At 42.0% G+C, this 1057632-nt stretch overlaps 5 protein-coding genes, 5 long non-coding RNA genes, 1 other non-coding gene and 1 pseudogene across 27 annotated transcripts; 7 read left to right on the top strand and 5 right to left on the bottom strand.

Moving 5' to 3' along the window:
* Positions 1 to 106828: 106828 nt before the first annotated feature.
* TNFSF13B (TNF superfamily member 13b) lies at positions 106829 to 139763 on the bottom strand. Of its 4 annotated transcripts, none has more exons than XM_005668530.4 (6): positions 139257 to 139763; positions 139081 to 139168; positions 125349 to 125405; positions 112143 to 112255; positions 111907 to 112057; positions 106829 to 108704 (listed from the first exon to the last, which is right to left on the bottom strand). In XM_005668530.4, exons 1-6 carry the CDS (start codon positions 139578 to 139580, stop codon positions 108592 to 108594), a joined length of 846 nt encoding a protein of 281 aa, XP_005668587.1. In that variant the 5' UTR covers positions 139581 to 139763; the 3' UTR covers positions 106829 to 108591.
* Positions 139764 to 169501: 29738 nt separating this feature from the next.
* Positions 169502 to 191671, bottom strand: ABHD13 (abhydrolase domain containing 13). 4 transcript variants are annotated; one of them, XM_084982288.1, is made up of 4 exons: positions 191422 to 191659; positions 188052 to 188117; positions 187884 to 187957; positions 169502 to 174517 (listed from the first exon to the last, which is right to left on the bottom strand). In XM_084982288.1, the coding sequence occupies exon 4, from the start codon at positions 174495 to 174497 to the stop codon at positions 173484 to 173486; it is 1014 nt and encodes a 337-aa protein (XP_084838414.1). In that variant the 5' UTR covers positions 174498 to 174517; positions 187884 to 187957; positions 188052 to 188117; positions 191422 to 191659; the 3' UTR covers positions 169502 to 173483. The 4 variants fall into 4 exon arrangements, with proteins under 4 accessions (XP_084838414.1, XP_084838413.1, XP_013836135.1 ...); XM_084982287.1 differs by lacking the exons at positions 187884 to 187957; positions 188052 to 188117 and adding an exon at positions 183580 to 183955 and having other exon boundaries at positions 191422 to 191671; XM_013980681.3 differs by lacking the exons at positions 187884 to 187957; positions 188052 to 188117 and adding an exon at positions 183876 to 183955.
* A 6-nt stretch (positions 191672 to 191677) lies between these two features.
* LIG4 (DNA ligase 4) lies at positions 191678 to 202386 on the top strand. Of its 5 annotated transcripts, none has more exons than XM_003131089.6 (2): positions 191678 to 192463; positions 198047 to 202386. In XM_003131089.6, exon 2 carries the CDS (start codon positions 198075 to 198077, stop codon positions 200805 to 200807), a length of 2733 nt encoding a protein of 910 aa, XP_003131137.3. In that variant the 5' UTR covers positions 191678 to 192463; positions 198047 to 198074; the 3' UTR covers positions 200808 to 202386. The 5 variants fall into 5 exon arrangements, with proteins under 5 accessions (XP_003131137.3, XP_005668598.2, XP_084838411.1 ...); XM_005668541.4 differs by lacking the exon at positions 191678 to 192463 and adding an exon at positions 194311 to 194372; XM_084982285.1 differs by lacking the exon at positions 191678 to 192463 and adding an exon at positions 194311 to 194575.
* A 17898-nt stretch (positions 202387 to 220284) lies between these two features.
* On the top strand, positions 220285 to 220390 carry LOC146398721 (U6 spliceosomal RNA). Its single transcript, XR_014820144.1, has one exon. It is a non-coding gene; the product is annotated as a U6 spliceosomal RNA (small nuclear RNA).
* A 6027-nt stretch (positions 220391 to 226417) lies between these two features.
* LOC100155455 (large ribosomal subunit protein uL18-like) lies at positions 226418 to 230110 on the top strand (annotated as a pseudogene).
* Positions 230111 to 307924: 77814 nt separating this feature from the next.
* On the bottom strand, positions 307925 to 352476 carry LOC146398720 (uncharacterized). Its single transcript, XM_084982495.1, has 9 exons — positions 352138 to 352476; positions 351798 to 352100; positions 341460 to 341661; positions 340679 to 340867; positions 319361 to 319563; positions 319170 to 319224; positions 310403 to 310547; positions 308784 to 308913; positions 307925 to 308659 (listed from the first exon to the last, which is right to left on the bottom strand). The coding sequence occupies exons 1-3, from the start codon at positions 352474 to 352476 to the stop codon at positions 341584 to 341586; spliced, it is 720 nt and encodes a 239-aa protein (XP_084838621.1). The 3' UTR covers positions 307925 to 308659; positions 308784 to 308913; positions 310403 to 310547; positions 319170 to 319224; positions 319361 to 319563; positions 340679 to 340867; positions 341460 to 341583.
* Positions 352477 to 394349: 41873 nt separating this feature from the next.
* NALF1 (NALCN channel auxiliary factor 1) lies at positions 394350 to 997765 on the top strand. 6 transcript variants are annotated; one of them, XM_021065384.2, is made up of 4 exons: positions 394569 to 396087; positions 963272 to 963443; positions 994546 to 994591; positions 996885 to 997765. In XM_021065384.2, the coding sequence occupies exons 1-3, from the start codon at positions 395185 to 395187 to the stop codon at positions 994566 to 994568; spliced, it is 1098 nt and encodes a 365-aa protein (XP_020921043.2). In that variant the 5' UTR covers positions 394569 to 395184; the 3' UTR covers positions 994569 to 994591; positions 996885 to 997765. The 6 variants fall into 6 exon arrangements, 5 of the variants coding, with proteins under 5 accessions (XP_020921042.2, XP_020921043.2, XP_084838407.1 ...); XM_021065383.2 differs by lacking the exon at positions 994546 to 994591 and having other exon boundaries at positions 394350 to 396087; XR_014819938.1 differs by lacking the exons at positions 994546 to 994591; positions 996885 to 997765 and adding an exon at positions 970918 to 973372 and having other exon boundaries at positions 963272 to 965710.
* LOC146398719 (uncharacterized) lies at positions 588555 to 597106 on the top strand. Its single transcript, XR_014819942.1, has 2 exons — positions 588555 to 591190; positions 591306 to 597106. It is a non-coding gene; the product is annotated as an uncharacterized LOC146398719 (long non-coding RNA).
* LOC146398718 (uncharacterized) lies at positions 681508 to 688560 on the top strand. The gene is made up of 2 exons (XR_014819939.1): positions 681508 to 687550; positions 687869 to 688560. It is a non-coding gene; the product is annotated as an uncharacterized LOC146398718 (long non-coding RNA).
* On the top strand, positions 729192 to 735461 carry LOC146398717 (uncharacterized). Of its 2 annotated transcripts, none has more exons than XR_014819940.1 (2): positions 729192 to 734782; positions 735059 to 735461. It is a non-coding gene; the product is annotated as an uncharacterized LOC146398717 (long non-coding RNA). The 2 variants fall into 2 exon arrangements; XR_014819941.1 differs by having other exon boundaries at positions 729211 to 734711; positions 735038 to 735461.
* On the bottom strand, positions 989779 to 992680 carry LOC146398716 (uncharacterized). The gene is made up of 2 exons (XR_014819943.1): positions 991490 to 992680; positions 989779 to 991411 (listed from the first exon to the last, which is right to left on the bottom strand). It is a non-coding gene; the product is annotated as an uncharacterized LOC146398716 (long non-coding RNA).
* A 22197-nt stretch (positions 997766 to 1019962) lies between the features above and the next one.
* On the bottom strand, positions 1019963 to 1022640 carry LOC110255856 (uncharacterized). The gene is made up of 3 exons (XR_002336759.2): positions 1022546 to 1022640; positions 1022198 to 1022452; positions 1019963 to 1021800 (listed from the first exon to the last, which is right to left on the bottom strand). It is a non-coding gene; the product is annotated as an uncharacterized LOC110255856 (long non-coding RNA).
* Positions 1022641 to 1057632: the final 34992 nt, after the last annotated feature.

The raw sequence follows: 1057632 nt of genomic DNA, 5'->3' as shown, positions 1-1057632 counted from the left end.
TTGTAAGCATGCATACATCCATAGAGGTACATGTAAGCACACGTATAGATGAGTAATAGGACGTAATAGCAGGGGGTCTTGTATAGAACACATACTCAGTAACTGTTTATTACAATGAGATTGTAACCATAGTAATTATTAGCTATTGGAGATATTTGCATAAACCATATGATACATTTTTCACCATGTGAAAAATAGAAGATCTGGAGTTCTCTGGGTGGAAAGCACGTTTCATACTTAAGTGACATTATCCCACTTCATGTTCTGGAAAAGATGAAATAATGATTTCTGTTATCTAAGATATGTGTTATGAATTTCAAGATAGGATCAATGAAACAAATTAACTTACCTTGGAATTACTTGGACCCTGGCTGGAGATGGTTTTGCTTCATATGTGACAAGAGGCCCAAGTCAAATTTAAGTCTTATACAAATAACTTCCAAAATCACTGAATTTGTCAAAGCAATTCAACAGTAGTACTAAGAATAATGTAGACCAATAAGAATGACTATGAATTAAAAGTAAGGTAGATATTTCAGTGCCAGAGTTCCCATTGCAGCTCAGCCGGTTAAGGACCATCTGTGAGGATTCCGGCGTGATCCCTGGCCTCGCTGAGTGGGTTAAGGATCCGAGTTGCCCTGAGTTGCAGAGCAGATCACAGAAGAGGCTTGGATCTGGTGTTGCTGTGGTGTAGGCTGGCAGCAGAAGCTCCAGTTCAACCCCTAGCCTGGGAACTTCCATATGCAGCAGGTGCGGCCATTAAAAAAAAAAAATTTCAGCATCTAGTTGTTTTCTTGTCCTTTTGTACATTGGCACCAAGCAATAGAAACGGGCTGTGAGGACTGACCCATTTCTAGGCTTGTTGTGCTATAATATGCAAAGCCATTCCATTTCTCTTTCTACTGTAAATGCGTACAATAGAAGACACTTCCTCAGATTGACCTACCAAAAGTTAGCTCTGGTAACTAGCACGTAAACCCTACAGACTTCAAACACAAGATGTCTATTAAAATACTGACATGACGGAGTTCCCGTCATGGTGCGGCGGAAACGAATCCAACGAGGAACCTTGCGGTTGCAGGTTCGATCCCTGGCCTTGCTCAGTGAGTCAAGGATCCATCGTTGCCGTGAGCTGTGATGTAGGTCACAGTTTGGATCTGGCATTGCTGTGGCTGTGGCGTAGGTCGGCAGCTGTAGCTCTGATTCAACCCCTAGCCAGGGAACTTCCATACGGGGCGGGGGGGGGTGTTACCCTAAAAAGCAAAAAATAAAATAAAATAAAATACTAACATGAGTGTGAGCATTTATGCTTCGATGGCTGAAGTGTTTATATTTCTCAAATACAGACTATATATTTGATCTATGTTTATCTCTCTCATATCCGTAAGTTTCTACATTAGCAGCTGTAGTTTTAAGAGACTGAAAGAGAAATATGTACATAAGAACCCATACATCATAAACAAAGTCACATTTGTATTCTAGCTAGCCCTGTCACCGTCTACATCCTGGAGTCACAACAGTGGCTTCAAGTACACAACTGACTTTGGTAAAGTTTGAGAAAATGATCTTGCTAGCCAAGCCTATAGGCAATATATTATTAAGAATGTCAATATTGGTTCAGTTCCCAGAGGTAATTTTCCTCTTTAAAGTGAGATATAAATGCTGCTTGCCATTGGCAAGCACTGTGTTTACACAGAGCGTCCCATTCGGAAACAGCAATTCTTCTGCTAGCACAGAAGCAGGCATTATCCAGCTTTGGCCACACCGAGGTTTACATGGTAGTAAAAGCCTTGAATAGAAACCCCAACACAGCTACTTTTCCAGCCTGATTTAAAGTTTTCGTCCCTTGGAGTTCCCGCTGTGGCTCAGGGGTTAAGGAACCCAACTAGTATCCCTGAGGATGCAGATTCAACCCCTGGCCTTGCTCAGTGGGTTAAGGATTCGGTGTTGCCATGAGCTGTGGTGTAGGTCACAGACACAGCTCGGATCCTGCATTGCTGTGACTGTGCTGTAGGCCGGCAGCTGTAGCTCCCATTTGGACTCCTAGCCTGGGAACCTCCCTATGCCGCAGGGGCGGCCCTACAAAGACAAAAAATTCAAAAAACTAAAATAAAATTTTCTTGCCTTTTCAGAACGTAAATTTCGCTTCCTCTTACGGGAAACTGTGTGCAGTGAATCATTTGTATTTGATTACACTCATAATCCGCTCTTACATGCCTCTTTGCAAATGGAGATTTATAAATGGGGGAAAAAACAGTAAATTGACAATTCTTAACATTTGGTGGGAACCAGACACATTTGTTTCCCGTAAAACCACGTCAAGATTAAAATTATGTTCCTGAAAGTACTGCTGTGTGACAGCAAAGGAAGGCTTTCATGTGTATTATTGGGGAAAAAAATCATCCTTTTCTTTATTATTATTATTTTTGTCTCTTATGCAGCCCATGGCATATGGAGGTTCCAAGGCTAGGGGTCTAATCAGAGCTGTAGCTGCCAGCCTACACCACAGCCACAGCAATGTGGGATCCAAGCCACATCTGCGACCTACACCACAGCTCACGGCAATGCCAGATCCTCAACCCACTGAGCGAGGCCAGGGATCAAACCCATGACCTCGTGGTTCCTAGTTGGATTCATTTCTGCTGCACCACAACGGGAACTCCAAAAAATCATCCTTTTTTAAAACAAAGCACAATTACAAAACTCCTGCTTCACCAGTTTGTATGAAAGTCCAATTTCTCTATTTATTTGCTATGAACTGAGTGCTTGTGTGGCCCTAAGATTCATCTGTTCGCTTCCTAACCCCCAAAGGGCTGGTGTTTGGAGGAGGGGCCTTTGGGAGGTGACCAGGTCATGTGGGTGGAGCTCTGTCATGAGATTAATTTCTTCAAAAAAGGAACAGGAGAACTTGCTTCTTCGCTCTCTGTTCTGCGCTGCCTAAAGATACAGCAGTTGGCTTTCACATCCCAGAAGGGGCCTTTGCCAGTGCTGACCCCCCGAGCACCCTGACCTAAGACTTCCAGCCTCCAGAAATGTGAGAAATATATTTGTGGGTTTTTGTATTCTTTTTACAGCTGCACCTGTGGCCTATGGAAGTTCCCCGGCCAGGCGTCAAATAGGAGCCGCATCTGCGACCCATGCCGCAGCTTATGGTAGCAGCTTATGGCAAAACCGGATCCTTAACCCACTGAGTGAGGCCAGGGATTGAATCCACATCCTTACAGAGGCAAGGTCAGGTCCTTAACCTAAATTTGTAATTTGTTTTGGTTTTTGCTTTTCAGGGCTGCACTCGAGGCGTATGGAGGTTCCCAGGCTAGGGGTCCCGTCAGAGCTACAGCTGCTGGCCTACACCACAGCCACAGCAATGCCAGATCCGAGCCGCGCCTGTGACCTACACCACAGCTCGAGACAACTCCAGATCCCCGACCCACTGAGCGAGGCCAGTGGGTACTAGTCAGATTCATTTCTGCGGCACCACAATGGGAAACCCTCTAAATTTGTGTTTTTGATGAGCCTCCCAGCTTGTGGTAATTTGTCACAACAGCCAGGAACTAAAACTCTGCCCTATCAATTATTGAGGGGGGGGGGTGGCATTCACCAACTATAGTTATGAATTTTTGTAGTTTCCTTGCAGTTCGGTCAGTTTTGATTTCACGTGTTTGGATTTCAGTGCATAATGTTTAAAATTGTTGTATGCGTCTGGTGAAGTGATCCCCTTGTCATTTTGAAATGATATTTATCCCTAATATTCTTGGAGAAGAAATCTAGGTTTTCTGATACTGATGTAGCCATTCCAGCGTTTTTGTTTTTTTTTTCCTTTTAATGAGTGTTTGCAGGCCATCTCGGGTCATCATTTTACTTTGAAACTATTTGTGTCTTTATATCTAGAGTGTGATTCTGTGGGAGGAGGTCACGGAGAAGATATGACCTCCAGGTGACCTTCGAGCTGGACGTGGGTGGTCAGGGACTCCTCATCGCCTCCCCCGTCCTCTGCGCTGCCCGCCACTCCCGCAGCAGGAGCCACGTTCAAGGATGCAGGCCTGAGAGCACTGTGCGGGTGAAACCTTCTGGATGGTACATGTGCCTGAACCCCATTAAGGCCTTTCCATTAACACTTAAGATCCATTCGGCTCGCAGCACCCAAGACCAGCCTCATAGGTAAGTTTCCTTGCTTATTACGCCTGCCACCTCCCCATCTGGAATGGCAGCCTCTTTCTAGGTCTCCCCCTGCCCCACCCAGTGGGGACCCGTCTCAGCTTTCACCTGGGGATCTCCTGACGTTGAGAACCAACCTACCTTACATTAGTTACCATGGAAACACGGATGCCATTTGTATATGCAGAATTTATTGACAAAAGGATGAGGCTTAGAAAACTTCAGACATCGTGGCGTGGTTATTGAGATCGCATATGTGGTGTGAAATCTATTTATAAATCTATGAGTTGTTCACGAAAATGTTTACAATTTCATAAACATACGAATGGTCTGGAAACGTGTTCCGTTTTACAACGTTCTCACTTTCTAAACCATAACTGCTTTTCTTCTGGCTTAAATACACTTAATCTTTCATTTATTATTATCCATAATTTTTGTACTCTCAAGCCTTTTCAGAGCCAGAATAGGGCAGTGGTCAAAAGGTCCTGAGAGCTCCAGAGATGAGATGCTGTGTTTCTGCTCAACTCTCTGATTAGAAAAATGTTTAACACCTGCTGCAAAGTACAGAGAGCAGTTTACATCAAAGGGTCCAAGACTGAGCTACTTTTCACTTTATCAAACAATAGCCAGGTTGCTTTCTTGTTTTTGTTTTTGTTTTGTTGTTGTTGTTGTTGTTGTTTTTGTCTTTTTGCCTTTTCTAGGGCCGCACTCATGGCACATGGAGGTTCCCAGTCTAGGGGTCCAATCGGAGCCACAGCAACACGGGATTCTTAACCCACTGAGCAAGGCCAGGGATCGAATCGGCAACCTCATGGCTCCCAGTCGGATTCGTGAACCACGGAGCCACACCGGGAACTCCCAGGTTGCTTTCTTAATGTGAGTTCCAGGCTTTTTGAACGGTGACATCGTTGGTATGTTTGTCGCATGAGCTCCGCAGTCTCATATTCCTCATAAATCCACTCCTTTTCCTCCAAGGGTCCTTGTTCTGTCCTATATACCTGTTTCCTGGGTCTTATTACCTTAGATTGTTCTATCCAGGCTTTATGACCACACAGACTCTGATTCCAGGTTAATTACTCCCTCAGTTACCCAGATCTTTACCTATCGATAGACTTTTTACCTGGTGACCTAAAATGAAATGCATTCCCCAAACCAAGATGCTGAACCCTGTTTTTATTTCAAGTAAATCTTCCTTCCCAGGTCAGTGCGCTCATGTTGACCTTGACTTTGTCTCCATCTTTCTGAATCTGCTTAAGCTGATTCACTTCTGTGGTTCACTTCTGCCCTGACACTGGCATTTTACTTGTTGTTGTACTGTTAGTCCACACTGGATAGCATGGCTCTTTTCCACTTCTCATTAGTGTTAATTGCATATTTTTAAACATATCATTAAATGACCAGGAGAAGTGAACATACAACCGTATTATAACACCAATAATTCTTGTCGATTGATATGTGTCTGTTGACTTTATTATTTCAACCAGCTAAATCTGACAGATCTGGTGATTTACATAATTATTATTGTGCTTCATGCTCATTAGACAAGAAAGGTAAGACGTTCATTTAAATGGTTGTAATTAAAATTATTTTCAGTGGCCAAAACAGCTTTTACTATCTTCCTTGCAGTTTTTTTCAATCTTAAATATATATCGGAGTTCAGTAGGGTCTATTTGTGATAGATACCATCTTATATTTAAAATTCTGTCTCCTAGAGTTTAAAGGCAAAAAAGTTTTTTTATTTTTCAATTACTTGAGTTCTCCTATTCCTTTACCGTGATCTTAGACGATCTTAGAAGCTCCTTTCTGAGTCCCTCCGACTTTCATCCTGGCTCCCCAAACACATAACAGACAGGCGCTTACGCTGCTGCCCCTGCTTTCTTTAGTTGTGTCAGGTGTTCTCGAAACCGTGGAAGCGGAGAGGGTAGAGAGGGCATGCTGGGAAATGTTTACCTTCACATTATCAGAAATTTCTCAGCAACAGATTCTTTTCTTCCAAAAGGAAACAGAAGATACTTTTAAAACAAAAACGTGGAAGGGTGTGAGAGCTGACATGGGATGGGAAATTCATTTATAATCAGTGTAAATGATGATACAATGTCTTTCCCATGTTAGAAATCATGAGACACCCTTAGAGGCAGGTGGAAAAGAAAAGAAACAACTGGAAGAGTTGAAGCAGGCGGAACAAAAAGATAAGACATGCCCAAAGCCAGTTTCTCTGATTCTGTAATTTTCCCATTTCTCCTTAGTCAAGAGACTAGGGCAGGTGGAAGTTCCTCAAGAAAGCATTTCGCTGCATCAGGACTCTTAGAAAAGCACCTCCTGCCTGAGGGCCGATGCACCAGAGGCAGTTTGATGCTTAACCAAGGTCAAAGTCTCTCTTAACTGCTGAAATCTTAGATGTGACTGCAGGCTAGCAACTGAGGCCCCGTTAGTTTCAATGCTGCAATCTCTGTAATCAATCATTTTGCTTTGTTTCAAATCCGCTGTGTAACTGCCATCACCTCTGGGCACTTGAGAGATTTCTTTTGTACTAGGATACATTTGCCAGGGAAATTGAGGTATCATTTCAAATAAATCTCTAGAGACCAGAGTGGTTTGTTTTAGCATTAGATTTTCATGGGGTTGCTCTTTAGTCCTGTTGTATTACAGTCACTAAGGATGAAAGCACAACTATCACTGGTCCCTGAAAACACAACGTTCAAAACTTGAATGTTTAACAACCATGTTTTGTCTTTTTAACAACACCGATTACAACTGTAATGTCTCATAATTACCTATCTAAAGAGTCTCAATTCAGTTCCATCATAAAATGCGTTTTAAAATATGTTTTGGGCAGTTCCCGTTGTGGCTCGGTGGTTAACGAATCCCACTGGGAACCATGCAGCTGCGGGTTCGGTCCCTGGCCTTGCCCAGTGGGTTGGGGATCCAGTGTTGCCGTGGGCTGTGCTGTGGGTCACAGACACGGCTCAGATCCCACATTGCTGTGGCTTTGGTGTAGGCCGACGGCTGTGGCTCTGGTTGGACCCCTAGCCTGGGAATCTCCATGTGCTGCAGGAGCGGCCCTAGAAAAGGCAAAATACAAAAATAAATAAATGCATAAAATCTGTTTTGCATGTATATAAATATAATGAATAATTGATTCATAATAGACACATGTTTATATATTTATAATTATATTTATAAATTTATATATTTAATTTAACATAACTCTATCTATATAAAGCATGATTATCTCAAATATAACTCATGAGCGGTATTCTGAGGGATCTATTTATTTATTATTTATTCTTCTCCTTCCAAAAGGACATCTGAGCGCTTACGAGGAGAAATGTCATAAAGTAGAAAGAGACGAACAGGTTTAAAATAAGGCCAAAGCCAAGCAGAAGCAAAATCCTAGGATGAGCGAAGGGAAGTTATTGGCGCGCAGCACCGTCTTGCGTAAAGTTTCTGGGATGGCGATTGCGGTGAATGACTGAGTCCTCATCTGGGAGCCTGAACGGCCCCTCAAATCGGTCCTCTCGCCCGTTTCCATCTAAGCAGTAAAGCGAATGCAAATGTGACCTATGTCAACATTTGTGTTTTTCTCCAGACACATGTGTACTGTTTGCTGGAAAGAAAACATGCTTTCCTTTCCGTTATTGTGCTCTAGAAAAAGTAACCTCTACAGGACATTTGAGTTAGAGACACGTAGAACCAGGGTGTCTGAGAAGTAGTGTTTCAAGAATGATTATAACTAATTTGACCTGTAATAATACAAGGTTTAGAAAATGTCAAGAATTTCAAGATAAAAACAATAAAAATAAAATGACAATGGGTACATTACTGGAAAGCTTACAGATCCCTTTTACCTAAGACAGATCTTTTAACCTTACCATCCTTGAAAAACCACGATTATCTCATTTAACGTCTGAGGTCACTAGGCTTCAAGCTCTTGAACAATGGCTCTAACGGGATGAGGGAAAGATTTAGGACTGGAATCCAGGTCCATGATTCCAAACCATATCCTCTTTTCACTTACCTCCCCTGCCTCAATTCTAAATCCATCGTATATCTTTTTAATTTACATTAAAAATGGTTCTTCTACACATACCATATGAGATCACTTACATGTGGAATCTAAAATATGGCACCACTGAGTCTCCCTACAAAACAGAGACAGACTCACAGACACAGAGAACAGACTTGAGTTGCCAAGGAGAAGGGAGGTGGGATGGACTGGGAGTTTGGGGACAGCAGATGCAAACCATTACATTTAGACTGGATGAGCAATGAGGTCCGACTGCATATCGCAGGGAGCTATTTCCAGGCTCCAGGGACAGACTCACACAGCCTCTGCTCCAGAAGTTCCAGCTCATCCCCTTACATGACAAACCTGCAAAGAACTGCTGGGCAGGGAGCTTTCTGGGCCATGCTGTCCCCTGGGGCCCCAGGGCGGGATTGGCCATGTGACTCCCCCCGGACCTCCTGTCCTGAGCCCACCACAAGGTTCATGGCCAAGCGGTGTCTCTCACCTGGCCACCTGGCCACCTGCATCCTCCTGCCCATCACCTGCCCTTTAGCCTTGACTGGTTAACCTCTCTCCCATCCTGCCGGGTAATGCCAGCCACCCTCCTTGCTCCTGTCTGGTCTAACTGCCATTTCACCTTTTCCTCCTGAAAGCTACAGCAGAGGAAGGTGCCCTGTAAGAGCAGCAAAGGTGTCAAAAAGACACTCAGAGATGCTTATAGCTCCTTGTGGGGAAAAAAAGCAGTAGGTCAGAGGGTTTTGTTTTGTTTTGTTTTGTTTTTGTCTTTTTGTGTTGTTGTTGTTGTTGTTATTGTTGTTGCTATTTCTTGGGCCTCTCCCGCGGCATATGGAGGTTCCCAGGCTAGGGGTTGAATCGGAGCTGTAGCCACCGGTCTACACCAGAGCCACAGCAACGCGGGATCCGAGCCGCGCCTGCAACCTACACCACAGCTCACGGCAACGCCGGATCGTTAACCCACTGAGCAAGGGCAGGGACCGAACCCGCAACCTCGTGGTTCCTAGTCGGATTCGTTAACCACTGCACCACGACGGGAACTCCTTGTTTTGTTTTGTTTTAACGTGTTTGTCCTTTAATCTTCTAAGTTTTACCATCTGTGTGATTTCCGTAGATTTTTCTTCGTCACGGTCAGAAAAGTATATGACGTTTGACTCCCAGCCAGGGGCTGCTCCCCCCCACCCCGGGGGTCCCATCCTCACACTGCAAGGCTCAGAAATGCTGAAAGATAGTAGTGAGGCTTGCAGTCCATTTCCCGGCAAGCTCCAAGGGTGTGACTGGCCCCATAAGAGAGATGCTCTAGATCTCAGTGACAGACCTGCAGAGAGAGCTCTGGACGATGATGGCAGCAGGGTGCTCCAATCCAGAGCAGCACAGAGCCCTCTGGTGTGGTCCATAATCATACAATTAAAGAAACACAGCTTACCCACGAGGCCTGTCATCGCCCAAAAAAGATTCAGAAAGGAATAACACATACTGCAAAACTCTCTTTTTTCCTCCAATCAGTTAGCATAATAGGCATGGAGGATACCAAAAAGAAGAGCACAAGTCTGTCCAAAATAAACTCCGTGGAATGATTTTAGCAGGAGCAACTGTGTAGATTGGACATGTGTATGTGTGTATATGTGACTATATCTACATACACATATAATAGAGAAGCTGTGTATTTAGTTCGGCACACATACATGATTTAAAATATAGTTGTGACTACCATTATTGTTCAGATGGGGGAGACCAATATTTCAGCCAGATGACCCATTGGAAAGAAGATTTGCCCTGATCATAGATCCCAAGAAGAGAGGGCACAGCACGGCAGGCAGGGCCACACAAGAAAGCACCAGGGTTGGTCAGCAGGCAGAGCTTTGACTGTCGTTGCTGCAGGGAGGAATGGACGAGGCTGGGTGGGTGGCCTTAGGACTGGCCAGTCGGAGTAATTCCGCCTGCTCCTGGGGGAGGGGCATCCTTGACTGCCTGGTCCCAGGCCCTGGAGCATTTAAGGCAGGGGTGATGGGAGACCGTGTATGTCTGAGAAAGGAGGGGGTTGGGGCATGAGGTCTGGATTGGCTGCTTTGCCTAAGGCAGGCACACCTGCAAACTCCAGGAGAGTCCCTTACTATCTCTAGAAATTGGCCAAGTCTGGAAAGGCAGTCTCTCCAGCATCTCAGGGACCCCAAATCCCAAAGCATCAAAAAATACGGAAAGTAAAAAAGCATTATCAGAACAATATATAGTAGATTAAAACATTGATGTAAAAGGGTCTATCTTTCTTGCCTATACCCACAGTAAAAGATGTTAAAAACGGGAGTTCTCATTGTGGCTCAGTGAACCCAACTAGTATCCATGAGGATGCAGGTTCGATCCCTGGCTCACTCACTGAGTTCAGGATCTGGTGTTGCTGCAAGCTGTGGTGTAGATAGCAGATGCAGCTCAGATCCGGTGTTGCTGTGGCTGTGGCCTGCAGCTGCAGCTCCCGTTTGACCCCTAGCTAGCCCAGAAACTTCCATACGCCATAGGTGTGCCCCCCCCCCAAAAAAGCGCTAAAAATGATGCTCATAGGAGGTCCCATTGTGGTGCAGTGAAAACGAACAACTAGTATCCATGAGTTTGCAGGTTCAATCTCTGGCCTCGCTCAGTGGGTTAAGGATCCAGCATTGCCGCGAGCTGCGGTTCTCAAATGCGGCTTGGATCCTACATTGCTGTGGCTGTGGTGTAGCTCTGATTCGACCCTTAACCTGAGAACTTCCATATGCTGCAGGTGTGGCCCTAAAAAGGAAAAAAAGAAAAAAGGAAAAAAATGATGCTTCTAAAGCACTTTCACAAATAGTTCCACCCTTGATTGGTGTGAACTCCTCCAGGGAAGATAGAAAAGTGTTATTCTAACTTTTCAGAAAAAAATATGTAATTTGTTTTTCTTCAAAATGTTTCTCTAGTGCAAAAATACATCCCAAGTGGGTTACACATTTTATTGTTAAAATGAAATCCTAACAGAGGCAGGATAAATTATGAGTGAGGTTCTTACAATGTTGAGTTCCAATCTTCCTTAAAATAACCACTGTTTACTCATCTCCTGATGTGCAAGGAATTTCTCCAAAACGGAGCAGCTGAAAACAGCCAACAGGTATTTTCTCCTTTTCTGTGGCTCAGGACAGGCTGTGGCTCGGCCTCGTGGTCCTGACACTTCTCACCCAGAGCTGCAGTCCACGTGCCACCAGGATGCAGTGTCCCCGGGCTCAGTCTGGGGAGGGCTGCTCCCAAATCCACTCACGTGACCTCCCCAGCCTCTCCCAGAGCTTCCTCCTGGTTTCCCTCCCGAGGGAGGGGGAGGCATGACCAAAACCAGTTGTTTCATCATGTAATCTTGGAAATGACACCCCACCACCTTCACCACGCTGTTTTCCGAAGCCAGCCCATTGGTTCAGCCCATCCTCATGGGCGTGGCTTACAAGGGGCAGAGAACCGGTTTAGAAACCACTGGACGCCTAACAGACCGCAAAACCAGATTAGATGACAAAGAGCTCGTTAGGGTCTAAATATCCAAATAGCATTTAAACACTAATAAAAATAAATCAAAGTTAAAAAGAGTTCCCAGAAAAGAGCAGTTCAGAAAAGAAGAAATTCATATTCCCACCAAACATCAGGGGGAAAAAAAAAACAAAAAACCTTTCCATCATGCTAGCAATTAAAGAAATACCAGTTAAAAATGTGACACGATACTTTCCAACATCAGGTAGGTCGAAAGAAAAAATAACCCCCAGAGAAGACATACACGACTAGTGGTAGAGGCAATCAGGACAGCTTTTTGAAAAAGCAGGTTACCTACAAGTACCACATGCTTTAAAAAAATGTGCACGTATTTTATACAAAATCCCCATTCCAGGCTTCTGGAATAAGACAGGAAATGTGGATACAGATTCAGCCATGACAATATTTATCATAGAGGGACTTGGCAAGAAAGTGAACACATTTTAAATATTTAACACTAGGAGTTCCCGTCGTGGCACAGCAGTTAACAAATCCGACTAGGAACCATGAGGTTGCCTCTTCGATCCCTGGTCTTGTTCAGTGGGTTAAGGATCTAGCGTTGCCGTGAGCTGTGGTGTAGGTCACAGACGCGGCTCGGATCCCGTGTTGCTGTGGCTGTGGTGTAGCCCAGTGGCTATAGCTCCGATTCGACCCCTAGCCTGGGAACCTCCATATGCTGTGGGAAGTGGCCCTAGAAAAGGCAAAAAGACAAAAAGAAAAAAAAATTAACACTAGAGGAACATATATAAAGGGGGAAAATGATACACACACACTCCCCTTATCCAAACAGGAAGTAAAAGTGAAGAGCGTTCTAAATAAGAGCTAAACTTGGCAAGATTTTCTTGTAAGTCAGAGAGTATTCCCGAAGGAGCTCCCGCTCAGCTCAAGGAGGGACAGGCACAGCCCCGAAGAGGCACTGTTTTCCTAAGAAAAAGGGGACACTCCATTTTTCTCTGGAGAGAAAGGGGGCAGGACAGTAGGTGGGCATGCCAAAAAGGAAGGAAAGGGAGAAGAATGAGAGAGAAATCCTGAAAAATAAAGTTTGAAGCTGGAGCTTAAAAAACGTCCTCAACCAAGACAGTTCGTCAGAGCCGCGACGGCTGACATTAGACATCAGGTTGTCCCCTTTGTCCCAAAGGGACCCTCCGGCTCCCCAGATCCTCAGTCACACAAATGCCTTTTCTGACATTTGTAGGAAGGCAAACACCTGAAACTCATGCCTGGGTCGTGGAGTACAGCAGAAGTCTCACGTGAGCTGGTGAGGAGATGCTCGGGGGGCGAAAGAAAAGTAATTCAAAGCCTGCACATCTGGTTGGGACGGACCATGAGAAAACAACACGCCTGGTACCTCACAGAATCCTGGTGAGGGCACGGAACTCCCTCCCGCCTATTATATGTGGATTTTGAGCCAATCTCATACACAGTTCAGGAAGCAGGGTGACCCCAATTGCGGTTTCTCTTTGCCCAAATCACAGGGTTCTCTGCAGCCCTTAGAAATGAAGCGCTAGGAGGAAGGGCAATGGCAGAGACAAGTGGCTAAGGCTTGTCGTTTGGTGAACAAGTAACTGCAGGACAGCTCAGCTGGTGTTGTAATTTAATCATATACACTTTTTTTTTTTTTTTTTTTTTTTTTACCATGGAGGAGACACAGAATATACAAAACCTGTTGGTGACGGCTATCTGTGGGTGGTGGGGTTCAAATAATTTTATCTCCTTTGTTCATCTGTATTTTCTACAGTAAAAAACTGTTTCCTTTCTAGGGCAATCAGAGGCCCAAACCCGTGGTAAGACTGCCTGTGTGTTTATGTGTCTTGGGTCAGGCTCCCCTAAAGCAGAGTCTGAAACAGAGGTCCTTGTTTCAGTGATTTCTGGGTTCTTAGCAGAAAGCAATCTAGGGCAGATGGAAAAACTGAGCAAGAAGCTTTAGGTGTCCCACACAGGCCACAACATTCTCATTTTCCCTTGAAAAGTCCTTCTTCCATGACTATTAAACTCCAGTGTTAAACCGTTGACTTTACAAAATGAATACACGTTCGTGTTTGGATCAAACTGTTTGGAATTTTTTTTCTGAGAAGTGTCTGTGAGCGGTAATTTAAAGACCTAATGGTAATTTGCAGGGTGGGAATCGTCCAAGACTTAGTTCTTGTGCAGTGATGTCTGTTATGCAACACTGAAGGGGAGCCCAGGCGCATCAGATGCCAGGTTTAATAAAGCAGCCGAATATTTTCCCCGGAAGAATGAAAAGACCCCTCTACAAGTTCAGCTTGGGTGCCAGTCGAAGGCCTCAGATCTTCTCCTTGGGTGCTCACCTGTTCAGGCTTGTTTTATATCATTCTCTAGTCTCACCTGTCCGAGCACAGGGGCCCCCTCTTTTTCCACTTGCTTGGGCCGAGTGCCTGAGAGTCAATCTGGGCCTTTCTCTTTTTTGCACGTGGAACCCAAGGACCAGTTCTGGTGGTTCTCCCTTCAAATCCCAGACCCAGTCTCCTCAGCTGCACACATCTCATCACTCGATTCAAGCTCTCCTTGTTTGTGACTTGGGCTGTTGAATTAACGGCCCCATCACCCCAAAACATTGGGAGTTAGGTCTCAACCTATGAAGTGTCGGGGGACAAACGTTCGGACACTAGCAGTCTCTCCTGCTTGCTCACTCCTTCCACAGCCTCAGGCGACTGCTTGCCTTTCCTGAAATTCATCTTTAATAACTGTCTCTATTTTTCACATTTTCTCCTGCCCACTTACCAACTGCATAGACATTTACTGAATGTGACCCCGTGAAGCTGGGTATCACCATGGCTGTGCATTACTAATTGTTCCCTCTTCTGCCACCCACACACCTTGGGTCAAGTCTTCATTGTCTGGAATCCTCGGGGGATGGGGTCTGTGCCTGTTCTTAGTGGGAAGTTAATCCAGCGTCTGTGGCCCTGTGGTTCCTGTGAGTCCGGCCACAAGCACGTCTAACATGGAGACGAATCTGACGTGCAAGTAGATTAAGTGGAAACCCGTGCAAGAGCGTGTCTGAAATCACATGAATGGACAAAACAAAATGTAAGGTAGCTATTCGTGCCTTTTGCTCTTTAATTCCAACGAGTGCCTAATACTCCTAACACGAACTTATGCGTACACACAATTGCAACATAGCGAGGCAGGCGCACTTATAATGATACCTGGTGTTCAGGCTGTTTATTATCCGTACACCTGGTCTTATCTTCCTGTTAGGATAACGAAAAGCATACATCCACCAGAAATGTCCTAGTTAGGGTTTTGTCCTTGGATATAAAAGAGGCAGGACAATTAGTTATAGACTGAATTGTATCTCTCTCCTCCAAACTCATATGTCGAAGCCCTAAATCCCAATGTGACTGTCTGTGGAGATGGGGTTGCAGAGAAGTCACTGAGGTTAAGTGATGTCCAAAGAGTGGGAATCGAATTCGATAGGACTGGTGTCCTTACAGAAGAAGAGTCACTGGAGCATGTTCTCTCTCCCTCTCTCTCTCTCTCTATCTCTCTCTCTCTTTCTCTCTATCTCTCTGTCTCTCTCTCTCTCTCTCTCTCTCTCTCTCTCCCCACCATGTAAGGACACACCCAGAAAGTGGCAGTCTGCAGGACAGGAAGAGAGCTCTCACCTGAAATCAGATTTTCCAGCCCCTTGATCTTGCACTTCCAGGCTCCAGGACTGTGAGAATACACACCTCTGTTCTTTGAGCCGCTCCAAGGGTGAGATTCCACCATGGCAGCCTGAGCAGACTATGCAGTGATAGGAACCTTCTGAGAAAAGTAAGCTGTGCTTTAACTGTGACCCTTGCCAGAGAAGCAGCCGGAGGAGAGATGGCATTTTCGGCTTGCCTCGGGAATCCCCTCCCTGGGCACTTGAAGAAGGTGTGGGGTGAAAGGGTTAAGCGATGTTTAACCAGTGAGTATACTTACTTAGTTCCTTTTATCTCCCTGGGACTTCCTAGCTCTCTGGGTATCAATTCACTAGGAATGAATAATACCTTGAATGACATCAGCTTCCGCCGACATGTAGACGTTACTATGGTAACGGAGAAAGTTTGTCAGAGCACAAAACAAGTACCATGCTTGATATATTAGTCAGCCAGGGAAAGCAGGCACATATAAGCTACCGCATTCATTCGGTGAATAGTCATTTATGCAGCATGCATGTCAGCAATTCCGCTGGGTTCTTCTGAACATCAAAACTTTGGCAGTTGTATTGAGAATCTTGGCAGATTTACAAAAGTGCTAACATTCATTTTCTGAGCCTGTTTTTTTTTTTTTTTTCCCCACTCTTTATTTCTTGGAACCATATATTCAACAGGTTCACGGGGTTTCAAATCCAAATGCCAAAGTGAATGTTTCCTCCTAGGGTTCAAGTCCACTGTTCAGGGCAAAATCAGCAGTGTGGTTTCCTTCTCATCATTTCCAAATTACTTTTATTCTGTTAATTATATTTGGGCTTTTTTTAGCATGAGGTTTCATTACACTGCTCTTGTCTGGTCCTATTCATTATTCTTAAGTTCCACTTAATGACTCTTTTCAAAAAAAGGCTGTAAAAAAAAAAAAAGAATGAATTGCAATTAAAAATGCAATAACGGAGTTCCCGTCGTGGTGCAGTGGTTAACGAATCCGACTAGGAACCATGAGGTTGCGGGTTCGATCCCTGCCCTCGCTCAGTGTGTTAAGGATCCAGCATTGCTGTGAGCTGTGGTGTAGGTTGCAGACGTGGCTCGGATCCCGAGTTGCTGTGGCTCTGGCGTAGGCCAGTGGCTACAGCTCCGATTCGATCCCTAGCCTGGGAACCTCCATATGCCTTAGGAGCGGCCCAAAGAAATAGCAAAAAGACAAAAAAAAAAAAAAAATGCAATAACCTGTCTGATCTCATAGGGTGGGATGTAGATGTGACTTTAATATGGAGAAATAACTAGAATAAGGAACGATTCCTTCCCCATGAGCAAATTACTTGGGAAAGGAAGCGATCAATAAAACCAGAGCCAAAGCCAGTTCTCTAAAACCAAGGCATGCAAAACAAGCATCACATCCTCTCTGACTAATGTTGTGGTACAGAAAGTGAAAACCAGAATCATTTGGTGTATCTCGATTTTAGCAAGGCATTCATTTGATCATGATTCACCAAACTCCCAAATGCTAGTTCCTGTAGGAATTTCCCCTCTGTGACGTTGGCATCAAGTCGAAGCCAAATTTTGCCAAGTTCAGGCTGTATACTGAGTCTGCAGTAGGAGAACCAGAAAGGTGATAATCAGTAATATTGACAATAAGAGCCGGTGCCACCTGACAGTGGCATCCGCCAGGCAGATGGGCAGAGGAGAGCCAGACTGGCCAGAGGCCACTCTGTGAACACCCAGCTCTCTGCTTTGGACTCGGTGCTTATTCAAAACTTAAGGGAACACAGCATCTTCTCTCTCCCCACTGCACCTGAGCTAATGGTTTAGTGAAGGAAACGGACCTAGATAATCAGAAACGAGGGTCTCTGAGCAGTCTCTGTGGTACCCCCTCCTCGAGACAGACTTTACTGGAGTAGAGAGGGGACCAGGCAGGGACTTTTTCCCTTACAGATTTATTTATTTTGCAGTTACCCAATTCCAACCGTTTTGTCAGGAATGAGAAAGGGCTACAGCCTTTAGACTTTAGTCACACACACACAAAAAAAAGTGAGTTTCATTGAACGAATTCATACAATCATGTATTTGGACTCCTCTAAATGTTTTTTATCAAAATGTAATGAATGACTTTATCATACTAGGTGAAGTCAAACAGAGAAAGACAAATATCACATGATATCACTTATACATGGAATCTAATAAAGATATGATACAAAAGAACTTCTTTACAAAACAGAAACAGAAGTCCCAGAACATGAAATCAAACTTGTGTTTACCAAAGAGAAATACTGTGCCGAGATAGAAATTAAAGAGTTTGGGATTAACTCATACACAAGACAGATAACTAACAAAGACCTACTGTATAGCATAAGGGAAGCTCCTCAACATTCTGTAATAACCTATGTGGGAAACAATCTGAAAAGAATGGACGTGTGTATAAGTAGAAGTGCTTCACTTTGCTGTACACCTGAAACTAACACAACAGTGTAAGTCAACCCTACGGCAGTAAAATCTTAAAAAAAAAAAAAAAAAAGGAACAAATGACCTTCCAAAGTCATGATCAACTTACTGGAGTCATCAGACTCCTTCTCTCTGATAGTCAACTCAGTTTTGCTCCTACTGATCATTTAATTTTCAATGTGGAACACTTGGAAAGAGCTTTGGTGATCCAATTATTCTGATTTTCATTGCACGATGATAGAGCCCGTTAGTCTACATGTATAAACAAACAAACAAAAAAAAAACATTTGGGGAATTGGGAACTTTTTTCCCTTGAAGCTGAAAACAAATGCAGCAGAGTAATCTTTTAAACAGATCATCAATAACGCATATTAAAGACCTGTCTTATGTTTTTGGTTAGGGAACACATCACTATATCCGACTCAGAGTCGAAATACGTGGTAGTGGCCCAACCACAGTGTCTGGTTTCAGTCTTGGGGGTGGATCACAAGAACACCTCGAACGTGGCTGAGGTTACTTTCGCTCAGTATGATGACCGGTTGGTGCACAGCGTGAAGGCCCTGGACATCCCTTGGCTTCCTCGCAAATTCTCGTTTGATGGAAGGCCTGGACCAGGTCCACGGGCTGGACGGTCCACCAGGTCTTTGTACCTGGAATGCAGGATAGCTGGGAATGGCAGGCATTGCTGCCCTTTAAATCTTGCAGCTAAAGTTCCGGGGAGCCGTGGCCGGTGCCCAGCAGCTCTTCGCGGGCGTTCCTGGCATAGGTGCACACGTGGTTCCTCCGTATTTCCCTTCTTACTGCATCTTCAGGCTTGCTCTCCTTGTTGGAGAAAAAGGTCTGGACGTGGCCTGCCTTACGCACGACATTCCAAGAAATACTTCAGGCCACAGTTTGCTTAAAAAACTGAGAAATGTGTGCCACATACTAGATGGGAGTTTGGGGTCAGTGGATGAAAACTATTGCATTTGGAGTGGATAAGCAGTGAGGTCCTGCTGTGTAGCACAGGGAACTTTATCCAGTCTCCTCTGATGGAACTTGTTGGAGCATAACGTGAGAAAAAGACTGTATGTATATGTCTAACGGGGTCACTTTGCTGCACAGCAGAAATGGACTGAACACTGTAAATCGACTATAATAAAACTTTTTTTAAAAAACTGAGAAATAATTTAAACTATTAGTCCTGCAGCTGCCAGGGTATGTGGAAGGAGCAGATGCTATAACCTGCTGGGTGGAGGAAAAGCATTGCTGAGCTTTCCAACATTAAGAAGAAAAATATCGAGCAAATGTCATGATGCCCCGAGATACTTTAAGCAGATAAATGTCCCGGGTTAACCTGCGTAGAAACAGTGTTTGTAAAAACACGCCTTGAGTTGCTGTACTTGTCACAGGCATGCTTTGTGGTTCGGCTACTTAATTTTATTTATTTATTTTTCTTTTTACAGCCATACCTGCAGCCTTTGGAAGTTCCCAGGCTAGGGGTCGAATTGGAGTGGCAGCTGCAGGTCTATGCCATGGCCACAGCAATACTGGATCGAGCTGTACCTGGGACCTAGGCCACAGCTTGTGTGTGGTAACACCAGATCCTTAACCCTCTGATCAAGGTGAGGGATGGAACTCACATCCTCATGGAGATTATGTTGGGTCCTAACTTGCTGAGCCACAGTGAAAACTCCCTGGTTCTACTGCTTAAAATCAGAGTGTCCTGTGCAAGGACCTTAAACAATCCATGCCTTAGTTTGCTCAGCTGTAAAATGGGCTTGATAGCAGCACTTGCCTTGTAAGTTTGTTGAGAGGGCAAATGAATTAATACGTGTAAAGCCTTCCTAGCACATCCCATGCAAATTAAGTATGTAAACTGCTGTTGTGATGACTGGAGGATTCCTAGACTCTACAAAAAGGTCCTTAACCTCCACAACTTCAGGTTGAATCCCACGGCTGCCTGTTAATCCACTACTGAAGACATTTCACTTCCACTGGGAGCGTCTCATTTTTATTTCTTTGTCTTTTTGTCTTTTGAGGGCTGCACCCATGGTATAGGGAGGTTCCCAAGCTCAGGGTCGAATCGGAGCTGTAGCTGCCAGCCTACATCACAGCCCCAGCAACGCGGGATCCGAGCCACATCTGCAACCAACACCACAGCTCACAGCAATGCCAGATCCTTAACCCACTGATCGAGGCCAGGGATCGAACCTGCGTCCTCGTGGATACTAGTCAGGTTCATTAACCACTGAGCCACACAGGAACTCCTGATTTTTCTTCACTATTCATTTTGGAAATACACTTTAGGTGAAAAAGATCAGTTTGTTTCCTGCTACGAGTCTTGGCTGCCACAGTTTCTACTGGTGAAAGAGGTAAAAATAGCAGGTGCAGGTCTGCGAACTTCCTGGGATGAGAAAATGGATATCAGACATGAGATGGGGATTCCTGAAAGTAAATGCAGAGGAATGGCCCTGATCACATGCTCCGTGACCTTCTAGTCAGTGCTCAAGGTCAATGGCCAACTCCTAAAGAATCAAGGCTAAAGATAATAATCACAACAGCAACTGCAGAAGCAGCCCCGTGACCATGTGCGGGTACTGTTTTAACTGTGCGAACAGATGTGCCCTGCATCTAGCAGCTGCTATTGCTAACTCTCACTGTATAAATGCAAATCTGACACAGAAGGAAGTAACTGGCCCAAGGTCACTCAGCTTCAAACTAGGGTATGCAGATGTCAAGCCCACACTCTTAAACGACACCCCAAACGGACTCCCAGTAATTACTTGAAAGTGGGACACACAGCAGGAATGGTACTAGAAATCCTAGCGTCGGAGTTCCCACTGTGGCTCAGCGGGTTAAGGACCTGATGTTGTCTCTCTGATAATGTGGGTTTGATCCCTGGCCTTCCTCAGTGAGTTAGGGAGCTGGTGTTGCCTCAAGCTGTGGAGTAGGTCCCAGATGCAGCTTAGATCCGTTGTGGCTGTGGCCGTGGCATAGACCTCAGCTGCAGCAGCTCCGACTTAACCCCAAGCCTAAGACCTTCCATATACTGCAGGTGGGGCTGTAAAAAGAAAAAGAAAAAGAAAGACATCCTAGAGTCAGTGATGAAAAAAACCTTAAGGCGGTGCTTCCGTAGACATGGCTTAACTTTGCACACAAGATATCATTTGAAAGTGCACTTCGCCCTGTTTAGAAGCAACAATTTCGCTTCAGCACTAGTTTCATAAAAAGAAACAAAAACAACTATTAGAGAAGTTTAGAAGAGACGTTCTATTTCAAAGTAAGAATAATACAATGGCACACTATTGCTTTCTCCATTGTCATAGCTCTCAAAATACTTGATAAAAAGTACTGCTCCTTTCAGGAGTCTAAGAGAAGCTGCTAGTTCTGAATCATAAGTAATCCTAGGACTCTATTCATAATTCCACTTCCAGGTAAATAGGAGGGAGGCCTTTTGCCTCAGGCTGACTGTTTTTATTGTGGCAAAAAATAGAACAAGGTTTATACTGTTCAAATCACATACTTCAAAGCCAGTTTTCTTTTTCTCGTTGTTGACATTACTTTTCCAGTGGAAGAATGAAAATAATCCAGTTATACGTGTGATTATCAGAACAGAGTTTACACGTATATACTTCTTTCACTACATAGCTATATAATGAGGCTATAAGTACTTATAAGAGATAGACAAGCTACCTTTACAGAATAAACATTTTAGTGGGGGAGGGAGAGGAAGGAAGGGAGGGGGGAAAGAGAGAAGGAGAGAAAGAAAGAAGGAAAGAGAGAAGGAGAGAAAGAAAGAAGGAAAGAGAGAAGGAGAGAAAGAGAGGAGAAGGAGGAAGGAAGGAAGAAGGAACGCGAAAACTGGGGGCACTGGGAGAGAAAGAAGGCGGTTACCGTGGCCTGATGAGCACAGAGCTACTTAGAATTAGGTTGTTTAGGGAAACCCACTTCTAGTTGCAAATTCAAATTTGAACAATACATTTCTCAATGGGAAAGATACATTTCCTTCATGTGGTCTAGTTTTGACCACAGAAAATAGTTTTCAGACATCAGTAACTTCTAGAGAGTCTCCGAAAATAGGATTCAAACACACTTTGTAATAATAGTCTCCCTCCCTTTGTCCTTTTTCTACGCAGATGGCTCTTTACAGGACTGCTGAGAGAAAGCTCATTCACCACCCAGGTCCTAAAGAACCCCAGACTTATTCTTTGGTTTATGCTGTGCGTGGTGTTTAGGGGAGCAGCTTGGATTCCACAGTAAGTATTTTGTGGTTTCTTTCTGAGAAAATTCTAAGACGGAGCTTTGAAAAAATCAAGCACGCTCACTTGAAATTGGTTTCCCAGTTTTGATCCGATGAAATGCTTCTCATTCCTCACCTAGGCCCATAGTTTTGATCTTACCTAGGAATCATTCTGGCCCCTGAATGTATCTATGAATACTTTCGAGACCAGCTAAGCCTAAGAAGAAATGGAAGTGCCTTGTTTTCTCTCCGAAACATGCACCTGCTTTCTTTTTTATCAAACTCCAGCCCTGAATTCTTCTATTTACTTGGTAGAATTTCTCATACAATCTCTTGACTTGGTGTAACATTTCAACCAACGATTAAATGTGCGTGCTAAGGGACAATTTTGGAAGTTAAATATTTGATCACTAGAGCAGACCTAGACGATTTCAAGATTTTACGCCCTGGAAAAAAGCAGCACCAGGCTGCTTTCCAGATAATTTTATACAGTGAGTTGTGTGCCCAGGCTGCTTCCCTAAATTGGGTCTATTTTGGGTTTTTTGTTTGCTTTTTGAGTTTTTTTGGATTTTGATATATTTGTTATTAATGTCTTGTTGATTTATAATATTGTGCCAATTTCTGCTGTACCACACATTATAAAACATAGTCACGATTTTTCTGTGTCATTTTAAAAGCAATAAATAAATAATGTGGAGAATTTGGGGAAAAAAATTAAAGATCTAATTTACCTATATCCCAACACCTATAAAGAATCCCTCTAAACATTCTGACATGTACTTTACAAATAATTCTCTCACAAAATTGAAGATGCACTGCTCTTACAAGAGCAATTTCTTTTCTTTACTTTAAAATACAAGAATTTTCTTGTGATATATATATATATATAGACTATATACATAGTCTTTTTAGGGTCGTACCCGGGGTATATGTAGTTTCCCAGGCTAGGGATCGAATTGGAGCTGTAGCTGCTGGCTCACACCACAGCCGCAGCAACACTGGATCCCAGCCGCATCTGTGACCTATACCACAGCTCACAGCAATGCAGGATCCTTAACCCACCAAGCAAGGCCAGGGATCAAACTTGCATCATGGATGCTAATCAGATTCATTTCCACTGAGCCACGATGGGGGCTCCTCTTGTGATATATTTTTAGCTTTAAATATCCCCTAAGAAGATAACTTTTAGTGGTTTAATAAACATTTTTAGAATAAAAGTACCTGACTAGATAGTACCCCATCGAATGAACATATCAGAACTTTGATTTAACCATTGTTCCATTGTGTGACATTTTGGTTGCTTCCAAATTTTGTAAACAGAACTAGGATTGACATCCTTGTTCCAGAAAGCTCTTTGTATGTCTCTAATATTCTCCTTGGGATAAATTATAAGAATGATTAATGAATTTAAAAACATCAAATGTATAATGTATTTGATATATATGGTCAAAAATTTTTTAAAAGTGTCCTGACTCACATTCCCACCGGCACACCCTTTCAGAGTTACTGGTTTTACTTTGCCAACGTTTGAAGGACAGGCAGTATATGTATGTAGGAGAGGGAGATACCTGTACTTGGTACATAACAGCAATTTAAAATGTGGTTAAGGCAGTGCTCAGATGAAATTCATTCACTGAAACGTTTGTGTCATTGAACAAGAATGGATTAAATTAAACAAAGGCATTTCCTAGAAATTTAGGAAAAGCACATCAAAATAAGGCAAGGGAAAAGATGCGAAAAGAACTAATGACATAAAAACCAGATGCGATACATTGGAAATTTAAGATTTAAAAGGAGCTAAAACAACTCATGTCGCAACAGAAGAAAGGGTGGGGGAAAAAACTGTAACTGCAATGTATACATCTAAGGATAACCTGACCCCCTTGCTGTACAGTGGGAAAATTAAAAAAAAAAAAAAAAAAAAAAAAGGAGCTAAAACAGAGAAGGGAAGTCGAAAGTGGGTTTTTTGACAACAATGATGACAATTGCCTCTCATCTCTTCACCACCACTGCAAAACCACCCCTTAGGATGAGAATCTCTAGTTCCACCCATGTTGCTGCAAATGGCATTCTGTTGTTCTTTTTCATGGCTGAGTAGTCTTCCATTGTGTATATGTACCACATCTTAATCCATTCATCTGTCGATGGACATTTAGGTTGTTTCCATGTCTTAGCTATTGTGACTAATGCTGCAATGAACAGAGCGGTGTGTGTATCTTTTTGAATTATAGTTTTATCTAGATATATACCCAAGAGTGGGACTGCTGGATCATATAGTAACTCCGTACTTAGTTTTCTGAGGAAACTCCATACTGTTCCCCATAATGGTTGTACCAACTTACATTCCCACCAACAGTTCAGGAAGGTTCCCTTTTCTCTGGAGACGCTTTCTTATTTTCTTTCATGGACTCCTATTTTTCTATGCTGCCCTTATAAGTAAATCCAAGGCTTCTCACTTTGGGGGCTCCCTCTGTGTGCCGCCCCAGACCCCACCTGATTTCCCCACCCAGCATAGGCTGAGGATATCTACAGCGGACTGTAGAATCCTCTTCTGAGCGTCTGAAAGACTTAATTTTTCACATCTCCGTCTTCCCTCTATAGGCCTATCATGTCCTATAGTCATTCAAACTTAGTGAGCCCAAAATTGAATTTTCAGTTGGATTCCCCAAACTTATTCCTCCTCCTGTTTCCTATCTCAGAACAGGACACGTTGCCACAGACAATGCTGTGCTTTAGACGGTTTTGTTTTCCAACTGGATACAAGGGAAGACCATATTCTCCAGCCCTTCCTGCACCAGGGGGGCATCCTGCGACGGTTCTGGCGGAGACCCTTGGACAGTTTCAGGTTTTCCCCAGTACTGCACACACTTCTCACATGGCCCCAGTGAAGACTCTAGGAGGCCATGCTGGAGCACAAGAGACACTGCCTCGTGCAGAGGTGCTCCACAAGCATTAGACTGTATGCTGAGTGAGGGCTAAACGAAGTAAAACTGTGTCCTGTTGAGCCCTGCATTATTGGACTTGTTTGTTACTGAAGCTGTGGTTAGTTCCCCTGACTGATACAAAAACAAGATGAAAACGTGAGAGACAGCCTTAAGCTCACCCCTACAGCCTGATCCTATTACCACTGAGTCCTCTACTGCCCTGTGTCCTCAGAGGAGACGTCCAGATCCAGCACTGTTTTCCAGGGTCTGAAGTCCCTGCTCCTTCCACAGTTAGAGTAAATCCTGCCAATCAGGTTTCAAGCTGCAGCCCAAGTGGTCTTTCTAAATGCAAATTTTATTCTCTCTTATCTGAAACCCTTCCTTCCTTGCCTATTCCTACAGGATAAAATTCTAACTTCTTAGCATAACATCTAAGGCTCTTAATGATCTGTTCCTTGCTTGTCAGTCTTAGCAGCTCCGTTCTCACTTGACCTTTACCCAGTCCACAAATTATAATCCCTGGGCACATTTCGCATGCATTCCTTACTTTTATCTAATTCCTTTTTTTCCCTGCATGATGGGGCCCACTGGTGCCTCTTCCAGAGAATTCTGTCCTTCTCACTACCACTCTGAGTTACCTGACCCCCCATGGTTCTCCCAGCCCTAGGGTGTGGCATCCTGGAATCAAGGGGCCATCTTACTGCTTCCTGATAGCTTCTTCTCTCTCCCCTTTCATCCACTGTTGCTTGAAAACAGACCTGCTTTATGTTCCAAGCCCCACCTGCAGTGCTTCGTACCCAGTGAATGCAACATAGATGCTAATCGAATTAATAAATGAATGATGTTTCAAGTCATTTATTATAATTACTCATTATTACTGAAGACAGTCATAAGCATGGAAGTGTGTATTGTCTCTTGAATAATCATAATAATTTATAATAACTATTATAAATAATAGTTATGTATTATAATTATATTAATTATAATTATTGCTTTATTTTATATGTGAATTCACATATATGTGTATCATATGGTATGAATTGTAATAATGCCATAAAAGTCATTTCTCTGACTTTTTAGTGAGGTTACTAAGACATAAATTTGCCATGATTTTCTTTCAACTTCCCTAAATTTGCTCAAGTAATTCCTCTGCCTGGAATTCTCTCTCCCTTGCGGATATCCAAAATCCCTTCTTGCCCCCAAAAGAACCCCCACATTTCACCTCCTCTCAGATGTTCATCCTCATTTCTCTGGTCGTTAGTGATCATGCTTCTTTTTGGTTCCATAGGCTTTTGTTTCTTTATAGCACTTTCATATATGCATTAGCAACCTCCATTGTCTTGTAAATTATTGAAGAGCAGAATGTATGTTGCTTTCCACTTGATAGCCCTCCAGAGTCTGGTAGAATTCTTTGCCGAGAGTAGGCATTTAATGAGTGTTCTTTAAATTAAATGTTGAGGATTTCAACCCCAGAATCCCCAAATTAATAGAAAATTCCTGATTGCAGTGGTGCCTTTCAGTACCATGTTTCAGGAATTTCGCTAAACTTCTTACACGTTAATGCTTTTGCTTCTCCCAAGACCTGGTATATAAGTATAATTGATATCATCATTTGTAGATTGGAAAGGTAAAGTAGCTTGCCAACGTGTACACAACCGATAAATACATAGCTTGGTCTTAATGGTCTTCACCATTATGCTATATACTTATGGTACGTATACTACACACACTATGGTAGTTATACTTACGGCACGTATACTATACATACTGTGGTAGTTATACTTAGGGTATGTATACTATACATACTGTGGTAGTTATGCTTACGGTACGTATACTATACGTACTATGGTAGTTATACTTAGGGTATGTATACTATACATACTATGGTAGTTATTGTATATTGGCAATGGATTTTTCTCTGACGTATTAATCCATTTAAGAATGAGAAAGAGGAAGGGACGGAGAGAGTGGGAGAGAGGAAACTATATTTTCCTTTAGGTAATTCAGTTCAGTTATTTTCATCCAAATAGTAAAAGATATTTTTAAGAATCATGGTTAATTTGATTGAATTTTCTATATATGAAATACACATCTGTGAGTAGGCATACATACATATGTGGATGTACTATTCATCAAATTGATGTGTAAATCATAAATGTACATTATTAAAATATTTTATTTTATTTATTTTAAATTTTATGGCCGCACTTGCAGCATATGAAAGTTCCTGGGCCAGGTGTCAAATCTAAGAGCCATAGCTGCAAACTAAACGGGATCCTTTAACCTACTGCACCCCTGCCTCTAAAGCAACCCAAGCCACTGGAGTTGGGCTCTTAACCCACTTTGCCACGCAGGAACTCCTCAAATATTTTTAACTATATATAATTTTAATAATAATTACATTATTAAAATATATCTTATAGATGATAATTATATCTCTGAAATAAACCAAATTAATTTCAAGGATCCAAAATCTGTAATGCTGCTTAGATGTGTAATGGCACGTACGGAGTAGTTGTAACTCTCTCGGAAATGCCTACCACCTTCACTGAGGCAGTTCTGATTCTGGGTGTGGTGGGGTCAGGCCGTTACCTTTCTCTGCAAAAGATGAGTCAGTGTAGCCCCTCCCTAGGTAACAGAGGACCCATCTGCTGTTCTGATAAGTCCGTCCCAGGGCCCTCTCCTCCTCTGTTTCCTTGGAGCTAACTGTGGGATCTGCAGACAATAAATAAAATTCTAGGACTCCCATTTAGTTTGCTGTTGTCACGGCAGGGCTCTTTTCTTGGTTACAGAGTAACGGCTGTCATTTTGCACAGTCCGCCCAGGTGGGCAGGAGTCTGTGTCTCCTCACTGCCCCTGCGCCATCTGAAGGTGCCATCAGATGAGTCAGGGATGGGATCCTTGGAGGCTGATCCTTTCTGCCGGCTCCCCCCCCACCCCCCCACCCCCGGCACAGCGGAAGCCTTTGCTCTTCCTGAGCTGATGTGCCAGTGAACCTGATGTTGGGAAGGGCTGTAGGGCAGAGGAGAGATCCGCACCAACACCTCCAAGGAGATACTGCAGCTTCAGTGATGCATCCTAGGCTGTCCTGGATAAAGTGTGACCACCCAGCTCCCTAGATCATCATCCGCTTACTGGGAGAGTGAGAGAAGAAAAACCGATTCGTCTATAGCATCTATTGTTATGACTGTTATCTTCTCTCTGGAAGCTGATGAGAGAAACATGATGGTGGCCAGAGGGCTGTGCCCCAGAGGGGATGGGAGATGACCCCCCCCCAATGGCCCGATTGTCCAGCCCTCTGTCTTCCCACTCTCCTGCTCTGCTTGGCTAGTGGTGTTTAGCAAAGTGATGCAAATGGAAGTTTGAAAAGCTCAGTGTCTTGGTCTGACTCAGTTCTTCTGCCCCCACTCTGGTCATGTGCCCAGGCTGGCCCTTTGAGAGCAAGAGACAGGTGGGATGGGAAGTGGTGGATCCAACGGAGGCCATCCTGGGTCGGCCCAGGCCATCTGACTGCAGACATGAGCAAGGCAAGCAGAGACCAGCTTAAACCAAGCTGCCGAGTCATGAGCTCCATGTGTGCTAATTACTGAGTCGCTGTGTCCGAAGTCACTTGTTACTCAGCGCTGTCATCAGTATAACGGGGTGCCTTTAGAGTAAGGATTTCCTCATCAACTTCTCTCAAGTTCGCCGTCGAGTAATTTCTTTATAAATTATTTTGCATGGAAATTGTGTATTTCCCTGTGTGTCTCACTAGACGGGAAGCTCCTTAAAGACACACCTTCTCTCCAGGTCACCCTCGTGGCCTCAGTGCAGGCACGGACTAGCTGTTTAACGTCCCTCGTGTCCCCAGATCTGCCCTCTACGTAGGCGGCCTATCTGGATACGGCCTCTGACCCACCCCCCTCAGCCACGTGTTCCTTTGACTCCGATTTCACTAGTCCTGTCCTCACCATAACAAATACCCCCTCAGTATCAGTGATGTTATAGCAAACTTTCCACTGAACCAAGAAGGGTCCAAAATGGCTGTCACCTAAAGCAACACGGCAAGAAAAGGGATGGGCAGTAAAACTCAAAATATGTCCGGGGAGGAATATGGCCCCAGACAGGACGAGCATCAAGTCCAAGAGGCTGAGTCAGGAAGGCGATCAGATCAATGAGCCCTGGCATAGGGTACCAGCCACAGGGTACCATGTGTCAGTCATGGCACTGCCATCCTTGCTACATCCATGGCCTCCTGTCCTTTTTAGAGGATGGACTTGTTCCCTTAATCTCCGGTCTTGGATTTTGTCTTCTGTGGATGGATTTCCCATCAATGACCTGGCCATCCAGTCACAGGTGAATGGTTTTCTCTTGCTGTGGCCCATCTGGAGGACAGGTCCTTCCAAGATCTGTGTCTTCCTTTGCTGCTGAGCGAGTCTAGGAAGAGGGTGAACCCTACTCAGGCAGCAGACAGACAGATCGATAGCCCAAGTGTCCCCTCTTGTCCCAGCAACAGAGCGGGTTACTCTATCAACCTGTATCACACGTTGACGTTGTGTTCATTAGGAAATTAGTAATTAAGCTTTTGCCAGATATTAAAGCCAACAACTCTTCAGCCAGTTTTTATTCCCAATTCCCATTAGAATCAGGGGAATTTGATTTCCCCATTAGAAAAAAATGATACGTGTAAAATAATACACAATTATAAATATGAATTTCATGTGTTCACCCTCCAGTTGGAACTATTAAAATATTAATTGTGTTTCTAATCGCCTTTTATCTGCCTCCCCACATTGAAAGCCCATGGCAGACATCACACCGCTCCATCTCTGATAAGCGTCCCATTTTCTTCAAGTCCCAAATAAATTGCTTTTTATGAAGCCGCGTTGAAGGAGGGTTAGAATTAAGAGCGGAGTGGAAGATAGGAGGTTAATAAGGTTACGTGTAATCTTCCACCTTAAAAAATTGCATACGCTTAAATTTGTTCACTTCTGCTGTCTTCAGAGATAACCGATACACTGCAGAAATCTGCTTATTTTAAACCTTATTCACTCCTTTATGAATAAAGCAATTAGTAAGGTTTTATGCTTGGCCCCGACTTGGCCCACTCTATTTCAAAAGATTTGTACTGTGAAACTGTTCATATAAAGTCAAGACCATAAAATAAAGGCAAAAGATACTCAGTCAGCTTCTGCTTCTAAAGCCTGATGTACATAAGGGGCCCTCGGCCTGAAGCGAGACAGAAGTCCTGGACCCGGTCCAGGCTTACTCCTCAGTAGGCAGGTGTCGGTCTCATTACATCGCTGTGGAAAAGTCTGTGTTAATTTGGAAGCGCTGCCATCACCAAGGGCCGCAGACGGGGCAGCTCGCGCCACAGAACCTTTACTTTCTCACATTTCAGGAAGCTGGAAGGCCAAGGTCAAGATGCCCCTTTGAGGCCTCTCTCCTTGGCCTGTAGGTGGGTGTCCTTTCCCCGTGTCCTCACAGGCTCTTCCGCGGTGTGTGTCTGTAGCCTCATCTTCTCTTCTCATGAGAACACTGATCATGCTGGATTAGGGACCACCCACAGGAGCTGATTTTATCGTAATGACCCCTCAACCACCCTATCTCCAAATGCAATTGCATTCTGAGTATCCAGGGTTAGGCTTCAAGCTGTGAATTTGGGATGGACACAATTCGGCCCATAACAATATCCTAGCTGAATGATTGTTGGAAGGTTAAGTGAGATAGTGCTTTTGAAAATTATGGCTGGAGTTTCCTGGTGGCCTAGTGGTTGGGGAGCTGGAGTTGTCACTGCCGTGGCTTGGGGCACTGCAGTGGCACCGGTTCAGTTCCTGACCCAGGACCTCCTGCATCCCACAGGCAGAGTCAAAAGAAAAAAAAAAAAGAGAGAGAGAAAATTAGTGGTCGACTCTAAAGCACTACACAGTATGTGTCTTTTGTTTGGTCACGATGCATCTCTTAATTCACCAGAATTTAATTATGTGAATCCAGTATATTCAATATTAAGCTAGCTGCTCTCAGAAATCCTTCTATTTTAAGAATCCATCATCTTAAAGAGAAATCAAAATTCACATATGTTAAAAGAAAATTGTATAAACTAGCCAGAATTTCAATAAGCACAAACGTTTATAATCCACTCCAAGGAAGGGAGCTCTTGGGAGGTGAGCAGGATGGTGTCTGAACAGTGATTTGAAGGTGAGTTAGGATTTTATTTGGTGTGGTGAAGATGTGAGAATTATTGTCATCTGGGTATAGAATAAAGTTTGGCCAGGCTATGCTAAGAGATAGTGGAATCAAAGTACCACAGGTGAGATAGGGCTGGATTAAAACAGACTTGAAAAATCTGGCAGATGAATTTTGGGGATAATTAATGAAATTATATCTAAGCCATAGACACAATTACTTCTACACCAATGTGCTCATTCCTTTTTTTTTGTTTTTTTTGTTTTTTTTTTTGCCTCCGCATGGCGTATGGAAGTTCCCAGGCCAGGGATCAGCTCTGAGCCACACTTGTGAGCTATGCCACAGCTTTAACCCACTGTGCCAGGGCCGGGGATTGAACCTGCATCCTAGTGCTACAGAGAAGCTGCTGATTCTGTTATCGCAATGGGAACCCAATATGCTCAGTCTTAATTTTTTCTTGATAACAAAAACAGACAAGCCTAGATAAAGAACACAAAAGAAAACTCCATAGGACAGTCACATCTGCTATGATTTTATTATTTTCCATTCACAATAGTATTGGGCCAGTGAATTGTTATCTATTTCTGTGAAATACATTTGCCCCTGAAACTTAACAGCTTAAAACCATGATTATAATCCCATATAGTTTCGGGGAGTCATGCACCTGGCAGCAGTTTACGTGGCTGGTTCTGGCTCAGAACCTCTCATGGGATTGCAGCCCAGCCGTCAGCCGAGGCAGGGGTCAGTGTCCGCTGGGGCTGGAGGGTCTGCTTCCGAGCTCGCCCCTGTGCCCGTGATAGGTCTCGGTTCTCACTGGCTTTGTCCAGAGACGTCTGTTTCTTGCCATGCACTTGCCACGCAGTACTTTCAACAGGGCAGCCGGCTTCTTCTACCAGATGGAGTGGTTTGAGGGAGAGAGTGAGAGAGGAGAGAGAGAGGAAGACAGACAGACAAGCAGACAGAGAGGAGGGCGTTCTGCTGACCAAACAGGAGCAAACTGGGGGCGGACTGCCGCCGCCAATAATAACAATGTGAGTAGAAGGTACCTGTTAATCACAGACTCTGAATTTATCTCCCTCTTGTCCCGTCCCAAAGTTGAACATTTGCATTATCTTGAAGTTGATCAACCCAAACAAGCTACTTTTGTAATTTATAAGCAACATTCCAGGTATAGAATATAGATGAGAAGTAGCTTCACATAAGTTTGGGGATTAAAGGAATTCACTTTAGCAAAATCCAACAGCAGATGAAGAGATGGTGGGTAAGATTCTCGGTCCACTTTCACTTTAACCAAGTAAAAGACAAGGTGTCATTTAAACTATTTCGCACACAAATTAAGATAGCTAAGGGAACGTAAGCACAGAACAACCTTCCTGGTGATGCAACTGATGGGTTCTTATTTCTGGTACTGGTGTCGGGAGCAACTAAGCTGGGTGATCAGTGTTTTGACTCTTCTGGTAGGAGGTGTCCTGAAATGGTTGTTCCAGGGGACAGATGGAGAATTCGTGATTCTGTGCAATGAAGTGGAAAGCAAAGAATCTGGAGCAATTGTCACTTTAACGTCTTGGATGTGATGTCTGACCTGGATCGCAGGCACCAGCACGAGCATCCAAAATAAACACACTAAACGCTTTTCCATGAAAAAAATTAGAAATTGCACCTCTTAAAATAAAGCAAGCAAAGAAGGAACCTGGAGTTTCTTGATTTGTGAAAATTAATATAAAGACAAATAGAAAACCTTCAGTTCTTTGTCAAACAAACTATGAAACTCTGAAGTGAACAATTTCCAAGCTCCAGGCTTCAAGACCCGTGTGTCGCATGGTCCTCAGAGAAGCGAAATCTTCATGCTGAAGGCAGGGAGCAGACTAGCAGGTCGGTAACCCTCTGGGCCACAGCAGAATTCTGCCTGCGTGTAAAACTGGTCAGGTTGTCTCTTGGTCGCAGGGAACACAGACGCCTTTCTCCTCTGCTGCTGACCGACTGAGCTGGGGAAGCAGAAGGAAGGCCTTCCATCCTGGGGCCACTGGATGTGACAGAGCCCAGAGCCTGCTCAGGGCTCGAGGTCTGCCCAGCGGCACCCAGCTACACACCTAAAGGACCTGGTGCCCCCTTTAACGTCACTGGCATGAAATCCTTGATGCAATGTGAACAAGAGGGTCCCTCATCCCGTATTGCTCCGAGCCCTGCGAACTGTGCAGCTACCCTGTGCCCTGGGTTCGTGTTCTTTCCACGGTTGACCGCAGAGGCTTCAGAGAGACCCTGGCCCCGCCTGCTGCCTATGGGCGCCAGGGAAGAGCCTCAGGTTCTTCTTGGTGTCTCTGTCTGTTCACCTCCAAAATGAAGCTGGTGACGGGCCCATATCACAGGATGCCCTTAAACTCTCGCGAGCCTGGCACTCAGCACCACCTGGCAGGGGTCCACGTTTTTGCTGCTAGCGGCCCTTCTTACTGCTTCTCCTGCTGTTGCTTTCACTGTAGAAGAGTTAAGGAAAAAAAATCCAGTCCAGACTGCCAGCCACCAACAGTTGTCTCACCAATATACACACACCCACCCACACCCCCACACCCATACCCAGCTGCATGTGCAAAGATGACACAACCAATCCATCAGGGACTCAAGGTCACTTTGTTCACACTTTCAATGAAATAACTAACCTGACCAATGGGTGGTATGTTTTTAGATAAATCACACACGCGTGCGCAGGCACACACACACACACACGCATGTGTACACACACACACCGCATTAGAAATTAAGGCTATGAGAGAACTTAAAAGCAGTTATATCATTGGAATATAATTAGGAGTTTGTTCTGTTCAAAATAAACACTGACCATTTAAAAACAGACCCCTTATCCAATTATGGGCTCTCCTGAGCAGAAGAGGGAGCTGCGGAGGAGGGGAGGCGGTGGGAGATGGCAGGGAACAGAAAAATACCGTTAATAAAGGCACGTGGAGGGGTGGAGGTGAAATCGCCCCGCTTCCGTCAGCAGCAGTATTTTTGTTCACTGAATCCAGGGACCCACGACCCCCAGAAATATCCCCATGCAAGCCATCCCAGTTGCCCCGTTGCCTTCAGCTCTCAACTCCAGGGAGAAAGTATTCCATGGAGAAACCCGGTGTTTTTGAAACAGGGAGAGTAAACTCCAAGTCCTTGTGGATCCCCTGTAAATTAATAAAGAGTTTATGCGAAGGACTTCATGCCCAGCGTGAATACATAAGACTTTCCTTCCTGCTTCTGTTGGAAGGGCGAAGCACAGTCACAGTCCACCTTCTTTAAAGGCGTTAGTTGTCCAGGTTCTGTTCCGTAAAACTCAACATGCTTACGAGACATACGGTGAACCAATGTGGAGGGAACTGCGAGTCTAATTCTTACACAAGGTAGCTTAAAAATTTAACTAGTTTGAATCATAATATTAGCCAATTTGCACACCCCTCCCACGATCCTTCTCTGGCAGAGAATGAGAAAGACAACCAGCCTAATGGAAACGCGGCATGTAATGAAACTGGAGGCGTGTCATGAGTCCCCTGGGTGACAGGTGTTATTAAAATTTGAAAGGACATTATTGTTGCAGTTGGGCAGGGAATCTGGTATATTGGCAGTGCAGGCCATTGAGGCATCTGTCTTGTACAAAGGAATAGGCTGCCCTGTGTGTGCAAAAAGGCACCAGCCTTAAACCACTTGTCTTGAAACACACGCGTTCTCAATGTGACACCCCTTTCCGACTTGCAAACTCAGACGCTGCCCATTCAGGGAATCAGATCAGCCCATCTCCTGCCTCTGCCCAGCTCCCCAACACTGGGAAGCAGAGGCTTCACCGGGAGAGATAGGAATGCAAATTGCTCCTGCTCTGAGGCTGACGCCATCATTTGCATGCAATTAGATGATTCGCATAATATTGTCCTCTTGGGAAAACAGGCTCTGAAAAAGATCAGAAGAGGAGGAGGCTGGCCTCTTCACGTGGACCCTGTTCCTTTAAAAGGCCTGCTAAGCGAATGCTTTTCGCCCTCCGAGCTTCACACGTCCGGATCACCGCAGGTTTTATCACATCTTTATGCCTTTGAGGTACACGGAGCTCATTTCTGTCCACCGAGAGCCTCAGCCTCACTGGTATGCTAGACAGAAGGATTGTCTGACCTCAGGGTACAATGATTCCTTGGTTACAGCTGAAGTCACTCTGGATCCTCCTCTTTCCCATTCAAACCCCTATCTATTCTGCAATCTAACCCGTCTTTCCCAGCACGGCTGCTTATGGCTTTTAAAGCATCTCCCCTGCTGATGGCTGGTGATCTGAGTTGCTGGTCCCTGGATCCGTGAGCTCGAGTCATCCAGGCTCAACGTTACCTTGCTTTTTCCCATGTGTATTTTGAACCACTTTCGTTCCAATCAAGTCCTAGGTTCCTTTCCTTGGTGGTGCTTACAGCACGTTCCCCATTGGGATCGGTTCAGAAATAACAAAGCAATTGCTGCTTGTCCTCATTTTCCAGCCCAAAACAAAGAGGCAGCATCAACATGAAACACTCAGTGCAGCGTTAGCCCCTGAAGGCCTTCAAGAGCAACATGTCTTGAAATCAGTACATCCTAATTCTGTTGAATTTGCCAGAGTTTGGCTCTTCCACAGTACAAACTGTGAAATAATTTCAGGGATTTTTGCGGCCACACCCATGGCAAGTGGAAGTTCCCAACCCAGGGGGTCAAACCTGTGGACAGCAGGGATCCACGTGGCAGCAGTGACAATGCTAGATCTTTCATATGCTGCACCATCTGGGAACTCCTAGTTTCAGTTTTTAATCAAGCTTTTTATTTGCACAGCATGAGGTAGCTTGAAAAGAAGAACTGTGCTTTCACCTTAAAAGATACCTCGCACCACATTTGTGGGAAAGAGTGAAGCTTGAGTTGAAAGTCCTCACAAATTCCCCTGTAAATTAACAAAGAGTTGGGTAGAATGCTGGGCCAAGAAGGTACCAGCCCGATTGGCCTTTGTGTTCATTTTTAATGTTTTGCCAAGAAAACAGGTGCTGAGAAAGTGTGTAATGAAGTCAGATACTCAGCGGTGTCTGTGAAGAGCCCAGAACTAATCAGTGCCCAAGGAGTTCTGTTCCATTCTGTTCTCCACACCAAACCCCACAGGCCGCGATGTGTTCAGAGGAGGGTGGTCCAGCTGCAGGAGCTCCTGGAAAGGGGGCTTTCTGAGGAAGGGCTTAGCTTGACCTTGAAAGCTGAGGGAAAAGTAATAATTGAATGTGTTATCATGCCACGTTGAAGGATAAGGACGATGCTTAACTGTGCTATTTCGGGGGACAGGAGATGAAACCCACAGAGTTGCCAAAGAAAGTCTACTCACATGCAGAGACTCCAGAAGTCATTTCTCAAGGCTGAGTGTCTATTAAAGGTGGTTCTGATAGCTCAGGTCCAATGTGTGCGTATTTGGGGCATTTCCCCAACCCCACCAGCAACACTCAGCAATACCAGCTCAGGGTCCGCCCATTCGGCTCAATTCTGACACTGTCTGCTTGGAGATGGCCTCAGATTCCTCAGATTCCCAAGCCTCAGGGCTTAGTCTCTGCTCCGGATGCCAAATGCAAGCCCAGGTTCTGACCAACTGACTCCAGGTTGGAGATTCCAACGACCCTTGGGTTTGATTAGTTTGTTAGCGTGGCACGCAGAACCCAAAGAAACAGCTTACTTACTTGGGTACCAGCTTAGTATAAAAGGCTATTTGCTCAGGAATAGCCAGATGGAAGACTCACAGGCAGGGCAGGGGGAAGGGCACGAAGCTTCTACGCTCTGGCAGAGCCACTGCTCTTCCCAAGTACCCAGAAGCTCCCTGAACCCAGTCCCCTGGGTTTTTATGAGGCTTTGTTACAGAGGCACAATGGATGAAATCAATGGCCCCTGGTGATGGATTCTGGCCTCCAATCCTTCTTCCCTCCCTGAAAAGCAGGAGAGTTCTAACCCTCCTTTACAGGGTTGGTTGCCCTGGCAACCAGTCCCACCTTTCCCTTAGGTCCAAAGTCACCTCGTTAACATAACAAAGATACTTTTAGGGCTAACTCCAAGCACATCCTGGACTCTCCGGGGCTTCGGAGTTCTGTGCTAGGTCCAAGGATGAAGACCAAATATCTGTTTCTTCTTATAAATCACAACATCACAGTGTGTCACAGCCCAGGCCTGTGCTTATCTCTGCCCAACTCCATTCCCCTTAGACCAGCCCATAATTTTAGGTGGGTTGGAAAAGGTATTTAACACTAGCTGAATGAATCATTGACGTGAAGGCTGGACCAGGCTGAACAGCACCTGTGCAAACCAAAAAACCACACAGAGATGCTTGCTTATGAGGTATCTGTGACTCTGAGGAAAGATGGATGAGTCAGAATTGACTACCTTCCAACACAAGGATGCAAATATGGATTTCGACCTTGTATACTATGCATCCAATTATAACAAAGTGATTTGTTAATAAGAACGAGGGCTTAAGTAAGGTTTCCGATGATAATGGCCGCTATTAACTCCTTCCTCAATGACACAGTTCCCTCTGAGGGATTTGGGGGTCATATGGGTGGCAGCACCTGGTGACATTTTCTGAGTTGTCACAACACAAAGGGACCCTGTAACTAATCAGCCATCCAGCTGGCATGGTCTCCAGCTCAGCTCATCATGAGGACACAAACAATGGTGCTCACACATGCCTTTTGGCCGAGCCCGATGGGAACCATCTCAGAGAGTCTGCTCTGCATCCTGACAGATTCAATCACCGAGCCCATCCCCCTGCCTTTGTAGCCTGCAAACAGCCATGGAGGGGACACAAGGTGACGAGCAGGGCTGTGTGCCAATAAAGTTTTAGTTATGGACATCGAAATTGAACTTCATGCCAATTTCATGTATCAGACATTCTTCATTTGCTATTTTCCAAACATTTAATACTGTGCAAACCAATAGTGGTTCATAGGCCACGCCAAAAAAAAAAAAAAAAAACCTAAAAAAAAGGGATTTGGTTTGGAGGCCGTACTTTGCCAGCCTCTGATCTAGTATGTTATAAAAACGACTCTGCCTTATTTTATCCCAGAGTTTGGGGATGTGAGGTGGCCATTCTCCATATTCAGAGCTAAGTGTGGTGATTGTGACCCTGATTGTGTAGGCTGCGGGAAAGGGGACTTTTCAAAGCGGAGGCACAGAGCTCATAGACAAGTGCCACCACTAGTTGCTGTAACTGCCGTTCAGAGTCAGGGCTCTGACTAGAACGTAGCCCCTTACAGCCTCCGCGTCTGCGGCGCGATGGCCCTGGTTCCTGGGCGCTGCTGTGTTGCACCTGAGCACCCGTGGTGCGCAGCCAAGGACCTCATAGTTTCCTTTGGGACAACGGAAATTTCCAATTTGCAAAGTCCACATTAAGGAAAGGAATGGACTCTACCTCTACGACCATGAAGAACCCTCGACGGTCACTTTTGATCCCAGCAAAAATCTGAGAGTAGCTTCTCAATCTCGTTTAAATAAAATCTGCTGAAAGCAACGTGATTATTCAGTGCAGACACAGTGTTTGCTTCCCTGACATTGGCACAATCCACGAAGGACAATGGGGGCTTTCACGTATTCACAACTGTTTAGAACTAGGTAATGGAAAGTGACAAGGTTATCTAAACACAAATTCAATGTGGGCTTAATCTCATTCGGTTATAATAGAAATTTCAGCCAGGAGCGGGTCTGCTCCAAAAGCCGCCTTTTCCTGGGGCTGTGGCTTCCACTCCCATCGCTGGTTCAAATAGCAAAGAGACAGAAATTAATAACTAACTACATCTATGATAACGCACAACGGCGTTGACAAAATAAAATGCACTAGGTGAAAAAAGAAGGTAGAAACTTGGCAAAAATGTAGAGCAGCTGGCATTTCCAAGCCATCCAGAGCAGCTTAGGATGTACTTGAAAGTCCAAGAGAACCAGTATCTCATCTGCTGACACCGTGGAGGCCATCAAAGCTGCGGGACGGGGACGCGAGCAGAATCCTTCCGCAGACAATTTATTCCGGGGCAGTTTAGACCCTAGCGAAAACGATTCTATCTCAAAAGATTCCCGTTCTCTGTACCCAGGGCAGAGTTCCAGTTCAGTAAGAGCCCGTTTCCAGTCACAAAACAGCCAGGTTGAGATGGATGCTCATTAGTTTTTCCAGGATGCCTATTTTCTTAGCTTTTCTAAATTTTTACCCGTATCTGTCGGCACTTATTTATTACGTTTCTTCCTCTTCTTATAGTCTCAAATTTTATGCCTCTGTCTTCCTTTCGAGTAGAAACACACACATTTTCGTGGTAAACCAAATGTGGACATTTCTTTGTTTTGAGAAGAAGCTGGTGAATAAGGCAAAAATGGAAGTGTGATTCCAGGAGCAGGATCTGGCTTCCAAGGACAGGGGCGAAGCACTTCTACAGACCATCCAGGGTACATATGATTTTTTCAAAATTTTTAAGAAGTTATTTTATTGAGGTGTAGTTGATTTACCATGTTGTGTTCATTTCTGCTGTATAGCAGAGTGATTCCGTTATACATACTTTCTCTTTCGTTTTCTTTTCCATTAGGGTTGATCCCAGGATATTGAACAGAGTTACCTGTGCTCTAGGGAGGCCTTTGCTGTCTATCCTGTCCATAAGCATTAGTTTGCATAGATTCCACCTGCTAATTCCAAACACCCATGCCATTCCTTCCATACACACCCCTGCTCCTTGGCAACCGCAGGTCTGCCCGTTCTCTATGTCTGTGAGTCTGTTTCTGTTTCCTAGATAAGTTCATTTGTGTCTTTTTGTTTGTTTGTTTGTTTTGTCTTCTTGCCTTTTCTAGGGCCACTCCACGCAGCATATGGAGGTTCCCAGGCTAGGGGTCTAATTGAAGCTGTAGCTGCCAGCCTGCACCAGAGCTACAGCACACAGGATCTGAGCCGTGTCTGTGACCTACACCACAGCTCACGGCAACACCGGATCCTTAACCCACTGAGCAAGGCCAGGGATCGAACCCACATGCTCATGGATACTAGTCGGGTTTGTTAACCACTGAGCCACAACAGGAACTCCCGTGTCGTATTTTAGATTCTGCATATAAGTGATATCACGTGGTACTTGTCCTTCTCTTTCTGACTTACTTCACTGAGTATGAGAATCTCTAGGACCCTCCATATGCTGCAAATGTCATCATTTCAGTCTTTTTTATGGCTGCGTAGTTTTCCATTGAATGTACGCCACATCTTCTTTATGCGTTCACTGTTGATGGACATTTAAGTTGTTTTCATGTCTTGGGTATTATGAATAGCGCTGCTGTGAACACAGGGGTGCGTGTATCTTTCTGAATTATAGATTTGTCCAGACATATGCTCAGGAGAGGATTGCTGGATCATATGGCAAATCTATTTTTGGTTTTTTTGAGGACCCTCCATCCTGTTTTCCACAGAGGCTGTACCAATTTATATGCCCAGCAACAGAGAGTATACAAGATTTAAATCCCAAGCCCTGCTTTCTACTTTTATAAGAAAAATATAGCTGTTCACCATTGCCTGAGTCCAGGTCTCAGTTTGAATAATGGCAAAAAATTGTAAACCTATATTTCAGTATCAGGCGGTTTACTTGGTTCATTTGAGCATCAAAAGGTATGACCGTGTCCCTCTGGACCAAAGTCCTCATCCTCTGTGGCAGTTATGTTGCTTAAAGGAGTCGGTTTTATATATTTTATACCTATTTTGTATGGTTTATCATAAAACGAGTGTATTTTAGGGTAATTATACATATGTATAAATATATATATTTCAAAGACAATATTTTTAAAGATATGTATCTTTGAACCAGCAACTTATTTCAATCCTAGGAATTTATCCTAAGGAAAATCATCAGATTTTTCTTACAAGAACATTCATTGAAGCATGACCTATTGTGGGAAATTGGAAATAATTTAAGAAACGAATGCTTTGAGCCTCTTCGCTGTGAACACCCCTTTAAGAAAAACCCAAGTAGTGTTTTGTTGTTCCTGAAATTAGCCATTAAATCTGGGAAGGCATCTGGCTATTTCATGCTTCACTAGATTAAGCCAACTGAGGCCATTTAGCGTCTACAAGTGTAGAAATGCCACGGAGTTGTTTGAAGGGCAGTCAAATTAGAATTGGAAGCTCTGCATGTCTTATTTCTTCTGCCACTTAAAACTGCTTCATGGGTCTTCCTCTGCCTCCCCCCTGCCCCCATCCTATGCTGAACAGCTCAAGTCCAACACCCTCATGTGGGCTAAAGCCAGGCAGCCACTTGTTCTGATGGGAGAGAATGGGCAGCCATGGCAGCCCAGGATGGGGCTCAGAGCTGGGGTGTAGTGGGGAGACTGGGGCGGGAGGGAGCTGTGTGTCAGGGAGAGTCCATTCCCCAGCAGTGGGAAGGAATCCTCTTCCAAGGGCCGTGCCGTGTCGCTGCCCTGAAACTCCTCTGTCCTCTTCCTGTCCTTTCCACTCTCCCCACTAATGCCTGGCAACCACTTATCTTTTTTAACTCTCTCCATAATTCCGCCTTTTCCTAACTGTCAGAGAGTTGGAATCACACAGAATAGAGCCTTCGCAGTTGGGCATCTTTCACCGAGTCATGTGCATCGAAGGTTCTTCCATGTCCTGTCGTGGCTTGACGACTCCTTTCTCTTTAGCACAGAATGTTCGGCCATGGTCTGGACGTAGCAGTGCATTCATTCATCCACTCACCTGGTGAGGGACGTCTTGCTTGCGTCCACGTTTTGGTGATTGTGAATAAAGCGTTGTGTGGGTTATGGGGGGGGTGCGCACAGAAGCTTTCAGCTCCTTTGGGGGCACGCCAAGGAGCCTGGTTGATAGATCGCACATTGGGAGTATAATTAGCTTTTAAAAAACCATTAAATTGTCTTTCAAAGTACCTGTACCAAGTTGCATCCCCACCAGCAGTGAAGGAGCGTTCCTTTGGCTCCACTTCCTGGCCGGCCTTTGGTTATTGACCATATTAAATTGGCCTAAAACCCTCGGCCATCACCCCAAGGGACAGTGCCGCCATCATCGGCTGGCGTTTTGTCTCCCAGCCCCAGTTCGCACTCTCCCTGTGCCTCCCCAAAGCTCTCCAGCTGCCCCTCCAGGACCCTCGCTGATGGGAAACCCAAGACCCATCACCGTGGCCCTCGAGCTCCTTCACGAGGGGGCGGCCCGTCGTTTCTCTGACCTGTTTGCCGACCTCTGTCTCTCACTCACTCCCTTTGCTCTGGCTCGTGCCTCGTTTCCTATTCCTGAACCGCTTCCACCCTCTCTCATCCCCTGACCCTCTCGCAGCCTCTCCCTTTCCTCAGCTTCCCTTAAGTACCGCTCCGTCAGAGAGCCCTTCCCCGGGGCCTCGATAAATTTCCACCCCCGCCTCCATCCCACCCCATCCCTCTGCCCCTGCTTTGTGGTTTTACCCCTTTCTATTTATTCATCCTCCGGCCCCGCCAATGAAAAGGCAGCTCCTCGAGAGGAGGGGCTGTTTCCTATTCTGTTCACTCTTTGAACCGCAGCACCTCCAATAGGTCCTGCCGCGCGGAGGTTCTCGCAATAATATTTTTGTCGAATAAGTGAATCCATCTTCATCTTTGGCTCTGTTCAAATTAATCTGCTTGTCAATATACTCATTTATTAATTCCACAAATCCATTGATTTTCTACAATCTTCCAGGGGCTGGAGATAACGTCATAAATAAGAGTCAAGATTCCTCGTTTCCGCCCCCTTCCTCCCTCCCCGAGGTTGCCTGCCTTGTTGCTAAACTCAGGGGATTCCTTCCCATCTTCTGCGCATTGTCTGGCCCTTTACCGTCTCCTTCTTTAAAAAGTACGGTTCTCTCTTGGCTTGACGTCTTTTTTAATTTTCTTTCTCCATCTCCGGCCACTTCTCAGCCTCCTTTGCCCTTTCCTCCCTCTGCCTCATCCCTCCAGTCGGTGTTTCCCGGGACTTGGCTCAAAGCTTTTTCTTCTTGTGGATACGTTACGGGGCTGTCCCGCCCATTCCCACGTCTTTCCTTATTGTGTAGATGTTGCCGGCAGCAAAACTTCTGGATCCAGATCACATCTCTGCTTATTCTCTTATCTATGCCTGCTTCCTAGAACAAAGTCCAGTACATGGTAAGCTCTTAAGAAGATGTGTGGAATTCTGTGTGAAACCATTCTCCCCTCTGAGCTTTAGAATCAAACAGTCTTTAAGCATCTCTGCAGGAACATTCGACAACTACATGAAATCCACAAGCTCCAACATGCACCATCTCCTCCACCAAACCCCTCTGGCTTCCCCGTGTCTTCAGCACTGCAAGGTGCTGACACCCACACGGTCGTCCACACTAGACCTGCACGCCATTCTTGGTTTCTCCTTTTTCCTCAGCCCTTACATCCAACTTGTCACCAAGCCCTATTGTCTTCCTGTTTCAATGTCTTTCAGTTCACAAGAGGCAGGAATGTCAGCTGTGTCTTCAGTCTTCAATGAACCTTGGCGACAGTGAAACCCCTCCAAACCAAAGATGAAAATAGCAGAGTGTTGCCCCCCAAAAGAATAGGAGGACCTGGAAAAATGTATTCTCTCTCTATAGATACACATACTGAAAAGCCCAAAGTCTTATTTGCAGCTCAGAAGAGTGCGTGCAAAAGCAGATTGTGGGAGTTTCTTTGGATCAGATGTAGGTTAAAGAAGCAGAGAATTTGGAAGGACAAGCAGGGACCCTTATACGTTCAGAACTTGCCCTTTTTCTCTCTCTCTCTGTGATATATATATATATATATATATATATATATATATATATATATACACATACACACACACACACATACACACTATGTGTCTAAACACACACACATCCATCCATCTATATCCACACACATAAACGTGTATGTATCTGTGTTGGACATATTTGCACAGCTACCACCCAGATCAAGGTTCAGGTCACTTCCGGTACCCAGAAAATCCCTTCTGCTTCTTCCCAGTGAATATCTGGACCCTAAAGGCAATGCCTGTTCTTACCCATCACCATTTATTGGTCTTCCTGATCTTGATCCGTATTATGCGATGGTATTTATGGTATATTCTCTTTTACGCCTAGTTTTGGCTCATCCTCATTTCTGTGAGCCGCAGCCCCGTTACGCGTAGGGGTCATTAGTTCCCTTTTCTTCACCGCCGGGCGGTATCCCATGGTACAAACATCCTGCACATTTTTATCCTGCCTTCTGTGGATGGTTTGTTTCCAGTCGAGGTCATCATAAATAAAGACGCTATAACATCTGTAAAAAATATTTTGAGAGACATATGAACTCATTTTTCTCACTACATTAATAGGTACAGGCGGCGTTTGTCTCTGGAGTGGGAGGGAACAGAGGCGTTTGCACCGTGAGCCAACCTAGACTTGCACATTTCTGTTGCCTAAAGCAGTAGGGTAGGGAGGGTGGTTAAAATTACTTTTATGTCCAACTCTGAGGGAAAAGGAAAAATGCTGTTCTCTTGGTCTTTCAGCTTTAATGTCAAAGAAATTAGGACCTCTAATACCTTATATTCATAAATGAATATTGCTTGTATTTATGCAGCCTGTTGATTGTATATATTAATTTTTCAATGAGGTTATTAAATATTCTTTAATCATAAGATAAGTTCATCTGATACATTCAGTTCATTCCCTCGGGTTTCCCCGTATTAGTTGCAAACAATATTATGTATTTCTGCTTTACAATTTTTCTGTACTTTTCATCCTCTTGAATAAATTACTCTGGTTAGTTGCTACAAACAGCTATAGAGAACAATAGTAGGACTGCATGTTCTCTTTCTCTCTTTAATAAAAATACTTTGTCTTTTACCATTAATACTCATGCTGGGTTTTAAGATAATGCACTTGTAAATTCCTAATTTATTAGTAGCATTTATAGGCAATGACGTAGACTTTTATTAATTAGCTATCAGCTTCAATTAAGATGTTGCTTTTTCTCCTTCAATATATGATTATGTTATAATGTATTCACTTCTTTCTAAGGGGAAGCTATTTGCCTATGTTCTTAATTTTCTTCTGTACCTAATTTTTTAGATTTTAAACATCTCCTTAAATAAACTTTAGACATTTCATTTTTCCTAGATAAACACCATTTCATCCAATTTTCAAATTATTAGCTAGAGTTTATCAGTGCAACTACATATAACTATTTTCATTTATTTTGTATCTCTTCATTGTTATTGTGTCTCTTTTATCTTGATGCTATGCAAATAATCAATTGTTGAATTTGTGTATCAGCCAAGAAGTTTCTGGATAGGTAATTAGCTGAAGATTTTATACTCATCTCTCTGTCTTGCTTTCTATAGTATTATTTTAATTGTTCAAGTAAGAGTCTCATTCCACAGTTGAGTTTTTCTTCTGTTTCCATTCAAAATTTATTTTATTCCTTGTATTTTTTCTGATATTTGCCTTTAAGCTCAAATTCCACTTCATCTGTGAAAATCCCTTGGGGCCAGTTTAAAAGTTAAATTTCTCTAAAGACAACTGTCACTTGTTTTTTCCGGCTCCTGGGGTCATTACCCTCCTGAGACTACTTTAAATTAAATGATTTGCCTGAGTTCTTTACACACTGGTAGGTAGTGAGAATTCAGGTTGAAAACTGGGTTGTGGCTATAAAATTCTCAGAGGATTTCTTTTCCCTTCTGTCTAGAGTGACTCTATGTCCCAGTTTGTTGTTGTAACGTAATTATAAGTAGTTTCCCTTCCTCTCAAAATTTCCCCAAGCTGGGAGACAAAGTACATGATCACTCAATGCTGAAGTTACTCCAGGTAAGTTTCCTTCCTGTCGCCTTTGGGGTTGCAGATTTTCCTTGTTTCTTTCACAGACAGTATGCTCACTCTTTGGGACCTGCTCTATTCAGGGGATTCAGGCTAAGCTTCCAACCTGGGGCACCTGCGTCTACATCTTCTGTCTTCTGTCTCCCTCAGCCTATGCAGTCATCAAAATACGATCTGTCATAGATCAGAGTCCAGGGCACAACTCTTGGAAGGGACAGTTGCTTGGAACACTGTGTACAGTATAAGCGTCAGTGGTGACATTGGATTCATGATGGTTCTAAACCTTTATTCTACATAAAGCATCAATCAGCATAAAGTGGCTCTTTCTATCTTCCAATGTGTTTGCCTTGAGTTCAAATACAGTCTCATGATCACGGAGTTCCTTTTGTATACACTTACTAGTGATTCTTCTCCGTTCTTTGCTTTTGTGTCCAACGACTCTTTGTAAGTATGTTCTAGAATGCATTACTCTGTGTACACGGATGTGAATTCTATTTTTGATCAAACAAGGAAGATTTTCCTTTAATTAATATTTCTTAGCCCATTTACGTTTGTTGATATGACAAGCAAGTTGATCTCGGTTTTGTCATATTTCTTACATTTTCTTTTCTATTTCCTTTTGAATGATTTTTCTGTTTTTTTCTTTTACTTCAAGGTCACTGTGTTTTTAATTTGGTGTGTGTGTGTGTATGTTTCCTCTGAGTGTCTGGAAGAATTCGAGTCTGGACTTGTTTCATATTGAAAACTCCTTTGTAATATTAATATTGTGTTTGCAACATTTAAAAAAAAACTTAGGCTGGGGATACTGGTGAACAGTAATAAAAAATAAAGTCATATTTATCTCTGATTTCTTCTAATTTCCAGATAAGGAAATTAAAACATTACAAATTATTCTCCCTTCTCTTTTTTCTTCATCTTCCCTACAGCGCTAATTATGTTTTCATAATTTGTTTTTCGAAAGGCTTTTATGCTCTTAAACTTCTAGTAACTACATTATCCGCTTGAGGCAATTCTTTTGATGCCCACCGTGAAAGGTGGTGGAACACAGCTGTTCTCCTCTCCTTTCCCCTTGGCACCGCCAGGTTGGGTTGATGTGGTGTCGCACCATTTGTGTCAGTTATAAATACTTCAGGACTGAGATGGATTCAGTGCCCACCATTGATCCTTAACTCCAACATTCAACTTTTGGATGGATTTTGCTATCATGTGATTTTCTTTCAAGAAGAATAAATAGTCCCTAAAAGCATGAATCAAAGACTGAATGATTGAAAGCACCCGTTATTATGTCTTTTCCTAAATAACACTTCAGCCCAGGGAGTAGACATTATCTGTTGACTGATCAAAGTATCTCTTGATCAGTCAACTCCCTTGCAGCTGGATGTGGCCTAAGCAGCACACTCCTGGGAATTCCCCTGGGGTGTTAGGAGCCATCTGGGTTCTGTGAATAAAGGGTGAGTGGGCTTGATTGGGTCTTGCCCTTTCTTCTTGTCCTGGACCCAGGGGTAGAGCCTGGAGGTGGAGGCAGCCTCCTTCCGTCAACAACTAGTAAAATGTATTTGATGCCTGAACTGTGTCTCTAGATGCCCGTCCCAGCTTCTTCTACTTATAAAAGCCAGAAGGCTAAAACCATTTTTTCCAGAACACCTTGCAGCTAAGTCCTGCCTATAATGTACAGCCACCAACTAGATGCATCTAAGCAATGACAGTGACCTTGGATTAGAAAATATTAAAAATTAGTTTTATTAAAATCAACAAACCGTGTATATGGCTTGTTGGCCAAAAATGAAGGGGCCATCAGACTGCAACTAGTATAAATCTAAGGAAAATATATACAGTTTTACTATATTTCTGCAATCAGAATTACCTTTCAAAACATTAACTACACATTTATTTTTAAATGAATAGAAAAAGTATTGTATATAATAGTTCTAAAAGGAGAAAAGATACAACAGTCAAAAAAAGAGTATTGATTTCCCACTGATATTTCCATGGATACTAATTTTTTCCATGGATTTTTCCAGGGATAATGATTTTTCCATGGCTAATAAAACTAGATACTATTTTGCTTAAAAGAGAGAGAGAGAGAGTTCTTTTTAAAGGAATAGTTGAAAACATCTCCAAACAACACAATTTCAGTAATATTAGGTCCAAACTCAAGAAAAATGGGGGCAAACATAAGTCAATTGATTTTTCACGTAAGCTCTAGCTATGTTTAAACCGCACAGTCATTTAGATAAAGGAGGGGAAAGAGCTCACAGAGAAAAGTAGATGGTGAAACAAAATTTTCAGTGATACAGGGAACATGCATAGCAGTTCTTCACTGAAAGACTTGATGACATATTTAAATGACAGAAAAATAAAAATAACTTAATTTTTAAAAATTTAATTTTCCCAAACTAGATATTACCAATTTCACAAATATTGGCTGAGCTGTTACTAAGTTCCTAAGACTCTTCTAGGCATTGAAAACACAATGGTGAACGAGAAGGGCAAAGCACTTCTTTAGTGTCTTGCATCGCCTGGGGAGGTGGAGCCTGAGCACAACGACCCGAAGTGAGGGTCCCCCACCCCCACGCGTCACTCCCAATTCAAGCCGCTCCCTTTAGCTCCACCTCCGCTCTTGCGTGACCTTCTTCAGTTTTAACAAGAACAAATATTGTGCGAAGCAACCAACCCACGAACCTCCCCAGACCCTTTTTTTATTATCCTGTTCTTGCATGATTTCCCGTGGTGGTAAACCATTATAATGTGAGTATTACGCTTGCTCACATAAGGAGCCGAAGGTTCTGGTACAAATCAAGCCTTCTCACGGCACATAGAGACGAGAAAGATGAAGATGACAAGTGGAAAGACTCTCAAGGCCGGACGAATTACAGGGCTCAGATCAAGCAACTTCGATTGACTGATCACCGAGACATTTTTCTTTAAAGTGTTTGATAGCAGGGATTCGCTAGATGCATCGACAGTCTTTTGAATCTTTTTTGTTGTTAAATTGTTACAGGTTTGTATTGGTAGCACAGGTGGGAAAGATCCGGAAGGGCGTCTTCACCTTGTCTCTATGCAGAGACCAGGAAGACAAGACACAGGGCTCAAGAAAACTATGACTTTTAGCAATAGATATTTTGATTATAGGTTGTTGAGAACACACTGTAAAAAAATTGTTAAATTCCCATCTTAAAGATTTTCAACAAGCCAGGCATTTGAAATATTAATTACAAACTAATTTTTCAGAGGTAAAAAAGAGAAAGATAAAAAAAAGAAACACCTTAAACAACGGAGTGTTCCTAGTACTAGATAAGCTATTTCTGGTTTCCTGTTCACTTGAACTGAAACAAAGATTTTAAAGTGTATAGAAAATATTCACAACATCAAAGTCCAGCTACTGCAATATAATCAGCTCCTTTTTATACAAAGAATGATAAAGCTTTTGATAGACTGGCTGTTCTCGCTGTCTTATGTGAAATATGTTTTAGTTCAGCACTTCTATAAGCTGCAGGGGGAAAATGGGGATTTTATCAGAATCTGTGAGGCCGTCACTTAGTTTTTTCTAAGCCTGGATCCAGAATTTAGCATGGAGTTCCTCAAAAAAAAAAAAAAAAAAAAAAAAAAAAAGATAACAGGTGAAAAGAAATGTCAGTTTGACTTAGTGTATCAAAGACATACTCTTTTGTGTTTATAATGAATTCAAAGTCTGCATTAAGAGGAAACTAATTTTAGCTAAATTCTTAAAGAAAAGGCACAGGCATAGCTTCTTAAATTAGTAAAAAAAAAATCATGCAATATACAGCTTCCCTCTTTAATCAAAATTGACTAGGCTTATTTGGATGTTGATACCAAATATATCCTTAGTCAATATTTGAATATTCTTTCCGTATCTGTATGGCTTTACTTTTTTGTTCTGTTTATAATTTTCTCTGAATTAAAAGAAAAAATATTAATCCTTCTACACTGTTGTTAGGAGTGTAAATCAGTGCAGCCACTGTGGAAAACAGTGGGGACAGTCCGCCAAAATCTAGAAATAGAACTGCCCTGTGGTTCAACACTCTCCTTCCTGGGTACATATCTGAAGCAAACAAAATCACTATCCCAAAGCCACATCTGCAGCCCTGTGTTCACTGCAGCATTATTTACAATAGCCAAGACAAGGAAACGACCTAAGAATCGTTCTCCTGGTTGTTCAAGCACATGCAAGAGTGATCAAAATCCGTAAAAGCAAATTACCAGCGTATATTAGGCTGCAACATTTCTCTTCACAGAGTATGTTTATTCTGTCTCTTCTAGGACTAACAATCGGAAGGAAACAGTTTCTTCTGCCTAGTACCGTAGGAAAATTATACATGAGAACCCGCAAGTCCCTCAGCGCACAGGGAAGAATTGGGCAATGATTACAGCAGAATCGTTACTACAAAATGGTACACGTCCTCAGCTTATCCCGAGAATGAAATAGATGTGGTCCTAGGAGGCTTCAGTACAGCAGGGTTCAAGGTGTTCTAATTTTTATGGCCACACCTGCAGCATATGGAAGTTCCCAGCTAGGGGTGGAATCAGAGCTTCAGCTGAGGTCTACACTGCAGCCGTGGCAACACCAGATCCGAGTGACGTCGGTGACCTACACAGCTTGGGGCAATGCCAGATCCTTAACCCACTGCGTGAGGCCAGAGATCAAACCCGCACCCTCGCAGAGACCATGTCGGGTCCTTAATCCACTGAGCCACAGTGGGAACACCATTAACACATTATTGATACAAAGAAATCCTGTGCACGGTAGGCGCCACGAACCATAGAGGGACCACCACCTCCTTTGCAGAAGCACCTCCTTATTATCAGAAGTCATGTCCACCCCGTTGGGCAAGTTCCTCTTCAGCCTGGAACTTACTCATGTCCACGGAGAGGAGGCCAAAGCACTGTCTCCATCAGAAACATAAAGAAATAAAGGTAAACAACAGAAACAGTGCATGGTCCTTACCTCTGCCCCAAGCCATCTCTTTCTCCCTCCTTCACTCTTTTCCGTCACCCAAGTAAATTCCCCCGTAGGCAGGGCTAACTTAGCGGATTGGAGTTAATGGCTTGAGTTAAGCGTGAGAGTCTACCAGCCATGAAATGTCATTCCCTTGGCATGCTACACTGGGATTGTAGTCATAGGGGGTTTAATAATAATAGTAACAACACCACTAATAAATTAATAAGAATATTATAATGAGTAATGTAATAATTATGATGATGATAACTACACTAATTATATTGTAAGAATAATATGACCATATGCTGCTGCTGCTGCTGCTGATAATTATTAATGCAGTGTCTAAGAGACAAATAAATTACCCAAGAGAATTTTATGGGCTGTCTTGTGGCCTAGTGCCATATGAGAGCCCTGGAGATCTAGAGAAAGGACAGATGCACAAGTGGAGATAGCAAGAGATGAAGGCTGCCTTCCTCTCTTCACACACATCTTTCAAGCTCCAGGGATGGTGCTTTGCTCCGGGCGCACAGGGGGGGTTACACCAGCATCGCTGTCTTTAAGGACCTCCCTCCCATGAACGGTGACCCTCTGCCCACATAGCGTATAGAATTTGAAGTAGACGTGTACACAACACCTGGTGAGGATGGCAAGTTCGTGCGAGTGTTGCCACAGAACGTGGTTCAGCATTAGCAAGAAGTCAAGAAAGTGAAGGACTTTCTAGAGAGAAGATGTCATTTATAGTGCAATGGAGAGAAAATATTAAGGTCAGAGAAACACAGAGTCCACAGCCCCCCTGAAGCATAAGGAAAGGTACCACACTGGGGACAGAGAGGCAGGCTGGGCTAGTGCATTAAGGGGATGGGGGGTGGGTGGGAGTGTGTGTGTGAAGGAATTTTCCGATTATCTAAAAGCCAAAGAGATCCACTGGCTTAATTTTTACGGACAAACATCCCTAAACTTATCCCTGACTTACTGTACAAAAGTCATTTCATCAGGAATGATGTAGAATTTTATTAATTAGATTTTCAGCCTCAATCGAGATACTGTTTTTTGCCTTCGATGTAGGGATTTGTTACCATGTATTCATTTATTTCTCAGGGGAAGCTATTTGCCTATTTTCTTAAAATTTGTCTTGGGTGATTTCTCTTTGAGATTTTCACTATTTTCTGAGGTCAACCTTAAATCGTTCGCTTTTCCTAGATAATCATTTCACCCCATTTTCAAGGGATTAGCTTAGGGCTCAGCAGTAGCGTGTGTGCTTATGACTTGGAGAGCTGTTTCTGTGGTTGGTTTTGTCCTTCCGTAGAAGAGGAGTCAGTGGAGAGGAAGAGCTTAAGGATGAAGTGGAGAGAGGCATGGTTAGGGGTCAGGGACCCAGAGGAATTAGGGGGCTCTGGCATCGCGGGGCTCCTGTCTCTCTCCCTTGCACGTGATGCTCCTTCTCCTCTCACAGAGAAGAGAGAAACAACTGGCGGGGTCCTTTCTTTATCCCACATCACCTCTCTCAGGGCCCAGCACCAGCATCCATGCTTCTGTGCCCTCTGTTGCCAAGATGAACTGTGCTCCTCTGATCCTGGCTGAGGCCACCTCCCCACGGGCAGGCTAGCATCACTCCCTTTCCCCTTCTCAGACTTCACACCGGTAACCCTTGCCTTCTCCTCTGCTTCATCAGTTTTCCTCTTTTATGGCTTCCTGCCCACACATACATACGTGCTATTTATTCTCCTAACGGGACAAAGAGACAAAACCAAAACCCCACCCGCAATTTGTCTCGTTTCCCCCTCCGCGTGTTCTGTTTCTCTTTTCAGCAAAACTCCCAGAGACATTCTCCCTCACTCTCCCGAGGAGCGTGTTTACCAGTTGTGTTTGGTTGTGTACTTAGGTTCTTGACTCAGGGTGCTGAGAGGTGAAAGAAAAGGTGTCTTAACAGGTTCCTGGTGACCTTTGACAACAAGGTGGGGGAAATGCAAGGATTACTCTTCCTGAAAGTTAACTTGACGTGGACGGTGGTGACAAGGGACACGTCTCTCCTAGTCCAGGACTCTGAAGGGAGCTGTGTCGACATAGCCCACAGCTGCGTGGACTTGATCTCTGTGTGCGTGGCTCCCGCCCAGAGCTGGGACATCTCTTTGGGGACCGGACTGCTTCCCGCAGGGCGCTCTGGGCAGAGGGCAGCCCCCCCAGCCCTCTTCTTGGTGTTGCGTGTCCAGCTCCATCGCAAGCCCTGGGGACAGGGATCAGCACCAGGCGTCCTTGTCTGCAGGGAAGCAGCGATGCCCAGCTGCAGGTCTGACATTGTCTGTGAGTGTGTTTTCGCGTCTTCAGGAGCCTTGGTTTGCTTTTCTCTTTTGACATGGTGTTATGGTTGAATGTACACTTTGATTTTAAATCAGACAGCAAGTCTCCGTTTTCTCGGATGCTTTCTTGCCCTTAGCATTTTCACTGTGGGTCACATTGGACTTGCTTCAGTTGGTTTTCATGACGTGGCCAAGAGGCATTCTTGACACACTTTGTTTTGATATTTCCGGGCACTTTCTTTCTCCTCCTTTCGAGCTTGTAGCCAGGATTTGTAATTCTTTCATGAATCCTTTCCAAGATGTTGGTTGGGATGAGAACAAAGCCAGCCTGTTTCTCCCCGTCTATTGTAAAACTCTGGACCTGTCGGGAAGAAGACCCTGGTTTTTCTGAGGGGCCCTGGGTGGGAGGAAGCCTTGAGAGACAGGAGATGGGGTGGGTCGGTTCCAGAACACCCAAAGGGGAGTGAGGTCTATGGTCCTGAGAGCAAGGTCTCCTGGCCAGGGCCTCTGCTGCCTCCATGCCTCCTTGGTTGGCACACAGGAGCCCCTGCAGGTGGCAAGTCTAATGTAGAAATCAGCGTGGCCAGGATGATGGGAGTGTAGGTCTCTCGGGGCTCTGCCCGCCCACTGGGCTCAGGAGGGCAGGAGCACGTGTCTAGTGAGATTTGGGTGGGCTGGTGAGTAGAAAGGCTTCCCAGTGCCTTGATGCTTAATAAATCTGGATACGCACACCGCTTCGGAGTCTGAAAATAAATGAGATTGACTTTTCTATTTTCTGCTTGGAACACAATTTTCCATATACAGTTGATCCTGGACCAAGGTGGGGTCAGGGGTACCCCCCGCAACAGGGGAAGATCTAAGTATAATTGACAGTCAGCCCTCCCAATTTCAGATTCCTCCAAGCCCACCAGTCCACATCCTTCTGGGGATTCGATGAACCAAGGATTGCATAGGACTCAAGGATTGACTACGGGGAAAAATCTGTCTGTAAGCGGGTACACACACACATATGTATCTTGCTGACTTGAGTCCATGGATTGGGGTTCATATCAGCTACATTTGTAAAACAACTTGAATTTTGGTGATTTTCATGTTCAGCATTCCACTTACATATACTTTTATGCAAATACCATGTTATTCCACTTTTTTTCATCTACAGACATGTTTTCCCCCAAATATTTTCTCGAATGGAGTTTAATACCCAGTGCTTCTGTCTGTCACTGTGTCTGGTAACAGAAGACAGAAGGGACCAGGAGCACAGGTGACTGTCATCACTGGTCTTGATTTATTTGAGGATTTCTTTTAACTGTTAAAGTGATCATTGCAACCACACTACAAAATGACATCTACTCCTTCTGAGGGGTAACCACTCTTCAAATTGTGTACTTCTTTTAAATGTGTTTATTTGCATGGAGTCGGGGGCAGCCTCATTAATAAGCTCACCTACGTTTACATAAGGCTCCTTGACCATCTTCCATGACAACCCACAAAACGCCTCCTTATTGGCTAGCTACCCTTTTATTTTTATTTTTTGGTCTTTTTAGGGCCGCACCTGCGGCATATGGAAGTTCCCAGGCTAGGAGTCGAATTGGAGCTGTAGCTGCCAGCCTACACCACAGCCACAGCCACCCCAGATCCAAGCCACATCTGTGACCTAACACCACAGCTCACGGCAACACTGGATCCTTAACCCACTGAGGGAGGCCAGGGATCAAACCTTCGTCCTCATGGATACAAGGCAGATTCGTTTCCGCTGCGCCACGACGGGAACTGTGTGCTGCCCCTTATTTATTATTGTACAAAATGATTTTTTACATTTGCGGTTCCATATCCTTATTGATACACATATAGTGGTTTCTTAGTGTGTTAAAACATCCTTGAAGATATTTTTGTGTGCAACCCTACAGGTAGAAAAGTCTAAAAGTGGAATTCTTGCCTCAAAAGATACATACATTTTTTTCGTTATTTTGATGGTTTTTGCCAGCTCAACCTTCACAAAGTTAGCACACTTTTCACTCCCACAAGAAAGAAAAAAAAAAATACCAGCACAGCAGTGGTGTGAATTTAGATCCCAGCAACGGGAGGACAGCTGGTGGTTGCAGATGCGTTTTTGGGAAAATATTTGGTATGTGCTTTTCCCAAGGCAAGGTGCTGGCTTACATTTCTGTATACTTGGTTTTGGAAATGTCTTAAATTGAGGACTTTTATTATTTACTTGGTGCTTAGCCATGCATTTTAAAAAAAATGTCTGAAAGTATTACTCAGTTTTTTGGTTTGTTTGTTGTTTTTTTTTTTTTTTCGCATTTTATAGAGGTAATGTATTGCTTTTCTGAGTGGCCAGATTGTCATATCCGGAAGCCTTGCCTTTTTACTGTTTCTGAGTCACTTTCTGTACACAAACTGTACATGTTTATGGGATCAACTGCGCCAGTCTTTCATTTGATCGCAAAGGTTACAACAGGTGGCATTTCTATGGACCAGTGTGATAATTTTTAATGTTAGAATTAGATAGGAGTCATAGAACCAATGTCTTGGTGACTTTGGGTTTTTTTAAGCTATAGAATAATGTGCATTTTTGATCTCAGAAACATCTAGACACGTGTGTGTGTGTGTGTGTGTGTGTGTGTGTGATTTTCAAGTTGGAGGGAAACATAAGAAGCTATAAGGGTACATTTATTAAAATGGCATAAATAGATGTCTGGCTCTAATTTCTTCTTGGATCTGGTGCCTGAAAGTTTACAGCTCCAATTTTTTACATGTGAAACAAACGGCTACCAGTTAGACAAATTCCATTCTGGACATTTTGAGATTGAAACTCGACTCTCTTTAAATTTGTCTTGAAACTTTCTGAAGCATGATAACCCTTCATTTTAGAAGATGTACACAAATGTGAAATCAGCACATCCTAAGGGTAAGGCTAAACTGATCTAAACTTTTCTATGGCTAAGAAAACAAGACGTTTAATGAAACAAATTTAAAAGTAGTAAATCAGTAAAACAGCTGGCTGTTTATCACCCTGCCAACTAGCCAACTGTACCATATTTCTAAAGTCGGATCTGCTATTGATCTGTTGAACCAACCAAATGGGTGGTGATCAGCGTTTTAAATTGAAACCCTTCATTCTATGACTGAAGCTTTATGAATACCTTAAAATTGGAAATTAGGTTTCACATTGCTAAATCAACTAATCGGTCTGGTAAAGAAAAGAGTCAGAGAAAAATATGATGATGTCATAAAAATCAAAGGAGAATGTGATGGGCCCAAGTTTTTACCGTCTGGAAGAATGAGTAATAAAACACTAAACGCAAAACCTCTAAACTAAAAGACAAATTATTTTCTATAAATACAACCTCTTTGCTCAAGATACTGTACAGCTGAAATTCTGCACTTCAATCCCCTACCCTTTGGCCGATGGCTTGGACTTGCCTTTTCTTTAGAAATAAGCTCCATGAAATGAAAGGGTTCAATAAATTGGATGCAACACCAGAATGATGCTCCAATATAAAAATCCCTAGTAGAGGGTTACAGTTCTGACAGTTATTGAGCCAGGAATTTTTTCTCATAAATTCATTAATAAAAATGCTACTTTAAAATCAAAGGTAGCCAATTGGAGTTCCCATCGTGGCTCAGTGGTTAACGAATCCAACTAGGAACCATGAGGTTGCGGGTTCAATCCCTGGCCTTGCTCAGTGGGTTAAGGATCCAGCATTGATGTGAGCTGTGGTGCAGGTTGCAGACCTGCTCGGATCCCGCGTTGCTGTGGCTCTGGTGTAGGCCGGTGGCTACAGCTCCGATTCGACCCCTAGCCTGGGAACCTCCATGTGCCTCGGGAACGGCCCTGGGAATGGCAAAAAGACAAAAATAAAAAAATAAAATAAAATAAAATAAAAGGTATCCAGCTGGATATAACTTGACTTTAACAGAAGAAAAAAAGTGAGACTCAAGGCATTTTTGAACTTCAGATAAATGTTCCTTAACCACAAAAGGTTTGGAGTTATAATACATCCTGTTAAAGAGAAGCCAGAAGAATTATAAAAATATTTAAGAATTTAGAGTCCTTCTCTAGGCCTTTGAAACCTGTGCTTCAATATCAGACACCATTGATTGATCTCCTGGTAGAAATTAACCTTTCTAAATGTATTCGTATTTAATAAATAATCGATTCAATTAATTTCTTAATATTTCTTTCTATGGCCTCCATGAACCTATACTTACTTTTGTGACTTTATTGCTTTATTAAAATTTGTAAATTTTTTTGAATTCAAAACCACTATTCTCAGAGATATTCAGGCATATCCTACTATTTAAATAATTGTTATGTTCACCAGTCAGTGTTTCCAATGCTTCTCTAATTCTGAGTTGTATCGCTGTATCTTTTTTTATCCATTCATCCATTCACCTGTCATCTATCTATCACCTGCCTACCTACGTACATATCCTCTGTCTTCCATCTCCATTGGCCATCCATCCATCCATCATTTATATACCTACCTGTCAATCATCTTAGGGATAGTTTTCATCTTCAGATGATCTGTTTGCCCGTGTTTGTTTCTCCAGAACGGTCTCTAATTGCTACAAAAGCTACATTTCACCATCAGCTACTTTTTCTTCCTTGTATTACCTGCCTTTATTGTTTTATTAGCTGTTGCAAATTCTAAAATCTGTTTTTTTTCTCCTGTGTCTACTCCTGCTCCCTTACTGTTTTATGTTCCTTCGTCATTACTCAAAGAGGGTTTGCTGTTGCTTAGATCCAATTTTCGATTCCATTTTTGGGAACTACCCCTTATTTTCAAAGAGCACATTCTAAAGTGAAGATTAGTAGGAATAAACTTTCGGAGTCCTACTAAAATTTCTTTATTTTAAATTTTATTTTGCTGAGAGTCTTCCTGCAACAAAATTCTAGGTTGAAAGTTTTTATTATGTACAATTCTGAGGACCTCAATCCTTTACCTTGAAGTTTCTGTTGTTATTAAAGGGAAAATCGGATCCTTTTCTGATTCTCATCTTCTGTGGTTACTTTTTTTCTGGAAATTTTAGGAACTTCTCATTTTGCATTTCCACCAACAATGTATGAGGCTGCAACTTCTCATCCTCACCGACACTTTCACTCTCTGCCTTTTTTACTGTAGTCACTAGGAGGTCTGAAGTGGTACCTCACTCTGTACCTACTTGCCGTTCGAATACCTTCTTGGGGGAAATGTCTATTTAAAGACTTTGCTCCATTTTTTAGAGAGAATTTTCACTATTCTAATATGTCTCTAAGCTATTTCAGGATACCAAGCTCCCCCAAACATTCCCAGGTTGTTTATGTTGGTGAGTTGTCTGATTCTTTATATGTTTTAGACACAACTCCTGTATCAGGAATATGATTTGCAGATATTTGCTTCCATTCCATGGGTTTTCTTCTCACTTTTGTGAACTTGTCCTTAGAACCATCTGGTCTATTTAATGATTGTTCTTTTTAAAAATATCAGGAATAAATATCGAATATTACCATATGCTTTTACGCTATTAAAAGATTTATTTTATAGCACATATGATGTCCTATTGAAATTTGTATTTCCAAGATGCATTTAATTGATTATAGCCTCATTTGATGTTTGTGTACATGTGTACATATAGCTTTTGGGTTGATGGCTTGTTTGCGTGTTGCCTCTTTGTTCTGGCAGTCTGGCGGTGAATATGACTTTTGTGGTAATTAAGCCTTTCTGTTTCTAATAGTTCCAGCTGTAAATATTTAAAGCTTCCTTCTTTGGTGCATGGACAAGGTTATATATTGACTCTCCGGGGCCACATACAGCCCACAGACATGTTTTGTTTGGTGCACTCAATATTGCAAACATTGAGACTGCGCCCATGAAAAAAAAAGTGGAGATTCAGTTTTATTTAAAAACCCTGGCCAGGCTTCCCTGAGCTCATACTCTTCTCCAGCAACAATCCTGGTCTGGTTTCCAGTTTCCCCCTGGGGCAGCTTATATGGGCTCCAGATTGCTCCCGGCTTCCGCACGGTTGATTATCAGCCCTCGCTGACGCTGTCTTCCGGTTGCCTGTGTAGCCAGGAGGGTGTAATCTCGGGAGTAAAGATCAAAACATTTTTATTTTCTTGTAATTTTATTCCTCCATTTTTTTCTTAGGTATTTTGTAGTACATCTTTATAGATGCTATTTGCTCTCTCTCTCTCTCTCTCTCTCTCTCTCTCTCTGTGTGTGTGTGTGTGTGTGTGTGTGTGTGTGTGTGTGTGTGTGTGTGTTGAATAGGAATAGACAAGGAACAAGACCCTTTGATAGTGTTAAGTGCAGTAATAGAAACAGACAGATGGCTGTCTCAGGTGTTGAAGTCTGGTGGCTGCACTTGGAGGAAGAAGAAATGGACTCAGAGGGAATAAAGAACAAGGTAAAAGCCACAAAGATATGAAGGGATAGCGCTCAAGCTTATTTTACATCTAGCCAAGAGTCATTTTTTATTGTTGCAATTCGGATAGCAATTTTAACTCTTTTGATATGTCTCTAAGCTATTTCAGAATAGCAAGCTCCCCAAAACACTCCCAGGATATTTTGAGTCGTTTTGACTAGTGTTTCTTTTTAGAGTGAAAACATGTAGCTCAGCTAACAATGATCTGTCCTAATTTTTCAGTTCACTGACTCTTATAATCATCCAAAACTTAGCACCATCTATTCAGTACCCTTCATTGGGTTGGATGTAACACGAGGTGTGTGTGTGTGTGTGTGTGTGTGTGATACTTATATTGTGTTCATTCAATAAGTAAATTCTTCCATTGAGCAGAATATCATGGAGTCTTGTCCACTAGTAATCTCTCAAACGAACATGTACATGCCACTGTCCTAAAACAAAAGTTGATTTATTTTCACAAATAACACTCACAATTATTTTAATAATCTATATGAAACTGCTCTTGTATAAGCATGGAACACAACAATTTATTTGTCATTCTGACACACCCTGTACAGAATTATTATGTTTTTAACTTAATTTATATTCATTTTCAAAGACTGATTATAATAACCTGACACATTAATTTTTTTATCATTTTAATTTTTTCCATTATAGTTGATTGACACATTAATTTTATTTCATGTGGCTTTAAAATATATTAAAAACATATAGAAGGATTTCATTCATTTAAATAAAGCCATTATTCTATATAAACTAATTTGAATTGAATTGCCTTTTCTATAAGCCAAAGTATTCAGTTGTAAAATACCTGTTTAATGCATGGTATAATTCATTATTAACATCCAGGTTTAAAAGAAGAAGAAGAAAGCAATGGCAGGCTAACATCTGCCGGTGTGTGGACAAGGCAGCAATAAGATAAGGTGATATGATGAAATTTTGATTTTGATTTCATTTTTGTTGCTCAATTTCACTTTCATTATTTTGATTGCTCAGTAAAAATTTTGCAGTAGTTATCTGCCCATCAGGGTTGTTTCTGCTTAAAAGAAATGTTTTGTGGGAGAAATCACGCTACACTAGTGACCACTAGTATTTTGGTCACCCAGCCAGGGCGGCGGCGGCGGCGGCAGCGGCGGCGGGGGGGAGGGGGATTTTTAGAGGGGGTCTGAGCTGGTATGATCACTCAGTTCTGGGTCTGGTGCTTATTTCTGCAGGTTTATATATTTGATGGTTAGTGCAGCCGGAGGTTAATGGGTTCCAGCCTGCAGACAGCACTGGAACTCAAACTTACACACAAGCATCCCAGACACTTGTCTTCCCTGGATATCAGCCTTGCCCCCTAGGTGGGATGTCATGGAAACCAAATTACAGCCGAGGAGTTAGCTGGTGATCTGAAAGCTTTTGGTCTGGATGCTGCATCATCTACTCTCCTGCCACACCTGTGCCGCTAACCAGATATTTCTTCATCTATAGGGAAAGCTTAAACGCTTAAATATATTAATTCTTCTAAATATCTTAAACGCCGTTGCAGGTAATTTGTGGCATTATTTATTTTTATATTTAATTCTCAATATTCTTATCACCAACTCCTGTACAGCTTACAGACATGCTGCTTTGTATCTCGTTATTCTATAGGAAAATCTTCAAGTTAAATGAAAAATGGAAATGCTAAGGCAAGTACAGATTTGGAGTTTTTTGGTGACACAGAGAGTTAAGGATCTGGCATTGTCACTGCAGCAGCCTGGGCTGCTGCTGTGGAGCGGGTTCAATCCCTGGCCCAGGAACTTCCACACACCACAGGAACGACCATAAAAAAAGAAAAGGAAAATACGGTTTTCATTTTCTCACATAAAATATTCATGAAAAGTGGTTTCATCAGCTTCTTATTGATTTATATGATGTAAGAATTTAGAAAACAAGTTAAGTTCTGAATATATAATATTTTGTCCAGTCTTTTTATTTGCACTGCTCTCTTAAGCACAAAAGATTGTTTTCTATAAAGTCACACAATTTTCAGATGAAAGCATCAGAGATATTATAATAAATATTTCAGTAACATTGGGGACATCAGTATATCTTAAATTGGATCTGTCAATCAAGGCGAGAAAGAGGATTCATGCATTCACATAACAAATATTTACTGAGTTCTGTTTTGTCTTAGCTCCTGGAAATACAGAAATAAATGGATATAGGTCCTCTTCACAGGGGGCCTACGGACCAGTAGGTAGGAAGATATGGGGGAAAAAAAACCATTTATTTTATAGTAGAGCATTTGCCTGAGTAGAAGTGTATACAAATTTCTGTACAGTTCTAAATATGAAACTTTAACTCCACTCGAGGCCATCTGGAAAGGCTTCTTAGAGAAAGCAGAATCTGAGCAGGGAGTTGCAACTAACTTGCAAAGGACCCACAAGCTGAAGGGAGCATTGGTCTATCAAGACAAAAAAAAATGTGAGAAAATGTAGAAGATTCTGGAATCCACCAGAAGTCGACTGTGGCTGAATGAGGAGCACAGTGACAGAGTGCAGCAGGAAGTAATACTGGATAAGAAGGAGAGAGGCTGGTTCAGACACGGATTTGCGAACTCTAGAAAATATTGCAGACTCCTGTAAGAACGGAGGGGGAGGTACGCCTCCCCTAGACGTCACACTGAGACCACGGAAGGTTCCCGTGCAACGGTGAGAATGACACAGAGGGGGCCTCCACATGCTCTTCACCCAATTTCCCCAAAGCCACACCCTGCAAATCGGTTTTAACTAGGAGCGCTTCTCTGTCAGTGGGGGGGAGAAGAGGGTGAGGCATGGAATGTGTCAAGGGACCACCTGGGACGCACATCCGTGACCAGGACGGGGAAAATGAGGAGGAACTCGAAGGTCATGCGAGTGCAGGCAGAAAGACGACAACGGATGCTCACGGCTGCGTAATGAAAAGTCACGAGACCGAGTGATTGGCTGGAGGCTGGAACCACAGAAAGAAAAGGATGCAGGAGACTTCTGAGTCCAGCCCCGGAAGAGGTGTGAATAGTTTACTGAAATGGAGCCTGCATAAGGGGAGCCAGTCGTTATCAAATACACTAGCTGGAATAAAATGATTGACAATTGCGATTAAAAAAAATCAAACAAAAGCATCGGTGTCTGAGAAGGAGCATTTGAAGGAAAGGATTGATCTCTGTCCCAGCCAAGCTTCTGGAACTGGCCTAAGCTGCCTTCACTTAGGCCAGTTCCTCCTGCTTTGCCCTTTGGGCCATTGCAGTCCAGCTTCTTGGTAAGTGGTGGATACAGTGCTCAAACCCTGTTCTGTAATAATAGATTCATGGACCAGGAATGTGAGACTCTGTCCTATGAATCGTATCTTATTTCTGTATGGCTCCCAGAAGAGACTCACATAAAGAAACATGGACTCTAGGGAGTTCCCATCGTGCTCAGCAGTAATGAACCTGACAAGTGTCCATGAGGTTGTGGGTTTGATCCCTGGCCTCACTCAGTGGGTTAAGGATCCAGTGTTGCAGTGAGCTGTGGTGTAGGTCACAGATGTGGTTTGGATCCCGAGTTGCTGTGGCTGTGGTGTAGGCTGGCAGCTATAGCTCCAATTAGCCCCCTAGCCTGGGAACTTCCATATGCCATGTGTGCGGCCCAAAAAGCAAAAAAAAAAAAAAAAAAAAAAAGAAGAAGGAAGGAAGGAAGCAACATGGACTTTAATGCTGTCCAGGTGATTGAATGTGAGGACACACCTAGAACTGCTAAAATCTAGTGCAATTTGTGATCCAGAGCTTCTCAACCATTAATGCACCTGCAGGTCCTCCTGAGACCAGGTTAAAAGGCAGATTCTGATTCAGTAAACCTGGGGGCTGCTGGGATCACACCTGGGAACAAGGTTCTAAACACTGAGTAAGCGACTTTCTGCCTTGGCTGCTCGCCAGATGGACCTGGAGACGTTGCATTGGTCCCTGTGCACTGGTTCCCTGCCAGAGACTCTGCTTTGGGGTGGTCTGCTGTGGAGCCTATGGAGCCAGGTGGCCAAGGCTCAGTCTACTGCTTGGAAACCAGGACGCCTGCCCCTCTCCTGGTGATGGGGAAGTGAAGGCAGGCCCTGGGGGCCTGGAGATACGTGTGGCAGTTAAGGACGTGTCCCAGAGATCAGATATTGCTGGAACCTTCCTGAACTTTGAACTGTGCCTAGGGATGGTTAATCAGGACACAGTGGTTCCTTTGAAGAAGGGTGTCAGTCCTATAGGGGCAGATGGGTTTGGCCCATTCTGGAGCTCCTCATCAGGGAGGGGGCAGGGAGCTCTCACCTGAGAAAGCCAAGCAGACCACACAAGCATGTCTCCCGGGGGGAGTCCCTTAGGCTCCTAGTCATCAGCACTGTGACATCTGCCCAGGCTGGGACCTTAGGATCCACAGGGGGTGGACAGCAGCAGGCTCCCATCCTTGACCTTCCCCAGGGTGTCGGAACCTCCACCGGCACAGCCCTCCAGCCTGATCTGGAGGTAGCCACCAACCACTTTGTGCCATTATAACATCTAAGGGACACAGACTCTGAAACTTGCAGCTGCAACATGAGCCAAAAAAAAAAAGTGTCCACACATGTGCACAGCCCCCAAAGTACTGATACAGATGCCAAGGTTTAATAAGTGGCCTTGGGGAAAACACAAAATCATGGAATTCATTTCTATGTTGGCTGTAGGTGCATGGGTTTAATTCTGGGCTTTCTATCCTGTTCCACTGATCTATATTCCTGTCTTTGTGCCAGTACCATACGGTTTTGATGATTGTTGCTTTGTAGTATAAAGTACGGGAGCCTGATTCCTCCAGCTCCATTTTTCTTTTTCAGGATGTCTCTGGCCATTCTGGGTCTTTTGTGCTTCCATACAAACTTTAAAATATTTTGTTTGAGTTCTGTGAAAAATTTCCTTGGTAATTTGATAGGGATTGCATTGAATCTATAGATTGCCTTAGGTAGTATAATCATTTTGATAATATTAACTCTTTCATTCCACGAGCATGGTATATCTTTCCGTCTATTTGTTTCATCTTTGATTTCTTTCATCAGTGTCTTAGAGTATTGACAATAAAAACAAAAATAAACAAATGGGACCTAATCAAACTTAAAAGTTTCTGCACAGCAAAGGAAACCCTAAACAAAATGAAAGGACAATCCACAAAATTGGAGAAAATCTTTGCAAGTGAATCAACTGACAAGGGATTAATCTCCAAAATTTATCAACACCTTCTGCAGCTCTATACCAAAAAAACAAACCACCCCATCAAAAAATGGGCAGAAGATCTAAACAGACAAGTCTCCAAAGAAGACATACAGATGGCCAAAAATGCGTGAAAAGATGTTCAACATCACTCATTAGTAGAGAAATGCAAATCAAAATCACTATGAGGTACCACCTTATACCAGCCAGAATGGCCATCATCAAAAAGTCTACAAACAATAAGTACTGGAGAGGGTGTGGAGAAAAAGGAACACTAGTACACTGTTGGTGGGATTATAAATTGGTGCAACCACTGTGGAAAGCAGTATGGAGATTCCTCAGAAAACTAAAAATAGAACTACCATTTGATCCAGCAATCCCACTCCTGGGCATCTATCCAGAGAAAACCACGACTCGCAAAGACACATGTACTCCAATGTTCATTGCAGCACTCTTTTCGATAGCCAAGACATGGAAACAACCCATCGACAGAAGAGTGGATCAAGAAGAGGTGGTACATATACACAATGGAATATTACTCAGCTATTAAAAAGAACAAAATACCGGAATTTTTAGCAACATGGATGGACCTAGAAATTATCATGCTAAGTGAAGTCAGCCATACAATGAGACACCAACATCAAATGCTTTCACTGACATGTGGAATCTGGAAAAAGGACAGACTGAACTTCTTTGCAGAACAGATGCTGACTCACAGACATTGAAAAACATATGGTTTCCAGAGGAGACAGTTTGGGGGGTGGGGGGATGTGCTTGGGCTATGGGATGAAAATCCTGTGAAATCAGATTGTTATGATCATTATACAACTACAGATGTGATGAATTCATTTGAGTAATAAAAAAAAGAGAGAAAAAAAATATGGCTTGACTGGGAGGGATTGCATTTTAGTCCTTGAGCCTGGGACTTAGGAGGCGGACCTCAGAGCCTCCTTGGGCTCCCTCTTCTGTAACAGGTGCAGCTCCATACGTAAAGTGAATTTTGGTCCAATTGCTCTCCTCTGAACATAGTGCTAAAAACTGTGTAATTGGAAGCTAGAATTAATTACCAAGACTTGAAATTATTCAGAAAGGAATACTGGGGAAAAAAAGAGGTCCTTTTCCAAAAATACATGGTTCAGTGTTAGTTGGCCTTAACGAAATTTTTGATCAGCACCAAGAAATGATTTCTAGGTAATAAACTAACTTTCCTTTATAAACAGACTAGTTATAAAAGTTTCTCAAGAGTTACATACTCTGGATTAATTTAATCTTCTCACATATAAGTCATGGTAGGAAAGTGAAATAGTCAAATTCTCACAGGCCTCCTAATGTTGTATGTTCTTCATGAGAAAATTATGACTCTGAAGACAGCTCAGTTTTATACATTCCATTTTCTCTTCCCATCAGGCTAATGACGGTAGCATTGAAAAATGAGTCCACTTTTATTTTATGGATGAAAAGGTCAAGGCCAAGGGGTGAGGTTGGCTCAAGGTCAGTGTCACCAGCAGATAGGGGATTCAAATAAGGATGATGCAGAGGTTTCAACTCTAGATCCAACTGAATAAAGCTGCAATAAATTGGCTGTTTAATGGAGGACTCTGAGCCCAGCCCTCACTGAGGTTAGTGCAGTGATTGATTGGTGATGTCTGCATGTGTTGGGGATGGAGGAGAGATGATAGTGTTGGCTAACCCTGGACAAGATGAGGGGCTCCTGGCCTTTCAACATCCCAGCAGTATCCCATGGCTCCGTCACAGGGATGCTGACAAACATGAGCAAAATGCACATTTTCTTTGCTCACGCTGATATCCAGCCAGAGTATTTCAGTTAGTAAATCCTGGGATGCTATGTAAGGGTCAGTACAACTGGCTGTGATCGAAGGGTTGGAGAGCTCCTGCCTGCCGTGCAGACTGTGGAGAAAGATCAACTGTTTTCTGGGACGTTTCTGAATTTTGCCCTGGACACATAGGTGAGAGCAACGTGGGGGCAGTAACCAGCTCTCCCCACGTGGCCAGCAAGTGCTGGAATTAAGACCATCGTCTATTTGTGGGCTCTTTACAGGGCCCATCAGGACTTGTAAATGAGTCTGTGGTCATCCCTGAGGACTAGTGTAGTTTGCGTTTCTAGCATGCCCTTGAATCTTAAAAGGCTTTAACATGAATCAGAGTTCACACTGTGGCTCAGTGGAAATGAGCCCAACTGGTACCCATGAGGATGCGGGTTCCATCCCTGGCCCTGCTCAGTGGGTTAAGGATACAGTGTTGCCATGAGCTGTGGTGTAGTTTTCAGACACAGCTCAGATCTGGCGTTGCTGTGGCTGAGAGTTAGGCCGGCAGCTGCAGCTCCAATTCGACCCCTAGCCTGGGAACCTCCATATACCGCGGGTCCAGCACTAAAAAGACAAACAAACAAACAAATAAAAAAAAACCCTCTAACATCTCTAACATGAATGAAAGATTTTGTCTCTATCTCAAATAAATAATTTTATTTTCCATTTTAAATCTAACAAAAATCATTCTAATGTCACTTAACACAATAGAGAAAGAGGGAAGCAAAATTACATGACTAGTCACTAGACTCTTGTAAGAAAAGTAAAAAAGTAAAATAGAAAAATAGTATACAACGGTTATTAAAGAATTCCCACTGAGGTACTTAGAAAGACGTAAATGACTTCCAAATAACTAGAAGAATAGATTAATCTGTAAGTGAATTGCTCAAAATTGCAGCACTGAACATGAAGATGTGTGATTCTAAAATAAAATGACTTGAGTATTTTTGAGACGATTCTGAAAATAGCTGCTCGATAATAGTCCACTGAGTTCAGCATAAAATAGAAATATCCAGCATCCAGAAAAACAAACTTGTCTTTGCAGAAAAGTAAATATTTTATGGCTTAAATAAAATGGACACTTATGGGTGATGCATGATTTTTATGTCATCCACACTTATGAAAAGAGATTGAAGCATTCAGGAAATTATATGGCATTGGGATATTTTGGTAGCATTTAGTATAAACGTCAAGGCACTCTAGAGCTCACCTACATTGTGCAGATTTTAACACAATTTTTCTGAGACAGGATTTTTGTCTTTAACAAACTTTGCTTCCCACTGAAATTACTCACTCTGTGCAAAAGCATAGGCTACTATTCAGCTCCTAATATCTTACCTCTGTGCCAGTTGGGGTGATTTTGCTCGCCACTGCTCCAGGACAGCTAGCAATGTCTGGGACATTTCTGATTGTCAGGACTGGTTGGGGAGGGAGGAGGAGGGCCGTTGGCATCTAGTGGGTGGGGCCAGTGATGCTTCTAAACACCCTGCAATGCACAAGATCCCCCCCCCTTGGTTTTTTGTATAATCTTTGATAATGCAGAGAATTATCCAACCCAAAATGCCAATACAGCCGCAGCTGAGGAAACCTGATCTAACTGGATTACAAATCTGAATGAAACTATAGAAAGTCTTTCAAACATAAACGAGTTCTCTAGTCTGTTCATAAGCTTCAACTTCACAAATTAGACAGTAAAGCTTTCAAGGGAGAGAATTTCCCGAGGAGGATGTGATGTTGGGAAATAAAATTGCATGCATTTTCCGTCTGATTTTCAGACTCATGTTTCCCAGACCCTACTTCACAGGAGGTGAAATCGCAGTAATTGCTGTGGAGACGTTTCGGTAGAGCTGTTAAAGGACACACTTGTTCTTACCCTTAGCAGCTCCATCCAGGAGGAGTCATGCCCCAGACTCCCAAGGGGGTTTCAGAAGATATCCATGTGTTTTATCAATGATACCTTTGCCAACCTTGTTTTCCTAACCAAGCAAACAGGGCAGCGTATCCAAGCTTGAAGAGTCAGAAAACTGTGTATTGCACGTGAATGTTCTAGAAGGTGGAGCTTCTCAGAGACACGTGGGGCTGCTGGACCCATTGCAACACCGCCTTCTGGGCACCGGCACATTTACCTGAAAATAGAGGTCAAACTGTTCCCAACACAACTTTAGAGAATGCGACTATGACGTATTTACAAGCTTTGATTATCAAATTGACCCTTTTCCCCTTAATGTTTGTGTTGCAAGTATGTAAATACCAAAACCGAAACAAGTAAACACGAGATCTGGTGGTACCTGCATACGGCTGAAGACGACGAAGATAATACTGGTGGGATACTGGACATGGCAGAAATGATAAGAATGGATGGAATTGCTGAAGTTGGAGGAACACCCAAATAACAGTCAAGTGTGTGGACTCTGCATCATAATTCCTTGTCCCTAATCCTGCATTTAATCATGACTATCCATTGGATACTAGGCAAATTATTTCTATTCTCCAGTACCCAATTTTACCATTTTTTGAAGTGAGGAATGAGGTCTTATAAGTTACCTTTTCAGACCATGTTGTCTTCTCTCGTGTTGCATCACAACTATTGAGAAAATTAACCAAGACCTTTCATGTAAAACCCTTAGTGGGCATCTGACATCTGAGAAGTGTTAGCAAGAAGGACTAAGCCGCGAATGTGCTGTCTACTGCAGAACAAATAAAACAAGATTGCAGCTCCCGTCAAGGAAACACTCCCTATCTATTAGCTATGTGCTAACAACCCACATCAAACCACCAACAATTGAAACTGTGGGTCATATTTTAATTATGAAAATTTCAGAGCATTTGAGTGTCTTTCCATGTAATCAATATATCAAAAATAAAAAGCTGAGAGAGAGAGGACATTTATTTCTAGCCTCCAAATGTAACGCAAACCACACTTTTGCAGTAATACGAATACCTGACCTCTGTGAAAACAAGGTGGATTCCTGGCTTTCAGTTCAATTAAACTGTGGAACAAGCCCCTGGTATCAGAACGTAATGGGAAGCTATTGTCGCATCCCCTTTCCTTGAAGAGCCCAGCGAAATCAATATTCTCCTTACTGTTGGAAGAGGCCTCTTCACTCCATCTCGCCCCACAGTTGGCCTCCAGGAAGAGCTGTACCCTCTGCTGGGTCAATTTAAGTGTGATGACCTGGACGTCTACTCAAATAATTGAACAAGAATATGTTTCTTAAACCTTGTAAACCAACTCTAATATTTTTTGTTTTTTTAAGTCTTTTTGCCATTTCTTGGGCTGCTCTGGCGGTGTATGGAGGTTCCCAGGCTAGGGGTCCAATCGGAGCTGTAGCCGCCGGCCTACACCACAGCCACAGCAACATGGGATCCGAGCCTTGTCTGCAACCTACACCACAGCTCACGGCAACGCCGGAACGTTAATCCACTGAGCAAGGCCAGGGACAGAACCCGCAACCTCATGGTTCCTAGTCGGATTCGTTAACACTGCGCCACGACGGGAACTCCTCTACTTTAAATTTTTAAAAAAAGAATATGTTTCACAGAGAAAGACCAATACGATATCACTTATATGTAGAACCTAAAATATGGCACAAGTGCACCTGTCTACAGAACAGAAACAGCCTCCCAGACGTGGACAGCAGCCTTGTGATGGCCGTGGGGGAGGAGGAGGGAGTGGGCCAGACAGGCAGTTCGGGCTTAGTAGATGCAAACTATAACATTGAGAATGGATAAGCAATGAGGTCCTACAGTACAGCACAGGGAACCACAGCCAGTCTCTTGGGATAGACCAGGATGGAGGATGATATGAGAAAAAGAATGCATATATATATATATGTATATGTATGACTGGGTCACTATACTGCACAGCAGAAATTGGCACAGCGCTGTAAACCAGCTACGTTTTAAAAATTTTTTTTAAAAAGAATGTTTCTCCTTTCCCAAATCTGATGTTAGTGAAAATAAAAGGAAACAGTCTCCAGGCACGCTAACCAGATGAGATATGGGTTTGGCCCATGAAAGGACATGTGATTTGATCTGGTAGCTGAAAGACAGAAATAGACAGAGATCCGGTAGATGAATCAGGCTGGAGAATAGTCTCAGAGCCCATGAGAGGTTCTCAGTGTGAGCAAAGGGAGAAGGTAAACAATAGGCTCTCTAAAACTGCCCCCAGTGGGAGTCCCCTGGTGGGCTAGTGGTTAGGATTCAGCACTTTCACTGCTGCAGCCCTGGTTCAATCCCTGGTCTGGGACCTGAGATCCCAGTTCAAGCTGCTGCACAGAACAGGCAAAAGCAAAACAAAATAAACACAGCACACAGAGCACTTGCGTTTATGTAACAACCAAAGTGTAAACAAGACGCAGTAGATAACCTCTGGACATATTCTTTGAAAACATTCTGGAAGAATAGCAAGGAAAAGAGAGATGGTTTTAGTCCCAATATAGAAACAACCCACCTTTCATATTTGAGGGTCCTGGCTCTTTTCCCACCATCACAGAGTGAAGTCTGCCCCCAAATAAGCCCACCAACAAATACAGAGTTTCTATTCAGCTTTTCTATCACCTGCATCTTTCTTTATTTTTTCTTTTTAGGGCCGTAGGTAAGGCATGTGGAAGTTCAAGTGCTAGGAGTCAAATTGAAGCTGCAGCTACACGCCTATGCCACAGCAACAGCAATACTGGATCCAAGCTGCATCTGCACATTTTGCAGCAATGCTGAGCCTTAACCCACTGCTCAAGGCCAGGGATCAAATTCATGTCCTCACAGAGACAGTAACAGGTCCTTAAACCTCTGAGCCACAGTGGGAACTCCTCACCTGCTTCTTTAATATGAGGAACCAGTTATTTTAAAAACCCCTATACTGTAAAGGGAAAATCCAAGGAAAAATAACCAAAATGGCCCAGGAAGATAATACAAGGGTAACAACAGCAGGAAAGAAAACTTTAATTGGGAGATGCGTGCTAATTCAAGACATGAAAGAGGGGAGTCCCCATGGTGGCTCAGTGGTAATGAACCTGTCTAGTATCCATGAGGTTGCGGGTTCAATCCCTGGACTTGCTCAGTGGGTTAAGGATCCGAAGTTGCCGTGAGCTGCAGTGTATGTTGCAGACGTGGCTCAGATCTTGCATTGCCGTAGCTGGGGTGTAGGCTGGCAGTTACAACTCCAATTCGACCCCTAGCCTGGGAAATTCCATATGCCACAGGTGCGGCCCTTAAAAAAAAAAAAAAAAAAAAAAGAGAGAGAGAGAGAAAAGAAAAAAGAAAAAAAATGAAAAAAGGTAAATGGCATAGACATCATTATAGGAGGTACAACTTACAGTTCATAGCCATTTTCAAAGAAGGAAGGAATAAATTATTAAAGAATGATACGTGATTGTGTCCAGAGTTGAAAGGCAGACGAATTCAATAGGAAGAGACCACAGGGGCTTAATGGACCTGCGCAGCAGAGACTGTCAGGGCTCATCACCACCCTTGTTGCTCCTTTTCCCCAGGGACCCACCACCCACCACCGCGGGACGCATGCCCACAGCCCTGCACTGCTGCACCAGCGCTGGGAAGGGAACGAGAAATCCACAGTCAGTACAGGAAGCTCTGATTTGGTGGGGGGCCTTTTTTCCAGCAGTTCCTACACACTGACTGAAATAGAAATCGGAATCTTGACTCAACGCTGATGCTGCTGTAATAAAACCTCCAGTATGTGGCATTGGCATTGCAGTAGAATAGGGGTGGTCAGGAAACAGCTGTGAAGAGTAGGTTGTAGGAAATACATGCAATGTAATTAAAAAAATTTGTGTACATCAAAGTCTGTCATACAAAAGGACGGAGAACAGAATGTAAAAATGTATGTCAGTTATAGTGGATGGCATTTCGCCACATGTAAGACAGAAATGCACTCGAGAGAGTTGGAGAATAACATGCATGCATAAATTGTAGGAATATGGAAATTCCATAAAAACTGAATTTTTAAAAAAAATTATTGAAGTGTAATTTACAATATTGTGTAGGTTTCAGGTGTATAGCACAGCACTTCAGTTTTATACACATATATATTCTTTTTCAGATTATTTCACTTATGGGTTATTGCATAATGTTGAGTACAGTTCCCTGTGCTGCACAGTAGGTCCTTGTAGGGTGTCTGTCTTATATATAGCAGGGTGAATATGTTAATCCCCAACTCCTAATTTTTCCCTGCCCCCACCATCTCCCTTCTCTTCCCCCCCCCCCCACCCCACGTAACATTAGGTCTGCTTTCTGTGTCTATGAGGCTCTTTCTGTTTTGGAAATAAGCTCATTTGTGTCTATTTGAAGAGTTACAGAAGCCTAACTTCTAGAACCAAGAAGCAGGAAGACAAAAAGAAACAAACAAAACAAACACAACAGGAAAGGACCATTCACAGTAGAACAGATAAATAAATACATTGTGGTGTTTTCAAACAATGTTTCAAGACAGAGATAACTAACTACCACTCCTAGCCAGGGGTAGAAGTGAGGCAGAGTCAGGGGTCCTCTAGTGTTCCAGATCATTGCTGACCAGAATAAATAGATCAAGTGATTGTCTCTGTGAAGATATGAGTTCGATTCCTGGCCCCGATCAGTGGGTTAAGGATCTGGTGTTACCATGAGCTGCGGTGGAGGCCACAGATGTGGCTCAGATCTGGTGTTGCTGTGGCTGTGATAGAGGCCAGCAGCTGCAGCTCCCATTCAACACTGAGCCTGGGAACATGTTTATGCAGCAGGTGCAGCCACTAAATAAATACATAAATAGACTAAGTGAGCTACTTATTTAAAATACTTAGTAGCCATATTTTAAAAAAATAAAAAGCTGTGGGTAGAAAATTGACTTAACACTGGAAACCATCTATAATGGGAAAAATCATTATACATATAAAAATTAAAAAATTAAAATAAAAAGTAAAGGACTTCCCGTGTGGCTCACAACATAACTACTCGGCGTTGCTTCTACAGTGGCTGTGGCTCGACCCCTAGCCTGGGAACCTCCATATGCTGCAGGTGCGGCCACTTGTTTAAAAAATAAATAAATAAATAAATAAAAATAAAAAGTAAAAAGAAACAGATGTAACTATGTTAATGCATCTTATTTAATTCAACAGGAAATCAGTATAAAGTTTGCTGGGATAGTTTACATTTTTTTCTGCCAAGCCTTTGTAATCAGTCACTTTTACATTTATGGCCCTTGATTCAGACACAAATTTTTCAGCAGAAATTCTTTTTTAAAAAAAATTTTTATTCCACTGTATTTGTTTTACAATGTTGTGTGACCTTCTTGATATCTACTTAGATTTTGTGAATTTTACAGTTGGAAAAGTAGATTCATGTCCTCAAGCTGTTCCAAATATACTTAAACATTGCCCAATAACTGAATCAATGAACAGTTTTCAGTAAGTGCATCCTAAGTGCTCAATGGTCATGGGTGGCCTGTGGCTACTGCACTGGACCGAGCAGTTCCACAACTTGATCTAGGGGGTGGGTACATGGAGAGTTCACTGCAAAACTTCACCCTGTGCTTAGGTAACTTGTGCCCTTTCCTATACGTATATGGAATTATTCAAACTAAAAAAGAATTTATTGCTTTGGAAATAAGCCTGGGAGTGAGAAACATGGGATCAGGAGATAATTTCTTTTTATTTTAAGAGCTTTTTCACTATTTTCTTTGCTATATATACACATAACTTGTTCAATATACTCTTTTTTTTTTTTTTTTTTTTTTTTTTTTTTTTTTTTTTGTCTTTTTGCTATTTCTTGGGCTGCTCCCGCGGCATATGGAGGTTCCCAGGCTAGGGGTTGAATCGGAGCTGTAGCCACCGGCCTACGCCAGAGCCACAGCAACACGTGATCCGAGCCTTGTCTGCAACCTACACCACAGCTCACGGCAACGCCGGATCGTTAACCCACTGAGCAAGGGCAGGGATCGAACCCGCAACCTCATGATTCCTAGTCGGATTCGTTAACCACTGCGCCACGACGGGAACTCCTCAATATACTCTTAATTGTATTAAAAAAAAACAAAAACAAAAAACTTTTCAACTTTCGCTGTCTTCCTGGTAATGAGATGACGTCGATCCACTAATTGACGTGGACGCAGAGCCATACCTCTGCCTCGGGCCAAGTTCACCCCAGAGGCTGGGCTGGAAACATAGTTGTAATTCCGAGGTGTCTTGATGCCGTATATTAGTCCACTTGGATATAAGGCTTTTTCGAAAACAATAGCTACAGTGTTTGGTTTTGCTCTTTTTGTTTGTTTGGCGTTTTCCTTCAGAGTAAATGAATTTAAATTCACAACAGCCCTATGAAGCAGTTGTGAGCACAGCCCCCGGGGCCCACATGAAAGACGGAGGCACAGGAAGTTTACCTGATTGGCACATCTGAGAAGTGGCCGTGTGCAGACTTGAATTCAAAGCTCTGAACACAGGGATGCTTAGCCTGTCGAACACTGGCTGGATCCCTTTGTAGAACCGTGGTACTGTGTCAGCACATAGCTTAAAACAGTCATCGATGTATGCATGTCCAGCCGGTCTCTGTATTTCAGTATAGTGAAAACGGAAGGAAACTACCTAAGAATAAAACCATTCTGTCTCCTTGCTGTGCTCGGCGCATGGCCACCCAAACGTCAGCTGTCTGGTGTCTGCTCCTGAGTTCCCTCTCACCGCCAGCTCTGCTCCACCCCAGATGCTGAGCAATTGGTGTGGTCCCCGCGTGCTGAGCACGGCAGCTGCAAAGGTCCGCCAACGCCCTGACCTGCCATCCGACACCCGCCTGCTCACGCGTGTCCTTGGCTGGTCTTTGCACCTGCCGCCTCTGCGCCATCACTGGCTTCACTCTCGCCTGGAATCCCCTTCAGTGACTTTTGGATTTTCTGCTTGAGAAGGTGGCTGATCGTTTTGTTATTGAGCAAAAATTGCATTAGCTCTGTGTATATTCTCAGAATAGAAATATGGAAAACTCAATACTCTGCCTTCTAATAGAAAATCCCAATTCCCTCTGACCTTCTGTGCTCTCAGTGATGCATAAAGCCTGGGATTTCCAATGCATTTGTTCTCCTGTGCTTCCCCAAGAGTCACCAGATCCACTGGCTGAAAGATAGGACCCTTTGACTCAAAGTGACCGTGATAAGTAATAAACAAAACTCAGGACTCAGAGAGTTTTCCTCAGCAATTGGAAACTGAATTAGCTCAATATGTTTCTAATGCAGGCTTGTCTCATTAGTTCAGGCAAAGAGGAATTTTCAGTTGTGTGGATGATAAGAAAGCACGTGATCTAAGACAGGTTTGTCATAGCTCAGGGGCCTGCAATGCCTTTCTTATGGGACGTCTATAAAGAGTAAGTTTCAAAAACTGTAATTGTAATGTATACATGTAAGGATAACCTGACCCCCTTGCTGTACAGTGGGAAAATAAAAAAATAAAATAAAATAAAATAAAAAGAGTAAGTTTCAGGCACTCGGCATTTGCTGCTGCAACTACTGTTGTTCTCTCTTCCCCAAAATAAAATTCAGTGATTAATGATATACCCCTCCACCAGATTTATATCCTCAAATTGACACCTCTCTTTGGTCACATTTATGCTGTCTATACGCTTTCCACGCATAGCATTGCTATAATTGATGAACCGTGACAGGGGGCAAATCGAAGTCCACTTTGAAATTGCTTTTCCTAGTGGTTTAGATTGACTGTGAAAGAGTACTGCTAAAAACTCCTGCCTCGTAAAATGGGGCTGCTAACTGTTAATTGCTCCAGTGATGAATGGGTAGCTGCTGGCTGACTCCACAAAAATAAATTGGTCTCTTTCAAGCACATTTTTAAAACCTTCTTGGGGTGTGTGGACCCCTCAAGGATTGAATGGGTAAACAATTTTTCCCCAAGAAATAAAATTTTAAAACTTCCGCTGCCATAAAGACAGCCTGGCAGAGTCGGCTAAAGAATAAATTACTCGCCTTGGTAAGAGTGCAGTGATGAATGTACCTGAAACTGATACAACATTTTAATCAACTATATTCCAATAAAACTAAATTGAAAAGACCAGAGTGATAACAGGTGTGTCCACAGGTGATTCTAAATTCCACACTTAAGTCGTGACTATCTCCACTCCCTGCATTTGTGATGATCCTTTAAAAACACCCTTCATGTGCGGTGATATTAACTAGACTTATCCTGGTCCTCATTCCAGAACGCATACACATAATAGAATCATTATGTTCTACCCCTGCAACTAAAGCAATGCTTTGTGTCAATGATAGCTCAATGAAAAGTGTTTCAATAAAATAAAAATTGAAGCTTGAGGGGCATATGCACATCGAATTAATAGCTATTTCTCCCATGGATTATTTGGGTAATTTGTATTTTGTGCTGTCTCTTGGGGGGAAAAATGGTGCAGTGTGTTTTTCTCCAAAACGTCATGCTAGAAGTCCTTTGAATGGCATCTCTGTAGGTCTCAAGGTTTTAGGTTGTCCATGTTGGGGGGCCACACCCACAGCATGTGGAAGTTCCCAGGGCAGGGATCAAACCCACGCCATGGCAGCAACCCAAGCAGCTGCAGTGACAAGACCAGAACCTTAACTCACTGTGCCACAAAGGAACTCCTTCTCCATTTTTTAGTTTAAGTCTGTGCCAGTCTACTGGAGCGTTGGGGTATGATACATCTAGAATGTGGTACCTGGTCCATCATCTGTGATTGGAGGTGTCGCAGGATGAGGAAGACAGCTCTGGGGCATTAGGGGTGTTCTGAACTCCCTCAGTCCTAGGTTCTGAACCTTGGCTGCACAGAAGACTCCCCTGGGCTGCTTTCCAAAATTATTAATGCATGGCGGCCTGGGTCAACTCCCAGAGTTTCTGATTGAATCCATCTGCACGGTGACCAGAACTTCAGGAATGCTAACCACCCCCACACATGGGTGACTGGAACCCCTGCTCATCAGGTCACCCTCAGAGGTCAGAGTTCTGCCCATCACGCTTACTTCTCGTTGGATTTTCCAAGTGTCCTCGACAAGTCGTCAAGACAGACCATATTATCTCCCTCTTAATGGGAAACTTGACCTCAGATACTTTGGGTTATGCAGCTGATCCATGCAAAGCAGAAACTAGAGGCCAAGTCTTAGGACTAGGTCACTTTGTCCCACCAAGTCACACTGGTTCCCACATGGGAGGGATGACAACGAGGGAGGTGTCTGCCCAGCCTTAACTGCAGATCAACCGTCGATGAGAGATCAGGGATGAGCTTCCTTTTTCATTTTTAATCCCATTTTCGTGATTCCTATTTTTATTTGTCTTCACATTTTCATCATTGACACCAGTTCCGTTAGAGCCAGGGACAACGCAAAGGAGGGAAAGGAAGAGACGCTCGGGGAAAATTCTCGTCGTTGTCGTGTTATTCCACATCGCACCTCTGCCTTAGCGGAATACAGTAACATTTCAGCCAAACGGCATTAGCGGGAATTAATTCAGAGCAAATGTATGGACACTCTGCACAGTGTGTTATTATTCTTAATGTTTTGCTCTTGTTGAAATGCCTTCTACGTGTTTTTATAACTGTGTACTTTCACAGTTATAAAAACAGTTGCCTAATAACGTGCTACACAGGGTGGCACTGTCACCTCCAGTTAGAGGCAGCAAGCGTAGCTGGTTCAGTCCATTTGTGATTCTTTTTTTTTTTTTTTTTTGTCTTTTTGTCTTTTTGTTGTTGTTGTTGTTGTTGTTGTTATTTCCTGGGCCGCTCCCGCGGCATATGGAGGTTCCCAGACTAGGGGTCTAATCGGAGCTGTAGCCACCAGCCTACGCCAGAGCCACAGCAACGCGGGATCCGAGCCGCGTCTGCAACCTACACCACAGCTCACGGCAACGCCGGATCCTTAACCCACTGAGCAAGGGCAGGGTCCGAACCCGCAACCTCATGGTTCCTCGTCGGATTCGTTAACCACTGCGCCACGACGGGAACTCCCCATTTGTGATTCTAAAGTCACAGACTTTTCCTGTCCATGTGCTGTCCCTCTGGTGTGAGAGCGACCTCTCTGACCTCCTCCCAGGGGCGTTCACCCTCTGAGTTTCCTCTGTACTGTGGGTGGATTGGCAGATCACCGCATGTCAGTTCCCTTCCCTTCTTTTGTCCTTAGTTGGCACGGCTTATAATTAAAGTTTTTGTTGTTGTAACCCTTGATTTTACGTTGTGCATCTACGAGAACTAATGGGTAGTTTGGGGCAAGTGCTTTGCTCCGCAAGACGCTGTGTCCCCACACCTATACAATGGGGGAAAGAGGTCACATTCTAAAGATTGTTGCAACGAGTCAGTGAGATTCTGGATGTCACCTGGGCCACGATAGGTCCTCACCAAAGACAGTGGTATTTGAAAGCACTCAACGGGGGCTTTTTGCTTTTCAGGGTCGCACCTGAGGCCCATGGAGGTTCCCAGGCTCGGGGTTGAATCAGAGCTGCAGCCGCCCACCTACACCACAGCCACAGCAAGGTGGGATCTGAGCCACATCTGCCACTTACTCCACAGCTCCCAGCAACACCAGATCCCCGACCCACTGAGCGAGGCCAGGGTTCGAACTGGCATCCTCATGGATGCTAGTCGGATTCTCGTTTCCGCCACACCACAATGGGAACTCCAAAGCCCCGGTCAGTGCGGTAGGGCTGAGTCAGGATGGCCACGCTATTGCCTCATGTAATTCACGCCTGCTCCCCATACCATCTTCCATCATGTTCTAGTCCACGAGAGTGGGTATGGCTCCCCGGACTGTCCAGCAGGACCTCGTGGCTCATCCATTCTAGATGGTAGAGTCCCAGTCCCTCAAACTCCATCCCACTGCCACGTCTCTTGTGAAAAACGCAGCTCATCCATCTACCTCAGGTTTTTGCCCCATCTTGCTCAGTGCGTATCCATCCCTAGCAGGGGATGCAGTTATGCTACCTGTCCTTGGCTTTCTGCTGTCGATTCCTCAAGCAGCTCTCCATTTCATATACTTCATTAGATTATAATGTGTACATATGTATATATACACACATATATATGTATATATATATATGTATGTGTATATATATATATATATATATAAGTACCGTGAGGGTTTAAGTACTCCATGCTGCTCGAAAGGTCTAACTAATGCTGTGGCTTTCATTACAGTTTCTCTAACGGAAGAAGAAAACCTTTGCTATGACAGCAATTAACAACTGGCACTCGGATGGCAGCGATCAAACGTTTACCCCAGAACAGCTGCAGTTTCTGTCATCTCCCGCCCAGCTGCCCCACATGGCATTTTTAGCTTCACGCTCTCCAAACACAGGAGGCAGGAGTCCAAAAAGAGGTAAAAGATGATATGATTGCGGCGATTCTCGGAAGGGAATTGGGTTTCTTGCCTTTTTTTTTTTTTTAATTTTATGTTCATTGCAAATGAGTCAAATAGTGCACAGTTGACAAGTGTGCCTTTATGACAGAGCCGCTCTGTCATCACCCAGATACACTTCTGAGAACCGAAATCACGAAATTGTTCAGAAGGCTCATCTCTGCTTTAGTCCAATAAAAATAGTTTAACATTAGAACCATTATTATTTTAGGTAAAAGGAAAAATGATGCTAAAGTTATTATCTCTGAACAAGAAAGTATCCGTTGAGTGTTACTGGGTGTCTAACATTTTTATGAATTGTGCCTCCTGAAAAATCCCTTCTCTGCTAAAAAAAAACCAAACACTTTATGTCTAGTTGGTTATCTCATCATAAATGAATAAATCAATGAAGAACACAATCAAATGCTCAATTGTGGGGAAAATATTTTAATATATGAGCATATTATTCATACGTGTGACAGAACGTTTGAATAATGTGCATAATTACAGCATATTCCTATGGATTGAACATTTCTGTCACCTCAACCCTTCTGTGCACATGAGGAAGACTTAGATTCCACAGTTGTTTAATATTGAGAGCCAAGGTCAACTTGCAGCCAAGCCACGTGATCCTTTGTGAGGCCTAAAGAGAAGCTGCTCCTGGGCAGGGCCTGGAATTCCGCTGACCTTCCAGGGACCATCACAGGCCAGCTCTGAACATTCCAGGTTGGCCCAGCCTCAGCTCCAGGCTCTGTCTTTATATCTGTTCTGATGAGGCTTTTAAAACTATCCTCCTAATTTTCTAGGTGGTATCATCCAATTTCATAGCTTTCAAGACTACCTGTTTGTCGATGTGTCCCAAATTTACACCTGCAGTTTAGACTCTTCCCCTGATTCTAGAAACCACAAGTCCACCCATCTCCTAGTCCCTCCATTTAATCTGACTAGTATTAAAAACTTACATCTACAGGACAGAACAGACTCACCGATACAGAGAAGCAGCTGGAGTTTCCCACTAAGAAGAGGAAACAGGGTCAGGGAGAGGATGAGATGGGGTACAAGAGTAAGGGTCAAACTACCATGTATAAAACAGATAAGCAACAAGGACTTGTAGAATAGCACGGGGAGAGATAGCCACTGCTTTTTAATAATCTTAAACAAAATGTAATCTATAAAAATATTGAACACCTGAAGCTAATATCAGCTACACTTCACTTTCAATCAATACATAAAACAAAACAAGTTCTAGCTAAAACCAAGTTTCTGCATTCCCACCAACGGGTCTGGTCCATGACGTCTTCCCAGCCGCAGGCAATGTGCACTCTCTCCTACAAGCCTTCATTCTTGAGTCTGCTCTTCCTCTCACAGGCTCCATTTCTTCCAGGAATAAATCATATTGCCTCTTCTCACTCCCCAGGTACCAGCTTCCTGCCAAGGCCATTATGAACCTCGGGCTTAATTATTGCTCTAACTTTCCCCAGATTCCGCCACAGTTCCCTGCAGCAAACCTCAACATGAGTGTTCGTATAAACCTAGGGCAGCCCAAGTCACGTGCTGACGGGCCTCTGCAGGAGAGTCCCATCTCAGAGTGAAAGCTTAAACCCTTCCCATCCCTACAACGGCCCCCGCTGCCTGTCGGACCTCATCTCTTGCTCTCCCACCATCCTCTACGCCCAGGTCCCCAAATACCCTCCATCCAGCACTTTCTACTTGATGCTTCTTTCCTGTCCCTGCGTCCCCCCATCCTCTACGCCCAGGTCCCCAAACACCCTCCATCCAGCACTTTCTACTTGATGCTTCTTTCCTGTCCCTGCGCCCCGCCCCCCACCCCCCATCAGCCGCATGAGCAGCTCCCTCACTTCATTCCCTTTTAACTCAAGTCCCTCTGTCTGGGAGGCTGAGTCTGTGCTCTCTAAAATGTCAACATCCACTCCTTTCCTGGACACTGACATCCTGTAGCCCCTGTCCCTCCTTTGCCTTTTCTCCCAAGCACCTGTTACTGGTACCCAGACTGTGTGCTTTGCTTATCGTCTGTCTCCTCCTCTGGAATAGAAGCTCCCTGGGCAGAGATGATTGTCTTACTCCTTACAGCACCTCCCAAAACTAAAAGAGGGACTGACGTGGAACAGGCTGCCAATTAAAATTTGTTTTACAGTCACCCACGGGGCTTTGAGGATGAGTCCTCAAGGGTTGCGGTCTAAGTCATAAGGTATAAGGTTATGGTTTTATACACACAACACCAAAACAGCACATCAAGAGACTACACTCAGTTGAATAAATGAGCAAAGAAACAGATTGACTGGTATTTGAATCCACTCACAAGATGGCCTGCAGAAACATAAATCGTATGTCCCCTTTCACTGCTGAGTCGTAATCTGTCAGGTTTCAGAACTATCTGGAGCTTCCTTGAGGAAACTCTCCAAGACGGTGGACTCCTGTTATCTGTTCTTCTGTTCTTACCGCAATGAAACCACGAGAGGGTCCGTGCAAAGTGGTACACGGATTTGTCTCCTGCGACTTCAGAATTGCCTTCTCCTCCATGAGCGTTCCTTAAAAACTATTTCGCTTGCCAAGGAAGCAAAAACACCACCTTCCCTGAGATGGAGCCTGGACACATGCATGCCCAGTGACGGCTCCATGACAGGCACAGCAGCCTGCTAAGATACCAAGTGCCTGGCGTTCATCAACGCCCAGAGTCTTAGGCGCCAACGGCTCTTCAAGTGGCCGAAGAAAGGGTTTAGTGACCTTCCTGTGAGCCTGGACCCTGCTGCTCAGGAGGTGCGCAGAGGCTGACGGCCCGGCAGGGCTCATCCCGACCTCGTTGGAGGACTCTGTCCCCTTCTACACGACCCCTTCTCCGCTTTCGGCCGTAGCAGAAGAGCAAAGTTTAATATAAATCTGGGTGGGCATCAAACAGCCCAGGAGGAACCGCTCCCTAGCTGCTGACCATTCACGAGAGTAACGTGGAAGGCTCCCAAGTTCTGTCCTGCAGAGACGGAACCCAGCACCCCCAAAGAGCTGCTGAGTCTTCCCTGAAAAGAGAGCGCATGCCCTTTCCATCTTGAGCACTGCGTCTGACCTCTGTCTTACCAGGGCTCACAATCATTGTTCAAGGGACCAGACCCTTGAAACTTTTAGAATAAACGATTGCATCTCAACTTCCCATTTAATATTGGAAGTCAAGCTGATGTGCCCTCAAGCTAAACCCATTAGAACGAGGCAAGCGAGCAGACCTCACCTGCGTATCTGTCAGCCTTACTTACACTTTTTCATCCGAGAGCCAGATTCTTAGGTACCTTGTCAATAGTACATTGACGAAGAGAAAAGCGAAATCCATCCCCCTGTCTTTCTTCCTGTTCAGGCTTCGACTCAGTGATTCTTCAATCACCGGGACCCAAGGCCAGGGCAGTTTTCCCCCTATTTCCTGAACATCAAAGTTCAAAATACGTCAGATCCTCCAACAATTTGTCTTCACGGACATGAAGTAGTTTTGAATATTCGTGTCTATCGCTTTGTGGTTTTTTGTTTGTTCTGCTCTTTAGCGCTGCACCTGTGGCCTATGGAGGCTCCCAGGCTAGGAGTCAAATCGGAGCTGCAGCTGCCGGCCTCCACCACAGCCACAGCAACACAGGATCCAAGCTGTGTCTTTGACCTACACCACAACTCAAGGCAACAGTGGATCCTTAACCCACTGAGCGGGGCCAGGGATCAAACCCTCATTATCATGGATGCTAGTCAGGTTCCAGGTCCATTAACCGCTGAGCCACAAAGGGAACTCCCAACACAGGTAGCCTTACTCTGCGTTTATCGCTATGGACATACGTGCCTTACTCTGCGTTTATCGCTATGGACATACGTGCCTTACTCTGCGTTTATCGCTATGGACATACGTGCCTTACTCTGCGGAGGGAGCTCTTGAAGTCACCACGGAAAGGTTCAATGCATCCATGTCTCTGTTTTCACTTGAACTATAAAGGCCCTCGGAGGATTATTTAAGAGAAAGGTGAACTTGACAAAGACTTTGGCTTCTATTTTCAATGTAACAAATGGCCAAAGCACAGTGACGTTTTTTCTCCTACAGTTGTCATAGGATTTCAGCATCTTTGAAACATAGCCGAATGCAACTTGGGCTCTTGAAATAAAGAATTATATCCCCGGAGGGCCACAGAAGAAACTGCCATCACTTTTTGGCAGAGACACGCCAGACTCTCTAGAGGCAGAATCGCACAACCTCCCTGGGCAGACCGTGGCAATGCTTGTGTGTCACTTTCAGGAAAAATAGAACCCGAATGCTGTGCCCTCTGGATCTTTTCTTGTTCTACTGTCTTTGAACAGTAAAAGCATCCCATTCCTGCACTTTTGTGTGGAAGGTCTTCCTTTATTCTCACTCCAACCTCTGCTTCTCTGGCCGAGATAATTCGTGGTGACTATTGGATTTATATCAAACCAAATGGACTTGACAATTCTTATTAACACCACGACCTCAAGAGACTAAAATGACAGCATTAAACACGAACAATATTCAGAGTTTCTATCAACGGGTTTATTTAATGGTTTATTTAAGGGTTTATTTCACAAATCTCTTCACCATTTCCTTACCAGTGTGTCTATGCTTTTCCTAGAAAATACTTGTTTTTAACCTCTCTGTGTGCTTGTCCTGTCCTTTCCCTTTCAAACATGTCTTTCCTTCTGTATAATGCCTAACTTTGTCAATGGGTGCTGGCCAAACGTTACAGCTTCACAGCACTTTTCAAAGAAACCAACACCAATTTGCTGAGATTTGAGAATGTTCTAAGGAGACCTTACAACTTATCATTTTTGCCTTGATTACCGTAATAATAAAATTCAACTACCACATTTTTTGGTTGAATGCTGTCCTTACCACAAGAGCGTTATTTACAATGTAAAGTACACACGTGTAGGGTCTCCGCACACCACGCATCTGAGGCGGAAGGGGATCAGCACGCCTTTAATGACTGTTGTTTTCTAAGTATATGCTTGTAGCTCCTCTTATTGAATGTCTGGAACGACTCATTTTATGGACCAGTAAAAGAAGCTTTGGAAAATTTAAGTAACTTGTCCTCGGTGATCACCTAGAAACTGTCAGATTCTGAATCAGGGCAGTAAGGGAACAAAGAAAAACAGTTTCACCTTCTTCAGATTCAATGCTCACATCAAAGTTCTTGGTTGATTTATACCATTAAGATTACAGGATGGAAGCAATTTTGTGTGAAAGGCCAAAAAAGATTGGAGTTCCCTGGTGGTGCACTGGGTTAAGGATCCAGCCTTGTCACACTGCTGTGGCGAGGGTTCAATCCCTGGCCCAGGAGCTTCCCTATGCCTTGGGAGTGGCCAAAACAAAACAAAACAAAAAAGGCAAAGAGAGTTGCCAAAATGACTCTATTCCAACCAGTTGCTAATCAGGAGGAAATACAATGTAGAGAAAGCATGTTTTTTGGAGTCATATACACTTAAATTAAAAGACAAGTTTTTCACTTTCAAATTGTATGACTATGGCTTATGGGCTTCATCTTGCTGATAAAGTAAAGATTGTCCTGAGAAAAAAATAATGGAGAACAAAGAGTAAAATGAGAATAAATACTCAGCACAAAGTTTTTACTCAAGAAACTAATGTCAGAATGATATATAACACATAGTAAAGATAGTAATGAGCCTGGAAGGACAGAAAGCCTAAGAAGAAAGAGAAGACACTACTTCCTAAGTTTTCCAAGCCAATAGTTATGATATAGTTTGTAAAACATAAAACAAATCCTCATGACACAGGAAGGCATGAGACACTTATTTTCACTCTACCTTTCATCTTTACGTCCTGAGTTTTTACAGACTTTTTGCCTTGTACCGTTTGAGTGGGCTTCCAACCTAATCTAGGCTTTGTTTTTTAAAAAGATTTGCACCTCCTCAGCCATCTCGTCAAACAGCTGTGGGCCTGCTGTGTCCCAGCTGGGCTCCACCTGCCTCTTCAGACAACCAAGAGCTGACACAAGTTGCTGATGGAAACTCAGTCCCACCAGCTGGTGCCCCTGCTTGGTGAGCCGGAGCGGTGTTTTCATGATGTGCATTCTCACGTGTTCGGGAACCCTCCTCCAGGCTGGCTTTGGAACCACACCGTCTTCTGTTTCCCTTGGGGGAGCGGTTTACTGGTGACCTGAAGCCCATAACCTGGGTCAGCAAAGAGGATGGGAGGTCCGTGTCATGAAAGTTCCAGAAACAGAGGAAGCAGGACCATGGCGTTAGAGAAAGTGTTGCTCACGAGACACAAATGGTGCACCTTTTGAACCACTTGTGTCCATAGGAGAGGAGACAAGAAACCAGGCACCGATTGGCACTGCATGTGGCAGAAGCGCCAAAGAGAGGAACATTCAGAAGAAGGCCAGCTCTGCTGGGGTCCACCTCCTCGCTCCTCAGGACTCACCACCTGATCCTTAAAGCCCTCGTCTCCACTTGTCTCCCCAGCCCTCGCGTCAATTACGTACATGCGCTGGGACAAAAGTGGCAGAGTGGGAAGATTTGCTGGGGGGCGGGGAATCAGGGTGAGGAGCGGGGCTGAGACCCGAGGGCGCTGTCCCTCCCGGGAGTGAGGTGTGGTCAGTTTCCACCTTCTCAAGTCCCTCTATTAAATCCTTTCACCTTGAAACACGGAGAGCGACTTCTGTTTCTCTGACACAATCCTCCCTGAGACTCAGACGGGAATTCGTTTTCCAGGGCTGGCAGAAGGAAGGAAGCACCACTGCCATAAACCTACAGAGCAGCTGGGCACAGGAAGTGTGGAAGCTGGAAGTCCAAGGTCCCTTCCTCCGCAGGGCGGGGAGGGCAGCTCTTTTCATTCCTCTCCCGCTGGCATGGAGATGGGCCGCTTCTTCCTGAGTCTCTTCGCATTCCATTCTCCCCATCGAGGAACCTGTTTCCAAATTTCCCCTTTTGGTAGGGACAAGAGCCTTGCTGGACTGGGGCCAACGCTAATGAACGCATTTGAACTAAATTATCTCAGTGAAAACTATTGCCAAATAAGGTCACATTCTGAGGTACTAGCGTGTGAATTGGAGGGGAAGACACAACTCAACCCACAGAAGATCCACAGTGATAGTGACTCATACAAGGTAGAAGTGGATTCGTTCTTGCATTTCTAGGGCCATCATGTGCACAGCTGGTTTACTGCCCAGCAGCATCCTCTGGGTGGCCAGCTCCTGAGTCTCATCTTGGCCTGGATGTTCTTCCCCATGTTCACCTCATGGACCAAAACTATTGCCGCAGCACCAACCACGAGGACTGTATTCCACCTAGTTGGAAGTACTCCTGGACAAAGGAGAAAGTGGCAGAGCTTTCTGTGAAGGAAGTTGTCCCCAGACTGCCCACAACATTTTCTTTCTTTCTTTCTTTTTTTTTTTTTTGTCTTTTCTAGGGCCGAACCTGCGGCATATGGAGGTTCCCAGGCTAGGGGTCTAATCGGAGCTGTAGCCGCCAGCCTATGTCACAGCTGCAGCAACGCCGGATCCCTAACCCACTGAGCAAGGGCAGGGATCGAACCCAAAACCTCATGGTCCCTAGTTGGATTCGCTAACCGCTGAGCCATGATGGGAACTCCTGCCCACAACGTTTTTTGCTGACATTCTTTTGCCCAGAATTAAGTCAAATGACCCCAACCATCTCTTGGGTGAGATACATATTAATATAATGTTTATTCTGAGAAACCATTAACCTGGTGAAAATTTCTGTTCCTGTGAAATAAGGGGAGGCTGGATATTGGAGGTCAGCTGGCAAGATGTTCCACACTGAAGATATCACAGAATTACAGGCTGTAGTCCCAACTTTCGGTTGGAAAAAAATAGTGAAAAGACATATACAGGTCAACGGAAATGCTGTCTATTCTGAAGATTATGTCAAAACCCCACCATTACTTCTAAAAGCAAGATTTCCTCTTTATGAAACATCTTTGGACACAGACAAAGGAAGACTCAGAAGCAAAATCGCTTTAAAAAGAGGGAAAAAAAAAAGCGTTTTCACAAAGACGTCTAAGAAAGTTAGGCTTCCTAAGGACTAGCTCACAAAACATTAGATGCAACAAATATTTTTAACAAAGGCAAAGGACCCAGCTCAGTACACTCCTATTAGTCTGCTCATGGTGGAGAAACAGCAATTCTCAGGTAGTTATCATATTCACAAAACTATGGTCAAACACCAACATATGAAAAAAAACAAGGATAAATTTTGTAAAGTCCAGATTTATACAAAATAGGCACAATTTTATCATTTGGGGATACCAGAATCGTAAGAGTTATCTGCTAGTTTTGGTTTATCCCAAGGAGGTAGTATTTTTTTTTTTTTTTTTAATGGCTGGGCCTGCAGCACATGGAAGTTCCCAGCCTAGGGGTTGAATCAGAGCTGCCGCTGCTGGTCGACACCACAGCCACAGCACCCAGATCTGAGCCACATCTGCAACTTCCTCCACAGCTTGTGGCAACGCTTGATCCTTAGCCCACTGAGAGGGGCCAGGGGTTAGCGTTAGGGTTAGGGTTAGAGGGTTAGGGTTAGGGTTAGGGTTAGGGTTAGGGTTAGGGTTAGGGTTATCCCACATCCTCATGGATACTAGTCGAGTTAACCCGCTGAGCCACAGTGGGAACTCCCGGGTAGTATTTTTTATGACGACTCTTAGACATTTCAGAAGCAGAGGGTCCACTTGTGACTGTCCATGTACCAAGAACGCCCTTGTCTGGGTCTCCCTTTCCACTGTCCCTTCCATTTCCTTGGCAACGAGGACAAGACATCGAAACTGAGCTTTGCCGTAGAGGTTTTAAGGCTCAGGTCTCCTTTCTTGGGCCTGCAGGTAAAATATGCAGCTATCGTTATAGACCTGCCGAGTCATGATTCCAAAGCTGCCAGCACTCGCGTGCCACCCGCCTTCCTGCCATCCCTGGTTACCGTGCCCTGTGGTCATTTTCTGCTGTTTCTCAGGAGGAACTAGAAGGGACCCGGGGAGGGCCAGCAGGGAGGGTGCCAAGGAGGCTGCCAGAAGCCAGCAGGGAGGGTGCCAAGGAGGCTGCCAGAAGCCAAACTGGTAAAACAGGACGTCGGACTCAATAGCAATTACAGGATCTGATCAATCTCTCTCTCTTTTATTTTTGCATTTTAGGGCCACACCCACCACGTGTAGAAGTACCCAGCCTAGGGGTTGAATCAAAGCTGCAGCTGCCGGCTTATACCACAGCTCACAGCAATGCTGGATCCTTAACCCGCTGAGCGAGGCCAGGGATTGAACCGGCAACCTCATGGATGCCAGTTGGATTCGTTTCCACTGCGCCAGGGCGGGAACTCCCTCTCTCTGTTTCTAAAAGACAATTGATCAGTTTTGTGAGCCTTGGAGTTCCCAGTCTTCGCAGGGCCTGAGAAGAAAAGCTTTCTATTCTTAGCCATGGACGAAATGAAGAGGCAGGCTGGTCCCCGCACCCCATCTAGTGGTCGTTCCTGCCGCAACAAAGAGCAGCCTTTTGTGTTCAAAATCCAGGACAGGGGTGGGATCGAAGCCAGATTTTCTCAGACCTTCCACTGTTCTCTGTTATCAATTAAGCCACCTGGAAAAAGTATATGAATTCTTCAAGCTGTGAGATTATCAGCCAGTGAAACGTAAGGCTGATACTTAAAGAAGAAATGCATTTCTTTGACTATTTAAATTAAATGAGAGGCAGTTATCAAAGAACTTCCTAGTTCATGACCAGCCTAAATAAACCCTTACGTCCCCTTTTTATGCCCCTTCCCTCTTCTCAGAGGAAGGTATATCTTTAACATAATTTTCTAAAGCAGGAATTTAGGGAGTTCCCATGGTAGCTCAGCGGGTTAAGAACCCCTCATACTCTCTCTGAGGATGCAGGCTCCATCCCTGGCCTCGCTCGGTGGGTTAAGGATCTACTGTTGTAGTGAGCTGGGTGTGGGTTGCAGATGCGGCTTGGATCCCGTGTTGTCATGGCTTCGGCTCTGAGTCGACCCCTCGCCCAGGAACTTCCATGTGCCACAGGTGTGGCCATAAAAAAGAAAAAATTAATAAAGCAGGAATCTAGAGTTCGGCTCAGTCACCTTTTACTATTACAAGTGTCTTTTTAAATACCCTATCGTTTGCTCAGGTGCTGCTAAAGGCTTACGCTTTTCAAACAAGCAACAAAACGCTAAGAACGTCCTGCCATTTGGAAACGGTTACTCCATCCTAATTTTTTTTCCCTGCAAATTCCAAGCAAATGATTGATTTATCCCTGAAGACACTCTCACTAATGAAAAAGAAACCCTTTAAGAACACTCCAGTTAAGTGGTCGTAGCTGCACAAAGCCCTGTGTGAAGAAATAGCATATGATTAGGTTGGAAGCAATTTAGCCAAAGCAGTTTGGCCCACAGTGATAGAACCAAAGTAAGATGTTCGACTTAAAAGCCTAATTGAAAAGGAATATTCTTCCAATGACTGTGTTTGTCTTTTAAGTACCGGCGTCTCAAGATGCTTTCTTAAAATATCTAAGGAGGGAAAGATTTCCACTTTATTCCTTCCTAATTTACTTTAGAAAAAAAAAAAATCACATTCCTTTGTTACTGCACTGTACTCTTTGTGATAGCAGAAGGATGGAAAATTCCAGATGCCCACACCCCGAGAATCTTGATGTTTTTCTAGTGATTATCTCTGGGTCATTCATGTTGTGATGTGCTCTTTAAAGGGAGAACACTTTCATTTTTCTGCATCCGTGTATTAAAGACAGGGCCAAATGGAGCTCCCGTCAGGGCGCAGCAGAAACTCATCCAACTAGTATCCATGAGGTTGCAGGTCTGATCTCTGGCCCTGCTCAGTGGGTTAAGGATCTAGTATTGCCGTGAGCCTCGGTATAGTTTGCAGATGCGGCTTGGATCTGGCGTTGTTGTGGCTGTGGTGTAGGCCGGCAGCTGCAGCTTGGAGTCAACCCCTAGCCTGGGAACTTCCATATGCCACAGGTGCAGCCCTAAAAAGCAAAAAAAAAAAGGGGGGGGGGTAGGGCCAAATCCATTAGAAAAATTATTTTGAAGATATGGAGAAAGATCTGAAAATTCCAATGAAACTATATTCAAAGAGTTTCAAAACTCCAGTGAAGCACCAGGAATTCTGCTATTCTGTTCAAAGATCATTTGGGTGTTAATTGTTGTCTCTAAGATTGTTATTTGACTAAATTATCCTGGAACCAGTTTACACCTGGCTAAACAATATTGATCAAAGCACCTATGAACACAGAGGCATGAACTGAAAGACCTTAGGGCTCAGCCAGGGAGAAAAATCAGATTGACCACAGACGGCAAGAAAGGACATCGACGCTAGCCTATGCTAGCCGCTAGAAAATAAATCTTATTTCTATAAACAGATAATGTTTGAAGAGCACATCTCGTCCCCATCGTGTTGCCGTAAAAATAGCAAAGAAATCATGAAGGATTTCCCCAAGATTTAGCTTTTAGTGGGAAACATATCTTAAAACACCATCTTCTTCCAACCCGGGAATCCTCTCTGAAAAGTCGGGAGAGGAAGAAGGTGATTTTATTGCCGAATAAGCATTAAACCAGAACGTGGTGCCCACAACGGGCAGTCGGCGGCTAAGAGACTGCGAGACTGGAGGATGGAAATTAACCCTCTCATGTTGCCACGCGGATGTAAGCCGTGACACACACGTCCTCAAGGTAACAGAGATGCTCACACCAAGTGAAGTAAGCCAGACAGAGAGAGTCAATGACCACATGATATCACTTACCTGTGAACGCTAAAAAAAAGGACACTGATGAAATTACTTATAAAACAGATAGACTCACAGACCTAGAAAGCAAATTTCTGGTTACCAAGGAAGAAACGTGGGGGCAGGGAGGGACAAATTAGGAGTTTGGGATTAACAGATATACAGTACTAAATATAAACTAAATAGCCAACCAACCAAATATAAACTAGATAACCAAGAGTACTGCAGAGTCCTAACTATAAAATAGATATGTCTTGCTATACAGGACCTACTGTGGAGCACAGGGAACTCTACTCAATATCTTGCAATAATCTATAAGGGAAAAGACTCTGGAAAAGAATATACGTATGTGTTTAACTGAATCACTTTGCTCTACACCTGAAACAAACACAACACTGTAAGGCGACACTTCGATTCTTTAAAAACGAACAAAAGCAGGATTCGACAGCAGCATTGGCCACGCAAAGTTCGTCCTAAATCCCCCTGGTAATTGGGGTGACCGTTTGCATTGATTGACTCTGGCTTTATACCAAGGAAGATAAACACCTCTCTCTCTATGGCAGGAGCTAGAGCCCTTTCATCCTCGTGTCCCATCTCGAGGAGGTGGCTCCCAGGTCCTCGAAAAAGACTTTCCTGAGCTGAGACACCCAAGATTTGCTTCTAGAAATATTTACACTTGGAAGGGACAGAGAAAGAACTTGCAAGTTTTCAAAAGAAAATGTTCTAAGAAACACGGAGAGTTGGGGCGATGGGGTTGGCATATACACATTACTATATAGGAGCCATAGCTGGCGAGGACCTCCATATTATTTTTTCTTTAATTAGAGTATAGTTTCTTTGCAGTGCTGTGCCAATTTCTGCTGTACAGCAAAGTGACCCACCCATATATATATATATATATATATATATATATTCTTTTTCTCATATTATCTTCCACCATGTTCTATTTCAAGAGACTGGATAGAGTTCCCTGTGCGGTCCAGCAAGGTCTGTAGTCTAAGTGTAATCGTTTGAATCTACCCACTCAAGATTCTGTAGTAACCTAGAGGGGAAAAAAAGGCTGGACATACACATCTATATGTATGTATAACTGATTCACTTTGCTGTACAAGTGAAACTAAGACAACATTGTAAATCAACCATACGTCAACAAATTTTTTTAGAAAGAAAAAAAAAAGGAGAGAGGAGACCGCTCTCGCCTAATTTCTAAGAAGCAGGACTAAGCATCTTCTTTTTACTTTTTATTTGCCCTCCATCTTCGGCTTTGGCTTTTCCCACATTGGCATCCCTGCCTTGGCCGTCCTGCATCTTCAGGGGCAGCTGGTCCCCTTCGAGCACCTCCCTCTGGCAGCTGCTTTCGATGTGACCCTTTAGTTCCTAAGGGAGGGATGTAGGCCAACAATGCTGGAATCATTGGGTCAACAGCGGAGACCAACGGAGACCAACTGAGAAACAAGCTCCGGACGGGCAACTCGAAGACCCTCGCAGGAGTCCAGCCTCCAAGAAGGCTTTGCAGCCCTGGCAGTGAGGCCACCTCCATCGGCACCGCACGACTGTGAAGCTGCCTAAGGGGGGTTGCAAATAATATCCCATGGGAGAAATAAGCTGTGTCCACCCTACACGGTTGCAAAAATCGTTTTAGGCGTTTCAGCTTACACGAGGCTGTAGAAAAACCCAGAGACTAAATAGCATAACTTTCCAAAACGGCTCCAAAGGTCAAACCTCTGTTCTATCCTGCAACCAAGAGCATCAAAAGATGTGGTACTTCCACCTTCAGCACACGGATGAATTTGCATCAGAGGAAACCTTTCCGGCAAAGTACTTACTGAGGTAATGAAAAGATCAGAGGACTGACTGTGTGACAGTAGGCAGAATGCAGTACTCTCCGGGGCACACCTCCGGGCAGACAGCTTGCTGGCGTGCAAAGAAGTGCCTGCCTCTAATTGTCAGAATCCACTATGCCCCCCCCCAAAAGGATATGACAATTATGCATCACCAGATTGACCTATGTCCATTTCCAACAGATGTGTATCTGTCTCAGAAATAGTTTAATTCCTTATGTAATGAGATAAATGATTGAGGGGTGCCAGTACAAGACACTGAAGGTAAAGAAACCAAAATTTAAAAGCATTAGTAAAGCTTTAATGTTTTCCAGGACAGAAAAAAAATGTGCTAAGAAGAAATAAATGAAAACAATACATAGGGAGAGAAATAAAATTGGTTTCATAAATTATGAATCCACCAAAAAACTGCAATGAAAATCTTAAAAGATCAATTGATGGGGTGTTTTTCTTTTGAAGCTACTTGTTAAAAAAAAAGATTAACTTAGCTGAAAAGAGACACAATTCTCAGTTACAGTTAAATCAGGCTTTTCTGATCCTTCTTTACCTCCTTTGTCTCTTTTTTATTAAGATAGTGTTTGTTTATTTAATTATTTTTTTCATGGTTACTGTATTTATTTTTTTAATTTTTTTGTCTGTTTTTAATTACTCAATGAATTTATTACCTTTGTAGTTGTACAATGATCATCACAATGGCATCTACAATTTTAGGTCTAGGTTTAGAATTTGCATTTTTGGTGATTTTAGGTTGGTAAATGTCCATGGTTGTAGGAAATCACGTTAGCTGAGTTTGGGCTCCAAGCTGGACTTCTTCAGCAGTAGTTCCGGGCTCCGGGCAGACATTGTCCTCGCCCTCGTGCTCTGTGTGTGTTCTTTGCACCCCTGTTTTGGCATCAGAGATGTGGGAGGCAGGTCTCGGACATCCATTCTCAGCCCTCTTCCTTCCAGGATTCGCCACGCTCCTCAACAGCCACGTTTTACCAGCTCCTTTCCAACTTCCTAGAAATCCTTCTGAATTTTTCCATACCTGCCCCCCAGTCCCCCCGACCCAAAGAACCCTCTGTGTAGAGTTTGACCTCCTCGGTGCCAGCAAGCGTGCTCTCTCGCAGTCTGCTGGCTTCTTCCCACCCCAGGTAGTTCCAGGCAGTTGCTCTGGTCCGTGTCCAGTCTTTACACTTTTTCCTTCTGGGGCTTTCCTTCTAGAGACTTGGTCCATTTAATAGAGACGAAGACAGACTCCTGCAGGCAGAAGCTGTCAGACTCTCGCCCTGTCAGTTCCCATCTTTATCAGGCATCTCCAACCGAGACAAAGCCTGCGCTAAAGAGGGGACACCAGCCAGGGGCACAAGCCCTCAGCGTCTTAATTAAAACATGCGGATGCTGTGTTACTTTTCCAGTTAGCCTTTTAGTGTCCAAGGAGTCCAAACAATATCACCTTCACCTCAAATCTTTATTATCTGAATTGCGACTTCTCCGGACTCATTTCTATCACAATCCTATTGACCACAAGGGCTCCGGAACGGCTGTGTTGACACAGCGGGACCCGTGTACACAGGAGGCGGTGTAGACGCCTCAGCGAATTCTCTGGGCGCCTTTCCATCCCCTCTGCTTCCTGGAGATGCAAAGATTGCTTTACTCCTCCCATTAGGACCACAGAGGATGCACAATGAAAGCCCCTCTGTCCCTCGACAAACTGGGACAACGTGCAGAAGGTGTTGTCGGGGCAAGGACATGGCCCTCAGCCCGCTTTGCAGATTTTCCGAAGTTAGAGTTTACGGGGGCGCTTCCTCCTTTAATAATTAATTTCCTCAACTAAGAAATATAAACTACTGTCTTTTCTGAGCCAAACACGGAGCTAAAGGATGGGAAGGGAGGAAAGTGGGTAAGGTAGAGTCGGGTAAGGTAGAGACGGGTAAAAGATGCCCCTATGAGCATCAGCCTGGTATCAAAGGCGCACGGTGCGTGGAGCTCATTACCACACCTGCCTGCCCAGGACTGAGCTACGTGTTTTATCAACATCTCTGATCCCCACATCCACTCTGTACAGACTACTATCCCTGTTTTCCAGATCAAAAAACAGAGACACAGTTTCTTCTGTGGGTTAAGGACCTGACGCTGTCTCTCTGAGGATGCGGGTTTGATCCCTGGCCTTGCTCAGTGGGTTAAGCAATTGGCATTATGCAACTGTAGTGTAAGTGGCAGGTTTGTCTTGGGTCCAGTGTGGCTGTGGTGTAGGCCGGCAGCTGCTGCTCCAATTCAACCCCTAACCTGAGAACTTCCAAATGCCGCAGGCGTGGCTGTTAAAAAAAAAAAAGAATCAAAACAACAACAAAAGCGAAAAACCCTGAGATGCAGAAAAGTTGTTACTCAAGGAGGCATATCCAAAATTAATACAGTTGGGGAGTTCCCTGGTGGCTCAGGGGTTAAGGACTGGTGTTGTCATTGCTGTGTCTGGGGGTCGCTGCAGGGGCTCAGTTTCCATCCCTGGCCCTGGAACCTCCACATGCGGTGGAAGCAGCCAAAAATATAAAAATTAAAAATTAAGTTACAGTTGGAATTCGAACCGGTTCAATGGACTCAGAAGCCCAGTCGCAACACTACACTGTTTCTGGAGGTCCTGTAACAAGATGCGTCAAATAGGTAAAAATGAGTTCTCTGTCATTTCGGCAAAAGGCTCACGCAACTCCGAATGGAGAAAGCTGCAAATTCTTCATGGTGAAGAAAGTAAATTCCTAGACAAACAGCCACCCTGGTATTCAATTTTTAATGAATCAAAGCAAAATAGAAGTGATTCCATTGCAACTGCCATCTTAGAGTTGCGGGCACGCGGCTCCACACTGATTCATTCAAACCTTGTCCATTCAGTGTGTGGGGGAAGCTGGATAGAAAGAAGGCTTTTCTTGAAGAGTAAAATGTGGATGGTCTCTGAAATGTCGCATACGCCCTATACTGTCACATTGTTTTGGTCTGGTGCATTCATTTAAAAGAAAATTAATGACCTGGAACGCCAAGATAAAGATGAATAACCCAACCATTAAAATTATAATATTGCTAGATATGAGTAACACAGTCATTAAAATTTTCATTTTTTATAGTAGCTTATTAATACGACACAATGCAGATAAATCTGTTTACTCCTAGCGACGCGTGGCTAGTCCAGTTCAAACAAAGGCATGTGAAATTCAGTGCCAACATTGTAAATCAACTAGACCTCAATTAGAAAGAAAGAAAGAAAGAAAATCAATAAGGCAGACTCTAGGCTCAAGGTCTATTGAACTTAATTTTTTTTTAACTCAAAAGCTAATTAGAAATGAAAAGAAGAGGGATAGAGATGCGCTGTCTACCATGAATTGAAGCACTTTGGTGCAGAAACAAGGTGAAGGTTGTGCTCATTTAAGCCTGAATGGAGTTTCACCTCAAAAACTTCAGTGCAAGAATTTAATTTAATTTAATTGTTTTGTCACCATGTAAAGGAAAGATGAGAAAGCTGTGAGCACGTGTGTGGCCCACAGAGGGGACAGTAAAAGTATTTGGGGGGGTGACTGATGGAGGCAGGACCGGCCTGCCCTCCCACAGTTTCTGCATCTCAGGGTGGGCATTGCAGGGAAGCAGTTCATCAAACCTCTTATCAAAAGTGAACTCACTGTTGCCTTATTAGACTGTTTGAAAATAGAACCATGAAGTCCTTTAGACCACTGGGACTTTGGGTGTTCACACCAGTTGATGGGAGAAGATGACTGAAAAAGCTAAGAACGGCATCATCTGTGCATATCTTAGATTCCACGTACAAACAAAACCGTGTAGTACGTGTCTTTCTCTTTCTGACTTACTTCACTTAGTATGAGAGTCTCTGGGTGTAGCCATGGTGCTGCAAAGGGCATTATTTTGTTCTTTTTTTATGGCTCAACTATGCCCTAATAAAAAATAAATCTAATTTTAAAAATATGAGTGAAAACATAATATGAGTGAAAAAAAGTAAAAAGCTATACATTAAAAAAAGAAAGAAAAAGCAAAAGAATCCAAAGCACCTGTGCAGCTGGAGGGAGGGTGGGGACGAGGGGGGACCCGTGTGGGCTGTGCTTTGGGGGGTGGGTGCTGTTCCCTGAAAGCCTGGCAGGCGTGTGAGCACAGACGCTGTGCGCAGGGCGCCCCAGGAGGCTGCGAGCCCTTAGCCCTGAACCTGACCCCGTTCCCGCCGCCGTCAGTCAACTCCTCTAAGGTCACAAAGAAAACGAAGGCTCTCGGGCCTAATGTCCCTTTTTTCTCTGACTTGCCTTCTGCCTCCTCCGTGTTTTCGGTTCTGCCAGCCGCCTCCCAGCCTCTCGGCCTCCCTGCGGATCCCACGCCGCCCACGCGGTCCCGGTCCCGGTCCCGGTCCCGCAGGGCCTCCCTCTCCTCCATCCGCCACCACCTCGTCTCCGGACCCGGGACGGCGCCCGGCCCGCCTGCCGCAGGGATGCCCCCTGCGCCCCCGCTGCGCTTTCCTCACCGATTGCAGAGAAACAAAGCTGGTGACTTTCCCAAGTGCCACCTGTGACCCCGCTCCCCGCAAGGGGCTTCTGCCCAGGCTCACGAGCGTCCCTCGGTCCCCGCCGCTGGCTCTTGGCGACCCGCTCTTTCGGTGGAAGCTCAGGCATCGCCCCCGCCTTCAGGACCCCCCCCTCCTCCCACCTCGCGCCTCCCTCCGCTCCCCCCCCTTCCCTCCCCCCTCGCGCCTCCCCTCCCTTCTCTGTCCCGCGCTGAGGCTGAGCCTTGGATGGTCCCAGTTCTGCAGCCCAGGGTGTGTGGGAAGCCGATGGCACCCTGAGCATAAAGCAGCCGGTTCCACGGTGGGGCAGCTCTACTTCCGGGAGACTCTTTCTTTGTGTCCAGAACACCTGGCCTCCTTTTGCTCGGCCTCTGCTCTCCGGAGATGGGCAGGACCAGAGGGCAACGCTGCTGCTTCGAGGGAGCCCTTGGTATGGGAGAAGGTCCCGTCAGGCCGCCCTCCCCACCCGACCCCCCGACCCCACGTCCTCACTCTCTCTCTCTTTAAAGACAAGCTGGTGCAGGGGACCGAACGCCCACAGGGCTGCTCAGCCGCCTTCTCTTCTGTGTCTGTTTGGATGAAGGGAACATTCGAGGCCTCTGCCCCGCAAACCTCCAGGCCAAAGGGATGAAATGCAAGGATGGCTGACCCTGTGGCCCGACTCCTGAAGCTTGGTTTTCCCGTCTACCAAGCAGGCCCAGAGGAAAACCCTCTTCGAGAAGAAACTGCATTGTTATGGGATCTTTCAAGAAACCACTCCGTTGTCCTGACAATGAAAAATCCCCTGCTGGTGGCTGAATGTAACGTTTTGGAGGCTGGATTTGATTTTACAGTATTTTAAAAAAGTCTGTTCTCAGACATGGACTCTTGTTAGCTCACTGCAGTTTCCAAGTAGGCATCGGTATCTCGGGTAACTTCAATGGGAAATGGGCCAATTTCAGGGTCTCAGCATCACTGCCGGCCTCAGAGGAACACAAATGGCCCTCAGTGCAAGTAAACACTGACTATGAAGACACGAGGAAGCAGTCAGCTCCGCACACCCTGCCCTCATCAGGGGCAAGGCCAGACCCCCACACTCTAGTTCCGAGACCTTGCATGAGATACGGCCCCAGTTCCTCATCTATAAAACAGACTTCATAACAGCACCTGCCATCACAGAGGTGCTGCAAAAATTAAATGAGATTTAAGGAAATGAAAGAAAAAATAACAGACCAGGAGAAAATCTTTACAGAACACACATCTGATCGAGGGCTCGTGTTAAATATGGACAAGGAATTCTTAAAACTCAACAGTAAGAAAACATACATGCCTTTATGAAAAGTGGGCAAAAGATCCAAACAGACGCCTCAGCAAAGAACTACAGACGGCAAACAAGCCTGAATAGATGCTCAACATCTCGAGTCATGAGGGAACCGCAAGGTACGGCAACAAAGAGGCAACTACTCAGCTGTTAAATGGCTAAAATCGGAAACGCTGACACTGAAACATCGCCAGATGCTGACGAGGATGCAGAGCAACAGGAACTCTGGTTTATTGCCAAGGGGAGGGGAAAACAGCACAGCCGCTTTGGAAGACATTTGACAGTTCCTTACAAAACAAAGCATAGTCTTACCATACGTTCCTGCAGCTGTGCTCCTCTGTGTTTGCCCTTGTGATGTGAAAATCTATGCCCACACAAAATTCTGTACACAAATGTTTATAGCAGCTTCATTCATAATTATCAAAAATCAGAAGCTACTCAGACGTCCTTTCATAGGTAAAAAGATAAACAACTGCAGATCATCCACACAGTGGAATATTATTTAGCAGTAAAAAAGGAAAGAAGCACTAAACTATGAAAAGGCAGGAGTTCCCTGGTGGTGCAGCAGATTAAAGACCTGGTGTTGTCCCTGCTAAGGTGAGAGTGTGATCCCTGGCCTGGGAACCTGTATATGCAGCAGGTGCAGCCCCCCCAAAAAGTATTTTTTATTAAGTATAGTTGATTTACTATGTTGTAATTTTCAAACTAAACATTAGGTAGTATGTGCAGATTGGCTTAGTGCAGTTATGTAGAGCAATGATTTTTAAAAATTAAACAGATGTAGACAGAGTGCACATGTTATATAGGTATTAAAACAGCAGTCACCCATTTCCTGGTTTTAAAAGTCTGAGATGGAAAGAGATTTCTACAAAACCTGGACCAGCTTGGGAAGGAGACTGACCTCCAGCCTCCCCTGCTCCATCCTTCTCCATCCTTCTCTGGCCTCCTGCATCCTCCTCCCTCCTCCACCCTCCTCCTCCACCCTCCTCCATCTTCCACCCTCCTCCTCCCTCATCCTCCACCCTCCTCCACCCTCCTCCCTCCTCCTCCCTCCTCCTCCATCCTCTTCCTCCACCCTCCTCCATCCTCCACCCTCCTCCTCCACCCTCCTCCTCCACCCTCCTCCTCCACCCTCCTCCCTCCTCCTCCACCCTCCTCCATCCACCTCCACCCTCCTCCATCCTCCTCCACCCTCCTCCATCCTCCTCCACCCTCCTCCATCCACCTCCACGCTCCTCCTCCACCCTCCTCCATCCACCTCCATCCACCTCCCTCCTCCACCCTCCTCCTCCACCCTCCTCCATCTTCCACCCTCCTCCTCCCTCCTCCTCCACCCTCCTCCCTCCTCCTCCCTCCTCCACCCTCCTCCATCCTCCACCCTCCTCCACCCTCCTCCATCCTCCACCCTCCTCCTCCACCCTCCTCCTCCCTCCTCCTCCCTCCTCCTCCCTCCTCCTCCACCCTCCTCCATCCACCTCCACCCTCCTCCATCCTCCTCCACCCTCCTCCATCCTCCTCCACCCTCCTCCATCCACCTCCACCCTCCTCCTCCACCCTCCTCCATCCACCTCCACCCTCCTCCATCCTCCTCCACCCTCCTCCATCCTCCTCCACCCTCCTCCATCCACCTCCACGCTCCTCCTCCACCCTCCTCCATCCACCTCCATCCACCTCCCTCCTCCACCCTCCTCCATCTTCCACCCTCCTCCTCCCTCCTCCTCCACCCTCCTCCATCCTCCTCCCTCCTCCACCCTCCTCCATCCTCCACCCTCCTCCACCCTCCTCCATCCTCCACCCTCCTCCTCCACCCTCCTCCTCCACCCTCCTCCCTCCTCCTCCCTCCTCCTCCACCCTCCTCCATCCACCTCCACCCTCCTCCATCCTCCTCCACCCTCCTCCATCCTCCTCCACCCTCCTCCATCCACCTCCACCCTCCTCCTCCACCCTCCTCCATCCACCTCCACCCTCCTCCTCCACCCTCCTCCATCCTCCACCCTCCTCCTCCACCCTCCTCCTCCACCCTCCTCCATCCTCCACCCTCCTCCTCCACCCTCCTCCTCCCTCCTCCTCCACCCTCCTCCATCCACCTCCCTCCTCCTCCCTCCTCTTCCACCCTCCTCCCTCCTCCTCCCTCCTCCTCCACCCTCCTCCATCCACCTCCACCCTCCTCCATCCTCCTCCACTCTCCTCCATCCTCCTCCACCCTCCTCCATCCTCCTCCACCCTCCTCCATCCTCCACCCTCCTCCTCCACCCTCCTCTACCCTCCTCCATCCACCTCCATCCTCCTCCCTCCTCCTCCACCCTCCTCCATCCTCCTCCATCCACCTCCATCCACCTCCATCCTCCTCCCTCCTCCTCCATCCTCCTCCACCCTCCTCCACCCTCCTCCATCCACCTCCACCCTCCTCCACCCTCCTCCACCCTCCTCCACCCTCCTCCATCCTCCTCCACCCTTCTCTCTCTCTGCTCCCAAGTTTTTTGGACTGTAAACTTGCCAGATTTTCCAGGTTGGCAGACCAGCCAATACAGCCTACAGGAATCAATTTGCACCATCCAGGACAAAATGGAAACTGATATTTCTTTCTTTCTTTCCTTTTTTTTTTTTTTTTTTTTTTTTTTTTGGTCTTTTTGTCTTTTTAGGGTCGCACTTGTGGCATATGGATTTTCCCAGGCTGGGGGTATAATCACAGCTATAGCCGCTGGCCCACAGCCACAGCCACAGCAATGCAGGATCCGAGCCTCGTCGGTGGCCTACACCACAGCTCATAGCAGAGCCAGATCTTTAACCCACTAAGCGAGGCCACAGAGGGAACCTGCATCCTCATGGATATTGGTCAGATTTGCTTCCACTGAGCCATGATGGGAACTCCAAAACTGATACTTCAGGCCTTCCTTAGGGGTTGCCTATGGTTTGAGGACTCACTAAAAGGACCTGGTTGGTGGGCTTTTAATGTTCATCCAGTTCCTGGTCTTTATCATTTTTGGTATTTTTCTATCTATTTAATTGCATTTAAAAATAATGTATAATAGTTGCAAACTATTGCCTTTTGTAATGAGTAAGCAAAGAGATCTTGCTGTGTAGCACTGGGAACCATATCTAGTCACTTACGATGGAGCATGATAATGTGAGAATAAAGAATGTATATACGTATGTGTGACTGGATCACCTTGCTCTACAGTAGAAAATTGACAGAACACTGTAAGCCAGCTATAATGTGAAAAATAAAAAACACTAAAAATAATTTTTAAAAATCCCTCCCCAAATAAAAAATAAATAAATAAAAATAATGTAGACCCTTCACTTTAGTTGTTCTAGGCTGCCCTCTGGTGGTGATATTTGGGTATAGCATCTCAACCAGGCAAAGGAGGACACTGCCTTCTCCAAAGGAATGTTTCCTGACTAAAGAAACATTAATTTTTGTGGGTTTTTGGTCTTTTGTCTTTTTGCGGCTGCACCCGCGGCATATGGAGGTTCCCAGGCTAGGGGTGGAATCAGAGCTGTAGCTGCCGGTCTACACCACAGACACAGCAATGCCAGATCCTTAACCCACTGAGCAAGACCAGGGATGGAACCCCCATCCTTGTGGATACTAGTGGGGTTGTTAACCACTGAGCCACAAGGAGAACTCCGGGAAACATGAGTTTCAAAATGATCTCTTGGAACGTGGCAGACAGTGCCTGGCCAAGTGATCACGTGTCTCCGATTTGCGGTGATGAGAAGGCGCCTTGGTCTCCTTCCCCCAAAGACATCGCAACTCTATTGTAACCATGGGAACAACATCCGGCAAACCCAAAGCGAGGTCCCGCTACCAAACCCCTGCCCAGCAGCCCTCAGACCTGTCGGGGACATGAAAACACGGCCAGTCCAAGAAACACAGATTAGAGGAGGCAACAGAGGCGTGACAACTAAATGCCGTGAGGTGCCCTGCGTTGGATCCAGGAAAGAAAATGGACAACAGGACGGGAGTGAAAAAGCCGATAATATCCTCATAAAGTGTGGCATTGCTAGTAACATCCTAGTGTTTGTTTCTTGCTGGGGACACTGTCACGCAGGTGACGCATGGCCCGGACCGTCGAGCAGCAGGGCGAAGCGTGTACGATCTTTGTAACCTTCGCGAATCTCAATTCTAAAATAAAAGGACACAAAATATTCTCTCAAAAATTTTTTTCTTCCTTTTAAACCTTTTTTCTGACCTATGTGCTTTTTAGTGTTTTGTTTTTTACTTTTAAAAATGTATTTATTTATTTACTTATTTTTGGCCTCGCCCAAGGCATGCGGAAGTTCCTGCCAGGGATCGAACCCGCACCACAGGAGCACCCCAAGCCACAGCAGGAACAACACCAGAGCCTTAACCCCCTGAGCCAGCAGAGACCTCCTGTTTTTTACTTTTGAAAAATTTTGACATCTCATTTGCACCCTTGAAGGTATATTTAGGACTCTTTTGCTTTTTCGCTGCCGCCATCTGATCCCCTGATGTTGGTGTCTTTCACACCCTCCATGAGGTTAAATGCAGGGCGAGCTTCTGCTTCCCCACGGCCGTCGCCCCGCCACCTGTCTCCTAAGTCTGGGGCAAAGTGGGTTAGAGATGGGAGCTGCGCGTCTCCTTCTCCGTTTGCTGTCCTGGGCATATTTCATGATTTCTTAAATAACAAAAGACAGTCAACGTGGTCCTGGGGAAGGCGGGGCGGCAAGAAAAGACAACCCCAAACGGCCTTGAAAGGAGGCTGCGCTTCCTTCCGGCGGCCTGGGCGTGGCTGAGCAGGGAGGTCCCGCGTTTGCCATCGCGGACCGCCCCTCACCGGCCAGGGCACCCTGGTCTCGCCCGCAGGAGAAGAGGAAGCAGAAAGGAGAAGCTGAGCTGAGAGAAGCCCAGAGGTCCTGGACGCCCTGTACCTTCATGAATCTGCGAATGGTGATCAGATTCAGACACATGGACAGAATTAGTTTAGAAAAGCCAATGAGCCCGCAAACAGTCGGAGTAAACTTGACCTCTCATCCCCAGGATCCCAGCACAGGCCACACCCCTGACAGGGGGCAGAGAGGGTCCCATGGGGTCTGCAGCGAAGCAGGGCAGCCGCCCTGGCTGCAGCCGGCAGGCAAAACGTAGTAGCTCCCTCCGTTGTGGCCTCAAATAGTTGTGTGTGACTTTCTGGAAGTCGTAGGGGCGGTATTAACTAAAGCCAGACGTGCATGGTCTATGTGTAACCAGCGCCACTTCTAGGTGGAGACCCAGCAGAAATTGGTACCCAGGCTCCTCCAAACATTTTCAGAGAACATTTACAGAAACAGAACTCATGATGGGTCTAAGCTGGAAGCAGCCCAAAGGTCTTTCACTGGTCAACTGGACAATACCGTGTGAGATATTTACAAAGCCGGCGAGGATCCAGCAGTGAGTGAGAAGGAACTACGTTGACAGGAAACAGTGGGGAAGGATTTCGCAGACAGTGCTGAGCAGATGTGCAAAGGTTCACATCCCGCAAGGTGTCCTCTGTATGAAGTTCACGTGGTAAAGCTCTTCCTTGAGGCTGGAGGTCAGAGGGCGGTTACTTAAAGTCACGGAGGAGGTGACAGGCTTTGCAGTGCTGGCGAGCTCTGGACTGAGAGGTGGAGGGGGGCTCAGGAGAAGAAGGTCCACTGGTAAAAACACATCACCAAGCTGTGCGCGTAAGAGTTCGAGTTTCGCTGCATGTGTGTTTGCATGTATGTTATATATCGGGCTTCCAGGTTGTACAATAAGACATCTGTATTTCTTTGGCTCTCAGAGTGAGGCTTTTTTTTTTTTTTCCTTTTTTTTTTGGCCACACCCACAGCATATGGAGGTTCCCAGGCTAGGAGTCTAATCGGAGCTGTAGTAGCCAGTCTACACCCCAGCCACAGCAACACCAGATCCAAGCCACATCTATGACCTCCCCACAGCTCATGGCCACGCCGGATCCTTAACCCACTGAGCGAGGCCAGGGATGGAACCTGCATCCTCGTGGATTCTGGTCAGATTCGTCTCCACTGACCCATGACGGGAACTCCCAAGACATCTGCATTTCTGAAAGAAGTTTAAATGTCCTGTTTCATGTAATGAGTCTAGATTTCGGAATCAGAAACCAACTCAAAAATGGCAAAGCAATGTAGGAGCCAAGCCAAACATGTCGTGGGGTGGGGGAGACTGCCCTGGGCCCCCCGGGCAGGGAAATCTTCAGTCAGGTGTTCTGAGTTAGAATTCAAATGACAATAGGCTTGATCAAGTTCTTCCGTCCATAACTCACTGCCACGTCCGGAACCCCGCTGTAGGGTGGCCTAGAGAGGGGCGTGGTCTCTCCAGGCACCGGGGAGGGCTGCTGGCGTCTGCCCTTGGACGGTCTGCGAATTCATTTGGGGCCCACACTGGGTGGGTGTATTTAGCATCACAGATTTTGACTTGGGATTTAGGATGGAAGAGCATCTGGAATGGGCTCATCTCCCTAACCCTTAAAAACTTCCTTTTGTAGGAAATCACAGGAGAACATCTTTTTCTGCTAAGATAACCTGGAGGAGAGAGAAAGAACGTGGCGACTGCTGCTGCTGCAGTAAGATCCGCCCCCCAACACACACCCCCCTGCATTTACCAATCTTCATTCTCCTTCCCGACACCTACTCTGCCCAAGTCTGATCTTCCTCGGGATTTCACTTGCGAGGAAGGTAAGATTCCCATTTGAATGCTGCTTTGAATGGAAAGTGCAATCAGATTTAAGAATATTTAATGTGGCTGAATTTTACATTTGCTGACAAAATATGCTAAGTCAAAAGAAGAATGTTGCAAGCTGTAGATTACAAGAGCCTAACATATAGTATTGTCTTTTTTTTTTTTTGGTCTTTTTAGGGCCGCACCCACAGCATATGGAAGTTCCCAGGCTAGGGGTCAAATAGGAGCTGTGGCTGCTGGCCTACACTGCAGCCACAGCAACGCATATGCAACCTACACCACAGCTCATAGCAACACTGGATCTTGAACCCACTGAGAGAGGCCAGGGGTCGAATCCACGTCCCCGTGGATATGAATTGAGTTTGTTACCGCTGAGCCAAGTGTTGTCTTTTTAATCTACACTCTGAGAAATATTTAATATGTAACTTTATATACATAGTATTGATGTGAACAAACCCTTTTTGAACTATGTAAAATATTCATGACTTCAAAGACTTTCTATCATACCTTAACACATAATATTTTATAAATGTTTTACAATTTAACACACTTAATTTTCTAAAACTTTTATGGCTGTACCCGCAGTATATGGAAGTTCCCAGGCCGAGGACTGAATCTGAGCAGCAGCTTCAACAACACAAGATCCTTTAACCTGCTACGCCGGGCCAGGGATCAAACCCACCCCTCTGCAGTCAGATTCTTAACCCACTGGGCCACAGCAGGAGTTCTGATGCACCTAATTTTTAGACAACATTTATCATTATAGAGAGAAACCAAAAGATGAGCGCTATTAGACAAACTCAAGCCAAACATGAGGCAAAAGCCACTGACATTTTTTTATTTGGCAATCCAAGTTAGCAGCAATACTGAGAAATTCTCTCACTTCCTTCTGGTCTCAAAATTTCAACTCCACTATCCCTTCTTGTTTTATTATAATATTGTAAAACAAAATAAATTGCAAAGTGTATTTTACTTTAGCCCCAAAGCCAAAACGATAGAAATCAGAGTCTTATTAAAGTTTCATGATAGACACAAAATACAAACAATGTTCTTTGTTTTGAAAAGAAAATCACCTTTAAAAATATTTTAGTGGAAACTGGGAAAAACTAGCATAAACCAGGGTCTGTTTTTTCATCTGCTGTGAAAACGAATGAAGTAAACGGTTTAATGAAGTAAATTCTTTAAACTGATGACATTAAAAAAAAAAAAAGACAAGCAAAACAAGAGAAACATTATAAGCATTCTCATATCCGACTCTTTAGGAAGTGAAAATTAGGATTCTGTCTTCCGGCGTGTGGTAATCTTTATAAGAAGCATGTGGCATGTAACATACCCAAGATGCCAGAAACTTTCATTAAATCAAAACTTCTGTAAAGCTAATAACATGAGGATTTTTTAGAGGCTGGGGTATGTGACCTACACTAGCAGCTGTTTTCAAACGGAAGGATAGAAAATGAAGGGACAAACAGATGTATTTACTAACTTCTACTGCAGTTTTTATTTTTATGTAAGAATAATCGCAGTTTTTTTTTTCATTTAATGCTTCTAGGCCTGAATTGGAATTACTCTACATGAAAGGTTTCTGAAGTAACTGAAATCAGCAATAAAAAAAAAAAATACACCGAAGGGAAGACACACGACAGAATCATTTCCCTCCTGGGGGAGATGTCTGGGGATGGCCCATCAGGTAACACAGAATATTAGAGCCAAAAGTCGCAAACATGAAATAAACCGAAAAGGCTTAAATGGTACTGATAACCTATTTTTGAGTCCAGTTGTCTAATATGATATTTATTTTTTAAAAAAATTTTACTACAGTTGATTTACACTGTTCTATCAATTTCTCCTGTACAGCAAAGCGACCCAGTCATACACACATAGATGTATATATACACATTCTTTTCCCCATAACATCCTCCACGATGTTCCATCATAAGCGACTGGCTACAGCTCCCTGTGCTGCGCAGCAGGACGTCACTGCTCGTCCACTCCACATGCAACGGTTTGCATCTCTGAGCCCCAACCCCCCAGTCCACCCTAAGACCGTGTTTAAGTTGAAGCTTTCAGTTCATTTTTCGCGTCTGGAATGCAAGGTTGTACGCAATTTTTCTTTTTAGTTTCCTCAATATTAACTGAAAAAGAAGTGGTATTTTACGTAAAAAAGAGGATGAATCCTGAGATTTCTCCAGAATGTCTTCATGTCCTAGAGGCATGAACCCTGTCCCGCGGGAAACAGTGGAAGACCATTCTTGAAGAAATGATCACTGCCTCTTTCAATCCTGTGCTTCCTCCAAGACAAGAAGCTATGACTAAGCTGTTCAACATGGCATTACAGTGAAAAGTCTTTCTAATTCTATTTTTTCTTAAATGGGCTCTATTTCTTGTAATTCACATGATACCCTTTGGCTGTGGTTGTCTGTTAAATTTCCTGTTTTGGTCTAGTTTCAGCAAACCAAAACAAACAGCTCACAGAAAAGGCTATGGTAACTACTTTTTTTTCCCCTTTTGGTATTTCCAGTTAAGTGTTTTCTCTTTAGAGGTACAGAGGGAGGGAGGGCAAGAGCCACAAACAAGGTGTAAGTAGGTCACAGAAGTTTCAATGCACCAAAAAATGTGCCGTCTCCATCCCGTGATATTTTAGCGTCTTCACGTGGTATTGCCAGTTGGAGTTCATCTCCTTCCTCCAGCTTTGCAATGCCTGGAAAAGAATGATTTACAAGAGCTTGAAGCAGTGGTACAACGGGGAAGAGAATGAGGCAAAAGAACATGGAATAAAACTACTTTGATTTGGAAAAAAAGTGGTAACGTAGGCACTCACGCCTCAGGTTACACCCATGGACCTCTAAGCCAGGTATTAGGCTACTTGCCTAAAAACAAACCAAAAAAGAAAGAGAGAGAGAGAAGAAGAAGAAAGGAAGGAAGGAAGGAAGGAAGGAAGGAAGGAAGGGGAAAGAAAGAAAGAAAGAAAGAAAGAAAGAAAGAAAGAAAGAAAGAAAGAAAGAAAGAAAGAAAGAAAGAAAAAGGTGCAGAAGGAGTTATAACAGAATAACAGATATAGATGGATTCATTATCTACTGTTTATAAAATGGAAAATCTAAACAGGAACCAAATATCTATAAGCAAAAAAAAAATTACGTAAATCTTAGCACATATCTGAATAGAATATGACGTAGTTAAAAGTGGTTTTGCTTCATTTTACTGACAAGGGAAACTTTTTAAAATGCCGTTAAATAAATGTTAAAAAATGCACACACATACATACACGCATCATGCATATTCTTAAGGATACTTTCAAATGTGCATATAAAATGCACAAATTATTAGAAAGTAAAAAATGAATCGCTATTCATGAACAAAGCACACCTGCCGACACAGTCTTTCCCTAGAGTCCAGACTGCAGGATTAGGAGTTGTTTGGACTACTTTTTATGGCCCTCTCATTTTTGTTTCCTTAAATGACCATATTGGTCTTTATAATCAAAAGCAACGAGGTAATTAATTTCTCAAAACTGGTCAGTAAATCTGCATGTGCCTAATTTACAATCACGCATCCTCTGATTCAGGAGTACGAAACACAACTCAGGAACTACACTCAGTATATCAGGTCATTCCTGAAGCCGTATCTTTAAAAGTATGAGGAAAAAGAAAGAGGAGGGGGCAGAGAATAAAACCAAGGGACTAACAAACAAAATAACATCTGAATTGTTGATACTACTAAGACTAACAGTTTTAAAAGCAGTGGCAGTGTTTCATTACCACCCCTTGAAAATATATCGAGCGAACACATCCACCTCAACCTCCAGACCGTTGTCAAGCCCAAAGCACCTGAGTTTCCTCCAGCGAGAGCCAGCCAGTGGGTGCTTATTTACTGAATATTTAAATGGACCAGACACCTTTGCTGGCTCCTTCGGGCAGAACGACCGGTCTGTCTCCAAGGATCTTGTTTATTGTACTGAACCAAGACCGACATGCCAAGGAACAGAGTTTTAGGTGTCCTTAGTGTAAGGTGTAAATTTTCTAGGTGTGGCGAAGCATTTGGGAACTACATGAAGTGGTTAAAGAAACGAGATTGAATTTACTTGTTGAATAGATGCGTCTTTATCACAGAGATTGAAGATAACAGGAAGTAATAGTGGCTCTCAAGAGAAAGCTGGAGGGCACTGACTCCTTTTTCAAGATTCTACTTAAAATGTCAGTGCTGAGTTACTGGCCATTTCAACTCTGCCAGATTATAGCAATCAGCTCTAACTTTTCATACCATAAACACATCAATTTGTCAATGACACAATAAGATTCAACTTCATGTGAAAAAGAAGTTCCTTGGGTCCATGGTGGGCTCCTCAAATGGATCATTTTAATTTTTTTTTAGATTATTGCGGAAGCGCTTTATATATACTTATACACCAATATGTGGGTTTTGATGGCTTTAAACAACTTTGCCCTAGAATAGATAAAACTTGTAAACCTGAAATTTCCTAGGGAGCAATTTTCATAAATAATACTAAGCTATTCACATGGAGAAATACCTTTAAGCTTAAATTAATTTTTCTTAAAAAGTAAAGCACCTGAGAAATCTGGCTAAGAAAGTAAACACGAGGCCTGATGATTAGAAAATTTGAAAAAGAGTTTGTTGTAAAGCTCTAAGTATTAAGGAGTGTAAAGAAATAGCGTTCTGAATAACCTCACTGTTTATACATATCTTGCAACACCAAAATACTGGTTACGCTGGCCGCAGGCAAAAAGCCTCTCTATGAAAATTAGGGAATTCCAGTTTCACAGACTTCCTCATCACCCCATCACGGCTATTTATGGCTGCGGGTCCAGAAGGAGCGTCCTCTCCGTTCTTGAGAACCGTTTCCCTTCCTTCCTAACGGATCCATCGCGGACTTGTCAGTAAACGCCTTTGGAATAGAGCGTCCTTCACTTTGCACAGCCAGTCCCATCCCGCGTCTCACGCTGTCATTCACGCTGCCTGGAAGTGACTGTTCCTCAGAGTCCTGAATGGATTTGCCAGGATCACCAGAAAGAAATGTGTTTAAGGCAAAACTTTTTTTTTTTTTTTCCAAATGCCAGCTTTGATTGATGTGAAATTATTCCAAAACAAGATGAAGGCTGTGACGGCAATTACAGCCCCAAGAGATGAGAAATGGAAAGGCTTTTGCCTTTTCCTCTGCATTCCTCTGGCCCTGTGTTGAAATGCAGGCTCGCACCTACACTTTCACCTCCCCGACGCACCCATCTGGTGCCCGCTTACACCGGCATCACCTGCAGGAAGCTGAGGAAAGTCACTGTACCACTGCACGAGACCTGCCACCTGGCCACAGGCATTTCTTCCTGGGCAGGTAAGGAAGAGATTCTGGGGGGCTCCCAGTTGGTCAGACTGGCTGGTTTAAACCCAATTCTGGAGCTTAGCAGCTGTGCAACTTAGGACAGTGAATGCCACCTCCCTTCCATGGGCAGGATTAAAGTAAGGAGACCAGGGAAAGTGCCCAGCACATGCCAATCATTCTCTCTCTAGTCTCTCATTGTTATTACAGGTTGAAGGAAACACAGCTTAGGATTATTCTCAGTGTGGGCTGCTGTGAAGTTACTGCCCTTTCTAAGAGTACATAACAAATGAAAACCTTATGAATAGTGATTTGATCTGTCCCAATTAAAACAAACTAGCTTGGGAGTTCCCTGGTGCTGCAGTAGGTTAAGGATCCAGCATTGTCACTGCTCTGGCTCAGGTCACTGCTGTGGCGTGGGTGCGGTCCCTAGCCTGAGAATTTCCACATGCTGTGGGCACGGGCAAAAAAATAAAAATAAAAAACAACAGACTAGCTTATCATTCAAGATAATCAAAACCACACAGTATACGAAGAACAGCTTTCTGTCTATTTATACAGAACTGTTATTTACCAGCTGAATAACAGGAATTATTGGGTAGTGTTTCAGGCATATTTTGAATACATCGGAACAAAGTCACCAGACTCAGTTCATCCCCAAAGACATGGACTTTCTTCCTCTGTATGAGATGCCCCATGGCAAAGGTGTTATCGGTGTATAAAACCTGAGAAACAAACCAAAGAACTTTATTACAAGTGAGCACAAATGGGAGACAGCAGACAGTGTCGGTGGCGGCGGGTTGAACATACCTGACCGTATATAAAAAAGTAACCCGTTTCTTTGACCACGATTTTATTTTCTTTTTCTTCTAGGGCTCTTCCTCTTTTAAAGCTGAGAAGCCATGGAACAAATGTATAAGCTCCTACAACGAAGAGAGTGATTGGTAAGAAAAAAGAACAAAACTGAGAAAAGCAGTTTTTCACTGCCACGTAGGCACTAAACGCAGTCGGAAACTCAGAGGAGAATTTCACCTTAAAAAAAAAAAGAGGAAAAGAAGAGAAATCCCAGTCCTTCGTGGGTGTCTCAGCCCTCACCATATACGTAACTCACCCAGGCAACTATCAGATGCAGGAACTTGAAACAAGCTCCTCATGGGTAATGTCTGAAGTTTTCATTTCTTCCGTATTTCAGCAATTCTTCTAGTAAAGACTGGTCTGGTTGGGGGAGTTTGAGGCCAAAAAAGTGGACAAAAAGTCTCTGAATAACCACCTCAACAGAAATTTTTCTTAGATTCTTGGTTCTTCTGGCTGCCTAAGAATTCATTGATATGAGACAGAGCAGCAGAAGCAAATCAAACAAAACTTGAATACCATGCATGCAAGGGAGAGACCCAGGAAAACTGAGGAAGCTGCCAAAGTGAGCAAAGCCCTCCCCCCGAATACCATCCTCAGCTGAAGACAAAGAGGATGCAGGGGGATGAGTGTGGGACTTCGAAGCAGATGAAGGAAATTCCCAAAGCAATGGGAAATCCAATGTTTGGAAAACAAATGTTTGCTGGGTCACCAGCGACAATGGGACGGAGTGGACTCCGACCTCTAGGTCCTGCTAGAGTTTCCTCCAGCATCCTCAGCCCACGTTCTTTGCAGGTTACAGCTCTCTTCCAGGAACAACCCCTCTGTCTAAATTCTTTTAGGCAGTGAAGGGAGGAGGTAACAAGAAAAACCTCCTGAGTTTTCTTAAAAATAATAATTAAACATAGTCACCCTAAATGCATTCTCGTGCCAAAGAGACACATTTTGGGGTGGCCAAGTTTGCTCCCCACCAGCTCCCAGAGAGGAGAAGTTTATATGTGGAGAGCTGAGCAAACAGCAACAGGAGGCAGTCAGCTACTCTCCAGCACAGCGATAGGACAGAGCTTCCGAGGGGGGGGAAACGTGACCAAGGCTCCCCTGGGAAATGCTCAAGGAATTTTGTCCTAACCATCTGTCCTGTGCCAGCTGGAGTATCCCTGTTCAGTACAGCAATTCTCCTCCACTGCCCCTCAAGCTTCCCTTGGGGAGTGACGGGGAAGTCACTCGAACCAACACTGGATAAAGGGGCAAAGAGAAAGCCGTGGCCAAAGGAAGGAGTCTGCAAAAGGCGCTCCAAAGGCTCAACAGGAACACCAGCCAGGAGCGTAAACAGCCCCTTCCCTCGAGTCCACAGCCAGAGGTCACCGAATTTCTCACCATCATGCTGTGCAAATACTGGAGTCGACCGTGGACCCTAAGGCTAGAGACTGGGAAATGCACGGGTATAAACAGAAGAAGTAAAGAGAAGATTAGGAATGTGGCAATAAAAGAAGGGAATAGTAAAATGTAACGGGGTAGCCTAAAATCACACTCAAAAATGTCCCTACATGGCAATGTGTCCCCAAGCTTTACCTTGGTCAAAGCAAAAAGATAAGCAACTTCAATGATAAAACTCAAAGTCTACACCCTGATATGCCAGAAGCTCAAGAAAGGAACAACATGCCCAAGATTGAGTGTCAAGGAAGTTGTCCCCTGTGGAGATTCCTAAGGGTGCCCTGGATGTGGCTGTTACCAACGCCTTCATTTCCCAAATACTATGGCTCAGTGAACGTGCCTGCTTCATGGAGCCTCCAAGGCAAAACATCCTATTTGAACTTTTCCCAAACCAGATTCTCGAGGGAAGCATATAAAACAGAAACCACGTATCTTATGAGTAATTTCGAGGTGATCAAACCAAGCCAATCACACTGTGAAGTCGCGTTACAGTGGAACCATTCCCTAAGGCTGCCCTCCCCTCCTCACTCATGTCGCCATAGACGGAGGGAGGGACCTGGGGCCCGGGTGCAGGTGGCGGGCAGCAGAGGCGGCAGGAGGGGATGGTTGGGGTTAGGGTTAGCGTTAGGATTAGGGTTACGGTTAGGGTCGTGTGGAAACCGGTCACACCAGACAGTACATGGGTAAAGACCTCAATCACAAGTGACCGAGGTAATTTCATCACTTCCTGTTTTTATACAGCACGATTTCTGTGTGAAGCTTACAGTACTGTCGTTTGAAATTCTGTTTCAATAAGATCACTTGCCCGAAGCATCTTTTAGGATAGAATTTTGATAACAGGAGGAAGAATTAATACTCTGGTTTGTATTATTGTAAAATACAAGCTTATGACTGAAGGCAGTTGTTTCCTTGGTAATGGTATTAAACTTGCTACTCTGACCCAAAAGCGCTTTGTTTCTCCTTTAAAACCAGACGCATCTTCGATTCTAACTTCTCTGAGTTTGGAAACTGTTTATGTTTGTTTCCCTGCTATTTCTCCAGGGCTTGACATGGTGACTGGCCCACAGCAGATGCAGCAAATATTTATTAAATTAACTAATTCAAATTTAAACATAAAGTCATTCAAGTGGCAGTGTACTATGCAATTAGTCGCAAGCATTCCATTGTTTTTTAAAAGCATTTGACTACCTGGTTACTGAAACTCTGGGAAACGCAACACCCTCCATCAACAGAGGTACTATGTACTCTTGAAATCAGACATGTATTCCAAAAGTGCTTGTTTGTACTCTGACTGAAAATACTCAGTGACCCAAAAAAAAAAAAAAAAAAAAATCGCAATACCTTGAATCAATCCCCTATTTCTTTATACCAAACTTATATCTATAAAGTTAGTGAGCCTGTTCTTAGCAAAATCTACAGCTGTATTGTCGTCATGAGGTTCATATCCTTATGTTCTCTTCTGCTTTTGGCATCTCATCATATCTTGCTGGAAATACTCTTATTAAAGTGGCAGAGAGAGCATGCGTTTGCTCACTGGAATGGACTGTCTGTGTTTCTCCCAGCTCTGTGCACACTTGCACATGGATTGCACTCCTTAGAAAAGGCACCGACTATTCTTTACTCACAGCTATAAACCCAGATGCCAAGAATGGAGCCTGGCACATAGTAGGCCCTCAAGCAAAATGTGCTGCTAAACAAATTTTAAATTTAAGAAAACTGCCTAAGCAATCAAAAGCTAAAGTGATTATAAACTTAAGCATGCATGTTATGTTTTTACATCTTAAAATTTACTCAGATTTTTAGCATGCTAGGTAGACCACAGATAAATGCTAACAAGAAAGTATGCACTAAATGCCTATTCTGTAGAATGCTTATCTAAAACCTGAATCTCTCCTTAGAGAAGATATTTAAGAATTTGGAAAGGAAAATTTTCGGTGACCCTAGATTCTTGCATCTTCGCATACATAGAAAAGTACTAAAATCGTTAAATGGAGATGTCTGTTCTTTGGGATTAACATTAGTCTTTTGATGTTTGACTAAACATGTTTTTTCTAGAAAAACAATCTGGATTCTCCTGGATCCTCCCTTATCTCTTTGAAACGGCTTCTCACCACTATCTGGGGAGCAGTCTCCTGGGCTGTTGTCCTCAGTAAGTCATTGGAAGTATAAATATTCGGGAGAAAATTTGGAATACACTCAATTCATATCTCTTACACTGTGCACTTTTTATTTCGGCCAATGGAAGTGAATTCCAGCAGGATTAATGCTTACTTTGTTAGTCAACAGTTGAAATACTGATAAATCTTGGTATATAAAGTATGAACATCCCAGCTCCATTCAGCTTTAAATGTCTGATGTATTTAAATGTTTTTGAAAACTTAATAAATTACTGTGTACATTCACATGTTACATTAAATAAAAATAATGCAAGAATTATTTTATAAAAATTATACAGGCATCTCTGAAAATGCCTGCTCTTAAAAGAGTAGATCGTTCCTGTTCTGATATATGTGAAAGACTTGTAGATAAATTTTAGGATGACAAAGTTTTATAGGAAAATCAGATCTATCTCATTAACAATTATTTTTTACTCTATGTTATGAGTGGGAAATTCTCTCCCGAATATTTATACTTCCAATGTTACCTCCCTCAATAATTGAACTTAAATGCTCCAGACAACAGCTGTCAATCATAGCTATCACATTTGGTTACTTCTCCTTACTTTTTATTTTATTATCTTAAAATTCCTGGAAATAGTTTTAAGGGAGAAGATAATGATAGCGTTTTTTGAAAATAGATTAAGTAAACCAATTCAAGAAATGGGGATTTTTCTTTTATTGAAGAAATATAGTTTGGCACTGAAATCCACAGTAATCACATGATAGATTCTGTAGAGGAGGTAGGACTAGGAAAATCAACAGAAAACAGGAGCCAGACAGGCAGACCCAAGCTGGCTGAGATACCAGAAAGGCAATGGGAGGCCCTGAAGGGCTGTGAGCAGTGGGAAAAAGTGACTATGTCTTTGTTTTGGAAATATCACTATCTGGCAACCAGGTAAGAAATGTGCAGTACTGGAGGCAAGGAGCAGCCCAGGTGAGGCATGATGGTGGTTTGATAGGTGATGAGGTAGAAATGAAGGGGAACAGATTAGTTTATATTACATGTGTGAGGAATCACTGATGAAGTTTTGAAATTAATGTACTGACTTAGAAGGAGCAGCCAAGAATGACACCTAGAATTCTGGATTGCACAACTGAAGACATAGTCAGCACCCTTACTGCAACAGTGAACACTGGAAGAAGACCAGACTTGGAGAAAAGTTCTGGAGTTCACACTGGGATGCCCCCAAGCCAGTCAAGGAAGAGGTGTTAAGTAGACAGCTATCTCAGGAGAGCGGTTTGGGCTAAGGAGCTACATTCAAGCCGTCAGCCCGTGGATGTTAAGTGACAACACAGGAGGATGTAAGAAAAACACAGAGATAAGAATGAAGAGAATAGGACTGTTCTGCAAGTCTGAAAAACATCAATACTGAAGAAATTTAAGAACAATCTGCAAAGAATTTTAAAAAGGAGTGGCTCCAAAGCTAGGAACACGGTTAGAGAAACAAACCAAGAAAAGCATGTGTTTCAAAAAGAAGGGAGTCATTAGAGTTCCCATTGTGGAGCAGCAGAAACTAATCCGACTGGGAACCATGAGGTTGTGGGTTTGATCCCTGGCCTTGCTCAGTGGGTTAGGGATCCAGCATTGCCGTGAGCTGTGGTGTAGGTCACAGATGTGGCTTAGATCCTGCATTGCTGTGGCTGTGGTGTAGGCCAGCAGCTGTCACTCCAATTTGACCGCTAGCCTGGGAACCTCCATATGCCGCAGGTGCGGCCCTAAAAAAGACAAAAGACAAAAAAAAAAAAAAAAAAAAAAAAAAAAAAGACAAAAAGAAGGGAGTCATCAAGTGTCAAATTCTACTGAGATTAAAAGTAAATCTCATCATTACCTCTAAGAAATAATTATGTTGAAAAGCAGAATAAACAAGAGATTTCCACTCTCAGCATGACTGGAAATCACAGCTCTCCTTTTCTGCCCCCTGTAAGTTCTAAGAAAGAAAAAGATGGATGTGTGTTCTGCTAAATAACTGCAAGGGATGCCAAAAGCAACTGAGGTCACACTGGAGCTGAACATAGGAGGGAAGAGAAAAAGCAAAGGAAATGAGGGCCTCAAGCAGCAAAGTTCACAAAAAGCCAGAAAAAAATCAACTCAATAAAGACAAAGAGTCACTCACATACACACAGAAGTCTACAAACAGGCAGTAGAGTGAATGTCAACATCAGCTAAAATAACTTGGGAAATTAGGAGGGAAAAATCTCACTTAAATGAAAATAAAAGTAAATGTTTCAAAAGGGAAAATAGGTTTTGTGCAAAAACTAAATGAGATGGAAATAAAGAGAGAGCTAAGAATTGGAGGGGGAAATGTAGAACTATAGAATATAAAAGACAGTAGCACGTATACATAATTTGAACCTAGAAAGACAAGATAAGAACAACAAAAAGTCAAGCAGAGCCACTTAGAGCTACTTCAAACTTAAAAGGCCCACTATGTGTCTAGGAAAATTGGTTGAAAAGAGTTTTATTAGTTTCTGCTGTTACAAACCCAGTGGCTTAAAATAGCACACATTTATTATCTCCCAATTTTGAACATCAGAAATCCCCCTGGGTAAAAATCAAGGTGTTGGCAAGTCTGTGGTCTTCCTGGAGGTGGGAACACCCTGTCTTTCACCTTTTCCAAATTCTACAGTCTGCCTGGTTTCCTTGGCTGGCAGCCCCTTCCATCTTCCCAGGCAGTAATCACATCAGTCTGAACACTTCTCTCAGCACTTCATAAACTTCTCTGACTCTGACCCTGCTACCCCCTTATTTAAGGACTATATGGCACCACTCATACAGTCCAGCAGTAATCTGCCCAAATTCCTTATCTTCATCACATCTTCAAAGTCCACAAGGTAATAAACTCGTAGGTTTCAAGGATTAGGATGTGGACATGTTTGAGGAAATATTTTTCTACCTATCACAACAGTCAGCCTTCAGATATATAATAAAATAGCTATTGAAATGATCCTATCGACAAAACAGAAACAGAGCAGGGACATGGAGAGCAGACTTGCATTTGCCAGGGGGAAGCAGGGAGGAGTGGGATGGATGGTTGGTAGATGCAAACTACTGGCATTTGGAATGGAGAAGTAATGGGGTCCTACTGTACAGCACAGAGAACCACGTCCAGTCTCTTGGGTTAGAACATGATGGAAGATAGTATGAAAAAAAGAATATATATATACATATATGTGCATATATATGTATATATATAAAACTGTCACTTTTCTGTACAGCAGAAATAGAAGGAACATTGTAAATCAACTATACTTTAATATAAAAATTTTAAAAAAAGAAATTTCAGGGTAAAAAAATAATTCTTTGTGTGTCCAGAAAAGATAGTTAAGCTTCTTATGATAAAGAAAAAAAAAAGTTTCTCTTACCTTAGTTTTCTTCAAAGGGTATATAATGCCAAAGGCATTATAAAGACAGTGGAGAAATTCCTATTAAGATACCCAGGTGAAAAAACAGTAAACTGAGGATTTCATACCCAGCCATCTGTCCTTAAAGTATAAAAACCACAAAGAAACAGCTTTGTCAGTGCGAACATGTAGTGAGCATTATTCTCATGAGACCATTTTGAATAAACTAGTAGAGAACAAAATTCATCAAACTAGGCTATGAATAAGGAAACCATAGCAAAAGGCCTTGCAATGAGTACTGAATATATTACTGTAAAGACAAAACAAAAATGCATAAAGAGGATAGTTTTCCAGAAAAGAGTAAAATAGTTTTAAGCCATGACAATGCAAAGATTATATAATTTTAAAATATTGAGAAGTGTGGAGAAAAAAATGTTTATAGTAAGTTCATCAATTGCCTCATTTGTAACAACTGAGATTCAAAGGATATAAACCGACAGACCAAGTAATAGAAACATTTTGACAGTACATGGACAAACATTAAGGAATATAATATCACTAAAAAATGATGGTGGACGACAGGAACTACAGAGAAAATAAAGAGAAAAAGTATTTAATTTTATTACAGGCCAGAGAAGACAATCAACAGGTATTATATAAAGATATAATTACAGATGTCAGAGTAACATCATGGAAATGGGCAGAGGATAAAGCTCAAGAATAGTGCATTTGCTAAAGCCATAGCTAAGCCTGCAAAAACTTACAGAATCAATGTGTTTGGATATATGAAATCTAGTAAACAAAATTTACAGGAACCAAGGGAGTGCTTAATGAAAAAAAGGGGGTGTTAAATTTCAGTAAAGAAAGTATTGTGGCATTTTTACTTACTCACCACCCTCAGTCCCCAGCTTGGTGACAGCCATTGAGACATTGGCCTGAGTACTAATTGGTGTCCTGCTGATGTCAGGAAGTGCAATACTTACTTTGTTCTCAAAACATTGTGACTCTGCATTTTGACCTGTCTGGAGGTTCCCTTTAGATGGGAGCAGCTCTTCAGGCTGATGTAAATCAAATACCTTAAAGACATACACTACCTGTAGCTGCTTCTAACAAGGAACAGTAGATAGAGCAAGCAGCAGATGGACAAAAAGCCTGAGAAGGATGAGGCTAAGGAGGAATATACTTCAAGGAATAAAGGCTTTGAAGGGCTATCATGCACACTAAGAAATCTGCAGTGCATTGTGCATAACCAGAGCCAGATGCAAGCTCATAAAAGCCCTGTAAGAACCCTGAGCTAACATTCTAGTTGATTACTAGTCTTTGCACAAGCAGGATGGGAAGTCAAAGGCAGAGTTGCTGGCAGCTTGGCTAAATGTTGAAGGAGCGCCCCAGCTTACAGCTGACCTGCTAAGAAAAGGGGCGTTTGGCATTTTGTTGATTTTGGTTCAGGTTCCTGGTATTAAAGTAAATGTCTTTTGGGATTAGGATTGGAGATAAAGAAATCTCTAACAGGCTTACTGCAGAGATAATGGGAAAAAGGGATTTCAGTGACCACATAGAACAACAAGTACAGTTTATTTTTTGAAAAAAAATTTTGGAAAATTCTATAAACAACTGGAAAACTGCAGCCCACAACAATCAAAAGCAGAAAACCCTCGGGATGGGATTTCCAGAGTTACCACATTGTAATATTCAAATTGTCCAATTTTCAAAAAAACATATAAAGCATACAAACAGAAAACTATGGAACACTCACAGAGAAAAAAATTGACAGAAACCATTCCTGAGGAAGCCCAACATTGGACTTACATCTTTCCATCTTTGAAATATGTTTACAGAGGTAAAGGAAAGCATGGAAGTTCCCTTGTGGCACAGTGGGTTAAGTACCTGGCACTGTCACTGCAGGCGCTCAGGTTGCTGCTGTGGCACAGGTTCAGTCCCTGGCCCAGGAACTTCCACATGCTGTGGGTATGGCCAAAAATAATAATAATAATAGTAATAAAATAAACGAAACCATGGACAGAGAGCTTAAGAAAACTGGGAGGACTATGTAGGAAGAACAGACCCCATGAGTAAAGAGATGAAAATTATTGTAAAAGAAACTAAGTGTTTTATTTAAAAATAAATTGTGGAGCTGAAAGTTACAATACCTGAAATAAAAATTTTATGGAAGAGGTTACCAACAGAATTCACCAGGCAGAAGTCAGAATCAGCAAACTTGAATGTAGGATAATTGAAATTATCCAGTCTGAGGCATATAAAGAAAAAGGTGTAAAAGGAAGTGTAAGGAACAAGTAGGACACTCTCAATTAGAATAATATATGCTTTATAGGAGTCCCAGAGGAGAAGAGAAAAACGCAGAAAGAATATTTGAAAAAATAATGGCCAAACTCTTCCCAACTTTGAAGAAAGAATGAATCTACATATCTAAGAAGCTGAATGAATTCCAAGAAGGATAAACTCAAAGAGATCCACACCAAGACGCCTTATAGCTAGCAGCTGAAAGAAAGACAAGCAGAGAATTTTGAAAATAGCAAGAGAGAAGCAATTCTCTAAGTACAGGGAATGCTCAATTAAATTAACAGCTGATTTCTTCCTTGAAACCATGTAAGCAAAAGGCAATGGAATGACATTTTTAAGGTTGTGAATGAGGAATTAGTAAGACTTCTCACCCCTCCACAGAAATGTTTGTTAACAATAATATTGTTATCAAAATACCTTGAAGAGAAATTGAGGACCTAGCTAAGAAGTAGAAGCACCTAGAGGAGCACACACTAAGAAGCTGTCATACTGACAAGGATAGGAAGAGCAATTTCAATTATTCACGTCTGTCCCTCCTCCAAACAGTCTTAACTCCACCCCAAGAAGATTGCCTCAGCCCATGACTCTCCCATGCAGGGATGATGGATTAGAGTGTGCACCTGGCCCCGTGGACTCCCAGAGTGCCTCTGAGGAGCTGCTTTCTATCTTGCCTCATCCTGAGCACTGAACAACCAAAGGAGCTTGGTTCCTGGAAACAATTAGAAACAAAAAAAGAAACAACAACAAAAAAAAAAGGAGGCCACATCCCTATCTTATAGTCAGCATTTTTCTTATGATTGTGGAAAAGCAAAGAACAGATACTTTCCCTGAGGAGGGAAGGAAGGAAGCAAAGGGCTTTGTTCCCAGTCTTTGAGTGACTAATCCTGAGCACTGCTGACCAGTGAAACTGTATCCTATTCAAAAATCAGTCCACGAAGATGACAAGAAGTAGCTCCTTCTCCAAATTCTCAGACAATAAGCAAATCTACCAGGATTATGAGGAATTAAAAAAACACAACACAAAGAAAGAAATAAAATCTCCAGTAAACAACCTGAGAGAAATGGCTGTAACAAGTTGTAAATCACTTTCAGTTCTAGCATAAAAGTTAAAAGACAACAGTATTAAAAATAACTATAGCTACAACAATTTGTTAAAAGATACAAAATATAAACAGATATAAACTGTTACATTGATAATATAAAGTGTCCTGGAGGGAGAAGTAAAAAAGCAGTTTGGGGATGAGATCAAAATTAGGTTGTTATCAGCTTAAAATAACTATTATAACTAGGTTGTTTTATGTAAATCCCATGGTAAGCACAAATAAAAACCTGTAGTAGATACACAAAATGTAAAGAGAATCAAAGCATACTGCTGCAAAAAAATATTTGAGGAACACAGAGAAAGAGAAAGACATCGAAAGAAAAAGAAAGGAACTATAAAATAGCCAAAAAACAATTAACAAAAGGGGAATAAGTCCTCACTCTCAATAATTACTTTAAATGTAAATGGATTAAATTCTAAAATCAAAAGTCATAGAATGTCTAAACGAATTGAAAAATCCAAAATCCAACCAAATGCTGCCTACAAGAGACTCACTGTAGCTTTAAGGACACACGGGTAAGCTGGTGTAAAGGGTCAGAAAACAATACTCTATGCAAATAGTAAATGAGAGAGGGAGTGGCTATTCTTCTATCACACAAAAACAGACTTGTCAAACCTGTCACATGAGACAAACAGGGTCATTAGTAATGACAAATGGATCAATCCATCAAGAGGACATAACAAATACAAATATACATGCATTCAACACTGGAGTTCCTAAATATATAAAAACAAATATTAACAGATCTGAAGGAAGAAAGAGACAGCAATACAACAACAACAGGATTAATTCAGTACCCCATTTTCAACCATGGAGAGATCACCCAGAGCAAAGCCAATAAGGAAATTGCAACAACCCTACAAACTAAGTGGACTTAACAGGTATACAGAGGTCATTCCCTCCTCTATAGCACAATGTGCACTCTTAAGTGGCTTAGGCAAGTTCTCTACGATAGATGAGATGTTAGGGCACAAAATAAGTTAAATTTAGGAAGACAAATCATATCAAACATTTTTTCCAAGTAAATAATAAATAAAATAATAAGAAATCAATAACAGGAGAAAATTTGAAAAATTCACAAATATGTGAAAATTAAAAAACACTCTTAAAACTAGGGAGTTGAAAAAGAAGAATAAAAGGTAAATCAAAAAAGAGACAAATGAAATGAGGCAAATAAAAATGAAAGCGCACCATAACAAAACTTAGAGGATGCAGTAAAGCAGTGCTGCTGAAATGTCCACACACACTGACGCTGACACTGGCACCGGCACTGGCACTTACATGGCACTGGTGCTGATGCTGACGCTGACACTGGCACTTACACTGGCACTGGCACTGATGCTGGCACTGACACTGGCACTGGCGCTGACACTGGCACTGGCGCTGACACTGGCGCTGGCACTGACACTGGCACTGACACTGGCACTGGCACTGACACTGGCACTGGCACTTACACTGGCACTGGCACTGATGCTGGCACTGGCACTGGCACTGACACTGGCGCTGGCGCTGACGCTGACGCTGACACTGACACTGACACTGACACTGACACGCTCAAGGTTTACTGGCGTCACTGCCCACCGGCCCAGAGGGCAAAGCACTCAGATAAGCACCCAGCTCCTCCAGGGAGGATCGGTGGAGAGAAGCCACCACGCCAGGAAGATAAGTACGCTCTGTGAAATTCAAGTTCACAGTGGAGAAGCAGCCGCATCTTTTTGGGTGAGGAGCTATCCTTTCCCTTTAGGACTCTGTATTTTTGGTTTGGGCCAAATGTGTGAAACAAACCTTTCCAAGCGCTATTTTCTTAATTGTATCATTGGCCCTTAGGGTCTTCTTTTGGCTCTATTTTTATTCTTAGGAAACAATGTGCTACCTAATAAAAGCTGCAAACGTATGACTTTGGGAAATGCAGAGCCGTAAATAATAGGATTTCAAATGGTTTAGGTCCCGGGTTATATTTAGGATAATTAAGGTCACATAGAAAGATACAGATGCAGGCTATCACTCCTGGGAGTCCATGCAGAGGCCAATCCAAATTCATTATCTTCCCTGGGTCTCCACCTCTGTACCCCAGCTTACTTTCCTGGCACTTCTGAACTCTCTTTTGTGGATCACAGTCCAAATATTCCCTTGCTGCCTCCTTTATTTTTCTCCACACTGGTTAATTTTTACCATTCTACATTTTACCTGTTCATTTGATTCTTCTTCTGTTTTCCCCTTATAGGAAGGAAAATTCGATGAAAATAAGGAACCCTGCACACATCCTTCACTGCTGAGCCCCAGTGCCCAGACTGGAACACTGTATGTTTTTAACCAGCATATGTAAAATATAAAGCCATAATTTCACACTGGAGATTGATCACAAACCTATTATATTTATTTGTACATAATATATTCTTATTGATTAATCAATATAAAATGGCTATATGTTGAGTTTTATCTTTATTCTGCGACAGTCTACAAACTAATAGAAGAGGAGAATCGACATTTGTGAAGATGATTGTGAAGCACCATAGTAGCCAAAATGATTTCTGAATAATAAGAAATTGAATTTGGTTTAGTCTGGATTTTATCATATGCTAATGATGAACACTGCTGGGTAGTAATGTCCTGAAAGTAATTCTCTCTGTTAGATGATCACATTAGCCTCAACTGTCATCCCCCGATCATTTCAAGCAGCTTTGTTATTTCAAATCTGATTATAAGAAGTTTCGAGGCAGATAGTTCATTTGACATATGGTTTGAAGACAATCTTTAGGCCTGGAGTATACAAGTAACAGGACTGAACGGAATTCTAAGTGGAAAATTCCTGAAGTATTTATTACCTTTTCGTATAGTAGGCATGTCACTGTCTGCAATCAATTGCAAGCAGTCCTGAGTGACTGAAAAGCAAAAATATATCATTTTAGTTTCTTGAATAGAAATAGCAAGGGGACGAAGATGACCAAGCACACAAAGCCACACACCTACTCTTCCCGTGGCACCAAATCAATGACACTTTCTACAATGCCTGCATGTCGTTCTTGAAATTGCTTTAGGAAATTTGCCCACAGATTTTTTAATATAACTTGTACTTGCAACACAATATGTACTTGAAATTCAAATTTTAGAAAAACTCTACATGCTGTTGAAATATAGCAAGTATATCACCTTTATAGTTTAGCTTGACTTGTTATAAAATATTAAACCTCTATAGAAAGCAAGTTTAGCCATTGTCATTTGTTTTTCAATTCTCTCAAATACATGAGCCAATTAAATGATCAGATTACTCTAAAATGATTTTTTGCTTTTAAAAAAATCTAACATTACATAACAACTCGTCAGTACTGAAAATGCTATTAACATCACGGAATAATTGCTCACATTTATTGAGCTGACATAAATCCAGGCAACTTCACAAAAATCCTAAAAATTACATACTGGAAACAACTTGGAAAGTGTAAACAACTTGTCTCATCCCCAGAGAGGAAGGCCACAGGGCCGGGACTTAATCTCGCCTGCTCAACTCCGGAGCCAAAGGCAGGCTTTTGGTAAAACGTTTTGGCCTAGAAAGAGAACAAGCGCTACGAAATCTTTTTAATAGAAAACGGAATATTTCCCTGAGACTGCGTCACCCATAAAGCTTCTGGGAAGCATCAATTCAGATCTGTATTACACATAGACTACTCCAGAGAATATTCCAAAGTATTCATAACTATTCTGTTACATAAAGACCATGCCTTCAGGTAAAAGCAAAATAGATACATTATCTGTAAGAAAGGAAAGCAAAGCAGTAAATATCTATGAAAAATATGGAGTGTGAACCTAGGTGTGCCTATTTTAATTAAGAAAATATTAGTTTAGATTGTTTATTATTTAGCAACTATTTTATTGAGTTGAAGTGATGCTTTAAAAACATGCTTCTCAGTGTGTACCTTTTAAGAGCTTAACATAGTGGGCCATTCCTGCTTTAGGAGATTAATGGAAAACATGAAATAACAGATATAATAACTATGTGACATTCCGAGGCTGTGTAAATGCATGAGCCTAAAGAGAATATTGTTACAGGGAGGGAGCATAAGAGAAAATCTGCTAAGAAACTTCCCTGGGCATTTACAGGCGGAAATATAATGTTAAAAGCTGCAATTTCATCATAAGCCATGAAACTTTTCTACACATTTTTATGTTAATCTGATGATTTCAGAGGAACAGAAAATTTCGGCCACTGTGTGGTTCTTTCATTGAACTGGAGAACAATGGCAGCCATGTCTGAGCCATTGGGAAATGTGCATTTCTGCACTTAACATAACATCATTACTGCAGTTACTGCGGCATCATTACTGCAGTTACTGCGGCATCATTACTGAAGTTACTATGGCACATTACTGCAGTTACTACGCATCATTACTGCAGGTACTGTGGCATACCCTCTGCCACAGAAAATATGGAAAAGCATCGTAACAGGCAGAATAGATGTGAATAAGGACAGCGTGAAAGGAGGGAGTAATAAAACGTCCAAAGCTGCTAGTCTGAGAGGCACGATGTCCAGCGTCACCATATTAAACACACTTTTCTAACAAACGCTTGTTAAGGAAGTGCTATGCACAAAGCACCGAGGTAAGTTCTGGGAGGGATGCGAGGCCAGTAGGAGCAGGCAGAGCTCTAGTCTTTCCTCCACGAGGAAAAAGAAGAGGCTCTTTCCAGGTGTCAAATTCAAATCTCCCAGTTTTCCATCTCCTTATGTGCGGATGCCCATCATAAAGATAAGTGAGGCAAGGTGCCCAAGACAGTCAGTACCATGCCCAGGACGTAACCGTGGCAAAGTCCGTCTTGACCAGTGGTAGTAGTGCTACTCTTCTTCATAATATGAGACCAAAAAAGGAAAGAGACAATGGGGGAGACAGTGGGAGGGCACTATGACAACACGAAGACCAAGAGGAGCTGCCAAAGAGACCAAGGAAATACTAGAAAGGCCATTTCAATTAGCCCTCCCTTGACTGTTTGTACCAAACTGCTGTAGGAGACCTACCTTATCTCTTTCGACAGGAAGAGGTTGCCTAATGAGCGAAGCCGGGACACTACCAAACCGATACGAAAATATCTGAATTTTTATCTCGGCAGCCCAACACCACTTTGGCCGCAACCGATGCACTGGGAAATAATGGACTATTCCATCATAGAGTAGAAGAAATCTAACTCTTAGGAAGAAAATACACTATGGAGAGAAAATTTTATTTCTATAAATACTCCTCTGAAAAGAAAATGGGATATTAAAATGACAGCTCCATAGCTGTGTTTGAATTATACTCATTGAAGCTACTGCTATTTGTTAATTTTCCTTATTTCAGAGAAAGTCACTGGGCTTTTCAAGGAGAAGAGTTCTTAGAAGAAAGAACAGGACTTTCCATCCTGCCACATTAGATGCCCTTCAGGTCTCCTCAGTCCCATCCAGATTACTTATCTCTTCACCTTTCAAGGCTTCCTTTTTAGAAAATCTCATATTATCTCTAGTTCAGTCTCCTAAGATTCTCTTTCCACTTCAACATAGATCTGATCTTAGACTATAGATTACTGCTAACAAAAAAATGAGCCAAAACGTCACCCGTGTCCTGTCCATATGATCACCCACTAACTCCCACAGGTCTCTCATCTCATTCAAGGAGCTTCTTCTAAGCTCTTCGGTCTTAATGAGATGCCCTCCCTTCATTCTCCTTTATCTCTTTCTTCTTTCTTCTGTCTTCTTACTTATTACACTGTGCGTTTTTATCTTCTGTATTTATTTCTATTGAAGTAGAGTTGATTTACAATATGGAGTTGCCCAAGCTAGAAATTTTATAAAATGCCTGATTCCACCCTCCTCAATCTTGAAATTCAACTAACAGTCAAGCCCTAATGTTTCGAATTTTTAACTTTTGTTCAATTCAGATTTAATCTCTCATTTATCCACTCAACAATTTTACTGAGCATTAAATTTATGTCCGGTATTGTGTTAGGGATAGCACGAAAAGGAGACGTAATCCCTACCTCATGGAGCTAACAGTCTAGTGGGAAGAACAGGTACGAATCAATACCACAAAAACAGAATTAAAATTGCAACTGTAAGAGAGAGAGAGAGGGCCCAGACGTCAGATGCAATCAGGAAGACGTCTCTGAACGCTGACAACTGAACTCACGTCGGACGGGAGAAGGACGTCAGCACACTTTAGACAACAATAACAGTCATGAGTGAATAGAAAGGCTGATGCTGGAAGTTCCCCTTGTGGCTCAGCGGCAACCAGCCCGACTAGCATCCAGGAGGATACGGGTTCGATCCCTGGCCTTGCTCAGTGGGCTAAGGATCCAGTGTTGCTGTGAGCTGTGGTGTAGGTCACAGATGTGGCTCGGATCCAGTGTTGCCCCAAGGTGTGGTGTAGGCTGGCAGCTGTAGCTCCGATTCAACCCCTAGCCTAGGAACTTCCACATTCCGAAGGTGCGGCCCTAAAAAAAAACCCAAAAAACCAAACCAAACAAAAAACCCAAAAGCTGATGCTGATGGGGACACAGCAAGTCAGACCGAGGGTCAAAAAGACAGCGAGAAACGGTAGGACGGGGACTGGCTGGGGATGGCCTGAGTTCAGAGCTTTGGCCTCCCTGTCCTTCACAATCACATCAGCCTCTACCAAGTCGCGCCCCTTCTGTTTTCTACAATTCCTCGTCCATCACCTGCATTTCCTCCAGGATTATTGTCTTAACCCCAAATTCTATCTCGTCCTTTTAATGTTTAAAATTTCTCCAAAGGGTTTCCTTGCGCACAAAATCTAAGTCTTCCTGCACAGCCTCATAAACGCTCATCCCCTGTATCTGCTGGACTTACATCCAGCTTCTCCATTCTTCTGGGGCCATGTACCTGCTCTTCCCCATGGCTAAACAGTCCTCACCTTTCCAGCTGGTGAAACCCCATTCACGCTTCGGGGCTCAGGTCAAAGACCAGCTCTTCCCTCGGTCCTTCTAGCTAAACATTTGATGCTACCACACTTTGCACATACACCTGTTGGAATACATGTCACTACACGGACTAAGGTTTTCTACAACTGCACATACACCTGTTGGAATACACGTCACTACACGGACTAAGGTTTTCTACAACTGCACATACACCTGTTGGAATACACGTCACTACACGGACTAAGGTTTTCTACAACTGCACATACACCTGTTGGAATACACGTCACTACACGGACTAAGGTTTTCTACAACTGCACATACACCTGTTGGAATACATGTCACTACACGGACTAAGGTTTTCTACAACTGCCTCCCTCCGGAGATGTCCTGTGAAGTGAGTCATTCATATTAAGGATCGTCAATTACAAATTCGCACTGTTTGGTTTATAGCATATACCAAAAAAAAAAAATCTGTATAATAATTTAGAAAAGAAAATAGACAAACAACTTTTCCAAATAATTCTGAAAAATCTCACACTTATTTACAAATTTGTAATGCATGCTAAATCAAATTAATGTAGTGTTTTAAGCAAAATAGCTTCCATTAAAAAAAAAACACACCTATTTTTACAGTATCTGGACTCTGTAATAATAAATGTGCGGACCCATGGGTATACAGAAAGCACGTTCCATAACGAACAATCCTCAACAATAAGTTTGGGAAGTGTCATCCATAGAACTGTAACGCTATATTTTTTCAAGCAAATGGTGGTGTCCTCTTTCTCTAAAATGTCTTACTCTCCATCTCCCAGAAGAAGGCCTCGGGCAACAGATGGAAGAGAAAAAAGATGAGCTGACGCATGGCTTCACAGCTAGTGTCAGAAGTGACCCTGGAACAGGTATTCTCCGGCCCCCAACCCCCATGTCTGTCTCCAACAGGGTAGCCAGGAGGGGAGGGGGAGGAAGAGGGGAGGGGAAAGCCTGAACTCGGAGAGGCACTTCAATCAATCAGCACTTGCAAAACCCCCCAAATTTACAAGAGTTAAAGGGTAATGCCGAAGTGCTGGCATGTGTTCTGCCCTCCTGACTACTGGAATAAGGCCTCTTCTTGTGGTTTTTCTATTTTCTGTTTATTACTGTTCCCAGACCCTGGGATACAGTCTCCTCTTACCCAAACCTTTAAGACCCAGCTCAGCTCTTCCCGACCATGGCCTACGTGATCTTTCCATCTGGGATCTCAGCTCCTACCCAACCGTGATTCCATCACGAGCCGCCCCTCTCATTGGCAGTAATAACTAAGACTCACCGAGGCCTTCCCAGGGTCCAACAACTGTTCTCAAATCTGGTATCTGACTTGAATGTTAAGCACATATAACTCACGACATCAAAAAAACTCAGCATTTATAGTCCACAGACGATAAATTCAAACCTTAGTTCTCAAACCAATCAGCTGTTTCATCATGAGATTGAAACTTCCTTTTGAAATATTTTAATCTGTGTAATTAAAATAACAATATCTGTTTCATAGTGTGACACTCAGTTGAAGTCATAATTTACATGTGCTTTGTAAAAACAAAAGAGCTTGTTATTTTTTAAACTGCTTTATTACCTTAAAACTTGCATTGGTAATGTTTAATTTTTCCAGCCCGACATTAGGTTGCTGGGAGAAAGGACTGACTACGTCTGGGCTTTAATTCTCTCATCTGAAACGAAGATAACAGGGGTGGGTTTCTGCTGCAGCTCAGCGGCAATGAACCTGACTAGTGTCCCTGAGGACGAGGGTTCGATCCCGGGCCTCGCTCAGTGGGTTAAGGATCCGGTGTTGCCATGAGCTGTGGTGTAGGTCGCAGATGTGACTTGGATCCTGCGTTGCTGTGGCTGTGGTGTGGGCTGGCAGCTGCAGCTGTGATTCGACTCCTGGCCTGAAAACTTCCACATGCTGCACCTGTGGCCCTAAATTTTAAAATAATAATAATAATAAAAAATAAATATTAAAAATTAAAATGAAGATAATAAAGCCAACATGGTAGGTTATTAAGAGGGCAAATGATCACACAGACCTGCAGGGTCTATTCCTGAGCTCTCACACAGACCACACTCAGTAACTTATCTCTTTCCTCTTTCCTGTATACTCTGCATCGCCTACCTCAAAGCTTTGCACAATAGGTATTTCCTCTATTTTGAGAAAAATCCGTTTCTTCTCTAACTCCTCAGAAAAGGGAATACTTTTTCAAAGAGAACCCCACCACAACAAAAGAACAGCTGCCAAATGCAGTTCTGGTAAGTAGGACTTGACCTATAAAAACACAAATACAAGTTCCCTGTGGTGCATCGGGTTAAGGATCCAGCATTGTCACTGCAGTGGCCCTGGTTGCTGCTGTGGCGCATGTTGGTTTTGGCTCCACCGGCCATGGGTGGAGCCAAAACCAACCAAACAAAAAAAGCACCAATGACCATTAAAACTAATAGTATCCAGGAGGTCCCTTGAGGCACCGTGGGTTAAGGATGCGGTGTTATCACTGCTGTGGCATGGATTTGATCTCTGGCCCTAGAATTTCCACATGCTGCGGAAGCAGCCAAAAGACAAAAACAAAAACAAAAAACAAACACCCCCCCCCAAATAATATCCATTCCTGTAGAACTATTGATGAGAATGCCTTGCTCAACATTATGGATTTATTTTTTAAATATCTCTGCACATCTGCCATTTTTTAAGGTTGAAAGGAAAGAGAATTGCTGTGCTTCAGGGATTAGAGAGAAGGACTTAGTCTGGCCTCCCACTTAAAATGGAGACACATTCGCTTCCCCCTTCCTCCTCCTTCACACGGCTGATTCTCTTAACCCTGCCCACACATTTTCAGTGTTGCAATGGATTTGCCATTTTCTAGTATTACAATTTACTCATTGATGACAAACGTAATTATTTTCTGTGGCTTTCCACCTCACGTTAACGAGGAAACTTTCGTTTGTCTTTTTTGCTTCCTAATCAATACCCGACAACTAGAACAAGCTTAGACCTTGCAGGTTGGGGAATATTGGAAGAGACACAGGATTGCTTCTGGCTGCTTCGGTGGATTCGCTTCCTTGCTCCTCTGCTTCCCAAAAGTTTAAACTTGATAAGAACAGGGTTCAAAGATTTGGTTGTCAGGTCACTGTGTTCATTTTAAATACTTTTGTGGAAACTGTACAGAAGCCAGCTCTTGCAACACTGAAAAGAAGTCTCCCGTTACTGAAGCAAGGAAGGTTCTGGTCAAAGATCACCATGACAGCAGCCAGCTGTTTCTGTTCTAGGAAGGAACACGCCCTTGCTGGGCAAGAGGCTGCAGTTAGCCTCATTTGGGGATAAATTGGATAGTTGCGTTCATACACTGCATGCTTTCAATACTCATTTTATAGCCTTGCAAAATGAGCATCACAGACCCTCGGGTCTCCCGTCTTTTCTTGCACAGGAAACGACTATGGATTTCAAGAAATAGTATTGATATCTCTCTGTTTAACAATAAAAATGTTTACCGCAGAGAAGCACCTAGGTGACACCTTTAGGTGTTAATGTTACGTGCGTTATATTCAAAATGCTGATTTAAAATATATATATATATATAAAATGCATTGTGGTGTCCCAGACGGTTCCTGGAACCTAAAGAGACATTGGGGGAAAAGCTGGCGAAATTCAAAGTCAGGAGTTCAGTTATTAGTTAACTCCCCATATTGCTCTCTTAGTTGTGACTAAGGTACCATGGTAACGTTAGGTGGTAACATCAGAGGAAACGAGGCGAGGAGCATATGGTAAACTCACTGCTCTGTTGCTGCGGCTTGTCTGTAATTCTAAAATAATTCCAAACTAAAACGTTTATTTAAAGATGGAGAAAAATCATTTAGATTGGTCAGACGCTTACAAGAAACACAGGAAGGATAAAATATGGTCATTTTTTTTTCCTGCTCTTGTTTTTATATTTCTTTGAAATGCTCATGCTTTCATCACTGTTTTCTTACTACAATTGAGGCAAGTATGATAAACATTATTAACGAAAGATAACTTTTGTCTTTCTATAATCTAAAACACCTGGGTTCCAGCTAACTTTTAAATTCCCCACTGAAGAGCAAGGGGGAAATGGAAAGTTCACCTGATTTTATCAGTAAGCTGTTTTAGTTCAATGGGATTTACTTTCTGGATGGTCTCTGGAGATGCTGATCTTTAGGTTCCTAAAATGAATGCGGTTATAACTAAGAGCAGGTTCAGAACACGGGTCATCATGATTCCACTTGTGAAGCAATGCTCAAGGCCATATTGCTTTAGTTTTTTTTTTTTTTTTTTTTTTTTTTTAATTGGGACTACCTCCAAATACACTCATGGGCTTGAAAGTGAATTTTTGGCTATTATAAGCCATTTGGCAATTTTAATTCTGGATTTCCCCACATTTCTGTTTGTTATACTATGATCAGAAATTATCTTATGAAACACAAGAAACTTACTAAGGCTTTCATTTGAAACACAACATAAGTAAGAAAAATAAAACTGGAGCCATGGTACCGAATTCTAGAATTAAATTAAAGCAGCACATTTACCCCTGGGGGGGGAACTGCAAGGAATACCGGTGACAACGGTGATGTCTGCCTTTCATCGGCTGCCGTTCAGCTTGCGAATTTCATCAACCCGGGTCCTGGACACATGTGTTCTTTTCCCATGTGCTCACATGTGTATGCAAATAGCATGTCAATTAAAATTTTAAAAAAACCCATTAAACTAGAAATCCGTGAAATTATAGTTTAAAAAGTTGCTGAGCATAAGAGCTTCTCTTGACTTTTCAGTGATCCAAACTGTGCCTACACCTGGTGGGCACTGAGAGAGTCTGAAGCAAGGGGTTTCCAGACCGTCCTGCAGCTCTAGCCTTGTGATTAGGCTCATTCGTTGGTTAACTAGTTGTTTTAAATATCAAGTTGAAAAATTTCATAAGACGACCTTTGATCATAACTTGACCACTGAAGAAAGAGGGGGAAACCCTCCCCTCCCCACAGCGATGCCCAGTGATTCCCAAATCATTCTTTCGTATTTGATGTGGCGCCCCAAAGTGACCAACACACACTCACAGAATTATCTACAGGGTGCGCGTGTCAGGATGAACGTGCACAAAGGAAACAGGGCTGGACCACAGACGTCTGGACCCTTTAGCTGTACAGATGGGAGATACACAAATGGAAAGAGAACAACCTTCCTGGGTAGTGTGTGGGAAGTACTGAGGGCTGATGCAATAACTAGATTTGCCGTGTGCTGGGGAGGTCAGGCTTCCTAGCCCACAACATGCTGGAATTTACTTACACGCGGAACATACACACACAGTAAAATCGAGGCGTCTGGGGAAATCTGGCTTGGATTTATAGAAAATTAAGAATGCGTAGCATTCCGGTGTCTTACTTAGCAATGTGTAGTTATGAACCTTTTTGACACAGTTATAAAATGATGGCACACTGACATTAAGGAGTAAATATAGAAAGCAGAGTATTCTAGAATAGGAGTTCTCTTGTGGCATAGTGGGTTAAGGATTGGGTGTTGTCACGGGAATGGCTCTAGTCACTTCTATGGCACAGGTTCGAGCCCTGGCCCAGGAATTTCCAAATGCTTCAGGCACAGCAGCAAAAAAAAAAAAAAAAAAAAAAAAGAAAGTCTAGAATAGGAGTTCCCACTGTGGCACAGCAGATTAAGGACCTGGTGTTGCCACAGCTGTGGCATAGATCACAGCTGCAGCTTGGATTACCTCCATGGCCCAGGAACTTCCATATGCCGTGGGTGCAGCCAAAAGAGAAAGAAAAGCCTAGGACAATATTATAATTCTATTAAGCATAAATCCACCAAGTGTGCTGATTTGGCTTAAAAAATAAGCCTAAGATCAAATACTGAATAATTTACTGAAAATTCCATATGCTTTTAACAGTTTAACAAGCTATTTGAAAATGCTAAGACTTCAAACTAGCAATAAAATGTCTTTAGGTTAACTATGAAAGAAACTATAAGGAACTACATAAGAAAAGCTGTCCTGTAAAGTTTAAAATTCTATATTTAATAGACATTAGAAATTCTTGAATATATAAATTCAACAGGGTGAAAATTCATTTTCTTCAGAGTTATAGTTTTAATAGAAATGCAACAAAGTGTGTATAAACGTATATAGAAAGTCAAGAAATAAAATGGAAACTAACACTTTGAAGATAAAAGGGAGTTTTACTTAAAATAAACCGTAACAACTAGAATGGAAACAAAAAACAAAGAAAGTTGCATAGATTCAGACTGCATTTCTGCATTTTCTCAATTCCAAAAAACAACCCTACTAAACAGAAAACAAACAAAAATAGAATTTCAGACAATCTTTTGGTATATGTAGTAGATTCATATAGAGAGAGCCATTAATTTTGGAGTAGTGCTAAACAAAACGGATTTTTTCCCTGCACCAGAGAACAGTGTCTAAAATAACACTCAAGCCAATTTCACTGGCAAGGCATAGCCGGTATTACTTGCCACTAAGGCTCTGGTCTTCACACCTTTCATCTGGGAGTCTACGAATGTTATGATATTCATAGAGATATAGAGATAGGAGGAAATATATGTGTGCTACGTACTATACACACGTACACATATACACATAGTATATACAATACACACACATATATACCACAGACACGCTACATTCAAGGTTTATAAAAATCTGGGGCAAACTATGATAATGACAACAGTGATTATATCTGGGATATAGAAACTGGGTAAATTTTTATTCATTGGTTAGAATTTTCTGCTATTTTCCAAACTTTCTCAAAGTTGCAAATATTTGGGGAAAATTTTTTGTCAGTATACAATTTCTGGATGCCATGGAAACACCAACATGAAAAAACTTGCACTAGAGGAGATTTTAAAATATTAACAGAAGATTTGAGGGGGAGGGAGTGCAACTCTGCGGATAACTGATTTCTTTCCTTCTTTTTTTTTTTTTTTTTGGTCTTTTCTAGGGCCGCACCTGTGGCATATGGAGGTTCCCAGGCTAGGGGTCGAATCGGTGCTGTAGCCGGCAGCCTACACCACAGCTCAGGGCAATGCCGGATCCTTAACCCACTGAGTGAGGCCAGGAATCAAACCTGCAACCTCATGGTTCCTATTCGGATTCATTAACCACTGAGCCACGATGGGAACTCTGCGGATAATTGATTTCTTACTTAATTCTTTTCTTCTTAAATCTGCTGTAATGCGTCTATATCCTCTTTGGAATTGGGAAGTTAGGGTTTATTTTTAATAATGACATTTAGAGACAGGGGAAGAGTAGCCAAGAAGGTTGAAGAAGATTGAGGCATACTCACCCTACTAGATATTGAAGCTCATTATATTATAAAATCACTTATAATATTTTATTTAGCACAGATAGATAGGATAAAAAATCAATGAAAAAAGGAATCTCAAAGTAGATTCGACTATATATGAGGAACTTAATACAGGAAGCTTCCCAACCCAAAGGAGTTAAAAAGAATCATCTAATTAATTTGGTTGAGATATTTAGCAAGAGTTTGGAAGGGAAAAGTAAAAGAAGAAAGGGGAAGTTAAGGCCAGTATGACATGACCTACCAAAATAAACTCCAAGGTTAATGGATTAAATACCAAGCTACAACACTAAATTATAAAAAAGTCAAAATGGCAGAGGAAACAATAAACTGCTTAAGAGATTATGAATAAATGTATTTTAGCTTTGATAGAGAAATCAAAAGGACAAGTGTTTCACATTAAAATACACAGATGCAAAATCTCTGCACAAGTTTTTGAAAAAACAGCAAAATGTTGTGAAAATATTTACATCAAAATTTTGATAAGTAATATGTCAAATATAGAGTTTATTCAGAATTGTTTTAAAAATATGACAGACAAGTGAGGGAAGTTATAAATAAAAATCAGCAGGAGATAAAATTAGAAGTTATCAAAATATGTGGAAAGAAGTTAATTCTTATTTGTCAGCAAGCAACAAATTAAATTTGAGGCACTGTTTTGCAACTACCAAACTAGCCCAAACACATTTTAAAGATAAAATGCTGTCAGAATGCAGAGAACTTGTACACCGCGTTTCTGACTGCACGCACTTATGATTCATTTTGAAAGCAACATGGCAACAGATAGCAAGAGTGTTAAAGGTGTTTATCCTCTGGCTCAGACATTCCATCTATGGAATTTATGTTGAATAATATGCACATAATTCCTCAAACACAAAGAGATCTGTACAAAAATTGTGGCATGTTCCGCTATAGCCAAAAAAAAAAAAGAGTTGGAAATGATCGTATGATCACAGAATGATAACAAAGAAATTAATATAGATGAGTGAGAATTACTTAGAACTAAGGAAAATGCTTATGTAATAAGTGAACACAAAAATATGCCAAGACATATATGCTTGCAGTTTTTAACTATGTGTCTGTAAGAAAACATAGGTGATAAAATACAAAATCTGAAAACAATTGATGGGTTAAACTATGCTAAAAATGTTTCCTAGTTTTAAAATGCTTAAACCCAATTGTTTCTGATAATTGGCTGGGAGATATGATAACCAGATAAAAATGTATGGTTTTATAATAAGGGAAGAATTTTTTCCATGAATAAGGCATTTCGTGAAAAACACGCTTACAGAAGCAGCATTGTGCGTGTGCCAGAAAAGCTAATCTGCGGGTCGGCGCACTTCTCTTTAGAAGCACATAGACGGATACATAATTGCACATGGTGACTTCACCTCGCAGTCACCTTGCAGGTTAAAGGAAACAGGAGGTGTGACGATTCCCGTTCAAGTACAAGCGTGCTTGGCACATTCTAGGGGCTCAAAAACCTTCCTTCAATACAGAAGGGAAACAGTACCAAGGATTAAATTGCACGCTAAGTAAATGCAATGCAAATGCTCTTTTGCATCTTTGAAAGGAAGGAGCTAGAGCTGAATGTCTGGGGAGGCCCCACCAAATCTGAGGTTTCGGGAATCCACACAATTCTGTGGAACAGACCAGGAAGAGAGTCAGAAATCTCTAAAGAACTATTACAATAAGATTACAAACGTGTGGATCTCCTGGGAAAGCTCCGGTTAACGAAAAGCTCGAAAAGCTCTGTGTGTGTGTGTGTGTGTGTGTGTGTGTGTGTGTGTGTATGTGTGTGTGTGTGTGGAAGGAGCTCTATTCTTTTAAAAGCAAGAAACAAAATAAAGCACAGCCATGCACCTGCTCCCACCACCGACCTCCATGTGACTGCACAGCAGCTACGCTCCCCAGGAGATGCTCTCTTTTGCTGCCTTTCTTTGACCAGGTTCACAAAATCTCCTACGTTCGCGCGTGGTGCTTTTTCTCCTGAACTGATGGAGGATGCTCCTGACATAGAAGGGAACTCTCTGCAGGGAGATGTGAGCCTCTTTCCCCACTTCTACGCTTCAACTGCCGCACAGATAAATAAATACCTGCCCCCACAAAATCCGCTCCCTGGAGCTCAGACATGCATTGTCAGCCTGGTGCTTTGCCCCCGCGCCGCTCCTGGCTGCGACGGTGAGCGTGGAAGTCTCCAGGTTCTGCGGGGCTCCCCTCTCCCAGTCCGATGCTCGCCTCCACACCTGTGAACGGGATCCCTGCCTCCTACAGGCTTCCGTGACCCCGACGTACCTGTTTCCTCCGCATCCTGCGCGGCGCGCTTACTCCTGTTGCTTTGAATGGAGCTGCTCTCCCTTGGAGCTGGTGGTGCAAAGATCCCCTGGGAAGAGAAAAGCCCCACGTTACCGCCAGCACGTGTGGGTCGTGGGGGAGCCCCGTGCCTGGGGCTGCGGCTGCCGCAGACTCACTTTCAGGGCCGGAGGGGCGGCCCTGGGGGCTGCGGCTCCCGCCTGGGGGGCGCCCGGCAGCCCCTCCGCCCGGTGCTCCCGCAGCTCCGCCCGGAGGCTCCCCAGCTCCGCTTGCAGGGAGGCCACCCGGCAGAAAGACAGCACCGTGAGGCAGCAGGACAGCAGGGCCAGCAGCAGGGTCACGACCAGCAGCTTCCCATCTTTGGAGATGCGGACAGAGGGGCTTTCCTTCTGGGGGAGGATGGGGACCGTCTCCTTCAGTTTCATTTCTTCTCTCGTGCTAAGGCAAGAAAGGCGTGACTGCTCCCCCGTGGAGTCATCCATTTCCCTCCTAGAACTTTGAAGGTTCGGGCCCTTAGAATCAGTGACCACAGAGGATGGATCATTTCCTGTTATCTGTGTTTGTTGATGTCCTGCACTGACTGCCCGGCCCAGCCCGGCGCTCGCCCTCAGGAGAGTTCTCCTGAATTTTCTCCCCTCTGCCCCGCTGCATCTCTGCCCCTACTGTACGCTAGGTCTTCCTGGCATTCGCCCTTCTATCCGATTGCTCAATCAGTCTTCCTCATTTCACTTTCAGTTTTTGTAAGAATTGCAATGGCATCACTGGGTCCTCAGGCACAAACGGGTGCCTGGCGTCTACTGATTGGAAGGAACTGGGGGTTCGGACCAGTACCCTCCAGCAGAGCTTTTCAGAGCCGGAGGTGTTTAAGGAGCTCCCTCTCAGGCACCAGGAGAGACCTGGCTTCTTCGCTTGGGGCCACTTGGCTTTACAGGGAAAGGGGGGGGGGGGCAGCTTTCATAAGTTCCTGCTGGGTAATAAAAATAATTAATGCGAAGGTCAGATAAGCTAAGTGCTTCAGCGTTCAACTGTACTCAGCCAGAGAGTGATTTATTAACAGTCCTTAAGTAGGAAATAAAACGAAGCCTCCTCCAAGGAGGCATGAAAGTCCGTTGGGGAATGTTTTCCATGTTATCATCTTAGCAACTGAAGAAAAAGGATGTGCCCGAATCTGGGAGCCCTGCTGAGAGTAGACACGGAGGATTCTTTAAAGGCATTTTGAAGAAAAGGCTGCCTAATCTTCCTCCTTCTGGACCCGCTGCCCCAGAGGACGGCCAGTTCTGAGAAGCGGTCCGACCTCTGCTGTCCCCACTCCTGGGGCTGCATGTCCTGGCTCAGTCTGACCACATTTGGGGGAGATTCTGCCTTATCTCAGCTCCAGAAGCCTGGGTCTTGCCACTAACTGCTCCTCCCCTAAAGCAGCGTATCTGCTCGGCCACGTGAGGTTGACTCTGTCCCCATCTCATGGGTCTGTAGGACACCCCAACTCGACCCAGAGGGACTTTAGTTTCAAATCTCTGTTGCTGGATGTGGCGTGCCTATTAGGACACCAATCCCACCTGAGATTCAGTGTTCTCATCTGTTAGATGGGGTGACAACCAGCTCTGAGAAGTTGTAAGGAGCCTTAGAGGAATGTGGAACAAGCTGCCTTTAAGACCCTCCATTTTTCACTCATTTCCATCCATTGATTCATTCATTATGTGAGATATATTTCATTCATACATTTTGTGAATGAATGTGTGTTTCATTTATCCAGAACACGAACTCTTTTTCATTATTACAAACAGTGCTGCAATAGACGGCTTTATGCCTGCGCCCATGCAACAGCTGCCAGGGTTTCCCAGGCACACACCTGCTGGAGAACAGGGACTAGTCACCTTGACCTTGTCTCTGAGGTATCTCTCAGGACTGCCTGTTTCCTCCTCGTCTCTCCGAGTATGATGTCGTCAGACTTACTCATTTTTACCTGTTGAGGTTATTTTTTTCCTTTGCATCTGCAGTCCCAAGACTTTTTAAAATAAATTTTTTTAAAAATAAACTACAAAAATGTTTGGTCTTTTAGGGCCTCCCCCTTGGCATATGGAGGTTCCCAAGCTAGGGGTTGAATGGGAGCTGCAGCCGCTGGCCTACACCACAACCACAGCAACATCGGATCCGAGCTGCGTCTGTGACCTACACCACAGCTCACAGCAGCGCTGGATCCCCAACCCACTGAGCAAGGCCAGGGATCGAACTTGCATCCTCATGGATCCAAGTCAGATTCGTTTCTGCTGAACCATGATGAGAGCTCTGGGAGGGGGGTAACTGATCGGCACACGAACACTGAGAACTCCGCCCAATATTCTGGGATCATCTCTGTGGGAAAAGAATCCGAAAGAGAGTGGTTGTGTGTGCACGTCGGACTGAGTCACTTTGTGGTGCAGCAGAAATGATCACAACCTTGTCAACCGACTCGACTCCAATGAAACTTTAAAAATGAAAAAAAAAAATTGTTTTCGTGATTCCCTTGGCCTCCCCTGCCCCGTGAGCTGCCCTGTCCTCTCTCAAGTGGCAGTCTTCTCTAAGAGAGCGTGCCCGCTCTTTGGTGTCATCCGAGCCTTTGTGACAGTCCTCGTTTCCGGGTCCATCAGCATGACGGACACTACGTAAGAGGCCACTTTTTGAAAAAAGGATGAGTTGAGGGATTTACCTTCATGAACGAAAGTAACTGAACTTCGCCCAGATTAGACGTGCGTGTGTTACAGTAACGAAGCACCTGGAGAGATCAAAGAATTCAAGGCCGTGCTGGAAATCGATTACTCTCTTCTTTGACTCGGGACACGGGAGGCCACTGGGCACTTCTGAGCGTGGACATTCTTCCCTTCTGACAGGCCACCCCTCTCCATGTTCTGCTGGAAAGTTCTGAAGACAAGGGGAATGGCGCGCTTTAGGGAATGACCTCCGCCTTCGCTGCTCTCCTGGAAAAGCTGCTGAGCAGCCAGCCTGCAGCCAGTTTGGTGCCAGGAGCCAGTCTCGGACCCTCAGGGGGCACCCCAGCAGAGACAGGGCCAGTGCTGCCCCTCCAAAGGCAGGTGGCTGCTGGCACCACCCCCCTCCCCCTCCCCTGCCCCTCCTAGACACGGCCACGGGATGTCCTCTGCAGCATCAGGAAATTCAAGTTCTCAGAAGATGCCTAGAAAACAGCCTGCAGTGCATGTGCTCTTGAATTTCTTATTAGAGGAACCAAAGGAGGTTAGTGCTCCATAAATCAAGGATCTGTTTCCTGCCGAGGAAAAGGCTAGACAATAATTTAACTGGAATTCTATCCAACACATAGCACATCCATGTTGTCCACACGCCTGGAGGAGCCGGGCACTCTCCCAGTTACCAGGGCCCTGCCTGAGCCAGGGTGCCCTGCCAGAGAACTGTTCTCTTTTTCCCAACTGGAGTGTCAGACGTTCTCCTACGACAGAGCTAAGGCAAGCCTCATAGAGAAATGGAGGGCCATGTCCCTGTCCCAGGCACTCAGGAGACGGCAGAGAGAAGGTATGTTTGGAAAGCATTTAAGATAGGAATTTATCTAGGGACTGAACCGCAATATCAATATTAAACACATACCTACCCTCTGATGGCTTGCTTCTTACATGGACAACCTCAAAACTGTTCTGGAAGCTTAATTTTAAATGTCTGGCTTAACCATCCTATGAAAAATTAGCTGGTCTGGGACATCACTCCCATACCCATGTCTTGGAGGAAAAACGGTGTCTTTCATAAGGATTTGGACCAATCGAGCGTGGAGTCAAAGGCTCTCCTAGATATACAGAGGTACCTAAAAATAGACCCAGGCAACACTGGCGTCCTCGAGGGCTCCGAAAATAGAAAATAGTTTGATAGAAATAGTTATTACCTTTCAGGAAACAAATCATGCTGTTTTCCGATAGAAACACGTACACAGTCATTTGCTACTGGAGCCCAGGGGAAACCTGGCGTGGAAGGCTAAGTGCTGGTCACTCTGTGTCACTGGACCATGAAGTAACGACATGGTTTTTAAAATAGACAACTCTGGTCATTTCTCACACAAAAAATAACGTCAGTGATTGGCAATGCAGACTTCTATTTCTTAATAGTTATATTCAAAAGAGGAGTGTGTATGCATTTACTAGAGCTTAATTTTTGTCACTTTGGGGAAAAATCCACTTTTTAAAGAATTCAGTTTCATTTGCAAATATGTCCTCAATTTGTAGTATAACTGTTCTGAGATTGAATTCTCTTGAAGAAGGGTTTATTTCATTGTGGTTTTTTTTTTTCTTTAAAAAACTTTTGTATTCATTGTGTTTTTTTAACAAGCAATTTCTGTTTAATACAATTTTCAACTAGAGTGAAATTTAGTTTGTTACTCTTTACCTTTATAATACTTGCAAGAATAAGGGTTTCATGAGTATTGATGAATATGCGTCCATCACTGTGATGGCCTGTCCATTTCACACACTTCAGTTAATGTTTCTGTTTCACATGCATGACACCTAGAATACACAAGGACGCACAGGAACTCCCAAATAATACCTGGCCAGATTTGAGCACCTCAAAAATATTGGGAGAAATGAATTCTATCTACGCAGGAAATACTACTTACAAAATCCTCACTGTCTTTAAAAATTAATGAAGCAGAGCTTTCAAACATGTTTCGTGATTCATTGCCGATTACATGTGAAAAGTAAAACAATGAGCTTAGCACTGTGGTTTGGCTTTGCCATCTGCCTGTACCACCAACGATGAAAGCGAATTACAAGCAGCGTCTCTTAGGGTTACCCGAGTATTAGGAAATAGAGAGGAACCACACTCTTCGTTTCCAAATTTCAAACCAGACTTTAAGGAACATGGAATCATTCTCAGGGCTGAAGTAGAGGCAAACCCATGTATTTCAAACTACAGGTCAGGACCGAAATCTTAGGCCCATGTCGGACCATACTGAAGTCACTGGCATCATGTATAAATGCAGAAATACACACACTCTCTCGCATATAAAACCCCCGATGGGGGTTAGGTGTACAGCCTCTGGAGTCAGATACATCTGTCTGCCTAGTTGTGTTTGGCCATCTTCACAAGCTCTTTCCGAAGCCAAACCTAGAAAGGGATGCTGCGTAGATGTCCATCTCGGGAGGACACTGGCCGATTCCACACATTCCACACTTCGATCCTAATCCTTCTGCATCAGCGCTGATTGCTACGTGAGGACAAGTAAGAGAGGTTTCTAACCACCAGGTGTGAGACTGGTCTCGGGGGCTCATGAGAACAAGCGCGTCATCTCTAAAGAGAAACAGAAGAAACAGACGTCCTTTCTGCTCTGTCACATGTCTTCGTGTGACAGCCTAGACCTGGGCTCGCTGTCCACCCATTACCGTGCTGCCTGGGCCACCAGGTGGAGGCAGGAGAGCGGGGTCAGGAGGAGAACCTGGGTCTCTAACCTCACTCCGTGCTGCCAAACTAACCCCGTCTTCGTGTTCCCTCTGTGGGGACTTCTTATATCAAGTTAACACTTTGTCCTTATTTTTTAAGCCAATTTGAGACAAGATCCGATGCTGATGCAACCCAAAACATCCTAACTAATTCTGCTAGCTTGAGGATATTTCTATTCCTATAAGCAAAGAACTTTGTACAGGACAGTATCAAATGTTCTTTCAGAGTTTTTCTAAATGTTCATCTTTTAAAAACTTCAGTATAAGGAGAAAAGGCCAGTATCCATCACTAGAAACACCAGTTCATTCATTAAGAGTCTTACTTCCACTTCTACTATAAAGGTACTTTTAAAATATTTATTTATTCATTTATGTAATTTATGCATTTATTTAGGCCACGCCTGCAGCATGTGGATGTTCCTGGGCCAGGGATCGAACCTGCACCACAGTAATGACCTGGGCCACTGCAGTGACAATGCTGGATCCTTAACCCCCATGCACTGCAAGAGACCTCCCAAAGGTCCTTTTCGATAACTTTGGTTACTTATTACTTAGGAAACTTAAGAAAACAACATCTTTAAAAGTGCTACTATGTGAAGCTGTATGGAATGCATGGGTCTTTTCTATGTGGAACCAGAATAAATTGTTGCCTCTTTCAGAAAAGAAAGGAGGAAATTAGAATTGTGGGGCACCATGTGAGGAGGGAAGCCCCTCCAATTAAAGAAAAGCCAAGGAAAACTCCAAATATTCTGAGCAGCATGCAGCCTGAACCCATCTTTCTTCTGCTTCCTATTGGCTCTGTCTTTCTTGAGCCAAAGTGCAGGGGATCCCAGAGGCAGCTGGATGTAAGACCTTTCTAACAGACAGAGAAAAATGACGCCAGGCTTCTTCCCCCAAAGCAAGCTCTCACTATGGAACTTGAAACCAGAATCCCAGGGGATCTTCGAATAAATGGGAGTGCAGAAGTCTGTGGACCCCAGGCGGTGGTGGCCGTGCCCCAGGTGAGCATGTCAGAGCACAAAGAAACCAGGGGACCAAGCCAGTCCTCCAGTCCCAGGGGGGAACGTAAGAGCAGGTGTGAGAAGAAACGAAAGCTTCTCTGAATGCGAAGGCCTCATTGCTAGGCTACGAGCTTCCCTGTGGGTACAAAGCCAGTTTACTGGGGCAGAGAGGACTCGATTTCCCAGTTGCTGAACCATGAAAGAAACTGCTGAGATGCTTACTAGAGGTGAGCAGACACAGAAAGAAAGACTTAAACATGAGACGTGACACCATGAAACCCCTGGAAGAGATCACAGGCAAAACATTCTCTGAAATAAATTGTACCAATGTTTTCTCAGGTCAGTCTCCCCAGGCAATAGAAATAAAAGCAAAAATAAACAAATGGCACCTAATTGAACTTACAAGATTTTCACAGCAAAGGAAACCATAAAATGAAAAGACAACCTATGAGTGGGAGAAAATCTTTGCAAATGAATCAACCAGCAAGACATGGAAACAACCCAAATGTCTACTGACAGATGAATGGATTAAGAGGTGGTACATGTATACAATGGAATATTACTCAGCCATGAAAGGGAATGAAATAACACCATTCGCAGCAACATGGCCCCAACTAGAGAATGTCATACTAACTGAAGTAAGTCAGAAAGAAAGAGAAGGACAAATACCATACGATGTTACTTACATGTGGAATCTAAAATATGGCACAGATGAAACTCTCTATAGAACAGAAACAGACTCATGGACGTAGAGAACAGTCTTGTGGTTGCCAAGGGGGAAGGCGGTGGGGGAGTGGGAGTTTGGAATTAGCACATACCAGCTATTACATATAGAATGGATACACAACAAGTCCTACTGTACAGCACAGGGGACACTATTCAATATTCTGAGATAAACCAGAATGGAAAAGAATGTAAAAAAGAATGTACGTGTGTGTGTGTGTAACTGAGTCACTCGGCTCTACAGCAGAACTTAATTAACACTGTAAATAAATTAAAAAAGCAAAAGGAAACTGCCGAGGTGCTTATGAGAGGGGAGCAGTCACAGAAAGAAAGGGAACACAGAAATCCTCCTGCATATGCACAACACAGAGATGACAGAGACAACTTGAATTTTAACAACTAATCAAGAAGTCAACTGCAAAAAGGTTTTCAGAAACTAAAAACGATCTCCCGAATTTCCCAATGAAACAGTCTGATAGATGAATTTAAAAGGAAATGATAGTCACTTTTGAGCTCTGAGTGGAGGTTAAAAACCTCAGAACACGGAGCAGAGTAGGTTTTTGTTTGTTTGTTTGTTTGTTTAGGGCTGCACACATGGCATATGGAAGTTCCCAGGCTAGGGGTTAAATTGGAGCTGTAGCCGCCAGCCTACACCACAGCCACAGCAGCGCAGGATCTGAGCCGCATCTGCAACCTACACCACAGCTCATGGCAACGCCAGATCCTCAACCCTCTAAGCGAGGCCAGGGATCAAACCTGCGATTTCATGGATGCTGGTCGGTTCATTGACTGCTGAGTCAGGATGGGACCTCCCAGAGCAGGGGAGTTTTATCATGTAAAACATAGGAGATGTTAGGGGTGGAGGGCTGGTGGGAGGGGAAACAAAAGGATTAAAAGACAATGACTTAAAAATTTGTAGAAAGGTTAAAAAAACAAAACAAAACAATCTTTCTTAATACATGAAAGACTTGAAATTGCTCACCAAGTGGAAACTCAGAAAAACAGACTCAAGTAAGACCTAATGAAATTCCTAAACATAGCAAAATGTGTGGAGTATGTGCAAAATAAAAATCTAAATTGGTGAGTTGCATTTAAAACTATTTTTATGAGGAAAATAACAACCTCAATTGCATTTCTTAGAAAAGAAGAATGGGAAACAGTGAGCTGAGCATACAGTTCACAAAGTCGTAAAAAATTAAAGTAAAAGCAAAGCAAGCTTAAAGATAAAGAAATATTAGAAGACATTAATACAACAGAAAACAAGCAACCACGCAGTAGAGAGTAGCAAGAAATTTGGTTATTTGAAACGAGAAATAAAATGAATAATTTGGGGGGGAGAGAAATTAAAGAGAAAGAGAAAGTACAAATTTGCACTAGCAAATGAAAAGGGGGACATTTCCAGAGCTATTACATATGCTAGAAAGACAATAAAAGGGTATTACGAATACATTCCTGCAGAAATAATAAGGGGAAATGGGAGTTTACATACCGTTCTCTTGTGTACAAGGACAATGAAATAATAAAGCAGGGACGTGGTGGCCACCTGAGAAGCAGTCACAGTAGAGCCTTTCATTAATGTTCTAGGTGCTAGAAGGGAGGAAAAATTGAAAACGGCTTCATGGAGCTTAAATTCTACCGTATAGAATCGTCTGTTTTGAACAATTCCAAATTGTATTTAATAGATTTATGGGAAGCATCTCTAATCTGGTTTTCAATTTCAGTTCCAATCTGTGGTTCTCTTTATTTGTCTGCTTGTGATTTCTCCCTTCAGTTCCTGAAGGATAGCCAAAGCGCCTTTGTTTTGTTATTCTTATCTAAGGGATCAGCAGATGGTTTTACTTAACACCTTCAGGAGTTGCTTCATTCTACCTTAAGTTTATTTTGTGGTTCTTTGCTCTAACTTCTTCAGTTGAACGCTTAAGCATTCACTCCCCTTTCTTATGTGATCTCGACTCATAAACTATTAAATTTTCTCTGAGTTGGAGTTCCTGTCATGGCTCAGTGGTTAACGAATCCAGCTAGGAACCATGAGGTTAAAGGTTCGATCCTTGACCTCACTCAGTGGGGTAAGGATCCGGCATTGACGTGAGCTGTGGTGTAGGTCGCAAAGGTGGCTCAGATACCACATTGCTGTGGCTGTGGTATAGGCCAGTGGCTACAGCTCCAATTAGACTCCTAGCCTGGGAACCTCCATATGCTGCAGGTGCAGCCCTGGAAAAGACCAAAAAAAAAAAAAAAAAAAAAAATTTCTCTGAGCATTGCTTAGTGAAATGTATTCCTATTTGATACACAACATTTTTACCATTAATGTTTTAAAGAAAATCTGACAATTTGGTTTGGATTTCTACTTTGACTTGAAAGTTGTTTTAAGAGATATTTGTTCATGTGCTGGAAATGCTATAAAATTGGATTGTGATGATCATTGTACAACTAAAAATAAAAAATAAAAAAATTTAAAAAATAAAAACATATTTCTTTTAGTTTTTCAAGCAATTTTTCCATTTCCTTGCTAATTTCTACGCATTGCTTTATAACTTTTACTATTTCTACTTATAAAATTTAGAGTTTCTTTGTGCATTAATAATATTATTATTTGTGTGGCTATAATGAAAGAACTTGAAAATAAGGTACATCCTTGCTAATTTATTATTTAAGTCTGCAATATACTTTTTAAAAAAATACAGTCTATCACAGACTAATGGAGAACAACTAATATCTTCTAAAATTAGTAGTTTTTTCTGTGCATATCCTGTTGTTTCTCCATTGGTTTTAGCTTTATGATTACTGACACATATTATTGAACATTATATTATTTATTACAAGGATATTTTAAAAAGAAATGAAGAAACTTACTCTCATGTCTATGAAAAAGAGATTTTTTTCTTAAATGTACAAAGAATACTTACAAAGTGTAATCAATACTAAAAGCTCAAAAAGGCAGTTGTTTTCCCTATTACAACAGCTTTTTAAAAAACAGAAGTGTAGTTGATTTACCATGTTTCAGGAGTATAGCAAAATGAGTCAGTTATATATGCATAGATATACACATATATAATCACTTCCATATTTTTTCCATTATAGCTTATGAGAAGACATTGGGAATAGTTCCCTATGCTATAGAGTAGGTCCCTATTATTTATCTATTTTATATTAGTAGTGTGTACATGTTAATCCCAAATTCCTAATTTATCCCCCCACACACCCTTTCCCCACTGCTAACTATCAGTTTGTTTTCTGTCTCTGAGTCTATTTCTGCTTAAAGAAAAAAAAAAAGAGTTTTTTACAGGCTGCAGGGATGGATCATTTGCAAAGCTTATGAGAACAAACTTTCTGGAAGCAGCCTATGTGCAACGTGGCTTTGTAGCTCTTCCTATCAAGTGGTTCTCTATTTTCTTTTCCTGGAATCTGAGCTGGCCTTGTGTGTTTCTTTGACTGGCAGACATGGCAGACACGACGAAGTTCTAGTTTCCACTCTCTTGGCCTGCTTCCCCGAGGCCACCACGTGAGAAAGGAGAAGACGCATGGAGAAGCACCACGGTGCCCCAGCCAAGAGCCAGCCTCTGCTGCCTGACCCGATGTGGGAGGGAGGTCATGTGGAAGTGGCAGCCCAGTCTGGCTGCCAGGCACCTGCAGCCCCAAGAGACAGTGGCTGTGAGGCCAGCAGGAGGACCCCCAGAGCCCAGAGAATCACCAAAGTGAAAAACCACCACATTTCTGAGCCACTAAATTAGGGAGGTTTGCTACTTAGCAATGGATAGATAACTGGTTGGGTTGGGTTTTTTTTCTTTTTTTTTTTTTTTCTTTTTCTTTTTAGGGCTGTACCTGCAGCATATGGAAGTTCCCAGACTAGGGGTCGAATGGGAGCTGCAGCTGCCGGCCTATACCACAGCCACTGCCACGCGGGATCTGAGCTACGTCTGTGATCTACACCTCAGCTCATGGCAACGCTGGATCCTTAACCCACTGAGCGAGGCCAGCAATAGAACCCACATCCTCAGATACTAGTCAGGTTTGTTACCGCTAAGCCACAGCTGGAACTCCTGATAATTGGTTGTAATTAATAAAAATAGAAATCATTATAAAAAGCCAATTAAAGAGTTGTTTACTTGAAAAGGTAAAAATACATTCACAAACTTTGAAGCGAAGAGGCATGCAAAGCTGAAGTGAGAAACTATGCAGAAAGCGATGGGAAGGAAAACAATTTCTAGACAGCAAAGGCAATGCTTGCTGACAGAATGATAGCATTAAAAACGAAGCTACAGCCAAAACACGCGCTGTTCAAAGAAATCACATGCTTATCTTAAGAAATTAGAAAAGGAATAAAGTAAGGCAAAATAATCCAGGGAAGGAGAATTAGTCAAGATAATAAACACTGACGATTAATTATTAATTACACGTCGCTGGTTAGAATGTGCATATAGGGTACTTTCAAAAACATAAAATAAGAAAGGTGTCTTGGAGGCCAACCTGACAATATGGAGCAACACTGAAAACAGAGACTTTTCAGCTCACCAGTCTTATTGCTAAGAATCTACCTGCGGGACGAGAAGAGAGTAGACAAGTGCAAATACACAAAGTCTCAAAAGGAAAATGCAGTTCATGACGTCTGGTCCTCTACTGAAAACCAGCTCTCAACCTCAAATTGTTTTATCCCTGGTGGTCTAATAGTTAGGATTCATCCCTTTCTCTCTCTCTTGTTTTATTACCAAGTCTGATTGTGCAACAGAAACATAATTTCACAGGAAAATTTTAAAAACTGTAATAGATAATAGATAAATTTTAAAAACTGTAATAGATAATCTTGAACAGTCATAAAACATGTCTGGAGTCCCCATTGTGGCTCAGTGGTAATGAACCTGCCTAGCATCCATGAGGATGCGGATTTGATCCCTGGCCTTGCTCAGTGGGTTAAGGATCCGGTGTTGCTGTGAGCTTCTGTGTCTGCTGCTGTGATCTGGCGTTGCTGTGGCTGTGGTATAGGCCAGCAGCTGCAGCTCTGATTCGACCCCTAGCCTGGGAACTTCCACGTGCCACGGGTACAGCCCTAAAAAGAAAAATAAAACAACAACAAAAAGGATACTTAGCAGTTATCCATTGCTAAGTAACAAACCACTCTAATTTAGTGGCTTATAAAAGTGATGGTTTTTCACTTTGGTGATTCAAGAAATAAATAAATAAATAATATGTCTAATATGTTAGAATTCATAAACTGTACTTAATGTTAATTACATCTGAATTTCCTGCCTTTAAATGAATTTGCTGGAGTTCCCATTGTGGTGCAGCAGAAACGAATCCAGCTAGTACCCATGTGGATGTGGGTTTGATCCCTGGCCCCATTCAGTGGGTTGGGAATCCCTCATTGCTGTAAGCTGTGGTGTAGGTCGCAGATGTGGCTCAGATCTGGTGTTGCTGTGGCTCTGACTGTGGCTGGCAGCTGTAGCTCTGAGTCAGCCCCTGGTCTGGGAACTTCCATATGCTGCAGGTGTGGCCCTTAAAAAAAAAAAAAAAAAGAAGTTGCTGATTTTTATCTATTCCTTTTAAATATAAGACTCTTTGTTCTACCACTAGTATAAAAAAAGAGAGGGTGATTTCCAGAATTTTAACCAAAAGAATAATCTGTTATCTCACAGCTACAGCTGTTTACATATTTTAAACTGAATAATGAGCTTCTAATAGTTTCAAAAGTTAAACACAATCCAGACCCACATTGGTGTCTCCACACTCCAGAGAAGCAATCATGATGCAGCCCAAAATTCATGTGACATTTTCACTATCACTCACCAACCACCAGTACAAATAATAATTACCCAAGGATAACAAGTCTGATAAAATAAAGTATAAACTGGGGGTTCCCGTCGTGGCGCAGTGGTTGACGAATCCAACTAGGAACCATGAGGTTGCAGGTTCAATCCCTGGCCTCGCTCAGTGGGTTAAGGATCCGGCGTTGCCGTGAGCTGTGGTGTAGGTCACAGACTTGGCTCGGATCTGGCATTGCTGTGGCTCTGGCAGAGGCCGGCAGGCAACAGCTCCGATTAGACCCCTAGCCTGGGAACCTCCACAGGTCGCAGAGTGTGGCCCCAGAAAAGACAAAAAAATGTATATATATAAACTGGACTCTGCTAGTGGCTATTAATATCCTTCGGCATTTTAGAACCTTAGTCCTAAATCATTAGCTGTAGACATTTTTTTGACTTTTTAAAATTGAGGTAAAATTGGCATAGGACATTATATCAGTTTCAGGTGTTTGACATAATTCGACCTTTGTGTACACACCACAGTGGTTACTACGGCTGAGCGTAGTTACCATCTGTTACTGTGCAATTGACCCCCTTCCCCGACCCCCAAGCCCCTTCCCCTCTGAAACCACCAATCTGTTCTCTGTATCTATGAGTTTTGTTCTGTTTTGCTTTTAATATTCCACCAGTGTGGGAAATCATACAATATTTATACTTCTTGGTCTGACATTTCACTTAGCATAATATCCTCAAGGTCCACCCATATTGTCATAAATGGCAAGATTTTCTCCTTTTTCGTGGGTGAGTAGTATTATATTATAGAAATACACTTCATTTTTTACATTAAAAATTGCCTTAAAATACACATAACAGAACTATACCACCCCCGCCCCTTCGTATACTGAAGTAGTTGATTTACAAGGTCGTGCTCGTTTCTGCTGCACAGCAAAGTGATTCCGCTGCACAATCTTTTCCGTTTTCTTTTCCAGCACGGTTTATTACAGGATACTGAATATAGTTCCCGTGCTATACAGTAGGTCCTTGTTATTTACCTATTTTATATTTAGTAGTTTTTATTCTTCTCATCCCTTTCAAGTTACTTTTCAATTTCTCTTTAATATGGTTGACTTCGGAACTTACATTTTTCACCCCAACCCAGATAAGGAAACCTATTTCATTTTGGGAAACTTCTATATGTCATGGATTCGAGCACAAAGAAGATGCCCACAATGGCATTTATGAAATCTTCCTTAGGCATGACTGACCACTGACTCCGTTGCCAGCCCCTCCTGGAGAATGGGAAGTGGGGCTGCAAATTCCAAACCTGTCATCATGCCTTGGTCTTTTTTGGTCACCAGCCCTCGTTCAGTGACCAAGTGTGTCACCACATTAGAACCAAAAAAAAAAAAAAAAAAAGATGCTGTTACTACTAGAATGTTCTAAAGGATTTTGGAACTCTGCATCAGGAACTGGGGTGAAAGACCAATATAAATATTTTCTAAATCACTAAAAACAATAATTTAGCAGCTAACTTACTAACAATGTGAAAAACACATAGACACAGTTCTTGTTTATTGATTGGCAAACTTTCTCAAACATGCTTGATGTCCATGTGTAAATAAACACCAGGGAAGCAACTCGAGAGGCACAAAGTGTGGGAGCTGAGTGGGGGGTTGGCTGGACCAACTCCACAGTTACTGCTGTTATCAAAATAAACCTACACTGTCTATGGGACAGGACGGCTCTGACCCCACACTCTCTCCGTAAGCACCTCCTCCGTCATCCGCAGATGCACTGCCCATCGGCCTCCACTGGCTGAGCTCCGTCCCAGACACTCCGCTCTACTTGAGACACTGTTTTTCCCTTGAATTCGCTAGTCCTGTGCCATGAGCCATTCTACTTTTAAGGATGATTCTGCATATGTGTAATCTACTGTAGTTTGTTCTATAATATAAAACATAAAATCCAAATGCAATGTACAACCAGATGAAGATCCTGGTTCAACCAGAAAAAGTTTCAAAGACATGCGGGGAGAAACTGAGGACAGTAAAGACAAGAAAGCTGAAACTTTCTTGTGAATGACCGGAGATGTGCTACTGCTTCCGTGCTTGTGCGGAAGCACACCTTAACTGTTAGGTGATGCATCCTGAAGTATTTACGGGTAAAGTGTCATCATATCTGCAACTTGCTTTGACATAGTTCAACATAAAAGGGTAAATATGTGTTGGATAAGACAGATTACAGGCGAAGCAAAGCTGGAGGAAAACATAAGCAAACTCCGAATCAAAGTGACAAGTGAATGGTTATTCATTTTACTATTATTTCAACATCTCTGTATGCATGAAAACCTTGTAACCCCCTCAAAATGGAACAAAAGGTCAACTACTTTTTTTCTATTTACAAGTTCTGTGAAAAGCAAACATCGGAGGTGACACCTAAGTCTTTTGTTCGCATCCATAAAAATGCTTTTTCTAAAAGTAAAGTGATGGACACAAAATTGGTGTTAAAAAGGACTTTTGATTTAGCCATTTTTTCTTGATTATGGCACTGCATTTGTAATCGAGTTTGGGGTGTAAAAATAGTGCAGCTAAACAACGGTTCGAGCTTCAATGATTCATTCTCTTGCTTCTGTCCTTCCAGAAGGCAGGTCAGCGTCTTTCTACTCTCCCCCTTCAGAATCTATGCCCATCACATGCTCTGTGGATTCTGGATTTTTCAATCATGCAGCATCTCTGCCAGTTCCCAACAGAAGGAGACTCAGAACAGAGCCAGGAAAGACAAGGGGGTGGCCAGTGCCGGGTAGGGAGCCCTTGATCTGCCACCCTGTAGGACTGTTGGTGGGGCTGTCTGTGCAGGTCCTTAAAAGCCATGGAAAATGAACTCATGGCTGAGCCTGGTATGGAAGGAATGATGGTGCCTTAGGGCAAACTCTGGACAAGAGTGATCCCACAAGACTTAAATCGCAAGCATCTCTGCGGTTATCCTCGTGAACTAAAACCAGAGGCACTGTACCAGCTGTCTCAGATCTTCTAAGGCAGATGGCTCTCGAACTGTACCCCGAAAGAGATCAAGACACCCTGACACCAGAACCATCTTCATCACCACGATTGACAATCCTGCCAGAAAGATCGCTGAGTGAGATTTAATTTGATTCAGAAACACAAGGAAATATGACCCCAAGTACAGGGAGACCTTCTTTTGCCGAGAAATCTATTCTTTCTAATCGTAACACGTACACTGTCCATTCATACTGCAGGTTCATCTATTTATTTATTTACCTGTTAACTCTTCGTCTCCCAGATTCCATGAAGGCAGAAGCTGCGTCTCTTTTGCTCGCCTTTACAGACCCAAAATACAGTACAGTGACAGATACATCGTAAACGCCCCATTCATTTAAAGAATTAATGAAATAAATAATACCCATTATCTTATATATTACTTATTACATTATCATATATTTATACTATAATTATATATAGTCAAGAATTAAGAATTTAGGCTAGTTTATCTAAATGTGCAGTCGTCCTTTTTTTTTTTTTTTTTTTTTTTTGACCACACCTGCAGCATGCAGAAGTTCCCAAGCCAGGGATTGAACCAGCGCCATAGCAGTTCAATATATATATATACACGCACATTTCAGCTATTTTGTCATATTTCCCATTATTTCAACATTCTTCTGTATCAAAATCTCATCAGCATGTCTTAGGTCACCAATATATTTGGATTTCTGGTCATTTAACTTGTTACACTTGAGTATGGCAAACGTGCTGTATGTGAAGTCATCAGAATTAAGGTTGGCTAATTACTATAAAGCGTTACCTTGTCTGTATCACATCTTAGGTTTTGTAGGAAACATAAAGATGGTCAGAGACGTCCTTTAACAGGGAAAATCGGTGGACTGCAAGATATGTGTTAGTGACCAGGGCCGTGGCGGGGCCTCTGCGGCTACGAGGAGAAGCAGCCCGCGAGCCCAGCCCCACTGGTGCCCGGAAGTACGGGTCCCGTGGCCTTCGTCCTTCTCAAGGGAAATCCTGCTGTCTGAGCTGCACAAAGCACGCTGATCCCGTCTCAGAAACATTACCAAATACTCTGCACAAAGCTGTCGATACAAGGTGTTAGAGATCAGTCACCAGGGGGCAGAGGACAGCAGTGCCTCCTCTCTACCCAGTGTGCTCGTGGCTAATTAGAGTCTCCGCATCCAGGGGGATTCAGCCTGAGACCCTCACCCCAACATCTGTCTGGCTGCTAGGTGGAGGGGGCGGGGCTCACGGACTTCTGGCCTCTGACCTTTCAAGAGTGGAGACAGTCACCAGTAGAAGCATATTTGCCACAGCTGATGCTCTAGCAAAGAAACCTTGTGTATCCGTTAAAGGGACCTGAAATTTGAAGCTCAATACAAGCTTTTGCGGTTTCCAATTAAGTTTAGATCCTTCAAATTTCAATAGTATGGAAATACTTCTCTTACACTTTTTAAATACCCCTAAACATATCAGTGGAAAATGCACGATGGAGAAAATTGTGTATATGATGCCACTAGTCCTCTAGGATAGATGGATAGAGATAGACAGATGGATAGATAGATAGTAGGGATGGATGCGGGGTATATGAAATTGTGTGTGTGTGTGTATAATGCTTTGTTTACCAATTTACAACTGAAATATTTTATTTTATTTTACTTTTTGCTTTTTAGGGCCGCACCCGCAGCATATGGAAGTTCCCAGGCTAGGGGTCAAATCAGAGCTACGGCTGCTGGCCTATGCCACAGCCACAGCAACGCCAGATCTGAAGCCTTGTCTGCGACCTATACCACAGCTCAGGGCAACACCAGATCCTTAACCCACTGAGCGAGACCAGGGATCGAACCTGCATCCTCTTGGTTACCAGTCAGATTCACTTCCACTGAGCCACGACAGGAACTCCACAACTGAAACATTTTAAATAATGTTCCTTTATTCTAAGCAAATTGATGAGCTGATCCACAACACTCTGACTTCTCATACCGGACATATCACTAGGAAAGATTTCTTCTGTGCACTAAGAGAGGGAATGATGATTGAAGCAAATCATACACAAAAAACTCGCCTTTATCTTTTTGATGTTAAGTACAGGAAAACCTACATTTTGGTCTGAGGTTCCTTTCGATTAAAAATTATTTCAGGAGTTCCCATTGTGGCTCAGCAGCTAACGAACCCTGGCCTCTCTCAGTGGGTTAAGGATCTGCTGCTGCCATGAGCTGTGGTGTAGGCCAGAGGCTACAGCTCCGATTCAACCCCTCGCCTGGGAACCTCCATATGCCATGGTATGCCGTAAAAGACAAAAAAAAAAAAAAAAAGTTTCACCTAAAGTCAATATAATGCATGATAATTATAAGTCAATCCTGAGTTGTAATGATTTCTTCAACTAATGATCTCCTCCTTTTTCTCCCCCTACAGCAATCTTTGCTTGATATATAATTAATATCATTAGTTTAATGTATATATACACTGTGTACATAATAGAAACAGACTACAGAAACAATTTTTGTACCAACACCTCCCTCTTGCTCTCTTTCTTCACACACACACATGTATTATTATATTTATATGCATGCTCTTTAATGGACTAATACTGTTCACATTGCACTGCAACAGATTTTCTTCAATAAAATATATCATGGGTATTTTTTCAAATCAAAAAACATAGATTTTCTTTCTTTCTTTCTTTCTTTCTTTCTTTCTTTCTTTCTTTCTTTCTTTCTTTCTTTCTTTCTTTCTTTCTTCCTTCCTTCCTTCCTTCCTTCCTTTCTTGCTTCCTTTCTTTCTTTCTAGGGCTGCACCTGTGACATATGGAAGTTCCCAGGCTAGGGGGTTGAATCAGAGTTGTAGCTGCCAGCCTACACCACAGCCACAGCCACAGCAATGCAGAATCAGAGCAGCGTATGCAACCTACACCACAGCTCATGGCAACACAGGATACTTAACCCATTGAGGGGACTCGGGGATCAAACCTGCGTCCTCCTGGATACTAGTCAGGTTCATTACTGCTGAGCCACAATGGAACTTGCTTCAGATTTAATTTCTTTTATAATTTATTATTTCCAACTGATTGAGTTTTGAGCTATTTTGCCAAGGTTTTCTTTGTTTGCTTGTTTGTTTTGGTTACTACAAAAGATGCTACATTAAAATATAATTTTACACGTGCCCTCATCTTTAATTATATTTTTAGGATAGACTTCTCAAAGTGAAAACTCTGGGTTAAAAGTGATAAAATAAATCTTACTGTTTAATACATATATGCATAATGTTTAATACATAGATTGTTCTAGAAGGAACAATTAGAATCCTGCACCAACGCTTCCTTGTATTTTTGCCAGCATGGGGTTTTTATCAATCATTGAAATTGTGCTCCTGTTAACCTTGAAAAACAAAGCAGCGTATTGTTCACAAACGGACACTAACTTGAATGGGTTCCCCAACCATCTCCAGAGGGGACCGTCCTAATTCTATACTAATTTTACTAGAAATTAAATTCTTACAGTTTAAAAAAAAAATCCTGCCAGAACCCATACGCTCCCCCAAAATACACTTGTATTAAAGATGCTCATTGGTCCTTCCCCCTTTTTCACACCCCCTTCTTAAGACAGTCTGCCCCACGAAGAGCTGAATGAATAGTTGGGAGCTGGGGGCAGCTTTGGCGACACCAATTATGGGCTAAATCCAAGCAGAGCAGAAGTGAATCTGCTAAGAGAGAGCAGAGGTTATGACACCATGTGATTCCAGAACAAGCCAGGGAGAAGCCTCATTCATTGATTCTTTGATCAAATGGTCATGGTAGGGTCTGCTTCTATTGGCATTTTACAAAATTCAACACTCTTCCATGATTAAAAACATGGAATTCCCTGGTGGGTCGGGGCTTAAGGATCTGGCATTGTCACTGCTGTGGCTCTGGTCACTGCTGTGGCACAGGTTCAGTCACTGACCTGAAAACTTTAACATGCCAAGGGCCCACCCACCCCCAAAACACAATTTCAACAAACTAGAAGTAGAAGGAAATTACTTCGACATAATGATGGCCAAATAGAAAAAGCCCACAGCTAACATCTATATTAGACAGCTATAATAACATATACAGAAGCAAAATATATGACAGAAATAGCACAAAGACAAGGGAGACCTAAGAATACCATTTATAGGTTCTTTTTTTTTTCCTTTTTACACCTGCACCTGCGGCATATGGAAATTTCCAGGCTAGAGGTCAAATAGGAACTGCAGCTACAGGCCCAGGCCACAGTCACAGCAATGCTGGGTCTGAGCCACATTTGCAACCTATGCTGCATCTTGCAGCAACAGCAGATCCTTTACCCACTGGGTGAGGCCAGGGATTGAACCCCATTCTCACAGATACCAGTTGGGTTCTTAACCCTCTGAGTCACAATGGAAACTCCCCATTTACAGGCTCTTAAATTTTATGAGAAGAAGTGTAAAGTCACTCAAAGACAAAATGAAAATTTAAAAGAATGCTGAGAGAACTCAAAGAAAGTCTCGAGATGAGTATTTTTAAGATATTAATTTGACCCAAATAGTTAATCAATTTGAAGGTTTTTTTAAAAGAAAGTAATATTTCAATATTTGTATGGAAATACAAAATGATTTAGAATAATGAAAAAGACCTTGAAAGAGAATAAATAGTGAGGATTTACGCTATGTAATTTCAAAACTTTCTAGAAAGCCTCAATAAGTAAGTCAGTGCTACTGAAATATAGAGAAGTCAATGGAATAGAATACAAAGGCCAGAAACTCTATGTCTGTCTGTCTGTCTCTGTCTCTCAGCTGCTACAAAGACAGCAGAATCAATACTGTTAAGAATTGCCTCCATCTTCTGCTCTTGGCCAATGAGTGGTTATAATTCCAAATTTTAAAAAAGTTTTTTATTAAAGTGTAGTTGATTTAAAATGCTCCTTCAATTTTTGTTGTACAAAAAATCATACACACATGTACATTGCTTTTTTTTTTTTTTCATACTATCTTCCATCGTGTTCTAACCCAAGGGATTCAACGTAGTTCCCTGTGCTGTGCAGTAGGAACCCATGGCTTATCCATTACAACTCTAACAGTTTGCATCTGCTAGCCCCGAACTCCCCGTCCATCCCAATCCCTCCGCTCTGGCAACCACAGATCTGCTCTCCATGTCAGTGAACTGTTTCTGTTTTGTAGAGAGGATCATTTTGTCATATTTTAGATTCCACATATAAGTGATATCATATGGCATTTGTCTTTCTCTTTATAACTTACTTAACTTATTATGAGAATCTCTAGTTGCATCCATATTGCTGCAAATGGCATTGTTTTGTCCTTTTTACGGCTGAGTACTATTCCATTATATATATGTACCACATCTTCTTAATCCATTCATCTGTATGGACATTGAGGTTGTTTTCATGTCTTGGCTATTACAAGCCAGTCACAAGTACTGCAATTGAAAATGTGATTTAAAAACTTTCAAAAAACAAAAGACTGGGACCTGATGGCTACACAGGGCAAATTCTATCAAACATTCAGAGAAGAGTTAACACCCATTCATCTAAAACTCTCCCAAATAGTACCAGAGGAAGGAATATTCCCAAGTTCATTCTATGAGGCCACCCATCACCCTGATACCAAAACCAAACAAGGATACCACACACACACAAAAGAAAGAAATGACAAACCAATATCACTGATAAACACAGATGCAAAAATCCTAAAAAAAAATATGAGCAAACTGAATCCAAATATATTAAAAGGATCATACACCATAATCAAGTGGGATTTATCCCAGAGATGCAAAGATTCTTCAACATCCGCAAATCAATCAGTATGATACACATCAACGAACTGAAAAATAAAAACCATATGATCATCTCAATAGATGCACAAATCTTAAAACTACGAAGTAACAGAAAGTCTAAATGTAAATGTCACCATTTCTTTCTGACTCTTTATCTTAATCACACAAGAATACAATTCTGTCACCACTGAGTATCTAGCTAAGGAAAAAAAAGAAAATATTACACTTAACTTGGGCTTCATTTTATTGCCCACCTCGAGTAGGGGACGTCCCTTAGTAAAGGAAGGTGTGGTGAGCAGGATGCAGGTTCCTGATAAGGCTGCAGAACGTGGCCCAGGTTCAAGAATAAATCTTACCTGGCAGAGAAATCACTGGATTAGAGTGTATGTTGGGAACATGATTACAGGCTCACTCTTTGAACAAGTGTTTGAGAAATGGCGCCTTGCTTCTGAAAACCTGCAGAGTAAACAGCTCTGGGCTGGGTCTCCTCTCCTCCCTCTGATTCCTATGGACTCTGCCCTGTAATAAAAGGAGCCGTTCTTGGCCACACTGATTTGCTAATCTTGTTCACCATGACCCTATGCACCAAATTTTATAACCCACGTGTAATTACATAAGCAATGTATCCATTTTTTGCTAAACAGTGCATTGAGTTCAATCACACTGCCAAGTGCCACCCATTCTGAGAGAATCACCCATGGCTACTTCAAATGCCTGTCTTTAGCCCAGAAGTCTTCCTCAAAACCTAATGGCCTTTTTAGCATCTTCTTCCGGATATTATCACTCAGGTTTCTCTTAGATGCAAACAATATAAACCATCTCCAGCTGATTAGATAGAAAAGGACTGTATTGCAAAGATTTAGGGTAACTCCCAGAATCTTTGGAAAGCATTAGAGAACCATGCTTCATCATGTTTGGAGGATGGGTGTATAAACAGACCTCTCACAATCACAACGTAGAAGTGAGCCCATAAAAATACCACTGTTGGAGTCCCCTGGTGGCCTAGTGGTTAAGGACTCGGCATTGTCACTGCTGTGGCTTGGGTTTGGTCCCTGTCCCAGGAACTTCTACCTACCGCAGGGATGGCTGAAAAAAGATACACCGCTCTTGGGAGTTCCCTGCTGATCCAGTGATCAGGACCCTGTGCTTTCACCACTGCAGCCTGGGTTTAATTCTGGGCTGGGAAATGAGACCCCACATCAAGCTACTGTAAATAAAGGCCAAAAAACAAAACAAACAAACAAACAAAAAACCACTGCTGTCACAAGTGGGCACAGACACCCACTTGCAGTCATAGCTCTGGATCCCTCCTGCTAGGTACCTGGAAGCTCTGAAATCTGCCTCGGACCGCTGCTGCCACATTAGCATGGACTTTATAAAGGCCTTCCTCTCCCAAGTCTCCACCTCGAAGTGTGGACCAAGTGTTTCTAGTTGACAAGGTCTGGGTCATCTTAGCTGTGAGAGGAGCATCCCACACTGAGAGACCAGCTCTGACGCATCAGACGGAAAAAGGGCCAAAGCAAAAGGTAGGTGCTGGGCAGCTGAGAAGAATGAAAAATGCTCGTTCCCTTCTTTAATAGGCACTTCAAATCCATTACAAACTTACCTTCCACTTCTCCCCAAACATTCCCGTGTTCTTTCAATCATCCAAGTATTTAAAGGCAGAGATGCAGCAGTATTCACTTTACTTTCCTCCCCCCCATCAGTTACACCCCAGGTAGATCTTGGATGCATCCACTTCTCTCCAGATCCACAATTATCATTTAGATCCAAGATTCCTGACTTAGCATTTTCCTAAATATTCCCACCCACTATAACAGCTTTATTGAATATAATTTACATGTAATACTATTTATGCAATAAAAGATAAAATGTAATGATTTTCACTGTTCTCAGAATTCTGAAACAGATGGACCAACTCTATCTGTTTTAGAATATTATCACTCCCAAAGGAACTCTGTACCCATTAGCAGTCACTCCCCATTTCCCCCTAGTGCCCCTAAACTAGACAACTACTAATCTACTTTCTTTATCAGTGGAGGTGACTATTTTGGACATTGCAAATGAATGGAATTATACAGCATGTGGTCCTTTGTGATTGGCTTCTTTCACTTTGCATGTTTTCAAAGTCCGTCCATGCTGTAGGATCTATCAGAATTTTCATTTTTCATTGCTAAATAGCATTACATTGTATGGATGCATCACACTCTATTTATTCAATTATCAGCTAACATTTGGATGGTTTCCACAATTTTGCTATTCTGAAGGATGCTGCTATGAACATTCATGTTCCAGTTTTTGTGCAAACATATATTTTCAATTCTCTTAGATATATATTTAGGACTGCAGGTCCTGGGTCCTAGCTAACTCCATTTTCAGTATTATAAGGGCTTCTAGATGTTTTCTAAAGGAGCTTCTCCATTTGACATTCCCACCAGCCACAGGAGTGTTGGAAACTCCTCCACATCCTTGCTGACACTTGTTTTCTGTCTTCTTGATTATATCCGTCTTACTGGCTATGAAGTAGTGTCTCGCCGTGGTTTTGATTTGCATTTCCTGTATGAGCATGAACATCTCTCTTTTTTGGGGGGGCTGCACTTGCAGCATGTGGAAGTTCCCAGGCCAGCGACCTGAGCTGGGTCGCTCCAGTGACAACGCCGGATCCTTAACTCACTGCGCCACAATGGAACTTGCGAGATTGGACATCTCTTTATGTGCTTATTGTATATCTTCCTTGAAGGATGTGTATTGAAATCCTTTGACTATTTTTAAGCTGAGTTGTTTGTCTTTGTACTGTTGAGTTGCATATGTTCTTCATATTCTGGAAACAAGTTTCCTTAGCAGATACATGATTTGCAACTATTTTCTCCCATTTTGTAGGTTGTCTTTCACTTTCTTGATAATGCATAATGTCCTTTGAGGAATTTTCTTTTTAAAAAATCAAGTCCAACATATCTGTTTTTTCTTTTGGCGTCATACCAAGAAACCATTGTCTAATCTAAGGCTGCAAAGATTGTGACTACGTTTTCTTCGAAGAGTTTTATAGTTGTAGCTCTTACATTTAGGTCTTGGCTCCACTTTGGGTTAATGTTTGATATGGTATGGTGGAGGAGTCCATATTCAGTCGTATGCATGTGGATATCCAGATGACACAACACCATTTGTTAAAAAGACTGTTCTTTCAACAATGAATTATCTTGGCACTTTTGTCAAAAGTCAGTTAACTATAAACATCCACTTATTTACGTCTTTCAATTCTAGGTCATTGATTTATATGTCTATCCTTAGTTCTGTACCACTTGGCTATTGTAGCTATGAAGCAAGTTTCAAAATCAGGATATTGAGACCTCTGGCTTTGTTCCTCTTTTTAAGGATCATTCTGGCTATTCTAAATCTCTTGCATTTATGCATGAATTTTAAAATCAACTTGTTAATTTCTGCAAAAAATAAATAACTAAATAAAGACAGTAGCTCCCATCGTGGCTTAGTGGAAGTGAATCTGACTAGCATCCATGACACAGCTTTGATCACTGGCCTCACAGTACGTTAAGGATCCAGTGTCGCTGTGAGCTGTGGTATAGGTCACAGACACGGCTCGGATCTGGTGTTGCTGTGGCTATGGCGTAGGCCAGTGGCTGCAGCTCCAATTCAACCCCTAGCCTGGAAACTTCCATGTGCTGCAGGTGCAGCCCTAAAAAGACTAAATAAATAAATAAATAAATAGGACAGATTTGATAGGGAGTGTGGTGATCCATTGATCAAACTGTGGAGTACTGCCATCTTAACAAAAATCAATCTTTCAATCTATAAATATGTGATGTCTTTCCATTTATTTAGGCCTTTCTGTATATCTTTTTGAAATGTGTAAGTTTTCCGAGAGGAAATTTTGTCTTTATTGCTAAATACGTTCCTGAATAATTATTTTTGGTGCTATTGTAAACAGAATCTTTGTAAATGTATGAGGCTGCCATAACAAAGAACCACAAGCTAAGGGACTTCGTGAAAATTCCTTCCCTCACAATCTCGAATGAGAGAAATCTGAAATCAAAGTGTCAGCAGGACCGTATTCTCCCGCCTCGCTGCTGGTAGCTGATAGAAATTCGGGGCACTCTGTGGCTCACAGCTGCACAAACCCAAACCCTGTCTTCACCGTCACGTGACCAGCTTTCCTGTTTGTCGTGTCTTCACATGACAGTCTCCTCTCCTCTACGTGTGTCCGTTACTGTCTTTTCTCTTTTTATTATAAGGACATCAGTTATATTATATTGAGGGTACACCCTTCTCCAGAAGGATCTCTTCTGAGTTACGTCTTAATTATACCTGCAAAAAATCTATTTCCAAATAAGGTCACATTCACAGGTACCAAGGGTTAAGACTTCAACATACCTTTTTCAGGTACACAACCCAACCTACAACACAATCATTTGGGGATTGTCTATTGACGTGTACACAAATGCAATTGATTTTTATATGTTGATCTTGAATCCTGCAACCTTGCTGAATTCATTTATTAGTTATATTTTTGGTGGATTCCTTTGGATTTCCTATATACAAGCTCACGTCATCTGTAAATATAGTTGTACCTCCCCCCTTCTGATCTGGATGCTTTTTATTTTGTTTTTTTCCCTAAGTGACCTACCTAGAACCTCCAGCACCATGTTGAATAAAAGCGGCAAGAGTAGATATCCTTTGTCTTTTTTCCAGATCTTAGAGGAAAAGCTTTCCATATTTATGATAGTAGCTATATTTCAGAAATGTTCTCTGTAAAGTTAAGTTTCTTTCTGTGTAGTTTGTTGAATATTTTTCATCAGGAAGGTCTGTTGGATAGTGTCAAATGCTTTCTTCTATTCACATGGTGCTATGAATTGTGCTCCCCTCCCCAAATTTTATATGTTGAGCCCCAAACCCTCAATGTGACTGTATTTGGGTCTTTAAAATGATACTTAAAGATAAATAAGGTCGTAAAGCTGCTGTCTAATCTGTTAGAAATGGTGTTCTCACAAGACGAGGAAGAAACTTCCCTCTGTGCATGCTCAGAGGAAAGGCCACGTGAGGGTAGGTGGCCATCAACAAGCTGAGAGCTCTTATCCCAAAATGAATTTGTGATTCCTTGACCATAGACTTCGAGCCTCCAAAACTGTGAGAAAATGAATGTCTGTTGTTTATACCACCAGTCTATGATATTTTGTTAAGGCAGCCCAAAAGCCTAATCTATATGATATATTGCATTATTACATTGCAGATGTTAAACCAACCTTGCATTCCTGTGATTAAGACCACTGGATTATGGTGCATCATCCTTTTATATGTTGTTGGATTCAGTCTGATCATATTTTGTTGAGGATTTTTGCACCTATATTCACAAGGAGATCATTTTGCTATGAATGATATTGAGATAATGGGCAAAATGCAAATGGGATGTGAGAATTAGAGGTACTGACATATCTGTTAATTTCTGGATATTAATGGCTGCATGATGGGCATGTACACAGGAGAATGTGTTTAGGAAATACACACTGAACTACTGAGGGATGTGGTGCATTCTCTTGGGAAGTTATTTTTCTTTCTTTTTTTCTTGTTTTTCTTTTTTTTTTTTTTTTTCTTTTTTTCCTTTTCTTCTTCTTTTTTTTTTTTAATTAAAAAAAAATTTTTTTTGTCTTTTTGCCTTTTCTAGGGCCGTTCCCACAGCATATGGAGGTTCCCAGGCTAGGGGTCTAATCGGAGCTGTAGCCACCGGCCTACGCCAGAGCCACAGCAACGTGGGATCTGAGCTGCGTCTGCAACCTACACCACAGCTCACGGCAACGCCGGATCCTTAACCCACTGAGCAAGGCCAGGGATCGAACCCGCAACCTCATGGTTCCTAGTCGGATTCGTTAACCACTGTGCCATGACGGAAACTCCTCTTGGGAAGTTATTTTTAAATACTTCAAGTATTCTTTTAGACTTCTACCTTTTTTGTATGTTTATGATTGCTTAAAAAAATTTAATAAAAGAGTGGGTAGAGAATAAAGAAGGGGGAAGGGGGCCAGAACCGAAAGACTACTAGTATCCTTAAAGGGAAAAGCGGGAAGTTCAAGCAGGAAGGGCACATCAGTGAAATGCCACCAGAATGCTCAGTCTTGAGCTCTTGGACATTTCTGACGTTCCGGTTCTTACCCAACACCAGTTCTACTAGTTACTGTTGGGCTTCACGATCTCATCTGATCTCTCTTCCACATCCACCCCCTATGCTCTTCATCCGTCTCAGAGTCTTTTTACATGTCTCTTTCCTCCGCTCAGCTTAAGCCAGATCCCATGAGTGGCAAACGAGTGGCATACGTCCGGTGTATTACCGTTGCCTTTTAAAATTTTCCCTGAAGAGTGATTTAATCACATGGGTAACTTCTGATGTTTCTACTTTAGTCATTGGTTTGCCGTGTGTGCGTCTGTCTGAACTTCCCTTCTAGGTTTGTGGCAACTCTAGGTCTGAACTTTTAAGAAATATATATATATATATTTTTTTTTTTTTTTTATTTTTATTTTTTGGTCTTTTCAGGAGGTTCCCAGGCTAGGGGTCTAATAGGAGCTACAGCTGCTGGCCTATACCACAGCCACAGCAATGCCAGATCCAAATCGTGTCTGTGACCTGCACCACAGCTCAGGGTAAGGCTGGATCCTTACCCCCCTGAGCAAGGCCAGGGATTGGCCCGCAGCTTCATGGTTCCTACTTGGATTCATTTCTGCTGCGCCACGAAGGGAACTCCTAAAGTATTTCGTAATTGCCTTTGTGCATCTCTTTCTTAAGGTAAAGTTTTGACTAACTTTATCATTGGTAAGCACATTCTACACAGAAAATATATTTTGTATATATTTTGTACATAGGTGCTTACTAGGTGCTGTAAGAAAGGAATTGCAGGACAACCTGCCAGATCTTGGTTTATAAGACACAAAAAAAGGAAATAAGACAATGTGTAATGAAGAACTGAACCCAGTATAATCAAGCATCAAAACCCAGTATAATCTCCCCATCAAAATAAAGGGGAGAAACTGTTTCTAGAGCTGCTGTCAAGTTGGGTCATGAGCTTGGGAGCCTAGCAAGGTGTGAGTACATTTCATGTGGTGGTTATAGCACTAGGTGCCAGTAAATGCACAGAAGAGGAACGAGTTTGGTTCATGAGAGATTTCACAATGAAGTTGTTTAGTCTGTGAGGGTCCCTATAGACCACGAAGTCTGACTGCTCTAACAAGAAAAGCAGCCACTAAAGGAAGACCCTCAGAGAAAGGCATGGTTTTTGTTTTTTTGGTTTTTTTTTCTGGCAAGTTAGAGAGGACAAAGATGGACAAGTGAGGTCAGTGAAGTTAGACATCAGATCATTGACTATTCAGTCATCAAATGACCAAAAGAGTCAGCACAGTATCTGGTACATAACAAGCATTCGATAAAAATGTCAGCCACCATAAAATAACTTCAGGGACTCATATGCTAACAGAAGGAAGGCTGGGAAAAGAAATCTTGTTGGAAAAAAACCAGCACGATCACATGTATCAGTTTCACTTGATGAGGAAGAGGACCCCCAGAGCTCTCTAAAAGGCTGAGGCAAGAGGACGAGAAGACTTATGCGGTTAACTAACGTTTTCCTACAGGAATGTACATTTAAATACTTTGAAAAAAATGTCGTTTATTATATATTCCTAATTTTCTACACATAGGCACTTTTAATCTCACCTCTATGTCTTAATTCCAAGATGAGTAAAAATTCCCCAGTTGTTTCACTGAGTCAACGTGTAGTCATCCTGCATTTGGAACTGGAGACTCCATTCTGGGTCATGTGGAGCACGGTACGGAACCGGTCTGAGCCTGTCTACTGTAAAAGGGGACTTTTACAGGCGAAAGGTCGGCCGTGAGGGTCGGGACATTAACCCACTCCACACTTACAGGGATTCAAGGAGTCCCTTTACCCCCCTTCCCCTTAATGCAGGAGGCCTCGCCTCTCACCAGACCCAGGTGTTCCTGAGCTTTAGGCGTAAAGCCCGGGTTGGAGAGTAAACCGGGCATGTGAAAAATCATCCTTTGACAGTAAGGACAACGATCCTGGGCTTCAGGGTGGTGCCCCCCAGGGACGAACACGAGGGCCTCCACTTCCCACCAGCTCTACCTGGAAAAGGGGGCTCCCATCAGTGAGTTCTTCTCCACTTGAGGGGCCGTGGAAGTCTGACACCATTCCTATCATTCAACTGGTCCTGCCACAACTTACACATGCCAACGTCTTGTTAGGGAAAGCAAGTTACAGACACCTAAAGGTCAAATAAATATCAGGCCATGTTTTAATCATCCCAAATCATTACATCAATACTAGTGAGGAAACAAAACCAAACCAGAATTTCATGAAAAGGTACTTGACGAAATCGGAAGGCAACGTGACTGAGCAGTTAAAATCTATTCATTCCTAGACTGATGTAACTAATCAAATGCTTCGGGACTGTTAATTCAGCAGTAGCTCGCAACAGAAAGTATTTAATATTAGCCTAAATGAAATGTATGTGGGAGAATTCGAGGGAAGGGAACATAAATCTAACCTTTACTTTCACACCATTACTACAATAAAAATTCATTAATTTCAGTACAAATTCAGGAGTTTATTTGACCGTCAAGGAAACTTTAATGTCCTACCATATAATTTAGGTTAATAGAAAAAATTTTTTAAAAGACTGAATACAAACTATCTTAAGACATTAATCAAACTTTTAATGTATCAATTTATTGCATATGTCAGTACAGAAAAATAGAAAGTATATATTTTAAAGGAAATTTATTGTAAAAAAACAAATGTAAATGTTTGCTTGCCATGATTAGCACATTAACGGACTTTAACATTCAAATATGAGTTATAAAATTTTATTACTGCTTCAAATAAAATATGGCAAATAACAAAAATAGGATTTACATTATGAAATTGGATTATTGTATCCTGAACGTCTTTGAATAGGTTGAAGACAACTTGAATTTTCAGTTTATGGTGTACTGACAGAAATTGTTACAAATAATCTTAAACAATATACACTCATCCCTGTTAACATGTGTATGAGAGACACTTTTTTTGTACTAAAGTGCCTCTCATACACACTCCTACTGTTAAACTACATTTTTAAGATACAAAATATAAATGGAGGTATATTTGTGCCATTTGGCAAAAAGGTGTTGACAACTGCTAAGGATGAACGCGTTTATTTCGCCACCCACAGAAACAGAGGATTCTGATCAGCTACGATGATGTGCAGATACGCGATATAAATGAACAGCGGGCCTTTGCTCTTCTACTCTGCTGATTTAAAAACAGATGCCTGTGCTCTGTCATTTCCAACTTGACCTGAGTGATACGAAAATACATTAAGTGGATAATCCAAAAGCATTGTGACTAATTCTTTTCACATTTCTTTCCCCACAACTGCTGTCAAACATACTAAAAAAGGTCCGTGGAGGTCTCCACGTATCTCCATCAGACCTCACTTAAAACGTGACCGTGACCGCTCTGACGCCCTCTTTGAAGGTTCCCCTTACTGACTCCCGAGCTCGAGGAAGGGACTCAGTCATTAAAAACTACACTGTGGCTGGGCCTGCAGGACGGTTTACGTAAAACTGAATATGGCCTTCACTCTTTAATTCTGCCGAACAAGCCTATGCTCACCGTAAACCAAATCCTAGAACTGTGAGAATAAGAAAGCATCCGGTGGTACGAACTCTCAGAAGTATCGCAACATAATTCATCGGGTGACACACTGCCACAGGTAGAACTTGGGTTATTATCAACTGTCTACAACTCCTCATGAAAAAATAAACGTAAGCTGCCCGTAACAAAATTCAGAATATACCATTTTAATAAAAATACCAATTTTACACACAGTCCAAGTATTTGCGAAAACATAAGGTGGATGTAAGACCAGGCGCTCCAGTCACCTTGCGTTCGTTCGAATGTTTTGCTTTGCATGTGCCATTTCCTTCTCCCCAACCTCACCTCGGCGTTCCCCCCATCCACACCTAAGAACGACGCCCGGCTCCCTTTCCAGCCGTCTCTGCCCCGTTAGTATTCTTGCGTTTGTCACAAACGACTTCTTCTCATAGTTCACGGTCTCTTTCTTGAGGATCCTTTTTGCCATTTCACCCCCAGCAGTCCCTTTTAAAATAACAGATTTTGACCTAAGTGAATTTTATTTTGCCACATTCAAGACCATTCTAGGATTTCCACATTACAGTAGCTTAATGACTTAAAAACTCATCAGAAACTCCTAAAGCTGCCCTTGCATAAATGAGGCAGACATGAATAAACAAGGTGGACACACTCCTATTCCCACACAGAGATGGGTCCAAAACGGAGGTGCGACTCGTGAGGAATTCGGGTTTCACGAAGACCCACGGCTTTGGCCGCAAAATTAGACACGTTTTTAAAAAACGATGCCTGGGCGTCCCAGACCCTGAGGATGGGAGTTTGTTGTCTACCCCCCACCCCATCAGTGAAATCGTCTCAAGGACAGACGCTAGAAAAGAAAGAGGTGCAACCTCCTCTCTCTGCTGCAGAAAGAAAGGATTCTCAACCCGAAGAGGAGAACGGGGGCAGAGAGGGGCACAGGTCCCCCACAACTTAAGTCCCGGCTCAAACAAGGGGGGGCGGTTTATAAACCTAGAGTACCAAAACAGACAAACTAAAAAAGCAGCATGAAATAAAACAATGATGAAGAAACAGCTTTTCGCACCTCATCAGCATAATATCTCTAACTGACGTTGATAAATTCCTCCGTAGTGTACTGGACTAAATGATCTCATGAAAATATCAGGTACTCTGTAAACTTTAAAGAATATGTCTAAGGTGTGCCAGGTAAGCTCATGTCTAAATACACTGCATTTTGTCATTTTAATGTCTTTTTAATACATTACTATTTAGGATAGTCATTCTACATAGCAATGATTGACAAGTTGAAAAGTAGCCTTTAATTGTAGTGAATTTATACATACAAAATACACCTTCCATGATAAGCATGACCATCTTTTCTTTTAAAAAGCAGGACTTTTTTTTTTTTACAATTTATAGAAAACATTACCCTTTAGAAATCATACTTGCTATAATTTATTTTTTTCTAAATACTGACATAAAGTAAATGGTAAGAATGTTATTTGGCAAAAGTATTTCTAGCCCTATCTCCACGGAAAGAGTTTTAAATTCAGGTCAAGATTACTGACCCACTATTTCTCTGTCCTAGATGCTTGCACAAAGCCAATAAATATAGCTAAAGTATTCAAAATATCACATGTTAAAGCTGACAGAACATGTACAGAGCTCAAATACATCTCACTTTTGAGGACTGCTTGAAACAACCTAGCTATAGTTTTTAAGGTAAATCCTGTTTCAAGGGGGCTCTTTTTTTAAAGTAAAATTGTTCTTCCTCTTCTACATGTCTAAATACTACTTCCCACTTCGAGCCACTTGTTAGGTGTGGTGATAAATTGTGTGATTAAAAGCTCTCAAGTTCCTCTCTTCGCACACTGCCACACGTACAAAATAAATAAGCCTTCCCCGAACTGTCTTTTCACGCAATTCTTCCACTTTGTAAATGAAACATTAACCCCCCCAAAACAGTGTGTGTTTGTTTGTTTGACTTCTGTTTCTGTAACTTTTATTTTTGGAAAGTTCAATAAATGATATCTTGGCTTACTAGAGGAATAGACACAACTAGATACTTGGACTTGAAATCAAATGCAGGAATTTTAGTAAAATAGTGGGTACAATAATGTCATGACAAGACGTCCTAGTTAATTCTTAAACAAGGTCTAATCTTCATTATGACTGCTATGGGTGGTTCAGCTGTAGACTTACAAAACCGACAGAAGCTAAAATTCTCTTTGCCACCGAAATTACAAATGTTAAAAAGTTCAAATATGCACACCAAAGCTGCAGTAAAATTCTAAATTTCTATTTTGACATGCCATGATCCAGACTGTACCTAACAAAACATGGTACATTTTATATTGGAAAATGGGGTCCCATTTATTTGTAAGAAAAAGCTGGATCTCAGCATTCACCAGAGCAACTTCAATGGCAACCTGCACACAGGCCTCAATTTCATTTCTTGCTAAAAACAAAATAGAGTTTACATAAAAATAGATATCACCCAGGTTACCATATACATTGGTATATGACCAGTGCTATTTACATTAAAAACATTGCATTGCATAAGTCAAGGAATAAAGTACCATCATGCATTTCACTTTAACTTCTAAGGTGAAAAAATGCAGTTATAGAACTAAGCTTGCTTACCATGATTGTCCCGATATTCACTAAAGGAATAATATCCAAAGGTTTCTCGTTCACGTGACTCCTGCCACACTCAGTCATGACTCCAAGAGTCATGTTGGTTCTACAGCGTTAGCAACAAGAAACATTTGAATATAATACGCTATTCTAATAGCATATTAAAGATACGGATACACAACCACATGGAAAAGTCTGATGAAAATGTAAGAAATAATCCCAAGAATCATATTTCTTTAAATGTAAAAAACTATTTGGATCATTTTAAAGGAGCACTGAAGTCCTTTCAAAGTTTAATGTCGCTCTTCAGACAAGTACAGACATCACACGCTTCTAGAAAGGAATATTCTTTATCATTCTGCCCAAATTAAAACACAGTGCATTAATCAAAAAGAAAGAAAGACATCATATAATTGTTACATTAGATGACGTTTTCGCCATTTCTTCGGGAGAATGACTCTTTATTACTTCTTTGATGAACTGTTCAAGGGCAGTGAAGTAGCCCTGGCACTGCCACGTGTCGTTATGAGTTCCATCAGGAAAAATGGCTAATCTCTTAGTCCGAGACGGGGAGAGTTCATAAAGTTGCTTCATCATTACTGGTGGAATTAATTGGTCAGAAAGTCCAGAGATGAAAAGAGAAGGCATTCTGCACTGAGAGATTTTTCTGTAGGACAAAAATTTATTTTTGTAGCACCATAAAGGAAGGTAACGCATTGGAAAGAACGAAAATAAAGTGCTTGCCATGTGTGGTATGCTTAAAAATGTGTTCTCCACCATAATGGCTGAAATCCTATGTGAATTTTCAGAAGCCAAATGAATAGCTACTGCTCCTCCCAAGGAACGGCCAAAAAGAAAAATTTTCGTTTTGTCAAGGTCTGGTCTGGTCATCACGTAGTCCAGCACAGCCTCAGAATCTAAGTAGAGTCCTTCTTCGCTTGCTTCTCCTTCGCTTTTTCCATATCCTCGATAATCAACAAGCAAAAGGTTAACTTTGAGGTTAACCAGCATAAGCAGTGCATTTGGTAACCTGTGACCTATGTTGCCTGCGTTCCCATGAAAATAAATTATCGTTGGGGAATAGGGCGAACTGTCTCCAGTGTACCTTATCAAAATAAGATTCAGACGCACTCCGTCTTTGGTTCTGATGAAAATGTTTTCATGTGGGATCCCAGTAGGCATGGGAACATAGAGGCGTGAAGATGACGGCTGTTCTGGAAAATAAAGCAACACATCCTGGAATTTATACAGAATACCTGCTATTGATATGAATATTAACAAAAGTAAGACAATGCCTCCATACAGATGAAAAGTCACTATTAAAGGTAAAAGAGAAATACGGCAGAGGGCCCAAGACCATGAAGCCAAAGCTATCAGCCATCTTTCAACAAAGTTCCATAGCATCCAGGACTTTTCCATTGTGGCTCTCTCTAAGCGCCCTAAAGAGAAAGAGAGAGAGAAAAAATCAGTAATTCAACATTTATTTACCTGTGATTTTAAAAGTTAGAGCCATGATATATTAAGTCACAGTACTAGCTGAATCCTTGGAAACCTACACCAATCCATCCACAAAATTGGTATTTCTCCTTGTCCCTTCAGCTCTCAAGGTCTCCTTTGTCCCTCCACTATTATATTTATGAAACACACATACTCATCAAATTATATTCATTTTCTAAAAAATGCAAGTATAGAGTTCCCACTGTGGTGCTCTGAGATCAGTGGCATCTCTGGAGCTCTGGGACGCCAGTTCAATCCCTGGCCTGGCACAGAGGGTTAAGGATCTGGCACTGCTACAGCTGTGGTGTAGGTCACAACTGCAGCTTGGATCTGATCCCTTGGGAACTCCATATGCCATGGGTCAGAGGGAGGAAGGAAGGAGAAAAAAATTTTACATGCAGGTACTTTCACTCATGTACTCTCCTTGATGTGGTAGAAAAATCAGTGGATGCCATGTTCCCAATTTTTATGTGGCGGAACAAAGGCTTGAGCATAAGTGAACTGGTTGTGTCCCAGCTTCACAAGCAGAAGAGGCCAGGGGCCAAAGAGCTTGCTTCCAAGGCTCCTGGTGTATCCACTGGTGAGTGAGGGAGGGTGAGGCCAATTTGCTGAATTGAGGTTAAACTGACATATAACACTATTAGTTTCAGGTGGACGACTTCATGATTTGGCATTTGCATATACTGCAAAATGATCACAATAAACCCAGTTGACATTCATCAACGTGCACAGAAAATTTTTTCTTGTGATAAGAACTTTTAAGATCTATTCTTAGCCATTTTCAAACATGCAGCAATAAAATATTATTAACTATGGCCACTATGCTGTGCCTAACATCTCCATGACTTATTTATTTTATAACTAAGTTTATACCCTTTGACCTCTTTCACCTACTGTGCTCCCTATGTCCCAGCCTCTGCCAACAACTCATCTGTTCCCTGTATCTATAAGTAAGCGGTTTGTTTGTTTTTATATTCCACACATAAGTGTAATCACAAAATACTTTTCTTTCTCTGACTTACTTCACTTAGTATGCCTTCAAGGTCCATCCATGTTGGTGGAAACGGCAAAATTTCCTTCTTTTTTATGGCTGAAAAAAGTTAGATTCCAGCGTGCATGTGTCCTTCTACACACCCCCCACACTATTTATCCATTCACCCATCAAGGAACAGCGAGGTGGTCTCCGTATCTTGGCTACTGTAAATGATGCTGCAATACAGATGGTGGTGCATTATCTTTTTGAGTTAGTGTTAGGTATCAAGGAGTGGAACTGCTGGATCATATGGTAATTCCACTTTAAATTTTTTGAGATATCTCCATATTGTTTTTCACACAGCCTGCACCAACTTATATTCCTACCAACAGTGCACACAAGCGTTCCCTTTTCTCCACGTCTTCATCAAAAGCTATCTCTTGTCTTTTTGATAATGGCCATTCTAACAGGCATGAAGTGCAATCTCATCATGATTTTGATATGTACTGCCCTGATGATCACTCAAGTTCAGCATCTTTTCATGTATCTCTAGCTCATTTGTGTGTTTTCTTTAGAAAAAATGTCTATTCAGATCTTCCGCCCATTTTTCAATCATAACTGCTTGGGTTTTTATGCTCTGGAGCTGTATGTATTCTTTATACATTCTGGATATTAACCCCTTATCAGAATATGATTTGCAAATATTATCTCCCATTCAGCAAGTTGCCTTTCCATTCCGTTGATGGCTCCTTTGCGGTGCAAAAGCTCTTTGGGTTGATGCAGGCCCAGTTGTTTATTTTTGCTTTTGTTGCCTCTGCTTTTAGTGTCAGACCCAAAACAACATGACGAAGACCAAGATCAAGGAGCCTACCATCTGTGTTTTCGTCTAGGGATTTTGTGGTTTGGGTGCTACACTCAATTCTTTAACCTATTTTGAGTTAACTGTGTGTACGGCATAAAATAGTTGTCCAGTTTCATCCTTCTGCACCTGGCTACCCAGTTTTCCCAATATCACGACTGAAGAGACTGTCCTTTTCCCATTGTCTACGCTCGGCTCTCTCACTCTCAATTAGTTGACCATACACATGCGGGTTTTTTTCTAGGCTCTCCATTCTGTTCCACTGATCTATGTGCCTGCTTTTATGCCAACACCATGCTGTTCTGACTACTACTGACAAAACATCGTTTGATTCAGGGAGCATGAGGCCTCCACCTTTTTTTGCCTTTCTCAAGATTGCTTTGGGTGATCAGGGTCATTTGTGGTCCCATAAATCTATTTCTGGGTGAAATGCCATCAGATTTTTTTTCCTAAAAATTGGGATCGCACCTGCAGCATATGGAAGTTTCCAGGCTTGGGGTTGAACTGGAACTGCGGCTGCCAGCCTACACAACCATGGCAACACAGGATCCAAGCCACATCTGCAACCTATACCACAGCTTGTGGCAATGCCAGATCCTTAAGCCACTGAGCAGGGCTGGGGATCAAACCCACATCCTCAGGGATACTAGTCAGATTCTTAACACACTAAGCCACAAGAGAAACTCTGCCATGAGAATTGTGATAGGGATTGCACTGAACCTGTAGACTGCTTTGGGTGTATGAACATTTTAACAATATTACTCCTTCCAATCATGGGCACCAAATACCTCTCCACTTTGTGTATTCTTCAATTTTGCATTAATGTCTCCTAGTCTTCAGTGTACAGTTATTTTGCCTTCTTGGTTAAATTTATACCTAGGTATTTGATTCTTTTGTTTTTTTTTTTAATTGTAGTATAGATGACTTACAATGTTTTGGGTACACAGCAAAGTGATTCAGTGACGTATTTCTAACTTTTTCAGATTCTTTTCCATTACAGATACTGAATATAGTTTCCTGTGCTATAAAATAGGTCTTTGTTTTTTATTTTGTATATAATAGTGTGTATCTGTTCATACTAAATTTACACTTTCTCTCTCTTCTTCCTTTGATAACCATAAATCTGTTTTCTATGTGAGTCTACTTCTAGTCTGTAAGTTAAGTTCATTTGTATTCTTTTTTAGATTCCATATATATATATGATTATCATGATATCTGTTTTCTAACTTCACTTAGTATGATAATCTCTAGGTCCATCTATGTTGCTGCAAACGGCACTTTCCCTTCTTATGGCTGAGTAATATTCCACTTATATATGTACATCTTCTTCATCCAGTCATCTGTCAGTGGGCACTTAGGTTACTTCCATGTTTTGGCAACTGTAAATAGTCCTGCTATAAACATGGGGGTATGTGTGTGAATGTTCTTTTTGAATTAAGAGTTGTTTTTGTCTTTTCCAGATATCTGTCAAGGGGTGGGATTGCTGGATCATAGGTAACTATACTTAAAGGAACCTCCATCCTGTTCTCCATAGTGACTACACCAATTTACATTCTCACTAACAGTAGAGTTAAATTCCTTTTTCTCCGCACCTCTTGTAGACTTTTTGATGATGGCCACTCTGACCTGTATGAGGTGATACCCCACAGCTTGTAGTTTGGATTTGCATTTCTCTAATAATTAGCAATTCTGAGCATCTTTTCATATGCCCACTGGCCATGAATGTCTGCATGATCTTCTATTTAGATCTTCGGGCCATGTTTTGATCAGGTTGTTTTTGTTTGTTTTTTATTAAGCTGGCTAAGTTGTTCGTGTATTTTGGAAATTAAGCCCTTGTTAGTCACACAGTTTGTAAATATTTTCTCCCATTTTGGAGGTTGTCTTTTCATTTTATTTTTACGGTTTTCTTTGCTGTGTAAAAGCCTTTAAGTTTCATTAGGTCCCATTTGTTTATTTTTGCTGTTGTTTCAATTACTCTAGGAGACAGATCCAAAAAATACTGCTGCAACTTATGTCAAAGAGTGTTCTCCCTAAGGTTTTATTTTGTTTGTTTGTCTTTTTAGGGCCGCACCTGCGGCATATGGAGGTTCCCAGGCTAGAGGTCTAATCAGAGCTGTAGCTGCCAGCCTACGTCACAGCCACAGCCACACCAGATTCAAGCCGCATCTGTGACCTACACCACAGCTCACAGCAACGCTGGATCCTTAACCCACTTAACGAGGCCAGGGATCGAACCTGCAACCTCATGGTTCCTATCGGATTTGTTTCCGCTGTGCCACGACGGGAACTCCTGCCTAGGTATTTTATTCTTGTTGATGGAATTGTATATAGAATTGTTTTAATTTCTCTGATAGTTCATTATTAGCATATAGAAACAATACAGATTTTTGCATATTGATTTCATATCCTACAATTTTACTGACCTAGGTAGGCTGAGGGCAAATTTTATCAAAGAAGTAGTTAACAGATTCTAACCTATCAAGACCAACTGGATATAATTTATTGTCAATTTTTTTCTTTTTCATATTATAGAAAAATTATAATTAAACTAGGATAATATTTTCCTCTATTTGGATGGCTAAATTTAAAAAAACAATTAACTACCAGTTCCTTACGTTGCATTATTTTTAAGAAAAAGTTTAATAATTTGTCTTTTACATCTGATTAAAAAGAAACCTTCGATTGCTAATATTGTGAAGGAGGCTACATCTTGTAAATAGTCCTTACAGCAATCTCAGACAGGTGAGTGAACGAAGACTGCTATAGTATACACTGATAAGACCACAAATACTTGGGGGGAAGTGTGAAAAAAAGACACAGAAATTCTCTTTGAGAACTGGAGATGCCGGGCTTACTGGAGAAAAATCTTTTTAAGGTTTGCTGAAAAATATAAATGATGTAAAGAAAACAGGAGAATAGCTTTTAGAAGTTAATATTTTTGATATCAAAAAAAGTTTTTATGTATGTTGTCTTAAAAAGGCAAAAGAGGGAGTTCTCTGATGGCCTAGCAGGTTGAGGATCCTGCCTTCTCATCGCTGCAGCTCTGGTTGCTGCTGTGTGGCATAGGTTCAATCCCTGGCCCAGGAATTACCACATACTGCCTGTGTGGCGAAAAAGGAAAAAACAAAAAAACAAACCCCAAGAGAAAACCGGAAATTAACGTTGCAACTCTAGTTTAAAAAAAAAAAAAAAGGCAAAAGAGGTGAGATGTTACAATTTTTCTTATGTAGTAGCCTTCTACTTATATATTTACTAATTTTTAAAAAACATTACATTCTTTTTACGTACTAACAAAACTACCATAAAGAAGTTATTCTTGGAATTTCCATTGTGGCTCAGCGGAAACGAATCTGACTAGTATCCATCAGGATACAAGTTCAATCCCTGGCCTCACTCAGTGGGTTAAGGATGGCACTGCCGTGAGCTGTGGTGCAGGTCACAGATGCGCCTCGAATCTGGCGTTGCTGTGGCTGTGGGGGCAGAAACAGCTCCGAGTCAACCCGAGCCCTGGAAAGCTCCATATACCCCAGGTGCGGCCCTAAAAAGCCAAAAAAAAAAAAAAAAGAAAAAAAAAAAAGAAAAAGAAAAAGAAAGAAAGAAAGAAAAAAAGAAGTTATACTTGAATTTAATAAATAATTGTTAATAACTTACTTTTAAAATTTTACTACATGCCATAAGCTAGTGAATGTGGCATTTTAGTTTATCAAATTAGATTTAAACAGTGAAAGTCAACTTAAATTAGACTGGCTATAAAGATGAGTTGGATGATTTAACAGATTTGATTTTTCACTATCATCTCACCAAAAATATTTTTACTATTTTGCTGAATATGGACTTTCCAATTTGAAGTCCTGTTCAAATGACCCTCTTTAACTTGAAGCTTCTCTGAAATCAACACTGCCACCCAGATGTAGCAAGTTTTATTACAATGCGCACCATGTCACACTAGAGAAAAGCAGGTACTGGAGGTAAAACAAAATCCAAGCTTGAAAACTACAGAAGCGTCAGACCTGGATGAAAGTGAAAGAGGCCCCACACAGCGGCCAAATAACCCAACCCACTGAACATGGAGTGACTGTTCCAGGTCAATAATCAATGCTGTTTACCCTCTATGGCTGCTATTCATCAACCGCTTAAATTAGAGAAGGCTACTCTGTGACCCTTCTCTGGAAGCAGCTAAGTCGCAACAACACATGTGACCACTTAAATCTTTCATCTAATGCTTAATTTTACTTTTTTTTAAGTATAAGAGAATTTCATTTGTATCCAGAAGTTGTATTAGGAAAATCTGAAAACAGATTGATGTTAACTTTATACATAAGAATAAAAGAATTTCTGGAGTTCTCTTGGGGTACAGTGGGCTAAGGATTGGATGCTGTCACTGAGGTGGCCTGGGTCGCTGTTGTGGTGTGGGTTTGATCCCTGGCCCGCTAACCTCCAGGTCCAGTGGGCACAGCCCAAAACAAAACAAAACAAAAACCCATCGTCCACAAAACAAGAGAATTTTTGTGTAATGATTAGGACTAACAAGGTTTGGGATATAACATACAAATACACCAGAGCACTGCGCATTTAGAAAATAAGAGACCACCTAAGATACACCTTTAGTGCTAAAAAGCACTTTTTCCATAGTCAAGCAATCATTGATGACAGAAGCATCAGAGTGATGAGTGCCTCAAATATCTGGTGATGCAGCAGAAAACACACCAACATCCCATCACCCTTAAAGTCTGCTCTACCATATATTTGCTAAATAAGCTTGGATTTATCACTTTTTTCCAGTTTGAATTTCCTTTCCAGTAGAATGAGAATTTTTAAAAATGCCTACTTATAAAGCTGGTCAGCATTGTCAAATAACATTAATTAAAAAATTTACAAATACGAGATACCCTAACTTTATTTGCTCTCGGGACTAGTATTTCTGGCTGTGCTATTATGCTCTCAATCATGTTCTGCCTGAATTAACATCAACATCAGAGCTTACCAAGCAACTCTAAGAGAGAAAAAATCTGGAAACATGATAAGGGCATGGTTATTATCCTATAACCTGGATAATCAGGTGTGAATTGACTCAGTTGTCAAATCAAACAAAGTTCTTATTAAAAAACAATGCTAGATAAAATATAAAACTCCTAATACAGGGAGACAAAGTGTATTTTGAAATTCAAAAGCACCTGTATAAATTAAACTGGCTAAATTTTTCAATTTTCAAACTGTGAAAAACTGTCTCTTTTAAAAAGCAGCCTCTTTAACTTCTAATTTCAACATACAGCATAGAGTTTACACCTGAACTGTGCTTTTCTCTCCACTGCTGCACCTCCCTGGACAGTACACTGCTTTACATAGGCTCAGGACGAAAAGCTGTTTTTAAATGAATAATCCAGTGATGTGTCTGAGTTACTAGACTTCTAAGAAAACACAACTGCATTCTGAGCACCATACATACATATTTAAGACTGGACATCAGAAAAAGGCATATTTTAATCCATTATTGGTTATGAACAACAGGGATTAAACTTGCAGTTTTCCACAAAGCATTCCTTAAAAGTTGCCTTAAATAAATGATTTTATGAAAAATAAATGTTATCTTAGAGTGGATTGTTAAACTGGGGAAGTCAGAACAAAAGTCAATTCATTCTGAGGAATATCAAATGGAAGTCGATTTTAAGGACAGTTCTAGCATGTGCGTGTGTCTACGTATATCTGTCTTCTCTAGCGCACGCTCACGCGTGTGTGTGTGTGTGTGTGTGTGTGTGTGTGTGTATCTGTGTTCCCTCTAATACAATATGCATCCTGGAGTTAAGAGACCTCCACTCATGGGCTGCCTTATTTTTCCTAGCCCAGTCTGCCAATAATTTCTGCTCTCCCTTCTACAGAATACCTCCATGCTCTTAAAGGAACTGGATCTAGCTAGTAATAGAGGAAGAATTTTTATTTACTAAATTTGCTGAAGCTATCGACAAAGTACAATTACTAGAGCTAGCTGCTGAGATGTAAAAGCAACTTCGCATACACCCAGATGTTATGATCAATAAAAATAAACACTACTCCAACACAGTCCACTGCACAGTCCAGAGCTAACAGTAAGGCGTCCACTTACTCTGTCAATAAAGGAGTGCGAACAGGGGGTTAACAAAACTTTCTCTCCTCCAAGGAAAAAAATGACCTCTGGTTGACCTTCTAGCACTGTTTCCCTGGAAACCTCATAAAGATGGGATATTAGCTGTTTCTAAGCAACATTGTGTGTGGGACACCTGACCCCTACTGGTGAGCTGCATCTGAATCGAGGACAGTGAGCAGGTCCACCACGCTCAGTGGGGAAAATGCAAAGAGGGGCTTCTCTGAGTGGGCTAAGATTTGTAACCGGTGTGTCCTCTGCTGGCTCCGGCATGCTAGGCCCACCTACTGTAACAAAAGATACTGATTTCTGTGGAGCATGAAGCAGCTAAGTCAGGGTGACACCTGCTTGCACCCACGAGTCATCTTTCCACAGCCTGAGCCATCACCTGGAGCAAACACCTGGTGCTGACAGGCTTGGGTTTTCTAACCTCTGTCTGTCTTTTTTTTTTAGGGCCACACCCACGGCGTCTGGAAGTTCCCGGGCTAGGGGTCGTGTCCTGCGTCTTTCAGCAAAGCAGAGGGAGGCTGGTGCCAGGTAAGGTCTACTGGGTCTTTTGAGAAGGCCCAACTGAATCTAAGACCACTGCTGCTGGTCACACAGAACAAGCCAGGCAATTAGTTATCCCTTAAAAAGTACCTTCTAGGAGGCAAACATTTATGAAATGTGTTGCCAAGAGAGACGGGTTATCTGCCAGGTTCTTTTGCTGCGATGCATCTGCGAAGAACATCTTAACATCATAAACAATCAGGAGAAATGGTGAGTTAAACACACTCAGAGTTTACACTAAGCAGAAGGGCTGCTTAGAGGGCAAGAACGCTGGACTTGGCAGGGCATGGAAACTCGGTCAACCAGCGTCCTCTCCTCGTCCGTGGTGCTTGTACATCACAACTGCTGTCAACTTGATGCCTACATCTTCAAGAAATACCTAACTTACCCCCATCTCCCAAGTCTGCCTTTGGCATGTTATCCTACCAGCTCTCACATATTAAATGTCTTTAAAATTCATCTATCTGTGGCTTTAACCAACCCCAGGAACTCCTTAGCTACTTACAATCAGAGAATCCGACGCATGAGAGCTTGTGAAGATCACTCATAAAAAGCAAACCGCACTCGCTAAGAAATCCAATGGACTCTTCTCAATCCACATGGCAACACGGTACCCCCAAGCGGCACCAAACCTTCCAGTATGCTCAAGTATCTCCCTCAGCCTGCCCTAAACGTAGGCATTTTCCAAGGCCTTCTTTGCCTGGGGGATTTCATCCTTCCTCATCGCTCCAACCGTCACACTCGTGCCTGAGTCATTCCCATCCTCCATCCAGAATCTCAATTCATCTGTTCCTTCAGTACCTGATGCTTCATTCACAACTCGAACTCGTCCAAAACTAAGCAACTCCTCCTCATCGAAGGTTTGACATGCTCTATGTCATCTGTGAACAAAAAAGCATGTAGAACCAAATATATTTTCCAATTCTAGGGCTTAATATATAATAACATGCAACTAAATTTAATTATGTGTTACAGTACCAAAAGGAGGCTCATTATTATAACATGCACAAGTCTTTTATAGGAATGAAAAAAAATCAACCTTAAAAATATTTTTGTGCTTTTTATTTAGATGAAGTGGTTAGAGGTGTCATACTGATACTAGGAAGCACTTCTCAAGAAATAATCTATTAAAAACGTAACTAGCTTATAATGTAGAGACAAAGTCAATCTATGTTTCTGAAAGAAAGGTTTTGAAATGAGGAGTATCTTTTACGCTAGGCAGGTGCGGTGATCAAACGAATGAAATGTACACATCTGCCGAGCATCATCAACTTGCTTGGTTCCCCCTGGATACTCCATGAGCTTCCTATCTTTCAATACCAGCCCATCTAAGTATGCAATAACCAATTTAAGACTAAAAACATAAACAAGTTATAGCTGTGAGGCTGTCAGAACTGCCACGTGGCCATTGTGTCAGCAGAGTGACAAGTCAACCGAGTGAGTGAGGACTTGGTCACGTGATTGCCAAGAATCACCCACGTCTCCCTCCCTAAGTACTTGGAGGATCGCAAACGGTTCCATTTCTAAGGAAAAATAAACTGATGCTTAAAAAAGGAACAGAGCTCAATGCCAAATGTATGCCCACCTTCAATGATGAGTCCTCGGAACCTACCTGCACTTCTCTGGGCGTCCTCACACCAGGTCTGACCACTGAAACAGCCCGCGGTGGTTTCCCCGCCTCATCAGATTTCTGTGCGCCCCACTGCACCGTTTAAAGACTGAAGACAGCGCCACAAACACACGCAGCTCTGCCAGCTGAATGACAGTGCTCAGGCACGCATCATTTATGATACGCACTCTTGTTGTAAGAAGCTCATGATCTACTCAGTCACCCTTGATCTACTCAGCAGACACGCAGGGATGTGTCTAACTGGAGATGTCCAAAATAAATTTAATTACAGAACAGAAAGGGAAAAGTCAAGGAAAGATCACGTCATCCCTGAATGCAGCAAAAGGAAAACCTTAACTGTGTCCTTCACAACATAACGGTAGGACTATCTGAATTTCACCATGCCTAATACTTCGAAGAAACCATGTGGAAAATGTATGCAATTTTTAAAAAAAAACACGACAAAGCACAACTCCAGCGCTAAGAATTTCTCCTACTTTCCACAAAGCACAACTCCAGCGCTAAGAATTTCTCCTACTTTCCATCAAACTGCCTATTCCACTTATTTTTATTTACTCTGCACAATTATTCACAGGAACTGAAAGTATTCAAGCAAAATCTAAATAAATACCTGGTAAGGGGAAATCAGAGCAGGAGAACTGGAAGAACTTTAAAGGCCCATTAAACCTGAGATCTTCCTATGCCAGGGGTTCTCAAAAGGTGGCTGCAGTCTCCTGGGGGTCCCCAAGGTGTCTGAGATCAAAAGGCTAAAGTACACTGAGAAATACTGGCCATTTCATTATTTGATAGTTGCACTAATGGTACAAAACTAACGATGGGTAAAACTGCTTGTGCCTTGGTTAAGAGTCAGGACAGTGGCACCAAACTGCAGCATTCATCGTATTCTTGACCACATCTCAACCAGTGAGTACACTTCTTTTGAACACTTTGTGTGACAAAATGTGCAACTAACAAGGACACCTAAAGGTACACATTTCTGCTGTGTACCCAAATACATTTGAGTTGTGGGGTGAACAGCTGCTTTATTAAGGTGGCACCATTTGTTTTTTTCTTTTTAGGGCCACAACTGTGGCATATGGAAGTTCCAGGGCTAGAGCCAAATCGGAGCTGTAGCTGCCAGCCTACGCTGTGGCCACGGCAACCCTGGATCTGAACTGCCTCTGTGACCTACAAAGCGCATGGCGGCACCGGATCCTTAACCCACTGAGCAAGGCCAGGGATCGGGCCCACATCCTCATGGATACTAGTCGAGTTCATAACCCCCTAAGGCACAGCGGGAACTCCCAGGTGGCACCATTTTTACCTAAAAAGACAACTGACAAACTGATTATTCAGACTTAGTGTTTGGCAGACATTTTCCTAGGAAATGAATGAAGCTGCTGACAGGTTCCTGTAACTTAGAGACTTTTCCGATGGCACTGTGATGGTGGCGCTATTAACAAATGTGACTTCTGGAGCTCCCGTCACGGGGCAGTGGAAAGGAATCCGACTGGAACCATGAGGTTTCGGGTTTGAGCCCTGGTCTTGCTCAGTGGGTTAAGGATCTGGCGTTGCCTGAGCTATGGCGTAGGTTGCAGACGTGGCTCGGATCTGGCATTGATGTGGCTCTGGTGTAGACTGGCTGCTACAGCTCTGATTCGACCCCTGGCCTGGGAACCGCTGTATGCTGCGGGTGCAGTCCTAAAAAGACCAAAAAAAAAAAAAAAAAAAGTGACTTCTGATAACTTCCTACATGTGTCAATATTTGGAAGAATCTGCCCAACATGGCAAACTAATATTTTCAAATGACCAATGGAATGAGGTCTCAAAAATCAAGCATGGGTAAAAAATTCATTAAGAGATAAACCAATGGATTTTACTGTAAGAGACGAAAAGCTCTTTGATAGGGGTTTCAAATTGCACAACGTAACTGCCTTTGAGAAACCATCACCTATTGCATGTATCCACAGTTATCTGAAAAGACTACTGAAACACTCCCTTTACAAATATAAATCTGTATGAGCCTGATTTTCTTCATACATTTCACTTAAAACACCTTACCATATGAGAATAAACAGAAACATAATAATGTGCCTGTCTTCTATTAAGCAGACATTAAAGATATTTACAAAAATGTAAAACAATGTCATACTCCTTGCTAATTTTTTGGCAAAGACAGCTGTTTTGCATAAAAATTTTATGTTGATACGTAATGGATTTTTTACTGTTATTTTTAAGTGAAAACGTTACACATTTTATAAACTCCCAGTCTCAATTTCTAACACAGCAAATATCTTTCTACACAGTCCGCATATACAATAACTCTTTGGAGTCCCCAATAATTTTTTAAAAGGGCTTTGAGACCAAAAAAGTTTGAGAACTACTGTTTTATACACTGCCTCATTTTATAACCTTTTTTCTGCAGAGACTTGCTCCTTCAAATGAAGAGTGCTAACCTACACTCATTTCAATCTTTTGTGCATTATAACATATACAGGTTACTAAAGCTTGCTAGATGCTGGAAGAGAAACATCTTCCATAAAAGCTTTCTTTAGGTTCCCAAAGATGGTAAGCACAAGACAAACGACATGAGATGACCTTGCAGCCGGAGCCAGGGCTCTGTGTGGCCCGAGTGAGACCTTACCCCACGAGGGCTGGCACACACGCTCAGACCACCAGCCAAGCCCGCCTGTACGTGCGGGGGACCATCTGAATGGGCACCCTTGTACATCACTGACTGAGTGTCTACATTTTCAAAAGGGTGCAGTTACCTGATGAACCGCTAAGGTCTCACAAATTCCATTTTACAGGTGGTAGAGAAAAGTGGAAAACTGGCACTGAATTTTAGATAATATTGTCTTTACAAAGTCGCACAGTGCAGTGTTGGAGGCCCTGGTTATGTGACTTTTAACGGTAACTGAAAAGTTACTGTGAAATACAGGCTCTAGAAACCTCAGATGCGCACAGATATGGTGATTTTATATTTCAATTGAGGTGTGTGAAATATTTTGTTCATCAAACATTTTCAGTCTCTTTCCCAGACCTCTGCTGTCAAAGTAACATATTTTTAAGAGGCACACAGTTAAAGTTGTGGAAATAAATTTGGCTTAACAATCTTTACACAGAACAACAGACTCAGTATGTTTTAGGAGTGTGTTATTAACAGGAGAGGAGGAAGAAAAGCCAGGAAATAAACATACAAGGAACTGTTGGGAGTTTCCATGAACTGTGCCATGTTTTTTCTTTGCTTTGTAAATGGAATTCAGGTCATTCTCTGCAATAAAAAATAATGGAAATGATGGCAAACAGTGTATTAAAGGTTAATTCCAAATCTGGGGTGACTCCCAACCTTACAGCCTCCTCCTCACCAGAGTGGTACTGCTCTCGCTCCGAAGCTTGCCAGCTCTTCTGATCAGTCTTTTCCCAGGAAGAGTCTACCCAACAATTAAAAATAAATAAAAAATAACAACTCTAACATACCAAGAAAAAAACCTCGAACTACAGGAATAGATACATTTGATTATTATTGTCCTATTAATACGGGGGGGATGTAAATTGTCCCAATAATACTGGGGAGGGGTGTAAATTAGACAAAAAATAACAACTTTAACATATCAAGAAAAAAAACTCAAACTACAGGAATGGATACATTTGATTATTATTGTCCCAATAATACTGGGGGGGGGGGTGTAAATTGTACCATATGTTAACTCTTTCAATCACAGATAAAATTACATTTTAATGAAGGTTGGAATTGGCTCACAAAAAAAGGTAAATGCTAACTATGCTCATTATTTTTTAATTGTAAAAGTTCACGTTGTATTGCATAGCATACATTCATTTACTGATCCTGCCCAGAGTAAAAGGTCTTTGAGAACTCTGAAAGATGTTTTATCTATACATGAATTAAATATGAATTCCCTAAAAACAATCCTGACTGAAGATTACTCAATTATAAATATAATTTTTAAAAGTCCTATGTCATAAATGTACTATTATTTTTAAAGGCCTTTATAGCCACCTTAATTTATAATTTTGGGAGCATCTTGTTTAAAAACAAACTGCTCACATGAAGAACCACATCTACAAGGGACAAAACCGTGTGTAGGCTCGAGCGGAGACTAAAGGCCACTCCTGACACCCTCATCACAGGTGGAGGAGGAGAATCCTCTAGGAAATCACAGATTCCCAGCACATTTCAAGTCACAGAGGACTCAGATTCAGCCTTCCTGCATCAATATATCTCCTTTTCTGCGAAACACTGGGAAGGGAAGAAACCATGCCAGCTGCACAGCTGAAATGGAGACAAAAAGCCGCTATCAGTATGCTGGAGACACCACAGGATGAATTATCTATTTCCCTAATGGTTGCCCACATGCCATCAATAATGAAAAAGTGTGTATTAATAGTCCTCTGGGACAAATGAACAATAACTGCCTTTGGGATGTTGGAAAGTAATTGAATAGTTCAGAGAGCATTTTAAACCGGGACTTAGATCAGCCTGAGCACACATGGCAAACATTCTACCAGGCAGCAACTTCACAACATTTCTGTGCCTCCTCTTCCACTGGAAACATGAAAGCCTTGGCAAATGCAGTCACCGTGGACAGAACAGAGAGGACAGATTACTGTCACTGTGGAAGTCAATCACAATTTGTTCTCAGATTATAAATATCAAAGAACGAAAATGCTGCTCGCTTGTTTTAAAAACGGATCCACAAGGCTACAAATGCAAATGGTAAAATGCTGGAATTAAAAGTGATAGTGAGATCCAAGAAGTTTCCAACTTATGAAGGGACAGTATCCTAAATACAATAAGCTAAATGGATGAAAGCTAGGTTTATTTGCTTATAAAATCAATGTTATAGAAGTAGTAAGATTCTCAGGCTAGCTCATAAATACACAGTTCACATTCGGAAATACAGCTTTGCGATTCCAGCACAGTGTACTGCTGTAGGGTTAAGACTTGTATGAAACAGTGACACAAAATAGAATCACTTGACGGAAAACCATCTTAATCAGAAAAATTAGAAAAACTAGAACCCTTTTTTAAATGGTCTATCTTAAAAAGAGTACATAAGGGCCTCAGACATTCCTGAGGTGACTAAACAAGAATGAGAAAGATTTTACAATCTCTAATAACTGAGTTCTAAATTAAGAAAAACAGAAAACACATTCCCCTGAGATAAGGGACCAGCGAGTTCAAAGAAAAATGTTAGGTTGGCTAGTTCCCTGTGCCCACCACTAAAGTCACCCTGCTAACCCTGGTTAGCAAATGACCTCACTCAGGCCTGAGGCGGGCCTGAGAGGCAGGTGGTAGGGCCGGCTTACTTTCATCATTCCAAATCAACTCGCAATGGCAGGAAAGGAGAGTTTTCAGGCCTGGTATGTTAACAGCTAGGTGGCTTCTGCCAAATCACTTCTGCTCTCTAAATACATGTCTCCTCAGACGTAAAAGAGGGCTCAAAGGGCATAATTGAAAAACAGCTGAGAGCAAGTGTAACACAGTGTGAATAAATGCAGACAGATGTAGAAGACAAAATTTAGCATATTTTATTATCTACCAGAGCAGAGCAAGTGAAAGTAAGCACAACTAGAAGGTTTGCCAGCCTTGGATTAAATAATGGTAAGACTCACCGGAGAACACCTATAAATAGGTGCACAGAGCAAGCAATTAGGGCAATGTCTTGTTTTTTTCTATCAAAACCCGGCTCAGGCAGCAGCCGCTTCAGAAAACCTTCCTTGGGCCTCTTCTCCCTACTGTCCCCCATCCCACATGCCCCAGTCTGCACAAAGGTGTGTGGTGGCACTCACTATTGCAGCACAGTTCAGCGGCTTTACGTACGCTGTGAGTTCCTCGATGAGAGTGACATCATCTTATCCAAGTCATTATTTTCAGCAGACAGCAATGCCTGGCAACTAGTCAGTCTTAACAAACACTGCATTGAGCAGTCCAGGTCTGAAGTAAGACAACTAAGACATAACATTTGACAGTCACCCATGAGTTCTTATTTAGTGGGACAAAACTGAACCTTTTAGCAGAAGATATGTGCTTCATCGAAGCTTGCACACAAAGAAGTAGGAGCCCATGCCGAAAGACAACCAGGAGAAGACCGAGGGGGAAAAAATCAAGCATCAAACTCAAAGCCCACATCCTCTCGCCTTTCTACTCAGTTACTACTACGTGGTAAACATGAGTAAATGAGCTGCTGAACAAAAAACTCGCTTTGGTTATGACACTTTGGGTAATAACACTCGCAATGCATTCTGCGGAAAATACACACTGACAAGAATGTACTGCGAAACTAACTTCAATTCCACGGGATGCTCTCGAGCTGTTTCTTAAGCACCCCAAAGTTCCTGCCATGACGTTCGCAGTCTAAACCCGTCCGCGACGCGAACGGATCAGGGCTGCTTCCAGCCCTCACTCCTAGTAACTGGGATTTTCGCTCCGCTGTGGGGCGGGAGGGGGGTTCGGGAGGACGGCCACCAAGTGCTGGTCGGTGCGCGTTCCTCGGACCCGTCCCCAGCCCCGCAGCGGAGGACCGTCGGTGATCCGCGCGCCCGGGCTTCCACGCGCCGGCGCTGGGCCGGGTTCTCCCCGCGGCCCGCACGGCTGCGGGGCGGGCTCGGTCCCGGTCCCGCACGGCCCTGGGCGCGCAGCCCCGCGCTCCCGGGAGGCCCCCGCCGGCCGCCCCCCGCGGCCCCCGCGCCTCGGCGGCCCCGCACCGCACTTACCTAGACTTGCTCGCAGGCTGCGCAGTCGGCCGCGGACTCGGAACCCGGCGCCGCGCAGCAGCGTCCCCCCGCGCCGCTTCCGTCGCTCCTCATCGTCCTCCTCCAGCAGAGGGGCCGCCGCCGTCGCCACGGTCTAGCTCTCGGCTCCTCCACTTCCGGCCCACGCTCGGTGCAGCCGGCAAATGCCGCCGCCGGCTCCCACATCACCTGCTCTCGCCTTCCTCCCGGGAGTGGGAACGCGGCCCGCCTCCCGAGCATGCGCAGACGCCGCGGCCGGGGGAGTCCCCGCAACGGCGGCCCGGAAGGACAAGATTCCGCGGGGCGCGAGCTCGCGGCGGGCTGGGCTCCCGGCCGCGGGCTGTCCCGCTGCTTCCCCGCCTCCTGAACACCCCCGGGCCTCTCACCGGGCGTGTGGGGCCTCGGGAGTAAGAGCTCGGCGCCCACCGGAACTGCCTGCAGGACGCATTTCTTTCCGAAGAAAGTGTGTCTGAACTACAGGGCTGTCAGGGGGTTGGAAATGAGTTCTGGCACTTACAGCGCTTCCATAACTATTTTTCTTTTTATGACTTCTCCCAGCCCAGCCCGCTCCTACCTTTGTCAGGGTGGATCAGCACAGGTGGATGCATGTTTTATGAGGCCCGAAACTTGCACCATTTAGACCACCCTTTGGGAAAAAAAAGAATGCAAAATTACTTTGCTTTTGCAAATCTTACAAAAGCACAAGACCGTGGGAACATTGCTGGCCTTCCCGCCCCGACTCCAGGGCCTTGGAAGTGACCGCAGAAATGGGCCTCTGAAGCCAGAGCATCATTAGTTTCACTATCAACCCCCTCTGTGCACCACGTTGTTCTGAATTGTTTGTTTACGGATGTCTGCCCCAACCACGTCATTCCCTTTTCTCTATACTCTGTTTTATATGGAGAAAGGATACATCATGTTTTTTAAAACATAAAATCTGCTCCCAGATTGAGCTCTCCAGGTCAGAAACGCTCTTGATAGTAGAGTCCTGTTGTCCATCACCTGATAAGCGCCACTCAGCAAGGTAAGCCAACCACTTACAAAAATAAGCTAATAATCACAGCAGATACCTAATTAAAAGCTCTCGATTGTCTTTGAACCAAGCATTAGAAAGGCTAAAATAATAAGGTAAAAACTTGAGATTTGAATCAACTTGGAGTTTGATTTCATAATTCAAGTTTTCCCTCTTATATCACTGATAAAAAAGTATAGTTTCTGATAATGTAGGAGCTTAGTAGATATTGAACCAAGGTACAAAAATGTACACAAATACCTTCCTAAAAGATAGGTGCGTGAAGGGTCTTCTAATTTAATACTGTTGGGTGCTCCTGGAAAGTGAATTGATAATTAAGTTGAAGAGTAGGTAGAAAAATTAACCACAAAACAGTATCATGAGACTGTACAACTCCAAAGGTGACTTCAGGAAAATATTCAGATAACATAGGTGGATTAGACATATGAAATTATTTATTGGGTTAGAAGGAGTCCTAAGTCTACTACAAACCAGGATTATGTATTAAATGTTTGTCAGTTTGGGAGTTCCCATCCTGGCTCAGCCAAAACGAATCTGACTCGTATCCATAAGGATGCAGGTTCAATCCCTGGCCTCGCTCAGTGGGTTAGGGATCCGGCGTTGCTGTGAGCTCTGGTATATGCCAGCAGCTGTAGCTCTGATTCGACTCCTAGCCTGGGACCTTCTACATGCCACTAGTATGGCCCTAAAAAGACACACACCAAAAAAAAGTTTGTCAGTTTGAATACAAAAATAAGTAAATAAACAAATATTTGTTAGTTTTTTAAAAAGAGGCTTTTGTACAATAGACAATGCCCAAGGGCCTTAACAACCCTAAAATGTTTTCTCAGAGCCCACTGGTGCAAAATTTCCCTTGCATTTTAAAGCAACATGCTTACGATGAAATAATTTTGCTAAATAATTATGCTGAAATGAAATAATTCTGAAAGTTGTTTCCTCCTACACTTTATGAATAAGTTCTCAGTTCTCCATGGTGCAAGAGGAGAAAAACCATCACAAAATAGTGGTAGAAATCCACAGCTCTCGGAACATAAGGATTTGGGGTTTTTTTCATTTCTCAATCTTGCATGTGTAGCACAATTACAATATCGTAGTAGGTGCCCAATGAAGATTTGTGTAATGGTTTTATTTTGAATCCTTGTAGAGGAATTAGAAGAGTCCCTAGTTGATTTCTGAGTATGCAACTCTTATGTCTGTATTATGAATTGTGTATTGTCATGAATTATGTATTTTCTGTATTAGGAGACAAGAATTCACATCGTAGTTGCACCATCATGAAAAACAAGTAGGAAAGAACATCCTTAGACAATTTTGCAAAAGCATATTTTTCCACTTAAATGAAATAGCAGACGACTGAAGAGGGAAGATACCCTCATCTCCCCTGGACGCTTTCACAACCAACCAGAGAAGAATGTTGGTACCACTCTTTACACTTAGGGAGCAGAGCTCTGAGAGGTTGTCATTTGCTAAGAGTGGTCTAAGCAGAGAAGCTCAGGCTCAGAGTTCCCATAGGATCTAATGGACAAAGTGTTTTGGGGTCTCTCTCAGCGACCGAAATCCACTCTCGTGGGCCAACCATTTGCAAAAAGCACCTGCTGCTGTGGTCTACGGGAGCCACATCCGTCATTACACTGGAACCTCGGCGCCCTCGGGTCCTGGACAGCCCAGCAAGGTGGGCGGTCCTCCCGGTGCCGTCCCCAGCGTTACCGCGCCTGCGCAGACATCTCACTGACGTCACAGCCCCTGAGCCCCGCAGGTGGCGCTAGCGCCTGCGTACACCTTCCCTATTGAGGCCGGGCCGGCCAGTCCGCCAGAAGCGCCTGCGCGTGCGCACGGAGGCCCCGGCTGAACCTGCTCTCTGAGGTCCTGCTTCCGGCTTGGTGGCGGCGCCTGTAATCAGGTTGGGGGTTCTTTCGGCGGCCGCCCCGGGAAGGGCCTCGGGTTCCAGAAGTGAAGTTTGGGCAGGTGGAGGCCGGACAAGGGTGGCCAAAGGCGGGTCGGGTGGGAGCTGTGTTGTCTCGGCTTCTTAGTCCAGCAGATGCCCCGATCTTGAAGAGTTCAGGTTTCTTCTTCGCCTTCCATCCAACCGCCCCGGGTCCCCTGGTGAGCGGCACCGACAGCCTGGCGACCCGCTGCGGTCGAAGCTGGGTATCTGGTTCGTGGCTTTGGCTCTGGACGCCACTTCAGACATGGGGCGAGGGGACTGTAGTGGTCCCCGCCTTTGACTCCCAGGAACCCTGTTGGCTGCTTGAATTGCCTGATTCGGGCGCCCAACCCGCCGTCTGGGGACCCTCGGACTGGGAGAGGTAACGGGTTTGCCCGGGGCGGAGGGTTCACCCCACATCTGTTGACTGGAGCGCCGCGGCCCCTCCAGCGATCTTGCAGGTGTGTGTGTGGCGTGAGAGGAGAGAGAGGGTGTGGGCTTGGGGGAAACTTCTTTCCTTACCCTTGGACTTTGATAAACCTCTGCACCCCACAGCCGCTGGCGTTTTCTCATCACTAATTTCTTTCTCCCGATGTTCTCCCAGTACCACTAAGTGCTATGAAAGGCGGGCTTCTGTAAATCCTTTGTCTTGCCAAGGGTTGCAGAAAGGAAGATTCAACAGTACCACTCACTTTCTCTCGCAACATAGCATTGAATCATCTTCCATATTCACGGAGTAAAACTTCGCTGGTTTGTTTTGTGGTCACTTCAGGGCGATAACAGGCAGCAGCTGAATCAAAGATGAGTCATTATTGTGCTAAGTGCTTGTATTCCTTCTCTTGAAAACTTTGCTTATCATTGTCACAAGGAACCCTCCCTCCTGCTCTCTTCTCATCGGCTTGATATTTGGTAATGTTTATGTTTTCATTTTTTGGAGCAGCAAGCAGTATAGTGGTAAAATCAATCAGAGATTTATTAAATGCCAGTTACTGCGTAAAACACCTTATGTAGATTGTCAGATGTCATCCTAATTTCTAAATAGTTACCAACCCCACTTTACACTTAAGGAGAAAAGTGAAACTCAGAGAAATTAAATAGTAGCTCCCATCACACAGCTATTAAGCATTAGACTCCACCACATTTAAACTTAGATTTATTGAACTCCAGAGCCTGAACCTAACTACAAAGTTCTTTGTTTTGTTTTTTCACAAATTGAAAACATCAGCTGAAGTCCTCAGAATCCAGAAAATAATAAAAATATTTTAGCTCCATTCATTTTATACTAATTTTGGAATCATTGTTATCGATATAGCAGTCTTACAATGCATGTATATTTACATCATTATATGAGTTTCAACATTAGTAAAATGAGTATAAAAAATTAGTATAAATTTATAGATTTGAGTCTTTGCCTGGGACTTGGTCAAGGAAACTTTGAGACTGTAATAGAATCTACAGATGGATCAGAAGCCGTGTACCCATCTTGAGCAGTTTCAAAGGAGTATTTCTTAACAGACTCATTTTGTGTTATATAGAAACTGTAAACATGGCATTTATACTGTAATATGTGTCCGCCGAAAGCATGTGTTGAGAGAGAGGACAGTGAACAGACCTCACCAGGTGGTGCAGTCGGTTATGCAGATGAGACACACGGAGGGGAAGGAGTTCCTGTGCTCAAAGATAAAAGTCTCGGGATCCTGGTCTCTGGAGGGTTTATCTCTTGACCTGACTTAGTAGAAGCTGGGTTTCCTTTGGCAGGAATCAGACTGAGAAGTGAACCCTTTTTTCCCTCTTGGCCACCAAATGGGAGTTGTGAACCTTTCCCGGTGCAGTCACAGCTGCTCAGTGTGTTTTTAAACAAAATCAACCGCACAACGGGGGTGTGTGTGTGTGTGTGTGTGTGTGTGTGTGATTAGCTCCTGTCCCTCTCCAGTGTGCTTTTCCAGAAACTCCAACTTTAGGTTTCGGTAATTCATTCAACAAACTGACCTACTCTGCACCAGGAGCTAGTGGCACAAATTCCAACAGCAGTTCTGAGGTCCAGAGATTAGCAGTTCAATAGATAGGGTCTGGTAATTAGCCACTTGATTTCTGGTACTAGATATTAGGTGGTGTAGCCCTGTGCTGAGACCCTGGGGATTCTCTCTTGTTTGCAGTGTAGGGGGGTGCACCTCGTGGCCCCTCCACCGCAAGAGACAGCCTGTAGCCTGTGCAGCTGCTCCGCCTCCCTGCTCTGGGGGGGGTGGGGAGTCTGAAACCACAGTTTAAACTGATTTAAATTCCTAGAGTACACATGTTAATTACATCTTTTCTGGGAGAAGTTGGTATATTTTAGTGTTGACATAGTTTAAACTATATTAAAATTGGCTCTATCTTGTAGACTCTGATAGAACTTGGATGAATACTTAAAGGTTCAAAGAAATTTCCTGCTTACGGTGGTCTCTTTGAGCAAATATTCGCGACCCTAATCCAGCAAGGTCCCCATTATTCCCCTCTGACTTGAGAAGATACTTCAGTGAAAAGCTGTCTCATGATATTTTACTTTTGTCATATTTCTGTTAAAGCACTTAGTGTTTTATAATTGTTCCCATTACATCCTCCCCCCCCCCATTTTTTAAAACAAAATGTGCTATTAAGGCAGAAACACACTTTATCTGCCCATAGCACAATGTCTGGCTCATAGATAGCGAGCGAGTGGTGTTAGGGTTACTGACATAGGAATATAAATGAAAACATGTGCTAAATGAATTTAAATTTATAAAATTGTAGGTAACTGTGATAATAGGGTTAAAGGAGAGAGGCAAAATAAGAATTTCATGGGGAGGGTGTTCTGAGCTGGGTTTTGGATGCCCGAGTGATTTGACCTAGCTTGCAGTGAAGAAGCGACAGTAAACACAGTCAGAGGCTTTGTCTGGAAGAAGAAGTTACCTGTTTTGTGGGAAAGGTCCTTATCCGTGTAGGAGTTCAGTTCAGCCAAATTTCAATTCAGTGAGCTGGTGACTTGTTCAAAACATCATTCTAAGAAGTTTGTTTCTGGTGCTGGGTGGCAGTCTGAAAGAAAAAAAGAGGAGAAATATAAGAAAAGACCTTACCGCAAAAGCCCCGAAATGAAGTGAATTGAGCCTTGTTTTTCTGTCATCATTAGCAACAATATTCTTTTGCACTGAGTCATTGTTTCAAGGAAAGTTGGAAGTTAGAAGTAGGTTGAACTGATTCATTTCAGTATTGCAGAGGTAGGGCTTGGGCTGGTGATGCTTGTGATGATAGTAAATAGTCGACAGGAAGTCAAATGGTTGATTATAATTAAAAGGAGAGGTTGAAAAGAGACATCATGTATAGTATTGATCTGTTTTCATTTAGCAAACATTCTTAAACATTTACTATGAGCCAGTAAACATTTATTTTATTCCTAATATATTATGTATTAGGAATGATGTATTCCAAATTTGAGGAATTAGAATATTCTTAATATTCCTGATATTTGGAATTAGAATATTCCTAATAAAACATTAGGAATAAATGTATTCTGAATCAATTTATTAATACATAAATTCCTAAACATTTATCATGAAGCTCTGTGAGGTCTTCATATTAAATATTTAGTTAAATTTTAACTTTTACTTACATTCATTCTCTTTTTGCTTTATTAGATAAGTCAGAAGATTCACTGTTGCATCAATGGCTGCCTCACAAACTTCAAAAACTGTTGCATCTCACGTCCCTTTTGCAGACTTATGTTCAACTTTGGAACGAATACAGAGAAGTAGAGGACGTGGAGAAAAAATGAGACACTTCAAAGAATTTTTAGATTCTTGGCGAAAATTTCATGATGCCCTTCACAAGAACCACAGAGATGTCACAGACTCTTTCTATCCAGCCATGAGACTCATTCTTCCTCAGCTGGAAAGAGAGAGAATGGCTTATGGAATCAAAGAAACTATGCTTGCTAAGCTTTACATCGAATTGCTTAACCTACCCCGAGATGGAAAAGATGCCCTGAAGCTTCTAAATTACCGAACACCTACCGGAACTCGCGGAGACGCCGGAGATTTTGCCATCATTGCGTACTTTGTGTTGAAACCCAGATGTTTACAGAAAGGCAGTTTAACCATCCAGCAAGTGAACGACCTTTTAGACTCCATTGCCAGCAATAATTCTGCCAAAAGGAAGGATCTGGTCAAAAAGAGTCTTCTTCAGCTCATAACCCAGAGTTCAGCCCTTGAACAAAAGTGGCTGATCCGGATGATTTTAAAGGACTTAAAGCTTGGATTTAGTCAGCAAACTATATTTTCTCTTTTTCACGATGATGCTGCTGAGTTGCATAACGTCACCACAGATCTGGAGAAGGTCTGCAGGCAACTGCATGATCCTTCGGTGGGACTCAGTGACATTTCCATCACTTTATTCTCTGCCTTCAAGCCAATGCTGGCCGCTATCGCAGACATTGAGCGAATTGAGAAGGACATGAAACACCAGAGTTTCTACATCGAAACCAAGCTAGACGGCGAACGTATGCAAATGCACAAAGACGGGGACGTGTATCAGTACTTCTCCCGAAACGGATACAACTATGGGGACCAGTTTGGAGTTTCCCCACAGGAAGGGTCCCTTACCCCGTTCATTCATGGCACATTCAAAACAAATGTCCAAAACTGCATCCTTGATGGTGAGATGATGGCTTACAATCCGAACACACAGACCTTTATGCAGAAGGGGAATAAGTTTGATATTAAAAGGATGGTAGAAGATTCCGACCTGCAGACTTGTTACTGTGTTTTCGATGTGTTGATGGTTAATAGCAAAAAGCTAGGACACGAGACCCTGAAGAATAGGTATGAAATTCTTAGTAGTGTCTTTACGCCCATACCAGGTAGAATAGAAATAGTGCCGAAAACACAGGCTCACACTAAGAAAGAAGTAATTGATGCTTTGAACGAAGCCATAGATAAAAGAGAGGAGGGGATCATGATCAAATATCCTCTGTCCATCTACAAGCCAGACAAAAGAGGCGAAGGATGGTTAAAAATTAAGCCGGAGTATGTCAACGGACTGATGGATGAGCTGGACATCTTAATCGTCGGGGGCTACTGGGGGAAAGGTGCCCGGGGTGGAATGATGTCTCATTTTTTGTGTGCTGTGGCCGAGAAGCCCCCCGCCGGTGAAAAACCCTCAGTGTTCCATACCCTCTGCCGCGTGGGCTCAGGCTACACCATGAAAGAACTGTATGACCTGGGCTTGAAACTGGCCAAACACTGGAAGCCCTTTCATAGGAAAGCTCCACCAGGAAGCATTTTATGTGGAACAGAGAAGCCAGAGGTGTACATCGAGCCTTGCAATTCAGTCATCGTTCAGGTTAAGGCGGCAGAGATCGTCCCCAGTGATATGTACAAAACTGGCTGCACGTTGCGCTTTCCACGCATCGAAAAGATAAGAGAAGACAAAGAATGGCATGAGTGCACGACCCTGGATGACCTGGAACACCTTCGAGGGAAAGCGGCCGGAAAGCTCGCGTCCAAGCACCTTTACGTAGGTGACGAGGAACCCCAAGAGAAAAAGCGGAAAGCCGCCCCAAAGGCTAAGAAGGTCATTGGAATCATCGAGCACCTCAAAGCGCCTAACCTTTCCAACATCAACAAGGTCTCTAACATGTTTGAGGACGTGGAGTTTTGCGTCATGACTGGAAGCGACAGCCATCCCAAGCCTGACCTGGAGAGCAGAATCGCAGAGTTTGGGGGTTACATAGTACAGAATCCGGGCCCCGACACATACTGCGTGATCGCAGGGTCTGAGAACATCCGCGTGAGAAACATCATCTCTTCAAATAAGCACGACGTCGTCAAGCCCGAGTGGCTCCTCGAGTGTTTCAGGACCCAGCGCTGTGCGCCCTGGCAGCCTCGCTTCATGGTTCACATGTGCCCGTCCACCAAACAGCACTTTGCCCGGCAATATGACTGCCATGGCGACAGCTACTTTGTCGACACAGACGTGAACCAACTGAAGGAAGTGTTCTCAGGAATTAAAACTCCGGGGGAACAGACGCCCCGGGAGATGGCTCCTGCAATCGCCGACTTGGAACACCGCTATGCCTGGGACAGGGCTCCTCTCAGCATGTTTCGACCCCACACTGTGTATCCCGACTTGTATGCAGTGATTAACGACCCGAGTACCAAAATCGAGGGAACGAGATTGGCCATCACGGCCTTGGAGCTTCAGTTTCATGGGGCAGAAGTAGTGTCTCATTTGGCCGAGGGAGTGTCTCACGTCATCATTGGCGAAGATCACAGTCGGCTTGCAGACTTGAAAGCTTTTCGAAGAACTCTTAAGAGAAAGTTTAAAATCCTCCCAGAGCGTTGGGCCATTGAGTCAATAGACAAGTGTGAATTACAGGAGGAAAATCAATATTGGGTTTAAAGCTAGCTTTCTTCGTGAGCAAAGCCTCTGATCTGGCTGACTCACTACAACAGTTTATAATGATAAAATGTGAACCCCCAGCTTATTTTTAGCTCTTAAAATCTAGGCTTATGCAGTATTATTAGATACAGAAACACACTAATTTTAACTTTTGATGTGGAAAAGACAGTGAATGGCCCAAAGTTGAGAAAGAAAAGGTTTTTTTAGCAGTGTAGTATTTATTTTTATAAGCAAGATGAAATAAACAGTTTAAAGTTATACTCTCCCTATAGAAATCTAGAATTTTGACTCAGATATAAATAAAATACCTTTACAAGCTTTAGCATCATTAAAAGTACTGACCTAAACAGGATTTTCTGAAGTCAAATAAAAATTTTAGTAATAGTTTTTATCTAACTGCCAAAAAAAAAAAAAATCAGAATTGTTAGAATAGGACTTACAAAAATATGTCTTTTTAAATCGAAGGTTAAAACTCCTCTTTATTTATTTATTTATTTATTTATTTGGCCACCTCTGGCATATGGAATTCCTGGGTCAGGGATCAGATCAGACCTGCACTTACTGGATCCCCAACCCACTGGGCTGGACCGGGGATCAAACTTGCATCCCAGTGGCTCCAGAAACACCACTGATCCCATTGTGCTGTAGCAGGAACTCCATAAAAGTCCTCTTTTCAATGCTATTTTTTAAGGCTGAGATCAAGCTCGTGAATAAATACCTTGTTAATGCTGTCATTGGCTATAAATCAGAGGTTGAAAGAGATTTAATGGTCTAAAAACTTGGATCAGTTTGATTTTTAAAATATCTTGCCATTTTAAAAGTACTTGGCCCACATTTATTTTTTTTTTTCTTTTTCTAAAATAAAGCATGTCTGAAAGGAAATATTGGAGTTCTCTGGTGGCTCAGCCGGTTAAGGATTCAGTGTTGCCACTGCTCTCTGATTACTATTGTGTCTCAGGTTCGTAGATGGTTCTGTGGGAATCATTTTACATGGAGACGTGTTTTTTGGATGTGTTTGTGGGAGAAGGTGAGCATGATGTCTTAGGCCTCTGCCGTCTTGATCCTTCCTGTGTCTTGGGTTCGATCCCTGCTCGGGAACTTCCACATGCTGTGAAGGCAGCCGAAAAATAAACGAATAAATAAAAGAAATATTTTTATGTGAATTTTTTTGTACTCTAGTGTCAACAGTATTCACGAAAGTAATTTTTCTAGGTATAACCCTTTGAAAAGGTGTTGCATGTGTTGCATGTGTGTTATAACTTTCTTTACAGAGAAGTAAATTGCTTTGACTTTCTAAAACAACTTTTCCTTAGGCTATTTAAAACGTGTATAGTTTGTGTGTATATATATATATATGTATGTATATTATGTCTTGATTTATATATTATATAAATACCGAAATATACCAAATATTGGAATGCAGCCTATACATTTTGAAAAATATGTACTTGGAATTTGGCATCTAAGAAATTGTAGATTATCTGTAAGTAATAAGAAATTTTATCTAAACAGTGGAACCAATGTATGTTATTTTGCTATATATCTTAATTTAAATAAAATATTTAAGAAACTACTAAAATAATTTCCTATGATATAAAAGTATGTGTTGTGGTGGGAAAAGTACGTAATTTTACCGCCAAAGACAATGACACCTATTCTAGATTATCCATGATAAGGAAAGGTCAAACTGCACACTCAAAGTGTAACCAGTAAGTATAAAATAAACTGCAATGCTTTAAAGATGTGCTTTTCTCACATAGTAAATCGTGAGAATATTTACAGATCACTAAACTATGCTCACATCATTTTTAATTACTGCAATTGTGCAGCAGCATTTCATCATACTGTAATGTACCCAGCTAGCCCCTATTTGGGGGCTTTTAGGTTATTTTACCATGTTTTCCCCACTTCTTTTCCTGTGAGCATTGTAATAAATTGTTTACATTACTAGAAATGGAATTGCTGGTTGAAAGTTCTGTATCTCCCAGGGGCTTGGGGCACATTGCAAAATCCTGGCAAGAATGCCTTTCTAGATTCTTCTCTCTCTCATCTTTACATGTTGGAGAGTTTAGTTTCTTTGTACTAGACCTACCCTCACTCTTTTCAATCCATATGTGTTGTCCTGCCCAGTGGCTTTAAACATGCTAATAACTCCCACATTTTTAAAATCCAGGTGTCTTTGTTTAACTCTAGTTCACATACGACTATTTACAAATGGCACGTGAAGTAACATGGGCCTCTCAAACTTAAGGAGTCCAACCGTAACTCTTTTTATTTTTTTAATATAGAATCCAAAAGGAAGAGTCACCTGATGAACCTGTACGTACACCTAACCCGTTCTCAACAATGATCAGTGCTCAATCTTTTTTCAAATTTATAGACCTCCGAATGACTTTGAAGTCATCCCAGGTCACATTACATGTAAGGATATTTCCTAGTCCAACTCCTGATTTCTCAAGCACAGGCTCTTTTCCAAAGTTCCCCCCTCACTAAATTGCACATCTATTCACCCAGCTGCTCCAGCTAAAACCTTAGAGCCTGACTGCATCTGTTCCTGTGACTCCATCACACAGCAGACCTTGTAAGACAGCCTCCAGATACCCTCCGAAAACAAGCTCATCACCTGACGACGACCGCAGTCTACACCCGTGGTATTCACTGGACCCCAGCAGCCTCTTAGGCGGCCTTCCGCCTTTTACACGTACCCCACGACGATCTGTTATCCCAAACAATTTTCACTTTGTCCAGGTCAGATCGTGTCACTCCCTGTCAAAACCACTGAATCCCCCTGGCTTGTAACGTCCATTCATTAAGGCGACCTTTGAGGTGTGGTTCTGCACTTCTGTGCTTTGTATGGACAAGTCCCTGAAGCAGACCGAAAACCTTTGCCTTATTCTCCAAAGCCTTGGTTTCTTGCCAGAAAGCAGGAGGAGGTGTCAACGGTCTACAAACTCCTGTTCTGCATCCCTGAGGACCTGAGACTGCCCTGAAAAAGTCTTTCTTTAGGCTGACGACACTTTGAAAGTCACGTGGCTGGACTAGCTGCTTCATCCTCAAGGGCTTTACATAGGATTGAAGTGGACTGGGCTGCTGAGAACCCTGGCAATCCTTACTTTTGGAGAAATAGGTTTAGTGCAGGTTTAAAACATCTAGTATGGAGTTCTCTGAGCACTAGAGCTATTTGTAGGTGCTTTTTTTTCTTTTTCTTTTTTTCTTTATAGGACCACACCTGAGGCATGTGGGAGTTCCCAGGTGAGGGGTCAAATCAGAGCTGCAGCTGCCTGCCTACGCCACAGCTACAGTAACATCAGATCCTTAACACATTGAGTGAGGCCGAGGATCGAACCAGTGTCCTCATGGATACTAGTCAGGTTCATTACCACTGAGCCCAATGGGAACTCCCCTACTATTGCCTTTCAACCAACGTATATTAAGTTCTTTCTCTCGTAGCTACTCATTTGGGTCAAAAGATGAACAAGGCAATGTCTGCTGTCAAGAACCCACAGTGTACTAAGAGAGAAATAGTAATGGAATATGAGAATGCTTTCCACGTTAGAGGAATGATGGATCGCCATGGAAGGCCATAGACTGTGGCAAACAGCATCCAAGAATCAAGTCATCCTGGGCTCATTTTCAGTTCTGTCACCAACTGTCTGTGTTATTTTGAGCAAATCACCACCTCTTTGAACCTTTGTTTCTAAACTTTAGAAAGCAGCACCTACCTCACACAGACCACAGAATTATAGCACCCAGCACGTAGAAAGGTCTCTCCAGCTTTCATCTGTTGCTCTTATCCCAGCTTCTCCAGTGAAAGTCAGTTCTATGGGGTTAATAAGTGAGTGGGTTTGGAAACATAAGTAGCATCTCATCAAGCATCATCATATGGAGAGTCTTTCCTGGCAGAGGGAAGACTAAACCAAGGCATGCACAAAAGTGTGGGGAGGATATTTGTACAGAGTTCAGATTTTGGCGCTGGGGGATATACAGGTAAGTAGGTAAGAATAATTGGAAGATCTTCAACGCCACAATACAGAATATGGGTTGTGTATGGTGCTCAAGAGATGTACATTGAAGAATTGTTTTTTTCTTTCTAGGGCTGCACCTGCAGCATATGGACGTTCCCAGGCTAGGGGTCCAATCAGAGCTGTAGCAGCCGGCCTACACCAGAGCCATAGCAATGCCAGATCCTTAACCTACTGAGCGAGGCCAGGGATCAAACCTGCAACCTCGTGGATACTAGTCGGGTTCTTAACCCCACTGAGCCACAGTGGGAACCCCTAGCCTTGGCGGTTTAGGGGTGACTTAGGAAGACATGGGGCCCACCCTGGTGACCTCATCCAAACCTGAACCTTCCTGAAGACCCCACCTCCATGTAGCCTCCCCTGAGGACCAGAGTTTCAGTATATGGATTTGAGGGGGACACAGTCTATCCACTGAACGCTTCTTGCCTTTTTGTTAAATGATTCACAAATATGAGTGTACTCTAAGCCATAGGCACTGCTCCAGTTCCTGGACAAACAGCCATAAACAAAATGGGCAAAAATTCCTGCCTGCCTTCAGTTTCCATTTCAGTGGGTAAGAAGGGAATAAACAACGAGTCCTTCCCTCTCCGGTTTCCTGATTCTCTTCCAATGCTGTTTCCCTCTGCGTTTGACCACTCTCTCTCCTCTTGCTGATGTTTCTTTCCACAGATGGCCCTTTTTAAAGACCTGTCTTCTGGTTTCAGTTCCTGGCTTTTCACTCTTCGAATTGTGCATCCAACTTTCTGTCTCAAACCTCTCTAATGCTCCCACCCATAAACGTTAAGAGCTTCTTGGAGACTCTGTTAAGGGCTTGATTTCCATCTGGGGGAGATGGAGCAGCTGCAGCTCTCGCGAGATGGAGCACAGAGCTTCCTTCCTTCAAGGAAAAGAGAGTCACTTTGTGAAGAGATGTACTTGGAACCTCGTAAGCCAGGTTAGCGAGATAAACCCTGGTGATGCCAGGGCGACACGTCAGGTGGAGGCAGGCAGTTGCCTTCAAAGGAACAGATAATTCCTCTGGTACTTAAAACATTTTAGAGCAGAGAAAAAAACATGAAGTCTTCCCAAATAATGTCTTAGTGTTTCATAACCTTGATATTGACACCTCACACAAATAGCACAGACTTAAGAGCAACCAGAACTTTTAAATATTATCAATGGGAGCATAAAATGGCAGCACTTTGGAAAACCAGTAGTTTTTTTACTAAAGTTATACACCTGCTCTGTGATTCAACAAATCTACTCCTGTATGTCTACACCGGGGAAAGAAAATGCTATATTTACAAAAGGATTTGTATAGAAAAAGTTCCCATTATTCATAATGGGAACACCCCATGTGTTGTTTGAGAATGAGTAAACAAATTATGGTATATTTATACAGCAGAATTCTACTCATTAACAATAGCAATGAAAAAGAATAACAAGTCATGCACACGGTTATATGTCTGGATCCCCACTACTGAGCAAAAGAAACCAGATGTCTGTTGTAGGCTCCTATTTATGTGAAGTTCAGGAACAGACAAGACGAATCCATGGTGACCGAAATCAGAACAGAGCTGCCTCTGGGCAGGGAGACTGAGCAGAAGGAGCTTTCTGGAGTGCTGGAGATGCATATTTTGATTGGGGTGCACATACCTTCCACAGCTCTTACGGCCTAATGATCTGCACGTTTTACTCACTGTAAATTCTCTTCAGATAAAATTACTTAAATAAATAGTAAAACAACTGTTGACTGCATGGTTACACACAGACAAAACTGTTCAACTACATTTCGAAGCAACTGAATATTTCAAGGAGAAGAGCCATGAAATATGTCTAAGTAGGGTCCAATTCCATGAATAGGAAGATAACCCAACATTAAAAAATATAGATTGGGTCATGTAACTCTATTAGGTTATGTCACAATAAAAAAAAAAAAAAAATGGATCCCTGGCCCCAGGAACTTCCACATGCCATGGATGCGGCAAAAAAAAAAAAAAAAAAAAAAAAAAAAATAGGAGACTTCCTAAATGTGAAATACTTCATAAAAGCCAGTAGCTTTGGATATTTGGGGATGAGAGTGGCAGTGACAGAAGGGTGTTTGTAACTCTCCAACAGAACAATTGGATAGTAACAGAATACCCAAGGACAATATATTCAAGGGGATCAGGTAATGGGGGACCCCCAAGAATCCAAACATGTGAGAGGGGAGGGTAAGCAGGTGAGCTGCGAGCCTTGCCGGGTACTCCTGGAGAAGAAGGCAGAGGGAGCGTGGGGGCCTCTGAGGGCCCTGAGAAAACCAGAACCTGCAGGAAGAGTCAGCAGGTATTCTCTGGAAAGCAAAGGGGCAGCCCACACCCATGGGGCTGGGAGGGCTTGCGTCCAGCACAGGGGCAGGTGAGGGGAAAGAAGCCCCACCTGAGCCCGAAGGCACAGTCGAGATGTTTCTCAATCCCAAACTCCATCAGTCCTCCGGGCCCTGGAGGGAAACCACTGAGAATGGGACTAAAAAGTGAGCAAAATAGGGAAAATAGAGAAGGAGATGGAAAGTCCAGATTAAGATGGGGCACGAGCAAAGCCAAGATTTTCAGAAAGCAATCCGCCTTGTTTTGGAGAAGTAACAGCAGCGAGAGTTTCGTGAAATTGGAAACATTATCCTTAACTACATTTTCTTCAAACATTCAGGGAAGTTAATCTCATTTAAAATTGGTAATTAAGAGCCAAACCTGGAGCTCCCCTTGTGGGTCATGACCCAGACCAGTATCCACAAGGACTTGGGGTGGGTCCCTGGCCTAGGTCAGCAGGTGAAGGATCCGGCATTGCTGTGAGCTACGGCGTAGGTTGCAGATGTGGCTCGGATCTGGCGTTGCTGCGGCTGTAGTGGAGGCCGGCAGCTGCAGCTCTGATTTGACCCCTTAGCCTGGGAACCTCCATATGCCGAGGGTGCGGCCCTAAAAATAAGTAAATAAATAAAAAGTACCAAACGTACCATCATTCTGTTACGGTTGCTGCTCCAGGAATAAAAGGTGTTGTTTTACAGCAGTGAATACACTTCCTGTTGTGGCAAAAGTCAAACAGCAACCTAAGCTCATGAGTTCTTGAAAAAATCAGCAGTTGCAATTTTGCTGCTCAGTTTTGATTAATTAATGACGGTAAGATCGCCAATGGCCTTCACGCCTAGCGCTGCTGCTGCTGCTGCGGAGATGCTCTACCTCGCTGACTAAGGCACCTGGCAGCCACTGCTGAATTCAAAGTATAGCCTTTCAAGAAACGGAAATAAATTGAATTCAGCGAATACTACAGGCCTTCAAATTCTCCGTTAATATTTAGGGCTACAAATACCATTCAGCACCAGGCATTCCCTAATTTTTATGCGTTATACAATGTGAGTAAGGTACTTGCTTTTCCTTAGGATTCTAATAATGGTTTTACAATTATTGGAGAAGGAGATGTGGGATGGGGGCGATGGTGGTTACAGCCCCATAAGAAGAGTCTGAGTAGTTGTGATACTTCTTTCTTTATTTCCTTCTGTAAATGACTTCCTTTCTCCTGGAAACTTGGTGTTGTCAATAGCTGGAGAGCGCTGGGAGTCACACAACTTTGTGTGAAGTGGCAACAGACGCTCTGTGGTGTTTGGCTTTAGGGAAGAGCCTGGGTTTTCCAATTGATAGTTTGGGGACCTCCAGGGATTACAAAAATGTTTCCATCTAAATTTAGTCATTGCTTCAATATCTCTGGCTTTTTATATAAATGATAAATAAGTACCGTTGCTTTGAAAATGGAGTCATTTGAAAGCCTCCGACTGGAAATTAAACAATTTTAAGCCCAATACCCTAGGCTGACAGCGGAGGAGGTGAGAGCCATTATCCTGTTTCCAACTGCTTTTATTCTTAGCAGCATATAACTTCATATTTCCCATAATGTATCTTTAGGGAAAGATGGAAAAATGAGGAATGCTGCATACAGCGAAACAAGTTAACGAAGAACATCCGAATAACTACGTTACACCACTCAAGGTGACTGTCGTTAGGTTAGTCCAGGGTATTCATCTGATAAAATTCCTCTGTGTCATTTTGGGTTTTTCCTAGCAGTTCAAAACAGTGCTGAACGAAAGAGGAACAATATGGACAGTCACAACCAGCTTGCTTTTTATGAACTGGTAGCAGAGCCCTAGTCAGAACCCCAGTATATTTATTTGTAAAATAGTGCTTGCAAATAACACCAAACATTCTTTACATCTTTAACCATTTAGAGGAAAAAGAAAAAAAAAAAAAAAAACTACAACTATTAAAAAAACCCCAAGTGTTCCCTGTCAGTGCAGCAGGTTAAGCATCCAGTGTCGTCACTGCGTTGGCTCAGGTTGCTGCTCTGGTGAGGGTTCGATTCTTGGCCTGGGAACTTTCACATGTCACAGGCACAGCCAAAAAATAAATAAATAAATAAAAGACAAGAAATTAAAAAAAAAATCCCACTTGATTATTTTTAAAGTACAATTTACAAAAAAATAGAAATCATGAAATTAAAGCATTTTTATACCTTCTTTTTTTGGTCTTTTTAAAAATTGAAACGTAATCAATTTACCAACGTTTCAGGTGCATAGCACAGTGATTGTGTATGTAAATATATAATACACATATGTATTTTTTCAGGTGCTTTTCCACTGTAGGTTAAGATATAGAATATAGATTGCCCCCGTGTTAGACAGCAGGTCCTTGTTATTTATCTATTTTCTATACAGTAGTGTGTATCTGTTAAAGTATTTTTACTTATTCTTTTTTTCTTTTTTTATGATTTATTTATTTACGTATTTATTTTATTTATTTATTTTTGTTGTTGTTGTTGTTGCTGTTTCTTGGGCCGCTCCCGCGGCATATGGAGGTTCCCAGGCTAGGGGTCGAATCGGAGCTGTAGCCACCCACCTACGCCAGAGCCACAGCAACGCGGGATCCGAGCCGCTTCTGCAACCTACACCACAGCTCATGGCAACGCCAGATCGTTAACCCACTGAGCAAGGGCAGGGACCGAACCCGCAACCTCATGGTTCCTAGTCGGATTCGTTAACCACTGCGCCACCACGGGAACTCCTATTTTTACTTATTCTTGATGCTGAAACAGTACAGTTTTAGCATGTACTTTATTTTTATTTTTTAGCATAGATTTTAATACACAGTAGGTTCCCAAATGTGAGATAGTATGCTATTTTAGGATTTCTGCCAATTAATTTCATAATTCATTTCAAGAACATTTACTTAATAAAAAAACAAAAAGTGGACTTAAAGATTATGAATATTGCTCTGGTTACTACTGTCGCACAGGAAGTCACCCATCCCAGACCTTAGTGGTGCAGAGAAACCACTCGAATGATGCTCCAGTGTTTAGATAGGACACAATACAACATCTTGGTTCCATCACGTCTGGACACTCAGCTGGAACAGTCTTTCTGTCTCGTCCTGCTGGCCTTAAAGAACTATATGGCTGTGGATCCCACAGCCTCAAGCCACTGAATGCTGCCACCAAGTCCAGGAGCAGGCTAGTGATGGTCTGTTTATTCTGCAGATGAGAAAGTAGCAACAGAAAACTGATACGTGTTTTTGTTTCTGGAAGTGGGGTACTGCTTAACGATTACCCAAGAAGTGGCTTTGGAAATGCTGTTGGGCAGAATCTGGAAGAAATTTGAGGAGCACAATACAGAAAAGCCTAAATCACAAGCAGATTGGAGGTAGGAGCCTGGATTTCAAGGACACTGCCAACAAGAGCTCAAAAGGGAGCGAGGAGCAAACCAGTCATTGGAAGCTGGAGGAGGAGGCAGTGGCAGAAGCTTAGGGACGCTGTCTCCGGACGTTATGCGGAAAGAACAATGTACAGGTGACGACTTCAGTCACACAGCCAAGGAAATTTACAAGCTGTGGGTCCGGAAGGCCACCTGGACCTTGCTGCTTAGAGGAACGCGTAAAAGGAGTTAAACAAAACTCCGGTTTTGCCAGTTAAACAAAAAATACAACTTGATGATTTTGAAAATTCTCAGTTTCTCCAAAGAGCAAAGCTGCTGAAAAGGAGAAATTGCTACAAAAGTGACACCTACAGCAAAAGACCAAGGCTGTGCAAACTGTGCTCTAACCTCAGAAAGACTTAAAGATCAGATGTGCAACTTCACAGAGGGTTGCTTCCTCAAGTTCCCGCCATGGTGCAATGGGACCAGTGGCGTCTCGGCAGCACCAGGTCACAGGTTTGATCCCAGCCTGGCACAGTGGGTTAAGGGATCCTGTGTGGCTGCAGCTGTGATGTAGGTTGCAACTACAGCTTGGATCTGATCCCTGGCCTAGGAACTTCCATATGCTTTGGGGCAGCCAAAAACAAAAAAACAAACCAAAAAACCCCAACAACAACAAAAAAGATGCTCTCCCATCCGTACAACCACACTCTATCCAGGATCCACGGCAAGCTTAGGTTTGTGGTTTGTCTCAGCGCCATCTCAGCAGGAGGCCAGAAGGGGAAGATGAAATCTTGCACAAACTTGTTGTGTGACTCTTCCCAGAGGCATGAACCCCACTGAAAGCCTCAAGAGACCCACAGGGTTCTAGAGAAAACTATTTCAGAGGAAACACTGCCAGCTTAGACAGAAAGGGACAGAATGTGTATACAACAAAAAGAGGCGGAGGGAAAAGAACCAAAGTTTTGCTGCCAGGAAGCAGTCTCAGAAGACTCCTCTGCTGCAAACTCATGCCTTCCTTCATGAAAACCAGTGACTCACAGGGCAGAACCACAAGGCCAGAGAACGGAGCCAAGAGCCACAGAGAACAAATCCCAAGCTTTGAAACACCAATCCAGGAATTCCCAACACACGCTTGCTTGGCTGGACTTCAGAACTGCAGTGGACAGAGACCCCTTTCTGTCTTTCACACCTCCCCTCCCCTCTCAAGGGGACTGTCTACAGCCTTCACCCCGGCCCCTCCCACCACAGCGGGCTGTGTGGACTGGGCACGGATAATTTGTGTCTTCTGTCCCGCAGGTGTGCAGATGGAGAGCTATGCTTAACAGTTGCCACCAGGACCCGCATGTGCACCTGAACTTGATGAGACAGTGAGTTCTGTACTCTGCTGATAAGCTAATGGGATGAGACTCTTGTGAACCTTGGCAGGGGGCAAAAGGCAAAGGTATTTTGCATGTGGGAGGGAAGCGAATCAATGAGGATTTGAGGATGGACTGTGATGGACAGATTTTAAGGCGGGCCCCAGGGCTCCTGCCTCCTGATGTCTACATCTGTGTGAAAACCCTCCACTTGACTGAAGGCAGGACCTACCTGCGATCTGACTCTTTATCAGTAAAATAATACGAAGGTGACAGATGGCATTCCATAACCATACCGCATGGTTAAATCGCCATCATAGCAGCGGACTTGCCCCGGCCTCTCCCTCTCCCTCTCTCCTTTCTGACTTTCACAGACATAAGCTGGTGGATCTGGACGCTGCCAGTGACCATGAAAACTGGGAGGCAGATGCACTCAGTCTCCGGCTGAAAGCTCAGCAACTGGTAACTACGACAGCTCACATCTCTGAGACCCTTCAATGCTTCAAAAAAGTAATGGGTCTCAAAGTGCTCACTACTGCTCAGGGCACATGAGGCACGGAAGAAGGACTTCTTCCTTGGCCTTCGCTTGCTCTCTAGTAGAAAAACTCCAAACGGATAGTTGTACATTTATAACCAGACCTCAGACTAATTTTTCAATCTTATCTCTCTCTGCTTAGCCAGTTCCAGCCAAGCTGACTTACTCCACTTCAGCCTTTCAAGTTCCATGACCATCCTGCTGCTTCTTCTCTCTTACCTGCCCTCTCTTGGCCCCCCGCTATGAGAACCCTCAAATTTCAGGGTTCCTTGGTGGCTCAGGAGGTTAAGGGTCAGTATTGTCATGGCTGTGGATCAGGTTCGATCCCTGGCCTGGGGAACTTCCATATGCAGCCAGCCTCTGCCACGTGCCGCCCCTGCCCCCATTCAAATCCTACTCATTTTTTTTTTTTTTGTCTTTATTTTTGGTGTCTTTTTAGGGCCACACCCACGGCACATGGAAGTTCCCAGGCTAGGGGGTGAATCGGAGCTACAGCCACCAGCCTATGCCATAGCCACAGCAATGCCAGATCTGAGCCACGTCTGCGACCTACACCACGGCTCATGGCAATGCCGGATTCTTAACCCACTGAGCCAGGCCAGGGATCGAAACCAAAACCTCATGGCTCCTAGTAGGATTCATTTCTGCTGCACCACGACGGGAACTCCCAAATCCTATTCATCCTTAAAGTTGGAGCTCATATGCCATTTTTACCATCCGATTCACCCGAGCGCCCTGGTCATAATGAATTTCCTTCTCTCTACCACTCAGGAATTTAGAATTTCTGGTATTCCTTATAACTTTCTGCCTCATAATCTTTTCATCTGGTATTATCTTTTGTATCAGCTCCTTGAGGCTAAGAAGCATGCTTTGTGAGTCTTTCATCCTTCAGCATGTCCAGCATTTCTTGAGTGACTCATAAATATATTTAGAGTACATTTACTCTGAGCTGCCTCACTGCTTTTCCTGAGACTTTCTGCTTTCTCATAAATTGGATCACGCTTGGTTTTTTTAGAGAATTTTTACAGACACATATAAAGTAAATAGTCTCCACTGCTGAAATACTCCTTGCTGAGGGAAAACAAACAAACAAACAAAAACCTATAGAGAGTTCCCACCATGGCTCAGTGATAATGAACCAGGCTAATATTCATGAGGATGTGGGTTCGATCCCTTGCCTCACTCAGTAGGTCAGGGATCTGGCTTTGGTGTGAGCTGTGGTATGGGTCGCAGATGTGGCTCAGATCCCACGTTGGTGTGGCTGTGGTGTAGGCTGGCAGTGCAGCCATAAAAGGAAAAAAAAAAAACAAAACCCAAAAAACAAAACCAAAAAACCCCCAAAAACCTACAGGAACAGCTTGGCCACTGAGAGCATGGACCCTGGAACCCAAGTGCCTGGTTTTATCCCAGACTTATCAACCTGGGCAAGTAATGAAGACTTTCTTGTGCCCAAGTCTCCTCTAGTATAAAACAGGGTAATGATGGTTTGTACAGTTGTTGTGTCTGTGTGTGTGTCTGTATGTGTGTGGGTACATATTAGAACTATGCTAATACGTATGGGTTTAAGATGCTCTATCTTATCAGTTACTATTTTTGTACATAATATGGATGGAGAGATAACAGGTGCAGGGGTTCTGTGACCCACAGAAATCACAGAATGAGAATTGCAGAAGAGAACTGCATCTGTCAGGGAAAACCTTCCAAGGGACATTGCCAGTCTTTCTGTGCCTTTTCTCCTACAAGGTGGTTCACAACTGGGGATGATTTTTGTCCTTCAGGACAGAACATCTGGAGACTCTGACTGTCATGACTTGAGTGGCCTGACGGGTCAGCTAGTAGGCAGAGGTCAAGGATTCTGTTAAAAACCCTATAATGAACAGAAAAGCTCCCTCCCACATGTAATTTCTCAGACTAAAATGTCAGTAAAGCTGAGGCTGAGACACTTGTTCTAGCATCGCCTGGCATGTAAGGAAAGAGAACGCCTGTGCATCATCACAGCTTTATTGTAGGCCAGTTTTTCATTCATAAAACGAAAGCTGATTCCTGTTTACTTCCTTAAAAGGATGAGTGTGTGGGTTAATTAGTGTTTGCAAAGTCCTTTGAAGATGTAAAGTCCTATGTAATTGCTGTTTATTATTAAGTACCACTTGGAAGGCTGTGCTGTGACCCTCCTTGTTCACAGGCAAGCCTCAAAGACCTGAGAGGCTCTGAATGATTTTTGATAAGTTGGAACATTTATAATGAGAGAGATGAGCATCAGGGATTGAAGCCAATTTGAAATAGCTGGAATATGCCTGTATACAAATTGGCGTATTAAGATCAAGAAAACTATAGGTTTTGCTTTGGGATATGCTTCCTAAATTGGAGTAAATTTCTTCCAGCTTTACAATTCTTTATGTCATGGGGAGGGGGTGCAGGAAGAATCTATAATACAATTTTAATAATTATTAAGAAGCAAAGCTAATTTATAGAAAAATTCTACCTTTTATATTTATAAACTGATTTTTTCTGCTGCATGAGTCACCATGGAATTTGGACAGGGTCTGTTAAAATGAAGACAATAAAATGATTTGCAAAAATCTAAAGAAATCACCTCAGAAAACTAAATATACAACTACCATATGATCCAGCAATCCCACTTTTGGGCATACACCCAGACAAAACTTTCCTTGTAAAAGATACATGCATATCCGTATGTTCATTGCAGCACTATTCACAATAGCCCAGACACGGAAACAACCCAAATGTCCATTGACAGATGAACAGATTAAACAGATGTGGTATATATAATGGAACACTACTCAGCCATGAAAAAGAACAAAATAATGCCATTTGCAGCAACGTGGATGGAACTAGAGACTCTCATACTAAGTGAAGTAAGTCAGGAAGAGAAAGACAATACCATATGATTTCACTTATATCTGGAATCTAATATATGGCACAAATGAAACTTTCCATAAAAAAGAAACTCATGGAATTGGAGAACAGACTTGTGGTTGCCAAGGAGGAGGGGGAGGGAGTGGGATGGACTGGGAGCTTGGGGTTAATAGATGCAAACTGTTGCTTTTGGAGTGGATAAGCAATGAGATCCTGCTGTATAGCATGGGGAACTATATCTAGCCACTTATGATGGAGCATGATGGAGGATAATGTGAGAAAAAGAATGTATATATGTGTGTGACTGGGTCACTTTGCTGTACAGTAGAAATTGATGGAACACTGTAAACCAACTGCAGTGGAAAAAATAAAAATCATTAAAAAATTCTAAAGAAACCAAGAAACTGGATATAATACAATTTGCTTTTTTCTCTAGGTATGAAGTGTAAATCGTATTATAAATATAATCTTATACTTTGACAGTGTTGATGTCTTTAAATTTCTATACAGCTCTTGATTTCATCTAAGGTGACAATTTTCCCGTTAAAGAACAGACTCTAACATCTGGACTTAAATGACAATGGTATCTTTAACTCAGCATCAAACTGGATAAAGCACGTGTGGTGACCAGGGTGAGCAATTCCAAGCAGTGTGATGCGGCTTTGCCAAATCCTGATGGATGCGGATGTAAACATCAATGTTTAAGTAAGGTGATGTTTCGAGTCAATGGGGAAAATATGGATTATCTGATAAGCAGTGTGGAGACAACTGCATAGTCATCTAGAAAACAAACCCTCTCTCATTGCTTAAACCAAATATATCCCAGATAAAGCAGATATTAAAAAGTAAGAAAATAAAGCCATACAAATAATACAAATTTAGGAGAAGAATGTTCTAAGTATTGAAAACAAAAATAAAAGCCAGAGAACAGATTGCCAGATTTAACTTACAAATTTTTAAAAGTACTCTGTGGTAAACACTGTAAGTCAAAGGAGGTGACGCAGGAAAAAAATTTGTAACAAAACAGAAAAATGACTTTTTTCTTCATTATATGAAGAGCTCCCATAGGAAAGGCTATCAACTAGATAGAAAATAACCAATAAAACCGTATGTAAAAATGTTCGGAAACATGCAAAGGTAGGTTAAAGTTCCGTGGTGGCTTAGCAGCTTAAGAATCTGGCATTGTCACTGCTGTGGCTCTGATTACCGCTGTGGCGTGGGTTCGATCCCCCCAAAAAGGTAAGTGAAAGAAGCACATTGCTGCTAAACTTACAAAAAGATATCCTCCTCATTCATAACAAAGACAAACTCAAATTAGATTTTTCTTTTTGCTATCAAATTTGTAAACCAGGAGTTCCCATTAGGGCGCAGCTGAAATGAAACTGACCAGTATTCAGGAAGATGTGGGTTTGATCCCTGGCCTTGCAGGGTCAGGGGTCCAGTGTTGCATTCCACTGTGGTGTAGGTCTCAGATGAGGCTTGGATCTGGCATTGCTGTGGCTGTGGTGTAGGCCAGCAGCTGCAGCTCCAATTAGACCCCTAGCCTGGGAACTTCCATATGCTATGGGTGTTGCCCTAAAACGCAGGAGAAAAACAAAACACAACAAAACAAAAACAACCTTTGCAAACCCAAATTTTGATAATATTTTGCGTTGATAAGAATGTGAAAAGAGGGAGTTCCTGTCCTGGAGCAGTGGAAAGGAATCTGACTAGGAACCATGAGGTTGCGGGTTTGATCCCCGGCCTTGCTCAGTGGGTTAACGATCCTGCGTTGCCATGAGCTGTGGTGTAGGTTGTAGATGTGGCTTGGATCTGGCCTTGCTGTGGCTGTGGTGTAGGCCAGCAGCTACAGCTCCGATTCGACCCCTAGCCTGGGAATCTCCATATGCCGTGGGTGTGGTCCTTAAAAAAAAAAAAAAAAAAAGAATGTGAAAAGATAGATATTCTTATGCTGTTTAATGTAAATATTTGTATTATGTATATATTGATTTTCATATGCATATATGATTTCTTATATATTAATTTTCTAATGACAATATCTGTCAAAATTTAAAATATATTTATACTATGACCAAGTTGTTGAATTTTTCAGGGATTTATCTTTCAGAAATTCTCACACATATACAAAAACATATATTTACATCATGGTTACTATAAATTACACTATAGTGAAGGAGAAGGAAAATCTTAGAAGTAACAGAAGTTTGGTTAAATAAATGACAGATGTCAGCCCATGATAACATGAAACCTTTTAAAGAAATAAGGAATTTCTGTATTTACTAGTAGGGAAATATCTTTGAGATATATTCAGTAGAAAGAAAAAAGTCTTCAGGGCACCATGGAGATTTTTTTTTTTTTTTTCAGTGAGGAGCTCCTTTTTATCTATTTATTTTTTATGGCTGCACCTGCAGCATATGGAAGTTCCCAGGCTGGGGATTGAATCTGAGCTGTAGCCTCGGCAATGCCACATCCTTTAACCCACTGCACTGGGCAGGGATCGAACCTACGCTTCTGCAGTGACCCAAGCCCTGGTAACCAGCAGGAACTCCTACCCTTTCCTTTTTTTTTAAAGGGAGACATACACTGGCAAATCCATACGTGTCACAACACTCTGCAAGACAGCAAAAGGACTGTCCAAGGGTCTCCCTTGGAGAAGGAAACTGAAGGTCTGAGTTTTGTGCTCTGTTTATATATTATCTATTGAAAACAAGGATGGGGCGATAGGTGAGCTGGCTGTTCCTATGGCAATCTACACTCAGCACAGCTCTCAGCTTTTCCCAATACTCACGCCAGGAGTCTGCTCAGGGATGTAGGAAATGTTACTGCCTCTCCTATGTGACCCTGTTGTAACCATCTTTCTGGTAAGAAAATAACATTTCTTTACGTTGATTCCAGTATTGAAAAACTATGTCATATTTTTTGTCATTAGGTATATATAAATATTTTAAAATAATTTTTTTGTTTATCAAAAAAAAGGCAAATGAATGACACCAGACATTTGGCAGGTGTTAAGGGGATGCCATGTCATGGAAACAGCCTCAATTTAGCAGCCTGGACTATTTTCTTGACACATTTTTGCAGTGGTTAGATTTACCTGGCTTTTATGTTTGGCATGAAAGACAAGTTAAATTCAAACTATATCTTGTGTTTGTTCTTCAAGAGTCAGTGCTGATTCCAAGAGCCTTGTCTAATTAAAACAGAGACCCACTACTTTCTTTCCTTGTTTATTGCACCAAATAGTGAACACCCTTGGACATTGTCCTTGTGTGTGAATATAGATAAAAATATAAGACCTGGCTTGTTCAAAACAGACACCCTAGATTAATGATGTGATGGGGAATTAAAGGGCACAGTAATCACCAAATGGATTTAGTCTCCATTCAGCGGGGCTGCTTTATTTTCTTATTTTTTAATTTTTTTTCTGACCAGCATCACCAGAAGAAATGCTTGGAGAAGATACAGTTTCATCCTCTATAATATATTTCTCAAACCGTCTGTTCCCCAGAGTATCCTGGTTTTCCTTTAACGTAAACTTACTAATTGAAGGAGTTTCCCCTTTTGTGTAGGAGATCCTCATGTAAAATCAGCTTAAACTTGTTTTCAGTAGGGAAATCTGGTGATGCATTTCTTATACAATTGTCTCCTAAGAATAAGTTCATTAGAAGATAATCAGCAAAATACTTTTGCAGACAATCTGTTAACAACCAGGCTCCAATGCCTGCCTCAGTAGGAGCAGCTGCCAGACTCATGATTCACTGAACAGGACAATAAATTTCAACCTTATTTGATTTTGTTAATTAGTGTAAATGAGATCACTGTAGGAGCAGTTGCTAATTATCAGTTACCATCAAATACCTGATGGGAGAGGTGGGGACAATATGCATAATTTTAATCATACTCAGCATCACTCTTTTAAACAAAATTCGGAGTTCCCGTCGTGGGGCAGAGGAAATGAATCTGACTAGGAACCATGAGGTTGGGGGTTCCATCCCTGGCCTCGCTCAGTGGGTTAAAGATCCAGCATTGCTGTGAGCTGTGGCATAGGTCACAGATGAGGCTCAGATCTGCTGTTGCTGTGGCTGTGGTGCAGGCCAGCAGCTGCAGCTCCAATTCGACTCCTAGCCTGGGAACCTCCATATGCCATGGGTGCGGCCCTAAAAAGACAAAAATAAATAAATAAAATAAAACAAAATTCCATATATAGGGAGAGGCGTATGTGCAAGGATGCTTACCACAATATTATTTGCAACAAAAAATTTGGGAACAATCTAAATGTTTAAGTTAAATAAAGTATTTCATTTAACGACATGATAGACATACTGCATTATTGAGGAAGAAGATTCAGTAGCATGCAATGCATGCAAAATGCTAAACAGTATGCAATTCTGAAAATACTTTGGAGTTCCTGTTGTGGGTTAGCAGGTTGAGAACTTGACATAGTGTCCATGAGGATGCAGGTTCGACCCCTGGCCTTGCTCAGGTTAAGGATCTGATGTTGCCACAAGTTGTGACATAGGTGGCCTATGTGGCTGGAGTCTGGCGTTCTTGTGACTGTGGTGTAGGCTGGCAGCTGCAGCTCCGGTTCAATTCCTAGCCCTGGAACTTCCATGTGCCACAGGTATGGCTGAAAAAAATTTAAAAATAAAAAAACAAAAGTACTTTAAATGCATATGGAGTTCTTTCATGGCCTAGTGGTTAAGAAACCTGCATTGTCACTGCTGTGGCTCAGGTTACTGCTGTGGTGTGGATTGGATTTCTGGCCTGGGAATTTCCACATGCCTCAGATGAGACCAAAAAATTAAAAAAAAATACTTTAAATGCATAGAAAAAATATAACCTATGGATCATACATCAAAATATGAACATTAATTATATGTAAATGCAGTAATAATGAGTGCTTTCTTTTTCTTTGTGTTTTTCTGAATCCGCTAGTAATTTTGCACTGAGGCAAAAGTTCCAGGAAAACGAAACTGGTACGAACTTAAAAATGAAACCCGCCTTGCTTCAGCAGACATATACTAAAACGGGAATGATGATACAGAGATTAGCACGGCCCCTTGCACAAGGATGACACGCAAATTTGTGAAGCGTTCCCTATTTTCCAATCTGAAGAAGAAAGGATGTGTGTCCATGTATAATTGAGTCACTTTGTTGTACAGCCAAAATTATCACATTGTAAATCAACTGTACTTTAATAAAACTTTAAAAAATGAAAAAAAAGAGACATCAAATGCTGAAATTGAACACTGAAATCAGAAATCACTTTTCTCTCTTGCTAGAATTCCTAAGATATATCCATTTTTTTTCTATTGGTTTGTTTCATTTTTGAGATATCTATTCCTCTCTAAAGATTCCTTCATTTATTTCACAAGGTTTTACTAATGAGAAAACAGGAGTTATGTTTTACTCTAATTGTAAGTTGTTAAGTAAAATCCAGTTCTAATTCACTGATGGTCTTACTAACAGCAAATAAGGCCTGTAATAGCCTAGACCTCAGTCCTTCTGCCACTGTGGAAAGGGTGATGGGCCCATTTTACAGAATGGAATGGAATGGAATAGAATAGGATATTATGAAAATGAGCCTTATCTGCACATTTTTCTACATCCTATAGGCAAACAACTGATTTTGTAGTACAGTGTATTGGAATAAAGTAAGGTAAGAAGTAAAAATTCACCAGCTGCCCTATGTGTAAATAACGGGAGCTAGACATTATGAAGCTGACAATGCATATCAACTGCACTATAACTGAGTCATATGATTCTTGGTTTCTTCAGTGCTCTCTCGGGAGCCTTTAGGATGAGCTCAATGACAAGCTACAGTTTACCATTTCAGTGTTAGTCCAAAATATAGGTCGCAGTTTGTGTCTGTTGAGGACAACGAATAACAATCAGAAGGGAAAGAACAGTGAGAAAAAATAATGTCCCAGACCTGAGAAACCACAGAACACCAGGAAATGGAAGATTGAAGCATCGCCAGAAGCTTCATTATTTATCAATAATCTCCATCATCAATTCACCAGAGCCTCCGCTGGAACGCTGAGATTGCGCTTCGATTTTTCAACATGAAGTCTTTGTTCTAATCCGCAGGCTGCCCCGAGGCCCATCAGTGTATAATAAATCACTTTTGTACAAAGCCAGGAAAGACACGTGTATCCTTAATTACATATACCCTTCCTTAGGCTCACAGGGATTTCAGAGCAACCCTGACTCCTTTCTGCCTGTAAACCCCACCGGGTTTTACGTGGCTCGCCCTTCCCTCCCCTGCTCCACATACTGTCTGCTGAAAACAAAAGTGCCACCTAAAAGCTGACAATTATGCTTTATTTTGAGGACTTTCTGAGGACTCCAAGCCCAGGAGGCGGCCTCTGGGATCGCTCTGCGGAGCTGTTCCCAAGAGGTAAGGGAGGATCCCGGAAACAGGGGTTTCGGCAACAAGGACCAGGGAGTCAGACATGGAAGGATTACTGTCAACAGCAGGAAACCAGACCTCTCAGGTTAAGGAATTCAGTGCTTTTTTATGTATGGGAAGATACAAGGTCTGGGCTCATTGAAATTATTCTTTTGATACGCATCTTGGTCGTCCAGGGCCAGCATCCTGTTCTTTCCCATGCACAGTTCTGTGTGTGTGTGTGTGTGTGTGTGTGTGTGTGTGTGTGTGTGTGTTGGGGGAGCTGGGAGGGCCTGCTGACTGCAGCATCATTGGTTTATGGATAGGACAGGCAATCTGTTTCACCCACAACACCCCTTCTCTAATCTTTCTTCTCTCCTGTTGTGTGTCTAGCCGTAAAAAAAAATTAATAGTTGAGCATTCTTTGTTTGGTTTGTTTGCTAGAGTCGTCTTAATAGTTCTTTCTGGGAAATTTAACCTTTTATCCCCATTTTGGGAGGGTCTTTTCACTTTTCTCACTTCACTTATAATTTTTTTTTCTTTTTATGGCCGCACCTGTGGCATATGGAAGTTCCTGGGCCAGGGTCAAATAGGAACTGCAGCGGCCCGCCTACACCACAGCCACATTGACACTGGTTCCAAGCTGCATCTGCAACCTCTGCCACAGCTTGTGGCAAGGAGGGATCCCTAACCCCCGAGTGAGGCCAGGTATCAAACCCACGTCCTCTTGGACTCTATGTCGGGTTCTTAACCTGCTAAGCCACAATAGGAACTCCACATTTGTAATTTGCAAAGGCATATAGTAAACTCCCGGTGCTACAGAGATGCCACCGATCCCACTGAGCCACAGTGGGAACTCCTTTATCATATTTTAAAGTTGTATTGAAGTATAGTTGAGTTACGATATTGTGATAGGGAGGGGAGAGTTCTGAAGACACCTGTTGGCTTTGGAACTGGGGGTGAAATCTCTGGGAGCCTGCAGCTTCTCTGTCCTGCTCGAGGTAAGTGTAGACAACGGTAGACCCCGCTCAGGCCCATCGGCAGAATGAAAACATCATTTCACAGAATTGCTTTCACCATGATGTGAGGTGGTCTTGTCCATATTTTATAGCAGGAAGAAACTGAGGTTCGAGGCGTCTGAAGTCTGGCCTGACTGTGTGGGCAGAAGGAAGAGTCATGTTGTGGTGGAGAAACCTCAGCGAGGTGAACCAGGTCAAGAGCATCGGCGACCAGCCAGCCTTGCCGAGAGCATGACACCAGGATCTGGTAAGACGAGCACACTCTACTTCGGTGGCCTTTCTCCCAAACCCACAACCCAAGTCCAACCCTAGGGAAGACACCATGCAAATCCCCACAGGGGGACATTCTACATAACGCCTGCCCAGTGGTCCTCAGGGCCGCCAAGATCCTCAAAAGCAAGGAAAGTCTGCGAATCTCGCACAGCCAAGGGGAGCCCAAGGCGTCAGGACAGGTGATGCAAGGCGGCGTCCTGGATCGGATCCCGAAGAGAAAAGCATAGTGGGTGAAAGAAACTAAGGAAATTCAAACGAAGTATGGACTCGAGTTGACAGTAACGCTTCAATGTTTGTTCATCCACTGAGACAAATGTACCGTAGTGACAACATGTCAGGAGACGGGGACGCTGCGTCTGCTGTTTCTGGGAATTCTCTGTACCATCCTTGCACTTTTTCTGTAAATCTAAAACTATTCGAAAATAATAAAGTTTATTTGAAAAATATGCTTGGAGTTCCTGTGGTGGCTCAGCAGGTGAAGAACCTGACATGGTGTCAGTGAGAATGCAGGTTCAATTCCTGGCCCCTTTCAGTGGGTTAAGGATCTGGCGTTGCTGTGAGCTGTGGCGTAGCCTGCAGATGTGGCTCGGATCTGGCATAGCTGTGGCTGTGGTGTAGGCCGGCGGCTGCAGCTCCGATTCCACCCTGGCCCTGGAACTTCGATGTGCCACAGGTGCGGCGGTTTAAAAAAAAAAACTACACTTTAGAGATCGTTGTTAGGTTATAGTAGAATTGAGACTCAGATTCTTGATCTCTGCATTATACAAAGGTACTTTAGTTTGCTGTGCTGCCATGCAAAATACCAGAGTCTGGGGGCTTAAACAACAGAATTTGATCCTCCCACAGTTCTGAAGGCTGGGAGTCCAAGATGAAGGTGTCAGCAGGTTTGGTTTCCCAGCGGCCCTCCCCTTGGCTTGCACACAATTGCCTTCTCCGTGTGTCCTCAGGTGGGCTTTCCTCCGGGTGCCTGCAGCCTCGCTGTCTGGTCCCCTTCCCCTGAGAACACCAGTGGGATTAGCCTGGACTCCACCCTAAGGGCCTCCTTTGACCCAGTGTCCTCCTTAAAGGCCCTTCTCAAGCACAGTCACATTCTCAGGTGGCTTCAACATATGAATTGGAGTGTGGGCCATAACAGGTACTTTCCAAATTTGGGGACAACACCGTGGGGGCAGTTTAAGAACTATCTTAAGGTGTTTCGTGAGGCAGTGGGTGAGGCAGCAGGTTAAGGATCCAGTGTTGTCCCTGCTGTGGCTTGGGGCCACTGCTGTGGCGTGGATTTGATCCCTGGCCTGGGAACTTCCAGATGCCATGGGCAAGGCAAAGAGGAAGGAGGAGGAGGAGAAGAAGAAGACAAAGAGGAAGAGAAAAGGACTATCTTAAGAAGGTTTCTTTTGACGTCTAAAAAGATATGGACGATACTTTCTGCACATGAAGTGCAAGTCCCTGCTTTTCCTGAAAATCTGCCTTTCCCATAAGACACCGTGGCTGGCATCTGCGCTCAGGCCCAGATCTGCAGGCCCCTATTTCTAATTTTATCCTTCTGAATGTGGGCTTTTCCCTTCCCGCCCTTTCCTCTCTCATCTTGCATCGAATTTCCATCAGGCCCTCGCTACTTGCCTGAGAAGGCATCTGAGGATGTTCAGTTCTCTTAATCACAACACTTTTCTTTTTGTTGCCTGAGTTACAAATATTTTTTTAATTCTCTTTAAAAATCAATATGAACCAGCAGTTTTAAAGAAACATCTAGAAAATCCCATGACATTTTTATGATCATGTAACCTTCTTTTTCATCCCTTTTCTGAGTCTGAATGTCAATCCAAAGATTCACTTTCACTTACTTTTTAGAGAGAACCAGAGGTTGTAGTAAATGCAGGCTTTTTTTTTTTTTTTTTTTTTTTTTTTTAATGCTCTAACTTTTTGGAAACTAGAGCTGCGAGAGCATGTTTTATATGAACTAGAAAAAGGTCTAATGGTTTAAAGCAGTCAATCAAAATGTGAACTGAGGAATGTTTTAGTTAAGCTTTAAAATTATGTTATATAAATAAATTATGTGGGCTTGAAGGAGCTGTAAGATTTCCCTAAACATCTAAAGGATTTTCAAAGAGGGAGGATGTCTATAATTAAAGTGGTAAATCTTTAAGTAAGCTGTAGTTAAATTATGCAGAAGCTCTTGAAGAACTTGCCAGAAATATAGATGAGGCAGAGCGTTAGGGTATAAAAAAAGCAATTATATATATAATTAATATGTAATAATATATATAATATATAGCACATATATAATTATATATAAGTATATATACATACTTCTTGGATTGGTATACTTCTGAGACATTAAGTATATTAAATATTTTTAAAAACAACTACGAGTATATTACACATAAGATGACAGAACAGATTAAATATCTTGGAATCATGGAGTTTTAAGAAAGCTGAGTGATTAACATAAATTCTTACTCAATTTAATAAAAGAAAACTGAGCTCAAGAGAGTTTGCCTATACATCTCAACACTAACAAACATATTTGCAGACCTAAAAGTGTTCTGTCTTATGAGCACAACAGTCAAGTGAAATGAAGAGAGAGGAAAATAAATTCAACCTGAACACCTAACCAATTTTATGGAGGAAAAAAAATCAGTATAAATATTCCATTTCTTCCCACCCCAGGACACAGATAAACGGACACACTCTGGTCTCATCGCATCAATCTGCTCCCTGAGATTAGGGCGCTTGGGGAGTCTCCAGATGCCCACTCTTTTCTTGACGTTCCTCCTGTCCAGAGGCAGGCCTGTTTCTCCTTCTCCGTGATCTTGAGCGGCTGTGATGGCCTTGGCCAACAGAACACAGTGAAGTAATGCCCTCAGAGTCCATGACTTGCTTTTAGGAGGGCGGGCAGTTTCCACCTTGACCCTGAAGCCTGAACCGTCACGTAAGAATGTCCTGTCACCCTGCTGAAGGGACCATCTAGAGAGGCCTTGAAACTGGGCAACAGGAGAGGGGCCCAGAAGAGCCCAGTCTTCCAGCCATCACTCTATAGGCACCAGACTCATAAAGAAAGACACCTGGAGGCCAGACTTACTGCCCGCTGCATACTCAGGTGATGCTTGCCTGAATTCCTGGTGCACAAAAACTGTGAGATACAATGAAAATACTGATGTTTAAAGCCTCCGAGTTTGGGGAGTTTGTTATGCAATAACAGATAACTAGAATATTTTACTTGGGATTCATTTAGGAAGCGATCTAACATTAATTTCAGGGAATGACTTTTTCTGAAAAAAATAATCAGCATAATAGCTAAGCATATTAAGTCAAGTATAACTAAGAAGTATTCATACCCTTGAGATTCAACCTGAGGCCATGTGATGCTTTCAACACACAGGGACAGCTTATTCCTGTCTTTAGAATAACCTGTACTGGAACTAATTGTACTCCAGGTCCTGGCTGCTGAGACTATGGTACACGGCCCAGGACTATCAGCCCCACCCAAGGCTCCTGCATCAGAAGCAGCATTTGAACAAAATCTCCGGGTGATTCATCCGTACTGTAAACATTGAGAAGCACTAGTCTAAATAGTTTTATTGGAAACATGGGAATTTATGTAAACAAATGGGAGAGAAACATTCTTTCTTAATTTTTGTGCAGCGTGCCCCCTCCTTTAGAAGGTTTGGACTGTGGCTAGCCCTAAAGAGAAAATTGCTCACCTGCCTTTTCTGCTTCCTTGTTCTATCCTGACGGTTTCTCTTTTTGGACAACTTCATACTCCTCCAGTGTGGGATTGTTGCTAAGGGTAGAATTTCTCTGAATCCACAAATGTTCAGGAGAAGGAAAGTATCCTTTCACAATGGGACGGGTATTACAGACGTAATGAAATGATAGCTTAATTAGATGAGAAAAAACGTAAACCCTTTTTATCAGTTCTGGGAAAATAAATATCTTGTAAGTTAGGCTAGTGGGAGAATAGATGCAACAAATATGATTACAAATGGAATAACTAAACCAGTTCAGGCTTCTGGAGCTGCAAAAGAGTGCCGCAAATCTGGAAGGCATTTAGATAAGAGCAGCTAAATTTATATTAACACATTCAATATATAAGGTGACTTCCTCTGGCAAAGTGGGTGGCCCAATTGCCTGTCCCACACCGGAGGCTTACTGGTCATATCCCAGGTTCATTCTTTTGACTTCTCTCTGTTGCCACCTACTGGTCAATAGTGAATGTCCTTATATTGGTGGGTTTTTTGTTTTATTTTGTTTTGTTTTTGTCTTTTTAGGGCTGCACCATATGGAGAGTCCCAGGCTATGGGTCAAATCAGGGCTGCAGCTGCTGGCCTATGACACAGCCAGATCTGAGCCGCATCTGCGACCTACACCACAGCTTAAGGCAATGCCAGGTCCTTAACCCACTAAGCAAGGCCAGGGATCGAATCCACATCCTCAAGGTTCCTAGTCAGGTTCATTACCACTGAGCCACCGCAGGAAACTCCCTGTTGGTCTTTTTAAAAAACATATTCATTATTTCTATGTTTGCCTTTAAATAATTCAGCAGATGTGAATTACGTTTGCACTGTTACAACACTAAGACACTGTGCTGCCTCAGAGAGTTCTGGATTTGTTCAATAGAAAGGAAAACCAGGCCTTGACCTCAAAGGGGGATCTGGAGAGACCCAGAGTGCAAGGCGCACGGGGACATCAAATCCAGGCTTGCAGGTGGCGGAAGAATGTTCAAAAAGAAGTACAAAGAAATGATCCGAACTTGGGGTCCTAGTGTCAGAAAGCCTGTGATGCATCTGAAAGAAACGCAGGGAGGAGAAATAACTGAAATCTACACGACCATTAAATTGTTTAACTTCAGCTATAAAGTATTGATCAAGCCATCTCAGAGTCTGTAGAAAACACACAGAAGAGGTGGTTTCAGTGTGACTCACAGGATTGTTTCCAAAAGAGCTTCTTCTTCACAAGAGTTCATTAAAGTTGGGCAATAGATAGGCTTTAACAGGTATTTATTAAACACCAGCTGTGTACCAGGCAGGTGTGGTTCCTGGGATTAAGTCGTCCCCAAGGCAATGAGAACGCCTGCCTTCATCACTCTTACTGATTTAGAGGCGAACAGGGGAAAACCAGCAGAGTCTGAAAGTGTTTGGACCGGGGAAACCGAAGGGCTGGAGGAGGCTTCCGGGAGGAGGGGAGTCTAAGCGGGGTGGGGATGAGTGGGGGGGCGGGGACTTGTGAGGGGTGCCGGGTCCCAGGGAAAGAGAGCAGCATCGACGGTGCTGTCAGAGCTCTACTCCAGCCTCAAGGGCGAAGCAAGTCACGGAGAGATTTTAAAGGGAGAGGGACAGGGAGCTCCTGTCGTGGCTCAGCCAGTTATGAACCCGACTAGTAACTATGAGGACGCGGGTTCCAGCCCTGGCCTCGCTCAGTGTATTAAGGATCTGGCATTGCCTGAGCTGTGGTGTTGGTTGCATGTGGCTTTGGATCCCATGTTGCTGTGGCTGTGGTGTAGGCTGGCAACTGCAGCTCTGATTCGACCTCTAGCCTACGCCGCAGCAGAGGCCCTAAAAAGCATAATAAATAAATGGGATGTGAGAGGCAAACTGGCTTGTTAGAAAATGCTGTCTGCCTCCACTGTGGGGATACAGGAGAAGGAGTGAGGATGGAGGCGGGGTTGCCTCTTTCAAAGCTGCTCGTGGTTCGTCTTTCAGGAATTGATTGATATGTATGTGACCGGGGAGCTTGAAACCTTGGTAAACACACCCCCTGTCTTCTAACTCGTGTCTTTTCCCTGTGCATTAACGGGCAGGTTTCTTCCCATTTCACTCCAGTAGCTGAACATTTTCCCTTTTTTTCTAACTCTGCACTGGCTTTTAATAAAAAATAATCTGAGTTCCCTCTACGGTGCAATGGGATTGGCGGTGTGTCCGCAGGTCCAGGACTCAGGCTTGATCCCCGCCCCGCAGAGTGGGTCAAAGGATCCAGGGTTGCCACAGCTGCGGCATAGGCTGCCAAGGGCAGCTCGATCTGATCCCTGGATCCCTGGCCTGGGAACTCCATAAGCTGCAGGGTGGCCCCCCCAAAAAACAAAACAAAACAAAACAAAACAAAAACAGTAAAAAATACAAATGAGCATATCCACCCCACCCCGCCACCCCTCCCCAGGAGCGGTGCTGGCCTTGCTGCTTTGTGGGAAGCTGAAGTTCTGGAGCTCTCGTCCATAGGCTGGGGTTTGTAAAAGTTGTCAAGAATAAGGCCTACAAGAAGAAGAAGAAGAAGAAGAAGAAGAAGAAGAAGAAGAAGAAGAAGAAGAAGAAGAAGAAGGAAGAAGGCCTACCTCAGGAGGCACCGAGGGAAATTTAGAAAAGGGTGAAAGTGACGATTCTGCTCAGAAACGAGTGAGTGGTCATCACAATAAAGGTAAGTACCATGCTCTCAAACACAGGATGCTCGTTCACGGAACCAAGAGAGACATCATTTGTCAGACAGGAGATCAGATCATTTGCGCAGCCCAGGCTCACAAACTCCCAAAGTACGGTGTGAAGTTTGGCCGGAGAAGTTATGCGGCAGCATGTTGGGCTGGCCCGCTGCTGGCCCGCAGGCTTCTCCGCAGGCTCCTCCGTAGGCTCGGTGTGGACAGGATTTATGAAGGCCAGGACGAGGTGACGAGATGAACATGATGTGGAGGGCATCACTGGTCAGCCTGGCGCCTTCCCCTGTTACCTGGAGGCAAAGGTTGCCAGGACGCCTGCTGGAAAGCAAGTTTTGGGGGTCCCGAGGGCAGCTGTCCATGGAGGCTTGCCTGCCCATCACAGTCCCAAGGGATGCGCTGGTTATGATTCCGAAGGCAAGGAGGTCAATGCTGAGGTGCACGCAGCGTGGGCAGGGAGGTTGGGGATTATATGCGCCACCTGTCTGAGGAAGACGAAGATGCCTACGAGAAACGATTCTCTGCATACATGAAGACACGGAGGAGGAGAGGAATACGAGAGCTCAAGCTGCCATTCAAGAGAGTCCAGCTGGGGGAGGAAGCTAAGAAAGACGTGAAAAAGAAGAGGTGGCATTGTCCCCAGATGCTGCTTGCCCGGAAGAAAGATCTGGAAGCTCAGAAGAAAGCAAGCTTCCTCAGAGTTCAGGGATGGGCTGCCGAGAGTTAACAAACCAAACCACAATTTTTTTTTTTTTTGTCTTTTGTCTTTTTAGGTCTGCACCTGAGACATATGGAGGTTCCCAGGCTAGGGGTCGAATCAGAGCTGTAGCCACCAGCTTACACCACAGCCACAGCAACTGGTGCCTTCCCCTGTTACCTGGAGGCAAATCAGATCTGAGTCACATCTGCAACCTACACCAAAGCTCACGGCAACACCAGGTCCTTAACCCACTGAGCAAGGGCAGGGATCAAACCCACAACCTCATGGTTCCCAGTCAGATTCGTTTCTGCTGCGCCATGACAGAAACTCCCAAACTACAATTTTTTATGACAATTTTCCAGACTAAGACAATAATAAACTTACTGACCAAGCCTCCCCATCCCCAATCATATCTAATAGTGGGTTAATTCCCACAACAGGCAAAATGCTGCATATCCTTAATTGATACTCACAACAGTACTTCAAGGCAGGTGATCTGTGTGTACAAGTTTGAGAAGCAGTGTTTTGAATTTTTCGCAATCCTCATCAGTGATCCGCAAGCCTGCGGTCCAGCTCCCCACAATCACCTGACATGCTGGTCACATAAAATGCAAATCCCCAGTCTGCATAAAAAAGACACTCAGCTAGAAATTCTGGATACAGGACCTGGATTCTGCCTTTTTAGAAGTTTTCTCTATAATTCTGATGCACAGTCATATTTCGACCCTTGGTATAGACAGAGAAAGGGAAAAATCCAGGGTCTGCTCTAATTTCTATCCTACAATTCAGGTACCAACGAAATTGTCCTCACAGAATATCTGGAGCTAAAATGTCTCATAATTAGGTCCCATTTTATTTCTGAATAGCTTTAAAGTGTCATTAAATATGACATTGAGAATATTTTGTAAGCATTTAAGAACATCCTAAAATTTCTCCAGGAAAGGATACCGTATAGGTAGGTTCTTTTGGGTAATAAATATCTGTCGTCAGACCACTTGGTCTTCAGAACTTGTAGCTACTCACATAAAAACCAGAGAAAGCGCTGATACCCATTCAAATCCTAAAGTTGTGCCATCTCAGGAATTGTATCTCTTGAGGCAAGAAAGACTGCTGTGTCTATCTGGATTTGTAGCCATGCTGGCAAAAGTCAGAAGACTAGCCAATACGGCCCCTTACCTCTGGGGAGCAGGAAGCTGAGGGTTCTGGAAAGGACCATCACAGGGGCGTGACAACCTTATTTATTATCAGAAGGCTGCTCCAAAGGAGTAACTGAAAGCAGAAGTCACTTGGAAATTACAAACCTGGAAGTTAGTTATGATATTATAGTTGCTAAGAACATCGATAACTAGCATGAACCGGCTAGAAAAAGAAATTAAGTCTAAAACTTGGTGTTTTAGCAGAAGTTTTTCTGAAAATATATACTGAAAACTAAATGGAAGAAAGCTCAAGGACACAGTGTCTGACAGAAGAACAAATCAATCAAATTTATTGGAAGAAATCACTGTTTTTTGATATTTATATGACGCCCTCCTTCTAACCAATTCAGATTAGTGGCCAATAATATTACATCTATTCCTCAGCGAAGTTAAACTACTACTGGATAAAAAGAGAAGCGCTCAGTGCTATCCGCCGGGATTTCAGCTTTGCAGCCATGACGACGGATGTAAAATCCTGGCCACTGCTGGTGTCAGACATAAGCTGGGCACAGGCCTGCCTTTGAGGAGGGCAGCTACCACCTGAGCCCGGGTTCCTCGCCTTTAACACTGTCCTTGCGGGGCTGCTGTCGGATTTAGGTTCACACGTCTGCAAATCCATTTACGTGTGCCTCTTACACAAGTGTCTGACATGTTGACAGTGACCCAATTCTTCAAATAATAAGTTTGGGTACTTGTTTGGCAGCTGTGCTCCCTGAAACCTCAGGGTAAGTGCCCCTGAGAAGAGCAGCCCCTACCCGCCTCGGGCTCCCTTGACTCCCGGTTCCTGCTTCTCCACGATAATCCAGGTCGCCTGAGAGTAATCACGGCTCTGAGAGTAATCACGGCTCTGAACTCCAAGGGGTCAGACACAAGGAGGCCAAACTGCTCTTCCCTGATAGCGTTTGGGAGTCAGCTCTCCCTCTGGAGACCTCTGGTCTAGAGATAGACCCCAAAGGGCTGTGCATCCAGGGGAGCATCGTAGATTCACGGTGGATCACCCCCAGGATTTGGGGAGTCAAGGTCACCTCCTTTAGGATGAGGCTGTGACGGATAAGAAGCATCGGGTCGTGATGACTCTGACAAAACTGCAACTGTGAGTGGGACAGACCTGCTTCCAACAAAACTGTGTCCTTTGCTGCAATGGCCACTGTCATGCCGGCCACAGGTGCCCCTGCTAAGCCCTAGGTAGACGTTCCTAGGCTTTCCCATGGCTTAAGGAAAGGTCTTTCAGAGAGAGTGCCCATCACTGCAAAACTGCACCCGGACAGCAAGGAAGGGGGACACACACAACTGTTGCCGTTGTCATTCTTCCAGCTTCCCAGTTCCATCAAAGTGTGGGTTCTCTTACATGCCTGCATGAGTCAGGATTCTCCAGAGCACACACACACGTAATTCATTATAAAGACTACACATACAACTACAGAGGCTGAACAGTCCTAGGTTCTGAAGTCAGTGAGCTGGAGGCCCAGGACAGCTGGTGCTGCAAGTTCCAGTCCGAGCCTGAGTCCTAAGACAGCTGGAGACCAATGTTGCAGCTCAAAGACCACCAGTCAGGGTGAAGCTTCCCCTCACTCAGCCTCATCGTCCTATTCAGGCCTCCAGTGGACTGAAGGAGGCCCACGCACATCGGGGAGGGCCATTGCTTACCTAGTCTACTGACTCCAACGTTAATCTCCTCCAGAGACACCCTCACTGACACAGCCCAGCCGGGAGTGACCAAATGTCTGATGTCCAGTCAAGCTGACACATTCAATTAGCCATCATGGCTCTCAGCTGGACTTTAGTCCTGGAAGGTTCCTTACAAATGATATGGTCATGGATTCTCTACCCTGAAGGGGCCCATGAAAGAGATTCAGGGGTCTGGCAAGAGAGTGTATGTGTGTGTGTGTGTGTGTGTGTGTGTGTGTGTGTGATGTGAGAATTTTTCCATGAAGAGCTTCTTGGCTTTGATCTGACTTTCACTCGGGTTCTTGAACCCAGCACATTAACCAGCACCAGGTATGATACCCACAGGACAGATTAGGGTCTGAGTGGGCAGAGGAGTGTAACCGGGCACTCCTCGGTATAACCGGGTACTCCAGAAAAGCTAGGCAAGGAGCTCTCATATTTTCTCACCTGGTGCTCTTGGCCCTAAACTGTGCTCCTTCTAACAGAACCCAGTATTTAATGATTTAGTGATTATTGAGGGATGTGGACTAATTTGCTAATATTACTAAGTCTTAGAAATGTGTCCCAACCCTCCACTACCTGGGGTTTGTGACCTTCAAGGGACAAGTACTGCTTCACAGTGCTCATATTACAAGAGATGTCACATGTGCTAAGGTTCTCTTTGGGGTATTTTATTTTATTTTGCTTTTTAGGGCCACACCCACGGCATAGGGAGGCTCCCAAGCTAGGGGTTGAACCGGAACTGCAGCTACCGGCCTATGCCACAGCCACAGCAACGCAGGATCCTTAACCCACTGAGTGAGGCCAGGAATCAAATCCACATCCTCATGGATACTAGTCGGATTCGTTTCTGCCGCGCCACAACAGGAACTCCCAGGTTAGGTAATTTCAACTCATGGGGAAGAGTTATATTTTCTAAGCTTTACTCATAACATTCTCCAATCGTATTTTCTTGGCTTCCATATAGATTTATCTCTCACTTTGGCTCAAAGCTTAGCCATAGCACAAAATAAAAATAGGGCTCCCATCACGGAACCCTAGACTCTGTGAAACAAAAATCTGATAACTATTGGAACTAATGAAAAAAAAATTCAACATATTTTACATTTTCCTTAGCATTCTGAATAGAGATTATTTATGTTTCATCTCAGTGTCTCCTATTTGTTTAATCATTTTCTTCATTTCATTCTGAAGTATTTCTAAATAACAAGGGGAAGACGGTTTCGTGGTATCAATAATTTAAATTCACTTAATTTAAAAAATACCGTCTTTTAAATGTCACATTTGTCTCACATACTACTTTTCATTAAAATGTCCCCGGAAGCGTGGATGTGATCACTAGGAAAGCCTCACAGTCATTGGCACAAACAGGAAGATACTCAAAATCACACTGGCGTCTTCTTTCTCAGACGGCGTGGCCTTTCCCAGCGTTTTAAGATCACATTTGGTTATTCACAGAGCCACCCAGTGAGAGCAACTGCTCAGATGAATATTAGATGACTGCATGCTTTGAGTAATGTATTTTACTTTACTCTGTGTAAATGTGAGATTATATCAAACAACATGGCAACATGAAATTTTATCAAACGCTACCTCTTGAGAAGGACAATTCCTGAGAGTTCCAGCAGGTGGCAGCATACAATATTGCAAAATAGCTGAAGAGCCTCAAAAAAATCTAAGCACCCCATACCATCTTGTTCTTTCTCCTTTTAGTGCTTCTGAGCCGCCTTTCACCTTGAATGTGAAAGTAACAGGTCTGTGCATGCTAACAATGAAAATACCTTTTCAGTATGAATATAATCTATCATACCAAAGACAATAATAATAAAAATAGCTAAAATATATCCAGGGCTAAATCTATGCCTCCCACTGTTCTAAGCAGTTAATGCATATCTTTCTTTTTAAATTAAGTACATTTGTTTTACAATGTTGTATTAATTTCTGCTGTACAGCAAAATGATTCAGTTATACATGTATATACATTCTTTTAGCAATTAATAGTATCATTTATTTATTACTTACACCAATCTTTCCACTGGTATCATTATTGTGTACATTTTATGGACCACAGAACTGAGGCAGGGACTTGGCTCAAGTTTTCGCAGCTGCTAAGTGGAGGAGGTAGAATTAAGCCAGGCAGCCTGCCTCCAATGCAGTCTTTTTGGCTGTTGTTTGTTTTCTTGTTTCTTTTTCTTTTTAGCTTCGAACCTGCAGCATATGGAGGTTCCCAGGCTAGGGGTCGAACTGGAGCCTCAGCTGCCAGCCTACACCACAGCCACAGCAATGCAGGATCTGACCTTCATCTGCGACCTACACCACAGCTCACAGCAACGCTGGGTCCTTAACCCACTGAGCGAGGCCAGGGATCGAACCCGCATCCTCATGAATACTAGCTGGGTTCATTACTGCTGAGCCACAACGGGAACTGCTCCCTGTCTTCATTTTCTTGAGTTTTATTAAAATGTTGTGATGATTTCTGCTATACAACAAAGTGGCTCGGCTGTACATGTACACACACCTATTCTCTTTCAGAGTCTTTTCCCAAGGAGAGGATCGCAAAATGCTGGGTAGTGCTCCCTGTGCTGTACAGCAGGTCCCTGTTGGCCAAACTTTCTGTATACTTCAGTGTGCATGTGCCAATGGCCAGTCTTTGAACCAATACATCCTGTCACTTAATCGTGGGCAATGTCATAACTGATGAAAATTAAAAGTACAAGGAAAAATACGATGAGTTTTCAGAATGGAGACCTGAGTATGAAAGGCAGTTATTAAAAGATGGAGAAAGTACTCAGCCATCAAGGAGTCATCAGTAAGAAACAAAGAAATGAATGAATAAAACCAGAAGTTGTTCAAGAAGGAGAGAAAGTGGGGTTCCAGGGAGCCCCGAAGTTAAATAGTATGAATCAGAGCAGCCTGATTAGGGCCGAATGAGTGAGGCAGGAGGGCCGGAGAAACGAGAGCAGGCGTGTGGGCACAGAAGACGTCCCCGGGGCCCCGGGGTGGTGGGGGAGGCTCTGCCTCTGGAGCATTTCCGAGGGAATCAGCCTTGACCGTGCCAGGGTTCATCCTCGCCGTGTAATCCCAGGATAACCTCCCCACATGCTGCCTCCGTCTGTGCTGTAGCAGAGCACACAACCCGCGGGGCGGAATCGGACAGAGTACAGAGTGAACCCCTGACCCACCTGTGCTTTTTCCTCTGTGTGAACACTCGGAAGAGTACGGAGATACATTGGTCCTTTGATTTAGTGTTTTCATTTCATCACTGTCCCATCAACCAGTCTCTCCCTGAAACCTTCGTCTCTCCCTCGGGTACCAGCGGTTCTCCGAGTACATCCCTCGGCCTTGTCCTTCGGGTGTCCGTCTATCCTGTTCCCCCAAACCTGGAGGAGCCCTACCCCCTGGGCCCCTTTCAGGAGTGGTTATTGGACTAACGTCAACATTGACCAAAAGCGAGGCAGAACGATGGGTGAGAGAGGAGGGGGCAGGGGCGCATCGGAGAGGCTGGGGGACGGTGGCTCTCGTTTCAGAAGCAGCAGGAGGAGAAGCCTTCTCTCGGCACAGTCAGCGCTGGCATCACCATGACTTCTCCAGCTGGATGGTAAATTCCTTTCAGAGGAGAGGCCACATTTTCTTTCCCTTTGAGTCCTTCCCACCCTTATCTGCTGATTCCTCACGCAGGACTCTGTGCCCAATAGGCATTCAGGGACAGGTGCAGAGGGTGGAGTGGGGCAGCTTCCAGCTTAAAAGGCACCTGACTCCTCACAGCAGGACCCAAGCATCGCTTGCTCGGGTTTCTCAGCAGCCCTGGGCCAGAAGGCTGACCTCAAGCGGAGATCTCTTCTCTAACTTAGGAGAGAGAATAAACAGCTACAAAATATGGCCACAAAGAGAAGAGCCTGGTGGTCTAGGTCACAGGTACCAGGCGAGTGCGCTGGGAGTGCCCTGCTGGCTCCTCACATCCTGGAGGTGGGGAGAGGGATCTGCCCACATGCAGCACAGCCCCTGCCTGGGCTGGAAGAGGAGGGGAGCCGGGAAGTTGGGCCTCTCGAGGAAGATGGACAGAGGCTGAGCAGGACTCAGGAGGAGGCAGCTAGTAACTAAGACCACCTCTTCATACCGTGGCACCAGGGGCTAGCATCTCAACCTGTGCATTTTTTAAAAAAATTATTTTATTGAAGTATAGTTGATTTACAATGTCGGGTAGAGCTCTGTTCCAGCACAGTGGTCCGGTTATATAATATATATATATATGTATTCTTTTCCATTAAGGTTTATCACGGAATATCGAATATAGTCCCTCTGCTAGATAGCAGGACCTTGCTGCTTGTTCCTCTTCCACATGTAACAGTTTTCAGAATATGCACGTCGACGGGAAATGACATTCTTTTCAGGGCCACTCCTGTGGCACATGGAGGTTCCCAGGCTAGGGGTCAAATCAGAGCTGCAGCTGCCGGCCTGCACCACGGCCACAGCAACGCCTGATCGGAGCTGCATCTGGGACCTTCACCACAGCTTGGGGACATGATATTCTGTCCACAGCACTCACCAAAGATAGTCCCAACCCTTTGAGAGCCACTGCTTACATTTATTAGGTTGGTGAGGCTACTCGTGGATAGTCTTTTATTCTACCCTATTAAATGGTGTTTTATTTTTTTCTTTCTACTCACAGGACTGCTTCCAGGCAGGTACTGTTTCTCTAACAGCACTTGAATATTCTCTTTTTCTTTTCTTTTTTTTTGGCCACTCCAAAAGCATGCAGACGTTCCCAGGCCAGGGATCGAACCTGTGCTACGGCAGTGACAGCACTGGATCCTAAACTGCTAGACCACCAGGGAACCCCAGCACTGGAATATTTTGAGATAAATGTATATGTTCGTTAAAACTAAGTAAAGGTACAACTCTAAGAAAAAGTAGAATACTCTAAACAAAAAGAAGCTGCTGGTGTAATCTCATAAAGACGGCCACCGTGATCACACGGGAGTTAAAAACTGACATGAGTATATGTCTTTGGCAAAGGCTTTTTTCACCTAAAAGTATTTTGTGCTGATGACACCTGGACCTCGTGATCAATATAAAATATCATTAAGAGGAGGCTCAGAAGACTCATCTGAATACTCTGAAGTATTTTTGTTAAAAACTTGATCAAAATCAGACCTCTGTAACTTCCAATTCACAGGATATATAGGGATCGGAGGACTAAGTTAAATGACGAGACTGCAATCAGCAAAACTGAGAATTCAGGCCGTCCTTAACTGACAGGCCCTCAGGGAACTCCTGGAAGACAGCATTTTTTTTTTTTTTTGTCTTTTTGCTATTTCTTTGGGCCGCTCCCGCGGCATATGGAGGTTCCCAGGCTAGGGGTCCAATCGGAGCTGTAGCCCCCGGCCTACGCCAGAGCCACAGCAACGCGGGATCCGAGCCGCGTCTGCAACCTACACCACAGCTCACAGCAACGCCGGATCGTTAACCCACTGAGCAAGGGCAGGGATTGAACTGAAACCTCATGGTTCCTAGTCAGATTCGTTAACCACTGCGCCATGACGCGAACTCCGGAAGACAGCATTTTTAAGGAGAGTGTGAACGAGTCCAATTCCAGAGAAAAGTCGGGTAATACAAGAACAGAACATTCGTCTGCTCCGTTTAGGAAATACGCAATGCCGTCGGTGGAACATGCACACTTCCTGCCAAAGTGAACAACATTTTAAAACACACACTAACACGTGGCCATGGAAAAAGCCCAAAATATTTATGCAGAAGCGTATTATCTAGAGGACAATCTACGGCAAAGTAAACTGACTTCTGTCTACTTGGAAAGAGGACTCAGTAACAGGGGAGGCCAGTTACGCGATCAGTAGTACAGGCCTCAAGTCAAAAACTGTAAGTGGTGGGATGGAGTTCAGTCCTTCCTTCCCACTATTAGTTTTAGTTTTTAGCTTCTTAGCTATTCTCATTCCAAAACAGATAAAACCAATGCTGCTTCTAAAGGTCATGGCTAATAACCACATGAAGTCTCTAAAACAGTATAAAATTAATTTATTTTCCATCTAAGGTTCTTTCCTACCTTGGAAAAAGACTAAAGTAACAAAATTTAAGGTAATTTAACTATATTCTTGCTGAGCTTTCCCGGGTTTTCTTATTAAAGCTCTAAATGAATAGCTTTGATTTTTCTCTGAAAGCACTTTTTAATTGCCAATTCTCTTGCTGGCTCAATATGCATTATCAAACAGTGACCAGTGGGTCCTCTGAGTAGTTTAGAATCTAGGTGCCCAGCAATCTGAGATGTCAGAGCACCCTACAGGAACGCAATTTTTTCCTCTGAAGAGTTCATCATTCTCAAACTGGGAAGAAGTCTGCACAAGTAGAACTGCCCTTTTCTTGGGAAAATGTAACTTTTCTTTGCTACTAATATTCTATGTACTTATATTCCACTGGAGAAGAAAAACTCTGTTTTGGCTCATCAGAAAATATTTCCACTAAAAATTACAAGTGGTTTGTATAGAAAATTAATGTTCATATGTATTTATTCAGTTTGAGATCCTTTAGGGCGCAAGAAACTGAATCACTGATAACCGTAGCTTAGTGCACGTACGCTCCACTTTTGTTTTTCTTTGCACATCTATGTTCTCCAGGCTAGGTGTGGTTGTCAGCGGAAGATGGAATTTTTGCCTACACACAATCTAAAATCTTGTTTCAACATCTGCTTTATTAACAGTTAAAATATACTTGGCGAGTTCTCATTGTGGCTCAGTGGTAACAAACCTGAGTAGGATCCATGAGGATTCGTGTTTGATCCCTGGCCTCCCTCAGCGGGTTAAAGATCTGGCGTTGCTGGGACTGTGGTGTAGGTCACAGATGCAGCTAGGATCTGGCGTTGCTATGGCCGTGGTGTAGGCCAGCAGCTGCAGCTCCCATTTGAGCTGTAGCCTGGGAACTTCCGTATGCCGCAAGTGTGGCCTTGAAAAGCAATATAATATACATACACACACACTCGCACTCGGAGGAAATGTTACATGGAAAGATTAAAGAGACATTTTCATTTTATTTAGAAGGAACTACACTTTTGAAGGGTTTGAAGCAACTGCCTTTACTTTTGCCACCAATTCTCTCGCCCAGGGTAGTTTCTTTCCTGGATGAAAAGCATGCTCTGGTTGAAGTTTCTCATTGTCTTCGTTGAGCAGCAATATTAGTATTTTGTTCCTAGTTTATCTGTGGGATTTTTCCTTATGACTCCAATTTACTTGTTCTGGTTCAATAAAGTAAGAGGCTTAAAGTCTGTTTGGTGGGATGAGAGGCTGATTATTCTGCGGCGTAGACATCGAGCATTTGTGGAGTGTATGTTGAACAAAATACTAGGTTGTCTTGTAAGAACAGTTCGAATGAAACCGTTTTTGTCTCCAAGAGGTTCCTAGTCCAAGTGGAGAGTGGATGAAACAAGCACAAGGAACCGTGTGGCCAACCTCTGACCTAGGAAAGCGTAAAGAGCCGCGGGCACGAAAGACAGTGGTTGCACGTTGAGAGACTGTGGGCTGAGGTGGGCATAAACACACCACATGTTGCACTGGGGGCTGTCAGAGCGAAAACTGCACCGGACCAAGGCAGACAGACAAGAGAGACTTTCCTCTAGGCTACTGCAGTAGGGGAGAGAGGCCGGGATCCAGTCTGAGCTCCACTCCACTGCAACAAAGGGCAGAGAGATTTTCAAGGCCTGGATGAGAAGGCCAACACAGGACGAACAACATGTCTGTGTTTGTCCATCAGCTTCACCCAAAGAAAATGCAAACCTTGGGTGCTTGTGACAGGACAGAGTTTTCCAACTTGGAGCAAAGAAAGAGGGTTGAGATCTCCTTGGGTGTTTGCATTTCAAAGACGTGGCTCCCAGGCCCTCGGCAAAGACAGTGCTGGGCTATAAAACTTGCAAGAGTCTTTAAAAAAGGTTTGCATACATCACAGAGAGGCAGAGAATGAATCTGCAAGTTTTCTAAAGCAAATGTTCTAAGAAAAGGGAGGGCCAGGCGCGAATAAGAAAAAGCCTGATTAAAGTTTGGTGACACAGCGGGGAACATTCAGCATTTAGGCCACCCAGGCTACACCCTGGAGCACAGGGACAGAGTGAGAAGGGGGCCAGGGTAGGGATGATCCCACGATTCCTAATGCAGAGCTCAGCTTCATGACTTAGGGACAAGCAATCATTGAAAGACGTTAAGTTTGGAACAAAATGATCAAACCAATAAATGCTAAAAAGATGGAAATTTGCATATTTTTATAAAAGAGGCATCTAAGAGGGTAAGAGAGGTCACAGGAAGAATAAAAGAATGTAAAAGGAATTATCTTGTTCAAGGCTCAAAACTCTGTGATGCTGATACCGGAAAGATGATACTGGAATCTGGGTTCTTGTTCATGGCTGTCCGAGCATGAACTCTGTGAACACACAGGCTGCAAGTAAGCGAAGTCTTTATTACAGGGAAGCAGATGGCTCCCAGGGCTGCTGGGATTGGGGAGAAGAGCCCCCTTCTTTATTGTCCTATAGGGGTTTTTATCTCGGAAAGGTGGGGAGGGTACCAAGTGGGGTCCAGACAGAAAAATGTGTTTTTTTTTTCTCCCATTGGCCTTGTTCAATTACCTATATCAGTCCTTGGCTAATAGGGCCTTAGGGGTGGACATGTCCTGTAAGTCTCACAGTTTCTTTGCCCTTTTATTCCTGTAAACGGAGTCACAGCGGATTAGGGATTAAGGTCCATCTGGGCGTAGGTACGTCCCTATAGTAAACAACACCTGTGGGGATGTTACTCCCTGGGGCCCTTAAACCACAAAAGTTAATCAATGGCCTTATCGAAGACTGCACCGAAGCCCATGCCCTCCACTGACTACCTGAGTTAGTATTCAGCCTCAATGTGGGCAGGTCTTATTTCCATTTTCATGTGATAAAGCAGAGGCTCAGAACGTTTAAGTAATGGGGTTCCTGCTGTGGTGCAGCAGGTTAAGGATCCAGCGTTGTCCCTGTGGCAGCCTGGGTTCAATTCCCAGCCCAGCACAGTGGGTTAAGGATCCAGTATTGCCATAGCTGTGCCCTAGGTTGCACAGCTGGTACTTCCTCTGTGGCTGGGATTTGATCCCTCGCCCAGGAACTTACAAATGCTGCAGGTACAAGCCATAAAATAAAAAATACATAAAAATGTTTAAGTAACTTTTCTAAATGTACTTAGTACATGTGGGCAGCTTAATCCGGTCTGTATCCCAACAGGGCTTCTGAACCAGTGACCATCGGACAGAACATGTGGCAGGTTTGCTTTGTGAGATTAGGGTGACAAGTGGATGGTGGGCATGGTAATTCTGGATGGACAGCACTTGCATGATGGTGGAGAACAGCAGAGCGGATCAATGTCAATGCCAGACTGGTTAAGAGGGATGTCAACGCTTCCTAAGAGTACACTGCTGGAGTCGTAACCAACATGAGCTTCCTTTGGTCTTCTAGACTGAATGAGATACTACACATCAAACAGCTGTAGAAACTATGAAATCCTAAGAGATAAAGACTTTTCATAGTTTCCTGGGCCAGGGAATGAATCCGAGCCTCAGCTGTGACCTACACTGCAGCTGCAGCAACTCCGGATCCTTTAACCCACTTCCAGGTCAGGGATCGAACCCACACCTCCACAGCAACCTGAACCGCTACAGCTGGATTTTAACCCACCACACCAGAGCGGCCCCTCTTGTTGAACTTTCTTCTTCATCCTTTCTCTCTGCTTATTCACTTTTTCCTATTTCGGGATCATATCTGGAAGTATTAAGTTAGTAGGTCAGGAAGTTCATTACAGATTCAGAAAAAGGGGAAGCTCGAAGCTTCCTTCCTTCTCCCTCCCCCCTCCTCTCTCTCTTTTCTTTCTCTCTCTTTCTCTTTCTTTCTCTTTCTTTCTTTCTCTCTTCCTCTTTCTTTCTTTTCTTTCCTTCCTTCCTTCCTTTCTTTCTTTTCCTTCCTTCCTTTCTTTCTCTTTCTTTCTTTTCTTTTCCTTCCTTCCTTCCTTTTCTTTTCCTTCCTTCCTTCCTTCCTTTCTTTCTTTTCTTTCTTTCTTTTCTTTCCTTCCTTCCTTCCTTCCTTTCTTTCTTTCTTTCTTTCTTTTCCTTCCTTCCTTCCTTCCTTTCTTTCCTTTCCAATTAGACAAAAATGCTCAGAGCTACTTCAGGGTTTAAGACTAACAACATAATACCTTCCATTGTAACGGTTGGATTTTGAAAATGGTCTATAGTAACAACAACCATTTCTGTCCTGTGAGGTTTTACATGTATAATTTCATCTAATCCTTTCAACAGCCCTACAGCTATTATTAATAAGTCCAGTTAACAGATGAGGAAAGAAAGGCTCAGAGAATGTGAGTGTATATTCCAAGACTCACGAAACAGTAGAGGGTGTGTTCCCATCTGGTCTTCTGATTCTAAATCGTGTTCTTCTAATAACCTCACTCTCCAACAACCATTCTATTTGAACAGTAAGATTTCATAAATTATTAGGAAACCAAGGGAAGTTCCATCTGAATTAACATGATACTTCAATGATGAATTTTCTAAAAAAATAATGGAGTCTTGTCATGTAAAAACTGGTCAGAAAGTATCACTGGGTAATTATTTTAAGGGTATTTGCACTTCTGAAGTGTTAGAGTGATATTAAATTAACCAGAATGCATCTAAAATATTTATGTGGTTTAAATACTACTCTCAGGGTTCCTACGGTGGCTTAGCGGTAAAGAACCAGACTAGTATCCATGAGGATGGGGGTTCCATCCCTGGCCTTGCTCAGTGGGTTAAGGATCTGGCGTTGCTGTGGCTGTGGTGTAGGCCAGCGGCTGCAGCTCTGATTTGACTCCTAGCCTGGACACTTCCATATGCTTCGGGTGAGGCCCTAAAAAGACAAAGAAAAAAAAAATAGGGAGTTCCCCTCTTGGTTCACTGGTACTGAATCTGACTAGTATCCATGAGGACACAGGTTTGCTCCCTGGCCTCACTCAGTGGGCTGAGGACCCGGCGTTGCCATGAGCTGTGGGGTAGGTTGCAGAAACAGCTCAGATCCTGAGTTGCTGTGGCTGTGGTGTAGGCTAGCAACTACAGCTCCGATTTGACCCCTAGCCTGGAAATATCCATTACTACACTCATATCTCAATTATGTGATTTAGCTCACTGCACATACATAGCTTGTTTATGTATACTTACTGTTTCAGTCAGTGTATGTTTATTCACATATACGCCTATTCCATAGACCTTCTATAAGGAGTGCTATCTTGGCCTGGCTAATTTGGCTATTTTAATGCTGATTCTCTTTAACTGGGTGGGGACCTGGTTGTGGGGCTATGACTGAAGTCCTAGAAAAGAATTTGTCTGGGAAGAGAGATCCCGAGCACGGAGCTCAGAGCCACACAGGGAGAAGTCTGAGAGGTGATGATAACGGCTTTTACTAAGTTACCAGTGCTGGCCAGCATGCTGGCTACTCCTTTCTCTCGACTGTGCTAATAGTTCAAACCAACGCACCATAACATGTGCAGGTGTCAAAACCCAAACCACCTTGACGAGGTATTTTCGATATTTGAGAACGTTTACTTTCCTGAGCTAGAAATTCCAAATCGTCCTTGTGTAATGCTCTTTCACAGGCTGCTGTCCAGGAATGCTCTGCATTCTATTCAGGTTCCACTGAGAGCCTGGAGTAGGAGGTTCGATAATTTCTGAGGACCAAGATCGGAAGAAGTCTTTATCCATACACTACAAATTTTTGGCCTTGCAATTTAACAAATGCCTTTGTATACGGGATAGCAAACAGATGAGGGATTTTAATAAAATTAAGTGCTCAACAATACAGTTTTCCTTTGAGCAGTATTTTCCCTGACAAGCGAATGCGAGACCTAATCTGAAGTGCGTATTTGAGTGCAGGGTCTGCCAGTTGGCAGCTTTCAAGAAATATGTCTCCTTGAAGAGCAAAATGAGGAGAAATTATAGAGTGAGAGACACCAGTAGTGAAAACAACCCTGTGCCCGTTTAATCATCTAATTAGCACCTGCTCTTGATAAAAGTCTATCACAGTGGATTCTCTGCAAGGGAATTTTGAGGTCTGTAAATTACATTTTATTCACTCACAAGAGAGGAGATAGTGTCCTGCTGTGTGGAAACAAGGCACAAAGGGACGACGTGTGCCGTCGCCTTGGTCATCTGCTTTAGTGACTTGGTTTCAAACTTGGTTCTGAAGGTCGTGATTTTTACGGTCACATTCACCCTTTTGCCCAGACTATAATTCTTTAAATTCATTTATATATTTATTGATTGATTTTTAGCGGCACCCACGGCACGCGGGGGTTCCCGGGCTGGGGATGAAACCCGAGCCGCAGTACTGGTGATGCTGGGTCCTTAAGCCCGAGGCTACCAGGGAACTCCTGGTTATCATCATTTTAGGTATTTCTTTCCAGGAGATTACTTCCCTGACTTTTTGACCATTTCTGCTAAATGTACTGGGTCATTCCTTCACTCAGTTTCTTCCCTCAGGTACACATGCATTTCACCTGATTTACAGATGCTCGGTAGTTGTTTCTCATTCCTGCTCCACAGCATTATACTATTTAGAGAAGGGATCATGTGTTCCCGAAGCTCCATATTTGCTCTTATTTATCTCCAATAGTCATCCAACAAAATAAACATCAAAGAAATGGAAAACTGAGTTTCACAGGGCGGACGTGTGACACAGCATTAAGAAAGGGAGGTGGCATAGATAAATGTTAATGACCGCATAGTTCCTGAAATATTAATAAACCTTTAATCTCGTCATTTTCAAGGGCTTGGTGCCCTTTCTAGGGCGAATTAAGCCTTGTTCTTTATCACAAGATTTGACTAAAACGTTAATTATTGATATAATACGACCCTATTATAACATAGCTCATTATTCAAGTCAGATCCACTAATATATATTAAGTAACCAATTTCCACTGGAATTCTGCCAGGTGCTTGGGGACACAAATTCAGGAACAAAAGACAAAATGTCACCCATCTTTGGGCTTTTAACATATCCTAAGTAGAGTTGCTTAAGGACTACCCTTGAGATATTATAATCACATATGACAAAAATCTGAAATGATATGAAGAGCGTATAACCTGACAGAGGAGAGAGATGCACGAACAGATCATTTTAATACTGTATAGTGTTTTCTCTCAGCTGGTGACCTGCCCGGGTGGTGTGGCATTGGCACTCCATCCCTTTTGAGTTTCAGGACGTCGTCACTGACCACGGGATGCCATGTCTGCAGCGTGAGCGTCTGCGTGAGCAAACGAATGCTCGGAAGACTTCTGAGGAACAGTGCCCTGTGAGCAAGGTGGGCCCAGCATGCGCGTGGATGCAGAACTCTGACTGTTCCATCAAAAGAGGGTGAAACGGTTGCAGATGAGGCTGGAAAGGGGAAGGCGGCCTGATGTGTATTCACTGACTTTAACTGGGCTCTGTTGTGGTAATACTTCCAAATATTGGTCCTTTAATTACTACAAATTGAATTCTTCTCCTTCTTCTTCTTTTCCTTAGGGCCACACTTGTGGCATATGGAAGTTCCCAGGCTAGGGGTCAAATTGGAACTGCAGCTGCCGACCTACACCATAGCCATAGCAAAGCCAGATCCGAGCTATGTCTGTGACCTACACTGTAGCTCATGGCAACGCTGGATCCTTAACCCACTGAGCAAGACCAGGGATTGAACTTGCGTCCTTATGGAAACCAGTTGGGTTCATTACCACTGAGCCACAATGGAACTGCCACAAGTTGATTTCTTGATCTGTTAGATACTGAGACAAACCACCAGCATTGTTACAAAATATAAAACGTCTCATTGCCATTCCAAGTTTACAAAGCAAAGGATAGACACCAGAACACAGGACCTTGAGAAAGAAACGGATTTCCTAATGGAGGTTCATCCTTATGGGAGCTCAGTACCCAGAACACACAGATCGAACCCTGCACTGGACCACAGGAGAGGCCAGTCCCCAAGACGTTTACAAGGGATTGGAGTGGGAAGGCTTATGAAGTCACTCTTCTACCTCCTCAAGCGGAACTTCCTCGGAGTTTGAGAGGGGTTTTAGGTTGATTTGACCTCGGTTTCAAGGATTTCTGGGTTGAGATGAACACAATACCAGACTTGAAGAATGGCCCCAATCAGTGCTAGTTTTTTGTTCACAGTGGCCCCAGTCACGGCCGGAGAAAAGAACACTTAACTAGCTGGGAGACTAAAATGACAGCGACTTCAAAGCACAAGCAAGCTGTGCATTTGATGATCTGGGTTTTAGAGGAAAGTGCAACAATTTTGTGCATTCCATGTCAGCCTGAAGTAATTCTTTTTTCTTTTTCTAGAGGACTCCAATAATTTTTATTCTTAAAATTTATTCAGCAGTTAATCATACCTATACCATTAAAGTCAACTGTTTATATACTTCATGATTAGGGCTTATATTTTCATGTCTTCTTCCTTTTTCTTGGCTTTTTGGGGTCGCACCTGTGGCATACGGACGTTCTCAGGCTAGGGGTGGAATGAGCTGTAGCTGCTGCCCTACGACACAGCCACAGCCATGGGGGATTCGAGTCTGCGGTCTACACCACAGCTCACCACAATGCTGGGTCCCTATCCCACTAGGCGAGGCCAGGGATCGAACCCGCATCCTCATGGATTCTAGTCAGATTTATTTCCACCGCACCACAACGGGAACTCCTTAATGTCTTATTTCCAACCATGGTTGTAACTCTCTCAAGTTCAAGAGCCTTATTTTACATCCATACCTTTGCCATAATGCAGAGCTGCTGGTAACCCTCCATGAATTCTGGGCATGGTGATGATGACATGTGAATAAAAGTCTTGTTTTGCCTTATTAATCATTTTAGGGGCTATAATTCTTTTTCTGTTCATCTTAGACCTAGTTTTGAATTATCTTCAATAAGAACTTGTCCTTGAAATCAGAATATCTGGGGATACGTGCGAATTTATCTTCCGGTCTGAGCTGTAAGGGAGTGGGACACAGTGCAGATGTATTTTAATGGTGTTATGTATTTAAAAGATAGGGAAAAAATAGCAAGGAAATTTTTATCCGAATCATGAATGGCCCTTAATCAGAACACTATCTCCTGTGTGGCATGTTAACAGTAGGTAGAGGGAACAGAGAACTTAGAAGACAGACCTCGACCTCGTTAGAGAATGAAAGCAGGAGGAAACGATGTCGTCGCCAGCTGTGGGATGCAGGGTGAGAAAGCGAGGAGTGAAAATGACGCTGGAGAGGGTGTTGAGGAAAGGGCCCTGGAGGGGCCCCTCGGCAGGAACAGTTCCAACAGAAGGAAGAGAACACCTCGATTTCTGCCCCCCACCCACCCCCTGCCCCATGTACTGATTCACTCCCTATATGCTTGCGATTTCACACGATGGAAGTCAACGTGAATTAAAGAACATTTAACTGGAGAGAATTCAGGGATGAATAGATGAATAGTAACCTTAAGTAGGTAAAGAACGTGTTTCATGTTTCCGTGTGTGGGTTGAATGGCTGGTCAGCCCCTCACATCTTTTAGCTTAGGAACAGAACCAACATTTAATGTCTTGATGTTTTAGGAGAATCATAAGGATGAAGAGAATTAGCTTTACTATCAAAAGTCGTCATGAAATGAAGCCAATTCCATGAGGATCTATGGCCTTGACATGGAGGTTGCTGTTGAAGTGTCTGCAAGTTCGCCTCCTGTCTTGATGAGAACAGCGGGAGATGGACCCATGTAGTGACACTGATACTGTCTGTCTTATTGTTCTCACAGCTGGCGACATATTTTAACGGTCTGTCTAATTATGTCAGGTGTTGATCTCCATAAAGTTATGCCTCTATCACTCTTACTCTCTTCAAACAAACAATTCACATTATAAAAGATACTAAAGAATGTGCCAGTTTTTCAGATGAACAGAATCACCAACTGAAGAGCCTTTTTGTTTTTTTTTTTAATGGCCGCATTCGTGACCTATGGAAGTTCCCAGGCCAGGGATTGAATCTGAGCCTCAGGGGCAACCTGCACCTCAACTGCAGAAAGCTGGGTCCTTAAGCTGCTCCACCACAGCGGGAACTCCTGTGCTTTCTTTTTAGGGAGTTGTGAGGATGACACGACACTGAGACTGAGACAGAACTCCCTCCTGGCTGAGTACTGTACGCGTGTGCTCAGTACTAAACAATCTATCTCAGTACTATGCAATCTACAGTCAGCCTTCAGGCTCCTCCGAGGATGGGTTTCAGAACCCACCATGGATGCCCAAATCCTCCCATGCTCAAGTCCTTAAGTAAAATGCCACCTCCTGTACACGTTAAATCATGTCTGGATTGCTTATAATACCTGATATAATGTAAAGGCCATGTTAACTGTTGCTGGGGCAGCAAATTCAAATTTTGCGTCTGGAAACTTTCTGGAAACTGCTTTGAATATTTTTAATCTGCAGTTGTTTGAATCCTGTGGACGTGGAACCCAAGGATACAGAGGTATTATCAATTAGAGCAGGACAATAAAGAGGCAGAGGAGATTCTGGTGACAGTGAAAGACGTTAAGGAGGGTCAATTTAAGCAGTGGCACTGATGGAAAAGCTAAGCAAACAGGGCAAAACCTGACAGCACAGGCAGGTCACCGCTCCCTGGTAGGACACGGAGAGTGCCGCCATGCTGTCCACAGCTCGGGCCGGGAGGGACCCGGGGACCAGCTTTCTGACAGGCGATCGATCATCCTGGGCTTGAAGGCTAATGAGGAATGCCTAGTTTATTCTTGGCATGAGTCTTCCAAAGGCAGCACACACTCAGGATTTCAGAGCCAAAGGGACATTCTAGACCCACCTTTCTCAGAAGAGAAACTTAGAGAGGTAAACGGATGCTCTTGAAGTCATCCAATCAGGAAACGCCAGAGCTGCCGCTGGGGCGACAACCAGGATCAAAAGGCTTAAAATCACATACATGGCCCAGATTTCGCCTTGGCCCTTAGAAGCACTATGCAGGCGCAGGACTGGTTTTGATGGTCTTGTCTCCGTCATGGCCCACCTCCCTGGCGTGCCCTCCATCCCTCGCCTTCCTGTCATCGTTTCCTTGTCTTCCACAGCCGCTGGTTAAAAACAACGGCAATAACTGAGGATTGAAGTGCTGGCCGATGAGACGATCTTGGGAACTATCTGCCTGCAAATGCGCGGAGAGATGACTTGACATGACAAGGAGTGGGCTTGTTATTTCAGAGATGCGAGGAGCAGCACCGTACGTGGAAGGTAGAATATACCTGAGGGACCAGCGGATTTATCCGTGGGGTTTTCAACCAGGGTGTTGCAGGTGTGACCTGACGGCTCCTGCTGCTGATGAAAAAAAATGCTTGAGGACAGGAATAAGGAAAGGAAAGACTCTCAACAAAAATAAATCGTGACTTGCTGGTTTGGAATGCTCCCAGCTCTCCAGATGCTAAAATTAAACATGCCTTCTGAGTAAGTATCTACCAGAGCGCTGTCAGGAAAGCTGGTGTGGACCAGACATTGGGAATGTTGTTGTTGTGAAAAGCCCAGTGAAGCCTTGGAAAGATCAACCTCCCATCAGGCCAAGGGCCCTCCATGGTCACGAGGAGGGTGGGGCACCCGCCTCTCCATCACATCAAACCATCAGACCATGGACTTCGGGAAACTTAAAGGGGTTCCCCCCAGGCCGTTCAGCAGAAGCCCAAGGGCTTATTTTCTACCAAGCTGGGTGCTGTGCTGCAGGATTCCGTGACTTGATACCTAGCAAGGGGGTTTAGCCAATGGTTAACCTGCTCAGACTCCTTGGAATGTATTTTTCTCTCCTAGAGATCCCGGCAGAGACAAGACAGAGCCTGAAAGGAGTGAGTCTGGGGCTCTGCCTCATTCTGTGAATGGCTGCCCCTGTTTTTCTTTCCTTCCTCCTGGCAGATTCAGGGGGAGCCCAGCCCTTTTGCCTGCCTTCAAAAGTCAGCACCTTATCTTGATTCTCTGCTGTTGTTTAAGCCTCTCCACGCTTGGTGGAGACCAGAACCCGATCCGTCCAGTTCTCACGGATGTGTGAAAAAGTCAGTACGGGAGCTCTGTCTTTGTACAGGTTTCTCTGCCAAGGTCTGGACAAAGAGGCACACAGACACAAAGAAAACAGGACAGTTACGAAGGTGCCACACTGAACACATTCAGGTCCATACACAGACTTCTCTCAGTGTCTGGGTCCCCAGGCAGCGAGTCTCAAAGAGGATCCCCGGCTTACGAAAAGTTTTGTGGACAAGTTCTGTGCTCAAGATGAAAGGTTTATTTGTAGCATCATGCCTTGGAGTTTCTACAGACAAATGCTCATAAGGTATTTACTTATTTAAAAGCTAAAAACAGCATGCATATATAACCTGGTTTAAAAGTACATATCATCTATCTACGTGAAACAAACCCTTCTCTAGTGCAACGTCAAGCATTTATAAAAATTGTGGCAGAGTCAGAAAGTCAGTGAGAACAAACGCCAAATGAAATAACTGGTACTGTACATTTTCTGCCCTCAATGCAATTTTTAAGGAATAAATAAAAGATAAGCCAGGGAAGGTCTCTCCAGTTTATGAACTAAATTGTAACCCTCAGTCGTCTGGATTGACATTCAGCAAAGCTGACCCAACCACCAACACTGCTGAGGGCCACTCGGCCAAAGCAGAGCCCGACGCTAAGCCCCTGACACAGTTCTGTCCCCTTGGGGGACGCCAGCTGCCTGAGGCAGGTTTGTGCCACTGGCCCACGTGCATTACAGTGGGGCTGTGATTCCTTTCTGCTGAACCATATGCTTTGAATATGGATCTGACTTCCATACCTGCTATATCTCTTCCAGGACCACCACTGTAAACTTATTGATACCTTATTCTCGTCCATAATATTCCAAATAATAACACCAGTGTTTTATCAAGTCTTTCTCCCTTTTTTTTTTTTAAAGTGGTCATGGAGTTCCCACTGTGGGGCAGGGGGTTAGGAATCTGAGTGCAGCAGCTTGGGTCACAGTGGAGGCGGAGTTTGCTCCCTGGCCTGGCGCAATGAATGCACACTCAAGAGCCCACTGCCCTGTCATGTTCAAATATTCTGTCAGTGCTCGACACTCTATTAACTAATTTTATGCTTTTACAATAGTTGGAGTGGTTCCATCTACTGTAACTGAACCCTTACCGGCACCATTTTTAATGAAGAAACATTAGAAGACTTCCCCCTAAATAAGAGAGGAGACAAACATGACTGCGTTAGCTACTTCTATGTACTATGAACAGTGGAGAAAGACAAGAAAAAGAAATACATTTAGAAAGTTGAGGTAAGAAGAAATAAAACCCATATACTGCTGATGGGAGAGCAAGGTGAAGATACCTGCTATTGACCTGGACGGCATCTTCTCCTAGGAGCATCCCCTGAGAAATTCTCCTTCACGGTCCCTAATATTCATGATAACACTGTCTTACAATGACATAGAAAAGTCATAGACATCACTGAATTGAAAATTCTCATCTTTTCCTTAGCTATCATATATTGAACAAAACAGTTCACCAACAGGCGTATTTGATTAACGTACAAATTTTGGACAAGGTAAATCTCTTTTTGTTTGGGCAGCTTAGCACTGGAGAGAAGGGAAAAGGTCTTTGTGTTTAGACAGAGTGTAACTCTCTCCAACTTTGCAATACTGACACTCATTTCATCTTCGCAAAGTCTAGATTTAGTCCCTCTTCTACATTTAAGTAGTCCTGTAATGATTCATATTTTCCTCTTTTCTGGCTAAAAATAACCTTGGATTTAGACAGCATAGTTAGTGGTGGTCTGGAATGCTGGCTCTTAACCTCCACTCATATGTTCATGTGTCTTTTTCCATCTTAAGAAATAATACAGCTTTCCTGGTGTGCACATGACAGTTCAAGAGTACACTATCAATCGCAGTTTTATTCTAGAGAATACATGTCTATTAATGTACTTGTATTCATGAAGGTTGGGGTTGATGATTAGCCTATCGTGGCCATGTTGCATTGTTGATCCTATGTTCTGTTTTTTTCTTCCTTAATTTCACTCTGTTGGAGGACCTGGTTAATACAGCCAATAATACGTTAGAATAAACACCTCCACCTGGGAGAAGAAAATTAATTTGCTGTTTAAATTTGGAATCTTGTTTCTAGTGGGGATTTTGCCTCTGTTCTCCACTCCCCGGTATCTGTAAGCACCCAACAGTCACCTACCCTCATATCTTATTCTATAATTTCCCAGCCCCAAAACTGACTTCCTCAGACTCTGACCTGTGCTCAGTATCTCACTGGAAATGGGACTCCTACTAACGCATCTGGTTGTGGCTCTCCTTTGCGACTGTCTCTCCATGTGGACTGAAGTACGACCTGAACTGCAGACCCAGTAAGAGCGCTGGTTAATACCACTGGGAGCCCATGAAACTGGGACATTTTATCTTTTTGATGACTACACCTCGTTGCTTCAATCAGCCTCTCCGGGTAGTGACACTGTCCCAGGGCATGTCCTCTGTGGGCTGGTGGATGTTGACATTTTTCTCTCCCATGAGGGAGGCCAGCTTCCCTGCAGAAGAATAAAGCTCCACAGAGAGAGCACCAGAATGAATCACCTTACTTCTGAGCTCCTATCTTGTCTCTGCCCCTAGTTATTTTTCTCTTTCATATTCATCATACCCATTGATAGCTTAGCTCATTAGAGAACAGCCTGGGCAACTACACGAGCCTCTTCAAATAGCTCATTTTTCCTTAGCAATGTCGTGTGTTAGTAAATCTTCACAATTTTATCTTGAGAGCCCCCCCATCATCCTTGAGTCATTCTCCCTTTTAAAGTCTCCTGCTGTTGGAACCACATGTGCTCTTTGAAGTTTAGCGAGACCCTAAATCTTTTAATCCATTTGATTCAACCAAAATTGCGATCCATACAAAAGCGAATTAAAGGCCGTGACTTTGAAGACTCAAGTCCAGTTAGGTGAACAGGCAATGCCAGCCAATGCCTTACACTGTGACTGGTAAGAGCTCTACTCCAAGTAGGTGAGGGCACAGAGGAAAGAACAGAACTATCTGCAGAGACTTGAAAAGTGAGCAGGACTTTGCCAAGTACAGAGCCCTGTTGCATGAAGGAGCGTATGTGTGCAGGGAACAGGAAAGGCTTTCTCACGGTTGAAAGATGGTGTATGACAGCGGGTGATTAGAAGGACATGAGGAGCAAGATTATCAGTTTTCCTGCTAGAAAATGACTCTCGTACTGTAAAATCCACATAAAAGTTCTTCAACAAGGAAATGTTTAAATCCATGCTTTTGGAAAACAAACAAACAAACAAAAAACAAACCTCTAGGATATTATAGTTAATCAGGGGGAATTATTGTATTTCACTCTTCTAGGATAGGTGGATTGAAACAACTATTTTGAGAAAGGTCTTAAATCCATTGCCCTGGTTGCTGGGCAGCACTCAACCATGTTGAAAAGTCACAGTTTATGTGGTTCACAACTTCTAGGCATTTATTATCCCTGATGTCTACTCGAGTATTTCCTATGCCCATATCCCCACTCCAAGTTCAGCCAGAAGTAGCAGTTTGATGGACAGCAGCTGAAATTGCATTTTCAAACTGAGTTGTGGATCATGGGACAGTTGGGGTTGACCATTTTTTGAACTTTGTAAGAGGTCTCTAGGTGACTCTAGCTTATCTTCCTGTGTTTCTGGGGTCCTATACAAAGATGTGCTGTCTGTAAGGTGTGAAGGTGGGAGGTATCTTGCTCACTGTTGAGTCACAAAGAGATGTGCCAGGGTCTAGAAACTAGCAGGTGTTCAATAACACTTATTACATGAGCGAAAGAAACAATCTCATTGAACCACAACAAATCTCCCCTGAGAGCAGTTGGAGAGGAGTCAAATATGGAATTATAAAAGCAATATGAGATTCTAGAAAGTTCTGCCAGGCTGGTATGTGGTAGAACCTGAATCATTCCTCACATCTGGTCTTGAAATACTCTGTTTCTCCTTGTTGATATGAATGGTTGATATGAGGGACACAGAGGACTAGCGTTCCAGGGAAAGTCATTTCTAAATCCATGAACTAATTTCAAGTTCAAACACAAGTTTAAAGATTCCTAAAGGTCTTAGGAAAAAGTAACTTTCCATTACTTATGTTTTTCATTCTTTCCTTCTTGGTTGTAGTTTACTTTTTGTATTATATACATATATTCCCTGCATCTTTCTGAGGCATGATATGCATAAACACAGAGACCAAGGCTATAAAATAGAAGAATAACCTGTCCGAATGAACAACAGTGAACGACGGAGAGATGGGGAGCGTTGACTTGCCACTTTCTCCTTGTTTCCTGAGCTTACCCATCTTCGAAGCAGCTAATTGCTCAACCTCAGTCAAGTTGCTATCACAGTCAAGACGAGAACACAGTATCCTGTTACCCAGTGTTCTTTCTGCAATAGTTTGTGATGGTTAGTGTTACAAGGGGGTAGTGACCTGGAGAACATACGTTTTCCATGGCATATGCCATCATAGAGTAGCAATGAATCACGACTTCGAGTACTAAAAATTAAGCTGCCATTTATCAGGCACTTTTCTCAGGCAGAGAACCTTACGCTCACATCTGACCTAATACTTTCATGGCAGCCTCATGCAATAGATACCGTTATTCAGATTTGATGAATAAGGACAATGACACTTAGGGAAGACAATACCTTTACCTACGGCCATGCTACAGCTAATCATGAAACTAGCACCTAACCCAGATTTCATGTAATGAAAGTTCCCACTTTCCTGACAACTAGGCTGTTCTCCGTGAGTCAGGCTTAGCTCTGAAAGAAAGACATCGGCTTAGGCCACATCTAAGGTTGAATCCCAGTTCAACAATCAACCATGTGATTTCAGGTCCAATTCTGCAAGTTTGTGTCTTAAAAAAAATCATTAAGAAACTCTAAGTGAAAAATCCTTCGAATTCAGTGTCCTTAAAAGGTTGCTTACTTTTTTTCTTCCCCCACAAACTATAAGGAATCTCAAAGCTCCTGGGTATCAAATACAATGGAGGGTTGCTCTAATGGGGGTGCCCTACAAGTTGAACCCCAATCATTTGTCTGTTAACATTCTTCCCTGCTTTCACCTGAAAGGATGGTACACCTACCATCTTGCTTTGAAGTTATACAAGTCACATGCTGACAAACATTGATCTTTTACAAAATACCAGAAACGCATAACTTAAAAAATATTCTATCTTCCTATTATTTTAGAGGGACAGCAGAGCTCTTCGCCGGGGAACAGGTTATCCAGTTAGCTCATTTGCTGTGCCCTGGGGTTCCTCTGTCTCCTTCTTGTCCTGTTCTTTTTGAAAACAGCTCATTACCATCACCACCTCACGCAAAGGAAGGGCAGGCTGGAGAGAGGTGATTTTCTCTCGCCTGCTTCAAAGCCGCCGAGTGGATAAATAAGCTAAGTAAAACAAGGAGCTGATTTTTCTACGTATTTATACGATTTTTCGTCTACATCAATTTGGGAAATTCCTAGCTAAAAATTTAGCTTTATCTTCTGCAGGCTCTATTTCTCATAAGAAAACCAGAGCATGAAATAGATAATGGGATTATTTAAAATTCTGATAAAGGATTTAGCTTCTTCCACTAGTTTATTGATTCTAAATTTCCCAGTTTAAAAAAAAATGCATTCTGAGTATTTTTGAATAAGAGAACCTTAATATTTTTATTAGCTATAATACTCAGAATCATATTTCTCAAACGGTAATCCACTACAAGCCCAGAAAAAATCCCACATGAGCCCAGAAAACATTCCCTTTCCTTTTTTTAGGGCCACACACTTGGCATATGGAGGTTCCCAGGCTAGGGGTGGAATGGGAGCTGCAGCAATGCCAGATCCGAGCCACACCTTTGACCTACACCACAGCGCATGGCAATGTTGGATCCTTAACCCACTGAGCAAGGCCAGGGCTTGAACCCATGTCCTCGTGGATACTAGCCGGGCTCATTACCGCTGAGCCACAACAGAAACCTCCCAGAAAACATTCTTAAAGGCTTTGAGGTTTTTTATATTTTCCCACTAAGAATTTTGACTGTATCTTCAGTCTGACATGGGTGATGTGAACTACTGTCTGGAACTGAGTCCCAGCTCTTTATTTCTGCTACAATAATTACTTCTGTGTTTAACTTCCCTCTAGGAAAAGACCACAAATCAACATTTGCCATACACTGTAGGAATGACTGTTTTGCAATAATGTGAGGATAGTAGGGAATTGAGCCATCACACGTATCTCCGAATCACCCTGGCAGGGGCTGGGTAAGTTCAGAGCAACCTCTCCCACCACTCATTCCTATCTTCACGTCGTGAGCTGACTTATTTGTCGGTTTCCAATAGTCCATCAAGTCAGTGAAGACTTCTTCTGGTCCTAGTAGTGGCAATGACTGCAGTATATACTTATGCCATGAAGAATTTGGTAACACAGCTATGCAAACTTTATATTCAGACAGATAACAGCACAGAATTAACAAGTGAATCCTAATTAAAATTGGCATTAAAGAACGTCTTATGGCAGTGTTTCATTAAAGTGAGAAGCTGGATTAGCTCAAGAAGTCAAATCTTAAGGTTATTAATATTTTATATGGCATACCAATGCAAATATACATTTTCTACATTAATATATTTAAGTCAACGTAGAAAAAAACGTTAAAACAGAAAATAAACTCAGGAAAAAAATCTTCCTTATTGTTCAAAACAAATTCTTTATTACTGAAACCATCATTTGCAAATTAATTTCAAAAAATAGTCTAGTTGAATAAATATTATTGATTTGGAGTAACTACTTTTTTAGTTTTATTTTTGTTTACATTATCATTTCTTTTAGTTTATAGATGCATAGGACTATTAAGAGTAAGGAATTTATACTAGGTTGTGCAGATTTAAGTCACTATATGATCAAAATACCAAGGAATTTTTATTCCCTGTAAGAGAAGACAATACACTGTAAAATTCTGAAAATATGCTATGATAAATGGTAGACGCTTGTTGGAAATTTTCCACCATATTGGAATCACAGAACTGGAAGAGAGCTTGATAGCCTCTACTCTATTCCCCTTATTTAGGCAAAACGTGGACTCAGACGGCCAGAACCCCTTCTCCAACACCACGCAGAAAGTTAGGTCATTCAATTAAGAACCGTTTCCAAGCACTTACTCCAAGGTGCAAAGAATGTAATGTACACACATGGTTCATGGTCAAGTCCCACCTGGAACCTACAGCTTTTATAGCCAAGGCCAGTATGACTTGCCTTCTCTGTGGGCTCTTTCTAAGCCTGCACACCATCCAGGATGAAGCCTGGTGTCTTAGGCAGGAATCAAACAAATCAAGTGGCCTCTTCCATTCTGGGTTCTATTTCCCTTAATACCATGATTCATTTTTTGAATTTGTTGGAAAGGTTGAGATTTTAGTCTTAGCGATAGAGAAGGAAAAGCAAGGGAATGCATTAAAAAAACACGTATATAACCTCAGAGTAGCCAAAGTAAAACGTAGCTTTTTTTTTCCACAGATAAGCATTTATTACTCTTGTGATTTAACTTCCAATATACTCATTTCTTTCCCCTTAGATACCAGCAATAAAAAAACGTAGCTTTTTCTTAATAAAATACCACTTTTTGGAGTTCTCTGGTGGCTCAGTGGGTAAAGATCTGGTGTTGTCACTGCTGTGGCTTGGGTTCAATGCCTGGCCCGAGAATTTCTGCATGCTGTGGGTGAGGCCAGAAAAACCCGAACAACAACAATGACGACGACAACAACAACAGCAAGAACTCCACATTTTATGACTTTGGTATGGAGGGCAATGCTTCATTATCCTCCATTGGTTTCTACAACTTTGACGGCAAATGATAAACTAATGTGGAAATTTTGCAGATTAGTGACAATATCTATGTGACGCGCTCAGGCACCAGGAAGACGGTTACCAGATGAGTCTGTCGTGTCATTGGGTGTCTGGTAGGAACACCAAACAGCATTTACCATCAGGTCTCTCTAGGCTTTATTCTGACTCCTATAGCACCAGCATAATCCCAAGTCCTTAGGACTTGGGTCCAAGAGGCCTGGAAAATGTAGTGAATTTCTTTTTCTCCTTTTCACGGTTAATAAATGGATAGTTCCAAGTCCCTGGGTGTAATACTATGGCACGGTTTTTCTAAAGAATAAGCAGCCTCACTTTTACTCAAGGAGCTCTGAGTCTGTGTGAAAATTAGGGGAGGAGTGAGGACTACTGGCTGGGCCCGCTGAGGAAGGTCTCTGTAGTTGTCATTATCACTGTTCACCAAATGCTTCCAATTCTCCTTTCTCCAAGGTTGGGGTAGGAGGGCTTCTCGTGATTCCTTGAGGGTCTGAACCTGCAGCTCACTCTCTCATGCAAAATTCGTAATACCAGATACAAGAAGCTGTGGTACATATACACGATGGAATATTGCTCAGGTACAAAAAAGAATGAAATCATGCCATTCGAAGCTACATGGATGGACCCAGAGATGATCATACTAAGTGAAGTTGGACAGTGAAAGACCAACATCATACGATATCACTCATATATGGAATCCAAAAAAAGGATGCAAATGAGCTTATGTGGAGAACAGAAACAGACTCACAGACTTTGAAAAACTTACGATTACTAAAGGAGACAGGTGGGAGTGGGGAGCGATGGACAGGGGGTTTGGGATTCACATATGTACACTGTGGTATATGGAACGTTTGGCCAGTGTGGATCTGCTGTATAGCACAGAGAACTCTACCCACCATACTGTGATAATCTGTGTGGGAAAGGAATCTGAATGAGAACAGATGTGTACATGTATAACTGAATCACTTTGCTGTGCAGCAGAAATTATCACAATTTCATAAAACAACTATACCACAATGAAACTTTTAAAATGGAAAAAACAAACAAACAAACAAACCCAAAATACCTGAACAGTTTCTTTGACTGAAATCCAGGGAAACAAGTCTGTTGGGCTTCGGGAAGAAAGGGTGTGGTGCCTTCTCTCACTGGAAGGATGATGAGTAGCTTGAAGATTCGGACAATGAGGGAGGCTGGGGAGGACGTGGATGAGAACAAAAACAGCTCGGGTGTGAGCAGCAGAACACCTGACCATCCATCTAGTTCGTTGGTTTGGAATCATGAATACACTCTGGCTACACAAGAGACTCCTCTGCAGAACTCTTAAAAAGCGCTCATGCAAAAAATAAGATAAAAAACTGGGGGCATCAAATTAAGGACCTCGTAGATGAAATTAATTGACAGGTAGCAATACAAAGGTGGTGTTCTCAAGTCTAAATCTGGAAACTAATATCCAAATGTGCAAAGACTGCTTGGAAATTAATAACAAACCCAAAGCAGCCCTGAGGGGGAAAAAGTAAAGGATGTGAAACGGTGATTTCTATAAGAAAGAAAAAAAAAAAAACCTGAAGCTAACAGATTCATGAAGAGATACTCAGAATCACTGATAAATATAGAAATGAAAAATAAAACAAGAATATCCCGTTTGAAATGTTGGAATGAAAACTTAACAAACTGAAGGTTGCCAAGGATTAGTGAGGATTCGAGCATGCATATATATAAAACTTCATGGCTTGCTTTGGGAGTGTGGACTGGTACAGGCATTTGTAAGAGCAATCTGTCATTTAGCCAAATTACGCACATCGCACAGCACTCCCATTCTTAGCTATACACCCCAAAGAAACTCTCGCATGCGTTCCTGCAGGAACATGCTCAAAAATATACATCACAGCATTGTCTCTGTTACAGAGAACTGGCTTCAGGTTGGCTGTCCATTTCTGGGAGAAGAGAAAGGCAAAGGTGACAGCTACACATGGAGGAGTATTTTGCAGCAGGGAGAAGAGGTCCTTAGAGGCCATGGATTCAATGTATACAAGGCAACATGGATACAACTTAAAAGCATTTGCTCAGTGAAGAAAGAAACAATTTAACACCTCTAGCTCAGTACTGCTAAGAGAATTTACACTGCATAAGCACACCAAGTAAGAAATGCACATTTTTTCCCAAGAATACATTAAATATCTACCTATCTACTACAAGGCACAGAAAGATAATTAGAATATAATACAAAAATAAAAATAGATAAAAACTAAGGGCTGTGCTCCACCCCAGAACAATTTCTCCCTCTCCCTCTCTTTCTGCTTATTTTTGGAGCGCTCCCAGGTGATTGGCATGTGAGGTAAGAATAACTATTGAACAGAATATAACTAACGCTCCCCCGCCCCAAACTGAAAGTCCTTGGCCCTCTCCTCTTACGGATGTCTTCACGCAAGATCCCAGTTCCTGGTCGGGGGGGTGGGAGGGGCTCTGGTGACCTTCATGTAAGGGATCTTTGTGTCTCCGGGCTCCTGAGATCAGAGAGCATCTGATCGCGTGTAGGGCCAGAGAAGTCGTTTCCCACAAAAGCGGATGCAGGGCAGCCCCAAACCCCAGATGGGCCTTACTCTACCCGACGATAATTACAGTAGATGTTTGGAAATTTTTCTTTTTTCTTTCTTTCTTTTTTTGGCTTGGCTGCACCTGTGGCATGCAGAAGTTCCGGCGCCACGGGTTGAACCCATGTCACAGCAGGGACAATACCAGATCCTTAACCCACTAGGCCACGAGGGAACTCCTATTTGGAAATTTTTGATTCTCAAGACATATTTATGACAAAATGTTTGTTTCCAGGATGATAGGGATTAATTAGGATATTGACAAAGAATCCCTATAAATTCAGGATTCAACTTATTTCATCTAATTCAGTAGTGTTGAATGCTTTGCTTTTACTATACTAAGGGCAGAAAAAAAAATTGCCAAAAAAAGAGCTGTAGTGTAGGTCTCAGATCTTGCCAAAAGGGATTCGAGGTTAGATGGACTTTCGTCTGTCACTAGCGCAGTGTGATATCTTAGGATGAGCTATTTCTCAGATTTTTGTAAATGATTAGGGAAAACTGCTAAGGGAACGATGCGCATGGGAATTTTAGGCAAAACTCCTTATGTACGCTCTAAAATTTCCTGAGGATAAACCTGAATTTCCAGCACTGGGTGGGACTCAGTTCCCCACGTCCCCTGGCACCTACACAGGCAACAATGTGTTGATCATGACTTTGGGCGAGGCTGCATTTTAATTACTGGGCGTGCATTCTAGAAAGAGAAATGTCTTAGGACATAGAAGGAATCTTTGGATTCTTATTATCTCTATTTTTAGTTTGATTTTATAAAAAGAAACTTGGAAGTTCCCTTGTGGCACAGCGGGTTAAGGATCTGGGGTTGCTGCAGCTATAGTGCAGCCTGACTTGGGAACTTCTATACTCCAAGGGTGTGTGCCCTCCCCCCTCCCCCCGCCCCCCGCCAAGAAACTAAATTCCAGAGAAATGAAGTCCCCAGCTCTAGAAGGTGGGAGAGTCAGAGCATCATTCCAAGCTCTCACTCTGATGTCCAGACAATTTTATGGTTCTTCCAGATCTGCCTCTCCAGTGAATGATGTCTTTCCAGTACATTCCTAGCAGATGATAACTAGTGGTCCAGAACCTGGTCCAGTTTGTATGACTGAGACTAAAATGCTCTGTCACTTTATATTTTACAGCTTATTTCTTCAAAATTTGACATTATTAGAGGTTTTTGGTTGGTTCGTTTTTTCAGGGCCGCACCCATGGCATATGGAGGTTCCCAGGCTAGAGGTCCAATCGGAGCTGTAGCCACAGGCCTCCACCACAGCCACAGCAATGCCAGATCTAAGCTGAATCTGAGACCTACACTACAGCTCACGGCAACACCGATCCTTAACCCACTGAGCGAGGCCAGGGATCGAACTGCATCCTCATGGATACTAGTCAGATTTGTTTCTGCTGAGCCACAACGGGAAATCCCAAGATTTAATGTTTTTAATCATAAGTATCATAGCATTATTGAGCCATTAAATGCATTTGTTCCAAATTTTTTTGAACATATATACACACACACACATATATGTGTGTAATGTGGAGGTGTGTGTGTGCTATGGACACAAGTATCTATGTTTCCTATGCATGTATGTTGTCTACAAGTGTGCTTTGACATCCAAGGCACCCTTCTAGACATTAGGAATGACATGGTGAAAGAAATAGGTAAAATTCATGCCCTCAAGGAATTACAGTTCAAGGGAGCGCATTTCTATCAAAACAAGCAAACAAAACAGACATCAATTCAGAAGTGGCTGTGGCTTAGATGTTGAAGAGTTTTGAGCTCATACGTGTGTATTGTATGTGTGTTGGTGTGTGTGAGATGCTGAAAAAGGGGATGTGGAATGGGAAACTAGATGAATGAAATTGTGTATTTCTTTTATGAAGTTCTTAGAAATTTGAAGGAAATTTGAAGAAAATTGTATAATAAATGCAATGGGTGGTTTTATATGAATATTTTCATGTGGAGACCTTCTAACTGCTGCAAATTATTGTGGAGCTTCTTGTGCTGACTCTGGGGTCGGGGGGTGGGGTGCTGCCCCTTTCTTCCCAGCACTTCCACTCTAATCTAGAGCATAACTTACCGACTGATTCTACTCACTTTGTATGCTATGAGATTTTACCTTTTCAGTCTTTCATCTGAAAATGTTTCTTCAGGTTGTTGTAAGTGTGTAGGTGTGTTATGTTTGCGCGCAGGGACTTGTGGTAAATGCAGCTTTCTGGTGGTAATGCGGTCTTTGGTACACATTAAACTCTGCACACAGGAACCTGATTGCTTGGTTGATTCCTCTCTTGACGTCTTGCCAAGGTGTCCTCAAATCTGTGCTTTACTCTTCCTTGAAATGACACGTCCCCAGGCCTCCAACCAGCCCTTTATGCAAATCATTCCCACTTCCAGATCCTAACCCTTGGACTGTTTTCTAAGCATGAGCGTCACCTGTCCAGAGGCTAGCGAACATCTCCAGCAGACGGCTGCTGAGCAGTATGTTAATTTTCCTGAATCATAAACCGCCCTGACCTCTTTGTTTCTGTCGATGCTACAGCATTCTTTCAGTTATGCAGGCTGGAGAGCTTTAAAAAGCATTTTAACTCATCTTGCACTTTTGCTTCTCATATCCACTCACTCACTAGATCCTTCTGATTCTTTCTTTGTCATCCTTCCCTCTGATATCGTAAATAAATTTACAGTGTTTTCTGAAGAAGGGGCTGGTAGGATGAGAGACACGTGTGGGAACTACCCGCCTGCAGAGATTCGAATTGGGATTACTTGTACATGGACTGTTTTGCATATTTAAATTTGGTTATGATTTTAAGGCCTAGGCTGGAAACTTAACTAGCTTTTATTTGATCTTCTGGAAAATATTTTCATCTTATTTTTTGGCTGTGCTCATGGCATGTGGAAATTCCTGGGCCAGGGATCAAACCCATGCCACAGAAGCAACCAGAACCGCTGCTGTGACAATGCCAGATTCTTCACCCACTGTGCCTGAAAATATTTTTCAAGTTCCAAATATAGAAATGTGCTTTGGGAACATTTTGCTATGAGTTAGCTGTTACTGGTAACAAATCCCTAGAAGCCATTTGAACTTCCTTTTGGCTGCAGAGGTCAGCTCTTTCTTTACCTTGGTGCCAAGGCCACCAATTCAGACAAATGATGCACACTCGAAGGTGCACTCCCAGGTATGAGCATGGCACGCTGCCTTGCACTCACGTCCAGGCAGTGACTTCAGGGACCTTGTAACAGGGGTGCGAATGTGATGTTCACTTAGCGAGTTTGCAGGAGCAGGAGATGGAGAGAAATCTGCTTCGTTACTCTCATCCCTCAGCTCAGAAAGCCATCCTCTTTATTAGCATAGCTGCTGTCTGATTCTAGGAGCCCGGCGATGCCGTTCGGTCTCCTCCATCAGCAGCTGGCAAAGTTAGGCCTGCCATAAATACATCAGAAAATCTCTTAGGTCTTCCTTTGTGTGCATAAAGGTTTATTCCTCCAAAGACTTTAAAATCCCACTCTCTCTCCTTGACCTATTTCATGCTTTAAAATCCCACTCTCTCTCCTTGACCTATTTCATGCTTTAAAATCCCACTCTCTCTCCTTGACCTATTTCACGCTTTCGTTCTCGAGATCCACATGAAGGGATGAACATGCATTGCACCTGGAGCTTCCTTTTTGTTTTCACTGCTGTCTACTCTTGCCATCCACTCACTGGAAGCCTTTTCTGTCACCTTGTTTTGGGGTGATTTTATAAACGATAAAGACCTCCTCTTAGGCTAATAGTCTGACCCTCATTGTATGTGGTACAACATATTAACCACTGAAACTTTGATAAACCTACCCTAAATCTTCAAGTTACACCTAGAGTCAATGATTTTATGCTATTTTCTCTTCTTTTGCTATTTATTTTCATGGTTTGGGTCATTTTTTTCTGTGCAGTTGGAGTTTCCATATGCCCGCCAAACCACCTTCCTGTTCTATAGGAACAGATCATTAACTAATTTTTGAGGGCCCCCAGCCCAAACATTTACTTCCTTTGCCTCTCTGCTCTGAGATGAAATCTTAAGACGACTTTGAATTCTCCCATCTCCTCTTCTAAGAGAGTCTAAAACTATTTCCAGAATGTACTAAACTCACCCTTATTATACACCACATTTACTTTCAGAAGCTTTACATAATAAGAATTTTTCAAATTCCCATTTTCATTGTCCTCATCCATTAGAGTTAAACAATGCACTATTCCAGGATCCACTGTTCTCCCCTCTTTCTTCCTTAGTGCTCCCTGAGAGACTGGCTCTGATTCCATGGCCATTTCTTAGAATGCTCTTGGTATTATTAAGTATTCTACGCAAACGATGCATCAGGTCCAGTGGGTTAAATGGGGTCCACGTGAGACAGTTCAGTGGGTGAAAGACCAGTGACGGGAGACGAGTGGCAAAAGTGTAGGAAGGAAGAGATGAGGCAGCTCATTGGTAACTGCAAAAAGCAGCTATTTCCGTCAGGGCTGGGGTAATCAGGGAGCCAGGTGGTGCTGCCAGAACTGTGGTAGGAGCTGGAACCTCAGTAGAGAGCGTTGGTGCCAGCCGAGGATGCAACCTGACGCAGAGAGGAGGAAAGAACCCGGTTTCTCCTTCCTCCTACTTGCCAGTCTCCTGTCAGGGCCTCCTATTATTGGAAGCTATTGAGAAGCCAGCTGGCGAGGGGGCCTGGGACGCTTGCTTGAAGACACAGACTCTGGGGAAGGGCAGGGCATGGGCTCAGAGCAACAAGCCACGACCAGCCTGGGCAGAATGCTCCCTGAACCTTGCAATTCCAAGACTATCTTTGTTTCGCACCAGCAGATGGATGCTATCTTGGCTTGCCATGTTACTCTTCGTTCCAGTCCTGGCTTCTCCAAAGTTTAGAATATTGCTCCACTGCCATCTTTCTACCAGGTTTCTCCATTTATAAAAAAAAAAAAAAAAAAAAAAAAAACCAAAAAAACCAAAAAAACTGGCTTTCATTTTTATTCTTTCATTTTATTTTTTCCCATCACTAAGTGTGTGCTATATTTTCTTCATTCTTCGAATTCATGAATTACAACAGATAGGTCCCCAAATTGTCCTGGGATATATATATGTAAATTGTTCTTTGATCTTTTTTTTTCCATCCTTCTCGGACTCTCATCACTCATGAATTAACTCTCGACTCTTTCTTCCACGTCTCTTTCATCATTTTCCTCACAATTTTCATTACTACATGTTTGCCTTACATATATTTTTTCCAACTATTTCTCAAAACAAGTAATAAACTTTCCATACCAGGATTTCTGTGAAGTTATGGTTTCTTTATCCAAACACAGTGCTCAGCTCCTGGCAGGTGCTTGGTAAATAGTTGTGGACAAAATAGTACATAAGTGAGTAAATCATATAATTATTTTCAGTTTACATATTACAAAATATATGGGCACCAGTAGAGATGTACAGAGATGTAATTGTATCTGTGGATGACTGTTCAAATATAAAAATAACACTGCACACGTACACATCTGGATTTCTGAGAGTTACCACGGGATATAGAAACTAAATAGGACTCTTTCATAAAGGAAACAAAGGAATAATGTACAAGCAAATATAGGCTTGTCTGTACACTTTACCTCTCATTTTTTTTTCCTTTTTTATTTAAACAGGATGCAGTGGTATCCCTGAATTTTCTTGGACATTGTGCTTATAGAAATGTATGTGTTTTATGCCTGAAGTAACAAACAGAACAAAACCTTTTAAGTACTATTTTTTTATTAAAACATTTAAAATGCTACTCTTTTTTTTTTTTTTTTTTTGGACTAGGAATAAGCCTAACAATGCTATCCTAAGGAAAAATATTTTATTGATACATGAGGATAGATTTTTAAAAATGTTATTTTTAATTTAAATTTCAATGATACATGAGACTACAATTTAAGAGGAGTTTTATAATAATTTAAGCTTATTAGTATTAAAGCTATTTTTATAAAGCACCTAGCAACAGTGTACTCACAATGAATGAAAAAAGGAACTATTGAAATATCGCAGATATATTATTTGATTTATAAAATTCATGTGTGTATGAGATTCTTAATTTATCTATTAACTTGGGTTTAAAAATAAAACACATCAAGGAGTTCTCTTGTGGCCTAGCAGTTAAGGATCTGTCATTGTCACTATTGTGGCACGGGTTCGATCCCTGGGCAGGAAACTTCTGCATGCTATAGGCATTAAAAAAAAAAAAAAAAAAAAAAAAAAGACAACAATTGTCCTCTTGATCAGGATTTTTTACCAAAATCTACCCTTTTATCTAGGCAAATTTTGTTTACACACAGGCAAAAAAAAAGAAAAGAAAAAAAGAAATAAAACGCATCAAAAGAAACTATTGTGTGTCTCTTCCTTATGAATTTCCTTTCATTTTATTGAATGGTACACTGTAACACAAAACACAACTGACTGATTATAAATTACATCTTACTACGGCAGTCAGTTTAACTAGTCACTTAGGTATCTGTATGAAGTGTTTTGTTTTGTTTATTAATATATTTATTTATTTGGAATTTATATGTAATAAAATTTGCAGACCTTAAGCATTTAAACTGATGTGTTTTGACTAAGCAACCATCACCCAAAACAAGATGTAGAAATTCCCCCCATCCTATGAAGTTCCCTTAGAGAATCCCAAGATGCTGTCCTCTCCTCATTACTGGGTACCACAGCACCCTCCTGGGTTGGTCTGTCCAGCTTCCCTCTCCGTGGGACAGTCTCTCCCACCCCAACACAGGCGGTGGAATTCGGACCTCAGCATGGAGACCTCACTCACGCTCAAGTCAAAAGATCCTCTCGGGTGGGAATCGGCATCTGTGTGAGGACCCGGAACGAGGTCATAGGGCTCTGGGGGATTTCCACTCTGAGGACAAAGCCAGGAGTCCTTTCTAGCCCTGGCTCCACGCTGGAATCCCCGGGGAGTTCTCCAAAAGGCCCTGTCTCCACATTCAGGCTTCAGACCTCAGGCTCACTGATACTTCATTTTATGAGCAATTTTCCCAAGGGAAAACATAAGCAGGCCTCGACTTGCTGGGATAGGAGAAGAGAAAGGGAAGCAGCAATAGCATAATAAATACCATTTAGTAAAACTTTTTTTTTTTGGTCTTTTTGCCTTTCTAGGGCCGCTTCCCGCGGCATACGGAGGTTCCCAGGCTAGGGGTCCAGGCAGGGCCGTAGCCACCGGCCTACACCAGAGTCACAGCAACGCGGGATCCGAGCCGCGTCTGCGACCTACACCACAGCTCACGGCCACGCCAGATCCCCAACCCACTGAGCGACGCCAGAGATCAAACCCGCAACCTCATGGTTCCAGTCGGATTTGTTAACCACTGCGCCCCGACGGGAACGCCATTAGAACCTTGAAAACGCACCTTGCGCCAGCCGACCAGTTAAAGCCATTACTCCCCTCGCGAGAACCTTACAGGGTTCGTATGATCACGGGTAGCATTTCTATGTGACAGAGAGAGAAGACTGAGCCTTAAGGGTGTAAAGCCACGCGCTCGGACTCGTCATTTACCACCTGGTGGAAACGGGCTTGAACTCGGTTCTGGCTGAAACGAATCTCATGCTCTAAACTTCTCTATGGCACTGCTGTCTCAACATCACATCTGCTTTACATAATAATGCCTATTTATGCCAACAATCTTTCTTCCTCCCGACAGGGAGAAAATTGAACTTGAAGTATGTTTTTTCCTTATAAAAAAGATGAGATTACACACATAATTACACACAGAATAAAAGTGTAATTAAAAAATGCACACATTTTGTTGACCCATTTGAAGGCTTGGATTACATAGACAGCTTCTCTTTAAATGCATTACTTTTCTAAATATAGCCTCCATAAAGGAGTCTGTTCCCTAACAGCATAATGCACCATGGCATAAGGCATTGTGTAACACAAATGTGGGTCGTTATGGTTCGCTTCCAAGTATGAATTTCTCGCATTTTCCCTAATGTCAGTAATAATATTCACAATAACAACAGCCCCAAAGCACTGGTTTTGTGTCAGGCCTGGTTTTGAGCCAACCACATGGACGTCTCAGCCGCTATATGCTACTCACAACTCCTGGAAAAGAGACTGCATAGACAGCAGTGTGTGTGTGTGTGTGTGTGTGTGTGTGTGTGTGTGTGTGTTGTAGTTGTTGAGTTTAAGCTGATTAAAATTAGGAAGTGAATTTCAGAAGCATATCTGGAAAGTCAGTGTTGGAACAAAGGAACCGAAATCCTAGAATTCCCCTCGTCCCTGCGGCTGGACTCCCCCCCCACCCCCCGACTCCCAGCCCGGCAGGGACAGTGAGCTAAAGGACAGAAAGAGTCTCCATGGATGTGGCAGCCTTGGTTCAGTTCCTCATGGAGGCCTCCCAGGAGCCCAGCAGCAAGCAGGTGCCCCACCAAGAGGGAGGCACATTGGCTCAACGCATGCTTTTTACTGTCCCTGCCCCCGCCCAAGGGACTCCTGATCCGGAATCAGCCCGCCTCGTCCCTTGGAGATGCAAGTTTGTCAAAACTATAACCATTGCCTTGTGATCATTTTTTTTTAGTGGCCGCACCTGCAGCATATGGAAGTTCCTGGACTAGGGGTTGCATCAGAGCTGCACCTTCGACCTATACCACAGCTTGCAGCAATGCTAGATCCCTAACCCACTCAGCGAGGCCAGGGATTGAACCCACATCTTCAGAGAGAGAGAGCACTGGGTTCTTAACCTGCTAAGCCACAACAGGAACTCCCATTTTTGTTTTATTCCAAGTGTCCAAATATTTTACTCACCAGGACACATTTTCCTTAAAAGATTCAGTCATTTTGTCTAGTCCTGTTGATTCATATCATTTATCCTAACAAAGACTAATAAATATTTCTCACTGTGCATGTACACATACAGAAGGCTCTTTAAAAAATAAAATTTATAAGATTTCCCACATACAAACTTACAATGTCTGTTTTAGATAATGGTTGTCCTCCATTAAAATCTACTCTTTTTTTTCTGGGCAAATTCTATTCACAGCAAGTGTTACGAGAGAGGTTTTACTTTTCCTCCATGATTTGTATTTTAGTAACTAAATGTTGATTCGATTCACTGGCTAGCCAACTTGACAATCTCTGTGCTTCCCTTCTGGTACTCACACTGGGCATGCTCGGCAGGTGGCCGTCATTTAAATACTCCAGTACCCTGTGGCTATACTGGTGCTGCTCGAGGTCCACATAACTGTGGCATCCAGAAACCCCCAAACCCGGTCTTTTGCGAACAGTCTAACCCCTAATGACTGACTCGTTTATTTAACCAGCTCGACGACTCATTTTCTCCGTCCCAGGTCCCAGGTCCCACGAGCCCTCAACAAACATCCATTATGTCAGTTAAGAACAGCTCTGAGTGAGGAATTTCTTTGCTCAGGCTATAAAAACATAAAAAGTGTCTTTTAACTTGTTTAAAAAAATATTTTCCCTGAGAACAAGCCTACCATTGGAGGCATCAGAATCAGGCAGATATTTGGAAAGAGTAGCAATGTGATTGGAAAAGGATATGGCAATTAAAGAATGGTACAAAAGCCCCGTTTTACATTTAACCCTTCTCATGCGTTTAGTGTTCCTAGATTTTCTTCCCATGACTGAGTTTTTAAAATTTAGAAATGTTATCAGGTATAGCAGGGCTCTGAAAACAAGCATCGGTGTGGTGGGTTCATGAGGAACTGATCGCAGGCTGAATTTTCAACTGTTTCCCCTCATTGTAGAATCAGAATAAGCCTGGCACTCGAGATCTGGGAGACCAAAGCAAACAGTCTGACATGGACCAGTAAAAAACAAGGCCTATTCATGGAATTTTCCCCAAGATTAAACTACATTTGAACTTTGATTATATGAATTCATTTTGTATCATTTTAATTTATTTAAAGTAAGTGACTTTGGGTAATTTTTCTCTGTGTCCTAATGAATTTCTGTGATTTTTTGTTAACAAAGAGCAGATTCATTTCTTAACATCTGTGATCCCTGCGTTTATCTGCAGAAAGATAGTGATCTATTAAACTTCGCGGGTTAGTCAAGGATCTTTGGCACTTAAAAATCCAATCATGTCATAAATTGGAAAATTTTAATTTAGAAAGCACAGGTGGACATAAAAATGTAATAACGTTTCCTTCTTTAAATACTCTTTTGTAAGTGACTTTGGCATAAGAAGAGAGAGGGAGCTAAGGCTGGTCTATGCTGAAGCTCTTCAGAAACCCCTCTTTTACTGATTGAAGGTCTAAGTCAGAGAATATCAAACAGGAGTTCCCGCTGTGAAGGGTCTCAGAGTTACTTACTTATAAGATGGACACAGATTTATACAAATAGCAGAAAATAGGTGAGCTCCTTCTATGGTGCAGCAGGTGAAGGATCTGGCATTGTCTATGGCAGCTTGGGTCCTGTGTTCTGTAGCTGTGGTGGAGGTTGCAGCTGCAGCTCGGATTCAATGCCGGGAACTTCTGCATGCTGTGTGGGTGCTGCACCCCTACCCAAAAAAGTAGAAAATAGGAGATAAACCTACACAGAATAAATTTTCTCTGATTTTATTTTCTAAAGATTCAAATCCTTACAACCCTTGAAAACTCTGGATTGGAGACTTTCAATTTCTTCATGCTTACAACACCGGAAACCTCATTCTGCATACAGGCTCCGTGTAGGGAAGGTCTTTGTGTGGTTCTGGAGATGTCCAGGGCATTGCTGCTCTGTGACCCACCTGTGGACAGGAGGCCTGGCCAAGCGAAATGAGATTCGTTGCCAGGACACAGGCTGGAGCTCCAGTTGGAAGTCACCTACTGGTAGAGTTGATTAGATGCACAAAGTGGATCCAGGAACATGACTTACGGAGACTCCTAGCAAGCAAGCCAAGCGTGGGGTCAAGTTTGCTAAGAGCAGAGATGACGGAATGACTCTAAGATCTCACATGACACACGTAGCTCAACTTTCTTTCACTGACTGAAAAGGAACTACATCTTAATTTGGGCAACTGATTTCCCAACAGTTTTATAACTATTCTAGACTTTTATGTTTAAGAGAAATGTGCTTACTCACTAAAGTAGATATCAAATACAAGAAGAAAAGGCAGCAAAAGTCCATATATCACCAGTCTTTCCTGTCCCATAGAAACACTGACTTCAGTTAATTTCCTCAGTACATAACCTAAATGTTTAGGCACATTCATTTTGCTTTTTTAACCTTTTAAAGGGTTTGAGGGGAATAGTTACTAACACTTCGCTCATAAAAATAAGCCTCCAAATTTTGTATATGTATTCCCAGTGGGAATCTAATAGGACTGCTCAAATATTACATGGGGAAGTATTTACATTAAAGCATTGTTGAATGTAAATTATTATTTCTGTGATGGCAGTAGAGAAGTTTACTTGCTTCTCAGGGTTCATTTCAAGGTGCACTTTTTAAAACTGAAGTATAGTTGCCGTATGGTATTATATGTTACAGGTGTACAACACAGGGTTATACTCCATTTACAGTTACTATAAATACTGGCTCTAATTCCTGTGATGTACAGTGTATCCTTGTAGCTTATTTTACACACCATAGTTTGGACCTCTAAGTCCCCTACCCCTGGGAGTTCCTTTCACGAACCCAGTAAGGATTCATGAGGCGTGGGTTCGATCCCTGGTCTTGCTCAGTGGGTTAAGGATCTGGCATTGCCATGAGCTGTCGTGTAGGTTGCAGACACAGCTCGGATCTGGCGTTGTTGTGGTTGTGCTGCAGGCCAGCAGCTGTAGCTCCAATTTGACCCTTAGCCTGGGAACTTCCACATGCCGTGGGTGTGGCCTTAAGAAGAAAAAACCAAAAACAAAAAACCCCACCCCATCCTGCCCTCCCCCTTCCCTCTCCCCACTGGTGACCAGTAGTTTAATTTCTGTATCTGAGTCTGCTTCTTTCTTGGCATATGCACTAGTGGGTTGTATTTTTTAAATTCCACATATAAGTGACGTACGTACCATCTTCTCATTAACCCATTCCTCTCTATTCCTCTTCTAGTTTTTTTTTTTTTTTTTTTTTTTTTAAGAAAACCTTGACGTCGGCTTCTTCCATAAAGCACCCTCTGGCTTTTCAAGCCCAAACAGCTTCTTTCTCCCTTTACTGAGTTCATTTTCACAACAGTCACTGTTACCTAGTCTAGGTCGTAACTGCTGTGGCATTGTTTCCTATAAGTCTTTGTTTAGAGTTTTTTGAGGACCGCGTGACGGCTAATTTTACATGTCAGCTTTGCTGGGCACAGGGTGTCCAGGCTGAACACTGCCTCTGGGCGTGTCTGTGAGGTGGCCATCTGAGAGCGTGGACTCGGGAGATGCCTCCCCCGACTGGAGAGGCATCGATGACCCACGGAGGCCCTGAGCGGAACAGAGGAGAAGGAAGGAGGACCCCTGCTTTGCCTCCTGTCCATCAGCTTGAGTTGGGACGTCTCCCTCATCCCCTCTGCTCCTCCCACTGGGAGTTGCACCCCTGGCTCCCTCCTTTTCAGTCCCTCAGGCTCAGGCGGGATCATACCACCGGCTTTCCTGCGTTTCCAGCTTGCGGGCTAGACTGGAAGTTCTGGGGCTTCTCCGCCTCCACAATCCTGTGAGCTGATTCCTCATAATAAATCTCCTATATATACCTACCTCTTCTGTTTCTCTAAGAAGCCTGACTAATAGAGATTGAGAGCAAGTTTTGTTGTTGTTGTTGTTGTTTTTAAATAATCACATAGGCCAGACCTTGTCCTTTCTCCTGAAAACAGTGAAAGAAAACAAAAAACAAAAAACAAAAAAACAGAACAAAATAGATTTCCATTTCTGTCAAGACCACTGATTCCAAAACACATTGATGAGCTGCTTAAAAGCAGCTAAGTTTGGGTAGAAGCCACACGGAAAGGGATTAAAAGAACAACAGAGAGAAAGAGGACAACAGTAGCTAATATCTGATCTTAGGAAGCTTGAGCAAAGACACATTTCCTGAAAACGAAGGATGCACTTGAAGTCAGAATATTCCATTTCTTCTTTACTAGACAGGGACTCAAGCCTGAACTGAGCAGAACTATGAGGAAAGTTTCTCGTACGTGGAGTCTAGCTCAGGGCTGCTGAGGAGATGGGATGGGCCACGCTAAGTCAGACAAAGGAGCCGTGGTTGCTGGAAGCCACTCTCCTCGCAGAGCAGTTTCAGGGCCATGCCTCCTGTTCCCTCACTGACTCCCCTTCCTGTGATAAGGTGGGGCCAGGGCTGTCTTTAGAGAGTCAGCACCACGTGAACAAGGCACGACGACTGTCCCTCCCTACCAATCAGATCCCTCTCTCGGCTCCCTGGAGAAGGGGGAAGATGGACTAGAAGCCTGGGAGTCTTAGGGGAGATATTTCCCCTCGGAAACCAGACAGATGGCAACCATCAAGACGCATCATAAGAACCATCTTTTCCTTATTTTACTCTACCGTTTTCTTCGCATTGAAACTGACTGTCTAAGGCTTGTATTTTTTCTCAAATCAAGGAAAAAGGGAAGGAGTATGTTTAGCATAGTCACTAAAGATCAAATACTTTGATTTGCCTCATTTAATTTTTGTCTTCACCCTTCCACAGCTTGAGAAATTAAGGCTTAGACAAGTTTTATCTACAAAAGTAACAGCAATCAAGTGCTAATGACAAGAACTGAATCTGTGGTATCTGCCCCTGTGATATTTTCTTCACCATATTTTCCTGTCTCCTCTTAAATTTTATGAATTAATGGAGGATTTCCCTTATTTCAGGGATGCTAAGATGCCACCAATTAAAAGTCACACTATTATGCTTTATACCAATAGGAAATAAAATGTACTGCCAACTAAACTATGATATGCATCAATGACAAGGTACATTTGATTATCAGAGATGTTAAAAGATGAAAAAAGTGCCAAAATAGATGAAAATCCAAAATATTTAAGCTAAGAGAAAATTCAAGCTTCGAACATAAATTCTGTTTTATATGTGAGAGAAATTATTTGACTTGGATTAAATTTGATTTGTAAAAATACTGTGAATCAGTCTAGCCTCTTGATAATAATCACCCAAAGAGTAGTTGATTGCTGATTGCCAATGCACCGTGTGACTGCATTTCAGTTAACACTGGAATACAGTTGAGTCATTTTCATTTGTGTATAACCAGAATGAAATAAAAATTAAACATATAAAATCCTCTCCTATCAATTCCACACTTTCAGATGTTGAATGGCTCTTGTCACGCTAAATCCTCACTTCCAATCAACGTATTTTGAAAATTTGCAATTTTGACTCGACTTAGTCAACTACTTTTAAGTTTCTTTCTGATGACTAAGTTAATTTCACAGGGCTTTCTTTAAAAGGCTAAGACCTTGTTGCATTTGCTGAAGAATTTATGTTAAAAACAATTTCAAGGATTCGGTTTCCTGCAGAGAACAAAATGAGAGGTTAAGATGATATGGAGTTTAAAGATGCTGACGTCAAGTTTTTTCTAGCTATTGTGATCTCCTTCCGATGTAAGGAATTTCAATGAATGCACTTCTGGGGGTGTGTGTGGGTCATTACGATGTCACCTTCCGCTTTCCATCACTTCTCAGCAGAGTGAAGTCAACCTTCACCTGTAATGCATCTTCTCTGGAAGAATATAGAAATTCATAAGACATCATCACAGTCCATTGGGCACGATACATTGCTAACATAAAACCACTTGAAGTGAATTTAACACTTGTGAACGTTGCTGAGGCAGCAAAGCCAGAGTGTTTGTCTTTATTTGCTGGTCAGTATAGACAGCATCAGAGCCTTCCTTCTGACAATTTACTTCATCTATGCTTCATCCCTAAAAAGCCTACCTCCTTTAGCTCCAGGACAATTATTCCTTGTTAGTGCCAACAAAACAATTTATACAGTTCTTCTCACACAGAACTCAAAATACTCTTAAGGAAATCATTCGTGACACAGCCGTAGAAAACGTGGACTGCCTATGGACAGAACTTGGTAGGTTCAGAGAGATGATTCAAGGGTGGTGCGGCTCTGTTTTAACGAAGTTGCTGAGTTGTGTCCCCCCAGAGTGTGTTCTCTTCCCAAGACGTCTGGTACATGTTCTCCCTACTTTGGTTGCCCCTTAAGAGGCTTTAAAGTATCCAGATTTTCTTTTTTTTTTAATTATGTGCCTGTTAATAAAAATGATGAGGGAGTCCTCTTGTGGCACAGTGGGTGAAGGATCCAGCATTGTCACTGTAGTGGCTCTGGCTGCTGCTGTGGTGCGGGTTTGATCCCTGGGCAGGGAATTTCCACATGCCGCGGGAGTGTCCCCCAAAAATAAAACACATAAAAAAAAAGATTGAGGCCTTCTTTCAGTCATGCTGTATCATACAAATTACTGAACTTAAGGCTTTTCTTTACTATTTTGGAAAAACAGACCTTAGTTCACTGAATGTTCTTACAGAAAGGAATTCTGTATCCAGTGTAGCCAAAGAAGATCGAGCTCCAGCCCAGCCCCCTGAGTGATCCACAGATACTCTGCTGGGTTTAGACATTCTGCTCCCCGCACTTCACTGGCTCTAACTGGACTAGGCCCAGAATTAAAGACGAATTTCCAAGATGCCGTCTCACTGAGAAGATCGCACTGGAGTGCTGCTCTGGGAAGTATTAACAGTGCTTTGCGACGCTGCAGGAGTCAGAAAAGCTATAAAACTTAAGAGCAGTCACTGGTGGTTATTTTGTGCTTCCAAGGAAAGCAGACATGACATTGGGAGATTCTTGAGTATCCTCTGAGGTCGCCTGATTTCCCCTGCCTGCATCTGAAAGTTCATGCCTGAAATCTTGCTGCCAGAGTGCCAGCCCAGGACCAGAGATGGCACTCAGCTAAAACTCTAAGGCTATGGTTCTCTCCAAACCCAGGGGACATTAAATGCTCTGTGAAAGATTCAACTCATTCAGCAAAGAGGCTTGTATATAAGCACTCAGGACAGCAGGAGTCCTGGACAGAATAATCCATTAGGGTTTTGGAAATCAGAGGAGAAAGCCAGACCTTGAATAACTGATTAGACTGGGTTCATCAGAGGGACTAACCAGGAGGTGCTCTGTGCCTGCAGTTAAAGGCTGTCAGTCTGTTTTAGGACCAGGCAGTGGTTCAGCACATGCTCCGGGAAGCTCCAAGGGAATCAAGCTCATGTAAGACAGTACGCTTATCTCTAAGATCCTTAGTAGCCATATTAACAGATGAGAATTAAAAAATAATAAACCTTAGAAGAAGTTTTCAAAACATGTGCATAAAAGTATCTCCGCCTATTCTTTCTGAGATCCTAGTACAAGGATAATTAAGACCAAGACCGTAGGGCTCTTATTAGAATGACAGAGATTGGTAAAAAGAAAGAGACCGATCAGATAGAAAACGAACACGGGAGCAGAAGAGATTAGGATCAAGCAGCTAAAATAGAGGTCATGAACACTCAAGATATTTCTCTCTTCCTGATGGTCACTGTTCTTCCAGGATTCGTGTTGAAGGCTGTGTTTTCCAGGAGCTCCTCACAGCTGAGGTTGGCATCGTCAGAGGTGGCTACCGATCCGGGAGACCACGGGTACCATCTTCCACCAACCCCACACTCCTCTGAGTAATAAACCTATCTTTCCTGTACAGAACTCACTTCACATGGCTTAGCTAGCTCGGGCTCTTCTCCCAGGCGTGTGCTGGAGTTTGGCATGACTGGGACCTGTTTACGACAGTCCTGTATCCACCTGACGTCTGGTACTTAGCAAACGGATTAGCATTTGACTCAAGGAGGCTGATCAGAGTCCTCCAAGGTCATCTGCTGGAACTGTCAGGAGTGATGTGACTTTTGATCTCCCTGGGCTTGTGAGCCAAGAGGATGACGTAAGCAGGAACTTCCTGTTTCAGTCTTGGCCACCACACGGGGGCAGCTGGCCAGAGAACGAGATTATTTCAACCTCTGGGTCCAGCAGAGCTCTAGCACTGCCCGGCTGCATGCCAATACATTTCTTTACCTTGTGTAAACTAATGCGTCTTGGGTTTACATCACCTGACATGATAGGAGCCCTAACGCAGAAACTAAGAACAATTAAACACAGTGGCTCCATAACCTTGCTGTTCACTTTTATCTCCTAAACTTTGTGCAGCTTTCTCTACTCAAAATAGTTTGTTATACACTCAGCCATAAAAAAGAACAAAGTAATGCCATTTGTAGCTACGCAGAGGTGAGCATACTAGGTGAAGTAAGTCAGACAGAGAAAAACATCATAGGATATCACTTATATGTGGGATCTAATAAAAAATGATACAAAACTTATTCACAAAACAGAAACAGACGAGATTTTTTGTTTGTTTGTTTTTGTCTTTTAGGGCTGTACTCGCAGCATATTGAGGTTCCCAGGCTAGGGGTCCAGTCGGAGTTGTAGCTGCCAGCCTACACCACAGTCACAGCAACTCAGGATCTGAGCCACATCTGTGACCTACACCACAGCTCATGGCAACGGCAGATCCTTAACCCACTGAGTGAGGCCAGGGATTAAACCTGCATCCTCATGGATGCTAGTTGGGTTCGTTAACCTCTGAGCCATGACAGGAACTCCCAGACTGAGATTTTGAAATGAAAATTATGGTTACCAAAAGGGCAATGTTGGGGGGAAGGCTCAGTTAGGAGCTTGAGATGAACATATACACATCGCTATATAAAAACAGGTAACTAACAAGGACCCACCGTAGCACACAGGGACATCTGCTCAAGAGTCTGTAATAACCTACATGGGAAAAGAATCTGAAAAAGAATGGATAAATGTATGTGTATAACTGCTTTGCTTCGCTGCACACCTGAAACTAACACAGCAGTGTAAGTCAACGATACTGCAATAAAATTAAGACAGTTTGTTAGAGGTTTCGATGATAGATGGCCACTTTGCTCCCATTGTCTGGCTATGTGGCCATTGACCCCGCCCTATATTTTACATGCAAATCTATATATCTAGCGTCTTCTGAGTTTTTAGTGAAAGGAAACGGACCAGTACTGCATGATGCTGGTTCAGTCACACACCAAATGGAGAAATCTACATGGTCACCTTTACGCCCAGCAGTGCCGCACACATACTGTGACGGGTGTACACATGGCATTTACACTCGTGAGCTCCTTTTGTACAAGAGTGTATAAATGCAATGATAATAACATTCGCAAGAAGAAAAATCGAGGGATTACACTAACAGCATTTTATAAAAGCACAGTGAACTGCAGGAATGCCATACAAGCAGAAAATAACAACTTTCCCCAGCTCCAATGTAATGAGAACATGTTTTAAAATAAAGGAATATAATAAGCACACGGAAAAAAGGCAGGGGAAAAGGCAGGAGTATCTTCAAAGAGATGACTATAACAATCAAAATGTAAGACAATGAGATGTAGGCTTATTTTTCATTTCAAGAGTAGGTAAATGTTTTCCCACTTTGGAAACATTAAATAACAGATGGTGACAGGGCCTTGTTAGAGATATGATATAGTGTAGAACAGAACCACTCGATGTCAAAAAGAACCTCTTGAGAGAACGAGATGTCAGGAGACTGAATTAACCCAAGCCTACTGATGAAGCCGAGCTGAGGAGCTACGCACCTGCAGTTTCCTCTGGCTTATTCTGCCATAGGTTTGCAACAAATCCTTCGTCAATCACAAGGCCCTTTGCCAAACTATTCCTAGTCACCATTCCGAGTCTTTATCCAGGGCTATCATGGAGCAGAATTTTTAGCTTATTAATTTGGGGTAATATCTACAGTGAATCTATGTGAGACTTTTAGGGCTTGACTAAGACTCTGCCACTATCAGAAATTTGAGTGAAGGAAAAGTGGCAAAATGGTGTTTTTAAAAAATTTGTTTCCTGTTTGCCAAACTTAAGTCTACAAACACAGTCACTTTGCACAAGGCATTGCATCAGCTACATCATACAATATAATATGAAGAGGAAATAGCCCCTGCACATAAGAAGGCTGTGACTTAACTGAAAGGACACACACTCAAAGGTAGACTGTTAGCATCTATTGCACAGATATCCCACCCGTTGCCTAAAGAAAGCCTTGGACCAAGAGCCTCATGCATACCTGGTCACCAAGACTGTGGAAAGACCCATCTAAATTATCATGAGCAAACACAGTCCTTGTTAATAATTAATAGTGAGTCAATAATCTTTTTGAATAGGAGAGCCTTGTTTTTCTATGATATTGAAATAATGATAATGTTTGCTCTGTATGCAAATAAAATGCCAGTGGTACCTACAGTTCGAGTCTTTCAATGCCTCAGTTAGTACTCTTTCTGAGCCATTGTATTTTTAATTCCACTTTAAATTATCCTTTCCACTTCAGTCAGAGTTTTAAATATTTTGCTTGACATATCAAAAGTCTCATGTAAATATTAGTGATGTAGTGGCAGACTCTTTTCCTGAGTAAGATGTTAAAATATGAATTTTGACTGTGCTAGTCGTTGGAGAGTAGCTTTTTTCTAGAAAATATTAGCATTCTTAAACAGGTTTCATATAGTCATGGCTTTTAAAATGTTTTATGACAAGTAGGGAACAGTCTCTAAACAACCAGCTAGGAGTTCCTGTCATGGCTCAGTAGAAACCAATCTGACTAGTATCTTTGAGGATGCAGGTTCGATCCCTGGCCTCGTTCAACGGGTTAAGGATCCAGTGCTGCCATGAGCTGGGATGTAGGTCACAGACACGGCTCGGATCCCACGCTGCTGTGACTGTGGCTGTGGTGTAGGCCCAGGCTACAGCTCCCAGCCTGGGAACCTCCATATTCTGCGGTTATGGCCCTAAAAAGACAATACATAAATATATAAATAAACAAAACAACCAGCTAAACACATATCCTAGGCCTGACACTTGAGGCAGCTTAGTCTGCTAATCTGTCAGGAGTAATTAATGGCCAAGGGCTTGGAACTTTCCCCGGCCACCACCTCAGCTGTACTCAGAGGCAAGGGTGCTGCTGTTCTTTGCCGAAGGGGCTTCGTAGAGTTTATAGGATGGAAAAGTTGGCTCTGCTGTAGCACTGAGTCCAGGTATAAAATGGCACTTCCTAGTCATAACTCACACTTATACAACGCTTTTGCTCCCTAAATCTGAAATCTCGTCTTTTGGATTGCAGGGTCCATTCAATTCAGATTTTAATTTCAGGCTTTGGCTTATTATTAAAAGTCTCCCCATTTTTTTTTTTTTTGCTTTATTTTTTGGTCTTATCTTTGATATATAACATATTAGATAAAATTGAAAATCTCTAAGATGTTATAGAGCAGGGATTTACATGTATTTTAAAAGTGTATATTGATGATACTTACACTTTAGGAAATTATCCATTTTCCTATGCTTCATCAAAGCAGTGATACAATTAACAGAGCCTGAAACAGTTCACCCCATACATAATCGATCAAATTAGATGTGGTATAAGACATGATTTAGGATAAATAAATACACATGGCATTTGCTTACCTGTAAGCATGGCTAAGTGTCCAAGCATCATCTGAGTCACTTGAAAGGGACCAGGCTTGTTAAAGAGGCTGAGTTGTGCAGTAGAAAGAGTATGAAATCTGGAACCAGGAAGAACCAAAGGCAAATTACCTAGAAGTAATTTTACCACTGTAAAGTGGTAAAGATTAGTTTTAATAAATGCCAAGTGTTTAATGTGTGATTCCTCGTCATTTTCAGTTCTCCGAGAAGCAGATGCCCTGATGGGACGAGGTGCAAAAAATTTACTGAGGGAAAGAAAGGTTTGTGCTGAATAAAGAGAGAAGGATCAGGAAACTTCCAATTACAAGGCATGCCCGACCTCCAAGGAAACAGGCTGGGAAGACTGGCAGATCAGTTTGGGACTTCAAAGACAAGGAAGGCAATTCACGTGGAGACAGAAAAACACGTTTGGTTTTACAAAAATGTTTGCTGGGCCGCCAGAAACAATGGGAGATCAGAGTGGACTCTGACCACAAAACTCTACCAGAGTCCTAGCCCACATTCTTTGCAGACTTCTCCGGTGACAGCTCTATTCTGGGGACAGGGCCTCTGTCTAAATTCTCAGCAGGTAAGGGAAAGGTAGCAGGAAGACTACCCGAGTCTTCTTAAAAATAGTAATTAATCGGCCCAAATCAATCTTCCTGCCAAAGAAACACATTTTGGAGTGGTAAATTCTGCGACAATGTCTTTTTTTTCTTTTCTCCTTTTGGGTAACTTGATTTGAACTGTTTCGAAGTTCACCAAAGGCTTCCTCAGCGGTGCTGAATCTACTGATGAGAACTGTTCAGTTTCTGTGGCTGTTTTTTACTCTAAATTTTCACTTGACTACTTCCTGCAGTGTCCATCTCTGCTTAAACTACCTTCCGATCTTGCATGCTATCTACTTTTTCTATTTATAGCTTTGAATCTATTAATCAGAAGTATTTCATATTCCTCTGGTTATTTCAACTGCTGTTTCATAAGCTGATTTGGGGTATGAGGATCCCTTTGACTCTTCGGGCTGTATTGTTCTCTACCTCGGTGTGCTTTTTTTTTTTTTTTTTTTTTTTCTTTTTAGGGCCGAACCCATGGCTATGGTGGTTCCCAGGCCAGGGGTCGAATAGGAGCTATAGCTGCCAGCCTCCACCACAGCCACAGCAACACGGGATTCGAGCCGTGTCTGCAACCTACATCACAGATCATGGCAACGCTGGATCCTTAACCCACTGAGCAAGGCCAGGGTCGAACCCGCAACCTCATGGTTCCTAGTCGGATTCGTTAACCACTGCACCATGACAGGAACTCCTGTTTTGTGCTTTTTTGTTACGTTCCTTCTACTGTGCCTTTGGTATCTGGTCAGGTTTGGGGCTCAATTTGAGGTTTGTTGTCCTCTGGTTACCCGAGTTGAAATTTGTGGCTGTTCTGAGCACCATAAGCTTTGGATTTCTCTAGTGAACCTGTTTTTATCTCCCTGGTTGGTGGGGTGTCCTCGGTTTGTGCTGCTCCCTTGGGAGAGTTTTCCTTGTGCAGCTGGCCACCCGTTTCCCCTTATTTTTCCGTTGAGGTCTGTTAGCATGGTTATGGGAAGGGGTTTCAGACTTAGGGAAACCCGGGAATCTGCACCGTGGGGTGTGGCCTTCGCAAGAGCACCTGCTCCTCCTGCAGGTGTAGCTCCTCGACCCCCACCTCCTTCTCCTCCACCTGCGGCAGTGTTCTCAGCGACGTTCTGTCCCTCGGCTCTTGTTTCTACACAGGAGCCTTTTCCTGTTTAGGGACAATGGGAGGAGGAAGCCTGCGCCCGGTCTCCGCTGGCCCGTGTGGACGCCTCCCCTGAGGACTTGGTCTGTTTCTTCTGCAGTGGGGAAAGAGGGTGTGGGTCTTCGAAGAGGAGTGGGGTGAGACGGGGAGCAGCAGAATCTTTCCAATTTTCCTTGAGAGCTTCCCGGATGTCCTGGGGCAAAGGCCTTCTGTGTCAGGGCCGCCCAAGGCTGCACACTCTCACTCTAGCCCGCACTCAGCGTTTAGCAGCTTGTTCAATCTTTCCAGTTAAACCCCTGCTGGATTATACGGCACCCAGACATGTCTGCCCCTAAGCAAATGTTAGGTTCTATTTTTCTCTGCAGGCTTTCAGAATCGGGAGTTGTCTGCCCTGTGCCCTCACAGTTCTCTGCTGGGCTCAAGAAAGTCATTCATGTTCGGTTTGTCCTGCTTTTTGTCTTCTTGGGGAATGTGAGTGACATCCATCTTCAGCGCTGTACCCCTCTCAAGTATTTTTTGGTTACTGAGGAAATGGCTGGGCTGATTTTTGAATGTTTTATTGTCACATTGATTAATCAAATAGCTGACCGGGTGTTGCCTCCCAAGAACCCATGGTCCAGTCTTAACCCAACGTCCAAATTTCCTGTGACAACTGTTTTGATTTTTGAACCTCCCCCCAAATGAGTCTTAAATATGGAAAAATGATAATATAATTTTCAGGATATCTTTAAGCTAAAAGCAGCTTATAAGAAGAGAGGTGCTGGAGATAATTAGTTGATTTAATATGCAACTATTAAAACTGCATGGGAAAATAAATCAGGAGAGATGCTGAGCCTTGTAGAGGAAAAATGCTGTTGCTATAAATATTTCAGAAATTGTGTGTTTTACAGGGAGTTCCCAGCTAGCTGTCCACACCCTCCCCGTCTCCCTAGAGGTGTCTGCTCCTCAGAGTCCTGCTGATGCTTTTTGTCGATGACATGAGTTACATGTTATCAGTCACGTGGTAGCTATTGTTTAAAATTCTTCCTTGGCCATGATCTTATTTATTTTGAATCTAGATCGTCTAGGCCAAATAGTCTCAGTTACCGAGGCTCGGCAGACTGACCGGAGGAGTTTTGCACAACAGCAGGGGTGGCCCCTACTCCAGACATTCTGAACCTCTTCACGTGATATTCTTGTTATGTTGTGTATAAGTCCCCAAATTATTGTATCTTATATATCAAGATTTTTGCTAAATAAAATGTTTCTTTATATGTCTTTAAAATCAGATTGAAGACAGAATCATTTTTTGAAAATAGCTGCCATAAGTATGTGTTTTAGACATTTTATGTAGTTAGACATTTATAGACATTTTATCTAATTTGTGGTATGGTTTTATTACTTTGTTGTCTGTCATATTGTTAGAAAATGCTTTCTTTTTTGAAACCAAAACATGACTCCTTTTAATTCCCACCACTCGTTCACTTCACCTACCCTGGAAAAGGCCTTTTAGGTATTCCAAAACAATGCTTATTTTTCTGGTATTCTTTTCCTCCCCTTTTCACCCTATTGAAATAAAAGAGATAATGAATGCGAAACCCTCTGCCCAGGGCCTGGAGCTTATGCAGTAGCTGTAAGAGTAGCTTATGCAGTAGCTCCTCCCCTCAAGACTCTTGGGGGAGGAGTTCCCGTTGTGGCGCAGCGGAAACGAATCTAAGAACCCTGAGGTTGTTTGGTTCCTGGCCTCGCTCAGTAGGTTAAGGACCGGGCATATCCCTGTCCTGTGGTGTAGGTCGCAGACGTGGCTCAGATCCCGAGTTGCTGTGGCTGTGGCAGGCAGCTGTAGCTCTGATTAGACCCCTAGCCTAGGAACCTCCATATGCTGTGGGTGAGGCCTACAAAGCAAAAAAAGAGAAAGGATTCTTGGGGGACATTTGAATGTGCCAGTTTTACTACTGTGTTTTTCTCAAACCTTTCTTTTCTTTTCTTTTTTTTTTTTTGCTTTTTGCTTTTTAGGGCCCCACCAGTGGCATGTGGAAGTTCCCAGGCTAGGGGTCAAATTGGAGCTGCAGCCTAGGCCAGAGCCGCAGCAACACCAGATGTGGGCCACACCTGTGACCTACATCACAGCTCATGGCAGCGCTGGATCCTTAACCCACTGAGTGAGGCCGGGGATGCACCCCATCCTCATGGACACTAGTCGGTTCATAACCCGTTGAGCCACAACTGGAAGTCTTCTTCAGACTCTCTTGAACTGCATTCCTCTTTTAGTTTAGAAGTCATTGTCAATTTCTTTTTTTCCCTCATCACAGACTACCTTATTAGCATTCTTTTTAAATAATTCTAGCCAATATCTCTTTCATACACACTCACAACATGCCTAAACACAAAACCACAGATGGACACACACACCACTTTCTTCTAATAGGTATAGTTGCTGTTGTAACTTTAATAATAAATACTTAAAATATTATTGTATAACTAGTACAATTTTATCTCTATATGCTTTTTTCAGCTAACAAGCATTAAAATACAACTTGCATCATTGACATATGCAAACATTTTAAAGTTTGAAATGCTTTTAGTAAAAACGAGTTTTCATTTGATCTGAAAAATCAGAAGAGAATTCATTGTCCACACACAAAGGAGCGTGGACTCAGAGCTAGAGGAGACCTTGAATGCGTTAGCAAAGGGCTGTTTGCTGGACTGAGATCAGGACCTGCAGGGCCGGGGGGGGGGGGGGGGGGGGGGGGGAGCAGCATCTCAGGCTGTTAGCCTTTCCCGCCCTATATACCGCATTATAATGCTAATATACCGCATTATAATGTACTTCTTTCATTACTTATAGACTGTGATGTCGCCAGGCTAGGGACCAGTTCCTGTTTGCTTCTGGATCCCCTCAGTGCCTGGAACACATCAGTTAATCCTGCATTTCCACTTTGAGCTCATTCAGAACCTAAAAGAACTGCTGTAAACATAATATATGTAAACCATACCAAAACTTAGACAAGACTTTTCACTAGATCCTTCTGGCATATTGGGAAACACAGTCCTTATAATACTACACACACACATACACACACACACACACACACAAACCAAACCAAACCAAACCAAACCAAACCGAGCCCTAAACCCTGTATGAAATCCCTCAACCTCTCTCCAGAGCGGTCAAGGACAAAGACGAAATGACCTTCCCTCCTCAGTGCCTGTTGGTTCCTGCTCCCTGCCAAGGGTGTCTGGCCTTCCCTGCCTCTCTAGACTGTGTCCCACTCTCAGTCTTCGGGCTCCACGCCAGCCACTCTGCCACTCACGCTCGACACTGAACCCTCACTGCTTTCGTACCCACTCTCTCCTCTGCTCTTGTCCCCCCCATTCCTCATTCCTCCCAGCTCCCTCCCATCACTCTTCCATATCTTGAGTGTTAACTGAAAGGAAATGCATGACAGAAGGGCTGTGAGCTGAGTTTATTCAGTGACTTACTGAGGACCAGAGCCCAGGAGACAGCCTCTCACCTAGCTCTGAGCAACTGCTCCAAAGGGGTAAGGGGGGAGCCTGGAGGGATCGAAATTTTTTTGTTGGGAAAAAAATCCATGCACATCAAAAGATCATTCACGTTCCCAAAGAACAGACATCTCAAGTGTATGATTTTGGTGCTCTTCTCTGTATGAGGAGAAGATGCACGAATCTGGGGTCACTGAAAATTTCCCCTAAGTATGTATATTAACCATCCAGGTGCCAGTATCCAAAGCTCACAACGCTTCCTGTTTCACTCCATCCTGAATCCCTCCCCACACCCAGTGCACCGCTGGGAGCAACTGCAGTGGCTAATGGCTTGATCCTCGGAAAAGCGGAAGGCAGACCACGTTTTTTCTTTACTAGAGTAAGCTTCCCTCTCCGTGAGGATGCCCTCCGTCTCAGCTCGCGCCTCTTTGTCCTGCCACCACGCTTGGTGCTCTGTCCTTTAAATTTCGATTTCCGTGTCTCTCTTTCTCACCAGCTACAATTATCTTTGAAAGCAGAGGCTGTGTTCTTTTGACTCTGTGTCACCAGCACTTATTTTGGTTCCTAGCAGCAATATTTGTAGAATTAATGAATTATTTATGAGTGAGTAAAGGCAAGGAAGAAATAAACTTGACTTAGAAATCTCTTAATCTGGTGTCTGGGAGGATAATGATAAGATGAAGATAGAGGGAAGTGTAGAAACAGACTCTGAAAAGACAAAGCAACTTCATTTCAGACAATACTGAAGGCGAGCAAATGGGGAGCACTTAGTTAATAACAGGTAACAAATATTTGCTCTGAACTTAGTAATTGCCAAGCGGGCCCTGTGCATTGAAACAGGAGTCGCCCTGCCCGGGGTGGGGAGGTGGAGTGGGTTCTGCCCTCAAGCCTTCTCTAGGCAACCAGTTGGTCAGCAACTAAGAGGTGGATGGGATCTGGAGACTAGATAGGGTAGGGTAACCCCAGGAGCAAGCTGGGCTGCGGAGCTCACCTGGGGTGGAACAGAAGCCACCTTTACAAGGGAGGATGTATCCTGCTTAGCTCTTTGGAACAACCCTGAGCACAACTGGAACTGCTCTTCTTTTCAATTTATGTATTTTTACCCACCCAAATTTTATGCACATAACTATTTTAAGAAGACACTGTGAAAAGTTTGCAAAAAGAAAGTAAGATGCCTTTCTCTTAGAAGCTTATATTCTAAAGAAACACCCCCCCCAACATACATATATCACAAAACTCCATAAACAGATCTGTTCAGAATGGATTGAGCTCACGTTCCATTTGATGTTGAAAGTCAAGGAGAGTCGGTATATTTTTGTGTATCTCAGTGTTGTTCTTAGGAGAATGTAATTTAGGATTAGGCTAGAACATCACTGTACTATGCTTCATGTTTTCACATTTCTTATCATCTGCTGATAAATTCAAATATGATTGTTAAAGAATATCACTACTTGCTCGGTATTAACCAAACTGCACATTTCTATCGGAAAATGAAAGTGAATATAAAACTCAGGGCATTTCCTTTAACTGACCTTCCCTTCTTTGTCATCAACCTGATCTTCCATTTACCACAACACTGAATTCCCTACTCATATTTATGTATCTAATTTTTTTCTTTCTTTATATATTCCATTTATTATTATCATTTCTAGAAGAAACTTTCCTTTGCTCAGCATGGAATAAACTTAAGAATTATCTCAGGGGATGATATTTATGATATTCTTTAAAGTACTTATTCATAGTTACATAGTTTTTTGTGGTTTTTTTGTTTTTTTTGCTCTTTTCTAGGGCTGCAGCCATGGCATATGGAGGTTCCCAGGCTAGCGGTAGATTTGGAGCTGTAGCCGCTGGCCTACACCACAGCTCATGGCAACGCTGGATCCTTAACCCACTGAGCCAGGCCAGGGATCGAACCCGCAACCTCCTGGTTCCTAGTCAGATTTGTTAACCACTGAGCCATGATGGGAACTCCTATGTAGATATCTTTATCAACTACTCACTTGTTAAGTTTATGAGTCTATCGCCTGAAAAAAATGCATAACCTAAAAGTTGAGGGTTATATTTTGTTCAGCGGACTCACTGAGGATTTAAGGCTGGGATACAGCCCCTCAGGTAGCTCCTGTTCCAAAGAGGTAAAGAAGGAGCAGCATATACAGGAGTTTTTGCTGAAAAAAAAAACAACCAAACATGTGGTTGAACATCAAAAGATTACTGCTAACCACAACAACTGACATCTCAGGTTAATGGTTTTAGTACTTTTCTAGGTATGGGAAGATGCAAGAGTCTGGGCTTATAAAAATCATTCTTTTGATACGCATCTTAACTACCTAGGGCCAGTATCCTGTTTTTCTCCATCCTAGTTCCTCTCAGGGTGCACCACGGCAGTGCGAGCTAAGGCCGATGGCTTTCTGGAAGTTCTGGCGCAACTTCCTCTGTTTACCGAAATGTTAGGTGACACTGTCCACAAGCCAATTAAGTGGAAAGGAGTGCATTATATAATCTTCCTTAACATTTAAGATTTTAGTAAAATATTATATAACATTTTTGTATCTTGAAGGATATATATTAATAACCCCCTTTTTGAAAATAATAAAACCTTCAATGTAGCTTGGAAATAGCAAAAAATTTGCTAGTTGAATGATATAAATATTTATGAATATGAACATAGAATAAAATATATCTTCATGCTTGATGATTATATTTTTTCAGAGAACTACGAGGACATTAAAATGTAATAAGCTAATTAATCAATATTCTTTCCTTCTATCCTTCCCTTCTTTCTCTGCTGTACTGGCTTCGTTGAATAGACATTAGTTGAATGCATGTACTACTAGAGAGAGATCAGTGATGAGAAATTCTTTTTTTTTTAAGCAAAGACTTTTATGTTTATTTTAACTCTGCATTTATTTAGCACATTTACAAAAATAAGTTCACATGGAAACATTATCACAAGTTTACAGGAAGAGAAAAAAAGGTTTTTTTTTCTTCTCTCTTTAAATGTCTTGGTAATTAGATTATCTTTTTCACTTTCTCTAGTTTCACTGCTAAAAAGTTTTAAGTGTTAAATAATGATGATCTGTGGTAACTACGACTCTTACATATAAATTATCTTTGTTTTTACTCATAAAGGTATTAATGACAACTAATTTTGTTCTGCCTTTATATATAATTTTTACTATATTTTTATATAATTTTGATATGATTCCCATTACACAAACATTATTAACATGTATTTAATTATGGGGGCAAACACACTTGTTTTAGTTGATTTGGTCTTATGTAAAGATTTTCCTATTCTTATATCATGATTATATCTTCTTAACCATCTTAACTTCTTAACTATCATTTTAAATAACATCTTACTTGATACAGATAAGTTCCTTTACTCTTTTACATTATTAATCAAGTATTTTGTTCCTGATCTTTAATCATGTTGAAAATGCTATAAAATCTTTTTGCATTTAAGCATTTTTTATATTTAATAATGCTTCTTTTGAATTGATTACAGGATGTGGCGTTACTAAATAGCATGAAAATTACGTCTCAATGTGCATAGTCTTCGTATTTTAAATTATTGTATGATTTTATAATATATTTTAGCAAAGTTTGAGACAGTCAGCTTCTCTACTGTTCTGTAGACATTAGGCATTTAAACTTTCATAGGAGTTCCCGTCGTGGCGCAGTGGTTAACGAATCCGACTGGGAACCATGAGGTTGCGGGTTCGATCCCTGCCCTTGCTCAGTGGGTTAACGATCCGGCGTTGCTGTGAGCTGTGGTGTAGGTTGCAGACGCGGCTCGGATCCCGAGTTGCTGTGGCTCTGGCATAGGCTGGCAGCTACAGCTCCGATTAGACCCCTAGCCTGGGAAACTCCATATGCCGCGGGAGCGGCCCAAGAAATAGCAAAAAGACAAAAAAAAAAAAAAACCAAAAACTTTCATAAATACCTTGTCAATTTGGGCCTTGGCAGTTGGGCCCATCAGAGAACTGAGCTCGCCGTGGGCATCTCAACCTCACAATTTAGAAAGACAGGCAGATACAGAGGATCCCAGGAGATCAGTTTACTCAGGGCAAAGCCTGCTGGAGACGTAAATCAGGAAAAACACTTTGTTTATTTATTTATTTTAATTTTTTTTTGTCTTTTGTCCTTTTTAGGGCCACGCATGTGGCATATGGAGGTTCCCAGGCTAGGGGTCTAATTGGAGCTGTAGCCACCAGCCTACGCCAGAACCACAGCAACACCAGATCCAAGCTGCGTCTGCGACCTACACCACAGTTCACGGCAACACTGGATCCTTAACCCACTGAGCGAGGTCAGGGATGGAACCCACAACCTCATGGTTCCTAGTCAGATTCGTTAACCACTGCGCCACGACGGGAACTCCAGGAAGAACACTTTAAATGGTAACTGTGACCGCATGCTGGAGGTGACACGTAGATTAGTGTGAATGAGAGAGACACTTGGGGGCCATGCCCTTGGGGGACCCTCACACTTTCACAGGTCTTATGTCTCGAAATCACACCAGATAGAAACAGAATGTCATGTACAGGGTAGCTCTCAATCCACATACATACCAATATTCATTTTAACCGTGAACAGTTAAACACACTAATTAAGAGGCAGAGATGGTCAGAGTGGGTTAAACAGACAAACATGACCCAACACTGTCTAAAGAAGCTCACTTAAGAGTTAAAGACAAAAATCAGTTAAGAGTGGGAAACTCCGTGGTGGCTCAGCAGGTTAGGGACCCAAACAGTCCCTGCTGTGGCTCACGTTACTGCTGTGGTGGTGTTCTGTCTCTGGGCCAGGAATTTCTGTGTGTCACAGGTGCAGCCAAAAAAGAAAAAAACTTAATTAAACGTAAAGAGATGGAGAAAGACATCATGCTAACACTAATCAAAAGAAGACTGGAGCAGCTGTATTAGTTGCAGACAAACATGCTTCAGAATAAAGAAAATTGTCATGGGTAAAGAGGGGTATTATTTAATGATAAAGGAGTTTATCCTCAAAAAACCCCAAAACAATGCCTAATGTGTATGCACCCAATAAAAGGTCAAAACATGTGAAACTTTGGCAATCTCCACAAATATCTTGAGACCTACAAACAGTATTTATCTATTTTCTTAAGAAATGTGATCATCTCCTAGGACAACGCCTCCTCTTCCTGATTCATGGACCCCCTGACTCTGCCTCTCACAAATCAACACCATGTGGCTACGTACATGGACAGCAATAGCAACAAAATCTCAGGGCTTTTTTTAGGGCTGCACCTGCAGCATAGGGAAGTTCCCAGGCCAGGGGTCGAATCTGAGCTGCAGCTTCCAATCTATGCTACAGCCATGACAACACTGGATCCAAGCCACATATGTAACCCACACCCAGCTCACTGTAATACTAGATCCTTAATCCACTAAACGAGGCAAGGGCTTGAACCCCCATCCTCATGGACACTAGCTGGGTTCATAACCCGCTGAGCCATGACGGGAACTCTGGGGCTTTACTTTTTTTGCGTGTATAAGTTTAGACAGATATTCACTTCAGCCTCTGAAATGTAATAATCTTAAAACAGGTTTTAATGAGGAATATATATTAGTTATAAAAATAAGAAATTTGCAATATAAGATTAAAATCACTGCAAATATGTAAGACACCAAGGGAAGTTTGTATCTTTTGATGCTATCCAAGTTTTGTTTCAACTGAGGGATCTTCTAAAGAATTATGACCTATGCCAGAAACTTGATTTTGGAGGGAGCAATAACAGTCAGTGTAGAATGTGTCAATTTTGTTTTTAGGAAAATGTAAATGTGACTTAACGTCATTTTTCTATTGTGTTAGAAAGCCCAGTAAAACTTTGCCTTAGCAAACCACTAAAAAGTATTCAAAGTTTAAAGGAAAGTCACCTGAACTGCTTTCAAATAATAAACAATAAAATTTTAAGCTATTTTTTACAATGATTTTTGTTTTTTCCATTATAGCTGGTTTGCAGTTTTCTGTCAGTTTTCTACTGTACAGCAAGATGACCCAGTCACACACACATGTATACATTCTTTTTTTCTCACATACATTCTTTTTTCTTACCATGCTCCACCATAAGTGACTAAATAGTTCCCAAGTCTATACAGCAGGATTTTATTGCTCAAATAAGATGCTTCTGAAAACTCTGAGATCATTTTCAGACTCACCTTAAAAAGTGAATCTGAAATAACACAGGCCTTTTGGGAAGGCCCATGTTGTTTCCATGTCCAAATTTATTTGAGGGGGCACAGCATAAATGAACTGGGGTGGGATCTGCACTTCAAATGTATCGAAACATGCATCTTAATTGCTCAAAAGAAACTGGAGAGTCCCTGGTGGTGCAGTGGATTAAGGATGCAGTGTTGCCACCGCTGGGGCTCAGGTTGCTCCTGTGCTGTGGGTTTGATCCCTGACCTGGGAACTTTCACATGCTCTGAAAGAACACCCTTCTCCCCCCAAAAGGACCTGAAAGAAACCAAATGACTAACCAACCTGGATTTTAAAAGTACAGCTAAATCCAAGTACTGGCTTTAATAATTGTACCATTATGTTGGTTTTTGTTACTACATGTCTAGCTATGTCTCTGAAAATATTAGTTTTACCCAATTTTTAATAACGGTTTAATTTAATGGCCTGTTCTAATACCCAGATATAAGCTATTCCAAGAAATGTCCATTTCTGTCACCTTATGATTGAGAACATTTTGAAAGCTGGGAAGCGTGGCGAATACAGGAAGACGTATGAAGAAATGATGGCACTCCTTGAATTCTACATGCAAGTGAAGACTGGGTCTTAAGGCTTAGCGTGTGAGGCCTGTAGACGGACTTCTAGAGCAACTCTGAGTTTCAGCAACATTACTAGAGAGGTATACGATTCAACTTGGGGTGACCTCCTAAGGACTCTTCCCCACCCCACCCCATCCCGTGCCACCCACATTCTTTGTATCCCTCTGCTCCTTGTACAGGGAAAGTGAGAGGGAGCCGCAAGTCACACCCATGCCAGGGTGCCTGGCAGAGCTTCCTAGAATTCTGGCAGGCATGATAATGGTTAAAAGGTATTTAGGGCCTAAATTTTTCAGCAAAATCTTCCAACTCTTATTTTGATAAACTGAAGCTAGAATTCGTGGTTGTGTGTTTCCGTTTCAAAAAAGTCAGTACGAGAGATGAGCGGAGGCTCCGGACAAAGGGCTCATGTTTAGCGGCCTCGATGTTCTACACGAATCCGCGGCTCTTCACTGCTCAGCTGCTCCACATCCGCCTCGTTCTTTAGAAAACGGAAACATCAAGCACGAAACTCCCACTGTCATTACTACAGACGACAGAAAAGCCTTCTTTGACCTGTTTCTTTTTTCTTTTTTTTGTGAGTGGACAGCTAAAAAAACCCTTGTCTTTGGACCCCATTTGAGAAAGACCCGCAAAGAGCTGCCTCTTTGAATGCAGCATGATCACCGCCTTTATCCTCCTAAGCAGCTGGCTGTGAACATGGGAGGTTCAGTCATCTGTGAATCTAGAGTTTGTAGGATCTAGTTTTTCAGGATAATTCTCTATTTGGTGTGTGAAAAATAGGGAGAAGTGGTGTATTCCCGTTGTAACTCCTGTTTTACTGGCATTTTTCATACTGCAATCACTGTAACTCTAATTTCTAACATACACTCACATAGCTGGCAGCGTATGAGGATAGGTCAAAACATAATGGCCTGGAAACATCCCCTTATTCACAATTAATGAGTTACTAACGCTATTATTTCTCTCCCTCCAAATAATGACACTGTGAAGCAAACATGTATGCAGTCCCCAGTGTCCTAAAAAGTACCAAGAGCTCTTATTGGCTGGTGCCTAAGGGCAAAGGTCAATCCATCATCACCCCATGTTTGCTTTAAGTTATAAACAGGACTCTGGGTCTCAGAGCAAAGAACCATTCATGGGAACAATTCAAACAGATGAGGTTAAACTAGTCTTCTCTTTATTCTAAGCCACATTATTAAAGAAAAATAAACCTGGAGAAACGAGGGCGTTGCTCTATGCCTGGATGTACAAACACCGACGCTCATCAAGACGTGGAGACTTGATCGAGTGCTTTCTAGGAACCAGGCACTATTTCCCAAGAACTCTCTCCTCACAAAAGTTTATGAAGTACATGCGTCATCATCACCCGTGCTAAACAACAGAGAGGCAGGCACAGACTGGTTTATTGCCAAGAACTGGAGCTACCTGTCTGCCCCAGGGCACAGCCTCCTAACCACCTGTCTGCCCCAGGGCACAGCCTCCTAACCACCTGTCTGCCCCAGGACACAGCCTCCCAACCACCTGTCTGCCCCAGGGCACAGCCTCACAACCACCTGTCTGCCCCAGGACACAGCCTCCTAACCACCTGTCTGCCCCAGGACACAGCCTCCTAACCACCGGGTTATAGTGTCTTCCTGTGTCAACAATGATTAGAACTAAGACATTATGACAAAGTAAACTTTTTTTCAAATTTTGGTATCTTAAGACGGAAAATGTCAAATATCCTCACCAGGGTTGGGGGGCTGGGGGCCAGTGGAATAAAAGCCAGACTTTTGCTAAAACAGAAAATGGCTAGACAGTTATTTGTTCGTTGAAATTCTACTGAAAATTTTATTTACTTGAACTTGTCCTGGACACAGAAAATTGCTTGCATAAATTCAAGCCAAAGAACCATCTGTTTTCTTCCTTTTTAATGACTTTGCCAGCATGTGATTTTCCAGAATTCCTGAGCATCTCAGAGAGACATGTTAAGGAACCCCCATGGTTACATTCGGAACACCAGCAAACATTTCAAGTTCTGATTACTGGGGAGAAAGCAAAAGGCTTTTTAATTATGTTAGAGGAGAGGAAGAGCAATATATTAAAAAAAAACCACATTAAGCTTTTGGAGTTTCTTTTAAGATCAAGTCTACTTGACCTACATGCTCTAAAACTGGGTGCAAACATGAAGTCTTGCAATTTATGGTTTCAACTATAAGAAAAACATCATGCAAAATGACTTGGTATTTTTTCCTGGGGAAAGCCCTACCACTCTGTCAGGTAAGCTGGCTTCTGGGATTTAGTCAATCCTCGACCTACTTCTCAGGGCATTTCTTCAAACACGTCTTACTCTCAGCAATGTGCATTAGGAATAAGACAGGACTTTATTATACCTGTTATAAAGTAAGAGTTCTCGGCTATTTGGATTGAGCCTAATTATAGATGATATAAATGTATACACAGATCCATAAAAATGAATTAGACCTACTGCCATGTTTTACTTTACCGTCTCTGTGTTTACGTGTCCACGCAGCACTAGGGAGCAAACACTGGAAAAGAAAGCCTGGCTTGAGATAAGAAAACGGAGTCACACGACAGAAGGAAAACCGTCTGGGACTTGTTGCCAGTGCAGAAGGCCACCAGGAGTATGTCCGGACCCCCAGGCGGTGCCACCCGCCCTCTTGTTGGTCCTGATGGAGGCCACATGAGCAAGCCCAGCCTCTTCACTGTATGTAAGGACACACACGCTTTGGTGTATACAACGCACTTATAATGCGAACCCCGCCATTTATACATAAACGGGTGAGCAATCATTGACACCTCACCGTCTATGACACAAGCAGCCTATGTGGCGGTCCGCCTGCTAACTCATAGTGTGTGCATGCCATTTGATATTTTAGAATGTAAAGACGGCGTCTTCGCGTCGAATAACGTGACCTGAAAGCAATTCAGTCTGCAAGAGACCAGGCACAAAAACCATGTCCTGGAGTTGTCAGTCATGAGGCAGCTCTTCCTGGTTTGATGACATCGACCCTAGAAAGAAGGTGATGGCCAGGCTTGTACCAGACCCCGCCCTCGCCTCCTTGGAGAAGGAGGGGAAGGGGGTGGGTGCTGGAGCTGGACGACTGCTGGTTTCAATCCTGGCTCTGCTTCTTCTGGGCAGCTAGCGATGTCTCTAGGCTCTAATTCCTTCTTGTGGGAAGGGGGCCAGTAAGGGTCACCACAGACTTCGACGTTCTCTCTCACATCTCAAATTCCATGAAGAGGGGAGCACTTTACTCTCGTTATTCTTCCCTGTATTCACTTTGGTGTTTTCAGTGTCCATGGAGATTATTCCTGTAACATTCCAGACTCTTGATTTTCCTGTCTTTCTCCCTATTTCAAATACGCACTTGCATGGTTGGAAATATAAATACACATTACGCTTTGTAGAAATAGAATATGTCACGTGTATAAAAGGACTTATTCAGCAAGATACTTTTAGACACAAGAATGAAACAGTAATAATAAAAAGGAATGAATTGTGCCGTTTTTATGTTTCTGAAACCACGAGACAAGAAGGAACTGAGGTGCAGTTTGGGAAGATTCATACAAAGGAAATTCCCTGAAATAACGAGGAGATGGTATGTGTGGTAGATAAATGGGAATATGCTGAACGGGCAGATTTCTCAAGATCATTGTGGACGCTGTTTGAGCTGGTCATTCCACATCTCAGCACAGACATCAGTGAAAAAAACCCCAACTATCTGGGCATCACTTTGCTCTGCCGTTCTCTCTGTGGCAGGCTGTTCTTGCCTGGAAAGAGGCTCCAGGGAGCAGTAGGAGAGTCAACCATCCAAGTAGATTCCTCTTTGTATTGTTGAGTAAGCAGAGAAAAATCCGTTTGGGATGTATGGAAAAATATTGCCATAAAAGGAGATGAAGCATACACCAGGAGCACAAGAGACATGCATATTTCTGAAATAGATTTTCTACAAAACCAAAATTACAATATAGTTTCTTCATGTTCTCGGTAAGAAAATTACAGGCCATTATAAAGATAGTAAAATAAAAATTAAGAATAGCTGGAATGGAAAATGTTCACAACATTTTTTTAAAAAAGCAAAAATATAGATGAGATCTTTGAAAGAACAGGTTTTACGTAAACAGAAATTGAATTCATGAAGTAAAAATCACATTTATGGATTTTAACCATCATGGCTCAGTGGTTAACGAACCTGACTGGCATCCATGAGGATACAGGTTCTATCCCTGGCCTCGCTCAGTGGGTTGAGGATCCACCGTTGCCCTGAGCTGTGGTGTAGGTCATAGACTCGGCTAGAATCCAGCGTTGCTGTGGCCCTGGTGTAGGCTGGTGGCTACAGCTCCAATTGGACGCCTAGCCTGGGAACCTCCATATGCTGCCAGTGCGGCCCTAAAAAGAGAGAAAGACAAAAAAAAAAAAAAAATCACATTTATGGACCAGTCACAGAGAGGAGGGCAAGAAGATAAGTAGATGAAAGTTATAAGATAGGATAAAAGATACCGGATATGTGACATACCCTATACAATTTATAAGAAACCCATAGAACTGAAGGAAAAGAAGGTGCTCAAATGCGGAGAGGAAAAGAAGATTGCAATGATGAGGAGAACATTCCCATCCGACTTTGCAGAGAAGGCTCACCCAAGCTGAAGACCAAACAAAGAAAAGAGCCACATCTGGTCATACTCAGGTGACCAGCAGGATTCATATTTTTAAAAATAAAAGCAAAGTTATTCACAGAATAGTGCAACTAAAGTGACAGCAAGTTTCTTCATAGCTACTTAACAAACCAGAAAAATAACGCTGTGATATCTGCAAACGCTGAGTGAAAAAACTTGAACCAATATATCCATGCTCATCACAGACACTTAACTCATTAAACTCAGCTCCTATGTTCGTTCCTTGAAAATGTTATTCGAAGTTTGAGCCACTGAGAAGTAAGTCAAAATTGCTAGTATAAGGGTGGGAAACAGACCTGGAAATCATACCAGCTGGAGATCATAAAAATCAAAGTTTTATTCAAATACTATGGGAAAACTGAATGCTCAAGAATCACTATCTTAAAAAAAATCATTTATGTTGTTATCAAAGTGATATAGTTTACAATCCTAGATAAAACCAACAAACACCATTTCAACGTATTGAGAAAAAGAGGAATCAGATAAACTATTTTCCATAAAGGAAAGATGTTCAGTTTGACAGCATATAAATTTTGATATAAAAATTTTCTAGGGATGCTTAAGTAAAAGTCACATCAGTGGAGGCGGAAATACGATGGAGACCTTCAATTAGCAAACAAATATGGTATATGCAATAAGAAAATCAGTTAGATATGCGGCAAGAAAACATTAAACAGGCAGAGGAAACAGGATAGCTTATGTAAGTTCTTGTTTTGTGTGTGTGTGTATGTGTGTTTTATTATCCTGCCTGGAATTGGGCTGGTTGAATCTGTGGGTCTGTTTCTTTGAAAGTTCTGAAAAATTCTGGTTTAACTTTTTTTTTTTTTTTTGATGTTCTCACTCCTTCCTCTCTGTCTCCTAACCTTTTTCCTTAGAGATCACAATATTTATTCAGCCTTCTCTTTTACTTTATTATTATTATTTTTTGGTCTTTTGTCTTTTTTTAGGGCCGCACCTGTGGCATATGGAGGTTCCCAAGCTAGGGGGTCCAATAGGAGCTACAGCTGCCGGCCTACGCCACAGCCACAGCAACTCGGGATCCGAGCCACGTCTGTGACCTACACCACAGCTCACTGCAACGCCAGATCCTTAACCCACTGAGCGAGGCCAGGGATTGAACCTGCGTCCTCATGGATACTGGTCGGGTTTGTTAACCACTGAGCCACCATGGGTACTCTGGCCTTCTCTTTTAAGTAAGTGTTTTAGATTAACATGTCATTTGTATTTTCTGTCTTTTTGTCCATCTGTTTTGTATTCTGGACGATTTGTTCAGATCCATTCATTATTTCATACATGCAAATGAAATGCAACACTTTGTTATGACAATCTTTTGTTTTTGTCAATTTAATTGTTTTTAAAATGAACTGTTACTTATACTTCTAGAAACACCGCCTCACCTCCACTTCAAATTGGAATACTTGGAATACGATTTTGTTTAGTTTCAGTTAGTTATTTTGCATTTTTATTTTACAAAGATACCCTCCATCCTTGTACGCAATAAAGTTAGAATAGGACAAAAGAATACTTTGGATGTTTTGGCTTCTAAGATCACTCATGTAAAAATTACTGACCTTCTAGTAGTAGTAAAATAATTCAAATATAATTTCAAAATACATAGGGTTTTCCATTTAAAACAACTCTTAAGAAAAAAAAAAAGCAGAAACTTGCTGTTACTGCGGGTTGAATATATCCCGCAGGAGATTATGTTGAAGTTCTTAACCCCTAGCATCTCCCGTCATTTACTGAGGTAATCAAACCAAATCAAATCAGATCAAATCATTAGGGTGGGCCCTAGTCCAGTATAATCAGAGGATCAGAACAGAGTTTAGATTCATTTTTATTCATTTTAATTCTTTTTTCTGCTTTCTTGAGGTATAATTGACAAACCTGTATGTTTTTAAGTGTACACGTGATAATTTGATGTGCATACACGTTGTGAAATGATTACCATTCAGTAATCAGGTTAGTAAACACATCCATCACCTCACACTGCTACCTTTCGTCCCTCGTCCCTCGTCCCTCGCAGGGAGGCATTAAGATCTATTCTCTCGGCAAATCTCCTGTACACAACTTTGCGGTATGATTAACTATAGCCACCTTGCCGTCTGTTAGATGGCCAGACCTTATTTATAACTGAAGCCTTATACTCCTTTTCTGTTTGGCTGCGCCCTTGGCATGTGAAAGGTATCTGGCCAGGGACAGAACCTGTACCGCAGAAGCCACCCAAGCTACAGCAGTGACGATGCTGGATCCTTAACCCACTGGGCCAAAGGGAACTCTGAGGCTTATGCTCTTGAACCAACCTTTCTCATCCCATTCCTCCCCTCACTTCACTGCCCTAGACTGCAGCCCTGATAGCTACCATGCTACTCTCTGTGTCTGAGTTTGACGGGGTTTTTTTGTTTGTTTGTTTTTAAGATGGCACATATAAGTGAGATCATACCGTATTTGCCTTTCTCTGTCTGGCTCATTTCACTTCGCATAACGTCCTCTAGGTTTGCGTGTGTTGTTGCAAACGGCAGGATTTCCTTCTTTCTCATGGCTGCATGCTACTCTGTTACACAGCCTGATGCCACATCTTCTTTAGTCACTGGACGTGTAGGTTGCTTCCATGTCTTGGCTTTTTTGCCGCAATTCATCAAGGAATGTGGGAGTGCAGATGTCTATTCAAAATAATACTTTCCCTTTTTTAAAGCAACTGAACAAGACAGGGATGCGGCTGCAGGGAGAGCTCCCACCCCGGGCGGGCAAGCTTAGTTGAAGCAGGTTGGAGGTGAAGTGTGACACTTTCACCCGCCTTCCTCAGAAGCCGGCCACCCTGCAGGGCAGCAGTTCCTCTCCCCGGTCTGCTCAGATCCTCCTCCTGCCCTGAAATGCCAGTCTTCTCTTTCGGGTTCCTGAATCTGTGAGGTAATGTTTATTTCTGATCAAATGCAAAATAAGGAACGAAACGCACTCTCCAATCCTTTCCAGTGCTGTGGTAGAATGTTCTGAGGAATTAAATGTTCAGTACTTCTCACAGGGCCACGTGACTGGCATTTGGGGGCAATGATCGTTGGCATCTGTGGAGCCACTAGATGACAATCATGCTCCTGAGCCATGAAAAAAAAAAAAAAAAAAAAAAGACGCGAAGATTTCCCTGCACCCTTTGCGGTCAGTACCATTCCCAGGCGGAAATGACTGTGATAAAGGGTCTCCGTCTACTGGGCAGGGTCACGTCCTAACCCGAGGCGTGGGGGCTGTGTGTGCGCACACCCTGTGCTCTGAGAGCGGGCGAGGGACTCCGAGACACAAGGCAGCAGTGCGTTTAGACGGCGTTTGGTCAGATCATCGACACGCTCCCATCACAGAAGACGCACAAGTAAGATGCACTCTGATGTCTCTCCCGCATCTCCAGCTGAGAAGGAGGAAGAAGCCGCTTCGTGTAGGCGTGGAGGAGCAAGGTGCGAGGCTGCAGATAGGATGTCTTTGAAAACCCTATATTAAGGCCATTTAACTTTTTTTAGTTGGGTGTCCAGTCAAATAAAAAGCACATCAGGAAAAATCTCATGAGAGCACTTTCTATACAGACAATATAATGTATCCTCTTGGTAGGATATTAATCATTATTACTACTATTCTTGACCTCTGAAGAATGACTTTGAGTTGGCTTGACCATTTCAGGAAAATAATTTCAGATTTCCTGAAATGAAAGCAGATGCTAGCACTTTTACTGTATACTTTATTTCCATATCTGTCATGAAGAAATATTTTACTTATCGGAAGTAAAATTAAATATTTAAAATTATGAGGTAGCATTTAGTAAAATAAAAGCAGGCATTGTAGTAACATAAACTATTCAGAAATACTTCCTGGCATAGGTGCTAGTATTTTATGAATAGTAAAATATTCATTTATTTTGCATATTAAAGCTCTGGCTTTTGTCTCTTGCTCTACATACTGTTGTGACTGACTGAGTCATATGCATAGAAATGGCACTAATAATTCCCTTAGCTTAATGCAAGAGAGTTAACAGAATGATGATCAGAATATGGTGTCTTAGGTAGCATTTAGGTTAGGAATGTTTTAGCTCAGATTATATTGAAAATTAAGCTATTTGTTTATAAACTGGTTGATATTAACAAGACCTCTGTGTATTTTGGTTACATTTTTGAAATTTAGTTCAAAATATATACGCTTGAAGACTGAGCTTAATCATCTTTTACCCAAATGCACTGGCAGGTGCCTTTCAGTAACACAGGCACCATTCCTCAAACGCTGGGACTTAGCTGTGTTTTTTGTGTTTGCATGGCTATGGATATAGCATGGTCATAAATACACTGGGTTCTAAGGAGGAGGTGTTTGTCTTTAATTTGTATAACACTTCTGAGCTCTGTCTAGGAGAAAATCAACAGCTTTTCAGAAAGCAATAGCCTTGCCTTCTTAGGTTCACGCCCTGTCAGAACAGGTCTGGTAACCAGCTGGGCAAGAGCCCCCTCGAGTCAGAAGGGGCAGTGGGATGCTGTGGGTTCATAGCACCGAAATTCTATCTACTCTGTAAAATTTCATGACAGAGTCTGATCAGGGCATTAGAGAATGGAATGAAGTCTCTGCCTACAGCTGGTGAGAAGAGCTTAAGAGGAAAGAAAGAAAACAACTTTAAATACGCAGCATCCATTCCAGAAAACAGAAAGGACGGACGTCAGGGGCCATCCAGCAGCCCAGCATCTGCAGGGGTGACCTGCCTGCCAAGGGAGACACGTGCCAGGTTAGAAGCAGAGGCAGCCGGGAGCCAGGCAGGGTGCAGGGAAGAGGTGGAGACGAGTGGCCCGCGGGGCCATTTCAGGCGCCTAATGAAGCACCAGTCTAATCTAAGGTAACCCTGTGCTGACGCCCTCAATCTCCACGCTGAGTGGGGTTCTAAAAGACCACCCCTGGAACAAGGAAAATAAATCAGATAGTCTGGAAATCTGAAAGCAGTTTCTTTTCTTTCTTGCTGTTTATAGCAATGTTGTTGTTGTTGTTTTCTCTCTTTTCTGAAAGCCGTTTCCAACCTGGTAAATATCTTTCTTTTCAACTTGCTTAGCTTTTCTCCCGGCCTTACGGATGTAACCCAACCTGAAAGGTACATGGCACATCCTGAGACACTAACCAGAAACTCTCTGTGACTGTATTTTGAGAGATGAAATTGATTAATATATTTCTGAGACTAGAATTTCATACTGAATTAGCAGGTTAAAGAACATAGTTCTGATGAGTCGAGTGCTAGGACTTTTTGTGCAGTGAAACACATCAAAATATTTTCCTGGGATATATTCCCATAAAGTTAAATCCAATACCGTAAAGGTAATTATGAAACAAATTCCTATCGAATGTTTTCTATCATTGACAGAGGCATAAAATCTATAAATCCACAGTATTTAATCCAAATACTTCTGTTTTAGTGATGAGGAAGTGGGGATTTATTGCTACAGAAGATGAGAAAAAGAAGGAGAGGAAGAAGTGGAAGGATGCTGTTGGAAGAAAAGAGAACAATTAAAATGTCAGTTAAAAGGGGGAAAATCGATGAACTGATTAGATCAAAAGAGATGGTCTAAGAAGCTCTCTGGTATAAGATTTCAGAATAAAGTGCCAAGAAATTTTTCTCCTTTTCTAAATTGCCTTTATAAACTTCTCTCAATTATGAATGCTTCAGAATTAAATAACATTGGAGTTCCCGTCGTGGCGCAGTGGTTATCAAATCCGACTAGGAACCATGAGGTTGCAGGTTCGATCCTTGGCCTTGCTCAGTGGGTTAAGGATCTGGCGTTGCCGTGAGCTGTGGTGCAGGTCGCAGATGTGGCTTGGGTCCAGCGTTGCTGTGGCTGTCATGTAGGCTGGCGGCTACATCTCCAGTTTGACCCCTAGTCTGGGAACCTCCATATGCCGCAGGAGTGGCCCAAGAAATGGCAGAAAGACCAAAAAAAAAAAAAAAAAAAAATCATTAAATTATAGCCAAAAAAAAAAAAAAAAAGAGTTTGATAAGCAACTCATGTTGCTGAAGGAATTCAGTTAGAGAAAACTTCATCTAAAAGGAATCATATGTTCTCACATCAGATTTCTTTTTCAATACTTGTATCTGTAGAATATACTGAAGATCATGACAGACAATGAAATTAACAGTTTTTACTAAAGATACAGAGAATGGATACACTTTTGAGGACCTCTGGATCCTAGTTGGGTTTGTTAGCCACTGAACCATGAAGGGAACTCCCTGGATTCCCTTTTGAGGACCTCAGACAAACAACCAAATTTTGAGCTGGCCGCACAGAAATTAAAGACATTCTCCCAGGCTGGGGGTGGTGGTGGTGAGGCACCTCTGTGTGCCCCGAGAACAGAGGTCTGTCTCCTGTCTTCACAGGGCCTCGGAGAGGAAGGAGTCAAGATGCCAGGAAGAGAATCTGAGTGGTCTCATCCATGGCCTCCCACGCTGCCCCCTCAAAGGCTTCTGTGCTGCAAGAGCATCACTGAGAGCTAGATGGTGCTTGGCTGACCATGTGGTCTGACTGTCCCCTCCTGCATGAGGTAAGGCCCTAGGACCGTGCCCTGATTCTATGGGGCAGGAACCAGCAACAACTGAAGCTAGAGTCAGACATTAACTTGAACTATAGAAAATAAAGTTATGTATGGTTCTTAACATAGGCGTGACACTTATTAACACAGAGCTATCTGAATATTCTCCTTTGAACAGAAAGGAGTTCAGAAGGATGGGCTGCCTATTAGGGTAACATAGACGATTTCCATGAGGTAGTACCTTAAAATATACTCACTTATTTCTAGGAAAATAAACTCACATTGTCTCAGGATTCTGTTCCTCTAGGTCCCTGAGTTCAGAGTCCAAGCTTTCACTATCCCTTAAGGTAAAGGTTTAGTCCAGATGGCGTTGACTTTAGGTAACATCTCATGGCTTTTTCCCCTGTTAAAAACCCAATATGCTATCAGGATTATATTATTGTTAGAAATGTATTTGGTATAAGAAAAAAGTTAATGATCCATCTGCTGTCCACAATCTGAGAACAAGTCCATCTGCTGATTCTTATAATATCTGCTAACATGATTGCCTAAGGAATAGGGGGTGTCATAGGACATAGTTCCGTTTCCAAAGAGACTACTGGGAAAAAAGTATGATGCATTTTTAGTGTCAAGAAAGAAAATTTAGTATAGCTGTGATATGTTTATGTTTAAAGATTGCTCTAAATAACATGCTTTTGAATTATGAGGCTTGACAACTCTATCAGACATGATCGGTTGGGGAAAACAAAACCCCAATATTTTTTTCTTTAACCAAAGAGAATGTAATACAGCTTATTGGTTACACAGGTGTTGAGAACTGGAAGAAAAAAGGAACAGGTGAAGTGCCAAAGTGAAATAGAGCCCGTGAGCTGGCGATGGGACTCGCAGGACCTGGAACTGGGCCAAGGAGGCTGGACTTCTGAGCAGAGAGGTTGCCCAGCTGGAGCTGGCACTTAGGGAGCCTGGGGAAGGCTTCGCTGCGCTGGAACCAGACCTCTAAGGAAGGGTGCTGATGGGCAGACAGCTTTCGGAACCTCAGGATCTCAAAGGCTCACAGAACTGGGGCCCAGATGTCTGAGGAGAAGGAGGTGCGAAACTGGCAGGTGCTAGTGTTTCTGAAAAGCACGATGCCGCTGGTCCGACAATGAGGAACGTATCTGGAACCCGCAGCTGTGCCACAGGGAAGGGTCGTTACTGGAGGTAAAGTGACAGACAGAACAGAGGAAGCAGAAGCTCGCCTTCATCCTGCCTCCCCCTTCCCTCTAGCAGCCCTGTTGGCATAAACTCACAGAACGCGGCCTGCCAAGAGGTGCAGGGTGCAGTTCATCTCCAGCCTCACCAGAGGGGCGATTCGGAGGGAAGCACTGCAGCAGAGCACCCGCACAAAGCCACTGTGCTGGACACACACCTGCAGTTCCACACAGCACGACAGCTGGATCATTTGGCCTAATAAGAGGAAAGTCTCCTTTTTCAAATGAAGACCTCTTGCCCTCTCTCCAAAAAAAAGTGGGAGACATAAAACAAAACAGGATTCTGTGAAATCTGCATCCTTTGAAGAATTACGTTAAAAGAAGTCCCGAGGTGTTGGTAGCCGCCCCACAGCGGGCAGGAGGAATCAGTCCGGGATCCAGGAACTCTGAGGCCTCTCTTAACTACTCTGTCACACGGTGAAAGTTAATGGAAAATGACGGCCACCACAGCAAGTCAGGGCCTCAGAGGATTCAGGAAAGAATCAAATGAACCTTCAAGAATGAAAGTTCTGATTATTCTAATAGTTAAAGAAAGCAGCTAGCTAAGATTCCAGGAGAGGGCAAAGGGCTCCTGGAGCGGGACATGGGAGAAGGAAGTTAGTCCTCGGTTACAGAAACTAGGACTGTGGCAGCTACTGTGAATCAAACACATATGCATATGCATGTGATTGTGCGGATTTCATTTCTTTTTTTTTTTTTTTTTTTTTTTTTTTTAATCTTTATAGGGCTGCACCTGTGACACATGGAAGTTCCCAGACTAGGAGGCGAATTGGAGCTGTAGCCGTCGGCCTACACCACAGCCACAGAAACACTAGATCTGAGCCACATCTGCAACCTACACCAAAGCTCACAGCAACGCCAGATCCTTTAACCCACTGAGCAAGGCCAGGGTTCGAACCTGCATCCTCATGGATGCTAGTTGGGTTCGTGTATACATGTGTATACAGGTGCCCATCTATCATCTATTGACCTGTCATCTATATACTAATATTTTCCTCTCTTCTTATTCCTCATTAATTTACGTAAGGGCTGCGGGTGGTAGGTAACTTTATGATTTAGTCTTTAAGTTACAGAATATTCAGCTGGGATATTGACTGAATTTGGGGAATAATTAACACTGTCTCAATGATACATACACTGAATATTATTACAATGAACCAAACTGATAAACTGTTTTTTGTTTTTTTTTGTCTTTTTGCTATTTCTTTGGGCTGCTCCCGCGGCATATGGAGGTTCCAAGGCTAGGGGTCCAATCGGAGCTGTAGCCCCCGGCCTACGCCAGAGCCACAGCAACGTGGGATCCGAGCCAAGTCTGTAACCTACACCACAGCTCACAGCAATGCCGGATCGTTGACCCACTGAGCAAGGGCAGGGACTGAACCTGCAACCTCATGGTTCCTAGTCGGATTCTTTAACCACTGCGCCATGACGGGAACTCCTAATAAACTGTTTTAAGAGAGATAAAACCCTAAACCCCCAAGAACTTGACTGTTAGGCATGAAAATGGTAATGCAGATGAATATTTATTGGTGTTGAATTGTCATATAATCTTGAGTATTTTTTTTTTAAATATGCAAAACCATATGTGAGATTTCTATTTTATTCCATGGAGGTAGCTGATTTACTTTCTCACAGTAAACAACTGGAAAACTGGACAAGATGTGAAACTAACATTTGTCCAAACCCCGGAAAAGCAGGCAGAAGGAGACAGATGAGGGGATTCTCAAGAGCCCTGACTGTGGCTGGAGGCACGTTCCCAGCCCAATGAAGAGCAAACACCAAGCCCAGCAGAGTGGGCTGCTTGGGCTGGGGATGCAGGATGATTTGGGAGGAGAAACAGCTGGAGGCGGTGAGACAGGGAGGAGAGGTACAGGAGGAAGAGCCCCGAAAAAGCACACAGGGTTCTTCGAAGTCTGGCACTGAATATTTGGCGGCACCTGTGGTGCTGAAATCCCATGAGGCTGGAACAGGAGCAATGACTGTGGTTCAGCCCTTGCTGGACAATTCTCTCAGCCCTGAGAGGAAGAGTGAAGAAACCCTGCTGACCAAGGGGGATTTACTCCGCCTCCCTAAGCAAGGGCTGCTCTTGACCCAGACGGGATGCTCACAGCAAAGGCTCCCCTCCCTTCTTCTGCGGACGTAGTGATGGTACGGCCTTCGGCATTGGTGGACACTTATTCCAGGCCTTGAAGAGTTTTAAGCATGTCACTTATAATAACCATCTCCTCTCCGAACAGCTCTATGAATTAGACAATTAATTATCCCCATTTCAAAACAAGGAAACAAAAGCACAAATAAGTAAGTCCCCAGTTATTACAAATGGAGCCAGAATTCACACCCCAGCAGCCCGACTCGCATCTCACCTCTCAGGAGGTATTTCTCCTCTCCCCGGAAGCAGATGCATCGGGAGAGTAACAGTGGCCATGTAGTTGTAAGGGGATGACGGTTATTTCACATCTTCAATATTTTGCTCACATGCATTTTTAAATGTTTCTAAAGTGAACATTTCTGAGTTTGTAAGAATGACAAATTTATTTTTAGCTAAAATTATAACGATAGCTATGAACAGTGTATATAGGGGCAGAGTTTTTCTAAAGCAATTTGCGGTATGAATCTGGAACAGAAATAAGACTGTTCCTATCTCAGGTAAAGTTGGATTCCATATTTAAAAAGAAATGAATAGGAGTTCCCGTCGTGGCGCAGTGGTTAACGAATCCGACTAGGAACCATGAGGTTGCGGGTTCGGTCCCTGCCCTTGCTCAGTGGGTTAACGATCTGGCGTTGCTGTGAGCTGTGGTGTAGGTTGTAGACGCGGCTCGGATCCCGCGTTGCTGTGGCTCTGGCGTAGGCCGGTGGCTACAGCTCCGATTGGATCCCTAGCCTGGGAACCTCCATATGCTGCGGGAGCGGCCCAAGAAATAACAACAACAACAACAACAACAACAAAAAGACAAAAGACAAAAAAGACAAAAAAAAAAAAAAAAGAAATGAATAGAACATATAAGTTTAAAAACTGAGTAGAGGATAGGGTTATGAATGATCTGGATTATTTTAATTTGCTTTCTGTGCATTTATCATATATTGCACAAGAAAAAATATTAACATTAATTTTACTCAGGGAAAATGGTAATTTTAAATCCCCATTATTTATTTAGCTGGTAAGCTCATTTGCAGGAATTTTCAGTAACAGATATTTAGGACACTATTGTTTATAGTAATGAAACTTCATGAGTAAGCTGTCAAAAACAAGATTAATTAAACCACTCCAGGAGTTCCCGTCATGGCGCAGTGGTTAACGAATCCGACTAGGAACCATGAGGTTGCGGGTTCGGTCCCTGGCCTTGCTCAGTGGGTTAACGATCCGGCGTTGCCGTGAGCTGTGGTGTAGGTTGCAGACGCGGCTCTGATCCTGCGTTGCTGTGGCTCTGGCGTAGGCCGGAGGCTACAGCTCCGATTGGACCCCTAGCCTGGGAACCTCCATATGCTGAGGGAGCGGCCCAAGAAATAGCAAAAAGACAAAAACAACAACAACAACAACAACAAAACCACTCCATTCCATGATGGAATATCATGGAGATATTAAATAATCACATTTTTGAAGAATATTTAAGGACTTGGAAAAGAATTCAGAATGTTACTAAAAATTAATATTTTCAACTACATATACCCTCTGTTTCCAGTTTTGTAAAAATAAATTGTGAAGATAAACACATTTTTCCACCCACATCTCATTCCTCACATATAACAGGGAGACACCAAAAATATTAAAAGTTGCTCTATCTAAATAGTGAAATTAGGGTTATGTTAATTTATTCCTTTTGTTATGTTTCCCAATTTACCATGAGAAAGACGTTTGTTTTTTCTTCCAGGGACAATAGGTTTGTGCTTCTAATGTAGAAGCAAACCATTTAATTCTATTTTTATATAGTTATCAAAAGTTAGAATGGATATAGAAGTACATTTTCATTTTCTTGGTGCTTACCAGTGACATAGGGATTTCAGTTTCCTTATGTAATTACAAAAGTGCCGGCTTTCTCCTTTGCCAATAATTTTATACTTAGAATTTGGGTGTGAGTAAATACAACACGGGGGAGAATGTTAAAATTTCTGGTTCATCACAGAATTAGCTGAAAAAGAAAAGATGTGTATATTTTAGTTATTCAGGATAAAGTTTTATGTAGTAATTTTTAATTCTCCAAGAAACATAAGTCAATAATGTTACCTGGAATTCAATCAGTATAACGAATATGCTCAGTTCATGGTGATAGTTGCAAATAAAAAAGAGAAGCTCATATTTTTTTATCAGTAATCAGTTATTTTCCTCCTACACAGGACATTTGCAAAATTGTTTGTTACATTAGTCTTTGGAAAGGCCATATTTCATTGCTGTTTTTTGAACCCTCATTGTTTCAGCTGCATTAATTCTTCTGGTTTCTCTCCACATTTTATTTGACAAAACCAGTCACTGATTGCTCCCTCAAAAGCTGGAAGCACGTGATAGGTAGACATGCCTATAACTTCAGCAGAGGACAAGAGAGCAAAATTCTTGGGAGATAAAAGTAGTTTTATTTAGAGTGGTAAAACTGAAATCTTAAAAATCGGGAAAGTGTTTGGTGATATAGTTATCTGAGAAAATGAAACAATAATGACTTTTGTGATTCTGACGGATTATCACAAATTTCAAAGAGAATCCCAGACCAACATTCTAACAAATATTTGTGATTATTTGAGTTTCTGTCTGCATTTTAGCTAAGCTAGAGTATATAATGATGTAATATCCTCTAGATTGCTGTCACACTGATGATGCAAACTGGCAAAAGCTTTACCAGGCAAAGTTTACAAATAGGCTCTGTCAGTAGTTTCTAAGTAGCAGGAGTCATCTAATCAATCCCAGGGTTTAAAATAATAATAACATGAACTCTGTGGAAGTAAAAATCAATACTATTATGTCTTCTGTACTTAATACTTTGTATCTCCAGCACTTATTAAGGTCTCTGACACCTGTTGGGCTCCCAGGAACTGGATGGTGAAGAAAGGAATGGACATGGCACCATTTTAAAGAAGCGCAATTTAGGCTCTGTCTATATCATGTCACAAATTCTCAAATGGGTGGGAAACAATTTTTCTGTTTTTAATCCAGGCTCCTAAATTATGAAAAGATTGCCTACATATGTTTCCCTGGGATGTTTGGACTTTGGTAACTTGAGTATTATTTTATCTTTATATGTAAATGACTGGAATAAAGTGAATTTAAAATTTTATGCCTTACAAGGGTAAATTAACATATAAACACACCACCACCAATGGATAAGTGCCCTGTATTTTTTCAAACCAAGAATCAAGATTTAAAATATCTGACCTGACATTCATATATGCTTGCAGGGAAATTTTATTTATTTATTTATTTGAAATAAAGGCTTCTCCTGAAGACCACACTTATAAGTGGTTTCTCTTCTGCAGAGTGTTAATTATTACCTCATGCAAATTTATTATTTTAGCAGAACCGTTAACAAAGTCTACTTAAGTAATGCTATGTATAACATGCAGTTTAGACTCCCTCAGCTGGCTGAGACAATTCAATACTCAGCAGCTGCAAAATGAGAATGTCAAAACAAAAAAAGTCCAAAGAATTTAAGTTATTTTAGGACTAAACATTTTAAAAAGGCAATCAGGCAAAGGAGAAAAAAATAATATCATAAATATGGACAAGTTTTTGGAGAGATGGAATTCATTAACTTCCCAGGAACCAGGAGCATCTCCCTCAAAACTTCAGAGCTTCACTCAAGGCCCACTGTCTAAGACATTTTACACAATAAGCCAAAGTGACCTCACTGAGCTTACACTTGACATAGTCAGCTATCATTCAGGTAACTTAATTCCTGTTGTTTCCCTACCTCAGCTTTTCAACGATGACCTTCAAGAATTAGCTATTCACAAGACATCAGACCCTCCTGAGCAGTAGTGAGATTCTGCATCTCACCTGAAGAATTTATCATAGTGTTGGCTTTACTATACCACTGACTATTAAAAATAAAAAATTATTATGTAATTTCGAATGAGCAAAGGTACCTCGCAATCATGTTACTTTTTATGTTTGCATTAAAATATGTTATTGTCAGATTGTTGAAATAGGTAGACAAGAATTATGCATGTTTCTCCGGCATGCGTAATCCTACCTTAACCAAGGGAATTGTCCTTCTTATACTTTATATATTATGTTTGTATAGATATACTTTATACATAAACTTAGGAAATTTTTTTCTATGTATCTTCCACACATAAAGTTATCTTTGAGATTTTCTAGGGAATCTTAGAAAAATCGAGATTTTTTAAAAAAAAATTTACCTTGGGAAAAGGGAAATGCTGGAAATAATTAGGTTTGTTTGATATGGATATTGAGTGGTTAACAATATCATTTATTGAAAAGGCATCAAACAGATGGAGAAAAAGAAGCGCTGATTAGGATGTGGAAAATTTCTAAACCTTGTGCTTTGCTAGTGAGAATGTAAAATGGTGCAGTTCATTGTGGAAAACGGTATATGATAGTTCTCAAAAATTAAACACAGAATCACCACACGATCCAGCAACATCACTTCTGCTATATATCTAAAAGAACTGAAAACAGGTACTAGAACAGATATTTGTATGCCCCTGATGCGAGAAACAATCCGAGCATCAAAAATAGATGAGTGGATAATAAAATGTGGTACGTACATACATTGGAGAGTTATTCGGCTTTAAAAGTGAACGAAATTCTGATACATGCTGCAGTATGGATGAACCTTAAAGACCCTGCGCTCCGTGAAATGAGCTAGACACAAAAGGGCAAATATCGAATGAATACACCTGCAAGAAGTACTGGAGAAGCCCACCTCACCGAGACAGAAGGTCAGATGGTGGCGCTGGGGGGCGGGAGGGGGCGAAAGGAGCATTGCTACTGCACGTCTACACTCTTTCGGTTCGGGATGGCAAAGATGGATGGGGTGACGGCTGCACAGCGGGAACAATGCGAATGCTCTTACTGTCGCTGGACTGTACTCTTAAACATGGTTAAAGTGGTAAAAAAATTTTCTCCTTTGTGTTTCGTTTTGGATAGTTTCAATTGCTAGCTATTAAGTTCTCCAATCTTCTTTTTTAAAATGTCTAACCTGCTGTGAATGTGATATTTTGTATCTCTGACATTATAGTTTGTAGAAAATTTTTTTTTCTGTCCTTTTTGCCTTTTCTGGCCCCCGTCCCCTGCCCACCCGCGGCATAGGGGGGTTCCCAGGCTAGGGGTCGAATCGGAGCTGTAGCCGCCGGCCTACACCAGAGCCACAGCAACTCGGGATTCGAGCCGCAGCTGTGACCTACACCACAGCTCATGGCAACGTGGGATCCCCAACCTACTGAGCAAGGCCAGGGATTGAACCCACAACCTCATGGTTCCTAGTCGGATTCACTAACCACTGAGCCATGACGGGAACTCCAATTTGTAGAAATTCGATTTAGTTCTTTTCACATCTCTTCTGTCTCTACTTAACTTTTGTAATATAGGAAATAGACTTACAATAATTGTACTAATGTCCGTTAATTTTTACATCTCTGAGTTGAAGGTATTTCTCCCCATTGGGCCGTATTTTACTGTTTCTTTGTATCCATTGTAATTTTTTATCTGATTCGGGACATCATGAATTTCCTTTCTTCATGGCTGAATAATTTTATATCTCTGAAAGTGTGACTCATCTGTGTTCTGAGACATAGTTAAGTTGCTTGAAAAGAGTGGTATCCTTTCAGATACTGGTTTTAACGTTGGTTAGGCAGAACCCGACCAGTGAAGAGTCTGGGACCCGTCCCTGTCCACTAATGAGACAAGCCCCTCTGCACACTCTCCCCAGGACCCCATGAACCACAGGGATTTCTACTTTGGCTGCTGTCAACAGGCACTATTCATGGACCTGGCCAAATACAGGATGCGATTACCATTAAACTCTTCTGGTGTTTTTTCGTTCCCCTGACCACATGTATTTTCTCACAACCATAGGCTGACCAGCCAGGGGCTGGAGAGAGGTCTCTGGAATTCTCGCTCATGGGCTAGCTCCTTCTTCTCTGAGCCTCAAACCTTGCCTGGAAACCCCTTCCAAAGAGTAATCTGGGGGAATCATAGGACCCTTTGTTTTGTTTCCTGCCTCTCAGAGTTAATGTCCTTTTCCACCTACTGTCCAATGTATTGAAAACTATCATTCTTTCTTAACCTCAAGTGGACATCTTTTTTTAAGGGTCTTTAATATATAGCAGAACCACCAGATCTCCAATCACTATTTCTTAAAGTTTATTTATTTACTCTTTCTTCCTTTCTTTCCTTAGTTAATATCAGCCAATGTGGACATACCAAATATTTATAAACAACTCAAGATTCTGCATCCCAAAATACTCCCTGAAAATAACTCTTTGGAAAATATAATGCTGTTAAGCTAGGAAACTGCAAATCACATTGTCTTTTTGACCCATCAATACACACTTTTAAGTAAGGGAGATGTTAACATTCCTGGTGAATCTTTGAAATCCTTTAGAAAAATAGCAAAGTTGAATTTATCACTTATTAATAAGAAAAATTAGAAGATAATCAAACAACAATTTTTGGAACTGAAAAGAAACATGGCTACCTGGATTAGTTTTCCTTATTAAAACCAAAAATGTGGGCAACTATTTTATTTTCAAATTTTTCAAAAGCACACAACTCTGAAAATACATTTAAAATATCTAGGGTTTTCTTGTTGTTTGCTTATTAAATTAGGGGGAAAACATACCAACAATTGAAGTCAGTTAGAGATTCTAAAATAAATGGCGGAGTGCTCGTTGTGGCTCAGGGGAAACAAATCTGACTAGTATCCATGAGGACAGAGGCTCCATCCCTGGCCTCCATTAGTAGGCTAAGGATCCAGCATTGCCATAAGCTGTGGTGTAGGTCGCAGGTGCGGCTGGGATCCGGCATTGCTGTGGCGAAGACCAGTGGCCACAGCTCAGATTTGACCCCTAGCCTGGGAACCTCCATATGCCATGTGTATGGCCCTAAAAAGACAAAAAAATACAAATAAAAAAATAAAAAATAAATAAATGGCATTTTACCAAATTTATCATTCATTTGCTCCCCAGGATTTGATCCTGTGAAAATCCAACATGTGAAACATGGCAGAATACTTCAGCAGAGTTTTATCTTTTCTGAAAAGATCAGTTATGTTTAATTCACAAATTTAAAACTCTAGTGACTTCAAAAGAAAACAGATGAATGATTTCTGAGAAGATACCACAGAAAAACTGGAAACACTTCAAGAGAAGAGTGCCCTGGGCCCAGGGTTGATAGAAGGCATTTCATGTTTGGCATATAATTTGGGAGGGTCAGCTTTCACACAAGGGATATTTCTCTCAAGTGCTGTTCATACTTGGAGGCTCCTTTTTTTTAATGCATGTAAAACAGTTAAAAAGGTATGTGTCGACTAATGTGAACAATAAGGTTTTATTTTCTTTCTTTAATATGTGAGAAATAAAATACAGGGATTTCTGAGATTTAAAAGGGACCTTTATTTACCATTCAGCAATCTGTAGTTGCGATTTGAAATGATAAATTTGCATGAAAATAAGTTTGTGCATATTGGTGGACTTGTTCCTAGCTACTGATTCAGTTATGGAAAAGTATTAGTTTGAGTTCTGTAAAAAAAAAAAAACCAAAAACCACCAACCCAATTGAAAATGGGCAAAAGATCTGAATAGACATTTCTCCAAAGAAGATATACAGATGGCCAACAAGCACATGGAAAAATGCTCAACATCCCTGATGATTAGAGAAATGCAAATCAAAATGACCATGAGATACCACCTCACACTAGACAGAATGGCCATCATTAATAAGTCCACAAATGAGGGTGTGGAGAAAAGGGAACCCTTCTGCACTGTTGGTGGGAATGTAACTTGGTACAACAACTATGGAAAACAGTATGGAGGTACCTCAGAAAACTAAATATAGAACTACCATATGATCTAGTAATCCCACTACTGGGTATATATCCAGACAAAACTTTTCTTGAAAAAGATACATTCACCGCTATGTTGACTGCAGCACTATTCACAACAGCCAAGACATGGAAACCTAAACATCCATCGACAGATGAATGGATTGAGAAGATGTGGTGTATATACACAATGGAATACTACTCAGCCATAAAAAGAACAAAATAATGCCATTTGCAGCAACATGATGGAACTAGAGACTCTCATACTGAGTAAAGTAAGTCAGAAACAGAAAGACAAATACCTTATGATATCACTTATATCTGGAATCTATTATATGGCACAAATGAACCTTTCCACAGAAAAGAAACTCATGGAATTGGAGAACAGACTTGTGGTTGGCAAAGGGGAGGGGGAGGGAGTGGGATGGACTGGGAGTCTGGGGTTAAGAGATGCAAACTATTACATTTGGAGTGGATAAGCAATAAGATCCTCCCGTATAACACTGGGAACTATATCTAGTCACTTACGATGGAGCATGATGGAGGGTAATATGAGAAAAAAATGTATATGTGTAAGTGCGACTAGGCCACCTTGCTGTACAGTAGAAAACTGACAGAACACTGTAAACCAGCTATGATCGAAAAAATTAAAATCATTAAAAAAACTAAACAAACCAAAAAACTCCCAAATCTCATCTTTTGTGAGTATATTTGTGACAATTAAATCAATATTGATCCATGATTATAACTAATTATCAGTTGCTAATCATTAATATTACTTTAAAAAGGCACTCAGCTAGTTTTGAAACATGCTTTTACACAGGACGTTAAATATTTATGTAAGTTTTCTTTAAAATATGGGGTAATTTCCCTCTTGTTTAACAAACTAAACCCTGAAAATGACGGCCATCTATCTTTCTGGTGTCATATTCTGAAGGCTGGATTGCATCAGGCATCATCCTGCGGTTTATTAGACTATGCCAAATCTCTATGGTTTTATTTTTCTTAGAATTTATCTCTTCCTTGTCCTTTGAGCATTCAACCAGATATGGTATATTCTTTTCCTGGAGGAAAGCCTGAAATAGGAGAAAGCAGCAAAAAGATGTCCATCCCTATCTTTAAGAAAATATCGAAAAATGTCCTCGCCATCACATCTCCAGACCAAGTCATGCTTCTCTGAGCTAAGGGAAGAGGGACTCAGGGGCCAAGAGGAAGTGTGCAGACCTGGTGAGCCCAGGAGGACGGGATCCCTGAAGTGGGGCACGGGAGCTGGGATGGGTGTCAAGGCCTGTGGGGTCTGAAAGTGGAGGCCCTGGGTTTCCTATGTCCCAGGCGGAGCCCGGGGAGGAGTGAGCACTCAGAGGAACAGCTGTGGGGGGTCAGCAAGGATGGATGGAAACCAGTTCTACGACATTCCGCCCCAGGCCTGTGGCACACAAGAGAGACACGGTAATTTTCAGGGTTCTAAAGGAGAACTGAGGAAGTTAAGGGGCACAGAGAGGTGGACAGAATTCCCTGGGTTGCGGCGAGGTATGGAAGTATTAAATCACCCCCTTCTCGAAAGCAGAAAGGGTCACAGGTCCCCTAGGCACCTTGCAAACCAGTCCTGAATGATAAACAACCAGAGACTAAAAAAAGCCAATGGCTAGCTCAACAGATGCCAGCTGAAACGCATGGCACCAAAGACAAGACATCATTCCCACTTCTTCCTGTGTCTTCTACTCGCTTTGGGTACCACCCACCACCAGTTTAGATTCGGTTTCTTTGAGGGAAAAAGAGTGTTAATTTTCCCTGGCTAAATTTATTTAGACATGTGGTTGTAGAATGGCAGACTGAGTTTTATTTCACTTTATGTGCTTAAGTTAAAACGTCACTATTTTATTTACAAATGAAAATTGAGGGGTGTGTGTGTGTGTGTGTGTGTGTGTGTTTGTCCCTGTGGTTGTCTATATTCAGACCCCATGTTCTTTTAATTCTTCTTTTGTTTAACTTATCTTTCATCACTTTCAAAGGCATGGAGTATTTAAAGAAATGTTTAAATTTATCTTGGAACCACTTTTAGATGTTAAAATGTTCTGATTGCTAATGGGATTTCTTGCTCTGTTTAAACAACAGCTGTGCACCTACTGTCCCATATTTTCCTTTGGTATTTTACTGGTTTGAGCTACATCCTAAGAAAATGGCAGTACTATTATTGCTGCATTGTGTTATTGATAGAAACATTTGTAACATCAGGGTTTGAAATTAGGTTAATTTGGTGTCAAGGTTCCCTTATGTGTAAATTATGAAAGTGGCAATTAACTGACCCATTCTATAGCCTCACAGAGATGCGACCACACTTGTGAAAAGACAAGTGTACAGACAACTCTCTAGATCAATGAGACACAGATTTTTTTCTATGAGTCTTCATGAATGTTCTATTCTGGACTTACGTAATGTGTACAGTCAACTTTTAATAATGTCAGTTTCCCATGGGATCTACCACAACACAGTGCCCAAGAGATTACCTTTCATTCAGAAGAGCTTAAAAGACGTAGGTTATAACTGTAGCTGACCGTAACTGAGGACTTGGACTGTACCAGATGCTAGGATAAGCATTTTCATGAATCAAAATATTTAATGTTCACAACAAACTATTACGTTTTAATATTCCTCTTTACTAATTCTGTCTCAAATGTACTCATGAGGGTTTCGGATCACAGGGAGATTTCTCACTACTCATCTCCCAGCAAATGGCGAGCACGTGGTTTCCCTGCTTACCTCTGGGCCACTGAGAAGAAAGCCAGTGCAAGTGTCCTACCACATGAGGTCTGTGCTGCAGGCGAGGAATAGAGAAAATAAATGTTACCTGCTTAGGATATGGACGGAGAGGGCTGTCTCTTTCCCCTCTCCGTACAGCGTCTGCTTTGGAACTTCTTACTCTAACCCTTTGGGATGTAAATAAATCTCACCAGAAAAGTGACAAGCCTGTAGTCTCCAGTTTTACAATATAAAGGTGTCCTGTGGTCCTGGACCTCCCCACCCTGGAATGCAGACGTGTGACTCCTGAGTCAGGTAAGTCTCCAGAGCTTTCACAGTCAATAGAGTAAAGAGCAATTAATCTCCAAGGATCGCTTTGATCTCAGGTCCCAGTTTTAGCAAAATTTGCTAAGCCCTGTGTAGAAATACAAACATCTTTTCTCACAATACCGCCCACATCCTGTGTTATTTTTCAGATAAGGCAACTTAGAGATGTTAACTTGCTTTGGGTCAAATTTTAAGTTACTTTATTAGCTAGGATTTTGACCCTCTCTAAATTTAAAGGCCAAACTCTTAAACATTATAATATCTTGGTCTTCTACTGGTTCATAAAATGAATGAATGTATAAAACGACCATTTCTAATTGCTACAAAACAATCTTTTACCGCACTTTTTTTCCCAAACTTGTCTCAATAATGTTGTAAACTGGTTGTAACTTACAAATTAGTTTAATGTCATTTATTATTTATTCGCAAGAAAAACTCAGGCGTAGAGAGAAAAAAAAATGGGTGAGGGCATAGGAGGTTCACTAGATAGAGGAAAGACCCAAGCATAAAGTTTGGTAGATCTATAAAGGTGCACTGTAGATAAAATATCACATTTTCTGATCCCACAAATACATACTCTGATAAATAAACTGACAAGCACTGAGCATGACATAGTATAGATGCTTGTACTTAATAAAAATGAATGAAAAAATTGAATAAAAATAGCACTTTATAACATCCAGGCATATATGCTCATTATAAAATGAGTAAATAAACTTTTGCATGAGATTTTGTTATACACAGTCATTCATTTAATGTAATATTTATTTGGCTTTGTCATCTACTTTGTTCCTTTCTGCTTAAAATTTCCCTTGAGAAAATGATATTTAAAATAAAATACTTACTGTAGTTACATTTATTATGCAATTCCTAGGCATCGGTACTTTTCTCTAATAAATGACATTTAGAGTGAACAGCTACCTTAACATCTGGCCACTGGTGACAGGTTGGGATAATTCTGCATTTTCCAGCATGACAGGCTTCTGTAGATGCCGAAACACGGTGGGGGAAAGAGGGCGTGGGGCGAAGGGAAGCACTTCAGAGCCTTTGCTCAGAGAAAGCAATAGTCCCATGCCTTGCCAGAACTACAGTAATTTTTGACCAGAAAATAAAATTTGTGATTTCAACTTGGTCTTAAAACCGTATCACTGTTTCCTCTTCAAATTTGGACATAATATGTGGGTTTTAACTAATATGAGGAAATATCTACTGAAAGAATAACAAATATTGATAGCATAACAATATTATTATTGACAATTTAATCAACGCCAGGCACTTGGGAAGATTACCAGAAATATAATTCTTTCCACTACTCTGGATAAACAGGGAGGGGAACACATGTGGATTACAGGAGGGTAGACATTCCAAGAGGGGGGCAAGGAGGAGGAGACAGGGCTTTGGGGACCCATGTCCTATATCCAGAGTCATAGCACCTTGAAGACAGAGCCAAAGATTCAAGGAGGTGATGCTGGACGCAAGACTCTAACTCCCTCCCTGGGCTCCACAAAGGGAACGAAGAGGAAGGAGCCCATGGAGGCTGACATTATCATTTCCACTTTAGGGAATTAAAATAACAGAAGTTGGAGTTCCCGTCGTGGCGCAGTGGTTAACGTATCCGACTAGGAACCATGAAGTTGCGGGTTCGGTCCCTGCCCTTACTCAGTGGGTTAACGATCCGGCGTTGCCGTGAGCTGTGGTGTAGGTTGCAGACGCGGCTCGGATCCTGCGTTGCTGTGCCTCTGGCGTAGGCCGGTGGCTACAGCTCCGATTCAACCCCTAGCCTGGGAACCTCCATATGCCGCGGGAGTGGCCCAAAGAAATAGCAAAAAGACAAAAAAAATAAAATGAAATAAAATAATAGAAGTTAAGTAACTTGCTCAGTGTTAAGTAAATAGCAGAGCAAGGATTTAATCTACTTAGCATGTAGATTTTTCCTATCATACCAAACCACCTCCCCAAAATTAACTTTGCATATATTATTTGGCTAATAAGTTCTATTTTAAGTCTGCGAGATTATGGGAACAATAAATCAGTGTCATTAATGGGCATCCTACTGCCTCGCTCTCCTCAAAGTAACTGAGGGTAAGGATTTATAATCTGACAAAACAGATAACAAGTGTCTAAAGAACCAGGATTACTGAAACCATCAAAACTGCACTGGAGAATTAGAGATGGCACTGATGATAAAATCAGTAAATGGAGAAATGAGGTTAGAAAACTGATCTTCCAAAGGGTGGCAATGAAATATCAGAATTCCATCTGGTTCCCAGAAGAATTAGAGGATAATATACATGCCAGATTCTTTACATTGCATTTAGGGAAAAGCAAAGCTGCGTATGTTATTGGGTCTGTTCACTGTCCAGGACATTTTCCACTATTGAGCATGAGTGCTCAGTTAAATCTGTGGGTGAGGATGTGGCCCCAGCACCGAAACCTTTACTGCAGGAAGGTGTATTTCAGCCTCTTGTCTGCAACCAAGGAGTTAGGAAACAATTCAATGAAGTTAGAGAATTATACCAACTTAACAGTTTATTTTAACCAATATAGGATTTTCTTTCAGCATGGACTTTCCATTTCTTTGCTAAAACCACTGCCCCCTGAATCTGTCATGTATCTATCTGAAAACTTTGGAGTATTAAATCGATTAAATTAAAAAATATGCAGGGATTTCCAGTCATGGCTCAGCGGAAAGGAATCTGACTAGCATCCAGGAGGATGCAGGTTTGGTCCCTGGCCTTGTTCAATGGGTTAAGGATCCGGCGTTGCTGTGAACTGCGGTGTAGGTCACAGACATGGCTGGGATCTGGTGTCGCTGTGGCTGTAGCTGTGGCATAGGCCAGCAGCTGTAGCTCAGATTAGACCCCTAGCCTGGGAAACTCCATATGTCACAGGTGCGGCCCAAAAAAGACAAAAGCCAAAAAGAATATACATATGCAAAGGGGCCATGAAGTCAGATGTCTGAGACAATTGTGTTGTTATTTCTTAATAGAATTTTGAATGAGGAACAAAGGAAGTTTAGACTGGAGAAGCAAATTAAATGTTTTAAGAGAACACTATAAATTAGCAACTTGGCATCCTTTATCCAGCTTGTACCAGGGAAAATTAATATCTTTATACCTTGCAAGATACTTATGATTGATAATATTTTTTTCTAAGGCTGAAAGTTGAATAAAGACATATTTAACTGATACTAGAGATGGATTCAATTTTTATGGGGCTTGAATCTTACATAATGTGGTTAGCCCATTTTAAGGGGGGAAAAAAACCCCCACAAGGTTAGAAATAAAAACACAGGTGCAGTGAATTGGAAGGAACTTGTATAAGTGGGGTCCTGAAGTTTAAATCCATTAACTTCTGACTGAGACACACATAAAAATATTTGAGATTCTGTTTCATTCTAAAAGGAACCTCTAAAAAATTTCAAGAGTGAATGTCATAGAAGCAACCAGCTTCTTCAGCTAAACCGTAATTTTTACCTACTTTTGTTTACAATCCATGTTGCTCCAGGACACCGAATATTCAGCTTTAATGTACTGAGGTAATCACTGCCCTGTTGACGAATCTTCAACTTGTCACTGGTGGATAATGCCATTAACAGAATGAAGATTCGACATTTCTGATGTGTCCCAGGATGAAGTACAATATAGAAAACAAATCTATCTTACTAATGATGTCACATAACGTATTGATATTTTAAAGATGGTTTACATGTTATAATTTCAATAAATAAAAAAGTATCTCTGTAATTTGAAGTTATAGCTGAGTTTTATTTCATTCTACATGCCTTTTCTGCATATTTTGCTTTTATTTTTTTAATTAAAAAAAAATTTTTGTATGGCCACACCTGCAGCATATGGAGGTTCCCAGGCTAGCAGTGGAATCAGAGCCACAGCAATGCCCGATCTGAGCTACATCTGTGACCTATGCTGCAGCTCACGACAATGCTGGATCCTTAACCCACTGAGCAGGGCCAGGTTTTGAACCTGCGTCCTCACGGATACTGGTTGGGGTTCATTACCACTGAGCCACAACAGGAACTCTGCATATTGTTTTTAGTTTTCTGTTCTTTATTATTTTTTGGATTTTCTAAATTTTCTTCAATATGCAGGTATTAATTTTAAAAATAAAAAATATTTTTAACATTGAAACAACAGTGAAACGTGAAACAAATGTCAATCCATTAACTCAAAATAAGTGAAGAAATATTATTCTAGTGAAACGGTATAAGCAGAACGTCTGTTGAATCAACAGTGCATTGCACCCTTAAGAAAATCTGCAATATTGTGTCTTCTGCACAAGTAAAATCTTGGTGACATATGTGAAAACATTCACAATTTTCTTGGTGTGAAAAAAACTACAACTGCCCTATATTTATTGCTTCTTCTATGCAATAAAAATATAACTCTTCCTTAACTGACTGACACACATAAATTTACTGTATGTTAGAAAAGAGAGATTAAATCAGAATCCATTCTGCTTTCAGCTTACATACTTTCATCCAGTTGTTATGTTCCCACAGGAAAGATTTCTAATTAGTTATGTAAGTTTGATGTTGTCTTTTTTTACATCAAACAATCTTAATTTAGTACTCAGCAATCTGGTTCTAGCTTCTATGATAGTTTAACTTGTAGAACAATGCAACCATAGTTTGCTTTTGGTATCTAATGTTTTCTAGTAAGTGAATAATTGTCAACAAGATCTTATAGGGAGTTAATAAACATTGAGTATCCATACCACAGTTACACTGCTTCATCTAAAACCCTAAAAGTATATTAATAGTGTTAGTAAAATGACACAAGGGCCACCCATCACTGGTTTACCCCAGCAGTGACTGAAGTCGTAGACTGTTGCTTTACACTCAACACCCTGGCAAAACGTGAAAAGAACAAGAGTGTTCTCTTTGCCAGGGATTCATTTATTTTTACCATTATCATACAACTATGATTCAGCATATTATTTTTAAAAGCAAAACAATATTTATTTCATAACATCTTTTATAACACATACGTGTGTATGTGTGTGTGTGTTCTGTATAAATCTCTCGACTTGGAGCGATGCCCACAAAGAGTTATAAATAAAAAAGGAAGATTTAGGAAAACGTGCATTATATGAATTTATATTTTTTGCAAAGAGAAAATAACACATACATTCTTTTACACACATACATGCCAATACATAAATATACATATATGATTATCTGAGCATGGAAAAATATGAAGACTATAAATTGGATGGCTCATTTCCTAACATGCTGTGGAGGTGAGGATGGAGAATTAAATATGGGAAAAGGGACAGCTGAGCACAAAAGCACTTAAAGGATATAAGACTTGATTATTCATGTAATCATGTACAATTATATTCACCTATATATGTAAAAAGACATTAAAATTATTTAGAATACAATTCATCCTTTCTAAGCCTAGAGAAAATTTTAGTTATCTAGACTGAACTTTAACGCACACATCTTTTCCAAAACACCGAATGAAACTGTTCTTGCATATTGCTTGTTTTATTTAGTTGTCAGTTACGCTTTTTTTTATTGACATAAAGATGTATCCAACACATCCTAAGAAAAGCATAATTTTATTTAAGTAACCATAATTAGAAGGATTAGAAATATAAGGCAAGATGTAAATGAGAGCCAATGTGCAATTTAAAATTTTCTGATTGCAACATTAAAAAAGTGAAAGTAAATAGGAGAAATCAGTTTTAGGAATACGTTCTTTTTAACTCCAGATTTCCAAAACATTATCATGTCAGCAAGTAGTTAATGTAAAAACTACTGAAATATTTTTCATTACTTTTTCATAGGAAGCCTTTGAAAACCTCGATATATTTTATATTTTTAGCACCTCTCAATCTGCTTGGCCACCTTCTAGTGCTGGAACAAAAATGTTGCCCAAGGTTTAACCAATGGTTTCTTTTCCTCCAGTTTGACTGAGATATAATGACACACAGCACCACAGAAGTTTTAAGATGTGTAGCATAATGCTGACTTAGATGTATTGTGAAATAATTTCCACAATAAGCCCAGCTAACATCCATCATCTCATATAGATATAAAAAAAGGAAAGAAAAAATTTTTTTCCTTGAGGTGGGAACTCTTGGGATCCACTGTCTTAACTCTCACATAAGCCGTGTTGGGGCAGTCAGCATATTGTACAACCATTTCTTCTCTAAGGATCCATAAGGCCACTTTTCCTTGGTGCCTACAAAATCTGTGCCTCTCACACAAACGATGATTTTAGAAGTCGGGGTCGACAGGAGAAATACGTGCACGTGTATTTTCTTTGTGTGTAAGTGCGTGTGTCACTGCGTGTGCTTCTTGTAGACCGAGAACTTTCTCCTTTAAGGAATTTATTACAAATCATCAGTGTAACTTGCCTTTCTTAAAAAGCAGAATCTCCCACCAACCAAACTCATGGATTTAGAATTTCCAACTGGGAGGTGAGTCCCTGTCGGCTGATTTTTAAACAATGCTCCCGTCACGATTCTGAGGTATGAAGACCAGTTTCCGAGGAGCTCTGTTTTCCAGGTTCTCCTTCCATCTTTCGGCGTTCAGGCATCACAGCACTCTAGACGTTTCTCCCGTGGTTTAGTGTTTAACCCACCCTGGACTTATATGTTTTTATCCCACTGTTATATTCCGTCACCTTGAATATGAAATTTCCTAACCTAATACAGATCCACAGCAAATTTTCTATGCAAGTTATTCAACAGCGAAAAAAACTGAGACATATTAACATGTCTTTGTGAAATGTCTTTCTTACTAATGCATGAATTGAGGCCTTGTTGCCCCGGGTGGTTCATTTGCCTGCAGAGAAGATTAGTAATGTTACAGAAGGAATACAAATATATGGTTTCTGCTGCAAAAAAATAGAATTTTCCAGCAAGATCATTCTCTGGGTAAGCCCATGTGCTGTGTGGCTAAAGACTGCTGTCTCCTGGAGTTCCCGTCATGGTACAGTGGTTAACGAATCCGACTAGGAACCATGAGGTTGCGAGTTCGATCCCTGACCTTGCTCAGTGGGTTGAGGATCTGGTGTTGCCATGAGCTGTGGTGTAGGTTGTAGACGTGGCTCGGATCCCGCATTGCTGAGGTTCTGGCATAGGCCGGTGGCTACAGCTCCGATTCAACCCCTAGCCTGGGAACCTCCATATGCCGCAGGAGTGGCCCTAGAAAAGGCAAAAAGACAAAAACAAACAAACAAGACTGCTGTTTCCTTTCCCTTTTCATCAACGTTGCCAACAATCAAGCCTCGCGCTACACGCCCTAAGAATTCTCCCATGTGCAGGAAGGGCAGCTCCGCCTATGACAGAACAGAAGTAGGGGCTGTGACATGGTTGGGATGAAAGAAAAGCCGAGGGGCCTTAGCAAGGAAACAGGGAGGAGGTGAGGGGAGCCCAATATCCTGATGCCAGGGGGCAGCGGGGGGGGGGGGGGGAGGAGATATATTCAACAATTGAGGACAACTCTGAGAGCTCCCATTTAGGATTCTGGAGAGCAGCTTCCTCTCAGGCCACCAGATACCAACATAAGGACCAAAGTCTGTGAGGACCATGAGGCCTTGAGACTCAGGCAAGTGGCCGGAGAGGTGGGGTCTGTCTTTCCATACTGCCCCTGGGGCCACGTGGTAGAGACTGAGGGGCACATGCCAGAGGGGGTAAGGCAGCCCTGGGGGGGCTGGAGCCTGTGCTGCTGGGGCTGCCTGCGAATGGGAATCACAGCACGAGCTCCCTCTCTATTGTGTAATGAGAGTTAATTTTTGACTTCAACAAATAACACAGAGGAATGAATGACTTAATGGAATAATCATTATTATAGGGATATTTGAACTGTGCTGAAGGAAACACAGGAGATGCCAAACAAAAAATAATTACAGCAAAATGCCCTATTCTACAAGTTTAAACAACAACAAAAACCCACTGATGAGTAAATAATAAGATATGAAAGAAAACATAATTATAGCAAATTAAGTGTGACAGTTTCTATAGAATACAGTTACTAGTCAAAATATACCCAGGAAACAAGGTAATACAGACCCGCTGATTGGCTAAGATACACTTCCTTCTGTCTCTTAGCAGCTCAACCCATGTCCAGACAGACTCTTCACATGCCTACTTAGAACAGAATATCCTCCGCACAGCATTCAGAACATGGCTTGGGAATCTGCTTCTCCTTTTCTTCGACTAAATTTAAAGACACTTGTTGCTCTCGGCAAAAAGATGATTCTAGTTTTTTTTTCTGAGTTGCATAAATAATATTTTCCATTAAAAACCTGTATCTAATTAGTAATGACATCATTATCTTGTGGCTCAGAGTATGAAACCAAAAAGACTCATAAATAAGTGAAGAAACACAGTCTAGCTCTATTTTTCAGAGATTAATATTGGATAACAGTTACTGAACCAAACTTGGGTCTGCTCACCTGTGCCCAGCATAGCCCATCTACCGACACTGGGCTGTGGTGAAGGGAAGTGCAACATTTATTGCAGGTGCCATACAAGGATGGGTGGTTTTCAGCAAAGCATTTTTATTTATTTATTGTTGTCCTTTTAGGGCTGCACTGGTGGCACATGGAGGTTCCCAGGCTAGGGGTTGATTTGGAGCTACAGCTGCCAGCCTATACCACAGCCACAGCAATGCGGGATCCGAGACGAGTCTGCAGTCTACACCACAGCTCACGGCAATGCCGGATCCTTAACCCACTGAGCAAGGCCAGGGATCGAACCCGCGTCTTTATGGATGCTAGTCGGGTTCGTTAACCACCGAGCCAGACGGGAACTTCTCCCAAGCATTTTTAAAGGTCAGGTGAGGGAGGGGGTCATAGGGCTGGGGTCAGCTGGTGCATAACTATCTGAGCAGCTGATGGTGAGGTAACAGGGCTGTGTCACAGAGGTTAACGCTCCCAGGTGCCAGTAGGTCTAGGGGCTACCTGTTCATGGGCATCAAGTAGTTAACTGCTTCCATTTGGTGGTTTTAGCCGCTCTTAAACAACTCAGGAAAAGTCCATCAGATACCTAGGTACTTAGAGGGGAGCTACAGCAGAGCATATGTGGAAGGGGGTCTGTCCCAGAGAGGCCCCTGCTTCCTTTCCTAATTATAACTCATTTTTTTTCTTCTTTGTTTCATATTCAAGGATCTTTGTAATTTGTACATTTCTGTTCAGTTCTTTTTTAGCTGTTTAGAATGTTTTTATAAATAAACATTTAATAAGTAATCTGCTAGGTATTATGTTTGTCAATGAATTGCCTAAAGGTAATTCATTTTATCTTAAATTCAAAAGGAATTCAGTTTTACATATTCCAAAGCATGGACTTGCAGGATTTCAGAAGCATTATTTTATTTTAACCAATTATTGTGGAAAACTCAAGTTTATTTCAAGAAGAAGGAAGAACAGCACGAGGAAACCTCGTGTAGTCGTGATCCAATTAGCTCATGGCCTCTCTGCTTTTATCCCTACTCCACCACTTCTCCCACTCCCAGATAATTCTGAAGCAAATTCCAGACCTCACATTATTTCATTCTACAAAAATTTTGATCTTGGGTAGGTGGAGGGCACTACAGGCAGGCAATTTAGTATCCATGGTCACAACTATTGTACTTTTATGATTAAAGAGAAATCAAGAATTTCTTTGGCGTTATAGTGGACTACACTCCAGAAAATCCTTAAGCTGTACCATTCCATTTATATAGGGTTCTGGAAATGACAGAATTATAGAAACTGAGATAACATCATTGGTTGTCATGGCTTAATGAATAGGTGAGGGCCAGTGGGAATTGAGCGTGTGGTTAAAAAAGAGCAACATGAAGAATCCACGTGTTGATGGAAATGTTCTATATCTTAATTATGTCAATGCCCCGGTTGTGATATTAACATGAAAAAAGCCAGGCGTGGCAGTGCACCCATCGAATCCTGCAGGGTTCACTTCCTCCCTGGTATGGTACTGAAGAGCTGAATTGCGGGGAGATCTGCCTGTCAAAACCGTTCACCCAAAGACTTCGTAATCAACTCTGGTCCCCTTTGCAGTAATCTAGGCTTTGTTGTTATTGTTATTCTGAAAGGAATTTCATTTAGATGGAAATTCAGTCTTTTGAGCAATTTGCATTATACTGGCCCCCAAATTAAGACCTTAGAAGAAATCTTTCCGAGCCCAGACTCAACTCCTTCACATTTCCACCGTGCAACTATAGCAATCTCTTGAAATATGCTTGAACTAAAATTAGGTGTATAGCCTTTGTCACAGTAAAACGTTAAAACTAGACTCCGTTCATTTACAGCATTTAGAGATACTTCTTCACAGATTAGCATGTAAACAGGACAAACACAAGTGTGGGAGTCACTACGCGTTACATTGCCATTCTTGCACAATAAAATGGATTTTGTTCATAATTTTTGCGACTTTTCACTTTGCCTTTGCCTCTTCTCCAGTAGCTCACATCAGTTATTTCATGACGTGGCCGTGACTCCTGCATCTCAATCCACACACGGTGAACAACCGACCGTGATCGCCAGTTCTGCCCACTGGGAAGGTCTGCCTTCCACTCTGCTGTTCGGGTATCGTTCTGAGAAGGCTGTAGCCGCTTGCTATTGGGTGCTCGAGTCTGCACAGCCTCATGTTTTTCTTCCTCAGTCAACTCTTACGGAAGCACCCATGAGGCCGCTGGTTAGCATTCAAGCCTCAGCTCATGCAAACGTACTTGTGCCTTCCAGGTTTGCTCAAGCCTGATCTCTTCAAAACCATTTCTACGTGATTACGGATTGCTGCTGAGAGCATCCAGCCGTAGCCTGTAGGGGTCGGATATCATCAGCACATGCTGTGCATGGTTATGAAAGTCTCCACTCCGTCTCAGGAGTAAGGCAGACAAGCTCCTTTAAAGAGCATCATGTTCATGTGCAGCAGGAGGTAGCTTTTCTCCAACATTTGCAGATCTGTGCTGGTGTGATCCTGCTGGTGCATGCCAGAATCATGTTTGCTTGTCATAAACAATTCAGTTATCACTGGCTATTCGAAGGCTCAAATGTCACAGAAGCTTCACCAGCTTAGGCCTGACACAGAGCCTTTTCTTGTTCTATGCCTCACCCAAAACAGCAGCTCAAAGGGACACACAGCAAAGAGATCAGACTTAATATGTGAGATGTTGATCACAAATATAAAAAAGACCCACACATACGATGTGCCATATTTTAGTAATAGGCCGTGCCAACGTGCACCATATTCCATGCGGGAGGGGCAGGCAACCATACTCCAGATGTCTGGGCACTCAAATTTCCACGAGTGCGTGGGCTTCTGAATTTTCAGGGGGTTTATCTCACACGCTCTGGAGTTCATGTTTGCTATGAAGACATTTTAGTTTTCATTACTCCCTGCCCAACAGGTTCAACCAGCACATCACCAGTGAAGCGGAGAAGTGAGACATTCTGTATTAAAATTGTGTATAGGCTAAATTATGGCTGCTTCACTAGCCCCTTGCAAAGTAGCAGGGGAGAAAAAGAGTGTCACATCAAAGGCAGGGTTAAAGGATCTCTGTCTGATTTGCTATGTTGATTAGAAAATGAGCAATAAAATAAATGATATCAGAATATAAGAATGCATAAAGACAAAATTTAATGAGCTGGAAAAGAGATAGAGGAGAATAATAAATCCAAAAGCTGGGTTTTGAAAAATTAATATACAAAATATATGTCCCTTTCTAATTTAAGAAAAAACTAAAAAGCTTGAAATTTGAAAAAGAATAAAGTAAAAAAGGGTAAGAAAAACAAAATAATTTGAATCAAAATAAAAATAATTTTCTTAATCTGTTACGAACATGCTCTTTCTTTATTTAATGATTTTTATTTTTTCCACTATAGTTGGTTTACAATTTTCTACTGTACAGCAAAGTGACGCAGTCACACATATACACACATTCTTTTTCTCACATTATCCTCCATCATGTTCCATCGCAAGTGACTAGATATAGTTCCCTGTGCTATACAGCAGGATCTCATTGCTTATCCACTCCAAATGCAACAGTTTGCATCTATTAACCCCAAGCTCCCAGTCCATCCCACTCCCCCTCAGCAACCACAAGTCTACTCCAAGTCCATGAGTTTCTTTTCTGTGGAAAGGTTCATTTGTACTAATACATGTTTTAAGCTGGGTAAAGTAACTGCTTCATTGGAAAAGTATAATTCTAAAATGACTGCAGAAATGACAGGAAATATAAACATGTCCAATTTTAATAAACAGAAGAAACTTTCAATATTTTACTTAAATATAAAGCATCAGATTGTATGGGCAGTACAATCTGATGCTTTATATTAGTCATAGAATTTGATGTAAAACTTTCAAGAAAAATAGCACACCCAGGATTGGCTATGAAATTTGTAAGACCCAGGGCAAAGTAAAAATACAGGGCCCCTTGTTCCAAAGTTATTAGAAATTTTAAAACAACAGCATCAGAACACTACACTAAGCCTAGGGTCTTTCTGCGTGCAGGGCCTCTGCATCACCCAGGGCCCAATTCTGTGAGGCCAGCACTGGTACCCTACACATCCATGTCATAAAACCACCTGTGGCAGAGCTGGATGGGGCTTGGAAATGGTACAATGATTTCACAGAAACTTGCAATGAGAAAGTTACCTTAGGTCACACATGCAAAACTTCATGCTTTGTTACATTAGGCAGGGGTGGGAGGGAAAAAGAAGAGATGGCTGATGGCAGTCCTAAGCCGTCTCCACCCCAGGTTCCAAGCTTGACCCTGCCACGTCTCATTCTGGTTTTGCAGGGTACAACCTCCTTCTCAGTTTGCAACAGACAGCTGACTGAACTGCTGGTACACAAGGAGGACTGTTGAGGGGCCACTCTGTTCTTACAGCTGCACTAACACAGAAGACGTTTTCACTCTTTTTTCACTTGGGGTGTTTACACTATCAATCGTCAAACTGTTTTCATACCACATGGACCTCAGTTTCAATACTAGCCATCTCTTTTAAGATGACCACATAGCTGTTCTTGAGAAGTAAGAGTGTGATAATACCTACTGTGTCATCTGAATTATCGTCCAGCACAGCGACAGTTAAAGCCTATAAATGTGAAAAGGGCAGGTGTAAGAGTTTTTACGGGTCAAGCTTAATAACTCATGAGCTCTTAACTCATGAGCTAGAGAATGGAAGCCACTTCAAAAATGGCAAAATGAGATTGTTTGTTTCAGCAAAAGTGGATGGCCCCGATAGACATTTTGCAGGGAATATGGCGGTTTATTTCAGAAAGCAAGTTTTTTGTTAACCAGGTTCCGCCTTCTGTTCGTTATGCAGAACCACAGCATAAATATTCACCTCTAGTGTTGAGGACTGAGTCAAGATTCCTGTTGCTGAAGAACATTTACTCTAAACACCCACGCTGAACAATTCTAAGCCTTTTGAAAAAGCCTGGCCATCACTTTTGCTTTAAGTGGTGTTAGGACATTTTGTCCTTGATGAGTTCCTGTCCTTTGAGTTCTAAAAATATTCCAAATCACTAAACATATGAACTTCCTGTGAGAAATAACTAGCAATTACTCTTCTATTGAAAAAGAGACATTGTGATGTAAACCTGTTAAATCCTCTCTCCAAATTCAAAAACAAGGACCATGTTCTAAAGCACCACATAGGTCTTCTTTCAGTCTTCACTGGAAATTATCTATGATACGCAAACTTTCTGCAACACTTTAGTTTTTGACTTAACTTTTAAAATTACACTGCCTAAACTTTTTTTGAATATATAAGGGTCACAAAGCACTATAATAGAATTATCTTTATCCATGGTTACAGAATTTATCTTGGACTAAATAATAGAAATGAACATACAGATTTCTAAATAAAGACAACATTTTCATCTTGCTTGTATGTAATTAGTACACACATATATTTCTTATATCTGTTGATTACTGAAATGGTAGACCCTTATAAATGTGTTAAAACAACCAAAGCCCCCCAAAGTAAAGTGTTGTGTCTCAATCACCATACATACCTGGTTACACCTAACAACCAAAAAAAAAAAAAAATATGAAAAGGAAAGTCCTAACAACATTCTAATAATGACGTGGAATTCTGGGTAACAGAAATAGAAGTGCTTTTCTTCTTGATTTTTTTCCCGTCTTTTTAAAGTATCCTGCTGTCACTTTTCAGAATTTCATGGCGGCTGGAGAAAGAGAGCTTCTCCCCATGAGTGTTGCCCCAGGGGCGGGGAGAGGACAGGTCTCTCTCTGCACTGGGGATAGGTAGGAACATCGTAGGTGGGAATGTAAGTTGGTGCAACCAACTGCAGAAAACAGTAAGGAGGTTCCTTAAAAAACTAAAAATGGAGTTATCATATGATCCAGCAATCCCACTCCTGGGCATCTATGAGGAAAAGATGACAACTCTAATTCGAAGAGATACATGTACCCCAGTGTTCACTACAGCATATTTACAACAGCCAAGAAGAGGAAGCAATATAAATGTCCATCAACAGATGAACGGATAAAGAAGATGTGATATACATATGTGTGATCCATCGATCTATCTATCTACCTACCAATCTGATGGAACACTACTCATAAAAGGAAGGAAATAATGCCACTTGCGGCAACATGGATGGACCCAGGCATGATCATACTAAGTGAAGTAAGTCAGACAAAGGCAAATATATGATATCATTTACACGTTGAATCTAAAATATGATACAAATGAACTTCTTTATAAAAAGAAACACGTCCACAGACATAGAAAACAAACTTATGGTTACCTTAGGGGAAGGATAAGTTGGGAATTTGGGGTTAGCAGATACAAACTACTATTTATAAAATAAGTAAAAAACAAGGTCCTACTGTACAGCACAGGGGACTGTATTCAATATCTTGAAATAACTTACAGTGGAAAAATATGTGGAAAAGAATATGTATTTATCACTTTGTTGTACACCTGAAACTAACACCGCATTATAAATTAACTACACTTCAATTAAAAATTATAAAAAGACTTATAGGTGAATGCTCATAGCAGTATTATTTTTAACAGATCTTCTATGATGGATGTACCACTTGCTAAAGTTACTTGAGATCACTTACTTATACACCCCGAATGCTGAATTTTATGATGTATAAAATATACCTCAATAAAGTTGGCAAGAAAAATAATATACACATGCCAGCTTGAGTAATTTGGATATTAATTGTTCCCTCTTGATAAAGATGCTGAAATCAATAGGTTCTGCATGTAGTTAGATTTTTAGCAGCAAATGGTAAGGGAGTCTATATCTGCATATTAATCAGCACAAAACTGATATACTGGAATACATTTGGTTTGTGAAATTCACATCCTTTGTTTTTAATATTCTTAATAATTGGGAATAGTGTTTCTCTATTCGGCAATGCTGATATCAGAATGGTAAACTAGTGAAAATAATATGAAAAGTATGTCATTTAAGGTCATTTCTGAGTTACTGTTTAATATAGCATCATATATTAAATATATCTAAAGTATTTATAATTAATATGTCCTCTTTTCTTTTAACCCATGGAATCACAAACTTATTTTTGGTGTCCTTTCTGCCTAGGAAGAAACTGATAATTTGTCAATACTAAATCAAAAAATAATATATTTCACATTTGTTTTCTCACTTTCAAGTAAGACTATGAATAAAGGGGAAAAAAATGAGTTCAACTATCATATGGTAAAAAAAGAAAGGATCATTGGCAAGGGAAAATACTAGATACAATAGTGACGAAATAAACAGATTACGGTAAATCCACCCGTAAAGACAGAACTGACTTCCTGAGTACCGGACCCGTGCAGCCACACAGGCCCTCCTCAGAAAGGCCCACACTGCTTCAACGAGGCACCGTTGCATCTTGATATTCTTAACAATTTTTATCAAAGGGCTCCTTTTTTATTTTGCACTAGGCCCAGCAAATTAGGTAGCCAGTATTGTGTGCAGAAAACTACATCTGAAGAAAGGTAGCACTTTATCATATTAGCTGTGCTTTAAATGTCCTCATATATTGAAATGTTTCCTCTCCGCATGTTTAGAGTTAGATAAACAGGGATAAAAATGTGATTTTACTCAGCTGAAAGAATTCATAAAACCTTCTAACTCAGTCATCATTTTGTTCAATTTACTTAACTCTTTGCAGACATTCCAGTATAGTAACGAGTTTCTCATTGAAAGACTTAGAAAAGGTCAGACTGCGACACAGCTGGCACTACAACTGTTTTGCCAGCAAGCTGACAGGAGTGATGCAACACCAACATCTTTGCTGACTGAAGAGAAGATCGGCAGTCCAGAGGTCTTACCCTGCCCCCTTAAGGCTGGCCCGCTCAGAGCTGACACTGTCTATCACAGAGAAGACAGAGGAAGAAGTGCCAGACAGATAAACGGTACTTGTTTTGAAACTAAAATCCAGGAACTACGCTATATTAAACATACTTGTGAAAGCAAGCAGGTATCACCTACTAAGGACGGTTTTGTTAGTTCAGAATTACATGAAGTCTACCAAAAGCTTTTTTTTTTTTTTTTTTTTTGTCTTTTTTTTTGTCATTTCTAGGGCCACTCCCGCAGCATATGGAGGTTCCCAGGCTAGGGGTTGAATCGGAGCTGTAGCCACCGGCCTCCATTAGAGCCACAGCAACATAGGATCAGAGCCACATCTGCAACCTACACCACAGCTCACGGCAAGGCTGGATCCTTAACCCACCGATCAAGGCCAGCGATCAAACCCGCAACCTCATGGTTCCTAGTCGGATTGGTTAACCACTGCGCCACGATGGGAACTCCATCAAAAGCTTTTTGTAAATGAGTAAAACATTTTCTGTACTGCCTATGTTTTCTAGGAAGTAAAAATACATTTCCTCTCAGCTTCTTGTAAAACAATGCTCATTTTTCTCTTTCAATCTTTTCTCATCCTTGAAATCCTTACCCAATCCATCTTTTTCACGCCTAATGAAGGAATCTACAATTGTGAGTCCTCCATATTCCTTTTATACTAGCACACACACACACACACACACACACACACACACACACACACACACCACTCCTGGTTAACGGATAGTGGCTGCCTCAGTGCTGAGATGAGTGCTGTGAGCTGCACCTTTGTCAGCAGAAGAGTGACTTGTGATTGATTAATGACGTCTCACTGTAGGGGGGCACTGAGATGGTGTGGGTGGGCACACAGAGGAGGGCGGTTAAGGGAAGGTGTGCGTTATACATTTGCTCATCTAAAGAGGATCTGTTCTACTGCTACCAACCAGCCACGGGCCCGAGTGTTTGCAACTCTTTTTCATTTTTGCAGAAGTTTGCATTTGAGAAGTATTGACTTAATAAATGTTGTTATTTTCTATTCACTTACAGACTGTTTGATATTCCAAAGTGCGAACGCTAGAAATGAAGCTGAAAACTGGATTGAAACCGTGAGTTGTGCAGAGAGTACGCCTGAAGCATTAAGTCAACCGGATGAACGCTGAGGCCTCTGCAGTTTTCTCCCAGCATTTCCTTTCTCTGGAATGCCCGTGACCAAGGAATAACTGTATTCATTCTTAAAGCCTAGCTCGGAAGTCACCTTCTTTAGTAAGTCATCCTGCCTTTTTTCCAACACAGGTCACGGCTCTCTTACCTCTGTTTTGTTTTTGCTCTTTTCACTGTCAGTAATAATGTGCTGATTTTCAAGAATGGCTTCTCTTCTAAATGGTGAGGCTCACTGTGACACCTAAACAAGGCTTTTGAAAACCTCTTTTTCAAAAGACATATTAGAAAGGGGCCTGCAATTCTGCCTCTCAACATGAACCCCCAAAGTTTTTTTTTTATACTGAGTTATCAATACAACTTTATATTACACATAATAGGCCATTAATAAGAAGCATTAAATGTCTAATAATATGCAGCTGAGACTGAAAGTAATATTTGGACACACTGATACTGCTCTTAATTTACCTCTTTACATATCACACAGTATCGCCAAATTGATGGGTGTTACTAAGCATTTCTGAAAGACCTTGCATTAGCTTCCTCTTCCAAGTACCACAAAATCGATAGCTCCGCACCACAGAGATGTATTGTCTAACAGTTTCAGTGGCTAGAGGACCAAAATCAAGGTGTCAGCAGGGCCAGGCCCCTGTCAAACCTATAGGGTAATCCTTTGTTTTCTCTTCCTACGTTTCAGTGGTTTGTGGGTGATCTTTCACATTCCTTGGCCTGCAGAGGCCTCTCTCCAATCCTCCATCTTCTCATGGCCAGCTTCTTAGAGGGCACAGTCCTACTGGATGAGGGACTCCCTCCACTCCAGTATGACCTCACCTTTTTTTTTCCCCCCCATTTTTTGAAGTTTTATTGAAGTATAGTGAATTTACAATATGGTGATAATTCCTCCCGTACTAAGTGATTCAGTTGTACATATACACACATTCGTTCCTTTTCAGATTCTTTGCCCACATGGGTTATCGTAGAGTACTGAGTAGAGTTCCCTGTGCTGTACAGCAGGTCCCTGTTGACTGTCCGCTCCATATACACTAGTGTGCATAGGCCCAAACCAAACCCCTAATCTATCCATCCCCACCCCCTTCCCCTTTGGTAAACATAAGTTTGTTTTCAAGGTCTGTGAATCTGTTCCTGTTTTGTAAAAAAGTTCATTGACATCATCTTTTTTAGATTCCACATATAAGTGGTATCACGTTATGTTTGTCTTTTCTCTGTCTTACTTCACTTAGTATGATAATCTCTAGGTCTACCCATGTTGCCACCAAAGGCATTACCTCATTCCTTCTATGGCTGAGTAATATTCCATTACATACGTACCGCATCTTTATCCATCCCTCTGTCAATGGGCATTTAGGGTGCTTCTGTGTCTTTGCTATTGTGAATAATGCTGTAGTCAACACTGGGGTGCATACATCTTTTCGAATTAGGGTTTTCTTAGGATATATGCCCAGGAATGGGTTTGCTGGATCATACATACAGTAGTTCTGTTTTTAGTTTTTTGAGAAACCTCCATATTGTTCTCCATAGCAGATGTACCAATTTACATTCCCACCTACAGTGTAGGAGGGTTCCCTTTTCTCTGTACCATCTCCAGCATTTATTGTTTGTAGACTTTTTGATGACAGCCATTCTGACCAGTGTGAGGTAAAACCTCACTCTAGTTCTGATTTGCCTTTCTCTAATAATTAGTGATGTTGAGCTTTTTTTATTTTCTTTTCTTTTTTTGCAATCTGCGTATCTTCTTTGGAGAAATGTCTATTTATATTTTCTGCCTATTTCTTTATTGGGGTGTTTTTTTTTTTATATTGCACTACTGTGTTGTTTGAATATTTTGGAAATTAATCCCTTGTTGGTTGCTTTGTTTGTAGATATTTTCTCTCATTCTGTGAGTTGTCTTTTTATTTTGTTTATAGTTTCCTTTGCTGTGCAAAAGCTTTTAAGTTTAATTAAGTCCCATTTGTTTATTTTCATTTTTACTTTCATCACTCTAGGAGGTGGATCCAAAAAGATATTGCTGCAGTTTATGTCAAAGAGTGTTCTCCCTATGTTTTCCTCTAGGAATTTTATAGTATCCAGTCTTATATTTAGGTTTTTAATCCATACTGAGTTTATTTTTGTGTATGGTATTAGAGAATGTTCTAATTTCATTCTTTCACACGGAGCTATCCAGTTTTCCCAGCAACACTTACTGAACACTATCTTTTCTCCATTGTATATTCTTTCTTCCTTTGTCATAGATGAGTTGAACACAGCTGCATGGGTTTATTTCTGGGCTTTCTAACCTGTTTTATTGATCTACATTTCTGTTTTTGTTCCAGTGACATACTGTTTTGATGACTGTATCTTTGTAGTATAGTCCAAAGTCAGGGAGACTGCTTCTTCCAGTTCCATTTTTCTTTCTCAGGATTGCTTTGGCTACTCGGGGTCTTTGTGTTTCCATACAAATTAAAAAATTTTTTGTTCTAGTTTTGTAAAAGATGCCATTGTAAGTTGATAGGGATTACTCTGAGTCTGTACATTGCCTTGGGTAGCATAGTCATTTTGACAATATTGATTTTTCCAATCCAAGAACATGGTATATCTTTCCATCTGTTTGTATCATCTTTGATTTCTTTCATGAGTGTCTTAGAGTTTTCAGAGTAAAGGTCTTTTGCCTCTTTTGGTAGGCTTATTCCTAAGTATTTTATTCTTTTCTATGTGGTGGTAACTGGGATTGTTTCCTTAATTTCTCTTGCTAGTGCCTAGAAATGCAAGTGATTTCTGTGTATTAATTTTGTATCCTGAAACTTTACTGAGTTCACTTATGGGCTCTAGTAGTTTTCTAATAGCATCTTTAGGATTTCCTATGTAAAGTATTATATTTTAGCATTCAAAATTTTCACTATTGTTTTGTTTCATATTATATTAAGGATTCACTAAAATATCATCTTTCCCTAAATAGATTAAATGATATTTACTATTATTTTGGTAAAAATGCTGGAGTCCCAGTTATGAAATGTAAAATAGTCATCTATTGCTTTATTCCTTGAACCGTTATTTGACCTCAAGCAAGGCCAGCAACATAAGGTTCTCACTTGGTTTGAAAATACACATTTGAATTATAATACTGGAATGTTATCCATCTAATATTTCAGCTGGATCATGAAAAACTTATCTCATGTAATGACAATGAATAAATAGAGCCATAGAATGCCTTTGGGGATCTTAATACTGTTAAAATGTTTTAGAAAGATCATTGTACATAACTTCTTTATGATTTAAGCATGTGGAAATGATTTGTACCTCATGTAAACACTGACGTATAATGGAAGTCTAGGACATTTTGCAGTTTCCTAAAGAGGCTCAGGAGACTGTGAGGAAAACATTCTTCACAGTATCAGGATCCTGGGTTGAAATCCCTTAATATGTTGTGATGTTTGTAGGATTCATTCTTTCAACTATAAAGACAGTAACATCTGCTTTGACCATTTCCCCTATGTATTGCCAAAATGAAATGAAATATTAAATATCAAATAAATTTGAAAAAATATGGAAATGAGATGCATGTTCAAAGACAGATATATGGAGTAAAGATCAGATACCAATATGATTTTCAGAGGTACTGCCAGATTAAAAATTACTTTATTGAGGATGAAATTAAGCAAATATTCTGAAATGAGGTGAATAATTAGAACATTAGTTTATATAACTGTGTTTGCATCATTAGTATTATTGTTTATTTTTACCTTTAGAGACCTTGAAAGTACGTCCAATGCTTTTCAGAAACTCGTGTGGTCAAGATTAATGGGGTTCTTGGCATGGGGCCACTTTGTTTATGATGATCATAATTCAATGACTCCCACAGAGTAAATTTGGTGTTGAAGATGGTGTTTTTATTTCTTCATGTATCAGTCTTCACCATAATATCTCAGTTGCTTAAAGATTAAACACTAGATTAGGACCATGAAAAAAATTACATATTTTTTCTTAATCTTAAGAATTAAGACTAGATTGAAAGTTATATATTTTGATATTGAATATATACACTTTTCCCAATCATGGAAAGGGAATTAATTATACCAAGTCCATCTTTTGGATAAAGAAGTAATAGTCCTGTCACATCCTCAGTGTTCTACCACCTCAAGTATGTTGTGCATATACCATGAGATCCACCTGTTATCTACAATGATATCTGGATCAATGTTGATAAGGGATCTAATTGCAAGGAGGACAGAGGGGGATATGGATTCAGTACCTGAAGTAACAGTCCAAGTGCCAGGGCAGTACTATGATCATATATAAACTTGCCAAGACTGGGGTTCTTAAGAGAGTAAAAACAAGAATGGCCTCTGGAACCAACCAAAGGCTTTTTTGTTGTTATAAATATTTAATCCATCTGTACCATGACTAGACTTCTTGACATTTTATTGTCTTCTCCCTTCAATATTAATATGAATCATACTTTTTAACTGGGCCTTGTCAGAACTTTTTCCTAATGCACTGTACTAAATTCCAAAAAGTACACACCTCAGAGCTGTTAATTAAAAGGGCCTGCTGGTATAAATAAACACATATGCTGCTGATTAGCCACCCTTCAGGGGTCAACAGTGGGGAACTCCTGCTGCGCTTCTGTTAATTGTTGTCCAAAATCTTAACAGGAACTGTCTAATGATCTCGTATGGCTTTGGCCATCTGGCCCTCTGAGTTCACTTGCCAGTAAATAGCCAACCTTTAGAAAAAAAACGAAATTATCTCTTACAAGAGGAATATAAGATATAAGCTAGCCATACACATGTGTGCATAAGGATTGATTTATCTTAATTCACTAATTAAACCTTATACTTCTAGTTTAAATTGTCACTCCAATGTATTCTGATGTCCACTGCTTTCACACTAGCTAAAAACTGGATGTTTTTGCTTCTTTTACATAACCAGCATTAGATGCATTAGGACTTGTTAGTATTGTGTATTATATTTATCATCATAAGCAATGAAAAATGCTTCCAGTAATTTTTATTAATTTATTTATTAGAGTTTTATTAGAGTATAACTGACATACTATGTTGTATTAATTTTAAGTGTACAGCAATGTAAATCAGTTATAGAGATAGTCATTCTTTTTTCCCATACAGGTTATTACAGAATTGAGTGTATTTTCCTATTCCATACAGTAGGTCGTTAACTCACTGAGTGAGGCCAGGGATTAAACGTGTCCTAACGGATACTAGTCAGATTCGTTTCTGCTGAGCCACGATGGCAACTCTGTGTTGTCTATTTTATATACAGTAGTGTATATATGTTAATCAACCGTCCTAATTTACACCCCCACCCAGTGGTTTCCCCTTTGGTGACCATACATTTGATTTGTAATTTGTGAGTCTGCTTCTGTTTTATAAATAAGTTCTTTTGTATCAGTTTTTATTAGATTCCACATATAAGTGATATCATATGATATCTGTTTTTGACTTACTTCACTCAGTATGATAACCTTTAGGTCCATCCTTCTTGCTGCAAATGGCATATTATTTCATTCTTTTTTATGGCTGAACATTATTCCATTGTATATACGTACTACATCTTTATCCATTTCTCTCTCAATGGATATTTACATTGCCTCCATGTCTTGGATACTGTACATACTGTTGAATGAACAATGGGGTTCATATATCTTTTTGAATTAGGGTTTTCTCAGGATATATGCCCAGGAGTGGGACTGCTGGATCATACAGTAGTGCTATATTTAATTTTTAAAAAAATTTCCATCCTGTTCTCTATAGTGGTTCCAATAATTTACATTCCTACCAACAGCGTGGGAGGGTTATATTTTCTTAATTGGCAAGTATTATTTAAAGAAAACTAAGCACAAACAGAATAATACTTGTGACAATGTTCATGCTGACATATGACTGACTAATGAAGTAGCATGGATGGTGAAATAGAGCCAGCCCAAGACTGTCAACCATAATATAATCATGACTGCTTTTTTACTTGCGTTGCCCTAATGCTTTTTTTCGGTCTTTTTTTCTAGGGCTGCATCCATGGCATACAGAGGTTTCCAGGTTAGGGATCAAATCAGAGCTGTAGCCGCTGGCCTATGCCACAGCCACAGCAATGCCAGATCCTAGGCGCGTCTGCAAACTACACCACAGCTCACAGCAATGTCAGATCCTTAATCCACTGTGCGAGGCCAGGGATTGAACCTGTGTCCTCATGAATACCAGTCAGATTTGTTTCTGCTGAGCCATGATGGGAACTCTGTGTTGCCCTAATTCTGAAAGAAAAATTAAAAACTCAACTTCTTTCAAAGGTTTTACAAACAAATTTTATATGAGGAACAGAATGCCAAACTCTTTCATGTTTGGGGTTTTATACCACTTTTCTTTTTTCCACGGCACCTACCAGATCTGAGGGTTGAGTGGGAAATGAGAAATCAACTAAAATAACAAGTTTTTCTACACCTCTCTTCATCCAAAAATTTTTCCTTCAGGACACTATCCAACTGTAAAATAAACTGCACATCTGTTTCTCGGTACAATTAAAAATTAAACAAAGTGACAAACAAAAGAACTCTTGGATGATTGGGCACATTTAACCTCTACGTCCTCCAGAGCCCATGGTACAGGCTGCCTGCCACTCTGCTTGCTTGACTGTCCTGCTACATTCTACTTACATTACTCAGAATCTCCATGGAAAAGCAAATAGGCTCACTTTTTTTCTTTCACACCTTACTGAGACGCCTACTGATTAACTACCACGTACTTGGGAATTTTCCATATTTCCTTGTGTTATTGATTTTTTTTTGGGGGGGTCACACCTTTGGAATACGGAAGTTCCCAGGCTAGGGGGCAAATCAGAGCTGCAACTGCTGGCCTACAGCACAGCCACAGTCACGGTGGATCTGAGTCGTGTCTTTGACCTATGTCACAGCTTGTGGCAACACTGGAGCTTTAACCAACCAAGCGAGGCCAGGGATCAAACCCACATCCTCATGGTTGCTAGTCAGGTTCTGAACCCGTTGAGCCACAGTGGCAATTCCAGAAGTCTTTTTATATGAAGTAAATAGTATCAACCCAGCTGTCTACTGGTTACTGATTGAATAGTATATCTTTTCCCATCCTATCATTTTCAACTGATTTGTGTTTCTGGATGTAAAGTGAGACTCTTGTAGAGAGCATATATTTGGATCAATTTTTTCATCCATTCTGCTAATCTCTGCTTTTAAATTGGAGATTAAATTTACATGTAATGCATCACTAATAATTAGGCATTTCCTACTGTCACTTCACTAATTGTTTTCTACACTGCGTTAAACTTTTTGTTCCTCATTTTCTCCATTTTTATCTTTTGTATTTAATTGATTTTTCTAAGGGTAATATTTCCATTCCCTTATTTCCTTCTGTCTTTTTTGTTTATTTGTTTTTAGTTATTTTTCTTAATGGTTATCCTGGGAGGGTTACTATTAATATCTGAAGTTTATAACAAACTAGTCCGAATAAAAACAAACTTAGCTTCTATAATATGCATTTCTGATCCTGTACAGCTCCATCCCCCCCTTTATGTTGTTATTGTCACATATTACGTCACATACTGTGTGCCTTGTAACACAGATTTCTATTATTCTCACATGCATTTAAGAAAATCATTATTGGAGTTCCTATTGTGGCTCAGCAGTAACGAGCCTGACTAGTATCCATGAGGATGCTAGTTCAATCCCAGGACTCACTCAGTGAGTTAAGGATCTGGCACTGCTATGAGCTGTACGTATGTCAGATCCCATGTTGCTGTAAGTGTGATGTAGGCCCAGCAGCTGCAGCTCTGATTTGACTCCTATCCCAGGAACTTCCATATGCCAACAGGTGTGACCCTAAAAAGCCAAAAAAAGGAAGAAAGAAAGAAGAAAAAACAAACAAAATCAATTACCATTAGATGAAATGTGTCTCCTTCTAAAGATAACCTTAATGCGTCTTCATTTGGAAATACAGTTTTTACACAAGTAATCAAGTTAAGATGAGCTCATTAGGTAGGGCAGGCCCTTACTTAGTATGGACTGGTGTCCTTATAAGAGAGGAAGATGCCAAGACACAGACACACAGGAAATATTCCAAGTGACAACTGAGGCAGAGACTGAAGTGCTGTAGTTACGAGCCAAGGATCATCAAAGACTGCTCGAAAGCCACCAGAAGTTAGGAAGAAAAAAGAATTTCCTTACAGGTTTCAGAGGAAGCATAGCTCTGCCGACATTCTGATTTCAGAGTCCTGGCCTCCCAAACTGAGACAATACATTTCCTTATCCAGTGTGTATATAAAATTTACAGAGTATTAGACAGTGTCAAAGTTTGTTTTAGTATTCACACTTTTTGCTCCACTTGTGTGGGAATTACTATGAAAACATCCAGTCACAAGGACATTTTAACTAGATGCTAATTATATCATCTGTGCAGGAAATAGGAGAAAGATGAACCAAACTAATGATGGGGTCAGAGAAATCATGACAGTGGAGAGAACATCTCAGTTGAGAGTGGAATGATGAGAAGGGGTTAACTAGGCTGAGAGGTAAGGGGAGAGAGTTCCAGCTGAGGGAATTTGTGCCAAACCAAGAGAGTATGAAATAACATGACTTTTCTTTTTCTTTTTTCTTTTTTCTGGAAAATATAAGAAGTTCAATATTGCAGGATATTAATGTTTGAGATACAGATGTGAAAATATACTAGCAATGACTAGTGATGTATTATTAAGGAAACTTGCCACAACTGAATTTAGGGGGAACTGAGAACATACTTCCCAACAGAGCAGTTCCTAGGGATTTAAATCTCACCATCTGGACTCCTCTTCCCATCCCTCTCTCTTCTCTCTTCTGTGTGGGCTTCATTCTCAGTGAGTTGACAAAGACAGTATCCAAAGCTAGGGATTCCTATCCATCAGTTTAGCTACTCTAGAGGATGAGAATTTTTGTTGCTATAGTTACTGTCATGGCAGTTTTCCTAACCCCATAGTAAAAGTTATGGATAATATGTGAATTGGCCCATTTTGAGTCATTTTCTCTTTTCTGAGCTAAGTACACTTGCCAAGAGTAGAGGGTACTCTGACCTACTGAGTTTCATCTCACATGCCTAACTCTGGGGCAGGGTAGATGGTTGTGCTGATAGCCTTCTAGCATATAAATAAATTATCATAAAATCATACAGAGATATAACCTTCAAAATAGGTTATGAGCAGAAACAGAAAAAAGAAGAAACATAATAAAAGAAAACCAAACAAATACCAACTCCTGAGGAAACAGGAAATACGTGTGACGGGTGGGAGGAACTAGACCATGACAGTATAAAAAAAGAAAGTTTGTCTTATTCCATAGAAAAGAAAGAGACATTGAAAAAAATGGAAAGGACAATGACATAAGTTGCATTTTTATGTCAGAAAAAGAACTCAGAACTGTGCGGAGGACACACTGGAGAGGGGTGACACTGAGGCTCTCTGGCCCCTGACAAATATGTGCCTCAAACACAGAATTTCTTTACTAGGGTGCATTTTTCTTAATATTTCTCATATTCTTCAGAGGTCTTGGTATATGCCACCAAAAGTGTTGGCTAGCTATTCAACTATGATTCAACTGCGAAATATACACAATACATAAAATATATATTATATATACAGTATTATATAAGACTGGCTGTGTTCTTTTGACATACTGTATTTTAGAAGAATGCTCATGCTTTGCTCCTGAATTGAATACATCTGTCTCTAGAACACTTTTATTTCTTGTACACTTCCATGTGTTTATGCATGTATAATAAAAACTGTACTATTTTGGTATACACACTCTTTATCTAAGCAGTGTGTGTTCTAAAGAAGGTATTTTGAATAGTCAAAGCAGTAGCCTTTGAAATAACATGGCTTAGAAAATAGTAAAATCAACCTGAATAACATTGCATATTTGTTACAACTCAACATGCTCTAATATCAACATCACTTAGTAAATTTAATTTCTTGATTATTTTTCTTTCCTTTAGTGTGTATTAAACATTAGCTAGCGGTACTTCTCTTTACATAAGGAACTGTTACCCATTTCATGTAGGCTCTCATAGATATTTGCTTATTTTAGGTCAGTAATCTCATTTGAGTCTTGCGTAAAAACATATGGATCAAAAAAACAAAAAAAATAAAAAAAAAACCCTCCAACTCAGAATTTTGCAGCAGAGTATAAACATGAAGACTAACACTTTAAAATTCCTTTGTAAACAGAAAGACTTGTATTACTGAACCACAAAATATGTGAAGAGAATGTGCTTGCTTATTTACTTTTCTGTGGCATATTATATTGGGCCTTTTCCTAAGTTTATATTTGCATAGCGTTGGGTGTGCAGAGAAAGTGGTGTGTCTCTTTGCATTTTTAACATTCGGTTTTTTATCTCTGGCATAAATGAAGGTAGGCAGTTTGCCCTCATATTCCCTCAGTATATTTCTTGACATGAAAATATCTCTCCAGTGATTCACGAATGCAGTGTGTAGAAGCCAGAATATTACTGAGGCAATCTTCATATGTCAGTTAAAAGTTTAGGCTCTTGGTTAAATCTACATCTCAAGTGCAATTTTTTTAAAATGCTATAATGAGACTGAGTCATGCATTCCTTCCTCAGACACCTCATCCACCACCTCCAACCACTCCATGTTTGTTGATAGCAGAGTTTTACCAGACTCAAGGATCTGTTTCTAACCATGTGGAATAATGTCATTTGGGATATTACAGTAGATCAATAAATATGTTGATTCATTTAAACTAATCTTCTAAGGCATAGGGCAGTCTGAATGCAAACTGGAGAAACAAACAAACAGTAGTGGTATGTTCTGAAACTACCAGCCAGAACTGGAGATTAAGTTAAAATTCACATGTCTGCTAAATGAAGACAGCACCACTATTAAGATGCACATCAGTGGGCTCAAATCCCAGTTTTGATGCTTATTCACTGGATGAATTTTGGTAAATTTATAATTTATTCACTCATTTTTATCCACAAGTAATTTATTCAACAACTATTTAAAACAACCTATAGTGAACCAGGAATTTACTACCTGAATTTCATGCGTAGGGCATTGTGGGGGATTCAATACCTACTTGCTAAATAAATGAACAGACTGAAGAGCATCAACTAAATAGGAAAATTATTCTAAAATATAAGAACAACTCTCTCAGTATATGAAACAATCTTTTTAGCTAAGAACACACTAGTTTGCACAGGACTACTCAGAAATTCAGAGAAACCAAACAAGTAATTTTTGTCATTTTTCCACCACTCATAATATTTTTATTGCGTATACTTTGTTTTCTAAAATAATTATGGGCCTCAGCTTACTAGTATGATCACATTATCATCACTTTGGCAACTTTATATAGTTTATGTATTTAAAACAGCAGAAAGCATGACACAAACTCTCCCAAAGAACTACATAATGTCTTAGGGCGGCATAACAATGAACCTCCACCCATGGAATTTTTAAAAAATTGACAAGGATGAAAATTTTTCTCTAGCAAAGGTTGGGGGTGCCAATGCCCTGAGCAGTTGAAAATCTGTGTAGAGTCTTGCCTCAATGCCCGGGGTTGGGGGGTACTGGTTCCAGGAGCCAACGTGAATACCAAAACCATAGGATGCTCAAGCCCCATGGCCAGCTCCTTGTATCTGCAGTTCAGCATTGTGGGTTCCACCACAGATCAGGTATACTGTATTGATGGAAAAAACCCACAGATAAGTGGACTGGTGAAACTCAAACCTGTACTGTTTGAGGGTCAACTATAGTTTGCTATTAATGAAAATTTGTTGATGGCCATTAAGCAGAGAAATTCAGCAATTACAATATTTTGTTTTAAAAATGTTGGGAAATATATCCTGCATAAAAACATGTCTATGGCAAATAGGTGAAGTTAGTAATAAAAAAATGTGAATCAAAGTTTTGCTAAAGCAAACATGTTAGTACTTTAGACTGTCTTGTGGGCCACTCCCCAGTCTTGTTCCTATTGCTCCCTGGAGATAATATCACTCTTTTTAATTTGGTGATAATCATTTTCTCTTATTTTTTTGTGTGGAATTATCACAATAGTAGACATCCTTGAAAAATATGCACATGTTTTAATTTGGCTTGATAATAAAATCTATAAAAAAGGACTGATACTGTGTTAACTCATCTCTGTCATGCTTCGTTTGGCAAGGCATGTACTGTTTTTGAATCACCCAGGGTGATTTAGGTAGCCCTATTTTAATCATTTTTTTGCTTGAAAGTAGAAGTTATTAAACTTTTGGTGTCAGGACTCTTTTTTCTTCCCTCCTTAAAAGATAGTAAAATTATTTTCCCTGCTAACTTCAGCTTACCATTGTCTATATTATCCCGCAACAAAATGAGCATGCTTGCTAGCACGCATACTCATGGTCTCTCTCTCCACTCCTGACTGCTTCTCCCCTCGGGAGTCAATGTACTATAAGAACATCTAGAATTTACATCTGTTGCTTGCTTTTTTTGTTTTATTCTGTTCTTACTTTGTGAGAAAACATTACATTTTACTAAGTTATGTGAAACCATTATTTCCATCAGCATCTATCATCTTTCATGATACTGCTTTCTTCTTGAGTATTTTCCCCAAGAGTGTTTATAAGTAGATCTTGGTATGGTATGCCATCTGATGCCTTGAAAAGCTGAAATTTTCTTTAACTATTAATCAAGTGATAACTGAATTGAATATAAAAATTCAGTCTTAAAGTTATTTAAACACTTGAAAATACTACTCATTTTCTTCTTCCATCAAAATTGCCATTGAAATGTGAGTAGATCTGAAAGAATCTGTTTTCTGTCCGGGGAAGAATTTTTTCATCTCTGGAGGGTTTGAAACATACTTCTTTGCCTTTCATTTGCTTAAATTTCATTTTGCTTAATATTTCTATGTGTGGTGCTTTGAGTACCCTAAAGCTTTTCAATCAGCTGGCAATGATTTTTCTCTTATTCTTGGAAATTCTTAGAATACTCCTTAAACTTTTTTTTCTATCTTTATTCCTTTCATGTTGATGTTGATGCATTTTTTTCTGTCCTCAATATTCCTAAACTTTGTTTTGCATTATGCAGTTGTTTACCTCTTCCTGACACCTTCTAGTAAAGTACCAAAATCTGAACTTTGAGTTTATTAATCTGTCTTTAAATTTACTCTACTCTACTCAATGTTTAGTTATTTATTTCTCAAAATTAATTAAAATAAATTAATATAAATATGATCATTGGTTCTCCTTATAACTGCTCATATTCCCTTATCTCCTTCAGAATACTTAATGGGACTAATTTAAATTCTTAAATTCTGTGTTCCATTACTTTTACTTTACCTGGTATAAGTGATTCTGTTCATTTTTCTTTGATACAGCTGCGTTCTCTTTTTTCTCCCCATTTTTTAGTGCCAATATATATTTTCTTAGTGATACAGAGATTATGTGACTTTCATAGTTATTAGTTTCTCATTTGATCTCTATCTCCTCCCCCTCCAATATTGCTCCCAACATGCAAATGAAGAAAGCCAAGCACATCACAGGGTCATACCCCAAATCATATGGCTCCTAATCATGGAATCTCTGTTTCATTTTAGGGCCATACCCAGGGCATACAGAGGTTCCCAAGCTAGGGGTGGAATCAGAGCTGTAGCAGGCTGGCCTACACTACAACCACAGCAATGAGGGATCCAAGCCAGGTCTGTGACCTACACCATAGTTCATGGCAGCGTCGTATCCTTCACCCACTGAGCGGAGGCCAGGGATTGAACCTACATCCTCACGGATACTAGTCCGATTCACTTCCACTGAGCCACGACGGGAACTCTTGGAATCTCTGTTTTGAAGGTATAATGTGTTCCCTTCCAAGTCAAAAATTTTGAACTTAGAACACTGCAAGGTTTGTATATAAATTACGCATTTTTATGAATGTGTAATCCACCTTTACAAACAGGAGTCACACAGTGCTCCATTTATATGATATTCTGAAAAATGCAAAGGAATAGGGACCTAAAACAGATCAGTAGTTAAAGGTGGAAACGTTCAATACAAATGGGCACAAGTTAGATTTTTCGGCGTGGTGCCATCCTGATGGTGGTATATCCATACATTTGCGAAAAACTCACAAATACTTAAAATAGTGTGTCTATATGCCAAAAACCATTAACGGGAAACAGCGAAAACACTTTCACAAGCTAGGAGAAATTTAAACTCTCCTCCTTGATTTTTGTGTGTGTAATACTCCCTTCCACCACCTTGGGATCCTTCTTAGGAAAAGAGTGGAACGTCGGGGGAAGGACGCTGGCCTCAGCAGGCCTTTCTTGGAACCCAACTGGACGTAGAAACCACGCTCTAGGGCGACACCTGCCCTCGTGTCATTCGCATAACCGGAGGGACAGCGATAGGGCTGCGGGGCCTGCCCTCGAGCTGACCCCAGCTCTCTGGGGTCAGGTCCTGGGAAGGCGCGGTCTGCAGCATCGGGGCCTCGCCTGGGCCTGTCCTCATCCTCGGGCACCAGCACCACGGACGCCCAGAGCAGGTCCCGGAGGCCCGATCCAGCTCCGGGGCGCCATCCCAGCCCACACGGGCCTGTCCAGAGAGGCCCAAAGACACACGCGCGTCCCGCTCTGGACACATCCGCGGCCTCCGCCGCAAGCCCAGAGCCCGCCTCGGGGGCGCAGGCCCCTCGGACGCTACGACCCCCCACATCGGCGTCAGCCCTGCCCCAGCCGCACAGCCGCACGGGCCTCGACTCGGGCAGCAACAGAAAGAGCCGCCCGCCCGGCGGCAGGAGTCCCTCGGGCCGCCCCGTCCCTGGACGCCCCGCGCCCGCCCGCGCCCCGGGCCTCACCGCAGAGCGGCCTCCACCGCGGCTTGAAGCGGCCCTCCGAGGCTCGTCCCCGCTCTCCTCCGGATCACGACGGGCCCCGGCCTCCGCGGGCCTGCGCGCGCCGCTCCTCAGCCCGCGGCCTCGCTTCCCGCGGCTCCCACAATGCAGCGCGGCCGCGCGCGGGAAGTGGCGGGAAACGCCGGCGGCCGCCTCGAGGCCCTCAGGTCCCGACCCGCGAGGCCGCGCGCCCGCCGCCCTGAAGGGAAGGGGCGGAAAGGAGCGGCCACGGCTCGCGGCGCGTTCCGCGTCTCGGAGGGGGGCTCGCTACGGCCGGGAGACCTGGGGTGCGAGGTCGGCCTGCGCCCTCCCGGCAGCGGGCGCTCAGGGGCGCCGCGACGGAGGCCTCGGCGAGGACGCCGCGCGGGGACACGGGCGAGGACGCCGCCAGGTGAGAGTTCGGGGTGGGGCCGCGCGTGCGGGGCGCGGGGGAGGCCGCGGGGCCCGCGGGCCGGGGGGCGGGCGGCCGTGCTCCCCGAAGGCGAAAGGCCGGGCTTCGCTGCGCTGGTGTCCCGGCCAGTGCCGGGCCCCGCGAGGACTGTGACCCCGCTGCTCCGAGGAGCACGGAGACTCTCGGCGCTGCGCCGCGGCCCCCGGGCCCGGGCGGTGGCTCGTCAAGGCCGAGCCTGCCGGCCGCGGCCATCCTGCCCTCGAGGCCGGTCGTCCGGACGGAGGGGAGGCCGTGCAGTGTGCGGGGCCTGGTCCCCTGCCCCTGGGGATGCTTCTCGCCGCTCTCAACCCTGCGAGACCCCCACCTGCTGCTCCTCCACCCCGAGCCTCACCCCCAGGTCCCCACCTTCTCCTTCTAGAAGATTCTCAGCATGGCACTTTCTGCGGCGTTTTGTCTGTTGGCGGGTCTATGGGCCTCCCTCCAGCTCCTGGCGTGGGGGTGGCAGGCCCCACTGCTTCCTCCCCGGAAGCGGCCAGCCCGCTGCTTGATGACCTTGAGGCAGTGCCTTTGTGTCCCTAACGTCCCCTCCTCCGTGACTGATGGGTGCAGAGGAGAAGTGGGGTTGGTGATGGCCAGATGCACCCTTCTTCAGTTGTTCTTGTGGCATGAGGAATATGCTGTCCCCGTGCCATTCATTCAGCGTGTTAGATGTGGACAGTCGAGGCAGGAGATGACCCCATCTCCAGTGGCAGTATGGCACTAGATAAACCCCCAGGCGCAGGGAGATCACGGTGGAACTCTGCCCAACATGGTGCCATCCAGAGAGAGATCTAAGACGACCGAGGCAGAAATCAGGCGGATAGGCAGCCGCAGGGTTGCTTGTGATATAGGAAGATTTTCATTTCTAAGACTAGTCAATAGATAGTCCAACGGGACCTGCAACAAAAGTGTATTTTTGAAGACGAGAAGGAAGATACTGTCCTGAACACTAAGATAAAATAGCTAAATGTTTGTTCTTTCAGGAATAGTAAATTTACTTGCAAACTAGGTGCAGGTATAAAATGTAATTAAGACTGAATATGGGAACCAGTTGAAGAGATGGAGAGCTAAAGTGCAGCTCCTAAGTGACTAAGCTTGGCTCAAAGGATGTTGCGTTTCTAGAGAAGCTGTCTGCTCTGAAACAGATTTCACACTTTTAGGTCAGAGCTGTAGAAAGAAGGAGAACACTATACATAATGACCAGAGACCAGTGGTCTCCCAGGCTTTCTGGGCTGATAGAAACGTTGAGGCTCATCTGATAAAGGATTTGATGGGGAGCCCTGAAAACTACACTTCTTTCATCATCGAGGTGAAGGCCCTCAAGGCAGAGCTGGTTTGGTTACATGGGTTAAAAAATGGCACTTCTTATTCTTTAAATGCTGTAGGGAAATCCTGACACATATGTGCACACACACAAACACACAATGTAAAAGAATCTGACGAAAAAACACCAAGAATACTAAAGTATTCAAAAATGCTTCTCTCTTATTAGTGGGAATAAGGGAAGCAATTATTTTCTACATACTTTTATTCATTTTCTACAATGAGCAGTTACTACATTTGTTATTGGAAAATATTATTTTAAACAGGAAGAATATAAACTAGCCTATAAGCATTCTTTCTGCTTTCCTACAAAGCTTTTGGAAAAAGCTTGCTGTGATTTCTGCTGAATTAAATATTCTTTCTCTCATTAAGACCAGTGTTCAAAATGAACTATGTCGGTAATGCGGATGTTAACTTACAGTAATGGGAGGAAAGACAGAGTGGGGAGGTACACAGTGAAAGGGCCGTGTAGTTAGCAGAACATGGCCCCAGGCCACTTACGGTACATGGTCAGCATAGCCCAAAATTTGATCGACTTTTGCCAGTGCGCCAATGCCAAGAGACTGGATTTTAGCATTCTTGGCATTCAGTTTAGTAGCTTCTCCTACAGACATGACCCTAAATTTTAAGTATTCACCATTCTGGAAATAATCATATAACCAAAGTGCCTCAGGGCAATGTGCTACCTAATTTGTTTAAACTGTGAGCAGACAGCCGTGAAAAATGAACACTAGGCAATAGATTGCATATACATGTATAACTTATTCACACTATCACCTAAAAAGCAATTTGGTAGTTCATTCAACAATTGTTAACAAAATGTCTCTGGCCTCACAGAGTTAACATCCTAGGGGCAGAGGCTGGTAGCAAGCAAGTATACAAGTAGGCCTCCTCAGTCATAGTTACAGATGTTTCTTGACTTGTGATAGGGTCACCTTCCAATAAAACCAGCCTAAGTTGAAAAAAATCTCAGTTGAAAATGCATTTAACTTACCTAGCCTGCCAAACATCCTAGCTTAGTCTAGCCTACCTTAAATGTGCTCAGAACACTTATTAGCCTGCAGTTGGCCAACATTGTCTAGACACAAAGCCAACTTTATAATCAAGTGTTGAATACCTCATGTAATGAGTCCTGTACCGAAAGTGAGGAACAGAATGGTTGCCTCGGTGCCAGATGTAAGTGTAAGTGTTGTTTACCATCATGATTCTGTGCCTGACCGGAAGCTGGGCTTGCTGCCATCCTGCCTACTTCCCCAAGAGAGTATAGTACCGCGTATTATTAGCCCTAGAAGATATAAAAATTCAAAGTACAATTTCTACTGAATGTCTCACCTTCGCAACATTGTGAACTCGAAAAGCGTGTAAGTTAAACCATTGTTAAATCAGCACTATCCGTATATGACTCATGCCCTTAGGATGAGATGTCTGTCCTGTAAATGCATTACGAGGACCACGAGATAAGAGCAACATTCAGCAACTTCAGAATGTTATGTAAAAATGGAAATATTAGCACTTTTACATAATCAAACCACTTTAAAAAAAAATCCTTTTTACTGTTAAAACTTTGAGCAGAAACTTTTTAATCTCCAGGCACATGCACCCATTCATCTCTATCCAAGGACACTCAAGGTATTGAGCACCTTTTTGTTCTGTTCTCTCCTTTCCTTCTACAGGTTTTGGTCTCAAGGGCATGTCTTAATAAACATTTTTCATGCTAAACTCTCTCATAGATTATGCTTCTCATGAAACTCAAACTGCAACACACAGGAAATTAGGCCCTGGAAATGGAATGACCCTTCATTTTTGTTTTGAGTTGGACTAAGAGGACTGGTGTCAACCAGTCGTTGACTATGGGGCCTCTGAGGAAGGGGGTTGACCTCCAGTAAGGTATATGGCAGCTGTAGCGAATGGGCTGGTTCCTCCTGCATGCAGCCCACTAACTCGGGCATCATTGACAGGTGACTGATGTCCCTTTTCTCTTCCTTCTTCCAGGGGGCGGGAGTGGGCATAGACTTGAAACTCTAGTCTGTAAGGCTGCTGCAGGTGGGAATGAGGTGGTAGGAGATGGATCCACAGCAAGACGGGAACAAAGGTTTGGTGAGAGAACACTTGTGCATGTCTCTGGAGCTGTGAAATGCTCTGGATTACGTACATGGAAGAAAGGGAGGAAGTAGAGGAAGAGTGAAGCTAAGCCTCATGGCACCAGTCCTGACCCGATCACAAAGTGATTCACAACCGTGCTTACTAGTATGACCTCATAAGTTTGGAGAGCCGGAGAGCTTTACTTTCCATGGCCAAAGCGTTAGAAAAATATGAAGACGAGACAGACTAAACTATGTCCAGGGATAATTATTTTACTTGATTAGAAAATATGGTATATGTTCTAAAAGAATGCAGGTAGCCTGCAAAGCTAGTGTGGGGACCATGTTTTAGAAAGCTTTGCAGGCAATGTGGGGGTGCACGATAACTTTGAGCCAGGGGGTAGTATCAACAGCACTAGAAACATTAATTTAGGATCAAGGTTTGGGGTGAATTTAAGTGGTTAGAGGTGAGAGGTTGACTGAACCACAAAGAAGGTTAGAATGAGCTTTAGAATAAGCGTGGAACTACACAGTGGCCCCCTGTCTTGTAAATTGTGACTGCAGCCAAATTTCTTAGGTGGTCACACTCTTAATTTTCTAATATCTGTGAAGGGAAATAGAATACCTACTCCACAAAAGTTTATCTAAGCAAACAATAAGACAAGGTTTGTAAAATATCTGAGTGTATATTCCCAATAATTATTAGTTCTATCTGTCTGTGTCAATCAGTCATCTGGGGTTCTATTCATCAGAGCATCCTGGGAGTGAAAAAGACATACCCCAGAGTGTTAGTGGTGAGGATGACACCACTAGAGGGATGAAAAGAAGACTTAAATAGCCTGTATCTGTGATTGCAACCTCCAAAAGGAAATGATTCATTAAAATTAATGGCAGTTGTCAAATTGTGGCAAATCATCTTGGAACTTGTTTTTCACTGAAAATTATAAGTAGAATAGAGAAGCCATGGTAACTTCATAAATGACCAGTTAAACTCTCTGACATCAACATCATGAATACTTTCTCAGGGCAGTCTCCCAAAGCAATCGAAATTAGAGCAAAAATAAACCCATGGGACCTCATCAAACTGAAAAGCTTTTGCACAGCAAAGGAAACCAAAAAGAAAACAAAAAGACAACTTACAGAATGGGAGAAAATAGTTTCAAATGATGCAACCGACAAGGGCTTAATCTCTAGAATATATAAACAACTTATACAACCCAACAGCAAAAAAGCCAATCAATCAATGGAAAAATGGGCAAAAGACCTGAATAGACATTTCTCCAAAGAAGATATACAGATGGCCAGCAAACACATGAAAAAATGCTCAACATCGCTGATTATAAGAGAAATGCAAATCACAGCTACCATGAGATATCACCTCACACCAGTCAGAATGGCCATCATTAATAAATCCACAAATGGCAAGTGCTGGAGGGGCTGTGGAGAAAAGGGAACCCTCCTGCACTGCTGGTGGGAATGTAAACTGGTACAGCCACTATGGAGAACAGTTTGGAGATACCTTAGAAATCTATACATAGAACTTCCATATGACCCTGCAATCCCACTCTTGGGCATCTATCCGGACAAAACTCTACTTAAAAGAGACACATGCACCCGCATGTTCATTGCAGCACTATTCACAATAGCCAGGACATGGAAACAACCCAAATGTCCATCGACAGATGATTGGATTCGGAAGAGGTGGTATATATACACAATGGAATACTACTCAGCCATAAAAAAGAACGACATCATGCCATTTGCAGCAACATGGATGGAACTAGAGAATCTCATCCTGAGTGAAATGAGCCAGAAAGACAAAGACAAATACCATATGATATCACTTATAACTGGAATCTAATATCCAGCACAAATGAACATCTCCTCAGAAAAGAAAATCATGGACTTGGAGAAGAGACTTGTGGCTGCCTGATGGGAGGGGGAGGGAGTGGGAGGGATCAGGAGCTTGGGCTTATCAGACACAACTTAGAATAGGTTTACAAGGAGATCCTGCTGAATAGCATTGAGAACTATGTCTAGATACTCATGTTGCAACAGAAGAAAGGGTGGGGGAAAAAATGTAATTGTAATGTATACATGTAAGGATAACCTGACCCCCTTGCTGTACAGTGGGAAAATAAAAAAAAATATTAAAAAAAAATAAATGACCAGTTAAAACCTTAATATCCGATGCATTTTACCTTGTCAGTTTTTCATCATGGAAAATTTGAGCCCCCCCCCCAAATCTATACATGGGGGTTGATGGTTGTATTGATGCTCAAAATGAATTTTGAGAATCCTGGGGGATATTCGGTGATTCTGATAAGAAGCAATCTGAAGACATTTTGTCCATGCGTCAAATGGACAATCAGAATTTAAGGAGTCATTACCAGGGGAATTCTGTCCTTTCTTTACAAATAAGATTGGTCTTTAGTTATGAAATGTACCAGGCTTATGCTATTGAAAGAGAGAAGATTGTTTTTAAGCTGTCTTATTTCATTTGTCAGTGTTTTCACACAATAAAGAACAAATTATCTCCTCCACTTCTTCCTTGAGACAGTCTTACAGACTTACCAAAGGAGAGAAGAAAGCAGTAAAATGAACAAAGTACCTTTGAAACCATATGGTAGAATTATGTAAAAGAATGAAAAATAATGTAAATATATAGAGACTCATAAGCTAAAGCATATTCTCATTTATATCGAACAGTGATATAAGTATATATTAAGCAAAATTTTTGTGGTATTCTTGTACCACCATGTACATACACACACATGTATATATGTATATGTGTGATCTTATGGAAAATTACTCATAAATATTTATATAACTAATTTTTATTGTTTATATGTGTATGTATATACATGTATACATATATAATGAGTAACTTACCTAATTATTGTTTATATATATGCATATGTCTATGTATATATGAGTATATATAATGAGTAACTTACCTAATTGTTTATTGTTTATATATATGTATATATGTCTATGTATATATGAGTATATATATGAGTATATATAATGAGTAACTTGCCGAATAAGATCATTCAGCTACTAAATGGAAGTTTCAGGACCCAGTAGATAACTTTGCCCAAGAACTCTATTCATGCCATGTACCAATCTTGAAATAATGTTGAGCTATTAATATTGACTCTGCTTCAACAAATTTATCATGAATCACATAATAAAAATTCTTATATGCAATCCTGGAAGCTAGAAAGTAGTGGACAATATTTACAAATTATTTAGTAATAGGACTACCATCAGGTTATTTACATATCCAGGAGAGCAATCATAAGTGAGGGCAAAGCAAGGATATGATCTGATAGAGCAGGTGCTTAATAGGTGTACCATCCAGGGTATCATTCTGAAGGAACTGACCAAGTAAATTCTCTAAACAGAAGGGAGTGGCATCAAAAAAGATCGAAAGTTAAAACAAAGAACATGTGCAAGAGAAAAAATGTATTCAATGAATTTTATGTTCTTAGTTCAGTTTAAATGGATAGAGATTTGCTCCTAGCTGTGTTGGACTGACAAGGACTGGACTTAACCTACCATTGTAACTAATTAGAAAAGTGGGAAAAGTATGTGAAACAGCTGCTTTCACACAGTGGGTATTAAGTAGCCTTTGACTGTGATCTTTGAGAGAAAGCAAATCCATGTGCTGAGTCCTAGGAGTGTTATTCAACTTTTTGCCCCAAGGCAATTTTTGGACCAGGAGCGTGGATAGAGGCCGGCATTCTCATTGGATTGAGAAGGAGATGGAAGTTGTGGGACTTGCTGTAGAGTTGTGGAGGAAGGGGTCTTGTGGTGAAAGAGCACTAGAGATTAAGGCAGGAATATTGCTGAGGCGTTGCTAGGTACTAGGCCATGCATGCGAAGGGCGGACCCTAAAGGATGGTGAGGTGAACACTTCCCAGAGCTCACACCGGGCAAACTGACTAGACCAACTGGAGATGGTGAGCTGAGCACTTCCCAGAGCTCACACCGGGCAAACTGACTAGACCAACTGGAGAATTCTCCGTGTTTAGCAGAAACCCCAGAACAGTAACTCCCGCCTTGTGGAAGAGCAGAACTTGCTCTGGGGTGAAGTCTACTCTGTATCCGCAGCAGCAAAGCATGAAAGTAGTCTAAACGGAACATGGGATTTTTTTTTTTCTGCAGAAAATTTGCACAGTAAAAAGGTTTTTTTTTTTTTTTTTTTTTTAGTAACACTCAGTTATTTACAGTTTTGGAAAAACTAGTTAAAATTATCTTTGTAAATTAAAAAGAGATGGGAGTTCCCATCGTGGCTTAGCAGAAAAGAATCCAACTAGGAACCATGAGGTTGTGAGTTTGATCCCTGGCCTCACTCAGTGGGTTAAGGATCTGGGAGCTGTAGTATAGGTTGCAGACGCAGCTCAGATCCTGTGTTGCTGTGACTGTGGCGTAGGCCGGCAGGTGTAGCTCTGATTGGACCCCTAGCCTGGGAGCTTCCATATGCAGTGGGTGTGGCCCTAAAAAACAAACAAATAAATAAATAAAAAGAGATGTATTAAGTGATATATGATTTATAAATAGATATTTACATATTGGGTTCATGCTCAAAATTTTACCAAAAAGACCACAATCTGAAAAGTTGTAGACCAGTTATAATGGAGAAGAGTAGGATTCTGTCTAAAGGTCCAGCAATAGTGGGCCACTTAAAGAAATTTGATGTGTCTTTTTAATAGATTACTATAAAGCCACTACATTAACCACTTAATTACATGGAAAATGAATTGTATTTTATAGAAAGTGAAAAAAAAACTCAAGCATATGTAAATATAAATGTTTAATGTATATTTATATTTTCATGAGTCAAAAAAAATGGAAGGTTGTATAATATAATTTTAATTGTGTGGGTGTATGTCTGTATCTATCTCTCGCCTATATTTTTAGTTTCATCCATGTCATTGTTTTTCTATATCTTCTGTGAGTACATGGGATACTTTTATTTTGCTTCGTAGGGCTGCACTTGGGGCATATGGAGGTTCCCAGGCTAGGGACTGAATCAGCTACAGCTGCCGGCCCACACCACAGCCACAGCCACATCAGATCCCCGACCCACTGAGTGAGGCCATGGATGAACCCACATCCTCATGGATCATGGTCAGATTTGTTCCGCTGTGCCACAATGGGAACTCCATGGAATATTTTTTAAATTAAAAATATGTAAATATTTGAAGGGTGTATCATGTTCAGATTTATAGCACTCATTCTCTAGAATATTATTAGCATTCAATTTATATTTAATAAATTCTTGGGTAGATAAATGAATTAATAAAAATTTTGGTTACTCTAAAAGTTATTTCTCAGATAAATGCATTATTTGGTATTTTAATTAAGCAATACTATACTAATTATTCAAAATGATAATTTAAAATTCTACATAGTCATTTGTTGCTCTTTGCTTAGATTATTGTAAAAATATCGATTGTGCATGTGCTTTAGCTTTCTCCTTGCATTTATATGCACAGAGTTTTAGAAAAATCTGATGGTCCTCTGGTGGTTCATTAGGATTGAAGGCTTTAGCAGTGTTAGTCAGTTGTTTGAGAACTAAAGTTTGATTCCGAGCACAGACTATTTATAATGCTATATAGTCTCTCTTCAGTTAACTGTAATTTTTTATTACATTATCTTCATAAAATGGAATTTGTAGGTGTGATGGACACTATGACGCATTAATTAATGGAAAGTGTAGGGGGAAGGGAGACAAGAAGAAAAGGAAAAACAGGCTATATAAGCCCTGGATTCATGTAGATAAACAGTGTGGGGGAAAGTGAGGAATGATAAATGGAAGGAGAAGTGGATGTAGAGAGACAGCAGTCAGTAAAAGAAGCGAAACCAGATTGTGGTCATCACAATTGTAAGTTATTTTCATTCAGACCTTCATGTTTCACAGCATGAAATTCAGTGAAGCCTCATTTGTGACTTTCAACCGCCGCTCCTCCTAGTCTAATCCAGTTTATCAAGCTTCAGAACTGATGACAGAGAAATACACAGTTATGCCGCGATACCAACAATATTTGTAATGTTGAACTAATACTTTGTAGGAAGAAATATTTGTAACAGCTAAAATAACAATACTTTTACATAATTTCTGTTAATTACCGTCATTTATTAAGTCTACATTTATTTACAAGGTGGTTCTGTATCCATTTTGGATTTGCATAATTGATAAAAGTAAGAGAAAGTAAACTAGAGGACGTACGTAAGATAAAGTTTTAGTTGTAAAATTGACCAACAGAACAGAATTACAAAAATTTCAGTCAGAAGAAACATACACACTAACACACCCAAATAACACAAGCAGTATGTTTAAAAATTAAGAAAAAAACGGTAAACACAGAAAGCATTTAATAAAGTATTAATGTGAATCCAAGAACAACATTTATCATATCAAGAGACTTTGTTTCAATTCATCTATTAAAATAAACTCTCCCAGATGGAATTTAGTCATTTACATACCATATAGTGACTTACATACCATACTGTGGTACATTCGTATATGGTATGTAAGTCACTAAAACAAAGGGACTCAAAACACTGGGAATAATCATATGTTTAAAGCATGCCAGGCACAAATTGAAAGCAGAGCTCATGGTATCAGTCAGTGCTAAATTTAAAGTCGTTGAGCATTATAGGAATTCCTACTGTGATGCAGTGGGTTGTGCATTCGTAATCTGACCGCAGTGGCTCAGGTTGCTGTAGAGGCATGGGTTTTATCCGTGGCCTGGTGCAGCGGGTTAAAGGATCCAGCATTGCTATAGCTATAGCTCAGATTCAGTCCCCTGGCCCGGGAACTTCCATATGCTGTGAGTGCTGCCATAAAAAAATAAAAATAGAAAAGGAAGTTATTAAGCATTATAGGACACAAAAAAGGCCAATTCGTTATTGATTGAATATGAAATCCACAACAAAAACCTAAGTTATGCATGTAATAAAATATAAACATTGATAAAATCAACAGGCAATTCAAGGAGAAACAGAAACGATGTCCTAGGCAGTTGGATGCGTACCTTTCTTGTGGTACAGTATGGGGACAAATAATGGTAAAAGTGACCTAGATAATTTGATGAGTAGAAAGGCCTGCATGATATAATGCATTCAGTACTTTGAAAACGGAGAATATATGCCTTTTTGTCAAGTGGCCATATGCCCCTCCGTAAGCTAAAAGAAATTCAGGTTGTGGAAGGCATTTTAAATATGACTCTTGTAGCTGTCTGGAAAATTGTCCTTTGTCCTCGTTCTCAGACGCTAAATTCATGAATTGATTCAGGCCAGATTGTACAGCCTGAATCGGTGAGTGATGGATGAGGACTTCACATCTGAGGGCACTGTTGTCCTATAATGATGCATTGCACAGGATAGCTCAGAGATTGATGAAGCACACCTGGCCCAGGTGAGCTGTTCTCTGGCATGGATTCAGATTTGACTTACCAGTAGGATTTTCTAGATGGGCCTAGGAGAAATTCTAAAGCTTCAAGAAGTTTAGAGTGACCTTCATTCATTCACATACCAGTTGTTTGCAACTTTTTATTCTCCACTGATTGATTTTATGGCCAGATGTTCACGCTGTTTGTTAAAATATTGCTGATTTCTGGGCTGTCAGTAGTGTGTTGATAAACCTGTATCCTTTAGGTAGCTCAACACTGGCTGATTTACCTGTACCTCACCTACTGTTGTCTCTTGTCAATAAAGTGGCCATTTAGCTTTAAATAGTCACAGAAAGAGACAAAGAAAACCTCAAACCATTCCAAAAAGAGGAAATAAGAGACATTATTTTACCAAAATGCAATAGCAATGAATGAAAGGAAATGGGAAGATAAAATATCCTACTATCTAGAATTTGCACACTTTTAAAAGATATTTGGCTATGACTTTGGAGTGGGAAAGGATGGTGGCAGAGAGAAAAAATTGTTGCAGAGTATCTTCGAAAAAGCTATAATAAAATATTACAGTTTTATCTTTGATGGAAAACAGGCACAATTGAGTACACAGATCATTAGCTAAATAACTCTTTCCAAGGAGAAAAAAAAAAAAAAGAGAGAGAAGCAAATCACAACTATTCAAAAGCAGACATGATAAGGAGAACTAACAGAGAGGAAATTTAGACTTATGAGACATTTTGTTCAACGCGAAGCAAATAATTTTGGAGACATGGATGAGATGCAGTATTTCCTAGAAAACCAGAAATAACCAAAACTAAATGAAGATATAGAAATTCTAAACAAACCTATTACCTTAAACGAATTAAGGAAAGTTATCAAACAGCAAAAACCTGGAAGATGTTTTAGTCCCTGGTGCTGTCCCAGCAGAGAGCTGTGAAATCAGTGCAGGTAAAATATCAGGATCATTTATTAGTATTTGCTTGTGTAGAAATGAAAGGGACTTTGATGAAAAAGCCTCTCCTCACTCCTGACATCTGATATTAACTCTTATATTCAAAGCCTTATAAAAAGTACCAATTAAATAAATGAGTTGTTGGTGAGAGGCAGGAAGTCTCCTGTGAATTCTCTGAAAGAATAGGATTCCTGAGTTTGGAGCAAATGGGTAGAAGCCTAGTAAATGTTTTTAATACATGGAATTGATTTATTTAAAAGGAAATAGTATCTCAACAGGCATCAGGAAACTTGGGCTACATACTAGTTGCATTAACCAGTGACCATTTGACCTTGAGCAAACCATGGAACTTATTTTGTGACTTTCGTTGTTGTTGTTTGTACAAATGGAAGATGCCAGGTTGTTTTTTTGTTTGTTTGCTTTGTTTTGTTTTTAAAGAAGGGTATCTTTGATATGCTGATAGATTTCCCACCAGTATTTGAAGGATGCTTAAATAATAATAGGTTTACATATTAAAAGAATAGAGAAAATGGAATGTCTTGCACACTCAAGTAGATTGACTGAGATTGGTACCAACCCCATATGAGAATCTTGCCTTGGATTGCTAGGAATATTTTATGGAAAAGAGAAAAAATCTTGGACTTATCAATATACCTCTTTCCTTCTCTCTTATTCGAAACAGATTATTTTCCCTTAGAGTTCCCTTCCCGGTGGGAAGTGGGAAAATATAATTTAACCTCAATGTATTAAACTCAGTTCCATGGTATAATTCAAACAGTCCTTTGAGAAAGTGCCCAGTGGTTTTAGGGAAACATGCGCAGTCTCTAATATTACCCTGTCTTCGTTCCTCCACCTAAGACGATGCCTAGGTGTACCAGGAGCTTGTTCTATGGCATGGCAGCAGAAGAGTGGGGATCTTCCATTCACAGTTGCGCTCTGCTTTTTCACTGATCGTCTCTGTAGAGTAGTGGGTAAAAGTCACTCCCTGGACATTCTACTGAAATTTCTACTGAAGAAGGTATCTGGTAAAATGTTCCCATTTCCTTTTGGCTTGATGAAAGCCTGATCGCCTTCCACATTGGACATTTCACACCTTGTGCTTCTGGTCTGGCACACCCTCTCTCAGTTACCACTTTCCATCTTCTGGCCAGGCCATCAGTGGCACAGAATTAACTCTGAAGTCATTTAGGCCCTTCAGCAGTTCAGACCCTAAAACAAGATTTCAACTATACTAACTACCTCGTAAGGAGATTTGAGAACTTCTGGGACTTTTTAACACTATTTAGGAAAATTGGATGACTTGGAGAAACAACAGTCTAGCCTGAGAGAAGGAATAATTACATCGTGTAGCCAAGTCTGCTTCTTTGGAGGGACTCTCCTCAGTTGGTGTAGGGTGAAGGAAATCACATCCAAAATGCCCTAGAGACTCATTTCCTTCTTCATTTCAGGAGTCCACCAGAATCTGACTCAGTAGCACAATCTGATTTAATGGAAGAACAGCTCCAGAAACCCTTATTTTCAAACAAGGTTGTTTTCTCAGCAGGAAGCTTGATTGCTATATAAGAGACTATATGTGCTCTGCTTTCCTTTCTCTGTAATACATAGACCAGTGCTGAGGATTAGATCTGGTTTTTGGTGCACTTTCTTGATGCAGTCAGCCCTGCCCAACGCAAGCTGCCTCTGCACCTTGCGGATAGCAAGAGAATACAGCAACGCTGCACCATACTACTTCTGCCTCTACTTTTTTCTCAGTAATCCCAGTTTTACAGATAAACCACATAGTAAGCCATTGCTGTGTGTGTATGCCACAGTTGTACAGTAAGGGGAAGGTTGCTTACCTCTTTACTGAGGCCAAGAGCTACCATTTTAGGGAACTGGACAACATACCCCTGGCTTACTGTAATCTAAGGTAAAATTCAAAGCCAGTGTCCAGTGATGCACTGGAGTGGGCTCCTGCCCTCACATGACAGAAAATTGTGAACTTATTACAAATTAAATTATATGTTTGTAATTAAATAAATTATATTAAAACAAAAATAAATGCTTAAGCCTCGCCATTGATTGATTATTTTACTACTGTCTGTGCTCTTGAGATTGCTTACGTATGTTATAGTTCTGTGGGGAAGCTGCTGCATCACCTTGTGCTTCTACTGTACACTTCTTCCCAACTCCGCATTCAGTAACACGGTGTCCTCAGCTCCAAATTGGTCACACAGAGGCATTTACACCATAGAAATTGGCAAACACTGCAAACATGGGCATGTTTTTTTTTTTCTCTTGAATTAGACTGCTCTTGTTAAAACATTTGACAACACATCTTTCCTCCCTCCCTCCCACCTTCCTTCTTCTGTCCCTTCCTTTCTGGTCTACCCTCAGCGCACCCACCGGGTGAATCCACCTAAAATGCATGGTGGTATCCCTCATCCTCAGTTGCTTCGTGTGGTACTGTGAAAACAAAACCAATTTTAGCATCAAAAGATATTTTCAAGTATTTTTCTTCACTAGGCAAGCTGTAAGAATCTTCAGCTGTTTTGTTGCCATGGTGAGTGGAGTTGAAGCAGTGTTTCTAGTCAGAGAGGAAAATCTAGAAAACGAATGCTAATATGAGATACACTAACAGCCATCATCCTATAAAGCAGGAAAGTTTAAATGTGAGAGTCATCGCCTCCCCTCAGACATGCAGAGAAGCATGTGATTGTGCTGAAGACCAGGGGCAAGAGTTGCCTGTTTTCTTCTCTTTGCAGATTCAGTTGTGAATACATTTAAAGTTTTAAACTTCCTGCAATTCAAGAGTAGTTTTAAAATTTTGTTGTAGTTAGAAAGTAATTTTTTATGAGGGTGGAGAAACTGGGTTTCAGTCAGTCCTCCAGAAATTATTACCTCCTGTTTGACCAGGGAATTTATAAATTTGCAGGAGCTCATTTTCTTCATCTACAAAAAGGAAAAAAAGAAAAAAAGAGAGAAAAATGAATAATTTTTGTCCTTGAATATTTATTTTAGTAGTAAATAATGTAATGTGTCCTAAAAGGCATGTAATTGTTAGGGTTGGACAAACATTTAATTTTAGTATTGTCACATCATAATACAAACCAAAAAAAGGTGCTTTTTAAAATCACAACACCGGATGAAATAAATACAAGGTTCTAGCTAGACAGTGAGATTTCCCTCCCTATTTCAGATAACCCATTCTGTGCCTTTCTTTACAAAGTTTGTGAGATAGCATGGTTCTTTTTGGACTTCTGTGGCTATAACACTATTCAGGAGACTAAGCAGGTCTTTTGCCCAATGTTTTTGTGGAGGTTTTATCTTACTATTGAGTTTTAAGAACTGGTTGTGTATTCTGGTTATAAGTCCTGTCCTGTTTAGATACTGTACAAAAAAAAATAGACAGGAATGGCCAGTAAGCACAAGAACAGGTGCTTGTATAGCGATTCAGGAAATAAAAATTAAAACCATAACTGACATACTATTTCATAACCACTAAAGTAAGTTCAATTAGAAGTACTGGCTTAGAATGTCAAACAACTAGAACTCTCATATTTTGCTAATAGTAGAGATAAATAGTAATTTGGTGAATTTTACTGCATTTTCTTTAGCGTTAAAGATACACTTATAGAACCCAGAAATCTTGTGTCTAGGTATTTTTCCAGGAGAATTCCTTATGTAAATACAGTTTCATGTATGATAGGTTTATTTGATTTCTGGAAGACTCTGATACTATATTTGATTTCTTTTTCTTTTATTTTAATATTTAATGACTCAAATATTTCCTTTTTACCTTTAAGTTTGCTGCTCATTTCTTCTGCTGTGTCAAGTGTGATGTTAATGTCATCCAGTAAATAATTTATTGATATTTTTTACATTTTACTTGTACAATGTCTATTTATTTTTAGTTTAGAGCCTTTGTTTTTCTGTTGAAACTTCCATTTATTCACGCATGTTAATAACTATCTTATCCTATAATAATCCTTGTCTCCATTAGTCCTTTTATTTAGTTATTTAATTGTTAATGATTTTACCTTAGCCTTTAATTCTTGCTTCCTAATTTTAACATTTAGGACATCCTTTGTTCTGACCCTGTGGCTGGTGGTTTTTTTTTTAATTATGGGTGATATTTCCCTGTATATTTGTGTGTCTCTAATCATTATAGCATGTTATACATTTTATGTAAAGATTCAGAAGAGACTAAAATAGATCATTTTGTTTTGTTTTTCTCTACTGGAAACACATATTTTCCTTTGTTAGGAGCCTAAGCGAAGTGGCTGATATCATGAGTAAAACTGAACTGAGGTTGGACAACTGCAAATTTAATTAATTTTACTTTAAAATGAGAGAATAGTATCTTCGCCTTTCCCCCCAACCGTTCACTTCTTTAATTGACTGAGGGATTGTAATTTTTTCATCTTTCGTATATTACCTCTTTGAGCTTTAGTAGTATTCGGCTTAGCTGAATTCAGCTCCTCTTGTGCTCTGTTTTCCAGCTCTGCTCTGTCTCAGTTGACTTAGCAACAGTCCAATGGAGGCTGATTGTCAAAATACTCATTTTGCTGTCGTTGTTGTTGGAGACCCTTCCAAGCAATGATATTAATAAAAATTGGACTGCCTCTTCCTTTCCCTAGAAAGGTTTCTCCAAAGCCAGCAGTCATGTCCTTCTACTTCCTATTCCTACATTAGGCAGCTGCTCATACACAGCAGCTCACTGATGAAGGACTTCTCCTTTGCGGAATTTATTTAATTTAGATTTGTTTGCATACATTGCTTTTTGATGGCATTAAAGTCAAGCATGCTTTTATTTTATGTAGTGTTCTCTTCTTTCAATGGAGTCAAGGGACTTTTAGAGGAACTCAGTTACTATTTTTATTTTGCAGTTTGCTTTTTTATTTCTCTTTAACGGTATACATTTCACCCTTGTCTTCCTGAAGTGGACAGCTCTCTGTAATAGTTCGTGTAGCTCCGCTTCATTATTTGTAGTGGCTGAATGATATATTATGACAATACCAAAATGTATATAAATTATCTCCTGTTACTACTACTGCTGTTACTGCTACTTCAAATAATCATGGGATGAACAACCTTGTATATATGAGATAGATATTTATCTCATACTTTTGTTTGATAGTTTCATTTTAGTACGTTCTTAGGATTGTAATTGTTAACTTAAATGGAGCTTCGATTTTGACTGGTCACAGATACCACCAGATTATATTTTCAAATAAGTATTATCAATAAATGCTTCAAAATTTTGTGAGTTCTCAAACCCTTCTCCTTGTCACCACTATGTGTCTCATCCTTTTAAATTTCTGCCAATTTGATGGGGGCAGATTTCTTTCCCCATTCCTTTTAGTATTTAATTTTCTCGTTTACTAGTGGATTTCCCCTTTACTAGTGACTAATAGCTAAACTTCATCTTCGAAGGACATTTCTGTGTGCCCATGTACTCTGCCATTGCATCTTCTTTTCTCTTCTGTATCGATTTTGAAGACCCTGAATATTGTGAATATGTAAACATACTTGTTATTAGTTATTTCTGTGTCTCCATTCCTCACCAGAGTGGGAGCTTCTTGACATTAAGTACAAAACCTTATTAACCTTTTCATCTCTAGGAAAATTATATTGCTTGCCTAATGTAGACTTTCAAATATTGACTAACTGAATAAAACTGACAGTGATATATTCCAGAATTATTTCTTTAATAAGTAATATGTCCTATTATATAAAGAATCAGCTATTAAAATAGATTGAAGTCTATTCTACCTTCTATTTCAATATTTGTGGTTATCTGCATGTCTTTTAATGAACTTCACATTATAACTCTGCTTTAAGGCCCACCTACCCAGTCATCTGGACTACCTTCAATAACTGTAGAAGTATTACTTTTCATTTACTAATGATTCATCTCTTTTCAGGGCATCGCTTGTTCTTTGTGATTCAGTAATCGATCTTACTCATAATATAGACATGACCTAAGATCCCTTCAAAATTGTGTTTGATCAAGGCACCTACCCAGAGTCCTGATGGTAAAACGTTTCAGTCACTGAATCCAATTAAAAAAGAAAAACCTCTTAAGCAAGTATGTATGAGTGTAGATGTGACCCGAATTCATTTATGTTTTTTTGTCGTTGAAAGCTAGACATGAGACATTTTGACTGGAGAATTGCACTATGAATGGCAAAACCTAGCCGGTGAAGCAGATGTTTTGCTAAAAGACCATTGGGTGTTGACTGCTGTCATTTCCTATTAGAGCAGCCTTCCTGACAGTGAGTCAGGACACCCCTGTGTCTTGATCAATTATTGAATGTATGGAAAAGGTAAAAATCTCCGTGTATAATTTCAGGTTTGCAAGAGATAACTTTTTTGTATTTTCAACTTGACATTTGGTTCAAAATTTTATTATGCTCACAGTATCCTTAAAAATGTCCCCTCTCACCAGGAGACATAGCCATATATTTATAAACATGGCAAAGAACTTGGCCCAGGAGAAGTATGGAGAGCAGGTAGAATATGTTTCTTATATGTCTTATTCATTGGTCTATATGTGTTGCTGCAAATTCCCACCCTAAAGGCTTATGCTGGCCTCTTGTTCTGTTACACCTTGTCCTTAGTTGATGAAGGAGGAATTACTCACAAAAATGGATACAAAGGAATATGTTAAAATAAAGGGAGAAAGAATATAAATAAATAAAATGATAATTAATAAATAAAATAAATAAAACCAAAACATTCTCACTATCACACGTGATAAGAAAACCACTACTTGAATACAGTGAATTATTTGTTATTCAATAAATATATACATTAATACAAATGCAAGTTTTCCATCAAATGAAAGCATTCTCATTAACTTACATTTGAAGTTGTTTTTTTGAATTGGAGAGAAAGAAGTGGTTTACACAGCATACAGAAATATGCACATAACAAAAGTAGTTGAAATATGTGGTCAGTTACTTTGGTTGAATGTTACTGTTCCTTTAAGATTGTGGCAAAAAAATAATATAGATTGATTTCCCAACAAAATTAGCAAGGTTGGATAAATCAGAAAATCTGGGTATAGCATGGAAATGTGTCACGCATGAGAATATCTTCATTTGTCCCTGCAGCAGGAAAAAAAAAAAATGTGTGGAGGAAAAGAAAATCATGGACTTGGAGAATAGACTTGTGGTCGCCAGGGGAGAGAGGGAGGGAGTGGGTGGGATCGGGAGCTTGGGGTTATTGGATGCAACTTGAAATGGATTTACAATGAGATCCTGCTGAGTAGCATTGAGAACTATGTCTAGATACTTATATCGCAATAGAACAAAGGGTGGGAAAAAAATGTATACATGTAAGTGTAACTTGGTCCCCATGCTATACAGCGGAAAAAAAATAAATAAAAAATATGTGTGGAAACTGCTATTTTATAGAGCAAAATGTAACGGGGCATGGCAGCTGACAGCAGTTTGAAGTAAAAGACAAAGTATACACTTAACTAGACTCATTCGGAAAAATGTTCAGGAATGACTGGACAGAAGAACAAGAGACATGTTGATTGTCTTTCAATTAAACATACACATTTCGTCATCTCTGTGCATTCGTGAGAAATATGCACTTACTGGAGCTAGATGTCCAGGCATGGAAAACAGGGACTCTGTGAGCATCAGGCAGCAGAGACCAGAGGGAGGTGCTGGACTGTGTCAGGTTCTACACTGACCTGTAATGAAGGTGCTCACCAACCATCCGTTATTATTAGCGCGAATTCCAAAGCCAGGTGAGAATTCCAAAGCCTGCTAAGACTGTCTTACGTGTGCCTTTTAATTATGCCATTGGGAAGACGAGGATCAAACCTCTTTGGTTTCTATAGAGGAAGGCAGTGGTTTTCTCCCAAAAGTATCCAAGAGATTGGATACTGGTTATCCAAAATATGAAAAATACCTATTAGTATCATAAGAACTGTAAGACTTGAAATGACTGCATTGACCAGTTGATTCTGCTGCACATGCACACATCACAATTTACAGAGCTAGTCTCTTTTTTGATAGGTGGTCAGGTCATGTTTTATCTTTATATTTTCTTTACTGTTATTATAAAAATTCCAAGTTAACATCCATATGCTTCACTTTTTTCTTCTAGGGAATATTTCCTTCTGAGTTTTTCATAGAAAAGTCCACTTTGGAATATTAGGTTCTAATGTGACATATATTGCCAAACTGATCTTCAGAAAGGTTCTTTAAATATGTACAATCGCTCATAATTCTTGAGAGAAACTATTTGTACTCTCTGTTAAGAACATTCTGGTAAGAGAGGGTAATATTCAAAGACAATGTGAGAGAATCGAAAACTCAAAGAGGAAGGTTGATATGTGGCTGGGATTATTACTGTTTATTTTGCAGTTCTTTATAGAGTGTAGTCCCTCTACTAAAAAACTGGAATTGGAAGAATTAGAAGATCAAATAGAAAAATTAAAATATAGAAGAACTACTTTGAGAAGTGAATGATTTTAAAATGATACAAAAGGCAGATTTAAATTTAGAAAGCATAAATCTGTAATAGGACACAATTCTGCTCCTTCCTCTATGAACTGCAAACATTAAAGGTAAAAATGAATTGCAGGTGGGCTAAGAGTGTAGTCTCGAGTTCATCACTGTGTTCTGAGCTCATTGGAAAGGCTGGGTAGGGGTATTTAGGCATCTAGGATACTGGAGAATGTACCATTGAAATAAGGCAAGAGCATCTAAGATAGTTAACAGTGCAGTCAATAATGTAACAACTGGACTGGGAAAATTAGGAGAAAATGAAAAATTAAGCACACTTAAAAAAACTAAAATGAACATTCCTAAGTGAATGCTACCTAATGTCCTCCAAACAAAATGTCTTGCATATTCAGTGCTGAGCAAGTGTCCATAAACAATATCTTCCTCAGTCTTCTTCAAGAAAATTCTAGAAGGATGACCAACAATGTGAGGCAGACACCTCAAAGAGAGCAGAGACAACAAACACACTCATGTCTCGAGATTTTTAATCCAGAGGAGAGGTGCAGCAGGAGGAAGCGCCAGGAAATGGCAAAAGGCTGTTCACTGCTTCACCAGACCCTTCCCTTTAAACTTGTACTTGGTCAAGAACCTACAGTATCCAAAGTATGATTATGAAAGGGCACATGGATTGAGACCTGCATAGGCTGAGCAGAAATGCAACCAGAGAACATGCATAGAAGCACAGCAGATACAAAATTAAGGTTAAATCTTCTTACCGTAATAAAAAACGATTAGGGGTTCAGAAAAACTCTAGAGACAGCTTGGATTTTTCAAAGCTATGGAAGTGGTGCTTAGAGCTAATTTTGTCCAATCTTGAGGATCTGGGAGCCTTCAGTGACCATTTTCTTTTTCACATGTTTTTTTTTTCCCCCTGGTCTTTAGGGCTGCACCTGCGGCATATGGAAGTTTGAAGGTTAGGGGTTGAATTGGAGCTACAGCTGCCAGCCTGCACCAGAGCCACAGCAATGCCAGATCCAAGCCACGTCTACAACCTACACTGTAGCTCATGGCAATACCGGATCCTTAACCCACTGAGTGAGGCTAAGGATTGATCCTGCGTCCTCATGGATCCTGGTCGGGTTTGGTACTGCTGAGCCACGACGGGAACTCCCCAGCTGTGTTTTAGATTAAACCATCCTCTGGAGTTGAGTCAAGAATGGACCTTCACCGTGCTGTCCAGTACTCGAATGTGAGGGAATCAGAGGTTGAGACAGAGCCAGCAGAACCTGTGGCGATCCTTAATACACCACCTCAGATTCAGTGCCACTGTGAAAGTTTCTCTGAGGTCTGGAACGTTTGTGAGTTGCACATTCTAAGACTTGGTATCCCAGGGGAGGTGGAGAGCCAGGCCCTGGAGCCCTGTGTGAGTTTACTAGAGAGAGAAAGGCAAGGACATCATGTGGTGATAGGAAAAATGTGAAAACTGGAGTGTAACCTCATTTTGGAATTGAAAATTTTGTCACAAAATTGGGTTTAGTTTTCTAGCCAAGTAAAGGATGTCTGTGGAAGATGCATGTAGTGTGATGAAAGCTCTTTCCTGGTTCAGGGGACCTTCACGTTAGCTGCTACGGGACAGGCTCTCAAGGGCAGTTCTGAACTCCCAATGCTGCTAGAATCTAGAGGCATTTGTAGGATGTACAGTGACAGAAACAGGAGTGAAGAATTTTGAGTTGGCGGTACAGTATGTCACTGAAGGTTTAGAGAAATGACAGGCCTCAGACAGAAGTGATGGCTATAAATGGAAAGTTTTCAGGGCCTGGCGTTAAGAATTAGATCTGATGGCACACTCTCGAACTCCTCCATTTCTAGTCTGATGCACAGTGTACTTGAACTAGTATGAAATGATGTATTGGTTCCCAGAATTTTAGTGTCAGCTTTCTTCCAAAGAAAACACTGCGGAAAATACCCCTGCTGTAATGCAGTTTAGAAAATCAGCCCTGGTTTGCTAAAACTGTTGTGGAAGTAAACTCTATATATTGAATAAAGTATTTCACTTTCCCCCCTCAAACCAAAGAGACTTCCATGAGATGTTAAAGGCTACCCATAAATTCTTATGATTATTGAAACTAATTCAGGAGAAACAAGGGTAGAAGACAGCATTGAGTGGTAGAAAACAAGATTGGACAGTGATTTTGGCATCAGAGATACCACGTTGGGATCCAGAAGCTGGAGTGACAGATGACTCAGCCCTGGTGGAACCCTCGGAGGTTAGGGAAGGCTCTTTGCTTCTGTTTGCCCTGCTCAGACTGGCTAGACACCAGTGCTTTGTGTCTGGTGTGAGGAGCTGGTCACAAAAAGGCAGGCTTGTATCTATGTGAAATTACTTTCTGATTCCTAAAAGACTTCTAGTAACTGTGGGATAAATTCTAGAAAGAAAGAAGAACTTATGTAGTACTATATAGTACCTACTATTGAAAAAGATCCATGTGTAAATGGACCTGCACAGCTCAAACCTGTTGTTCAAGGGTCAGCTATTTTGGATTTTATTTAATTAATTGTGTAACACAAGTATGAGAGGAAGTTTGATGTATGTATTTGAAGACGAAATTGTGGCGTGTGACATTTTGATGACTTATGGAATGTCACATCTCTTAGCTGCGAGGGGCACATATTTCAGTCCTGACTGTACTAAGCAAAGAGTCAAGCTACTGGCTCTAATAACAGTCAGTTCTTAGGATTGGTTTTATTTGTTTCCAATATAGATTCAAAAATTGCTATTATCTCCCGAACACAGAGTCTCACATCTTCCACTTCCTATCTCTTCTTTACTTTCCTTGTGCCTCCTGGACAGTCTTTCTTCTTGCTGTGGCAATTTGGCCATCAGCAGATCCATGCTTAAGTACTGTTCTCTTTTCCCAGAAGTTACAGAAATCCTGAGATTGAACCTCAGTGGCTTTTTTGGCTCAGGCCTATTAATTAAACCATTTCCCTATCATCAAGATACTGATTGAGAAGGCTTTGTTTCTAAGCTCACCTCTGGAGGATATGAGAGTGTATGTCAGACTGAGAATGAGGGGGAGAGTGGCCCCTTTTTCCCTGTGGAGATAAACATGCACTAGTTAGTTTATTTCTTTATAGTCTTAGCATCTATATCCTTCCCTGATTTGAGTTTTATATAAATGTAGTCAAATAGCAGACAGTATTTTAACTGGCTTATTTGGCTCAATATTATGAGATTCATGCAAAATATTGATTACAGTTGTGGTTTATTTATTGTCATTTATGTATTATATTCCAATGTATTAATAGACCGGACTTTATCCATTATGATGTGGGTGGAACATTCTTTGTGCTTTCCTATCTGAGACAACTACCAAAAAAAGTGTGGCAAGCACATATATATGTCCACATGAAGAACATACATTTCTCTGAGACATATAGCTGGACTGAGTGTCTGGGTCATAGGATTTACATGTTTTTACATTTAGAAGATGAAGCCAGGCTGTTACCCCAAGTATTTGTATTGTACATTCCTAGCAGAACTTAATGAGAATTCCTGTTGTATTACATCTTTGTTCCACTTAGTCTTGTCAGATTAACAACAAAAAAATTGTCAGCCTGTTGTCATATATCAATTATGGTTGTTCTTGGTATTTCTCTGATGAATGAAGACAAACATCTGTCACATGTTTATTGACCATGTGAATTTCCTTTTTTCTAAAGTACCTCTTTATTCTTTTGCACATTTTTGGGGGGTTTTATGTCTTTATCATATTTATACTGCCTCTCTTAACAGATTTAAGTAGTCTTTGTATATTATGATAAGTAATTCCTTGATGCTTAAGTAACATAAATTATGGGTGTTGTTTCCTGTGCCTTGGTTAAACAATTACCTCCTATCTTTAAGGAAGTTATTTCCCTGTGTTCTTAGTTTTATAATTTTCCCTTTTATGCTTGATTTTAATCAATTTGGAGTTGAAATTTGATAAGCTTAACCTTCACTCTTGCCCTATGTTAATACAGTTATATCATAACCATATTGATATCAATTATCAAAATGTTTATTGAAAAATTTTCCACTGTCTTATATGCTATGTCTCTCATAAACCAAGCATCCATGGAAGAAGGTTCTCTTTCTGTTTCCGCATCTTCTGTCCTGTCTGTTGGTCTTTATGAATATTTGTCATCTAGTACTACACCATATTACTTAATGATAATGTAAACATTAAGGTGACCATATATAATTTACTTTCCAAACTAGGACAATGTGAAAGTGAAAAAAGGCACCAAAGAACAAAGTTATGTAAAATTTAAAAACTTATTCATGTGTAACTCAGTTTTATCATATTGGTAAATGTATGTAGTTCTCTTCAAAATGATTTTTAAGTAACATTTATACAATGTATACATTGTCTTTGCTCAGGCTGCTATTTAAAAATACCATAGGAGTTCCTGCTGTGGCACAAGGGGATCCACAGTGTCTCTGCAGCAGCAGGGACGCAGGTTAGATCCCCTGCCTGGTATAGGGGGTTAAAGATCCAGTTTTGCTGCAGCTGTGGTGTAGGTTGCAACTTGGGCTCTGATTTGATCCTTGGCCTGGGAACTCCATATGCTGTGGGGTGGCCAAAAAAGAATAAAAAATAAATAAATGAAAATGCCATAAACTGGGTAGTTTGTAAACCACAAAAATCTGTTTTTCTTGGTTTGGAGAATGGGAAGTCTAGGATGGGTGTCAGGCTGATTCAGAGTCTGGTAAGGGCCAGCTTCCTTGTTTCTAGTTGGTGCTTCTCCCTGTGCCCTTGTGTGGTGGAAGATGTGAGAGAACTCTCTGGGGTCTCTTTTATAAGAGCATTAATCCATCATGTGGGGCCCCCTCATTACTTCAGTACCTGCCAAAGGCCCTGTCTGCTAATACTGTCCCACTGGGGATTAGATTTCAACATATGAATTTTGGGAGGACATGAGCTTTAAGTCTATAGCAACATTACACATATTAAAGCAAACCTTTAAAATATTTCATTGACTGTCAGCATTAAAAGATAATACAGCAGAACAGTTAATCTTGATAATATTCACAAGATCATCCTTATCTACATCTTTTTATAATAGCCTGTCACTGGTATTTTAAAGAAACAGGTTTTTTTTTTTCCAATATATTACCACTTTTAATTGACTATAAAATTTACTGAAATCTTCAAAACTTTAATTTATGGTTAATCATTTTATATTTCTTGAAGCTTTATTGCCTTTTTTCTATATACTCAAATGTTTTTGAGAAAATATTCCCTTCATATATGTGTGTATATATAATATTTAAAAATATTAAGTGCATGGAATTCTCTTGTGGCACAGTGGGTTAAGGATCTGGCATTGTCAGTGCAGTGGCTCAGGTTTGATCCTTGGCCTGGGAGCTTCCACATCCTATAGGCACAGCCAAAAAAAAAAAAAAAAAAAAAAAATAATAATAATAAAAAATTGTGTAATTATTTAATTATTTTACTAAAATATTTTCTAGGTATTATCTTTTAGCCTGTATTCAGATCATCAATTTAAAAAAATTTACAAGGAAAAAAAAATCTCCTTAAATCAGTTGATTCTATTTATGATTCTTTTGAATGTTTTAGCAAATTTATATGCTGGAAAATCATAGGCCTTCTTGTTTCATTCTGTCCCAGTCAGAGCATAAATTTATCCAATTAAAATAGGAACTTCATCAGAAATTCTTTTCACAATCCAAGATATTCCAAATCACACTTGTAGAAGTTAAAAATTGAATTCTGTATACCATCTGAGCTCTCACTCTGTGATTTGTTCACTTCTTCTCTTGCTTTTATCAGGATAATTTTCAATGTCTTCTTGCTTACAAGGTCTATTTTCAACAATTGCAAATCACCCAATTATTCAAAAGTTGAAATTTCTTTTCACTGAATACTTGGATAAAAGTTTCCAACCAATTTTGTACAAATTATGACCAATTTTTTAGAACTCATTTACAAAATAATTTGATAATACATTATAGGTTTGATTTGGCTACATCGTATCTGAACTTTACTGGTTTTGATTGGTTATTTCAAAGCCTTGATTGCTTCTGACTTTTTCTAGATCCATACGAAATGTTAGGCTACAGTTCTGTCTGCCTTGTGGCCTCATGTTTCTGGTGTGTTTTCACTATTTGTCAAAATGTAGATAGGTTTATTTTTATATTTCTCCTTGTACTTCTCCTAGTAACCTTTTTATGGATTGGAATATTCCCTTTTCTCCTCCCATTGCAGTGAGACGATGGAGTGGGGATGGGCTAGGGAGGCTGTCTCTATTTCCTGGCTGTCTTGTGGGATCCCCTCTGTCATTTTCCTGAGGGATTCAAAACATGGCCCTCCCTCGCTGCAGCAGCCATCCCTCCGTCTCTAAATGAGGTCCTCTTTGCATGATTCTGTTCCTTCTGTCCCATGCCCAGGTGTTGCCTTAGGCATCTTCTCACTTCCCAGTACTTGTTAGACCTTCTCTTGGGGGTCGTCTCCCCTCTGGCCACTTAAACCTTCTCTTAATCCTGATGTTCTTCTGGGCTCAATTTGAATCCCTTGGGAAATGCCTCTCATCTTCTGGAGGATAGTGTCTGCAGGAATTTCTGAGCCTATTAGGGGCCCAGTTCTACCTCAGCAGTGTTTGAAGTCCTGTTGTATCCTGGCTTCTTGTGTTTGCTAGCGACTTGGAGGCTGTGGTGGCTGACAGCTGTGCCTGTGGCTCCTAGCCCTCAGGCTGTTATATCCAAGTCTCAGTCCTTTCTTTGGAGAGGAGGTGCAGTGGCTGTTCCTTTGGACCGAGCACAGTTTAGAGGTTGTGGGCCAGCCCCTCTCGTGGCGGCCACTCCCATCGCGCGGATGCTGACTCTTGCTCGTTTGTCCTCACCCAAACCTTTCCCAGGGTCTTTGGCTGTCCTTTGTTATCTATTTTGTGGCATATGCCATTGTAATTTTTCCTTTCACTACCATAATTTATTTCTATTGTTTTTAGAAAGAATATTTTTGATATTTAAAAACTATGCTGTCAAAACGATCAATTGTGTCACTTTATTTCCTCATGAATTTTAACTAAATGATATGAAGTAGAAGTTCCCACTTTGTTTTTCAATTCCACTCCTCCAGAGATAACTATTATAAAGCATTTATTGGATTTTTTTCATATGTTTTATAAATTTGAACAGATATATACTTATTTCTGTGGATTAAATTGTTATTACCTCAAAGTTCACATGTTGAAGCCCTGACTGCCAATGCGATAGTCTTAGGAGATGGGGCTTTTGGGAAGTAATTAAGGTTAGATGAGGTCATGATGTAGGGCTCCTCATGACGAGATTGGTGGCTTTATAACAAGAGACATCAGAGAGCTTGCTTCTTCTCTCTGCCTTGTGGGGTGGAGTCAGGAGGCCAGTGTCTGCAAGCCAGGAAGTCAGCCCTCACCTGAGAACTGAATTGACGCCTTGAGCTTGGACTTTGCAGCCTTTGGAACTCTGAGAAATAAATCCATGTTCTCTAAGCCACCAAGTCTATGGTGTTTTGTTACAGCAGCCTGCTCCAGTACATAGCATATTCATGTTCTTACTCTTTAGTCACATATATGCCTTTTTTAAAACAAAAAAATCTATTCTATTTTAAGTATAGATGTTTAGAGGTTATGTAAGAATATGAAAATTTTAAATTTTAATTGATACTGTTAAATTATTTTGCAAAATAGTTTTATCAATTGATACTCTCACTAATTTACTAAGATTTTACTTCATGTATTACTTCTAGTATTGAATTCAATTAATCAGAGGTATACAGTGCCAAATAACTTTGTATTTAGATGTAACCTGAAGGCTTTATTTGACCTTGAATAGCAATATTGAATCAAATAAGTCAGTATCACTGTCCTAAACTTTTCTTCAACTTGGGTCTTGATAAGCTGTTATGTTTCTGACTGCTAGTAACTAATTTTAGTTCTTGATAAAGCATAGGCAAAGGAAAAAAAAAAAACCCTCAGAATTCTGGTGGACTAGAGCTATAGATAAAATAGCTAAACACACCTTGTGAATATTGAGGCTTAGGACATACACTGGGAAGGCATGCATTGCAAACTTCATAAGAAAAAGATGTTACCATTTGCAGGAAGGAGGGAGTGCCAGATGGAGGTTGACACTGGATCAGAGTGATGTCTGCTTTCAGCCTGTTATAGAAAAGACTTAGGGAGTTCCCGTCGAGGCGCAGTGGAAACGAATCGACTAGGAACCATGAGGTTGCCGGTTCGATCCCTGGTCTTGCTTAGTGGGTTAAGGATCCCGTGTTGCTGTGAGCTGTGATGTAGGTCGCAGACACGGCTCGGATCTGATGTTGCTGCGGCTGTGGCATAGGCTGGCAGCTGTAGCTCTGATCAGACCCCTAGCCTGTCAACTTTCATATGCCGTGGGTGCAGCCCTGAAAAGACAAAAAAAAAAAAAAAAAAAAAAGAAAGAAAGAAAGAAGGAAAAGACTTAGACATCTAATAGTTGGGACCGTGTATGGTTGGAAAAGCCAAATCTCCAGTTCTGTTTGTCCTACACTATTTCACTTAAGCTAAACACAGACACCGAGGGTAGACATTTTGATGTATTCTGGGAACTGAGAGAATCCTGATGGCCTAGGCCCACTTTCTACACCTGCTGTTAGTCATTTCTGCCTGACAAGGAGCCACACCCTTATTGTGAAGCTGAAATGCAGGTTATAGTATGAGAATGTTTGGGGCTCCCATTTGAGAGCTGGAGAGATCTACCAGGGTCTGTCCTCTTCAGTAGATGCTGAATGGTCTGTCCTACCCTCACCCCCAGCCAAAAGAGAAGGGAAAGTCTGGTCAGCCTCCCAACCTCTCAGTTGCTCCTTTCAGTTTAGTTTTAAAGCCTCTTCACTATTGCTTTTGAATTGACAGGTTCCTGAAAAAAAAAAAAAAAATGGAATGTTGCACTTGCTGTAGTTCTCACATTCACATACATATATTTTATATTTTATTCAGCTTTTCTCACTAAAACAAGCTTGTCTGTCTTAAAAAAAATGGAAGTGCAAGTCTCTCCTCATTTATTAAAATAAATAATAGTTCACTTCCAACGGTCTGTTTTAGGGATAGATCAGGCATGTTGTTTATGTATGAGTGGTCAGGCATATTTATTTATAAATTCACAATTGTTTGGCCTTGAGAAGCCACATCCGTTTCTGAGATTATGGCTCATCAGTCAGATGCTGGACGTGTAGTCAGATGTTGGAACCAGATAGGAAAGTAGGTTATAGTGTTTGGATAATTATTGTTTTTTTCTGCTCAGTATTACTTTCTTCTTGTGGTCACAATACCCTGACTTTATCTAGGGGAACCTCTCCTTGGCCCATATGGTTTCTGCAAGATGAACTTCACCCGTAGGTCCATGAATATGATACATGCTCCAGATTAAGTCCTTCAGCAGGGTGTTCTATCCTCTTGACCTTAGTGACTGGTTCAAGAATGGGCTCCAGGACCAAGATGGGCTGAGAAGAGCAAGAAATTTCAAAACTGAGATTTAAGGGAACATTAGTTTAACCTCAGAGCTACCAGAGACCGCAGCGTGGGTCCCAAGAATGAAGCCAGGTCAGTGGAAGAAAGAGCCCAGAAAACAGAGGCCAAGTCTTATTGACACTGGTTGACTGAATATAGATGCAGATGAAGCTCCGTCCCTGGACATTTTGGTAATAAAAACCAAAATATTCCTCTTTCTTTTCTCGAATTTGCATTAAGTAGACTTTCTATGACTTGCAGCAAATAAAAGAGATCTCACTGATGAAGGCCACCTCGGACTTGGAGAGGGAGAGGCAGCTTTGTGGACCTGTGTGTTTTGAAGGGGGGTGGGTGGGAAGGAGGATTATGGATATTTGGGGAAAACAGTGCAGGTCCTTTCCATCCCACTCACCGGAACACATCAAAGCCTCAGATTTTCATGTGCAGGTCGGCCACTCTTAGGTTTAGTTCATGTGTCTGGGGCGAGGATCACGTGGGGTAGCTCACGGAGTGAGCGCATGACTTAATTGTCTCAACCACAGTGAATCGGAGGACTTGTGCGAGAGGTGTTGGAAGAGGGTCAGTCATTTCTGATGATCTTGAATTTTGAAGCATATGGGTGGTGGCTGGTGGCATAGTCCTTCCTGGTAAGTGAAGCACGTGCATGTGAGCATGGCCAGCAAATCGGAAGTCAGAGTGGAGAGCTGGACAGTAAAATTGGCGAAGAAGGCAGTTCAATCCTGAGAATCTGATAATGAAGGACTCTTCAGTTCCGTGAGCCAATAAGGAGATATTTATTTAAGCCTGTTAAGAATTTTTTTCCTGTCACTTTGAACAGGAGGAATCCCAACTGATACTGCATGTGGTCAGTTGTCTCTGGTATCGTTGTGCCATATGGGCATGAAGATCTTTCATGGAGCGTGTATTAGAGGAAGAATTATGTGAGGTCCTGTTGCATTATTTCTTCACACATACTCACTTTCATTCAATAGATGTTGGTACGTGGCTGTTAGTCTCTTAGCTACGGTAAATGCAAAGGAAGATATTCTGCCTGAGAGGAGGGGTTCACAAGGCGTTTTAATCGTTAGGTTGTCGTTGTTTTTAAGGGCAAGTGTATAAACAAACACGGGCATAAGATTGCTTATGGGCACATGCCAGAGTGGGAAGGCCTACAACAGCTGTTTTGACCTGAGGCAAATGATCTGTGGTGGAGTTCAGAAAACCTCTGAATGCAGCAAAACTCTGGGCAAAGTCTTGAGTATATGAGCAGTAAACATCTTTGGGGGAGAGGGTGCAGAGTTTTCGTCAGAGTGTCAGAGGATTGTTTCACTCCAAAAATGTCAGGTCATTGCTGTGTATGATATTGTGGAAAAACTGAAAAGGGCGGGAGTAGTAAAACCGCAAGTATGTTTGGCGCATATGTTGAGGACGTGTTTGTCCATTTATAGTCCTAGAAAGACAGGTAGTAGATACACAATATCTATTGGTTAAATAGATTAAATAGATTAGTGGATGAAGTTAGCTTTGTATGGAGTGGTCAAGGAAGGCATCAGGGAAGAAGTCATGTTTGAACTGAGTCTTTTTTTTTTTTTTTTTTTCTTTTGCCATACCTGCAGCATGTGGAAGTTCCTAGCCAGGGACTGAACCCACACTGCAGTTGTGACCTGTGCCACAGCTGTGGCGGTGCTGGATCCTTAACCTACTGTGTTTCAAGGGAACTTCCTGAGCTGAGTCTTAACAGTGGTAGGAATTCACAAAGCAGGCTGGATTGGTGGCATACTTGCTCTTTTGAGATTAGTTTACCTAAGTTTAAAGCCCTCAAAAGAACAAGCCCTTAAAAATACAGTGTAAAAATATCTATCTGTATTTCTAGACTGTACATGCTATGAAGTAAAAGAAACATGTCTGTATGTTGACCTTTTTAGTTAGGGAAACTAACAAACAACATTTAGTGACTGTGCCACAAATGTGCTCTCTAACTGAGTGGGTGAATAAATACACAATTTACAGTATTGAAACAACTCTCACCCTGTATTTTATCAGCCTGTGAAGGAAATGTGTTTCAGTATTAGAGAATGAATCAGCTGTATAATGCAACACTCCTGAACAGGTAAGAGTTTATTTTCCTTTCAGTCGTAGCTTTAATTTTTTATAAACAGAAGTGTAACGATTTCATGAAGTTAAATCTTACGATTTATCATGTGATTTTTTTCCATTGGTTTAAGCCTTCCTCCATATTTTTCCCACTTTTTAAGTTTTTATGGTTAACTATTTAACATGTCTGGAGACTGTGCTAAAGAAGTAAATAAAAAATGAACTTATATTCAAATATATGATCTTTTGACCCAGAACCACTTATTGTACGATATGCTCCCTAATCCTGTGTCATATGGCACATTCTTCATAGGTCTCATTTCTGTGGTTTCCATTTTCCCCAGTTCTTTGCCTCCTTTTAGGCCACTTACATACTGAGTTGATTATTCGATAACTAAAACATGTTTCAGCACATGGTAGGTAGGGTTATCACCATCTTTACTTGTATTTGTGTCTTCACTCTAAAATCCACCTTCATTGGTAGACTCCCAAACTGGGTAGCCGCTCCTTTTGGATAAAGATCTCTTAGGTGTGTTCACCCTTCTCTTTATTTACAATTAATTTCTCTTGACCTCTGTCACTAACATCCCTGTTGATTTTAAAGTCTGAGAACCAGTGAGAGAAATACGTCACTGTCTCCCCTTTGGTGGATGTACCTGATCTCAGTTTGTAATTAAATCTACAAGGGGCATCACAATTCTATTCTGCGGGTGGTGTTGTGGACACCGCACTGTAGTATCTGGGAATAAGCACCTGGGTGTGGCGTTCTGAGAGCTGTCCACCTGGCCAAGCTCCAGCTGGAGATTCTCTGAACACTGCAGAGACATGGAGGGGCAGAGGCTGGATCCTGCATCAGTTGTTCATGGAGCAAATAAGTCATTGTTCATACCCGGCACCTAGTGTGCTTTCAGTAATAGCCCCTTGGATGTTGTGGTGGAAGGGCTAGTCGTGAAGGCAGAGCCACGGAGAGGTCCTCTCGGGAGGGCAGCTGAAGATAGAGGCAGATGCTCCTACGCAGGAGTGCATTCGGGGAGGATCCATTCTAATACCTATTTTTGATTCTGGATGACCTGATGATTTAGTGTCAACTTCTACAGAAAAATTCCTGCTCTAATCGAAATTGTATTATGCAAATTGTACATATTTGTGTCTGAATATAAGACAGGTCCAAGTCCATCCCTTTTGGTGAATCAGAAACTTATCCTCCCCCCAAAAGGCTTCTATAAACTTGTACTTAACAAATTTAGGGATGGAAAGTAAATTAAATAATAAATATTACTTAGAGCATTTTATGGATTGATTTAGATACATGCTTATTTGAATTAGTACATAAAGTAATACATTAATTTTGAAGCACCTTTTTAATACTCTCACCTGCCGAGAAACAATATTACTCAACTCTCTACTTGCATATTTGGTATCTGAACTGTGTCACCACTAGAGACACTAACTGTCACCATTAACTTTGTTCTCTGTGCTTGAGGAGCCGCACTTGGATGGTTCTAGGAGGATGTCATTGGGAAGTTTCATGCTGAACCAGAGAATCCATTTGTATAATGGTGATACTCTTCATTTCTCTTAAAAAAAAAAAAAAAACTCTAAAAATGTGTTCTTAACCATTGCCACATGAACATTTACTATACTGTTTTCTACTGTCATCTTCGAAATCCTCATTTAAAATGATATCTGAGGAGTTCCCTTTGTGGCTCAGTGGGTTACCAACCCAACCAGTATCCATGAGGATGTGGGTTTGATCCCTGGCCTTGCTCAGTGTGTTAAGGATACAGCATTGCTGTGAGCTATGGGGTAGGTCACAGACGTGGCTAGGATCTGATGTTGCTCTGGCTGTGGCGTGGGCTGGCAGCTGCAGCTCCAATTTGACCCCTAGCCTGGGAATGTCCATCTGCCCAGGTGCAACCGTAAAAAGCAAATAAATAAATAATAAAATGACATCTGATACTTGTATTACGGAATCATTACCACAGAAATAGTTACTAAATTTACCTCCTTTAAAAACTTCTTGGAGTTCCCGTCGTGGCGCAGTGGTTAACAAACCCGTCTAGGAACCATGAGGTTGCGGGTTCGGTCCCTGGCCTTGCTCAGTGGGTTAACAATCCGGCGTTGCTGTGAGCTGTGGTGTAGGTTGCAGACACGGCTCGGATCCTGCGTTGCTGTGGCTCTGATTGGACCCCTAGCCTGGGAACCGCCATATGCCGCGGGAGCGGCCCAAGAAATAGCAAAAAAGAAAAAAAAAAAATCATAAAAACTTCTTCCTTCGCTACTTTATATTGGATGCCCTCTACAGCATGTAGAACTAACATTGGTAGATGTTACATTAGGGGACTGTGTCTTCTTCGAAAGAAGTTTGAAATGAAATAAAGATAGGCTCCCATAGTATGAGAGATTTGGTAAGGATGCAAGTATAAGATGGCTCCCTCTTTTATGAGGGATAATTTCTATGGGAAAAATAATCTCGTCAGATTTTTACATATGCATACATTAATTTGGGGGAGAATGTCCATCTTTATAATAATCATCTTCCTGCTTAGACACAGGCAGATTTTTCCTGCTGTTCAAATCTTCTCATATTTTTTAGTAGCTTCTGCTCATTTCTCCATGTGGACCTTGATCCGTGTATCCTGAAGGGAGTGTTTTCCCTCCGTGACTTTGTTACTTGCAAAACTCTGTGTTTACACACATACTCAAGACTGTATTTGGCAAATAGTAAGTAATTTCTATGACGATGATGTAGATTTTTAGTGTTACGCGTTGGTGTGCTGTATTTGCGCTCTGTGGGAAAGCACGCATGAACCAACTCTACATGTGCTAATTCTTAACCGCAAATGTTGCTGTTTCACACTACATCCTCTAGCAGGTGACTCTCGATACTGGCTTCAGATTTAGCGTGTATACTCTAATTTGACCAACACTGGCCACTCTATCCAGCAGGGCCATCACTGCGAATACCAGGATTCACTGGTTATTCAAAATTACCAAGAGGAACTTATTAAAAATGCAATTTCTGGAGGTCCTGTCATGGCACAAAGGAAACAAATCTGACTAGGAACCATAAGGTTGCAGGTTCGGTCCCTGGCCGCACTCAGTGGGTTAAGGATCTGGCATTGCCATGAGCTGTGGTGTAGGTCACAGATGTGGCTTGGATCTAACGTGGCTGTGGCTGTGGTGTAGTGGTGTAGGCTGGCAGCAATAGCTCTGATTAGACCCCTAGCCTGGGAACCTCCATATGCCCAGGGTAGGGCCCTAAAAAGGGGGGGGGGCAGTTTTCTGGACCTGATTCTAGTCCTACTGAAGCAGGTCTCTGGGAAGTTGTGAATATTTACTAAGCCCCCACTTAGTCTTCTGCCCACCAACGTTTGAAAACCACTGAGCCATAGCACACTGGCAGTATAGAGATAGCGAGCAAGTTCTAGTTCTGCTGAACCAGCCCAATCAACTCAAGGTCGGTTGAGCTTCAGAGAGATTCTGGCACATTTTCCATTGTTGGTAATTAATCAGAGCCCCCGGTACCTGATGGTGCTAGAATCTGCCCTTTTCTTTAAAAGGGGGCTATGTTAACACACTATAGTGGGTCTAAAAGCTTACAGTTTAATCTCATTTTTTTTATAAATAAACTTAGCTTACTCTTCAATAGCTCTTTAGCCATAAAAATTTAAAAATATAGATATATTTTAAAAATATGGGAGGTCCTGACGTGGCTCAGCTGGTTAAGAACCTGATGAGTGTCTATGAGGATGTGGGTTTGATCCCTGGCCTGACTCAGGAGGTTAAGGATCCAGCTTTGCTGTGAGTTGTAGTGTAGGTCGCAGACATGGCTTGGATCTGATGCATTGGTGTGACTGTGGCGTAGGCTGGCAGCTGCAATTCCAATTCCACCCCTAGCCTGGGAACTTCCATATGCCTCAGGAGCAGCTCTAAAAAGAAAAAAAAAGAAAGAAAGAAAAGAAAAAAATATATAGACATATTAGTCAAGAGTTTGCACATTATCTCTGAATTCTGAAAGCACAAAATTTCCTTCTACATCAATAAGATGTGTAAGAGCGTGATCTATTTTTCACTTGTATGTGGCACATAAATGGTGTATGATAACAATTAAGAGGATGCGCCTATTCTTCTGCATCCAGAACACATTCAAACCGCAAAAAGAAAAGAGCTCAGGATTGTTATGTATTTCATTTATGGAGTAGACATATTCAAGTAATGATTTTCACTAAAAAGCAAAATATTTCTTCTTGGTTTGACTTTTATATGGTAAGATTATTTGGCAGATAATTAATTCTAATGAATAAGGGTAAATTTTGGGGAAGACAGCAAACGTGTTATTTTAATTATTTTTATAATATAAAACCAGAATAAAAGAAATACTTCCTTTCCAATGCATAACAGTTTAGCCATTTAAATAGGAATAAAGGTAGAATTGCATGAAAATAAGTATATTACATAACTTAAGAGCTGTGACTTATTTGAAAGAAAAAAGCATAAATGACACCTTGAATGGTAAACACAGAGCTGTAGATACACAGGTAGATCATTTCTGCAGTGTACTCCGAGAAAAAGCGTGTTTGAGGGCCAGGTCCCTCAATATAATGTATTTGCATCTGAGGTCTATTCAGCTGCCTTTTGAAATATGTCTGTGCTATTAAACTACTCGGTGCCATTAGTCACACTCTTAGGTAAAACCTACGCAGGAGTTTCTAGACTCCACAGCCTGCTTTTCCTGATAAATGAAACCTACATTCCGCCAAGCTATTTGCTCTTCTTTTCCACTGTGCTACATTTGAGCTGATAAGCTAACATAATCAACAGAGTTACCACTCTGGTTAACACTTTCCCTGAACATATTTCTCATTTTGAGTTCAGTGAACAGTGATGTTTATGAAAATCAACTTAAAATCATTTATCTGAATTTCTTCAATGAATCCCAATCACTTGTGGGAAAAGAGCTGGTTTTCTTGGCTTATGATACATGCTCATGATACATGATGGAGCTCCAGCCTTCTTTTCTAGTCTTTCTTGCAGCTTCACCATGTGCCCCCCACACTCTAGCCCAGTCCACTAACCTCCAGATCCTCCAGTGTTCTGGGGTCCTTCAGGTGCCAGGGTCCTTGAACACTGAGGGTCTTCTTCAAGAATCCTTCCTAATGTTACTCAGTACCCCCAGTACCTTCCTGGTCCCTCTCAAAATCAGATTGGAGTTCATCCTCCCCACTCTGAAGTCTCCCAAATGTTAATCCTCTAGCATTCCCCACATATTGTAGTTGCTAGCTCAGTGCTTTCTTCTCCTGGTTGACTTAAGCTTCAAGAGGCCAGACGTGGTCTTTCATCTCTCATCTCATGGTTCATTCTAGAACCAACACATAGCAAAAAAAAAGTGGGAATGGTTGTTGATAATTTATTTTCAGAGGGCATGTAACCTTCAAGTTTTCTTATTTTAAAACATCCTAGTTCATGGGAACTATAAGAAAAAGGCAAGGTCCAGATTACTTAAAAACAGAATTAACTATAGTTTATTGTAACTAAGTATTGTTATCCTAATTACAAAAAAATAGTAACACTATTACTTTATTGCAGTATATCAGACTTTTATTAAGCATCATTGAAATATTTTGTAAGACATGGCTTGACTAGATAGGAATATTAATAACAATAAGATAAAAACAACAGAGCCTGACTTTGCTGCTTCTGCTTGTTTGAGAGTAATGAACCTTTAATTTTATATATTGTTCATTTCTTTTATTTTCATTTCCTAGTTCTCTTTCTGGTTTAATCACACAGTCAAGAGAAAGAAAGAGATGCTAATGTTTTGAGACGTCATTGGCATTTGTGTATCTCTGATTAAAATTAACAATGCAATTCTGTGGAGAAAATTGCGTTATTATCTAATGTGAGTATGTACACTATCAGATTTTCTGCTTCAGTCCTTAAAAAATCTGATTTAGTAAATATCACAAAACGGGATTTGTAATATAAAATAACTGTTAGTGAGATACTGCAAAGTGGGAATAGTGACTGCATCTCGGTTTGGGGATTATGACTTTTAAAATTGTTTACATTTTGTAATTTTCTACAATGTGCCTGTAGTATTTGTATAATAACAGTAATCACATTTTTATGAATATATATATATATATATGCTTAGTTTAGTTTATGATATTTTTGTGGTTGAGGGTCCATGTATAAAGTCCAGATAGTTGCCAGATTAATAATAAATCTGGTTAATAAATAATATTTTTATCTGAATTATGGAGAAAAATTCTGATGTTAATTAAAGTGGTTGGCAATTATTCTTTTCCCTTTTTATTGGGAAGAGAGTGAGAGGTTAAGGAAATTTCAGTATATTCTAATCTTTTAAAAATATTTGATAACAAGATGTATGATCAGGTAGTGATTTTGGATGAATATTATAAGTTCTCTGTGTATAAATAACAAGTTATAGCTTCAGCCTTGATGCTAGACATTCTCCCATGCAGATATGAATTAAGTAACTACTACTTTGAAATGTTTCTAGAGCGTTGGTTCTAAACCTCAGTGATTTTGCTCCCAGGAGACATTCGGCAATGCTTGAAGACATTTTACTTGCTAGAACTGGGGAGAGGTGGGTGTGCTATTGGTGTGTTTTGAGTGGAGGCTAGGGAGACTGCTGTACCTTGTATAAAGTATAGCACAGTCCCACAACAAAGAATTATCTGACCCCACATGTCAGTAGAGGTGATGCTGAGAAACACTATCTAGAGTGATTGTAAATAGTTTTATTGTTATAGCTCTGTTGGTCCTAAGCTTTAAAGTCAGTCCCTTCCAAGTGTTAATGAGTCTATCTGTCAATAGCAGGAGCACTCAACAGAGAGCACAATTCCAGGCTAATGCACAGGAAATCTGAAGCTAAAAATAAACATGAGTGGTGGGGTTGGGGAAGGGTTGGTATAAATTGTAGTGTACTAGGCTTGGGACAAGAAAAACAGAATGTGTATTTTAAGAACAAATATGATGGTTTATTTCAGCAGCACTTCTGTGACTTTTTTCTTAGAAGCATAACTTAAGATCTTATTTATAGCCACTTGAGGTGTTATTAATCACTGTGAACAAGAGCAGGTGTGACCTGAGCTGAAAGTCCAAATTGCCAGGTTTGAAGGCACATGGGGTTGGAGGAAGCAGGGTTGGGTGGTGGCCAGATGGTGCATAGTTGGTGAATGATGGTCTGTTTAGGTATTTTGGCCTTGGAACCCTAACAGTCACTTTGCCCACATCTTCCTTTGGGGTAGCAGAAGGATTCTAGTGGATTTTCCTTTCTCACCTTAAAAAGCCAGTCACTCTAAGATCATCTTTGTGTTCTGAAACTCAGTGTAGTCTGCCTGTGAGCTTTCTGTGTGAGCTTCCCCTCCTAGAGACACAGTGTGGGCTTCCCTAGCCAAAGGCTTTCTGAGCTTTCTGTCTTGCACAGTAGAGATAGGAAAAATACAAGCCTGTCCAGGCAGCATCTTCAAACTAGGAAGAAACAGGGTGAAGAAAAATGAAGGGATGGGTAAAAGAAGCATGAAATTAAATCCTCTAACCCAAGTATTAAACAACTAAATCTAGATAAAAATAGGTAAGCCAAAAAAAAAATAAAAAAACCCTACTTTTTCTTAATTAAAAAAAAAATTCTTCACCTGGCATTTATAGAAATAAAGGCCTTGGGAGTTCCCGTCGTGGCGCAGTGGTTGACGAATCCGACTAGGAACCATGAGGTTGCGGGTTCGGTCCCTGCCCTTGCTCAGTGGGTTAACGATCCGGCGTTGCCGTGAGCTGTGGTGTAGGTTGCGGATGCGGCTCGGATCCCGCGTTGCTGTGGCTCTGGCGTAGGCCGGTGGCTACAGCTCCGATTCAACCCCTAGCCTGGGAATCTCCGTATGCCGCGGGAGCTGCCCAAGAAATAGCAACAACAACAACAACAGACAAAAGACAAAAAGACAAAAAAAAAAAAAAAAAAAAAGAAATAAAGGCCTTGGATTGTTATAGTTCATCTATATTTTATCACAAAGGGCCAACATCTTCAAAATAAAAGGGAGAGAGAATCATTTCAGGATTTAGACTATGGTATGTTCACTTTTATGTTCTGCAAAATCTTTCATCAAGAAATAGAAATGGAGACTTCTGATATTATCTTTCACGTGTATTTATTTATGCAATGAAAATGTCACACCCATAGGAGTTCCCCGCTGTGGCTCATTGGTTAATGAACCTGACTAGTAACCATGAGGTTTACAGGTTCGATCCCTGGCCTTGCCAGCTCAGGTCAACACCTGGATCCCGCAACCTCATGGTTCCTAGTCAGATTTGTTTCTGCTGCGCGACGACGGGAACCCCTGCTTCCAAAATTTAACAGGATTTTTCGAAATCCTTTTGTGATTTAATCCACATCACTGAGAAAAGAATATTTTATTCAAAGTCAAAATAATTTAAACTATATAAAGAAGAAGAATTGAAAGACTATTTCCTTGATTCTGGGTTCCTATACAAAGCTCAGATAAAATATTTCTATTTCATGTTAAATTTTCAGCATAACCTGGAAATTTGCTTATTTAAGTACACTATAAGGTAAGGATAAACCAGCTTAGAAAGTATATCTTTTAGTTTCTAGATCTTTTATACAGTTAAAAAAAAATTCAATGCATTAAAAGCCAAAGTGCCAGACTGGTAAACTTAGAGCAGTTGTCTTTTAAAAACATTGCATGACACAGATCAACCAGCTGTCAAACCTTGTACCAAGCGTTATAGTCCCTGCATATAGTTTTTTGGAACTTTTACGTTGGTAAACTTTAGTGTGTACCATACTGTTGGTTCAATTCTGTGCATTATGTTTTGCAGCTTGCCCTTTTGAAAGTACCCACTTCCGTGCATGCCATCACCCACAGATCCTCTAAAAAGAATATGAATACGCAGGATCCATCCTTTTGGTTTCTCCACTTAGTTGCTTAGAATGATGGCATTCTAATTCTGTTCATGTGAATGGGCACCCCACAGAATATTAGAATCATTAGAAAGCAGGGAAAGGAGGTTCACACAGTGAACCTGGTGAAGCAAACTGCTGTCCTACGCGACCACCGGAGAGAGCTCAGGACAGTGCTGCGCTCAGGGTGCGCGTGTGCGCGCACAAGAAGCGCAGGCACCCGCGTAGTCTCCAGCTCTTGCAGCTCCCGTGGGAGTGAAGGGCAAAGTGGGCAGGGTCTTCAAAGAATACGAGACTGATGTTTGTCCACAGCATTGACTCTTGAGAAGACCCCTGATTTTCCCAGTGCGTCTGACGCTGTTCCTTCTTGGAACTCCGAGAGCCAACGCTAAGGGGCACCAGAGGCTCGAACTGCAACGGCCTCCACTCCGGCAGCCCGGTGGCCCGCTGCTGCGGAAGTCCTGGGCGACAGCAAAGCCCAGTTGGGCGGGGGCTGGGGCGCAGGCCTTTGGAGTGGGGATCTCGGGAGAATGGGATGCTCCAGATCGGAGGAGGAATTCTCCGAGGTCAAGATGTCGAATGCGAAACCGTGGGCTAGTCGGTGGACCTTGGTAGCCTCGGTCTTACTGTTTTTCCCTAAGACTCTATGAAGCCACTTCTAATCTCCTTTTACTTTATGAAAGATGTCGCTGTCATATATACAGCTAAAGATGTAGGTGCGCACACATCATCCCTTCCATAGACTCAAATTATTTGACAAAATAATTTAATGCAGCTGGAAGCTGTTGATCTCTAGTTGTCTAGGGATTCTGAGGCACATGCAAAGAGATCAAATGTCACATCATCTCCCCTCGCCCCCGCTTGCCATTTCACGTTTACTCCCATACCCCCAACCTTTCTTTTGTTAAGGAGGCAACACCCAGGCCCTCGCCCCGCTAGATACCTCTGACCGCCCGCCGGCACCTCGGACTTCTTCCAGAGTCAGAGAGAGAGCGGGAGATGCTGAAGAAATTAGCAAGCATCCCCAGGCTTGCAGTCAGCATTGTTACTTTGATCAGTGATAAAGAAAAAACAAAAACAAAAGGTGGGGCGGGGGGCCCAGGAAGGAAAGAGGGGGCGCCAGAGCTGCAGCCCAGGCCAGCCTGTGGGTACAGCCGGCCCCCACCCCGCCGGACCCCTTGCGTCCTCGCCCTCCTCCCCCTCCTCCCGGGCCGAGCCCGGTGCCAATGCGCCAGGATGGAGAGAGCTCGGCGCGGGAGGAGATGACGCAAAACCCGGCGCTCCCCCTAAAAAAGTGTTTCTCCAGGACGAAGATGGCGGCAACTTAGCCGGGGACTAAAGATGACTGTGGCTCTCGGGAGGCCCAGCCCAGGCGATTCGGCCCCGAGGTCCGAGGGAGGCGGCGTCAGCACTCGGAGCCCGGCGGCGGCGGCGGCGGCGCCCGCGGGCAGACCTGCGGCAGCGGCGGCGGCGGCGGCGGCGGCGGCAGTTAGAGCGCGGGGTGGGGGGTGGGGGGGAGGGAGAGCCCTGCCGGCGGCGGCAGCCCAGGCTCCGGACTCGGGGAGAGCGAGCGAGAAGTAGGAGCAGGAGGAGGAGGAGAGAAAGCAGAAGGAAAGGAAGGAGGAGGAAGAGGAGGAGGAGAGGACTGGGGAGGCGCTCTGGTCGCAGTCAGTGGGCAGCGGAGACGCGGCATGCCCCTGGCAGGGGAGAGCCGGCTGTCCTCGGCGGGGCCATGGGGACCCGCGCTCTGACTATGCCTGGGTGAGAGGAGCCGCGCCAGCCGCCCTGCCGCCTCCACCATCACCTCCTGCACTCAGCTCACCGCCGGCCACCAGCCCCAGCCTCCGACTGACTCTCTCTCTCTCTCCCTCTCTGCATTATTGTTTCCCCCTCTACAGAAGATGGGGTCGGCTGATGATTAGGTCGGAAGCAAGTCAGATCTTCCTCCAAAGCCTGGTAATATTTATGTAGGCAAAGAGAGAGAGCGAGAAAAGAGGGAGAGGGAGAGGGAGAGAGAAGAAACTGGAGGAGGGGATAAGGAAATTCAACCCTCTAAGTCAATGCATGTTGTGGTGACACCGGCACAGGAGCCCTCACGGTGGAGTCGGCCAGGGCTGTGCGTTCCCAAAATATGACCAGGGGTGCTTGGATGTGTCGGCAGTATGACGACGGCTTAAAAATCTGGTTGGCAGCACCCCGGGAGAACGAGAAACCGTTCATCGATTCAGAGAGGGCTCAGAAATGGCGACTGTCTCTGGCATCTCTCTTGTTTTTCACAGTCCTGCTCTCTGATCACTTGTGGTTCTGCGCCGAGGCCAAGCTGACCCGGACCCGGGACAAGGAGCAGCAGCAGCAGCAGCAGCAGCAGCGGCAGCAGCATCAGAGGCAGCGGCAGCAGCGGCAGAGGCAGCAGGAACCCTCCTGGCCCGCGCTCCTGGCGAGCATGGGGGAGTCCTCGCCCGCCGCCCAGGCACACAGACTCCTCTCCGCCTCCTCGTCCCCCACCCTGCCCCCCTCCCCCGGAGACGGCGGCGGCGGCGGCGGCAAGGGCAACCGAGGCAAAAACAACCGGGGCAAGGCTCTTTTTCTAGGAAACTCTGCCAAACCCGTGTGGCGCCTGGAGACTTGTTACCCCCAGGGCGCCTCCTCGGGCCAGTGCTTCACGGTGGAGAGCGCGGACGCCGTGTGCGCCAGGAACTGGAGTCGGGGGGTGGCGGCCGGGGGGGAGGAGCAGCAGGTGAGGGGGACGCATCCAACTCCGCTCTGGAACTTGTCGGATTTTTACCTTTCGTTTTGTAATTCCTACACACTTTGGGAGTTGTTCTCGGGGTTGTCCAGCCCCAACACTTTGAACTGTAGTCTGGATGTGGTGCTCAAGGAGGGCGGTGAGATGACCACTTGCAGGCAGTGCATCGAGGCTTACCAAGACTATGACCACCACGCTCAGGAGAAATACGAAGAGTTTGAAAGCGTGCTCCATAAATACTTACAATCGGAGGAGTACTCGGTGAAATCCTGCCCTGAGGACTGTAAGGTAGGAACAGTAGGTTTTTTCCATCCTTGGGGGTTTTGTATATGTGTGTGCTTGGTTGGCGTGTCTTAGAGAGTTTTAAAATAGCTTTTTGACTCTGGTTTTGTTACTTCAACTGTTGTTTTTGTGGTTGTGAGAGCTTGACTTGCTGCTTGATTTGGGACTGTTTTGTGGCTTGCTGGCAGATTGGTGTTGTCCTCTGGGAATCCTTAGAAGATCAGGAAGATTCTGATCTTCTGAGATAAAAAAGCAGGTGCTCTAACTGTCTCTTAAAGCTACGGAGTTGCTTCAAACCGTTACCTTTTTTAAAAAAATGGAATTTGAGTGATGCTTGTTAGAAAGACAGTGATGGAGCTGCATATGGATGACCCCAGCTAAACTCAGGCGAGTCGGAGACAGACATGTACGGTCTAGCTTATGGACTTTATGCTTAAACTCTCTGATAGCGACATCATTAAGCTGGTTGACTAAAGGGACAAGAGAAAATGTTTGTGGTTGTTTATGTAGGAAGAACAAAAAACCATTTTACAGGGGTTTTTCTGGCTGTTTGGAAAATCTGGGGGCCTACCTAAATGTATTCACTCATAAGTTTCCTGTTTTCTCTTAGAATTTTGTATTGCTATTGATCAGAGACTCAATACTCAATTTTTATGGGTAGAAAGTTTGAAATAAGTATTTGGTGATAAATGATCAGTGTTAGGTGATGTATCACCCCCTTATGTAATTAGCTTGAATTTTCAGGATGCTCTCCAGAAGTACTAATTGGCAAATGCCTGGTGCTATGAATGAAAAATATTGAACTCTTTCATAACATATATTATATTCAGCCTCTTCCTGTTGAATACAATAATGGCTATAATCCTTGTTGATTCGCAAATGGAAGTGTGTATAAGTTTCTTTAGAAGTGGCCACTGCAACCAGGGATGGATGTGTGTCCTAGTGCAAGTGTTGCTGTCCTTGGTGCTGAAATGAGATTTGCTCAAGAGCTCTGTTGAAGATACTGCAGTGACCTTTTTTAGTAGGGAAGAAATGATGACACAATCTCAGGAAGCCTTAATGTTTTGTTCCTAAGGTAATTTATTAAACTATGCAATAGTATTGTTTTTCCAAAGAAATAATTGCACCACATTTTCTCTCTTCTTTTCTCCTCACCACTCCCCCAGTCTCCCTGTAGGAACACAATGGTCCCTCTTTTGCCTCACTTACTTTGTACTGAGCAAGTGTAATCAGGGACAGTGTGGATCAAAGGATTTTGTGATGCTTTGACAAGAGAACTGGCCAAAGGAATACCTACTTAAAATGAGCATGGTTCAAGAGCTATATTTTAGTTTGGATTGCAAAGGTGTGCTTTTGACACTTCAGCTAAACTCAAACTAAACTTGCTTTGCCAACATTCTTTAAGGCCAGAAACATATATTTTTGCATATAATAATATTGAGTTTAAAACATTAACTTAGAGTGCTCCTTCATTAGATAAATGGATTTTAAAAGTTTCTCACATATTTTTCTTTGTTATACTCCTGTAAGTTATGCCTGGGAATAAATCTTAATCTTAATGGTAGAAGTTAATAATGAATGACTAGTGTATTTATTGCATGGTTATTTACTTTGACAAGATACACTGCATCAAAATTATAAAGGCAGGGAAAATTAATGCTCTGCTAATTCTACTACTAATAAAAAGCTTGCAGAGGTTTCAGTAGATTTATGTTTAAACATGATCCATTATAATAATTTGAATTTGCTTTCTTTCTTGAATGTATAGTCTCAGACATCTCTAGCAATTCCAGTTTGCATAAGTTCAGCATTTAAAAGGTAGTCATCATTGTCAATAGACTATAGCACAAATTCAAATAAGCGTGTCATATATATTTTTGATTAAATATTCAAGTTTTCAATATGTATAAATGTGTATTTCCCCCTTGACCTGAAGTAATTACCAACGTTAAACTTGTATCATCATAGCTGTAAGGCATAGTATAGGTTAAACTAATTTTTAATGTTATGAACTAATTCATCCCGGATTGTGTTTTCATGTCGAATAGTAGTTGTTAGCTGTATGCACAAACTCACATTATAAAATTTTTAACTCCTTTTTAGAAACGTTTCTTCACATTGAAAAGTAAACACAAACATTTGAGTTTTTTCATCTCCACAACACAAAATTTATTACTTGTGGTGTCATGTAGCTATTTCTTGGTTGTTGGTTAATTGGAAACACTTGAAACATTTATTCCACAATAATTGCTCTTAAACAGTTTCAGATTTTAGCTTGGGGTGTGGGAGTTGTTCGGGGTTCTTAGTTGGTAACTCACAATCTGTTGAGGAGCTCCTTAGCTTAATATGTAATTTCTCTATGATTCTTCAAAACTACAAACACATCCACATACAAAGTATATTATGGGCTTAAAATGCTACTTGTTGTCTTTGGAGAATGTATCTGAGTTTCTTCCTAAACACTTTTACTTAATTCAGACACTTTCAATCATGAGATGATGACTGTCATCAGGGCAGTGTGTAAACTATGTAATCTGCGTGAAATTTTCCACATTTTAAGGTTAATGACAAAATCTCAGGCTACATTAAAAGTAAATGCATTATATTTCCAGAATTGGTAATACAGCCATGAAAAAGTTCAATTTAATAGTTTGTTAATGTATTTGTATACTTATAGAGAGACTATAGTTAATCACATTAGTTATACAAATTATTAGGATTCGTATTTTAGGAGAAATAGATTAACTTTGTTATACTCATACTTAATTAAATGATTAATACAGTGATTTCCAAGTTTTGAAAGTTAGGATATATTATTACCATCCAGTTTTATAATCTTACCCGTTGAAAAAAATCCACATTCTGTATATGTATGAAACCAAAGCAGATTAAATTTAATTTTTATTTAACTTGATTTAAAGGGCTTTTGACACATTATACTGGAAAAAACAAACAAACAAACAAACAAACCAAAACACCAACATTGATCTAATCCAGTCACCTTGTCTTGGGCCCGAGGTAATTGAAGATCAAATATAGCTTGGATTTACTTTAATAGACCTTTGGTTGCAACATGTAGTAGAAATCATTTGCGCCCGAGAATATTTTTAAAAATTCAGAGGAATAACTGGTTTAATTTTTAAAGTAAATATACATCCTTATCTGGGAAGTAATTTATGGTAAAATAAAGAATAAGAACTTTTCCATATATCAATTAGACTACAGCATTCAAGCTGCTATGTTACATAAATCAGGTAGCAGAAATTATGGCAATTATGATTCTTTTCTGGGCTTTGCAGTTGTTCAAAATGATGATTTTGATATATAACTAGAATCTGACAAATCTGTTAAAATCTTCAAAGCTGGTAATAATAAAAAGTACAATATTCTAAGCTACATTATATATATATACATTATAAACATACCTGAATTTTTTCTTAAATATGCCGTTCTTTAGCTTTGAAGAATTCTTGAAATTACATATTATAAAACTGGGATATTTAGGGAATATAATTTCTATGTTACAGGTATACTTTTGTTACTGATAGATTTATTGTGTCACTCTTCCTCAAGACAGATGGTCAAGGAAAGTGGATTTGAGATTAGATTCAAACATAAATTATTACATTTCTGTATGTTACTTCTTTCTGAATAGCTTCTAATCTTTATACTCTGAAGAATGTATACAGTCGTCTGTTTTTATTTTATAATCTTATATTAAAGTAAATTATACTCCTTATTTTTATTTAACAGATGATGACCAAAGAAATACTCTGTCAGTGTTAGGGATATATAATAGCTGTGATACTCAGGGCTTCTATATGATTTGCAGGAACCACAGAATTTGAATTACATAATGTGCAATTAAAATAAAAGGCATTTCTTAAGTTCATATTTATTTTAGTATCATACACTGTAGATTCTTAAGAGTAGTTTCAAAAAATAAAATATCCTTTCCACTTAGATATTAAATCTACAGTACTATTTTGCTGTTAGTCATTGAAGTGCTATTGTACATATTATGACACTGTGCAGAGTGCGGACTACATCTGCAAATAGATCTCTTTTATATTCTGCTACTGTATTATTTTCAAATCATATTTTCACAGTTGAATTGCTTCTCTGCAAAATCAGTCTAACCTTCAGATGACCGCCATTAATAAGGCTATTTATAAGGTCAAAGCCACTATCATAACCGTTTTTATGACCTAGATTTTATTTTTCAGATTTTTGTCTCGTGTATAACTACTGATTTATGATCTGTTTTATTTTTGTAGGAAAACACCCCAAATTTTATCTTAATATTATATGCTCTTGCTTTATAGACCAAAGAATGATTTTTTTTTTTAACTTCAGATTTATAATTGGGTCAAATTAGTAGCTATTTAGGGCATAACTACCAAGTTTTAATAATTGCTGTTACACACTGGTTTTAACCACTTTAATCAGATGAGGTTTTTGTCTGCACACGCAAGGTGAATTAAAGGAAGAGGGAAAGTAGAGGAAATCATTCTCCGTCTCCAGCTGCTGTACATCCGGATCATACTCTGCTAAGATTCAGTTTTGTACTAGATTGGGTACAAGAACAAACTTATAGATGACTGTTTCAAACACAGTGCTGTTTTGGTGTGAGTTAGCTGACCGATTGCTTTAATTTCAATTCCCAATTTCCTTTTTGATCTTAATCATCTGTGTCGACCTCACATTGACTAGACACCAGACAGGTTGTTGTGCACTTCACACTGATTTGCAGAGCAAGGGCGTTTCTTCACTGTCAGTAAACATTTACTTTACCACCGTTTTAGGTGACAGGGACGACCAAAGTGGATAGAGCTTTTAGCCCCCGTGCCTCAGTAATACATAATAATCTCATTTGTCCAACTGATGAGAAAGGAACTGAGATTTTTTTTTTTTTTTAATTGGCGGTAAAGACAGGAGAACATAGCCAAGGGGAGGGAAGCAGATATGTGGTGACTGGGCCAAGGAAGTAGATGAGAAGTGAACCACTGGGGTGCGAGGTTTAGGGAATGTGCCAGGACAGAACAGGAGAGGGAGGAGGAAGCACAGACGGCCAGAGGTTTGGACATTCAAGGATGGGCCTATTGACTGTGAATGTTCTGTCTTTTAGCCAGAACTGAGTCATTATACTGGTGTTCACTAATGGGTTGAGTACAGAAATTAGTTGATTGTCTCTGTGAGACCGATCAACTGTTTGACTAGAGGAATCTTAGTCTCCTTATATGTGTCTCTTAATTTTAGATTTATAAATAAGTTTATATGAATTTTAGCTTAGATAAATTTAGACTTTTTCAGAAGTATGGGTTGGTTTTAAGAGAAAACATTTTGGCTTTTCATAATATTTAAGTGGTTTGGTCTCTTCTTTCTCCACCTATTCACTTTCTTAAACTTAGGAAATTAGTAATTCATTTTTACTTTTCTGATTCCATTGTAATGATGAGTCATGTCTCCCTTTTTATTTATTTCTATCATATTGGAATACCTAGTTGACATTTACACAGTTTTTTGATGATACAAGCTGCTAAGTAGGCACAGAATACTACCACACTTAGGGATTCATTTTGAAAGGATCTTATTATTCTGTTTTGAAGTGATCATAATATCAGTCATATTTTATTTTTTGAAACTTTGGATTAGAAGATGCTGTGAAGCATGTAATTTAAGTTTTATCTAATAAGAAACATTATTACAGGAGTTCCTGTCATGGCTCAGTGGTTAACGAATCCGACTAGGAACGATGAGGTTGCGATTTCAATCCCTGGCCTCACTCAATGGGTTAAAGATCCGGCGTTGCCGTGAGCTGTGGTGTAGGTTGCAGACGTGGCTTGAATCCCCGCGTTGCTGTGGCTCTGGCGTAGGCCGTTGGCTACAGCTCCGATTGGACGCCTAGCCTGGGAACCTCCATATGCCGCGGAGAGCGGCCCTAGAAAAGACAAAAAAAATTATTACAATACAAATAATGAAATTTCATTAGTAAAATGTTTTAATTTACTCTGATTCTTTAAAACTGGAAACAGGAGATATTAACAATTGCTTTTCTTTGGTGATAAATAGTTAATGATTTATACTATATATTGTGCTGGAATACATGAAAATATTTACTTCTTGGGTGTTTAAAGTATTAAAAGGTAATAGTTGATTTTCCTTCCCTTGGTAGTCTGTTTCTACACACAGTCATTCATTAAAAAAGAAAAAAAAAAGTTGTAGGAGTTCTCTGTGGCTCATCAGGTTAAAGATCTAATGCTGTCACTGCAGTGGCTCGTTTAGCATGTGTTTAAATACTGTTACTGATTTTAGTAGTAGCAATAATAAATCTAGACGTGTGTGATAGGTGAATGCAATATTAGTTCTCTGGAAATACTTGGGGATTTTTTTATGTCAGGTGTCCTCCGCTGCATGAGAAAGAAATTGTGCTCTAGTAAAATCTGAGTCTTCAGGCCTCAGTGTCCTATTCTTCCTGGCAATGTGCCTTCTTGCTTTTCATCTGGCTGGATCCTCTCCTGATGCTTCACTCCCAGGGCCTGTGTCCCATGGGAAATCCAAAGTTCAGAAGTCTTTGTTCTCTGCGTCTCTGTTGCCATCAAGAATGATCCATCTCTGAGTTTCTGTTGTGGCTCGGTGGTACTGAACCCAACTAATATTCTGTCCATGAGGATGCGGGTTTGATCCCTGGCCCCACCCAGTGTTTTAAGGATATGGCATAGCCATGAGCTGCGACACAGGTCTCAGATACTGCTCAGATCTGGCATTCCTGTGGCTGTGGTGTAGGCTGGTAGCTATGGCTCTGATTTGACCCCTTCTATATGCGGTGGGTACGGCCCTAAAAAGAGACCCAAAAAAAAAAAAAAAGATCAGTCTCTTCCCTATTGACCTATCACTGACTTAGTTTATTTGAAAAGAAAATTGAACGAAGATTTAAATGGATGATCATGGTATTAGTTTTCTCAGAAAATGATTTCAATCACTCAGAAATTTAAGTCCTCGAAGGAGCTTCAGTAGTAGTTTAACAAGCTTTAGAGTTTATTAAAAATCAGAAACTAGTCTAATTAATCTTCATGTCATTTTTAGGAGGTAAGTATGATCACAAATTTTACAGATGAGTAAAATAAAGACATAAAGTTAACTACTCCACTGTCTAACGGCTGGGTCATGTTAAAAATCAAGTTCACTTTATTGAACTTAACTGTATTTTCTTTTTCCCTTTCATTATGAGCATGCAATTATACCAAAGAGTAAAAAGATCAGTACAACAAAGTCACAAACAGATTTAACACCTGTTAAAAGTCCTGCCAAATTTACCTCTTTTTATTTTGAATTTCTCATTCAAGGCATTATATAGATGATGTAGCAAGCTAAGATGGTAGAAATTTGGGAGTCCTAGGCAGCTAGAGTGGATGGCCAGGAATTCCAGGTTCATCATTTCAGAGTCTTTGGGGGAGATATGAATGAATGAAGAATGAGTAAACGAGTAGAATAACACTCAGCAGAACCCTTAGATTCCTGATTTCCGTTTTAGAGCCGAACAGAGAAAGGATGTATGTACAGCTTGGGAGGGGAAAGCAAACTTTAGAAAGTCCGTGGTAGTTTTTTGTTGTTGTTGTTGTTGTTGTTGTTGTTGTTATTGTTGCTATTTCTTGGGCCGCTCCCACGGCATATGGAGGTTCCCAGGCTAGGGGTCGAATCGGAGCTGTAGCCACCGGCCTACGCCAGAGCCACAGCAACGCAGGATCCGAGCCGCGTCTGCAACCTACACCACAGCTCACGGCAACGCCGGATCGTTAACCCACTGAGCAAGGGCAGGGACCGAACCCGCAACCTCATGGTTCCTAGTCGGATTCGTTAACCACTGAGCCACGACGGGAACTCCCGTGGTAGTTCTTAAACTGACTCCATAAGTTAAAAAAGATGCCATCACTTTTTGTTTATGATTCTGAAACAGTGGTCTTATTGTTACTTTATTGTTTTGAGTTTACTAAGAATTCTGTACATATTTTCTGACATCTACAACACTAGAAATCTTAATATTTATCTAACCTTTATTAGCTCCTTCCAAGCTCTAAATCCCAATATGGTCACATTGGGGGCCCAGGGCTTCAACATATGAATTTTGGGGGACACAGTTCCACGCATACATTGAATCTGATATGTGTGAAGAGTTGTAGGAAATAGCTCTGGAGAGGTGTTAGTGCTCAGTTGTGAAGGACCATGTACCCCACACTAAGGTCTTTGAATTTCATTCTCTCTGTGATAAAATATTGAGAGGATTTTAACCAAGGGGGTTTTCTTGGGATGATTTGTTTTCCTTAAAAATCTGCCCTGGCAGAAATAGGTTGGAAGAAGGTGAGTTGATGTTAGAAATTAAATTTTAAATTATTCTTAATTAGTCTAAACATAAGTAGCCCCATATGGCTAGTGGCTACCGTGTTGGACAGAAAATTCTAAATAACTGTGGTGGCTGTGGAATTGGAAAAGAGAGTAAGATCCCGGAGACTTTTCTGAGTTCAAATTTACCATTTGCAGAGTTCCTGTTGTGGGTCAGCGGTAATGAACCTGACTAGTATCCATAAGGATGTGGGTTCTCCCTGGCCCTGCTCAGTGGGTGAAGGATCCAGCATTGCCATGAGTTGTGTCAAAGGCCACAGATGCAGCTCAAATATGGTATTGCTGTGGCTGTGGCATAGGCCGGTAGCTGCAGCTCTGACTTGACCCCTAGCCCGGGAACTTCCATATGCCACGGGTGCGGCCTGGGGGGGAAAAAAAAAAAAAGTGACCAGTTACTATGTAGAGGAAGGCTCTGATTCAGATGTTATGAAACATGACACTCTGGGTATGGATACCAATTTAATGATTTAGGAAATACGGGGAGGGAGAGCAAGTTGGGGTTGAGACTCGTGAAAGAAACAGGAGTTCATCTGGGGTGAATATACCGTCAGGAAATGCCCAGGAGGTAGTACACTGGGTGAGTAGGGTGTTTGGGTGTGAGGTTTACTCTGTCCACCTATACACATGGTTCGTTCCTGGAGCTGTGGGCAGAGGTGAAATGATTTAACAAAAACAGGTTATGTGGAGGGAATGTCAAAGATGAATGCTGAGAAAGAACAACATTGAAGGGAGAACAACATCCCTGGTCCCTGGGCAGAAGAGGGACCAGGGACAGAGTCTGAGTGGAAAGAAGGAATGAGAGCAAAATTTGGATGATAACAAAAGGGAGAATGGGGGAGGCTGGGGGGGAAGAAGGAGGAGGAGAGGCAGAGACAGAAGGAGAGAATCATTTGGATGTGAGGACCTGAATGATATGGGGAAGAAGTTTGAGAACGACGCAGAGTCGGTCAAAAGTGTCTTCCATTGCAGAAAGAACATGTAGAATGACGTGTAGAAATAGGGCACTGCATTTGGCAATTAAGTCTTGTTAATCTCTCAAGTGTAGTTTCAAAAGAATGATAGGATGGGATGACAAATTCTGATGGATTAAGAAATGAGTTGAAGTTGATGAAATAAAAACTAGTCCAAACTATTCTTCCTTAAGTTTAACAATGAAAAGAAAAAGAATGGAGTAGGTTGGAAGATGTGACTTTTAAAGAAATAAATATTTTATGATGAAATAAACATTAGAGTATTTATAGCTTTTGAGCAAGGACCCAGATGGGAGTATGAGATTGAAAGTATGTTCAGAAAAAAACATTGTGAAGATCCCAAAGAAGAGGTGATAAGCTCTAGTCTATTAGTCACTCTTGAAGAAGGGTTGAGCTTTTATCTGGTACATTGTGCTGTACATCTAAGATCCTTTTTTGTTGTTTATATTTTAATTAAATATAACCATATTAGCAATGCTTTAATTTTAGGATTGGAGATAGTAAGCAAATTATTATCTTGAATATGCTTTATACAGTAGAATGATCATTTTCAAGTAATGTAAAATAGTTATTGGCTGTAAATATGAAATCACAAATAATTAGATCATACATGTCACTGTGAATTATTTTCTTTAGGAATGTGCTGCAGAGGGGTTCAATGCCATATTTAGAAAGCCCACTGAATTAAATATGGCTATTTCATTATATGTTTTCTTTACAATATTGATCGGTTTTATAGAAATTTCTAAAAATAGAAATTAATTTTAAACCTAATAGAGAAGTATAGTGAAATGTTTAAAAAGAAGTAATGAGGATAGGTGTGGTTCAGCTCCCAGTTTCATCATTTATTTGCCATATGACATCAACCAAAAATACTTCAAACAGGGATTCTAGCATCTCTCTCGTGAGACAGCTTTTGGAAGAAATCGAGAGACTCTCGTGCATATAAAAGTACCCAACCTCGGATTTGATGATGCCCCTAAATGGCAACAATTCACTAAAACCCATGGGAAAATCAGTAAGCTTAAGATAGTCTTCACTTGGGAGTTCATATAAATTTTCTGGTAAACGACACTCATAAGAGTTTTATAAGCAGACTTGGCATTTTGCAGGTAAAATTCTCAGTTTTACTACATCTGCATTCCTCCTGCTTCTCTAGAAAGGTGAGTAAAGGCGAGTCTTTAGAATACAAGAGAAAACATAAATTCTGCCGGAATAAAAATGTTTCATTCCTAAAGCTTGACTTTTTTCACTGTTATTTTAGATTAAAAATTAACACGTGCTAGGTTTTAGAGTGAGTGGATGCTCCTCTTATTACTGCAGAGAGACTTGAGCCCTTTTGTGTACAAACCTTTTGGGGAGGACAGGTGAAGCAACTATTGTAAGGACTCCCCATCTCTGGGAAATCTACGGGTGAAAATATCTTGGGGAAAATTCTTTGTTATGTCGTTTGTTAGACATTGCAAAGTCTCTTGTGCCTCCAAATTCCACTTTAAAAGTGGGGGGGACCCTTTGCTCTACCCTCTCACTGCTTGGCTCTGTATTTTGTTTTGGTCGTCCCTGTTATTTTCTGCTCTGCCCCACCTTTATATACTCTGCCATGCTTAGTATTTTTATTGATTGGAGTGGGAGAGGAAGTAGAGGTAAAGATTGCTTTGGCATTTGGCCTAGCCCTGGCAAACAGAGCAGACATGGCAAGTGCCAAGATACGCAAGGCTGGATGAAGTAGAATAAAAACTGTAAGCTGTGCTCCATGAGTGGGAACATGCTTGCCTGGAGAGAGAGAAGGCAGGGAGACACAGCAAAGTTCTGTACCTTGCTAGCGCTTGTCATTCGGGAGGGGAGTCTCATTATCTAGTGCTTAGTGTTGGTTGAGGGGCCAGGATGAGGCAGAATATGCAGGTGTTTTAGGATTGTCTCTACAGATGTGCAAATGGGGTGACATCTGTGTGCCTGATCCTCAAGGACATCTTGCCTGTGTGCTGCAGCTCGATCCAAAATTTTGTATGTTCACCCAGAAGTGATACCTTTGCATAGCGAGATTGCTCTATTTTCTTTGCCTAACACCTTGCTCATAGTAATAGTACTTTGCTTTTATTTTTTTTTTATTTTTATTTTTTTGTCTTTTGTCTTTTTGTTGTTGTTGTTGTTGTTGTTGTTATTGTTGCTATCTCTTGGGCCGCTTCCGCGGCATATGGAGGTTCCCAGGCTAGGGGTTGAATCGGAGCTGTAGCCACCGGCCTACGCTAGAGCCACAGCAACGCGGGATCCGAGCCGCGTCTGCGACCTACACCACAGCTCACGGCAACGCCGGATCGTTAACCCACTGAGCAAGGGCAGGGACCGAACCCGCGACCTCATGGTTCCTAGTCGGATTCGTTAACCACTGCGCCACGACGGGAACTCCGTACTTTGCTTTTAAATGAGAAACTCTTGACAACTTCAATTTTAAATTATTTCACTGGTTCCTATTCATATTGTTATCAATCTGGATAATTTTTCAAAAGAATGAATCAACTACATGTGCTTATTCTGAAGAAATACAGGAACTAAGCTGGTCTGTAGGTAAATTTTTGTTTTCGCTGATATCAAGATTAATACTCATTCTTTTCTTCTAATCACAAACACATCAATCACTTCTATAAACTCTCAAATAACCTCTTGAGCAAAGCGGGACTCACTGAAATGATCAGGTTTGCAAAGAACAGTGGCCTGACCTCCCCCCAGGTCTTGCAGTGCTTCTTTTCATGTATGTATATTCATTCCCTTGTACAGTCCTGTGGGGACATTATCACTAGCAATAAGACCATTGTGTAAAATTCCCACTCTTGGGAGTTCCCATCGTGGCGCAGTGGTTAACGAATCCGACTAGGAACCATGAGGTTGCGGGTTCGGTCCCTGCCCTTGCTCAGTGGGTTAACGATCCGGCGTTGCCATGAGCTGTAGTGTAGGTTGCAGACGCGGCTCGGATCCCGCGTTGCTGTGGCTGTGGCGTAGGCCGGCAGCTACAGCTCCGATTCAACCCCTAACCTGGGAACCTCCATATGCCGCGGGAGCGGCCCAAGAAATAGCAACAACAGCAACAACAACAACAAAAGACAAAAAAAAAAAAATAAATAAAATAAAATAAAATTCCCACTCTTGTAGAATTGTACAGGTTTATTAAGTTTTTGAGAGTAAACAAGTCCTGTACTGATAACTTTACCATCCTTATCTAATCCACATGATAATACACCATCATGGGCAAAATTAGCTTTCTTCAACAAGTGGGGTAGCTAAGGCTTAAAGAGGGTAAGAAATGTGCCTAAGTTCTCACAGGTAAGTGGGGCATAGACAGAACTCAAACCCAATAATATTTGGCTCAATCTCATAGCCTGACTTAACTATTGTAACATACCATCCACTCTGTCACAAATCATTGCCCATGTCTAGTTTTTTTTGTTTGTTTGTTTTTGTTTTTTTTAAATTACAGGGTGAGAATGTAGGTGGGTGACAGCAGGAGTGCGTAGAATAGAAAGTTCTTAGGCACAGAAAAGGAAATATAACTCACCTCCTCCAGTTTTTGTGTTGTAGCAGCTCAGTGTAGGAAAAGATCATGGGCCCCAAAGTCAGAAACACCTAGACTCGGGTGGTGGTTCCATCAGTTCCTGTAAGATGGGGGTATTTCTGTCCAGGTTGAGGAGTCACTGAGAGCGGGAACAGAGCAGGTGTGTAACGAAATGTAGTTGTCATCTGTTCGGTCTAAACTTCTCGAGACGGGGCGGAGCGGGGCGGGAGGGGGATGGCATCACACAGCAGGGCACACGCTGCTGTGCTTCCTGTTAGAAAACATTGTCGAGTTTGTCCTTCTGATTCGGTAACTGGCTTCTGATCAGAACTGGCAGAGCAGATCGGCTCCTCCATGGAGACCTGAAGCTGGGTTTGCAGAGAGCATTTACAATGCCACTGGTGTATATTTAATCTTGACAATCACAGCGACCCTAGATAAGCAGTGAGAGTGTATCTGAAGAGAAGTAAGTGTCTTTGAAAAGGTAAATTAAGTAAGCATTTTGAAAAGGTAAATTAAGGCTGAATCTTAAACCGTTTAAAAACAATTTCTCCTAACCTATAGTGAAGACTGAACTGGTTACTATGGGCCATTAGGTACGGAGTTGGGAGCACCTCTGCTTTCTGAGGCATTAGCTTCATGTCAAAGTCCAGGTGAAATAATGGAAAAACAAAAGACCACATGCAAATGCACCTGATGTTGCTGTCAACGGAGCTGTGAGTCTTTACATCTGATCTGCTTTGTAGGTTGGCAAATCATGACAATTTTCAGATACATTCTTTTTGTCTCATGGATTTGTACAGATACACAGAAATTTTAAGTCACTTGTAAAAAACATCAATCCTTTCCTGTCATTTCAGTTTAGACTTTTTAAGCTAAATGTTCATTTTTTTTTCAGTGTGTGTGAAAAATTCTAGTAGGATGGAATTCAACTCTGAGTAAACAGAATCCCTGTCATCATAGTTTGGCTTCACTGATGAATATAGATTATTTGAGTTTTTAACTTTTGTAGTTATCAACTGCTCAGATATGGACTTGATTTCTCCATGTGATTAATTGGCTCTTTAAAATTATTAAAATAATTGATTCAGTCTTTAGATACTTGATATTTTTGGTTCTTATGACTTACTGCATACAACAGGCTTTGTATCTGCTGTTTCACATACAAGGATTCAAAGCAGCTATTTATCTATTTTTTGGCAAAAGCAAGTATCCCAAATCTTTTACTTGTTTATTTAGTCTTTGAGAAATACAGTTATCATTTCTAAATAGTTCCAAAATCTGGATAAATTTAACAAAATCCATTAATACTTATGTCTCAAATGTCATTTTACATTTCATACATTAAGTACTTGAACTTTTCATAATAAAAATATAAAATGTTTCCCCAAAACTACGAGGGTTGATCTTTGGTGGTTCTCAGTTACTTCATAAAGGTAGAAATTTTTTCTTTATTTGTCTTTTTGTCTTTTTAGGACCACACCTGCGACATATGGAGGTTCCCAGGCTAGGGGTTGATTTGGAGCTGTAGCCACCAGCCTACACCACAGCCACAGCAACGCCAGAACCGAGCCGCATCTGCGACCCACACCACAGCACATGGCAACACCGGATCTTTAACCCATTGAGCAAAGCCAAGGATAGAACCCACATCCTCCTGGATACTAGTTGCGTTCGTTAACCAGTGAGCCACGACGGGAACTCCCATAAAGGTAGAAATTTTAAAATGACCTAAATACAGGAGTAACTCTTAACGTGGATGAAGAAGTTGGGCTTTTCTCCAGTCATGCTGTCTGCACCTGCAGCACTGCCAGACTGAGAGGCCACTGACCATTTGGTTCTGGTACTCCTGAGTGTTGGTGCTGTGTGTCAGCTTTTACTAATTCCCATTTTGGCTTTGTCCACACGGGAAAAGTTAGCCGATACGTAACTACACTTGAGACAAATTCAAATTTGCGAACATTTTAAAACTCTTGTCTTGTTAGTTTACTTTTTTGGCTGATAGTCTTTCATAAATAGGGCGAGCTGCTATTACAGAAGTGATGCCTGCCCTCCAGTATGACACTCTAATTGGATTGATGTTTAATTTTCTCACAGTATCCACTTTAAACAGATAAGGCAAAAGCTAATCAATGCAAATTTGTCTTTCTTTAACAACTCGATTATATTTGACATGAAAACAATATAGCTAAAGGCACTCGGCAATTTACTTTTTTTTTTTCCTCAAATCAAGACTAGATTTTGTAGTAGATGAACTATAGAAAAGTTACCTCATGACAGGTATTATTTAGGGAAAAGCATCATATCTTCACCTAAACATGTTAATATCTAAAGGGCCTGACATTTGACTTACGTGAGACCAGATGATGGTGCTGCAAACAGCCCAGGAAAACACACACCAGTTTATGAGAGTCCCCTTTTTGACCTACGACTGATCATTAGAATTTACTTTTGTCTGTGAAATGTTGTCTTCATTCTTGGCTATTTTCTATGGCCCTAAACCTGTTCTTTCTTCTTTCCTTCCTTCCTTCCTTCCTTCCTTCCTTCCTTCCTTCCTTCCTTCCTTCCTTCCTTCCTCCCTCCCTTCCTTCCTTCCTTCCTTCCGTCTTTCTTTCCTTTTTTCGTCTTTTATTTTAAGGGCCGCACCCCCTGGCATATGGAAGTTTCCAGGCTAGGGGTCGAATTAGAACCTTAACTGCCAGCCTGTGCTACACCCACAGCAAAACCAGATCCTTAACCCACTGAAGGAGGCCAGAGATCAAACCCGAATCCTCATGGATACTAGTTGGGTCTGTTACCACTGAGCCATTATGGAACTCCCCTGAACCTATTCTTATTCTACTGTTTCAGTTTTTTTTTTTTTTCCCCTACTGTGACAATATATGATGCATTTAATGTGGTAAATTATTAAAGAGGGAGTTCCCATTGTGGTGCAGCAGAAACGAGTCCGACTAGGAACCATGCGGATTTGATCCCTGGCCTTGCTCAGTGGGTTAAGGATCCAGGCGTTGCCGTGAGCTGTGGTGTAGGTTGCAGCTGTGGCTCAGATCTGACATTGCTGTGGGTGTGGCATAGGCTGGTGGCCACAGCTCCAATTCGACCCCTAGCCTGGGAACCTCCATATGCTGCAGGTGTGTCCCTAAAAAGACAAAAAGACAAAAAAAAATTATTAGAGAGGATTTTCCAAGGGGCTGTTCAACTCACTTCCTCTGACTTCTCTGCTTAATGGTAAAGGGCCATTCTCCAGAGCTGCCGATGCTGGTGAATCAGAGGGACCACAGAAGTGTCAACACTAAAGAGAACACATACATTTGCCTCAGAATGATTACTGTGATTATTTGCAAAGGATATGATAATTGTCATAGAGATGCATTAAAGGATGCTGCATAAAGAACATCTCAATAACTTAATTTGTAATCATTGCCTCTGGGAATGCATTTTGTCATACAGTTTTTTTGTATTATATAGAAAAAACGTAGTATAAGGACAACTGAATATTTCTTTTTAAAATAGATCTTTAGTGGATAATTTGAGCACCATTATTATATGGCAGTAGTAATGCAGGTGCTGAGATAACAGATATCCCACAGTGCACCTAGTTAAAAAAAGAGTAAATAATCAGATATTTTATCATATGTGACTCATACATGAAAAAAGTATAAGAAATTTGTATATAAACAGGGCGATTACTAAAGCAAGAGAAGGGAGGAATATGAGGGAAAATCCAGGAGGATATTTGATATTCCTTTTCCAGACACATATTAAATGAGAACAAGATTATGAGGCATGTAAATCTCTTAATCTGAAAGTGGTTGTGTTCATAATCTGCTACTGGGAAAAAAAAAACAAAACTTGGTAACAAATTTTTCATTTCAAATGGTCCCACTTGCAACCTGTAAGTGAAAATTAGATTTCCCTCAGGGCTCTGAAATCAAGACAGTGCTGCGACTTTAACCTGGAGTTGTTTCTTCTGACTTGCTTACAAGAAGTTCATTGTTTCCTTCTTAAAAATACAGTAGGCCCCAAGTAAAATAACTACAAAATACCAATTTTATAAAATATGGTGTTTGATATCTTTGCTGCTGAACCACGGGGCCTTTTATATGGCAAATATAAACACAGTATTTTATTTGTACATGCTTCTTTATGGCTAATTATGGGTTTGAAAAGTAATAAACAGCAGTGTAATTATCCCATAGCTTGCAGTGGGGATGTGTGTTTCCTTAATCTGGCCACTTAAAGAAAGAAATAACTACTCATCTCTGAACCTTCTCAGAAAAGCAATTTTTAAAGAAATTCAATGTCTTTTGGAGTTCCCATCGTGGCTCAGTGGTTAACGAATCTGACTAGGAACCATGAGGTTGCGGGTTCGATCCCTGGCCTTGCTCAGAGGGTTAAGGATCCAGCGTTGCCGTGAGCTGTGGTGTAGGTCGCAGACACGGCTCGGATCCCGCATTGCTGAGGCTCTGGCGTAGACCGGTGGCTACGGCTCCGATTCGACCCCTAGTCTGGGAACCTCCATATGCCACAGGAGCAGCCCTAGAAAAGGCAAAAAGCCGGAAAAAAAAAAAAAAAAAAAAGAAAAGAAAAAAAAAGAAATTCTATGTCTTTTTTTTTCAAATTTGGAAGAGTTTAGACAAATATGTCACTCTTTGGTTCTACTGGTTAGTTTATGAATTTTAAGAAACTGGAGAGAGATAACTTTAGAGTGTTGTGGGCCAAAATAAGAAAGAGGTTGGAATAGAGGTTTCCATTTAACAGAAAAAAACAAGAAAGATTATTTGACAACATAATAGAAACTTTTTGATTAATCCACCGTTGGAATAAAAGCTCTGCATATTTTTTCATTTACTACAATATCCTATTCAAGTAACTAGGATGTCCAGCACAGCAAAATTATTTTATTATCTGAGAAATCACCTGGACAGGTCAAACAGTTCCAAAAATTCAAATCACCGCAGGAAAATGTTTTAAAATATCACTTTCTACTTAGAGTATCATGACATCTGCAGCTTACTTTGAGATATTTTTGCAGAAAATATAAATGTAATTATGGTAACATTCGCCGAATCTAGGTTATGGTTGTATGAGTGTTTAGTTATTAGTCTTTCAGTTTTTCTGTATGTTTAAACTTTTTTCACAACTAAAAAAATTTTTTTTAAAGAGTCAACAGCCTACAGGAAGGAAAATTTTCACTGGTCATGCCACTATGACTATTTCCGCCTGTGTAAGTTGTACATTTACTATAATTTAATAAACTGGCACTCTGGCTTTAAAAAAATTGCACTTTCGAAACCTTTCTGTATTATTTCACAGTATGGAATGAACTAGAATGTTAGCAATACAAAAAGGAAGAGGCTGAATCTCTGAAGGATATTGAGGGCATTTTTTGTGGAAAATTTATTAATCAGAATAAATACGGAAGCAAATATAAATAAGTACTGTGACTGCTTTGGTCCCCTGATTTGAAGAAAGTTTGTTAATCAGTTAATAATCCAAGAGTAGGGAAGATGGTGATATACATGTATTTCTCTGTATCTGTAAATATAAATTTTACTTTTTAATTTTAATTTGATTCATGGTTAGTTTGCAAAGCTACACCCAAAGCTGGAGGACAAATTTCTTTTCTGTTAAGATCATGGTAGTTATCAGTTAGCACCTAGAATTGGTGCCAGGCCAATGTATTTAATCCTCTAAAGTTGGTCTGATAATTACCCCCATTTTGCAGAAAAGTAAGCAAAGGGCACAGTACTTTTAATTAAAGCTTTTAAAAATCATTTTGTATTTGTTTTCTATCACATCGCTATGGTATAGAAGCAGTCTTGATTTTCAGAGATTACAGGGTTTTGAAAAGGAAGAAAGTAAGCAATCACTGAAGATGTCAGCTTGAAGACAATGTCTAGGAACCTGGGGATGATTTACCTGATAAACCCATAAAATTATACACATACTCTAGTCCATTTGTTTCTCTTACTAGATTTTGAGACTGCCCTTAAAGCCAGGATTATATCTTCTTCATATTTTTGTCTAATCTCTTGTAAAGAAGACAAGGAAGAAGAAAAGAAAAGAGGAGCTCGAGATGGTTGTAAACATCGGCGCGGATTCTCTCGTACTTCTCCAACCAAGCGGGCGCAAGCATGCCTTCCCTTTGAATCTGGGCATGGTGGTGACTGCTTCATTCAAAAGACTAGGGCAAAAGTGGTGCTCTGTGATTCCAAGGTAGGGGGTAAAAAGGTTATGCAGTCTCTGCCCTGTTTGCTAGGACATGTATTCTTCAAGCTTTGGCTGTCATATAAGACAATCAACGCAAGACCACAAATATGGTAAAGAAGCCCAAGCCACATAGAAGACAATGGGTGAGCTTTCTTAGAGACAGCCTGCAGGGAGCCTAGCCTTTGAATTGTCCCAGGCCAGGTGCCCTACATGAGAGTAAAGCCTCCAGGTGAGCCCAGTACCCGGCCGTTTACATCACCCTGAGCCCTTCAGGTCTCCGCAAGGTAGCAGATACTTTGGGGGAGAGAGAAGTTGCCCCATAACGTGATGTCTGATTTCCCGACCCACCCATCCCAGGCTGGGGTAAATCCTTGTTGTTTCAAACATTTTAGTGGTCTGTTATGAAGCAATGGATAATAGGACAGGGTTCAATGAATAGTTTGTTGAATGATTGATTCTCCATTAGGTGAGAAGTCTCATTGAGTAAAACTAATGAAAATTGAAATAAACCTATATGGCCTTATAGTCTTTATTGAATTCTTTTTTCCTCTGGTTAGCAATGCTGGTAAGCAGTTTCTCAAAGTTGCCCACGTGACATTTTCTCCTGCCAGTTGTTTAATTCATTTAGTAGCCAATATTCATACATTGACTTTTGTGCACAGTTCATTTGAGAAATTTTGACATATATGATTTTAAGATACAGTGCCCATGAGCAGATTCTGTATAATACAACTGAGAAGACTGACTTTGAGGCTGACTATGAACAGTGCCATGGAGAGAGAAAACACAGTACTCTTCAAAGTGCTTCCTTTTTCATTGGGTTATACAACTATGTTTCACCCTGTGTTCATGTGTAGCAAGTAAAATGGAAATTAGTGTAACTGTCCGCATAATTAAAGTATCAAAATATTTCTGCTGAAATTTTTGAGGGAAGACAATTTTAAGGCTGCGTTATCTGGAATATTCAGTTGAAGCCCTCGGTTTTTTTTTAAATTAAGGAACTATAGTGAACCAGCCCACTTGAAATTGAATAATTTACTCTGTATTTGTAACTTTAATTGTTTTCAACTGAATGTTTATTATGATTGTCTCTCTTAGCCACAGAGTTTTTACTGTTCTTTAGGAAAAAGTAGTTACACTTTCACTCACATGTTAAATAAGCACCTCTTGCATCATGTACCTACTAGCCATATCTTTAGACTATTCTAAACATCATTCGCACAGATTTTCACAGTCGACTTATCTGAAATATTCCGATAAGAGTGAAAGACAGAAATGAAGACGGAACTAGGCATATGGTCTAACGAGAAGCCAATGTCCTGATCTAGCTGTTGGGGAGAGTAGGAAGAGGCAAACCACCATCGCGAAGGAAAGCACCTTTCAGGGTTTTGAGTAATTGACTAAACATTTTTTTCAACAGAGTGGTTGTCAGTTTTCATGGGTAATTCCAAAAATGAGTTAATGTTATATTTGCCTTCTTTTTAAAGTTTAAAGTGAAGCAGCTGAGTTTATTTTTCTTGCTTTTCAGATAAACAAAAAACAACCCCAAAAGTAGAGAATTCTGTTGTATTAGTTATCTATTGCTCTGTAACAAATTACCACAAACTTAGAGATTTAAAACAACGTATGTTTATTATCTCACAGTATCTGTGTGTCAGAAGTCCAGCATGGCTTAGATATATCCACAGGAAGTTGTGGGCCTGGGCTGGGGTCTCAACTGAGGCTTTGCTAGGGAAAGAACAGACTACAAACTCAAACAAAGGCTAGTGAAATTTATGCCTTGCAAACTGTGGAACTGAGGACCTGGGGTACTTTCTGCCCATTGGCTGGATGCTGCCCTTGTTGTCTGCCATGTGGGCCTCCCTAGGGTAGCCCACAACCTGGCATCTTTCTTCTTGAAAGACAGCAAGGAGGAAGGTTTGTCAGCAGGACAGATGTTAACAGTCTTATGTAATGTCGTCATGAAAGTGACAGCTGTCACCTTTGCTCTATTCTGTTCTTTGGAAGCAAGTCCTGACCATATTCAAGGTGAGGAGGCTGCCCAAGGAGATGAAGAACAGGCCAAGGAGTTGTGGGCACGTTAGAGGCTCTGTACAGCCATTACTTTTAAAGGTCCCTCAAGGATACTCTTCTTTAGATAAGCAGAAAAGATTTCATGTATTTCCCAAATCATCTCAGGCAAGATACATCTTTATTTTTGTTTTGTCACTAAGTCAATTAATATTTGATATATATTTAACTATCAATATAGACAATCATCAGCATTATTAAGTACAAATATGTTCTGTAGCAGGGAAATTATGTAAGTAAAATTTTGTTAGGCATGATTCTTCATGGAGAAAATGGAATTTTACCTAAAGAAATCAAAAGTCGTCATTTTCAAGTCATCCTATTTCTTCCAAAATTGTTTCTGTATAAAATTAAATTCTAAAGTTTGCCTTGTGATATTTTTCAATTTAAGAAATTTTCTATAATTATGGAATAATAAATGTCACATAATTGCTTTAGAAGAATACAGTCTGTTTCCTATAATGTATTTTTAGGGTAAATTAATGAATTTTAGAACCTGTACTTTCTAAATGGAGACCTATAAGTCCATAATAAGATTGACTTTAGACCAATACAGTAATTGCATATGCCTATTTAGTCATCCAGATAAATCTCATTTGTTTGGAATGCTGCCCATAACACTAAATTCAGATTAAAGGTTTCAGCACTGAGATTTAAAATAAACATGAAGGCATTTTAGAGCAACTGTCTTTATGACTAGAGGTCTGGAAACTATCTCTCTCCAGCCGTTCTGACCCAACAAAAATTTTTTTTTCCACCGATTCTGGAATGCCACATATTCTTCTAGGAGCTGCTGCTTTTGTCTTTAGTCCTTGCTCCCCATTAAAGTTCAAATTCTGCATGCCTAACACTGCTATTTTACTTGAGTACAATGGTTTCCAAATCTATTGCTGACTGTATATACATGGTTTTCGAGATGAAAAGCATCCCTGGGTCAGGCTTGGAAAGTCAGAAGGCTGTATCAATATGGATAGATCAGGTTATGCTGAATTAATAAACATCCCTGAATGTTAGTGGCTTACAACAACAACATCCATGAAAGATGTCTTTCTTGCTAACATTATATGTCATTGCGGCTTGGCAGTACCTCTGTTATACATTTTCAGTCCAGAATTTAGTCTGACAGAACAATCTCTGTTTAGAACATTGTCAGTCTTGCAGTGGAAGGAAAGGAGACAGGATACCATACTCTGGTTCATAAAAGTCCAATTCATAAGTGAAACACACCACTTAGAGCTATGTTTTACTGACTGAAGCAAGTCAGAGTTTAACAGAGTAGAGCAGAAACTAGAATGTTTGGCAAGCAGTAATACAATCTACCATAAGTAGTAAGGATAAAATAAATGCAGGGAATCTGGGCTCGAAGAAGATTTTTTTTAATATTTAAAGGCTTTGCTTATAACTGGTTCCTTTAATGTATTTTTTAAAAATATAGCTTAAATCCAACTCTACCATTATCTTCCAGGTTTAAAGGAGAGTTTGTTGTTTGTTTGTTTGTTTTTCAGGAAAGTGTTCCAAAGATTATGAGTGGGCATTCTTTTGGATGGTATGATAGTGGGGATACAATTGATGTAACTGATAGAAGAGAATTTTCCGGATGTTATTTTAAAATGTCAGTAGTTTGAAAGCAAATTCTAACTTTGTGAAGAGTGGGAGGAGCAGGGATGTGTGTTTAGCCATGTTTTGGAGTCCTCCTCCCAACAGCGCAGGAGTTAGAAGAATCCCAAGATTTCAAAGGGTATTCTTAATTAAATGTCCTCATTTACGTTATTATGGTTTTATGAACTTAAACTATCTGAATAAATATGCTTAGTAGGGAAGAATGCTTAGGGTGGAAAATGGAGAACACAGTTTGGAGATAATGCTCTGATTTCTTGGCTCCTCCTCCCTGAGGAGCTGGCGTGGTTCTGTGTGGAGGAGTAATTAGATTGGAGCGTTGGCTAAGATGAGGTTTATCACTGTTCTGCCCGCCTCACCTTCCACCAGCTCTTTGCCACCAGATATCTCTATTCCACAGCAAAAACCAGACCTTTTGGTTGTTTAGAAGTAGGTCACTATTTGAAAAATGATTCTGAGCATATGCCACCCAATAGCATCATCTTGGTATTTAAGGGAGAGAATGGAGTTAACAATCTTTGATCTGGACGTGGGTGATGCCAAAGTGATAAAAGAAATTAGGACAGAATTAAGAATTAAAAAGATTATTTCTAGATTTCCTCTTGCCGTAAATGGAGTCGTCTTACGGACATTCTGAACTATTAAACTATGTATATGTTGCTCATTATCCTATGCATAGCTGCTGTCTTAGAGTTAAGGTGCTGTGTAAAATTAGCTCCAGGAGCCTATTGTTTATCCTTCCAGGACAGTTGGTACGTAAGTTTTCACTAAATATTTGTTCAACAAATATTATCCATTTGGAGAAAATCTAGTTTTAATTCCATAAACATAAAAATGTGGGGTAGCTGAATCTGCCATGATTCTCAGAAACATTTAACTTAGCCTTATGCTACACTCTTAAAAATCAGGCAGAATTTAGCTACGGTCTTTTTCCGCATGGTTTTTAGTTGAAGTCATGCTGGATCACAATGTCAAAATCTTGTTTGAATTAGGAAAAAAGAAGTTCAGCAAACCCATGTCTTCATTTCAAAGTATATTCATTCTATTGTCAAAATATCAGTGGTTGTTGGATTTCTTCAAATCAAAGCATGATTCATATAATTACTGTATTATGATTAGCTTTATTAACGGGCTGAAGATATTTTAATGGTGTATGACGAATGAAAGGAAGATGCAGTATGAACTAGTCTGCATGGAGAACTGCCGAGTGTTGAATTCAGTTATCGTTCTTGTTGAATTTTCTTTTAATAAGATTGAATCCAGAGGCAAGACATTTTGTTCCTTAAAAAGCCTCATTGAAGTATATTTTAAGAATGACCTACATAGTAATGAATCTTCAAATTCTCATTAACATCCTGCAAAAAAAAAAAAAAAAAGAGAGAGAGGGAAAGAATTCTCTCATAATTACTTGGTTTTTTAAGCTTAAATTCATGCTCAAATTCATTTTAAGTTTTCTTCTGGTCATTTCATAAGAGTCTCTTGTATAGTTACTGATTTTCTAGATTTTCTTTAAACATATTAGCAGCTATTTACAACTTGCTACTCAACAGACTGTACTTATTTCTAGTCATAAATATGAGAGGAGGGAATGTTTGGTTATATTATAATTAACTGTTTTTAGAACTCTTCAAAAAGAGGTTCTTTTAGAAATTTAGTAAGAGGAGAGTGAGTTTTATTTTCTATTTTTTATTTTTGAAATTATATATATATATATATTTATAGCCTCACCTACAGCATATGGAAGTTTCAGGCTAGAGGTCAAATCAGAGCCACGGCTGCAGGCCTGTGTCACAGACAGCACAGTTTGCGGCAATGTGGGGTCCTTAACCTGCTGAGCAAAGCCAGGGATCAAACCCGCATCATCATAGACTCTATGTCGGTTCTTAACCCGCTGAGCCACAATGGGAACTCTGGGAGAGTGAGTTATAGTGTTCATTATTTAATAATTTACATCAGACATAGTTATGCAGAAAGTAAATACCAAGCACTTTTTTTTGGTGCTTTAGTACTTGGGTGGAAAATAAGAGACACACTTTTACAACACTTTGTCCCTTTAGAAGCAAATATTAGCCATGGTGTCTGCTTTAAGAAATAGGGTTTTTGATCATCAGTTAATATGTAATTTCTCTTTACATGTATTTAAAGTGTTTTTAAGTATATTCTCTATTTTTTGCTTGATTCCATTCCCATATGGCTTCTGTCTCTACTGTCTTTTCTTAATGGGTTTTTGATCCATCTGGCCTCTGTCCCAGGGAAGACAGCAACAGAGATCTTCCGTGTATACAGTAGAAGTTTTAGGATGTATCTGATGTATCAAACTGAAACAAGGAATTATAGTGATCGGGTTTATTCACTTGTGGATTTCATTTGCCTTTACCATTCGGGCAGTCTTACCAAGATGCTGTCGAGTAGTAGGTCTGGACAGGGCCTAAGCTTCTACATTCCCAACAAACTTCCAGGTCATTACCATGGTTCAGGGACATGGAATGGACCATGTTTCTTGTCATAGTTGTGTAGGGTTTGAGGTAGTCATACCAATGAGATTTTCTCCCACTCTTTCTGTCTCTGTTTTAGCAGACCCTTGGCATTTATAAGTTCGAATTCAGAGTGTGAAAGTCCATTACTTATTGGTTTAATCTGTGCTATGATTGAGGATCAATTTTGAATTGCACATTATGACATCATTCATCAATTAAACACGTGTGCTAATATCCTTCTGAATGCTAGTCATTCTCTTGGGTGCTAGGTGGCAAAGGCAAACAAGACTCAGACAAGCGAGTGGATAATTGCAATATAGTGGGATTATCGGTAGTCTAAGGGAGGGCAGGTACGATATGAAGCTTTGGAAAGCCTGTTCAGAGAAACTGATGTCTAAAATGAAGCCTGAGGCCAGCAAGTGTAAGTGTGTGAAGGGGCAGAGAGATGTCTTGGATTCTCTGCTGCTCAAAGTGTGTTCCATGGATCAAGAATACGGCCCTGACTGGGGACGCGTTAGAAATGGAGTCTCAGGTCTCAACTGGACCTGCTGACCCGCTGCATCCCTTGATCAGAACCTGCATTTTAACGAGATTTCCAGTGACTCACGCACACGTTAGCAAGATCCCCAGGTAACTCAGTCAAGGAAACACTCGCTGTATGTGAGAGACAGCAAGATACTTCCAATAGACTACAGAACTTCTATTTCACTGGAGGAGACTGCTGAACAAACATCAAAGATCTGGTAGCTTGAAGGCCAGGATGTGAAAGAGGTTGTCCTTGAATTTGTAAGTCAGTTTATCACAAAGTGTACGCTTTTAAAATTATTTTTTAATAGACTGATTAAAATGTCTGGAAATGCTAGGTACAGAGTCCATTGTTTGCTGGGAGCTCTACCACTTTCTGAGATGTGTCTTATAATCACGGGAGATGGTCCTTTCTGGTTTCAAGTGCTTTAGTAAAGCCTCCATAATAGGTCATTCAGGGAAGAGTCTCTGCCTGAAAAACCTTAAATTATTTTGCCAGCCGTGAAGGACACTGCTTATACCAATCTACTCTGAGGTGTTTTTCTTAGAGACCCTCACTCACAATCAGCATGTAGTTCATGTGGGGATCCATTGCGGTGATGGAGGTTAAGCTATGGCCCTCCCTAGCAGGTGCTCCCCATTTAATTTCAGATGTCCAGCAAAATAGACAGGCGTCCTCAGGAATGTAAGTCAGGATATAAAAGCACAAGATAGACAGTCTTCCGGAAGTTGGGTGTGCTTATTTGTTGCCTCCTGCAAAGATAGTTATTTTCTTGTAGCTATATGCACTGTACAGTTCATAACTCCATCTAGTTTACCTTTGGTAAAAAGGTACCTTTCATAAATCATTTACTTTACATAAATCCATCTGGTACCTTTGGATCATAATCAGTATATTCTAGAATACTGTTTTTTATTGGACTCCTTAGATAGTTTGTATTTAATTCGTGATCTATCAAAAATGAATAAAATGAGATTAGAAACTTGTAGATAATAATGAAGAAAATAAATTGTGTATACTCTGACACCCATTGTTAAGAAATTGTTTTAAAAGTTACCGAGATTTTGCTTGTCAACTTTAACCTCTTGGGAATTTTGTTTTCAGTTAATTCATTTAAAAATATTCTATCCATTTAGCCCATAGGATGATAATACATTTTTTCTTTCTTTTTTTTTTTACCTAACACTATTTAAGAAATACATCTTATTCTTAATCATTCTTAGATGTGTGATTTTTTTCTCTCTGTGATCTGAAATGTTAATTGTTACCATAATTTTGGAATATCTCAATATCAGGAGCCTCATTTATTTAGAGTTGTCCATACTTTCTAAAAGTTGTTGAGTTGTTTGGATAAATATCCACATTTAGATGAGGGAGCTTGTAAAAACCGTCATATTTAGATTGGTAGATTGTTCATTTGTCATGACAATGATGTAAAAGACCATAGCATGCATGCAGTTTTTCCATTTAATTTAGGGCTTCCTTTATGGAGTACTTTAGGCTCATTGAGCCTACTGTATTTCATTTCCAGTGTAGCAATCTGAGCAGTGATGAATCATGGGTCTGGTTTGTACTGGGCCAGACCATCATGTCTGGGGAGGACTTTTCACTTGGACTTGGATCACGGTAGCTTTTACTCTTTAGTATCAGAAAACAAGCCATGTGAAGATGTAAATAAGATAGTTGATTTCTTGTAAGCCCCATGTATATGGAAGAAAGGGGTATAGAGAGACTTCCACTCACCTGTGTGCTTGCTAGCTTTGCCACCTTTGGCCACATCAACACAGAAGTCGTTTCTCCTTTCGCATAAGCAGAATATTCAGGACCTTACACTATGACTTCGGCCAGCTCCGGAGCCACCTCGCTTTGCCTGCCCTGTTCTTTGCCCCAGAAGACTTCCGTTTCCATTTCTGCCCACCTCGGGGCTTCCCGTGAGCAGGCCTGGCTACAGCCTTCACTAGTAGGAGTATTAATTTCAGTCAAATGAGGTTCAGAATAATGGTTACAAAATTAGAAAATTACATGCACATGGGCAACTATTCAGGAATTAAAAAAAACACCAAGTGAATTTGAAAAAATATCAAAGTTTTCATTTTTAAACCAAGTTTCAGAATGTAAATAGTTTCATAAAATCACCGCTTTTATAAAGTACTAGTGTATTTTTATCTTGTATGTGTACTCCTTCAGAAGTTATTTAAAGAGACCAAGACTCGTTTAGTTCCAGTGAGGTTCCCTGACTTTGTTTCTGCAGAGGAAGTTCTAGGTGCTTCCCCGCGTCTTAGTCGGGGTTATGCAAGAGCCACTCTTCAACATGACCTTCTAGGATAACAGAGACGTTTGATCCCTTCCCTGTAGCACAGCACTGTTGAGTATTTGAATTGTGAGCAGGACAACTGAGGGCCTGAATCTTTATTCTGTTTTATTTAAACTTAAATTCGTTTAAAAATTAGTTTAAATGTCCACATATGGCTAGTAGTTGCTATAGCGAACAGCACAATTCTAGAAAATAGTAGCTATTTCATCAATATCTGAATGTTCTTTTGTATTTCCAAGGCAGTATCAGGATGACTGGTTAATGATTAATAAGGTGAGAGGTCATTAAAATGCATTGTGCTAGTAGCCCTTACTAAAAAGTTGTTTCTATCCGAGGGCAAGTCAGACTATATAACCTTCAGTGAGAAACTCTCAGTGATCGTCAGTTCTTTGACAAAGTCAAATGCGTCTGCTCCAATAGGTAGAAGGTCAGTATGATTAAGACACACTATCGGAGTTCCCGTCGTGGCGCAGTGGTTAACGAACCCGACTAGAACCATGAGGTCGCGGGTTCGATCCCTGGCCTTGCTCAGTGGGTTAAGGATCCGGCGTTGCCGTGAGCTGTGGTGTAGGTCGCAGATGCGGCTTGGATCCCGTGTTGCTGTGGCTCTGGTGTAGGCCGGAGGCTACAGCTCCGATTCCACCCCTAGCCTGGGAACCTCCATATGCGCCAAGAGTGGCCCAAGAAAAAGGTAAAAAAAGACAAAAAAAAAAAAAAAAAAAAGACACACTCTTCTGTGACTGTGTTTGAGCTGCGAATGGGAAGACTTGGCTGTGGGTGAGGCTCTTGAGGGGCTCTTGACATGTAACAGCATGTCCTTTAGTGGGCAGGGGACCGTAGGGGTGATTCTCTCACGTTGCCTAAGTTCCATAGTTTGATTGTCTACATTCAAACTCTGTCTCTGCAATTTACAAATGGTGAGAGAGCCATTTACTTAACTTTTCTGCCTCTCAGTTTCTTCATCCATAATGAGGGGATGCTAATAGCACCTAACACCTGGGGTTGTTATAACGATTACATAAATGCAGATTACTGAAGCCTTGGAGTACTGTCTGGCACCCTGTCAGTGCCATAGAAGTATTTGCTAGATAAATAAAATATGCTTGGCATGTGAAGCATGGCGCCAGCCATCAGTCACCATTGATATTCTGCTTAGTGTGGTTAGTTAAATGTTAAATGTATTTCTACTACCTAATATCAGTGGCCTAGATAACATGTATGTGGCCCATGGAGCCCAAGCGCTTCCCTGACTTGTTCAAGAATATCTGGGTGATGCTTTTATTGAAGAGAGCGTGCAAAGCTGATTGGGTTGTGGGGGGAGGATCCCGATGATAGCTAAATAACAAGCTGGGCATAAATAGCACACTGGCAGATGTCTTCTTTCCAGAGATTTGCCAAGATAGAATTAAGTCACTGTCAAGTTTTTCCACAGAGTATGCTGGGGAATCATTAATTACACAGGAGGTTAAAAGATGTTGACAGGTAAAGAATTTGGTGCTCAAGTATGTCTGAGAATTGGTAGCACCGCAAGGGGACTCCTCATTGTGCTTTATGAATGTCCAAGCTCATTTAATCATGAAACTTTTTAAAGAGGCATTTCGAGGTTCTTGTGTCTAATACAATTTGAGATCTTGTAAAAAAAAAAAAATTTAAAGAGAATTTACATGAATGTTATTATTTATTGGAAAATATACACGCTTCTGCCTTTAGTCTTTATATGTAATATACTTTTAATCTACATATTTGATGTTGAAAACATTTCTACCTTTTGCATGATTAGCAACACTTCATGAATTTAAGATGGCAATCTGCAGTAGACACGTCATTTCTTTGTGACCTTGCACAAGTCATTTGATTGCTCTTGGCTTTGACTTTCTTATCTATAAATTAGGCTTATCTCATTTGCATACAAATAAATGATGAAATAGATCATTTTATGTTTGTTTCAATTGTGATATGTGTGTATGAATTTTGTTTTTAATTTTTTTTACCACTTTTATTTATTTATTTATTTAGTCTTTCATCTTTTGAGGGCCACATCGCAGCATATTGGAGGTTGCCAGGCTAGGGCTCTAATCGGAGCTGTAGCTGCCGGCCTCCACCACAGCTCAGGCAACGCCGGATCCTTAACCCACTGTATGAGGCCAGGGATTGAACCTGCAACCTCATGGTTCCTAGTCGGATTCGTTTCCACTGCACCACGACAGGAACTCCAAGTCTGTGAATTTTGGATCACATTTGCTTTAATGGTGTTTCAGGTATTTCTCACTTGGGCTAAAATGTTTCAAAATGAGAGTAAAAATTTTTTTAAGTTGACATGTGTTTATTATGAAAAGAATATGTTTTACCAAGTGATATATAGGAAGGATTTCATAAATATAAGCAGAAAGTAAAGTATTTTTATTTTTAATGGATAACTATTCATTATCTTTGTATACTTCTAAAATGATTAAAATTAAATGTAGTGCACATTTCTATATATGGTTTGTGAAAAGCATGTTTTGCAAGAACATTTGAGATTTCAGTGACACAACAGGCATGCAAGAAATGTAGTAAAAAGTGAAACAGGCGCATAATCAGCTTCTTCCCAGAACTTATCCAGACAATATGCTTCCCCCATGGCCATGTAAAAACAGTCTTTGTAAAGTGTGTTTGTATAAAAACAAAGCAAAGGAAAACAAAGTTAAACAAGAAATTGAGAACATTTTTATTTTTTCTAGTTTGGGCTTTAAAAAAAATTTAGCAGGGCTTACAGCTTTTCTTTTACCTTTCTGTTTTTGTATTCCCTGAGTCATCTTCAGAGACGAACCAGGAATTAGTAAAAGACAGACTATCTCTGAACTGCAATATTTAGATTATTTAGAGTTGGGGTGCTCCCGTTTTTCCCCCTCAAGTATTTTAATATCATTATTATTTTTCTATTAAATGAAAATACTCACGAATGGCACATCCTAACTGCGCTTGGTGGGGTGTTGCCTCTGACAAGCTCTTGCCTGGTTGTGTGGGCCCCGTGAAGGCCCGTGTGGCTGGGGCTCTCGTTCCATGGCAGGCTCCTTGGGCAGTAGTTTTGGCAGTGCCAGATGGAGGCACAGACATTCCCAGACTGCCTTGGCCCCTCGTGGGGTTATGAAACCTCAAGTGCTGTTCAGACTTGGTTTGAAATCTGCTTAAGTGTAAGTACATATGCTTGAGCAGGTATGTATTGACTATCTCTATGTGCAGAGCACAGGGGGAGGTGCCTGTCACAGCCCCCGCCCTTCCTGTGTTTTGAATGCACCAATAAACACATGCACCCATGGCCCTGTCTCCCAGTGGCATGTCATTTAATGGGAGACACAGAATTGCTTGAAACTATTTGTATTCCAAACCAGGCTGCTGTGAATCACTAGGAAAACGTCAGGTTCAGCAAGGAAGAACTTGAACCATAGGGAGGGTAGTGTCGGAAATTACAGAGAAACAGTCATTTTTAAAAAAACTGTTTTCTAATAGAAACTCAATCTCCTGAATGCAATTGCAGTTATATGGGGTCACATGACCAAGCAGTAGCCAGTAAAATGTATGCAGGAATTCAGAGTAGTCTTTCAATGGGTCGTCTTAATGGAAAGGGGCATTTCCTTACCTTTTATCTTTCCACTTTGCTACCTGGAAGGCAAGTGTGACCTCCGGCTTCAGCGGGCTCCTGAACCCTCATGAGGAAAGTCTGTTATCCTCAGGGTGGCCCCGTTTTAACCAGGGGACCTGAGGAGCATTTGGAGTCACTAAACCCAAGTGGACCACTTCGTGCCCAAATGTTTACTTTTTCTTTTTTGCTTTTTAGGGCCGCACTCATGGCAAATGGAAGTTCCCAGGCTACGGGTCAAATCAGAACTACAGCTGCTGGCCTGCACCACAGCCACAGCAACACAGAATCCTTGGCGTGTCTGCGACCTACACCACGGCTCATGGTAACACCTGATCCTTAACCCACTGAGTGAGGTGAGGGATCGAACCCGTGTCCTCATGGATCCTAGTCTGGTTTGTTACCACTGAGCCACGATGGGAACTTCCTAAAACTTTTCCTTTTTGACAAGATCAGGCGCATTCAGGGTGGTATGGCCGTAGACAATTTTTCCTTTTTAACGTGAGAAAGAACACCCTATCTGCTTGAAACCACTGTTATTTGGGATTTTACTGTTACATGCCTGAAAAAAATGTGTATGGCAGTGCATTGCTCAAGAGCTTTCGCAGCTGTATGGAGTTCTTCTAGTTTATTCGTACTTACATCCTAAGTATGTCTGGGATCAATGTGCAGATCACGTTTTATCTGTGCAGGAACCTGGGAAGTCCACAGTAGGTGGGCATCTTAGAGTATTTGTGTTTATGCATTTGCCCTTGCCTATTAAGGGGGGGGATGAAATTTAAGTGTGAACGGAATGTAATATGCCGTCCACTACTCTAAATTAAGCACCCAATTGTCCTCAAATTGTACATGAGATATTAGAAATAATGGCCTTTCACCTTCTTTATTTATTTTCTCAATTTATTCCTTGCCTTCAATGTTTATTCCTTGTCTTAGAAAATTTTTATGGGTTGTGAAGACCCCTTATCTAATATGGAAGTACTATTTAAGATATATTTTTGCCTTAAACATGCACACATTTTTATACTATGGAGGCAGACCTGGGAATCCATCTCTGCTGTTTTTTTAGCTGAGTGATCTTTCTCTCCTCTACTTTCCTCATGGGTAAAATGGGGAATAATACAACTTACCTCAGAGAGTGAACTGAGTTAATATATATTACTTGGCACCAGTAAACACTATCAGATGATCAGCAGTTATTTTAGTGGTTATCTTTTTACAATAAGCTAAAGCTGTTAGACTTTATCCATATGTAAAATAACAAACAGTTGAACTTGGAAGTGGAACCATATGAATGAGGAAACGGGGATTTTAGGTAGGTTAAAGAGACTGGATTCTGGAAGACAGAGTAAAACAGTGTTAAATAGGCCATCATTTAAATAATGACTTGGCTTACACGAGGTGACTTGGCTAAAAACACTAAGACTGTTTTCATCCTCATGGCCTGAGAATTGGCTTAAGTGCTAAACTAGCTAAGTCCGTTAAATATCAGCCCTTTACCCATGGTCTTATTACAATCAGGTATTTTTCTCCCAAGAGAATGGCAGTTCTTAACTTCTTTTGGGGTGGCAGAGGCCATTGTGCATCCTTGCTCTCTGAGAGGGTAACACCCAGAATCAAATCCAGATCGTAATCCAAGTTGTGCAGTCAAAAATAAGGCACCTGCAGATTCGTGTGGGGGAAGCATCTATGTGCTCTCTTTCTGCAAAGGCAAGTTAATTCTTCACTTGCTAGAACATAATAATTACTCACCAGTAAAATGTGATAGAAGAGGATTTGTTTTCGTATAATGACTTGCATACTCAAAACATCCCCAGCCTTCTTGCAGATGAGTGATTGAAGAGCTCTGCGTCACCCTCCCACCTGCTCAGGAATAACTGGAACCTCTAACAGCCTGTATCTTTTTAAGCCAAGTGAGATCACAAGGGGGGAAGACTAGAGTGGAGGTGTGTTTGCATGAATTTAAGTGATAGCTTGAATAAAACATCTCTAAGACACTTTTTTACACTCTTGCTGTCTTCATTGTTTCTGCTAAGACCTCTCTAATCAATGGTATAGCCTGGATACATATTCATACGAGCATGCTTCCTACCAATTAACTGTTACATACGATGCCTTTAAAAATGTATCCCCAGGCCCCCTTTGAATGGGAAAAATAAAATAATTTCAAAATGTGGAATGCTCTGTACAGTGTAAGTAATTACAGAAAAAAATTACTGGAGCTGAAAAGGAAAAATAAAAACATTCAGTGTCATTTTATGTTATTGCTTAAGGAAGGGATAATCCACAGTGATGCTTCTTTGTTGTGTATGTGAATCACTGGGGATCCTGTTAAAATGCAGACTCTGATTCCATAAATGGGCCAAGTTCTGAGACTGTATTTATATCAAGCCCCAGGTGCTGCTGATGACGCTGTCCTTTGGGCTGCACTCAGGGGAGCATCAAGGCATAATTTGTTAGGGGATGTGAGAAAGGGTCAAAGATAAGCTCTTCAGAACCCTGCTCTTTCATGAGTGGCTTGTTTTACTGGGCTTCCAGCATTTGGAAGTTGTCTAAACAGCAGTTATAGCCGTTCCTACTCACATTCTGAGCACCTAATCTAAATATCAAACCGGAATAGCTATCCAAAGTATCATGGATCTAACATGAGTTTTTGGATCTATGTATTTTTTAAAAATCTGCATAATGTAATAATGATGGGTGCACCCTTGTAGGCTAGTTATGACTGCTTTCTCTCAGAGAAGCCTCCATGAAATGATGTTCAAGGTTTTCAGGGTATATTTTTTGCAGAAAGAACTGATAAAGTATCATTTCCGTTCATCATCCTCATCAAATGTCTTTTCTGAAACCCGGGTGGTGCTGTGAAGTGCTATATGGAGAAAGTGAAAGCAGATGTCATGCTGACTCCTGGGAGAGTTGTGCAGCTGGTGGAGCACTCAGGGTCCTGAAACCCTCCCCAGACTGTGTCAGGTCATCTGTTTGCTCAGGCTTTGATATCTCTCAGTGTTCTCAGCATCACCCCTCTATTTTCAGGACTCATTCTCTGCAGCATCCTCTGTACTTACAGAACTAATTCCAAATCCCTCTAGATGGTGGATGCCCAAGGAAACTTGTGGAGGTGCATTTGGTAGTGGCAGAAAAGGCCCTTCATTGCTACAAAGAATTATCATCGTACCCACATATTTCTTCATTCAGTCAATCAGAACTTGAAGCTTTGAGAGTGTTGTCTGCTACTCTGTCCTGTCCTCTCGTCACCAGCCCCCCCCCCAGTGTTTCCACATGGTAGATGCTTTTTGAGATTGACGAGCTTATAAAAAGGGTTGTGAATAACGTCTAGTGTTAGCAACATTCAGAGTATGCTTTACCATTTACAAAGCTTTTCACGTAAGTTGTCTCAGCAGCGAATGTAGGTCAGCTCACCTAAGGTCACGTGGGTGGTGAGGTTTTTAAAAGAATTCTGAGGCCAGGTCCGAACTTTCAGTGCTAGAAAATGCAGTTAATTACCCATCAAATGTAGAGTAGTATTTAATTCAGAATATGATGGAATTCTAGTTTTCTTCTTTTTAAATATTATGATCTATTTTATAAAAAAATTATTGCAGTATAGTTGACTTACAAAGTTCTGTTAATTTCAGGTGTACAGCAAAGTGAAATCAGTTATACATATACATGTATCTGTTCCTTTTTCTTTCAGATAGCTTTTAAGTCATTTTTACAAGCCTTATAGTTCTATATTTGGCCTTTTAGTCCACAGTGTGGTAAACTATTAGGAATTTTATTAAAATTTATCTCAATGGATTTTCACTGAGATCTATTTCTACTGTTTTCCTAATTAAAACCATAGTTTTATTTAAAAATTTAAAAATTCACTTCATGAGCAAATATGCTAATTCATTTTTCAGAAAGTTCTCATTCTTGATGATGCCATTTTTTTGCATATTTAACAAGAAAACAGCACTATTAAATATAGCATTCAACTGCTTTTATGTCAAGGTACACTATCCTTTTCTAAGTGCTTTTTGTATCAAACAGAAATAATTTGATAGTTTTGCAAGCACAGTGTTTACTAAAATTTACATAAAATTGCTTCTCTGTTGTGCTTATCACTGGGTGGGCTTATCGTTGGGTGCCACTGACTGGATTCTAATTGTTACGATGATGATGAGAATGTGTAGCACACAGCCTAGTGGGTAGCAGGCATCACTGAATGTAGCTCTTAATTAATATTGTCATTTCACATATTTTTTGTCACACATTATTTATATACTTCAAAAATGTTGTTAATACAGAGCGAGGTCCTTAGTCACTGGTCTGCCTGTTGGTCTTGTGCCCGCTCTCAAGTTTACTCGAATGGGCTGACTGTATAGTTTAATGCTTTCCGTTGGTCCAAAATCGGTATCAAAAAAGACTCAAGAGACAAGTGTTCCCAGGTCTCTTATTCTCAGGACAGAATTGACTGAGGAAGGGACAGCCCCAGGGTCAGGGTTATTCCTCCTGTTTTGGGTGGGGATGAGCTGGTGGATAAAGTGGGCCTTTTACTAGTTAATGCAAACCATGCTCATTTGTGGGAGCTTTTACGGTGCAGAAAGTCAGGAGGGAAGAGAGGGTGATCTGTCTTTGCACCGTTGGGAGTATTGATGACGTGTATAAAGAAATTTTTAAGGGCTTTTATTTTCTGTGAATCTAAGAATAGAATGATGTTCTCTTGAGTCACTTACATGTGAACGCATGCTCTAGCGTGCTTCAGTGTCCTCCATGTCCAAGCTGACACTGTAACTCGACAGCCGTCTGGTTCATAAGTACCATACTACATCAGAGGGAAAAAATAAGTCCTGAAGCAGTGACTAACCCTGTATCAGCCATCATGGATGATTCATGACCATAGACTTCCACGAAGAAAGAAACAGAAGGCAGCAAGATGCTAACATACATGTGACTGCTGTGTGCTCCAAAATACGTCTGTGAGGACTATCCTTTCTAGCACATCTCCTGTAAAATATCTCCCCTTTCTCCCTGGTGCTGTTTGCTGTCATACTAAACCCAGAATTTGTTTGGTGTTCTTGTCTCGTGTCCTTAGGAACCTTTCTGAGTAATTTGTTGTATGGAAAATCATCCCCCGGTTAGGAAAGTAACATTACAGATGGATAATGTTTTGACAGGATTTTCAAAATTAAATTGCATACCATATCTCAGCAGAGTTGAAATATCTTAATGTATATGCTCCTGAGAGAGTTCTCCCTATCAGCCAAGTAGGGGATATGAGAAGAAATTATTCCATGTTTCCCTATCAGAAAATTGGAGAGCAGAGCTTTTCTCCAGGCAAATAATCCAGCTGTCTAGGGTAACATTTAGACGTAAGATTCGGAATCTTTTTAATTACACTCATTAATTGTTTACCCAGTTCGTGCATCATTAATTGCTACCCTTGTTGGGCCAGTACCCCGATGACTACCATCTCACAGCTTGGCTGATAAGTAGGGAATGATTCATTGCATTTCCCCCTACTCTCTCGGCATCAATGGTAAGAGCTTTACTGTTATTAAAAATAGGTAAAAAAAATTAGTCTCATGTTCTCTGACTCAAATATGAAACAAAAATGGCCTAATTTGGTCTGAAATTTCTCACAGTTGCCAGAGTTAATACATATGTTAGTGAAGACAGCTCTCTTAACTCTGAAATATACTGGAAATTTAAATATTGTTATGAGAAGAAAGTGAAACAGTGTCATGGAATTATACCTTTTCATGGAAAGCTTTATGAAGGCAGAAAACAAGAGGATCAGAAAACTGCCTTTTCCTTTTTCTTATTTATTTTATTGTGGTAAGGCTGCTTAGTATGAGATTTACTCCCTTGAAATTTTAAGGGCACGATACCGTGCTGTTAAATAGAAGCAGTGTGCTGTGGTGACAGTCTCCGGGATTTGCTCGTCCTGTGTAACTGGAACCTCATACCCTTGACCAGCAACTCCCCATTTCCTCCTCCCCCAGAACTGCCATGCTCTCTGTGTGAGCCTGACTGTTTTATGGACCTTGTTAGTGTAGGTGAAAGTGTTTGTCCTTCTCTGTCTGAGTTACTTCACTTAGCATGATGCCCCTCAGGTTCATCCATGTTGCCCCAAGCGGTGGGATGTCCTTCTTTTTTAAAGGCTGAATAATACTCTGTTGCATACATACAACCTTTTCTTTAATGTTTCCTTATGCCAGATTTTCTTTTTTCATTCAGCCATCAAGGGGCATTTAGTTACAGAAATCTTGGCTTTCATTTTGACACTTTCACGAATTGGTTGACAAATGTCTGACTCATTATTTAATCTTGTGGTCCTCCGTTGCTTTGCTGAGTACAGTATCACTTTTTAACATATTTCTCTCGGGGGAGAGGATTATGAGGGGAGCAGCGACCATTGAATAAGAGGAAAAATGAGTTAAATATGGCACACAGAAAGATAAATTTTTTGTTCATCATGATTAGAAGAATGAAACATAGAAGGTTAGTTTTAGCAATATGAGTAACCAGTATAATAAAAAACTAGCAAGAATAGTTTCACACGAACACACGATTCTGTAAGTGGAGAAAAATAGGAAAGGTGACTCTTCATCAAAGTAATAATCCACTGTGTATACTAGAGCACCTATTTTGACCCTAATAAAAATTTACCAATAACATTTTAATTTGTATTATAAACTTATCTATCTTCTTACGGTCAAAAATGTCAAATTCATAGTGAAAGAAAATAGGATAGTGGTTGCTGTGGGCTGGAAGGAGGGCAGATGGGGACTTCTTGTTTAAGGGGTATGGAGATTCAGTTTGCAAAGACAAGTATTTTGGTTTTTACAATGTAGACTCTCCATCAGAAGATACTGTGAGGAAGAGAATATACATAAACTGGGTCACTTTGCTGTACAGACAATATTGACAGAACATTGTAAATCAACTATACTAAAAGTTAAAAACAGTAAACTCTCCATCATACCAATTTGCAGACCCCACAGTGAGTCAGACGGCTGCAAACACACTGGAAGAGGAGGTAGAAAGGCGAAGGGGCCGTGGGTTCTAAAGTGGTGTCAGTGTAGTTCTCCTGACTTCTTGATGAAGGTTCCCAAGAGTGGTGATGGCATTCTTGGGATCTTGTAAGTGGGGTCTTCTGTGGGTTGGGGTTGGAGTCGGTTGTCAAACTGTCATGTTCCTTCCTGCAAAGCTGCACTGTGACTTTGTGTCTTTCTCGACACAGTGACGCTGTAGACTGAAAGCATCTGTACTGTAGAACACAGTTGCATAAAGAGCAATCATTTACATCTTTGATCCCATATACCCTTCTGTTACAAGACAGACTTCATGGAACATAGGGAATCAGTGACCTGAGAAAATATATATATATATGTATATATATGTATGTATATGAAAAAGTGTGTATATATGTATATATACATGTGAACTTCACCGATAGAGAAGAACATAAAGCTGTTCGTATATATCTTGCTAGCAAATGTTCAGGCGTGAGCAAGCTCATGATCATATTTTCATAATTCATTCTGACACAATGGTCATACTTTGGTTCAGATTAATACTGTTACCTTAGATTTCATTATAATTAATTACTCTAATATAAAAAATGCAAAAACGTTCTGTTCATGACATGACCTCTTACATGTCAGTGCTTTTGTCTGAAAGTATTTGAAGACCTGGTTGTATGAAACCACTGCTAAGAAAACAAATGACTAGAAGTTATTTCCTTTCTACTATGTCAACATGGAAACATCAGGTTCACTGCTGTATTTTTGGTCTAGCAAGTGTCTGAAGAATGCGTGTGATATGATATACCTTCTCAGTGCCACAGGCTGGGCTTTGACTAATCAACACTATTAGAAGCAGATCGGCTACTGCTTAATACTGTGTTTCCTTGCTAGAGCGTGGCTCAAAGTTGGGAGCTGGGTATGTGGGGAGTCTTGTTATTTCACCTTGGTGTCTTCAGAAATATCCCAAGGCCTTTCCTGTCTTGCTGTGCATACGAGATAACAGGGAGTCTCTGTGGTGTGTGTACCTCGCATCCTTGTATTTGCCTCTTCACCTTGCCTGCTACAGACTCAGGGCCAGAAAAAGAGTGGCCACTGTCGTGCTTCAGCCACCTGTGAAAACTCTTACAAGTTGAGACCACGGAGTGTACTGAACCTTGGGCCAGAAAAAATCAGTGCACATCATCTAACTGCTTAGAGAAATGTCTTTGTCTAGGTAATGATACACCTGTAACTAAAACGGTGAAATTGGTGCTAACCCTCGACCCAGACCGGAAGCCACACACCTGTTCATACAGACTAAGTGGCTAGTTATCAAGTGAAAATATGAGTTCATTTCTGTCTTGTATGGTTTTTGAGTAGATTGTTAAGCCATTATTCTTTTATCAGCTTCTCTGAAAGGAATAAATCTCTGCAAAGAGATACTGGATTAGAACGCACCAGAAATGGAAATCATGCTTGTCGTGAGGAGAGATGATTTGTCCGTGTGTGTGTTCTGATGAAATTTAGTGGGAATCACCACACAGTCTGAATTTCCTCATGCTGTTCTTCTCTTTGGGAAAAAAACAAGTTCTTTGTGATTCAACTCTCCAAAAAACCACTTTACTTTCTGAGTGATTAGATTCTATCAAAGTAGATAGGCTGGGGTATAGACAAATGTTTAGCTCACAGAGATGCATTCAGGTGCCCTTGCCACGTGGAGCCTGACCTGAGGCCATCCACTCCCTGTGCTCCCTGCAGAGACTGCAGATGAGAGCCGGGCATAGAGACATGAAGAGTGACAAAAGTTAGAGGGCAAGTGATACTAAAGGGAGCCTTAATTCTAATCACTCATAAAAACCTTTTCAAACAAAGATAAGATTGTGTAGTTAAGTGCTTTCCGTGTTTTAAGACTGAGCTGAAAACTGCCCAAAGGAGGGATAAGGTGAAGTCGAATCGCAGATCGCTTTGGTTGGCTGGGACACTGTGAGATCGCAGTCACCCGCTGGGAGCCCAGTGACCGGAACACACATGGGCCTGGTGGCCTGACCCGCAGCAGAGAGCTTCTGACGGAGGCACAGAATGCTTCCTCATCTGCTGCAGTTTTGTTCAGATAAATATGTGAGTGTGGAGAGTCCCAGAAGAGTTTATTTTTCTTTGCTGAAAGACATATTTTAACTGCCTTTTCCAAAATCTACCCAAATTCAATTTTCTTAAAACTATCACCAGGATTTTGTCATACTGGTTTTTTTTGTTTGTTTCTGTTCATTACTGTGAATTGATTCACTACTCATTACTGATTGGGAAAGAAACATTTGAGTTATCCCATTTTTATGTGTCTGTGAAAATAGAGTGTTATAAGTAGAATGTACTTTTTTTTTTTTTTTTTTTTCCGTCTTTTTAGGGCCGTACACGCGGCATACGGAGGCTCCCAGGCTAGGGGTCCAATCAGAGCTGCAGCTGCCGGCCTACACCACAGCCACAGCAATGCCAGATCGGAGCTGCCTCTGCAACCTATACCACAGCTCACAGCAACGCTGGATCCTTAACCAACTGAGTGAGGCCAGGAATCGAACCCGCCACCTCATGGTTCCTGGTCGGATTCGTTTCTGCTGCGCCACGATGGGAACTGCAGAATGTATTTTTTTTAAAGCGTGTTTGTTGAATAAAGGTAGACTCTTGACTTGAAGGGTGCCATAGACTGAGTGTGTTTCCTCAAAATTCACATGTTGAAACCTAACCCCCAGGGTGACGAGGAGGGGCCTTTGGGGGGTGATGGAGTCGTGAGGGCTTTGTCTCGTGACTGTAATTTTTGTCCTTATATGAGACCACAGGGAGCTGTCTTGCCTTTTCTGCCATGTGAGGGCACAGGGAGAGGTGGGCGCATGAAGCAGGACCAGAGCCCCACCAGGCATAAGCTCTGGCAGGCCTTTCTCTCACAATTCCCAGGCTCCAGAACTGTGAGAAATTTTATTCTTTTTAAGCCACCCAGTCTATGGTAGTTTGTCACAGAGCCATAACGAAGGATGACTATCAGGGCAAAGATTATAGCAGAAAATAAATATAAAAACAAACAAAAATGTGTACAGAAGTTAATCAAAAGTAAATGGGATGAATTGGCCCAGAGATGCATCATGCTTGCTGGCCTGAGAAAGTGGGTTTGGGGGGTTGAGTTCTCATGCTTCCTTGTGACCAGGGCTCCTTGTGGGAAGACTGGGTTTAGTTCCTAGGAATGCGTCTGTTCTCAGTGGTTCTGCAGCAGACGCGGACTCTGAGAAATGTTATTCCTGGGTGCCTGGGTGAAATCCTTCTAAAGGAAAGATGTAACTCATTAATAAGGAATCCTTATGCACCTTTAGCTTAGACAGCTTCTCAGCCAGCTGAAGTGCGAAGAGGAGAACAGAAGAAAACAACGCAAAGTCTAATGCAGTTAAGAGGACTATTATGAGTGACCCTTATTTATTAGGAAAATACCTTAATTCTCGAACGGATACCCTAGAAGTATTTATTTATATGTCTCTAAGATGAGTCAAATGGTATCAGTTTGATTGGTTAAAACAGGTATATTGCAATATTTGTAGTTTGAGGAGCACATCGTAAATCCTAAGGCAATGTCAGAAACTGTGCTTAGCATAACGTTTGTTCCAGAACGTGGTCAGAAGTTCCCTGATGGCTAGTGGGTTAAGGATCTAACATGTCACTGCCGTGGGCTTGGGTTCAGTCCCTGACCCGGGAACTTCCTCATGCTGCAGGTGCAGCTAAAACAAAAACAGAAACAAACAAAAAAACATAACAAGGTAGGTGCCAAATCTTGGAAATAAATAGATTTACATGGATTAGCAGCTTGAGGCATTCTGATGTAATTTGATATGCTAACTTGCTTTCTCTTATAATTTTATTTCTGTGTGTAAGTTCTTATTTTTCTCATAAATTTTTGAAGATTGAACACTTGCTATGTGTCAGGCAAGGTGCAAAGCTCACTACCTTTTTTTTTTTTTTTTGCTTTTTCTTTTTTTTTTTTTAAGGGCTGCACCCATGGCATATGGAAATTTCCAGGCTAGGGGTCGAATCAGAGCTACTGCTGCTGGCCTACGCCACAGCCACAGCAATGCCAGATCCAAGCCGCGTCTGTGACCAACACTGCAGCTCATGACAACTCCTGATCCCCAACCCACTGAGCGAGGCCAGGGATGGAACCCCCATTCTCATGGATACCAGATGGGTTCGTTTCCACTGTGCCACAACAGGAACTCCTCACTACGTTTTTTTAAACAACTCATTGAGACCTCTGATGCCAGTTATTATGGTGAGAAAACTGAGACGGGATTAAGTGTGTCTTCCCAAGGTCACATACATAATAAAAGTGAAATAGAATTTTAACTGAAATGTTTCTGAATCCAAAGGCCATATCCTGTCTGGAAGGAGATGTCCTCTTGTTTGTGAGTCGAGGGTGATCTTCTCCACTAGGGTCCTTTGTCTTTTATGCAGGAAGTTGCTCCGACAGTGACCACTGCAGTGCTGGAAGGACTTTCCTACCCTTGCTGAAAATTGTTTTTAAGCCGCCTCCTCTTTTTATGGAAGGTTTTTTTTTTTCTGCTTCACATTTTCAGCCTGGACCTCCTCGGCATCTTTCTGTTCACACTGGACTGTTACGGATGATGCACCTTTTCTGCTCTTTCTGGGGCATGTTCTTATGTTTTAAGCATGCAGATGTTATTCCTGCTTTCTCTGTTGTGCATGGTCCTCATGCTGTGTTTGACAGCTTTTCAACTGCTGGCACTCCCTGGGGCACACTCTCTCAGCTTGTGTTGTTGGTTGAGTGGCTTTGCCCTGTAGTAGGGGCCACACACACTCACACACGCACACGCACGCTTGCATGCATAAAGGAGAAATCTGGTGCCTGTAGAGGAATGGAATAGTTTAGAATCCACTTTTTATTTTTTATTTTTTGTCTTTTTGCCTTAGAACCCACTTTTAAAAGAACTCCCTCTCTCTGAGTCTTTTCTCTCTCTCTTTCCCCCTCCCTCCCATCCTCCATCTCTCATTTTCTCAGTCTAAAATATGCTGCTTCAGTCTATAGAAGAGTTGCATGCACTACCAGCTGCATGCTTTTATTTTACTCTTTAATGGGTTATACTGGTTGTAGTCAAAATACAGTTACATTATTGGACTTTTTTGGAATGATAATTGCTCATTTAAAAAGTTTATAAAGCCCCTCTTCTCTTCATAGTTTTGCATGGGTGAAGAACCACTTACATGATTGGTAAAGGAAGTAATGTATTTTCTGCAAGTAGATGAATTTATTTATTTTTAACTATCTCCATAGCTTTGATTGTTAAGTAATATTTTCGGGAGTTTATTAATACTTTGCTGTGAATTATTTTTCTAGCATAGTACATAAGGATTAAGGACTAATTATCAATTGAGGCAAGGATTCAGATAAAGAAGATTCCAATGGAAGATCATAGATCTAAATTTTTTAAAAAGTTAAGCAACATCAGTATTTTTTGATATTATAAGACATTTGATATTGAAAAATGACATATCACCAATTAAATAACATGCTTTATTCAGGTTAGGTTAGAGACAAGAAGTGGGAGAAATAAGAACTGTCGTTATAGAGCCTTTTAATCATTGACTGTCATCCAAAGTAAACCATAATTCTCATTTTACAGGTGAGGGAGCGTCTAGAAGGTAGATTTCAGGCCACTTATCACCAAACAACAAAGCTAGTTGGAAACAAGGATGGAAATTCTGACTCTCTCCAGCCCAGGGATAGGCCTGTTTTACCCTAGGAACTGACAGTTGCATTTTGCTTTTGAGGATCGTGAGTTTGATATTCTCAGTACTCCTTTCTTACCCAAACATCCAAAGTATTATTGGAATCTAAACAGACAAGGAAATAAAGAGTAGCGGTATAACCACTGGATTCGTGGTTGGTTATGTCCTGCTATTCAGGAGAAAGCGGAGAGCAATTCATTGCTCTGTCTCTACTTTCGTATTTCTGACATTGGCACCGAAGTGGCCAACTGAAACTCCTAAGGGCATTGGTGCCAAGTGTGCGAGACTCGTGACTACAGAGCGATGGAGAGGCTCTGGGAAACCTGTGCCCTCACACGCTTATCAGGTCCTCATCAGAAATGAACTCCTGGCTTCTGTCCCCGGGGACTCTGATTTCCTGTATTTATATATGAAAAATGGAGCTTCTGCACACGGAGAATGGAGTGAGAGACAAGCATTTTTCAGTTTGAATTAGTTATTTTAATCCTTTAATCTGGATTAGTTTAGGCCAGAATCTCCTGTCTAGAATATCAGACCCATGACTTCGGTTCTTCCCTTTATCTTACTTGTGTTCTCAAATCTCAGGACTGTCTCCCCAGGCTGCTTATGAGTGGAAAACAAATTCCCTTACAGTATTTTCAATCCAGTGATGCGTCCCCCAAAAGGCAGACAGTTGAGGAAGTTGTCGGAGAAAAAGGCTTTAAGACATTTCATCTCTTCACACTTTATTTTCATTTTTTTCCTAATTTGTTCACTCATTCAGTAAATATTTATTGTGTGTCTTTCACTGTTAGGTCTTTGACATGGTCCCTACTATTAACAGACAATCTAATGGAAAAACAGAATTATGTACTTATTTATAATTATTTTAATATTTGCTAAATATAATAATAGCTATAGCTATTTGTTTAGTCAACAAATATCTATTGAAAGCCGGTCAGGTACCACTAATGCATAAAGGTGAGAAGACAGAAACCCTCTTGGTCTTTGGGGAGGATATATTCCGAGGGGGGGTAATAACAATACGAGCAATAATCACAATCATAATATCGAACATTTTCTAGATGCCAGTACCACAAGCAGCACCGTTCATGTAATTAACCCATTGGTCCTCACGACAGCCTTATGGCATAAGCATCACTATTATTCCTGTTTTATAGATCAGAGAATTGAGAAGAGAGAGGTTAAGTAACTTGCCCAGTATCACACAGCTAGCAAGTATCACAACTAAGATTCAAATCCAGGTTTTCCTGCTCCAAAATCTATGAATTTGTTGTACAAACGTACGTCAAGTTGAATCCTAGGAGAGGTGTAGACGATCTCTAGGAGGTCATGGGAGGCTTAACCTCTTAAGGCCATGCAGGACGGAATTTGGCGGAGAGGGAGAAAGAGCATCCCAGGCGGTGAGCAGAGGCCCTTAGGAGAGGGTGTGTGGGCAGCCGGACACAGCAACAAAAGCCAGTGGGACAAGAACCCAGGGGCAGGTGAGGCAGGAGGCGTGAGCTTCCTGCCTGCAGTAAGGAGGTTTATTTGTAACCTCAGAACGGTGGAAACCAGTGGATTTGCTTGATTGTGTCTGGGAAACACATGGAGCAGGGCAGAGAGTCTCATGGCAGGTAAGTAGGAGTGTATCTCACTTTCCCTGGTGAGAGGTGTTGGCAGTGTGGACAGGAGTGACGGCAGTGAGGGCCTCAGCTTGCCGACTGCATGAGGAGCTTTCAGTTGTTTCCAAGTCTCTGTTAGAGAGAGACTCAATAGAGGGTTAACAGCCATCCTGAGCGTGAAAGGCAAGGCTTTGCCAGCCAGACAGGGAGAGTGACTGACCATTCTAAGCAGAGGAGAGAAATAGATACTGATAGAAGAAATTGGGGTAATTGAACCGTAAAACCAAACAAATGCTCCTGACAACAGCGTTTCCCTTGGTCAGGTGCATCCAGTGATACTACACGGATTCTCATTCTCAGCAGACTGAAATAGCGCTGGATTATTTGTTATTGCCAGTGGCAAATGCTTTATTAAAACCCAATTTGGTGAGAGAGCAGACTTCCTCAGAAAGATGAGCTAATATTCGCACACCATAAGTTTTTGCCTTAACCGTAACCCTTTAAATGGCCATTTCAATCTTCGGGTTAATCTTTTTAAGTCGGAAGTTTTCATTGTTCTTTTCATATTTACCATTGTCTCTAAGTCTTAATATCTTTCCCAACAATTAATGTCATCTATCCCTTTAGCTCTCTTTAACCGTAGAGCTAAAACTTGGAACATTTTCAGTCACCGTAGTGCTGAAATACAAGGGAAAAATAAGGCTACAAACAGAAGGAGGGCAGGACCTTAACTTTATTCGTGGTCTGACAGCTACAGTGATAAGTCTGCGTCACTGTGTTGATGGCATAAAAGCATTTTCACTCGGAGTTGCTTTAATAGTGAAGCGCTGGGTCTCACCTTCGGGTGTGTTGTGAAATCACCTGTAGGATTACTAAGAACATAGATTGCTGTGCTTAACTTGAGAGTTTCTGGTTCAGCAGTTCTTAAATCTGCATTTTGAGGGGTTCCCAGGTGATGCTGCTACTGCCGCTGCTATAGAGGCCATGCTTTGAGAGTTTCTGGCAGGAAGGAAGAGTGGTCCTAAAACACGTTGTCATGACACTGGGCTCCTGACTGGGTTGGAGGGAGAGCAGCACTCCACCACCCAGGTGCATTTCCACGAAATCGAGTGGAAGGCAACCTGGGATTTATCGTTGTTGTTGCAGAAAGGTGAGCACAGCGGCCTCATCTCTAGGTGCACTGGCTCTGTCACAGCAAGGGTCTTTGCTAATAACGCGTCCGCCAGCGTTAGGGATGCGCACCCCTCTCAGAGAGAGGCACACACACACTTTCTAAAAGAGGGACATGCTTGCAATTAATTTTCATGTACGGGAGGGAGTGTAAATGATATGACCAAAGAAAATGCATTCATGCATCACCACTTGTCCACATCTATTGTGATGCTAGAGTTGTTTTGAAGATTATATTATGTCACGGCCAATTGATTTATTGTAGTCCTTTCGAGAAATGCTCTAGTGTAAAGATAAATCATGACGTGATAAAGGTAAGTTGTTTAAAGGTTTAAGAAAGGATAAGGAATGATACTGTTTTCCAAAGTAAATTAAACAGCTAGTTTAAATCCTTATTTCCTTTTTTGTTAACAAGGTTATGATATGGATTTATTTGGATTTCACCAATTACCGCATTTATGTCTTTCTGGCCCAGGCCCAAATCCGATCCCAGCTACCACACTGATTTAGTTGTCTTGTCTCCCCAATCTCCTCTCTTCTGTGACGGTTTCTCAATATTTCTTACTTTTTATGACTAGAAGAGTTTGAAGAATACTGACCAGGCATCCAGTAGAATGTCCCTAAGCTAGATGTGTCTTTACTTTTCTAAAGATACGACTGGGGTTATGAGTTTTGGAAAGAATACCACAGAGAAGAAATGCCCTTATCATGTCATATCAGAGGGTTTATGATGTCAGCAGGGCATCACAGATTTATGCCTGTGTTTTTATATCTACAGGCACAATTACTGAAGCTAAGTGCTAATAACCGCATAATAGTACATAATTGAGCAGATTCATATTTTAATAGTTGAAAGATGTCAGGTTGTAAGCCATCAGCAAATCAGGTAGAGAATTCTCTTTCTTATAAATATTACTAAACTAAACCAAAATTTCATAAACCTCATTAACAAAACTTCAAATAAGTAAAAAAATTGTACATAAGCATAGAAATGTTTTTTGTCCTTAAACATTTGTTTTCAGCTCTAGAAACGAATTTTATGTTAAAGAAACAGACAGTGATGCACATGTGCCTATAATGACCATAGTTTATGCTCATGTTCCTATTTTTAATGAAAGGCCAAGGGGAAGGAGGATGCAAAATAAATAGGAATACATTTTATCCACGTGCACCTGAGTGCAAGTAACACACGGTGGTTTTTACCAGTACTGGAGTAAATGTCTGGCAGGGCACTGAGCTGCCGGGTGTTGAACATCGATAGTGAACTACATCAGGAAATAGTATCATGGTTTTCTAAATAGTTGTCTCCTGTGGTTATTAAACTAGAGGCTAGAACTGGAAAATCTCTGTCGGCAGCAGTCACTGTGACAGAAATGCCAGTGTAGTGAGAAGAGGGTAACAGATATTTTCTATTAAAATGTGAAGCCCTTAAGCACAAAAGGAAGATTTATACGACAGATAAGGGGAAGTAGATTAACTTTCCCAATATTCATTTGGAAATTGTCATTTAGGCTTTTAGACATCCAAAAACCATAAGCTTCTGCCTTGCAGGTTTTGAAAAAATAAGTTTGTGTGTCAGCATCTTGACAAGGTAGATAGGGAGCTGCGGTTAAAAAAGACTGAGGGCAATTTAGCCAGCTTGTGTGATGCGCCATGAAGAGTCTGAAATAATCCATTCAAAGTAAATGTCAGATCTCTGTGCACGTGCAATTTTTAAAATATGAGTGTGATTCAGGCCACTGGAGTCAGTCATACTCATGAAAATATATGATTAGCAATGAGTACAGTTGACGATAAATGTCTTTGGAAGGATAGGAAATTCTTGCATTCACAAAACATCACACAGCATCCTTCACGTGCATGTATTTATTGATCTCATACCTTGTGCAAAACACTGTGTGAGGCACTTTAGATGGTACAAATGTATAAAGCATCTAATCCTAAGAAGAGTGTAAATAAGAGCAGAGATATCTGAATGTCTTGTCTTTTTGGACCACGAAGGAGGCTTAGGGTTCTCCCAAGCTGTGTTGTATTAAACAGGACTGGGTTATGGAATAGAAAGCATTGAGACTGAGCTCTGCGAAGGAAGACTGCAGTCCACGTTTCAAGAGTTTAACCTCTAGATTTCCTGTGAATGCATCAACTGTTGGATAGGAAATTATTATTATTAGCTAAAACCAGTTTAGACGACTACATAAACAGATAACTACAAAACAGAAACCCTACAAAATGGCAAGGGCCACGAGTAGGTATAGACGATAGACTGACTATATTTGAGAGAAGGAAGAAAAGGAAGCCGGGGAGGAGAGACACAGAAAGAGCACTTCCACATGGGGACTGGATCCATCTCGTGGGACGGCAGCGTCAGAGAGCGAGTCAGGTACTGCTCAGGTAACTGAAGTCCACGCTAGATCAGGGGCCGGGGGAAGTGATTCACACTCCTAAGGATCAAAGTCACGTAACAGCCTTGTACTTTAGGAAGATTTAGCAGTTGTAAAATAGATTTTAGGTGGACAGAGCACTGGATGCACTTTCTAAGTCGTATGTGCAGGAGGTGATGATGTCCTAAGTCTGGAAGAAAGAGGACGCACATGCAGGAAACACTGTTGCCATAGAATCTGACAAATGGTAACTATTTGTAGAGTCATTCATGTTTAAAGGTATTTATTGAGTGCCTGTTCTTAATGGGCTAGTCCCTGTGTTAACATTGGAAATTCAGAGTGAACAAGGTAAATATGATCCCTGACCGCATATTAATTATATTCAAGTGGGAAAAAAGAGACTCATTTGATGAAATGATTATAAGTCATTCATTCATTTAATCAGCAGGTATTCATTGAGAACCTAACTGTCCTTCTGCAAGACCCTAAGCTCAGGAGATAGGGCAGTAACCATGCAGTCACAGTCAGTGTTATGACAGTGAGTATCTGTCAGTATGCGTTTACCTTGTTGAACAGAAACAGAAGGAAAATAATTGAGTATAACTTTTCAGGAGCAAGCTGTCATTCTTCATCATCTCTCAGCATTCTCTTCCCACAAGAACATTGCTGGATGTTTTTACAGTTAACAGTGGAATTCTCAAACTTGCTCAGTTGGATTTTTAGGACAAATCCTGACATCAAGTGGAAGACGTAGGCAACTCCAGCTCTACAACCTACAACTCAACACCAAGTGATCTGTGTTGCCTGAGGAGGGGCTCTCTGGGACTGGGACTTTCCTCCACATGGTCCTTCATCAGGGCTTGCTGCAGTGTTACCAGGGCCCTTATTCACACAGCCAGAATAGGCTGAGCACCTGCTGTTCCCAGCAACCCCTCTGGACAGGTGGCCTCCGGCTGAGGTTGTTTTACACACAGGCTCAGAGTGCTTCGTTCTCTCTCTCCACTTCCATGCCCTTCACACCTTGGAAAGAGAGAGCAACAGGTGAGCTGAGTCCGCCTTCTGATTGCTGCCCCTCCCTGTGTCCAGCTGAGCAAGAGCGAGCCAGAATGCCCCAGGAGACTAATGCACCCCTTACTCTGGTCAGGGAAAGCTTGTTGATGGGCCCTAGGGGCCACTGTAAACCGAGAAGATACCTTTATTAGAAAGACAGCACTGATCACCCTATGACTTACAGAGGGAAAGATAGGAATTGGTCTTCCATTGAGGGTCTGTCTCTGCCACCACATAGCAACTTGACAGCAAGGAGTGTGCTTTCTACACCTTCATGTTCACACCACTCAGAGCACCTTACAGTCAACAGATGTTTGTCAGATGAATAGATGGGTGGATGGTTGGAGAAAGAAAAGCCTTTGTGTGTGCTACTACAGCACAAAAAAGCAAATAAAAGCTAGATTACAAGGATGCTGTGTTGAGCAAGTATAGGACACACACAAGCTTCCTCCCTTTTAGGAGGCTTGTCAGAAGAGAGAGAGGAAGCATGTAGACAGAAGTACTCTGAAGTCATAGGACTGTGAGGAACCACTTATCATCTAGGAGGCTTGAGAGTGGCTGCAGACTGATGCAGTGTCCTTTGTGACTGATGAGAGTTGAAAACAAATCTCAAATGAGGAGAAATGGCATTATAAAAAAAGGAAGAAAGATTTCTCTAAGAGGAGAGAATTGGGAGAGAATATAAGAGAGCTAATAGGATAAAAATTTTCGTTTTCCTTATGGCGAATGTTTTAAAGATAGTATTCTTTTTAAAAAAATTTTTTAATTGTTATTTCCCCAATACAATTTTTTTTCTACTGTACAGCATGGTGACCTAGTTACACATACATGTATACATTCTTTTTTCTCACATTATCAGGCTCCATCATAAGTGACTAGACATAGTTCTCAGTGCTACACAGCAAGATCTCATTGCTAATCCATTCCAAAAGCAATAGTCTGCATCTGTTAACCCCAAGCTCCCAATCCATCCCACTCCCTCCCCCTCCCCCTTGCCAACCACAAGTCTGTTCTCTAAGTCCATGATTATCTTTTCTGTGGAAAGGTTCATTTGTGCTGTGTATTAGATTCCAGGTATAAATGGTATACAAGGGTATTTGTCGTTCTCTTTCTGACTTACTTCACTCAGTATGGGAGTCTCTAGTTCCATCCATGTTGCTGCAAATGGCATTATTTTGTTCTTTTTTATGGCTGAGCAGTATTCCATTGGGTATGTATACCACACCTTCCTAACTCGATCATCTGTCAATGGACATTTGGGTTGTTTCCATGTCTTGGCTCTTGTGAATAGAGCTGCAATGAACACGCGGGTGCACGTGTCTTTTTAAAGGAAAGTTTTGTCTGGATATATGCCCAAGAGTGAGGTTGCTGGGTCATATGGTAATTCTACGTCTAGTTTTCTAAGGTACCTCCATAGTGGTTGTACCAGCTTACATTCCCACCAACAGTGCAGGAGGCTTCCCTTTTCTCCACACCCCCTCCGGCATTTGTTATTTGTGGACTTCTTAATGATGGCCATTCTGACTGGTGTGAGGTGGTATCTCGTGGTCGTTTTGATTTGCATTTCTCTAATAATCAGGAATGTTGAGCATTTTTTTCATGTGCTAATTGGCCATCTGTATATCTTCTTTGGAGAAATGTCTATTCAGGTCTTTTGCCCATTTTTCCACTGGGTTGTTGGCTTCTTAGCTGTTGAGTTGTATAAGTGCTTGTATATTTTAGAGAGTAAGCCCTTGTCAGTTAAAGATAGTATTTCTTATGTTTCTTTGTATAACTCAGGTGTGTGTCACTAACCTCTTTTGTACTTCTTATATCACAAATCTTAGCTTAAGTATACATGTAGTTTTAGAAACATCATTCTAAATAACATTTACAAAGATGACATAGCTGTTGTACGTTGTTGTTTCTGTACCCATAATGTGTCATTTTGTACAAATCATAATTTCAAATGCATTGCATTCCTCGACAATCTATTGAATAATGGCATTTTCCATTTTTAGTTGTGATGTATATTTTAGAAGATCTTGTATGAGGACCTTAATATTTATTTTTTACTAACTCATTTCCTTACATTTTAGTTACTGATTTCCTTCTTCATTTAATGATATTGCTGTTCATATTTCATATAAAACACTCTCTCCAACCCAAGAATAAAGTCCTAAAGAAATTTAAAGATTACAAAAACATGTATATTAAATTCCCTGAGGAGAAGATCCTACATACAACAGAATTAGGAAAAGGCGAAATAATAAAATGAGCTGGAAAATGTCACTCATGATTGTGTTTGCTCGGTCAGATGACCCACATTTTTTCCTTTAAAAGGCCCGGGCTGCTTCTGTGTAGACAGAAAATTAATTGTATAAATTAGGTGGACACATCCTGCATAAAAAGAAAATTCAACGTAATTCTATTTTACTTTGAATTTAAACTGTTTTTCGTTCTATTTAACACTAAGTAGATCAAAGTGCCTTGTCGCAGAGACAATCACGTATGCTTTATTGTCAAGAAAAATCTTTATTGCTATGTAATTTATGTATCATCCAATTTACCATATATTCTAATGGCAACTACTATGTTCACAACGTTCCTCAACCATCCCTACAGTCAAATTTGGAACATGTTCCTCACCCCCAGAGAAGCCCTCTGGCTGTTAGCAGGCACTTCTGTTACCCCTCAGCACCCTGTGCCCTCGGCAGCTGGTAACCTGCTTTCTGTCTCTGCAGACTTTCCTACTTTGAATCCTCTGAATAAATAAGATCATACACTCTGTGGTCTTTTGTAACTGGATTCTTGCTGTTAGCGTATATTTTCAAGATCCGTCATATTGAAGTTTATAGCAGTAGTGTATTCATTTTTATTGCCAAATAGTATTCCATGATAGGGCTATGGTACGTATTTTTTGTGCATTCAGCAGGTGATGGACATTTGAGATGTTTATATAGCAATAAATAAATATAAATATTAAGTATATATATAATATGTATTATTTGTAATAATAATATGTAATAAGCAGCATCTGCTATATAGCCAACTGTATAAGAAAATGTAAAAATCATATAAAGTAAGCATTAAAACAAGTTTGAGTTTCCCAAAATTTATTTTATGAACACTGCAAAACGGGATTGTTACAGGAGGAATTAAATACTTTGGTTTCTCCAGGTAGGTTCGTATGTTTCGTGTGTTTATTTAAATAGAAAACTTACGTTTCTAAATTGGCCACCTTTAAGACCTGTATGGCTGTTGCAGAATATAATAGTCATTTTTAAAAATAAGCTTGATTATAGTTTGGGTTTCTTTGGTCATTGTGATAATTTACTGTGGGCAAGTGACACATACAAATAAGCATATTCTTTAACACACACGTTTCACAATTTATCAAAATTTAGCCAAGCCTGTGCCACATGACTACTTTTTGACAGTTGCCAGTCTTATCTTGGGAAGGCTAAGGCAGCCTAAGCTTTCTAAAATATCACAAGACTGGGATAGAAAGAATCTAGCATTGTTTAGAAATTTCCATACAGTGACACTCCTTGAAAGCAGAAGCTTTGGCTTGAGAAAAATATACATAAATACTAACTGCTTAAAATCATGAGACGTTTTACATGCCAAATATTAGATAAATTGTATGAGGTTCTAGATGGGTGCATGGGTGAAAATTATTTATCAACAAGGAGAAGTTTGAATGTTAATATTGTAACACAAGCTTTGTAGCCGTTACTAGAAAGGCTCTTTAATTGCTATGGCTGAAAAAACAGTCACATTTCTCAGTAGACCTAGGGTGAGGTATATTCTCTGCACCTTCATCAAACAGACCTCTTTCAAGTGGTATTTTTCACTAATCTAAATGAACAAACTGTCTTCGAATATCGTAGTAGTGTTCATTTGAGTGGCCAGCAAATATTAATGTAGTAGAAACATTTAATTCATTGAAGCAGGTCAGTGGTTGGCAAAACTTGATTGGTAGTTACATTTACTTAATTTTAAGGAAACTAAAACTGCATTTATATTCAGTATTAGAGCATCTACTCTACACACAGACTTATTAATTTATCATGTATCTAGCTGAAAATTAATGAAGTTTTATTCTTCCATGGAACCTAAGATTTCATCAGTTTTAAAATTTTGCTATCAATAATTATGTTTAAGTATTAAACATTATATAGTAGTCAACATTAAAATATTTTCTATTAAATTTTATTTTTCAGGCCTTATGAAAATATTGAAAAGAAAAAAATTTTCAACTGCTGTGATTAATTTTCCTGCCTGTAAAAACAACTTAAAGTGTAAATATGCAAAAATGCTAAGGGATTTAAGCTTAGCCTAATCAAAAGGCGTATTTTAGACCTTAGGGTCTGTAAGGATGAATAAGACATATTTACTGTCCTCTGTGAACTCATAATTTAATAGAGGGGATATATATGCCTTAAGGATATGATGTCAATCAGTATAAAATATGGAAAGTGTAATGTAGAGACTAAAAGGTGTATAGTTAGAGTGAAAGGAACAATTATTTCTAATTCAGAACTCAAAGACAGTTAATGGACGGTGGCATTTCAGTTGAGGTTTGATGGGTTAGTAGAATTTCTTAAGTGGACAAAGGGGAAATAGCACGAGTAAAAGCGAGTATGAAATTGCACGTCATGTTTCAGTAGTGATTAATTTTCCCGTGGGCCCGGAGCTTAGATAGTGTTCTCTAGGGGGATGGATGTTGATTTAAGAGAATGAATAATCTGAAAAACTCATCTAACAGAAGGCCTGGATTTCATACGGAGGATTTAGGATCCTGCTCTGTGGATAAATATTTTTCTCTCTCTTTTCTTTTCTTTTTTTTTTTTTTTAATCTTTTTAGGGCCACACCCTTGGCATATGGAGGTTCCAGGCTAGGGGTCCAATTGGAGCTGTAACCACCGGCCTACGCCACAGCCACAGCAACACGGGATCCGAGCCACATCTGCAACTTACACCACAGCTAATGGCAATGCCAGATCCTTAACCCACTGAGTGAGACCAGGGATTGAACCCATGTCCTCATGGATGCTAGTCGGGTTCATTAACTGCTGAGCCACGACGGGAACTCCATGGATGAAGATTTCTAAGTAAAGGTGTAATATGTGACCATACATCCCAGAATATATGTACTAATTGATTTGTATGTTAGATTACATGTACATTACATATGAACAATATATGATTAGCATACGGAACATGCACGGACAGTTGTACAAACATTAATCTGGTTGTAGTGTAGATAGAATAGAGAGGCAGGCGGTTGAAGGATTGATTAAGATGCTAGAGCAACGTCCCTATGAAGAGACACCGAAGATTCAGATTGCAGAACAACATTCAGATGATAAAGGAAAGAGAGGATGGGAGGAATTATGAACTAAGAGTTGGCAGACATTGGTGGCTGACAGAACACAGTGAATGTAGGAGAAAGAGCAAGCTAAGGCAACCATCAAGGTTTGGCTCAGAGTATTAAAAACATTATCATGGCAACGACCAAGTTAATGAGGGAGGAAGTTGCTGTTGTTCTTAGTCTGTACGTAGTTTCCATGTTATCGGGATATCCATGCGTAAATGTACAAGAAACTACTGGGAAATGAACATAGAGCTCAGTAAAGAGATCAGTGCCAAGATACAGATTTGGGGATTATTGGCCTAAAGGTTATGGGAATGAGCATGGAGTGAAGCGAAATGATTTCAGAAATCCAGGAGAGATACCCTTTCATATGGCTGAGCATAGCGTGAGGAGGGAGAGACTCTGGGATGAATTGTGGTTGACTTCAAAAAGAAGTACTGAATCATTATGAAAGGACAAGGAAGGACGTAATTCCATGACTGGTTAAAAGTGTCAAATACGGTGGAGATAGTGTGTGTAGACTCCGGATTTGCCATTGGGAAAAGGTTATTGACCTTAGAGAAAACAATTTCTGCAGAAATGGAGAAATGAAAAAGAGGCCACTTTGATCGTGTTTAGGAATGAGGAGATGGAGGTAGAAAATCTAATGAATGTAAATTACTTTCTAGAAAACTTTGTCGGGGAAGAGCATTCGCTGGGATAAGAGTTTGATAGGGACCTAGCGGATGGAGGAAGCAGAAGCATATGCTTCATAAGGGAGGAGCAGTAAGACATGAGGGGAAGGATCAAGAGTATGACCAAGAGTTTGCCTTCAAGAGGAAGAGGATGATTTCTTCTTGGAGAGAAAATGAAGACAGTAACTGAGGGTAGAAGAAAACAGTTGGGGGTGTAACTGAGAAATGCAGAAAACATTTGCATGAACTTGAGCTCTGGTTTCTGAGAGAAGCGTACCAGTGGATATAGGCTGAGAGCTACTCGTAGGAGGGAAGGTGGAGTTTTCAGATTTGGGGAGTGAAGATACTGCCTGGGAAATGCCTGGGGAGGGTGTCCATAGCCTTGATATTCAGGTCGAGTACCAGCTAGTACTAGGGCACAGCCCATGGTTCTCTAAGAGGATGAAACCCACCCCCCAAAGACCATCCGGATAGAAGGAGCTCTTTTCATTTCCTGCACAAAAGGGAACTGTGAGTGTCTCAGTCAAAGGCAATGGTGAGGGCTTTTTTAGGGTTTGAAATCGTGCTGAGTAACTGTAAGAAGGTTGGAGTGAATCAAGGAGTGACTTTAAATGGCATTTGTCTCGAGGCGGAGTCTATTTCTGATCTCAGTGACTGTGCAGGTGGCAGCGGGGACTGAGAGGGAAAGAGCAATGACTGCACAGGAAGAGGGATCTGGGCTTGGGAAGAAAGGTTATCTACGCGGCCTGGCCCACGTTTAGGTAAGAACCTCCTTTTATGTTCTGTTAAGAACGTCATGGTTTGATTAACAGCAGTGTTAAGAAGTCGACTTGGGATTGGGGTTTTCTGTTCCTTTGTAAGCTGCACGGTTAAGAGAAATGTGGACTGTGGAATCCGGAAGCTCCCAGTCTGAGGCTTCGCATCTTATTTTGGCATCATGGCTGCTGCCCCTTGTCAGAGAGCAGATTCCCAAAGTGGATTGTTTCTTTTTCACCAAGGCGATTTGCACTCCAAATTTTGCATATTTTGTGACTTTGGAAAACAAGGTTTCTTGTTAATTGATAAAAGCGGGCTTACGCATTCATTGACTCCAGCTCGGGAGTCGTCCCGAATTAGTCTGGTCAGAAAGTGCTTTGATTTGAACATGCCTTTCGAGGTTTCTCGACCACATTCCTGGTCACGTCTGATGTGGTGGGCAGAACCGGGGAGATAAATGTTGAAGGATTTCCGAAAGTTGTCTTCCAAATGCCTTTTCTTTTACTACATAGTTTTCCATTTTGTTCGCAAAATCCATCCAAGGAGTACTTTTTATCTGTATGATGGGGAGTCTGTCACAACAAGAAGTAAAAACGGAAATAGGGAAAGCCACTCCCTCTGTCAGCCAGGCTGTCTTTCCTCATGAGTCCTGTGTCTCACCAAGAGCTCCTGTTCGTAGCTGATGTTCATGACATGGGGTCTGTTACGGCGCCGAAACCGTGTCGCTGGGCAGGAGGTTAGGAGAAGGGAAACCCGCTTAAACAAGTAAAAAATAGGAACAATCTTGGAAGAAATTTCTGAAAAACGGCGTGAAATTCATGTTTTCCAGTATTAAAAAAAAAAAAAAAAAGAAAAGAAAAGAAATGGATGGGAGCAATTTCCTTACTATGGACAATTCTAAACAAATGTTGTAACTATTTCGTCATAAGCCTTGATTGGGACTGTCATTTATGTGGGAGTCTTCATAAGGTTTTCCCTGCGGGGTGTAGGCTCTAAAGCACTTAGGTCCCACCATACCCTTGCAAATTAAGCAGTTATGTGTTTCCCTTTGATAAATAAACTAAAGAAAAAAATAATGTTCCTAAATCAGACAGCCTGTTAATGAAAGCGGCCTGCAATGCACGGTATTTGCTTCCTGTATAAATTATCGTTTATAGAAGGAACCACATTGAAATCTTGTGGAGTTCGTTTATTATTTATGTATTTACTTTTTTGTTACACTATGTAGGTAATGCAGTGTTGAAAGGATACTATAAAATCTACAAGTGCTGCTTTCGTGGGAACCATCTTTTGGCCTTTAGTGATTTTCCTTTTTGGTGAGAATCAACACTCATTACTTTTGAAAAGTTTCATATTTTTGTACGGCATTTGAGATATCTGTGTCTCAGCTATTTGATGTGTTAAACTTTTTGTTTTTACTTATTTGCTTTTGTCAGTCTTTGCAGAATCAGTCAGGCACAGTAATATTATTCAGTAATTTATCATACTGTATATGTATGCATGGCGATAGTATTCTGGATGCACATGGTATACATTAGATGTTGGGAATAATATTTTGCCATAATACAAAGTGTTTTATGAAGCTGAATAAGCAGACTCTCATACCATGAAATGATACTTAACATACTGAATATTTTATAGCTGAATTTACAAAGAAGTCATGAAGGGATCAACAGTAAAAGAAACTAAATGCACTGCTGTTTCTTTTGCCAGTGTTACGTATTTTAGTAAGTGGCTGCTGGCTTGCCTTGGTATTTGGAGTTTTAAACACATATTAGACTTCAGCAAAACAGAAGATAAGAGGAACTTGCCAAAATTGTTTTGAGAAAGAGTTAAAGAATGTCTACTAGCAAAGTAATGTATTTTATAAGAATGATTTTGAAAGAAACAGAGCATTGTACCAATGAGTCAGGAGTTTTTAAGCACATGTTATTGATTTCTTGTATTTAAACTCTTGGTGTTAAAAGAATCTTCGTTTTCAATTACTTGTAGTTTGTTGGAGACGTATATAGAAAATAAAGGGCAGACCTTTCAGTGTCACTGGAAACTATCTTAACAGTAGGTCCGAGATTAAGTCATTCTTTTGTAAGGATGTTCTCAAAGTGAATTCAAATATTTTCATCTACTCGAATACTGAATTAACGTCAAAAGGATATTCCTGCTTTTCTGATAACATGTCCTTTTTTTCCCCCTCTTTTTTTTTGTCTTTTTTTTGCTATTTCTTGGGCTGCTCCCGCGGCATATGGAGGTTCCCAGGCTAGGGGTCGAATCAGAGCTGCAGCCGCCGGCCTACGCCAGAGCCACAGCAACACTAGATCTGAGCTGCATCTGCAACCTACACCACAGCTCACGGCAACGCCGGATCCTTAACCCACTGAGCAAGGGCAGGGACCGAACCCGAAACCTCCTGGTTCCTAGTCAGGTTCGTTAACCACTGCGCCACGAAGGGAACTCCCTTTCCCCCTCTTTTTAAGGGCTATACCTGCAGCCTATGGAAGTTCCCAGGCCAGGGTTCCAGTCAGAGCTGCAGCTGCAGGCTATCCAGCAATGCTGGATCTGAGCTGCATCTGCAGCCTACACCACAGCTTGTGGAAATGCTGGATCCTTAACCCACTGATTGAGGCCAGGATCAAACCTGCATCCCCACTGACACTCTGCTGGATTCTTAACCCACCGAGCCACAAAGGAAACTCCAGATGTCATATTTTTCATACCACATTCAATGATAATTGAATGATCTATTGCTTTATGGAACTCAATTCTATGTTGTTACCATGTAGAAATTTTATGAAATGATATTAAGAGATAGACACAATCAATACATGATGGACTTTGAAAAACAAACGTAGGGGGGCTCCCAGATTCATTCCTTTTTTTATGGGTCTTTTCTGAGATAATTTCTTTAATTTGATCTAGAATGTCTTAACATTTTCATAAGTAGTAAAACACAGTATATTTTATTTCGTGTTCCCCAAATAAAAAGGTCAGTGTGAAGCCACATCGTCAGTGACTGCGTGAAGGAAGCACCTAAAGGCATAGAGAATTTTAAAGCTGTCGGTAACAGAACCCGGAGCACAGTAGAATATTTAGTATTGGAAACTAGGTCATCCCAGCACAAATGAATGTACCTTCCTTTTCTCTCTAGGTCACTTTGAGGTTTTTATGCTTAGTTCAGAATACTTGCAATCTGAAATTGTTACAAAATGGGTGAGCTTTCTGAGGGTCTCTCTATGTTTCTTTCCATATAATTCTATAAAATCTATTCATAACATTGAATAAGAGTAAAAATGTATTTTAAGAAAATTGATCTATTTTCGCTTTATTATTTTAAGCTTACAGGTGTTTGAACTGGCCCTTTTAATTTGATAAATGACCGGAAGCCTTATCTGTGTCAGGGATCTGGGCCAGAAGAAGCCACAGATGGTAGTTAAACTGGAAGTCTGCAGTGTCAGGAGTTAGAAGTGTTACCAGTTCATTAAGAAGATATTTCCCAAATGTTTATCCAAGACTTCCAAGACTATGAAAAAGTGCTTTACTTGTGAATAAACTGATATTGTCGTCACTAATCTGAGTGGTTAATTGCATTTTGGATTAAATAAAGTAGTGTTCCATTTCTCAGCTAAATGTGTGTTTACTTTTGGAGTGTAATTTAGAAATTTTGAAACCATGCATTTTTTTTTTTTTTTTTTTTCCTGCAGAGAAATACAGAAAGGGTCAGAACAAAGTGGATGGACTCTGCAGTGTCTCCTCCCACTCCCCTTCCCTCTGTAAGAATAAACAGGCTCCTGTGAGGGTAGAGAATGAAGGTGTTTATTTTGTAACTCTGAAGGACTACGCATATCTTGGACATCCTAAAATATTACCCGTACCTATAGCTTAGAGCATACAGGTGAACCACTGCAAGGATGCATATGATCGAAACTGCTGGTGCCAGTGACTCACTCGAGGGGGTAATGGACGGTGATACATGCTCCTTTAAGAAGTCTGCATATGGGGAGTTCCCGTCATGGCACAGTGGTTAACAAATCCGACTAGGAACCATGAGGTTGCCGGTTCGGTCCCTGCCCTTGCTCAGTGGGTTAAGGATCCGGCGTTGCCGTGAGCTGGGGTGTAGGTTGCAGACGCAGCTCGGATCCCGTGTTGCTGTGGCTCTGGTGTAGGCTGGTGGCTACAGCTCCAATTCAACCCCTAGCCTGGGAACCTCCATATGCCATAGGAGCTGCCCTAGAAAAGGAAAAAAGACAAAAAAAAAAAAAAAAAAAAGAAGTCTGCATATGGTACACGAGTAAGCTCCTAGCAGTCATCAAACGTATTTTGCAGGGACCTATGGAATGTACTGACAGACTGATGTAGTTCACGTCATCTCAGATGTTACACAATGGGATCCATAAAAACAAACCAGGGATAATTACACTTCTCTAAATATATTTCAGTTACTATTTTAGCTGCCTGGCTCAAGGACAATTAGTTGATGTTAATTGTCTAGAGTCACCCAACAAGTCAGTGATTTATTCAATAATTTAAATTATTTATGGTACCTACATTATGACATAAAGCTTACTCTTGTGTGTTACTGTGCTTAATTCCTTAGGTTCCTTAAAATGTACTTTGAAGCAAAAGATTAAATATATAAGCCACATCACATTTGTTTGTGCTGACAAGTAAATACTTCACTTCTTGTTCAAGGCAATAAATTCCACATGAACATACTTTTCCAACACTAACCGAACACATTCGAGATACTGTGACACCGTTCATTAAGCCTTAATTTTTCTTCGTAAGTTAAATATCTAAAAATTTAATATAATGAAGATATATTATTATCTTTAAAAATGAGCCGCCTGTGTGGACATTCAAAGTGCCCTTGTGCTGAGAGCAGCACGGCAGTGCGCAGCGTTCCTCTGTGCTGGGAAAGAATCTCCTCGGGTCAGCCGATGAACACCGAGTGCCCCGAATGGCAGGCTTCGTGAGGGGCTTGGGGGATGGGCTTTTTCTCAGGGGTCTCATCTGCCGGGGCGGGATTCCAGCACAGAGGCTGAAGGCTGTGCCCAGGGTGATACTGTGCACAAATGGGTTTGTTCTGGGACAGAGCAGAAGCCTGCTCGGAGAAAGGAAATGGCCTTTAAGCTCCACCTAAGGAACAGGGACGTGGAAAGGGATGAGAGTAGAACCTGTGCATCTTTATCCTCCTGCCTCTAAGCACCAGAGCGGGGCCTTGGGCTCAAATGGTGCTGAAGACATTTTTGAGTGCATGACCAAGGGGTGTTCCGGACAGAAGATGGGCGCATGTGCGCATGTGCGGTCTTGAAGATAGCGCGTGCGCTGAGCGTTTCTGATGGGGCACTCGTACCGAGATGGGAAGGCAAGAGAAGAGCCTTGAGATCAGGGAGAGGAACTCAGGGCTGTATTTCAGTCTGTGTTGTGTTTAGGTCAGAGCAGAGACTTATTTTTATTTAGGAAAGAAAATCCAGGGGAAGTAGAGGAGAGAAAACAATTGTGACATATCGGGTCGGGAGAATGGAAGGGACTTGGAGATTCATTGTGACGAGGGAGGAGTCAGTGAAATTGCCAGTTAACTGACTTTGGCAAATGCACTGAGGTTGGAACCAGGGAAAATGGACCAGCTCGCTTGGAAGTAATGGAAGGAGAGGAAAATCCTGGCTGTTACCCTGTATCTGAATCAGTGATTCAGGAATAAGATGTTCACCACGGGGAGGGAGGGGAACCGTTTGTTTTGCAGAAAAGCAAGTGTGTAGAAACTAAAGCCCATGCCATCGCTCCGTTTAGGCATTTTGCCCATCTGCTTCGCTCAGGTCGGTGGTCCTGCAGTCTTAGTTCGAGGTTTTCACTGGGGTTTGTAGTCCTAGCCATTCACCTAGAGTACCTCCTCTATGTTTAAGGGTAAGGGAGATCAAAGGACTATGCCCTGGGTATCAAAACCCAATGAGTTTAGGAAAGCTTTGTGCCACTCTGGTTCTAGAAAAGCTTAAATTCTTCTAAAATGAGCTCCCAAAGCCAAGAAAGACCGTTACTCAGTATTAGTGAGTTCTGGTGCATAGTGCCCAAAAGAGTGAGATGAATGGGCAAGTGAATCTTTCCTTAAATGAAAACAGTGAATTTCCTGCCCAAATACTTCTACCTACATATGGTTCATGTGTCTCCACTGTCACTCGGGAAGCAGGAGCAAGGTGACTGGATCTGGCTGGCTGATCCTTCTGGCAGTGCATTCCTGGGCTGAGTAGTGATGGCATGCGCAAGGAGGGAAGCAAAGATGCAGACTCACAGCGAGAATGACAGAGAGAGAGAAACACTTAGGTTTGGCGAGGAAAAAACAAGGCAAACGTTAGTCATGCCTGCATCTCTGTAGTCTCAATTCTGCACATAGGCCATCACATTCCAGGGCCCTCTGTCAATCCTCCCGGCTCTGTCCTCTCTGCCAAGAGCAAAGACACAACACTCTGAGATTCATTTTGAGTTTGAAGTCCAACCATGGTGCATTGGAAATATCTTGCTCTTGCGAATTCTTACCCTCACCATTGATCTGCGAGGCAACACTGCTCGGCATATCAAGCTCTCACTCCTCCCTGGCTGTTTCTCTCAAATCCTCTCCCTCTGTATTCCAGGTGGCCTCACCTTCATTCAAATCCTAAGAAAGGCACCATATACCACATACCACAGAAATCTAAAATGATCAATTCCATGTGTAAATTATTCCCAACACTACTGTGACTTTCAAGAACATATAAGACATATCAAGAACACCCTGACTCAACCAGCCGTTGGAAAAGCTCAGCTATCAGGACACAAACCTAAACTTTTAGAAAGGTCTCTGTGATGACAATGGCCATGGTGGAATAGTCAGAACACGCTGATTTGGGGGTGAACACTTTGTGCTGGAGATTTAGGACGTGTGGTTATATGTCCCCAGAATTGTTCATTGAGATGAATTATAGAGTCAGTCTCTGGCACACGAACAGGGCCCTGACTGACATCAGGGCCGGTATTCGGATCAGGCTCCACTGTTTCTTCCTGCCTGTACTTGGGCCCGGAGCTGTCCCCTTGAATCTGCCATGTTTATTGTGGGGGTTAAATTAATTAATGCAGATGAGAGTGCCTAGTATATAATGACCCTCATTAAAGACTTACCACATCTGTTGTTTGGAGGTCATTTTATTTGTTTAGCAACTTAGAACCATAGATACAAATAATACCCCCATATTTCTGAGATAAATTTTCTAAGGGAACTTGTAGTTCATAGAGTTTAGCACTTGTCTGAGAGAACCCATCTCTGCACTAGAAATCAGTATAAAAATATATGCAGAAAAAGATGGCAAAGTTCATATGTAGTATTTTGAAAATGAATATTCATATAATGCAGATGTATCAAATGTTTCCTAATGGGTTTTTTTTTCTGAATAATACAAAGTTATTTTTAAATATCTTAATCCAGATTAAGCCATAAAATGATAGTTTGGCTTTTGTTTCCTACTTTTGAACAAGCTGGCAGTTTGTCTTCACTTTAATTTCCTGGAAGCCAGCTTGGATTCTGAATATTGACCACATTACATTAATTTCGGAAATGTTAAATTTATAAATTTTGTGTCATTAAGGTATTATTTCCCTTTAATTTCTTACCAACATAACTTACAAATTGAATCCAGTCTCCTCTGGTTTTCTGAGCTGTTCATTTGCTTATTTCAAATAATAGGGACAACCCATTATCTTTTTTGTCCTTCTTCTTTTTTTTTTTTTTCTTTTTAGGGCCGAAGCTGCAGCATATGGCAGTTCCCAGGCTAGGGGTTGAACTGGAGCTGCAGCTGTCAGCCCACACCGCAGCCACAGCAACGCGGGATCTTTAACCCACTGAGTGAGGCCAGGGATGGAACCCGCACCCTCCTGGACACTAGTCAGGTTCTAAACCCACTGAGCCACAGCAGGAACTCCCATGAGACCCACTGCTTTCATGTCTGCGAGGGTCATCCAGCAGTAGGGCACAGTGCTGGCACTTGGAAGGCGCTTGGGAAGGACTTTTCAGTGACTGTTGCATGACAGCATGACACCTAGTTGGGGATTTCTCCAGGCAGTTTTTTCCTCTCACTCCATGAAGTGATCTTTCTATTTCTACATGAAAGATGTGAGAGAGGCTGTGACATCCAGTGCAGTTGAGTTTATTGGGTCGTTGAATTCATTTAAACCCAACATTCTACTAAGATTTTTTTCTTTCACCCTATCAGGCAAAGGATCATCCTCACTTTTTTGGGGGGGCCTTTTAGGGTCACTCCCGCAGCATATGGAGGCTCCCAGGTTAGCAGTCGAATTGGAGCTACAACTGCTGGCCTCGCCACAGCCACCGCAACCCAGGATCTGAGCTGTGTCTGTGATCTGCACCCCAGCTCATGGCAATGCCAGATCCCGACCCACTGAGCGAGGCCAGGGATCGATGCACATCCTCATGGGTACTAGTCAGACTCATTTCCGCTGCACCACAGTGGGAACTCCCCATCCTCACTCTTAAAGCCAAACGTTTGAACTAATAAAACTATTAGCAATGGTGATGGTGTAAAAATGCCTTCTTTCTTTTTATTCTGTCTAGCACATTTAGCAACCTTCATTTGTTCATTTACTCTCTAATATTTATGAAAAAAATATATACTCTCTGCAAAGCATTGTGTTAGTTACATCAGTGGATATACAAAACTCGTGGTCCCTTTTCTCAAGGAATCCGTGTTTTCTATATTTCTGTTTTATTCTGGGAAATTTATGTCTATGTGACTATAGAGAAAAGAAAATAAGAAAAGGGTTAGAGATAAAACAAAATGTTGTATATTTTACTGGTTTAAGATACATAGAACCATTCATAGACTATGGTTAGAAAATCTACATGCAAGATATATGTCAAGATCTATTTTACAAAGAGTATGATTTTGGTTTTGTTTATAGAAGGTGTTTTTATTTTAACAATCTGTAGTATATACAAATATATTTACATATTTTATATATACACACACACACATATACACATATACATATCTATATATGTATATACATATATATAGGCAGATAAATTAGCACTAGGCTATAAAAGGAAAAGTAAAAATACACCAATGACATGTTTTGGAAAGACTAACTTTGTCATTTCTATTTGTGGTAATAAAACATTTTTCTAGGGCTATCTATACAGCATACTCATTTATAATATGCTAAGTGAATAATAAATTTGCCCAAGTGGAGAAAAAATGAAGAGTGTTACAAATTAAAACAAAAAATTGTAACATGAATGACTGGTGACCTCTATGGATCTTTGATACACATATCTTTTCTTTATCTGTGAAAGGAGACATCTAGCAAATTTCTTGATAATAAGCCAAAGATATTTCTGGTTAGAAGTTTTTCATATTGAGGTATTAGCATAAGAGAGATTTGTGCATATTTCCATTTTTTTAAAAAAATTTATAAAACATTCCCACCTCAAAACTTGGGCAAGAGAGATGGGTTCTCACGTCCTTGATATACAAATAGTTACAGACTTGAGCCGATGCCATGTGCTAAAGGCAGAGGATAACTCATAGTCATTTCATGCGGCCTGCACAGTGGAGGGTGTGTGATAAGGAAAGAAAACCAGCAGGAAACCAAGTGCATGTCTTCACGGCCAGTTTCAGAGAGCTGGCTGAGTAGACTGGGTTCATCCTTGTGAGACATTTTTGAAATTGCTCTCTATCAATGTTAATTAGGATATGAAATTAAAATCTGGTCACATCCAACTGAATATTATGTCAGCAATACAGGGCACATATTTAGTTGGCCCCTGACAGGATTTTAATTTTCTGCAGTCCCTTTCTAGAAAAGCCTTGTAAGGAATGGAATGTACTGATCTATATTTTCTACTGACAGCTGCCAAGGTTCTGTCAAACCCATCTGTCTTCTTATTCTTACCTTTTACTGATTTTTTTTGGAATTCCCTGTGTGTAAAGAGAACAGTAGCTGAGCATTACCTGTGACTGTGTTATAATTGCACCCACCCCTTAGTAATTTCTCATCTATTCAAAACCTTTCTTGCAAATGATTTAAAACAAATCTACACCATCATAGCATACCAGTTAATCTATTCTTCTGAGATATCTGTTATGCTTTGTATGCACTGGGTAGCTAGGTTTGAAAATTAACTGTGGAGGGAGTTCCCACTGTGGCTCAGTGGGTTACCAACCTGACTAGTATCACTGAGGATGAGGGTTCAATCCCTGGCCTCGTTCAGTGGGTTAAGGAAACAGCATTGCCGTGATCTGTGGTGCAGGCCAGCAGCTGTGACTCCGATTCGACTTCTAGCCTGGGAACTTTCGTATGCCTCAGGTGCAGCCCTAAAAAGCAGTAAAGTAAAATAAAATAAAAAAAAGAAGAACATTAGTTGTGAGGCAGTAGAGAATAAAGTAAAATAAAATAAAAAAAAGAAGAACATTAGTTGTGAGGCAGTAGAGAATATTTTAATGAAAGAATTACATTTAATCATCTAGAATCTCTAGATTTCTGTGACAGCAGTGACACTATTATAGTTCTAAATAATTTTCTAACAAATATCTTAATATTATGCTATATAGTGTGCACTTTAATTTTTATTTTAATGTCTAAGAAAGGACACAGGACTAGTGAAACCAAATGAGAACAAGTGTTATTTAAGGCAGTAAATAGTTGAGCTGACAAATTGTATAGAACCTGTAGCAAGATGATTATGCAAACCAGTTTCCTTGAAATGTGATTAAGGACCTGAATTTAGTACAGGGCAATTTGATGACATCACTGATGTACTTCTCTTGGGTAAAAGATAATTCTAGAGCAACCGTCAAGGTTTTTTCCAAATATCTATAGTCTATTGTTTTAGAAAGGAAATCTGTTATACTAACTTAATGTAAATGATGCTAAGAGGAAGAGTTGACTGTTACTTCATTTATAATTTGGAAATTATACATTAATATAATTTTATGTTTAATATATAAATACTATATACACGATAAAAAGCAATTTAAATATAATTACTTTGGTTTTAACTCATTCTATTTTATTTATTTATTTATTTTTCTAATTTAAATGTTTTATTTTTAGGGCCACACTCATAGCATATGGAAGTTCACAGCCTAGGAGTCAAATCTGAGCTGTAGCTGCCGGACTACACCACAGCCATAGCAACTCGGGATCCCAGCCTCGTCTGTGACCTACACTACAGCTAAGGCAACGCTGGGTCTTTAACCCACTGAGTGAGGCCAGGGATTGAATCCAAATCCTCGTGGATACTAGTCGGATTTGTTTTTGCTGTGCCACAATGGGAGCTGCTATCTATTTATTTTTCTTCTATGTGGCATATAGAAGTTCCAGGGCTAGGGGTTGAATTGGAGCTGCAGCTGCTGGTCTATGCCACAGCCATAGCAACATTGGATCCGAGCCACATCTGCAACGCCCGATCCTTAACCCACTGAGCAAGGCCAGGGATTGAACCTGCATCCTCAAGGACACTATGTCGGGTTCTTAACCCACTGAGTCACAATGGGAACACCTACTTCATTCTGTTTAATTGTGTTAATGCAAGCCACGAGAGAGCTTTTGGAAAAAAACGATATGAAGAGTAGTAACAACACAATAAATTAATTTAAGAGAATTTTCTACAAAATAATCAAATTTGGAAGTCAGGTATCTTGAACTTCGTGCTTCACTTGAGAGCTAATTTTCTTGCCCACAAAAGTTGGGTAATGACTAACTCTGAACGATTCCTAAGAGAAAACTTTAGGACGGTACCATCCTTTTCTTTGTCTCTTATTCTCTCTTTCTTAGACCTGTGCTGCAGTCAACCAGCCAATACCAACAGGGTGCTCTTGAAGTGTGTGAATTGCAAAAGAAGCATGAGGTGTAGTTTATTTCTTCAAAGCGATTAAGTCCTCTTTTCTTCTTTCCTTCCCTTTCCCTTCTTCCTTTATTTTCCTCTCCATCTCTGTCTCCCTTTTTTCCTTTCTTCCTTTCTCCCTCTTTTATTTCCTCTCATTATATTTTTTCTTTTTCTCACTTTCTTCAATTTACATTGCTTGCTCTTGTTTCCAGTAGTTGGTCAAAAAACAAAACAAAACAAAAACAAACAAACAAAAAAACAACCCTCAGATTCCAGAGATCCTTACCTTGTGGCTTTTTTTCCTTATAAAATACAGTGAATCTGAACATTTGGATCCTCAGCCTTGCTGTTTTGCTTTCATCCACCCATCGTAATAGAGTTTTCAAATTTTCAGCATTCTTTTGATACTCTTTTGCATAAAATTTTAATATGTGTTACTTCTACTTTTAAAAGCACCTAAGAATCAGTCCATAGATTCTACCTCAAGATTTAGGGTTATAAGCAAAACAAGCCCTGCTAATTGTAAGAGTTACTTGCAAAAGTAAATAATGAGTCCACACTCCTAACCTTTAACTGTGATGGTGGCTGGGGTTGTGGAGAAACTGATGGACATAGAACTCCTTCCATTGCTTCCGTCGTCCCCAGGCTCACATATGTCAGGAAAAGGAAGATTAAAAGGAAGTTCAGCAAATCTGGTGGTTATAGAGTGTACACCATGACCCCGGCCTTGTGCCGGGCATTGCACACACACCACCTCGTTCAGAGGCAGGTCCTGTTCACATCAGCACCAAGGACGATCCTCTGTGGACCAGCCCCATGAAAGAGGCCGAAAATAGAGCATAACGAGAGGAGCTTGGTAGCAGCACCAAAATAATTTGCTCATGATTTTGCAGTGCATGCTTTCATATCTCAACAAAAGGCGTTCCAATCACTGCCATGTATGTCTCAGGCCACAGTCATTTTTGCAAGATTTCTCTCGATGTGGTGTGTGAGGATTCTGCACTGAGTGGATGCAGATGCCACGGTTAGGAGCAGACTTTAGGGATAAACAAGACCAGGGGACGAAATTCTGCCCTTATTTGGTTGTGGGACTTTAAATATATTAGGCGCTCTGAGACTGGTTTTTTCATAATTATGAGACACTTGTGAACTTAAAAGAGAAAACTTAAAGCACCTGGCGTATGTAAGTGCTTAAAAGGCCATAAGTTATATATTTACTAATTTTGCACTTTGTTCTACAATATTTGGGGGCAGATTGTTCGTATTTATTGCCAGGACTTTATAGACAGTGGGCTGCATTCATAGTCAGATTAGCCAGACAGAACACAGTTTGGAAAAGAAATATTGCTTTATCCCACATTAACAAACTCTACTTAGAAATGCTGAAAATGAAACTGTAAAACCATTCCAAACTGAAATTTCCACTCTGAATACACCATTTCTAATAAATTAAATGGCACTATCACTTGACTCATCTCCTTGTGAGTATGTTTTAGAATTCAAAATAAAAGACAGGGGGTATGCTCATTAAGGAAATGAGGGAAAGAAGTGATAAATACAGTGGTAAGAGAAGGACGAGCCTGGTAGTGGTATTCTCTCAAATGACTATTACAAAATATTTTGCAACTATAGTTTCAGGAATTTCTGTTCCAGTAGGAATGTTGTGTTATTAATTTAAGTAATAGTAGTGTCCCAATTTGGAATGAAAAATATCTTAACCTCTAGAGATAAGAAGTTAGCAAACTCAGCTGACAACATACATTTAATGTGCATTTTATTTTAGTAATTGTGCTCTCCGGGATGAGAAGATACACAAAACTAGAATTGACTGTCATCACTGATTGATGATCTCCACTAATTGCTACTGAATGGACAGATGCCAAAGTGTCCCACATTCAATAGGGTAAAAGCAAGAAGCATAAATCATGGGGAAAACTGTGTGTCTTTCCTTATGCATTCACTTGTCCATGTAGCTAAGAATATTGTTCTTCAAAGCACAGTAATGTGCCTTGCTCCTCAAAGACCTCTACAGAATCTGCTGTAATCCAAGCTGAGGAAAAATGCATATGCAAATTCAAATAGTTGCAGACTGCTTTCAGACCTTTTAAATACAGGAAAAAATAGCTATCTTGGCCCATTTCTCTTAAATGTATTTCATTTGGTCTGTTGCAAGTACTTTTATGTGCAAAACAGGAAGAGGGCCCAGGAAGGATGGTGAACTATCTTGCTGGAAGAGTGTGCCTGTGCCAGAAGTTTGCATTTCCTGTTAAAGAATTTTTCTTCATTCTATAATTAGAGAGATGTTGTTGTAAAGTTATCTCCAAGGAAGAGTCTATACGGTAAATCAGCGTATGGTGTTTTAGATGCCTCGGTGGCATCTTGGAGAATAAGTCAGGATTGGAAACATCAGGAAGATACAAGAAGGTTGTTTTATGATTGCATATTAGGGAGGGGCAGGATTAAGAGCACAGGGAAGTAACACAAGCACCTAGGAAGGTCAAAGAACCAAAAAAATCAATGAAAAATATGGGGATTGAAACATTCACAGATTATTAACAATTACTGGGAGAAATGCAGGTTTCACAGAAAATTTAAGCGGAGTTAGAAGAGCGACATCGTGGCGAAAATTAAACACACCTCAACCATTTGTTTACATCAAATAAAGAGAAGATTTGGAAAATACTGATGTCAATAAGAATCTTTAAATACAGGCAAACACTAAAAAGTCCGGTGTTAGGCTAGAAAAATTCAATTTAAGAAATATAACTGTGCAATCCCACACCAGGGAGAAATGAATGTTAACAATTGGATACTATTTTATGTGATTAAAAACTACACTGAATTTATTATAGTGCTCAAAATGTTGAAAGAAACAAGGTACATAAGATAAAAGGAAACCCTCACTTATGATGGAGCATGAGGGAGGATAATGTGAGAAAAAGAATGTATAAATGTGTGTGCGACTGGGTCACTTTGCTGTACAGTAGAAAACTGACAGAACACTGTAAACCAACTGTAATGGAAAAAATAAGAATCATTACAAAAAGATAAAAGGAAATCCAATAATCATGACATTAAATTATAAGCGCTCATATATTGAAGGAGAATTGTTAGTCTACATAATTACCACACACAAAGATGACCTAACATAAGCTGTAATACATGTTTTGATTTAAAAAAATGACTTCAATTATCAGCATTTGATGTTTTGAAAACATAGTGGCCTAGGGTTACAGTAACGCCCCTACCGGTATTGGCACTGATCTACTTTCAGGTCCAGCAGTCACCAATCTAGTATGAAATTTACCAGGCATAAAACAAAATGCGTTTTAAGAGTACAGAAGAAGAGGAAGGAAGGGTCGGGGGGAGAGGAAGGGTGGGGAGAAGAAAAAAAAAAAAGGCTCTAAATTGTAGGAGAATCCAGTTTGGATAATTTTTCCTCACTTGTACTGACATAGCACAGGACTACTGAGATGAAAATTACAGAAGTAAAATGTCTTTTGTATTTGAGGATGTTACAGTCAATGGAATTCTGGAAATGTACGTTTAAGTCCTCATTCGTAATTAGCCTGTGATAATTTGGATTTACAAATTGCAAAATACAAAGTGCTTTATGAACTATGGTATTATTAGGAGTAATAACCACAGAAATTATTTCATGTACAGAATTATGCCAAGATAAAAAGGATAATGCTGGAATCCTAAAAGAATAGACTTTTCCCTTCTAAACATGGAGCTTATTTGAGGAGAAAGGCTTCATACAGGAAAATGTAAAGGCCGTTTCCCCAAGCATTTTAAACCCCAACTTGGTGAAAGGCTAGAGATAACCAACCCTAGAAGAAAACTCAAGACTAGGAGAGATGGACTAGTTTTGTTGAGACTTCCCATTCCTTTGCTTATCTCTGGGTGTTACAAAAGAATGCCTTACTGGATGCATTGCATGTGAATAATGAGCCTTATTAAAGCTTTTCTCTTCTTCCCTAGATCAGTGGCTTTTCCCCTCTTTTTCACAAGATGTGTACTGATTTTTTTTTTTTTTTTTGCCTGAGAAGGAGAAAATTAGTTGTCCTATTTATTACTTGAGTGTAGTTTATTTTATCCAGAAACACTGGCAAAGTTTATAATTACCCTTGTGTTCTGAATAAAAATTGCAAATTCAGGACTCTGATATTACCTTAGCTAATTTTACCTGCTTTGCTTAATATGCACTCTTTTTTGCACTTATTTGTGTATATGTGAAATTAATGTGCATGTTCACTTCAACTCTTTTGTTTTACTTGTTCTTTCTTTTTGTTCTCATTTTTACACTCTCAGTCAATAAGGTGACTGAAATAAATGAATTCAAAGATTTTCCTGTCTCTTCAATGCTGAAAGAATGTGTTAGGACAGGTTTCTTTCCTATTGTTTAAGAACTTAAACCTATTATTTGGTTTAATTTAAACATAGCTTTAGGCATGAATATATCATACAAGCATTCAAAATATAACTCAAAAAGAATAAGTAAAAATAATTATTCAGTGCTTCCTTTGTGACAGAAGTTTGCCTTATAGTATCTTAAATCCTTAAAATCATCCTGTAATGAAATCCCCATTATTTCTGATATAATTTTTAACCTAATTATGTAGATTCCAAGAATATGTGTGGTAACTGGAAACACATGTCAAATTTCAATAGAGATTTTTTTTTTTTTGGTGGATGATGGAGGTTTTAAAAAAAATGATCTTACAGTATATTTATATATTTTGTGTTAAGTGTTTAACATTAGCAGTGAAAAGAAAACAAAAAATCACTGTGCTACTCTGAATAGAGAACAAAGGACTTTTCCCATCATAAACAGCGTTTTCAGATCCTGTGCCTCTCTATCCAGTTGAGGAGTCCAGTAGGTAAAATAAACTGAGAGAAGAAGGACACAGCAGTTATTCAAGAGGGGAGAGGTCAAAAGCTCACAAGAAAACAACTATGGTTTAGATTGGGGGGAAAAAAGCCAAAAGAGTGACATAACCAGGAGCTTTCATGCCAAATGAAAGGGTAACTGACAGTTCTTCATTTCCAAGGGCATAGAACAAGAACCAAGGGGCATGCTACAGTACAGTGGATTTAAGTCAAATACAGGTTGACGTAAAAGGTGAGAATAGTTTACCTAAGGAAGGTATGTAACTCTTATTCCAGATATATTTTAAGACAGGATTCTTGCACCTGTTTGGATTGGTTTAGGTATAAGTTAACCACGCTTAAAAATAAGAGTGAATAGGATGAGTCAACGAAATTCATATTCAAGCTTATCTTTTTTTTTCCAGGTATTTTGAAGCAATTTTTAAAGAGTGAAAAATTTTAAAAGCCTATAATGATTCATTGCCAATTTAGAGACTAAAGAAAGTAGTTAAGCTGAAGTGGGTTTATTTGTGTCTGGATACCAGAATTTATAATAGGCTATGTAGGTGGGACAGACTTTGTAACCTCAAATTGCAGTAGGAATTGACTCAGAATAACTAAGTCTGATTCAAGCTTATGACTAGTTAATGGCAGAGATTTTGAAGCTGAGATTTAAAAATACAAATACTAAAAGTTTGACATAACCCTGCTTAGTAGAAGCAGAATCAAGTATTACTTACTCTCTGCTCGGTGTCCAATAACGCAGTTTAGAAAAACCATAAAAATCGAGTAAGTAAAACATTCAGGACAGTGTTTTGCATCATATTCGAGTAGAACGATTTTATTTGATAGAGATATTGAGCTGATATTGATTAACCCTAATTCATACTCCAACTCATGTTCTTACATGGTACATCATCCTCAGTTCTAGTGTTGGCAACGCAAATTTTCCATGATGTGTAGAGAGCAGTTAGGAGCGCGCGCACACACACACACACACACACACACTTTTTCCCTTTTGTTTCACTACATTTTCTAACTCTTATTTCTACCCTTGGTCTAGTTCAGACGAGGCTTTGATCCATTCTATTGGCCAAGAGCTCGCTCTCTCACCCCTGACAGTTTCCTCATTCGGGTCAGAAGACCACTGTGGCAGACACCCAGGGGTGTTCTCTTCAATCTAACTAAGTTTCCGTTAACTAGGCTAAATTATAACTTTCTGTTATAATCCACTTCCAGGCCAGCCTTGTCAATAATTATCATATGTTATTTCTGAATTTTCACAAACTTTCTAACCACTTCTCTCCTTCAGCAACTTGACAAAATGCTCACCTTAGATAATTTTTAAAAATGCATGTAATCTAATTGCATTTATTGATTGGAAAATATATCCCACCCTCTACATTAGATACTAGGGTCCCCAAGATAAGCCCCTGCTCTCTGGAGCTCACCTTTAATGGGTCAGATAGACCAGTGGATCGGAACCGAGCAGTTGACTCTCACCTTGCGGAGCTGTGCTCCCAGTGCCGTGGAAGGGCGTGGGAAGAGCAGGCTGGGTAATCACGGAAGGCTCACTGGATGAGGTGAGGACTTGATGAAAGCAGAAGTTCCAGTAGGGATTTTGCCACACGAAGGGAGATGAGGAGGATATTTCAGAAAGGAAGGGCATGATTACCCACAGCTTCAGGGAAGTGCATCCTTCCTACAAGACACAGCCCGAGTCAGTGGTGGAGAAAGAGGAGGGAGGGTGATGGCTGGGTCGTGAATGGCCCAAGTAGGAGGCTCAGAGATAGAAAACATCGTGGTCAGGTTGCCGTTCGGGAACTAGCGTTCAGGCCCGAGTATGGAGAATGGTTGGTGCGGGTAAAGCTAGAAGCCGAAGTAGTCATTAGGAGACTTGTGATTGGTTGAGAAACAGTGAGGATCAGTTAAGACAGCGAGGACAGGATGGAGGAATACTGAAAAGTGAGGTAGAATGGGCAGGAGGACGGGAGTGTTTAAAGGCTAAGGATGGCGTCCAAAGTTCAGATGTACCCACTCGTTTAAACGGTGGTTCCACTGGGTCTGCTACACAAGCAGAGAAGTAGACTCACGTACATAGCCGTGTTGAGATGTGCCCTGGATAATTAGTGACAACAGCTGGTTGGCAGGTGCACACCTAACTGGGAGATAAGGATATAAATATGAGTTAAGGTTTCATGAATCTCAATAATGGATGAAGCCACTAGATCTTAAAAAAAATTGTATCATCTAGGAAGATTTGGTTAGGAAACACGCTTGTTAGTAATGTAAACACATACAACATAGTTTTCCCTTTCCACCATCTTCCACTCTGCTGAGGGAGGCAGACCTGTAACATCTGCTCTGAGCTTTATCTCCTGAGTTCCCAGGCAGGTGGTTGCCTAGGAGATGATGGGAGGGTGGGAGGGAGGAGCTGCTGGTGCGGAACCACCAAGGACTCATTCCTTGGTTCCCTTCCTGTGATGTTGTCTCGTTCCAGCAGCTGGGTCCTCAACAGACCTTTGATGTTCCAAGGAGATGTGCTCTGGAGATGTCTTTCCTTCTCATCCTCTTCTTCCGTTTGTCGTTTTGGGTGTTGGTTGTGGAGAAAGCTGGCCCCTGGCTTTCGTACTACCCTTTATGGTGTCCTTACATCTTGCCCACACTTGTCCCTTTGTAAATGAAGCCTCCCCACATTATCCCAATTTGAGTACCATTTGTATCCTGCCAGATCCTGACTGATACAGTCTTCTCTAGAATTCTACCCAGGAACATCACTTATTCATTGTTTCCATAGGTTTTGAGAACCACTGTCATTAAGAGTAAAACCATTAGCAAATCTATTTAGGAGAACAGTTATTGTAGGCACTTCTCTGCATCTCAATGGAATGACACCTTTCACCAGTTTCATTTTAAATACTGATCAGAGCAGGCCATAACCTTGTTCTTCTGTGATACTTTTAGACAGCCTGAGAAGTTTGCTATTCTATATTAAGAAGAAAACCAGTCAGTGATTTACTGGGAAATAGATCTCTCTAAACTGTCAGATGGGAGCAGCTAGTCTAATATTTGTGCCTGCTTTTGTATAACTGCACAGGGCAATTGCTATGTTTGTAATTACTAGTGGCATGCAATTTCTGTATCTTCACCCCCTGTTTTGGTTACTTAAAATTTATATTTGAGGTGCATCACTCAGATTAAGTCGGTTAATGATTGTTTAGGCCAGTCTTCATAGGAGTCTTCTTTTTCTAAAACAAATACATGTAGACCCTAATACGTACAAGTTTTCCTGCTATCCCATGTAACCTTGTCATCTCATACATCATCTGTTGCTGTCACCATTTATGACTCTTGAGAGGAGAGCTCTTTCAGTTGCTCACCTTAACTGAAGGGCACCACGGTGTGGACTTGGGTCTTCATAACCCAGACTGGACCTGCTGGCCATGCAGGGGCCCAGCTCTGCCAGGGGGTGCACAGAGGAGGGGCGAGTTCACCTTTGGTAGTTAAGATGTTTTCATAAGGTTTACTTATAAAATTGGTCCACAGAGATGTAACTTGGTCTTCTGTATAATTTTGATCATCTGCTGGGGAGCCAAAAACCAACCATCCAGCTGAATAAAAAACCCAGTGTTTGGTTCATAGTAAGTTTTATACAGAAAAATAATCACAAATATGACCATGGATTAGTCAAGTGTTTGGTTCATTTGCTTATTCAACAAATTTTACTGAGCTGGATAGTGAGGACGTTATTATGATTAAAACATAGCTGCTTGTTCTCCATGTAATGATTACAGTTAAGTGCAACAACATTCAATTAAATAAATAATTAAAATCAAAGAACAGAACTTTTAGAGGCATGTAACAGAAGCATCTAACTCAAAATTAGATTTCCAGATGAAGTTCTGTAAAAAAAATCTGAAAGATGGGGTATGCTTCTGACATGATCTAGCCAACTGGAAAATTTGTGCCTCTGTCAATTAGTGGAAGTTACTGATAAATTTTAAGTGATCATACCAAACATTATAGTCTGAAACACAATTCGAACATGTAATATTATTGTGAGGGTGGAACAGATGTGGGTAGAGTCAGGTAGCACCTGGAGTTAGAAAGGGAACAGTATTTACATGTGGCTGTTGGAAGTGAGCTGAATTAGAGTGCTGTATAGTTCCAAAAAATATTTGAGCATCTAAAATGTGACAGGTAATATATACCAATGCTAAGAATCAAAAGATGACTAAAAACCTGGTTTCCATCCTCCGAAGCAGATATCCTGTCATTATAGGCATTGCAAAAGAGGTTATTCCCCCCCGCTTTGATAGACATATACCACTGTGTATGTTTAAGAGGTGCAATGTGGTGATAATTCACACGTGTATTGTGAAATGATTACTGCAAGAAGGCAGGTGGACGCTCTTTCCCTCACATAGCGTCGTTTTGTTGGTCCCGGTGGTGGCAGCAGTTAAGGTGAGGACGTTTAAGAGGTACCCGCGTAGTAATTTTCAGGCGCACAACACAGTATTGCTAACTATGTTAGCACCTTAGTCCTCCAGGGTGTACCCTTCTTACAACCGCAAGTGTTCACCCTTTGACCAGCGTCTCCTTATTTTCCTCAGCCCCTGGCAACCACCAGTCTCGTCTCTGTATGCATGTTTTTGTTCTGTTTTATTTCTTCTTAGTTTCTACATGTTAGTGGGGTCATGCAATATTTGTCTTTCTTTGTCTGATCTATTTCACTTAGTACAGTGCTCTCGGGGGTTATCCGTATTTTCTCAAATGGTAGGATTTCCTTCTTTTTTAATGTGTCAGTATTATTCCATTGTATATATAAATGAGTATATATGTACACACACACACACACACACACACACACACACATCACACTATCTTAACCCATTCATATGTTGATGACAAAAAGTTGTTTCCACGCCTTGGCTATTCTGAAGGATGCCCTCGTTAACACTGGGGTACAGCTATCCCTGCAAGACAGTGATTTTTGTTTTCTTGGGATAGATGCGCAGAAGTGGGCTTGCTGGATCCCATGGTGGTTCTGTTTTTAGTTCTTTGAGGCGTCTTCGTACTGTTTTGCCCAGTGACCACACCAGATTATGTTCCTGCCACCGGTGCAGCAGGCTTCCCGTTTCTCCACATCCTCATCAGCGCTTGCTGTCTCCTGTCTTTTCGATGATAGCCATTCTGGCAGGTGCGATGTGGTACCTCCCTGTGGTTTGATTTACATTTCCCTGATGATGCTGAACACTTTCTCAGGTACCTCTTGGTCAATTGTATGTTGTCTGCTTTTTTATTTTGCTATTGAGTTGTTCCAACAACAACAACAAAACAACAATTGTAAATCCAGGGAAAATGTATGTTTTGTATACATAACAAAATATTATACAGAACAGCATAGTAATAGCACATTTGGGTAAAAATAAAAATAGTTCTCTTTTAATTTTATGAATACAGGTTGTTTTCCGAAAGGCTTAAGACCATAAATAATGCTTTAAATTTTATAGCTGAGGATGTCCAACTTTAAGTTCCCAGCATAAAAAGGAAAAGAAGTCTTGAAATGTTAGGATCTGCTTCATAAAGTAAAAGAAAGTTAGCTGACATTTTAGGAGAAAGTAGAGAGAAAGAGAAGGTATTGAAAACAGCCTGTAAGGATTAATTAAATCATCCAGGTGTGGAGAGATCTAAGACAGTGTATGAAAATATCAATGTAAAAGTTGGTCTAAACGGCAGAAGAGAAAAGAACTAGCCTTTGGCATGTTGGGGGTCAGTGTCTTTCGCTGGTGAGGAGAGAGCTGGCTGAGAGGGGCTGTGGGAAGGGAAGAGCACGTCAAGGGAAGGGCGTGGGTGAGGCGCCTTCACCCGCCTCGTTGTAAGTAGACAGGCACATGGAAGATACCAGTGTTTGAGCCACTAGATAGGATTTTTGGAAATAATAGTGTACGTGGGAATCAGATTATGAGTCCTCTGATCTGTAATTGTATTTTCCTCAGTGAAATACGGGAAGAAAAATTACTTAAAGATATCACACCATTCAGCGTGTAGTGGTGAAGATGGTGTTAGAGACGGACGTTCTGGTTCTGAGCAAACCTTGCAAGTTTGAAAGAGCCTCAGAGGACATCATGAACTCAGACGTCTGAATCAGTTCTTTAACAGTGCAAGTGTTCACCTGACTTCAACCAACACGGAAGATGATGGAATGCACAGCAGATAAATGAAGGCGGTTCCAAGAGATTTATGTATGAAAAAGCACAGAGCAATGAAAATAATACCTCTCTGCCGGGATTCAGCCAAAATATTGTGAAGATGGGATGAGATTTGTGTAAATCTTATTGGCCTAACAAAGAAAGAAGCAGAACTTGATGGCATATTGACTATAGAGAATATAAAATTAGGAACAATTGAATAGTAGTACTTTTTTAGTGAAAACAATAGGGACTGGAAAAACATGAGAGTTTGTGGCTAAGATTGTAGATTGAGGAGTTCCCACTGAGGCTCAGCGGTAATGAACCCGACTAGTACCTGTGAGGATGCAGGTTCAATCCCTGGCCTTGCCCATTGGTTTGAGAATCCGGTGTTGTCGTGAGCTGTTGTGTAGGTCACAAATGTGGCTCAGATCTGGTGTTGCTCTGGCTGTGGCTGTGGTGTAGGCCATCAGCTACAGCTCTGATTCGACCCCTAGCCTGGGAACTTCCATATTCCGTGGGTGTGGCCCTAAAAAGACAAGATAGATAGATAGATAGATAGAAAAAAGACAAGATAGATAGATAGATAGATAGACAGACAGACAGATAGATAGATTTAGGAGGTGATAGGTGGCTCCTGAAAGCTGAAGCTGTTGAGCCCTTGGCTGTTGAAAGTCGGTGAGAGACTGGCTGTGACCAGAGCTTTTCCTGGTCTTAGAGGTGAGAGGCAAGAGAAGGAAGAGAGTTCAGCAGGAGATCTTCGAGGGATTTTAGGGTTTATGCCCCCCACTTTCTGTCTGTACAGAAACTTGTGCTTTGACCTTGGCTTGAAATCTGCCGTCGGCAAAGGTCCAGCTATTGATTCTGCTCTGCCTTCAAGAGCCACACCCATTCCAGTTCCTTTCCTACACTTAGGTCTTTAAAATGTGAATTCTGCAGACACACTGTTCCCTTAGCAGTCAGTACAATGGCTCCAGTATTCCCGGTTCCTTTAACTAGTCCTCGTATGGTATCTCTTTACCTTCCCATGCTCCTGGTTTTCCTCCTCTGTGCATCCTCTAAGTTCCTTCTTCAAATGGCTGACAGTTTACTAGCTGTTTGTCTCGGGCAAATTTTAAATTTTCTCTTCGTCTCCTCACCCGTAACATGGGGACCATTACAGTAGCACCCTCATGGGGGTGCCGTGACTGTCATACAAGATACCTCCTGTGAAATGTTAGACAAAATGCCAGGCATCAGTTGATATTAGCAGTTGACATTGGGCCACCACTGAATGTGGATTTTTTAAAGTATTTCGGCACTTACATCAAAGCACATTTTGAACATATTTCAAGTATGTGTTTATATTTTTGTCTGTCCTAAAATCTGTTGTGTCTTTAAGGGAACTGTTTCTTACCCCAGTTTGTGTGATTCCCGGCACACACGAGTATGTCCTCAGTGAGTGCTTGTGGCATTCATGTAATAAATGGTTTAATCGGTGGAGACACGATGCTGTCTAAGGGTTCATGCGTCACACTAGCGTGTCATTTAGTGATAGTGCCCTTCGCCGCGTAATGCAAGTGTGATCCCGAGACCTGTCCTCCACGTGTTAGCAACTGCTCCTCTTGTTGCGGAGAGCGCGCCGTGTGCCAGTGGTTTCTGTGCTCGTTCTCACTGAATCCTCACCACGAGCCTGGGAGACAGGTTCCACCACTTGCCTCTTTTACAGGCGAGGAAACTGAGGAACGGGGCGGGGGGGCGGTGCGGTAAGACTCTACCCAGGTGATCACTCAGCTGGAGAGGGATGGAGAAGGGGTGAGAGCCCCCCTGTCCGATTGCAGAGCCACGACCCCCACCCCTGTGCTCTATCGCCCCCACCCTGCTGAACTGCTCAAGTTCTGTCTTTCTAATGATAATGATGATTTAAAACCGGAGACCATGGCCCCGATCCAGCTCAGTTTGTACCTTTGTTTTGTGCTTTTCCAGCTGCTTTGAGAAGCCCCCACTCACGGGCCATGGCACTTTCTTCTTCCCTCTGTCCACTGAGGCCAGCAAGTCTTATGGTTGACATGTGAGTGAAACAGGGCGGACTGACATTTTAGGAAAAGTTTCCTGTGTGAGTGTTACTGAGATGTCACCACTGAGCTGTTTCTAGGCCAGGTGCATGACAGCCAATCTGCTGTGACAGCCTAGCTGGGTCATTTCCTAACTAACCTCAGAGAGAGTGTGCTGCCTCCCCAAACTCAGTTCCCTTATTTATTTATTTTTTATTTTTTATTTTTTTGGTCTTTTTGCTATTTCTTTGGGCCGCTCCCTCAGCATATGGAGGTTCCCAGGCTAGAGGCTGAATCGGAGCTGTAGCCACCGGCCTACACCAGAGCCACAGCAACGCGGGATCCGAGCTGCGTCTGCGACCTACACCCCAGCTCACGGCAACGCCAGATCGTTAACCCACTGAGCAAGGGCAGGGACCGAACCCTCAACCTCATGGTTCCTAGTCAGATTCGTTAACCACTGCGCCATGACGGGAACTCCTCAGTTCCCTTATTTTGAAAAGTTTTCCCTGTTGTTGTAACAAGTACGTGAAATAGCAGGTGAAGACACCTAAGATATTATCTGAGCTCAGGGTAGAGCTTCATGTTTCTCACCTAAATAAAACCGATAAACCAATGGGAGACATAGGAATTCACATTAATAACTGTAACCTGATGGTCTCTGAGATACACTGTTCCACGCACGCAAAATATGGAGTATTGGGGAGGAAAGGTCCCTACTGATTCTGAAAAGAGAGAGGAAGGTCTCTAATAACATAGGACTTCTGACTGGTCCTTGAAGAAAACAGTCGGCTTCTTCGGAGCTTGGCTAATTTAATAGGAGTTTGTTCTCACAGACTCCATGAGGGCAAAGAGAAGGATTGTTTTCCCAAAACTCCATCACCACTGTCCAGCATCAAACCTACATATAATAGGAATTGAACAAATAGCAGTCAGAAGTGTGTCTAACTCCATGTCACTGATGAAAAATGTACACCCAGTAAGGTTGTAACTTGTCCAAAATAGTTCATCTAGTCAGGAAAAGGAAAGAAACTTAAAATTTATGACTGTAAAATCTGTGATTGCATCTGCTCAGGGATTTTTGTCTTCCTAATTTGGAGAGAAATGCCAAAATAAAATCAAGTGCTCAGGTTGCTTCTGGAATCCAGTAGGGACTGCAGGGGAACTTCACTTTTCTAGCTGGTTTAAAAGTTCATTGGATCTGTTGAGAGCTCCCTGATAAAGAGCTGTCACTAAAATTTACAAACTGTTCAGCAGAATGTATGGCATCACATCCGCAATTGGAGCTGTGTAACATGGGCATGCACGTAAACATAAATACACATTAAAACTGACTCAGAATTGCTGATGCTGTAATGAGCCATCTTAAATACATGGGAAATGTCCAGAGAAATGAGTGAAGGGACTGTTCTTGCATTCAGGAAGGGGTGAAGATTGTAGCTCAGTATCTATAGCGTAGTAAGCCTTCACTTAACAGGCCATGAATAGAAGCATGACAGGATGACTCAGTTAAGTGGTTAATTTAATAATGAACTCTTTAAAATACTTGAAATTGATCATTTAAGTGAAAAAATACCTTTAGCGGGACTGAAGATGTAAAATGGTCTTCACAACCTAGTTGATATTAAACTCATACAAACTAGTGATACGTATTGTCATTTTTGAATAAGGAAATCAAAACTTAGAACACAAATGCTTTAAGTTAAATACAGTTTTATGGAACACGCCTTTTAAAATTTGATTTTTGTCGTTGTTGTTGCACCCGTGGCATGTGGAAGATCCCAGGCCTTTGAGAAATTTGGTGTACGATAGTTTTTGTTTTGTTTCATTTTAGAAAGTTTATTGAGGAATGGAGGAGTTTAATTAGATAATAACCCACTGAGATTATTTTATAAAATTCTTAGTTAATTACAAAATTCATCTACTATTAAATTTGAAGTATAGCCATATAGTAGCATTAAACAAAGACATTGGTCTGTATTCAGCATTATTTTTAAGCTGGCTTCTTCCGAGTATGATTTGTAACCCTGAACTATGATTTATCACATATATCAAGATAGTTCTATACATTCTAGTGCTATCTTTTTTCAGCTCATGTTTCTGATAAGAAAATTGAAAATAATCCATCAAGGTAGAATGTGACCTAGCTGGAATGTGTCAAAATGTGAATAAAATATAGATTACAAGTCAGATATCTCCACGGCCAAAATACTGTTTACCTTAGTTAAGAACCATTACTTTGCTCTTATCCTTTGATGAAACTGAGCTCTTTAAAAGAAAGAACTGCAAATTATTTATCCTAAATTACTTGTGCTTAGCAAAGTACATTCTAGATCCTCATTTAGTACTCATTAAATAAAGCAAATATAATATTTAAGAAACTTTTGGTTTTTTAATTTTTTATTTTTTTATCTTTTCAAAGTCACACCCATGGTGTATGGAAGTTCTTGCTCTAGGGATCAGATCAGAGCTGCAGCTGCAGCCTACACCTGCTGCAGCCACAGCCACACCATATCTGAGCCACATCTGCCACTTACACCGAAGCTTGCAGCCACACTGGATCCTTAACCCACTAAGCGAGGCCATGGATTAAACCCACATCCTCACAGAGACCACATCGGGTCCTTAACCCTCTGAACCACAAAATATACAAACAACTCATACAACTCAACAACAAAAAAAACAAACAATCCAATGGAATAAAGGACAGAAGACCTAAAAACACATTTCTCCAAAGAAGACATGGATGGCCAGTGGGTATGTGAAAAAATATTCAACATCACTAATTATTAAAGAAAAGCAAATGAGAACTACAATGAGGTACCACCTCACACCAGTCAGAGGGGCTGTCATTAATAAGTCTACAAAAACAGATGCTGGAGAGGGTGTGGAGAAAAGGGAACCCTCCTACGGTGTTGATGGGAATGTAAATTGGTATAACCACTATGGAAAACAGTGCGGAGGTACCTTAGAAAACTAAATATAGAACTACCATATGACCCAGCAGTCCCACTCCTGGGCCTATATCCAGGCAAACTATGCATGCCCCCATATGTTCATGACAGCACTATTCACAATAGCCAAGGCACAGAAACAACCTAAATGTCCACCAACAGACCAATGGATTAAGAAGATATGGCCCATATATACAATGGAGTGCTACACAGCCATAAAAAAGAATGAAATAATCGCATTTGCAGCAATGTGGATGGACCGAGAGATTATCCTACTAAGTGAAGTCAGAAAGAGAAAGACACATACCATGTGATATCACTTATGTGTGGAATCTAAAATGTGGCACAAATGAATCTATCTAGAAAACAGTGACAGACTGGCAGACATAGAGAACAGACTTCTAGCTGCCGAGGGGGAGAGGGGAGGGAGGAGGGTGGATGGGGAGTTTGGGGTGAGTAGATGCAAACTATTACCTTTAGAACGGATAAGCAGTAAGTTCCTACTCTGTAGCACAGGGAGTTATATCTAGTCTCTTGGGATAGAAGAAGAAGGAAGATAATATGAGAAAAAGAATGTATATATATGTATGACTGGGTCACTTTGCTATACAGCAGAAATTGGCATAACATTGTAAATCAAGTATAATAATTTTTTTTTGTCCTTTTGCCTTTTCTAGGGGCACTCCCGCGGCATATGGAGGTTCCCAGGCTAGGGGTTGAATTGGAGCTGTAGCCACCAGCCTACGTCAGAGCCACAGCTACGCGGGATCCAAGCCGCATCTGCAACCTATACCACAGCTCACGGTAACACCAGATCCTTAACCCACTGAGCAGGACCGGGGATCAAATCTGCAACCTTCCTAGTTGGATTCGTTAACCACTGAGCTATGGCGGGAACTCTTAAAAAAATTTTTAAAAATTTAAATGAACTTTAAATATAAAGGAATAAATATAATAGGTAATAAAGATATGTCCTGAAGTGTTCTAATCCATAAAATTTAAACATTAATTTTTAGCTGGGAACAATCTCAAATCAATTGGAACAGATTTCTTTATAATTTAAAAATATTTCTGGAGTTCCCTGATGGCTCAGTTGGTTAAGAACCTGGTGCTGTCACTGCTGTGGCACAGGTTTGATCAAAGGCCTGGGAACTTCCACATGCCGTGGGTGCAACAACAACAACAATCAAATTTTAAAAGCTGTGTTCCGTAGAACATTGCTTTCACAGTTTAACAGATTTTTTTTTTCACACAGGAACCTCAGCTCTCAGGGGTTTTATAGTAGGCTAACATGCAAGATCATAACTCAAGAAGAGGTATATCTTCTCGATAAACTGTGTTTTCCGTGATTATTCACCAGATAATTTTTTCATTGAATATATTTTTAGGAAAGGCTACTGTAAATGATGCTGCTAATTTCAGATTAGTTTATTTTTTGCTGATCTATTTTCTACAATTTAATTAAATTTTTTTTTTTTTTCTGTTTTTTAGAGCCACACCTGCAGCACATGGAGGTTCCCAGGCTAGGGGTCGAATCAGAGCTATAGCTGTCAGCCTACACCACAGCCACAGCAATGCCAGATCTGAGCCACGTCTGTGATCTACACCACAGCTGACAGCAACACCGGAGCCTTAACCCACTGAGTGAGGCCAGGGATCGAATCCACAACCTCATGGTTCCTAGACAGATTCGTTTCCGCTGCGCCATGATGGGAACTCCTCTACATTTTTAATGAAGGATTTTTTTTTTTTCACATAACATTTCAAACAACTCCTCAAAGGCCTCATTTATGTTTCAGATTGACATCCTGATTGTATTATTTGTGCCAGGGAGGATTTTTTTTTTTCTACTTGAAGTTTTCAAACTCTCCAGAATGCACTGTATCAGTCATATGGTCCACCTACCTCAGTATTCTTCTATATCCACTACTAACATATATATATAACACATATATATATCCCTTTAAAGTAAACACATATATTTAAACATATATATTTATATTTTTATATTTAATGGCATTCAATGTATTTGATAACCATTAAATGTTATTTATTAATTATGTTTATAATTATGAACTTTCTAAAATCTATATGTTCAATTGCAAAACATCAAAATTAAAAATCAAAATCTATCATATACTAGTAAAAACTTTATATAAAAATACACCCTCAAAAAATCTAGAGATTAGAGATTTGGAAGCATCCAGAAAGTAAAACTAAAGGTTGTGTTAATTATATATTTGTTAGATTTTTTTGAACTCTGATCACTAACATAATGCCAATCTGAACTGCCAGATAAAATATTACATGCATTATAAGTATATTTTCAAATGAAATTTTTCTATACCCCTTTGAAAAAACAACATGTCAAGTGCTTTTTATTTGAGGTGCTAAACCCAAGTTTCCTAATTCCTCAGAAGGAAGAAGACAAATGACTGCAAGCACAGCTAAAGGTCAAGGAAAAATTAGGCCAGAACCAAGAATGCTGCAAAAGAATTGCCAGAAGCAAAGACGACAGTGAAAGAGGAAGTCAGCAAGTTCTTTAAAAAGGGGAGAGAAAAATGAAAGTTCAGATCGTTAAAGATTTAATCGACTAGTCAAAGTCGGAGAGAACAAAGCCATCAAATGAATGCTTCCAATAGTCCCTGGAGAGTGCACCCCGGCCATTAACATAGTTTCCTAATTACTCGAGGTATCTCTCAAACAGGCTGTGGGTAAACCCTGCACTTTGGAGAAACATAATTGGATAATGGCTTGAAAGTGATTAGAAGGATCATTGGATAAGTCAGTCTGTATTATTTACCTGTGAAAGGAGAGAACTTTGAAGTCTGTTTCAGAATTAAAGCCCAGTTGTAGATACTTATTGTAGGAAGCAGAACATTTCTTGAAAAATGAACTAGAGTTACTGTTATTCTCTGTATTTATGGAGATTTATTGTACATAAATAAACCTGAGCAACACTTCCACTGTGAAAACATCGAAAGTATGTATGTATGTATGTATGTATCATTGACCCCATTTTCAGTTACAAAAACTGAGGCTCTAATCAGTGAAATAATTTGTTCAAGGACGTACGTAGGGTTCTTGACCTGACAGCTGAGATATGCATCCAGGTCCATCTGCCTCTACCTGCTCTTGTCTCCAGGAGTATTTGCTGGAATGACGGCTCAGTGATGGTTCCTTGGAGTCCTGGCTTTCTCAGGGTTTCTTTCCTTTTTGTACATGTCTCCTCAGTCTTTAAATTTATTTCTTCTTACAAAAATAAATAAATAAATAAAAATAAAAAGGAGAAAAAACACTGTGAAGATTTAGCACTGACTCAAAAGTATATACTAAATCAGAGTATGATGTCAGACACAAACAGAGAAAAATTCTATCATAAACGGCCTCTTGGGGTTATTTCTCTACACACACACACACACACACACACACACACACACACCATGTACATAATATGGTCTACATGACGTGACCTTTAGCAGCACCCATAAGCCTTACACTGTTACAGGAAAGTACAGTTAACAACATTCTCCCTAACTTTATGGTACTCATGCAAATCTAGGATACTCTTCTGAGAAGGAACACCACTCTCCCTGATTTATGTGTAGAAATATGACATCCTAGAATATCCTGAAGTGAACTATGGAACCATATCTCGCAAGCCTTTATAGAGCAATTTAGGGCAGTGGAATAGCGTGTGATACCAGTCATTGCTGTAGAGCACTCGTTCGGGGCTAGCATCTGCCTCTGCTGCCTGTTTACACTTGGATGTACAGCCGGGAGAGGGAATCCTGGGCCCTTGACGTCATTTCATCTGGCCCTGGGGGCAAGTAACAGGAAGGGACAAGCCATTTGTGCGTCCAGTCACAAAGCACAGTGGGACTTTAGAAAAGCCGCTGAAGGAGGTCCTGTGATATCCATTTCTAGTATGTTAATTTTTTTTCTCTTTTTCTGCTCACATGTGACATTTATTTTCTCTCTAAGTGAGGGATGCACTCCGTGGGGTATTCCTCTGTCACTTTCTGCAGATTTCTGTGAATCTCTTCTATTTCTTCCTCTTCTGTGCCATGTTTCCCACTCTCTTATTCTTTTGTCCCTCTTCCCCCACCAACTCTACCTGTTTCTTTTATTGATAACAAAATAAAAGTATAAAAAACCTCTTGGATTGCTTTTGGGCTCTGTCATTTGAAAATCAAAATGAATTTGGTTTTACTTCTGTAGCTTTCAGTTGATTCTTTTTATGAATCAGATGCCTTTAAAGCAAAGAATGGGACATGAGTCCACATTCTCTGCCTTTCTATGAACTATTGTAATTCAATCCATGAAATAAATATATGATAATTTGCAATTTAGATGTCTTGTTACATTTAATTTATTTTAGTGAAATTTGTCGTGTGTGTGTGTGTGTGTGTGTGTGTGTGTGTGTGTGTGTGTGTGTTTTCTTTTTTAGCTGCACCTGCAGCATATGGACGTTCCTAAGCCAGGGATTGAATTCAAGCCACAGCTGTGACCTACACCACAGCTGCAGGAACTCCAGATGCTTAACCCCCTTCTCCGGGCTGGGGATCTAGCCCATGCCTCAGGAGTGACCCAAGTTGCTGCAGAGACAACGCCAGTCCTTAACCCATTGCCCCACAGTGGGAACTGCTTGTACTTTAAATTGAATCATCACTCTTTGAATATCGCTTTAACACAGAGGTATCAATATATTCATAATATGAGAGGAAATTTTTCTTAAGTTTCCATATATAGATATAAATTTTGTCATGGCTTGCGAACAATTCTAAAATATCCTCTTTGACACTTGACCAATTAGCTTAAATCTAATTGAGTATATATGTCATTAACCCAGACAATACTTGAGATAGTAGATTCACTACAGATTCAGTATGTATTTTTCCTATGATTATTCATGCTAATAGGCCTACATCCCAGTATGTTTTGTAGTATAATTTCACTTGAAAGAAAATTTGTAGTGACCAAGTCATACATTTTCTTTGTCTGATTTTCACTTCTTTTAAAAAGGAAATATTTTGGTGAGCACATTGTTATTATGGCTTTTACTCTTTTAAGCAGAATTTCTAACACAGCTGTTAAGCCACTGTTTGCCTTAGGTTCCTGTCTAATATGAAAAATGTCTGTGTATTTACCTGAATGCTAGGGATGACACAGATTCATCTTACTAGCACTTCCCTCAGTGGGATTTACCCAGGATCTCAGATGGCCATTAGCCCCGTGCCCTGGGACTGTAAAAAGGCTTATCAGAGCTGCCCCTGTATCTGCAGTTACACCCACCTCCTGACTCAGCGTGAAGGAGAATCATCAAGCGGGAACAGTGGGAGCCTCAGATGGAAATACTATGCATGAACTTTCTCTTATTTATGTTTTTTAAAAAATCTTTACAATAAGCAAAGCAAAAGCTCAGCTGAAATATAGCTACTATTTTTATGAGAGTAATGTGACCTACATAAAGAGGAATTTAAAACAGCTAGTTGATTTGATTAGACCCTAAAGGAATGTGATTTGTCATTGACAGAATATGTTCCTCAAATATTTGTAAAGGTTGAATAATAGCTACTCTCTTAAATGTTTAATTCCTTTTAAAACCACCCAAATCTAGGTAGTATTTATTATTTTAAATACTTATTAATTTAATAGACTTAAATAAACTAAGATGATGTTTCCAGACCATTCAGTGAGAACAGATTTTATAAATCCATTTTCATCTATCATGGCATATAAAGCGTGAATTCATTTTCATTTGTCATGAATATTAAGCGTGAATGGGCAGGAATTCTTTTTACTAAATGGCACTATGAGAGACCATTTAATTTCTTAACCTGCCCTTATTTTAAAAACCTATTCTCATTTTTAAAACACCTATCCTTAAATAGTGTAACTGTGTGTGTTACACAATATGTGCATACATACATTTATATACATAACATAATTGGAACTAAATAGGTAAATATTATGTAAGTGGATTTGCAAGTTTATGAGCTAAGCGCCAATAGCTAAACAAGGTGACACTTTAGTGTGCCATTACTTATATACTCAGACTATGTGGTCCCATCCACATAAACGTGACACTTGAAATTTTGTTGTTAGGTAAATACTTTAGGAGGAAATTTAGAAACCTCCTGGACGGGATTTATTCAGAACAGATTCTCACGTTACCTTGATCTTTGGAAATGGGTATTTATGTTTTGTTGAACTTTCATGGTGTAATGAAAATCTATAAATTGCAATTAGCACAACGAGGCTGAAAAATGAAGAAAGTTGTTGTTTCAGTGTCTCCTTTGCTGAGCTGCTTATGCAGGTGGAGGTGGGGATTTCTGTGGTATTCTAATCCTAGCAGCATATTTTCTTTCCATTCAGTGATAACTCTCGTTCAGAGAAGAGGCAAATATGTCTACTAGATATCCCTTTCGGTGGGTGAGGAGCAGCTCTTATTTAACAGAGCACTTACTAAGGATGCAGTACTTTGCACTGATTTGAAAAGCGGGGACTGGATGTCCTCTGTGCATAAGCTACTCCCAAGTTGTAGGATAAATCACTTTAAAATCTGTCTTTGTTCTTTCAGTCCAATGCCTGGAAAAATTACTAATCAATTGTGGCTCTCCAGTGACCTTGACTTGAGATCACATGGTTGACCTCAGCACAGAGAATGTTTGGCGGTATAAATTGTAAACTCCACTAAAGTATGTCCCAGTATATCACTGGGTATTTTACACTGTTTCCACTAATTTTGTTTATCTTAGTCATTTGATGACTATTTCTGTGCTAGAAGAGACTTCTAGCTATCATGCTTTACATGTTGCCAACACAGAATGGCCATTTTGACATAGCTGCACTAATTTTTAGGTGCTCTTTTTAAAAAGTCAAATATACTTGGTTTTCCGTTTCTTGACTTTTTTTTTTCCTTGCTATTACCTAGATGAGCCAAAGTCTTTTCATTAGCATATTTGATGTTAAGGTCTCTCCATTTTTTCTCTCTCTCTCTATGGTAGATATATATGACTGTGATACAGATACAAACACCGATACAGAGATACATGGATGTAGAACATATTCATAGACTTTATTCTGTGTAAAGCTTGGTCTTGGTGTTGCAGTATCTTGCCATCTGTTTCCTTCCCTAACATGCCCAGGTTTCATATTTCTACCTCAGCTGAAAGAAATGAGAAATAAAGTGGACTCCACAGTGGGAAGACTCCCCCAATGTTACGGTAACTCCAAGTATGTTGCCTGGCGGCCAACAGAAAGAGAAAGATTCGAAGACCAAACAAAGAAGACTGAATTATGAGACTCTTATGTTTATTTCAATGTGCAGTGCAAAGTAGGAGGAAGGGAACATTAGGTGACACTTTGGTTAGGGCGGTGGGCAGCGTCTCATCAGGTAAGGCAGATCTAGCCTATTTGTAGTGGGAAAACTCATCCGCGACTGGATATCTGGTAGTCTTGTCTTTGTATAACTTTGTACAATGTTGGTGTATGAAGTCATGACATGAAATAGTAAATATTTTACTAGTAGAATGTATTTCTGCATACATCACAATAACCCCAAGTGCACCAGTGAATGACAGAAATCATTAGATTTTTCCAAGTTTTCTAGTAATATCCATTTGCTGCTTTTTACATTAACGATGTTTGTTTAGGACACGTAGAAACAGGCCTCAGACCTTTAAGAAATATTTTTGAAGGAAACTTAAAGTGGAAACCATCCTACCTGCCATTTTTCTCCCCAGGAAGGCCTGCCTTTGTTTGTTTGTTTGTTTGTTTTTTCTTTTAATTACAGTATGGAAAACTTCGGTATAGATCCCAGATGTCCTGAAAGTACATAACCTGAGAACCAGTGATTTAGTTTGAATAAAATAATAGCAGGGCAGCTAAATAAGTATTTTAAGGCTCTAAGTGGACATTATATGGAAGACGGTAACTCGTGATTCTTAATTTACCAGAGTCACTCTTTGTACGCATCGAGATGTGACTGGTGACTGATTCTTGGGGCAGGAGAAGGAGGTTTAATAGCACTTTAAATGGATATCTCTTATTTGTGTGGATATTATTTTTGTGTTTCTATTGTATTATGTTTAGAAGATTTTAAGAAATATATGAAATGGTTTCAAATGATCACTTGGACGGCAGAAAAAAAAAGGATAAATCCATTTTTCTTTCTTTAAGCTAGAATTTGAGGCCTATAAGAAGAAAAAAAGTATCACAACAGATGCGCTCATTGTTATTCTTTTCAGCGTCCACCAAGACTGATATCCAGAGGCTGGAAAATCTGTAATTAGTTTTCTTGTCTCAATTCCCTCTCTGAAAATCTCATAATAGTTTCTCATTACCCCTCAGATACAATCAAAACTCCTTAGGAAAACTTATGACTTTCCTTTTTTAAATAATTTTAAAAATTATGTTTAAAGCCCCGTAGCATAAAATTTACCTTCTTAGCCATTTGTGAGCGTCCAGTTCTGTAGCATCAAGTGTATCCACATTGCTGTGCAGCGGACCTCTAGAAGATGTTCAGATGTTCCTTGCAGAAGGGACCCTCCGTACCCCTTGTATAACAACTGCTTATTTCCCCTCCCCTCCAGCCTCTAACTGCTGCTGTCCTGTACAGCTTTCTTGATCTGGCTCCTGCGATGCTGTTTGACTTTTCTGTGACTTGTCTAAAAACCCGCTCCGCAGGCACACACTCAGTCTTTGCATCCCCAACGCTCGCTTTCAGGACTCTGGTCCATGTTCTTTCCATTGGTTAGGGCCCTCTTCCCCCAGCCCTTGTGTGGCTACCTGGTGACTCCGCTTTCACATACAGACTTAGAAGCCTGTCCCCAGAGCGGGAGATGCACACCTGACCGCATCTCACATGCACCTTATGTTTACAGCTGTCACAATAATAGCTTTAAAATATGAGTCTTTGAAACGAAACACTAGCTACGTAAATGAGAACATCCAGTCTTTCCCATCATTTTATTCCTGACACCATAACACACACTAAATAAATACTTTGTTGACTGAATAAGTGGATCAGTGCTCAAAATGCCTAAATTTGATTTTGTTTTATTTTGTCACCTCTTGGTTGTATGCCCTTGGGTACATAAAGATAATTATAATGACAGCAACAATAATAATTACAACAATAATGACAGTAGTAGCAAGGTGCTATCACCAACATTTTCAGAGCACTTAGTATGTACTAGGCATATTTTAGCCCTTGCTTATATTAATTCATTTAATCATCATCATAACTCTATGCAGTAGGTACTATGATTATGCCCTTTGTCGGATAAAGAAAGAGAGCGGGAATGTTAACTGCTTTGTCCAGGATCACACAGCTCGAAAGAACAGACCTGTCCCTGGAATCAGACATCTTGAATCTGACGTCGTGTTCATAAATATAGTTGCTTTGAAGTGTTGGGGCCCCACTTCCTTATATATAGTAAGAATTATTGTAACGATTTCACATATGGGTGATGAGCATGTAATGTTCTAATCTTTGAGTGCTGCCCTAGTACAATGCCTGGTATGTAGGGAAAATTCAGTAAAGGACAGCAGCTGCTGTGGTCATGTATGTCAAGGGCCTTGCTCCATGCTTGTAATGGTGGGCGCTTTCAATAAATGTTAACTCCATTCTTCTCTCTCTGCCCCCTTAATTAGAGCAAGTCAGAGGCAACTATTAGTGCAGTAGAATTAGGTCAGAAGCATTTGTAATGGCCACCAAGACAACAAGTTATAATTGGTACAAGCTGTAGAAGAATAGTTCAAATTTAAGAAGAAAACAGCATCCTGTAACTGAGTGCTCATACTTTCCTGGGATTGTGATAAAAAATGTCTGGCATTTTTAGTAATGCTTATAACTCTGAAAGCATGTTCCCATTTTTCGTATCATTTTTATTTCATAGCTGACCTTGAGAGAAATGGTAGAATATCACAGTTCTGACTTTACACAGTGATTTGCTGAAGATAAGAATAGAGTGCAAAGAGAAACTAGAGATCATATTTATAGAATACTTGTTCTGTAAAAATGTAATTTACCATCAAACAGGACTTTTTGAGAGTGGAAGGAGAAACTTAACAGTGAAGTTCGTACAATAGACAGAAACTGGGACTTCCCAGGGCCAGCCGGGAGGTACGGTGCCCTTGATTCCGTACATATTCTTCCTTATCTTGGTCACCTTTTCTTTCCTCTTGCCCATCAAGCAAGCATTGCGTTGATTTAAAATCGTCCTCATCCTTGATCTCCAGAGAAGGGGTTATTTCTCCTCCCTAAGGCTTCCATATTTCCATTTTTTATGTACAGGGATATGTGCAAAAATCAAATGTATTTAAATGAAGAAAATAAGAAATTTAACTTGATGCACTGACTCGTGTGTGTGTGCGTGTGTGCGTGTGTGCCTTTCAAACTCTCTCCTGGGTTCTGGCCCCAAGTGTCCTTGCCCTACAGACGCTTCACTCCGGTCCTCAGCTCACACGTCTTCACCGGCCTGGCCCCTGTGGGTCCGAGCCCGTGTGCGCCCATCTGCTGCGGTCATTTTAGATTAGCAATCTGTCTTCCTCCACTGGGACCTCCTATCGACACGACAGTGACCCTGTTTCCAAATGAGGTCACGTTCTGAAGTACTGAGGGGTAAAATTCAATGTATTTTGGGGAAAAGGGGCATCATTCGATCCATAAAAAATAGTAACAACAGCCACACCAAATCACTTGGTGGAAGGATTTGTCGTTGCACAGTCTGCCTAGATCTCTTTTTTTCTGTTCATTTCTGTTTTAGCAAAGAAAGAAATATAAGAATTAATTGTGTCTGCTGAAGATAAAATCTCATAGTGACCTTCCCTTTTTCCCTTTTCATTGAATGAAAGATGGTGATGGGACTCAGTTTTTATAGACAGTAATTATAAACAGAGTTACTAAAAATGAAAATTTTGCTTAAATTACTTTCTCTACTTGCTGTGTATAAAAGGTATGAAAATTATTTTCCTTTTTAAATGTACAAAATTTTAGGAGCATTTTATTGATAATTTTATGTTGATTGTATGCATTTTATATTTCTGTTTTAGTCATGCATAGCTGTTGATTGAATTGGGAATAATTTGGCATGTTAGTGGAATTGTAGATTGTTACAGATAGATCCATCACACTCTAGAAAATATGACAAAGAGGTTAGTATTGAAACCTGCTGTAGTTTCACATAAACTAAACAGTGTGGTGGTATCTGGATGGGCTCCTGAATCCCAGCAGAACATACTTGGAGAAAGGAACCAATGAGATTGAGAAAAGCAGTCTGAGAATACTGGCAGATCCTCTGGGAAGACATCAACAGTTCCAAGCAGTTAAGTCCCAAAGAGACAGGTAGAGTAAGTACCATTTGGAGGCAGGTAACTGAGGCTCCCCGTAGAGAGGATGGTTAGAGGCGCTGAGCAGGTAGCGCAGAGGAAACAGGTGGGATGTTAGCCGATGAATTCTGTGAGAGTCGAAGGGCTGGGATTAGCGCCTGGTCTGACAGGCACCAGCTAAACCAGGCAGCCCCCCAGACTTCTTAAGCCATCGACGACTCAGCATCTAATGTGGCTTCCTGGTTTCCCAGCAGGCCCCTGACCTCCCTGGCCAAGGTCATTCTCCTCCTCTCAGAGACGGGATAATCCAGTGCGGCTTTGCAGAGACCTGCGACTTGGAGGGAGGGCTTTGGGCTTTGTCGTTCTTTTGAAATCGGTACTGAGGCCCTGAATAAAACAATTCCATACCGAACCTTTTTCTTCCGTTATGCATTAGAAAATTATTTTAAACATCATTTTGGGGAAAGCCAGAAGTATGGCGAGTATTGATTCAGCAAATGAGTGGCAGTAAGATAATTAATGTGCTGTTGGTTGATTTAGCTCTCTGATCAGCCCCTGAACAATTGATATTGGAAAGTGATTTAATGCCATTCATAATGTTCAAGAATAGATTCTCTATGAGCTATTATGATTAAGGATAACATATCATAAAACTGAAAATTATTTTACAGAATTTTTCAAACTGCTTAAATCCTTTAAGCATCTGGTTTGGAAAAAAAAACAAAAAACAAAAAACCTTCAAAACAATCAAGAAAATGTCTTGACAGGTGTTTTATTTTACTGTTTAGGAATAAAAGCAAGAGGTCATTTATTTAGTGATAAATCCAAAAGTTTTCTCAGTTATCCAAGGGGAAAACGTGTATGTGTGTATATATAAACATATGTTCATGTAGGTTTTTCAAAATAATTGAAAGAGGTACTTTGGGAATAATGATATGTTCAACTCTTTTTAATATATAATGACTCCTTATTACCTTTTAGACAAAATTCAAAGTTTTTTAGAAATAGGACTGCAGATCGCTAGCTTCTTAACTTCAGATGGACTTTGACTAGTGTCTGCTGAGTGAACAGAACCAAGGCCAAAGTTGTTAACCGGCGTGCAAAGCTGTGTGTAATGTTTCTCTCCGCGTGTCCAGTGAAGCCTCAGGGTTGGTTACATGAGTCCACCCTTTCCATAAATCTCCCGCTCTTCCTCCCCTGCAGGAAGATCCCTGGAAGGCCTTCCCGCCCTCTGGCTAGTGCAGAGGCAAGCTCTTGTTATCAGCTGAATCGTGCAGGCTTCCTCTCTCTTGCTGTGCGTTTCATTGCTCCACTGCAGCCCCTACGGCCCCATGGCCTTTCTCCTTCTATAGAGGTGCGGGCCCGGTCTCCAGTCTCCTCACACCTTGAATAGAGCAAGGCTTTCATGTTAACCCGAGTGTTAGCCTGAAATCACATCTGCGTGTAACTTCTCTGTTTTACAAAGTGTATTCGAATGAATAGTTACAATAAAGGACAACTGGAAGGTAAGGAACATGTCAAATTGTAGCTTTTAATATGAACTTATTAAATGAAATTTATGACAATGCAAAGAATTCATGAGACTAATTGCGAAGATTTGTGTGACAAGTATATCTAATGTCATTACAACAAAGTCAGATCCTTAAACCTTTGTGTGTGACCAAACACTTAACTTCACAATGCACCAGGTCTTCAGTCCTTGTTTATTATGTGAAAGAGAAAGGACAGACCTTCTTCTTAGGGTTAATTGTTGCTTTCACTGCTCACACACTCCCTTTCCTGACACCCCTTCAGGGTTGCCTCTGACCCGTGACATACTTGTGAAAATTGATATTCATGGTTTATGGACTACAGGAAATGATTTAAATGGTGATTAATCCCTGGAGGTGTTCAGTCTAGTTAAGCATGCATGTTGAATAAGGAATAAACGTTTGAAAATGACAGTCGTGCGGATCCAGAAGCTGTGTCAGGCCTGCCTAGGTGAATATTTATTTAACTTTTTGTTAAATGTGGAGACTCCATCATGATTTTATGTATTTATGGTTTATGTGTATCTGTTGATGCTTCATATGCATTGACACTAAACTAATTTAATATTTAGTTATGATTGATTCTAATGTGAGTCTACATTGTACATCTTTGCTCTGCAAGGTGAGTCCATGGACCAGCAACATTGGTATCAACCAGGGGACCGTGTTAAAAATGCAGAAGTTCAGTGCCGCCCCGAACCCCTTAGTCAAAATTGAATTTTAGCAAGAAGCCCCATCCCAGTGTTTTCTGTGCGTATGGACGTTTGAGGGCTGCTCTGCATCTCTACGAAATGCTTTTTGTAGATGTAAATTAGTATTTGATTTTGAAACATTTCCATGTTTGGGTTGAAGTTAGATCCCCTAGAAAAATAAATTAACATTTTTCAAAAGTAAGTCTTGTAGCTTCAGCCTGGCAGATGGAGATTTTACTCCAGGGTCACACAGATTAACTGTTACAAAGAAACATTAAACTCAATGTCTTGAGTAACCTAAAATGCAAGATTCCATTAAATACTCTATGTATAATAGGCCTAAGTATTCCTGAAAGTAGGTTCTGTCTCATTAGTGACCCTTTTGTCCCTAGTTGTCACATCAATTTTTTATGTAGAAATCTATAGGACTGTCACAGAATTGTATAAAAATAAAATTTTGGCCAAATGAATTTGCTGGATGGGGCTTGTGTTGCTCCTTAAGCAAAGGGCTGCTAGTGGCACTGCTGAAGATTCTGTGTTCTGGGACAAATGCCACCAGCCGAAACTTCGGGTCGGTTCTAAGTCTGCAGTATACCTATGTGTGCAGACGCATGCACGTGTGTACTCAAGCATATTTAGGTCAGTTCTGAACAGCTCTCACAGTTTTGTCTGTCACCCCCAGTTCGTCATAGGAGCTGTGGCAGTTAGAGGAGTAGAGAGGAGTTCTTGCCCCCTGAGCGTTGGTGATCCAGTGTGCAAAACGAACTGACCAGGAATCGCCCCTGTATGTAACAAACGAGCTCCTGATTGCTTTGGACGGGGCAATCAAAAAGACGTTTTTCGATAAACTGGTATTTAATTGAACCTTGAAAGAGGTGGATCCCTTCAACAGGTAGAGAAAAGCAAAACATTTTAATTGGAGGCGGCAGTGTGAACAAAGACAAGGAAACCGAAAATGATGAGGGCTGGAGATGAAATGGTTCCACTGAGAAGATTGGTGGCGCCTGGTAAGAGACTGATGGTGGAGAGAAGACAGTTTGAAGCTAGCTTCTGCAGGTGTCAGAGGCTAAACCAAAACTCTGCATTTTATTGAGAAAGTGAAGGGGGGCCATAGGCTCGGGGGTATGTGGAGGGTCATGAGAGTGGACAGAGCCCACGGCAGAGTAATCTGGCAGCTCACACACGAAAATGTTGTTGCTGGAGTTCTCTGGTGTCTCAGCCGGTTAAGGATCTGGCGCTGTCACAGTTGTGGCTCGGGTCACTGCTGTGGCATGGGTTTGATCCCTGGCCCAGGAATTTCCGCAGGTGCCATGGGCACAGCCAAAAAAAAAAAAAAAGTTTTTTGTTATAAAAGGTTTTGTTGTTTCTTTTTGGTTTGAAGAGTTGATTTACTCAGGAAGTTATCTCAAAAGTTCTGTCCCTTGAATCTTAGTTCCCATATGATATCAGCTGCTGGAAAAGACTACAGCCTCAGTGTTCTCATGAGTAACAAGATACCTTGTTTTTTTATAAAGCCAAATTGTACATTGCATTTACCTCTTTGCCTTTATATTTCATTTCAGTTTATCAATAATTTTAGAGCTGAGGCTTGAAATTATATTCAACAGTGACCAAAAGGGACACATAGGATTGATAGAACATGCCAATTGACCATAAGACCCTAACTTATTTATGAAAAAACTCAGAAAAGAAAAAAAGGAAAATGCCAAAAATTGAAGAAAGAGAATTACTTACCATCACTCCATAGTATTTACATCTTATCATCTTTCTAATAGCTTAGGTATATAAAGGCATTATTCTTATAAATATTGGTAGGCTGGAAATGCTCAAGTGAATTTAGAAGACAAATGTGAAAAGAGACCTTAACTACAACATCATGTAGGCTTAGAAAGAAAACCATTAAGAACAACGTCAACTTTCATATGAAGAACAGAAATTCTTTATCTTCTCTCTGACTTCTACCCAGCTTTTGTTTAAATTAATCTATTGACAGTTTTCTTTATTGAAATTTTCTAGATGACATTTGGAAAGCTTTTTTCTTGAGTTGGTTGGAAATCAGAGGAGAGCCATCCAGTGGTCCGCTTATTTGTCCTTCCGTGACTCCAAACTAGGAAATTGAGGACACATTTTTTCCCTTCTGCTTAGAGCTCTGGTATTTTTCTAAGCTAAACACACTCCATACACAGTGTATTACATATCCCTTTTCTTGTGTTAGTTCCCAGGAAAGGGCCAGTAAATGCAAATTCAATAAAAGACTTTTAAAATAGTTGCATTAAAAGACAGCCATCCTGTTTCTAATTTCACCATTGTTACATAAACAAAAATAAAAATTCACTTCCCAGGCAGGAAGAAGATAACCGTGGAGTAAAGCAGTTCTCCTCTGAGAACAGCTTAATCTTACCCCGCACAGCAAAACTCCGAGCAGCATAGTCCTTATGTTTTTTCACTTCTTTTCCCATGGATGGAGAAAATCTCTTCATAGTTAGCAAACCAAAATTTCGTTTTTTACTTTTGAAAGCGGTCTTCTCTGGACTTCCGTTTTGTCAATACCTCTCTTTAAACTGTCACGTCAGAGCTGAACTCAGCCCCCGCGAGTGTCGTCTTCTCCTGTCTGGACACGGTTCCGGGGACGTGCAGCCTTGTGCTGCATTAGGTATTTCTGCCTGTATTACTATTCTGTTTGCTCATCAGAGAAAACGCTCAGCCCTGCCAGTCCACATCTTTATTTATGCAATTAATTTTTTGAACCTAAGGGCAACGCTTGATGTTTTTCCTTTTCAACTATATCTCCTTGGTTTTGCCCAGTACTGCATTCTGTTGAGAAGTATAGCAATCATGGTGATGTGTATCTGTAAGGTTCTCTTCTGTTTTTTATTTCGATGTACTTGACCTATGACCATTATATTAATTTTACGAGGTTGTACTTACAAATATTTGTATACATTGAAAACGATCAGCCAACAGGTCTAGTGAACATCCATCACTGCACAGAGTTACAGATGTTTTTGTGGGATGAAATCTTAAGATCTACTCTCTTAGCACCTTCAATATAGATCAAAGTATTATTAATTATAGTCATGGTGCTAAACATTAAATCCCCACGACTTACTTATTTCATAGCTAGAAGTTTGAACTTTTTAACCTTCTTCACTCATTCTAAAGTTTATTGACAATATGTTCAGGCTGTCAAAAAATTGAGCAGAAAACTATATAAAAATTTTTCAAGATGTATTCTGTGTGTCATTAGTATGTTGTATTTCTTTCTTGACATAAATAAAAAGTTAATCAGTTGTATGTATTTTTTTTTTTTTAAAATGCCAAGTAGAAGTTTTGGCAAACACAGCTTTGTATTTCTTCATCATCTTTTCAACATTTTTTTTTTTTGTCTTTTGTCCTTTTAGAGCCACACCCGCGGCCTAAGGAGGTTCCCAGGCCAGGGGGTCTAATCCAGGCTGTTGCTGCCGGCCTCCGCCAGAGCCACAGCAACACCAGATCCAAGCCGCATCTGCGACCTACACCATAGCTCATGGCAACGCTGAATCCCTAACCTGCTGAGGGAGGCCGGGATCGAACCTGAAACCTCATGGTTCCTAGTCGGATTGTTTATGATGTGCCACGATGGGAACTCCTCAACATTTTTTTATAGTGATATTTCAAATAAAAATCGTGTGTATTTAAGGTTTACAACATAATGATTTGATCTACATACACAGTTAAATGACGGCCAGGTCAAGCTAATTAACATATTACCTCCCACATAGTTAACCATTTCCTGTGTGTGTGTGAGACGAGTGCATCTGGAATCTATTTTTTGTCCCATTTCCAGTGTTCAGTACGGTGCTGTTAAGTACCATCGTCATGTCTGTACTTTAAATATCTAGACGCGCTCATGCTCATCGTACATAACATAACTGTAGGTCTGTGCCCTGGACCACCCTCCTCCTCCTCCCTGACGGTGCTGAGCGCTTGTCCATGGACCTATTGGCTGTTTGTGTGTCTTCTTTGGAAGAATATCTATTCAGTTAATTTGCCTATCTTTTTAATTGAGTTATTTGTTTTCTTGCTACTGAGTTGGAGTTCCCTATATATTTTGGACATTAACTGCTTATCAGATGTATAGTTTTCAAATATTTTCTCCCATTCAGTAGGTTGTCTCTTCACTCTTGATTTTTTTCCTTTGCTGTGCAGAAGCTTTTCAGTTTAAGGCAGTACTGTTTGTCTATTTTTCTTTTGTCGTCTGTGCTTTTGGGGTTATATCCAAAAAATCATTGCTTTTAGACCAATGTCCAGACACTTTTCCCATGTATTTTCTTTTAAACAATTTAATAGTTTCAGACCTTACATTTTAAGTATTCAACCCATTTCAAGCTGATTTTTGTATATGGGGTGAAACAAGAGTCCTGCATCTGGAAAATGAGTTTTCCCTGCACCTCTCATTGAGGAGACTGTCCTTTTTTCATTGTGTGTTCTTGGCACCTTTATTGAATATTACTTAACATAAATATATGAATTTTTGAAGTTTCGACAAACACTATTCTTTATTTCTTCATGAGTTCAACATCTTCAAGAAATGGCTGCATTGTTTTTGTCATGATTAAACACATTACTTAAAATAGCAACAAGAAAAAAAAATGTATTATTTTGCCGCCAAGAAATTAAACAACTCATTTGAGTGCTGAAAGAACCAAAGGCTAAAGTTCATTGGCAATCTTTGAAAATCTGAATGGATTGAAGTCGTATTGCAAAATAAGTGCAGGAACCTATAAGTGTAAGCCAATTTTAAAACAAGAAAAATGGCTATAAACACTGAAGTTTTATAACTTGAAAAAGTTAGAAATGTGTCAGGATACTAGAAAAGGCCTTTGGGAAAGAGGGAAAACCTAAGCCAAAGAGCAGATAGCCAAAGAAAGACACAGGGCTGCACCTAATGTTGCTTTACGGAGAAGAGCAGTTTTGCTCTTTTGCTGACTTTTATTTAAAAGGTGATGAGTTGACCCTGAACAGATTGTTGCATCTGTAACCTACTTGGAAGAGTTTACAACATAAACAAGTGACTTAAAAGCAACTGTAAGTCTTATAAAGAATCTATTTTAATCTTATAATACAAAATACTTATGTTATGACCAAAGTCTAAATGTTGGCTAATACCAGGGTCAAAGGCAATTAGAAAACCAGTATATTGGCAATCTGTTGTAGAAAAAAGGAAAAAAAGCAGTGTTTTGTAATGTGTGTAATAGGTAGACATAGCATGGACGGGTAGTCAAAACGTCTGACATACCACTAACTACTACATTTAATTCATTTAATGTTTTTATTGTCTATAGATACTGTGATTGAACCTTTCTTATGTATATTAGTAAGCTTTGGAAAAACTTGACATTTGGTAAAAAATGAATGTACTTTGCAAATTCAAAATCTATATTTGTATTATCATTTGTAAAAACTATAAGTGCTTTAATTACATGAATTCCACTATTATTATAAATTATAGAAGTAAAGTATGCAAAATATTTATATAGTATATAAGCATATATAATATTATATATTCAATAATGAAGCATTGACTAAGTTTGAATTTCTTTTCAGTCTGTTTTGGGATAAGCAGTCACTTGTAGAGTATATAGCTATGAATTTCTGAATTATATTCCTCATGATGATTTAGCACTTGAGATTTAAGTATATTACATCGTAGTTTCTTAATAAGATTAGAAATTGCACATATGCAATACCATTCAGTAGGTGACATATACAGTAGAGAAGTCTGTTGAAATTCATTAGGTCTGTTTTAAAGAATATTTATTTCTTTTAGTTCAATAAACCACAGGTATGAGATGAACTGATCTACACACTGATTACAAAATTGATATACAAATGACTTTTTTTTTCATTTTTAAAGTTATGGTTGATTTACGATGTTGTGCCAATTTCTCCTGTATGGCAAAGTGACTCATTCATATGTGTGTGTATGTGTACATATATATATATACATACACACATAGTATATATTTCCACACACACACCCACACACACACACCCACATACACCCACATACACCCACATATTATATATTTCCGTCGTGGTCTATCCCAGGGGATTATAGTTCCCTGTGCTGAACAGTAGGACCTTGTTGTCTATCCATTTTAAATGTAGTAATTTGCATCTACTAACCCCAGACTCCCAGTCCATCCCACTAAATAGATACTTTTTTTAAAAGAAGTCAAGCCAGCTATTTCTTTGTGTTTAAGGACCAGTTGTTTGGCACCATATAGCTATTATTTTTTTTAATCTAAGTAATGTTCTCCAGCTCTTTCCCAAACAGAGATGTTCTGCAAGGTGAGTTTCCCATTCACGTTACCCTGAAGGGAGACTTACGCAAGCCCGCAAGTGCCGCTTCTCTTTTACCTCTGCCTTGGGTAAAGCGGTGTGAAATACTAATGACGCATGCTCTGCCCTTCCACTGTGAGCCTTGTGATAATTGACCCACTCCAGAAAGGTTAAGGCATGTCATCCAGCTGAACCCTCCTAAGCCTTCAAAACAAATTATTTTATGGTAAAGCAGCTTTTCCTTTCTAGGTATGCTTTGCCCTGGAGGAAGTGAAGTTGCGACTCTAGAATGCTTAATAGCACTAGCATTGCAGCTTACGGAGATTAATCAATGTCTGCTGCTTTTATCATCAGTCCAGAGGCCTCCAAATTAAGGTTGGCACCTGTTGGAATTTCACCTCTGCACTCTAGGATGTAGTCTTTACAGGAGGCTTTCTCTCTAGGATTTTTGTTTGTTTATTTTCTGCCTTACAAAACAAATTTAAGAAATGAGATATTTAAAATGTAACACCTCAGCTTTCTGAATAAAAAAAAAATTCTTGAGGACATTTACTTTCTAATTTCTAATATCTTATAACGTTTTAATTGAAAGGATTTGCATGTTAATATTTGAGAAAATATCATTTAAGATCTATGACTCTCCTGGAATTGTCAACTGAGTATAGCATTAGTATTGTTTTAGTGGAAAGCTGTATTTTCTTAAAAGTATTATTGGGAGTTCCTGTTGTGGCACAGCAGAAACGAATATGACTAGTATCCATGAGGATGCGGGTTAGATCCTTGGCCTTGCTCAGTGGGTTGGAGATCCAGGGTTGCCGTGATCCGTGGTGTATGTAGGTCACAGACGCGGCTCGCATCCTATGTTGCTGTGGCTCTGGTGCAGGCCAGCAGCTACAGCTCTGTTTCGACCTCTAGCCTGGGAACTTCTATATGCCATGGGTGTGGCCTTAAAAAAAAATTACCTGTTCCTGTAACATCATTATTTGTGGGTATATTTTGTTTGTTGCTTTTCTTGGATCTCTGTTATTTTTCATGTTAAAGAAATCCCAAATAATGTTGCGGTGGCTAGGCATTTTGCCCCAAACAGTAACTTTTATTTCCTTCCACCCTTTTTCTTTCCTTTTCCACAAAAGTAGGAATTCACATTATCCAGTTTCATCCTAAAACACACTGAGCTATGAAAAGTTAAATGGATTAAAGTTATGATAAGACTTTTAAATGTGATGTAGCTCTATTTCGTATGAATTAAACATTGGCTAAATAATTTCCTGAATCTCTTACTTGAGAAATTCAATTCCCATCGTTACTTTATGCAAGACCTAGGTAGACCCTCCCGTTGGACAGCTTAAAGCTCTTACTCTATTTTCTAGTCTCATTGGGTGAGGTCGTCTGTGAGCTGGCTCTGTGTCCGTGCGGTTGACACCTTGAGCCTCCATGCTTGTCTTCTCCAGCAGCTCAGCCATTGGCCGCAGGGGGCTGCCGAGCCCTCGGAATAGCGAGAATGAGGGACTGCTCTTTCAAGTGTCATTTAAGTTTAACCAGTTTAAATTTAAAAACCGATGCAGTGTAAAACTAACTTACCTGAAGCCTATCTTCGTATTTTGCTACGACTATATTTGACCTTTTAGAATATGATTTTAGCATGTGATTAAGATTTGCTGCAAAAGCAAAACACTCACAAGATTTCAAAGATATAGGAATAGAGGAAGTAGAATATCTCAGGAATAATTTTTGTTTTTGTTACATGATGAGATGATAAGGTTTTAGATATATTACGTTAAATAAAATGCACTATTAAAACTAATTTCATCTGGGGGGTCCCCTTCATGGCTCAGTGGTTAACGAACCCAACTAGGATCCATGAGGATGCAGGTTCGATCCCTGGCCTCGCTCAGTGGGTTAAGGATCCGGCATTGCCATGACCTGTGGTGTAGGGCTGCAGGCGTGGCTCAGATCCTGAGTTGCTGTGGCTGTGGTGTGGGCTGGCAGCTGCAGCTCTGATTTGACCCCTAGCCTGGGAACCTCCATATGCTGCAGGTGCAGCCCTAAAAAGCAAAAAAACAAAAAACACAATAAAGCAAAAAAAACAAATTTCATCTGTTTCTTTTTTTACTTTTTAACCTGGTCACCAGAATAGTTAAAATTGCCTCAGTGACTTGCCTGGTATTTCTATTATATAGCGTAGCTGTTGATCAAAAACTATTCATAGCTAATGGGTATTAATTAATTATCAGGTCAGTTAACAAACATTTACTAGGAGTTTACATTCTGCAAGGGGCTCTTGCATGGACACTGAAGACTGCGTGGTCATAGACACACATGGAGTTTAATGATCTGGCCACATGGAGAATAACTGCATCAGCAAATAAGTGCCATATAGTCAGCAAACTAGTCATTGCTGGTATAGTGTGAGGTTCCTCTACTACTCTGAGATTTCCTTTTGTGCTCCTTATGTTAAACAAGGTGCAGAACTTGTGAAAAAAGGAATATGGAACTGCAGAGTGTACGTTTGCACATAATAAGTGTGAAAGAAACATATCTTGAATCTTATAAACCATAAACTGCACTTAAAATTTTATATGCTTCTGAACATAAGATTACCTACTAATAAAGCAGAAGGACCCTTACGTGATAGAATTTCCTGCTTTTTCCTCTTTGAGAGTGATTTAACATAAAATACTCAGTTTGATCCCCGAAATGAAATCGGGAAACTAGGGGTGTTTTTCGCTGAGGCAGAAAAGAGCACTTAAATTACTGTAGCTGAAACTCAACTTTGTCATTTCGCTAGAACTGAAGGCATTACTTACAGAAATAACATGAGCTTTTTCAAGGAGCGGTTCTCTTAAGATGTTCCACATTAACAGTCAGTGCAGGGAAAGTATTTGGTGAAACTTGAAAAATTCTATGAAATGTACTACTTATTGTATGCAAGAAACAAACCAGAAATAATTAAATGTAGAATTAAATAGTTTAATCCTAAGGTATTTACTAAATTTTTATTTTTTACAATCTCAGTAGGGTCATATGTACATTTTAACACTGAGTCATTTTGTTAAGAAAAAAGAAGAGAAGCCCAGAGCTCTTCTTGAAGAAACACAACTTTGTCCTGAGTAGTTATTTTCCAGAAGAGGGGATGATTACATAATGGAATTTTAGTTATCTGTGTCTAACAAAATTGAAAAATATAATGAGTAAAGGTTATAATTAATTAATTGTAACCATTAATTCCCAAGGCTGCTTTTCAAATATTAGATATACACCAGGGTTTGGCCATCTTGGGAAAATATGAACCTTTTGAAAAAATATTTATTGAGCAAGGTGTTTGAGTCAATAGAGAAATGGGTAAAATAGCCTTTGCCCTGAGAATGCCTCAAGTATAGTGGGGCGGAGAGAGATAAAGCAAACATATGATTAGCCAAACCAAAGGATGAATGTTTGCTTACTAACAGCTGAAAGACAGCCCTGCTTTCAGGAAAGTATAAGTAAGTTCCCATCTGCTGGAAAGTTTGAGGATCGCAAAATAAGCAGCATTTGAAATTAACTGCACAGGATAGCAAATTTTTACAGACAAAGATGAGGGGGGAGAGCCTTGCAAAATGAAACCATGTGGACAAAGAGAGAAAATGTCATTGACCATCAGGATGCAACAGCTAATGCTTCAGTTACATCATAAGATAAGCTTAGGCACAAATGTTCAAGATGGAAAAAGACGTCAAATTGTGAAGATATTGCATATCATGATAGTTATTCAGTGGAAGAAGAAAAAATAAAATTTCATGAATGAACCATAGGAGTGTTCATCTTTCAGTAGAGTGGATTAGAGTGGTTGGGATTTGGAGACGTATTGGTCTGGATGAAGGCAATTTTGTGAGCTTGAAGCCAGCTTTTCTGAGGTCAAAACCCAGGTGAGAGTCCAGCAGTTCGGGAAACATTTTGCACAAATTTTAAAAACACAAGTAAAACATGTATTCCAATTATTAAATGAAATATTATTGAATCATTTGATTCAAAATGTAAATGATTTTGGAAAGTTTAGGAAGAGCTTTTGTTTTTGGGCATGCCCACAGCATGCAAAAGTTCCCAAGCCAGGCATCGAACTTGAGGCACAGCAGTGACAATGCTGAATCCTTAATTGCTAGGCTGCCAGGGAACTCCACAGGTGGGAATTTCTTTACACTTGAGTGTGAACTGGTTTAACCTATGTCTTTCTTCCCATGTGAGTTTGCTGACATTCGCCAGAAAGCTTTAATAATCCTAGGGTTGTGTGCAATAAAGAAAAAGGCATTAAAATAATAAAAAAATTGCTAGAACTAGTTTATAAGACACACACTTTTAATTATATATTGTTCACTTAAAAAATCATCCAGTAGGTCATATATAAAGCATCTCAAGAAATTTCAATAAACTCTAAAGAATTTCTATCACACAGTGACAGAGTAAAGCAGTAGGGTTTTGTGAGGAGTCTGCGCTTCTTGGATCCCATTCTATGATTTTCAAATCTCGGGTTCTTCACGTACTAAAGACTGGGAAGATTTTCATTGTTTTTCTACCTGCTTTCTAAACTGCTAATAGCGATAATAATAGTACTGATTTATAGATTTATTGTTAATGTGTGAAAAGTTCTTGGAAAAGTATCTGGAAGAACGTAGTAAAATGATCCAAGAATTTGCTACTACTGAAATAATTGTTTGTTTGTTTGTTCGTTTTTTAATGGCCACACCCAAGACATAGGGAAATGATTGAATCTGAGCTGTAGCTGTGACCTCAGTGACTGCATTTGGCTTCTGAGATAATAAATTTGGCTTTGTTTTTGTTTTAATAGTACAGGAGCAATGGGGAAAGAAGAAGTCTCTTTTGAGCAAGGCAAGACTTCCCAGGCTGTCTAGAAAGAGGTCCAGGATAGGGCTAAGGCTGGAAGGGAGTGTGTAAGATACAGGGCAAGAGGGAGCTCAGTCGTGGGGAGAAGAGAGGGATCTGGAAAGTGAGGAGGGGAAACCCCCAAATCCTCTCTGTTTTGAGTTGAGAATGTTGGGTAACAACTGTGACCCTTGGAACTGGATAGGCCATGTTCTTGGCCCTGGTTCTCTTCCTGGTGGCTCTGGAAATGTCTTTGCCAAATGTTAGGTGCTCTGGGGGACACTGACGTAGGCATCTCAAGAGCCCCCTTCTTACCATCTCTGGCAGGTCATAGGTTGAGAGCCCCGACTTCACTCCGTGGTTAGAGACCTTCTGTGGACACTGGAACAGAGGAGCAGCAATGGAGTTTCTGCACTCGGTACATTACTGAACACAACTCCATGCTGTATATTCTTTGGCAATTTAAATTTCACTGCCAGTTTACTGTGAAGGCCAAATATTGGGTTTGGCTCTTGGTATATATGTTCTCAAACATTTTCATAGAACGTAGAACCTATGGTGGTAATTTAGCTACATTTATTACAATAGGAATTTGTTCTTTCTGAGAATGATAGCCAAATGCCCACCTAACGAATTGAACATTTGAAGTTCCTGTTGTGGCTCAGTGGGTTAAGGACCCTACATTGTCTCTGTGAGGATGTGGGTTCGATCCCTGGCCTCACTCAGGGGGTTAAGGATCCAGCATTGCCTCAAGCTGCAGCATAGGTTGCAGATGTGGCTCAGATCTAGTGTTGCCCTGGCTGCGGCGTAGGCTTCACCTGCAGCTCTGATTTGACCCTTGGCCGGGGAACTTCCATATGCTGCAAGTGTGGCTGAAAAAGAGGGAAAAAAAATTTATTAATCTTCATTCAGTCTGATTTTTTGTAAACATATAAATGCTTACTTGAAAGTCACTGTTTAAAGAGTTATTACACCAAGTGTTCCTTTCCAGTCAACACTGAGAATAAGCTTCAGCATTTTAGTGAACCTGCAGCAAAGATGTAGAAAAGAACTTCTGAAGAATCTGGGCTTTTTCGTAGTGAAATTCCTAGGTAAATAGCAAATAACTTTGCTAATAACGCAGTTTGTGGATGAACTAAAGAGCAGCTGATCTCGAAAAGTGTATATGCTAAAACAAAGTGCTGAGAAGGAAAACATCAAGTTCTGTAACAGTGTTTCTCCTGAAGTCTTGAAAGGAATCCAGATTTTTTTCCTCCTAGAGAATGTCTGTTTCCTTTAGACACAGATTGGGTCATCAGTATTTATTAAGCACCTTGGGGTGAGCCCCCAAGTATCAGAATGACTGCTCTGCCTTCTCAGCTATAATAAATAATAAATATTGGTGCAGTGTTCGAAAACAAGAATTCCTTGATTTGAGGGTTTTTTTTTTAATCAGAAAAATAGACATAGATCACAATAAATATTTTTTACATTTTATTATTTATCTATGCAAACCCCGTTATGAAATAAAAAGGGAATGAGAAATAGGATCAGATCTATGTTGGTTAAGGAGAAGTAGCAGTTTCAGGGAGGATTTTAGAACTTTAGCAGACTTTCATAACCATCCAATCCAACAGTCTCCTGAACATTTATTGAAACTGTGTACTCGTGAATGTGTGCAGGCTAATGTCACATAGCTAATATACCACAGAAGTGAGAGCAGGCTTCTCTCCTGGTTTCTTAATACTCCGTCAAGTGCTCTTCCCACTGCATTAGAATACACCCTACCTTTAGCCTTGTTCTGTGTAACTTCTCTGTAACTGGGAAGAAGAGTCTGCTCCAAAGTTACAAAAAATGGTAAAATCATAGGTTATCACGTTTCTATTTTACCTGAGTTTTAGTTGCAATGAAAGTCCGTGTTGGTATCCATTTAACTATGATCCAAGTTCATGCCACAGAACCTCTCCATCGCGACCTGACAGACTGATAATGTCATGTTTGTTAAGAGACTTTTACTGAAGTTCGTCGTGGTCCCAGCTTACTTACTGCAGCTTATTAGGAACATAAATGAAGTGGAAGGAACCAGGCTGTACAGTTGAATCATTCACTCAGGAGTGTAGGGCCAGCCTGTGCCAAGCACTGTGAGAGAAGGGAAATAAATAGATATTTTTGCTAAATTCGTCATGGCCTAGAGTTTAATCTTGAGATTGATGCTCTTAGAAAGTTGAGTTTGTGTTAAAATTGAGAGTATAATCGTGTTAAACCAGGTCATAAGACTATATATAAATCTTAAATGAGTATGTATTAAACTTCTACGAAGTACCGCTTTCACAGACAGCAGATTTCTCAGGTTGGCATTGCCGTCATGTGTTTTTATAGTCAGACCTACAAGTGAAACCAGATCATAATCTCGGGCTTGTTCTGACATCATGGAAGCAGAGAAAGAAGCTGCATGGCCCACACGGACCCGTGTGCTGGATTCTGCTCTGGGTGCTCCTCACCCCCTCTTTTGCTTTCCTTTCTGGAGTAATTAATTCTAGACTCATGAGCCACACTGCTCGTCTGACAAGAGTTAATTCTTTGTTTTGGTGTGTTAATATCTTTGGCTACATTTGGCCTTGGAGACGTCATTTTTTAAAAGACTTTGCGTACTTACTAGTGCTTTACCAATAGTGGTGGTAACCACCGTCAGTGAATCACATGCTGCGTGTTCTCCAGGCACGGCTGGACTGTAAGTGCAGGATCTGTTTCGAGCCTCACAAGCCAATGGAGTGTCTTCTCCCCTTTCTTGCAAATCCAAGTGTTCACGTCTCACAGGGCTGAAAGAGCCTGTGAGGTCTCACACTGGGTCAACCCCGTCTGCCTGGCTCAGAGCCTCCGCTGCTGCTGCACTTTCTGTGTGTCATTTTTATGGTCCTGTCTTTGCCCTACAGCCAGCCAGACTGCGGCACATATATGCCTCTATCTCTGTTTTCTTTTTCTTTCCCTCTGTTGTAACTGTATCACTGGGCGTTATTTGCTACCTGGACCACTGGACCAGCCTTCTACGAGGATGTCACAATTCCCTTTCCCAATTCCAATCTATTTTACACACTTACAAGATCTGTTTTCCCAAAGCACATTCTGATCATGTCACTTAAAAAAATTCTAGAAAAATCAGAGTTCCCATAGTGGCACAGCGGAAATGAATCCGACACAGAACCATGAGCTTGCAGGTTCGATCCCTGGCCTCGCTCAGTGGGTTAAGGATCTGGCATTGCCGTGAGCTATGGTGTAGGTCGCAGATGCAGCTTGGATCTGGCGTTGCTGTGGCTCTGGCAGAGGCCAGCAGCAACAGCTCCGATTGGACCCCTAGCCTGGGAACCTCCGTATGCTGCAGGTATGGCCCTAAAAAGACAAAAAGACAAAAAAGACCAAAAAAAAATTTAAAAAATCATTAACGCTTTCCATCACGTGTGCAAAACAATCGCAGTTCTTGGTCAGGCATAGAGTGCGCCCCAGGTCCAGCTTCAGAGCCACTTCCAGCCCACCTTCCATTCGCCACGCAGCACACAGTCGAGGGTCCAGCCAAGCAGAAACACCGTGTTCTCCGTGCGCATCTGCCGTCTGGCTTCCCTGTGTCTCCTGCTCGTTTCTTCTCTCTTAGGGATAGTCTGTTTCCTCATGTCTGTACCCCAGGCATCACTCTTGACTTAACCCAGACGAGGTTTAACCTATAGCAGTGGATTCAGTATATAGCCGATGGTTCCTTTCTTCTTTAGATGCCATCTCAACAGATTCTTCCCATTACAGCCCCTCCCAGAAGCTTCCATAGCACTTGATCTGCACTTCCATATCGTATGGCCTCTGTTCCTTTTTTTTTTTTTTCTTTTTAGGACCACACATGTGGCATATGGAAGTTCCCAGGCTAGGAGTCGAACTGGAGCTACATCTGCCGGCCTACACAACAGCTATAGCAACACGGGATCTGAGCCGCATCTGCGACCTACACCACCGCTCACTGCCACGCTGGATCCTTAACCCACTGAGCGAGGCCAGGGGTCGAACCCGAATCCTCATAGATACTAGTTGGGTTTGTTACCACTGAGCCCCAGTGGGATCTCGGGCCTCTCTTACTTTTAATGTGATTCCTGCAGTGATTTGATATTGACACTTCCTACCGGAATATAAGTTGCTTGTCTTAAAAGCTAAGACTGCAACAGGATTTAATTACAGGTAGTTTATTTTGTTGTCGGTCTTGGGAATCATGTGCAGGAGGATGGGAGGAGTGAGACAGGGCAGGGCAGGGCTCTGAGAAGCTGAGGTTCAGGCCTCCCACGCCTGCAGGCCCTCTGTGTGCTCCGAAGGAGGGAAAAGCTGAGGTCTGTTCATGGTCAGTTCCCTTTGGCCCTGGTTGAGGGCCACGCCCAGGTGAAGTGAGTGCCTCTGGTCTCCCTGCCTGGCCAGGAAAGACTGAGCCAGTCAAGCAGGCAGAGAAAGCGTCCAGGGAGAGCAGGGCCGTGGGCTGGACGGCAGTGTCTGCAGGGCACCTCCAGGACGAAACCCTGTGGACCCATCTGTATGTTCTCCAGAGCGCCCGCCCGGAAGGCTCGGTGTGGTGGCGTTCATTCATTCACTTGCGGACTTAGAACGATCCGTCTGGTGTCTGTGGGATGCCAGGCCCTGTGCAGGAAGGGCGGTGGGGACGGGGGCGTCATGAGCTCCTCCTGAACACGGGGCTGTCAGTGCAGCCTCCTGGAGTCGCACGTCGGGAAAAAAGGGCAGTGAACAAGGGTGGAAATAAACAGAGGGAAAACCTCTGTCACACTGCTCAAGGCGTACCTGTAAGCAACATTTTGTGTGCCCTCAGCTAAGTTAAAGAAGCCAGAACTACATTAAGAATATTTAAAAAAGGAGTTCCCGTCGTGGCGCAGTGGTTAACGAATCCGACTAGGAACCATGAGGTTGCTGGTTCGGTCCCTGCCCTTGCTCAGTGGGTTAACGATCCGGCGTTGCCGTGAGCTGTGGTGTAGGTTGCAGACGCGGCTCGGATCCAGCGTTGCTGTGGCTCTGGTGTAGTCCGGTGGCTACAGCTCCGATTCAACCCCTAGCCTGGGAACCTCCATATGCTGCGGGAGCGGCCCAAGAAATAGCAAAAAGACAAAAAAAAAAAAAATTCAGGCAGCCTGGCTTCAGCATTGAGAGATGTGCCCGTGAGCATAATTTAATATGGCGATATTCCTATGTTAAAAAACAAAACAAAGCAAGACGAAGTAAAGAAGGCATTTTTCAATTATTATATAATGTTTCAGTTATATGAATCCAGTAAGATGGCCTCTAAAAAGGACTGTATACAAATAATTAAGATAGGTGCTCAAGAGTTGTTTCTGGTTGATATCGAAAGCATTTATCTTTTTCCATACTTTCCCTTTATCCACAAAACTTCTTAATAATAAATTCATTGTTTCCTTGACAAATTTATGCTTCCGCAAATATTTCTCTTAGGAGCGGTTAAAATGCTTCCCAGTGTATAATTGTTATTTAGTAAGGTTTCCTGGTGAAATGGGTAGGAAATAGTCTTTGGTGTATGAGCTGTTTGGGAAATCTGCACCCTGAGAAAGTCTTTTTTTTTTTTTTTTCATTTTTAAAATTTTTTATTTTTATTTTTTGTCTTTTTAAGGCCACACCTGTGGCATATAGAAGTTCCTGGACTGGGAGTCAAACCAAAGCTGCAGCGAGAAAGTCTTACTGGTGGAATTCCAACATCCAGTTAGCACCGTAATCTGATGTGAATAGTAGATCTTGGAATTGTATGTCAGTGTGCCATTGATGAGTCCATTCATACTGTCAGGAGCTCTGAGCGTGTTACTGTAACATTAATTTGGTTTTACTGTGTTGTAACTGTCGAAATGCTGCACACTCGGGAGGCTCCGTGTTGTGCCTGGCACCTAGTGGGTCACACTCGTGTGCTGAATGAAGGGGTAGCTGAACATCATCATCACTGCCACTCTAGCTCCGGGGTCCGTGACGTCTGAAGATTCCTCTGCCACTTTCACATCCGTCCCTCCCGCTCCTCCTCTGTAACCCATAGAATTATTTGCCTTCTGTCGACATTCCAGAGCATGCACTTTATCCTTTGCCATGAAGGGGCCAGTGTGATTTTGTTTTTCTGATCTTCGGGAAAACCAGTAGGAACTGAGAGAGTATTCCACACATTTGGCAAACCATTCCTGGACAGGTGATGCATGCAAAATGTTGGCCATTTATAAAATGATTTGTAGAATAATGATATTAGATAGTCACCAATATCTGGGAGTTACGTAGGTTACTATAATTTGATTTATGGAAAATAGGAGAAAGCAGCATTCAGACATTTTTAGCTTTATAATTGCATATATTGGTTTTATTGTAGTTTGCATGTGAATTTGAAAGGTCAATAGTGATTAATAATCCAATCATAGATGCTATGTAATTTTGAAATTCAGTGTAAGTTACATTTAATTGATTTTAAAATATTTCTATGCTTAGGTCCCCAACACCAAAAGTAATCATTTGAAATTCCCATCTTTTGTTTTCCAAAGATAAAGAGAATGGACATAATATTATTAACATGTATCATATAGATTGTTTCTTGATTCTATGCTATGGTTTTTTCTTTTTTTTTTCCTTTTTTTTGGGGGGGTGGGCTATTTTAGGGCCATACCTGTGGCATATGGAAGTTCCCAGGCTAGGGGTCGAATCAGAGCTACATCTGCCAGCCTATGCCACAGCCACAACAACGCGGGATCCTTAACCCACTGAGGTAGGCCAGGGATTGAACCTGCATCCTCATGGATCCTAGTGGAGTTCATTAACCGCTGAGCCATGAAGGGAACTCCTAGGGTTTTTTTTTCATTCTTAATGAGATATTCTCATTCTGCATCTCTCTTTTCCAAAGAGAAAATGCATCACTTTCTATATTCGTACATATTATTTTTATCAAGATTTATAAAAAATAATATTTCTGCAGTATAAATTGTGAACTCATATAACAGGTCATATGGATTTGAGTGCACTCTAGAGCCCACTTCCACTGGGTCCTAATAAATAACACAGTTTACTCGGTACCATCAGTGTGGCACTAGTCCAGGATTACGTTAGATATGTATTTGTCACCATATGTTCCTGATGAGTTGATGAGGATCGTGTCAGCAGGTGAGAGTTGGTCCCATGTATGACCAGGAAACCCTGCAGTCAGATTTTTGAGCAAAAATGCTCTTTGATTATAAAATGTCACTGCAGTTTTCTCTTTATAAATTATACCCAACTCTTTTGAAAATGTGTCTCCTTCATTTCTAACTGCCTTTTTATTTACCCATTCGAAAATTATGGGATAACGCTCTTAATAATTTATTGTTACTGTGCTAAGAGGTATTGTTGTTTCCTTGGGCACTCTCAAGTTAACTCATTATTTGACCCAAGCTGACTTTTAGAAGGATGAGAAAGTGTGTGGGGACAAAGGTGTGGGAGAAAGGTATGGGGAAAAGTAGGGAGACTGGACAAATTGCAGGCAGGTGATTAGACTCACGGAAGATAAACAGTTACTGCACAGTTGGTCAAATGAAGGCTGTCCATTGAGGTCACACGTCTACAGAACTTATGAAAGCTATCCAGAACAAAAAGTGGTGACCTCCTCAAACTACAAACGCAAGGTCAACGGAGCAGAATAGAGAGCCCAGAAACACACCCACGTACCTACAGTCACTTAATCTGAGACAGAACAGGCAAGATTATACAATAGGGAAAAGACAGTCTCTTCGATAAGAGGTGCTGGGAAAACTGGACAGCAGCATGTAAAGGAATGAAATTAAAACTTTCCCTAACAGCATACACAAAAATAAACTAGAAATCGATTAAAAATCTAAATGTAAGATCAGAAACCATAAAACAACTCCTAGAGGAAAATAGAGGCAGAACCATTTTTTGACAAAAATCATAGCAGTATTTTTTTTGGATCTCCGAAAGCAGAGGAAATAAAAGCAAAGATAAACAAATGGGACCTAATTAAACTTAAAAGCATTTGCACAGCATGGGAAACCATTGACAAAATGAGAAGACAACGTACCGGATGGGAGAAAATATTGGCAAAGGCTATGACAGATAAGGGATTAATACCCAAAATATATAAACATGGAGTTCCCTGGTGGCTCAGTGGACTGGGTTTCTGACATCGTCACTGCTGTAGTGTGAATTCAATATACATATCACGGATTATATACACATATACATACATATATATGAATATATACATACATATATATAATAAACTCAACATCAAAAAAAAAAAAAGAACAACTCAAAAATGGGCAGAAGAACTGAATAGACACTTTTCTGAAGAGGAAAAAATGATGGGGAGTTCCTGTTGTGGCTCAGTGGGTTAAGAACTTGACTAGTGTCCATGAGGGTGCAGGTTCAATCTCTGGCCTTGGTCAATAGGTTTAGGATCCAGCACTACTGTGGCTGTGGCTGTGGCATAGGCCAGCAGCTGTAGCTCTGATTTGACCCCTAGCCTGGGAACTTTCATATGCCATGGGTATGGCCCTAAAAAAAAAAAAAAAAAAAAAAAAGATGAAAGAAAACTAAAACAAAAAACAAATGTTGGGATTCCCAGTGTGGCTCAGTGGAAACAAATCTAACTAGTATCCATGAGGACGCAGGTTCAATCACTGGCCTTGCTCAGTGGGTTAGGATCCGGCATTGCCCTGAGCTGTGCTGTGAGTTGCAGATGCAGCTCGGATCCCGTGTTGCTGTGGCTATGGCGCAGCTCCAGCTCTGATTCGACTCCTAGCCTGCGAATTTCCATATGCCATGGGTGCGGCCCTAAAAAGGCCAAAAAAAAAAAAAAATGCTGGCATGGTTATGGAGAAAAGAGAACCCTCGTACACTGTTGGTGAGAATGTAAATTGATGCCACCACTGTGGGCGGTAGTAAAGAGGTTTCTCAAAAAACTAAAAAAATAGAGTTACCATGTGACCCAGCCATTCCACTCCTGGGTATGTATCTGAAAAAAACCCGAAAACGGTAATTGGAAAAGATACGTGCACCCAGTGTTCATAGCAACATTATTTGCAATGCCAAGATATGGAAGCAACCAAAGTGTCATCAAGAGATGAGTGGATAAAGAAGATGTGGTGTGTATTATCTTTCTGTCTATCTACATGATTGTTTATGCACACACACGCAATGGAATACTACTCAGCCATAAAAAGAAGGAAATGTTGCCATTTGCAGTAACACGGATGGACTTGGAGGGTATGATACTAAGTGAAGTAAGTCAGACAAAAATAAATGCTATTTGATATCACTTGTATGTGGAATCTAAAAAATACAACAAACTAATGAATATACCACAGATGTAGAGACTTACAGATAAAGATAACAAACGAGTGGTTGCCAGTCAGGGGGGAGGGGAATATAAATGTAGGGGCTAAGTGGTAGGAACTATTATGCACAAAATAAGCTACAAGGATATGTTGCACGACATATGGAATATAGCAAACATTTTATAATAACTGTAATTAGAGAATAACTTCTAAAAATTGTGAATTACTGTGTTATACACCTGAATCTTACGTAATATCATGCATCAACTATTACTTCAATTTAAAAAAGCAGTGATATCCTATCCACGACAATTCGTCAGAGATAGAAATAAATATCATTTGGGGAGCATTCTAGACAGTGTTCCAGTATCCATTTTTTGTGTCTGGACAAAAACGAAAGGTACATGCTATTAATAATTTTAATGACAATCTCAAAAATATTACCAAGTTACTCCTAGAAACAAACACTTGAATGGGTTGGATGTTATGTAGGTGGGAGCGACTTACTTTTCATTCTCCTGTCTTTCCACAGTAAAATAGTGCTGAGCGCAGAGACCTATACTTTTAAATGTTTTAATCTTGTGCCTTGGTATCAAACTGACTGGACTAGAACCATTTTTACTGCTTCTTGTAGGCCTGTATTTATGACTGTGCAGAAAGTTTCCATCTTCCAAATGATTTTGCATTTTTTCAGTATCCCTTCACCCAAATTATATATGGATGCATTTGTATTCTTCAGAAAGACTATTATGACCTTTACATTAGAAGAAGAAGGAAATTGTTTCCATTAAATATACAGACTCCCAGAGAGTGGTGAACTCTAAAATACTTTGAGAGGATTAGATGATGGATTATTTGCAGTACTTTTATAGATCCTCAAACAAATTGCAAAAAGAAATCTACCAATAATTAGGAAATCTGTTTCTACTTTCGTTTCTTTAGCATCTCTGCAATTACTTATGTAGGAGTATACAGTGAAACTAAATAAAATAGCTTTCCATTTTGAATGCTTTTTCCAGAAACAGGTACATTTTTTAGGGTTAAGGAATAATAATGATTATAATATAGAAAGTATAAATGGTTAATAAACATAGGAAATGATTATGTAAGTTTTAATAATAGCATTCTTCTGATTTTCCCCATCAGTAAAAAAAAAAATCACTAAGTTCTAAAATGAAAATATCTGATGCTGTTAAGAATTCAGTGAATGGGAATTCTGCATCACACTGGAATGGTGATAAAACTATTTCAAAGATAATTGGTCTCAGTAAGCTTATAAATATTCATCACTTTTAGCCTAAGAATTTCATTTATCGTTAGCTATCCAGAAACAACAAATTCCTGAGAAATGGTTATGAAAGCATCAATAATAATAATAGTAATCTCAAAAACTGGAAATTACATAATGGCTAGTAAAGAGGTTCCTGATGCTTCTGTGTGATATACCTTTATGCAGCTTTGACTATGTTGTTTAGAAACCGTCTAATAATAGTGCCTTAATGTTCATCGTAAGAGAAGGTCATGGAGACGTTGATGTTCTCCTCAGTCGGCTTCCAAACTGGTCGAACAGACAAAACATGAGGTTATAATTCATGGAAATGCGTGTAATTAGACGTGCAGACCTGCTCCAGTGGTTGGCAGGCCCTTAGGGTTTCCTCACTGACTGGAGTCCACTGCCAAGTTAGTCTAGGAAAATGATCTGGACGTGGCGGAGTGGTTTTCGTTTTGTTTTGCTTTAAATTTGGGGGAAGGAATTTTCAGATCTCCTCTGTCAGTGCCTCATCACACTCGAAATTAGCTATGAGTCTCTGCTTCGCTCTGGCTTTTTGCATAACTTGTTAACTAAAAGCAGTGACTTAACAGACTGGAGTTTATAGACAGCACAACTGAGCTGAGAAAAAGACCATTTAAGACCCCTAACGTTTAAATGGTGATCTGACACCCAAAGTGAGCAGTGGGGGATCTAACATGTAACCTGGGCTCTGCTCTGTACCCGGGCGTGATTTAGAGAGCAGAAGGAACATTTTAAAGAGACTCATAGCTAAGCACAAAGGAATGAGTAGGTTTGCTGTTTATTCGTGCACATTTGTTCCCACCTGTGAATTGCAGCGTCTTATTTTCAGGGAAACCTACTGACAGCAGCAGTAGCCAGGAGTATAATCAACTTGCGTGAACAAGTCCACAAGCAAACACCAACAAGAAAATATTTCATGATCTAAGAAATTTGCTGCTGCTACCACTTTTGCTGCACTCTGGTAAAAGTGTCCAAATTTCTTATAGAGTGCAGCTTGTTAAATATACCTTATTTGGTGTGTGTGTGTGTGGTGTATGTCCTGGTGCAATTGTGAGAGAAGCCATTAAATACCATCTTTGTTCTTTATATTCCATTGAGGTGTAAGTCACCTCACTTAAGCAATCCAATCCGCACATAGTTACGGTCAAGATGGCCAGAGTGTCCCTGCCCTCAGGGTCTTTGTAATCCGGTGGGAAACATAAGCTTAATATAAAAATAACAGAAGATAAAATAAGATAAATGCCATGAAATGCTACAAGTCAGAGTAGAAAAAATCACTGAGAAGAGTTAGTAGTTCTAGGATGCACAGTTGTCATTCTTAGCTAAGACTATGTTAAATACCTTATCTATTAGCTGTGATGATGTAATTTTAGATTTCAGGGCTCGTTTCTGTGTTATCCTCAGGAAGAGTTTGTGGATAGGAGATGATGGAAGAGAAGCCTGTCTCCTTTTGATAATAATCTGTTAATGATGTTAATTCGAATCCAGAGGGCTACAGCTATTTGTACAATACCTACTCTTATTACTAACGTGATTATATGTTTTAGTAAAAAAAAATAGAGTCTATGAGCACGGCTTTTAAAAAGGTCTGTTGGAGGCAGGACATGTAATCCATTTTTTTCTCTCCTGCTTTGCCACTTACTCCTCTCCCAATTTAATCTATGAGTAAAGAAAAATTAATCATAAAACATATGTGTATTTAGATGGGAATTTGGAGCGAGGAGCTTTTCCGATTTCATTGTATCTTCCTGGATGAAGCAGGCTAGTCAGCATTCTACAGCCAGGAGAAGAAGGCAAGCTGCCAGAACTCAAATATTGGCTGAAAACATTTGGCCATTCTCTGCAAATTAATTATTTTATTCATCCAACCATGTTATATTCCTGATCACTTGGAATCTAGAAATGCCCACTAGTTAGTCTGCCACAAAGGCGCCTTGGCTTCAGTATGCCTTTGCTACATTGGTCCGGTTGTCAAGCGTGGAGCTAAAACTTATTAAACCAAAATGTATTAGTAGAACCTTCTTTCTCTGGGACTCCTGATATTATGTGGTCTGTGGACTTTCTACCGAGTCCATTCAACCACATCAAGTCTTTACCAGTGTTTCTGAGTTCCCAGCCTACCGGGTTTTCTGATGGAAAACTGCTTTCATGCAGAGCAGCAGGCTCTCCCATCTGCACCTGTACTTTTGCTCCCTGGACTGATAGCTTTTGATCCCACAGACGCCCATGTGGACTTACCTCCCCACGTAGTAGGTGACTCATAGCAGTGTCTGCACTTTTGCCTTCGGTGGTGCCTGGCATGTCGTTGGGGCAGGGAAGCAGAAGTGAACTATCATTTGGAGGATCTAATGTAATGCTATTTATACAAGTCACTAACATATGGCAAGTACAGCCAAGTGTAGTTCTCATCATCATCAGTAGCATGAACACATTACACATCTCATTTTATTTTATCCTAATGAGAGTCTTATGAGATAAGCTTTGGTATCCACATTAGATAAATGAGAAAACTGATACTCAGAGATCAGCATCTTACCCAAGTCCCCCACCTACGGGCAGAAAGAGCTAAAACTGCATTTTTCTGTATCCAAAGCTTGTTTCCATTATGCTGTGTACCACAGCTTAAACACACGCACAGATGCACAGACACAAAGCATCCACAACTCTTAGAATATCTTATGAGACCATTAATACTGCGGCAGAAAGTAAATATATTTTCGCTACCCTCTGTCTAGCTCTGGGATCTTCCTCCAGTCAATTATGATGCTTTTTAAGACATGGAAAAGATCCATGGGTTTGATCCTGCTTCACAGCCCGATGATGCTGACCTTTCCCAAAAGGTCAGTGGCTGATCCTACTGTATGTTCCAGCGTAACTAAGGGACGTGATGGCAAGACCAAACTCCTCTTCGTGTAGCTTCTCTTCTCTTGCTTCCCTCTTCTGGGAAGTAGATACATGTTGCATCCTAGGAACAACTTTTGATAGCACACAAAATTTCAAGGTAACTATGTAAATTAAACTTCACTAATGACTCTGGTGGCTTTTAATGCCAGGGTATTTCTACTAGGTTTTAAAAAAAATCCATCGATTTATTTTTATTATGTGGATTAGGAATTAGTAAAAATTATTTTCTTAGTTTTAAGCAAATACAAATATATCCCTGGAATTCCTATGGTGGCTCAGTGGTCATGAACCTGACCAGCATCCATGAAGACATGGGTTTGATCCCTGGCTTTACTCAGTTGGTTAAGGATATGGGGTTGCCATGAGCTGTGGTATAGGTCGCAGATGTGGCTCGGATTTGGCGTTGCTGTGGCTGTGGTGTAGGCAGGCAGGTACAGCTCCAGTTGGACCCCTAGCTGGGGAATCTCCATATGCTGTAGGTGCAGCCTTAAAAAACCAAACCAAACCAAACCAAAACCAAATATATTCCCTTTTCAGGCGAATACTAATGTATGTATGCCTTTGCTTTTTGAAAAAGTAATAGATTTAAGATTCATCACTGACTTTGACTATTCATTTTATTTTACTTTTTAAAGTCACATCCATATGAACCCAAATGTAAAATTGTAAGATGTTAGAATCTTGCATGTGACTAAAATTCTGGCATTCCTTTAGAAATTCAACAGGAAGACAAAATAACAGATTTAAGCTGTTCTGAAAAAAAATGGAAGCCTTCAAAGTTGTTATACTATGAATTTACTCTCTAGCAACAGCACCCGCAGTAAACCACAGGCATGCTCTGGGAGGTGGCTGGTGGGAGAGTGGGTTTGAACCTGCTGCTGTAACTCCTGCAACACATCCTGGGTCACGTAAGCTGAGAGACTAGACATTGGTCCAGTTTAAGAAATTGGCTTAATGACTAATGGATTCATGTTCCAGGCATTTTTTTTTAATCGTTATGGAAGAACTTATGAACCCAGAAATGCTCAGTATTTCTAGAGGATTTGAGTGAAAGTGTTTTTGATCTAGGAGTCCCTTCTCTTCTCCAGGGCGCCGTCTTAGTTTATGAATTTCCAGATTAACCCATTAAATTAGCACAGTGTTTCTTTCAGAGCCGTATGCCCTCACTTCCCATCCCCTTCCTTTCTCTGAAATCTGAAAAACTTGGGGAAAACCAAGTTCCTACCAAACAGGTGAGGTATATACAAACTCACGTATGAGTGATCTTATGAAGGAAGGAGGAAAGATGAGGCAGAGATTCAGTGGTCAAGACCCTTGCATATATTGTTCCAGGTGTTCATGTTCTTTGAGTAGATGTCTGTCAATCTGCACACCTATTTATTATGACAATGAAAGCAGGCAAAAGATGGGGGAAGCCTCAAATCTCACTACTGAGCACAGTTGGTTGGAATAAACAAATCCTCGAAGGCACCGATTCTGAGTCTCCTTTCTTTTGTTGTTCCATGTAAGACTTAAGAGAAACTCTGTGCACTTGTATGGATGAATAACCACGTGGGAATCTTCTGAGGAAATGAGGAGGGAGTTGACCTTTTCAGTAGCAGTCCGAGCACCACCCTCGCTCTGGTAGAGAAGAGAGGGAGGCAGGCATATCCACACACAATCTCCTGTGAGTCTGTCCTAGCTGCTGGATGGTTGGGCATCCAGTGTTCAGAGCACTGCCAGCGAATGACAATCTCAGCATGTATACCTGCATACCATGCAGACATAAAAACAAATGGAATGGAAATCAGTGCGTGCCATCTAGGTGTATATCGAGTTTATAGTTTATGAAGTATATTGTGTATAGTTTATGAAGTATAGTGTGTAAAATCAACTGAAAAGAATCCAGAAAAGCTTTGTGAAGAGGGCTGAGCGAAGCTGCGCCCAGGTCTACAGCACAATGAGGCACTATTTTTACACATTACCAGATGATCACCGCAGTAAGTCTAGTTACTCCGTTCTGGATGTTTCCAGGATAGACACTTTTAGGTTATCAGAATTTTTCTTTTTACTTTGAAGGCTTTGTTCCACTATTATTAGGACTCCATTGATTGCTGAGAAGTCAGATATCTAATGTATTCCTATCATATGACCTGGCTTTTTTTTTTCTGCTTTTATTTTTTTCTCCTTGTTGATTAACAAGAAAATTTTTTTGGCTACAGCTGTGGCATGTGGAAGTTCCCAGACCAGGGACTGAACCTAAGCCATAGCAGCAACCCAAGCTGCTACAGTGATAACACCAGATCCTTAACCCACTGTACCTCAAGGGAACTCCAACAAAGAAATTGTTTAAAATAGAGTAATTTTATGTGGAAGAACTTAATTTGATCCAAATGCAAATTAGATACAAGTTTGGGTCATGATTTTGTTTTTTAAAAATCTGTATAAAACCTTGTCAGAGTTCCCGTTGTGGCACAGTGGTTAACAAATCCAACTAGGAACCATGAGGTTGCGGGTTCGATCCTTGGCCTCACTCAGTGGGTTAAGGATCCGGCATTGTGGTGAGCTGGGGTGTAGGTCACACATGAGTCTCGGATCCCTTGTTGCTGTGGCTGTTACATAGGCCAGTGGCTACAGCTCCAATTAGACCCCTAGCCTGGGAACCTCCATATGTGGCAGGTGCGGCCCTAGAAAAGACCAATAAATCAATAAATAAATAAATTAATTAATAAAACCTTATGTATGTTATCCTATTTTCTATAATTTAACCACCTCAAATCAGGGCTTGTTTAATAAAAGTAAAATTATGCCAACTCCCTCTCCACCCTCCACCAAAATTCGCAGTGGGTATGTAGCATGTAACTGTAGAAATTGAACCAACATGTTAAGTCCACAACCAAGTGAGATTCATCCCAGGTTCACAAGGATGGTTCAACATAAGCAAATCAGTCAACATCGTAGACCACATTAACAAAAGAAAAGTCAAAAACCACATGATCATCTCAATAGATGCAGAGAAAGCATTTGACAAAGTCCAACATCCATTCATGATAAAAACTCTCACCAAAGTGGATATAGAGGGAGCATACCTTAACATAGTCAAAGCCATTTATGACAGACCCACAGCAAATATAATACTCAATGGAGAAAAGCTGAAAGCCTTTCCACTAAAATCTGGAACAAGACAAGGATGCCCACTCTCACCGCTTTTATTCAACGTAGCATTGGAAGTCCTAGTCACAGCAGACAAACTAAATAAAAGGTATCCAAATTGGAAGAGAAGAGGTAAAATTGTTACTGTATGCAGATAACATGATACTATATATAAAAAACCCTAAGGACTCAACCCAAAAACTACTTGAACTCAACAAATTCAGCAAAGTAGCAGGATGTAAGATTAACATTCAGAAATTGGTTGCATTTCTGTATACTAAAAATGAAATATTAGGAAAGGAATACAAAAAGTTTTAAAGTTGCACCCCCCAAAAAAATACCCAGGAGTAAACCTGACAATGGAGGTGAAACATTTCTATGCCAAGAACTATAAAACATTAATTAAGGAAATTGAAGAGGTTCAAAGAAATGGAAAGATAGCCCATGCTCCTGGGTTGGAAGAATTAATGTCATAAAAATGGCCCTACTACTCAAGGCAATCTGCAGATTCAATGCCATCCCTATCCAATTACCCATGACATTTTTCACAGAACTAGAACCAACAATACAGAAATTTGTATGGAACCATAAATGACACAGAATTGCCAAAACAATCCCGAGGAACAAAAACCGAGCAGGAGGCATAACTCTCCCAGACTTCAGAAATATTACAAAGTTACAGTAATAAAGACAGTGTGGTACTGGTACCAAAATAGACATACAGACCAATGGAACAGGATAGAGAACCCAGAAATAAACCCAGACACTATGGTCAATTAATCTTCTCCCACTTCCTCCCCTCTGGCAACCACCCGTTTGTTCTCTGTATATGAGCCTGTTTTCTGTTTTGTTTGCTCATTTTTGTTTTTTGAGATCCCACCTATAAGTGAAATCATATGTATTTATCTTTCTCTGTCTGACTTGTTTCACTTGGCGTAATACCCTCTAGGTCCATCCATTTTGCAACCAAAAGCAACATTTCACTCTTTTTTTATGGCTAATACTCCATTCTGTATGTATCCCACATCTTCTTTATCCATTCATCCATCTTCTGTATATTGGCTGTTGTAAATAATGCTGCAGTGAACATTGGGTGCATATAGTTTTCCAAGTTACTGCTTTTGTTTTCTTTGGGAAAGGTAAGAACTTTAGTTTTAAAGCAGTTGTATGAGGGATATTCAAAGTGTTTAAATAGGAGTTCCTGTCGTGGCTCAGTGGAAATGAATCCGACTGGGAACCATGAGGTTGCAGGTTTGATCCCTGGCCTTTCACAGTGGGTTAAGTATCCGGCGTTGTCGTGAGCTGTGGTGTAGGTCACAGCTGCACCTTGGATCCTGCGTTGCTGTGGCTGTGGTGCAGGCTGGCAGCTACAGCTCCGATTAGACCTCTAGCCTGGGAACCTCCACATGCCACGGGTGCGGCCCTAAAAAGACAAAAAAAAAAAAAAAGTGCTTAAATATTCTTGTTGTCATGAAGCTTCTGTGCCATGTAAACCACCAAGAGGAAATGGTACTCCCTTCAGAGTTCGAAATCTTTTTTGGTGTGTTTACCTTTTTTTTTCTTCTTTTTTCTTTTTTGGTGACCCTGCTTCACGTGGTGTTCCCGGACCAGGGATCAGATCTGAGCCATAGTTACGACCTACCCTACAGCTGCAGGAAATGCTGGATCCTTTAACCCTCTGTGCTGGGCTGGGGATCGAAACTGCAGCCTGGTGCTGCCAGTCCCACTGCATCAGACCGGGACCTCCTGTATGTTTAGCTTAACTTTCATCCTGCTGTGAAGATATTATTTGTCTTGATTCACACATGATCTGCGTTCATCACGTTTTCCGAGCAGGTGGTCGGGTGTATAGAGCAAGGGGGATGCTCTTGTTGCCTCTGCTTCCCTATGGCTGCCATCAAAACTTCTTGCCCCCAGCTCTCAGAATCTCTCAGTTTCCTTCTTTCCAGCTCTGAGATGTCTAGGGAATTTAATATATTTTAAGGGATTACGAAAAATGAACTTTTTGAGCTAGTACGCTAGACTATGGGTTTTTGGGTCTACACAGGTAGCAGTGGGATTTGCAGGACCAAAGATGTATCGAATAGTCAGGGCCCCCAGGAGCAGCCAGGCATTCTGGTATTGGGGCTTGCATAAATGAGTAACCCAGAAATCACATGCCTCATTTCACATTTGTCATCTTCCTGGTACCCAACAAATTGGCTCAATATTATGAATGAATGCAATAATTAATCAGGGTTAGTGCACAAGAAATTCCAGCTTTGGGTGTAAATTCTAACTAGGAGGCCTGTAAGGTTTGTTTTTTTTTTTTTTCCCCTTAATGAAAATCTATGATGATTACATGCACAGAAAATCCTAAATTTCATGATCATTTTAATAGCCACCCTTTTGGGTCAGGCATGTGCTCAGAGCAACAGTGTATAGTAACGAGGTTTTCTAAGAGAGTAATACAGGCTGGAATACATCCCAGGCTGTATCAGTCTGACATGACTAGGCTAAATGCAGTATTTGAGATTGTTATGGCAACCCCAGAATGGCATTTTATTACTTCCATTTTATAGGTGAAAATAAGGATTAGGGTGGGTTTTGTGACCTGCGCATGTTGATGTGGCTAGATGTATCGGGGTTTGATCTCAGGTCTGTCTGGATGCAAAGTCTTTCTCCCACACTCTGCCGTTAGGGCCACGGGCAGACACTTGAAGCACAGGGATACATGCATTGGGAGGGGCCGCAGGAAGTCTCCACCGAGAAGCTCTGTTGAGAGGCAGACGCACAGCCTCGCTTCTGGGTGCAAGGGCGCTGCATTTGCCCCATGGGTTCTGGAACACTGAAGTGAGGCGCCAGAGCAGGGCAGGATGTGCAGGGCTCCCGCCTCAGCTCCTCTTATACCAACCTCATCCATTTGGGAGACGTCTCTCCTTGTTGCCTTGAGTCTGGCCTCCACCGAAGGAGTGAATGTGACGCCGTACTTGACTTCATGATGAGACGGTGCGACGAGTTCCTTCACGTTTTCTGGCTCTCCCTCTCCCCTCCCTGACTCCCTGCCGCCTCCTTTTGCCTTCCCCTTGGCCGCTCCATTGCTCTTCGCTCTGTCTTCCTCTGTCCCTGCCTCTCTCTTTGTATGTGCGTGAGTTTAGGTCAAAGTGTACTTATAATTCCACCGGAATGTCTTTATTTCTTAACCCACCGAATGCTTCAGTTTGACTTTATAATGGTCTTAAATCTCAAAGGTTTAAAAAAGTCCCAATGACGACCTCTTTTATTTGTCATTTTCCAGGGTGTGTGGACAAACAGACAGGCCCAAAGCCTCATCAATGCATGTGTAGTTTGAGGAAGTTTTAAAATACTCAAGAAACGGTGGTAGGCATATACCCGATAGATCCGCAGTCAGTGGGCCTTCTGCTGTGGCTCCCCTCTCACAGGAGAGAGCAGGGAGGCCTTATGTATTCTGGTTGCTACCGCTAGGCAGTGAGATGAGTACAATGAGAAGCAGAAATGCAGATTGAGCCTGTCCCCAAGGTCCATCACTCCCCAGGAGCTACGTGTTTGGATCCTGCCAGGAAGCAGTCGGTGGACACTGTGGGCAGAGCCCAGAAGTAGGAAAGGCCTTCGCCGGATGGAGGAGCCTGCCTGCAGTTTCCTGCAGCATGGAGCCTGGCAGGGGCCTGGCTGTGGTCTCTCCTGCGCCAGGAGAGAGGAAGCCGAATTCACGCCACGTCGCAAACAGCTGATGTCTGCACTTTTTTTCAGGAACACATAGAACTTGAAATATTAAACCCTCTCTATCTGAAATGCATTCTAGCATTGAAAATGAGGACGTCTGAGGTATGGACTCAGCTTGCCTGTGCTGCTCACTTCTCTGAGTGTGCAACGGCGTGTGTTTTCACCACGCCCTCCAAGGCCTGGAGGGGCCTCCGGGCCGGACTGAGAACTGTATTTTCCTTTAGTCCTGGGTGCTGGTGGGAGCCACTGAGGACCAGCTCACTTGTGAAGACAGCAGGCAGAAGGCACGCAGAGACAGAAGTGTCTGCAAAGCCACTTCCCTCGTGTCCAGTATTCCTCAGGAAGCGACATCATTTTCACACGTGGTAACTTCATTTCGTACAGTTTGGTGCATGGTTTCCAGAGCATTCACAGCCCTGTCCCTGACGTCTGTTCCAGAAGCGATGTTATGATTATTTTACTATAAATTCTTCTATGTATGTATGTTGAGGTCCAGTGACAGGCCAGTTTGAAATGAGCGCTGCTTCAGAGTAAGTAATGCAGTTCTCAGATTCCAGGGTGAAGGCCACACTAAACATGTGATGAGACACCCACAGGGACACGAATTCATGTGGATGCAAATAGGTTTCGAGAATAATGCTTCCTGTTACCTCAGCGTTCAGTCTGGATTTGGCTTGTCCACAAATATAATTGTGCTGGATTATTCTCTCAGAATGGGAAAAAAACCGCAACTCTGCAACCTTTGGTGTAAACAGATGTGTTTCAACCTGTGTTTACCCAGAAGGTGGGAGGGACCACCACCCTCGGCGCAGCGTGATTTTGCTCTGAAGTCATCCGTCATTAAAAGGACGTGGGTTAGAACTGCAGTGCCGGCAGATGGGGCACGCCTGGGAAAATAACAAACTCTCTCTGCCTCCCCAGCTGGTTTCCTCCCATCGTTTGATTTGGCTCATTTGATGCTGCCGTCCTTAAGGTGGTCAAATGAAGAACTTAAAAATCCAGTGCAGTAGGTAGGCATCGCTGGACTCTTAGCATACATAGGTGTTATGCTTGGAGCTGCGGCTGTTATGAAATTGGACAGAGAGCGCGATTGTCGTCAGGGAGATTTAGTAAGTCAGCTAAGTCCTGTACAGGCCTGATGAACGGCAAGTTGGTAGCCAAGAGGCCCCCCGCATGCTGTAGGGTCGGGACTCTGTCCAGCGGGAGGTGGATAGGAGACGCTCGGTGGAGGCGATGACAAGGGAGAGAAGACACAAAGGTGGGATGCGTTTGGGGTAGGGACATAGCGGGAAGGGGTGGAGGGGACATTGTAAACAAAGAGAGCCGTCAGCAGAGATGGGGTAGCTTTCAGTTGCTGGGGAGGAGGAGAGCCACGTGGCGCCACCGTGTCAGGAGAGCCAGCCCCGCAGCCTCGTCCGCAGTGAGTCGGGGGAGGAGTTTGAGTTTGAGAGCTGTTTCTGCAGTTGGGTCGGCGGAGATGAAGGACTGAGTGGGGCGGAAGCACATGAATAAATCTTGGGAAAAGATTTCAAAAAGAGCAACACAGGGCTATAGCTCTTCAAGCCTGGATCCCGGGAAAGCGGAAAGCACATTCCGTTCCCAGCAAGGGAGTGTTCAGAAGGGGGAGGGAGGCTTGGTTGGAGGTGAGAGGAAAATAGGAGGAGTTGGATTTTAATTTACTTAAGTTTGCTTTTGCTGGGTCCTGAGTGCAATTGTCTGGTAGGGAGCAGTGTGGATTTGGAAAAAGATCAGTATAAGGTAAATAGAAATTTAGAAATTTCCTTAAAAACTGATGGTCAGCGTTGTAGCCGTGATCACATTTTACCCCAAAAGAGGTGAAGTTGTAGAGGGAAGATGGGTGAGTGGCTCTATTCCTGGGAAGTGAGAAAAAGGAGACTGCAGACGTGTGGTCTGAGGGCAGTTGTGGGGGCCGGGGCCGAGCAGGACAAGACTCGCTGAAGCAGAGACGAGAACGTTCCGGTCAGGAATGTGCTCCGTGGATTGAGGGCTAGAAGCTGCTGATTTGAAAACCAAGAAGCTGGTGGTAATGGCGCTAGAGGAGAGAGCTGCCAGATTTCAAGTAGTTACAGAGAGTAAGCATGAGGACATAGAACTAGGTAGCTCTTTCAAAGTGTTTTTAATGAAAAAAAAAAAAAGAAAGAAAATTGGTAGCCCCGAAAGTGAGCATGATGATAACATTTACTGAGTGCTTTCTAGGGGCTGGGCTCTGAATGTAGCGTCCTCATTTAATTCAGATGCAAACAGCCCTGATTGGAGATTTGGGGTGGAGCCAGGAGAGGAAGGCCGAGGGGCATCGCTTCCCCTCCCCCCACCACGTTCAGCGGTTGGAAAGATGGTGGAGGCAGAAGATTCTTTTTTTTTTTCTTTTTGAGACTCAGTCCTTTTCTGTCTGGATGCAGCCCTTCCTCCCATCCTTGTCCCTTCCTGGTTATGACTGCAGTGCCCTGGGCTCCGGACATAGCTTCCTGCTCCACATGCCCCAGCTACCTCGATGAACACGTTCCCTTTCCTGGCTTCTCCTCTCCTTCCTTTGGAGGAGTTTCTAGCTTAGTTCTCAAGCCTCGTTGTGCATCAGATCACCTGGAGAGAGTTGAAACCAGTGCAGGCTGGACTCCAGCTCCAGCACTTCTGGCTCAGTAGGGTTATAGAGAGACCTGAGGTTTTGTGGTTTTATTACGTTTGACAGTGATGTTTATACTGCTGGTCAGGGCACTGCACTTGGGGAATTTTGTAGATTAAGAATATATTGGATGGATTTGGGGGTGCATGGCAGGCTGCTTCAGATAGCTGTATGGCTATCAGTTGGAAGAAGAATTTTGTTGATGTTTGGTTCCAGTGGATACAACCAGAATTAAGGGGCAGAACACACAGGGAAATCTTACTGGCACACATAAGGATGGACTGAGCTCAGAGCAGGGAACGCGGATGACATGGATGACGTGGGCACGCTTCGAGGACACTGCTACGCACGCTGGAGCAGTTTCCAGCACAGACAGGCTTCCTCCCAGCTCTGAGACTTCAGTGGTCTTTATTCTCCCACGTTCAGTATTTTTATTCAGCATGGGCTGTGCCCTCTGACTTTTCTAGAACCACTCCACCCCCAAAACATTACAACAGTCAGAAGGGAGTAACAATATGTGTCTTTTTACCATTCCACTCTTCCACCGCCACTGCCAGCCACAGAGTGAACAGCTGAATCTCTTCCCGTCACTCTCAGCTGACACCAGGCTCTCTACTGAGGTGTGTGACCCACGTAAGGTCTTATCAGCCATTAGAGAAATTGCATCCAAAAACAAATCTGTATTTAAATGTGGTCACAACTCCTGTCTGCAGCCAAGCAGGCCACTAAGCAGGCCAACCAAGCAGGCCACCAAGCAGGCAACCAAGTATCCACTTTTGAGAAGGAGGTATTTTCAAAACATGTCACCTGCCTGTCCAGGAAGTGAAGAGAAAGTGAGCTGCCCGAACACTGAAGTTGTCTGTGTCTCAAGCGCAGAGTTTCTCCCCCAGTTACTGTGCGGCGCTTGATGAGCAGGGAGGAGATTGGGAAGGAAGGAGGAAGATGTGGCGCGTGGGGCCGCAGATGACGCAGAGATGCTCTTCTCGGGGGTGACTTTTACACCTGCTTGAAATCGGGAGGTGCTGTTCCTGAGTGACTGAAAGTTCTCTTTTCCAAATACAAGACACCGGTGAACTTGAACCTTTCAGCACTGTCTTATCCCTGGTAATAACTCCAGCCAGGAAGTGCAAGTGAGCCTGCTGCCTTTGAGAACATCTGACTGGTCTTGATGGAAGCATTGATAGGCCAAAGCGGGAAATTAATGTTGCGTCGAAGGATGACAAAAATGGGTTTCAGTCACTGCCTGAGATGGAGTCCCTAATTCCTAAAGATAGCATCAGTCTTCCCAAAGTTAACCATGTTCCAGGCATTGAACTTAGCAAACGTTGAAAAAGCAGCATCAGAAAAAAAGCCCAGCTAGCATGCCATATCCTCTATATGACTGCACCTCCCTCCTTTTCTTTAGAGCAATGCTTGTAATTACCGGGGAAAAAAATCCAAACAAACTGTTCCCTTGCACGAAGCCCTGCATCACCATCTCCGTCGCTGAGCTTTTGTTTTCATTAAAAAACTTCAAAGGAGGCTTTTAATGCATCCAGTGTGGCCAGCCACAATGGCAAGCCAGAGTCACTAGCGGTCCCGATGGCAGGACTGCATGCCGGGAGTAGTGCTTGGCACACTCTCTCTGCTGCCCCACGGTGGTCCCCCCCACGACTGGACAGAGCGCATGCGTGCCACACACAGCTCATCACCAAGGTTCAAGACACTCCAGGCAGGCAGTGCTCTCCTTCGACAAGGTGATTCCTTTGATCAAACGCAGGAATGCCACGCACCATCAGATTGCTAGAGAAAGTTCCAAACCACTCGCTTGCTCTGCTTACCTTTCTGTGGACTGTAGCTAATTGTCGGTGGCCACACTTGGTGGAACACTCCTCTTTATTTAAGAACCTGGTTAATTTGGGGGCCATTTCATAAAATGAAAGTCTTTCAGGCACAAGCGCCACAGACAAAGAATGTTGCCATGGACACCATCCCTGGAATCGTGGAATTCAGAGTGGGAAATAATGTTGATACAGACACTTTATATCAAACTCACAGGAGGTAAAGTGGGAATATCCGAGCAGACCACAAATGCACAAAAGAGGTAAAAGTTCTGTTCAGATTAGGGAGCTGCCCAAATTTGCGAGGAAGGAGGGAATAGTTTAGGGCCGTTTCAGGGGGTCTGCTCTCGTGGTGGGAAGGAGCCAGGAGGAGGCAGCCGAGATTCCTGAGGAGAGCTTGGGTCTTGTGACTGAAAGCATTACACAGATTCACTCATCATCATATCTCATGATCAGTGACAGATGCACTGTTGGCCATGAAACGGTTTCCTTACATTGAAATTTGTAATTGCAGCACTAAAAGCTGCAAGAAGTTTTTAAGTGGTTATCTGTTCAGTGCATGAAGGCAACTTGAAGTGCTTGTTTCAGGCCCTCCTGGTTGAAAAGCTAAAACTGGGCCCCTTGTCTAGGGCTTATGACTCTCTCTCCGTATAAGATCTTTCCCTCCATCCTGCTCCATCTCTCTCTCTCCTTTGAATGTTATTCTTTTCTCTTAGTTATTTAAAAACACTTCTCTCCTGGAGTTCCCACTGTGGTGCAGCGGGTTAAGGATCCTGTGTTGCCTCTGTGGCAGCTTGGATCACTGCTGAGGCCCGGATTTGATCCCCGGCCTGGCACAGTGGGTTAAGAATCCGGTGTAGGTCACAGCTGCGGCTTGCAGTTGATCCCTGGCCCAGGACCTTTCATATGCTGCAAGTGTGGCAAAAACAAACCAACAACCCCCTCCCCCAAAACCCCACTTCTCCGCTTTAGTCTATACAGCATACTGCCCATCGTGTAATTTCTTTAGAAGGCTCAGCTATCCTGTTTCCTCCCATGCAGGAAGGTTTAGGGTATTGGGTCACGCTCGCATGTGATGGCATTAAGAATGTAGATACAGAAAAAGTGTTGGTAAATACATGGCACACACTGTATATGCCAGTTAATTTATCCTCTTCCTGATACCGAGCCGTGCCCTTCACACCATGTTGTTCCCTAGGTCCTCGGGGGCCAAGGTGACCCATCCAGTTAAGCTTCGACTAGCACAGTTGTGTGAACACTCAGCTTCTACAGCCCGTCCTTGGATCTAGAGCGAGACCTCAGGGGGTGCGTCGAGGCGTCTTCCCCTCAGTTGCCTCGTGTGCCGAATGCCGGCCGCGAGCTTGTTGACCCTGCGGCGACACTCCTGTCAATGCGGGATGATGGTGGTGTTTGCCGTGCAGCCCCGGTGTGAGGGCGATGTGGGTGGCTTATCACAGCACTTCCACGGGGCCTCGCCGTAAACACACAACAGACAGCACTCTTCCCCTAAGTTCATGTCCTTAGGCCCAACAGAAAAATATCAAAGTCCCTGAAAGACAGTAGAGGAGGAAAAAGTCGCGCAATGAATTAGGAAAGGAGCAGTGCCCGGGGATGCTGTGGTGCCGTGAGAGGGTGACAGCCGCTCGTTCGTGTTCATTTCCCTCAAAGGATAATCGATATTTGAAACGCTCTGCTTTCTGAAGGAAAAGGAAATTAGAAGGATATAATCAAATTAGCAGCTGCATCTAAGAGCGCCCTTTGCAGGCAGCATCAGATGCTGCCTGGCCGTGGCCGTGCCCTCTGCGGCCGCGGTCTGAGCAGCAGGTTGGGGGCAGCACGGCGCTCCTGCAGCCAGCCCGCCTGCCCTGCTCACCGCCCGCCCTGCTCGAAGCAGAGGGCCAGGCCTTGGCCTCGGCCGGCTTCACGTGCCGGACGCGGTCGTCTCCAGAGGGCGATGAAGGCTGGGGGCACCTCAAGCCTGGGTGTCTGTTTGGTTTGTGGGTTAGCAAGTCAGCCCCCGTCTTTGATCGCAGGCGAGAGATCGTCGTTTGCATTTAAGGAATCAAACCACTGCAGCTGTTATGAGGCGAAAATGTGAAAAGCTTTTGTAGACTTTGTGCTGAAAGAAAGCTCGGTACCTTTTCATACAAGCCTTTCACACTGTGTGACATTTTCAGTGCTTTCATTTTTTTTTTCTCCTTGGAGCACATGGCACAGTGAAATGACAAGTATAGCAGTCCCCATCTGGCAAGACGCGTTCTCCCCCACGAAGCCCGGCTCTGGAAGATGCTTTGTCCTCTGCGTTCTGGTCCCACATCTGCACCACCCCGGGTGTTTCTCCTACGGGTTAATCACATCTCGAAAGAGAACCTTCGAAGTGAATGTCTGTGGCTCTCAAGACCTCGGTGTGTCATCCTGGGTCTCCACTTAATTCAGGATCTTGAACTTCGTCCGCGTTGATGGCTCACATCTAACATATTTTTTAGGCTGTGTGTTGCCCCAGTCTCGGTTTTATTGCGGTTATTACCGTCTGTTTTTTAGGGTTCATTCCTTCTGATTTTTGAATCCTTGGGGGAATATCACTGTTTATTAATGTCTCTTCCAGAGGAGTGCAGAAAAAGGGAGATTGCAGGCATCAGAAATTCTCCAAATCAAAATGTCAGTGTCTGGGTTTAATGCTGTCACCCTTCCATTTGGACTTTTTTTTTATATCCTTATTATTGAATCAAGGTACATTTTATAGCAGTGTGTTTATTATAGGATTGAAAGATAATTAAAGTATGTATAGATTAAGGTAATTCAATTGAGGTAAAATTCAAAGAGCTTTTAGTTTTTTAGTAGGGAAGGGATTGACAAAATTGGGGTCTTATTTGTGTATTCTGGCTGGGGACTTTTTTGTGTCATTAGTTCACATAAAAACCTGTTTCTCTTGCTCTGCAAACCATCTGAATTGTCCCATATAAAATGTCATTGTCAAAAATATTCTGATATTATCAAACACATTTTTATTAACTAACTGAGGATAATAAAAAGGTCAGTATTTATAGAAAAATGTGCTCTTTTAGCCTGTCTCTCTGCCTGTTTCTCCAGGGAGTACTATTTCCAAGTCCTCTTGAGGATGCTGTTTGAAACTTCTGTTGAACACCCTGGGGTTTGTCAAAGGTTAATAAGATCTTTCTCCTCTTTTCAAAAGCCTCCGTACAAACCCTCCTGGAACATAGACATCCCCAAGATGATTAGGGAAAGCGTTTGATATGTTTATGGACATTTTCCCGGGTAATTAGACAACTGACTGCTTTCTCTTCACGAATGTGTATACTTCATCGTAGGTTAAAGGGAACACTCTGAAAGAATTCTTATAGGTTTGGTACAGTTCTCACGATAGAATACATAATTCAGCTCTATAAACAATTCTGGCACGTCTCCTGCTCCAAGGGCACTCGTTTAGGCCACTCAGGTAACCCAGGGATGTGCAAGATACAGCTTCTTCTCCGCAGGTGCTTATGATGCAGTTGAAAACAGGGCACTTAGGTAACTACGGTAACGTGTTTGTCTGTGAGCCGTAAGTTACTGAGCTTTTCTGAGGGAGGAATCACATTATTTGAAGGGATAAATAAAGCATAGAATAAGTAATTGTTATTCGAGGTGGTCTTGCATGAAATAACCTCTAATACTTAGATTCAGTCATTCCCAAGCCAAGAAAACCCACAGAGACGTAGTAACTGCGAACACGGCACTTTTAGATGCCACTATTCCACGTGCGATCGATGCCAGGGGAGCTGGCTCTCTGAGCTGGGTTCTAGAGAACTGCATCGGCGCCACAGAGCTTAGCCTTATGTCAATAAATAAATAAATAAATAAATAAAATAAATCAGAGATGGGTTGTCTACACAGCATCTCGGGATAACTGATAGCTTAGACATCTCCTTCTCACTGGATGCCTGTGCCTGACAAATTTGACCCAATTACTCAATCCCAATGAAGCTATCGTCACAGGAATGGGCATCCAATTAATAATGATGCCCATTTACTATTTTTATAAATGATGTAAATATACATGTGCATTTATAAATATCTAAGTATATACATGTCCCTTCCATATTTTCACGTATAAAACCAAAACGAGTTAATTGACAGAGCTAAAACTCACAATCTCTTCATGCTCTAATGGTAATATTTCAGTTCTTTCATCATGAAAGGGAAAGTTATAAGAGAACCGTATTGCTTTTATCCTAAACAGCAAATGTTAAAAGAGTGGCAGGAATACATGAGAAATATTTTGTGACTCTCTCTAAGATTACCTTCCTCGTTTTACTCCACTAAATCTGCATCAGCCAACAGAGCAGCCAATAGCCATGTTTATTTTTGTTTGTTTGTCTTTTTAGGGCCGCACCCACAGCATATGGAGGTTCCCAGGCTAGGGGTCGGATCAGAGCTGTAGCTGCTGGTCTTCACCACAGCCACAGCAGCGCCAGAGCTGAGCCACGTCTGTGACCTACACCGCAGCTCGTGGCAACACTGGATCCTTAACCCACTGAGCGAGGCCAGGGGTTGAACCCGCATCCTCGTGGAAACTAGTTTATTAATCGGTTCATTACCACTGAGCCACGACGGGAACTCCCCATGTTTGTTTTTTAAAATTTAAACTTAAACTAAGTAGAATTAAGTACAAATTCATTTTCTCAGTTGCACCAACTACAGTTCAAGCAGGGCAAAGCTACATGTAGGTCACGGCTTCCATTCTAGACACTGCAGGTAAAGTCTACTTCAGACATCCTTACAGAAAGTTCTTTTGGACAGCAGTACACTTAAGTGCCTTTGAGGGCCGAGCCGTCGTTTTTTTTAATTGCTCAGGAGACTTACACAAATGTTTTTTGAACAATTCATTGAAGGAGAGCCCTAATCTGGAGTTGTTGTTGTTGTTGTTGAAAGGCTTTTAAAATCCAGGTCTTTGGTTAAATGTAAGTGCCCAGCTTATAATGACAATGATGGTGGTGGTGGTGGTGACAGTGATCAAAGAGGAAGGCGTTGGGGCAGGTGGTGATGGGTGTCAAATGGGAATGTTTACCAAAAGTGAGCTGGTCTGGGGAGTTTGGATTTTTGTTGTCCACTCTTGGAACAGGAGATGGACACCCAGAAGTTCGGCCCCCTTGGTGTGGACCCAGGTGCTTTTGCCCACATGGCCTTTTTCTCCGTCATACCTGAGGGCTGGTGACAATTTGTGTCAGAAATGTTCTGTGTTTGGGACTGAATCTTTATGGAATAGACTTGAATGATACTTGCCTCCAATATCTGGTTGGGACTGTAATATGCTGTAAAGATTTCAAATGGTGCAAGAAAGGGATTGTTGAAGGTTTAGTCTGAGCTTCTTAAAAGGTGAAATGGCTCAGAAGAGTTTCCAGAAGCCACATCCGCGTTAAGACTACTGATCCCCTTCTAGCTGCTAACCAATAGAAACCAGTTTCCCAGGGGAACGATGAGCATTTTCCAAAGGATTCTCCTGCAGGAGATACTTCCTCAGAGGCTACAGTGATACATTTGCGGTGGAGACTGTCTCCTTGTCTCCTTTCCAATGTAAGTTACCTTGTGAAGCACGTTTGTGGTCAGACAGCTGCTCTGGTAACAGGCAGTCAGGTTGAAGGCTTTGATCCCAGAGAGAATGTGGCGAATGATCCCTGTTGGCACTGCAGAGCGCGGCTCGCCTGGTAACGAGAAAGACACCTGACATGTAGCTCCCGTCAGGTAATGGAGCTTGCCTTTTATTAATGTTGTGTAATACTGACCCACCCTCCAGATGATCCCATGAGATTCTGGGAGATGAAGCCTCTGGTTTGGCTGTCTTCCCTTCCTTCCAGCAGCTGTGGCCATGATCTTGCCTGGGTTAGGAACGAGACCCTTTCAGGAGACCAGGGGGAAGTAACTGAGGGCATGCCCCTAAAACAGACTTTCAGCCCAAAGCAAAGGCAGTGGCTTTAAGCGCTAGTTGTGATTTCCAGCACCAATTACACTTCTTCCTAGCACGAGTACCCTGATTCCCGATGGGATGAAGAAAAATGAAAGCAAAATATATTTACCTGTGGGTAAACTATTCCCTAGAAGTAAATTCTGTCATAACTTTCAAAGGTTGCCCATCATCATCTTGGTATAAAAAATTTATGCAGGTATTTTCCCGATGGCAGCAAATTGGCCCTATTTAGCCTTTCCTTGCTGCCATCCAGGAAACACGCCTATCCATGAGACATTTGGGGGGACATTATAATTAGTTGTGTTAGAATAACATACATTTCCCCAGTCACGGATCATTATGTGTCTTCTTGGTCTCGAATTCCCAAAACTGAAATATTAGAACAAACAGAAAACACAGAATATCAAGAGTTCTTATTTGCAAGCAACAGATATTAGCCAGTTGTGTGGCTAATTTAAAAGCAGATTGCATTTGAGGCTATTTGGTAGCTAACAGAAACTCTCGGAAAGCCAGCTCACCACCTGTGAAAGCTATGCAGCTGTGAACAATGCGGTCTTTTCCCAAGATCTCGGCATCCAGCGCTGTCCCGTCACCGTCTCTGGGACACGAGGCACCTGGTGCTCACACCCCCTCCCTTGGCAGGCTTTTCCTCCTTAGCTGCCTGTCTCAGGAGGGAGGGAGTGCTAGGGGTTGGCAGAGCCAAAGTCCTGCTGCTGCACTCTCACTGGGGGCCTGGGTAGAAAGAGCATCTGGAATTTTCAGTTGAGTTGTGGGAGTCAGGCTCTGTCTCTAGGGGGAAGGGATTCCGGAATGAAACAACACAGCTAATGAAAAAGCCCTACTGTACATAAAATCTAGCTTAATCTCTTTATCGCTGACATCTGATACATCATTTTTATGACTCACAAAATCAAGGAAATTAAATCTTGCCAGTTTATTAGATTTGCTTTAGCCTACCTGAATGGCCAAGTGACAGAACAGTCATATGAATGCACTTAATCTAAAAGCTGCAGGACAAAATTCTCAGCCCATGTATTTCAAACAGTTAAGCGTTTGCACTCAAATACCAATGAGGTTAAAACTATTAAGAGAGAAACGGATGCTGGTTGATGTTTTAGGTGAGAAGACAGGAAAGTCAAAGAACTGAGACCATTAGTAGAGTCAAGCCTTAAGGCAGCCTGAGGACATGCGCTCATTCTAGTCCTGGTGCAGCTGTTCTGTATGAGTAGGGGCTGGAGTGATTTTTTTCCCATTTAAAAATCCATTCTTTTATTTTTCTGTATGACATTGTTTTGCTTAGCACTAATCCAGCTTTCAAGTTTTCAAATCTAAAAGACTGCATCAAATGCTGCGTTTAAATTTGCATTGAGAAAAGCTCTTGTGGGGGAGCTGGGGGGACAGTAGGCGTAAAGAAATGTGTAGACAGTGAAATCTTTTCAGCATGGAACTCATCTACTTCAGAGAAATTCACGTGAGAATTACAGGTATAACGCGGACCCTTATTAGGCGTCCTGAAGTGAGTGCTGGTGTACGCTGTCTTGCAGAGCTGCTGTCTTCATACAGCCCGTACTCCCAGCTAAAGACACAGGGTGAAAGAAGATCCGTACCTTGTCTGGAAGGCGGCAGAGTGCCGGTTACATTTCTGCCTAATAATTTGACTTTCCCTCCCACGTAGAAAGCCGGGCAGAGCATTTTTCAGGCATTTTATTGCCGCTAAAGATTGAATCCTATTGTTCCAGAAGACCGCAGGCATGCAGCTTTCTCTTTCTCTGCAGTTTAGCAGGATTTTGAGAATGTGTCCTTAAAAGGAATAACTTGCCATTTATTCAGATGTCTATGCAGTAGTCACTTGTGTCGCTAGGGTTAAAGCTCCGATTCCCACTCCCCGTTGAGTTAAGCTTTTGACCACTGCAGCACTAAGCGCCCCAGCCCTCCCTCCGGTGCCCAGCCGCAGTACGCATCAGCTGGAACAATAATTAGCCGACTCCTTTCTCCTTGCTGCAAATCTGTCACCAATATAAGCTCCCAACGGAAAAAATACAAGTAAAGCCTCACGAGGTTTGCATTAGCATTTTCACTAAAGCAGCTGTTTATGTTTTCTTATGCTGAAAGGCATCATTGTTTCCAGTTGCATTCAGTTAAAGCCTCGGCTTTGGAATAAATCGCCGGGACAGTTACATTACTTTCTAAGCGGTTGTTTTGCTTCTGTTTGATAATGCTCATATTATATAAGATCAGAACCGAATTCTGTGTTGTTTCATACTTGAGCATCACTGTGTAAGTGTGCAGATATGGTCCCCTTGGGATCACAACTACATATACATACACACATATACACACACACACGTGTGTGTGTGTGTGTGTGTGTATATATATATATCTCCACACGCAGTACTGTCTCTTGTAGGGTTGGCATATGAACTTTGTGCAAGGCACTGCCTTAGGCTACATAACCTGCTAATACTGCAGAAGCCCACGAGTCCTCTCCTGGCACTAACAATAGTAAATGGTTTGAATTTACTTAAAATCAAGTTTCTTTTTGAAAACACAGCAGCAGTGACTGCCAGATGCATTGGGAGCTCATTACTTCTGGGCAAGGCACATCTGCTTGATGTCCTTGTGAGGGAAGCAGTGCCATATAGAGGTTGAAAGTATAAACGTCTTAACTGGACAAAGCTAGTTTTGTGTATAGTGTCTTGAGAATACCTCTCTTTCCTTGTTTATAAAAGGAAATGTGTACCTCTTTCACGTGGCTGATACAAAGTTTAAATGAGAGAATGTCTTTAAAGAGGTTGGAACATGGAAGAACCAGTCTCTGTGAATTATACAGCCAGGTGAGAGACTGATTATAGGAAGATTGGGTGAAAGTTTCTCTGCGTATTAATTAGACCCATAGGTAAGGGGGGCTGACTGTCCAGAAGAATTCTTCCTCTCACCCCTTCCCTACTCTAGTTTCTTCTCTGGAGTAAGTGATCCAGGGAAATCGAGGCTTTCCCCTGTCTCAATGCTAGGGTAAAGTTTAGAAATAAAAGCACAATGAGCGGATCGCACTCTATTCCCCTAAAGGGGGGTTCCCCGTCCTCCCATCATTTTTGCCTCAGAATGCCTGTGGCCATGCAGATATTCCCCTGAGCCCAAGATTATAAAACTCTTCTTTGGATAAACCCAGTAATTCCAAACAAAAGACCTAGTGACACTAGAGTCACAACAAGCCCACAACGAACACAGTTGGCTCAAGATAAAGGCTGCTGCATTAAAAGGTAAAAATAGGATGATATGTAAAATAAATTGTCAGGCAACTGAAAAATAACTCTTGGAAAGTGGGAACATAATTGCTGAAAAAAATTAACAGAGAAATTCTAAAGTTGAGGAAATTTCCCCTAAAATATGATAAAAATGAAAGAGATTAGACAATAGTACAGGAAAGACCAGTAAATGAGACAAAACAATCCAGAAAGTCTTAGGTCTAAGTATTTGGAATTTCAGAAAGGGAAACCAGAGGAAAATAAATGAAATATTATCATAGAAAGAAGTCATTCAATACTATGTTACAGAATTGGAAAACATATTTTCAGATTAAAAAGATCACTATGCAGGCAGAACAATGATGAGGGGAAGACTCTTGCTAAGGTACAAAAGCACATAATTTCAGATTGCCAAACATAGTACTGAGAATAACAACATCTAAAAAAGAAAAAAGCGGAGTTCCCGTCGTGGCGCAGTGGTTAACGAATCCGACTAGGAACCATGAGGTTGCGGGTTTGGTCCCTGGCCTTGCTCAGTGGGTTCACGATCCGGCGTTGCCGTGAGCTGTGGTGTAGGTTGCAGACGCGGCTCGGATCCAGCGTTGCTGTGGCTCTGGCGTAGGCCAGTGGCTACAGCTCCGATTCGACCCCTAGCCTGGAAACCTCCATATGCCGCGGGAGCGGCCCAAAGAAATAGCAAAAAGACAAAAAAATAAAATAAAATAAATAAAAAAAGAAAAAAGCTTCATGCAAATGTATCAGATTTAATTAAATATCCTAAGAGCAACGCTGGAAGCCAGGAGACAAGAAAACAAATGCCTTTCAGTTTCTGAAGGAAAAATATTTTTTTCCTGGAATCATAGAGCTAGCCAAACTCTCAATAAAATTGGGAGAAAAAGGTATTTTTCGATGTATAAAATTCTCCAAGAAATTTTTGCCTGTCTTTCAGTGATTATCATGAAGCTTCAGACACAATGCTCTACCAAAACAATGAAGTAAATCATGAAACAAAAACCCTGAGCTCTGGTAAAGAGGGAATTGAGCAGAGAACGAAGAGTTTCCCTATGGGGCAGAACTAGAAAAGTTTCAGGATGAGAAAGACTCAAAACAAAACAAATAAACAAAAAACCAAAAACAAACCAAGACAAACAAAAAGAAAAGAAAATGGATCGCTTATCTGGTGCATTTAAAAATAAGTGGAGTAGAGTATAGGGCTTTTGCAGATGTTTGGCAGAAATTGTTGCAATGGATACATTAACAAATTAAGTGAATTAGGAGATAAAAGCCAATTGTTAATTCTAAGAAAAACAAAATTGGTACAAGGAATAAATACATACTACAATGTTTGGGTCCAGCAGTGAACAGTATTTAGTCACAAAGTATACAAACGGCTTTATAATTTAACTAAGATATTGCTTGAGAGGGCAGCATATCCATCTCCCGTAATGGAAACTAAGTAGAACATTTCTAAAATATATAATTCAAGAATTCACTTCTAAGAGCTCTTTTTTTTTTAAAGCATACTAAAAGAATTCACTTCTAAGAGCTCTTTTTTTTTTAAAGCATACTAAAATGGGCGATAGTGGTTGCTCCTGAGAAGCAAGACAGATGAGTCAGGAAGGGGTGAATGAGGTACTTGTCATCATAAACTTTGTAATAGAAATTGATATTTTGTCTTTGTCTTTCTGGCTCATTTCACTCAGTATGAGATTCTCTAGTTCCATCCATGTTGCTGCAAATGGCATGATGTCATTCTTTTTTAAGGCTGAGTAGTATTCCATTGTGTATATATACCACATCTCCCGAATCCAATCATCTGTCGATGGACATTTGGGTTGTTTGCATGACCTGGCTATTGTGAATAGGGAAAATTAAAAAAAAATTATTATAAAAAAGAAAAAAAAAGAAATTGATATTTTAAACTTTCTGTTGTCTGCATTAGTTATAGTGGTTGAAACTCACATCATTACTTCTACAGAATGAAATTAGAAGTCAAGAAAATTTAGTAAGTTTGCTAATGTCGTTTGAGTAGTAAGTAAAAGAACCAAATTTAAGTCAAATCTGGCTGACTGCGAAATTTCATTCTCTCCGCATCGACACAGCGTCATCAGCTCACAGACACACACTCCCTCTTTCCCTGCTTTAGTAAATATTTCAGGGTGATTTCCTCTCAAACAAAGGTACATGTGACCAGTCGAATTGGTTAGTGTGTGTATCTATTCTAGGTCTCCACCCACTGTGATTGTCTTAGGCACTTGCTCCAGGTGGCTGCACGGAACCCTCCCCTTCCCCGCCAGGGCAAACATGCGAACACACTGTATCCCCTGTTTTAACTGGACATACGAAAACAGTGATGAGTTTCCAAACGTGCTTTCACCCTGTCTTCCCTCCTCAAACCAGGACAAAATACTGACCGAGGGGTTCTTGCTTCGCATGGACATGACCCGGGAGGACGGGGGCCATTCAGGTGCCTGTTTTAAGGAGGGAGTCTAAGAACAGAAGATACCCACGGGATTCGGGGTGATTGAGTTTTATGCTATGGATTTCTCCCTCCTCATCAAGGTCTGGCCTCGAAGGAAATAGCCTCTGAAAACAGAAAAGCGACACAAGTGGCGACCGCGGCGAGTAGGTAGAGTGGCCGAGCAGGGAGCACGAGGTCGGAGGTAGACTGTAACTGCTGTGGGATGTGTGAATTGACACTGCCTCATTGGACGGTGATTTGGCAGTTATCTCCTGAATTTAAATAATACGTTTCCCCTGACCACCAATTTTCACATACCAGCACTTGAGAAATTACACATGTCCAAGGATATACGCTACATTTTTTTTTAATATATAATGAGGAAAGATAGGAAACAACATAATTTTTATCATCAAGAAACTGGATAAGGGGGGGTTCCCATTGTGGCTCAGGGGTTAAGAACCAGACTAGTGGAGTTCCCATTGTGGCTCAGTGGTTAACAAACCAGCCTAGTATCTCTGAGGACACAGGTTCCATCCTTGGCCTTGCTCAGTGGGTTAAAAATCCGGCATTGCTGTGGCTCTGGTGTAGGCTGGCAGCTACAGCTCCGATTCTACCCCTAGCCTGGGAACCTACATAGTGCTGTGAGTGCAGCCCTAAAAAGACAAAAGACAAAAAAAAAAGTATCCAAAAGGCTGTGGGTTGATCCCTGGCCTCACTCAGTGGGTGAAGGATCCAGTATTGCCATGAGCTGTTGTGTAGGTCGCAGACATGGCGTGGATCCTGAGTGGCTGTGGGTGTGGTGTAGGCCAGCAGCTGTAGCTCCGATTCAACCCTTAGCCTGGGAACTTCCATATGCGGGTGCGGCTCTAAAAAGAAAGAAAAAGAAAAGAGAGGGGGAGACTGGTTAAGTAAATTATGACACGTTTATATGACGTAAGTAATTGCTATTAAAATAAAGAGGATGGAACATATGAGGATGGCCTCTGCGTGTTGACGTCTAGAGATTTCAAAAAAAGTTAAAAACTGGGAGTTCCCGTCGTGGCGCAGTGGTTAACGAATCCAACTAGGAACCATGAGGTTGCGGGTTCGATCCCTGCTCCTTGCTCAGTGGGTTAACGATCCGGCGTTGCCGTGAGCTGTGGTGTAGGTTGCAGACGCGGCTCGGATCCCGCGTTGCTGTGGCTCTGGCGTAGGCCAGTGGCTACAGCTCCGATTCGACCCCTAGCCTGGGAACCTCCATATGCCGCGGGAGCGGCCCAAGAAATAGCAACAACAACAACAACAACAACAACAACAACAAAAGACAAAAGACAAAAAAAAAAAAAAAGTTAAAAACTAAACAAAACCGGAATGGGGTATGGTGTTGACGCACTTTGTATAAAAAGGATGGCAATTTTATAAATGTGATTGGCTTGCGTATTGTAATGGGAGGCTGGGAAAGTGGAGGGATGGGATAAGAATGAAGAGGACTTTTCCCAGATGTTTTATAGTGTGAGATTTTGAATTTACCGGTATGCAGGAGTTAGTTCAGGAAAGAGTGGCGTTATTTGCTCGGAGAGATTGGAACAGTGTAAGTCACAAAGCATTCGGATCAATAACAAAAGACAGTGAATGGAAAAATCAGTTTTCAACTCAAACACTACTTTAGTTTGTAATCATTTGTAGCTAATGATTTTTTAACTTTTATATTTGTGTATAGACATTGTGAAAAAATTGAAATTCCCTCCTTCTTCCTCAATAGACATTTTGGTGAGAGCTTTCTTAATAAATAAAAGGCATTCTGTACAGAAACAGCCAATTTTTAATTAAGAATATTTGACTAATGCCTGAAAAATGAGTATGCCTAAGGTAGGAAAGTAATTTTAGATGAAATACATGGCCAAATGCTGGAAAATACAAATAAACTTTCAATACAGTAAGGCATAAAGTTCAAAATGAAGTTATCCATCTTAATTTATGAATGCAAGTTTTAAAATTAATGTTTTGTCTCAAGTTCATTAAAGTCATTAATTTTAGCACTTAGAAAATTTCTTTCATTTAAGTGAAATACTTAGTGAATTAGTATCTTCACACAGGTATTCCTCACAAATCTAGTGCTATAAAAGAATTATTCAAAGGAGTTCTTGTCATAGCTCAGCGGAAACCAGTCTGACTAGTATCCATGAGGACTCAGGTTCAATCCCTGGCCTCGCTCAGTGGGTTAAGGATCCAGCATTGCCATGAGCTGTGTTGTAGGTTGCAGATGAGGCTCGGATCCTGTGTGGCTGCGGCTGTGGCTATGGCGTAGGCTGGCAGTTAAGCTCTGATTCAACCCCTAGCCTGGGAACTTCCGTATGCTACATGTGCGGCCCTAAAAAGACAAATTAAAAAATAAAAAAATAAATGTTAAAAAAAAGATTTATTCAGGAGTCTCAGGTAAAAACATCTCTGAAGTCTTTTGTAAATATTTCTCTTGGGGAATATAATTTTACTGACATGTTAGATCCTTATAAATCAGACACATTGGTTTTTATATTGATAGTTTATTTTATTTTTTATTGAAGTATAGTTGATTTACAATGTTGTGCTAGTTTCAGGTGTACAGCAAGGTGATTCAGTTATAGGTTACATACATATATATTTTTTTCTTTTTCAGATTCTTTTCCTTTATGGATTATTACAAAATATTGAATACACTTCCCTGGATGCAGTAGTCCTTGTTGGTTATCTATTTTATATATAGTTGTGTGTATTTGTTAATCCAAAATTCCTTATTTATCCCTTCCCACCTCCTTTCCCTTTTGGTAACCAGAAGTTTGTTTTTTGTGTCTGTCAGTCTATTTGTTTTATATATAAGTTCATTTGTATCTTTTTTTTTTAGATTCCACATCTAAGTGAGGTCATATGATATTTGTCTTTGGCTTACTCCACCTAGTATGATAATCTCTAGCCATCCATTTTGCTACAAATAGCCTTATTTCATTCTTTATTGTGGCTGAGTAATATTCCATTGATTATATATATACACCACGTCTTCTATGTCTATTCACCTGTCGGTGATATTTAGGTGTCTTCCATGTCTTGGCCATTGTAAATAGTGCTGCAATGAACATCAGTGTGCATATATCTTTTCCAGTTACGGTTTTCCCTGGATATATGTCCAGGAGTGGGATTGCAGGATCACATGTTAGCTCTATTTTTAGTTTTTTAAGGAACCTCCATACTGTCTTCCATAGTGGCTGCACCAATTTACATTCCTTTTTGTTTTTATAGCTTTGATATTTGGCTTTAGATAATAACTTGACATTCTGTGGAATCATTATTTATTCATTCTCTGAAACTCACCAAAATTGTCTCCATATACTAAATTCTTTATCCTTCTTTCTCTCATTATTGATCATTAATAAATAATGATTATATTCATACGAGCTTCTTGCTCATACAAATAAAGAAAATAAAAACCAGTCCAATTAGAAAAATAAAAACCATCCAAATACTAAATGATTCCAAATATAAATGCCATATAATTTAGAAAATTAAATAAAAGCCATTATTTATTGAGCATTTTTGTATAACAAACATTATGGGTTATTTTATAGATACATCATCTATATTCCCAAACATTTTGAAATATTAATTCTGATATTTCAGTTGTGTATGTCTCTCTCGCTCTATATATCCATAAAAATTGTATGTATATGCACACGTATGTAAACACATATACATATGCATATACACACATCTGTAAACACACACATATACATATGCACATACAAATGCATGCACACACACATGCTTGAAGACCTGGAGATGTGAAGTACTTTGCCCACATGCTCTTAGTAGTATGGTGGTAGTAGAGCTGTTATTTAAATTGAGTGTCTGACTTCCAGTCCATTATTCTACCTTCTTTTGTCTGTATTCATTCTTCTTTCCATTTGAGTGAAGTTCTCAGTTGCGAGATGGAAATCAGATTTTGCATCATCCATTATCAAATAGCTGTCCACCATGATTAACGTTTGGGAGGTGTTGGGAGATTTGATAAATTATGCACGGCATAGCTTCTACCAGAGCCACTCTTTATGCTTCCTCTGGTGTAAATCTCACAGACTCAAAGACGACTCACTATTAAAGCCTCTTAGTAAGAATTATGGATGAGCAAACGTATCTTCCTATTTTCCACCATAAAATTGTGCTAATTTATTCAACTACGATTTATTGAACAAACATTGTGTTGAAAATTGCCTCTTACTTATTCTTTTGATAAAGGTGTGCTTAATTGTACAGGCTTCCTAAATAATATGCTATATCAGGAGGGCACTGAATAATAAACCAAAGGTACGCACTGTAATAGAAAGAGGACGCAACCAGAAACTAGAAGAACTTTATTATTTGTTCCTTCACTGGCTACCTCTTTTATCTCTAGTCTCGAAGAACCTCAGTTCTTCCATCTATAAAATGAGATGGATTAAAATCTCTGGATTTAAATTAAGAGCTTATTCTGGATCTTGAGTAAGCACAAACTGAATTAGCTAGCACTGTTAGTAGGAAGAATAAGCAAAAGTATTGAGGTGTAGAGCCACGAATCTGCCACTAAAGTGGTATTTTAACTTGTTGAGAAAATATGTGAGAGGAGAGACATTGAATGTTCCCTCGTGCTAAGGTGACCCTCGCCTGCTAAGTCTGTTTATTTTAATGGCTTTGGTTTCTGCAAAGCTGGAGTTATCTTATAAAATGTGTCCTAACTTTACACATCCAGATTCAAGGTAGCTCTCTTGCCAACTACCTATATTTAGTCGTTTTTCTCCGACTGTAAGACGTGTGGTAGGTGCCTTTGTATTTTTATTTCCGTTTGTCTTAAATGTAGTTCTTGGTCCTATGTTGCGTGTGAGAAAACGGAAGCTTGGAGGGTAAAGAGCGTCTTAAGGTCAAGTAAGTTAGGAAGCTAGCTAGGATCTATAACCAGGACCAATGACAAAATAATGTCACACAAGCAGAGAATTTGTGTAGGAGGGAAAATAACCCTATTTTTATAAATAAGATTTGGTTATACTGTATTTAATTAATTAATTATTAATTTATTTATTTTTGCTGATGAAATCAGGACTCTTTTGGTGCAACTGAAATATTCTGAGATTTGAGTAAAAAAATTGCACAAATTAGCAAACTGACTACACCAGAAACATGAATAAATCTTTAGTAATTTTGTGGCACAGAAGTACTCTGTCGGCAGGCCTCAGTCTCTGTCACATGCAGATCCCCCACTACCCCCAACAGAAGAAAAGCAAGTACATCAGAATGCTCAGGAATTCATTCCTGGGCAAATCAGTCATTGTTCTCACAAATTACTCTGACTTTTTGATGAGAGAAATAAGTAGATAGATAGAAGGAAAGATATACTGAAAGCAAATGCAGTCTTCCATTCCTTATCAAATTGTCAAATTAATGAAATGTGCATAAAATAAACAACTGGGTCCTACTGTATAGCACAGGGAACTACGTTCTATATCCTGTAATAAACCATAACGGGAACAAAAGCATGAAAAAAGTATATGTAAAACTGAATCACTTCGTTGTATGCCAGAAACTAATATCACATTGTATACTTCAATTAAATAAGTAAATAAATAATGTGAAATGGAGAGACAAGTGAGGCGGATGTGAAAGTGTAAGATAACTTGACAATCCATTTTAAGAGCAGCACTGAGGATGAAAAATTCAATTCCTGAGCTCTAGGATTTCAAATGGTGTCTCCAGAGTCTCCTAATCTTTTCTAGCCTCGACATCTGTTTGAAAAGTCCCCTGTTCACGGTTTTAACAAGTGCTGCTCCCTGTTGCAGGTTTTCACGTAGCGTAATTTCACCCACAGCAAAACGTCCTCTCCATCTAGCTCTGTCTTTTCATGGTAAAGTACGGAGAGGACAGATGGTGGAATAAAGTGGTGGTTTGTAACATCAGTCCTTCTGTGACCTCGCGTGCATATTTTAATCATTCGCCTCTTCAGTTTCCTCATCTGTATGCAAACAAAGGTGATAATTTTTATCTAATGAGATCTTGAGAGTGTCTTTGAGATAAGTGTACAAAACAGCTAACCCAGTACTCAGAAAAGACCATGGCTCTTGAATCTGAGAGTCATATTTTAGCATTTTCCAAACTGAATTGTGTCTTACATGTGATGTATACATTTAGATATTTTTCTTTTATGGGAAACATTTACCTTCATTGAGTCAAAGTCAGTGGCAATTAGAGTGGCAAGATGGCACAAAGTACTGGGAAGCAGTAATTACTTAGCTGAGGATCTAGGTACAACTGTTTCTCCTTTTCCTCCTAGTATAAAGAAAAAGAAGAAAAACGACTTTTTTTTTTTTTTTTTTTTTTTTCTGGCTGAGCTGGTGGCACATGAAATTCTTGGGCCAGAAATCAAACCCCTACCATGGCAGCAACCCAGGCCTCTGTAGTGACAGTGCTGGATACTTAACCCACTGCACCACAAGGGAGCTCTGAAAAATGACTTTTTAAAAGAACTTTGCCTCACATGTAAAATAATGGTGACTTTCATGCAACTCTCACTGAAAAATATTTCTTCATTGTACTTATTCTAAATACATACTCTTCTATATAAAATCAGAAATTTTGATAAAGTTAATTTAAGAACTTTTTTTTTTCAGTTATCTAGGCATGTAGTAAAAGAATAGATTTCTAGATATCCATCTTTCTTTAGTAGACATTGTTAGTTTGGCATAGCCATAAATATATGTTAACTTGAGAAGGTCATTTTCAAATATGTCAGATGTACAGTTTTTTTGTCAAGGTTTGTGAGAAAAATTTTAGTTGTAATAGATAGTTTGGCTTTGACTTATCACATTTGTATGTGATTTTGTTTGAAACTCAAGAGGAAACTGTTAAGAATCATACATCGGTTAAAAATCCACTTGCAGCATGTGCGGGGCCCTGTGGACGGTGGAGGTTCGATCCCAGCCTGCTGCAGTGGGTTAAAAGGATCAGGCATTGCCACAGCTGCAGTGTAGGTCACATCTGCAGCTCAGTTTCAATCCCTGGCCCAGGAACTTCCATATGCTGCAGGTGTGGCTATTAAAAAAAAAAATCACATAGTTTGAGTTTCTTTAGCAGCAAATATAACACTTTAACCCCTGAATAGCCAGAATTAAAATAAATTTTTGATTCCTTCAGACTGGGTCAGATTTGCATAATACAAAACCAAGTTAGATTTGATTTCTCAAGACAATTGAGATTTTAAATAAAAAATAAAGTTTGTGTTGCACTGTATATTTGTATCAGATATGCAGTATATCACCTTACCAAGTTCATCTTTTACGCAAAATCGATATTGAGAAGTATTGTCACATCTTATATGTAATAAATTCATGAATAAAAGGGAGGTAGCAGAAAATTGGCATTGACCACAGCCCCTTCTCACGAGAGACTAATTTGGAGAAAGATAAATTATGCCTTTTATCTATTTCAGAACTTTTCCTAGTTCAAAGTCATCATGTGAATGATTTTAAACCATATGAATTATCTATAAATCTCAATATCTCCCCTTATCTCTTTTTCATGCAAATGTACTATACTCAGTTGTCCCTGAGATTTTATTTTGCTTCATTTTTTAATGAGTCTTGAGAAACAGTTATTGTCCATGTACAATGTGCTAAAAACTATGCCTGTAGGTGCAGATTAAAAAAAAAAAAAAGTAAGACATAATCCTCAATTTATTCACAAAATAAATGAAGTGTTAGTGTTACACTTTAAATTTTCTAAAGAAACATACATTTTTACCAAATATTTTTCAGATTTCTTTGCCTATTTTAGTTTTATTCAGATACCATTTTTGTTATTTCTGACTTTTTGAAATACGTCACAAATAATCCAACAAAGCAGAACATTCATATGACATATTTGAGAATAAATTGTACAGTATTAATGGATTTCAGTATAAATGGAGACTTGCCTTTTCTAGTATTCCATTGTTAATTTTTTGCTGCATTTTGACTCTGAAAAAATTGTATTATTATAAAGAAGGGACCTCTGATTCATATGAGACAGAAAATGCACTCTTCATTTTACCTTGATTCTGATCTTCAAAGCACAGTGCAAATGGGTTCCACTATTATAATGTGATGCAGTCTGTACAGAAACCCAGAAAGAGAGACATCCTTGGATACTTATTGGTCTGCTATGGCAGCCATAACAAAGTACCACAGATGGGGCAGCTTAAACCACGGGACTGCCTCTCACTCTGGAGCTTGGAAGTCCAGGATCGAGGTTGGTTGAGTCCGTGCGGGAGAATCTGTTCGGTGCCTCTCCCTAGCTTCTTGGGGTGCAGGCAGTGTTTGGCATTGCTTGGCGTCTGTATCACACCCAATCTCTGCCTTCATCTTCCATGATGTTCTCCCTCTGCGAGTGTGTGTGTGTGTGTGTGTGTGTGTGTCCAAGTTCCCCTTTGGCTAAGGACATCATTCATATTGGATTAGGGATGACGCCAATGATCTAATCTTGACTAATTGCATTTGTGATGATCCTATTTCCACCTAAGGGACCTAGTGAGGTCCTTGGGCTAAGGACATACGAATTTTGGAGAACACAACCCACAACAGATTCTTGCCTTAGATTTCCATAAAACTAAATAGATTTTCTAAGTCTCTGTAAGAATGCCTGAGTGAGCCATGTTCTTTTGATCGTCTTGTTTGTGTACCTTCTTCATGACTTGTTAGAAATTTTCCACAAGTGTTTATACCATGAGCCAATTACATTCCTAACTCTCATTGTTTCTCCAGCCTCTCAAAGGCAGCATTTGATCCTAGGTTAAGATGCCATCCTGAGTGGTGTCAGTCATCCATCCTCCACGTTCCTTCAAAGTATTTCTTTCAATCGTATTTGGTACTCTGGTCCAGAACCCCACCCTACTCGGAAGCTGTGCCTTCACTAAGTAGTTTTTATCTTCTACATTTTAAGATGAGCACCCTCAGTGTAAACAGTTGCACTTAATCAAAATAGCTTTAATTTTAAACGCTTTCTTTCGTTCACATCACTCACTAATTCCCTGGGAGACAAGGCAGAAACCACTTCAGCTTCTCAGAACAAACACACATAAAACCTCTCATTCCAAACATCCTACATTGAATTCTCCCTCGGGAAGTCAAGTCCTGGGAACTTTTGGGTGCTGCTGACCTTGTGAACTGCGTGTTGAGAATATGGTGCTCCCTGATTCACACCCTTTTCCTCGTGGTGAAGCACTGACAGCGTTGTGAGCATTACGGTTGCATTCTACGCCCTCTCATTGGAAACTTTGATCGCATTAACCCTTAAAACAGAATGAGTGGAGCATGGACTAGGATCACAGCGGAGCCAAGTTGGAATCTCAGTTTAGTTTTTTCTTTTTTCTTACCTCTGAAGCAATTCCTTAACCTCCCTAATCTCACATTCTTTATCTGTAAACTCAGCATGGTACAACTTTTGAGACTTGCTATAGACTAAATCAGCTAACAGCAGCAAAAGGCAATTAATAATAGGCTTAGTACCTTTTTTAAACTTTCCCTATTTTTAACTTACTTTTTCTTACTCAAATGCTTAATTTCAATAATAATTGTTTCCAAAAAGCTACACGTTAAGATTTAGTTATGTCTGTGGAGAGAGATATTGTTTGATTATGACAATGGTAAAACGTGCGCAGTTCTTCATGAGATGTGACCTTCATGGTGTCTTCAGTTTGCAAAAGGAAATGGCGTCAAATAAATAAAATCAAGTTAAGAGACAGCCTGCAATTTTAGGGTTGCCATAACTTTATTCACATACACATATCAAGAATCTGAAGATTTTTTTCTAGAAGAAAAAATGTTTTTCTCTCCACCACTATTGCCTTCAAAGATTTGCATGGAGAATTCAAAAATTACAATTTTTTTTGAAAAATATCTGTCATTTTTGAAAATGACTCTTTGTTGTCAGATTTAAAAAATAAATCTTTCAGTGTTATTATTTTTAGAGTTCCCCTTTGGTAATCATAAGTTTGGTCTCAAAACCTCTGATTCTCTTTCCGTTTTGTAAGATCTTTTGTATAATGTTTTATTAGATTCATATATTAGTGATCTCATGTGATATTTGTCTGTCTCTGTCTAACTTACTTTACTTAGTATGACAATTTATAGGTCCATCCATGTTGCCACAAATGGCATTATTTCATTCTTTTTTTTAATGGCTGAGTAATATTCCATTGTATACATGTACCATACCTTGATCCATTCCTCTGTCGATGGACATTTAGGTTGCTTCCATGTCTTGGCTACTGTAAATAGTGCTGCAGTGAACATTAGGGTGTTTGGGATTGATGTATGCACACTACCATGTATAAAATAGATAGGTAGCAAGGACCTACTGTATAGCACAGGGAACTCTACTCAATACTGTGTAATAACCTATACGGGAAAAGAATCTGAAAAGGAATGGATGAGTGTATAATGTGTAACTGGTTTACTTTGCTGTACACCTAAAACTAATGCAAATTTCTAAGTCAACTCTAGTTTAATGAAATTTATTTTACAAATGAGAATTTTGAATTGTATCAAAGAATGGCAAAAATTGTGGATTATGTCAGTTATAAAAATTGTCAAAATAAAGAGTAAGCAGTAGGATCCAGGAAGACAGAGAAGGGAAGAGAAAGGAGAAAGAGGAGAAGGCAGGAGAGCCAGAAGGGGAGGGCCGACCAAGGGTAGAGACAGAAGAGGAAGTGAGACTGTGCTGGCTGCTGGGTGGGGCGGGGTTGAAAACGGGACTCAGGGGAGCACGTGCAGGTGTCCAGCACTGCGGTGGTCTTGGCGGGGTGAATTCTCTCTGGAAGTTTTCAAGGAGACTGCAGCGATAGTACCCCCGGTGAAGCAAACTATCTGATCACCCTTCCTGGCTGGTCTAATGACAGACTGAAACTCTAGGCTTTTCCGGTTGGGCCTTTCTGTTCTGTGTCACTTGCTCCTTCTCCGCTTCAGATGTGCCTTGCTGCTCCTCCTCGTGACCATCGTCCTCACCCGCGACCTCTGTTTTGATTCGTGTCCGCCTCACTTTGGTGGCACTTGCATTAGGTAATGCAGTTATGTCACCAGACCCGGGAGCCACATTCTGCCAGCCCCTGCCTCTGATCTCTGAATTCTCCAGGCAAATTCTTCCTGTGGGTTGAAATTTCTAAGCTGTTTCTCAGGCAGACTCCACCTTTGGGAGGAAACCTTAGAACTAGGGTGGCCTGGACAGGAGCTGTCGAATGGCAGAGAAATGCTGCCTTTGATGCTGCTTCTGGGTTTCCCCTGGAAAATCTTTCTTATGCAGAAAAAAAAAGAAGCCTTGTTTCATTTCGTTTGAATAGCCACCTTAGAATTGCCGTCCTTCATCGCATTTCACTTTAAACTCTAAAAATGATTGACTCGAGCTTTGTCGTGCACGTCTGAGGCATTTTATTCTGTTCAAAACACAGTTATGTATTTTCCTATTGCTAGTATTTCTGAAGTGATTTACCATTCATCTAAGTTAACGCAAATGGCTTGTGATTTAAATTTACTAATGTTAAGCTGCTCAGGACTTGGGGTAAAATCCTATGGTATGCCCATGTGAGGTTTTTCAGCCCACTTGGCTGTATTGTGTAGCGAGTGTGGCTGCAAAGCAGGAACCAGGCCTTGTCTGTAATGCTTGGTGCCAGAAACCTTGGGGGAGCGAGTGAACTTCTGGGGGCCTTAGTTTTCATAGCCATAAGAAGTACTGTTATTGTAACAGTGTCCATATCATCAGATTTTAATCAAAATAAAATAGGAATGTGGCAGGACGTTCCTGCTATGGTTCAGCAGGTTAAGCATCTGACATTGATTTGGGTTCGATCCCCAGCCTGGTGCAGTGGGTTAAGGATCTGGCATTGTCGCAGCTGTGACATTGGTGGCAGCGCAACTCGGATTTGATCCCTGGCCCAGGAACTTCCATATGCCACAGGTGCAGCCCAAAAAGAAAAAGGAAAAAAAATGTGGTTAAGATGTTTAGCGCAGCAATCCAAGACTATCAGCCATTTTTATTATTGCTGTTGTCAGTAGTAGCATCTAGAATTAGAATCATATTAATATATTTTATTTCAAAAATGTTAAAATGCAACGCCATAGATCTTTAGAAGAACTTGTTATTTTTTTAAAATCTTTTCTCTTTGGCCACACCCATGACATACGGAAGTTCCTGGGCCAGGGATTGAACCTGCACTGCCACAGAGACAGCTGGATCCTTAACCCTCTGTGTCACAGCAGAACCTCCAGAAGGTGGTCATTTTAGAAATTGTATTCCGATTTTGCTTAATATTTGGTGTGGAGACTTCAGGTGTATGTCCCCTTACTGTCCTCAGACCATGATGGAACTGTCCTAAGTCTCCAGACCCTCGTGCTACACATGACAGTGGAGAACCTGACCTTTAGCTAGTGCAACTGACAGGATGAAATTCTAACTATATTTAATTTAAAAATAGTTTTAATTTTAATAGCTTAGGGTGGCCAGATTTAGCAAATAAAAATAAAGGACGTCTAGTTCAAATTTAACTTCAGCCAAACAACAAATTCATTTTTGGTATAAGTTTGTCCCAAATGCTGCATGGGTTATACTTACACTAAGTATTTTATCTGCAGATATAAAATAGCTACATGTCAGTAGTGTTAACAGTATTTAACAGTTTGTATCTAGGCAACCCCTTTCTTTAAGTAGACAAGATTACCATACACATTCAACAAGAACATCTAAGACATACCGCTGTAATTAATTCCCCACCTCCTTTTGTGACCTCTTATCTAAAATCAAATACAGTTTCTTGGTGATACCATTGGAAGGTTCAAAGACTTTAAGTAATGTTAAATTGAACCTTATCTTTATAATTTATTGTAAAAGAGAAGCCAAATAAATGAAATACTGGTTAACTTCAAGAAATTACATGCTTTTTTGGTCAAGTAGAATATTATATGGGTCTTAGATGACATGTAGATAGTATGGAACAAAAGAGTGATAAGAAAAGCTGGGCTATGGGGTAGAGACCGAATAAGCAAGGGTTACATAGTTTAAATAATGTGATACTATTACTTCCTTAGTTTTCCACATATTTAAGTCCCAAGAATAGGGAATTTGAAATGCCAAGATGGAGTTCCCGTCGTGGCTCAGTGGTTAATGAATCCAACTAGGAACCATGACTTTGTGGGTTCGATCCCCGGCCTCGCTCAGTGGGTTAAGGATCCGGTGTTGCTGTGAGCTGTGGTGTAGGTTGCAGATGCGGCTCTGATCCTGCGTTGCTGTAGCTGTGGTGCAGGCCGGCAGCTGTAGCTCTGATTAGACCCCTAGCCTGGGAACCTCCAAGGGTTATGGGTGTGGCTCTAGAAAAGACAAAAGACAAAAAAAAAAAAAAAAGAAATGCCAAGAAACATTGCCCTCAACGGAGACAGCAGTAATGATTTGACATAATTGTTAGTTGGGGTGGGGGAGCGGAGATCATATATTTTTAGACTCTTTGTAGAATATCTTTTGTAATTTATGAATTTTTAAAGGAAAAATCATTGAGCATTCATAGTTATCACTATCAAATGCATAATTATTTGAAGTCAATTATATTTTCTAAGATTACAAAATTGGTTAATGCTTTTTCTTAAGTGAGTAAAACTATTGTTAAGACAAGGCAAGTTTCCCTGACCATGGGTGCTGCTGGGGATGACAGAGAAATGAGAATAATGGAACTTAGCTCATGGGCTGATCATGAGACCTAAAGGAGTCCATGTATTTTGTAAATGCTCAGAACGCACACAGATAGAAGACGCATTTAGGATGAATTAACAGCATAAACACTTGTGATCCTAGTGTGTTTCGTTCACACCTCCTGTTTCTTTGTCTCTCACTCCCATCAAGCAGCCATCCTCTCAATGCCCATCTCTGTCTGCCTCCACCCCTGGCCCAGCCTTTGCTGTGTCCCATCTGGGTTCCTGCAAGGCCACTGTGTTTGCTCTGCTTCCATCACTAGGATTTTAGAGTATATTCTACATGAAACAGAACGAACTTTGTAAATGCATTCTTGCTTAGGCCCAGCCAGGTGACCCACTGTCGTTAAAATAAAATAAAAAACGCTCACCTGGCCTCCAGGCAGGCGTCCCCCCCCCCCCGCCCCCACCCCGTCCACCCCGTCTGCTACCACTCTCCGCGCCCCGCCTTTCCCACCCAGTCCCGCTGGCCCTCTTGCTGCCTCTCCTTTTCCCGTGCAGCCTCAGGACAGGCTGCTCTGGAATCCTCTACACCCTGGCATGCCCATGGCCGTTGGTAGAGTCCTCAGATCAAACATCATGCCATCAGAGGCCTTCCCCACCCACTGCATCCTGCCCAGCACCGTCATTAGTGGTGTTCGTAATTTGTTTGTTGTCTGCTGCCCTCTCTTCTGACTGGAATGCAAGTCCTGTGAGAGAAAGCCCAGCTGACTACTGACTCTCAAATATCAGTGGCTGAGAACAGAGCCGGCAGAGACTAGACCATCCCATATAGTGGTTAAATAAATCAATAGGACGATTTAATTCCTGCATTTCTGCACTTGTTTTCATGTATCCTCTCTTTCCCCTCTGTGCTGTTGTGCTTTATTTGGCTTGAATCTGTATGAATAGAGAAATCCACTGACCCGTTTAAAAAGAATTAGAGGGTCCCAGCTGAAACAAAAATTCACTTCAATGAAGATTACATTTTTCCCTTTAAAAATAATATATTTCTTGCCAAATGCATACGAACATGGTTAAGGTAATTTATGCAGTTTTTTATTAATCTCCATGTGTAATATGGATGTCTTTGGAAAATAATAGCGTCCTATCTCATCCCTCCCTTTCCCCCTAAACTTTGCATCTAAACACATCCATCAAGAATCCAAGTGAGGAGTTCCCATCGTGGCTCAGTGGTGAACAAACCCGGCTAGCATCCATGAGGATGCAGGTTCGATCCCTGGCCTCGCTCAGTGGGTTAAGGATCTGGCGTTGCTGTGAGCTGTGGTGTAGGTCGCAGACTCGGCTTGGATCCCGTGTTGCTGTGGCTCTAGTGTAGGCTGGCGGCTACAGCTCTGATTCGACCCCTAGCCTGGGAACCTCTGTGTGCTGCTGGTACAGCCCTAAAAGACAAAAGAAAAAAAGAAAGAATCCAAGTAAATGTATAAATATGTTCTTTTTTAAAAAAATGATAAGACTGGAGTTCCTGTCATGGCGCAATGGTTAACGAATCGGACTAGGAACCATGAGTTTGCGGGTTTGATCCCTTGCTCAGTGGGTTAAGGATCTGGGCTCGGATCCAGCGTTGCTGTGGCTATGGTGTAGGCTGGTGCTACGGGCTCCGATTTGACCCCTAGCCTGGGAACTTCCATATGCCGCGGGAGCGGCTCAGGGGGAAAAAAAAAAAAATGGTAAGACTATTCTTTATTTCAAGCTGCTGTCATTCTGTCCTTGAATTCCAACACTTGTTTTTCTATATAATCCATTTCGATGCATTTAAAACATGCTTTAATATCCAACAGATTCATCCTGCCCCTTCTGTACCCTTACTAATACCGAGGACACTAATGTGGGAGTGTTTGTGTCTTTAAGGAGTGTTTGGACCAGGAGGAAAGATGAGGTGTTCCTTAGACCCCCAGGAGCCACTCTGTCCTCCTCCATCGGAGGCTTATGTGCTTGGAGATGGCATTCTGTGATGTTTATCACCATCTAACCGGCGTTCACCTGCACGCGAGGTTTCCGGCAGGGACCAATGTTCGCTGCACTTTGAGCTCTGGGTTTGTAACGTCCCCCCCACCCCACTCCCCCCACTCCGTGTTTCTCCTCTCCCTCGGCAGAGAGTCCAGTCATTCCTGCCACAAGTAGGTTTTGGGCAGTTGCTGTGTGCTAAGCCCCAGGCGTTACCCGAGAGGGAATTAATAAAGAGAAAAAGGCTTTGGGTGTCATCCTAGGATCATCTGTGGTTAAAGGTGCCTACATTTTCCTACTCAAAATAAGAACACACAGTCTGGAAGAGTTCCCACTGTGGTGAGGTGGGTTAAGAATATGACTGCAGCAGCTTGGGTTGCTGTGAAGATGAGAGTTCAATTCCCCGCCCCACACAGTGGGTTAAAAGATCCTGCAAGGTTGCAGCTGGGGCTCAGATTCAATCCTTGGCCCAGGGAACTCCCATAGGCTGCGGGAGCAGCCATAAAAAAACCCACAAAAAACATAGTCTGGAAAAGGCATCTTTTTCTGCCATACATTTATGTGAAAAGATCAGCAAACCCCTGAAAAATAGAATATTAATTTCTTGATCTAATAAATTACCCCTTTTGAGTGTGTTAGGAAACTGTGACCATCCCAGAATGTATGGGCCCAGAGATGACAGTCCGATAAACGGAGAGCATGTGAAAACCGTAGCTCACAATCTTCACCGAAGCTGCCTCAAGTTCAAGAAAAGGGAACAAATACGTATCAAACACCACTTACTCGCCAAATACTTTGTTAGTTGTCTCATGAGGTGCAGCAGATGAAACCCATGTTCCAAGAGGTGAGTGACTTGCTTAAAGTCGCCGAGACCTGGCTTTGCTCCAAGACGGTGTAAGACCGCTCCCTATTGTAGCGAACCTCCCTGCATTTTTCAGGAGCTGTGGAAACATTTATATAACGTAAATGGATCATTCTAGAATTTCCTGTGCAGTTGAGGCCTTGCGATTTCCCGCCCACATCCCTTCCCTCCCCGCTGCTCTCACCACACCTCCCTCCTTCCCGGAGCCAAATGCCAAGTACACAATTAATCCCTGACAGTGGTAAGTGTGTTTGTTGTCTAGTCATCAAGTTCCTTGGAAGAAAAGAGAAATTCAGGGCAAACTGAATTGTTAAGCGCTATGGCTCCATGTGTGCTTCAGAGAAGGTCACCCGTTTCCAATAGTCTAGCCAGGATTATTTTTCACTTTGACACACACACACACACACACACACACACACACACACACACACACACAAATAATGGACTTTATGGCCTGGTTATTAGGAAATCCAGAAACTCCTGATTCCACTGAAAACATAGGTGATTGCCGTGTGTAGACATTTTTCACAATTTGCCTTGAGAGAAACACATGTAAAAGGTTACAACATAAGAAGAGAAGCTGTCACTCTAAATCCACCTTTATAAAGTGTTCCGGAAAGTTCAGATCAAACTTCCTTAAGGCATCTGAATGAAAGGTATCTACTGTTTCGTTTTGTTCACTTGTTTTTGCTTCCAGTATCTACATTTCACATTTTATGATATAATCAATAATAGATTGGGGGTGTGTTAACTGAATAATGTGATTAAAACCAGTAGCTGAATAACATGACTCAAAAGCCTTTTTTTTTTTGTCTTTTTGCCTTTTTCGGGGCCGCTCCCATGGCATATGGAGGTTCCCAGGCTAGGGGTCCAGTCGGAGCTGTAGCCACCAGCCTACGCCAGAGCCACAGCAACGCAGGATCCGAGCCGCATCTGCGACCTATACCACAGCTCACGGCAACACCGGATCCTTAACCCACTGAGCGAGGCCAGAGATCAAACCCGCCACCTCATGGTTCCTAGTCAGATTCGTTAACCACTGCGCCATGACAGGAACTCCTCAAAAGCCTTTTAAGCAATATTTTTATCATATTTATATTGTTTTATGCATTTTCACATGAAAGTTTAATATCATATCTTAACATATTCTTGTGGGAAATTATTTACGTCTGTGTAATATTACATTCTGTGAATTTGCTGTGAAGTATTTTACTATTCCCCTCCCTGGTATTGAACATTAAGTTTATAATGTATGTTATATAATTTGTTGTATAATTTGTATTATATAATTTCTTATATAATATGTTATATCATGTATAGCAATATTTTTGCATAATACTGTTGTTAACATAATTAATTATGCATCCTTGTTTCCAAGTCTGTTTATTTCCTATAACAAAATTTGAGAGCGGTTAGAAAATAGCATGTTTAAACTTTCTGAGTCTCTTGGTAAACATCACCATAAGATCTGCTGTTGCATGTGTCCTCATTTACACGTCCCTGGCCTCCGGAGTCCAGTTTACTTTATGTGGTTCTGACCCACAACTTGCAGCATTGTGATTCATCTGTAGGATGTTTTAACCGGTAGATTGTTTATCTTATATGAATTTTTAAAATCATTCTGCTATCTTATTATTTATCTCTCCTCATTCTTTTTGCTTTATTAAGATAATTTACATGATTTTAAAAGTCAAATAATTTTGTTGTTTTAGCCCAAAATAAATATAAGCACTATTTACACATCTTAAAAATTTTATGCATTTGAATGTAAGATATATATATACACACACATATACATATGTATTTAATATATATTAGAATAGTGTATATATATATATTTGGATATATATTAAATATGTATATTAGAATGGCATGTATTTTATTTATGTGTATTAATATATGTAGATATAAATCTTTTTCACATTAATCCTTTATCTAAACCGTAATTATAATTGCATTTATAAACTGTAGTGACCACAGCGCTCCCTCCATTTAAAAATGCTGTCCTAGGGACATCCTGTCTGCAGAACAGGGGCCGGTCCTCGTTTAGGAAGGGCAGCCCTTCCAAGGGAGACCCAGTCCAGTACAGCTCCGACAGATAGTTTTTCATCTTCCAGATGTCCCCCGTGCTTGTGTAGTGTTCACTGTGCCCAAAGGAAGCATGATCTGGATTTTTTTCTTTCCACTGTTCCTCACTCGGATATCTAAGATTACGCAAAGGCTGATTCTTCAAGCAGGACGTTCAAGAACGCTGCCTGCCCATCTCCGTCTTCTGATACTGGATCCCACTCAGTCCCTACAACTCTGCTGGCTGAATACATAGTTTTGTGTTTTGTTAGATTATAGTTGATTTACAGTGTTCTGTCCGTTTCTGCTGTGTAGCATAGTGACCAGGTCATACCTGTGCGTACACTCTCAGTAAGTAGTATTTTTAACGCCCACATGCTAGAAAGGTTATAAAGTCTGGAATGGTCATTCGATCTTAGTGTGACACTGTTGGTTTTGATTTCAAGGGGGTCGGAACCCATAGTCCTGGCAGCTCCAAGCAGGCCTGTTCTTCCAGGGAGGCGAGACCCCTGAAGACCTTGGCACCTCCGGAGAGAAAAGGGGACGCAGGACGTGGTGTGTACGTGGAGCTTCACAGGCTCTGCGCTGTCCCCTGGGGCCCCCAGTTTCTAACTAGACCGTATGGAAATCTGATCGCAGACTTGTTCATTCTGGGAAGGAAAGCTCTGACTTTCCCTTATACCACTCCACTGCGATTAATGGCAAGAAGAGGCTGGAGGAAGTGAGTCAGGTTTTAAATTCTTTTCCTACGAGCGCATTCCTGGCCTCATCCAGAGTGGGTGTATCATGACCCCATTGCCGCCGGCTGTGTTCATCTGACTCCCCTACTTTGACATTGAACGCATAGCAGTGAACGTGCCCTCAGAACACATTCAGCCCGAGTAGCCGAGTCTCGACAACCAGAGACAAAGGCCAGATATTCTGTTTGGGTGTGTTTGGGCACACGAGGTGGTAGTGGAGGACAGACACTTATAACCCAGTTTGGAGTGAAAGTCCCCAGAAGGGGCCCTGACAGTCTTCATGAGGCCAGGGCGGGGGGGCTTCTGAGGAGAGCTCCCGTGGGGTTCAGCGAGCTGGCTACCAGTGCCCGCGGTGCAGAGGTCAGGGGTCCTCACTCTGCCGTTCTCCATCCTGCGGCTTCGGGAAAACAGCTTAAATGGGCTGATCTCATCTTCTGCACCCCTTAGAAAGGAGTGGGAACTACTTCTCTGGACTGGTGGGGAGCAAGTGAAAGCATGATTGTGTTCCCCACAAAAGCGAGGGCTTAGAAAATGCACTTACGGTATTATGTTATTTAACCGACAGCTGTGGCCAGGTCATACATATATCCCTTGTTGTTCTTTTAACTTTGAAAATCTTTGATGGCTTGGGCAGAATGCCACGGTCAACATTTGTTTCAGGACTTCAGTGTGATTAATGATGTACTTTCTAGAGAAAGAAACAAAGGAAGAAGAGATTGTAATGCTATATGATAAAGGTGCTTTTAACCTTTTTTAACAGATACGTAAAGATAGATTTCCCCCCACAGAAAAGCCTTTAGAACAACTCTAATCACTTTTCCTCGACGAGTGTGTGTTGGTGAGATGATGCTGCCGGTGAGCAGGTGCTCGGAGGGCCGTGGGACGCAGGGCCCTCTACCCCCTCGGGGAGAGCTAGCGCCAGTCTCCTGGTGAGGTGCAGCCACATGAACTTGGGGGCATCAGGAGAAGCACATCACCTCCCAGGTACCACACAGAATTCCAGTTCCCTTCCGGAAGGGAAAGTTTTGTGTGAAAGGTGATATTTAAACTGAGCCTTTTAAAATGTGTGGAAATGCCCCTCTGGTGCCAACCCCCAGGCTCTTGGCTACTGCTGGTCCGTTCCTCTCTCCTGCCCACACTGCAGACGACCTCACGCCAGCCTCCCCCGGGGTCGGCCTCTGCACTGTGACAAACCCCGTCACACCTCCATCTTGCCCTTCTCCCTCGCGGTCTGGCACAAACTGGTCCTCAGGGCTGAGCTCCAGGCTTCCAGTAGGATCTTAGTGCAGAAGGAGGGAAGGCAGGGGGCCGTCTACTACTCAGGTGGGACGAAATCCTGTCCTCCCACTTGGATGGCTCCCTCCCGCCAGCCTGACTGTTTCTCTGGTCACTAAATCAGGAAAGCCTTCGCTCTCCTGCTTCTGAACATCTCGTTTTATAGTCTTTGTATATTTAAAGCTAAGTTCTTCATTATGCTCTCAGGCCTCTGCCTTGGTTGTTAATGCCTGCAGGTGGCATAGCCTGCACCTTACCAGTCTCTCCCCAGGCTGTGTCCTAGCCCCTCGAGGGCAGGCACAGGGCCCACCACATTGCGAGATGCATATATAACATGGACCAAATAAATGCTATTAGAAAACAAAAAAAGCAAAAAAAAAAAAAAGATACATGAATAAATTCTGATTATTTCAATAGAAATAAATTGGGAAGAAAGGCATAAAGTTTAGAGAACATTGTGAACAAAAGCTTCTAGTTATGAAAGTACAACATAAATAATAGGATGTGCTCAAGGATGAAATGGAAACTGCAGCTGGGACGTTTGCATCGATGGCGAAGGCGGCTGGCACGCTTGTGTCTCTGAGGGAAGGACCAGCCACGGTGGAGATCTGGCGACAGGACAGTGCACACCCTTCTCTGTCCGCGGGTCCCTTGCGGATTGCAGTGCCAGGCAAGGAATAGCAGAGAGTGGAGCCAAGGACTCTGGTCAAGGGTTTGGTTTGGGTGCTTTGTTTTCCAGTCTTCCCCTTGGTCACACCAGGACCACGGGGTGGGCAGTGCCAGGAAACCAGATGAGATACCCCACTCCAGGCTGGCACTAGAAGTGGAAACACAGTGACCAATGGTGTTCCCTCCTGTCCCTGGGCCACTAATCCTGAGAACTGCAGATACGAGTTGGGTGACATTTACTGGCTGCCGCCCAGTGCACGAGGCGCTGCCCTCCATCTGGGCAGAACACCTGTGGCCCCTGGCCTCCCATGCACACGAGCCCAGCAGGCACACCTGAACGGCCTCCATGGGGGCCCCGCCTCATGTTCGCCTTCAGTATTTTCATTTGGTTTTATTTTAGTGGGCCACTGCTGGGATCTTGGGCTCCCAGATCCATTTCCCTACCTTTCAGAAGGACTCTAAGACTTGCCGATTCTGAGAGAACAGGGACATCACGGGGTGGGGGTAGGACCAGCAGAATCCATACACGAGAACCAGCACACCTGTGCTGTGGGCTCTGCGCCACCTTCCAGAGGGTGGACTGGCATCAGCTCCCAGGCAGAGTGGCTCCCCTGCGGGCCACCGCAGAGGAGAGGGAGCTGGGCGGTCTGTAAATGTGACCCTGCTGATTGGGGCACAGCATTTGCCCTGAGAACTAAAATCTGTTAAACCAGCAGCAGAGAAGAAAGAGAAAGATGAGAGAAAGAGGAAGAAGGAGCCTAAGGATGAGGCTGTGTCAGTCTCCGGGAAATATGAGAGAAGCCCAGACAGGCAGTGCTGACACAAGAGAAGGAGGAGCATGTGACATTTTGGGGAGGATGCTGTAGGCATCTTTGAGGTCAGGTGTGGATGCCCGGCTGCTCTTAGCGCTATTGGGTTAGCAAAGACAATCTAGACTTTGGGAAGAAATACATCTCCGTGTGAAGGTGCACAAGAGGAGCCGACGGGGAAGGGAAAGACGGAGGCAGAGGGAGAGGAGAGGGGACCTGGGGGTGGGAGGTGTCACAATGGGGAGCCAGCCTTGGGAGGAGGACAGTCTGCAATGAACAGGTCAGTGGTGACCTTGGAGGAAGGTTTTCTGTGGAGAATTTTACTTTATTTTATTTTTGCTTTTTAGGGCTGCTCCTGTGGCATATGGAGGTTCCTAGGCTAGGGGTCGAATCGGAGCTACAGCTGCTGGCCGACACCAGAGCCACAGCAACGCGGGATCCGAGCCACATCTGCGACCTACACCATAGCTCATGGCAACACCGGATCCTTAACCCACTGAGCAAGGCCAGGGATGGAACCCGCGCGTTCTCATGGATACTAGTTGGGTTCATTAGCCCCCGAGCTATGACAGGAACTCCCATCTGTGGAGAATTTTAAAGCAGCCTAACTTGCCAGAGTTGAGTTGGTGAGTTTGTGGAGACGGAATGGAAGTGTAGACGGAACCACTGCTCCGACGTCACAGGCAGGGGATGAAGGGAAAGAAAGGAGAGATTTTTGAAGTAACGAGACAAAGACTAATGTAAAAGAATCATCGATTTTTAAAAAGGCTCTGATTGCCATTCGCTTAAGGGTTACATCCAACGTGAGCAGGTGTCCCAGCAGGGCGGCCGTGGCTGTCTTCTTGACCAATACCCGCTCTGGCTGTCTTTCCTTTTCTGCAGGGTGAGGGGAGAGTAAACCCGCCCAGCTGTGACTGAGGTCAGGGCCGCGATTTTACTTTCTGTCTCTTCCCAGTCTCCCCTGTGCTGGACTCTGTGGGGAAGCCCTGGTCCAGAGGCTGGTAAGGTTAAACTGGATGTTACTTCATAACTATTTAATAAATCAGCCTCAATTTTAGCAAGTTATTTGGGAAAGTCTCGTGACGTCCTTGTGGACACATTGGAGGAAGGACTGGAGGACGTATTTAATGATGATTCACAGATCCCAAGGCTGACCGAAGGATGCCTGGCCACCAGAGACGGGGACCTGGGAGACGCCGGGGAGGACCGCTCGCTCGCTCGCTCGCATTGTCCTGGACGGAATGCCTACTCTGCCAGGCTCCGCAGGCTTTGGTTTCAATTCTTACCAAACCCAGGGAGTCAATATTTTCAAGGCAGCTTTACCTTATAAACAAGTGGAATACTTTTTATTATTAAACGTCATCTATATTTTTGAAAAATTAAAGCTCAGGGAATTATTTTTAAAACCCCCAACACATTTTCCATCACAGTAATAGACCCTATTAACAGTCTAAGCACATGACCCTCTCCTGGGAAAGACACATGGCATCTTACTAACCACTATTCTTTGATTATTGAAGAATTTGTGCACATTTTTCATGTCATTGGTTAATTTTTCTTAGTAAACCTAAAACCATCTCAGTATAATCATCTGGTTTTCACAAAGGTGAATCTATTGCATAGAAAAATGAACTGAGAGGTGCATCACCAAGTGCATTTAAATAAAGTTTTGACATGCAGGTCAAGAAAGCAGGGTCTTTCAGCTGGTAAAATAGCAACATTCCAAAGAACCCAAAGAACGACAGAGCAAGGTTGCAGCGAGTCACTGTTGGCACCTTTTGTGTGGCAGGAGCGATGCCTGACACCTGACGCGCGTCAGCTCATGTAACACGTACCACAGTCCGGCCAGAAAGACCTCATCCCCCCAGTTTACATGAGAAAAGAGACTGAGCCTCTTTCTTAGAGACCTTACCTAAGTCCATTTCTCACGTTCGCTTTTGCTATCTTGGAAATGACCGGGTAAATGAGAGACTCTGACCCTTCCTGTGTTTTTGTGTGCATGTTTGAGCATGTGTGTGTGAGAATATTTGTAGGGATGTGATCATTTTACTGGTCACTAAGACCACGCTCTCTTTAAGAGGTGTGTCTCAGAGTTTTATTTAAATTCACTTTGTTGATGCTTGTCTTAACCTGTTCTTCTTCTTTGTTTGTTTGTTTTGTTTTGTCTTTTTGGGGCCGCACCCCAGGCATATGGAGGTTCCCAGGCTAGGGGTCCAGTCGGAGATGTAGCTGCTGGCCTACACCACAGCCATAGAAACTCAGGATCTGAGCCAAGTCTTCGACCTACACCACAGCTCACGGCAATGCTGGATCCTTAACCCACTGAGTGAGGCCAGGAATCAAACCCGCGTCCCCATGGATGCTAGTCAGATTCGTCTCCGCTGAGCCATGACGGGAACTCCTAGCCCATCCTTCTATGTGATAGATTTCCCCTTTATGCAAACCTGCCAGTTATCTTCAGGGGATCTTGGATTTGTGAAACTTTATGAGCAATTTTAATAAGTGACTCCAAACGGGAAGCATGGACTTATCACTGGACAGGAACATCTGGTGAAGTCCAGAGGATTCATTTCCTGAAGGAGGATTTAAAAGCAACCATTTTACAGTTTCTGTGAATCATTAAAAATCACAGGGTGAGAGTAGATGATTCCAAACATCACTTAAGCAGAGTCGAGCTTTCAGCTCTGAAGATTTGCAGCATCATTATCCACACAGTTTCCCAACCTAGAGGGAATGATAAACTGTGCAGCGGCCCCCGCCCCTGGAAGGAGGGACTCTGGACTCTGCTTGCATTTGTTCTGACCTGCACTGTATCCTAAAGCACTCTCGTCTCTCCTTCCCAGCTTTTTCCAAAAAGAACCAACCATTGCTGTCTTCATTTTGGGTTCCTGTGTTGGATTCCTGTGTTGAATTTCTGGCATTCACAGAAAACACTGTTGAAATGAGGGAGACGAAACGCGGCTCTGTGGTTCCCCTGAAAACCTTTGCCAGAGCTCACACCTCTGGTGCAAACCCCGGGTCAGTAGCAGATGTTCGATTGTCCAGCAGTGGGTCTGTGCACCTTCAGCGCTTCCAGCGACAACCCACTCTCACGCGCCAGTGTGGTTTGCCCCCTCAGTGCCCTTCCTGGCATCACGTGCCCCCTGTTTGTATTCTTCTGGATTGAAGTTGGGACTTGGGTAAATGTGTGTGAAGCAGTTTTAAAGGATCATTCGAAGTTGGACATGTTTAAATTTTCAAGTATTTTCTGTGATAGAACCTCTTTTGCACAATCTTTTAATCAGTGAATGTTATTACGGGTTATTACTCAAAGAGTAAGGAAACGCAAATAAAAATGCAAAACTTAGGCACAATAAGAGCTATCACTAGCCTTTCACATTTACACTGAGCTTCTTCTAAGGCGGTCAGAGCCTTCCCTTCCTTCTTCCAGAGCTCAGGCCTGGGATAGCGCTGACCTGTGATGGGGCTTGCAAAGTGATTCCTGATTGTGTGGAGGGCTATGTGATTGTGCACATGAGAAAGATACAGACCTAACATCAACGCCACACGTTTAAGTTTTCAAAAAAGTGTTTTAGTGGATAAGTACAAAAGGAAAAGTATAAAAAGCAAGTGTTAAGTGATTCCTGATTTTGAAGCTATTAGAGCTTTTTTTTTTTTTAAATGTTATCTGAAAGGGAAAACTCAGGAGATCGTTCCGGTATTTTGTGTGCTATTTATGGGCTGTCTGTCTTCCAAGAAGCTCATGTATCCTCTGGACCCAGTCTCATTCAGTTTCATGCTATCCCTCTGAGGAAGGTGATGAGCTGCAGCTAAATTACGAATGAAAAGCCGTTAGATTGAGAATAGAGTATTTCATGGAAGGAGTCTCACAGGGCGGAGGGCCTGGCCTCTCCAGGAGCACAACGCAGATGTCCCAGGGCAGAGTTGCTGCTGATTTTGGCGTCCTCTGTTGTACAAGTCCTGGAGTAGGGAACAGAACTGCCATCGTTAACTCAGGAACCCCTCCCAAGTGGACTTAAGCCTCGTGAATGCTGCAGCTACATTTTGCAAATGGAAACCATCCAACAGAATTAGATTTAGTTATCGAGGTGTAACATATGCAGAGTCAACTAGCTTGCCAGAGGCCATGGGGGCCTCCGGGCATGGTGGGGCCCCACCTCACAGCAACTCCAGCTTTTCTGCAGCCCAGCCCCACCCAGTGGACAGCAGCAGGGGGACTGCCTGGGTGTCAGGCCCCACTGAGGTATGAAAGGGAGAACGATTCAAGGCTTCCCGAATCTCAGTGTATATTTTATGATAACTAAATGTAAAGTTAAATGCAGTTAAATTGTTGGGTACCTGTTTATCACCTGGAGCTGCACAGAATTGAGATCAAGATGTTACTATAGAAATCTGGGAAAACTCTTAAGTATACCAAGTGCATCTATTTTAAAGGGTCTCTCATTCTGACTCTTCACTTACTTTTCTTTATGCATTCTCAATATTTTCTTTTTTTTTTCTTTTTTTTTTTTTTTTTGGTCTTTTTGCTATTTCTTGGGCCACTCCCGCAGCATATGGAGGTTCCCAGGCTAGGGGTCGAATTGGAGCTGTAGCCTCCAGCCTATGCCAGAGCCACTTCAACGTGGGATCCGAGCCACGTCGGCAACCTACACCACAGCTCACGGCAACACCGGATCCTTAACCCACTGAGCAAGGCCAGGGACCGAACCTGCAACCTCATGGTTCCTAGTCGGATTTGTTAACCACTGCGCCACAACGGGAACTCCCTCAATATTTTCAAAATCATTTAAGGCAACATGACAAGATGAGGTAAAATACAAATAAATATGAACAAAATGTTAGAGAGCAACTATCGCCCCCGATAACAGTAAGGTAACAGTAGGTTGCACTTAGAACTTGAGAGTTGGGGCAGGGAAGGGAAAATATGCTTCCTGAAGAATTAGTGTCAGGGATGATGTTATATTTGTTAGAAATGATCCGCAAACTTGTCTACAAGTTTCATTGCAGATAAAGCTGAAATGGAAACCTGTCAGTTATAGTACTTACAGGCCCTGCTGTAGAAGCAAAACTCTTGTTCAAGAGACCAGCGATCGTGGTACTGACAAAGTGCGTCTTCTTTGGAAAAATCCTCCTCGGTCCCGAGTCAACACAATGGTAACGGTCGCCGGTTGCTTGTGTGTATAGTTCTCTTCTTAGATGTCAGGCAAAAAATTAGCGCCAAGAGCGGGCAGGGGGGAGCCTGGAGTAGAGCTACCTCTTTTACAGCCGCACAGTTAGATGTGTGTAACTAGTCACATTTCTTCTTTATGAATATCAGGAAATTCAGAGCTAAGTTTATTGTCTCATTACACAAACCATAGTGTGTCAGGTTCTAAGCACCATGTCGCCCACGGGAAGTCTTGGCATCTCCTCTCATCTTCTGCTTCACTTGCCCACTGTTGTTCCACTTTGTCCTGAGCTGTCTGTATGGTCAACTGTTGAAACCAAATATGAAGAAGGGGGACAAAATCACCTGGACAGGTAGACCTCAAATTCAGGGTGCCCTTAGGAGACTACAACGATGCTCATAGGAAAAACAAAAAACTAAGAACATGCCAGTGCCAGGTTCAAGAAGGATGAATAATTAATGTAACACTGGATCAAAAGAATGCATGGAGAAAATAATAACACCAACTAATGCATCCAAGGGGACCTTTTTCTTGTGTTTATATTTGTATCAAAAGTATATAAAACCAGCCACGAACTCAAGATGAAGGGAGTAGGAGAGATGGGTTCAGAAAAGAGTAAAAGAAGTTCCTAGACTTGGGGTTGGGAGTGGTGGGGAAGCCACTCAGATAAGGTGTCGGCTTTTCCTCTGAGTGAGGTGGGAAACTACAGAGGGTTTTGTTCAGAAGATTCCACTCCCTCCCCCAGGATCTAGAGGGAACACAGAAATGTGCTGGACCAAACAGTACATTGCACTCAGTGACAGCTCTTTTCCAAAGGCAAGTAAGCAGTGCAGCCCCTGGGCAGGGGTCCTCCTAGCCCACCTGAACACAGCTAAGGTGGTGGGAGTTTCTGAGAGATCTGGGCCAGCCAGTAATGTGTTCTCCGCCCCCGCCCCATCTGATCATCAAGGCAGACAGATTGTGCCTGAGATAGATGAGCATCAGAAAACAGGGTCCAGGAATGGTGCTTTCTTATGGGATGTGCCCCTTCCACATCTCAGCCTCCCAACGTGAGTCCAGACTCGCAGGGAGCTAGCACTGAGATAAAAACGTTTGTTCAGAAGTGGGAACATGGTCTGCCTTGAACTGGCGACTGTGCAGATGAGAGTGCGTGTGGGGTCAGCTGGGAAGATCACACGCTGACCCCAGTGAGACGGGAGAGGGGCTTGGACCAGGGGCAGCAGGGGAGAGGAGTGGCTGGGCTGTGCGTATAGGAGGAAGGTAGGACCAACAGAGCCGCTGTGACTGGGATTTATTATTACATTTGATAACGTACAGTTACTGATGACATGGTCAAGAGTGGGTTTTATAGAAAGCAGAGGGTAAAAGGCTGGAATGTCTTTCAGAATGTTACATTTTTTTAAAACTTTTAGATTTTCTATAATTAAATATTGCCTCGCCTTTAAAATGTCTGAAACAAATTATATTTCCCGAGCTAGTGATACCGAGAATTTAACATGCGTAACTATAGTTAAACTGTGATATGAGGCACTAGATTCTACATTTTAAAAAAAAGGCTACCATCTTGATAGTTAGGTTTCTTTGGAGATTTCTGCTTTGAAGATCATAAAAAATTAGCTAGGTGGTTGACAGAGGGTGCGGTTGGAGGGGACTAGTCAAAATAGGTAAGTGGATTAAGAGGTCTAAGCCCCGTTATAAGTAAGTGTCACAGGAGGATGAGACACAGCACAAGGCATACAGTCACTAGCACTGCGCTGGGTCTGCGTGGTGCCAGATGGTTACTAGACTTCCCGTGATGGTTATTTCGTGATGTGTGTGAACGCTGCACCACTCGATTACGTGCCTGAGAACGAATGCCATGCGTGAGTCAGCTACACTTCAATTTAAAAAACCACCTAGGTTCTCAGTTGCTGAAGCTGGCCCGCTCGTGTGTTTCTCCCACAGCAGTGGTCGTCCCCACGTAACCTCTGAAGGTCTTTTGTGGTTGCAGGCGAGAACAGTTTTAGTTCATCAGTTTTCTATTCAGGGCTATTACTTTTGGACATAGAAGGAAAATTTGTTCCCTAAGGAACTGATGAATGAATTTTGTGTGCTAAGTTATGAAAAGATTCACGAGAATTTATCACCTCAAAACACAGCTGAATATTCTTTTTCGAGTATGAAGTAACTCAGTACATTTTAGTGTAACAGCCTATCACTGTGAGAGCGAGATGAGGTGATACCGATACAGCACCTGCACAATTGGTTTTTCAGTGAAAGAGAATTATTCAAGTTGGATATTTAGTTTCAAAGTAAGGGAGAGGGGAATGCATATTTTGTTAATTTAGATGAATTAATTTATTTAAGCTTACATAGACATATTGAAGTGAGTAATGTACAAATATAAAAAAATTTAAAAGGTAAATCAGAATTCTGAATTATTACTATTATTATTATTTTTTGATTTTTAGGGCCACACCCGCGGCATATGGAGGTTCCCAGGCTAGGGGTCCAGTCGGAGTGTAGCCACCAGCCTACACCACGGCCACAGCACCGCCAGATCCGAGCCGCGTCTGCGACCTACACCACAGCTCAGAGCAACACCGGATCCTTAACTAACTGAGCGAGGCCAGGGATCTGAACCTGCAACCTCATAGTTCCTAATCGGATTCATTGTGCCACAATGGGAACTCCCTGAATTAATTTTAAATGACTAATTTAAGGTCATTTTAATTTTCCAAATCTTTCAAATATACTTATCCTAAAAGGCCATAGTCTTAAATTATCTGAACTAAATCTGCTTTCAATTTTATAGTAGATAATTGAGCACCTGAAACTTGAGAGTATCTTTTTACAACTAATAATAATGTTTATTATAATTCAATTAGAATATATTCATAAATGCAAATTCCTTTTCATTTCATAAATACAAAACCTTACACAATAACGTCTCACATAACAGTTTATTGTTTATTTGCTAATTTAATTTTTTAGAATCTTTAAAATCATAAAATGTAAAAAAGAATTAAGTGACATTAATTCTATTTTCTAATTATTTTTGATGGATGTGGTGCTTGAGAATTGCGCGAAACATGTTTGTAGTAAACCATATGATGTCCAAAAACAAACCCAATTTTAAAGAAAGATTATTGCCATATATTTCATATTTCCTGTGTTTTTTTTTTTTTACATGATTGCCATCAGAGTTAATTTTCTCTACTTAAGAAAACACTGTCAATGCTCTCAATAATGTTAAAAATCTACTAGATAAAATGCGGAGATCTAGTAGATTGTGGCTTCATTTGTTGTTGTGTTCTGTCCCAGAGACACATCCTGGAAATTCATTTCACTGCCAGCGGGTTGAATCCCCTGCCAGGATACCATGTGGATGTATTTTGGTTTAACCTGCGATCTGGTTACCTTCAGCGTATTCACCACCGCCCTGTCAGGCTCTAATGACCAGTCATGGGACGCAGTGCAAGTGAAGAGTGTTTGCCAAAGTGGGGGAGGAGAGAAAGCATAGGTCAGAAGACTGCCATGCCCAAAACATCAAGAGAAAGGGCTCATTTTAATGGACTGATAGAAGCTTTTGTCCTGTAACCCCACACCGTCTCCTTTCTGCCTAACTGGGATTCCTGAATTTAGTTCTTCTTGGAAATAAATAGGTGTTAACAATTTCTGCGTACAATTTTTCAAAGATTGTAGCTATAGAAATAATCCACAAAATCATAAAATTAAAGATTAGGTTGAAAAATTGAGACTATTTAAGGAATGTAAATAGATGTCTTGTTTGTCTTTTCTTTGGTTTTTTTTTTTTTTTCCCTCCTGGATAAGACTATAACAAGTTTAAATCTCAGGCTTAAAATATGTATAAAATTAGAGTTGTAGAATATGTTTATTCCTTGACAGTTCTTGTTAGCTAGGCAGTATTACTTCAATGTGAATTGAGCAGGGGAACCCATGATTTTCCCAGTGTTGATGGATGACAGGATGTTATCTCAAACTGTGAGATGGGAGCTAATTCGGTTTTCACAGAACATTTATGTAATGCTAATTGGATTAATCCTCGGGTTATGTGGCATGTCTTGTCTAAGGTATTATATGCCTAGTGCTTTTATTTGTTAGGAAGCTTTTCCATCATACATTTCATGTTTAATTATCTGTAGTCCTGGTCACTTGGTTACTTGCAAAAGATGTGACTGCACTTGGTTTAGGGGCCATTATATGGGTCACTCTTCTTGCTCAAATGTCTTAAATAGCAGATGCAAACATAAAAACAAATTTTAAAGCTGCTTTCCCCAGCTAACAAAAAATGTATTACAGATTAAATTGAAAGTATCCACGCAGCCTGATTGAATATACTTGTTCACACCCATTGCTAATAATGAAAAGGATATTTTACTACAGGCTGATACGATTTGAAGGAAGGAGGGTGTTATGTGGGACTGGAGGCAGATTAGACATCACAGAAATCAATTTCCTTAAAAAAGACATATATACCCTCATGTTCATTGCAGCACTATTCACAATAGCCAAGACATGGAACCAACCCAAATGTCCATCAACAGATGATCGGATTAGGGAGATGGGGTATATTTACAAAATGGAATACTACTCAACCATGAAAAAGAACAAAATAATGCCATTTGCAGCAACATGGATGGAACTAGAGACTCTCATACTAAGTGAAGTAAGTCAGAAAGAGGAAGACGAATACCATATGACATATCACTTATGTCTGGAATCTAATATATGGCACAAATGAACCTTTCCACAGAAAAAATCATGGACTTGGAGAATAGACTTGTGGTTGCCAAAGGGGAGGGGGAGGGAGTGGGGTGGATTGGGAGCTTGGGGTTAATAGATGCAGACTATTGCTTTTGGAATGGATTAGCAATGAGATCCTGCTGTGTGGCACTGGGAACTCTGTCTAGTCACTTATGATGGAGCATGATAATGAGAGAAAAAATAATGTATACATATATGTGTAACTGGGTCACCATGCTATACAGGAGAAAAAAAAGGTATTGGGGAAATAACAATAAAAATATTTTTTAATTTAAAAAATAAATAAAATGAAATTGAAAAGAAAAACAAAAAAAGAAATTGAATCTACACAAAGGTGCTCAATGAATGTCTTCTGATGATGAATGCAAACTTTTCTTTAAAGTTCATACAATTTAGAAGCTCAAGATACTGGACAAGTTCTGTTTGAGAGGAGCTCCGATCCCCTGTCCTGACAGAATAATTCAAGCTAGTTCTGAAAGTCTCCAGTAAGATGCCAACTATGTGCTGCAGGAGAGCAGAGGGAAAGGGTTTCTTGGAATAAGTTGAATGTTGATAGCTTGAGGGTTAACAGTATCTTTTTAGGTATTCATCCATTTAACTTTTTTCTTCAATGCTAACAGCCTGGAACATATTCCACTGGGTATCAAAGACATGAAGATAAAATAAGCTCTCTACTGATAAGGGACCAGCAATCTAATGAATACAATACATTATGTGCAAATTATAGGCACGACATATAAATGGGATGGGATGGTAGCCCAGAGAAATGATTCTTGGTTTACCCTAGGAGGTGTGGTTGGCTTCCTGGCCGGAGTGCCATTTCAGTTCATTTCAGTGTCACAAGTGATGAGTAGGAGTTAATTAGGTGGAAAACTCTGTGTGTTTGTGTGTGCGTGTGTGTGTGTGTGCGTGTGTGTGTGTGGATGTGTGTGGTGAACTGTGGCCAGTTGAGGTGGGTATTCCAAATGGAATAGTTAACACGAAAAGATATACAGAAATGAAAGAAGAGTGGTGCACAGGAGTAGCTACAGAGAGCTCAGTTTGTGCAGCCATGGAGCATCATGGAGCAATCCAAGTGAGCTGAGATGTAGCCCAGTTGTGTCTAAGGGCCTCCTTTCATCTCATGATGGACTAAGAAGGACCAATTGGATGAGCTGTTTGAGGAGGGAAGGCCAGTCACGTTTCTGTTACTGAAGTATCGTTATGGTGGTATTAAGAAGAACCAGAATTGAGGAATGCTTCACGGCAGGAGGTTGTTTTAATAATAATAGTGAGAAACTATAAATGTGGGCAAGGGTGGGAAAGCTTCCATGGACCGAAGGGCTGGCACAGCTGGAGTAAGGGACCCACGTCTAGAATAATGCAAGGCTATGGGCAGGGTAAGAATTCGAAGTTTAATTTCTCGGTGATAGAGAAATCTCAAGTGATGACAAGAAGCAGGGTTTGACAGTGGTGTGAGGTGTTTGCAAAGTCATGGTGGTTGAGGTAGAGGGGCTGACCCGCTTTTTAGAGGTTAAAGTATAAATTCTGTGTTCAACATGTAGAACACTTTGAAGAATGGAATTTTAATAAATGACATGAAATGATCTGAAAATTATAAATACTTTTAGGGAAGGTGATAGAGGTCCATGCAGATTAAGAAGCAGACAAAGGGAGAGTATGAAAAAGTAATCAAGAGTTATGGGCGGTGGACAGATAAAACCCTTACCCAAGCTAATAAAAGTTGCTGGAGAGAAAAGAGATAACTGGCAAATTCAAAGATAGATGAGAATTTTGCAGAACCCATAAAACCCACCAATCCTCACATTCAGGAGACTCCTCAAATCCCAACAAATAAAGATATTTACCCCGGAAATGTTATAATAAAACTATAAAATGAAGAGAAAAGTCTTAAAAGTAATTTATAATGTCTAACAAATCTCATGTTAAAGCATCAGTGGAAATCAGGAGACAAAGTTTTCAGGAAAAATAACTAACATCTTAAACTCATAAACCTAGTCCAAATCTCTGTCAAGAAGGAGGACACAGTGGCAGTATTTTCCTTGGAACAAAAACAGAGCATTTATAGCCACTATCCTCTCTAAAGGAACGTGGTGCTAAAACATGACATTCCCACATGTGGAGTTTCAGGCGGCAAGTGAGCCAGGCTTTGGTCAACAGGTGGAGTTCAACACAGAATCATGCCTGGGGTTATTTCAGGCATTGGCACATAATGAGGTTTAAGCATATACTTTAGGAAAACGAAATGAATAGGCATCCTTAGTTGGAGGCAGCGTGGATAGAAGATTCTTGTGTAAAGTGCACACCTCAGAGTATCCAGCCACTGGCAAAGGAAGGGCACACAATCACAGAGACCCATAAAGACTATGTACGCTCCCATAGCCAATGAGACATATCTTCTTGCTACAGCTCTCTCGGCGGACTTTCTCTTCTCACCAGGATCATCGATCACTCCCTTTGCCTTTCACATATATGTGCACACACACAGACCAGACACATCCACACAACACGCACACACACACACAATACCAGGGAGAAAGGAGGTCAACCAACTTACCTTCTGAAGAGCTGCCGTGTGGTGGTTGTTGGGGTGGTATCAGATATGGGAAAGGAGTGATTGCTTTAATTTGGGAACATATTTATAGAACTTGGAGAGTTCACTGTGTGTATTTGCATAGAAGAATTTGGTACATTTGTCCAGAGCCCTAGGCAGAGTTTGAAGCTGAAGATGTAAATTAATTACGTAAGTAGATAAACACACCAACAGTTAATACAGTGCATCAGTAGATCCATACATATAATTAACCTACTAATGATCATCCGTATGTGTTTTTTTATTGAGAAAAAGGAATGGATGAGTGTGCTGGCAACTCTTTATTTGGTATTATTCTAAGGTTGTAATATTAATCCTAAGGATAGGTTGAAGTTAAAGATAAAAATAAGCATGTGATTCGCCATTTACAAATTTACAAATGGTAATAGTTGAGTTCAGTATGGACTTTCTTCTATTTGCCTTCTTTTTCTTTTCTTTCTTTTTCTTTTTTTTTTGTGTGTGTGCTTTTTAGGCCCGCACCCATGGCATGTGGCGGTTCCCAGGCTAGGGGTCGAATTAGAGCTGTAGCCACCAGCCTACACCACAGCCACAGCAACGCGGGATCTGAGCCGCATCTGTGACCTACACCACAGCTCACAGCAACGCCAGATCCTTAACCCACTGAGCGAGGCCAGGGGAGGAGCCGGCAATCTCGTGGTTCCTAGTCGGATCCGTTTCCACTGAGCCTGCTTTCTTTTTCTTTCACTCCTCCACATCCTTCTTTTCTTCCTTTTTATCTTTGGAAATATGGTATAGAAGTCAAAGCAGATGGTGCTTGGTTTTTAGTTACCTCCTATTCCATTAGTAGGTATTTTTGCTTCTTTCCTCTGTCTATAGAATTGCATTGGTGCCTCTCTGCAAAGTTAAGTTTCCCATCTATTTAATTTATTTGAAAACATGAATTGCTGGGTAGTTGTCTGATCACGGCCGCATGCTATTAGGCACTTTGCTCTAAGAAGCTGTGATGGACTCAGTGATGACCAAAACCTGCTACTTCCTTTCGAAGCGTTCACAGTTCAAACAGAAAAATACACTGCACTCAGTTTATAGTACTTCTATAAATACACCATTTCTACACACCTGGGAACTGGGTGGGGCAGTGGTTTGGTTACTCTGCTTTGTCGCCATGCTCCTCAGTGGACTATCAATGACGGGGACCCCCTGAATGGCTCCTATTTGGGGGAGAGAAGTTTTGGTTCCAGAAAATTCATGAGAAGATTTAGCACATAATAGTTGTATTGATGGTGTGTAGAGCTCAAAAATATTTCACCAAATGTGAATGTTAGTGCCATATATTTGCACACTCTGAGAGTCTGTTCGCCTTTTCATAGGGGTTATGTGGCCGGTGTGTAGATGCAGGGGATCCTCTGACTCTGGGCTTTGCCGGATGCGGAGAAGCGTTAACCTCTGTGTCTGTAGTGGGAGCCTGTTCTAAGCAAGGCCCTGCATAACCTGCAAGAACCAGGCTTGTTCTGTGCAAGTTCTAGCAAACATCTACCGAGATAGAGAAAGAGATGCTGTTTAGTTTTCAGACTGATGTTATTGCTTAGTTTTGTTTTTTACTCTGAACTCAGCAGAGATAATAATACTTCATTTCATTTTGCAGATGAGGATTTTTTGAAGACCTGGTTGACACAGTCTTCCTTCCTCAACTTTGTTCCATGGGAATTTTTCTCCTTCCTTTGGGAATCTCAGAGTATCTCATCTTTGTCTAAGGAACCAGCTTATCACCCCCTCTGCTGTCCCTGGCAGCTGTCAGCGGTGATTTTCTTTCCCTTTGCACTCTGTGAAATACACAAGCCCAGGTTTAGGTCAAGGCACAGGACGCCCCAAAGGCCTGACCTGCAGAACTCTCTATAGGTGGAATTACCTTATTTTCCCTACTGTCTTGCCCCAAGACTGTGGCCCTCCCTGCCACAGACAAGTGGCTAAAGTCGGCAGCTGCTGTCTGCATGCCAGTCAGTACCCAGTACGGTACCAGATGCTGGAGGGGAAAAATATACCCTCTCACCTTCAGGTGCACTAGCAGGGGGCCAGTGGGATCACCATATTTCGAATGGGCATCGCATTTGTTTGCTTTAAGTTTGATTATTATTGACACTTTCTCTCCTTCAGGGTGTGCATATCTGTGTGGGGCAGCAGGGTGGGCGCAGTGTAGGCAGTAAGAACTAAGTAAACTTGACCTTGAAAATACCTCCAGGGTTGTTTCCATTCGCGCGGTTGTGGTGGTTTCTAGGAATCTAGCTGTGCAGGCTCTCAAACCTTCTTGCTCTTGTTGATACTGTGGGTAGACGCAGAGGGAATGTATTCTACTTGCAGGTGGCCTGTCTGTATGAAAATCTCAAAGTGCACTGGAGGTAAAAATGGAGTTAACGACTTGCTTGACAGATTGCAACATTTCTGGACCTTAGTTCTAGCGGAAGAAAAAAGAAAGAAACGTGCTTTATGCTGAGACCAGCGACAGCTTGATTCTGTTTCTCAGTGTTGGATGACTAGTGACTGAGATAAATGACGCCCAGAGTAAAAGTAGGTAGACAGTTAGAGACTTCCTTGCATCACCTAATTCACCTGATTTTTTTCTTTCTTTTTCAACTGTCAGGCAACTTTCAGTGAAATGGTTTCCCCAATTGTATAATTCCTTCTCCCCCGACAAAAAATGTATGGAAAGAAAGGATATGTTAGTTAGTTATTGGGATAACACCAAAATACCCAACTCAATATACAAAATGTATGTATTTAATTGAAATGTGGTAACATAAAACAGATTCTCTTTCTTGAAATGACGTTTTCATACAAACGCTTGGAAATATCTGTTTTTATTTATAGTATTCTGTTTTAATCTCAAAAAGGACATTTGCTCCTTAAACCCATGATGGACTTTTTTTTTTTTTTTGCAAATCTAAACTTATTTTCTGTAATGCAGACTCTCTGATTTATTTATCCCTGTATTCTGATATATGTTATCCATTCATGTATCCTTCCAACAAACACATTTTGAGGACTGCCTGTCTATAATTGATGTTCTAGGAGTTGGGGGGCCACAACAGTGGATAGAGTGTTCCCCTCACCAGTGGTCAGGCTGTGGGCAGAATGCATCATTCAGTAAACAATAATGCAAAGATCGGTCTGTGTTACGGTGGAAGAAAACCTAGTGATGCTCAGTGTGTGACCTTGCTCTGTGTTGAGGGTACATGTTTGCACATCTCTGTCCTTGATTGATCTCATAGGAAAAGATCTCATAGGAAAAGCATGATACAAATAATAGATAGGTACATTAGAAAATCTAAAAGGAAGAGATTTGGGGTGCTCCATTTCTGTTCACTAAAGTATATTTTCTGGGACCTATTTAAATTTTAATGTTTATTTTATAGAAGAGTATATATTATATAGAACAAACTATAATCATAACTCCATCAATATTATCATTTATATATAGTAGTACTTATTCCTTTTAACATGTATTTACTAATTCCAAGATCTATGTATCTCTAAATATTACATTGCCACTAGCAACCTCCTCATGTTTGTGATAAAGGTGGAAATGAAAATAGAAAGTTATAGCGTTGCTATATATATATATGCAATAATTTTGCAATGTAAATAAATTTAACGGGTGTAATCTAAGAGATACTGAGCAAATGAAATGCTGTTTTTGGAACAATATCAATCCTCTGAGTAGATATTCAAATTGCACCATGTGTCTAAGCAAGCTTCATTTATTTAAAAGACTCATGCAAAGTTATCTGTATTCTTCTAATTATTATATTTCAAAAAAATTAACGACCAATATTGAAACATTCTGATGGGAGAATTTAATTAGTGAAAAAAAGAACATGTTGTGTTTAATGTTGTAGGGCTTTTTCACCTTGACATCATTAAGTACTTACATACTTAATTTAGTGCTATAATTTCAAAAATTATGTTTGAATTATAGTCAGCACCTTGCTTTTCATTTTAATATTAACAAAATTAGTCTTGACCAAACAATGATATTTTTATTGTACTAAAAGTTGTCTATTTGATTTTCGTTAATTTTCTTTGCTCTTATTTTCTTTTTGTTACGTCTCTCTTACCTGCTTTGGCAGCCTATCTTTTGATAGTGTTTGAGGTTCAAGATTGCTTTTCAGTAATCTGACCATTGCATCTTTGTGTTGAGGTATTAACAGAGATAAGTGTTGCATATATTTTTCATTACCTGCACCTCTCTCTTTGCCACATATGAGACTCCCACACACGTATACACAATAACAGCAGAATAAAAGAACACGTAGCCCATGCCAAGAGTGCTTTGAAATATATGCAAGTTTCTGTACATTAAAAAAGCACTTATTTCATTCAGTAGTCTGGGTTTCAGAGAGGTGGCAACTGAAAATTAGGAAGGCAAAGATTACCAAAATTATGTGGAATTAGTATTAAACTCAGAGAAGTACTGTTTTTTTTTTTTTCCTTTATTTTTATTATCCAGCACAGTCAGGAACATAGACACTTTTTATAATGACTTACATTAGCCTCAGAGGAAGAAAATCACAAAGTGAAGCATAAAACATTTAAAAAATAAATGGTAAAATTGATAAGATGTAAACATCAAAAATAAATGTATGTAGAAGTTAAAAAATAAAAATAAATGGTAAATTATCTTTTTTTCCTAATAACATAATTCAGGGATTGGTTGGCTGTTGAAAATGATCCGATGGGCTGAGACTATTAGATGATTAGATAATGAAATCAAGGCCAGTGAAGGCTACATTTCCAACTCAAACAGATCCACATTATTTTATGTCCATCTATTTTCTCCCAAATAACAGAGAGATTTTATTATTATTAAGAATAAATGAAATTTTCTAATGCCATTCCTTTTCAAGGAATGACCTTTAAGATATTGAATTTTATCCAGCATATTTGCTTCTAGAAATTACACAGAATAATCTTTAACGATGTAGAAAAATTAGAGTACAAGAATCCCCGTATGAATTTTAAAATGTTATGGGGAGATGTACACCAGCATAAGAAACCGAGTTTTAGGAATTTCCTGGCCGGACTTAAATTTTTTCTTAAAAATCCATGTGTAGTTTTGATCTGGCCTTCTAGAATAAAGGCAGAGGGTTACCAAGCTTGACTGTTATATGTGAATGTTCCTTTTCCCATGGTGACATAGTCTTAGTGTAATTTATTTCCTTTCATTTAATTCTTTCAATGGTAGCAATGGTATCTAAGACTCAAATGGGACCATAGAACCATACCATGGCTTAAGAATTCTTTACCCATCTAATGGCTTGTTTTTCACGTTTCTACAACCACATGAAGAGATGAAATATAGTGATTTTACTGAATAATCTCCTGGGGTCCCAGCATAGAAGTAAACTTTAATCTCTAAGCTGCTAGAAACTAACCAAGAAAATTATCATTTTTTTCCCCCTGCCATTGTTTCAGTAAGGTTCCCATCCTCCAGAAGGGCTTTTCAACTGGGATTTCATTTCCTGAAATGTAGCAGGATGTCATGGGTATTGCCAATCTAGAATCCTTCGAGGGTAAAGTTTTCCTTCAACCTTCATTTATCTCCATTGAAATATAGTTGGCAGAAATCTTGAAGGAAAAAAGTGAACCCAGTGGACAGAGCGGTCTGTGGGTAAAGTCAAGATCCAATGAGCTGAGGCAGCCAGTGGTACCCTGCTTCTAATCATTGGTGTTGTCCATGTGGTGAAGGGAGAATAATCAAGAAAGCGACCGCATCGATAATCCTTTGTTGACTGTGTGAGGTTGATAAATTTATCAGGATAGGGACGGGCAGAAAAATGGAAGTAGGATAATACTTCCCAAATGTCCCAAGGGATAGAGACTGAAACTACCAACACTTAAAAAAAAATCATAAAAAAAGAAAAAATCTTTGAAAATGATATATTTTCTGCCCATACATGTGCTTTCTGGGCAGAGCCTAAAAATTCCAAGTGCATTAATGTAATGATAGGAAAATAATGGCCATGTTTGTTCATAGTCTATACTTTGTTTCTTTCCTGGATTTTTCATTTTCAGTCTTACCTGCAAGATGGCATTAGGCTGCAAAATAATTTGAACCCTAGTGAGAGCTCGTTTTCACTAGTAGATTTTCCAGATTGAAGATGACATAAATAAAAAGTAATACAGTATTCTGCATCACAACTCAAAGTTTTTTTTTTAACAGCAGCGCATAAGAAAGCTATTTATAGAGATGATCATACCTATGTCTATAGAGATTTTTTAAAACCCACATTATATCTTCTTGTTTATAAACTCACATGCGTTAAAATGGAAAATTTCCAGGTTTAAAGTGAGTTTTTATGTATTCACAGAGAGCAGTCTCCATAGATCTGGGTGAAGATGTGAATAGCAGGGCGGAAAAACACACCCTCCTCCCTTCTCTCCTTCATTCTGCTCTGAATCTTGTCTTGATCAGGTAGATCTTAGCACTTGAGATTTAGTCATCTTCAAGTGTATGTTTTTGAGAACACAGCATGTGGAAGTTCTTTAGGAACCTCCTGTAACAAGCTGATGGTTCAGCTGCAGTCACACACAGTTGGGAGTGCTGGAAGATGAAGGTGTGGGTGGGGCTTGGATTTCCTATCTAAAAAGAGAGAAGCTGAAATGTCTGCTCCGTTTCAAAGGTAATTAGTGCACTGTTCCATTGAGCAGGCTAATTCTAAATCTGTTTAATACTCATATCCGTAGAATTTTCAATTGTTACTGCAGGTATAACCTCAACACTTTCATATGCAGGTTTTGTTTCAGGGATTCCCCCCCTCCCCTTACGGAAGCAGATCAAGTCTGTAAGATATCAAAATACTGATGAAAATCTCAGAGATCTTCAAATGAGAGATAAGGCAGAACAACTCAAAATGTTGAATTGTGTGACTCAGCATTATGGCCTTGAGCAGTTGGAATAGTGAAATGCTTTGAAGTATCCTTGACACCACCTCCTGTCGCTGCCTCCCAATTATCATTCTGTGCAAATAAAGAAGCAGAGTGGGAGCAGCCCTGGAAGGGATGTCTGAGCCAGAGGCAGTGTCCTGTGAGACCCTGGGCAAGTCCCTGACACTCTCTCTCCAAATTCACAATGGGGATGACGTCTGATTTTCCTCCCTCATAAGTTTTTAGGGTCAAATAAGGTAGTAGCTTTATAGTTATTTCCAAAACCAGATATTACTATTCCATTGCAGTCTCTGTCAAGGAGTTAGCTGATTTTTTTGGAAATTAAATTAGGACCACTAGGTGGCACAACCTTATTGCCCTCCTGCTCTGGGTCATTTCTTGATGCCAAAGGTTGGTGGTTTCCTATGAGGAGACTTTGCTGACTTCTTTGGAACTAAAGTGACCGTCCTTTGCATATGCTATTATTAACCTGAGAGCCATCTGTGTCTGCTTCATCTTTGCTTCGTCTTATCAGGTATATTATTAATAACTATGCAGGATATGCCCCAAGTGGCACAAACTCTTCCAATTCTAGACCTAACGGCCAACTTTCAAATACTCATTTTAGAAACGGAGCAATAAAAAGAGCAAATTTAATCTTTAAAGTTTAGAGTACAGTATTAAGGATGCTTTTAAATTAGTAGTTCTTTTCCTTTTAAGTTCTGTAATTCATAGACCAAAGGTAACTCACAAGTATCAGCAATAGTTTATATACAATTGTATTTTTAAATGATAAGCTAGAGTCTGACCTGTGCCTCCATCCTGTGCTTAGGATCTTCGTAGTATGAAATCCAGGCCCAGCACATCACAAAGTAGAGTTTCCCGAAAGAGAGTCTGCTTTATAAGAAGTGGAATCTCCTCTGTGCCATCTCAGTTACATCACAGCTTTCCTTCTGACTGTTTAACACAGCATAACTTTTAAAAGGAATTCTCCAGGGAATTTTTTTCCTGTGACTGATAAGCTTCTCATGTTATACGTTTTATTTGCACTTAAACAGGATTGGATAATGGTAAATATTTATGTGTTCAATAAATATGCATCATGGGGAAAATAATTCATGTGGAACAATTAACTCTGTGACAACCCGGGACTCAAATGTAGACACTTGGCGAAGGAAACATCTGGTTTAATTATTTTAACAAAAGTATTACTTTGGAAAAAACACAGGAACAACTGCATCATCAGTGTATTAAAAACCTCTTTGTGGGAGTTCCCATTGTGGCTCAGCAGTAGCACACCTGACTAGGGTCCACGAGGATGAGGGTTTGATCCTGGCCTTCCTCGCTGGGTTAAGGATCTGGTGTTGCTGTGAGCAGGTATGGTGTGGGTCACAGACACGGCTCAGATCCCCGCGTTGCTGTGGTTGTGGTGCAGGCCAGCAGCTGCAGCTCTGATCTGACTCCTAGCCTGGGAACTTCTGTATATATGCCATGGGTGTGACCCTAAAAATTAAAACAAAAAATGAAGAAACAAAAAAACCCAAAAAGGAAAACAGAAAACCTCTTTGTGTAAATTTTATTGTATACCATATAAAAATTAGAGTAATCTTTAAGAATATTTTTTGCTGTAAATGTAAACTATGTATTCATTTATTGATAATTTAATCTCCAGAATCAAGATATCATAGTCCCTATGTGAGAATCTGTATATCTATGTTCCCATGCATGGTAGGATAAAAAGGAAAGTAACAGAGTTCCTTTTTATCCTACTATTCATGGGAATTTTCAATTTGATATCATTTTTTACCATTTTCAAAGAGCGGTATTAAGAGGATGAAAAAAAACAAGGCATAGACTTGCAGAAATATTTGCAAATGCATATCTGATAAAGATCTTGTATGCAAAATAATTCTAAGAAAACTAACAATCCAGTTTAGAAAAATAGGCAAAAAGATCTGAACAGACTCATCAGCAAAGAAGATATTCAGAGGGCAGGTATGCACGTGAAACAATGCTCAATGTATATGTCATAGGAAACTGAGTTAAACCAAGATATCACTAACATACCTATTAGAATGGCTAAAATCCAAAACACTGACAACACCAAATGTTGGCAAGGATGTGAAAAACAGAAACTCTCATTCACTGTTGGTGGGAATGCAAAATGGTACAGCTCCTCTGGAAGAGAGCTTGGCAGTCTTACAAAACTGAACATACATATACCATATGATCTAGCAGTCACTCTCCCTGTTATTTACCCAAATGAACTGAAAACATATCCACACAAAAGCCTGCACATGAGTGTTTACAGGAGACTTACTCATCATTGCTCAAACTGGGAACCAACCACGGTGTCCAACAGCCGGTCAACGGCTAAGTACATTTTGGTACCTCCCTACAGAGGAGTATTATTTAGTGCCAGGAAGACATGACCTGTCAAAGTGCAAAAGACATAGATGAGCGTTAAGTACACATGGCTAAATGGGAAAAGCCAATCTGAAAACCGCATGATTCTAGCTATATGACATTCTGGAAAAGGCAAAACGATGAAGACAGTAAGAAAATCAGTGGTTGGTCGTCAAGGGTTTTTTTGTTTTTGTATTTTTTATGGTTGAGGGAGAATAGGTGGAGCCCAGGAGATGTTTGGGACTGAAATTATTCTGTGTTGTGTTGTAATGGCGGATACATGCTGTTACGCATTTATAAGAACCCCGTAGAAAGTATCAAGAGTGAACCCTGATGTAAACTTCAGACTTCGTTTAATTGTCATGTATCATGTTGGTTCATCAGTTGCAACGAATATCCTAAAGCAAAATGTTAATAAAAGGGGCACTTTGAGAGAGAGACATCTGGGCCTCTGTATACACTACTCAATTTCTCAGTAGACCTGGAACCCTACGAAGGAGTCTATTTATTAATAAGCACGGCTTGCCATTTTTGTCATTAATAGCTTGATATAATACATAAAATTTAGAAAAAATATTCTATAAGCATCAAGTAAATTTTACAGTAGGTCTTTTAATTTACTAAGTTCAGGTTTTTTTTAATTAATTCCTAGGTAGATCAGTTAAAAAAAAACACTTTTAATGTGATAAAATTCAATGACTTAAAATTTAGAGAATATTTGATGCCATTGTTTGCATTGTGTAATACTTGCCACACACCCATGATATAAATATCCCTAGGTTATATTTAGAGTAATCCATTTCTGTGCTTTCTTTCTCACTTGTGGCAAATTTAACTCAGAGTTAGCAGTAAGTTGCTTAGGATGTATAAGTTGTCACTGGTGGAGACTTTTGACCCTGAAACCCATTATTTTAAACAATATCTCACTTATGTTATTAAGTTATTAAGGCCTTTATGGGGATGTGTTAAGTGTGCAGTTCTGCTTAAGTAGAAGCAATCTATATGTCCATTAGTAGGGGGATGTTTAATAAGCTTAAAAATACCATAGAACACTATGCAACACTTTTAAGGAATGAACTAGAAGTCTGAGGATCCTCTTTTAATTAGTACAATGTTTTTGGTGAAAAGGTAACATATGGTAAAACAAAACAAGTAGTCTCAAGGAACATAATTTAAAAACAAAATGTCTAGTTCCATCCATGTTGCTGCAAATGGCATTATTTTGTTCTTTTTTATGGCTGAGCAGTATTCCATTGTGTATATATACCACACCTTCCTAATCCAATCATCTGTCGAGGGACATTTGGGTTGTTTCCATGACTTGGAGAATAGACTTGTGGTTGACAAGGGGGAGGGGAGGGTGTGGGATGGATTGGGAACTTGGGATTCAGTAGATGCAGGCTATTACCTTTGGAATGGTTAAGCAGTAAGATCCTGCTGTGTAGCACTGGGAACTATGTCTGGTCCCTTATGATGCAGCTTGATAATGTGAGAAAAAAAGAATTTATACGTGTATGTGTAACTGGGTCACCATGCTGGTACAGTAGAAAATTGACAGAACACTGTAAGCCAGCTCTGATGGAAAAAAATAAAAATTATTATATAAAAAAATAAATAAAAGTAAAAAAAAATCTCTTAAATCGAGAGGGAGGTAAGGGTTTGTTCACAGTCTCTTGTGTACTTTTTGGGGAGCATCATAACCCTTTCATCGCTTTCTTTTTGTTTATTTTCATTCACCAATATGTTTTAGCGATTGTTCACATTATCACAGCACGTTACCTTGATTTTCGCAGTGATTCACTGAACACATTTAATGTAATGTAACTGGTCCCTAGTGATGGGTCTTTAAGATATTTCAAATTTTTGGAGTTCCCGTCATGGCACAGCGGTTAACGAATCCGACTAGGAACCATGAGGTTGCAGGTTCGGTCCCTGCCCTTGCTCAGTGGGTTAACAATCTGGCGTTGTCGTGAGCTGTGGTGTAGGTTGCAGACGTGGCTCGGATCCCGCGTTGCTGTGGCTCTGGCGTAGGCTGGTGGCTACGGCTCCGATTAGACCTCTAGCCTGGGAACCTCCATATGCCGCGGGAGCAGCCCAAGAAATAGCAAAAAAAGACAAAAAAAAAAAAAAAGATATTTCAAATTTTTGATTTATTAAGTTACAATAAGCATTCTCCAGTATATATGTCTTTGTCCACATGAGCAAATATATATATAGAGAGAGTAGAGGAATTCCTTGGTCAGCATTTTGAATGTATTTACATTTTTTGATAGATATTGCCAAATCATTAAAGAGATTATATATATCGTTGGCCTTAGAAGACTAAAAATTCATTGTATCTATTTTTCAATTACTAAAGCCATTCAGATTCAAACTAATGCATTCATGAATGGACCCTATGAATTTTACTAACGGGCTGAAAGACAGCTGTCAGTGTAAAGCGATTTGTATTATACCTATATCCTGGCTAAGTAAAGCTAGATGTAAGGAGCTCAAAGTGCTATATACATAGAGAGAGAGAGAGAGAGAGAGAGAGATAGACAGATATCAATGTGTGCCAATGTATACATAGATACTTACATATATATGAGAGAAAATTCATTTATATGAGAATCGAATGCCCATTACATTAATGGAGAAATAATTCACAGGAAAATAAAAGTATTTTTCTTAATGATTAAGTGTAAGGAAATAACCCACGTCACCTGATCAACACATTAGTGGGCATTTGACTAAGATGAAAAACCACGGAAGAGAGAAAGATCTCTTGAAATGATTTATTTTTAAGGGAATAGTTTCTTGATGGTAGGTAAGACACAATTCTTTCTCATGCCATTTTATTTAACTACATTAGAAAAATACTCCTGGTATAATTTTAGGAATTAGAAAGGTTCTTACCCGTGTAGACGTGTATTTCATGCTTTTTTCTGCCCATGGAGCGGCCGGGGCGATGGGTGAAGGAGGACAAGGTTCCACTTGGAACATAAAACTGCTCTCCCGGTTGTGATGGAAGAGCTCATAGGTGACCAGTGCTCCTACTGAGAACAACTGGAAAAGTCAGGTAAGATTTGTAAAACGTGTTCCAGAGGATCAGGCAGCTGCTGAAGCCAGAAGGAGCGCTGCCAGGAGAGAAGGGAAGACATCAGAGAGAGCCAAACGTGCTGCCTTTCCCTCTCTGGTAGCTGATCCGGGGCAAGAGGCAGAGAATGCAGGTTGGGAGCAGCTGCTGAGTGGCAGGGCAAGGCACTGGTGCTTTCTGTAACCTTCCGAAGCTTGGGAAACCCAACGTGGAGCTGAATTTTGCCTGGAAACCCAGAAAACAGAAACCCAGAGAGAGGCACAGAGACGTGCACCCAATACTCAGTATGGTCTCTCTTGAGTTATTTGCTAATGAAGATGCTCCGTGTAGCCAGTCTAAAAAGCCAAGCAAGAAACAGCGGAAAAGTAGAACAGTTTTTCCCTCTCTATTGTTTTCATGGTCCCAAGGACAGAGAACCTAAGAGTTAAGAGCTTGCAAAGGAGAAACTGTAGAAAACAACCTAGGCTGTCTGTGCTGAAAAGAAGGCAAGAAAGCAGAGGAGGAGCTTCTGCTGTGGCACAACAGGATCGGCAGGGTCTTGGGAGCGCGGGGATGCGGGTTCGATTCCCAGCCTGGCAGAGCTAAGTTAAGGATCTGGCATTGCCACAACTGCGGCTTAATTCGTGGCTGCAGATTGGATCTGGTCCCTGGCCTGGGAGCTCCATATGCCACAGAGTGGCCAAAAAGAAAAAAGAAAACAAAGCAAAATAAGTATTAAATGGATAAGACACATAGGCTACTAACAGTTTTGTGGTAGACATTAACCCAAACGTATCAATAAAACCCACTAAGTCCAATACAATGTATATAAATCGTCAGATATTCATTCCACTTGACAAGTAATAGCAAATTTAAAATATGCAGCTGACTAATATTCAAAGAGAAACAATGATAAAAATACAAATTGAATGTTAAAGACATGGAAAAATATATGATAAAACTCTAAACAAAACTGGTTTAGTTTGACTAACTTAAATCAAGATAGGTTGTATTATAGACAAAGGTATTTTATACTGACTGAATAGTGATTTCACAGAGAGATGTAACAATTTAAATGTGAAGGTAACTAATATTCTAGCTTTAAAATGCAACTATACTGATCAAATAAAAGGAAAAACTTCACAGTTCCAAAAGAATACTTTCTCCTACCTCCCTCAGAAGCTGATAGAACAAGCAGAAAAAAATCAGTAGAATTTTGAGGCTATGAACAACATGAGTAACAAACTGGGCCGAATTAACACCACCACCAATAATTAGAATGTACCTCTTGGTCACGTAAAACATGTACAAAATTTAACAAGAGGTTATGTCATGAAGCAGGTCTCAGCCACTTGCAGAGGAATTATCTCCTTCAGAGTACAAACATTTTTAACTGAGCGATAATGAAAAGATGATATACCCAAACTTACAGACTGCAGACAGGTCTGCTCCAAGGACATTTATATACAAACATACATACATATCCTTCAGAGTACAAACATTTTCAACTGAGTGGTAATGAAAAGTTGATATACCCAAACTTACAGACTGCAGACAGGTCTGCTCCAAGGACATTTATATACAAACATACATACATTATTTAAAAAGAAAGGTGAAAAATCAGTGAACTAAATATCCATCTCAGAAGTCAGAGAAAAATTAGCACATCACACTCAAAGAAAGTAGATGGAAGATATTAAATATAAGAGCTGATATTACTTAAATTGAATGGGTAACTATATATAGGCAAAGACTCTCTAGGATCTTTGAATAGATTAATAAAATTGACAGATCCTTGGGGAATCTGGTCAGAGTCTAGAATGAAAGAAAAAATTATGAAGAAGAAAAAACATTGAGCATCACAACAACTCCTATAGATGTTTGAAAGTTTATAAGAAGTTATCAAAAACAACTTAGGGCCCTAAATTTGAAAAATAAAGTAAAATGGTAATATTTCTAGAAAAATGCAACTTATTAAAACTGATACACACAAATTAAAAGACAAAAAAACAAAAAGAAAATAGAAAAGGCCCAAAGTCCAAACCCATTAAAGAAATATATCCTATAATAATAAAAAAGATCTTACTATAGAAATCTTCAGCTGAAAATGGCTTCACTAATGAATTTTTCTGATCATTTAAAAAAGAAACAGTACTAATTCCGTTTGAACTCTTTTAGAAGCCAGGAAAAGAGGTAATGCACCCAAATTTATGAGTTTAGCATGACTTTAGTATGAAAACTTGTCAAGAATATTATAGGAAAGTAAAATCATAGACAAATCTCCTTCATAAACATGAATGCAAAAATTCTAAACAAAGTATTACCAAATTTAATCCGAGTGAGTTTATTCTTGAGTAATTTAAGTTTGCTTTATCAATCAGTGCCACTTAACCCTATTGAAGAATAAATGGGATCATATAATGATCTTAATAAGTACAGAATAAAATTCACCACCCATTTATGATTTTTAAAACTAATAGCAAAATATGCATAGGAGGAAAAATTTTAGGACATCTAAAGCAAAGCAAAACCAAAAATAAAACCTGTAGCGAATATCCTAATGAGTGGTAAGACTTTGAAATCTTTTCAGTTGCTATGAAAATCTAGGCAAGGATGCTGGCTGTCCCAGTTCTTTAAACTGGTCTCAGCTGGTCCTGCATGGCAAGAAAACTTTAAATGGTACAGGAAATGGAAAGAAGGAAAGAAAGCAGTCATTATTTGCAGATGAAATAATTGTGTATATAAGACTACGATACAATTTGAAAATGGAATTTATATCCTGGGCATATAAAGTCTATTTGTTTATTGGGAACTGAAAATTTCAATGTCTGGTACAGTGTCAGGTGTGGTATTGACTTAATGCATACCACATTGGAGAAATGCATATCTGCTTGTTTTTAAAGTTCAGGCACAGCCAATGTTTTAGCGCAGTAACTGCATCATAGAGAAATAAATAAGTGAAACCCAACCTTTGGTTTTGGTGAATATGCAACTCCATGAGTTGAAGACACTCACTTCCTAGCAGATCTGAAAGCATTTAGAGCAGTGCTTCTCAGCTTTCACTGTGCATCAGAATCACCTGGGGATGCTGCATGTCCAAGAAGCTCCCAGGCAGTGTGGGTGCCACTGGTCCTAGGATCTCACTTGGCCTCAGTCTGTGTTTGTCACACTTAGCCACACATTGGAATCACGCAAGAAGCTAGACAAGGTGATTCTGAATCCTGCTCCAGAGATATTGGGATTTGATGGGTGTGGCTTGAGGAGATAAACCTTTCCTGAAGTGTTCAGTCTCCTTATCCCTGCTGAGTCCGCCCCAGCCAAAGTCTGGGATATGAGGGCTAATGAAGTCCCCTCATCCAGGAAACTTTTAAAGCCGGGCCAGTGCAACTCTGCATTATTGCTTAATGCAGAGTTAAGAGTGAGGGAAATCTGAGCGGCTGGCTATTTTCCGACACTTGAGAAATGGAAGCGTCTTTCTGTGTAGAGACCAAAGAATGAAACCCAACAAATAGGAGTTGAGATCTCAGGACCCTGGGGTTTTGTTCCTCTGTTTTGAGAACCAGCTAAACTTCCTGCCTTTAACTTCCATGGACAGTTTTATACATTTTCAAAGAAATTCCCCTTTGAGGGTTATCTAGCTGCTATCAAATGATTCTTGGCTAAGATAATAACTGATCAATTAAAGCAACAGGGTTTGAAAGTCTCATTGATTATTAAATTATAAATGAATACGCATGTTCATATATTCTTTATAGACATTTTCTGCCAAAAGGGCATCTTTGCTGAACAAGTAGGGAAGTGAATGTTGAAGGAAGGATGCTAACAAGAGAGGCATCCACATCTTTCCTGATGATACCTGCCATTTTTATCCTGCAACTGTAGCAAATGGTCCCAGCTTTTGTTGGTGCCTCACCAAAGCAATACAAGCAAGAAGAGATAAAGGTTATATGAAGAGTAAGGGGGGAGTTTATAAAATCCATATTTCAACTTATTGGGTCCTCTTCCTTCTCATGCTAGGAGGGGAATTGCAAGAACAGGTTTCCTTAAACAAGACTGTTCATAGCCACAGGAGCTGTAGATGCCTGGAAAATTTAAACTGTGACCCGTGAGATTTGGTTCCATGAATGAATCTTTAAATAACTGTGTATTTATTATGTTCTTAGTACAATGATATATAATTTACAGAGGCAAAAATGCTGTATTTTCATGGTCCCTGCCTTCAAGAAGTTTCCAGAACAGTTTCTCTTACTTGTACATCATTTTCCAAGTGCTAGTGTAATGGACAGGAACTCAGGATTTGTAGCCTGGTTCTTCATATTCAACTTATAGCTCTGCCACCTTCTGTCATGTGACCCTGGGCTTCCATTTCCGCGTCAATAAAATGTGAATTAAAAAGTGTCCACCTCAGATGTGTATTGACAGAATTAAATGACTTCAAATCAAGGACTTGAAGTAGTCCTTTGCCTATAGTTGTAAGTAATCAGTAGTTTTTAGCTGTTATTACTATTATTGCTTTCACTGTTATTTTTGTCCCCAAATCTATATTTATATTCCCCAGGCAGAATGTTGAGTCTCTAAAGATAGGTTTTATAACTTTTAATATTTCACGTATTATCGCAGGGTCTCATGTGGGTCTTAAGGTCCAGAAGCAGAACAATGTATGTTGTTAATTAATTTAATTCTTTGAATTTTTAGGGTTCATTCATTATTATTGTTCTCAGGTCTCACACAGAATGGCGTAACACACATGTCAAACGTATTTCTTTCACTAAAGCATTATTCTTAGGAAAATATTCATGCAAATGAAGTCTTCAGGAGAAAAATCTTATTGGAATATTTTCACAAATACTGTTTACTTACTGATAAATATTTTCATGAAGTGGTCAATCAAACCCAACTCTGAACAACACTTGATATATAGATTGTTATTTCAGTTTCATGACTATTAATCTAAAATTTTATAAAGTAAAACTGATGTGCAATTAATTAAAGGTTTCATGAAGGCTGCCAGAAAAGATGACTAAAATAGTTTGAATGCCTTCTTACTTTATTATTAGAGTATTATATTAGAATTAAGTAAGACCGAATAAACTGATACATCCAGGAATATTTCATTTAAAATTATATTTTAAAACTCCCTTCCTTGACTTGTTAAATTCTAAAAAAATATTTGCACTACTGCATAAACAAGCCATGTCCTTATCAGTTTAGCTGTAGGCTCTGTCGTGTGGGGCAGGTTATAATTTTTGTTTTGTTCCTCTGACTAATGCTGTAGTTCCTAGTGGTTAAGACATAGCATTTGTTTATAACCTTCAACACTGTGTAAACTTGTTTTCTTCTTTGGCAGAAGAATCTTCTCATTATAATTTTAAATGATTTCCTTTTCACTCACCAAACAATGCCATAAAGGTAAATTATAAATATTGAGAGCACTAGGTGATTGTAATCCTTCTGAATATGAGATTTTCCATTATCTTAGCATGCATTTGCTTGGATGATGTTTCATTAGAAAGTCTGGTTCAAAACCACCATAATATAAAATAAATTGAGAGATACTTCTCAAATATTTATATGCTCAACAGATATTTATTTATCATGTACCAACTACCTTTCTCCGGTCCTGGGAATACCAGCATAAGTAGATCGCAGCCCCACTCAGACTAATCTTTACAGGTTGCTGTAGAAATGGAAGACCGCCACCAGCACAGTGAGGACACACGCTGAGCAGATGCGTTTTCAGCTGGGGTGGGAAGCGTGGTGTCAACGATGATTCACGTCCTAGAACTGTTTACTGAAGGCGCTCTTCTATGTCGGGGTTTGTTCCCAGATGCTAGGAAATGCAAAGATTTGTATGCTCAAACTCTGCGTCTCGAGGAAGCCTGTGATCTGGTGAGAAGACTCTACATTCTGAACGAACAATGAATGCTGTAAAAATCTGCACAGGCTACAAGGAGGACATGGCGGGAGGAGTGGGGCTGGGAGATGAGTAGTGCAGGCTGAGGAATTAGGGGCCTCACGCTCACCTAAACTGCTCTTTAAAAGTTGGAGGCAGAGGGTGCGGACACTCAGAGTGACTACTGGGAGCAGATGCGGAGATGACGTGGTGTGTCCACAGAGCTGTGACGGTCGATGTGCCTACTACCACTGGGGCAGAAAGGAAGGGGCCTTGGTGGGAGGTGTGTTGGAGAAGGTGGAGGGTCGGGTCCCCCCAGGTCTTGTGTTCCAGGTCAGGGCGGTCAGAAGAGCAGAGGGAGATGGCGTTAGACTTTGCCTTGTGAGGCAGTCTGGCTGCGGGATCGGTGAGAAGCAATGCATTTGGCCTCCAACAAAATGAATGGTGTGTATTAGGTAAATTAGCTCTTCCATGGGGACAGCTATCTTTTTTCATTATTTCTCTCAGGAGAATGGTTTGCTTTTACTGGGAAGACACTGTAATCAATCAGCTGTTCTAACAATAAAATCAATCAGCAACTGTTTATTGGGCTTCTGTTAGGAAAGAGCATTTTACCTGTTATGTATGTATATGGCAAATAGATGTCAGCGATGCGAGTGTCCTAATTCCTCCATCCCTGTGGGCCTGTGATTTCATCACCAGTCCTTTGCCTGAAGCTCACTCTTCTGCAGCCTCACCGGCCTTCGGCAGCGCTGCTAGCAAGTCCGTCCCCATCCTGACCTCCATCCAGAGTCCTCCATCCAGGCCCGTGACCAGCCTCTGCCCAGAGAGCTTTCTCCAAAATCTTCAGACGGCTGCCTTCAGACTCGTTCAGAGAGGTCTTCCCAGACTGTGCCATGGAAACTCCCTCAGCTACCCCTATTTTGTTACTCTTTTCCTTTCTCTTCTTCAGATCTTGTGTCACCTTCCAAAGTTATCTTGCTCAGTGATCATTCCACTTTGTTTGTACCTGGCACCCTCTTCTTCCTGTGCCTTGTTGCAGGTTATAAGCCTGGATCTCTTCTGCCTCGTTCACTGCTACCACTCAGCACTTGAACAGCGTCTGCAACAGGGTGGGCATTCAGTAAATATTCATAGAATGAATGAACGAGAACGAGAGAATTCCCTCATTAGAATACAACAAAATCAAATCGATGCATTAGACTTAACTCATACACTGTGTATTTATGAGTGAAGAAAAAATGAGATTCATGAATGGGGAAATACTGAAAACAATCAAAGATGACTTTGCTATAATGAACAAAAAGCACATAGAGGCTACTAGTAAGTTAACTATAAAATTAAGACTGATTTGAAAACTACTATAATTTCATGTTGTAAAACATTTCCCCTTACCAATATAAAACTGTGTAATAAAAATAATAAGCCACTATTACTTTAAAAATCAATCAAAAAACAAAATAAAATGATGGGTGATTAAAAAAAATCATTGAGTTATGAAGGCATTTCATTGCTAGAGTCAGAAATAAAGGGTTTTAGGCTTTAGCATGTTTTCCCCCAAATAATTTTTTAAATGTGTAGTCTTCTTGATCAGTCTCCATCTTGAGCAACCACAAATCAATCTTTTAAATAACATGCAATGAAGAGGGGTTTTTGTTCATCTTGCAAGTTCTGTAGAGTTGGCAGCAGGCAATTCCAAGCAGTTAAATGTGTTTGTTTAAAAGCTTCCAGTGGATGGATGCATGAGCAGGCTTCCCCGTATTTCATTCCAGTTTCTTCCTTGTTTGGCAACTTTGAGTTTTGGATCAAGTTGTGCTGGTTAATGGATTCAATAATTCACCTGTTTGAGGTAGTGACAGTTTGTGCTTCTCAGCCGCGTGGTGGAAACTCCACTGACCTTCCATGTTATGCTTCTGTTGGTCTCCATTCAAACTGCAGCAGTCACGGCACTCATTCTTTGAACTGGTAGAATTTCCTATTTATCTTCCCTTCTATACCTTCAAAAATGCTTTTGTGTACCTTTCATATATGTGTTTTTTTCTTAACATCTCTCAGTCTGATTTAGATTTACAGGTTTAATAACTGAGTAAGTAGAAGTCGAATCGTACTGTAAATTTGAGAATAGGCTTTTGTTTCCTAGCCAAGACAATCATTTAACCACGTAACTGATAAATAGATTTTGCTTTGAATAGGGTGCTACTAATAATTACAACTAACTTTAAATAACAATCATGGGCTATTCATGGGATTAAGTGTTCTCTAAGCACTGTTATGTTAAATTCTTCAAATAAATTTACCGATTCACTTCTCTTGTTACCATTCCCAATTGGTAGCTGGAGGAACTGACATTTAGAAAGGCTAAATGAATGTGCCAAATGTAAGGGGCCAGTAAGTGGTGGACTAAGAAAGAGAACATGTTAGGAACACGCATGCAGGCAGTTGCACTCAATAGCTTGTAATGACCTATAATGGAAAAGAATATTAAATATATATATATATATATATATATATATATATGTGTGTGTGTGTGTGTGTGTGTGTGTGTGTGTATCACTTTATTGTACACCAGAAACTAACAAATCAACACTGGAGATCAGCTATACTTCAAGTTTAAAGAAATGTGCTTTAGCCTCAGACAGTCGTCCTCATGACATGAAGGCATTGGGGTTTGTGGGTGTGTGCAATCAACTAGAGTTCCACAGTTTGTAGAAGCAGCTCTGATTGGTAAGACATTCACATTCTCAGATTTGGTCAAGACGTTTTCGTTATTGCTTATGTGTACTAATCATTATGATTTGGGTAAGTATAAAGTAGACAGCACAAGGTGCTTGACAGATATACCAGGTACTCTCTGCTTAATAAAACCATTCTCTTCCGTCTGGATGAGATTCAGTGGCTTTTTGATCCCCTAGCCTTCTTCTCTGACGCTGCCCCTGTCCTCTGCCATCCTTCTCTCCCTGGAAAAGAAATAAGGAAAGGAGGAAGGGAGGAAGGAGAGAAGAAAGGAGGGAAGGAAGGAGGGCGGGAGGGAAGGAGGAAGGAAGGCAAAGAAGAAGGGCGGGAGGGAGGAAGTGACTGCCCCTGGGTCTCTTTTCACGTCGTTTCTCCCCTCTGTGTGCTTTCTCCTCCTCTCTGCTTATCTAGATCTTTCACAATTCAGCTGAAGTCCCACCTCCAAAAATGAGTCTTTTACATCGCTACAAGCTCTAGAGTTTCTCTCTTTTCTAAATTTCTGTTGCAACACCACAGGTTTTAGAACCAAATTTGTTCTCTGATCTGTTCACATACACTAATGAGATTTCTCCAAGTGGAATATAAATATGTATAAAAGAGGAGAAAGTAAATTAGCATTTTAGTGACTGTCTCCACCATCCTTCCCTCCCTTCCCAGAGGTTATTCACTAAATATACTTTGTATGGATGGTAAATGCTGGTTAATTAACCACTTAACATCTCCTGCTTGAAATCAGTCCTACAATTCTACACAGTTTTTATGAAGTACTAAGGAGTTGGTACTTAGTAAATCTTGATTTAAAAAAAAAAATTCTTAAAGCCCATATAACTCTCTGAGCATAATAGTGTCTAGAACAATAATGAGACCACTTTTATTTTTATGTACATATAGTATATAATATATACTTATATGAAAAACACATAAAACATTGGGCAAATGTACGGTAGACTTAAAATTATCTGACTTTGTTTTTATGCTATTATTCAGAGACTTATTAGAAAGAAAAGAAAGGAGAAAAGAGGTTTAGGAAGGTGGTAATGTGACATTTATGAGGCACAGTTCATAAAGCATCACAAAGATCAGGGGAGGGAGTGACGGGTTGGATGGGAGTAAAATGAATGATACTTCAGCCTTTCAGTGTGAATGGTACAGAATGATCCCTCACAAAGAAATCTGTAAAATGGTGCGTTATGGCAGAAGGATGGAGCTTGAAATGGCCTCAGAAATTCTCTAGTCCAGCAGTTCCCACTGTGGCACAACAGGATAGGCCAAAAATAAATAAATAAATAAATAAATAAAAATAAAAAAAATTATCCAGTCCAGCTACTCATTCTAGATGTGATGACTGAAGAATAACAGGATATATAATTTGCTCAGAATCAGTATAGTTCTTATAGGTTCTTATGTGCCCTGACTCAATTTCCTTTATATTTTACGTATTGTTTTCAGAATTTCTTACATCTGTATCTTCTATGTATGTTTTTATGTGTTTCGTATACATGGAGAGCTTTAGATATTTGTTTTTCGAAATGTCGTTGGCTTTGGAAATTGTCTTCATGTCAAGATATACATATCTATACATCTGAATAAGCTATTCAGCCATTCTTTAATTATGTGAAAGCCTATCACCCCCCACCCCAATCTGTGATTTTTGGAATCACCAGATTGATTATTCTTCCCTTCCCAAAATACCAGCATGCCTTATTTTGCATGCCAGTCTGCAATGGAGACAGGTGCTAATTTTGAAAAGAGCTGCACTAATTGAAACCTGTCAATGAAATCTACACACCTGCACTTTCATGTGTTTTGGTGATGCTGTTATAAAAGTTCTGACTTTCATTTATTTTTTCTGGGTTTTGCTTCTCTAGGAAGCGCGTGATCAAATAATCATATTCCACTTATTCCCTCATTCATCTTAAAATTTTGAATATAATATTTATTCTCATTTTGTCTTGAAGTCTTTGACTTTATATACACACATTTGTCTTATAATCCACTTAAATCTACTTGAATGTAAACTGCTGTCAACCTTAGCCTTTAAGACATCTAGATGGAAGTAGCTAAAATTGGAATTGTTTTCACCCTCAGTTGAGTTTAATCAGGCAGCCAAGGGGCACCAGCCTGGAGAGGCAGGTGAAGCCGTGGTGAAGAAGATACCCATAGAAGATGGAAGAGAGAGAGAGAGGACTGACCGTCTTGGAGCTTGGCCACATGTGGGAAACTCTAGAAGATGGGAGTTATTAGGGAGGGTGGATCCCACGAAAGGAGAGAGAGAAGGAGAGGACAGAGGCGAGTGAAGGAGACACAGCGGGGACTTCTTCAGATGCCAGCTGACGCCAGGCCTTTCCAGCCCCTCCTTTATGCTCTCCTCCCTAGGGGCCAGTGTCTGGGAGGGCCACACAGAGACGTGAATAACCCCAAGGAGGTAAAGATAGAAACCAATGAAACGTGCGCGTGTGCGTGTGTGTGTGTGTGTGTGTGTGTGTGTGTAGATGGAGATTGATAAATACAGAGATCTATAGAGAAGGATGTGTAGATATGGAACAAAGACTAGAACTTGTCACTAGAACACTGAGAATGTGTGTGTCCTATTAGAGACATTTGTAATATCCTGATGTGGTGCACTAGGATCACTTTAAGTTAAGTTGTCCACACAGAGATGTTTTGTCGACAAACATCTGATAGCAAAAGATAGCTATCATTTCTTGTTACTAATACATTAACATATACATTTGAAATTTTATTCCAAGAATAAGAAATGTGGAGGATTAAACACAGGTTATTGTCATTTCTGAGGCCTCTGGGAATATCATTTTTTTGAAACCGTTGACAGGGAAATTGAAGAGAGAGGCAGGTGACGGGGGGAGCGAGAAAGAGAGAGAGAGGAGAATATTATGTGGCTGAACTGATATTTTCCCAGGTTGCCTTCGAAAAACAAAAAGGAACTCATGTGGAATAGTTCTAACATTTCTAGTTTTATATCGTCTATATCAGAGGAGATGAGTTGCCCCTGAATTTGATGTCAGCAAGGATATGAAGGGCTCATTATAAAGAACGCAGTTCGTTTGCTACTTGAGATCCCAGGAGTCTGTGTGACTGCAGGCAGTGTGAACCGCCAGCCCAGCAACTCCAGGCGAGTCCTGCTGTGCATTCTGCTTGTTCATAGCCCGCCTTCTGGAATCAAAATCTCTGCAGACGTCCTCCAGCCGCAATCCTGGGTGTTTGGTAACCTCAGGAGCATTGTTTCTGTGAGGTCTCCCAAATTTTAAAAGTAATTTTCTCATATTTTAACTAAAAATAAAAATTAGGATTATTATTCAGCTATATCTTAAAAGGTAGTTTTTCCCCCCATTATTTTTTTTTCTCATTTTAAAGTATTACATGCTCAGATTCTGCTCCTCATTTGTAAGACCTACATGGAATGGGCCGGAGGGGGCATGCATAAGCCCCCAACACAAGGGAACACAGAGCAGACACCATACATTGGCAAGTTTTATTATCATGCAATTATTAAACAGTATTTGAAAGTACAGCATAAGAAAAAATAAGCAATTTTGCCAACATCAGATAATATTTATAGAGCACCGTTATTATATTTAAACATTCAGTTCTGAGGGTTCAAGAAGCTGGGAGGTTTGAGCTGGGTTACCAAGGTAATTGCTTCAGCTGCTATGGGATGAGCGTGAACCCCATCTTCTCTGTTCAATAATTGATCTGTCAATCACCCCAGAGATGTGAATATTAAAACTATGTCATAACATAAACCATACATGTTTTATAAACCGTATCTCAGAATTCCTTTTTTTGTCTCAAAACATTTGCCCTTTTTTATGCCACTCTTAGATCAGACCTATATACACAAATTAAAATCTGAACCAGCTATTAATAATTATAACAAAATATAATTTTGTCCCAGTTATTCATTCCACAAATACATATCAAGAACTTCTCTATGGCAGGGGCGGCAGGTAGAAAGATGATAAAACAGCCTCCCAGCTTTTGGGTGCCAGTGGATGGGAATGACATTTGCTTTGTGCAGTGATGGCTTCCTAGGACCCTGAGAATTGCTTGTCGTGTAATGCTGGTCTTAGGGGCGGAGGGTGATCTTTGAGGTTTGTTTCATTCATATGTGGATGTTGAAAGACTTCAGGGAAAATAATGGACTCAAGGAAGGGCCCTAAGTTTGAGAATTCATGGTGTATAGCTGGGTGTGAATGAACTAGAATGACTGCCGGACGTTGTGCAGAAAACTCGGAGGGATGGGTAGAGGTGAGAGTGGACAGACAGCTTAGCAAACTTCAGAGTACCTTTGTCTAAGAGAGTGTGCTTAATTGGATTGGACAAAGGAAAGTCATCAGTGGCATCGCTAGATAAATAGGTGGGGGCTTCAGTGTGTGTGTGTGTGTTTATCCCCATTGAATTTTTTTCTCTTTTCAACGAAAGTTACATAGGTGCTTTCTGGGTTAGGTTGACAGCTGCCTAACTACAGGCAGGTATTGAGGATGTTGTGGTTTGGCTGCAGGCCACCATGGTAAAGCAAATACAGCAATAAATGTGAGTCATGTGAGTTTTTTGGTTTCCAATGCATATGAAAGTTATGTTTACATTATACTATAGTCTGTTGTGGGCAATAATAGCATTATGTCCAAAAAAAAGTGTACATACCTTAATTAAAAAGACGTTATTGCTAAAAAATGCTAACCATTATCTGAGCCTTCAGCAAGTCTTCATCTTTTTGCTGGTGGAAAATCTCTCCTCTGCACTGACAGCCACTGACTGACCAAAGTAATGGTCGCAGAAGGTAACCACAGGTGGCTGGGGGTGGGGTTGCTGTGGCAATTCCTTAAAATAAGACACCAACGAAGTTTACCACATCAATTGGCTCTTCCTTTCATGAACGATTTCTCTGTAGCAAGCAGTGCTGCTTGATAGCATTTTACCCACAGTAAATTGAAGTAATTCTCTCCAACTTTGCTGCTGCTACTTTATCAATTACATTTATGTAATATTCTATAAATCCTTTGTTGTCATTTTAACACTCTCCACAGCATCTTCACCAGGATTAGATTCCACCTCAGAACCACTTTCTTTGCTCATCCATAAGCGGCACTCCTCATGCATTAACAGGTTATCATGGGTTTGCGGCAGTTCACTCACATTTTCCGGCCCCACTTCTACTTCCAGCTCTCTTGCTCTCTCCACCACATCTGCAATTATTTCCTCCAGTGAAGTCTTGAACCCTTCAAAGTCATCCATGAGGGTTGGAGTCTACTTCTTCCAAACTCCTGTTGATATTTTGTCCTCGTCCCGTTAATCACAACTGCACTTAATTGTGAATCCTTTCCAAAAGGTTTTCAATTGACTTTGCCCAGATCCATGAAAAGAATCATTATCAATGGAAGCTAAAAAACTAAGAAAATACATTTCTTAAATAGTGAGCCTTGAAAGTCAAAATTATTTCTTGATCCAAGGGCTGCAGAATGGATGTTGTGTTAGCATGAGAACATGGTTAATCTCACAGTACATTTGTATCAGAGCTCTTAGGTGACTGGGTGCGTTGTCAAGGAGCAGTAGTATTTTGTTCTTTTTGTTGTTGTTGTTGTTGTTGTTGTTGTTGTTTTCGTGAGCTGTAGGTCTCAACAGTGGGTTTAAACTATTCAGTAAGCCGTGTTGTAAGTAGATGTGCTGTCGTCCAGACATGGTTATTTCATTTAGGATGAACCGGCATTTACAGGCCCTCTGATTTTCAGAACGGAGAATGAGGATTGCCTTCAACCTCGTAAAGTCACCAGCTGCATAGGCCCCTGACAAGGGTCGCCTGTCTTTGGGAGCCTTGAAACCGGACGTTGACTTCTCCTCTCTAGCTATGCAAGTTCTGGATGGTTCATTGCTCCAGTGTGAGGTTGTTTCGTCCACACTGAAAGTCTTTTGTTTAGTCACCTTCATTAATGCTCTTAGCTCGGTCTTCTAGAAAAGCTGCTGCAGCTTCTACATGAGCACTTACTGCTTTTACTTTGCACTTTTCTCTTATGCCCAGGGTGTTTTTCCTTGACCCTCATGAACCAGCTGCTTCTCTTCTGCAGCTTCCCCAGCTGTCTCAGCCTTCACAGCTTTGAAGAGACCTGGGGCCTTGCTCTGGATGAGGCCCTGACTTAAGGGAATGTTGTGTCTGGTTTGACCTTCTGTCCTAACCACTAAAACTTTCCCATTTCAGCAGTAAGGCTATTTTACTTTCTTATCATTCATATGTTTACTGAACTAGACTTTTAATTTCCTTCAAGAACTTTTCCTTTGCTTTCACAGTCAGACTGGTGCAAGAACCCTAGCATTAAGCCTGTCTTGACTTTCAGCTGCCTCTTCACTAACTTAATCATTTTTAGCTTTTGATTTTAAATGGGAGATGTGCTACTCTTCCTTTCATCAGAGCACATATAGGCCATTTTAGGGTTATTAACTGGCCTAATTCCAATATTGCTGTTTCTCAAGGAAAAGGGAAGCCTGAGGAGAGGGAGAGAGACTCGGACTGCTGGTCAGTGGGGCAGTCAGAGCACACCCAACATTCATCATTTCAGTTTGCTGTCTTATAGGGGTACAGTTTGTGGTGCCCCCAAACAATTGCAGTAGTGACATCGAAGATCACTGACCGCAGATCACCAAGACAAATGTCATAGCAAGGAAAAATTTGAAATACTGCGAGAATTACCAAACGGTGACACAGAGACGTGAAGCAAGTGCTATTGGGAAAGTGGTGCTGATAGACTTGCTCGATCCAGGGTTGTCACAGACCTTCAGTTTGTAAAAAATGAAAAAAATGTATTAGCTGCCACGCAATAAAGCAAAGTGCAGTAAAACAAGGCATGCCTGCTTTATTTTGTATCTTTGCTTCCAAAATCTTCTTACTCCAGCCAGTCAAGTTTTCTAAAATGTCTGTCTGTCTGTCTGTCTACCTGCCTACCTATCATATATCTACCTCTGAGGCAGAAGTCCTTGGAGTTGGTGATCAGTTGAACGTGAAAGCAGTAAGGGAGAAAGAGTCGTTGAGAATGACTGCAGAGTTTGTAGCTGAGTGATGAGGGGAAATGATGCCACAGCTAATCAAGATGGGGAGACAGAACAACTGGGAGAATAGGGGGAAGTTTTGAATTTTGGGCTGATTTTGACAAAGCAAGTCCATTAACCAGTAGGTGATTTCCAATATACAATCAAAATATGTGAGTCTGTAGCTTGGGAGATAGATCAGAGTTGAAGCCTAATGTGCTTGGAAGCCAATGCCAGGATTACAAGTGGGTATATGAATCAAAGGAGTATTTTGGTTGGAATTACATAACTGCCAAAAATCTCAGTCAGAGTTTTCAGTGATATGATTTCAAACCTTAGAGAATGACATTATAAAGAATTCTTTATGTACAATTGTAAAACTATATTTCAAAGATTTTTTTATGTTGACCTCAGTAAACAAACATATAATGGATGAGAGTAGAGTGGTATAGTAATGATTATATAATTTAATTAATACTGTTTTCAAAAAAAGTAAACAAATAAAAACTGGTTATGACCATTGAAATAATGTTGAGCATTTCATAAAGTTGATTTGGATTTTGACTATATGTCTAGAAATGTTTCTTCTTTATTGCACATTAGTCTTTTTTTAAAAAAAAAATTTTAATGTATTTTTACTGTGAAGTTTGGTAAAAATATTTGTAGATTCACCCTTTGCCTTAGAAGGATGTCTCAGTGCCCAGATGACAAGTGACTTTTCAGTGTGCAGGCTAGACCTGGACACATGTGATAGCCAACAGTCCTTTCTAGAGTTCTTAGTCATGGCAGTTCCCTTTGGCTGTGGATACTGTATGTGTCACTAGGTTGTTCCTTGGACTGGGAGATTACTTGGTTTCACTTCAGGGGTTCCTGTTGAGGTACTTTGCACTTGACTACATATTGGAATCATTTAAAATTTGGACTCGAATGAACTTTCATAACATAACTTACCCAATTCTTTTACAACAGAGAGAAGGATGCCCAAAGTAGTGTGTTCAGTCAATGCCAGGATTACAAGCGAATGTTCCTGACAGAGTACACCCTATTATTTGTTTTAGCTCACTGCTTATATTGGCCAACTGATGGTCACTCAAAAGCCACCTTGCGAAAGGCAGGGCACATTAGTCTTAAGGGATTTAATTCACCTCCATGTTGGATGAGTGAGAGATGGATAAGAAATTGGAAAATACAACTCCTCTCAAGTAAATTTTTATGAAGCACAGGACAGACTATACGCACCCTATTACTTATTTATTTTTTTTCCGTTATAGCTGGTTTACAGTGTTCTGTCAGTTTTCTGCTGTGCAGCAAGGTGACCCAGTCACACAAACATGTATACATTCTTTTTTCTCACATTATCATGCTCCAGCTTAAGTGACTAGATATAGTTCCCAGTGCTATACAGCAGGATCTCATTGCTTATCCATTCCAAAGGCAATAGTTTGCATCTATTAACCCCAAATTCCCATCCATCCCACTCTCTCTCCCTTCCCCTTGGCAACCACAAGTCTGTTCTCCAAGTCCATGATTTTCTTTTCTGTGGAAAGGTTCATTTGTGCTGTATATTAGCATCCAGATATAAGTGATATAATATGGTATGTCTTTCTCTTCCTGACTTACTTCACACAGTCTGAGAGTCTCTAGTTCCATCCATGTTGCTGCAAATGGCATTATTTTGTTCTTTTTTAAGGCTGAGGAGTATTCCATTGTGTATATATACCACATCTTCCTAATCCATTCATCTGTCAATGGACATTTGGGTTGGTTCCATGTCTTGGCTATTGTGAATAGTGGTGCAATGAACATATGGGTGCATGTGTATTTTTCAAGGAAAGTTTTGTCTGGATATATGCCCAAGAGTGGGATTACTGGCTCATATGATAGTTCTATATATAGTTTTCTAACAAGCAAAAGTTAAAAGGAGTGTCCTAAGAGGTATGCAATTTAACTGGGGAGGCTGTAGCTAGTGATTTACAAAGAAAGAACATATTAATATCACTTCTTAACCCAAGGTTAAATATGTTTGTCAAAGTAGCACTTTGATGCCTCAGTGCCCTGATTATTAAAAACTGCCCAAGTTTTTTATAGATTATTTTGAAATGAAAACATCAATAGTATTTTTTAAAAATCCCATTGGCATTCCATAGAAAAGCTAATCAGAGTGTTTTTTTTTAAGTAACATTTTCAAATTGACTGTATCAGTTTAAACTATGGTTTCTTTCCTGAATAAGAAGAAAAGAAATTTGTGACTGAGAGAATATTCAAGATACTACTTAAAACTCTTTTAGTTTCTCATTTTAAAACAGCACTGAGAATTACCTTGAGCAACTAAAAAAAGTGTTACCTTTTGATATGCAAAATGCTTTAGCAAACTTATTTCACCTAATTATCTTGTCCAATTGCTGTATAGTTGTGAGCACATTGAATCAGTACGCCTTTTAATAATGTGAAACATGTTTTATGAAATGTAGAAACGGCAAAGCGTTCCTCAGACGTTTCTGTGACACAAAAGGAAGCGAAAGTTGGGCTGCCCTAAACCGAAGCCTGTGTTCACTCTCACAGTCTTGCCAATGGCGTCCGCCTCTAATTGAGGCTCGCAAAATAGCATGAGATCACTTAGTATATTCGCTTGACAATCTGCTTGGAAAAAAACACAGTAATGCCAGGAAAGGGGTGGCCTAGTGGAAGGGGAGTGGGGATTGGGGCGGTGTGATGTCCATCACACGGAAAGGGCTTTGGAGTTTGCCTGAAGCCAGCTTAAATGCACCCTGCAAATGCAAAGTGAAGTAGCAGAGCTTCTGTTGATGTTAATACCAAGTGACCAAAGCGTGAATCTTGGCTGTCTTTTTAAATGAAACGTCTTGCTTTGGAGAGACAGCAAGTGTCTGTCCCAGGGTAGCAGGCCTTCCTGATGGTTTATTTAGAAACAAACAAAGAAACATAAAAGATCAATCCCATGGGTGAGGAAGGTGTCCCTGCCACCGAAGCAATGTGTCTGATTTGTGTGATAGCTTGTACATCTTCAGATTTATGAGAGAATAATTTCATCTTCTTAGCGTTTATAGATTCCATATAGACATTACTTAGAAATGAAAACAGAATTACTTTACATGTTTTCTTTCTTACTTTCAAGGCAGAAAAAAGTCTTTAAACATTGCACTCTTGTTTAAATGAACTAGGTTTCAGAATAACTCCAAGTTGATAACCACCCTCAAGCTTAAGGCAAAATCAGCAAAGCTGTGGAAGGCACTGATATTGAGTGCATGCACATTTGTATTTTCTCTCTGGAAAGCAGGTTCCTTTTGGAACTAAGCTGGGAATCAATAATAATAGCAGGGAAGAAGACAGCAGAGTTTGCAGTTACAGTGCTTTCTGCACAACGGCATTTGCTTTCATTCTTTGTTCCAAGTTGCTTTCTGAGTAGCATTTTTTAAAAGCCTTATGTGTAGGCTTTAAAATAGAAGTTTTGCAGGAAATTACACTCCTAGGTTTAGAGGGAAGAATGTGTCCTGAGGGCTGACATTCAGGCGGCTACCATGCAGAGAAAATACACATACACAGGGACCCCTTCATTAAGGTTTCACTGGCGTACGTGAAAAGACACCCTCCCCCTCACCTGTGGTAAATAACACTGCAAAGAATACGACTTTCCGTGAAATCAGGAACTCCATTATGGGCTTTTCTAATAATAATCACGAGGAGGAAAAAGCCTCAAGAAATCTGTTCGTTTTAATAAGACAGGGCCTGGTAAATTAGTACGATGGAATCAAGCTGGCACAGTGCTTAATCTCACAAGGTGCTTATTTCTCTTCATAAGGTTTTTGACAATCACTCTCCAATTCCCATATCCCAGGGGAAATGACAGTATATTTTCTAGGTAATTAAAACTTTCCTGCGTTCACTGGCACACAGAGCCAAGAACAAATCAGTCGGATCAGAACTATTTCAACAGAGGACAGGAATCAGCTTCCTCATGTTTGGAGCCCATTCTCAGTGTGCTGCACCATCTTGGAATTGACTCAGCTTCTGAAACCACTCCTTCCAGCGGGTGGTGGGGAGTAATGAAGAGCAGTGCGTATCCTGAAATTAACTCAGGTTTCGGAACTCATCCTTGCACTCTGCAGAGAAGGAGAAATAAAATGTGCCTTCGTTTATTTAACTACTTTCTTATTGTAGATCTTGATGGTTTCCGCTTTCTGATTATAAATAATCATTCAAGGGGCACTTGTGCATACAACTTTTTTACAGTGACTGTGACTGACAGATTTATAAAAGTGGGAGCTCATGATGTTTTTTGCAGATTTTTATATGTCTGTCACTTCATCAGTTATTAAAAACCTATTAAACATCCATTGTCATTATTTTCCAATTTTTTGTAGTGAGTAAGATTAATACATTGAAAAAAAGCTTTTTATATAGTCAGTACTTTTAAAATAGGTGTCATTGAGCTAAATAACTACTCTGAATGTTGAGTGAACAACTGTACAATTTTTCTGCTTTGAATACGGAACCCCTCATGTATCATTCATGCACTGAATTGACTAAGCTGTGTCTACATTGCCAAAACAACCTGTCAGTTCAGAGAAAATAATCAGTCAAAACAGTTATTTGGTGTCAGGTAGGAATGAATTTTCTCTTTTCAACAGGTTTTGTTGGTGTCGTGTAGCTCAGACTAGAAAGAACATTTATTCCAGAAATATTATCCTTTCTAGCAAACTATCACAGTCCCCTGGCCTAGAATGAACACTGGGATTAAATGGAGTGAAAGAGACGTGGTAATTCATTTCAGCAGGACATTAATAAACTTTGATTTTCCGGAAACATTCTGTACAGACCAGCAGTGCCTCACGTAAAATGCAGCAGTAAGATATGTAGAAATGAAAGATGGGCAATCATGGTATTTTGACCTATCCCTAAGGTCTTGTTAAGCACGTTCTGATATGCAACACCTTAAATGACAATTTCTCTATTAGAAATTATTCAGTCATTTAAGATGTAGCCAGTAATTTGGAATGTGTGGTTCACATCCTTATGCGGCTTTTGCTACATGCCAGAAAGTTGACATCTTTTCTGAATCACTAGGAGGCTCTCCATTTAGCCCTTTTTATCAAAAACATTGAACCATCTTTTTTTTTCAAGTTACGTTGCCCCTTGGTGGAGATGGATCTAATTATAAATCTATATGAAGCTGCAGATGGAGACAGGTTAGGATCAAACTATCTGGTGCTTGTGGAAATTTGATCTTTAAAGGCAGGAAAAAGCAATACTCTACAAGGGAGTTCTCTGCCTGCACTGTGGTTGTTAGTAATTCTTCACCGTAAATGACTGGTACCCAGCAGGCAAAAGGAATTATATGCGTATGGTTAGATTAATGCATGTTGGAAAAAGCGGGGGGGGGGGGTTATGCAGGAGAAATCTTTGCATTAAAATTTTGAAAATATCAATGGTTTAGCACATTTGAATGTGTTACTTTTCACTTTGACCTGAAAAGGTAACCTTGCATTTACCTCAAAAATTTGGAACCAGACCATCTCTCTCCCATCCTGCATTGCTCTCCCTCCTTCTTTATGGAGGAGACGAGAGGCATGTGGTGACGGTGAGCAAGCAGCCAAAGAACTTGACCATCAGAAGAAGAATTGAGGCAGGGTTGGAAGCTAAAGGTCAAAGGCCATAGATCTGGGCAAATCTGACTTTGCAGTTTAACCATGTCGGTTCTGAATTCACTGTTCAAAGATGTTACAGCAAAAAATTAGAAAGAACCCAAGCACATATCCATAGTCATCCATATATTAAAATACTCTGAAGCTATTTAAAAAAAAAAAGAAATTGATTCGATTGTATTGACTATAAAGTATCTCAGGATGGGTTAAATTTTATTTATTTATATTTGTTGATGTCACTTCATTTTATTTTTTTAATAATGATTTTTATTTTTTTCCATTATAGCTGGTTTACAGTGTTCTGTCAATTTTCTTCTGTACAGTAAGATGGGTTAAATTTTAAACAGTGGAGAGTGCTGTGTCTCTTATGCTGCCTTTCCTGTAAAAAAGAGGGAGATGTGAACATGTGTGTGTGTATATGTCTGAGTGTGCATGTGTGTGTGTGTGTGTGTGTGTGTATGTATCTGAGTGTATAAAACAGAGGGATATACACCATGAGGTGAGAATGGATTGGTGGGTGTAAAAATCGAGGACAACGGATATTAGAGTCAGAGCAAGACTTTTTAACGTCTAATTTACTAAATCATTCTGATTTCTAAGTCAGAATATATATACAATATAAAATTCACTCTAAAAAGAGAAGTTTTATACCATCTTTAAAAATGTTTTTCATTGAAGATAAACAATGGAGTTCCCGTTGTGGCTCAGTGGTTGACAAATCCAACTAGGAACCATGAGGTTTCGGGTTTGATCCCTGGCCTTGCTCAGTGGGTTAAGGATCCGGCGTTGCCATGAACTGTGGTGTAGGTCGCAGACATGGCTCAGATCCCACGTTGCTGTGGCTGTGGTGTAGGCCAGTGGCTACAGCTCCGATTTGACCCCTAGCCTGGGAAACTCCATATGCCGCAGGAGAGGCCCAAGAAATTGCAAAAAGACAAAAAGACAAAAAAAACCAAAAAACCAAAAAACACTTTGTGCTGTACACCTGAAACTGAAACTCACATGACATTGTAAAAAATAATACTAATAAAAAAGATAAACAATAGCTTGCCTGAAAAGATTATTATACAAGATGATATCCTGTGGTTTTTCACAGAAATGCACATGGAAAAGTCTCTGATTTCTTAAGAATTTTATAGCAAGAAACTCCAATATACTGTTTTTTTTTTTTTTTAACTTCAATATGCTGTTGAAGGCAAGAGTTGTAATAAGTAATTCAAACATTTTAAAGCTCCAGTAAGTGTCTCCTTTGTTTTTCCTCTCCTTCCTTCCTATTGGCTACGTTGCGTATGTACCTAACATTGTCTGCACCACATCCTGGCTTTGTGGATTCACATTAGACAGCAAATCAGAAGAAGTTTGCACATCTGCCTCTTGTAAGTATCTTTGGATAATTCACCAACATTTCTGAGCTTCCATTTGCTTGTCTGTAAAATAAGCATCATAATTCTTCCACCACTGAATTGTTCTCCGTCAAAGGCATGGTGCTGTAATATGCAGGGAACTTTTCACAGATTTTAAAATCCCATGCACATGAAGGTCGAGACCGTCATGGTTGTTTTCTTAGGCACCTGGACGGTAGTCATGCTTCAGTCAACCCAGCTGATACGTGGGTGTGATGCACACATCCTTCTACACATTGGCATCCACTGTCGTACTTCAGAATGTTCCTGCGTGTCTTTTTAGAAAATTTCTAGAAAATTCTTCCTCGTCCTTTGGGCCAATTTCTTTCCTTCTGTTCCTTGGCTTGTCTAGTCCAAAAAGTTGTTTCTAATTGACATTCTCTTCTGTATGTGGCCATTTCGTTTGCCTAATTAATGAAGAGATTTTATGGTCATTTACTGTAGGGGGGGTGCTGGCGGAGCACAGAGCGTCCCGGCCCTCGCTCTCCTTACTCCGCAGCAGGCATGCCCTACCTCCGCCTTTCCTCAGAGGTTTTGTGTGTACAGTAGAAAGAAATGGTGGTGCTGATAGATGGTACATTTACCTTTCTTTCCCTTAAGACTTTGGCATATTTTTGCATTTAAAATTCTTAAGCATTCAAAATACTTCCAAGAGATGTGGCCTAAGAGAAGTTAAACTATTTCCTAATTTTGTCAGAGCTCGGAAACATTCCCCTTCTTAGTAACTAGACCTTCAACCTAAACACCGTGACCTTACATGAAAAGCAGTATTTTCCTGAAAAAAAAAATGCATATAAAGGAAAATTGCTGTATGATTGTTTCTTTGAATACAGACTCAATAAAAGAAAAGTCGTGGTAGGAGATAGTAAAACAGTAGAAGATTTATAAACCCTCTAACTTGTATTAATAGGACTTGAAAGAAAGACTAATTATAGATAATAGAGTTGACTGCGTGTGTGTGTTTTATAATTCATGCTCTCCTTACATTCTTGTGGGGGAGCCATAGGCCTGGGTGACTCAAGCCCTTGTGATCTAGCTTGGAGCTGAATGCACTGCATTCTTAAGAGCAAATCCTTGGCAACAGTGGAACCTATTAGATAAGTTCTTTTTCTTTTTTCATTTAAAAATAGCAATTTACGTCTTAATTTTCCCCAGCTTTTACAGATAAAATTGACATGTGACATTGTGTATGTTTAAGTTATTTAAGGTGTTGATTAATACACTTAAATGTTGTGAAATGATTACAACCATAGGCTTGGCTAACAGCGTCCTCATGGCGCATAATCACCATTGCGTGTGTGTGTGTGTGTGTGTGTGTGTGTGTGTGTGTGGAGGGTAATGAGGACATTTAAGATCTATTCTCGGCCACTTTCAAGTATGTGACACAGTCTTGATAACTCAAGTCACAGTGCTGTGTGTTTAATCCTTGGAACTTACTCCTCCTATAACTAGGAGCTGGTGCCTTTTGAATCGTGGCAACCACCCTGGCAACCACGGTTCTACCCTCTGTTTCTCTGAGTTCAGCATTTCTAAGATTCGACATGTGAGTGCTCTCGTACAGCATTTGTTTTTGACATAGTGGCACATTGTACGTTTGCTTCTCAAATCAGGTTTATTGGACGATCTCTCCAGTTCTGCCCAGTGCGGTGGCTCTGTCTCCCAGATCTGTGTGGTCTCACATCAGGGTATTTTTTCACCTTGGCAGAAAACCAGTTTATATCGTCTCAGTCACTGCCAAGTCCACTGCTGTGACTCGTTCCCGAAAATCATCCCCTATAGGGTGCACTGTCTACAGGGAAAACCAATAAAATAAGCATGCACAAATATCTGAGCTACAGGGAAAACCAATAAAATAAGCATGCACAAATATCTGAGCTCTACCTGAAGTGGAATCGTTTTTGTTGGTGAATAGTGATTTGTTCATTGAGTAACCATTGACATTCCATCTGCGCAGATGGATTTGTAAATCCCTGGAGTGAAAAAGCAGCCCCAGAGTTTGGTACAGAATACTTTTCTTTTTTCAGTAGCTTCTCTCTGAGGTAAGCAGGAGAAGTCATCAGAGACAGAGAATCGGCAGAGGAGAGTAATCATTCTTGGAAAGCCCTCATGGGCGTATTCAGATATCATCCATGAATCAGGCAGCGTGTGCTGGGGAAGGACAGCCTCATTTCCAGCAACACGTGCTGGCACTGATGCGTGGAGCCTCCGTCATTCACAGGAACCCTCGGATCAGAACCCAGGAGATTGGATGTCAGCTTGATTTCTGCTCAGGAAGTCAGAGCCTCACCTGGCCTTGATTACAGCCTCCGTGGCATAGCCTCCGTGTTTCTCATGAGTTTGGAGGGTTCAGTTCAGTTTTGACAGGTCAGAGAGCCAGGCATTACATTCAGACAGCCCTGGGTTAAGTATATCTTGTCCCAGGGGACCAAGAATCCCGAGGAGCAGAAAGTAATATCCTCATAACTGTAACAGAGGAAAAGACAGCACACTTACTTTGAAGTGAGAGCTGCTAGCGGTAGCACATTCTGGGCACGGGAACAGCAGGCGCACAAAACCCGATTTTTGTCAGGATTGTGCTTCCGATAACGCGGCAGGCCTGTCTCAGGACGTTTCCATCAGTCCTGAGTGTAAAAGTTGCCCAGACAGGAGTCGTGTGCGGCTCGTTTCTCAAGGGCACAGCTTCTTGTTAGAGATCAGGATGTCTGCCGTCGTCACTAATGAAAGACGTGCCCCCTCATGTTTCCCCCGCTCTTTTAACCTTAAGGAAACTTAATGGTACTAGAGAATATTTATCAGGTCAAAAGTAGAATAAGACAATACTCTTATCAACCTGGAGACATGCGAACTACCTAATAGTGGTCCATTGTGGTCACACTGTCATTAGGACAGGAAGAATTTGATGCAATTATAGGGGGAGTTAAGGCAGCCAGAGGCAATTTCTCACTCAAAGATCAACCAGACACTACGTACCTTCCATGATGAGATGGGTGAGCAGCCAAACTGTCAAGACTGTGAGTTGGTCTGATCTCAGTCACACGTTCTGCTTGGCAGAACGATGCTCCATGGGCTTATCAGTCAGGTGTGTACCGTATCCGAGCTCTCAGTAAGCAAGGTACCACGAAAGCGGTGAAGCTCTGAAGGGCCTGAGCCCTTCCTTCCCACTGAACTTGAAAGGACCAAGAGACGAGGGAGAGAGGGATAGGGAGGGAGGCGTGTACAGGGGACAGAAAGGATTATTTCCAGTACCGAAGTAATAGACTACTGTTTCCCTTCAAATTAACCGAAGACATTTCGGGAAACAGAAACACACAGGGATGGTGATTAACTGGGACGAAGGGAGCTTTGAGTCAGGGGGACGGGCACATTCCGCCCAGCCCTCCCTGCACAGACACTTCCAGATCTGTCTACTGCATGGTCCTGTGGGAACAGAATAGCAAAGGAAGAATATGATGGACGTGGAAATACCCTTGATAGTTTTGAGGCTGCATCTGGCATGATTTGTTGGCTGGGTGTTGTCGTAGACTAAATACACACATTGATTGCCATTTTATACCCTAAACGTCCAAAGAGTGGATGGCGGACAAGAAAGCATGTGTCCAAAGTTCTCACTGCACCCACACATGGTGCGAAAGTATCAGAAACCACTGCCCACCCAGCAGGGAGCCCAGAGATGGGATGACGTCCTGTGGTTGACAGAGGAGAGACGATGCTGCAGATAACGAGTCCGGGGGTAAAGACTCCTGGACCACGTTTGTGAACGTCCAGCTATGGAATCCAAGGCTGGGGATTTTTCTCTTCCTCTTAACTCTGGACGACACATACGACGAAAGGTTCTTCTGTCTCATTCAAACAATAACACATTGTCTCCCCCATAGATGATCTCTGTTAGTGAATGATGGCTCTCTGTGGCTCAGGTATCGATAGCTTCAGATATCAAGGGCATTTCCCACTTACCAAATCATCACCGTTCTCTTGAAATCCCTTCTCTGGCTCACCATCAAATGTGCTGCCAATGTGGACTTTGGACTTTAATGATAAGCCTCCTGGCTAAGGATTGGCAGCTTTTGTCTCTTTTGTTCCTGTCCTAGGGGAGGTCTTTTTTTTTTGGAACAGGTTTCAAACATCACAATTATGGATTATTCCATTTTAAAGGCTTTATAAAAGCCAATTGGAAAATGCCAGGAAAAAAAAAATGTTCCATTGATGTGTGCCAGATTACTTAATAATGAACACACAAAAAGAAGGACACCTGTTTCCTTCCAACCCCCTAATCTATTTATGATTTGGGAAATTTGACAAGAAAACAGAATGTCCAGGCATTAGAGTCTCTGAAATTTCCATATTGGCCTCCTCTGGGAAAAAATAGCTTTGGCTACCGTTGTTTTGGTTGAATCTTATCTTACAACATGTCCACATTGGAAGCGGCAGTTATGCTCACCAGGAATCAGGAGCCCTGATTCCTGATCCAGTTCGGGGTCAGCTCCTCACGTCCCTAGAAGCGGTCCGCTCATTCCTGTAAGTCAGAACAGGTGGTGTCTGAGAACGTCCCAGCTCTAAACTGGGATTCCTTAGATGGCTAATATGCTCTCTTCGCTTTATAAGTTTGACCTTAGTAAAGAGTATGTATTTGGCCATGAGCTAATAAAGAAAAGCGCAATGAACAAAATATTGGTTTTGCGTTCTGAGGCAACCCAGTCTGAATTTTCTGTGGTCATCAAACTACATTCCTTCCAGAATCCTTCCTGATTCCCAGGGTTCAGGAGAGGGAATAAATATTTTCTAGTGTCAGTTTAGATAGCAGGTGAGGGGATCTTCTAGAGTGGCAAGGCTGGGAAGAAAGAGGAGGGAGAAAGAGAGAAATTTAGAAATAAACCAGCAAGACGTTGCCGTTGTCGTCGCAGCTTAGCCCATCTCCACACTGTCCATCTTGTTTCCTCCCCACCCCATGCCTTCTGATCCTCAAACTTCTCCCCCAGGGTCCTGACATGCGAAGTCCGCCGTGTCCTGCAAACTGTATCTCCAGTCCAGCCTCTCGTCGCTCCCACCACCAGCCTCCTGGGCCCGCTGCCGTCATCTCTCTCGCCTGGAGAGCTGCGGGAGCCTTCCCAGGGGGCTCTGGTTTTCCACTCCTGGCCTGATGCTTTTATTTTTCCCAAGGAGAAGTTAGAAAATGTCACAGTTCCCCTTAAAACTCAAGGGCCTTTCTTTTGCACTGTGGCAAGCCATGACCCTGAGGCCCTGTGACCCTGTGGCCCTGGGCTCCTCTTTCTGTCAAACTTTCCGGGCGTGCTCTGCCCTACTGGGAATGGCTGGTTTCCTCTGATTTCATCCGTCTCAGCTGAACTCTCCTTTCTTCGCAGAGGCTTTTTCGGACCGTCTTACTTTAGGTCCTCTTGTATCTTCTATCTCAGCACCCTGTATATTTGCTCTGTAGCCCATATCACAACCTGTAAGTAGCTTTTAACGTATTTGTGTTTCTTTTTTTTTATTATTTGCTTGATGTGAGCAGAGATTTTGCTTATATTACTCATTGCAGAATATTATAATAAATATATATTGAATGAATGAATGATTAGACGAACAAAATGCCCTGCACCAAGCACGTCCAAGGATGAAATATAGCAGAATTTCAGGAAGAAAAGGCCATCATAGAAATGCTGGCGCATTCGCGTTATTCAGAGCGGCAGACTCTAGGCAGTCGGGGATGATAGAGCACTAGCTGCTGATGGGTGCTGTAGGGACGCTGAAGAGAAGGAAGAGGAAGGCGCAGACAACCTCGGGACCACCCTCCAAGCTCTGCTTCCTCAGCGACCGTCTTCTTTGCCTTGTCCTTCCCGTGCCACTTTGCCCCCGCCTCAACACATCGTGTCGCCCCGGCGTTGGCCTTTTCCTTCCCCTTTGCTCCTCTAAGCCTGCGACGCCACCAGGCTCTTTCTTTGTGGCTCCCCTTTGCTGGAGCCAGCTTTGCCTGGCATTTCACGGTTCACTGTAGTGATGGCCAGTCTATTGCTAATTCTTGGGAGTTGATCCTTCTTCTGTCACCGACGCATAGGCAAAGACCAAATGTTCATTTGGCTGCTGAAAGTTACTCTGCAAACAACTGGCTGTAGGAAGCCTTGTGGTCTTCCTCACGGATCTGAAAAGGAAAAGCGTAGAATTCTCTCACAGAATGACCATAACTAATGGTGCCCTGGCAAGAGAGTTGGAAGCGTCCAGTGGATTGTAAATTAGGTGATTCATCCCATCAGGCGTTTAAAAAAGGGCACCACATCATAGACCACACCTCGATTGTTCCCTCAAATGGAAGCCAGGTTTTTCTAAATTTCATGGTTAAGTTTAGAGGGACACAAAGGCGTTCCAATTTAAGGAGGCAAAATTTAAAATGTAAAGGATCTGATTTCTTTCATTTGGATCATTAAATCCCATGACAAATTGAATGTGTCTGTCATGAGTTTAGCTTGCTAAATGTACACTTATTTATATGGACTGGAGAAATCCCATTTTGTATATACCCTGGCATTTTTGTGTTAAAAATCGTCTTTCAGAATAACTAAGCTTCATGCTGTACATGGAAAAAATAATGATTGCTCTGTAAGAGCCTTTTGCTTTTCCTTACCTAGATATTTCATTTCTGTATTTTTGTCCTCAGGTAGCATCTGACTATAAATCCAGTTCTCTCTCTCTCTCTCTACACACACACACACACACACACACACACCATCTATGGAGAGGTGGACACAGCTTGTCTGGCATTTGTTCCACAAAGGATGGATGAAATAGCAGAAATAGCAGTGGCTACTGACATTTGCTCTGGAACTGAAAGAAGGAAGAGTAAGCATCCTGTTATCTGAGTAGCCGGTAGCTTTTCAGAAGGTTTCCCTGAATTCTGTTTCAAAACCAAGTTTGTGGTTTGCTTTCAATTTTAAGTTTTTTCCATCAGAATAGAGAAGGAGCTCAGTGGCTTCAAAAGATACATTGAAGAATCTGGTTAGGGCATATATGGCAGCAAAATCTGAGCACTTGTTAACTAAAGCTGGCGAGCGCTCCTGGATTATTACTGAGCATGATGGCAGCAATGTGTTTGGGAAGTTTCTTCCAAAGAACCTGTAAATCACCGGCAGATGGACAGAAATCAGTTGCTAGAGATCGGGTGCCCACTCTAAAGCTGAGCACTGTGTGTACTTGTGTTTCTGGAAGTTTAATCTTAATATTCAAATTTTCATATTCTATCCTGGGACAGTTTATAATTTAACTGAGCAGAATGCATATCTGCATTGAGAGAAAAACAGTTCAACACATCTAATTTCTAAGCCTGTGTGGCTCGTGTAGGTCAGGGCTCCCCCAGTTTTTCCTATTAGGGCACAGAGGGACCCAGAGAGGCTGGTTCAGAAGGAAGCAACTGGCCCATGGGCTCCAGTGCTTCCAGAATACATCCCAGCCCCTGAAGGAGGGGGAATCAGCACACTGGCACCCTTCGAACCTATTTCCTGACTTTTGGCCACCAATTTCATACTACAGACCATAGATGCCATAGGAGTTGAAGGAGGCCTGGGAGGAACAGGGGTTTTAATGATAGAGGTGGGTTTTATGAAATAACAATGGAATGTAGACAAGAGGACAGTTGTGGGGAGAATAATTAGGCAGGCGGAATATGTTGGTGACTCCGCAGATGATGTACCCACGGTTCAAAGAAGAGGAACAGGCAGGTAGCTCAATTGAGTACTTACTGCAGACAAAGCACCATGCTTTATGGAGAGGCCGTATTCATCCAGAGGTATAACTGCTAATCCTTTGATAGGAAACAATAAATAAATTACAGAGTGGTAGTTGAATTGAGGAAGAAAGATGAGGAGGTCAAATTTATGAAGGCTGGTTTTTGAAATCGTGACTTCCTATTTAGGTCTTGGTGGTTAGGAGAAAAGGGGACGTGGAATTCAAAGTGATGAATGTTTTGGAAAGAAAAGCATACATTCCACTGTGTTATAGTAGAAAAAGAAAGTATATGTGCTCTGTAGACAAACTTTCATCTTTCTCCAGAGAAAACAGAGGAAATTTGTTTATTCGATGATGATTCAAATTGTAGTTTTCTACTTTCCAGGGTTTAAGCACTTTATCAATACTGATTCATCAAATTCTTATAACTTCCTCCAGAGGAGGCTGTACTTTTTTAGTGTATGTGTGTAAAACCATAAATTTACCCTCTGTATTTATTCAGATTTTTTGAGAAGCAGAATAGGTGATGATATACTTACACATACATACATACACATATACACGGGAGACAGAGCAGGAGAGAGCGAGGCTGATTATAAGGACTGGCTCACATAACGTGGAGGCTGCTAAGTCCCAAGATCGCTGTCAGCAGGGTGGAGACCCAGGGCAGTCAGTGGTGGTGTGGTTCCCATCTGAGAGCCAAGGCCTGAGACCCAGGAGAGCCAGGGCAGCAAGTTCCAGTGAAAAGCTGGCAGACGAGAGACCCAAGAAGAACCTGTATTCCAGCCTGAGTCCGAAAGACAAACTCGTAAAGACAGGTTTCCCAGCTCAGCAGGCCGGCGGAGGTCCTTCTTGCTCAGCTCTCCTTTCTCTGGGTCTTCGGTTGCTTGGATGGAGCCCGCCTGCATCAGGAGGGTAGTGTGCTGGATCCAGTCTGTTGGTCCAGATGTTAACCCATCCAAACACCCTCGCAAACCCACCCAGAATATGCGTTTGGACCATATCTCTGGGCATCCCGGGGTCCAGTCTAGCTGACCCTTAAAATTATCATAGACTCTTAACAGCTAGTGACTGGACATTACAGTGTGATAAGCTGGATGGACGTTGTTGCACAACAGCTCCGCACAAGTTTTTCATCATGCGTGACTCCGAGTCTATGCCATTGGACAGCACGTCCCTGTCCCCCCGCCCGGCCGCTGATAACCACCATTCCACGTGCTTCCTCGGAGGCTGAATTCCTTGCCTACTTCATACAAGTGGGAGCAGGCAGTGTTTATCTTTGTGTGATCGGCTCACTTCATTCCGCATAATGTCGCTTAGACTCATCCATCCATGTTATATCACGCATGACAGGATTGCCTTCCTTTTTAAGGCGGAAGAATCTTCCACTGTCTGTATGCACTGCGTTTTCTCTGTTCATCTGAAACTTCAATTGCTTCTGCATCTGGGCTGTTGTGAATAATGCTGCAGTGAACATGGGCGTGCAAACATTCGTCAGCATCTGTTTTTCCGTTTGGGGAGGTATGCCCAGAGGCAGGACTGCTGGATCGTATGGAAGTTCTATTTTTTAATTTTTTGAGGGACCTCCTTATGGTTTTCTATAGGAGTTGCATCATTAATACATCCCCCCATCAGAGGCAAAGTTCAGACTAGAACACCTTTCTTTATTTCCTCTTAGCACAACTGAGACAGACATTTTAAAACAGAACTGAATACCATGTGAAAAGATAAAGGGAAAATAATTATACAAAGTGCAACATAAAAATAGTAGGTAACCTAAAAGGGCAGTTCCTATTCTTCAGATATTTACATTGTAGCCCCAGCATGGACTCAGAGTTTCATGCCCTCTGCTTTGGTTCTTTCACTGCTCACGGCAGGCAGGGACCTGTGCCTCGCAGACATCAGGGAGAGCTTATCCCCATCGCAGATGCAGTCCTTAAGGCGATGTCATGTCAGCTCACTCAGCTCCGGCTCCTCAACTGATGAAAGTCCCTCTTCCACGGACTCCTTCCCTCCGCAGATGTTACTTACAGAACTAGGGGACGTCAGTGGTTGGACATAATGGTTGATATGAGCCCTTTCCTGCTTCGGAGAGGCCGTTTTGTTTCCTTTCCACTTAAAAGAAACAATGTTTGTTCCCAAGTATTTGAATATAACTTACAATGCAGATAAGCTTTGAGTCATTGTAAATCGCTGTGGACAACCCAGAGAGAGACAGCTTCTATCATGAATCTGACATGTATCATTCCAGTAGTTTTCAAATATTTGCATACGTATTCTGCTCGGAAATCGTAGATGAAGCTTAAAGTTTATAAAGGACAAAATACCATATGTCATACTGTATTTTTTCACTTAAATTGTATTTTTGAAATCTTTTCATTTACGTATATATTATTTCTTTTGAGTGTTCTCATCATTTTATTCATCTACTTAGTTGAATAGGTATTATTCAGGCTATTTTTGATTTTTTAATTTTTATAAATAATGGTGCAGTGGACACTGATATATGTCGCCAATCTCATTGTACAATATGAGTGTTTCTTTGGCACATTCTCCTGCGAGGAGTACCCACGGGTCATGTATAGTAGGTGTAGCTTCAGTTACACTAGGCACTGCCGAACTGCCAGTCAGAGTACCTGTATCAGTTCATTCTCCACTAGCACTGCCCGTGATTTCTCCTTTCCACGTAGCTTCGTCCACATTTGATTTTTAGACCTTCTACGTAAATCTGAAAAGCAGAAGGAGTTTTGTAAATCTGAAAGCAGAAGGAGTTTCGTTGTGGTTTCAATTTGCATTTCCTTCATTACTTGTGAGTCTTTTATCTCTCATATTTCTAACATCATCATCATCAACTGTCTTTCTGATTTTTCGCTTACATTTTTTCTGCTAATTTCAAAATTTACTTTCCTTTTTCAAAAATAGATTTTTAGGAATGCTTACACACACACACACACACACACACACACACAGGCATGTGTATGTATCTATCAATTTACATAAATATAGATATATTGGGGATAATCATTTGTCTGTTATGTATATGCAAATATTTTCTCCAAGTGTGTTACTTACTTTGTGAGTCTGTTATGTTCTTTGACTATAGTTTGCTAAGAATTTTTTTTTAAGGAACGGTAATTTCATTGAATTTTTTTCTGAATCAACTGATATGATCGTATGGTTTTTCTCCTTTAATTTATAAATGTGGTTCATTACATTTTATGTATTAAATACAGCATATCCCTTGCTTGCGTTTCTAGAATTAGTGTTTATTTCCAAGTATAGTTTCCATCCACCAGCCAGTCACAACACTAGTCATACGTGTTTCGTGTTTGATGACACGGCGGCACCCCACCTTTAAAAACAAGATCTGTTCTGGTGATGCATTGTTGTGCCCAGGCTAGGGCTTACTCTATAACAATGGTGTTCGGGTATGGGTCTGTAGTTTCAGTTCGTCTCTGCTTCACATGGCATCTGCTGAAGTGGCTTGAAGGAAGCCTGGAATCATCTGGTTATTCTCTTATTCACGTATCTGGTGATCGATACTGGCTATTGGTGGGGACTTTAGCTGGAGCTGTTGGACTGAACTACCATGTGGCCTCTCCATGTGGTCTGGGCTTCTTTGCAGTGTGGCAGGTGGGGTCCACGGACAAGAATCCTAAGAAAGAGCCCCTGGGAGCTTCTGCCTTCTAATGCCTGACCTCAGAAGCCATGCAGCCTCACTTCCAACACATTCTGTTGATCAAGAGAAGATGCTAAGGTCGGTCCACACTTAGAGGGAGAGAAATTACACTTACCCTCTTGGAGGGAGATGTGTCCAAGGATGTGCAGACACACTTCTAAACAACATGAAGTGGACATTGAGGAGAATACAGAGCTTCACGAAAAGCAGTAGTCCAAATGTTTCCGCGTAGATGAGTCCGTGGAAAAGCTCCAACCCTGCTGTAGAAAACATGAGGGGGTTTATTTTATTTACTAAATACGTTTTCTGTTTACAGGTATGGTTCTAAGTGCTTTATGAATTTTGTTCAACAAATCTTCATGAAATCCTATGAGTTATGTTCTTGGATTATTCCCATCCTAAAGATATGGAAAGCGAGGGGAGGGCGGTTAAGTAAATTGTCCGGAGTTCTGCAGCTGGTAAATGAGAGACCCAGGACTCAAACCTGTAAGGTCTAGCTCCAGATTCTAGGTTTTAATCACATCAATATTGTGCCTCTGCATTAGAGGCAGCCTGGGTCTGAGGAGGTAGGAGGGCTCTGTGGTTCTCCTTGGTGAGCCAGTGGAGTCAAACGAACCACCTGTTCACTTTTCATTCTGGACTTCTCTCTTTAAAAAATACAAATTATCCTGGCCTGAAGTCTTTCCGGCTTACTGCTAGTTTCCAAGAACCAGCCTCTGGTTTTGTTGAAAATCTCTTCCACTTTTGCTGTCCAATTCATTAAATCGACATTCTTTTCATGATTCATTTCTTTCTTCTTCCTTGGGGTATCCATATGATTATTTCCCAGCCTTTGGAATCAAATGCGTAGCTTATTTAGTTATAACCTTTCTTATGTTACACAAATCCATTCAAGCTTACAAATTTCTATAAGCAGTGCGGTTAAATTCTTAATGTTTGAATATGCGGTGTTCTTGCTGGCGTTCATACCTAAGTAGTTCATAAGTGCATTCTGGTTTTCTCTTCCCTCTCTTTCTTGTTGATACACCTTAAAAGCCTCTGGCCTCATCTGATGAGACCTTACATATTCTAGGCATCAAAGAAACTCTCCAGGTAATATAGACAAAATATAATAAGAATTAGCCTCCAGAGTAACAGAGAGGGAATTATCTTCCATTAAAAATGGACCAGGGTAGAGCAATTTGAGTAGTACCCTTGTTAGTTCAGCAAATTTAAATGATTATGACATAAAAACAAATCTAGCCTAATAAGTTATTTCACTCTCAGGATAGATAGAATTTATTTTAAAGAAATCTGAATCATTAGTGTCTCAGAAAAACATCATAGCAGAGGAACATATGAACCAACCAACCAACTCAGTATTCATCTTGGAAGAAAAATTGTGTTAAGAACCTAACAATTTTAACATGGATTTTATTTTTATTTATCATTAAGTATACTTTAAATGTTTCTTTTCAAATGAGGTTAAGGAGTATAAAATCGATAGGAAGATAGAGAAGAGAATGGTTTTGTGGGACTGGTAGATCCAGATCTACTACTTCCTTGGGTCATGGCGAACATAGTGCCGTTTATTTACTAGTTACAGTAGTAGCGAGGATTATACAGTCCTCATTTTAGGGCTTTTTATCATACATGGGAGTTTAGTACAAAACACATTTTTTCTCAAATCGTGCATTTTGCCTGCAGCATAGATCTAAATGAAGAATTATGTTCTTTAGGGTATATCAGTAAATCTGTCAGGCGTCTGACTATTGAATACTAAAATTCAGACGTCCCCTAGTCTCTGTCCTGTGATGGATTATGAGTTGAATGATGCAGCTTGGCTGGGAGTGCATATGTTTTTGGAAGGAATTAACTAGTGCATAAGAGGTAGCATTAGCTTCTCAGCATGAGAACAGGTTGTCTGCTAGATAATGTTGCAATAAATGTTTTCTTCAACTAATATGTTCCACTGGGTGGAGGGGATGTTTTCCAGCAGCACTGACTCCATGCTGCTCTGCTTAACCTGAAACACCCCTCTCTGAATCTTCAGAAACACAAGGTGTGGAAAATGAGCCCATAGAACTTACAGGGTCGTGTGCACAAATTTAGAAATTTCTAAGAAAGACCAAATTAGCATTCTTCTCTTCCTAGGAATAGGCTTATTTTCTTTAACAAATCCTTTTTAAATGAAACCTATAAATAATACCTATAAGAAAAGCTAATAGGTAGAAATATTAAAAACAAAAGCGTTATAATATAGAATTAAGTCAATAGACCTAGTGAATATTGTTGAACCGCTCATAAATCTGCACAGCTAAGCCCTAGTCAGCTGATAGGGAGGTGGGAGCTGTCTTCACTGCTTTAGGGACAGTTGGCTGTGATACCCGGTTGGGCTGGCAAGGAAGCAGGAGGACATGCTTGTACTTAATACCATGAGCAGTAATAGCTTAAGCTATTTTGCTATAAGAGAAACACATCAAGGCCTTAGAATTTTGATTTAAGGAAAACACAGGATGGTGTTAGATGTGCATATATATATATATATATGTATATAAAATGATGTTTTCATCTAAACGCTTTGACCAATACTTTCCTTAAATCATCCTTTGGGGGATAGCAGGACAAAGCAGTTTAGAGCCCATCTCTGGAGCCAGTCTGTGATCAGACTCTGCCACCCAGTCATCCTGTGAGCTTGGGCAAATTATGAAGCTTCTAATTCTTAGTTTTCTCACTTGTAAACAGAGACTGTATTGTGTCTGTTTTATGCTGTTAAAAATGAGAAGGTGAACGTAAAGCATTTAGTGTAGGATCTGGCACATAATAAGTGCTCCGAGAGGACAAACCATCACCCTCATTCTCTGCAACACTGTCATTATCTCATGGCTACGGGGCCACCGAAGAGGGAAACGCCTGTGTCTGCGCCCTACCAGAACCAGCCCCATGGTGAGGAAGCAGCATTGCGGGACAGTCATACCACAGTTTGTTGTCACTAGGTAAATGGGAAGTAGCACAGATACTTTTCTTAGATAAATTTCATGAGAGACAAATTTTTTAAAATCAAAATTTTATGGAATATTGAGGCAACTTGCCATATTCTACCTCTTTTTTCATCCTATTTTTTACTCCCAGCCTTAACTAGAGAGAACAATTTTCCAATTTGTCTTTTCAATGGAGTCTTCCAAAAGAATATCAAACATGTAAACTAGCACGCATCCTAGACTTTTCTGAAATCAGCAATGTTTTGTTCAGATGTGTTTCCTAAGAAATGAAAAATCCACTATTTCAGGTTGGGATTACATTGCTTGGAGTGTTTTCATTTTGATTCCGAGTCTTCTAAAATGTCTAATCATACAACTGAGAAAATTTTTTTCCTAATTCTTTAAAAAGAAAAAACGACTGATGTCTGAATGTGGATAGAAAAGATGAGCGAGTAACTATTTGGATTAAGGAGCAACAAATTAAAATGTGGCCATTCAATTTCCTTAAACAGCAAAAAAGCAATTTTAATGGACTTACATTTGGAGGAGGAGGAGAAGAATTGGGGAGAATGCAGTTAACCAGAGTTCCCACTGTGGCTCAGCAGGTTAAGAACCTGACATAGTGTCCATGAGGATGCGGGTTTGATCCCTGGCCGTGCTCAGTGGGTTAATGTTGGGCGTTGAGCTGTGGTGTAGGTCTCAGATGCAGCTCTGCTGTGGCTGTGGCTGTGGCATAGGCCGGCAGCTGCAACTCTGATGTGACCCCTAGCCAGGGAACTTCCATATGCTGCAGGTATGGCTGTAAAAAGAAAAAAAAAAAAAGAGAAAAAGAAATGCAGTTATCTGAGTTATCTGTATTATGGTCATTTCTGATCTAGAGGTCACTGTTCTAGAATGTTAGGGGAGGAGTCATATTTTAACTTCTACCTGCTTGGATGCTTTTATAATGGCTTAGACATTTTAGCTACATGATTCATTTTTGTCTTCAAATATGGTTGGAGGACAGATTATTTCTAGATGATTGGAAATTGAGAATGACTTATTCCTCAGTTGAAACTAAAATCTTTGAATTAAAACACAACCTCCTGCGTGTGGCCCCCATGTGTCTCCTTTGTCTGCCTGCCTCCTGCTCCGGGGCCGTATAATGGAACAGCCTTCCAGTGCTAGGCTGACAAAATTTAAGTCATTAGAGTGTCAAAACATGCAAGAGGCATGGCCTTTTCCAAAGAGATAACTGTTTTCACCAGAATCCTGTTGGCATTTGGAGTAACAGAGAGACACATCGAAAATGGAGCTGCACACCCAGATATCGTGGTTCACTGGTCAGACCCACTACAGTCCAAGGATTTTCATCTTAATCTTTGCTTTCTTCTTCAGCTTAGTTTTTATGGTCAGATTTTCAGTTGGCTCTTTGCTAGGTGTCCATTACTGATCTGTTATTAAAAGGAGAGGATACACTTTTATACACTATTGTTTAATCCATTTTTTCTTTTCTTTTGGGTACGTGTTGGCATATTTAAAATTGATTTCAGACTGCAGTACTCACATGGTTAAGACTTTAGACTTTTAAATCAGCAGTAGTAATTCATTACTGCTTCAAGCTTATAAAAAGAACCCATCATATTTGGCCAAGTTTCTAATCAATCCGAAATTCAGTTCTTTCATTTGAGCAGTTTGGGATAGAGTATGGTAACCTTTCTTACTGAGAAATGAACTGGTGCCTCTGTAGATTTTCGACTAACAGAAAATGGAGTCATGGCCCCGTGAGTCACCTGGAAGTGAGAATAGAGAGTGCGTTTGAGTAGAAATGTTTTGGCAATACCATTTCAGTAGCACTTAAATTTCACAACTAATTATTAAGTTGCAAATATGTGTGAGGAAAAAGGAAAATGATCATTTGAATTGTCATCATCGCTTTTTAAAACAATTAAGGATCTTTTTTTCTTTTTAAGGAATCTCATTAAGAAATCATTTTGAAATTACCTAAATTCCTCTTCACAGAGAGGACTGTGGCCAAGGATCTGCAGGAGAGCCGCTAAGACTCTCCCGCCCTTTCATCCTCGTACGGGGTCTCTTTGCCAAGTCATTGGTGCAGAATGAGATTTGCCACATGATCACCAAGGAAGATGAGTTACGGGTGTGTATGCAGGGTTAAACCCGTAACGAAACATGAACATAGAGAATCATGTGTCCCTGTGAGTTTATAAGGCTATCAGGAGCCTTGATGAGATGGATGGATGCCTGAGAAAACTTGCAGCTACAAGCACAGGAACTGCAAAGCTAAGTACAAAGGGATGGTTTAATGGATTAAGCCTTTTATAGACTCGAACTAAATATTAAGTGAAATCTTTGAATAGTCCTCAAATATTTCAAGGTAAGCTAGGATACGGCTGGAAATATGTTGTATAACATATAAGAAAAGTAAGAAAGTGTTAGTAAGCCATCGTGACGTAAATGCCGGTGTTCTTTGCAGTTTCATTGTAGTTTCTTTGTTAGCATGAGTGTGCTGACTGCATTTGAGGTAATCGAGGAATTTGCTCTAAAGGCGAGCTGAAATAATTCTTTCTGGAAGGGGACAGAGACGATGTTAGAAGGAGGTCAGATGTAAAAGTTTACAGTCTTTTCATCTGTCTAGGCCTCACTTCCTCAACCGAAAACAAAAAAAAAGTGGGTGAAATAATCTAGAAGATTATCTCAAGTTCCCAAATTCGCATTTCTGTATCACAGAGGGAGTTCTTGCACTGGACTCCCATCTTCCCTCTCTCCGTCTGGGTTGGCACCTTCCCAGCTCAGCTCACCCTTCTCTCTAGCCTGGCATAGTGCATTAGCCTCATGGATCTTCTCAATGCTATAGGGAAGTGAGAGAGGAGGAGCTGGGGAGGGACCCTGTGTATTCTGGGTGGGAATGGACAGGTTAGATTTGATATGCACATCAGGCCCCCAATAAATAATGTCTTGGCAACTGAATATATAAGGATAGTATTCTAGGGCCAAGTTCAGGTCTAGAGTTATATGTTTGGGAAACTTTGGTCTTTAAGATTTGAAACTATGAGACCGACTGTTATTATCTGTAACATCGGTATAGACATTTAAGGACTGAGCCTTGGGCTAACTGAATATTTAGAAATCGCAAGGTGAAAGCATTCAGCTAAAAGTGAGTATGAAATTGTTGCAGTGATGAGGTCAGAAAAGCGAGCATGATTGGTGCCCATGATATAAATTTAGACAAAGTGGAAGTTATATATCTATCAAAAATTGGGATTGTGTGTGTGTTTGTGTGTGTGTGCGTGTCCTCATAAAGCAATCTGGAAAGAGAGTGAAACGTTAACAGTAGTTATCACTGTGTAGGTGGTAGAACATAGAGTTTGGGAAACATTTTGTTTTATTTTTCTTCATTACCATATTGATTGATTAAAAAATAATTGCACATTATCTTTATGATTAGTGCAAGAGCTCTTTTCATTAAAAAAATATCAAACAGGCTTCTCATAGACTCAGTCAGGGTAAGGTTTTACTCTTATTTGTCACTGTATCGAACTACCTAACATTGAATATTTTTCTTCTGTAAGCTTTTGTATTTTTTCCCTAGAAGCAAGCCATTTGCACAGTTCAATACCCTTTATGTTACTTCTATTATTTATAAGAACAAAAGCCCTGGAAAAAAGAATTGTCATGAGTGTGAGATTGATAGTCTCAGCCGGACTTTAATGTTCGCACGAAAACGCACGTATTCTCGCTCTCTTTAATATGTAAGGAAAGGTTTGGACTGAATGATGTAGAATATGAGATTCTAGGTGGAAGACTATACTGTACAGGTCTCCTAAATCTTATACCAAAAGCGTAATGTAAACCATCTTTGCCCTCATTCACCTTGTCTACACGTGCAGGAGTGCCATGAGTGTGTGTGAATGTGTGAGTGCGTGTGCATGTGTATGTGGTACTTACACGAGTCTCCAGGCATCAAGTCAATGATGTGCTGCTTTATGCCAGTATCTGTGACAAGAAAGTAGACGTTTTCAAGGACTGACTTGAAGAGTCCTATTCACGTTTGTCTGCAAGAGCATTTTCAATACTCTCCGAGAGCAGATCTGAAGAGTAGCTCCCTCAGTATATCATTTAAGATTTATCTCATTTAAATGTAGATCAAAATATCTCAAGTAAGTGCCAGATTTAAACAGGACAAATAGAGTCATGTACCTAGAAGAGCAAATCACCCTTGTGATTTTAAGTGATGTGAGTTGATTTAAAAATGTACAGCTGCTAAGTGGTATGTGCTGACTTCAAAAGTTCACTGTTTATAATAACCAAGACATGAAAACAGCCTAAATGTCCATTGACAGATGAATGGATATAAAGAAGATACAGTACGTATATACAATGGAATATTACTTAGCCATTTAAAAGAATGAAATAATGCCGTTTGCAACCACCGTGGATACCATATGATATCACTTATATGTAGAATCTAAAATTTATACAGAAGAACTTATTTACAAAACAGACTTCACAAACAAACTTATGGTTACCAAGGGGTTAGAGAAGGGATAAATTATGAGTTTGCAATTAGCGGATACCAACTACTGTATATAAAATAGAGAAACCAGAAGAAAGGGTGGGGGAAAAAACTGTAATTGCAATGTATACATCTAAGGATAACCTGACCCCCTTGCTGTACAGTGGGAAAATAAAAGAAAAAAAAATAAAATAAAATAAAATAGAGAAACCACAGGTACCTACTGTATAGCACAAGGAATTATATTCAATTACCTTGCAATAACCTATAATTAAAATGAATATATGTATTCATCTATATATTAATAATATAGTTATAAAACTGAATCACTTTGCTGTACCCCAGATGCTAGTACAACATTGTAAGTAAACTATACTTCAATTTTAAAAGTTCAGCTGCTTAAAAGAACAGGCAAAATGTCTTTCTTGAGATAAGTATAATAGTGAGCATATTGCCAATTTGAGAAAAAAATGAAGAGACAAGAAATTTGCTCTTTTCTATGAGGAGACACTTAAACTGCTTTGGAGAACTTGAAAGTAGCATGGTGGTCCTCCTGAGGAGACTGGCAGAGACCTTACCATCACTACCTTTTATTTGCCTGGATGCTTTCTAGCTTAGATCACTCCTCCTCCGTGGAGGTTTCTTCTCTTATTGCCTTCAGATCCTGACCCCTCACACATATGGGCACACACATGCCCACACCTCCACACCCACAGGTGGAGCACACCCACAGGCTGGGTGTTAGCAGTTTCCCCCACAAGGTCGTTAATATTTTACTCTCTTTGTTTATTATCCAAGTAGCTAGTGGCCAGGTATCTAAATTAAAGTCCCGGCATAGCCAGAAAATTAAGCAGAAAAGACAGATGATGCAGTGTGCCAGTAAGGGGAGAACTTCAGAAAACGGTGGCAGGCAGATCACAAGACTGCCTGTGTGTGAGACCTTCCTATTCTTTGTATTAAAATAGGTCTAAGAGAACACAGGCAAAATATTCTCTGACATCACCTGTACAAATGTTTTCTTAGATCATTCTCCCAAGGCAACAGAAATAAAAGCAAAAATAAACCAGTGGGACATAATCAAACTGACAAGCTTTTGCACAGCAAAGGAAACCATAAAAAAAAAGAAAAAGACAACCTACAGAATGGGAGAAAATAGTTTCAAACAATGCAACTGACAAGGGCTTGATCTCTAAAATATACAACTTATACAACTCAAAAACAACAAAAAAAGAACAACCCAATTCAAAAATGGGCAAAAGACCTGAATAGACATTTCTCCAAAGAAGATATACAGATGGCCAACAAACACATGGAAAAATGCTCAACATCACTGATTATTAGAAAAATCCAAATCAAAATTACCATCAGGTGCCACCTCACGCCAGTCAGAATGGCCATCATTAATAAGCCTACAAATAACAAATGCTGGAAGAGGTGCAGATAAAAGGGAACTCTCCTGCACTGTTAGTCGGAATGTAAGCTGGTACAATCACTATGAAGAACAGTATGGAGGTACCTTAGAAATCTATGCATAGAACTACCATATGACCCAGGAATCCCACTCTTGGGCATATATCCAGATAAAACTTTCCTTAAAAAAGACCCGTGCACCCCTACATGTTCATGGCAGCACTATTCACAATAGCCAAGGCATGGAAACAACCCAAATGTCCATTGACAGATGAATGGATTAGGAAGATGTGGTATATATACACAACGGAATACTACTCAGCCTTAAAAAAGACCAAAATAATGCCATTTGCAGCAACATGGATGGAACTAGAGACTCTCAGACTGAGTGAAGTAAGTCAGAAAGAGAAAGACAAATACCATATATCACTTATATCTGGATGCTAATATATGGCACAAATGAACCTTTCCACAGAAAAGAAACTATTGGACTTGGAGAACAGATGTGTGGTTGGCAAGGGGGAGGGGAAGGGAGTGGGATGGACTGGGAGTCTGGGGTTAATAGGTGAAAACTATTATATTTGGAGTGGATAAGCAATGAGATGCTGCTGTATAGCAGAGGGGAACTATATCTAGTCACTTGTGATGGAGCCTGATGGAGGATAATGTGAGAATGGGTCACTTTGCTGTACAGTAGAAATTGACAGAACACTGTAAATCAACTATAATGGAAAAAGTAAAAACCATAAAGTGGAAAAATAAAATGTCTAGTTCTTTAAGCCTTGATTTTTCAGTTATTTGGAGTTGTTCTGAGTTCTTTCTCAAACATCATTCATAATCACGAGTACGCATGTACCAGCTGTCCCAGACTGGACGTGTAGATCAGTTTTTCATTTATCTTCCTAAATAGTGATTATCTGGAAAACATGGCAATTAGAAAACTTGCATTAGAAATAGATCTGCTCTTTATTATATAAAATAAATTTGGCCATGGTACTAAAGTTATTTAGTACCAGCTATTTGGGATGCTTATGAATTGGAGTCAACGAAAATGGGTCATGGAAAGCTTCGAAATCTAGACAGTAAGAGGGAAACGTCCCTCAGAGATCTGTATCATGGCTGGTTTTTGTGCAGTCAATTGAAAACATGAAAAACCTCCTTTCCAACAATTTTAATACACTAGTTTGCAGACAAAAGAGAAGAAATCTCTTGAATGTGTTCTCATTGTTTAGAATTTTCTGTGCAAGAGTAATTTTTCTTTGGGCCACATTGCGTTCTCATTATGTCCTAGATTCGATGCAGTCCAGTTAAAAGGATAACATTTTCCCTGGTTATGAACAATGAGCCAGTTTAAAAACTACTAAGTTCCAGTTTGGGTTTTAAAAAGGGAGAGAGAGAGAGAGAGGGGGAGAGAGAGAGAGAGGGAGAGAGGGAGAGAGGGAGAGGGAGAGAGGGAGAGAGGGAGAGGGGGGGGGGGAGGGGGAGAGGGAGAGAGAGAGAGTGTTAAAATGGTAACAGAATAACTAGTTTCTGTAACATCTAACATTTGAAATGACATAATTTTGAAAGATAATGAACTATTTGCCTGATAGTGTGTGGAGATTTCAGCGTGTATTTTTGTGTGTGTGCCCAGATTTTCTAACTCTTACCTGAACTGTCATTGGAAAAGCACTATTTCAACACATCCTTTGAAGGGAAAAACACAATAATATTAATTTAGTTTTATTTTTTAATTTATAGGGATAATTGTTATAGTTAAATTTAAGCTCACTGTTTTTTTTTTTGTCACTTCCTGCTGTCATAAGTTAAATTCTAAATGGCAGAAACAGTTTTAGAATTATTATTATTATTATTATTATTACTTTTTTTTTGCTTTTTAGGACTGCACTCACGGCTTATGGAAGTTCCCAGGCTAGGGGTAAAATCGGAGCTACAGCTGCAGGTCCAGGCCACAGCCACAGCAACGCTGGATCCAAGCTGCATTGTGACCTACACCACAGCTCACGGCAATGCCGGATCCTTAACCCACTGAGTGAGGCCAGGGATCAAACCCGCATCCTCATGGTTCCTAGTCAGGTTCATTAACCTCTGAGTCATGAAAGGAACTCCTAGAATTATTTTTAAAGCAGTAATATACAATGCTTTGATATGTGCCAAACTGATCAGTCTAGCAGAAAATACACACACACACACACACACACACACACACACAGAGAGAGAGAGAGAAGGAAAAAAGAAAGAGGAGGAGGGGAAGGTGAGGAAAAGAAATTGGTATTGTTAATGTCACAAAGCGACTGACGACAAAGTTCACTATTCCAGCTCACGCAAATAATTCATTTCTTCAGTTTTCATGAATTAACTCATCAAATGTTTATTGACTATCTAACTTCCCAAGCGATAAAACAGGGGATAGACTGTTGAGAGGAGAATCGGCGTGGTAAGACCTGGCACTTTGGTGCCGTCGTGCTGTCCGACAGTGCAGAACCCAGATCTGGAGCCTGCTGAGATGCGGTGAGAGATGAAGAGGGTGTGTGGGAGTTAGGGTGGGGCGGAAGCTGTGGCTGGTGCAAACACTGGGGGATAAGCAAGTGAGTGGGCCTCGAAGGGAGGTGGGAAAGGAGTCAAGACTGACTCACCCTTCAGTGCCGCCAAGGAGAGAAAGTTCAAGGAGGACAGAGGCTGAGTCTCTGACGGCCGTGCTGTGCGTGAGGTGCACCCTCTGATCTTAGATGTGACCTCGGAACCTCAGATGGCTGGTCTCGTTTATTAGTTTTTCCAACACACACACACACACACACACACACACACACACACACAGAGGTACACAGAGATATTCACTTTTTCTGCCAAAAAGAAATGCGATTTGCAAGAAAAGAAGAAAGAAAGAATAAGAAAGCAATCTAGAAAGGGAAATGTTTCTATTTGCTTAGGTAAATACTTGAAAGTCCAGGGCAAGTGTTGTGGCTGTCTGTGCTGAGTGTCCCGAGGGCTATCGAATCTCCATCCATCCTCAGAAGTGTTAGAAATAACAGTCATTCTTCAGATGGGTTTACTGTTGGAGAAAAATGCTCATACGAAGTTTAATTCTTAGAAGCTATTTTATCAAATATTTTAATTTATTTAAATTGAACTACTTCCTTTTAAAAAGATAGCAAGAGTTAGTCAAGAATATTTTTTTGTACTTGGTTTCTCTCAGAATGAAGCAAGGGGTATCTACAATTCTAAAATGCCAAAAGGTTGAAGAAAAGAAGAAAAAAATGGCTTTCTTCTTTCCATTAAACTAGTGGGAAAAGAGATAAAATCAAACAAATCCAAATCCAGTTATACTTCACTCATTTGGAAGCAAAGTCACCCTTGTAATAAAAGTTAAAAATAAAATGAATATGAATTACTTCTTATGTTGCATCTGGCATTTAATTGGATGTGTGATATAATAAGTAAAAATGCTCTAATCAGATTTTACATTTGCATGCTGTCACTCATCTGAAAGGTAGATTCCGAGGTGTTTTCAGATATTTTCATCAGTCTGAGGAAGTCTGAAACAATGCTGATTGCTGTAAGCCTGTTATGTTGCCGAGTAGATATTAAACTTGGTCAGTCAATGAGAATTATTACGCATGTCAGTCCATTTGCTCAAGCCGTGGCGGGGGGGAGAGGTCTGTGGGATATTTCGGTCCATTCTCCACCTCGGTCATTTCCATCTTAAACCCACGTGGTGGCTTTCTTTTCCTCTTCAGTTCTAAGCATAACCTTATCAGTGCCCAGGTGTCTCTAAGGTAAAGGCGTATTTCAGAAGGGGGCCGTGGAAGGTGGCAGCTGAGATAGGGCTGGGGACTTCTCAAAACTGCACAGGAAGGACGTACGGGGCTCATTTAAGTACCCGCCCTGGCAAGGCAGGTACAGCCTAAGCTCTTACCGCACATGCCAATTAAACGTGATGCCAGCTACTGCTACAAAAAGACAGAAATTCACAGTGATGCGTGTGTAACTGGTTAAAGACAGGAGTTGGGGATGGTTGAGGCTCGTTCCTAACCTCTGAGAAGGACTCCACCTTTTTAAATAACATTTTTCTCTTTGTTCAAAATCTTTCTTGATGTTACCAAATATACAGAATGTTCGGTTGTGAATCAAAAAGCCTTTTTTTGTTTTTATTGTTAACAGAAGTGAAGATGATTTATTCATTACATCGTTAATCGTCTGCAATTCAAGCAACTTTATTTTCTTTCACCCGATGAACAGATTTACTCAGTACATGGTATTTAAAGCAATAAAATGCCACACAATACAATAATTACCCTGAATGTCATACATTACACTGTTTTTTCCCAAACAACTCTGAAATATTTTGGAAATCAAAAGGTTAAAGAACTCACTTCTATTTCTCAGAACAGGAAATCATACAAATAAAATTCCCACCTTACAAGCCAGATGTTGACTGTTGCAAATTTTGTGGAATTGTTACTATTCATTTAAAATTTTTGAAATCATTTAACTTTACATGACAAATAAGTTTAAACATCTCCTAACTATCTGAGGATTGATTGGTATCTTTCAATGTAAGAATATTTGCCAAAATAGTATTTGCAACTATTATAATTATAATCCTGATGTGATCTCTGGTATATTTGCCAACAGAGAACAGGAATAGGAAGGAAGTTTAATTCCGCTCAAGGAGAAGGTAAGAAATAGTAGCCTGCTAACCAATAGAAGCAGTAAAAGTATTCTGAGATCTCAGGGATCCAGCCAGCCGAGATATGTGATCTGTTTGGTCATCCTGCTTGATGTTACAAGTTTCAGCAAATATTGAAAGCCCAATCACAGCGTATAATCACTGCCTTGGGAATTTCCAAAAATCAGGCAATCAAAGAAGAAACTGGTTTACCAGATAATCTACTTCCTTAATCAGTATCTAATTATATATGAATTGTTGTGTTTTGGAAATATCATACTTTAATGTTTCATTTCACAATTGCAGCCTAATTACACAGAATTCAGAGAAATTTATATTAAATGTTATGAAAACTGTGCAATAGCAAATGTACTGTAATAACATTAATTTAATGTTTGGGGGAAATACCAGTTATTTTCTACCTTGGAGGAAAAAAAAGAAAAAAAACCTTGGAGAGACCGTTTATCGTTAAGAGCCATTCCTAACTACTTGAATATCAAAACAAAATCATAAAATAAAAATTAAAAAGCATAAACTTAACTAAATAAGACATTTGATTCAATGAGCTTGTAAAATAAAAAAATGTTTCAGGAATTATTTCTCTAAACAAATTTATTTTAGTAGGAAGTATTTTAGTTTCTATTTAGTAAAAAGCTATCAAAGTTCAGACAGTTGGAATTTGGTTTTGGCTTCTCTTGTAACCTTGAAACATAAGCACAATTTTAATGGTAATGAAAATAGTACATGTAAATTCAACTTCATCTCAATTTTTCTAACCACTCCTAGTGAGCCAGTAGTCATAGAAATTTTACAAGCCAGAAAGAAGACTCAATATAAACAATTCGAATAATTCGCAAATTGACATTTGATTTTCTTAAGAATTCACTGTATACACAACCACCAAAAAATTAGAAAAACCATGAAGAAAAATAAAAATCATGGTCGGAAATATCTTGTCAATAACCTGTGTGCTATTTTCTCTCCTGAAAATTTTAGGCAAATTTCCAGTTAAAATGGATTGTAATTAAGTTATTTTAGGCAAAAATGTGCCTTAGCCTTTGATTAAGTTGATCATTTCAGCATTTTAAATGTTTAATCTGTCTCTTTAAATGACATCGTTGTGATATTTGCCATTTATGGAAGTTCACATGCTCTCAGTGCATTTAAAGATTTGGCTCTCTCTCTCTTTTTTCATTACTCCTGGAAAATATGATTGATTCAGCTTTATACACATGCAGAATGCCATGGACATGGTGCCAAGTACACCCCATTCAAAAAAAAGAAGCAAAAGGGCATTTATTTTTATGCAACAGCCAAAATTATGCAGATGTAGAAATTAAAAATCTTAAGACTACTTACCAGAAATTGTTCAAGGAAAATTCGCTTATGTTTTTTTCCTTCTTCCACTCACAAATAACAGATTCATAAATACCTAAACAGCCTTCCTGGAACGGGCAACGTTTTTCTCGGATCCTCCGCGCTCTCATCCCCTTGCGTCACAGACCGTCTGTCCTTGGGACCCTTTTCCTGCCCGTTTTGGACCCTTCTTTTTCCAGGTGTGCTCCCTTGGTCCGGTCCTGTGACACTTTCCTTATGGCCTCAGACCTCCCCGGCTGTCATGGCCATGTTCTCCAGCTCACTCTTTCTAGACCCTGTGACACATCCGTGTCATCCTGTGTCACCTTGCATCTAGCCAGAGACTCAAAATTGCCAAAGGGATGTGCGCTTTTCATTCATTTGATGACCTCATTTCCCTTAAGGCGCTTTGGACCTTACTTCTCAGCTAAAGTGTGTGTGTATGTCGATAGTGGCCTACCCTGGACACTCGCCTTTGTCAGCTCTTGGATGCTGTCGCTGTGAGAAGAGGCCAGAGGATGTTTATGCCACACGCACTTTATGTGGGCACCATGGGAATAGCCCATGATGAGTGGACTGTGGTGGCTTAAGTAAGTCTCTGGCAATAAAGTCTCCTGGTACAGCAAGAGACACATCTGTAGAAGCCATTCATTCATTCATGTACTCAACACATCTCATTGTGCAGGCCCTAAAGATAGTGTGTGAGCTATCGTCTCGCAGGTGACAGAAATCTACACACAGTGTCTAGTCCACTCACCCCGGGACCAATTCAAAGTAAAAATAGAAACAACAGTCAATAGGGATAAAAGTTATCCCTTAAGGGTTGAGTAGGAGCCCCACACTGGGCCCTGTTCACCCCCAGGCACAGTCGTGAAGAGTTCTGAACCTAGACTGCTGTTTTATTCACTTTTATCACCTTGGCAGTCCCATAAAATGGCAGTCCTCACATCAGATGCAAATGCATCACCTTCTTCAGATCCATTTATGAAACTGCCTGCTTTTTAGCCACTGTTCCTCTCTCCTTTCCCTGCACGCCTCCCTCCCCCAGCCCAGGTGCAATGGATTGAATGGAGCCCTTGGCAACAATTACCATCTCAAAGCGGCCTTTATATTGGAAATCTTATTTTATCCGCAGAGAAACAGGGAATTCAAAAAGGGAAGAATTAGCCTGAGAGCTATAGCTCAGAAGTATGTATACTTTGTAAATTGTAAACTGATCTTCCTAAGAAATTGATTATGGATTTTTACAGGGCATGGTCTTTGAGACCTTTGCTGCTAAAGCATCCGCACATGGCTGAGAAAAGCACCTCGATCCTTGCACTTGGTACCTAGAAACCTTTCTCATGCCTGTGGAATGTCCGCATCTCCCTCACACTCCTTCCTCTGGAAGCTCAGGGCCATTGGGGAACCACGGGAACTCCCTGAAGCTCCAGATATCCAGATGTGCGAAATGCCCTGAGGTAGTTCTAAGTAGTGCTCCCTTCGGATCCCGGAGCAAGAAAAGGACACTCATGAACGTAGGTCCGAAAACAAACCACATGTGTAAGACTTCTTTTTTTCAAGTGAAGGGGTTTATGAGATTTATCCATTCTACCATTAATTCATGGCTTTCTACAAGTATCGTGGCATAAATGATGAATTATGGCCAAGGTAAGAAGCACCATGTTTTTCCTTCGATCATGATACCTTAGTTCTTTCTATTTATTTCTCCTTCATTTCCCTTTTCTGTACATAAATTTTAGAACCTAAAGGCAACCAGGGCAAAATGTTGAGAAGAGTAGAATGTAAGAATGACAGCATTTCAGTGGTGTCGTAGGCCTTGGACAGTATTCCTTACATTGATCAATGCTGTTTGTGCTAATGCATTTTATAAACTCTTTTCGGGCAAAAATCTATTTAGGAGTACTCTGGATAAGGGCATGATCTCTCAGTATTGCTTTCTGGAAGCAGTATTCTTAAAATATAAGTTAAATTACCAACGTCTCATAACTAGATAAGTTCAAGTATTTATTTAAATAACCCCCCCCCCAAAAAAAAAAACACTGGAAATGTACCCAAAACCCACCAGCATTCTGCAAGCACGTTGGAGAGATTGCATTCAGTGTTTGGAGCCACAGGAAGTTGAAGGCCCCTATGAGATTCCAACTCCACCTGCTGTGTCTTTCACCACCGGGACCACTAGGATATACTCGTCGGTAAAGAATGTGAAGACTCATCTGTCAGCACCTTACTCTCTTAATAGCCACTCTGAGAAGCAGGTAGGAGGGTAGCCCCACTTTGTCTGCAAATTCAAGCCAGCTCTTCCCTGCAGTGCTTGCCCCAGGACCACTTCACCGGATGCCTGGAATGTCCTTCCTTGTCCCTCCTTCCGGTCCTTCACACAGGGCCTTCTGCCCTCAGCAAGTGTAAAGTGAATGCCATTGCTCAACTACGTTTTGTCACCTGCTGAGGCGACAGGCCTTCCTCCAGAGCCCAAGTTTTCACTTCAGCTGTCTTAGAATCCTATCTCTGTCGTATGCAAATGTTGCAGGGCTAAACATATGGTCAAAAGTAATTAAATACATACTTTGAGATTTCAGAGAATTGATATTTTCCCCCAACAGAAAGGATTTTGTGAAATGAGTGATTAAATTAATGACAGAGCATACAGTGTGTTTATGAGGTTGGTATGTGGTATTGGCAGAAAAAAATAAACAGAAAGAGCGTTGCTTTGTTGTTCCGAGGTATTTATTGTCCCCGACGATGATCTGAGAACAGATGGTGGAGGCTGTCAGCTGGGTTGGGAGGCCCTGCAAGCAGGAAGTAGGTGATGATAAACGATTGGTGATTTCCCTTAGTGGAGCAACTACACAGAAGGCTTTGCCGGAAGGAATAGATGCTGAGCGAAAACATCGTCTGTGGAATCTCGTCCAATCCTTTATTTTTTTTTCGTTAAGAAAAGGAAGACACAGAAGTCTTATTCTTTGCCTTGGTGAAATCTTCAGAAAACTCACAATGATTTGTTTGCTCCTAAAACAGAATTATCAACCTTAGCTAAGAGGTGAAACTTCACATTTTTTGCAAGACTAGTCACATTTTTCTTCCCTGTGTAAGTGCTTTTGCCTTATCTAACGTGTCCTGTTTGCCCACCTTTGCCGTGCCAGCCGGCATTGCTTGTCCCGTTGGCTAAAGGTTTGGTTTAGTAATTTCCCAAATGTATTTGTATTGATTTTCAGGTGAAGGAATGGAAGGGATTCTTTGATTTGTTTAAACAACTAATTATTAAGAATCTATTTTGAAAGGAGACTGCTGTCTAATATAATATGAAAGTCAAGACTCTGAAATCAGAATAAGCCTGAATTGCAATTTTATCACATTCTGCGTCCATAGTCAATAACTTTACCTTCCTGAGCCCCTGATAATCATCTGCAAAATGAAAGAAAAAAAAAATCACTCCCAAGGCGACTGTGAGGATAAATTATTTTTAATTATTTAAGGAAGGCAGCCCTGTAGAGTAGCTAATAGGCATTTAATAGGAAGAATACTAATATCAATAATGGAATGTACTGGAAGGAAATGGCACCAAATCTGGGGAATGGGAGAAGCACCCAGCCTCCAGGTGTCAGGTGGAAGGATGCAGGATGCAGAGACAGACGTTCCACCCGAGCAGCTCTGGAAATGATGGCGAGACCTGCCTGCTGTCGGAAAGGAGCCTCTCCATTTATCACAAGCGAAACGTGAAAACAAACTAAAAGCATGTGGCAGTTCCCCTAATATTTCTATTTGGTTTAATGTTATTTACCGAGGTGATGAAGAATGAGAGCCATTTTGATACTTGACACTCTCTCAGGAAGCGATCATTTAAAAGCTGCTTCTAACGGCTGTTCTTATTTGACATACTGATCACTGCTTCTTTGAGGTTTAATTTATGATGTTAAACTGCAGGTGAGAACTGATAAGTGAATGCATAAAGAATGTGCTCTTCAGATTTCAGATTTGAAGAAAAATAGCTCATTTCCTCAAACAGCCATGCATTAAAATAGTCTCAGTGATTCTACTTTGTAAGTACCTTACTTATAAGAGCCAGCTTTAGACTCTCTGGCGTTTCAAAGCACAGTTCTTATTAAATCTCTAAACGAACTCTGGTGCATGTCTAGTTTTCTTATGGATGTGTACATACTAATCTTGGGTCTGCTTGCTGGCTCCCTGACCCTGGGTGTCATTCATTCAAGAAAATACATGCACTCCTTCTAGAAACAGGAAAGGGGGAGTTGCTTGCTGGAGAACCCATAGGTTCTCCACACCTCCAAAGAATTTTTTTGGGGGGAGGGGCTAAATTACAACCATAAGTTCCGTAGATGCAGGTACCAGGACCTTTCAGAATGGACCCTGTGTCCTCTATGGTCCGTAGGCCCCCCTGCTATGCACTCTGTTAAGACGGAGTCTTTCTGAAGCCTCTCTTCTTCACTGGAAGTCAGAGGAGGCGATAATGAGGGAGGAGAGAAACACCCAGAGGCAAGGCCAAGCCACAGTAGCAAGGAGGTGGAGGAAAGGTTTCAGGGCATCCCGGTGGACAGTAACTCTTAGACACACACTGCCTTGAAAAGTGAGGAAAACCAGGGATTCGAAGCCCCGTAAGATGCAGATACTCGGTCTCTGGAAGTTTGAGTGCTTCCTAAAATGCTCATCGTTAATGCCAGATTAGGAACCCCGAGTCTCTTTGGGTGAGATGATGTCAAAAGCCACACGTGCTGACCTGTGCATTTTTAACTGAAGGCTGAAACAATTTGCCCCCAAAGGTACTGGTTTTAAAACTAGAGTTAAAATCACATTGGCCATTGTAAAATGATCATTTCATTGGATCACTTTTGTTGTATTTTATCACTGGCCACGCAGCTAATAGAAAATATTTTATGGAAACGGAAATCATGTAAATTTCACAAAGTTATACTTAATTTATAATTGATCTGAATTAAAATATCATGGCACAGGTGTTACTTATTTGATAATATAAAAAGTGCTAATATATATTTGAAGAATATTCATCTGGTAAAATATATGTATAAATCCTAAAGATTAAAATGTGTATCACAAAAGTGATTCTTGCAAAAATGTATACATTACTTTTATAAATTTATATTCTGTAAATCTAATAGTATAAGTATAACTATTTTATCTGTCAGATTTAGAATCTTTAGTTTCTTCTGTATTGAAAGACTGGATGACTCAGAAAAAAGAGGCTGAGAAGAGGGAGGAAGTCACAATGAAACAGTTCACGAAATGTTCCAGGAAGTGATGAAAATGGCCCCAACCCTGGACGTATCGCTGGGCAATTTCAGACCATTAATGATGAAAGGAAGATTCTAAACTCCCCCATCAGAGAGGGAGGGAAAATGACATACGAGGAATCAGGAATCAGAAAGCCTTCGGATTTCTTAAGAGCAAAACCCAAGTGAGAAAATGATGTGTAAATGTCAAGCAGAGACACATTTCAGGCTACGTGGAGATGACAGAGGAAAAATCTGAATCTGTCTGGATTGTGCGTAAACTCATTTTTCCTTTTTAGGGAAGAAAATCATCATTCAAGTATTGTTCATAGAATTCTTTGCTCTTCAATATGAATTTTTCCATGTTTGGGGTACATACACTTGCTTACACTGAAAGGAAATATTACATCTATGTAACTTCAAATTTTAAGTTTAGTTTTAACTTCGTCTTTCCCTAAATGAAAATTGAAGAAAAGAAATAACTTATAACTGTAGCTTAAAGCTGAAAGAATCTTCTGTAAATTCTGACCCAATAACCTGCTTCAGATTCCAACTTAAACTTCATGTTGGGCCGTCGACACCACTTCATTTTCTCTTGGTCCAAAATGGCTTGGCAAGGGTCCTCCTTTTGGCTGATCATGTTTTCAGGCTTCGAGACCAGGTTCAATTATTGCTTGTCTGTGAAACCTTTCCCGCTTCTCCGAAAATTCAGAGGAACTTCTTCATCAGCTCTCCGGTAACGTTTGTATTTCCATCATTACTCTCATGTTTTTTAGTCTCTGCAGAATGTGGGTGTTTTCGCATTAGTCTTAACATATCCACGGAGAAGAAGCCATGTCTCCTCCAGGCTTGTATCCATGGTTTCTTTCTTAGTGCTTATTCACAGTAGGTCCTGAATGACTGAAAAGAAATTTCTTTCTTAGATGTTCATGTCATCCTGTTAATTTATAGACAATATCTGATCAACGGAATTATCTTTCCCATCATGTGTTTAAGATTCTGTGTGTAATACAGATGATTTATACCAGGCCCAGGGTTTTGTGCCAAGTAACCTTGGCGTAGGACACGTTAGTGACAGTGTGGAATGAGATCAAAAGTTGCTAGAAGAAAGCCTATAATTCTGCAGCAGATTAGTCATGTGAGCAGTAAGTACCCAGTGGGATCTGGTGCGGGAATGATGGCCCTGGGACAGAATCATTGGGAACAAGAACAGTTTTACCATTATTGTGAATGTGGTGATGGTGGGTGAGGACAGAGGCGCAGAAAGTAGGAAGCCGTTTGATGTGTGTGGCTAGGGGTCAGAACTGGTGTGGGAGTGGTAGTGCGATTTGCTTGTGAAGACTCAGCAGGACTCAGGCACTTGCTTGCAAAGTTCCCTCTATTATCTAGACATTAGTTGCAGTGCGTTTTCATTTTGTCTTATGAAAACTTTGCTCCACCCAGAACTAGAACGATCTGTTTAGTTTGTTCGTAGTTCAGTTACCGCTCTCATGTCACAGTTTTCTTGCACTGTGCAAGGCTTTATGTGCTTTTAGTTAAACTTGCAGGACTGTTGGTTTTGAAGGCTCCTTGATAACCTGTGATTGCTTTGCCTTTAGATAAAATAGACTCTATATTGAACTTTGGAGGCATATGTAATAATTTAGATAAGGGCCAAGTTGGAAACTCAAGAGGGTTGAATCAAACCCAAGTTTTGGTATAGCAGTTTGCTCTGTTGATTCTGCTCCCCTTTTTTGGCCCCTAATACGGTTACTTTTTTTACATAAAAAATATCACATGTTCGCATTCAAGTACTACGAAGAAGAAGCAATAACACAGCAGTTGCCCAGCCTTTTACAAATGCTGTCCTGAATCAGTGGTTAGCTTGCCGTAGCCTAATCGAAATGCCTCCAAGGAACAAACAATGCAAACAAAACAGAACTAACTCTATTTTTCTTGAAAAAAATCATTTCCAAGTCTTGGTTTTCACTGCCAGAGCCTTTTACTTAGCTCTTATCTGGGTTTACCGTGTTCTGACCATTTTTCTCTCGTCTCCAGCTCACTGAATGCCTCTCTTGGCTCCTGTTCAGACGGGCACAGTGAAGGACAGTTTTTCTTCTATTGTTTCAGTGCCTCTCTTTCCCTTTGTTCCTCAGCTGCTTTTTCTTTGATTCCTGAATCACCAACAAGCCACTAGTCCTCCCTGGTCACATCTGGCTCCCTTTCCTCCTGTTAAAACATTTAGTTATAATTTCAGAAAAAGGAGAAAATCTGGGCATTAAACACAGTCCCTCAGATTTTTCAGCTTCTTCCTCCAAACTCAGAAGGAGTATTTGCTTATAGTTTTATTTATTAGGCAAATATTGATTGATTGCCTTCTCTGCACCAGATCCAGTTCCAGACCCAAGACAGAGAGCAATGGGCAAGAATAAGTCCTTCTGCAATGGGCAAGAATAAGTCCTTCTGTCATGAACACATTCTTAAGGGAAGGCACATAAAACTGAATAATAGTACAGTTCGAGAGGAGTTCCCTTTGTGGCAAAGTGAAAACAACCCACCTAGTGTCCATGAGGACGTGGGTTTGATCCCTGGCCTCGCTCAGTGGCCCGGGATCTGGTGTTGCCGTGAGCTGTGGTGTAGGTCACAGACATGGCTTGGATCTGGCATTGCTGTGGCTGTGGCGTAGGCCAGAAGCTGCAGCTCCAGTTCAACCCCTAGCCTGGGAACTTCCATATGCCACAGGTGCAGCCCTAAAAAGCAAATTAATAATAGTAATATAATAAAATTTGAGAGAGTGAACAGAATTATGAAGAAAATGAAAGAGATCGTGTGATGCAGAGACCCTGGGAAGGGAAGGGCTACTGTTGAGGGGTCATCTGAGCAGACCTCTGGGCAGAGGTGCCCTTGCAGCTGAGACAGGAGTGACGGAAAGGAGCCACTGCCACAGGCTGCAGGCCCAGCTTCCAGGCCAGAAGGGTAACAGCCGCAGAAGCTCTGGGTAGGAGCCAAGCAAAAGTATTAGGGAGCAGAAGGGACGACAAACTGGAGCATGGTCTTCTTAAAGAAAATAACACTGAGTGAACGTTTACTAGGACAATCAACACTGAAATAGAAGTGTGATGGGACTGTAGGGGTCCCAGCATGGCGAGCCAAGTGGTAGGTTATTGTAGCCATTTAGACAAAGTATAAAGACGGCTTGGATCGAAGCGGTAGTAGTTGGGGCGTGCAGTAGAAATAGCAGGACTCGCTAACGGATTAGATGTGGAAGAGGGGAGAACGGGAAAATCCAAGACGGAGCCAGTTTTTGACAAGAGGCCTAAATGCGTACAAACACAACAGCCTGCTTGATGGAATAAAAGGCAGCTGAGACAAAAGTAAGGCTACTAGCAGACCGTTTATAGCTGAATGTCTGCACATCTGGCTCCATCCCCTGGACAAACGCTTACAGGCAAGGATGAAAAATTCCTCTATTAGAATGTTAGACGGAGAGGGTGGAAGAGTGGTGGGAATTCAAGAGACTCGTCTGAAAATAGTAAATTTAACTAACGGAGGCCTGACCGATGTCAAAGACACCCGGAGACTGGCACATGACGAGGCATAGGTCTCGGCAAAGGTAGAAACACCCTGAGGAGAAGACACATGTCAATTGGTTTAGGACGTATTTGAAAAGATGATGGAATTTGTAAAACAGTTGGAGAAAGAGAGCATATAGTTGGAGGGAGTCACTGACTCAGATTTTCAGTCGCAGTGACGGCAGAGTGGACACCGTGAGGAAAGGGAGGCGACGAGACTTGGGGGAGGCGAGAAATCAACCCAGTGCGGCACCGCTGGAGTTTTAGGTCTTGGGGGATCCACAGGAGATGTTTTTTGATTCCTGATGCAGAGGCTCAGAGTTTTAGGCTGAGGTTATGTTTCTAAAGATAAAGTATCTGAAGTGAGGCTAGATGACGGAAAAGGGGTAACACTAAAGACAAGACAAGTGTCTTCTAATAAAATGGGCAGTGACCAAAGCCAAATGCGAGGCTCGGAGGGCAGGAGGAGCCAGATGGGACGCAGAGAGGTAGGAGCCGATCTCGAAGAGATTTGGGCCAGTACAGCATTTGAGGAGCTCCTGGGATCGGGGTGGGAGAGTTTCTAGAACATGGTATTCTGTTTTCACAACATCAGAGGCCACAGAAAATTCGAGGGGGACAAAATGTGACAAAAAAGCAAATCTACCTATTCACCTAATAAGGAGATTTCCACAATAGAGGCAAGAAGGTCTAAATAAATTGTATCACAGAGCCAGTGAGTGGAGTGCAGAGCAACTTTGACTTTGCAAAATCAATATGAATGTAGTTTCCCAGATCACAGATTCCCAAGCTTGGAAGCGTTGTGACCTTAATAAAATGGAGTCGTGCAAAGGCCTGCTTTTCCATCTAAATCCCTTTCCCCTTTCTTTCTGAGTCTGCACTTGCCCCGCGAGAATATACACCCAGTCCCCTTACAGCGAGGTGTGGCCGTGGGACTGGCCAGCCCGGTTTGCCCACTTCCAGCCTCTTACATGAGACAGAAACGGACTTTTGTATTATCTGAATGGTGGGCACTTTTTTGTTACGAAAGCTTGGCCTCTCCTCTCGTTTACGCAGCTCCAGTCAGGAGGGGCTGGTGGCTGTATCCTGCCTCTCATGAGAACACAGAGAATTTCAACAGATATGAACATTGCGAAGTCAATCCCCAGTCAAGACCAGGAATATGCGTTTTCTATACCTCTGTCCTTCCAAATTCCTTGTCATTTTTTACGTGCCGCATACCATTTCATGCCTCCCCACCGTCGGGTAGATTGCCCTCTCTTTGTCCAGTGGTCTTTCTCATTCTCTGCCTGGCTTACTCCACTCGGTTCTGTGAGATCCAGATCACAGAACCTTCCCTACATGGCTCCCCCCCCGCCCCATCTATAGAGATGACTCTTGCACGTTGTCTCACTGCGGCACGTCCTCCTCCGCCACTGTGTGCTGTGCAGTGCTTATCTGGTCACATCAGGCTCCCGCACTAGGCTACGAACTCCTTGTTGAGTGGGCAACGTAATTTATTCATCTTCATTTTCCAGCCCTCATCCCTTAGCATTTCTGACACATAGAAGCCTGTAGACTCAGTCTGAGGAAAGAATTCTCAGGAGAATAGAGAAAGAAAAATGTTCTTTCCTTTGGGGTAATTATTGTTTCGCTACTAGGAATTTTAGATCCAGAAAGGAAAGATCTCAGTGAATATGTACAAATTACTAATTCAGGGTTATTCTCTGAAATAGAACTTTTTGGTGCATTTAAACATGGTCTAACAAGAGCTGAATCATTATCTACCGTGATAAGACCTGTTGGAGAGAGTCTCTTTCATCATTAAATGAAATGTTGAAGATGGTAGATTGCACTCTCATTTCTTGATTCAAGTAGGACAGAGAAGTTAATCAGTCTGATCTTGTCACTGTTTTATTTATGCCCAGGCTTTTGATCAGAAGCCAGACACTAAATGCATTAAACCTGCACACGCAGGCGCACACACACACAGACACACACCCTTCTTCCCAAACATATCTTCATGAACTTTGTTTTATACCCAGACTGTGTACAATGTCAGTCTCAAACTGTAATTCAAAGTACAAGGCTTTTCTTAAGATGGAAAAAAATAATCGCCTAAATGCTACAATTTTGGTAACACTGAAAAATCTGACACTTTCACAGATCCTTCACAACCAGTCAGATGGCAGAAAGTGACAGTCAGCTGTCCATCTTTAACCAGAGGAAAGAGAGAGAAGGAATGCTGAGGCGTGCAAAGGGGAGTGGAAGAAATAGGCCGTATTCATGAAAAAAAAAAAATGACAGTGTGGGTGACAACAGGAAATCATTTCTATCAAGAAATATAAATCACTGCTTACCATCTTCAGCATCATCGGCCAGGCTCGTCGCATCTCACTGTGCAGTTGGCCTTAATATTTTGAGGACGTGCAGGAGGATCCGGGCCTCCTGCTGAGCTTACAGGGCAGCGCGGACCTCCTGAGAGCAAGACCACCCTGGCCTGGGCGCTGGTCCTGCTTTTCCTCCAGGACCTGATGACCTTCGGGCGACTCACTCCATCTCTCTGCACCTCTGTCTTCTGCAGTGCAAAATGAATGCAGTCCACCAGATGGCCTTGAAGTCCCTCGAGTAGAAGACCTTTGAGTTTATTTTTTCCACTGGACTCTACTCATTTTCTTTTAATCTGAAATATTCACCAAAGTCCTATGGCTCCATTCTACATTAAATAATTTTACATTATATATCCAAGTATTTTTATTTTTATTTTTTGGTCTTTTCTAGGGCCTCGCCCACGGCATTTGGAGGTTTCCAGGCTAGGGGCCTAATTGGAGCTGTAGCTGCCAGCCTATGCCAGAGCCACAGCAACGCCGGATCTGAGCCGTGTCTGCGACCTACACCACAGCTCATGGCAATGCTGGATCCTTAACCCACTAAGCGAGGCCAGGCATCGAACCCATAACCTCATGGTTCCTAGTCGGATTCGTTAACCACTGCGCCACCATGAGAACTCCTATCCAAGTACTTTTCTATTGTTAGTGGAAAATAGAGTTTCACAGTGGGCCTTGTGCACGTTGATCTCAAATTTTCCCTTCTTCCTAATGTTGCAAAAAGGGTTAGATCCCCTTTCTAAGTCTCAGGAAAAGTGTGGTGGCGTCCATGCAGGAATGTTATTAGCTGAGGAAGTATTCATAAGGTTTAAACAAAAGACACTTCAAGTGTAAGAATAACTGTTGGTCACCTTACATCCCTGAGTTGTCAAGGACTTTTCTGTCTTTGCCTGGGATGGCTCTGACTTGCATTTCCAGCCCTCTTTTCTGCTTGGAGTGCAAGGTCCCATTCCTAGTTCAAAGATAACATCTTTGCTAAAGAAGGGCTGCTCATTGATATGCAGATTGAAGAACCAGAATGTCCTTTAGGAGTTTCAAGCTGTGGAATCAACCACAGGCCTGCAGAATAATAGGGCCATAGAGCCTTTTACATTGTGAGACTTTGATCTGCTTGTAACAGGTCACTAAGTTTTATCCAGGAGCTTCACTTTACATGAAAAAGCTGGGTCACTCTTCTGTGCATCGGAAGTTGACAGAACATTGTAAATCAACTGTAATAAAAATTGAAAAAAAAAAAAAAAAGGAAAAGCAAAGCTTGATCACCAGTAAGTGATCCTAATGTATAAATATGTAACACAAAATCCAGTTGTAAAAATTCAGTCACTGAATTATTCCCTCACATATTCAACAAATATTTATTGATTGCTTGTTTTTGTTGGTGCTAGAAATTGGCCTGTTGTCAAGAGACTCTGTTCTTGCGGAGTTTATACTCTAGTTAGGATGAGGAGGGAAGAAACAAACAACAGACAAGCAGACACTAGTCAGGTGATAAGTGACAAGAAAAATTGTGTAGGGAGGGAACAGAGAATGATGGGGCTATGGAAAGGAATTGGTTTGCCAATTACATTGGTCTATTTGATCAGATCTCTTTGAGCACTGTCATTTAGGATCATGTTTAGATACAGAAAACAGAAACTCCAAAATATCATGGCTTAGGACAGACATGTGTTTCTCTTTCTTGTAATTGAAGTTCAGAGGCAGGCATTTGGAACTACTTTATCAGGGATACTTTTATATCAAAGTCTTCTATCTTTGTGATTTGCCATGCAACCAAGTAACTTCTGTCCTCAAAGTCATCTCGTTGATGTGGAAACTCAAGGCGTCATGTCCATATTTCAAGCAATAGGAAGGATGGAAGACTGGCTAACCGCTCTCTTAGTAGCATTCCTGAAGGTTACCTACAAATTCTGTTGACACGTCATGAACCAGATCATAAGCACATTTCTCCACCTGAATGCAGCATTGACTAGGACCTGTAGTCTTTTAGGAGGATATTGACAAAAAAAAAGGAGAGGTGTACTGGGGACAGAAGGTCCCTACCTCACACACCAACTATGTGCCAAGTACTGTGGTTGTTCTGATTATCCAGATCAGTTATTTCTAATACCCTATATCCTGGCAAGATAAGAGTTATAAGGAAAGCCAGATTTAGGTCCTGGTACTGGAGAAATCTACACAAAAATGCACAAAGTAAGAAAAACTAGTTATGGAGGAGCAGAACCATGTTGGGAAGATGGTAAAAACTCTTTGGTCTACTACTATCGTGTAATAATTAATACCATTTTTGTTTCAGTAATAGTCTGTGGGCTATTTCTTGCTGTGATGGTCAAGTCTCGGGCTACACTAGAGGCATGGGCAGAAATATGAGGAGGCATTCTAGAGGAAGTGAGTCCTGTGTGCTTGAAGAACTGTAAAGCCATTGTGGCTGAGAGTGAGCATTGGGGTGCATGGTTCATAATGATTTCGGAGAAGTAACAGGAGACCAGATTCTGAAGGGTCTTGTAGGCTATGGAAAGCACTTTGGACTTTTCTGTGAATGGAATGGGGAAATCACAGGCATGTTTGATGAAGGAAGTGACACAGTTTCACATATGTTGTAGAAGAAAAATTTTCTAGTGTAAATTACGTTTTAAGAAGATAAATTAAAAATAAAAATGAATGATTAATTTGGTTCTCAGATACATATTGCCATTTTGTAAATTTTCTTTTTCTAGGGACTAAAAAATGTCATCTGTCTTCCATATGAGAAGTTTATTTGCTAAATAGTTTACTTAAAGCAGGGCGAAGGAAAACACAAATCTGTCAAGAACTAAGAAGGGCCTAATATTTTACCCTGCTTACAGGCTATCAAGCTAGGCTGATACAATTTCGTGGATGCTGGTAGACATCATGAGAATTTAGAGTCAGAACAATGAAAATTTATTGCAGAATAGCAGTAGCCCAATTATCATCAGTTTTGTACCAGTTTCTAAGCCTCAATTCCCAAAGGACAACACAGAGAAGACTAGGTGACACCTGCCCATCCTGTGGGTTGTATTATATAAGAAGGACCTTGAGCTTAGGGAGACTACATCTTTTATAATAGGCAGTAGGCATGCTTGCCCTTTGCTCTGTGGATGGACACTCTCTCTGTGTTCCAAAACTGTTCACTGTTCAAAGGTCTCTGAAAAAATAAACCAGACAAAAAGGAGTCATTACTTTCTCACAAGATAATCAGAAATGGGGAGTTCCCTTCATGGCTCGGCAGAAACAAATCCGACTAGTATCCTCGAGGATGCAGGTTCAATCCCTGGCCTTGCTCAGTGGGTTAAGGATCTGACATTGCTGTGAGCTGTGGTGTAGGTCACAGATATGGCTTGGATCTGGCATTGCTGTGGCTGTGGCATAGACCAATAGCTACAGCTCCAATTCGACCCCTAGCCTGGGAACTTCCCATATGCCACAGGTGCAGCCCTAAAAAGCAAAAAAAGAAAAAAAGAAAAGAAAAGAAAAAGATATTCAGAAATGAAAGAGATTCATGGAAATTGTTTCCACAAAATATAATTTTAGTAGAATCATTTCAAAGTGTGCAAGATATGCCAGTTCCATTGTCTATAAATTATCATCTTAGTGAACTGTAGTTTTCGCATACAATTTTAGGATAAACCTAAAATGCTATTTATATTGAGAGTTGGAATGTTAAGATGCATTAAAAGCATTGAGAATTAGTTGTAATATGCCAAATACAAGTTTCACAATACTGTTCCTATAAATCAATGATTTGAAACACTGTGGATAGAAGAAAGGCAATGTTTATTTTTTCATCCCACACATTGCTGTTTGCAAAAGTATTTTTCTGTCACATAATTTTTCCCATCTATTACAACTATAATTTTAAGGTTGCATTGCCATAGTAACTCATAGGAGCTAAAATGTACAAATCTCATTTAAGAATTATACAATTATCTGTGTTTTTCTTTTTAAGATACCAGTGAAGTGCTTGTAATTATTTTCTTAAATTCCTACAGAAATTTAGTCCAAAGTATTTAGTTGTTTTTATTCACTTTAAATGTATATTAAAATATGAAGTAAATTTTGATTTTACTGGAAGTCTCTGTTACTTAACATTGAAGTAATTCAGGATTTCTTCTGTGAAGTCTATCGGCTTACAGTTTTAAAAAACATCCTATGTAGCTGGTGATATACTTTCTTTGCTTTTAAAATAAACACAGACGAAGCGGGGTGTATTCCAGGTACAATGGGCTGGCTCAGTAGTTGTAAAGCAGTCTGTGTCCTCTTCCTGATTTTGAGGCTTCCTTTATAGCTCCCATAATCAAGACAGTGTGGTGCTATGGGAGAGATAGATACATAGCTTAACGACCAGAATAGAGAATCCAGAAGTGGCTCCCTATAAATATGCTCAAACTGATTTTTTTCAAGAAAAAGAAAAAGCAGGTAAATGGAGGAGGCATAGCATTTTCAATAAGTGACCCTAGAAGTATTGGATATCCATAAACGAAAAAGATGAACCTGACCTCAACTTTATATCTTAATTTAAAATAGATTACAAATGTAAACTTCAAAGAGAAAACTATAAAACTCTTAGTAAAGAACATGGGAGAAAATCTTTAGGACCCCGAGGTAGGAAGGATTTCTTGAATTGGACATCACAAGCATGATGCATTAGAGGAGAATTTCATCAAAATAAATTTTTGGAGTTCCCATTGTGACTCAGCGTGTTGAGAACCCTACATAGTGTCCACAAGGATGCGGGTTCAGTCCCTGGCCTTGTTCAGTGGGTTAACAATCCAGTGTTGCCTCAAGCTGTGGCATAGCTCGCAGATGTGGTTCAAATCTGGAATTGCCGTGGTTGTGGCGTAGGCTTCAGCTGCAGCTCTGACTCAACCCCTAGCCTGGGAACTGCCATATGCCACAGGTGTGGCCATTAGAAAGAAAAAATAAAATAAATAAATCTTTAAAAGAAGCTTTTGTTCTGCAAAAGACTTTACTAAAGATAAAAATAAAGTTACAGGCTAGGAGAAATTATTCAAAAATTGCATATTTAACAATGAGCTTCTATCAAGAGTATATAGGAATTCCCACTGTGGCACAGAGGGTTAATGATCTGGCTCGTCTCTGTGGCATTGCCAGTTGCATCCCTGGCCTGGTGGCACAATGAATGCAGCCAAAAAAGAGAGAGAGAATATATACAGAACTTTAACTTAACGTTAAAGAAAAATTCCTCTTAGAAAATGTGCGAAATACATGCACAGACATTTCCACTGAATAAACACATGAAAAAACGTTCAACATCATTATCCTTTAGGGAAATGCCCATTAAGGCTACAAAAGACATGGCTGTCCACCTGTCAGAATGACCCAGGTAGTTAAGGGCAATAGCGTACCATGCTGGTAAGTGTGTGGGAGATGGTCACTTGCACATTGATGGCGGGTGTATAGAATGACACCTTTCTGAAAGTGGTTCGATGGCTTCCTTTCGAAACTAAAGCCAGACGTACCGAAGGACCCGATCACTGCAGTCTGAGGCACTCGTCCCAGCTAATGGAGAGCCTGTACATGAATGTTCATAACTTTTATTTGCAGTAACCCCAACCTGGAAGCTACTCAAATGGACTTCAGTGGGTGGATGGTTAAATACCCCATTGTATGTCCATAGCCGCGCATGAGATGCTACTCAGCAATAAAAATGAACGAAGTACCCATACACACAGCTTAGATGAACCTACCTCAAGGAAATTATGTGATGAAAGCCCGCCGGTCCAAATCATCCTACTGCATGACTCCATGGATGTAGCTTTGCTGAGCTACCATGATCATAGAGCTGGAGAACAGATTAGTAGTTGCCAGGACTTAGAGCTGGGCATGGGGCGGCTGTGTCTGTAGAGTGGCATCTTAAGGGAGATGTATGGTAATGCTTCAGTTGAATATGTCGGTTACACAAGGCTACACATGCAATGACACTGCATAGAGCTACACGCAAACACACAGATGAATACAGGTGTGATGGTGAAATCGTCATGCATTCTATGGATCTTAGTTAGCAAGGCTAAGTTTTTAGTTTTGATGTTTTCACCATCGTTGTATTGGATGTGAACCCTGGGGATGACTAGGGGAAGGGCAGAGAGGATTTCTCTGTGGTTCTTTGTAAATTTGCATGCATCTATAATCATTTCAAAATAAAAAAATAAAAATACATAAAAGTGCTATTGTTTCAAGTAGATTTTCAAGCCAGTCAATGTGTGTTGGCCGTTATTCTAATTTCTTCCTGACTTTGCGTGCTCATAACTCTTATTTTTGAAAAACGGCTAAATTTAATATTAGTGTTACCTGGGGTTGTCATGATAAGTTTGAAAAGATTTAAAATTTGCTATCAAATGTCATGTGTATTTTGATAGATATTTGGGAAAATGTGTATGTAGTGTATGTATATACCTATACCATATATGTGACCTATTTTGATTTTTAAAACAGAAAATTATATAGGTACATATATATGAGTAAACCAGTTTTAACATGTTAACAGTATGTTACTATTGTATAGGCAAAATTGGAAAAATGTACATTAAATTCTCCAAGATAATTATTAAAAGGGAATAGAATGTTTTTGTTTTACTTTCTACAACATGTATTTCTTTAAGACTTGGCCTTTGTATATCTTAGTAATATTCTTTTAACTGGAAGAAAAATCAAATAGAAGAGAAAATGAAGTCTAGCAGCTGATTGTTCTGAGCAATATTACTGCATTTCTTGGAGCAGAATGATTCAGAATGTACTCATAGTTCCACTGTGGCACAGTGGATGAAGAATCCGACCGAGTGGCGCGGGTCACTGTGGAATCGTGGGTTTCATACCTGGCCCCAGGCAGTGGGTTAAAGGATCGGGTGTCGCTGCAGCTGCAGCATGGGTCCTGCAGCTCAGATTCAATCCGTGACCAGGAACTTCCATGTGCCATGGGTACAGCCATAAAAAAAAAAGAAAATGTACTCCCCTGTCCATGCTGAGGCCCGCTGGCCCAGCTGACAACTGCTCAGAGGCGCCGCTCGGAGGTCTCCCAGGCTTTGAACACGGATCTTGCCTACGGATGTCACACTCCTTGTGTTCCCACAGCTAGCTCTCTTTTAGAGTACCGAATGGTGACCGATGACACTGGAAATTGTGAAAAATAGGACAAAACATTTTGTGAGAAAGGACCAGCAACCCTCGTGGAATTAATACACATAAAAGTATCTTAAATGATGCAGCTGTATGCAACTGAAAGAAACACCGCGTGTGGGATGCAGACTCAGAAGGCCTCATGGACGAGCTGCCGCCTGGGCCGGCCTAGGAGCCTGGCCCCATTGGGCCCAGAGGTGGGGTGTTGGGGGGGCCGAGCAGCGCGCTCCTGTCTGTCTCCAGCTCCCGTCACATCCGGCCACGGAGCCCCCGAGTGACCCTGGACCCAGGCCGTGCGGGGTGCCTCCGGCTGTCTCAGCTCAAACGCCAGAGCCTGGCGCCTCTGCGGTTGCTCCCAGGATCCTCATTAAAGTGCCCAGAGGTTCGGCTGCGACTGGAGAGACGCCCTCCCCTGTCTTTCTGGGATAGAGGCTGTTTGTGTTCGTATCTGTCATTGTACAAATCTGCAGAGTGTGGGAAATGCTGCAAGGGTGCCTCGTTTCCAAAAGAATATGCCCTGCTCAAGCCTTCTGTAAAATCCCTCCTCGCCTATAAAATTGTGGATATTTTTTGTGAAATGCCCACTCATAAAATTCTCCCTATTGCCATGAGTAGGATGAATGTTTTTATGGAAATTCTTGACTTTAGGCAACTGCTTCTCTTCCGTGAATATTCCCAGTTTGAGAAGGTAAGACTCACCCCCAATCTCCCTCCCTCTCTGTCTCTGTCTCTGTCTCTCTCACACACACACACACACACACACACACACACACACACACACACACACACACACATATACTCACAGCTGCATTATGTTACAGTATGTGTTTCTAAAACCTTTGAAATCAAAAAAATACATTTAGAATCACTGAGTTTGAGAGCTGATAGGGCCTTGCAAGTGATTCGTGGCCCCGTTAAATTTGAGAGATGAGCCTTTGGGGGGCAGCAACCGAGGAAGTTTCCTTCTCCCAGCCTGCATTAGGATGGGCCATTAGCTCCATTCTTTCAGAAGCTCGTTCTTTCTGGGCCATCTTTCCCAGGATATCCCGTATACTCCCAGGCATGCTAAGAACTATGAAAGTTTGGAAAATACTGTCCTGCTGAACAGTAATGCTTCGCGTATGAGACATATGGTAAATGTGTAGAGATCTTCGGAAAGGTATTTGGATAAGTTTGCACAGAATTTGTAAGTAACATTTAATTCTCTCATATTCTAAAAGGGTTATCTGCCTGACATATTCATAGTGGATTAATTTATGCTTTTTATTTGGCCCCGGATGGATAAACGAAATAGAATTAGAATTATACAAGTAAATGTTATTTCAAACTCTCCAGTAGCAGGAAATAGCTTTATAACAAAATTACATAACAGCTGGTGCTGCCTCCAGTGACCAGAATGATAATATTTTCTTTTGATTCCCTTTTGCACCTGCACAGGGTATTTAGCTGCACCATCTTCAAAGACTTTTGGCAAAACGGGGCAGCGCTACAGCTTCATAGGGCCTTATAGAATAAATAAATAATATGTTGAGGTTATACAGTGCAATCTCCTCATCTGGAATCAACTTTGCAAAGTCATGTCACTATTTCAGAGGTAAATAAAAAGGCAGCATCGCTGCACCGTGCGTCCCAAAGATTAATGCATTCAAATCACCTCTGAGACACGGTAAACTGGAGATTCTGGTCCTGAGTTCTGGGCTGCATCTGGGACTCTCCTTCTCTCGCCAGTTTTCAGTGACACTGATGGGCCCTGAACTGCTCTTCCAGGAGCAGGAGTCTCTGCAGGAATGGGGTTTGTTGAAATTCATCCAGGTGGTGGGCCTGGATCTAGGAGGCGCTGAGCTTTGGATGTTTGAGGAGTGAGGCCTGTGGTTTCAATCAGCAGCTGCAGGTCACACACAAAGTTGTCATCCTCCTTAGAATCCCAGGGTCACCTTGAGGCAAGGACTGTGTCACATTCAGTGTTTTCATTTCTCAAATGCTAAGTAATGTGCCTTAAACTGACCTTGTACTCAGTGTTGTTGTTTTTTTTTTAATTCTGATTTAAATTAACAATTGTTAAAACCCATTAAACTCATTCTCTCACATTTGCCTATTTGTTTGAAGAAGCCACTTGAATTCTCGGTAGACCCAGCTCCCAAACTTTAGAAGTCAGCGTTGGCAGTTCTGAGATGGAGCAGGAAGGGACGTGGACATGGAAACGGCGAAGGCTCTCATTGGCTGCAGGGAAAATTTTCTTCAAAATGAAAGAGAACTCAATGCACCACTGCTAGTCCATCTGATGTTGCAAAGGCCTCCTTCAGGCCAGAGGCCAATTTATTTTTATTTTTATTTATTGATATATTTTGTTGTCTTTTTAAGGCCGAACCCACAGCACATGGAGGTTCCCTGGCTAGGGGTCAAGTCGGAGCTGTAGCCGCTGGCCTACACCACACCCACAGCAACACCAGATCCAAGCCGTGTCTGCGATCTGTACCACAGCTCATGGCAATGCCAGATCCTCAACCCACCGATCGAGGCCAGGGATGGAACCCACAACCTCATGGTGCATAGTCGGATTCAATTCCCATGCCCCGTGGCGGGAACTCCCAAGGGGCCCGTTTACATTCAGGTATCCTCCTTCAGCCTGGAGCGCACTGGATGGCCCAACAATGTCCCAAGGATGAGTTCCCCTGGTCTTGGGAACAAATGGCACTAAGATGCTGAGGTTCACCTCTGAGGAGGTGCCTGGAAACACCATAAAGGAGATTACAGTTGTAAAGAGCTGCTAGATCCCTAGGTGGTTACAGTTTTAAAGACCCACTGGATCCCTAGCACTTATCGACTTATTTTTTCCAGAGCTAAATAAAATGGAAACTTTTGTATTTATATCAAATATCCTCACAAAGCTGGGTGCTGCAGCTGCTGTGGGTCGCATACAAAACAGAAGAGGCACAGCAGGGTAAGGTCCCTGCAGGAGCAGACACTGAGTTTACCCCTCCTGTCTTCTAGAACAGTCATGCAGCCCGAAACTGAGTGGCAGATAAGGGTAGAATACACAAATTACAAACATGCCTGTACCTGTCATTTCTCTTAGAAATAAAACCACACGGATGCTGGCATAGGGATTCATTCAAAATAGCATGTGCTGCAGAATGGCAATGAAGGTTAAATGCAGGCCGAAATATACTAATTTCATAGGTTTTTACCATTCCCAGAAAGTGTATACATGTTTTCAAGCCACAGCGTGCAGTGGACCCTGGGCAAAAGACATTTTTCTTTTCTAAGATCTCAAGGCAGAGTCAAAATAGCAAAATCTCTTCTTTATGTTCGAATGGTCTGTTAGGCAGTGTTGTTAGTCTGTGAATGTCATTTTATTAAATATGCCTAAATTCAAGGGGGTTACAGATTGGGTCCATTTTGTATCTTGTTTTGTTCATCTAAAAAGGCAAGCCTTGGAGAATTTATTTCAAGATAATGTAAGTCTCTAAATAATAATATCATTATTTCGCAAGAATGAAAAACATTACGTGCGGGCAAGAGGTTGTCCCCGTCCTAGAAGAGTAACTAGAGGAGGGGCCACTTAGAAGAACACATGCCCCCTGCAGCCCGGTGAGCACAGGAGAGAAAACAACTAGCTGTGGTTCTGGTGAGAGCTTCATACCAAAAAGATAAGACAACAATGGGGAATCCTAGAACCTTACACACGGTCTTAAGCAGTAATGGGTAGGAATTCAGAAACGAAAAGTCTGATAAGAAGCCGAGTATTAGCCTGTTGTCAAAGTTGCCCCGCAGATGAGTTACAGGGAAACTGCAAGGGACGCGTTAGACAACACCTCGACCCAGAAGTCAAGATTAACCTCCCGGGGGCGGACAGACACTGGGCGCCTTTAAGTGTGATACCCCGAGAGCCAGTCATGTGTTATTCTGGTGGGAAGTGTAGGACGCACCAGAGGGGAACGACCCATAAAGTAGCTTGCCCTTGGTCTCCCCATGTCAACGTCCTGCAACAGCAGAGGGGAGGGGCTGTTCCAGATCAAGCGCCTCGTGCTGCACCGCCTGAGCTCGCCGGGCTGTCTGCTCCAGATTAAAAGGAGGCTCGAGGCATGGTTCTAAGGACTGTGTGCTCTTGGCCTGAATCCTGGGTCAGAACCAGGGAAATGCTGTAAAGGGCATTATTGGACCTCATCAGCTGTGTTAGAATTACAGGATGGAATGGGCATTAGATGAAACTATGGTATCAGTGTTTCATGTACTCACTTTGATAGATAGCTGCCTTGTGCGCTGTGCTAAAACAATATCCTTTTTCTTTGGGTATAGGTTTCAGAGACTTGGACGAATGTTAAGTAATAAAGGGATATATATCCCTTTTCTCAAATAGTTGAGAAAAATAATCAAAACTGGCAAGGTCATCCAACCCTTGGAACACATATATAATGACACAAAATAATGAACTGACAAAGTGTTTTTTTAAAAAATAAAAAGGATGCTTGAAAAAACATGGGTTAACAGTGGGTGGTGATAGGCTATGAGGCTGGAGAACGAGTAAGTAACTTCTCAAGCCTGGTGTGGGGTTTACCCTTCGTACATGATGCTTATGATCAAGACTTTCAAGCTTGTCTTTAGGAAGGTGTGTTTGTGCCTCACCTGATTTAAGGATACGAATATTCTTAAATGACCGATCTTGGCAGAGCACTGACAGATCCTGAGAAGCACAGTGTGTACACCTCTGTGCGTGAGTGTGAATGAGTGAGTGTGTGAGTGTGAATTTACTGTACTACGAAGACATGAGCAGAAAGAGTGTGCTAATAAACTCCTAGTTTGGGGATGTTACTCTCCATTTAAAATAACAAAGGCAAACTCTACTTCATACCATTTCAAAAATAGACATCAGACCCTTGAAAAGATTAAATTTAACGACTTAAAAAAAGTACTGAAAGAAAATGTAAAATATATGTAATCTTGGAGTGAAAAGGTCCTTCCTAAGTGATACAGTCTGTCATGCCAGTATCTGTTTTGCTTTTTTATTTGCAGTGTCCTTGAAAGAAAATCATTAGATGAATCCTTGCGTGTTGGCTCTCTTCAGATTTCTTTTCTTCTCCCCGAAGCCCACCCCCGGTCCCCTCCGACCTTTCCCCCGCGTCCAGCCTGCAGTAGACAGCAGGCCTCCTCTCCTCTCCTGTCCTTTCTGCGGTCCCACCTTTTCGTTTTTCTTTTTTGACCCCTACGTCCATCCTGCCCACGGCCCACTGCCCCTGCCACAGCCGCCTCTGTGCCAGTGATGAGCTTTGTTATTTCTTAGAAGCCACCCCTAAGAGAGGTCGTGCGGTGCTTGCCTTTCTCTGTCTGACTTATTTCACTTGGTGGGATGCCTTCCAGGTCTATCCCTGTTGTCACAAATGACAGGATTTCATTCGTTTCTATGACTGACTAGTAATAATGTCCACTTTTGACCTTATCGTATCCACCACATTCCTTTGTTGACTCCCAGTGCTTTTCCTAGAAGCCTGCAGACGCGATCCACTCTGCTGGAAAATTCTACTGGCTTCTCAAACTCAGCATGTCCGAAGCAACTTGTTCTCTCCATCCTCTGCTTGCCCTGAACCCCATGTGATGTGGTCATTACTCTGGGACTCTCTGCCTTGCTCAGCGGGGTCTCCTGAGTCATTGCTGCAGAGGGAACTTGGAATGACCTGAGGTTGCCCCCCGCAGCTGCATCCATGTTGATCTCCGGTGATTCCATCTCCACGGTGCCTTTCCTTTTCCTCTTCTTTCCTCTCACCACGTGGAGCTTTTCCAAATCAGGACTATCCTTTCCCTTGTGTAAAAGATTGATGGCAACTTCAGCTCACTTAAAATTTTACCTTTAGCGAACGTTGGAGAAGGATCCACATAGCAGCTCTTAGACTTTGTTATTCCTTTTTGCATGGGTCTCATGCTAGCGATGGATCACTGCGTGACCTTCACATGACCTCTGAGGAGACTTTGTACCCTGAGGAGCAGCCACTGCTCCCCTGAACAACTGAACAGTGCACAGGGGTAGGGACAGTGTATGCGACTCCCAAGTCTGATAATGTTTCCTTCTTTGTCTGGGATACAGGAAGCTCAGCTAAAAACAATACAGCATCAGATATTCAATTCATTTTCTCTCATACCTGTTTTCCTCGAGGCTTCTGCAGTTATTCTTACAGTTTATTGTACTCCTTACATCTTTGTCAACCGTCTTAGCTCAGTTTGTGTTTGTGAGGCAAAGTCTGTAAGAATTAAAGATTTACCACAACCTTATAAATCAACTATACTCCAGTAAAACTTAGAAAAATGAACAAAAGAGAAAAGGAAACTGAGAGTCATTGAGGAGCCTCTTCTCTATTCCTCAAAATGTTTACTTCAGTTGTTTGGGGTTTTAATTACTCGATGAATTTTATTACCTTTATAGGGTTTTGTTGTTGTTGTTTGTATTTTCTAAAACAGTGTGTATGGTAGAAAGCATACGCAAATAGGGTTTGGGAATCAGAGATTTTGTGCCTTAGGAAGAAGCTGCATTTTCTGTGCCCGAGTGCTCTGTTCTACATGATGTATTTTCTTCCATTCCAAAAGCCGTGCTTCTGAGAAACCAGAATAATTAAAGGAGGAACAACCGCTGTCCGTCTTCCAGGGCAGGAAGGAAAGTGGAGGCGGGAGCAGCCCATCAGCGGTGTCAGCAGGGCAGACAAGGCGGCCTGAGCCTCTTACGGGGGCTGCAGTGTCCCCAGCTGTGTGATGGGGGCAGTGTTGAGTGGTAATTCGGGCCACACTGCATCCCACTTCCCACGTCTGGTTCTCCTGGGTTTTTTAGGCTTGTGTTTTGCTATATTGAACCAAACCCCCTTTCTGCTGTTTTGAATGTTAGAGCTCTGCCTGATGCAGTCACTTTGTATGGTCAACAATCTATAGGGAAAACTCATAAGAAAATTAGACTACGGATGATAGAACATTCAGTGTTTGAAGCTGAGCAAATCTCAGGGTCTATACATAATAATATTACTACTGCTAACAAAAATACCTTTATTGAGAACTTATTAGGACCTGAACTAATTTGTATTTTATACATTATTTCCTATCATTCATGGAAAATGCAGGGATTCAAATCTAGCGGAAGTGAACCCAACAGAAAGACGTGGCCCAGACTGAGTGGACAGTGGTGATGAGGACAGCATTTGGAGTGAGGGGAATCAGTCAGGGTCAAAGCCATAATTCCTGAGCTTGTCTAAAGCTTGTCCAAGTCCCACTGACCCTACTGGGACGGGCCAGAGTTCGAGCCTGCGTCCTCAGGGATGCTAGTCAGATTCGTTTCCACTGAGCCATGACGGGAACGCCTAAGTAACTATTAATTGTAGAGAAAACCTCTGTGTCTCCTGGAATCAGCTTCAACTTAGTGGCAAGCATGCCCATTGGCAAATACTTCAGTTTCCTCGTACTGATTAGTTTAATTTTCTTCTCTAATTGTGAGGCTACCAGTGGGTTGATGTTCAGGTCAAAGGGACCGTGGTGAACAGCAGCCGTAGCCCAGCCACAACCTGACGGCGGGACCTTTGTGGGCTCGCCCACCGGGGGGGAAGGACATCTGTGGCTGCTTCCTGAGAAGCCGGAGAGTAGCGGGCCATCTAGCCCGGCCTCGTGAAGTCCTCTTTGCCTTTGGAAAGAACAGGGAGTTCCCGGCGTGGCTCAGCAGTAATGAACCCGACTGGTATCCATGAGGATGGGGGTTCGGTCCCTGGCCGAATCAGTGGATTGAGGATCTGGCGTTGCCGTGAGCTGTGGTGTAGGTCGCAGACGTGCCCGGGATCTCAAATTGCTGTGGCTGTGGGGTAGGCCAGCAGCTGTAGTTCCGATTGGACCCCTAGCCTGGGAATTTCCATATGCCACGGATATGGCCTTAAAAAAAAAAAAAAAGAAAGAAAGAAAGAAAAAAGAAAGAAAACAAATACTAGTTTACTTTTAATAGAGTTGTAAAATTAAGAGATAGTAATGTGCAGTAAGGTAATCTGAGGAATGAGCCAAATAGAAATTTTAGTAAAATAAAAACGCTAACAACCTTTCAAGGCCCTTTGTCTGAATTAAAGAACATTAAAAGGTCACAGGCAGAGCCAAAGAAAAATAAAACATCCCAAGTTGAGCTTGAAGTGCAGAGGTATGCACTGGGGATTATCGATTGCACACCTCAGAGTGTAGACAGTTAGGACGAAATATAACCAGCAAAAAGCAGGCCTCCTCTTCCACCAGCTGCATAGAAACCTTCAACAGCCCCCACACGTCCTCCCCAAAGTGTCCATCTTTCCTGAATCGGACTGGCTGCATCCACCAGTGTAATTCTAGAGAAGTTTAGCAAGCACTCTGTACACACTGCGCTTGTCCACACAAGTGCAGCAGTGGCCCCTGTGCCTGGAAGTGTTCCAGGCTGTAGTCAGCACTCAGGTAGGTGAATGAATGCATGCATGAAGGAATGTTCTTTAAAAATACTAACAAAACAATATTCGTGTTAAGAAGCAAGCCTCTGGCCATAAGAAAGAACAGGTATTACATTTTTTTTTGCAGAATTTTAACATCTAGTTAAACTTGCCGCTGTTTGGGGACGATGGACTGTTGTACCAGAACCCGGTGCCTGTGGTTTGTCAGAGGCTGGAAGTTTGCTGAGCACTGAATGCACTTGCCTCTCTTCTAGGTCTGAGCAGAGGATACCCCCCTCCTCCTTCCTTTCCCTCCTCTCCCCCCTCCTCTCCTTCATCCTCCCTCTCCTCCCTCTCCTGTCTCCCCCTCCTCTTCCTTCTTCTGTCAAACACTGGCAGATAAGCAAACCTAATCCAAAGGAACCGTTGAACAATAAAACAGATATGAATTCAGCATTTTCTATAAGGCTGAGTCTTAATGTTAAAGGGAAAAATGAAAAAAGCTCTAATCCAATTATTATTTCCTGGGACTCTTCCCCATATATGCAAAAAAAAAATGTTTGGCACATTTTTAAAGATAAAAGAAGAACTATTGCCAGTCTCACATCTGCAACCAATACAGTCTTTTCTTGCCCCTCTCTCTGTGCCTGTCCCTCTCTTATTAATCAATTGCTATGTCTCCAGTAGACTTTATATGTATAAGAATTTGGTTGAATTCTCTTTAGCTAAAATAATTTTAGCTTAGATATAAAACCAGAACAACCTTCAAGACAAGAATGTATTCTACTTTTTAAAAGATATGTCTTAGACTAAACTTAAAACTTTATTGTTCTAAAATGTGAGAAAATTCAATAATAATTTGTGTGAAGTAGTCATTTAAAAATATTCAAGAACTATTTTAAATGAACATGAGACTCTTGTTTTAATTTCAACAATATTCTGAACACATATCATCCTTACTCCTTAAAAGAGAGCTACATAACCCTTGGTGGGAACATAGACTGGTACAGACACTATAGAAAACAATATAGAAATTCCTCAAAAATTAAAACTAGAACTGCCATATGATCCAGCAATCCCACTTCTCAATATATATATTCAAAAGAATTGAAATCTGGATCTCAAAGGGATGTCTGCATCCCCGTATTCATTGCAGCAGGACTCACAAGAGCCAAGAGGTGTTTAGGGCTGCACCCATGGCATATGGAGGTTCCCAGGCTAGGGGTGCTGCTGGCCTACGCCACAGCCACAGCACTGCAGGATCTGAGCCTCGTCTGCAACCTACACCAAGGCTCACAGCAACGGTGGATCCTTAACCCACTGAGTGAGGCCAGGGATCAAACCCTCAATCTCATGGTTACTAGTCAGATTCCTTTCCATTGAGCCACAACAGGAACTCCCATTATTCAACCTTTAATTAAAAAAAAAAAAAAAAAAAGGAAATTCTGCTGTATGCTGCAGTGGCTGAACTTTGAAACACAAGTAAAGGAAAGTAAGCCAGCCACAAGAGGGCAACTACCACGTTATTCTACCCGTATATGCTGTATCTAAAGTGTCAAACTCATTGAAGCAGGAAGTAGAATGGTGGTTGCCAGGGCTGGGGGAGGGGTTGCGGGGAGTTGCTCTTCACTGGGTTTAAAGTCTCAGTTATGCAAGATGAAACAGTTCTAGAGACCTCTTGTACAACTTTGCACGTGTGGCTAACAGGACTGCAGTGTACACTTAAAAACGTATTAAAAAGATGGACCTCATGTGTTTTTTGCTGCAGTGAAACAAACAGAGATCTATGTTGATCATAACTGACCATATCTTTGCTGGCTACTAATCTTTATATAACCTTATATGCTTGCAGGTAGTAAAACCAAATTTCTTCTAAATTTATTCTATGAAGCCTACTTTTTTTCTAGTTTACATAGGTTTGCCCCAGTTATTCCCCATTATTTTTCAAAATTCCCAGGGAGGATACCTGATGAATGGTGCACTAATTAACAATAAGGCAGTTTGAATAAGCAGAGAAAAGTTAACCATTGTTATCCAAAGTGAATTTGGGTTTCTAGAGAGCTTCCCAAATTTGTTTTCTACAATCAAACATTTTGTCCTTTGAGTGATAATTTGCATGAAGAAATGTGTGTCCTGTTGCAGAGCACCCTGTTCTGACGGTTAGGGGCTGAGAACACAATGGGAGTCAACAGCTCCTGGAATGATCCACTGGATTCTGCTGGTTGCTGCCAACTGGAATAATGAGAGTTGCCGCAGTCACACAAATTAGAGCCATTGTTTTATAGCTCAGCTTTGTCTTCTTTACCTGTGATATTTAAGAAAGAGAAAACATCTCTGAGTGGCAGTCCCTTGGGTAGGGTGGGCTCCCAGCCCATCCTGCGCTGCCCTGGAGGCCCCGGCACCCACAGGGCCTGCTGTGCACTTGGGCACTGCCTGGCGTGCCTCTGGCCCCCATGCATGAGTGTCCCCCCGGCCCGCTTAAGCATTCCCTGCACTCCCGTCAGCTCGGGCATCCTGGCCCGCCTGATTGTGCATTCTGCACACGGGGAGCCCTTCCTGCCACGGAAGGAATGGCAATATTTATCATCTGCCTTTGTGGCAGGTGGGGAGGAGAGAGAATCACACAGACACAACATAAAACTCTGGGCAGCGAAGGTTGATGGTGACCCAGGATCAGAGGCTATTAGAAAGGAAGAGTGCATTTCAAACTCTGGAGTCAGAACGTGTGTAAATAATATATCCAATTTGACGGGGGCTGTGGCCCGATTGGACGCCTCCCCCCAGCTCTGGCTTATGCTCTCCCTCAGCGTCTCGGGACCTCACCTCCACTGCCATCCGGCTGCTGTATGGGGAGGCCTCCCGGGTCCACGGGCTGCAGAGTCTCTCCTGACTAATTGCTAAGCCTTCCCTCAACCCTCCCTTGGCTGCAGGCGCTGGTTGTTCAGTGCAGGACTGATCAACTCTGCCGTGGCCTTCATCACTCACTCTCTGAAGCAAAGACTCTGAGTCAGGGCTCATAGAATCCTTCCCCCAAAGGGTATTTTTAGTTTTCCCTTGTAGCCTTTTCCCTGGGACCTCTGGCCTAGATGGTGGAACTGGACAGAAGAACAGACACAATTCTGTCCTCCCAAGAAATCTACGGAAAGCTGGCAACAGCTTCCTTCTGAGATGGCCTGGAGCAGGCACTGAATTCTGCTCTGGGCTTGGCTCAGACCCCTTGCCATACATCAGAGGGTCCTACGGGGTGCTTGGTGCCTCTCATAGCCTTGCCCATCCACCTGCACAACTGCATGAGGTCACAGGACAATCTCCAATTGCAGATGAGGAAACCAAGGCAGTAGCAGAAGGTCACAGAGTGAGTGGGGATGCCGAGTATGGAAGTGATGACTTCCTGGCTCCGTGAGTTCAGGAACATGCCCTTTGAGTAGGTGTGGACTCCGCCGGCACTTGCTTAACTGCGGCAGAACCAGGCCTAGGATTAGACTCATTGGAACATGAGTAACAGAGCAGGATGCATGCGTATCAGCGCGGCATGTGGGAGGAATGCTGACTCTCGTAGGCTGGGGGAGCCTTAGGCTGGGCCTTCTTCCTTGTAAATAAAGGAGAGTTGAAAGAGCTGATGTTTGGCGTAATTTTGGTGACTTACTCCTTATTTGCTCAGAGTATATCAGTAAGGTATGTATATATTAAACCTTAAGGGATGACATTGTCATCACGTGTAGGTACATTTCACATTCAGGTAATCTGTAGTAAACCATGTTAACTTCCAGAGCGATCACAAGGCTTTGTCAAAGATTAGATTATGCATATAAAGAGTCTCTTCTAATTCCTAGAACATAATAAATACTCTCCAGATAAGCTTAAAAATTAGTTCCATCCTTAGTACAGTGCAACTTGCAATGCCTCTCCCCTCCAAGAGTGGTGGGAATAGGTGGGGAGGCTCTGAGCTGTGACAGGTGGCGCCATAACAAAAATGGTACTTATTTTGAAAGCTGAAGTGCATTAGCTGCAGTGGCGTTTTTTAACATGCTATAAAACAATTTTATGAAGAGATTTAGTCAAGTTCCTAGCTTTTATAGGCTAGGGAACGTATCTTGTCTTTAAACGTCAAGTAGTATTTTCTCTCAGAACCATTTATGCCCGAATATCTTGTCCGTGTAGCTTTTCATTTACTGAATATCAGTGTTATTAGAGATTCATCTATTTGTATTAATGAGAACTGAGCCTCCTAAACCTTATGCAATTAAATGAGGGTCACTGAATATTCAGTTTTAATTTGTTGGCTTTCTAGAGAGCAATTCAAAGTATTTAAGTGGAGATTGATTTAATGGGTTATACCCTTTAAGCTCTATTTAATATGGGTTCCCCCATATTTTGACATTATACACAGAAGTAAATCACTAGTAAAACGTGAATCTTCTAATTCCTAAAAATGTGATGTAACTCTCTATAAGCATATTCTAAATACCCTAAGATTAAAGTACAATCTGAAAACTTGAATGCTTAATGCAAACTATAACATAATTATCCATCTGTTTATATGTTCTTTCCTTTTGTAGGACAACCAGAATCATTATGAATATGCATGTTACAGTTCCCTGAAATTTAATTGTATAAGGTACCTAAGATGCTAGGAAAGGTGAAGTGACTTAGTGATGGTCACACAGCTAATATTTGAGTTGGATTTAGAAAATCAGCCCTGCCAGTTGTTTTTCTTCAACGCTTTCTACCATATTTCCTCCCTGTACAAAAAAGTGGTGATATTCAAAAATGTTATTTATTTTGAAAATTGAAGTGCGTTAGTTACTGGGGAGTTTTTACATGCTATAAGACAGTTTTATGAAGAGATTTAGTAGAGTTCCTAGCTTTTATAGGCCAAGGAACATATCTTATCTTCAAACATTAGGTACCCAATTATACTGAGGGAAGTGCTACTTGGAAGAGAGAGAGAGAGAAACAGAGAGAAAGAGAGAGAGAGAGATGCATATATGTCAATTTTAATACATATATTTTATATATTGTTTACCTTAGATATCATCAATCACAACATTTCTATTTTCTCTTAAACCGTCATTGATAAATTTGGCAAAACTTCTATTTTTTACTAAAAGATAAGTTCATTTATATACTATGCCAATGGGATCTTGTTAACCTAGTTTTTTTGAGGGGATGGTTCAATATTGGTCTTCAGAGTTTTTTTAGGCCGAGGGAGGCTAGATGGCTAGGTTGAATAAAGCTAGCCAAGAGAACGAGAAAGAGAACCAATAACAAAATAATTAAACTTGCCTCGTAGTGAAGCAGTATTGATTTGTATTTGCAGTGTTCAAGGTTGCAGCTAGAGCTTTTTTGCCCCCTGGAAGTGCAAATAAAAAAAGTCAATATAGAACATGAATGCACAAATGAATGCAGTATTTAGGAGAGCTGATGCTAATTTAAAATGAAGTAATTCAGGCCATTATATACTGGACACTTTGCACCCATGAGGTCAATTAAAAAGAAATGTGTGAAAGATTTTTCCAGGCAAACCTGTATTAGGCAAGGCCGAAAAATCATAGCAGGTGTATTTGCACTTCACATTGATTTGCTCTTGCTTCTGGACAGACGCAGTGGGTATCTGGTAAGAGCAGGAGGTTTAAGTGGCAACGTGCCTCTTTCTGTAAGTCCTGCCTGCAGGACAGCAGCGTGGATAAATCACAAGGGCCTTCCTGGCATAGTGGCCCCAGGACCCCCAAGGCCAAGCGGGGGTTTACAAGTGTTACTGGCTTGTTGGCTATAACTCCCCAAGAAGGAGGAGGACCAGCAACTTCCTGTAGCTGCGGGGGCCTCTGAGAAAAGCTAAAAATGGTTCTCAGGTGCTTGAACTGGAAACTGTGAACACTCATTGTCAAGGGTGTGCCTGCTTTTATTTTCTGAACAGAAACATGCAAAAATGCAATGTATTTCTTTCCAGAGCAGTATTTGCTTTTGGAAAGAAGCCATACTATCGAGGCACCCTAGTTATTAGGGGTATTTGTATGTCCCAGTCAAAGCTAGATGTATTCCAGGGTGTTAGAACCTATGGGAGGAGAGAGTTGTATGTAGAATCTGTCTCCTGCTCAGACATGAGCGGGCTTAATGGGTTTTTTCCTCTGCCCACGAGGCCTCAACGACCCTGGCCTGCCTGCCCACCTCAATTCCCACAATGGCTCAACTACCTCTAGGCATCCTCCTTCCCCCTTCCTGTGAGCTGGAATCTATCAGTCACCTTGCTTCCACAGGCCTTCGCAGCACGCTGGCCCATGCCTGGAAACAGACCTTATCCCCGACTCCGTTGTCTGCTCTGACCCTGCTCTTCCTTCAGATCTCAAGATCCAGAATCCCTTTTTCTGGGACGTCTTTCCTGACCTCCTCTCTCCCTCCTTCTGAGGCAAGCTCGGGCATCCTGTCCCACAACTTATTCGTGCGCTGGGGCTGCTGTAACAAAGTAACAGCAACTGTGTTGCCTAAAACCGCAGAAGTGTGTTCTTTCAACCCCAGAGGCTAGAGGTTTGAGGTCACCGTGGTGCCAGGGCCACATTCTCTCTGCAGCCTCCAGGGGGGGCGTCTGTGCCTCTCTCCTGGCTTCTGGTGTTGCTGGCCAGTCTTGGCATCCCTTGGCTTATTCCTGCAAGTCGCATCGCTTCATCTGTCATCGCGGAGCCTCTCCCTGTGTCTCCGGACATCTCGTCTCCATGCACATCTGCCTCTGCACCTCTTCTTCTAAGGAGACCAGTCACACTGGATCAGGGTCCAGCTGGATAGGATGAGGGATTACTGAGCTCATCTTAACTTGACCACATCTTCAAGGATCCATTTCCAAATAAGGGCGCAGATAGGTACCGGATAGAGAGACCTCCAGCATGCCTTTTGTGGGAACACAATTCGACCCGTAACACACAGCAAACTGTATCCTTTAGAGTGTCCAGCGGGGTCTGCCATTGTTCGCTCCGTGTGGGATTACTCACTGCCCAGGCCCGTCTCCTGGGGCGGACTGCGATCTCCATTTGTTCACCTCTGGCTCCATCTGGCTCCACATGAAGTGACTGGCACTCAGTTAATGCTCAATAATTTTTATGAATAAGTCTCTTTTCTACCCCTCACCTCATGTGCAAAAAATGTTGCCCATCTCTTCCTCCCCCAAGGCAGGTGTCAGTAATAGACTCCTCCATGGACATTGGGAAAACAGAGCTCCTACATAAAGACAAGTGTAAAATCAGATTTTAGGATGTCCCTGGTGACCTGGTGGTTAAGGATATACTGTTGTCACCGCTGTGGCTCAGGCATTGTGGCCCAGGAACTTCCACATGTCATGGGTGCAGTCAAAAAAAAAAAAAAAAAACAGATTTTATGCACATTTATGTAGCGGTCACTGCAATTGAAGCCCATGTGGGCATTCTGACCAGTTTGACCAAAACACATATTGTTTGATTTGCTTCAGTTTAGCAGCAAAATGGCTTAGAAAAAAACTGGAATTCTGACTTTGGAAATTGCTCATGCTTCTGTTTTGCCTTTGAGACATTTTTGTTTATTGTAGTAGAAAAAAAATTTGAGGAAAATTGCTGTTTTTCTTCATTTTGGGTAGTTAAGACATCTATTCTCATTTACAGCTAGACTCATTTGAAGTAAAGAAGGCTCTGATCTGGGAATATGGAGCGTATTAAAATAACATCACGGATGCCAAGCCTTGCTAACTAAGGATTTGGTAAAATCGAATTCCCTGGGATGTCCCAGAAACTGTATTTGAAGATTGGAGGCCACGCATCTAAAAGCCTGTGGTCAGCCCACCTCCTGTGTGTTAGCAAATTGTTATTGCATGATTTGCTTAGAGTGATATTTCATAATTTAACTTCTCTAAATACAGCTTGCTATTACTATGTTTGCATATTTTGATTGTCTGACGAATTCTAGCAGAAGGGAGCATTCTAATATATTTGAGTATCAAAATGCTTTGTTTTTATTTGTTTATTTATTTGTCTTTTTAGGCCGCTCCCATGGCACATGGAGGTTCCCAGGCTAGGGGTCCATTCAGAGCTGTAGCTGCCGCCCTACACCACAGCCACAGCAATGCCAGATCCGAGCCACGTCTGCGGCCTACACCACAGTTCATGGCAACGCGAGATCCTTAACCCACTGAGCAAGGCCAGGGATCGAACCTGCAACCTCATGGTTCCTAGTCGGATTTGTCTCCGCTGCGCCACTACCGGAACTCCGTAAAAGAAGTTTTTTGTTTTTGTTTTTGTTTTTTCACCACATCCATGGCATGGGGAAGTTCCCGGGCCAGGGATTGAACCTGAGCCATAGCGGTGACCCAATTCGCTTCAGTGACAACACGGATCCTTAACCCGCTGTGTCACTTATTTTGACTTAGATTATTTCCTGACTGGAAACACCGCCCACTATTAGATTTAAGAAAAAAACAAAAAACAAACAAAAAAAACACTTTTGGCTATATGTATTGACAATAAAAATATTTTATCATCCATTGATATTTTAACACTTTAAATTGCCACTGTATTTCTACAATCTCACTTCTAGTTTTCTTTGCAACTCTGAAATGCTCTTCAGGTTGAGAACTCTAAAACTTGTTATATGCCTGACAGATTTTTTTTCTTTAAGAAGATATCTAGTAAGCAAAGAACTCTGATAGTTAACTGAATTATACCTGTCTTTTCATATAAAAGGTTCAGGGCATGCCTGGGTCATTTTTCCCTTGAGTAGGTTTACATAGCATCTTAATAAATATACTCTAATTCATTATATGGTTTTTAATTTTCTGATGGTTGCTATTTTAAATAAAGTGAGCTGAAATGGAGTAATAACATATAATGTAGCATTAGTTTCGGTCTTTAATGCTAAATGCACCTTGAGTTTTATTTATTCAATTTGGTATCTGATGCAGGAGCTATTTATTCTGAATTTAAGAATAGAATTTGCCCTGAGAAATAACGATGTTGCTTATGTATGTCAAAGTATACAGGCTTAGGATGTGAATACTGTAGCTATATGATAAGTAAGTATATTTCAGATGTGTAATTCATTTTAACAAAAGATAATAATTTGGCTTTTAAATTAATGTTCAGGAAGTGTGTTAAATAGTTTTTGATCAGAGCATATGTGGGGTGACTTCAACTGATCACTCTAACTGGGTGAGTTACTGTGGCTCTTTATAAAACAGAGATGAGAAACTTAACAATAGTAAAGTTTACCAAGGTGCTAGGTAGACTGGAGATTACTAAAAATTGTGAGGAGAAAGGGAGTTATGACAGATAGAGGGCTTAGGAGAGTTTGTATAAGTTGTCATGGAATATAAGGTATCTGAATGTCATGACTTCTAATATTTTCTAAACATAAATTAAAATGATAAACGATAGCATCATTTTAATGATCCAAAATTTTAATTAGCATATTTTCCAAGAAAAAAATTAAGCTAATAATTTGAGTTTTATTTTTTATTTTTTGAAAAGCCAAGTAGAATTATCAGTGTATATTCTGACACAATATGTATAGAATAACATGTTTTGCTTCAATTTTATTTTCAACTAATAGCGTTTATTGATGAAAATCTATGGCCTTGGACTTCATACTAAACATGTAAAGTACATAAAGATATTTGATTGAATGGAAGGAAATAATGACACAGTTTTTTCTTTTTTCTAAATGAAAACCCTTTTGGACTCAATCTAACTCAACTAGTATTTTTTTTCAAGAAATCAACTTTATAGATATGTAATTCACACATACCACATGTATGGAATAATTCACCTGTCATACAATCCACCCACCTAAAGTGTACAATTCAGTGGGTTTTAGCATATTCACAGACATGTGCTGTCATAACCACAGTTAATTTTGGCATGTTTTTATCACCACAAAGGGAAACTCAAGCCCTGTAGCTATTACCCCTTCAAATTTTAAACGACTCCACCCAACCCTGTGTAGCCACTAAGTTCCTTTCTGTGCCTATATATTTGTCCATTCTAGACATTGTATACAAATGGAATGATACAACGTGTGGTCTTTGGTTTCTTTTACTTAGCACAATGTCTTCAAGATTCACCTATATTATTGTTTATATCAGAACTTCATTTCTTTTCACTGGTGAACAATATTCCATTCTATGGATAAAGGACAGTTTGCTTTTCCATTCATCTTTTGATGGATATTTAGATAGTTTCCATTGTTTGGATATTGTAAATAGTGCTGCAATGAGTGTTCTATACAGGTTTTTGTCTGAACACCTTTTCAGATTCCTTAGCATATGTACCTAGAAGAAAAATTGCTGACTGATAGGTAACCCTATGCTGAAACAAGTGAGGAGCTGCCTAAGTGTTTTCCAAGACAGCTGTGCCATCTTACACTCCTAACATTTCTCTGCAGCCTCATCAGCAGGTGTCATCTGGCTTTTCAATTCTTCTAGCTCTCCAGGGAGCAAAGGTGGTGTCTCACTGTGGGTCTGATTTGCAATTTCCTGATAATATCATGGTGCCCATCTTTTTATCAGCTTATTGGCTGCCCGTTTGTACACATTTCTTGGAGAAATATCTATATATATCCTTTGCATACTTATCCATTGGGTTAATTCAACTTATTTTTAACTTGGTTATTTAACTCTTAACCATGACTTCAAATTATCAAAAGCAAGACTTTTTCTGTCCAAAAAAAGGTGATGCAAACTGCCCTGCATTTTGATTCCCCTTCTTGTGTTCTCCATTCTCTCACCTCCTCCAGGTAGATCTTCTGTTAACATACTCAGCTCTCAGTTCTCACATGTCACCTCCACAGAGAAACTTGACCTGATGCCTCCAAGCTGGGGTGGGCAGCCCCGTCGTTGCTCTCAGGGCAGTGGTGCTTGTCTTCTAAGTCCTGGAGTGGTCAACACTCATTGAGCATCGTGGGTCACATGTGTGTCCAGATGCTCTGCCCACACCTCCTTTTTCATCCCTTATGTGACTGAGGAACTTGCCGAGGAACTCACATCCATCAAGTGAGTGATCCAGGATTCGAGCCCTGATGCCTGATTCCAGAGCTCAGCATCTCTACCTATCCTGGCTCATCTTGCTCATTTTGGCCGTATTTAATTCTTGTAAGTAATCAGCTTATGTAACCCTTGACCCTGGAGACTCAGGAGGGTAGACACCAGGGCTCAGCTCTGCATGGTGTCCCTAGCCCCTGTCAGAGGGTATGTGCTGGCCATGCCTTTTGTGCCAGCCCACAGAACTCCCTGTGCCCTCACTTTCTCTGCTTGGCTCATCCTTGTTCATCTTTCAAAACAAGATCAGACATAATCTCCTCTGCAGGCTGACCTTCCAAAACCAGATCATGTGCGTGTGAGTATGGAGGAAAATGCGTATGCTTCTTTAATCCATACCATTCCTCACGCTGTATTTCTACTCTTGCTTTGACTCTCGCAATGAACTCCTTGGGAGCAGACACTAAAGGAGGAGTAACCTTGGTGCTGCAGTATGCACCTCAGTGTGTGTGTTAGCTGCATGCATGAGTGGACTCACCTGGACTTAATGTGTCTCAGGCATGACATAACTGTATACACACCAATATCTCCAGTTATGTTCAAGCAGATGTTTGCAGTGTAGCTGTAGAGAATCAATAAGCCAATATGACGTCTACGCTCGTTGCGAATGCTCAAGGGTTCCTAATTCATCTCTGAGATGGAGGCAAAACTCCATGCATTGCAACCATAAGGGCGCCAGGGAGGGCTTCCTTCTCATCCTCATGGGAGGAGAAGCTGACTTCATGCTGATTTATGCTGCCTTGTCCCCAAAGTTTGGTAAATGACATTGGTTTGGTAACACAAGGCCATCCCCAACTTTGCCTTCACATTAATTTGATATTCTTTTTGTTCCTTCTTCATTCATACAGGTACATGTGCCAAAGATAAAAAGCACCTGACATGTAGAAACTTATTTTATAGCTGCTTTTTCGAAGTCCCCTTAGCCTTAATCATCAAGGGCCCCCTCTGATTTCTTGCTGAGATAGAAGGGACCCTGCAGCTGGGCACTCTTAGTTCTTTGAGCTACATGGTCTTAAAATCTCACTAAGGCAAGGCAACCATCCAGGGATGGGAGGCGGGGGTCAGTGAATGAGCCACGCAGAGTCTACTGCTTCTCTTCATCCCAGGAGAACATTTAACACCTCTCCCGTTGTCTCTTGTTCGTGTTCTTCTCGGAAGGCTGTCATGTTACTGCTATTGAAGGCTATTGGCTGGAATTTGAAGACACATCTAAAGGACTTTTCACTATCAGGCCATCCATTTTCATGAGATCACCTAGTCTTTAAATGTAACATTCACATTTCTTGCTTCAAATTATATACACATATCCCTGAAGTCAAACGAATAGTGCATAGTGCAGTTTTACAGCTGTACATCCAGGCTTTGGTGTGGTCCACAGAGAGGATAAATCTTGTTTTCTTTCTGCCAAGAGATTGGTCATTCGATCTCTTGAGTTCGCAATGAAAGCTATTCCTTTCTTCTGCTTAAATGCTTCTTTTGCTCTGAAAAAAGGAGGGGAAGGGGTACTTCTGCAGATGCAGACATACTAAATAAATACCCTGAAGCCATAACAGAACTATGGGACAAAGGACCATTTGAGCTATTGCAGCCTCTTAATGAACAGCGGCTGGAACACTAGCTCCAGGAACCAGCCTCATCTCTAAAGTAACAAGAAGGTTTTCTTCAGACAAGCACATAATGATCCTAGCTTTTTACTCTTTGAAATTGCATCATTAATTGCAATAAATTTGTAAGATTATTAAATGCTTTGGATTGGGTAAAGTAAGGAGCATAAATCTTGCTTTTCATTTTTTGTTTATTACAAGCGGCTGTCAGGGCTGTTTTTAATTTATTTAATATTCTTATTAATAACAAGTCTAATTAAGAAATCCATTAGAAGTCTGTAGAGTTAATTTAACGGGGAAATCCTAATGGAGTGTTATTGGAATTGTCTTTATAAAAAGAATGCCACAGGCTTTCATGGATTCTTAATCAGAATCTCCTATAATCTAAATTAGTTCGTGCGTTCGAGCTTGTGTATTTCTAGATTTTTATTGTTTGAGCGTATCTCAAAGCATTTTTGGTACATGTTGTGTAGGTCACCAAGTGGGTATATCTCCCAGACATGAATGGTTCCTATGTTTCAGCAGTCTGGAAATGGGATGACTTTAGTTTACATTAAATGTTCTCAGTACAGAAGATTAAATGATTTTTACGCCTAATGAATTCAGCCTCTTAAAATTCGGGGACCAGCAGTCGCTGTGGAAGTTGACACCAGAGCTTTCAATCGTGCATCACACAAGCAAACCGTTCACTTCTCTGGAATGGTCTGTATTGTCTGCCTCCAGGTCAGCATGCATACGCATGTACAAAGCATTCATTTTAGGAAATCAAACATGCAACTTTAGGATACACGATGCCATCTTTTGATCATGATAGAAAAATATGAATTTCAGATGTATTTATGTAGAAGTGTGGTGAAAAGTGGCTGAGTCAAAACTCGGAGGCAGTTTCTCTAGGTGTGTCGAATTTAACACTAATTTTTGTGTTAAGGATTTGTAGCCTTAGCAGAGCCTGAGGAGCTGGGATTATATTCCCTTTCAGTCGTCTCGCTTTCCTGGGCGGACCAGGAGTGCGTGTGAAATCTAGTTCCTGCGGTACCCAAGGGGAACGCCTTCCATGCCCACCTGAGGTTAAGGAGCATCCCGGGACCGTGACGAAGAGTGACCTAGCAGTGTTGTTCTCATCAGAGCCACTGCACTTTGAAAATCTGCCTTCGATATTATTTTATAACCCAGGAATGCTTTAGATTCTCATTGGACTAACAAATTCTGGTGGCCGTCTGATTTTATTTTCTTTGTGTTTTGGGGATTTTAATGATATTTGAAGAGACTATTAATTCACTAGCACCATCATTATTATTATGCTACCATTAGAAACTTGAGAAAATAGACTTTGTAAGCTTATACGATCTCAGTAATACAGAGCAAAACCAGGACAACCTGCTAGTTAAGAATAGCTGCTCTGGACTTAGAACTTGGTTTGAGTCTCAGATTCACCAGTTGCGATGTAGAAACAAATTCATAACTGCTGCAGTTATAAACATAGGTCATGTGGCTGAGAACATTTCAAGGAACCATTGTAAAGTAATAAATAGTTTTGGTAAAATCAACCTGGTTATTCCATTAACTCTATATAAAATATTTTGTGTATTTTTTCATATTCCAGCATATTCATGTATGATTTGGTGATGGTCATTAGGTAAACATGGCTTATTTCTCCCTGGTTTACAGATGAAGAAACAGGTTTAACAAAATTAAGTTGAAGTGAGCAAACATTTATTGAGCATCCGTCCCCTTTACAGAGTACGTAGGTGCGTCAGGAGAGGCAGAGATGAGGCACAGGGGGTCGCCTTAAGAAGCACAGAGCAAGTAAGGGAGAGGCCAGTCTCCACGCTCCGTGATGAATGCAAAACAGCATTTCCACGTCTGGTTTGTTTACCAATGTTTACAGACCTAGAGTTTAGTAAAATGCCTTTGGTGGGATAAACGCTTTCATGTTTAAGTGCAAAATAAGTGCACCAGTGAATAGAATGAGAGGTCCTGTTTATTCAGGGGTTTCTCTATCACCGTCATAAGAGCTAACCTGTGTTGACCATTTACGTGTTCCAAGTGCTGGGCTAGACCTTTCACAAATAGCATCTGTTATAATTATCGCAACGAGCTTGTGGAACAGATATCGCCCCCATCTTATAGATGAGTAAACTATGGCTTACAGAGTTTGAGCTAGTTTGCTCAAGTTCTCAGGAGAAATCAGGATTTTAACTAAGGTCTGACTCTAACAACCCATTTTTGAAATACACTCAAATACAGGAGCTGTGTCTGTGATCATGAAATTAGAGCCTCAGATAGCTCTTTTGCTAACTTGTTGCCTCGGAAAGTAATTTTACTGAGCTCCAGGGGCTTTACAGTGAGGAAAGTGATGCTTTCTATCTCCCAGGGTTATGCAGATTAAATACTTTGCATACAAAAATATTTCCCAAAATATGCTTGTGGAGTACAGGGGTTGGGTTCAGAGGAAAAGGGCTTAAGGATTATTGCTGTTTTGGTGACCTTTTTTTGGAGGGCAAAGTTTCCCAACCAATAGATGATACACACAGAAAAAGTACGGGATGCAGTTGTTAGATGGCTTAATTCGAGTATTACATCCATGTTCAAAACGGGTAGATGAGGAGTTCCCGTCGTGGCGCAGTGGTTAACGAATCCGACTAGGAACCATGAGGTTTCGGGTTCGGTCCCTGCCCTTGCTCAGTGGGTTAATGATCCGGTGTTGCTGAGAGCTGTGGTGTAGGTTACAGACACAGCTTGGATCCCGCGTTGCTGTGGCTCTGGCGTAGGCTGGTGGCTACAGCTCCGATTCGACCCCTAGCCTGGGAACCTCCATATGCCGCGGGAGCGGCCCAAGAAATAGCTAAAAAAAAAAAAACGGGTAGATGAGAGTCAGTTGTGGTCCTGAGACACATGTTATTGGACTTGAAGTTTCTTAAAGCGTGAGAAGATCTTTCAAGTAAGTTCATATTAACTAGTCTAGAAAGGTTAGGAAATCTGTGTCCACCCTGTGTGTTACATAGGAAATGCTCAGAGCTTCCGGGGCTGGAGGCCCCCATTCCCCACAGTTCTCCCATTCTCGGGCAGAACCCTGGCTTGCTGCACTCAATCCACACTGCACGTCTGGTCCCTTGCGGCTTTCGAGCCGGCCACCCCAAAGTAGGAGGCCAGTCTTGGGATCGTTAACATGAACCTGTAAAATATTGTGGAGATGGAAAATGTCAAAATCATACGTGAGCCCTAGTTCCATCGAAATCCTCAAGTGGATAAAACGTGTTCCTGACACATGTAAACAAATTATAATAATAAAGCTAAAAAACAAATGCTGTCTCAGTTATAAAACAAATCACATGTGTAAAGGAAATTACATGTTGAAGTTAGTCTCCAAAACACACACAAAGCACTCCTATAAAAAGGCGTGTTTGGATCCGAAAGGCCCTGAGGTAAATAATGGTGTACCAACAACCTGCAGAATCTTGCTATGTTGATGTGTTCAAGTCAGAAGAAAAAAAGCTTTACGCTGACTACTCTGTGCCCTAACTCACAGTCAACAAGATAACTCTCTTCCTTGAAGAAAGAGGTTCCAGTTAGCCATTGACAAATGGGGCCTCAAAACCACTCTTGGTGTTTGGAAGAGAGTTGCTTAGACCAGATCCTAGAGGGTGCGACCTGAAGTCTGTGTTTTAGCAAGTTCACTGGCGACCTCTTAGGCGTATTAGAGTGTGGAAAGTACTCGCTGAACTTACTTGTTAGACAATTAGCATGCCACGTGAACTTTTCTTCCCGTCTCCACCCGCCTCTCCCCCTCTGCTTCCCTCCCTCCAGCTAAATTACACACTCAGTTGTCTCGGTGGCCCTGGAGTAGCTCCAGGACCCTCTCAGATACCCTTACATAAAATGGTGAAGTGCAGTCGGCCCCCCCACCCACGGACTGACCTGGAACCGCAGAAGGCTCGAATCCGCAGGTGGGGAGACCCATGGGGGTGGAAGGATGTGTCACGTTTTCCTAGAGTGTTAAGAAGAATTTCATACAGAAAAATGTGTACTTTAGAAAGAAATTCTCACTTCATTGTTCTGAACAGAAGATGAGGCAAACATTCTGAAGGAAACACATCCATGGTTCTTGAGTTGAGGGTACATCAGAATCGGGGAGCTTGTTAAAAGACCCTGCTGCAGAGTTTCTGATTAGACGACTTGGTGGGACTGAGAACCTGGATTTCTCACAGATTTCCAAGAGTTGCTGGCATTGCTGGTCCAGGGACCACACTTTTAAAACCACCTTTGTGTATTTCCAGCTCGAATTCCACCCCCTGCCCTGTCCTGCCCTGCCCCATGCTCCTTCTCTGCATCCCTTCGTCTCACAGAGTTATCTAGTTTCCTAGGTTCACAGGAAACAGTCGATCTTTTTATTCCTTCTCCTCATCCCTACCCAATAAAATCAACATTTTATGTCATCACACAATCTGAAGAACTGATTTGACTTTATGTCATCCAAGGACATGTGAGACACTTTCAGAAGTATTCAATTTCTAGTAGGTCCTTAGCCAAAGTCATGACTTCAGATGGTGCTCTTCCAGGCACGTGGAGATTCATGGATCAGAGGAGGGATTCAGGGTGTGTATTTTACTTGGCGAGTTTGGTTTGTTTTGTTTACAAAAGGAAGGCCTTTCTAATACTCTGTCACATTCTCATTTGAAAGATATCTGAACACGTTAAAGCACTTGTGCTACAATCATACATAGTTGGGCATTTCAAATGTGTAAACTTCTATAAAGATTTCCAATAGTCACAAACAATCAAAACATATAGAAAGAAAGAAAAAAGAAATGGGCAAAAACAAGCTTCTTTAAAAGTTATGGTCATAACTGTATATTTTAGGGAATATTTATGTTTGGATAAAGTGATATAAGTTTTAATTCAAAAGGATAGGCAACAACTGAATCTAGTCAAAGAAATTCGAGTTTTTAGAATATTATTTAAGTTTCAGCTCAGTATTTATACTTAGTTTTCATAAGATTTAAAATGTGTTGATAGCTATCATTTTTATGGAGTTTTCCTAACAGTTCTGTTACTAACATTAGTATAATTTTTGAAACCTATCTAGGGGTCAACGCCTTGTCTTTGATCAGTATAATTGCAATTTTATCTTAGAAAACAGCACAGAAATATGACTGTATTTCTAAATTGCTATCTTTTCAGGGATTCATATTTTCTCTAAATTGACGTTCTTGAGAACTTCAGTAATATGCAGGGCTAGTCATATAAATGAATAGGCACATGAGATGGAAAAATCAAAGTTGGAGTGATAGCTATAAGAAACCATCAAATATTTTAGGTAACTGATATCAAAAGATATGGTTATATAGAAACTTCACATAATGCAATTTGATTAATTTTCCAGTAGTTTATGAAGTGTGTTTAGACTAGTTAACAACAAAAGCCTAAGATTTATCATAACCCAAACTCTCAATATTTAATAAAATAAATTTCATGTTTATTGAAACATGCCACTAGATATTAATAGTCCTTGGAAAAACACTGTAACAGAAGATTTTAGCAATGCTTTTCATAGATGAAAAAGTAAGTAGCAGAGTAGTCTGTGATGACAGCTTATCCAAAAGAAATAAAATTCATCAAAAATCCTTGATGGATTCTTAAAGATTTATGCTTGAATAAAAGCATATCTCACATTGGGGGATTCATAACATTTCAAAGGATCTGATGAGTTTTACTTTCAAAACTTGTTTTTGAAAACTTGTCATTTTTCAGCTTCTTTATTCTGTTCTGTTTCTCCTGTTTCTCCTTAGATTTATTCTTGGTTGACTACAAGAAACTATTTAGGCCAGTGCACTTAAAGAAGTTTGTAACGTGGCTTATAAATCAGTCAGGGAAAGATAGAGCCATTTTCAATAAAAACTTCTTTGATAAGTAGCTAACTATTTGAGAGAAAAATAATAGATCAGTACAAGAAATTAGCTGTATTAAAGACATAACTGTGAAAAATGATGCCTTAATCACCTAGGAAACAAATACAAGAATATCTGGTTGCAGTATGACAGAGAACTTCATATGCATACAAATAATGAAAAAATTCAGAGAATATCAATAGGTAAGTCTTTACAAAACATAAAACATTGGCCTGTCCAAAAAGCACCTTGAAATTAAAATGCAAGTGAAAATCTGGAAAAATTATTTGTAGCAATGTGTCTCTCAAGTTCAGAACAAGATGAGCATGTGGGTAGAATAATGGGGAAAAAATGCATTTGGACAGATGAGTCCTTAAAAAAATGTTCAATGTGAATTTAACCAAAAGTCCCATTGCTTAAATATTGAATTGAAATAAATGGGGAAAATTGATGATGAAAGTCAGAGAGCAAGAACTCTCTAGAGAACCACAATTTATATATACACACATAGTCTTCCATTCAGTAATTCTTCTTTTAGGAATGTACCTTGAGGTAAGATCTCAGATGCAGACACAGATTTGGTATGAGAATGTTCAGAAGAGGGTTATTTATGTAGAGTGCGGAAGACAGAGGTCCATCTCTTTGGAGTTTTTATACAACTAGCATTTCTTCACTAAAACTTGTAATAAAAATAGGAAGTATTCTTTGCACAGAGCCAGATTCGTTTCTGGCATTTATGATGTTTTCCATCTTAGTTCTGAAATTTTACTGCCAGAATAGAGAAACTAGATCATATCCCTATATTACTTAGGAATGCTTGTTTTCTTTGCATAGTGTCAGCTGCTTTTCATAGATGATTAGCCTCAGTGTTCTGGATGGATTCCAGTTTACATAATTATAATGTAATTGATATTATGTTTTCCCCATAGCTTTGGTGATTTGCAATATTGTTTTGCTTCCTGTTTGTCCTGTCATAGCTGCTTGGTTACCCCAACAGGCAGTGTTTACACCCTGGCACTTTTGTGGAATGAGTGTTTTATGCTTGCATGGACATGCTATAGGCATATTAAAATAATCACACCAAAAACATTTAGCCTTAAGCTATTTCTTTTAACTTTAGAAATTTAAATAAGAGAGACTTATTGAACTTTGAACTTTCTTTCTATGTGGGTATTTTTCTTTCACTTAAGGTTTTTTTTTGTTTGTTTTTTAAACTGAGCACTTAATATGCACAAGGTTCTTCATGATTTACATGCTGGTGGGGGATACAGGCAGAAAATAGGAAATCAAAGATAGAAATAATAATAGAAATTATTACCAACTGGGGTATACGCTATGAAGTGACAAAGGAAGCATGTCTTGCCGGGATGGAGGCTTCTGCTCTGGATAGAGTCGTTGGGGTCTTTGAGCAGGTGACTGAGTTATGAAGAGTGAGACTGAGCCAGCCAAGCACTGAATGCAGGCAGAGTGGTCCAAGGTGAGGAGGAAGCAGGGCATAGAATCAAGGCTGGGAGTCTGAGAGGCAGAGGGAGCTCCTGGGGCTGCTGGAGCTGAGTAAGAGTGAGCTGTGGCGAAGTGGAACCACACAACAGTAGAACCTGGCCTTTCACCATTGGCTATTGACGATTCTCTTCTCCTTGATAATGAGACGATGGGGTTAGGCAAATTAGGGGTTGGTCTTGGTTCTTTTGGAAAGCTGTCTTGAACCCCAAAGCCCCTAGGGAGCTCCAAGAGACCAGTCAATTCCCACCCCTACCACAGATAGTTTCTCATCTCTGTCACTGTCAGAATCGACTGAGACCTTAGGAAAGAAAGGGTGCTAGACTCTGTACTTTAACTGAAAAATAATTCAAGTGGGAGAGGTTCCATGTGCAAGGACTGTTCACAACCTGTGTACAAAAGCTCAGGATTCAAGGCATTGTGCCACTTTGTATCCATTCACATATTCAGCTGTGCTGTGGTTTCTTCAATTGTTATGTTGTATTCTCAAATTTTGAGCTACACAGAAAAAGTGGTCTGATTACACACCTGCATTCCAAGAGTATTAAAAATGACTTTCCCAAATAAGCCAGTGACTGCTGACATCAGCTCTTGTCACAAAGGCACGTCCTTGCTGTCCTTGTCTGGGTGGGGTAATTCCATTTGTTCCACATCTTCTCCATTTTAACCACACTCATCCTCAACCCTTGCTCACACATCAGAGGCCTCCAGGAATGTGGACGCTTTGAAATACTTATCCTGGAGGCTTGAAAGAGCAGCGTTTGTGTGCTCAGCTGAATCTAATTTCATAAGATAACAAAGACGTAAAAGTTTCGGGGACTTGAATCTTGAATCCCCGTTGAATTGGACATTTTTAGTTAAAAAAAGCCTATGACTCAGTTACAGAGTATAAGTTACTGATAAGTCACTATGTTTGATATATTTGTATAATTTTTCTTAACCAGAATGTATGGTTTTAACTTGTTTTTAGTATGACATAAACAAAGTTTCTATTTACTTTAGTATTCAGATGAGCAAATTGGCCCCATTGAAAAAAATATTCTTTTCTAATCAGTAAAACATGTTGATTTTTTAAGCTGCTGTTATCAACATGCAAATTATTGTATTATTGTCTGGATTAATTGCAGAGAATATTTTTGAGCTATTTTGTATCGTATAATTTGCTGGTAATTTAAGAATTACTTATGTTTATGTGCACTTCCTTTTTTTAATCAGTGGATGTTCTTTCAATTATGTTAGTAATGACTTTACTAATTTAAAAATATCAGTTGCATTTATATTCCTCTGTAGTAAACTAAACATTTTTTAAATATTTTTAAAAGATCTTATTTTTGAAAGAAGAAAAATCCAGCTAGGCTTAAACTGCCCAGACCTTTTCAAATTGAGGCTAAAATTAAGTAATGAATTATTAGCTATAGTGTAAGTGTGTGCATGTGTATGCATATGCACTTGTGTATGTGATTGTGTAATATAAGTGTTTGAAAATTTATATTTCCAAAATGGAACATATCAACACGAGCTCTTAGAATGTTATTTTTTTCCTGCGCTGCTGGAGTTCCTCTGCTTATGTTCCCATAGATGTCCTTTGCACCTTTTGCAAATGTTAGCAATTTATCACAAAGGAGGCCAGTTAAATGTGGAGGTGTATCAGCACAAATCCGTTTATCCTTCTCACATCAAAGTGATCCCTCAGTGACAGTGGGTCAGTAGCTCTAATTCCCCAAGTAAAGAGCATCATCTTTCCTGACCCTTTTTTTTTTTTTTAACACTTAAGGCAATGGAAAAATCATGTTTGAAATTTCATTGGGCTTAATTAGAAAACTCCAGAAGACACATTGCAAGTATTGTAGCTTCTACGAATCATGCCCCTTCTAATTTTTCCGCGTTGCTACTCAAGAGTCTCAGTGGATCTCCAGCAGATCAACTGGGTCATAACCAGATTAGACTATACTTGTTTTCAATTTAATTTCATCTTGTCACTTAATAGATATATTTCCAAGCTTTTTCATGTTTGAAAGTGTTTTCTTTTTTTTTTTTTTTTTTTTTTTGTCTTTTGTCTTTTGTCTTTTGTCTTTTGTTGTTGTTGTTGCTATTTCTTGGGCCGCTCCCGCGGCATATGGAGGTTCCCAGGCTAGGGGTTGAATCGGAGCTGTAGCCACCGGCCTACGCCAGAGGCACAGCAACGCAGGATCCGAGCCGCGTCTGCGACCTACACCACAGCTCACGGCAACGCCGGATCGTTAACCCACTGAGCAAGGGCAGGGACCGAACCCGCAACCTCATGGTTCCTAGTCGGATTCGTTAACCACTGCGCCACGACGGGAACTCCTGAAAGTGTTTTCTTGACTCACTTTTTTTCTGAGCATCGGATGTTGTTTTCCTAATGACAAAAGATCTTTCGAGTTGGACTGATTTCCATTGATTTTGAATGTCGAAATGTTAATACTCTCTAAACACAGAGGCATGAGCCGCATCTCTTCATAGGGTTAATTCCAGGCCTCAAATTTCAGATTATCTTGTTTTGACCTTTAAGTCATATCAATGATATTGATAACACAGCAGTTCCTATCACTTTTCTAGGATCCCCATGCTAAACATGAATTTTCCACTGTTTATCCTGCTATAATAATCTTATTTGTAGTTAGAATGCAACTCAGTCCTCAAAAATTGTCAGGTTCACTCTCCTGCCTTGGGAAATAATGCATGAGATGAATAGTTAATATTAAATTATTCACATAAATAACCATCCTGTACAAGGACTCCCTGTATCTGTGCTGGGGATACACAGACAACACAAAACCATCAATTGAAACAGAGTTAAGAGATAAAGGCATCAGAAAGCAGAATGTCAGTTGCTGCCAGGAAAAGCTTTCAGCAGATTAACCCTCACAAAGAGATGGGCTACTTTGTTTTAAGTATAGCTGAAAGGTCACGTTAGCTTCATCACACACACTCCAGTTTATCTGAACACAGGATGCATTAAAAAAAAAAAAATGGACATAAAGAAAAAGTAGTTCCCAAAAGAAACTAAAGGAAAAATGGCATAATAAGAAAAAAAGGAACTTAAAACTTTGGCTCTGTGAGTGACAATTTGAGTGAAAAGACAAACTACAAACGAGTGAAGGAGTGATATTTCCTTTGCAAATATCTGACAAAGGACCGGTATGGAGTGTGTGCAAAGAATACTCAAATACAGAAAAAAAGCAAACAACTCAATTAAAAAATGGGAAGAAAAAAATGTATGGACACTTAACCCAAGAGAATGTATGGATAGGAACTAAGCACACAAGATGTTCAGCATAATTAGCCCTTATGGAAATGCAAATTAAGTCCACTGTAAGATACCACATCCTGTTAGAATAGCTAACATTAAATATAAAGGGCTAGTGGTTATGCAGAGCAACCGGATATCTTGTATATTGTTGAAACAAAATGATGCAAAAGGTGCAAAACAGTAAAGACACTCCAGAAAAGTTTCTGAGTTTCTTGTAAAATTAGATATATGTTTATCACATGACCTGGGAAACCTACTCCTTTCTCTTGAAGGAATCCTGGATATTTACCCAGGCAAAACTATAAACCTATGTTTACACATATTTGCATATAAATGTTTGTAAATACTCTAATTGTAATGGCCAAAAATTGGAGTTGACCCAAATGCCTTTCTGTGGTGAATGGATGAACAAACTGTGTTACCTTGCCATGGAATTCTATCAGCAGTGAGAAGCAACGAAAGCTTGATGCAAGCAACAACAGATCAATCTCAGAGGCATTATGATAAATGAAAAAGTCAGTCTTGAAAGATTGCATACTGTACCATTCCGCATATATTACTTTCTGGAAAAGACAAATCTGTAGTGATAGAGAGCAGATTAGTGATTGCTTGGGGTGGGAGTGGGGGGAGGGCGGAATTTAAAGGCATAGTATAAAGGAGGATTTGGGGGTGATGGAGAGTTTTATATTCTGGTTGTGATGGTTGTTACATGGTCAAATGTGTCAAAATTCATAGAGCCAATCCTGCAAAATAATCAATTTAAGTGTAGGTTGATTTAAATGTAAACTCTTTTATAAAGGGGGTTACACTGTCCCTTGAAATATTCAAGAGTCACTGACTCAGCTGTAGGTTAATCTCTCCAAAGCTCCATGTGGGAAACAAAGTCAGAAATGGTGGGGTGATCTTTGGAAGCCTGAAAGCTCTTTGTGCCTCCTGAGATTTCTGAGAACAAGTTCTTCAGCTGTTATACTGAAATGTTTAAATTCACAGCTTTTAAACTGCAGCTGCTGAACTATGACTCTGGAAATCATCTGAAGCTGAGAATGTGTAAATATTATATATACAGTCATTTAGAAGGGAGTCAACATTTCCTTTCTTAACCCAAGGTTTGGAGTTCCTGAAATTACCAAGGTTGAGTAAACTTTTAAGTCATCCATCTTATTTCTTTTTATCCAAGTTTTCCTGTTGAACTGTTCTCTCCCTGCCAAGGGTATTCTAAAATTCAGATGATTAGACTGCAGAGTGCTCTGAGACTTTGGGATACAGAATGATTCAAGTGCTCATTATTCTTATTATGTGGTATTCTTAAAAAAAAAAAAACTCCTCTCCTCTGCCTTCTCTTATAATGCTTTCTCCTTATTTTCCTCCTCCTTTATTGATCATTTTAGTTTCGGAGCTCTTGTATCCATATGAATTTAGGGCCTTGTTTCAAATACATGCCCCCAGATCAGCTATGCATTTAATTTTAAGGTTTCGTTTAAATTTTAAGATTTAATTTTTCAAAAAATAAAACAGCATGTTAGAAAATGCTGTCCTGGGAGGGATTTTCAGAACACCTGCTCCTTAGGAATTACAAGGTGACTCTGCAGCCTGACTGCCTGTTGCAAGCCTAGCTCTACTCTTTTCTAGTGTGGAGTCCTTGGCAGTTACTTAAGTTTTTGTGCCTCAGTTTTCTCACCTGCAAATGGAGATATTAATAGTAAGGTCTCTCCTGGAGGTTGGCGGAAAGGTAGCTGCATCTTTGCCTCAGATAGCATGTAATTGTTAGCTGTGAGGATGATGGTGGCTGAATTGCCTCTGCATTAATACACCTCCCCACATGTTTTCAAACACACAGGCCGGATGGTACCAACCACAGTGCCTGGAGGGCAGAGATCATGTCTTCCAGCTCCAGCAAGCAGGGGTTTACAGCTGGGGTTTGCAGCTCCCATGAGTTCAGGAAGGTGGGAAGAGGCTTGGTCATCAACAGGACAGGGGACCCTACCAGTACTCATGGGTAGTGATGCCAGTCGCTTTGCAGTCACACACAGTGAAGAATTGTTCCATCAAATGACAAAAGCGCCCCGCTGAGCATCACTGTGTACAGAGCCTTGCATAAAGTAAGCGTTTGATAAATTAATTAACAATCGAGTGAAAAGAGTTCATTCATAGGAAATTGAGTGTGAAATGCTTATCTGAGTACCAAGGAGCACGCGACTCTTTCACAAGTGTTAGCCACTGTGGGTCCTAGGATTCCTGCATCATGGAATGGCTCCCTGCTTTCAGATGCAGGTCAAAAGATGTTGAACCATCTCTGAGCTCATTTTCTTCACATCTCTCCTTCATTCTATCGTAATACTCTTTCTGCTCTCGCATTTCATTTCTGGACATTCGGTGTGAGAACCTCTTGAATGAAGAAGCGTAAATTGCACAGGGAGTCCTGAAGCTCATTTGCACTCTTTGAATCATGATTTTAGAATAGGAAATCTTCATCGGGGTGAAAGCCAAAGGGACTGACAGCCTACCAACGGATTGCTTTTGTTTTCATGGATGTTTTCCCTTCTTCGTGTATGGAAACCTCTATACTCATTTGACCCTAACGTGCAATTGCAGAGGTGGGACTTGGGCCAGTACAACTGCATTTCAGTTTCCCGTACTTCCTCCTGTGCACCTGCGGCTGACATTCACAGTGCCAACTCTAATTAATCCAAATGCTGACGAACCTTCCCAGCCACTGAAAAATAAAGCCTAATAATTATAGTGTTTATTGTACTTCCTACTCTAATTTTTATATGTGATGCGTATGTTATTTTATAAGCACATTATGAATATTATGGACAGCTTTAACCAGAGTACTCCACTTTCCAAAATGTCTATTCTCTAACTAGAGTTAGATATAGTTACCATTTCTAGAATGAACGGATAGTTAATTTTAACTGAATACTAACTGGATATTGTTCCTTAATCTACCTCTCTCGCGACCTGTTTCTTGGTAATATTATAACACAACTGCAATGGGGGGAAAGCATTACTTTGGCTCAAAAGTATTGTTCATTTTGTTCAGTCATGAGGGTTTAGTTTTATTTAATATTTTGATGTTAAATGTTTCTGTTTTGAGGCTCTACTTTCTGTGACTCGGAAGGAGTTGAAATGGGTTCCTTTCTCTCTCCCTGCACGAAGCAGCCAGTACCTAACAACTTGGACTGCTTTCCTGTTACTGGACTAATGGGCACCCCTTGGTAAACCACACACCGGATGTTCTGATTGCTCTCAAAGTGTCCCTGGGGAGCCAACACCCTGGGGAGACACTGTTCTTGGAACACAGAGTCCTTCGTTAAGTCAGAACTTCTACGTCTCCCAGCTTCAGCTCTCACTGTAATGAGTGTTTTCTGAAATGTTCCCTTTTCTTCCCCACATCTCCGGCTGTGCTCTCACGTGAGAATCATTCATCGTCTGTGTCACGCATATGATGCCCCTTCACAGTTAACTCCCAAGAAGTTGGAACTGAGTTCCCAAAGAAGTTTTCATGTCTTTTTAAGAATCTCAAGTCTAAAATTCTGATCAGAGACCAACGTGAGCAATAATTACATTTCACCTGCAACTTGTGACCGGTTATAAACGCAGACCACAGACTATCACCTAATGACCTTTACCTGTTATTAACCAAAGCTCTCTGGGAGCCTCGTTGTAAATTCCGCACATTGAAGTCTACCGAAGTCTACCGCCATCGGAGTGCTGGTCCGCCTGTGTGTTTGCTTTGTTGTCATCTTTTCAGCCTCATCCCAGTTTGCTTTCCCGCGAGGGTCACCGTGGCCTCATTTGTCACTTGGCATTCCAGCCCTACCTTCATTTCTCCCTGAATCACTCGGCCTTGTTATCTTGTGTGGTTCCACTTCAAATCACTCTCCCAAATAAATCACCATGATGTTGAAACGTTCTCAGATTCGTTTAGGATGTTCCATCCCCAATCCTCGTGCTTGCTGAAGAACACCCAACAGAAGTAAATGTACGACTTCAGGCTGACTCAGATGTCTTCTTTTATTCGTGTTTGGCATAAGTGGTAGCAGGAGCCAGGCCCATCTCTGATCCGCTCAGAGACCTGCACGCAGCCAGCTCCGCCCCCACACTCGCCAGCTCCTCACCCACTGCTACTTTCAATTTTTTTCTCCTGGTGCAGTTATCACCTCTGACACACTATGCAGTCACTCCCTTGTCATCTTTCCATTTCCTCTGTCTTTCCCTAGTAAGAGTGTAAGCTTCAGGAGGATTGGTCACTTACTTCTATAACTCCAAGTATCCTAAGAGTCTAGAAAAGTGTCTGATACACAGTGCGGCCAATAAACATTTGTCCAATGAATAGAAGAATGCATGATTGAAAAAAGTATGCATTTGTGTGTGAGAGGAAAAGTTAAAACTGAGAAAATTACTTGCATAGCCTAACATTTTCTCTGTTTGGGAAACAAAATTACTGTTGAACTCTTATAGAAGACTGTCACCAACAGAACATCCATGGACTGCTGAAACCGATGAGGTCTGTTTCAGTTCCCTCTTCCCTTCACTTGGGCCTTCGTGGTCATTCCTCCGTTGCTTGGCAGACTGTACACCTACAATCCTTATGACATTTCCCAGGAGCTTCAAGAGCTCCTTTCTTTCCGGGTCCACGTGTGAACACCTCAAATTTCATTTCACTCATTTCCCAAAAACTGCTCTCACCCCTCCAATTCCTAGATAGTCTCACATTCCAACATTTGTGTTTGCTTTCTAGAGAATATGTAAATAAATAAAGCCAAAGCCACGTGTGGCACCCCCAAAATTACCTACTTTATATGTAATTATTTGGGGGACTATTTGATCTTATCTGTTCTGATCCTCTTCTTTCCTCTTTTTTCAATACAAACATTTAATCCTTCAATCTAAAAACAAACAATAAAAATAATATATTTGTATAGGAGAGAGAAAATAAAGCAACTATTTTTCTCATATTTGACAAAATTATTTTATTTCTCTCTTCTCCCTAACAATAAGGGTCTTAAATCTTAAAATCTTAAATCCTTGAATCTCAGCTTTTATTTGTCCCTCATCCTACATCATGTGCAGGGTTTGTGGATTGGTTCTGTCTGCCTTACGTTGTGCCTTACTCCAAAGTACATTTTTGAGCTTATGTTAAATTTTAATTTCCTTTTTTTTTCTACTTAAAAAATACCCCTTAATGTCCGAGAAGTGTTGCCTGATAGCGTTGCCAATATTGTCGATATTTTGCTTGTTTTCTTTTAGTTTTTCAATTATACTTTCTGTATTTTATTTTTAAAATGTTGATCTTGTCAAATAAATAAATAAGACAGGATGTTTTTGTAAACATCATCAAAAACCAGTAGGAGTAGGAGCCAAGATACACACGCACACACACACGCAACTTTACTTAAAAACAGAGAGAAATCGTAGAGGAGGAATAAATGAATAGAGAGGAACAGCTTTCTGTTTCATGCAGTGGAAGGAGGGGACAGCTGGGCACTGTGCTTTATCTTCATTCACAAACATCAGCATGGTAACAATTTCACTGACCCAGCTAAGATTACCCAAAATACTGAAATTTAGAAGCTTTGGAATCCGGTGTTTATTAATGAATCCATGTCCAATAAACGCAAACTTAATTGTTTATTTTGGAAAATATCAGTGACTATCCCATTATTTAGTAAAATTCTCGCTAGCTGGTCAGCAATCATAATGGATGGTGCTTCAGGAAAGTTCCCTGCAGTGTGCAATTAAAAAGTGGAAATAGGACGGCCCTCGTGGCTCCTACGTGCTAAATTCAATTTGTCTGTTGGTAAGGGAGACCAGGCAAGAGTAGCCATCACAGAGAAAAGGCTTTTGTTTCTCTATACATGGTTGCCAGCCACCGCTGGATCACTTAAATTACTTCCTCATTTAACACAGGATCTGAAGGCGGACTGTGCGTTGAGAAAGCAACATACGTTAAGAAAGCTGAGAAAAACTAAATTAAACTTAGTTGTCAAATGAAATAAACTCTTTTTGCCTGTATCATGGCAAGTGCTTCTGTTTAAAGATAGTTTCTCTGTGTTTAACCTGATGGCAGCTCCTCTTTAATGTTGTGTGTGTGTGTGTGTGTGTGTGTGTGTGTGTGTGTGCGTGTGTTTGTGTGTGTGTATGTGTGTGTTTGGACGCACCCATGACATGCAAAAGTTCTCTGCCCGGGGATAGAACCTGAGTCAGATCGGTGACAACGCCAGATCTTTAACCGCTAGACCAGCAGGGAACTCCTCAAGGTGGTATGTTCTGTGGGCACAGAACAGCGAGCGAATGACGTTTGCTGCTTTTTCTCCCTCCCTGCTTCCTGCCACGTGGATGGTTAGCACGCCTTGTCTCCATTCTGGAGCCTGCTTTTCTTCGCTCCACTTCTGACTCCTCAAACCCAGTGTCTGCTCATTGTCATCTGATGTCTTCTGTCATTTTTAGAAAGCTGGACGGGGAGTTTTTACTGCTTGTGGATCAAATGTCAGCTTTTTTCTCCTTAAAACCCTGCAGGTCATGCCCAGTTGCTTCAGCTGGCAGAAGGAGTGTTTTCATTGTGTTTTCAGAACTGTCGCGTTAAGCCGTCTTAGACAGGTGTCGCTCTCTCTGCGCGTTCTGCTGAGACTGGAATAGCCGATTCACTTCCTCTTCTTGACGGCTTTTCATTTCCTCTCACACCCTAGACAATGCCTGAGACACAACATCCTTCTAAATCCTTGGAGCCACCTATTCTCTCATCCTCTGAGACCTGAAATTATCCATCTGTCTCAAGTCTGTCTTGAGACAGAGAGTAAAGTGGGGTCATCTCCCTCCAGTCCAGCCCTGAGATAAGCCTGTCCGAGTCGCTGTCCCAGCCCTGAGATGCTGGAAGCACAGGGTTCCCGCGGCTGGGAAGGGATGCGAGAAGGTGGAATGAATACCTCGAGGTCAGGGTGTGAATGGTGGTGTGACAGCACACCTGCGTGGCAGTACCTGGTTGTTGTTAGAAATAACAGCAATGGGAGTTCCCATGGAGTGGAAACGAATCCGACTCACAACCATGAGGTTGCGGGTTCAATCTCTGGCCTCCATCATTGGTTTAAGGTCTAGCATTGCCCTGAGCTGAGGTGTAGGTCGCAGATGTGGCTCAGATCCTGCATTGCTGTGGCTGTGGTGTAGGCTGGCAGCTATAGCTGCGATTCAACCCCTAGCCTGGGAACCTCCATATGCCACGGGCACGGCCCTAAAAAGACAGAAAAAGAAAAGAAAGAAATAGCAGTAATGGATAAGAACCATGACTTTGTGGCCGGGCTGTTTGTTGTCATGAAGCCCTCTGACTCGGGGCACGTCTCTGTCATGTGCCAATGGGCTGACTGACTGAAAGGGCTTTGCATAGCGTCGGACTTGGGATAAGCACTCCGTGTACGGTAGTTAACGTTCAATACACTGTAAATCTGAATTTTCAAAGAAAAATTTCTGGTAATCTTTAACTTGCCCTCATTCTCTCAAACTGTTTCCCATCCCGAATCTTCCCGTGATTACTGTCAACCCAAAGGTTCCAGCACCGGGTGCCACGCAGTCGTTGGTAGGAATCATAATTTCTCATTTCGGAGCAATTGTTATGATCACAAGAACTTTAAAAAAGCAGTGCATTTGATCTTCAAGCTTCCATTTAGAAGGGAGTTCATTTATTTCTCATATTCTATAAATGAATAAATTGTTGCTCGAGGAAGTTACGTAACTTGCTTATGGACACACAGCTGGCAGGTCACATAATGTGCTTAATCCTCCTGGAACTCTTTGAGGACAGCATCTATTCTTATTCTTATTTATCAGAGGAAACATAATAAGTACCTGTTACATAAACAAAGGTCAGCTCTGACCACACTGTCCATTGCCTCCCAACAAACTATAATTCCGTGGCCTGACTACTTCTTTATATCTTGTTGTCTATCCAGTGACTCAAAGAAACTGAAATGTGGAGGTTCTGGGCTTTGGATCAGGCAGAACAAGGCTTGAATGTGGTTCGACCGTCATCTTGATCTGTGACCTTGAACAAGTTCCTTTAACTCTCTGGGCCAAGAGTGGTAGGATTCAGTAAATAAAAATAATGTGTGTTACTTTTCACACTGCCATGTGGGTTAAATCTTCCTCAAATAATCTGTATGTGCCTGAAAAGTCACCTTACATTTATTTAAATCAAGTCAGAGACCTATGTTTAGTCTTTATGGTTGGCCCAGCGGTCCCCTAAACCTGGGGTTATTTAAATGTCTCAAATTTCTTATGCTGAATTGTCACCAGGGCCCAAGAGCCACCAAAACCCTCCACTCTCCACTGAAGTGCGTCCCATAAATTCTGATGTCTTGGGTCATCCTACTGCCTTGGTCCCAGTTCTCCCCCTGGCTCGTCATCCCTTGACCAAGGACCTTCAGCCAGTCCCCCAGTTCTCCCCTGGCTCGTCATCCCTTGACCAAGGACCTTCAGCCAGTCCCCTCTAGTGGCCCTCCGTCCCCCTGGATCCACGCCCTCCAGGGGGACGGAGGGCCACTAGACAGAGAAAACACGGGGTCTCCTCTACTCAGGCGCCTCCATCATCTACCAGGCTTACTTCCTATTATGACTTCTAGAATCATCCTTCTAAGGTACCTCTCTCCTCTATTACAATAGCAATAGACCCTTAATTAGCTCAGATTTCAGGAAAAAAAGAAAAGAAAGGCTAGGGTGCTCTAGTCTTCTTCTTAATGTAACCACTGCTCCTTTTCTGATGTTTCAAACCCCATCTGAGGCAGAAATCTCACAAAAGGCTTGGAAAGGAAGAACAAGAATGGTTTGTGACTTAAGGACAATACAAAACCTATCATCCAGGTAGTTTTTCTGTAGGTTTTAATGCCTTCAAAAGAAGAAACGTTGAAAAAATAACTGAATAGTTTTTTTCTTAACCAAATTAATGCTTTGATGAATTGTTTTTCCACAAGCACCTAGAAGAAAGTTATATGGTAAGTGGGCAATGACCAGTAGCTACCCTATATGCCCAAGTATCAAAACCAGCTTCATTTTCCCCAAAAGTTATCCCTCAAAAAGTTGACATTGGAGTTCTCTGCTGGTCTAGCAGGTTAAGGATCTGGCATTGTCACTGTTGTGGTACGGCTTCAACCCCTGGCCCAGAAACTTTCACACGCCACAGATGCAGCCAAAAATTAAAATAAAATAAATAAAATAACAATAGCATTAAAAGGAAAAAGTTGATGTCACTTTATATTTCAGTTCTTACAAAGTCCTTCATGCTCTAATGTATTTTTAAATACTTATTTTGAATGTACTATTATAAGAAGACATATTGGTTTGAAGTAAATTCAAGCAACACTGTTTTCATGCCTGTTACAATAGGTCAACTAATGATATTAAAAATCAAAGACATTTAATACAGGTCTAATATTTACTCCTCTGGAGATTGATCCTGCGGTGGTGAGCTTCAGATATTGAAGCAAGCAAGCTTTTTCTAAAGATCACCTTGGAAAGTAGTGCAGTATATGGTTCAAATGTATAGTTTTTGTAATTTGGCATTGGACTTCCAGGAAAGTCACCAAGGAGACTAAAACCACCGCCTCTCAGACATTTGGGTGTGAAGGTGACGTGCTTTGGGTAACCACTCTCAGATATTCGGGAAACTATCCAACAGCGAAGGAGTTGAATGTGTATAAAGAGATGAGGAACTCTTTTCCAGAAGTGTGGATAGAAACTGCGATGCTTGTAAAGTGACTATACTATTTTACGCCACCTTCACCGCTTGCAGCAAAAATCAACACACCTTCTAAGTAGATATGCACTTATCTTGCCTATCGTTCTAAAATTTGAATCCTGGAATGGTTAGTTACTGGCTGCTTAAGACCTCAGCCAAGATATTTAATTTATCATTGCCTTAATTTCTCCCATTTGTAAAATCTGAATAAAGTATTTATCTGACTCATGGTGGTGTTTTCAGAAAAACGTATGAATCCATGTAAGGCACTTGAGACCAAGTCACTGTAATAGGTTTGTTACCTCGTTGTTTTGTTGGACTTGGTGGCTGTTCCAGCAGTTATGACGTCATTGCAACACGTCTACCCTTTCCTACCTCAGCACGCCTGTGGATGCTTTCATTTCTTCCGTGGATTTTGTTTGCCAGCGCCCACCAGCTCCATGTGATTTTCTTTCTCCTCTGTCTGTAAATATATATTTGAGTTTCCTATGACTCCAATCACATGCCAAATATTCTAAGGGTATGTGTAATAAATCTTGGGCAGCAAGATGATATAGTCACAAGGGACAGATAACAGAAAATAAGCATTTGAGGCCTGCTTCTACAAAGTAAAATATTTATCACCTCTGAAGTCACTTAAACCTCTGAGTTTTCCTACATCCCTGCCCTCCAGGTTAGAGGCGTTTAATGCCACCAGGAGCACACCTAGTTAAACAAGCTGGCTTAGGACTTGTTGTAGTTGCAGGAAGAACCCACTGAGGAAGAGCATCATGGCAGGTCTCTGCTGGAGAGTGTTAGGAAGGACTTAATTTAGCCTTCAGGTTTATCTTTGGTGATTTGGGAGGGGCTTAAGAAGTAGGGCTTTGCCATCAAGAAGCAGGACACGGGACAGGGGAGGGGATTCTATGACTGGAAATCTTAGAGAATCTTATCTGGAAGCAGGGAAGACAAGAGTGAGACTAAGTTGCAACTTGTAAGAAAGTAGCCACCACTCACTGTGGCCAGTTCTGCATAAACAATAGGCTGAATTTGTATACTGTGCGTATTTACAACCAATTTCTGTTTGAAACAGAATCTGTTTAAAATTAAAAATTATACATATATATCAAATTTTTAATTGCATTCATTAACTACTGGAGCTTTGTTAAAATACTGTTTGCAAATAATATTTCTATATTAGGCTTATTTCTGTGACAAATAATCATAATATACTCTAAAAAGAGACAAATAAAAGTTTCCCAAATCCAAATTTTAAACTTATTGAGCATAGAAAGTGTCTTATTTCCTTGCTTGCTTGTTTGTTTGTTTTGTTTTTTTTTAACAAGTGAAGGGTTTGTTTAGCTCTGCTCTCCATTTATGAGGCTGATATGGTTGGCTGCTTCTTCCTGATTTTGCGTCAGTTGTGAGGTGGGGTTGTCTGTGTGTAGTTGAAACCTGTGATAAAACACAGCTGGACTTTGCTTCAGATGGTTATTTCTGGTGTTGCTTTTCAGCAGCCTGCTCAAAGAAAAACCAGAGTGAATTTAAAAGATGGGGATGGAGTCAGAATACCTAGAACTGCGCTTCATTGTCAACATGTGAATGTCAGTTTATCCCCCACCATGTTACAGACGAAAATGCAAAGCTTGAGAAGGACTGAATGCCCTGGTTCTACAGCCTCTCCCGGGCCAGCAGTTCAGCCCTCCTCGTGCATCAGCATTCCCTCTCTTCCTTAGTATTATTCATCAGCTCTTGTGGGGACTATAGACCAAGCCGATGTACATATAATATACAATTCTATATTGCTAGTTATGTAATATAGTGACACAATGAATACGCCTATGTAAATACAGTAATATATTTGTGATGAACATACCTATATAATATAATCATACTTATAAATAATGCCCCTGTATACTTATATATTAATATGGCCTTTAGGTTACTTATATGACAAGAGCATTTATGACTGATCCCAGAAATCTAAATACTTTTAATATCCAAGGTAAAATAAAGAGCTAAGTTGCAAGATTTCAAAAATCAAGCAGAATTTCCACGGATGCCAACTCATCACCTTGAACATTATCAAGCAACAGTTAGTGAGTAATTACTTTCACACACATATTAAGAGCCAAATATTCTATGACTCTTTCAAATTGTCAGAAGTCATGATGGATACATTTTTAAATAGGATGGAGCAGTATAATTTTTTACTCTTCTTTCTAATTAATGAGCCTGACCTGTTTTTATGCAGAAGGTGGCAATTCAGAGGAGAAAAGACCAGCAAGAATGCCTGGTGCGGGAGGAGGCTCAGACATGTCAGGCCAGCCATCCCATTCTGGAGCATCCAGTTAATTGAGCATTTTGGTCTCCAAATTAGCACAGCTAGCTAGCCATCTTTATTCTTTTAACCTAGGCTTGCATTTGAATAGTTATCTCTTGAGCAATGAGTGCTAATTCCTCCCTACTATTTCATAAATAGAATAGGAATGGTTTGAAGGAATCTCAATATCAAGAAGGTAAAACAATTTAAGAAATCTAGAACCAGAGTTCCCACTCTGGCTCAGGGGTAAGGAATCCATCTTGTATCCATGAGGACACGGGTTCAATCCCTGGCCTCGCTCAGTGGGTTAAGGATCCCTGAGCTGTGGTGTAGGTCACAGACACGGCTCGGATCGAAAAAAATGGCTCCTTGACATTTAGGAGGTGCTCTTGCTTTCTCTGTGGAGGATGGAAACGTAGAGCCTATTGAGACAACGTTAAATATTTTTTTTTAAGGAGGTGACTTAGACTTTTAAACATGCACAAGCAGGTTCTTTAGCCTTTGGTTGCCTCAACTGCTACTCATGTAACTTTCTTTCCTTAGCCATTAAGAAATTTAAAAATCTAGCACATAAAATACATAGATATCTGAGACCAGGTATAAACAAATATCGTACATTTTAAGCTAATGAAGGAAAGTAAATTTGAGGAAAACCCTTCTTCCTCTTACACTTTGCTGTCATTCTCATAGTTAAAAATCTACAGTTACCTCCAGAACCTGCAGACTAGGAACTCCCTAATAAAATACTTGAACTAGGCCAGATTAACATAAAATTCTATTTGTGAAGTTCTATTACAGTCTGAGTAATGATTTCCTCCCTGGAAATAGCTTAGAATTTCCATATGCATCCATTAAATGTTGAATGAAGAGTACATGCATTTTGTATGTGTTCCATCAAAGAACTGTCCATTCAGTTAGAAATTAACAATATCCCCGATATTCAGTATTCTTTCTCATCTTTAGTTTACCAATAAAAGATGAGTTTTCTGATAAATTAAAGATAGTTTCTTAATTATGTTTAAGTTTAAAAATAGATTTAAAACTACAATTAGCCAACAGTTATACTCCTAATTATCTATTTAAGAGAAATGAAAAGTATTTCCACTCAAAATATTGTACAGGACTTTTCATAGCAGCTTTCCTCGCAAGAGCCAAAAGATGGAAGCAACCCGGTTGTCCACCAAGCGATGGATGAGTGGATAAATACGAGATAGGTATACGTGGAAGGAAATTTTATTCAGCAACATAAGAGTCTTCTGTTACCTGTTACAACACGGATGGTCCTTGGAAATACTATACTTTTTGGAAGAGACCAGTCACAAGAGATGACATATTTTGTCATTCCCCTTACATGAGATTTCCAAGATAGGAAATACAGAGAGACAGAAAGTGGAATAGTTGTTGCCTTGCGTTGATGTAGGTGACTCCCAGGAGGTCAGGTGTTTGGGGCAGGGGGGACAAGAAGGTTCTAAAATTTGATTAGGGTGATAGTCGCACAACTCTGTGCCTGTACAAAAAACTATCTTGAACTGTACACTTTAGTTTTTGTTTGTTTGTTTTTTTAGGGCTGCACCTTCGGCTTCTGGAAGTTCCCAGGCTAGGGGTCGAATCAGAGCTGTAGCTGCCAGCCTGCACCACAGCCACAGCAATGTGGGAGCCAAGCTGCATCTGCGACCTAACCCACTGAGCAAGGCCAGGGATCCAACGCGACCTAGTCGGGTTTGTTACCTCTGAGCCACGATGGGAACCCCTGAACTGTACACTTTACATGGATGAGCTGTGTTAGTCATGAATTATGGCTCAATACATTTCATTTTTAAAAATATACTGTTTTGTTTTAAAATGCAGTATATTCGTAGAACATTCTCTCATATTTAACATACAGACCGCGGTGAGTTTGTGGGTAAGGTGACACCCGTGAGAGCATCAGCGCCACCGAGGCCAGTGTATCGTCACCAACCGACTTCCCTCTCGCCTCCTTTATTAATGTGATTAGTGTGTGTGTTAAGGACACTCACCCTAAGATTTGCCCTCTTAGCAGATTGCAAGGGCAAGCACGCGGTGCCGTCCGGGAGGGCTCCGGAACTTCCTGCCTAACAGAAACTCGGAGCCCTTTGACCTCTGTCTCCTTGTTTCTTCCTTCTCTCAGCCTGGGGCAACTGCCACGTCTGCCCTCTACTTCTATGAATTTGATTTTTTTTTAGATTTACACACATAAATGAGATCATCTAGTATTTGTCTTTCCGTCTGTGGCTTATTTCGCTTATCATAACGGCCTCCACGTCCGTCTAAGTTGTCACACGTTTCAGAATTTCCTTCTTTTTTAGGGCTGAATACTATCTCTTCGTATGTATATACCCCTTTTAATTTTTTTATTTATCCATCCATCCATTCACAGACATTTAGGTTATTTCCATATCTTGGCTACTGTGAAAAATGCTCCAGTGAACCTGAGTGTAATTGTCGCAGTGAGATTCTGATTTCAGTTCCTTTGGATATGTTTCATCATAATTCTGCTTTTAATTTCCCGAGGATCTTCCACACCGCTTTCCATGGTGACTGTTCTGGTTTACATTCCCACCAGCAGGGCACCAGGATGCCTCCTCTACACCCTTGGCAGTGCTTTTTTGTTTTTTAGTAAGAGCCATCCCAAATGGGAGGTGATCTCTCAGTGTGGTTTGGACTCGCGTCTCCCTGATGGTCAGCGATACTGAATACCGTTTCGTATCTCCGTCAACTATTTGTGTATCTTCTTTGGGAAAATGTCTGTTGAGGTCCTTCATCAAGTTTTAATCAGGTTATTTGGTTTTGATTTTTTTTCCCTCATCCATTTATATGAGTTCCTTGTATATTTTGGATATTAATTCTTTATCATATACATGGTTGGCAAATATTTTCTCCCATTCCACAGATTGCCTTATCATTTTGTTGAATTTTTTTCTTGGTTGTACATAAGCATTTGAATTTCATATAATCTCGCTTGTTTTTGCTTTTGCTGTCTATGCTGTTTGGTGTCATGTCCAAAAGTATCATTTGCCAAAATCAGTGCCAAGGAGGTTTTCCTCTATTTTTTCTCCTTGGAGTTTTACAGTTTCCAGTCTTACATTTAAGGCCTTAATCCATGATGAGTTGGTCTTTGTGTAGGGTCTAAGGTAAGGATCCAGTTTCATCCTCTTGCAAAGAGGGGCGTAGAGTTTTTCCAACACCATTTATTGAGACCATCCTTTCCCTATTTTGTATTCTTGACACCCTTGCCAAAGATTCAATTACGTACATGTGTGCATTTTTCCTGAGCTCTCTCTTCTGTTCCGTTAGTCTATGTGTTTGTTTTTGTGGCCGTACGGTATTGTTTTGATTACCATAAATGTGTAATATAATTTGAAATCAGGAACTCTTCTGCTCTCAACTTTGTTCTTCTTGCTGAAGTTTGCTTTGATTATTCAGAGTCTATTGTGATTCCATGTGAATTTTAGGATTTTTTTCCTATTTCTGTAAAAGGGCTATTGTATTTTTTTTTAAGGATTGGACAGAATCTATAGATCATTTTGGGAAGTATGGACATTTTACCAATATTAATTCTTCCAGTCCTGAACATAGCTATCTTTCCATTTGTTTGTGTCTTCAAATTTCCATTGCTTTTAAAAATATTTTTCAGTGTACAGATCTTTCATCTCTGTGGTTAAATTTATTTCTAGAATTTAATTTATTTTGATGTAATAAATAAATGTATGTAAATTGGATTGTTTTCTTAATTTCCTTTTCAGGTAGCTTGTTGTTAGTGTGTAAAAATGCAGCTGATTTTTGTATATTACTTATGTACCCCTATGACTTTATAGAATTTGTTTATTAGTTCCAACAGATTTTTGGTGAAGTCATTAGTGTTTTCTGTATATAAGATCGTGTTATCTGCAGAGACAGTTTTACCTCTTCCTCCTTGGCTTGGATGCTCTTTATTTCTTCTTCTTGCCTGATCGTTCTGGCTAAGACTTCTTGTACTATGTTGATTAGAAATAATGAGAGTGGATAATCCTTACCTTGTCCCTGATCTTAGTGAAAAACTCTTCCATTTTTCACTGTTGAGTATGTTATAGCTATGAGTTGTCATATAAGTACTTTATTAAAATGAGATAAGATCTAGTGTACTTTAAAAAAACATGTTATTAAAGGGAAAAAGTAGGAACAGATATGGTGTGGTTTGACTTCAGGGAAGTATAGTTAAAATGACTACCTTTTCTTAAATGAGTGCCACTTAAAAGCATTTCTGACCTAAATTGAATTTTTAATTTCTCACATATTCTGATGTCATAAATTAATAATAACAACAAAAAGTGTCTCCAGGTTTGAGAATTGGCATGGTAAAATGTCTTACAGCATAATTGTTAATAAATAATATCAGTACAACAATGCTGAACATGTTTGAAAGACTTTAGAATTGGTCTTAAGAACAAAATTTTCGTATATCAAACCACCTACAACAAAAATTTTATTTTTGTAAGTTAAACCAACATCTCTTGAACCTTCGCTTTATATCAATTGCATTTATTTGTCCCTATGAAGCCACTCAGGAGATGGTGTTCTCTCTCCAGTAGGTTTTTGGTATGGTGGGAAAACAAATCTGTCCATACGCGATTGAGATATTAAGACTAAAATCAATCTTGCAGTAATAAGATATATCAAAGTTGATAACTTTCAAATTGATATGCCCAGCTCTGGAAACTCAAGACTCACACATCCAGTGAGTGATGTGCTAATATCCTCCAGCTGGACACATGGGAGACACTTCCAGTTGCTGGGGACCCAGTGGAACTCGGAATCTGCAGCCCCCCGAAGCCACTCTTGCCTGCTCCTCCGCTGCTCCCCATTCCTCGGCAGGCCTCCCTCATGCAAGTCCTGTGTGACTTACTCTTTCACTCCCACATTCAATCCAGTCCATCAGCAAATCTGCCGTCCCACCGTCACATAAGTCAGACTCTGACCAGCTCTTGTCTTCTCCCCAGCTGCTCTCCTGTCTCACCTGGATCCCGTCCAGGGGACATCTCTGAGCTCCTGTCTCCTGTTGGGAGCCTCCTGCAGCAGCGGCTGAAGTAATCCTTTTCAGCAGCAAGTCAGATCATGTCATTTCCAAATCAGCCATCCTCGGCCTCCCTCCACATTTGGAACAAAAGCCACTCTTCCCTGCCACGCCCTCGAGGCCACCTCTCCTTCCTCTTGGCCCTTCAGCCTCCTCAGTGCCCTTGACGTTTCCCTCTGCACCGCCTTCGGAGTCGCTGTACCGTCTGCCTGGATCTCCCTGCCGCAGTTGGCATGGTGCTGCCCTCACACCAGGCGTTGCTCTGCCCCTTGCTGTCCCCGGCTCAAAGCTCTTTCCTCCTCACCTTGCCCATGTCATTCTTCTCTAAGGAGAAGCCCTTACAGCTTCTCACAGTCCTGCCAGAGTTGGCTTATCTATTTTACTTTCTGATTCCCCTGCGAAAGCCTAACCTCTCTGCACTCAGGCACTTTGTCTGTCTGGGGCCTAAAGCGGGAGTTGGCTCATGTAGGCATTTGCTAAGTACTTGCTGAATAAACAGAGGAGGAAGAAGGGAGTGATGAGACGTTGGGGCTCAAAACAGCCCTGCCTAGGATGACCTTACCCCTGGGCACAAAGAGTGACAGGGGGACAGTTAGAACGTGCCCCTGGCGGTGATGGTGGCTGAAACAACAGAAGGAGAAACACCGAAGTGAAAAGGTATCTGTTGGCCTTCCTGTTTTGGCTCAGGGATAATGAACCCAACTAGCATCCACGAGGATGCGGATACCATCCCTGGCCTTGCCCAGTGGGTTAAGGATCCAGTGTTGCCGTGAGCTGTGGTGCAGGTCACAGACACGGCTCGGATCTGGCATTGCTGTGGCTGTGGTGTAGGCCAGGAGTTGTACCTCCAGTTTGACCCCTAGCCTGGGAACCTCTGTGTGCCGCCGGTACAGCTCTAAAACGAAATAAATAAATAGCAAGCAAAAACAAAACAAAACAAAAAAAGATACTTGTACCCAACAGAAATATGGATTTGGGGATGAGGCAAGTGAGCAGAATAAAACTGAAAAGTTAAGTTAGGGGTGGATTTTGGAGAGGACCTCAGTATCAGTGTCAAGACCTTGGGACTTCAGGTTGTAAACGCTATGTAAACCATTTAAGGAATGGGGAACTGAATAGTGAGGTAATTAGCCCTTTCTGGTAATAAATTAGTTGTCTTTTTAAAAACTTACGAGCAGTAATAGCCACTGGAGGGTCTGTTATAAATCCTGTCCCTTTCGTCTTGTCGCATCTGTCTTCTGTTAAAGGCTGCTCTTACACAGCCTTTAACACATTTCAGATGCCTCTAACGTTGGACCATGCGGAAAGCTAAATGGATGAACTGGCCTGGCTGGAGGGCTTCCTGGGGAAGAGGCTGAGAGAGAGCTTGCCCCCCACCCCCGCCCCACACAGTACATTCTATTTCATTTTTTTGAACTTGCAGTCAGACAGCACCAGTGTGTTGGCAGAATTGAGCCTAAGGCCTCTGAGCCTGCAGCCTATTCTCCAGGCTCCAATAAACTAATGCAAGGACCACCCGCCAGGGGCCAGATGCCCCTCAGGGCCGGAGGCTGTGTTCGGGGAACTTTTACCTGTCAGCTGCAAAATGGTTATTTTTGCAAATACAGATATAAACAAGCTGTATCTCCATTTTTATGCATCCTTTTAAAAGGAAAAAAATAAGCATTACATAACAATGTCAGTATTAACTCAGCTATATTTTCTGAGAGCGTTTAGAAAACCAAATTACACAAAAAGCACATCTGGGAAGGGGAGAGGGTTTAAATACAGCCATGTATCTGCTTTCACTTTTAGGTCATTTTCTGAAAAAATTTTTTTGACGTTGTAGAATTGATGCTTTAAATGATTATAAGACATGTTGTATGTTCCTGAGAATTAAAAACAGAAGCTGCATCCAAATCCTGAGGGTGGGATAAGAGGCTCTGGGCCCTTGGGGGGTGACCTCCAGTGACCCCCTACGGGGGTCGGTGGGAACAGGTGGGTCCCCGTAAAGTTAGGTTCTTATTAAGGCCATTGCATTATTCATTTTAAAATTTTAGATGTATGCCTTTTATGTAGCTTACTCTTCTGAAGTAATAAGAACTTAGCTGTACAATAATGCCTCTCTTGAAATAAAAACCCCTCAAGGAAGTACAAGGGAGATCGAGACTGTGTTTACTAAAGGATGGGCTGCTGGGGGGATGCAGGGGAGCCTCGAAAGCTTAAAACATCTCTTAAAGATCTTTTTCGAGAAACAGAAATTGATGTTAGCTGTATCTTTGTAATTTTCACACTGTCAATATGAAGCGTTCTCAAAGAGTTTTTTAATAACATTTATATTTTCATAACCGCCTCCAATATATATATATAATTTTTTAAGAGAGAAGCCCTAATTTGCCATTTGAGATTATGCATCCTTTGCAACCTTGATCTTGCGAAGCAGGTCCTCAGTAGTAGAAATAGATTTTGCTCTGCTCACAGTTTGGGCCTCAAAATAATCTCTCCTGTTCTAAGTCAAATAAAGTCACAACAATGACAGAAAGATGTAGTCAGCCCTTTTAAATTTGAGGGAATTCTTACTGCCTCCTCCAAAAGACAACCCCACACCTGAATTCTTTTGCATTTGTTCATGTGCTAAGCAATGAAAAGCCCTACAGAAGTTCCATCTTCTCAGGTGGATGGGAAAACTGTTGGTGGTTGATACTATTTCGCAAAAAGACTGACTCACATTCAAAGGAATGCCTGAAATCATGTATTTCACAAGATGGAAAAATGGGGAGAAAATCCTTCTCTCTTCTTTTCTGGTAAATCATTATTTCATTTATCCTCTGCAAATCACCACATTCAATAGAAAGTGGAACTCTGTTCCCATCAGTGGCCAGCTTAAATAATTCACACACTTGTGCTTTAAATTGCACGAAGAAATTGACTTGGTAAATGCATGAAATCGCATCTACATGATATGTTTGACATCCTGAAAAGGGAGCTTCTCTTTAAATACTTCAGTTTATTGAGTCACTGTATAAAATATTTGCTGTTTCAGTAGCTTAGGCCTTAGCCGACATCGTCATGCTGAGATATAGGGGATGACACAGTAGAAATTACGAGAAATATTTAACACAATGGAAAAAATGAGAGTCACAGCAAAGACTATGGCATAAAAATGCCATTTTAAGAAATCATTCTTTACCACCACAAAAACAAATGATGTGTTTTGTTTGGCTGGTGTTTTGTTTTTTTTTAATCCCTGCCTGTCCGCTTTAGAATTTATATGTTTGAGCCTGTCAAACCTTCCAATATTCTTGCTGACAAGCTGGATTGTAAACTTCTAACCTTATACATAAAAATGAATACAACTGACCTATAAACTGTGTGGGATCTGTCTTGATGATATAGATAATTTTGATGCTACTTTTATACCTGACCTTTTAAATGGAACATTAGGATGAGTTTTTTTTTTTTTTTTTTTTAAAGTCCCTTTTATTTTCATTTTGCAATGAATAAGAGAGGGACTTCTAAGCCATTTTGTCTCACACTGTGTTGTTTCCCTTTCTTTTTTTATTCATTTACTTTTTTATTTATTTTTTTCCGCTGTACAGCATGGGGACCAAGTTACACTTACCTGTGTACATTTCTTTCCCCACCCTTTGTTCTGTTGCGATGTAAGTATCTAGACATAGTTCTCAATGCTACTCAGCAGGATCTCATTGTAAATCCATTCCACGTTGCATCCAATAACCCCAAGCTCCGGATCCCTTCCCACCCCCCACCCCCCACCCCCACCCCCGCCACCTTTAAAGGATGAGTTTTAAAGATAATGAGTTGCCTCGGATAAACAATAGAGTTGTCTATCAGTGTATTATTTGAAAATAACACATAAACATTGCACTAGATAATGTAGACATCAGGTAAACCAAAGTCCCAAAGTCGCTTTTATCTCAAGGAAAAGAAAATATACACACATAAAAGAAATTTAGAATAATTAGAGGAGAATATGTCACATTAAGAAATAACAGGGAAGGCAAACCAAGGCATAAAGAAATAATCTTTGATATTCTTTCCTCTGGCTCTAAATCTGTCTCCATTGCAGAGTCCTCAATTTTCAGAATGCCACTGTAGAACTCACACAGTATTAAAATAGTAGAAATAGTGACTTAATCAAGAGCACGCGTGTGGCACATAACCTAGAATTTCCAACGTAAAAGAATTTTCACTGCTCCTGAGACAAACTGACTTAGAACAGGTTTTATTGTATGTAAACTTTAAATGTGACAGGATTGAATTTTAATAGTTTTTCAACTCTGTAGCTCTTTAATTCTCAAAACGTTTGAGAAAAAATACTTTTAGTGTTTGAAGAAATGTCTTTAAGGGATCTGTATTGATAAAAGTTATTAAGTGACCATATACGAGGTTTTTTTTCCTTCTGGCAGTAATTTATTGACTTTATTTATTGATTTAAGATAGAATTTATTGATTTAAGATAGAAAGTCAGTTATCATCTCAGTTTTATAACTACAAGTGTCTTGACCTTTTCCCGTTGCTAAAGTATAGTTGTCATTACGTTAGGGCTCCTCACAGTTGTGTGTGTGAATGTGTGTGTCCATGTGTGATGGTGCTGTACTTAGATACACATCTGCCATGAATATTTAATCACATTCTAAAAATCCATTTCTACTCTGCTTTCTGTGCTTATCTGTTCCCATTCCTTTGTTCTGAGTGGAAACTGCTTCTGTTTTCCAAAAAATTTGAGGAGGAGGCATTCCTGTCGTGGCTCAGTGGTTGACAAATCTGACTAGGAACCATGAGGTTGCAGGTTCGATCCCTGGCATTGCTCAGTGGGTTAAGGATCCGGTGTTGCCGTGAGCTATGGTGTAGGTTGCAGACACAGCTCGGATCCCACATTGGTGTGGCTCTGGTGTAGGCTGGTGGCTACAACTACTTTTAGACCCCTAGCCTGGGAACCTCCATATGCCAAGGGAGTAGCCCTAGAAAAGGAAAAAAAAAAAAAATTGGGGGAGGACTAACCTGGAAGAACCTCTTCTAACCTCTTACTGTAATGACATTGTCAAGATTGCTGTTTTTATTTCTCTTGAAGAAACTTGAGCTCATTGTTATAGGAATAATAGCAACAAGAACAAAAGTAAAGCTCCTGTTTAATTTTTTCATAATCTGTGTGTTTTCATTCGTTTTCCTTCCCTTCGTAATTGAGACAGTCTCATTTGCAAGGCATCTCCTAGGTCTGAAATCACTTCTCAGTTCCACATTGTTCTTCTAATGTCTTGCTCCCATCATCTTCTCTTCTTAAAATTGCAGCAATAAATCTTACTCTTTGATCATTAGTCATCATCTTCTCTTATCTCTTTTTGCACAAAACTTGCTTACCCTCCAAAATCACCGCCCAAATTCAATTGACTTTTAGAATCTCATAGCCATTTTTAACAATGATCAGGACGCAGACATCTCCAGGGCTCTATTTGCCCAACATAAATTGTTTCTGTTTTCCCACAATTCTCTTCCAACCCCTTCAAATCCTTTCCCTGTAGTTATTCTAGAATGATCCCAACAAGAGAAATCCTTCTTTGCACTTAATACTGTCTGACATATTTTGTCCACTTGACTTCTTTTGACACACAGTAAATATGTTCCCAGGTTTTGTTTTGGTTTGTTTTTTTTGTATGTAAGTCCATCACCAGAAATATCATTTTTCATTTTTCTTAGTTATTTATGCATAGATCCTGTGTATAGAATTTGTTTTATGTGATATCTCCTTAATTAGTTAGTCAATATCCCATCTATTCTAACATCAAATTAATGAAACAAAAGATCAGATCTGATTGGCTTCATCTCATTTCTTTTGCATAGCAATCAGAACTTGGAAGACAGTCAAATAAGATACTTGCATTTCATAAAAATAGTTTTCTATTCCTACAAGGGCAATGATTCTGATCATCAGGAAATAGATAAAGTTTACAGTTACTTTATCTGCATGCATGTGGTGGATCTGCTGATTCATGATTTGGTTATTTTGTTCTATTCGATTGTCAGATGAAGCAAAGACATAATTAACCATCTTTAATTAAAGACTCCCAACTATGAGAGGTGCTGTAAACCTGTGAAGATACACAAGGCTGGGCTCCTGACCCTGGACTGTCTTTATTTGATGAGGAAGAGCTGCGTGCACACAGATATCTATGATACTAATCAAATTGGAGACAGTTATATCCCAGGCTCTGTGGGGACACTGAGAAATATTAGTTTTGATTGCTTTGATCGCAAAAGCCTTTTTGATGAAGTGCCTTTGGGTGTGGATCTCAAACCATCTTGAAAGTTGTAATTGAAAGAAGGCTTACATAAGAGCAGGAAGTCTGGTGCTCAGAATGACCAGCTTTGTAGAAGACAACCCAGGATACAGCTGTACAAGATAAAACAGAAACATGAGAGGATTATATCTAACGAATAATTACACATTTGCAAAACTACAAAACATTGGCGTTTATTTGAACGATACATTGTTCCATATTATTTACTTTTCCATTACAAAAATGCTATTATTTAAATCAAACAATAGGGCTAATTAACAGTGCCAGTTAATACTGATTAAATAGTAGGAACGATTGATTAATCAAATATGTGCGATAAAAATATAAGGATCTTGAAATAGGGTCAAGGATGGATTGTACAACACAAGGAATATAGACAATATGTTACAATAACTGTAAATAGATACTTTAAAAATTGTAAAAATAAAGATAGATGATATTCTTATAACATTTCTTTGTGTTCTGGGAGACAATTTATTTTAACTTTTTGTTAAACTCTGCATTGGACATTTTAAATTCATGGGCTATATAATTGTGCATCCTCAATATTCAGAAGTGTAAGAATTTTAGAAAGGAAAATACATATAGGTACTACTTATATTTAATAAAATCTAATAGTGACATGTTGCTTTTGGGTCCATGGTGAATAGGGTGTTTTTACTCTGTCTCCTGCCCTAGTAACACTTTGTGGGCGGCCCGCAGCCCTCTAGAATCCCTTTTGCTTTGGTATGGTGGAGAAAGTGGATACAGTCAAACATAAATATCACTTTGCTTTGCAGCTCTGCTCTTATCAGACTCTGATGACACTGATTCCTGGAGTCAGTCAATCCTATGTGAGGACACCAAGCTAAATCCTGTCTCCACAGTGGAGTAGGAGCAGGATTCTTGGGCTCTGGCCTGCCAGCAACAGCAGTTTGAGACCTGTGGCCATTAAAGATGCCCATCCACTTTGCACCCACAGAATTGTTTTGTAGATCAGCTGTGTGTCTGTTATAATGGTCCTTTAAAATTATCACAGAGGCTATCTGTGCCTGAAAGGTCTGATGTTTTCAAACACGCTAAAGCACGTTGGATGTCATCACTAATTAAACAACTCTTTCTCAGGGAACATGTTTTTAAAGCACAAAGGTAATTTGAACTTGGGAAATCCAAGCTGGTTTCCAAATACATTACAACTTATTGAATAAATTGAGGAAGGACCACATAATTTGTTTGCCCTTTTCTGCTATTTTTTTTTTCCACTTCTCAAGCAGTCTTGTTCAAAAAAATAAGTCTCTATTTTGATGTTGAGCTTTGTTGCAGCCTACACATAGCATTGAACAACTCAGTTTATCCCTTTCTGGGCTCCTCCCGGCCTCTTCAAAGGTCATCGCACTGATGCCGAGTAGCTGCCTGCAGATTCTCTTCTACCGGAACCTCGCCCTCCACGGTAGTGGATACCCTGCTTTCCCCACACGTGGGAAGTGTCATCGTGGAGTCGGTCAACATTTTAACCTCTGTTCTCTGGCGGACAGCAGTAAAGCCATCTTGTCCACGAGGACAGCTCCTTCCATAGCTGAGAATTCACGTCCCATTCGGGGCTTCTGCATATTTTGGGGCAGCTGAAGAGGGACCAGAACTGTCATTATGAAAACCTCAGGGTCACAGGGAAACAAATTACACTGCATATAGCAATGTTGTGTACAAGGATCACAGGGCATTTGGAAGGTAATTTTAGAGGAGTGGGGTAAGAGTAGAGCGTCTATAGTATAAATAGAATTTGCTAAAATTCATATTAGTCCTTTTTATGCCACATATGCTGGTGGATGAGCAAGGTTTACTCTGCAGTTAGACAAGGTATCAACAATCAGCACTTTCATATGCTTTATGTCTTCTGTGCTTTCATGTAAAATCTTCCTACAAATCAAGATGACAATTTAAAACTCCAGTTTTCAGAGTACCTATGAGCCAGGAAGACATTTTGGTTTTGTGGCTGTGATTGGACGTAGCACCTTCGATATTGTTACAGAAAGCACGATTCTTAATGTGCACTGACAAAGTCAGCTCTGCAGTCTGAGGGCCAACACATCTGTTGTCAGAATTCTCCCTTTCGTTCACCCATGGAGCATTTTAGTTGCAACCTCTGGTTCAGGAAGTGTAGCTTTACTTGGTTTCACTGAGCCATCGAGAGAACGACGTTTGTTTGCACGATGCGATGGTGGATGTTTGTGCAGGATGATAACGTGTTCATTTGCACAGTGTGCTCAGACAAATTCGGTAGCTGTGTGTTGAACTGAGTGTGCTGTCTTCAGGGAGGCAAAATCTTGCAACTGATTGAGGAGCACTGTCTGTCTTATGCCGACCTGGGAGATTCTGTCTCAGTGTGAGCGTTCGCGCGCCCCTTCTCCGTCAGCCCACACTCGGCCTCTGCGGTTTACCTCCCTAACCCAGTTGACTGCGTCCCTCCATCTGTCCTTTAGAATACTGCTCTCGTTCACCCTTCTCTTGCAGTCGTGTCTGGACCATGCTGGCTTGGGGTAATCATGGTTGCTTTCATTATGTGAACTCTTAGGAAACGTGGGTTACAATATGCATCATGTTAAAAATTAAACGCGTGCTGTCTTAATACAAAGCACAATTAGTCAAGCTGTTGGCAAAGAGATACTGTTAAGACTCATGATTATAGTGCACTGAAGTCGCAGCCACAGAGGATCCATCACTGTGACCTGAGAATTATAGCTGTTAATATCAGTTGTCGGGGGAGGGGAGCATGGGGGTGCAAAGAGAAAAAGGGACTGTGTTAGGCTAATCACCTGTCATATCCATCTGGAACTGAGAACAGTTTCAGGCCTATTTTTCAGGCCAACTTTGGAGTTTTATACGTCCCCCAGGCCTGAGCAGTCCTAGCCAAGGCTCAGTTCCTGAGCTCTGCATCCTGGAGATGTTTCCCGGGTCGTGGAATTCCCCAGGCCAAGCAGGACGCTGGCTTGGGAACCCTAGCAACTTGTGCAGCTTGCTTGTTTGGGGGTAGGAAGGTACAGGAACAGTTTGAAAGCCCGTAGATGAACTTATTTTTTTCCCCTTAAGTCTCTGCCCGCTGTAAAAGTGCAGAGATTACAGAAGGAATGAAATATGATGATTACCAGTCGTTTACTGTTATCATGAATGAGTTTGTCGGAAAATGAGACGTGAGTGCAGGATTGGAGTGGCTTACGGGGTGAGCTAAGCAAGTCATCTAAGTCTAGAACGAGGATCTGGCTGTACTATAGACAAACTTGCCCACCTCAACATATTGCCTATGGTCCCTTCCCTCCTGAGAGACCTTCATGTCTTTTGCTTTTTATTTTTCTTTAGAGGGAAGATTCAATATAAAAGAAAGGACAGTGGGAGATTCAGCAATGGAGCACCTGGCCTTAGGAACTGGGATGAGGCTGTTCAGACGCTCCTCACCTAGAAGATGAGGACAAATTCCAGCTCCTATACGAGTCAGGATAATTAGCACAAAGCCTAAAATTAAGATTTTGTTCTAGTCCTCATAAAGCTTACAGTCAACAATAGGAAAGCAAATGTTTTTATTCAAAGAACTGCAGATAGGGAGTTCCTGTTGTGGCTCAGTGGAAATGAACCCGACTAATATCCACGAGGATGCATGTTCTATCCCTGGGTGCACTTAGGAGGTTAAGGATCAGGCACTGCTCTGAGCTGTGGTGCAGGTCACAGATGTGGTTGCTGTGCCTGTGGCTGTGGCCGGCACTGCAGCTCCGATTCGACCCCTAGCCTGGGAGCTTCCGTGTGCTGCAAGTGCAGCCCTAAAAAAAAAAAAAAAGAAAGAAGAAGAAGAACTACAGAGAGAACATTTAAAACCCAACTGTTGTAAGTATTTCGGGGGAGAAGGAGGTGGTGCTGAGCGAATGATAAAGGGCAATTGACCCAGTCAGAGAGATCAACGAAGGCTTACGCTGGAAGACGCCACCGAGCTGCTATCAAAAGAAAGATGAGGAATTGCTTAGGCCTGAGGATGCAGTTAATGCAAGAAGACCCTGAGGTGAGAGGCAGTAGACTGTTCCTGAGAGTTGAATAAAGGCCAGCGTGGCAGCGGTGACAGGAACGTGAGCCCAGAGCAAACAGAGGCTACGGAGGCAGAGGAAGGCCTCTGTGTTTAGTTGAAATTTGGGGCGTATCCTTCCAATCTGTTTCCCTTTGTCGAGAAAGTCAGCAGGCTCTTCTTACATCAAGGCATTTCCATTTGGAGGCGCCTCAGTGCATAAGAGCATTAGAATCCTTTTCTCCACTTGCCTGTTGACCCCAACCCTTCCGAACACTTAACATTTCTTTACTTCTTTGCGTGTGTGTGTGTGTGTGTGTGTGTGTGTGTCTGTGTGTGTGTGTGTGTCTGTGTAGGGCCGCACCTGCGGCATATGGAGATTCCCAGGCTAGGGGTCCATTAGAGCTGTAGCCACCTGCCTACACCACAGCCATGGCAACGCCAGATCCCAGCCACATCTTCAACCTACACCACAGCTTATGGCAATGCTGGATCTTTAACCAACTGAGCGAGGCCAGGGATCAAACCCGAAACCTCATGATTCCTAGTCAGATTTGCTAACCACTGAGCCACGGCAGGAACTCCCTCTTTACTTCTAAATGTCCCTCACTGAGCGTCCTGCTGCAGGCAGCCTTCATGCTGGCGGAATAAACATACTGGTCCTTCTGTCAAAACAAGGGGGTGACCTCTCCCCCCCTTGAGACTCCAAATCAAATACCTAGGAGATTTGTTTGGACTGGTCTGTTTTCAGAGATTCTACATGATGAGTAAAAGACTCAAAACAAATTTTGCTTTGCACCGTTTCTGTTTGGGGTGATTTTCTGGGTGCAAAGTGCCCCAGGTAATGCTTTGTCCACCTCGTTCACCTGCATTTTTAGTTTGTCCCATAGCCCTGAGCCTCGGCTTAGGAAAACCTCCACTGTGATTTTTATTTTCCTCACACATAAAAAAGGAATGATAATGTCTTTTTCTGCATACCAGGGGCTCTCATGAGAGGATAAAACCACAAAGATAAAATCATGGCTATGAAAGCCCTTGGAACAATTCTAAAGATGATAAAACGGTGGATGGGCCTCTGTTACATAAAATTCCTGTGATAAATTCCGATTCAGCCGTACTCGTCCTTAATAACAGATTGCTCTGTTTTTCATAATTATTCTACATATTAATATCACTGGGAAGTCATTTCAACAGCTGCCTCTTTTTGGTTGCAGATGTTTTACCCTCAAAGAAAATAAAATTGTGTACTTCTTTTATTTTCTGGAGTTTTGATTGAACCCGTTTTGAATCTAAATAACTACAGAAATGTCTATTGTTGCCTATCAGTGAAGCACATCCATTAGCAGACTCTTACAAGTTAATCTTTTTCAACATACTTTCCTCTTTCGGTATCTAAGAAAACAGCAAGGAACAGAGAGAAAAGTAGGAGAGAGCGCAGTTGTGGTCCTAGAGTCAGGAATAGGACGTTGTAACAAGCCGTTGGGGAAGAGAGCCAAGGCGGCGTTGAGGAGGTGACCCACGAAGTCAGGTTTTATAAAACAAGGAATTTAGGGAGGCAGCGGTGCAGACGAAAGGCCAAGAAAACCTAGGGAGGCCACAGTAGATAATTGAGTTTTAGGTGCTGTTTCTGGGGCCATCAATGCTCTATGTCAGAGTAGGTTTAAGACACGCCAGTAGAAATGAGGTAGAAATGCATTTGCAGCCCCCACGAGTGCCTTAATGGTCTCTGTGCCCAGATGTCATTTGTCAGTCTGGTAATGTCAACATAAACAACGCTCAGCCTGAAAGCTGAGAGTTCAGTTTATTCGGGGCAAAATTAGGACTTCAGCCCGGGAGACAGCATCTGGGGAGCCCTGAGAAACTGCTCCAAGGTGCTGAGGGAGGGGCTGGGATGCACAGGCCTTCTTGCTACCAAGGGCAGGGAGCAGGAACAAAAACGGCTTGCGCTCCCTGAAACCATTCCCTTACATGCACATCGGCTCTTGGGGCCAGGGTCCTGAGTTTTCACAGCATGCGGGCTCCCTGGCTCTCACTCTTGGAGGTGACTGCATTCACAGGTGACTGCGACATCCTTTCTCCTTAACTGCAGACTGGGCTGAAATACCACCCGAGGAGGAAAAGGGGGCACATCGGGGTATGCTCAAGCTTAGGGGGCGGGGCCTGCAGCACACACACACTTTACAGAAGTTCGTTGCTGGCCTCCTGAAGGTCACTGCTGGTCACAAGGAGCCGACATCACCAGGAAGGATTATAGTGTTTTTCTAGATAGGAGGAGATGCAAGAACTGGGCACATAAAATCTTCTCCTAAAACATCTGACTCTCCGAAGGCCTGTTCTTCCAGTTTTGCCAGAGCCCAGAGCGCCGCGCTCCTGGTCTCCCGTCTGAGCTCCGCTTAGGCGATGCTGCGGGTGGGCAGCTGCAGTGGTTCATGTTTTACTCCATGTCGAGGCTGATGGCAGGTGCCAAGCTGCAGTTCACAGAAATAATGGCAATGAATATTCTTATAATTATTATTGTCATTTAAAATAGTTGACCCCATTATTTCTTCACTTGGGCTCATTTTATCTGTTGTCTTCAGCTTTTTTTACCCCCTTTTTTTTCCTTTCTACAGTACTCTTTGTAAGAATGAGTGAAATGTACACTATAGCTTGCATAGTATTTAATGCTTACTAAATACTTATGGAATATTCTTTTTTTTTTTTTTTTTTTGTCTTTGTCTTTTGTTGTTGTTGTTGTTGTTGCTATTTCTTGGGCCGCTCCCGCGGCATATGGAGGTTCCCAGGCTAGGGGTCGAATCGGAGCTGTAGCCACCGGCCTACGCCAGAGCCACAGCAACGCAGGATCCAAGCTGCGTCTGCAACCTACACCACAGCTCACGGCAACGCCTGATCGTTAACCCACTGAGCAAGGGCAGGGACCGAACCCGCAACTTCATGGTTCCTAGTCGGATTCGTTAACCACTGCGCCACGACGGGAACTCCAAAATACTTATGGAATATTCTAAAGCGAAAGCCCGCGTGTCCAGTGGGTGGGACTAAGTGGAACAATTAAATATGAAGTAAGCTAGAGACAGGTGACAGGTATTAGCACTAGTTTCTGATGTAGTTATTTTGATGACTTTCAAGTTCCAGGTATTTTTTCTGCCTTCTCTTGGTACACCTTTAACTTAATCTTTGCGGAGGTGGAGCACAGGACCACCTAACTCAGCTGGCACCTTTTGGAAGCTGGATCAAGACCTCCTCCTAGCGGGCTTAGCCCTACGAAGTGAACGGAGGTGGACTCCCTCGTGCCCTCTTGGCAGGGGGCCCTGGACCCCCCAAAACTGTACCTTCCGCCATAAATGCAGCATCCTTTCCTCCGCAGCCCCTGCCTTCTCCGCAGGTATATTCATCTTTTAGTTTTCATTCTCACACCTGGAGTCAATCACCCCGAGGGATTTCTCGAAATGTCTGTCACTCCCCTCAACTGCCGAAGACATTTGTGTGTGACTCTGGGTGGGGGGTACAGAGAAGCTCTTCAGGCCTTTGTAAGTTTCTGGGTCACCACCCCAGGTTGCTGCCTCCACGGGACAAACGTCCCTTAGGTGAGTTCCTTGCTGAGAAGGTGTGTGCTGTGCTGCGAAGCCACTCGGGCGTTTTCTCTGCCACGACTCCCTTTGTACTCTGTTCTTCAAACCTCTCCAGCTCTAACCCTCTGGCTCGTTAGGTGCAGGGTATTTGTCGCGTAGGACTTTGAGGTAGAAGGTTGTGTTGCCTTGTTAAGTTGAACGCAGAAGCCTCCTTTTGCTGAAGTACCGCAGTCTCTTGGGATAAGGACCTGGTTGTCCTCGTCCCTGGAAACTGGTGGCTACTCAGCCCTGTAAGGTTTCTTTGCAGAGTTGAATTGACTAAGCATTTTTATTAGTCGCTCAAGTACACCCTGCTGTCGTTTGCCCTGCTGTTTTGCCGCAATGTGTTTTTGCGTAATGAACATGAATAGAAAGGCCCCCTGGCGGGGGGCTTATGTAGACAATGGTCCGCTGTTTAAAGGGTGACAGCTTGTGGGGGAATCCTAAAACGTCACACAGAGCTTCGCATCAAATGGATCCACCTTTTTAGCACCGCGGGTCTGCCACACACCCACCCCCAGTGTTTTTTATGGACACAAAGCTTTCATCATGTCGGTTGTAAACCCCCCATCTTTCCGCAGAGGCCTCCTGCTCATCTGTAAGCAACACACCAACAACGCATTAACTGCTCAAGAAGGCAACGCAAACACCTGGAAGCTTGCTCCCCACCCCTAACTGTCCGGAATTTTGTGTGAAAAATACCAGTGGGTTGTCCACTCCTAGTCCCCGCAGACCACTCTCCATGATGAATATTGTCTGCAAGGAAAGGCAAGTCTATACATTTAAAAACAGGTTGTCAAACCTGCTGGGTGCGTGTGTGAGCGGAAGTAGTGGACGGAACTCTTCACCCCCAGGGGGCGATGCTGAGAATAGTCTTGGAAACACACGGGTGAGGCTCCTGCACTTGAGGAATTCAAGTTCTGTCTCTGCCATATTTTCTACTTCACATAGAATCATATTTCTGTCTTTATAAGTTTGTTCAGACTTTTTCGAAATTCGGATTTAGGTCCCTTCTGGATAGATTCTTTATTAGGCCCTTTGTGTCAAGTGTACTCTTCACATAGAACATATTGAGAAAACAATGGCAGTATTTCTCAAAAAAATTAATGACTTGTGTGAGCACTGGATGGAAAAAAATGACCCCCTTGGGTATCCAGACACCCCGAGTGGAAATATCTTATGATGGGCAGGAAATGCAGGGAAGGACGAAACCCTGCATTGGTGGTCTTATCCCCCCTCCACAGCCCCCCTGAAAATTCAGAGTAGAAGCAAGACACGAGAACAAGGAAAAGAAACTTCTCTATGTGCCTTCTGTGCCGGGGCTTCCCCTGCCAGAGGTAAGGTCACTCTTCCCAGTGACCTAGTAAGAAGGGAGAGGTTTAGCTCCCGCAGGCTGGAAACATCCCAGAGCATGGGAAGAAGTCAGCTTCTGTCAGTCCTGAGCCCAGCCAGCTCTCCATCTCAGAGACACAGGGATCCTGCAAATGAAAGATTTGGGCCATGGCTTAATATAAAGCTCTGTCTTCCTAGGGTCTTGCTTATCTGTTCTCCTACTGATAGAGCTCTTCCTACGATCTTCCCCCGAGTAATTCCTCTACTTTGATTACCTTACTCTTTTATTACCAGTTTAATAACTAAAATGAAACATTCCTTTCTCTTTATCAGTTTCAGTCCTTAGCTGTGTCTTGCTAACTGGTACATGTCACGCCAGGGCCTAAAGAAGAGGCCCATTTGTCCATCAGTTTAGCTCCCTTGTGGTCCATGGGGGCAGAGGTCATCTTTCATATGTGTGCAGTTTTAGCCAAGGGAAAACTGAGCCTTCTTACAACTAATAAATATTCAGGGCTCTCAACTTATTGCCTGACACTGAGCTAGATTCTAGAAATAATCTAGGAAGTAAAAACGTGGGCACCATAGGATTTGACAGGTGGGGAGGAGTGATGCAGAGCACAGACCGGCAATTTCACAGATTGGTGGGGAGATAATACTGTTTTAAGTGCAATGAGAGCACATACCAGGGGCGCTTGTCATGGTCCGGGAATATGGGCACTCTCTCCTCAAGGAGGCAGTTACCTTGGAGTTAATTCTAAGAGGCGATGAGCACGGGGAGAGAGTGGGATGGTCCACGTATGCCACGCTTTCCCCAGTCCATCCCCTGCGAGGCTGAGCGTGGCCTCAGGGAACTGAGAAAGGGCTTCGCAGCCAAAGACCCTGAATGTATGTAGAATGTCTCTTATTTCAGTTAGATATTTAGGTAGACATCACAAAACGGCCGTTGTGTGTAGACACATTTATATTCTATTAGCGCAATGGTTCAGTTGTGCATTCAGTGAATAGTAACTGAAAATCCTCTGCAAACACCTCTCTGCTAGATACTAGGACTAGAGGAGGGACCAAGTCCCAGCCTCTGCCTGTTCACAAGCAGTTCCATCCCTAAAGTATGCACGACTTCATCGTTGACTGTCTGACAGTGAATGAGATGTAGGAAGTGACCCACAGTTAAGGTGGAGAAAAACAGCCTTTGTTTAAAATGTAATGAGACCCATTCAGATGTTTGTCCTGCAATGACCTGCTTTGCTCTGATGGGTTGACCTTACCAAGCAAGAGGCTCAATGTCACTGCAGACGTCCAGGGCTTCAGATGCTGGGAAACGAGAAGGGAGTCGATGGGATCCTTCACAGAGCTTGCCGAAGCTCTAGCAGAAGTGCCGGTCAAGTGTCTCATTAATTCTTACTAATTGGCAATCCCCGAGAGAGGTGGCAGTGAAATGCACAGCCTGCATCCCCAACAGGAACACAGACACACACACACACAGTATAACTGGTGGAAGCTTCATCATTGGGAGAGTAGCAATTACCCACCAAACCCTCCTTCACGGCACTTCCATCATCACTGCTCATTTAGGAGATTTGCTGAAAAAATACAGCCTTTTCTGAATCCTGTGTGAGCTAACTAGCATTTATGTGGCTAGCAGGTCCTGTGAGGGTATAAACAGAAGAATCTCCATCCCATCATGTGCCACTGGTTAAGTCCTTTGATCGGTGGAAAAACCCTAAAGACAAATACTCTGTAACAGTGATCCCTCTGAAAGGCTTTCAGACTAAAAATGGATTATGATGGCCACAAACTCCAGGTTTTCTACAGACTTTCTCTGCTTACATGTCCAGGGAGCTCTGATTCAAAACATGGCTATTGCCTTGGGCTGCGCCTAAGAGAAGAGGGCTGTTCTCGGGTCATCAAACCCTCTGTCTACTGTTTAGAACCTGTCCAAACACCACGGTGTCGCAGGCAGTTCTTCCGCCCTCACCTTTTGCTGCCTCCTGCGAAGGGCACAGTATTTCATGCAGGATGTTGATGAGAGCTGCCACTGGTCGGCAAACATTGACTCATGGGACACTCATTCACTCAACACATATTTATTGGCAGCAAGGGGAATCAAGGTGGTACAAGAGCCTTTCTTGTTCTTCATTTAACCCCGACGCGGGAGAAGGAAAAAGGAGAAAGTCCCTCTCGTTCAGAGCACAGGCTCCTCCCTTTGCCAAACCTGCTCCCCTTACCAAGGTCTTAAGGGGACATCAGAATACTGAAGAATAATTTAAGTTTCAGCATCTCATGTGTTCTTGTGATTCAAAATCTGACCATTCCCTAAAGCAATTTTCCAGAAAGTGTTTATATAGCAAGAGAGTCACAAATGGACACAAAACTAGTTCAATTTGATATTGAATATAGAATATGCAGGGGAAAAATAGTTCATTTTTTTTCTAGGAGTGCTGTAATATACAGATATTGGACACAGTTTTCTTTATTTCAATTACCATCTACTGTCAGAGAGTTATAATGAATGATGAATTTCTCATTCCTCTGTGGCCCTCTGCATTGTGCTATAGCGCTTTGAGGTGCAAAGAATAAAATTTTAGCATTAGGAAGTTTGCATTTAATGTCTTTTCCCTTGGCTTGTTGTGGGACTGTGGGTAAAGCATTTAACCCCCAAAATTGTGAAATATTAATAATAACAGTAATAAAAGTAGTACCCATTTCTTAGAATTTTTTTTGTCTTTTGTGGTTTTTAGGGCCACACCCATGGCATATGGAGGTTCCCAGGCTAGGGGTCGAATTAGAGCTGCATCTGCGACCTATACCACAGCTCAGGGCAATGCCAGATCCTTAACCCACTGAGCGGGGCCAGGGATCAAACCAGCATCCTCATGAATACTAGTCAGGTTCATTAACCATTGAACCATGACAAGAACTCACATCTCTTAGAATTTTTTGAGATGTACAGTATTTTATATATAGGTATTTTAAAAACTTTAATAACTGAAGATTTCTAGCTATGATATGTATGTAACATCATTATATTTATAAAATTGCTGTGCTTTTTAGTGCTACAGTGTTTTTAATGCCACAGTGCAAGAGTTTTAAGATTAGGTTCCAAGGTAAAGCTCCAATTCCTTATTATGTAAATCTTTTCTCATCTAATATAATAATAATCATTGGTTCCAAGCTCTTCAACAAAAATTTCATAATATAAAAAATTAATCTAGTCCTAAAATAATCTGAAGTTTATTTTTTCTTGTGTTTGCCTCCTTTGAAGGCCTATATTTGTATCTGGAGACTAAAAAGATGAGAAATATTTTACAGTTGCTGCTTTAGTTGTTTTAACAAAACCGATTTCTCTGTTACAGGTGGAAATCTGAAGAGATTAAAACCAAGTATACACTGCATTTCATCAAATCAAATATACTGTCAATTATAAAACTAAAAAAAATATATAGAATGTGACAAGCTGTTAATTTTATTACACAACTAAGCTTCAGAAATGTTAAGATGCAATGGCTGAAGTTATCTTAGAATCAAAGAAATTATGTATTTCTATGCATTATACCTAAGTCAGCTTAAAGCACTCATCATGCTGATTATACAGTGTTCATGGGTCCCTGTGTTAACCAATGGCTGTTGAGTAAGCGCGCATGATCCGGGGTCAATGAGAACAGACACCATCGGTGCCGTACATTTGTATACGGGAGCCCAGGTGCTGTCCAGGAGGTAGGCGCTAATGATAATCTGACCAACACCTGACATCCCCCATCCATTTAGTGGGGCTGCCCTAGCATGGAGTCAGAGAGCGCCTCTCTGGAGGAGTTCCTTGGACCTGAGGTCAGGAGGGTGACAGAACACTAATTGGGAAGGAGAATGAGGAGATTGTGGTTTACATCTCAAATTAATCTTCGTAAGGAACTTGGCCACCATGGCTTAGGGAACTGCCCTGGGACTGGTGTTGCTTGTATTCTTTTTCCTCGTACCTCTCTAAATCCCCAGATTTTTCTTCCAAGTAGGACCACTCTCCATTCCCCGTGTTGATCTGGGCCAAGATGCATTTCTGTTTTCCCAGGGCAATTCTTCTAGGCCGCTTCCTCAGCGCTTGCTGAGAAATAATTTAATATATACTTTTACATTAATTATCCTGCTTAAAAGACATTTCTCATCTGTTCTATAAAAGGTGGCTGCCCACTTTACCCAAAATGAAATGATGCAGTTTCTCTTTTTCCATTCCCCTTTTCTTACTTGAAAGTTCTTTGTCCTATATTTGAATTCTCTGCTTCCCTGTAGACATAGAAGGATATTATAAAACTTGTTTGATTGAGAAGCAACATAGTCATTGGGGTGCCTGAGTGTATTATTTAGGATTCTCTAGAGAAAGTCAACAAATAGGATGTGTGTGGGTGGGTGGGTATGGGTGTGTGCATGTGTGTGAGAGAAAGAGAGAGAGGGAAACAGACAGAGAGAGAGAAGTTTATTTTAAGGAATTGGCTCCCACAGTTGTGAAGAAGTCTGGCAAGTCCAAAATCTGCTGGACAGGCAGCAGGTGGGAGGCCAGAGTTGATGATGCATTCTCGAGTCTGGCAGGATCCCCTCTTCTTTGGGGGTACCTCAGTCTTTTTCTTTGAATGTCTTCAACCTACTCACATTATGGAGTGTCATCTGCTTTGCCCAAAGTCTACTGATTCAGAGGCCATTGCCGCGTAACAAACACCTTCACAGTAAATCTAGACCAGTGTTTGGCCAAATATCTGGGCACTGTAGCCTAACTAAGCAGACATGAAGGTAACCACCATGCTGAAATCATCAATTTCATGCGGATGAGAGAAACGGGGGATAACTGAACACTTTCCCCACGGCCTAAGTCCACAGCCTCCACTTCCTCCAAAGCTCATGGTTTTCTATGATTTCATCAGGTCGAACTGTGCAAAAATGACATTGTCGTGGAGCAGAGGACTTCTCTCAAAACTCCTGATCCACCAAGGCCCCCATCAGATACCTCCTTTGCCAAGAAGTGTTACTTTTAAGGCTAATAAGACCCACTCAGCATTCCCCATAAGCCCCTGAGCACTTCACACTGCTTTCCTCGGGATTTTCACTCTCTTTGCTGTACCGGACTCTTAGTCTTCTCATCCTTTATCCTCCAGTAGTAACTTTCACCTAATAGGTGCTTAATGGATCATTTTAATTGAATTACAGAATCACCTGGAAAGTCAAATTCAGTGTATCTGTTTACATACATTGGGGAGAAGTACCATAAAGAATGGTTGGTTCCATGTGATTGCTTTTATGCAGTAACAACCCATTTTAATAGACAAAGAACGTTATCATCAGGTTTCATTTTCCTTTTCTTCTTCTTTTTTGTTTTGTTTTGTTTTGTTTTGTCTTTAAGGCTATACCTATGGCATATGGAAGTTCCCAGGTTAGGGGTGGGATCGGGGCTGCAGCTACCAGCCTATGCAACAGCCACAGCAACGCGGGATCCAAGCCGTGTCTGTGGCCTACACCACAGCTCATGGCGACGGCAGATCTTTTACCCACTGAGTGGGGCGAGGGGTTAAAGCCAAGTCCTCATGGTTACCAGTCGGGATGGTTACCGCTGAGCCCCAACCGGAAGTCCAGGGTTTTTTCTCTTCCCATCAGAGTTGGAAAGGACAGTTAGAAAAGCCTTTTAGATGATTAAATCATTTCAGGTAGACTGCTGTGACAAAGATTTATTTGTAGCAAAACTGTTTCAAGATAGTCTTTCATTGTTAGTAATTTTAGGTATGGGCAATTTTCAGTCGTAGAAGTTTCATGGCAGGAAATTCCTTCAACGATGTATGCAATAAACACTTTCTCAGTGGCTTTCTCTTGATATCAATGGTAATGTAATTGCTTTCTAGTTGCACTAATCAGACTTTTAGCAATCCATCCAATTGTTGTATGTTTGTCAGATTGGTTTAAACACGATTAATGAAAGAGAAGATCTTTGTTTTAAAGGCTCCAACGCTGTCTGAGAACCTCTTTGGATGGTCAGAAGGACTAGAACTCAGATCCTGATCCTCAGTAACATCAGGGGTTATTACTTCAGTATCAAGTGAACAAAGCCTTTACCCCTCATTTGCTTGACTTGGGAATATTTTTAGAGTACAGCAAGTAGAATTAGCAGGTGTATTAAATCAAAAGACGTGAGAATGCCTTCATCCATTTATTTTGTTTAAAAATTAGATTTTCTGGCAATCCTATGGTTAGTAAATACTTAGAGCCCCAAATCTTACCTTATCTCATATGTAATCTCTATTTAAGTTCTAAAATGCTTCATTTTAGATCCAGATAAAAAGTATAGTAGGCCTTTCATATAAACAGATTTGACTGTTCTGTAGAGACCCCAACGATTCCTGGCGTGTAGCATGTGGAATTTTACTGAAGAACACTTTTGAGTCAAAATACTGCGAGGGAGATAAGCTAGGATGATTTAGCAAATGAATGGCTTAGCAAATGAGTGATTTAGCTAATGAGTAAGCTTAACCTCCAGAGAAGAAAGATGAGTGTTGTTATTAGAAGAGGTTGGTGGGCTTGGTTTCTGTCTGGCTCCTCCACTTGCCAGCCACAGGTCCAGCTACCTCACCTCACTGAGCCCAGCTGTCCTCCAAGGTAGGGAGGGGCCATGCCCACAGTCATGCTTCCTGCTAAAATAAGCTGGCTTGCAATAACCTGATTTGGCTCTGATGTTTTGCTCAATGTTTTGAGTAAAGTAATTCCCCTCGACTGATTAGTATGTTTCGATCTTCATGAAAATTGTACTTTTTGAAGTATGTATACATACTCTCCTGCACTACACAGTGCCAGAAATTCTTTAACTGGTTCATTTTCCTGCGTTTCAGTGTTATGCTTGATGTTGCAGTCATTTTTCTGGAAGGTAAAACTTAGAGAAAGAAACAAGGCGAGAGAAAGAAAGAAAAAAAATTGAATGGCAGTACTAGTGCATGACTTTCGAAAAATGACTCATTCTTTCCACAATATTCATTTCTTCCTGCGTTCTTAAAAATAATCCACTTTGATTTAAAAAAAGTTACCGGCAAATTTCAGATACATGACTGTCACCTCTCATGTCTGAAATATTGTTCTATAGTAGGCTTAAACTGTAGGAGCACAGATCCTCCTTGAGACTCTGAATGTTAGTTAGTGATGTTCATAACTAGAAAGGAAACATTAGCTATTCCTTTTTCCAAGTTTTTTTTTTTCCTTTTTTTCCTGGAACAGATCTCATTTAAAATCCCATCTAGCACTTCAGTTCAGTTTAGAAATTAACTGTTTAACAGTTCTAATCACCAAAGAGCAAAATGTCACAGTTACCAAAGTAGATGCATATGGAATATATGCCAGTGACAAATGTGTCTAAAAAAAGCTGGCGTGGAAGAGGGCGTGATTAGATAGAATGGGTCTCCTTTGACAGCTATGTTAAAATAATGAAACTATTTCACAATATGGGAGATGCTTATAATGTTGGTATTTCTTGAATGTGAGCCTAAAACCAGTACAAGACCAAGATATAATGAAGCCAAGGTTTCATAAAAGGCTTGTAGTTATGGTGTCAGGAGTTTTGAAATTCCCGACAGGCGATTCTTGACTGTACGTTAGATATCTTGAGGATTTTACATTGTCAGTTCATATAATCAGAGAGCTAAGATGCTCGAAACACCGGAGAGCCTTGGCAAGGCGGGAGGGGATGGACGGGAAGTGGGGTGGCTGGTCCTCCCCCGGCTCAGTGGGCCAACCTGAAGGGCGTCTTCTGCAGAAGTCCGGAACTGCCAACATCAGTGCTTCCTTTGATAGTCAGAACTCATTTGAATAAAAAAGTGACTTTGATGTGAAGACTATTCAGTCCTCCTGGTTTACTAGCTGTTCTGTGTGATAAAACTCTAGAGACACTTTTGAAGTGGAACTTTCCTGAACAGCCAGAAATTATTTTATTTTAGAATCTGGAATGAGTATATTTGTTTCTCAAGATCTTATGTGTTTCTCAAATATGTATTTTGAATACTCAATACAACTGTAAAATATATTTATATAATAGTGAATGTTTTGGAATGAGCTGATACAAATCCATGGTTTTAGTGAAAACTAAAAAAAAAGGCAGAGTTTCTTTAACTTCTCCAGTTAAGCAAAAAGACAATTAATGAAAATTAATAAAAAATAAATCTAAACATTTAACCATAAGGAAAAGAGTAAGTATAGCATAGTGGTTTAAACACAGACTCAACAACCAGACTTTCTTTGTGGGGCTTTTCTCTATTATTTGGACACGTTCCATGACCACTCTCTTCTCTCTTTTTTAAGTCTGCATTAGGGAAGTAATAATTTAATCAACTTCAGAGGGTTTTGTGAATATTAAATAAATGAACACAATGAACAATGCCCGCCACTTATTAAATATTTAATAAATAATGGAAAATATGATTACCTACAGTCTCACAGGTCTCCTATACCTTGCTTGATATATTATATTGCATTTGTAAATAATCTGAAGCATTTGTTTCAAATCTTTTAAAATATTCATTGATTACATTGAGTAATCAAATTATGTCGCTTTCTCTGAGGAAATAAAAATAAAGTCCAAATAGAAATGAAAACTACATTTAGGAATCTTAATATTCATTTCCAGAAGCATGTTTGAGTTGTGCACTAGAAATGTACATTTTCCATGTGAGAAAATGAATGTTGAATGCCAAATACCTGAAAGACCACACACCAAAGCAAAAATTGCACCTAATGATGCTAAACGGGCTGGGATGACTTTATTCAAGGCTTATTGCAATAATGGAGAAAGGCCAGAATAAAGCATGCACTCAACTCTGGTCAAACTAAAGGACAGAGGGTTTTTAAGAGCTAGAGGACAAGGATTGGATTTTAGGCTGATTGTCCTTCCAAAGAGGAAAAGCAAAACTTTCCATGACAGTGAGTACTGTTACAATTTATAGGTATTTAGTCCACTCTCCTCCCTTGGAGACTGGAAGATGAGGTAGCTCCCCTGATGTTTACACTTCAAAAGGATGGCTCCCAGCTCCAGAAGAAAGACATTCTTGGGTGGGAGAAGTGGCAAGAGGAATCTTTGTAATCTTTTACAAAGATTTACATCTCAAAGGAGCAGAGAAAGGGTTTCACTTACCAGCTGCAAGAAAAGGGAGGTCAGGGGCCTAGAATCTGGAAGGCCCTTTCTGAAGTTTTGTGACACAAAAGGAACATCAAGGCCATCTTGGCCAGGCCCAAGACCAACCTTTTGACCAAACAAAGCTTGGTTCGTTCGTTACCTCCACCATGGGGAGAGCCCGTGGCAAAGTTGTTCAGCAGCGTAGGGACAGACTAGGGGTTCCCACTGTGGCTCAGTGGGAATGAACTTGATAGTACCCATGAGGACATGGGCTCCATCCTTGGCCTCACTCAGTAGGTTAAAGGATCCAGCATTGCTATGAGCTGTGGTATAGGTCACAGATGCGGCTCAGATCCTGCTGTGACTGTGGCTGTGGAGTAGGCCAGTGGCTATAGCTCTGATTCGACCCCCTAGGCTGGGAACTTTCACATGCCCTGCCTGTGTCCCTAAAAAGACAAAAAAATACAAGAAATAAATAAAGGACTGACCCATAGTTGGAAATATATGGGCTTTTGAGGCCCGGGCTTGGATTTAAAATGAGTCTTTCAGAATGGGGCAAGTTCACAATAATTTTTTTTTTTTTTTTTTTTTTTGACTTTTCTAGGGCCGCTCCTGTGGCAGCGGAGGTTGCCAGGCTAGAGGTCTAATGGGAGCTGTAACTGCCGGCCTACACCAGAGCCACAGCAACGCAGGATCCAAGTCGCATCTGAGACCTACACCCCAGCTCACGGCAACGCCTGATCCTTAACCCACTGAGCAAGGGCAGGGATCGAATCCGCAACCTCAGGGTTCATTAATCACTGCGCCACAAAGGGAACTCCTTAACTTTTGTTGTTGTTGTTGTTGTTTGTTTTTGTTCTTGAACGATACTTTAATTAAGGATTGATAGACCCAGAAAGACCAGTGTCTTGAAGCAAGTAATTTATAAACAGTTTTTTTTGTTAGAGTGGGGGCTATTTGAGCAGTCTGTTAGTTTGGGAAAAGCTCCTGAAGGAAGCAATGATGTTATTTACTGGCCTACAGCCTTATCTTCTTTGAGCAAGACTTTGCTGGAACAAATGATAAAGTGATGTTGATATAGAAGGTCTAAAGCTTGGCCCTGTTAATTAAACTATGGAATATCTCGTGGTCCAAGTTCTCAGTAGTTAATTGAAAAATTAACTGTACTTTTTTTTTTTATTATTGAAATAGGGGACAAAGATGACTTTCATTTATTTCATTGGATTCATTTCTTGACTCAGTTTCCCTGACTGCAGATGCCATTAGTAAGAGCTTCACACATTCACGTGAAAATACTTTTTGAAATTGCATTAAATGATTTACATTTTTAAAAGAATAGCTGTCCACTTAAATGCTCCAGCTACTCTCCTCAGTTGTTTGTTGACTTATGCCTTAATTGATCCCTGAGTTCCTAAACACCTCTTGGCTCGTTACCGGAACACTTCTGTTAATTGACCCAGCAGAGGGTCTCTGTGGTTGTCTCTGCTGCCAGAGGATTTCTGTGGGGTGAGTTCTTTTAGGGATTCCAGCATAAATCTGTGATCATAGCCCAGTGAGACAATGCAGACACCCACACTCTACGTGTTTAAATTGAGGTGTGCTATACAAACAAAAGTAGCAAAAGTAGCAAAATGACCAAAATTTGCCTATACTTTATTCACTGCTCTATGAAAGATTAAATGTTTTGGATGATTTGATATTACTCAAATATCAAAGAAACACGTTAGCCTTCTTACTCTTGGAATGATCATCAAGTTTCTTATAATACATTTAAAATAATTGGATTTCTTTAATATTATCACTGATTTTTTAAAAGCATGATTATATACTTTTGTAGCCAAATTTTAATTTGATCTAGTTTAGTTTTCTCTTACGTTTTATGCTTGAGAATAAATATGCTCAAATGGTTAAGGATATGAACAGAGAGCTGATGATGGAAATAAAACATTTGAAACCTGTGTGTTATAGCTCTTTCTACCACATAGCCTGCCAGTTCAGAATATCGTATTTCACAACCACTTTCTTTGGTGAGTGGTTCACAGGTCAAAAATCTGAGCTCAAGGTAAGTAATTTGTATCCATAAAATGTCAAATTCGACATGACAGTGCCTGCTGCCTGCAAGTACAGAGCTTTCTTTGTAACTTGAGGAAGCCACTCCCCAAAATAATTGTATTAATCTTAAATGCTTTCGAGTTTGAACTTTTTATTTCTTTTGGAGATTCAATGTGTAGACTGAGTTCTAATTCACCTCCCAAAAGAATGTGGTTGTCTGCAGACCTGGAATCTTCTTTTCTCAAAGAGTCCATCCCCAGCCGCACAGAGTTATTGGGTAATGGACTGCTTTCTTTCTCATTCCTCCTAGCATTTCTACTCCTTTCTCTATTAAAAAGAATACAGAGAGATGTGTATTTTTACACTGGGCAGAGGCTTAGGGCAAGTGTTTCTCTGTGAGTTCCTACGGAGTGTTGGTTGAACAACTCTCAGTAAGGAGCTTCTGTGAGGCAATAATTTCTCCCTCAAGCTCTGTTACTTTCTGATTTAATTGTGTCCATTTCATTGAAATGAAAGAGACAATAATTTCCTTGAGAATTTCTCTAACAGTTTCTAAAATAAAATTAGGTTATAATTACACTTATTTTCATTAGTTTATTACTTGGCTCTTCAAAGGCATCTTTAAAATATTGATTTGAGGAATAAATTCTTATTATCCTAAAAATAAATTCTTATCCTACAATAAATCCTTTCCCAAGATCACCTGGGCATTTGATCACTTTAGGATAATTAACACCTTATGTATGAAAACAAAATACTATCTGTGGAACCTTCTCGCACAGTGCCTTCCACATATATGCAGTGAACGAGAGTTGAATTCGAATGCAAGGTTTAGAGGACTGCAGCCTGTTGTTTCGTGTGCCTCTTGTGTTCCAGCTCTGCTAGTCTCCTCACGCAAAATTCCATGCCCCTCCTCGTCCTCTAATGAGAACCTTTTGTTCTCTTTTTCTGGGTGGCAGCAACTTCAAATACCTTGCCTAGAGATCCATGGATTTGTTTCCCAGCATCTCTGAGGATGGATGGCTTTATCAGCAGGATTTGGATGAGAGTGGCTTAATGTCAAAATGTCATAACCCGCCTTGCCTCATATAGTTTTTAAAGAACAGGTATCCAGCTCTGTGAATTATTTTTCCTTCTTGATTATAAACTATTTATTTTTACCTTAATATTCAAATTGCAAAAACAATACATATTCTGCCAAATCTTGATTGACAGAAAAAGGTACAGAATATAAAGTGAAAATTGCCCCTTACTTATCCAGGGAAACACTTATTAATAATTTGGTGTTACCCTGTTGTACATGTATATAAATATGGTAGTGTGTCAATAAGCCATATAAATACTGTAATTATACACATGTTTTGCATCAAAGATATTTCATGGGTGTCCCTCTATGAGTCACGCAGAATTCTCTTCCTGTTGTTCATGTCTGCATCAGATTCTATTGTGCAGGGGGGGTGGGGGGGCACTTAACTATTGACCATTAAGGGACATTTAGGTTTTTCCGGCTTCCTCAGTTTTATAATGATTGCTTCAATAAAGAGAGATTTTCCTTGTCAGCTCAGGCTGCTAAAACAAACTGCCATAGACTGGGTGGCCTGAACAAGGGATATTTATTTCTCTAGTTCTGGAGGCTGGGAGATCAAGGTGCCAGCAGATTCAGTTCCTGGTGCGGGCCTTCCTTCTTGCTTCTGCTGTGTCTTCACGTGGTGAGAGAGAGAGAGAAACGAGAAAGTGAGAGTGAGCACACTCTGATCTCTTATACAAACACCAGTCTCGTGTGAGGGCCCCACTCTCAGCACCTCATCTAAAGCTAATCACCTCCCCAAGACTCCACATCAAATGCCATCATATTGGTGAGTTAGGACCTCCGAATATGAGTTGGGCAAGGGGCACAATATACGTGTCTGTACGTGCATGTGGATGAATAATTCTGAAGGTAGCTTCTTAGAAATGAGCGTTTTAGTCAGACTGGGCTCTGTTTTTATTTTTCGTAAGGGGTCACACCTGAGCAGGGCAAGGCACTGTGCTGATAGCCCTGAGGTTGAGCACATTTCTCTTAACAAGCATTTATGATCATCTCCAGCCCAGAGGAGCCTTTCGCTCTAGTCTCTGCAGTTCGCACGCTGAGACTTACCTTCTGCCCAAGAGATAAGATAAAGCCTCATTTTCCTTTCGTACATGAATAGGTGGAAATAGTTGATCTGAAGCATCGAGAGCTTGAAACATCTCTATGCTACCTACCTACCTGTCAGATCAATAAAGAAGCAACTTAAGAAATGAATGGCTTGGGAATAACTGCACCAAAGCAAAAAACTGAATCGGAGGCTGTTAGATTCCTCCAGCTAAGACTCGATGATTCTAGCATGTTTTAAAATAATTTGATTTTTTGTTTGTTTTGTTTTTTCTTTTTGCCATTTTTAGGGCCTCTCCCGCAGCGTATGGAGGTTGCCAGGCTAGGGGTTGAATCGGAGCTGTAGGCGTTGGCCTACACCAGAGCCACAGCAATGCAGGATCCGAGCCGCGTCTGCGACCTATATCACAGCTCATGCCAGATCCTTAACCCACTGAGCATAGCCAGAGATCGAACCCACAACCTCATGGCTCCTAGTCGGATTCGTTAACCACTGCGCCACGACGGGAACTCCTCATTTTATTTTTCATAATTACTATGAGAATCAAAACAACCACAAGTGTTGACTTATATCCCCTGAGTGATATGCCATAAAAGTATCTTGATTAAAAAGATGTCCTTTATATTTACATAGTAGAGATGTCAACTTTTTCTGTTACCATGGTTAGACTTAGAGAAATCGTATGACTTACTCCATGAGCTTAAGGAATAGGACTTGAAGCAGAACCTATAAGCAACATTTTCCATAAGAACCCTCACTTTTAAGAAGCATTGTCTAGGGAGTTCCTCTTGTGGCTCAGTGGTAACAAACCCAACTGGTTTTCATGAGGGTGTGGGTTTGATCCCTCGATCCCTGGCCTCACTCAGTGGGTTAAGGATCTGGCATTGCTGTGGCTGTGGTGTAGGCCAGCAGCTACAATTCTGATTCAACCCCTAGCTTGGGAACTTCCATATGTCATGGATGCGGCCAAAAAAAAAAAGAAAGCATAATCTATAAGAAGTATCATCTATAAGCAACATAGTGTTTTCTCTCTCATTCAGTGCCTATATTCAAAGACTCTGTGTAGCTCAGGTTGGAAAATAATAAAGGTTCTCGAGAGTGGAATTATCTTGCTTAAAAGGAGAAGCTTTTAAGACTTTTTCGCCTTTTCGCCAAGTATAGAGCGGATTTTAAATTTGAGTGTAAAAAAAAAACGGCTGTATCTGTGAAAGTAAGACCTCAAGGGCTTTGGGAGAAATCAAAGTTCATATTTTATGGTAAAATTCTATTGAGGAACTGAGTTCAAATTTTAGCAAATATGCCATATTTTATAGACTTTTCATTCTATGCACACTTTTGTATATTTATTAAAGAATCATCAAAGAGATTCATTTCAATAATTGTACGTTAGCGTGTTTTGATTCAATACCAAACACATGTAACTATAAGATAATTATTTTGCCAATAGTATTTTCCCTCGTCTCTGCTTCCAAAGTGCTTTGTTCGTATCTTCAGTCTTCAACTTACCTACCATCATTATGGGTTTATACTTTTGAGTCCTCTCTTGCTATTTCATAAGCTCTGTAACTTATTAAAAGGTGTTTTTCTTCCGGTTTGATGGAGATGTAGTTGTCATTAGGCGTCGTACAAGTGCAACATACCACATAATGAATGGTGTGACTCACATACATCAGGAAACGACTATCGCAATGCGCCTAGCGAACATCCATCATCTCACGTAGATGCGAAATTGAAGAAAAAGAACTGACGAGCACTCAGGATGTACTCTCTTGATGGCTTTTACGTATAACATAGAGTAGCTTTCATCATATTTACCAGGTTGTACGGCACATCCCTTACTCATTTCTTTCATGGCTGGAATTTTGTACTATCTTTTGACCGCCTTCATGCAATTTTCCCTCCCCAACCCCAACCCCTGGGAAGCACAAATCTAATCTCTTTTTCTGTGAGTTTGCTTACTTTTGGAGTATCATTGACCTACTACACTGTGTTAGTTCCTGATATGCGACACAGTTATGTGGTATTTCCATACATTTCAAAAGGGTAAGTGTTGACGCCTCTCTGAATGTTTGGTAGAATCCACCAGTAAAGCTGTCTGGTCTTAGATGTTTGTTTTTTCGGGAGTTGCTTTATTACTGATTCAATTTCATTAGTGGCAATTGGCCTGTTCATATCATCAATTTCTTCCAAGCTCAGTCTTGTGAGAGTATACATTTTTAGGAATTTGTCTATTTCTTTGAGGGTATCCATTTTATTGGTATATAATTATTCATCATTCTCTCTTGCAATCCTTTGTTAAAAGGTGTTTTTTGTGTATTTATTTTGTCCAGAAGTATTAAGTGGTCTGTATCTATTCACATGTTATTTTGTGTTATTCCTGTATTTGTCTTATAGCAGATAGTGTTAAAGTGAAGAACTCAGGCGCAAAATTTAAGTGGATTAAGTGCTTTGACCAGTGTGGCTGGTAATGGGCTGTGGTTCTAAATATTTACTGCAGGACGTTCTTGTCACTTATTTCATTCTGCCATGTCCTAGAGTTACGTGTTGCTCTTTCTTATCCAGATTTTAAGATTGATGAGGGTAGAGAAATGGACAGCTCTTCTTCTTGGAACCTGTCAATATTTCTTGAACGGAATAAATTGTTTTGGCATAGTGGCCTCCATTTCCCCTTAAGTAATTACAAATAAATTTTTACAAGTTGGGTTGGATTAAATTGAAACAAAAGTCACTTCAGCTCACCAGAGTATTTAGCACTGTTCTTATTCAAATTGTAAAACATTAGCAGTTTGTTTCTTATTTGCATTAATTAAATGCCTTTCCTTAGTACAAGACAGAGGTAAAGAATAGCCTTTTACTTTTCTTAGTATGACAGTTACTGACTTTAATATTTCCAGAATATTGATTGCTAAATCAGATAAAAAAATTTTACTGACAGTTTTTTTTTTTTTTTTTTTTTTGTCCTTTTGCCATTTCTTGGGCCGCTTCAGCGGCACATGGAGGTTCCCAGGCCAGGGGTCTAATCGGAGCTGTAGCCGCCAGCCTATGCCAGAGCCACAGCAACGAGGGATCCGAGCCGCGTCTGCAACCTACACCACAGCTCGCGGCAACGCCAGATCATTAACCCACTGAGCAAGGGCAGGGATCGAACCCGCAACCTAATGGTTCCTAGTCGGATTCATTAACCACTGCGCCACGACGGGAACTCCTTACTGACAGTTTAAAGTATCTGACTTTTCAGTGATCTTATTTGCTTCTCATATAGCTATTTCTGCTGCTAAATGCAGTATTAGTAATATAAGCTTCTTAATTGGTACTTTCTTTTCATTAATCGTAAAAAATTATGCCATAAGAATGAGAATATAATGGAATTTTTATGTGGATTTCAGTAGCTTGATTTCACCGCATTGCTGAAGTATGAAATATGTAGGACTGAATGCACTGCTATTCCTTCATAGCTGGGTTGTGAAAAATTTTATTATATTTTACCCAGAAATGTGAGAATGTAGAGTAGTAATAGCTCTTTTAGAGAACTGGGGGCATATTTTAAAATTACTCTTTCAGAAATGAAAATATACATCTATGTCAGGTGCCAAAATTAAACAGATTGTAACTCAATATTTTTCATTTCTCTTAGTAATAGAAATGTCTCCAGGACTCACCTGCTTCCATGTTCTCATGGAACAGCATGACCTGCCCTGTACGTTCAAATGGCCAGAGGCATATACTATACCTACAGGATTTACACCTATGTTTAAAGAGCACACTGAAGTAGTAGGTACAAAGAATAATAAAAATCCCAATGAAGGGGTCAGAAACACTGCGTGAGGTTTTGGTGGAAGAGGGTGTGACGCCTGTAAGTGATTACTATGAAGCATCATCTGTTAGGGGCCCCACAGCATGGGCATGAGGAAAAGGCACATTGGAATAAATGAGTTGATAGAGCAATTTGAGAGAAGCAGCAAGCAGATTCCACACCATCGCCCTATCTGCACATTGTCCAGCAGCCCCCAAATGGGAGAAAAATGGAGAATACATGAAAGGAAAAACAAAACAAAACAAAACAAAAAACTTCACAGTAAGTTCCACAAAACTATGATACAAAGAGATTCTCTCCAACTCAAAGACCTAATGTTGTTGGCTTTTTTTTTTTTCCTACCTCACCTCAAGGAATAAATCTTTGACCCATCAAATAAACATTCTCAGCCCCCAGTTCTTCTTGTTGCTGACTGGACCAGGCAGCTCAAAATCTGAATTTTTAGAAGCTATAGGCCACAAAGGGGAAGCAACTGTTGGGTTCCTGGAAGCAAGAAGTTCCATTGACCTATTGTAGGGTCAATCCTTTTTGAAAAAATAAGTCAAAAGTCCAGCTTGTAATGACGAGGGAAGAGAGATCAGATAATTCTTGAATTATTTTAAAATTTCGTAGTGCATTTATTCAAATCTTGGCATGATTTCTCCAGACATAAAAATTCAACCTAAAGCTCATAAGAATTCAGAACTCACACTTTCAGCTCCACTACTTGTGTCACTTCAATGACACTTTGACTCCCCCCACTGACAGTGTATACATCATCTATGCCATTGCCAAATAGTTGTCATTTAAATTTCATTCATTCTCATGTGTAATGGTAGTACTAGCCAGCTGTCACTTGATAGTGTTGTGTAGCAGTCACTTTAGTATGTCAGTTTTTATGGGAGTCACTAAATAAAAGAACCTTTATTTTGCATATGGGCAAAATAGAGCCGTGTAGCACACTGGTAGCCTGTCCCAGGTACCATAGCTTAGTAAATGGCAGAGCTGGGAATCTAAGCCGCCTGCTGGATGGGAACCTGGGTTCTGGTGTCGGGCACGTAGGCTGGGACGTGGGAAGATGGGCTGGCTGGTCTAAGCCTGAGTAGCAGTTCCTGTTTCCAGTGTTTATAGCTCTTTGCTCACAGGTCTGTGCTTCCATGATCTAGGATTGAAAAGACTTGTTTACATGTCATTTTCCTACTAGATTATGAGCATCCACGGGTAAGAAACTGAGGCTTACAAGCCATTATGTCAGGAACCAGCACTGCTTCTGGTTTGATGGAAGGGCTCATAACCACATTCACTGCTTTTTAAAAAATTCCCTTTCCTCTTCTTTCCCTCCTGCTTGTGTAAGCATGACCCATGCTTCTTCCTTTCTCTTCCAAACGTCTCTTAACCCAGGAAAGCTCTGGTCTCCACAGCCGCCCGGCCTCCATTTCAAACATCTGTCCCACTGCTTTTGTCGTGTGCCATGGAAGCTTATCTCCAGCCAGATGGCACGATGACACCTGGACATTTGTTTTATCTTCCAGTCTCCTTCGATGCCTCTCAGTTGAGAACCTTTTTGAAGGCAAAAACGAAGAATCTTTCTCTTTCACCTTATTCAGTGTTCACCTTATTCAGTGTATTTGCATCACCTGCAGAGTAAAATCCAAAATCGGACATGCGTGGCTTTTTTGGCCCAGCACCATCCTTCCCTCTCACTCTGTTCTGTGCCCCCTTTGGACGTTTACAGCTTCCTCGGCAGATCTTGTAGGACGTGTCTCCACGCCCCCAGGACCATGAAGGACACACGGACGTGGAATCTAACAGACCTACCTGGGAGTCTCTCATCCCCCTGTCGGTGTGTTTTCCTCGTTCGCAAAGTGAACGTGATAATTGCTACATCAAGGAACACTGTGAAGATCGAATGAAAGAATTTATGCAAAATCATGAAGCGCCGTGTCTGGTTTGAGTGAATAGGCAGAAATGAGGGCCCCTTCCTTTCCTCTTCAGATTCAGACCCCACGTCTCCTTCTACCTGATGCCGTCCCCGAATCTCCAAGGAGACGTCTCCCTCCCTCTGCGCTTTGGTCCGTCCTCATGCTTCTTCCTGCCAGGCGGCCCCAGGATCACCCTCAGGCCTGGTGGTTCGTAGCAGGGCTCAGAGAAGCTGATGTGCTCACGGTCATGGTTTCTTACGTGAAAAGCTGCAGACCAAAATCAGCAAAGGGAAAGCGCGCGCGCGGAGGGAGGCCCAGGAGATACCCGGAGCCAGCTTCCTGGCGTCCTCGCCAGTGAAGTCTTGAAGACACAGCCTTGACGCCTCAGCAACAAGGACAAGGCGCCTGTGAAATGGTGCCCAAGTGGGAAGCTCACCCAGCCTTGCGGTCGGGGTTGTATTGGGGCACACAGAAGTGACTGACCTTAGCTATGCAGCCTCGAACCCCCAGAGCTAAACCACTGATGCAGGGTGGCCCCAGGCCTTGGGGTTGCCTTATCAACTGCTACCAGGCAGGACTTTCCCAGGGCTCAGAAGTTATGCCCCAGGAGCCTGTCAGAGGGCAATCCTCCTAAAACAGACCTTTTTCTGGAATGTTCAGGGCTCAGACCGCCTGGCCCTGCTGAACTTAAAACTTCGCTACACACCGTGTTTTATTACAATAATCTCACACGCTTGTTTCTTCTGTCTTCCCACTACTTGGCAATTTACACTCAAGCAATCTCTCTTAAGTGGTTGAATAAATCCATAAATGCGTTTCTGACTCTCCTATTATGACCTAACCTTTCTTGACATGTATGCAGTATTCACTACATATGTACAGGTTCGTAATTGATAATAATAATTCACAGACAAGTTTCTTTTATTTTTCCTTTTGTTTTAGGGAACTAGCCAAACTATGAACTTTCTATTGGTTCAAGCTTTGGATTTTGTATTTGTTTTCTTTGGATTACCTGAGAGGCTTTCAAAGACTGTGGGTGATTTGCAGTGACTGCACAAAGCAGGGAAATTCAACACTGCTCTTTACTTTAACTTGGAACACCCAGAATGGCAAAAGGCACACATTTATGGGTAAACAGAAAAGCTTCCTCGGAAGGTTCCAATTGCAAAGGAAACTAGATAGATAAGGGAGAACCAGTGTTTACGAAGCCAAGGAAAACATCAAGGTGTTAAATACGTGGTGGCCTAAAGACAGGAGTTAAGACTCCCTCCTGCCTCTCATTAACTCAGTCTGGGAGGCGGTGGGAGTGGGAGGGCTGGGACCTGAGACAGGTGAAAAGGAAAAGCCAGCCCACCCTTCTTCACTCAGTTCAGTTGAGTGTTTTGTTGGATCTTAAGAGCATCTTTCAAAGAACATGTTTTGAAAACTTGAGCATGCTTAGTGACCTAGGCAGTGAAATGGATAAATAAAAGGAAAAAAAATGCAAACACAGTTTCTTAAAAGCGTCTCTGACCTAGTTGGAGGCAAAACATGCATGCAAGAAAAAGATATATTTCTTATTCTTCCTACTTCGTAGAAAAGATTGTTTTGAGTGTTTATGTGGAATAAAGCATTTTGAAAGTTCAATATAAAGACAAAAGAGTGTTTCTAAAAGCATTTTTAAAATCTTATTTTCTTTACCTGGACAGTGAGTTTAATATTCTCTACAGCGATTTAGTTCGTAAGTGACAGTACAAGTGAATGTTTCTGCAAATTATAGCATGATTTCACCTAGTTTCAGTTACTTCATGTTCATAATAGTTTTGATTAATAAAACGGAATTTACAATTTATATTTTTTTGTACCCAATCAAAAGAGCATAATTTTCTCCAAAAGAATTTGCTTGGATCTCATTTTTTAAAGAGGCATACATTATTTTTACCTTAAAAAATATCAATGATAAATCTGAGAACTTAGAGCCTAAGCCATAGGTTTGGTCTTTATTGAGCGTTCAAGTTTTTGTTTTGTTCTCCCTTTTAACAAAATAATCCTCCGAATTTTGGGTTTTTAGATGCAGTATATTCAGATTTTACACTCTAGTTTATAATGTGGCTTTAAGTCCCACATTAAATATTAAATGGTGTGCCCTCACATGCCAACAGATTCTTTTTAAGAAAAATTTAGGATTATATTTAAGACAACCCCACCGTAGTATGTTTCCTTCTAATGCCCATGATTAGATTATGCTGCCATTAGTCGAAGTGTTCCTACATTTAAAGATAAGTCTCTAAAGAATAAAAATAATTGTTAGAATAATCCTGCCTTTAGGAATATGAGTTGAGAGAAAAGCAAAATCAAATTTTAAAATCTGGAGTTCCCACTGTGGCAGAGTGGAAACAAATCTGACGAGGAACCATGAGGTTGGGGGTTCGATACCTGGCCTTGTTCAGTGGGTTAACGATCCAACGTTGCCGTGAGCTGAGGTGTAGGTCGCAGACTCAGCTCGGATCCCCGTGTTGCTGTGGCTCTGGTATAGGCCGGCGGCTGTAGCTCTGATTAGACCCCTAGCCTGGAAGCCTCCATATGCTGCTGGTGCAGCCCTAAAAAGACAAAAAGACAAAAAAAAATTTTTTTTAATCTATGGTAAATTTTTATTATCAATATACACAGTTTGCATTTAAAATACCGTATACAACTATAATATCTGTAATTTTCGACCTATAATATGTGTCACCTCACAAAGGATAGCACCACATGAAAATCCATAGTGAGATTTGCTAGGTGCAAAACAGATCAATGCTTTGCTTAACCACAGAATTCTGTGTACCTTTTGCAGAAATTGAATTTGATCCCAGGAACATCTTTTATAGAACAAAAGGCCTAGAAAAGCAGTAAGCATATGGGGACAGAACACACCTACTTCTAGCATAGAAGAATACCCTGAAAGTCAGTTGTTAGTTCATAATATTAGAGGTTGGTGCCAAGTCTCAGGATTTTTGAGATGTGTGTTAAATTAGAAAAATAATTGGGTGTTATGTAAAGAGTCGATAACCCCGGCTGCTGAGCTCCCCTCCCAGCCCCTCCGGTTGCACAGTCCTCCTCTGAGTGACGCACAGCTGTGCCCCTGGGGAATCAATGCGGAGGTTGTGAATCCCTGGAGATGTCCGGGCTTGTGGCTTTTCCATTTATCATCTTGTCGCCTCCCACTCCTGCCTCTTTGGGGTTGAGATGAAAGAAGTGAGATACAAAGGAATATTCATTTCTCTTTTTAATTAAACATTTGGTTTGGTTCCAAAATGCAAGACTTCTGTTCACATACACAGAAAAGATGTCAGAAAAATGGCAAAAAAAAAAAGCTTAGAAACGATATTCTTACACACAAGAGACTTTTACTTACTTTAGATTCAGCAGGAAAAACAAAACAAAACAAAACAAGCCCTGCTTGCAGGGCCGAGACAGCATTCGTAGGGTGCAGTCTTGGGCTGTGGATATTTCTTCCTCTGTCAGTGAAAATAAGAGCAACATACCGTAGAAACAGTATCATTGTAGAATCTGGTTTTCTTAATGTTTTCTATTTTTTTTAATTTAAGCAAAAGCATTTTGCCAAAACTAAGTAAAGCCGTAGAAGCATGTTTAGGAAGTATTTCTTCGTTGGGCTTTTTTAGCCCAAACAAATGTTAGAACGTTTGTTTAGAAGACTGTCTTAGACTCCTATTGGCATTTGTTCATATCATCTTCTATTGGCCATTTGGCTTTGAGCAACAAATAAATCATACAGTTCTTGGCAACATGTATATGCTTTTCTTTTATCTTAACCTATAAAGATGCAGTTACCACTTTAGCAGGTCAAATAGTAAACATCCTCTAAGAGTCTAAACAATAAGGTTTTACTCCAGGAAGATTTCCAGGTTAGGGAAGAAAATCCCTTCCCGTTTTCTGCCTGCCCCACGTTCTTGGGTCTCAGCACAGTGTTTTTAGGTGCACACTTAAGAGGGAAGAAAGGATGAAAAAGTTATCTCATGAGTTAGATCAGTGCCAGTATGAGCTCTGAGTGTCTGGGAGCTGCAGGGCTCTCTCACAGTCTCCTGCTCGCCTGAGCAGGGCTTCCCCCAGGTACAGCGGACCATCACGGGCTAGTGACGCGACCACGAAAGGAGGGGTTAAGTCAAACGCCTTGAATGTCCCGCCCAAATCTGATCTTCCACAGACGTCTTTAAAGTGCCTGTGCCTTTTAGAGGGGTTTTACTTTAAGTTATACCATAAACTGCTGGGTTTAAATTTCTTTAGCGTTAAAGCAGGACTTGGGCAACTTGAATGGAAAAATGAAACAAGGAAACAGTCTGTCCTTTGACGTGATCCTTGGGTTTTTCTGTGTGTCACCTTCCTGCTGATAGTGGCCTTATGCTCTCACATCGACGGATACCATATAGCTGCTGTCCTTGGAACCTTCTGAACCAGAAAAGACAGTCATTGAGATACGGCCCTCGTGATGGCAGGGGACATACCTAAGCCCTCCTCCGACGGCATCTGTGGGAGAAGGGTCACGCCTCTTACGTCTCTTCTCTTTAACGAGACGATGGTCTCTTCGGAAGTTTATCGTGATTTTGAATATAATTTTTTGAAAAAGTCAGCATGAGAGTAGGTTGCCTACCTGCTGTCCTTATAGACTTTTCCTAGAGTTAAAGGAGTCCTGAGCACGGGAAAGTTCTGTTTCATCTTTCTGAACTAAAACCTGTAGGAGGTCTGAGGCTACAAAAGGAGATCAAACGCCACGAGACATTATCTATCATCCCTGAAAATAAGACTCCTGCTGTGAAAGCCACAAATGGTAGAAAGTTTCCCTGTTTGTATCCTAAGTAGTAAAAATTTGATGTGAAGCCAGTTGTTTAGAATCCTTACGTATTTTATTAAAACGTAAGGATCCACGTAGAACATGTGCTTTATTTGGGTGATTCCTGCTGGTCCCAAATGATGGCTTCTTAAGTCTTTAGACGGGAGTTTATTCAAATGAGAAAAAATTCTGAAAAACTATTGATACACGTCATGGGCAACATAAATCTGGGTGACAGGGTCTCCTGAATGTTCCCCATTGCTTTCATTTTTCTGTGTTTTTTGCACTGTTGTGGGAAAATATCTTGTGTTCTAATTCTGAATTAAAAAGAGACTGGTGTCAGGGACAGGGCTTCTGAAGTGGGGTTTTTTTGTGTATGGTTTGTGTCAATGAAGAAGCGCCCCCCTGCCCCCGACTCCCCACAGCTCCCCAGGTCCACCCCGCTGCCTTTTGACGTTCCCGCAGTCAGAAAGAAAGCACTGAAAAAAGTCAGGTGAAACAATCCAGCGGTTGTGCCCCTGGGTATTTACCCAAATGAGCTGGGATCCTATGTCCACACAAAAACCTGCACACGGATATGTGTAGAAACTTTATGGATAATTGTCAAATCTTGGAAGCCACCAAGATGCCCTTCAGGGCGTGAGTGGGTAAATAACCATGAACGCAGGGGGTGCTCTTCGTGTTGGAAAGAAGTGAGTGGCGAAGCCCTGAGACGAGGTGGAGGAATCTTAAATACACGTTTCTAGATGAGAGAAGTCAGGGTGCGAAGGCTGCGTTCTGTGCGACTCCAGCCTTGTGACATTCCGGAAAGGGCAAACCTATGGAGCCAGTAAAAAGGATGCGTGGTTACGTACGGGGCGGGGGTGCGGGGGCTGCGGGGGGTGCGGGGGTGCGGGGGTGCGGTGGGGGTGACACAGGCGGAGCACAGGGGATTTTTAGGCCCTGAAGCTACTTGCCTTCACTAGGATGGTGGACACTTGCCATCACACATTTGACAAAAGCCAGTGCAGTGGACACCATCAGGCATGAACCCCGATGTAAAGCCTGGGTTTTGGGTGATGGTGACAGGCCGTCCGCGTCAGATGGTGGTTGTACCTGCTGCCCCACCCGCATGGGGGATGTCCTGGTGGGGAGGCTTGCGTGTATGTCAGCACGAAATCTCTGTACTTCCACTCGGTTTTGCTGTAAAGGCCTAAAACGCCTCTGAAAATAAGTCTCCTTTTTATAAAATAAGGCACCAGTTATGTCAGTTACAGAATTGCGAGGTGTCTCATGTTATTTATGATTCTTAATATGCATTAACATTTAAGTACTTAATTTAACTAGGATACGCTGTATTATACTTCTGAGTAAAACGAAAAAATGGGTCCTTAAAAACATTCTCTTTTATTTTAATTTAACTTAAAAAATTTCACTAGCCAAACATAATATGTTAGTAGTAATACGTAAGTTTCTTTCATCCTGCTAATGGCAAAAAAAAGAAAAGAAAAGAAAGAAAAAGATAAAACTCCTCGTGAACAACCACAGTAGTCATGAAACAGGTTCTGCAGGAATGATGGGCAGGTTCCAGGAGGAACCTCTGGGGTAAAGCCGTAGGCCTGTGTTCCATCCAGAAGGATGCTGTTGAGCTGGTTGTCAGGAAGAGATTTATCTAGATTTTTCATGTTTTCAATAAAAGCCAGAATGCGAAAATTCCCAATTTAAGCATCAGGCCCCAGTGTTAAGTAAAATGTGCCAGATCAGAGCAAAAGCACCTGTGCCAGACCAGTGTGGCCTGTGGATCCAAGAGTGTTTGTGCTTCTAGAGCAAGAGAGGTGGACTTGAAGAGACGGCAGAGGTGTCCTGGGCTAAGAGCAAAGACCTGAGCTGGGGGGCGAGGGAGGAGACAAGGGGGGGTACCAGGTCAATGACCTGGGACACGTGGATGCCTGACAAGGCAGGAGAGAAAGGGAAGGAAACCAGCAACGCTGAAGACGAGCAAGCGAGCGCGATGCAGTGGCATCCACGCCCGGACTCTGGAATTGACATCCCAGCATGTAGGGCTGCAGACAGCCCTCTGGGCTTGGCCAGTGAGGCTGCATCTGGCCTCTGACCGTATGAAATTAGCTGAGCGTCAGGGCCATAGGTGCCTTTTAAGGAGGGAAAAGACAAAACTGGTGGAAAATTGGAAGGAGTTATGCAATTTACTTATTTAAGAAGTCTGATGGTTAAAGGAAAGAAAATGATCAGAAGCCAAGGAGATAAAGTGAAGTCAGGAAGAAATAATCTTCCTGGGTTAGGGAGATCCGTTCAAGTGTCAAGCGACGTGGGAAGAACAGCCAGGAGAACAATGAGCAAAAACGCTCAGGAGGAGTTCTCTGTTGGCCTAGTGGTTACAGATCCGGTGTTGTCACTGCTGGGGCTCAGGTCACTGCTGTGGCGCGGGTTCCATCCCTGGCCTGGGAACTTCCACGTGCCCAGCCCCTCCCCCAAAAAAAGACGCTGGAGGAAAAGTGAAAAGGGGCTGAAAAGCCTGAAGGATTTATTCAAACGAGCTCCTTGTTGTACCCATTTTTAAAATGACACTGCGTCCTGTCGTTTCGTGAGCTCATGTTGTTTCACAGGCTCCTGGCTTGGTGCTGATGTTCTGAGGATTGTAACCCCTAAGTGATCAGGACACAATATATTATTATAAAGCTTTACGCTCATCTAACCTAGCGTGTGTGCTTCAAAAGATGCTATCTTTAGACACCCGCAATGTTAATACCGGGGAGGGAAGATCTGAGAGCTAATTAACTCGCAGCCACCCAGGCCCCCTCCCCAGCGAATCTATGCTTTTATGCAAGTCTCACCATGGGTCTCCCTATCTGGCATCTGCATTCTGGCCTGAGAGAAGCAGACGTTTCCGCCGCCGCGGCGCTGGCAGGATGCTGCCATCCCTGGGGCCCCGCCTCGCAGCTCTGACCCAGCCTGCGTCCGACGCTCCTGGTCTGCTCAGCAGAGCACAGTCGTCCTAATTGCCTCCCTCTGGATTTTCCTTTCATCTGCAGGGCAACTGGTTTCTGTAGGGCCACATCCTTTGTATAAGCAACATCATATGAAATCCAGTGTTACTTCCTGTGCTGTGACTCACACCCCATCTGGCACAGCCAGGGACTGAAACATCATCTCCAGGGCACAAAGCCTTTCCAATGGAGCTCGTTGTTGGAGATGTTCACAGCCAACTCAAAACCTATATTTTCCAAGTTAAAAATATTTAGCATTGGCAACGTGAATTTGGACTCTTTCATCTTCTTGCAAATTATGTTTATAACTATTGCTGATGCCTAATGAGATGGGCAGTAAGTAGGGCTCCTCCTGGTACCCAGCTCCATCCCACTTCTCAGGTTTAAAGCAGGTCCGGCCACAGCCTGGCCACACCCGAGACATGGGGCAGCCCTTCGGCCTTTGGTTCCCCTGTCCCTGCATTAACCACACTCCCCTCTCCGCATCATCCCCGAACCCCAAAAGGCTCTGGGAGCAGCCTAACTCAGTACTTCTGTTTTCTCATCTCACTCTGTGGTCCATCCCCTTACAACTGGGTTTCCTGAATCACTGCAGAAAAACAGCTCTCTTATAATCGCTGTCTTCAAGCTCAACAGCTCTTTCAAGTGCATGTGTTCGGTTCTCTCCTGAGTCCTCTCCATCCCCTGCACTTTCTCCCCCACACCGGCCAGAAGCCACCCTCCCTTCCTGGGCCCTCTCGGCCTCCAGGCTCTGGGATGGCTCTTTCTTGTTTCCCCACATCCTTTCTGATTATCCCTCCTCTGTCTTTCTCACTTGGTTCTTTTGCTTCCCCCCTCGCTTGAAATGCAGATTTCTTTAAGGTCTATCTCTTGGCTATACTCTAGCTCCTATTCGGAGCGCTAACTAGAATGCAGCAACTGGGCTTGGCTTCCAGGTGGGCGTGGGGGCCGAAACGGTAGAAGGTAAGTCAATACTTACATCATCTTTTAGCTTCTCTCTCTCTCTTTCTCTCCCTCTCTCTCTTTCAGATTCTCTTCCCACATAGATGATCGCAGAATACTGGGTAGATTTCCCTGTGCTATAATCAGGTCCCTGTTGGCCAGTCATTCCATATACAGTAATGTGCCTAGGCCAGTCCTAAACCCCACTCCATCCCTCTCTCCCACCTGTCCCCTTCGGTAACCATAAGAGTTTTTCAAAGTCTCTAAGTCTATTTCTGATCTGCAAATCCGTTTATTTGTGCCCCCCCCTTTTTTAGATTCCGCATATAAGTGATATAATGTGTTTGTCTTTCACCATCTCACTTGGCTTAGTATGATCATTTCTAGGTCCATCTGTGTTGCTGCAAATGGCATGACGTCATTTCTCTTGCGTCTAAGTAGTGTTCCATCGTGTGGATGCGCCACATCTGCTTTGTCCACTCCTCTGTCCGTGGGCGTTCAGTTGCTTCCATGTTTTGGCTGCTGTAAGTGGTGCTGCAGTGAACATCGGGGTGCATGTCTTCCTTATAACATGCTTCCATCGCCGTCTCTCAGCTTCCACCTCCTCCTGGAAAAACACCACACACTGCAAAGAAAACTGCCAGGGCCAGAAGTGGCCACGGCCCCTCAGTGAATGTCGTGGGAGGCAGTGCACTCTGCCTGCGTGTCCAGCTGCCTGGGAATTCTAGGTAACCTCTGTGTCCCTCGTCTTTTATCTTGAAAACGTGGAATGTTTATGAGACCCGGAGGTTGCTGGGATGATAAAATTAGTTCCTGTTTTCCAAGACCTGAAAATAGCATGACTGCCATCAGAAAACACAGCTTTGTCCATTCACCTACATTCCAGCACCCGTCTCTCTTCCCAGCTGCAGGGCCACGTTGATGTCGTGACCTCCGTGCTCTCCAAGGTCCCGACACCAGGCTCAAAGTCACATTTCTCTTCGCCTACTTCTTCTACCAACCTGCTTGATGTTACCTTCCCAGACTTTTTTTTTAATAGTCATTCTAGTGATTCTTGTCCTCTTGACTATTTTTAAATAGTCATTCGAGTCCCCTTGCTTGAAATTCCTCAGTCACTTTAATTCCTTTATCTCTTTTTTGGCTCTAATCCACCCTCTGCAATGGTACCTCTTCCTTTTTCATCCAGTTCATTCTTTATATCCCATTGTCGATAATCTAGGTCAGGCTTTCTTCCCCCATGTAGACAATGAGGCAGTTCTTGTTCCAGTTTTATACCCCACCCAACCCATCTCCAGGTCCTGCCCGTGGCAGCTGCAGGGATGTCCTGACCCCACAGCTCTGCTCTGCAGGTGGTCACACAGCAGCAGCCTTTACGGACACCAGGAAGAGCCCTGCAGCCCCTAATGGGTCAGCTTGAGAAAGGCGGTGCCCGATGTGAACCATAAGTAGGACACGATGACGTCATTATCTCCTTGGGACCCTAGGACGTACATCTCTCTGGCCACTTTCAGACCCTTAACTTCCCAAAGCAATTCCAAGGCTGCTGTATACACACGTTTGGGTCCTTTATAGAGGCCTAAAGCCCCGCCACGCAGAACGGCTCCTGGCAGGTGGTCGGCACCCGCCGTGTGTTTGTCCAGTGGCTGATGGATCTGCGTGCTCACAGCGACACAGAAAGCGCAAGCGTTGCACACACAGGTGATGGCCCGTCTGAGACCTGCTCCCTCCTGGGCGCTACCCCGCCCACTCCTGCAGGGAAACATCACGTTTCTCCACTTCCAGGGACGAGGCCAGCCCTGTGGCCGGGGAGGTGAAATGGTCCCAGGTGGCAGCAGCTGAAAGCGGTCGCCTCCACGTCCACACCTGGGGATGGAGTTCTGCCACCGGGCTTTCTCCTCAGAGGAGTAGAAACCCAGAGGATGGTTAAAAATGAGAATGTTCCCTTACTATTTGTGCACGCTTTTTTAACTCTTTTGGTCCCTTTAGCTCTAATGGTTGTCACAGTGAATGGGCACGGGTGACAGGTGACCCAATGGAGCTGATTCTGTGCACAAGGGGGCTAAGACACGTGGTGAGTGCGGGGCCCAGGGAAGAGCCGAAGGGCTGAGTGAGGGCCAGAGGCTGGGCTAAGGAACAGTGTGTGAGGGAGGAAGGGGCCAGCACACGTCTGGGGGGACTGGCTTGTTACCCAGCAGTAGCAAGAGCCCATTCGGTCACTGGAACGCGTGTCGCTGTTCACAGGCGGCAGACTCCTCCCCAGGGGCACATGTGCCATTAGAGAGCCCGGCACACTGCAAAGCCCGGCTCTCTCTTGCCTTGTTTTTCCCAGCTCACTTGTGCAGGAAGAAAAATTATAGAACAACTCTGTATGTAGGTGCTAGGTACACAGTGGTGAACAAATGAATAGAATTTCCGATTCATGTCTGCCTTCGAAGTAGTTTCTGCTTCACACTCAAATCTTGCTGAGTGCTCTTGTTCCCAAGAGAACGAGACTCATATTTTCTCTCTCTGCACCCCTGCTCTCTCTCACACTCTCTCTCTCTCAACTGTTTTTTCAGACACCACTCTATTCTGTTAGTAAAGCAGAAAGAAAGTAGTTCTCTCTGTAACACTCACCACTCATTTAAAGCCTCATCTTTCAGACATTTTAAAATTTTTTTTATATTTTACTTTTTAGGGCCACATCTGCAGCACATGGAGGTTCCCAGGCTAGGGGCTGAATTGGAGCTGCAGCTGCGGCCTCCACGACAGCTACCGAAACTTGGGATCCAAGCCAGGTCTGCGACCTACACCACAGCTCAGGGCAACGCTGGATCCTTAACCCACTGATCAAGCCCAGGGATTGAACCTGCATTCTCATGGATCCTAGTGGGGTTCATTGCCACAGAGCCACGATGGAAACTCCTGTTGTTTACGTTCTTCAATCATCGTCTTACCTCTGTTGATCCAGCACAGAGATACCACGATGAATAATAAGAAGAAATGGAAGGGGTGGGAAAAAATATTTCATGCCAATAGACATGACAGGAAACAGGAGTTGCAATACTCATATCAGACAAAATAGACTTTAAAACAAAAGACATAAAGAAAGACAAAGAAGGACACTATTTAATGATTAAGGGATCCATCCAAGGAGAGGATGTTACTGTCGTCAACATACATGCCCCAAATACAGGAGCACCCAGATACATACAACAAATATTAACAGACATAAAGGGAGAAATTGATGGGAATACAGTCATAGTAGGAGACTCACACCAATGGACAGATCCTCTAGACAGAAAACCAATAAAGCAACGGAGATCCTAAAGAAAACAATAGAAAAGTTAGACTTAATTGATATCTTCAGGACACTACATCCAAAAAAATCAGAATACACATTCTTCTCAAATGCACATGGAACATTCTCAAGAATTGACCACATACTGGGACACAAAGCTAACCTCAACAAATTTAGGAGCATAGAAATTATTTCAAGTATCTTCTCAGACCACAATGCCATGAAACTAGAAATTAACCACTGGAAAAAAAATGAGAAAAAAACCTACTACGTGGAGACTAAATAACATGCTACTAAAAAAACCAATGGGTCAATGAGGAAATCAAGAAGGAAATTAAAAAATACCTTGAAACAAATGATAATGAAGACATAACCTCTCAAATTCTATGGGATGCTGCAAAAGCAGGGCTCAGAGGGAAATTTATAGCAATACAGGCCTTTCTCAAAAAAGAAGAAAGATCCCAAATTGACAACTTAACCCTCCACCTAAACGAATTAGAAAAAGAAAAACAAAAAAGACCTAAAGTCAGCAGAAGGAAGGAAATTATAAAGATCAAAGAGGAAATCAATAAAATAGAGATTCAAAAAACAATAGAGAAAATTAATAAAACCAAGAGCTGGTTCTTTGAAAAGGTAAACAAAATTGACAAACCCCTGGCCAGACTCACTAAAAACAGGAGAGAAAGAACTCAAATAAACAGAATTATAAATGAAAAGGGACAAATCACAACGGATACTGCAGAAATACAAAAAACCATAAGAGAATACTATGAACAACTATATGCCAACAAACTTGACAATCTGGAAGAAATGGAAAATTTTCTAGAATCTAACAGCCTGCCAAAACTGAATCAAGAAGAAACACACCAACTGAACAGACCAATCACTAGAAATGAAATTGAAGAAGTCATAACAACACTCCCTACAAATAAAAGTCCAGGACCAGATGGCTTCACAGGCGAATTCTATCAAACATATAAAGAGGATCTGGTGCCCATCCTCCTTAAACTTTTTCAAAAGTTTGAAGAAACAGGAATACTCCCAAAGACACTCTATGATGCCACCATCAACCTAATTCCAAAACCGGACAAAGATAACACCAAAAAAGAAAATTATCGGCCAATATCTTTGATGAATATAGATGCAAAAATTCTCAACAAGATCTTAGCCAACCGAATCCAACAACATATCCAAAAAATCATACACCATGACTAGGTAGGGTTCATCCCAGGTTCACAAGGATGGTTCAACATATGCAAATCAACCAACGTCATACACCACATTAACAGAAGAGTCAAAAATCATACGATCATCTCAATAGATGCAGAAAAAGCATTTGACAAAGTCCAACATCCATTCATGATCAAGACTCTTGCCAAAGTGGGTGTAGGGGGAACATTCCTGAACATAATCAAAGCCATTTATGACAAACCCACAGCAAATATAATACTCAGTGGAGAAAAACTGAAAGCCTTCTCACTCAAATCTGGAATAAGACAGGGATGCCCACTCTCACCACTGCTCTTCAACATAGTTTTGGAAGTCCTAGCCACAGCAATTAGACAAACTAAAGAAATAAAAGGCATCCATATAGGAAGAGAAGAGATAAAACTGTCACTGTATGCAGACAACATGATACTATACATAGAAAACCTTAAGGACTCAACCCAAAAACTATTTGAATTGATTAATAAATTCAGCAAAGTAGCAGGGTATAAGATTAACATTCAGAAGTCAGTTGCATTTCTGTATACCAGCAATGACATATAGAAAAGGAATACAAAAATACAATGCCTTTTAAAATTGCACCTCACAAAATCAAATACCTCGAAATACACCTGACCAAGGAGGTAAAGGACTTATATGCTGAGAACTATAAAACTTTAATCAAAGAAATCAAAGAAAATGTAAAGAAATGGAAAGATATTCCATGTTCATGGATTGGAAAAATCAATATTGTAAAAATGGCCATACTACCCAAAGCAATCTACAGATTCAATGCAATCCCTATCAAATTACCCAGGACATTTTTCACAGAACTAGAACAAACAATCCAAAATTTTATATGGGACAACAAAAGACCCAGAATTCATTGCAAAAGCAATCCTGAGAAACAAAAACCAAACAGGAGGCATAACTTTCCCAGGCTTCAAGAAATATTACAAAGCCACAGTCATCAAAACAGTGTGGTACTGGTACTAAAACAGACAGACAGACCAATGGAACAGAATAGAGAGCCCAGAAATAAACCCTGACACCTGTGGTCACTTAATCTTTGACAGGGGAGGCAAGAACATAAAATGGGAAAAAGAAAGTCTATTCAGCAAGCATTGCTGGGAAACCTGGACAGCTGCATGCAAAGCAATGAAATTAGGACTCACCCTCACACCATGCACAAAACTAAACTCAAAATGGCTGAAAGACTTAAATATGAGACAGGACACCATCAAACTCCTAGAAGAGAACATAGGCAAAACACTCTCTGACATCAACATCATGAATACTTTCTCAGGTCAGTCTCCCAAAGCAATAGAAATTAGAGCAAAAATAAACCCATGGGACCTCATCAAACTGAAAAGCTTTTGCACAGCAAAGGAAACCCAAAAGAAAACAAAAAGACAACTTTCAGAATGGGAGAAAATAGTTTCAAATGATGCAGTGGACAAGGACTTAATCTCTAGAATATATAAGCAGCTTATACAACTCAACAGCAAAAATGCCAATCAATCAATGGAAAAATGAGCAAAAGACCTGAATAGACTGTTCTCCAAGGAAGATATACAGGTGGCCAGGAAACACATGAAAAAATGCTCAACATTGCTGATTATAAGAGAAATGCAAATCAAAATTACTATGAGATACCACCTCACACCAGTCAGAATGGCCATCACTAGTAAGTCCACAAATAACAAATGCTGGAGGTGGTGTGGAGAAAGGGGAACCCTCCTGCACTGTTGGTGGGAATGTAAACTGGTACAGCCACTATGGAGAACAGTTTGGAGATACCTTAGAAATCCGTACATAGAACTTCCATATGACCCCGCAATCCCACTCTTGGGCATCTATCCGGACAAAACTCTCCTTAAAAGAGACACATGCACCCGCATGTTCATTGCAGCACTATTCACAATAGCCAGGACATGGAAACAACCCAAATGTCCATCGACAGATGATTGGATTCGGATGATGAGGTATATATACACAATGGAATACTACTCAGCCATAAAAAAGAACGACATAATGCCATTTGCAGCAACATGGATGGAACTAGAGACTCTTGTACTGAGTGAAATGAGCCAGAAAGACAAAGGCAAATACCATATGATATCACTTATAACTGGAATCTAATATCCAGCACAAATGAACACCTCCACAGAAAAGAAAATCATGGACTTGGAGAATAGACTTGCAGCTGCCCGACCGGAGAGGAAGGAAGTGGGAGGGATCGGGAGCTTGGGGTTCTCAGATACAACTTAGAATAGACTTCCTGCTGAGTAGCATTGAGAACTATGTCTAGATACTCATATTGCAACAGAACAAAGGGTGGGGAAAAAATGTATACATGTAAGTATAACTTGATCCCCATGCTGTACAGCGGGAAAAAAATAAAATAAATTAAATTAAAAAAAAAAAAAAGAAGAAGAAATGATGAGAACTGTACTGAAGTTTTTGGAAAGGTAAAGAAAATGTTCAGGGAGTTCCCGTCATGGCTCAGTGGTTAACAAACACGGCTCGGATCCCGCGTTGCCGTCAACTGTGGTGTAGGCTGGCAGCTGCAGCTGTTTAGATGGCTAGCCTGGGAACCTCTATATGCCGCGGGTACAGCTCTAAAAAGACAAAAGACAAAGTGTTGGGGTTGGTTATGCGCCCATGGACTAACCCCCGCAGCCCTAACTTTTTACCAGAGACTGTGCCCTCTCTCCCGTCTTAGTCATGCCCAGTTATACTTTCTGAATTTTGTGTGCGTGTATCTAGTGCATTGGGTCCAGGGCTCACTATGGTCAATGATCCGTATCTGGAGAGCTTCCTTCCTTTCCTCTGCATTTTAGATTTTTGTTAGGCGACGCTCTTGGGACCCCGCATAATCCCCAGTCAGAAAAAGGCAGAATCTGAGTGTACCTTTTTTCTACAAAACAACTTCTCAGTTGATAGCCATGAAAAATTTTTATAAGACATGAAATAAAATATGCTGTTTGACGTCAGATGATTGCTCTTTGTCTGGGGGATTATGCTGCTGTTTTCCTAGAATGTGGGTAACAATAATATGGGGAGTTTGTTGGGTATTTAGTAAAACATTTCATCTTCCGAACAACCGGAGCCTTGGGTGCGATTCTCCCTTACAGATGAGAAAATTGAGCTTTCCAATGCCACAGAGCTTGTGAACTGTGCTGATACCCAGACCCAGGCCTGAATAAGTCTAAGATTATTCCGTGCTGATCCCCGGTTGAGTATCAATGAGCTCAGGTGGATTGGGGAAGTGGAACTGACTCAGGACGATTGGGGTCAGTCCTGAGCCCACCCTGAGGCCTGTTTTCCCCGTCAGGGTGCATCTTTCTCCTTCTGCCCAACATTGATGGCATCAAGCAGTTTGCACAAGAGAAAGACAGACGTTAACCTCGGTTTGGCGGGCAGTGTCCTGTGTCCTTTCTCGTCCAGGACTGCCTGTTCCACAGGTAGCTTCCTCCAGCCAGAGACCTGGAGCAAATCTAGAAAACAGAGCGCGGACCCACCTGGAGCCAGTACCACATGTCCCGCGACATCTGCGGACAAGGGCCCTTGCATTGTATTTTTGATCAGTGGTTTGCAAATGTCTTTTAGTGGTGGTTTCTTCCTTCAAATAAATCTTAAACTGAAGCCTGAAAGTCCAATAATGAAAGCAGATAAAAAGTAGAGCTGGTGATTTAGGTGTAAAGGAAACAGCATAAACAATCATTTCAGGAGTTCCCGTGGTGGCTCGGCAGTGACGAACCTGACTGGCAACCATGAGGACGAGGGTTCCATCCCTGGCTTAAGGATCTGGTATTGCTGTGGCTGTGGTGCAGGCCAGGAGGTGCAGCTCTGATTCCACCCCTAGCCTGGGAACATCCATATGCCGCCCTAAAAATAAGTAAATAAATAAATAGTTTCAAACAGTAAGAAAAACATCTGATAGGTGGGAAGATGGGTTTCCTAAAACCCAGGCCAACACATCACCACTTCTTTCTAGGAACCTGGACGCCCTCCTGTCTTGAGTAGTTAAACTCTAGATAACATCAGCATGTAATTAGAGCCAAGAATTTCAAAATTGCCCTTAAAAAAAATCTCTTCACCAATAAGACTTTACTTTTACTATGTCGAAAAAGTGTATATTTTTAAAATAAAAGTGTTAATTAGAAGAAAGATGGATAGGCCAGAAAGCTTAGTATGATGAGAATCAAACAAACGAACAACCGAAAACACTGGCTGTGTCCTGCCAGTTGGAACCTATTCAGGACAGAAGCTGACCAGAACTGTGAACCTATATGCATAACACTGTAAAAAGAATAGCCAGAACAACTAACATATTTTTATTGTAATGTGCCAGATTTTGCACTAGGTACTCTTGTATATTAACTCATTTACTCTCCCTGATAACCCTGTGGAGATTATTCTCCCCACTTCACACATGGGAAAACTGAGGCATGGAGAAGTGGAATAAGTTATTCCAGGTCACACAGGAATAGAATTGGATCCAGAATTTCCAGACAGGAAATCTGATCCACAGTCTGTGCTCTACTTGAGCAAGATGAGCCCACCAGGCAATCTCATCTGAGGCCATAAATATCCCCATCCTTGTAAACAGCTTTATCTGTTCGGTGTTCTAAGTGGCGCGTTCTAATTAAAATAAACCTTATCATGTGGTTCTGCCTGCGGAGGTTGGAGGCCAGTGTTACTGACGGTTTTGTTTGTAAGGGTAGACTATTAAATCAGCATTTTGGTTTAAATTCTCAGTCTTAATGGACTCCCTCTAAACCATTCCCCTTTGGTTTGCTGAAAAGTTGGTGTGTAGACCTGCAAATAGCCCTGTTGTGAATTTCCTGTCGGGAATGGAGATCCAGCTTCAGTTCCAAAGTGAGCAGGAAATGCCCTGTTTCCCAGGGTCCTACAAGTGGCTGAAACTTGTCACGTATGGGTTCGATCCCCAGGCAGGGGACCTTCCGCGTGCCCCAGGCATGCCCCCCCCACCCACCCAAATGCACAGTATCTATACTATACTGAATATAGTGTATATATAATATATATATAATAGAGATTTTTTAAATGATATATGATAGAGGTTTTTAAAATGTTTATTCCTTCCCTTGATTCTGCCTACTCTTTTTTTTTTTTGTCTTTTGTCTTTTGTCTTTTTAGGGCCGCACTCAAGGCATATGGAAGTTCCCAGGCTAGGGGTTGAATCAGAGCTGCAGCTGCCAGCCTACACCACAGCCACAGCAGCGTGGGATCCAAGCCATGTCTGTGACCTACACACAGCTCAGGGCAACGCCGGATCCTTAACCCACTGAGCGAGGCCAGAGGGCGAACCCATGTCCTCATGAATGTTAGTCGGGGTCAGTAACCACTGAGCCGCAATGGGAACGCCCATGCTGTCTACTCTTGAGACCCCAGAATGCAGTGTCCAGTTGCTGCCTGGTTCCACCCACAATGGTTATCTTGTGTATAATGATGATGATGATAAAAACAATAGCACTGGTTTGATAATTAACACTTCGCGATTCTTTTGTTAGGTTTTAGGCAATATTCCAAGCAGTTAGGAGTTGTTTAATGCCCTCGACACCTCGATAAAGTAGGCTTTATTAAAACTTTATAGATGCGAAAACAAGGACAGAGAGAGAGGTTAAGTAAGTTGCCCAAAGCACACAAACTTGGTAGAAGAGGGTTTTAAACCAAGGAAGTCTGCTTCTAGACCCAGTGTGCCTAGCGCCGTCTGTGTATTTACTCTAAGCCTGGGTGGGGGGTGAGGGGGTTGGGGGGGCTTTATTGTAGAGGTTGCAAAATAGCATTCTAAATGCTAAATCTGATCCATGGGTAGGTAAGATTTGATCATCACGGTACATTAAAAAGTGGAATTAATGGACAATATATTTTAAAATCAAAAGATTTATGTATAAACATCAGAGTCTTAGCTTCTTTCAAAAAGCTAAAAACTGTGGTGACCCCTGGCCTGAACACAGACATGGCAGGATCAGCTTTAGGTGGGTGTGTGCCCTCAGAAGGGCCTGGCCTCCCCGCCCTGGACACCTGGCTGCTTGCTCCTTTGGGCAGGCCCCCGGGCCCCACCCCACAGGAGTCTTCCAGCCCCGCTGGAGTACAAGAGGCCTGTCTTTTTAAGTGAGACGTGCAGAGTGGTACTGTGAGGAGAAAGAAAATTTTCAGCATGTGCAACCTAAGCATTGGCAAAGCGCGGAACTCTGCCGCAGTCATTTTTGTTTAGCTTTCCACATTAAGCTTTAGACTCCAATAAATTAATAGTGTTTCTGCTTATCCAAGTGTTGGAGTTCCTTTCTAGGACATTTAAAATTTTTTTTCAAACTTATGTATCCAGAGAGAAGACTGATTAATGTCAGTATGTACCATATTTTCAGAAAAAGTGATTTTTAGTCATATGTTCTAAGGGAAATAAACATCTATGTTTGAAAATTTCAAGTCACTTATCATTTTTAAATATTAGGTATATTTTGATGATGGTAAACAAAATAAATACATCTTTTAGAACTACCTCCAACGAATCCTCCTGAGAAAACAGAAGCACATTTGGAAGAAAAGTGAATTAACTTGTAGATAGGATCAAAGGCACAGCCTGGGAAAGATTTGACTGTCTTGCTTCACCTAAACACTTGCTAGAATGTAACAGGCCCTAGAGTCATTCAGCTTACTTCAGGCGAAACCTTAAATAGCGGGGATATCCTTTGGCCTGGCTACAAGTAGGAGGGTTTTCAGGCGAAAATATGTGAAGCTAGAAATCAGTCAGCATTTCTTAGTGTTTCAAAATCCATTTCTAGACCCTCCTCTGTCGCTGGAGGGTGTGAATCGTGAAGACCTTTGCCGTCTCCTCCGCGGTGGCCCTCTGATGCTGCTTTCACCTGCCGTGGTCCGCGCTGAATTTCTCCCCAGACCTCAGCTAATTGGAAGAAGAATTTCTTGATGACTGACTGGCTTCAGGCAAGTCGCGTCTGGTCTATCTCTTCTTTCCTTTGTTGAACCGAGGATGAAATACATCCATCTCCTCAAATTCCAGACACTGTCACCGTCTTCTGTCTCTGACAGAAGAGATCTCAGGAGCAAGAGGAACGACAAGGCTCCGATTTTTCAAAAGACTGAATTTCTGGGATTTGGTCAAAACGGCTGATTATACAGAACTGGATACTTGTTGGGAGTCCTAAGAGACTCCCAACATGGTATTTGAGAACCTTGATTTGGGGGTTTGGAGGGACCCTTGAGGTAACATCTCCCTGAGGTCCGATGCCATGTTACCCTCTGGTGACCTGGTTGCAGTGGTTGAAGAGAGGGGCCGTCTTTTGTTTGTTTTATGTAAAAGCAGTCCGAAGGAAATAACTGGCAGGATTGGCTGGGGTTTATAGAAGGAGGTCCTTGAAAACAACACAGCAAAGAAACAAGTTCAATCTGATGACAAAAATTGGTTTAAACACCCAGATTTTAAATTTACAGAATTGGGTTAGTACGCTAAAATCCAATTTCAAGCAAGATCCTGTGTTATCTTCCTAACAAAGAAGAATGAATTGCAATAAATATACAGACCCTGAGTTCCCTTCGTGGCTCAGCAGTCAACAAACCCGACTAGGATCCATGAGGATGGGGGTTTGATCCCTGCCCTCACTCAGTGGGTTAAGGATCCTGCGTGGCTGTGGCTGTGGCATAGGCTGGCAGCTGTAGCTCCGATTCGACCCCTAACCTGGGAACTTCCATATGCTGCAGATGCTGCCCTAAAAATAAATGAATAAATAAAACTTTTTTTTAATTTTAAAAAAAAAATAAACATGCAGACTCACACATGCTGCATTTTGAGAGTTTGCTCCTCTTCGTACTTTGCGCTTTTCCCCCAAAGGCCTCCTGGGAGTTCCTAGAACAGCCGCCCACCCCTTTCTCTCTCAACACTCTGTCCAGACGCTGTCACCGACTTTGAAAACCAGGTCTTCTGCTGCTTCCCCTGCACTTGGGACGGTGTGCTTGGTAGGAGTCAAGGAAGCATTTGGGGAAGGGATGGAGACCCGTGACACAGCCATCTTCAGCCGCAGCTCTCCTCAGTGTGACACACCCCAACAGGCACCGATGCCAGTTGGCATTTTGATACGTCAACGATTAGGTTCCGCAGCCTGCTGCCCCGTCACATCCGTGTACCGTCCCTAAGCCCCCTTCTTCCATTCAGTCCACTGTGGCTGATGCAGTGCCGAGTTCCCATGCAAAAATGTAGAAGAAATTAGTCGACAGCTCTTAGTTTCAAAATGTATTTCCAAAGCCTCATCTGTAACCAAAGGTTATTACCCTAGAGAACCTCTGGTGTCTTTTTTCCCTCTGCTTCTCTGACTCTGCTTAAACTACAGTGATAATGGAGAGTGTCAGATATTCTGAAATATTCAGGGGAAGCATTTGCATTTGAAAGTTCAGATATTAAAACAAACATAATTAAAGCACATATAATTTGTCCTCCTAAATTGCCAGGGATCTGTGATTTGCTTTGCACTTTGAGTGACAGTTGGAGGATAACAGTCAAGGGTAAGAGGTTTTCCTTCTCTCTCCCTCCTCCCTGGCCCCCTCCCCTGCCCAGGGGATCATCTGAAACCACTTCCAAGGAAACTCATTCACTTTGGCAGCAAATATCTGGCCTCGCTCTCAAGGTAGCTTATCAGTTTAGATTCGGGGGACAAAGAAATCTTGAGCCCAGGAAGTACATTCTGGAAGGGGAGGAACTCTGGTTTAACTCCACCCAGCTGAGAACAAAGCTCCCTGGCACCTTTGAGAGTCACAGGGATTAATGCCCATGGACATGAGATCACGCCGGGACGACAGTACGAGCCAGGCAGGGAGTGTGGAAAGGCACTGGGGCCACGGGCCCTCGGGGAGGGGAGACCTTGTCCGGGCCTGCAGGGGCCTCCTCTCCCGAACCACAGTCCGAGGGCCCGTGGCGTTTCCTCTCGCGCTCCCTGGGGGAGCTCGCTCCTGGGGAGACACGGCGGGGGGAGGATGAGGCCGAGGCCGGAACTGGGTGCGGGTGAAAACCAGCTGTGCACGGAGGTCAGCGGAGGGGTTGTCGGCGCCGTGTCCTCGCAGCCCTGGTGTCCTCACCACCTTCCTTCTACGAGAACGCGTAGGGGTTTTCCTTCAGATGCTGCAGCTCCGCTCTCAGCCTCATGGGCCTGGGAGCTCAGTGCTCAGGGTGAGAACCACAGACTATGCCGCAAACGCAATGTCTGCCTTCAGGCTCTTGCTACCAAATTAACACAGAAGACACCATTAGAATAAGGGTCCCAGTCTCTCAGCACTGTGGTTGCGAAGCCTTAAATGTGCTTAATTAAGAATTCCAATATTTGTGAATTTTGGAAAAGCCATTTGCATTTTAGCAGCTGGGTTGTGTGAACTCTCTAGATCCCTCCACTCTTGTTAATGAGAGATAACATCTCTGAATTTAAATACAAACACCACAAACTGAACAGACCACAGCCTGTGGAAGATTGTGTTCCTAGTATACATTGTTAGGTAGTCTTTCTAAAGAAACACACACCCATTGTATCATTCTTAAGTTCTACTCTGCAAATTAAACAATCCAAGTTATTGTAACCGAAGAGATACGTTTTCTGCCTACTCCTGTTTCTCAGACGATGTTAGCAAGCTCTCGGGACGTTATAGTCCAATCGAGTTTCCCATCCCTAATTTTACAAAATCAGCAAGTCTCACCTTCAGTGAGATCGTATAACCTTACAAATTGTTCTTGTCCAGAAAATATTAAGTATACTTTTTCCTTTCAAACCTAAGACATAACTGGAAGAAATTCAAACTTTATTTCCTTCTCAAAGATAAATTTTCTTTCCTAAGGAGTGTTTGTTTGACATTAGCCTTAGTGAAAATTTCTAGAACTCTGTATCTATAACACATTTATGCAATTTAAAAAATCCATTTCAATGTGTGTGCATACACATTCAGATCATTTTCAAACACAGAGAAATGTTGAAAAATTATGCATTGGTCACCCATATATTCATCAGTTAATATTTCACTCTATTTGCTGTAGCATCAATTTGTTCTTCTATCCATTTTGACGGATTTCAAGGTAAGTTGCAGACATCAGCACATTTCCCGCTAAGCACTTAGGTATGCATCGCATTTACCGAAGGTCAGTATTTTCTTTTTAGGTAGAATTTACAGGAAACGGCGTCGTGCATAGGTCTTAAGTTATGATCTCATGAGTGTTGACAAACGCACACACCTGTGAGATACAAACACCTACGATTTTTACCACCTGGCCTTCATCAGGAAAGTGGTCTCATGGCCCCTTGTAGACAATTGTCATTCCCACTGCCCCATGGGCCTCCGCACCCTAGCTCTGCCTGTTCCAGATGTCACGTAAGGTGAATTACAGACTCTGTACTCTGTGTAAAGCCTCCTCCACTCATAACATCTTTAAGGCGCGGTTGTGTGCTCGTTTCTCTCTTTCTGATGAGCATCTCCGTGTAAATACACTACGGTGTGTACAGCGGCCCTTCTCCTGATGGTGGACACCCGGGCATTTCTAGGTTGACCGTCAGGAACGATGTGAATGACATGCCATGAGCATTTTTGCGCACATTTTGTGCGTTTCTATCCCTTGGGGACATACTTAGGTGTGGAAATACTGCATCACAGGATGGGTGTGTGTTTCGTCTCCAAAAAAATGGACAGGTGGTTTTGCAAAGCGGTTGGCCTATTTTATACACCTACCAACAACATTATAAGACGGCCAGCTCCTGCACGTGGAGCAAAGTTTGGTGTTATCAGTTTTTTTAAACTTTTTATTATAGTTGATTTGTATGGGTCTGTCAATGTCTGCTGTATGGCAAAGTGACCCAGTCATATGTATATTCTTTTTCTCACATTATCTTTCATGTTCCATCACAAGCGAGTGGACATGGTTCCCTGTGCTGTACAGCGGACCTCATTGCTTATCCAGTCTTAATGTAACGGATTTCACCTCTTAAGCCCAAACTCCCAGTCCATCCCACCCCTCCCCTTCCCCCTTGGCAACCACAAGTCTGCTTTAGTTTTGTTTTGTTTTTTTTTTTAATAATAATCGTATAGGTGGGTGTGTGATGGTGTGTCATTGTTCTTTTAATTGGCAATTCTTGGATAACTAGTGGTGCTGGACACTTTTTCACGTGTTCCCTCAATATTTGTATCTCCTCCTTTGTAAAATTTATGAATTTTTGGCCTTTTTGAACTTTGTTGGATTGCTTGTCTTTTATTATTGAGTCGTGGAAAATCGTTATATACCTTGGAGATCAGCTCATTGTCAGCTATATATTTTATAAATTTTTGGTAGGATGTGTCTTGGCTATTTCTACCCTTAGTGGATTATTCGATGAGCAGAAGTTTGCTGTTAGTGCCTAAAAACAGCATTGATTTTGCTTACTGACCTTGTATCCTGCATTAATTCCAGTGGTGTGTTTTATACATTCCTCAAGATTTTCTAGGTAAACACTGATTTATCTTTCTTCTTTCTTTCTGAATTTCACACTTTTGTGCCCTCTTGCTTTATTGTACCAGGTAGGACCTCTTCCACAGTGTTAAATAAACATGATGAAGGAGTTCCCACTGTGGCTCAGTAGCTTAAGAACCCAACACAGTTTCCGTGAGGGTGCAGGTTTGATCCCTGGTCTTGATCCGTGGACTAGGGATCCGGTGTTGCCACAAGCTGCAACCTGGGTTGCAGATGCAGCTCAGATCCAGCATTGCTGTGGCTGTGGTGGAGGCCTCAGTTGCAGCACCCGTTAAACCCCTAGTCTGGAAACTTCCATATGCTGCAGGTGCAACTGTAAAAAGGAAAAAAAGGTTTGTTTTAAGGGATGAGATTATGCACTCTTGCCTTGTCCCCCAAGCTTTCACCACGATGCTGGCTTCTCAGGTGCTCATCATCACCCAGAGCAGCTTGTCTTGTCTTCTTTGTCCACCATTTTTTCATGATGGGTGTAGAAGGTCGTGGCGGCTTGCTCTGCATTGACGAAGCGATCACGGGCTTTTGTTTTCCCCTGTTGCTGTGTTAATATAGTGAATCCGGTGGATTTATTTTCAAATATTGACGCAGCCACATTGTTCGAGATAATTCCCACCTGATCACAGTGTGTTATCCTTCCTTTGTACTGCTGGATGCTGCCTCTTACCCAAATTTCTAGATTCAAGGAGATGTTTTTTTAATTGTTTGCTTACTTTTTTTTTTTTCGACAAAGCAAATTTTCTCTTTGGACAATGTTCTGAGCTAATTATAATTAGCTGAGATTATTGTAACGGCAAGAATTATTTCTGAGAACCTGTTTAAGCAGTTATTCAAAAATGTATTAGGAAGACACTATAAATCACAGAATAAATATATGAGTAAATGCACAAAGTTCATTGGCTAAAATTAGTTTGTTTACTGTCATCGTTGGCATTTCTTGCTCCCTAAGAGACAAGTTTGATCCAGCTTTGGTTTTGAAAGACGGTCCTTTTACAGAGGTTCACCCGTGACATAGCTCTGTCTGTTTGTGACGTCAGATCCAGAGGCTCTCCCATGTGCGGCTCAGGTCCCCATCATTGACACTCTGCTGGTGTGGATGCAACAAGGAATCCCAGCCTCGGGGAGGCCGGGGGGGGGGGCGAGGTCTGTCCTCCCTAGAACCAGGGGGTCAAGTGCTCGCTACTCAGAACTCTCAGAGAGGAAGCAGCCGTTTTCACATCAGATGCTCATTCTGCTTATGTGGCCTTTTGCTTCCTCTTTCTCTCTCTCTTCTCTCTCCCTCTCTCTACACCCCCCCCCCCACCATTCTGTCTCACCCTTTTCACTCCTGCTTCAGTCACACTGTGAGATGGGAATATCTATCAAAAGCTCCTACATCGCAGACATCAGAAGGTTACCCACTTGGGTCACTCCTTCTCATCTGTCTGGCCCCTGCCCATCAGCCTGTTTGGATGCAATGAAAACTCAAGTCCTTCTGCAGTTTCTGCGGGCATCCAATGGCTAGGTGGATGCCACGTCGAAAGTGCTAGCTCTGTCAGCAAGTGAACACAAAGTGTAATCACTTCATGAATGGAAAATAAGCCTTTCTATCCCTACATAATCATGCAAAAGACATTTAAGAGGCTAAAAGATTCATCACTCAGAAAATCAGGTAAAGCTGCTGTGTGCACTTTTTTTTGTTTTTGTTTTGTCTTTTTGCCATTTCTTGGGCCACCCCTGTGGCATATGGAGGTTCCCAAGCTAGGGGTCCAATTGGAGCTATTGTCGTGGGCCTACGCCAGAGCCATAGCAACACGGGATCCAAGCCTCGTCTGCAACCTACACCACAGCTCACGGCAATGCCAGATCCTTAACCCACTGAGCGAGGCCAGGGATCGAACCTGCAACCTCATGGTTCCTAGTTGGATTTGTTAACCACCGAACCACGACAGGAACTCCTGCGCTTGTTAATTTAAATGAAGAAAAACACCTGAAATGGATCTGCTCACAACATTTTGAGCTAACTTGTCCTTTGATTTTTGTTAAATCAACCTCTAAGGTGCTCATACTTTTGCTGTCATCTCAGCTGCATAGTCCGGAAAGCGTTTCCCATCCCCTTGGAGCATCTCCGTGATCTGCTCCAGGGCCAGGACGAGGGAGATGTGGGAGTTCACGCCTGGAGTGCTCCCTCTCACCTTGAGCTTTCTGCCTGTACGTTTCTTACAGAGGCCAAATCGTACATGGTAATCAAGTTACCTGCCCCCTCCAAATTTCACTAACCCTGTCATAGAAGCAAGGACCTGATGGGGGAAAACCTCTTTTCAACTCAGCCAGTGTCACCTGAAACCTCCAGGTTTTGCACCTGTCATCCCTTGGAAGCTGACATGGAGATCAGTTTGATGTCACAGGAGAAAGGGTACAAGAGCCAGTGTGGCTGTGCCTTTCTCTGTGTGTCTGTGTCCCCGTTCCCCTGGGAAGACTCTCTCCACATTTAGGGCCCTCTGCTAAGCTCTGTCTTTTTTTTTTTTTGCCACACCCACAGCATGCGAACGTTCCCCAGGCCAGGGCTTGAACCCAAACCACAGCAGTGACCCAAGCCGCTGCAGTGACAAAGCCACAGCCTTGACCCTCTGCACCACAAGAGAATTCCTGCTAAGCTCGTTTTCGGGATCATGTTGAAATCCTACAAAAACTCAAGACAAGAAACTCTGTGTTTGCAAAACTGGGAAACCGTGTCTTGAAGAGTCTACCTCAGTCCCTTGAGGCCATTGCCAGGAAGCAGCCGAGCAAGAATATACACGACTGGGCTGGCTCCCAACTCCACGTGCTCGACCCTGAATGCCACCCTCCCAAGTAGGTCTGGCAGTTAGGTCCAGTGGGCCAAGTTGTACTGTATCTGTGAGCTTTTATTATGGTTTATTTTTGGAAATGCATACATCCGTTTGGGCTTCCACAATCAACGGGCAGAAAAGTACAAGAGAGCTGGGCTGGCAAAATGAACCGGGAGAAAAGTCTAATTCAAGAGGCTCGTGTGAATTGTGTGGTCTTCTTTTGCAGCTCTGGTTAGTGGGAATTTCATCCTCTTTATGATGATGGATCTTTATGGGTAGGTGAGAAAGGAGTACAAGCAAGCACTAAGTCTCAGTGAAAATCGGCGCACAGTAAATCTGTATAAAGTTTCTAATTTCATAAGCAAATATGAACAGAGAAGTTCATGATCTCTAGCAGTCTTTGCATGTTAACGAAATCATCTTCAGCTCCACATAGGATGGGACTATACAACCCTGAGACCAGACCTCCTACTCAGAAAGCGATGTGGTTCTGGAACTCTCTCGTTGGCTGGGCCCTTGGTGGGTTTACTTTGCATTTTAGTATTTTAATAGGGCAGGATGTCGGCCTCATTCAGTGGACTGCAGATCTGCTCCCATGCCCTGGTGGCCTGTGGTCCTAGGTGGACACGGCTTGTGGACTGTGAGGCCGTGCGTCTTCCTCAAGCAGAGAGAGCCGCTTTCGCATCAGCGGGCAGATTGGCTGCTCGCGGGCTCTGGAGATGCGTGTTTCAGCAGAGCGCCTGGAAGTCCGGTGAGACCCACACGCTAGGTGACGGTGGCCTCCGAGGAAACCGCCTCCTTTCGCTTCTCTCGGAGTTTTTGATAGCATACAATCCGTGATCAGAGTGCTTCTGTCATGGCACCAAATGAAGGGTTTTAACGGAAGATATGGGAAGCGTTCTTCGAGGGAAAAAAGAGAACTAATGGTCTCTGAAATCTCCTTTCCATAATCTGTACCCCTGGCAGCAGAGTGATTTGGGAAAGGATGGGCAAATGGCCCTCAAAGCCACGTCTCTGACCAGCAGAGCAGCTGTGGCTCAGACACTTTAAAAGATATTTGCATTTTTAGAAGAAACAGGTAACCCTACCTTGGAATATTTTAGAATATTTGTAGACTATTTTCAGTCATCCTTATGGAGCAGTCGTCTCTTTTCCAGCCTCAAGTTATTATAATGTAAAATAATAAAATAAATCTATTCGAATGTTCATTAATTTAGTAGCTATAACAAAATGAGCATTTTATCATATTAGCTACCCATACTACAATTCTTCTGAGGGTCTGGCGGCTTTTGCGAAAACACCTCCTTCATTTGCTTGAAAGAGAAGATGGAACACTGGGGATGGAGGCCTACTTGCGACGGAAACATAGGATGACAGATTTCTCTGCCTCTTGAGATGGGAATACTAGAAGAGATCGAGGCGAATGGAGCGGGAGAGTCAATCAGAGGGTGTAAGCTCGAGGGCTGAGGGGGGCAAGTGCAGCGTCTTTAAGCAGGGGGGTGACTTACGAATGTCTAATTTGTATCACATATGTTTGTCTCCGTAAATGTAAATTCCTCCTCTGTTGCTCAAAATAATACCCCAAACCAATCCTAATCTGCATTATTTGAATGGGCAAATTATTGAAATAGCAAGGGCAACCTGAAAACAGCACAAGCAGGTGACAGAGCCTGGGGACAGAGATCCCTACAAGAGCATAAGGCCCCGTGGGAGTGAAGGGCCTTGTTGAGGGTTTTGAATTTATACAGGCAGGGAATCTGGGGTCCATACCAAGCCCATCTGGAGGTATAAAGTTGGGGATGTGGCCGACAGTTGGCTTCCTCACACATTTGTTTATTCACAGAAGTAAATCTCAACCTTGGGGACCTACTGGAGTAGCCCAGGGAACTTTAAACATTTTTTTATTGGAGTGTAATTGATGTGCGATGCTGTGCCAGTTTCTGTCGTACAGCAGATTGACCCAGTCGTGTGTGTGTGTGTGTGTGTGCGCGCGCGCTGTGGATGGTTAAGCTGAAACCTGGCCCATCGTCTGGGACCTTACCCGCACCCGGGGAGGCAGCCTCATCCTCCGGCTGGACGCTGAGCAGTGTTATTGGGAGGGAGAATCACCTGCCCAGCAGGAGGGCAGCGGGGGCGTGTTGGGAAGAGCGAAGTCAGAGAGCAATTAAACATGTGCTCTGATGTCACCCTGAAGTCTGGTTGCTCAGGAGCTCCAGCATCTGCGAGCCCCATGGACTGGCTCCGTCCTGTGCCTCTTAACTGAAGGGCCTGCCTGATGAATGCTGCGGAATAGCTCTTCAGTACCGACATCTGAATGTGGATGAGTGAGCCTAACAATGTATATCCCCAAACCTCTCTCCAGTTGCTCTTCCCCGCTGTGAACGTGTCCTGTAGAAATAGCTCTCTTACGCAGGAAAGCTACGCAGCCTAATAGTTTATGTATTTAACAGCATTATCAAATGTTGTTCTTATTAAGCGGGGGTACGTTAAAAAAAACCCAGGTATCTGTACCTTAAAATGCTTCAATAATGCCAGCAAAACTTCGTTCTGTATGTGATAGAGTGCTTTTAGGGTTTTTGCCTTATCCCTCATAAATTTATCTCAAGCATTCTCGTTCTGTGTTTCCCTTCCATTTCGTTCCTTTGAATTTTGATTCCGATCATCTTACCCTCTCTTGCCAGCGTGGACGCTCGACAAAAGTACTCTGCCTTCGTCCACAGCAGTATGGCATGAGAAGGGGAGAAGAATGCCGCGCCCCCTCTGGACTCTTGCCTCTGGCATTAGTAAGTTTATGAACACTAGTGAGTGTGGTTCTCCGACTGGTAACGGATCAGCCCGATGGTGTCACCAGCATCCAGCTTTCATTGCTTTGCTAAACAGAATGTTTGGGAGGCAGTAGGCGCCCTCTGCCTTCTCCCTAATTATTTTAGCAGTTGATGCTCTACCTAGAAATAGTATGAATTTATGCTTGACAGATAAGCATAATTAACACACGGAAAACATTTCAACTACTTTACAGTCCTTTTCTTTAAAAGATCTGAACAATCCAGAGTTCCCATCGTGGCACAGTGGTTAACAAATCCGACGAGGAACCATGAGGTTGCGGGTTCAATCCATGGCCTTGCTCAGTGGGTTAATGATCTGGCGTTGCCGTGAGCTTTGGTGTAGGTCCCAGACTCGGCTCGGATCCCGCGTTGCTGTGGTTCTGGCGTAGGCTGGTGGCTACAGCTCTGATTCGACCCCTAGCCTGGGAACCTCCATATGCTGCAGGAGTGGCCCTAGAAAAGGCAATAAAAGATCTGAACAGTCCAGACGGCGAGCGCTTCAAAGACACAGGCCCGTGCTTAGGCCCCAGTAGAACACCTGGTCCATATGAAGCACCCAGTAAGCATGCTGACGGATTTATCGGATTTATGGTTAAACGGGTAATGATTTACCTCAAGCCGTGATGGAAGGGATCTTTACTAGTGTGAGGGCTGGAGGACTGTTGTTCGTAGAACTCATGTTAAGCTGCAGCAAAAGGTCCTTAGTTTGTTAAGAGACCAAGAGGGTGCCTACCATAAACAGTTAACAGTGAAATATAAAACTTAAAACTTCCTCAAAAGCACAGATGTTTGAGTAGCTAAAGGGAAAGATGTTTGTTTAAAAGAACATTTTTTTGGCTGAGATACTTGAGAATTCAGAATTTGACGATATTCTATTTGTCACTCGCCATTCTGATATTTCCTATTATTTTGCTGCGCAGTGCCTTTTGTTGGGCTATTTCTTGAATTCTGGGAGGTTCTGCCCTCAGAATTTCAAAGCTGGAGAGGAGCCTAAAAGTCTCAAGCAACTCGCAAATTTTAGGGGGAAAAAAATGAGATCCAGAAAGTGGCCTTTGACATGAAGCTGCCGGCCGTGCACCCGTCCCCATTTCCAGACCAGAACGCAGCGTAGGCTCCGGGAAAGATCCCGGATTCTGGGCCCAACTTGGCAGAGTTCCGGTCCTAGTTAGGTCCTTTACAGACACCGTATGATGTGAGCTCCAACAGGTGACATCTGTCTTCTGCGCCTCGGTTTCTCACCTCTAAAGCGGGGTAGAGACGGCCTGAGCTGACAGATGGCAAAGGCTTGGGAGAAGCAGCGCGTAGCGGCCGGAGTCGCTCCTGCCTCTGCCTCGCTCCTTCCTTCGGGGTCAGCTCCTCAGCCGCTTCCCAGAAACCTTTCCAACCACTGCTTCCTCCGCAGCAGCCCCGCTCTTGCAGTTACTTGCTTCTGACTCAGATAACTGGATGTCTTTCTCCCTAGGTAAGGCTGTTTGTCCTCTGGGCCCTTGAAAATATTTCAAATTAAATACATGCTTGTCGAATTGAAGTACATTTTCCTCTAGGATACTGAATTTTAGAGATAGCTTTATCTTTTTTTCCATCCCTAATGGTATTTAGATGGAGAATTTGTAGTCCTGGAATAGAGTTCTCAGCCAGCTTATGAACAGCTCCTGTTAGGCCACTCCACAGAGGGAGCTCCTAATCGGATCTGAGCAGGAAATCCGTTCTCTTGCCTTTTCCTAATAGGCTCAGTCTTTAGTTAGCCCCAGGGAAGGCACTGCAGGGGCGGGGGGTGGGGAGGGGGGTTGGTTTTGGTTTTAATTAGAAAGAATAAAGAGGTCATAAAACTTTCTTCAAATTTCTCTTTTTCGTCTCTCTTTTTTTTCTTTCTTCTCATCTGAAGTTAACTGATTTGAAGCATTTTTAAAGAACTTATTATCCAAAGCTGACAACTCTGCTGCAGTTCTCTGAGTAGACCCTCTGTTTCTACGAATTTATCTTTTAGGAAGTGAAATTCAAAGAAACGTGTATTTTTATACTTCAGGTAGTATATCTTTAGGAAAAACACAATAAAATTCCCCAGACAGGAGTTCCTGTCGTGGCGCAGTGGTTAACAAATCCGACTAGAAACCATGAGGTTGCGGGTTCCGTCCCCGCCCTTGCTCAGTGGGTTAACGATCCAGCGTTGCTGTGAGCTGTGGTGTAGGTTGCAGACATGGCTCAGATCCTGCGTTGCTGTGGCTCTGGCGTAGGCTGGTGGCTACAGCTCCGATTCGACCCCTAGCCTGGGAACCTCCATATACCGAGGGAGCGGCCCAAAGAAATAGCAAAAAGACAAAAAATAAATAAATAAATAAATTAATTAATTAATTAAATAAAATAAAATTCCCAAGATAGTCAAAATGACTGTGGTAATCTCTTCCCAAATTGTTAATTTTTTTTAATTTAAAATAAAATGTCCTGCTGTCAACACTCAAGGGCTAAAAAATATTTTGGAGAAAATGCAGTAAGTGTCAAAAGTGAACAAAAACACAAGAAATTAAGGTTGTTCTAAAAAAGCTGATGGAAAATAGTATAGTTATGGAAATGGAATAAAATAATTAATTTAGTGAAAAAAGAAATTTCAATTCCTTTGTCTGTGTTTATCTATTTGAAATGTCAATATCCTCATTTTTTGAATTATAGTAAAATTATTAATGCATCATCCTGACATCATTGCACAATTTTAGTTTTGCACATTCATTTTCTCTGTATGAAAATCTGGAATATATAATAGTGAGGTAATTGGCTAACATTGTTTAGGTTATGTGATGGGCTAAGTACCTGTGTCTATGAGATGAGTGGTATTGTCTTAGTTTTATAGTCTTTACAGTGATCAGTTTTTCCAATGATTATATTTAAATCTGTTTCATCAAGAGCCTAAAATCTGAATTATTTTATGACTCAAGGTAGCATAATGTCATGAGCCAGTTTTTTTCAGGAAGTAAGCTGCTGTGGCATAAAGAAAGAGAAGCAGGAGTTCCCGTTATGGCGCAGTGGGAGCGAATCCGACTAGGAACCAAGAGGTTGCAGGTTCAATCCCTGGCCTTGCTCCGTGGGTTAAGGATCCAGCGTTGCCGTGAGCTGTGGTGTAGGTTGCAGACGTGGCTTGGATCCTTGCGTTGCTGTGGCTGTGGTGTAGGCTGGCTATAGCTTCTATTCGACCCCAGCCTGGGAACCTCCATATGCTTTGGGTGTGGCCCTAAAAAGGAAAAAAAAAAAAAAAAGAGAGAGAGAGAGAAACAATGTTTCTGGGAGCCATCTGATGAAACTCTTTGGTGTGTGTGTTTGAGGACAGGGCTCACTTGGACAAATTTAGAAATTCTGAAGCTGCATGACCACTTCCAGGATAGACCCAGGTTTCACAGAAGCAGTCATGGAGGCCACACTCCAGTTTCTCTCAAAAGCATATTCGACCGTACCATTTACAAGTTCCTCCTTTTTTTTTTTTTGGTATATTCAGTGATTCATTGTGTAAATATGAGGGGGAAAAAATCCTGAATGCCCTTCTGGATTTCAGAGATGCTGGAGGAGGCTGAGCATTGACAGGCAATGAGAATGCCATGGCCCTGGTGCTGCTCAGGTGGCGGTCCCAGTATCTGTTCTGTCTGTATGTCTATTAAACGTCGTGCCACCTATTCAACAATTCCTGGTCTTTGGAGCTTACCGTCAAACACAGGTGGCAGATACCAATCAAGCGTGGACCCCGTGGAAGGTGGAAGGTGAAGGAGGAATATAGGTGTAATGTATGACCTATAGCCACAGGTAGTAAAGACCCTCACCTGGCCTGAGAAGCCAAGGAAGTCTTCCCTGAGGGACTGGCCTTAGAACGCAAGCAATGAATGAGAGAATAACTAGCAGAGTTTCTGGTATAGGGATTGTGTTTTGGGGGGAGGGCTCTTTTTATTTTATTTTATTTTATTTTATTTTATTTTATTTTATTTTATTTTGTTTTATTTTGTTTTATTTTTTGTCTTTTTAGGGCCGCACCCGCAGGATATGGAAGTTCCCAGGCTAGGAATCAAATCGGAGCTGTAGCTGCCAGCCTACGCCACAGGCAAAGCAAGGCAGGATCCCAGCCATGTCTGTGACCTACCCCACAGCTCAGGACAACGCTGGATCCGTAACCCATTGAGTGAGGCCAGGGATCCAGCCTGTGTCCTCATAGATCCCAGTCAGGTTCGTTACCACTGAGCCACGACAGGCACTTCCGGCACAGAGGTCTGTAGTGTGTTCTTTTGAAGGATAATAAATAAATAAAAACCTGAGTTAGGAAGTCAAACTTTTCCTAACAACTTATTCTGCTAAACTTGGCCATTTTCTCTCTTTTTCTTCTAGATTCTTAAATCAAATATGTGCTCTGTCCGTGCTATTTTAAAACTACTCATATAAATATTTTAGGCTGGACTTTCTGATGAAGTTTTTCTCTTTAGACATGCACCCAGTCTATGGGGAATCGCTGATCTACATTCTCATCTTCGTGCGATTTGTGGCTGTACATATGGCCTCAACCTGTATAGGCTCGAAAATTCCCTGCCTTGGGGAAAAAGCATTCGCTTCTCAAAGTTTGCTCCTGGCTACCAGTTTGGAGTTTGTTCCAATCAACTTCCTCTCTTGATGTTGCCAGTAGAGAAAATTAGGAGCAGACTGAAACTTTCATTTGCTAGAAAGGTTCATATTGCCTAACAGCAAGGTTCAGAGATACGTACTTTGCTCTCACTCAGCAAGTACAATGAGCAAGTTTGTAATGGCAAGAGGATGTGTCCCCATTTTCGGGGAGATCCTAAAGAACAGAGAGATGTATATCTTGCAAGGTCTTATCTCCATGTAGAATACCAAAGCACTGGTAAAAGAACCTTTTAGTGACCTGCTGTTAACTCACTACTTGGGATATCTTAGAATTCCCTGAAGAAGCTCTGCAAATCATGTGACCTTTTAAAAAGGTCACAAAAGTATAGCGATCCATAGGACTTGAACAGAAAGATGACATATTACCAGTGGCACATGTCTAAGAAAACTCTGAAACATTATAATGTCTCTCCCCATCAATGATGTTAATTACTTTATGCAAGATTTTTAAGTGAAAAAAATAAATTAGCTTTTAAAGGGTCATCAATGTTCCCTTGAATTAAAATACTATTTTGTTCATCACATGCAAAAGCAATCTACAAGCAAATGGTATATCATAGAAGATATGATATGAATTATATCATTATCATATGAATTATCATATCTGAATTATCATGTCATTCAGATAAGATATGAATTAAAATGCTATTTCATTCACCACACGCAAAAGCCATCTAAAAGCACATGGCATGGCATGTCATATAAGATAGGGTATGAATTATCCTATCATTATCATATGAATTATAATATCTGAAGTATCATATCATTCAGGTAAGATCTGAATTAAAATACTAGTTCTTTCATCACATGATAAAGCAATCTACAAGCACGGGGTATATCATGTGCATGGTATATGTGGCTTATTTCCAGATGGAGCAAAGAATCTCAGATCACTTTGGAAAGTTACCTAAGAGTTGTTAGCTCCACTAGTTCACTTGATGTGTGGCTTATACTGGATGAGATCCCATAATAAATTAGGAAAAAACTGAACTTCGAAGTGGTAAAAGAATTATATTAGAATTAGAAACACTCTCTAGAGATCCAGATGAATGCTGGCATATAGAAATTCTGTTCAATTAATAATTTTCTGTCCCTTAAAAATAACTTGCTAGATCACATGATATATGGAGTTCTCACTGTGGTTCAGCAAGCTAAGGACCTGATGTTTTCTCTGTGAGGATGCAGGTTCGATCCCTGGCCTCATGCAGTGGGTTAAGGATCTGGCATTGCTGTAAGCTGCAGCATAGGTCACAAATTCAGTCAGGATCCACTCTTGCTGTGGCTGTGGTATAAGCCTGCAGCTACAGCTCTGATTCAACCCCTGGCCCGGGAACTGCCAAATGCCACAGATATGGCTGTAAAAAGAAAACAAACAAACAAATAGCCAAATAAATCACGTGGCATACACACTTGTTCCTCTAAGATTGATAGCCTCAGGACGTTGGCAAACAAAAGAAATTTGCAATGAGCTTCTGCAGGCGGGTTCCAGAGTTAGTTGCTTTAAGTCTCCTGACCTCTAAGACCTTTCGTGGGTTCCTTAAACTGTGTTGTCTCCTCACATCTGTCTGTATAGTGGAAGTGTGCCCACTTCCTCCTGTGGTTGGAGGTTAAGGGAACCACTGTGCTAGAGCCATGAGGACTCTTGGTATGCAGTGGGCACCCATGCATGTTAGCTATTATTATCTGCAAGAAAAAGCATCTGTCAGACAAGAGAGAAATGGCTGCCAGGCCTACTGCTTATTATTGAGTGTGGGTAGGGAAAACTATTAATTCAGCAGCATAAGCCTAGTGAAAGACAGTGATTTCAAATTTGTTTCTCCCTTTAAGGAAGGATTTTTCTTTGTTTACCTCTAGTGAGAGCTGAGGAAAACTTAATCTCTCCTAATGTCTTGTATCTGAAGTATTAAGAGGGGACCAGAGGAGGCAGGAAGAAAGGAGATGGATGGATTGTGTGGGAGAAGGTAGATAGATGCTGCATGGACCTGAGCCAAGATGATAAATCCCAGGATCTCTCTGGAGTGGGTTTGGAGGGAGCCAGAATTCCCAGCAAGGAAATTGGTGTCCCCTTTCCATGCGGCGTTGCCGCTCTCCTTTCTCTCACTTTTTCTTCACCTTCTCCTTCTGGTCCTCCTCCTCCTATATCATCTTCTGTCACCTCCTTTAGTGCTGATGTACACGGCTCTCACGATTTGAAACAGCAGAGGGAGGTGCATATGGCTACTGAGTTTGGAAGCAAAAGTGCCAGCATCCCTGGCCCCGCCTCATGACGTCATAACAGGGATTTCAAGGGATATTAATAGCTATGTCTTCTGGATTACAGTAGAATTACAGTTAATGCACCCAGGAGGGATGATGGGAATAGAAAGTCACCATTTAGCAAACACCCCGGTACTAATTATTTCAGACAATTAGCATCAGTGAATGCTCATCTCCTAGCCCCCGGTATAATGAGAAAGGAGATATGTGCGTAGCCTCCAAGTATCTTTCCATAAGCTATTTATTAACTGCAAAGGATAAAATAATAACGTGGCAGTAGAGAACCCTGACAGACATCACATTAACCAAGTGTTCAGAATGAGCATCACCAGTAATGAGATGTGTCACCATCACGCGTCCCCTGATAGGATGTGAAAAAGCAGGGCCTTGTTATCCAGAAAAGGCATATCCTGATTTAGCCTTGATGCAGCATGAGACAAACCAAATTGAGGAATGTTCTAATAGTAAAAATAATTTGTTCTAGGGACTGCTTAAACAGATCATCTTGAACATGTAATACAATCTTGCTTTGCAGTAAAAACATCTTGGAAATAAATAATTTGAAGATTTATATTCAGCACATGGAATTATTCTAAAGCTTTTGGCGGAACTACAGTATTATCCATATGTCTTAATTAGATTCATAATAATAACGCATGGCCTTCCCAGAGCAATTCTAAAGCTAGAAATGCTATTAGGGCTCCAAGATTTATTTTATTTTTCACATGAGCTGAAAATATTTAATATGAGAATATTACCGAACTTTCAGTCAAAAGCAACTGTGGTGAGGTATACCAGGAACACTTAATGCAGGATTTATTTGCACATTTTCTCTCTCTTGTATTTTTTCCGTTCCATCACTTGAGAAGAAAATAAAGAAAGATGTGTTTTCTTCCAAGTTGTTTTTCCTCTTTTTGGAATAGCATTCGCCGTTTGTGAAAGAGGCGTCTCTTTTAGAGTTCTGGTTTTCCAACCAGTGGAGATGGAATATTCTACAGCAACAGCCGGGGTTGCAGCAGAGGAGCTGAGCAGACGGCAGCTCCACGCAGAGCTCTCGCCCCTGCTTCGGGCTCCTTGTGCCACTCCCCGCAGCCTGGACTCTCTAGACCAGGGGCATTTGCTCCAAGTGACCCACTTCCTGAACTCCGCTAGTTGGAGTCCACTCTTGCTTGGCTGTCACCAGTTCCAGGCTGGGTTTCCCTTGTTAAGAAGTAGTGACGCTGCGTGCACCAGAAGGTGCTGCCTCCCAGGGCAGCAGCTGAAACGTTGATATCCTGGATGCGACGGGACCTGATGCGTTTCACAGCCAGTACAACGCAGGTGTATCAGTTTCTTCTTGCCTCTGTAACAAACCACCACTAATTTAGGGGTTTCAAGCCACATGTTTATCTTACAGTTCCGGAGGTCAGAGGACAAAAACAGACTTCCCTGGGCCAGAGTCAAGACGGTGACAGGATTGCCTGCCTCCTGGAGGCTCTAGGCAAGTGTTTATTTCATTCCTCTTCCAGCTCCTTGAGAGCTGGCCGTGCTCCCTGGCGCCTGGTCCCCGGCAGCGGTCACAGTGCTCCCACCTCAGCTGTCATGGGCACAGCTTCCCTCACACTCTGACCTCTCGACCTCTCTGTTTCCCTTACAAAAGCCCTTGTGATTACACTGGGTCCGTCCAGATAGTCCAGAATAAACTTCATCTCCAGAGGTCTAGCTTAACGCAAGTCTGCAAAGTCCCTTTGGCCGTGGAAAATAATGTAGCCACAGGTTCTGAGGATCAGAAATAGGCATTTACTCTGCCTGTCACACTCCACGTGTGGTCATTGCGCAGCAAGGACCACGTGAAAGCAGGATTTGGAGGATGTGGGGAAGAGTCTGCCCTCAAGGGCCCACTGATATGCTGAGTGCGATTATCAAGCATGTAGTAGTTTTTGAGCTTTATTTCATGACACGCTAAGGTGTCCTGGATCATCTCTCCCGATGGTTTAAAATAAAATGTGGTCAGCAGGTGGCTTGTTAATTTACGGTCTTCATCATCCCCACATACTAAGGCAAAAAGCCTGACAACCGTTGAGAGGCTTAGAAACAACACAGAGTATGTTTTCACATCAAGAGTATCAGTAAGGAACAGTATCCTCCTAATAGGAAGGAAAATACGAATTTAATATTTTGGTGTGATGTCTGGCACAGTGACACGTACACAGGAATTGGATAACTGCGCTTTGGTAAGAGTGAACCAACCAGAGGTGATCGGTCACATACCCGCAATGTGGCTCATGGGCAGGAATCTAATTGGGACACGGAGAGACCCATTACCTCCCAAGGACGAGGATGCCAGAGGAGACTAAACCGTGCCGTATGGACCATCACCTTCAGAAAGCATGATTCCTGTTGCCCTGCTCCCAAGTCCCCAGCTTGTCAGCGTGGCTTCTCCTGTTGTATATCAGTCGGGCTTTGGTAAAAACTGAACTGAAAACCAGCAACACGCCGACCATTCACACCACCTGGGACCATTCTTCCAACGTTTACAGTAAAGGGAGAAGGCTGCGGAAGCAGCAGAACAAGCTGGCCCCCCAGAAGTGCTCCCGGCCACCGCTGTGCTCCCCACACCAAGTCTACGGAGGCGGCCTTGAGCTCACCCTCTGCCTCGGTGATGCCCGCCAGGGGGATACCGCTCAAGGATGCATGGCTGTAAAACCCGCCTCATGTCTGTCTTTCTGGCTTTTTATGTTGATGGAATGAAACAAATTTGTTTTGTCTCTCCTCTAGAATGTACTGTTTTCTGAATCGGCGTTACAATGCGCTGTTTTACTAAAGAGTTTTTTTACATCCCTAAATAGCACAACATACTCTCAGTAAACCAATAGACGACTCTGACGATCTGGCAAGTACTACATACTGGAGCAGTTAAAATTCTCCTTTTAGTGCGAACCGGGGTATAAATGGAGAGGAAGCACCAAAAAGAATGCAGAACAAATCTGTGCTTCTAAATCAGCAGGGCTCTAAGATGTCTGCTGTTTAACCTCTCAACTCCCATCACGAGGCTGTGTGAGACGAAATTTCTCTCTGCCACACTTAGAGAAGAGAGTGCACATGCTGCAAGGTGGGTGTTTGAGATGAGAGCAGCACAAGCTGCTTGAGTGTTGTATGCTGATGGCGTTAGAGCTATCGCCTCTCCCCTTTATGGCTTTTTATTTGTATCGCCTAGTAAAAGTATTAAGGTGGCCCCTCCTCTAAAAATAAGGAAACAGCAACCAACAGATGCCGGACGGCCTGGCCTGCCTCGAGAAATGCACAAACATGCAAAAAGGGGGAAGTTGTAAAGTGTTTCATAGCCCGTGATAAACTGCCCGTGATAAACAAGGCCCATAAAACTGCCAAGGTAACTGGTATGTATGACCCTCCCTGGATTAAAATCTTGAGTGGATTCCATTAGAAACCCTAAGGAGGCAGGAGACAATATAATTTCTGAAATGAAAGCCAGACATGTAGCTATCATCTCTTTCGGGTGATTGCTACTATGCTCTCTTTTCTCAGCTCTAACTTCTCCAGGAACTGATTTCAAAAGAATTCTATCAGCTAAATATGGATAATATCGGACTTAATAAAAAGTTAAAACATGTAACTTTCCCCTTAAACATAGTTATTATGTTATTAATTGATCTTCCTCAAGAAAAGAAGGAATGCATTTTTATAGTGTCAAATTATCAGTATGTGAAAAATTTTAATAGGGAAACTCTCAAAATAAGTATGGCTTTAAAATAGTTCAATGAGTGCATTTTTTAAAACTGAAAAAAACCTTTACTACCTTTTCTGGTGATAAAAACATGCAAGCAGGAGTTCCCTTGTGGCACAGCGGGACCAGCTTGGCCAAAAAAACCCAACCAACCAACCAAAGTGCAAGCAATTCAAAGCAGTATAATGTTGAAACATTATTCATCTTATGATTCTCTTTGGGGAACACTGAAATTGAATTTGATAACTAGAGTGTCCTAAAAGCAATTGAAAATGGATACAGAAAGTAAGAGGACAAACGCCTTTTTGAGAATAAACTCAAATGCACTTCCATTTCTTTGCTTGTCCTTTCGATGTTCGTGGTTTTGCATATAATTGAGGCTTGTCCTTGTGAGCACCAGACATACAACATGTCAGTAAATTATTCCAATGCTCCATGACGAATGGACTTCTGAGTCTTTTCAAATACTTTTAGTTAACTAACGAGCAAATTGTACTTGCAGATAACAACAAAAGCTGTAATTTTTTTGTGGGCACGAAAAATCAGAAATACATCAGTCAGTGGCTTATCCCATTTGCCACTGTGATTGACACCTCCACAGTATTTTATACTTTTGCCTCTTTTTTTAAGGAAATATTTCATATATAGTGTTTCCTCAGTACTTTGAAAGGAATGGATTTAGAAGGAGTAATAAAGAAATTAAAAGTATTACACTGCGGAGTTCCCTGGTGGCCCAGCAGGTTAAGGATCTGTCATTGCCGCTTCTATTGCTTGAGTTGCTGCTGTGGCTCAGGTTCAGTCTCTGGCCCAGAACCTCCATGGGCATGGCCAAATTTTTTTTCTAAAGTATTGAAAAGGTATTATTTTATTAGAATTATATTTTTTCTTTTTTTTTTTTTTCAGAGCCACACCCACAGCATGTGGAAGTTCCCAGGCTAGGGGTCAAATCGGAGCTGCGGCTGCCAGCCTACACCACAGCCATAGCAGCACAGGATCCGAGCCACATCTGCAACCTATACCACAGCTCATGGCAATGCCAGATCCTTAACTCACTGAGTGAGGCCAGGGATCAAACCTGCATCCTCATGGATACTACTCAGGTTCTTAACTCTCTGAGCCACAGTGGGAACTCCTAGAATTGTCGTTTTTAGAGTTGGAAGGGATCTCAGAGTTCAGCCACCCAGGTGGGGCTCCCCCTCTGCTCAGCATCCTCACCCAGTAGTTTTGCAAAATCTACTCTTGAGGCTCTTCAAGGACATGAAACTTCCTACAAGAGCCAATTCTGTTTTGTTCAATCCATTTTTTTCCTATACAAAACTTGGGTCTCTTTTTCTGTTTACCTGGGGACTAGCGTTATAGCAGTATTACTCACGGTCTACATATAGAAAACTGCCTGGTTTTAGATATGAGGACGTGTGCTATACCCAATAACTGATATTATGTTAGAGTATTTTCATTGTCAAATGTAGCTTCAAAATTCCAGATTTTTTTTAGAAATAACATAATTTTGTTTTTATTTGATTAATGTTTAATTGGATAATTTTAAAGTTTTTAAACTAATTATATACAGATCTACAAACCAAAATTAGAAAGAACCATATATAACCATAAAAGCCTGTGAAGAAAAAATATCTACTCAGAACATGTGCAGTTTAATGCATATACACTTTGCATATGGGGCCACTTAACCTTTCCTCCAAAAGATAATAAATCCTACTGATATTGTCATATTATTTATTTATTGGATTTAGGCAGAGTGCATTTTGATCCTAAGTGCCACCCTTGCTGTCTACTTTTCGTCTCTGCCATAGGCAATGGAAGATAAGATGTAGTGTCTGACCCACGATTTGTTGGAACAAAATTAAGAATTCTGATACCAGATCCCTTGTTTTTCATTTCTAGAGTAGAATAAACCATCTGTATTTCAGTGATACTACATATATATGTACTAGTTATCTCTGCATACAAATCATTCCCAAACTTAGCAACTGAGAAAAACAAATGCATATTATCTCACAGTCACTGTGGGTCTGGAAGTCAGCAATAGCTTAGCTGGGTGGTTCTGACTCAGGATTTCCCTGGTGTCTGCACTTGTGGATTTGTGGCACGACTGGGTTTGCAGTCATATCAAGGCTCCACCAGGAAAATAAGTGCTTTCAGCCTCACGCTGAAAGCCCCCCTCCTGGCTTTCCCAAGACTTAAGTCATCTGAGAGAGAGACAGAGAGACCCAACCCAACTCAGAGACACAACCTCAATCTTTTTATAATCTAATCTAGGAAGTAACATCACGTCTGCCATATTCCACTCATTAGAAATTAGTCGATCTGCTCTGCCCGCAGCCCAGAGCAGGAGGATGCACAGGGCGTGAGTGCAGGAGGCAGGAATCATCCGGGACCATCTGCCAGGCTGCCTACCACAGGGATCGTCTCCAAAGAACATGGAAAAGTCAGATGACTAGGGACCATAACTTATCTTTACTGCGCCAGGCAAGTAGGTGATGTGCAGTGCCATTATACATGGAAAAAAATATTCTCATTTATTTAAGCCCTGTATCCGTAAAAATAATAGGGAAGGGGTGGATCCAGGGAGCCATGACTGAATTCTGTACAACTCTGTTGCCTTTTTAACATCCTGGTGACGTTAGCAGAGAGGAGGTAGGGAGACCAAGACATAGAAAGGCTGGGGGGGGATTTTTGTGTTATGGGCGTGCACCTGGCACTGCAGGAGATAGAAGGAAGCACTCTGTGCTCCCTAGTAGCTCACAGTCAGGTCAGGAAGGCACAAACACAATGGGTTAAATAAGTGCATGGAAGCATTAAACTGGCTATTCAAATTGTTTTCCTAGGTCACTCTCCTAAGGTCATAGAAATAAAAACAAAAATAAACAAATGGGAGCTAATCAAACTTACAAGCTCTGGCACATAAAGGAAAGCATAATTAAAAAGAAAAGACAACCTATGGAATGGGAGAAAATATTTGCAAAGGATGCAGCCGACAAAGGCTTAATCTCCAAAATATACAAACAACTCATATACAACTGAATAACAAAGAAATAAACAACCCAACTGAAAAATGCGCAGAATTCTTAAATAGATATTTCTTCAAAGAAGACCTACAGATGGTCAGTAGGCACATGAAAAGATGCTCAATATCACTAGTTATTAGAGAAACACAAATAAAAATAAACTGAATGTCCATTGACAGATGAATGGATTAAAAAGATGAGGTAGGAGTTCGCACTGTGGTGCAATGGGATCCGTGTCATCTTGGGAGTACTGGGACACAGGTTCAATCACTGGCCCAGCACAGTGGGCTAGGCATCTAGTGCTGCTGCACCTGTGGCTTGGGTTGTGACTGCGGCTCGGATCTGATCCCTGACCCAGGAACTACATATGCTGCAGGGCAGCCAACAAAAAAAATGTAGTACATGTTTTACAATGGAATATTATTCAGCCATAAAAAGAATGCAGCAACATGGATGCAACTTGAGATTATCCTGCTAAGTGAAGTAAATCAGAGAAAGGCAGATACCACATGATATCACTTATATGTGGAATCTAAAAGGTGGCACAGAAGAACTTGTCCGCAAAACATGACCTGGAGTCCAGACTGGTGGCTGCCAAGAGGGAGGAGAGAGGGAGGAGGATGGCCTGGGAGCTTGGGTTTAGTAGATGAAAACTATTACTTTTAGAATGGATAAGCAGTGAGGTCCTGCGTATAGCACAGGGAACTCTATCCAGTCTCCTGGGATAGAATATAATGGAACATAATATTTAAAAAGAAGTTTGTATGATTGAGTCACTTCACTATACAGCAGAAGTTGGCTCAACATTGTAAATCAACTATAATAAAAAATAAAGTATAATTGGATTGTGCAGACTTTAAAATATTATGGGAATCCAGATATAATGAAATGAGAAGTTGCATCTGATCTTTTCCAGACAAATTTGGGGTTGTTAGATGAAGATGAGAGATATTTACTTTGGTGAAGATCTGAGATACCTCTGGGATAGATGTGGTTGAAATCTGGGGCTTACAGAAGATCAATAACCTGATAAACAAGAAAGGAACTCCCTCTGAGAAATGAGAATCCATGTTCCAAAGCCCAGGGCGCCAACACAAGCATGATTTTGAATATAGCATGGGACAGTTTACTCAGAATGTCTTCCAACCAGTTTCAGTAAATAAATTCTACATTGTTGTGGGGGGAAGGTGACTGAGAAACAAGCGCTTTAAAAAAGAGGTAAGTAAAGCAAAGCATTGTGGCCCAGATCCATTGGAAGAAATTGAGTGAATAAAGTAACTCGAAAGGGAGGGTCAGGGATGGGAGGAAAATTGCCCCTGTTGGCTGGGCGAAGGTTGAAGGAAGCTGCATCCGAGAACGCCAGAGTGATGGGAACCCAAGTGTCCGGGAAAGGGGGGGTCAGGTCAACAGCAGGTCCTCAGAGGCAGGGTGTGAGCACTGATTCCTTCCTCCAAAGATGGGTTGAATAAAGTCAGGTTAAGACAGGACAGTGCAAGCATGAGAAATACTAGGAGCAAATATGCAAACACTGGCAAGAAGAACATGTCTTTGGGTTGGTGAATAGATGGGTTCAAGTCCATAGTGGCTTCAGAAAACATTGGAAAGTCAGGCTTTAACTTCAGGTGGGTCTTAGGTGTCACATGATAAATCTCTCCTACGCTCTAGAGTTATGTGCCCAGAAGGATTTTTCAGTGCTGTAGTTCAGAACGAGAAAACCTAAGGTTCCAGACCACATTGGAATGCATAATTTGGATATGTCTCTTTTTGGAAAGAGGTTACTGATGCTTTTGAGTGGAAAGTAAAATCAAAACTAGATTACCTGATTAGCTCTACATTTAAAGTTAGAGGAAAGGTAAACTGATACCGCAGGATAGGCAATCATGCAGCTTAAATTTCTACATGTTCAGAGTGAAGTGCTTGTCATGGCAGCAATAATTAATTTGGGTGAAATGTCAAAAATATATTATTTTCCTATTGCTTTGGAAAGTTTGGAGCTTTTTCCCCCCAGGATAATGAAATCTGCTATGTTGTCAGCAAGATCCACGTGCAGGAAAACTGCCAGTTTCCGCCCACCACTAATCCTAAATCTGTTTCAGTCTAGGTAGTACATTCTGTACCTTGTGCACTGTTGTTTCCAATCAGAGGAGCTTTTGTTTTGCACAGAAAAAAAATCTCTCATTTGTCCCTCTATTCTTCCCCCTTAGGCTTTTGGGCACTTGGCAGTGGACCCGAAGTCCAATAAAATTTTACTATCTCAGAGTTAATGTATTCTTTGATGAATCTCTTTATTCTTTTGACTTACTGGTTCTTCACCCTCATAATTAAAAAGAAAATTAAGGCCAGTTGTGGTTTATGAAGATAGGATTGTACTAGGCAGGGAGGATTTCATAGATACATTTCCTGTTTATAGATTTGTACTAGAATCAGTTAACTTTGGGTGCTTTTTTTTAACCAAGCTGTAGCTTTATAAAATGTTGACGACATTAAATTTAAAGAAGTGTCAAGTTATAATTAGTAAAATGTCCTCTGAAGTTTATTTTGAAAATGATGTTACCAGGCTATTATTTTTCTTATGTGGGTTTTATTTTCAGTTAGACATTATAATTCATCACTTGGATTTTTATCTGGCAGGGACAATTTTGATTTTATCTTTATATATGCTGAAGTTACGAGACACTTGGGTCTAGAATAGTGGGCAAGGGTAAAATCATCTACAGCTATTAATCAGAATGAAAATTTAGAGTAGGATTACTTCAAAATTATCATTGTAATAGCTTGATTATTTGTGATTTTCATTTCTTAAGAATTGATCAAAAAAGTGCATATATAAAAACCACGATTTTATAGAAAATTTATGGGCAAGATTGAGAAGTGAAAAAAAAAAGAAGTAATCTAAGATAGTACTCTGTGTGTTAAATAAATAATTAAAACTTTGTTCACTGGGAGCAAGCAATGCTTTTAAGATTTGGTACCATTCTTTTTAATTGAAAAGAAGAAAAAATATCATTATTTAGGAATGATATGATTTTTACCCTTGAAAAACTCAAAGTAATTTAATGAAAATCTGGTTGAAAAAAAATGAGTAGTTAGTGAGGAGAACTGACTGTACAATTAATATATAAAATAAATTATATGTATAAATATAAATATATGAAGAAAAATGGCCTACACATTTAAATTTTAAAACAATAGTATTTACTCATGAAATACATAGGTAAAAATTTAACAAAGAATATTCAGAATTTATAAAAAGCTATTTAGCCATTGGGGCAAACAAAAAGAGAGAATAAATGCAGAAACCTTACCTTTTTTTTTTTGTCTTTTCATCTTTTTAGGGTCACACCCTTGGCACAGGGGGTTCCCAGACTAGGGGTCGAATCAGAGCTGTAGCTGCCGGCCTACACCACAGCCACAGCAACACCAGATCTGAGCTGTATCTGCAACCTACACCACAGCTCACAGCAACGCCGGATCCTTAACCCACTGAGTGAGTCCAGGGATCGAACCCACAACCTCATGGTTCCTAGTCGGATTTGTTAACCACTGAGCCACGATGGAACTCCGAAGCATTACCTTTTTGATATGAAGCTCAATGTTTCAGAAACACTAATTAATCTTGAACCTAAAACATTAAATTAAAGTTCAGTCTAAGTCCTACAACCCCTTTTTGTTTTCAACTCTAGAAAATGATTCTGAATTGTATATGTGGGAATAAGAAAACAATTAGAAAAATCTCTGAAAAAGAGAGAAAAGTAATAAGTTTGAGGAGAAACTTGATTCACTGACATTTATCGGGAGAATGTAATGAAAACACAAACTTCTCCCAGCCCAGAAAAGCTCTGCACACATGCAGTGGGGTCCGAAACACTCTGATCACCAAAGAGGCATTAAGCCAGACAGTGGGGAGCTTAAGGAGCCGAGGGGAGTCTGAGATGAACCGGCCCTTCTGGAGCCCTGGGGGGTCCTCTTCCATGAAGCGCTCCTAGGACCCCTCCCCAAGAAACTCGGTTTGGTAAACTGTCAAACAAGTGGCTCCGCCCTCGGGCAAATGTAGTATTCAGGGAGTTGGCCTTTGGTCGTGTTGTTCTCAGCGAGTCGTCCAGAGTGACGGCAGCGTCAGACAGGGGTCCTTGGTCAGGTCATGGGCGTCGTGGAGAGCTCGTAACGACAGCCACACATGTGCAGAGGAGCTCAGGTAAGTGAAGAAGCACTGATGGACTGAGGGGTAGCCGCCTGAATAAAAAATTAAAGGGAGAAAAAAGGAGAGGAATGGAATAAAGAAAACTGGATTACTCCTCACACTAAAATTAATGTTAGTATTTTAAGTATTAAAAGTGACATCACAGAAGTACAATAAATATACATACAGGGTTTGAACATAATTTTCAGTAAGGAAGGCCTTTAAAAAACATGTGATTATTGCATAAAATTATGTTGTTATGTAATTTTGACCATGTAAAAATTTTTAAATAAAATATTTGAAATATTAAGAATCAAAACTCCCAGTTAAGTGAATGCAAGGTGAATGGAGACATGAGGAAAACGTCTTTGCAATATATGACAGTTTTATATTCTTTATTTATTCATTTATTTTTTGTCTTTTGTCTTTTTAGGGCCACACCCGCAGCATATGGAGGTTCCCAGGCCAGGGGTCGAATCAGAACCACAGCTGCCGGCCTACACCACAGCCACAGCAACGCCAGATCTGAGCCACATCCACGACCTACACCACGGCTCAGGGCACCGCCGGATCCTTAACCCACCGAGAAGAGGCCAGGGATCGAACCCGCAATCTCATGGTTCCTAGTCGGATTCATTTCCACTGCACCACAATGGGAACTCCAGTTTTATATTCTTAATATGTATTTTTATTACATGACCAAAATGAAGAAAAAAAGCCTCGAAGTAGAAAAATTAGTAAAATACACAGCATTGATTCATAAAAGGAGAAAAGTAAATGGTCAATAAACAGATGAGAAAGTATCCTTCTTAATTATTATACAGTTTTACTTCAACTAGATCCACAGTCCAGTTACATCACTCCTATTTCTTAAACGTATAATCTAAAGGTCGTAGAGAGATGATTCAAGGTTGATGAATCTGCTTTGTCCATTTTCCTCTGTACTTATCATTCGGCTGCAATAGGCGAATAGGCCTTGTTAATGGACGACATTTAATGTAGAAATTTTGTTTCTGGTCCTCAAAGTATTACTTGACTGTTAGCAGTTAACCTTTTTATCATTGCAAATAACATGCACTTAGAATTATGTGGCAATTAATTATTCACTGCAAGTTTATTTATTCAGATCCATTTGCTAAACTATGGTATTAATACATAAACATAAAATGTACTATAGTAAATGTTAAGTATTTCCCATACAAGCAAAAGGCTTATTTTCCATTCGACAGATAGAAATGGGGATTATCCTTTCATAATTTGTGTTCCCTTCTGACTTGTTCTGGGAAAGACGTTCCTCCTTTTGGCAAGAAAACAACTATTAATACAGTCAACAAATCCAGGTTAAATTTTTTAAAATCTCACATGACTTTCATAGGTCACACACAATGGGAAATGCTTCTCATAGTATTTTCCTAACAAGAAAAATTGGTGTTTTTGCTGGAAAACACATTGATACTCTACCCTGACGAGAGTGTATTTCTTTTACTATTAAAAATGAAGATTCTGCAAGTTTAAACAGCATAAAAATCCATTCCTTCTTTTCCGTGAAGACTTTATTGTGCCGACGCTGTCCTATGGTCCAGCCGGGCCTGCAGTCCTGACTGTGCTGCTTTAGTTCCTGCGTTAATAGGTGACCTGCATTTTTTCGTTCTCACAGTCTGGTGGATATTCTCCAGGTAACATCTGACTGAATGATCATCTTATGCTTTGCTGCAGCCATAGCATTATGTGACAGTGACATGCAAAGCACATTAAGTGCAGTAGGAACTCGGCCATGGTGGCTTGCTGCAGGCGAAGCACCCAGAGCAAAAGCGACAGCCTGCGACTGCCCTTTGTGAGAATACATTGCCCTGGTGAAGACGATATATTTTAGCAATCTGTGAGTTCAATAACAGCACTGCAAAGGCAGCCACCACAAATCAATACCGTAACATGGAATGCCCAAAGAAATGGCCACCCTGGAGGCAGAGAGGTAAAGCTTACCAAAGCACAATCACCAGCTACTAATTTATTTCAATTTGGGCAAGTTTTTTTTTTTAAATATTACTAATATTCAAGTTTTCGCCCTTAAATGAAAATAATAATAGTACTTGATCCCTAGCATTATGCCAGATTTAACAGGACGATTTTTGTGACCTGTTTAGCGTGGAGCTTAGCATAAATAAATCTTCATTAAGCGTTAGCTGTTGTTATTGCTGCTGTTGCTTCCCAGAAAACCGAGGTTCATCTGGAAAACTATCATTCAAGTGTGTGGAAATCTGGACCTTATGGCGTTTCTGTCTCTGGCACTTGGTGTCACAGCTCATTTAGCTGTGAAATTGTGAGTTGGATGGATTCTAATATTGTGGATTGTCAGGTTTTTAAAAGTGCAAACCAGATTGTGTCAGTGGCTTTCCATTAGTCTCAGGATAAAACAGAAAAGAGAGGAAGCCCTCTGCCAGCCTCGCTGACCTCCTCTCCACCTGCTCCCCGCTCCACACCCCCTCAGGGACCCCCACCCAGAGTCTGCAGAGCTGTCCCAAGGACCTTCTTGCCTACATGCTGTTGTTTTTTGCTGCATCCTTCTCCCAGGCCTTCAAGTCCCATTTACTAGCTAGCTGTTCTCATCCTTTAAAAGTGACTTGTGGGAAGTGACCCCCGACAGCCACTCCATTTCAGCGCGGGATGCAGTGGTACTTAAGGCAGTCGTGTGGGGACTGGGTGGGGGTGGGGGGAGGGTGCTCATTGCTCATTGCTCATTTTATAAGTGTTCAGTAAGTACAGCCGGCCTTCCTTTCTTTTGGTCCCTAATGCCCTGCTCTTCCTGGTGACTCTCAGCATCCTTGTGGTCAATGACCGCCTTCCTGCTCCGGCCCAGGACACTGATGGGTGGCCAGCGGCCACGTTCTGCTGCTCCATCTGCAGTGCCTCGCACAGCACTTGCCCCCCGGTACAAGTTCAGCAGGTGAATGTCTGAATGAGGGGCAAGTCCATGGGTTCAAAGCCATCTTCGCATTTTTTATTTTACCTTCAGCCTGTGGGCAGGATTGCAGCAAGAAGTGTGTCATGAGCCCTGTAACAAAGGAAATCCACAGCCTCCCTTAAATGTCTCTATGTGTCCTTGAATTTCACAGCCTTTCCTGCAATCCCCTGCTCATGAGCCTTAGCTCAAACCATCCCTAGAGCCTTAAAAGCTGAGACGTAACTTTACTGTTTAAGGAAATGTATCTCTTCCACATTCTAAAAATGCAGCCTAAACAAATCGGGTGCCTGATTCCAAGCACTTCTGTTAATTTTTGACTCTCAATTTTCTGTTCCACCTTCCACCTCCAAATCTCATTATAGTTGAAAACCTGATGACCTTGGAGCGCCCTTGGACTGGGTATTTTAAAGTCTCTTCCAGAACAAATGCCTTCAGTCAGGTAGAAGTTGCTGCTCTGCATAGAAGTTTTTCAGGATATATGCAGAATTGCTGCAATTCGCCCTGTGTCTTCTACTCTTTCCCCTTTTTATAACTTTGAGTAAGAAACACGGGACACAGCTGAAGTAAATTGTCCAAAACTGATAGACAGAATCCTGGTTGTCTGCACCTAAGAGCGCTATAGAGTCTGGTTTACTGTCTCTTCTGAGAAATCTGCAGTCTTCACCCTCCTCTGTACCCAGCAAATATTTCAGTATCTTAGCAGCTGTTATTTGTTTGTATATGTGTGTTGATTCCTTTCCAGCTCACGGGGGCCAAGTCCTTGTAAATGCCCATCCAGGGTGATGGGACATCGCCCACCTCTCCCCGGGAGAGCTCGCGGCAGCTTGACAGACCTCAGTCCACTTGTCAGTCTTGTTTGGGGTCCTATGTGTCCATTGATTCTTTCAGTAGATTTGACTCAGAAGGCGTTTCCATTTTTCACTCTTATCCTTTGGGGAAGAAGTGAACGAGTAGTTCTGGAAATCAGAACATAACAAAAGGAAAATCTGCATATTTAGCAATGCTAATACTGGAAGTATGTCATTAAAGATGAGACTCTTTGAATATGTGCTGGTTGCTAATTAGACATGGTGAGCATCCAACTTGCATCATCCCCTCCCCTGGATGCTACAATCTCTGCCTTTCCTGGCCTACCCATCTTTCTGCTTTTACTTCAGTTCCTTTCTCTCTATAGAAACAAACCAGATATTTTGGGGTATCTCTTTCTTCCCTCAACTTTTAATTAAACTTTTAAAATGTAGTCATAAATTACTTCTCATCATTTTATTTTATTTTTTACCAATTTCAATTTGCATCTCATCTTCCTAATTCATGGGAAAGCTTTGTAAGTTAAGAGCTGAGGTTTTGCAGTCAGGGCTGACTTGAAGTGTATCCATTCCATCTGTGCCCGTATCGTCTGCTCAAGACACTGGGCACAACAGGGACTAAAACCTACAAAAGTCCTGTTCTCAAAGGGTTGATATTCTAATGGGTAGAGACTTTAATATCAACAATCAAATAACTGCTATCATATTAGGTCTTGATGAGGATCTGAAGTGAAAACAGGACCAAAAGGATAAAGAGAGGAAACATCGAAAGGTCCTGCAGCTTTAAATAATAGCACGGACAGGGGAGTTCCTCTGGTAGTGCTGTGGAAACAAATCCGACTACTGTCCCTGAGGATGCGGATTCGATCCCTGGCCTCGCTCAGTTGGTCGGGGACCCGGCATTGCCATGACCTGTGGTGTAGGTCGCAGACGCGGCTCCAATCCTGCATTGCTGTGGCTGTGGTGTAGGCCGGCAGCTGCAGCTCTGATTCGACCCCTAGCCTGGGAACCTCCATATGCCGCAGGTGTGGCCCTATAATAAAATAAAATAAAATAAAATAAAATAGCATGGACACCAGAAGACGGGGGGGTGGGGGAGTGGGATGGACAGGGAGCTTGGGGTTGGTGGATTTGGAATGGATGGGCAGTGGGCGCTGCTGTACAGCACAGGGAACTGTGTGTGATTGGGTCACTTTGCTGTACAACAGAAATTGAAGAAACATTGTAAATCAACTATACTTTAATAAAAATAAAATAAATAAGTAGGATGGAGAGGAAGGACCTCTCTGATAACAGAGGAGTCATCATGGGGGTTGTGGAGAGACGAGGAAAGAGCGAGTGTGAAACTGAAGACAGGAGGGAACTTGGCACATTCCAAGAGCAGCGAAGCAGCAGCCGCTGGTCTGGAGCTGAGTGATACTTGCCCAGAGCGTAGCCCAGACTGGAGAGGGAGCCTGGGGTCGTGGTCCGCTGCCTTGGGCGTCGGAGCAGGGATTCTGGATGGGTTTGGGGGAAGCCATGCAGAGTTGATCCGGACAGTGACACGCCCACACTTGCATGATAAAAGGATTTCTTTGATCGCTCTGTGGATATTAGATTGCATGGCATCATCTTTCAGATGTTTTGACCGTTACCATTGCAGTAAATCCATTTTTACATTGTGACCCAGTGCAAATATGTATGTGTGTATTGTGGTTCTATCAAGGAGATCATGGACTTGGAGAATAGACTTGTGGTTGCCAAGGGGGAAGGGGAGGGACTGGGAGGGACGGGGAGCTTGGGGTAAATAGATGCGGAATGTAGCCTTCAGCATAGCTTAGCAATGGGATCCTTCTGTGTAGCACTGGGAACTCTGTCTAGTCACTTATGATGGAACACTTACTGTGAGAAAAAAGAATGTATACATGTATGTGTAACTGGGTCACCATGCTGTACAGTAGGAAAAAATATATATAAAAATGATAAAAATATATACATAAGTGATAAAAAAAAAGAATAATAGCTTCATGAAATAATCCTTTACAAAGTACAACATGCCTGCCAGTTCTACTCCAGTTTTTCTTTTTCTCTAGTTTTGTGAAGTGGCCGAAACACACTAAGTACATTTCCTACCCAGTTGTGAAATCCACCGGGGCAGGACAGAAAAGCGGGGAAGTGGAAGTTGAATTTCAAGTGAGAGACAGCGGTGCTCTAAGGTGAGCACAGTAGTGTCTGCTGTTTTCTGGTCAGTGGATGTTTGGGGTGAGAACAACAGGGGGGCTGTGAGTGGCTCATTATTTCTGGTGTTCCCTTCAGCATCTAAAGGCTAGGCTTGCCCAGGAAGACACAGAGGACTAAGGAGGAGGATTTTTGGAGACCAGACTCAGTAGTTCAGTGTTGGACATGGTCAGTGTGAAGTTGCCCTTCCACTTTTCAGTGTAAGGTCTCCCTTCCAAGCAGACATCGAGTATACATGTAGAGCCACAATCTAGGGTTTATGGAAGAGGAGGAAACTAGAGATAATATTTTGATCAGCCAAAAGCCATTGGCCTGCATGAGATCCCAATGTGAGCCAGTGAAGATAGAAAGAGAAAGGGTCCAAGACCCACCAGTGGCAAGATGGGGAGACCCACAGGGAAACGGAGGAGATGAGAAAACCAGTGGGAGGCGACATCCTGACAGCCAGCCGAAAAAGGTGTTTAATGGACAGGATCATCTGCCACGTGTAATTTAACGAGTTGAGCAGCGAGAACTGACCTTCGCATTTCCATCACCCCACCTTAGAAAACAAACCTCCTTTGAACTCATTTACATTTGGAGTATTTACTGCTTCTTGGGGTGCTCCAAATGTTATTACTTAGCATGTATAGCAATAGAGTATTTTCACACACTTGTTGTAAAACTGCACTCTTAAAAGCTCATGGTATAGCTTCCTGTTCCAGTACGTGGGAATTTATAGAAATTAATGTATACCTTTGTTTGACTAGTAAATCCTGCCTCCTCATCTGCTTATGGGTATCTCATCCCAACATCTGAGGATGCAGATTAAGAAATTATTACACTGCATATGTTACTGCTATAACCAATAGATAGGAGAAGGTGGCCCCTTGGCGGTGGTTAGGCTTGCCCCGAGGAAGGCTTAGGTAGGGTTGGGGGCTAAGAGGCCGATGAGGGTGTGGGCAGAACTGCCCCCATCCAGCCGTATGGGGTTTTTATGTAATTCATGCGAATTGATACTATCAATCAAGATCTGTAATCTACTTTCTGGATACCCTGTGGATAAATGGCTTAAAATGCCTGTAAGCTTTGGTTTCCACATGTAGATAATGCGAACCATAATAAACCCGATTTCACTGGTGGTTGTGATTGTTAAGTGAGACAATATGCAAAGTTCATAGAGTAAGTCTGTCCCCCTTCCCTAATTCAATTTGCCACCATCGATGTCCTTTGAGTTCCTTGAATGCGCCCAAGTCCCCTCTTGCTCGGAGACCTTGGCACACATCCCCCTTTCATCGTCAAGTGTTCCCCGAGATCTCCATCCATTTGTGTGGCAGCAGAGTCCACGCGGTGGTTCTTCGGGAACGTCCTCCCTGACTGCCCCAGCCCTTCCCTCACCCTTTCCCACCTCCCTGTCTGCCTGTCCTTTCCCTCTCGCAGTTGGTGACTTGACGTTATGTATGTGGTGATGTGCTTGATTAATTCCCAAGACCACCAGCTTGAAAAGCATTCCTTCCTGTTCTCTGTATCATTGTGTCTCCAGCATCTAGTCCGGGCCTGAGGTCCCACTGATATTTGTTGAAGGAGTGTTGAATGCATATGGTCATTATTTGACTGTGTGGTGCTTAGGTGATAGGTCCTTTTTAAGAACCTATTCATTTGAACTGGGATCTGACATCTACCCTTGGGTCCAGCCAGTAGTCACCCCCCGTGTTGTAAGAACGCCTTTCCACATAAAGCTGCCAGCCTATTCGTGCTGGGTTTTGTTTGTGGATTCATCTTTTTAAACTCTTTATGATAACCCTGTTCAATACTATTTTGCTATTCTGTATAGCTCCCACAAGACTCATTTTGAAGTAAACTTTCAATTCCTACTGAAGTATCCATGGTGGACAGTAATGGAATATTTGTTGACTTTATAACACTGTCTCTTACATCCTTGTTTATTATTTAGTCTTGAAATTCATTCTCGAACTTCTTATGATGAGTGTTTATTGCATGCTCTTTTTAATAATTGCCCTTTTAGGAACAGAATAGTTTTCAGAATTTACCTTCTATGGATCAGTTTTATTGTCAAATTTGTCAGTGCTCTACATGACCATTAGAATAATTGGTAAAATATTTATTTTTTTCTTTTTAAAAAATAAACCATATGCTCCCAGTGGGCAGCTTCTTTGATGCCATCATTAAATCAGAGAAGTTATCCAGGTGCTGCTGAGAGCCTTAAAATATCCATTTACGTTAAAACTGTCCTTACTCTGGAGTGGTCGATGCAGGTTTCGGAAGTTGTTTTTACCTCTGAGTTACAAGCTGCACAATGACAGAGTCTCAGTCAAATAGCTTTTAAAAATTAAATCTTAGGAGAAAAATGCTCCGCCCTGGGGGGAGGTAAGGGGTGGGAAGATTATTTATTCTAGTTTCATGTCTCCTTCAAAAAGGTGGAATTTAGGGTGGATATTTAGGTGGAATTTAAAGCAGATTTAAGGTTATTTTTGTTATGACAATGAGATACTTTCGTATCTCTGTCTTAAAGATAGATCTGTGAATAAACCTTTGTCTTTTTAAAGTTTTTATTGATTGCACCCTGATGCAAGAAAATCCAGATAAAAACGCTGATGAATCTTTAGCCTGATTTGACTGTTATCCAACTCTTGAAAGGTTACGTGTAATAATAACTCTTGCCCTTTAATCCTTTCCAAGGACCAAAATAGTCTTATGACCATTGTTTCAATAGCATTAGACTATGGTTGTATGAAGTAAAAAGAAGATTCTGCCAGTTCGGGTTTTAAAAAAGGAAAAAAGCTCAAGAGGTATATTAATTTCAGTCATAAATATAATGTTCCTAAGAGAGGTGTGTTGTTGTTTTCTTTGATCTTTGTGGGAAAAGAAGGTATTGGATTTCCTTATGGACGAACTCATCTTCAGTGCTTAAGCGTTTATTAAAACTATTAACCACTTTTCCCCCTGCTTTGCAGGATTCATTCAGCAACTTGCTGAAGTGTTACATTGGTCATGTCATTTAAATATGAAAAATGCATTCTTTTTCATCTTTGGAGTACGTTTAAAATGTTGAACTGTGCATTTTAAAGACCAAACGACTGTACAGAGTCATGAATATCTAATCACTTCAGACATGCTGCTTTTTCCCAGCCCGGCTTTGTTTGTAGCCCCTTCATCAGCAGGATTCCCACCAGTCGCATATGTGCTCTGTTACAGCAAACACATTCACCACACAGGTAATTAAAAAATAGCACAAGAATTAGACGCTTTGAATCACTTCCATGATCACCCTTCTCTGCTTCCGAGCTGTAAGGGGTTATGGGAACAGGGTGGGAAGCCGCAGCAGGAGAAAAAAGCAAAGGTGGAAAGCCGCATTTGGGTTCAGATAATGCAGCACCAGAACTCGGAGGTTAAATCATCAGGCCTGAAGGCACCCAGACCTGGACTTCCTGAGAGCGAGAACTCTCCGGCCTTTGTAGGACACCTGTCACAGAGTCTTCGCTGAAACGTAATGGTGGGGGCAAAAGATCGTGCTGAAAAGGTGGTGAGCGGGCATGGCAGAATGGCCGATGTGGCCAGAAATACGAAAGACATCCTAAAAGGCATACATTATAATGTTTGCTTTAGAATTTTAATGGTGGTAGTTCCAGATAATCTGTTAAGTGAACACCTAGTCACTTCACATACTTCCTACAATTCTCTCGAGTAAGAACAATACAGCCCTTTTAGAGGAGAGAAAAGACTGCGGCCAAGAGAGTTTAAATACTTTGCATAAACACAGATTACACATGCAGCTCTAACGGCTTCAGAGCCCATGCTCTTCTTTGTCTCTTAGCGAACAACAAACAGCATGATTGAGGGCGACCCCTCTGCTTGACGTACGTGAATGAAAGCCTTCAAGGACTTAGAAAGCCCCAGTAACCAGGGTGGAGTGTCAAGTAGTGCATTAGTTATCTATTGCTGTATAATGAATTTCCTCATCTTTACCGGCTTAAAACAACACCCACTTATGACCACACAGTGTCTGTGGATCGGGAGTCCAGGCACAGCTTCGCGACTCCTCTCTGGGTGGGTGTCTCTTGGACTGCATTCACGTGGGGAGGGGTGAGGCCTCATCTGAAGCCCCGACTGGGGAAGGATGCATCTCCAAGCTCATGTGGCCGTTGGCAGGTGTGCACAGGTTCTTAAATTTGTTAGGCTGAGGATTTCTATTTCCTGCTGGCTTTGGGTTGTAGGCCCTGCTCTGTTTCCAACTCGATGGGTCTCTCCAGCTCACCAAGGTCAGCAAAGAAGAGTCTGTAGGGGTGAAATCACTGCCTTGTGAAACCTCGGCATGGAAAGGACAACTAACTAGTTAACCTTGCTTGGCCGGCCCACATTCAGGAGGAGGGGATTATATGGACGTGAGTGCCAGAAGGGGGAACCGCTGGAGGTCACCTGAGAGTCTGCCCCCAAACAGGTGCAGAGGTTTAAATGCCTTGTACAAGGAACCATAAGGGCACAATCTCACTGCTCAGCTTAATGCCAAAATAAGTTAACAAATAATCAAATAATTCGGAAACAATTAAAAAGTCAAATTGTGTGAAACGTCTTTGTCAACACCAGGCTGTCCACTGTGGGTTTGGTTCTGACTCTGTCCTGCCCTAAATGCATTATATAGTTGTCTGTCTCCAGTTACGTGCCATTAGAACAGACTGGCAATTATTACAGCACGAGAAGTTCAACATTGTTTCTTAATGCGACAATTCTTTCAGTAGGGTGAGGATAATTTAAAAATGGTCTGTTTATTTTGGAGACGCACAATATTTTTTTCCCTTTGACATGGAAATGAGCAACTCCAGAGAAAAGCCTGTCATACAAGAATCAGTTGACAAAATAACAATTTGCTTTAATTTATCTCCAGTTTCTGGTGATGAAGATATCTCAGGTTTTATTTTAAGAGAGACATCATAGTGACTGGCGGACTGCCTGCTGAACAAGAAAACAAAACCTTTTTAGCCTCATAGATTTGACCGAGATGCCCTGTGTTCACCAAGGATTGACATGGTGGCCAAATCAGAATAGACACCTGAGTAAATCTTTCTTTGTTCTTAGAGCCTCTTTCAATGGGATGGAGTTAATCGTGTGCCTAGACAACTTCAATGGGGAAAGAGTTTCTGTGCGAGGTCTTATCTAAACTGGCTCACTCAGCTACTTTTGAGCACATCGACACGCCACAGTTGGCTTTGTAAACAAGGTCCTTGTGAAAGGCTGCAAGAGAGTCTTCAAGACAAAAGAGTAACACTGATCGCGTGAAAAATTTAAATTTTTGCATTCAAGTTTAAATGTTTTGTGTTATTTTTTACCAGGAGTTCTAAGCGCAGACAAGTCAGACAGGAGAGGAGATAAAACACATTTTAGAAAAACCAGAGGATGTGAAATTTGATCACCATATAATTTGTCTCCAATTGGAGACAATTTTGAGAAGGAAAGAGGATGTTAGAAATATATAATTGAGTCCCCTGTGGCTCAGCAGGTTAAGGATCCAGCGGTGTCATTGTGCAGCGTGGGTTTAATCCCTGGCCTGGGAACTTCCATATGCTGTGGGTGTAGTCAAAAAATAAAAACTACATATAAAACAAACAACAAAAACCCAAAAACGTACAACATGAGAGTTGCAAGTTAAAATATATATATGTGTGTGTGTGTGTGTGTGTGTGTGTAATTTAAAGAAGTACGTATTAATCAACAAAAGGTTTTATTATATTGGTGAATTTATAAAAGGTTATATATGAAAATCATTTTTTAAATAAAATTATTTTCAAAAATAAAAAATAACAAAATATATGCATGTTAAAACAACTCCCCCTACCAAAAATATATGAATTATTTGAACATCAAATACTAGCAAAACAAAATAATTATTCTTGATGCATTTCACATAATTTTAACTGGTATATTGACCACATCTCTCCCAAATACCATGCCCCTAGTAAATTCCTACAGATTTTTTTCTAAAATATGGTCTTAAATTTTTTTTTTTTTTTTTTTTTTTTTTTTTTTTGCTTTTTAAGGCCACACCCACGACATATGGAAGTTCCCAGGCTAGGGCTTAAATCGGAGCTATAGCTATTGCCCTGCACCACAGCCATAGCAACACGGGATCCCAGCTGCATCTGTGACCTACACCACAGCTCATGGCAACGCTGGATCCTTAACCCACTGAGTGAGGCCAGGGATCGAACCTGCATCCTTAGTATCTGAAAGGATACTAGTTGGGTTCTTTTCCACTGTGCCACAACAGGAACTCACAGTCTTTTAATTTTTAAAAAAATATAATTGCCTGCAATCTTCATCAAAGACGTACTTTACATTTTTTGGTTTCATATTCACAAAATTTGGAAATATCAACATGTTCAATTAACTCTGACCATACGATACTATTTTTAGTTGAGGAAAGATTGTTTTTGCAGGTGCTAAGGTACCTAGAAAATTCAGAGAAAATTTTACTAATTGGAGCTTATTCTCAATATAACGTTGTTTATATTTAAGTGGATAAATATTTGAATGCAAACATATTTTGGGGGGTAAAGTCACACTGTCTTTGTTTGAAAAACATTTTTGTGACAAAACTTAACAGTGGTTTTATTTATTATTTTAAATACTTTGCCACTTTGAGGTATTTCAAAACCACAGCCTTCCCAAATGTCATGCAATTCTGGAATAGAGTACAAATTTATCCAATCAAAACAGAAGTTCCTCCCCAAGTTTCTCGCCGTGAGTGGAGACATGCCGAGGTTCTCCACTCGAAGATCAGAATTCGGTCTTAAACATGGTTTGAAATCTTCGCACATTATTTTGTTTAGGTTAATTTATTCTGCTCCTTCCTTGCTTTTATGGAGAGATCTAGTTTTCCTTTCTAACACACTGGTTTTAATTGTTAAAAGCAGTAAAGGGCACTGAAAAAAAATCAAAAGCTGAATTGTTTTGGTGTTTTATTTATCAAATATTTTGATTAACAATTTCCAATTTATTTTGAAAAATATAGCAAAAATGTATAGGCTTCTTTTTTTTTTTTCCAAAACAGCTCAATAACAGTGCTATACTTGGAATAATTTACAAAGTAGTTCTTCAAAAGTTAAAATATTTCTAAAATCTCATCTTTAGGTAACTTTCCATAAAGTGCCTGAAAATTGGAATTGAAAATGGGTGAACTTAAGTTAAAAGAGTAAGAATAACAGATATTTCACTATTACCAGAATTAATTTTCAAAACTTTACTTTGATTTCATGAATAGAGTGAAAAAATTAAATTGTTACTGGAATTCATTGATTTTTAATTGGAAACATCTGATGATATTGGTGTGGTTCTCATCCATGGAACCATATTTCATTTCGTGGTTCCAAAACAGCTCAATTAACAGTCAGCATTTAGCAAATACCCTCAGCTTACCTCTGTCCTAGAGCAATTCTCCAAGTATGAGTCCCAGGCAGATAGCATCAGTGTCAACCAGAAACTGGTTAGAAAAGTAGTTTCTCAGGCTCCTCCCCAGACCTGAATCAGGAGTCCAGCAATCATGTCATTACAGGCCTTCCAGATGCTTCTCAGGTTTGAGAACCACGGCCAAAAAGCATAGTTAAAGGCCGCCATCTTCTCTCTCTTGGTGTTTTATTTTAAGGTTACCTAAGGTAAGCATAATTGTGTATATTTTAAAAACTGAGTAAATAATTTGTTATTAAAGAGAAAATCTAGGAGTTCCCATCGTGGCTCAGTGGTTAACAAATCCAACTAGGAGCCATGAGGTTGCGGGTTCCATCCCTGGCCTTGCTCAGTGGGTTAAGAATCCGGCGTCGCCGTGAGCTGTGGTGTAGGTCGAAGACGTGGCTCGGATCTGGCGTGGCTGTGGCTCTGGCATGGCTGTGGCTCTGGCGTAGGCCGGCAGCTGTACCTCCAATTCGACCACCCCTCGCCTGGGAACCTCCATATGCCTCGGGTGCAGCCCTAGAAAAGACGAAGAAAGAAAACCTAGCTACTCTATTGAATAATCCATGCCTCATTTTGCACAACTAATTGATAATAGGCTAAATTCACATATGTAAATATGCCTGATTATGTTTGAAAAGATAGAAAATTAGATGGTAGGTGACTCATTTATTTAACAATTACAGGCATGAAACATAGTGTGCCTTTCTGAGGTAGAGTATAAAGTCAACATGGTATTAAGTAAATGTCATGGCAGATGATTAGCAAAATTTTAATTCCGGAGTCATTTCTATTCCAGATTATGGTGTAAAATTGTTTGTAGTGAAACATTACCATCTTTAAAAGGAGCATCATTATGCAATGACTTTCCTTAACAGATCATTTTATACAAAAAAAGTTCACCTTTGCAACAGTGAGATACACAGACCTACTGTTCTTCTCTGCTTTCCATGTTTGTTTTTGTCGCTTTATGGCATGTGCATAAAGGAGAATCAGAGCAATTCGTAGCCATTTTAATCGAAATTGAAGCTGAGATGTAGGGCACACTGCTACTTCTTTTCCTCTTTGGAGTGCATCTCCGGATTTACCTATTTTCCCTATTATTTTACCTCGCTCTATAATTTTTTTGGCCACACCTACCACATATGGAAGTTCCCAGGCCAGGGATCGAACCCAAGCCACAGCAGTAGCCCAAGCTGTGGCAGTGACAAGCCAGCTCCTTAACCCCCTGAACCAGACGGGAACTCCAGGATTTCCCTCTTACTTTAAGCTCCAAGGATGTTGGTGGATACGAAGAAGTTGTGAACTTGTCTAGGAGGTAGGAAGCCAGGGAATTGGTTGAGCAGGTTCAGGAGGCAAAAGTCTTAACACAGCTGTGTTTGGATGGTGCCATGGCTGGGGCCACGGCTGGGGCCACAGAGTTTTGAGGAGCACTGAGGCTGAGCAGACAGAGATGGGGACCTTTCTCTTTCATCGGCTGGACTGATAGCTTCTCTCCTAGGCATTTTGTGTGTGTGTGTGTGTGTGTGTGTGTGTGTGTGTGTGCGCGCACGTGCGCGCATGTGTGTGGTTTGTTTGTTTTAATTTTGAGTTATTTATCTTAGGGAAGGACAGCGCAGGTTAGGTGATTATGAATGTTGGATATCTTACTATGTGTGTGTGTCCTGTTGTGCACGCCAAAGTAAGTGCTCATGTATGCGGGGACACACACACACACCTCGCACACACAGGGACAGTGCACCAACACGTGCACGCACGCATGCACATTCGCACACACATGTGCACCCACACTCACATATGTTTTGATGTTTGTGTCTCCATACAGATGAGCGCTTACTTATATATGTAAGTACATACAGTTATGTATTAAAGTAGATAATATGGGTTTATGTAAAAGGTTCAACATAATTTTTCTCCTTCCTAGGCTATAAAATAATTCATATCCATCTGAGCACTAAATGTGGCATATAACCCTCCGCATCCATTTTTTTCCCACTGAGCAGATACTATGTCTAGCCACACCACTGGTCTGCAGCTTCTGTACTAAATGAGATGCATGTAATCCATAGCTGTATTGGTTCGATGGGGATTTTGCTGAAAGAGCTATACTTCCTACAACCTGTGACAGTGCCACTTAGGAAGCTGGCCATTTTCGAGGACCACCATGAAATTCTGCTCTAACCTAGATGCGTCCTACCATCCTTCAGCCTTTTTCACACAGAGAAATGTCAGAGCAGACAGGGAGGAAATTGATTTTCTAATTGGAAACACATTTGAAGAGAATGCTTTTGTTTCTCTCCTCTCTTGAAGTTGGAAGAATGTATTGCTTATGTTTTCCTAACCATCAATCCATTCTCTGACTCGTGTAACAGGTATCTGAGTACCAGCTATATACTGGGTATATACCACGTGTTGAAGGATGTGTCAGGGATCAAGACACTTAATGGGCATCAGAGCATCACTCTGTGTTAACAAGTCAAGTTTCCTTATCCTCAGTCACACACAGACATAATTTGTATCGGAAACGGCAATAAGTAAAGAAAAATAAGTTGCCAACCCAGAACAACTTGCTAGAATATTTATTTATTCCAAATAAGAAGAATAACAGTAAGAACCACCAATTTAAAGCACTTGCACTCAGTTTCAGGAAGTATCCACGAGAGGGCATATAAGTTATTAAACAATGCTATTCGCATTGTCTATTTATATGTATTGTTTGGGATTTTATTTGTTGTTTGATTATGTCACAGTTGCCAACATTTAGGATTCCATGTCCCTTTTTCGAGGTTGAGATCAGTTCTGAATTCTTTGAATAACTGGGAGAAATATGAATCTTACCAGTGTTAAGCCTCTGTGCTTGTTGCTTTGGAGTGTCAAAACAGTAAGAAAATATGTAGAAAGATAATCATTTTGCAGGGAGGTGCATTCTGCACTTCTTACATCAAAATGGATTTTTAAAGGTGGAAATTATAACCTTGACCACGGAGTTTAGAGAAAAACTCCCAAATTCTTTTTCTGAAAAGGACAACCAGGGTGAAGCATGAATTGCCCGTTATTTCTCTGCTTCTGGAACATTGTCAGGCTGATGGAAGGGAGAATGAATAAATATCAGTCAAGTTCATCTCTAAAAGGATCAATTACGTAACGGAGTATTAGCCACCCCAATTGTAACCACTCTTCAGGCTGGCCATCACTTATATCATAGACCTTAAGTGTCAATCCTGGGTTATTTTCGGAGGTTGGAATTTTCTATGTATAGGAAGACATTTTCGTATTAAACATCAAAGTAACTTTTGACTGCTCTCTTTTCCGTGATCACGAATTAAATGGACTAGAGCAGGGATTAGTTTCCTAGGGCCCCAAATTGGACACTGTTTGACGTATATGGAGCAAAGGGATGAGCCCAAGGCCATGTCTTTGGGGACCTCTAGAAATCAAAGTGTAGGAAGCCAAGTATTAATACCAGGTAATGTTTGAAATACAAGCAGGAACTTGGGCAGACTGGGGAACAGCTTAGGAACAATGAGAATGCAGTCCTGGGTAACTGCCCCCAATGACAGGGGAGTCTGAGAATCGTCTGTGATAGGCGGCGTGGACATGCAGCTAATGGACATGCCAGGACTGCCAGGTGGTGCAGTGAGTTTGCCAGGCCTTTTAAAGTCCTCATCAGGGCTCCTTGGCCTCCTACAGCAGACAGCGTTACCTTGGGGTTGCGAACACACTGATCGCAGGCAGAGTCCTGGAGCATCTCTGAGTAATTTCTCCTCCTCTTGTCATCCCTCAGGCCTCGAGAAGAGAAGGGGAACATGAGGGACAGGAGGAGGCAGTAGCTGCAGGCTCTGCAGGGAGTTCGGGGAGAGGCAGACACCAGGGGGTGGGCTGCAGGGCAGCCGACCTCGGGAAAGGCTTCGCCGTGCGCCTGGAAGCAGCTCCCTGGTGGGATGGCTGGCCCAGTGCCTAGAGCCGGTCAGCTGATGGTGGCGGTGCAGCCAGCAAGGCACAGGGCGCCTTGACCTGCCCTCCCCGATGGTCAGCCTTCCACAGAAGGTGACGTTCTAGCCTCCAAATGTGCCCCCAGCCCACCCTGCTTCCTTTGGCCTCTGCCATTATCTTAAGTGATTTTACATGTATTTATATGAACACACACTCACACGCATGCAGTCTGACTAATGTTAACCAATCAACTGATATTCATGATGTCCTACTGTATAATCTTCACCCGGAAGAGTCACACCCGTCTCCAGCACCGCATGGGAGCAGGGCACTGCCTCTTCGGGCTAGTACAAAAACTGAAATTAACAAGGGTGCACCGGAGTTCCCGTCGTGGCGCAGTGGTTGACGAATCCGACTAGGAACCATGAGGTTGCGGGTTCCATCCCTGGCCTTGCTCAGTGGGTTAAGGATCTGGTGTTGCTGTGAGCTGTGGTGTAGGTTGCAGACGCAGCTCGGATCCCGCGTTGCTGTGGCTCTGGCGTAGGCTGGTGGCTGTAGCTCCAATTGGACCCCTAGCCTGGGAATCTCCATGTGCCGCGGGAAGCGGCCTTAGAAAAGGCAAAAAGACCAAAAAAAACCAAGGGTGCACCAGGGCATTTTACTCTGCTTTCATTAAGTGCTAATGATGGGATTTATTTAGAATATTTCCCCCGAGTGCCTGATGCTATCCTTACCTGGCCTTACCTGGGAGGCTTGTCTCTGTGACACCTTGTGGTCTACCCATTGCCGCCGTGACCATTTTCTGTCATTTGCTCTCCTGAGGGACGGTCATAGCAGCTCAGTTTCCTTAGATGCTCTACGCGTTGCCGTGGGATGCTGAGATGCTCTCCTGACTAAGGAGTGTCTCCTGTGTGGTTTTGGTAGCACACCTGGGCTTTCTAGGGCATTAATATCAGGGATCTTCCTTGAGTGTTTTTCTTGCATTCCCCCAAAACTAAATGCCAAAGTGGCCTTAGGCCGGCTCATTTGATAACAGAATGTTTCCAGCACAGGTCGAGCTCTGCCCCGCCTGCCGATGTGTTTATTGAAGTCTTCTGTGAACCGAACTCCGCCCCCTAATAGTCATAGGGTGAAGCGCTAACCCCCAAATAGGCCTCTAAGGAAGTGAGGAAGGTTCAGTGAGGTCCTGAGGTCGGATCCTCATCAGATAGGGCCAGGGCCCTGACAAGAAGAGGGAGGGACGCCAGAGGTTTTCTTTCTATGTCACATCACGACACAAGAAGACCTTTTGCAACCTAAGGAGAGGGTTCCCACCAGACGCCAAACTCCTGACAACATGATCTTGGACTTCCAGTCTCCAGAAATGTGAGCAAGGAAATGCCAGTTCTTAGTGAGTGGTCTAAACTATTTCGCTACGGCATCTGGGTTCACAAAAACACTTTTAACCTGCTATACTCCAGAATGTGACTGTATTTGGAGCTAGGGTCCTTTTTTTTTTTTTTTTTTTTTTAAGCCACAATTTTAAAAAAATTTTTTGGAGTGTAGTTGACTTACAATGTGTCAGTTTCAGATTCTTTTCCTGCATAGGCTATTACAGCATATTGAGCAGACGGTGTCTTTAAAGAGGTAATCAAGTTAAAATAAGGCCATTAGGGTGGCCCTAATCCGATATGATTAGTGTCCTTATAAGAAGAGAGCATTTGGAAACCGACCCAAAAGAAACACCACGAGAAGACACAGGCAGGGTGACCACCCGCAAGGCTTGGACAGTGGCCTCGACGGAAACCAACCCTGCCAACACCTTGACCTCGGACTTCCAGACTCCAGGCTCTAAGACTAGGCATCTGTTGTTTAAGCCACCCGATCTGGAGCACCTTGTTATGACACCCCTGGAAAACTAATGCCGTCTCAGAGAACATGACAAGCTTGCTCTCCAACAGAAGCAGCAATGACGTAAAGAGGCAAATCTCAGAAACGCATACCCAGGAGTTTGTGGAGACAGATCTCAAAGGCCCAGCCTGACGTCCTCAGAGACTCTGGGGGATCCAGGAGGGGGAACTGAGTTGCCTGCACCTTACAGGGAAGCCCTGAGAGTTCCTGGGGGCTCACCTTGGCCTTCGGCCCACAGCCCTGGTGAGGCCGTTGTGGACTTCAGTGCTGGACCATCCCTGTGCCACCCCAGGGCTGACCCAGTGAGCTTATTCATCAGGCGGTTCCTCCACCACCCGGTGGAACGAACTCAGCGTGGTCTGGAAGATGATCTCAGCTTTAAAAAATGACTTTTCACCTGACACCTGCCATGAACATCAAGGCAGCTAACTTGACAGATTAGGTTAATTTTTCCTGTCATACAAAAGCTTGTCTTCTTTGAAAACATTAACGTTCTCATTTCTTATGTAATTCCTCCATAGCCTCTTAATTTACTCAGTGGTGGGGGGTTGGGAACGATGCCTTGTATTTTTGTGTCTTTCCTAGCACCCAGCACATATGGGTACTCAAAATATGTTGTTTAATTTAAGGAATCAGAACATCATTGGCTCTCCCCATTGGAGGGACCCACTTGTACCATCCCTGCCACTTTGCTGGCGCCTCTCCTGGGCCATGACCCTCAGTGGATGGTCCATCAGCCCACTCTGGCTAGACCCTTCTTGCAGTCTTGGGATAAGAGCATGTTAAAATGGAATGATTTCACTCTAGAGTCTGCCAAGGCCCAAGGCAATAGGTGCCACCTTCCAAACTGACACCTAGACCACATGTATGTGGGGACATAGAGAAACACCGGTCCCACCTCCTAGAAAATCCGGACAGTGAGAGCCTGTCCTGCCACTGCCAGAAACAGAGCCAATAAAAAAAATCCCTGCATGAGGGGCTGCCTCTCTCTGACATCTGTTCTGCTGATTATGAGTCTGACAGGGCAGAGGATGGACAGTGTTGAGCGGGGGCTTGTGCAGAAGACAGCAAGCAAGGGATTGCCTTGGAGTCTGTCAAACAGAGCCGCCAGAGGGACCCAGGGCGAGGTGCCAAAGAGCTGGAGGTCCTGCCAGGTGCCCAGGATGCAGGAACAACCCACAGCCAAGCAGCCAAGCAGATGGATATGTGATGCTTGGCCCAGGTGTGGGCACTCTGGGGTGAATTCCCAGGGGTGAAGTTACTCCAGGAAGTTGGAGCAGGGAGAGTCCTTGAAGATTCCACAGAAGCAAGAGTTAGCAAGGAGGGAGGATAAGATACAGAAAAGGGAAGAGAAGCCAATGACGTGAGGGGAGGGAGCAGTGGATTTCAAAGAAAGGCTTGAAAATTTTTATCATTACACTGAACTGGGTACTTAAATGCCTGACCTGAGACCGAGGCTAGAAGTGAAGCGCATCTACAGCGCTTGGTTATCATCCGAGAAACAGGAGACACTGCCGGGAACCCGTCATCTGCAGAGGTGGGAAGAAAGGACCCACGTGGAGGAGACTTAAATGGACCCAGGAAGAGAAGGAAAAGAAGTGCTTAACAGTATCCTCTTGTTCAAGGTCATGGTTGTATCAGCTTCCACGTTCCTCCTGTCACATTCTGTACCCAGAGTGATTATGTTGTGTTGTGCTTGGCACATGTTAAATAATTTCTTAAAAAAATAAATATTGAACACAGTGAGCAATCTCTGTCTTTCCATTCTCTAAAAAAAGACCCTCTGTTATTATTATTGCTCCTCCTCCTTCTATATTTTTATTATTTTGATCCATCTGCCCCACTTTACCTGGCCAAAGATACATCTGTGAAAGGCACTGTTTGGCAAGAGTGCTATTGTTTTTTAGCTTCATGGAATGCACTGGAAGTCTGGCTGCCATTTTCCTGTGCCATCTGACAGTTCATTTAATTTCTCTGTGCCTTTGTTCTCTTGGCTAAGGAAGGAGAGCATTGCCCAAGGTTGGTCTTGGAGAGTCAACGGTGTCCATAAATCAACTTTTTCTCAGGCAAATTCTAAAACCCTGGGTTTTTAAATATTACTGCTTGTTTGTTACTGTTCCAATGGGTTTTTGCCTCTTATTTATGATTCAGGATGCCTCATTGATTCAGGGATTTAAAAGACTATAAACTCTCCAGGGTCAAATTGTGTTTCTGGTCAGATGCAAAAGGTTATTTTGAATCTTCCACCAGGGGATATGTTTTGACTAACGAAGTGTGTCAGCCACTAACTTTACCTAGAAACTGTGAAATAAGCAGAGAGATAATTAGAAAAAAAAAATCAAACCTAGCAAAGTTTTATTTTCATGCTTAAACAACCAACAAGGCACATTTCAGAGGCGATATTAAGTAATTATTGAGCTATTAAATGCAAGTTCTTTTCCTAAACTTTTAGCCCCAACTGTCACATCCAATCCCACATGAGTATGATAGATTCAGTGCCTTGAAATGATTTATTTATTCAATAAGTGTTCATTGAACAGTGCTGAATGCCAGGTGCTGTTCTAAGCAGTTGCGGTACATAGATTAATGAACAAAACAGACAAAACCTGGCCTTTGTGAACTTACATGCTGGCGTGTGTGCCTGGGCAGGCATTTACTAAATCATGAGCTAGTAGATAGCTGAATCAGTTAGATAGTGTGTGTGTGTGTGTTAGGTTGTGGGGCTGCCACAACAAAGTGCCACAATCCAAGTGGCTTAAACAATGAAAAGTTACTATCTCACAGCCTGGGAGCTTTATGTCCAAGATCAAGATGCTAGCGAGGCTGGTTCCTCCTGAGGGCTGTGAGGGAGAAGCTGGTCCAGGCCTCTCTCCTTGGCTGGGAGACGGCCGCCTTCTCCTCTGTCTCTTCCCATGGCCATCCTTCTGTGTGTGTGTCCCAAGGTCCCCTTTTTTAATAAGAACACATGCCATGTTGGATCAGGGCCCACCCTCATGGCCTCACTCTAACGTGACTACCTCTGCACAGACCGTCTCCACGTCAAGTCCATTCTGAGGTCCTAGGGTCAGGACTCCACCTTGTATCTTCAGAGCAACAGGATTCAGCCTCTACCACGTGCCAAAGGTGTTGGAAGGACAAGTGCCCAGAGGGAGGAGGTGACCCCCAGACGGTCTGCAGAGGAGGATGCGAGACATCCACACGGTCCCTGCAGGTCAAGGACTGGAGGAAGCACGAGCGCCCCCAGGAGGGTGGGACCATCCCGTGTGGTCAAGACTCAGCTCTAGGACCCCTTCGTCCCTCAAGCGGAGGACGTCCCTGGATCCCGGGGCTGTGATGTCCAGATGTGTACTGCTGGAAGCGGTGTAAGAAGAGTTCCCATGACTGTTGCCCGTGATTCACAGCATCTTCTTGCCTCTCCCGCTCCGTGGCGGTTGCCCAGCTGTCCTCCCTGTGGATTGGGTCAACCTTGCCGCCTCTGGACAGTGGCTTCCTGGGTGGCAGCAGCTCTTAGGCCCGGATGTCTGGGCTTCTTTCTCCCACAAAGTGCTATGTGCACCGTGATGCAGGGGCGGGAAGCGTTCACTGTGCTCGATGGGGTGCGTTTTATTTCAGAGGCGTTCTTCACGAAACCTCCACGTCCAGCCCCAGGCAGGACTTCCTCCCCTACGTTATAAAGTCCTGGGTCAGACTCTGCCTGCTTTTGTTGTGCGTGGCACTGAGGTCGTTTCTTATGAGATGCTTACTTTCTCAGACTATGGGGTCATTCTTTTCGATGTCTTACGTATCTGAAAAGAGGTAATATTTGGGGCAAAAGCACAGATAAGAGCCGCACAGGTTTGTGCATGAGCTTAGTGCCTTAGTCTCCTGTGGTTTTACAGTTTTCACAGCTTTGAGGATAGAGCCTTTAGCACAGACCTTTTGAAAACTCGAGACATGGACACTTTTGTATTTGGTACAGTAATCTGGTCAATAGACAAAGTATTCTGGGTAATAAAATATGCATTAGGGTTTTTCTCTGGCTTGAAATGAAAAACCTATTTTGAGTAGATTTCCAACGGCCTATGTTATGAATGATTAAGCACCAGCAGCATTACACTGTACCTCTGATTCTTTAATTACTAGACCAAAGATTAGCCACTGGCTTATCTCTAAGGGTCAATGATGAGGACAGGGGCTGGTGCTGCTAACATGCCACAGACATTAACAGAAGGGCCGAGACAGCAAGAGGGGGTGGTGAGAGGTACACTGGAGACCTGCAACAGATGCTGTATAAATGCAGAGAGGAGAGAGCGTTCCCTTGTGGCTCAGTGGGCTAGGGAGCCAGTGTTGTCACTGTAGCAGCTTGGGTTTCTGCTGCAGTGTGGGTTCGATCCCTGGCTGGGGAACTTCTATATGCTATGGGCACAGTGAAAAAACAACCCAAACAAACAAAAAAATTAAATGCAGAAAAGAGAGGCAAAGAAGGACCAGAATAGACAATCTGAAGTGAGAAGATCAGTGAAGATCCCCAACCACAAGTTAGGGGCACCAAGGCGTCTCTTGTAATCGTGCAGAAGAATGACTTAGCTTTTTGAAAAAGTGCAAATACTTAAGAATTTCAGCCAACTCTTTTCACGATGTGGGCTGCTGCCTAACCAGTTGCTAACTTCCCAGACTTGCAAATGTGGCATCTTTTCTCCAACACACCTTCTGAGTCTGTAACTCTGGGGTCATTTGGGAGAAGGTTGGCCTCCTCTGACAGCGCAGTTACGTAAATCCCCTCTCAGCTCAGAACTGATCTCTGGAATTGTGTCACGTTCACAGGAGGTGGGGGGGGGGGGGCTCACGTTCCTGACACAGAGCAGATCCTGTGTACGGTCCCAGAAAGCTTCCTTTGAACCTAAGAGGGTGCTTTCAGCTGAACAGGGCAGCAGTAGACAGGCTGGCAGCGAACCCCCATCAGCAGGCTTGACAGTAGCCCATTAAAGGTGTGAAGATAAGCCTTGTCTTGTTCCTGAGACTTGAGCTCTGTGAGGTGAGGAAGGGATCTCGGCGTTGCCTGATGGGGCTGAACCCGGGACAGAAACTCTCTGTCAAATATCATCCTGCCTGTGGTCACGGAATTAGACAAATCAATCCCTACCCGGAGCAATTCAGATGTCTGAAACGGCTCTGAAAGCTCACATTTGGATCCTCTCCAGAAAATAATTTAATTTCTGTCAGATTTGTCCAAATTTCTAAGGCATTTTAAATAGTGAACACATCCTTTATGAAGCGTTTTTCGCCTCTCTGTCCAGAGATGTGTCTATTATCGCTGTCTTCTTTATCTTAAGCAGCTAGTGATACTATGGTCAGAGGTGCTGGGCCGGGGGCAGGGGTAAGAGGGTCGAATACATGAAGTACTAGTCTTTCCGGCCTGAGAAAATGTGTCATTCTTTGGGCTGTGATGCCAGCATACAGAGTCTGTTTGCAGCTCTCTTTTTTTTTTTTTTTTTTATTATTTTCCCACTGTACAGCAAGGGGGTCAGGTCATCCTTAGATGTATACATTGCAGTTACAGTTTTTTCCCCCACCCTTTCTTCTGTTGCAACATGAGTATCTAGACATAGTTCTCAATGCTATTCAGCAGGATCTCCTTATAAATCTATTCTAGGTTGTGTCTGATAAGCCCAAGCTCCCGATCCCTCCCACTCCCTCCCCCTCCCATCAGGCAGCCACAAGTCTCTTCTCCAAGTCCATGATTTTCTTTTCTGAGGAGATGTTCATTTGTGCTGGATATTAGATTCCAGTTATAAGTGATATCATATGGTATTTGTCTTTGTCTTTCTGGCTCATTTCACTCAGTATGAGATTCTCTAGTTCCATCCATGTTGCTGCAAATGGCATGATGTCATCCTTTTTATGGCTGAGTAGTATTCCATTGTGTATATATACCACCTCTTCCGAATCCAATCATCTGTCGATGGACATTTGGATTGTTTCCATGTCCTGGCTATTGTGAATAGTGCTGCAATGAACATGCGGGTGCATGTGTCTCTTTTAAGGAGAGCTTTGTCCGGATAGATGCCCAAGAGTGGGATTGCAGGGTCATATGGAAGTTCTATGTATAGATTTCTAAGGTATCTCCAAACTGTTCTCCATAGTGGCTGTACCAGTTTACATTCCCACCAGCAGTGCAGGAGGGTTCCCTTTTCTCCACACCGCCTCCAGCACTTGTTATTTGTGGATTTATTAATGATGGCCATTCTGACTGGTGTGAGGTGGTATCTCATGGTAGTTTTGATTTGCATTTCTCTTATAATCAGCAATGTTGAGCATTTTTTCATGTGTTTGTTGGCCATCTGTATATCTTCCTTGGAGAAATGTCTATTCAGGTCTTTTGCCCATTTTTCCATTGATTGATTGGTTTTTTTGCTGTTGAGTTGTATAAGTTGCTTGTATATTCTAGAGATTAAGCCCTTGTCAGTTGCATCATTTGAAACTATTTTCTCCCATTCTGTAAGTTGTCTTTTTGTTTTCTTTTGGGTTTCCTTTGCTGTGCAAAAGCTTTTCAGTTTGATGAGGTCCCATGGGTTTATTTTTGCTCTAATTTCTATTGCTTTGGGAGACTGACCTGAGAAAATATTCATGATGTTGATGTCAGAGAGTGTTTTGCCTATGTTTTCTTCTAGGAGTTTGATGGTGTCCTGTCGTATATTTAAGTCTTTCAGCCATTTTGAGTTTATTTTTGTGCATGGTGTGAGGGTGTGTTCTAGTTTCATTGCTTTGCATGCAGCTGTCCAGGTTTCCCAGCAATGCTTGTGCAGCTCTCTTTTTAATGTGTCACTTTGACTTGAAAGATAACTTTGTTCTTATCTCTTCCCTGGAATATCCATCATCTTATATTCCCTTCCTTTGACCCCTAGGCTCTCTGCACAGGATCCCAAGTACCTTCTGAGGGGCAGGTGACAGCTCTTGAATGGAACATCTCAGGTCACTTTGGGGAGTGGCCAGTGAAACATTTCTATCCGTGTTTGCAAGAGCTAGCGCCGGTGGAAGGTCACTAGAATATTAAAGCTCTGAGGTCAGCAAGCCATTTCCCCTCCATAGAATTCCATTGATTGCGAAGGATCCCACAGCTACTAGGAAATAAGCAGGGCAAGGACTGACTGGAGCCCTTATCTCAAAATCAAGAGCAATTAGACCTGGGGTTTAGGAAAATCTTCCCAGAGCAGGTGACAATTCAGCAGCATATGGCACATGAACACTTAGGAGAGTGTTCTGGACTGAACGTCTGTCTCCCGTGTTTGCTGAATCCTAATCCCCATGTATCAGGAGGGGCCCTTGGGAGATTGGGTCATGAGGCTGGGGTCCTCATGAGTGGGATTAGTGCCCTTATTCGAGGGACCTCAGAGGAGCCCTCACTCCTTCCCCCGCATGAGGACAAGCTTGTGCGGTGGCCTTCTGCAACCAGGAAGAGGGCTCCCACCAGAACTTGACCACAGTGGTACCCCGATCTCAGACTTGCATCCTCTGGTAAGAATGCAGTAAATACCTGCTGTGTACCAGCTACCCAGTCTGTGGTACTTTGTCAGAGGAGCCCTGGTGAACTAAGACAGAGCAGAAATACGGAAAGACTTTCAGGCAGTGGAAACAGTGGTGTAAATGCCCCCTTATGGGAGAGCAAATTGCTAACGAACTTAAGAAATATCAAGACACCGTCATTTCACTCTTGGAACAGGAAGGGCTAAACATAAATTAAGATGTCGGTTTCACTTAAAGAGCCAATCAAGAAGGTTTTGTCCATAAATATAGCGTTTAGATACTTTATCTTGTAAATAGTCTAGAAATTTCAACATTATTTTGAAGAAAACATTTTTTTTTTATTTTCCCACTGTACAGCAAGGGGATCAAGTTATCCTTACATGTATACATTACAATTACATTTTTTTCCCCACCCTTTCTTCTGTTGCAACATGAGTATCTAGACAAAGTTCTCAATGCTATTCAGCAGGATCTCCTTGTAAATCTATTCTAAGTTTTGTCTGATAAGCCCAAGCTCCCGATCCCTCCCACTCCCTCCCCCTCCCATCAGGCAGCCACAAGTCTCTTCTCCAAGTCCATGATTTTCTTTTCTGTGGAGGTGTTCATTTGTGCTGGATATTAGATTCCAGTTATAAGTGATATCGTATGGTATTTGTCTTTGTCTTTCTGGCTCATTTCACTCAGTATGAGAGTCTCTAGTTCCATCCATGTTGCTGCACATGGCATTATGTCATTCTTTTTTATGGCTGAGTAGTATTCCATTGTGTATATATACCACATCTTACCAATCCAATCATCTGTTGATGGACATTTGGGTTGTTCCATGTCCTGGCTATTGTGAATAGAGCTGCAATGAACATGAGGGCGCATGTGTCTCTTTTAAGGAGAGTTTTGTCCGGATAGATGCCCAAGACTGGGATTGCGGGGTCGTATGGAAGTTCTATGTATAGATTTCTAAGGTATCTCCAAACTGTTCTCCATAGTGGCTGTACCAGTTTACATTCCCACCAGCAGTGCAGAAGGGTTCCCCTTTCTCCACACCGCCTCCAGCACTTGTTATTTGTGGACTTATTAATGATGGCCATTCTGACTGGTGTGAGGTGGTATCTCGTGGTAATTTTGATTTGCATTTCTCTTATAATCAGCAATGTTGAGCGTTTTTTCATGTGTTTGCTGGCTATCTGTATATCTTCTCTGGAAAAATATCTATTCAAGTCTTTTGCCCATTTTTCCATTGATTGATTGGCTTTTTTGCTGTTGGGTTGTATATGTTGTTTATATATTCTAGAGATTAAGCCCTTGTCAGTTGCATCATTTGAAACTATTTTCTCCCATTCTGAAAGTTGTCTTTTTGTTTTCTTTTGGGTTTCCTTTGCTGTTCAAAAGCTTTTCAGTTTGATGAGGTCCCATGGGTTTATTTTTGCTCTAATTTCTATTGCTTTGGGATTGCTTTCTCTTTGACCTGAGAAAGTATTCATGATGTTGATGTCAGAGAGTTTTGCCTATGTTCTCTTCTAGGAGTTTGATGGTGTCCTGTCTCATATTTAAGTCTTTCAGCCATTTGGAGTTTATTTTTGTGCATGGTGTGAGGGTGAGTCCTAATTTCATTGCTTTGCATGCAGCTGTCCAGGTTTCCCAGCAATGCTTGCTGAATAGACTTTCTTTTTCCCATTTTATGTTCTTGCCTCCCCTGTCAAAGATTAATTGACCATAGGTGTCAGGGTTTATTTCCAAGTTCTCTATTTTGTTCCATTGGTCTGTCTGTCTGTTTTGGTACCAGTACCACCCTGTTTTGATGACTGTGGCTTTGTAGTATTTGAAGAAAACATATTTTGGGTGAAGATACCTATCTTTGAATTGTTACACGTCGGTTAGCCTCGTGCCACACTCCCTAAGCAGGTTCTCATTGAGAAGACAGTGCAAAGACATACAGTCTCATGTTCAGCAATGTTTAATAAAAAATGCGATTTTATGTTACCCAAAGGTGAAAGCTGTTCTCTATTTTAAAGTTAAAAATTGGGAAGTGTCCGGTTTTAATAGGATTGAAGGCATCAGGACTCTATGTTGGAAGTCACTGTTCTAGTTTGCAGTTGTGAGCCAGTGGACAGCTCCTATTCCCATAGAGGTATTATTTCCTTCTAATTGTGTATCTTGATTGAACTAAGAAAAGTCCTTTCCTTTCAACCTAAATACCATTAATAAGTGAGAACAAAGTTTTAAAATACGCTGGGAAATACCACTTTCTATAAACAGGACTGGAGCGTGGAATGTGAAATTTGCTCCTGTGACGCTGTTTTCCAAGGATCGGCATATAAGATTGCAAGCTTTTGAAGAAAACAGCATCTTGTCCTCCAAGTAACATGAAAACCTGTTATTTTAAGACACTCTAGTGCAGTTAATTTCCAAGAACTTAAAGACATTGGCTTTACTTCTCCTCGTAGACATGCTTGGAGTTAAATAAAGGAATTCCTTATTTAGAAAAGAAAGCAAGAGAGGGAGAGGTAACTGTTTACTGCAGCTAAATATGAAAAAATAAGGTAGTCATGTTAACTCCAGAGGTTTTTGAAATAATAATGATGGAAATAAGAGTCGACATTTAATTATTACCCCTTAAAATGTACCAGAACTATGCCAACCACTTTAGTATGATCACGTCATGTAATTTTTCCGACCCTGTAAGGTAGGTTTGGATATTATCATCTGCTTTCTGTAGAAACAGATTTACAGGGAACATGTTTCTTGCCTGAAGCCCAGCAGGGTACAGACCTGAGATTCAACCCACCCCTTCTCTTAAAGGTATACTGATTGGGAGGGAAACTGCCTCTTCCATCAGACCTTAGAAAGCAAAATTAATGTATTTTCCATATGAAATTATGTCCTAATTTATTTGATTTCCCCTTTTGTATCATACAGATAAAGACAGCTCTTTCTTAACCTTTTTTTTCACCACTCGGACTGGGTTGGTTTGTTTTTAGTGTGCTGTCGCTCAAAAGGAGGGAAATTAATTGAAAAATCAATATAGAATATTCACAAACAAAAGTTCTTTTATTATCTGTGTCTGATTTTTGAAAAAATTTATACCTTGCTTGGTTTCACTTATTTAAATTATAATCACTTCTAATTTGGAGAGAAATATCATTTCATTTTATTCACTATAAAGGGATATCAATTATAGAAAATAATTGCTTCCACTCAAAATGAAATTTCAGAAGAGTAACTTGCCTCTTTGAAATTAAATAATTACTTAATAGTTCTGGTACTAAATTCCTGGACTTCTTGAAAAGTTAAATGAGAGACCAAATCTAGTTTTCTGCACAGGCACGCACGTATCAGAGCTATAGATGCATTTGGTTTAACATACTGTGTTTAATTTTTAATTGCATTTAACTTGAATTTATAAGAGAATTAATACTACTTGCACTAAGAGAGTGCATTGGAAATGAACCAACCCCTTTATTTTTCAGGGAGCTAAATTATCTGTTTACCCCTTTTAGAACTGCTTATTAATTTTCCAAGTTACTTATTTTTCAAAGTCTAATTTTTTTAACCTTCTTTTTAAAATTCACATTTATATCATATATTTGTTGCTGTTGTTTCAGGATGAAAGCATCAGGTGAATTGTTTTTCTAGAGCAATGGGAATCATCCCCCAAATCTGATTTTTATTCCCTCAAAATATTCTTAAGCATAACAATAGAATAAACACCAATTATTACCCACAAAGAAACAGAGGCCTTTTTAAAATTTTAATGTATAGAGCTATTGAGTATGTGGAACTTCACAGTTTGATAATTTTAGGAGAAATGAAAGAAGAAGGATCAAAAGTCAATTAATCTTACACGTTAAATACAGAGAGTGGGTATGTACACAGAGACCGATATTTATGGAAATTGAATAAGCATGTCAAGTTCTAACCAGGTTAGTAGAACACCACCAGATGGAGTTTTTGTTTGCAAATGAGGTGAAATCATATAATAGGCACTATTAATGAGCCAAATTTGACTAGCTCAATTATGTGTTAATAAAAGCAATGACTTTATTTTCGGAAGAAAAAGGTCACAAAATTATTTTACCACTTGGTTCCTAAAGTTGGGTGTTAAACAGTGAGAATTACATAATACCCTTAGCAATAGCTCACAACTATAATAGTACATAATACCCTTCAATAGTTGCTTATTGAAGTAGATTCGCTTTGGGGTGGTTTTTTTTTTTTTTTTTTTTTTTGAAGCCTCAGGCATCTTGCAGATGCATACTGAAAAAAATCCTTAGAGTTTAATGAGGTCACAAAATGCTCAAAATGTACCCAACTACTAAGTTTTGGTATCTAAACACTTAAGAAATCCAGAAAGAGCTGAGATGTCCCATAGACAGTGCTGGTCTTGCCTCGGTGGTGGCTGCAGCTAGGCGTTCTGTGGCTGCTGTCTCCAGGTATCTTGTAATCACTTCAGGCTGCCCAGCTATCTGCTGTCAGTTTCACACCTGTGCTTATTCCCTAAAGCAGAGCTAAAACTAGCCATTTATCCAAAAGCTGATGAATCATGTCAGGGTAGAACAGTTTAGGGGAAAAAGATTGAACTCAACAGCAGATGACACTGCTCTTAGTGTCCACTGGCAAACTGGGGGATGGAGTGGGGGCAGCCTGCAAAATGGTTGACCTGTACTCTCCAAAAGTGTCAAGGCCATCAAGATAAGAACAGACAGAGGAAAGGTCACAGGTTGGAGGACAGTAAGGGGGCGGGACAACCAAAACAATGTGAGATCTGGAATCCTTTCCTGATACAACAAAGGTGTGGGGGTGGGAAGGAAGGATTATAGTTTCCTCAGTGGCTTGTACTGATGCTAATTTCTTAGCCCTGAAAATGATACCCTGATTATGTAAGATTTAAGTTAACATTAGCAGAAGCTGGGTGACTGCCGTATGAGAGTTCTTTGTACTAATTTTGCAACTCTTCTGTAAGTGTGCAAAATTATAAAAAACTCTTCAAAACTCTTCAAAATAAGAAGTAAAAACGTTGGAGGACAGGGTTGTATGAGTCCAGAATGTTAGTAAGTGTTGCCATCAAATGTTTGCGTCTCCTCAGAACTGGTATGTTGACATCTGATGATACTAGGAGGTGGGGCCTTTGGGAGGTGATTAGGTCAGGGGGGTGGAGGCCTCCTGGTGGGATTAGCGCCCTTCTAGAAGAGACCCCTGGGGAGCTCCCTCACCCTTCTGCCTGTGAGGAAGCAGTGCAGCTGCTGGTCTGTGAGCCAGGTGGGCTCTCACCACACATAGAACCTGGCGGTGCCCTGACCCTGGACCTCCTAGCCTCCAGAACTTTGACGACAGATGGCTGCTGTGTATAAGCCCCCCAGTCTACGGTAATCTCTTAGAATAACCTGGAAGGACTGAACCAATGCGAATATTTGGCCGAACTCCTCTTTTGTACTGAGTTGTTGTTACAACTATGCAAACATGACTTTTCCTCTTAAGCCAATGCACAATCCTCTTCCTTTTTCTGGGAACATATTGTTCAAAACCTTCCGCACGCTAGTCAGCGAAGCAGAGCAGCAATTCTGAGCTCACCTCACTTACCTAATGGCTGCCTCCTTTCTTCTGTAGTCAGCTAATCTTTTCAAGAACCCAAGTTTAGAAGCCATGAGTGACCAATTACAAAAAGTGACAGAGTTCCTGTTGTGGCGCAGCAAAAATGAATCCTTGACTAGTATCCATGAGGATGCGGGTTCAATCCCTGGCCTCGCTCCAGTGGTTAAGGATCCGGTGTGATGTGAGCTGTAGGTCACGGACACAACTCGGATCCCTCTTGCTGTGGCTGTGGTGTAGGCCGGCAGCTGTGGCTCCCATTGGACCCCTAGCCTGGGAACTTCCATATGCCACGGGTGAGGCCCTAAAAAAGAAAAAAAGCAAAAAGTGACTATTAAAGTTGTTACATAAATCTATTTTAGTGGCATGAAGTTGTACTAGCATTATTGTTTAATAACCCTCACAAATCTACTAATCTTTTAGTGCCCCAAAACTGTTAAATTAGTTTATGAATATGATTGCTAAATTACAGTTTTATTCATTACATTATTTTTAATTATTATAAAATTTCAATTGTGTGTAATTCATTTAACAGGGTTCCATTTGTTAAATTTCTAATCATTCAGACAGACTCAATTACGATTAACTATTTGTGCAGCCATGTAATTTATTGTTCCATCACAGACAGTGGCCAGATAAAAATGTTTCTTTTGTGGGGGGAGAGGTGATGAGAATTTCTGCACTTACCTAGAGGCACCACACTATTTTTATTCATCTAACCGGCAGCTGTTGTGACAGCCTCCTTTGTTCCAGGTTCTAGATGCTGAGTATATACTTGGAAAAAAGATATGAGATGAGTCTTGCTCTTATTGATCTTCTGTTCATCTCCACAGCAAAGACAGACAATTAATAAGTAAATGAATATATATCCAATGAAATTTTAAAGGGTGATCACTAAGAATTAAAGGGTAAGAAGCTAGGAAGTTCCCTCCGTGGCTCAGCACTTAACGAACCTGACTAGGATCCTTGAGAATGCAGGTTCAATCCCTGGCCTTGCTTAGTGGGTTAAGGATCCCGTCTTGACATGAGCTGTCTTGTAGGTCACAGACACAGCTTGGATTCCATGTTGCTGTGGCTCTGGTGTAGGCTGGCGGCTGTAGCTCTGATTGGACCCCTGGCCTGGGAACCTCCATAGGTTGTGGGTGCGGCCCTGAAAAGCAAATAAAATGAATAAATAAAATAAAGGGTAAGAAGATAGACGTGAAGGGGGCAGGATATTTTGAGTACAGTCGTCACGGATGGCCTTTTTGAGGAAATGACACTCGCATAGAGATCTAAATGTACAAGTAATCTCAGGAGGTAAGACAAGCAGGGAAGGACTCGTCCGGGATGTTCGAGAACCAGAGGAAGACCCACGTGGTTCCGGGGGATGAGCAAGGCAGAGGTCAGTTGGAGGTGACGTGGAAGGAGCAGGAAGGGTTTAGATAATTAGGGCCTCATGACCTCGTCACCTTGATAAGGAGATTTCCTTAATTCTGGATGCAAACGGAAGCCATTGGCAGGTATTGGGATGCGCTGTGGGTTTTGGACGGGTGGCTCAGGCTGCTTCTGGAAGCGAATACTCCAGGTGGAATAGACTGGAGGGAGTGGAGTGAGTCATGGAGCAGACAGGCTATTGCAGAAGCTCCGCAGGAGAAGGTGTGGTTTGTCGTGGCAGCACTTCGAGGAGCTAGGATAACTTGGTAATGGACCAGGTCACAAGTAGAAGAAAAGACAGACCTGGCGGATGCCTCCTGCGTTTCTTTCCGAAGCAGCAAGGTGAACGATGATGCCATTTTCTGAGAAAGCAAATGCAAGAGGAGGAGTAGCAGTCACTGGTGGGAGCGGAGGTGAAGTTGGGAAGGCAACTCAAAGAGCAAGTAGCAGTGGAGGCGGGGACAGTTCAAGGTGGGGCCCCCGCAAAGCCCTGGGAAGAGAAGGACCACTGTCCTGTGCCTGCTGAACCAGTATCCCCAGCAGGACCTGGGCCAGGGAAGGCCCTACTCTCAGATGATCCATAAGCCGCTCGGAGGTCCCCGCATCCATCAACCCCAGCCCTTCCTAGAGGAGCGGAGAGAGCCAAGAGTCTCTTTCTCTTTTATCTGTTTTCTCCTTCACCCACCATCCCCTATAACAAAACATTTTAATAAATGGTATGAAGGAAGTGCAAGCCAAAACCAGTACGAGTAAAACATGTCTACTTTTTCCACCTCCCACCTTTTACCAAATACAGTCTTTTCCTCAGAAATGCAATATTTTCTATTTTCCTCTTCTGTTTCTGGAAAATACCCCATCAAGAAAATAACTACCCACGTCTCTTGTCCAGAAGGGGCGCGGTGAGAATTTCGGGGGAGGAGATCAGCATAGTCACTCTATTTGATGTCTCAGAACCGCCTTCAATTAATAATTGTACGTCTCTTTGCCACACGAACATGCACCGAAATTTTGTATTTCATTGGTTAAGCCCGTCAACTCAAACTCCTCCTCACTCCATTCTCATGTAAGATTTTTCTTTTAAGAGGATTTGTTTATATAGCTTGACATTTTCTTGTTTATATAATCACTGTAACATAAACAACTGAGAGCATTTTCCAACAAATAGGACCCAAAAAGGAAACGACATTCAAATATGCAAAAAACTGATTAAGGCTGGAAATTTTGGATTTTTTTCAGGCTACGGTGATTTATAGTGCAGAACTGGGAACATTAAAAATACCAATGCTTTTTAAAAATTGTTGCGTTAGTAGGTATATTCAGCTAATAACTCATAAGTATCACAAATAATGCCAATAAATTATTATTGAAGGTACAGATATAAGAGCTGTGAAGGACTCTTCCTTCCATTTCTAGCCACTTTGCTTTTCCCCAGGGTGCTTCTCAGAGCTGAAGTCCTTAGAGCATCCTCAGACGCCTAAATACCCTGGGGGTGGGAGACGCTGTGTCGGTAAATTATCATTTCAGCTTTGTGGACCCAGGAATTTTAGACCATTTTGAGAAACTAATGGAGAGTTACTATAGCAATAACAAAATCAGGCCTGGGCTGGGACTAGGACATTTAAAGTCAGTGTGATTTGTTTTTGGCCGTTTCCTTGGTGATAAGAGAAGCTATAATTAATTAACAGGCGACTACTCTAGTTATTTCTGGGCTATCACTGTACAGAACATAAAGTGACTTTTTTTTGAGCTACATAAGAAATGGAACATTCTATTTCTGTTTGAAATCATTTCTAACTTGCAAGGTGGTCTATAAAGATAAAATAATTCCTTCTTGAAAGAGGCCCTGTAAGTTACCTAGCGAAGCAGTTATTCTTTCATGATGCAAAAAAGGGCTCTGTTAGAAAGGACTCATCAGCCTGCAATGGTGATCATTACTTTGGTCAAAATGCTACGAAGAATACGCGCATACTAAACTAATGTGATCTTGATTTTATTTTTCATTCAAAATATCAAGTCCTGATTTTCCTGTTTCAAGATAATTGATACACCATTTGTTCTTCTGTCTAAAAACCTGCATTAAAAAAATAGAAGGAGTTCCCACTGTGGCTCAGTGGCTTAAGAATCTGGCTGCAACAGCTCAGATAGCTGCAGAGGCGTGGGTTCGATCTGGTGTAGTTTAAAGGATCTGGCATTGCCACAGATAGGGCGTAGGTTGCAGCTGCAGCTCGGATTCGGTCCCTGTTCTGAGAACTTCCATATGCCGCAAATGTAGCCATTAAAAAAAAAAAAATGTAAATGCCTATATATTTTATTTCTCAACAGTAATAAAAACTTTAGAAAAAAAATCTGTTGTATTATCTAAAATTTCTTGCAGGTTTCACTGTATAGTTTCTATTCTTTCTTATGTACATTTTCAACAAAAGCACTGACAATAATTCAAATGAACTTTTAGATTTTTCAGATACTCAGCTATATGTTTTATCACTTGGAGACAGAATTTGTACTAATTTCTCACAGTATTTATGGCTAGAAAAAGTAAAATAATCCTCAGAGAGAGTTTAGTCTCAGTACAAGTTTATAAATGAATTTTTCTTTCAGAATATTCAAAAGCACTGGGTGAGGTATATCCATGTGTGTTTAATCAATGTGTAGTTAACCAGAAATTAAAATTGGCCACATTAGGGAGTTCCTGTCATGGTGCAGCAGAAGCAAATCTGACTAGTATCCACAAGGATGCGGTTCAATCCCGGGCCTCGCTCAGTGGGCTGGGACCTGGCGTTGTTGTGAGCTATGGTGTAGGTCGCAGATGTGGCTCGGGTCCTGCGTTGCTGTGACTGTGGTGTAGGCTGGCACCTGCAGCTCCATTCCACCCCTAGCCTGGGAAGTTCCTTATGCCATGGGTGCAGCCCTAAAAAGCAAAAATAAATATACAAATAAATAAATGAATAAATAAATACAATTGGCCATATTACAAATACATGTGTGTGTGTGTGTGTCTGTGTGTATCCAGATTACTAACTTGCTGAGAAGCAGTTACATGTTAATAACCCCCATACACTGTTCATATGCGTCTCAGGTAGACAAACCCTATTCATCTGCATTGTTCAAATTTGTAAGAACTGCTTGGCTTACTCTTGGGGAAAACGTATTTTTCGCTGTAGCACTGTAGAGCATGTGAAACAAAACCCGTGCGACTTTGAACTTTCAGGCAACTCCTGTGCACAGCAGCTCAGGATTTACTATGTATTTTGTTTTAAGTTCCAACCCTGTTTGAACGCTGAGGGATCCAAAAAAAAAAAAAAAGAGAGAGAGAGAGATGGATTTTAAGTAAAGAAATGATTGATATCTGATAAAAACTGGGACAGAAAGCATAACAAGGAGAAAGAAGAAAGAGCTGTCTTGGGAAAGGAATGTTAACACATAAATTGTGTCTGTCAGCTGCATTTAGTTCTCACATTTTGAGTTAGAGGTGATTTATTTATTATTATTAAAAAAATCAGTCCAGTCTGCTAAATCATTTTGAAAATACTTAGATGCCTATCTCTCAGGTCCTGCTATGCTTTGTCATGTAAATTTGAGGACAAAGAGAATCGGGCGGGTGGGGGGCTGGGAGCAGAGCCCTGAGTCAGGAATGACCTCGGCCTGCTCCCTGTCTCTCTCTTTCTCCTCCTTCCCCATCTGTGTGAACCTCTGAAATTCCTTTGATTTCTGTGAGCCACTGATGAGGCCTTGTCAAGGGAAGACACGCAATGCCTTCCTTCGGATCCTCCACCCCCATCTGGGGTGCAGGCAGGGGCTGAGAGGTTGCTGCGAGCACCTGGGCTGATGCACCTTTCCTAGGGCCAGACCCAGAGCTGTTGCCTCGCGTCCTTGAATCCACGACCTTGCTCTCCCGCCCTGGCTCCACAGCTCCTCTGAGCCTTGGCCTAGGAGGAAGGATACGCCTGAGGTCAGGGGACAGTAACCAGTTCTGGTTTCTGCTAAGCCCAGGTCCCAGGAGGTGGGAAGGGTGGACACGGGTGCCGGCCGAGCTGCTCCCCTGTGAGGGCCGGGAGGGACCACGCACGGGCTTAGTGCGGGAAGGGGAGTTGCCTTATGGTTTTTGTGTCCTCTGCTGAAGAGGAGCCAAAGTGACCTACTGGGCTAGAAGGGGGGAAGGGAGACGGGCTGGGAGAGTCCAGAAGGTTTCACAGATGCTGCTGAGCTGAACAGGAGGGATTGTCAAGACAGACACTGGACGGTTCCCGGGCATTTAGACGGCCTGGCCGAGGTCGGCGACTACAGATTCCCAGTTCAATCCGTCTTCTTGGTGGTGCAATTCTCTCTGTTTTGTCCAGACCATCTGTGATGAAGAAGGTAAAATTTCATCCTCCTTTCCACTGCGGCAGGTGTGCTTACAGCCCTAACATGGACTGTAAATGCACTCTCTTGTCCAGGGCTTTGAAACTTTTGATGTATTTCTAGCCTATCTTATTGTGATAGAAGCTGAGATATTTTTGAAATATTGGGCATAATTACATCAGTCTTCAGCAACTCCCTGATGAGAGAAGGTGACTGATGCGTTACATTTGCTGGCTCTTTGGGTCGTTTTCACAGGGGACCAGCAGCATCCTTTTCATTGAAGACAATGTAGTCACTGAGTTTTTTCAGTAAACATTTATTGAGAGCCTGGTATGTGCCAGGTACTCTTCCATGCATAGGGGTGCAGAGGTAAACGAGATAGGGAAAGTTGCTGCTTTGAGGATGTTTATATGAATGCATGCTAATTTTCTTTCCTTTTTTTTAAAAAAAAATTTTTTTGGCTGTGCTCACAGCATGTGAAATTTCCCTGGACAGAGATCGAACCCAAGCCACAACATCAACCTGAGTTGCTGCAGTGACAACACCAGATCCTTAACCCACTGTGCCACAAGGAAACCCCCATGCTAATTTTCTAGAAAAAAGAAATTGCTCAGAAGGTGACAAATCCATCTGTGTGCAAAAGAAGGCTCATGAGTGCTGAGTCTCAGGAGAGAGGGCCATTGGGGTCCCCTGGAGCCTGGCCACCTACCCCGGTCCCACTCCTAGTTCCACTCCCTACCCCAGTTTGGGATATCCTTTCTGAATCTTCTTTTAGAAGAAGAATGTTCTGGAACATCCTTTTCTATTCCTTTTGCTGTGACTGTTTATCAGGATAAGGGATAAATCCTTATCCTGTGTCAATCCTTACCTCACACTTGGTGCTTCTCTGTCATTCTGTTCTTTCTGTTCTTTATAGAGTTCTCATATATTTTTTTAAATTATTAAAATATTAAACCAAGAAAAATTCAAAACCGAAGCTTACATCGATTTGCATTTATTTCCATTCTATACCTTTTCTCAATTGACGATGGAAAATATGCAACAAAGGAGTTCCCGTCGTGGCGCAATAGTTAACGAATCCGACTAGGAACCATGAGGTTGCGGGTTCGGTCCCTGCCCTTGCTCAGTGGGTTGACGATCCGGCGTTGCTGTGAGCTGTGGTGTAGGTTGCAGACGCGGCTCGGATCCCGCGTTGCTGTGGCTCTGGCATAGGCCGGAGACTACAGCTCCGATTGGACCCCTAGCCTGGGAACCTCCATATGCCGCGGGAGCGGCCCAAGAAATAGCAACAACAACAACAACAACAAAATAAAAAAAAAAAAAAAGAAAATATGCAACATGAAGCAGTTTGTCGGTGAAACTGGACAAAGCTCAGAGATGAGGTAACTCCTGTATGTGCACGTGACCAATATCTTCTGGAATGCATTTTCTTCTTTAATACACATTTTCATCAATAGTGATGTTTTGCGAAATGTGACCTAGCATTTTCCAGAGAGTTACTCTTTGACAGCATGAGAAATAGTAAAAGAATTTCCAATTTGTCTTCACTGGTTTGGTTGAATAGAAAATGTCAGGTGCAGCTTTATTTTCACAAATTTAGTGGAATATGATTAGGTAGGAAGAATGCATTTTGAAACGACATACTGGAAAGCTAAACACATACACAAACACAGACATGTGCTGTCACAGCCTGTTCCATTCTTACAGTTCACTCGCCTTTATTCCTTGGACCCTAATCTCTAAGTTTCTTTCTTTTTAATTTTTTAAATTTTTTATTTTATTTATTTATTTATTTATTTATTTGTCTTTTTGTCCTTTTAGGGCTGCACCTGCAGCATATGGAGGTTCCCAAGCTAGGGGTCTAATTGGATCCATAGCCACTGGCCTATGTCAGAGCCACAGCAACTCGGGACCTGAGCCTCGTCTGTGACCTACACCACAGCTCACGGCAACGCCGGATCCTTAGCCCACTGAGCAAGGCCAGGGATCGAACCGCAACGTCATGGTTCCTAGTTAGATTCGTTTCCTGTGCGCCACGACGGAAACTCCCTAAGCATTAAGTTTCTAAATGTCCTACATGTCTCCTATCAAAATTATTGCAATTAGATATTCCCACATACTTTTTCCTGTAAAACTAGAGAAAACATAATTGAACCATGTATAAATGAGCAGCTGTAAGAAGATGAATTAAAAACCGGTGGATAGTACGTTAGTACCGTTTAAAGTTACGAAAGTATACCTCCTTGCCAAGCCTACATAAAAAACAATCGGATGACCTTGTGTCTCCTCTCAGGAACGTGAGCTGTCAGTCAGATCATCTGACAGAATAAATTAGCAAAAGCTTTAGACAGTGAATTCTCTTGCCTGGTTTGCTATTGATCTTCTGAGACTGGGGCAATCTCAGCAGCTATGTCTCAATGATTGGGGTAATTCTTAGCTTCTCACTCAGGTTTTGTTGTTTGTTTGTTTTTTTGGTGTATTTGTTTAGTTTTTTGCTTTTTAGGGCTGCACGGGCAGCATGTGGAGCTTCCCATGCTAGGGGTCAAATCGGAGCTACAGCTGCCAGCCTACAGCACAGCCACAGCCTTGCAGGATCCGAGCTGTGTCTGAGACCCACACCGCAGCTCACGGCAACACCAGATCCTTAACCCACTGAGAGAGGCTAGGGATCAAACCTGCCACCTCATGGCTTCTAGTCAGATTCGTTTCTGCTGCACCACAACGGGCACTCCTTTAGCTTCTCATTCAGTTTTTTGTTTTGTTTTTGTTTTGCTTTTTAGGGCTGCACCTGCAGCATATGGAAGATCCTAGGCTAGGGGTTGAATCAGAGCTATGGCTGCTGGGCGACACCACAGCCACAGCAATGCCAGATCTGAGCCTTGTCTGCGACCTACATGACAGCTCCTGGCAACCCTGGATCCCCGACTCACTAAGCAAGGCCGGGGATTGAACCCGAATCCTCATGGATACAAGGCGGATTCTTTTCCGCTACACCACAATGGGAACGCCTCCCTCAGTATTTCTTGGAGCGATTTCATGATGGTTACAAAATGCTTTCCTCAAGTGAAAGCTGCTTAATGATATTTCAGTTGTCATTTTTTAATGCAGCTTAGTCTGTAAATATGAAAGCTGAAACATGAAGAAATAAATTAGATCCCAGAATTGGGAGGCAGTCTATTTGCTCATCTCCTGTTGAATTGAGAGCTAGTCCCATTAAGATGGTAAGATTTTCGGACATAGTCAGGTGCTGAGTAGAAATTTTTTCTCTGAAAACAAGTCCATGTTCTTGAGAGCATATGGTTCCACACAGAATGTGCGTGTGGCACAGAGGGTTGATTCAAGCAAAGATATGTCGGGCCGTCATGCTGCGTTTGTGGGCTGGTAACTGGACCAGACTGGCTGAAGCAGAGCAAGATTTGCATGGGAAAACAGGAGGAAACAGGGGACATTGGTGAACTTTGTAATGTACATTCTCATCATTATTAAATAGAATGGAAAACATGCTAATTAAAGGTACATTGGGAAGGTCAGAAACATCCCAAATGCATTTTTCTAGGTGCTAAGAGGAAAAACCGTGTTCATTTTAAGGAATATTAAGTCTGATGTTAAAAATATTAATCATGGAGTTCCCGTCGTGGCGCAGTGGTTAACGAATCTGACTAGGAACCATGAGGTTGCGGGTTCGATCCCTGCCCTTGCTCAGTGGGTTAACGATCCGGCGTTGCCGTGAGCTGTGGTGTAGGTTGCAGACGCGGCTCGGATCCCGCGTTGCTGTGGCTCTGGCGTAGGCCGGCGGCTACAGCTCCGATTAGACCCCTAGCCTGGGAACCTCCATATGCCGCGGGAGCGGCCCAAGAAATAGCAACAACAACAACAACAACAACAAAAAGACAAAAAAAAAAAAAAAAATAATTAATCATCAAGGAGTTCCCGTTGTGGCACAGTGGAAACGAATCTGACTAGGAACCATGAGGTTTCGAGTTCGATCCCTGGCCTCACTTAGTGGGTTAAGGATCTGGCGTTGCCATGAGGCGTCATGTAGGTAGAAGATGGGGCTCGGATCTGGCCTTGCTGTGACTGTGGTGTAGGCCGGCAGCTGTACCTCCAAAGAGACCCCTAGCCTGGGAATTTCCATATGCCGCGGGTGCGGCTCTAAAAAACTAATTTAAAAAATATTGGTCATGTACAATCTATTTTTCATAAATAAATATTTTATAACTATTTATAAAAATAAATATTTTTTAAAAGAATGAAAATTGCTATAAATAAGGTAGGTTGTTTTGACGGATAATCTTAACCTTCTACTATGCTCAGCCATATTTCCTTGATTTTTATCATTTGAAACTATGAGATGTGTGTGACAGATCAGACTAAATCTCAGTTCAAAAAAAGAGAAAAAAAGATGATGGGGTCGCCCTCTGGCGGCTGTGTGGAAAATGGACTATCAGATTGATGCTGAGAGGGGTCTGATCTGAGGCGGTTCTTTAACAAACAGGTGAGTTAGCTCTAGAAATCCGGAGAGTCCTTTTTATCTGTTCTGCTTTAGGAGTGCCACTGGACCAGTGAGTTTGGACCCGGTTGAGGCCCCATGTCCCAGCAGCTGTAGAAGCTGCAGAATAATACAAATTGAGCCAGGGCTTGAGGTTAGGGTGCCAGCGTTGATTGATTGCGTCACTAAACCACCTCTCAGGTTGAGGCTGTTAAAAACTGGTATTTTAATTCATTTTCTCGCTTTCGTTCCATTTTGGATCTTCAGCCTGTCCTCAGGTCCTCTCCTCTGTTCCAGGTACCATCACTTATGATTCAAAGTGAGATCGACAACCCTGAACAGCTGCCAGGAGCACCTGGTGCTGGTCTCAGGTCTGCTTTTCACTTGCGATCCTTACAAAGCTACTGTCCTCTAAGATGCATTCCTCTTTAAAAAAAAAAAAAAGAAAAAGAAAAGAAAAGACCAAAAGGAGCAGAGAAGGGAAATCTGCATCTATTGACCTCCTGGCAAGAAGCTTGTTCTCTGACAGAAGGTCTGCCTGCCTTATGGGAAGGCATTAGTATTCATGTATTGATTGTGTAACTCAGATAACCATAGGAACTAATCCCAAAGCAAGCAGCGTGTGCATTGCCCCCAGTTTAAAGACAGAGGAACTGAGGCTCGCTGGGGATCAATGACTTTGGCAGGTCCACAGAGGCTATAGCAGAGGCGTGGTTAGGACGCAGACCCAGTGGATTTGATGTGAGAGTAACAACTGTTCCCCAGAGTGAGCAGGTTAGATTCATGGCTACACATTTTTGAGAAATGCTGAGCTGAGCAAGTGCATCAGGTTTCCTTCCTGGTTTCTCACGGCCTCTGATGGACCACTGCCCCTTTCCGGACGCCTTTGCTCCGTAAGGACCGTTCTGACCGCCCGCTCTGCCTGCCGATTGTCTTCTCTTGTCTCATCTAATCAGAGATCCTTCCCCTTGTTCACTCCGTCTCTAAGAGCCTTCGTCCTGATTCGAGTTTCTTTCCGTGGCTGTCTTTGATGGTATCCATCACATGATTTATTTTAGTGTTGTCGTTTCATTAAACCTTTCTTCTCTGCTAAATTTCAAATTCCCTCGAGGGCAGAAATTAGTTTAGAGGTAAATATGGTGCTTTTCCACCAACAGGCACTCAGTAAATGATTGCGGACTGTGAGAATAAAATGATGTGGCTGTGCAAATTGTGGTTTATATTTAAGTTTGCCTGGGATGTGCGGGGCTGGCGTGTCGCATGTCCCTAACAGGTTATCACTGTTTCCACAGAGGCCTGGTATATCTCACCCAGAAGGCTGTCTAAAATAGAAATTGCAGGCATCAGGACAGTGTCTGTCAGAGAAGGATGTGATCGAAAGGAGATTTCAAGGCCCTTTAAATCACATGCCCGTTATTAAAACCTTAGCATTAGGAGGGATTATATGAGCCTGAAAGATGAAAGAAGGAAGGACTCTAGTTCGTCTGTGATGATTTATCCTTCTAACATCTCGCCTTCTCTGTGGCTGCACATACAGCTGAGACCTCCCTGAGCTTTGCAGAGCCTCGAGGGGGGAGTTCAGTCAACAGTCTCCTGTTCAGCTCAGAGAACAAATACCCGGAATTTTCTGGCTGGAAGGGCTCTCAGAGGCCATCCTGCAAGGTTATTTTCAAACTGTGTAGGATCCTGGGACGGGGGAAGTCTGGAGAACTTTGATTATATTTTTATTTCGCAAGATATGTTTAAATATTTCTGAAACTTAATAAAATTCTCATGCATCAGATGCTACCTTCTTTTTGACAACCGCAGCCAGTTTTAACGTCTGCTATTCCTACCCGATTAAAGAATATTCTTAATTGGGGTTAATTTTTTTAAAAATCACGATTTCTCAGAGTCGATACCATCACAAGAAAATAAATTGGATCTTAAGACCTAAATAAAATCATAATCCTCAGTCACAGTTGCTAATTTCAAAGTGTCAGTTTTGTTCTGGCTGGTGGACTTTATCCTAATAAAAGGTTGAAGACAATCTCGTGAAATACGCTGCTTCTAATTAAGCACCATCTTTGTTGTTTTATATTTGGGTTTTCCCCTGTGCAAGTGTCTCAGAACTCTTCTTTCAGAGCTTTCCTCTAGGTTTGTGGTGGAAGGAACTTGGGACCAGAGAATAGGCTAAAATCCAGATTTTTTAATTCCACAGTGGCTGTTTTGTACGTTCTGCTGTTGTTTCCATTTAAAATCAAACCCTAGCATGAGGGGTGAGGAGGAAGGAAGAATTTTAATGGATGAGAAATTTGAAATTATAAAGCTTTCACTTTTTTCCTTCCCATGGAGTTTCTTTTAAATCAACATGCAGAACAGCCTAAATCTGACTTATGGCGCTGCTGAGCTGGGTTTACGGTGATCACTGTGGGTAGATTTTGGCTCTCCAGTGGTCCACCGCCTACTGACCTGGCCGTTATACATCTTCCAGATTCCTCATTTTGAGGGCGTCCCATCATAGCTCAGTGGTGGAGAACTCAACTAGTATCCATGAGGATGTGGGTTCAATCCCTGGCCTCGCTCAGTGGGTTAAGGATCCAGCGTTGCTGTAAGCTGTGGTGTAGGTCGCAGATGCGGCTCAGGTCTGGCATTGCTGTGGCTGTGGCGTAGGCCAGCAGCTGCAGCTCCAATTCAACCCCTAGCCTAGGAACCTCCATATGCCGCAGGTGGGGCCCTAAAAAGACAGAAAAAAAAATAAGATTCCTTTTTGAGAACACAGGGCAGTAAGCAGGCCTTTGCTAGAGCTTGGTTAAATCCTCCTTAGGCCCTGGGAAACTGGAGCATTTTCCAGAGTCAGAAGAAGACTATTTGGGGGAGGAGGCCGTGTGCCTCCCAGCCCAGCCGCACTGCCTCACCTGGCTGAGGGGGTACACTAGGTAGGGGGCACTGCGTGACTGCCTCCTGGGGCATCTGCAGACGGCTCACCTTCCGCCAAACTGTAGTCTGGAGTTTTCCATCCTTATCAGGTTCACAGGCTTGTACTTCCTGTGCCTCAAGCTAAAAGACATTTAACTTTTAAAAATAAACTTGAGTGTTTCAGAAGGATGGTGTTCGATTAACAAGCTTCCCATGATCGCCTTTTCTCCCTCGGGGCAATTCATGGTCATTTGAATCCCTAAAGAATAAAAACCCACACTAGCTTGTTTATTTTCTGCTCTTCCTTCGGTTTGTTAGATGAACGAACTAGATGTTTATCATAGACCCCCATTCCTGTCTCCCCACATTTGCCCAAGACCATCTTTGGAAAGTCCCAAAAGTCAAGAGTGTGGAGAGAAGGTGCCAGAGAGCTTCCAATATATTGTAGAAGCTCATACAGATGAGATCATTTCAAGAATAAACTATTTTCACACTATTCACTATCAAGAAGAATTTATTCTGCCAGTGCTTAAAAACCATATACAACTTGGATAGTAATTAAACTCCTTCAGTTAATGCCGAGACCAGCTCAGCAGGTTGGGGCTGAAGAACGGGCACTGTGAAACTTAAGGAAAAAAGTTAACGTAAAACAAGACACAGAGACATTTATCTTAAGTAAAGGTGGGAACCTGGGGACTCAAGGTCTCAGGGACCAAGAGCCCATCTCAAGAAACCACACTGCTTTTATTGTGCTCTCGAGGAGGACGCCACGTGAGGAGGGGGTTGTTGTGCCGGATATAGGTTTTTTTAAGTTATTTTAAAAGTCACAGAGCCGGTGGTTAAGCTTTTATTCTGACCTTTAGGCATTTAACCGTCATTAGCATCTGAGGAAGCTTGGCCTCAGCTCTCTCTGCATAGCATTCCAGAGAATCACCACTGCTTCTGCAGATGGCTGCCTATCTGCAGCAACTGGCATGCCTGGGTTTGCACCTTGGTTTTCTTTGCTAATGCATATCCTGCTGGCGACCCCACATAAACCCCTTGGGGCCATGAGATTCCTCTTTCTCTTATTCTTAAGAGGACCTATCATGCTGTGCAAACGGCCTGCCAATCTGCACAGGTCCGGTGGGCCTAGACCAACGCATTAGGTCCTCATTCAGCTGAGCACATGAATAACTTAGGCCTTTAGGTCTTTGTTCTTAAGCTTAAGTCATTTGCCAGCACTGCGACTGTTTTCCAAGCAGGAAGATGGGGTAAAGCAGGACAAGATGGAGTTTTCAGCAAAGAGGCTAAGAAAATATTGTAGAAACATGTCTCGCAACAAGTTAAGATCCTAAAAATAAATCTTTAGGAACCCAAGCAGAGGCTTAATGTTTGGGCCAAAGTAAGGATTTCTCCAAACCTTTTATTCTGTGACCATATTCGCTCTCTTTAGCTAGTAGTTTTTAATGCTTTGATTCATCAATCATTAATTTATTCATCAAATATTTCTTAAGTGTATACTATGCTTTGGGAGGACGAAATATGTATGGAATGAGTTTAGTGTATAAATATTAGTGTATAAATATTGGTTTAGTGTATAAATATTAGAAGAATATACATCAGTATAATATACATCAATATAATATACATACAATATAATATATATAATATAATATACAATAATATTATATTATATATAATATATTATATATATACAATACAATACAATATAATATAACATACATCAATATACATCAATATAATATACATCTAATATATATACATCTAATACATACACCTAATATATATACATCTAATATAAATATTAGAAGAATATACATCAATTAAATGTTTCCTGTTCTTCACTGTTACTGGTCAGGTTACAGGCAATTCTAAATTTTTTTTACTTTTATGCTTATTTAAATAATCTAAATTTACCTGTAGTATGTAAAAGTTATTTTAAAACACAAAGCACCAGAAAAAGCTATCATGTTCCAGATATTGAAACAAATGCAAAGATACCTTTTGGCGCTGTGAAGTGGCGGACCCGCTGCAGAGAGGGCAGTTGTGGACAATTCTCAGAAGGCACCGGGATGAGGGTTCTGGTATAGCTGTGCATCAGGTGCACCGGAGGTTCAGAGGAAAGGCACTAACTTCCACTGGAGGAAAGGCACGTTGTGGCCATAACCGGAAAGCTTTAGCGGACAGTGAGTGGGAGAGCACATGCTGGACAAGCAAGAGAACTGCGTTGCTTTCAGAGGGAAGAGAACGTACAGACGTGCCACCCTGTGTGAACAACTGACGCATCTGATGAGGGCGAGCAGATCAGACAGGGCAGAAGGCAGGGCATCAAGGGGGTGAGGTTGAAACGTCCATGGCGAGCCCCCTTCCCCCCACCCCTCCATCCAGATTTCTACACACCCTAATCCCCAGAGCCTGTTGGTGTGACCTTGTTTGGATAGAGTACCTTCATCAATGTAATTAAAGATCTCAAGATGAAAAGATCATTTTAGATTATCTGAATGAACCTGAATCCAATCACAAGTGTCCTTATAGGAGACCCAGAGGAGGAGGCCCTTGAGGATGGAGGCAGAGATTGGCGGAAAGTGGCCACGAGCCACCGAGTGCCCAGCAGCTCCTTCCAGCACCAGTCATCAGAAGAGTCAAGGCACAGAATCTCTCTCAGAGCCTCTGGAAGGAGCACAGCCATCCCAACACCTCTGTTTTAGACGTCTTGCCTCCAGAACTTTGAGTGAATACCTTCCTGTCGTTTTAAGCCACCAAGTGTGTGGTAATTTGTTACAGCAGTCACAGCAAACCAACACAAAGGGCCTTACAGGCCATATAATGAGGAGCTGGGTATGGGTTTTAGTTGGCAGTACAGCCACCATATTTGTGTTACAGCTCTGAGTAGAGGGAAATAAACCTTTGTGCTCTAGATGCAAGGACTCATGAGAATTATGAGAGAATTATAGCAAGTCACAAAAAGGCAATTTATATCTGTTTATGAATGTACCTCAATTACACAGAATCATGCATTTTATATACATAACATTACATCATCATCTATTTGGCCCTTTTCATAGGGAACCAGAGTGCTCAGTATAATAGCTGTACTGAAGTCAAAGATAGCATCTTAAGAGAGACATCCCTTTTCTTTAATCTTTTTTGGGCCGAGCCTGCTGTATATGGAATATCACCAGGGATTGAACCCACTCTTCAGCAGCGACCCAGGAAGCGGCAATGACAACACTGGATCCTAAACCTGCTGTGCCTCAAAGGAACTCCAAGCCATCCCTTTAAATAAAGATGATTTATATAAACACATCTTTTTTTTTTCACGGTGAAGTCGTCTACCGGAGTTCCTTAAACCCCACTCTGATTGGGGCAGTTTTCGTAGCCTGTCCGCATGTTTGCCCAGCAGTTTATCAACGGACAGTGGCCTTTCCCTCTCCCCTCTCAGGACAGCTGTGAACATGAACATGTACCGTGGTATTTGGCGCGAGGGGATGTGTAGCTGGATGTGAGACTCTGTGGCCACGGGCACCCTCCCCCACGAGGATGAGGGGTATACAGAAATGTGCCGGGTAGCTCGTCCCGCAGGCCACTAGGCTCCCACTGAAGCCGCGGCTTTGGGGGTGTTCTCCAGGGAAGGCAAAGTTCAGGCCACCTTTGTAATTAATTTCCTCCCCCTTGGGTTTGTCTCTACACCACCAGCCAGGTAGGAGAGATGCTAATCAGATAAGGAGACTCATGAGCAATGTATCCAACCAGGAAGTGAGGGTGAGGCCTCGTCCTCCAGCTTCTTGGCCTGAAATAAGACGTCAGGACAATGTGAACTCTGGAACGTTATCCAGGTCCGTCTAATTCAGGCCTGAGCAACCTGTGCAGACTTAACGAGCTCTGAAGGATGAGGCCCGGACCCGGGCTGCTGCCCAGAGCGACCGATGTCCCTCTCTCTACGAGCTTTGCTTTATCGCCCAGGCTTTTCTCCTTGGAATTCGTCCCTGAATTGCGTTATTGTGTTGGTGATGGAATGTATGGGGAGAGGACTTGTCCTTCATTAAAAAAAAAATTAATTTCCAAATCTAAGCACAAACACCTGATTGTAGTGTTTCTTGCCTTAACGTTCACTTTCCCTTGTGCCCTTCACCTTCATCCTCAAGTAAGAGACTGTTTGTCCCCAGCTCTCCTTCTTCTCTTCCCCTGAATGTCATGTGTGCCCAGGAATAATCAGAATGAAGACTTCGTTTCCAGCATAACAACGTCTGGCCGCTGGGACGTAAATAGGAGAGACACATGGAATGTCTAGGAAGTGCCTTCAAGGGAGGTCCATGTCTCTCTGTGCTGTAGGCTCTGATACTGACGTGAGGTGCAGACTGTATGCTGGGGGTAACAGACTGCCCAGGTAGACAGAGCTGGGCTCCCGAGTGATGGGCGCCTCTGAGCAGCCCTGGACGGCCTACGATGAATGGACCGAGACATAAACTTCTACGTGGCTCAAGCTCCTGTCGTTTTGGACTTTCTATGCCAGTGTGATGTTTCCTCCAAAGCAAGAGTCGACTGGCAAAACCTCTGGTTCAAATTAGCCACACTGGCAATGCGTCTTTGAAAAAATGAAATAAAGGGTAAATAATGGCTACGTAAGAACCCCTCGCCTCTGAGATAGATGGGCCTGAGATATTTTACTGGCGTGTGCCCTAAGCAGTGGCCAGCCTCTCCTTGGTCGTGATCCTACCATGGTGGGTGAGTTTTGGCCATGGTTCAAAGCCAAGTGAGAACACCTGGGTCCACAGTCAGCAGAAATGAGTATTTTTCAGTGGGGGAAAGAGGAGTCTCTAGCCCTCCCTGGGTCTTGGACCACTCAGATGCTAGGAGGGGCCAGAAAGCCTGTGAATGGGGAAACCACCTGCCCACTTATGGCATCAAACTCCTTCCATGTATGCAGACCCTTGATCGCAGAGATGGAGCAGGCATTGCATCGCAGAGCTTAGGAACAGGAAGAGGGGCAAAGGAGAAAGAAGGCGGACGTTGCAGAGAAGCAAAACAATCTTAATCTCACGTCGAGTTTAGGCATTTGAAACCTTTTTTATCGTAAGGAGCAGTGAGTCTCTGTGTATAACCGAACTTTTTTTTTTTTTGGTCATTGAAATCATAGCACAGTAAACACTTCCTGCTTCACTCTCCTGTCGGCATGAGTCTAGATTTCTTAGGACCCATCTGTCCTGGAGAAGTTCTACATGAAGGAGGCTGTTACACTGACTCTCTGGATACGGGGCCTCTGTGAAGGCGACTGCTGTTTCCATCAGAACACACGACAAGGGACTATCCCTCTCCGGGTCTCCATGTGCTTTCGGACGATTTCTGTGTTTGTGGTGTGACTTATTCGGTGGGGCATTCGGCAGGCAGGGAAATGTAGAACAGACCTGCAATAGGCCTTCTCAACTCGTTGCTCGGTAATGGAACTTTCAATTTACCACATTGTAGCGAAAGAGCAAGCTCCTGGTATGTAGAAGCTTGTACCCTATCTTGGGGAGGCGGTGGGACTAGTAAAGCAGAATAGCAAACAAGAGGAGGAAAAAGCATATGTGTATATGTATATATATGTGTATATATATGTGTGTGTTCATCATTCGAGGGGTTATTCTGTAAGCCAAAGAGGTTGCAGCTCTAGGAAGCTATTAAATTAGTGATATTTTGGAGGAGGATCTCTCTGCTTGGATTTAAACACGTAATCTACCCTCTGACCCAGTCCGCCAGGGAGGCCCTGAGAACCTTTCACCCTGGATGCTTCTGGGGGAGGGGTTAACCTCTCCAGCAACCCAGCTACAGCCTCCGGCATCAGAAGCGCCATCAGACAGCTCAAGACCATACGGTCTGAAATCCCTGCATCTATTGCTCTTTTTTTTTTTTCTCTCTCTCTCTCTCTTTAGGGCCACACCAGGCATATGGAGGTTCCCAGGCTAGGGGTCCAATAGGAGCTACAGCTGCCGGCCTACACCACAGCCACAGCCACAGCCATGCCAGATCTGAGCCACATCCATGACTTATGCCGCAGCTTGCACCAGATCCTTAACCCACTGAGCAAAGCTAGGAATGGAACCCGTGTCCCCAGGGACACCAGTCGGGTTCTTCCTGTTGAGCCACAATGAGAACTACATGCGTCTGTTGTTCTTTGCTGCTTCTCCGCTTTTGCCACATTTCCTCATGTCAAAAACTCTAGAAAATCGTACAGTGAAAGATGTGTATTTGTGGTATAAACTGCCAGAGGAAAAGTTCAGAGCAAAGAGAACTTTGGGGAACAATTTTGAACTTTGGGGGATAATTAAGGTGCTTTGCCAAGAAGAAAGCGGCAAAATATCCCCTCACGTTTGCCCCAATACTTGGTAAAGTAGTTGTCGCTTGCAGTGAAGTATTTTTTGCAGTTCTGATTTTTCTGCCCCTTTTCAGACCTGATCTGATCACGTCCCAGTAAAACCATGTCCCTCATGATATATGTCGATGCGCGTTTCCAAGTGAATATTGCTACTGCCTTTTTTTTTCCTGAGGGAAAGATATAAAGAAACAATTAAAACCATTCACATATTCAGACAAAGACCTGATTAATGCAAAGTACCATCTTTTCATCTCCCTGTTGACCCCTCATCCTGGGTCAGGCTGTCAGGCTTTTAGGAACAGGTGTTTGTGAACTGTGACCAAGGCCCAAGTCTGACCCTGTTTCCTCTTTTACGTTAAGATCCTCGACTGCCTTTAAGACGAAGCGGCAGGGAAACATGGACTCCTTTGCTTAAACCTCCTTCCACCGTCTGATCAGTTGCTCTTGCTCAACAGCACGTTGGATCTGCACAGAAGGCGCCGTGCCAGGTACTGACAAAGAGAAGCCTGGCACTTCCATCCTTAGGGGAGTAAGATGGGAGCCCAACCCGCTGGGCTGGATGCAGGGACACCCCAGTGTGGATGGGTGTGTGAGTGCACGCGATTCCGCCGGCTGTGTCAGCGGTGCCAACTCTGTCATGACAATCGCTTTCACGCTTTGTGTGTGCGCTGTGTTACGCACGCAGACAGGTTTAGGTTCCGAGTCTGGCGACATACCTTGGCGTTTCGTACCCACACACTCTGGCTCTCCAGCTCCTGGGCTTTTTGAAGATTCTGCGGAATGAAATAGCTGGCACTTCCCATCCAAGATGAGTAACGCTGTGTCAAAGGCAACTTGACCCCTCCGCGTCAGAATTACTCACCCGCTATACGATGTTTTAAGCATTGTAAGCTTTAACAACTGTTTAGTAAACCAAGTAGTTTGTGTTCTTAGTCAAAAGAGAAACATTCCAAATAAGATGTTATGGGAAGTTCCTGTGGTGGCTCAGCAGTAACAAGCCAACTAGTATCCAGGAGGATGAGGGCTCGATCCCCGGTCTTGCTCGGTGGGTTTAGGATCCAGCGTTGCTGTGAGCTGTGGTGTAGGTTGCAGACGTGGCTCGGATCTGATGTTGCTGTGGCTGTGGTGTAGGCCAGCAGCTGTAGTTCCAATTTGAGCCCTAGCCTGGGATCTTCCATAGGCCTCGGGTGTGGCCCTAAAAAAAAAAAAAAAAAAAAAAAAAAGCAGATATGATGTGATAAATGGTACTTACAACATAAGTTATTACTTACTCATTGGAAAGTTAAGAAAGTACAATGATGAAAGTTTTCATCTAGGCCTATTTATGCCTATTTCTGCGCTTTCATTTATGCCTAGTTCTACCTGTTTTATTTCACTTATGCCTATTTCTACTATTACTCAAGGACACTTTCTCACTAAAAGATGCTACCTGTTATTGGGTTTCCAGATTACTTACTGTTGCCCCAAGAAGGCTAGGAAGCACGACATGAAATAAACTTCACTGCACCCTCTCTTTGAAGTAAAGTGTTTCACAATTTTATTTATAAACACTGTTGAGAAAATTTTGATCCAAGAAGTATTCAGAATCAATTATTTATAATCCTGAAGCCAATTTTAGAACGAATCAAAACTTCTCTCATTTATCGTGGATCTTACACATAAGCAAACCCAAGATAAAATAAGATATTTTTCTGAACCAATCAGATAAACTATATATCAACCTCATCCAGGATAAACAATGTTCTCAATAAGATTATACACAATTCTTTTTGATCATTTGTAAAGTGCTAAGACTAGTATTTGGTGGAAATTCTAAGGTTTTTAGAGGAATATCTGACTATCTGATGGTTTAGATGGGAATGGACAAACTCAATAAAAATCTTTGACTTAAGGATTTTGAAATATATACCTTATGAAAGGATTTAATTTATTCCAGTAGTTCAAGTATTATACCTGCAGTCTGTTGTTTTCTGAATAAGATTTAATTTTTCATTTTTATGATTCTACCTGGTATATGATGAGACTTTGAAATTTTGAAACGTCATGATTCTGTGAAAGAGGGTGTGAGATGGAATTTCAGTCTGTCTCATGACCATAAAGATAGGTACAGATAATAGCACCCGTGGGGAATTCATATCAGAACACGGTGTGCTTTTCAGGGATGTAGGAGCTCCACATCCCTCCCCAAACTGAGGTTTTAGTTGAATCGTGTTCCCCAAACAAGATACTTTGAAATCATAACCCAGAACCTGTGAAGGTATGTATTTGTTGTATTTTCTAGGTGTGATAACTCATGATGCTGATTTTTTTTAATGTTTAAATATGTTTTTTAAAGAAAATATATTAATATAATGTCTGATATGTACTTCAAAATAATCCAGAGTGAGAAGCAGTGGGTACTGGATGGAGATCCATTATAATGCGGTATGAGTGAAAGTCAGATGGTGGTATGTGAGGGTTCATTTAGATTCTCTTTTCCTTCTGTGTTTGAAACTTTCCGTAATTAAAAAAAAAAAAAAAAAAAAGATTGGCTGCACTTGTCAAACGACAACTAAGCCTCCACCAATTTTCGTGATGTGAAAAGGGTGGGATATCTCATTAGCAGATCAGCTCCAAATGGATTTGCCGATTCCAATGGGGTTTTATCTGGAAGTGTAAAACCACTGGGGGCTGAATTCTTCTGGGATCTGAGCACCGCGGTTTAGTGGAGGTTGTGTTACAGTTCAAATCAAGCTTAGACTCTAATGCTCTCTTGAGTCTGAAATAACTAGAACTCTGCACAAACTTCCTTTGGCTCTGATTCATTTTATTTCCAATGCCATTTGTTGACTTGTGAGTGCATACAAATGCCTACTTTTATTGTCTTTTTATGAGTTCCCTAGCAGCCATCATCAGAGTAATTATTTCTATTGCCATGCATTTAATTTTACCTTGTCTTTTGCATGTTGCTACAAGTCATTTGCAAATTCTCACATCTATGCAGTAGTGTAACCAAGTTTGTGGTCGTCAACTTCAAAATCAATTTCTCCCTTGTGCCCATGGCGAAAATAATTACAGGTTATATAAATGCAAGTTTTATCATGACAGTGGAGCAGAACTGATGTGGGATACTAATTTATTCATTAAAGTGCAAATGAACAAATTATAATCAAAGGCGGTTGCGTGTTTCCTTCTGCCTCTCTTTTCCGGGAACAGTCTCCCCATTCATATGGGAGACTGACAAAGACAATCTTTGGAGCGCGTAAGGACACTTTGATTTCGACCCCACTTAAAAAGTGATGAAAATGCCACACTCTAGAGCCTGTAAACTTTTTTATGGGGTTCCTAAAACGGAGAGATAATTGACATTAAGGAAGAGGGGAGGGAGGGAAGAAGGAAGGAGGGAAAGAACCTTTCGGGGAGCGGAACTCAGCACCTTTGTATCCACAAGCCACTCAGTACTTCTTCAGCGTGTATTGCTTTGGCCGCTTGAAAAGGCATATTGTTTGTGTCTTTTATAAAGCGACACACAGCAGTTCTTCAACAGCTGTTTCTTTATAAATCTAACCGGATCACACATCCCGTCCCACACGCTGAGGGTGGCAGGGCCAAGACCAGGCCAACTCAGACCTTTGCAGTCCAGTGGAAGAGGCAGGACAATCACAGAAAACATCAGTTAGCAACGCACAGCCCGTCACCCGAGCCACATAGTTGTCTTCAGGGGAGAGATGCTCACTGTGGGTTTGGACGTCCAAGGAGAAAAGCCTGCAAGAGAAGGGGCGCCAAGAAGAAGGGATCCGTTTCATCTGGAAGAAGAGGGAGCGAGAGGTGGGTGACGCTGTTCCAGGAAGAGGAATGGTCAGAGCCTGCCTGGGGTGTGACTGGACCAGCCTGGCTAGAGAAGAGAAGGTACCGTAACGGGAGACTCAGCAAAGCTGTTCAGAGGCTCCAACAAGGGCCAGGATTTGAAGCGGTTTTTAAAACCAGGCACTGACAGTAAGAGACACTCTTAAGAACAACCGGCTCTTGCAGTTGACATGCTGCAGTGGGAGCTTTCTTTGCCTTCTGTCCCCAAGGAAGCCTGCATGTGGACGGAGGAAATACGTGTTACTCATCAAAATGGACACTGCAGCTGTACAAGCATTGCCACGGCTTCCAGCTTGTGCGTTAGCTTGGGTCCTTCTTTGGGGACGTTGACTCAATTAACCTGCATCATCTATTGTGTTCAGTGGTGCAGAGGCCCACATGCTTTATTCTCCTGGTGATGGCAGACGATATTGTGTTTTTAATTTCCAACACTGTGTTTCTTTGGATACTTTTCAAGAGACAAGCTTCTACAAGTTTCTTCCTCAGGTCCAAACCAAGAGGCCTGGTGTTGCAGACTGTTGAATTGGCTTTCCTTTTCTACTGGAGTGTGGTTGACATAACTAGGCGATAATGTGGGTTAAACACATGAGGGAAGTCTGTTTCCAGGCATATGTAGTATGTGCCATGCACTGCAAAGCATTTCGTGTCTTTCTCTCACTGAAGCTCAGATACTTTGTGTGGCAGTTTCCACGACTCAGTTCTTTTGGCAGTTGAGGAAACTGAGGTTCCGAAAAGTTAGGTAATTTTCTGACCGTAACACAGCAAACAAACAATGGTGCCAGGAATCAAATCATATTAATTATTATTGCTGTTATTATTAAATTAATAAGTTTATTAAATTGTTAATACATTTATTACATTATTAATAAATTTGATAGAACTATATATCACATTAGGTATATAAAATTGGTAGATGCGTATGCATATGTGTATACATATATATATATATATACAAATAAATACAGAAACATGTGTATGATATGTGTATACACACATATATGTACCTGGGCATAGATATAAACATATATTCTTGTGTATGCATATATTCATTATGTACATAATTCACTTGTTTTTTCATTTATTTACTTACTGCAAATACTGTAAGTGTGTACAGTCCAAATGGCCTGCTGAAATGATGACCTGAACTTGCCGTGGTCCATGCAAATAACAAGCCATGGAGAACTTCACGGTGACCCCCTAAACTCTCAGTGAGCGGTGCTGTGGGTTATTTGAAAACGCCTCAAGAACCATCCTGAAACTAAGTTCTCGTTTGCACCCACAAGGCACTGCCCTGCCCTGCTCTCTGCAAGAAACTGAGGAATCCTTTGCCGTTATCACCTCCAGGTTGTGTCTCAGCACGCTGGTGGTAACATTTACTTTTCATAGGAGTGAATGAAGTGCTGGGGAGAAAACACAAGGGGCCCCTCCGCTTGGCACCCCCTCCCGCTCCAGCTCTCAGTTCAGCTGCTGCGAAGCTGCTCCTCGGGCCTCCGTCTGGCCCTTCGCCCGGAAGTCCTCTCTCTCTCTGAAGACCTGCCCTAACATTTTTCTACATCTCTCTGCTTTTTTGTCACATGGTACTGTATGTGTTCTTAATAATCTCTCACTGTCTTCACTGGATTTCAGGTCACTTTATGTTTGCCTTCTCTCCCTGTCCTCGCTGTGTCTTCTATGGGCGTCATTTTACTTAAACAGCGACACCGTAGCATAGAAAAGGCTCGAGGTGAGCAGAATTGGTGAATTTGGCAGGGTGTGCATTTGTTTTTCAAAGAGCTGTTCAGAGATAAACTAAAATTTCTCGTGATGAGTTTGACATTTGTCTTGGCCCTTGCGGATCGACCACGTGTCCGATCAACGTGTCCCTCTGCAGTGCTGCTAACCAGAGTTGAATTTATTCTAGCAAGAGCCGAATTCTCCCTCCCAACACACTTATTTTAACGAGTTTTATTTCCAGTGTTTCATTGCGAACTTTTAAAAACGCAGATGCCTGTTGCTGGAAGTCCTTGAACTTCGACCACTTGGCCCGGGCGGGGTCAGCTGCAGGGCCCGCGTGTTGGCATCCCCTTTCCTGGTCGCCTGCGCTGAGCCTGCGTGAGAATGGGGATGAGCAGAGAGGTCCGCAGCCGTCTGACCACATTCACACCAGAGCAGTGCAACAGACCGTTACCTTTGAACCGATGAAGCTCACTCACGGTGGAATTTTGCTTTCCCAGCCATTCCACGTCCTTGGTAGGGATACAGAAATCTGAAAGACCCTGAGTTTCAGGAAACCACTTTGCACCGAGCCCACCGGAGACCTGAATTCCTGTTTTGTTGTAGATCTTTGACTCAGCATCCCTGGGTGTCACAGAGTCATACTTTGGTGAAATCTCCCCCTGCCCATAGTATCTAATGTAGAGTATCTATGAGGATGAAATTGCAGATGTGAACTGGTACAAATGTAGTTACCTTCAGATCAGGGGTCACATCTACAGAGCTGCACAGAAGATCGATGAAGTTTCTGAGGTTTTAGACTCTGCAGCTGAATCCGCCTCAGGAGCAACACATCAGACTGTGTGGTTGTTACAGGAGTGGACACAGGGACCCCATCAGAGGCTTTCAGAAAGGCAGTAGTGGCCGCAGTGAAGAGGGCCTTTGGGTGGTTAGAGGGTGTGTAAACACCAATCCTAGAATTGCTCTGAATTTTTTTAGGGCCAGAAATCTTAATGATAAAGTGCACTAATGTACCTTGCTTAAAAATGTTCTCCGATTCTAAAATCCTTTGTCTCTTATCATGCTCGATTACCAGTCAGCACTTTCTGCACAGGCAGTTTCTCTGGAAAAACACAGAATAAGTATATTCTAGAACTTACCATTTTGCCAGAACGAATGATTACCAGGACCTGTGTTTCTCAAACTGACGTTAGAGACGAATTCTTGTATGTAGCCTTGCTTAGAGGACCTTGTAACTTAATTTATCCCCCACCTTGTTCCTTTATCTGTTTTTTGTTGGTTTGTTTTGGGGGGGGGGTGCTTTAGCATCTGCTTCAAAACCTCTCTTTTTGTGCATGCTTGCTCTCTGGGCCCTAAGACCACATAAGGATGAGTCTGAGGTTACAAACCTGGTCATGCAGGAACTCTTTTCTCAGATCTGTCCCCTCCATGTAAGCCACTGTCCCCAGATGGTCCATGGCACCCTAGCTACCCCAGACTTGGCTGTCCACAGGCTCAGAAAACAACAACAAAGGTTGGCACAGCCCATGAGCCTGCTGAGGCCTCCCTGATGTGAAAACTTCTGTAGACTTCTCAAATCTCTGGCCTGCTCTGTCCCCATCCGTGAGATCCTGGGGGTGGAGCTGGGGTGGGGGATGGTGTTCTCACATCTTCTGCCTTCTGGAATCTTCCCTCTTCAGCTAAGTTGCTGTGGTGCTGATCTCATTGCAGATGTGAAGCCCAGACTCTTCAATGGCAGGAACCTACCTTCCCAAACACTCGGAAATATAAGAAACTGTACTGAGGGAGTTCCCATTGTGGCGCAGTGGAAATGAACCTGAGTAGTATCCATGAGGTTGTGAGTTCGATCCCTGGCCTCGCTCAGTGGGTTAAGGGTCAGGTATTGCAGTGAGCTGTGGTGTAGGTCGCAGACACAGCTCGGATCTGGTGTTACTGGGGCTGTGGCGTAGGCTGGCACTCAGCTCTGATTCCACCCCTAGCCTGGGGACCTCCATATGCCATGGGTGCCGTCCTAAAAAGACAAAGAAAGAAGAAAGAAATGGTACCTGGAATTCCGTCCACACCTGGAGTTCCTCTGACCTTCCCTTCGGCGGTATTTCTAGGCCTCCAGAGAGGAAGAGTTCTCTGCGTTGAAGGATAACATCAATTAGAGTGGGGCTAATTAGATCATCCACGAAAACCTCCCTAGTGTCACCTCACTTACATCTGCAAAGTCCCTTTGCTTCTTCACAGGCTCCTAGACGAGGGCGTGCACATGGTGTGGGAGCGCTCTTCCCCTACTGCACATGTGATAACTTTCTTCAAAAACAAATGAGGCAAGTCATGTAAATCACGTGAAAGGCCCGTGAATACATCATCAAGTTCATCCCGACCCACTGTCCCCATCAGGGAGCAGACGTGCCTGCGGAGTCAAAGCCGAGGGCTCGAGCTTCCACGCTTCCGTGGTTTGCCAGCCGTGGGATTTCAAACTAGAATTTCACCTCCCCTCAGCTTCCTGCTTCGCCGTCTCTCTGTTGTGAAGGAAGATGGTCAGTGCGGATTAGCACACAGGTTGGCTGCTGTGTGAGGGCCTCTTTTCTGAAGTTTTAAAAATGGTTTTGCTTTCGTGTGAACCACCTGAAATACGCCCATCAGGCGTCTTCCCACGAGGCTCAGTAGTTTTCAGATACAAAGATCGTTTGTTTTCCTTCTCTTTTTTTTACAGGAACTTGGAGTTAGAATCTCCTGGCACACTTGGGTTTATGAAAACGCACTGGGTTTTAGACACTGGGTCTGTCTTGGGTTATCATCACTCTGTGTTATCATAAAATGGAAAACATAAGCAAGGCCGGGCGCACTGAACCCAATCTCAGAGGTCAGAGGTCAGAGGGGTCTTCTGCGTATCCGGCAGGAAGAAGGAGATACATGAACTAGCTCAGTGTTCTCATCTCCTCTGTCTGGCTCACCAGGACTGCTGGATTCAACAAGGGATATTCATGGCTTCTGTTTAGGAGCCGCGGACACGGGCCACAGGCCGGGAAGCCATCGCTGGAGCAGTCAGAACGCATTTAACGTGTTTCTGATGAGCTCAGCAGGCGACACGAGGAGGGAAGGTGGGAAGGGAGAATGAAGAAGGTTTCTCTTCTGAGACACCTGAAGGGGCACAGCCTAGAAAACATGAGAGGATCTGCTCACGGAAGGCGCCCGGGACCTCCTGCTCCACCATCACGATTCCCAGATGCCCCTGGGGCGACAAGGGCTGCATTTGACCAGCGTCCACCGCCGCGCTCTCCGCTGCGCAGGCCAATCCAGTGACCCTCTTGGGACACGAGCTGCCATCTCCCTTGGCAAAGAACAGCAAAAACATTCTTAAAGATGGGTGGGCTCTCAGTGTGGACCCCACTGCTCCTCACCTCTTCCAAAGGAGGAATTAGCGTCTGGAACAGAAGAGAGGCTGAAGCGGAAGGAAAGAGAAACATGCAAGATATGAGGACTGCATTGTAGCTAACTCACTGGGTTTTATCCTCATATTTTTAAACGGTCTACAAATGTGCATCGCACGCACATTCCCCGCTTCCTGTGAAAATATATGACTTGTCACCAAATGGAAGATGTGCACCCTTTTCATTAGTGATTAAGAAAAGGATGTTTATTATATGCCCTTTAAATTTCCCCAAATGATTTGACACATTTATTGAAATCTGTTGAAGTGTTAAATTTGCTTCTGAGTAAACCTACTCTTTTAATGCCATTAAAATGAATCTTTAAATATCCTGATCATTCATAACTTATATGAACTACATTAAAGTATTTGATCCATAAAGTGCACGTGTAATCATACCCTTTCTTCTAAAAACAGCCCTGGCACAGGAATCCCACTGTAGATCAGTAGTGATGAGTCTGACTCATATCCATGAGGATGCAGTTTCGATCCCTGGCTCCGCTCAGTGGGTTACGGATCTGGCATTGCTGTGGCTACGGTGTAGGCCAGCAGTGGCAGCTCCGAATCAACCTCTAGACCTCTAGGCTGGGAAAATCTATATGCTTCAAGTGAGGCTCTGAAAAGCAAAAAAAAAAAAAAAAGGTAGGAGGGAAAGAAGGAGAGAAAAGCACTCCTGAACAGCCATCAGCCAGTCAAATACAGAGAACCTCTGTGATGTTTTTCTGTGGAAGTGAAATATACAACATCCAAAGCCAGTTCCAGGCAGTGTACAATGGACTGAGACATCCTTCTAGATAATTAAGTGTAACCAACAGGATCCCTGGAATATTCAGAGACAGGTTGTCCGAGGAAGACCGTCCAGGGGAGTCCGCACTTCCTAGAATCAGAAGCCCTGGGGATGCTTCTTCTCCTTCTGCTGCGAGGTATTACAGAGGAGACCAGCTCCAGCCTGATGTAGCACAACTGCTGGTTTGGGGAGCGTGCAGCCTGCAGCGTTTGCGTCATAACAACCGTCCATCTGAAAAGCTTGGAACATTTCACAGACAACCAGCAATTAACTCTTGTCATGGTAGCATGCGCAGAGGACATGGTTGGAGTTTAAGTTTAGACGTTATTAGCCTAAGTACAATATTTGCAGCCACGGGTACAGGTATGGTTAGTATTACAAAGTCTTTTTCATCTTATTTGACTTAAACAAAGACTTTTCTATTTGCACTCCACATTATTACAAGAGTTTAGAAATATGGTCAGGCCCAGTGATTCAGGGCTGGGCCTTTCATGCTCATCGTTATATTTGACTTGGCTGGATAGCCTGCCCCTGAAAGAGGGATGATGGACTTTTAAAGTAGATTATGTTGTAGCTGGATGAGCAGAGCTTGTCACAGGCTTGTAATAATTACACAGACTATTTTGTGCACCCCGTTTCATAACTCACAGTCAAATTTGCTCTTCTGGGGAGGCGTAGAATTTAAACTTCATGTCCCCTTGAAATTTCAGGAGCTTGATTGAGCAGACAGAACAAGGTATACAAAGGGAACGTCATTAGATGGTTGGTGGTCCCCTAGGTGAGGAGGCAGCACCTGACGCCCTGCACAGAGTGCGGGGACGAGGCAGCAGGCCGTGCCCGCAAGTCAGGGCAGTTGGCACCCCATCCCTGAAGTCTGGGAGCAGGGCCACGGCCCAGCCCCAGTGGGGGCTCCTTGGAGAGGGGTCTGACGAATGAAGGGAAGGTGCCCTGTCCCAAGTCCATACGATGGCTTTTGTCGACCCTTCGCTCCTTGAGAAATGTGAAAAATTATACTTGATGACCACATTAGTATAATGATGGATGCAATCTAGGGTGAATTAAATTTGCTTTTTTTCTGATTAAAATAAATTGTGTGCTCCCAATTGAAAAGGATTTAAGAGAACAGTTAACCTAATCCTGACCTCCTGAACGTGAATATAGCGTGTAAGATCCTGCTGGTAAACCACGATCCCCAAATTTCCAAAAGGGAGAAAAATAGACAGAGGTTCCAAATTACATAATCTATGGTTGTAACGCCTGAATACATACCGACTGCACACCATGTATAGGTTATTTTATTTCACAAACACTTTCTGTGCTGACACGGTGTCATCTCTGCCGAGGCCTTTTGCAAATGCTGGTTCTGAGTCTCCACAGCCTTCATTATGGGTTGAATTGAGTCTCTCCAAAAATATATGTCGAAGTCCTACCCCCAGAACCTGTGAACATAACCTTAATTGGAAATAGGATCTTTGCAGACTTTATTAGAATCCTAAATCAAGATAAAGTCAGACTAAAGTGCCCGTTGTGGCTCAGCAGAAACGAATCTGACTAGCCTCCGTGAGGACACAGGTTCGATCCCTGGCCTTGCTCAGTGGGTTAAGGATCCAGTGTTGCTGTAAGCTGTGGTGAAGGTTGCAGATGTGGCTTGGATCCCACATTGCTGTGGCTGTGGTGTAGGCCGCCGGCTACAGCTCCAATTCAACCCCTAGCCTGGGAACTTCCAAATGCTGCAGGTGCGGCCCTAAAAAGACAAAAAGAAAAAAAAAGATAAGGTCAGACTGGAGGAGTGTGGGCCCCATGTCCAGTACGGTTGATGTCTCATCCAATGAGGATGTGTTATAGGTTTCTGACCACACTGAAATATAATCCTCATGTAAGTTATATAACTAACAATGAAAAAGATGTGTCCATTATTCAGTCACATGAGAAAAATCTAAGTTAAGCTACTTCATAGTGAACAACACACAGAGGATTTTAAAAGTATGGAATGTCATATCTCAACAAAAGACCTCATCGAAATTGGGCTCTAAAATCTCCCATGGAGTTGAAACGGCGAGAACAGCTGCCAGGGAGGCCTTTCCAAGTGAGCTGCTGGCCCCTGTGAGCGTCCTCTGGCCGCGCATCACACCTTGTCAGCCCAGCCTGCCCCAAGGGGGGCTCTTTTTCTGGACGGCGCATGCTCGGCATACGGTCTTGCCAGCATCTCTCTGTGACAATGCCCGCAGATGGCCTTCAGCCAGATCCTAACCGGAAACCAAAACTTGACGTGAAAGAAGATGAGGTTCCAAACCATCAGAGAGAAACGCATCCCCTGGGGTCATCCTCACCGGCGGCAAGGCCCAGCGCCCAGAGTGCCCACTCCAAAGCCTGGGCTCAGCTCTGCTGCTCGCAGGTCCCAAGGCCGTGGGCAGGTCACCAACCTCAGCACCACTGTGTCCACTCCGCAGAAGGGAGATAATATCACGTCCTGCCTCGTGGTGGTGCCTGACTCTCCCACAACTGCCATGACAAAGGGCCACACCTGGGGCTTCAAACAGCAGAACTGCATTCTCTCCCCGGGCAGGAGCCCCGAGGTCTCCGCATCCGTTCCTTCTTGGGGGCTCAGATGGAGAATCTGCGGGGGCCTCTGTCGTGGCCTCTGATGGCTGCCCGTGATTCCTGGCACTGGTCAGCTCCCCGTGCCTCCCTTCACCCTCAGCCTTTGTGGTCACGTGGGCATCTTCTGTCTGTGTACTTTGTTCCTGTGTCCCATCTATGTGTCCGCAAATACATGCATCTGCAAAATGAGGGAGATAGTGGTACCCACGGATTGTGGTGAGGATGCCAGAGTTACCACGTATTATTATGTTTAAGCGGCTGGCTCTCCACCACCCCTGTTATGTGTCCGTACACACATGTACACACAGACACACGCACTCGGTGTGTTTAGGTCCACTTGCGTAAACTCCCTGTGCTCACCCCCCCGCCCCCGCATCGTGACCTGAGTTCTTAAGTTCACCAGAGGTGAGAGGCATTCTCTTCCTAGGATGCCTGCTCCAAGTCTCTCAGAGTTTATGCAAGGGTGGGCTCCCGGGAGGTTGTCAAGCCGAAAGACATTTCCTATTTTTGACAGTGACGTGGTCTCGGCCGCCTGTCCTTAGCACCAAGTGTCTGTCAGAAACCCTCCCGTAGCCAGCATGTTGGCAGGAAGAAGGATGTGGGGGGTTCCGGGAAAGGAGATATTAGGAGAAAGAAAAATTGGGCAGAAACAGACTTTTCTCGAGTCTTTCCAACCAACTTTCCTTCTATAAATCAGCTGGAGCCAAAGCCTGTCACCGAAGTCCCTTCCCCGCACGACCATGATTGAGCCGCTCGTCTAAGCCACGGATGGCTGGGGAGCTGCCCCTGGCGGCCTGCGATGAGGCAGAGGCTGTTCAGAATAGCATACTCTGTTGAAATTAGATTTATGAGGAAATCAGTCAGAAATATACCATATCAAAACATCGACACTAAAAATGGGCAAAATGTAGGCTCCAGGGGCCACCGCGGATGTGGAAAGCGACACCCGAGGTGCATGCAGCCACCTGGGCCCTGGCACCCTCCAGACATAATGACCCCACCCGCAGTCGGCCGTCAGGGACGCAACAGCGCCTGCCTTCCCCCAAATGCTCTCTCCCTTTCACGCTTTGGTTTCTAACTTAATGAATGAGAAGGGAAAGAATGTAAGGAAGCATTTAAAGGAATGCACGTGACGCGACAGAAATGTGAGGGGAGTCACAGGCGGGGGCGGCCATCCCCGAGGACCAGGTGTGGGGCGCCCGGGCATCTGCGAGGGAGATGGGCCAGGGTGCCTCTCTCCGCACGTCTCTGTGGTCAGGTGAGAGCTGGGTTTTAATGTGACTTAGCCTCCAGCCTTACCAAGGACAGGAAAACAGGGTGAAAGAACTGAAAAGGAAAGTGTTTTCTAAATTAGGATGAAAATTATCGTAGAATACAGAACATGTGTGTATATTCATATATGGGTATAAACGAGCATGTGCCTGTGCGTGCACGCGTGTGTACACACCCACTCATACACACACACCCACTCACACGCATACCCTGAACCAGAGCTATAGAATAGCATGTCTCTTGGTTTGTAAAGAACAAAAGCCCGATATGTTTTGACCAGGGTGCAAATCCAGTTAGAGGTGAAGGAGAAGGAAGAGGGCTCGTTGTTTCGAGTTGGTGTTCACCTTAGCAGAGAAGTGTTCCACCACTATCAGGCCGTAAAGTTTAAAATATCCCATTTGGAGGCAAGAAGTGATAGGGCTTCTTCAGTGCTGCTGAACACTCCGCCCCCGGCCCCCCATGTATACGTGACTCATGTTTTTACAGTAGAAATCACTTATTCTTTTGTAGTCTTTTGTTTCTTCTAGGTGTGATTTTTTTTTTTTTTCTTTTTAGGGCCACACCTACAGCATGTGGAAGTTCCCAGGCTGCAGGTCCAATCAGAGCTGCAGCCGCCAGCCTACACCACAGCCACCGCAATGCTGGATCCTTAGCCAACTGAACGAGGCCAGGGATCAAACCCACATCCTCTTGGAAGCTAGTCAGGTTCGTTACTGCTGAGCCACAATGGGAACTCCCTGGGTGTGATTTTTATACAGTAATTTTGAGGAGTCCGGGGCTAGTGATCCTCAGAGAATGGTCCATGGAGCGGCAGCGGCTGTATCATCTGGCAGTCGTTAAAACGCAGGTTCCCAGAACCCCAGTTCAGACCTACCAGGTCAGAGTGGGCAAGGGCAGGAATCTCTATTTTAGCAAATCCTTGTATGCTCACTAAATTTGAGAAGCACCATCAAAGGAGGTGAATATAATTAGTTGACAGTCTAGCATCTTTGCCTTCTCCCTGGGCACCTAATGGAAGTTTATCACATGTTAGGTAAACCCGACACATGTGTCTCCAAGCCAACAAAAAACAAGCAAAAGTAATCAGATCAAAAATCAGCGCAGGGAGTTCCTTTTGTGGCTCGGCGGTTAACGAACCCAACTAGGATCCATGAGGATACGGTTCGATCCCTGGCCTCACTCAGTGGGTTAAGGATCTGGTGTTGCCATGAGCTGTGGCGGTGGTCACAGACACGGCTCGGATCCTGCATGGCTGTGGCTGTGGTGTAAGCCGGTGGCTACAGCTCCTATTCGACCCCTAGCCTGGAAACTTCCGTATGCCAAGAGTGTGACCCTAAAAAGAAAAAAAAAGTAGTGTGAAATAAATTGTAAATTCTTTCATTATGGTTACTTGATACCCTGTGGATTTATTGTTAGTCTCTGTTCGGCCGTTTTTCATACACATCCTCAGGAAGGGTGTGGGATGAATAAGCCCAGCATTGCATAGAATCAGATACTTCTAACAAACTCTCCTTTAAACATTATAACCATGTCAGATAATAAAAATAGTAGCCGATCTTAACTAGTGCTTAGTGGGTGACGGGCACTTTTCCAGGAGCTTTGCAAATATTATCTTACCTAATCCTGACAACATACCCAGGATGTGTTGATCGATTTTTAGCTCCATTTTATCCACGGGAAAGGTAAGACCCAGAGAGGATAGGTCAAGGGCAAAGTCACAGGTGTCATAAGTAAAAAGCCAGGATCAAGGGGAGGCGGCCTAGCTTACAGACATCACGTCCTAACCACTAAGTATGGCGACTTTTTGTAAACATGTCGTTTGTTTATTTATGACATGTAAACATAAATCCGTGAGAAAGGTGAAAGGTGAAGTGCTTTCTGATGGTCACACAGTCGCTAATAGGCAACCCAGCCCGGCCTCACTCCCCAGACTGGTCCTCAGTCTCCTATTCCAGCTCCTTCCTAAGGACCAACCGCAGCAAATAGTTTTGGCCTCTTACATAAAAGGATTCTACCCCATAGGGGTTGTTAGAAGAATTAGACCAAACAAACATGCAGAGAGCTCAGTGCTTAGCACATAGTAAGAGCTCAACTTTAGCAAGATGAGTCATTATTATATTAAGCTGACAAAGATTCTACATACTTGATAGGATTTAAGAAGTTGTTATAGCTGAGAAACATCCTCACTTCAGAGACTATGAAACACATGCATCTTTCTAATGGGTGAAATGTGACAGTCTGTACATCTTAGGTTTCGAATCTGTCTTGATGTTGGATTGTCCTAACATAACCTTATCAGCAACAAATTCTTTTGTTGTTAACATTTGGAATTCCCGTCGTGGCTCAGCGGGTTAAGAACTGGACTAGTATCCATGAGGATGCAGGTTCGTTCCCTGGCCCCCCTCAGTGGGTTAAGGATCCAGCATTGCTGCACGCTGTGGCATAGGTCAAAGAAGTGGCTCAGATCTGGTGTGGCTGCGGCTGTGGCTGTACGCCCACAGCTACAGCTCCAGTTTGACCCCTAGGTTGGGAACTTCCAAGTGCCACAGGTGGGGCCCTAAAAAGACAGAAAAAAAAAGGTGTGTGTAACAGGGTGGTAGGTATGTATATTTATTTTTTAATTTCTCAGCCACCTGCTAAGGCATTATTATTATTCATTGTTATTATTCACGTTATTATTCATTGCACAAGCAAGACAATTGAAACAGTGAAATTAAGCAACTCATTTAAAACTAAACCATTCAGTGGCAGAGTTGAGATGGATATTTAGTCCCAAAGCCTCTGACTGTACTGAGCTACGATGCATCCACCATCCCTAATCCCGGGATGCTTTTGTTAACCCTCTTCTCCGTGCACATCTTTCAGCTTTGAGATCTTGACATTTTCACTGAGGAAATAGCTGTAACAGTAGCCCCGAAGAGCCTTCTTGGGATCAAGGGAAAGGACAAGAATATTAAGGGATGAAGCCCCAGGCGGAATGCAAGGACAAGGTGCCCCTCTTCCCTTTAATCAGCATCAACTGTGCTCAGCAAGTGCATGGCACACCGGCAAGCCTCGGCAATTAGTGAGCAGCCCCCAGTACAGCTCAACTCCCTCAAGAATTCAAAACATACAAGATATGTTTTTAAAAAAGCAATTATATTTGAAAGCAATACAGATATAGCACTGGGTTTTAGTCTCCAAACATGGACCTGGCAAATTTTGTTCTGCTGCAAAGTAATCACCCGGTCATTAAGTTTAAAGAAGTAGTAGAATTGTGCATTTCCTTCCTGCATTGCTGTCTGAGAGAAGCACAGACATACCTAGCATTTTAAAGGACCAGTATCTAGGCTTTCTGACCTAACAGAATAAACTTCTGGCCGTTTGGCTATTTCTCTTTTCCAAGGTGGGGGCCACACTGTGAGAGGTGCCATGCTCCCCACTGGCCTTTGCTTCTAACATGTTTTGTCGTTCACAAAAGGAAATATCTATTTCCAGGAAGACCTAATATTTGGTATTAAAAGAAGAATGACACTGGTTTCCTTTCGTTGATCATTGTGCTTGACGATATTAATATGCATTAGAAACAGACATTCCAAAGGGTATTCTGACTTTCGTATGTGGATTCTGTTGTCTTTGTCAAACAGAATAAGGGGACAGAAAATGACTGGGAGACAAATCAAGCTCAATTATACACCTAACATGGTTTCCATTCAGAAGAGTCTTGCTTGAATGAGGCTGTTGGGAAAAAATGTAAACCTGTTTATCAATGGATTATTTTCAGGATAGTTTCACAATAAGAAAAAAAAGAAAGACAAAAAACAACAACAACCCCGCTACCAATAGTGCTCTACCCAGTTTTCTGTTCCGTGAGATTCATGTTCAAGTGCATTAATACAGTAGAGGCGCATGAGGCCTGGTAGGTTGATGGTGTGTAGTGAGTTATGCCAACTTGACCTTAGAAAAAGAGGTTGTGCTGTTCTCTGCATGGTTCTAACAAATGGCTATACAACCTCAGTGGCTGTTGAACTATTTGCAGCCAGCAATTGAAATATATGTAAAAATTCAAGTATTTGTATGTTTGTGCTGTGAAGGTTCTGGAATACAATGTCCGCACTCATGAGTGTATTAGATTTTAAATACTAATAAGATACTAACCTTGCAAGAGGAAGACTGTAAGAAAACTCCCTCACCACGCACCACCCTCTCTCTCACCATTCCACATGTCTCTGCCAGACTAGCTTACCGGTTTAACCGAAAGAAAAACAGTTAAAAGTTGGAAAGATAAAGATGCAGTTTATACAACTGAAAAAAAGGAGCTTTGAAAGTGTATCTTTATTATATATAATATAATGTAATACCTGTAGGCAGTATATTATCGTGTATCCAAGTAAAGCGAGTACATCCTGTTGGCCAGAGGGGGAAAAATGAGTATAACTTGCTTGAGGTTAAAAGAAATGCACTCAGTTGTATTTCTAAGTGGCAAGAGATTTTGCGATAGCCATGAAGAAGTCACAAACATGCCTCACAGCTGGGACTTTAAAATTACTTTTAAAGTGGTGGAAAATTAAAAGGAGCTCTTCAGCTGTAGATGAAAGACGGGAAAGGTCATTGCTCTGTGAGATTTAATAGGAGGTCTGAACGGGCTTCCTCCAGCCTTTTCCGAAGACTCATGAAGACTGGTTATTGCTTCAAAATCCCTGATCAGTGTTATTTGTAGACCACATAATAGGGCAGAGTCAGGAGCTGCTGTTTTAGTGACAGTGCCCAATAGAAGCTGTCAGGTCTTATTTCATGTAAAACCCTGAGGAAGTGGGGGCTCTCAGGTAGCCGAGACCAGTGGCTTTAATTTCCAGGAGATTTCAGATAAGATGCTTGGAGTCCCGTCTTCCTTCCTCTCTCATCAGGAGAACAGGCTCTCCAGCCTTCTCTCGCGAGAGCGTTAACGCCGGCTTTGGGGCAGGCGTGCAGAGAGCAGCGCTCTCTGCAAATCCGAGTTCCCGACCTCATCCTGACTTTGCAGTGAGGAGACTTACACGGCCTCGGAACGTGAGCCTTTGGATGCTCCCATCTGCTCATCTTTAACCGCAGCTCTCGAAATCTCTAAGGCAAAACCACAAAAACATCACCAGCAATCAGAAGCAGCGGCATAAGCCTCCATCACAAATTCTGCCCTAGGAATACAGCTCTTCGTTTCATCCAGCAAAAGGGAACCACAAAACTGACAGACTCAGCAACAATTTAGTCATCAAATGTGGCATTTTGTTCCTAAGTCGTGTGTTCAGGTAGCTTTATTAAATCCCTCACCCCCCGCCCAAATTGCTTTCAATTTGTGTGAAGAGCCGCTCCAAAAGTTTTAAAAAGACCCGTAGCCCGAAAAGCTCCATTTCTAGTAAGGATTGCAAATTTTAAATACAATTTGTTTTCCCTGCTCTCACTTTTCGAGGTTAAACACATGGTCTTGTCAACTGGTCAGCTCTGGTCCACTCCTGAGGCCTTTCACTCAGGGGGTGACGGAGCCTCTGCAAGTATGTGTAAATCAACGGCACAGTAAAGGAACATTCTGGAGAATCAGAGCTCCCGTGACAGGTGCTCATGATGGAGGCATTGGACGAGACCCCAACAGAGGGGCGAGAGTGAGGCAGGTGGTGGGCCTTCCCCGGTGGTCCCGTGTCAAACTGAAGATCAAATCAGAGGATCAGAGTCACAAAATCATGCATTCCAGGGTTTCCGTTTCGGGAGGCTCTCCTCGGCTGAAAGTGATACACCCCTATATGCAAATCTGAGAATATTACTGCTATGTTGTACCGAGAGCTGTCGAGCATAGATTTCCTTGGATTTGATCCACCATCACTTTAGTTAAAATGCAGCAATCGTTCATTAATATTCGGTTTCCTTTACGATGTGAATTGTAGAATTTGCTGAGGCATCTAAACATAACCTCATGAATGAGACAGTGGATGTGAATGAACAGACTACATTCTCTTGACGTAAGGGAATCTGGGATGAAAACACATAACAAAAATAAAGATACAGTCTTTTCTCTGAATTATTCATCAGCGAGAAACCCTGAGACTTGTACCTCCCTAGGAGTCCTTGAACGGCAAGGAAAAGACAGCCCAGATGGACCAACGGAAGCAAACCCTTCTCCAGACTGGAAGCCTCCCCCGTCCTCTGGGGAAAAGGAGGCCAAGGCGGTGATGGCTTCCGATTCTGCTTTTCCTTGCTCTGCATTTGAGCCCCCTGCGTATCAGTCAGCATTATGGGGCTCTCTTTTGGGACGTCGCAGATATTTGAATGTTGAATGTACTTTCTCAGGTTCTGCTACTCTTTTTTTTTTTATGACTCAATGAATTTTGCTATCAGATTTGGTGGTGATGATCGTTCTGCCGGTCTTTTTTAAACTGAAGTCTAGTTGACACAAACAGTCGTATTCGCTTCAGGTGACCGTCATAGTGATTCAATATTTATACACATTTCAAAATGGTCACCGCAACAAGTCTGGCTACCGTCTGTCACCATATGACAATAATATTGACTGCATTTCCTAGGCTGCACACAAACTTCTAGTTATAACATAAATAAGCCATGAGAACGTAATGCATCGATTCTGCCGTCTTACTAGTCCGCTCGCTAAAACTGACTTGTCATCTCCCATGTCGGTACTGGGATGCTTTCGTGGTTGCTCAGGGACATGCAGAGCTGTGAACAGTCTGTCACCCAGTGGGCATGTTCTCAGCGCAGACGGCCAGGCCCTGCCTTCTCGCTTTAGCTCTAATTCTGTAAACAAGCACCCTCTTCGTGGTCTGTTTAGTGCCTTTTGCTTTCTTACGCTGTTTGTGGGTGATTTCACTATTTAAAAGCGGGGTGCCGATGGGGTGTCTCGTGTTCTTCTGGGCAGGAGGGGTGTGCTGGACCTTACGGAGGAGGATTCTGTCAGAGGAGCTGCATCCAGGCGCAGGTTACAGTGCTGCTAGCCATGAGTTCTGTGTTAATGAGTCTACACTACATGCTGTAGAAGGTGTCTTTAGACAGAAACACGCATAGGGAGCTCCCTGGTAACCCAGCAGTAAAGGGTCTGGCACTGTCACTTCTGTGGCTTGGGTCACTGCCGTGGTGAGCATTCGATCCCTGGCCCGGAGAACCTCCATATTTTGTGGGCATGGCCAAATACACACACACACACACACACCAGAAACACATATAAAACAAATATATATATATATATACCAGAAACAAATAAAACAAGGCTAGGCACTGATTGATTGATGAAAATCTTGTGACCAGAAGCTTGTAGGAACCCCATCCTGTGCTCCCTTTAGGAGCCATGGTCAGTATTCACTCATTCGGTGTTTGTGGCATCTGAATAGAACATAACTGCCAGGAGCAATGAGAACCTAATTTCTTCCTTGCCTATTTAAAATTTTTATCTGTGTAGAATTGCATTAATCTGCGTTCCCGTTGTGGCAATGAATTGGACTAGGAACCATGAGGTTGCGGGTTCGATCCCTGGCCTCACTCAGTGGGTTAAGGATCCGGCGTTGCGGTGAGCTAGGTCATAGATGCGACTAGGATCTCGTGTTGCTGTGGCTCTGGCGTAGGCCGGCAGCAATACCTCTGATTAGACCCCTCGCCTAGGAACCTCCATATGCCACAGGTGCAGCCCTGACCTGAAAAGACAAAAAGCCAAAACGCAAAAAAAAAAAAAAAAAAAAAAAAAAAAAAAAATTTCATTATTCCTTCATTGCTTTAAAATCATTTTTGAATACTGATGGGAATTCAGTTTCAGCAGAGGGTTTCTGTGGAAATATGCTCGTGTCTTAGCTGTTCTCCAGGTCAGTGCATGGAAGGATCCGTGTATGCTGTGAAGCCGGCCCTCACTTCTGGTGATGAAAGGGCTTCGCTCCTCGGTGTAGCTCTGAGGAAGGACATTTGTCACAGTCAGTGAAAAAGATACCCTCCGCTTGTGTTTTTCTCCTCCTGCCGCCCCGCTGTGGAATTTTTTTTCACTGTTTAAACAGTTTTGATCTAATCCTCTTCCGTGTTTAAATTCTCTATCTCTGTGCCAGATAGCACTCTGGTTAAATGCAAGTGTTTTTGTCCTTCTGCAAACTGAGCAGTTTGTTCAGGGTGGGAAGGATCATTCCAGAGTTGTTATGGAACCAGCAAGTGAATGTTTTTGAAAGTAGGCTGTTTATTGATGATTTAACAAAATCTATGTATGAAAAAGCAGATTGTTTTATGTACAGAATGTGATTATTTGCAAAGGACCAATTCCAGGAACGAAGTATTAATATCTGTATTTAGGAAGTGTTCTTTTATTGAAATTTAATTTAAATTTACTGGCAAATTTCTTTGGAAATATTTTGCGATTAATTCTCTTTTGAAACAGACACTAGGAATAGGATGCTCTATGAGTCTGCTCTTGTTTTTTCGTTCATTTCTTTCATGTTCTTGGACATGCATTGTCCTTCATCCCCAAGAGTTAATATTCTAGGATAAAAAAAAATTTAAATGATTTATGAAAACATTTGTAAACATTTTGATATTTTTTTCGAAACGTCTGACACCTTCTGAATCTTTATAACATACATAGTAATTTCCTCTAATTATTAGTTGAAAGAAAGATCATATCTATTATGTAAAAATAGTTTCATGTTCTCATGAATACTTATCTGAAAGTTATTTTAATATTATGCTAAAGTTTAGAGAAGAGCCTGGAATAGCCAACGAGAAAATAAGATTTGAGTACTGACTCTGCTACTAGTTCACTATATAAATGTCTGTAAATTGCTTGATTTTTCTGGGCCTCAGTTTCCCAGTCGTGAAATGACATGTGGAAAGGTTTCCTCCATGAACCATGCCACAAGAACTTTGTATCTTACATCATTTTTATTATTTATAAACACATTTCTCAGAATTCACAAAGAATTGAGCAGTTATTCTACAGCCTTCAAGATACGACATTATTGGAAAAAGTGAGGTTTTGAAATTCCTCCAAGTGCTAGCCAGAATAAAATCAGTCTACAGCCATGTTTGTTCAATATTATAAAACGGAAGTTTCCAGATGACTACTCTATTACTGTTAGTCTGTAAATCAGATTTCAAACACTTAGGAAAAGTGAATATTTGGAACTATTAGTATCTTCTTTTCTTCTGTAGTTCTCTTTTCATCTTATTCTATGTCATTGCAGTTATTACGTACTTTATGTGAGTTCTGGGCCATCTTCTGTATTTCATGATACAGATGAGTCAGCCATTGAAAAGCTTCATTGTACAAGTAGAGCGGATAGATGTCGAAAAGGACCTGGCACAAGGGCTTAGGCTGATAGAAAGGTTTTCACATATTTGCAAGAATTTTGTTAACATAAATCTTCCTTTTTATTCTTGTTAGGCTCTTTCTATGATGTTCTTCATGACAAGGCTTGAATTTAGATGCATCACATTTGAAATTGAAAGGTGCAGTTCAGCTGTTTGTACACAAACATGAAACAATGATTGCCTGAAGCACATTTATTCCAGGATCCCTGCGTAACCATGGAGACACAGCCCCACGGCTTGAAAGACTGCACAGGATGTGAATCTATGAAAAAGCCTCACGCTGTAATTCTGGACTTGAGAGACCAGGGGCGAGATGAGGGTGGAGGCAGGTTGCCCCACCCCAGAATATGCAGCACCTTTTATTTTAGGCTTTTCATTTGGATTAGAAGTATGAACTACTCCTGTCATAGTTAGCTTAATGTGTTTTCCAGACCAATTGAGAATCAAACAATAATTAGCTTAGTGTTGAATTTGATTCAGTACAATTTCATATGTTTCATCATAATATGGAGGATAGTGATAAAAATCAATATATCATTAGATCAATATTTGTAGATACTTAGTTTTAGGCATCATAGAGATAACGTATCCGTATTACATGTGTCAGCATCTTTTCCCTTTTGACATCAAGTAGACAAACTCTCAAATTCTCCATCAGTAGAGTCAGAATAGCCTGATCAGCTCCTCCTACTTCTGGAGCTGAAACGCTCCTAGGTTTGTAGTGTGATGTGTATTCCACCTAGATATGCTGCTGTTTTGGCAAGGGCCACTGCCTTGAAATGCCTGCCTATGATTTTGGTCAATGTAGCTAAATGAACACAGCCGACTTCAAGCTCCCTTCCTCCCCTTCTCCTTGGGAAGCCTGAGCCTAGAGCCCGTGCTGGGCAGGAGGACCTGACCTTTCTCACTGAGGTTCGTCTCTTTGAGTTCCCCAGAACCCAAGATACCTCTTAAATGAGAAGTCCCCCAAATATTACTTCCCCGAGTCCTGGGACCTTGTCTTAGTTGGCTTGGGTTTCTATAACAAAATACCACAGACTTGATGGCTTAAGCAAGATATGCTTGTTTCCCACAGCTCTGGAGGCTGGAGGTCTGAGATCAGGGTTCTGGCATGGTTAGGTTCTGAGGAGGCTCTTCTTACTGGTGTACAGATGGCCGCCTTCTTAATCTGTCCTCATGGGTGGGTGGGAGAGAGCGGCAAGCAAGCTCTCTGGTGTCTCTTGTTATAAGGGCACTAATCTCATTCATGAGGATTCCCCCCCCATCCATGATTTCACCTAAACCGAATCACCTCCTAAAGGCCCCACCACCCACTACCATTGCACTGGGGGGTTAGGGCTTCAATATGTGAATTTGGGGGAGACACAAACATTCAGATCATAATAGACCTGAAAGAAAGGGGCAGAGAAGAAAAGCCGTAATTTTAAAAGGTGAAGTTAGGCAATAAAACCTTTGGGGACAATTGCTTTCTCTCAAAAAGTAAATTAAAGAGTCGTACCAGATTTTCGTAGGCGATGTAGCTATTAGATAGTTGAAAATTAGGTTTGTTGGAAAACACTTACCCAGGTCTAGGACATGATGTTTCCAGGATACTTGACATCAGATTGCATTCACTGAAGTGAAATGCTTTTTTTCCACTCCATTTGGTTATTAAATCACTCTATGAGTTTCTGGAAAAATGCTTCAGATTTCCTTGCATTGAAAATTTGAACTCTTTTTATCAAAGCAAACTTAATGTCTACCGAGATTTCATTCTTAAATTGTATTTTTCTAAATCCCTCAAGATGTATTTTCAGTTCCTAACAAGCTTTACATTTAAAACAATATTTTAAGGACATAAAGTCAGTTTGTATTGAAGGTCTTAAACATTACACACCTCAAGATCCTGATGTTCTAAATCTGTTACGCCCCCCTCCTCATTGATAAAAGCTAGTCTGTCACAGTGGCATACTGGTGCAATGTCTAATTTGACATCTCTAGTTTTAAATCTGGTTAACAATATTTTCTGTAGACATATTGAATTAGAGTGCTCGATCCTGAAATGCTTTCTGGTTGGCACTGGGATTTTGTTTGCTTGAAATTCTGCAGAAGAGGTAAATTTCTGATGACGTCAACAACCACTCTGGTTGAGCCCGTAAACATGACTGCTTCTCATTTATTTCCTACCGTGAATGTAGAGGCTTAGGCTGTGGATTGCAAGTTTATCCCTCTATTTCTTTCTTTAAAAAATGAGATTAGAAAATTGTTTTCCCAGAACATGGGTAAAAAAATATTAGGAGGCATACTCTGCTTCCTTTAGAAATACATTTTGCTCCTCCAAACACTTGTGCATCTGTAGAAGTGAGAGAGGCAGCAGAGAAAACAAAGGTTGTGTCAAAACCATTCCTTTATTTAAAAATTTTTTTTTTTTTTTTTTTTTTTTTTTTTTTTTTTTTTTTTTTTTTTTTTGTCTTTTTGCCATTTCTTGGGCCGCTCCCGCGGCATATGGAGGTTCCCAGGCTAGGGGTCGAATCGGAGCTGTAGCCACCGGCCTACGCCAGAGCCACAGCAACGGGGGATCTGAGCCGCGTCTGCAACCTACACCACAGCTCACGACAACGCCAGATCCGTAACCCACTGAGCAAGGCCAGGGATCGAACCCGCAACCTCATGGTTCCTAGTCGGATTCGTTAACCACTGCACCACGACAGGAACTCCTAAAAATTTTTTTAATTGTTATTTCCCCAATACAATTTTTTTCCCTACTGTACAGCGTGGTGACCCAGTTACACATACATGTACACATTCTTTTTTCTCACATTATCAGACTTCATCATAAGTGTCTAGACACAGTTCCCAGGACTACACAGCAGGATCTCATTGCTAATCCATTCCAAAAGCAATAGTTTGCATCTATTAACCCCAAGCTCCCAATCCATCCCACTCCCTCCCCCTCCCCCTTGCCAACAGCAAGTCTATTCTCCAAGTCCATGATTTTCTTTTCTGTGGAAAAGTTCATTTGTGCCGTATATTAGACTCCAGATATAAGTGACATCATATGGTATTTGTCTTTCTCTTTCTGACCCTTCACTCAGTATTCTTTAAAGAGCCCGAAAGTAACTGATGGACAGAGGGAAAGTGCTCTCTGTGATGGCTTCTGATATCTGGTTGGACTCTTGAGTTTACATTGAGATAAATGAGATAATTGTAAAAAATTTGAATGAATGTCAAGAAAAGTTTGCTTTAAGCACCTAAAACAGGCCAGGTGCTGGAGCAAAGTATAGCAAGTCTAGGGAGGAAAATTACAAATTACTGGGATACAGTATAAAATATAGCAGTGAGAGCTGAACCAAAATGTGTGTGTGTGTGTCCCCACGTATATAAAGAGGACAGAAAGGGAAGCAGTTACCGACACTGAGATATGTCTGCAGTCTGGTGGGTCAAGTCAGTGAGAGTTTAAAAGCAGTGCTATCATCATGCTTCATCAACCTGAAATTATTCGCAAGTCTGATATATTACCATATCTAGGACACTTGGTGACATTTGATTAAGTGGTAATTATTCCAAAGGCTGGAAAATAGGAAAGAATGTATTAAATATAGGAATGACAACCTATTAGAATATTACCCATTATAGACTAGTTCGGCCATGGCCATCTCATTCATATTGCATTTATTTCATAAAATGATTTCTCTTGAAATAAGTAGAGTTGGAGAAAGCTTCCAGTTCTAACGCCTATAGTTGGCAACATCCTCATAGACCAGAAATGTCTGCACAGCTCCGTCACGCTGAGACAACCTGGTTTGTCTGAAGGAGAATGAAAGAAAATGTTTATGTTGGGAAAGCAGGGCTAACCCGCCTTAAACTTTGCAGCAGGTGCAATATAAAGAAATGACGTATGCTAATTTTCCCGGATGTTATTTTACTTAGATGAGACTCAATACCCGCTTTCCGATTCCTGCTTCCTAGCTTTTCAGGCATTGAAATTATTTCTACTAATACCAATTTTTTAAAAAAATTCCTTGAAATCTTGCATATTCCTTTTTTCTTGCTGATTTGATGCTGGTGAAATTATTTGATGAAAAATAGAATTATTTTCTTAAAATCTAGCCGTTACTATAGAATAAGATGTTCAATGTCAAAGGAAAGAAATTGACATCCCACCAGTTTTTTGCTTCCAGCTCTGAAACTGACATATTTTGTATGTCATTATTTTCCATGAATTTCTTCTTCTTGATCAAATCAAGGCTGTAAAATATGTCTCAAAGAATTTTCTGGAAGATTCATTAGGAAATAGATGTGAAATGACTTGGAAACATAAATACTTGGAAAACGTAGCTCTTTATTATGCATTCTGTTATTAGGCCATTATGTTACATAACAGTATTTGGATTATTTTGTTGTTATCTGTATTATATCACATTATGTCACTGTGTACTATAATATGCACATTATGCTTTTCAAATTAAATATATACGTACACACATATACTTGCTGTAAGTGCCATGAAAAATTTTAGAACACAGGAAATAAATTACATGTTAACAGCACTCCCATATTTTTAAAGAAGCCACTGACAATTTCAAGTTAGTATTTGACTGAATAGACTATCTTTGGCAGGATGGAGGGGCTTGCAATAGTCCTCATTACAACTGATTTAATTGCCTCAGCAACTCCATTTTGTGGCAACAGACAAAATCATTTAAGATGGTTAAAGTGGGACAATTGATTCACCCAGGTTTTGTTAACATCATAGCACAGAAGCAGTCTACCTGGCATTGAAAACACACAATGAGTTATTTGACGGTAGATTCTTTGTCATAACTATCCTATGTCCATACACTTAGCTTCACTTCTTCTGCAGTAAATAACAGTTTCCTTGGAAGTAATATAAACTACTGAAAAATGGAAAATATTTCTGGGAAATCTGGCCACAGTTTCATGAGATTGCATATACAACTCCTCCTCCTCCTCCTACACACACGTACACACCCCAAACTCATACACAGTATACTCTGAGTTAATGTAGACGTCTGATGAAGAAATGGAATGCTTTGATTAAGCAACAATGATACCTTCATGCAATGGTATCATCTAGTCTAAGGATGCTTTCTTGGAATTTAGGGATCTTAAAGAAATTTGTCTCTGAATATGCAGAGATGGCCCTGAAGACTGTTTCAAACAGAGGGATTTTTTTTTAATGTACTACTTTAATCTACTAACCAGAAAGTTAACTACAAGGTCAAGTACTTTAAAAGAGACCTCAGAAATGCAAATTTTAAATAGTCGATGCAGAGTTTAGGTAAGCATATCAAACCCAGAGAAGGAAAATTTAAACGGATTTTAAAAAGCTTTTTATGGCTAAAAATAGGCAAAAAACAATAGGCAAAAAAAAGAGGAGTTTGCATTGTGGCTCAGTGGTCAATGACTCTGACTAGCATCCACAAGGACACAAGATTCGATCCCTGACCTTGCTCAGTGGGTTAAGGATGGGGAGTTGCCATGAGCTCTGGTGTAGGTCGAAGACACGGCTCGGATCCTGTGTTGCTGCGGCTGTGGCTCCGCTGGCAGGTACAGCTCCGATTAGACCGCTAGCTTGGGAACCTCCATATGCTGTGGGCACAGTCCTAAAAAAAAAAAAAAAAAAAAATAGGCCGTCTTGGAAAATATTTGTCAAAATGTTGAGACACACTCAAAAGCATGAATCTGCTGTCAACTACTTTTGTTTCTCCTACTGGTGACAAAATCTATGCAGGATGTAAAGAGCTGTTACAGTCTCTGCTAAGTTCAAATTTGAAACAAAAAAAAAAAATGGGGGAAAAGGAAGGATAAACAAAAGACCAAGGAAATACCTAATGGTGTGTTTCATAATTGAGTGACCGTGCATTTATTTTATTCACCAAATTATTTATTACAAGCCTGCCATAGTACAAGCACTGTTGTGGCCTTTTGGACGTGAAGGAGAGCAGATTTTCATCTCTTAAAATCTGATGTGAGAGAAAAATGAGTAGTTAGAAGCCACCAGTAGATTTTAAGTGGAGGAAGTCATGATTAAATTTGCATTTTAAAATGATCCCTCCAGGGACAAAGTAGAGAAAAAATTAGAAGGGGCAAAACCAGAAAATAACTCGGAGGCTGATAAACTAAGTCTTCTCTGACCCTGCAGAAAGAGCGGCAGAGATGTAAGACTTGTCAACATGACAAAAATGACACAATTTTGTAATGAGTTTGACCTCCTGTTTTTCAAGGGAAAGCAGTTCTTGGATTGGGGAGTGCAGGGGAGCTAGAGCGAGGTTAGCCAAGAGCAGGTTTGCAGAGCTTTAGAAGAGGCAGTTTAGGAGTGGCAAAATTGGCTAGAAGGTCGTGGATTTTCTTACAAGGAGTCGGGTCCTGTTTTCTAGGGCAGGTAAGTTAGCTGATGCTGATTTGGAGGACTGTGATTGGTTTCTTCCAATAGGTGCAGGCTGACCTAGGTTTAGTTTCCTGAGCTGGGCTGTACCACTGGGGTGGCCTCCATTTATCTCATGGGTCCTGATAGACAAATTTCCTTTATCAGACTGAAAATGTAGAAGCAGTGCAGAGGAATTGTTTCAGAAATTCTTGAACGATGATCTGACAATTAAAGCCCCAAATGAAACAAGATTGTTTAAGTGCTTCCAAATCAGAGTGGAGTTTTTAAAGCCGTCCAAGAGACCCTGGGGACTTAGAGATGGAATAGTCCTTAATAGCACTATTTTAAAGCTGTTCAGAAGCTGTGGAGCACAGAGGCATTTGCAGTTGTGTTGGGACATAGATCTTCATCCTGCTGCTGGAAGTTTGGAAAGTAGAAGGAGCCACAGTTCATCTGTCACCTCTCATCAGATCTCAGCTTGTCAACCCTCATCTGATGTACTGAAAAACCTTTGTCGGGAAAAGATGAGTTCTCTGAAAACAGTAACAGCTCCTTTTCATGTTGGTGGAGAAGAGGGTGGAAAGTCCATATGATAAACCCAGCCTTGGTGTTCATCCAGAAAAGAGAGATTGGGGTGGAACTGCCAGGAAATTACAGACAGAATGTTTTTCTGAAATTCAAAAAGGAGGAAAAAAGGTAGCCTTATAGTGATCTGTGGTTGGTTTCTTGTATTGAAGGATTGATCTGTGGTTATGTAAGAAACAAGAAGTCATTTCAAAAATCCAAAATCAGTTTATCCAGTCTATACCATGGATCATTTATGCCCTAAGGAATCTTCATTGTTTTCTGAGGCATTTAATAAAAGGTCTTATGACAGCATTTGGATACTACATAAATATGTAGGTTTATTGCTATTATAAGTAAGTTTATTCCTGTCCAAAGTTTTACTCCAGAGAATATTGTTTAGGGGGAAATACCAGTATGAAGGGAGTAAGGTACTACGCACTGGGCTTAAGCAAAACAAAGGTAAATCAGCATGACCACGATAGTGGTTTTCTGGTGATAAGTGTAGAGTTGGTGCCGATGTTCAAATAAAATATTCACGAACCAGGACAACAATACCTGCCCTAACAAAAATTCTGTATTCGGCATAAAATTCAATATACACTCTCCCAATAGAGTGGGTGGTATGAATACTAAAAAATAATAGTGATAAGGTATAGGCTTCATTAATAGAGGAAAGGAGGCAAAAACTCTCACTCTGCCTGAATTGATTGAATATGTTAGAAATACAGCTTTTTTTTTTTTTTTTAAGTTTTAGAAATCGCATTTAAAGCAGGATATTGATAGAATCGGAAAAGTGTTTTCAGGTAGAAAGTCTGTAGAAACTCCCGAAAGGGTGTGTTTTAAAGCGATCGTGGACGAACTCTGGGTCGTTCCAGACGAAGGACGAGGAACAACCCACAGAAATGACTGGAAACAGGAAAGCTTTTACCACAGAGCTGTCTGCGGAGGTCCCGGCTGCTTTTCCAGAGAGAAGAATTTGGCGAATGTCCCAGTCCTCAGAAAGTCCGCTCGATAATTATTCCTGAAATCAGCATTTAGACACTTGGAACAAACGTGCTAAGTGTAGCTTTTTCTTCAACTTACAAAGCAAATTTAATGTTTCCAGTGGAGTTTGAGATGTTCTTCTAGCAGCGTAAATCGCACAGACCACCCAACTACGGGGAAAATGATGAATACTCATTATCAATCACTTGCAATGTTCTCCTATTTAGTCTCCAAATTCAGAAAAATAAAATTGCCTGTTCTGTTCTTTTAGTCAGCCTGTTCCCTTCAACTCATTAAGTTATCTCAGAAACTCCACTTTTTGAATTTAAAGGCCCATAATTAGAATGTTTAATATTGATGGATAAAGTAAAATGAATACATTACCAACAAAAACTTGCCATCCTCTCAAATAAATGACCTCTAGATTTGTTTCATCTGCTATAACCTTCTGTTTATCTTAAAATTCAGTGTTCAGTAATATTGTAAATCTCTCCAAGTTTTAAACTCCCTTAGCCTATAAAGTCACATAAAATTTTATTGATAGGAAATAATACTGATAGGAAATAATATGCCTAAAGGTGGAATAGCTCCTGCTAAGACAATGTGATCAATAAAAATTCAGAAGATTCATATCCATAAGGAGCATCAGAGACCAGACGGCCTAACCCTGTGTGATAAGATGAAAACGTGTAATCAATAAAGTTGGCCCAAGAAAGCTCGTCGCATCGCTGATCAAGTGCCTAGGATACAGAACTTAGTAACTGCTCATTAAGCCCTGGTTCTTTACTTAAAGGAACCACGATACAATTATTTATTAATAACGGAAGGCTCGTAGACATAATTCTTGATTGTCCCAAGACTGGTTTTGTAGTCCTGATTTTTTACGATCCACCCCAGTTCCTGTGAGATTAACAATTTAATTCTGTTTTGGTCCCTTGGCTTCCGTCGCTGTCACTGAGGCGTCAACATGGGCAAGTAGGAAAATGCCTCTAAGATTTGGAAGATGACCCTTTGATGTTGTGGTCTCCTTGACTAGCAGTGGGTAGGTTAGAACAAGGTGACTTTATTTGGTTGACGTTCCTTTGGTTTTTCTTTGTCTTTGGAGGGTAGGAAGCACTAGAGAAGAAATTCCGAAGGCAAGGCTACTGATGGAGTGTTTTTCTCCTCAACAGTATGGTTTTCAGAATTACTTTAAAGGACTGAAATGAACCTGTCTTTCTACTGCCAGTCAATCGCTTATCCAACATGCGCATATGAAGAGCCGTCTTAGAGAGGTGTGTGCGTCACGTTGCAGACCACAAGCCCACAGTTTCGGGATCTCTCTTTCCTCAGAAACCACGTTTGTGCCCATATCTTCATATACGATATATTTGCCAATGAGGTTTGAAATCTATACCCGGATCCCTGTTCTCCCCCTAAGCTCTTGGAAATGTCTCGCTTGAATGTGTCACAGAGACTTCAGATTTAAACCCTCAGTTGGCCTCTTGGTCTGCGTTCGGGCTCCTTCTCCAGTCCCAGCGTCAGATCGGCGGCTCCACTTTTTACCCGAGCAGCCACATGGTGGCGTTGGCATCATCCAAGCAGCTCGGAATCCTCAGGGGGCAGAACCTGAGCACACGCAGTGGCATCAGACTGCCTTGGCTGGTAGTTCTGGGCCCACCATTTACGGATGGCACGACCTCCAAAAGGGTGTTTAAATCTAACAATACTGCTATTTAATTATCTGTGTAATGAGAATAATAATATTAGAACCTATTTATACAGATTTGGGGGATGAATGAATTAGTGTATCTTCTTTAATAGTCTAGGTTTGTATTATTTCGTATTTATACACCTCTAAGAACAATGCTTGACATAGCATATGCTCTTTCTCCTCACATCTAACTAATCGCCAATTTTCATCAACTAGCTCTTTAAATTTTTTCTTTATCTGTTCCAGCCTGTGTCTCCTGGCTGCCTTTGCTTGAGCTCAGGCTGTTATTACCTCTCTGTGAAATACTGCAATTGTCATGTTATTAATCTTTCCACCATTGGTCTTGCCTTGAATCCATGCTTTATGCTCCTGGCAAGTGATCTTCCAGTATATAAATCTAATCATCATTGCATTCTGCTCAGCATTCATCAGTTTAATATTGTTCTATGACTCATTATCTTTTTTTTTTTCCCTCTCTTTTGTCTTTTTAGGGCTGTACTCGCGGCATATGGAGGTTCCCAGGCTAGGGGTCTGATCAGAGCTATAGATGCCGGCCTACACCACAGCTCACGGCAATGCCGCATCCTTAACCCACTGAGCAAGGCCAGGGGTCAGACCCGCAACGTCATGGTTCCTGGTCGGATTCGTTTTTGGTGCTCCACGACGGACCCTCCTGACTCATTGTCTTAATACCCAACCCCCTTGGTACATTTGATGAAACCATTCATGTGGAGCCCGCCTTCCAGCTGGTCCAGCCTTATATCTTGGCACTTTCTCACATCTTTCAAAGTCAATACTGATCAATACTCTGTCTCTGTCCTCTAGCATCTTTTAAGCTGTTGGAACTGCCTGGCTTGGCACATTCAGCTCCCTGAACTATACTGCTTAATCGCTTTCTCATGGACAAATAGAAGTCCACGTAGGACTGTGCATGCATGTGTACATCTTGGAAATATGCATTCATTTCCCTTAAAATTGCGTCTAAAGATGGAAGCGACTCTGTACATACTGTGCTTCCCCTGCTTTTATAATTTAACAGCACTTAGTAGGCATTGTTCTATGTGTAGCATGTATAGCTCTAATCCCTTTTTAATTGTTTTAGAAATTTTATTTAACCCTCATTCCCTAATAATGAACCTTTAGTTTGCCCCTGTATTTTTGCTCTGTAAACATGAAGCCTTGAACACCCTCATGCATAGTCTTTGCTTACATGTGCAAGAACATCCGGTGAGGAAATTACTAGAAATAGAATTAAGTCAAAGGCTGGGAGGGTTGAAAACTTTTATAAATATTTCCAAGATGCACTTCAAGAGGGAGCCCCAACCGTTACCCGGACCACAGTACATGAGGCTTCCCTGAAGAATCAGCCTCTCCCATGTAATCTGTGCACATCTCAACTCCCCTTTGAAAGCTCTACCTTATAAATACTGCCTCTTTCCTCAGTGATTTTCTTGTAAGGTTTGAAAAAGTGGTAGCCGTATATGACTCAGTATAGAATGAATTACAGTTTTTGCAATTTTCATACATATAACAACCCAACAAAGTTTTTAAACTTGTTAAAGCAGTGTCAAGTTCTGTGCCAAAAAATACAAATATGAATTAAAGCTTTTATTTCTTTAAAGTGGGTATTTTAAAGTTGATGATAAGAGGGTGAAAAACTCCAAAAGGATGAGTTTATTATACGCTCATCGACACTGATTTAATTTACCTGTGTTGTCAGGACACTGTCATTTGTAAAGGAATCCTCAGTATGTAAATATTTTTCTAATGAAATGAAAGTTGGTAGAAAAAAAAGGTATTTGCTTTCTTTGCTTTTTTCTGGGCAAAATTACCATGGCACAGTCTTATTTCCTCATCATACTTACATGCCTCTTATCAGAAGAAGTAACAGAAAAGTTCTAGAATCCTCCATGACTGCTCTTTATGTCACTTCTACCAAGTTATGCTGTTGGGTTTTGCGTGCTTTCTAATCACTTTTCATTCCAGAAATTCAACTTCTTTATTCTCTATTCAACTCTTGTGTTAACCTTTGCTTCTTTTCTGCTACCACCTTGAAGAATTTCTTTGACCTTTTAAATTGTAAAGTTAACATTTTAATGCTCTGCTTTATCGAAACTTTATCTTTTTGTTTTACTTTAGTTATCCTGGATTATGGCGTGGAGATTGTAGTTTAATATAATTCTCAGTTAAAGGCCCCCAAACACATTCATTATTTCCTTTTCTTAATAGGTCATTTTGAACATATTATTAATATGTATGTTATATGGTACTGTTTCATATAAATGTCTAGTATATACTCAATATCGATAAGATTTAAATCAAACTAGAAAGCCAGTCTGTTCTGGACATAATGTTTCTTAACTTGTCCAAACTAAGATTGAATTTTAAACCTTGTGTGTCTGATTAGAGAGTTTAGGAGTTAGGTTGATTTTGAACATACAGAGCATTTCCAAGAATTCTACAAATTTTTCAAACTTCTGATTGGTTTACAACAAATTGTCATCAATATCATGGAGAAAATCTCAGTCTCCCTTTTACTGGGATCTTAGAATGATTTTGTTAAAAAAACAATGATTCTCATCCAAGTACCTATGCACTTTCATGATATTTATTAAAAATATATTAAAATATGTACTGAAATAGGCAAGTGTTCCTGCCTTGAAGAATTTTATGCATGGGGCTGGCTAACTCTAGAATATAGTTATATTATTGTCTTGATTATTAGTTTATCTCTGCTTGCACATACTCTTTTATTTTGCAGAATGTTTTCTCATAAATGATACAAAATTAAATGCAAAACTGTTACTCTGATTGCAAAATCACAATTAGAGTCTTGGTTACCATTGTTTCTACTCTAATGTTAGCTAAGTTCCGTATTCTACAAGACAATCTGTTTTCTTTCTTCCTAGAAAATCTCTCCCATTTACATCCCTAAAAATACAATAAAAACGAAGGCATTTACTTTCGCAATGGCTTCAGTACTTCCCACTTATGCCTTGTTGTGCTGGTTGCAGTGATGACTTAATTAAAGACTTAGGTACGATTCTCTGGCAACAGAGGATGGAAAAGGAGGCTGTCAGTTACAGATAAACCAGCGAAAGGCAAAGAAAGTGGATTTTCGAAAAGTGGAGAACTGTGGCTTAAGTTGTAGTACTTTAAGATATTTTTGACTTCCCTTTTATTTATCATTTTTATTAGGGAGTGAAGGTGCTATTTCTACTCCTTTGGAAAGGAGAAACTGAAAGGAAAAAATAATTATAAGCAAAGAGAGATGCTGTAGACTTTAAAAAGAAAAAAAAGAACACTAAGAAAAGATAGAGACATTACATGAGCCAAAGAAAGCTGCAGACATTTTCAGAGCCAACTGTTGATGAATGTGGAAGACCTGGAAGAATTGCATTTCGATTTTTAAAATAGAAAACAATTGTTCAAAAGTCAATCTGGAAAAAAAAGTACATTGGGAATTGCATTTGCTCAATTCCAGTACGCAACTGCCTATCGTGTTTTATTTTACGTTATTTGACTCAGTAACCAAGAGAGGCCGTCAAGGTAAGATCGTGGGAGGCTTCTCAAGTCAGAGGAGGCTCCCTGGGCATCGATAAGACCTCAGAAACCCCAAGTATGGAAGATGCTCAGCGAGAAACAGTGTTTTAACAAAGGCAGTTTGTCAGCGTCAGTCCACATGGGCGTGTGAAGCAGCAATGAAGACACGCAGCCCCGCGAGAGCCTGGCCTGGGAGGCTGGTCGTGACGCTGGGCAAATGGGAGGCATTTTCAAGGAAGCACGAAGAGCTTGGTATGGAATGGCTCTACAAACAAAAACGCATGTGAATTCATTCACATGTCCTATTTTGACACACAAGAAGGGTATTGAGAAAAGGGCCAATTTGAAGGGAAATGTACGTTTAGTTTTGTTCAGGTTGAATTTAAGGTGAAGGCAGGGACTTCTCTTTGGAAGTGTCCATTTAATCGCTGAAGAGTGTTGGCAAGCCTTGGGTAACCATGTCGAGAGTGACCCGGTTGGCAGTGTCATGGGGAGAAAGTATCTTCAGCCCACACCTTACTCCACCGGTGGGCAATTGTATTTCTTTGATTCCATTACTCGAATTGTTCATTTGTTCATTCATTTCTTTCTTTTTTCTTTTCTTTTTTTTCTTTTTTTTTTTTTTTGGCTTCACCCATAGCATGCCAAAGTTCCCCAGGCCAGGGGTTGAACTGGCACCACAGCAGTGACAACGCAGGATCCTTAGTCTGCAGAGCCACCAGGGAACTTCACTGTTCATTTCTCTTCTCAGTTTTTGTTTATTTTTTATTTTTATTTATTTAATTTTTTTAGGGCTGCACCTGTGGCTTATGGCCATTCCTGGGCTAGGGGGTGAATCGGAGCTGCAGCTGCCGGCCTACACCACAGCCACAGCAACGTGGCATCCGAGCCACATCTGTGACCTACACCACAGCTCAGGGCAACACCAGATCCTTAACCCACCGAGTGAGGTCAGGGATCGAACCCTCGTCCTGATGGATACGAGTTGGGTTCGTTCCCACTGAGCCACGTTGGGAACTCCCCATTGTTCATTTCTTAATTCAACCAAAATGTTTGAATGTTTACTAAGGGTTTTTCATTGTTTTAGGCATTGGAGTTGTTAACAGAAAAATAAACAGGCCTCCTCCCAGGAGTCTATTAGGAAATATAAACAATTTATAAAAGACAATAAAACCCAGTGGGGTGAGTGCCGTGTCGTATAAAGCATATATATACCTAACCAAGACTGGGCAGGGAGGAGGCCGTCAAGAAAAATAACGTGTTCCTAGAGTTACCTGTGGGTTAAACATCCATCATTGTCACTGCTGTGGCTCTGGTCCCTGTGTTGATACAGGTTTGATCCCTGGCCCAGGAACTTCCACATGCCTCAGATCCACCCAAAAATAAAAAAGAAAAAGGTATTTATGCTGAGATAATTGGGATAAAACTGGGTACCGATGAGAATGAGGGGAGCGTTCTGGTCACGTGTGAAGGGATGCGAATGGCAGAGAGGAACGCTGTTCAACGTGGGACAAAGGAAGATACAGGGTTCCTGGAGATCTAAGATGAGGTTGTAATTCAGAGAAGAGGCAGGGTGTTTACAGACTAATGCAAAAAGGTCTAAGTGGGGTCACATCTTGCAGAGTCTCGTGGAGGAATCAGTGCCTTATCCTGAGGCAAAGAGGAGATGAAAGGCTTTGCCTTTGTGGACGATGATTCAGACCGTCAGGTGGCAGTTGGATTCCAGGAGGCCAGCTCGGGGCCGCAGTCGAATTGGAAGCCAGTCAGAGTGTTCTCAGACCGGAAGGATGACGGCCCTCACTGGGCTAGAGGCAGGTAGATTTGAGGGTTATTGAGAAGGTGGTCAGTCTGGGTAAATTATGAATACTCAGTGACTTGCAGCTGTTCTTCTTGCTTTCGTTGCTCTATTTTTGCTTTAGAGTTAATTTAGGTTGTGGTTATGAGTAGTCTTTTCAATCTGGAAACTTATGAAACCTTGCAAATACATTATGTTACTCATGAGTAGTTGCAAAAAAATAGCTCTGGTCTCTATATCGGGGGTTTTCACCAGACACTTCCTTACACCCAGTCTTAATGCTGCTCTTGGCCATTTCTCTAGTGGCTTTCTTTTATTTTTTTCTGTTATTTTCTAGAGATGTTCTCATTTTATTTCTTATTAATATTTCCATTCAAGCTACTACACTCTAAATTTCCCAGACTTGCTTCTGTCGTTTCTAGTCGTTGTACTTAGTTTGTGTGTCATAGGTGCAGTTTTTTCTTTTATTTCTATGAGAATAAAATTTTTGTAGTACTGATATTTTCTTCTGCTCTTTGTATTATGACGGTGTTTCCAAGTTTTCTCTTTTGCTTTGTTTTGGTTTAATGTTTCCTAAGTAGGAAACACTCTCAAGTATCCTGTGATACGTGCGTGTGTCTGTGTGTGTGTGTATGATTAAGAGCGAGACACTTTACAAGCTGACTGGATAATCTCATTGGTAGCTGCAATTTTGGAGCCCTTCCAAAGTTCTCTGTGCCAGTTCTCCAAGGTGGGCACCTGAGGTTTATCTTTCTTACTTTTCTTACTAGGTCAGTGACTGCTTCTCCACTGGCTTTCCCTTTCTTTTTTTTTTTTTTTTTATTTTAATGGATTGTGATTCCAAGTTTTAGGTGTCTCTGGGTTTCACAAAAGATTATATTTCTGTCCTAGTGCTCCTTGATGTTATTTTTAATATTTCTAAGTTCAGAAAGCAATTTTAGAAATGTCTGAATCTTGCCATCTTAAAACCAGAAGGCAGGCGTTCCCTGATGACTCCACAGGCTCAGCACCATCATTGTCACTACTGTGGCTTGGGTCTCTGCTGTGATGCAGGTTTGATCCCTGGCCCAGGAACTTCCACATGCCGTGGGGCAGCAAAAAAACCCCTCAGAAATCTACCATTTAATCATTTTTAGGTCTTTATTGAGCACTTTTGTGGAATATAAATTATGATGAATTTACTTAGATTATCATACAGTTATATAATTTAATGAACCATTAAATATAGTTCAGTCTTAGGAAAACTCTTTTTTGACTAAAGTGCTATAGTGTTCACTTCCAAGCCAGTGAAGCTAATGAATATCACAAAACAGATGTTTTAATCATTAGAAAGCTTACAAGTTCTGAGATATATGTTTTAAGATCTGACCGTTTTCAGATTAGAGAAGCAGCACCAACCATTTTAAGATTCCGGTGGCTCTTTTAAAATTGACCTACAACCTTGACTACAATGAACTTGGGTGGTACACATGTTTTCTTTAGAAGAAGCATGCTGGGGAGTTCCCGTCGTAGCGCAGTGGTTAACGAATCCGACTAGGAACCATGAGGTGGCGGGTTCGATCCCTGCCCTTGCTCAGTGGGTTAAGGATCTGGCGTTGCTGTGAGCTGTGGTGTAGGTCACAGATGCGGCTCAGATCCCACGTTGCTGTGGCTCTGGTGTAGGCTGGCAGCTCCAGCTCCGATTCGACCCCTAGCCTGGGAACCTCCATATGCCACAGGAAGCAGCCCTAGAAAAGGCAAAAAGCCAAAAAATAAAGAAAGAAAGAAAAGAAGCATGCTGGGAGGCGACAGGAATTCTTCTTCTGCACTAGACCACGTTGTTTACTGCTCCTTTCTTGACTCAGACTGTAGATGAAGTACCTTCAAGCAAAAATAATACAAACCGTACCGATGGCAGAGATGGGAACAGCTGAAGAATAGGCTCATTTCCTAGAAAAAAAAAATGTGTTAGGACGTCATTCAGCATGTTTGGCTTCCTCAGAGCTGTTTCCTTATCAGATTTGATACCTTTGTTCCTCTCAGGTCACCTTCTCCAATTTCTCACCAGTCTTTTCACTCATATATGCTCTTTAATAATCACAGACAATTTCATTGTGTTTTATCATAAGGTGCTTGATATCCATCATTCCATATGAAAAAACCCCAGGGTTTTCGCTGTTGCTTTTCTTTTAGCATTTTTTCAAGTCAGGAGAGCTACCATTCTCCTTTAAATTTGATGAAATGAAATTTGTCATGATATTTTATATAAAAAAAAATCACTGGTAAGAAGAAAAGAAAATCTTTTTCCTTTTACAATGTTTGAGGAGGAATAACATATTAATTGATACCTGAAGTACCAAGACATTCAAAGCAAACAAACAAACAAAACAGCACACACACAAAAGCAACCCCAATCGCTAGCCCTGCGTTTGCATCCACGCTGGTCACTCATGAACCTAAGTTCCATAGGGAATTGACGTCTGGAATGTTGGCAATAGACCATCAGGTACTCTGCTCTTTAAATGAAGAAGTAAAATGGCTCCAAGTCTTACTTCAGAGCAGTCCTCTCTACAGGGAAACTCAGAGAATGAATATAATTGTAACGGGAACCTGAAATTGGAGACACGTGATGACCTAATCCAGTAAGTAAGCAAGGTGCCTTTAAGAGGAACATACTAGATGCTCCAGTTATATCCTAGTCAGGGTCCTGGTAAGTGGCATGAGACTCAGCGCTGGGAAGGACCTTCCCCATTGAGCATCAGCCTCCAATAAAGTTCGAGCAACACTGCCTCACAATGGATTATGTTTGCCAGATTTGCCTTTCTCGCCTCTGCACCTGTTCTTGCCCTGGACTTGTGTGTTGACACCAGTTCATTAAGTGTCAGCTCAAGCCTTCCTGAGTCCAAGAAGCCCTGCCTTCTCTTGTCAGTGTCTGATTCTTATTTGCCTTGGGCTTGCTCTTGGCGTTTTGAGAAGCCTAAATAAAATGATAGTGATTATGCTCTTTGGCATTTAGAAGCAGGAATGTTTCAGGGCAGAATTCAGGTGGTCAAAATCTGGGTGCCCGTGAATGTGAGGTGACAATGAGAAGGGTTGGATGACATCATTCTGGAAACGACTTTGTTCAAGTCTGTTGCTTTTAACCCTTTCTGTATAGGGAGAAAGCATTCACCAAACACAAACCGGAGTTTCTTTTGCTCATGGTTGAATGGCTTGATTGCTTATTCACTCGTCAACATTTTTAGGAAACTTTAGATTTCAGGCAGATATAAACATGTGTGACTTGATGTCCTTACTATGAATAACTCCCCAGTTAAAGAGGAGAGTTAAATAAATAGATTTCTATTGGAAATATTCTCTTGTAAAAGATACACAGGCAGACATGCCATATTGGTCTATGTCCTAAATGCTTTAAATTGAATTAGAAACCAAACAAATTAAGCACCTCACCAAATTTGCAGGAATTAAAAAGTGAGCAGATACGAAGGAATTCAGGTCTCCAGAGGCTGGTGGCTAAGGCGGGGAGAAGGGAGGAATGAATACCCCTGCGTTGGTCCTGGCCTGAGTAAAGCAGCCTGTGGCTCATGCCTCTTCTGGCCCGTCCCTTTTAGCCAACATATGTAAGTCAGTTTGCAATAACTATGTTGGTTAGTAAATGTTTTTTCATCCTTAAGATTGATTTTTTTAGGAGAGACATCCAAAAGGGAAATCGGCGGGTGGAAGGCATGAGCATTAAAAATTCCTCATGTGTGTTTTGAATTCCCTTTCAATAGAGTGTGGCTGTTCATACAGTCACAAGGTCTGTGAGTGCTAGTTTCCCCAGTACCTTGTTAGAATACATTTATTTATTTTTGTAACATTTTGCAGGGGAAAAAGATGAGGTGAGGATTGATACTAAAAGCAGTTGAGGAGTTCCTGTTATGGCGCAGCAGAAATGAATCTGACTAGTATCCATGAGGACATGGATTCAATCCCTGGCCTCGCTCGGTGGGTTAAGGATCCCGCGTTGCTGTGGCTGTGGTGTAGGCCGGCAGCTGCAGTTCCCATGTGACCCCTCACTGGTAACTTCCATATGCCGCGGGTGTGACTCTAAAAACCAAAATAGATAAATAAGTAAATAAAAGCAATTGAGGTTGAATGGTTTCTATCAGTAGATGTATTTCCTTTGATCCAAATTTTCATTTCGTGTCCTATACCCACTAACTTATAATAAGTCCCCATATTGTAGTTCATGGGAAATTATTGGTGATATTTTATATTATTACAAATATTTCACAGTTTCTTTTTTTAAAAAAAATTGGTGATGGGTGATGATTGCTGTGGACATTAAAGGAATAAAGCCATAGATACACAGTAGAGGAAAAATGATGCAGAAATCTAGGGAGAGCTCCAGCGATTTCCTGGGTAAGACATAATATAGAAATAAATACATGGAGTTCCCGTAGTGGCGCAGTGGTTAACGAATCTGACTAGGAACCATGAGGTTGCGGGTTCGATCCCTGCCCTTGCTCAGTGGGTTAACGATCTGGTGTTGCCGTGAGCTGTGGTATAAGTTGCAGACACAGCTTGGATCCTGTGTTGCTGTGGCCCTGGCATAGGCTGGTGGCTACAGCTCCGATTAGACCCCTAGCCTGGGAACCTCCATATGCCGAGGGAGCGGCCCAAGAAATGCCAAAAAAAAGACAAAAAAAAAAAAACAAACAAAAAAAAAAAGAAATAAATACAATGGTTTGGGCACCACTGCCGCTGCGTGTATCCCTCCACCCACCTCTCCACCCCCCCCCCCCACACTAGCATTATACTAAGGGTGTTACATATTTCATGATGTTAATTGCTCCTTAGAAGATGATCATAACATCATTAATGAGAGTTACAGATTGCATCATAGATTGCAGTCTAATATATCCCTTCTAAGGTGTGAACTCCCCGCAGTCATTAATCATGCACGTTTATCATGTCCACTTAAAAAACGTTAGTATAAAGGAGATGAAGATTTCTCTTATTTCTACATGTCTCGGGAGCATTCTTCGGCAGTTGGGCAGAAAAGAGTCTGCTTCTGTGGAAGGATACCCAAGTCCCGCGATTATGGGACTAGACCATCTCCCGGGAAGGATGGTGAGCCGCGGTAGAGAACAGTGGGGACTCCAAGATTGATTCCACTTACTGGCTTAATTTTCTGACATCAATTAAATGTATGCCTTTACAGCTCCACCAACCTCTCCTTGTATTTAAAAAACTCATGTAAATATGATCCAGTTGAGTCCATCCCACTAATCAGGAAAAATGATTCTCCGGGAAGAGAATACGTTCCCTTTCAGTCAGCGCCAGGCCGAAGGCATGCAGCCTCGACCTCCCGCTTCCTCTTCCTGCCTCCCATCTCTGTCCCCAAAACATACACCTTCTTTTTAACATGTAATTTGATTGGGGTATAGTTGGTTCACAGTGTTGTGTTGGTTTTAGGTATATAGCAACGTGATTTATATATATTTTCAGATTATTTTCCCATATAGGTTATTGCAGAATATAGTGCAGAATTCCCCGTGTTATAAAGTAGGTCTTTGTTAGTTATCTGTTTTATATAATAGTGTGTTATGCTAATTGCAACCTCCTAATTTATTCCTTCTCCCCCACGTTTCCTCTATGGTAACCATAATTTTTTTCTTTTTTTTTCTTTTTTTTACTTTTTAGGGCCACACGTGTGGCACATGGAAGTTCCGAGTCTAGGGGTGGAATAGGAGCTACAGCTGCGAGCCTACACCACAGCCACAGCAAGGATCTGAGCCGCATTTGCACCTACACCACAGGTCACGGCAACACCGGATCCTTAATCCACTGTGCAGAGGCCAGGGATCGAACCCACGTCTTCATGGATACTGAGTTTGTTACCACTGAACCACAAAGGGAACTCCCCTAAATTTGTTTTTGAAGTCTGTGATTCTCTTTCTGTTTTGTAAATAAGTTCATTTGTATCATTTTCTCAGATTCCACATGTAAGCGATATCATATGATATTTATTTGTCCTACTCTGACTTACTTCCCTCTTTTTTTTTTTTTTTTTTTTTTTTTTTGGCTGCATATGGCATGAGGAAGTTCCTGGGCCAGGGATAAAACCCGTGCCCCAACAGCGAAAATGCCAGGTCCTTAACCCACTGAGCCACTGGGGAACTCCTCACTTACTTCCCTCTTAATGTAGGTAATAGTTTTGCTGCCACGGCGAACAGAACAGAAAGCAAAACGGTGTTCCTTACCAGTAAGGGGGAAATAGGGCACAAAGCACAGCAGAAGTGCTAACCCCCTGGTTTCCCAGCATGGCTGGGGTTTCAGAACTCTGGGGCTTTAACGACTCCTTCTCTCCACCACCCCTAGGTTCTAATTTAATAGGGTGCAGCCTGGGCGCTGGAGTTTCTGAGTCCCCCAGGTAATTCCAGTGGCTCTAGTGAAGCTTAGAGCAGCTGGTCCCAGGCACCTCACCTCATCCCTGTGCGCGCTGTCCTTCAAGGTGACTGAGACCGCAGCTGCAGCACAGCTTTGATCAGAGGAATGGGCACAAGTGCTTTGGAGGGAAAACACTTCCGGATGAAAAATATCGTATTTTACTCAGGAAAAAAAAAAAAATCTCATCAGGGCTTTCAGGTAAGATTCAACATTACCAAGACGTGGTATTTTAAAAATAGAAGTTGTTCCTACATCTCATGGTAAAAATACCAGGTAAGATCGTTTTTTCCAGTTGGCTCTTAGTTTAAAATATTCGCTTGTGTTGAGGCAACAGTTGTGGTCACTTTTGTTGGCAGATCATGATCTGAGCCTCTTCCTAAAACTGGAAATGATGAGTGATAATCCATTCAACGTCGAGGGCTTGCAGATTGTGGAGATGGCAGATCTCATCACTGGTACCAGATTGTCATTGACACCAAGCCTCCAAAGCTATTGCTAGAGCTCACGGTAAACACGACTGCGGCTGTAGCTGTGCGCCTCAGCTTTGATCCTGCTGTTGCTACAGTGGTGCGCAAGTGCATGTGTCTGTTACAGACTGCAGGTGCTTCAGTGCTGTAACCAACACCCAACATCCACCTCAAGTCTGTGTGAGAGGTCACACCCTGTGTCCTTTGCTTGTTTGCCGTCTGTGTAGTAGTTTTTCTTTACTTTGAAAGAAGTTCATTTTTTAAAAAGGGAATCTGAGATACTTATTCCCTCTAAAGAAGTAATTATTTTGAGATTGTTTATAATATTAAATTTTTATTTATTTAATTTTTAATTTTCAAATACTTTATACATTTACTTTTTAAAAATTTGTCATTTTGAGAAACTTTAAATGTATACAAAGGACTAAGATTAGGACTAAGGCTCCCCGTGCACACATCACCCACCTTCAGCAGTAATCGGCGTTCTGCCGTGCCACCCTCCCCGCACGCCTGCTTCATTTCTTACCGCTCTTGCCATTTTTAAGGTAAAAATCGCATCTTAGCAATACAGCTTTGACAAATGGCTATACCTGTGTAACCTATACCTTTTCACAGCATAAAACATTTTCTCTTGTAAATGTTTCCCTTATGACGTCCCAGCCAGTCCACCACCTTCAAAGGCAACCACCATTCTTATGTTTTTCACCTTTGATCGTTTGGGGATTTTTCTAGAATTTCAAATGCCAGGAAATAATGCAGTATGTATTCTTTTGCACCTGGCTTCTTTTGCTCAGTGTGAAAGTCTGTAAGATTCCTTCCTGTTGCTCCCTGGCTCAGCATTTCATTCTGTTTCATTGCTGTGTAGTTGTCACGGAGAACACCTGGGCTGGTTTGGTACCTCAGTGATGCCATCAAGGAGCCAGTTTCCTTTCTACCAGCCCCACTATGTCAGGGTTGTGATATTTTATGGGCACATACTTTGTCTTTTTATGACAACATCTAAAATGTAAGAAGGGGATAAGTTAAAGACTTTGAAACTTTAAAACAGCCCCCCAAAATTAAATTAGCATTCGGATGAATAAGTGAAGGATGTAAATAGAAAAATGTCACTTGTTTTTGAAACCTGTAGACAACAAGCATTTTTATTTCAATTTTATATCCAAACAGTTGATACCCTGAAGTTCTTCCTAAATAATGAACAGACAAATTTGATTTTGTTTCATTACATTATTTTTCTTAATATAATCAACTTAAAGACTGTAAAGACAAAAAATTCTTTATGCTTCTTATTGGTCCCTAAAGCAAAGACCCAGTAAGGGTTTTTCACGTGGCAATAGGAGAGAGTATGATTGGCTGATTTATGACCAACTAATTGCTGAGTTTAAGGCTTTGCCTTAAGAGCGGAGGGCATAGGGTTGATTGAGAGTGTTGTTTTGTTCAACAACTATTAGTTTGAAAACTACCGGTCACATTTCTTTTAATAGCTAATTATCATTGTGTCTGCTGAGGGACCTCTTTTGAATTTTTATTATTCTGTATTCAGAAAAGGGCTCCAATGAGACCTTGGAAGACTTCTGCATTTATTTTCCAGGAGTTAGACTGTACTCATAATTAACTAATGGTCTTTAATGCATTCATGGAATAATAAATAGCAACCGTGATAAGTACAAGATAACATTTGCATGGGGCTACGAAGTTGACCAAGCCCAGACCTCTCTCTGGCCACTGACATTCTCATCACCGCCATCTCTGGACACCGCGTTCCCTTGGTTTGCCAGCATGTTCTGGGTCTCCTTGCTCACCCCACTCTGTCATCCATAACTGGATTTTCCTCCTGCTCTTAAGTGTAATGATTATTCAAGGTTTTTAAGGAACAGTACACCAGAAATGAGAGAATAAGAGTTCTAATCTTGCATCCACAGTTTAAATGTTTATCATGGATCCAATTAAACCTCTAAAGCTGCCATTTCTTCAGCTATAAGTTCGATGTGGTCATAAGAAATTGAGAATGTATCTAATTATTTGTAAATCTTGAATGGGAACTGAACCCTGGGGGAAAGGTTGTGTTTTAATTTATTTTTTTCAAAAGGATCCTGACAGTGAAAATTAAAATAACAAAGAATAGTTCCTAAAAATGCAGTAGTATTTAGACTATCTGAATAGCTCCTAGAAAACAACCCCGGTCTGCTTAAAAGATCGTACCTACTATATGTTCTAGTCACCTTTTTTCAAATTCAGTTGTTCGGGAGGAAAAATATTTATTGACATGAGCAGTAATCTTTCATGAATTTGGAACATCAAGAAGAGATTAGCGTGGTAAGTAAGAGGTTCTATCATGACCTAGCAGAAATGGAGACGGTGGGTGGAAATGGAGACTGTTTTGAGTTTGTCATAATTAAGAAAAGAATCCTGCTGAATAGCATTGAGAACTATGTCTAGATACTCATGCTGCAACAGAAGAAAGGGTGGGGGAAAAACTGTAATTGTAATGTATACATGTAAGGATAACCTGACCCCCTTGCTGTACAGTGGGAAAATAAAATAAAACAAAATAAAATAAAACTGTCAAAAAAAAAAAAAGAAAAGAAAAAAAACGATATTGAGTCCAAGAATATCATGGCTTTTAGAAAATTGAGAAATTTTAACTTAAACAATTCAGACTATTTTTGATTTTCTATAAATAAAAAACATCTCAAATATGAAGAAAAGGAAAAATCAAGATAATTCCACTCGCAACACAAATATCTTAAAGTTTTTTATTTATTAACCTATATTTTTTAATTGCTCAGTGAATTTTATTACATTTATAGTTGTACAATGATCATTACAACCTGATTTTATAGCATTTACATACCTATACATTTTTTAATTGACGTATATATAATATATGTACAGAAAAGTGCTTAAAACATACATGTGCAGTTCAGTGAGTTTTCTCTCCTGGTTTTTGGTCATTTGATCTTTTTAAGCTATTTCTGTACATTTTGTGATAAGGATTTAATATCCAGAATGTATAAAGAACTCCTACAACTCAGCAGTGAAAGGATAAACAAACAAAAAAATGGACAAAGAACTTGAATAGGCATTTCTCCACAGAAGATATACAAATGACCAACAAGCACATGAAAAAATGTTCAACTTCCTCAGTCATTAGGGAAATGCAAATCAAAACCACAATGAAATGTCATTTTAGCTTATAATTATAACTTAAGATGAAAATAATATTTTCTACTTTTTTTTTTAAGCAAGCAAAGTCTTTATTAAAGGAAAGCAGATAGCTCCCAGGGTTGCTGGGAGGGGGGAGAAGACCCCCCCTTCTCTTGTCCTAAAGAGTGTTTATTCCTTAAAGATGGGGGGATACCAACGTGGGGTCCAGACAGATGTGGTTTTCTCCCATTGGCCTTATTCAATTACCTATATCAGTCCTTGTCCAATAGGGTCTTAGGGGTGGACGTGTCCTGTAAGTCTAATCACAAGTGTGGATAGTTTGAAGATGGTTTTTTTTTAAAAAAAAAAAAAAAAAAGGAAGTGTACTTATAAAGTACACTCATTTCCTATCATTTAGTGATAATTCAAATATTAATATGAATCATCCCAATTGCCCAAATGAGCTTAATTAAAGCAATGGTGTGAATGATAATTCCCCTTGTTTAGTGAAACTACAAGCACATCTGATAAAAATTCTAGACCAAAGCTGGAAATGCAGGAAATGTGCCTTTATCCTGGATGGAATTTTCTAGATCAGTTTTAAAGCTGACTTTCTGAGTGGAGCTGTGAAGCAGGGCTGTAGCATGAGTAATCATCAGAGCAGCAGCTTTGGATAATTGGTATTTTTCATTATTCAGACCCATAAGCTTTATTAGTATAACCTCATATCCTCAAACTCACATATCCTTACTCACAGCCAGTGAGTAAGAATGAACTCAATTGGTATTTATGTCCCAATATGGGGAACTCACCATCCCACAAGGTCCAGCAGGCCTCCAGTCCCTGTTAACCTTTTGAGAGGAGTCCCCTGGGGGGAATCTTATGTGGACTAAGAAACAGAACCTTTTCCCTGTTCTGGTCAATCCTTCTTCTTCCCAACCTGACCTGTTGCTGCTGTGAGGGGCTTCAAGCTCTGGGACACAACTGGTCCTGACCTGAACTTTCAGAGTCTGCAAGAATTTCAAGAAATTTTTAATCTTAAAAACATATAGTCTTTCCTTCACAGAGAAATTGTTAGAAGTGTTATGGCTTCCATTCTAGCATCTGAATTCTCATTCCCCTCTAATAACTGAAGCAGTTTTAAGTTAGGCTGAGTTTGCCCACCTCCTGTTAGACTGAGGTTTTCAGCCTTTAGTCTTTCTCTGCTTCTCCACCACCCCCACACCTAAACTCAAACACATACACACACACATACGTGCACACGCACACGCGCCCACTGTTGTGTCTAAATTCCTATAATGTATAAATAAATCATGTCTTCAGTCCCAAGGAAACTTCATTTCAGTGTGAGGCTCACATTAGTTTGTCTGATCTGCCCAATAACCTAAATCGTTGAGGCGCAGTCAGAGACTTGCTTAATAAATTTATCTAGATGGAAAAAAATCTCTTGGTTCTGAAATGCAAATAATACGCTCATATTAAGTAAATTAAATTAACTTAACATTAACTCAAAGCATAGTCGTATCTAATTTGAGAGAGATTTTGTTTTGCAGGATTTGGGTAAATATGCTGCTTTTAAATGTAAATTCCCACATTTCCAATTCTTAAGTGTAATCTTTTTCTAAATATCCTTCTAAATAAGAACAGGAACCAGAGCGTTTTGGAGAAATGGTTGAGTCTCTGTTTGGCTTAGAGAAAATACAAAAGATCCTGAAACTTTGGGCATGATAACATCATTCTGTCGTCATCTTTTCGAACATCAATCTAAGCATGAGAAGATATCAGGCAAACCCCAAATGAGAGACAGTCAATAAAATAGCTGACCATTAACTCATCAAAAGTGTCAGGATTGTGACCGATAGAAAAGAAGGGAAGCTGTCACAGCTTGAAGGAGACTAAGAAGAGACGAGTGTTTTTGGCTGCTCTCGTGGCATGCAGACGTTTCTGGCCAGGGGTTGAACCCACAGCACAGAGGTGACCTGAGTGAGCCACAGCAGTGACAATGCTGGGTCCTTAACCGCTGGGCCACCAGGGAACCCCAAGAAGAGACAGTTAATCGTGGATTGGCTCCTAGAACAGAAAAAGGATGATAGGGAAAACCCTGGTAAGATTTGAATAAACTCCAATATTTATTTAAGACTATTACACAAAGTTAATTACCTTTCTTTGAGACATATTGAGAGCTGTGCTATAGTTATGTAGGTGTTACCGTTAAGGACAGCTGGGTGAATAATATATGGAAAATCTCTAGTACTCTTTCTGTAATTTTCCTGTAAGTCTAAGGTGCTTTCAAAGGAAAATAAAACACGTCTGGGTGGGTTGTGTGTGTGTGTGTGTGTGTGTGTGTGTGTGTGTGTGTGTGTTGGGGGCGGGGGCGGTATCTGTATATATATATTTTGTTTCTTAATCTCTATAATCAAAACCTGATCTATCAAACTTGCCCAAGCTTCAGTGCATAAATAGAGACTACCATTTGGGACATATATGGGTGGATAACAGAGGGCTTTTCATGTAATAAGTGCTTTCTCTGATTGTTCAGAAATTCCTCATGGAATTGGATAACATTTTTTTCACCTGTGGGGATACTCACAAAGGTGTCTTGTTTCTCCTTTTGCTTCTAATGTGTATGCACCGTTCACATCCATGTGGCTATATTCCACTTGACCATAATTCATTAAGTCTGCCCCATGTTGCCATCTGTTGATAACTTTAACAGTATTTATTAAACTATTAACAAATAAGCCTCATTACTCAAGTAGGAGATGATGCAGTAAATGAGCTTAACTCAGGTTCGAATTATATCTGCCAGGCCGGACCCACTCTCGACTTGTTCCACTGCGCTGACAATCCTCCCCCTTTTCCAGAAGTCTGAGATCCTTTGATTTTCTTCTATTCCTCTTGTGAGTTACATTTTCCAGAATCCAGTCTTGTGGAAATGAGTGCTGCCCTCTTGAATAAACTGTAAAGATCCAGCTGTCCCTCTGTTTTACATCCTGAGGTCAGATAGGGACGCAGCGGTAATTTCAGTCACCTCCCTCATTTTCAAGGGAAAGCAATGAGACTCGGGTAGATGAACGGCGGAAGATCACAGTTATGTTACTGGTCAATTGAGAAAACACTATTTCTTTTCCTTTAAGAAAATCAGAATCATTAATAGATTAATGAATCCTTAATAGATTCCGCAAACATTCTTAATCCTCAACACTGGAGGTAAAAACAATGAAAACACACGATCCTTTTCCCCACAGAGCCTCCCATTTAGTGACAAAGGGTAAAAAGGCAGGAGTTATGATAGAGCTGGAAGGAGATTCACAATAACGTCCTTCAGCAGAGGCCCTTTATGCAGACAAGCAGGTCAGGGTACCCAACATGAATTTCATGTCTGCTTCTATTGCAGCACTATTAATCAATGAAAAAAAATTCTAGTCTACGTAGGTCCGAGTGGTGACTAATGACACTGCATTAATTTTCCAACCTTTTCCTGGCCAGCTTTAGCCAGAAGGCTAAGTTAAGGCGACCTCTGCCCTCCCACATCATTGTCTGGGTGCCTCCTCCAGACTCAGAGCTGAGCGGAGCCCTGGCCCCGAGGAGCCCCCCACTCCCTTGGAATCTGCTTGCCAACACTGTCAGGCACATTGCTTTGTTTTGATCAACTCCATCCCCTCAGTAAGATTATGCGTTCATCCACTCTTTTTACCTGGCATGTTCTCTGTCCCCTGGGAGGACCTTGACATTGTACACTGCTTTGACCGGAAGGTGGCTTGGCTAGTCATTCCTTAATAAGTATGTGTTAAAAAAAATAATGAAATCTGGGTAGCAGCTGATCGTCATTGTTTGTCAATTTCAAATGAAATATTTCTGGGAGTTCCCACTGTGGCACAGTGGGTTAAGAATCTTTCTGCAGCAGCTCGGGTCGCTGCGGAGGTGGGGGTTGGATTCCTGGACAGGTGCAGTGAGGTAAAGGACCCAGTGTGGGTCACAGCTGCAGCTCAGATTCAATGCCTGGCACGGGAACTTTCATATGCCACAAGTGCAGCCATAAAAAATAAACACAGTGAAATACTTTCTCTTAAAAACTTCCTCGGTGGATCTAAAACCAACACCTGGAGTAAGAGCTCTAATGAAATGACTTTTCGCAGACAAGGTCAGTTCCCAAGGTGGCCTTTGTCTTTGTTCTTCCTCCTTCCTGATCGCCCTCCCAGCAGAGATTATACATCCAGAGGTTTTTGGTTTCACTGATAAATATTCACAAGATAATCTTTTCAAAGGTAACCCCACAAAAATCAGCCAGGAATAAATTTAACTGTAGCTCTTCTTTGATAGCACCAGGTAGCGTGTCTTCGTTCCTCTTCTGATACATTCACAAACAATCGGAGAGAAACACTGTAATGGATTACAACTGAAAACAGAATTGGATGCTGTACAAGAACTCATTTGGCAGAGGTTTTTTTTTGGCAGAGGAAATACAGTTTTGGGGACTGCTATTAATTTGATGATGTTGTGCACATTTTTTTTTGTTTTTTCATTAATTTGTATCATTAAACTAGATAAGGAAATGTACATAAGATTAGAAATAAAGCCAAACTGGCAATGGTTTGTTGTTTTAGAAAATGTTTTCAGTGTTCTCTGTCTTACTTAATAATTTTCAGAATGTATTTTGGCAAGCTTTTTACTTTAGTTCTTCAAGCTCTTGCATTTTAGAAGAATTCAGTCAAAGTTCATTTCAGAATTTACATTGACACTTCAGAATACCAAATTTCAAGGGAACTGGGATAACCAGTAGTTTCCATGAATTGTTTAGAGAAACTTTTAAAACAAGTTTTAAATAATCAGATTTTGACAAGCCAGGTAAATTTTATGGCATAGGGTTTGGTTCTAAAAATAATGAAATTTAAGTTAAAACATCAAGAATTTAGTCCACACCACATTAACTTAATGTTTCTATTTGGAAGCCAAGCAGACACAGTTCTCAAATGTCCGTTGCCTCAGTTTCCAAATCTTTAGGATGGGATGATAAGAGTACCGTGGAGAGCATCACTGAGGATTCTGGATTGAGGCCATGGGAGATGTTCGGGAAGTCGGCGCGTGTTAGGCACTAAATAAATATTTGTGAAATGAATGGATTTTCCAATACATTTTGCTGTTATTTTTCTTGTTGTTATTATCATCAAGTAGATTCTCCAAAGCTTCACAGAGAGTGTGTGATAAAGACCTGAGTTGGAATGTTGGATCTGATATTTGATAGCTGTGTGACCACAGACGAGTCACTTACAGTGAAGTTCAGTTTGTCCACAGTGAATGGCAAAAACAAAACAAAACAAAACAAACCAGCTCTGCCCTTCAAAGTGTGGAGGGATGAAATGAAACGATGAATGTCAAAGGAAGAAACAGAGACTGGGGTCCACCTGGGTCTCCTGTGCGTTGTGTCCATAGGGAGACTCCTCTCCCTCCCTCCTTCCTCCCCTACCTTCCGTGACTGGACAGCCTCTGACGGTGGGGGGGCTGGCAGGAGAATTTTCTCCATGTAGGGAGACAGCACACACAACTGAGTAGCCGTCTGCAGACACCCTGAGGATTCTTTGCAAGCATATCTGCTGAGTTTACCGCTCAGGAAAATGAATTTAATAAACAAGTCCCCTCACCATCCAGGCGTGTAGCTAAGAGCGTAAATCCTCTTGTTTTCTCTTAAAAATATTTGCTAAACTTGATTTCAATGCCATCAAAATATCAGTGCTTATTTTATGTCAAATCATATATTTATATATTATATGGATTTGTAGATTAATGTCTTTTTCCCAAGCCTTTTCATGAAGACTTTATTTCCAACACGATGCTTTGTATTTTCTGGTTTTATTTCAGTTTGTTTCCCCTGAAGCCTGATTTCTGCAAACAACCTTGGGTACTTCTCACAAATGCATATTCCTGGCTCAATCCCAGGAATGCTGAGGCCCAGGCCGAGGAATTTACTTTTTTGGAAGAGTCCAAGGGAATAACTAGATGTGCCCTAAATCCAGATGATTCAGTTTTAATTACCACTGGAAGTGTGAAGCTGAGATTTTTCTTCCTGCAGCCTTTGCTGGCAGCTACCTGCAGTGGAGAGCAGGCAAATCCTAGTGCATGAGAAGCTGGGTATGAGGCCCGGAGGCTCAGGGGCAAGTGTTCCGTGCCCTTTGGTTTGTGGCGGAGCAGCATCAGGTAGCAAAGCCACTGGGCACTGTTCGGAGTCATATCCAGCCGGAGCAGGGTAGCCGCGGACGCAATTACATTTCACTTATGAATTTCTGTATTTTACTTCCTGCATGACGTTAAGAAGTTACCATGTCTCACCACCGTGTTCTACTTGGAAATTAAATCAATTTTGACTAGGTACTCATTGTTAAAGAAAAATAACTGCAAAAAAAAACAAAAAACAAACAAAACCAAACAAACAAAAAAAGGAGTTCCCGTCATGGCTCAGTGGTTAACGAATCTGACTGGGAACCATGAGGTTTCAGGTTCGATCCCTGCCCTCACTCAGTGGGTTGGGGATCCGTTGTTGCTGTGGCTGTGGTGTAGGCCAGTGGCTGCAGCTCCAATTACACCCCTAGTCTGGGAACCTCCATATGCCGCGGGTGTAGCCCTGGAAAAGACCAAAAAAAAAAAGAAGAAGAAGAAAAGAAAAATAACTGAACTATTTTGAGACAAAACATTTCTTTCAAAAATATTTTCATCACTTTTCAGGAGAAATAATTTCTAGCTACCTCAAGGCGGGAGTCATTTTAAATCTTTGGTTTTGGAGGTGATTTCAGAGTATCCTTTATCGATGGAAACTACAAAGGGAGGGTACTTCTTATTTTCACTTAGTGCTTAAAGTCATGACCTAGAAAGCACAACATCAGAGCGTAATTGGTCCTTTTTTTCATGTCACTGCAGTGAATGGGAAGGATAAAGATACACATTTGGGAAGAGGATTACACACGTTCGGTTGTGCATTTGAACCAGTTACTAAGTATAATCAAACTAGGAAACCTGGCACCCTTGGTGTGGGGCCTGTGGGCAGAGGGCCAGTGCAACAGAGCGCAGGGAGTTAGGAGTGCGTGTTAACTAGGAGCAAGCAAAGCCTTTTTCCTGAGGACTTGAGGCCCTCGACTCCTTCCAGTAATAACTGTTTTCTGAATGTGTCCGTTCAGAGTGGCACTATTTTTTCTTCCGTTCAATGAAATGCAGGTTCGAAGTTAAACTCAGCAGTCTCTGCGGGCTTCTACAAAACTAGAGAAAGTATGTACACACGTATACGTACGAGTAGCGCATCGAGGTAGGTCTCAACATCCATTTGTTTTTTCTAAAAGTCAGTAAGTTCTTTTTGAAATGAAATACTAATATAAGAAATACCTTTTCCCCTTCTATTCCTGTTTTTTAAGGGAGAAGGGAATTACACTGGTTCCTTAAATCACTAAAGTAAGTTCCTTGATTTGAAGCCATTCACCATCACTTGGAGCAAAATGTGTTTCAGTTTCCTGCCTCTTTGGACAGTAGGAGTGTGAGGAGTTTCTGGGGTTGCGAATACTTAGCAAATTCAAAAGCTTAATAAATTCTACCAGTGAAGTCTACTGAAGTCCAAGCATCCTCTGAATATAGGACGAGTCTACCATTCGCCTATCAGAGAACAGAGATGCCTGCATCCTGTTACCTGCTCCCCTTGCTCTCCTGGGCAAGACCATGGTCCACGCTTCCCCACGTTTGAACAGGCTCATTACTGTGACTGCTGGTCCTAGGAAATGGCATGTCCTTTAAATTCATTTATTCTCCAATACCTATTCTTCAATCCCTATTCACTTACGCTTTGTGACTCATAGGAATGACCGTATTGTTTCATGTTCTTTTAGTCATTGAAACATCTATATTCCAAGCTATTCCAGTAGAGTGTTGGTGACGAATTCATCCAGGAAATAGCTCATTTTATTTCCAAACGGCTCTCAGCTGGATGACTGCAGATGGAGGCTGATGGATTTGCATGTGCACACTCAGATGTCTACACTCCCTAAAAGAGTGGGCAGATTTGGATCTGATTAGGCGCTAGTTCACTGAACTTGAAACCGTCAGTAGACACACTCCCCAATAAGTGTTGTATAGTATAGCGTGTATTATATATGTAATACGTATGTATAGCGTGTATGATGTATCATGTATTATGTATATAATATGTGTGTGTGTATATATATATATATATATCATAATATAACATGCATTTGTTATAAAGGCATACCACAGTATACCTTGGTAATACATTACATTATAAAACAAAAAGAACAAAACAGAATATTTTAAAGAAATAATGTGTCAACTCATTTAGTGGGTAATTATGGAATACCTGTTTTGTACCAGTTACTACTCTAAGTGATCAGGATTCAGCAGTGCAAAGAAAAACTTTGATATTTCATGGAGTGTATATTTTAGGAGGTAGATTAAAAGCAATTACATAAATACATAATGCAGTGCCAGTGATAAGTATTTTGAGGAAAAAACACAGTATATTGCTCAGCGAGTGATGGGAACTGAAGTATGATTTCAGCTAGAGCATTCAGGACCACTGGGCTTGCTAATGAGAGGGAGTAGAGAAAATCGTTTGATATAACAGAGGGCAACTAGCACAATGCCATGAGCCTATGGCAGTGGGATGGAGATAAAATCAACAGAATTTATTTACTAACAGCTAATGAGGAGTTCCCATTGTGGCTAAGCAGTAACAAACCCAACTAGTATCCATAAAGACGTGTGTTCAATACCTGGCCTTGCTCAGTGGGTTGAGGATCCGGCGTTGCTGTGAGCTGTGGTATAGGTCGCAGATGCAGCTCAGATCTGGTGTTGCTATGGCTATGGCGTAGACCAGCTGCTGCAACTCCAATTCAATCCCTCGCATGAGAACTTCCATATGCTGCGGGTGTGGCCCTAAAAAAAAGACAAAACAAAACAAAAAACAGCTAATGAGATACCATTAGGAGAATGAGGGCATATCTGTATTTATTTCACATAGTGTTTTAATACCTTTGACTTTTTTGAGCTAACTGCTTGTCTTATTTGATGGGTTTGTCATTGTTTTAACTTCAAAATGTAGCCAACAGAGAACTTGTACCAAAGAATAAGAGAGACTGTCAGCTGTTTTCTTTTATTCGTACATTTAAAAAAAATGTTTTCAGATCACATATATTTTCTACCATAAGACTGATCTGTTATTAAATATGACACATGTTGGTCATTCGAGGTATGGCTTCAAATCTTTGAATTAACAGCCGTGAGTTTTGATTAGACAGAGTTATTTTATGATAAAAGCATAGCGTGAGTTACTAAAATTTTATATTTGATATTTTATTATACAATATTGATACAGAAAGGCCTAGAAGGCAAGAATCGAGGCTTTTGAAGTATCTCTGTATCAGTGTGAAAACCCTGACCCAGAAACACACAGGAGCTTAAAGGCATTGATAATGACCCTGTGCAGTTCAAGCACTTGTCAGAAGATGGTTTAGGTCAGTGTACAGATCTCCTTTTAGGTCACTGGAATTCCATGTAACGCAACCAACCCTCTTCAAAAATATGCCCTGTGAATTCTGGAAGAAATCGGAATTGCTTATTTGACCTATTCAGAGTATCAGAGAAGCCCTAACAGAACAAACACAGCCCGAACGTCTACGACAGCTCTGGAGAGGTGGAGAAGCACACTGGCTCGCGTTGGTATGCTCTCCACCTGTCCTTCCAGAACGGGAAACGTCTGAATTAGGAAGTGTTTGCCAAGCACATTCACAAACAGTGGGGCCCAGATTGATTTTCGATGGTGTTGTATTGGCAGTAATACTCCACTGACAAAGTCAGAACGTTTTTGCACCAGAGCAGTTTTCCAAAAAGTCTATGATGGGTGTTAGTGCAGATGGAGTGAAGGTACAGTGACCATTTGTTTCCAGTCACTACTGGCTCTTAGAGAGTCTCTATTTTTCATTTCAGTCATTGTACTCTTCAGCTCCGTAATTTCTCTTTGGTTACTGTCTTAGGGAACGTGGGCTGCCATAACAAAATACCATAGACTGAGTGACTTAAACAAAAATTTCTTTCCTACCGTTCTGGACACTGGCAAAGCAGAGCCAAGATGGCAAAAAGGTAGGTTTCATTCTGCGGCCGCTTCTCCTGGCTTCTAGGTGGCGCTCTTTCTCTCAGGGCTGACATGACCTTTTCTTTGTGCCCAAATGGAGGGAAAAAGAGGAGACAGCTTCTTGGCGTCTTTTCATAAAAGGGCCCCGATGCCACCAAGAGGCCAGAATCACTGATCACTACAGGTCTTGGAAGCTGGCTACCACCTCAAGTATCTGATTAGTCACAACAAGCTCCCTAGTTCTTTGTGAGTGTGTGTGTGTGTGCGCGCGCGCGCGCGTGCGCGTGCGCGCTTTTTAGGGCCACAGCCACAGCACACCCCCAGGCCAGCTAGGGGGGTCAAATCGGAGCTGTAGCTGCCGGCTACACCACAGCCACAGCCATGCAGGATCTAAGCCATGTCTGTGACCTACACCACAGTTTATGGCAATGCCGGATCCTCAGCCCACTCACTGATCGGGGCCAGGGATCGAACCCACATCCTTATGGATACTAGTTGGGTTCGTCACCACTGAGCCACAATGGGAACTCTGGCTCCCTAGTTGTACTTTCATCGTCTCTGGTTCTTTCTCTCTGTTACGCCCTAATCCAAGCCTTACTGACCTGAAAGCAGTACAGAGTTTACGTAAATTGTCTAGCGCAGGTGGCATTGGCGTCAGTAGACATCACTGTTTCCCAGGTGACTGAGCCTGACCTCAAAAGGCTCATCTTGGATGGAAGGTTAGCGTTAATGACGGCAACTTGGCGTTGAGATGGGGAGGCTCGAATGGAGTGTCGGGTTTGTGTTACACCAGATAAGGTTACCACTGAGAGAGTGCCTGCCTCCCTGATTTGTCCGTGTTCTTCCACTGAGGGGCTCCACCCCACTAGCCACACCCTTCATGCCCAGTGGAAGCCAGCTGGGTTAGAGGAGGTCGGGGCTGCAGGCCCATGGCCCTCATCTAGTTGGGCTGGGAGAGAATAATTCCCATCACTTTCCACAATCCCGACTGTGCTTCTGTGCTCTTTTCCTTTCTGCGTCATCAGGCTTAGGGCAGGACCAGAGACAGGGAAGCAGCCTTCTCTCCCACCTGGTTTCCTCTAACCGAAATACGTTCCTGTTTTGTCCAGCTTACACCAATGGCTAGAGGATCAGCTCGAGTTCCAGCTCTTCCGTGATGGAGTCCTCCCTCCTCCTTCCTGCGTGGAAAGAGCCTCATTATTTCAAGGACTCCCGTGGCAGTTCATCCGTAATGTTCTTATGGGACATGTCACTCTCACCCTTGTACCAGAGCTATTTGTGCATATTTCCATGTTCCCTATTACATTCGGAGCCCCTTAGAGCAGGATTTTTGTCGAATTTATCTTTATATCCCAAAGCACCTAACAGGACCTTGCATGTAGCAGGGAATCAATAGGTATTTTTCGAATAAATTAAACTATTCACCAATGAGTATTTGTAGGGGTACAGCCCCTACCTAGAAATAGATCTTTACATTTGCATATATATAAGGATAGAAATAGATGGAAATGCTTCACACAGCATTCTGTAGAAAGTATTAAATTAATTAAGCAAATACAAAGCTCTAACAAACTGTCGCTACCGAGGGCTGCAATACTCTGTTTCTGATGAATGCCTTCTTCTAGCCAATTAGAAAAACTAGGGACGTGGTTTTAGTTGTGAGATTTTCCTGTTCTGTGCATAAATTCATATTTTCACAGTCTCCATAGACAAGCAATACAAAAGACAAGCATACAAATTGCTCTTTTTATTAGTATTTGACCTTTAGTTTAAGCTAGATAGCCACATTTTACGTAAAGGTGGCAATTCGAAGTATAAATTCTCAAGTTTTTTTCAGTTTGTATCAGAACAAAGGTATACTGAAGCTAATTTGAACAAAATTTTAAAAATTTTTATTATAATTGATTTACAATGTTCTGTCAATTTCTGCTGTACAGCAAAGTGACCCAGTTGTACATATAGATACATTTTCTTTTTCACATTATCCTCCATCATGTTCAGTCACTAGTGATCAGATAGTTCCTTGGGCTGTGCAGCAGAATCTCATTGCTTATCTATTCCAAATGCAATAGTTTACATCTACTAACCCCAGACTCCTAGTCCCTCCCAGCCCCTCTCCCTCCCTCTTGGCAACCACAGGTCTATTCTCCATGTCCATGAGATTGTTTCTTTTCTGTGGAGGCTCATTTGTGCCATATATTAAGAGTCTAGATTTAAGTGCTATCAGGTGGAATTTGTCTTTCTCCTTCTGACTGACTTAGTGTGAGAGTCTATAATTCCATCCATGTTGCTGCAAATGGCATTATTTTGTTCTTTTTTATGGCTGAGTAGTATTCCACTGTGTATATATACCACATCTTCTTAATCTATCCATCTGTTGAAGGACATTAAGGTTGTTTCCATGTCTTGGCTATTGTGAATAGTGCCTCAGTGAACATACGGGTGCATGTGTCTTTTTCAATGAGTGCTATGTCTGGATATATGCCCAGGAATGGGATTGCTGAATCATATGGTGGTTCTATACTTAGTTTTCTGAGGTACCTCCATACTGTTTTCCACGGTGGTTGGAAATTTACATTCCCATCAACAGTGTAGGAGGGTTCCCTTTTCTCCATATCCTCTCCAGCATTTATTTGTTGACTTATTAATGATGGCCATTCTGACCAGTGTGAGATGGTACCTCAATGTAGTTTTGATTTGCATTTCTGTAGTAATTAGTGATGTTGAGCATTTTTTCATGTGCCCATTGGCCATCCATATGTTTTCTTTAGAGAAATGTCTATAAATTCAAAATGGCTTAAAGACTTAAACATAAGACAAGACGCCATAGGTTCTCATTGTGGCTCAGCAGTAACGAACCTGACTAGTATCCATGAGGATGTGGGTTTGATTCCTGGCCTTGTTCAGTGGGTTAAGGATCTGGTGTGACCGTGAACTGCAGTATAGGTCGTGGATGTGGCTCAGATCCCACGTTGCTGTGGCTATGGTGTAGGCTGGCAGCTGTAGCTCTGATTTGACCTCTAGCCTGGGAACGTCCATATGCTGCATATGCAGCCCTTTAAAGACAAAAAAAAAAAAAAAAAGAGAGAGAGAGAGAGAGACAAGATACCATAAAATTCCTAGACGAGAACATAGGCAAAACATTCTCTGACATCAACCATACAAATGTTTTCTTAGGTCAGTCTCCCAAGGCAATAGAAATAAAAACAAAAATAAACCAATGGGACATGATCAGACCTACAAACTTTTGCACAGAAAAGGAAACCATAAAAAGAAAAAAAAGACAACCTACAGAATGGGAGAAAATAGTTCCAGTGATGCAACTGACAAGGGCTTGGTCTTCAAAATATACAGACAACTCATACAACTCAACAGCAAAAATCAAACAACCCAACTGAAAAATCGGCAGAAGACCTAAATGAACAAATTTTTTGTTAAAAACTAGTTTGCTACCAAACATTAAAGTATTTAAACTATGGGTTACATTTTGGTTGTAATATTATTCCTTGATAATATTTTGGAAGTTAGTCAACAAATGTTTGCATATATCATTCATTGAGTCAGTGATTTCATGGTTCAGCACAGGGCACTCCTGGGTGCTCGATGAAACCCCAATTATCACACTATTGGTGCAAAGATAAAAAAGATACATAAAGCTTACTAGCTCTCATTCATTTCACTATATAAGTGAGATGTAGCCTTTACACAAGTAACTGATAACATCATTGAAGTTTTTTAAGACAAATACAAGGAAGAGCCTTGAAATTTCAAAGTAGTAAGAAATCATTTTCATAGAAATAAAAACTTAAGCTGGACAGTTGGAGGTTGTCAGTGGGAAAATCCCAAGGTTCAGAGACATAAAGTGCGATATTGATCATGTCATAGTTCAGACCATCTGAAGGATGGGAAACTTATAGAGGGATGAATTAGTTTACATGCTCGAAATGACAGCAGAATACGAGTTGAAAAAGTGCCATCTTAATTGGCATGTGGAGGGTAACTGCTGGTCTCTGGAAGCAGTAATTTCCATTAACTTGTAGGAGTAGATGGCAAGTCGCTATTGAGCAGGTGGAGAGGAAGTGAAGGAAGCAAGTGGAGACCGAAGACTGACGTTAAAAAGGGGACAGAGATAAGACTTTGTGTTGCAAAGAAGCAAGATCGAGGGCAGGGTTTTTAGAAGAAGGAAGAATTTTGTAAGCAGAGTCCAGAGGGTAGAGATGGAGAGATTAAAGACAGATAACAGGATAATTGATGGTGCAAGGTCTGAGAAGAGGAGATTTCCAGAGCATCTCTGGAAGACTCTGCATTGGAAAGGGTGGAGGAATGGGACAGCCATTCCTTCCTCTGTGTCTGGGGAAGTAGTGAAATGAATGTCTTGAGAAAAGGAGGAAGAGATTTAGACAGCTCAAATTAAGATGGTTTTGAGCTCAGTCAAGTTGGAGGCTGATGTAGAAATTGGGAGACCGAGAGAGTGCAGATAGTTTGTAAAAAAAAAAAAAAAGCCAGATGAGCAGCTGAGGATAGATGACATTCGTTTCTCTTGCATCCCATCAGCATTATTTCCTGACTTTCTCCAGGAACCTTGCTGCAGTGTGGAAAGGAGAATTTTGCAGAACATGAGACGTTTAACACAATATTCAAAGCAGATAACAAATTCTAATGTACTGTGGAAAACATTATTCAAAATGTTCAAAAGCTAATTGTCTTCTCTTAGCTCTTCTGCGTCATAGCCTGCAGCTTAATAGGGTCAGGTAAAAAGTATTATCATTATCAGATTAAAAAAAAAAAAAAAACAACTGAAAACAACTCATGTCTTGCAATTAGCTGGTAAGTGGTTTCATTTTATGTAAACAGACTACGTTATTGGGCATCCAAATGTTGCCAGTGTGGTTTGAATATATGGCATCGTTTTTTCTTAGACTGAAAGCATAGTGGACTCACCCCTCCCTCACCCGCTGACCCCTCCGTTCACTTACCCCCACACTGGTGGTGCTGTTGAGTGTCAAGCGATCTGACACGTGTCATGGAGAAAAAGGATGAACAAACCCCAAATAATACCTGATTCCAGGAAATTAACTGTATGCTGTCTTATATTGTTATTCACAGGCTACATAAACAAATATCAAGTAACACAGACTTATTAGAAGTGACTTTAATTTTTAAAAAATCCCTCTTTGGCAGATGATAAACCAAAGAACATTAGACCAGGAGTCTAGGAAATGTGGGTGTTAACATTGAGTCCAGATCTATTTTGAGTATAAATGGGGCTAAACACTATATACAGCAATCCAGCTAGTGTTCAATTCTTCCCTCAACTGAATACTCTCAAAACCACGGAAGTTTTTGAATGGTGAGTTGGATATTGATATGACCAGTGATTACCTGGGTACCCAGTATTTTGTGACACATTTTTAAACATTTTATAAAAACTGTTGTTCTTATCCATAAACCATGGTATAAAATGAAAACACATTGGCTATTTTGGGCCAGTTTTTCCCCTCCGTTGTTACATCAGCAAAGTCAAAGGCACAGAGACAGCAGAAATATGTAGGAAAAATTTTCCACACGGGGACAGGAGGAACGCCACCTCCTTAAGGGATTGATGGGCGGGCACGTGAGGCTGGTGTGGGGCGGGATGTGGAGACCCTTATCCAGCACCCGTCACATCTATTCCATTTGTTAAACTCTTACCAGCCTGCTTGTTCCTTTAAAGCCACTTTGACTTGATGCTTATAGTTTTGAATTATTTCCATAAACGTTCTCGCTGATGCTTTGTTAAATCACAGATGAGTCGAAGAAATGCTAGGAACCGGTGGATGGTATGTCGGTGGGGACCGAAATAGAAGCAGGGGACACAGAAGAAGAGGGAGCCGGGAACAGGAAACAAGTTTGCATCTCTCAGGCACTGGCTTTAAAAGCCAATTTCATTAGCAGGCTGAGTGGCTTCAAGGAGCCATTTTCCAGAGCCATGCTAATGAGAACCTGACAGTCAAGCTCCAAATTTAGATGCTGCTAATGGCTCTTCTTGGCCTGCAGATAACTTAAAACAGCTCAGTCTTGACCAAGGGAAGGAAGAGCAGGCCTCCCTTCTGGGTAGTTGAGTTTTTAGAGGAAATTGCCTAAAGTAGAAATGAATTTGTCATTCTTCCTTTCCTGAGAGAAGGAAATGGAGGCAAAGCTAAGAATAATAGCTATTATCTAACTCTTAAAGCGGTATGGTGCTTGCTAACTGAAATTGCAGCTTTATTAATAACTAGGATAATTATTTATGTAAAGAAAGAGACTGGCACACATAATTAAGGCATCTTTTCACTAGAGCACTCAAAAACGCCTCTACAACATGAACAAAAAAAATGCCTTTGTAATTTTAAAGAACTAAATTGGAAGTTTTCTGGCCGATACTCACTATACCTTCTTTCCAAATCACAGTGGAAAAAACAAATGTCTTAAATTATAGGAAAGTTCACATAATTTCTTAGAGCCCAATGAAAAACTGCAATGTGAATACAGTGTTCTGAATCTTGCATAACTTATTCAGGAGAAAAATAATTTAATTTTGAAATGTTTCTTGAAGAATATTCTTTTATATTTTCTCTTCCTTTATTGTTTTTTGATCGAAATATACTTGACAGGGTCATCAATACAGAATCAGTATTTTTAGTAAAATAATATTAGGAATTAAAATTCTTACATATGTGATTAAGTTTGAGTCACTTTCAGATTGTAGACTGTTTTAAATTTAAACATAAATGCCTCATTTTGGATTTTTAATTTATAAATGACATTTATCTCTTGATGCAGTTTGGGAAAAAGGTTAATTTTCTGTCATAATCTATACTGAGATGGAATGGAATATGTTGGTTTTCTTAACGCTCATCAAAAAGGAAGTACATAAAAATCTCTCTGCATTGAACTAAGGCTAGAGAAAGGTTGCCTTAGGATAACTTTTACTAGATTCAGAATTCATGTGTATGAGTTTCAACATCAATTTTTTTTTCTGTCCTTCAGTGTTAATTCTACAAATGCATTTAGCTGACTTTATGCTAAGTCCCTTATGGTCAAGAAGCCTACATTTTCTTATCTCGTACATTTTATTTCTTATTTTGAGGAGAGAGAGGAACAACCCAAGGGAAAGAAAAATGAGCTATGTGTTTAGAGGCTGTTCCGAGTTTAGAAAATTTAATGTATTGGGAACATGCCCATGATGGGCAGCCTTCAGGATGTCCCCAGTGACCCCTGCTTCTCCGTGTTCATACCCTTTGGGTGTGAGCTGCATTTACTGGCTTCCTTCTGATGCATGGAAGGTGGCAGAAAGGCTGGGATGTCGCTCAGGAGATTTGGATAGCAACGGACAGTGGTTTCCATTTTGAACTCTCTCTCTGATCTCACACTGGGGGAAGCAAGATGCTATTTTCTGAGCAGCCCTAGGGAGCGGTCCATGTGATGTGGCAAAAGCTAAGATCCTCAGTCCAGCAGCTCTCAAAGGACCTTAGTTCATAAGATACTGAAGCCCACCAACAACCTCTTAGGTGAGCTTGGAAGTAGCTCTTTCAGCCTCAGCTGAGTCTTGAGATCCAGCCAACACCTTAACGGCAACATCACGGGTAAAGCTTTCAGGTTTAGCAAAAAAAAACCACGAGACATGATGATAAATCAGAATTTAAGATAAAGATTAGTCTAAGAATGTGCCATGAGATGGTTGAGACACGTTTATACTAAGAAATTATTTATTGTTCATCTGACATTCAAATTTAATCTGCATTTTATTTTTTATTTTTATGTTGTTGCATTTTATCTGTTAGCATTAGAAATGAGATAACGTTGAACTAAAGGCATAGCTAAGCCATGATCAGATTCCTGACCCATAGAAACTGCAGAGATTAGAAACATTTGCCATTTTAAGGCAGGCAGATTGGGGATAATTTGCTATGCAACAGTAGATAGCTAATACATTACCTAATAATTAGATGAGGACCCATACAAGCCTGCAGGGTAGACTAAATTGATTGACGTGTGTTTTAATTGGTCTCGCAAGTGCAGAACCAATAATGGTGCTTTTCTTTGCCTGTCTCACTAGGGTAGAACATGGTTTATTGCTTTGGAGACAGGAAAGATATATTATTTACATCTAAACACTATTGACTGAAACACAGCTTTTGAGAGACAACCTTCCTAGGCTCATGAAAGAAATCTTTGGGGAAAAAAAATGTGCCATCAGGACACTGGACATGTTCTCTCACATGCTCAGTGTCCTCTAAGGCTAGAGTCTGTCTTTCTGAAATATTACAGTCGTCATACCAGTTCTGTGCTCTCAAAGTTTTGTCCCCTTTCTGTGACCCAGAGCATGGGCAGAAAATATTTGCATTGGAAGTAACTTCTCCTGATAATGTGGCAGCAACCCTTTGTTTTGTTTTGCCAAGTTGTCTTATTCCTTTGCATAAGCATTACCAAGTCATTTAGGATACCCAAGGCCTGGACGGTCCGGAAGAAAAGGGCTCTGTTGTTACCTAAGTGTGTGTAACTTGGCACATCTGTTCCCACGGGGATGTCCGGGAAGCAGCAGCAAGGGTGGATGAGGGCTGGGTGGGCATCATTCAAAATACAGCTTCACCAATACAAAATTTTGTCTGAAAGTGAAATACTGGTTAAAATGTATTAAAAAAAAAACAAACAAACCAAAAAACCCCAAAAACAAGACCTCTGGAGATTCAGGCAGGTCCTTTCTTCTGAGACCTCTCTAGGGTGGTGGTAGTGAATTTTGGGGGATCCCAGACTCTACTGAGAAGCTACTGAGCAGAAAGATTCCTCTCCCCAGCAAAGTACAGGGGAGCTCACACACCCAGAGACACTTGCCATCATTTGAAAGGATTCTCAGAACACTTCGCCCCACCTCTGCCATCATGGGAGGTGGTCACAGGATGTGTGCTCAGCATCTTTGCTTTGGAAAGTGTCCTGTCCTCTCACAGAGAGGCTGACTCTCTTCTAACTGAGGAGTCCAGCTAAAAGGCAGTGACTTCCCTAGGAAATCTGCTTACCATTCTTCTCTTTCATAATTCTTATTTCTTTTATAATTTCATTTTTCTTTCTCCTGGGTGCTGTCACTTTGCATCCCAGGAGACAATAAACAGGAGTACCAGCTCAACATTTGCAATTCTACTTTGTATCCAAATTGAATATCTATCTTAACATATTATATTAATATATTACCTCAATGGCTTTTTTTTTTTTTGTCTTCTGTCCTTTTCTAGGGCCGCACCCGCGGCATATGGAGGTTCCCAGGCTAGGGGTCCAGTTGGAGCTGTATCCACCGGCCTGTGCCAGAGCCACAGCAATGCCATATCTGAGCCCCGTCTGCAACCTACACCACAGCTCACAGCAACGCTGGATCCTTAACCCACTGAGCAAGGCCAGGGATCGAACCCGCAACTTCATGATTCCTAGTCTTAGTCGTCTCCGCTGTGCCACAATGGGAACTCCTCAATGACATGTCTTAATTATGCTAGTTTTTCAGGTGGAAAACAAAAACTTTGTATGATGTGGAAATAAGTTCTTTTTAGATGGGCAGATAAATGTGTCTGTGGTTTCTTTTTTCTTGCTTAGTGACTAAAAATATGCAAAGAATAATATTGTTTAATTATTTGTGCAGTGCAGTAAGACTGATTTATTAGTCCAGTGGTAGAAATTTTCAGTAAATTTAATAACCTGCATTAATAATAATCTGCAAAAATAAAAGGACACTTTAAACCTACTGATGTTAAGAATATTATATTTATTTACACAGTTATTGCCACTCATTACTTAATGTTTTATTTCCAGTCATCAGGTTCTGATGTTCTATTAATTAGAATTATGTTTAGCAACAAGGAACAGAGATCTAAAGCCTTAAACAAAATAGAAATTTCTTACTGCCCCAGTTAAATGAAGTGGATGTAGCCAACGAGGACAGGCAGGACTGCTTCATGGTATCAGAGACCCAGCTTCCCCCCTGTAAGAATTGCCCCATATGTGGTTTCCAAGATGCGCATGTCCCAAGATGGCTCCAGTGGTCCCAGCTGGTACAGCCACCTGCAGTGCAGCCAGAAGAAGGGAAAGGCAAAGAGTCATACCCTATTCCCATAAGGGCCTTGCCATTTTTCTGCTTGTTTCTCATGGGAGAAACTCAGACCCACGAGAGGTCTGGCTACAGGGAATGACAGGGAATGTGACCTTTTAGCTGGAAGAGAATGTCCCAGTTAAAGTTTGATGATGTCATATGCATAATATGTGTATAAGCATAATGATTGTTTATTTAGCATCTTTATCTTCAGGTCAATTCATCATTGTTTTTTTTTTTTTTTTTTTTTTTTTTGTCCTTTTGTCTTGTAGGGCCGCACTGGCAGCATATGGAGGTTCCCAGCTAGGGGTTGAATGGAAGCTGTAGCCCCTGGCCTACGCCAGAGCCACAGCAATGCGGGATCCAAGCTGCCTCTGCGAACTACACCACAATTCATGGCAACGCCAGATCCTTAACCCACTGAGCAAGGCCAGGGATTGAACCCACATCCTCATGGATACTAGTCAGGCTCGATAACCACTGAGCCACAACAGGAACTCCCATTATAGATTTTTTAAAAAATAGTCTATGACTGAGGGAAGGAATGCAGCTGAAGCCATGAACAACTGAAAGAGATATTCCTGGTGTGTGTCTGACAAATTCACAAATATTTTACCAAAGAAAAAGTTTACAAAGACAACTTAGCCAATAACAGATTTAGTCCTGCAGGAGCTCACCCCAAAACAGAGCAGCTCTGGTGCAAGTGACCAGGCAAATAATCTTTGAAGTCATTGCTGAGTTGGTCATGGTTAAATTTAATTCTGAATTAATATACAGCCGGGATATATCTCCATTCATGAGAAAAACAAGCTCTTAGAACATCATGTTTTAAACTGATGCGATGAAATCCTAAACTAAAGCTTGGAATCATAACGCTGAAATGTATGAGCACTGCAGTCAGTTAAGAAAACATCCTGATTCCTCATAATGTATCACAACGCTGAATTAGCACCAGCCAAGCAAGCAAGCACGTTCTGATCCTTGGTACAATGTCTTGCAAGTTGGGTCGACACATTGGATGTAATTTGTTTAGCGGAATTAAAAGATTAAAATTCTCATTTTAAAAGCCCGATTAGATAGAAAGTTCTTATTGCCCTGTTGAAGCTAACACAGTTTAAAGTGTGTGTCACTTAGACAGCTTATGTAGCAGAGTTAATGCTCTGCTCAGGGTCCTTCTCGACTGCGGTATTCCATTTCTGATGACTGCCTGGCAGTTTGTTCTTTAAAATGCTGTAGAGCTGAATGGTCTGCAGAAATGCAGTATGTTTTCTAACTGTATTTCATTGTGCTCATGTGGTCAACCCACTTTTTTTGTAGACACAATATTCCTTCCTGTGGTATAAAGACAGCTCCTCTTAGCTTCTGTTCTGTGTCCAGTACAGACTGATTCTTTCTCCTGTCTGCCTCCCTCCTATCTATGCTGTGAATCACTGTACCTGTTCAAAAGTGCTTATTCAATTCTCAAGAACAATAAGTACGTGTTCTGGGACTCTCTTCTGGAGGAGCTCTTGCGATGAACCTTCTGATTCTTGGCATGGCTGCTGCTAACTCTTGGCCATCATTTAAAAGGAAGTTAAATGTGAGAATAATATTAATGAAAAGCTATGACACAGATCGTGGTATGTTGTGTTTCTTGAGAAAATGTTACCTGAAGCCATAAGCGCATGACCTTGTATGATCGCAAAGGCGCGTTCGTGCTGTATACTTTCTCATTGATGAGACCACACGCACGCCTCTCTATCCTTATTGCCCTGTTGACGCTAACACCGTTTAAAGTGTGTGTCACTTAGATAGCTTGTGTAGCAGCGTTAACGCTCGTCTCTGAATGGGTGGCCGTCTTTCTCTGTCAGCTCTGAGAGGATTTCCTTAGTTGAGGCAACGAGGTGACCTCAGCTTCCTCGGTTCTAACAGGATGACACATGCGTGCACATTTCAAAGCAACCCGTGATTTAGCATTTGTTTTCTTGCCTGAAAATTCAAGGACTTTTGTTGGTTTTGATAGTCTATGAAATGGATATAACTCTTGGAAGACTAAAAATATACTTTAACACTGATTTATAGCTTCCTGATGAGCCTTCAATATCCAAAGCAAGAATCATTAAGCAAACTAACGTGTCATTACAGTTCTAAAAAAATGTACAAAATTGTAGGGAATCATCAAATGTGACTGAACAGATACCCTAAGAAATATGATTTTTTTCATGGACATTTCTGGATCTGCTTACTTTTTGTCAGCAAACATGTGATGTGTGTATGTATACTTATACACGTGTACGCAGTTGTACGCATATATATTTACTCCATGTAGTACATTATTATATTGGGAGATTTGTGTTGGGGTGTGTAATTTCATAGTTACTTCATTACAAAGGGTTTGCAAATGGAGGGAAGCTGCTCTCTGAAACCTAAGCACTGGATTAGGAGGTAGGAGTCCTGCCCAAATGTAAGTCTGGGAGTCTCATTACTATTCTTATTAATAAAGCATAGACAATTACACCTGTCCTTCTGTGCCCATAGCAGTCTTCACTTCCTAAAGTTCAACAACAAAGTGTAACTTGCTGTGAAGCATAGGTTTGACATTAGAGAGTGATGTAGCGAAAGCTTACAAAGTCACAAAATAATGGTCCAGAGAGGGTAGGAACTGCATTTGTTAAGCACTCCCTTGGGCTGGCACTCAGCTAGTGCCTTCATCACCTCAGATCATCTTTCTTTTCTCTTTTTAAATTGAAGTGTAGTTGATTTACAGTGTTGTCTTATTTTAGGTGACAGCAAAGTGATTCAGTTATACTCACACACATACACGCACACATTCTTTTTCATGTTCGTTTCCATTGTGGTTTATTAACATCGAATGTAGTTTCCAGTCAGATCACAGTTAGAACAATATCTTCATTTTCAGTCATTAACAAATCACACAGTCTTAACCCTTGAAAACAACATCACTTACTGACTTAGAACTGGAGTCGGTCAGCAGGATGGGTGCTCTGCTCAGAAGCTCCCGGGGTCTCAGGTGTCAGCCGGAGTGTGATCTTCTTCCAAACTTATCCAGGTTGCTGAACAAATTCCGTTCCTTGTGGCTCTTTCCTCGTGGGCTGTCAACTAAGAGCTGCCCTCAGTTTCTGGAGGCTTCTCACATTCCTTGCCGTGTGGCTATGTGTATAAAAACATAATTGTCAACAAAGTCTCCAGTTTTTCTTATTTCGCTCCTTGGCTAAAATATTACAGCAATTAATTCCATCAAAATAATTTAATTTTACCTTTTAACTTGCATTTAAATATAAACTTCGATATTTAAACTTAAAAATCATACCAATATTTCTTTAAAAATCAAGACTTTCTGTCATTAATCTGTTCAATAAATTATTTATCAACTTCTGCATATCAGTACTAAGTCCAGAGGATGCAATGATGATAAGCAAGACAATTTCACTGCTCTCATAGGCAGAAGAAAATAAACAAACCGATAGATAGATAGATAGATAGATAGATAGATAGATAGATAGATAGATAGAAAGAAAGAAAGAAACATAGATAGAACAAACTTCAGTATTGCAATAAAGAAAATCAACTTGTGTTCTGACTCTTTAGACCTGATTTACACCTGACTTAGATCTGATTTAGATCAGGGATGTCCTATAACTTGAGGCCTAAAGTATCAAGAAGAGCTGGCTTTCCTTGTGGAAAAGGAGCAGGAATCAAGTAAGGGAATGAAGAGCAGTTAAGGAACTGAAACATAATCAGGAGCCCCATAAGTGGGCTTCTCTGATGATAATAAGAAACCATGACTTATTTCTCCGTGGTTAGTGTATAAATCATATAGGATGTGGAGCTGCATGGATAGTGATTAGTCATATCTTCTCTCTTATCACTTAACAGTTCATAATAATGGACGTGATAGCTTGGGGAGAACATTTATCAAAATACACACAATATTTTCCTGTGAGCATTAAATATGTTATGAGCATCATTTAAGAAATCAGTATGTTACAGTGCATGTTTTATCAAAAAATAAAACTGCAATTAGACTGACCTTTGGAAAAATCATGGTTAGGAGACATTAATAATTCAGTTGAAGGAATGGCCAAAAATTTGAGATGGAAAGAAATCAAATGCTAATATTCTGAAAGAAGCTTGATTATTCACAGAGCTTTCAAATTTTATGGCGTCACATAGGCAGTCTTTTTCAAATAATCATGCATCAGTCACAATTTAGAAGCTTGTGTAAATGCCACAAATGAAACACAATGTCCCATCACTGTAAGAATCTCTCACGTGGCCTTTTTATGGCCTTGCCCAGGTCCTTCCTGCTCTCTTTAACCCTGGCAGCCACTCAGGCACTTCCCCTTTGTACCCCCTCCTTTACCAGTTTGTACTTCTAGCATCACTACCTATGACTGTGTTATTATTGTTATTATTGTCATTTTAGGGCTGCACCACGGCATATGGAAATTCCCAGGCTAGGGGTGGAATCAGAGCTACAGCCGCTGGCCTACCCCACAGCCACAGTAACGTCAGATCTGAGCCATGTCTGTGCTGTGACCTCCACCACAGCTCATGGCAACACCAGATCCTTAACTCACTGAGTGAGGCCAGGGACCGAACCTGCATCCTCATGGATGCTAGTCAGATTTGTTTCCATTGAGCCACGATGGGAACTCCCCTGTGACTATATTTTAATTATCAACTTGTATTTGGTATCTACATTCTCAGCCAGACTCTAAGCTCTGTGTTGACTTCCATGTTTCCAGCTTCTATCATGTTGTTTAGCACAAAGTAGGTGATCAATAGCATTTGTTGACCCACTGATGGATTCTAAAGGAAAACAAAATCAAGAAAGCTTGGTAGAGGGAGACTTGTCCAGAGACAGGTGGTTTGGGGAAAATCTGGATTCTAGGCCCAGCCTCACAGTGAAAGACCTGACTCGTGGCCCTCAGTTAACCCTTGTGGAACAGGGCTTGAAGCAGCCCTTGTTCAGGCAACGTCCTGTAGGAAGCTGAACTGACAAGGCTCTCAGGCCACCACCAGCTGGGTGTACTGCACGCACATGTCAGAAACAGAAGATCCTGCCACTGCGGTTGTCGTCTCTCTGAGAAATGACTGTGGTGCTAGAATCTAACTGAAAAAAAGTCCTAGCATTGAGCATAGAAGAGAAGTAATTATAGATGAGCCGTAACAATAGAGGTTTGTTAGTAATTCATACAGCTGACTTTGTACGTAATCATGTTTTACGCTCTATCGTTTTAGGCGGAGGGGGCAGTTAGAAATGGCACTGTGATGTGCTGTGACCTGGGTCAGCTTCGTGATGTGCTCTTCCCACAATGATATCCATCTGTATTTATCATTTAAAAGTAGATATACAAAGCCATAGGTACTGAATTCTTCCTCTTCCACAGATGAAGGGCAAAAACAGGAGGATGAGAAAATGAGAGCTTGTGAAAAAAGGAAATCAATGCCAACAAAGAAAACAGGTGTTTGTACAATAGCTTGAAATCTTCTTCATTAGCAATAGAAGTAGCCATCTATTTGCCAGGATTGGTTACAGGCAAAGAGCTGTGTTAATTTTTAACATGCAAACCTGTACAATGAAAAGTGTAATTTTTTTAATTTTTGGAGAATAAACTAATATGGACAGTTTTCACTTAAAAAACACACATGAGTGTTTTGTACACATGGCAGAGTCACCCTGGCACTAAGTAAGGGGTTAAAAACCTGTCAGTGTGTTAGGAAGAAGACATCATGTGGGAAGACGGAAGATGTGTGTGGACCATATTTTCAGCTTGCCTACAGAATATGCGTGTTACCTTGCCTAGGTCAGGGAATCTTTCCTTTTGCTGGAAGGCTTTGCAAGGGTGTTTCTTTGTCTCACTTGCTGGTTTTAGGCACAGAGACTATAACCCTTGATACTGCTTCCAGGACTCCTGAGAGCGTAAATGAGAGACCAGAATGATCCCAGCACCTTAGAGAAAACCCAAAGATTATCCGTTCTTTATCTTTCCAATTCCCTATACTGAAGTTGCACTGCTGATTTCTTAAGATATACTTTGGAGATACTTAAATTATTTAGTCTGTGCTTATGTAATTTCTTTGTAAAAAAAATGACAAGATTTCCAAGATTTTAATTACATGGGAAAAAGAAATTCATAGATCAAAAGTAACTGATAATTTCACTAAATGTTGCTCATTTTAGAAAATGTAAGGCCTATAGAATGCCTTAAAATTAACGTTTAAAGCGAATTTTGACATTTAGTAGTTGAATTAATGTTTTAAAAAATACAGTGAAATAAAAAGAATCAAGTTATATATGAATGTTAATGATAATGAAATTTGGTAATACGGATAGAGAACATTATAAAAGAAATTCAACAAATCAATGAGGAAATGACAAGCAACTAAAAAGAAAGCTGGAAAAAGTGCAGACAGTTCACTGGAAGAAAAATAATTGGTTAATAGTAAGATATTTGGGTTAAGGATCCAGCGTTGCCTCCTTGAGCTGTGGTGTAGGTCAGCGGCTACAGCTCCCATTAGACCCCTAGCCTGGGAACATCCATATGCCACAGGTGTGGCCCTAAAAAGAGAAAAGACAAAAAAAAAAAAAAAAAAAAAAAAAGAAAAAGATACTTAATCTCATTATAATCAGAGAAATATGCATTATAGCCAGAATCAAATCCTGTTTTTAAAATCAAGCAATTGGCAAAATAAGAATGGTGGATGATATCTCCCTTTCCTACAGGCATTTTTGACAAAATTTTTGAGAAGGTAAAATACCGCCTTCTCACCTGTTAGGTAATCCGTAAGGAATCCTGTAGAAATACTTCCTGACGCACAGAAAACCTTCCATGCACAACTATTTAATGCAACAACATCTGAAAGAGTGAAATATTAGAAACTAGCTAAATTCTCACCAATCCGGAAATGGTTGATTAAATTACAAAGCATCCATGCAACCATTACAATGAGCATTATATAATCACATTAATCTCTAAGAAGGCAATAATCAAAAGTCAAGTTGAACAATAGTAACACAATGTGATTGTATTCATCTATTAAAAACTGAAATTGCAAAATATTTCAGTAGCCACACAGATGCATATGATATAAATGCACAGAAAAGCAGTAGGAAAAATAAACATCAGACTCCTCACAGATGTTCCCTTTAGAGCCGGAAGTGGGAATGGACACTGGGGGCAGGAAGAGGTTGTTGCAAAGGACATTTTTGTTCTTTTTTTTTAATCACATATATTTCCATATTTGCAAACTATTTTAAAATGAGGGTGGCCTGGTGTACTAATTGTGCAATTAACACCTAAAAGAGGAGTTCCCCCTGTGGCCCGGCAGAAATGAATCTGACTAGTAACAGTGAGGTTGCAGGTTCGATCCCGAACCTCGCTCAGTGAGTTAGGATCCGGTGTTGCCCTGGCCTGTGGTGTGGGTCTCAGAGGTGGCTCGGATCCCGCGTTGCTGTGACTGTGGTGTAGGCTGGCAGCTGTAGCTCCAATTCAACTCCCAGCTTTGGAGCGTCCACATGCCATGGGTGTAGCCCTAAAAAGACAAAAACAAACAAACACAAGAAAAGAAAGCAAGACTGGCCTGCTTGCTGATGTGTATAACGATGGCAGAAGCAGGAGTGACAGTCAAGAACCAGTCAAAACAACCCAGTGTTTCCCCATCTCTCCACCTGGGAAGATCGACCCTTAGCTGTACCGCACCTGGCTAACAAGTTCATAAACAAAATTGAGGGAATCATTTTAATTTGGTCAAAAACTATGATTTTCCCAATGGGTTTCTCATAGAAACCAGTTATATGAATTCAGTCTTTAAAATGTGATGAGAACTAAATCGTGTGTATATAAACTGATGATTATAAGCCAATTTTTTGAATTGCTTTTTTTATCTAAAATGGCCTCCAGGGTTATTTTTTAAATGGCAACATAGTTGATGAAAAAATTAATTCACCACAACCAAGAAAAGTCTGTTACGTCATTACAGAAAATATAGATTATAACATTCACAGCAGTGGCCTGTTTCTCGTGTTCAGGGGTTTTAATATCATGCATGGAGAAAAAAATTTAGACACACATTTCCTCTAAAACCTATTTTGTATCTGAATCAGCCAAATGTACTTTTCGCATTAATCAAATTAAACCTGGGCACAATTTCATGGGGAGTCATCAACCATGTTCCCAACCCAACCAAAGGATTTGCATCAGCTGCTGCTGTGAGGGGGCTGCGAGCACCAGTCAGGCATAAAAGGAAGTTTGAAGCCCTGCTCACGTGGAATCTAAGGAAAGGCCTGGAATAATTTTCACAGTGGAGAGAGATAATAGAATGGAAGCTACGGATGATTCACAAATCAATGGGGCATTGCAGCCACAAAAATATGAATCAGGATGGTTTTGTAATAATGAAGCAGAGATACATACACATTTGCTGTGCGTCCATTGATGTGCATGTGTAAATATGTAAGTACACGCACACACATATATGTCTATATACACCTCTGGGCAGGTATGTGTGTGTGTGTGTGTGTGTAAGGTATGTATATACTCACATACATACATGTGTACATATATGTACACCTATACCAGTACGCATATACATATGTGTGGGTCCATGTATGCACATGCTATTATTGTGATTTTGTGGGGTGTGGGGAGCGTACATGTCTACACACAGAATCTGGAGCTTAGTCGCTAGATTAAGGAGAGGCCTCTGAGAGTGACCAGCCATCCTTCTCTACCAGGAATGGTTTTCTGGGATGTGGGACGTTCCTAAAGTCCCTGGCAAACCAGGATGGTTGGCCTTTCCTCCCCTCTGCCACCCACTTAAGGCTGTCACTTCTCCTATTCAGCATTTGATGGGAGAGCCTTGCCTTATCTCTCTATGAGAATCAAGTCTGGAATTCTCTTCTTTGTGCCCCCAGACTCATACGATAGGCGTGACATGCAGCTGTGCAGTTATGGTAGATCTACATAAAATGACTTGTCACTTTGGTTCTCATGGTAGATGAGGTCACCTCTGTACAGTGAAGTGATCTGCCTCAACAGTGCTGGGGGGGGTGGTATGTAATTCAATAGAGCCCATGCGTATTTTTGGCCCTTGCAATACTGGAAATCTTGGTGAGACAGGTGCACCCACCCAGGCAGGTAGCCTAAGCGATAGCGTTTTCTGGTACTTATTCCTATCATGATGTAAGATTTCAGCATGTAAAAAATTCTGGTTTGTTGGGGGAGCAAATTGATTTCTGTTCCTGTATCTGATACCTGTTGGAAGTGAATGCATTCTTCGGGGGAAATAGGGATTGCTGTTCTGGTTTGATACACAGCGTGAACATTGTCTGAAAGAAATATTGCAGCTTTCCTATGTTCCTTATGACAGGTCGCTTTATTTGTTAAAATAATAAGCAGAAGCTTGCTCAGTTTTATTTATTTATTCCTTAATGTGAATCCTAGGCATGTAAGCAAATAAGGAAATAACCAATAAATAATAAATATGATGTGTAGCTGGGTCATATTATTAGCACATTGAAATAAACAAATACTTCTTTTTGCTTTATTTTAAGATTCATTTATAAAATGCAAAGCCAGATCTGACACCATGAGTATAAAATGAGTTAAATATGATGTAACGTTGAAGTCTGGGGAGCATTAATCTAGGTTTCAGAAGTTAATGATCTAGCTGCCAACAAATGACCGCAGAAAAATGCTTCTGAAAGATACATGTGGCCTAGAGAGATTTTCATGCCTGGATACTTTGTTAAACCGAGGAAAAGGAAGGAAAATTCTTTTGCCCATTAAACTGGGCCTTGAAATTTCCATTTTGAAACTGCAATAGTTCAGACATTTTGTCCTCTGTTGTAGAATGTTGAATAACATGGGATTTATTTACTCAGGTAACTGGAAGCCTGGAGGCAGTGCAGCCTCAGGTCAGTGTCACCATGACTCCTGCCCTTCCCCCATTCTCTGTTTTCTCTGTAGTTTTCTGGGCTGTGGACTCCATACCTGTTGGTCCAGAGCCATCTTGCTGCTTTCCCTTAATTCTAGATTCTCTTTCTCTTTTAGGGCCACACCTGTAGCACATGGACATTCCCAGGCTAGGGGTCGCATCAGAGCTGTAGCTGCTGGTCTACACCACAGCCACAGCAACACAAGATCTGGGCCGTATCTGAGACCTATGCCACAGTTCACGGCATGTCAGATCCTTAATTCACTGGGCAAGGCCAGGGATTGAACCCACATCCTCATGGATACTAGCTGAGTTCCTAGCCTGCTGAGCCACAACAGAAATCCCTAGATTCTCTCTTCTTAGCCCTTGTATCGTCGAGCTCTGGTTCTCCACTTGGAACATCCGACCGCATTTGTTTCGTCATCACTTTGTCCTCCTCTAAATCCAGTCACTGTTTCTGTGTCTTTTTCGTTTGCACTTGTTTTGCAAACTTCCTTTCTTGGCTGCCTGACCTCAACTTTTCACAGAACATGGATTAGAACCCAGTTCTCTTGCTGTGAGGATCTCTGGGTCTTGACAGGTCAGACTTTGCAGGGTTGCAAATTGCTATTTAGAAAGAGACTAACTGCTTCTTCCTGTTCCGAGTTGCGAAGCTCTAAGTTCCTCCACAAAGCAATCATCTGGTTTCTGCCTGAATCCTCTAAAGATGGGCGATCAGAGCCACACGAAGCTGTGCTTTATTTTAACTTTGTATCATGAAACCACCTGTTCTGTTTCACCAAGAATATCCTTCAAATATTGAAAGGCAGCTTAGAGTTCTTTCGGTCTGTGCCATCTGAACGTCCTTGATTGCACATGCGACTCACAAACATATTTCCTTTTATGGATGATTCAACATTCTGATCCCCTTACTTTTGGAGGCTTTTTGCTTTGTCGATATATAGGCGAAGAATTGAACACAGAAATAATTCTTGTGTGGTATCAACTAGCGTGGAATAAACCTATACTACTCTCTCATCCTGGTAGTGCCTCTGCTGCAAGAACTCAGACTGGCATATCGATGTCCATATCATCCTAACCATCATAATCAAGCTGCGGATAAGCCACACCTCAAGGAACTACACAGTTAGGTCTTAGACTTGGGGGAGGACTCTGTATTTAATCCTACTTAAGTTTCACCACAGTAGATCTGACCGAACCTTAAGCTAATTATGACCTTTTGAGTCAGAAGCTATCAACTTTCTCTTTCATTAGAGGATTGAGATATGGCAGTGTAAAATGTTTTGTTTTTCCTTGGATTTCGAATGTTTGGCAAGACGATGGGAGTGAGATTCTATATTGTAAACCCTACTCCCCCCCAAAAAAAACCCCAACAGAAACAATGATCCTCTTGCTTGAAATACTGATGTAATAACATAATTTTTTAAACTTAAATTGAAAAATGATATCACATTTAATTCATAAGGAGCTATGAATTATGATTTAATTCCTATAGATTTTACTTAAGATCAGAACCAAATTTTTAGTCTCTCATTATCACCAAAGATATGCCAGGTTGTTTCACAAAAGTACATTCCTAAGGGAAGCAAGTCATCTTACTCAAAAACTACTCCGGTTCTGTACGAACCGGATTGAACCCATTTCTGTATTTGCTGTATGTGTAAGCCGTGCCCCTTCACTCTTATTGATTGCTACAGAGGAATATACTCCCTTTATTTTTGTTTTTTATTTTTATTTTTTGCTTTTTTAGGGCCACATCCACAGCATATGGAAGTTACCAGACTAGGAGTCAAACTGGGGCTACAGCTGCCAGCCTACGCCACAGCCACAGCAATGCGGGATCTGAGCCGCCTCTGCGACCTACACCACAGCTCACGGCAACGCCAGATCCTTAACCCACTGAGTGAGGCCAGGGATCGAACCCGAATTCTCATGAATACTAGTCAGATTCATTTCCGCTGTACCACAACAGAAACTCCCGTATATTCTCCCTTTAAAAGGAACTCGGTAACTTGCTAAATGCTTTGCAACAAAGCATGAATTACTTCAAGTTCTCCATCCTTTTCCAGTCTTGGTAGGAGAAGGGCTTTCAGAGGCCACAGGGAGAGCTCCGAAGCTCTCCTAGTGTGACATTATCCCTCCCCCACCCTCCCCATCCTTGCAGCCCCCACAGCTGCCTTTCTGCACAGTCATGTGACTCGGCTGCAAAGGTTCCATCTGCAGAGACTGCTGCCCACGCCTCTGGCCACCTCAGGGCACCAGGTGGTGGGAAATAGATGACTGGCTTCTCCACAGATAGGAAAGTTCCTTGCAGTTTCTCAAGATCAAAGAGAAAAACCCATCGGAGTGATGCTCTGAGGCTCTTTACACCAGCCAGGCCTATAGGAGATTAAGTGAATCTAAATCAGGCACAAACAAACAAACAAAAAAAGTGGAAAGACTGATTTGAGTCTCCTGAGTGTTCATGATAGCTTTTTTACACGCTGATGTTTTCTCTGAACAGTGAACAGACAACAGGGACTAATTTTGGATTCGTCCTCCCAATTACGTGTTTGTAGCAATTGAATTTCTGTTTCTATAAAGCAGAACTGATTTTCCAGCCTTTCCCAAACCTTGCAAGGATGTCAGCCAACGACTGGATAAGGCTGTGACTACTACTGTGTTACTCAGAGGGTGAGGGCCCCTCCAGGGCTTCGAGTCTTATTTTGTGCAGCTGCAGGGAAGTTGAGTCCTGACACTTTCTTACTCAAAAGTTACTTCATTATTAGTAAATATACAACATAAAGGGCTGAACAGAAAAATAAACAGGAAAGATTCCTCCTGGCGAGAATGAAGAAAGACAAACACTTCTTGCCAATGAAAGAGCAAAGGTATAGGAAGGGATATAAGACGGAGCTGTTTCCTACAAGATGCTACCATTTAGAGAGAAGATGTGCCATCTTTGAAAGATTTTGTCTACTTTTCCTGCTTTAAAATAGGAATTTCAGGGCTTCAAATGAAATAGCCTGATTTCTCAAGCACTGATTATAATCCTCTTCCATGTGGGGCAGAAGAATATAGAGGTTATTTGAGAAATCTGTGAAAGAGTACATTAATGCACACCAAGTCCTGAGCTTAGGCACATCGTGGTTTTTAAGAAACAAAGTAACTTTGAAAACGGACAGATTAAGTAAATATGGACTCGCGTAGGTCTCGTAACGTTTTCTAACTATTCTGTATGTTTCCCTTGAGTTAATACAATTAAAGTGGATATTTTATGGTGATAAACCAATATGTTCGTGATGATAACAGGAATTATAGTACTTGCTTGATGGACGAATATAAGACTGAAATATACTTTCCCCCACATTCTAGATGCATCAGAGGCTGAAGTCGGTAATAATCACAAAGGAAGCGTTTGGTCAGCGATGCCCAGAACGTGGAAGGAAAAGTCTCATTCTGCCGGTTGTGTAGTTTCACTTCCCCAGGTGGCGCACTCTTATAAATGGGGTAGCGGCTACAGAAGTCCCACATGCCCACTCTGCCGACACCTTTTAGACCGAGATGCTAGAGGCTGTCACAGAGGCTCTTCTGCGGCTCCCGTCCTCTTCCCCCATCCTCACCTTGGAATACGGCTCTAGCTCCTTGGTCTCCCCAACTTCACGAAACCGGTAGCTTCTCTGCGTCTTATGTCTCACGTGATGCCCCTCAGTATGGTAGAGGGCTGCAGGTGTGAGTTTGCCATGGACGATTCTGGCTCTGTTCCTCTCTAGCTGTGTCCCCTGGCTCTGTTCTGAGAAACGAGGAGCACGCTCTCTCCAGAATAGGACCAGTGCAGGGAGAACACACCAAGTGTCTGTGACCTTGCCTATGGATGTTTGAGCTTCCATTTTGTTAACCTGCCATATTCTGACCAAGCTCCTGTGTGCTTACCGTTTAGATAAACACATGTCATACGTATGGATATGCAGATACCCTTGGGGCACTGGGACTGCAGGGCTAAACTAGACAAAGTCCTTGTCATCGTCATGCTTATTTCCTAGTGGCAGAGACACACAGTAAACTGATAAACACTTAACTATATAATATGACGGTAGGTGATATGAGCTGGCAAGAATAAAGAGAGAGTGTGGGAGGCTGAGCGGGAAGGCTCCTCTGAAGCGGGGTCCTTTGAAAATTAAGTGAGGAACAAAGACCTTGGAGAGGAAATGATGGCGTGAAGGGAGTCGCTTGCCCCAAGGCGTTGAGTCAGGAACGGGCCGGGTGTGTTCAGAGAGATGCGGAGATGACTGTGAGGCTGGAGGGGAAAAGCAAACTAGTGACGGGAGGCCAGGTTGTAGACACAGGCAGTCGTCATGCTAGGGACTTCGTGTTTCATGAGTCAGTCGAAAAGCTATCGAATTCGTATTTTAGAGTGATCTGATCTGATCGGGTCATGTAAACTGGCATCAGAGAAGCTGAGAACACAGACTCTGAGTTAAAAAGGGCTAGGATGAGGCGACGTCTCCTACATCAGTGTGGAATTCAGGAACTTACCAAAGGCAGTAAGAGGGCTTTCTGCTGGCGTGGGCGCTATCCCGGGGAGAAAATGTGAGCGTCGGCAAAACAGCCCCAATTGTGCCTGCCATCTGGAGACTCACGAACCATCAGTCACTTAGTGTCTCTCTTGATTTATGGGCAAATGGATTTAGAAACAACCTGCTGGGTGTCTAACTTGTTGCTAAATAAATGCGCTCCAGTGCTCCAAAGCCAAAATTACCACTCGGTAAATGGAAATAAATGATTCTCAACACATATGAGAAAGAAATACCAAACAAGAGGAGAAGGAATTGGTACAAAAGAACAAGAGACTCATTATTTCAAAAGGTCTTACCAAATATGAATTGGTTCAGATCTTCTTTTAAAATTTATGTGTACTGGGAGTGCCTGTCATGGCGCAGCAGAAACGAATCCCACTAGGAACCATGAGGTTGCGGGTTCAATCCCTGGCCTCACTCAGTGGGTTAAGGATCCGGCATCGCCATGAGCTGGGGTGTATGTCGCAGACATGGCTCGGATCCTGCGTTGCTGTGGCTGTGGCGTAGGCCAGTGACTACAGCTCCGATTCGACCCCTAGCCTGGGAACCTCCATAAGCCATGGGTACAGCCCTAAAAGGACAAAAAAGAACCCCCCAAAAAATAAAAATTAAATTAAATTTATATGTACCAATTTTGAAAAATTATGCAATAATTGAATTAGGATATTTGTTGGAAATCAAAACTTCCACATTCTAAACAATCTTGCTTTTCCTCTCAAAATCCAACTATGTAACTCCCAAGCAGTTGTGACTAGACAAAGTCCCTCTTGGCACCAGATTACAAATAAACCAACATATCTTGCTAACATATTTTAACTTACATTGCATACAGTTCCCCAACTTCTTTGGTTTTTCCATAATTCAGTTCCAGTGCTCTCTTATCTGCAACTTACAAAGTTTATAACCTCTTATTCCAGAGCCGGTCCTGAGGCTGCTGCCATTGGCTGCAGCTGCAGGCAGGTGCACATTCTTGATGAGGGCACGGAGTCATAATTGGAGAAGACTACTGGTCTGCCTCGGCTATAAGCAGACACAAAACCTTCTGTTCTACTTTTGCCAAATGTATGTCTTTTCAAACTGAGACAAAATGGAGATCAGTGTCTTATATTATTCTTCTTATTCTGTGACTTTGTTTCTGATCTGCCAGAGATAGGACTTTCTTGGAATTTATGGGTTTACTGCTTTCTGAAATCACTCCATCTGATGAGGTTGAAAAGGAGGGCTTCGCTAGAGAACAAATTCAGCTGCACGATGTGCCTAAACTAGTGACCAATGGTCTTTGCATTTTCCTATCCTCTCTGAAGATTATAGCCCAAGATGTAGTAAAAATAAAAATCAGTGATATTTCTGTCATGTTTATCTACCAAGTCTAGTATTACTATTTTCAGAATTGCCCTTAAGATCCCATGGGCTAGGAGTTCCCATCGTGGCTCAGTGGAAACGAATCTGACTAGCATCCATGAGGACACAGGTTCCATCCCTGGCCTCCCTCAGTGGATTAAGGATCCGGCATTGCTGTGGCTCTGGTGTAGGCTGGCAGCTACAGCTCCGATTCCACCCCTAGCCTGGGAACCTACATAGTGCCGGCCCATGCCACAGCCATGCCATGTAGGGTGCAGATGCGGCTCTAATCCCGCATTGCTGTGGCTGTGGTGTAGGCTGGCAGCTACAGCTCCAATTCAACCCCTAGACTGGGACCCTTCATGTGCCATGAGTGTGGCCCTAAAAAGACCAAAAAAAAAAAAAATCCCATGGGATAAGATAAGGTCATCCTCATTCTTTTTGCATTCTTTTCTCTCGCGCCCTTGTTTAAAAGAAAAAAAAGTATTTTAAAATTCTTGTTACTGTGGCCGAGGGTTGTATTTTGAATTTTTTTCTGATGTGAATACACTAAATACATTTTTGTTTGATTAATAACAACATAGTCGTTAGTTGATTTCAATTACGTAAATATATTTTTCCTGTGGTATTTCCTTCTTGGTGATAACATTTCTTAAGTAAATTGAAGATTTTTTTTCAGATGTATAATTGGCATTGCGGGTATGTACTTCTAATTTAGGGTCCAGTAGTAGTGAAGAATTTCTCTCATCCATTCTTCTCAATGCTGGCTGCATAGTAATATTGCCTGGGGAGCTGGGGAAAAAAATACCAATGCCCCAGTTAACCCTAGAGGATCAGCCATAATGGTTCTGAGTAAGAGACAAAGCATTGTTCTATTTTAAAACTCCCCAAGTGGTGCTAGTGACCCTCCCCGGCTGGGAACCAGTGGTTTATAACTGATGGAATGACCCTTAAACCAGGTACACGTGAAGTGATGAACCGATACCCGTTTAGTTAGTCCATATGAAGGAGTTCCCGTCGTGGCGCAGTGGTTAACGAATCCGACTAGGAACCGTGAGGTTGCAGGTTCGGTCCCTGCCCTTGCTCAGTGGGTTAAGGATCTGGCGTTGCCGTGAGCTGTGGCGTAGGTCGCAGACGCGGCTTGGATCCCGCGTTGCTGTGGCTCTGGCGTAGGCCGGTGGCTACAGCTCCGATTGAACCCCTAGCCTGGGAACCTCCATATGCCGCGGGAGCGGCCCAAGAAATAGCAGCAACAACAACAACAAAAAAAGACAAAAAGACATATGAAAATCAGCAGGGTGGTGATCAGTTACACTAACAGATGTAATTCCAAAAGCAAAACTTTTTATGAGCTTAAACCTTGTATACAAAAACCAAAGGACCACATGATTTTCTAACAATATGGTTTTTTAATGTTGATGCTAAAAGGAAGGAGGGAGATTAGAGTACAAAATAAAGTATTGGAGTTCCCGTCATGGCGCAGTGGTTAACGAATCCGACTAGGAACCATGAGGTTGCAGGTTCGATCCCTGCCCTTGCTCGGTGGGTTAAGGATCCGGCGTTGCCATTAGCTGTGGTGTAGGTCTCGGATTCATCTTAGATCTGGCATTGCTGTGGCTGTGGCGTAGGCCGGTGGCTACAGCTCCGATTTGACCCCTAGCCTGGGAACCTCCATATGCTGCAGGTGCGGCCCTAGAAATGGCAATCAATCAATCAATAATAAAGTATCATTCTCCATGGCATAATAAAAAGCAAAGTTCTAGCTGCGTCCCGACATCTGAATTAAAAAACTGATATAGTTTGCCTCTTCCGAATCTAAATGGAAAAGCAAAGCATTTATGCAAGAAAATCCACTGTGAAGGAGTCTGGCTGCCCATCAGGATGTGTCTTGAGGACCTGGGCTCATTTTATGCAAAGCCATCCAACCTACAGTCTTTGACCAAATTGAAATTTCATGGGACTAAGAGCATGGACCTGGAATAGACTCAATTCCCTAGCATTCTCCTGGGCAGTTTAATTTATCTGAATTTTAAAGACCGTTTGGGGTGTAGGTTTTTTTGAATTCCTCTAGATCCACTCCTCAGTGAGAACATACGATCCACAGTGACCTCTGTTTAATTGCGATTTCCTTGCTGTAAATCATCACGACAATATATCTGTAAACCTGTGCCCGAAAATAAAATCACCTCCCGATAACGTCTTTGCCATTAAAACCCTATAAAATAAGTGTTGCTTTGGTTGTAATCTGAGGAGGTTCCCGACACTTCGTACGGGCGATATTAAGGATGGTAGAAACCTAACCCTGAATGGGTGGAAGGTCCTGGGGAGACGCAGGTTCTCGAGTTCTCAGGAGTCCATGTAGACAAGGCACATTTCCCCGTTTTATGTTCGTCATCTCAAATCAGTCTCCCAGAAAGATTGTAACATTTTTTTCTATTTGTTGCAATGTCTTCATCCATATTCATCAGAGTAAACGTCATTCATTTGGAAATTGCCTACTCCCGCACTCTGCATTGTGAGGGTGAAAGACCGTACACTAGTTTGTACACTCAAAGTTCTCATATTATCAAAATGTTCTCTTAAATTCTAGAGCAGGACTTGTCCAGGAGAGCCTTCCTTGAGGATGGAAATGTGCTGTCTATGCTGAGAAATATGAACACAGGTGGTTGGCAAGAAGCTGAAATGTGGTAGTGCCACTAAAAGACTAGATTTTTAATTTTTAAAAATGTTTTGCTAATCTCAATTTTATTTATTTGTTTTTTACTTTTTATTTTTTGTCTTTTTTTGCTATTTCTTTGGGCCGCTCCTGCGGCATATGGAGGTTCCCAGGCTAGGAATCGGAGCTGCAGCCACCGGCCTATGCCACAGCCACAGCAACGTGGGATCCGAGCCACGTCTGCAACCTACACCACAGCTCACAGCAACGCCGGATCGTTAACCCACTGAGCAAGGGCAGGGATCGAACCCGCAACCTCATGGTTCCCAGTCGTATTCGTTAATCACTGCACCACGACGGGAACTCCGCTAATCTCAATTTTAAAGCCATGCATGGCCAGTGGTGACCATACTGGACAGGCAACTCCTGGGGGGGAAGAAATAGAAAAGAAAGACTTTGCTAACTTAAGTTTTATAGCTAGCTTTTCCTTAGGCTAGGGAATTTTGAAAGTTTTGACTTGCAAAATTTTTGCAAGAATTTAAGCTGGTGAATAAATTACTTTCAAAGGTTGTCGACAGTACCTAAGGACAAGACATAATCAGTTGGATAACTAAACTAGCAAGACCTCAGCAGGAAATGACAGGTTGTAGCCCGAATTCTAAGCGAGGCATTCTTGCCACTGAGAGCACCTGTGTATTGTACAGTGAAAGCCTTTGCATAAACGTCTTTCCAGATTTCGCTGAATACTTGGGTCTTTTCCCCTCTAATCCCTGCCCTTTTGTTTTGCGACAGCCCCGTCTCCCATTCTCTTGGAAGAAAGGGCCACATTCTTATGACTTCAGCACCTCTTTTCACCTTTACCTTTCTAAACAATTTTCCTTTCCCATCCATCGCTGCTACAGCAAAGCAGTGGTAATATTAACACTCATGCTGAGATTCGCGGCCGGGTACCATTTTTTCGAGGTGCCTAAAGCTCTCCCGTCGATGTGACTGTGCCCCAGATGCCTGGTGGTTGTTAGGGATCTTTTTTATTCCTGTCCACCCCTTCACGCAGCTACTATCTTATGCTGGGCTGGAGCAAAATGCCCGGATGTGACCTCTTCAGACACTGCATAATGACACACTGATTTATATTCAGCTCATTTCTGTTCCAGAAGTCAGACAGATTGAGCCAATGGCAGGGTTTTGTTTTTTGACTTGATTCTGCCTCCGAGAATTCAGAATTCCAGTCATTTCTCAAAGTCCGTGCTTTCCCTTCTATGCTAATTTCCTTCCATCATCATTACTTTCTGTGTCCTACATTGAACTTGGTTCCATTCCCTTCCAGTCAAAATGACAGATAACCTCATGTGTCCCTTGAGAAGCAGAGACCTCCCAAGTACATGCGACTCGACTGTACCTTTAACTTGGGATCTTCTTTCCTGCTCTAGGAGGCAGCTCTTTCCTTTTTTTCACCCAGTAAACATCTTTTCACCAAGGACTTTTTAAAAGTTGCTTTTATACCTGTGTTTGTGGAAAATAAGCAAATTGTATTATCTTTTCCTCACCTGCTTTGATCATTTAGGCACATCAAATTCACTTGGGAGGTGTATCAAGTGGAACAATGATTATCTCTGTCTTTCAGTATCCTGCAAGGACACAGATTTGTGTATCATTGTGTTTCCAAGAATTATATTTCAATGGATGACAGTAGATAAAATGTGAAGACAAATGGACTCTTCATTCTTGAGTCTTAAAGTTTGCCCGTCCAGATTGAAGGAGAGGAAGGAATCACATGTTTTGAAGCAACTTACACAACGTTTCGCCTTATGAGCTTCAATCAATGGGTTATCGGCAGCATTAATCTAGATACTCAGTAGCATTTCCAGCTGTTTCCTTTTTCTTCTTCATGTTAATCCAAGGAGATAAAGAGGCCAGAGTCATTAAAAAGTAAATTGGGTGAGAAGAATTTATTCCCTGGCTGGGAAATATTCAGTTGCAACTCTGAGTAAATTTTTACAGATGAGAAATAAATCCTTACAAGTAGGTTTCATAATGGAAACACCAGAATTTTTAAAGTACCTCAGTGGAAACTGTCATGAATGGATGCAATGACTGCCATAGAAACATACTTTTTAATCCAGAAAGTTACCATTAATTAGTTGTTTATTTTAATTTGGGAAAATGTGATGGAAAGATGAAACTTTCTCCTTTCCTCTTTCCTCCACCCAAACATAAGCATGATGTTTGATAATTTAGCATAAAGAATAATCTCCAAAGTATCCTTTTCTTGCAGAGAAAACATAAACCATAATTTTCTTATGCTTAAATGGCCTTGCTGGGTTTTCAGTAGCAAAGGACTCTAGCAAAACCATTCTGAATGGAGAAATGTAGTTTTTGTTTGCTTTTTAAATTTATTTTATTGAAATATAGTTGATTTACAATGTTGTGTTAATTTCTACTATACAGAAGAATGATTTGGTTATCTATCTATATATATACAAATCCTTTTAAAATTCTTTTCCATTATGGCTTATCACAGGATATTGAATATAGTTCCCTGTGCTAGACAGTAGGTCCTTGTTTATCCATTCTATATATAAGAGTTTGCATCTGCTAACCCCACACTCCCCATCCATCCCTCCCCCACCCCCACCCCGCCCTCGGCAATCACAAGTCTGTTGGAAAATGTTTTTTGATCAGATTTATAATCTTCAAAGATACTCATGAGGAATCAAAATACATAAAAATGGTTGAATGATCTTTTTTGAAAGTCATACCTTTTACCCCACAAGAATTCTCTGTGACTTCTCAGCCTGCTCTGAAAAACAAAACAAGTATTTTATTTTATTTTTGTCAAAACAAATATTTTAAAAAACAACTTGATCTTTGAAAAAGAGAACCAAGAAGGAAAGAATATTAAAAATCATGTATTTTCCAACAGGATTTCAAACTTTTGTTTCTGCTATTCAAGCAGGATTCTAACTCTTCCTACTTTGTCCTCAAAAAAAAAAAGATTGATAAATATAATAAAAGCACAACTTAATGTATAATGTAAAACACTAGTTCTATGGTATATGCTGAAGATAAGCCAGCAAAAAGCTGAGCCTTGAAGGGTGAAGAAAATGATTTCTGCCTTTGTTGTTGCAAGAATACTTACAACCTGAAAATCTACAAGAAAAAAAAAATATTTCAGGCTGCTTCAAGCATGTCTCCCAATGAATTTTTCAAACGCACAGACAAGCGTGTAGAAAATGCTCCGGCTTTCGGTGGGGTGGAGCGGCGCTGTTTGTCAGAATAAGATGAAGGCACGTGGCTGGAGGGAGAGGGTGCTCCAGGTTCAGCCAAGCCAGTGAGCCGAGGGAGGCAGGCGGGGAGCTCCGTCTTACCTGTGCCGAGTTCCAGTGTGAGTCGGTACCAGCTGCTCTGGGAGGAAGTGCTGGTGCTCCATCCAGCATGTGGGGCTGGACCTCAAGAGAGAGGTGGCTTCAGGCGCAGATGTTCAGATCTGGAATCATCCACACCGAAGCAAAGGTCTCTGAATTGGGGGAGGGACTTGACTGGGGCTTAATTTTCCAAGAAAGAATACGTTTTTTGCGAGGGGATTATCTTGGGGAAAATACAGAAGAAATGACTTCTTGCAGCAGGGGTTGATAGGCAAACAGCATGTTTTTTTCCTATTTGATATAATTTCAGCTTCTTATGGCAAACATCTCTAGGCAGAGATACAAAAGCAAAAACCAGCAAAATGACTGTAACAATGCTTAAAATGATTTCAATGGTTTCCTTAGGGCTCATTTTACAGTCAGTTGTATTAGGCATAATTATTATTACTATGTATTGACTTGGAAATCAGAGTTATACGTGATGAGACGAAAGTTTGAGAGCTGTATCAGTTACAGGAGGCCTAAATGCAGTCGACAGTTATGATCTAGAGCACAAGCATTTTCTGCATCTAATTTTTTAAAAAAGCAAATGAAATCAAACTTATTATGGATTTCATTCTATACTAGAAACATAATGAAAAGTAAATTTTAAAGTCCCAGCAAATTCATGACTTGCTGCTGATCAACATGAAAACCACGCTTTTCTTGGCATAAGCAACTCAGGTTAAAAAAAACAGCTATTGTTCATTTAACAGACACTTGTTAATTCATTTCCAATTTTAGAAACAGAATTTTAATGCCCCAAAGTCATAATGAAGAGCAAAATTATCCCATGCTGACATCTTCCACGCATCTCTTTGATTCTGGTGCCTCAAAATTAAATAGCTATCTCCAGCTATTATAGTAGCTGCTTTATAAATCAAAGTTAGCATTAAATTGCAAAGTGATCATATTCTTGCTCAGCTGACACATTAGAAAGTGCTGATTGTGTACTTCTTTGACCATCAGAAATTACAAGAAGCCTCTTTTCCTCTCAGTGAAGCCCTTGGCTCTTAGTTAAATAAATAGTAGGAAAATCCTACTTATTATCTGTTGATTATCATTTCGGAGCAGATGGTAACTCTTAGCAGCTACTAAAGCAAAGTCAGGAGGCCAAGACAAATATGCCTTTCCTTTAACTTTAGAACAATAACATGAAATCGGAAGTAGATTTCTAATTATTAAATTGGTTTCCCATATATAACCATATACTACATTTCAGTATTTGCATCATAGTACTATGGGGTAGGCAGGGAGGTGTTATTTTCTTCCATGAGGACTTCGTGTTGACAATGGAAATAAGACTGCTGACGCCAAAGGAAGGGGAAATAGGAAATAAGCCTCAGACTATGGTTAAGAAACCAGATCCTGGATGTTCCCAAACCCCGGCTGTGTTTGACCTTTGACATGAAGATTCTGTGTCATCGGAACAAACACATCATCCAAGAAGACAAACAAATCAGTCTTAAGAAAACAATTCAGGAGTTCTCGTCGTTGCTCAGCGGAAACAAATCTGAAGAGTGTCCATGAGGACACAGGTTCGATCCCTGGCCTCGCTCAGTGGGTTAAGGATCTGGCGTTGCCATGAGCTGTGGTGTAGGTTGAAGATGTGGCTTGGATCAGGCATGGCTGTGGCATGGGCCGGCGGCTGCAGCTCCAATTCAACCCCTAGATTGGGAACCTCCATATGATGTGGGTGCAGCCTTAAAAAGCAAAAAAAGAAAGAGAAGAAGAAAAAAGAGGAGTTCCCATCATGGCGCAGTGGTTAACAAATCCGACTAGGAACCATGAGGTTGCGGGTTCAGTCCCTGCCCTTGCTCAGTGGGTTAATGATCCGGCGTTGCCGTGAGCTGCGGTGTAGGTTGCAGACGCGGCTCGGATCCTGCGTTGCTGTGGCTCTGGCGTAGGCCGGTGGCTGCAGCTCCGATTCGACCCCTAGCCTGGGAACCTCCATATACCGAGGGAGCGGCCCAAGAAATAGCAAAAAGACCAAAAAAAAAAAAAATTAAAATTTAAGAAAAAAAGGCAATTCATAGTCCTCTTTCATCTTTCAAGAGAAAAATATGGATCAGTTCTCCTAAGAGGCTAGACCACCATGATAAACCTCACACAGTATTTTTACATAATAACTAAGGAGTGACCTGAATACACAGCTCTTGAAATAGACAGTACGGTATTGATGGTTCTTCAACCACCAGAAATCACAAGAAGCCTCTTTTCCGCAGCAACATCACCATAGCGATTCATATTTACTTTCTCAACACCCTAACACTGTTCTGACTCAGGTTTTTGCAGCGTCATTGCACAGGGTCAGGACAGACAGTGGAATAATTTATTGCAGGATTGGAAATGACTTCCTGTTGAGGGAAAATTATACAGCAAATTTTGACCAAAAAGGATGGCACAGAATGTTGCAAAGTCCTTGATACACCTTTTAATTGATGAATTTGCTACAACAGGCAATTTTCCCGTAGTCCACAAGGAGAACCTGATTTTTGTGGCTTCAGAAGCTGTTGGCACGGCCTTATCCAGTGGCTTCCCTCAGTGATTGGACTGGGGAGGCGGGGACAGGGACAAATGGGAAGTTTCTGCATGCACACAGTAGGTCCTCAGCAAAACTAAGTGCCTCAGAGAAGGCACTGCTTGGGAATCAGACGGAGCTATATCACACCTCTTACCTCCCTCCCTGCTGCCTTCTGAGCCTCCACACAGGCTCCTTCAGTTTTCTGATTCCCGACTGCCAGGCCGCTTCATGTATACAGTGCTGACTCTTCATCGAATTCTGTAGGTAAAAGAAATACAACTAAAGCTTTAAAGCAGATAAGGACACTGGAAGGGAAGGAAGGCCCTTCTCCAGCTTTCTATCCTTGCCGATGCCCAGCGTGTTACCTTGTCCATTCATTCCTTGAAGAAATGCTTCCGGAGTGCCCCGCCCCGCAAGCCTTGAGTTCAGGGCTGGGCAGTCAGTGTGGGCAGGTGCAGTCCCAGGCGTCTGACCTGAGACCTGGAGGCTCAGGATGTGGATGAGGGCACAGGTGATCAAGTTCGCGAAGGTATAACTGGCCCGCCCTGGGATGTGTGCCCTTGGGAAACCAGCGGGGGCTGTGCTAGGCAACAACGGGAGGGAAGGTTGGGGCCGGGCTGCGGTCGCGCAGGTCCCGGAGGCCTCTCCCAGGAGGTGGCATTTACCCTCAAGTCTGAGGAAGGGGAAGGAAGAGGAGGCGGACAGGGCAGGGTGCATTCCAGCGCAGAAAGGAATAAGATGCAGGAAAAGCTCAGCCTGTTTGGAGAAAGGAAGCACAAGACGGGAGACTCAAGGGAGAGGAGACCCAGGGAGCGAACGGGCGGAGGGCTAGGCGGTGGTCAGAGGACGGGGTCTCAAGGCGGGGGCAGGGGGATGCGAGGCCAGCAAAGGTGCGAAAGATGGGGCTGTGAGATTCGGATTCCACTCCCTGCCCGTGGTGTGTGGAGATGGGGGGCACTGGGCCCAGAATGGGAGTGAGTGGCCGAGAGGGAATGGCCCGGCCCAAAGCTGGTAGTGGTGATGCAGGGGCAGGACAGCGCCGAGATGCTTTGCATCTTCCTTGGAGGCACGATTGATGGCAGGTGAGAATATTAGTCTTTTTGTTCAGAGTGCAAAAGATGGAAAATGGCTGGGAATTATGTCCAACACAGTCAGCTTTTTAAGAGGTGACACAGGGATTTGTATAACCCACTTAAATCTCACATCTAAAGAGTGAGAGATCCATAAACCAAGCCTTCTTACTGCGGGCGCACAGCAAGATGGATCTCCAGATGAGCAGACAGAATAATGCGAGCAGCGCTCTCACTTTGAATTATTTAGGAATTCTATACGAATTCATGTTAACCAATGGGTTAAAAGAAATGGAAATGAATTCAAAACATACCGTTCATAACCTGTTCAAATATGATGAAAGAAATCCACCACTGGCAAAACCCAAAATGCGACGTTATTCTGTAACATAAGCAGAGAACTCCTGGTGTTTCCGGCTGTTCCTCTGTAGTCCCCTTTCTTTCCTCCTCGCCATCGGAGGTGACAGCTCCTGCCGGGTGTCCCCCTGGAGCAGGGCATGGAAGGGAGGCGGTCCCAGCACGGTCCTCCGTGGCCTCGCCTTGGACCCTGGTTTCTGTAGGAAGCGGGGGAGGGGGGGAGGAGGGCGATTCCATGCTTAGAGCCTGAAAGTCTCTTACCAAGGATCCCTCTCTGGTCGTGCAAGACCCTCTCTGAAGATCTGTTTAGACACTTTTCAGAGCCGGGGATGTCAGCTAGGAAAGGCTGTTTTGAACTGACCCAATAAGTAGGGGTGCGTGGCTCAACGTTCTATTCATCCAAGGGTTTAAGAATTTGGAGGTTTTTTGATCGCAAGAGTGGTGCTAATTGGAAAATGGGATTTCTCCAGATCTTCCAGAGTCAGCCTTGGGGAGACCCCGAAGGGCGTCTTCTAGAAGGGAGGGCACTGCCCTCGCCAGCTCTGCTCGTCCCTGTCCCTGGGTGGCAGCCCCTCGGATACGTGGTCTTCACAGTATTACCAACCGCAATAAAGTTGCAACATAGACAGTCCCCTTTTGCAGGCAAGGAAACTGTCAGAGTAATTCAGTGACGTGTACAGGCTCCTGCCTTCAGAGCAGAGCCTGGATTTGTGTCACTTGTCCAAACAGCAAAAGCACAGATGCCTGTGGGTTCCCGGACACTGCACTGAGGACTTTGCTTGTGTGAATCATAAAGTCCTCCCAGCCCGTGAGCAGAGTGTCATGAACAGCCCATTTTATACACAGGAAGAAACCGAGGCACAGAGACGCCCAGTAACAAGTGCGCTCCTGGTCACAGGCTGGCGAGGGCTGAGCCAGGAACTGAAGAGGATTTGTGTTCTCGCCGAGAGGGCTTCACTGTGTTTATTAAAACTGCAGGTAATCATCTCAAGCCAATATCAGGTTTTCCAGATGCTCCATTATCTCCTACCAACCTGACGGAGGAGATGCTGTAACGGGATGGTGCTCAGCCAGGACACCAGTGGTACCTGGCAGCTCAACTGGCCTTCGCATCTGATCTCACAAACGTGGAGAAGTGCCATGGTTCATGAAAATGACGCTTTTGGCTCTGCCGACCGTGTGTTTTGATCAACCATAGACTATGAGAGTTGGAAAAATCTTGAGGCAGCAGGAGAAATGTTAACCCTTTGGTGTTGGCAATTTCAGTCCAATGAATGAATCCAAGTACATAACCTAAAACGGAGAGAAAATGCCCATGACGCGGGCATCAGGGAGACAGACCCAGGGGTTCGGACCTCTGACCCCTCCAGCTCTACCCTGAGCTAATCACAGGACAAACCCAAAGCTGAAACTTGTATCGTTCAGTAAAATCCCAAGACGGTATTAGAGGAGAAATGGCATTAAAGTGCCATTATCATCTAATGGAATTCTGAGGAAAGCAGATTGACCCCATAAAGATGCCCCGCAAATTGATTTAGCTACATTTTATATTTAAGCTTCAAAGTAAAAGGCACACCGGATCTCCTTTTTTTCCCATGATAAACGTCTTTGTGGTCTGTGTTTTCTCTACAAAGATGCATAACAAAGCTGCTGTTGTGTATAAATAAGTATCCAGGTTTTATATATATGTAAATGGAGTTATATATATGTGTGTGTGCATATATATATATTAAAATATATGGATTTTATTCCTTTCTAGAGGATTAAAATCTATAGCTCCACTCTTAATTAGTAATAGATTGTGTTCATACTAATTAAGTACATTTAGACTGGTAGTTTTGTAGCTGACAAAATAAAGGGCCATCTATAAAGAGTCTCAAGGGTCGGTGAGAAGATGAAGATTTCAAGCAAGACAGAGGGGGTGGGAAGGCAACAAGTGACCTCAGAGCCAGGGAAAGTGATTCGCGTGGGCGCGGTCTCCTGGTGGCTTCATCGGCAGAGCAAGGTTTGGGAAAGACGGAATTTCTCCTCACCATTCTGAGACCTTCTTTTTATGTTACGATGCCGTTTCCCTTGGAATTCAGTCTAAAAAGATAAGTGATGCCCAGGAGCACCTTAGGCAGACTGTCCTCTTCCAAGTGTAAACACTTGAAGCTGTGAAAGCACATTCTGAAGTACTAACCAAAAAGAAAAAGAAAAAAATCCAATTTATCCTCTCGTGGAATTCTTAAAAATGTTCTGTGACACAGAAACATACTGCAGATTCTTACCTCAGATGAGGTGGCTTTTCTTTGTGTATTTTCTAAAGCGCAGGGGATGCAGAGCCTGGGAGATTCGAATAAAGCCGCAGCTCCCTGCTTTGTGATGCAGCCAGTAATAGATTAGCACCTACCAAATACAGGCTCTAAAGGCAGGGACTTCTTTGAACAACCACCCCACAGGTACCACCTTTGTCTCCGTGTCGTGGGCTGCGAAACTCCGCTAAAGCAGGTGCGCGAAGGCATCACCTCAGGAAGCGGCACGGCTGACCTCTGAACCCGGAAAGTCAGGGACTCCGGGGCACAGTAGACACACCGCTTTTTTGTGTTGGGAGGAAGAAAGGAAACAACTCCCAGCATAAAAAACACCCAGCAGTGCGCCCGGACCCATGACCAGCAGTCCATATTGCTGTCCTGATACTGTCAACAGCTGCGGCCCTCGGAAGCGACGTGCTTTGTGCCTCTTTTCCTGTGACGCTGTTACCTCCGCGAGGGCGGAGCTGCGCCCCACTGTGTGCGCGCAGCCCCGTAGTAGGAGCTCAAGGAACACGGACGTCATGAATGCAGGGAGAGGTCCACGTGCTTGAAACTGTGCTTGGACTGGATTATTTAACTTCCCACTATCATGGGGATGACTTTCTTTTTTCTTTTTCTTTCTTTCTTTTTTTTTTTTTTTGGTGGAAACCGTTTATACTTGTTTGCCAGGGCGGCCACAGCAAAGCACCACAGACCCGGTGGCTTCAACAACAGCCATTTATTTCGCAAACCACGGGGCCTTTAAAGGCCAGCGTCAGGGCCGGGGCAGGTGCGCGTCCCCCGAGCCTCCCTCCTGGATGCCCCCCAGGCCATCTTCCGCCCGTGCCTTCTTCTCTCTGTGCCTGTCTGTGTCTTGATCTCCTCTTCCCATGAGGACACCCGACTAGGGTCATCCGACTGACCTCACTTGGAGTTAATGACCTCCTTCGTGGCCCCATTTCCAAACACAGTCACGTGCGGAGGTGCGGGGTGGGGGGGGGGTTAGGGCTTCAACGTAGGCATTTTGTGGTGACCGTGCAGCCCTTGACCCTGTTCCATGAACGCTTCATTCTGACTTGGAGTAACTGCTCAGTCCCGTCTCCCAGGAGCAGATGTGAACTTTCTCACCAGGTTTCCCTTAGAGCTTTCACGCCCAGAAGACCTGAGACCCCGGCTCCTCCGCTTCCAAGATGCGTCCTCATGCTTGTCTTCCCATGATCCTCTCCTCCTGTGCTTCCCCTCCTGCTTCCCAAGACCTGAGCACCTGTCCTTTGCCTCCGATGAGAAAGTGCATATGTTTGTGTGTGTCCACGGCTCCTGCACTTAGGTTTAAACCCCTGTTTCTGTCCTGATCTCTAGACCAGTGTGTCCAACTGCCCACGGCCCCTTTCTTGCAGTGTGAACACCTGGACTTCCTCCTTAACGGTGTAATACCCCCTTACAACACATGGCAAAGCGCAGGCATCCAAGCTACAGATCATGTATATGTTTTCAAGGATATAATTTCGATTGTTACAACGAAGCTAGGACACAGTGTTTCTAGATATATTTAATGGTTTTCTTCATACTTAGAACTCAACTTTCTGTTCCACATTACCTATGTTCCAAATGTTAATTCTAGAACTCATTATCCATAGATCTCACTTTCTCCATACCTATCTTAGAGCTTTTCTTCTTAAGTGAAATTTCTATTTCTGTAATTTCAAATTATTTAAGCTGCTCATCTAAATTCTTTGTGATGGATAAATTCTATATTTTGCATCTGTTTATCATAATGTCTCATAATCAAGGATAGGAAAATAACAGAAAGGAAATACGTACATATATAATAACATGTCCCTGGAATATAAAATATATTATAAAATACATAACACGTCCCAGGAATAAAAAAAAATGTATTATTTAATACATAATATGTCCCAGGAATACAGTTATATCAGTCAAATAGAATTAAATTACTTAACAGAGTGATGAGATTTAAAGTTTATGTTTCACTGATTTGTTGTGTAACATTGAGAAAAAGACCGCTTTATACGCATGTACCAGTTTTCAAAATGAAGATCTTATGAGTCAGAACCCTCCTGATCTGAGAGTTTAAGCTCAGCTCGCCTCTGGGCTGTGGCAGGGAAAAGGACTGCGCTTCTCTGGTCTTTTATCCTTGCCTCCACCTTCTCAGAAGAGATGGATTTTGGCCAGAGGCAGCTACCCCAGGGTATTTGAAACGTAATCCTCTGTAGAGAACAGAGCAGCTCCCTGCTCTAGAAGCCTGGGATTATCACCATCCTGTACCCTCTTCTGTCCTTCGGCAGATGGCCTGTCTGAGACCAGACAGAGCTGGAACCTGGTGCAAACTCCAGCCCGGAGCAGAGAGCACCCATGAAATCAGGCAGTGGGGCTTCTTGCCATTTTGGTCAGATAGCACCCAGGGTTGGAGGAGGAGGAGGCAGCAGACAGGGGGGCTTCGGGCAAACACTATCAGGGGACTGCAAGCAGCTGAGGTTCTGTGACGTGTGTGCTTTTCTTTGGAAAGGTTTTCTCTTTGACAAATGGCGTCATTGTCCATGATGGTATTTACAAGTGGGGAAAAGGTCACGTGTCTTCAAGACTTGGAAGGTGACAGTATTAGCCTAGGCCTTCCATGTAGTAAACCCACACTGAGAATGAATTGAACTGAGCAGAATACTGTTAACCTCTGTCATTTACAATTTCATATAATTCTGCCATCATTCTTTGAAAATCGTTTGGCTAAAAGTGTTCCTGAAAATGGCGTTTCTTTGAATCATCAAAACAAATTACTTTGCACCGATGCAGTGGATTTTTTTAAATGTGTTCACAAACTTGAATTTTTTATGTAACTCTTTAATTTTAATAGGACGGAATTATTACTAAATAGATCTTAATTATCTACTTTGAGGAATTCAATAATAGGAAGGCAGTGCACTTTGCAATGGATATTGCTTATTGATTTCTGCAAAGATCTCTAATAAGTTATAAAATGATTAATGGTATCATTAGTCATTTAAAGATAGACTTACACAGAAATTAAAGACAGAATTATACAGAAAGGAATGTGAAAGATGAAAGGTTGGTGTTCACGGAGATGGTCAGGCTTCCACCCTCAGAGGAAGGCTAAGGGGGTTCCTTTGGGCATCACTGGGATGAAGGGAGTGGGGAGGTGGGCATTGGGAGTCACACTGGGGCTCACTAGCATTCAGGCATGAGGGTTATCAAGTCACCCGCCCTGTCTAAAGTCTAAGGAAGGGTTTCTGGTGTCAGCCAGTCCAACTGTAACTACCCAAAACAGCGATGTCATCAACCAGTTCTTAGAATAACCATGTTGGAAAGCAATTAAAAACTTAAAGCAGAGAAGTCGAAGACCTTAATGCCTTCTCTCTTTTTTTGCTGAGCTGCTGTCTGGACGCAGTAGCAGGGACCCAGCGGAAGTCCCTTGCGATTATGCTCAGCAAGGCCGGACAGCCCTTGGTGAAGGAGAGCAGATGATCTTGGAAGAGCCTGTCCTGCTGCTTTTCCCTGTGACCTGATGGCTGCTGAGCTGGGGCCGGCGTGGAACCTCTCAGCCCTGCCAGGCTGGCTGTCCAGCCTGTCTTTGATGTGTATAAAAATGGCATCCTCATTAAAGCAGAGAACACAAAATCCTGCCACCTCAAGGACAGGTCACCCCTTGTGAAAGGATAATCAGGTCACGGTTGGCACAGAGACCGCTGGGCAGGTGGTGGTGTCGGGCGCGTAAAGTTGCAGGAAAGTCACCACGTTTCCCTAGGAAAGAGGGGGCTCACCAGAGCTCTGGGCAGCCTCCTTTTCCATTGATTTCAACCAGATGCAAATTTGCTTTATTTAAAAATCTAAGAAGGAAAGATAGCGTGTGTTTGGAAGGGCTTGTTGATTTATCCCTCTTTACAAATGGAACATGCAAAATCCTCCATTTAATGTGCTTGCTCCATTTAAAATACAACAATGGCCCTAATGTCTAACTTCTCATTCGGGATTCAGAATATTGGAAATCATACTTTAGTGCATAGCACGGGAAAATTAAATATTTTTTAGCAATACACTTCTTTATTTCTATTGCTGTTCCATTTCTCATATAATTTGTATAGTAATGTAATACTCTGAATCACAATGTAATAAAAAGAATGCAGTAATAAGAGAGGCTTGTGTGGTCCAATGAGATAATAGTATTATATCATCTTTAACGCTCACTCTGTGACATTTTACAAATAGACCTAGATACTCTTAATCACAGTATCTTTCTTCATTAAGTTTGAAAAAGGAACAACAGCTTTTAAAAGTGATCTGTTAGTTGTCTAAGGCATCTTTTATGAATTATACCCTTTCCAAGTATGATTATTTGACTCGTCATTTCATTTTGAAATACCTATAGAGCCAGTTTTCCTTTGACTTGAAAAAAAGTATGCATTTTTGGATGACAAATCATTTTTAGACAAAGACTTTCAAGAGAAAAGGTTCAGAAGAAATGACTCATTGGGTAGATAGCTGGATGCAAAAGTAGTTTCTAAAGAAGTTTCCCATGGTGGCTCAGTGGAAGCGAATCTGACCAGCATCCATGAGGACACAGGTTTGATCCCGGGCCTTGATCAGTGGGTAAGGACCTGGCGTTGCCATGAGCTGTGGTGTAGGTCACAGTCGGGGCTCAGATCTGGCGCTGCTGTGGCTGTGGTGTAGGCCAGCAGCTACAGCTCCACTTCGGCCCCTGGCCTGGGAACTTCCACATGCCACGAGTGCAACCCTTAGAGAAAAAAGTGATGACTGCTATTCTGGAATTACCTTTCAATAATAAAATATTTTAAATATAAGAAGCTGAGATTATTGTCCATGTCATTATTTGATCATTTGTACTAGGAATAAAAATCACCACGTTGGTGTTACTTTAAGCCTTCCCTCTGTCTTTCCAGCCTGTCTGTGGTTGTCGGCACTGAATTCAATTTAGCTTGTCTTGATGGTTCAGCTCTTCCTGCCTAAATTCTGCTTATGTAACATGCAGCAGAGCCAGACAAAACTATGCCCTCATAATTCTGTAAGCAAACCACTTACAGGCATTTTCGTCTTTTTTTAAATGCCCCTAAATTTTGGCCGCACTTGTCTGTTGGGGATGTTTGCCACTCAGTTATCTATCTGAACACCTCAAAAGGTCCTTAATCTTTATGAAGATTCAACTGGATTGAGGATTCGTGGGTCCATGCTGTGGAATATGGGTGCTATAACTTTTATACCTTCTCCTAAATGGTTAGCTGTTTTCAGACCTAGCAAACTACAAATACTTCTTATTTTAACTTGTGATCTTTTCTCATTGGAAAAAGACAATACCGCTAGCCATGGATGACTAAGAAACCCTCTTGCCATGGTTTTTCTTTGTTTGTTTGGCCACATCCACAACACGTGGAGGTTCCGGACCAGAGAGCCAACCTGTGCCCCAGCAGCAACCCGAGCCACAGTAGTGAGAGACACACCAGACCCTTAATGCACGGAGCCACCAGGGGACTTCTCGCCTTGGTTTTTCAGTTGTGCCCTGCCTTTGTCATTGTGTCCCACCTTCCCCCATGCCCATATGTCCACGTTTCTTCCTGGTCAGTGCAACCTCCCTGAAATGGGGTTTCGAAATAAGATGTGGAGATGAAGTTCTGTCTTTATACCTGTTCAAAATCAGATTTTTTAATCAACTATTTTAGTTGTTATACGTCTGTTCTTAATGGCACAGAACTAGAAAGCTTCTCTTCGAACTTAAAACACTCTCCCAAAGAGAAGCAGCATATCGGAGCAGAGAAGGACAAGGGTTCTGAAGCTAGTCTTGCTCCAACACCAACTACCTGTGTGGGGTCAGGCAAGTTACTTAACTTCTCTGAGTCTCAGTTCCTTCATCTCTGAAGATGGGGAGACCAAGAGTACCGACTCAACAGAATTATATGGAGGATGATATCAATCACAGTCTATAAAGTTTCTAGATCAACAATTGAAAAAGAGTAAATGCTGGAGTTCCCGTCGTGGCGCAGTGGTTAACGAATCCGACTAGGAACCATGAGGTTGCGGGTTCGGTCCCTGCCCTTGCTCAGTGGGTTAACGATCCGGCGTTGCCGTGAGCTGGGGTGTAGGTTGCAGATGCAGCTCGGATCCTGCGTTGCTGTGGCTCTGGCGTAGGCCGGTGGCTGCAGCTCCGATTCAACCCCTAGCCTGAGAACCTCCATATGCCGCAGGAGCGGCCCAAGAAATAGCAAAAAAAAAAAAAAAAAAAAAAAAAAGTAAATGCTCAAAAAGTCTAGGTCCTTTTTATGATCTGTGGTTCTAGTTTTCTAGGAACTGTGCACAAGACCTTTCTGTCCAAAGCTGTGGCTCTCTGGCCACTCTGCACCCATCACAAACACGTGCCTTCATCCTTTCAGCCTAGATCACCAGATGAGGGAGAAACATTCTTAAAATATCACAATTCCCTAAATGTTAAGTACCCGTCTGGCAATGTGATCTTCGCAGTTTGGCAGGTGTTGGGAAGACGAGCCCTTTCTGAAGGATTGGGTGAGACCCTTCGTGATGAGGAGGCATCCCGTTGACTTTGGAGTCTGCAGGTTGTGCCAGGGGGCGCTTTAGGGATGCAAGAAGTCTGTAAGACGGCAGCATCTCCCCGTCCTTTGTAACCGAGAGCTCTGTGGTTCTCTATAACGTGGAAGATGCTGTCTAGAGGTGGGGCAGCCCTACCATGATCAGAGCCTTCCTGAGGAGCTCCCCTGTTCCCTGCTTTTGATGCTTTCATTTGTCCAGCCAGGCACCTCAGTGGGAGCGAGAGGGCCTGCCCTCACCCATGGAGTTGCTTGGCTTTATTTCCAAATGCTTAGGTAAACGGAGACCGCGAGCGAGCGAGGAAATGGCCATGACCGGGGGAGGGGGGGTGTCTACCGATCTCTCTGCTCCTCCCAGGACTTATTTGCAAATGTTGAAATTTAAATCAAAGTGCTTGATCGGATTTGCTTATTAGATGTGCCTTTTTTTTTTTTATTCATGTGGTACTTTCACAATTTTATGAGGGTTTCTTTTTATTTTATTTTATTTTATTTTATTTTATTTTTATTTTTTATTTTTTGGCTTTTTGCTATTTCTTGGGCTGCTCCTGCGGCATATGGAGGTTCCCAGGCTAGGGGTCGAATCGGAGCTGTAGCCATCAGCCTACGCCAGAGCCACAGCAACGCGGGATCCGAGCCGCGTCTGCAACCTACACTGCAGTTCACGCAACGCCAGATCGTTAACCCACTGAGCAAGGGCAGGGACCGAACCCGCAACCTCATGGTTCCTAGTCGGATTCGTTAACCACTGCACCACGACGGGAACTCCTTTAATTTTTAATTATAGTTAATTTACAGTATCCTATCAGTTTCTGCTGCATAGCCAAGCAACTCTGACTTGCACAGCTGACCTGACACACCATGAACACCCACCCATTTTGAATTTGATTATTAGAAAATGAAAAGAAGTTAAAATTGCTTAAAAAGGTTAGACGACCTGTACGTGGGATGAAGCATAAAAACGTCTCTGCTGCCACGGACGCTGTCGGCAGTCATCGGTTAAGCAGAAAATACAAAAGACTTGTGAAGCGTATCTTATATCGTCAGTTATCCTTCCTGTTTCCCTTGATGTCATAGCACATGGTTCTGAGTTGTTCTTCCAAAGGCACAAATCAGCGTCGGCACTCAAAACTCACACAAAAAAATGAACAGCCTTCTCTCAAGGGAAAAGTTTTTGCACAGCTCAAGCACTGCTTTTTTTGTGTATTACACTCAGATGCCTCAAAGAGCTACCAGTAAGACCAAAAGGTAACTGGTTGTGGCAATGCTGCGACGTGACGAGGTGAAAAATACAAGGCATAGATTTTATGTGGCGCTCTTCCACGTAGAGAGAGTTTTGTCTAGTTTGAAGTAGTACAACTTAATAAACGTGCACAATTATTCACAGCCCTAGAGGGAAACTCTGATTTTGGAACCGTTAGGAGAGCCACAATCTGGAGGACTGCTCTGATAAATTCTACCCTTCTAACCTTTACACGCATTCGTACGTAGAAGGCAGCTGCGCTAACATAGAGAAATATGCAAATAACTGAGGAAATGTGGAGCTTTTTATTGAAAGATTTTGTGTGTGTCAGATGGACAACTTTAGATCTCATATGCATCCTTCTAATCCCCTCTGTACCTTGCCCTGGGCAAGTAAATATTTTTATAAAAACTGCATGTGCGGCGTTCCCTGGTGGCCTCGTGGTGTTGTCACTGCTGCGGTCACTCAGGTCACTGCTGTGACTCGGAGTCTGTCTCTGGCCCGGGAACTTACACATGCCTTGGGTGCAGCCAAAAAAAACCCCAACAACTCTATTCGACGGCTTTCCATGTCAAAGTACATGCTGCTTGGCTTCCATTTGGTAAACTGCAAACCCTTGAATCTGGAACCACCCACAGCTCTCGCTGGTTTTCAATATCTAAGGTGCCCTCCGGGGTTCTTCCTCTCCATCCCTGGCCTGGCTTTCTCTTTCTCGCCTCCTTACCTCGCTCTCTGGTTCCCTCTCGTTTTCCTCCCTCCTGTCTTCTTGTCTTCCTCACAATACCAGCTAGGCAAGCAATAAATATTTATTACCTTGAAGTTTGTAATTTTCCTACTGAATTCTACTGTTCCTTCCAGACTGAAGGGCAAAAAAATACATAAATAATACCCAAATGAGAAGACACAGGGCCATCTGGAAGTAAATACCATAATGTCAAATACTCACACCACAAAAGATCCGAAGCTTTTTCACCCCAATAGGCAACTAAAGATAAAGGTGCTGACTTTATTCTGTGCCTCTTGTCCACACGCATAGGTACAGAAATGCTTTTGAAGTTCAAGGGCGTATAGAGATGGAGAGAAAAAAAGGACTTCCTAAATTTGGCGAGTGGCATGTATAAAATCTAGACATCTAGTTTATTAGATCGAACCCTATGGAACTGCCATTCTTTCCAAAGAAACCCTGATTAAGATTAATACAGTCCTGAAAAAGTGTTTCTGTCCATAAAGAGAGGGCTCCGGGGCAGCTTAACTGCAGGTCTTCGCCGCGACTCCGACTCACGCGTCGCTCACGGGGATCCTGGTCGTCTCCCTTCCTAAGGGCCAGGAAGGAAGAGCCTCTCTCTCGTGTGCCCGAGGGTCCATCACGGAACAGAACGGTGCTCCTTTGCTTTTCCTCTTCTCTCGCTTCCGTTTGAAGCTGAGTTGGGAATCCGAGGCAAGAGGCATGGTGTTGTCGAGACAGCAGCAGGAAGATGAGTGAACCCGGGAAACCCCTACCTGGCAAAGGAGCTTTCTGGAGCCCAGGGAGACTTTAATTAATGTTAATGGAGAAACCTCCTTCAAAACCTAATTAAGCACATAAATGTGTTCTTAATGATCTCTGCTCCCCGAGTCAGGGTGCAGAGAGGGAATTGATTTAACACCAGGAATAAAAATAGAGATGTTTATGGGTCCAGTGAGCTGGTTCTTCAGGGAGGCTGGGCTTTCCCCTGGTAAACAAGCTTTCCTCCGCATTTCTCACGCACTCTAAAGCTCCACTGGACTCCTTGACCTCTCTTGAACTGGGCGACGAAAAGGTTAGCAGATGAGCTTCCCTTGCTGCAGAATAACAGCTCCATAAAGCACTTTTAAAATACAAACAGAGCACCTAATTATGCTGCATGTGCTAAGCGTCCCCCAGCACGAGAGGTGATGGAACTCTGTCTTCATCCCGGGGCTGACATAGGGAAAAGTCCCTGACCCCAGGGACAGAAAACCTTCTCCAGCACCACGTGGCCTCCAGTCTTCATGATTGAGCGTGTGCTGCCCATGATGCATTTCCTCCTTACAGATTTCTAAATGAATTCCAAAATGCATAGCCTTACCTGGCTTCACCGTCACTTTGAACTCTCTGAGTATGTGTCTAAAACATGGTTTATATTTCAACCGAGATGTCTGTGGTTCAAATAGTATCATGCTGGGAGCTAAAGGCAAAACCATATTAGAAAATACGGTAAAACATTCACACAGCAGAGCTTCTGTGAAGCCGGCTGTCTTGAACTGTACAAGGTAACCAGTTTTCCAAAGAGAACCTCAGTAATTGAAACGGAGGGTCTTCAGGCAGAGAAGCAGAAACATCATCCCCCGAGCATCTCCAAAACCATTGCCCTCACATCTTCCCCCCTGTGTCTGATGTTGTTCCAAAGAGAAATACAAACCACACAATAGTCCTGAATCCTCTGCGGCATATGTTTAAGATACAAGTGACAATGCGCATAGTGTGTGTCCCAGCTTTGCCCCCGGGACGAAGTACACATTTAAGTTACTGGCCTCTTTTCCCTCTGATGGTGGGGTTGCCTTTTCTTGCCTGTTTCTCTCATTTGCCTATTCTCCTCACACCGAGTTCCCTCCCCCCACCCCATTCTACCTCTAGGAAATGCAGAATCTTCTAAGATCATAAGACAGATATAGAATGGTCTGACTTCACCAAATTAGACTATCGTCTTAGCTATAAGGAGACCTTTTCATTAGGATGATAGGAACTGCATTCATAATTCCATGCTTCCTCTTACCTTTTATTATATATTTCCCCCACAGTCTATAATAGATTGAGGCTGCCATTAACCTTGAGATTAACCTTCATTGCAATCACTGTTGGACTAAATTAACCAAAAAATACAGATGGATCAATGACGGTACCACTCCTTTGACCAAGGTATCTGGCAGAAATACTTTACGTTATATTTCATAAATGTTGGTAGAAGGATCAAGTTAATAAAGATGCAGTTCATTAGTTCTATCAGTATATGTTATATACAAAGAGTTTACATGTGAGACAGGGGTCTTTGCCAAAACCTACCATTAGCAAAGTCTTATTAGATTTGATTATCTTTGATTTTTCCTTACATGTATATATATGGTTATTTTATCCTTCCTAAAATCTTATGACGTTGGTATTACTAAGTGAATTATCAAGTGCAAGTAAATACACTTCTTCAACACATTGCAAATAGTAAGTGACATTACTCACGACTTCCCCTGGATCTTGTCACTTGAAGGACTCTTGTCTCTCCATTATGTATTCGGTCCCACTTCACTGTCAATCTCATCGTATAAAACTTGTATTGTTGGCAGAGCAGGGAGATGCTGATTGTTTCGATCAAACCTAAGTTCTCGTCTATCAAGACATGAAAATCACCAGCAATGTGGACACATGAGCACCGTGAGGGAGACGATTTTCAGAAAAGCAACTTGCTAGAATTTTAACGTAAAAGTGATTATCAAGAATATTTGATTGTAAGGTCTGAATTCATCCATCATGATGCTTAAAAGCTCTCTTCAGGCATAGTGCTTACCAAACACTTTTCTGGGAAGGCGTTTTCCACACCTTGTGTCTTGAACATCTTCAGCTTTAGCCATAATCTAGCCACCCAATAGCTCTTTGTAGATCAGGCACAGTGCTAGACACTGTGGGGGCAGGGCGAGGCTTGGGGGCTCTGCACAAGTATCAAAGTGCTGTCCCAGTGTAGGGTCTCGTATGTGACACTCTGCCTTAACACGCCTAATTTCAAGGGAGAAATTAAGGCAACCGGAAAGCAAGTATGACCTGATTGACAACCAGTCGGAATTACGGGATTCAGAGGCAACTGCCATGCTTGCCTGAGAGTCACTGAGGGTGGTTATACTCTTTTCCTCCAAAAAAAATATTGGGGTAAGTTGTACACACAAGTGAAAGTCTAAGTTTTGTAAAGCGGGGGAGATGTAGAGGGGCTGAGGCTTTTACCTAAACGGGAAGAGAACACACACCTCCGAGAACTTTCTGTGCTGCTCTGATGGCAAGTTGAGTTGCTCAGTCTACACTTTTATTTTGCCAAAAAAGGAATCTCCTAAAATGATGTAACACGAGAATGTCTGCATGCGACAGACATAGTGACAGATGAACTACCTGCATTGTGAATATCAAATATTTAGATGTCTTCATGGACGGCTGGGCCAAGGCATCTGAAAATAGCTGACTGGTGTTTAAATTCAGGCCCCTTGGCTTAGCTTGGTCCCTTTGGTCAGAGAGGGAAACTTTCTGGGCCTCATTTTCTCACCTCTGTGAAAAAAGGAGAAATATTGCTATTTACTTCAGAGGTTTGCTACAAGCAAAACTTTTCTCAGTAATTCCAGGCATAGAGTAAGTGCTGTGTAAGTGCTAGTGGTTATCACTGCTTTTTTTTAACATGTTGCGTCTGTAAGATCTGGAATCGCCTATTTTATATTATAGTCATCATTATATCTTTTTAGATTGATAGTGATTGGGAGAAGTCAGGAAACGGAGGCTAATTTTTTTAAATTTTTGCAATAGACTTTATTGGAGTATAGTTGACTTATGATGTTGGTTTCAGGTGGTGTACAACGAAGTAAATCAGTCTTACATATTTAAGGATACTGTGTAACATAATTATGTGTATAATCTTATGTAATGTATTATGATTAAGTGATTGTACATAATACATAAGGATTATATTGCACATAATGTTTTAGACTATAGGCTCTTAGGTTTTGTTAGTAATCACTTTATTCCGCAGGGAATGAAAGCCCTTTTTGAATGACCTCTAGCGTGTACCATGTGAAAGAAGAAGATTACTGGGAAATGTTTTCCATCTAAATGTTTACAAATTCCAATACACATGCAATTAACCTTGTGTTACTGTTGTGGTAGAAAAAAGACATCTTCTGGCTGAAACTGATTTTAAGCGATGAAGAGCATCTTGAATTCTAAGGAATAAAATTAAACTGTATTTTTGCAGGGCTTTCTAATTTCTTGACTTGATATCATACAGAGTCTTCCGTCCTGTGTGCTCTCTGGATGTTGTTATTTTGGCCGTGGTGTGTGTTTCAACTCAGGCTCTCGCTGAGGTCAATCACCTCCTTCCAGCTCACTGACCCTCAGGAAAACAACTTTGTGAGGAAACGACATTCCGTAAAGGCTGTCGGAGTCATAGTTCCACCCAGAGGAGTGTGGGTTCATGGGTGTGGAAAGTTGTAGGTGTTTTGACTTCTCACTTGTAAGGAAGGAACAGCTCGGTTCCTGTTGCACCGTAAGAGGAAAGGCTGAAGGCATCTTTTCCTTGATAGAATGATGGAATCTGGGCAGCTGTAAAGTGTGTGTGTGTGTGTGTGTGTGTGTGTGTCTGTGTGTGTCTGTGTGTGAGTAGGTCTGTGTGTGTGTCTCTGTATGTATCTCTGTGTGTGTATGTGTCTGTGAGTGTGTGTATTTGTAGCAAGAATAGAAAGGATGGTTCTTTGATTTGTGTTTTCAGTGTCTCTATGAAATGCGGTTGAATGAATGAAAAGTTCTCTTTATTTGGGTCTCAGACTGTGGTTTTGGTTTTGGTTTTTTTGCTTTTTAGGGTCACACCCGTGGCACATGGAGGTTCCCAGGCTCGGGGTCTAATCGGAGCTACAGCCACCGGCCTACACCACAGCCACAGCGACACCAGATCCAAGCTGCGTCCTCGACTTACACCACAGTTCACAGCACCACCGGCTCCTTAACACACTGAGCGAGGCCAGGGATCGAACCCGCAACCTCATGGCTCCTAGTCGGATTCGTTTCCATTGCGCCACAACGGGAGCTCGACTGTGTATTTTTAAATCGATTCCGTTTACACTGCTGACGTCCCTCCCTCCACACACATGCATTGGTTGCTTCATATTTAAGTTTAAATGTTTCCCGAATCCTCCCATTTTGATATGGAATTCCTGTGTCTGTTTTGTCTTATTTCCAGTTGTTTCTTTTTGTGGTTTGCAGTTTTCCACTAAGGAAGCATAGAGAATATCAATTTATTAGTTATGGATCCTCTCTTATTTACAAACTGAGAACCTTTCAATAACTAATACCTTTTTTGGTTTTTAAACCAAAACTTGACTTGGAATTTGTGTATATAAAGGCACATTTCTTATGTTACTGTCAGTACTAAACTACAGTACTTTATCATTGCTGTAGATTTGAAATGATCTTTAAAACTTAGGATTTGAAATTGAATCAAAAAATTAAGTTGCTTCATTCAGGACACTATGGCAGTCAGACTACATGGGTTAGTTTTAAATATTAAGCTCATGGACACAGACTCTGTGAGCTTTTTACCAATTAGCATTGCTTTGGACTGCTAATATATATCTAATATTCAGAATGAAAGTGTCATTGCAGAAGCAATGATGTATGTTTTATTGGTATATACAAACATGCATCCTCACCATTTTTCAAAGTAAGTGACTGGATTTTTTAATATAATGATTGATATAAGAAGTACTTTCTTAATTTAATGTACACATATCTCAGTACAGTTGCGCACGTCTGTCAGAGTGTACTCTGAGTATCAACCACATACACAGGGTATCTTCATTCTGAACAATAAGTAAGAACCAACTGTCCTTGCTGACACCATCTCTTTCAGTGAGACGAGCAGCTTGTTATACAGAGTATGAATTCCGTGAATTGTAGTTTTCAGTAATAGAGGATATTGCATTGCCTTAAACCAGGCATTATTTTATATTTGAAGCATCCTTCTGATGATGTCATGCCTAGTGCAGCAGAAAAGACAAAGACGTGTGGGCTGCGTGTGAAATCCCTGCCCTCCAACAGTTGACCCCTGCCTGTTTCTGCAAAAGCAGGAACAAAACGTCTTCTGTCCTAGAGTTTTATGCTCCTAAGCTCAGCATTTGCAGGGGAGAAACGAGAGGGTCACACACCACATTTTATATTCTTAACTCTGCAAATAACACAACTCTTATTTTTCTCTAAAATACATGCAGCACCCTTGGAGAACAGGAGACACAATATATTTCACTAACTTCACATTGTATATTACACTAGTATATAAACGCACTATATTTTTACTGTGAAAGTAAATGGAACTCAAGGAAGACCCAGTTAAAAATTGTCTTAGGAAATGTTTTAGGGAAGAAATCAGAAGTCCTACCTTTCAAATGAACCTGTTGTCTTAATTTGGATTGTGAAGCCATTGTGCCCAAGCTTCTCACCTGAAACATCCTATTTTTATCATTGGAAAACACATGTTTTCTGACTTCTTAGGCAAATACATGATCTAAAATGTTAATCCATTTTGCTTAGTCTCGGTGTTTACTTAGAAAATAGAAAAACATGGAAAAATTCAGGAAGAACCATGTTCCCTAAGCTGGTGGGACGCTTCAGAATATGCAGAAAGGGGGTTAATGTATCTTGACTGAATTCAAGAAATGTTTTTTTTTTTTTGAGTTGAAGAATAGTTGATTTCTAATGTTGTATTAGTGTCTGGCATATACAAAGTGATTCAATTATACATACATTTTTTTCTTGTTCAGATTTTTTCCATTAGATTTTATTACACAATAATGCATGTATGTCCCTGGGCTAGACAGTAAGACCTTGTTGTTTATCTATTTTATATATAGTTTATTTACCGTTTATATCTGTAAATCCCAAATTCTTAATTTATCCTGACCCCCTTTTCCCTTTGGTAACCATAAGTTGGTTTCTATCTGTGAGTCTCTTTCTGTTTTGGAAATACGTTCATTTGTACCCTTTTTTTAGAGTCCACATATAAGAGATATCATGTGACATTTGTCTTTCTCTGTCTGACTTACTTCTCTTAGTATGGTCATTTCTAGATCCATCCTTGTTGCTGCAAATGGCACTATTTCATTCTTTTTTACGGCTGAGCAGCATTCCATTTTGTGTGTGTGTGTGTGTGTGTGTCATACCTTCTTTATTCATTCCACTGTCCATGAACAGTTAGGTGGCTTCCATGGCTTGTCTGTTGTAAATAGTGCCACTATGAGCATAGGGGTGTTTCATTTTCTTAACTTTCACAAGATGCCAGTAAATCTAGGATAAGCAGTTACATATTTAAATCTGACCTGCCAAGTCAGCTAAGTAGCGCCAACCAGAACAAAGAGCTAGCAGTTTTTACTACTGTCCTTGCTACGAAAATCAGCACCAGGTGGCTTATGAGTCCAGCTCCCAGTGTCCATAAAAAAGTGCATCAGAGGACATGGGTACCATTAGCTTCCAGTTTTAAAAAATAATAAGAACAACCAAAAGATTGGTCAAGAAAATAAATCCTCCTAAACAGGACAGGAGAGACCTGCACAGACCTGCTTTTCTGGCCGCGTGGACTCGCCTTCTGCTTGTGTAGACACCCACCCCTTCATTCACTGAAGAAATCAGAGCTGAGGCTGGAGAGCCCAGCCCCCATGGGGGAGTGTTCATTGGCGGGAGGAGACAGACCTGTCTCATTCTGATTTGTGGTTTTTGTCCCATCAGTCAGATAAAATGCCCCAAAGCTGCTTGCGCAGTTCAGGCCATGCTCAGTTTTAAATGTCTGCGGAATACAATCTCAGTATTTACGCAATTGTTCCGTACCTAATAGCTTTACAATTTCTTTTTAACTTATCCAGGCTTTTCGTAGGTGACATACACACGATGGCCCATTGTTGTGTGACAAGCTATTAAAATTCTGCCCAGTTATTGTATCATTTATCCTGTTCTTTGCAAGCACTTGTGTTTTGTACGTTGTATAATGTACATATACAATCATTCCAGTTTATGTCTTATAAATAAATATGCTCCGATTTTAAATGGATGGAGTGACAAACGTGTAGCAAGTGTGAGTTAAAAGATGCACAATTTGTTATCAGTTCCGTATAATTTAATAGTTGAGTAAACGTTCATGTGAGAACTAGGAGGAGACACACAGAGAGAAGTGAGAATTTAGGAGCGGGACCAGGAAAAGAAGCTTCCTGATTGGTGGTGGCTGTTAGTTCTCGTGACAGGCAGTTTTTTCCAGACATAATTCTGGTTCTTTTCTCATTAACAATAGTATTACTCGTGTCACTTGGAGTTTTGAGCACGTGTTAATAGGATCACAAACACTGTGATCTTTTGCTGTATTTAAAATCTTTCACTGCAGGCAAAAACACATAGCAGTTGCTAAAATATCTTCTTGAGATGAAATGAACTATGAAAGGTTGAGAATCTTTAAATCCTCAAAGCTTACCCCCAGAAGAGATGTTTCTCACAACCCAGGAACAGCCTATGTAAACCATCAGGTTAGTATTTGTTTACACTGGAAGCCTGCGGAGTACAATAAACCACATCGGGTTCAGGGCAAAACGACCCCAAATCTCATCCTGACCTTGCTGTATTCTGCTGTGGGACGTCGGCCAGATTGCTGAAGGGTCTCTGAACCCTAGTTTGCGCCTTTCTAAATTGGAACAGTCACACCCACAGCATGTAAATGATGCGTTGAGGATACCCAGTTGAATAGCTGAGCACAGGCATAGCTCAGTTTTTGCACTTCCTTTTCCTGTGTGTTTTTACACATCGAAGGTTTGTGGCGACCTGGGTCTGTCAAGTCCATTGACAACATTTTCCCAGCAGCATTTGCTCACTTGGTGTCTCTGTGTCACCCTTTTGGTAATTCCAGTAATTTTCCATTGCTATCAAATTTGTTACGGTGATCCGTGATCAGTGTTCTTTGGTGTCATTGTCATAACGGTTTCGGGGACTCACAGACATGCCCATATAAGATGGCCAGATTAATGGAGAAACGTGTATGGGCTCTGATGGCTCCACCGACCGGCCATTCCCCGTCTCTCCCTCCCTGTCCTCTGGCCTCCCTATTAAGACACAATGATATTGAAATCAGGCCAATTGCTAGCCCTACAATGGACTATTAAGTGTTCAAGTGAAAGGAAATCCTGTGTCTCTCACTTTAACTTAAAAGCTAGAAGAGATTAAGCTCATTGAGGAAGGCAGGTTGAAAGTTGAGATGGGCCCAAGGCTAGGCCTCTTGCGTCAAACGGTCTGACCATGAACGCAAAGGAAAGGTTCTCGAAGGAAATTCAGAGCACAGCTCCGGTGAACGCAGAAATCACAAGAAAGCAAAATGGCCTTATCACTGACATGGAGAACGTTTTAGTGGTTAAGATAGAAGGTCAGCCCAGCCACAGCATTCCTTGATGCCAAAGCCTCATCCAGAGCAAGGCTCCAACTCTCTTCAATTCTGTGACATCCGAGAGGGTGAGGAAGCTGCAGAAGAAAAGTCTGAAACTTGCAGAGGCCATTGGTTCATAGGATTTAAGGAAAGAAGCCACCACCATGACAGGAAGGAAACAGCAACCGCTGACGTAAAGGATGCAGCCAGTGTTTCCAGAAGATCCAGCCGAGAGGAGCCATAGCGGTGGTACACTAACCAACAGATTCTCAACGTACACAAAACAGCCTTCTCTTGGGAGGAGATGCCATCTAAGACTTCCATAGCCAGAGAGGAGAAGCCAGTGCCTTTAAGCTTCGAAGGACAGGCTGCTTTCTTGTTAGGGGCTAATGCAGCCAATGACTTTGAACTGAAGCCAGGGCTCATTTATCATGGGGAAAATCCTAGGGCCCTTAAGTTGCCAAAGCAGCTCGTCCCTTTCAGATGACAAGTTCAGAGCACGCTCCCCTCTGGCGCTCTGGGGGCCTCCCATGAGTCCTACGCATTGATCTACCTCTTGCCTCCTTGTGTGGAAATCCTTCTCTGCTTGCAGGCCAACTACGCATTGATCTACCTCTTGCCTCCTTGTGTGGAAATCCTTCTCTGCTTGCTTTGTCTCAGCACCTACACCGTAGTTATCTGTGTGGAAAGAGAGGTTCATTTCATGAAGTGGCCTTTTAAACTTTTATTTCTGTGGGATTTATCTGTACCCTAATCAGGAGTTTTCCAATTCCTCAAAAGGGAAGGATAGGGTATAATATCTTGGAAGCGCATCAAGGTTCAAGGTTTGAGTCTGCTCTGTGCAGGGGGACTGGCTCACATGAGCCAAATCACCAGACAGCGCTGTGCACACCTGGAGGCCGACACGTGAATTTCCTAAGAGAATCACTCCATGGACCACGGACGGTCGGTTTCTCCCAGGTACACCCAGGGCACAGGGAGACAACAGTGAGCATAGAAAGGGGAGCAGAGAAAGGTCCTTTTATCAGACAAGCAAAGAGTGTCACCTTCCGTTTAAGTCCATAGGGGAGAGAATGTTTCAGAGGCTTCAGAGCAGCAGGCTAACAGCTCAGGGATAGGAAATCCTACTCTGGTCATAAAGGATGGGGAGGAATCCACCTGAGCGCCGTGTGAGCGAGGCGGAAGGGGGAGCAGCATAGCATGCAGGGCAGCGGAGGCGGAGGCACAACTAAGGACCCTGACCAAAGGCACAAAGATACATCCACGGGTACATCATCTAGGTGAGTGATGCTAATGGCTGGAACAACAGGGTCAACAGACATCGAGAGATTGGGAGTGGCTATTTGGGAGGTGGGCTCATAGGACCTGGAGATAAAGTGGCTGTGAGAGACAACAGGAGGCCGTGGAGGTAGGTGACCCCCAGACTTCTCATGTCTTGCTTCCCCCTGAAACAAAGACATCTAGAACACAATTTATGGACAGATCCAATGAGAGAGAGAGAGAACATGAGAGTTTCCTTGGAAATAAGATTTAGGCTTCACTGTTTTGAAGACCACAGTAGAATCGTAAGAGTGGACAATTACCTGGAAGGACTGCACAGAAGAAAGGTTAGAGCAGAAGCCTGAGGGATATCAACATTCTGGGGAGTGGAAGAGGAAACAAACAAGCACAACAAAACAACCAGTGAAGTGGTGGTTGGCGGAGGGAGAGAAAGCCCAGGATAAATGGATTCTCATCATCAGGAGAGTGGGCATTTCAAGAAAGAGTTCGATCAGTGTTGCTCATTGCTGGCAAGAGGTCACATAGGAAAACAGCCAATTTGAGCAGCTGGGTTTATCATCCCAGAGGCCAGGTTGCTTACAAAGAACAGTCCCTGTGCAGTGGTTCCAGCTGATGCCAAACAGTCGTGAGATGAGGAAGGGGAAGAAGACGCCATAGCAAGGTGGCCACTGACACAGACAACGCAAGGCGCACACTGATGAGGAAGAAGGGAAAGAGGAAAGCAAGCTGGCTTTGCGTCCCCTGGACAGCTGCAGAGACACCTGGACAAATTCTCTGGCTTTCCTTGTTCCTGAACCCCATTCAGATCATCACTGGATGGGGGCATCTTCTACTCAGAAAAACTGGGGGAGTTGATTTGCTTTTTGTCATCTTTACCATCAGGGACTTCCAGGTACCACACCTGACTAGCAGATGGAGCCAGACTGGCCCTGCCTTTTTCAGACGGATGTCCTCTCCGGAAGGGACCCAGGCCAGGTCTCTGGCATGGTGGTGAGAATGGGTGAGTGCACTTGAACAGGTAGGGCAGAGCCGGGAAGCAAGGGACGTTCTCAAGTTCAGGGGAACAGACCAAGTATTAGACACGGATCCAAAAAGTGGGTCACTGAGAAAAAAACAGGAAAACATTTGCATTTTCTCCAGGAAAGGGAGCCAAGAGGCAGCCCCACAGGACAAGGCGTGCTAACCCTGTCCGTCTCTGGCGGATTAAGGAGCCTGTCTCCTTATACCTTGGCTCATCCTTAGGCAAGGATTTTTTTTTTCTTGTTTCCCTCTTAAAATACGTTAGTATTTCCAGTTTCTGGGTGCGGGGTGCTTTCACCAGACATTGGCACAGACATAGAAGAAAGACATTCAGACACATGAATGCGAAAATTTATTTTGACTTCTTCCCCCACTTCTAATGTCAACAACATGCCTTGTGCATCAAAGTGCATTAGCCCGAGGCAGTTGCCATAGCAGACTATTGCTTTTACATAACCAATTATTTCACCCCCACACGCACCGCACACACAGGCCACTAACGCATTAGAGCTGACAGCAAAGGATCTCATAAAATGCATCAACACATGTCATAAATGCAAAAAGAGTCAGCCCTTAGCAATACTTGGGGGGAAAGGAGAAAGCAGCCTTCGAATACGACGAGGACAACCTTTTTTAATACCTGACATTTTCCTTAATAATAAAAAATCGTAACTGACATTTTTTTCAGCCTGCTAACATATATTTGCAATATTCATCAGCTCCCTTGCTCTAAAACGGGGATGTAGATTTGCGGGAAGGGAAGCAAGTCTACTTAAAAGAACTGAGAATCCAGGCCCCCCGGAGGGGGTGGGAAATATTAATCTTAAGCACTTTGTGAAAGGCCCCAGGGGGTGCACCCTCGTCCTGTGGAACGTCCAGAACCAAGAGGGGTCACGAGCACCTGACCGGGTGGGTGCGTGCTGACGTCACGCTGACGTCACTTAGAAGGGTGAGCGTGAGCAACCATGACTGTTCAGGGCACCGGCTATAGCGTGTAATGAGCTAAATGGGGACCATTTCAGGCTCATCCTTCTACACGGAAAGCATCCCCTTCCAGAAGCACGTGGCTGAATCTAAACCCCATCATCAGGGAACAGAGAACCCACCCTTGGTCTGACACCTGGGACTTTTGTCTCAACCACGCTCGTGCCTTTACAACCCAAACTGTCCAGAAAACTGAGAATTCTCTTAAAAAACAAAACAAAAAAACCAAAAAAATGGTCTTGCTGTAGAATCTGGAAGTGAGTTGGGTAGACCACAGCTCCCTTGCATCGCGTCTCTGCTCCTCACTCTTGGGTCACATCTGCAGATAGGCCCACGGAGCAGAGGGCATCTCTAAAGTGGTGATGGTGCGAGAGGACCCAGAAGTCGGCCCGGAGTCGGGGGGAGGGGGTGCCGCTCAAGACAGCCCAGTTTGGAAAGGGCAGGTCTCGGATGACGTGACACCAAAACAAAACAAGACCACTGTGTCGGGAACGCGCACTACGCCGCTGATGCCTTCCCAGTGATGTGTGCCTCATCCGAACCATCTCCAGGAGGGCGGGTATGGGGGTTGCCGTCACCTCGGTCTTCCTGGGCTCCACGTCTCGCCTTCGAATGCAAGGCGGAGCTGGACAATCTGCAGGGCCTTTCCACCCTGGCACACCCCCCCTTGGGGACTCCAGAGAACCAGCCTTTGTCATCCTGCTGTCACTTTCTTCTGCCTCTCAGAAGAGTTCCAGGTACCGCAGGTCCCAGCGAAGAAAGCAACAGCCTGAGTTCCATTCACCTGCCGCTGTAACCTCTCTGCAACTCAGCTTCTTTATAAACTCTTTCCCAAGCCCGCCTCGAGGGTTTCGTGGGGGAAAATAACAAATGAGAAAGTGCTCTGGGAGCAAAAGAACGATTATCCAACCATGAGGTCAAAATGCCATTCTTACGTAGGCCCTTTTAATAACGGCGCCGGTTCTAGCCTCTTCTAGACTGTGACTTGAGACTGTTCTCTATTGACTGTTGGGTGGGCAGCTGTCAGGCAAGGTCATTTCCGGAGGGGGGGTGGGCGGGCCGGAGATTCCTCACGGGCATTGTCACCTGCCGATCGCAGCTACTTCCACAGGGAGACAAAGGAGCAGCAGAAGTGGTTTAGCCACTCATGGGTCACCAGAGACTTTAAATGTGTTTTTGTTCCCGCCCAAAATTATTGCTTAGCATCATGTCATCATTTATACTGCTCGGTGACACCCGCAAAGCAACGACCTAATAGGTCTCTCCATAGGAGAAGGCTCAACCATTCTGAAAAAGATTCCTGCCCTTCCTTCTGCTACGGAGTCCTGATGAAAAAAGACACGTGTGTTCATTTTTTTATCATGCTTTTGCTTGAAAATCCATTAGGTCTTTTAAAAATGAGTCATCTTGGCTCTTTGGTGTTGTGCCATCGTGAAACATCTTTCTCACCACCACCCCCCCCAACAAACTCTAAAAGGGCACCAGCGCTGGGGACTATTTCAGAGGCGTGTGTGTCTCTCCGTCTCCTGACAAGAGCGCCCATCTCGTGGCAAGAGTTATCAAGACTCTACTTGAATTTTCCCGGTTATAGAGAACGCAGCACCTCACAAGGCAGCCCGTTTCATTTCTGTGCGTCTCGTCTGGCCAGTTTTTTTCTGTCTTTCCTCATGCCTTTATCCTCTATTTCATATTTAAAAAAAAATCAAAAGCCATTGACCTCAGCACATAGCAGTTCCTTCTGATAGCACAGACAACAGTGAGGACTTCACCCTTTTTATTTACTTTTTAACCTTCATCTCAATTTTTCTTAAAACTATTTTTCCAAACCTAATATGTAGACTTTGCCTTTCAAAGAGTATTATATTTAGGTGTTTCTCAGCTTTACTCTCCTTACTAGGTCTTACATCTTAGGGGCAAAAATTTGCACCTCTATTTTTTATCCTCAAATATGCCTTGAATATAACAAGCAAAACAATATTACGAAATGCATACGTGAAAGAAAGACTATTTGAATAAACCCATGATTTACCTTTGTACACATCTTTATGAACGGTCCATTATCTGTCACTTTTTAATGTTTTGTTTTGAAAGTATAGTTTTGGTTTTGATTTTTATTTAAAATTTTTCATTCCTTAGTATTACTGAAGTCTAGTCCACTTAGAGTGTTGTGATTGCTTCTGCTCTACAGCGAAGTGACTCGATTACACGTAAGCGTTCTTTTTCACGTTCTTTCTCATGGTAGGTTGTTACGAGATGCTGACTAGAGTCCCTCTGCTTTACAGTCGGACCTTGTTGTTTATCTATTTGGTGGATAGTCGTTTGTATCTTCTAAACCCAAACTCCCAATTTCCACCTCCCCTTTCCGTTTGGTACCTGTAAGTTTGTCTTCTAAGTCTGTGAGTCTGTTTCTGTTTTGTAAACAAGTTTGTTTGTACATTTAAGAGTCCACATATGAATGACAGCATATGATGTTTGTCTTTCTCTGTCTGACTTACTTCACCTAGATGAGAATTTCTAGGTCCATCCATGTTGCTGTCAATGGCCTCATGGGTAAAGAAGATGTGGTATATATACAATTTTTTTTTTTTTGGTCTTTTGTCTTTTTAGGGCTGCACCTGCGGCATATGGAAGTTCCCAGGCTAGGGGTCAAATCGGAACTGTAGCCGCTGGTCTACACCACAGCCACAGCCACAGCAACCCGGCATCCGAGCCACATCTGCGACCTACACCACAGCTCACAGCAACGCCAGATCCTTAACCCACTGAGCAAGGCCAGGGATCGAACCCACATCCTCGTGGATACTAGTCAGGTTCCTTAACCACTGAGCCACGACGGGAACTCCCTACATACAATCTTTTTCTCACTGCTCATGAAGTTTTCCTGACCGCTTTCTGACATACTGCATTCCTAGCCCTAAAACTGTGGAAAATGGTTAAGACTCAAATGAGGAGTCTTTGGTTGCATTTCAGAAGTCTAGTGCTTAGGTCACAAGAATTGATGATGCAGGGAATTCTGGCCAAGAGGTTTTTTGGCCTGTGGAAGATCAGCAGTCTGCTGGTGCCTGTACATATCAGGACCACTTTTCTTCATAACCACTACCTGATATTTATAGCAACTGCTTTGATGATGGATCAGCTTTTTAAGTCAAAAATCTACAAAGGACATCTAGGTGAAATGGCATTTAGGGAACCAGAATAAAAATGGACCCGTTCCAACTGGGCAGTGCTGAGGAGCCTGGCTGAAAAGAGGGTGTGTGTACATCCCCAGAGACTTGGATGTGTGATGCCCCATCGGCTATGAGAGAGGAGAGATCAGCCACAGGATGTGGCTGGCTCTTCAAAACCATTTTAATTGGAAAAATTGTGCAAAAACAAATGGCGAGGAGAAGCAGAAAGCACAGTTTGAGCCATAAAAGTACATGTCATTTTCTGGAATTACGCAGGGGACTTCCCTAAGAGAAGGGAGCTAGCGCTAGCCCTTAGGTTCCCAGGAGGAAGCCAAGTGCAAACTTGCCTTACGATAGAACTTTTTTGTTGTCCTGAGTTTATACATAAACATTGTCAACTTCCTCTAGTGCCTAGAAAAGGAAACCTAGACCAGACACCACAAACAAGAGACACTGACCGTCCCTGTAGCTCAGCTTATGCTGTAAATGTCATGTAGTATATAGTGAGTTAGATCATGTTTCCCAAAGAACAATGGCATTTTGAAAAATGCCTTCCGTTTCCCCAAAGAGTGGTTAGGAAACCACTGCCTTCTTCTTTCTTCTGAGACGGATGCTTTGCGCGTCTTGCAGACAGCAGGAGGGCACCCTGCCACCTGTCCTTTGTGCTCGCACCCCACGCCGTTTCCCGGATGAAATTTTAAAAATCTTAGCAGTCTCCTCAGTTATTACAGTATGACTCCTAGTGCAATTTCTATTGTACACTCTGATATTAAGACCCGTTCAAAAGACCTATAAGAATACTAATTACGTGGATGTTTTCCTACCAAGTTATGTGGTAATTATGAACCACGGATGACAGCAGAGAAAATTACATTTTTATCTAAACCTGTGTCTGGATTTCATCTGTATCCCATTGTGCCCCTACTAAGGCACCTTTGATCAAAGAATCAAACTTCATTTTGAACAAACCCAGAAAGAGTTCTTTATTAAAAATTCAATACCATCTTCCTTATACCAGTGGACATGGGCCAGGCACATGCAATTCAGAGCTGATTTCAGATTAATCCAGAATCTCCCTTGTGAGAGTTCTTCTAGGAAGTGTTTTCAGATTCAGTGTGGCATAATTATGATGGGTACAGGATTTGGAATTCTACAGAATGTGATTTTGAGTTTGGGATTGTCTACTTACTTCCGTCACTAATTATTATCCAAACCTGACTAATAGTTACTTTTTATGTGTGTGGTGAGAATTACATGGGAAAACATAACGTAGCCTGCTTAGGACAGAGCATGAAGCTGAGAAATATTTGCTCGAACCCTTGCTATTGCTGTCAGGTATTTACCATCTCTTGGTGTGCATGTAACTGTAAACCATCCACCTTGCCAGGCAGGACAGAGATGATGGAATCTTACCGGGATAGTATGAACCCCAGAAACAGATAAACAGAAGACATCAGCTAAAGGTCCGGGAAATAGCTGAGCCTCAGCCATCTGTTGATGGTGAAAACTGTCATTCTTTTCTTTGGAACTAGGTTCAGTTTGCCCCTTATATTAGAAAAGGGTATTTTTTTTCAATACTTTCCTAACACCCCTGTCCAAAAGGAAGAGATAGCTGAAGCCGTAGCCCTTTCAATATTTCATTACATCAGACAAATAGTTAACAAATAGGTGGATTACAGTATCTAAAGCTCCAAGTTGTGGCTCTGATGCGGTTTCCTGCCTCGTGCTCCTCACCACATCACGACGTAAAGTGTCTGATTTATGTCTGGTGTTTCTGGGCTTTCGGACCAAGAGGTAGTTAATGCATCTGCTGTGAGTCATCGAGGCAAATGCCCAGCGCTGCTGGTTCTGTGCCCTGAAGTTCAAGCTCTAACTCGCGTCCTCCTCTGCACCGCCCGCTGGGGCATCTTTGCAGAGGACTCGGCGCCATCTAGTGTCCAAGGGGGGAATAGCTGATGCGTCTGCAGGGCTGGAGGCGCACCCTGCGGAAAATAGCCACAGCGGATGGACAACCAGTGCCTTTCGCATATATCATGGGAGTTTGAAAACTTCAGGTCCTGTTTAACTCCCCTGTTTTTCACATGAGCTGCATCCGCTCCAGCACCACGCGACTTTTGGCGTTCGCGTAATCACGCTGTTGCAAAGACATCACTTGGAGCAGCTGGCTTTGTGTGAAAACGTTTTCCCCAAGTGCGAGTTTTCTTATGATCCCTTGAAACCACAGCATGCTCCCCACGGTACAGCACGTCCCTTATTAGTCAGAACTGTTGTCATCCCGCCCTATTTTTGATTCTTCTCTTTTTCAGATTGTCTACAAAGCCTGGCTGTGTTCCCAGTACTTTGAAGTCGCACAGCTTAACTGCAGAAAGACAATTCCTTGCAAGCAATACTGTTTGGAGGTTCAGACGAGATGTCCGTTCATATTGCCCGACAATGACGAAGTCATCTACGGGGGACTCTCCAGTTTCATCTGTACAGGTAGAGTGCAGGGCGGGTGCTGGCACCCAGCCCCTCGTGGTGGACTTGCTCCCCTTCCACAGCTGTAACCCTGAAGATGTGGCTGGTGCTATTCCATGCTTTCCTCCACAGAAGCCCTGAGAGGACCCCAAAACGGATTCGGAAATGCTGCATTATGTGTCATCTAACTGTGACCGCAATCGTTAACTTTGCGAAAGGCTCGTTCCGCGGGCAAAACAATGCCTTCGCTTAAGTTGACTTAGAGCTGATTGGGTTCCACCTGCCTTATCTTTGTATTAATCTAAGAACAGATGATAGGATAAGGCTGGAAAATCATCTCTTCTTCAAATGGGTATCAGGTTTTTGTCCCAAGCCTATTCTTTGAGAAGTGTTACGTTTCTTTAGCTTAAACAAGTATTAAGAATATGAAGAAATGTCCACCTAAGTTATGTGTGTGTGTGTGTGTGTGTGTGTTAGAGTCACACAACAAGGGCCAGGTACAATCTTATCTTATATTTCCCATTAATAATGTTTATTTCTTCCAACAAATGACCCAGGCTGGGCAAAACACCCACAGCAACATTCGACGTCTGGATATTCATGAGCCTTGCGCAATGTAGGCACAGACTAGGATGTAGAGGATAAACGTAGGTTGTTTTTTTAAGTAGATGGTGGATAGACAAGTGGGGACCATCCACTTTGCTGTACTGACGGGGTAATCCAAGCTGTCGCTGTATATTCTCTCCCTCACAAAGTACTCCGATGTCCTTGACGCGAAATGGCTTGAGTGGCATGTTGACAGGTTTTAAGGATAAGACGCGACCATAAATACGAAGAAACCTGAAAACCTGTTCTTGTAACAGACTGTGTGAAACTCTTCTAAGCAGAGTGACGTGTTGGTATGACCCACACGAGGACTTATCCGGGTCTTTCTGGATCACGTATTAGGTCTATCTAATCCATGCCAGTCCATTAGCCACGCTCTTCCAAGCGATGCTCCATCAAGAGAGAGTCCAGCAAACGGTCTCCCCTTGGAACCTGCCTACACGCCGGATGAGTATTTCTGACGCTGCCCAGCCTTGTGGGAAGAACGTCTGGATGAAGGTTAAGAGACACGGGCTTTCATCCTGATGCCACTGTGCGTTCTCTCTAAGCCACCGTCTTCTCAGCAGTAAATCAGCCACAGCACCCCCGCCACCCCCACCCCACGCCTGCCGTGAGGATTCCCGGGAGAGGAGAGGTATGAGACAGGTCAGCTGTAGGCAATGGCCATGGCACGTAAGGAGGTGATTTGTGGAATGTAAAGTGATTTACCAATTATTTTCTTATTCCACTGATTTGATACTGAGCTTGTTGTTCATGTATTTCGTCTCTGCTGGAAAGACAGAGCGAGCAAGAGAGAGAGAAAAAGAAAGAAGGAAGGAAGTGGAGAGGGAAGGGAGATATTAACACTTTCTTCCTTTGAGTCTGAGCCAAAGTTCATCAGTCACAGGCTATGTGTTTATTTGTCTTCCACTTCAAACTCTCACTAAATGGCCATCAAGATAAGGCTGTCAGCTCTTGGCTTTGGGGTCAATGAGGTGTCCGTGCTTTGAGGGTTTCTGAGAAACCTGTGGAATTTTATGGAAGTGTTGCATCTGTGTTCACTCACATGCGTGTAGCTTTTTTCCTGGAGGAGTCAGCAGCTTGGCCAGGTTCTCAGAGCAGACAGACCACACACAACCTCAAAAGAAGGGCGAGGCATCTGCCTTCATCTCTCCTGCTTCCTGCTCTCTCATCTGCGTGTCTGAGTCTGAAATACAGGCTTGACCCTGCGTTCCCTGCCTGTACACTTTCAAACCACCAGAAAGCTGAGCATGGAGGTTAATCTCTTTCTGCCCAACGTGTGGAGAGAGTCTGTATTATATTTCTAATTGTCTTGGAGGTTTTTAAAATCAAGATTTTTCATCTTCGTCATTAAGGAAAACAGACAGGAAAAGAGAGATCTGTCTTTAGTCAGGCCCAGGGGGAAATGTCATGGACATTAGAAGCTTTTCTGGGAGGATCTCACCCCCGAATATTTGGGGACCTGGCTCTTCTTTCCCTGCTGTCACCTGGGCTTATGTTCTTTTTATACTTCTCAAAAATGTGCAGAGTAGGAAGTTCCGTTGTGGCTCAGTGAATAAAGAGCCCGACTAGTATCCATGAGGCTGCAGATTCCATCCCTGGCCCCGCTCAGTGGGTTAAGGATCCAGCGTTTCCATGAGCTGTGGCGCAGGTCGCAGACGTGGCTCAGATCCTGCGCGGCTGTGGCTCTGGCGCAGGCCGGCGGCTACAGCTCCGATTCGACCCCTAGCCTGGGAACCTCCATATGCCGTGGGTGCAGCCCTAAGAAGAAAAACAAAACAAGACAAAACAAAACGTGCAGAGTAAATTCTGAAGGTGTTTTGCCTCTGAGGTCGGTGACATTTTTGTACTCATTTTCAGACGGACCCTCTTGCCTAAGGGGCGACCAGGCCTCCTGGGAGGATTGTGTGTGTCCGGGTCACTAGCGTCCATCCTTTCCACCTTGGGTCACAGGGGTCCCCTGAGTCTTGCAGCTGGTGGGAATCACCCACTGCCTGGTCACTCCTGACGGGGGTCCGGGACCCCACGGCCCCCAGAACGTCGCCCTATGGGAAGCAGGGAACACAGAAAATAGCTCCCAGGGGCCACGGGCGAAACCCCCAGTGACCTCTCCCATTTGCAGGGAAACTAGAAAGACATTGCAGAGAAAGCATTTGTTCGCAAACATTGTTACACAGTCTTTGGAGGCTCCGCTCCTACAGAAGGATACACGGATGCAAGTCATTCACCTCTGAGGTACATTTGAGCAGATGCTGAGTCATCTCACAAGCCTTTGATGCACTTTGAATGAAACGTCTTCGGTGCTCAGGCAGAATTAGTCTAAACCAAGTCAAGAAATGGGAGCATTTTTCCTAGTTTCCCCATTGGCTGCAGATGACCTAAGGCCCTGGGATGGCAAGCTCACAGCCATGCCACCCCACCCCCCACGCCCCGGTCCCTCCCCTCCCCAATCAGTGAACGACAGTCACTGGACCCAGTTTCATTAAAAGGAATTCATCAAGGGAGTTCCTGCTGTGGGGTGGTGGGTTAAGGATCCAGTATGGCTGCAACTGTGGTGGAGGTTGCAGCTTCAGCCCAGATTCCATCTCTGGCCTGGGAACTTCTATATGCCGTGGGTACAGTCAAAAAAAAAAAAGGAGTTCAGGAGTTCCCATCATGGCTCAGTGGTTAACGAATCTGACTAGGAACCATGAGGTTGTGGGTTCGATCCCTGGCCTCGCTGCATGGGTTAAGGATCCAGTGTTGCCATGAGCTGTGGCATAGGCTGGCAGCTATAGCTCCAATTCGACACCTAGCCTGAGAACCTCCATATGCCATGGGCGCGGCCCTAGAAAAGACAAAAAAAAAAAAGAAAAGAAAGAAAGAAAGAAAGGAATTCACCAAGTGGGTTGGCCTTCATCTCGCCTCCAGTCATTCCTCCTTTTAAATAAATAAATAAATAAATGGTTTTATTTCCATTCTTTATGCTGAAAAATATAATGATTTATCATCAAGCGCTGAAGAGATGGCATTTCCCTCAAATTCCGCATCTTTAGCTGTAGTGGTCTCCCCACTAACGGAGATTTATCCACTTCACGGCTCCCCGGAGGCGAGCAATCGCCCTCCAAGAGTCAGTCTCAGCAAAAGACTCAGCGAACACATGGCCACAGAAGGCTCACGGCCAGATGCCATGCAGGGGACGGTCCTTGTTGTTCGGGGTGCTTCTCCATGGTGGCACCAGTCATGTGAAGGTGGCTTTTTCTTCCAGCATCCTCTGCATCCAGCCCTCTAGTGACGTGGAATTACAGGACTCTGGAATTGTAGTTTATTAGCTACAAACGCATGCTTGGGATTCCTGTGGTCCATCAGAAAAACAGTGCATCTCAGCCCTTGGGGTCAGGGACCATATTAGAGGCTTCACGACAGACAGCATGTCTTTAAATCATCAGGAGTTATGTACGATTTTGGTGACAGTAATTGGATTCAGTCTTTAGCATCATTTCTTGAGGATGCTTACATTACTTAACCCAGGTCCTACATGGCAATGTTTTAAATTTCTGTTTTTCGGTCTTCTGTTACTCTGAGCCCTAGCGAGCCAGTAGCTTATTAAAAACAAAACAAAATGAAAAACCCAACATATCTAAGAATGCATGTGCATTGCAGTACAATAGCTTTAAATGAGGCTGTTGCTGAAGGTCCAGACCAAGTGCTGTAACCGCAAAACTAGAGGAAAGAAGAGCCTCCTCGTGTGACAAGCTCCACTTCTGTATTAGGAAGAGGCAGGAAAGACACTTTGTCTGAGATCTCTCTTGGTTTTTCTGTTAGAGAGTAAAACTGGCACGTTCCTGAAGGAGGCTTTGAGAAATTAATTAGGGAGAAATTCTGAGGTGCTGTCAGGGGGACGCGTGGCATATTGGATGTCAGGCTTTATTGAGTTAAAACTTCTCAAGGTGGATTCTGTTCTCAAGCTGGAGCCACACAATACACCACTATTTTAAAAGCCGTTTCTTCATCTTCCAAGTGAGGGGGTGGAGTCGTTCGTGGGTTCGAGGCTGTCAACCCATCACCGTGGCAATTACCCCAGTTTCCCCAGCACTCCTCTCCCTCTTGGAGAATCCCCTAGAGAAATCCTTGATTGCTTACCTGGAATGGTGAACCAACATGAACAACACAGAAGGAGCAGAGTGGCACGGGCGGTGGGTGCTATGGTAACAAACATTATGAAAATTGCCCCTTGACTGATGGAGAAAAGAGACTGGGTGTGATATGCTTCTGTATTTTTCATAGGCAAATTATTGAAAGAAAAAAAAAGTAAAAGTCGATCTACTGGGGGTTACTGACAATGGAGCTAAAACATATTTTGAGAATTCTGTGTAAATTCTGCATTTCATTTTTTAGCTGTGACAAGGATAAGGTTATGTTTCTGCCTCTTGGGAAAACACTGTGGGCTGTTGGTGGTTATGGTGACAGGCCCGATTATGATGTGATGGAGGACGGGCGTCCCCTGGTGGCGCGGATCTGCTACTGCAGGGGACCGAAGGCAGATTATGGCCTGCAGGCCGGGAAAGTCAATAATCCCTAGAGAGAAAAAGGAGAAAATACTTGGATACGCATATGCATCAGATCAGAAAGGATTTTTTTTAATGTGTCGTGTCATTCACATGAGAGCATTCGCAACTGTGAGAAAACATTCTGCGAATCATGTTCTGACGTGACTGGGGAGTTGAAGATTTTTAGAAATATAAAAGATTTTCTCACCAAAGGAGTATTTTAATGGAAAAATCTGTTACTCATATATTTTAATTTATATGTTGATGATATTTTTCAATTTTGTACATTCTCCAGTTTGTAAATATATTTCATTATTTTCTAAAACTCAAGGTTTGGTTTTCCTGAAAAAAAAAAAAAAAAAGGAATACCACTTAGTTATAGCTCCATATAATGCCATACGAAATCTTTATATATATATATTTATTACTGTTATTATTATGGGGTGTGGGGGGCTGCACCTGCAGCATATGGCAGTTCCCAGTCCAGGGATAGAATCTAAGCAGCAGTTGGGGCTCCAAGAATACTTTTTTTTTTTAAACTGAAGTGGAAGGTAATTACTGCATTCTTTGGGACACTGCCTTCCATTAAAAGACTGTACTTTTGGAGGCTATTAAATTCGTATACTTCGATCTGATTTCAAGTCCTCATATTTAAGGTCGTCTTCCCTGAGAGCAGGGAAGACCTGGTGATAAACTCCTCCGCCTCCAGGTTTGCTGATAACGCTCATCAGACCCTCCAAGCCCGTGCGCCCAGACAAACCTTGGAGAGGTTCCGACAGAGAGAAGCTGTGCCTCTGCGTTTTCTCCCTCCACCTCGCCTGATCTAAGAGGAGAAAGGAGAGGGATTAGTCCAGGGAGAGGTGGGGAAACCATGCCAGGCGCTTTCGGGTGGCCTGGATTTGAATCAGCCCCGAAGTGTGCCCAGTCTCTGTTCAGGGAGCCTCGCGCTCCAGCAGCCTCGAAGGGCGGAGCCCACAGTCACTTCCTGCCCGTTCCCAGGTGGACTGAGCAGAAAGCAGTCCTCTTTGATGCCGCCTGGAAAGGACTCCAGCGGTACCTCAGTGAAGCTTCCTGTGCCTGGCAGGTGTGTCTGGTCCTCTCTGAGCTCCCGAGGATGGATGGCTGTCCTTTGCTGCAGCCCAAGCTACTGAATGTTGCCCGGAGCAGACTGGGCAGCGCATCCTGGGCTGTGAGGCGGTTGGTCTGTGCTCAGGCGGAAGCTGGAAAGGGCCTGGACCACAGCGAGGAGGAGGATGAAATACGTCTCGTTCTGCAGAGTCCACAGAGACCTGCGTGCCCACTAAGGCTGGGAAGTGTTTACGACTGACACGGTAGCAGCCAAAGCAGTAAAACAAAGATTTTTTCACAATGGAATTTCAGTTTAGGAAGGACAACTTTGGGCAAAGAGGGATTTCCCAGAACAAGTGAAACCTTTTTCAATGATGGTGTTTCCTAACTTTGCAGTTAAGCATCTCTCCTCACGGTGCCACCATTCTGGGCACCAGACTGCTTTGCACATTGCAGTTATCTCGTGTGATTATAATAGATTCAGTCAATTTTAGAACAAGCCTGAATTACAGATTGTCATCTAGTCTGATGTTGCTTTGACATAGGATTAAACAGAACAGACCCCCCCCCCCTTGTTACTGCAGAAACCAGAGTAGATCCACATTCCCTGGCTCTTAGTAGTGTTTGTGTCACTAGTGGAGCAGGAAATGGCCAGTCAGTTCGTCCTGAAATTAGCCTGGAAGCAAGTGTTTCCTTTTTGCCACCAGCTGGAGAAAGTCGCTCTGTAGGGAAAGAGGAGATAGACTTGCAGCTTGTGGTCTGGGCAACGCCGATTCCAATGGTTCAACAAACATAACCTGATTACATTAAAAACGAGCATTAAAAATGAATGTTGCAAGCATTTTCTGCCTAGACCATTCCTTCTGATTAAAGAGAACTGCCTGGCACTGTTCTCTGGAAAATTTGGGGCTTAGATGGCTAGCTTTTTCAGCCAAGATTAGTTAGCAAGATTTTTAGATTGCGCACACACAACCCTACAGAAATATAAGTGTGAAGGTTGAAGGCAAGGACCCAAGGTCTCTGAAATATTTTTCCTAAATAATTGTGAACCTATGACCTTCTACTTTGTATTTGATAGGTTGAAGTCCCATGAGGAAATAAAGCACATTTGAAGCATTTTAAAATGGAAAATGAACCAATTTTCCTCAATTTTGAAATCTTATCTTTTCAGTGGTTTGACTTGACATCACCAGATAAGATAGTTATTGCTAATTTCTCTCTCTCTTTTTTCTGTCGTTTTAGGGGTGCACCTGCGGCATATGGAGGTTCCCAGGCTAGGGGTCAAATTGGAGCTGTAGCTGCTGGCCTACGCCACAGCCACAGCAACACAGATCCAGGCCACACCCCCCACCTATGCTGCAGCTTGCAGCAACACCAGACCCTTAGCACACTGATTGGGGCTGGGGATCAAACCCGCATCCTCACAGAGACTGTTGGGTTCTTAACCCACTGAGCCACCACAGGAACTCCAGTTATTGGTAATTTCTAAAGTATCAGATCATCATATTGCTTTACTCTTTGTATTCAACGTAAATTTTCCCCCAAATTAGTGATTTTTTTAAATCCATGATGCGACCATTGTTCAAAACAATTTTTTAAACTTTCTTTGGAAATAATTTTCATATTCTGCACATTCCCTTTGGGCTTTGGGACGTTTATCTGAAAGTGCATATTGTTTATGACTGTATCTTGAATGCCCCCCAAAATGTTTGACACATGGTTTTTGCTGTAGTAGTGCCTGTTGTGAGGCTGTCCAAGGTGGGGAGGAGACTCAGGAGGGTGGGGGCGGGGGTGGGGGTGAGGGTGGGGGTCGTCCCCTCAGGGCCACCAGCTGCCTCCTGCCTGCATCTGTCTGTCAGCGATATTATGACAGTTCCAGAAAGGGGGCTGACAGGTAGATGCACTCTAATAAAATGGCCAGAGTTCCCTGGTAGTGTAGCAGGTTAAGGATTCGGCATTGTCACTGCTGTGGCATGGGTTCGATCCCTGGCCCAGGAACTTCTGCATGCCGCTGGTGTGGCAAAACAAAACAAACAAAATAAAATGTCCCCCCATCGGAGTCCAAAAGAATATCAGTGTTTCCTTTAAAAGCCGATTTGTCCCTCACCTTCCATCGACCTCTCACAGGCGATATAAAGACTCAAGTTGAATATAGTTCAGACCCCTGGGATCCTGGGACTTTAAAGCAAAGCCTAACAAAGGGTGTGACACCTCACTTATGGAATTTCCATTTTAAATGAGCCCCAAACAGAGTGTCAGGTCCTTTGCACCCTGTCACCCAGTTCCCACTTGAAGTCCTTAGCCCCGAGTATCTCAGAATGTGACCTTATATGACAATAGGGCCTCTGTGGAGTATTCAACTGAGGAGGGGTCATTAGGGTGGGCCCCAGTCAAGGACTGACTCTCGGGTGTTAACTGGCAGGCTGTCCTAACAAGAGAACACAGGCTGGGTGGTGTAGACAATAGAAACGCACTGTCCCACCATCCTGGAGGCCAGACGGCCAAGGTCAGATGTTGGAGGCCTCTCTGCTTGGACCGCCATCTTGCTGTGTCTTTGCACGGGGGCCTTGGCCTTGAGGGAGCACGGGGTGTCCACATCTCCTCTTTTTACGAGGAATCCCATTGGACTAGGGTCCCCTCGAAGGACCCCACTCTTATTTAATCACCTCTTTAGAGACCCTGTCTTTGAATATGGTCCCGTTTTGAGGTGCTGCAGAGAGGGGCGCCAGCATGTCAGTTCATCCCACAACAGTGGTCTTATAAAAAGGGGACATTTGGACCGACAAACACACACACAGAGAACCCAGTGGGGAGAGACCTAGGAGGAATGCCACGACCTAACCCCCCGCCAACACTCTGCTCCTGGTGTTTCAGCCTCCAAAATGGTGGGTCCATAAATGCCTGTAGTTTGAGCCACCCAGTCTGTGGTGCTTTTTATGGCAGCGCAGAGCCGTGTCTGGCAGTTCTGGAAAAAAACAGATACATTTGATATTGTTTGTTCAAGAAGAGACTAATGCCCAAGCCTCCTAGGAAGACAAATTTTGCTACTTCGAAAGTTCTAGCGGATTAGAGGAGTGGAGGCAATAAAAAGGAATTATAAAGGCAAGGAGAGAACTCAGCCAAGAGGATTTAGAGGCGAAGAATTATGCAGAGAGAGTCATGATGGAGAAGAGAGAGTATTAACCAGTACAGATCAGTTCTAAGTGCGAAGTCAAATCATTTTCATACATTTCATGAATCTCCTTTTGAAAGAATTTAGAACCACATTCAGTTTGCAAAGCTGCTGTGTGTGCTCTGTCCACGTTTCTGTGGCTTAATAATTAGATGATTTTAAACCTGAATCTGAAAACGTTTCCTCTCAGGACACTGCAGTTAGTGATGTTTATTTTGGAAAATCTAGCCAGCCTCTGTACTTTCCGCTCAACGTTGCTGTGAACCTCAAACTGCTCTGAAAAATAAATCTTATTGGAAAGGAGGGGAAATCTAGCCAAGTAAACTTTGTCTCATTGTCTTTCATTTGGAAATGTGTTTGTTTTCATGCTTTCCCGCCTACTCTTGTGGTGTCAGAAGGAAATGCAGACTAATAATTTTATGTCACAGTTTTATGAAATTTGCAGACAGCTTTCAAATTTCAAATCTTAATCCTTCCAACAAGTGGTTTATCGCCTGTTCATTTCTGTTATTCTTTCCACAAAGAGATAAAATTTAAAAGCATGGACATGAGGAAAAGCATAAAAAAAAAAAAAACCTGAAATGCATTTAAAAAAAAGTCAGGAGCTCCATCAAGTAACACAGAAGAAGCAAATGTGAGCATATAATGAAGGTGCCTCCATATGTACATGTGTGGCGTCTGAGAGCTGAAAGGACAGGAGCTAGTGTCCAGCTCTGGAGGGTGGGGCTCCCCTTGTCTCCGTGGACAGTTGGGTCTGGACAGTTAGAAGGATTGAAGTCCGGCCTGTTGACGGATGCAGTGACCATCTAGAAGGGTCTACACAAGTGAAGCAACAGACAGGGGCTTTCCTGACTCATAGTCGTCCAACGTGCTAGCTCCACAATAAATCTAGCAGGGAAAAAAACCCCTGAAAAATAGAGAAAGTAAGTCCTCTCCCCAAGTTCACTACAGCCACCAGTAGAAGCCGAGGCACCTGACATGCTGTCTAACACAGTTCACTGCTCTTCTGCTTTCTTCCTGTCACCAGAATTTTATTTGGTACCTGAAATAGCCATTTGTCATTACAAGCTTGACTCCAGAGGGTCATAAACTCTCCCTACTTTCATCATGAGATGCCTGCGATGCTAGAGAGCAACGTCCAAGGATAAATGTGGATGATGTGCATGAAATTGTACTTTCTTCTTCCTCTTCACCTCCTAAGAATCACGCTCTGTCCTTTCACCTACTCAAAAAAAATGTGCACAAGACCCACTGCATCAGTTTTCTATTGCTACCTTAACAACTTGCCACAAACTGAGTGGCTCAAAAAAACACAAGTATATTATCTAGCAGTTCTGTAGGTCGGAAGGTGGATGCAGATCTCACCAGGCTGAAGTCAGGGTTTCTTCTGGAGCCTCTAGGAGAAGATCTGGTTCCTGATCATTCAGATTGCTGGCAGAATTCAATTCCTGGCTGTTGCAGGACCAAGGTCTGTTTCCTTGCTGGCTGTCCACCAAGGAGAGTCCACCAGCATCTAGAAGCTACCCCCAACCCTTGGCTTGTGGTTCTGTTGCCCCAGGTTCAAAGTCAGCAATGGAGAAGCCCATTCTTCACACGTCGCATCTCTTTCACCCACTCGACTCAGCCTCTCTCCCTTTTTAAGAGCTCCTGTGATTAGATTAGTCTCACTTGGATAAACTACCTATTTTAAGGTCAGTTAATTAGCAACCTTAATTGCATCTGCAGCCTCAATTCTTTTTGGCCACATTGCAGGGTATTCCCAGGCTCTGGGGATTGGGATGCAAGCATCTGGGGCAGGGGAATCATTTTGCCTCTCCACATCTAGTATGTACAGTTATTGTGCGAGGTGCTGGTGAAAACTAAGATGAATAGATGTGGTTTGAAACCTGAGAAACACAAGCGTATCTGCAGAAGTAAACAGATGGAGTTAATACTAGACCAGAGGCATTGCATGTAAAGTATTCAAAAATATAGGAGAGGAAGGGGCCCATTCGCTCTGTCTGCATGACGTCTCTGGGATGCCAGTATAGAGAGCATTATATCACAGAGGTGCAGGTATGCAAAGGGGATACAGAGAAGCAATGTTCCCCCAGGTTTAAGCAGATTATCTCCCAACAAGGATGACTTTATCCATGGTGAAGATTTAATTCCTAGTTCCATGCCACCCTACCATGACTGTATGCCACTATCACCAGTATAACCACTCCCAGAATTACTAGTGGCTATTAATTGTGAGTGCTTGTATATATAAGACATTCAACCAAGCACCTAGAGATCCATCGCATCAGAGCCTCACCTGTGTCTCCACAGGGAGCGTGTGTGTGTCGGAGAGGACTCCTGCAGTACAGAAACCCTGCTAGAACTGACTGATGCAAAGAGGGAATTCACGGTCTGTATGATTGAAAAGTCCTGGGAGTTCCCAGGTGACCTAGTGGTTAAGTATCTGGCATTGTCACTGCTGTGGCTTAGGTTCAATCCCTGCCCCAGGAGCTTCCACATGCCATGGGACACAGTCAAAAAAGAATTTTTTTAATTGAAAAATTAAAAAAAAATCGGAGTTCCCTTTGTGGCACAGCGGAAACGAATCCGACTAGGAACCACGAGGTTGCAGGTTCAATCCCTGGCTTGACTCAGTGGGTTAAGGATCTGGCATTGCCGTGAGCTGTGGGGTAGGTCACAGATGTGGCTCGGATCTGGCTTTGCTGTGATTCTGGCATGGGCCGAGGCAGCTGAAGCTCCAACTTGATTCGACCCCTAGCCTCAAAACCTCCATATGCCGCGGGTGTGGCCCTAAAAAGAAAAAAAAAAAAAAAAAAAAAGAAAGAAAATTAAAAAATTAAAAAATAAAGGTACAGAATATTAGAAAGTGCTGAGATAAATGTCAGGGACTACGTGGGTCAGTCGGGAGAGAGGTAGACAGAACTCTGTGGACTGGTCCACTGCACATGCACGCCCAGGAGCGAGTCCACGGAGACCTGTATCTAACTCCCCAGTTAGGGCTCCAGTTCCACCTGAGCTCCAAGACCATCTCGGAGCTCTGGTTTTCTCCTTGACAGTTGACTTCACCAGCACCCACAGGACTATAAGCTCTCAGTGTGGCAACCGCAGCAGGAAGAGATGCTCTCGTGCCCACAGCCTGATTTGCAGACGTCCTTCCTGGGGGTGCAGCACTGGCTTAAGCCACATGTCTGCACTCAGGAGCAATCCCTGCGGCCAGGGGGATGGAATGCCCTGGTCAATCAGGCCTTCTGCCTAGGGAGGGGCTGGACCAGCCTCACCTGCATCACATCCATGGGGTGGAGGAGGCCTGTTCCCCCAAATAAAATATGGGTGCTGTCCCTACAGGGGTAACAGGTGTTCCCTGATCTAAACAGCAGTTGCCCACTACACAGATGGCCCATCACCACAGACACCAAGGAAGCCCGCGTGACGCTCCCTGCCCAGTTCTGCTGGTAACTGCCCCACGAGAGCCGGGCAGCATCATCTTAAATGCTGGGCTTGCTGCTCCTGTACCACCAATAGATTGAGGAAAAGATGCATCTCTTTGAAAAATCTAAGCATTGGGCAAGTATTTTAAAAACCCACAGCATCCTTTCTGTGAAGAAGTATCGGTGGTTATATTTATACTAGAAAATGCATGCTTAATCATTTTAAAACTTCAGTAGGTGTATATCAGCAAAAAGAAGATAATTACATAATCCATCATCTCCCACCAAGAGAAAGACAACCCTTTATATCATGAATAGTGGTTTGAATGATTAAATATGCTCCTATAGTATCATTTTATGTTTGCATGATAATACAGTGTATAATTATGATATAAATCACCTGAATATTTTACTAACTACTGGGCTTTTTCTTCATTTTTTTTTTTGCTTTATTAAAAAATGCTAAGAACGTACATGCATATTTTTCCTATACGCTTCTGACTCATTCCTTAAACCCACTCAGTGGGACTTGGCGGGTAAGAGGGCATGCAGAAGCTTTAGGCTTTTGATATTTATTGCCGAAAGCTCAGAAAGTTTTTGACAGCATTGATTCCTGCCAGCAGTGTGTTATACTTCTCATTTCTCATTCCTTTGTGGACAGAGGGTATCACAATGAGTATTTCTCAGTGTTGTAAGCAAAATATCACACATTAGCATTGTCTCAAGTCACTAAATACTAGTATTTGAATGCTTATACATTGGTCTTTTCTATTGCCTCGTAATGTCTAATTCTTTTAAAATTTTTTATTAAAGTATAATTTACTTTATTTTGTAAATTTACAATATTGTGCCAATTTCTGCTATACAGCAAAGTGACCCAGCCATTCATATATATATGTATATACATATATATTCCCTTTTTTGTCTTTTTAGGGCCACACTCTCAGCACATGGAGGTTCCCAGGCTAGGGGTCAAATAGGAGCTGTAGCTGCCAGCCTACACCACAGCCCCAGCAACTCAGGATCTGAGCTGCATCTGCGACCTACACCACAGCTCACCGCAATGCCGAATCCTTAACCCACTGAGTGAGGCCAGGGATCGAACCTGTGTCCTTATGGATGCCGGTCAGATTTGCTTCCACTGAGCCATGCCAAGAACTCCCACATCCCCTTTCTTATATTATCCTCCATCATGGTCTACCCCAAGAGACTAGATATAACTCCCTGTGCTGTACAGTCAGACCTCATTGCTTATCCGTTCTAAATGTATAGTTTGTATCTGCCAAGCCTGAACTCCCAGTCCATCCCACTCCCTCCCCCTTGGCAAGCGCAAGTCTGTTCTCCATGTCTGTGAGTCTGTTTCTGTTTTGTAGACAGGTTCATTTGTGCCCTATTTTAGATTCCACACATGTGATGTCATATGATACTTGTTTTTCCCTTTCTTACTTGCTTCACTTAGTATGAGAATCTCTGGTTGCATCCAATGCGAATGGCATTATTTCCTTCTTTTTTACAGCTGAGTAGTATTCCATGGTATATATGTACCTCATCTTCCTAATCCATTTATCTGTCGATGGACATTTGGGTTGTTTCCATGTCTTGGCTATTGTGAATAGTGCTGCAGTGAGCATACGGGTACGTGTATCTTTCTGTATTATAGTTTTGTCTGGATACATGTCCAGAAGTGGGATTGCTGGATCATATGATGATTCTATTCCAGTTTTTTGAGGTACTTCTATACTCTTTTCCATAGTGGTTGTACCAATTTACATCCCCACCAAGAGTGTAGGAGGTGTCCCTTTTCCGCCATTTGTTTTTGAAGACTTATTAATGATGGCCATCTGACTGGTGTGAGGTGGTACCTCACTGTAGTTTTGGTTTACATTTCTCTAATAATTAGCGATAGTGAGCGATTTTTCATGTGCCTGCTGGCCATCTGTATGTCTTCTTTGGAGACATGTCTATTTAGGTCTTCTGCCTTTTTTTTTTTTTTTTTTTTTTTTTTTGCTTTTTAGGGTTGCACCTGCAATGACATATGGAAAAGTTCCCAAGCTAGGGTTGGAGTCGGAGTTGCAGCTACTGGCCTGTGCCACAGCCATAGCAATGCCATATGTGAACTGCATCTGTGACCTGCAGTTCACGGCAACCTGAGATCCTTTAGCCCACTGAGCGAGGCCAGGGATCGAACCCACATCCTCATGGATATTGGTTGGGTCTCTTACCACTGAGCCACGAAAGGAACTTCTGCCCATTTTTTGATTGGGTTGTTTTTTATTTTTGTCTGTCTGATGTTTGCATAATACGTAATCTTTCTTTCTTTATTCCTTTCCCTCTTTCTTTCCCCGCACGTTTTCCTTTTCTGACATCTTCGTCTCCTGTAGGAAGCAGAATTGTTAAGAGCGTTGTGCTCATGTGAAGTAGGACTCACGTGACGCATCAAACGCCAGGGTAGAGAGGCCCAGGGAGCCCATCTGCTCAGCACATTAGTTTATACCGAATTGCCTTGAATGTGCTTCATGTCTCATTTGTATTCATCTTCACATTTTCTTAATTCCTCAGTTTAATATTTTCTCAGCTTAATACTGTCTCGGTTTACTATCCATACATCTTTCTCTCTCTTTTTAAATGGAATCAGCAGAAAAACACAAAATGTCACACCTATCAAATGAATATGTGCTTTATTACTATTAAAACCATATCTTATGTCTCAAATAAGAGTCTCAGCTTAGTGTTAAATTCTGTTATTTCCCTCCAATCCACCCCCCAAAAAGAACAATTCCCAGGGATTATAGCTCTATCCTTTTAAACTCTTTCTTTAATTAGCAGTCATTGTCAGATTCCTTTGTACTGGGTTAAAACTTTAGAGTCCATGGAGTTCCCTGGTGGCTCAGTGGGTTAAGGATCCAACACCATTACTGCTGTGTCTCAGGTCACTGCTGTGGCACAGGTTCGATCCCCGGCCTGGGAACTTCTTCATGCTGCAGGTGTGTCCAAAAAAATTTTATATATAGAGTCCTATGTGTTTAATATTTGATATAAATCAATGACCTTAGTGGGAACAGTTGGGAAACAAAACAGAGAAATAATCCAAGTTCCACTGAATAAAATAAATCACAATCATGCTGTTCTGCCTGGCATTGTAACTGGGGGAATAAATAATTAATATGCTGCTGTGTGATACAATCCCTTGTCAGCTGGCATGCAGAGCCTCACTCAGTGAAAAATATGTTTGACTCTAAGATACGACTTTTTCTTTTTTCTTTTTTTTTTTTTTTTTGGTCTTTTGTATTTTTAGGTCCGCACCCATGGCATATGGAGGTTCCCAGGCTAGGGGTCTAATCGGTGCTGTTGCTGCCGGCCTAAACCACAGCCACAGCAATGCCAGATCCCAGCCATGTCTGCGACCTACACCACAGCTCATGGCAACTTCGGATCCTTAACCCACTGAGTGAGGCCAGGGATTGAACCCGAAACCTCGGATTCGTTTCCACTATGCCATGATGGGAACTCCTAAGATACAACTTTATTGGAGCTTCCCTATGGCTCCGTGGGCTAAGGACCTGGCATTTTCACTGCTGTGGTGTGGGTTCAATCACTGGCCCAGGAACTTCCACATGCTGTGAGTGTGGCCACAAAAAAGAGAAAAGACATGACTTTATTTTTTATGGAAGCATGCATTCCAGTGAGCCATATCCTCTTCAAATGGACCCCGAGTTCATCACCCCGGCACCTGCCCAACTTCCATCCATGTCACTCCTTCTAATATCTTTGTAATTCCTTTTTGAAAATTGCTACCTTGTATTACTTTATTTTCATTTGAACAGCCTACTATTGGAAATCAGTTCAATTCAAATCTGACAAATAAAGATAGGTAATCATTCAAGTTAACATTCATTTTTTTAAGTTTAATGTTGACCCTAAAATATGGAGACGAATTTTCTTACCTTCACCATAAATGATTCTAGAGTATTGCTCTTTGTTAGAGTCAGCGTATTTCCAACTTAAGTTCGGGCATTTGTTTTGAGTAAAAACATTTTGATGAAAATCGCAGCAATTTTTGTTCACATTCAGTGTTTCATAAACTGGTGATCAAATTAGGAAGATAATTTTTCCCTAACTCATTGAAAAGAAAGCGTATTTTGGAAGCGAGCATCTATTTATGAGGTGTTTACATGCTTTGAAGCCATTAGTGTGTGCCTGCACACACAGACGTTGGGATGGCTTTGTGTGTATTCTGTGATTACACAGAAAGTCTGTTTTTCTTTTTAGAAAGAAAAGCAGGAAATGTTGTTCTTACTCTAAATACACCTGAGGATGGATCAAAGCAGGAGCAAAAGTGTCTCCTCCGTTACACGTCGTGGTTTGAGATTCTGCAGTCACAGACTTATTTCTGCCGTTTCCTGTTTTTAAGGATATTTCCTTGGTAGAGTTCTAGTTACCAAGAATTTCCAAATTACAAAAAGGTCAGCAGTCTCCTAAAACATGACACTGATTTACAGTATGTGAGCCCCAGCCCGCCACTTCTTGGAGAAAAACAACAGAAGTCAGTCGAAATAGAACATAATAGGTAATGTGCTTCAGAAGGACTACGGCGTTTTTTTCTTCCTGGGCCACGGGGCAGAACTAGCTAGCCTGCACCATGGAGTCCTGGAAACCTCCAGGAGCGATCCAGTTTTTTTCACATCCTGCTGAAACGGAGACTCCCATGGCACGAGTGAACAGGTTTCTCTGAATGCTCGAAATGCACTTCATGAAATCCCGGGAGAGCAGCCCGAGTGGAAAAATAAAACCACATGTTGCAGCAACGGCTGGTTCACGGGGATGGACGAAGGGTCAAGGTTCCGATTCCTTCCTCCCCTGACTCTCACCGGCTCCATGGGAACAAGTCCTTGGTACTTGGGAACTTAGCAGAACAGGAGGAGGAACGTCGAGTCTTTCCGTCCCACCAGCGCCCCCTGCCCTGAGCCCTGCAATGCTGGGACGCTTTGCGCCGATGCCCACCGCCTGGCTCTGGTGCCCTCCGTCCTCCTCCTGGATGCGCGCGACCCTCCGGCAAGGGCACCTGTAAGCCGTCGTGAGGGATGGGGGGGGATGGAATGATCTGTTTGGTGAGCAGATATTTACTTCATCCGTTAACTTGTGTTCTGTTTTCTTAGAATAATTTTTTCGTAACTAAAACTATCATTTTGGTTTTAGTAAAACCATTTAGGGGACGAGAACAACGTAAAACGTGATGTTTAACAGCATGTGGTGTTAGTTCTGTTGAGACTGTATTCTCTCTGGCTGCAGAAAATTGTCTGTTCTTCTAGTAAAATCCTGGAAGACTTTAGGACCCGGGGTTGAGGAGCCTCTGCTTAGCTTCAGGACATTTCAAATGCCTAATTTATTCCTCAAGTTAGCTTAGAGAATGAGTGAATTCTCTGTGGAACTTCTCTGCCATTTTAATGTGGCCTGCTGATTTTCATTTCATTTGGTAGGATTTTCACTTTTCAGAGCGATCTATATTCTATTTGTGTGTATTTAGTTTTCCACTCCGACCTTTACAAAGCCAAGTACTTGTTTGGCCTGTTCTTGGAAGTCTATACCTTTCCAACGTGTGTACTTAAATTGTCCTATTGGGTTATATCTGTGTGCATTCTATGAATGTCATTAAAACATGCTCTTATAACTCAGGTATCAGTGCATATGATACCTGGGTTCCTTCCCCTCTTTAAACACATACCTCTTGCTCTTTTGGAGATAAGCAGCTTGCTAGGTGTTTACAGTAAGGATGGCATAGTTAGATGTAAGAGTGATGCAGCCTTAATTCATCGTATGAATCTGGTACATTTGCCATGACTCCTGTCCAAAAAAAAAAAAGAAAAAAAGAAAGAAAGAAAAGAAAAGAAAAGAAAACTATACCTTAATTACTTCAAATGTGCCCTTGCTTTAAAGAGATACTAGAATGATTATCAATATATAAATACTCATACGTCTCATTTTTTCTGCATATGGTCTCTATGATTTGGATATTTTTTTCTAGATTTCTGAGATTGACCTCTCATTTTGTATCGTTTTACCAGCCCAATAACAAAATAATCCCAGAAAATTAGCAAAATCTCTACAGATCACATTTTATTTTTACCTTAAAAAAAAAAAAAAGTGGATGCAACTGGGATACCAGTGCTGAGTTTGTATTTTTTGCATGTTATTTCTACGTAAATCTTAGGTTATACATCTGTGAGACCACTCCTGTAGCAAATATAAAATGAAGGTGTACTAAAGGTGAAATACTAATTTCAAAGACTATCTTTTGTAACACTAAGGATTTGCGTGATGGCAAAAAAAAAAAAAAAGGAAAAAGAAAAAAAAAAGGTCCTAGTAATGAATAAACCATTGCATTTAAGTACGGGTGTGACTTCTGGTTTGAAGTGGCAAGCTGAAGCCAGAATTTACCTCTCCCCCGCTGCCCCCCACCTTGTCTCTAACTTGTATTGAAATTGAAGTAAAAGCTATAAAATGGGATACATTCATAGAAGCTCTAAAACCTAGAAAGTGGGACGCTGTTAAAACAGAGATTGCTTTAAAAAATGTAAAGAAGAGGAAGGACAGATGCAGGTCTCTGGCAAGGAGCTGGAACTGTGAGAGCCTTCCGAGCAGACATGGGGACCGTTCTTCCATTAGGACCCTTTGATGATCCTGGGTTGTTTGGGGACATAGAGAAAGTAGAACAACTTGAACAGAAATTCCCTGATGAATTAAAGGCTCTGAGCAGACATCTGAGCCAACAGGTTATACTCATTCCTGCCTGTTCAGTAATGGTGTCTGCCCGCAAAAACCAGGGGTCTACTTTCTAGATACTGAATGAGCTCCCTAGATGACGTGAAGAAGCCTTCTTACTGATGATAGATGCAAGCTGCCATCTGTCCATTTCATCTCCATTCATTCAGCCTGAGAAGAATTCTGCCTCTTGGAGAGATGGCCATTGAAGGTGACAAGAGAGAAAAATGTTATAGAAGGACCAGCACCCACTCCAAATGAGCTTTTCCCATGGATCAAACAAAACAAAACTAAAAATTGTATGAATATGGAAGTGGGGAAAGGAATTGATTATCAAAGCAATTTCTCCAGAAAAGGAAGGAATTTCTCTAGAGAGGAAGAAAACCATGGCCAGATTGAAAGGGCCCAGCAGAAGACACTATAAGGAAACCACATGTAGACATACCTTCTTGAAATTTTAGAAAATAACAAATATATGAAATTTCCAAACAGGTTTCATTGAGGATAACAGACCCAAGCCCTCGATGGAATGAGAAGGATCTTAATATCAGCGTTGTCGCCTAGATTTTAGCCTCATGATCTTCTTTCCTGATATACCTGTGAATTTGACACTTACTTGGCAAAAAAGGACTTTGCACATGGAATTAAGATCGCTAATCAATTGACCTTAAAACGGAAAGATTATCCTGGATTATCCACCCTGGATTATCCATGGTCACAGAATACAGAAAAGTCAGCCAGAAAGATGAGGCAGAGGAGACATCGCAGAAATGGAAGGCATGGGAGGGACTTTACCCACCACTGTTGATTTTAAGATGGGGAGGGGTCATGAGCCAGGGATGCAGGAGGTCCCTAAAGGCTGAGACCTGCAGTCAGCAGCCAGCAAGAAAACTGGGATCTCCATGCTACCGTCACATGAAACTGAATCCTTCTATCCAGTCTGGATAATCAAAATCAACGCCTTGATTTCAGCCTGATAAATTGTCACAGACCCTATACTGGCTTAAAATGGCATCCAGGAGTTCCTGTCGTGGCTCAGCAGAAATGAATCCGTCTAGTATCCAAGAGGACACAGGTTCTAACCCTGGCCTCCTTGCTCAGTGGGTTAAGGATCGGGCATTGCCGCGAGCTGTGGTGTAGGTCACAGACATGGCTTAGAGCCAGAGTTGCCGTGGCATTGGCCAGCACCTACAGCAGCTCCAATTTGATCCCTAGCCTGGAAACCTCCATATGCCATGGGTGTGGCCCTAAAAAAATAAATTAATTAAATAAAACGGCATTCATATATTACTCACAGTTCTACAGGCTAGAGCCTGAGTTGGTTTGGACTCATGTCTCTACTTAACTTTGATGAGTCAAAGCCAGCACATACTCTAACCCATAGTATGTGGATGGCATTTTAGGCCACTGTGATGTTTGTGACAATTTTTACAGCAGGAGTAAATTGAAAGTGAATAAAGAGCTCAGTACTTAGAGGTGGAGTGCTGCTATGATGAAGACCTAGAAAGGAGGAAGTGGGTTCAGGACCAGGCAGTGGGCCAGGTTGGAAGAACTTTGAGGAGCATAACAGGAAAAGCCCAGATGGCCTTGACCAGGATGTTAGTAGGACTGTGGGTGTTAGAGACCACCAGGGAGGGCTCAGGAAGGAATGAGGGAAGTGGTAGTGGAAAGAGGAAACATGTCCAGTAGTAGCAGAAAGCTTAGCAAAGTCATGTTCTGCAGTTATCTGGAAAGCAGAGATGGTGAAGTGTTGAAGTTGGCTCTGTAGTTGTGATTTCCAAGCAATTGTTTAAGGAGTGACCTGGTTTTCTCTTGGTGCTTAAAGTAAAGTGCAAAAGGAGAGGGACACACAGAGAGAAGAACCATTCAACAGTAAGATTTGGGAAGATCTCAGTCTACCGAGATGGTAAAGATGAAAAGTGTGTTGTCAAGAAAGCACCACGTGGAGTTCCTGCTGTGATACTGTGGGTTAAGGGTCTGACTGAAGTGGCTTGAGTTTCTGCGAAGGTACAGGTTCAATCCCTGGCCAGGCACAGTCGGTCAAACGATCCAGCATTGCTGCAGCTGGGGCGTAGGTTGCAGCTGTGGCTCAGATTCAATACCTGGCAGGGGAAATACCATATGCCATGAGTGTGGCCACTGAAAGAAAGAAAGAAAGAAAGAAAGAAAGAAAGAAAGAAAGAAAGAAAGAAAGAAAGAAAGAAAGAAAGAGAGAGAAAGAAAGAGAGAGAGAAGGAAATAGAGAAAGAAAGAAAGGAAAGAAAGGGAAAGAAAGAAAGAGAGAGAGAGGGAGGGAGGAAAGGAAAGAAGGAAGGAAGGAAGGAAAGAAAGAAAGAAAGAAGGAAGGAAGGAAAGAAAGAAAGAAAAAAAGCCACTCTAGAGAAAACAAAATAAACAAACAAAAAACACTTCCAAGGGTAGCCGTAAGACCATTCTAATACCTGAGAAAAGTTTGGAAGGTCAGAGTATTAAGTTACTCCAAAGGCTTCTGAAGAGATTAAAGGAGTGACTCATAGATGCCCCTCAGCCCTTTGAGCAGTAGCCAGAGACAGAGATGGGATTGTCTAGGCAGATCTGTCTTGTCTAATGGGGGAGCTTCTTGTCTAATGGGGTGAACTTTGTGATTCAGACAGGAATCCCACAAGATTATTGAGAATTTTATATTAGCAAAAACACTGCCAACCTGGACGGAAAGGGATGGAGTCAGGATGAGATGAAGGATGGCTGTTGGACCCCCCAGATTCTACTGGCAGGAAACATCCTGGTGAAGTGACTCAGCTGGACACAGATGCAACTTTTTTCTTTTTTAAGTTTTTATGATAGTTGATTTACAGTGTTCTGTCAGTTTCTGCTGTACAGCAAAGTGACCCAGTTATACATTTATATCCATTCTTTCTTTCACATTATCCTCCATCATGTTCCATCACAAGTGACTGGATAGAGTTCCCTGTGCTACACAGCAGGATCTCAGTGCTTATCCATCCCAAGCGCGGTAGTTTGCATCTCGTAACCCCAAACTCCTAGTCCCTCCCACTCCCTTCTCCTCTAAGAGAAATACAAATAGCATATGATAACACTTATATCTGGAATCTAATATATGGCACAAATGAACCTATTTACAGAAAGGAAACAAACTCATGGACATGGAGTACAGACTTGTGGTCACCAGGAGGGGGAATGCAACTTTTTATAGGGAGGAAGGAGACGTCAAAGGACAGAACTGTGAGCCCAGCGGGTGGAGCTGAGGACCGCAGAGGATCGTTCCCAGACCTGGGAACTCCATGGAGTTCGTGCAGCTGGTTTCAAAGTTCGGCGATTTGGGGACCCTTTTCCTTCCATGCGCTCCCAATTTTGAAGCAGAAAGTCTGTAATTGTTAATCTACACCCAACTCACCAGAACTTGCTTTCTGGTTTCACAGATGGAGAGGAATTTTATCCCAGGATGGATTATGCTCAGAGTCACATCAATACCTAATTCAGGTGATTTAGATCATTGAGAATTGAGGAGTTTGAGCAGTTGAGATTTAGGGGAGATTTTTGCAGTTGAGTTGATGCTGTGTGGGGGAACCTTGGGGCCTTGGATAGGGTGGTGATCTTTGGCCTGTGGCAGGATGTGAATCTTTGGGGGCCAGAGGGTGGAGTGTGTTAGACTGTATGATGACACCTCCCCAAAGATGCCCTCAACCAACCCCTAGAGTCATGGAATGCTCCATGGCAAAAGGGACTTTGCAAATATGATTAAGGCCATTGTGTGAGATATGGAGATTATCCTGAATTATCTAGGTGGGTTCCATCTAATCACATGGCCCTGAAAAGCAGAGCCAGAAGGACACAGTATAAGATGCAGGTAAGATGGGGCTGGAGAAGAGGTCAGAGAGATTAGAAGAATGAGAGGGACTCCACGTGCCATTGCTGGCTTTGAAGATGCAGAAAGATGAGCCAAGGGCTGGTGCCAGCTTCTTGGAGCTGAGAAGAACCCCGGCCAACAGCATGCAAGGAAATCGGGATCTCAGTCCTACAAGCCCAGAGAACCAACCTCTGCCAGAAGACTGAAGGAGCTGAGAAGTGAATTCTTCCCTAGAGACAGAAGAAAGCTCAGCCCTGCCAGCATCTTGATCTTGGCCTTGTGAACACCAAGCAGAGGAACCAGCCAACCCTTCTAGACTGCGACCTACAGAACTTCGAATAAATGGTTTGAGTGCTGTTTTCAGCCCCTCGATTTGTGGTAGTTTGTTACATCATCAACAGGAGACAAATCCAGTCAGAATTTTCCCCCATGGCACCGAACTCTGGGACACAAGGAATGCCTCCAACTTATCAGAAGAAAAAGATTGTGAATCTGGGATCCACACCCAGTCTTTCAAATGGGGAAATGTTTCAATTAAATATGTGTACTCCTGAAAGTTTACCTTCCACATATCCCACCTGAGAAATTATTTGCAGTTTTACTCAAGAACAAAAGAGTAATGCAAGAGAGAGGGTGAGTAGGATCTCCGGGTTGGCGGTTGAGTGAAATAAAGCGTAAGATCGTACATGTGCATCAGAAATAATCTGTTCATATTGGAACACTGAGATTGCTGTGATTACGGTGGCATAGCGATGAAGGTACACGATTTTTCCTGGTTACATGAAGAATGAAAGGCAACTGGAATCTCAAAAATAAATATATATAAGATATTGATAAATCAAATATACAGCTATCTAAAATTTTCATGATTTTTATGAATTAATAAAGTATAAAAAGCAATCATCTATTTTGCCTGATATTTAAAATAGTTTGAATAATATTGCTGTAATGAAGTGAACTCTAAGAATTCTTCTCTTCTATTTTCAATCTTCAAAATTAACATACAAAACAAAACCTTGTAGGAAAATGTAACCACAGTTTAGAACAAAAGCAATGGCTGATGAAAGGGATAGGAGAGAAGTGTAGTGACCTGAACTTACTCAGCTTTCTCAGCTGAGAATAGTTACGTATGGTCTAAAATGACCAAAGAAATAGACATATGAAAGTGTGGTATTGGGTTATGAAGAAAATCGCTGACAACATAGAGACAAACCAAAAAGCGAAAATAAAAACCACCGAAAGCCATCCTGGATTACGGAGACCCCCCCCAGCAGGATTTGGCAGTGTTCCCACCTGCCCTTGCGTGGGTCTCCGAAGTCCCTGTGTCCAAATCCACCTTCTGCAATGGCAGGATGTAGGTCTTTGAGACTTATTTGGAGAGGAGTCTACTCAACTTTCAGCACAGAGAAAATGAGATATGGAACTTAATAAAATAATACGTTACCATAAAAGAAGGAAGATGGAGTTCGAGAGGCAGAATGACAGCATATATTTGAGAAACGTTACTACGAAGGTAATTTTAGACAGCATCTGTTCTCCATAAAATTCAAGAACATATAGACTCTTTAAAACAACGGGAGAAAAATGAAAAGGAAATTTGGCTGGGAAGCCTGCAAACATAACAATGAATTTAAATTAAAATATACACATTTTGCAGGGCAACAAAAAACGGCAACTATGTTATAGATGTATAGTATCAGCCAGTTGGAACAAGCAAAGTGGAGGCTAAGCTTAAGCTTGAATAAGGCAGAGGCCAAGTCCAAGGTGGGGACTAAGACTCTACAAATTATGAGAGGAAATGTGATAAATTGAAAACACAACACACAGAAAACTAAAGAAAAAAACGGCCAAAGAAAAACTAGGAAATATTTTCCCTGAGCTTAGGGATGCTCTCATTGGCTAATTGAAGTGTTTCTTTCCAGGAGGTACCACTGTGGTGCAGTGGGTTACGGATCCGTCATTGCCACAGCTGTGGTATAGGTCACAGATGTGGCTCAGATTCGATCCCTGGCCTGGGAACTTCCATATGCCACAGGTGCAATGGCATAAATAAATAGATTAATTAATTAATTAATTAATTAAAAAATAATGTGGTTCTCCCCCACGCTGGTGAAAATTAAGGAAATTAGATCAAGTTCCAAACATTCTTGAATTTTGAGGATGAAGGAAATTGCCTATAACCTCCAAGGTGGAAAATACATTTGACCAGAAAGAAAAACACTGACTTCCCATTTTTCCTTCAAAGAGAGGGCGCCAACACACCCAGCTGTGTTTGTTCCATGGGACTCTGGTGTGGCGGTGAGACCAGCGGGGACCAGTGAGATGCGAGATGCGTTGGGAGTATGACTTTGGAACTCAGCAAATTCCAGTCAGTTGCCGATGACTTTAACTAAGAGAGCAAAGCAATGAATTCCCGTATGCCTGTATCCATGAAAAAGCCCAAAGATTTGCCCGCCAAGGCTAGGAGAGACGAGGGAGGTGTGCAGCAGAAAACAGGTCATTCCTGGGCTGTAGCGAGTGTACCGGGTTCTGATGTAATTAGTCCTTTTGTAATTTAGTTCCTCATGTGCACTCAGCCTGGTATCTCATGGATTAGGCTTGAGTTTTTCTCAGATTCCTCCCATGATCTGTTCCTGGTTTTTTTGTTTTGTCTTCTTTTGCTTGGCCTCAGTTAACTCAGTAAGTTCCTATTAATTGCAACCAAACAACCTCTGAATAGGATAGATATAAAACAAATATTATGCATATTTATTGGGAGGCAAGATATAAAATGAATAAATGTTTTGACAATAATAAGTTTCAAACATCTGATTAGAACCAACCAATCAATCAATCAATAATGAGGGGTAAAGAGTTGAAGGAAGTCAAATTGTGCTAACTTTCCTCATCAATGATCCTGATAATTAAGCAGATTTGCTGAAGTGCATGTGATTTTTTTTAAGGTAAGTTTTAGTAGAATTAATAACTGCACATATTTACAAATTATGAAAAGACAGTCATTTCCATAAATTCACACAGTAAATTATAGAAAACAAAGGGAATGGTAAAGAAACATTTTAAATGCTTAGAAATGTTATCATATGAAGATGAAGGCAAGACCAAGCATTATAGATCCAACAATAAACATAAATAGGTCAAACTCTCCTTTCCAATCATTGGGAAGCTCTTAGAGAATACAGAGAAAATTCTTTAAAATTAAGACAAATTAAGATAACGGACAAAGCTATATAGCAAAGGTGTTAAAATGCAGAGATAACATTCAACCACTTTGTCCGTCCACAGGAAGCAACTCCTCATCCTTTCAAGTTTTATGATGAAATTGCAGCAATTCAGCCACATCTTCAGGCCCCACTTCTAATTCTAGCTCTCTAGCTATTTCCGCCGCATCTGCAGTTACTTCCTCCACTGAAATATTAAACCCCTCAAGTCCTCTGTGAGGGTTGGAATTAACTTCTTCCAACCTCGTATTAATGTTGGTACTTTGACCTCTTCCCAAGAATCAGCAATGTGTTTAACGGCATCTCTAGTGGTAAACCCCTTCCAGAAGGTTTTCAATTGACTTTGCCCAGATCCATCAGAGGAGTCAGCATCCATGGCAGCCGCAGGCTTATGAAATGAATTTTTTTGAATAATAAGACTTGAAAGTCAAAATTACTCCTTGATCCAGGCGCTGCGGAACTGACACTGTGTCAGCAGACACGGAAATAACATCCAGCTCATGGTTCACCCGAGCTCTTGCGCCATCAGGTGTGTGGTCAATGAGCCGCTCCGGCTTGGAAGGAATCTTTCTGAGCAGTAGGTCTCAACAACGGGCTGAAAAATATTCAGTAAACCACGCTGTAAACACATGTGCTGTGTGCAGGCTTTGTTGTTCCACTAACAGCGTAAGCAGAGGAGAGTTAGCTTATTTCTTAAGGATTTTAGAAATAGTAAACGAGCACTGGCTTCGATTTAAAGTCCCCGGTTGTGTTAGACCCTAACAAGAGAGTCCGCCTATCCTTTGAAGCTTAAAGGCATCAACTTCTCTTCTCTGGCTATGCAGAGTCTTAATAGCATCTTTCTCCAATATGAGGCTGTTTCGTCTGTGTTGAAAGCCTGTTGGGTAGTGCAGCCATCTCCACTGATCCCCTTAGCCGGGTCTTCTGGATTACTCCTTACAGCTTCTGCATCAGCACGTGCTGCTTCGCCTTGAACCTTTACGTTGTGGAGATGGCTGCTTTCCTTCAAGCCGTGAACCAACCTCTGCTGGCGTCACACTTTTCTTCTACAGCTTCCTCAGCCTCTCCGCCTTCGGAGAAAGGAGGAGCTTTGGGGCTTTGCTCTGGAGGAGCCTTTGGCTTAATAGAATGTGGCGGCTGGTCTGATCGTCTACCCAGACCCCTAGCGGGTTCTCGGCTGGTCTGATCGTCTACCCAGACCCCTAGCGGGTTCTCGGCTGGTCTGATCCTCTACCCAGACCCCTAGCGGGTTCTCGGCTGGTCTGATCCTCTACCCAGACCCCTAGCGGGTTCTCGGCTGGTCTGATCCTCTACCCAGACCCCTAGCGGGTTCTCGGCTGGTCTGATCGTCTACCCAGACCCCTAGCGGGTTCTCGGCTGGTCTGATCGTCTACCCAGACCCCTAGCGGGTTCTCGGCTGGTCTGATCCTCTACCCAGACCCCTAGCGGGTTCTCCACGTCCTCTGTTTCTTTGCGCTCACAGCCTGACCGTGTGGCACAAGAGGCCTAGGTTTCAGCCTGTCTCAGCTTTCAACACACCTTCCCCACTAAGCTTAATCATTCCTAGCTTTTGATTTAAAGTGAAAGACCTGTGACTCCTTTCATTTGAACTCTCAGAGGCCACGTTAGGCCTATCAACAGGCCCAATTTCCACATTGTTGTGTCTCGGGGAAGAGGGAGGCCTGAGGACAGGGGGAGAGACTGGAACTGGCCCGTCAGTAGGGCAGTCGGGGCAGCCAGGACAGTCACGGCATGTGTCCGTTGATTTGCCTATCACACAAGGGCACGGTTTGCGGGTCCACGACACAGTTATAATAAAACATCGAAGATCACTGATCACCGATGGCTATGTAATAATAATGCAAACCTTGTCGTACTGTGAGCAGTACCAATATGTGACACAGAGACACAAAAACGTGCAAATGTTGTTGGAAAAATGGCACCTTAGACTTGCTGGACATGGAACCACCACAAACCTTCAATTTGTTAAAAAAAAAAAAAAGGAATATATAAATCATAGTAAAGCAGAGTACAATACAACAGGGTCTACCCATAAGTACGTGTCTGTGGTAATAGAAGATTGAGAAAATAAATTCCACAGTTTCTTCTCATTTTTTTTCTCATCCTAATGAAGTCAGATTTAGGGTCATTCTCCCCCTTCTTTTGACGATACTGATTTCTAAACTTAAGTGTCCAGGAAGCTAATGTACAGTAAGGTTCAAATATTTAAAAAATTAATCTCATATTCCTGGATTTAAAGATGATAAAATGTACATTACTGAGATAATGAAGGATTATATTGAAATCATATGGGTTTTTTTTTTTTTCAGGATTTCCTTAGACTTTCCTGTACTTAGATATTATTTATACTGGCTATTCTAGAATATTGTTTTGAGCTGTGAAAAATAAGGTTTTTCTGTGAGTAGCTTAGGCTAACTGAAAACAGAAAATAATTTGAATTAGATGGTCTTTGAAACCCTTCCTAATAATAAATTCTGATTCTATGTTTTATCCCAACTGATAAGAGGCATAGGTATTATTATGTGAGATTTTACTATATGCTAGGAATTATTCTAGATGGCTTACGTGTATCATTTAAACCTTTTAAAAAAATTAAAAAAAAATAGAAAACACCTAGAAAAGCGAGCACTGAGGCAGCAGAGAGCAAGAGTCAACCGGATTTACATCCAAGACTCTCTCCAGACACAGGAATTGACAGCATGATACTTAGGAGGAGGTGGCAACTTGAAAAGGACTGGATGGAAGCCTATGTACGAAGCGACCCCATCTCCGCAGCCCAGGCATCCATCTCCAGACACAAGCACTAACATCTTTCTTCCTGGGAGGGGAACTGTATTTTGGAGATGGTTGAAGTTTGTGGACTGGGTGACAGACGTCAGAAGGGCTCCCCACGTAAAAAATACGAGACAAACCAACAAAGAAGAAAAAAGCAAGCCAGAGAAAACAGAATGCTTGGAGGAAGGAAATAAAAGTGCTGTAAAAATCTCAGAGTGATAAAAGAATACATTGCAACTATGAGATGAGAAGAGTCACTTCAAAAAAAAAATGCAGAGTATATAAAAGAGCTCTTGCAAATTAAAATGTGATGGAAAAAGAAAAACTCAATAAAATTATTATGTGGTAAAGCGCACCAAATCCCCCAGAAAGCAGAGCAAGGATGAAGTGATGAATAAGGACGATGAGATGAGGATATGGAAAGAACAGCTCCCAGAGGTTCCACAACTAAATATGAGAGTCATGCTCAAATAAATCTGAAGGGTAAGAATTTCTAACCCAGAATTTCATACTTGGCAAAACAACCAATCAAATGTGAGGCGGAGTAAACACATTTTTAGGCACAGAGATTCTCAGACGTTACTCCCAGGTGTTTGTCCTTCGGAAAATACTAGCTGCCAGTCTCCCGACAAGACACGGAAAATCCACAGAAGGGAGGCAGCCAGCATCCCGACGAGGAGGGTTCGTTGGCGTTTTCAGGCCGGAGACTGTGCCCAGACATAAAAGCAACCGGTCCAGATGGTGAAAGACTCCAGGAGTTATTTCTTCAGGAAAATAAAACTGATAGGCTGTCTGACTCAACTGAAACAGCTGGCCGAGTATTGGGTGTTGACTTAGAAAGTACGCAGAAAACTCTGAGCTAGTTATGAGCGCCAGGAAAACAGTGACTTGGGAAGAGCAAGTGAAAAGCTTGGTGAACGGCTGAGTTCAGAATTGTTTTACATCTTATCAAGGAACACGGAGGGACTTACTGCCACGGACGAATGGGGGTTGCATGTGGGCTGGAGAGCGAGAAGAACGAAGGTTAACCTCACGTGTCCTGCCAGCGAGGGGGACATCTACAGACAAGGATAAAAAAATGAAAAATCAAGAAAAGCATAAAACAGGTTATTTATAGAAACGGAGGTAATGCAGAAACAAAGAAAAGGTTCGGTATTTGCCTCTGAGAAGGAAGAGTTTGGGATGGGGGAGATTGAGGGCTTTTTTTTTTTTTTTTTTTTTTTTGGTAAAATACCTTGTAAAATTATTTGATTATTAATATGCATGTGTAACTCCAAATAAAAATTCTTATGCAAAAGATGGACAAGGGGAAAAGTATTGATTTTTTCGTCCAAAAGAAGAGTATGTTTATTGGCCTGAATGAATTGCTTTATTTTTTCTGAAATGCCTTTAGCGATAAATCAGCCATCTGGCTTCTGAGCAGCTTTGGAAGAGCTTCTTACTCGAATGCTGTCGTTAAGCATATTCTGACGACTTCCATTCTAAACGGTTGATCTAAATAAATGACCTTAAGATTTGTGTTGTTTTGCTCTTAACCATAAACTCTCTTCTTTGTAGAATAGAATTTGGGAAAACGTATACTCCAATAAATGATTTGTCTACCAGTGAGGAATCTTATTTGAGAAAAGAAAATATCATACAATAAAAATGTCGGAGCTGCAGACCTCATTAATTCAGTTTTTTTTCCATATTCTACCTAGGCGAAGGTGAAGTTTACCTTTGAATGCCTAAGAAGAAATGACTATTGTAAGCATCATTATAAGGATATCTTGGTCATTTTTTTAAAGAAACTAACGATTGCAGTGTCTAATATATTATTTAATAGACTTTTATTAAATACATATATATTGAGTTTATTCCTGTAACACATCTCGTTAAGTATCTATTTTGTTCAGGAATTTCTCCACATATTGGGAACGTGGGAATGCAAGGTTGATACTATATAGTTCTTGCTCTTAAGGTGACACATAAATAGGGAAACTGACATGAAAATGAGCAATTGTAAGCAAAAGAAAAAAACAATAATTGTTGTATTGAAGAATTACACAAAGTGCCCTGGTAGCCCAGGAATGTGAATACAGGCTTCGCACCTGGAATGCCACGTGAGCGGAACTTGAAGGAGAAATGAAAGTTCCCACCTATGCATTGAGAGAAAATTCCAGAAAGAAAAGGCAGCTTGGTGGTGGCACAGTGTGGGTGAGAGTCACGTGTTCTGAGAGTGGGCAGCAGTTCAGGTGTCTGGAACTGAGCAGAGTCTGGAGGGAGAAAGGCAAGGAGATTAATCTAGGTCTCCTGGGTTAGGTGGACTCACTGCGACACTATCAGTGGTGATTATAATTCACAGGAGCCAAAATTTTCAAGTTATTTTTCTGTGCCAGGCACTGAGCCAAGCACTTTATGTGCAGAATCTTATCCAATCCTCAGAACTACCTATCATCTTTAAGTTTTTCAAACTTGAGAGTAACACAGTAAACTTGTGTAGAAACTTCACGCTTTTATGAGATGTTTCAGTCAAAAAAAAAAAAGAGTTCCCAACGTGGCTCAGCAGTTATCGAACCCGACTAGCATCCAAGAGGCCAAGGGTTCAATCCCTGGCCTCCATCAGTGGGTTAAGGATCTGGCGTTGCCGTGAGCTGTGGTGGAGGCTGCAGACTCGGCTCAGATCCCACATTGCTGTGGCTGTGGTGTAGGCCGGCGGCTGCAGCTCCTATTGAACCCCTAGCCTGGGAACCTCCATATGCTGCCAGTGGGGTCTTAAAAAAAAAGACCAAAAAAACAAAAACAAAAAGAAAAAGATACAAAATGGCTCAAGAAGCCATGTAGAAATATTGTATATAATATAGCAAGAAACAAGGTTGAAAAGATTATAGTCAGTTGTTTTATCCTTTGTCACCAGTTTGAAAGTTTCCAAAATATCCATTGATCAATTTAAAAATAAGAACAGTGTGTTAGAGTTCCTGCTGTGGCTCAGTGGTAACAAACCCACCTAGTATCCATGAGGTTGCAGGTTTGATCCCTGGCCTTGCTCAGTGGGTTAAGGATCCGGTGTTGCCCTGAGCTGTGGTGTAGGTTGCAGATATGGCGCTCGGATCCCACGTTGCTGTGGCTGTGGCGTAGGTCAGCAGCTGCAGTTCCAATTCTACCCCTAGCCTGGGGACTTCCGTATGCTGCAGATGTGGCCCTAAAAAATAAAAGTAAAATAAAATAAGAACACTGTGTATTTTTAGAGGAAGAAGAGAAAAGAGAAAGAAGAGATTCTGTGAGCAAGGGAAGGAAAGAAAGGAGAGGGAAAGTAAGAGAGTGAGCTAGAAGGACATTCCCCGAAGGGTGACGCTGGAGGACTGGGACGAGACAAGAATGTCACAGATGCTTCCTCCAGGGGCCCAGGCAAGAGACGCTAAAGGCTTCAGTCTAGGCAGTCATCAATAGACTAGCAAATGGAAGCATAAGAGACATCTTTCCAAAGGACACGGTCACCCATCGGATGTGCAGACGGAGAAGTCCATTCACCAAGAAGGGCAGACCAGGTGAGGTCGGGAGAGGACGTGATTAGCAGCATGGTTCCTGTAGTTCTGGTGTCACGAGATCGGTTGTTTGTTTCATAAGGGAAATAGGCTAAATAAGCCAAAGCTTGACTAGTTGGTGTCAATCACGTTATGCACTGCATCAGTTAGTCACATTCCAGTTAAAGGGGAGAAAAAAGGTGGCTGAAGGTTCCTGGTCCCCCAGCTGACCCAGAACCTCAGGTTCTGACTTTGCCCTGATGATACCTTTCACTCCGTATTCATCCCAGCCCAGAACTTTCATAGTCTGACCACCCAGAGGACAAAAAGAGCACAGCGAGGCACGAAAACGCCCTGGTTGGAGAGCACGGTTGACCGCTGACCCAGACTGTATGCACTTGACTTTCCTTCACAAGCGTTGACCTGCTCTAAGAGGTGGTGGCTCAGACGCTCAAGCAAGAGCGGCCCTCTCTGCTCTGAGCGTCCTGGCCCGCATCGCCCTTTCCTTGTAACGGTGCCCTCTCTTCACCCCCCAGGGCTCTACGAAACCTTCCTAACCAATGATGAACCAGAATGCTGTGACGTCAGGAGAGAAGCAACACCCCGCAACCCCTCCGCTGGGCGGGTGGACAGAGGCGGCCCCTGCCCCAGGACGTCGCCCCCAGCCTCCTCGGCCACCAGACTGTGCCCCAGCAGACTCAGACTGTGCGTCCTCGTGCTGATCCTCCTGCACACGGTCCTCACGGCCTCGGCCGCGCACAACGCCACGGCGCTGGGCCTCGGCGGCATCCAGGCGCTGGACGAGCGCTCGGCCAGCGAGGAGTAGGGACCTGGGACCCCGGAGCATCCGGCCCGCCCGCCGCCGCGCCGCGCGCTGCTGTCCCACGTCACAGCCTGGGTGCTCCCACCTGCCCACCCCTGCCTGCGGGGCCTGGAGGCAGAACTAAGAGAGGAGCGTGAATCCAAACACGGACACACACACACACACGCACGCACACACACACACACACACACACACACACAGCTTTTTATGGACTAAAAGGCTGGGAAGTGACTTCAATTTCTCACACCATTTTATACACTGTGTTTTAATGTTTGAAGGTTTTAGTTGCTTTCTTTTTGATTTGAGTTTATCTGTTTGTTTCGTTTTTGCACTTGTTACTACAGGATTTATTTGGGGGGACGGTTTCTCAGAGGTAAACTAAGTCTTTTCACTGTCTCTCTCTTTCTCTCTCTCTAGATATATATATTTCTAGTCATCGTGTGTGTTCATCAGATAGTTCTGTTTCATGTCCTGTCAGTTTCTATTAGCGGAATGACAGCTATGACCTCGCGGTATAGCAAAAAACAACAACAACAAAAAAAATCATAAAAAGTAAAAAAGACCAAAAAAAAAAAAAAAACCAACAAAAAATAACAATAAAAAAACTCCCCTTCTGCCTATGGAACCCACACCCTTCCCGCCCACCCTGGCCTCCCTCCCCAGCACATGACATCCGCTTGCTTCTGTCCTTGTCGCCGCCGTGAGTGGGCACTGTGCACGCTCTGCTGGGCCTCTGAGCCGCTGTTGCACAAACTCGCAACGGAGCAGAACGGGGGGGCCCTTTCTAGCTGACAAATAAGTGCTCTCCATAGCAGGTGGAATCCGTTGACGCATCTTTATGTTGAAATCAAAAGCTAAGAAAACTACCATGAACTCAGTTGGTCCAGCTTCCCCTCCGAGGGCCCAGGCCTTCCCCTGGTCTGTGGCTGGGAGCAGCCAGCCAGGAAGGGGAAGTGAGAAGGTGAGGAGTCCTGCCCTAAAGCCCATGGGTGCTGGGCTTTCCTTGGGATTTCAGTTCAGGTGCAGGAATACAGGAGGGCTTTCTGGCCATTGTCACTGGAACAGGGGACTCAGGATGCAAATCTGGACTTCTTTCTCCTCCTCTATTGTGGAGGGAACAGTGGAAGTGCTCAAAACACCTGCAGCATACAGAATCTGGACCATTCTACCCCAGTATTCCCCCACATATGGTTTTTATTTACTCCAGGTATAAAAGGTATGCAATTTTGCATTATCAAAAAGAACTTCTTTTCAAAAAATAGGTTAGCCATTTTCATTCAAGTGCAAAAACTGTATCACTCTCACATGCTCTAGATAATTGAAGACAAGAAGAGAAAGCTGATCGCTCTGTATCTTTTCTTCTTGTGGGGCCATTTCACCTGCTGAGTGTCTATGAATTTGCTTTCTTACAAAAAAAAAAAAAAAAAGGCTTTTATGAGTTTACAGTAGAATCAGTGGAAAGAAGAATTAATAAGGGCTGTTTTTAAAACAAACAAACAAAACAAATAATTACAAAAAAACCCACTTCACATTCCTTACTTTTCTCTCACTACACTTGGGAACTGCACTCCAGGTATGTTTGCTTTGTAGCTGGGCGATGAGGAAAACTGTGGAAGAGAGAGGTCCTCTTAGCGAACAAAATTTAGTTCTTAAGTTTGTAGCTATGAAATTCCCCCAGGCATTTGTTTTTGTTCAAACAAACTTTAATCTCTGCATCATTCCTAACTCTGCAACACGCGTACAGTATGCATATTTTGTTTTGAATAAAAAAAAACCCTGTTTTGTTCCAGTCTGTTAAGAATATTCAAAAATAATAAAGGTATTGCTTAATAAAATTGCTAGAATGGTTTAGCAGTACATGCACAAATATTTTACTAGATTCTTTGTTTTAATAGTGTTTTGTTGAGACTGAAAATCCTTAAATGGTCTGCGCAAATACAGAAAAAAAAAAAAACCACCAAAAATGCAAAAATCTCCAGCTTTTGTTCCTTTTTTGAAAATGGTTTTCTATGCAAATGCAAACACACGTTCTCACATGCACACACGAAGGCAGAGTATCTTTCATTTGTGAAAATAATGGTGCCACTTCTGGGGACAGGGGTTGGGAGCGCTTAGAGGAGCAGTGCCGGGAGGAGGAGGGTGGGGGAAGCTTAGTAGGTGAGCTCGTTTCTGGCTGGTCTCTTACCAGCTTCAAGATCTGTGACCAGAGAAACTGTCTTGACATTCCTCCTGCTCTGCTGGGCAAAGGCCCCTCCACTGTCCTTTTCCTCAATATTCCTCACGGTTCTCTTCGTGCCAGAGGCATTTCCATTTTCTTCAGGAAAATGACGCAATACAGATGCAAGTTCCACCCGCTGTCACTGGTGTGACCCAAAGTAACTCTTTCCAGACAGTGGGCAAAATGATGCAAAGAGTCATCACTTAACAATAGAGTTTCCAGAGTTCCCGTCGTGGCTCAGTGGTTAGCAAATCCGACTGGGAGCCATGGGGTTGCGGGTTCGATCCCTGGCCTTGCTCAGTGGGTTGACGATCCTGCGTTGCTGTGGCTGCGGTGCAGGCCGGCTGCTGTAGCTCCAATTAGACCCCTAGCCTGGGAACCTCCATGTGCCTTGAGAACAGCCCTAGAAAAAATAAAAGGACAAAAAAAATTTCCAAGTTCCCTGCTAGTGCAGTGGGTTAAGGATTCCACGTTGTCACTGGCGTGGTGCAGATTTAATCCCTGGCCCGAGAACTTTCGTGTGCCGTGGATGTCACCAAAAAACAAAGCAAAAAAAACCAATAGTTTTATTTTCTGTTGGTAGTTTTTGCAACTGATTAAGGGTCTTTGCTACCGTCGGGGGGATGGGCAGTTCCATGTGCAAATGTTTTAGTTTTATTTGGGGAAGACAGACAGATGAAAGAGGGAACCCAACCCCCCCCCCCCCCCCCCCGCCGTACATGAGCGGTAAGCCGTCCAAAAGATACGTTCAAGAGCTGGGAGAAACAGTGCAGGATTTTAAACGTGAAAGTCTTATTTAGATGAGGGAGGGGTGGTGGGCAGGGAAGGAGAAGGTCAAGTCAACCAGCCCTGGAATCTTCTAATTCTAGGGGTTTTTTCTTGCCAGATGCATTTACCCTCGTTTGGGAACGATCTCTGTGCTTTGTATTTATTATTGAAAATCTGTTACCACTTCCTCACAATATCTCCGCTGACACCGTGAACTAAAGCACTTTCCCTGCAGTCGGCTAGAGAAACAAGTAGTGAATGGCTCCTGCCCAGAGTCGACACACACCCATCGATGCGCAAGTCTCATTACCACCATCCATCATGTGTAATGGTTTTCCCATCTGACAACATGCTTGTGATTCTGCACGTGCTAATTCCGACAGAAAAAACGCAGACCCCGTACCTTTGTAATCACCTTGTTCCGTTTTTCTCGTGGTGGTTATAAACTGCATACGAGATAATGAAATATGATATTGAAACCATTATTTCTGAAAACAAGCTGAAAACTGAGAAAATAATATTTTTGCTGCAAATGTGTGAAACAGACTTCTCCACGTTTATTACTGGTTCTTCTTTCTGCGATAGAGAAATCCCAGTTTGGGGAATATGTTGCGAGTGCAAAACCAAGAGTCAGCTAATGTGAGTGGAGTTAATATACACCATTGCCTGTTGCACTGACATTTGGTGATACATTATGTCGACTTCTCTTTCATTAAAAAGATAGTATTGGAGTGAGTTCCCACTGTGGCTCAGCGGTAATGAACCTAGTATCCGTGAGGACTCTGGTTAGATCCCTGGTTAGATCCCTGGCCTCGCTCAGTGGATCTGCCATTGCCATGAGCTGTGATGTAGGCTGCAGACGCGGCTCAGATCCCGCGTTGCTGTGGATGAGGGGTAGGCTGGCTGCTATAGCTCAGATTCCAGCCCTAGCCTGGGAACTTCCATATGCCAGAGGTGTGGCTCTAAAAAAAAACAGATGGTATTGGAATTCCTGCTGTGGCACAGTGGGTTAAGGATCCTGCCTCTGTGAGATAGGATCTCCTGGCCTGGGTTCTACCATAAAAGAAAGAAAGAAGGAAGGAAGGAAGGACAGAAGAAAGGAAGGAAGGAACGGAGATATTACTGTTTCTCTTTCCCCCAGTAGTAAGCGAAATTTGTTCTCTTACACGACATCACTACGAAAAAAAAGAAAAAAATTTAGTTCTTTACCAATAAATTTGTACCATTAAGCACTAGACCCTGTAGTCCTTAAAAGAAAAGAAGGCACTGGAGTTCCCTTGGTGGCTCAGTGGTTAACGAATCTGACTAGGAACCATGAGGTTGCGGGTTCGATCCCTGGCCTTGCTCAGTGGGTTAAGGATCCGGCGTTGCCGTGAGCTGTGGTGTAGGTCGCAGACGCGGCTCGGATCCCGAGTTGCTGTGGCTCTGGCAGCTACAGCTCTGATTCGACCCCTAGCCTGGGAACCTCCATATGCCCCGGGAGCAGCCCTAAAAAAGCCAAAAAAGAAAAAGAAAGAAAGAAAAGAAGGCAGGAAGCCCATCAAGGAAGAAAACAGGAAGGAAAGAAAATTAAAATGGAATTTTAGGAGTTCCCGTTGTGGCTCAGCGGAAACGAATCTGACTAGGAACCATGAGGTTGCAGGTTCGATTGCTGGCTTTGATCAGTGGGTTAAGGATCTGGTGTTGCCGTGAGCTGTGGTGTAGGCCGGCAGCTGTAGCTCCAATTAGACCCCAAGCCTGGGAACCTCCATATGTGGCCCTAAAAAGCAGAATAAATAAATAAATAAATAAACCGGAATTTTGTATGAGTGAATAAAAACCTCACTTTTACCAGGAAAAAAAATTATAAAGATGTAGATGGGTATCAAATCCATATGTCGAGTAACCTAAATCGGCAGATCGCATTTGGTAACTAGACATTACAATACTTATCAGTCTCGGGCACTGTTTTAGTTCTTTCTAGGTCACAGCAAAATTTACAGCGTTCTTGCTACTGGAAGTAGACCGTCAGGCAAGAAAGGAAAAGTGCATCTGATTTTTACTAGAACGGCAGACAACTATTTGACTATATATGCATGCATGTGCATATGTAAGGAGAAAGGGTTATATATCTATGGCACATTTTCAGAGTGATATTATATGTGTGTGTATAGACACACACACGCACACACACACACACACACACACACATATATATACACCTATTGCTTGCAAGTAAAACCTTAAACACAAAACGTTTCCTTCCAAAACAACACACACACATTATAATGAATGATTCCTATTTTATGCTAAAGTTGAAGAAGTTTGCTCTTTTAAAAACCATACCTGGAGTTCCCGTCGTGGCTCAGTGGTTAACGAATCCGACTAGGAACCTTGAGGTTGCGGGTTCACTCCCTGGCCTCGCTCAGTGGGTTAAGGATCCGGTGTTGCCATGAGCTGTGGTGTAGGTCGCAGATGTGACTTGGATCCTGTGTTGCTGTGGCTGTGGTGTAGGCGGGTGGCTACAGCTCCGATTAGACCCCTAGCCTTGGAACCTCCATGTGCCACAGGTGCGGCCCTAGAAAAGCCAAAAAAAGACCCCCCCCCAAAAAAAAAAACCACACACACAAAAAAACCCATACCTACTTTGATGTGGAAAACAGACTCTCAGAATGTCTTCATTAATGAAGGAATCACAATTTTGAAGTATCCAAAATCTTTTCCACCTTCCAAGCATTAATGATGTTTAGAAAAAATTGAAAATGGCAAGGAGATATTGGGTCCCGGTAAATAATGAGCCTTAAGGGAGAGGAAGCCAAAGAGTGGAGCTTCTGTGATACTTGCAAGAACAATCAAACTGCTTCCGATTCTAGAAATGCTCCAAATACTGATTAACTACAATGAGACTCCTCTGGGCCTTGGAACAAAACTTGAAACACGAAGCAAGAGAGGAAGTAGGTCGTTCACACTCGAGATGGCTCAGGGCTGTGTTTACCTGACACAAAACGTTCCGATTAACCCTACACATAATGCAGCATCTGGCTCTTTTATCCAAGGCCAGGCAGGTGGGTAGAGCAAAGGTGAAATTCAAACTGCAGCTGATTGTAAATTCCAAACACTGGCTCTGGAAGACAATGAGATCCCTAGGTCTCATATTTGAGGAGCAGAATTTATTTCCTCCAAGATCTAAGACACTTATAAAACTACCAAGCCTTAAATTTAAAAAATTAAAAAATTATAAAAAGAGCGCTCCATCGTGTGGGGATGCATTTGCCTACACTTCATTTTGTTTCACTCCTTTGCTCTCCTAGTCAGGATTTCGGAAGGAAAGACGAGGTCAATGCAGAACATCTGGACAGAACACCTAGCCAAGAAGTGGGACTGCCATGGGTTTTCGAATTTCTTTTTTACTGTAGAAACAGTGGTAGGATCTTAGGGGCAAAGCCATGGTTTGGGTACCAGCTTGGGGCCCTTCTTACCATGGGCCCCACAGAGGCCAATAGTTTATTGGTACGTGGTATCTCATGAGGTGAAGATACCTCATGGCGCCATCTGAGGCTAAAATGAGATGACTAATACAATGCACTTCGTTCCAATGGGCACGGAGTAAGAAGTGGTAATACGGATTATTCGTTCATGAACTGAAACTGCCTCTTCTTCTGGGGACCATTCCCTGGACCCTTCCAGAGCTGCTGATTGCATTGGGTTAGCTCTTCAATTACATCATTTTAGAAACACTTTACATCTTTAATCTAGCAAACTGACTACTGATGAATTTTCAACACAATTCTAAAGAGTTCACCCATTTTAAAGAATTAAAGTGAGCTCTGATGACTTTTCATATAAATGGCTTTTCTTTTTATGTCTCAAGCCAAAATACATTGACCAAAGGCGAAATTTAAGGATCCCAGGAATTTCCACTGTGTCGCAGTGGGTGTGTATAGACCTGGTTCATCTCTGTGGAGGTGTAGGTTCGATCCCCAGCCCGGCACAATGGGTTGAGGATCTAGCATTGCTGCAGCTGTGTTGATGTTTGCAGCTCCAGCTCAGATTCCATCTCTGGACTAGAAACCTCCAAGTGCCGAAGAAAAAGCCAAAAAGGAAAAAAAAAAAAAAAAAAAAAAAAAAAGGAAGAAGAAGTCCATAGGAATTGATAGTTAGTTCCACACACAAGTATAAACTGATCTAAAGTGGTAGTGGCGGGGTTCCCACGCTGGTGCAGAAGAAACAAATCTGACTAGTATCCATGAGGATGCAGGTTCGATCCCTGGCCTCACTCAGTGGGTTAAGGATCCAGTGTTGCCATGAGCTGTGGTGTAGGTTGCAGATGCCTCTTGGATCTGGTGTTGCTGTGTCTGTGGTGTAGGCCGGCAGCTATAGCTTCGATTTGACCCCTGGCCTGGGAACTTCCATATGCCGCAGGTGCCGTCCTAAAAAGATAAAATGTAGAGTGGTAGTGGAAATAAAGATGCAACATCAAGTTGGTCTTTACTTGTAAGTTGAAAAAAAAAGCAAAAATCTTTAATACCTCTGAATTCCTTAAGCAAAAACACTATGGTAAATTCCAAATTATTTGGTCTAAACTGGATTGATATATCTCTTTTGTCTCACTACTACAATTCCCATGGAATGAAATCACAGTAAAAAAAATTAGGCCTACACCACAGCCACAGCAGGATCCAAGCTGTGTCTGCGACCCACACCACAGCTCACAGCAATGCGGGATCCTTAACCCACGGAGCGAGGCCGGGGATCGCACCCGCAACCTCCTGGCTCCTAGTCGGATTCAGTTCTGCAGCACCGCGACGGGAACCCTTGAGCAACCTTCTTATCGCACTAATTCTGATCTCTGGCTCCGCTTCATCCACCTCTCACACTCCGAATGGATATTTGAGCGTATTTGCACATACCTTACCCATTCCATAGTTCTGACCACCACCGACGCCTTCAAAGGCTTTCACATCTACAGCTTCGTCGAAAGCCAAGACCATGAACTTTGGTCTACGGACATGAGCTACTGACCTGCAGAAACACGGCGACTGTCTTTCCCAAACCCCTCAACTCGCTGCAACACCAGTGGCTCCAAGATTCAGTTATCTGAGCGCAGGCCAACTAGAAGGCCAGTGGTTTTGAAAAGCAAATTTCAAATGATGTCCATTTCCTAGTAGCCATTTCAGATGTGAAAACCCACGCATAAGTTAAAGACGTTAAAAAAAAAAATCTCGCAACTGAATTAATCGCTCTTTAACTTTTCCTCTTTTCTTCCACGTGACTCTAATTTCCATACCATAATGAGCATCTTAATATTTGCACTGAAACTTAATATTTCCATTTTTCTTAGTTTTGTTGATGATGTGTGATATATTGAAAACAGGGACAGCTATATAAACACATACATTATTTTTAAATTCTTACCCTAAATTCACTCAAATACAATTTTTTAAAATTTATTTTATTGAAGTATAGTTAATTTACACTGCTGTGTTCATTCAGTTTTGCATACATATTTTTATATATACATTATTTTTTCATATTCTTTCCTTACAGTTAATCACTGGATATGGAATAGAGGTCCCTGTGCTATACAGTAGGATCTCGTTTTATCCATTCTGTATCTAATAGTTTGCATCTGCTAACTAAACCCCCACTCCAGCCCCCTCAAATAAAAATGTTAAATAAATAGACACATGGAGCCAAAGTATTAATACCACTCAGTTCTGAGAGACCAAGAATGATGCAAAAACATGCGTTTCGCTCACCTTTATATAGTATGCTAGCAGCTGAAGAAATGCTTTATTACTTCAATGGCAATTTTTTAAATCATGAAAATATTAAAAACTAAAACACGAAAAAGCTGTAAAAGACACTCCTACTATTTGTTAGGCCTTGTTTCTTGGGTTGACTAGATTACTCGTTTTAAGTTACTCTGCTTTTCTCTCGCCATCATTATATTGCTGACTCAGCTGACCCCTCTCAAAACAGAACTGGCTGAATTTCTTTTGGAAGAAATTCACGGGGATAGGGGTTTGGATCATTTTGTTGCCTGAGTCTCAAAAAATAATCTATTTCAATACCAGCATAGGGACATTCCAGGCTAGGGGTTGAATCCGAGCTGCCGCTGAGGCCTACATCACAGTCATGGCAACACCAGATCTGAACCACATCTGTGACCTACACCACAACTTGCAGCCATGCCAGATCCTTAACCCACTGAGCAAGGCCAAGGATCGAACCTGCATCCTCACTGACACAGTTGAGTCTTGAACCTGCTGCACCGCAATGGGAACTCCTTATTTTTATTTTTTAGCCTTGGTTATATCTATATATGGTATAAAGAAAATGGAGCAAACACACTTAAGGAAATAATGTCTGCTGTTTTTATCAATCTGTCAAGAAGACAAGTGGACCCCTGCTACGGGTTGAAGGCAATTTCTATGACTGGGGTTGGTCCTGCTGCCATCTTGCCTCAACCCCACCTTCCTGACGGCCCTGGATAAACCGTGTGACGACTTCATGATATAGTCGTGGCTGATGCTAAGGCCATTGCCAAGGGTTTCACTCTACTGAAACACTAGACAGAATATTTTTATCTCCTTTTTCCTTGCCCTTCCTCCAAAGGGCATGCAAAAATGATCTGTACAAGAAATCTAACAGGAAGAAAGTTCTTTTCTAAGCCTTTAGGTAGGGATTTGGGTTTGATGATACACTGGTGAAACCACCTGCGATAGCTCAACACAGAGGCAGGATGAGCCCAGTACTCTGCCCTAGCGCAGTATTCTTTATCTGAGGTGCGATACGGTGAAATAAGCTTTTGAATATGCAAAATACACGGCATGATGAATAAATACATACAACACATGTAAAACATCCTGGGTATTTTTACCGTAAGCAGAGTCTAAAATGTGGTCGTTTTCAGTTCAGCTTTCCTTTCCTCTTAAGAAAACGTATCTTTTTACTTAATTCCTGTGGTTTTTCAGAAACTCTTTTCATAGCTTTCTAGAGCTCTTCAAATTTCACGTGGAATTTTGTAGAGCCCTGCTTATGTTCAGTTAAACACTTGAAATGAAAATTTCTCCATTCATCTATTAAGCCCAATCAGACAAAATCCTCATGTTGTTACCGACGTTTATGCTGGTGTCTCTCTCCTTTTCTGCCTCCTTCCTAGTCTCTCTGCCTCTCTTCTCTCTTTCTCTGCAACCCCCAACCCACCACACCCCTGCCTCTGTTCCTTGCTCCGTCCACATCTCTATTTCTCCTTCTGTTTGTCTATCTCTTTCTCTTTTACTCTCTCTTTCACAACTTCAGAATTTTTAAATGTGCTCTAACTAGGAGCTCCCTTGTGGCTCAGTGGGTTAAGGATCTGGCACTGCTTCAGCTCAGGTGGCTGCTGTGGTGTGGGTTTGATCCCTGGCCCAGGAACTTTTGCATCCTGTGTGTGAGCTGGCCAAAAAGTAAAATTAAAATTAAATAAGCTATACTAGTGTCAGGGTTTTCGTTGTTAAATCAGGTAGACCGTCCCATGATACTTAGAATGGAAAAGAGAATTAAATAATCTCATCAGAAAAAATAGTTTTAACGTGAAATACATAAAATACTGCATTATTAAAGCAACCAAGACCCTTTAAATTTCTAGTGAAAACGTTGATGCCCTAATTTATGGCAGTGACTCACAGAGGAATAGTTTTTTCAAAACGACTGTCACTTCCCCAATGGGAATGTGAACAATACTGATATTGCAATACCCTTGTAAGAACACATTTAAAGATGCAAGCAATGAGTCTGGCTTTCTGGGAGTTAGAACTTTGGATTTATACACATTGTAATAAAACATAGGAAATTTACTTCCAAAACTTGATTTTGAAAAAACAAAACAAAACATATGCTTCAAATGAAATGAAAATTTAGCCTATGCAGAAATACAATTTTATTGCAAACATTTTAAAAACAATTCCTGAGAGATTTTCATTTTTATACTTTTATGGAGAGCTAGCTTCTTACTAAGAATCTACCCCTCTTTATCAACACCCACAATGCCTCACAATGCCACTGATTTTGCATTTATCTGAATAATTCACAAACTGTACAATTAGTACCCTGCTGCTTAAATACGCAGGTATCTTTTGAAGGCTCTAAAGCTAAAGAAAATACATTAAGCAAGTCTTTCCTTTAAGAATACTCTGTCTTGGGCGTTCCCTTGTGACATAGTGGATTAAGATCCAGCATTGCTGCAGCTGGGGTGTAGGTCACAGCTTTGGCTCAGATTGGATCCCTGGCCTGGGAACTTCCATATACCTTGGCGCAGCCAAACATAAAAAATCGGTCCTGAGTTTTAACCCCTGTGCAATGACAAATAACAGCTGCAAAAGAGTTATTTTATTATAGCAAACGGGCATGCAATTTCATTCATAGGAAGAGCAAAGCATCAGCTTTCTTCCGTCTCTTCCCTGTGAACTTGGTCAGTCAATTAATTTTCTGTTTCTCCCTCAAGCTCTTCTCAAAGGGGAGTGGAAAGTGAAAATTTGCCTTTTGTGACCCCCCCCCCGGAGGAAAAGCAGTGAGACTGGGGTACGATGTTATTTGTCTGGCCGTCACCAAGTCCCTGGTGGGCTTGGCACTCTGGCCCCCATCACTGGGCACCCCATCACTGATGCTCTCCCACTGGAGAGCACTGAGAGCATATCCTGATCTGCCACCAAATGCAAATCAGAGCAAGATGTGGGGAAGCAGGATGGCCTTCAGTTTTTAAATCACGTGATGATGCCAGTGAAATTTCTGGGTAATAAAATTCCATCTTATGGTTTCAGCACTATATACTTCTTTTCTTCTTTTTTATTTGATGGAAGTTTCCAGAAAGGGGGGGGAACCCTGAAAATTAAAATCAATACCTTCTTTTCTCTCCAACCATGAGAATCCCCTGCCTCTCCCTATGCCCTGCAGGGAGAGAAGAATATGTGTTATAAAACAGACGTATAAACTGCCTACCTTCATGACTTTCATTCATTTACTGGGATAAAAAACTTACTGAGGAGTTCTCCTGTGGTGTATTGGGTTAAGGATCTGGCATTGTCACTGCAGCCTCGCAGGTTTGATCCCTGGCCCAGGAACCTCCACACGCTGTGGGCACAGTCCAAAAAAACCAGACCAAAGCGAAACAAAACAAAACCCTTACTGAGGAAACTCCCATGTTACTGGGACTAACCTAGGCTTTGGGGAAACAGATGCAAAAGAAATATTGGTTTTCCCAGCGTTCTTAGGCCAGAGTGGGAGACAGACATACAGTTATAGCATGGAGACAGATGAAGAGCATAGCAAACTCGAATACTCTGCAAGCTTTAACTCTGATTGGTGGAAATTAAAATTTCACAGATAAAGTAACATTTTAATAATCAAATAAGAGTTAAACAATCACAGGACAGATTGAAGTTGTGGTCATGTGCAAACAGTCAGGAATTGAAGGAACCTTCCTGCAGGGCATAGAGAGAGGCAGGGGATTCTCATGGTTGGAGAGAAAAGAAGCTGATCTTATAACCCAGCCCGGAGTTTGGATTTGACCCCCAAAGGAAGAAAAAGCCAACAGAGAATTTTAAAAAAATATACTGCATAATGCACTTTACACATTCGATTTTTTTCTCCTTGGCATCAGTACAAAGCACAGTCTGATGGGAGTGAGGCAGGAAGGGACTGGGCCATTGATGGGGACTAATGACAGTCAGAACAAGTTCAACAGCAAATGAGACAGAGGAAAGAGATGGATTGGGGAAATATTACAACCTAGAATTAATGGGGCTTGATAATTCTCTGAATGTAACTGATACAAACAAGTGAAAGGCAAAAAGAAAAAAAAAAAAAAAAAAGGAGTTCCGTCGTGGCTCAGTGGTTAACGAATCCGACTAGGAACCATGAAGTTGCAGGTTCGATCCCTGGCCTTGCCCAGTGGTTTAAGGATCCGGCGTTGCCAGACCCTTAGCTGGGAACCTCCATATGCCGCAGGAAGAGGCCCTAAAAAGGGCAAAAAGACAAAAAAAAGAAAGAAACCTTAGTTTTCCAGTGTGGCCATCCATCAAATAAAGAAGCCAGGAAAAAGAATAGATTTGGAACCATGGCCAACTAGCGCCTTTTGAGAGATGTTCTCAGGAGTCCTGTGGGCCGACCTCACTGCAGTGCGATGGAGGCTACAAGTTAGGAACAGCACTAGCTGCTCTAAAAAGGAGTCCTGAGGAGTTCCCGTCGTGGCGAGTGGTTAACGAATCCGACTAGGAACCTTGAGGTTGTGGGTTCGGTCCCCGCCCTTGCTCAGTGGGTTAACGATCCGGCGTTGCCGTGAGCTGTGGTGTAGGTCGCAGATGTGGCTGGGATCCCGAGTTGCTGTGGCTCTGGCGTAGGCCGGTGGCTACAGCTCCGATTCAACCCCTAGCCTGGGAACCTCCATAAGCCGCGGGAGCGGCCCAAAGAAATAGCAAAAAGACAAAAAAATTAAAAAATAGAAAGGAGCCTAGAAAATTCCAGCAGCTCAGCTCACGGAAGCTTCCTCTCTGCTCCCTTCAACACCCGGCAGGTGGCTCTGCCAAGACTAATTCCAAGGCCAGGAGTTTTCCTTGTCCTTCTGCCGGATCCTAGGCGTTGTCTTTGTCCATCTCGATCCCTGCGAAGGGGACAGTGTGGGAAAGATAGATCCACTTCGGAACCAGAACACGGATTAAAGATTTGGAAAAGACGCTGGGGGAGACGTGAGTAAGGTCAGGGCAGATAGCCAAGAAGGACAAAGGAAGCCAAGGGGAGACCTCACTTTTTCTTAACTACCTTCAGGGTCAGGCACTGGTCTTAATTCCTCTCTCGTTCTCACAACAAAACCTGCATAAGAGGCACTTCTTACCCCAAATTTTTGGAAGTGGGACGAGTCTCAGAGAAAGTGTGGGAACAGGTCAAGGTCACACAAGGTCTGTGCTTAGACTCAAGTGCAATTTCCCAACGCCTGCCCTTCTGCTTTCCCTCGAGGAACACTTAGGATAATCCTGCTCTCTGTCTGGGAAGAGGCCCAGGTAGATGAAAATTTTATTTTAAATTCAATTTTAGCCTTAAATAAAACAAGGAAATGGCATTTTTAATTGTCAAGAATATGGGAGAAACACTGTAAAATTGTCTGGTGAAAGGGCTTCCCATTTTTCCATTCTTGCCTTTTGGTCTTCAAGGGTAGTGAGTTTATGGCATTCTGTCCACAGATTTACAGTCATCAGCCCTCTTAGGATGAAAGTTTGAGTTCAATAGCCATTAAATATGATGATACCACATGGCTGTGGAATTCCCAACAAAACCAGTTAACATTAATGGTAATAGACGACCACCGTGTCCACAGCCAGGTCGAGATGAATAACATATGCGGTCTCCGAGTTTGACACGCTTATAACTCAGTGACAGCGAGGCACGTGGCTGAAAGGGAAGTGGCAACCGTACTCTCACTTGGCGCTCGTGGTCTGTCCCCGGCGGGGATCGAATCGTCTTTGTGCACAGTGGTTTAGTCATGCAGATTCATCCTTTCAAAACTGACAGAGAAAACGACTGCTTTCCAGAAGGAAACATGTTAAAAGAGAGCACACAAGTGATATTACTAAGGACATGCAAACTTACAGAGTGTCTCCTTATAAACCCAACATTTCATCCGGCTCTGTGGCAACGGTCATTCGTGGCTGTGGCTGGAAGTTCTCCATGAAGTCAACGCCTGCTGGGACATGCAGGAGAGTTCCCACTATTTCATAAATACTTGTGTGGAAAAACAACATTTAATTTTTCTTTTCTTCCTTTTTTTTTTTTTTTTTTGGGTGTGTCTTTTTGCCTTTTCTAGGACAGAACTTGTGGCATATGGAGGTTCCCAGGCTAGGGGTCGAATCGGAGCCATAGCTGCCGGCCTACACCACAGCCACAGCAACACAGGATCCGAGCTGCATCTGCAACCTACACCACAGCTCACGGCAACGTCAGCTCCTTAACCCACAGAGGCAAGGCCAGGATCAAACCCACAAACTCATGCTTCCTAGTTGGATTCGTTAACCACTGAGCCACGATGGGAACTCCAAACATTTAATTTTTCTAAGTGACCCTTTAATCTATTTTTTTCTTGACTTGATTTCCATAACCAAAGATAACAAGATGTATAATCTTTTAAAAGACACATTCTAGGTTTTATTGTTTTAAACTAAGTCCTTCTAACTTGTGAATTATTTAAAACTTGCCTCTATGTTCCCAAATAATACGTCATCAACAGGCTTCGGAAACACTGCTAGTTGGCTTTACCAGTTAGGGAGGGAAGAAGTTTGCTTTCTGCCCCCCTCAGGGAGGTGATAGAAATGAGTACAGTTGCATTCTGGGAGCACAAAGAAGATTCTGGATTATCCTGGGTTTTAGCCAACTTTCTGAGACTGAGCCAAAATTAAGCAGCAAAAATTGCAAACTCTTATTTTTCATTATTCATTATGGTAATTGCTGTGGAAAGCCCAAGCTCATCTATGAGCTAACACACTAAGCAAGAACTCACTATACTGTATATAAAAAGGATAAACAGGTCTTATTGTGTAGGCCAGGGAACTATATTCAATATCTTGTAATAACCTATAACGGAAAAGAATTTTAAAAAGGAGGGTGGCGCAGTGGTTAACGAATCCGACTAAGAACCATGAGGTTGCGGGTTCGATCCCGGCCTCGCTCAGTGGGTTAAGGATCCAGCGTTGCCATGAGCTGTGATGTAGGCTGGTGGCTACAGCTCTGATTAGACCCCTAGCCTGGGAACCTCCATATGCTGCAGGAAGGGGCCTTAGAAAAGCCAAAAAAAAAAAAAAAAAAAAAGAATTTTAAAAAGGATATATTAAAAAAGAAGAATGCACTAGAAATGAAAGAATCTGTGTATTGTCTTTCTGATAGAGAGGTTGTCAACATAAATCCGGCTGAGGAACAATACATTTGGAAATGTTAAATTAATAAATCTGTATTTAAATCATGAGGAATTATCTACGTAAAGGTCAAAACCCAACCCCCAGAATTATATTAATACATATTCCCACTTAATAGATTGTCTGCATTTCAGTGAATACTGAAGAGACCAGCAATAAAGCCTGTGGTAATTTAATTGTATGTAGTGAGATTTGAAAATAATTAATGGTTAAGTTATTTCAACATTACTTAGCATTAGATAATGAATCATTTAAAGTAACCTTACCTACCTGCCACCCTAGCAGCATCTCAAGAGCGTGAACACGGTGTTCAAATAGTTTCACTTACCTGCCCCAAAGGTAATGACTCCATTATCTGTTCTTAATTCTCTTAAAGTTTTTTTCATTCACAAAGTCACTGGAGTGTAACTGGCTTAATAAGTGTATCCTATTCTAAATGACCAAAATACAGCCAAGGTAAAACAGCTGACTTTGTGATATTAAGACTAGGGAGTTAAAGCCACAGATTATTTACAACCTGTATTCAGAGAAAAAGGTCCGTGTATAAAATGAAAAATAAGAGATCAAAATTAATATAACATAGGAATAGCCCGTGACCAGAAATTGAATTATATTATATTGTATTATATTTCTTGGGGTGTCAAGAAAGTCTTGTTGGGCTTAAATCTCATTGGCCCATAGTTAAATATAATTATGTAATAAAAAGCACTGTAAAAGAATGTAGACATATTAAGAATTTTAATGAAAATGAAATAGTCCCAGTGTTTTAAATAGTAAAATTAAATTTTTGTTCCCTACCAAACATGTGGACTGAAATTCTCATTTTATTATCAATTAAAAATTTTAGAAAGCTAGGTTACCTGTTCACTAATTAAATTGTTTCAAATTTATCCAGATTTGTAGCTGATATTTCTAATTACAAGAATCTGGAGAAAGTGATTATACTTTTAACCCTTTTAACCTAGGGTTCCGATTATTTTACTTTATTTAGTTTTTGCTGCATCCATGGCATGCACATGTTCCCAGGCCAGGGGTAGAATCCATGCCATAGCTACGACCTGAGCCACAGTAGTGATAGTGCCAGGTGCTTCACAGGCTGCATCACCAAGAGAACTCCTGGGTTCTTGTTTTAATACAGCTTTCTTTTCCTTTCTTCCTTCCTTTCTTTCTTTCTTTTTCTTTCTTTCTTTCTTTCTTTCTTTCTTTCTTTCTTTCTTTCTTTCTTTCTTTCTTTCTCTCTCTCTCTCTCTCTCTCTCTCTCTCTCTCTCTCTCTCTTTCTTTCCTTCCTTCCTTCCTTCTTCCCTCCCTCCCCCCCTTTTTTCTGTCTTTCTTTTGCTTCTTAGGGCTGTGTCTATGGCATATGGAAGCTCCCAGGCTAGGGGTTGAATTAGAGCTGCAGCTGCTGGCCTACACCACAGCCACAGCAACGTGGGGTCCGAGCCAAGTCTGCAAACTACACTACAGCTCAAGGCAATGCTGGAGCCTAACTCACTGAGCGATGCCAGGGATCGAACCCACATCCTCAGGTTCTTTACTGCTGAACCATGACAGATACTCCCAATAAAAGTTATTTCTGAATGTGGAAAACTTTGCCATCTTTTTTGCTACTTGGAAACAATCATGAACTTGTAGAAGAGTTGCCAGAAAAGTACAATCAACTTTTTTCTCCCACTTTCTTCAAACCATTTGAGCATCAGTTGCCGACCTGAAGCCTTAACCTCTCTGAATGTTCTTCATTTTCTATGAATAAAAATATATCCTCCTTCCTAACTACAAAATATTCTTCAAAATCAGGGAGCTAATATTGATACTCACTACTGTCTAATCCTTAGATTCTACTCGTTTCATCCATTGTCCCCCAAATGACCTTTAGAGTAAAAGAAGCCAATCAGAATCACATGCACAGTTATCATATCCCCTTTGTCCCCTTCAGTCTGAAATAGGTCTCAGTCTGTCCTTCACTCTCTTGACCTTGACACGTCTGAGAGTGACAGGCCAGCTTTTCTTAAAGGGTCCCCTGATTAGTATCTGTTGGATTGTTCTGCATTAGTAGACTGAGGTTCTGTATCTGAGGATGAAGTATTAGAAAAGTCCATCCCACCAGGGAAGATACAACTTTGACCTGTCCCTTTAATAACGACCTTCTCTTTGACAACATGATTAAAGAGCTTACAAACTGGAAACACTCATGAAAGAAGAAACAGGTAACTCAAGCAGCCATGTGTCTATGAAAGAAAATTGAATTCGAGGTTCACAACTTTCCAAAAGAAGAAATTCTGGTACGAGATGACTTCATTAGCAAATCTTTCCACTATTTAGGGAAAAAAATAACACCAATCATATACAAAGTCTTTTAGAAAATATAACAGGAGAGAACATTGCCTAACTCATTTTAGGGAGCCAGCATTACCCTCCTATCAGAATGATTTAATTTTACAAGGGAAAAAACTACAAGGACCACAGCTGAAAAATCAATGGCCCTGTCACTCAGGATAGTTGACCAGTGAGCAGCGGCTCAAAACATTTCCAGCTCCTTTCCTTTGCAACGCCTAACAAGTAGATGCCAACAAAGCCAAGGGGGTTTAATCTCTTTTTATTTGTTTGAATTCATTTTTCATCAAAATTTGGAATTCTATTGACAGAGTCAATGTAAGTGTATGATTCATAAATTTAGTTGTGTTCCCATGGGATTTTGTGTGTGTTGAGAAAGAAAATAAAATAACAAGCATAGAGGGGGAAGTTTCCATTGTGGCTCAGCTGTAAGGAGCCTATTATCCATGAGGACACAGGTTTGATCCCTGGCCTAGCTCAGTGGGTTAAGGATCCAGTGTTACCGTGAGCTGTGGTGTGTAGTTTACAGCCGCGGCTTGGATCTGGTGTTGCCATGGCTGTGGCGTTAGCTGGCACGCTGTAGCTGATTCAACCCCTAGCCCTATGCCACAGGTGAGGCCCTAAAAAAGCAAAACAAAAACAAAAACAAACATGAAAGATTCTCATCATATTAACGAATGCCACGTTCACTAAAGAATCTGCAGACCTCCTGCTGCGTAGCACAGGGAACTGTATCCAGTCACTTGCAAGGGAACATGATGGAGGAGAATGTGAGAAAAAGAATGTATGTAAGATTGGGTCACTTTGCTGTACAGTAGAAATTGACAGAACTCTATAAATCAACCATAATGGAAAAAATAAAAATCATAAAAAATAAAAACATAAAAATAAAATAAAATAAAATGTTAAAGCTAAAAAAAAAATCTCCGAACACATCAAAAATAAAGGGTGATCTCCCTGGAGTTCCCGGCAGAGCTCAGCAGTTAACAAACCTCACTATTATCCATGAGGACGGGGGGTCAATCCCTGGCCTCACTCAGTGGGTTAGGGATCCATTGTTGCTGTGAGCTGTGGTGTAGGTCGCAGACATGGCTCGGATCCTGCATTGGTGTAGGCTGTGGTGTAGGCTGATTGGACCCCTAGTCTGGGAACCTCCATATGCTGTGGGTTTGACCCTAAAAAGACAAAAAGACAAAATAAATAAATAAATAAATAAATAAATAAATAAATAGTAATCATCCTAAAATACCTTAAAAAAAAAAAACTAGATAAATAAGGGCTCAGTAGGTGAATGTTGATCTCTATTTCCTTATATGGGCATCCTGGAAAAAAAAGACCAAATAAACCAAAATCACTTGGAATAATCATTAATATATGTGCATATATATGTACTTTCTACGTTTGCTGAGTCAAGTATCCTGATCAAATTAAATATGCATAAAGAGCATTTAAATATTTATGGCTATTGCTTTTCCTTTCCTGTACAATTTCATATGATTATAAGATAGACTGTTTAGCTATAAATGTCTATTTATGTTATTTCTTTGGCAGCAGTGTTACTAATTATGAACACTAATTGTATGTAATGTGTGCATAAAAATCTATCTCTCTATAAATTTTCTAGAATATAACTGCCCAGTGATGCAAATTAACTTGAATTTATTTGAATGAATGACTTCACTGAAGGTTGAGATTCAAATTTATTTCAGGGCTTTGCAAAGTACAATAATGTGCGCTGGATTAATTTTTTATTCTTCCTTATAAGAAGTGTTATTACTCCTCTGATTTCTATCTAGATTCTGGTGCTTGTAAATTCTTGGTTATGTATTACAGTTATTTGGATATGGAGCCATCTTCCCAGGAAATCTATCACAGCAGGTGCCCCAATAAGTTTTTTTCCTTATCGCAGGCAGGAAAAGTATCTTCTCAGCAAGTTGAGAAATTAAAACACCTGCCCAGAAGATGGTGCAGTCTAATCCCAAAGAGTGTGTTTAGATTGCACTTCAAAGGGGGGAATTTATCTCCAGCATTTTAATTATTTTGACTTTTCAGAAAATTCCCTACCCTGCTCCCACATAAAAAATTTCTCACATAATAAAATTTGTTTTTGCTTCTGAGGGCTGCCAAAATGAAGCACCACAAACTGGGTGGTTTAAGACAACAGAAATCTGAACCTCCATATGCCGTGGAGGTTCTAAAAAGACAGGAAGAAAAGAAAGAAAGAAAGAAACAAACAAACAAACACAAAGAGCTAGATTTACTTATTAACAGTGATCAGTGTTGATGCTGCAGGCAGACTCTTATTTGTTATGGGTTGAATTGTGTCAAGATCTGAACCCCTGGTACTTATGGCCAGTGGGTCTTTGAAGATGTACTAGGTTAAGATGGGTTGTTAGGAGTTCCCGTCGTGGCGCAGAGGACATCAGACTAGGAACCATGAGGTGGTGGGTTGGATCCTTGGCCCCACCTAGTGGGTTAAAGATCCAGCGTTGCTGTGAGCTGCGGTGGAGACGGCAGACTCGGCTCAGATCCGATGTTGCTGTGTCTGTGACAGAGGCCAGCAGCAGTAGCTCTGATTCGACCTCTAGCCTGAGAACCTCCATGTGCCAGCAGGTGCAGCCCTAAAAAGACAAGAAAAGGTGTGTGTGTGGGGGGGGGTTGTTAGGTGAGTTCTAATCCAGGAGGACTCAGAACAATGTGTGCAGACACAGAGAAAGGGAGGAGGAAGGTGACTGCATGAAGACGAGGCGGGACTGGAGCGGTGCAGTCTCAAGCCAAGGAAAGCCTGGACCCACCTGCAGCTGGAGGACACAAGGACGCCCCTTCCCATGGAGGTTTCTGAAGAAGCAGGGCCTGCCCACACCTGATTTTGGACTTCCAGCCTCCTGCCCTGTGGAAGAATAGAGTTCTGTTGTTTTATTGTTTTATTGTTTGTTTTGTCTCTTTACCCCCGGCGTATGGAGGTTCCCAGGCTAGGGGTCAAATAGGAGCTACAGCGGCCGGCCTACACCACAACCACAGCCACGCCAGATCCTTAACCCACTGAGTGAGGCCAGCGATCGAACCTGCCTCCTCGTGGATCCTAGTTGGGTTCGTTAACCCCTGAGCCACAAGGGGAACGCCTTAATTTTCTAATAAAAGAGTTTGAGGTTGCACTATTTCCCCCTCATTCTCTTGTGCAAATTAGTGCATTGTCTGATTAGTGTCTTTGACCCCTATCTACAGAGCTCATGTAACACCGCTGAATTCAACAGAGACCATTTGTTCTATGGGAACAGTATCTGCAAACTAGCTCTCATTAGTAACATAATTCATACTGATTTGACCAGTTAATTATTCAAATATTTGATATCAGTATGAGTGTGCCCCAGGAATAACCATAATTCTCTCAGATGTCTTTGTTTTAAAACCAAAATGATTGTAGCCACCACCTGGCTGGCATCTCTCATTCCAGGTCCTTCTGAGTCCCTGTCCTGTCATCTAAACATGAGCAGATCTCCTGAGAATCACTGTTGAGTCCTAATTCTTTCCTCCGAGCTCCAGCTGACTCAAACTTGACATAAGTTTTTCTTCCTGTGGAACCAGATTCCTGATTTTTTTCTTTTTAGGCCTGAACTGCATTCCCTCCTTGAGGTTTTTCCCGTGGCTAGGTTTCGAAATGCCTTAGAGAAGACATAAAAGCGTCCCAGTGGCCCTGTTCATGAATAATGCCTCTAACTACTCCCTGGTGTTGGCACCATCGACCTTCTGGAGTCAGTAATTATTTGTCTTGTTCCCTGGGGAGCATTTTAGCAAAGTCCTCCGTCTCTACCCGCTAGTGCCCTTAGCGCCTCCCACCACCGTTGGGTCGTAACAATTAAAACACCTTCAGATTTTGTCAAATACACCCTGAGGGGCAAGATCAAAATGATCCCCTCCTTTTTTTATTTTGTTTTTTTTAGGGCTGTACCCATGGCATATGGAGGTTCCCAGGCTAGGGGTCGAATTAGAGCTACAGCTGCTGGCCTGCACCACAGCCACAGCAACGTGGGATTCTTAACCCACTGAGTGAGGCCAGGGATCAAACCCACATCCTCAAGGACACTAGTCAGGTTCTTTACCCACTGCACCACGATAGGGACTCCAAAATGATCCTTTTTTGACAGCCGCTGCCCTAGACTAGATTATGGTTCCATTAAAGGAAACTGAATGCCCTCTCTCTTACGAGAATGCCACACGTTAGCAATCTGCTATAGCCCTTTCCTTCCTTTCTTCCTTCCTTTCTTTCTTTCTTTTTTCCTTTCTTTCTTTCTTTCTTTTTCTTTCTTTCTTTCTTCCTTTCTTTCTTTCTTTCTTCCTTTCTTTCTTTCGGCCGCACCTGCGGCATATGCAAATTCCCAAGCCAGGGCCTGAATCCAAGCCACAGTTGCAGCCAACCCACAGCTGAGGCAATGTGGGATCCTTTAACGCACTGCACAGGGCCGGGGACCGAACCTACACCTCTGCAGGGAGCCCAAGCCGCTGCAGTCAGATTCTTAACCCGCTGTGCCATGGCAGGAACTCCAGAAATATGCTACCGCTTTAAATGTCTTTATTTTTGCAAGAAAAAACTTTTAAAGTACATGCAGTAAATATATTGGCATTACGTATTGTTATGAATAGAATAATCTTAATATTATTGCTATTGAGGACATGGCATGACTTACTGATTTACATTTTACTTAGAGTTATTTGGAAGGAATTTTGGTTGGAGGTGTCTTATGATTAAAATCTGGGCTCTCCTTTCTTTCACACCTGAAGCCAGAGTCAAGGATACAGTTTAAGAAGCCATAGTTGTGTCTGAATTAACATCATTTGCTCAGTAGCTGTAAGTGAAATAAACAAGCAATGGAGGAAGACGATGACTTTTTAAGATGGAAGATTCTTTTGAAATGTTTTTTAAAAGGGGTTTTGCTTTGCTTTATTTTGGCTTTATTTTTCCTTCTGGTAAGGAAACTCATTTGGAGAGAATACAGTAATTGGCTTAGTTGTGACAGCTCCTTTTTTATTGTTCTGTTCTTATACAACAGGCGTAAAATCCCATTCCTCATATCTTGATGAAAAATCTGTTACAACCCTCTGAAGTCCTCAGATAGATACGCTGTGCAGTGGAAATGGGGTCCACATTCGTTAATAAAACCAGTCGATATAGTTCTGAATCGTGAAGTGACTGCTTTATGCATAAATAATGACTCTCAACCAAACATACGAAAATCTTACCTAATATTATGGTCCATTTGTAAGAACTACACCTTGAAATCCATACCTATATCCATCAATATTTTTTATAATAAATATTTGGCTACACTTGAAGCTCATGGCTTCTGAGTTATACCAACAGGTAGGTAATAAAGCATAATTTTAAAAAAATGAAGTTTTAGCTTTAATACACACAAGCAGGCATTGCTCCTGGCAAACAACAAATGTACACTATCAAAACTGAAGCATTCCAGGAGTTCCCGTCCTGGCTCAGTGGTTAGCAAATCCGACTAGGAGCCATGAGGTTGCGGGTTCGATCCCTGCCCTTGCTCAGTGGGTTAAGGATCCGGCGTTGCCGTGAGCTGTGGTGTAGGTCGCAGACATGGCTCGGATCCCGCGTTGCTGTGGCTCTGGTGTAGGCCGGCGGTTACAGCTGCAATTCAATCCCTAGCCTGGGAACCTCCATATGCCGCTGGATCGGCCCTCAAAAGGCAAAAAGACAAAAAAAAAAAAAAAAAAAAAAAAAAAAAATTGAAGCATTCCTGCAGCAATTTACACCTTAAAGGAAGAATTTCAAGAATTTCAAGGCCATTACATTTTTTAAAAAACCTGCAAGGACATTATGAAATCATAAAGACATTAGTGAGTCCAAAGTTAGGCCAAAATATCCACAAAGTTACGAGCTGAAAAATGCATCATTCACTCAATCTAGTGTGTGAATTGTACCCAGTATATGAAAAAAAAAATTTTTTTCACTTGAAGTAAAAGAGCATGGATGCTAGACACTAAGTTTTGGTTCTTAATGAAAACTAACACTTTTCTGAAGACTTATTTTAAATAATAAGATGGTGGTGATTTTTTAGGTGCTGATCATCGGATTGCATGTGCTCCCTCTGGAGCGGAGCTGTGCCGAGGTTACTAATACTCTTCAGCATGAGGAGTGCTCAGAAGTCTTCACGAGGTCGGCTCTGCAGGTCCTGCCCCATCCCTCAATGCTGGCGGCCCTTTCATAACCAGAGCCATGCAGCTGGCCTGGGGCCGGACTGCTGCCTTAACACAACCTGGGCCTACACCCGTTGGTGCTTTCAGGGGTCACCACCACTCAGTTTAGTAAGACGAGGGAACAGCATGGCTGTAGGAAGGAGACGCCCAGGAGTTTGGTAGCTTCAAAGACCTGAAAGAGAACTCATGTAAATCAGCAACTGAGGGCCATTGGGCGCAAGTCTGCTGCCCGCCCTGTTTTTGCACAGCCAGTGAGCTAAGAATGGTTTTCACATTTTAAAAAATGATGGTGAGAAATAAAATATTATTGCCTGCCATATCAGTGAAGGAAAGATGCCACAGTCATCAGCGATTGCAGCCACATCTGAGCAGGGGAGCCCTGCGGGGACTCAGGAAGGAAACAAGAACAGCAGTCCCCTGACTGCGGCCACTTCCAAGGGTGAGCCCGCAGGACGTGAAAACCCAGGATACCCGGCTCAGAAAGCAGAGGTGCACATCAAAGGAATGATGTCAGTGAGCCGAGAACTTGCATCTCCCATACATAGAAAATCACTGAATTTCTGAGATACCTGGTTTTCTCTCGCTAACGGTAAACTCTGGTGTGGACTCTGCTTGTCCTTTATTCCACGACTCCTGTGCATCCTGGCTTCCCACTTGCCTCCTTGGAGCAGTTTTCTCAGGGTTACCTGGGATGCTGCGTCCCAGGCTCCTCTTGCCCCAGAGAAAAGGTGGAAACCCCACGTGATGCAGTTGCTTGTCGAGAGTTGAAAATGTTCTCACCTCTCCAGTGTTTTCACCGCAAGAATAAACCACAACACGAATGACTGAAATAAAGATAACATTTGGTGATGAAAGGCCAGTCGAGTGAAAATCCCCCTCGTCTGGACTCGGAAGAGGCGACACCCCAAATCACTCACGAGAAGCGGTCTTGATGCAAACAGCAAGAGGATTTTTATTCCGAGCGCGCTGGGGCCCACAGTCGTACACCACGCAGGGGTAGAGGACTGCGGCCCCGAGTGCGGAGTCGGGACAGCTTTTATGGGGTTCACAACAAAGCCCGCGCTTTACAAACCAATTATTTTAAAATATCACAAACCAGTCAATTTAAAATTTTGAGAGCCCGCGCTTCGTGGACCAATTAATTTTAAGTTGTTCTGGAGTTACGTGTTTGTGCCTGTCCCTGGGCGGGGGAGACATATTGTCGCCAAGATATATTTATCAGGATTTTCAACATTTTGTGGCGCAACCGATCTTACTGGGGTCGGTTAGGCGATTAACTTCTCCTCTTTTTATCTTATGCAAGCAGCTTTACAGAAGCCAAACAAGCAGTTAGGAACCCTTTTCCCTGTTATCTCAAGCAGTTTCAAGAAGTTTCATGCATAGAGGCACATACTCAGGGGCCTGTTTTTCCCCTTCCACATAGTTTTGTACAGAACAGAAAGCAAGCCCTGAAACAGCAAAAAGTATGATCTTTTACCTATAGGGAACAGGGTCTGGAATTCGAGGGCACTTAGAGTTTCTTATTAACGTCCTGGGTTCTGGGAGGGTCAGGTTGCATTTTCATCCTTTCAGTGACACGAAAAAATCGTGAAATTCAAAGTTTAGTTTCCATACCACAAGAATATGGGAATAAAATCTCTGAGGGGGTCTTGGGACAGGAGGGAAGGGGGCAGGGCACAGGCTTTCAAGGAATGACATAGCCCTTGAGAAGAGGACACAAGCTGGCTAGAACCAGCTAGGTCCAAGATGGCAGAAGATGTGACTTCGGTGGACTTTGAGCCTCGTTATGTGCTCATTGTAATATGTTAGCTTGTGCTAAATGACATGGCCACAGGTACCATGACCGTCCTGAGGCTGACCATGAGAGGCCGAAAAGTGGGCAGTGGTCCAGTTTCTGGAAATCCTGGCCCTCCCCCCAAATAATTGGATAATCTTTCTACTCAATAGCCGGTGGAATTACCCTGCGCATAAACGCTCACCACCCCATATTTTGGGGCCACTGTCACCTCCCGAGATGGACTGCATTTCTGTTTATGGAATATGTATCTCTCTTAGGAAACCTCTTTTCCCTTAAAAAAAAAAAAATTCAGTTTCCATAAATGAGTATTTACTGGAACTCAGCCGCATTGGTTTACACTTTGGGTGTGAACCCTCCGCCAAGGGCATCTTGGGGGGATGGCAACAGAGACTGATAACTGTCTATGCCCAAGGTATCTACCACCTGCATCTTTCAGTAGTTTTCCAACCTCTGGAATAGATAAAACACACACATTTAGGGGACGCGTAGGCCAATGCAAGACAGTTGAGGAAGGAAGGAGAAACATCACAGGAGGCATTTAACGCAGAGAAGGCCGTCAATAAATGATTGTTGTTAAAACTGTGCTGGCAATTGAATCACAACGCGTATGATCTGCCTGGATGGGAAAATGCATTAAATTCTCCAGGCAAAAACTACTTTAATATCAGCTTTTGGATCATCACCAATTCTCTTCCCCAAAGTCCCAGAACTCCTATATTTAAAAAAATAGTTCTAGGTAGAAACAAGTTTATGAAAAATGACAAATAGCTTCTTTATGTTCCCAGTTCTACCTAGAGAATGATTAGCTGCCCAGTGGTCAGGAGAGAAACGGTTATTAGCAGATGCTGGCAGAGCACTGTCTTAACTCCCAGAGCAGAGTCAATTGTACTGCAGGGTTGTGAGATGACGGGCCAACAGAAATACTAGATGGAGCCAAATGGGGCCACTTGGTTCCAAGTTACTGAAACCGGAAGGGACATATCTTGGAAAGATAACGGAGCCAAGCAGTTAAGAAGGTATTTTCAAAGTGGAGAATATGCCAGGAGTTCTATTGAGTTTAATGAGTGGGGCTTTTTTTTTATACAAATGCTGCTTTTAAACGTCAACAAACTGTTGTTAACTGTCCCTGCTAATGGGGGAGAAAAGAAGTAGAGCTATTGCAAAAGGGTGAATCACTCCAGGTCATTTTTGTTTGGCTTTGGTGTGTATTCTATGTGTTTTTGGCACTTGGTTCACCTTAATGTTCCATTTGCTTTGCTTAATATTAAAAATGATATTTCCTGGGCACTCACAAATGATGGCAAAGAGAAGTCATTTAGAAACCGCTTGGGAGAAGCCGTCCTTGAATTTTAAAATGTGCTGTCATGTTATACCAGAGTGGATGATTCCTGGAAATATTTTTTACACAGCGGAATACTGATGGCTGCCAATATCTGCCTACACGAAGAGGGCGCCAGCTTAGCCACAGAGGGGAGCTTTCTGGAATCCCTTGGAGAGTTCCTTCGCTGAGTGCGGCAGAAGTTCCTGGGTCTGCATTTCCCCCACGACACTTCCCTGTTCCAGTCTTGACTCACATCCTGATTCCCCTGCCTCCCCGGGACCTTTCTGCATCTAGGGCAGGTGCTTCCTTGAGAGTAAAGAGTAGATCATAGGAAGAGCAAAAAGAGAAAGACGAGAACACCTGCTCTGTTGAGTTGGCTACGATGGATCTTAGCCGTCATAAGACTTTTCCGAAGGGACAGGTCTTTTCCGAAGGGACCCATTACATAAAACGGAAACTTGACCATCTGGCCGAGGAGACTGGCCTCTCCTGCCTTGAAGCCCACACAAAACCTCAGCAGGGGCCGTCTGTGGATGGGGTTACTGTTGCTGAAACTCGACCTCTGTCTGCCAGTGCCAAATAGAAAACTGTTTGTGGCAGGGGAGAAAAAGTTGGCTTTACCGCTTTGCCAGGCAAAGGGGGTCACAGCAGGCTAAAAGACGGTGTCCCCCCACCTTGGGAGAGATTGGAAGGTGGTTTCATAGTTTGGGCATGAAAAATAGGGCCATTGATAAGGAGGGGGTAGATGAGAGCTTGCAATGTTTTTCTTTTTTTTCTTATTTTTATTTTTTATTTTTTAGTCTTTTTGAGGGCCACACCTGTGGCATATGGAGGTTCCCAGGCTAGGGGTCGAATTGGAGTTGTTGCTGCCAGCCTAGGCCAGAGCCACAGCAATGCCAGATCCAAGCTGCGTCCGTGACCTACACCACAGCTCACGGCAATGCCAGATCCTTAACCCACTGAGCAAGGTCAGGGATCGAACCCACAACCTCAAGGTTCCTAGTCAGATTCTTTTCCACTGCGCCACCAGGGGAACTCCATTGCATTGTTTTTCAAAGCTGCTGTGTAGGTGGTCGATTCTGAGGCTCCTTCTTTTGGGATGAAAGGCCTCATCAACATCTTCCCTTTGTTGAGCGTTTCAGTTCAGTAGAAGTGCTCGAAGGTATTGTTATGTATATTCCTTGAGGAGGAACCAGGACCTGCCCCGAGGCTGCACAATTGTCTCTGGACTGCTCCCCCTGGGTCTCTGCACCCCCTCCCTTCCCTGATTAGCAACCGCCTTTTGTACTCAGGGAAAGTCCTGGAGGCTGAAGCCCATTCCCCCAAAATAAGAAGTGGGGTGCACAGAAAAGCTTGTGTGCCCAGGAGCCCCACAGGGCCCTGCACCGTTTCATGACCGCTGAAGCTCCTTAACTCCAGACTCATAGACACAGTCGTCTTTGAGCACACTCTGTGTGGGGTGTTGCAAAATCTGATCTTGGAAGAGACAGCTTGTACACACAACTCATCACTAAATCATGGTAACGCATATTGCAGGAAAGTAGCAAATACGTGTGGCAATGTGTTGTAAATGTATTCTAAGACCGTAGACTCACCAGACCAATGTAACACTGGCTCCCCCAAGCTTAGAGTTTGGGGTGCACTTTCCGGGGAATTTAAATGTAATGTGTTTCTCAAGCAGCTCAAGGGCCTGAGAGAGTTTGCTTGGATGATTGAACTGTGGACTGGAGGATGTTCTGAATTTAATGCAGCTGAGATGCTATAACGGGCAGAGTTTGGAGGAGGAAATCTAAACGCTTTGGGGATAAAGACACTGGGGCCGATGACGGTGTGCAAATACCCCACCTTCCCCTTTCCTCTGTCCACTGACAGGGCCCTGAAGACACTCGGTTTACCAAGACTTTGGAAAGGCGTGGGCGAGAGACCGGCGACCTCGAAAAGCTCTTTGGTGCCGTCCATGCAGTGGTTCTGTAGCCGAGGAGCACGGTGTGCGGGGCAGCCTTGAAATGGGCATCTTGAGTGTGGAAGTGATGAGCCTGGCGACGGAGGCCGTGTGGAAGTGCTCAGATGCTCGAGACACGGAGCCGAAATGAGGGACGTGGGAAGCAGAAGTGCAGTGTCCGTCACCAAGCTTGGTTCCAAGGGCATCAGAGGCGGCGTCTAACTGAGCGTATTGCACAGGCACCTCGTAATAGATGGATAGTGCACGAAGGGGGACACTTTTCTGATTTATCTGCCTGCAGAATCTCTCTCTCTTTTTTTAGGGCCACACTCGCGGCTTATGGAGACTCCCAAGCTAGGGGTCCACTCGGAGCTACAGCTGCTGGCCTCCACCACAGCTCACGGCAATGGCCGGATCCTTAACCCACTGAACGAGGCCAGGGGTTGAACCTGCAACCTCATGGTTCCAAGTCGAATTCGTTTCCACTGAGCCACGACAGGAACTCCTGATTGCTGGATCTCTTGGAACCTGATATGAACCCCTGGCATCCCACCAAACTGCAGAATGAAGTCTGTTCCCAGACCCAGAGCATCTCGGTGGAAAGGGAGGCGAGAAGCCCTTGAGGCAGTTTCTTGGGACCTTTGACCTGGGCATGCTAACTCTTATGTATTCTAAATCTTCCTCCTGAGAAATAAAATACCACCTGCCATACCAGTAAACAAAGGATGTCACAGTCAGCAGTGATCACAGCCTCCCCCAAGGGTGAGCCCTGGGGGACTCAGAAGGAAACACGCAGGCCTGCCATCTAGCTGTCTTCAACGCAGGCCTTCCTAAGGCGAGCCCTCAGGATGGGGAAACGCAGCATCCTGGCCCCAGAGAGCGGACGTGCGTATCAAAGGAACGATTTTCCCGGAGCCCAGACCCTGCAGCTTCTCATACACAGAACAGCCCTGAATCCCTTCACCTGAGGTGTCTAGCTGTCTTTGGTTAACAGGAAGGCTTTGTTCCTACCGCCTTTGTCGCAAAGCTCCTAAATATCCTGGATCCCTTCTCCCCTCCTTGGAGTGGTTTTCTCAGGGTTGCTCGAGATGCTGCCTCCCAGGCTCAAGTCCGCATGTTTGTCCACCGAATAAAACGTAATTCTCAACCATTAGGTGGAGTGTATGTTTTCAGTCGACTCTCCCTTTGTTGTCACCTTTAGAATGGCGGTTCCCTGGAAAAGAAATGATCCGGATTTGGGGAGATGGTTGGACTTGGGTCCTGAGGGCCCCCGCTCCCCCCATTTGAGGTGCTTGGTCACAGCAGCACAGGAGACTCTGCAGGCTGGAGACATCTGGTTTCTCGACCCGTTGCCTAGTGAGCCTCAGGGCCCGCCCCAGGCTCCCAGCTTCCTCATCCCCACCCTCCCGTTCAAAAGCCCTCTTACCCCATCCTTCCCCTCCAGGGACACAGCTGATCCCTTCAAAGGGCTGCGCTTTCCCACAGAAGACAGAAAACCTGGTGGATTCAAGTTGCTTCTGTTTTTCTTGAGGGAGCTTAGTGCAAAGCCTGGGCCATCAGCAGGAAAGGCAAAGGGAAGTTATCAGAGAAGACTTTTTTTTTTTTTTAACCGCTTAAAGAAGTTATTCTGCCACACATTCTAAATCTACATAATCATCAACCTAGAAAAATGCAGACACGTTGACAAGTAGAAAAATACCCAAATCGTATACATTCGCAATCCAGAGACAAGACAAATGGATTATGGAGGAAGTGCCAGGGACGAGGATATGAGAAGCGAGAGGACAGAGAGCGCGGAGGAGGCCCCCTCTCTCCCCAGCCCCCCGTGGTCTTGCCTCCTGAAGCAGGCTGGAGCTGGGGGAGAGGCAATGAGATAACACCCTTTATGAATGCGGAATTTTGATGATCACATGAGAATGAGTCAAAACTGTGAGTGATGGAGGAGTTCCCATTGCGGCTCCATGGGAGAAGAACCCAACTACCTACTAGTATCCGTGAAGATGTGGGTTCAACCCCTGGCCTCACTCAGTGGGTTAAAGATCCAACCTTGCTGCAAGCCGCAGATGCAGCTCAGATCCCACCTTTGCTGTGGCGGTGGCATAGGTCGGCAGCGGCAGCTCCCATTCAACCCCCAGCCTGGGAACCTCCATGTGCCGCAGATGTGGCTGTAAAAAGGAAAAAAACACAAACTGTGTTTGAAACATAAAGGGATTGTAGGATTCTTCCTTAACCCATGAGGAAGCAGAAGAAGCAGGGGCCACGCAAGAATTTTCACCCAGGGCCAAGAAGAGATTGCATTCTATTAAATTTAAAAGGATGGAGAAGTAGGAAGTGGCCTTGGGAGCACAATTTTCAAGTCAAGACTTTTTTTCCTTGTCATACCAGACACACACGTTCTTTGACTTCAGTAGGACCTGAAGTCGGAGCGGAAACCTCTGCACCGGGCATCTCCTGCCAGGCCCAACAGAATTTATGTCCCTCTGTCCCCCCCCACCCCGAGTTTAAGCTGTGGGACTCTTGGAGTTCCCGTCGTGGCTCAGTGGAAACAAATCTGACTAATATCCATGAGGACGCATGTTCGATTCCTGGCCTCATCCTTAAGGGTCTGGCATTGCTCTGGGCTGTGATGTAGGTCACAGATGTGGCTTGGATCCAGAGTTGCTGTGGCTGTAGCTCCTATTTGACCCCTACCCTGGGAACTTCCATATACCACCTAAAAAGCAAAAAAAAAAAAAAAAGGTGGAGGATGAAGAATGTTTCAGTCGGGCTTAGAAGAACCCAACACAGAGGAAAAGTCAAAGCTACAAGCAAAACTCATCTTTAAAGAGAAAAGTCCCTGGAGACGCCAGGAAGGGGTGCTGTGCTGAGCTCATGTGGAGGCGTGGGACAGGTGCATCTTCCATGGCAACATGGGAAGACTGGGCATGTGTAACACACGTGCTCAGGTACCAGTGGTCATAGCAAGTGACACAAGGTGGACCTGATGCCCTGCGGTGGCTGGTTTTCTCTCTGAGAAGCAGAAGTGAGTTCACTGGCTGAAATGCAGTGGCTGATAAAGTCAATGCCTGGACGCTCTGTATTTACAGCCCTACCAAGCAGCAGTATCATAGACTGATTTTTTTTTTTCCAGGTGCATCCAGCATCCTGGGTAAAATGTGCAAAAACATTGATCAGGGATGGAATGTGGACAGGCAGGTTTATTGGAGAAAATCTAAGTTATATGTGTGGACCACACACACACACACACACACACAGAGCAGTGGTTGAAGTGATGAGACACACTATTTATTTATTTGCTTATTTTTATTTTATTTTTTTGTCTTTTTTAGGGCCTCACCCATGGCATATGGAAGTTCTCAGGCTAAGGGTTGAATCAGAGCTGCAGCCACCAGCCTGCACCACAGCACAGCAACTCGGGATCCATGCCATGTCTGCAACCTATACCACTGCTCACAGCACGCCGGATCCTTAACCCACGGATTGAGCCCAGGGATTGAACCTGCATCCTCATGGATACTAGTCAGATTTGTTTCTACGGCTCCACGATGGGAACTCCGACTTCTGACAGTATCTTGTTGAAACCATATGATTAAGTAATAGAAGAGTCTCATGCAGGCGTTTCCAGCACAGCCTGGACTATGATGTTTTGATCTCAGGTTCTCCCACTTACGGGTTGTAACCTCTGACGAGTTATTTAATGTGACTGTGTCTTAAGTTTCCTCACCTATAAAGTGGCGACGCCCGTAAATAAGATTTCTCACTTCACAGAACGGCTCAGCGGGTAAATTTCTGTCAAGTGTTTAAGGCAGAACTTGGCACACAGTCGTGCTCTGAAAGTGTGGCCCAATTTTATTACAATTATTTCCTTGCAACCACTCTACCTCTCTCGATGTTTCTCCCAAGATCTTTGCTGGGCAAACTCTAACATAGGAAAAAAAAAAAAAATCCATCTCTAGCTTGCCCCATGTTGGAAGTAGTTACTGGACCCCCAAGCGCGCAAGATTACATAAGCCCCCGGCTCCAGGAGGTCTGCCATCTGTGCAACACAACGGCAGCTTTTTTCACTCAGATAACAGTTGCTCTTTTGGAAAGATTATTTGATAACTTGTCTCAATCCTCAAACCTTCGGGAATCTCCTCCCCACTCATCCTCCTTTTCAACCTGAGGTCTTTGCCTCATGTTCAACTGAGAGACTGGAAAACTCCACACAGAAATCCTGCGATCGTCTCATCTCAAATCTAAGACCCTACCTGAGTCACCCTGCTTCTCCTCGTCCTGTCCCCCCAGTGGGCGGGCCGTCTCTTAACAGAGACCAATGCACACTCTGGTCCTGGCCCCAGCTCCTGCCTCCTTCTGCTCTGTGCTCTGCTGGATGCTAGGTCCCTCTCAGGGACACCCCCCATCATTCCCCCCAACGCCCCTCCCGTCTCTGTGTCCCCCACACCTGTGGCCCCATCTCTCTGCTCGCCTGACAGCCGGACTCCTCATGAGTCTACCTGGGGTCTTTAGCTCTTCTTGTTCCCCTCACTCCCAGATGAACCCTGAAAGTGTGAGAGTTTTCAAATTACCTCACTTAGTTCTGCTCCCCTGTTCCTTTTTATGTTCACTCATAGTTTTAAAAATCTACCTCTAAATATGCCAAGAATACTCTCTTCTGATGAGTTCAAATAGAGATGTTCATTGAAGGAAGAGCCCTGGCTTACAGCCACCTTCTTTTTCTTGGGGACAACATGCAGTATCAATGTATCTTACATCAGTGCGTCTGGGATGCGATGAACGATGGTACCACGTACTCCCAGAGGCCTTCACTGATGCCCGGTAACTCTAGAATTCTCTTCTTTTCTCCTCCAGGTGCTTAAGCAGTTGTGAATTTGTTCGTCCCTTTATCTTTATTTCCGTGACCAGGATCTTGGAAGGCGAAGTCACATCTCGTTGACTCTGGCTAGTCTGTGCTCTGTCAGGAGAGTGGCTGCTTCACGACGGGTTCTCGCTGCCTGTTCCTGGATTCACACTGAATCCGTGGCTGAAACCCTCCCTCAGGGCTCTCTGTGTTCGGAGCAGAATGTTAGTTGCGATAGGCTACAGTGCGGTAAAAGTCCACTTTGATTGTGGCCCTTGGACTTCATAAAACACTTGTCCATGAAAACACACGTGGGCTTTATAAAAGACGACATAAAAAAAGCAACCGGGCTTCTCCCCCCAGTCCTATTAGGGGGAGGCTTAACAATTTGCCATTTTTTTGTTGCACTAACCAGGGGAATCTTATGAATGAAATCGATAGGCATATCCTCTGCAGACCCTAAAAATGTGAAGTTTCCCAAAGACAAGAAAGAAACAAACAAAACCTTGGAAATTTCATGCACAAATCCAAAGCAAATCTCCCCCCTGCCCTCCCCGGAATCCCTTTGTGCCACCATGGATATAAACCAGAGTACAGCAATCATTCTGTAATCCGCCAAGCCCTTAAGCAGAGGATAAAGGCAATTTTCTTTTCTGGATACAAAAATAAAAAAAAGTCTGCTCTGATTTGGAGCAGGTGTCAATGCTTAAATGGATCATAAATCATAATTGAATAGAAACGTGCCTTATCTCTCCTTTTGATCTGAATTTTTCGTTTTAAAAACAGGATGAAATAAATGGTGGAAATCCCTAAACTGTGTGGTTGTCCTTACGGATCTGAATGGGGATCAGCATCACCCCAAGAGACTTCGCCATTTGTTGACAGATATTTAGAGCTGTCTCTTGCCAGTATCGTAGGATGAAACACATAAGCGAATCACAAAAGCATGCAAATTAAATGTCTACAACTTGCTTTTGAAAAATCAATTACCAGCTGCACCAACAGACCTAAGAGGTTGAACAAATAAAATATAATGATTTGCTTCCTCCTGGGGATAATGTAAGACTAAATGAGAAAACATGTATTAAGTACTCTTTGAAAATGTCGCGTATATGCATGATATTAAGAGCCATCATTATTTTTCCAGCGTTTTCTGGCTCATTAATTTATATCCGGATTTCAAACCATGTATATGCCATTTTTAATTTAAATAAGCCACATGAAATAATGATTTTTAAATAGATTGGGTATAAATTCATAAAGGAGAATGTTAATATCTAGTGTGTAAGATGATTTTTAAAATTTGGTTTCTTGTTGAAATCCTTCCTAGATGTGTTATACCAAAATGTACCAGAGGAGGGCAGCAATGCCTCATAGTTTAACTCCCAACGTTCTGCTATTTCATGGATTGGACAGGAATAGTCGTTTCAATTTTTCATTGCAAATCAAAGCATAATTATAAGCTAATGCCCTATCCTGCCACCAGCCTCAAAGGTCATCAGAGTATGTTCTAGAAATGAAAAGAAATCATTAGTTCTAATTACATGTAAAATTACTATTGTATGCTCTGGAACTGCTTGCTTTTTGGTTTTTCTCTTCATCTTTAAATTTGAGATATCATAGGAGAGACAAAATGAAAAGAAGTAGTTAGTTCTAATTACACACAAAACTACTATTGTATGCTCTGGAACCGCTTGTTTCTTGGTTTTTCTCTTTGTCTTTAAATTTGAGATATCATAAGAGAGACAAAGAGTAGCTACCAATAGCCTTCCTGGATTAAATTCTATGTATTGTGGTTTAATTCAAATATTTGATTTATTATCCCTATCACTGAAATCACTTCAAATTGAATTACTGTGTTTTTGTGCCTTCTGAATTTCTCACCAAAGACACTTACATGAAACCAACCTCAACAAAGCAACAAATTTAGGATTTTTTTAGAAAATATAAACCAGATGTTTTATTACAGCTTCATGTATACAAGAAAACTAGAGGAGTTCCCCTTGTGGCTCAGTGGGTTAAGAACCCAACATAGTGACTATGAGGATGCAGGTTCTATCCCAGGTTTTGCTCAGTGGTTTAAAGATCTAGCGTGGCTACAAGCTGTGGTATAGGTCACAGATGTGGCTTGGATCTGCTGTTGCTGGAGCTGTGCTGTAGGTTGCAGCTGCAGCTCAGATTGCCCCTAATCTGGGAACTTGCATAAGCCACAGGAGCAGCCATAAAAAGAAAAAGAAAGAAAACTAGAAATAGTGGATTGCTGGTGTAGGTTCTCACCGGTCTGAATGGGTGAACGTGATCATAGATGCATTTGAACCCTGCCCTTCTCAGTCTTGGAAATGGGGTGCAGTTAATTTGAACATAAAATGTATCAGGAGGAGAAGATATTGATGCAGAAGGAAGAGTCTTACTAACCTCTCAGGTAAGCAAAGCCGGGAGCATTCTGATCCCTGTGGGCACCAACCCCCCCTAATTCAAGTCCAATTTAGTAGAACTAACCCTCCCTCACTGTTGGGAATGTAAACTTGTAGAGCCACTGTGGAGAACAGTGTGGAGGTCCCTCAGAAAGCTGAATATAGAATGACCATATGATCTAGCAATCCCACTCCTGGGCTTTTATCCAGACAAAGCTATAAATTAAAAAGACACATGCACCTGTATATTCGTTGTAACACTCTTCACAGTAGCCAAGACATGGAAACAACCTAAATGTCCATCCGCAGACAAATGGATTAAGAAGATGTAATGCATATACACAATGGAACACTACTCAGAATGAAATACTGTCATTTGCAGCAACATGGGTGCAACTAGAGATTCTCATACTAAGTGAAGTAAGTCAGACAGAGAAAGACAAATACCCTGTGATATCACTCATATGTGGAATCTAAAATGTGGCACAAATAATCCTATGTACAAAACAGAAACAGACTGTGGACATGGAGAGGAGACGTGGGGTTGCCAGCGGGGAGTGGGATGGGCTGGGAGTTTGGGGTTGGTAGATGCAGACTATTGCATTTGGAGTGGGTAAGCAGTGGGTTCTGCTGTACAGCACAGGGAACTCTGTCCCACTTGGGTTAAAACTTGATGGAAGAGAGCACACGTTTAGCAGAACCAGGAGCAGGAACAGGAACCGCAAGGACTCAGGTTACAGGTCGCCTCCAACCAGGGCTTTATAACCATTAGAACCACCAAACGGGATGACAGTTCCCATGAGAAAGGAATGTCGCACACGAGCTTCAAACAGGGCACAGACACTGAGGGACTGGAGACGGAAATAGCTGATGAAGGTCCAGTGGTCTGGAAGGCAGTTTGCAAATCCAGCTGCTACGTGCAAATCCAGTTTGCAAACCCGGACTGTTGGCTTGTGGGGCACCGACTGTGTACAAGTGGCTGCCTCCGGGGGCCCTACTTGTCATGTCCCCACCCCACCGTGGGGACAGTCCAGAGCCATCCATGGTCTTTCTTTTACTTTCCGACATAACTGGCCGGTGGCTATGACACCAAACTGTGCACGTGGCTGTGTCTCTGCGCAGCTGTGTGACCTGAGGGGACCCTCAATCTTCTTTCACCTTCATTCTTCTGTTGCAAAAGGAGATAACGGTACCACTGAGTTCATAGCTGCTGCGAGGACAAGAGGGGAAATGCTGATAAAGTATTTTGAAAACCCTCTGGAATACAGCAAGGGGCACACGGTTACTTACGACTGTGTCATCTCTCTAGTGGGGAGGGACACAGATGGGCGATCAAATAGTTCCCCAACCCAGGTCCACCTTCTAATCACCGACTGAATAAGCAAATGACAAATGAAAAGACCTGCAAATCTCGGAGAGTTTCCCAAGGTAAACGGATTCGGCTCTGTTGGTACAAGGCTGGGGCTCAAGGCAAGGTGCATCGGATTCTACTGAGCACACGCTTCAGCTGCATTGTATCCGATCCCGTGAAGACCCTTGTACACGAAATCCGTCTACTCACATGACTGGCTTGTGATATCGGTAGTAATTGGTATGAAGTAACTGAAAATGTGTAATGTGGATATATTCACACCAATCTTTTTTTTTTTTTTTTTTTTTTTTTTTTTTTTTTAAGGGCCAAACCCATGGCATTTAGAGGAGATTCCCAGGCTAGGGATTGTAGCTGCCAGTCTACACCGCAGCCACAGCGCTGCGGGATCTGAGCTGCATCTGTGACCTATAACCACAGCTCACGGTAACGCCAGATCCATAACCCACTGAGCAGGGCCAGGGATCAAACCTGCATGCTCATAGATTCTAGCTGGGTTCATTACCACTGAACCACAACGGGAACTCCCCAATCTTATTTTTTGATAAAAGTATAGGTGATTTACAACGTTGTATTGATTTCTGCTGTACAGCAAAGTGATTCTGTTATACACACACATATATATTCTTTTAAAAATATATTCTTTTCTATTCTATTATGGTTTATCTCAAGATATTGAATACAGGTCCCTGTGCTGTACAGCAGGACCTTCTTGTTTATTCATCCTATATGTGATAGCTTGCATCTGCTAACTACTCCAACCTTATTTTAACAGGAAGGCAGCCATCCAGCACCTCATCAGCTGCCAGAACAAGCAGCCACCTGCTGGTCCGAGGTGCTCTTAGGGCAGCAGTGTGTCGGAGCCGCCCTCCGGGTCCAGACGGACATGCATCAGAAGAGGCCACATAGCAAGCAGACAAAACCCAGATAGAACCCCTCTGTGAAAGTGTCTAACATGGGGAATAAACAGTTTCAGGAGAAGGGGCAGGTTTGAAATTCAGACTAAGAGAGAGATTGAGAGCTTTGAGAGAAAGATCTAGGGCTCCACTTAGCGTGGAAATCCAGTAGCTTCCTGAGGGGTTGTTCTGTCCAGGTTCATCGGATGGGGTAACTCTGTCTTTTAAGTCTACGACTGCACAGCTAGTTGTTTGTTTGTTTGTTTGTTTTGGCTGCTCCCGCAGCGTATGGAAGTTCTCAAACCAGGGATCAAATCTGAGTCGCAGCTGTGACCTATGCCAGAGCTTTGGCAATGACCAATCCTTAACCCATGGTGCCTGGCCAGGGATTGAACCCACAACGCCAGAGAGACAAGTCGGATCTTTAACCAGCTGTGGTACAGCGGGAACTCTACTTATCATCTAGTTCTGTTATAGACCAGGCCTTCTCTTTATTACAACACTTACGGGGCTAGAGGAAACCTCTGGATTTCTCTGGGCCACCCACCCCCGTGCAACCTGAAGCCCCATCTGACCATCACACTGTTTCTCCTTGGGGACTTCGATCTCTTTCAGAAGGACACAGGAGAAGGATGGTCAACCTGAAATTTTAAAAGACCGCCTATCTTAACTATGAACGTGAGTTTAAGTTTTTTTTCCCCTTCGCTATGGTAAGTCATATTTGGGGTGGAGCTGGGGGAATTGGCAAGGCAAGCAGGTCAGTGCTACTAAAACGAATTTCCAAAACATGTCACTGAATCACATAGTTCATTTATTCTTCTTGTATCTCTGGGGTTGTACTTGCACAGGTTAAAAAAAAAAAAAGTTGCCTGCCCGCGTTAGGAGAAAAGTCCATACTACAGCTCGCAACAAGATATTGTTTCAAGTGATGCCTGGTTAATGCTTATTTTTGGAAAAAGCAAAAAGAAAGAGGGTTTTCTTATTAACCAGGCTTAAGCAAATTCAAATACATTTTGAAGTATTAATAATTACTGATATTAAAGGGCATACATTTTCGACAACTAATCTACCTATTTTTTTTTCTGATCTTTTAAATGCAATATCAACCAGCATGTAGACTTTATCTCTGAAGGATGAATCAAAACTGTGTTTTCTTAGAGAACTTACTTGGTATTTTTTGTTGCCGCTCCTCCCAACCCCAGCTCAACATGTAAGAGTTCAGATGTGTTCATTCCTACATGGCAGTTCTATTTTGCACATTAAAAAAATGAATGTCAAATTCCAATTTATTAAAAAAAATTAAACTGGGAGCATATAGAGTCCTACTGGGAGAATTCACAGTCTTGTCAGTAAAATTGTAAACATCATTTGTTTGTATTCTCCTGCAAACTTCTAAACTCTTGCATTAGCTGTTGAATACACTACTAAAATCTACAAATTATCTCCACAAAGTTGTTTCACAGAGGCTTGTTCTGAACTGAATGCCTGCATGGAATGGTGCTGGATTTTACCAGCCTTTCTGTCTCTCACGTTCCTTCATCAAACTTTGACCTGCTGTATCCTAGAGCTAAGACCCATGATAAGCAACATTATTGTCTATTATTTGCCAGAGACTCTTCTAAGCATCTGTGCCTGTGACGTCTCCTACAGCCCCATAAGGTAAGAAGGCTGAGCATCTCCGGGGTAAAGCTTTGAAGATGGAGACAGAAGTGGAGCAAATAGCCCCTCAGTGGGCAGGGGTTAGACTTTGAGCCCAGAGGCCTCTCCTTTCCACTTTCACTTTGCTCAGACCCTAGAAATGTGAAAATCTAAATGTCCTGTTATATAAAAAAGTCAGAAGGGGACATGTCAACAACAACAAAAAGAATTACCATATGATTAGTTCCAAAATACTCTTATTCGCCAAGTGTCAGGAGAGGCAAGGAGCCGTTCCCTCACCCTACGTCCCCACCGTCCTATGTCACCCCCCACGATGGGCATATATGATCTCCTTGATTCCTCAGGCAGCTCCTGTGTCCCACCTAGAGATGCAAAGGACAGATGAGGAGGAGCAGCAGAGGAAAGAGGCCTCGGCTTGGTGGAAGGATGCTAATTGTGTCTCTGGTGTGACCAAGTAGACTGTGAGGTCTCCGAGCCTGGGGCTTTCTCCCCACTGGGCGCCCCACCAGGCTCTGACGTCCCCGAGGAAGGTGGGCTCTTGGGACTGATCCCTGGTCTGGGGAACGTGCACTTCCGGGATGTTCACCACTTCCGGCCTGGCCCCTCCCACCCCCACCTGCTCATCCTCCCTTCCCCCACCTGCCAGCTGAAAGCTCCGATTCCCACGTGGATCCTGAGCCACGGTCCAACCGTCATGGAAAAAGCCTGGGGATCTGAACAGCCGGCAGGGGGCGCAGCCCTGCACCGCCCTGAGCCACTGAGGGGGAGTGGGTTGCAGCAACAAGCTTACCCTGAATACATCCGGGGTCATTTGAGTTCCAGGCGACAGACAGGATGGGTTTGCAAGGTATCTCTGGGGTGTCCGCTGTTTGGGGTGACCTGACACTTGTGACGAAGAATGGGCGACGAACTGGCAGGTTCTGATATTGTTCCAGTGTAGGTGGTCCATGTTGGTTTATGCCGTGGGGGTGCCACTGGCTAAGTCTTGTTGAAACAGCTTCTAACGGGCCTAAAAAACCCTCTAGGAATAGACCAAATAGGACCTGCAGCATTTCTGCAGAACACCAGCTCTCAAATTCCATCACCTGGGAAAACCTCTAGTTCTGACGTTCAAGGTTTGAGGCCTCGTGTTCACTGGGCCAGTCGTTCAAGAGATTCTGACACAGGCTGTGAAGGGCAAACCTCCTCTGAGAAAACTACCTAAGCTCTAATTTAGGGGTGCAGCCCGGGCTTTATGGGATGAAATATGAGAACGGGCTCTGCAGGCAGGGTCTGCGGAGATGCCACCGTCAGTGCGGCACTGCGGGGAACTGACCTCAGCGGGCGTGGTGCAAATGAATCCCGAATTCCACTTAGTCAACCGAATAGGGGTTTCTTCTTTTGCCTCATGGCCTTATAACAGTCCCCCAAAGTTCAGCAAATAGGATGCGTCTGCCCCTCTAGGCTGTTCATTCCTCACCATATATTGTGTGGATCCATATGGCATAAATGATTTAAATACCGCTGCATACAAAATACACATTAGAATTTATTTCTGAAATCAAGATTCCATTACCAGTGATGGAAGTTATTGTTCACAAATGGGAGATGCCTGTGCACGGCTACTGCTGAAACCTGACCGCGGAAAAGATAAACTATAAACCGGTGTATTTGCTCGGGGTCGAGCTCATTCACAGACTTATTCAAATCAGGTCCGTGGGGTTTCTTCTTGCCAGCTCTCCATCCTGGATTCCTCTGCAGTCCCTTCCTTCAGGTGACAGGATGGAGCAAGTTCCATTACGTTCCATCTCGGCTTAATCCCTTGCTGTGACGAGAAGTGGAAAATGCAATTAAATGCACTTCTGAAACTCCCCCGTCCGAGTGCTGTTTACAGCGTGGCCTGCATTAAGCAGGCTGAGCAGGGCCACTCCTTTTGCATCTGGTGGCTTTCCGCAGCTTTGGGAAAGCTGTTTGTAAATTAAAGCATTCAGTCAGCCGCTCTGAGAATCAATCCCAGTTTGTTATAAAAGAATATGGTTGAAATCAACATTCGTGTGGGTTGTGTTTGGAGTGGGGTTTCAGAGGGGAAGGGCTGGCGGGACGATCCCTGGAGCCTGAACGTGGGATCCATCTGGTTCACCAAATGGCAGAGGAATTTCAATATTAACAGACCTTAAATTTACCTTAAAATAGGATTCTGAGCCAAGCGGGACTTTTCCTCCCTCACCTTAAATGTTCATCCATTATTTAGATAAGCAGAAGCTGCCGTGCAAAGCTGCTCATTTCTTTCCAAGGTGCCACTTTCTTGCCTCACCATAGTTCCTTTGCTTCTCTCCTAGGGAAGGATATTAAGTGACAGGTGACTCAGAGCCGGGGTGAGATGAAACCTGTTCTTGGGTCCACCTAGGGTTTAGTGGGTGGCCGTGACCAGGACAGGGAGCCTCCTGGTGATGCTGTTTTTGCCTACATGTCATCAGCTTGAAGAGGTCGCCATGCTTCCTGCATAAAGTAGCCTTACTCTGTCTCTGACTGGTTGCGGATCTGATATGGCAAAGCACCCAGCAAACATTTCTTCAGGGGCTCCGTTGAGGCTCAGTGGCTGTGGCTGTGGCAGAGGCTGCAGCTTCAGCTCCAACTGTACCCCTAGCCTGGGAACTTCTGTGTGCTGTGTATGCAGCCATAAAGCAACAACAACAACAACAACACATTTCTTCAGCACATTTCCTCAAACGGTGGCCAGTTTTCACACCACCTCCTCCTCTTGAATCTTCCTTCCTCTCTCACAAACACTAAGAGCGTTCAGTAAGCAGCAGCGACACGGGTGTTGAGAGGCTGATGTGAACCACGCATGGTGCTAAGGGCTCTGGATCAAAAGGGGCATCGTAAAAGGACATCGCATGGGTCCCCGTCTTCCCCAGACCCTCTCGTCAGGGGACCGTCTGGGCTTCCACAAAAAGCTTTAACCCCACACTTCACCCAAACCGCCCAAGGCAACCTGTGTGTCAGAATTCCCAGATCTGCCAGCCCCCGGGGGTCTTACTGTTTGGTGCGGTTTATAAACCCATGTGCTCACCCATCACAGGGAGCTCCTCACCCCCACCACGATGGACCCGTCTCTGAGACGTCTGCCCCCTGCCCCCCACCCCGAACTCCTTCCACTTTTATTGTGGGCATAAAATCACGCAGCTGCTGAGGGTAGAATGAAGTCCCCAGGAAGCACTGCAAAGCATATTTTTTTGCCAAGTGGACATGATAAGGGTTTTATTATTATTATTATTATTATTATTATCATCAGCACAAATGGTCAAACATTGCCAAACTCTCCTCATTTCTTCAATTGTCTTTATAACTAGGCTTGGATTGTTTTCAGTCCTGCTCTCTTTTTCTTTGTTGGGATTAAGGTCTTAACATGACTCTAAGCCCCTAGAGCTGGTGCCGTGTGGCCGTCCCAGTGTCTTCATCCCTCTATTGTCTGTGTGACCTCTCCCTGCATTCTGAGGTGAGGTGCTGGATGCCCTCCTGTGTCCCACCTGTCCCTGGCATGCTGCATGCACAGTGTCTGGGGGTGCCTCTCAACAAGAGGGCAACTCTGTGCGTAGAAACACTTGCCGGCAGCAACCGGGGTGGACTTCTGGTCAACCCCTCCAGGCCTACTCTACTTGTTAGCCATGTTCTGCATCATCCTCACCTCTTAGGTCTCACATCTTTCCTGCCCCCCAGCACTGGGGCCCCCACATCCCAGCCTGACCCCAAATGCATCCCTCCCCAGTCATAGCAATGGATCTCCTGCCCCAGAGAAGAAGCTTCTAATACTGTTAGAAAGACTATGATATATCTGGCAATGTATAAGGCATAATGAGAGCAAATGATGTTCATTGCATTGCTACAAACAAAAAAAGAGAAGAAGAAAAAACAGGAAACTTGTAGGAGATCAGAGGAAAGGGTTTTAGGGTGGGCTGAGGAAGAACACAAAGGAGACAGAGGGAGCTAGTATGCAGGAACAAAGACTAAAATTGAAATGCAAAGATGGGAAATGTGAATACTTTATGGAACCATAGGGTTCATTTAATATGATAGCAGCCTGTCTTTAGAGACCTCACTGAACTCAGGTGCATATGAGAGGCTGAATAGAGGGACTGGGATAGTAGTCCCATCTCTGGCGTGGAGGGTGTATGACTTTAGACTGTAGTCCCATCTCTGGCGTGGAGGGTGTATGACTTTAGACTGTAGTCCCATCTCTGGCGTGGAGGGTGTATGACTTTAGACTGTAGTCCCATCTCTGGCGTGGAGGGTGTATGACTTTAGACTGTAGTCCCATCTCTGGCGTGGAGGGTGTATGACTTTAGACTGTAGTCCCATCTCTGGCGTGGAGGGTGTATGACTTTAGACTGTAGTCCCATCTCTGGCGTGGAGGGTGTATGACTTTAGACTGTAGTCCCATCTCTGGCGTGGAGGGTGTATGACTTTAGACACATTAGTCACCTTCCACTGACCTCATTTAATGCCCGTGTTAGGCGCTAGGGCGTGTGGAGGCTGGTGGCCAGTAGAGCTTTCTGTGATGAAACACAGAAGGAGGTGACTCTGCGGCATGTCCTAATGAGCGACTCCTTAAGCGTTTGGAAGCGAAGATGATTTTGTGGACTTAGGAAAAATGATGAGGAGGGCATGGCATGAGGAGCCGAAGGGCGGACGGACGTGTGAAAATTAGGAAGTTAGTTGAAGGAGCTGCGTAACTATGACGTGGACCAGTGCGGTGAGTATAGGATGAAGCAGAAGAACAGAGTGTGAAGGGAGGAAAGCAACGTCCAGAATGTCCTCGAGGTCAGATACGGAAGCAGTACATGGAGTGATATGGCTTCCAGTTGAGTTTCAGCAAGAATGACGGTGCTGTCTTTCAAAACAAAGAAATCTGAAATAGGAGCAAGGAGTTCCCATCAGGACTCAGCGGTAAGGAACCTGACTAGTATCCATGAGGTCACGGGTCCCATCCCTGGCCTTGCTCAGTGGGTTAAGGATCTGGTGTTGCTGTGGCTGTGGTGTAGGCTGGCATCTCCAGCTCTGATTCGACCCCTACCCTGGGAATTTCCATATGCTGCAGCTGAGGCCCTAAAAAGAAAAAAAAAAAAAAAAAAAAAAAAAAAAGAAAGAAAGAAAAGAAAAGAAACAGGAGCAAGATCTGGTGTTGGCAAACTCTTCCTATAAAAAGCCAGATAGTAGCTAGTTTTTGTGGCCATGCTATCTCTGTCAGCCCTACTTAATTCTGCTGTGATAGCACAAAAGTTGCCCTAGACAAATATGCAAACAAATGGTCATGGCTAAGTTCCAATAAAACTTTATAAAAACAGGCAGATGGTCAGATTTGGCCCATGGACAGTTATTTGCTGATCCCTAAGCTAAATGAGTTGACATTTGAAAAACTGACTTTTGAGAAATCACAGACTTAAATGCTCACACTGGCTACCAGGTAACCAACATAAATGTGTGAATCCAGTTCATACAAGCAATACAGCGTGGTGGAGTCTCTAGCAAGAGGGAGAGCATCTGTTACACACAAAGAGATTTAAATCCAAAACATCAAAGACAAATGGTATCAGCTAATTAAGACGAAGGGCAGACACAAGAGGAGGGCATCCAGGTGGAGATAAAGTGAGCAAATTACAAGGTCGTGCTATGGAATTATCAGTACAACCTTGGTGACCGATTCTGAGATTGAACTGTCAGGGGAGAAATTAAGAGGAAGAAGAATGGATTTCCGTGCTACATCCTGGAATAGACTCATTGTAGGAACTAGGAGAATGTGGAGGTCACCATAAGTGGGACCCCCACAAGAGGAAAAAGGGGAAACGTTTTCCGAGTAGCTAAAGACAGAGGGGCTGAAGGAGGAGCCTCAGGTCACGGGGACACGGGCTGTCCCCGCAGCCACGGGGAGCAAGACTGACGGGGCACCAGCTGCCGGGGAGGGTGGAGGGCGTCTGTGTCCTTGGAGACGCTGTTCCCATGAAGATGTGCCGGCAGAAATTTTAGGATTGTAGGATTATATGGTGGGGTTGAGAAATGGCTCCTCGGGGAGGAAACGACCGTAGCTCAATCCTGCAGACAGGACACGGGTGTAGCAGCAGCAGCCTGGGTTCCACTGCTCCTTGGATACGACCTGGCCCCTTAGGTCACCTTGTTATAATTCTTTCATCTCTTAGAGATTTGTTTTGTCATTTGTAAAGTGAGGGGGTTAGATTCCGTCTTCAGGATGGTGAGTAAAAGGGAAATGAGACTGGTCCACACCCCGCAGCCTGGTGCCTGGCACCGGGGAACCTCTCCCCTCCCCTCCTGCTCCTCTTGGAATGTCGATTTCGGTTTTAAAAAATGTGGTGGTTGATACTCTGTGGTATCCTGATCTAAATCAGCCAAAAGTTCTTGTCCATGGGACAAATTCAGGGGTCAAGTTGTAGCCATGAGATCATCCATTTCCTCACGTGAGAAAATATACCAGCAAGAGCCAGAAGTTACGTACATGTCAGCTGAACTAGTTGGAAGTTGATTCAGCGTTGATCTTTTTTTGTGTTTTTTTGGCTGTGCTCCTGACATGCAGAAGTCCCTGGGCCAGGGATCGAATCCACACCCCAGCTGGGACCTGAGTCACAACAGTGACAGCACTGGATCCTTAGTTCTCTGAGCCACCAGGGAACTCCACGGTTGATTTTTTTTTTTTTTTTCACTTGAAGTGTCCTAATGCTGGAGGGGGAGACAACAGGAAATTTTCTCATGAGGTTAAGTAATTTTCTTGACAATTGTATGAAGAAAAAGGACTTGTATTTCAGAATTTCCAACAGATGAGGAAAAAGGATTCTACCCCATCATTAAATCAATAGGAACATAAGACAATTGTGAACTCTTTTTTCCTAATTGTCAGGCCCTTGTAATAAAAAATTTAGTCTCAGAAAACCAATGGTTAAAACTGTTTCAGTTGCTCTAAGATTATTTCATCCCACAGGCTAAATTTTTAAATAATTTTTTTGGTGCACCCACAGCAGGCAGAAGTTCCCAGACCAGGGACTGAACCCAAGCCACAGCATCAAACCTACCTGTGGCAGTGGTGACACTGGATCCTCAACCCTCTGAGCCACAGGGGAACTTCTAGAGATTTTCTTTTTTTAGGGTCGTACCTGCGGCATATGGAGGTTCCCAGGGTAGGGGTTGAATCTGAGCTGCAGTTGTTGGCCTGCACCACAGCCACAGCAACATCCGATCCGAGCTGAGTCTGCCATCTACACCACAGGTCGTGGCAATGCCAGATCCTTAACCCACTGAACGAGGCCAGGGATTGAACCCTAGTCCTCATGCATACTCGTTGGGTTCATTTCCACTGAGCCACAGCAGGAACTCAGGAACTCCTAGATATTTTTATGATAATATTTTGGGTCCTGTATTTAATATAATCTGTACTGCAATTAATCAATTTTGTAAACTCCTTTTTATGAAGTCCCTGGTAGATATTAACCTAATTTGAACAGCACTTTACAGTGATTTTGCTTATCACTTTATTCAATATCAATCCCCAGACTTTTAAGATCAACTTTATAATACCTACATCTCAAATAAGGAGATCCATCCTACAAGGTTATTTCATTTTCATCACACAAGCTCCCAACGTGTTTCCAACCATTCTCATCTCTAATGTTTCTCCTTGCATGGAAGAAATATCCGCTTCTCCAGAAAGCTCCGAGAAGCCTGAAAACCGTCATGGAAACTGGTTTGCCTCCCCGTCCTAACCCAAGGATCCAGAGGCAGATTCCAGATGCACGAATAATTGTCATCTCAAGAGTGGGACACGGGCCGGCGGAGATTTATGAATGAACTAAGCGGTTTAGGGGTAGTGGCTGAGACTCAACGTGGGTGACGAACCACCCCAAATACAATGTCCTAGGTTCTGAGCCCCGATAGATCTCAGTCTGCATTTCCCCTGTACCTGGTCCAGCCGACGAGCATCAGAGGAAGAATCTTAAGCCTGAGATCTTAGCACACCGGGTCTTTAGCCAGCCGGTCCTGGATGGGCTCGTGCGGAAGGCTGACCGGAAAGAGGAGGGGCGTGCAGTGGAGGCAGGGCCTTCGTCTGGGGGGACAGAGGGACTTACTGCCTTCGTTCCTCCATTGACCACCGAGAGCTTTCTACTCCGTCGTCGGCCGCGTGCTGGGCACGGGGAGCAGGTGCCGACTTCCCCAGGCTCTCTCCTCCAGACACCACGTGGGCTGGACCGGGGGCAGCTGGGGAGAAGGGCAACAAGCCAGTACCTAAGAAGGTCCTGGCCAGCTGGAATCCAGCTCGGGATTCCGTTCTCAGAAGAGAAGGACAGTACAGGCCAGGGAGCCCCTGGGCCCCAGACTAAACAAACACCAGGAGGTGGGGGCAAATTGACAGCTGGATAGCCCAACAGCAGGTGCTCGGGGCCTCTGGGCTCTGCACACGCTCCAGAGAGGGTGGTCGTGGGCAGAAGAGCCTATCTCCGACCCCACCTGTTGAGGAAGGGGCCTACAGGCTGAGGAGCATCTGTTTCTGGGCGGGATTTAGCCAAGATGGGCTGAAACATGGCCTTTAAATGTTGTCTCCAAAATAGTCAATTTTGGTGTTTATTACCTTAAATACGCTCCATGTCTGAAATGGTCGCATCTTCCCTCTGTCCAAAAGGTAAGTGACCAGGCATCGTGCAAAGAAGTCCAAGTGGATGGCCTTCCGTCAAATCGAGAACAAAGATTTTGTTGTTTTTAATGTATTCGTGTCACTCAATAAACATCCACGGTATTCGTTCATCAGATGTAGACAGGGATTAAAATCTATCCGAAGCTGGTAAACCTCAAGTGAGCCTTTTGACACATCTGTGTGATACTGAAATATTTAATTAAATGGATCAAGTACCCTGGAGATTTAAAGTGAAATCCTTCAAACTATTTCTGCAGAGGTGGCAAAATAGTTCCTAAGATGAAATGTTTAGGCTGAGCATCAGAATAATACCATTTTCCAAGTGCTTCTCAGATTTTTCTAATTTTATGATTTTTATATCAGGTTCATCCCTATTTTTAATTTTTATTTTTTTCAGGGCCACACCTGTGACATAGGGAAGTTCCTGGGTCAGGGGTTGAATTGGAGCTGCAGCTGCAGGCCTGTGCCACAGCCATAGCCATGCCAGATCCAAGCCACATCTTCAACCTAAGCCGCAGCTTGCAGCAATGCTGGGTCCTTAGCCCTTTGAGTGAGGCCAGGGATCAAACCCACATCCTCATGGGTATAAGTTGGGTTCTCACCCCTCTGAGCCATAACAGGAACCCCATTCATGTTTTTAAGAGACTCCTTAAAGGGCATCTCCTACAAGGGTGGTAGGCCAAGATTTGGCTAGAGTTTTCTCATATCCCAAGTACCTGAAAGCCTGTGGGGAATGTTGTTTAAAAATTACTGTATTTGTGATGCAGTGGAAACAAATCTGACTAGTATCCATGAGGTATGAGGGTTCGATCCCTGGCCTTGCCCAGTGGGTCAGGGATCCGGCATTGCTGTGAGCTGTGGTGTAGGTCGCAGACTCGGCTTGGATCTGGCTTTCTGTGGCTGAGGTGTAGTGGCAGCTGCAACTCCAATTTGACCCCTAGCTGGGAACTTCCATATGCTGCAGGTGCAGCCTTAAAAAGCAAAACAAAAAACAAAAACAAAAAACCCCACAATTACTTTATTTGTGTTTTGTGTAAACACGCCTATTGGGTGTATATTGGGCCTTGTGTGGTGTGCCTTGCAGGAAGAAGGCCACAGGCTACCTGAGAGGCAGATCTGGAAGGTCTCCATGGTGAAGAAAGCATCTATTCTGCCGTCATCACTGAAGTCTTTGGGACACTCCAACGGATGGAGTGAGTTTTTGAAGACACGTTGAATCAACGATGATTCAGGACAGGGTGTTTATTCATCCAACACATTTTTGGGGGGCCCCTGCCCCGTATCATGTCCAGGGTAGGCTGGGGATGCAGGAAGGCTTAGATCCAAGGCTCCACCCTCAAGGAACCCCCCCATTCCTGTGCAGAAGACAGAAAACAAGCAAGAATACAAAAGAGCACACTCTCTGATTCACGCCTCTAGCTGTAGAGGCGGCCAGCGGCGGTCAGCAAGCTGGCACACTCAAGGGTGTGAAAACCCAGCAGTCATCTTAGAAAGGAATGCTAGTACTGCCAGCTTCTTCCCTTCAATCATTTTTACAATTATTACATTTCATTCATTCATTCATTCATCAAATGACCTCTCGAGGGCCTCGTGCTTGACACTTTGAGGGACAAGGATGAACTTGACTCATGTCTGCCTCTGAGGAATCAGGCCAGTAAACAAACATTACCAAATGTGCTAAGATATAGATATATGTTTATAAATTTGTATACTTATATATAAATCCACACACATTTCATGAGGTTCATATCTCATGCCTCGCTGCAGGAGTTCAGAAGCAGAAAGGCTCAATTTTGTTTATAGGACCTGGGAAGGGCTTCTGAGAAGAGGAAGCATTTCACTGGAGTTGAGCAGAAGCTCATGAAGCTCAAGGAAGCTCTCCCAGCCCCAGGGGCAGCGGGATACATAGCCAAGCTGCTGGAAAGAGCAAGTGATACGGCTGAGCAGAGGAACTTGGGAACAGCATGGAGATGGCCCCTTGGAGCTTGGAGACGAAAGATGGGTCGTACACAGTCTGGAGTGGGTAGTGAAAGGCTCTGGCGCCTCTGCGATGTTTAAATAGCATGTTTCATTCGACAGCATCCTCCCGGTGCCTCCACGTCAGCGATGGGATTCCCGCTTCTGTGCATCCCTACATGTATCCTCATTTAATGGGGGGGGGGAGGGAATCCCCGTACGCATAGTCTTTGGAGAGAATTATTTATTATATGTTATTGTCTGGATACCGTGGTTATGAGCCGTCATTCTTCTCAGCCGTAGAAGATCATTAATAGAGGAAGGATCTAGATGTACAGTGGGGAGGGGCTTGCTCAGGGTTTGATTGCGATGATGGAGAATACAATATCAATCATGCTTTAGGGATGATGAAATGTGCAGCAGCAAATCTAAGTGTCATATATCATAAGGAGGATTTTGTCAAACATCGTATTTCATTCAGCTGACACAGAGCCATCAAACATCTCAGAGTCAGTGTCAGCCTGGCTGCATAAATTTGGTGTCGATTTTATTGCTATTTTGTTAATGAAATCTAAACATTAAATATATTGTAATGAAACCGTGGAATAAGTAGGCTTCCACCTGCTGTGGGCCTCAAAGAAAACAGAGTGGAATGAATGATAATTCCTGAGCCCAGTGGGGGAAAAAAAAACAAAAACCTGTTAAAGTCATCTAAGGCATGCTCACTACGCGTCTTCTCCTCGAATATAGTTTTCCTGGGAATCTATGTCGCGATAAGTCATAGATCCTTCTCTGGAAGCCAGGATTGATCGATTGATTGATTTTTTTTAATGTTATTGAGTAGAGTAAACCAAAGCTAACGCTTTGTTTCTTTGATTTCACGATAACACAGAGAAGACAAAAAGGGGTCAAACCCCAGAGTCCTGCCTGGTGAAATGCATGAAGTTAGAAGCTAAACGAAACTCCAAAATGGCAGTGTAGCCAATCCAGCTTCATTCTGTAAGCATTTATTTGTCTCCAGTCCTGTGCTGGGTACTCCACTGGTGAATTGCCTCATCGAGACTTCATTACATTTGTGTTCAGGATTTCAAGAAAATTTCTACTTTCCCCCAACCCATCCTATGCAGAAAGACCCGTCCCAGTTAGGGGACCAGCACGGGAGACCCTGGTGTGCCTTTTTGCTCATAGGGGATTTGATGCCTAGAGAGCTGGATGCCCAGGTGTCAGGGCAGGCTCAGCTCCCCGAGGGCGGGGACTCCAGACGCTGTGTTCCTGCTCCCTCAAGCGTCCCACAGACCCTCTGAGTGAGTGAATATCACAGAGAAGTCCAGCGATGGAGCAAAAAACCCAAGACAGACATTTGGGCCAATGACGGGATTTTTAACAAGCTACGGCCAGACTTGCCTAATGATTAGTACAAGATATAAAATTGAAAATGATGTCGTCTATAAACTGGATTTTGCCTTAAAGGAAACAGACATACATGTAAACAAGGATACGGGATAACGTTTCATTTTTTTCAAGCTGTGTCTGTTCCAGCAAAGGGTGAATCCCTTCTAAGCTTATCTAACTGTCGCAGAAGCAATCAGAGAGCTCATCAGATTCTGGCCTAGAATTCTTCTTTATAAAGGTGGAGAAAATTATGCCTACTAAGAATTCCATTTCAGTTCAATCTGCTCTCAGCTCTGTAGAGCATCTGAAGTGGGAACAATAGAGAGGAATCAGGAGAGCTTTACGAATAAAAGAAATTGGGTGAGCTCAGGTGGGCGCCCTTCCGTTTTTAACACTAAGTGGGAATGCTTTGGCAGTGACAGTATTTTTTGCAGCATCAAGCAAAGAAACAAATCATATGAGTTTATTTTCTTGTATTTCAATCTGTGTATCGCTTGTTTTTTTGCCACACTTTCCCCCCCTATGAAAAATAAAGAAGGGAGTTCCCATTGTGGCTCAGCAGTAATGAACCTGATGAGTATCCATGAGGATGAGGGTTTGATCCCTGGCCTCGCTCAGTGGGTTAAGGATCCGGCATTGCCATGAGCTGTGATGCAGGTCGAAGAAGCAGCTCAGATCTGGCGTTGCTGTGGCTATGGTGGAGGCCGGCACCTGCAGCTCTGATTTGACCCTTATTAGCCTGGAAACTTCCATAGGCTGCGGGTTCGGCCCTAAAAAGAAAAAAAGAAGAAAGACATTTTCTTTTTTCAAAAATGTGCATATAGAAGCAAGACTCAGAAACAGCTTTATTTTTCCCTCAATGGTGTATTTTCAATCCAGAAAGAAACTACCACTGGGAGAAGACTTGGTACCCTGTCACAGTACCGTATAACCCTGCCACACTCCCTAAACACACAATAATTAGAAGGATCTGTTAATAATAGAACCCACACTGTCTTCCTGTAATCATTATAAAAGCAAAGGGAAACATTCTAAAAAAACCTATTTTGAATATTGTAATTATTAGTTACATTGATGATACATATCAAGGACAGAGGAAATCGCCCATGAGTGAGAAAGTTATCATTTATATAATTCAACCACTTTTCCAGACTTTTGTTTGCTGTGTAGTAACTGGGCGATGCTGGGGGGGTGAGGGGGCAAGCCTTCCTATTCAAACCATTCCCATTATTTGGCTATTTATTCTGTAGGTCTCTGCATTTTGCAGCCATTCTGCCTGGGACATTAGAGTCCACGTAAATATTTGCCATTCGTTTTCTATCGGGCTGAAGGAAGATCAAAAGGTTTTATGATTTATGTTAACTTGGCAAAGAACTAGTCAAACGCGTACCTGTGAGGGTGGGTGGTGAAGACTTCTTATCTCTTTTACTGCCTGCTCGGAGCATAGCATTCCAAAAGCGCATAAGACGTATCAAAATGCATTTTCTGAGCAGGATTTATTATTAATGCATATTATTCTGTCTTTGGTCACCTTACAATTTATTTTATTAATAACAGGGACCTCCAGAGCCGAGAACAAAATACATGCTGCTTATTCAAAGGGCCTTGCAGGCAAGAATAAAACATATGCGGCTTTTGCAAAGACCCACGTCCTTATCCGTATCTGTGTTTGTATCTACCAACAAGGGCGGGCAGGTGCCCTTCAGCATGGTGACACAGGCACTGTTGATTAATTACCTGATGTGTCTACTCACACAATCGGTCTTCCACCAACTGGAAGTGATTTTTTCCCCGCCTAAGTTTGAAATAACCCTGGAGTAAATTATTTCCTCACTTTGGTGGTGCAAAGAGGACGGGCTGCTGAGTGCTTCCTCTTTGAATGGGCTCAAGCCTTTGTCCGTCTTTATCGTCTGCACACAGGCACCGAGGGGTCGCGGGGCCGCAGTGGGGTCCTTGGGGCTGAGGTTTTCGTGGCGATAACCTAGGCGTCCCAGGCTTTGCCCTTTAGCTCGGCCTTTCAGACTGTTTAATGAAGCAAAGGGCGGCCTCTCCCACTCGCAGAAGCCACAAGGTTTTGCATACACTGTTAGAGCCCTTTTATGAGATTCACCTCCAGTAAGTGTGTTTGAAGAAATTCTTCATGCTTGGGAGAATAAGATGCTCAAAGATGCAAGGGGAGATGTTTCAATTCTTGAGTTTCAGAAGCAGGGCACGTCATTGGAAGTTACAGAGCAAACGTCCCAATTTCCGGAAGTACCAGATTTTAACATTCCCATGGGAGGAAAAAATGCCATGATGGATCTAACAGAAATGCTTCACTTTCAAATGAAAACAGAGAAGAAGCAAAATGGAGGGTGATTATGGGTGAAGGAGTCCCTTTCAGACACATAAGCTGAAATTCGAGTTCAGCTGGGTGGTTCTGCGGGTCCTTATTAAAATAGAGCATGTTGGGGAGAAAAAACTCTTAACAAGTACAGAGTGTTATTATCTTGACCGTTGGGGATGTTTTTAACCGCAATCATTGAAAAGATCGCTTTCACAACCAAAATATTACAGAATTAACTTTGTGGAGACGCGCGAGGCAGTTCTGACGTATTTGGAGAACAACCCAAGGGAACAGTGGGAAGCTCTACAGCCGAACAAGAAAGAGATTGATAAAGAGGACGTGCGGAAGGAGCACAGAATCCGAAATTCTGGAATTCCTGTCGTGGCTCAGTGGTTAATGAATCCGACTAGGAACCATGAGGTTGCAGGTTCGATCCCTGGCCTCACTCAGTGGGTTAAGGATTTAGTGTTGCCAGGAGCTGTGGTGTAGGTTGCAGACGTGGCTCAGATTCCGTGTTGCTGTGGCTGTGGTGTAGGCTGGCGGCTACAGCTCCAATTAGACCCCTTAGCCTGGGAATCTCCATATGCCACAGGAGCGGCCCTAGAAAACACAAAAAGATTAAAAAAAAAAAAAAAAAGAATACGAAATTCCACCATCCGTAAAGCACTCACCAGGGGGCAGACATCCAGAGGACAGAGCCTGTGATTTGTCTTTTCCTAGATGATGGGGCTTCTGCTCTCAGCCTCGTGTACACATCTCAGGGTGCGTGTGAGCGGCCCTAACAGGAAAAGGAGAAGGGGAAAGAGGATCCGTCCTTTGCGAGCAGATCCAAGCCTCTTGTGAACCCGCAGAATTCTCTCAGAAGTTAGTAGCAGGCAGTAATGAACATGTCTTATCAAGGGATACACAGTGAATTTCATCACCTGATAGGAACCAGTTGATACAGACAAGAATGCTTTAGTGGGGGAGTTCCCACTGTGGCTCATGGCTGGTATCCATGAGGACGCAGGTTCGATCCCTGGCCTTGTTCAGTGGGTTACGGATCCTGGTTTGCCATGAGCTGTGGTGTAGGTCACAGATGCCGCTTGGATCCTGTGTTGCTGTGGCTGTGGTGTAGGCCAGCAGCTGTAGTTCCAATTCAGCCCCTAGCCTGGGAACCTCCCTATGCTGTGGGTGCAGCCCTAAAAAGACAAAAAAAAAAAAAAAAAATTGTATTTAATAGAACAAACAAATGAAGGAAATGGCTTTGTAAAAGACATTGCTTCTTCCACTAAATTCCTTTTAAACCATCCATTTTAAAACACTCTAAAATATCATATAAATAGGTAGGTTATAAAGTGTAAATAAGGAATCCATCCTGCAACAGATGATAGATTAATTTATGCTTTCGAGCCGTCATCATGTACTTCTCGTCTTAATGATTCCCCCAGAGGCATCTGGCTATTGATGTAGTTAGGTCAGTGGTTTGCAACTGAAATGATTTTGCTGATGATTGAGCACAAAACTTTATTTGAAAGTCAGCACAACCCCCAAAGCTATGGAAGGTGCATGGATCGGGTCGTTGTCACCACCTCGAGAGTGTCCCATTGGACCTGGCCGTGTAAAGGGTTGGTGTTATTTAGAGTGTCACCGTCCTTTGGTTTGAGAACGGGTAGGAGTGGCTAGAATGACCTGTTTCAGTTCTGTGACTTTCTGAAAGTCAATGCTGGTGGTGATAATTTTAGGTAAATAAAACCTTCATTGGTCCTAAGAACTTGGACATTAATTCTTTCCGAAGAATTATTCACCCGGTGCAGCCAAAATGTGTGATTTAGCATTTTCTCCTACCCGGCTTCCATCTTCCTCCCTTGACGGCTTACTATTCAATTTCATACTTAAACCCTCTGTAATTCAAAAGAGTGTAATGAATGTCTTAAAACCTAACCACAATAAATAAAAATGTATTTGGACGATTCTAATATAAATTGTATCTATAAGAAAAGAAAACGCGTTAAAGATCTAGAAATACAGTTTCTAAGTGAAATGAAAAGCGACACTTTGGAGAATAGAACCTTAAAAATCACTTTTTTTTCAATATTCCATCATGCACTTGGTTATTAGTATATTTCACTTTCATGTTTTGCCTCAGCAGAAAATAAATATTTAATAAATGTGATTGACGTTGGGTCTGACTACGATATCATGCCAATAAATTTTGAAGAACCAGCTAACAGCAGAGTACTGAGAAGTGCAATGTCACTTCATCATCGCAGAACTAAAAATACAGTTTCAATTTTTCATGACGTTTAACCATCCTTTTCTGAACTCAATGAATCTAAAATATGTGGTTTGACAAAAGTAATTAAAGTGTGGACATTTTGAGTTATTTTGATATTTGAAATGAGAGCTTGTCTGCCTTACCATTCCTCATCCATCAAGCTTCTTTTTTTTTTAACTTGAAGTGACCTTAAAGTGACTAAGACACAGTCACCTTGCAGACTGGTTCTAAAACTTGATAGCAGTCCCATTTGTTTCGGTGAGATTTCCTTGACGGGTAAAATAAAGCCTCAGACTCATGCATCTTCACTGGGAACTGGGGGCATTGGGGGGATCTGGGCACAAAGGCACTACTTTGATGGATCATACAGACATGACCAAGAAGTCGCCTCATTGCTGGTTCCAGAAACATCTTGGGAAAAGAAGCAAAAGACATGTCATTCTCGAAACAACACACATGATCTTACTCATGAGAAACTTGAAAAAATATGCACGATCTTACCTGTTATAAACCTAATTAGAAGTGGTGTGTCAGGGACCTCATCAAATATCCTCATAACACGTCCATGTTATGCTTATGAGACCCTGTCTTCTTTCGAGTTGCCAGTCTGAAAACAATTCATAGCAGTAACACTACGCAAGTTATTTTGATTACCAAATTATTGACGTGATGTCAGAGGTGTGCAAAGTCAATGCTGGGTGTCCAAAGGGGAAGGACATACTTATAACCGCACAGACGGATCTTAGTTGTCACATAAGAGATGGCTGGTATATTCAAGAGCTGGACCGACCTTCCTCTACAACAGCGCTGCTCCAACTGTGGTGCCCAGATCAGCAGCATCAGCTTTACCTGGGATCTTGCTAGAAATGCAAATTCTTGAGCTCACCCCAGACCCACTGAGTCAGAATCTTGGGGTGGGACCCAGAAATCTGCATTTGAATAAACCCTGCAGGTGATTCTGATGCCTGCTAGAGTTTGAGAACGTCAGTCCTCTAGCAGTGGGTCTCAAAGTATGACTGCAGGACCCTGGAGGGAACCCCGAAATCTTTTAGATCTGCCAGATCAACCACTTTTATAATAATACTAAGGTGTTATGTGCATTTTATGCTGTGTTAACATTTGCCCTCTTGGGGTAAAAGCAAGGATCGATGACCCTACTGATTCTTTAGTGCCAACTAAAGCAGTGACACCAAATTGTACTTGGAGTCAATATATTTTTTACTGGCACAAGCATGCAGTTCAAAAGGTTAATTTCACTTAAATATGATTACTCAGCAAAAAAATAATTTTATTTAAACTCGACCCTTGAATAGTATTTTTTTTTATTTTTCTGTGTGATGGATGGGACGTATCCACGGAGCACCTCTGTTGCAAATCAAAGTTGGGTGGTTACCTAAAGGAAAAGTACCACCAGCACTGGGTTGTGAGCTGGAATAGTAGTTTTTTTTTTTTTTCATGGAACAATATTTTTGCTTGAAAGAGCAACGGACAGACATGGTTATTCAGACGTGTGTGTCCGGCAGACATTTTCTCCAAGATGGATAAAGTGAGGTCCTCGGCACAAGAGAAACAATTGACAGTATTTGTTGCCAAACGCTGAGTTGAGAGCAAAAATGAGAACTTTGAGCACCTGGCGTTTGCCCTTGGAGCGGAATGGTTTTCCAATACTCAGGGTTTTCTGATTAGACCAGTGATGATGGTAACAATAGGATTTTAAAAGTATCAATGGGAATATGTCTTAGCTGTGTAATTTATCAAAGCATGCACCAGTAAAAATCCAACCGAACTGTAAGCTAGTCCCAAGGCTTTAAAGTAGCAGAACGGGCAGGGTTCACCCTACGATCTCAGGTTCTGTGGTTCACCTGAACTTTCTGAAACAATCATTTGTCGAGTTTTGTTGACAAGTCAAACAAGAACATCCAGAATTATCTGAAAAGACTGTTCTAGTACTCTTCTCTCCTTAAACGTCATATTTGTGTGAGGCCAGATTTTTTTCCCCTCCTCTTAAACCAAAAGAGGGGATCACAGTAGGTCAAACACAAAAGTGGATATGAGAATCCCAGCTTTCTATTGTTTTTTTTTTAGGACCACACCCATGGCACATAGAAGGTCCCAGGCTGGGGTCAAATCAGAGCTGCAGCTGCCGGCCTACACCAGAGCCACAGCAGCTCAGGATCCGAGCTGAATCTTCGACATACACCACTGAGGAAAAGTACCACTCGTGGTAACGCCAGATCCTTAACCTACTGAGCAAGGCCAGGCATCGAACATGCGTCCTCATGGATACTAGTCAGATTTGTTTCTGCTGAGCTCTTTAACCCCTCCCAGCTTTCTAGTAAACCTGACATGAAAGAGATTTGCAGTGTATAAAACAATGTCATGCTTCTCACTTTCTTGTGTGTTGGGAAATAAAGTTGCTTTTCATGTGTGTATGTTGTCTGTCTGTCTCTCTCTCTCTGTATATTGAGAGTGTTCATTCTCTACACCCATTATCACACCTGCTCAATAATGGCAGGAGTTTATTCTCTTTGATTTACTGCTCCATCTCCAGCACCTCGAACAAGCTACAACATGCAGTAGGGCTCAGCAAATACTTGGCGGTTGCAGAAATGACTGCGGAAGTGAAAGGAAAGGCAGAGAAAGAATGAAAGGAGAGAAAGAGCCAAGGTGGCCTCGTAGAAACTTGTCACTTTTTCCAGGCCAGTATTTTATAAAAAATTATTGATGGAAAATCATTTTATAAGAATTAGGGAGTGTGATCTACCTTCAACTTACTGCCAACTTTTGAATTATGCAGCATTTCTTTCTGTTACTGACTTTCAGAACACAACATCCCACTAAATTTGGAGGTTTTATACCAAAATAAGATTATATGACTCTCTATATACATATTCTTTAGAATGAATATTATATAAGTTCAAGGTGTTACCTTTATAATTATTTTCTTTCCCTTATGTTGCTTTGAATAATTTTATTCAAACCAGTGACAGCTTGCAATGTCTTCGCACAAAGTGATAAGCCATCTTTTGAAATCTAAAAGACATGTTTTCTGGAAAATACACATTTCTGAAAAAATCCATCATATGAATATTATATTTCTTTCTTTGGAAGATGCCATTTGAAAGCTGACAGAGACCTTTACAAGGGCTTGATTTGCTATTTT

This window comes from Sus scrofa, chromosome 11 (assembly GCF_054392235.1).
Source record: "Sus scrofa isolate SSC_HxYL_T2T_F1_AM1 chromosome 11, Sscrofa_HxYL_maternal_Yorkshire_Landrace_v2.0, whole genome shotgun sequence".
Taxonomy (NCBI): domain Eukaryota; kingdom Metazoa; phylum Chordata; class Mammalia; order Artiodactyla; family Suidae; genus Sus; species Sus scrofa.
This window is presented reverse-complemented; position numbering and strand designations above follow the sequence as displayed.

What these genes read in the sequence shown, in the direction of transcription:
- LIG4 (XM_003131089.6), top strand. Translation starts at nt 198,075, where the DNA reads ATGGCTGCCTCACAAACTTCAAAAACTGTTGCATCTCACGTCCCTTTT.
- LOC146398720 (XM_084982495.1), bottom strand. Translation starts at nt 352,476, where the DNA reads ATGGCCGCGGCCGGCAGGCTCGGCCTTGACGAGCCACCGCCCGGGCCC. An exon ending in GCGCCCGCTGCCGGGAGGGC is followed by an intron (nt 352,101 to 352,137) that starts GCAGGCCGACCT and finishes TCCCGGCCGTAG; the next exon opens with CGAGCCCCCCTCCGAGACGC. An exon ending in GCGGTGGAGGCCGCTCTGCG is followed by an intron (nt 341,662 to 351,797) that starts GTGAGGCCCGGG and finishes TTTTTTCTAAAG; the next exon opens with GTTGGCTATTTACTGGCAAG.
- ABHD13 (XM_084982287.1), bottom strand. Translation starts at nt 183,622, where the DNA reads ATGAGTGATCTTCACAAGCTCTCATGCGTCGGATTCTCTGATT. An exon ending in ATGCGTCGGATTCTCTGATT is followed by an intron (nt 174,518 to 183,579) that starts GTAAGTAGCTAA and finishes CTTTCTCTTTAG; the next exon opens with GGCGCTTAGAGAGAGCCACA.
- NALF1 (XM_021065383.2), top strand. Translation starts at nt 395,185, where the DNA reads ATGACCAGGGGTGCTTGGATGTGTCGGCAGTATGACGACGGCTTAAAA. An exon ending in CCTGCCCTGAGGACTGTAAG is followed by an intron (nt 396,088 to 963,271) that starts GTAGGAACAGTA and finishes TCTCTTTTTCAG; the next exon opens with ATTGTCTACAAAGCCTGGCT. An exon ending in CTCCAGTTTCATCTGTACAG is followed by an intron (nt 963,444 to 996,884) that starts GTAGAGTGCAGG and finishes TTCACCCCCCAG; the next exon opens with GGCTCTACGAAACCTTCCTA.
- TNFSF13B (XM_005668530.4), bottom strand. Translation starts at nt 139,580, where the DNA reads ATGGATGACTCCACGGGGGAGCAGTCACGCCTTTCTTGCCTTAGCACG. An exon ending in CCGCCCCTCCGGCCCTGAAA is followed by an intron (nt 139,169 to 139,256) that starts GTGAGTCTGCGG and finishes TTCTCTTCCCAG; the next exon opens with GGGATCTTTGCACCACCAGC. An exon ending in ACTTTTTTATATACGGTCAG is followed by an intron (nt 112,058 to 112,142) that starts GTATGTTCAACC and finishes TTTGTTTCTCAG; the next exon opens with GTTTTATACACCGATAACAC.